Here is a 1,137,766-nt window from a genome sequence, read left to right on the forward strand (position 1 = left end):
ACTTTAGTAACATTTCTCATTGCATATCGAGCCTTACATTACCCAATATTCTCCTTTTAATGTGTTGACTCTTGTACACTACCTCACCTAGTCATTATTCTTCATGACTCTAGAACAGGGAATGTCAGCATTCGACCATCAGAGTTGACCCCCCTACTCTGCCCTCACACAATGTCCACAATACACAACACATTAAGGCTCTGCCGCCGATGATGGAGCAGAGAGAAGAGTTGGAAGAATGGAGAGTGCACACCGGCACGTTAGGATGGAGGCGGTGTCGCGGTCCAATGCTTGGAACCAAATGAGTATTATGTCATGGAGCTGAACCACAGAGGAGAGACAGTGGAGGTGGAGGGAAAGGTCAATCATACCAAACACCACAGAGAGGTTGAGGAAAACAAGGAGGGTTAGCACATCACTGTTGTAGTAACAAAGGATGCAAAGAGGCTTCAAGGCAATTTAGACAAGTACATGGCAGATGCAGTATAATGTGGATAAATGTGAAGTTATCCACTTCGGAAGGACAAACAGAAAGGCAGTTTAAATGGTGATAGATTGGGGAATGTTGATGTACAAAGGGACCTGGGTGTCCTTGTACACCAGTCACTGAAAGCAAACATGCAGCAAGCAGTTAGGAAGGCAAATGGTATGTTGGCCTTCATTGCAAGAGGATTTGAGTACATGAGCAAGGATGTCTTACTGCAGTTATACAGAGCCTTGGTGAAATCACACCTGGAGTATTATGTGCAGTTTTGGTCTCCTTACCTAAGAAAGGATATACTTGCCATAGAGGGAGTGCAGCGATAGTTCACCAGACTGATTCCTGGGATGGCAGGACTGTCATATGAGAAGAGATTGGGTCAACTCGGCCTGTATTCACTCGAGTTTAGAAGAGAGGGGATCTCATTGAAAAATATAAAATTCTGACATGGCTGGACAGACTGGATGCAGGGAGGATGTTTCCCCTGGCTGGGGGGTCCAGAACAAGGGGTCACAGTCTCGGGAAATGGGGTAGGACATTTAGGACTGAGATGAGGAGAAATTTCTTCACTCAGAGGGTGGTGAACCTGTGGAATTCTCTACCACAGAAGGCTGTGGAGGCCAAGTCACTGTGGAAGCCAAGTGACTAAGGTCAGTTAAGAAGGAGCTAGATAGATTTCTAGACACAAAAGGCATCAAGGGGTATGGAAAGAGAGCGGGAATATGGTATTGAGATAGAGGATCAGCCATGATCATATTGAATGGTGGAGTAGGCTTGAAGGGCCGAATGGCCTACTCCTGCTCCTATTTTCTATGTTTCTATGTTTTTCTATGTGACTTTGACCAGGGTGACCTTAGTGCTGTGGGCAGGGCAGGGCAGAAACACTGAACTGAACAGGGAGTCATGGGAAGGTGAGCCCAGAGCAGAGTGGTAAGAAAGGTTAGAGTGGAAAGGGAGGTAGTTGGATAGGATGGAGGGTTTGAGGGTGGGATTTTTGAGAAGGGTGTAAAGATGGCAGTTTTTAAGGGTGGAGGAACCGAGCCTGATGAAAGGGGCTCATTGACAATGTCAGCAAGCATTGGGATAAGTGTGGTTATGTGGTCATGAGTTTGGTTGGGATGCGGTCAAAGGAGAGGAAATGGGTGTCATGGATAAGATAAGCCTGAAAAGAACAGGGAATGAAATGAGGAAGAAACCACACAATGATATGGCACCATGGCTGGGATAATGGGAGGGCTGGGGTTGGTCAGGGACAGGAGGAATAGGCTGAGGCAGTCAAGCAGATAGTTTCAATCTATGAGACAAAACAAATCAGGATGGAGGGACTGGAGGAGGAGAGTCTGAGCAGGCAATTTATCATCAAGAGTTTCTGTTTAATCTTACTCTTCCGGAGTAATCCCGGAGTAGTAGGAGGATTTGGTTGTGGAGAGGAAGATGCATTACTTCCTGCAATACATTACAGTGGTCCAGCCAGATCTGACAATGGATAACCAGACCAGTCATGCACTAGAAAAAAATGACAGGAATGGGAGTCTGTGCGAGGCTTGGGGACATAGATAATGAAGAAGGAAACAAAAGAACTGTTGAGTAGATCTCTAGAGGCAGAAATGTGGAGAGCCAGAGGAGATGAAATTGGGAGATTGAGAGGGTGTTGCTGAGAGAGAGCTTTGGGGGTAGTTTTTTTTCTGGGGTTAAAGGGGTCTGGGTAAGTGGAAGGTAGAGGAGTTTGAGTGAATGCCAGTAGGCTATTCAACTGCATGCACACTCACACACATACACACACACACACATACACACACACACTTTCTAGCAGAGGTGACTGGAGAGTGTTCAGGAACCCTGGCTGATTTTCCCCCTCCCTGGGCTAGGAATGCTAAAGCCATTTGAAGGTGTGGAGGGAATATAGATGTTGAGGCAGATCAGGAAATGATTAGAGATACCCTTGTCACTGACTTAAACCTTGGAGATAACAAGGCCTCGAATGTAAACAACATAGAGTGGTGAATGTGAGTGGGTGAAGTTGAGTAAAGACAGGGCTCAGCAATCGGAGTTGAGGGCCACCAGGGGAACTTAGATGAAGGATTTATGGATCATTGAATAGAAATCTGAAGCAGGAATTCTGGTTGATTTTTCCTTCTGGGGTGCTAAGGATGACTGTAACACCCAGCTCTTACCCCAGTTGAATCAGCTTAAATCCGCACAGATTGGGATTGAATCTTAGATCTTCTTGTCAGTATAGATTAGTATTATTCTATTACATTCATTATCATATTGCTGTTTGTGGGAGCTTGCTGTGTACAGTTTGCTGCCATGTTTCCTACATTACAACAGTGACTTTGCTTCAAATTACTTCATTGGCTGTGAAGCGCTTTGGGAAGCTTGAAAGGCGCTATATAAATGCAAGTCTTTCTTTCCTCTTTCTCTATGGCTTCATACTAAAGTTAACAATGCCTTTATCCACCAGGACATTGGGGACCCTTATCCCAATCGTCCTTTCTTCCTGATTGTCCAAACTAGCAAAATATTTTGTTGCAGATTTTTCAAAGGAGAACCTAGCCGATTGTCCTTCACTGTATGTTCTGAGTTTATTCGCATGCTAAATCGCTGGCATATTTTCTTTTGATCACTATTGTGAGTAAAAAGTCAATGACCCATCACATACCTCAGTGAACAGAGGAAAACTCATGTCAGGTCCTTTGGGAAAATAGAGCTTGTAACATTGTTTGATTCTCACCACCAGAGGGAGAACCAATGCTTTTCCTTTGCACATTGCATTCTGGGCATGATGACATCACAGTGGCTGCCTGTGCTATAAAACTTTCCATCGAATCTTGGGACATGAAAAAAATAATAAACATTTGTTTTGTTGATAAGCCAAAATTCCATGGAAATTTTTATAGTGCAGGTACAGTGCACAGGCTAGCTACATTGAAACAAAAGCAAAATACTAAAGATACTGGAAATCTGAAATAAAAACAGAAAATGCTGGAAACACTCAGCAGGTCAGGCAGCATCTGTGGAGCGAGAAACAGGATTAACATTTCAGGTCAATGACTGTTTGTCAGAACTGGAAGAAGTTAGAAATTTAACAGTTTATAAGCAAGTACAGAGCCAGGCAAAGAAGCAGGGGAGGAGGGGAGGAGGGAAGCACAAAAGGGAAGGTTTGCGACAGGGTGGAAGGCAGGAGTGATTAAATGACAAAAGGGACACTGATGTCATTCTTCCCAGAATGCACTGTGTGAAAAAGAAGCAATGATGTCCAACCTTTCCCCCAATAACTTCATCGCCCTACAATCCTCAGGAGCTGATAATATATATTGTTATAAGCTAGGGAATTCTTCTGACCACAGAATTAAATGACTGGAATTTAAAATGGAAAATGAAGGTACAGTTCTGTTTTCAAATTTCACCTGCTCACTTGATAGTCCCATGATATACAAACTTCTACATAATGGTCTAAAACGGTCTTTAATGTGGTGCACTTATAATTCATTAACATTCTTAACTTTGTCTTAATTTATCTTACCCGCACATGCACAACACCACCATCAAATGCAAATACATACAATGGGACTAACAGAGTGCTGGTAATCTGATGCTGGTTGAATTCTGATTTTAACCAGGTCTGACTGCCTCAAAGATCTCACAAGTCCATGCCTACACCCTGCTGCACTGAAAAGGGCTGAGCTGGTGGTCCCTCCATGATTTATTGCCTGATTTCCTAGGAATGGTAAACAAATTGTCATTTTGAGTCTCTTCTATAAATTTTTTATTCTTTGCAACAACCTAATAGCTCAAAAAGATGGATTTACAGATTAGGATAACTCAAATTGATTTTCCAGAGGTCAGATGAAATCAGCATTAAAGAAGTTATCCAACTTATTTTGAAAACATTTTTGAGTGAACTTACTACATGTCCTCAATGTTTCCAATGATACTTTTTTTCCCCAAAAAATGTAAAGCAATTATCACTTCAACCCAGGCCCTCCCTCTCCAGGTGAGATAGAGTGCCAATAGATCTGATGGGTACCACTTATTCCCTGCAAAATTCAACAGATGGAGTACGGGAAGAGTTTAATTGGTACTATGCACTCCTAGGGAAATCCTTTTCTACAAATTATCTCCAAGTCAAGTATTGATTTGGATGAGTGTGATTTATATCACACATTTACTGGGAGTCACATTACTCCACTCTATCCCTTGGTCACATTGAGTGACAATACATTCTCTGGTACCTCACACTGCTTGGCGGTGTGCAGTAACAAAATACTTTACCTTGTAGGTGGGATTGGGTTTAAATCCAGGCAAGATTGATTGGCTGTTGGCTGTAACAGTCCAATGTGAAATTAATATGTTCAGTGTCAATCCAGACCCTACTGGATAAGGTCCTACTGCACAAGACTGCCCCTGACTCAGGACTAATTGACAATCCCACTAAGAGAGATGCTAAATGGCTATTCCTTTCCTCAGCATTAACATCTCTCACCTTGATGAGCAAGAAATAGAAGAGGGCACCATGACAGGATCAGAAAGCAATTATATCATTGTCATTACTTAGATTTTTAGATTTTCATTAAAGTGCAATGGAAAAGTTGTGCTGCAGTTTTATAAATCCTACTTCAACTCAGGACCATCACAGTACGAAAATAATAATATGGAAGCAGAAATTTTGAAGAAAGGTATTCTCGGCTGTTTCAGGAACTGAGTCTGACTAAAGTCTCCCAATTGATGTGATAACACTGCTATTTTAATATTTATATTTTTGGATTTTTTTTTGCATTTTTTAACGTGAGCAATTGTAGTATTGAAGAAAGGAACACTTTTCCACTTTGGCCACCCAGCCTCAGCCTCAAGTATTACCAGATTATATATAGCGCATCCATGCTATTGCATTGGTGTGACATTTTCCATCCCCATACCAGCATCCTATCACCTGTCTGAGGGACACTACCAACATTAATTGCACCAAATTATGGGCAGTTTTGTATTATGGATTCCTGTCGGGTTAACGTTGCTCAAACTCTTTTCAGGTGGGGCCCAAGCAGTCATCGAAAGAAAGAAATATTCATCCCATTGATCTATGATGGGTTCAAACCCAACCCATATAAATATTTAAGAATGGGAGACTGTGATTACACCCAATAACCCTGTTGTTTATTGATAGATCAATTCCACTTATCATTTCCAAAATATGCCTCCATTCCTTCTCTCTCTAGACGTACATTTAATTATCTTTTGAACCTATTTGTGCAAGCTGCTTGAATGCCTTTCCTGGTAAATCATTCCACAAATTTATTATTCTTTGTATTCGAAAAAAGTTCTGCCTGACTTCCCTTCATATTTCTCACTTTATAATTTTAACGCGTCCCTTGGTATTTGAGGGTCTTTTGTTGAAAAGCAATGAAATCCTTTAACAAGACAGTGAAATCTGTCGTAGACAGGCTCCATTAGGTGAGTGCGATCTTCCCTGCCTTATTCTCCTCTACATACTGCACCCAGCTGATCCTTTACATCCAAGTGCAATAAGAACAAATCTGCTCTATACAGTCAAAGCTGTTTAGTGTGATCACTGTCTGAGCCTAATCAAATGATTCATCTAACTGAACTAACCAGCCTGTACTCAAACATTATAATGCTGGTGTTCTATTCTAAATGTCTAAATAATTTTAAAGTTTCAGTAAATTAAAGTACAATACAGGTACAAAATGCTTAGGGATCATTAAAATATTTTCTTTTACCCATTTTCACCAATAAACTTCCAAATTATTTTGGGTGGTGAATCAAAAACAACTTACATTTATGTAGCGCCTTTAATGTAGTAAAATGTCCCAAGACGCTTCACAGACAAAATTTGACACGAGCCACATAAGGAGATATTAGGACACGTGACCAAAAGCTTGGTCAAAAAGGTAGGTTTTAAGGAGTGTCTTAGAGGAGGAGAGAGAGGTAGAGGTGGAGAGGTTTAGGGAGGGAATTCCAGAGCTTAGGGCCTAGGCAGCTGCAGGCACGGCTGCATATGGTGGGGCGAAGGATGCGCAAGAGGCCAGAATTGAAGGAATGCAGAGATCTCGGAGGATTGTAGGGCTGGAGGAGGTCACAGAGATAGGGAGGGGTGAGGCCACGGAGGGTTTTGAACACATGGATGAGAATTTAAAATTCTTCCTGAAATTGAGGAAAAAAAACAGAAATTTCCTTTGTTTTCTGCACCAGAAATCAAGTCCAGAGATGTACATGTATCACATCCACGATGCCGGTGTGCACTTTGCATGCTGTACATGCTGTGCTGAGGTCAATGATGTGGTACGCATGTACTTTGACCCTGATTTTCAACAAGAAAAGAAACAAAAGCTATGCAATTTAGATTTTTTTTTAAGAGCACCTGGATCACCTTAGGCATTATTGCGAGGACAATATTCTTTATACTGCAACAAACATTAGTCTTTCATTCCTAGTTGGATATGGAGCAAGCACTGCCTTGCACTGACATAGTTATCACACTGATAGTCCCCTGAAGACTGAGGTCATCAAACAAGTTATTGTTTAATGAAAGCAAGATTGCAACTGTTACCCAGTGCACAATCTAGAATCATAGAATCATACAGCACAGAAGAAGGCCATTTAGACCACCGTGCCTGTGCCGGGTCTTTGAAAGAGCTATCCACTCTACTGCTCTTTCCCCATAGTCCTGCAAATTTTCCCTTTTCAAGTATTTATCCAATTCCTTTTTGAAAGTTACTATTGAATCTGCTTCCATCACCCTTTCAGGCAGTGCATTCCAGATCATAACAACTTGCTGTGTAAATAAATGTTTCCTCATCTCCCCTCTAATAATTCTTATTATCTTGCTATCACAGTGGCAGCTCGGTGGCTTAGCTGCAACAATGAACACAGAATTGATTCTATTCTATATGATGTAAGATAGTCTGTGATTCAAGTGTAAAATCACTTAAAATCTCACCAATTTTTTGACATGGCATTTAAAGTTTCTTGAAGCTGATACATTTTCATTGACTGTACCATTGAATACAATGGGGAGAAAAAAATGGATAAGGCCTATTGTTGGGCGCGAGTAGCACGATCCACTATTAACCCGCGCCCAATGGCTCCTGCACAGGCAGGATGAGAACTTTGTCCAGCCTCAGTACTCACCTTCAAGCAGTGTTGAAATCTAGGCCTTACATCAGCAGGGGGAGCCCCAATCTCTTAAAGGGAGGATGTCTCTTAAAATCTCTTAAAGGTAGCTAGTACCTGTTGTTTGCTGAAAATAATAGTCTGCTGTCTGCAAAGAGTCTGAACGGACATCAGACACGCACACGTAAAACACAGATGCAGGTCCCGTCCCTATATTTACAAACTGATGAGTTATGTTAAAACATTGAATAAAGGTTGCACACGACTAAATCCCACATCCTTCAATCTGCACGCCAGACCTCACCAATCTGCTGATCTGAGTTGGTACCAGGCCTGCGAGAGTGCGTGCACCAAGGTTCTCTGCTGATGCATTAGAGGCCTTGGTACAAGAGGTGTTGAGAAGGAGGGACACCCTATATCCATGGGGGGATGGTGGTGGGGGCAAGAGGCCCTCAAGACATATGCCCAGAAGGCAGTGGGAGGCAGTGGGGGACGAAGTCAATGCCAGGTGCACAGCACCACGAACATGGATGCAGTGCAGGAAGAAGTTCAATGCTTTGACACGAGTGGTCAAGGTGAGTGAGGTCAACTGTCAAATGGCGTCTCCTACCAACTGCAACACCAGCTGCATCCACTGCTCCACGCACTACATCCCTCATCACCCACATACCAACAAACTCTTTCCATCAGTACTCAACTTTTCCAATCAGATGCTTCCTCTCATCCTTACATATTACTACTGTTGCAAGCCGCCCACCCACAACTCACAGGCCACACACATTGGCAGCTTTTCAACCATGACAGGCACATCACCCAGGCACACGTCCTGCTTTCTTGCAGGAGAAGGTGGCGCATAACAAGACGCAGAAAGCAGCAGTGACATTTAGCCCCTTGAGCCCGTACTGCCATTCAATAAGATCATGGTTGGTCTGTGACGTCACTCCATGTGTCCGTCTTGGCCCCATATCCCTTGATGCCCTTGATTCACAGAGGTCTATCAATCTCAGATTTGGAGTTCGCAGTTGAGCTGGCATCAACTGTTGTTTGCAGAAGAGCGTTCCAAACTTCTCCCACCCTTTGCATGTCGAGGCGTTTCCTAACTTCACTCCTGCACGCCCTGGCTCTAGATGTTGGGCCGTGTCCCCGCGTCCTAGTGTTCGGGTCTGGGAGACCTCCAAGAACAGTTGCAGGTGCATCAGCAGCCGGAAGCGGTGATCCAGTCACTGATCTGTGGGTCCTGCATAGTCCCTTTGGATGGCGCTGGTGGGGGAACCTCCGGGCACTCTTGGACACGTTCGGATGGTTGTGGTTGAGACTATGCGTTGAGTTGGGCGTTAACTCCCAAAATGGTGTCTATCACTTTAGATCAGCATTGCAGGCTTATTGTATCCATTTTCTCCTTACTTTACATGCTGCCGGCATTTGGTATTTGCGCATGCGCTAATACGTATACCAGGATGGCGTTTGGCGCATGTCACACTGGAAACGTGCGTGTGTGGCCAAGATGCCATTTTGGCAACTCGGGAGGCCGCGTTGGCGCCGAAACAACAGGTGCTGTACGGCCCAATTTCTCACCCATTCTCTTCAGCTGCCTTCAGTTTTGCACATTCAGGACCCATCTTGTCTTTCATTCAAAATTGAACTCATAACCCTCTTGAAGTATACCCATTCCCATCTGAAGTATGACTTGTTTCTCCTCCAGCTCAGACCAAGTGGAATCCCTAAACTTAGCCAAATCTGAGATAAGGGAAATTAGGTAGGAAATCAGAATCCGTAGAATGATACCATGTATGTCTTGCCCTGCTTCTTTTCCTCTTCTTTCGATGTGATCTCCCCTATTTGGGATGGTTTGCCCACAATGATCATCCGTTGCTGGGATTGCTATTTTGATATACTTCCAACTGGCTCCTCTCCTCTTGCCTTTGCCCACAAACCGTAGAACCTACCAGGATTAAGGGGAAAAAAACAAAGCCAAACAATGCAGAGCAGGATCTGGCCCTCAACTATCAAGCACGCAAGACCATTGGAGGCAGGCATATAAAAGAGGAGGCGTGACTTAATAGACATCTTTAAAATTATGAAGTGGTTTGATAGGGTAGACGTAGAAAAGATGTTTTCACTTGTGGAGGATTATAAAACTAGGGGCCATAAATATAAGATAGTCACTAATAAATCTAATAAAAAATTCATGAGAAACTTCTTTACTCAAAGAGTGGTTAGAATGTGAAACTTGCTACCACATGGAGTAGTTGAGGCAAATCGTATAGATGCATTTAAGGGGAAGCTAGATAAGTACATGGGGGAGAAAGGAATAGAAGGATATGCAGATAGGTTTAGATGAAGTAGGGTGGGAGGAGGCTCATATGGAGCATAAACATCAGCACACACCAGTTGGGCCAAATGGCCTGTTTCTGTGCTGTAAATTATATGTAAAAAGATTCTTCATTTTTACTTTTAATTTTTAAAAAATTAACTGAGACTGTTGGTGAGCCCCATAAAGATGTTGTCAATGAACTGTGTAAATAATTATGGGTTGTCATTTAGCTTGATAATACATTTTTAAGTCTCTTGCTTGTCTTTTTGAGTTTTAATGACAATCAAAATAGAAACTGATTTTCTCCAAACTTATTTGAGTTATTTGGAGCGCAATTTTTTTTTACCATTGAGTTTTCACCCTATTTAAAAAAAAACTGAAAACCATGAAAAGACAGGTTTTTAAAAAGGCAATAAAATGGACTTTAATTGCCCTTAAAAACATATCACTGCAGAATGTAGTAGATAAATCTTGATTTATAATAAGAATATTTGGTATAAGTTGACCTGTAAGGTATAGACAATTAATTCTAACAGAGATGAGAACGATAAAGTTGGACTTATACAAGAAGAAGAAAGGATTTTTTTAAAAAATCACACTAATCAAATGATTCCACTAACCCAAATAGCTTTAACAGGAATAGAGAATACCAGTAACTGGTATAAAGTCTACAAGTAAAACTATTGGGTATAGTGATCAAACTGCGTTTTGTGCGTCATTTTTTACTGGCAGTGATTTTTGACAGAGTGAATAAGGAAAATCTGTTTCCAGTGGCAGAAGGGTCAGTAACCAGAAGATACAGATTTAAGGTGATCTGCAAAAGAGCCAGAGGCGAAATGAGGAAACATTTTTTTATGCAGAGAGCTGTAATGATCTGGAATGCACTGCCTGAAAGGTGGTGGAAGCAGATTCAATAGCAACTTTCGAAAGGGAATTGAATAAATACTTGAACGGAAACAAATTACAGGGCTATGGAGAAAGAGCAGGTGAGTGGGACTAATTGGATAGCTCTTTCAAAGAGCCAGCACAGGCATAATGGGCCGAATAGCCTCCTACTGTGCTGTACCATACAATGATCAGATAAATATTGCTGCTGTGGTAGTGAGCAGGGGCTGCCACTAGGGGTCATGAAGCATTAGAAAGGATAAGTACAAGTCGAGAAAGGTTGATGTAATTGCATTTTATGTTTTACCACATGTAGGTTTCCAATTGTGACAAGAGTACTAATTGTCTCTGTGTATCAGCTTGGAGAATATAATCCAGCCTTTCTACCCTGTATGCATGCTAGCAGGACTAATTCTGTTCAACGACAATTGCATTTTACATTTAAAAAGCACCTTTCAGTAATGAATGTTGCAAGGTTATTTATGAAAGGAACTGGAATATTGAGCAGGAAACAGGCAGGAAGTTATAGAAAAAGATTGAAAGCATGATTAAAGGGACAGATTTTCATGATGCTTTTGAAGGTGTGGAGAAAGATAGCAAAGAGAAGTTTAAGAAGAAAATCCCAGTGACCAAGGACATAACAGCTGAAGGGTCAGCTACTACTGATGCAGCAGAGTTGGAGGGGATATTCGGTAGACCAGAGTCAGAAATGCAAAGTGTATCTGCTGGGACAATGGGCTAGAGAGTATTGCAGAAGCACGATGCGGTGAGGAGAGAGTCAAGGATGAGGTTTAAAAGTCAATATGCTGGGGGGACTAGCCACCAATGGAGGTCAGTGAGATCACAGGGTGATAGGTGGGCAGGACTTTCAGGGGGATACACTGCAGGCTGCAGAGTTCTGGATGGAGTTGGAGTTTGTGTAGGATAGACTTGGGTTAGGCTGGCAAGGAGGATATTGGAAAAATTCAACACAGTGATAAAGATATAGCTGAAAGTTTCAGTGGTGACAGGGATAAGGCAGTGGCATAGGCAGGTAATATATACTGTTGGAAATAAGTGAACTGGATGTGGAATTTGAAGCTCAAATTGGGGTCAAAGTATACAGAAGTTGCACATCTTCATGTTCAACCTGAGCAAGCAGCCAAGGGAGGGAGGTGGAAGTGGTGCCTGAGGCAGAAGAGGGCTGATTTTAACTTTCACCGGTGGTTGAAAACAGGCGTTAGTGACTGTGTTAAGTTTCTGACATCCAGTGTTGCTATGGCTGGTGGTAGAAAGGTTAGAAATTAAAGGGCCGGAAAGCCTATGCAGTTGCCTGCAGGTTGATTAGTTGTATAGGATAGGACACTTTAAAAAAAAATGAAATGTTTTTAATTTTGCACTCATCCCTGAAGACACTAGTGATACTACAGTGCAGCAGGGAACTAAGGTTTGCTGTATCCATTCTCTGGCTAATGCTAGGGGGTGCGGTAGTGGTGCTCCCAGGCACATGCAGTTACCAAAGCCATTTTGAGGGTGACGCCTTTCTTAAAAAAGAAATTTTTAAGTTAAGAAAAAGAACGAAAGACCTGCATTTATATAGCGCCTTTCACGACCCCAGGATGTCCCAATGTGCTTTACAGCCAGTGAAGTACTTTTGAAGTGTAGCCACTGTTGTGATGTAGGAAATGCAGTGGCCAATTTGCACCCGGCAAGGTCCCACAAACAGCAATGTGATAATAACCAGATCATCCTTTTTAGTGACATTGGTTGAGGGACAAATGTTGTCCAGGACACTGGGGAGAACTCCCCTGCTCTTCTTCGAACAGTGCCATGGGATCTTTACATCTACCTGAGAGGGCAAATGGGACCTCAGTTTAATGTCTCATCCAAAAGACGACACCTCTGACAGTGCAGCTGTTCCTCAGTACTGTCAGCCTGGATTATATGCTCAAGTTTCTAGAGTGGGACTTAAACCTGTAACCTTCTGACTCAGAGGTAAGAGTGCTACCACTGAGCCACGGCTGACACCACAAAGAAAGTAACAATTAACAAAAGGGAAAAATAGTCTGGGACATTACACCATCATAACTGAGGTGGAGTGAGACTTCTGCCTGCCTTCAGGTCATGGTGTTGACCCCGCCATAAATAGCATGGTCAGCTAATTAAAATAGGCAGAGGTATGCCGGCTGTCTAAATACAGCCTGAAATGCTTCATATACACTGGGGAGAAGGTAGAATCATGCAGGCAGAAAATACTTGGAGGGGAGGTCGAGACCTGGTTCAACAGTAGATAAAAAACTTGCTGCTGCTTAAAGGGGCAATGGCAGCACTGGAGGAAGCAGGAAACCTGGGTAACAAGATGGTAACCAGATCGAAGCAATGAGAAGCAGATTTCGTAGAGCTAGTCCTGCATGTTCTCTTAATGAAGATACGGAGAAGAAGGAGCAGTCGTTTTGGGATAAGGGGCCGGAGACCCAGTAGGAATGTATTGCGCTTTGTGGAAGATAGTGGCTGTGGCAGTTAGTGCAACTACTTGAACTCCAGGAAAATGTTTAATGACTTCACCAGAGCTTCACCTGCCCCCCATCACCCTTCCTTGCAGTCTCTAAATGAGCTGAACTCCATCATTCACAACCCTCAAAGTGTCAGAGGAGTAAGAGGTGAAAGTGGGATCTGATAATGGGGAGTGAAGTCTCTGGCTTCTAAGCCTGCCTTCTCAGATCCCTAGGACTCTGCTCTAAAATGAAGGATGCTGGATGAGCAGCACACTCACATGGACTCAATTGAGGACCATCTTGGAGGATCTGAAATCCAATTTCACCCTCAGTGGACGCAAGGTAGTGCTATCTGGAACGGGCGGTGCCACCATGAATATCTGCATCAAAAGCAACCCCACCCCCCCCCACCCCCCACATAGAAAGGCCTCTAGTAGATACTGCACACTCTGAGAGATGTTGCCCCAAAGCTCTCGGAAACCTTTTTCCACCATTTTCTCCAAACGGTTGCTCAAAGCATAAAGTAGGTGCTTTGACCTCAGCTTTGGGGTGCCACCTGTCAGAGTCTGCAGGTTCTAACTGATATCATCAACTTTGTAACCCTGCTGATCTGTGGACACTCAGATCCAGGACCCAGCACAAGTGGCATGGCTAGAGTCCACCTTTCTAGCCAACGTCTTCAAATACCAGCTTATGTAGCAGCCAGAATACAGGACCAGACTGCCCATGCACCCGCAGTGGTGATACAGCCGGCAAATTCTGGCCCTCGTTGCCTGTTTCACACCAATTTTGCACCAAAATTATCTTGAAATTTCAGGCCCTTAATTTTGGCACATTTGATTTTGACTGATTTAAATTTTGAGAGATGTTAAGACTTATCCTTGGTGGTTCATTCATTGGACAAGACTGTATTGTCCAACCCTTGGGGGGTATGCATTTGATAGTTTCATGTGGTCCTTAGTAATGACTGCTTCCTCTCTCACCAGTGTGATCTTCATGGTCAAACATCAGGGTCTAGAAATTCGACTGCGCAGTGCCCATTTTTTAGGTGCTAAAGGGCCTCCTAAGCCTCAAATATGGCAGGCAGGAAGCGGACGCTCATTACAAGCCATAAGTGCGATGCCCACCATATTGGTCTAAGCAAAAAAATCAATGTCCATGGCCCATGCCTGAAACAGATATGAGGTCCTTTGCATGTGCAAATAAGGGGCCTAATATCTGTTTGAAGCCCCCTCTGCAATATTGATTTGCCCTGAGGCAGCTGGCACAAGCTGTATTCAGGAAAACCAGGTCTACATGCAGCCTAATGATGGTCCTTAAAGGGCCCGCTGCAGGCCGCAACCAAAAAGGTAAGTGCTTCAAATATACTTACCTGAATTCCTGAACGTGGAGCTGGGAGGAGCGGAGACGTTCCTTCCAACCCCATATTAAAACCACGCGGGCTGCTGCTGGTTACCACTCCCTCCCCCCACCACTTATCACCGACGATACCACCCCCACTGCCCCGATCCTGGCCTCTGCCCTCCCGGATTGCCGCTGACCACTACCTTCCCTCCTGGCCACAGCTACCCTCTTTCCAGCCACCACTACCCTCCCGAGCCGATTGCCTAACTTTCTGACTCAATTTGGAAGATCCACAATCTCAAATCTGGAAGTCACTCATCACTTCTGTACTTTTGTCCACATATATTCAGGGGATCAGTGCTGCAATCAGTCCGTTTCAAGCTCATGCTTTCCCAGGAGCTTAACATTATGGAACTCCTTATCTCCCACCATCTTCCCTTCTTCGTCCAGTCTGAGGGCTTTTAAAACTTAAGCTTAACACCATCTAACCTTTACTTCTTGATTTATCTCATCTTCTCTCCTCTTTTCAAGCTTGGTGGTGTCCCGTAATGTGGGGTTTGACCTTTCACCCAGTTCCTCGAGTGAAAAGGCTCTTTGTTACCTCAATTGGCCACAAAAAACCTTACTGATCAACACAGCAATTTTGCTACTTTAAAAGACTTAATTGCTTACAGTTTACATTGAATGTTTATTTTTAATTTTGTTTGCCTCACAATTGGATGTCTTCTTGTAGCACAAAGGATCAAGTTGGAACACATATATCAGCTGGCAAAGCACATGTACTAAATACAGCCTCCTGCAGCATTTATATACTTAACATAATCAAAGTGGCAGCAATGTATAAGCTCAAATTAAGTTAAACCCTAATTAAAACTCGTCACCAGTTTGCTTTCATATACTATACAGATGGTTATCTCAGCTGGGGTTATTTTCAAAGGTTTATTTCTGGCATGAACTTTTATTGTGCTTTTCTTTTTAAAAAAAAATCACTCTCATCAGTTAATAAGCCTCAAGCAAGACTAGTGATTAGAAGAAGGGCTTTTCCCACCGAGTAGTGGATATGTGGAACAGACTCCCTGTGAAAGCAACCAATGCTACATTGATTCAGGAAAGAGCTGAATAAATATGCAGAGGTAAGATTTAAGGCAGGCTTTCATTTTAAAGTGCTTGGGAGATAAAGGATCACATAGAGGGAAATTGGGTGGGGAAGATCACTCGCACATAATACATCCTAAATAATTTCCCGCATATTTAAATGAACAGGGTAAAAATCAGGCAGGCTCCTCCATAGGTATGCAATTCTCCCTGACTAGTTTTCCTCTACGCATTCCACTCAGACAATCTTTCACACCTAAGTGGTATAAGAGGAAAATCCGCCCCTTGCATTTGTAGGGAAATTGTGCACCAAAGTTTAAAGAGCAAACAAATAGCAAACACATGGAATCATCCCTCCCAACCTTGAGATTGGGATTGAAGGTTTTAAGCATAAATATAATCTGAGATGATTAAATACTCCATGGGACATGATGACTCCCATGGAAAACAGAGTAGAGTTGTGGAGATGTGGGGAGAGATATTCTGGAGTTTTGCTTGATTACTTGTGGGCATCAGGGAGGAATGATACAGAATTTTTCCTCAGGGATAGAATTCGTAATGTTGTAGAAGAAAAGGTTTGATGGGCTGAATGACTTTTGCTTATTCTTTGTTTCCTTATGTCAACAAAATTACATACCCTGTTCAAGAAAGCTTCCTTTATATAATCTCCCTGTCGCGGAAGAAAGCTCACTGGTGTCCCATTGATTGTTAAATTGTCAAGCTGTCTTCTGTTTTGGATTCTATACTGAAGCTCTCAGGGTAGAAATTGGTATGTGTTACACCCGTTATTCAGGCGTAAAACGGGCATAGTGCTGACAAATATAGCAGCGAGACGGCAAGTGCCCAGTCTGCATCTGCGTTCGGCCTACTGCTAAATTAGTCGGGCACATTTTTTAGGTGGTGACCTCCTAAAACAGGTGTTAGGCCTTTTACATATGTTAATTAAGTACCTTTCTGGGAAATTTACTTCCGATGAGTGGAGCAGGAGCTGGGCATGCTCCGCTCAGGATTCTTCAACGACTACTGCAGCTGACAACAAAAGTTAAGTTTATTTTTAAATTGCATTTTAAAAAAAAAATCTTCTGTGAAGCCAGTGCTCCCTCAACTCCACAGTCGTCACGTTGTCTTTTTTAAAATTCATTCATGGGATGTGGGTGTCGCTGGCGAGGCCAGCATTTATTGCCCATCCCTAATTGCCCTTGAGAAGGTGGTGGTGAGCCGCCTTCTTGAAACACTGCAGTCCGTGTGGTGAAAGTTCTCCTACTGTGCTGTTAGGAAGGGAGTTCCAGGATTTTGACCCAGCGACGATGAAGGAACGGCGATATATTTCCAAGTCGGGATGGTGTGTGACTTGGAGGGGAACGTACAGGTGGTGTTGTTCCCATGTGCCTGCTGCTCTTGTCCGTCTAGCTGGTAGAGGTCGGGGGTTTGGGAGTTGCTGTCGAAGAATCCTTGGCGAGTTGCTGCAGTGCATCCTGTGGATGGTACACACTGCAGCCACAGTGCGTTGGTGGTGAAGGGAGTGAATGTTTAGGGTGGTGGATGGGGTGCCAATCAAGCGGGCTGCTTTGTCCTGTCTGCTGCAACACACCCCTCCTGGGATTTACCTTTGGGCCGCTACCGGCGAGGCAAGCAGGTCGACATTCTGCCATCTTCAATGTGCGAGCAGCCTGTGGAGATGCGACAGGCACCAGCAGTTCACGCATAAAGCGTTAATGAGGCCTCAGGCCAAATTTCGAGCTGGCCCCTTGCCTCTCAGTTGGGGCACGGGGATGCAAGTGCAGCGCCAAGTCTGGGCCCAAAAATGGGCCCAGATCAATTTCCACCCTTTCCTGTTTTCCACCTCGCAGCCTGTTAGAAGCAAATCCTCTTAAAAATACATTTTGAACAAATGTACCTAATTAAGTCATTATTAAACTAAAATAAAATTTCTATGGGGGTGATTTTAAAATGGAGCCGGGAAGGGGGCAGGGGCTCAAATTGAGGTTGGGAAACCCATCAGTACAGGTTTCCGGGATGTCTTTACGATTTTGATGTAAGGGCGCCTTTTATTTTTTTTATTGGTTTCCCATCCGCCTGACCGGCCTGATTGACAGGCTGGCCTCAGTCAGACCGGAGACCAGCCAGGGAAAGGAGGTCTTCAGGTAAGTCTGCAGGTAGGTCTTTGTTTGTACAGATGGGGGGAGGCACAGGGGGGATATGGGGTGGGCAAGGAGGCATGGGTGGGCACATGAGCATGGGTGGGCACAATGGGCATGGGTGGGCATAGGTTGGCATAGGTCAATGGGAATCAGGGGGAAACTCTCCAGTGGCTGGAGTCATACCTAGCACAAAGGAAGATGGGAGTGGTTGTTGGAGGCCAATCATCTCAGCCCCAGGGCATTGCTGCAGGAGTTCCTCAGGGCAGTGTCCTACCATCTTCAGCTGCTTCATCAATGACCTTCCCTCCATCATAAGGTCAGAAATGGGGATGTTCGCTGATGATTGCACAGTGTTCAGTTCCATTTGCAACCCCTCAAATAATGAAGCAGTCTGAGCTTGCATGCAGGAAGACTTGGACAACATCCAGGCTTGGGCTCATAAGTGGCAAGTAACATTTGCGCCAGACAAGTGCCAGGCAATGACCATCTCCAACAAGAGAGAGTCTAACCACCACCCCTTGACATTCAACGGCATTAGCATCGCCGAATCCCCCACCATCAGCATCCTGGGGGTCACCATTGACCAAAAACTTAACTGGATCAGCCATATAAATACTGTGGCTACAAGAGCAGGTCAGAGGCTGAGTATTCTGCAGCGAGTGACTCACCTCCTGACTCCCCAAAGCCTTTCCATCATCTACAAGGCACAAGTCAGGAGTGTGATGGAATTCTTTCCACTTGCCTGGATGAGTGCAGCTCCAACAACACTCAAGAAGCTCAACACCATCCAGGACAAAGCAACCCACTTGATTGACACCCCATCCACCACCGACGCACTGTGGCTGCAGTGTGTACCATCCACAGGATGCACTGCAGCAACTCGCCAAGGCTTCTTCGACAGCACCAAACCCACGACCTTTACCGTCTAGAAGGACAAGGGCAGCAGGCACATGAGAACAACACCACCTGCACGTTCCCCTCCAAGTCACACACCATCCCGACTTGGAAATATATTGCCGATCCTTCATCGTCGCTGGGTCAAAACCCTGGAACTCCCTTCGTAACAGCACTGTGGGAGAACCTTCACCCCAGGTTCTCCCACAGAAGGTTCTCCCGCAGACTGCAGCGGTTCAAGAAGGCGGCTCACCACCACCTTCTCAAGGGCAATTAGGGATGGGCAATAAATGCTGACCTCGCCAGCGACGCCCACATCCCATGAACGAATACAAAAAAATAGGTGTGCACGGGTGAGCATAGGTGGGCACAGGGTCGCGAGTCATGGAGGATGGGATTGGGTGTCGGAATCGTGGGTCATTGCGGATGTTTGCGATCATTGAAGGGGGGTCAGAGGTCGGAGGATCGAAGTGTGGGGGAGGATCGGGGTCGTGGGGGATCGGAGTGGGGTGGATTGGGGCTGAGGGTCGGAGGGGGAGGGTAGGGGTCGAGGGATCAGGGTCGGGGATCGGGGATTGGGGGATTGGGTTCAGGGGTCAGGGGGAGGATCAGGATCGGGGGTCCTCAATCGGGGGTTAGGGGTCCGCGATCGTTGGGGGGGTGTCGGCGATCGTGGGTCGGGGTTCTGTGATCGTTGGGGGGTCGGTACAGGTGGGCTTGTTGGGCCTGGGGGAAGCACTCCTTTCACGAGGCATAAAACAGAAAGCCCGGAAACCCCCCCGGGGTTGAAATCGGGAATTGGTGAAAATTGGAGGCCTGAAGCCTCCTTGAAAGGTTTTAACATCCGACCTGCCTCCTGGGAGCAGGTTGGTCGCCCACCCCTCGTCCCGCCCTGGTGAAAACAGGTGAGGCGGGTTGGGGGCGGATTTGAAATGGTGGAGGAGGTAAGCTCCGAAAGCTTGTGATTTTCAAATAAAACTGTTGGACTATAACCTGGTGTTGTCAGATTGCTTACATCTGTGAACTGAGACAGTTAGGGGGCTTGGGTGCGGTAGAATGACAATTCTGGTAGTTTTTGAGGAAGTGATGATTTATTGAAAACCCAAATGTTACCTTGTTTTTCCTTTTTTTTAAAGAACTCAAATCTATTAATTTTGAAGTATAAAGGTACTTAAAATTAACCAAAATGTACCATTTTCAATGTAGAGATATTTTCTGTAGAGGGATCATGCCATCAGACTCCTCTAGAAATGTACCACAGGTACATGTGCAGGGATTGGGGGGGATCATTTGGAAGGAGGATGCACAAATCTAAATTTGCCAGCTGCACCCCGACTAAAATGATCTGATGATCAATAAAATGACATTCAAATCCCCTTGAGCCAAGCAATTGTTTTTTCTTTAAATATGTCAGTCTTTTTTCTCTCAGTAATAGATTATTTGCTGCTACAGAAAAGAGGCAGTTTTAAAATAAAAAGAAAAATAACTAATTCCTAAATGGGAAATAGAGAGTAGTTTTCAATGAAATTCAGCAAATGAAAACAAATGCAATGCTCATTGTAGATTCCGAAATATTGGAAAATGCATCAAAAGGGGTTCTGGAAAAGAGAGACCTGGGGGCAAATACACAAATCTTTGAAGGTGGCAGGACAAGTTGATAAGGCTATTGTAAAAGCATATAGGATCCTTGGCTTTATAAATAGAGGCATGGGGCTCGATTTTGGAATGGAGTAGCCGGTGCATTGGGGGCGGGGGTGCTCTGAAAATCGGGGAAATCCCGAGCAGGTTCAGAATCCAGCTCCAACCCGCAGACTTCCGGGGTCCCCACTGACGCGTCTGGGTTCACGCTCACCTCACGATTGCGGAAATCATGCCGGCAATTAAAGCCGGCAGGATGACAGTTAAGAGAGTTATTTAGATACTTGAAGTATTTCATTTTGCGCACATTGAGGCAGGGGTCCGATTTTCAAACATCCTCAGCATGTTTCCTGTGCTGTGGGAAACACTCCATGTTCTACTAGACGTGTTTCAGCCAGCAGCCAGTGGGACATTCAAATGCTTGTTTGACAGATGGGGATATAAGGTGAATTATTGCAGCAGGACACTGAGTTCTTTCAGACAAACTTTTGGCTGGGAGATCTTTGCGTTTTCACTGAAAATTCTTACTTTCCACTCACAATTCTTCTGTTCACACATTTTTATCAAACTGACTCCATCAGGTTGGGGGGGGGGCGCCATGGCTGCATTCACCACTACACCCGAGGACAAGTAACATCACTAGCCTCGCCTCCCCTCCCTGCGCAAAACAATCCTGCAGCTACACGTACACCCACTATAAAGTGACCCAATGGGTGGCATCAAGTGCCGCCGTTCACGGTGAACCTCATGAAAGGGCCCTATCAAGAATGGGCAAGATGTGGCAGTAGTGGTGAGAATGATAACATTTAATGTGACTTTAACAAAAACCAAATATAAATGAAAAACATGACCATCTGTCAGGCACCCTTGTGCATCCCCTTCGCGTTCACAAAACCTTCGCCTTTCTCTTCCTACTACTTCTACGTGGTGCATCCCCTGTGGCTGCAGCAGAGGTAGTGGCAGATTGCTCTTGTCCATGCCCTGACCGATGAAATGCTTTGCGCGGACGCCCTCTGGGCTTTGGAGCCCGTGAGACCCCTTCAAAGACTGCTCCACCTGCACCTGTGCAGGGGCAGACTCGGCCACCTGGAGAGGAGGCAGCATTGCGGGTACTGGTTGAGAGGGGGGCAACCGGTGAGACGTGGGAGGGCTTTGAGTGGCGTCCCCACTTCCATGTCCCCTTTCATCTTCATCCCTCTCCTGGACCAGACCCACATCACCCCTACCACCCTGCTGGACAACAGTTTGGAGGAAATGTATGAGGCCTTGGAAGCCCAGTTGTAAAGTATCTGCCTGCCCCTTTAAGGCGGCAGAATGTTGTTCACCCTGAGTCCGAACGATCGTTGTTAGGGCCTGAATGGACTCCTTTGTGAGCTGTGCTTGAAGCTCAAAGGAGGCTCGCCTTCTTTCAATCGCAGACATTCGCACACTTACCTACGGCACTATCTCAGACACTTGCTCACGTCCCTGTGACAGTATCTCAGAGATTCCCTCCCGTATCGCAGTTTTATGATAGGTTACAGAAATTCTTTTAAAAAAATGTAAACAGATGGGAACACTTGAGAGGAAATCTTAACTGGATGGTGTTTGCAGATATTCTTACCATGCACCACTTTGCATTGCATACCTGATGATCAGCTAGAGATCATTCCACTCATGCAGGAGTTGGACTCCTCCATCCTCTGCGCTATTGTGGAGAGTGCGCATTGCACTTGTTCCAGTACCTCGCAAATGTGCTGCTGTCCCTCGATCATTCTCCTTTTAAAGGATGGCCCCTGCGGTTCAGCATCTGCGTCCAGCTGTGCAGAGCCTGGAGAGGAGTGCTCCCACCGATGCAGACTCTCCACAGCTGCCCCTGCCACCAATGTCTGCTCGTGCTCACTTGTGTGCGGTGACTCACCAGATGCCAACCCAACTAACTGACTACCAGGACCCACCGAGGTGTCAGTATCTGCACCGGTGGATGGCTTATTATGATGTGACGATGCACCCTCAGAGTCTGGCAGGTCCTCTGAAGAATCGCCCTCTGCCGTCACTGCAGTCGTTGAAGGCCCTGTGAGAGAATAGAAGGCAATATTAAGCATCGTCATAGATGTGCCATGTTGCGATGAGCATATTGAGGTGTTCAACATGCCAATCATCGTTAACATCAATTCATATTGTGTGTGATGAATGTTAAAGTTATGTCACCAGACGTTTGTGGGGTGCCAGTCTCGGCATCCCCGATGGACAGGCACTCGAGGGTGCGGCTGATCTCCAGCGCCTCCTCCTCCGCATTTGTGAGGACCACTACTTGTTGTGGCCCCCCTCTGGTCCTCACCCTCTCGCGTGCATTTTGTGCTCTCTTCTGCTAGAAGGGGAGAAAGTACAACGTGTGAGTGAGTGATGGTGAAGTGGTCAGCTGATGAATGCATTGCTTTGGATGAGGCTGACCATGAAAGAGATGCATCAGAGGGTGAGTGTCAGATAGAGACATCACATTGGATCAGGATTGGGATGAGTGGTAGTGGTGGGGTGACTAATGGGGAGGTGAGGAAGTGCCAAGGAAGTGCAGGTAAGTTGAGGATGAGCCTTAAGTGGGTGTGAGGAGTGATGTGATAGAGTAGTCTTGGCAGCGAGTTGGCTGGGGAGGGGGTGCGTTGATATGGAACACGGAATGTAGGAGAACCAATAAGTGTACTCACTTTGGCTGACCTAGTTAGGTCATTGCACTGGATCCAGGTGCACGAGATGTTACTGCTGCTGGTGACCTCATCTGCCACCTCGAGCCAGTCCTTCTTGGTGGCAGAGGCAGGGCACTTCCTCCCTTTCGTGGGGTAAAAGACTTCCCTCCTCCTCCTCACTCCGTCTAGTAGCCGCTGCAGTGAGGCATCGCTGAACCTTGGAGCAGCCTTGCCCCATGCTGTTCCATTGTGATTTCTGGGTCTCCGTTCCAGTAAACGCCTTTGGAGCAACAGCCCTTTAAATAGGGCTCCTCCAGCTGACAGCCTGTGATGCGGGTGCGCAGTCCGCCCACTGCACATCTTTCGGACTGCAAACTCAGAAGCCACGTTAAGTGGCACCAATTCACTTGCAATCGCGTGCGAAATGGACATATTTTATTAGTCGGGTTACCCACGCTCCCATTCAACCCCACCACCCCACCCCCCCCCACCGGCTGCCATCCCGCGTGCATTCTAAAATCGGAGCCATAGAATACAAAAGCAAGGAAGTCATACAGAACCGTTCTAAGTCACTGGTTAGGTCTCAGTTGGAGTATTCTGTCCAATTCTGGGCACCACACTTTCGGAAAGATGTGAAGACCGTGGAGAGGGTGCAGAGGAGATTTTCCAGAATGGTACCAGGGATGAGAGACTTCAGTGGAGAGATTAGAGAAGCTGGGATTGTTCTCCTTAGAGCAGAGAAGGTTAAGGGGAGATTTAGCAGTGGCGTTCAAAATTATAAAGGGGTTTTGATAGAGTAGATAGGTAGATATTGTTTCCACTGACAGGAGGGTTGGTAACCAGAGGAGTGGTTATCCAGAATGCATTGCCTGAAAGGGTGGTAGAAGCAGATTCAAAAGTAGCTTTCAAAAGGGAATTGGATAAGTACTTGAAAGGGAGAAAATTGCAGGGCTTTGGGGAAAGACCAGGAGAGTGGGACTAATTGGAGTTGGCAGAGGCATGGGCTGAATGGCTTCCTTCTGTGCTGTACGATTCTATGCTATAAAGTGTCAAAAAACAAAATGTCCAAACACCCCATGAAACTAAATGTTGTGTCTTTAACATTTGTTTTTACCCTTCAGGCTTTCATAATTATGTTTTTTCCCCTCCACTATGAGTGAGGAAATGTTGGGTGTATCTACAGAAATGAGTAGCTCATTGTTTTCACAGCTTAGGGCAGTCCTTGATTTTTGGGGCTGTTAGACAGCTTTTGCTAGTTTTCCACGTTGGTACGTATGCGTACAGATCAGGAAGATCCCAGATTTGCTTCCAGATTCTCTTTGCAGTCTGTACTAAGTTAGTTGAGCTTTGCCAGGGCGTCATTCAAATTGCTACAATTATCTACAGTTCTGTCATTCTTCAGACGCCACACTTCAAAATGTCAAAAGTATAAAAATGAGAGAAAGAAAGAAAGAAAGAAGCGGAGAGTCACTTCAGGCTATGTTTTCTGATCTTAAGCTGAGTATTTACAAGCACCTGTCAATCTGCAAATATCCCTCATCAAAGAGTAATGAATCTCTGACTGATGTCTCAATGTCTATTTGTAGCAATCAGACTTTGTGGCCTTAAAAGAACAGACCAAGCTACAGACAACCTTAACAGCTGAATAATACATTGTGAATTATATGCTGTAATGTCATTATAAGACAGAGTATTATGCGACTATCATGAGCAATGCCACAGGCTATTCACTAATACTAATTAAAACTTTTATGTATAAAGCATACACCCCATAATAATAATACACCTATTTTTATCGTGACCAATGACGCAGTCGATCTGCTGGCAGTGTCTGATAATTATTACATCGTCAATATATGTTAAGAAAAGGAAACTGTTTCCCATGCTTTATGCAGGCAATGTATGTGAAAGTGATGATGGCTAAGTTATCTTGACATAAAAGGATTTAAAGGGTTATTAACATTCCAGACACTTCTCCCCTGAAGGGCAGTTGGTAGTTTGGAGATCACTAAAGGATGATGATTACTGTTATGCAAAGTAAACAAAATGAAATCTTCCTCTAGGGGACAAGCTGTCTGACCCATAAAAATACCTATTTACTAAACATACATCAGACTGAGTCACTCGTTGTGAGATCCCTGTGGACCATCACTATCAGCACAGTTTTGGGAAAGGGAAGAATATCAACTGCAGTATAATGATAAAAATACGACCAATTATGTATTACAACCCGGTGAGTCATATTTTATTAGAATATCTCACCATGATCAATAAACCATTAGTTAGTTTGTGTCAACCGAAATGAGTGGTGGATAAGTTCTGGCAATGGGCTGTGAGTATTGGACGTACTGTTCATATATGATGGATGCTCCCACAGAGAACATCGCTTACCATTTATATGGCTGTACTTTCTGCTGTAACATTAAGAAATACAGATAGGAGTTGATTCTTTTCTTTTCTTTAAGGTATAGACCCTTTCAAAACTAAAGTCAGTGTTAAATGTCAATTCTATGGAATCACCTTTGTCCAAATCTTGTATACCCACAAGCCCAAAAGTAGGTTTACAATATGTTCTGCTTGTCTCACTACAATTGCCAATTTAGGATCAATCTATCATGGATCTGAGTATGAACCTTGTCACCATTAGAACCTGTTATACCAGTGGTGCTTATAATACTGGGCCATATGTATTCGTCCAGATGTTTCCTCTACACCTCCATTCACTGCCTGATCGAATATGAGGTGCTTGTCCTTGCTCCCTGGGATTATCTCAGCTTCCATATAGTAAGTAAAAGGGAATTAGTGTTGTATAGTTCTTTCCTCCTCTTCCTTTCAGGAAGTCTCCACTTGGCAATTGTCCACCGTGGTATTGGTATGATTAGAAACATAGAATCATAGAATCATAAGAAGTTTACAACATGGAAACAGGCCCTTTGTGCCAACATGTCCATGTCGCCCAGTTTATACCACTAAGCTAGTCCCAGTTGCCTGCACTTGGCCAATATCACTCTATACCCATCTTACCCATGTAACTGTCCAAATGCTTTTTAAAAGACAAAATTGTACCCGCCTCTACTACTGCCTCTGGCAGCTTGTTTCAGACACTCACCACCCTTTGAGTGAAAAAATTGCCCCTCTGGACCCTTTTGTATCTCTCCCCTCTCACCTTAAATCTATGCCCCCTCGTTATAGACTCCCCTCCCTTTGGGAAAAGATTTTGACTATCTACCTTATCTATGCCCCTCATTATTTTATAGACTTCTATAAGATCACCCCTAAACCTCCTACTCTCCAGGGAAAAAAGTCTCAGTCTATCCAACCTCTCCCTATAAGTCAAACCATCAAGTCCCGGTAGCATCCCAGTAAATCTTTTCTGCACTCTTTCTAGTTTAATAATATCCTTTTTATAATAGGGTGACCAGAACTGTACACAGTATTCCAAGTGTGGCCTCACTAATGTCTTGTACAACTTCAACAAGACATCCCAACTCCTGTATTCAATGTTCTGACCAATGAAACCAAGCATGCCGAATGCCTTCTTCACCACCCTATCCACCTGTGACTCCACTTTCAAGGAGCTATGAACCTGTACTCCTAGATCTCTTTGTTCTATAACTCTCCCCAACACCCTACCATTAACGGAGTAGGTCCTGGCCCGATTCGATCTACCAAAATGCATCACCTCACATTTATCTAAATTAAACTCCATCTGCCATTCATCGGCCCACTGGCCCAATTTATCAAGATCCCGTTGCAATTCTAGATAACCTTCTTCACTGTCCACAATGCCACCAATCTTGGTGTCATCTGCAAACTTACTAACCATGCCTCCTAAATTCTCATCCAAATCATTAATATAAATAACAAATAACAGCGGACCCAGCACCGATCCCTGAGGCACACTGCTGGTCACAGCCCTCCAGTTTGAAAAACAACCCTCTACAACCACCCTCTGTCTTCTGTCGTCAATCCAATTTTGTATCCAATTGGCCACCTCACCTTTGATCCCGTGAGATTTAACCTTATGTAACAACCTACCATGCGGTACTTTGTCAAAGGCTTTGCTAAAGTCCATGTAGACCACGTCTACTGCACAGCCCTCATCTATCTTCTTGGTTACCCCTTCAAAAAACTCAATCAAATTTGTGAGACATGATTTTCCTCTCACAAAACCATGCTGACTATTCCTAATCAGTCCCTGCCTCTCCAAATGCCTGTAGATCCTGTCTCTCAGAATACCCTCAAGCAACTTACCCACTACAGATGTCAGGCTCACCGGTCTGTAGTTCCAAGGCTTTTCCCTGCCGCCCTTCTTAAACAAAGGCATAACATTTGCTACCCTCCAATCTTCAGGCACCTCACCTGATTGAAATCAGAAACTTACTGTATGGGAATTGCAGGCAAAGACACATTCTGTGGTGCAACATTCCTCTCGCGCATAGTGTTATTTAGAACTGTGGTCTGCAATAAGTCCGCAATAGCAACAAATCGCATTTATATAGCACCTTTGCTGCAGAGAAACGTTTCAGGCTGCTTCACAGTTGGTATAAGAATTTATGCTGGGATCGTGCCCACCGATGCCTTTCAACACTGACCCCACTGGGTCACTGAATTTGCATGGGGCTGGCGGGTGGCCATGCCAATAAAGGTACCCACCTACCCCAAACTGTTGGGAAATCTGGGCTAACCGTGAGGTCTGGAAGGGCATTGGACCCCTCCATGAGCATCAGTGAAAATTGGACGTAAGTGGTCTCTTTTATAACGGAGCTGCAATTTCATAAAAAAAAGACCCTTTCAATTTTTGGCAGCACAGCCTATGATCCCAGCCTGGCCACCCATGATGGGGCTCCCTTCCACCCTCCTTGTACATCTTGTACACCTCATCCCACACAGCATGCCAGCCTCCCACATGAGTCACTGTGAGGCTGAGGATGCTGAGGATTCCAGAACCCGCACCACAGTGAGCCCCTACCCTCCACCCTGTTCCCTCTGATGCGGGTACCCGGGTACATGGAAATTGAAGGCATATCAAGATCCCGGCAGAGTTTATAATCATTTTGACAGAGGCACTGTGGGCCATCAGCAGCAGCAGAATTGTATTCCAACACAATCTATAACCTCATGGCCCGGCATATACCTCACTCTACCATTATCAACAAGCCAGGGGATCAACCCTGGTACAACGAGGAGTGAAGAAGAACATGCCAGGAGCAGCACCAGGCGTACCGAAAAATGAGGTGCCAACCTGGTGAAGCTACAACTCAGGACTACATGCATGCTAAAAAGCGGAAGCAACATGCTATAGACAGAGCTAAGCGATTCCACAACCAACGGATCAGATCAAAGCTCTGCAGTCCTGCCACATCCAGTCGTGAATGGTGGTGGACAATTAAACAACCAACGGGAGGAGGAGGCTCTGTAAACAGCCCCATCCTCAATGATGGCGGAGTCCAGCACGTGAGTGCAAAAGACAAGGCTGAAGCATTTGCAACCATCTTCAGCCAAGAGTGCCGACTGAATGATCCATCTCGGCCTCCTCCCGATATCCCCACCATCAAAGAAGCCAGTCTTCAGCCAATTTGATTCACTCCACGTGATATCAAGAAACGGCTGAGTGCACTGGATACAGCAAAGGCTATGGGCCCCGACAACATCCCAGCTGTAGTGCTGAAGACTTGTGCTCCAGAACTAGCTGCGCCTCTAGCCAAGCTGTTCCAGTATAGCTACAACACTGGCATCTACCCGACAATGTGGAAAATTGCCCAGGTATGTCTTGTCCACAAAAAGCAGGACAAATCCAATCTGCCATTTACCGCCCCATCAGTCTACTCTCAATCATCAGCAAAGTGATGGAAGGTGTCGTCGACAGTGTTATCAAGCAGCACTTACTCACCAATAACCTGCTCACTGATGCTCAGTTTGGGTTCCGCCAGGACCACTTGGCTCCAGACCTCATTACAGCCTTGGTCCAAACATGGACAAAAGAGCTGAATTCCAAAGGTGATGTGAGAGTGACTGCCCTTGACATCAAGGCAGCATTTGACCGAGTGTAGCACCAAGGAGTAAAATTGAAGTCAATGGGAATCAGAGGGAAGACTCTCCAGTGGCTGGAGTCATACCTAGCACAAAGGAAGATGTTGGAGGCCAATCATCTCAGCCCCGGGATATTGCTGCAGGGATATTGCTGCAGGAATTCCGCAGTGTCCCAGGCCCAACCATCTTCAGCTGCTTCATCAAAGACCGTCCGTCCATCATAAGGTGAGAAATGGGGATGTTCGCTGATGATTGCACAGTGTTCAGTTGCATTCGCAACCCCTCAGATAATGAAGCAGTCCGTGCCCGCATGCAGCAAGACCTGGACAACATCCAGGCTTGGGCTGATAAGTGGCAAGTAACATTCGTGCCAGACAAGTGCCAGGCAATGACCATCTCCAACAACAGAGAGTTGAACCACCTCCCCTTGACATTCAACGGCATTACCATCGCCGAATCCCCCACCATCAACATCCTGGGGGTCACCATTGACTAGAAACTTAACTGGACCAGCCATATAAATACTGTGGCTACACGAGCAGGGAGCAGGTCAGAGGCTGGGTATTCTGCGGTGAGTGACTCACCTCCTGACTCCCTAAAGCCTTTCCACCCATCCACAAGGCACAAGTCAAGAGTGTGATGGAATACTCTCCACTTGCCTGGATGAGTGCAGCTCCAACAACACTCAAGAAGCTCGACACCATCCAGGACAAAGCAGCCCGCTTGATTGGCACCCCATCCACCACCATAAACATTCACTCCCTTCACCACCGGCGCACTGTGGCTGCAGTGTGTACCATCTACAGGATACACTGCAGCAACTCGCCAAGGCTTCTTCGACAGCACCTCCCAAACCCGCGACCTCTACCACCTAGAAAGACAAGAGCAGCAGGCACATGGGAACAACATCACCTGCACATTCCCCTCCAAGTCACACACCATCCCGACTTGGAAATATATCGCCGTTCCTTCATCGTCGCTGGGTCAAAATCCTGGAACCCCCTTCCTAACAGCACTGTGGGAGAACATTCACCACACGGACTGCAGCGGTTCAAGAAGGCGGCTCACCACCACCTTCTCAAGGGCAATTAGGGATGGGCAATAAATGCTGGCCTTGCCAGCGATGCCCACATCCCATGAACTAATAAAAAAAAATTACCAGATATCCACAACTCCGCTTGCAGGTTAAAGTAAAAAACTGTAGATATTAACATTATGGCGAACCTCTTAAAAAAAACAAGCTTTTGTGTATGAGTCACGTTCTATTCTTCAATGTTTATGTCACAAAGAGTTGTAATACTCTGCACTACTGTGAATAATTCACTTCACCCTGCATGACTTTTAGCTTTCATCCAGTAATGGATTATTTCTTGTAGAATTTAAAATAATAATTTAAAATTCCACCAGGAGAAAGGGATAAGTTCGCAATTTTTTCATTCTCATAATCACCTCAATATATTATTGCTTTGCACAGGTATCAATTATCCTATCATTCATTTTGAATCATGACTTGTTTTACCACTCACATAGTGCAAAGGTTTGTACTTGCGTTGAGTCCCTGACTCCAGCTGGCTGGCTCATGCCTTTTTACACCGTTCTGATGCTAAGTCACAGAGTATTGAAAACCCTTGTTTTCCTTCATTTCAATTCTGTAGGTGTACACCAACTGAACTCCTATCCAAAAGTGCATAGAGTTACTGAGAGCACCCAGGGCCCATGTGAAGTGCAGTCAGGCCACAAAGCTTTTTTTTAACTTAAGCCCCTAAGAGTTGTGAATTTGCTGTCGCTGAGCCCAGATCTACTTATGTGATACACAGCTCAGATTCCATGGACATGGGGGCATCTGGCGTAGACATCAGGGACTTGATGGCACACTAAACATCCTTCAGTGACATTCCTTAGTGCTGCTGAGCTCTTTCTGGGTCTCCCTCTCCTCAGTGTCCTAACCTTTCTCTGGGTCTTTCTTCTTAATGCTGAATCGCAGTACACTTCAAAATGCTGGAAAATGCACCAAATTCGTGTCAAAAATCAAAATTTCCTGCGGGGTCTCCTAGGAAATAACTTTTGCATCATCAGAGTTCACTTCTCCCTTCAAAAGTCTCTAAGCCCACCACTGCAAAAATTGTACTTTTGTGTACTTCAGTTTTTTTCCCTATAATACAGCTGATGAAATATTGGGTATGGGTCATAAGTCATGAGTTCATGTCCCATTGCACTCCCATTATTATCCCTTCTTTTCATATGTGAGGCCATTGGATTTTAGTTTTCAAACTGAAAAACCAAACTGAAAAATGGAATTTTATCCCAAAACACTAACAAAATACCTGAAATCTAATGTAATAAAAAGGAATTTGGCTTACCCAATCATCCCGAAGTAGTGGCCTGGGTCATGGGCCTTTATTCAGGGCAGTTTTTCAATTGTAAGTTGTTTTTTGAGATGTCACCACTTTGAAGCTGTTCAGCAGTTTTTCCTGGTTTTGTAGATTGGCATGTCTGAGGATTGAATAGTAGACATGTGGGGTGGGTCTGTGTTTTGCTTGATAAACTTGAGGTATCAGAGTAAATATGGAGAACTTTCCCTCAGACAATAGAGTGCTCTAGATGTTCAGACTGCTGCCATAGAGGCCTTGGATGCTAGAATGGAGAGGGCTGTCTCTTCCAGCCTCCAAACGATTGAAGTTGAAATACACACTGGTCTATCTCAGGACTTCATTGTTCTGGTTGGTACCATTTGGTCTGCTTCCCTGTTGATCATTGCCCAAGCAGAGTCAGTGGCCAGGACCCGTAGTCTGGCAGGTTTATACTTCCATAATGAAGGTGTCACTCAGGATAGTACCACCACAGATGCTTGTACATGTGGCAGGAAACAGCCATTGCCAAGCTAACCTTGTAGCAGTACAGGAGGCACAGCCTACAGCAGGTCCCTCTCACAAATGGCCCCTGGAGGATTGCAGCATCCATTCGTCCACCTCGGTGGGTTTGAAAAGGCGCACAACAGGTAGTCGCATCAAGGGGATGCATAGTGGAAAGAATTATTAAGATCACACAAAGAATAGGTTTTTATTAAAATGATTGGTTCTACTAAAATTATTGTTTATTTATACATTGTTTTTGGCAAGGAATTGAAACGTCTGATGGCCTGAATGGGAGGTAAGTGAATTGATTGTTACAGACTACTTTCATGAATACATCCTTCTGTTGGGAAGGGAGCAGATAGTGACAGGACTGTTAATGCACTAGGCAGAATTTTTATTATTAATTCTCAGGCCAAACCTGGTAAGGACGGCAGGTTTCCTTCCCAAAGTACATTAGTGAACCAGTTGAGTTTCTACGACAATGCAACAACTTCATGGTCATTATTACTGATACAGTTTTTATTTCCAGAATTATTTTAAACTGAATTCAAATTTTCAAACAGCCATGATGGGATTACTAGTCCAGAAACATAACTACTACACTACGTTCATTGATGGTTTCCCTTGTGAAGCCTCTACAAGCACTGCTTCTGTGTCAGGTGCAGGCAGGATTGCCGTGGTCAGGAGTGCACCTGCCAAGCAAGTGGTTCCCAAGCATCTTCTGTGCTGCCTGACTAACCTCACATCCCTGCATTCCTCCTCCTCATCTTCCTCTTCTTCCTCCAAGTAACATAGATGGAGGGGTTGTCTCAAAGGAAATCCCATAACTAATTTGGATGTTTGGGCAAGAAGACAAAATTGAAAACCCCACAACAAAAGGCAGAAAGCTACATGTACAAGCAGCAGTGGGTAAAAATAACAAAAAAAAAGAAACAGAATGATTCAGAAACTAAGGCCGGGAATTTCTTTGGAGCTGCTTCTGCTATACTGCTGTAACTTTGCCAGAAGTGTGGCAAAAACCCCACTTCCATGCGTTAACAGGTTTTCCACCGGATGTCTGGCAAAATTATCGTGGCGGAGTGGGAGCAGCTCCAAGAAAATTCCCGGCCTAAGTTTTTATGCCACTTTTGCCAATACCTGTAACAGGCCTTTAAATATACTTCTGTCTTTATGTTGAACTTAGCAAAGCTGGATGGCTGTTTTTGTGGGCATTTTTAGCGTTAGGCAGAAAAAAGGTGATAATGATGGAAAATATGATGTCGTCCCAATGTCATCAGCATCTCACTTCCCTTTTCCTGTCTACATGTGGATGGGTTATTGCTGCTGCCACCATCAGTTCCACTGGGAAATTGGAAATCGTGTTTTCATGATGGGGATGCGGCATGATGCATCCCCGCCAGATTTCACAATACTGCTCAGGCCGGAACTGCCTGACAACAGACAACAGCTGAATAGAACATGGAAATTCCAGGACAATATGTATATGCTCTGTAAGGATGTAACCAGGCACCTCCAAACAAGCAATTTCCAATGCCTGGGGCTCATTCCAGAAGTCAAATGTGAGTTATGAAGCATACCAATCTCAACCAAGTAGCATCGATTTCTTTACTACTTCATAGAATCATACAGTATAGGAGGCCATTCGGCCCATCGTGCCTGTGCCAACCCTTAATTACTACTTAACAGACTATCAACAATTTCACCGATTCTCTGCTTCTTTGGTAGAGAGGAGAAGGGGCCATCGTTTCATGCATGGCAAATTCAGAGAAAATACCAAGAACGTGCTTAATAAAAAATGCATGGACTACAGGAAAGTCTAGTTATGAATGTTGCAGTAGCTCTTGTGTTCTTGGCATAAACCCGAAGGTCTAATTAAGTGCTAACGATTCTTTTGATGCTGTCCCGGGTAAGTTAACAGGTCAGCACTTGTGAGAGCAGAGATGGTGAAGAAACTCCGCATGTGTGAGCATATCAACTGTGAGCTCATTTGTGAGTGTTGATAAATAAGCATTTATAAATGTTTCTGTGTATGTTTTCATTGGCAGTGAGAATAAACCACTCTACAATTTTATAGTCTATATTGAACAAAGCCACTTAGGAAGATCTTTAACAAGTGCCATGCTGAAGATATTTTAAAACTCCATTGTCAGCTGGTTAAGTGTCTTGCATGACCACCCCCAAATGGTTCAATGGGTAAGTGTATTGTCGAATGTGAAATTGAGTCAAAGGGCTGGATATTCTTCTTCCCGGTGGTCTTCTGGTAGGGTGGGACTTCTGCCTGACACTCTGACCAGCCTTAAGCCATTTCCCTTGGTCATTATCCATACACAATGGACTCCCAGTGGGATTTCTGCAAGCAAGAGGGAGCCCGACAATACCACCGAGGAAGATCTCAATCAAGCCACACCCTCCACCTGTTGATACTGGGGGCATTACCACCATTGCACTGAGCCTACTGCTAACCTTCCACCAGATTAACTTGTCATTTATATTATTACTGTTTGTGGGACCTTGCTGCGTGTAAATTGGTTGCTGCGTTTGCCTTCACAACAACAATGACTACACTTCAAAAGTCTTTCTTATAACTGTAATACATCTTGGGATGTCTTAAGGACATGAAAGCCACCATACAAATGCACACTCTCTTGTGGGTTTTATTTGTAAAGGTGGTTGATTGATCTGATTGAATGGCAGAGCAGGCCCAAGGGGCCGTATGGCCTACTCCTGCTCCTATTTCCTATTTCTTATGTTCTTATTGGTAGCTCTCATTTGTCCCAGTTGTTTGTTGAAATGTATTTTTCAGCCTGTCTTGTTCAAATTATGCAGTTCAGCTGAAGCCAATAGAGAAAGATAGACAGGCCAGAGAGACTCAGTGGACTGTCAATAGCAAAACACCATGTAAGGTTAATTTTCAGGGACATTATTGTATTTCATCCATTTTGCATTGGAGTTTGGCACAGCAGATGCAGATTTTATTTTTCTAAGAAGGGATAATTAAGTCTGTAACTATTGTAAATCCACAGTGTGTAGTTACTGCTGTTCACTTGTCCATTTACTGTTTAATAAATAAGTTTGGCAATTGATAGCCTAAGCCATGGTCTAGTGAATTGTTTATCATACCACCCTCAAGGAAGCTCACTTGAGAACACTAGATATAACTAATGGCTGAAATCCAGTAGCAATCGTTTTCTGTTCAATCTCAATTTGTTCCAAATTACCTATATATTGGCAGTATGCGCCAAGTCATTGGGTGCAATATCTTTTAAGAAAGAAAACTTGTCACGCTTCCCCAGTAAGGCCTACATGTGAGTCAGCTCCCAAACTATGAATTGGCTCTTAATTCCCTCTGAAGTAGCCTAGCAAGTCAATCTGTTGTAAAAACAGTCATTTATTGAGAATAATGCCACCTCCAACTTTTTAGGGCAAATAAGGATGGCATTGCCCACATCCTAAGAACAAATAAAAAAATGTGTGATATTTATAAATAGAGGTTTTATTCATTAGGTCCCAAATTTGGTGTGGGAGCAAAGGAATAAATTTTTAAAAATTCATTCATGGGATGTGGGCGTCGCTGGCGAGGCCGGCATTTATTGCCCATCCCTAATTGCCCTTGAGAAGGTGGTGGTGAGCCGCCTTCTTAAACCGCTGCAGTCCGTGTGGTGAAGGTTCTCCCACAGTGCTGTTAGGAAGGGAGTTCCAGGATTTTGACCCAGCGACGATGAAGGAACGGCGATATATTTCCAAGTACAATGATGCTGGTGCTGACCACAATCTCCCGTTGTCTGCCATTTTTCCTCACTGAAAAATATAACGTGCTACAAACGTCCTACACCCAAAGCAGTAATCTGCCATCAGATGCTAACAGGTCTGCTGTGTATTTCCAGCATGTTATGCTTTTGATTCATTTTTCCCGCTTCTATAGTCTCCTTCATTTTGTTATAAGTTATGGGATTGGACTCAACTGGAATGTCACCTGCAGTCAAATAAGCTGCTAACATTCACAGTTCAGACTCACACATGAAGAATGGCCTCCTGGGTGAGGTACCTATGGAATCACATACCAGCCAGAGTTAACAACTGCAGGAGAGGATGGGAGAAAACTGCAAGTAAAAAATAATACATAGCAAGTCAACAAGGAAGATATTGCTAGCTTCCAGTCAGATTTATCCAAGAGTTGACTGAATAGAAATAAGATGAAAAGATGAGACAAATGAATTTACAGTAGTTTCATTGTATTACAAAATCTAGTTATGAGACTATAAACAAGGTTTCAAACTACAACAATATGTTATCCAACAGCCAAAGTATTTCAGTTATTTGGAACAATGTATTAGGAAATAACTCACCTCATGTGAAAAATTCATCATCTCTTTACTAAATCATAGACTGTGACATGCTGGAAGTATGGCTCTCAGAGTGCTGGTTCTGCCAAACACTCTCTTTGTTGCGAATAATATGAAGATTAATAGTAAGTTTCCACAGTAAGCGGAACTGCTGTGCTAAGACAGACAGACAATGGAGATCAAGCACATCCTTTTCAACTTATTTGCTATCAAACTGCAAAAACGAATTAGACATTTTCCCAGGAAGAAGATTATTTGACTAGTAGACAATAGGTTTCCTCCATCAGCTCCTCTCAATTTAAATAATAAACTGTGGGTTCTCAGAAAGTTCAGGTCACTCTGAAATTTTGTCACCCCTCTCTCCCACTCAACGATTTATTTACCTGTGAAAGAAAATGAATTAAATTGCCCTTTTGGTAGAGTGATGTAAAGGATTTTTTTCCCTAGAATGTTTAAGAAAATCAAAAAGTTGGTATGCAGGTGCAGCAGGTGATCAAGAAAGCCAACGGAATGTTGGCTTTTATTGCTAGGGGGATAGAATATAAAAACAAGGAGGTATTGCTGCAGTTATATAAGGTATTGGTGAGACCGCACCTGGAATACTGCATACAGTTTTGGTCTCCATACTTAAGAAAAGACATACTTGCTCTCGAGGCAGTACAAAGAAGGTTCACTCAGTTAATCCCGGGGATGAGGGGGCGGACATATGAGGAGAGGTTGAGTAGATTGGGACTCTACTCATTGGAGTTCAGAAGAATGAGAGGCGATCTTATTGAAACATATAAGATTGTGAAGGGTCTTGATCGGGTGGATGCAGTAAGGATGTTCCCAAAGATGGGTGAAACTAGAACTAGGGGGCATAATCTTAGAATAAGGGGCTGCTCTTTCAAAACTGAGATGAGGAGAAACTTCTTCACTCAGAGGGTGGTAGGTCTGTGGAATTTGCTGCCCCAGGAAGCTGTGGAAGCTACATCATTAGATAAATTTAAAACAGAAATAGACAGTTTCCTAGAAGTAAAGGGAATTAGGGGTTATGGGGAGCGGGCAGGAAATTGGACATGAAGCTGAGTTCGGATCGGTCAATGCCCTGTGGGTGGCGGAGAGGGCCCAGGGGCTGTGTGGCCGGGTCCTGCTCCGACTTCTTGTGTTCTTTAGATTTGTGGTTGGGATCAGATCAGCCATGATCTTATTGAATGGCGGAGCAGGCTCGAGGGGCCGATTGGCCTACTCCTGCTCCAATTTCTTATGTTCTTATGTTCTTATGGTGTGTTAGTGCTGGCATTTGTGCCAGTATGTTAAAGGGTAGTCATTTTGTAACTTGGCATAAACTGAGTGGATGTTAACTTTTGCTCACTCTTAAACTTGCTTCTGGAACCAAATTCTTCTGAAGCACTTTAACACACGGACCTGGTGTTAACACTTTTAAAAAATTTATTAACTGATTGTTAATTAAAAAGAAACCATTTTTGAACTTTACCATAAGGGAACAAAGGTGCCTCTGAGAAATAGTTTGTATATTTATTTATGGGGTTAGGGTTAGGGTTAGGGTTAGGCCACAATGGGACTTATGCCTGCTCTCCATAGACATAGGTCCCACCAGGCCCATCAATGGTACTTGGGGTGGATTTCCTGAGCTCGCAAGGGAATGACCCCTCGAAACATCACCAAACTGTTAGTGCAATGTAATGCAGAAGAAGCTTTGCCCCCCCCACCCCCGAGAGCAATTTGTAGGGCATTTTAAAACAGGTAGAAACCCAGCAGATCCAAATTCTGCCCTCGCCACAAGAATTATCTTGAAATTGTTTTGAAAATGGTTACATTTTTTTCTCAAACAATTTTTTTTCCTTTTAATTTACATTGACTTTTAAAACTCAAGCTGGACAGCACCTAATCATTACTGTTTGATGTATCTCATCTTTTCTCCTCGTCTTTTTAACTTTGGTAGCGACCTACACTATTGACCTTCATTCACATGGTTCTCTAATTTTTTTTAAGACGGATAAAATTTGATGGAATTTTCTTGATAATATTCATATTTTTATGTTCATAGAAAAATACTTACAATGCGTGTTTCTCCTCGACAGTGAGCACACGCCATGATAATCACTTCAGTCCTGTGTTATCTACAGAAATATCCCTGATTCCTTTTTCTTATGTTGGGCAGGGAAAGCAACCATTTCAAGCACAGGATGCAAGTATTCGCCCTTAAACATAATAAGTAGATCCTTTCTGCCTGCCCACATGGAATCTCCTTTGAACCTTATTTACACCAGGGTGGCAATGCCGAAATGTATGAAAACGTTTTTGGTGCATGGGCCTGCAAATACTGTTTGCTTGTTACTCAGAAAAGAAAACCTTGGTGTACTGGTGTTCATATAGGATAAAATGACCAAAATATGGCCACAGCATCACCACCTCCACGAGGCATATCAACTAGGGCATTGGTCAAGAATTAACAGAACTCATTATTTTGTGTGTCTGCTGGACTAATGACTAGAGCTGGAACTCAAACTCTTGCCCATGGCATGTTGCCTGTAAATGTGTATTTTGGCAGAACAGTGTTGGCCTGGTAACCTGATGAAACTCATCAGTCTTGTATCTCTTGTATTAACAGCCGCCAACACTGAAGTTGAAGCTCCTGCCAATAGCAGTACTAAAAACACACACAAGACTACAAGGTCAGAATTCTAGAAATTCACACGAAAATGACAATACGTTAGCACAAGTATAAGAGCATTTTCCTCTTGACCAGATGGTCTAAGGATGCCAGCGAAATGAATTTGTCTATCAGTTGTCTGCATTTCTTAAGTTCTTGAAAAACCATTAGATTATGCATCGCATGGAAGTGAATCATTGGTTCTTGGGTGTGAAGAGGTGTAAGGGAAGGAAAAGTTAACGTCATTTCAGTCATCCTCTCAAATCACTTCTGCTACTTGCTGACCACAGAGCAGTACTGAAATAGACAAAGATTGTCCAGCCTTCCCTGGTCTCCTGGTTCCAGGAGAATACATGGTGGGAGCAGTCTGCAGTGGGAAGAAAATAGGACAAAATGGGGAAGGCGAAATAACTTCCAAAATATGGAATTATCAGGAAAAAATGTGTGTTTATCGCCTGTAGAATATTTCTGGCATGTTTAACTGGCAAAAACATAGACCGAAAAAATAAATATCAGTTGAATTTTAACTTCACATATTTCAGTTTACAGCCAGAAGAGAACTTCTTGTTGGTATTGCTATATTGGAGATGAATTTCGGCATGTTGCCTGTAAATGTGATAAAATGTGTATTTTGGCACAACAGTGTTGACTTGTCAGTGGAATTAACAGCAAAATGTATGTTTTTATTCCCCTGAGCAGTTTATTAGTTTCTTAGATAAAGTAACATTTTCAAAAACTTTTAAGTAAAATAATATTATGCAACAAAATAGAGATAAAATAAAGAACTCATAGACCTTCCATGTACTCTGTACATTCATAAAAGGGTGGAAAATTATTATATATTTATATGGTCATCGTTGCGCCTATTTTCTGGACGGGGGGGAGAATGATTAATTTCACAGGGCTATGCCCTGCGCCCCAAGAACGCCTGAAAAATGTCCAATGCCTTATTGGTCTCAGGTTTAGCTTCTTTTTTACAAATGCTTTTACTGGCGCTTTGCAGACTTTAACCTCCAATCTACAGCAGTCTGTCTCCTCTGCATTCTCCATGTAGATGAATAACTTGAGCTATAAATGTAGGGTTTATCTAATTGTTGCCCAGAGGTCTGGTCTTCCACACAGATCTCTGTCCATGTTGAGGTAGTGCTCCGCAGTAAGTGAATGGCAAGAGATGGCACTGATGACAGAGATGTTTCTCAGAGCAACGCCACATCACAATAACCCTATCATCCCACTCAAATGAGTACAGTAGAGTCGCTAATTATACAGGCCCAAACAGCCACTTCATCACTAGTCATTGATGCCTTTACTTGGAACCCAATATTGGACCCAACAGAAGGAGGCATTAGGCCACCCGAGCACTGACACCCAGCAACCATATTATAAATGCATAGTATAACAACAATAACAACAACAACTTGCATTCATATAGCACCTTTAAGTAGTAAAACGTTCCAAGGCACTTCACAGGAGCGATTTCAGACAAAATTTGGCCCCAAGCCACATCAGGAGATATTAGGACAGGTGGCCAAAAGTTTAGTCAAAGAGATAGGTTTTCAGGAGGATAGAGAGGCAGAGAGGTTTACCGAGGCAATTACAGAGCTTATCGCCTAGGCAGCTGTAGGCACAGCTGTCAATAAGAGAACACTTAGAAGGAGCACAAAGTTGGGAAGTAGAGGACACAGAGCATACATTTTGACAAAGTGGAAGCACTGGGGAAAAACACACTGAAGACAGCAGCAGCATACACTGTAAGGATTAATAAAAGTTACACTGACTGATACTATTATGTGTCCCGACACTTCTTTTGGTATGAGGCTAATTCAGATTGCTGGGGACAAATGAGGTAGCATTTATAGAAAGGAAAGCATGGGGAATAAGCACATATGGGAAGAGCTGTTATGTATGGTCAACAAAAGGCTATTAATGAAAGGTTTGGGCAATTCAATCCTGTCTGATGACTGCAGCAGTCTGATCAACTTGTTCACCAGGCAATTCCCTCTTGTGATTGGCCTCGGTTTCAGCTTCCTGCTGCCTTTCTTCTCCTGGCTGCTCCACCATTAGGCCCCATTGTAAGGCAAAGTTGTGGCTGGCACAGCAGGCGAAAACAATCTTTGGCTATACTTCAGCACTGCCCCGATCAATCCAAGCAACACAATTGCTATTTTCAGATGCCAAAGATCCAGTATGATCCTGGTGGATGCATGGGTCACAGTATGCCTCTTCTGAAGTCCTTTGTCTTTGGATATCTTTTGGTGCCATGAGCCACAGCTGCAGGGCATAGCCTTGATCCCCCAAAAGCCATTATTGTCATTATCCTAGCCCGTTGACTGCCACAGAAGGAAGGAATCATGGAAGCTGCTAGGGAAAAGCACATTCACCTTTTTGATTCCATTCCCGTGCTTGCAGACCAAATAAACAATGATGGAGTGGGAACCCTTTCTATTCATGAATGGTGCTGCATTCAGACTAGGGACTCATATGGCCACATGAATGCAGTCAATTATGATATGAACTTTTCTGCCAAACAGTAGAAGTACATGGCACTTTCTTGTTGCTGGCTGCTTTATACAGCAAATAAAATGAACTCCATGGCCTTGACAAACATTGCATCAGTTAGCTGTTTGATACTAAAGAGTACGGTAGCATAGTGGTTATGTTACTGGACTAGTAATCCCGAAGACCTGGACTAATAATCCTGGTTCAAATCCTGCCGTGTGCAGCTGGGGAATTTAAATTCAATTAATTAAATAAGATTTGGAATTAAAATACTAGTATCAATAATGGTGGCCATGAAACTACCAGATTGTTGTAAAAACCCATCGAGTTCACTAATGTCCTTCCCTTTAGGGAAGGAAACCTACTGTCCTTACCCGGTCTGGTCTGGCCTATATGTGACTCCAGAACGACAGCAATGTGGTTGATTCTTAATTGCCCTCTGAAATGGCCCAGCAAGTCACTCAGTTGTACAATCTCACCACAAAAAGTCACAATAAGAATAAAACCGGACGAACCACTAGGCACCGGACATGACAAAGGCAAACCAAGCCCTGCAAAGTCCTCCTCACTAACATCTGGGGACTTGTGCCAAAATTGGGAGAGCTGTCCCACGGACGAGTCAAGCAACAGCCTGACATAGCCATACTCACAGAATCATACCTTTCAGCCAACGTCCCAGACTTTCCATCACCATCCTTGGGCATGTCCTGTCCCACCGGCAGGACAGACCCACCAGAGGTGGCGGTACGGTGATATACAGTCAGGAGGGAGTGGCCCTGGGAGTCCTCAACATTGACTCTGGACCCCATGAAATCTCATGGCATCAGGTCAAACATGGGCAAGTGAAACCACCTACTGCCCTGACCTCAGCTGACGAATCAGTCCTCCTCCAAATTGAGCACCACTTGGAGAAAGCACTGAGGGTAGCAAGGGCACAAGAATGTACTCTGGGTGGGGATCTTCAATGTCCATCACCAAGAGTGGCTCAGTAGCACAACTACTGCCTGAGGTGGCCGAGTCCTGAAGGATATAGCTGCCAGACTGAGCGAACCAACACGAGGGAAAAACTTACTTGATCTCGGCCTCACCAATCTACCTGTCGCAAATGCATCTGTCCATGACAGTATCGGTAGGAGTGACCGCTGCACAGTCCTCGTGGAGACAAGAGTGCCATCTTCGCACTGAGGCTACCATCCAACGTGTTGTGTGGCACTACCACCGTGCTAAATGGGATAGATTCAGAACAGATCTAGCAGCTCAAAACTGGGCATCCATGAGGCGCTGTGGGCCATCAGCAGCAGCAGAATTGTATTCCAGCACAATCTGCAACCTCATGGACCGGCATATTCCTCACTCTACCATTACCAACAAACCAGGGGATCAATCCTGGTTCAATGAGGAATGTAGAAGAGCATGCCAGGAGCAGCACCAGGCGTACTAAAAATGAGGTGCCAACCTGGTGAAGCTACACCTCAGGACTACATGCATGCTAAACAGCGGAAGCAACATGCTATAGACAGAATGAAGCGATTCCACAACCAACGGATCAGATCAAAGCTCTGCAGTCCTGCCGCATCCAGTCGTGAATGGTGGTGGACAATTAAACAACTAACGGGAGGAGGAGGCTATGTAAACATCCCCATCCTCAATGATGGCGGAGTCCAGCACATGAGTGCAAAAGACAAGGCTGAAGAGTTTGCAGCCAGAAGTGGCGAGTCGGATGATCCATCTCGGCCTCCTCCCAATATCCCCACCATCACAGAAGCCAGTCTTCAGCCAATTCGATTCACTCCACTTGATATTAAGAAACGGCTGAGTGCACTGGATACAGCAAAGGCTATGGGCCCCGACAACATCCCTGCTGTAGTGATGAAGACTTGTGTTCCAGAACTAGCTGTGCCTCTAGCCAAGCTGTTCCAGTACCGCTACAACACTGGCACCTACCCGACAATGTGGAAAATTGCCCAGGTATGTCTTGTCCACAAAAAGCAGGACAAATCCAATCCGGCCAATTACCGCCCCATCAGTCTACTCTCAATCATCAGCAAAGTGATGGAAGGTGTCGTCGACAGTGTTATCAAGCGGCACTTACTCACCAATAACCTGCTCACTGATGCTCAGTTTGGGGTCTGCCAGAACCACTCGGCTCCAGACCTCATTACAGCCTTGGTCCAAACATGGACAAAAGAGCTGAATTCCAGAGGTGAGGTGAGGGTGACTGCCCTTGACATCAAGGCAGATTTGACTGAGTGTGGCACCAAGGAGCCCTAGTAAATTGAAGTCAATGGGAATCAGGGGGAAAATTCTCCAATGGCTAGAGTCATACCTTGCACAAAGGAAGATGGTAGTGGTTGTTGGAGGCCAATCATCTCAGCCACAGGACATTGCTGTTGGAGTTTCTCAGGGCAGTGGCCTAGGCCTAACCATCTTCAGCTGCTTCATCAATGACCTTCCCTCCATCATAAGGTCAGAAATGGAGACGTTCGCTGATGATTGCATAGTGTTCAGTTCCATTCGCAACCCCTCAGATAATGAAGCAGTCCGTGCCCACATGCAGCAAGACCTGGACAACATCCAGACTTGGGCTCATAAGTGACAAGTAACATTCGTGCCAGACAAGTGCCAGGAAATGACCATCTCCAACAAGAGAGAGTCTAACCACCTCCCCTTGACAGTCAACGGCATTACCATCGCCGAATGCCCCGCCATCAACATCCTGGGGGTCACCATTGACCAGAAACTTAACTGGACCAGCCATATAAATACTGTGGCTTCAAGAGCAGGTCAGAGGCTGGGTATTCTGCGGCAAGTGACTCACCTCCTGACTCCCCAAAGCCTTTCCACCATCTACAAGGCACAAGTCAGGTGTGTGATGGAATACTGTCCACTTGCCTGGATGAGTGCAGCTCCAACAACACTCAAGAAACTCGACGCCATCCAGGACAAAGCAGCCCACTTGATTGGCACCCCATCCACCACCCTCAACATTCACTCCCTTCACCACCGGCGCACTGTGGCTGCAGTGTGTACCATCCACAGGGTGCACTGCAGCAACTCGCCAAGGCTTCATCGACAGCACCTCCCAAATCCGCGACCTCTACCACCTAGAAGGACAAGAGCTGCAGGTACATGGGAACAACACCACCTGCACGTTCCCCTCCAAGTCACACACCATCCCAACTTGGAAATATATCGCCATTCCTTCATCGTCGCTGGGTCAAAATCCTGGAACTCCCTTCCTAACAGCACTGTGAGAGAACCTTCACCACACGGACTGCAGCAGTTCAAGAAGGCGGCTCACCACCATCTTCTCGAAGGCAATTAGGGATGGGCAATAAATGCCGGCCTTGCCAGCGACGCCCGCATCCCATGAATGAATAAAACAAAAATCATTATGAAGATGTGACAGAGAAATCTTTCATTGGGAAGTGGAAAAATACTTGAAGGGGAAAAATTGCAGGGCTATGGAGAAAGAGCAGGGGAATGGGACTAATTCAATAGCTCTTTCAAACAGCCAGCACAAGCACGATGGGCCGAATGGCCTCCTTCTGTGCTGTATGGTTCTATGATCCTATAATCTCCCACACTTGCCTGGAAAGAGCCTGCTACACAAAAGTTCAACACAGCTGACAGCAAATGACAGAGCTATGCCTGTGCTGAAAGCTGGGCTCCAAGTGTAGCTCCAGCAGTGTGCATAGTTTGCTGATGGTTTCCTTTTGGAATCTAAACAATACTGATAGGTTCTTAAGACAGATAAGAGGCTATGGCCTAAAAATTCTATTGCATCCTAAAACAGGCACGCAGGGGGCGGGTCGATTGCACAGGTCAGTTGGCGTTGTACCAGGCAGCAGGAAGTATTCGCACTGCCTGCTCATTATCATGAGTTAGGCGTGCAGCCAGCACTACCCACGCTATTCATTGGCTGCACGCCTGTTTTGGAGTCGTATATCTGAACTGAAAGGACACCAAGGTTTTTTGATGCTGCCTTGGAGGCCCTGATGCAGGCAGTGGACAGGAGGAGGGACATCCTCTACCCCTCCCAGGGGGCAGAAAGAAACAACTCCGCCGCCAGTGGGAAGAGGGCACTGAGGAGGCCAATGCCAAGAGCTTAGCTCCCAGGACATGGCTGCAATGCCGCAAAAAGTTCAATGACCTCACCACAGTTGTCAAGGTAAGAATACTGTTCTCCTTCTCTCTGCTTACACCTCCACCACCTCCAGCCTCACAATACTTCCCTCCCAGCTTCCCTTCACTCTATTACAATTACTGCACCATACTTCTCTACACCTCCTTCTCCTCAGGCTCACACACTCCCTACTATTGCAGCACTCACTTCCCCACACCTACATCTTACACACTGCATACCATTTATTCTACCATGATAGGCACATTCTCTAAAGACAGCACAAGACTGTTACTTACATATTCCCTTCTTTCTTACAGGAGAAGGTTGCACACAACTCCAGACAGCACGCTGCCAGCGGAAGAGGCCCAGCCACGTGCATACCCTCTCCCCCCTTGAAAAAACCATGCTGGTAAAGCTAGAGGAGACGTCGTGCAGGGTTTCTTCACACCTTATCCTCTTTTTGCCTTATTACTTCTATCTCACCCTACACACTCTGCATGTCAAACTGCAGATGCTTTCTCCCTGCACATCTTCCTCTCTGCACATCTTCCTCTCTGCTCTCCCTTTACACTAAAAGCTAACCTTTGTCCCTTGCTTTCTAAGGGGTGCTGAAAATGTGGACGTCCTTCTGCCAGTGGAGGAAGAGGAAGCCAGCCTTCCTAAAGATGCAATGTCACTCAATCTCACCCTAGCAAGCACCAGCTCAGTTACTATCACCACATGTACTTTAGCAGATAGGCTAGAGGACAAGTATTGACATGGTGAATCGTCGGGCACAAGTGTGCAGGAGCATAGGTAGGGGGTTAGGGCACCATAGGTTCCAGCTTGCCGAAGGATGAGATCACATACTCTGCTGCAAAGGACTCAAATGCTGACTTTGAGGGCACAGACTACCGAAGAAGGCTGATGGGCATATATCAGGAAATGTTAGGTGCATTGGGCAGCCTGCCAGCAAGTTTGCACACAATGTTACAGAGCATGGAGGAGTCCAGCTCCAACTTATGTCAAGGTTTCACACAAAGCATGAAGACCATTCTGTCCAACATGTCAGCTCCATCAACATGACAGTGGTGCACACCACCATGGAGCCTCTCCTGACGGCTCTTACAGCCGCTATGGAAGCTCAGACAGCTGCCGCCTTGGCTTTGAGGGCCACTGTTGACAGGGGCTTCCGGTGCATCAAATCACTCCTGCACTCTGCTCTCGCGTAGAGCCACAGGAGTGATGAGGTGCAATCAATGAGAAAGTTGCCTTGGGTCACTCTTGTTCACCTCCCAGCAGTCCAGGTCAAAAACAGTATTGTCAAAGGGAATGGCTTGACTGTCTATTTTTCTATTCATTACGTGAGCAACAAAACCCAAGCTGATTTTGTGTCACTGTGAAAATATAACATAGAAGCCACAAAAATACAAAATAATGTACATGGTGTAATTATCCGCCACTGGCCCAAGTCCTAGCATATCCTACTACATCCAATGACTTCCAGTCCATCTTCACCGTCAAAAATAAATATTTAATAATAATTTTCTCTTTATATTGCCACCTAAATCTGTCAGCAAGTGCAAATGTAGATTTCCACCATTATACAAAATATAAAAATAGCCACATTCTTTAATTCCCAAACAACTAAAAGCATAAGAGGTTTTCTAGTTGGCTCAAAACTACTCCCATGCTGCACTCTAGTGACTACAATGATAAATAATCATTCCATTTTTGAGCCTATTATTTATTGTTCTATCAAAAAAAGTGCAGCAGGCTCTTGCAATAGGTCAACTGGCCAAGACAGTGAACAGTTCTACTCTAGTAGGAAGGCCCCAGATTAGATCCTAGTCTATGCTGAGTTCGCTAATCTAAGACAGGCCAGTAATAAAGGTGCTACAAGTGGCTTCAGCACTCCTGGATTACGAAGAAGAACATTGGACACTCCTGATTGCCGAAGCTAGGTGCTGGCACAGACATGACGGGCTAAATGGCCTTCTACTGCTATGGTTCTAGCTAATATAAATCACAGTGAACATATTGATAGGTATGAATTCATGTCCCATAAGGGACCACTTATAGTACATTGCATTGGAGTTCCAACATAATTGCTACCATGCCACGTTATCTGATTACATATTTTTATCTTCCATAAATCCACTGGGAAAATTACAAGTTTGGATCCAATGCAAGTGATGGATATTTGTTCCAATTGGTTTTGGGGCCTATACTTAAGATAGAAAACATCACAACCCTCCTCATACTTTTATCAAGATATTAAAAACAGTATTAGGAGAGCTTCGGCTGTATCTAGAAATGTGTTATTAACCATTCGTATTCGTTTGTAATTGAAAAAAGAAACTACTTCTGCCTTTAAGCATCTATTCCTTTGTGCGGTACGGTTTCACAGGTCTTGCCAGCCCTGATTGCCTTGTCTCTGTGGGCACTCTTCATTTGTAAGCTTCATGATAATAACATAAGACCATAGCAGTTTACTGCACAGAAAAAGGCCATTTGGCCCATTGTGTCTGTGCCAGCTCTTTGCGACAGCAATCCAAAACTAATCCACAGTCCTGCTCTCTTCCCATAGCCCCATACCTTCCTCTGCTTCAAATAGTTATCCACATTTCCCTTAAAAGATGCAATGGTCTCTGCTTCAACTATTCACTGAGGCAAAGAATTCCATACTCTAACAACGTTCTGTGCAAAGACATTTCTCCTAACCTCTCTCTTCACTGTCTTAGTGGAAATTTTAAATTGAGCAATTTTAAATTGATAATCACTGATTCCTGAACCAGAGAAAATAGTGTTTCCCTATTTACCCTATCAAAGCCCATCATAATTTTAAAAACGTGTATTGAATCTCCTCTTAGAATGCTCTGCTCCCGGGGAAATAGTCCTAATCTTGCAAGTAGCGCCTCATAACTAAGGTTGATCATGCCTGATATCTCGGTGAATCTTAATTGCAGTGTCATTGTTGGATGGTGCTTAGCAGATGCCAGCTACATCCTCTCAAGAAGAAGGGAAAATTGGAGGGAGGGTCACCCTAGGCTTTTTTTTCAACATCTCCCACTGGCTGTCTATATAACATCTCTTGGTTTTGAACATAGGAACATAGGAACAGAAGTAGACCATTCAGCCCCTCGATCATGGCTGATCTGTACCATGAGTCCATTTACCTGTCTTTGTTCCATATTCCTTGATACCCTCACCCAACCAGAATCTACTTATCTCAATCTTGAAAATTTCAATGATCCAGCATCCACAGCCTTTCGAGGGAGAAAGTTTTGGATTTGCACGACCACTTCCATGAAAATAGTTTCCTGATTTCACTCCTAAATAGCCTAGCTCTAAATTTAAGATTATGCCCTTTTGTTCTGAATTCCTCCACCAGAGGAAATAGTTTCTCTGTATCTAACCCATTGAATCCCTTTTTCATTTTAAACACCTCCATTAGATCATTCCTGTATCATTCTTGTGACTCTGTGCTGTACCTCATCCAAAGCCAATATATCTTTCTATATTTCCAATGCCCAAAACTGAATGCAGTACACCAGAAGGGGTTTGACCAAGACTCTGTACAACAAAAGCAACACTTCCTCACTTTTGTATTCCCACCCCCTTGAGATAAAAAAACAACATTTCACTAAATAAAAACAGAAAATGCTGGAGAAGCTCAGCAAGTCAGGCAGCATCTGCGGAGAAAGAAACAGAGTTAATGGGCCCGAAAATCGGGGAATCCCGGAGCGGGTCGAGAGCCCGGCTCCAAACCGCCCACTTCTGGGTTCCCCACAGACGCGCTGACGTGTGCGCGCAGCCCCCGCATGTGGGACTCCCGCGGGCAATTAATGCCAGCGGGGTGCCACTTGACAGTGTTTATGTAGGTATTTCAGGTCGTTAACAGACCTGATTAAGGGAATATTTCAGGAGGGGTGGGATTTTAGAAACAACTGGGACTATTTCCCGTACTGGGGGAAACACTCCCAGTTGAAATGGACGTGTTGCAGCTATCAGCCTGTGGCAGCTGCAAAGGTCCATTTGACAGGTGGTGGGGGGAGACCCTCACTCATTGCAGGAGGCCACTCTGTCACTTGGGACAAAGTTTGGCCTCCACCACCCTCCTCCTGACAATCAAAGTCACCAACTTGCACACTTACCCCGGGGTCCAGACACATGTGCCTACCTTGCGGACCCCCTCAGATGTACATCTTCCGGATGGGGGCTGCCGTAGCTGCAGTCATGACCTCCTCGGAGGGCGAACAGCATCACCAGCCTCGCCGGCCACGCCGTCCACCTCTGACATGTGGAGCTCCACAACACAGTGCTGTAACACATCCACCTGCACAGCAGGAGGGAGGGCAACCGCAGAGAGAGATGCTTCGCAGAGGGCACTACCCTCGCCACAGGGTCCACAGACCGAGGCTCAGCTTCCTGGACCTCTCTGAGCAGCAGTGCACATGGAGGCTCAGAATCACTCGACATGTAGTCGTGGGCATCTGAAGCCTCCTTCATGCCGAGTTGCTCCCGGCTGGCTCGAGCACCATCTTCTTACCTGTCGCTGTCAAAGTCACCACTGCCCTCAACAACTTCTCCTCCACATCCTTCCAGTGTGCCACCGGGGACATCGCCGACGTCTCAGTCGTCTGCACAAAAGAGCCCTGCAAATACACCTACACCCACTCTGCAGTGACACAATGGGTGGTATCAGGTGTGGGTCTTCATTGTGATCCTCAGGAAAGGGCATTATTGCACAAACCAGACAAGATTCGCAAAGACGTGGCAGTAGTGGTGCCAATATAATATGTGATGTGAGTTGGTCAGAAATTAAATAGAAGTAAAAACCATGACAAACCCTCAAACACCCTTGTGCATCCCCTTCATGCTCACAACACGTTTGCCTTACGCTTCCGACTGCACATATGTGATGCATGCCCTGTGGCTGCAGTACAGGTAGTGGCAGGTTGAGTGAGGCTGACCGTGAAAGAGATGCATGAGAGGGTGAGTATGAGATAGAGCCATGAGATTGTATGAGGATTGGGTTGAGTGGTAGTGGCGGGATGAGTACTGGCGAGGTGAGTAAGTGCAGGTAAGATGAGGATGAGGTTTGAGTGGGTGTGAGGGGTGATGTGACAGAGTAATGGTGGCAGTGCAGAAGGAGATGTGGGGTGGGGGCGGTGATGTGGCAGAAGGAGTGTACGGGAATGCGTAGGTGTACTCACTTTGGCTGACCTACTGAGGTCATTGCAGCGCCTCCTGCACTATATGCAAGTGGGTGATATGTTGGTGGTGCAGGTGACCTCCTCTGCCACCCTCGAGCCAGGCCTTCTTGGTGGCAGAGGCGGGCCGCTTCCTCCCGCCCACAGGGGGGAAGATCTCTGTCCTCCCCCTCCTCCGCACCCCATCCAATGATACCTGGAGTGAGGCATCATTATACCTGGGAGCAGCCTTCCCCCTGGGCTGCTCCATGCTATAATTTTTCCTATTTCTTGCAGCATCAGTCAGTGGAGGACTGCCCCTTTAAATAGAGCTCCTCCAGCTGACAGACCTTACTGCACATGTGCAGTCAGCCCGACGCGCAGCTCAGCAGCGGGGAACCCGGAAGACCAGGTAAGTGGCTCTAATTAGGCTGCGATCGCGTGCGGAGCAGACTGATTTCACCGGTTGCGTTACCCACGCGCCCAATAGACCCCCCCGCCGTGAACCCGCCGTCCTCCTAATATCGAGCCCCATGTTTCAGGTCGAAGACCTTTCGTCAGAACTGGAAGATGTTAAAAGACTTAAAGTTTTTGAGCCAAGTACAGAGCCAGGGAAAAGAGGGGAGGGAAGGGGAGGAAAGAATGGCTCTCTGCAAGAATTAAAATTACCATTTTAATTCCCCTTCCCACACCTACTCTGACCTCTCTGTCCACGACTTTACACACTATTCCAACGAAGCTCAACATAAGCTTAAGGAACAGTGCCTCATCTTTCGTTTGGGCACTTTACAACCTTCCGGACTCAACATTGATTTCAATAACTTCAGATCATAACCACTGCTCCCATTTTTTTGGTCAGCTCGTGCTGGTAATGGTTCTGCTGCTGCCATTTACAGCTGCTATTGATCAATCTTTTGTTTCTTAACCTGTCCCTTTACCACTTTCCTTGCCTTGCACCATCATCCCTTTTGTCATTTAATCATTTGTGCCCCCCACCCTATCACAGACCTCCCATTTTGTTCTTTCCTCCCCTCCCCTCCCCTCCCTCTCCCCCTTTCCCACTCCCCTACTGTTTCCTCGTAGCTCTGCAAATTTTTCTCCTTCAGGTACCTATCTAATTCATTTTTGAAAGCCACAATTGACCTGGCTTCCACCACCCTTTCAGGCAGTGTATTCCAGATCCTAACCACTCGCTGCATAAAAAAGTTTTGCCTCATGTCGCCTTTGGTTCTTATGCCAATCACTTTAAATCTGTGTTCTCTGGTTCCTGACACTTCTGCCAGTGGGAACAATTTTTCATTATTTACTTTATCTAGACCCTTCATGATTTTGAATGCTTCTACCAAATCTCCTCTCAACCTTCTCTGCTCTAAGGAGAACAATCCCAGCTTTTCCAGCCTATCCACGTAACTGAGGTCCCTCATCCCTGGAACCATTCTAATCAATCTTTTCTGCACCCTCTCTAATGCCTTAACATCCTTCTTAAAGTACGGGGCCCAGAACTGGACACAATACTCCAATTGTGGCTGAACCAGTGTTTTAGAAAGGTTCAACATAACATCCTCACTTTTGTACTCTATGCCTCTATTTATAAAGCCCAGGATCCCGTATGCTTTCTTAACCGCTTTCTCAACCTGTCCTGCCACCTTCAACGATCTGAGTACATATACCCCCAGGTCTCTCTGTTCCTGAACACCCTTTAGAGTTGTACCCTTTAGTTTATACTGCCTTTCCTCATTCTTCCTATCAACATGTATCACTTCACACTTCTCAACATTAAATTTCATCTGCCACATTCCACCAGCCTGTCTATGTCCTCTTAAAGTCTATCACTATCCTCCTCACTGTTTACTACACTTCCAAGTTTAGTGTCATCTGCAAATTTTGAAATCGTGCCCTGTACACCCAAGTCCAAGTTATCAATATATATCAAGAAAAGCAATGGTCCCAGTACCGACCCCCGGGGACACCACAGCATACCTTCCTCCAGTCTGAAAAACAGCCGTTCACCACCGCCCTATGTTTCCTGTTACTTAGCCAATTTCATATCCATGTTGCCACTGTCCCTTTTATTCCATGGGCTTCAATTTTATTGACAAGCCTATTATGTGGCACATTATCAAACGCCTTTTGGAAGTCCATATACACCACATCAACCACACTGCCCTCATCGACCCTTTCCGTTACTTCATCAAAAAACTCAATCAAGTTTGTCAAACATGATTTGCCTTTAACAAATCCGAGCTGGCTTTCCCTTATTAATCCACACTTGTCCAAGTAACTATTAATTTTGTCCTGGATTATTGTTTCTAAGTGCTTCCCCACCACCGAGGTTTAACCGACTGGCCTGTAGTTGTTGGGTTTATCTTCACATCCTTTTTTGAACAAGTTTGTAACATTTGCAATTCTCCAATCCTCCGGCACCACCCCTGTGTCTAGGGAGGATTGGAAGATTGTGGCCAGTACTTCCACTGAAAACTTTTAGTGATAAATGTTGGCCAGGGCACTGGGAGAATTCCCTGCTCTTCTTTAAATAATGTCATGGTATCGTTTACATCCACAGAACAGGCAGATGAAACCTTGGTTTAGCATCTCACCCAAAATCCTGCACCCCCAACAGTGCAGCACTCCCTCAATACTGCGTGGAAGTGTCAGTCTAGATTATGAACAGGAGCAGTGACCATCCAAAAAGTAAATGTTGATCTTTCTTTAATTTGGATTTATTTTTAAAGTTACATTTCAAAAGCTAATAAAATAAACTGGATATGGCCCTCGGAATGCTGCGATTGTGGTATTTTTAAAACATTTTTTAAAGATGTATAATTTGGCACAAAAGGCAAGGAACCCAGATAAAAACAGCTTTTATTTACACTGGAAAATTATTGAGCTTTGCATCCTAAAAACGTAGCATAGAAGGTTGTCTGGTGAATGCTTAAGATAGCAACATTCTCCGATGTTAACCAATATATCTTTCCCTGCTGCCCAGCTTTATAGTGCTCGGATGAGCAATGGGAGACCAATTCAAACTGACACTGGGGCTAGTATTGGGTACAAATGCTATTTGTTAGAACTTAACCAACACTCCCAATGCTGCCCAGGGTTTATATATATCTTCGTTTTTAGTGATATAACCATAAAAGATGCATAACTATCTGTTGTAAAGGAGTTATAAATTATGCTTATCTACATCATAGCCTGAGATCCATCAAAGTGTGTTATACTGACAGACAGCTGTATACTTGGATATTCTTATAGGGACGTAGGGATGTATAGGACTGGAGGACATCATTATGGTTGGTCCCAAAGTCTAATAAATACCATATTCTCATATCCCTCAATTGATTTATTTGCCAAATATCTATCCAGTTCCCTCTACTGAATTTGGAGTACCTCCTTTGGTGTAGCCTTATCCTGTAGGCCTCTGTCATTTCCTCTTCCTCCTGCTCCTGTTGTGCCTCTATCATAAGGACACATATGGGAATGGCCATTGTAACACAATAGTAACAACTCCAAACAGCAAGGTGGGAATAAAAAGATTTTGCAGCTGGAAAGGCAGCTTGCAGAATCCTTTTCTCGTTGCACAGCTGAGAAAAGAATTTTCCTCAGTCAAAACTAATATTTTGGACAAAGTTTATGGAAATTCAAAGCCTGTGAACTCAACTACTTGTTGGTTTGGTTTGACAAAACATGCAGGTGACTTACTCTCTTTACAGGTTTAACTTAAGTTAGATGCAATTCTAATGTAAATGGTGGAATGTCTGGGACGGCAGCTTTGGTTCTCATTATCCAGTCATTTGCTAACATGCCCCACTTTGTTGTGCATTCTTCTGCCACCAGCCAATTCTACCAGGATTTGTTGTGTATTTTAGAACAGGCATATCTCACTTATGCCCCAAATTCTGGTCCCCTACACCAGAGCTACACCACTTTTGCACCAAAACAAACTCAGAATTGCAGATCCTTGATATTGACCTTACACTGAGGTCTTACAACTAGAGAAGATAAGATTAAAATTGGAAAAGCCTCCAGCAAAATTTGATTGGTTTCTCCACAGTGTATTAAATATATGGGTTTGTTTCCCTTGAAGATAATGAACAGGGTATCAATTAACCCCATTCGAAAGGCACAGTTAAATATCTAGTAATGAAAGGGAGTGAATGTTATCGGAATAAGAATGTCTAGACTATCAACTACTCTGCAGAATATGGAGAATACAGATGGTTTCAGTCTTGTTGAGATCGCAAGAATGTCATATGTAGAATACAAACAGTCCGGGTTGAATAATGTAATGTTCGATTGAGATCCTGCAGGTTTCACCTAATTGCTTTTAGCAGACAGGGAATATTTTCTCTCTGCCTCATGTACGATGTCAACTACCTACACAAAACCTTATTGTTCTTGAATGAAGCTTTTTTTCCCCCTGGGACTTATACATATCATATTGTCTCATATTCTAATTCATTCTTTCCCCAGACTTAAGAAATATGATTTCCTACCTCCCTCAGTTTTCGCTTTCTCCCGCAGTCCATAAACTTTTATTTTTGTTGTCTCTCCACCCACTTTGAACCTTGGTGAAGTCCTGCACTGTGGGCCTTGGTCCTTCACTTAGGTTACTCAATAAAAAGAAGTACCACATCAAAAGCAGAAAGTGCCTTCCGTACTCCTCAGCTAGATGGCCAATTCCTGACAGCTGAGTTCACTGTAACTGTCACAGCTGGCCCACATAATGAGATTTACTATGTGTTAAAGATAAACTGTCTTTAAATTAAACTTGGTGTGTTCTAACATAACTCGACACTATGTGATCTGCTAAGCCCATGAAATAATCTTAAACCAGCTGAGTCTATATTTTAAAAATCCGCAGACTGTCGTTCCCATTAAAGTAAACAGGAAGCAAAGTCTTGTAAATGTTTTCATGCAAGTGGTTTGCTGAACTACTGCTTACCCTTCAACCTTATATATTCAGAGATGCTGTTTTTCTGCAATTATTTGCATTGTTTTTAATCTGGATGGGAGAACAAGCTCACAATGTATACATTCAACATTTAATAGTTTGTATATTTGAATGACGACTCTCTGATTTATTTTGGCACAAGGCATCTAGATTCATCCTAAGATTGAGTGTCCCTTTTTCACTGTATATGTTGAACTCTTCAGAGTAGGGAAAAATAATGACAGCAAACGGGAAATAAATCAACAATGGAAGAACAGGAATGCATACAGAATAGTAGAATTGTACAGCACAGAAAGAGACCATTCAGACCGTTGCATCTGCACTAGCTTTCTAAAAGAGCTAACCACTCTCCTGCCCTTTCCCATACCCTTTTTTTTTGATTTTTCAAATATTTATCCACTTCCCTTTTAAAAGCCATTATGTATTTTGCTTTCACCATTGCTTCTGGTAAGGCATTCCGTGACCCAACAACCTTCTCTTCATTAAAAAAATTCTCCCAACTTCTTCCTTTTTTTTGTGATGATCTTAGATGTATGCCCTCTAGTTACTATCTCACCAACCAGTGGAAATAGTTATCTTCCTTTATCTTATCAAAAGCTTTCACAATTTGAACACCTCTAAAAGATCTCCTCTTACCTTTCTCTGGTATAGTGAATATCCCCAATTTCTCTAGTCTCCATTATAAGTAAAGCTTCTCAGCTCTGATATCATCTTAGTGAATCCCTCCTGCATCCTTTCCATGGCCTTGACATTATTCCTAAAATAGGGTGCTCAAAACAGGACACAATATTCTAACTACAGTAGTGATTTGTTTAGGTTTAACATTACCTCTTTGCTTTGTGCTGTATGCCTGCATATATAAAACCTAGGATCCCGTGTACTGTCACTTTTAAAGATTTGTGCACCTGAACCTTTACATCTCTCGAGCCTTCTTCTCCTTTTAAAGTTTTAGCATTTAGTGTATATATCCTCCTTTTACTTTTCCTCCCAAAATGTATCAGCTCAAATTTATCTTTTTTTTATTCATTCATGGGATGTGGGCGTCGCTGGCAAGGCCAGCATTTATTGCCCATCCCTAATTGCCTTTGAGAAGGTGGTGGTGAGTCGCCTTCTTGACAACTCAGTGGCTTGCTAGGGCGCCACATGTCATAGGGCGATTAAGAATCAACCACATTTATGTGGGTCTGGAGTCACATATAGGCCAGACTGGGTGAGGATGGCAGATTTCCTTCCCTAAAGGACGTTAGTGAACCAGACGGGTTTTTACGACAATCTGGTAGTTTCATGGCCACCATTACTGATCTGCATTAAACATCACCTGACATATATCTGCTCAATCTACTGATCTATCCTCCTGAAGTTATATGCAGTCCTCTTCACAGTTAACCATATTCCCTGTTCTTGTATAGCCTGCAAATTTTAATATTGTGCCCCTATACTCAAGTCCAGATGATTTATATATATGGTGAAGAGCAATGGTCGGCACATTGAACAGTTGATATTGTCCTATCTAAAAAAAATCCATTAACCACGACTCTCCGTTTTCTGCCCCTTAACTAACTTCCTACCCATGTTAAAGAAAAAAGAATTTGCATTTATAGAGCAATATCCTAAAATGCTTTGCTGCCAATGAACTACTCTCAAAGTATAGTCACAAAAGAACATAAGAAGTAGGAGCAGGAGTAGGCCATACGGCCTCTCGAGCCTGCTCCGCCATTCAACAAGATCATGGCTGATCTTCAATCTCAACTCCACTTTCCAGCCCGATCTCTATATCCCTTAATTCCCCTAGAGTCCAAAAATATCTATCGATCTCAGTCTTGAATATACTCAACAACTGAGCATCCACAGTCCTCTTGGGTAGAGAATTCCAAAGAGTCACAACCCTCTGAGTGAAGAAATTCCTTCTCATCTCAGTCCTAAATCGCCCACCCCTTATCCTGAGACTATACCCCCTAGTTCTAGACTCTCCAGCCAGGGGGAACAGCCTCTGCGCATCTACCCTGTCAAGCCCTCTACAAATTTTATGAGATCACATCTCATTCTTCTAAACTCAGAGAGTATAAGCCCATTCTTCTCAATCTCTCCTCATAGGACAACCGTCTCATCCCAGGAATCAATCCAGTGAACCTTTGTTGCATCACCTCCTAAGGCAAGTGTCTCCTTCCTTAGATAAAGACAGCAAAACTGTACACAGTACTCCAGGTGAGATCTCACCAAAGCCCTGTACAATTGTAGCAAGACTTCTTTACTCTTGTACTCCAACCCCCTTGCAACAAAGGCCAACATACCATTTGCCTTCCTAATTGCTTGCTGTACCTGCATGAAACTTTCTGTGTTTCATAGACAAGGATACCCAAATCTCTCTGAACACCAACATTTAATAGTTTCTCACCATTTAAAAAATATTCTGTTTTTCTATTCTTCCTGCCAAAGTGAATAACCTCACATTTCCCCACATTATACTCCATCTCCCACCTCCTTGCCCACTCACTTAACCTGTTGATATCCCTTTGCAGACTCTTTGTGCACTCCTCACAGCTTACTTTCCCACCTAGCTTTGTATCATCAGCAAACTTGGATACACTACACTTGGTCCCTTCATCTAAGTCATTAATGTAGATTGTAAATAGCTGAGGCCCAAGCACTGATCCTTGCGGCACCCATTAGTTACAGCCTGCCAACCTGAAAATGATCTGTTTATTCCTGCTCTCTATTTTCTGTCCGTTAACCAATCCTCTATCCATGCTAATATATTACCCTCAACCCCATGAGCCCTTACCTTGTGTAACAACCTTTTGTGTGGCACCTTACCGAATGCCTTTTGGAAATCTCACTGTTATTATGTAGGCAAAGCCCCACATTAGAAATGAGGTAATAACCAGTTAATCTTTTTTATGGCATTAGTAGAGGGAGAGATCCCTGCTCTTCTTCATATAGTTTCATGGGATCTTTTATCTCCACCTGAACAGACAGATGAGGCTTGGTTTTTACATTTCATCCAATAGACTGCATTGCAGACAACACAGCCCAACCTCGGTACTGCACTTGTGTCAGCCTAGATTATATGCTCCAGTATTGCAGCAGAGCTTAAACTCACAGGGGGTGAAATTGGCCCATGTTGCGCCCGTTTTCCACCTGCAGGTCCAATTTAGAGGGGCCAGCCTCCAGCGGCTGAATAGCATCTGACGCCATATTGGTTTGGGTGCAGTAGAGACATCCCTGGCGGCGGCCTAAAACAGGTATTATGTCCCTTGAATATATTAATATGGAGTCTAACCTGTTTTAGGCTCATTCAATTGGATTTGGTTTGGATTATTTAGTCTACATGCGATCTAAACAGCAGTCCTCAAAGCGACCACTGGAGGCTGCCACCAAAAAGGTCAGTTTTTAAAGAAGTATTTACCTGAATGTGGATCCGGGAGGAGCAGGAGGGCTCCTCTTGGCTCAAAATTAAAACTGCTGGCCACCGCTCGCCCTATCCCGATTGCCTCCCAACCCAGACTCACCTTAGGTTATCAGCCGACAACCCAGCTGGCCAATCTTACTAACCTCCTCCCCTCTCGTGACCACCAAGGTGCCTCTGGGGCTTTCGACTGGTGCCCACAGCTCACCGGTAATGTACCAATGAGGTCATTAAACAAATTAAAATCTCCTGGGCCTCACGCACTGGGGGGGCCAGATGGTTCATTGCCCACTTCAGCCCCCCAAACCCCCGAAACCGCCCCGAGTTAAAATCAGCCTTATCCTTTCTCGTCTCTAATCAAACATGTCCTTTCTTGAACTATTTTTACTTTTTATGTTCTTATAAAATCCTTATATTTCCCTTCAGGTGTTCCTGCAAATCTTTCTTCATACTTTGTCTTAACCTTCCTAATCTGATTTTTTGCTTCCCCTCTGTATTTTCTATATTTTAGTTTTTTGTTTATTAATAGAATTTTTAGAGAACTTGCCCAGTGGTGTATACAGTGGCAGCTTTGTATGATGGTCCAAGATTACTGAGACACAAGGGAGACATTGAAACCCAGGAGGTGAAGCAGGAAAGGGCCACTAATGTCAGAGGCTAAGTTATGAGGAGAGACTGATTGAAATTCTATATTCAACTTGATTTTTTTTTGTATTAATAGAATTTTCAGTCTTGAAAGGACGTGACTGAGGATCAACTTTTTGAAAGTATATGAGAAAGTAAGCAGAATAGAAAGGGTAAACGTGAAACAATACTTCAAGTTAAACCATGACAGTGGGATAAGGGAGCATAGGTTCAAAATGGCAAAAAGCAAATTGAGGACTGATGTCAGAAAGTCCTTTTCACACAATGAGTGACCAACATTTGGGATGAACTTCAAGTGGAGGTGAAAATACATAATAACTTGATTGTCCAGTGGAGGGTAAAAAATATGCCATAGATTTTTAAAAATTTAATAAGTTAAAGGTGATAGATTAAATTGTCCTGTCCATAGTAATGTTACAGCCTATATAACATATCGTGGTGCGGTTATTCGAGAGTAACCATTCTTTTGCCATAATTATCACAAAGTTGCATTTTCTACAGTTGATTATACACAGATGTATTAGTGGACTTTAATGGACAATTACCAAAACACCAATTAAAATAATTAATAGATGCAGATCAGCCATTTTCTGCATAGAATGCCAATGCACATGCTAAACAGTGGAAGCCACGTGCTATTGACAGAGCTAGGCGAGTCCACAACCAACGGATCAGATCAAAGCTCTGCAGTCCTGCCACATCCAGTCGTGAATAGTGGTGAACAATTAAACAACTAATGGGAGGAGGAGGGTCTGTAAACATCCCCATCCTCAATGATGGCAGAGTGCAAAAGACAAGGCTGAAGTGTTTACAACCATCTTCAGCCAGAAGTGCTGAGTAGATGATCCATTTCGGCCTCCTCCCGATATCCCCACCATCACAGAAGCCAGACTTCAGCCAATTCGATTCACTCCACGTGATATCAAGAAACGGCTAAGTGCACTGGATGCAGCAAAGGCTATGGGCCCCGACAACATCCCGGCTGTAGTGCTGAAGACTTGTGCTCCAGAACTAGCCGCGCATCTAGCCAAATTGTTCCAGTACAGCTACAACACTGGCATCTACCCGACAACGTGGAAATCTGCCCAGGTATGTCCTGTCCACAAAAAAGCAGGACAAATCTAATCTGGCCAATTACCGCCCCATCAGTCTACTCTCAATCATCAGTAAAGTGATGGAAGGTGTCGTTGACAGTGCTATCAAGTGGCACTTACTCACCAATAACCTGCTCACCGATGCTCAGATTGGGTTCCGCCAGGACCACTAGGCTCCAGACCTCATTACAGCCTTGGTCCAAACATGGACAAAAGAGCTGAATTCCAGAGGTGAGGTGAGAGTGACTGCCCTTGACATCAAGGCAGCATTTGACTGAGTGTGGCACCAAGGAGCCCTAGTAAAATTGAAGTCAATGGGAATCAGGGGGAAAACGCTCCAGTGGCTGGGGTCATACCTAGCACAAAAGAAGATGATAGTGGTTGTTGGAGGCCAATCATCTCAGCCCCAGGGCATTGCTGCAGGAGTTCCTCAGGGCAGTGTCCTAGGCCCAACCATCTTCAGCTGCTTCATCAATGACCTTCCCTCCATCATAAGGTCAGAAATGGGGATGTTCGCTGATGACTGCACAGTGTTCAGTTCCATTCGCAACCCCTCAGATAATGAAGCAGTCCGTACCCTTGTGTAGCAAGACCTGGAGAACATCCAGGCTTGGGCTGATAAGTGGCAAGTAACATTTGCGCCAGATAAGTGCCAGGCAATGACCATCTCCAACAAGTGAGAATCTAACCACATCCTCTTCACATTCAACGGCATTACCATCGCCAAATCCCCCACAATCAACATCCTGGGGGTCACCATTGACCAGAAACTTAACTGGACCAGCCATATAAATACTGTGGCTACGAGAGCAGGTCAGAGGCTGGGTATTCTGCGGCGAGTGACTCACCTCCTGACTCCCCAAAGCCTTTCCACCATCTACAAGGCACAAGTCAGGAGTGTGATGGAATACTCTCCACTTGCTTGGATGAGAACATAAGAAATAGGAGTAGGAGTAGGCCAATCGGCCCCTCGAGCCTGCTCCGCCATTCAATAAGATCATGGCTGATCTGATCCTAACCTCAAATCTAAATTCATGTCCAATTTCCTGTCCACTCCCCATAACCCCTAATTCCCTTTACTTCTACAAAACTGTCTATTTCTGTTTTAAATTTATTTAATGATGTAGCTTCCACAGCTTCCTGGGGCAGCAAATTCCACAGACCTACCACCCTCTGAGTGAAGAAGTTTCTCCTCATCTCAGTTTTGAAAGAGCAGCCCCTTATTCTAAGATTATGCCCCCTCGTTCTAGTTTCACCCATCCTTGGGAACATCCTTACCGCATCCACCCGATCAAGCCCCTTCACAATCTTATATGTTTCAATAAGATCGCCTCTCATTCTTCTGAACTCCAATGAGTAGAGTCCCAATCTATTCAACCTCACCGAATCCCCACCATCAACATCCTGGGGGTCACCATGGGTATGGTAGCATAGTGGTTATGTTACTGGGCTAGTAATCTAGAGGCCTGGACTAAAATCCAGAGTCATGAGTTCAAATCCCGCCACGGCAGCTGGTGAATTTAAATTCAATTAATTAATTAAATTCAATTAATTAAATAAAAATCTGGAATTAAAATACTAGTATCAGTAATGATAGCCATGAAACTACCGGATTGTCGTAAAAACCCATCTGGTTCACTAATGTCCTTTAGGGAAAGAAACCTGCCGGTCTGGCCTATATGTGACTCCAAACCCATAGCAATGTGGTTGATTCTTAATTGCCCTCTGAAATGGCCGAGCAAGCCACTCAGTTGTAAAATCTCGCTACGAAAAGTCATAATAAGAATAAAACCGGACGGACCACGAGGCACCGGACACGACAACGGCAAAACACCAAGCCCAGTCGACCCTGCAAGGTCCTCCTTACTAACATCTGGGGACTTGTGCCAAAATTGGGAGAGCTGTCCCACAGACTAGTCAAGCAACAGCCTGACATAGCCATACTTACAGAATCATATCTTTCAGCCAACGTCCCAGACTCTTCCATCACCATCCCTGGGTATGTCCTGTCCCACCGGCAGGACAGACCCACCAGAGGTGGCGGTACAGTGATATACAGTCAGGAGGGAGTGGCCCTGGGAGTCCTCAACATTGACTCTGGACCCCATGAAATCTCATGGCATCAGGTCAAACATGGGCAAGGAAACCTCCTGCTGATTACCACCTACCGTCCTCCCTCAGCTGATGAACCAGTCCTCCTCCATGTTGAGCACCACTTGGAGGAAGCACTGAGAGTATCAAGGGCACAGAATGTACTCTGGGTGGGGGACTTCAATGTCCATCACCAAGAGTGGCTCGATAGCACCACTACAGACCGAGCTGGCTGAGTCCTGAAGGACATAGCTGCTAGACTGGGCCTGCGGCAGGTGGTGAGCGAGCCAACACGAGGGAAAAACTTACTTGACCTCGTCCTCACCAATCTACCAGTCGCAAATGCATCTGTCCATGACAGTGTTGGTGGGAGTGACCACCGCACAGTCCTCGTGGAGATGAAGTCCCGTCTTCGCACTGAGGACACCATCCAACGTGTTGTGTGGCACTACCACCGTGCTAAATGGGATAGATTCAGAACGGATCCAGCAGCTCAAAATTGGGCATCCATGAGGCGCTGTGGGCCATCAGCAGCAGCAGAATTGTATTCCAGCACAATCTGTAACTTCATGGCCCGGCATATTCCTCACTCTACCATTACCAACAAGCCAGGGGATCAACCCTGGTTCAATGAGGAGTGTAGAAGAGCATGCCAGGAGCAGCACCAGGCGTACCTAAAAATGAGGTACCAACCTGGTGAAGCTACAACTCAGGACTACATGCATGCTAAACAGCGGAAGCAACATGCTATAGACAGAGCTAAGCGATTCCACAACCAACGGATCAGATCAAAGCTCTGCAGTCCTGCCACATCCAGTCGTGAATGGTGGTGGACAATTAAACAACTAACGGGAGGAGGAGGCTCTGCAAACATCCCCATTCTCAATGATGGCGGAGTCCAGCACGTGAGTGCAAAAGACAAGGCTGAAGCGTTTGCAACCATCTTCAGCCAGAAGTGCCGAGTGGATGATCCATCTCAGCCTCCTCCCGATATCCCCACCATCACGGAAGCCAGTCTTCGGCCAATTCGATTCACTCCACGTGATATCAAGAAACGGCTGAGTGCACTGGATACAGCAAAGGCTATGGGCCCCGACAACATCCCAGCTGTAGTGCTGAAGACTTGTGCTCCAGAACTAGCTGCGCCTCTAGCCAAGCACTTCCAGTACAGCTACAACACTGGCATCTACCCGACAATGTGGAAAATTGCCCAGGTATGTCCTGTCCACAAAAAGCAGGACAAATCCAATCCGGCCAATTACCGCCCCATCAGTCTACTCTCAATCATCAGCAAAGTGATGGAAGGTGTCGTCGACAGTGCTATCAAGCAGCACTTACTCACCAATAACCTGCTCACCGATGCTCAGTTTGGGTTCCGCCAGGACCACTCGGCTCCAGACCTCATTACAGCCTTGGTCCAAACATGGACAAAAGAGCTGAATTCCAGAGGTGAGGTGAGAGTGACTGCCCTTGACATCAAGGCAGCATTTGACCGAGTGTGGCACCAAGGAGCCCTAGTAAAATTGAAGTCCATGGGAATCAGGGGGAAAACTCTCCAGTGGCTGGAGTCATACCTAGCACAAAGGAAGATGATAGTGGTTGTTGGAGGCCAATCATCTCAGCCCCAGGGCATTGCTGCAGGAGTTCCTCAGGGCAGTGTCCTAGGCCCAAACATCTTCAGCTGCTTCATCAATGACCTTCCCTCCATCATAAGGTCAGAAATGGGGATGTTCGCTGATGACTGCACAGTGTTCAGTTCCATTCGCAACCCCTCAGATAATGAAGCAGTCCGAGCCCGCATGCAGCAAGACCTGGACAACATCCAGGCTTGGGCTCATAAGTGGCAAGTAACATTTGCGCCAGATAAGTGCCAGGCAATGACCATCTCCAACAAGAGAGAGTCTAACCACCTCCCCTTGACATTCAACGGCATTATCATCGCCGAATCCCCCACCATCAACATCCTGGGGGTCACCATTGACCAGAAACTGAACTGGATCAGCCATATAAATACTGTGGCTACGAGAGCAGGTCAGAGGCTGGGTATTCTGCGGCGAGTGACTCACCTCCTGACTCCCCAAAGCCTTTCCACCATCTACAAGGCACAAGTCAGGAGTGTAATGGAATACTCTCCACTTGCCTGGATGAGTGCAGCTCCAACAACACTCAAGAAGCTCGACACCATCCAAGATAAAGCAGCCCGCTTGATTGGCACCCCATCCACCACCCTAAACATTCACTCCCTTCACCACCGGCGCACAGTGGCTGCAGTGTGTACCATCCACAGGATGCACTGCAGCAACTCGCCAAGGCTTCTTCGACAGCACCTCCCAAACCCGCGACCTCTACCACCTAGAAGGACAAGAGCAGCAGGCGCATGGGAACAACACCACCTGCACGTTCCCCTCCAAGTCACACACTATCCCGACTTGGAAATATATCGCCGTTCCTTCATTGTCGCTGGGTCAAAATCCTGGAACTCCCTTCCTAACAGCACTGTGGGAGAACCGTCACCACACGGACTGCAGCGGTTCAAGAAGGCGGCTCACCACCACCTTCTCGAGGGCAATTAGGGACGGGCAATAAATGCCGGCCTTGCCAGCGACGCCCACATCCCATGAACGAATAAAAAAAAAGAAACTTAACTGGACCAGCCACATAAATACTGTGGCTACAAGAGCAGGTCAGAGGCTGGGTATTCTGTGGTGAGTGACTCACCTCCTGACTTTCCACCATCTGCAAGGCACAAGTCAGGAGTGTGATGGAATACTCTCCACTTGCCTGGATGATTGCAACTCCAACAACACTCAAGGAGCTCGTCACCATCCAGGACAAAGCAGTCCGCTTGATTGGCACCCCATCCGCCACCCTAAATATTCACTCCCTTTACCACCGGCGCACCATGGCTGCAGTGTGTAGCATCCACAGGATGCACTGCAGCAGCTTGCCAAGGCTTCTTCGACAGCACCTCCCAAACCCGCGACGTCTACTAACTAGAAGGACAAAGGCAGTAGGTACATGGGAACAACACCACCTGCACATTCCCCTCTAAGTCACACATCATCCCAACTAGGAAATGTATCGCCGTTCCTTCATCGTCGCTGGGTCAAACTCCCTTCCTAACAACACTGTGGGAGAACCTTCACCACATGGACTGCAGCGATTCAAGAAGGCGGCTCACCACCACCTTCTCAAGGGCAATTAGGGATGGACAATAAATACTGGCCTTGCCCACATCCTATGAACGAATAAAAAAAACAACAGTTTGGAAATTCCTTATGACATAAGTGCTTACTTGATGGAAATTAAGCATGTGGAACTAGAAAATTGCAAGTTGCTGAACTCTTTCGCTTCCTGCCCACGAAGCTGTGTGCTACAAATGCCTCCTGGTGGTGCATGTTCTCCAAAAATCCACTGCTGAATGCTGCCTGATGGGAGAGTATGCAATTTTCCTATTTTTCACTCATTGTATGTTCAGTGTGTTAATTTGCCCATTTCAAATCCGGAGTTAAAGGCAAGCCAGGTTCTTGCATATTAGGAACTGACCTCTTAACAACAAGCTACCTGATAATGATAGAGGAGGACTGCCTCTGCGGGTTCCAGGTTCAACAGCGAGCTGTTGCAAAGCTGTGCCATTTGCTTCAAGGAAACATGAAGCCACTTTCAACCATGGAGATGGCACTTCCCTCTACTTCTATGCCTTCTACTATTTCCAGGCTAGACATTTGCATTATCAGCCAAATTACTTTCCACAAACAGGTGAATGATGTTTTATTCAGCAGGGCTAATACCATCATCTCCTTTATCACTGAACAACAACAACAACAGCATGATTGGCTGTCTAATTTCACTACACTGCTGGATTTCCCAAAGTACAGGGGGTCATTGTTGCACCCATGTAGATATCCAAGCCTCAAGGCACAATACAATGAGCTACATGAACAGGAAAAACTTCTACTCCATTATTGTTCGCTTGTCAGTAACCACCAACACTGTATCATTCAAATAAATGAGAAGAATGACCCAACAAATCCTACAGGGATGGGAGCCTAGTGCTTCTACTTAGTCCCAAGTTACATGGTTGATTCTTAATGCTACTGAAGTGAACTCGCAAGCCACTCTATAGTATCCAATCCTTCATTGTTGCTAGGTCACAATCCTGGAATTCCCTACTTAGAATCATCGAATAGTTACAGCACAGAAGGAGGCCATTCGGCCCATCGAGCCTGTGCCGGCCCTTTGTAAGGGCAATCCTGTTAGACCCATTCCCCCGCTCTTTCCCCGTAGCCCTGCAAATTTTTCCCTTCAAATATTTATCCAATTCCTTTTTGAAAGCCATGATTGAATCAGCATCCACCACCCTTTCAGGCAGCACATTCCAGATCATAACTACTCGCTGTGTAAAAAAGTTTTTCCTCATTTTGCCTTTGTTTCTTTTGCCAATCACCTTAAATCAGTGTCCTCTTTTTTTTATTTGTTCAAGGGACGTGGGCGTCGTGGGCAAGACCAATATTTACTGCCCATCCTAATTGCCCTTGAGAAGGTGGTGGTGAGCCACCTTCTTGAACCGCTGCAGTCCGTGGTTCTTGACCTCCCGCCAATGAACACTTCCATCAAATCTCCTCTCAACCTTCTCTGTTCTAAGGAGAACAACCCCAGCCTCTCCAGTCTATTCACGTAACTGAAGTCCCTCATCCCTGGAATCATTCTAGTGAATCTTTTCTGCACCCTCTCTAAGGCATTCACATCCTTCCTAAAGTGCGGTGTCCAGAATTGGACACAATACACCAGTTGTTACTTAATATCATCTCAACAGTGATTTACGGAAAAGGTCACTTTCTCAGGAACTTTTTTAGTGTTACCCACATCTTGAGAGCCAATTTAAAAAAAAACAGAGAGAGAATAGAGGATGGAAGAAGTCAAAGCAGCAGTGTTGGCACTGTCTGCACCTCGCCAAAGAGGTCTCAGTGACTGGAATCACCCAATTAATTGTCACAAGAGGAACTATATGAATTTTTCAGCACACTAACAGGCCACTCAAACCATCCGCTATAAATTTGTCTTGGGCGAAATTGCAAAACAGGCGATAGTGAATCGGTAGCCTGTTTTACATTCTTTAAAATTTTCTTTTCCATTTAAGTTTGTGGAAAAAAGAATCGGGAGGAGCACCAAATGTACTGCTGATTCAATCTCACCTGTTTTAAAGACAAGAACAAGAACTTTGCACTTAAGGCATTTGGGGATTGGGAGCCAGTGCAATTCAATGGGAACAGGTTAATGGTTGAACAGGATTTGGTGTGGAAAAGGATACAGTCAGCAGGTGAACTGGAGTTTATGGAGGGTGGAGGATTTTTTTATTCGTTCATGGGATGTGGGCATCACTGGCAAGGCCGGCATTTATTGCCCATCCCTAATTACCCTTCAGAAGGTGGTGATGAGCTGCCTTCTTGAACCGCTGTAGTCCGTGTGGTGAAGGTTCTCCCACTGTGCTGTTAGGAAGGGAGTTCCAGGATTTTGACCCAGCGACGATGAAGGAATGGCGATATATTTCCAAGTCGGGATGGTGTGTGACTTGGAGGGGAACGTGCAGGTGGTGTTGTTCCCATGTGCCTGCTGCCCTTGTTCTTGTAGGTGGTAGAGGTTACGGGTTTGGGAGATGCTGTCAAAGAAGCCTTGGCGAGTTGCTGCAGTGCATCCTGTAGATGGTACACACTGCAGCCACAGTGCGCCGGTGGTGTAGGGAGTGAATGTTTAAGGCGGTGGATGGGGTGCCAATCAAGCGGACTGCTTTGTCCTGGATGGTGTCGAGATTCTTGAGTGTTGTTGGAGCTGCACTCACCCAAGCAAGTGGGGTGTATTCCATCACACGTCTGACTTGTGCCTTGTAGATGATGGAAAGGCTTTGGGGAGTCAGGAGGCATGTCACTCACCACAGAACACCCAGCCTCTGACCTGCTTTTATAGCCACAGTATTTATGTGGCTGGTCCAGTTAAGTTTCGGGTCAATGGCGACCCCCAGGATGTTGATGGTGGGGGATTCAGTGATGGTAATGCCGTTGAATGTCAAGGGGAGGTTAGTGTGCAAAATTAAAGCACATGGGATTGGGGGGAATGTACTGGCATGGATTGAGAATTGGTTGACAGACAGGAACAGAGAGTAGGAATAAACGGGTCTTTTACCGGGTGGCAGGCAGTGACTAGTGGGGTAACGCAAGGATCAGTGCTTGGGCCCCAGCTATTCACAATATATATCAATGATTTGGATGAGGGAACTTAATGTACCATTTCCAAGTTTGCAGACGATACAAAGCTGGGGTGGAATGTGAGCTGTGAGGAGGATGCAAAGAGGCTCCAATGTGATTTAGACAAGTTCGGTGAGTGGGCAAGAACATGGCAGAAGCAGTATAACATGGATAAATGTGAGGTTATCTACTTTGGTTGTAAAAACAGAAAGACAGATTATTATCTGAATGTGATAGATTGGGAAAAGGGGAGGTGCAATGAGACCTGGGTGTCCTTGTACAGCAGTCGCTGAAAGCGAGCATTCAGGTGCAGCAAGCAGTTAGGAAGGCGAATGGTTTGTTGGCATTCATTGCAAGAGGATTTGAGTACAGGAACAGGGAAGTCTTACTGCAGTTATACAGGGCCTTGGTGAGACCACATCTGGAGTATTGTGTGCAGTTTTGGTCTCCTTATCTGAGGAAGGATGTTCTTGCCATGGAGGGAGTGCAACGAAGGTTTACCAGACTGATTCCTGGGATGGCAGGACTGACGTATGAGGAGAGATTGGGTCGACTAGGCCTATATTCACTAGAGTTTAGAAGAATGAGAGGTGATCTCATCGAAACATATAAAATTCTAACAGGACTAGACAGACTAGATGCAGGGAGGATGCTCCCGATGGATGGGGAGTCCAGAACCAGGGGTCAAAGTCTCAGGATACGGGGTATGCCATTTAGAACCGAGATGAGGAGAAATTTCTTCACTCAGAGGGTGATGAACCTGTGGAATTCTCAACCACAGAAGGCAGTGGAGGCCAAGTCATTAAATATATTCAAGAAGGAGATAGATATATTTCTTAATGCTAAAGGGATCAAGGGATATGGGGAAAAAGCGGGAACAGGGTACTGAGTTAGACGATCAGCCATGATCATTTTGAATAGCGAAGCAGGCCCAAAGTGTCAAATGGCCTACTCTTGCTCCTATTTTCTATGATTCTATGATTCTATGTTAGTCTCTCTCTTGTTGGAGATAGTCATTGCCTGGCACTTGTCTGGCACGAATGTTACTTGCCACTTATCAACCCAAGCCTGGATGTTGTCCAGGTCTTGCTGCATGCGAGCACAGACTGCCTCATTATCTGAGGGGTTGCGAATGGAACTGAACACTGTGCAATCATCAGCGAACATTCCCATTTCTGACCTTATGATGAAGGTCAGAAAGGAGAGCACTGGAGTAATTGAATTCGGAGGTGAAGAAGGTGTGTATGAGTGCCTTAGTGGTGGATGGGCTGAAGTAGGAGTTGAGGTGGATGATGTTGTGAAGGTGGACGTAGGCATTCTTACTGGTGGAGATGATATGGGTTTGGAAACTCAGCCCAGGTTCAAAAAGGACTCCAAGTTTGCTAACAGGTTTTTCAACTTGAGATAATGGCCTGGGAGGGTGTGGAGTCCATGACAAGGAAACAGAGTTTATGGCAGGGGCTGAGGACGATGGGTTTAGTATTCCCAATGTTTTGCAGGAAGAAGTTAAATTTCTTCGAGACTTGATGTCAAGCAAGTAGTCTGACAGCACAGAAGCAATGGATGGGTTGAGAAAGGTGGTGAAGAGGTAGAGTTGGGATCATCAGTGTATGTGTTGAAGCTAACCCCATAGAGTGGATAATCCTGGGGAGCGGCAGCACTAGGTTAAAATGTGCGAAGAGCACTTCACCTGGATCCAAGTGATGGTGCCCAAATTTCTTGTTCCCCTTCATTTACATGGAGGGGCTGTTACAATGGTGCAAACTCTGCCTTCCAATTGGATGATGCCGGCAGATGCACTGCAAAATTAAGGGGCAAAATAAACCTGCTGCTGTGAGGCTGCTATTTGTGTGTATTGTTGGAGCTTTGGAGGAGTCTTTGCTTTCAGGTGGCAGATCGATGTGCTAGCTTGTCTGTCCCTTGGTGTGGTGAATCCTTGATTTGGACTATACAGCAGTGCCCCGCTACCAGCTGATGTCTGCCATGTCCCCTGTCATCCCTGAAAATTCTCTGCTGTATGGAAGTTTTAGGTCGTTGTCATTTTTATTTTGACAGGGAGAGTAGGGCTCCAGGTCTTCCCTCAGGCGGTCACAAGTTTCTCTGACCACCTCACTAGAAAATCTCAGTCTGCAGATGCACTGTCCCTCTGACAAGCTCATCTATATTCTTTGGGGCCTTTAGATGTGGTTACAGTGATATGGACAGATGTGGCACCTCTTTCTCTGTTGTTGTCTCATCACCCTGCCACCCAATATCATTTCCCGTTCTTCCTCTTCCTCTAGGTAGCATAGATAACGGGGGACTCTGAAAGGCACACCCATTAGTACCTGGTATGAATATGGAGAAAAAACACTGGGCTTCCTTAACACAACAACAAGAACAACTTGCATTTCTATAGTGTTTTTAATATAGAAAAATGTCCCACGGCATTTCACAGGAGCTTATGGAAAAAAATGGATGGCAAGCAAAAGAATGAGATATTAGAAGAGGCGATCAGAGATGAGTTTTAAGGAGGGTCTTAAAGGAAGAGAGGGAGGTGGAGGGATTTAGAGAGAGAATTGCAGAGTGTGGGGCCTAGCAGGCAGACAGCACAGCCACCAATGGTGGGTCAAAGGGACAAGGGGATGCACAAGTAGCCAGAGGTCAAAGGGACAGAGAGTTTCTGGGGGGTGGGGTGGGGTTGTTGGGCTGGAGGAGGTTACAGAGGTAGGGAGGGGGTGAGGACATAAAGGGATTTGAACATGAAGACGAGAATTTTAAATCTGAGGCGCTGGGAGGCCGTGAGCCAAAACAGGTCATTGAGGACAAGGATGATGGATGAGCAGAATAGAATAGAGGCCGCTGAGTTTTGGATGAGATGAAGTTTACACAGGGTGGAAGATGAGAGACCAGCCAGAAAAGCATTGGAATAATCAAGTCCAGAGACTCCAAAAATGTTCCCACTGCAGCTCTGCAAGGTTATATATCTAATATAGCTTCTGTTACCCAGAGCATAGCACTCAATTTATATCGGAGAAATCCACACCTGACCTGCGCCTGGGGCAAATACAGGAAAATGGAGCCTAGGTCACCTTGACAACATCTGGACATCATTAACATGGGATTTAAATAGTAACATCCCCCAAAGTGTAAAAAAACACAGATGCTAAATTTAGGAAAAGAAAAGCACAGGCAGCAATATTGAGGCTCTAAATAGGAGCTGTAGGATTGCACCCAATTTTCCTTTACATTGCACCAAAAATGGGCCCTCATTGGGTGGTAAACCCAGAAAAATCCACCCACGTGTCTGTAGATGATGTTGCCAGGGAGCAGCATGTAGATGAGGAAGAGGAGAGGGACAAGGATGGATCTTTGGGAGATTTCAGACATGATGGTGCGAGAGGAATGGAGGAGAGACGTTGGATGAGGACAGTGATGTCAACTGGATCGAAGGCTGCAAAGAGATCGAGGAGGCCAAAGAGGAATTATGCACTACAGTAACAAAGAAAGTTATTCATGACTTTGGTTAGATTGTTTCGGGAACTACGGGAGAGATGGGCACAAAGCTGGGCGGCAACAACACATTCAAGGATCACGGAACGGAAATAGAGGTAGTAGATGGATCGGTATTTAGTGAGGGCAGAGGTATCAAGATTGGGTTAAGGAGTTGACGACAGCGGTTTTGAAAGAAAGGAGGAACTATGTCTAAGAGAGGGAACCATTTATAATGTCAATGAGCAAGGGGAACAGGAAGGGAAGTTAGGAATGGGGTCAAGACAGTGGGGCACTTGGATGAGATGAGCTTGGAGCGGGCAAGAGAAGGTGGCAGAGAAACTGGTGCTTAGGGATTGAGTGGGAGAAAGAGTGAGGGGCTTTGGTTTCAAGGCAGCTGCATGAATGGTGACAAAGAAATCTATAAGCTCCTCGCACTTGTTAGAGATGAGGATGGAGGGAGCAGGGAAGAGGGATTTAAAGAGGCGGTTGTTAGTGGAGAAAAGAAGCCTCCAGGATGATTCTAAAATAGTGGACGGTTTTGGTCAAGAAGAAATAGGCCTAGTAAAGCTTGATGCGGTCAAGCAAAAGCTGTTGATGGATGGCTAAACCAGGGCGTGGCACGTATGTTTAATTTTGCCTAGACTTGAGGAAGCAACGATAAGGGTCATAAAATGGGAAACAATAGGATGAGAGACCTTGAAAGATTTACTGGAGATGAGAGCATTGAAATAGAGGTGAGGAAGTGGTTGAGCAAATCAACAGATTTATCGTGATGGATGGAGGGCCAAAGGATAGGCAGTTCAGAGTTTGAGTGTGCGGTTGTACGTGACCTGGGAGTGAGTTTTTTCCATGGGCGGATGCTGAAGCCAGTGGGGTTGAAGCAGGGTAGGGGGGAATGTGGATGGTGAGGGATAAAAGGCCTTGTCAGTGATCAAGACAACCGCAGTAGAGAATCAGAGTTAATGGCAAGGTTGATAGGATAGCTGTAAATATGGATTTATATGGAGGGAGAGGGTTAGAAAGGACAGGAGGGTGGTGAATTCAGAGGACTTTAAAAGACTTTAAAAGATAAGCGAGTGGAATAGGGTGAGGTGCTTGAAGAAAGAGAAGATGCTAGAGAAATAGGGAGTGAATTCAAGGTGTGACTTGCTGATAAGGGCTACACCATGGCAACTTTAACTTGGATAGGACAGGTGGAGGAAGGTATAGCCAGGTGTAAAGTGTTGGTAAGGGGAAAGGGGTTGCCACGATTGAGTCAAAATTCTGTCAAAGCCAAGATGTCAATAGAACCAAAATAAGGTTGTGAAAGGCTTTGGTAACAAGTGAGTGGACAACTGGAGGGAAATACGGAGAGAGGCAGTGATTATTTATCTGCTGGCATATTTTAGTTCTGAGTCCATAGAAGCAATCCAGGGAGTGGAATAGAAATGGTCCAGCAGGGGCCTTAGAGAGGGTGCAGAGGAGATTTACTAGAATGGTACCAGGGATGAGGGACTTCAGTTACACAGAGAGACTAGAGAAACTGTTCTCCTTAGAGTAGAGAAGATTATGAGGCGATTTAATAGAGGTGTTCAAAATTATGAGGGGTTTTGATAGAGTAGATAGGAAGATTTCCACTGGCAGGAGGTTTGGTAACCAGAGAACACAGATTTAAGATAATTGGCAAAAAATCCAAGGGGGAAAGGAAGAGAAATTGTTTTACACAACGAGTTGTTATGATCCGGAATGCACTACTTGAAAAAGTGGTGGAAGAGGATTCAGTAGTAACTTTCCAAAGAAAATTGAATATATACTTGAAAAGGAAAAATTTACTGGACTATGGGAAAAGAGCAGGGGAGTGGAACTAATTGTATAGCTCATTCAAAGATCCAGTGCAGACTTGATAGGTCGAATGGCCTCCTTCTGTGCTGTATGATTCTATGATTCTGTGAGTAGAGAATACAGTCTCAGCAGAAGCAGACACCACACTAATAAGGGCTTCCCAAAAAGAGAGGGACAGCAATTAAGCACTGCATCTGGGTTTTCAAGGAATCTGGATTTAGTCAACTGTACATATGAAAATAGATACATTTACCTAGAATGCATTGAGAAACTGATTCCATTCTATGAAAACGCTCGTGGTTTCTAATGCTTAGAATCTTATAACCGCATATGTACCAAACAACCCAGAAATATCACATGATTTATTTATTCTGTTCCAATCTCTTCTGCTCCAATATGTTTGAAAGAGATGGCAGACTGAATGGAACAATCCACAAACCCCTGCAAAACACAAATACAGTGATCAAAAGAATGTTTGGAATGCTTAAAGTACACTTTAGTTCCCTAAACTGATCAGGAGTTGCCCTGCAATATGTCTCATGATATGTCTGCCAGATATTTGTGGTACACTGTCTACTGCACAGTTTGGCCCAAGGAGCATTGGTATTGGTCTGGATCTTCATAAAGGAAGAATGCATGCCTTTGAAATAGAGGCAATATGTGTGCAGAATCTATGGCAGCAACTACCAAACAGTTCATATGTGTTAAGATGGAAACCCTACAAATGACTGCCAGAAAAATAGCTCCCAAGGCTCCATCTAGCTTTACCAGACCGCAGTTAATGCTTCCTTTAATTATCGCTGGAAATGGCCACCTTTCGACTTGTGCTGCCCATTGTTGGTGGGTGGGAGCAGGAACTGGTGTTGGTCAGGCTGGCAGAGAGGAAAATGGCATTGGGGTTCTTAATTGCGTCAATTGACCCCTATTTGCAAATATATATGAGGTTCCTGTGAGTTTCCGACAGGAATTGCAGCTGCCAGATTGCAGTCCTGCCCAAAATTCGGGACGGAGATTAAAGCAGCGGCAATTTGGCGCAACTATCCCCATTTGACTTTGTTTCCACTACTGCCCTGCTTTTTTTTGATACAAATGGAGTGACATGAAAATCGCCCCCTTGGTTTTGGTAGATTTATGGGGGTATCCAAGATAGTGGCCCACGTCTATTCACATTAGGGGAGGAAAAGGAAATTTTCTCTCTGTTGTGTGTTTTCTCTCATTCCCTTTTTCTGATTCTATTATAATGCTTGTACATCTTTCATTTTCCGTGCTGAAGAAGGGCCAAGGACAAAACATAGACCTCTCTGTTCTTCCCATAGATCCTAACTGACCACCATGTGTTTCCAGCATTTTCAATTTTTGTTTCTATTCATAATAATTTGTTTGGCCTGCTCTGTTTGTTTCTCTTAAATACAGATTCCATTTGCATAATGTTGTGATTTTAGTATTACCACATGATAAAATATAAAGAACAAGAGCTGGCAAGCTACTTAAAACAGTTATTGCAATATGTTTTCATTTCTTTGCTTAACTTACTATCAACATGAAATTAATATATACAATGCAAAAAAAAAGAAAATGGAGTTCTAACAGTTGGCATGTATAATTACATTTAAAACCAAAATACTCTTATGGCACAGACAGGATGATATTGTTGGATGTTTATAAATTGCTATTTATCAGTTCAGCACTTACGGAAATATCTTATTCAAAATTCCTAAAAAAAACAATTAATCTCATTGAACATCTAACATATGCCCACACGGCGAGATCCCAATCATTGTTATTCCATCTGGGTGGAAATTCAAAGATCCCACATGGGGAAAAAGAATAATAATCAGAGGCTACTTTCACACACTTCCTATTTGTAGGCTTGAGTAATATTGGGAAAGGCTTGGAAGTCGCTTATTTGACTGTCCTCTTGGTTTTTGACTTGTTGGTGGTGTGAGGAGGATTCATGCACATTTTAAATGGCAGAAGGAAAGGTGAACAAATTCCTGATGATAAAGTTGAGCATATTATTGAGTAAAAGCAAAAGTGTGGTTTTCTACTAATTAATATTTCCCCTTCCCAATTTGCTTTAATCATTCACACATCCTCTGTGTCTCATATATATCTTTCATTTCTCTCATTTCTCTCATCATACCTCTTTTTGTCTTACGCTACTATCACTTTGGTATTTTAATCATCTCCTGTTATCTACCTAATCACTTTACAGATCATTCTTCTTTCCTTATACATGTGGTCATTTTCCCCACCCCTTTTCCCTTGCTCTGTTCCTCTTTATAAACTGTTCATCTGTAACTTCTTCCAGTTCTGACAAAGGGTCATAAGATCTGAAATGTTAACTTTTTTATTTTTGCCACAGATGTCGCCTGACCTGCTAAATGTTTCTAGCATTCTCTGTTTCTATTTCAAAACCCAAACTTGGGCCACCTAACCACTACCTCTTGATATATCCCACCTTCTCTCTTACTCTTCTCTATCTCAGCAGCGTCCAGCAGTATGTGCCTTCATCTAGGATTCTGAATTTTAAAAAATGCCTCCCTTTGGTGGGGAAGAGGGACATTAGGGCTGTGGGCTTGTCAATGTTGCTTTATATTAGCTAACAAGACTTGGGCAAAATGGATTTCCCTGTTGATTTTGTTACCCCGCCTCCTGAATAAAATGGAATCCTTATTATTATGTAGAATTCCAACTAAAAACTGAATAATAAAGTAGTTGACTAAATCATTGCTGAGATTCAAACCTGGGCTCTTCTCAATGAAAGATCTTTGTTCCATCAACACACCCACCAGACTACACACCTAAAGGAATGTTTCTTCCAGAGCAGTAATAAGAATAGTGATCAATTGAAAAATCTTGCAGTAGTGGAAACACAATCTTGCAGCCCCATACCCAAAGGGTTAACCTTTACAATACTAGACAGCAATTTCATATGATTTGTGCAGTCAGTGATATACCAAGCATTTGTCTTTGAAGGACAAAAATTGAAAGCTATAATATCACAACGGCATTAACTGGATAAACTGTAAATAGCATTTTATTAATGTGGAAATGAAGCATTGCCTGAGAGAAAAATAAGCTAGCCTTTTGTTAATTCTGAAATGCTGAACACTCACAGGATGTGACTGTCTTTTCATTAGTACTAATTTTACTTATTTTCTGGTTCAATAGTTAAGCGATTAAATCTAGGTCTGCATGTGTTTTCAATGTACCAAAATAATTTGTCATTCATCCTAATGTAAAACATTCCTCTTAACTGTAAAATGCAGAAAATTGGTTCTAGCTAACAAATTACACACTACTAAATTGAGAATAAAGCTTAAAATATATTCCATCTGCATCACATTTTAATGATTTGGTTTAATTTCCATACAAATTGTTTACAGCAGTTTCTACATGGGCTTGCTCTCGATCGGATGTCCCACCTTGTAATCCTTCAGAAAACTAACCAAGATCATTATTCGTACTAATAAGAGGGCTGGAGAGTTGCCCACCACCTACCATAGGGAGCCACATGACAGACACAGGCATGGTGCAAACATTAATGTTTAGTATCATCAACCCACCCAAAGACAAGGACACTTTAGAAAGTGATGAAATGATTGATTCATTAGTGCAGTACCACCCACCACTTTTCAGAATCTATGGAGGCCAATAGAAAAGTCCCCTATTTGAAAGCATTCTACAGAGCAATACTTTATGCATGTGCCGATACAGTGTCATTTTCAAGTCTCCCGTAATGTCAAATGTGGTTTTAAATATATCCACTGAAGATACCCCCATTGTAACAAAAAATGGAGCTGATAAAGGTACAACTGTCGAAATGACAACTACTTTTCTGTTTCCCTTCTTTTAAGAGCATAAGAACATAAGAAAAGAAGCAGGAGTAGGCTATATGGCCCCTCGAGCCTGCTCCGCCATTCAATAAGATTATGGCTGATGTTCGACCTCAACTCCACTTTCCTGCCCAATCCCCTTATCCCTTGATTCCCCTAGAGTCCAAAAATCAATCCATCTCAACCTTGAATATACTCAATGACTCAGCATCCACAGCCTTTGGGGTAGAGAATTCCAAAGATTCACAACCCTTTGGGTGAAGGAATTCCTCCTCATCTCAGTCTTAAATGGCTGACCCCTTATCCTGAGACTATGCCCCCTCATTCTAGGCTCTCCAGCCAGGGGAAACAGCCTCTCAGCATCTACCCTGTGAAGCTCTCTCAGAATGTTACACGTTTCAATGAGATCACCTCTCATTCTTCTAAACTCCAGAGAATACAGGCCCATTCCACTCAATCTCTCATCAGAGGACAACCCTCTCATCCCAGGAATCAATCTAGTGAACCTTCGTTGCACCATCTCTAAGGCAAGTATATCCTTCCTTAGATAAGGAGACCAAAACTGTACACAGTACTCCAGGTGTGGGCTCACCAAAGCCCTGTACAATTGTAGCAAGGCTTCCTTATTCTTGTACTCCAACCCCCTTGCAATAATTTGATTTGAAGGTTTTTTTTCTCCCTGGTTGTCCAATCTTTCCTTCGCCTAACATGCTGTTTGCTTTCACCTATTGAGCACATAATCTAAGCCGACACTTTAGTCTAGTACTTAGAGAGTGTTACATTGTTGAAAGTGCCCTCTTTTGGATAAACCAGCTTGGGTTGATGTAAAATATCTCGCAGCACCATTCAAAGAAGAACAAGAAGTTCTCCCAGTCTCATGGCCACATTCTTTCTTCAACCAATACCACCATAAACAGATTGTTTGGTCATTCATTCATTTATTTGCTGTTTGTCGGACCTTGCTGTGTGCAAATTGGCTGATGCCTACATAACAACAGTGACTGCACTTTGAAAGCAATCCATTTGCTCTAAAGTATTTTGGGTCGTGATTGGGCGCTATATAAATACAAGTTATTTTATTCTAGTGTGTATCCCCTGGGACCTCTTCACAATTTCAGATAACAACAGTGTTGCTTGTTCATCAGAACAGAAAAAGAAACCCAGTGCTCGTTCCCCCTCCCCATTCTAGTTCCCCCCTCCACCCACCCCCTCCTCCATCCAGCCCTGAGCTAGTTCCCCCTTCCGAATAAATACATACCCTCAGTAAATGTTGGAGTACTCCATGTCTCTGTGTGTGGTCTTATTTAAAGGCATGGTTAATACGTGACTATAATGTATGGCTGGCAGATTGGAATACAAACTTACAACCAAGGTGGTGTGAATTAAGCATCTTCACTTACCTGCTTGCTGGTTTACTTCTTTCAAAGTTAAAAAAATACAACTCCACGTTATAAATATCAATGCTGTTTGCTCTCCTTAAATTTCTACTTCTCAATTCTAATCTACTTTAGGACAGTTCCTTACAACCACAAAAATTATCAGGGAATATTGCTAATAGATAATAAAAATCACTGAACTAAAGAATCATCTGAAGAGCGCAGTGAAAATGCATAGCAGACTGATGGGTATCTGAAAGAGAGAAAGATCTCTGGGCCACAAATTATTGTCAGCGATGTTGTTGCATGAGTGCTTAATATACTCCTACTAAATCTTTCCCTCCATTATGTTACATTACAATAACATCACCAAGAGGAATTTCTACCCTTTTTTCTTTCTCCTTCACATGGTGAATGAAAGGCTGTTTATTTCCAGCATTTTCTACTTGTATTTCAATTCATTTATCATTTTCCAAAAAATCTGTTTGTTGTAAGCTGAAATTCCTCAGCCCCAACAGCGCTCCTGTCGGGCACATTAGGCGCAGGAGGCAGGATTGGGACGGGATTTCTGGCTTGTATCAAACTTGCACAAGGACCTCAGGCAAACAGAACTTCCATCCGCTTCAAGCATGACCCCTGCCATCAGAGGAGGCGAGGCCAAGGGAGGGGATTTCCTTGGCCAGGCCTTTCCACCGTCCAACAAACTGGATGCCAGGATAAGCCTAACATTCAGGTTCTTTGAGCAGCAAAAGTGGAACCCACCTGGGGATCGAGGCCTGGGTCCTGGCTTTGACAACCCATCAGACAGCCAGCAGCATAATCAATATCGGCCCCCCTTTATGAGGGCAGATTAGGCACACAAGTAAAAGGTCTCCGAGCTGCTGCTGCCAGTTGGCCAGAAAGTAAATTGCAGTATCGCTTTTCATCCCAGCTACCGGTAGGCATTCAAATGTACACACACATTGGTGTGGGCATCAGTCCATGCCATCTACATCAGATGACCCTGCCCGACCCCAGATACTCTGGCAGGGTCAAGAGCAGAGGTGACCGGTGCTTGCTCTAATGTACTTCTGCAGGCAGACCATAGCTGAGGATTTTCAGCTCCTTAATCTTTAATCGGTAAAAAAATTCTGAAATAATTTTTTGAAGAATTTTCTAAACTTTATTTTTCAATTGTTCTGATGCTGGCAGAGTGCCAATTTAACCACTATATGGATGCAAGTGGGAGGAGCCTTATGTATGTGTCCAAGCATGAGTATGCTGAGTGCTGGACAGAGAGCAGCAAGGAGCAAGCAGTAAAATGTGGATCTGCTGTCCCTGTATTACAGGTACCTGTCCCAATCGGGTACCTGTAGTACAATGACATCCAAAGGCCTTGGAGAGGGTGCAGAGGAGATTTGCCAGGATTATACCAGGGATGAGGGATTTCTGTCATGTGGAGAAACTAGTGAAGCTGGAATTGTTCTCCTTAGAGCTGAAAATGTTAAGGGGAGATTTAATAGAGGTGTTCAAAATTATGAGGTAGTTTGCTAGAGTAATAAGGAGAAATTGTTTCCACTGGCAGGTGGGTTGGTAACCAGAGGACACTGATTTAAGATAATTAGCAAAAGAACCAGAAGGGAGATGAAGAAACATTTTTTATGCTGCGAGTTGTTATGACCTGGAGTGCACTGCCTGAAAGGATGATGGAAGCAGAATCAATAGTAACTTTGCAAAGGGAATTGGATATATACTTGAAAAGGAAAAATTTACAGGGCTTTGGGATAAGAGCGGGAGAGTGGGACTGATTAGATAGCTCGTTCAAAGAACCGACAAAGGCAAGTTGGGCCGTTTCGCCTCCTTCTGAGCTGTAAGATTCTACAATTCTATGAAAAATGTATAGACCAGATAAAATGTGATAACTGAGGGAAATGGGTGTCTGAAGAATCGTCCCTTGTACTTAATCTCTTTGGGAAGTTGCCCATTGTTCTAACCCAGAAGGACTTTCTTCAACCCCAGCTTTCACAAGAAATATAACCACAATCAATTTTCTAACTGTTATTTTAACCTCCATTCTACTTAATAAAGAGAAAAGAATTCCCTGGGATTATTCAGCTTTGATTATTTGATTTAAAAGATTAACATAAATATTGAATATTGTAATACAAAGATTTAAAATTAGTGAACCTGTGTCAAAAATCCAGACTTCCAGCACTTTCATTTACAGATCTTCAAAGGTTTCAGCACAAACCTTTGATCAGCTTATCTTTACAATTTCCATTTACTTGCACATTCCACTTACTTTACACAGCCTCAAGCACTGGAAAAGACTATGAAATGTTCCTTAAAACATGTTTCCATTGCTGGTTTGAGCAATGAGCTGTTTAAGGGGCTCGTTAACTGGTCCTGCAGAGGTGTTCTGGTAATCTAGATCAGTTGTGGACTCCAGAAAGACTCTTTCGATAAAAACGGGCGCAACGCAGACCAATTTCAACCTCTTTTTTTCTTAACCAAGTGGACATCACCAAAGTATCATTACCTAATCCTGATATCAGGAAATATGTATGAGTTGTGTTCAAAAGGACATGCATTTTCCTATGTAATCCTATGTTATCGATTAAATGCACCAAGGGGAATGTACTAAACCTCAAGTAGGTGTACATTATCCATCAGCATCTGAACACTCGTACGGTTTTAATATTTATTTTGGCTAGTTGTTTTTCTCAATGTTCTCCCCTCCTCTCTTTAAGGTTCACATTTGCTCACATTCTAGCAGGGGTCAATGGATAATGATAAAGAACAGGAAGCCTAATTTTGGACGTCTATGGCCTAGGAGCACTGAAGCCGACTGTAACACCCCAACTACCACCCTGGCTCAGGTCAACTAGCTTCGCATAGACCAAGGATCGAGTCAGGAATTTTCCTTGGTCCTCATGGCTCAGTGTCACACAGGAGAGTGCATTTACTCTGAGCACTCGGAGAGCTTTCTCGTAGATTTTTCTCCCCCTGTGGCTCTAAGTAGGATTCGTGAAGCTGAAAATGTAGATATTCCATTACACAGCAATAAATGGCACACATCCAAATTATATAACAAATCATCACTGTATTGCAGGTGTCCTTGAGACAATACTTTTCCATTCACTTAACAAAAAATTGATTAAAGCAACTCGAATTATCCAAACCAGCAGTTACTTTGTAAAATTCACTTCCTCCCCAACCCCTGCAAAAAAAAGAATTCTTTTAATTTCTCAGCAGACAGATCATAAAAGAACATCTTCCCAGAATTCCTTCAGTTTTCCTCTGGCAAAGTCAATCATCCAATTGCTGAATTTGTTAGCGCATTGATATAGGTGAAGCAAAGTGGAGAGTCCAATCTTATTAACACTGATTCATGGTCAGTCTTCAATGTATCCGCCGTTACTTGTGACACAGGAGGCTAAAGCTTATGGGATTCCCAGCAACATGTCATTTAAACCAATAGTACCAGGAATACTGAGGAAATCCCTAAGGAATAATGAAACTTCAATTCTGAGAAGTATTAGAAGAAAATGGCAATTTTTTGTTGATTTTCATTTAGAAAAAAATGTGTGTATATATTTATATATATGTATATTGAAGTCACTGTATTGTTCTGTTATATGGTACTTAAAGAAGAGTGATGTAGTGCATTGCTAACATGGTTGTGGATATCCTGAGGACAGTGTGCTGTATAGGATGTGGTCATGATAATTTGGCAATAGTCTGTGGGGTTTGATAGGATATCAAAGGTCCTGCCTAAGTGGAGTAATGATCTGGTAGAGTTGGGACATTCCCTTTTGTAAAATTGTTTTTAGCTTGTTTTCACTCTATGCTGAGCTAGTTTTGATCCATTCCTTCTGGTTCCTATCCTGCTCCGGATTCTGCCTCCATGGATTTACCCTTCATCCTACCTTGACTCACTGATATTTGCTATTCTTGGTCCTCGGATTTCGCTCTCACAGATCCTCACTTCTCTGCTGGTCTGCTGATGTGCACTGTTAACACCTGAGGCCATTACACATCTCTGCTTGACCCCAGAATCAACATATGCTGGTTCATGGTCGACTCTCCACTCCTCCCCAGCCTTCTAATTCTAATGTGTGCCCCCTGATACTCTGCCCCTTGAACAGCTCCTGAATCCACTTCCTCTCTAGAACTGTCATTGGTCCGTGATGCTCCAGAGCTGAGTCCATGCTGTCCACAATTTGACTTAGGTGAGCCTCCTACATTAGCTTTGGACTCTTAAATATCATCTCCTTCCTGTTCTTGGTTTACAACCACAACATGTCTCACCTAATCTCTGACACACCTATGTAACCCAAAATCCTTCTGTGTCCATTCAGGAGCACATATTGGCTGCCATTCAGGATCGGAGCCCATTACTTCTATCTCCCTTTTATTTTGGTATTCTCAGGCTCTTCTATCTCCTCTCTCATCCCCTATCTGTCTCTCAACCATGCCACCTTTCATTTCCCCTCTCAGGTACTTTGCCCCTCAATGCCTACCCCAACCCATTACTACTCCTCTGCCTTCCTACTCTCCTGTTGCCATTCCAGGCTTGAATCCCCCTTGAATAAGCCCACGGTATCCTCTATGCTTCACTTGACATTCTCTGAAGGGCCCATCAAGAAGAAACCCCATTTTCCCCATCCTCCTCTCTCACCCATGCAGCACACCCACGGGGAACTAATCTCACCAACCTCCTACCCGTTCTGCTCACCCTATCCACCACTGCCCCCCTGGCTGGAAGATCAATAATCATCGCCCCTCTCTGCATTTCCCTGCGGAATGTCCACTCACGATCAAGGCTCTTGCCATCCACGACTCTACTGTGGATGATTGCACTGACATCCTGGTGTTGACTGAAACTTGGCTCATGGGTGGCAACACGTGCCCTTTACTGAAGCCTCACCACCTGGCTATACGTTCCAGTACCTGCTCTGCCCAAACTGCTGGTGACAGTGTGGCATAAGAGAAGAATTCAGTGATGATATATGCTGTGATGGCTGTTGTAGTAAATGTTGCCTGAGTCTCTGTTACTCCATCCTGTGGCGCTACTCTCTGTCCATGATAATGGAATACAAGGGTATGGCCATAAGGAATGCTATACCAGCCCTGACCATTGGTACTAAGTGGGGAGTCCAAAATCTTCTGACCCTGTGAGAAGCAAGTGCCAGCAGAATGTAAGCAGAACGGCAAAGAAAAATCTTTAAAAAGCGTTTCCCATCTACAGAAATCTCTGTTCAAAAATCTCCGGACACTTCTGTGTCAGGAACTCCTCATTCTGCCCCTCCTCGGCCCCTCCACTGTCTCTCATTTGTCACATTGATTGTCCGCCATCCAATACTGGATGAGCAAAAATTTCCTCCAACTAAATATTGGGAAGAACGAAGCCATTGTCTTTGGTCCCCGCTGCAAACTCCATTCCCTCGCCACCGACTCCATCTGCTGCTGAAACCCTCATCCATGCCTTTGTTACCTCCAAACTGGACTATTACAATGGTCTCCTGGCTGGCCTCCCATCTTCCACCCGCCATAAACTTGAGCTCATCCTAAACTCTGCTGCCCCTATCCTAACTCGCACCAAGTCCTGTTCTCCCATCACCCCTGTGCTCGCTGACCTACGTTGGAACGCCTCGATTTTAAAATTCTCATCCTTGTTTTCAAATCCCTTCATGGCCTCGCCCCTCCCTATCTCTGTAGCCTGCTCCAGCCCTACAACCTTCCAAGATCTCTGCGCTCCTCCAATTCTTGCCTCATGCGCATCCCTGATTTTAATCGCTCCACCATTGGCGGCCGTGCCTTCAGCTGCCTAGGCCCTAAACTCTGGAATTCCCTCCCTAAATCTCTCCGCCTCTCTACCTCTCTCTCCTCCTTTAAGACGCTCCTTAAAACCTACCTCTTTGACCAAGCTTTTGGTCATCTGTTCTAATACCTCCTTATGCGGCTCGGGGCGAAATTTTGTTTGATAACACTCCTGTGAAGCGCCTTGAGGCGTTTTGCTACGTTAAAGGGGCTATATAAATGCAAGTTGCTGTTGTTGATGTTGCCTGTATCAGCTGATTCTGGCATCTGCTGTGCCTTATATATAACTCCGAGTAACTTACCCCGAGTGCATTAGCAGTGCAAACCCAGGAGACCCAAAGCTGCTACACTACTGGCTCTCAGGTTGACATATGCAAATCAGGCCAGCATTGACTTGGCGGGCAGGTCATGGGAAAATTCAAAATGTGAGAAGAACTTGGGGGAAATGTTCCATGCGAATTCCCTCGCTAAAAATATTTACTGCCAAAAATGTGAGGAAATGAATCCCTATAGATTCAGCTAATGTTGGAGTACTCCATTAATGAATGGATATTGGAGCCATGGAAAAGATACAACATAAATTTACTATAATACCAGGGATAAGAGGATATACTGGCACGGGGGCCGACCTGATTTATGTAAATGGCCTGACCTTGCCTAAGCCCAGGAAACACTACTGAGGTCAGGCTCACTTCTCACTGCTGGAGCTCAACTCCTGCTTCGCCATAGTTACAGGAGCAGAGCGGGATTGCGGATATTTGAGGCCATTGTTCTTTAATATTAAAACTACTTTGTTCTTGACCAATAGGCGTTTAAGGATATTAATAGTCAATGAGGTTCATAAACGCATGGTAACCCCCTAAAGATTACTAGATTAAAGAGGGATCAATAAGAAGTGTTCACATTTTGAGAGGGTTAATAGTGAAAGATTATTTCCACTGGTTGGTGAATCAGGAACACAGGGTCATAAACTCAGAATTAGTACTGGTAGCAAACAGGGAGAGGTTAGAAGTTATTAGAATACCCAATGCATTACTGCAAGTGGCTATTGAAGTTAAGCCAATCATGATATTTAAGAGGGGATTAGATAAACACTTGAAGAAGAAAAATATTAAAGAGTATTGAGAAAGAGCAGGGAAACAACATTAAAATAGGTATCTCCAGACTAGAGTAATGGTATAGGCATGGGTAAAATGGGCTGAATGGCCTGCTCTGTATTCTGTATGGTCCTATAAAACCTTTTTAGGGTAGTACTTTACCTAATTGCAGAAAATGACAATGAAAACAAAAGCGTAAATTTCAGAAACATATTACATAATGCTAACTGTGAATGTAAACATGATTACTGTCTAATAGAGGCCAATTTCACCTCTTCACCCTCATGTGCAGCTTGGCTGGTAAACTGGTCAAATGCATCTGATTCAAACGCCCATATTGCCGGGTTCTGGACATTTGCATTTTGTAACCATGTGCCAGGTGTGTGTAATGCCCAGGATTGGGCACACAACCAATGGGATGAAAAAAATCTGTATACTACTGTAGCTTAAGGTCATCTTATTTGGTAAGTTGGCTGAAAAGACATCTGGCAGCAGTGTGGGAGAAGCAGGATCCCCTGATTTGATGATAAAGCAATCAAAGTATTTCTGCAGAAAGTACAGATGAGAGAAGAATTCAAATTTCCACGAGATGGCTGCCAGGTCAGCTAGACTGCTGGGTGGTGGGCATGATAGGCATTGGCTGACTATACCGTACAGAGAATGTGGCTGCAGTGCCACAAGATATTGTGGGCAAAGTAGGGTCCCACAACATCAACTCATATTTATGCATTGTCCCACTTTGATCTCTTCGTTCCTACCCAGGCATTCTTTTACTTTCTCAGCACATTCCCATGGGTGCCCATGATGACGCACTGTGCGTTTTCCAGCACTTCTTTTGCCCAGTAGAATACCGCACAGCACAGCCTGCTGCCAACTCATTCTGCTAACAGCACCTGCATGCTGCACCTTTTTGTTTTCTCAATGCCTACAGAGAATACTTTCACATCTGGATGTAGGGAAATTCCATATCATCGACGTCAGATAAGCAGTGCATGCTTCTGCCTTTCTAGAAGGCAGTACATAACAGAGGGCACGGGCACACCATTGGAAGAAGTGTGACTATCTTGCATCCGCTGACCCCTGGCGAGGAGCAGGTCCTCCAATTCCAAGGGTGGGTCTTGCTGGAGGAGGCAGCAGATGGAGAAACAGGAGACATGATCATAATTCAGGTTTGGTCCATCATTTATCCTTCCTTCACATTCCATCCTATTCAGTTACACAATCAACATATAAGCTTCCATACATCAGCAGTTACATGCAAACTGTTTGGCAAAGGTTATTTCTCAATTAGTTGTTATGAGCACGTCTTGCTAACACTTTTCCTTTTATTGTTTGTATTTTAAATTTCATTTTCAGGATGTGAGCATCACTGGCAAGACAGGCATTTAGTGCCCTTCCCTAACTGCCCTTGAGAAGGTGGTGGTGGGCCTTCTTCTTCAACCACTGCAGTCCTGTATGGTGAAGGTACTCCCACAATGCTGTTAGGTAGGGAGCTACAGAGATTTTGAGCCAGTGGTAATGAAGAAATGCAATATATGACCAAATCAGGATGGCGTGTGACTTGGAGGGGAATTTGGAGGTGATGGTGGTCCCACGTACTTGCTGCCCTTGTCCTTCGAGGTGGTGTCAGCCTTGGCTCAGTGGTAGCACTCTCATTTCTGAGTTAAAAGGTTGTGGGTCGAGTCCCCCCCCCACCCCACAGAAACCCCAGCACACAATCTAGGTTGGCACTTCAGTGCAGTACTGAGGGAGTGCTGCACTGTCAGAGGTTCCGTCTTTTGGATGAGACATCAAACCGAGGCCCCATCTGCTCTCTCAAGTGGACGTAAAAGATCCCATGGCACTTTTCAAAGAAGAGCTGGGGATTCTCCTGGTGTCCTGGCCAATATTACTTCACTCAAACAACACCTGAAGCAGATTATTTGGTCATTTATGTCATTGCTGTTTGTGAGACCTTGATGTGTGCAATTAGCTGCTGTACTTCCTTCATTACAACAGTGAATACAATTCAAAAGTATTTCGTTGGCTGTAAAGCATTTTGGGACATCCAAAGGTTTAGGAGGTCAGCTTTTGAATAAGTAGGAGCAACAAAGACATCTACAGCACAGCAATGTCGCCTCCTTCTTGGACAAGATAATTGATCAATGTAATTGAATGGAAACAGCTGTTGACAGGGACTTCTGAGATGTCATTGCTACAGTGGGGTCTGCTCACTCACAGATCAGCTGGCACAGTAACATGGAGCTCAGAAGTGAGGGCAGGTCAGACCTGTTGTTGTCTGGCCTGATGGGAACCTTGCTTCACCAGATGACATCACCAGGTAGCAGAAAGCAGGCTACCTCCACACTAATGGAGGTGCATCAACCCGAGGAAGTCCCGTCTCGGGGTCACGTTCGGAGAGATCAAGAACTCCCTTGATCCCAGGAGACTCTCTGTGATACTCAGCTGTCAGCCAGCTCACAGGCTCCAGCCATGGAGACTGCATGGAGAAGAAGCTTCAGGTTAGTTAGTTGAGCACATCACACTGACTGTTAGAAAGGAGAAGCACGACAATAGCAGTTTCTAGTTACAGAGGCCCCAAAAATCCTCAGCCGAGCTTCGCTGGTGTAATTGTGGTGGAGAGGGAGCCACTACCCCCTGCTCCTGACCCTGCCAGAGTATCCAGGGTCAGGAGCATGGTCAACTGTTCTTTTTATTTGGGCAGGCACCTATCCCAGTATAGGCTCATCTTGCCACAGGGAGGGAGGTGTGAAATGCAACACTGGCAAGCCCACTTGTCTGAATATTTTAAACTTTGTGCCCAATCACGATGCCAATGTCTTTAGGGGTGTCCAGGCCAGGACCCAGGCTTGGATCTCCAGATGGGTCCCACATACACCCGTTCAGTAACATGTACACAAAAGAGAGACTAGGGTTGAAGTAAATCCTAGCATGGGAAATCCTTCCCCTCAGCCTGGCCCCTGAAAAGTTATGGGCCATGTTTGGAGCAGACGGAAATCTCCCGGTCGTCCCCTCCTTCTCTCTCCTGTTTGCCCCCTCTCCCAATTGCCCCCTCTCCCAGTTGCCCCCTTTCCTGATTGCCCCCTCTCTCAGTCTCTCCCCTCCTCTTCCAGTGGCCCCCTCTCCCATTCACCCCCTTCCTCCTTCTCCCTTAAGCCCCCCATCTCCCGTTCGCCCCCCACTCTCCCTAGCTCCACTTCTCCCTGTCGTCCCACTCTCCCTATCATTCCACTCATCTCACTACCCAAGAGCCGCTGCCCAGTCCTGCACAAGGATCATTAATGCTCCTCCTGGCCCCACAGCAATTGCTGAGAAACCTACCTGCTTCATTGTTGGACCGGCTTCCAGAGATCTGAAGAGGAATTTTGTCTCAGCAAGGGAGAGGGAATGACACATGACTTATCACTCTTATTTCTTCAGTTCATGGCAAAGGAATGAAATGGGCAGTTCCAGTTTCATCGGAAGTTGGCTGATGTGGAATTAAATAACATTTCTTCCATCTTTTTGATTGGCTAAGTGCGTGATTTTTCCACTTACTGGTCAGGAGTACATATCCTGGCAATTTCTCGACCTTATTGGTGAGGTGGAATTATCTTAACATGTAATCTGGTCAACCCATCCAGTTTGCTGTATTGTCAGGTATGGAGGCGTCCTATCTTTATCAGGGACTCATTCAGCTGTGTCTGGGCGTGGGTGCCTTTCAAATTGTTCTTTACATAACCTTTTTTATATTTTTGAAATGAGGAAGCTTGCATTTTTTGTATTGCTCCGCCCTTTTTAAAAGGACCTTTTACTTTTTTTTCTCTTTAAGTTTGGTTCCAAGGGTGCTATATATATATTTTTGCTTTTGGTAGCCGTGTCACATAACATTACATCACGTAATTCCATGCTCACAGCACCACCTACAAGTGAAATACATTTGGAATGTTGCGAATACACACCATTTTAAATATATAATAGATAAAACATTCCTGCTTCTATGACTTTTTATCTAATTTACTGATGTTTTCTATAGGCATGCAAACTGTCCATATCTATGAAAAATGTTGATTTCTTATAAAATACTGGATGAATATAGCTCAAAAATTAGGTTTCCATTTCCAATAGATTAACTGTACAAGTTAAAAACATCACCCAAAAGGTAAGAAGAGCTTAGACTTGGCCCACGGGCATATGTACCCTTGGACAGATCATGGTAAAACCATTCTGCTTACAGCTGTAGAGTTTAAAGATATGAGGAACCTTTGCATTTACCAGTAAGACCTGTTTATTGAAGTTTGAAAGTGCAGCCTGGAGGATTCCTTTAATCATAATTCTTTGTAATGGCTTGATTTTTTTATGAAGGCTGCATTGATGGTGAGACTCTCTCTTTAAAAGTGTCAGATTGGAATGTGTTTATTTGTAAAAAAAATCCCAGTGTGTGTACCATCCTTGACTATGAAACAGCAACAATTACACTTTTTAATGCACAATTCTTGATATTTCTTACAAGAGTCTAGTGGCTCCTTATAATGTTTAATTTACATTCTGTTTGTACAATTACTTTCTGTGCTTTTTCCCGTACAGTGCCAAACACTGAGACAGTCACTCTGGTGGGAACTTAGCATTTACAGATTTTAAATGATTGGAATGTGGACAATGCAGCTTTAACCTTTCCTTTGTTACATGCAGTGTAAGGCATGCTTTTTAATGGAATACAATTGCAGTGATAATTTACCCGAAGGCTTCCCAAATGAACTTTCACATTCCACACCAATGCATGAACATTACTGTTGGAAACACCAGAAACGCTATAACTCAATGTTATAACCCCACTGTTTCTATGCAATTTTATCCAGAGGTCAACTACTTTATGACTTGTGCCCTTTGACACCATTAAAGCAGGACTTCTGCCCTTTGACATCAACCAACACAGCTACACACGTACTTAAAACAATTGCCACCATTAGTCCAGATGTGTGCTGCTGACTTCCTTTTCCTTTCTGACATGGAATTTTGCTCAAGGGAGCCATAAAACAAACAGCGACTGCATTCTTTTTCTGGGAAAAAAAATCAAAAAAGCAACATAATATTTCGTCTAAATTGGAAAACGTGATCTCTGGTGTACAATAATTCCTCTGGTTGAGTATTGGAAAAACTAATGGAGAATTCTCGCAACCCTTCAGTTAACTGTGCCCCTGACAGCAGCATCAATAAATGTTCTATAACACAATAAAATAATTCTCATGCACCTAATGCTCCCTTTCTGCATAACAAATGCAGCCCATACTATTGATGGACAATATGTGTATTGTATTTTAAATCCCAAGTTACAAGGAGGTGGGAAACGTTCCAATTTTCTCCCTTCCCCTCCGGAAGGCATATGTAGTTATGCTGGCTTGTAGTCCTTGAGAGACATTCACTTACCGCCATCTTGTTGAAGTGGCCATTCTGTGTGTGAGACCCAAGACAGTGACTGTTGCAGGCTACTGAATCATTGGACAGTGCAAGAGCACAGCCAAGCCTGATTCTGTCTTCACCCAAGATCCATATACACTCAATCCAGCAGGGTGGTCACTGAACAACAATCAGAAGTGGGAATCCTAGTGAAGGGATTCGCAAAATTTCACATGTTCCCCCCACCCCGAAGATTTATTGGAGTTATTAAAGAAACCTTGGTGTGACTGTTTTTAAAATCCAGGATCTTTCAAAATGGCTGCGGTCAGACTCATGGCCTAAAAAGCCTGCAGCATTCTCTAACAACTTGGCAGGCTTCGTGTCTCAGACAGGTTTCCTTGTACAATGCAGTTGCATTCAAGCCCTGAGGCAAGCCATCAACATGGCCGGCCTACACATCAAACTTCGAGCAGGAAGTGATTGCAGGACAAAAGGTGAACCATCAAGGTACATTCGGAACAATGGTAAAGCAGTTATGGAACAGATCGATACAGGAACCGGCCATTATGTAAATGGGCCAGAAATGAGGTCCTTTGTCTTAAAGCAGTTATGGAACTCAGCAATACAGGAACCGGCCATTAATGTGAATGGGCCAGAGATGGGATCCTTTGTCTTACGTTTCGTGCTTAAATCAAACAATGAAGCAAGCTGATGAGGTATGAAAAAAACCTGTTACCAAGAGGGTATAACTGGGCTGCCCAGTATCTCTCTCTCTTCTTCTCTCTTCGCCTCTTGGCCCGGTGGTCCTGCTGCTTGCTAGCAACCAAGAAGGAAGGCCATCCAAAAACCTCGCAACCACATGTCAACGGCAGCAGCAGGGAACAGGGGCCAGGCCTTTTCATCTGTTTCACCGGTGAGCATTAATTTTCTGGCTGCCACAAGACAACCTATCTAGGTATAAGGGTGGGGGTTAAAGGGATATTGCTAAAATTGTGATTTTAGAATTTTCCCTCGATGTGTCCGTTTCTTCCACCCCGATAAGTGTAAGACTGTATTGTATCTATAGCGATTTCTTTATCTTCTGTATAATACTGTTTACCTTGTAGTTTTTAGTTTTCTTATTAATAAACATTGGTTTTCCTTGTACCAATCCACTGGTCTGTTAGTCTGTCTTTGTTACCGCCCGATAAGTCCTCAGCTCAGAATCAGGAAGGGGTAAGCGATTCGTAACCGCACAGCGGGCAGGGCAGCTCAGGAAAACATAACTGGCTGACCTATTATAAGCCCGAGAAACAGTAAAAACCCCTTACACTAGCTGATTTTACCCCTCCTGTACCCCAAGGACACTGAGGTTTATTGTAGCACCCCTACCAGCACGGACCAGGGATCAAACTTTCCTGATATGTACAGTTATGTTAAACTTGTATAGAACCTTGGTTAGACCACACTTGGAGTAATGTAAACAGTTCTGGTCTCCATATTATAAAAAGGATATAGAGGCACTGGGGAAGGTGCAAAAAAGATTTACTAGGATGATACCAGAACCGAGAGGTTATACCTATCAGGAAAGATTGAGCAGGCTGGGCTCCTTTCTGCAGAAAAGAGAAGACCATGGGGTGACCTGATAGAGGTCTTTAAGATTATAAAAGGGTTTAATAAAGTAGATGTAGAGAAGATGTTTCCACTTGCAGGGGAAACCAGAACTATGGGCCATAAATATAAGATAAGATAGTCACTAATAAATCCAATAGGGAATTCAGGAGAAACTTCTTTACCCAGAGAGTGGTTAGAATGTGGAACTTGCTACCACAAGGAATAGTTCAGGCAAATAGCATAGATGCATTTAAAGGGAAGATAGATAAACACATGAGGGAGAAAGGAATAGAAGGATATGTTGAAAGGGTTAGACGAAGTAGGGAGGATGGAGGCTCATGTGGAGCATAAATGCCGGCATGGACCCGTTGGGCTGAATGACCCGTTTCTGTGCTGTACATTCTATGTAATTCTATGTAATGTGATTTCCATTCCAAACTGAGCATTACTTTTTATCAGCTGAACCACCATGGTGGATCCTAATTATAGGTTAGAGCAATAATATCTTTGAACTTTTTTTAGTGTTACATAAAATTTACAAGGCAAGTACAGTCAAGCTTCAAATTTGTTGAGCCAAACCACAATCTGCAATTAAAAAATCTGAATCCAAACTAAATCTTTTATTTAAGCAGTATAATAAATGATTCATCTATTTTCTTGGTAATCATAGGCATGCCAAAACACTGAGTGCTTTTCAAAGAATTAAATCTAAAACATCTTAGTCACATGTCTATACAAATACCAAAACTTTGTTTCATGTTGACTGTAAACACATATGAGAGATTTTCAATTATAGTACACATCAGACAGGCAGCGGGCGGTGGACGGAGCAATCACACTACCCATCCGATAGGATTAGCGAGAGGCCCGAACCATTTTCCTGGTCAGGCCTCATTTGAATTGGTTCAGCGTACCACTGGGCAGAGTGTGCATAGCACGCGCTGTGCCCTTTGATACCTGAAAATTGTGTCCTGGCTCCTACAACCATCGTGGGACCCAAAATTAAATATTTGAAGAAGGCTTCCGCCTGTTTCAAATAGACCTGGGCACTTTTACAAGTGGCTTTGCACTGGGCTGGAGCTATTATACATCCAAGCAAAATCCAGAGGCACAACTCTTGCTTTAATACACTCAGGAATGACACCACTGACCTAACTCCTGAGATATGCTGTCACTTTTGTGTTGATATGTTTCAACCACTTCAGATTGATGTGAAAGTGGTGGCATAGATTCACCAGAATGATACCAAGGCTTAAAGGGTTAAATTATGACAGTAGGTTGGATAAACTTGGTTTATAGAATCATAGAAGTTACAACATGGAAACAGGCCCTTCGGCCCAACATGTCCATGTCGCCCAGTTTATACCACTAAGCTAGTCCCAATTGCCTGCACTTGGCCCATATCCCTCGAAACCCATCTTACCCATGTAACTGTACAAATGCTTTTTAAAAGACAAAATTGTACCCGCCTCTACTACTGCCTCTGGCAGCTCATTCCAGACACTCACCACCCTTTGAGTGAAAAAATTGCCCCTCTGGACCCTTTTGTATCTCTCCCCTCTCACCTTAAATCTATGTCCCCTCGTTATAGACTCCCCTACCTTTGGGAAAAGATTTTGACTTATCTACCTTATCTATGCCCCTCATTATTTTATAGACTTCTATAAGATCACCCCTTAACCTCCTACTCTCCAGGGAAAAAAGTCTCAGTCTATCCAACCTCTCCCTGTAAGTCAAACCATCAAGTCCCGGTAGCATCCTAGTAAATCTTTTCTGCACTCTTTCTAGTTTAATAATATCCTTTCTATAATAGGGTGACCAGAACTGTACACAGTTTGCATTTGAAGATTGAGGGGTGATCTAATCGAGGTATTTTAAGTGATTACCATTGGCGGCCGTGCCTTCATTTGCCTTGGCCCTAAGCTCTGGAATTTCCTCCCTGAACCTCTCTGCCTCTCTACCTCTCTCTCCTCCTTTAAAACATTCCTTAAAACCTAACTCCTTGACCAAGCTTTTGGTCACCTGTTCTAATATCTCCTTATGTGGCTCGGTATCAAATTTTGTTTGATAACTCTCCTGTGAAGTGCTATGGGATGTTTTATCATGTTAAAAGGCGATGTATAAATGCAAGTCGTTTGTGTTAAGGGATTGGATAGGGCAGATACAGAAACATTATTTCCTCTGGTGGGGAATCCAGAACAAGGTGGCGTAATCTCAAAATTAGAGCATGCCATTGAGGAGTGAAATCAGGAAGGACTTTTTCACACAAAGGGTAGTGGAAATCTGGAACTCTCTCCCCCAAAAAACCGTGGATGCTGAGTCAATTGAAATTTTCAAGACTAAGATCGATAGATTTTTGTTAGGTAAGGGTATCAAGGGATATGGAACAAAGGCAGGTAAATGCAGTTGAAGTGCAGATCATCCATGATCTAATTCAATAGTGGAACAGGCTGAAAGAGCTGAATTGTCTACTAGTGTTTATTGTTCCTATTACTTCAGCCTAACACAGATGGTGTAGTAATAAAGTGAAGATTATATATGATGCCAGCAAGTCTGGACACTTCCAAGTAACATCCACAAAATCCCTGCTCCTGGCACTGATAATGTTATTTATTTCCCATATGCCAAATATTAATCTTTTGCCCATTTGTCTCACTTCATTGGTGATAGTTTCATCTCCTTCCTAATGTCTACAAGTCCTCAATGGTTAGCATACTGATACATTTCAGCATTCTGTGAATTTGTGCTCCCAGTAACCATCATGTTCAATTTGATGAGGCATCTGTCCTTGTTATAGTTCTCTTTGTTATGTCAGATAAAATACCAATTGATTCAAGTTCTTTTGAAGGTCAAAATGTTCCTCTTTGCAGGAGTCTGCCAAACCCTCCTACTATATCGGAATCATCTCTCAAAGATCTACCCTTGGCCCCTTGCTGCCCTTGGTGACATCATGGGGTCAACTTCCATATATATACTGATGTTACCCAGCCCTACCTATCCACCACTTCCCTCAATCCCATGACCACTGTTGGACTACTTGTTCGACATCGAGTCATCGAGTCAAAAACTTCTCCAACTGAATATTGAGAAAACCGAAGCTATTGTTTCTGCTGCACCATAAATTCCATTCTCTTGCCACTGGTTACATCCCCTTCCCAGCCACTTGCTCAGGCTTAATTAAATTATGTGAAACGGTAACAGCCTGTTTGACTTAGGTATAAGCCTCAAACCCAAATCCTCTCTATCACCAAGACCATCCACTTCCTGTTCTGCGACATTGAACTACCTCCTCCCCTACCTCAGCCCCACAATCGCCAAAAATTTTACACACATTTTTGCCAACCCTAGATTTGTTCTCTTTAATGGTTGCCTTGCCAGCCTCCCATTCTCCTCCCTCCATAAATTCTGCTCCCCATAACCTGTCCAGTACTAAATCCCACTTGCCCATTACCCCCCTCCTCATTGATCGACACTGGGGTTTCCGCCACATTTCTAAAGCTACAGTGGTGGAGCGGGAGCCACTCTGAGGACATTCTGACTCGAGGTTACTAAGAGCTTCTGGGAGAATTTACTCCTGATGTTTTACCCATGATATTGCTATTTTCACTTCCTGGGCCAAAATGTGAGCTTTCTATCCTGCACATTAAGCTAGCCATTGAAAAGGGAAAAGCACTAATCCATTAAATAATTTGTAAACTGCTATTAGGAAGCAGTTAAGCATATGAAATAGTGTTGGGAAGGCAAACCAGATGCCTACTCTGCATCTCACTCTCCAACCAGTATTCAGTTCTGGATACTGGTGAGGAAGAGGGTACCTCTGGGGAGTGCAGCCAGAATTAAGACCATAGCACCATGGGTGGCTCAGTTGTACATGGGGTCGGGGTGGGGGGGGGGAGAGCAATAGTGATAGGGGATTATATAGCTAGGGGAACAGATAGGCGTTTCAGCGGCCGCAGACGTGATTCCAGGATGGTGTGTTGCCTCCCTGGTGCCAGGGTCAAGGATGTCACTGAGCGGCTGCAGAACATTCGGGAGGTGGAGGTGAACAGCAGTAGGTCGTAGTCCATATCGTACCAACGATATGGGTGGAAAGAGGGATGAGTTCCTGCAGGCAGGTTTTAAGGAGTTAGGAAAGAGATTGACAAGCAGGACCCCAAAGGTAGTAATCTCCGGATTACTTCCATTGTCACGCGCCAGCGAGTACAGAAAAGGCTATGGGCCCCGACAACATCCCAGCTGTAGTGCTGAAGACTTGTGCTCCAGAACTAGCTGCGCCTCTAGCCAAGCTGTTCCAGTACAGCTACAACACTGGCATCTACCCGACAATGTGGAAAATTGCCCAGGTATGTCCTGTCCACAAAAAAAAGCAGGACAAATCCAATCCGGCCAATTACCGCCCCATCAGTCTACTCTCAATCATCAGCAAAGTGATGGAAGGTGTCGTCGACAGTGCTATCAAGCGGCACGTACTCACCAATAACCTGCTCACCGATGCTCAGTTTGGGTTCCGCCAGGACCACTCGGCTCCAGACCTCATTACAGCCCTGGTCCAAACATGGACAAAAGAGCTGAATTCCAGAGGTGAGGTGAGAGTGACTGCCCTTGACATCAAGGCAGCATTTGACCGAGTGTGGCACCAAGGAGCCCTAGTAAAATTGAAGTCAATGGGAATCAGGGGGAAAACTCTCCAGTGGCTGGAGTCATACCTAGCACAAAGGAAGATGGTAGTGGTTGTTGGAGGCCAATCATCTCAGCCGCAGGACATTGCTGCAGGAGTTCCTCAGGGCAGTGTCCTAGGCCCAACCATCTTCAGCTGCTTCATCAATGACCTTCCCTCCATCATAAGGTCAGAAATGGGGATGTTCGCTGATGACTGCACAGTGTTCTGTTCCATTCGCAACCCCTCAGATAATGAAGCAGTCCATGCCCGCATGCAGCAAGACCTGGACAACATCCAGGCTTGGGCTCATAAGTGGCAAGTAACAATCGCGCCAGACAAGTGCCAGGCAATGACCATCTCCAACAAGAGAGAGTCTAACCACCTCCCCTTGACATTCAACGGCATTACCATCGCCGAATCCCCCACAATCAACATCCTGGGGGTCACCATTGACCAGAAACTTAACTGGACCAGCCATATAAATACTGTGGCTACGAGAGCAGGTCAGAGACTGGGTATTCTGCGGCGAGTGACTCACCTCCTGACTCCCCAAAGTCTTTCCACCATCTACAAGGCACAAGTCAGGAGTGTGATGGAATACTCTCCACTTGCCTGGATGAGTGCAGCTCCAACAACACTCAAGAAGCTCGACACCATCCAAGATAAAGCAGCCCGCTTGATTGGCACCCCATCCACCACCCTAAACATTCACTCCCTTCACCACCGGCGCACTGTGGCTGCAGTGTGCACCATCCACAGGATGCACTGCAGCAACTCGCCAAGGCTTCTTCGACAGCACCTCCCAAACCCGCGACCTCTACCACCTAGAAGGACAAGAGCAGCAGGTACATGGGAACAACACCACCTGCACGTTCCCCTCCAAGTCACACACCATCCCGACTTGGAAATATATCGCCGTTCCTTCATTGTCGCTGGGTCAAAATCCTGGAACTCCCTTCCTAACAGCACTGTGGGAGAACCGTCACCACACGGAATGCAGCGGTTCAAGAAGGTGGCTCACCACCACCTTCTCAAGGGCAATTAGGGATGGGCAATAAATGCTGGCCTCGCCAGCGACGCCCACATCCCGTGAACGAATAAAAAAAAAGGAGGATAGAGCAGATGAATGTGTGGCTGGAGAGATGGTGCAGGAGAGAGGGCTTTAGATTCCTGGAGCATTGGGACCAGTTCTGGAGCAGTGGGATCTGTACAGGCTGGAGCGGTTGCACCTCAACGGAGCTGGGACCAATGTCCTCGTGAGGAGGTTCGCTAGTTTTTTTTATTCGTTCATGGGAATTGGGCATCGCTGGCAAGGCCAGAATCTATTGCCCATCCCTAATTGCCCTTGAGAAGGTGGTGGTGAGCCACCTTCTTGAACTGCTGCAGTCTGTGTGGTGAAGGTTCTCCCACAGTGCAGTTAGGAAGGGAGTTCCAGGATTTTGACCCAGCGACGATGAAGGAACAGCGATATATTTCCAAGTCGGGATGGTGTGTGACTTGGAGGGGAATGTGCAGGTGATGTTGTTCCCATGTGCCTGCTGCCCTTGTCCTTCTAGGTGGTAGAGATCGCGGGTTTGGGAGGTGCTGTTGAAGAAGCCTTGTCGAGTTGCTGCTGTGCATCCTGCAGATGGTACACACTGTAGCCACAGTGCGCCGGTGGTGAAGGGAGTGAATGTTTAAGGTGGTGGATGGGGTGCCAATCAAGCGGGCTACTTTGTCCTGCATGGTGTCCAGCTTCTTGAGTGTTGTTGGAGCTGCACTCATCCAGGCAAGTGGAGAGTATTCCATCACACTCCTGACTTGTGCCTTGTAGATGGTGGAAAGGCTTTGGGGAGTCAGGAGGTGAATCACTCGCTGGAGAATACCCAGCCTCTGACCTGCTCTTGTAGCCACAGTATTTATATGGCTGGTCCAGTTAGGTTTTTGGTCAATGGTGACCCCCAGGATGTTGATGGTGGGGGATTCGGCGATGGTAATGCCGTTGAATTTCAATGTTAGACTCTGTCTTGTTGGTGATGGTCATTGCCTGGCACTTGTCTGGCACGAATGTTACTTGCCACTTATGAGCCCAAGCCTGGATGTTGTCCGAGACCTTGCTGCATGCGGGCTTGGACTGCTTCATTATTTGAGGGGATGCGAATGGAACTGAACACTATGCAATCATCAGCGAACATCCCCATTTCTGACCTTCTGATGGAGGGAAGGTCATTGATGAAGCAGCTGAAGATGGTTGGGCCTAGGACACTGCCCTGAGGAACTCCTGCAGCAATGTCCTGGGGCTGAGATAATTGGTCTCCAACAACCACTACCATCTTCCTTTATGCTAGGTATGACTCCAGCCACTGGAGAGTCTTCTCTCTGATTCCCATTGACTTCAATTTTACTAGGGCTCCTTGGTGCCACACTCGGTCAAATATGCCTTGATGTCAAGGGCAGTCACTCTCACCTCACCTCTGGATTTCAACTCTTTTGTCCATGTTTGGACCAAGGCTGTAATGAGGTCTGGAGCCGAGTGGTCCTGGTGGAACCCAAACTGAGCACAGCAGGTTATTGGTGAGTAAGTGCCGCCTGATAGCACTGTCGACGACACCTTCCATCACTTTGCTGATGATTGAGAGTAGGCTGATGGGGCGGTAATTGGCCGGATTTGACCTGCTTTTGTGGACAGGACATACCTGGGCAATTTTCCAGCTACACTGGGGAGTCAGGAGGTGAGTCACTCACCACAGAATACCTAGCCTCTGACCTGCTCTTGTAGCCACAGTATTTATATGGCTGGTCCAGTTAAGTTTCTGTTCAATGGGGACCCCCATGATGTTGATGGTGGGGGATTCGGCGATGGTAATGGCTGTTGAATGTCAAGGGAAGGTGGTTAGACTCTCTCTTGTTGGAGATGGTCATTGCCTGGTACTTGTCTGGCGCGAATGTTACTTGCCACTTATGAGCCCAAGCCTGGATGTTGTGCAGATCTTGCTGCATGCGGGCTCGGACTGCTTCATTATTTGAGGGGTTACGAAGGTGGTGTCCTGCCCTGCCACCTTCAACGATTTGTGTACATATAACCCCAGCAATGACCATCTCCAACAAGAGAGAGTCTCACCACCTCCCCTTGACATTCAACGGCATTACTATCGCCAAATCCCCAACCATCAACATCCTGGGGGTCACCATTGACCAGAAACTTAACTGGACCAGCCATATAAATACTGTGGCTACAAGAGCAGGTCAGAGGCTGGGTGTTCTGCAGCGAGTGACTCACCTCCTGACACCCCAAAGCCTTTCCACCATCTACAAGGCACAAGTCAGGAGTGTGATGGAATACTCTCCACTTGCCTGGATGAATGCAGCTCCAACAACACTCAAGAAGCTCAACACCATCCAGGACAAAGCAGCCCACTTGATTGGCACCCCATCCACCACTCTAAACATTCAATCCCTTCACCATCGGCGCACAGTGGCTGCAGTGTGTACCATCCACAGGATGCACTGCAGCAACTCGCCAAGGCTTCTTCGACAGTACCCTGCAAACCCTCAACCTCTACCACCTAGAAGGTCAAGAGCAGCAGGCATATGAGAACAACACCACCTGTACGTTCCCCTTCAAGTCACACACTATCCCGACTTGGAAATATACCGCCATTCCTTCATCGTCGCTGGGTAAAAATCCTGGAACTCCCTTCCTAACAGCACTGTGGGAGAACCTTCACCACACAGACTGCAGCGGTTCAAGAAGGCGGCTCACCACCACCTTCTCAAAGGCAATTAGGGATGGGCAATAAATGCCGGCCTCGTCAGCGACGCCCACATCCCATGAACGAATTAAAAAAAAGGTTGAGAAAGCACTTAAAAAAGCATTCGAGATCCTGGGCTTTATAAATAGAGGATTAGAGTACAAAAACAAGGAAGTCATGATGATCCTTCACAAAACACTGGTTCGGCCACAACTGGAGTATTGTGTCCAGTTCTGGGCATCGTACTTTAGGAAAGATGTGAAGGCCTTAGAGAGGGTGCAGAAGAGATTTACTAGATGATTCCAGGGACTCATTCCTGGAACTTTAGTTGCATGGATAAACTGGAGAAGCTGGGGTTGTTCTCCTTTTAACAGAGAAGGTTGAGAGGAGATTTGATCGAGGTATTCAAAGTCATGAAGGGTCTAGACAGAGTTGATAGAGAGAAACTGTTCCCATTGGTGGAAGGGTCAAGAGCCAGATGACATAGATTTAAGGTGTTTGGCAAAAGAACCAAAGGTGACATGAGGAAAAACTTTTTTACACAGCGAGTGGTTAGGATCTGGAATGCACTGCCCGAGGGGGTGCCCGAGAAGGCAGATTCAAACATGGCCTTCAAAAGGGAACTGGATAAGTACTTGAAAGGAAAAAAATTGCAGAGCTACGGGGATAAGGCGGGGGAGTAGGACTAGCTGGATTGCTCTTGCATAGAACCGGCATGGACTCTTTGGGCCAAATGGCTCCCTTCCGTGCTGTAACCTTTCTATGATTCTATAAAATGGGTGTATAATTGGATATTACTGAGTGAAGACAACCAATTTTACAGGCTATAAGCCTCAAGATCTTCAGCAAGGACTCCAGAAGAGGAGGCATACAGTTTAAAGGATTGACAGCCATCTCCCCAACCCTAGAAATGCCTGGTGAACTAAGCATAGGATGAAGTAGCTAAAATCACTAGTCAGCCACCAAAGTCTTGGATGTGGCTTTTTCTTTGTTCTTGCGATGTGAGTGGCAAGGCAGTATTTATCCTCCATCCCTAAAGGCAATCAGAATCTACTACATAATGTGGGAGTGGAGTCATATGTAGGTGAGACCAGGTAGGGGTGACATATTTCCTTCCCTGAAGGACATTAGAGAACTAGTTTTTAGATCAAACCTGGCAACTTTCATGGTAATTTTCTAATGCCAGTCCAAAAATTACCAGCTTTATTGAATTGAATTGAATTTCATAACTGTCTATTTTTCTAGGCTGTTGTATTTTAATTTTTTGGTTTACACCATGCATTTATATTTTTGTGTCGGTATAACATATGTAAAAATGATACAGTGTATATATATATATTTTGTATATATGTTAGTAAATTGCCAGTGGCATTGCCCATAGACAGATGATGAAGATAAGTCTTTTGATATACATGATGGTAACAGAGTTGGAAGAGAGACTTTAGATACTCAATCCACAATTATATTAAAATATTAACCAGCAACGAATGGGTGCTGGAAAGCTATAGCTTAGGTTTGAGTACCAGGCATAAAAAAAGACTAAGACAAAGTAGCTACTATCACAATAGCACTGGCAAAGGTTGAGAATACCAGGCCCAGGATATTGGTACAATATATTGCCTTCATTTAATACAAAAATAAACTTTCAGTAATCATTGCAACCCTAGAGCAACACTGTCAGTGCATATTTACTTTAGAATTTTTTTTTCTCAAACCCTTTGTGATTTTTATGTTTGCCAATAATATTTATGATAGTCAGGCTCCACAGTGTTTCTTCAGAAATTGTGCTTTGCAAAAAATTATATGACAGCAGTTCTGGCTATCACACAACACAAGTTATGTAACTCACCTGCGATAGTTGTTTCTTTTTCACTTGCTTCAGAAAAAGTATGGAATAAATATCATAGAATTATATTATCTGCCGACCATGCCTTAAAATGCCAACAACTTGTACCAATAGTCCGAAAGCAAAACACTTAGCTTTGTGCTCCCAAAGAAATCCTGGTTTCACAGAAACAAGAGACAGCTTCGATTACGAAAAGGAAATTTAACAAGTCTCATCTTGTTAACAACCTTAAAAATATCAACAACTTCAAAGAGACAGCCACTGTTTTGTAAGCCTTCATAGGCCATATTTAATAACTGTCAAAAATATAATCCTCATAAAATCCCTTACAAATGCCTTAGGTCTTTTGACAAAGTCAAGGATACTTTTTTTCTCTATAGTTAAATTAAAGGAAACAAGATGCCTTAATATCTTAGCCAGGGATTATTTCAAAAATGGGGTAAAATTTTCTTTTTGGCACAGATATGATTAATATTTTTAAAGGCTGTAGGCCAACTATAGGAGTACTTTAAAGAAAATTGTAGCTATTTGCACCACTTTAACAACAGTACTCATTCTAATGAATCTACAGTAAATGTATTTAAAATTGGAATATTCCAAGGCTTGTCTGGGGATCTATAATGTACCATGTACTCATCCAGGTTGATCTGCAATTGCAAATGGAGAGGGGAGGATGCAAAGGGATCAGAGTTGGAACAACAGAGAGTGCATGCTGCCGTATAGGAGGTAGAAGAAGCTCTGCAGTGAGGTCGTGGAGAGACTTATAGACAACTACTAAGATTTTGAATTTGATGCTTTGGGGTACAGGGATCCAACAGAGGTTAGCCATAGTAGGGATGATTCAGGAGCAGAATAGGATGTAGGCGGTGGAGTTTTATACAAATTGTACTTTATGTAGTGTGCAACTCAAGAGGTTGCTGGGAGAGCATCAGAGTGTTGAATCGGTCGGGGTGATTGTATCAATACTCGTGTAACTAGGGTTGCCAACCCTCCAGGAATGTCCTGGAGCCTCCAGGAATTAAAGATTAATCTTCTGAACACTTCTGTGAGCAACCTGAGAAAAAAATCATAGGAGAATTAAAAAACAATTGTGTGCTTTTAAAATTTTCTTTGAACACTTTAGTTTATTAATTCCAAAAATATTGGAGATGGGAAAAAGGCTGTTTGGCTGAGCGGGGCGGATGGAGATGTGAGGTCATGTGATGAAACCTCCAAGAATATGTCCAACCAAAGTTGGCATCCCTAGTGTAACCATAGGAAGTTCCCTGACTGTACCTTTTTTAACCTGGAAATGTTTGAATGATTGACAGTAGACTAAGATGGCTGATGAATACAGACATGTTCTGAAGCTCTGCAATTTCTTATAGTTTATTACTAACTGAACTTAATAAACACTACAGTAAGGAAGGCATATATGAAGACGGCAGGAGGAGGTGGTAAAGTAGAGGCAGAGATTGGTGATGTTGTGTAGCCAGCCTTGGTGATAGCTAGAACGTGAAGTTTGAAGCTCAGGGCACTGAGTTTGTGCACGGTCAAGTATAGGCTAAACGAGCAACTGGGGATGATGGATGGAATCAGAGGCTAGGGTACAGAGTTTTTGACAGGAGCCAAATGGAATGGCTATGGTCTTGCCCATATTAAGTGAGAGAAATGTCTTGCTCATCCAAGATATGGGCCTGGAAATTTGGGCATGCCCATTTTTGAGGCAGTCTAGTGGATATCTTCAAGATGAAAAAATTCATGAGTTCCTCATGTTGGATGTTGGATGTGAGGATGGAGGGACAGAAAAAGTGGATCAGACGAAATGGTTTGTTATTGAGAAGAGGAGCCTGAAGATGTCCTTATCCTCCAGATAATCTAGGAGCAGTGGGAGGATTTGGCTGTGGAGAGGGAGACATGATATTATTTAGGTAATTCAGCCAGATCAAGTCAATCTTATGCCAGGTGCACTCAAGCCTATGGCCCTCAGATGTTAGGATGCAGTGGTAGGAATGATAGGAATGGGAGATTATGAGGGACTTTGAGGTAACAAGGGTATCAGAGGCAGAGGAAAAGGAGTTGTTGAGTAGATCAACAAAGCAATGGTGTTGTGGTAGGTGGAGGATCAAAGAAGAGGAAGTTAAGAGTTTGATGGATGTTGGAGAGGAAGCTATAAATATAATGTTGAAACCACTCTGCATCAGCACAAAGTGTGTAAATAAATAGCCTACCAAATTTCCTCAATTACAATAAACAATGTGGCATAGAAATGACTGTCTTAATATTGGCTTTACTTTCATTTTAAATGGGATAATGTCTCCGTTAAAACAGTGAAAAGAGGAATTTGGTACAAGCTTGTTACACGATCGTTCAATAACATCACTGACAGAAATTTCATTAAGTAATCCTGTTGTGTGCTTATAAAAAGAGGAGCTGTATTTTAATTATGTTGTGCAACTTCTTTAACTAAATTTTATCCAAAACTCTGCAAGCTTCAGTGCTGAGCTGAGATTAATAATAAAAGATCTTGTACAAGTTTGTTATTTTGCGCAAATCTACTAAGGCTGCTGCCTTTTTAAAATACAGAAGTCCCAAAAATTCCATGACCCCTAGTATAAATGAAGTGCTTTCTAGGTGGACTGAGCAGAATTTGGGGCAGAACCTGCTTATTTGTGGCAAGTTCCCGGCCCTTTCTCCACCTATCAACATGAAGGGAGGGGGCGGGGGATGGAGAGCAGATGTATTATGATATGCAAATAGGGAAGATATGTTATATTAGCACCCTAGCAATACTGACCGTAAGGAATGCCTGTGCATCCCTGACATCTAGCATTGCTAAGTTGCTGGGATCAGGGATTTCAACTTTTAAAGGCTGTTTTTCTGAAAGCAATCAATCCTATCTTTTTGAGCTGGCAATACCGGCCCACTTACACAGTATCCGGGCTCTGCTGCAAAATCCTCCCTCCCCCCAACTGCACCTGGGTGCCCGCCTGGAGTATATAAATGCCCCAATCCCAGGATTTTGGATGGGGTCAGTGGCAAATCCATGGAGCGGACAGAAGTTTCATCCCAACCCAGATCCACCCCAAAAACCCTCCAGGGGCATTTTAGAGTAAGAACGTGGAACATTTTAAACAAGTTTGAGAGGAATCATTTAAAAATATCCTCAGGTTTAGAGCAAACAAAAGGGCGCCTATGATTGAAGTTCAGAGCCTAAAGAGATTTTGTAACATGGCGTTTACATTTCAGGTTCAACGCCGCAGGGCTTCTGTTGTGTTTTATTGGTTCAATGGAAACATGTTTTCAGAAAATGGCTCCATAAATTCATCATGTGAATGGAAATTACAAGGCTGTAAATCGCTCTTGCAAAGTCACTCGACACAATCAGTTCCCTCTTTCAGATTCTGATCTGTCTGTGCTGTGGCTGGTAGCTGGCTCCAGTGCGTGTGGTCTGGTTGTTTATGTGAGTAAACATCGTGAGTAAGTGGATCAGGGGGTTTGAAAGTAAGCAGCCCTATCCTTTTTGGTGCTGTCTACCTGCTTCTGGAGAAAGACTGGTACTGTAATTTGTGAATAAATAGTCAGTAAAGGTTTGTCAATGATTGTCAGAGCACTTGACTCTTGTCTAACATGTCATATTAGCATGGTCCCAATAAGAGAGAATGGCTGTTCACTAATTAGGCAGGAATGAATAAGACACATGTATAACAGGGTGAGGGGGACAGGGAAGGTTGTTAAAACAATCATAAGCCTGGCAAGCTGCCTGACTGCATGATGTAGACTTCATTATTGTCAAATTATTTGGGCACCGAGCAGAAAACTCTTTGAGTGACATTGATATTATAATTGTCGGCTTCCCCTCTTCTGGTAGCTCCACTGCAATATAAACAGTACAGCAGATTAATAAAATGATGACTAATGCATCTGCAATTTCCTCACCGAGGGTGGAAACCATCATATCCTGGAGATTTGTCTATCTTAAATCCTATTATTTTCTCCATTACCATTTTGTTACTTATATTAAATCCACCACGTTCCTCCCCTTGACTTATTTGCAGGTTCCTTTGTACCACTGGTATTTTATCTTCTTCCTCCACTATGAAACCTCTTCCAATCCTACAACCCTCCTCCAATTCTGCTTTCCTTCAATTCTGGCCTCTGCATCCCTATCTTCCTTCGCCCCACCATTGGCGGCCATGCCTTCAGCCTTCTAGGCCCAAAGTACTGGAAATCCCTGCCTGAACCTCTCCACCATGCTAACTCTCTCTCCTCCTTTAAGACACTCCTTAAAGCCTAACTCTTTGAGCAAGCTTTTGGTCACCTGTCCTAATGTCTCCTTCTTTGGCTCAGTGTCAATTTTTGTCTGATTACAATCCTGTGAAGCACCTTGGGATGTTCTATTAGGTTATAGACGTTATATAAATGTAAGTTGTTTTTGTTCTTGAAAACAATGCAAAGGACATTTAATAAGTCTGCCAATTCCTTATTAGCCATTATAGTCTCACTTGCATCCATTTTAATGGGCTACATTCCACTTTACCACTCTCACTCTCTTAATATATTTATAAAAACTTTTGCTGTTAGCTTTGATATCCCTTGCAAGTTTTTTTTCATAGTCCCTTTTTGTGCCTCTTATTACTTTCTTTGTATCCTTTTGTTGCTTTTTATAGCTCTCCCAGTCCGCTAGATTTCCACTTTTCCTCACATTTAAGCTTGATACTATCTGTTACCTCATTTGTTGACCATAGTGGATACAACCAAGGTGATAGAATGGGGGTGGGACAGGAAGATATGATGGAGGATGTGTTGGCTGTGTAGGGTTTGGTGGGAGTGGAGCCAAGCTGGAATAGTGCCACAGAGGTGGACCAAGGGTGGAGGAGGATGGAGTGGTTAACTGTGAGGAAAGCTGCGAAGAGATTAAGGACAATAAGGAGAGATAGTGCACAATAATCACAGTCACAAAGGATATCTTTAATGACTATGAACAGTGTGGTCTTGGGCAGAAGGAAATTGGATTGAAGAGATTCAAATACGGAGTGATGGGCGTGGAGCAAGGATCTTAGAGAGGAATGGAAGGTTGGATATGTGTGGTAGTTGGACATGGAGAAGGTTTAAGTATTTCTTTTGAGGGGGGGGTGATGACAGCAATCTTTAAAGATGGCAGACAAAACCTAAAAAGAGGGAGCAATTGACAAGGTTAGGGAGAATTCAGCCAAGTAGAGGTGGGTGTGTGATGAGTTGGGTTGGGAGAGGATCAAGATGGGCTTCCTTAAGTCAATGAGCTTCGTAAAGGCCTGGACGGAGTTGAGGAGAAGCCATATAGTGATATAGGGTTGTAGCAAGGGTATTATGGGCTGGGGGAAACTCCGAGACAAGGGCGAGGAAAGAGGGGAAGTGGCAGAACAACCAGACTGCTGGTCTCGATCTCTGAGATGAAGAAATCCTGATCTCCTCATAATAGGTGTTGGAGAGAAAGATGGGGGCAGAAGAGGAAGAAGGTCATAGGAAGTGGCTTGGCACTGAGAAGAGAAGCCAGGGATCGTGCTTACCCTCCAGGAGTATTCAGAGGAGATGGAGATGAGGTGTTACTTTCGATGATCAAGTAAATCTGGCAGTAAACAACCAGACCAGTTATGCACCAGGTGTGGTCCAGCCTGTAGCTCCCAGCCTTAAGGGTGCGGAGATGACAATTGTGCCAGGAATGCATTAGGAAATATGGCCTGCTCTCTGGGCAAATATTAAACATTAGGCGCAATGTTCATCTGCTTGCCTCCCCGTCCAAGTGGTGGTAGGCAGATGACATTTTTTTTAAAGATCCTACGGCCCACTGGCCTCCCGACTCAATTTTCGAGCAGTTCTTGAAATGGGTAGGATCCTTATTTAAACAGGCGGGACCCTTATTTAAATCAGGTCTGTAAGACCCTGATGCGATATTCAGTGATACTGGATGTAAAGTAGCCTTACCAGCGGTCCTTAAAGGGACTGCTGCAGGCCGCTCCGAAAACGGGGCCAAAACCTCAGTGCCACTGATTTTTATGTGGCCAGGAGAAGCATTGCTGGTCCCACAAAAATCTTCCCTCCCGTTGCCAACTGCTAAATGGCACCCTCCCACCACCCCCCACCCACCCCCCCGCCTCACCATCACCTCCGCCAGTTGGCCTCCTCCTCGCTTAAGGTTTAAATTCCAGCTCAGCTCCATGGAGAAGCTGCTGGATTTAATTTCACCAAACAAATTCAATTGAAGTCCGACTATGAAAATGGTCCAGGCCTCTCATTAGTGCCATCGGGCGGGTAGTGCGATCACTTTGCACATCACCCACCCGATGTGCGTTATAATTGAAAACCGGCCACATTATTTTGTTAAACTACTAACAAATTGTCAATATAATAACATCATATTGGAGAGGTCATTGTGCTTATTACTTTAAGGTCAGTAATGACCATAAGATTGGAACAAAATATTATAACTGTTATAATCAAATTGAAGCTTTCAGCACCATAATAGTAATACTTTTTTTTTAAGTATTTAGCGGTCAATTGGGGCTCTTTTGTGGTTTCTGGTGAATGCAGACTGCTGTTTCTGAGGCTGCTTCCACTCCAATTGTACTCTTGGGTGGTGAGTCACTAGCTCTTTTGCACATTTTCAGGCCAGCATGTCACTCTCTGATTGTTTGACTGCTCCGTTGTTTAAATAACCATTGGCCTCAGAGTTTCTTTCTGTTTTGTTGTCAGTCCTTGAGCCAAATCAACATTTTTCCACATAGTTTGTTTATAATAATCACTTGTGTCATTATTGATGGTGAAGCTTGAAAAAAGGCCTCATTGCTCAATTGTCCCATCTGTCTGTCTGTAATCATGTCAAATAATTTATTAAAAAAGAATTGGCACCAAACCCTGACTTACTGTGGGAAATTAATAATAAAAGGTTGCTACTCAGGAAGTTGTCTGCTAATTCTGACCTGCATGTAATAACATGTACTATTTTATTAGCTCCTACGTGAGCTAGTCCAAACATTGAAATATCGAAGATCCCTAGAACATTCAGTCTGAAAGGCAGCAGCGATAAATAAAATTGGGTCCTATTGATAAAGACTAAGAAAACCCTCCCGAATACTCTGGGTTTGGTTTGTTTCTATGGATCATATCATCCATGGAGAAACTGCGAACCACAAACCAAATACATCAAGGGCACGTAAGTCTGAGGATTTGATCTCATGGCCCAACAGCTACAGGGAAAGAAAAATAACTTTTCTCTTTCGCATTGGACTGTGGTGGAGGTGAATCAAACTCACTTGAAGAAAACTGGGAGGAAGAAATGAATAAACAAGTACTAGGGATAGTGAGAGCAGAGAGGCATAAGAAGAAAGCTAAGTAAAACATTTTGGGCGCTAAATTGGGCCGTGTAGCGCCTGTTGTTTCGGCGCTACGCGGCCTCTCTGACATCCAAGATGGCGTCTTTGATGCGCATGCACGATTCCAGCGTGACGTGCGCCGGACGCCATCTTGGTATAGGAGTTAGCGCATGCGCAAATACCGAACGCTGGAAGCATGTAAAGTGAGGAGAAAATGCGTGCAATCAGTGTGCAATGCTGATTTAAAGTGATAGACACCATTTTCGACCTTAACGCTCAACTCAACGCACAGTCTTAACCCTGACTATCTGAACGTGTCTTACAGTGCCTGGAGGATCCTCCACCAGCGCTATTTAAATGGGCCATGCAGGTGTTGCAGGTTAGTTGCTGGATTATTGCTTCTGGCTGCCGGTGGAGTAAGAAGTGTTTTTTGAAGCTCCCTATTCTTACTGAGAGTTCCTAGACTACATTTGAGAGTGGTTTGGCAGGTACTGCCTTACGGTTCGGAAAGTTACAACTGTGGTTGAACAACATTCCTGGCAACCATGGTCGGTCTGCTAGGGCTCCCCCTGGGCATTGAGCATGACTGGGAGCATGCAGAGAAGCCACGTATATCAGGTCAAGCTGCGAGGCGACGGAGGACGAGGAGGCGCAGGGCACTGAGCAGGAGGCCCTACCCAATGAGGGTCTTCTGGGACCAATTCACTTACCTCAACATGACCGAAGAGGATTGCATCTGACACCTGAGGGTCACCAAGGAAGCAGTGACCGAAAACTGTCAACTGGTGCGGCCATAACTGCAGCCTCAGAGCAGGGCAAGGACAGCATTGCCTGTGGCTGTGAAGGTCACCATGGCGCTGAATTTCTATGGCTCAGGATCATTACAGGCCTCTGCTGGCAACATGCAACATCTCGCAGTATGCAGTGCACTGCTGAATAAGGGGGGGTCACAGACGCACTGTACCAGATGAGGAACAGGTTCATCACCTTCCCTCTCCACAGAGACAAGCAGAACAAGTGAGCACAGGGGTTCTCTCGCATTGCTGGCTTCCCCACGGAGCAGGGTGCCATTGACTGCACGCATATTGTCCTGCGTGCCCTGCACATCAACTCAGCCGTCTTCGTCAACCGAAAGGACTTCCACTCCCTCAACGTGCAGATGGTGTGCAACCACATGCATCAAATCATGGAAGTCGATGCCCGCTACCCTGGGAGCAGTCACAACGCCTTCGTCATGCGGCAGTCCAACATGTCAGCTATCTTTCACTCGACTCGGCAAGTCGAAGGCTGGCTACTGGGCAACAAGGGTTATCCCCTCACACCGTGGCTCATGGCATCGGTCAGGAATCCATGCACACGTGCAGAGCAGGCCTATAATGAGAGCCATGCTGCCACACGCAACATCGTGGAGCACACAATAGGCCTCCTCAAACAACGCTTCCGCTGCCTGGACCGGTCTGGAGGAACCCTGCAGTACTCCCCTGAGCGGGTGGGCAGATTCATGGTGGTCTGCTGCATGCTGCACAACCTCACCATCATGAGGGACCATCCTTTGCCACCAATGATTGGAGAAGACCCTGAGCCAGAGGTGGAGGAGGAGAAGGCTGAGGAGGGAGAGGCTGAGGAGGAGGAGAAGAAGAGGCTGAGGAGGAAGAAGTGGAGCCAGAAGAGGAAGTGGAGGAAGACGCAAGGGAGCAACAGGAACCACACACCTTGTCTGCAAGGGCTCTGCGTGCTTGCCTGATCCATGCCAGCTGTCAATAATGTCAACTATATCCCCCAACTCACCAACAGTCCTACACTCCCCACATTTCCGCTCCCACAAGACAATCCAATCGCCCTCTATCTGATTACACATTGGTTTCCCTCTCAGCTCATTGCATAAGTAAAACCCACCACCAAATGCAAAATCAAAGTCTCATTTATCAATGAATAAATTAAATTATGCAAACATAACAGAACTATTCACCCTTGTGATGGTGGGAGACTGCTGGCCTTCAATGGAGTAGAGTGCAGATGGCCTTGGAGGATGACCTCGAGCAGCTCTGGGCTGTGAGAGCCCGGCTTCAGACTGCACCAGAGGACAGTGTGTCAGTGAGTATCCTGCAAGGTGTGTGTGATGTGCCTGTCGTAGTCGAATAGCTGGCAGTTTGTGTGACCTGTGAGTGGTGGCTGTGTGGCCTGTAAGTGTGGTACCATTTGCGGGTGAGGTGCAGCATGACGAGTGCAGCATTGCGTATGGATGGGCAGCGATTGTTGGTGGGTGGGTGATGGGAGTGTGATGCATGGAGCAGTGGTGCAGTTGGTAAGATGTGCCACTTGACACTTGCATTCACTCACCTTGACCGCTTTTGTCAAATCATTGAACTTCTTTCGGCACTGCACCCACGTGTGTGGTGCAATGAACCTGCCGTTGACTTCCTACACCACAGCCTGCCAATGCCTGCGGAGCTGCAGTCTGGAGGGTCTCCTGCCACCCTGTGGGTACATGTTGGCCCTCCTTTCATCCACCCCTTCCACCAGGGCCTCCTGTACATCATCGGAGAAGCGTGGAGTCCTCTCTCGTGCCGGTCCTACTATCCTCGTGGCCGTCTTTCCCGCCTCCTAGTAAGCTGTGTATCTGCCATTTCAAATGTGCACCTGCATCTTTAAGAGGTGCAGGCTGCTGATGACGTGCGCTGTTCACGCCCCATTTCCGACTTCCTTATTCTCCGTGCAGCCTCTCAGCAGTGAGGGTAGAGCTGGCTGCACAGAGATATCATGGTAAGTAGCAGGCAGCACGACGTTCTCGGCCATCGGGCGCAGGGTACTAGCGCATCACGCTGCCCCCACCCAAAATCGGCCCTTATCGAATTTTTCCCCCACTGTCCCTGAAATTCTTGGGGGGTGGGGGGGCTGAGGAGCAGGGATGGACTGGCCACGGGAAATCGAGAGATTTTCAGAATGTCCCTGTGAATGGTTCCAGAGCGCAGTATTATCTGTGCCCCCTTTTTCCGTGAAAATCCCGAAGAGCCCTGCCCCATTTTGGGAGAACCAATCTGCCCCTGCCTCGGAGCACAGGACAGGAGGGGCAAAGCCTGCCCACTGTATAGGACCCTGACTCTGTCGGAAGTTCCACAATCAGACTACATACTATATCCTGAGAAGACACCTACTGCATTTGCGCTATAACTGAGGCACCTGCCTGAAGGAAGAATTTCACTGCAGGACATTGCCACAGTCAACTGTAGGGGCTCAGAAAATTGTGAAAAAACTGCTCTGTGCTTCTGTCCATTTTTTGGAGGCATTATAATCCAGTGTAAAATAGCGCATTTTATTTCAAACAGGTCCGAATCAGCAGACAACTTTCAGACTAAATAGCAAACTTCTTTTCTCGTGGCTGAATGTAATTGATTGCCCTGTGATCAACTGCACTAAGCATTTCGGAATTCTATCTTCCCCCACCTGCCTAGACATCCCTGTTATCCAGCATTGCTAAGGTCATAAATGAGGTAAATGTGTCATATAATGTATCTCCCTCATTTACAATGGATTATTTGTGTCCGCCTCACCCACAAATGGGAAGGCACATTACAGGCCAGCCTCTGTAAGTGCTGGAATTTCCAACAAGGCAGGAAAGGGGCAGAACCCTACTGGATCTGGGTTCTGCCCCAAATTCTCGTTCCTCACACAGGCATTGTGCCACAAAAACCATCCTCCCTAGCTGGGAGATTTTTTGGGCCTTTCACAAGATCACAAGATAATTATGCATGAAGAAAGCCATTCGGCCCATCATAATTCATCTATCCAGAGAGATCCTAAAGTTCTTCCATTGTGGTAATCAATTGTGCCTTAACTGACTCCAGTATTTTCACCTTCACCAATCTATCTGGCAGTCAATGCCATACGTTGATCGCTTTTTGTGCGAAGAAGAATTTACTGAACATCAGTGCTAAGATTACTTTTTACTAGTTTGAACCTGTGTCCCCTTGTTCAACTCCTGCAATTTAATTTGAAATAATATTTGGATTTACTTTTTTCATTACCTTAACTATCTCATATAGTTCTTTAAGATCCCTCTGCAGACATCTCCTTTCTCGACTGAAAGGCCCAAGTTATTCCAGTCTTTCCTCACAGTTGGAAACTTTGACACTGGGATTAGCCTCATTGCTCTTCTCTGCACTGCCTCCAATACTTGAATGTGTCTCAGTGACCAGAACAGGACACAGTACTCAAGGTGCCAAATGACCTGAATATTATACAGTTTGAGCATGGCCTTATCTGACTTGTATTCTATTATTTCGGCTGTGCAGTTCAACATCCTATTTGTTTTTATTTTATCTGGAGCATCCCACTCCAGAGACTTCAGCACAAAATCTAGGCTGATATTCCATTGCACTACTGAGGGAATGCTGCACTGTCGGAGGTGCCGCCCTGTGGATGAGATGTTAAATAAAAGATCCCATGGCACTATTTCAAAGAAGAGCAGGAGAATTCTCACCAGTGACCTGGCCAATTTTTATCCCTCAGCCAACATCACTAAAACAGATTATCTGGTCATTATCACATTGCTATTAGTGGGACCTCGCTGTGCGCAAATTGGCTGCTGCATTTCCTACATTACAACATTGACTACACTTCAAAAGTACTTAATTAACTGTTAGCAGTTCTGGGCACCGCACCTTCGGAAGGACATATTGGCCTTGGAGGGAGTGCAGCGTAGGTTTACTAGAATGATACCTGGACTTCAAGTGTTAAGTTACAAGGAGAGATTACACAAATTGGGGTTGTATTCTCTAGAGTTTCGAAGGTTAAGGGGTGATCTGATCGAAGTTTATAAGATATTAAGGGGAACAGATAGGGTGGATAGAGAGAAACTATTTCCGCGGGTTGGGGATTTTAGGAGTAGGGGGCACAGTCTAAAAATTAGAGCCAGACCTTTCAGGAGTGAGAGTCGAAAACATTTCTACACACAAAGGGTGGTAGAAGTTTGGAACTCTCTTCCGCAAACAGCAATTGATACTAGCTCAATTGCTAAATTTAAATCTGAGATAGATAGCTTTTTGGCAACCAAAGGTATTAAGGGATATGGGCCTATGGCAGGTATATGGAGTTAGATCACAGATCAGCCATGATCTTATCAAATGGCGGAGCAGGCACGAGGGTCTGAATGGCCAACTCCTGTTCCTATGTTCCTATGTTCCTATAATTGGCTGTAAAGCACTTTGGGACATCCTGAGGTCACAAAAAGCGCTATATAAATGCAAGTTTTTCTTTTTTATTCTTTTTGTTGATTGCTGCTCTGCGGTGGTTTGACATATTGAGTGGTGAGTCGACTAAGACTCTTAGATTTCTTTCAGCTTCATCCTCAGCTTTTTCAACATCATTCATGCAGTACATGTGTCACTTATTTTCCTGTTCTTATGTGTAATACTTTACCCTTGTCTGCATTAAATTTCATTTGCTATTGCTCTTAAATATTTTACCCAATTCATTCTGTAATTTCTGAGTTACCATCTCCGATTCCAATGACCTTCCTCGTTTCGTATCATCTGCCAATTTGACCCCTTTGCATTGAGTTTCTGAGTCCAAATCATTGCTGTAAATCAGAAACATTGGTGGTCGCAATACCAAACCGTGGGCACCTCACTTAGTACCTCCCCCATCCTGACATAACTCTTCTAATGAGTACCCGTTGTCTTCTCCCCTTCAGCCAATGTCTTATCCATTCAATTATATTCGACAAAAAAAGGGTTAAAATAGGCAGAGAACAACAAAGTTAAAGTTTAAAAGGACATTCAGAATAAGAGGACAAAAAGGACTGGCAGCACACATAAGCAAAGTGTTTAATATTTTTATTTTATATAAAATTGAGTTTTAGATAGTTGGTTTATTAATTTAGGGTTAAAGTGATAAAGCTATTGATGTCTGAATAGTGTTATTATTGTAATATTTGTATTATTTTCATCTTCTCAGAGCAGGAGCTGAAAAAAACATGACCAGTTAGCCCAGAGTGAAGTTTCTCTTAATCAGAAGGCAGTTTGGCACAACATCCAAATTTGTCTGATTACAGTAAAAGAAGAGGTAGTTGAGATACTGGATGGGCTAAAAATTGGTAAAGAGGAGGTAACAGAAAGGCAAGCTGTACTTAAAGTAAATAAGTCACCCAGTCCAGATGGGTTGCATCCTAGGTTGCTGAGGGAAGTACGGGTGGAAATTGTGGAGGGATTGGCCATAATCTTCCAATCATCCTTAGATACGGGGGTGGTGCCAGAGGACTGGAGAATTGCAAATGTTACACCCTTGTTCAAAAAAGGGTGTAAGCATAAACCCAGCAACTACAACCTCAGTGGTGGGGAAACTTTTAGAAATGATAATCCAGGTCAAAGTTAATAGTCACTTGGACAAGTGTGGATTAATTAAGGAAAGCCAGCACGGATTTGTTAAAGGCAAATCGTGTTTAACTAACTTGACTGAGTTTTTTGATGAGGTAACAGAGAGAGTCGATGAGGGCATTGCGGTTGATGTGGTGTATATGGACTTCCAAAAGGTGTTTGATAAAGTGCCGCATAATAGGCTTGTCATCAAGGTTGAAGCCCATGGAATAAAAGGGGCATTGGCAGCATGGATACGAAATTGGCTAAGAGACAGGAAACAGAGAGCAATGGTGAGTGGTTGTTTTTCGGACTGGAGAGAGGAACACAGTGGTGTTCTCCAGGAGTCGGTGCTGGGACCACTGCTTTTGCTGATATATATTAATAACTTGGATTTGGGTGTACAGGGCACAATTTCAAAATTTGCAAATGACACAAAGCTTGGGAGTGTAGTGAACGGTGAGGAGGATAGTGATAGACTTCAGGAGGACATGGACAGGCTGGTGGAATGGGTGGACACATAGCAGATGAAATTTAAATGCAGAAAAACTCAAAGTGATACATTTTAGTAGGAAGAACGAGGAGAGACAATATAAACTAAAGGGTACAATTCTAAAAGGGGTGCAGGAACAGAGAGATCTCGGGTTATATGTGCACAAATACTTGATGGGGGCAGGGCAGGTTGAGAAAGTGGTTAAAAAAGCATACGGGATCCTGGGCTTTATAAATAGAGGCATAGAGTACAAAAGCAAGGAAGATATGATGAACCTTTATAAAACACTGGTTTGGCCAAACTGGAGTATTGTGTCCAGTTCTGGGCACCGCACTTTCGGAAGGATGTGAAGGCCTTAGAGAGGGTGCAGGAGAGATTTACTACAATGATTCCAGGGATGAAGGGCTTTAGTTACGTGAATAGACTGGAGAAGCTGGGGTTGTTCTCCTTCGAGGAGAGAAGGTTGAGAGGAGATTTGATAGAGGTATTCAAAATCATGAAGGGTTTAGACAGAGTAGATAGAGAGAAACTGTTCCCATTGGCAGAAGGGTCAAAAAACAAGAGGACATAGATTTAGGTGATTGGCAAAAGAACCAAAGGCGACATGAAGAAAAACTTTTTTATACAGTAAGTGGTTAAGATCTGGAATGCATTGCCTGAGGGGGTGGTGGAGGCAGATTCAATCGTGACTTTCAAAAGGGAATTGGATAAGTTCTTGAAGGGTTAAAATTTGCAGAACTACGGGGAAAGGGTGGGGGAGTGGAACTAGCTGGATTGCTCTTGCAGAGAGCCAGCACAGACTCGGTGGGCCGAATGGCCTCCTTCCGTGCTGTAACCATTCTATGATTTTATGATACAGCTCTGTGAACTGCCTTGGAATATTTTTCTACTTTAGAGGTGCATTATAAATGCAAATTGTCGTTGCTGTTCAAAGAAAATTGACTATATAAAGCTACTTAAATCATTTCAGTATATTTGCAAATCTTTGATTTTTTTTTGTTACAATTATTATATTTTGTAATAGATCAACATAGAAACTGACCACATATTACCAACTAGTCCAATTTATCACCATACAAAAATGCTTGAATTCTGCTGCTTTTTCCGCCATTTATTCAATTTTGATTGTATTGTCAAATACAAGCTATATTCCCAAACATCTATCCCTCTGCCCCCACCATCATATGTAACACAACTCAAAAGATATATAAATTAGAGATAATGGGGCCAAAATTCTGGGATTCCCGCTCCAACAGGTAGCCCAGATGTTATGATGCCGACCCTGTTTCAAACTCAAGGACAGAGTCATCTGAATAGTTGGAATGGGTTGCCAATGCTTCAGCGGGAACCACCCCGATCCGCCTTTGTAAGGCGGGGTGGCCCACATCTCCTCTGCCTGAGGTTCCCCCAAATCCCTTCTAGGCCAAAGAAGAAAGAAGTGTTACAAGTCTTCTGCTCCGAAGGGAGCCATCAGCCTCTCAGAAAGATAAACGATTCCCTCTGGGATCGATTACCTTTACCTTCTGAAGACTTGGAGAGTTGGTTGGGATCCAGCAGAACTCATTCCAGCTCTCGTCTGTTGAGCGTTCCATTCGAGACTTGAGACGGATTCCTGGGGCTGCCCAAAAACTCCCCTAGATACCCCCCTTAACGTAACCCTAACTTTAACCCATGCTTCCCCCCCCCCCACAACCGCCCCAAAGGAATTGCTTATAAGGGTACAAACGCGATGGAATCCTAGCAGAACCAGATTCCACCCGATTTTCCAATCCCCGACGATAGATCTGTCCCACTTACGCCTTGTTCCAGGCTGGAATTTCTGGCCTAACTTCCACAAGTGGACATTCAACTCAAATTCACAACTTTAGTAAACAACAAATTCAAAATCAAATTTTTTTAATTAAAATATAAAGCAGTGCAGAACACGAGGAGAATTTAAACTTGCACTGCAAAATGTCTGGAACAAATCAGAATAATTTTCAATAGAACAGAATCGTTCTGTGTTTTATCTCTCTGAAGTGGAGCTGGAAATGTTTGAAATGTTGATACAGACTCAATTACATTTTACAACATTGTGCCCCCTTGTGTTGATTTGGCTTCAAACATGTTATTGTTGCCAGAATTTTCAGCAAAATGAAGCTCCATGATAAATCACGCACGCCTTCAAATGGAATATGACAATGAAGACCAAATAGTTAGGAAAGCATAATCACAACAAACAGCCTGCAAACATATTGAGAACTGAGTGCTGATATAATCCTTCCAGTTACGTGCGATCCTGGTTATAAGCAACTCCCTTGTCCTTCCCTGACCTATTCCGTGTAACCAGATTTCTTATTTTTTTCCCCATATGACAACAGGTCTTTCCTGCCTGAAGGAACCATCAGCTCATTGCACATGAAAAATAAAACATTCAGCCTAAGTTCAGCTCCACCTTGACTCCAGGACATGAAAGGGACTTACCTTTGCGCAGTCTTAAAGATCTTAAGTAATTGTGCTGTGTGAAGCACAGTTGTATGACTAGAGGCACTGCCAATCATTTGCTTTCCTCATGGTTCAGCATTCTACAATACCAGTATTTATTTTATCCTTAAAACTGCTTAAGGTTAGCCCTGAGTCTGTTAAAGTTAATGTTCTAGCCTGCATTTTTTTCTCTTTTCTTTTTTTCTTTCTCTCCTTTTCTACCCTGCTGCTCTGAGGCATTGGGGTGAATTTTAATCCCCAAGAATGGGTGGGTTGGGGTCAGGTGGGAGATGAAAATTGTAGTTTTTTTGGATCGGGACTGCAACCCGGTTTCAATGCACCCACTTCCGGGTTTAATGTGGGCACATTTAGAGGCATGCGTGGAACCGATTCGCCGAGGTCACATCCCCAATTAGTGCCAGCGGGCAGGTCGTTAGTGGGGCAATTAACGTCGTTAAGAGAGCTGAGTTAGATTTCTTTTATTGAATCTGACCCAACTTCGAATTTAACATCTCCAGCAGGGTTTCGCGGAGTTTCTGAATCTTGCCAGTGAAATGAATGTGAGATTCAGCTGCAGTTAATATGGGTATTCAAAGCTATGATTGCCCCATTTGAATAAAAGATCAGTTACTGCAGCTGGTCTCTCAGTTCTCTCAGGCAAACGTTTGGCAGAGAGTTCTTGTGTTGACACAACTTTTGCAAAACTTTGGAGCCTTTCAAACTGGCACGATCAGGATGGGAGGGTGCAATGGATGTAATCGAGAGGACATCTGAGGAGGAGGAAAATGACCATTCACAGCAGCCACTCGCTGTGTTGGGATCTGCAGGCGCACAAGAGAGAGGTGCACAACAAAGATCTGGAGAACAGCAGAGAGAAGAGCTGAGTGGAGAACAGCAGAGAGGGGAGCAACAGAGCAGCTGAAGTCGCAGAGGCATTACCCATGTGACAGGGTATGCAGGCAGAGGCTGAGCTTCCTGGACTTCTCTGAAGAGCAGGCTCAGTTTGAGTCTGCAGGTGGTTGCAGATATCTACACCCTCCACGAGGAAGAGCTGCTCCCTGCCAGACCTGGTGGCCTCGCATTGCCCGTCGCAGTGAAAGTCACCACTGCCCTCAATTTCTTTGCCTCTGGCTCCTTCCAGTGCTCCACCAGTGACAACTCCAGGGTGTGTCAGTCGTCTGCACATAAGTGTATAAGGCAGGTGACGGATGGGTTGTTTACCAGGGAGTCTGATTACGTGAACTTCCTCCACATTGACAATGGCCAGAATGAGTGGGCAGTCGGGTACGCCTTTTTGGCTGGCTTCCCACGGGTGCAGGGCGCAATCGATTGCACACACATGGCAATCTGAGGACCACCACGTGAGCCAGGAGTTTTCATCAACCGCAAGGGGTTTCACTCCATCAAGGCACAGCTGGTGTGCAACCACAAGAAGAGATTTATGCAGGCGTGCACCAGATTTCCTGGCAGTTCTCATGATGCATTTATACTGCACCAGTCGAACATTCTAGATCCCTTCCAAACAAGAGACAGACTAAAGGGCTGGCTCGCTGGAGACAAGGGAAACCCCCTTCAACCTTGGCTCATGACACCTGTGAGGAACCCCACTAATGAGGCACAAGAGCGCTACAACCAGAGCCAATGACCACCAGATGTGTCATCGAGCAAGCCATCGGCATATTGAAGATGCGCTTCAGGTGCCTTGATAGGTCTGGAGGTGCCCTTCAGTACTCGCCAGCAAGGGGCTCCAGAATCATCGTGGTGTGCTGCATCCTGCACAACATAGCACAGCAGAGAGATTTACAAGTGTTAATCATCTTCTGATGGCAACAACATTGAAGAAGAGGCAGAGGAGGAGGAGGACAAGGAGGAGGGGGAATATGAAGATGGGGCACACATCGCCAGACGAACTGCGCGCATTGCTGCCCGGGATGCCAGGGAAATGGGTCAGAGTTGGGCAAAAGGGCAAGCAGAAATCCTGTCCCACTGCTCCTTCTCCCCAAAGAGAAGTTAAACCTGTGGCCTTTCGTTCTACACTCACAATTTAATTTAAAGCAATATTTCAGATTTAACTTTTCCATATCATTAACTATATTCTACACCTCTTTAAAATCTCAAGCCAAAAAATGGCATCTGGTAAGTTACTGTCCCATTTACACTGCTAAACCAGTGTTGCCTACTTTCAAGCTCCATTGTGCTAAATTGTCAGAGGTGCCTCGCCACCCAGATGAGACATTGGACAACCTCCACTGTACTTCAACGTAACGTGCCATAGATGAAGCACTTTGAGTTTTTGAAAAATATTTTCTTTTTGAAAATGGCCGACCCACAAGTCAATATTTATTATCCAACCCTAGTTGTCCTGAGAGCCTTATAACTCAATCATATAGCGTGGGACTGGGATCACAAGCAGGAGTGGCAGGTTCCCTCCCCTAGAGGATGTAAATGAGTTAGTTGGGTTTTTACAATTATCATGGTCATTTTTCTGGTGTTAGCCCACAACTTACCAGATTAATTGAATTCACTTACACAACTTGCTCTGGTGGAATATGAACTGCTAACCTTCAGGTTACTAGTCCAGTATTATAACCACAACCTACTATACCCATTAATGCATTCTGGTAAAATATAATAAGGTTCTATATAAATGCAAGTCCTTTCTTTTTAATGACACATTTAAAATGTTTTCTCTTCCTGATATTTTCTATCTGTATTCCTTACAAAAGTCAATTCTGGTAGGACCAGCTTGTCATTACATTGAGTTATCTAATGTATTCTCAAGATTTTGCATTAACATCATAATTTGAACACTTCAAATTTTTTTCTCACAATCCACACTTAATGTCACTGGTTTACAACCATATGTGGCTATAGGCCATATCCATAGTCTTACGAGCTTCATTTTTACACTCTTTATGAGTCCCTAGACTTTCCAAATTGTTTCCAGCCAGGTCACCTGGCTTCTTGCCATCTCAATGAATCTTTCATTTGCTTGCAGCCTTGACCCTTCTCTGTGTCGTTTCTTTCAAGTGTACAAAATAGTCACCTTGTTCTACTTTCTCACCATCTATTCTAATCGTTAGGGGTTGGAGCTTTTTTTCATTACTCTGACTTCTTTTTACTCTTGTTCAATATAGGTAATAATTGTTGATTTTATCATCACTTTTAGTGATCTTTTATAGTGTTGTTACACTGTTGATAAAACGAAAGCTTGAGGTATTGAAGGAAATAGGGCATCATGGATAGGAAGCTGTTTAAAGGACAGAAATCAGAAAGTAATGGTTAATGAAGGTTTTTTTGAACTGGAAAGATGTAAACATTGGGTGGCCCCCCAGGAATCATTGTTGAAACCATTGACCTTCTTAATATATATAAATGATCTGCACTTGGTTAGAGGACACAATAATAAAAGTTGCGGACGATAAAAATAAAGAATGTGGCTACCTGTGAACTGTACGTGCCTTCAGGAGGACATATGCAAGTTAATAGATTGGACAGATAGTTGTCAGGTGAAATATAATGTAAGGAAATGTGAGGTGATACATTTTGGATGGAAGAATAAGGAGAAGTATACACTAAATAGTAAAACTTTAAAAGGAGTAAAGAAACAAAGAAACTTGGGGGTTTAGATGCTCAAATATTTAAAAGTAGGAGGATAAGTTGATAAAGCTGTTAAAAAGAAGCATTTGGGGGTCCTAGATTTTATAAATAGGGACGTAGAGTACAAAAGCAAAGAGGTAATGCTAAAACTATACAAATCGCTGGCTAGGCCACAGTTAGAAAATTGCATACCATGCCAACTGTCCACTTAGTACATAACAATCAGCGTTTGGAGCACCTGTCCACATGTGGTCCCTCAAATCCCACATAATTCACTTCAAGTCGCACCATTAGCCAACATGGTTTAGTTCTCCTGGGCATGCACAATGAGTTTCCCAGCAAATACAGATATGCAGGTGGAGAGCTAGGTAATTGGAGCAACTTCAACATCTACAATTCAGCCTTATCTGTTGACTCTTCTTCCCTTTAGTTTATAATTTTTAAAAATTTCCTGACTGATTAGTGTATGAACATTCGACGCCTGGTCCCTTTAGGCAGAAACTTGTTTCCAGGGCAGCAGTGCATTCCAAAAAAGTAAGCGAACCAGGCACAATGACTGAAGATTCAGTATCCTAACTAAGGACTAGCCCTTTATTTACCCCCAGGCCACACAAACTTGCTCTGCTGCCAGTGTTTAAATGGTTGCGAGATCTCCAGCGGATCCTCTCGTCGTGATGAAGGGTCTGCATACCTTTCTGCATTGAAGGAATTTTTCTTTTTGAAAAATGCTCTGGAATGGAGTTTTTGTGGAAACCTGTTGCTTTCAGCCCCCTCCTCACTGTGGCAGAAGGAACACACCTCTACAGTCCACCTCAGCTGTTCCCCAACATCATTGAACTCACTAGGGAACAGCATTATCAACCACCTTAAGTAGATTACTACATGCAGAAATCCAATTAAAATGTATTGTTATGAAGTTGTTTCTCCAGTTTTAATGTCATTATTATTTGGCAAAACTACCAGTTTGAAAAGAATTTACCAATGCCTAAAACGATGCCAGGCAAGTAGTACTTTCCCCACCATTACTCACAAAGGTAAGTTCAAATGGGGGAGACCATTCAGTCCCTTTAGTTCATCCTTCCTACGATTCCCCCATAAACGCTAACTGTCAGCATTTTGCACGGACAAATCAGCGTTTGGATCCTGTGACTGTTTCGTTTCTAAATTGCGATTAGCAGGAATTCAACTTTTTCACTCTCCTCCAATTCTGCACCAGTTCTTCTTCAAGTGTGCAATGGGCTGTGTGTTTCCCACACATGTTCAAACAAATCAGCCTGCAGAGAGGGAGAGGAGGGAGAGAGCCAAGGAATGAGTTCAGCCTAAAATTGTAATGAATTACCGAGAAACACTAACCAGACCGGTTTAACATGCCTTTGCTTTTTTGAATTGTAATTTAACATTAACAGATGAATGGGCACTTTATTGACATCTAATGGGTTATAAATTTAATTAAACAAAAATGTGAAATTTTAACTGCACCCATTTTATTAAATGTATACAGTGTAGTTTATTCCTGAAATTGATAAAATATGTTATGTACCAGCTTACAGTTGGCAATAATTATCTTTTTTTTAGAAATTCATGTGAAGATTTCTAAGACATAACTTAATTGTGTGTCATTTACAGACTTCATAATTAGTATACCTCAAAGTTTTGTAAAATAAATCTATTTTTTGGAAGTCAATAATTTCATAGATGCCATTTTCAGTATCAATGTTCTTGAGATATTATTCTGTGCAAAATACACTCACAACTAGCACCATCCAAAAAATAAATAAAAGGAACAACATGCGTTTATATCATACCTTTCACATCCTCAGGATGGCCCAAAGTACTTTGCAGCCAATTTATTACTTTTGAAGTGTAGTCACTTTTAATGTAGCGGAAAGCAGAAACCAATTGGTGCACAGACACCAATGAGATAATTGGCTAGTTCATTTGTCTTGGCGGTGTTAGTTGATGGATGAATGTTGGCCAGAGCAAAAAGAGATCTACCATGCTCCTATTTGAATAGTGCCAATATTTTAAATCCACCCGAAAAGGCAAGGTTTAACATCTTAATAGGAAAGAAAGCACCTCCAGTAATGCAGCACCCTGCCAGTACTGTATAGAAATGTCGACCTAGATGATGTACATAAGTTCAGGAGTGGGGCTTGAACCTGCAACCTTCTAACTCAGAAACAAGAGTACTATAAATGACACTTAGGGCCATTATGTTCCATGAATTTTTCACCTACGAACCTGCCATTCATTTTTATTTTGGAAAATAGTGGACAGACCATAGAAAGATAGGAAAAGTAATCATTACACAGATCATCAAATCCGACCACATTTTTAATCCCTTTCTTGGGGTTGCTTAGATCTGAGGCAGCTGGAGACTATTATAAATTCATATGTATTGGTCTTCAAACAGAAGTGAATTGTATTCATTAATTGCTTGCTGCATACATTACAACCATCAGCATTTCACATTAACATCAGCATTTCTGAAGGCCTGTCAGAGTATCAGCGGTAGGCTTCATAAATCAGCACCTTTCAGCCTGAGTTGTTTTTAATTTATTTCACTCCAGAAAGTTGTTTGTGCACATGCTTGGAGTTTCTCTGATATCGGTAGCTCTTAAGGTGTTTCTTTGCGTTGATGTGATGTTTTAAAGGCCCATGAGAGCATTCAGGAAGGAACAGGCTGCATTTTGCTCTCATGAGAAACACATAAGGCAGATTGTAGCTTTATATGAGATCGCAGAGCATTGTTAGGCTAAGGGGAAACCCATTTACAATGCTTTCATCAATTTCCATAAGGCTTTTGATCTAATGCTCCATGCATCCTTCATGAAGAAGCTGAATGCTATGGGAGCACAAGCCCAAATCTTGGATCTAATCCAGCTCCAATATCCGTGTAAGACTGGGAGGGAGACTTACTCAACTTATCTCTTGAAAAGGGAGTGAAGCAAGGTTGTCCACTGTCATCCAGCCTATTGGATGACTTCAATAGCATTGTATAGCCTGGGCATTTATGAAATGTGCTCCTTGTTGCAGTTGATATTGTGTTGATGACAGACTTACAAGGGGATCTAGTGCGTTTCACTCACCATCATTTCTGGCTTCAAATGCAGAATGCTGGAAAGGGCAACAAAAAATGTCAAAAATAAAAAAATTCCTGGGGGAGGGCATGCCCCCAGGCCCCTCAGGATATAAATTGTATACCGTCAGAGCTCACAACCCCTTTCAGAAATGTCTACATTCATCAGTGCAACAAATGTATTTTTGAAAGCCTTCGTTTTTTTTACCTTTAATACAACTGATGAAATATTGGGTACAGCTGCATAATTCATGACAATCTCAGGCCCCACTGCACTCCCATTGCAACTACTTTTCTCATATGCCATTAGGTTTCAGTTTTCAAAGAAAACAAACCGAATTGTAACATGTGCTCCCAAATCGATACTAAAAATACTGAAGTCCACTGTAATAAAAAGGAATTTAATTTATTCAGTTGCCTTGAAGAAGTGGCTTTGGTCACAGGCCTCTATTCAGGGCTGTTTATCAGTTGTACTTTTTTTGAGTTATCATCTTTTGGGAGGCTGTGTCAGCTCTTTTGTAGTTGTTCTTTGGCTTTTGCAACTTTTGCAAGTTTTATAGTATGATATTGGGATAGATTTTCAATTTGCTGCCAAGGCGTAAAACTGGCGTTTCAGATTGGCCGTCATTTATAGAAACCAATAAAATCAATGTAAATGGAAATTGAGCAGATTCTATAAAGGACGGTCGATCGACAATGCAAGTTTTAAGCCCGGGTGGCAAGTTGAAAATCTATCCCATTGCGTCCGGTTTTCAGGTGCCCTACTTTCGGAAGGATGTCAAGGCCACAGAGACAGTACAGAAGAGATTCACTAAGATGATACCAGAAACTTGGGCTCTTTTCATTAGTGCAGAGGAGATCTGACAGAAGTTTTCAAAATTATGAAGGGTTTTGGTAAGATAAATAGAGAACAGCTATTTCCGCTGGTCAGTAAGTTGATATCTAGAGAGCATAAATTTAAGATCATTACCTGAACATTTACCTGAGGAAGGAGGAAGCCTCCGAAAGCTTGTGAATTTAAAATAAAATTGCTGGACTATAACTTGGTGTTGTAAAATTGTTTACAATTGTCAACCCCAGTCCATCACCGGCATCTCCACATCAAAAGAACGGAGGGAGAGGTTAAGAGAATTTGTTTTTACGCAGAAGGTTGTTAGGATATGGAATACCCAAACAATGGTTGAAGCAGAATGCATAATAACTTTAAAAAGTGAAGTGAATAAATATTTGAAAGTTTGAAATGATATCAGTTCTGAATACTGGTGGGGGAGAGGGTTCCTCTGCGGAGTGCAGCCAGAGCCAAGACCATAGCACCAGGGGTGGCTCAGCTGTATGGGAGGGGGCGGGGGGGAGGAGACAGGTCAGGAGAGCAATAGTGATAGGGGATTCTATAGTTAGGGGAGCAGACAGGTGTTTCTGTGGCCTCAGACGTGATTCCAGGATGGTATGTTGCCTCCCTGGTGTCAGGGTCAAGGATATCACTGAGCGGCTGGAGACCATTCTATAGGGGGAGAGTGAACAGCCAGAGGTCGTGGTCCGTATCAGTACCAACGACATAGGTAGAAAGAGGGATGAGGTCCTGCATGCAGAGTTTAAGGAGTTAGGAAAGAGATTAACAAGCAGGACCTCGAAGGTAATAATCTCCGGATTACTCCTGGTGCCATGCCCTAGTGAGTATAGAAATAGGAGGATAGAGCAGATGAATGCATGACTGGAGAGATGGTGCAGGGGGGAGGGCTTCAGATTCCTGGGGCATTGGGACCAGTTCTGGGGGAGGTGGGACCTGTACAAGCCGGACGGGTTGCACCTCAACGGAGCTGGGACCAATGCCCTCGCGGGGAGGTTCACCAGTGCTGTGGATGGGGTTTTAAACTAATTTGGCAGGGGGATGGGCACCAGGATGTAGCATTGGAAAGGAGAAACAAGGTGCACAAAGTCTTAGGAGAGACAGATAGCACTAGAGTAAGAAATAGTAAGGTGTTCGATGGGGTCAGACCAAGAGAGAATATGAGAAAGTCTAAGACGAGTTTGTGGTGCATGGGTGTGAACGCATGAGGCGTGGTAAACAAGGTTGGTGAGCTGCAGGCACAAATAGCCACATGGGAATACGAGGTTGTGGCGATAACGGAGACCTGGCTCAAAAAGGGCAGGATTGGGTACTAAATATTCCTGGATACAAGGTGTTCAGGAAAGATAGGGAAGGAAAGAAAGGAAGGGGGGGCGGGTGGCAGTATTGATTAAGGAGAATATTGCAGTGCTGGAGAGAGACGGTGTCCTGGAGGGGTCAAGGACAGAATCTACTTGGCTAGAGTTAAGGAACAATAGAGGAGCCATTACACTACTGGGTGTGTTCTATAGGCCACCAACTAGTGGGAAGGATATAGAGGAGCAAATTTGCAGGGAAATTCCAGAGAGGTGCAAAAGCCAGAAAGTAGTAATAACGGGGGATTTCAACTATCCTAATATAGACTAGGATAACAATGATATAAGGGGCAAAGAAGCAGAGGAATTTTTGAATGTGTTCAGGATAACTTTCTCGACCAGTACATTTCCAGTCCAACGAGGAAGGACGCATTGCTGGACTTGGTTCTAGGGAACGAGACGGGCCAAGTGGAGCAAGTGTCAGTGGGAGAGCATTTAGGGAACAGCGATCATAGTATCATAAGGTTTAGAATAGCTATGGAAAAGGACTCTGACCACTCTAAAGTAAAAATACTCAATTGGAGGAGGAGCAATTTCAGTGGGATGAGAACTGATCTGGTCTGGGTAAATTGGAATCATAAATTGGCAGGTAAAACTGTAGTTGAACAATGGGCAGTCTTTAAAGAGGAGATGATTTGGGTACAGACAAGGTACATTCCAACGAGGGAGAAAGGTAGGGCAACTAAAGCCAGAGTTTCCTGGATGACAAAAGAGATAGAGAGTGAGATGAAGCAGAAAAAGGGGGACAGATGTCAGGTTGATAACACAAGTGAGAACAAGGCAGAATATAGAAAGTTCAGAGGGGAAGTGAAAAAGGAAATAAGAGGGGCAAAGAAAGAGTATGATAATAGAATGGCGGCCAATGTTAACAGTAAACGGGTAGTAAGAGGAGGGGTGGGGCCGATTAGGGACAATAAAGGAGATCTGCTAATGGAGGCAGTGGGCATGGCTGATGTATTAAATGAGTACTTTGCATCGGTCTTTAACAAGGAAGTAGATACTGCCAGAGTCTCGGTAAAGAAATATATAGTTAAGATACTGAATGGGCTAAAAATTGAGAAAGAAAAGGTACTAGAAAGGCTGGCTGTACTTAAAATAGATAAGTCACCTGGTCCGGATGGGATGCACCCTAGGATGCTCAGGGAAGTAAGGGGGGAAATTGCGGAGGCACTGGCCATAATCTTCCAGACATCCTTAGAAACAGGGTGGTGCCAGAGGACTGGAAAATTGCAAATGTTACACCCTTGTTCAAAAAAGGGTGTAAAGATAAACCCAGCAACTATAGGCCAGTCAGTCTAACATTGGTGGTGGGGAAACTTTTGGAAACGATAATCCGGAACAGAATTAACAGTCACTTGGATGAGTGTGGATGGATTAGGGGAAGCCAGCACGGATTTGTTAAAGGCAAATCGTGAATAACCAACTTGATAGAGTTTTTTGATGAGGTAACAGAGAGGGTAGATGAGGGTAATGCAGTTGATGTGGTGTATATGGATTTTCAAAAAGCATTTGATAAAGTGCCACATGGTAGGCTTGCTATTAAGATTGTGGCCCGTGGAATAAAGGGGGCAATAGCAACATGGATACAGAATTGGCTAAATGACAGGAAACAGAGAGTAGTGGTGAATGATTGTTTTTCGGACTGGAGGGAGGTGTACAGTAGTGTTCCCCAGGGGTCGGTGTTGGGACCACTGCTTTTCTTGATATACATTAATGACTTGGACTTGGGAGTACAGGGCACAATTTCAAAATTTGCAGATGACACAAAACTTGGAAGGGTAATGAACAATGAGGAGGATAACGATAGACTTCAAGAGGATATAGACACTCTGGTGGCATGGGTGGACACGTGGCAGATGAAGATTAACGCGGAAAAATGTGAGGTGATGCATTTCAATAGGAAAAATGAGGAAAGGCAATATAAACTAGAGGGCACAATTCTAAAAGGGGGGTGGAACAGAGGGATCTGGGGGTATATGTGCATAAATTGTTGAAGGTGGCAGGGCAGGTTGAGAAAGCAGATAAAAAAGCATATGGGGTCCTGGGCTTTATAAATAGAGGCATAGAGTACAAAAGCAAGGAAGTTATGATGAACCTTTATAAAACACTGGTTCAGCCACAACTGGAGTATTGTGTCCAGTTCTGGGTACTGCACTTTAGGAGGGTGCAGAGGAGATTTACTAGAATGATTCCAGGGATGAGGAACTTAAATTACATGGATAGACTGGAGAAGCTGGGATTGTTCTCCTTGGAACAGAGAACGTTGAGAGGAGATTTGGTAGAGGTGTTCAAAATCATGAAGGGTCTAGACAGAGTAGATAGAGAGAAACTGTTCCCATTGGTGGAAGGGTCAAGAACCAGAGGGCATAGATTTAAGGTGATTGACAAAAGAACCAAAGGTGATATTTGGAAAAGCTTTTTTACACAGCGAGTGATTAGGATCTGGAATGCACTGCCCAAGGGAGTGGTGGAGGCAGATTCAATCATGGCCTTCAAAAGGGAACTGGATAAGTACTTGAACCAAAAAAAAATGTCCAGGGCTACGGGAATAGGGAAGGGCAGTAGGACTAGCTGGATTGCTCGTGCATATAGTCGGCGCGGACTCGATGGGCCGAATGGCCTCCTTCTGTGCTGTAACCTTCTTTGATTCTATAATTCTATGATATGGGGGAAGAGCAGGGGAATTGGGACTAAATGGATAGTTCTTTCAGGCAACACGCATAGGTGTGATAGGCCGAATGGATACCTGTGCTGTAAATTTCAAGAATCTATGAATCTAACCCAATATAATTTGCAGGTCCTAAATAATCCACCTAATTTTTATTCCAATTCCAGTTTGTTTCCCGCACACATGTGGATATGTGGAATAGACTCCCAGCAAAGCAATAAATATTGTACTGATTCATTATTTCAAAAAAGAGGTGGATAAATATCTGGCATAGGGGTAAGTATAATTTAAGATGATGCAATATTCCATGGCATGTGATGGTTTCTGTGCTGCTGAAACAATGGAAATGCTATCTGTCAAAAACATCTGGTTAAGTTTGAATAATGAACCTGTAAGTGAAGGTAGGTATTACAGAATTTCCTCTATTATGAGCAGTAAATAAATGATTTATGGATATTCTTTTATTAGAAGACATTAAATTAATATTTATTGACTGATGTGATTGACATATTATGCAGTTTTCTCTATAATTGGCAGCAAGACAAGTAGGGACATTAAGCCAGTTCAGGTTCAATCATTAAATAGAAGAATTTGTCCCAATTTTGGATTGCCATTTTTTCCATAGAAGTTGGAAGGCATACAAGTCAGGGAAATTCAGTCTTGACAGGGTACACAGATGAAAAATGAATAATGGGAGAGGTATAATCTGTCTCCAATGTACATATGTTGGCACATCTATCTCCAGTGTTTTTTTCTAAGATTTTGATCTCTGGCTTCTTTCAGTGTTTGAAACTCTGCTTATTCTTCTGAACAGTTCACTTTATTTAGCTGCAAAAACTATTCACTCTAAACCAGCATGTACTAACGGCAGCATTCTCTGGCAACAATTTAGTAGGTGAGTCGACATCACAAGGCTGACCTCAACTTGGCAGCCTCACCTCTGAGGCTTGGAATGATTTAGAATGGAAAAAATATTTTTGACGCAAAGGGGGCTTCTCTGAGGTTGAGGCAAAAAAATATACACTGTGTTTGCCAGTACAGGGTGTGCTACACCTCGCTGTTACCTCACACCATTTTGTTTCATTACTTAGAATGAAAGTGCACTCTTTTCTCTTGCGCTGCTAACATTATAGAGCAGAAGAAAAATGTAACATGAGTTCTTTTACTTTCTTAATTTCTACTGATACAGTTTTATTTTGTTCACCTTTGATGTAAGTGGGCAAATGCTAGGTTCAAATCCCCCAAAATATTTTGTCAATTTTCTAAATTATTGTTCCTGAAAAGTAAAAGAATCTGACACTTCAAACAAAGTATGCAGAATTAAAACCATGTGTTGTTATCACAGGCTTTGTGACCTACATTATCCAGGCCCCTCAGGGTTATAAAGTGATTACAGATTTGTTCGCAGTATATCCAAATTGTCCTACTTTTCCCATTTTTCCCTTTCTGTTTGCAAACTTCATTGAAAGCAATGAGAGTCAAGAAAAGCAGTGTACTGTTACAATGGCTGGGATGGTAATTTTATACTACTGTGGATGTGGATTTAGGCTCCAGGGTAATATATGAGTTTCTCATGCATACATGTAATGGCTTCTTTACAGCTAGCAATCTACCTGGTAGGTATAAGTGAAGCTAAACCTGCATTGAGCCAAATGCGACTGTAAAACAATTTATAGATGCCTGTAGGGTCATGTATTTTCTAAAACCCATTGTTTTGGCGCTACACGGCCTCTGCAACATCCAAGATGGCGTCTTAGCTGCGAATGCACGTTTCCAGCATGATGTGCGCCGGATACCATCTTGGTATAGGAGTGAGCACATGCGCAAATACCGAACACCGGAAGCATGTAAAGTAGGGAGAAAATGGATACAATCAGTGTGCAATGCTGATTAAAAGTGATAGGCACCATTTTGGGACTTAACGCTCAACTCAACGCACAGTCTTAACCGGGACCATCTGAACATGTCTTACAGTGCCTGAAGAACCCCCACCAGCGCTATTTAAAGGGACCATGCAGGATTTACAGGCTGGATTACTACTTCTGGCTGCCAAGACATTTGTAACTGTCTTTGGAGGTCTTCTATACTTGAATACTAGGACGAGGGGACATCGCCTAACATTTAGAGCCAGGACGTGCAGAGTGAAGTTAGGAAATGCTTTTACACGCAAAGGGTGGGAGAAGTTTGGAACGCTCTTTTGCAAACAGCAGTTGATGCTAGCTCAATTGTGAATTTTAAATCTGAGATTGAGAGATTTCTGTGAACTAAGGGTATTAAGGGATATGGGGCTAAGACGGATGTATGGAGTTAGGTCACAGGTCCACCATGATTCATTGAATGGTGGAACAGGCTCGAGGGGCTAAATGCCTCTTGCTGCCTCCTGATATGCACCACCTTCTCCTACAAGAAAGCGGGACGTGTGTCTGGGTGATGTGCCTGTCATAGTTGAATAGCTGCCAGTGTGTGTGGCCTGTGAGTTGTGAGTGTGTGGCTTGCAACAATGGTAATGTGTAAGGGTGAGAGGAAGCATCTGATTGGAAGAGTTGAGTACTGATGGAAAGAGATTGTTGGTATGGGAATGATGGGGGTGGGGGCTGTGGAGCAGTGGATGCGGCTAGTGGTGTAGTTGGTAGGAGATGCCACTTGACAGTTGACCTCACTCACCTTGACCACTCATCAAAGCATTGAACTTAGAAACATAGAAAATAGGAGCAAGACTAGGCCATGCGGACCTTCGGGCCTGCTCCGCCATTCAAAAATATCATGGCTGATCGCCTAACTCAGTACCCTGTTCCCGCTTTTTCTCCATATCCCTTGATCCCTTTAGCGTTAAGAAATATATCTATCTCCTTCTTGAATACATCTAATGACTTGGCCTCCACTGCCTTCTGTGATACAGAATTCCACAGGTTCACCACCCTCTGAGTGAAGAAATTTCTCCTCATCTCAGTTCTAAATGGCATAGCCCGTATCCTGAGACTGTGACCCTTGGATCTGGACTCCCCAGCCATCGAGAACAACCTCCCTGCATCTAGTCTGTCTAGTCCTGCTAGAATTTTATATGTTTCGATGAGATCACCTCTCATTCTTCTAAACTCTAGTGAATATAGGCCTAGTCGACCCAATCTCTCCTCATACGTCAGTCCTGCCATCCCAGAAATCAGTCTGGTAAACCTTCGTTGAACTCCCTCCATGGCAAGGACATCCTTCCTCAGATAAGGAGACCAAAACTGCACACAGTTCTCCAGACGTGGTCTCACCAAGGCCCTGTATAACTGTAGTAAGACATCCCTGCTCCTGTACTCAAATCGTCTTGCAATGAAGATCAACATACCATTCGCCTTCCTAACTGTACCTGAATGCTCGCTTTCAGCAACTGGTGTACAAGGACACCCAGGTCTCATTGCACCTCCCCTTTTCCCAATCTATCACCATTCAGATAATAATCTGCCTTTCAGTTTTTACAACTAAAGTGGATAACCTCACATTTATCCACGTTATACTGCATCTGCCATGTTCTTGCCCACTCACCCAACTTGTCTAAATCACATTGGAGCCTCCACACAGCTCACATTCCACCCTAGTTTTGTGTCGTCTGCAAACTTGGAAATGTTACATTTAGTTCCCTCATCCAAATTATTGATATATATTGTGAATAGCTGGGGCCCAAGCACTGATCCCTGCGGTACCCCACTAATCACTGCCTGCCACCCGGAAAAAGACCCGTTTTTCCTACTCTCTGTTTCCTGTCTGTCAACCAATTCTCAATCCATGCCAGTATATTCCCCCAATCCCATGTGCTTTAATTTTGCACACTAACCTCTTGTGTGGGACCTTATCAAAAGCCTTCTGAAAATCCAAATACACCACATCCACTGGTTCTCCCCTATCTATTCTACTAGTTACCTCCTCAAAAAACTCCCAGTAGATTTGTTAAGCATGATTTCCCTTTCATAAACCCATGCTGACTTTGTCCAATCCCGTTAATGCCTTCCAAGTGTCCTGTTATCACATCATTTATAATGGATTCCAGCATTTTCCCCACTATTGATGTTAGGCTCACTGGTCTGTAATTCCCTGTTTTTTCTCTCCCTCTTTTTTTAAATAGTGGTGTTACATTTGCCACCCTCCAATCTGTAGGAACTGTTTCAGAGTCTATAGAATTTTGGAAGATGATCACCAATGCATCCACTATTTCCAGGGCCACTTCCTTTAGTACTCTGGGATGTAGATTATCAGGCCCTGGGGATTTGTCAGCCTTTAGCCCCATTAATTTTCCTAGCACTATTTTTTTACTAATACTGGTTTCCTTCAGTTCCTCCCTCTTACTGGACCCTTGGTTCCCTAACATTAGTGTCCTCCTTTGTGAAGACAGAACCAAAGTATGTGTTTAATTGTTCTGCCATTTCTTTGTTCCCCATTATAATTTCCCCCATTTCTGACTGTCTTCACTAATCTTTTTCTCTTGACATATTTATAGAAGCTTTTACAGTCAGTTTTTATGTTTCCTGCTAGTTCACTCTCATACTCTATGTTTCCCCTCTTAATCAATCTCTTTGTCCTCCTTTGCTGAATTCTAAACTGTTCCCAATCCTCAGGCTTGCCTCTTTTTCTGGCAATTTTATATGCCTCCTTTTTGGATCTAATACTATCCCTAATATCTTTTGTAAACCATGGCTGAGCCACCTTTCCTGTTTTACTTTTGTGCCAGACAGGAATGAATAATCATTGTAATTCCTGCTCACGTTCTTTAAATATTAGCCATTGCCTATCCACCATCATCCCTTTTAGTAAAGTTCCCCAATCTATCATAGCCAATTTACACCTCATACTTTTGTAATTTCCTTTATTTAGATTCAGGACTTCTTCCTGCATTGCATCCATGTTCATGATGCTGTGCGCCTGGCATTGACTTTGTCCCCCACTGCCTCCCACTGCCTTTTGGATATATGTCTGCCCCCCACCGCGGATATAGGATGTCCCTCCTTCTGTCTACCTCTTGCACCAAGGCCTCCAATGCATCATCAGAGAACCTCTCGCAGACTTGGTACAAACTCAGATCGGCAGATTGGTGAGGACTGGCATGCAGATTGGAGGGTGTGGGATTTAGTAGTGCACAACCTTTATTCAATGTTTTAACATAACTCATCAGTTTGTAAACATAGGGACGGGACCTGCATCTGTGTTTTACGTGTGCAATGTCTGATCTCTGTTCAGACTCCATGCAGACAGCACTGCTATTTTCAGCAAATAACAGGTACCAGCTACCTTTAAAAGATTTTTAAGAGACACCCTGCCTTTAAGAGATTGGGGCTGCCCCTGCTGGTGGAAAGTGCAAATTGCATTGAATCCTCATGTCAACGCTGATTCGGAATGCTGCCTGAAGGTAAGTCCTCAGGCCTCACGAAGGTCTGGTCCTGCCTGCGCAGGGGCCATTGGGCGCGGGGTAATCATGGATCGCACTAGCCCCATCCAATAATAGGCCCTATCTATTTTTTTTCCCCTTAAATGTCTCCTACAAGCATTTGTGCCACAGATTTCCATCAAACTATTTTTGTTTGGTTTGCTTTAGGTTTCATATAGTCAATTACCCATTTGGCTCTTAGAACCATTTCCCCCTTATCCTCCCCTAATATTATTGCACTGTTTCTTTTCTTTCCTGACTGGTCAGGCCATTCCATGCTGGAGAGATGATGTACACTCTCTCTCACCCATAGCAGACAATCCCTAGTGACCATCCAGACCAGAAACCCAAGCCAATCCAAATTTGGCCAGTGCAGGTCGACACAGCCAAACCTGGGTTCAGAATCAAATTCTTTGTAAAGTGGCAGAATTCAAGTATCTATTTATAGGAGGTGGTGTAGTCCATTGTCTTAAAGTCGGAGATCCACTTTGTGAGTTGGGCAGGAATCAGCAAAGTTTATCACACCCATCCCAACATTCCTCAGGATGTGATCCCGTGGGTTAAGCAGGGATTGTGTCCACTGGTACCCTCCAACACTGACCTTGCGGGGTCAGTAGGAGAGCACCTAATTAGAATGGGGCAGGTAGCCGCAAGCGCCACTGTAGGCACATTTCAAACACCTACCGACCCAATGTGGCCAAAAAGTTACAATATTGTCAGCCATGGGTAGCTACGCCGGTTTTAGAAACCGCTTGCAATTTTCAGGTACAAACAGGCGAGGGTGCGCTGCACATTCTGCCCATTTGCACCAGGCGGTGAGTGCCTAACTGGTGGCCGCTCCGCAAGAAGCCCAGAAATTTTTGTAGCGCCTGGTGGAGCGCTCCACAAAAATACAGCGTCCTACTGCCGCCCGTGCTCGATCTTCCCCCCACCCACCCTCACCCACTCTGAGATTGGCTGCCCCTCTCCAGGCCCGACCTGCTGCCAGGCTCAGTGTGCGTGCCACCCTCCCACAACTGACAACCTGCAGCAGAGCTCTTATTTGGCACAATTTGTAGTGTAATTAATTCCAGAGATTATAAAACATTCCGCAGATGCTTTATTCATATGCTTTCTGCAGGGGGTGCTGAGAGCTGAAGGGTAACTCTACAATCTTGTGGGGAGCCGCGATTACAGGGATCGCAGGTTCAAGAATCAGGGCTACAATGTTGGGCTTGATCTTGGTACCACATTAGCATGAGGTGGGTGGCTTAGCTACTACATGTCATCGGACCACCCAAACAGCAATATACTTTAAATCATTTCCAATGAGTAGTTCTCTTACTTATGGTTTCACCCAACAACTGAAAACCAAATTTTGCCGGTTTCTTTTACATTCAATCTAAATAGGTCAACAGAAGGGTGTAATTGTGTAAGATGATAATCCGTCATTCAGCAAAACAAGTGTTTTAACTTAGTACATTTAAATAGTAGTAAATGAAAAATTTCAACTGAAGTCTTGAAGCTTCTCATTTTGCAATATATATTGCACCATGAAGTTAGGTAATCACAAGCAGAATAGTTTTGTTCCTTTCACACTGATCTGTTGGGATAGTTCAGTAATTCTATCCCTGAAGTCTATCGCAGCACATTAAATGGATTTATTTCCCATTTTCCTTTCCTCCCTATCCCCTTTAGTATCCATGATAAAAGTAATACACAGAGAATGGGATTTGCTGTTTTATACGAAGGAAACATTCAGAGGCTACAAACTGAAAAAAAAAGCTTTCTTCCAAAATCAAAATAACCCTTTCTCCCAGTGTCTGTATTTGTTTTTCAGATTGAGTTGACAAAGTAGCTATTTACTCTTCACTTTGGCTGTTGATCTACAGATCCCAATATTAGCAGAGTATTAGTTGTGCCATAGACTAGAGTTGAAAATGATTATGTGGCCATACTGGTCTAGGACCTGACAGTTTCAAATTGTTGTGGTGCGAAGAAAACAAATGAGCAGGTATACTACACTTAAAGCTATAGGAGCATAGGGAAAAATTACAGGGCTGCAGGGAAAGAGCAGGGGAATGGGATTAATTGGATAGCTCCTCAAAGAGCCGGCACAGGCATGATGGGCCGAATGGCCTCCTCCTGTGCTGTACCTACTATGATTCTATGATAGTGTTGCACTACTTGGTTTCTATTGCTCGATGACACTAGCAAATTGTGTAAATGCCCCAGCTATATATTTCTTTTCCTTACCAGTTTTAAATGTTGGAAGCAGTTAGTATTGATTCATTCAAATGCAAGTTAGATAGATTTCTTTCAGAAAGTAACATTTTGGGATATAGTATATGAGTAATTGGAGATACCACATGTGGTAAGTGTAGCATGCCTGGGAGGAAAAAAGTGACTTTAGACCTATGGCTCCCAAAGCTCACCACCACTAGGGTTTTACTCGTGCCATTTCTGGGTCTATTGTAGACTAATTGACAGAGATTGATCGCTATGGTTAGTCAACAACTCCATTATCATTGTATCACATGACTACCGGGATGGTAGAAGGTAAACTAGATGGACCTCGGTCTTTTTTCCTCCAGCAATTCCTATGTTTTCTATTCTCTTCTCTCCTAAAGGTGTCGACTCCTTAGTGGCCTTACCTCGGCCAAGTGGCTAACATTTATGTGTGATCTTGAGCACTAGCAGGACTTCTGATCACATCGGCATCACAGCCAAGCACAATCCTGTAAGCCAATTGGCCTCAGTGTCACTGGGCTAGAGAGGGAAAACTATCAGCCAGAGTTCATGCTTCTAATTGTGATCCAGTGACTACTGCTGGAAAGCGTGTGTCTGTGTGTATATGGACATTGGATTAGGGCAGGCTCAAAAATAGCTGTGATACCACCCACAAACAAATAGCATACCAACACTCAGTATTTAGATTCACAGATGATGAACAATCACTTGAGCATGTCACCAACACCAAAGGGCTGTCAGTGCCCAACAAAGAGTGAGCATCTTCTGGGTTGGAGGAAATAAATTGTGAAGAATTTACTTAATCTGTGCCCATTTTATTAACAGCTTGAATCTTCAACTATTAGGCCCGGAGAAATCAAAAAGTCCATGCTAATAAATGACAGGTTATGATACCCATAATCTCTTAAACCTGAGGTAAACATGGTAACGACACTGCCACTCATGTACCACATGCTGTGCAATGGTGTAGTAATGGACACAGTTTATACCCTCCATTCCCCACATATGTGCATTTGGGCTGAGTCATCATAAGGAGCTGCCAGACAGAGCTCAGATACATCCGCACGGGGAGCAATGAAAAGCACGTGGTCAAGTTGTTTCAAGCCATATTTGCACCCTTCCTAGTGATTAATCACAGAGCAGCATTGCCTGAGGCTCATCTTGACACTTTATCATCAAGGGAAATGGTCATGGGGCAAGTCACAAATAGAACATGAAAGAAAATGAGAAAAATAACAAAAAAAAGAATATTAACAAATGATATATTGAAAAAAATTTGACTCAATCTTCCATCATTAAAATAGATGGATATAGTTGCTTTACATAGAAACATAGAAAATAGGAGCAGGAGTAGGTCATTCGGCCCTTCGAGCCTGCTCCGCCATTCAATATAACAATGGCTGATCCTCTATCTCAATACCATATTCCCGCTCTCTCCCCATACCCTTTGATGCCTTGTGTGACTAGAAATCTATCTATCTCCTTCTTAAACATATCCAGTGACTTGGCCTCCATAGCCTTCTGTAGTAGAGAATTCCGCAGGTTCACCACCCTCTGAGTGAAGAAATTTCTCCTCATCTCAGTCCTAAATGTCCTACCCCATATCCTGAGACTGTGACCTCTTGTTCTGGACCCCCCGGCCAGGGGAAACATCCTCCCTGCATCCAGTCTGTCTAGCCCTGTCAGAATTTTATATGTTTCAATGAGATCCCTTCTCATTCTTCTAAACTCGAGTGAATACAGGCTGAGTCGACCCAATCTCTCCTCATATGACAGTCCTGCCATCTCAGGAATCAGTCTGGTGAACCTTCGCTGCACACCCTCTATGGCAAGTAGACCCTTTCTTGGTAAGGAGACCAAAACTGCACACAATACTCCACGTGTGGTCTCACCAAGGCCCCGTATAACTGCAGTAAGACATCCTTGCTCCAATACTCAAATCCTCTTGCAATGAAGGCCAACATTCCATTTGCCTTCCTAACTGCTTGCTGCACCTGCATGTTTGCTTTCAGTGACTGGTGTACAAGGACAGCCAGGTCCCTTTGTACATCAACATTCCCCAATCTATCACCATTTAAATAATACACTGCCTTTCTGTTTTTCTTTCCGAAGTAGATAATTTCACATTTATCCACATTATGCTGCATCTGCCATGTATTTGCCCCCTCAACTTGTCTAAATCACCTTGAAGCCTCTTTGCATCCTCCTCACAACTCACGATCTCACCTTATTTTGTGTCGTCAGCAAACTTGGAAATATTACATTTGGTTCCCTCATCCAAATTATTGATATATATTGTGAATAGCTGGGGCCCAAGCACTGATCCCTGCGGTACCCCACTAGTCACTGCCTGCCACCCGAAAACACCTATCTATTCCTACTCTCTGTTTCCTGTCTGTTAACCAATTTTCAATCCATGCCAGTATATTACCCCCAATCCCATGTGCTTTAATTTTGCACACTAACCGCTTATGTGGGACTTTATCAAAGGCCTTCTGAAAATCTAAATAAACCACATCCACTGGTTCTCCCTTATCTATTCTACCAGTTACATCCTCAAAAAACTCCAGTAGGTTTGTCAAACATGATTTCCCTTTCATAAATCCATGTTGACTTTGTCTAAACTCATTGACATTTTCTAAGTGGTCCTGTTATCACAGCCTTTATAATAGACTCTAGCATTTTCCCTACTACTGATGATAGGCCAACTGGTCTGTAGTTCCTTGTTTTCTCTCCCTCCTTTTTTAAATAGTCGGGTTACATTTGCCACCCTCCAATCTGCAGGAACTGTTCCATAATCTATAGAATTTTGGAAGATGACAACTAATGCATCCACTATTTCCATGGCTACCTCTTTTAGTACTCTGGGATGCAGATTATCAAGTCCTGGAGATTTATTGGCTTTCAGTCCCATTAATTTCTCCAGCACTATTTTTTTACTAATACTAATTTCCTTTAATTCCTTCTTCTCACTAGTCCCTTGGTTCCCTAGCATTTCTGGGAATTTATTTGTGTCCTCTTCCATGAAGACAGAACCAAAGTATTTGTTTAATTGCTCTGCCATTTCTCTGTTCCCCATTATAAATTCTCCCATTTCTGACTGTAAGGGACCTACATTTGTCTTCGCTAATCTTTTTCTTTTTACATACTTGTAGAAGCTTTTACAGTCCACTTTTGTGTTCCTTGCAAGTTTACTCTCATACTCTATTTTTCCCCTCTTAAACAATCTCTTGGTCCTTTTTTGCTGAATTCTAAACTGTTCCCAATCCTCAGGCTTGCTACTTTTTCTGGCAACTTTATATGACTTCTCTTTGGATCTAATACTATCCTTAATTTCTTTTGTTAGCCATGGTTGGGCCGCTTTTCCTTTTGTGTTTTTGCGCCAGAAAGGAATGTATAATTGTTGCAATTCATCCATTTGTTCCTTAAATGTTAGCCATTGCCTATCCACCATCATGCCTTTTAATGAAGTTCCCCAATCTATCATAACCAACTCACTCCTCATACCTTGGTCATTTCCTTTGTTTAGATTTAGGACCCTAGTTTCGGATTGGACTACTTCACTTTCCATCTTAATGAAGAATTCTATCATGTTATGGTCACTCTTCCCTAAGGACCCCGCACAACAAGATTACTAATTAACCCCTTCTCATTGCACAATACCCAATCTAGGATAGCGTGTTCCCTGGTTGGCTCCTCAATGTACTGGTCTAAAAAACCATCTCGTACACACTCTAGGAATTCATCCTCCACAGTATTATTGCTAATTTGGTTTGGCCAGTCTGTATGCGGATTAAAGTCACCCATGATTTTTTATCCAAGAGTGCGGAGCTTCTAATAATTCACTTGCATTTACTGGAAATACTTTTGCTTATACTTGCCACTGACTACTCAATTGTGAACTGAAATTGCAGTACCATTTGGCCAAATAAACACCACAAACGCCCTATCCCCAGCCAAGTATAAAATTCCAAATATACCATCCTAATTCCCTCCTATTATATAATGATTTCGATCCAAGCAAAACATTTTCAAGCAAATGAGTTACTGTGGTGTTTACCAGGATTCAACTTTGTTACTGTTTATTCAGTGGGGAATTTGGTGAGTAACATATTGGTTTCAGCAGTTTTGAGTCACCATCAGACAGCCAGAAAGTATGACATTTCGGTAAAAGTTCTGTATCGCTTTATATTCTTTCTATTCAATGATCTGCACTGAATGCCTATCTTCTCATGCAAACACTTGCTAATTAAGATAATTATTTGCCATCAGGAAGTAGAAATAAAGCAGCGTGAATGGTGTTTTGTGAGTTTTTTCCTTCAGTCGATCCCTTAACTCAACAGATCAAATACTTCACTACCCCAGGAAGTTTTTTGGAGCTGTCTTGTAATGAGGTATCTGACCTTACTAAGGAGAATGATTTTTTTGGTCAGCCTAGTATCTGACATGCACAGAATCCCATCACCACAGTCAGGAGTCTTCAAATCAGGAAGAATCCCATCCCTCCCAGTGATAGGTCTACTCCTTCAGATTACGTTTGCAGATTAGGCTGGCTGGCCAATCTTCAACAGTGCCCTGTAGTACAGTGAATCTGCTGGTTCAGCTATCAGATTACCAAATCTGCAATAGGGGGTTGGTTTGGTTTCAAGCTTCCATCGCCAAGCATGTCATCTTGGAGCCATCTCAATAGAAAAGTGACCCCACTTACCTTCCCTGCCCCTTCCAGGGAGGATAGTCACTTGCTGCTCGTCAGCCAACCGACAATTGTGTCTACACACCATTTCCTACTGAATAGTGATTCCATCAGTTGGAGCTGCAGAGATTCAGCAGCAGCTGCTTGCCTCCCTGCAACCCAACCAGGATAGGCACTAAGCCCTTGAGATAAGACCATGTGTTCTCATAGCCAGCCTCCGGGTAACGCCATCCAGCAGCTGTCGTCCCAAGACTCGGAGTTCTTTTCATTGGCTATATGATAGGTATTAACTTCCAGTTGACTAGTGATTTCAAGAAGCAGCCTCGAAACTCCAACAAATGATTTAGTCAAGTACTCCATCTTTCATGCCACCATTCCATCGGAAGGAGAATATGCATTAAAAGTTTTGTGTATGGTCCAAACCTGTCAAGAACCTCCTACATATTTTGTGTTGCTCCTTAATGTTTAAGTTAAGTCTTTGTTTTACCAGTTTATGTCGAGGATGTATGCAGAGGATACTGCTGAGAAACTCAGAATCTTCTTTTACCTATCACAGGTCTCTACAAAGCCCAAGAATATCCAAGAATTGAATATTGCTTCCATATCTGAGGAGGCTCTCATAGCAGGTCTCTCACAGTCCTGGAAAGGTTACAAAGAAAATCTTATCTAAGATCCCTTTCTTGTCTATAGCCTTCAACTCTTCTCTCCATTGCACACTTTCTTCCCTTTCCCTATTTTATTGATATTTCTATGGTCATTGTCCTGCTGTAGTTCATCCTAAAGCACTAATTATGCATTATTACACACTTTTCCTTCTTTCTGTATCCTCACTGTATTGAAAACAGGACTCATGGCACAATTTCCTACTCACAGTTTTTTCATGAGCTCAAAACAGTAAGATTTGTCCCTTCCTCCTACATTTACATTATGGGTGCAACGATAACCAATTTAGCTGGGCAGAGGTCCGTGCCTGATCAGCATGGGCATTCGGGACACTGCTGAATTGGTCGGGATCTTTTTTTAGGCAGCCCTGGCAGCCGCCTGAAATGAGCACAGACCTCATTTCAATATTGAAATGAGGCTCCTGCGCCCATTTCTGACCCAGATGCCTAAATTCATTTACGCAAGTTCCAACCAATATTTCCGGGTCTTATGCTGCCTAACCAGTGGTCCTTAAAGCTTAGAGAGGATGCCACTCAAAAAAAGTCCTTTTTGTGGAGTCGAAAGGAGCAAGAATGTTCCTCCTGGTTCGACAAAACAACTGCAGCCACTGCCAGCCCACTTTCTTCCCCCTTCCAAACACCCTGTGGGCCTCAAGGCCGGCCGAAATTGGTTAGGCCCAGAGTGGGGACCTGCATCTCCTCACTGGCGACCTCTACCACCTAGAAGGACAAGAGCAGCAGACACATGGGAACAACACCACCTGCACGTTCCCCTCCAAGTCACACACCATCCCGACTTGGAAATATATCGCCGTTCCTTCATTGTCGCTGGGTCAAAATCCTGGAACTCCCTTCCTAACAGCACTGTGGGAGAACTGTCACCACACGGACTGCAGCGGTTCAAGAAGGTGGCTCACCACCACCTTCTCGAGGGCAATTAGGGATGGGCAATAAATGCCGGCCTCGCCAGCGACGCCCACATCCCATGAACGAATAAAAAAAAACTGGCACCCCTCGTCTATGATCTTAATCTTCTGTGTTAGAATGTATGTGGAAATAAAAGGTGGCTCAGTAAATGTTTGATTTGAAATATTTGTACCATCCTCCTGTACAGCTTCTCTTGCAGTGTTAGTACAATACCACAGATTGTCTGGCATGTTTCTAAACCATAACAAGGTATTGAATTTTCTCCAATTTGCACCATAGGGTTCGTCTAAAATGTTGCACTCAATTTGCTGCGAGTTACTTGCCACAAACAGTTTATAAGTGAAGATATTTTTGCAGCTGACTACGACAAGAAGATTACTGTGAGAGTGGGAAAGGCTGGGGTTTCCTCAAGATGTGTGAAAAGCGTCTTTGTGTACGGCTGAAGCAGTGACTCAGAATTTTTTCTTACGTGTCAGAGGCTATGAACTGTAGCCACAAAATGAGCTATGAACATAACCAGAACAAAACCATGTGGTTGCCAGTGACATACTTAATCTCATTGTAAGAACCACTTATTGTAAGGATTCCTGAGTACGACTATTATATGGTCGTATATGCACCACAATGGATAATAGCAATGGACATATGTGAGCCCAACCACTTTTCTATAGGTTCTGAGGAGACAACAGCTAACCACACGTGTCATCTTGAAAACTTATTTATTGGTTATTTCTAACACCAGCAGGAGATATGTAATTTGTAGATATTATACTGTGAAAACTCGTAGAAATTATCTTTGGCTGTCAACCATGTCTCAGTGTTAGCACTGTTATCTCTGAGTCAGAAGGTTGTGGGTTCCAGCTTCACTCCTGCACTTGAACACATAGGCCTCGATTTTTACAGGCGGGCAGGAAAGGTGCTGGGAGCCCGGTAACAGGCGACAAGCCCAGCAAGGTTGGGGACATGGAGGCCCTGCCAATCGTAATGGCAGGGCCTCATTGAAAAAACATTTGCAGATTGACTACCTGGCCAGCGGTCGGGAATGGAAATCTGGTAGCAGGTGGCCGCAGCTGGCGACCCATGGGAATGATCCCCGGCAGTCGGTGGGTGAAGGGTATTCCCTGGCTTCACAGTGGGAAGGACAGACCGGGGTTTCCTCTTGATGCGAGATCGTAGGGATACTGGCGCTGGGGATTCCCCGAAGATTGGGGGAATATCGGGGCTAGGGAGGCCCAAGGACTCCTTAAGAGGCCTGGGTGAGCACTCCTGCTACTCCAGGCCCACAAAGAGTTCAAAGAGAGGCAAAGTTTAAAAACTTACCTGGGCCTCTTCTGGCCAATCAGCTCCTCCTGCCATATTGGTGCTGCCGGGCATCAGACAGCACGGGACTCCCCCTGCGTGGATCTTAAAATTACGTCACAGTGCCGATGACAACATCAAGCCGCGACTTTTGAATATTAAGTAAGACCCACCTGCTTTTAGCGGGAGCCTCATCCAGGGCCTGAATCACCGCCATAAATATTACGGTGGCCCAGAATGCAGCAGCTTGGAGGCAGGATCTAGATTTTTAGGGTTTTAACCCCTCGCCCAACTCTTTCCTGCTTGTTGGGGGGTGGGGGGAGGAAGAGGTGCGGGTTAAAATCAAGGCCATAATCTCAGCTGATGCTCCAGTGCAATACAATCTCTCAGATGAATGTAAACAATCCCATGGCATTATTTGAAGATGAACAAGGGAGTTCTCCCAGTTTGCTGGCAAACATATATTTCACAACCTACACCACTAAAACAGTTTAATTGGCCATTTATGACATTGTTGTTTGTGGAACCTTACTATGCGCAATTGACGGCTGAGTTTCCCTACATTTCCACATTACTATGTTTCATAAGTAATTCATTGACTGTGAAGCACTTTGGAATGCCTTGAGGTTGTGGAAGGCGCCATAAAAATGCAAGTTCTTTCTTTCTCATTAACATTCAGCAAACTCTCAATCATTTGCATGTTGTAAGCAATTGGTTATTGCACACAAAGCATCAAATCAGAACCAGGCAATTAGAAGAATATGCAAAGACCTTTCTCCACAGACCAACTGGGCCTAAAATTCCTGGGCCTGGTAGTCCATTACAGGGACATACAGAGTGGGCAGGGGGAAGGGCTGGAATTTGGGACAGGGCATAAATCCACTAAATCTCTGCCTCTTTTGCTCAGTGTGAAACTTCGACAGGGGACGGGGATGGGGCAAGGCACGTCTTCCATCCACGTCAGCCCCCCACCCCCGTGCTGATGTCTGAAGATGAGGCGGGACCAGAGGGATGATGTCACCTGCCAGAAATGTCATCAGTCCTGCCCGTTTGCCCTGAACACAAAGTGGCATGCATGATGCAGGCGCACTTGTGTTCCATGGTGTAAGTGGGGCCCATAATACAACTTTATGGATAATAATGTTCACCTTTGGAAGGAATAATTTCCCTTAAAGTGGCTGCTGCTTAATTGATTCTTTAGTCTAAAAAGCCTGTGCTCTTCAGCCAGGCAGACGCTCAGAGAGCTGCCCAGGGAGCGCTTTAAATGCCGTGGGAGCCCGACCCCTTCATGTAACTCAAGCCAACCCCAGGATGTGGGATGGAGTCAGGGCCAGAGCAGACTGTTTAAGAATTGTTCAGGCCTTGTTAATTCTGAGAAAATCATCAAGAACTGTGCTTAGAATGAGAAATGAGTCCTGACTTTACATTCAGATTGAGCGTCTGTTAAAATAAATTGTATCTATGCCATATAAATTTTTTCTTCATATTTGAATGAAAATGCAGCTAACTCAAGCTGTGACACAGAATGGTGCCTAACAGGAATCCAAACTTACAGAAAGCAAAGATCTCTAACATATTTGTTGTAGGATTGTCTGGTTTAGGACCTTTGTAATTGATGGTAATGAATGGATTTATAGTCAAGATAGCCATGACACTGCCCGGAGAGAACACTTCATAAAGTAGGAATGCTCATTCTGCCAAACAGCTGAAGTGAGTAATTAATATAGTTCTGAATTACACGGACTTTTATACTGCTCTCATTTTTGTGAAAGAATAAAGAATTGTGTGTAGGATTCCCCTCTCACCACCACCCCGGACTATTAATGATGGTTTGGGATAATTCCTCCCGAACAATTGTAGTTTTAATTGTACAATAGTTATTGGTTTTTATTCTACTAGTTGAAACATTAAACCATGCACCTTGTCATCCTGTTGGGGAAGGTATGAGATAAGACCATTATGATAACCATTTCTACAGCCTTAAGTGAGGGAACATATAGACCATCTCTGCAGTAACCAGACTTACTGCCTTTTCTTTCCAAATAAATGTTGCCTCCATTACTCCCTGATCACTCAAGAGTGCTTGTATATGGAAAAATAGGCAAAGGGAATAAGGTTCATTCAACTCGAATTCCTAATGGTAAAGAAGAAAAATGTCTACAGCTCTTGCTTTTATTCATTATATTCAGCAATTTCCTTATGGGAACTAAGGAAAAGGATTTGGAAATATTAGCTCAGTAATAACAGAAATGAAGAGGTGACTGAATGCTCCGTTAAAAAGACTAAGTAGGTTTTTAAAAGCGGAAACAGAAATGCAGAGACGGAGGGGCCTGCCAGTGTCTATGTGCTTTATCTCTCACTGTGACACAGGCAAAAAAGGCATTGAAGACTTTCCTATACAATGGGTATGAAGTGTTTTGTAATTGTAAATAAAAAGCAATTTGTTAAACAGTCTATGAGGAAACAACATCCAGGCTATCTATTGTCCCAAAGCTCCCTTTCTAACTTGTGTGAATGCACTATACTACTAAAAATCTAACAGTAAAATTCATTCCAAATCACTTCTGTGGAAAAATGGTCAAAAGATCCTAAAACATAAGAGGGGGGGGATGTACAAAAGGTCAGATTCGGAGGACCAAAGAATGTGGGAGAGATATAACAACAACAACTTGGATCTATATGGTGCTTTCAATGTCGAAACATCCCAAGGCACTTCACAGACAAGGGTCCGGAAAATGGGTGCAAAGACTGAAAGGAGATCAGAAGGGATGACTAAAAGTTTGGTTGAAAAAAATGGGTTTAGAGGACGTTTCAGAGGAGGAGAGAGAGAGATGGAGAGACGGGGGGGTTAAGGAGGGAATTCCAGAAAGTGGGACTCAGATGGCTGAAGGCTCTTCTGCCAGTGGTGAGGAAAGGGGGGAGGGAATGTACAAGATGCCAGGGTTGGAGCAACAGTGCTCAGAGAGGAAAAGATGGCTGGAGGATATTGCACAGGTAGGATGGGGTGAAGCCATTCAAGGATTTAAATAGGAGGATAAAGATTTCAAACTTGATGGGCTTGAATTTCCTGCGTATTTGCTTTGAGAAACATGTGCAATCGGGACACAAATCAAATATGCAGCCTAAAAGATCGCGGAATTTTGGGTGTAAGTGCATTACATACGTAACTCATTTACTGACAAATCTGCTTGATCATTTACGTTTGTCTAAAGATTTCCTCGCCCGAATGTATCTCCATCCACAAAACTGGCCCCGCTCCCAGATTACTAATGCAAGTATCCTGCAATTGTGTTGATTCAGAGGACCCACTCAAAATATAATCAGATTTTCAGGAATATAGGCACCCATAGTCACCTGATGCAAGCGTAAGTCAGGTGCTGCAGGAGGAATTGAAGACATTATAACCTTTGTTACTGCAGACAGCCATTTTAAACTCTATTTTAGAGATACAAATGACTCTTATGCTGGCTCTATCCCTGCTTGATGTTCCAATGGAGAAGGAGGAACAAAACCAGAGACAGCAGGCCTGGAGAGTGAGGCACCGCCAGCGGAGACACCACCGCATTCACAGATTCCCAGCCCGGAGAATTTATAGAACTGAACTGACATTTGAGGGGATGTCTGAGGAGCTGATTGTGCGATGGCTTCATTTTACAAAGGAGGCCGTCGGCCAACTCTGCGACTTAATGCCATGGTCCACATGCTGCAGAGCCTTAACAGTGCCTGTAACGATACTTTCATTGTATGCAACTGAATTACCGCATGCATGTTCGGGGATGGGAGCCCAGTGGAAGGTTGGATAATTGGTGACAAGGCTTGCCCCTTGCTGCAGTGGCTGACGAGACCATTTCGTGTCCCCCAGATTGAAGCAGAGGAGAGGTTCAATCAGGTGCATTCTTCCACCAGGGTGAAAGCCTGCGCCACGAGCTGCTTTGGCCACCCTGTTCTCCTTCGAAATGATGCCTCCTGTGGATGTGCAGTGTCTCTTGGCTCCGGCTCCCGCTGTGCAGCATCCTCTCCTTCAATTGGCTCCTCTCCTGGTATGTAAGTAACATTCACACCAGACAAGTGCCAGGCAATGACCATCTCCAACAACAGAGAGTCTAACCACCTCTCCTTGACATTCAACGGCATTGCCATCGCTGAATCCCCCACAATCAACATCCTGGGGGTCACCATTGACCAGAAACTTAACTGGACCAGCCACATAAATACTGTGGCTACAAGAGCAGGTCAGAGGCTGGGTATTCTGCTGCGAGTGACTCACCTCCTGACTCCCCAAAGCCTTTCCACCATCTACAAGGCACAAGTCAGGAGTGTGATGGAATACTCTCCACTTGCCTGGATGAGTGCAGCTCCAACAACACTCAAGAAGCTTGACACAATCCAGGACAAAGCAGCCCGCTTGAATGGCACCCCATCCACCACCCTAAACATTCACTCCCTTCACCACCGGCGCACTGTGGCTGCAGTGTGTACCATCCACAGGATGCACTGCCACAACTCGCCAAGGCTTCTTCGACAGCACCTCCCAAACCCGTGACCTCTACCACCTAGAAGGACAACGGCAGCAGGCACATGGGAACAACACCACCTGCTCATTTCCCCTCCAAGTCACACACCATCCCGACTTGGAAATATATCACCGTTCTTTCATCGTCGCTGGGTCAAAATCCTGGAACTCCCTTTCTAACAGCACAGTGGGAGAACCTTCACCACACAGACTGCAGTGGTTCAAGAAGGCGGCTCACCACCACCTTCTCAAGGGCAATTAGGGATGGGCAATAAATGCTGGCCTCGCCAGCGATTCCCACATCCCATGAACGAATAAAAAAAAGTCAAGTTGCAGACCTTGCGCCATTGCATAGTTGTGCCAGGTGCAGCACACGATGGCTATTCTTGCTATCCTCTCTGGGGAATATTGGAGGACAGCTCCCAGACCTGTCCAAGCACCTGATCAGACAAGATTCACAAGAAAACCAGAGTCTGAGTCCTCCATCTCCTCTAGAAGTTACTCCCCCTCTCTTTACCCCACCCTGGTCCCCTCCTCCTCTTCCTTGTCCCCAACGGCTACCTTCTGGAATCTAGGATGACTTGTGAGAAGCCAAAATTGAGGGTTAGAATGGCTGCCTTTGCCAGCGCGAAGATGCCCCAGCAGGGGAATGGGTGGGGGAAGCCCAGCAGCTCTACTGCCTTCTCCTCATGGTGGGGCCAGCACGTGAAGGTTTTGGACACCGCTCCCACTCATCATCCTCTCCTGAGCATTGTGCCCATTCTTGTCCTGCAAACACAAAAGTAGAGAAAAATTAGTCTTTTGTGCTATTTTCCCTTCAGAGTGGGGCTGAGCAGTGCAAGGTATACAGCACATAGCTCTCTGCAAAATTTTTAAGCAATTCATTTAAATAGCTCTTTACAGAGTTTTCAATTGTCTCAAATCTTTCCTGTCTCGCAAGTAGCCCAAAGGAGCTACTTGTCTGCATCTTCAGGAGTTTTCAATGTGAGGTCACTGATCAGACAGTTCCGCCGGAGACTAATCGTGGTACCCACAGTAGGTGAGGAAGAAAGGGAAAGCACGGTGAATTACCTACCTTCAAAGCTCTGGTCTGGTCATTAAACTTCTTTCTGCACTGCTCTGCCATACAGGCACAACGGATGTCGCACTCTGCCACCTCTGTCTGCAACCTCTTCCTCTCTGCACGTGAGGGCTGGGATGTGGGGGAGGTGATGAGCTCATCCCTCGTAACTTCAATTTCTTCAAGAAAGCCTTGGAGGTCCTCATCTAGGAAATTAAATATTTTCCTCGCTGCATTTTTCCCGTGAATTGGCCGTCTCAGAGACGGGAAAGATTTGAGAAATTTGAGACTCTGTACAGAGCTATTTAAATGAATTGCTTAAAAATCTAGAAGACAGAAAGCTGTGTGCTGCTTACTTTGCACTCACCAGCTTCACTTTTTTTCTCCCCCTTTTTATAGTCCCCCGCCCTAACACCTTGAGGCCCCATTGGCTCTGTTCCAATTACGTTCAAATCACGCTGAAAAATGACACAGATTTACGTCATTTTACGTTCAGGTGTATTCTAATTCCAGCATTCCTTGATATTGGAAGAATGGGTGCATTTTCGGGTCTAACTTCCAGGATATGCCCACGCAGGAAATTCAAGGAACGATGTGTTGCAGGGATGAGGAAACTAAAGTAAGTTGGAAAATGCTAGCCCAGCAAGAAAAGCATTTGAGTAATTGAGTCTGGAAGATATGTTTAGAGCTTTCAGCAGTAGAGGAGCTGTGATATGGGCAGACGTGGGCAATGTTGCGAAGACACAAGTAAGCAGCCTTTGTGATGGAGGAAATGAAGCTTGAAGCTCAGCGTGGGATCAAACAGGATGCCAAGGTTTAGCATGTACTGTTCCTCTAAAATCTATTGCCTGCTCTGAAAAGAAGGCTTAGAGTCACTCCTTTCTCGAAAAAAAAACTGAAGATTTGCAAAAAGACAAAACAAGTTGAAATTTGCCACTCAGAAACTGAAGTTTGTTTAACATTTATCCGAGAACCTTAAACTCAATCCAAAGCCATTCGTATGAAGAATAACCCATACTTACATGGGTAACAGACCTATTATAGAATTGATAGTTGTACATTTTTTATACATTATTTGCTGATTTTTGGGTTACATATTACTTTTTAATGGTCCACGGAGATTATTAGTTGCTTTTGTCTGTAAGTGTCTGTTCTGTGTTTAATATACACCATAATAAATAAGTTCTTGCAAGTGGTTGAATTGTTCACCCCTTGGCTATAAACCCCCCAAATTGTTACATACAGCCTTGCATGTGCCCTCATGAATTTCATCAGTCATGTGTATTTTAACCTAGATTTTTCTTAAGGTGCAACATTTATTGTTTTTGCTTCAGATTTCTAGCATTTGTACTTTTTTTCTTTAAGTCATTTATGAAAACTGGTTAAAATATTCTACATTTTAAAAATGTTATTCAAGTGATTAATTAATGTCGATAGATGCACAATTGGACTGTGCCATAACTTAAATCATCCCACTTTTAATAACAGAAATTTTTAAAATTGGGAAGTATTTAAATATGACAGCGTGCCTTTGAATATTCTGCTGGTTTCTTTGTGTGTCAATGGATGTCACACAAAACCGAGTTTTAGTGTTAGCAACTGTTTGCATGGCCTGTGCTCCATGTTAATCACCTGATGAAACAATTGCTAGACTGGCTGGTTGACCATAGTTAAATAATTTATTGGCTCTGCAATTTTTCTTTAATGTCCTGACCCAAAGTGTTGTTTGGGCCACATCAACTCAAATGCTGTAATAATAATAATAACTTTAATCGCAAGATGTGATCGGGATGATAGTCACCTGTCCTTCAGTTCATGACCATGTAAAAGTTTTAACCTTGTCACTGAAACGTTGAAGTTTTTTTAAAAAATGTCAACAGGTACTAGGGAAAAACACAAATTTGTTCCCTTTAAGGAAAGCCGGACTAATAAGGGACACAGTACAAATTACTTAAACCCAGCCAGCTGCTTTATCATCTAAACATTAATTTGTCATGGATAAATTAATTTCCTTTTTCTATATTGTGTAAACATGACCTCCATGTCTATACATGAGAAGAATGTAGAATGATTCTGTAGAAGTATCACTCAGACTGGAACCTCAGGATTTTCCGCTATGCTACAGTACAAATAATCTAATCGCAGTAAAGATATGTTTTGGCAAAGGCAGCTATGTAGACACATAGGATCCTGAGCTGGAGAAAACCATTACAAAACGTCTGCAACAACAGGCGACAGGAAATTGAACTACACAGTAGATGGAGAGAAGGCATATATATAAATTTTAAAAACTGTTGCCTGCAGGGAAACAGAAGCAGGATTCTAATAAATTCAGCATTTAATGCGACGTGAGCTGGAGATCACTTATGGGGGAACAATAAAAGAACTTTACTATTAAAACATGGCTTGTAATTCATTAAAGGGAAAGTTCAAGGTAACTCTACTTCTAAAAGCAGCTCCATAATCTAGCATTTCCTTCGAATGTACTAAGTAGGCAATTATGTGAAAACTGATACAAAGTAAGAGAAAGCTACTCTTAACCATCTGAGTTTGTTTAACTTACATTCGCATAAAATCTTTTTAATAGGTGGCAGTAGATCAGATTCCATGGGATTACCAGAGCCTACCGAATAGTATAATGAATGGGACATTGGAGGGGAGGGTTTGTTTTGTTTTTGTTTTCCACTAAAACAAAGTACAGCATCTGGAAGCAGATATCGGAGATCACCCATCAAATTGTTTCCTGTTAGTGACCTGGAAAGATTAATGTTAGTAACATTTTCTGTCTCACACCTCTCTGGCTTTGGGCTCCACTTCCTACTAAACCCAGGTCCTGAATGCACCCATGTGTATAATAATTCCGTCAGTTCACTGGTGGCAATCATTGGTATAATGAGTTTGTCAGTTTCCAGGTGCTAGACGATGGAAATGTTTGTTGCATCATGAAAGTGACCCATCGCACTTTAGTTTGAAGTACTGGTAATATGCTGTGGAGGTGGTGGGGAAAGAGAAGAAAGGCACAATGGCTTCGAAAATTCTTGGGCCTGCTCTGCCAGCAGATGTGTGTTGGAGGTATGGTGGAATGGATGCCGATGACTGCCATTCTTGATCCCATCAGACTATCCAGGGTCCAAGGGAGGACAAGCATACAAGCTCCTATGGAGGCATCTTGGGCTCCTGCTGGAAGAGGGGGGGAGGTTGGGGGAAACTCTTTGGACTGCCAGCACCACTGTCCATTTGACTGCCCAAATTGGCCCCTTTTCTAAGGCCAAAAAGCATAATGCGGCCAAGAATTTTAGCAGAGTTTAGAACAAGACCCCCGAGTGGGCCCCACTTCCATCACTGAAACAACCTGTACACTGGGTTCATGTCCCCGCATCAGAGGGGCCAATGTTGAGGAAATTCTGGAGGCCCCAATGAAAACTTGTAGCTTGAATGGCGTTCAGCAATTTTCTGCTGCCCACCGCTGTCCTCCCAGCCGACTTACCCCATAGGCCCCGCACAAATTTGGGACCAACGTCACACACACATGTACACGCATGTATACTCGCACATACATACATGCAAATAGTTTATGATTCAGTCATTTTACTCTAAATCCTAAGGAGTAACTGTTGTAAAACTTCAAACCTGAGGAGTAACTTTCCAACCGTCCGAACGGGTGGGGAACTTTACCCACCACAAGCATATATCAGGAATTCAGCTGAATGCTGCCTATGGTTTTCCAAGTATTTAAAATAATGGTCAGAAAATCATGGGCAGTGCAAACCCGAACTTCCATTGCCTGCTTTCAGTGGGCGAGGATCCTTACCGGGAGCATGAAGTTGGAAAATGAGCCCTCTGGTGTAGACATTGCTAATTCCAATCTTGTGATTGTAAATCATGCATTGCAACCAACTCATACCATACTTAAGATGTGAATACTGCTCCCTGGGGAGCTCTAACATGTACATTACACTCCGGAACAGGATGCAAGAGTTTGTCATCTGACAGGCAATCATTCTCTGACCTTTAATCTTCAGCGTCTCCCTGTCACAACCTTTCTTGTGACTCTATTCTACTGATACAACTATTTTGATGCTCCTTTGAACTTTCCTCTTATTTCTTCTAAGCTGAAAGTATACCATTTTCCACGCTCTTTCTCCTCCCTGCATCCTAACTGTGTTGAAGAGTTCTCAGCCATGTGGCTACAAATTCGGCCATGCAGCACCTTAATGGGTCTCCTAAGCCCCAATATGGCGGGCAGGAAGCGCGTGCACATTTCCGGCCTCTGTTTCTTCCTCCCCGGTCCTCACTAACCTGAAGGTGCTGCGAGGTTAGCAGCGGCCTGATCTTCATTGACTCTTCGCTGGCTGGCTCTTTGTGACAAAAGTGGGCACGCCTGAATTTCTACCACATAGATTTTCTGCTTCTCTGCTCACCATTTTCCCTCCATTAAATCAAATGGGCAGAAAATCATGGACTGGGAACACAGGAACAGAAATAGGTCATTTAGCCCCTCAAGCCTGTTCCGCCATTCAATGAGATCATGGCTGATCTGTGACCTAACTCCATATACCCGCCTTAGCCCATATCCCTTAATATCTTACCAATCTCAGATTTAAAATTAACAATTGAACTAGCATGAACTGCCGTTTGCGGAAGAAAATTCCAAACTTCTACCACCCTTTGTGTGTAGAAGTGTTTCCTAACTTCACTCCTGAAAGTCTTGGCTCTAATTTTTAGGCTATGTCCCCTAGTCCTAGACTCCCCAACCAGTGGAAATAGTTTCTCTCTATCTACCCTATCAGTTCCCCTTAATATCTTGAAAACTTCGATCAAATCACCCCTTAATCTTCTAAATTCCAGGGAATACAACCCTAATTTGTGTAATCTCTCCTTGTAATTTAACCCTTGGAATCCAGGTATCATTCTAGTAAATTTATGCTGCACTCCCTCCAAGGCCAATATATCCTTCCTAAGGTGTTGTGCCCAGAACTGAAAACAGTATTCCAGGTATGGTCTAACCATATCTTTGTATAGCTGTAGCATAACTTCTACCCCCTTGTATTCTACTCCTCTAGATATAAAGACCAGCATTCCATTAGCCTTTTTGATTATTTTCTGTACCTGTCCATGGCATTTTAATGATCTATGTCCATGGACCCCTAAGTCTCTTTAGACCTCCACTGTTTCAAGCTTTTCACCATTTAGAAAGTACTTTGATCTATTCTTTTTAGGTCCAAAATGGATGACTTCACACTGGCCTACATTGAAATCCATTTGCCACAATTTTGCCCATTCACTCAATCTATTAATATCTCTCTAACTTTATGCTTCCATCTACACTGCTTACAATGTTGCCTATCTTTGTGTCATTGGCAAACTTGGCTATGAGGCTCTCTATTCCGTCATCTAAGTCGTTAATACAGTGAATAGTTGAGGCTTCAACACAGATCCCTGTGGGACACCACTAGTCACATCCAGTCAATTTGAATACCTGCCCAGAATCCTTACTCCAATACCTGGGGAGCGCAAAAGTGGAAAATCCCAGCCATCACATCACCTCCTATTCAAACTCATTTGTTCAGAGAACCTCTCTCTTTGCCCCCTCTCACAATCTAAAGCTTTTAAAACTCAAGATTGGCATCATCTGCTCATGCATTCCTGATTTACCTACTCTTCTATCAGACTCTTTACTAAACAGTTGGATCTTGGCCCTTCATCTAGGTTTCTTAGTGAAAGCAAATACTCATTTCAACGGTTATTGTCACCCTTTGGGGAGTTCTGAGACAGAGCTTACTTCATGGAGTAGGCAGCAACTGGCTATTCTGGAAATGATATTGTACACGCTCCCTGGCCCTCAGATAAGTGAGGACTGGGGAGGAAGAAACAGAAGTGCTTTCTTAGAAGAGAGAAGGGAACTCAGGGAGCAGTCGCCTTGGGCCACTTTCACACATCTTAGAGGCCATTTATAGTGGATATAGATTCCCATCCTGTAAATTATTTTCCCTTTTTAGGTTTTATCCCCACACTTGATTCTCCAACTAAGAGGGTAAAAGACAAACTATTGACAAGCCTCTGTCTATCATGATCTATAACTGACTGCTAATGTCACTCCGTTATTTCAGAAGAGAGGGAGGGAGAAACCAGGAAACTGAGTAAATGGATGAGCCATGCTCTGATTGAATGGTGAAACAGGCTCAAGGGGCAGCATGGCCTGCTCATGTTCCTATGTTCCTATGCCAACAGAGAAGTGAAAGATGGCTGTAAGTTCGACTTCCTCCCACTCTTGGGGGGAAAACACCTCAGAGTTGGTATAGTCTTCTCTGGGCTAAGTAGGAGAAAAGTAAGTCAGAATTCCTGATCACTATGAAAAGTACATGTATGTGAATATTGGATGAGGACATTGGATATTGGATCGGGCCCTAGGATCGTAAGAGCAAACCCTTATTCTAATAAAGCAGCCACTAGAATATGAATGTGTATCCGTGTGAATGGTCCCCTCTTTACAGCAGGAGGACTGAAATAGCACTTTACCAAGTTAAGACACAGCTCCCAACCATCAAATGGTTTATTTTGAATTTATAGTTTTCACAATGAGAACTATCATATGCTTTTCAGTTGCGAAAATAATAAAGTCACAACTTTTTAAAAATTTGTTCATGGAATATGGGCAATGCTGGCAAGGCTATATTCATGCCCAATCTTAATTGCCCTTAGAAGGTGGTAGTGGACCTTCTTGAACAGCTACAGTGGATATGGTGCTTTGCAATGGTAAGAGGTTGAGAATTCTAGGATTTTTTACCCAGCGACGATGAAGGAACGGTGATATATGTCCAAGTCAGGATGGTGTGTAAGTTGAAAGGTGATGGAGTTCCCATGACATTGCTACTCTTGTCCTACTTGGTGGTAGAGGTCACATGGTTGGAATGTGCTGTTGAAGCAACTGGGTTCACTTCTCCAGCTATACTTTTCAAAACTAAGCTGGTTTAGTCCTTTGAAACACAGACAAACTCGTGTTATTGCTGTGAAATCACCCTCCGTTTGAGAAAGCCCTCTCTGTAAATTGCTTCTCCTTCAGTCTGTGTGTCTACATATACTGTTCATTTAGCTAACCCAGAATAGCTACCTCCACAATGCTGTTTGAAAAAAAAGGAGGCAATCTTTATTGATAGCCTAAGATGCTTATCAGTGATGTGACCATTTCAGGTTATTGACTCCTGGGTTCTTCTCATTGATCACAGCTGTAGCACCTCGCATAAATAAGTAGAGCCATTGCCAACACATCTGGAATGAGGCTGCTATAACCGCCCACCCCCCCCCCCCCGCACCCAAAAAACTTTGGGTGGCATTGATTTAACCCCTTTCAAGCTGACCTTAGCAGTACAGAAATACAAATTAGAAAATTCCTGCTCAGACAACAAAAGCAAAACTCAATTTGCCATAGTCCATCATGTCAAGTAACCCAACTGCGCTCACAGCTGAAGAATAGTTATTTTGGTGAGTTATTGGAGGGCTGGTAGTACATATGGAACCACAGTTCAGTATCCTCAGGACATGAGGTGAAAAAATTGGGGGGAAAAAGACCAGCACCTCATTGCTGCCAACACCTCCCACCAGATGTCTTGGTTGAGGTATACCAGGGAAAACCCAGATCTTATGATCTGTGCCACGAAGTCTACTAACTTTAAACACTCATATTTTACTAATTAGAACATTAATGCAATCTCGGAAAAGAGGGAGGCTCCATAGGGAATGGAATCACACTGAGCAGGTGGTAAAGGTTAACATCAAGGATATTGAAATATGTCACTTTGCTGCCGTTTCCGGAGAAAGTTTATACAAATAATGGCAGTGTTCGCCTAATGTTGCCACATCTGCTACTTTTGCTGTAGTTCAATCACTTTTACTGTGTTACTGGCACTTACTGTGTTGCCTCTTCCCCAAAGCAGTCGGCAGTGTTGAAACAATCCTCAGATATAAAAAGGCAGAATCTGCTCATTATTTATTCCAAAAAAGAAAATCTCCTCTCTGTTCCCTTATCCTTCAACTGCCGTTTCATTTTTATGGCAAAGCAACATCTGTACCAGTTGATTCTTCCACTCACAAACCAGCAGAAACGTGCTCCCCGAATTTGTTCTGCAGATGGTGAAAGTTTTCAAGTAAAATTAAAAGAGAGAGAGAATCGCATTATTACAGAGCCATGTGGATTGAAGTTATCACCATGGCTGTCTAAATCCAATGAATTTTGCTGAGCACTTTCTCCCGCCTCAGGGATGCAAATTTAATTTTAAGCTGATATCTGTTTGTGCACATGGCCCAGCGGCACTGAAAATAATTACAGATGGCAAAAAGATGCCGCGATTACTTATTGTAACTGTAGTTTGGGGAAACAGAGGCAGTAAGGCTAGCTTTCACAACTCCATAGTTCAAGAATTGCTCTCCCTTTCCTGCCATCACCATCTAAATGTGCTTTTAACATGATATATGTGGTATTTTTATTAAGCATGAGCAAGCTTGTGGTTCTTTTTTAAGGTGGAACTTCTGCTCCTCCTGTCTCCGCAGAAATGAAAGTATCAAAAATTTTCCTTACATTTTTGGAGCATTTTTCAGCGATCTCTTTAAGGTCCTCTGGTTAGGGTACTGAAGGGCTGAAACAAATGGTGATGACCATTTTCGACATGGATCCTACAACCGGCATTAGGACTCCGATTTGCACATACAAAGCGTCTATCGTCTATCGCCTGTTTCAGGCTGGCACCCTGCTTCATCCAGAAGACACCGATTTCTCAATTTAGCAGGCAGTACACTTCCGGAGAGGTCAGGCGCAGGAAATCGTGGTCCAAAATTCATCCCGCCAACGGTGATTTAACGTCCAAAGAGCAGGAGTGACGATGTTCAATTTCTCCCTCTGTAGGGGATAGAGCAATCCTGCACTCCCAGTGGGCAGCCAAGCTCAAGGTGAGCATGGGTAGGAGAATCGGTGCTAAGTATTGTAGCACCGTCTCTGTATCGGCTTGGCTTGTAGCTGGGAGCAGGGGTTTGGTGAATTTACCCTTAAATTTTTAAATATGAACATAACAAGAGCAATAACAGCATTATACAGATAATGTTCCAATGAATTTGACAATTATAAATTAGTGCACTATAAGAAAGAAAGGCTGATAAATTATGGGATGACAATCAGTAAAAGTATTGAGTTCAAGGAAATAGATCAAGTTGGGAAAGACAATCCATAAGAGAAAAAAAAAATCAAATATCATCCTAAATAAGAAGTTCTATCCACAAGGGCCCAATAAATAAAATTAATCCAGTCTGATGAAACAAGAGTAAAGAGGTGGATTAACCCAACCTCAAAGAGTCAAGGGCCCAGATATTCGGTCACATACTGCCCATTTTTTTGAGCTCTAAACAGCCTCCTAAGCCTCCAATATGGTGGAGAGGAAGAATGCGCTCATTTTGAGCTGGAAGTGCGTCGCCCGCCATATTGGTAAAGGCCAAAAAATCAGCGTGCAGCTCCCGCGCCTGAAACAGGAGTTAGGCCTTTTGCGAGCCTTATTCAAATAAGGGGCCGAACACCTGATTGAGGTCTCCCCTGCGAGATTGGTTTGCCATGAGGGAAAACCAGGCTTATATGCAGCCCTAAAAGGACCGGCCGTTAGGCCGCAACCAACAATGTAAGTTTTTAAAATATACTTACCTGAATGTGAAGGCGCGAGGAGTAGGAGTACTCCTCCTGACCCCACATTAAAAGAACGTAGACTGCCGCCGCTCTGGCTAGCAATCCCCTCTTCCCTCGACCAGCGACCCCAACCGGCCTCCAATTCCCCCCCCTCCAGGCTACCAATCTCCCCCTGGCCACCAACTGTATCCACCCCCCCACCACCATCACCAATTTCCTCTCTTGTCTAGTGATCCCCACCGGCTACCAACCCCACTCTGGCCACCGATCGCCACCTCCCTCCCCCCAGTTGCCCACTTTCCTCATGTACCTGAGGGCCGCTGCTAGCGTTACAGCAGCCTGAACTTCAACCACGCATCATCGGGCACGCTGCCTCTTATTCTCCATAGCTCGCCTACTTCGTGGAAATGAGGCCCGAGACCTAATATCGGGAGCACCTCGGGCCTCACCACTCAGGTACACAGCTAATAGCCTGCATCCCCCTGGCACCCAATATGAGCGCACCCGAATTTCTAGGCCAATGAGTAACAAAGATCAACAGGTGGGACCACCGGCCAATCAGACATGATTCACTCTGATAACCAAATAGGGACCCAAGGCTATGGGAAGAGAAAAGGAAAAGAAAGTAACAAATAGATTTTAAAAAAGGCAAATGAGAATTTCCTACAATGAATAAAACACAAACCCTCTACTCTCTCAGCCCCCAAAAATCCACTACTAAAAATCCCAGAAATTGAGACTCCTTTTATCTTTTGAATCAAAAATCTTAGTTTTGCCTGCGTCATACACTAGCTTAGGCAAAGAAGACAGATGGATGACCAGCTCCTTTTAAGCCTCTGCCAGTGCCACTCTGAGACCAGTCACTAAAAGGAATCTAATATTCTCTCCTTTCCATAGGGAAGCACCTGGTCTTCACTCAATGCTTCCTCACTCTGGCATAACTAAGATTGTAAACCACTGTTCTCCTCCTTGTTATCAACAAGTATGAAATGTTCAATTCAAACACACACTTAGAATGCGCCTGTGTTTGATTGATCAGCACTCCTGCCACTGGACTCAATATCCACCCCCTCCACCACCAGTATACAGTGATTGCAGAATGTATCAGCTACAGGATGCACTGCAGCAATTCACCCGACCTCACTTCAACAGCACCTCCCAGTCACGACCTCTACCACTAGGAAGAACAAGAGAAGTAACATCATGGGAACATTATCTCCTCCAAATGCAGTCCAAGTCAAACACCATCCTGACATGGACGTATATAACTGTTCCTTCAAAGTTGCTGGGCCAAAATCCCAGAAGGACTGCAACAGTTCAAGAAGGCCCACTACCACCTTCTCAGGGCATCTAAGGATGGGCAATAATTTCAGCCTTGCCAGCATCGCCCAGGTCACTGGAACATAGAATCATAGAAGTTTACAACATGGAAACAGGCCCTTTGGCCCAACATGTCCATGTCGCCCAGTTTATACCACTAAGCTAGTCCCAATTGCCTGCACTTGGCCCATATCCCTCTATACCCATCTTACCCATGTAACTGTCCAAATGCTTTTTAAAAGACAAAATTGTACCTGCCTCTACTACTGCCTCTGGCAGCTCGTTCCAGACACTCACCACCCTTTGAGTGAAAAAATTGCCCCTCTGGACCCTTTTGTATCTCTCCCCTCTCACCTTAAATCTATGCCCCCTCATTATAGACTCCCCTACCTTTGGGAAAAGATTTTGACTATCTACCTTATCTATGCCCCTCATTATTTTATAGACTTCTATAAGATCACCCCTAAACCTCCTACTCTCCAGGGAAAATTAAAAACATTCTCTGTGGTCCATCTCTGTTTAAGGACATAAACTTGCCACCTACCCACAGCATGGCACAGGCTGCTGGGACTACATCACATACTCAAAATGTTCATGTTCACATAAGGAACACTTTTCCTCAAAGTTGCCTTGAATCCGGAAAAAGTCTTATTTTTATGATTTTTGTACTACTTCAATAATTTTGATAGAGTAGATAGGGAGAAACTGTTTCCATTGGCAGGAGAGTTGGTAACCAGAGGTCACAGATTTAAGATAATTGGCAAAAGAACCAGGGGGGAAATGAGAAGACATTTTTTTTATGCAGTGAGTTGTTATGATCTCGGGCCCGGACGAAATGTATCCCAGGCTACTGTGTGAGGCAAAGGAGGAGATTGCGGGGGCTCTGACACATATATTCAGAACCTCTCTGGCCACAGGGGATGTGCCAGAGGACTGGAGAACCGCTAATGTAATACCATTATTCAAGAAGGGGAGTAGGGAAAAACAGGGGAACTACAGGCCAGTGAGCCTAACATCAGTGGTAGGAAAATTATTGGAAAAAATTCTGAAGGACAAAATTAGTCTCCACTTGGAGAAGCAAGGATTAATCAGGGATAGTCAACATGGCTTTGTCAAGGGAAGATCATGTCTGACTAATTTGATTGAATTTTTTGTGGGGGTGACTAGGCGTGTGGATGAGGGTAACGCAGTGGATGTGGTATACATGGATTTCAGTAAGGCCTTCGATAAAGTCCCCCACAGGAGACTGGTCAAGAAGGTACGAGCCCATGGAATCCAGGGTGCCTTGGCACTTTGGATACAAAACTGGCTTAGTGGCAGAAGGCAGAGGGTGATGGTCGAAGGTTGTTTTTGTGACTGGAAGCCTGTGGCCAGTGGGGTACCACAGGCTTCCAGTCCCTTGCTGTTTGTGGTCTACATTAATGACTTGGATATGAATGTAAAAGGTATGATCAGTAAGTTCGCTGATGATGCAAAAATTGGTAGGGTGGTAAATAGCGAGGAGGATAGCCTCAGTCTGCAGGACGATATAGATGGGTTGGTCAGATGGGCGGAACAGTGGCAAATGGAATTTAACCCGGAAAAGTGCGAGGTGATGCACTTTGGAGGGACTAACAAGGCAAGGGAATACACAATGAATGGGAGGACCCTAGGCAAGACAGAGGGTCAGAGGGATCTTGGTGTGCAAGTTCACAGATCCCTGAAGGCGGCGGAACAGGTAGATAAGGTGGTAAAGAAGGCATATGGGATACTTGCCTTTATTAGCCGAGGCATAGAATATAAGAGCAAGGAGGTTATGATGGAGCTGTATAAAACACTGGTTAGGCCACAGCTGGAGTACTGTGTGCAGTTCTGGTCGCCACACTACAGGAAGGATGTGATCGCTTTGGAGAGGGTGCAGAGGAGATTCACCAGGATGTTACCAGGGCTGGAGCGCTTCAGCTATGAAGAGAGACTGGGAAGATTGGGTTTGTTTTCCTTGGAGCAGAGGAGGCTGAGGGGGGACATGATTGAGGTGTACAAAATTATGAGGGGCACAGATAGGATGGATACTAAGGAGCTTTTTCCCTTCGTTGAGGGTTCTATAACAAGGGGACATAGATTCAAGGTAAAAGGCGGGAGGTTTAGAGGGGATTTGAGAAAGAACTTTTTCACCCAGAGGGTGGTTGGAGTCTGGAACTCACTGCCTGAAAGGGTTGTGGAGGCAGGAACCCTCACAACATTCAAGAAGCATTTGGATGAGCACTTGAAATGCCATAGCATACAAGGCTACGGACCAAATGCTGGAATATGGGATTAGAGTAGACAGGGCTTGATGGCCGGCGCGGACACGATGGGCCGAAGGGCCTCTATCCGTGCTGTATAACTCTATGACTCTATGACTCTATGATCTGGAATCCACTGCCTGAAAGGATGGTGGAAACAGATTCAATAGTAACTTCCAAAATTGGATATACACTTAAAAAGGAAACATTTGCAGGACAATGGGGAAGAGCAGGGGAATGGGAGTCATTGGATAGCTTTTTCAAAGAGCCGGCAGAGGCATGACAGGCCAAATGGCCTCCTTTTGTGCCATATGATTCTATGATTCGGGCTTCAGTGAGGGACAAGGCTGAACCTTTTTGTGGTTAAGTATAATTTGGAAAATTCACAGAACAATTGATGAATTCAACTAGGTTAAGACCTCTGCTGCAGTATTTTCAGGATAAAAGTTTATTTATACTTTTCCGCATAGCTTTTTCCCATCCTTAATATATTAGCTATTGCCTTTCCCAAAGTGTTATAGCATGGTATTAACAAGATCTACATAAGAACAGTTCTCAAGGAGTGCGATAACTGCTGGAAGTCTAACAATTCTTACATTTATTTTTTATCGGAAAACACATAAAACGGCAGGTTTCATATGAGTAATGACCTTTCCTAGGAAAACTGTGAGCTCCTGGGGCTTGATTCCAGTTTCCAGTTATAGTGTAGCCGGGACTTGTGTTCCCTGTGAAATGTGAGCTGTCTGATCCAGTCAGGAGTCACTCAACTAGGTGATTGTAAATCTACCTGATTTGCAGCATATGGATTCAATTCACATCAGCTAGATGCAAATTGAAATAGTCACATTCGTGTAAACAGAGTATCTGACTCACTCATTTTGGAATTGAATAAATCAATATGTTCCTATGTGTAACACTTTCAAAGCAAACACGACCCAGAGTTTAAAAGGTTACCCATCCAGGCATCCTCTTATACTTAAGTTTGCCAGTCACAGCCAGTTGACAGAGAAAGAGGTGACATGGCTGGCAAGGTTTAGACAGGGGCTACTTCTTACACTGTGTAATTCAAGGCACAATGACTATGCGCACTGGGGAGAGGGATAGAGGAGGAAAATTGAGAGATGGTTCCCAAGATTAAAGGACATCACAATAAAGAACCAGGATGTGGGCTTCTACCCACAATTCCCTACGCAGTAAGTGGCAAATCTCAGCTGAGTTATCAGTAGCTGAGTGGAGGCATGGCAATTTGCCCCACGGGGAAAGGAGAATAGTTAGGGATTGAATCAGCCAGAGATGCTCTCTGACTCTTCCTAGACACCAATTACAGAACCTGGGAGGTGTTTATCATCTGCCTACGTTTTCAGTGAAGAATGGTGTGTGGAAGATGGTGTGTGCAAATTCATGATCCTGCTCCACCACCATAACCTCTTCTCCACTGCCTACTGACACACCTGAGCAGAATTTCCAGGGTCAGGCAATTTTGAAAAAGTGGGCTCGTGCCCATGTGGCACAGCTGGGGCATCCACACGGTGGGGGGACGGAAATATTGGCGATGTACAGCCGCTGAGGACCAATGCCAGTAGACCAGATAGACGATTCAAAAAGGTCGCTTTCCTTTATTAGCGGTTGCTGTAAAGAAAGCAGCCTCTCTCACTTTGGTGGGGCCCAATTCTGCTACATTAAAGAACTGTACATCTGCTTCAAGCAGGCAAACAGTTTGTTTGGGGACCAGGGCGGAGCTGGTGGGCATTCTGGCAGGTGACATCATCAAACCTGTCCCACCTCTTTTATTTATGTCATCTGGAAAGGTGGCCGATGCAATAAGTGTCCGCTCCCTCTGACCGATGAAAACACTTAGAGCAGGCCAAACGAGTCAGAGAACGAGTCCTGCCCCTTTCCTGCCTTTGTTAGCCCCTGCATGCCATGCCAATGACCACCCCACCCCACCCCGTACACCCCAAACTGAGAAAATTCAGGACCATCATCTCACTGTCCAAAAGCCATGCTATAGTTTCTTTGCTCTAAATATCAGAAATATCAGATAAGTAAGCCGTACATTGTCGTCTTTAAACCCTTACCTCCCCTCAAAGTTTCTTTGTGACTTGAGAGATGTGGCTGATCTGTCAATTCTTTGAGTTTGACTTCATCACCACCACAAGAGTTGCCAGATTTTCATGTTTATACCAGGACTAAAAAGCTGCTGTAACTGTACTTTGACATTCTGTATCAATCCAAAGAAGAATTCCGATGGAATGCCAGCATGAAGTTTCATACTCAGCGTTTCCTACCCATGGCATTCTCCCAGATAGTGTTATTACTTAGGAGCCTATCTCCTGTAGGCAAAGGTTCAAATGCAAAATTAATCATGAGTTAGGCCATGAGAAGGCTCTTAACTGGCCCATTGGAATATAGGAACATTAGGAACAGGAGTAGGCCATTCAGCCCCTCGAGCCTGTTCTGCTATTCAATTAGACAATGGCTGATCTGCACCTCAATTCCATTTACCAGCCTTTGCTTGATATCCTGTTATACCCTTACCTAACAAAAATCTATCTATCTCAGTCTTGAAAGCTCCAATTGACCCAGCATCCACAGCCTTATGGGGGAGACAGTGCCATATTTCTACTACCCTTTGTAAAAGAAGTGCCTCCTGATTTTGCTCTTGAATGGGCTAGCTCTAATTTTAAGATTATGGCCCTTGTTCTTGATTTTCCTAACAGAGTAAATAATTTCTCCCTATCTACCCTATCAAATCCTTTTAATATGTTGAACACCTCAGTCAGATTACCCTCAACCTTCTTTTGGCATCCGAATACAAATTATCTGCATCTTTCTATTCTCTCAGCAATTTAGTAGAGTCAAATATGTGAGGTATCTGTTCTGGTTACAGTTGCCTACTGCTGTACCCCAATGTTTTGCCACCTATTATTGAAGAAACACAACAAACTAGCCCTCCACAGATTAAATACAGCAATCTACTCGGATTGGGTTACCGACCACTTATCACCACCTGGTTTCCTTTGGGACAGGAATGCAGGCAAAGTGGGACATATTTAATGATTGAGAGGTGTGCAAAAATAAACATAGTTTAAAAATACATATCATATCTATTTTCAACATGAAGGACTTCAGAAAAATGGTGAACGACTGCAGGAACATGAAAAAATAAGAGTGTCAATAAAAAAGAGCAGAAGTTGGCCGTACGGCCCCTCAAGCCTGCTCCGCCATTCAATCAGATCATGGCTGATCTTCGACCTCAACTCCACTTTCCCACCCGATCCCCATATCCCTTGATTCCCCTAGAGTCCAAAAATCTATCCATCTCAGCCTTGAATATATTCAATGACTCAGCATCCTCAGCCCTCTGGGGTAGAGAATTCCAAAGATTTAAAACCCTCTGAGTGAAGAGATTCCTCCTCATCTCAGTCTTGAATGGCCGACCCCATATCCTGCGACTATGCCCCCAAGTTCTAGACTCTCCAGCCAGGGGAAACAATCTCTCAGCATCTATCCTGTCAAGCCCCCTCATAATCTTATATGTTTCAATGAGATCACCTCTCATTCTTCTAAAATCCAGAGAGAATACGCCCATTCTACTCAACCTCTTCTCATAGAGCAACCCTCTCATCCCAGGAAATAATCTAGTGAACCTTCGTTGTACTGCCTTGAAGGCATGTAAATCCTTCCTTAGGTAAGGAGACCAAAACTGTAGCACTACTCCAGGTGAGGTCTCACTAAAGCCCTGTACAACTGTAATAAAACTTCCTTACTCTTGTACTCCAACCCCCTTGCAATAAAGGCCAATATGCCATTTGCTTTCCTAATTGCCTGCTGTATCTGCATAATAATTTTTTGTGTTTCTTGTACGAGGACATCCAAGTCTCACTGAACACCAACATTTTAATAGTTTCTCACCATTTAAAAAATATTCTGTTTTTCTATTCTTTCTACCAAAGTGAATAACCTCACATTTCCCCACATTATACTCCATCTGCCACCTTCTTACCCACTCACTTAATCTGTCTATATCCTTTTGCAGACTCTTTGTGCCCTCCTCACAGCTTACTTTCCCACCTAGCTTTGTATCATCAGAAAACTTGGATACATTACACTCGGTCCCTTCATCTAGGTCATTAATATAAATTGTAAATAGCTGAGGCCCAAGCACCGATCCTTGCAGTACCCCACTAGTTACAGCCTGCCAACCTGAGAATGACTCATTTATTCCTACTCTCTGTTTTCTGTCCTTTAACCAATCCTCTATCCATGCTAATATATTACCTCCAACCCCATGAGCTCTTACCTTGTGGAACAACCTTTTATGTGGCACCTTATCGAATGCCTTTTGAAAATCCAAATATACTACATCCAGTGGTTCTTCTTTATCTACCCTGCGAGTTACATCCTCAAAAAACTCTAATAAATTTCTCAAACATGATTTCCCTTTCATAAAACCATATTGACACTGCCTAATTGCTAATGTTGCAAGAAAATTTCATCAACTATTGTTACAGGTGGTATATCTTTTTTTTCTTCTTCTGTTACAGACAATAAATGGCTTCCCCAATTAAAAATGGAATACTTTGTCGAGTGGGTAAATGAACTGTGTGGTGTAGTACTAAACCACACAGACCCGAAGGCCCCAACTTCAATTCTTCACCTGTGCTGAATTACCTGACCCCAGTGTGGGTGGGAGCAGTTGGGATGCTACAATTAATAAGTGCTCCTGGGCTAGGGAGGGGAAAATTAGCCAGGGATCCACTGGAATGTGTACATGTGTTGTTTTTTATTACTGCGTCTGTGAAGTTCCATGGTGCATTTTTCTACGATAAAGGCTATATATAAATGCAAGCTGCTGTTGTGGAGATCGAATGAGGACATGATCACTTTCAGCTGTGATGCCCTCCATTTTGTCCAGAGTAGAGGGGCTGAATACTGAATCCAGCGTCAGGAGCATGGATGACGTTGAGCTTCTTGAGTGTTGTTGCAGCTGCGCCCATCCAGGCAAGTGGTGAGCAATCCATCACACCTCCGACTTGAGCATTTATATGGTGGAGAGGCTTTGAGGAGTCAGAATCGTCTCGAAGCCATGATGTTGATATGGCTGGTCCAGTTGAGATTCTGGTCAGTGGTGACCCTGGAATGTTGGTGCTGGGTGATGGTAGCGCAATTGATGAGCAACAAGAGGTGGTTGGGCCTTTTTATTGTTGGAGATGGTCATTACTGGGCTTTTTCGTGGCAGGAATGTTACTTGCCGCTTGTCAATCTGACTACTTAACCATCTGCTTTTCTTTCTTTTGCTGTGGGCTGCTTTCCCCCTTTCCGTCAGATCGGACACAATGGGGTAGAGATTCATATGCGTTGCTCCCATTTTTCAGGCATAAAATGGGTGCAAAGCATACCAATTTAGCAGTGGGCCAGACTCGGACCTCTCTGTCCAGGCATGCGCTGCTCGCGCAGCACCGAGTCTGAGCCGGAAAACAGGCACCGACTAATTTCTGCCCCAATAGGTTTCCCTTTGGGGATTGTCATTTACCTTTGCTTCTTGGAAGAAGAAGAGGAGCAATGAAGGGAGGCCAGACTGGTAAAGGTACACCAGAGACATATGGCACCCACCTGGTGGTAACCACACAGCAGAGGGTACAGGTAGAGGTGTCCCGGCCTATACTTGACCTAGGAACAGTGCCTGCATCGGTTTTGTATTACAAGGGAAGCTGTCACAAGCAGCCCACCTCCACCACATGAACAAACCCTACCAGTGGCCAATAAGGTCACCACTGTCCTTAACTTCGATGCTACAGGGCCATTCCAGTCTGCCACCAGGGATATTTGTAAAAAAAACCAAACAGCTATGCACAGATACATCAGATAGGCACAGGGTTCATTATTCTCCAAAGCTCGCAATTTCATAGCTTCCCCCTGGACAACCATGGAGCCAACATGACAGAGAACTATACTTTGCCAAGTGATGGGATTCCCTAAAGCCTAACAAGTCACTAATGTCACATGTGTGGCCATACATGCTCCTTTCATCAATGGCTTTATGTATATCATTCTTTCAATGTGCAGCTTGTTTGTGACCAGCAGAACACCAATATCCTGGTGAATGCTCACTTCCCAGGCAGATGCCACAATGCTTTTACTTTATGGAATTATATATTTATAAGTTAGGCATTTTGCTAATTGTTTACTGATCCTAACCTTAATAAAAGTCTAAGGGAAGAAAACAAACAGTACTGGGACCAATACAAGTCACAAGATCATTCAAAGGTCAAAAAACATTCTACCACCAATTTTCTCTCCTAAAGTCATTGGCTCATGCTGAGGTACAGGTCTACATTAGCTGGTCACCCTCCAGTTCCTCACCAAAGAAGCCATTCCTCATGTGGGAATTCAAATGGTGATAGGCTATTTGACTATGGAGGGCATCACAACCACACCTGATCTGATCCACTTAGAAAGAAGGCACTGAATAGCAATCAATAACAGAGCTGGCTGTTGAATTTTCCCCTCCCTATTCCAGAGGTGCAGAGCTCAATTGTATTGCCTCAGTCACCACCCCAGCTGAGGTTAATGAACTCAACACAGACTGGGGATTAGAACCAGGGGACTTTCCTAGTTGGTATGGCTCAGTTCCACATTGGCCAGTGCATTTACCTGCTGAACCACTCGGAGAGCATGACCAAAACAAATAAAATATAAAGTAACATTTTGGGCACTCTGGCAGATTCCCACACACTGAATTTTACATCTGCTGCAATGTTTCGCAGATGGAGACTTTCTGAATCCTTCGAAACACGTTGAATGAAGATTTATTCCTGGAATATAGTCAAATTTACAATTTTTTTAAAATTCTGGGTATTTTTCTGCTTCATCATTAGAATATTATCGAAACCCTTCATTAGAAATTTTCAGTGAATTATTTTCTTGTGGCTGTTAAGTTGGTGGTGATTTTTCTGTGTCCGTACTTGCAGCAGGAAACCTTGCCCTATTGGAAGTTCAGGTGCACAATTTTCTGACATTTGGTCGGAAAATCTTAGGCAGTGCATGCACAAGTTTCTGATATATGCTGTTTGGCAGGCGAGGCTTCCCGCCACAAGTACCAGCTCAAATAATTACCCCCCGAGGGTAAAGTTACGGGCAGTTTTGAAAGTGAACCTTTTTCGGTGAGCAAAGGATTAAACTGGCTGGTCCACTGATTTAATATTACTGCACTCTATACAGACCTTCAGTGTTAAGCTCATTGGAATGTGACCATTTGCATCTAAAGCTGCAAGTTCTGTTTCTTCCAACAGTATTTAGCATTCATTTAGTAGAGTTGCCAAGGAAGCAAAGAATTGTACATGAAAGCCCCACACTTTACATTGTTTTATCTGTTCGTATCTGTCGATAGCATTTACATGTTTACTTCACGAAAAAAAATTAAATTTGAAAGCACTCTCCCCATCTGCTTATTCCTTTTATACAAGTTCAGTTTTCAAATTCTGTTTGTTATTGAAATAAATTTCACCCAAAATAACTTGTTTCACAAAAATAAACAGAATGCAATAAAGCTTCCTGATTCCTCCGCTGGTAAATACAGTTCACTCTCAGTGTGGAACTGAATCGTACTGGGCACGAACCTCCCAGGTTTTTAATCCCTGCCGATTTTAGAAGCCAGGCCTCATTTCTATAAATTTTGTCAGACATAGAACATAAGAAATAGGAGCAGGAGTAGGCCAATCTGCCCGAACCCAATCAGATCCACTGCCTGGCCGGCGGGCAGGAGTGGAAATTCACGCGGCAGGAGGCCTCTGCCAGGGACCTGCAGGAATACTCCTCAGCAGCCAGGTAAGTGGTGGGGGTGTGCGGGGGTTTACCGATCGGGGGAGGGAGAGGGAAGCCCAGGGAAAGGGAGGCCCAAGGTTTTCTTGTGCAGCCCGGAGGCCACCACTGCTCCTCTGCTCAGGCCTCGGACTAAAATTGTAGTCAGGTCCCAAAGGCATCATCGGGACCCAATCTGCACATTTAAAGCAGGACCCCGCAGCTTCCCTGCAGCAGGTGTCCTGCTCACCTGCTTAAAAGAACAGTTTAATATTGGACCCCGGCGGGAAGGCAATGGGATCACAGGGGGTAAGTCACTGCCCTTATTTTAACTGCCCCCCACCCCCGGCCCAGTTTCTACCAGCTGAGGGTGGGGCGGTGGGGGGGGAATTAAAATCTGGGCCGAAATGTCAACTTCAGTAGCAGTAAATAGCAACATGTTCTCGGGGAGAATGATATGTGGGTTTTCGTAACAAAACAAAATTGTTCAGTGGCAGGATGTGTCCGTTAACGGAAGTAGAACCTGATCTCAGAGTACCACACCAATCTCTCTGCCTGTACATCGGCTCCCTCCATGTCAACCTCCTCCTCTTCCTCACCTTCTTCCTGTGGGCCTACAACCCATAATCTCCTCCTTACTCTGCTGCTTGTTAGCTCATCCTCGAATGGCAAAACTGAGCAGCATGCAACAGACAGTGATAATTTTGAAGACTTCACCTGGACTATAGAGCAGTAACCCAGCTGAACAGTCCAAACAACAGAATCGTTGCATCTGCATCTGCTATGGTGTGCTCAACAGTAACTCAGGTAGTGCACACTGCCTCATTTTTTATTTTATTATTCATTCATGGGATGTGGGCATCGCTGGCAAGGCCAGCATTTATTGCCCATCCCTAATTACCCTTGAGAAGGTGGTGGTGAGCTGTCTTCTTATTGCTGCAGTCCGTGTGGTGAAGGTTCTCCCACAGTGCTATTAGGTAGGGAGTTCCAGGATTTTGACCCAGCGGTGATGAAGGAACGGAGATATATTTCCAAGTCATATATTTCCATTATGTCTAAGCTCTGCTACAGTGTGGAGTTTCCAAGTGGCATCATCATCTATGGATGCAAAGGATAGCCTTGGTCTCCCAACAGTGATTTGTTGATTTTCTCAGGATCATCAAATAATATGAGCACTGTGGACTGCTACATGATAAAAACATCATGGGTGCTCCCTTGATGATGGACATTGACATGCAGGTTCACATTTCTGTGCTCAGAAATCACCTGAACATTTGTGGAGTGTGTAAGATAATGGCTAAATACACCAGGCTAAATACATCAGGCTAGGGGCTGACTATTGCATTCTGACCTTGTCTAGCTGGCTAACACAACCTATTGTTCCAGCTCGTACAAACTGCAGCTTGCGGGAGTGCTGCAATGTCGGAAGCCACGTCTTTCAGATGAGACGTTAAACCGAGGCCCCATCTGCCCTTTCAGGTGGTCGTAAAAGATCCAAAGCACTATTTCAAAGACGAGCAGGTGAGTTTTCCCTGGTGTCCTGACCAATATTTATCCCTCAACCAACATCACTGAAATATCTGGTCATTATCACATTGCTGTTTGTGGGACCTTGCTGTGCACAAATTAGCTGCCACATTTCCTACATTACAACAGTGGCTACTCTTAAAAAAGGTACTTCATTGGTGGTAAAGCACTTTGGGATGTCCCAAAGTAATGAAAGGCACTATATAAATGCAAGTCTTTCTTTCTTTCATTAGGGCTGACATGTGGATTGCATCTTATAATGTCCTGGACTCTTGGGAAGCTTGCCAGCCGATAAAAGTGCCATGACCATTCCCAGTTGGTGTCTCTTTTTCACTGAAAATGTGGTGTCAGTCATTTACTTTATACAGGTATAAACCAAGATATATTGCAGACTGGCTTACTTGGTGTATGCCCCTTGGGGTGGCCTGGAAGGATCTTGTTGCATAAAATCGTAATGCTAAAATATTGTTTCCTCCCACCCCACTACCTCAACAGGAACTGGATGGATGTATAACCACCTCCTGAATAAAGACTCAAGACTTGGTCTCCTTCAGTAAAAACTCTGACCATGCATACACACATGCATGTTACTTGAAGGAGCACACAACTTTACATTCATGTTAAGCCAAATTAGCTTAAAGAGGTTGAGCTTGGACTAGTTTAGATTTGTTTTTTGGATTCTATACTTCTCAAAAATGTTTATTTTATTTGCAGTAAGGACAAAGTTACAAGAAAATCCCATTACAGCAAGCCATATGAACAGAAATATTCACAAAAACATGCAACAGTTTCACTTCGATCAACTGTTCCTTGCCATTCTCTTTGATTCAACTTCAAAACTACCTTTTCACATTTCTCAATATACTTGTTCTTCTCATTATTTACAGACATTCCAATTTAGCTTGTGATCTATGACTTGACATTGTGACAGCGCAGTGGTTTTCTGATGATGCGATTAATTCTGTATTTCAATTGACAGATTTTTATTAGGCAAGAGTATTAAGAGTTACGGAATCAAGGTGGGTAGATGGGGTTAAGATATAGATCAGTCGTGATTTAATTGAATGGTGGAGTAGGCTCGAGAGGCTGAATGGCCTCCTCCTGTTCCTATGTTCCTAGCCCTTTACACAGTATGTGTAACACTCACAGCAAATCCTCATTAGTGTTGTGATTTTTTTAAAAATCAAGAATAATATTGAGGGTTTAAATTACATGAAAGCTTAATCATACATAATCAATATACACATAAATCAGTGTAAAGATACGTATGCACTACAGCATGGACTAGTTCGGATTTGTTTTTTGGATTCTGTATTTCTCAGTAATTTTTATTTTATTTGCAGTAAGAACAAATAAAATCCCATTATAACAAGCCATATAATCAGAAATATCCACAAATAACATACAACAGGCTCACTTCTATCAACTCTTCTTTGCTTCCTCCTTGATTTGATTTCAAAACTACCTTTTCACATTTATAAATACTTGTTCTCATCATTATTTACAGACATCCCAATTAGCTTGTGATCTTTGACTTGACATTGTGACAGCACAGTGGTTTTCTGATGATGGAATGTAATCTGCATTTCCATTCTAACCCTTTACACAGTAAGTGTGACACTCACTACTAACCCTCTTTAGTGCTGTGATTTTTTTTACTATCAAGAATAATATTGAAGGTTTAAATTACATGAAAGCTTAATCACACATAATCGATATACACATAAATAAATGTAAAGATGCATATACCCTACAGCTGGCATCATAAGCCCTGTATCCAATGCAGGTTAGGGTCCTTTCATCAGAACCTTCAGCTATCAATCAGGTTAAGTCTGCCCACTGATTGCCATCAAACCCCCTTTTGTATGCCTCATGAGGGGTTGTTTTTCCCCTTTTTTTTGGCTGCCCAATTGCTAAAGGCCATCTTTCATTTTTTAAGTTTATCTCAATCCTGGAACGGCCTGGGACTACAAAACTGAGTTGAAGCATCCTCAACTTTGTAGAACAGATCCACTCACGATTCCACACAATTAGTTATATGTCTCATTACCCTCTGGTCGCCACTCATGCCTCCTTGAAAGTCATTTTCCAACAACAACAACAACTTGCATTTATATAACACCTTTAACGTAGCAAAACATCCCAAGATGCTTCACAGGAGCGATTATCAAACAAAATTTGGCACCGAGCAAGACAAGGATTTATTAGGACAGGTGACCAAAAGCTTGGTCAAAGAAGTAGGTTTAAGGAGCGTCTTAAAGGAGGAGAGAAAGGTAGAGAGGCAGAGATAGGTTTAAGGAGGGAATTCCAGAACTTAGGGCTTGGGCAGCTGAAGGTACAGCCACCATTGGTGGAGTGATTAAAATTGAGGATGCGCAAGAGGCAAGAATTGGAGGAGCACAGAGAACTCAGAGGGTTTTTGGGCTGGAGGAGGTTACAGAGATAGGGCAAAGCAAGGCCATGGAGGGATTTGAAAACAAGGATGAGAATTTTAAAATCGAGACGGTCCCGGATCTCGAGTCAATGTAGGTCAGTAAGCACAGGGGTGATTGGTGAACGGGACTTGGTGCAATTTGGGCTACGGGCAGCAGAGATTTGAATGAGCTCACATTTATGGAGAATGGGAGATGGGAGGCTGGCCAGGAGAGCATTGGAATAGTCAAGTCTAGAGGTAACAAAGGCATGGATGAGGGTTTCAGCAGCAGATGATCTGAGGTAGAGGCAGAATCGCGCGATATTACAGAGGTGGAAATAGGCGATCTTGGTGATGGAGCAGGTATGTGGTCGGAAGTTCATCTCAGGGTCAAATAGGATGCCAAGGTTGCGAGGTCTGATTGAGCCTCATACAGTGGCCAGGGAGAGGGATGGAATCGATGACTAGGGAACAGAGTTTGTGGTGGGGACCGAAGACAATGGCTTTGGTTTTCCCAATATTTACCACCCATGCCTCTTTGAAAGTCAATTTTTCAGCCAATAATTCCCCCTCCAACCAACACCACAAAACCAGATTGTCTGTTCATTCATCACCTTCTTCTTTGTGGGATCTTACTTTGTGCAGAATGGCTGCCACACTTGTCTACATAGCAAGTGTCATGTGAAATTTTTGAGACATTTCTAAGTGATGTGATAAGGTGCTATATAAGTCTTTCACCATAATGCTTCTTTTTTTCTATTATTCCCACTTCCCTCCACCTCCCACTTCTCCTCCCAAGGTGCCAATTTATGTTCAACAACAGTTCCACAGGTACCGGCCAACAATCCAGCAAAGACTCCTTTTAATGACATTTTACCCTTGCATCATATTCTGTGAACTTTAGGTAAAACCAATGCAATTGATTTTTCTTAAAAATACATATAAAATAGAGTCAGATATCAAACAAAACAAAAAGTCATCTGAACTTTTAAAGAACCACAACATAATGAAAGGTACTTTGCACAAACTTAGATGGTCAGTGCGCAGGTTAACATGGATTTGCTCCAATCTGGTCTACAGGAAACTTACCAAGAAAAATAATTAGCTGGAAGGCAAGGATTCTCCTCATACATTAATATTAGCCACCAGGGTGTACCAATATGAAAACTATAAAGTCAACTGATTCATAATCATACTGCAATACAGGCTGTTTTCAAGAATGCTCAGACCAGTAAAACTTTCTTTACCTCTGGAGCCCTTTTGAATTGCTGCTGCAAAAAAATCCATCGGAGGAATTTTTCAACTTTGCACTTATAGTAGGGACCTTGGCCTTGGGAGAGTTCATATCAGAAATTCACACATGCATCACATACGATTTTCTTTTTTTATTATTCGTTCATGGGATTTGGGCGTCGCTGGCAAGGCCAGCATTTATTGCCCATCCCTAATTGCCCTTGAGAAGGTGGTGGTGAGCCGCCTTCTTGAACCGCTGCAGTCCAATTGTCTTCACTCAAAGAGAATTAGAAACAAAATAAAAGCTTCTCTGCATTCAAGGATGGCAAACTGGAAATTATTCGCAGAACACAAAAAGCCAATAAAATATTGGTGGCAAATTCAAATTAGTAATCCACATTAGTCTGATTTAGCTAAAATTAGGTCAGTTTGGGTTTGAATATATCTGTGCCATTTTAACACAAATACAAAATGTCCCTTTCTGCATGTAAAATGCTATTTTATTTATAGTGCGGATCATTTACCTCTGTCACAAGAGTTACTGAAAAGTTGGTTTTAATTTTTTTTTAATGTAATACTGATTTAATACAATAGTGATTTAGTTGCTTTTGCTCACTTTTTCCTGGTGTTTTTGAAGGTAATTGTACAATTTCATTAACTTTCTAATGCTGTCTATCTGTCAGAGTCTCAGGAATTTTTGTATCCAGTCACTAGCAGTTTAGAGATGAGTGTATTTGGTGAAACCCTGTGCTTAGGTTAGTGTTTATTCCTAAGCAATCTGGTGGAGACTCTTCTCTGCACAAGACCATAACAAATTTCAACTACGGGTTCTGTGTCAGCCTCAAATAATCTAAATTTTGTACCATCTGAATCTTAATTTTCAATTTGCAAAAACAAGATAAATCAAGGAGTCGCAATTAAGTGACACCAAACTTGGATTTAAAAACCTTGCAGATTGTAGGAGGAAAGAAAGGCTGAGTGAAGGAAGGGCAAGTTCCTGGGAAAGAATGAGGTCAAGTAAGACACAGTGCAATGAATCTTTTGAGTGCAGTGCGGGGAAGAGTAAAAAGCATGTCAGTAGTATATTGGAGCTTCAAAGGAACAGAAACAGTATTCAGAAGGGCAATGATCTCAGTAGTATCAATAAAGTGAAGACAAAAAAGTTAACATGGAGAGTAGAGATGAGAGAAAGATTGTCTAATAGATTTCTGGGGGAAAACATCCATATTGAAGTGTCTAGAGAGTTGTTCCTTTTATAATTATCAGCAGATCTGCAGAAGGAACAATTTAATAAACTGAAAGATTACTCTTTGAAGGGTTCTCAAAATTCCCACATTTTTCATATCATCAACGAGGATATGACTTTTGGACTTATATGGCAGAGGACCCAACTGCTGGGTTAAATGTGGAACCCTGCAGTCAGGAGGTTAGGCCCATGAGGGCCTGGAACTTGACATGCCCGGGCTTGTTGGGTGCAGTGTGGATTGTTGCCTAAAACCAGACAACAAGAGGAGACAGAATACGCATTCTTCCCTTTAAAACAATCAATCCAGAGAAAGACTTCATCTTACACGAAACTAAAGCCCATCAAAACCTTGCATAAATAATCACAACTAGCTACTAAGGCAGGAAGGCAACAATGGAGCAATTATGCAAGCCCATCAAGACTTCACATATACAATGGCTTTCAGTTCAAGAGTAGTTACTGGGGCAGGAATGCAACGATAAACATTATGCAAGCCCATTAAAAACAACGAGACAACCGTCCCAAAACCAGTTAAGGCAAAAAACTATAATCACCTGAAGAAGCCCACCTAAATCAGACAAAGAACTAACCTTGATTTGGCGCTCAGATAAGAAATTCAAAAAACAGTATAACTGGGCCACCAGTTATGATGGGGGTGGGTTTTAAGCAGTTTTTAAGCAGAGTTTAAGCAGGGAGAGATAGCTGAGCTAAGCAGAGGAAGGAGATCTGGAGGTTCGCAGGCCCGCAGGCAACATCACGGTGAGGGGCACGGCGTGGCAGGCTCAACCGAAGACAACAAGGCCGAAACCGCAGCCCTCCACAAAGATCAACCACCCACAACCGCGCCTTACCGCATCAGCGGACTCCACCCAACTGCAACCGGCTTACCTGACTGGATTTCAAACTGTCAAGGAACCCTTGTTGGTGAGCATGATCCCTGACCTCTCCTAGTTCAATTTAGTTAGGTTTTGGGGGTGGGACAAGAGTAAGGGGGTTAGTAGCGTGATTTTCCCTCGTTATGCCGTGTGTTCCCCATTCTTAACTAAGTGTACTTTTGTAGGTCTGTATAATCTCAATGTAATCCTAATGTTAGAAGTTCATTTGTGACTTCAATAAACCCAGTTTTTCTTGCACCAAAACCAGTTGTCTGCTGCACTTTTTGTCACAACCCCCAAATAAGTCCAAGGTCTAGAACCAAGGGAGTGGGAGCGATTCAAACTGCTCAGAAGTCAGAGGTGAAGCTGACACACACCACCACCCCCTACATCTTGCAATGCTGGGATTAAATATGCTATACAGTTCTGGTCTCCATATTATAATAGGGAAATAGAGGCACTGGAGAAGGTGCAACAAAGATTTACTGGAATGATACCAGAACTAAGAAGTTATACCTGTCAGGAAAAATTGAACAGCCTAGGGCTCTTTTCTCTAGAAAAGAGAAAACTGAGGGGTGACCTGATAGAGGTCATTAAGATTATGAAAGGTTTGATAGGGTAGATGTAGAGAAGATGTTTCCACTTGCAGGGGAGACCAGAACTAGGGACCATAAATGTAAGATAATCACTAATAAATCCAATAGGGAATTCAGAAGAAACTTCTTTACCCATAGAGTGGTTAGAATGTGGAACTCACTACCACAGGAGGCGACTAACATAGATGCATTTTACATAAGAAATAGGAGCAGGAGTAGGCCAATCGGCCCTTTGAGCCTGCTCCGCCATTCAATAAGATCATGGCTGATCTGATCCTAACTTCAAATCTAAATCCATGTCCAATTTCCTGCCCGCTCCCCGTAACCCCTAATTCCCTTTACTTCTAGGAAACTGTCTATTTCTATTTTAAGGGGAAGCTAGATAAACACACGAGGAAGAAAGGACGAGAAGGATATACTGAGAGAGTTAGATGAAGTAGAGGGAGAAGGCTCATGTGGAACGTAAACACCAGCATGGACCTGTTGGGCTGAATGGCCTGTTTCTGTGCTGTACATTCTATGTAATTCTATGTAATAACTTACGCAGCACCAATTAAGGTGAACTTTTCAGGAACTACATTTCTGGTTTTCTGGATAGCGGAATTGTCACATCCTATGTGCAATAAGCACAATGTATATGATCTCTACATGAATTAGATTTATTACTTGATGGCTGAGACTTCAATCAATCCTTTCAAATTTCTAAGTTCATGAATAGACATGTATTTTTTTAATATTGTACCTCATACAACAGTTTGGTGCAGCAGCATGCTTTGCTATGGAATGGTAGGTCAAGGATCTATTCATGTGATTCCCTGCATATTAAGTTTGTAATCTCAGTCAGGTTGCTAAGGGGAAAATTATAAGCTGAGTCAAGATGCTTCCCTGCAGGCATTGTCATGCCACATCTGTCTTACACTTCCTAGCAGTTAGTTACACAGCCATATTAATAGCAGGTCAAACACTCCTGCCAAGTGAAGGAAGGAGGGGGGGAATGAAAATATTTACATTTCTTATTTTTCCAGTTGAGTAAACAGTATGTACAGTTTGACAGTATCAAAAATAATATTATAAAGAATGTTTGGTAAGAAGTACCAATTGATAAAACTTGTCACTTAAAATTGGCTAATTTGTAAGCTTAGTTACCGGATAGTAGCTGCAAACTTTCAAAGGAGGCTTAATTGATTTCTGCCACAGAAGTGGTCCTAACTTTAGCTCAGGGCAAATGCTCAGAGATGGGGCATAGGTCTTTAAAGGCAACAGAAAATAATTACAAGAGGGGGAAATTAACTACAGCACACAATCCACAATAAAATAGCAGAATTCTTCCATACATTATTCTGCAATAGCACAATTAAACACCCTCTTTAACTTTTTTTAATATGTCTTAAAAACAAAATGTAATCTATTGATTTCCATGGAAGCCTGTTCTATTTAACGTAAAGTAAGGAAACTTATTGTAACGATGATATTCTGTAGTTAATGTTACTTAATCTCACCGAGACAGCAGCTAATTGGGGTGGGGAGTTGGGAAGAAAGGAGGAAATTATTTGGAAATCAGTGGTGTGCAATTGAATACATTAAATCTTTAATTGTTCCTCAGTGTACTATAGTTAAGCTACCATCAATACTATTCATTAACTTTTTAGAGTGATAATTTAATTGGGTTATACAGGAAAATTCTAAAATATAAAGAACTAAAAAATGGAAGAAAAATTAAAAGATGAGATTGGCAAATGTTTCAATATTTCCCACCTGCAGTAGATCAATGAGATTCATTTAATCTCCTAAAACATGGAGTCTCATGTGGAATACTTATACTGATATTACAATGCGACATATCCAATTGTTTTTATATTTCTTTTGTGTATTCATCTCTGATGAAATATCAAAAATAAAAGTTAGCAACATATCAGCATTGCTGTCTTAAATTGTGAAACCTCCACTTCTGAGATGGAACAAATTATATATTAACTAATTTTTTTGACTAATTATCTTTAATGAGCTCAAATTTATGATTATGGAGCCTAATTAGATTGGTCTATGAATAATTACACGGTTTTAATTATATATGTTGAATTTTCTATACACTCTTGGGGTGGGGTGTTAGGAAGAAAGGAGGTAATTATTTGGAAATCAGTGGTGTGCAATTGAATAAATTAAATCTCAGATTTCCTCTATAAGACCTGACACTCCCCTTCTTATATCCCAAAGGAAGATTTCCAATTGGCTTGCTTTATAAAGCACTGGTTAAAGACCCTGGCCTCTCCAATAGTTTTATGGGGCATTTGCATCGCCATTGGAGAAGGCTGGAATATCTCAGGAAATTTTCAAAGCAACATAGTTTTTGTGTTTGTATGAAACACAGTAGACAAGTATACACATACATTGTCCCACTAACTACATAAATCTCAGACTGTTTACTATTTTGTTGCTTGTAGCCAAGAAAACATTAAACCACAGAATCATAGAGTACAGAAGGAGGCCGTTTGGCCCATCACGCCTGTGCCTGGTCTTTGAAAGAGCTGTCCAATTAGTCCGACTCCCCTGCTCTTTCCCCATAGCCCTGATTTTTTTTTCCTTTTCAAGTATTCATCCAGTTCCTTTTTGAAAGTTACCATTGAATCTGCTTCCACCATCCTTTCAGGCAGTACATTCCAGATCATTACAACTCGCTTGTTGTTAAGTTTCAAGTTACCATCCTTGCATCTGATCTGCATTTAGGATACTATATTTTTTGATGGAGAAGGAATAATGCTCACGGCAGTAATTTAGAGAGTAATAGTGCAAGGTCTCACTTGAAATGCTAACCTATATTTCTCTTTGCGATGCTGACTGACATAACAGTAACTGCACTTCGAAGTAAGTCATTGGACACAAAGGATATTGAGACGTTTGAGAGACATAAGGCATTATATAAATGTAAGTTTTTTTTTCTTTTGACGTCTGTTGTACATTTCCAAAATTTTCTATGTTTATTTCAGATTTCCAATATTCTTCTGTATGGTTTTTCTTATTTTTATCTCCAGTAGCTTGTGCAATGTTGCATTTTGGTGCCAGGTTTAAAGAGGCGGAGGAGAAACACAGACTTCAAACAAGCTGGCGAATTATTATTAACATTTTATTAAAAAAGAATTTTAAAAAAATCTTGTGTCTAAATGCTATCCTCAGTTTTGAAAAACTATGGCCCTGAAATTCCAATCTGGTCCCAAATACACTTCTGCTGTATTTGCTGGATGGAGGCTGGAAAATAGGGTGGATCCAGGTTCCACTGGAATTCCACCCTGTTCAGAGGAGGCCGGGAAATTTCCTTGGGGGGACATGGGTAGATCTTCCTCCTGCCTCCTCTATGTCAAGAAGGTGTGGCTGGGAGAAACTTCTGGGCTTCCTTGGGAAACTTCGCTCAGTCCACCTCCTGATAGTTCCAACATAAACTATGCCTGCACAATAGTTCCTTTGGAAGCTGCAGAATTTGACTGCTTTGTATCTAGGAAGGTCCTTCCCAGACCTCCTGTGTTGCGCAGAATGGCATAGCACTGCTCCAACTTTCCAGACTTCCGTCGGGGCAGGCACTGCTAATGCACCCTTAAGAATTGTCAGCTGTCCACCCCAAGTATATTAATGACACCGTCGCCACAATTTGCGCTGGGGTCTATGACCAGATCCATGGGTGGCGAGTTCTACTCCGCTATACTTCCACTGGCAGAGAAAAAAAGTTATGTGTTTTAATATTCTCTCTCTCTCTCTCTCTGCCATTTGGGTCTCTTTCTTTCTGTCTATGTAATTGACACAATGTATATCCAGTGTACTGGGACGTGCTGTTCTCCGTGACTGGCCTGTTTGAACAACAACAACACCTTTTGATTGGTGTGATGCTGTCCCAGCCTAATATAAGATATGCGATTTGAGAACCTTCCACTCATTCACCTGACGAAGGGGATAATCTCCGAAAGCTTGTGATTTTAAAATAAAATTGTTGGACTATAACCTGGTGTTGTAAGATTCCTTACATTTGTCCACCCCAGTCCATCACCGGCATCTCCACATCATGGCAGAGCAGGCTTCCTGGAACTTTAGGCCCTATGAGTCTGGCAGTAAAGGATTACAACCCTGGTTAGATTAAATATGCTCACTGCAGTAGAAAATAGAGAATATTGGAATAAACAGTGGGTCAGTAAGTATGTGAGCAGAAGGCAGTTTAACTTTTTGGGTGTATGCACTTCATTTATTTTCATTGTAATATTGGTATCTTTCAGGAGATACGTTTATAAAGAGATAAAAACTAAGAGGTTGAATTTGACCACCGTAGTTTCATCAGAAGATCTGCCAAAACCTCAGAGAAATGCCATTTACGCTACTTTTCCAGGGTTTCTACGGATCTTCTGCTGAAGCTACGGCAGTCAATTGGGACAACCCACACGGAAATTAATTGCGTAAGTTCTTAAGAGATGGACTGGGCACATCTTCCCATCTCCTAAAATCTTAACAGCTGCCACTTTGCAAATTGCATATACAGGTATCAATTCCAGGCTAAGAAAGGCCCTTTACAACTTGCAGCCTGACTTTAGATAATTGGAAATTACCAATAGTCAATTTCTACCTCCGTTTTTTTTTGGAAAAGGAAAGGACTGGAATTATGGGTCACTGTATGGGTAACTTGCAGCTGTTCATTAAAAAAAATTCCAAATACTGACGGTGAGAAGGATGGGCCTAACACATACTTGTTAAACTGCCAACCTGAACAGAGGGAAATTCTTTAACTTGGCAGCACGTAATACTTGTGAATAGACATGCTGTTCCTGCCCTGTGAACATAAATCCTATATTTCATCTTGTCATTAAAAAAGAACCCACAAACCCACACACACCACAGCTAAATAATGCCCTCTTCAAAATGCCATCAATTAACTTAATGTAAAATAATCCCTTCAAATCAGTCATGTGATAAGAAAACAAACCACAAATAAACTTCAAGAAGCCAGTAACTGTAGAATGCCTCCCTAGTTCATTACTGTATTTCCTTGCATCCCAGAAGTTGCCCCTCATAAATTAGCCATTGCTTCCTTCACCCTACAGGCTGCTAAGCTAAATCTCAACTTGCCCTCGTACTTCCCTGGTCAGTCAAATGGAGAAAGAACTGATCCACTAGGTGCTGCAGAAACTAAACTGATGGGAAGCAATATTTCTATTTGGAATATTCTTCAGCATTGAGTAGAGCCCAGCTGGAATACACACAATATGTAGCTTATTTCTAGGCCGTCATATTTAAATATTTGCTAAATTACAGGAATGGTATGGTCTGTCCAATGGTCAGTTTTTTTTAATGCTAGCCACTAAAAGCTACACTTAAATATACAAGAAGTAAAAGATCTTTCCCTGTCCAGCCAAACATTTTCACAAAGATGCCATTGCTTCTTTGCAATCACTGGTTAATACAAATCTATCTGAAAGAGCTGGTTGGGGTTCTAACCCTATGTTAGTGACATGCAAGGGTACATTAAAAAATTGATCAGGTTAATGCCAATATTACTTATATTTCTCAGTCACAGCTAACTTGCTGCGAATGTGGTCAGGAAGTCCTGGAAGTGCAGGATCTTGGTTTTCCTATTTTGGTCTTATTTTACAGTATCGCCTTAATGGCTCAAAGTTTTTACATTTTTCCCCTTTTCCTCTGCTGAAAGCACCAGGTCTTGTTTGCATATGGTTCACTGAGTACCAGCTGGCTTCCTGAATCTCTCCAAAGTGGCCATTCTTCATGCTAGAGTGTCAACTATGGAGGGTTTTTCTATAACCAAAGCCTGGAGAACATGCAAGGGCTAACTTCATATCCCATTGGGGAGCTGCACTCAGAGTGCACTGGTTGAAGAATCAGGGCTACAGTGTTGTCACTTTATCTCTAGCTCTCAGTCCCTTTGAGTGTAGCTTCCCCACTGGAAGTACGCAATCACAGATTTAACCCTATAGATACCAAACTGGTCTCTGAATTTTAATCTGCAGCACATAAACATTGGATGTGAATGCTTTACTTGGCAGACTGCCAGTAACATTCATTTACAAAAATTCAACTGATCAAAATTCCTTAGGGAGAGTTGTGTCACGAAGGACAGACACTTCACTTTTCCAGATAGGGCCTCTGATATTCTGTAGAAAGCTATTGCGCACCCACTGAAAATTTCTTTTTTTAAACCCTACTCGATTCTGCCAGATCAAAGGGAACCCACATGGGGACCAGCTATCTATCTTTTTGTAGGATATGTGGAACACTGTTCCAACTCTTCTCAGGCCACCACATGACCTCTTCCTCCATTACATTTGACGACTGTGTTGGTGCTGCTTCCTATGCTTAATCCAATTTGAAACATTTAATCATCCAAGCTTCCCATTTCCATCCATCCCTCATCTTTAGATGTCTGACTCTTGTCTTCCCTTTCTGAAATTCCCCTCTCCATTTTTGGAAATGGGTTTTCCACTGCCATTTAACACAAGCCCACTAAGGGAATCAAGGGATATGGGGATAGGGCGGGAAAGTGGGGTTGAGGTAGAAGAACAGCCATGATCTTATTGAATGGCGGAGCAGGCTCGAGGGGCCGTATGGCCTATTCCTGCTCTTATTCCTTTCTTCTAGTTGCTCAGTGTCCAATCATACCTACTCTGACAACTCTGCTTTCTCCACTAGAGCTTTTGAAATGTCCTTCTGTTCCCTCAGCCAGATTTTCACTCATCTGTGGTCACTAGGGTTTTGACCGTATCTGTCCCATTTTCAACTATTCTCATCCCCTCTCACAATGACGACGGGTGGTCCCTTTTCTTCACCTTCCAATCTCCACATCATCTGCACGATCCCTTCACCAGGCACATTTCTCCTCTGCTTTCCAGAAAGACTATGCTGTCTGAGATATCCTTAATCATTCTTCCATCCCCCAGACTTTCAGCTACCCTTGCCCCTAGCACTTTCCTGTATACCCACAGCAGATGCAACACCTTTCCCATTATCTTTTCTCAGACTAACATCCAAGGACCCAAACATTTTTTCCACTGGAGTCAGCAATGTACATGTACTTCCTCCAATCTAGTTTACTGTCTTCACTGCTCATGATACAATCCCCTCTACACCAGGAGAGAGGACAGCAGGTTCATGTTCCATGGAACCACTGCCACTTGCTGCCTCCTGTTATGTGCCACCTTCTCCTGCAAGAAAGCAGGACGTATGTCAGTGAGGGTCCTGCAAGATGTTTGGGTGATGTGACTGTCCTGGTTGAATAGCTGCCAGTGTGTGTGACCTGTGAGTTGTGGGTGTGCAGCTTGCAACAGTGGCGATGTGAGGGTGAGATGAAGCATCTGCTTGGAAAAGTTGAGTACTGATTGAGTTTGTTACTAGGTAGATGATAGGGGGTGTAGCACGTGGATGCGGCTAGTGGTGCAGTTGGTAGGAGATGCCACTTGACGTTGAACTCACGCATGACCGCTCGTGTCAAATCATTGCACTTCTTCCTGCACTGCACCCATGTTCGTGCTGCTATGCTCTTGACATTGATCTCATTCCCTACTGCCTCGGGAGCATATGTCTGGAGGGTCGCTTCCCCCACTGCAGACATAGAATTCCCCTCATTCTGTCCACCTCTTGCACCAAGGCCTCTAGTGCATCATCAGAGAACGTTGGTGCAGATTCTCTCGCAGGCCCAGAACAAACTCAGATCGACAGATTGGAGGATGTGGGATGTAGCTGTGAGCAACCTTTATTCAATGTTTTGGAAGAGCTCAACTGTTTGTAAACATAAGGACTGGATGTGCATCTGTGTTTTACGTGTGTGATTTCTAATCTTCGTTCAGACCCGTACCTTATCTTTTGAAAATTATAAGAGTCCCGCAAACTTTGAGCAGCCAGTTGTTGCTTATTAAAAATTCCAGATTTCCCATCATCGTTATGCTTCATTATATTGCAGTACAGATTCACTTTACCATTGACTTCCACCACTTCCAGCAGCCACAGTACACCTTCCCTTTATGAGGTGCAGGCTGCCTTTATGTGGTGCTAGCCACTCGCAATATCTGGGCCCCCTGCTGGTGAGCAGCCACTCAACAGCGCAGGTAGCGCTGGCTGCTCACAGCAATCATGTAAATCACTAGGCAGCACGAATGTTACGTGCTACCTGCATCTCAACGACTGGGCGCAGGTTAATCGCGCACCGTGATTCCAGCACCAATTTAATCCCCATTGTCTTCAGCAATTTCAAACCTTGGTGGGCTTCCCCCCACCCTGTCTCTTCTAGCTCGTTTCTCCCATTCACCTTGCTCAACTATTTTCACATTTTTTTAACACCTTTTTCATTGTTCTTTACACATCTTTCAGCTGCTTTACACCTTTCTAGCTTTAAAAAATTACTCAATCGGATTCACAAATCATTAAAAGTAGCAACGCAGGTTAATAAGGCCATAAAAAATGCAAAGCACTGGGGTTCATTTCTAGAAGAATAGAATTGAAAAGCAGAGAAGTTATCTTAAACTTATATATAACCTTAGTTAGACCACACTTGAGTACTGTGCATAGTTCTGGTCTCCATACTACAAAAGGAAATACAGACAGTGGAGAAGGTACATAAAAGATATATAAGAATCTACCAGAACTGAGAGGTTATAACCATTAGGAAAGGCTGAACAGGCTGGGGCTCTTTTCTCTAGAAAAGAGAAGGCTGAGGGGTGACCTAATAGAGGTCTTTAAATTATGACGGGGTTTGAAAGGGTAAACAGAGATGTTTCTACTGGTGGGGGAGTTCAAAACTAGGGGTCATAAATAGAAGATAGCCACTAATAAATCCAATAAAGAACTCTGGAGAAACTTCTTTACCCAGAGAGTGGTTAGAACATGGAACTTGCTACAAGGAGTAGTTCAGACAAATAGTATAGATGCATTTAAGAGGAAGCTAGATAAACATATGAGGGAGAAAGGAGTAGAAGGATCTGCTGATAGGGTTACACAAAGTAGGGAGGAAGGAGGCTCATGTAGAGCATAATCACCAGCATGGACCAGTTGGGCTGAATGGCCTGTTTCTGTGCTGTAATTTCTATGTAATTCTACAAACCAATTTGACAGTCTTTCTGACAGGGGTCAGTCTTCCCAATTCCTGACTATTAACTGTTTTCCCCCTTGCCCTCACTATTTCAGTTTTATAACAGGGTTTGCATATCTTCCAGTTTTGATGAAAGGTCAAATCTGTAACCCAAACCCAGCTTTTCTCTTTTCTAGTGCTGATAGAGCACTTTTATTTCAGATTTCCAGGGTTTTTAAAAAAAAATTCAATTGCACATAGAATATAGAAATGTTCTGAAATTGACTTATTTCAGGCAAATCATGGTAACACTCTTTTCCAAGTTTTAAATACAGGTCTCCTGGTTATGAAGAAGCACGTTAGGGGGAACAAAAGTACAGGTCCAGGGCCACACAGGACCCATTTCTGTTTGGGGCTAAATGGTGATTAACAGGAGATGTTTAACATCTCCTGTTAATCACCATTTAGCCCCAAACAGAACAGTCTACTCCAGTAAGGTTAGAGCGGATATTAGAAATTTTTATTGTATGCTTTAATAAAACTAATCCCATAAAAATCTAATGCAACAAAATAAGATGGTGTGTGTCTCTTTCAGTTTATTTGAGTCCTTTCATTATTCTGGCTGATTCTGCTTCAGCTTGTAGTGAAGTTCTGGTAGATTCCGCAAGCGTTCAGCAGCCTGCAGGATAAAGGATCATTTAGTCATGCCAAGTAATAGGTGAACTGACACAACAGATTAATTAAAGTGCAATTTAGGGACTGACAGGAGATTACGAGCATAACAGAGTGCTACAAGATCCTTCTGTCAGTAAAATACATCGGGTTAGGAACTTGTGAATCTAATGCTGTAAACTTTAGACTGTTATTTTTCAAATCTAGGACTGATCTACTCAGCCTTTCGTCCATCTCAGGATGTGCAGCAAAAGCAAGAGGCGTTTGCAATACTTCCTGACTGAAGCAATGAAAATGGAGAGCAGTACCACACCCAATTTTCTAATTTCTAAGCTGCCTCCTCTGATTTTACTGCCTTTCCTAGTTTGATATCATCTGCAAATTTAATCAATTTGCAATGAATTGCTGAGTCCAAGTCATTGATACAAATTGGAAACAGTCGTGGTCCCAGCACTGATTCTTGGGGTATACCACTTGACTTCCTCCATTCTCATTACAACTCTTCTAACAAGTACCCGTTGTTCTCAACCCTCAGCCAATTTCTTAACGATATCCAAGATTTACCCACAGCTTCAAACTTAACTAACAGCTTTTCATATAGAACTTTGTCAAATGCATTTTGGAAGTCGAGATACAATATGTTGTACGGATTACCATTTGGGATGTCATTTTCTCAGAGAAGTCAAGGAGGTTGGTCAGGTAGGATCGCCCTCTGCCGAATCCATGTTACTGTTTACTTGGTTATTATTGTACAGATACTCTAGTTTACTCCTGACAATCAATTACATTTTTTACATGGGATTGCAGTATGATTAATGGATTTATAGTTGCCCATGTCTGATTTGTCACCCTTTTTGAATATGGACACTACGTTTCCAATCTATTGGTACTTCCCAACTGCCCAACGACTCCTTCATAATCATCAATGCCTCACAAATCTTCTCCCTCGTCTTTCTTAGCACACTGGGATAAAAACTGCCCCTGGGTTATATTGGTTTTGAGCCCTTTTAGCCGATCTATGATCTCCATCTAATTTATATCAAAGTCATTAATTTTATCTGTTATCTCTGTTTGGGAAGGGCATGTTGCTCAAGTCTTCCTTGTGAATATTTGGAGGAAGCAAACATTCAGAATTTTTACTATCTTGTGCTCATAATGCTACAAGCCAATTTGCATCTTTTATGGTTCTTATATCTTCACTGACTGCCCCTTTACTGTTAACAGAGACCAGAAGACTCTCCACGAAGAGAGAAAACGAGCAATTCTCCTAGTGGACAGTTATGATTGCTTCAGTGTAAATTCTGCGATGTGACTATGATTGTATACAAAGTGACCTCCTGTGCTCATCCTCACCTGTTCCGGTGTGAGATCTCTTTGGGCCTGAGCTAGCAGCTCGTACCCCACCATGAATTTTCTGATTGTTGCAGACCGTAACAACGGTGGATAGTAGTGAGCATGAAGCTGCCAATGGCAGTTGTCATCACTCAAGAACTGCCCCGTGGGAGCACCTGTTGAAATACAATTGTATTATTAATACAACATTGGCAATTCTATCAATGCAAGATCTAGTACAGCTCTGCATTTTTAGTAGACACCCTAGTTCACTTGTCATTTTAGTATCCCATAACCAGTAAGGCTGGTCACCTCGGAGTGAGAAATAAAAACACAATTGTTCGTCCTACACGCATAAACAATCTCTTGATATATTATCAAAAAGTAGATTATAAGTCCAATTAGTTAAAAAAAAAATTGCTGAAGGTGCAAAGATGTTAGTATTGAGATAAAACAGTTGCATTTCAGGTGACCACGCTGTGTCATACATAGATTGGTTAAATCCAGAATAGAGTTCCCTCCAGAGTAAAGTTCCCTCTAATCATGTCCCCAGTAATGTGCCTCAGTTCCAATTTCAGAAGAGTTCCCTGTAACATTTCCACATCCCAAACCACCAAACTGTGGCCTGAGTGAGATTATCAAATTAGCGCCAAATTAATAACCATTTTATGCTGTGTGCCCCTGCCCATTCGGAATTGCACTGAACTGTACAAACTTATTTCATATAGGAGCGTAACAGCCACCAGACTGTTTTTTCAAGTCAGTGAGTATTGAAGGTCTCTGTGGCAGGACAGCTTTTTATATATAATATTCTACATGTTCATCTAGAGTCCAAGGAATTCATCGCTCCTGTTCTATTTAGAAGTTTAAGATCCAATTTAAACTTGGGACGGGTGTATAGCGGGGAAGGGTGAGCGGCAAACCTGCATGGGACCGCCAGGGTGAGGCCCAGGCCATTTTAAACCTCAGGCCTCATTACCATCTTCAATGGCTGACTTCCATCCGAACCAGGTTGGAATGGCAAGAAGGGGGTGGGGTGGGAACAGTATTTTGAGCTAGAGGAGGCTGCTGCCGGAAGAATAGTCTCCGGCACTAAGATAAGTCAACGGCAGCGGTGGGAGGTTGTGGGGGGGGGGCGGGGCTGCTGGAACCTGCAGCAGGGGAGGCCCTTATCTTGCTGGCCTCTTCTGGTTCTGGATCAATCTGGCAGCAGATTTCCCTGGCACATTCAGCGCTGTTAAAATCAGACCAGGATCCGAATGAAGTCAGCAGACCCCAACGTGTCTATGGTGAGTGCTTCACGCTGCTCCCAAAACCCGGGAGTTAAACTGGCTGTGGGCAAGAGTGCGGCACAAACAGGAAGGGAAGTGTTCTGCCCCTATTTTAGCCCTCCGCACGCCCCATTCTTGCTGGGCGTGGATGGGGTTAAAATCGGGGTATTAATACTTTTTGCTACGTTACAGAGGGCAATCATTAAAAAAAGATTAATCTTTCAGACTATACCACATTAGCCTTCGTGGAACTGAATAGCCACAAGCCAAATTAAGTGATGAACGTTATAATAAATTAACATGGGAAATGCTTGTTTAAACACTCAACTCCCTGATCAGCAGAATAGGCTGCGCTAATTGAAGTGGTTAATGTATTATTTTACCGGAATGATCGCTGTATCCATTTCCGATTCAGAATAGAACCAAATTTCCTAGGTCAAACTGTCAGGCCTTGAACAGTCTCACAGCCCTCACCAGCTAACTCCTTCCAAGAAAAAAAATCTGATGTAATCCTGACCTCACTTCAGCATGAATGAATCTAATCATTTTAAAATTTTAAATACTGACTAGAAAGCAAGTCAAAATTTTTTTTTTAAGTTTTAATTTTGGCTCTATTATTTTCAATTATTTTTCCAGACCACCAGAGGTGGCGGCACAGTGGTATACGGTCATAAGGGAGTGGCTCTGGGAGTCCTCAACATTGACTCCAGACCCCATGAAGTCTCATGGCATCAGAGCAAGCATGGGCAAGGAAACCTCCTGCTAATTACCACCTACCGCCCTCACTTAGCTGATGAATCAGTACTCCTCCATGTCGAGCACCACTTGGGGGAAGCACTAAGGGTAACAAGGGCACAGAATGTACTCTGGGTAGGGGACTTCAATGTCCATCACCAAGAGTGGCTCGGTAGCACCACTACTGACCGAGCTGGCCGAGTCCTGACAGACGTAGCTGTCATACTGGGCCTGGACCAACACGAGGAAAAAACCTACTTGACCTCATCCTCACCAATACTGTCGCAGGTGCATCTGTCCATGACAGTATTGGTAGGAGTGACCACCTATACTGCTAAATGGGATAGATTCAGAACAGATCTAGCAGCTCAAAACTGGGTATCCATGAGGCACTGTGGGCCATCAGCAGCAACAGAATTGTATTCCAGCACAATCTGTAACCTCATGGCCTGGCATATCCTTCACTCTACCATTACCAACAAGCCAGGGGATAAACCTGGTTCAGTGAGGAGTATAGAAGAGCATGCCAGGAGCAGCACCAGGTGTACCTAAAAATGAGGTGCCAACCTGGTGAAGCTACAACACAGGACTATATGTATGCCAAACAGCGGAAGCAGCATGCTATAGACAGAGCTAAGCTATCTCACAACCAACGGATTAGATCTAAGCTCTGCAGTCCTGCCACATCCAGTCGTGAATGGTGGTGGACAATTAAACAACTAACGGGAGGAGGAGGCTCTGTGTACATCCTCATCCTCAATGATGGTAGAGTCCAGCACGTGAGTGCAAAAGACAAGGCTGAAGCGTTTGCAACCATCTTCAGCCAGAAGTGCCGAGTGGATGATCCATCTCAGCCTCGTCCTGAGATCCTCACCATCACAGAAGCCAGTCTTCTGCCAATTCAATTCAGTCCACGTGATATCAAGAAAAGGCTCATTGCACTGGACACAGCAAAGGCTATGGGCCCTGACAACATCCCAGCTGTAGTGCTCCAGAACTAGCTGCGCCTCTAGCCAAGTTGTTCCAGTACAACAATAACACTGGCATCTACCCGACAAAGTCCTGTCCAGAAAAAGCAGGACAAATCCAATCCGGCCAATTACCACCCCATTAGTCTCGTTCCTTCACTTTGCTGATGATCGAAAGATGTCATCGACAATGCTATCAGGTGGCACTTACTCACCAACAGCCCGCTCACTGAAGCTCAGTTTGGGTTCCACCAGGACCACTTGGCTCCAGACCTCATTACAGCCTTGGTCCAAACATGGACAAAAGAGCTGAATTCCAGAGGTGAGGTGAGAGTGACTGCCCTTGACATCTAGGCAGCATTTGACCGAGTGTGGCATCAAGGTGCCCTAGTAAAATTGAAGTCAATGGGTATCAGGAGGAAAACTCTCCAGTGGCTGGAGTCATACCCAGCACAACGTAAGATGCTAGTGGTTTTTGGAGGCCAATCGTCTCAGCCCCAGGATATCGTTGCAGAAGTACCTCAGGGCAGAGTCATAGATCCAACCATCTTCAGCTGCTTCATCAATGACCTTCCCTCCATCATAAGGTCAGAAGTGGGGATGTTCGCTGATGACTGCACAGTGTTTAGTTCCATTTGCAGCTCCTCAGATAATGAAGAAGTCCATGCCCGCATGCAGTAAGACATGGATAACATCCAGGCTTGGGCAGATAAGTGACAAGTAACATTTGCGCTAGATAAGTGCCAGGCAATGACCACCTCCAACAAGAGAGAGTCTAACCACCTCCCCTTGACATTCAACAGCATTACCATCGCCAAATCCCCCACCATCAACATCCTGGGGGTCACCATTGGCCAGAAACTTAACTGGACCAGCCACATAAATACTATGGCTGCAAGAACAGGTCAGAGGCTGGGTATTCTGCGGCGAGTGACTCACCTCCTAACTCCCCAAAGCCTTTCCACCATCTACAAGGCACAAGTCAGGAGTGTGATGGAATACTCTCCACTTGCTTGGATGAGTGCAGCTCCAACAACACTCATGAAGCTCGACACCATCCAGGTCAAAGCAGCCTGCTTGATTGCCACCCCATCCACCACCTTAAACATTCACTCCCTCCACCACCGACGCACAGTGGCTGCAGTGTGTACCACCCACAGGATGCACTGCAGCAACTCGCCAACGCTTCATCGACAGCACCTCCCAAACTCGTGACCTCTGCCACCTAGAAGGACAAGGGCAGCAGGCACATGGGAACAACACCACCTGCACGTTCCCCTCCAAGTCACACACCATCCTGACTTGGAAATATATTGCCGTTCCTTCATCGTCCATGGATCAAAATCCTGGAACTCCCTACTTAACAGCACTGTGGGAGAACCTTCACCACATGGACTGCAACGGTTCAAGAAGGTGGCTCACCACCACCTTCTCAAGAGCAATTAGGGATGGGCAATAATTGCTGGTCTTGCCAGCGACGCCCACATCCCATGAGTGAACAAAAAAAAACTCTCTTCAAGCAGCTATGTAATCTTAGATCAGGACATTAAGATTCCCTTCTTAACCAACAAAATCAGACTTAGCAATTTACTTCTGGACCATCTCACGGGATGGTCTGCCACAGATTAGAAAATTGACATCCTTTAAACATATTTGGATCACAGATTTCAATAGTTAATGTAGTGTTCGAGTTATCTACTTCATTATGAATAGTAACATAATGGCAGTCTACTCTCGCACTCTGTTCATTGCAAGATTTCTTTAACCTTACCATGCCATCCCATGGAGTAGGGAAAAGAGACCTCAAAGAGATTGTCATATTTCGTCAAGAGTCTTTTCATAATAGAAGCAAGGCCTAAAAAGCAGAGTCAAATGTAAGAAATTAGTTCAAATAATACAGCTGTGTATGCAACATCTTAACACGACCAAAGGCAAGTAAAACCTTTACTTAATTGTTTGGATAACTGTCCCTTCTCAAATCAAAGAGTTAGATCTGAGAGATCTAATTTTAGCTGGGTATCAGTTCCTTTAATTGAGTCACTGAGTATAAGGAGTTAAAAGCCAGCTGCATTCATAGAACTCATGCCCCAGCCTAACTCTATACAATGATATAAGGATCAGTTGGTTATCACCGTGCAGTTGCTTGAGAAAGGAGCCAAGCTACACAATTCAAACACAAACATGCTGTGTGACTTATTCAGATATGTGTATGATTGGCAGCTTTTTGAATTGAACAAACGTTATATAAATTCTGCATGGCTCTGGTTACTGTTCGATCAGCTTGCTCCTTTTCAAGATTAGGACTTCAGAGAAATATAAACAGAATATGCTAGAAATAAACAGATCAGTTAACATCTGACATTTAGCTATATACCCTCCTGTCTGTGATCAATTGATCGTCTCCCCATCCTCCTCTCCCAACCCATTTTCTCTTCACGTTTTCCAACCATACTAAAATACCTGTTTATCTTTCAGACTTTAGTTCTCATGAAGGGTAGAAGAACAAACTGCATTTATATAGCACCTTTCACGTCCTCAGAACATCCCAAAGCACTCCACAGCTAATGAATTACTTTTGAAGTGTAGTCACTATTGTAATGTAAGCAAATTGAACAGCCAATTTGCGCATAGGAAGGTTCCACGAACAGCACTGAGATAATTGACCAGATAATCTGTTTTCTCATGGTGTTGGTTGAGAAAGGAAAGTTGGCCAAGATACCTAGAGAATTCCTCAGCCCTTCTTCAAATAGTGCTGAGACAATCATAATATGCCATGCTTTCACTGGCACTGTATGAAAGGCAGCATGCCAGGGTGATCAACAGTCAGCATAACCGGAAAGCCACTAATAGGGATGATAAATGTAATTTGGATTTGTATATGCAAGCCTTAAATAAGCTTCAGTGTAAAACTCCAAAAACCAAACATCCTATCTAAATGACATATTAGTTAGACCAAAAATAACACCACTACCAGAAGATAAATTAGATTTAATTTATAGATGCACATTACCTCCATTTCAAAATAATGTGCCATAAATGCCCATTATAGAAGGAAAGACCAATATTTTTATAGCAACGTATGATAGTCACACTATACAGCAAACTGCTCTACAATATTTTAAACTAAAACGTTCACTCTGTTCTTGGCTTAGCATTATATTTAATAAAACATACCTTCAGCATGTCATTTAAAATGGCTTAGCAAATACTACTGAAGCAATTTTATTGCCCACTGTTTACAAGATTTATACAATTACATAAAACAATGCACAATGTTTGTGCATTTGTTTTCGTTACTTCCCCATTATCCCATTAACACTGAGCTCTTCACGAGGCTGGAGTGAACCCACCAAGTGCTCCTCTTGGGTTGGCCCTATGCTCAGTGCTTCATCCTAAGGATTGACTGAAATCAGGAATTCACTACAGAGGGAATTGAGCATGAGCATACATCCTACAACTCTCGTCACTGGACCACCTCAATTTAAAAATAAAATCCAGAATTCAGCTCTGCTTCCATGGTCATTTAGCTGGAGATCCCCATTTACCCCCCAAAAAACGCATCTTACACCCAATGCTTCAGTGCCATTGCATTGGGTGGGCACCACTATGACAGGTTTGGGAAGTACACAACAAATGTTTTATACCATGAAGTATTTCATTAATTTGCATACTTTGGTCACCTATGCTATTGTAACCTAATTAGCTTCATATATTTATTTTGCTCCCCATGCTATATTGTGCTATTACAAAATGTTCCAAACCAAGATAAAGAAAGAAATTTTGGCTGCAGGCATCACAGAAAAGGCACTTGTTGTATAATAAACTGCTTTGATTTCTCTCTTGTCTTATGAGAAACTCTTATTCAAAAGTGATGAGATGCTATGTGTGTATGTATATATTTATATATACATATATACACACACAATAAAAATAATTTTCTTACTGTCCCTCTCTTTATCAGATAAGTCTTGTAAACGAAGTACGTGTCTTCTTGGAAGAAGTAAAGTCTGAAAAGGCCACACAGCCCAGTATGGAACGACGACCAACCAATCTTCATTTTCAACCACTATTCGTTCCTTCGAAATCAAAAAACATTAAAAAGGCATTAACGACTGTTTACTGCACTCAAACCACATAATTACAATTGGGCAGTTATAGGCCCATTATAGCTTACTAACTTTCACTGGGGACATTAAAGAGGCAGAATTACATCCATGTGGGCATCTGTCCAGTTTTCAAATTTAGAGTAGATTCAGCTTCTACTGCGATGCCATTAAAACTTACATCACCTGCCTAATATTTTGCTACAGTTGGGTATAAAGCAAAGAGAGAAGTGAACAGGACTTATTTTTAGAAAAAGCAACAAGTCATTTGCTCCCCCTTTAGGTTTATCGTATACTATGCAACATATCCCAGGCAAAGGCAAGTCAGGTCTAGATTTCTCCTAAACAAGCCCATAAATTAATGGCCAAGATTTTGTTCTTCAGGCTAGACCTAAATGACCCCATGAAGAGAATGGGCTTTGGCAATGCATTGAGGTGCTAGTAAAATTTTATAGGTAGACTTGTGCTTTTTGCTTTTCTCACATGAATGCTAAATGTCCTCTTATCAAATTCCTCGGTGCTATTTTATCTACCGCATTTATTTTAATTTCTATCTTTTACACTCAAGCCACAGCCACAATTCCTGACCTTTCAATAGGAGCCAGGCAAGGATATTACCTCCACTGTTTCTCTTTGGATTCATTTTTAAGAATTGCTGCTGTAGATGCAATAAAAAGAAAAGAACTACATTGTTGGATTAGCAGCAGAAAATACTCTCTTCAGATGTCCAATTCCACAAGTCACTCCTCAGCATTTTCCAAAACATCAAGGAATTGGTCAGTTCACATGCTCCACACTCAACTATTTCAAAGCAACTGAAATGCCCCTGCCCAAGGAGCCTTTGTACGACAGACATGGGTTTCAAATACCTAGGCAAATAATGATAAAAATTATAAACTCTCAGCTTGACCTCCACTTATTTCTAATCTACATGATGCCCCTCGGCAATATCATCCGCAAACACAACATCAGATTCCATATGTACGCTGACGACACCCAACTCTACCTCACCCCCACTTCCCTCGACCCCTCCACCATCACTGGTTTGTTCATGCTGCTTGTCCGACGGCAGAAATTTCCTCCAACTAAATATTGGGAAGACCGAAGCAATCGTCTTTGGTCCCTGCCACAAACTCCGTTCCCTAGCCACCAACTCCATGTGGAGTCAGGAGACAGCTAGCAGAATGGATAGCAAGTTAGTTACAAAACAGAAAACAAAGTAATGGTTAAGGGTAGCTACTCAGATTGGCAAAAGGTGGAAAGTGGTGTTCCACAGGGATCAGTGCTGGGACCAATGGTATTCACAATTTACATTAACCATTTGGATTTGGGAATTGGAAGTACAATTTCAAAATTTGCAGATGACAACAAATTGGGGGGAGTGTGGTTAATACAAAGGAAGAATGCATCAAAATGCAAGAGGACATTAATAAACTTGCAGAAAGGGCATGTAATTGGAAAATGAATTTCAATATAGGTAAGTGTGAATTGGTGCATTTTGGTAGCAAGAATATGGAGGTCACATAATCTTAGGATAATAAGAGTCTAAACGGGATAGAGAAGCAAAGGGATCTAGGGGGTACAGATATACAAATCACTAAAAGTAATGATACAGGGTAATAAGGCCATATAAAAAGGCAAATCAAGCACTAGGGTTCATTTCTAGAGGGGTAGAATTGAAATGCAAAGAAGTTATGTTAAACTTGTCTAAACATGGTTAGACCACACTTGTGAGTATTGTGCACAGTTCTGGTCTCCGTATTATAGAAAGGATATAGAGGCATTGGAGAGGGTGCAAAAAAGGTTCACAAGGATGACACTAAAACTGAGAGGATATCCTTATCAGGAAAGGCTGAACAGGCTGGGACTTTTTTGTCTAAAAAAGAAGGCTGAGGAGTGACCTGATAGAGGTCTTTAAGATAGGATTTGATAGGGCAGACGTGGAGAAAATGTTTAGGCATAGAGAAAATGTATCCAATTGTAGGGAGTCCAAAATTAGAGGTCATAAATGTAAGATAGTCACTAACAAATCCAATTGAGAATTCAGGAGAAACCTCTTTACCCAAAGAACGGTAAGAATTTGGAACAAGCTATCACAGGGGTAGCTGAGGCAAATAACTTGGATGCATTTAAAAGGAAGCTAGATAAGCACAAGGGAGAAAGGAATAGAAGGGTATCCTGATAGGTTTAGATGAAGTAGGGAGGGAGGAGGCTCTTGTGGAGCATAAATGCTGGCATAGACCAGTTGGGCCGAATGGCCTGTTTCTGTGCTGTAGTTTCGATGTAACTCAATAAAAAATTCTCATCCTTGTTTTCAAATCCTTCCATGGCCTCACCCTTCCCTATCGCTGTAACCCCCACAACTCTCCGAGATCCTTGCATTTCTCCAATTCTGGCCTCTTGTGCACAAAGATTTCCTTCACCCCCACCATTGGCGGCCGTGCCTTCAGCTGTCAAGGCCTATGCTCTGGAATTCTCTCCCTAAACCTCTCCGCATATACTTCTCTCTCCTCCTTTAAGACCCTCCTTAAAACCTACCTCTTTGACCAAGCTTTTGGTCACCTGTCTTAATATGTCTTTATGTAGTTCGATGTTAATTTGATAACGCTCCTGTGAAGCGCCTTTGGATGTTTTACTATGTTAAAGGTGCTTTATAAATGCAAGTTGTTGTTCATACAAAAAGTTTTTTTTCCCCTTTTCTCCCTCAGCATGTGTACAAAGATAAGTGGAACATCCTGCAACAACAGAATTGGGAAAAGCATTTGAAAAAAATGACATTCCTCCCCGTCCCCTCTTCAATACTGGAGCCTTGAGAAACAAATCATGAAATTCCTCTGGGTGGGAAAAAGTCACAAATAACTTAAAATGGTCTTAATTTTGTAAACTGAGGGCGGCTGAACATCTTGAAGCACCATCCAAGCACTTTAACAAGCTCACTCAGGAGGATTATCCCTTGCAATGTGGCCTCTCAAGTTGTTTACAGGTGTACAAGTCAACATATTCCACATTACCCAAATTTGACATTCCAGATAAATTAGGGAAGTGGACTGCAATGCTACTCTAAAGCACAAAACTATCTCGAGAGCATGGGGGTCAACCCCAATCCAGGAAAGTAACATGCTCCTATCACTTATACCCCTTAACCTTTTAACTTTAACATTTTAATTTTGTTCTTAAATCAACAGGCTGCAATTTGACTCTCAATTCTGATGAAAAGTTCCCAGAGTTGGAAAAGTTTCTGGTAGATCTCAGAAACAGACACACATTGGCAGCAGGATTCATAGATTGTCTTTGTAGTAAGGAGAACGTATTGCGCTTCGGACCCAAGAGACAGGCAATCTTTCAGTTTCTTGTTCTGGACTAGATTGAAACCTGGATCTCCAATAGTGATGGGCATTCTCAGTGACAGAGGCTGTTGCATCAGCTCAACAAGGTCACTGAATCCCAGGACTATTTGGTGTTTTAAAAGAGCTTAACAACTATAATCAATTTTGGGAACCCAACTCAATTAATAAAAAGGAGCGTTAATAGCATCCGTTTGCAGAAAATCAGTTGGACAAAGAAAATACAGGTTTTCTACCATGTAACACATACATACATACAGTCTGCCTTCCAGACAACAGTGCAATATATATTTTTTTAAATAACTGATCACAGTACATATACATGAACAATAAAAAGGCTACAGAAAAATCATGGATCAAATTAAGAATTATGAAAAAGAATGGTTTCCAGGTAGTTATGGTAGCAGAGCACAACAAAAAGCATCATTTATCTTCTGTGCGCTCACTGAAAACATTTAAGATATAGTGAAAAAGACACCCAACTGTCCCATAAAGTAATAAGACCGCGCTGCAGTAGCTAATCATTAGGGCCTTAAAAAGACATTTGATCAAAAGAAAACATTAAACCATATTTATATTTCAGCAAGTTTCTAGTGCTCAGAATTTTAAAACTACATTAATCAAACATCTCTAAACTCACATCACCATGTATTTGCATTGTAACTTATAATTTACATTTGTGTGTGGAGGGGATACAACATCCTTCAAATAGCGCCTGAATGTTGACCTTTCAATAAACAATAGAATTTTTTTTTACAAAATCCCATTTTAAGTCACAATGAATTTCACTGACTGTAGCTGGCCCAGAAAAACTATTGAAATATGCCTGCTCCCAAAGTGTTGACTAATTATACCACTAAACTACAAGCTATGGAGATGTCACAATAAATCTTCACCACATGATGATCAGGTACCAGATTAACTAATGAACACAAGATGGCTTTGAAGGTTTGTCAATTAAGCAAGATGATGGCTAAGCTGATGAGGGGAAAATTGTCTATCGTCCTTAAAAAGACAAGAAAAAAAAACAGGAAGATGCAAACAGCATGTTATGTTGCTGCTGGTAAGAAATCTGTCAACATCATTAAAATGGTGGGAGGAAGGCATCAGCTGTACTATTTCAAACAGAAGCATTGATAATGGTTCCCACAGTTTAAAAACAAGAACCTAAACACAACTCAGTAAGATAAAGATCAAAAGTAGAAAGCAGTGAGCATGCACTCGTTGTCAGTAGATTTGGTATTTTCCAGCGTCTTAGGGTCAAACAGGTTACAAGTACAGACTTGCAATAGCTTTTGTTTCTCATCTCGATGTACATTCTTTGGCAGCTTCTGACAACTTAAAGACCACTACACATTTCATAGAAATGGGATAAAACACAAATTCTTCTGTTCTGATGATTAACTTTTCTCTTTGTCGGTGCTTACTGGGATGAGGGATGCCAGTGCTGGCGGACAGAATATTTACTGACTTTTGATGGCCAACGTCAGCACCAAGCAATCCTAGACTGGGTAAATCACGGACACAGTTAGCTGTAGGACTTTTCAAATTACCACACTCCCTTAGTTCGGTCAACATCTGGAAGAGACAATATGAAACCCGCTTTACATTGCCCTTCCTCAACAGTACAACTTCACCACTCACTGTTGAGGATGATCTCACTGCCCGAATCATTCTTAAGCTTTCTCCGTGATACTGCCAAGAAATATTAACTTACAGGGTAAAAACAGAAAATGCTGGAAATATGCAAGTGGTCGATCAGCATCTCTATCACTATTTGCACTTATCCAGCTCTTTTAATGTCAAAACATGTTACAGTGCTTTACACAATTGATGACTTATTGAAATACAGCAATTGTTATGAAGCCAACTGAAACTTCCACTCATGGGTCCCACCTGAAATATCTCTATCAGATGCTGAACAAACTGAACTGTAGAGTTTCAGGTACAGGTATCATTTTAAATGCACCCTACAATAAGGTGACACAAGATGGAATTTACCTCCACCACTGAACTGAACCAGAATTTGCTGGCAAAATAACGGCAAGTTTAATGCACACGCCGGTATTAGTGTGTAAATCATCCAGCAACTTGTGGCAAGGAAGAGATACCCCGTGAGTTGTGAATTGCCACAAATTGCTGAATGATTTCCGCCACTCCTCCGTTGGCCTCGTGAAAACGGCAGCTCGCCCTCAACCTCCCTGTGCATTTCGAGAAATTGCTGCAGTTGTGCATTAATTACAAATTAAACTCACCACAGAAATTAAGGCTGGTACTCAACAGCGTATGGAACCCTTTTAATGGTGAGATTTATATTCCTGCAATGCTACTCAACCTCTTCGGCCCAGAAAGGGAACAATTGAAACTGTGGAGTCTCATTCGTACAGGTAGTAAATTTTTCTTAGATATTTTTAAAAATTTAAATTTTTTTCTTACTTTTCCTTTCTGTCTCATTTTTCTTTCTCTGTTAATCTTTCTTTCCCTCTTTATTGCTCTTTCTGCACCTGATTTGACTCTAATTAACCCTATTTCTTTCTCCGTCATTCCTCTGCTTCTTTCTCAATCCTGAAATCTCATTGGTCAAGCATGTAGACTGTTGGTCACGTTGTTCACGAAGGTCCCAGATGCCCTCGCTGCCCCGTTATCCGCTCACACTACCATCAATTTGCGGTGCAAAAAAATCTTGAGCTGAAGGGTGAGGGGAAAAAGTCTAACTAACAGGGCGTGCAGTGTAATGCCCCACTCCAGCAAATTCTGGGCCAATCATTAAGACTTTATATCTGGGACCTGACAACATCCCAGCTGTAGGTTGAAGACCTGAGCTCCAGAACTAGCCGCGTCTCTAGCCAAGCTATTCCAGTAAAGCTACAACACTGGCATCTACCTGACAATTTGGAAAATTGTCCAGGAATGTCCTGTCCATAAAAAGCAGGACAAATACTACCCAGCCAATTACTGCCCCATCAGCCTACTCTCAATCATAAGCAAAGTGATGGAAGGACTTCTCAACAGTGCTTTCAAGTGGCACTTACTCACCAATAACCTGCTCACTGAAGCTCAGTTTGGGTTTCACCAGGACCACTCGGCTCCAGACCTCATTACAGCCTTGGTCCAAACATGGACAAAGTAGCTGAATTCCAGAGGTGACTGCCATTGACATCAAGGCAGCATTCAACAGAGTGTGGCACTCCTTGTAAAACTGAAGTCAATGGGCGTCAGGTGGAAAATTCTCCAGTGGCTGGAGTCATACCTGGGACAAAGGATGATAGTTGTGGTTTGAAGGCCAATCATCTCAGCCCCAAGACATCGCTGCAAGAATTCCTCAAGTGTGTCGGCTGTGGCTCAGTCTCGCCTTGGAGTTAGAAGGTGGTGGGTTAAAGCCCACTCCAGAGACTTCAGCATGTAATCTAGGCTGTCACTTCAATGCAGTACTGAGAGAGTGCTGCACTGCTGGAGGTGCAGTCTTTCAGATGAGACTTTAAACCGAGGCCCTGTCTGCCCACTCAGGTGGTGGTAAAAGATCCCAGAACACTCATCAAAGAACAGTAGGGAGTTATCCCCAGTGTGCTGGCCAATATTTATCCTTCAACCAACATTTCTAAAACAGGTCAGATTGCTGTTTGTGGGACCTCGCTGTGCACAAATTGGCTGCCGCGTTTCCTACATTACAACAGTGACTACATTTCAAAAGTACTTAATTGGCTGTTTTGGGATGTCCTCAGGTTATGACAGGCACTATATCAATGCAAGTCTTTCTTATTTTTTTCTTTTTAGGCAGTGTCTTGGCCCAACTAACTTCAGCTGCTTCATCAATAAATTTCCCTATTAGCTGATGATTGCATGGTGTTCCGCTCCTTTCGTAATTCCTCAGAAAATGAAGCAGTCCATGCCCACATACAGCAAGACCTGAACAACATCCAGGCTTGGGCTGATAAGTGGTAAATAACATTCGCACCACACAAGTGCCAGGCAATGACTATCTCCAACAAGTGAGAGCCTAACCACATCCCCTTGCCATCACCGAGCTCCCCCACCATCAACATCCTGGGTGTCACCATTGATCAGGATCTCAACTGGACCAGCCACATAAATGCCGTGGTTACTCGAGCAAGTCAGAGGCTGAGTATTCTGCGGCAAGTGGCTCACCTCCTGACTCCCCATACCCTCTCTAGTAGGTTGATGGTGGAGAGAGTGGATATTTAAGCCAGTGGATGGGGTGCCGATCAAACAGACTGTATTGTCCTGGATAATGTTGGGCCTCTTGAGTGTTTTTGGAGCCCCACCCATCCAGGCAAGTGGAGAGTATGCCATCACACTCCTGACTTCTGCCTTGTACAGATCCTTTGGGGAGTCAGGAGTTGAGCCACTCTCCGCAGAATGCCCAGCCTCTAACCTGCTCTAGTAGTCATGGCATTTATGTGGCTGGTCCAGGTTCATTTATGGTCAGTGGTGACTCCCAGGATGTTGATGGTGGGGATTTGGCAATGGTAATACCATTGAATGTCAAGGGGAAGTGGTTATGCTTAGTGATGGCTAAGCTTTATTTCCATCAATCCTTGTCTAGTATGGAACTACATGGAGAGAGCGTGCACTCTACATCAGGCACACAGATACTCTGGCCCAGAATTTTCTGAGACAGCATAATCGGTAAGTTATGCCAAAATTTCCGTTGACCCTCCGGTCGGCAAGTTACACCAAAATTTCCTGAGAATCTCATTAGCATACGTTGAAATGTAAAATCTGGCAGAAATCAGGGTAAATGTTTAAACAAATACAATCATGGAACCTTTTCAATTTTTAATGCAAAAAAATCTGATGCCATAAAGATGTATTCAGGAGGTCTGAGTAAGGAGAAATAAAAAAAATTGTTTAAAAAGAAAAATCCTGTTGCACCTAAGATCTTAGGTATAAGTTTACAGTTTGTACAGAACTGGTGCAGAATTTAGAAAATTTGCATGAGTTGCACTTTTACATGGTGGAGGGGCTATGTTAGTGTGTGGCAGAGGGTTTCGGTGGAGGCTTCACACAATCGGTGTGTAAAAAAAAAAATTTTAAACAAGAAATTTCAGGCATACTGTAAAGATCAGAAAACTCATTTACACCTGAATTTCCTCGGTCTTTTGTGCCAAAATGAGCATTCAGCCGTACTCACACCATTGTTTCGGCATCTTAGATTTTCAGGAAATTCCGGGCCTCTAACTGTGTGAATTTCAATAGCTTGGTTTGGAGATACCCAGCTGACCAAAAGAGAAAACTAGTTTCTTGAACAGGTGCAGGACATAAACACAAACTTTTATACATTTCATAAAGTACGTAATTTTCTACACCTTACTGAATGATAAGATATCTGAAATAGAAAAAAGTATACAATTCCAAAGACCATTGGCAAATTAATATTTTCCACCTAAAATTCTATTTTCTGAAATAAATTGTAACCTCACTTGATGTTTGACTTTGTTACTGAAATACTAGAGCTGTTTTCAAAGGAAATAAAATATCCTGAAAGGCAGCCACACTTACTGGTGAAATGTGTGCCTTCAGCTTCTTATAGTCAGAAGAGGAGGTGATGCTGAATGAATCCAAGATTTTCTTCATACGTTTTTCACGTTGCCCATATTAACTGGGCCACTGCCATGAACAACATGCAGCAAGTCTCTATTTTGTTATCACAACTGTGTTATTTCTTCTGTAGAAAATGATCTAAACGAGTGGGTCGGATGAATGCATTACATCTATGCCAGCTGGTTCGGAGAGAAGACCATTATCCAATTACAGAAATAATCAGTCAATTCCAATTAGTAATTGATTTCTGATTGAGCACAGGCCTGCAATAGACCAGCACTTTGCGTACTAAATCTGGACTTCACATCAGCTAGTAACTAATTTATTGTGAAGGAGGTTAGGGTTAAATTAGTACCAAATAATTTATCAATGTAGCAATGGTATAGAAGCAGCTTCTCTATTTTTTTTCTTAAAAAAGGAAGGACGCCATCTACGCTCACACATGAAGAATGCCCAAATTAACAGAAAGCATCTAGAATCCACAGAACCGTATCCCAGAATAAAAAAAATCAGCATCTTCCAGAGAAGGAAGAGAAAAAAAAAGATCGGAGTCCCCTCAGAGCAAGCTCTCCGTCCCAGACAGACCGCTGACTGCAAAGAATGGGGAGGGAATTGTGGCTTTCACAGAGGAGAATGAGGAAACAGAGTCTCACACAATCTATAGGCAAGTCCTCTCTTATGATCTTCTTAGCGGCCAACTATACAGTAAAGTTGACAACAGACCCAAGAACAAGTCACCTGCATGGTGACTCAGAGCAGCTTGCGGAGAAAAAAAAATGTATTCATACAATAAGCAACTACATGTGCAGGGTTTTTTCAGCATAGACAATTGGATTGCAATAAAAATAAAAGGCCTGCTACCGATGATTACGTCATTTCACATTTGGACTAAAAGAACACATGCAGGGAGGCAACATCTGAAGTAAACCATGACATAAGCCTACAAACACTAATGACCTGGCAAGTACAACAATTTACAAGCACAGTTAAATTACTGAGCATAATGCCCATTTTCATGGGATGAAAGCTGCCAATTTACTGGACTCCATCTATTCTCTCAGCCTCAATGCAATGTAATATCCATAGGAAATAAAGTAAAGGAAATGTGCACGTAAAGTCACATTTCAAAAAAGACAAAATTCTATCCATACATAGAATCTATCAAAAAATTAAAAATAACCTTTTTTTGAGACTCCAACTTGGCATATTCCACTAGCATTGGCACTCTGTGGCTGTTGTAATGGTCCCGTTGTGTCTGATCGGCTATTCTTGGCTCATTGGGAAGAAAGGAACTGGTCCACACCTGAAAGATGCAAAAATAACTCTCCTGTGAAAAACAGCCAATATAAACCAAACAACAAACTTTAAATATGTAAGCTGAGAGTGAAGAGATCTGAAGACTAAATATAACCAACTAATGTCACCAATGATAGTGTGATCTTTCATAAAAGTACACTACTGAAAAACAGCTAAGCTTTTCCTATTCATGTACTAGGATAGGATGTGAGTATTCTGAAGATAAACAAGAACTGATTTGAGGTCGCATAGGGCTGTGCCACAAGAGTGGTAGGACTCAAGCTCATGGTGGTGAGTTCGCACATAGTAAATTCCCACTCAGACTGGGACATCAGAGAGACCAATAAGTCACTGTGCCACCCTCTTGTGCACCAGCTACATCGGCAAAGAACTGGCACCAGGTTGCCTGCCTGTCCACTTGCCTGTGGAAAGATGCATGGTTACAGTGTCCCCTTTAAGAAAAGAATTTATCTGGAAAACAAAATCCTTTATTAATTTGGTCCTTTTTGTATTTTCTTTCAATGTCATGTTAGATTTTCCTTTGATGAATTCAGTTTCTGTTCTGTGGCTTCCATCCTCAGAAACTTAACACTAACCCAAAAAGTTACACATGGATCTGTTAAATTAAATTAAAGACTTTGAAGTAAGTAATTTCCTATGTATGATGATATCCAGGTGCACTCGAAGTCTGTGCCGACGTGAAGATATCCAGGTGTATCACACACGAGGGGTCTGCATTTTATTTCAGAAGACAGATTACGTGCCCCCTCGGCATTCCTGCAACAAAGTTACCCGATGTCGTTCTCATCAGCAGAAATAGTTGAACCATCACTCGCTTTCTCATGTGGAGAGAAATATATATATAGCACAATGAAGAACTGTAATTTGTGGGGTGGGGAACTTTGCTAAGCTTCTTAGCAAGATCACAAGAATGGGATACATTTCTATTTGTCAGTCTGTGCAGCACAATTTCTATTCTTATATTAATTTTAATGGGAGCAGGCATTTCAGACTTGCCCAAGAGTCAATCTGGAGCCACCCAAACCCAGGGAAAAAAATATTACCAGCTGGGTACTACTGCATGCTCAGCTGGTAAAGAGATTTCCAGTACTGGACGGCCCCAGATCAGCAATAGACTGGTCCCAAGCAGTGGCTCCAGTGAAATCAATGGAGTCACTCCAGAGTCATGCAGCCACTCCCAGTAGCTGGCATCATTGGAAACCAAGTGGACTTCAGAGACTGCGAACCAACAAGATCCATACGGCAGGTCTTTGTGAAGCAACAAAATCAAAATTGTTTCAACAAAGGTTAATTACACACTCAGATAAACATTGGGGAATTATTTTGAACAGAAAGTACTGCTCCAAAATTAGATTTACAGTTTCAGTAAATAGTTTACAAAAATACGTTCATTCAGAGGAGTATTTAAAAAGTTGGTTAAAGTCTCTTTACAGAACAGCACCAACAGCCAACATAAACCTTAGTTCCATATCTTGTTTGGACTTTTCCTGTACACATTCTGTTCCCTCTGCATTTTCCAGTTGTTTTTCCCTGTATGTATACACAAGTAGAAACAACCCAAGAAAAACTAGCTTCATGCTTAATTGTTTCCAAAAGAATTACATCCACTTCCATGGTTCTGATGAAGTGTCCCAACAAACATGAACCCACTTATCTCTCTCTTCCAGAAGCTCTTACTGTTTATTTCCAGCTGTCTTTCTTTTCACCTCTTGTACACTTTTTGGAATGTTCAAGTATTTATAATTAACTGTTTTTCTCATTTTGCGGCTGTTCCCGTTTCTCTTCAGTCTCTGCTCCTTCATATTGCTGTGTAATTTTTTTCCTCTGCATTTTAGTTATTATCTTTATTATTTTTCTTTGCACTTTTTGACTTTTGCATGTGGGTTCAGTTTTTTTTGTCCTTTCCCTTTTCTCTCTCTTATTATTATTCCAACTCCCCAAATGATGACTCACGCCTGACCACTACACATAATGAAAATGACCAGATTCTCCAATTTTCAGGGAAAATATACCAAACCAGCAACACAGCCACTTGAGCAATGGTGGAACATAGGAACAGGAATAGACCATTCGGTCCATCAAGCCTTTTCCATCATTTTGTTAGTCATAGCTCTTTAGATTATATTTCTTTTAAAATCAATCGCCCCACCCTTTCGCCACAGACTCCATATGCTTGCCGCTGATTCCAGCCCCTTCCCCAACCTCTGTTGCAGGCTGAACCAGACTGTTTGCAGCCTCAACATCCTGTATGGCCTTCAGCTCAGTTTCTGACCCCTTATCCTCTCCGTCACAAAGACCCCCTACTTCGATCTCCATAGCATTGCCTGCCTCCACCCTATTCAGCCCATCCAATGCTGAAACTATCATACGTGCTTTTGTCACCTAAAGATTCAATTACTCCAATGTTCTCCTTGCTGGCCTACCAACCTCCACAAACTGCGGACTGTCCAAACCTCTGGTAGTCGTATCCTGTCCTGCTCTAAGTCCCATTTGCCCATCATCCCCATCCTGGAAGACCTACACTGGTTCCCGGTCTAATCGCTCCATCGCCTCATCCTTCTCAATCTCCATAACCACCTCCAACCCAATCCTCAATGCTCTGAACCTCGAGCTTCTTGTGCATCTCCTCCCCTTCACCTCGCCATTGCTAAACAGGCCTTTAGCCACATAGGCCTGATATTCTGGAATTCCCTCTCTAAACCCCTCCACTTCACTTTCCTCCTTCAAGAACCTCCTTAGCCTCTTTAGTTAACCCCACCTAATTTTTCCATTCTTTAGCTCAGGTTCCATTTTCACCCCATCTCTGAAGCACCTCGAGTCATTTTTTATGTTCTAGGTGATATATAAATGCAAGATGTCATTGTTGTAATGGCATTATCTCCACTTTTAACCAGCTCAAAAATTGATTCTGCATCTTTGTCCTTCTGCTGCAATATATTCCACACTCTCAGAATCCTTTGTGTGAAGGCATTTTTTTTTTGTATTTGCTTTTAATTCAATTGGTTCTAATTTTAAGGTTTATATCTCCGTGTTCTGGGTTCCCTTACCAGAGGGATGAGCCATTCCGTAACTACCTGGAATGGCCAGAGAAATGGAAGCTCACAGGAATTCCTTCTCGTATCTGTAAGCGGCCACAGAATATGGGCAGATAGAAGATGGAGTGCAGTCTTTCTCAGTCACTAAAGCACATAGTTCCCAAAGAGCAGTCCATTAGTTATAAAATTAGTTATAAATAAAATTGTTGGACTATAACCTGGTGTTGTAAGATTCCTTACATTAGTTATAGTAACAGAATCTAATGGAGGAATAGTTCATAGGCTCCCTCTGGTGTGTGAAACAACTACTGCGCATTACTTTTTAAAATATAAAAGAAATTCACATTTTTGACATTCATGGGATATGGGCATTGCTGGCAAGGTCAGCATTTATTGCCCATCCCTAGTTGCCCTAGAGAAAGTGATAACGGGCCTTCTTTTTGCAGTCCATGTGGTGAAGGTTCTCGTACAGTGCTGTTAAGTAGGCAGTTCCAGGATTCTGACCCAGACGGTGAAGGAATGGCGAAATATTTCCAAGTCAAGATGGTGTGTGAGTCTTGGAGGGGAACTTGGAGGTGACGGTGTTCCCACGTACCCGCTGCCCTTGTCCTTCTGAGTGAAGGAGGTCGTGACTTTGATGTGCTGTCGAAGAAGCCTTGGTGAGTTACTGCTGTGCATCCTGTAGACAGTATACATTGCAGCCACGTGCACTGGTGGTGGAGGGAGATGTTTAGGTTGGTGGATGGGCTGCCGAACAAGTGGGCTGCTTTATCCTGGATGGTGTCAAGCTTCTTGAGTGTTGTTGGAGCTGCACTCATCCAGGCAAGTGGAGAGTATTCCATCACACTCCTGACTTCTGCCTTGTAGGTGGTGGAGGATTTAGGGAGTCAGGAGGTGAGCCACTCGCCGCAGAATACTCTGCCTCTGACCAGTTCTAGTAGCAATGGCATTTACGTGCCTGGTCCAGTTGATTTTCTTGTCAACGGTGACTCCCTGGATACTGTTGATAGGGGATTAGGCGATGGTAATGCCATGCGAAGGTGGTTAGACTCATTTTTGTTCGAGATGGTCATTGCCTGGCACTTGTGTGGCTCAAATGTTACTTGCCACTTACCAGCCGAAGACTGGATGTTGTCCAGGTCTTGCTGCATGTGGGCACGGACTGCTTCATTATCTGGGGAATTGTGAATGGAACTGAACACCGTGCAATCATCAGTGAACAGCCCCATCTCTGACCTTATGATGGAGGGAAAGAGATTGATGACATAGCTGAAGATAGTTGGGCCTAGGACACTGCCCTGAGGAACTCCTGCAGCAATGTCCATATTCGGACCAAAGCTTTAATGAGGTCTGGAGCGGAGCGATCCTAGCGGAACCCAAACTGAGCATCGGTAAGCAGGTTATTGGTGAGTAAGTGCCACTTGATAGCACTGTCGACAACTCCTTCCATCACCTTGCTGATGATTGAGAGTAGGTTGATAGGATGGTAACTGGCCGGGTTCGATTTGACCTGCTTTTTGTAGACAGGACATTCCTGGGCAATTATCCACAGCCGGGTATATGCCAGCATTGTAGAGGCGCAGCAAGTTCTGGAGCACAGGTCTTCAACACTACAACCGGGATATTGTCGGGACCTGTAGCCTTTGCTGTGTCCAGTGTACTCAGCCGTTTCTTGATATCACGTGGAGTGAATTGAATTGGCTGAAGACTGGCTTCTGTGATGGTGGGGGGCCTCAGGAGGAGGCTGAAAAAGATCATCTACCCTGCACTTCTGGCTGAAGATGATTGTGAATGCTTCAACCTTGTTTTTTGCACTCACATGCTGCGTTCCGCTATCATTGAGGACGGGGATGTGCTTGGAGCCTCTTCCACACGTTAGTTGCTTAATTGTCCACCACCGTTCACGACTGGATGTGGCAGGACTGCAAAACTTTGATCTGATCCGTTGGTTGTGGGATCACTTAGCTCTGTTTAGAGCATGCTGCTTCCACTGTTTAGCATGCATGTAGTCCTGTGTTGTAGCTTCATCAGGTTGGCAGCTCATTTTCACATACACTTAGCGTTGTTCCTGGCACGTTCTTCTAAACTCCTCATTGAACCAGGTTTGGTCATCTTGCTTGATGGTGATGGAGGAGTGAGGGATATGCCGGGCATGAGGTTACAGAATGTGGTGGAATACAATTCTGCTGCTGCTGATGGCCCACAGCACCTCATGGATACCCAGTTTTGAGCTGTTAGATCCATTCTTAAACTCTCCCACTTAGCACAGTGGTAGTGCCACACGACACGATGCAGGGCGAAGAGGGGGCTTGGTCTCCACAAGGACTGTACGGTAGTCACTCCGACCAATACTGTCATGGACAGATACATCTGTGACAGGTAGATTGGTAAGAACAAGGTCAAGTACATTATTCTCTCTTGTTGGTTCTCTCACCACCGGCCGCAAGCTCAGTCGGGCAACTATGTCTTTCAGGAAATCGGTCAGCTCAATCAATGGTGGTATCACTGAGCCACTCGGTGATGGACATTGAAGTTCCCCTCACAGAGTACATTCTGTGCCTTTGCTATCCTCAGTGCTTCCTCCAAGTGATGTTCAACATGGAGGAGTACTGATTCATCAACTTTTTTTTTATTCGTTCATGGGATGTGGGCGTCGCTGGCGAGGCCGGCATTTATTGCCCATCCCTAATTGCCCTTGAGAAGGTGGTGGTGAGCCGCCTTCTTGAACCGCTGCAGTCCGTGTGGTGAAGGTTCTCCCACAGTGCTGTTAGGAAGGGAGTTCCAGGACTTTGACCCAGTGACGATGAAGGAACGGCGATATATTTTCAAGTCGGGATGGTGTGTGACTTGGAGGGGAACATGCAGGTGGTGTTATTCCCATGTACCTGCTGCTCTTGCCCTTCTAGGAGGTCGCGGGTTTGGGAGGTGCTGTCGAAAGTGCCTTGGCGAGTTGCTGCAGTGCATCCTGTGGATGGTACACACTGCAGCCACAGTGCGCCGGTGGTGAAGGGAGTGAATGTTTAGGTTGGTGGATGGGGTGCCAATCAAGCGGGCTGCTTTGTCCTGGATGGTGTCGAGCTTCTTGAGTGTTGTTGGAGCTGCACATATCCTGGCAAGTGGAGAGTATTCCATCACACTCCTGACTTGTGCCTTGTAGATGGTGGAAAGGCTTTGGGGAGTCAGGAGGTGAGTCACTCGCCGCAGAATACCCAGCCTCTGACCTGCTCTTGTAGCCACAGTATTTAGATGACTGGCCTCCAACAACCACTACCATCTTCCTTTGTGCTAGGTATGACTCCAGCCACTGGAGAGTTTTCCATGATTCCCATTGACTTCAATTTTACTAGGGCTCCTTGGTGCCACACTCGGTCAAATGCTGCCTTGATGTCAAGAGCAGTCACTCTCACCTCACCTCTGGAATTCAGCTTTTTGTCCATGTTGGACCAAGGCTGTAATGAGGTCTGGAGACGAGTGGTCCTGGTGGAACCCAAACTGAGCATCGGTGAGCAGGTTATTGGTGAATAAGTGCCACTTGATAGCACTGTCGACAACACCTTCCATCACTTTGCTGATGATTGAGAGTAGACTGATGGGGCGGTAATTGGCCAGATTAGATTTGTCCTGCTTTTTGTGGATAGGACATACCAGGGCAATTTTCCACATTGTCGGGCAGATGCCAGTGTTGTAGCTGTACTGGAACAGTTTGGCTAGAGGCGCAGCTCGTTCTGGAGCACAAGGCTTCAGCACTACAGCCGGGATGTTGTCGGGGCCCATAGCCTTTGCTGTATCCAGTGCACTCAGCCGTTTTTTGATATCACATGGAGCGAATCGAATTGGCTGAAGACTGGCTTCTATGATGGTGGGGATATCGGGAGGAGGCCGAGATGGATCATCCACTCGGCACTTCTGGCTGAAGATGGTTGCAAACGCTTCAGCCTTGTCTTTTGCACTCACGTGCTGGACTCTGCCATCATTGAGGATGGGGATGTTTACAGAGCCTCCTCCTCCCGTTAGTTGTTTAGTTGTCCACCGCCATTCACGACTGGATGTGGCAGGACTGCAGAGCTTTGATCTGATCCGTTGGTTGTGGAATCGCTTAGCTCTGTCTATAGCACGTTGCTTCTACTGTTTAGCATGCATGTAGTCCTGAGTTGCAGCTTCACCAGGTTGGCACCTCATTTTTAGGTATGCCTGGTGCTGCTCCTGGCATGCTCTTCTATACTCCTCATGAAACCAGGGTTGATCCCCTGGCTTGTTGGTAATTGTAGAGTGAGGAATATGCCGGGCCATGAGGTTACAGAATACAATTCTGCTGCCGCTGATGGCCCACAGCGCCTCATGGATACCCAGTTTTGAGCTGCTAGATCTGTTCTGAATCTATCCCATTTAGCACGGTGAAAGTGCCACACAACACGTTGGATGGTATCCTCAGTGCGAAGACGGGACTTCGTCTCCACGAAGACTGTGCGGTGGTCACTCCTACCAATACTGTCATGGACAGATGCATTTGCGACAGGTAGATTGGTGAGGACGAGGTCAAGTAGGTTTTTCCCTCGTGTTGGTTCACTCACCACCTGCCGCAGGCCCAGTCTGGCAGCTATGTCCTTCAGGACTTGGCCAGCTCGGTCAGTAGTGGTGCTACCGAGCCACTCTTTGTGATGCACATTGAAGTCCCCCACCCAGAGTACATTCTGTGCCCTTGCTACCCTCAGTGCTTCCTCCAAGTGGTGCTCAACATGGAGAAGGACTGATTCAACAGCTGAGGTAGGACGGTAGATGGTAATCAGCAGGAGGTTTCCTTGCCCATGTTTGACCTGATGCCATGAGATTTCATGGAGTCAATATTGAGGACTCCCAGGGCCACTTCCTCCTGACTGTATATTACTATACCGCCACCTCTGGTCGGTGCGTCCTGCCGGTGGGACAGGACATACCCAGGGATGGTGATGGAAGAGTCTGGGACATTGGCTGAAAGGTATGATTCTGTGAGTATGGCAATTAAGAATCAACCATATTGCTGAGAGGGCAGTAGGTGGTAATCAGCAGGAGGTTTTCTTGCCCATGTGATTTTGTGGGGTCCAGAGTCAATGTTGTGGACTCCCAGGGTCACTCCCTCCTGACTGTATGCCATTGTGCCCCCAACTCTGGTGGGTCTGTCTTTCCGGTAGGACAGGACATGCTCAAGGATGATGATGAAGGAGTCTGAGACATTGGCTGATCGATATGATTCTGGATTATGACTATGTCTGACTGTTGCTTGATTAGTCTGTGGGACAGCTTTCCCAACTTTGGCACCAGTCCACAGATGTTAGTGAAGAGGACTTTGCAGCGTTGACTGGGTGGGGTATGAATTTGTTATGTCCGAATCTGATGCTTAGGTCAAAACAGAATGGTCCATCCAGTTTTATTCTTCTTATCTTCTTTTGTAGCGGTTTGATACAGTGGCTTGCTAGGCCATTTCAGAATGCAGTTAAGAGTCAACCACATTGGTGTGGGACTGGAGTCACATATAGACCAGACCAGGTAAGGACGGCAGGTTTCCTTCCTGGAATGTATTCTGTCTTGACTCATGGCAAATGATTCCAAAAACAGAATTATTCAAATATGGATCTGCTTTTAAAGTCACAATAACCACCCTCTGCTTCATCGATAGTCACGTTAAATAGCAACAGGATTTTCTGTATTTGTTCTCAGTATGTGGTCAACACTGGCAAAGGCACATTTGTTGTTAATTCCTAGTTACCCTGAGGCAATGGTGGTGAACTGCTGCAGTCCTTGTACTGATAACAAATCTGCTTGACAAACTTAATAATAAAAAAGACAGGCAGTAAGCAAAATATTGACTATTTTGCTCATTCATTTCTTCGAATTACTGAAAACCACTTCAGAAAAGTGATCTGAAATGGCTAAATGATTTTAGAGTGGTTTCCCATAAATATTTTCTTCTTATTATAAGTAAAGTCAAATGGTCATTTTTTAAAATCACTTTTAGTAAAACATTCACACAAAGTGGGAAGATTTGCATGATTTGCTCTTGTTCTGTTCTGTTCTTAAATTTCTAAACAGAGAAGTTTCTTGGAAATTCTACAGAATCCCCAATAAACATTGGTTACATTTACTTTTACTATACATTTATGTTGCTCCAGTGTGTTTATTCCAGTAATAGAACACAACAACTTTCTGCTTGTTCCACTGCTGTTACTTCCATCTCTAAAGCTATTACTCAACATCAGTGAGCGGTCTTTGATACAAAAGAGTAACTTATTAAATGCAAGTTCTTTCTTTTTCCCCTTGCTGGTATGTATGTCTGCCAACAATGGGACCATACTGCCACCTGGTGTTAGGCAGCTGAAAGATCTACTACCAATGGTAGTGCAAAGGGAGGGGATGCACAACAGGCCAGAGGAATGTGGCTACAACAGGAGATTTTAATATTCACGTAGACTAGAAGAAGCAGAACAACTCAAGTAGTAAATTGTTGGCAGACATACATACCAGCAAGGGGAAAAAGAAAGAACTTGCATTTAATAAGTTACTCTTTTGTATCAAAGACCTCTCACTGATGTTGAGTAATAGCTTTAGAGATGGAAGTAACAGCAGTGGAACAAGCAGAAAGACTGCAAATTTCTAAAATTCGGGACGATTTTGTAGAATATGTTTTAGAACCGAATAGAGAAAATGCTATACTGGATTTAGTGATAAGTAAAGAACCAGAAGGAGGAAAGCTTCGAAAGCTTGTGATTTAAAATAAAGCTGTTGGACTATAACCTGGTGTTGTAAGACTCCTTACATTTGTCCACCCCAGTCCATCACCGGCATCTCCACATCATAGTTAACAAAGCGCAGCAATGTTGTGGGAAGATCAACACCTCCAAGTTCCTCTTCAAGTCACACACCATCCTGACTTGGACATGTATCACCATTCCTTCACTGTCACTGCGTCAGAATCCTGGAATTCCCTACCTACCCTCCCGAAGACTTTAGCGGTTTAAGGAGAAGATCCACTACCACCACCTTCTCAGAGCAACAAGAGATGGCAATAAATGCAGCCTTTCCGGCATCGTCCGCATTCCAAAAACAAAAAGAAACTTAAAACGGTGCAATTTTGCACCTGTAAGCAAACAGCTACTGAATTGCAACATAATAAATTAGAGCACCAAAATCCCACAAAAATCACTTCCCTACTGGTTTCTGTCTATATTTCTTTGTACTGAAACAGAATATGTAATATTTTTCTTTTAACAAATTGTGGATTAGACCAGGATTTACTCACTTCATGACCCTAATGCATGAAGCATTTCCAAGTCTGCCATTGTGCATCTTGTAAGCACACATTCCAATGTGTAATAGTCTTACCTGACAGTGTGGGTGTGGGTTTGAACATCCCATCATAGCACCTTTATTTTCAAAAATCTGAAATCAAAGAATGAACTAATTTGGTGAAAAACAGCAACAATAAATTGGTTACCATTTCATTCAAGTTATATGTGCAAAGGATACAAGCATTCTTTCCAGGTGGATTTTTTTTTGTCAGACTTCAAATTCAGTCTTTTCAAAAATTGAATCACGTTTTTCACCAAAAAAAAATCTACTAGTAAACCTCCTCTGGTGTTGCTAAAGGCTCACCTGGAACCTGGAGTGTGGTTTCTGATGCTTACTACAATGCTGCTGTAGCCTAAACACAACAATAATTCTTCCATCAATATATTACAGCATTTTTATTGAAAGCAAAGCATCACAACTGACGTGTAAAAATATTAATCACCTGAATGGAAGAGAAACATGTTCTCTCAGCAACACAAAAAACATTCTAAATAACATCTGTCCAGATTTTTTATTTAATATCTAAACTATATAAAAACTTTGAAAATAATTTTATTTTTCCTTGCCACTCATGATTGTTTATAAATTTGTTATAAAAGAAAAAAGACTTGCATTTATATAGTGCCTTTCGCCACCTCAGGATATCCCAAAGCGCTTTACAACCAATCAAGTACTTTTGAAGTGTAGTCACTGTTGTAATATGTACATAACGTATCATGTGCCATAACTTATCGTAGTACACGGAGTATTGCAGCGCACTCTGGTTATTGTAGTTCTCCTGGAGCATGAAAACTACAACTCTCATGCTGCATCTCTAACACCCAACACCCAGGTTAAATTTCCCAACTCAAGCCCCGTGCTCCAGAAGTACAGGCCTATGTGGAGGAAAACATTTTGCCAGCATTTCCAGCATGAAATAACCAATTTCATGGATAAGTTAGTAATTTTTCTTTCAGGGTTTTGTAAATTTTTGTGGCTGTGTTATTTCTAGCTATATATACCAAACAGACTGAAGAAGCAAAATGAAAGTTGAGAACACTGTATAGAAATTATATGAGCAATTTAATTAGTTGGTATTGTGGTTCTTGTTGGTTTATGAATGGTAGCTATGAAATATAATTGAGTGATTTGATTATGCTGTTTTGCTGAATACTTGCTTCTCATTGGTATATATATGATTTTTTGTAGAATAGCAATTTTTTGTTAATATGCTGTAAGCCATTCTTAAGATTGTACAGCACAACCAATTTACATCATAGCAATTTCCCAAGAGACTTCCTTGATGTATTTATAAATCTAATAACCCCGAATCCCATTTGTTGAATGGAACAGGTCTGGTCCCTTTTGAACCCTGTCAGTTTTTGTTTGACTACCCTTCCTGGTACTCTGTTCCTTTTAACTGAAAAAAACTTGCTTATATTTGCCATTTTCTTTCCATCGTCAAATTTGACGATGTCTCAATGATATTGAAAATCGGAACAAATATTCCGCTGCTACAGGGAAACAGCACATGAAACAGGGATGGGGAAAGCAGTTAAAATGGATATATGTGGCTTTGCATCCTAAGAATAGAGAAGGAAATTGGCAGTTGTCCAGTTAAACAGTAAAATTAATGGCTTTCAGCCTCAGGTTACCTGCACCCATTGATATGTTGATCCCAGTTCTACCATGAGCTCTACCCACTTGTCAATCACGGCTCTGATTTCTGGAATGGTCATCAATGGCAGGGTGATGTCGGAATGCGGATGGAAGCACATGACCTTACTGAAAGAGAATATGTAACTGAGTATAAGACAAAGACTTGTAACTAAAGAATTGTACCATCCCCATAACTTGGAGCACTCTCATACACAGAGGAAGTGGAGGGGGTCTAGCTGGACATCATTGCCGTATATGTGGAGGCTGACCCCATGTTTCCAAATGATGTTGCATATAGGTAAGGATGAAGAGAGGCAAAGAATGGATCCTTGAGGGACTTTGCAGTTGATGGTGCATGGTTGGCAGAAGAAGCCATTGCTAGGGATGTTCTATGATCAGGCCAGAGTAGAACCAAGCAAGGGCATACCCATGGAATGCAGGCGTCAGAAAAGGGTGGTGTGGTCAACTGTGTCAAAGGTTGTAGAGAGGTCAGGGGTGGTTAATGCACCAGTTACATAAAATGTTGTTTGCGACTTTAGTTAGGCCTGTTTTGGTCCTTTAGGAAGGGGAGAAGCTACATTGCAGGGACTGAAACAGGGAGTTGCTGGAAAGATTGGTATAGAGCCGAGAGGTGACAACACATTTAAGGACCTTGAAGAGGAAAGAGATAGGATCATAGAAAGGTTACAGCACAGAAGGAGGCCATTCAGCCCACCGTGTCTGCGCCAGCTCAATGCAAGAGCAATCCAGTTAGTCCCACTCCCCCGCCCTATCCCCATAGCCCTGCAAATTTTTTAACTTTCAAGTACTTTTCCAGTTCCCATTTGAAGGCCATTTGATGTTGGAGTTGGGGTGGAGGGTGGGTCTTTTAAAGAAAGAGCGATATGGCACTTTTGAAAGGGAAGAAGATGGTGCTTGAGGAGAGGGAACCATTCATATTAGCTAGTATGGGGGCCAGGAAAGAAAGTTAGAGGAGGGAGAAACTAGACGGACAGGGGTTCAGGGCTATAGTGGATTTGTTACTGTCAACTGATCAACTCATTAAAAAACAGAATTTGCAACCACAAGGATCCCATCTGCACAGTAGTTAGATTAATAAAGTACATGAGTTGGGTAGGAAGTAAGAAATAAATCCCAAATGGACATGCGCCAAATTCATGGTATGAAAATATTGACCCTCATTATAGTGTGATCAAGGATGTTTCACAATTCAATGACTGCAATTATTTTACATGTGGAATTACATGCCGAATTTATTACAGTCAGATTGGCTGTCAACTACATTCCATGATATATGGAAAAAACGTTCTGGATAATTTTGCCATGAAAGTTTTCTCTTCTTTTCTCTTGCTCCACTACGCCAAAACATAATCACTTCAATTAAAAGCAACAAAACCAATAGTCACTATAAAAACACAAATTTTACTTTTATACATAAACAGAACAGAGCAGCTTTATACGTTCACGGCATCGCCGGCAAATCACTTTAGAGATCTTTATGGGATACATATTTACCAAACTCCTCTGGCAGCTTTTGCTTGAAACAGCGGGTGCTCACTGAGACCTACAGGTTTAAAAACAAGTAATGCAGTATTTAAATAAAAGGAAAGTAGAATCCAATCAAGCATCTTTACTTAGTATTTGGACTGCTTTTATAATACCATTATGGCAAAAATGGAATATTTTACCCACAGTATATTTTTTACCCCCTTATTATGGTCCTTAGTTTAAAATAGGTTCTTCTAAAAAAAACTCAAAGTAGAACATACAGTTTAAAAAAAAAGCCAACATATTTAAGAGTCAAGCCAGCTACAGAATTTTTTGATGAAAAAGGTGCATTCTCACTACAACTGTATCATCGATGCAAAGCAGGTTGGCTGTTAGTGTAAGTCTGGCATCATCCTGCACTGACACCAGAACTAGGCTTCTAGTAGGTGAAACACTCAACCCACTTCACTTCAAAGGCAGTTCAGGCCTAGCCATCCAATTTATACTCCAAGTTTAACATCAGCGTGAAGTGCTTTCAGCTTTGCACCAATATTAAACTTGTGGAGCATGAATGCACCCAAAGTGTCCTTAATATAAAAACAGAAAATGCTGGAAATACTCAGCAGGTCAGGCAGCATCTGTACAGAGAGAACGAGGGCAATTTTAACACCCCCACGACGGGCAGGAAAGGGTCCAGGGAGGAGGGGGGGGGAAAGAGAGGATGATAAATTGTTGAAGATGTGAAACCTGACCCAAACCCGCCAACTTCCAGTTTTATTGTGGCGGGTTTGAGGGCAGCCGAGTAACCCGCTCTCGAGAGATGGGTCAGTGATTTTAATATTTAAATGAGGCTGCGTTCCACAGATTTTGGCAGCCATTTAAATTTAATGCTGGCCGTCTGAGTTTCCCATGGCCTGGGAAACCCGGCAGCTGAAGAGAGATGGGAGCTGCCAGATCGAGCAGGTAAGTGCTTTTCCAGCACTGCTTGTGGGCCAGGAGAAACAGGAGCAAATCCCCCGGACCCTCAAGCACATCTTCTGTCTCTATCTCTCTCCTCGCCCCCCCCACCCCTCCACTTTGATCACTATCTCTCTCCTCCCCTCCTCCCCCCAACCCCCCCCCCACCCCCCCCCCCCCCCAACTGCGATCTCTACCTCTCTCATCTATGATGTGGAGATGCCGGTGATGGACTGGGGTTGACAAATGTAAAGAATCTTACAACACCAGGTTATAGTCCAACAATTTTATTTGAAAATCACAAGCTTTCGGAGGCTTTCTCCTTCGTCAGGTGAATGTGGGAATCCTTGAACGTTTCGCATTTATATTCAAAGAACAATACCTGGTGATTACAGATAATCTTTCCAACTGCCTGTTGTCAAGGCAATCAAAGTGTTCAGACAGAGAGGTGTTACCTACAGGACCACCGATTATACAAACGGCCAGAACACAAGACAGAGAGAGAGAGGGAGAAACATCCGAAAGGAAGAGAAAGACAGAGAATGACCCATTGTATTAAAAACAGATAATTTTTATTCGCTGGTGGGGTTACGTGTAGCGTGACATGAACCCAAGATCCCGGTTGAGGCCGTCCTCATGGGTGCTCCACTTTTCCAGCTTCCACCCTAACCACGTCAAAGAGGCCATCCCCTATGGACAGGCCCTGCGAATACACAGGATCTGCTCAGACGAGGAGGAACGCGATGGACACCTACAGACGCTGAAAGACGCCCTCGTAAGAACGGGATATGACGCTCGACTCGTCGATCAACAGTTCCAACGGGCCACAGCGAAAAATCGCATAGACCTCCTCAGGAGACTAACACGGGACGCAACCAACAGAGTACCCTTCGTCGTCCAGTACTTCTCCGGAGCGGAGAAACTACGCCATGTTCTCCGCAGCCTTCAACATGTCATCGATGACGACGAACACCTCGCTAAGGCCATCCCCACACCTCCACTACTCGCCTTCAAACAGCCACCCAACCTCAAACAGACCATCGTTCGCAGCAAATTACCCAGTTTTCAGGAGAACAGCGTCCACAACACCATACAACCCTGCCACGGCAACCTCTGCAAGACATGCCAGATCATCGACACAGATACCACCATCACACGAGAGGACACCGCTCACCAGGTACATGGTTCATACTCCTGTGACTCGGCCAACGTTGTCTACCTCATACGTTGCAGGAAAGGATGCCCCAGAGCATGGTACATTGGCGAGACCATGCAGACACTGCGACAACGGATGAACGGACACCGCGCAACAATCGCCAGACAGGAGGGTTCCCTCCCAGTCGGGGAACACTTCAGCAGTCAAGGACATTCAGCCACCGATCTTCGGGTAAGCGTTCTCCAAGGCGGCCTTCGAGACACACGACAACGCAAAATCGTCGAGCAGAAATTGATAGCCAAGTTCTGCACCCATGAGGACGGCCTCAACCGGGATCTTGGGTTCATGTCACGCTACACGTAACCCCACCAGCGAATAAAAGTTATCTGTTTTTAATACAACGGGTCATTCTCTGTCTTTCTCTTCCTTTCGGATGTTTCTCCCTCTCTCTGTCTTGTGTTCTGTCCGTTTGTATATTCGGTAGTCCTGTAGGTAACACCTCTGTCTGAACACTTTGATTGCCTTGACAACAGGCAGTTGGAAAGATTATCTGTAATCACCAGGTATTGTTCTCTGAATATAAATGCGAAACGTTCAAGGATTCCTCCATTCACCTGACGAAGGAGAAAGCCTCCGAAAGCTTGTGATTTTCAAATAAAATTGTTGGACTATAACCTGGTGTTGTAAGATTCTTTACATCTCTCATCTACACATCAGAGCACTTCTATTCGTTGTCATGCACCTTTTGTATCTGGCGGAATGTTAGTGAGTCACCTTGTTTGACTGGTTTGCAATAAGTGTTTTGTCTTGCAAAGTCCTGAGCACTGTGCTGAAAGTTATCTAAAGTAAGCTTCTTTTAGATCAAAGAGGAATCTTGGGCATATGTGTTTCAGAATTATCCACTGTTTGTTAAATTCAGTTCTGGTCCATACTATTGCAGTTGAACAAGGAACTCCATAACAGCCACGTTAATGCAAAGCTATTTCAGGTGCACAGATAGGAAAATGGGAATACAAATAAGAAGTCAGATCAATCACACTAACAAGCACACTGAAGCAAAGAGTTGCAAGACTACCTCTCACACTGTCTGGGCTTCACACTGGGTGTAGTGTGACACCACTGAACCACTTAGGACCTTTTTAAACTGTTATCTGAGGAGCAATGCTTCCACCCACTTTCCCTCGTTTAGAATGAGCCACCTAGGGACCAGAGCTCTATGGAAGCATCCAAGCACATGTGCACAAACACTCTTTTGTCACACATCGCAATATTATCACTATGTTCCCACAGAATACATACAAACAAGCAATTGTAAGTCATGAATACTGAAACAATTGTTTCAAAATATGAGAACTAACACTGCTGAAAGCTAAGCTCATTTACACTATCAGTGGAAAATCTCTCTGTAATGCTTATAATATATCACCTTTAGTGCAACTCCTGAGAAGTTTTCTTAAGGGAGTGCATGAATACCAAAATGACATGGGAAATTCCAGAGCAAAGGCCACTTCGCTTAATAAACCTGCTCCACCCAGAGTCCATATATGAGTATTTTAATCATGGCTTCCCACCTGCTGAAAGCACTACTTTAGGAACTCTAAGTTCCTTTCGCAACCTTCATGCAACAGAAAAATTAAGCAGTGTTAACATCCCTTACCCCTCCCTCCCCCCCAATATACAACAGTTATTGATCTAGCTCCTTTTTAAAGGTGCCACTTGACTCCAAACCAACTACCTTCTCTGGGAGTCTGTACCACATATCCACTATTCTGTGGGGAAAAGGTTTTCTTAATCTCTGACCCTGAAATTTTTTGAAACAATCAATTTTCCGACACATCAACGGACTGGGCATAGTTTATGTGCTGCATTTAGTACAAACTAATTAATCCACTGTGGCTTTCCTTACAGACAAATGTTTTAAATGTGCCACTGTCATGGTCTCTTTGCTTATCTCCGTCTTTGTATGTCTTCCATTCTTTCCATAACCCTCTCTCTCTCTTTTTCGTTATGCTTCTCACACACTTTCATAGACTCTATCTCCATTTGTCTTAATTTTTTTCGTACTCATGCCCTCTCCAACATCCTGTTAACTCTCTCTCTTTCCTTGGGTCTCCTACTTTTTCTGTGTGGCTGACATATTTTATCTCTCTCTTGCTTCCTGTACATCACCCATTCATTCAGTATGTCTCTCATTCAGCTTTGGCTCAGTGGTAGCACTCTTGCCTATAAGTCAGAAGGTTGTGAAGCACATAATCTAGGCTGACACTCCAGTGCAGTGCTGAGGGAGTGCTAAACAGTCGGAGGTGCCGTCCTTCAGATGAGATGTTAAACCGAGGCCCCATCTACCTTCTCAGGTGGACATAAATGATCCCATGGCACTATTTCAAAGAAGAGCAGGGGTGTCCCCCCCGTTTCCTGGCCAATATTTATCCCTCAACCAACATCACTAAAACAGATTATTTGGTCAGTATCTCATTGCTATTTGTGGGACCTTGCTGTACACAATTCGGCTGCTGTGTTTCCTACAACAGCAACTACACTTCAAAAAGTAGTTAATTGGCTGTAAGCGCTTTGGGGCATCCTGAGGTCATGAAAGACACTATATAAATGCAAGTTCTTCCTTTCTTTCTCTACAGGTTTCTATCCCTCTCTGCTCTCCCTTTCATCTCATCTCCTACAAAGACCTGAAGCTAGACTCAGAGCTCTGCAGAAATGATTTCATCTGTTACTGGTTATGAAGGATGGCAGGCGGCCAGATTTTGGGGGGGCAGAATTTGAGACGAGGGCCAGAGGGAGCTGAGATCTAAGGTCCGATAGGTAGTGGAGGAAGGACGGGGCAATGCCGTGACCCAATGCTGAATGGTCTACCTCTCACTTTTACATTGAATATCGAGTTGCATTGCCCACCAGTACTGGTACATCAGGGAACTGCTGCACTTGGCGAGACACTTGGGACCGGGGTTGGCCGAGCGAGTGACTTGGGTTAGGCCTAGGCTAGGATTCTACAGCTGCCATGTGGAATCCATAGCCTGGGGCTAGCACTGTGTCCCTCAGCTGCCACTGGGAAGGAGATGAAATCCATGGCTTGTGCTGGTACTGGGAAGTCAGGGCTCAGGTTTACTGCTGGGAGAGTGACAGGATCTACATAACAACACTAAGGACGTGTGGTTGGGTGAGAAATCATCTGCAGCTGATTAACAGAAAAATTGCCGATCCAAATATAAAATAATTTAAACTGTAGCAGATTTTGGAAAAAAATGATTTATATTAGTAGATGAGAATAGTTATTCCAGGCTAACTGGATAATATGGAGTTTGAAGTACCTGGGTCTGGAGCATCTGGTTGCAGGCTCGGGAAGTCATTATCAAACACGTACGTACTTTCATACATTGGGTTCACCTTTACAATGTGAAATGAAACAAGTAACAATCCTATGACATGTCTATGACAAGTATCATTCAAATAGTCAACTTTATAATGCATGCTTCTTTTAGGGGGTTAAATGTAAACCTCCTATTTCATTAGTTGATATGATTTAAAGGAGCTGTGTCACCATGCAACTCTAAATGTTTGACCATGGGGTCAAGAATGGTAGCAGTTACAGAGATTACTATAATTTTCATTTTTCTGAGCACCTTCATAAATCTTAAAATGTTGCAAAACAAATTACACCAGATTTACTAATCCCTCTCAGATTTGCATGATGTTTATCCTGCATAATTATACAGCTACTTCAAATGTTGCACATACTAGTACAATAGTTATAGCATTCCAAACATTTCCATAGTTTGTGGCACAACTTCCCCCCTCCACAAAGTGTTTTTATCCTATCTTTGGTTGCCAACAGGAAGTGAAAAGGGTGATGGATGGAGGGAGAAAATTGCTGCATTGTTAGTTGTTAAATCAGAAACAGTACCATGCAAGTGACCTCTACAAAATATACTATTTTCCAGACACATGTTTTATTATTTTGTCAAGCTCTGTAATTAAAAAGCACAAAGTCAGATTGTTGCAAAGACCCAGAGGTTGGTTCATTAATGTCATTCAGACAAGGGAATCTGTAACCCCTACTCAATCTGGCTGACATACGACTCCAGTCCCACACTGATAGTTGATTCTTAATGCCAACAAGATAACTAGAGATAGACAATAAATGCTGCCTTGCTGGCATCACCACATCACAATAACAAATTTTTAAAAAAGATTCTCCTTCTTCCCTCCTCTCCCCAATTCTGAAAGCTGAAAGGGATTTGATAAATCTCTCAAACACATGTTAGATATCAGTACAGTAGGTTATAGCATTCAAGCTGCTTACATCTAAATTATCGATGCCTTTCAATCTATTGCTCTACAATGGAAACAATTTCAATTTTAACAGAGTGCATCCTCCTAACTATGCATTTGGGATTCAAGAATCATCATCTTAGTTTTTTCTGAATCCTTGTCAATGCATCAAGATACCCTTGAAGGCAAGTTAAAATATGTACATGATATTCTAAGTGTGATCCTATGAATGAGTTATTATGAAGTCAAACCAAATAATTTTGATCTATCAAACACCTTTGAGATGCACCCGTGTATTTGATTAGCTTCACCAATACAAACCTCACATCTGACAATGGCTGATAACCATGCCGTAACCTTCTATCTTTACTGATGGATAAGCATCTACTATGTACACCTGTCCTAACTTAGGAACATAGGAACAGGAGTAGGCCATTCAGCCCCTCGTGCCTGCTCCGCCATTTGATAAGATCATGGCTGATCTGTGATCTAACTCCATATACCTGCCTTTGGCCCATATCCCTTAATACCTTTGGTTGCCAAAAAGCTATCTATCTCACATTTAAATTTAGCAATTGAGCTAGTATCAATTGCCATTTGCGGAAGAGAGTTCCAAACTTCTACCACCCTTTGTGTGTAGAAATGTCTTCTAATCTCACTCCTGAAAGGTCTGGCTCTAATTTTTACACTGTGCCCCCTACTCCTAGAATCCCCAACCAGCGGAAATAGTTTCTCTCTATCCACCCTATCTGTTCCCCTTAATATCTTATAAACTTCGATCCCTTAACCTTCGAAACTCTAGAGAATACAACCCCAATTTGTGTAATCTCTCCTCGTAACTTAACCCTTGAAGTTCAGGTATCATTCTAGTAAACCTATGCTGCACTCCCTCCAAGGCCAATATGTCCTTCCGAAGGTGCAGTGCCCAGAACTGCTCACAGTACTCCAGGTGCGGTCTAACCAGGGTTTTGTATAGCTGCAGCATAACTTCTGCCCCCTTGTACTCTAGTCCTCTAGATATAAAGGCCAGCATTCCATTAGCCTTATTGATTATTTTCTGCATCTGTTCATGACACTTCAATGATCTATGTACCTGAACCCCTAGGTCCCTTTGGACATCCTCTGTTTTTAACTTTTTACCATTTAGAAAGTACCCTGTTCTATCCTTTTTGGATCCAAAGTGGATGACCTCACATTTGTCTACATTGAATTCCATTTGCCACAGTTTTGCCCATTCACCTAATCTATCAATATCGCTTTGTCATTTTATGTTTTCATCTACACTGCTTGCAATGCCACCAATCTTTGTGTCATCGGCAAACTTAGATCTGAGACTTTCTATGCCTTCATCTAAGTCGTTAATAAAAGTTGTGAATAATTGAGGCCACAAGACAGGTCCCTACGGGACTCCATTAGTCACATCCTGCCAATGTGACTACTTACCCATTATCCCTACTCTCTGTCGCCTTTCGCTCAGCCAACTTCCTAACCAAGTCCGTACTTTTCCCTCGATTCCATGGGCTTCTATCTTAGCTAACAGTCTCTTATGTGGGACCTTATCAAATGCCTTCTGGAAGTCCATATAAATAACATCCATTGACATTCCCCTGTCCACTACTTTAGTCACCTCTTCAAAAAATTCAATCAGGTTTGTCAGGCACGACCTACCTTTCACAAATCCATGCTGGCTCTCTCTGATTAACTGAAAATTCTCGAGGTGTTCAGTCACCCTATCCTTAATTATAGACTCCAGCAATTTCCCCACAACAGATGTTAGGCTAACTGGTCTATAATTCCCTGGTTTCCCTCTCTCTCCTTTCTTAAAAAGCAGAGTGACATGTGCAATTTTCCAATCTAGAAGGACAGTTCCTGAATCTAGAGAACTTTGAAAGATTATAGTTAGGGCATCTGCAATGTGCTCATCTACTTCCTTTAAAACCCTGGGATGGAAACCATCTGGTCCTGGGGATTTGTCACTCTTTAGTGCTATTATTTTCTTCATTACTGTTGTTTTACTTATGTTAATTTTATCAAGTCCCTGTCCCCGATTCAATACTAGTTTTCTTGGGATTTCTGGCATGCTATCCTCTTTTTCTACTGTAAATACTGATGCAAAGTAATCGTTCAACATGTCTGCCATTTCCCCATTGTCAATGACAATTTCCCCACTTTCAGTTTTTAAGAGGCCAACACTGCTCCTGACCACCTTCTTTTTCCTAATATAACGATAAAAGTTCTTCGTATTAGTTTTGATATCCCTTGCAAGTTTCTTTTCATACTCTCTTTTTGTAGCTCTTACTATCTGTTTTGTGACCCTTTGTTGATCTTTGTATCTTTCCCAATCGCCAGGATCTGTGCCATTTTTTGCCTTTTTGTATGCCCTTTCCTTATGTCTTATACTGTCCCTTACCTCTTTAGTTGTCCATGGCTTTTTTTTCGGCAAGTAGAGTTCTTGCCCCTCAGGGGTATAAACCTATTCTGTATCACGTTAAATGTTTCTTTAAACATTTCCCACTGATCATCAGTCGTTTTACCCATTAACAGATTTGCCCAGTTTACTGTGGACAGTCTCTGTCTCATCCCATTGAAGTCAGCCTTACCCAAGTCTAGAATCTTAGCAGCTGATTCACTTTTTTCCCTTTCAAACACTACATTGAACTCGATCATGTTATGATCACCATTGGATAGATGTTCACGCAGAGTTAAGCTGTTAACTAAATCTGGTTCATTACTCATTACTAAATCTAGTATGGCTTGCCCCCTTGTTGCCTCTAGGACATACTGCTGTAGAAAACTATCCCAGACACACTCAAGAAATTCACTACCTTTCTGACAGTTGCTGGTCTGCTTTTCCCAATCTATGTGAAGGTTAAAGTCCCCCATTAAGACCACTATGCTACACGCTTGTCTAATCTCTGCATTTATACAATCTAGCACTTCAGAGCTGATGCCAGGGGTCCTATACACAATTCCCACTATAGTCTTAGATCCTTTCTTATTTCTCAATTCAACCCATTAGGTCTCTGTTGGCTGCTTACCTCTCGTTATATCCTCCTTTAACATTGAAGTGATTTCATCTCTAATCACTAAGGCTACTCCTCCCCCTCTTCCATTTTCCCTATCTCTCCAGTAGACCTTAAAACCTGGTATATTTACTTCCCAATCCTGACCATCCTGCAGCCATGTCTCAGTAATAGCTATCATGTCATACCCTCCAATTTGAATTTGAACCTGTAGTTCATTTAATTTATTCCTTATACTCCGTGCATTTGTATATAGAACTCTTAGTTGGGCCACACACCCTAGCCTGACCTTCAGCTTTGATGCTGGGTTAATCGCCTTACGCCTTCTTGTTTTCACTTTATCTGTAGTGCCTAAAGTACACTTTCTTTCTGCTGCTCTACGTTTTTCCCTTTCACTTGTTCTTGAACAACTGTTTGTACTATTTGTATTGTAAATTTCCCCTGGGTCTTCCCTTCTCTTGCTGCTCTCAACTTTACTCCCTTCTGACTCCCCGCTCAGGTTCCCATCCCCTTGCCACTCTAGTTTAAACCTTCCCCAACAGCACTAGCAAACACCCCCGTGAGGACATTGGTCCCGGTCCTGCTCGAGTGTAACCCGTCCCGTTTGTACAGGTCCCACCTTCCCCAGAACCAGTCCCAACGTCCCAGGAATCTAAATCCCTCCCTCCTACACCATCCCTGCAGCCACGCATTCATCCGGTCTATTCTCCTGTTCCTATACTCACGTGGCACTGGTCGTAATCCTGAAATCACTACCTTTGAAGTCCTGCTTTTTAATTTATCTCCTAACTCCACCCGCAGCTCCAGCTACTAACTGAAATTGCATTATCTTCTATTCTACACATTTAATTGTCTTGGCCATTAATTGCTGCCATTTAGTTTGTTCAGATCAGTTTGATTGTTGTCGATCCCTCTACAGTGGACATCTTGCTACACAGATTGATGTTATCAGGAAATTTGACATTACTGACCATTGATCTGCCAATTATGAAAATTAGCTGTAATTATGTATCGTGCTCTCACTTTTAATGGCCTTTCCTCCATCAAAGGCTCCACTACCCTCCTGCAGGCGCTCATCTGCCTGAAGCCACTGGCATTTTCTGGAGAGGACCAGGTTACTTAACCACTGCCGGTGGTTGGCCAGTCACAGGTAATACCATCTACTGCCATTACAATAGCAGGTTTTAACACCTAACCTGACACTAGCAGACTTAATTGCATCAGAAAAAAAAATGTACCAGCTTCCAGACTCTCTGTTGAAACAACAGGTTGTTACATAAGGTTAAATCTCACAGGATCCAAGGTGAGGTAGCCAATTGGATACAAAATTGGATTGACGACAGAAGACAGAGGGTGGTTGTAGAGGGTTGTTTTTCAAACTGGAGGCCTGTGACCAACGGTGTGCCTCAGGGATCGGTGCTGGGTCCACTGTTATTTGTTATTTATATTAATGATTTGGATGAGAATTTAGGAGGCATGGTTAGTAAGTTTGCAGATGACACCAAGATTGGTGGCATTGTGGACAGTGAAGAAGGTTATCTAGGATTGCAACGGGATCTTGATAAATTGGGCCAGTGGGCCGATGAATGGCAGATGGAGTTTAATTTAGATAAATGTGAGATGATGCATTTTGGTAGATCAAATCGGGCCAGGACCTACTCCGTTAATGGTAGGGCGTTGGGGAGAGTTATAGAACAAAGAGATCTAGGAGTACAGGTTCATAGCTCCTTGAAAGTGGAGTCACAGGTGGATAGGGTGGTGAAGAAGGCATTCAGCATGCTTGGTTTCATTGGTCAGAACACTGAATACAGGAGTTGGGATGTTTTGTTGAAGTTGTACAAGACATTAGTAAGGCCACACTTGGAATACTGTGTACAGTTCTGGTCACCCTATTATAGAAAGGATATTATTAAACTAGAAAGAGTGCAGAAAAGATTTACTAGGATGCTACCGGGACTTGATGGTTTGACTTATAGGGAGAGGTTGGATAGACTGAGACTTTTTTCCCTGGAGAGTAGGAGGTTAAGGGGTGATCTTATAGAAGTCTATAAAATAATGAGGGGCATAGATAAGGTAGATAGTCAAAATCTTTTCCCAAAGGTAGGGGAGTCTATAACGAGGGGGCATAGATTTAAGGTGAGAGGGGAGAGATACAAAAGGGTCCAGAGGGGCAATTTTTTCACTCAAAGGGTGGTGAGTGTCTGGAACGAGCTGCCAGAGGCAGTAGTAGAGGCGGGTACAATTTTGTCTTTTAAAAAGCATTTGGACAGTTACATGGGTAAGATGGGTATAGAGGGATATGGGCCAAGTGCAGGCAATTGGGACTAGCTTAGTGGTATAAACTGGGCGACATGGACATGTTGGGCCGAAGGGCCTGTTTCCATGTTGTAAACTTCTATGATTCTATGATTCTAACAGCGCTATGTAAATTAATTTTAAGGGACCAGGACTGTAGTCATAGTGACCAAGGACCTAATACAAGAACAAACCTTGCTCTACAACTAGAACCTCATCATGGCAAAAGTTAAAAATGAGTTTGGTACCAGTGGTTAACTGCATGAAGTTTGTTATGTACCAACATTAATTTCAACATCATATGCCTGCTGTTGTATACATTACCTCTCCATTTGCCCTCGTTGCTCCAGGACAGAGAGGGTTAGTTGGATCATGACGTGGAATGTTCACCTCTGCTGGTTTTTCAAGCTGTCCCTTCCAAGGACGTTTCATCCGGTGAGCAGAGACCAGGACCCACTCATCACCGAGAGGGTTGTATCGGACATGCTGGTGTTCTAGTTTTAGAAACAAATGAAAACAATTGAGAGAAGTACAGCAACTCACCTCACATATCTTTCTCCCTATTGACTGCTCATTATTACATTACCAGTGCTTCTTCAGTGCGACCAATAATTTTAATTTTATTATTGTCTCTATATTTAGAATTTTACTGAGTCATCAGAAATTTAATCTGAATAATATTATTCTAGTCTTTTGCTCAAAAATCTTAGTTTTAGAAAAAATGTTAGTGAAAAATTTAGCTTTTGTTCTCCATATTTACATTTTAAAAAAAAAGTATCATAATTGTTCTTTTACTTCTCATTCTACATATAAGGCCACAAGAAACATGGAAATAATAACAAATTGTTCTTGAATCACAAATAAGCGTGTATTCATAGAATCATAAAATGATACAGCAGAGAGGAGGCCATTCAGCCCATCGTGCCTGTGCCGGCTCTTTCAAATTAGTCCCAATCCCCTGCTCTTTCCCCATAGCCCTGCAAATTTTCCCCCTTCAAGTATTTATCCAATTCCCTTTTGAAAGTTATTGTTGAATCTGCTTCCGCCACCCTTTCAGGCAGTCATTCCAGATCATAACAACTCACTGCATGAAAAAAAATTTCCTCATGTTACCTCTAGTTTTTTTGCCAATTACCTTAAATCTGTGTCCTCTGGTTACTGGTTCTTCTGCCGCTGAAAACTGTTTCTCCTAATTTATCTATCAAAACCCTCCATAATTTTGAACACCTTTATCAAATCTCCCCTTAACCTTCTCTGCTCTAAGTAGAACAATCCATTTCTCCAGTCTCTCCACGTAACTGAAGTCTTTCATCTCTGGTACCATTCTAGTAAATTGCCTTTACATCCTTGCTAAGGCCTTAACATTTTTCCTAAAGTGTGGTGATCAGAATTGGCCACAACACTGCAGCTGGGGCCTAATGAGTGTTTTATAAAGGTTTAGCATAACTTCCTTGCTTTTATACACCATGCCTCTGTTTATAAAGCCTAGGATCCCATAAGCCTTTTTAACAGCCTTCTCAACTTATCCTGCCGCCTTCAAAGTCGCGTGTATATACATCCCCAGGTCTCTCTGTTCCTGCACCCCCTTTAAAATTGTACCATTTAGTTTATATTGCCTCTCCTCATTCTTCCCACCAAAATGTATCACTTCACGCTTCTCCGCATTAAATTTCATCTGCCATGCGTCTGCTCATTTAACCTGTTTCACTTTTCAACTTCAGTTCCAAAGGTTGTGACTAGTGTTGTTTTAGTCCTAGAAATAATTTCAGTTTTAGCCTAATCACATTTAGTTTAATTATAGACTTCGTAAGAACTTTAATCCTAATTTTTATCTCAGATCCTCCTTTCAAGAGGAAGAAAATCAGGGCCATCAGTTATACTAGCAATTTGGTGCCAGATTTACATCAAAACTGGGTGAACTTGATAATAACCCGCTAGTATTGTACAGCATTAGAGGTCTGTTTCATTTAGAATATATTATTATAAGAAACGAATTCCAGTTAGTTACTAGCATTATACCCCTTGTTATATTGATCTTAAATGTGAAAAATAAATTAAAAAGTAGTAAAACTAAGGTGTCTCATCTCAAAAATTTGCAAGGACGTTAGCAGATTGACGTAAATGATTTACCATCTTTTTAACTGGGGTGTGGTGGGGGGACACACTATTCAGAGCGTGGGGATGGGCCAAGGACAGATTATTGACATTCCTGAGCTAAAATTGTGTAACAAAATCACATACCAGTCACTCGCAAAAAGTTTTTCCAACACAGTATATATTATTCATATGATTGGGGCAGGGGATGAGGTGGATCAATTTAAAATATTGGTGAATTTTTCTATTACACTTCAGAGTACAAACTTTAGTATTTTTGGCTCGTTTTCCTGCTAGTTTCCCTTTGAAAAAAGATACTCAAGAGGGAAAGGGAGTAGGGTGAAGAAAAGAAAAAAGGTTAATGCATCGATAACTTCAACACGAGTGCTAAGTATCCAAGCAAATGAAAAGCTACACACCCAAAAAGGAGTAACTAACAAAACTAATTCAGAGTTCGATTAAATACTTATACGCCGGTTATGTTTTTTTTATTAGTGAGGGGGCTAGCCAATTCGATTAACTGAATAACATGGTGCATTCAATTGCAAAGTTTTTACATGTGTAGTGATTACCAATTCTGTAGAATATTTCTATAAATTAGCAACTAAGATTAGGTGGGTATAAACAGTGTTCATAATTAAATAGTCGCTAATAAATCCAATAGGGAATTCAGGAGAAACTTCTTTGCCCAAAAAGTGGTAAAATTGTGGAATGTGCTACCACAAGGAGTAGTTGAGACAAATAGCATAGATACATTTAAAGGGAAGCTAGATAAGCACAAGAAGGAGAAAGGAATAAAAGGGTATGCCGATAGGGTTAGATGAAGTAGGGAGGGAGGAGGCTCATGTGGAGCATAAACGCCGGCAAAGACTCGTTGGGCCAAATGGCCTGTTTCTGTGCTGTAGTTTCAATATAAATGAGTAATAGAATAGATAAATACAGTAGATCATTAAACCCTTGAGCAGGGGGAATTTGCAGGGCTATGGGGAAAGAGCAGGGGAGTGAATCATAGAGTGGGACTAATTGGATAACTCTTCCAAAGAGCCGACATGGGCACGATGGGCCAAATGGCCTCCTTCTGTGCTGTACCATTCTATGAATAGTTCTGTAATTCAGTATCAGTGACCCAAGGCGAGGTCACACATACCAAGTACCACACACATCAGTAGTACTCAACGTACCAGACTGAACAACGCTTAAAATAAAAAGTATTAAGTACTATCTTCAGAAATTAAGATTAAAATATGTATTTCTTCTGATATTAAAACACTGCCAGTCATTACTTTTGGGGAGTGAGCTATGGAGAAAAACATTGCGACAATAAAAGTTACAATGAATATCATCTCGTGATTTACTATCTTCCGGGGTTAAACACTAGCGACAAAAATGTCACAAAAGATACAATGATGCAGGACACCAGTTCCAGCCCGGAGTAAATGGGAGATTAAACAGAACTCAACAAAAGCAAAGCAAATAAATAGATCAAAGAGGAATTTCTTCTCTCAGCTACATTAACAAGGACAGCCTCTGCTTTGCCGATATAAAAAATACAGCAAATCTTTGTGCAGGTTACCGCTGGGATTGAAGGGCTGTTTGCTGGTGAGCTGCGGCTCCATCCCGGATCGCGGACTGTCAATCACTCCCGGATCGCGGACTGTCAATCACTCCCGGATCGCGGACTGTCAATCACTCCCGGATCGCGGACTGTCAATCACTCCCCCACGCGCGGCGCCGGCCCCTCCACCGGAGGTCGGTTTCTGCAGTGAGCTGAGTATCGAGTGAACGATGCACAGATTGAGCGCATTGTATCTTCATTTTTCCTTCCTTTCAGGGATTTTTTTAAAATTGCAAACAATGCCAACGATTGTCTTTAAAACCATGCAAAGGCAGTAATCTCTGGGTTTTTTTTCATAAAGAAATTAGATTTTTTTTAAAATCTACTTTTCAGAATGATTTTTTTGTTCACCTACTAGTCAGGCCAACCATAACTAAACCCTTAAACATTAGATAATGATCCCAACCTCACCCCTCTCTCCCACCAATTTTATCCACTCTTCTGAAGATGTTGATTCCTTGTCAGGGCATGTTTCCAATTCCTCACCCAAATGCCCATTATTTTCAGGCTAGCAGGCTATAACTAGTGGGATGCCACAAGGATCAGTGCTTGGACCTCAGCTTTTTACAATCTATATTAATGACTTAGATGAAGGGACGGAGTGTAATGTATCCAAATTTGCTGACGATACAAAGCGAGGTGGGAAAGTAAGCAGTGAGGAGGACACAAAGAATTTGCAAAAGGATATAGATAGATAGGTTAGGTGAGTGGACAAGAGTGGACAAGAAGGTGTAGATGGAGTATAATATGGGGAAATGTGAGGTTATTCACTTTGGTCGGAAGAATAGAAAAACAATATATTTTTTAAATGGTTAGAAGCTATTAAATGTTGGCATTCAGAGAGATTTGGGTGTCCTCATACAAGGAATACAAAAAGTTAGCATGCAGGCACAGCAAGCAATCAGGAAGGCAAATGGCATGTTGGCCTTTATTGCAAGGGGGTTGGAGTAAAGAAGTCTTACTACAATTGTACAGGGCTTTAGTGAGACCTCACCTGGGGTACTGTGTACAGTTTTGGTCTCCTTATCTTTGGAAGGATATACTTGCCTTGGAGGCAGTGCAATGAAGGTTCACTAGATTAATTCCTGGGATGAGAGGGTTGTCCTATGAGGAGAGATTGAGTAGATTGGGCCTGGAGTTTAGAAGAATGAGAAGTGATCTCATTGAAACATACAAGATTCTGAGAGGGCTTGACAGGGTAGATGCTGAGAGGTTGTTTCCCATGGTTGGAGAATCTAGAACTAGGGGGCATAGTCTCAGGATAAGGTGTTGGCCATTTAAGACTGAGATGAGGAGGAATTTCTTCACTCAGAGGGTTGTGAATATTTGGAATTCTCTACCCCAGAGGAATGTGGATGCTGAGTCGTTGAATATGTTCAAGGCTGAGACCGATAGATTTTTGGACTCTAGGGGAATCAAGGGATTTGGGGATTTAGCAGGAAAGTGGAGTTGAGGTCAAAGATCAGCCATAATCTTATTGAATGGCGGAGCAGGTTCGAGGGGCCATATGGCCTACTCCTCCTCCTATTTCTTATGATCCAATATTATTCATGTGTAAGTCCAGATGCTTAGTGTTGGTAGACTATTCCACACAAGAAACATCACTTCTGAGCCTGAAGTGACCTCATTTGACATATACACATGGAGTTTCAGTAGTGGGGGGAGGTGGGTCACTTGATAGCAATAAGGAACAGGTTGATATTCTCCTCCCTAATATAGGGATGCTAAAACAAATTGTACCACCTCCTGCTGAAGAGCCTATATCCAACTATGCCCTTGAATAGTCATCACTGACTGACCTGGGTCAGAGATTGGTAAAATTAGAGAGACCATTTTTTAAAATCAGGGTTTGCTTAAATCAATGTTTCACGAGAGAAAGTGAATTAAAAGAACTGCATTACCATGGTAAAATGTCTTAAACACCCAAAGCTGCACACTGCATTTCAAATGTAACCTTACCAGAGATCTATACAAGTTAAAACAATTTATTAGGAACATGTTTAATGCCCTCACAATGTATCCTAGTATTTGGTTAATTTTGATGATAATTACTTAACATTAACTGACAGTGTTATGTGAATGATCAGTAGTCGCCGACAGTTCCTTTACTAATGTCCCCAGCCACCACCACACCCATCCCCTTTCATCACTCCCCTCCACCCCGTACATGTTTCACAGTCATCAGAAAAAGATTTTGAATGCGTTTAAGTAACGAAATGAAAGGAAATATCTATGTCATAAAAACATTGAGTTTAATTTTTCTTCACATGGTCTTTTTTATATAAATTCTTTCAGAGTGTGTACATGGGCAGTTAATCATTAAGAATATCTTTTGGAGATTAATTACTAACATCAGTTTAGACAGTTTTATTTCACTCCCAAGAATTCTTTACAATTTTATGAATTTTACTTCTACTTTTAACATATTCCACAACTATAGGTAGAAAAATCTCAAAGTGATCAATGTAAAACACTTTTCAATTCCTTCCCATTTTTAAACATTACCCTAATATATAATACTTTCAATAACATACTGTAGGCTCCCAAGCATGTTCCTCCAAATTCTTTCATATCAGTCCACATTCCTAAACCAAACCCTGTGAACCACAAATATCATGATTTGAACTTATCGTAACGTGTTATAAATCAAGATTCCTATGTTAGTGGAGGTGGGATCTTATGCATCTCAAGCAATGAGGGCAGAGGTTCATATTCAACTCACATGGGAAAGGTGACCATTGGTAACATCATAGAATCTAACAGGCCAACACAGTTAGTGGCACAACACATTGGTACTCCCAACATGCTGCACTGCTGATGTAGAATGCAGGTTCCTGTGCATAATTACCTACATAAAATGGTGGATAAGAATTGCCTCTTTCTGCCAACTGTAAACTAACTAACAGAATGCAGATGTACTGTTGCTATTTTTACCAAGTACAAATCCAGAGATGGGGTCTGGCTAAGTTCTGATATTTGCTTCACTAATGGTGAAAATTCAACAACTGCTTGCACTTTGTATAGCACCTTCCATGTAATCAAACATGCCAAGGCATTTTCACATCGTTCACCTGACGAAGGAGGAAGCCTCCGAAAGCTTGTGAATTTAAAATAAAATTGCTGGACTATAACTTGGTGTTGTAAAATTGTTTACAACTTTACAGAGGGACAGGGGTCTGAGCAAAAAGAGAGGGACTTAGGAAGTTGGGGAAAACATAGTAAAAAAAAAAGTAAGTGTTTAAGAGGCTTTTGATGGCAGGAAAGAAGGTAAAGGGGTTTGCAAACACAGTTCAATGTGATGGGGCATGATTGCTGCAGGTTCTGCTACCAATGATGGTGATGCTGCGGACAATGCATAATACACCAGAGTCAGAGGAGCAAAGAGTGTATGCTGAGATTACAAAGGTAGGATGGAATAAAATCATTAAGGAAATTGAAAACAAGGATGAGGATTTTAAAAATTGATTAACTAAGAATGGAGAGCCAATGGAGATTAGCGAGGACATGGATGATAGGAATGCGGGATAGGATACAAACAGCAGAGTTCGGGACAAATTCAAGTTAATGTAGGGCAGAGCACAGATGCTAACAAGGAAAGTGTTGTGGAGAAATCAAAAAGTCTGGTAGCAAAAATATGGATGAGGATTTTGACAGTGGAGGTATGAGGTAGGGATATAGATGGGTGATGAACTGTCAAGAATCAGCCAAATTGGGAACCCATGAAGATATTGCAATGCTCAGTGAGTTTTTCATTTTTGATGAAAACAGTGTGCCTGTTGTATTAATAACTCATTTTTAAAAGTTATTCTTTCCACCTCACTAAGCAGTTTGTAAAAATAGCTGCTGATCCTAAAACTGGTTGTGATTTGGTTACTTATCATCCTAAGTCTATTTTCACACGTTATGGACATTTCAGAGGCAGGAATAACTTTCAGTCGGCCTCAATATCGGGCGGCCGGCCGGCGGTGCACTTTCACCCAAACCGCGGGGAGGCGGGCGCCTGCCTGGCCGCCGCGCTGATTGGTGCTGCTGCGGCCAAGGGCGGTACACATTGGGGGGGCAGACTCGGGCTCTGATAGGCGGAGCGAGCTGTCAGTCACGAGGAGAGGCGTTGCCAGCGAGCGAGACGGAAAAGTCCGTTGGAAGAAGTCAGTTGCCGAAGAGGGGGGAGGCGGCAGCCGCTGTAACGGCGCTTGGTGTCAGGGGGAAGGGAAGAGAAGAGAAAGTCGGCAGTGCCCTGTGGACGGGTTTGGGCCCGGTGTCGCTGTCTGTGTCCGGTGGGGCCCGCTCTCCGGTTACTGACCATGAAGCTCGCGCTGTGCCGCGCCGTCGTCCTGGTGACGGTTGTCGGCTTCGGGTTCTGGATGCTGTGCGCGTGGACGGGCGGCAAGCAGCACGTGTTCGACGGGGAGGAGCTGGCCCGGCTGGCGCGGCAGTACTCGGGTATGTTGGCCGGGTGCTCAATACTGATATATTGCACTGCTGTGTGTGTGTGATCGGAGACTGCGGCACTCTCTCTCTCTCTCTGTGTATGTGTGCATTTACTCTGCAGCTGTGCCATTACAAGAACATATGGGTAGTAGTGTGTTCCACCCCCCCAGTCTGCAATGACTCGGGAGTGAAGTGAGACTCCCTCCGGCTCAGGAGCTAACTTCAGGTTTACACTAACACGTCTACCGTGGTGATGTGAGACCGCTTTACACTATCGCTGCAGTTGTATGGGAAATACACCCTTGGTTGCCCTTTGCACTGGAGGCCGATTGGTCCCGAAGTTTCAAATTACACCGGCACCACTTCCTGTTAATGCGAAGCGAATCAGCTGTGCCCCCAATGCAGTCTTATTACCGTACTGCAACTTGGTCAGTGCTGATGTGTCATGGAACTTGAGTGGTATTTTTTTTGCCTGTGTCATCACCGACAAGTCTTTTATATACTAGCTTTAAGGTAAAACATCCAATGTACTTTTCAATGGGAAAAAAAATCAAAAACGCTCCTGGGATGTTTTACCACGTTAAAGGCGCTATATAGAATCATAGAAATTTACATCACAGAAGGAGGCTATTCGGCCCATTGTGTCTGTGTCGGCTGAAAAACAGCCATCCAGCCTAATCCCACTTTCCAGCTCTTGGTCTGTAGCCTTGTAGGTTATGGCACTTCACGTGCACATCCAAGCACCTTTTTTTTAATGAGTTGAGGGTTTCTGCCTCTACCACCCTTCAAGGCGGTGAGTTCCAGACCCCCACCACCGTCTGGGTGAAAAAAAATTTCCTCAGCTCCCCTCTAATCGTTCTACCAATTACTTTAAATCTATGCCCCCTGGTCACTGACCCCTCTGCTAAGGGAAATAGGCCCCTCATAATATTATACATCGCAATTAAATCTCTCCTCAGCCTCCTCTGTTCCAAAGAAAACAACCCCAGCCTATCCGATCTTTCCTTGGCTAAAATTCTCCAGTCCTGGCAACATCCTCGTAAATCTCCTCTCTAGTGCAATCACATCTTTCTTGTAATGTGGTGACCAGAACTGTACGCAGTTCTAGTGTACCCTCATTGCTCTTATATTCTATGCCTCGACTAATAAAGGAAAGGAAAGTATCCCGTATGCCTTCTTAACCACCTTATCTACCTGTCTTACTACCTTCAGGGATCTGTGGACATGCACTCCAAGGTGTCTCTGTTCCTCTACACCTCTCAGTATCCTACCATTTATTGTGTATTCCTTTGCCTTGTTTGCCCTCTCCAAATGCATTACCTCACACTTCTGGATTAAATTCCATTTGCCACTTTTCTGCCCACCTGACCAGTCCATTGATATCATCCTGCAGCTTACAGCTTTCCTCCTCACTATCAACCACATGGCTGATTTTTGTATCATCTGCATACTTCTTAATCGTGCCCCATACATTTAAGTCTAAATCATTGATATAGACCACAAAAAGCAAGGGACCTAGTACTGAGAACTGCAGAACCCCACTGGAAACAGCCTTCCAGTCACAAAAACACCTGCTGACCATTACCCTTTGCTTCCTGCCACAGCCAATTTTGGCTCCAACATGCCACTTTCCCTTTCCTGACCAGTCTACCATATAAATGCAAGTTGTTGTTGTTGTCTTGCAGAATAGATGTGATCAAGGGAAATGGTGAGAAGGAAAGTGAGAATAACTGCCTGTGACATCAAGGCAGCATTTGACTGAGTAGGACACCAAGGTGCCCTAATAAAACTAAGGTCAGTGAGGGTTAAAGAGAGACATCTCCATTGATTGGAGTTATGCCTCGCACAAAGGAAGATGGTTGTTTTTGTTGCAGGCCAGTCATTGTAGCCCCAGGATATCACTGTAGCTGATCCTCTGGGCAATATCTTTGGCTTAACCATCTTCAGCTGATTCACCAATCGCCTTCCCTCCCTCACGAAATCAGGAGTTAGTTGTTTGCTGATGACTCCATAGTCTTCTGCTCCATTTAGAACTTCTCTGCTACAGAAACAACCCTTGCCAGCCAACAGCAGGACCTGGCTAACATTCAGGCTTGGGCTGATGAGTGGTAGGTAACATTCACATCAGGTACTGACCATCTCAAACAAGAGAAAGCCTAGCTATTTCCCCTGACCTTGGACACCGCCACCATTGGCAAGTATGCTGATGACACCCAGCTCTACCTCTCCACCACCTCGTTCGACCCCTCCACTACCTCTGCTGTTGGGCTGTTTATCCAACATCCAGTCCTGGATGAGCTGTAGTTTCATCCAGTTAAACATTGGGAAGACCGAAGCCATTGTCTTCAGCACCCACCACAAGCACCGTATCTATATCACCACCCTTTCCCTGGCCACTGTCTCAGGTTGAACCAGACTGTTTGCAACCTCTGCATTCTCTTTGACCCCGCTACCAACACAATGTGTTCTCCATCATAAAGACTGCCTACTTCCACCTTCGTAACGTTGTCTGTCTTAACTTTGGAAGTTAACGTCTTTATTCCCATTAAACACCAAAAAAAAATCACAGCTATTCTGTGCAACACTGAAAAGATTTCATGAGTGATATTGCATACCAAATGGCTAATTTCATTCTAAATATTTGAGCAAACTGTCAGGGCACAAATTTAGTTTTCAATTCATTTTCTGTACTCACTTAATTCATTAATCATGACTGGAAGTTTTGTTAGCTAAAGCACTATTTTATACTGGAAATCTGGCATCGAAGATAATGTAAATTGGTGCCTTACTGTCTGTCCTATTTTTAGTTGTGTCTGCAAATAGCATTTTATTCAATACCATCCTGATATGTAAAGGATCTGAGGGACTTGATTTGGGATTGCATTAGTAAAACAATTGGGTAATGCTGACTGTTTGTTTACTTTTAAACAAAAATACACATGTTTTTAATGCCCATGAGATCAATCTCTAAACAGTTAGTGAACCGTCATTAAAAATTGGTTGCTCCTTAGAGTATGTTAATGTTCTTTAAATGTCAGAAAGCTTGCCAATTTTTATAAGTCTAAAATTGTGAGCAGTGCAGTCAAGGCAGTCACTGCATTTGGAAAGTGCTCATGTATTGCTGAAGTGTCGTGCAACTTTTCACCTGCATCTAACAACTTTGGCTAAAACATCAATTATAATGATGTTTTAAATAATTGTATGTAGTTCACCCGATGGTGCAGTTGGTAGATGCATTATCTAACATGAAATTGAGTCATACGGACCAGGAAATTAGATCTCCCCTCTGTGCTGAGTTAACTGATCTCTGCCCAGGCAGTGGTAGGGTGTACTACAGTTACCCTCAGCACCCTGGATTATGATGGGGAAATTGGTCATGGGTGGTGATTACAACCAGGGACCCAACAACCCCCATTGGAGGAATGTGTGTGGATGTTGGGATCAGACTTGGCTTTGAATTGTCTGACAGCATTCACTGTTGAGGTTTTGACATGGTTAATGGCCACTTGAGTGAGTGTGTCTGTGGTACTCTCCTCCAGAAAGTAATAGTATGTATGACCTTTTTGGTTATTTTTTTTAAAAAACTAAAAAAATTGTCAGGCAAGGCAATTTTTGAGAGCACATCTTTTACCAGTGTCAAAAGCTCTTTTAACTAATTAATTGTTTATTTTGTATTTGTGGCACTATCACATTATAAGTACAAACTCAGTCCATTTTAAAATTCTAAAGAAAGAACTTGCATTTATATACCGCCTGCACGACCTCTGGATAACCCAAAGTGCTTTACATACAATTAACTACTTTTGAAATGTAGTCACTGTTGTAATGTAGGAAACACGGCTGCCAATTTGTGCATGGCAAGCTCCCACAAATAGCAACAAAATAAATGACCAGATAATCTGTTTTTTGGGGTTGGTTGAGAGATAAATGTCCAGGACACCGAGAGAACTTCCTGCTCTTCAAATAGTGCCGGGGGATCTTTTACGTTCATATGAGAGGGCAGATGGGGTCTTGATTTAACATCCCATCTCAAAGATAGCATCTCTGACATTGCAGCACTCCCTCAGTACTAGATTATGTGCTCACGTCTCTGGAGTGGGACTTGAACCAATGACATTCTGGCTCAGAGTTGAAATTGCTGCCACTGAGCCAACTCTGACCCCTAGCATCACTATTCCCAGACAAAACCATAAAACATTTGTTCATTTTTTGGTCAACCTTCTGTCTTTTTTGTAGATTTTTTTTTTGGGCTAAGAATAGTCTTTCTGAAATTATATTTGCAAAAGGCCCTCAAATAGACCTCCATACATTGCATGCCAAATGTGGGATACTATGCTATCCCTGTTTGAGTAGATGAAGTCTGATTTTTTTTTCAAAAATATGCTTTATTCATAAAATTTGTAAAGATACATACAGTACAATTGCCATATCACATTTCAAATATAAACAATACAGGTCATACAATTTGCAAGATATATACAGTACAGTTCAAATGATTCAAACAATAGTTACACATCGTAAATGATTTACTGTTCATGATACTCCAGGGTGCCTCATTGCATTAAAACAATACAACTTATTGAATAGATACGTTGCATTACATTAATTTGTCATTTTACATTCTGCCTGAGGAGGGGTTTTTCTGATTCCAGCTCCTTTGTGTACAGTGGCAGGAGGGCCCTAAACTGTGGCCTTCCCCCATACAGCCTTTGCGGTGGCCGCACCCAGCTACAGTGCGTCCCTTAGCACGTAGTCCTTGACCTTGGAACGTGCCAGTCTGCAACACTCGGTTGAGGACAGCTCCTTGCACTGAAAGACCAGCAAGTTTCGGGCAGATCGAAGGGCGTCTTTCACCGAGTTGATGGTCTTCCAGCAGCAGTTGATGTTTGTCTCTGTGTGCGTCCCTGGGAACAGTCCGTAGAGTACAGAGTCCTATGTAATGGAGCTGCTCGGGATAAACCTGGACAAATGCCACTGCATCTCTCCAGACCTTCTTTGCAAAGGCACATTCCAGAAGGAGATGGGTGACAGTCTCTTCCCCACTGCAGCCTCCTCGGGGACAGCGTGCGGTGGCACTGAGACGCCAGGTGTGCATGAGGATCTGACGGGAAGGGCCTTTCTCACCACCAGCCTAGCTACATCTTGGTGCTTGTTTGTAAATTCTGGCGATGAGGCGTTCTGCCAAATGACTTTGACAGTCTGCTCAGGGAACCATCCGACAGGAACCACCATCTCCTTTTCCTGCAGGGTCTCGAGGACGTTACGTGCAGACCACTGCACAAACTTTTCTATGAAGGACGGGTGGGGTGGAACGGACCAACTGGAAACTACCATGGCCAGACCCATCCTTTGCAACAGATAGAACCTCAGCACGTAGTGACACTTGGTGTTTGCGTACCAAGGGTCTATCCACAGCTTGATGCAGCCGCACATAAAGGTGGCCATCAGGATGAGAGCAACTTTGGGTATGTTTTCCCCCCTTTCTCTGGAGATTTGTACATCGTGCCCCTGCGGACATGGTCCATTTTAGATCTCCAGATAAAGTGGAAGATGGCTTGTGTGGCTGTCACGGGCAGGAGTGAGTTATGGGCCAGATCTGTGCCACGTACAGCAATACCGAGAGCAACTCACACCTGATGACCATTCCTACCCACGATCGAGAGGGCTCGTCAATTCCACAGTCCCAGTTTCTGCTTCACCTTATCAATGTGCTCCTCCAGTTCTTGGTGCACCCCCTGGCCCCTCCGAACCAGATCCCCAGCATCTTCAGGTAATCCGTCCTGACGGTGTAGGGGACAAAGGATAGGTCGGTCCAGTTCCCAAAGAATATGGAGTAGATGAAGTCTGATGGTTTAGGCAAAGCTTCTCTTAGGTAATTCTTGAGTCCTCCCTCCAATTTGGCAATGGTGTGATGCCATTGATAGGGAGAACAGCCACAAGGTCATTCTTGTGCAGCACTGAGGGAGTGCTGCATTGTTGAAGAGTGTTAAATATACATGTTAAATATCAAACGCCTCTTTAAAACTTAACTCTCTAACCATGTATTTGGTAACCTCCCCTAATTCTTATGGCTCAGCATTTGATTCCTCCCTCTGCAAAGCACCATGGGCAGTTTTACTATATTAAAGGTCCTATATAAATAAATGTCTACCAGAACCTTTCTTAGATAAGGAGACCAAAACTCTATGCAGTACTCCAGGTGAGGTCTCACTGAAACCCTTACTACAACTGTAGTAAAACTTCCTTACTCTTGTACTCCAGTCCCCTTGCAATAAATTTGCCTTCCTGATTGCTTGCTGTACCTGCATACTAAACTTTTTGTGTTTCTTGTATGAGGACACCCAAGTCTCTCTGAACACCAACCTTTAATAGTTTCTCACCATTTAAAAAATATTCTGTTTTTCTGTTCTTTCTACCAAAGTGAATAACCTCACATTTCCCCACATTATACTCCATTTGCCAACTTCTTGCCCACTCACTTACCTGTCTATATCCCTTTGCGGACTCTGTGTCCTCCTCACAGCTTACTTTCCCACCTAGCTTTGTATCGTCAGAAAACTTGGATACATTACACTCGGTTCCTTCATCTAAGTCATTAATAAAAATTGTAAATAGTTGAGGCCCAAGCACCGATCCTTGCAGCACCCCACTAGTTACAGCCTGCCAACCTGAGAATGACCTGTTTATCCCTACTCTGTTTTCTGTCCTTTAAACAATCCTCTATCCATGCTAATATATTACCCCCAACCCCATGAGCCCTTACCTTATGTAATAACCTTTTATGTGGCACCCTTGTCGAAAGCCTTTTGAAAATCAAAATATACTACATCCACTGGTTCTCCTTTATCTACCCTGCTAGTTACATCCTCAAAAAACTCTAATAAATTTGTCAAATACGATTTCCCTTCCATAAAACCATGTTGACTTTGCCTAATCATATTATGATTTTCTAAGTGCCCTGTTACCACTTCCTTAATAATGGATTCCAGCATTTTCCCGACGACCGATGTCAGGCTAATTGGCGTTTAGTTCTAGGTTTTCTCTCTCCCTCCCTTCTTGAATAGCATGGTAATATTTGCCAGCTTCCAATCCACTGGGACTATTCCAGAATCTAGAGAATTTTGGAAGATCATAACTAATGCATCCACCATCTCTGCAGCTACCTCTTTTAGAAACCTCGGATGTAGGCCATCAGGTCCAGGGGATTTGTCGGCTTTTAGTCCCATTAGTTTGTCAAGTACTTTTTCTCTAGTGATATTAATTGCTTTAAGTTCCTCACTCTCATTTACCCCATGGTTCCCCATTATTTCTGGTATGCTTTCTGTACCTTCTACTGTGAAGACAGATACAAAACATTTGTTTAACGCATCTGCCATTTCCTGATTTCCCCATTATAATTTCTTCTGTCTCAGCCTCTAAGGGACCAACATTTACTTTTGCTACTCTCTTCCTTTTCCTTTTTACATACTGATAAAAACAGATTGTAAGAGCTTCTACATTTCTTGCTAGTTTACTTTCATATTCTATTTTCTCCCTTTTTTTTTGGTCGTCCTTTGTTGGTTTCTAAAAATCTCCCAATCCCCAGGCTTATTACTCTTCTTGACAACATTATTATTATGTGGAGCTCAATACTGCACACAATACTCTAACTGATGTATATAATTAAGATTTTAATTGGGCTCAACATTACGTCTTAGCTTTTATATTCTATACTTGTAATAAATCCTAGAATTCTGTGAGCATTTCTTACTGCCTTTTCACCCTGAGGTGATGCCTTTAATGTCCTATGCACCTGGACTAGATTTTTTTTAAAGAAAAAAACTGAATTCAAATTCTCAAACTGCCATGGTGGGATTTGTATTAGATCCAAAGAGGAGTCATATAAAGTTGCCAGAAAAAGTAACAAGCCTGAGGATTGGGAGCAGTTTAAAATTCAGCAAAAAAGGACCGAGATTGGGTAAGAGGAGAAAAATAGAGTATGAGAGTAAACTTGCAAGGAACATAAAAGTGGACTGTAAAAGCTTCTACAAGTATGTAAAAAGAAAAAGATTAGTGAAGACAAATGTAGGTCCCTTACAGTCAGAAACGGGAGAATTTATAATGGGGAACAAGGAAATGGCAGAGCAATTAAACAAATACTTTGGCTCTGTCTTCACGGAAGAGGACACAAATAACTTCCCAGAAATGCTAAGGAACCAAGGGACTAGTGAGAAGGAGGAATTAAAGGAAATTAGTATTCGTAAAAAAATAGTGCTGGAGAAATTAATGGGACTGAAAGCCGACAAATCCCCAAGGCCTGATAATCTGCATCCCAGAGTACGAAAAGAGGTAGCCATGGAAATAGTGGATGCATTAGTTGTCATCTTCCAAAATTCTATAGACTCTGAAACAGTTCCTGCAGATTGGAGGGTGGCAAATGTAACCCCACTATTTAAAAAGGAGGGAAGAGAGAAAACAGGGAACTACAGACCGGTTGGCCTAACGTCAGTAGTAGGGAAAATGCTAGAGTCTATTTTAAAGGATGTGATAATAAGACACTTAGAAAATATCAATGAGATTAGACAAAGTCAACATGGATTTATGAAAGCGAAATCATGTTTGACAAACCTACTGGAGTTTTTTGAGGATGTAACTGGTAGAATAGATAAGGGAGAACCAGTGGATGTGGTTTATTTGGATTTTCAGAAGGCCTTTGATAAAGTTCCACATAAGCGGTTAGTGTGCAAAATTAAAGCACATGGGATTGGGGGTAATATAGTGGCATGGATTGAAAATTGTTTATTGTCTGTTACCCAGAGAGTAGGAATAAATGAATCTTTTTCGGGGTGGCAGGTGGTGACTAGTCGGGTACCGCAGGGATCAGTGCTTGGACCCCAGCTATTCACGATCTGTATCAATGATTTGGATGAGTGAACCAAATGTAATATTTCCAAGTTTGCTGAAGACACAAAACTAGGTGGGATTGTGAATTGTGAGGAGGATGCAAAGAGGCTTCAAGGCAATTTAGACAAGTTGAGTGAGTGGGCAAATACTTGACAGATTCAGTATAATGTGGATAAATGTGAAATTATCCACTTCAGAAGGAAAAACAGAAAGGCAGAGTATTATTTAAATGGTGATGGATTGGGAAATGTTGCTGTACAAAGGGACCTGGGTGTCCTTGTACACCAGTCACTGAAAGCAAACATGCAGGTGCAGCAAGCTGTTAGGAAGGTAAATGGTATGTTGGCCTTCATTGCAAGAGGATTTGAGTCCAGGAGCAAGGATGTCTTACTGCAGTCATACACTGCCTTGGTGAGACCACACCTGGAATATTGTGTGCAGTTTTGGTCTCCTTACCTAAGAAAGGATATACTTGCCAAAGAGGGAGTGCAGCGATGATTCACCAGACTGATTCCTGGGATGGCAGGACTGTCGTATGAGGAGAGATTGGGTCGACTCGGCCTGTATTCACTCAAGTTTAGAAGAATGAGAAGCGATCTCATTGAAACGTATAAAATTCTGATGGGCTAGATAGACTGGATGCAGGGAGGATGTTTCCCCTGACGGGTGTCCAGAACAAGGGGTCACAGTCTCAGGATACGGGGTAGGAATTTAGGACTAAGATGAGGAGAAATTTCTTCACTGAGGGTGGTGAACCTGTGGAATTCTCTACCACAGAAGGCTGTGGAGGCCAAGTCACTGAATATATTTAAGAAGGAGCTGCATGGATTTCTAGACACAAAAGGCTTCAAGGGGTATGGGGAGTGAGTGGGAATATGGTATTGAGATAGAGGATCAGCCAAGATCATGTTGAATGGCGGAGCAGGCTCGAAGGGCCGAATGGCCTACTCCTGCTCCTATTTTCTATGTTTCAATGTTACTCCCAAATCCCTCTGCTTATCCACAGCACAGAGCCCCTTTCCATTCAGAGCATATTTATAAGTTTTTTTTTAACCTATCTACATCACCTCACACTGATACTGAATTCCATCTTCATCTTAGCAATGTCCCTTTGCAGTTTCATTTGGTCATCTAAAGAATTAAATATGCCTCCTATTTTGGAATCATCTGCAAATTTCAACACCACTCCCTTTAGTCCAAATCATTTAATATACCAAAGATCATTGTGGAAGCATCATCATCATTTGGATTGCAGCAGTTCAAGAAAGCGGCCCACCACTACCATCTCTGCCCATCCCTAGTTGCCCTATTATTCTGGCCTTGCCACTATCGCCCACATCCTGAGAATTTTTTTAAAAACACATCCCTGCATTCAGAATTTAACTGTTACCATCTATATATATTTTTTTCATCTTGTTATTCCAAGGCTAAGTGATCCATATTGTGCCATCTCCAACCATGTCTTTTTTAATTTTTCAATCCAGTGATTATCTATTATTTCACGACCAGACCATATTGGCTACCTAATAATTGCTACTTAACAACTGTCAACTGCAGTGCACCATGAAATTATAACTACAAGTTACTACAACCAACAAAGGTACTTCACTATGTGACCAATTATTGATCTCTGATTGGATGAGTGCCTGGAGCGAGGAACATGTACTTTTTACAGGGGGTGGAGATTCTTTCATTTCATAATTGATGATGAAGGTTTTTCAATGACTTGAGGTCCATTTTTCTAATAGTTTATGAACGTTTATGCAACACAATTTTCTGCTTGTATGCAATATATTGCATTGCCTGCAAATATCCACATTAAAAACCATATATTCACTGTTTACAGTAACATAATGTATTGTGTGCCAGTGACACAAATAAACAAAACCCATTGTCATTTTGTGGCATTGCGCAGTAAGTAACAAGAAGTGATAATTGCAGTACTGAAAGACATTTAATAAAGGCAGTTAATACTTTGATTTACAGTAATCTAAAATGGTGTGCTGTATTTCAGGTCTTAATCACGAGCAGGCATTTACAAAGGTTGTGGTTGAGTTGAGGAAAAAGTACCCTGGTCACATACTTCCAGATGAGGACCTGCAGTGGATCTTCGTGAACGCTGGTGGCTGGATGGGTTCCATGTGCCTTTTGCATGCATCCTTAACTGAATATGTGTTGCTATTTGGCACTGCAGTGGACACTGGGGGACACTCGGGTACAGTATAATTGTTCATTGAGTCACATTGTATTAGGAAATTTTTTACCGGTTTACAAATCAACAATTCTACAATAAAGGGAAACCAATATTAGCTTTCTAGTTTTTGTTTCCCTGTTATGGGAATTTTTATTTTACAGGAAAATTAGCCTGCATTAAAACAAACCAAAAAAATGTTAATCCACAGTGAAATAAGAGATGCAATAAGTTTGCATAAACTGGGAATATAGAAGTAACAAATATTCTGCTGCTGCCAAAATCAAACAGCTCTGACAAATTAATGATTGCCTTAGAAACTGACTTTATGATTCCGATGGCTCATCTGGTTAAGATGGTGAGTAGATGAGCCATACAGACAGGAAGGTTGTATGTTTGATCTACAGCCTGTGTTTAGTTAGCCAGCGTAGTTAGGAGTGCTACAATTGACCTCTTCTACTGGGATAAGGAGGAAAATTGGCTAACCAGGATTCCTGTTCCTTATCGCTGTCCAGGGACACTTGGTGGAAGTACATCTGTGGATGTCGAACAAAAGCAAGATCGGGCTTGGTTGTGAAGCCCTCACGATCAAATGACATTCTGTGTGTAGACTCTCACAATGAAAAAGGGGCCCTTGGTCAAGATACCAGAGGATGTCTGTATAGCCATATTACAGCAAGTGCCAATGCATTCAGGGGACAAAATTGTCAGATAAAGGAAGATATAGGGCAAAAAAAAGTGAACCATTGAAATTACAGCACAGAAGGCCATTGGGTGCTATCTCTTATCCTTTTTCTTGCCATTTCTCTTCATCCTTTCTTTCCAAATATTTCCTTTTTAAATGATGTCTGCTTCATTCTTCACTTGTTATAAAGCATTCCATCATCTAAAAATCCTCTTTGTATATCTGCTCTCCCATCGTTCAAAATCTTTCTAGGAACATTTTTCTACATTTTAAAGGTGCAATATAGATGCAAGTTGTATTTGCACCCTAGATCCTGCTGTTCCTCACACTTTTCAGTTCTCTGCATTGAACTGAATCTGCCCTGTTGAGCTATATGTCATTCTGCAGTCTCTTTGCCCATGTCCAAATTATTTATATGAATGGAAGCAGAGTTTCCAGTACAGATCCCTGAGGCACATGACTACCTACATTCCATTAATCTTAAAAAAAAATCCATTTGCCCCTACTCCTTGCTTTCTGTCCTCTAGCCATCTCTCTAACCATGCAGCTTCATTCCCTTTAATACTGTGTGCCTTCATTTTCATTGAGTTGTTGTGTGACACCCTTATCAAACATCTTCTGCAAATCCATATGTCGATTGTCTATTGCATTCTTGTTATCTATTGACTGCAATTTTCTCAAACAATTAAATTGATTCAGCACAGTCCACCCTTTATAAATTCATTACTGACTGTTCCTGATTAGCCCACACCTTTCTAAATATTCACCCCATGTTATAGTCTAGATGTTTGCCCAAACTCAGATGAGACTAATTGGTCTATAATTTCTGGCTGATCCCTTTTGCCTTTCTTGAACATGGGTATAATATTTGGCACACTCCAGTCCTTTGGCATTATTCCCATTTCCTGAGAATTTTGGAAAATCATGGTTAACCATCCCTGTTCCGTATTCTGGAATGCAAACGATCACGGTCCGATGACTCTTTTTAGTCCATTAACTTGTCTTTAATAAAGTGCCTTTTTGAACACGTCTGCATTCTCCGGGACTCCTACAGTTCAACTTTCACCTTTTGTCTGTAAAAACTGATGCAAAATACATGAAGCCTTTCTGCCATTCCTTCCCCTCACTCTTGTACAAGATGGTTCTAAGTGGTCCACCCTCTTCTTTGGCTATCCTTTTACTTCTGTACTAATAAAAGCCCTCTGCTCTGTTACATCAGGATTCACTCTGCTCTGCCATCCACTACTCTAGGATCACCTTGGAGAGCAAAGATAACCCCAGGCTTCTTTTCTCCACCACCAGTCATCTCCTTAAACCCCTCTCTGTCACCTTTACCCTCATCTCTAGCAACAAGTGTGAGGAGCTCATGGACTTCTTTGTCACCAACTTGGCGACCATCCACTCAGCTGCTTCTGCTGTGTACTCCTGGCCTAGCTGCCTCCGTGCTCATCCACGAGACCCATCTCCTGCTCACTTGACCTCATTCCCACTAGGCTACTGACCATCCAACTTCCGTTCCTGTTACCATACGCTAGCTGATATTGTAAATCGATGCCTCTTCTTGGGGACTATCCCTCCTTTTCATAAACCGCCATCATCGCCCCACTCCTCAAAAAAAAAATAAAAAAATTTCAACCTCTGTGCTAGCAAATTACCTCTCCCCTTCCCTGCCCCCCCCCCCCCCCCGCACCGTCTCCAAACTCCATCCACTCAAATTCTTGAATGTGCTTTTCACTCTCGCATCCATGACCATATCGTAAAACAACAATTTACCTTTATATAGCTCCTTTTTAGCATTGCAAAATGTCCCAAGGCACTCCACAGGCATAATCAAACAAAAAAAGGACACCGAGCCAAAGAATGAGATATTAGGAGGGATGACCGAAAGCTTGGTCAAAAAGATAAATTTTAACAAGGGCCTCAATGGTGGGCTGAGGGGGAGGGAGGTTTGCAAAGAAGGCCAGAGTCGGAGTTTGTGGGGGGAGGGTGTTAATTAGGATGGGGCAAGGCCATGAAGGAACTTAAACTCGAGGGTGAGAATTTTAAATTGGAGGTGCTGGGAGACGGAACCCAATGTAAGTCAGCAAGGACAGGGGAGGTAGGTGAACAGGATCTGGTCAATCACCACCGTATAAGTTTTTAAATCCTCTCCCACTGTTGTGGCATGTTTAGGTGAAGCCCATCCTGTGAGTAGAGCTTCCCTACCACAAAGCTGATCCCAATACTGTAGAAATCCAAAGTCCTCCCTTCTACAACACCTGTTAGCCACAGATTGAGATGTCTAATCTGCTTCCTATGCTCTAGTATGTGGCACTGGGACCAATCCTGAGATTCCTGGCAACCCATTTCCAATTATTTATCACTTGTTGATGTAAAGAAACGTTTTGTGGCATCTGATCTAAAATACCTTCACAACTTTAAATCTGTTAGAAAGAAGTGCTTTTGCATGAGCACTGTGTAAAACAAATCTTTGAGATGGTTCTTGTGTACCTGGGCATCAGTTCAGAACTCTGCAAATTACCATGAATATACTTTGCTTTTGGAGCTCTGGTTTCGGATTCAATTCACCCTCTGAAGCTTTGTGTAACCACAGCGTTCTGTTGTGTATATTTTAGATTTCACCTGAAAGATAGGGGGCCAGCACACAGGTGACAGAGGTTAATTATTAAGGAAAGGAAAAGTCCATTAGGCCCAGAAAAACCTGTAGTTTCTTTTTAATCATCTCATGGTCTGTTATTTGGGAACATTAAGAGAAGTATTGGTCCCTGAAGTCAATTACACAGCTACCAATCCCAATCCTCTATTTAGATGAATTTTATCTTCATGCAACTCCATACAAAGCTAGTTTAGAAAACTAGACACTCAATTTTCAGGGCTTATCACCTAGTTCAAGCAGAATTCTTTCATTGCAAAATGTTTACAGTTCAATAATATTATGCAACCAGCTAGTTCCTCTCCATTGCCTTTTTGATTAGGGACAATGAATAATGTATTAAATAGAGACAGTATGAAGAAAATTTATAAAATTCACAATTGCCTTTGTGCTGTTGAATGGTTCTCAGGAGAACTTTAATTTATTTGTCTTAACCACCTGAAAAATCTTATAGATTTTCATATTTGAAATGGAGATGGGCTGCTGTAAAACTACAGCTTGTTGCATGCACTGTTTTACTTACATATGTATAGTAAATGCATTTAAATTATTTTTACCTGAAATTCTAGGTCGCTACTGGGCTGAAGTGTCTGACACTATTATCTCTGGAACATTTCAACAGTGGAAAGAAGGGACAACTAAAAGTGAAATATTTTACCCAGGTTAGTTTGTGTATTTGTGTTCAAGATATAGGGAAGTTCTTGACTCCCTCCCATCATTCTGTTTGCAGGCAGACCCTATTGATTCTTTCCTAGCTGCAGATGTATTTTGCCTATGTAAAACTTACATTTTACTTTTTCTTCATATTATTGTAATAGACCTAGAATTATACGGCACGGACAGCGGCCATTGTGCCTGTGCAATAACAACTTGCATTTATATAGCATCTTTAATGTAGTAAAACGTTCCAAGGCGCTTCACAGGAGTGTTCTCAAACAAAATTTGACACCGAGCCACATAAGGAGATATTAGGACAAGTGAGGTCAAGGAGCATCTTAGAGGAAGAGAGAGGCAGAGAGGTTTAGGGAGGGCATTCCAAAGCTTGGGGCCTCGGCAGCCAATGGTGAAGAAATAAAAATCAGCAATGTGCAAGAGGCCAGAATTGGAGGAGCGCAGAGATCTTGTAGGGCTGGAAGATGTTGGAGAGGGAGGATATAGATAAGGAAATGTGTTCGTAGATTAGGGAGGCAAGAAAAAGGCCAGAATATTAATCATAGGGGTTTTAATTGCACAGATATTGTCGGAAAGCAATAAAGAGGAATGTATTTTCTAAAGGCAGTACTGGACTGTATTCTTAGTTGTCAAGTGGTGGTTAGCACTGTCCAATACAGTTAAACTTTTTACTGTTGCTCTCGACACAGCGCAACAGGAAGAATCATTTTTACCAACAAATCCTCTCTCCGGCACAAAATTAAGTTATTGGTCAAGGAACCTCCTGAAGTATTTCTGGAAGATTTCTTGTGCGCCATGTCTTCTACCAATAATGCTTCCTCCAGTTCCAGTTTTTTTTACTTATTCCAGTGTTGCTGGCTGGCTTATTCATTTGAAACTAGTTGGATTTAACCAAAATTGAAATAAGTATCCCATCTTCTGAGAAGGAAAATGAGAGTGGAGAAATGTGCTTCTAACAGGCACCAGCAGGATGATTAAACTATTAAGCATTCCTCTGCATCATAGAGAACCCATTTTAGATTTGGTGGCATTATCCACAGCTCAGGCATTCCTAAGATCCAAGTTGTCTACCTCTAAGATAGTATGCAAAAGTTTGAAACAGTTGCTTCCAGACTGGACAGGCTGTGTTATATGGGGTACGGTAGTATAGTCTTTATGTTGCAGGCTTAGTAATCCTGAGGCCTAGACTAATAATCTGGAGAATGTGAGATCAAATCCCTCCATGGCAGTTTGAGAATTTGAATTTGGTTTAAAAATATCTGAAAATAAAAAAAAAAAACTAGCATCAGTAAAAGTGACCCTGAAGTTGTCAGATTGTTGGAAAAAACCCAACTGGTTCACTAATGTCCTCTTTAGGGAAGGAAACCTGCCGATTTTACCCGTTCTGACCTATATGTGACTCCAGTCCCACACCCACTTGGTTATCTTTTAACTGCCCCCTCTGCTGCTAGTTGCAGTGGTTGAAGAAGGCAGCTTATCACCATCTTTTTGGAACAACTAGGGATGGGCAATAATTGCCAACGATGCCTACAATAAATCGTAAGAAAAAAAAAGTAACGTGCATTTACCTAGCACCTTTCATGTCCCCTTGATAATTCAAAGTGAGTCACGGCCAAATCAGAACTCCAAGATCTGTTAATACCAGCAATTAACTGTTATAAACAAATTTAATGGGAATATGGATTTTAAACTTTATGGGGGTAATTTTTACTTTCACCACCTGGGCATAATCTGGTGGAGCGAATCACCTGCCCCTTGTAGAACCTGCCCAATTTTCATCCCATTGAAGTCAGACGGGTTCCAATGAGCAGGCAATCGGCTCTGCCAGATTACCACCCAGATAGTGAAAATTACCCCCATATGTGGTCCCTGGAGCTCTATGGTAGATACCTATGTAGCCCACAAAGTCAGAAAGCTTGGACACCCTTGATTTTGGACATGATCAATGCTACTTATACCAGCCAATTCATAAATCCTCTGATTTCCTGTTTCAAATGGAGACACCAGAATTCCAAGTGGGTTGTGTGTTCACTTTGGATACCAGTTGAAGAACTCTGCTCATGCATTCTAAAGTCTAACTAATTTTCTTTTAATCCCACAGGTGACACTATAGTCCATTCTATAGGCGAGGCCACATCTGTTCGCTGGAGTGCTGGGACTTGGATGGTTGAATATGGTCGCGGCTTTATTCCATCCATGTTGGGGTTTGCACTGTCCGATACAATCTTCAGCACACAGGATTTTCTTACCCTTTATTATACGATGTCCGTCTACACAAAAGCACTGATTCTAGAAGCCAATACGTATCTCGTAGGAGCTGGGTTCTTTTGATGCTGGATGGAAACGCTTTTGTAGTTTAAAAATTTTATTGGTGTCTATTTGACATCGGTTTACATCACCTAAACGGGGTTGAAAATTGTGTTTTCATGCTTCTCAGTCCTGGAAATGTTACTTATTTATTTTGTATGCTACAACAGTTTTTCAGAAGTAAATGCAACCTATTCTGTACTCTAAATTGAGCATCACCTTCAAGTATTGCATAAAAGACAAAATCAGAAGTGTGGAATAATAGACCTTTGACCGTTTACATAATCTCACTTGTGGTGTGGTGTCAATTTAGACATCAATGTTTTGCTAAATCTTTAGAATTAGTTTGGATGCTAAATTGAGAAGTCCAGGACTATGAACATGGGTTATTTTTCAACTACTGTAGATGTGTCTTTAGCATGTTATTACTTTAATCTGGACCTGATAGTAAAAGACCTTCCCTTTTAGATTCAATTGGTCAACTAGATGTTTAATTCTGCAAATCCAAATCATTGAATCACAGATTTTCATTTTATTACCAGGTTAGATTATTAATAACATTGATTTAATTTTGTGTACTCATAACAAATCGTACGCAAACTCACCGCTATTGTCACCATTTTTCCTAATCCTATCTGAATGTCCAGTTTTTAATATTTTTATAAACTGAACCAGTGCAACAGCTTGAGCTGTGATAAAGTGCATATTGTAAATACAAAAAATTCTCTAATTAGTCTGTTCATGTAATACAATAATTGTACTAGATTGGAGGATTTCTGTAGGCAATTTGTTGGATTTCAGGATCCCTAACTGGTCAGTTGCATTTGTCCTGTTGCTACTGGCAGTCAATGGCAGCCCAGGTTTTCATCTAATGTTCACTTTCTTTTCCTGCTAATGACAGAGGTACGTGTGAATTTTTTTTTAAATTTCTTTTTAAAAAAAAAAAACAGGTTTCCCTATAGGCCAGAGGAGCAGAAGTGCTCTTCTGGACCCCACAAGAAAACCTTGAGCCCCACTTTCCCCCTCCATCTGGGCCTTCTGATCTGCCCTGTGCTGGGGACTGTTCCACAAGTCCCCGACATGGTCTCCGAGCAGCCTGATTTTAATGGTTGGGCTACTGCTTTACTCTGACTTCCTGGCCATTTTGGTTGGTGAGTCAGCATTCAAATGTGGCCCATTGGTTAAAATCGGCCAGGCATCCATGCTACCGCTCCGGGATGGGCGGGCTGGCCGCTCGCTAGGCCGTGTTCCCACCCAGGAGTGAAAATCGACCCCTTCTATCTCTCTCCTACTGCCAGTAAGAAAGTTGGCGATGGTGCTAACAGCTCACTTTTTAAAAACATTTTTTTGTATAGGTAGATTACCACTAGTTGTTCTCCCAGCACTTTTTCTGCCAATAACGAAAGAAAAGGATAGGATCTATTCAGTAGATAGACATTTTACATCTGGTAATTTATGCTTCATTGAGGAAATCTGTTGGTATTTCTACCAGCAAGAACAGCAGTAAATCTTTTATCACCCAGCCTGTGGAAAGCCTGTACTGATCATGGTCTCTTACATGGATATATGCAGGTTTTGCAGATGGTATGCTCATATTTTCGCAAACTGAAATTCTTGTTTGCCTTGTGACATGTTCCCAGCACAAACTGAGAAATCTCTTGAGGGGATTCTCCATTTCTGCAAACCTGTTCCCAACTTGTTTCTTTGAAGGACCATCTCAGAATTTCACACAACTACCACAAACTTGTACTGTTTTTTGTTTTGACGGTAATGTTGATCCCCTTATGTTTTGAGGTCAGTTTGGAGGAAAAAGGGCCACTCTGTTTCAGATTTGAGTACAAAAATATAAGTATTCAAAAGTCATATTAAAAAAAAATGAATTATTTTATACTATTAAACACATTTTACATCCACAATGATGCTATACATCCGTCCTCCTTTACCACACAAATTTGTTCACATTTAATGGGGTAGGCGCTGGAAACCTACATGAAAAACAAAGCTAGCCCAAATGTGAACCTGCAAGAATATCGCTGTTTAAAGAAGCTGTAAAGTAACAATTGATTTGCAGAGTGCTTACACTTTGCAACATAATAACCAATGTGTGTCTGCTTTTTTAAATAAGTGCACTATCTTAAGCAGAACTTGTCCTTTTCTCACTGAATAAGATAGTACATATGATCTCCTTTGTTTCTTTTCTGCTTTTCAAGGCCATTCTTTCAGTTGTTAAATTCACAAGTTAAAGGAAAATTTGCCATCATGTACAAAAATTGTGCTAGTGAAGACAGTATGCTTTTTGCAGTACAGTAGTTAGTATGAAAGCAACAGTTAACTATATTGTCATTGAGCTGCTTTAAGATTAATAGTGTGATGTCCAGTCAGCATATTTGGATACAAAGTAACCATGCTGATGTAGCTTCTGTAGTCCTCAAAATTCAAAACATTTGCCAAAAAAATCTAACCAAAATGTATTTTCTAAAGTTAAAATTAAGAGCCAACAGAGACACTTCTTTGTTTGTACTATTAGTGTGATCACCCACTCTCGACATCTTTGTCCCTTCCTGTTCAACCAGTAGATGGGAAAGCTTAAAAAAAAATCCATTAAGTAAGGTATGTCTTCTTTCTAGGAGTCAGTATGTTCAAACTCATCTTTATGTTAACACACAAAAACTTGTGTCTGAAATAAGCTGCTTCTGGTTTGGGGTCAATTTAAAATAAAACTTAAATTTTACTAATTGAATCCTCAGTACTGTGCATGATCTCAGGATAAATATGTAAATTCAAAAGTGGATATTGTTTTAATGGACTTAGTGATTTTAGGATATCATCTGTTATACATTTGAGCAAACAGTGCATTGACTGTGATGGTGTGTGAGCATTTTTTTTCAAGCACTGACCATTTTAGTTAACAAAAAAACGGATGGCTTAAATGGTTTACTGTACAAAATTAACTGTCAAATCATAGGTACTTTCACATGAGATCTACAACTGATCTCTAACATTTTTAACAAATTGCTACTATACTCTCGACCTTTCTGTTTTGGTCAGCCCCACAAAGGAGCCATCCAGCCATCCTGTCTTCCTGTATCGATTCTACCAAAGGGACTCCACCCACAACGTTAACCTGTTTTTGCTCCAACAAGTGCTTATGGGCCTGTTATACATTTTTTTGCATTTTCTGCTTTTATTTTAGATTAAGATTGATCTTAATTGCTCTACTGACACTTTGGCTTCGATTTAAGCCGGGGTGGGATCGGTATGTGTCGGTGGTTGGTGGGGTGGGGGGTTCTGGGCCAGCAACACACTCGCATACTGAGGCCCGGAGAGATTTTGGCTCCCTTGCCTCATTTACATATTCAGACTTGGACTCCCGCCCGAACGTGGCAGGAATCACTGCCTGGCCGGCAGGAGTAGGTATTTGGCCAGCGGGAGACCGCAGCTGAGGACCCACAGAAACAGTCCCTGGCAGTTGGGTAAGTGGGCGGGGTGGGGGGGTTGCGGCCCAGAGGTGATCACGATCAGAGGAGGGGTGGAAGTCTGGGGTAAGGGTGGCCCAGGGTTTCCAAAAAAAAACTTGTCTTTCTGTGCCTCTTCTGGCCCTTGATCCAGCTCCCAGCAGATATGGCCTGGCGGGGACGCTGTCACTGTTCCTCCACTCAGGCCTCAGGCTAAAATGGCAGGTCGGGCCCCAATGCCTTCCTTGGAGTTCGACTTGCATATTTAAAGAGGACCCCGTTGGCGTAAATTTGCAGTCTGCCAGACTGGGGCGGGAAAGGAATGGGTAAGTTCCCCCGCTCCATTTTAATTGGTTTCCACCTGGTGGGGGGAGTTAAAATCGAGGCCTTTGAGTCTTCTCTGAAAGTAAACAACTCTTATAGTTGGTTTGAATGGTCTGCTGTTGGGCAGTGCAGACGCGATAGTGCTGCTGCTGGAAGCAAATTCAGAAAATGTGTTGCATATAGAATAAAGCTAAGATCTCAATCATGGAATAAAATTATTGCACTAATTGTAGTGTTAATACTAATTGTATATAAAACAAAATAAAGCTCTGAGGAATTCCACTGTGTGTCAGCTAAATGGCTTGAAGTTAAGTGTTTTTTGGGAGAATGAGGGGGGGGGGGGGTGGGGAGTTCCAGTGCAACCTACAGGATTTTGGGTTTTCTGTGTATTGTTTTGCTTTTGTCTTATTTGTTGGGTCAGGTAGTAGGAGAAAGATAACCAAAGTATAATCTGTCTTAGTGTCTTTAGACTTGGCAATGGCTTGCTTTTTAATGAATTGTTTCTCCTTTTGGAAACGGTCCTCAAATAGTGGAAGGATTATTTTAATTCCAGTCTACTACCCTATTTGTATTTGAAGGAAACTACTGCCAGATATAAATAAGTACGAGTCTTAGGAGTAAGTGGCCTTTCACTGAATTGTGATTTTTAGATTGCCATTGCCTTGTAGTTTGACCCTTTTGAGGACTAGTAATATTACTTTAGTGAGAGAAATTAGATTGCTGTCTTCCCCCCCCCCCCCCCCCTCCCCACCCCCAAAATTTATTGAAAGTACTGCATATTAGAAAGTGTGTTGTAAATTTTGCATTCTATTTCATTACAATCAACATTAAAAATGTACAGTAAACCACTTCTGTAAATGGTTTATGATAGAAAACATGGGATATGCTAAAGGGGTCAATCCTTTGCTGTTTCGTGATGTTTATTTGAGGCAGAATCATTGTATTAGTTCTATCAATAAGAGCTTCAAAAGAACATGTCCCCTTTCCCCTCTTTTCACATTGAATACTATCTTGGAACACTAATTTTGGGAACAGGAGCTGTATGATTCCCCTTCCTATGTCCTCACCAGGTTTCTGTGACTGAGTCTCATCTCAGGACAAGTGGAAGATTGTTGACATGTCTGACCTTAGAGAGTGGGGACACGGGGGAGGCGTTTTGAAGCTCTGCGGGGAAGTACTTTTTTTCTTAACATATTACTCCGTCAGTATACTGTAGGTGCAGGAACTGTGCGGTCAAATAGTCTTCCATTTAGCATTCAATTGGTCTTCTTTGAAAGATCTTTATTTGTGCCCCAGTGAAATCATTCAGCTCCTTTTTAAGCACTGCTGAAGAAATTCCACACCAAGGTGGTTACACAAACCCCTAACTGTTTTGAACTTTGAATGAGATTACATCCAATGTAATGTCACTTGCGAATTTTACCCACCACCAAAAAAATTGTGTATTCTGAAATTTGCATATGGGAGGTTTTTTTGAAGCAAAAATGCCTCATTAAATTAAAAACATGACCGATCCTTTAAACTTATCTTTGTACCTCCAAGTGAGAGATGTTTGCAAATGATGTCCTGTACTGTAGATGTACGGTAAAGGTATTCAGATATAATTGGCTCTGACTTGAAGCTTTTAAAGTGCTGTCTGTAAACTTACTTTGTAACTTTAAAACTTATGTTGAAAAGTAGGAAAAATATCTAGTCACTAATTAATTATGTAAAGTGCCACCAAGCGCCTTACACTTCATTAAAGTATATTCTAGTTTCTTCAAAAGTGTCATATTTTAGCATACTATAAAGCAGTTTGTCTTAAAATATATCGTCTTGAAAAGTTGAATTAAAAGTATTTATGTATTTGACGGGAAACGCATTGACAATAAAAAATATAATCTGCTCAACAAGCTAAATTCCCATTTATTTATTTTTGTTTTCAGGCAATATAAACTAAATGGTAGAATTTTAAAGGGGGCACAGCAACAGGGATACCTGGGGTTGTATGTACACAAATCTTTGAAGGTGGTAGGACAAGTTGAGATGACTTTTTTAAAAAAAACATGGGCTTTATTAATATAGGCATTGAGTACAAAAGCAAGGAAGTTTTGCTAAACCTTTATAAAACACTGCTTAGGCCTCAGCTAGATTATTGTGTTCAATTCTGGGCACCACACTTTAGGAAGGATGTCAAGGCCTTAGAGAGGATGCAGAAGAGATTTACTAGTATGGTAGCAGGGATGAGGGACTTCAGTTATGTGGAGAGACTGGAGAAACTAGGATTGTTCTCTTTAGAGCAGAGAAGGTAAAGAGGAGATTTGATAGAGGTGTGCAAAATCATGAACGGTTTTGACAGAGTAAATAAGGAGAAACTTTCCAGTGGCAGAAGAGTTGGTAACCAGAGGAGACACTTTTAGGTGATTGGCAAAAGAACCAGAGGCGACATGAAGAAACTTTTTTTTTACACAGTTATGATCTGGAATGTACTGCCTGAAAGGGTGGTGGAAGCAGATTCAATAATTTTCAAAAGGGAATTAGATAAATACTTGAAGGGAAAAAATTTACAGGGCTATGGGGAAAGCAGTGGAGTGGGACTAATTGTCTAACTCTTTCAAAGAGCCGGCACAGGTGGGCCGAATGGCGGCCTCCTGCACTGTGACATACTGTGAATATGAGTGACCATGACAAAGCTGTTTTTATTGGCCATCTTTAGTTGTTCAGGTGGTGGTCCTTCTTGGACTGTTGCAGTCCTTGTGCAGTTGGTGCTCCCAATATGGTGGTGACTATTCAGAAATACATTCGGACCAACCAGTCCCTGTTGGCATATCAATGTTCATCAGAGGGACGATGCAGACATTATAGTTAAGGAGGAGTGTGAAATATTGGATGGGATAAATTTAGTGAGAGAGGAAGTAATAAGGGGATTAGCATCTTTAAAAGTAGATAAATCACCAGGGCCGGATGAAATGTATCCCAGGCTGTTAAAAGATTCAAGGGAGGAAATAGCAGAGGCTTTGACCATCATTTTACAATCTTCGCTGGACACAGGCGTGGTGCCGGAGGATTGGAAGACTGCTAACATTGTACCATTGTTTAAAAAGGGAGCGAAGGATAGACCGAATAATTTTAGGCCAGTCAGCCTAACCTTGGTAGTGGGAAAGTTTTTGGAATTGATTCTGAGGGAGAGGATAAACTCTTTCCTTAGAAAGGCACGGAGTAATCAAGGACAGTCAGCATAGATTTATTAAGGGAAGGTTGTGTCTGATTAACTTGATTGAATTTTTTGAGGTAACAAGGTGGGTCGATGAGGGTAGCGCATTTGATATAGTCTATATGGATTTTAGCAAGGCTTTTGACAAAGTCCTACATAGCAGACTGGTCAAAAATGTACAAGCCCATGGGATCCAAGGGAAAGTGGCAAGTTGGATCCAAAATTGGCTCAATGGCAGGAAGCAAAGGGTAATGGTCGACGGGTGTTTTTGTGACTGGAAGGCTGTTTCCAGTGGGTTTCTGCAGGACTCGGTACTAGGTCCCTTACTTTTTGAGATATATATTAATGATTTAGACTTGAATGTGGGGGGCTTGATCAAGAAGTTTGCAGATGATACAAAAATTGGCTGTGTGGTTGATGGTGAGGAGGAAAGCTGTAGACTGCAGGAAGATATCAATGGACTGGTCAGGTGGGCAGAAAAGTGGCAAATGGAATTCAAACCGGAGAAGTGAGGTAATGCATTTGGGGAGGGCAAACAAGGCAAGGGAGTACACAATAAATGGGAGGATACTGAGAGGAGTAGAGGAACAGGAGGGACCTTGGAGTGCATATCCACAGATCCCTGAAGGTAGCAGGACAGGTAGATAAGGTGGTTAAGAAGGCATATGGAATACTTTCCTTTATTAGCTGAGGCATAGAATATAAAAGCAGGGATGTTATGCTGGACCTGTATAAAACACTGGTTAGACCACAGTTTGAGTACTGTATACAGTTATGGTCACCACATTACAGGAAGGATGTAATTGCACTAGACAGGGTACAGAGTAGATTTACAAGGATATTGCCAGGACTGGGAAAGATTGGATAGGCTGGGGTGGTTCTCTTTGGAACAAAGGAGGCTGAGGGGTGATTTAATTGAGGTGTACAAAATTATGAGGGTCCTAGCTAGAGTGGATAGGAAGGACCTATTTCCCTTAGCAGTGAGGTCAATAACCAGGGGGCATAGATTTAAAGTGATTGGTAGAAGGATTAGAGGGGAGCTGAGGAAAATCTTTTCACCCAGAGGGTGGTGGGGGTCTGGAACTCACTACCTGAAAGGGTGGTAGAGGCAGAAACCCTCAACTCATTTACAAAGTACCTGAAGTGCCGTGACTCCCTACTAGGCTACGGACCAAGTGCTGGAAAGTAGAATTAGGCTGGGTGGCCCATTTTCGGCCGGCGCGGACGCGATGGGCCGAATGGCCTCCTTCTGTGCTGTAAATTTTCTATGATTCTCTTGTGCTTGTTTACAATTGAGTGGCTTGCTGGGCCACTGCAGAGGACATTAAGAGTCAACCACATATTATGGAACTGGAGTCGCCTCTAGACCAGACTGGGTCGGGGTGACAGATTCCTTTGGGTTTTTATAACAATTCCATAACTTAGATGGTAATTTTTTCCTTGTTCTAGCCCAGAAATTGCTAGATTTATTGAATTCTATTTTATAATTTCCTGGTGGGAGTTGAACTCTGCTTCTGGGCTGTTAGTCCAGTCCCATAACCACTACACTGCTGTACCTGTAAATATATCACCTCCATTTTCAGGGCGCCATCGCACTGTTTCTGCCAGACGGAAGTGTTGAACGTTGTGTCTGATATCCTCCAAGTACAGCAAAATTTACTAACGCTCTGAATTTAATTTCCTTTCAAAGACCCTCCAGTAGCTAGTCATACCCAACAAATGAAAATGGTTGTAGTTATCGGAGGCCACTCATCACTGTTCCAGGACCTTACTGCAGGGGCGCGTCAGGGAAGTGTCCTCGGCCCAACCACTTTCAGCTACTACAACAATGACTTTCCTTCTATCGTAAAATTAGGAGTGAAGCTATTCATTAATGATTCCATGGTGTTCGGATCCATTTACAACTACTCTTAATAATGAAGCAGGCCATGCCACACTATAGCATAACCTGAATAACATCCAGACTTGGGCTGAAAGTGACAGGCAACATTTATACTGTTTCGAACAAGAGAATGTCCATCCTTCGCTCCTTCACCAGCAATGGCACCATCAACATCTGGGGGGAGTCACCACTGACCAGTAGCTTAATTGAACCAGCCCTATCAACACTGGGTACAACAGCAGGGTAGAGACTAAGTACTGTATAATGAGTGGCTTACGTCCTGACCTCCTCAAAACCTATCACCATTGACAATGTTAGGAGCGTGGTGGAATACTTACACATGCCTGGTAGGATGCAGCCGCAACACCACACAATAAGTTACACACCACCCAGGATAGAGCATGCCACTTGATAAATGCTGCTTCTACTGTACTCAATAGCTACCCTCTCTACCACTGGTGCAATGTGGCTGCAGTACATATGATCCATAGGATACACTGCTGTAACTGAGAACGGAGAAGGTTAAGGGGAGATTTGATAGAGGTGTTCAAAATCATGAAGGGTTTTGATTGAGTAAATGAGGAGAAACTATTTCCAGTGGCAGAAGAATCAGTAACCAGAGGGCACAGATTTAAGGTGATTGGCAAAAGAACCAGAGGCGACAGGAGGAAACATTTTTTTACTCAGCGAGTTGTAATGAGCTGGAATGTACTGTTTGAAAGGATGGCGGAAGCAGATTCAATAATAACTTTCAAAAGGGAATTAGATAAATACATGAAGGGAAAAAATTTACAGGGCTATGAGGAAAGAGCAGGGGAATGGGACTAATTGGATAGCTCTTTCAAAGAGCCGGCACATAGAAACATAGAAAATAGGAGTAGGAGTAGGCCATTCGGCCCTTCGAGCCTGCTCCGCCATTCAATATGATCATGGCTGATCCTCATCTCAATACCATATTCCCGCTCTCTCCCTATACCCCTTGATGCCTTTTGTGTTTAGAAATCTATCTAGCTCCTTCTTAAATATATTCAGTGACTTGGCCTCCACAGCCTTCTGTGGTAGAGAATTCCACAGGTTCACCACCCTCTGAGTGAAGAAATTTCTCCTCATCTCAGTCCTAAATGTCCTATCCCGTATCCTGAGAATGTGAGCCCTCGTTCTGGACACCCCAGCCAAATGAAACGTCCTCCCTGCATCCAGCCTGTCCAGCCCTGTCAGAATTTTATATGCTTCAATGAGATCCGCTCTCATTCTTCTAAACTCGAGTGAATACAGGCCTAGTCGACCCAATCTCTCCTCATACAACAGTCCTACCATCCCAGGAATCAGTCTGGTGAACCTTCGCTGCACTCCCTCTATGGCAAGTATATCCTTGGGTAAGGAGACCAAAACTGCATACAATACTCCAGGTATGGTCTCACCAAGGCCCTGTATAACTGCAGTAAGACATCCTTGCTCCTGTACTCAAATCCTCTTGTCTTGAAGGCCAACATACCATTTGCCTTCCTAACTGCTTGCTGCCCCTGCATGTTTGCTTTCGGTGACTGGTGTATAAGGACACCCAAGTCCCTTTGTACATCAACATTTCCCAATCTATCACCATTTAAATAATATTCTGCCTTTCTGTTTTTCCTTCCGAAGTGGATAACTTCACATTTATCCATGTTATACTGCATCTGCCATGTATTTGCTCACTCACTCAACTTCTCTAAATTGCCTTGAAGCCTCTTTGCATCCTCCTCACAACTCACGATCCCACCTAGTTTTGTGTCATCAGCAAACTTGGAAATATTACATTTGGTTCCCTCATCCAAATCATTGATATATATTGTGAATAGCTGGGGCCCAAGCACTGATCCCTGTGGTACCCCACTAGTCACTGCCTGCCACCCTGAAAAAGACCCATTTATTCCTACTCTCTGTTTCCTGTCTGTTAACCAATTTTCAATCCATGCCAGTATATTACCCCCAATCCCATGTGCTTTAATTTTGCACACTAACCTCTTGTGTGTTTATCAAAGGCCTTCTGAAAATCCAAATAAACCACATCTACTGGTTCTCCCTTATCTATTCTACCGGTTACATCCTCAAAAAACTCCAGTAGGTTTGTCAAACACGATTTCCCTTTCATAAATGCATGTTGACTTCGATAGGCGGAATGGCCACCTCCTGTGCTGTACCTACTATGATACCATGAACTCGCTATGGTTACTTTGATAGAACCTTCCTCTCCATGACCTCTACCAGCGAGAAGGACAAGAGCAATGATGTCATGGGAACACTATCCCCTCCAAGTCACATGTCATCCTGATTTGAACATGTATCACCGTTCTTTCATTGTTGCTGCGGCAATATCTTGGAATTCCCTACCTAACACCATTTGGGGAGGGGGGAGCATCATAACTCCAAAGACTGCAGTGATTCAAAGAGATGGCCTTCGCCTTTTCAGGGCAACTAGGGATGGGCAAAAAAAATTGTGGCCGTGCCAATGTTACCCAGAATCCGGAAAGCAAACAAAAAAGGTCAACATGTTTGCAATGGGGAATGTTATGTAATATCAATTAGAAGGCAGCTTGGGCTCAATTTTTGAACGTTCATATACATGTATTTGCAGAGCCCAATGACTTGGGTGCCAGGGGCAAAATACCTTAGTACGGCAGAAATGAGGTTTTTGGCTCTCTTATTTTCGGTCACTCACGTGCCTCCAATGGTTACCACACGACAGTAGCACACATCTCTTTAAACCTGCAAGACCTGCTTCCATTTCACTTTTTTTTTATTCGTTCATGGGATGTGGGCGTCGCTGGCAAGGCCAGCATTTATTGCCCATCCCTAATTGCCCTTGAGAAGGTGGTGGTGAGCCGCCTTCTTGAACTGCTGCAGTCCGTGTGGTGAAGGTTCTCCCACAGTGCTGTTAGGTAGGGAGTTCCAGGATTTTGACCCAGCGACGATGAAGAAACGGAGATATATTTCCAAGTCAGGATGGTATGTGACTTGGAGGGGAACGTGCAGGTGGTGTTGTTTCCATGTGCCTGTTGCCCTTGTCCTAGGTGGTAGAGGTCGAGGGTTTGGGAGGTGCTGTCGAAGAAGCCTTGGCGAGTTGCTGCAGTGCATCCTGTGGATGGTACACACTGCAGTCACAGTGTGCCGGTGGTGAAGGGAGTGGTGGATGGGGTGCCAATCAAGCGGGCTGCTTTGTCCTGGATGGTGTCAAGCTTCTTGAGTGTTGTTGGAGCTGCACTCATCCAGGCAAGTGGAGAGTATTCCATCACACTCCTGACTTGTGTCTTGTAGATGGTGGAAAGGCTTTGGGGAGTCAGGAGGTGAGTTACTCGTCGCAGAATACCCAGCCTCTGACCTGCTCTTGTAGCCACAGTATTTATATGGCTGGTCCAGTTAAGTTTCTGGTCAATGGTAACTCCCAGGATGTTGATGGTGGGGGATTCGGTGATAGTAATGCCGTTGAATGTCAAGGGGAGGTGGTTAGACTCTCTCTTGTTGGAGATGGTCATTGCCTGGCACTTGTCTGGCGCGAATGTTACTTGCCACTTATCAGCCCAAGCCTGGATGTTGTCCAGGTCTTGCTGCATGCGGGCACGGACTGCTTCATTATCTGAGGGGTTGCGAATGGAACTGAACACTGTGCAATCATCAGCAAACATCCCCATTTCCGACCTTATGATGGAGGGAAGGTCATTGATGAAACAGCTGAGGAACTCCTGCAGCAATGTCCTGGGGCTGATAAGATAGGCCTCCATCAACCACTACCATCTTCCTTTGTGCTAGGTACGACTCCAGCCACTGGAGAGTTTTCCCCCTGATTCCCATTGACTTCAATTTTACTAGGGCTCTTTGGTACCACACTCGGTCAAATGCTGCCTTGATGTCAAGGGCAGTCACTCTCACCTAACCTCTGGAATTCAGCTCTTTTGTCCATGTTTGGACCAAGGCTGTAATGAGGTCTGGAGCCGAGTGGTCCTGGCGGAACCCAAACTGAGCATCGGTGAGCAGGTTATTGGTGAGTAAGTGCCGCTTGATAGCACTGTCGACGTCACCTTCCATTACTTTGCTGATGATTGAGAGTAGACTGATGGGGCGGTAATTGGCCGGATTGGATTTGTCCAGCTTTTTGTGGACAGGACATAACTCTGCAATTTTCCACATTGTCGGGTAGATGCCAGTGTTGTAGCTGTACTAGAACAGTTTGGCTAGTTCTGGAGCACACGTCTTCAGCAGTACAGCCGGGATGTTGTCGGGGCCCATAGCCTTTGCTGTATCCAGTGCACTCAGCCATTCTTGATATCATGTGGAGTGAATCGACTTGGCTAAAGACTGGCTTCTGTGATGGTGGGGATATCGGGAGGAGGCCGAGATCGATCATCCACTCGGCACTTCTGGCTTAAGATGGTTGCAAACGCTTCAGGCTTGTCTTTTGCACTCACGTGCTGGACTCTGCCATCAATGAGGATGGGGATGTTTACAGAGCCTCCTCCTCCAGTTAGTTGTTTAATTGTCCACCGCCATTCACGACTGGATGTGACAGGACTGCAGAAATTTGATCTGATCCGCTGGTTTGTAATTGCTTAGCTCTGTCTATAGCATGTTGCTTCCGCTGTTTAGCATGCATGTAGTCCTGAGTTGTAGCTTCACCAGGTTGACACCTCATTTTGAGATACACCTGGTGCTGCTCATGACTTTCAACTTTTTATCTAGGTGATTCTAAGTGGGCAGTTGTAGTACAAATACCGGCCTCCTGTTGTGTTGGACAGGAAAAGACCAACTGGTCTAGCCTATCCCGTCATGATACAGACACTCCCTACTCACCTGGAACCATGCAATCTCCAGGGAGAGGTGAGAAACCAGATAACCATAGGGGAAAACATCTGGAAAATTTCTCTCCAACCCCTTTAGGCGGTCAAAGCTAGCCCAGGAGACCACATTGACCCTGATTTATATTACACGGTACCTATCTCTTGTATGATGTGATATTTGTCCCAGCCAGCATCAGGTCCAGCTCTCTCTTGGAGGTATACAGTGATTCAAGGTTCACCGCACAAGCCAACAACCTGTTCCATAGATCTAATATTCTCTGGGAAAAGAAGAACCACCTACCATCCAACCTAGATCTGCCTTAACGTAACTTGTAAGCAAGACCCCTGGTCCTCCTTAACCAGTTGAAATAATTTATCCATATAAACACAATCTGGTACCTTTATTATTTTATAAACCTTGATCACATTACCCCTGAGTCTACACATCTCTAAAGTATACAGACCCAGCTCTTTAAGTCTCTCTGGATAGCTAAGGTGTTTTAAACTGGAAATCAATCTTTTGGCTCTCCTCTGCACCCTTTCCAAAGCTTCAATATCCCCCACCATGAGAGGGGACCAAAACTAGACATAGTATTCTACATTAAGCCTAAATGTGCGAAGCCTGAGTTAAAGGCTGACATTCCATTAGCCTTTTTGATTACTTTTTGTGATTGTACATGTGGACAACTAAATCCCTTTGCTCCTCCACAGCTCCTAGTCTCATCATTCCATGCCTACAATGGGCCAGTGTAGCATGTGAGCTAGGCTTGATTGAGGCTGCAGCAAGTAAAGTTTTAAAGGCTAATGGCCTGAAATTCCTCAGTTGGGAAGGGCAGAAATTGGAGTTGTGCTGGGGTGGGGGGTTGGGGGAGCAGAAATTTGGGACAAAAAGTGGATGTTCCAGTTTTCTGCCCATTTATACTCCATCATAAATTCTGATTGAGGGGGAAGGGAGAGGGTCTGTCATCTGTGTACCCCCTACATCTGCAGCCAGCTTTCAGGGCATTCCTGGGCTAACCCAGGACTTCTACCAACACCACCCTCATCAGGTCCAGTGAAACCCGTGCTCACTGAGAGCAGGTGTGGGTTCCATTGTGGACCTACTAAAAGCCCCAAAAATGTAAAGCAACAAAAGTAATCAATCCCCTTCTCACTGCATCCCTTTTCCCCCCTGCAGGAAGAAAAAATATTAGTCCACTTACTTCTGTGGCTTCCTTGCTTCAGAGAGAGGCAGAGTGCTTCTCTGATTTTCTGGCACCTCATCAAGGCAGACACATCTTTTAAGCCTCCTCAGATGCAGGCCACTCACTTTGAATATTAAAATTATCCCAACCCCGGAATTTGGGACGGTAAAAAGGTTGACCAGTTGGTAGAGGGAACATCTGGCAGAGGAGTAGAGCTCTAGGGATTTTGTACCCTCTGTTTAAAGAGAAAGTGAGTGATGTATTTATTATTTTATGTATGGGGGTGGGGGGGGAGGTTAGAGTAATCTGTGTTTCATTGTTTACTGTTCATTCGCCTGTCTTATGTAAATTAGATAGGGAAATAGTTAGGAGGTAGGAGACAGAGTAGGGATAATGGGTATTTACTCAGATTGGCAAGATATGATGAGTGGTGCCCCCTAGAGATCTGTACTGGGACCTCAGCTATTCACTATATTAGATGAAGGAATAGAGAGCTGTATATCCAAGCTTTCTGATGACAGTAATTTAGGTGGCACAGTAAATAGTGTAGATAGGAGCAGAAAGTTGCAAAGGGACATTGATAGATTAAGTGAATGGGTAAAACTGTGGCAGATGGAGTTCAATGTGGGAAAGTGTGAGGTCATCCACTTTGGACCTAAGAAGGATAAATCAGATAAATGGTAACAAGCTAGGAACTGTGGAGGAGCAGATAGATATAGGGATCCATGTACAGAAATCTCTAAAAGCTAGTGGACAGGTACAAAATATAATTTAAAAGGCTAATGGAATGTTGGCCTTTATCTCAAGGGAATTGGAATACAAAGGGGTGGAAGTTATGCTACAGTTGTATGAAGCTCTGGTTAGACCACAACTGGAGTACTGCATTCAGTTCTGGGCACTGTACCTTAGGAAGGATATATCTTGAAGGGGATGTAGCACAGATTCAGCATAATGATACCGGAGCTAAAAAGGTTAAATTACGAGGACAGGTTGCATAGACTAGGCTTATATTCCCTTGAGTACAGAAGATTTAGGGGCGATCTAATTGAAGTGTTTAAGATTATTAAAGAATTTGATAGGGTAGATAGAGAGAAACTATTTCCTCTGGTGGGGGATTCCAGAACAAGGGGTCATAACCTTAAAATTAGAGTTAACTGTTCCGGAGTGATGTCAGGACACAAAGGGTAGTGGAAATCTGGAACTCTCCCCTGAAAAGCTGTTGAGGCTAGGTCAATTGAAAATTTCAAACCTGAGATTGATAGATTTTTGTTCGGTAAGGGTATTGAGGGATGTGGAACCAAGGCGGGTAGATGGAGTTAAGATACAGATCAGCCATGATCTAACTGAATGGCAGAACAAGTTCGAGGGGCTGAATGGCTTACTCCTGTTCCTATGTTCCTATAAAACCACTTATTGGTTCAGAGATTGAGTCTTGATAAGATCCGGTAAGGGTTTTTATCCAGTTCGCTTTTGAAGAGAGAATTCATGGGACATCACCTGATACATTCCAATAGCCAGTGTACAGAGTAAGGATTCTGTGTTGTGATTCCTGGGTCACACTATCATATATACTGGGCAGCAAAAAGTGCATAACGGATTGTAGGCACGTAAGGTATGCTTAGGGGGGTGTCCAATGTCACTAAACCTGAGAAAATGACCTAGCTTTTATTCCATTATCATGCCCCAATTTGAGAAAGATAGCAGCAGAAATAATGGAGAAAATATGGTGGTGAGGCCTACCCTGCCTCCTGCCCAAACTTCAATTTTCCATCCCCCACACCTATGCAGGCCAGATGCTTGCAACACTTCCCAACATCGAGGGAGGTGAAACTTCCTAGCTCCTACAGAGGCACACAACCCCCACCTACCTGCTCATCTCAGTATCGTAGGTAGGTGGCAAGGAAGAAGATATCTGGGAAATTCCTCCTGATCCCTCTCCACATTCTTATATCTGGCGTGGCTTCTCCATTTCCCCTTTCACATTACGTTCCCTGTATCTGGGGAGGTTTCTTTAACCCCTCTCCATTTCTGTATCTGAGGAGGTCCCTCTAACACCTCTCCACACTCCTGTATCAGGGGAAGATCCCATAACATTGCTCTGACACACAGATATTCAGGGAGGCTTTTCTAAACTCTCTCTCTCACATTACTATATATGGGGAGGCACCAATAGCCCATCTCTCAGGCTCCCATATTTGCAGAAGTTCCTCTGTCCCTCCTGGACAAGATACAAGGAATTTGTTTTTTTTCTTTCTCTCTCTTCTTTCTCTCTTCCTCTACCTCTTTCTTTCTTGGATGAGTACAGTCTACTCCTCTTAATTCCAAGTTTCCAGGGCTTAAAAATTGTGGCTATGAGAAGAGATTGGATAGACTAGGGTTGTTTTCCTTGGAGCAGAGGAGGCTGAGGGGTGACTTGATTGAGGTGTACAAAATTATGAGGGGCCCAGATAGACAGGAAGTACCAATTTCCCCTCGCGGAGAGTTCACGAACTAGAGGACATAGATTTAGACTGATTGGCGGAAGGATTAGGGGGGACATGAGGAAAAACATCTTTACCCAGAGGGTGGTGGGTGTATGGAATTCGCTGCCCAAAGTGGTGGTAGAGGCAGGGACCCTTAACTCTTTTAAAAAGTACTTGGACCCACACCTAAAGTGCTGTAAGCTGCAGGACTACGGACTGCGTGCTGGAAGGTGGGATTAGAAGGGGCACTTGGTTGTTCTTCAAGCCGGCGCGGACACGATGGGCCAAATGGCCCCTTTCTGTGCTGTATCTTTTCTATGGTTCTAAGTTGCTGAATCAATTTTCTAGCACTAAACTCTCACTTTCCTGTGTTATTTCTGTTGTTTAATTCAAATTATCGGCTAATTCAATATTTTTTAGTGTATTAGGTGATTTTGGATTTAGTAGCAGTACACTGTCCTGGATTGTGGACTGGTTTAGACCGATTATTGGTGTTGAGAAGAGAAAGGAATGGACTAACTTTAAGATGGAGCCCAGCTATTTGAAGAAGACCCTCCTGCTCCAATATTATTGACTGCTCCCGGTGTCCATCATCACCTTGTTCGCAGCCCCATATTGGGTAACGTATCTTCTGGTTGGATAACTCTGTTGTCAATCAGACAATAAAGTGGGACTTTCCTTAAACCATGTTACTTCCGCATTGAGGCTCCAAAGGAAGCTGACTTTTTTTTAAAAAAAGAAGGGACTATACAACAAAAAGGACCTGTGTTTGGTAAAAGTTTGAAGTTTGAGGATGGACGAGGAGGAGGAGGAAGAAGCGTCCTGTGGGGTCCGTGGGGAGGTCGGGAGGTGCACCGAGCACGGCAAGAAGCTGGTGTATTTCTGCAGGGTGGAGAAGCTGAGAGTCTGCAGCAAGTGTGCGATTGTAGGGTCCCACCGAGGGCACACGGTGCTGGCAGTGGAAGAGGCTTTAAGTGAGCTGAAGGTAGGTCGCGTTACACGCAGAGAGCTTGCGTTTATTTTGTGCTTTGTCACCTCGCTCAGAAAGGTCCGAAAGAGCTTCACCTACAATGAGTGACCTCAAGTTGAAAGTACAGCCAAGGAGGCAGCAGCTGTCAACTCTGACCTGATGATAGATGGTGTCAGGAGAAAGGGGCGCAGCAATTGGCCTCAGTGAAACCTAAGAAATAGGAGCAGGAGCAGGCCATACGGCCCCTCCAGCCTGCTCCACCATTCAATCAGATCATGGCTGATGTTAGACCTCAACTCCACTTTCCCACCCAATCTCGGTATTTCTTGATTTCCCCAACAGTCCAAGAATCTTATTTATCCCAACCTTGAATACACTCAACGACTGAGCATCCATAGCCCTCTGGGGTAGAGAATTCCAAAGATTCACAACCTTCTGAGTGAAGAAATTCCTCCTCGTCGCAGTCTTAAATGGCTAAACCCTTATTCTGACACTGTGCCCCCTAGTTCTAGTGAGGGTTGGTGAAAATCAGTGTCTGTCTGTCTGTCTAGCCCTTAAGCTCTAGAATTCCATCCTGTTATTTATATTAATGATTTGGATGAGACTTTAGGAGGAATGGTTAGTAAGTTTGCAGATGACACCAAGATTGGTGGCATTGTGGACAGTGAAGAAGGTTATCTAGGATTGCAACGGGATCTTGATAAATTGGGCCAGTGGGCCGATGAATGGCAGATGGAGTTTAATTTAGATAAATGTGAGGTGATGCATTTTGGTAGATCGAATCGGGCCAGGACCTACTCCCGTTAATGGTAGGGCGTTGGGGAGAGTTATAGAACAAAGAGATCTGGGAGTACAGGTTCATAGCTCCTTGAAAGTGGAGTCACAGGTGGATAGGGTGGTGAGGAAGGCATTCAGCATGCTTGGTTTCATTGGTCAGAACATTGAATACAGGAGTTGGGATGTCTTGTTGAAGTTGTACAAGACATTAGTAAGGCCACACTTGGAATACTGTGTACAGTTCTGGTCACCCTATTATAGAAAGGATATTATTAAACTAGAAAGAGTGCAGAAAAGATTTACTAGGATGCTACCGGGACTTGATGGTTTGACTTCTAGGGAGAGGTTGGATAGACTGAGACTTTTTTCCCTGGAGAGTAGGAGGTTTAGGGGTGATCTTATAGAAGTCTATAAAATAATGAGGGGCATAGATAAGGTAGATAGTCAAAATCTTTTCCCAAAGGTAGGGGAGTCTATAACAGATTTAAGGGGAGAGATACAAAAGGGTCCAGAGGGGCAATTTTTCCACTCAAAGGGTGGTGAGTGTCTGGAACGAGCTGCCAGAGGCAGTAGTAGAGGCGGGTACAATTTTGTCTTTTAAAAAGCATTTGGACAGTTACATGGGTAAGATGGGTATAGAGGGATATGGGCCAAGTGCAGGCAATTGGGACTAGCTTAGTGGTATAAACTGGGCGACATGGACATGTTGGGCCGAAGGGCCTGTTTCCATGTTGTAAACTTCTATGATTCTATTAAACCCCTCTGCTGTCTTTTAAGCAACTCCTTAAAACTTATCCCTTTTTAATTAGGTTTTTTGTTACCTGTCCTAATATATCCTTATGTGGCTTAAATTTTGTTTGATAATGCTCATGTGAAGTGTCTTGGGATGTTTTACTAGGTTAAAGGTGCTATATAAATGCAAGTTGTTGATTTTTGTTTGCCTGTCTCTCCTCTCTTTGTCTCTGTTTTTCAGTGTCCCCCTTCTCTCTGTACATGGAATAATCCAATACAATGTGGAAAGTGGGGTGGGGTAATAACTTTGCACATTTGCAACTGCTAACTCTGCCTGTTCTATGCTGCAAGGTAAGACCGTACCCCCACCTTAGCACAGCTGTATAAAGTAGTTAGTGTGGCAGGGGAATGTTTGTTGTCGAGGGTGCTTTATTCTGTATCTAACCCATTCTGTACCTGAACTGGATGTGTTTGGGTCTGTGTAGAGGAAGCTTTACTCCATATCTAATCTGTGCTGTACCTTAATTAAAAACAGAAAATGCTGGAAACACTCAGCAGGTCAAACAGCATCTGTGGAAAAAGAGTTAACATTTCAGGTCGATGACCTTTTGGCGGATCTTAAATATTAATCCTATGTTTCTCACTCCACAAATGCTGCCTGACCGGCTGAGTGTTTGCAGCATTTTTCTGTTTTTATTTCAGATTTTCAGCATCTGCAATATTTTGCTGTGTTGTATCTTTTAACTTGGAGTGTTTGGTGGGACAGTGTAGAGGGAGATTTATCTTTTTGTATGAGCTTTTTGTCTATGTTGGAGCTTGCTTCACCACAAGAAGACTGGCAGAGCGGGACTCCTGGCTGCCTGCAACCATGGGTATTGACTGTCCCAAATCCCAGGAACCAGGTCATTAGCATGTGCAGGACAGGCACATCACATCTGTAAGGGCACATGAAGAGCACCTGCCCTGATCCACCAGCTGGAAAGGGGAGTGATACAAAGGATCCAGATGCTCTTCTCGGGTCAATGAAAAAGTGGTTCCAAGGGATCTTTAGCTCCAATGGGAGCCCTCTGGGAATAATTACCTTACTTCTGACAAGGTCTGGGTCCTTCTCTGGGGCCTCAGCTGGTGTGTCCCACTGAGTCCTTTTTATAAAGGCGGAATTCCTTGGGTAGCCCAAAAACCCCATTGACCGCAAGGGGTGGGGGGCGGCAGGCAGAAAATCTGACCATAGCCTTCCTCCAAACGGTGGCATTCAGGAGCAACCTGGTTCAGTCCCATTTTCCAGTCCTTTGACCAGAGATCTGCTACCATGGCCTGGACTGGAATTTTGGGTCTGTTGTTTTTAACTTTCTTTGAGGTGTTTAGCTAATGATGTGTAGTGCCCTATAATGGAAAATCTATGGCAGTGAGTTTGCTCACATGATGAATCAAATTCAGCTAACAGTGTTTTCAGCTGACACAATTAAGCCAGAGGATCTCTGACCCCTTTAGGAAATCAACCTCACACCTTTACCTCTCTCTAAAGTGCTCCATTGCTGTAGGCTGTGTTTTTGGGAATTTTTGTATTACGCATGTTTAAACCAATCTCTTCTTCCTCTTCCCCCCCCCCCCCCCCTCCACTCCCACCCCCGAAAAAAAAACAGGAGGCACCAGCATCCTGTCTAACAACAAGCTCCCCTTGCCCACTGCCTTAAACTCTATAACCGCCACCTGCTGCCTGTCACCCAATGGATGTGGGCAATGCTGGAAAGGCCACATCCATTCCCCGTTCCTCGATGCCCCAAGAAAGGTGGTGGTGGGCCTGCTCCCTGAACCATTGCAGTCGTTATGGCGATGGTGCTCCTATGATGAGGGCATTCCAGGATATTAACCCAGCGGTGATGAAGGGATAGCAATATATATCCAAGTCAGGATGGTGGGCAACCTCGAGGGGAACTTGGAGGTGATGTTGTTCCCATGATCTTGCTGCTCCTGCCCTTCTCGGTGGTAGAGCTCGTGGGCTGGGATATGCTATCTAAGTAACCTTGGTGAGCTTCTGCAGTGCATCCTGCAGATAGTACCTACTAGAGCCACAGAAGGTGACTTTGATATGCAAAGCAATTAGGATGCCTGTCTGATTTGTCACCAGCTGGAGACCTAAACCATTTTGATTGTTCGGTCCCATTTAAATTTCACAGGCAAGCTGCCCCCGTGTTTCCAGCACAGATCGGGGCATGCTATATTGTAGTGGGCGGGGCTTGCACTGCCGATCTCTGCGTGTATACCCATCAAAATTGCAGCAGGATACAATATAAAGCTTAGGATTCTGATTTGTATACTGTAATGAGGTACCTGCCTGTTTCTGCTGAGGCCTTGGCCATCTATTTCAAGGATCAGTCCAAAGTGGGAGCGGTTAGGAAGATGGCAATTAGACGGATTGCTTGGTCCTGGTTGGTGTTGAGCTCCTTCCCTGTTATGGTTGCAGCCATCCAAGAAAGTGGTCAGTATTCATCATGCTCCTGACTTGAGCCTTGTAGATTGTGGAGAGGCTTTGATGGGTCATGAGGTGAGCCACACGTCAGAGTACTCATCCTGTTCTTGTAGCCACGGTTGATATGGCTGGTCCAGTTAAGCTTCAGGTCAGTGATGACCCTGAGATGTTGATGGTGTGGATCTCGGTGATGGTGGTGCTTTTTGAAGGTCAGGGAGAGAGATGTTTAGACCGTTTCCTGTTGGAGATGGTCACTGCCTGGCAGTTACATGGTGCAAGTGTTACCTGCAACTTGTCAACCTAAGACTGGATGTTTGCAGGTCCTGTTGCAGACTGGCATGGGCTGCTTTATTTCAGAAACCTCATTTACAAAGCCTCTCCAGCTGGAGCTTGTGGCTCAGATTTTCCACCTCTCCTCCCTCCTTCCACTCCTCTGTCATTGACCCCTTCAGCCATCATCTCGCATACTCAGTAATTCTCTCCCGAAATCCCTCTGCCTTTATAGTGTCTCCCCTCCTCGAAAGCCTCCTCCAGAACCTATCTCTTACCCCTCTACTTTGGTTCTGTCTACAGCTCTACTTTTTTTCACTCTGGACAACTTGTTTGCAAGAGTCGGAGGCTTGTAATCGGGTCTGTTTTTGAGTCACACTCATGAGCTTTTGCTCATTTTCTACATTGGAATATCTGCCACTGCTGGACGTTCTTCATGTGTGAGCTAGGACAGTGAATGTTAACGAGATGTTTGTCTGTAAGGGGCAAGAAAGCTGAACCTGATCCAGTACTCCCTCAAAACACAACTTTCCAGCAGCAATCACTGGATAGTAGTCAGGAGCAGGGAGCCTGGCTGATTTTCCTGCTCCCTAACCTAGGACCGTTCAGGCCAACTGTGAGGCACCATACCTCCAGAGCTAATTCAGCACAGACCAGGATTGCAACCTGGCCCTTGCTGTCCTGTGTTGCTCGGCAGTGCACATTCTAGGGCTAGAACTGGACCTGGTTTTTAGGAACGATATGTGACACCTCGCCGATGTCTGCTGGTAACGTTCTTGTTCCCACAGAGAATTTCTTCAAGTAATTTTTTTTTTTAAACAGGGGATGCTGTTTGCACGGTCAGTGGCGTTAGAGGCAGAGAGTTCGGAGCAGACTTCGAGATTGGAGGAGATTGAGCGAAACACAACAACAGCCAAGGTGAGCAATTCTGGGAACCCACGGGTAAATTGTCTCTTTCTCTGTCCGCTCCCGAAAGGCTACAGGTTCCATGTGTGCAGGCCACCCTTCTGTACCTCACCCAAGTGGTCCGCTCTTCACATGTGACAATGAATGGGCAGCAGGATATTTGACTGTGGGAGGAGACATTACAGTCGAGTGACAAACGCACTTTCCTATGGGACTCGCTGAACAGTGATTTAGGTGCAGGAATCGTGGTTGACTTTCCCCCTCCTTTCCTAATACCCAGGAGCACGTAGGACAATTATAGTGTCCTACCTCTCCGTCCAGTGAGATCAGCCTAATCAGCAGAGATTGGGGATGGAAGCTGGGCCCTTCCTGGTCTATGTAGCTCAATACCACACTAGGTGGGGTATCCAGCCACTGTGACACTGTGTGGGAGGGGTTATCACATTATTTTCACCTGGCGGGGTGAGAGGTTAAGACTGGGGCAATGGTGGGTCGCTGAGTCAGTGGGAGATCCGATCCTTTGTTGCGTTTGAACGCCAGCCCCTCTGATCGAGCCTATGCTGTGAATTCTTCCATTCCTTCGCCAGGAGGAAGCGGAGGCACTCCAGCTCCAGGTGCGAGATGATTTTGCTGCTTTGCGGACCTACCTAGACTCTGAGGAGAAGGCTTTGCTGGAGTCGATAGCCGCCGAGGCACGGCACGCCCTGGAGGAGCTGGGCAGGCTAAAGGCGGAATGCTTGCGGAGGGCTGAACATCTGAGGATGCTGGTGGATCCCCTCCCTGCAGCGCTGCGGACCACCGACCTGAGTGACATCTTGGAGGTAACCGATTATGGGCCTGAGGGCGGATGCCCGTCTTCTGCCCTCTTTTGCCCATTCATGAAAAGAAATGAAACAAAATGTTTTTACGTCTTTTCTGCACATGCTGTTTTGTTTAGCATCATCCATTGCCTCTGCATGAGCTACCCCTGGGAATTGGGGGGGGTGGGGGCACAAAAGGAGAGGAAGAGCCCGGCAGCACCTCTGGTATCAGAATTTGCCTTGCACAGAATCATGTCCTACATTCAAGAGATAAAGTGTCAGCATCTGACCCCCTGCACCATCAGAGAAAGGCCACTGTCATCCCCTTTGCCTAGGCTGGATTTGAACCCAGATCTCAGCTGTTGTGGGAATGCTATCCTCTCCAAGGCATACGGCATTCTGACTTGGACACATATCACCTTTCCTTCATCGCTGAGTCAGTAAGCTGAAATTGCCTACCAAGTGCCACTATAGCAACACCATCGCCACAAGGATTGCAGTGGTTCAAGGAGAAGGGAGACTAGGGACAGGTGTCAACTTGTGCTTAAGTCCCACATCAGGGACTTGAGCACAAAATCCAGGCTGATACTCCAGTGCGGTACTGAGAGTGCTGCACTGTCGGAGGTGCCGACCTTCGAATGAGACGTTAAAACCGAGGCCCCGCCTGCCCTCTCGGGTGGATGTGAAAGATCCCATGGCACTATTTCAAAGAGCAGGGGAATTCTCCCTGGTGTCCTGGCCAACATTTATCCCTGGACCAACAACACTAAAACTGATTATCTGGTCATTATCACATTGCTGTTTGTAGAAGCTTGCTGCGTGCAAGTTGGCTGCCATGTTTCCTACATTACAACAGTGACTACACTGCAAAAAATGTACTTCATTAGCTGTAAAGCGCTTTGGGACATCCTGAGGTTATGAAAGGCGCTATATGAATGCAAGTCTTTCTTTCAGTAAGTGCCGCCTTGCCAGCATTGCCCACAAACATTTTTTTTTTAAAAATGTTAGAACAGGATCTGACTGCCACACCTAGTCACCCATCAGAGAGAGGAGACCTTCATCTGTTCTGGGCTGGATTTGAGCCCAGGTGCGATGTTAGGATGGCATCATTTACACTGCCCCTTGATTACGAGTGTTCAGTACTTTCTCTGTGTCATGCAGCATTGTGCTGTGTTTCAGTTAGTTGCCGCAGTTCCTCCTCCCACATGGTTAATAGGGATGGACATGCCTGAGAAGGCTGAGTGAGGAGATGGTGCATTCACCAAGGCGACTGGGTTTTTCAACATTTTACTCCCGCTTTTCTCAATTTATTATTTTTCTGTTTCAGGTGCTGAACATTTCCTTTGATGGGTGAGATTAAAGTATAACTTCTGCATTTTGTTTCATTTCCATTTCATGCCTTTTTGTTTCTTTCTCTGTCTACCTGCTTTTTCCCCCTCTCTGTTGTCTCTCCTTCTCAGTAAGTCTCCTTGTCTTTTCCTGTCTATTTCTGTCTCCTCTCTATCTTCTTGTCATTCTGTCTTACTCCTCCTATCTCTACATCTCTCACATGCACTCTACCTCTCTCTTTCTCCATGTGTGTCTCATTGGAGCTATTCCCTAGTTTTTTGTAGCACGAATCCAATTGATTGTTTTATTGCAGACCGAGTTGTCTGGGTGAAACTGTGAATGACCCCATTGTACGTTTTGAGGCTGAGAAATTTTATGGTCCACTGCAGTACAAAGTTTGGAAGAAGATGTTTCAAATAATTCAGACAGGTAATTGAATGACTTTTAATCCCAGCTTCTGGTGGGAATTCTTTCAGTTTGCTCTTCAGGTCACCCTCGACATTTGCTGTCTGGTTGCTCTGGGAGAGCTGCAGTAGCTCAGTATTGAAAAACATTCAACAAATGCTCTCTAATAGGGTCTACAGACTCCAATATAACACCCATCAGCACTCAAGGTCCAGTGCAAATGAGGTCTCATTGAAGTCAGTGGAAAAGAAAATTGGATGGAGTGTAACTCAGGCTGCCAATCCACTATAATCTCATTTTGTGTTACCCCCTTAAGTTGGATTTTACCCCCAAAGCACACAGTCCACCAGGGAATATAGACTGCAGTATAACACCCTCAGCACACATTCCAATAGGGACTATAGACTGCTGTGATGACGCCCTTTGATATGATGATCCCTTTGTGCTGCCTGACATTTGCTGACCAATTTCTGTTGTGTTTTCCCTTCAGTGCCTGAAGCTTACACCCTTGACCCTTCGACCTCTCACCCTCACCTTCAAATCTCAACGAATCGGCGGTCAGTGATTCCTCACCGTGAAGCTTTGCCAGTTGTTTACACAGATAACCGATTCAACTCCTGCCTTTGTGTTCTCGGTGCTGAGGCGCTTGCTGCCGGGAAACACTACTGGGAAGTGACCGTGGGCAAGAAGGCCAAGTGGGATCTGGGGGTTGCTTACAAATCTGTACTCCATCAGGGCGATATCATTTACGGGCCTAGCAGGGGCATCTGGTGTTTGACATTGCGAGATGGCTGTCGCTATGAGGCCTGCGACGAGCCTGACATCCATCTCAAGGTCCAGAACAAACCAGGCCGAATTGGTATCTACGTGGACTATGAGGGTGGGATGGTGTCATTCTTGGATGCTGAGACCATGCAAACGCTCCATGTCTTCCGAGCCCATTTCACCGATCAGCTCCTGCCTCTGTACAGTCCGTGCGCAATAGAGAAGGACACCCCAGGTGACCAGCGACTCACCATTTTCAAACTGAATATGTGATGTCACTGAGGGCAGTGGTCTCTGTGCTCTCAGTTTCGGTCAGAACAGAGGGTCTATTGTTAATGGATAGTGGCCAATTCCACAATTTTATAAATGGAATTAAGCTTTGTTTTGGTGTTGTGTGTCTGTTTGTTCCTTCTCTCCTTTGTTGATGCTGCTGTTATACTATATGACCAGAAATGCATCCCTTGTCCCTCTTTCTCCCTCACCCATCTACGCTGCTTGTAGTTGTCACCCTTTAGGTTCCCAGTATTTCATCCAAGTGGCCCATTCTCTGTGATTGCTGGTAGGATATTCATTCATGGAGAGGGCATCTTAGCTAAGGTCAGTCCTGTCCTCATCATGCACATGAACACACACAAACCTTTCAGCAGGCGTCACTGGATAGTGAGCCTTGGCTGATTTTTTTTCCCTGTTTCTAACCCAGGAGTGCTGTGGACAATTGTTGTGCCACTACCCCATGGAGATTAGTTAACTCAGCACAAACCAGGGCAAGAACCTGCCCTATTAATGATCTTTGACACTGAAAACCACATCGGGCAGGAGAGATACCAACTGAGAGATTGGGGAGTCAGAGTCCAGAAAAATACGATTTCAAACTCTGAGCATAGACGCTCCTCATCGTACAACAGGTTAAGCAACTGATGGAAAGAAAGAACCCCCGTGCCTTGCACTGTGAAAGTGGGAATAACTGTTATGCTGCAAAGGTGGCCTGTGCGGCTGAATAATGCGTGAGATGGTAGGGCGGGGAGTGTTTCTTGTGTGAACGGGCTTTGTGATGGAAAGCTCAAATTAAACTGCAAATAGAAACTGCAACTTCCCCTCCCTACTGCACGTGATGAGGAACTGGTTCATGAAAGGCAAACAACACTGGGCTTTGTTCACCACTGTTGGTTAAGCTCAACGTCCCGACACATGAACGTGGGGGCCCGAGACTCTCTCACTCACCAATCGCCCTGTCCCCAGATGAACTGACGCAGGAGTACAATTCCACTGCTGAAATCAGCTAACTCAGCAGAGACAGATTGTGTTCATTAACCAGTTATAACTGGTTAGTCAGACCCACTGTCTTGAATAATTCATAAGGCACGTTTAAAGACAATGTGATTTATTAATGTAGCTACAGTTTAATCGGTTACAAAAAGCAGAAATCACTCAGAATGAACATCACAATTCAGTCAGATGATTACAAATAATATTTTCAAATTGAATTTTATAGCCTATTCAGAGGGATTGGGAAATACGGTTTTGAGGAGCTGGCGACTCGAGCAAGAGTCGATTGGACTTGCAATTGGAGGGACCAGTAGCTCTGTTGGGACTGGTGGTTGGAGGGACCGGTAGTTCTAGTGGGAGATGGTGGGACTGGTGTTTGGAGGGGCTGTTAGCTCTAGTGGGAGATGGTGCGACTGGTGGTTGGGGGGGCTGTTAGCTCTAGTGGGAGATGGTGGGACTGGTGGTTGGGGGGGCTGTTAGCTGTAGTGGGAGATGGTGGGACTGGTGTTTGGAGGGGCCGATAGCTCTGGTGGTTGACGGTCAGACTTAATGAATCCACAGCTATTGTGTTGAACTTCTCCCTGCTCTATAGATGATCCCACTGTCTTCTTCACCCCTGCCCCGCCCTTCAACTCTCCTGTCAGTATGTCTGAGGCCCCCCCAAAGTCTGGCCAAGGCAGGTGTAGTCAGACTAAGATAGACTGTTTAAGCTGGGTATCTCTCTCGATGTCGGCTGGCACACATTCAGTGGTCTCCCTTAGAGCTACTGATTCAGAGTCTAGCACTGTTATGTAAATGAGACAGAACATGAGCATCCAGGACTGTAGGTTAAAAAACACAATGATAAAGATTTATACCATATCAAAGGAGCTCGTTCTTTATGTTGGAGCCTAGGCAATGAGTGTCAGAAGGATGTTTAACTATGCAGGGAACAACATAGCCCGATCCTGTCTTCAAACAATCTTGCTGTCTGTAAAATGGCTGCTCCTTCCCTTTTCCCTCCCCTTCCTGCCCCCCTCAGCATCACTTCTTCCTGAGCATTGCTGCTAATGGAAGTGATTCTGGCCACTGCATTCTGTAGGTGGGGACTCGTGTTCCTGCAAGAATTTTCGTGTATAATATGCAGAGTTTGGGATAACTTCCATTAGCAGTTGGACTTGGGTAGAGCTGAGGGGAAAGGAGGCCCAGTCCATGTTGACTTTCGTTAGGAAACATTGATGCACATACCAAACCCTGAAAACACTTGATAGTTGGCATGTATTCCTGTTCTATTCTGTGCTAGCTAAAACTGGCTTCAGTATCCCTGGGAGGGAAAATCAGTCAGGGAAATTAATTCTGATCACTATCCAATGATCTCTGCCGTAAATTGTGCTTGTGTGTACATTGACTGCTGACAGCTTTGGGATCAGCTGTGATACCCCCACACCCCCTTAGTCAAATAGCTTGCTGAAATTCACTGTTAGCTCACCTGGTGAGCACCTATGGGATCAAACCGCAGCATAACTCAGCACCTTCAGAAGAGGAGAGAAGAAATCTTGCAAAGTCCTAATCCAAAAGAATGGATCAATGGCAAGATACTACTTTAGATTACAAAATATATTTTCCATATACATTGTTTTAAATTGCTAGTCATGGAACCATATTTGTATATTGAAATTTACATTACAGATCAATATTCTCAAACTACCCACATTTAATGGAAGTGCTCCATCTAGTGGCCATTGAATGGCAGTTTGCACTTGGGCCATTGAAAAGTAGAGTCCAGCGCTGGGAATTTCCTTAAAGCTTCTCCCAGTTCGCCGACATAACTTCCGCAGAAGCCCTATTCATGCACGTAAAAGGGGTTTCCACTGAACTTCCGCCAAGATTACGGTGGCAGTGCAGCAGAAATCCTAAGGAAGTTCTCGGCACAGGGCTGTGCACAACCACAGAGTCAATTTCAAATGTTACACCACTTACAATGCAACAAGTGAAATGTAAAAAATTTATATAATAGGGTGAATTTTGATGGAACGCACAGTCTATAGAACCTCACCAACAGCGTGCATGGGTTGGAAAATTGGGCCTCTGACCTCACGCACAGCATTCTTTCAGTCATTACCCAGGACTTGCACCTAGACCTGGACTTTTCCGATGAGTCCTGTCTTTGCTGCCTCTACCTCACTAACAAACAGCAAGAGTTGTGGCATCTGCTGCCCAATGATCTGCAGACAACATCTGGATCACGGACAGCTCTTCCTGTAGAGCTGAAGGTTACCATAGCATGAAGCCTTCATGCCACTGTTACCCTTTCATGTCACCCTTGGAGACATCGAAGTTACAACACAGAAATAGGCCCTTTGGTCTAACCAGTCTATGTCGCCATTTACCCTCCACACGAATAAATTGACCTAATCACATTTATCCATCCTGTTTCCTCATCCCTTCAATCGAATTCACTTTTCTTTCGTCCACGTATACAATCTAATCTTGAATGTTGATATAGATTCTGCCTCAACTACGCAACCTGGATATAAATTCCACAGCCTCACAACTCTATTAAGAAGTTTCTGCTCTCGGTTCTAATTTTATTACATTTAATCTTGCATCTATGGCCACTTGTGCTAGACCTCTCAACTACTGAAAGAAGTTTGGTTCTATCTATCTTTTCATAATTTTAAACACTGCTATCATATCGACTCGTAATCTGCATTGGTCTAATGAAAAAAGCCCCTGTTTTACAAGTCTTTTTGTTTAAATCTCCTCATACCCGATAGCAACTTTGTGAATCTGATTTGTACCCTGTGTAAAGCCTCAATACGGCACAAAGTATTCTAACTCAGGTCTAATTAAGGTTTTATATAGGCTCATCATTACCTCTTGGCTTTTATATCCTGTAGCTCTTGTGATAAAACTGAGAATTCCCTTAGCTTTCGTACGACTTTTTTAAAGGATTTTTAAAAATCCTTTTCCTCCCCTCCTCTCCTGAAGGCACTGGTTCTTTCTGGGGCACTGTTCCACTGATCACCCTCCAGTACCTCCTCCAAGTGGTCATTCTTCTCATGTTTAGTTACGCTGTTACTGCACACAACAACAAAAGGGATCATCCCTTCAAAGTCCACACATAAGCAGACATAAAGGAGTAGAATTTACACAGGAGTTCTCCCGATCTCTCGCCATATCTTTGGCAGAAGATCAGTGGAAACCCAAGCGAAACGGTATGAACAGTTGTTTCCGCAGGGTTTCTGCTAAAGTTATCGTGGGCGATCAGGAGAACCTCTGCAGAAATTTTACCTCAAGCACCAACACATATACACAGATATACATGCATACAGACATACACCCACACACGCGTGAATACACACACACTTTCCAGCAGGGTGCACTGTTGAACAGTAAGGAATCTTACAACACCAGGTTATAGTCCAACAGTTTTATTTGAAAATCACAAGCTTTCGGAGATTATCTCCTTCGTCAGGTGAGTGAGTGAAAGGTTCTCAAATCGCACATCTTATATTAGGCTGGGACACGATCACACCAATCAAAGGTGTCGTTGGTGTTCAGACAGGTTAGCCACGGAACAAGCTACGGAACAACACAGTGAGACAAGGGAATCCCAACTGTTCTTTTCCTTCCTCAATCCCAGGGTGCTGAGATCAATTCTAACAGCCCTAACCATCCCCTGACTCAGCACGGACTAGAGTTTAAATCTAGGATCATAGAAAGATGACAGCACAGAAGGACCCATTTGGCCCGTCAAGCCCGTGCCAGCTCTCTGCAAGAGCAATCCAGCCAATCCCACTCCCCCGCCTTTCCCCCTTGGTCCTGCAAATTTTTTTTCCATCAAGTACTTATCCAATTCCCTTTTGTAGGCCACGATTGAATCTGCCTCCACCACCCCCTCAGGCAGTGCATTCCAGATCATAACCACTCACTGTGGTAAAAAGATTTTCCTCATGTCGCCTTTGGTTCTTTTGCCAATCGCCTTAAACCTTCTGCCAATGGGAACAGTTTCTCTCTATCTACTCTGTCTAAACCCCTCATGATTTTGAACACCTCTATCAAATATCCTCTCAACCTTCTCTGCTCTAAGGAGAACAACTCCAGCTTCTCCAGTCTATCCACGTAACTGAAGTCCCTCATCCCTGGAACCATTTCTGCACCCTCTCTAAGGCCTTCACATCCTTCCTAAAGTGCGGTGCCCAGAACTGGACACAACACTCCAGTTGTGGCCGAACCAGTGTTTTATAAAGGTTCATCATAACTTCCTTGCTTTTGTTCTCTGTGCCGCTATAAAGCCCAGGATACTGTATGCTTTTTTAACCGCTTTCTCAACTTGCCCTGCCACCTTTGACGATTTGTGCACATATAAGTGTACGGTAGCATAGTGGTTATGTTACTGAACTTGTAATCCAGAGGCCTGGACTAATAATCTGGTAGTCATGAGTTCAAATCCTGCAACGGCAGCTGGGGAATTTAAATTCAATTAATTAAATAAAATCTGGAATTAAAAAAACTCGTATCAGTAATGGTGGTCCACCATGAAACTACCAGGATTGTTGTAAAAGCTCATCTGGTTCAGCAATTCCCTTTAGGGAAGGAAACCTGCCGTCCTTACCCAGTCTGGCCTATATGTAACTCCAGACCCACAGCAATGTGGTTGATTCTTAATTGCCCTTGGAAATGGCCTAGCAAACCACTCAGTTGTACAATCTCGCTAAAAAATAGTCACAATAAGAATAAAACCAGATGGACCACTAGGCACCGGACATGACTAAAGGCAAATCAAGCCCAGTCAACTCTGCAAATTCCTCCTCACTAACATCTGGGGACTTGTGCCAAAATTGGGAGAGCTGTCCCACAGACTAGTCAAGCAACAGCCTGACATAATTATATTCACAGGATCATACCTTTCAGCAAACGTCCCAGACTCTTCCATCACTATCCCTGGGTATGTCCTATCCCACCAGAGGTGGCAGTACAGTGATATACAGTCAGGAGGGAGTGGCCCTGGGAGTCCTCAACATTGACTCCGGACCCCATGAAATCTCACGGCATCAGGTCAAACATAGGCAAGGAAACCTCCTGTTGATTACCACCTACTGTCCTCCCTCAGCTGATGAATCAGTCCTCCTCCATGTTGAGCACCACTTGGAGGAAGCACTGAGGGTAGCAAGGACACAAAATGTACTATGGGTGGGGGACTTCAATGTCCATCACCAAGAGTGGCTCGGTAGCACCACTACTGACTGAGCTGACCGAGTCCTGAAGGACATAGCTGTCAGACTGGGCCTACGGCAGATGGTGAGCGAACCAACATGAGGGAAAAATCTACTTGACCTCGTCTGCACCAATCCACCTGTCGCAGATGCATCTGTCCTTGACAGTATTGGTGGGTGTGACCACCGCACAATCCTCGTGGAGACCAAGTCCCGTCTTTGCACTGAGGACACCATCCAACATATTGTGTGGCACTACCACCGTGCTAACTGGGATAGATTCAGAACAGATCTAGCAGCTCAAAACTGAGCATCCAAGAGGTGCTGTGGGCCATCAGCAGCAGCAGAATTGTATTCCAGCACAATCTGTAACCTCATGGCCCGGCATATTCCTCACTCTACCATTACCAACAAGCCAGGGGATCAACCCTGGTTCAATGTGGAGTGTAGAAGAGCATGCCAGGAGCAGCACCAGGCGTACCTAAAAATGAGGTGCCAACCTGGTGAAGCTACAGCTCAGGTCTACATGCATGCTAAACAGCGAAAGCAACATGTTATAGACAGAGCTAAGCGATTCCACAACCAACAGATCAGATCAAAGCTCTGCAGTCCTGCCACATCCAGTCGTGACTGGTGGTGGACAATTAAACAACTAGCGGGAGGAGGAGGCTCTGTAAACATCCCCATCATCAATGATGGCGGAGTCCAGCATGTGAGTGCAAAAGACAAGGCTGAAGCGTTTGCAACCATCTTCAGCCAATTCGATTCACTCCATGTGATATCAAGAAATGGCTGAGCGCACTGCAGACAGCAAAGACTATGGGCCCCGACAACATCCTCGCCGTAGTGCTGAAGACTTGTGCTCCAGAACTAGCTGCGCCTCTAGCCAAACTGTTCAAGTACAGCTACAACACTGGCATCTACCCGACAATGTGGAAAATTGCCCAGGTATGTCCTGTCCACAAAAAGCAGGACAAATCCAATCCGGCCAATTACCGCCCCATCAGTCTACTCTCAATCATCAGCAAAATGATGGAAGGTGTCGTCGACAGTGCTATCAAGCGGCACTTACGAATAACCTGCTCAACGATGCTCAGTTTGGGTTCCACCAGGACCACTCAGCTCCAGACCTCATTACAGCCTTGGACCAAACATGGACAAAAGAGCTGAATTCCAGAGGTGAGGTGAGAGTGACTGCCCTTGATATCGAGGCAGCATTTGACCGAGTGTGGCACCAAGGAACCCTAGTAAAATTGAAGTCAATGGGAATCAGGGGGAAAACTCTCCAGTGGCTGGAGTCATACCTAGCACAAAGGAAGATGGTAGTGGTTGTTGGAGGTCAATCATCTCAGCCCCAGGACATTGCTGCAGGAGTTCCTCAGGGCAGTGTCCTAGGCCCAACCATCTTCAGCTGCTTCATCAATGACCTTCCCTCCATCATAAGGTCAGAAATGGGGATGTTTGCTGATGATTGCACAGTGTTCAGTTCCATTCGCAACCCCTCAGATAATGAAGTAGTCCGTGCCCGAATCCAGGCTTGGGCTGATAAGTGGCAAGGAACATTCGCGCCAGACATGTGCCAGGCAATGACCATCTCCAACAAGAGAGAGTCTAACCACCTCCCCTTGACATTCAACTGCATTACCATCGCCGAATCCCCCACCATCAACATCCTGGGGGTCACCATTGACCAGAGACTTAACTGGACCAGCCATATAAATGCTGTGGCTACAAGAGCAGGTCAGAGGCTGGGTATTCTGCAGCGAGTGACTCACCTCCTGACTCCCCAAAACCTTTCCACCATCTACAAGGCACAAGTCAGGAGTGTGATGGAATACTCTCCGCTTGCCTGGATGAGTGCAGCTCCAACAACACTCAAGAAGTTCGACACCATCCAGGACAAAGCAGCCTGCTTGATTAGCACCCCATCCACCACCCTAAACATTCACTCCCTTCACCACCGGCGCACAGTGGCTGCAGTGTGTACCATCCACAGGATGCACGGCAGCAACTCGCCAAGGCACTTTCGACAGCATCTCCCAAACCCGTGACCTCTACCACCTAGAAGGACAAGGGCAGCAGGCACATGGGAACAACACCACCTGCACGTTCCCCTCCAAGTCACACACCATCCTGACTTGGAAATATATCGCCGTTCCTTCATCGTCCCTGGGTCAAAATCCTGGAACTCCCTTCCTAATAGCACTGTGGGAGAACCTTCACCACACGGACTGCAGTGGTTCAAGAAGGCGGCTCACCACCACCTTCTCAAGGGCAATTAGGGATGGGAATAAATGCTGGCCTTGCCAGCGACACCCACATCCCATGAACGAATAAATAAATACCCCGAGGTCTCTCTGTTCCTACACCCCCTTTAGAATTGTAGCATTTAGTTTATATTGCCCTCCTCGTTCTTCCTACTAAAATGTATCACTTCGCACTTCTCTGTGTTAAATTTCATCCGCCCATTCCACAGCCTGACTATGTCCTCTTGAAGTCTATCACTACGCATCCAAGTTTTGTACCGTCTGCAAATTTGGAAATTGTGCCCTATACACCCAATTCCAAGTCATTAATATATATCAAGAAAAGCAGTGGTCCCAGTACGGACCCCTAGAGAACACCACTGTACACCTCCCTCCAGTCTGAAAAACAACTGCTCACCTCTACTCGCTGTTTCCTGTCACTTAGCCAATTTTGTATCCATGCTGCCAATGCCCTTTTATTCCATGGGCTTCAACTTTGCTGATAAGCCTATTATGTGACACTTTATCAAATACCTTTTGGAAGACCATACACCATATCAACCGTATTGCCCTCATCAACCCTCTCTGTTACCTCATCAAAAAATCAAATTAGTTAAACACGATTTTCCTTTAACAAATCTGTGCTGGCTTTCCTTAATTAATCCACACTTGTCCAAGTGACTGTTAATATTGTCCTGGTTAATCGTTTCTAAAAGTTTCCCCACCACCGAGGTTAAACTGACTGGCCTATAGTTGTTGGGTTTATCCTTACACCTTTTTTTGAACAAGGGTGTAACATTTGCAATTCTCCAGTCCTCTGGCACCACCCCCGTATCTAAGGACGATTGGAAGATTATGGCCAGCACCTCCGCAATTTCCATCCTTACTTCCCTCGGCAACCTAGGATGCATCCCATCCGGACCGGGTGACTTATCTACTTTCAGTCCAGCCAGCCTTTCTAGTACCTCCTCTTTATCAATTTTTAGTCCATCCTGTATCTCAACTACCTCCTCTTTTATTGTGACTTTGGCAGCATCTTCTTCCTTGGTAAAGACAGGTGCAAAGTATTCACTTAGTACTTCAGCCGTACCCTCTGCCTCCAAGCGTAGGTCTCCTTTTGGTCCTTAATCGGCCCCACCCCTTCTCTTACTACCCGTTTACTATTTAAATGCATATAGAAGACTTTTGGATTCCCTTTTATGTTAGTTATGACTATTCTCATACTCTCTCTTTGCCCCTCTTACTTCCTTTATCACTTCTCCTCTGAACTTTCTATATTCAGCCTGGTTCTCACTTGTATTATCAACCTGACATCTGTCATACGCCCCCTTTTTCTGCTTCATCTTACTCTCCAACTCTTTCATCATCGAGGGAGTTCTGGCTTTAGTTGCCCTACCTTTCCCCCTTGTGGGAATGTACCTGGACTGTATCCGAACCATCTCCTCTTTAAAGGCCGCCCATTATTCGATTTCAGTTTTACCTGCCAATCTTTGATTCCAATTTACCCGGGCCAGATCCGTTCTCATCCCACTGAAAATGGCCCTCCTCCAATTGAGTATTTTTACTCTAGATTGCTCCTTGTCCTTTTCCATAACTAATCTAAACCTTATGATACTATGATCACTGTTCCCTAAATGTTCCCCTGCTGACACTTGCTTCACTTGGCCCACCTCATTCCCCAGAACCAGATTCAGCAATGCCTCCCTCCTCATTGGACCAGAAATGTATTGGTCAAGAAAGTTCTCCTGAACGCACTCAGTTTTCCTTCCCATTAGTTGGTGGCCTATAGAATACACCCAGTAGTGTAATGGCACCTCTATTGTTTCTTAACTCTAACCAAGTAGATCCTGTCCTTGACTCCTCCAGGACATCCTCTCTCTCCAGCACTGCAATATTCTCCTTAATCAATACTGCCACCCCCCTCCCCCCTTTCTTCCCTTCCCGATCTTTCCTGAACACCTTGTATCCAGGAATATTCTGCCCAATCCCGCCCTTTTTTGAGCCAGTTCTCCGTTATCGCCACCACACCATATTCCCATGTGGCTAGTTGCGCCTGCAGCTCACCAACCTGGTTTACTACGCTTCATGCATTTACACACATGCGCTGTAAAACTATCTTAGACCTTTAATTCTCTCTTAGTCTGACCCCATCTAATACTGTACTATTTTTACTCTAGTGCTATCCGTCTCTCCCAATCCTTCATGCACCTTGTTTCTCCTTTCCAGTGCTACATCTTGGTGCCCATCCCCCTGCCAAATTAGTTTAAACCCTCCCCCACAGCAGTAATGAATCTCCCTGCGAGGACATTGGTCCCAGCTCTGTTAAGGTGCAACCTGTCTGGTCTGTACAGGTCCCACCTCCCCCAGAACCGGTCCCAATGCCCCAGGAATCTAAAACCCACCCTCCTGCACCATCTCTCCAGCCACGCATTCATCTGCTCTATCCTCCTATTTCTATACTCACTAGCATGTGGCACCGGGAGTAATCTGGAGGTTACTACCTTTAAAGTCCTGCTTATTAATCTCTTTCCTAGCTCCTTAAAATCTGCCTGCAGGACCTTGTTCCTCTTTGTATCTTTGTCGTTGATACCGATATGGACCACGACCTCTGGCTGTTCACCCTCCCCCTCCAGAATGTTCTGCAGCCGCTCAGTGACGTCCTTGACCCTGGCACCAGGGAGGCAACATACCATCCTGGAATCATGTCTGCGGCTGCAGGAACGCCTGTCTGTTCCCCTAACTATTGAATCCCCTATCACTATTGCTTTCCTGATCTTCCTCCTCCCCCCCTGTATAGCTGAGCCACCCGTGGTGCCGTGGACTTGGCTCTTGCTATACTCCCCAGAGGAACTATTGCCCTCACCAGTGAATACCGGTTAGAGAGTGAGATGCCCTCAGGGGACTCCTGAACTACCCGCCTGGTCCTTCTTGTCTGTCTGGCGGTCACCCAATCCCTCTCTGCCTCCACTCTCTTAAGCTGTGGAGTGACCACCTCCTGAAGATGCTGTCCACGTGGTTCTCAGCCTCGCGGATGCACTGCAGTGACCTCAGCTGCTGCTCAAGCTCCAAAACCCAGAGCTCAAGCTCCTCCAGCTGACAACACTTCCTGCACATGTAGTTGTCCAGGGCACGAGAACGGTCCTGGACTTCCCACATGGCACAGGATGTGCATTCGACAGAACTGAGGTGCCCTATTTATTAGATTACTAACTCAACTTACCAGAAATAAACTTAAGACTTGTCCCTGATTTGGACAAAAACATCAGCAGTTACTCATCAATCAGCTCCTTCCCTTGTGCTGATGTCACTTTTGGTGTTTTGTCACCTCTCTCCCCCTTCCTCTCTCTCTCTCTCCTCCTTTTGTCGTTGATCCCACACTCCGCTCTCTCTCTCTCCTCTCTCTCTCCTTTTGTCGCTGATCCCACACTCCGCTCTCTCTCTCCTCTCCCACTCCTCCTTTTATCGCTGATCCCATGCTCCTCTCTCTCTCTCCTCCTTTTATCGCTGATCCCACGCTCCGCCCTCTCTCTCCTCTCCCACTCCTCCTTTTATCGCTGATCCCATGCTCCTCTCTCTCCCTCCTCCTTTTATCGCTGATCCCACGCTCCGCCCTCTCTCTCCTCTCTCTCTCCTCCTTTTATCGCTGATCCCATGCTCCTCTCTCTCTCTCCTCCTTTTATCACTGATCCCATGCTCCTCTCTCTCTCCTCCTTTTATCACTGATCCCATGCTCCTCTCTCTCTCTCCTCCTTTTATCGCTGATCCCATGCTCCTCTCTCTTTCCTCTCCCACTCCTCCTTTTATCACTGATCCCATGCTCCTCTCTCTCTCTCCTCCTTTTATCACTGATCCCATGCTCCTCTCTCTCTCTCCTCCTTTTATCACTGATCCCACGCTCCGCCCTCTCTCTCCTCTCTCCCTCCTCCTTTTATCGCTGATCCCGCGCTCCGCTGGAGCCTTTATTTTTTTTCTTTCCATTATTCTTCCTTTAATGCCACTTGTGTAGCTGCTTATAAAACCAAGTTGGTGCTTTTCTTTAATCTCTCTTTTTGGTAAAATTATGGGGCTGGATTTTCCTTGCTAATACCACTTGAAAACTGGCAGCTTCGCAGTGGTAATTAACTATACCCAAAAAGAGCCCGTTAAATTTTTCTTTCAGTGAGGCTGCCTACTTTGGGCTGACCTGCCACATTTAAGTGTGGCCAGCTGGATGGGGTTTATATGCCACTAAAATATGGCATTGTGAAGGCCAGTATGGTGTCCCAGAGGTGGTGGAGCAGAGTGGAGGCCATAGCTGCAGACACGGCTTTAAACCTGCAGGTCTTTTACAGACTGAGAGGGACTACGAATCTGTGAGGCATTTCACAATTCAGGCAACAGTACGGAACTTTACAATGAATACTAAATACATTTAAAACCTTTTGGGGAAAGTAATGAATTTCCCAATGGGATTACCCCTGTTCCTGTGTTATGAGGAGGAGGGTGGCGAGGAGAAGAGAATGGAAGCAAAGAAACTGAGACATCGCAGAAGGCACCAACATCTGACCCATAGTTACCCCCTCCACGGGGTATACAGACCGAGAAGGTCATACCTGGATTTCGCACAGAGGCAATGTGTGAGGAATCTGTACTTCCCTGTGGAGAATATTGGAGAGTTATGACAGTTACTGGCTGCAGACTGCAACCCACCTCAACAAGGAGCACAGCCTGGTCAGTGGCTGTTAAAGTGACCACACTACTGAATGTTTATGCCTCTGAGTCTTACCAGGCAGTCTTGGGTGACCTCAGTTATATCATTCAATTCACTTTGCACCACTACATCGAGAAGTCCACAGAAGTGCTTTGTTCAGGAGGGGGTATATTGCCTTCTCTATGGACCCTGCCAAGCAACAAATACTTTTACAGAAAACCAGAAGGTATAGGGTGCCATTGATGGTGCTCATGTGGCATTGAAGAATCAACATATGAGAATCCCCTCAATTTCATCAACAGGAAGGGCTATTATTCTATTAATCTGCAGCCATTGTGTGATACCAATGATATAATTTTGATATGATGTGTGCAACCTAAGAAGCTCCAATGATTCATTTATACTTTATTAACCAAAAACAACAAGTTGCATTTATATAGCGCCTTTAACGTAGTGAAAAGTCCCAAGGTGTTTCACAGGAGCGATTATTAAACAAAATTTTACACCAAGCCACATTAGGAGATATTAGGACAGGTGAGGTAGGCTTTAAGGAGCATCTTAAAGGAGGAGAGAGAAGTAGAGAGGCAGAGAAATTCAGGGAGGGAATTCCAGCCCTTATGTCCTAGGAAGCTGAAGGCAATGGAGCGATTAAAATCGGGAGTGCGCAAGAGGCAAGAATTGGAGGAGTGCTGAGATCGCGGACGCTTGTAGGGCTGGAGGGGGTTACAGAGATAGGGCGAAGCGAGGCCATGGAGAGATTTGAAAACAAGGATGAGAATTTTAAAATCGAGGTGTTCCCGGATCGGGAGCCAATGTAGGTCAGCGAGCACAGGGGTGATGGGTGAGCAGAACTTGGTGTGATTTAGGATACAGGCAGCAGAGTTTTGGATGAGCTCAAGTTTATGGAGGGTGGAAGATGGGAGACTGGCCAGGAGAGCATTGGAATAGTCAAGTCTAGAGGTAACAAAGGCATGGATGAGGGTTTCAGAAGCAGATGAGCTGAGGCAGGGGCAGAGATGTGCGATGTTACGAAGATGGAAATAGGCGGTCTTGGTGGTGGAGCGGCTATGAGGTCAGAAGCTCATCTCAGGTTCAAATAAGATGACAAAGCTGTGAACGGTCTGGTTCAGCCTCAGACAGTGGCCTGGGAGAGAGAGGGAGTTGGTGGCTAAGGAACAGAGTTTGTGATGGGGACCGAAGACAATGGCTTCAGCATTCCAAATATTTAGTTGGAGTAAATTTTTGCTCATCCAGTGTCGGACAAGCAGTGTGACAAATCAGAGTCAGAGGAGGGGTCGAGGGAGATGGTGGTGAGGTAGAGTTGGGTGTCATCAGCGTACATGTGGAACCTGGCGTGTTTTCGAATGACATCACCGTGTGGCAGCATGTAGATGAGAAATAGGAGGGGAACAGGGATAGATCCTTGGGGGACTCCACAGGTAACGGTGTTGGAGCGGGAAGAGGAGCCATCGCAGGTGATTCTCTGGCTATGACTGGATGGGTAAGAATGGAAGCAGGTGAGCGCAGTCCCACCCTTCTGGATGACGGAGGAGAGGCTGAAGGAGAATGGTGTGGTCAAATGTGTCAAAGGCTGCAGAAGGGCCAAAAAACATGAGGAGGGTTAATTTATCAGGTCCCAGTCACATAGGATGTAATTTGTGACTTTGATAAGGGTGGTTTCAGTACTGTGGCAGGGATGGAAACCTGATTGGAGGGATTCAAACATGGAGTTGCGGGAAAGATGGGCATGGATTTGGGATCAATGATATCTACATTGTTAAACACCGAGTCTGATTGGTTGACTGGAGACCAGGGATATTCCCTTCAATGCTTCTTGATGACACATCTGCAGCATCCAAGCTCAGCAATAGAGAGCAGGTATAATGAAGCCCTTGGAACAACTCAAATTGTAGTGGACAATCAGCATGCTAAAGTCTCATTTCAGATGCTTTGGTGGGTCTGGAGGATCCCTGCTGTCCAGCCCAGGAAGGATCTCAAGAATTATCATTGCCTGCTGCATGTTGCACAATTATGTTGTTCAGAAAAGGTCAGTCCTTCTGGGTAATAAGGAGGAGGAAGAGAAGAAGAATGAAGGAACTTGCCCTCCATCATCCGATCATGCAGAGGTTGTCCAAGAAGGGGATAAGGAGGTTCTAGGAAACTCATTGCCAGCAGCTTGTGATAAACAACTGCAAATAACTGACAACTGTTTTCAAAAAATATCAGTCGTAGCAATCATCTAAGAACATGATCCATGGAATGAGCCCCTTAATTGCCCAACACATTCTTCAAAGCAATACATCTTTGGGTCTTTCAGTGAGAAGTTTTTTCCTTACAGAGAGCTGCATATTCGGTGAGATTTAAGGTGGTCATGGAAAAGGATAGGGAGGGGCCGGAAATAAAGGTTCTAAATTGGGGGAAGGCCGATTTTAATAGGATAAGGCAGGATCTGGCCAAAATGGACTGGGATCAGCTGCTTGTAGGAAAATCCACATCGGAGCAATGGGAGTCTTTCAGAAGGGAGATTGAGACCATACAATGGCAACATGTTCCCGTAAAGGTCAAGGGTGGTTCCAAGAACTCCAGGGAACCTTGGATGTCAGGGGATATACGAGAATGGATTAGGAAAAAAAGGAGGGCTTTTGGCAGATACAAAAGGCTAAAGACGGAGGAAGCCCTAGAGGAGTACAAAAAGTGCAGGGGGATACTTAAAAAAGAAATTAGGAGATCAAGGAGGGGCCATGAAATAACACTGGCGAGCAAAATAAAGGAAAATCCTAAGATGTTTTATAAGTATATTAAGGGTAAGAGGATGACTAGGGAAAAAATAGGGCCCATTAGGGACAAAAATGGCAATCTGTGTGTGGAGCCGGCAGCTGTAGGAGGGGTTCTAAATGAATTTTTTGCATCTGTTTTCACTATGGAGAAGGACGATGTAGACATAGAAATACGGCAGGGGGACTGTGATATACTCGAACATATTAACATCGAGTGGGAGGAGGTATTGGCGGTTTTAGCAGGCCTAAAAATGGATAAATCCCCAGGCCCGGACGAAATGTATCCCAGGCTACTGTGTGAGACAAAGGAGGAGATTGCGGGGGCTCTAACACAAATATTCAGAACCTCTCTGGCCACAGGGGATGTGCCAGAGGACTGGAGAACCGCTAATGTAGTACCATTATTCAAGAAGGGGAGTAGGGAAAAACCGGGGAACTACAGGCCAGTGAGCCTAACATCAGTGGTAGGAAAATTATTGGAAAAAATTCTGAAGGACAAAATTAGTCTCCACTTGGAGAAGCAAGGATTAATCAGGGATAGTCAACATGGCTTTGTCAAGGGAAGATCATGTCTGACTAATTTGATTGAATTTTTTGAGGGGGTGACTAGGCGTGTGGATGAGGGTAACGCAGTGGATGTGGTATACATGGATTTCAGTAAGGCCTTCGATAAAGTCCCCCACAGGAGACTGGTCAAGAAGGTACGAGCCCATGGAATCCAGGGTGCCTTGGCACTTTGGATACAAAACTGGCTTAGTGGCAGAAGGCAGAGGGTGATGGTCGAAGGTTGTTTTTGTGACTGGAAGCCTGTGGCCAGTGGGGTACCACAGGGATCGGTGCTGGGTCCCTTGCTGTTTGTGGTCTACATTAATGACTTGGATATGAATGTAAAAGGTATGATCAGTAAGTTCGCTGATGATACAAAAATTGGTAGGGTGGTAAATAGCGAGGAGGATAGCCTCAGTCTGCAGGACGATATAGATGGGTTGGTCAGATGGGCGGAACAGTGGCAAATGGAATTTAACCCGGAAAAGTGTGAGGTGATGCACTTTGGAGGGACTAACAAGGCAAGGGAATACACAATGAATGGGAGGACCCTAGGCAAGACAGAGGGTCAGAGGGATCTTGGTGTGCAAGTTCACAGATCCCTGAAGGCGGCGGAACAGGTAGATAAGGTGGTAAAGAAGGCATATGGGATACTTGCCTTTATTAGCCGAGGCATAGAATATAAGAGCAAGGAGGTTATGATGGAGCTGTATAAAACACTGGTTAGGCCACAGCTGGAGTACTGTGTGCAGTTCTGGTCGCCACACTACAGGAAGGATGTGATCGCTTTGGAGAGGGTGCAGAAGAGATTCACCAGGATGTTACCAGGGCTGGAGCGCTTCAGCTATGAAGAGAGACTGGGAAGATTGGGTTTGTTTTCCTTGGAGCAGAGGAGGCTGAGGGGGGACATGATTGAGGTGTACAAAATTATGAGGGGCACAGATAGGATGGATACTAAGGAGCTTTTTCCCTTCGCTGAGGGTTCTATAACAAGGGGACATAGATTCAAGGTAAAAGGCGGGAGGTTTAGAGGGGATTTGAGAATGAACTTTTTCACCCAGAGGGTGGTTGGAGTCTGGAACTCACTGCCTGAAAGGGTTGTGGAGGCAGGAACCCTCACAACATTCAAGAAGCATTTGGATGAGCACTTGAAATGCCATAGCATACAAGGCTACGGACCAAATGCTGGAATATGGGATTAAAGTAGACAGGGCTTGATGGCCGGCGCAGACACGATGGGCCGAAGGGCCTCTATCCGTGCTGTATAACTCTATGACTCTAACTCTATGACTCTATATTGCAACGGAACAATGCACATTGACAGATAAATGTCAAGTTTGTGCCTGTAACCTTGCTTACTTGTACTCCTAACCCCTTACTTTTACCTGATACTCCCTGAGTGACAGAAGATTGAGAGATGGGTGATTGGGACATTTCCATTGAAGCCTTTGAGGATTGAGATGATACTCATCTCCATGATGCTGATGCCCACTTTCAGCTCCTATTCTAATGTGATTGCAAAGGGTGCCAGGCCCAAGCATGAAACTCCCTGACATGGGAGAGAAATGGAAGGATGTTGGTTCATTATCACTATTCTGCGAGACAGAGACATCTGTCACCATTCCTTCCAACCCACTTGTGCTAGGCATGAGCTCAGTGCTCATGTGAACAGACTGAATAGTTCCAATTACAACCCAGAATGGTCTGGTTAAGGCTGTACTGCATAGCCTCTATGGCAGCAGCTGTACCTGCCACTCTCACCAGCTGTCCTTATAACCTCCTCCTAACCCCTTGTAGCCGCAGATATCTCCTAGACTACCATATTCTTCAGGGTGTTCTGCTTGGCCTGGCACAGCTCTGGCATAGTGTTAACGAGGTGGCTAGTGGACTCCTCCAACTTAGCCATTATCTAGGAGCATAGGAATATAGGGACAGGAGTAGGCCATTCAGCTCTTCGAGCCTCTTCCTCCATTCAATTAGATCATGGCTGATCTGTATCTTAAGTCCATTTGCCTGCCTTGGTTCCCTAACCCTTAACACCCTTGCCTAACAAAAATCTATCAATCTCAGTTTTGAAGTTTTCAATTGACCTAGCCTCAACAGCTTTTGAGGGGGAAGAGTTCCAGATTTACACTACCCTTTGTGTGAAGAAGTGCAGCGGAACACAGAGTGAACACTTCAGAGTTTGGTAAGTGTGGGAGTTTAAGGGTTAATCTCTTTAAACTCTAGTATAAATTGCTATCAACTGTTTAAGTTCAATTTTAAAGTTTAAATTTTTAAGTTTCTGTCAGGCTTCAGCAGAGAGAGCTGCTGTAGTTAGTTAATTGGTTAGCTAGATTAAACTAGTTCCTGAAGGTGGAGCAGGCCTGACTCATCTGAGTCACAAACAGTAGAAAAACAGGAGCCTGTTAGTGCTAACCGAGCATGGAGTGCAGCGGAGGACAGAGTGTCCACTTCAGAGTTTGGTAAGTGTGGGAGTTCGGTGAAGTGGGGGAAGGAGGTGTTTAAAGAAACATTTAACGAGATACAGAACTGGTTTATACACCTGAGGGGCAAGAACTCAACTTAAAAAAAACAGCCATGGACAACTAAAGAGGTAAGGGACAATATAAGACGTAAAGAAAGGGCATACAAAAAGGCAAAAAATAGCCCAGATCCTGGCAAATGGGAAAGATACAAACATCAACAAAGGGTCACAAAACAGATAGTAAGAGCTACAAAAAGAGAGTATGAAAAGAAACTTGCAATGGATATCAAAACCAATACAAAGAACTTTTATAGTTATATTAGGAAAAAGAGGGTGGTCAGGAGCAGTGTTGGCCCCTTAAAAACTGAAATTGGGGATATTGTCATTGACAATGGGGAAATGGCGGACATGTTGAATAATTACGTTGCGTCAGTATTTACAGTAGAAAAAGAGGATAGCATGCCGGAAATCCCAAGAAAACTAATATTGAATCGGGGACAGGGACTCGATAAAATTAACATAAGTAAAGCAACAGTAATGAAGAAAATAATAGCACTAAAGAGTGACAAATCCCCAGGACCAGATGGTTTCCATCCCAGGGTTTTAAAGGAAGTAGGTGAGCAGATTGCAAATGCCCTAACTATAATCTTTCAAAGTTCTCTAGATTCAGGAACTGTCCCTCTGGATTGGAAAATTGCACGTCATTCCGCTTTTTAAGAAAGGAGAGAGAGGGAAACCAGGGAATTATAGACCATTGAGCCTAACATCTGTTGTGGCGAAATTGCTGGAGTCTATAATTAAGGATAGGGTGACTGAACACCTCGAGAATTTTCAGTTAATCAGAGAGAGCCAGCATGGATTTGTGAAAGGTAGGTCGTGCCTGACAAACCTGATTGAATTTTTTTGAAGAGGTGACTAAAGTAGTGGACAGGGGAATGTCAATGGATGTTATTTATATGGACTTCCAGAAGGTATTTGATAAGGTCCCACATAAGAGACTGTTAGCTAAGTTAGAAGCCCATGGAATCGAGGGAAAAGTACGGACTTGGTTAGGAAATTGGCTGAGCGATAGGCGACAGAGAGTAGGGATAATGGGTAAGTATTCACATTGGCAGGATGTGACTAGTGGAGTCCCGCAGGGATTTGTCTTGGGGCCTCAATTATTCACAATATTTATTAACGACTTAGATGAAGGCATAGAAAGTCTCAGATCTAAGTTTGCCGATGACACAAAGATTGATGGCATTGCAAGCAGTGTAGATGAAAACATAACATTACAAAGGGATATTGATAGATTAGGTGAATAGGCAAAATTGTGGCAAATGGAATTCAATGTAGAAAATTGTGAGGTCATCCACTTTGGATCAAAAAAGGATAGAACAGGGTACTTTCTAAATGGTAAAAAGTTAAAAACTGTGGATGTCCAAAGGAACATAGGGGTTCAGGTACATGGATCATTGAAGTGTCATGAACAGGTGCAGAAAATAATCAATAAGGCTAATGGAATGCTGGCCTTTATATCTGGAGGACTGGAGTACAAGGGGGTAGAAGTTATGCTGCAGTTATACAAAACCCTGGTTAGACCGCACCTGGAGTACTGTGAGCAGTTCTGGGCACCGCACCTTCGGTAAGACATATTGGCCTTGGAGGGAGTGCAGCGTAGGTTTACTGGAATGATACCCGGACTTCAAGGGTTAAGTTATGAGGAGAGATTACACAAATTGGGGTTGTATTCTCTAGCGTTTTGAAGGTTAAGGGGTGATCTGATCGAAGTTTATAAGATATTAAGGGGAACGGATTGGGTGGATAGAGAGAAACTATTTCCGCTGGTTGGGGATTCTAGGAGTAGGGGGCACAGTCTAAAAATTAGAGCCAGACCTTTCAGGAGCGAGATTAGAAAACATTTCTACACACAAAAGGTGGTAGAAGTTTGGAACTCTCTTCCACAAATGGCAATTGATACTAGCTCAATTGCTAAATTTAAATGTGAGATAGATAGCTTTTTGGCAACCAAAGGTATTAAGGGATATGGGCCAAAGGCAGGTATATGGAGCTAGATCACAGATCAGCCATGATCTTATCAAATGGCGGAGCAGACACGAGGGGCTGAATGGCCTACTGCTGTTCCTATGTCCCTATGTTTATGATGTCACCCCTGAACGGCCTAGCTCTAATTTTGGGGTTATACCCCCTTGTTCTGGACTCTCCCACCAGAGGAAATAGTTTCTCTCGATGTACCCTATCTACTCCGTTGATCATCTTAAACACGTCAATTAGATCACCCCTTAATCTTTTATACTTAAGGGAATACAAGCCTAGTCTATGCACCCTCTCTTCATAATTTAACCCTTTTAGCTCAGGTATCATTCTGGTGAATCTGCGCTGCACCCCCTCCAAGGCCAATATACCCTTCCTGAGGTGCAGAGCCCAGAACTGAACACAGTACACCAGATGGGGTCTGACCAGAGCTTTATATAACTGTAACATAACTTCCATCCCTGTGTATTCCAGCCCCCTTGAGATAAAGGCCAACATTCTATTAGCCATTTTAATTATTTTTTGTACTTGTCCACTACATGCATGGAAACAGTCTTCACTATCTGCATATGAGATCAATGCTCCTATATCATTTGAAAGCCAGGCCCCTGAGATCAAGGTCCATAGGCTCCTCAGCCAAGGGCAGTCATTTCTCAAACTTCTCTTTCCCTCCCAGGTTCTCCTGCTCACGTGATCATTGCTTTATCCAGTGATATTCTCTCTGACTTGTTAATTAAATCATCCTGGTGGGTGTAGCGGGGCTGATGCTTGAGTAAGTAAAGTGCCATGAAGGAGTGGGTGAGGATGGCGCAAGAGTGGTTGAACTGGATGTGCCAAGTTGCTCTTGAGACTGATCATCTTCAGGCTGAACATCACCTAGGAGGAATCCAAAAGGAATACTTTTAGGAAGATGGACTCCCACGTGTGACCTTAAAGAAGAAACTGAGCAATGACAGGAGAACTTGGCCATTTCCCACCATAACTTCAATGAGAGACTGCCAGTGTCACCAGAAACTAAGCCAGGATCCAGATGTGTTGGATCCCAGCATTGCAATAAAGAATCCAGATGGCTTTGTGGGGGTGGAGCCTCTGACCCACATCTTACAAGGCCATATTCATAGAGCTAGGGGTAGGTACTCCATATGTGGGGAGTTCCTGTCCCTGGGACCTCAAAGGGATCTGATGTATGGTCGACAAAGGTACAGGAGTGGAAGTAGGGACCAACTGGGTCTCCAGGTCAGGATAGGAGCCTGGACTGCTGAAAAGAAATTTATGTATTTATACAGTAGCTCCCTTAGAAAGGGGCCATGGGAACCAGATAAATCAGTTTTCTGGGGAGGGAGTCCATGATACCTTCCCAGTCAGGCCACCTCCGCCACATTTCCCGGTATGTTCACAATGGCAGGCACCCGAGATGCGCCCCTAGTGACTGGCCGCCTGCCTTTGGCAGACTAATTAGGGAACCACCCCCTGGTGGGTGCGATCCCAGTGTACTTGCTGGAATCCCTTACTGCACGTAATCCTTTAATTCCGTCCATTACCAACCTGTTCCGGGCAGCTTGCCTCCAACTTCTCCATCTCCGACTGCCTCTCCTGTATGTCTTCCCGTGAGTTAGAGCACTTCCTCCTCGTGCATACTAAGGGGCCTGATGGTTGCAGTACCTCCCCCCATGGAACTTCTTTGCTGCTGATCATGTGCAACCTTGTCTTTTGCAAAGGGAATTCAAATTGAAAAAAGGCATCTGACAGACACGATATTTGATTTCACCTAGGTGCCTGCAATCATTTCATAGTGAGAATGCTTTCAGGTGCAGGCTATATAGCAATTATTTCTCTTTTGAGTCTAAGGGGCTGATTTTAAGGTCCCCGCCTGGCATAACAGGGGTGGTAGTGGCCTGAAAACGGTGTTAGGGGTCACTTGCCACCCTGTTTATGCTGGCACTCTGGTCACTGCCATCTTGGGTAGGGTCCTGAGATGGGCAGTCAGAACCGTCGCCTGTTTCAGTGGGAAGCCACTTGGAATATACAAATCGGATATACAAGTCTTATGATGTACATAGGACCCTGATTGCAATTTTGAAGTATAAATCAGTGGAGCGTGCGCTGCACACACTTGCCCATTTGTACTGCCATTGAGCAGCATAACCAGCGGTCCTTAAAGAAAATCATACAGGACAGAAGGAGGCCATTTGGCCCATCATGCCTATGCTTGCTCTTTGAAAGAACTATCCAATTAATTCCACTCCCCTGCTATTTCCCCATGGCCCTGCAAATTTTTCTTTTTCAAGTATGGCCCTGATTTTAGAATGGAGGCGGGATGGCAGCGGTCGGGGGGGGGGCAGGGGGGAAGTTGAATGGATGCATGGCTAACCCGACTAATAAAATTTGTCCGTTTCGCACCCGATTGCAAGTGAATTGATGCCACCTAACGTGGCTTCTGGGTTTGCCATCCGAAAGCTGCGCAGTGGGCGGACTGCGCACCCGCATCACAGGCTGTCAGTTGGAGGAATTCTATCTAAAGGGCCATTGCTCCAAAGGCTTTTGCTGGAGCAAAGACCCAGAAATCACAATGGAGCAGCACAGGGGCAAGGCTGCTCCAAGGTTCAGCGATGCCCCACTGCAGCAGCTACTGGACGGGGTGAGGAGGAAGAGGGACGTCTTTTACCCTGCAAACGGGAGGAAATGCCCTGCCTCTGCCACCAAGAAGGCCAGGCTCGAGGTGGCAGAGGAGGTCACCAGCAGCAGCAACATCTCCCGCACCGGTACAATGCTGGAGGCGTTTCAATGACCTAGCCAGGTCAGCAAAAGTGAGTACACTTATTGGTTCTCCTACATTCCGTGTTCCACATCACTGCACCCCCCCCACCCCCACAACTCATTCTGCACTGCCAACACTACTCTACTACATCAGTCCTCACACCCACTTAAGGCTCATCCTCAACTTACCTGCACTTCCTCAGCACTTCCTCAACTCCCCATTAGTCACTCCACCACTACCACTCACCCCAATCCTCATCCAATGTGATGGATCTGTCTCATACTCACCCTCTGATGCATCTCTTTCATGGTCAGCCTCACCCAAAGCAATGCATTCATCGGTTGGCCACTTCACCATCACTCACTCACACGTCTTCTTTCTCCCCTTCTGGAAGATAGCACAAAATGCACACGAGTGGGCGAGTACTGGAGGGGGGCCACAACAAGTAGTGGTCCTCACAGACGCGGAGGAGGAGGTGCTGGAGATCAGCCGCACCCTCGAGTGCCTGTCCATCGGGTACGGTGAGACTGGCACCCCACAAACATCTAGTGACACAACTTTAACATTCATCACACACAATATGATTTGATGTTAACAATGATTGGCATGTTCAGCACCTCAGTATGCTCATCGCAATATGACACATCTGTGATAGTGCTTAATATTGCTTTCTGTTCTCCTACAGGCCCTTCAGTGACTGCTGTGACGGCGGAGGGTGATTCCTCAGAGGACCTGTTGGCCTCTGAGGGTGCACTGTCACATCTGAGCGAGCCATCCGCCAGTACAGATTCTCACACCTCAGTGGATCCTAATAGTCAGTTAGTTGGGTTGACACCTGGTGAGTCACCACGCACAAGTGAGCATGAGCAGACATTGGTGGCAGGGACAGCTGTGGAGAGTCCTCTCCAGGCTCTACTCAGCTGGATGCAGATGCTGAACCGCGGAGGCCATCCATTAAAAGGAGAATAATCGAGGGACAGCAGCACATTTGCGAGGTACTGGAACAGATGCCACGCGCTCTCTCCACAATAGCGCAGAGGATGGACGAGTCCAACTCCTGCATGAGTGGAATGGTGGCACAGGTACGGGAGGGAATCTCTGAGATACTGTCACGGGGCGTGAGCAAGTGCCTGAGATAGTGTCGCAGGTAAGTGCGGGAATGTCTGCGATGGAGAGAAGGCTAGCCTCCGTTGAGCTTCAAGCACGGCTCACAAAAGAATCCATTCAGGCCCTAACAACGGTCGTTCAGATTCAGGGTGAAAAACATTCTGCCACCTTAAACAGGCAGGCAGATATTTTACAACTGGGCTTCCAAGACCTCATACATGTCCTCCAAACTGTTTTCCAGCAGGGTGGTAGGAGTGATGTGGGCCTGGTCCAGGAGAGGGATGATGGTGAAAGGGGACATGGAAGTGGGGACGCCACTCAAAGCGCTCCCACATCTCACCCGTTGACCTCCTCTCAATCAGTATCTACAATGCTGCCTCCTCTCCAGTTGGCCGAGTCCACCCCTGAATGGAGCCAGGTTCCGAACCCGCTTGGGATTTCCATGATTTTTGGAGCCCCCCCCCCCCCCCCCCCGCCCTCAACGCACCCACTACTCCATTCCAAAATCAAGACCCATCCATTCTTCACTCAGAGGGTGGTGAACCTGTGGAATTCTCTACCACAGAAGGCTGTGGAGGCCAAGTCACTGAATATATTTAAGAAGGAGCTAGATAGATTTCTAGACACCAAAAGGCATCAAGGGGTATGGGGAGAGAGCGGGCATATGGTATTGAGATAGAGGATCAGCCATGATCATATTGAATGGCGGAGCAGGCTCGAAGGGCCGAATGGCCTACTTCTGCTCCTATTTTCTATGTTTCTATGTTTCTACCCAATTCCCTTTTGAAAGTTACTATTGAATCTGCTTCCACCACCCTTTCAGGCAGTGTATTCCAGATCACAACAACTTGCTGTATAAAAAAAATTCTCCTCATCTCCCCTCTGGTTCCTTTGCCAATTACCTTAAAACTATGTCCACTGGTAACCGACCCTCCTGTTAGTGGAAACAGTTTCTCCTTATTTACTCTATCAAAACCGTTCATGATTTTGAACACCTCTATTAAATCTCTCTTAACCTTCACTGCTCTGAGCAGAACAATCCCAGCTTCTCTAGTCTCTCCATGTAACTGAAGTCCCTCATCCTTGGTACTATTCGAGTAAATCTCATCTGCACCCTCTCCAATGCCTTGACATCATTCCTAAACTGTGGTGCCCAGAATTGAACACAATGCTCCAGCTGAGGCCTAACTAGTGATTTGTAAAAGTTTAGCATAACTTCCTTGCTTTATAATGCCCAGGATCCCGTATGCTTTTTTTTAACAGCCTTATCAACTTGTCCTGCCACCTGCAAAGATTTGTGTGTGTGAACCTCCAGGAAAAAATTCTCCTCATCTCCCCTCTGGTTCCTTTGCCAATTACCTTAAATCTGTGTCCACTGGTAACCGATCCTCCTGTTAGTGGAACTGTTCCTGCATCCCCTTCAAAATTGTACCATTTAATTTATATTGCCTTTCCTCATTCTTCCTTCCAATTAAATTTCATCTGCCATGTGTTTGCCCATTTCACCAGTCAGATGGCCAAAGTTTCTTTTTAACTTTTATTTTTGTGGTATCGGGAGGAACAAAAGTGCTCCTTCCCCCAGAATTGCCTCTCCCCCAGGTTTGGACTGTCGGCCGACAGTCACGTGCATATATAAAGAAGGACCTCAGTGACTGCGGATGGGTATCCTTACCAGTAGTTCAGTAGGCCAGGTTAAAATTTGGAATGATGGGTTGTTGGTGGCTTTTGGGCAGTTATGTAACCAGGGTGACTATAACTGCCACTTGGCGGGTGGGTGGGTTTAAAATCCCCTCTTTGTTTTTTCATAGTTTTTATGTCCTTGCATTTGTTCAGCTGGCATTCTACCAGCAGGTGGCATCCTTGTTCTGTTAGGCGTCTCAAACCCATCACTTGAAACACAAGCATTCAGGGACTTGGATAGGAAATGATCAAAAAAAGCTCCAGGAATTTTCTCGGGTATTCTCCGATCAGCTGTAACTTTGGCAGAAGTTAAACCACATAAACGGGGTTTCCACCGATCTTCAGGCAAAGTTACAGCACCTAATCAAAAGAACCCCACGTCACTGAGGAAATTCCCAGCAGCGGTGTTTTGTTCTGACAGATTGTGAGCTGACCTTCCAAGTAAAAAGAAACATACATAATATCCTGAATTATGAAGGGATGGGCAATAAATGTTGGCCTTGCCAGCAATGCCCACATCCTGAGAATGACTTAAGAAGGAATTCAGATTGACCTGTTGGGCATTTTCAATTTAAAAAAATATTTATTACTTAATTCACACTTCAGAGTTTTTTTAAAATTCATTCATGGGATGTGTGCGAGGCCAGCATTTATTGCCCATCCCTAATTGCCCTTGAGAAGGTGGTGGTGAGCCTCCTTCTTGAACCGCTGCAGTCCGTGTGGTGACGGTTCTTGCACAGTGCTGTTAGGAAGGGAGTTCCAGGATTTTGACCCAGCGACGATGAAGGAACGGTGATATATTTCCAAGTCAGGATGGAGTGTGACTTGGAGGGGAACGTGCAGGTGGTGGTGTTCCCATGTGCCTGCTGCTCTTGTCCTTCTAGGTGGTAGAGGTCGCGGGTTTGGGAGGTGCTGTCGAAGAAGCCTTGGTGAGTTGCTGCAGTTCATCCTGTGAATGGTACACACTGCAGCCACAGTGCACCGGTGGTGAAGGGAGTGAATGTTTAGGGTGGTGGATGGGGTGCTTTGTCCTGGATGGTGTCGAGCTTCTTGAGTGTTGTTGGAGCTGCACTCATCCAAGCAAGTGGAGAGTATTCCATCACACTCCTGACTTGTGCCTTGTAGGTGATGGAAAGGCTTTGGGGAGTCAGGAGTTGAGTCACTCGCCGCAGAATACCCAGCCTCTGACCTGCTTCAGAGTTAGGACCATTTCAAAGGTATGGGCATTCTTCTCATTCCAAAGTCTCCAGATAAATGAAGCATCATTGCATTTTGCGACAAATATTTGCTGCAAAATCTCTAAGGATTATTAATATGCATTGCTCCGAAATAAATTTAGGAGAGCTTCATTTAAAATCTTGCCAATTTTCTCCCCTCTGCTCCTCCACCCTTCTCTTCCGCTCCCCTCTCCTCATCTCCTGAAGGCATTTGACTCCAGTTTGGAGTATGATTACAATGGTGCCAATCGCCATCATATATCTTGCCCAAGTGGCCATGTGTGAGCTTTGATGATGATTGTCAGCAGGTTAGTCTATCATCATGGACAACATTACAGCCGAACTCCATCCTCTCCTCACCCGACATCCACAAATACGCACTTCAAACATGGGTTTCTGGATAGTGATCTGGAGCGGAGATTCCGAGCAATTTTACCCTCCCTAACCCAGGGTTGCCAATTGTAGCATCCCCTACCCGTGATCCAGCCCCAGCTAAGATCGGCCAACAGCCACAACTGAGAATCAAACTCGGGACCTTTCTAAGTCTGTGCGCCTCAGTTACTCAGTGGATAAACTCGCCGAGTCATCGAGGGAGCCACAATATTTCTTATATTTTAATCTTCCGCTGTAAACTATGAAAACTGTTCGTCTGGTCTGAAACTGTTACTGCAATCTGAGCTGCTTGTAAATGCCAGTGTGGCCTGCAGCCAGGTCTATAATAATCACTGCAGACCTGTTAAAGCTGTGGAGAAAGAGATGTGACAGCCCAAAAGTGCCGAGTATTACAGTTTCTATACAAAAATATTTTTCTTTTAGTGCTTAGTGTGTAATTTTCCTTTGTAAAATAAATTGTAATTTTACAACCAAAGAAAAGGGCAGTGATAACCAGCGTTAATGTGACAGTACCACACTGGCAGGAATCCTAATCATCGGAGTCTGGTGTCTGCTCTTTCTACCTCTCTATCTCTTTTTACCTCTGAAGGTTTTCTAAGTATTGTTACAATAAAGTCCTCTTTGACAATACAAACCCTGATTTTATTTTATATTCTTTTATTTTTGCATTTGTGTAAAAGAGCTTTTTCCAGGAATTCAGTGAGGTGTTCGCCTGCTGGCTAAAGGTCGAGCAAAAAGTAATTGAATTACAGAACTGAAGTTAAACAAGAGGGTGGATAGAAAAAGAAAAACATATTTAGGTAGCACCTTAACACATTTTCAGGATGTCCCAGAGTGCTTTGTGATGAATTACTTTAGAAGAGTAGGCAAACACGGAAGCCAATTTGTGCACAGCAAGATACCACAAACAGCAAATGAAATGAATGCTCAATTAATCTGTTTTTTTTGTCGTGTTTGTTGAAGGTGGAATATTGGATGGTACATCAGTAAAACTCGCTGTTCTTTAAATAGTGTCATTGGATCGCTTATGTCCACCTGAACAGGCAGACTGGGCTTTGGTTTAATGTTGCATCCAAAAGACAACAACTCCAAAAATGCAGCACTCCCTCAGTACTGTGCTGATGTGTCAGCCTAGATAATACTCTCAAGACCTGGAGAGGGTTTTGAACCCACAACCATCTGACTTTGTTGGAAATGTGATCAAGAATCCTACTCAAAACTATAACCTGCTTTTCTCCTTCAGGTGCCAACTGACCCATTGTGTATTTCCAATGTTTGCATTTTTAGTTTTTATCCAAACAATAGCATATTGGTTAATTCAAATGATACACTCATTGTATTCAGATGTGAAATTACATCAAATCCTTAAGATGTAATAAGGTGCTTTATAAATATAGTTTTTTTTCCTCTCGACCCTCTTGTTTAGTTTCAGTTCTGTAATTCTATTCTACCTTTCATCAGCAGGGATCGATGTGACTTTATACAGTAGGTAAACACCTCATTGTGTTCCTGAAAATAGCTTTTACAACACACGTGCAAAATTGAAACAATCATATTAAAAGAGAACAAAACAAAATGAGAGTAGTGAAGTGAGCATGGAATTCAAGCATCATAAGCCATAAAAGCATAGCTCAAGTGGTTTATAGCTGTTGTCTGGTATACAAGGTTAGACTGGGGTAGAGTTTTATGTGGGATGGCAATAAGGAGGATTCTATTTTGTTTCTCTCTGTACCTGTCAGTACATTCCATCCACTTAACACATCTAACATTCACAGAACAACAACAGATTTATATTTCCATTACAACAGTGACTACACTTCAAAAGTACTTCATTGGCTGTAAAGTGATTTGGAATGTCCTGAGGTCATGAAAGGTGCTATATAAATGCAAGTCTTTCATACGAACGTAAGAAAGAACATAAGAAATAAGAACAGGAGTAGGCTATACGACCCCTCGAGCCTGCTCCACCATTCAATCAGATCATTTTTTTTTTATTCGTTCATGGGATGTGGGCGTCGCTTATTTATTGCCCATCCCTAATTGCCCTTGAGAAGGTGGTGGTGAGCCGCCTTCTTGAACCCCTGCAGTCCGTGTGGTGAAGGTTCTCCCAGAGTGCTGTTAGGTAGGGAGTTCCAGGATTTTGACCCAGTGACGATGAAGGAACGGCGATATATTTCCAAGTCAGGATGGTGTGTGACTTGGAGGGGAATGTGCAGGTGGTGTTGTTCCCATGTGCCCTGCTGCCCTTGTCATTCTAGGTGGTAGAGGTTGCAGGTTTGGGATGTCCTGTCGAAGGAGCCTTGGCGAGTTGCTGCTGTGCATCCTGTGGATGGTACACATGCAGCCACAGTGCGCTGGTGGTGAAGGGAGTGAATGTTTTTGGTGGTGGATGGGGTGTCAATCAAGCGGGCTTCTTTGTCCTGGATGGTGTTGAGCTTTTAAAGGTGGAGAGACAGATGGAGACATTTGGGGGGCGGGGGCAGTAGGACCTAGGCAGCTGAAAGATCTACTACCAATGGTAGAGCAAAGGGACGGGGTGCACAACAGTCAGAGGAATGGAATTTGCAGGTGTGGATTTGGAGCTGGAGCTGATTGCAGAGGTAGGGTGGGGTAAGGCAATGAAGGGATTTATAGACAAGGACAGGATTTTGAATTTGATGAGTTGGGGAGTCAGGAGCCAATGTATGCCAATGAGGATGGGAGTGATGATCATGCGGGACAGGATATATGTTGCAGCATGGAGAGTGTAGTTGTGATGAAGGCATATATAATGGTTTCAGCATCAAAGGTTGAGGGGGGGGGGGGGGTAAACAATGTTGCCGAGGTGGAAGTAAATTATTTTGGTGGAGGATAGGATGTGGAGTTTAAAGCTCTGCTCAAGGCAGATCAAGATTATGAATGGTCAGGTTCAGCCTGAGAGAATGGCAGAAGAGTAGGAGAGAATCAGTGTAAAGAGAGTTTGTAACATGGCCAAAGACAAACGCTCAGTCTTTCCAATGTTGAACTGAAGGAAGGTGTGACTCATCCGTGGCAATGTTATATGAGCAGTCTGACAGGATGGAGGTAGTCAAGAGTTGAACAAAGTGATGGAGAGGTAGAGCTGGATATCATTAGCGAACATGAGCTCGTGCCTGATAACAGTGCAACGAGGGAAACAGGGCATCTAGGACCTGAGTGAACAGGGCCACCAACTGTGTGTCTCCTTAAGTAATCAGATTGAAGGATTGAAAAATAAACAGCGGAAGGACTGAGAAGTAAGTATAAATTAGAGTGGGTGAATTCAATGTCAAATCGGGTACGGAAAGAGAAATAAAGAGAGGGAAAGAAATATTGAATTAAGAGAGAAAAAAGCGAAGAAAAGAAATATAATTTTTTTTTAAATTTGACTTTTTAAAAATCTCCAACAACAATTAAAACCTGAAGGAATGAGACTCCACACTTGTAATGGTTAATTTTCAGTGCCATTGAGGTTGATTGTCAGTAATTAACAATTACCACATCGTTAATGGGGTATTTATGCTTGTAATAACATGACTTAACTTTCTGTGGCGAGTTTAGTTCCTTTCTACCGTGCAAATACAGCAACTTCACAACATTCAATGCATGTCAATGGTGAGGCTGTCAGCGAGATGCCGTTTTTACGTAGCTAACAGAAACTCGGACAGCAACTTTTGGATATTGGCATTTAACCCCGCATCTGCTCCTCGCTTGAAGTTGCTGTATCATTTAGCCTCACCATTATTTTGACAGAAAAATCTAGCCCAATATTGCTTATGAGCAACATGGAGATAAGGAAGAGCAGAGGGCTGACGATAGATCCTTGGGGAACGCAAAAGTGACAGTGCAGGGGAGGGACAAGAAGCCTTTGCTGCAGATTCACTGGTTGTGCTCAGATAAGTAGTAATGGAACTGTGCACGTGGAGTCCCATGTAACTGGATGACGATATTGGAGGCAGAAAGCTTGGGCAACCATATTGAATGCTGCAGAAAGAGCAGGTAGGAAGGATAATGCACCATGGTCACAGTCATAGAGGATGTCTACAGCTAGAGCTGTTTTGGTGCTGTCAGAATTAACAATTCATTACTGCTGGTTTATTGAGAAACATTCTGGGCACTGTCATAAAGGGTCAGTTGGTAAATTCATTGGCCAGTGTGTAACCGAGTCACATACACCTGGAAGTTCAATCCCTAGTCTTTGCTAATCTTAGCCAGGTAGGAGCACCTCAGTGCCTCTAAGGAAAATGTCGGTCAAGGTTCCAAGTCCTGATCACTATTCAGTGGCACCAGCTGGAAGTGGAAGTTTATGGGCATCAGGTGAGGGTGGGATCAAACTGGGGAGATGATGCCTCCCTTGTTGTCAAACCTCAGTGTCCAGATTCACCCATAAATGAATGGCTTATTGGGTGAAACACCAGAGAGCAGCTGGTGCCTGTGAAACTATAGGGCTGATTCTGTGACCCTGCAATCCCAGCAAGGAAACCCATTTTTGGGTAGTGCTTGTTGGAAAATCACAGGCGCACAGTGCTGGGAACGCAGGATTGTGGAATGAACCCTTCTATCCTAGAAAAAAAAGGGCCTTTGGGAGACATGGGGAGAAAATTGGAGGGGACCAAAAGAAAGAAATAATCTGTGTTTGGTTATCAGGAAATCCTGTGAGCAGCCAATATTATAATAACCCAGCAACCTGGTCTACTGAAGGTTAAAGCCTGGAAATCACTGCAAGCAATGTTTTCATATGAGTGCTTAACAGACTAATGTCACCCTCTCTACTTTTTAAACGGACGCATTAGTCTGTTTATTCTAGATGGGTTAATGCCTCCATTAAAATAACCAAGACTGGAATTTGTTAAGAATTTATACCATAACATCGACCACAGTAATTTTCAGGCTTATATTACCACAAGCTGTCACACGTGTTGTTTTTTTATGTGTGGGGCTGGACATATAGTGCTATAAAATGAATGAGCAGTTTACTGACCAGTTAATTAATAGACTATATGATAATTATATGACTGCATCTTCAGTGGATAATCAACACTTACACTGTGACCAATTCTAATTAGCCAGTGGCTGTGTCCCACACTAAACTTGTTTCACTGCTTATTTGAGCTTATGTTCGCAAACAAAAAGCCGACAGAACAAAAAGGAAACCAGGAGCTATCTTGGGATTAATCAACATTCACTACACATTGGAATGTTACAACGAGATAATGAAATAACTCCCAGCCTTTTACACGCAACATCTGTAACGTGTAACATCTGTGAAACTGACTCTCTAAATCTTTTTTGTTTTATAAAACAGATGTTACTTCTGCCTCTGTTTCTCCTCAAAAGCTACAGTGTGGTTCATGGGCACTAGTCATCCCCTGGTACCTTGCCCAAGTGGCCACTTTTCATGTGTAAGCCTATGCAGTGTGTTTGTTGGCAGCATGTTCAACAGTAGGAGCATCATGGGTGAGCCTTGCCCAGTGTCCACACGCACAAACACACAGTGAAACACACACACACACACGCACATGCACACACAGAAACACACACACAAGCATATACAGACACAAGCATACACACAGAAACACACACGCATACACAGCTACAAGCATACACACAGAAACACATACACACACACACGCATGCACGCATACAAACACACACGTGCAGACAAACACTCATGCATGCGCACACATGCAGGCATGCGTGCACACGAACACACAAGTGCACACACACACACACACACACACCACACATACCCTTTCCATCAGCAACATACACTGCCTTTACCAACTGAACCACTGAAGGAGCTCTTTGCTGAAACTTTCTAATGATAAGTGGTTAGGATCTGGAATGCACTGCCTGAGGCAGATTCAATCATGGTCTTCAAAAGGGAACTGGATAAGTACTTGAAAGGAAAAAAATTGCAGGGCTACGGGGATAGGGCGGGGGAGTGGGACTAGCTGGATTGCTCTGGCATAGAGCCGGCACGGACTCGATGGGCCGAATGGCCTCCTTCCGTGCTGTAACCTTTCTATGATTCTATGATAACTTTTAGAAAAATGTTGACAATTGCTTAAACTTTTTATTAAAAATTGTTTATGGCATAATCCACCAAAATTATAATCTTGCATCAATTAATTAATTATTACTTTGATGCAATGATGATAGTCCAGTATTCAAAAAGTAATGGAAAAGTATTGAGCTGCTCTCCTCTGTCTGGATTTAAAACATTAGAATGTTGAGTAATATTACTTCTGGAGTATTGTAATCTTACATTAATTAATATATAGGTATAGTATAGGTTTTGCTTTACTAAATGGTGAATCTAATAAATTAATTTCTGTGTCTCAAATCTTTCTTTTATTGTAGAAACACTAATTCCATTCAGCCAGAAAGTGAATAATGAGTTATTCACATTTATTTTGTTATCAGAATTACTCATTCAGTGGTCCACTGATGGCTTGGTTAGTAAATGCACAGCCCAGTGTGGTGCTGAGCCATATAGATGAGGAAAAGAAAGAACTTGCATTTATATAGTGCTTTTCACATCTCAAGATGTTCCAAAGTTCTTTACAGCCAATGAATTACTTCCGAAGCGTAGTCACTGCTGTTTTGTAGGCAAAAGCAGCAGTTAATTTGCACGCAGCAAAGTCCCACCAACAGCAATCAGATAAATGAGCAGTTAATCCATTTTTGGTGGTGTTGGTTGAGGGATAAATATTGACTCGGGCTGCTCTTCTTTGAAATAATGCCGTGAGATCTTTTATGTTCACTTTGGTAGGCAGACTGAGCTTGAACCCACAGCTTTCAGGACTCAGAGGTGAGAGTGCTACCACTGGGCCAAGGCGGACAGGAAAATCACCCAGTGTTTTTGCTCCTAATTGTTATTCGGTGACTCCTGCTGGATGAAGGTGGGATTGATATCCATCATGATCCACCCTCCCCACACTTGCAAATGAAGAATGGTGACTTGTACATGCTACTGGAGGACTGCCAGTTTCTGTGGAACCGTACCTGAGCTTGAATCACAATCTTCAAGTGAGAAGAGGAGAAAACTGGGAGAGGATAACATAATATTATGACCAGGGAACTTTCCAGCAATCAGCTGCAAATTATTCTTTGATGATTTTACCGTACTGATGTTACAGTCACTAGTCCTTCAGTGTGAACATCGTCACACCATCAATGACTTGGAGCTTACCAATTGGGAGCTTCCCCACTGACAGCTGCTGCCAGCAAACACACAGGCTCAAAACTGAATCAAACCAGCCATAAAGTTTACATATTCTAAAAAAAAACAGGTCCCCAGAGTGATTTCAAGGCAGTAATCTTATCTAGTGGTTCAGATGACAATTCTAAGCCAGAAGAGCGCCTGTTTTGTGACGTCATCTGAAGATCTTGATTAGATTATTGCCTTGTATCCATTATTCTTATTTGATTTTGTTGCACTAATGCTGGCATTCTCCACAAAAACCAATAAAAAGATTCAAATTATCTTCAGTATAAACATGTCTGATGTGTGCGTGTAAATTCATCATAGAGTGATTTTCATATGATTTGTGGTTGACAATGATATCCCAAAGTGCTTATTTTTAAACCTCTTGTTATATTAGTTATGTGTTAGAAGCGTTCAAAATCAGGAAGGGTTTAGATAAAGTAAATAAAGAGAAACTGTTCCCATTGACGAAAGGGTCGAGAACCAGAGAACACTGATTTAAGGTGATTGGCAAAAGAACCAAAGGCGACATGAGGAAAAACTTTTTTACGCAGCGAGTAGTTAGGATCTGGAATGCACTGCCTAAAAGGGTGGTGGAAGCAGATTCAATCGTGGCTTTCAAAAAGGAATTGGATAAATACTTGAAGGGAAAAAATTTGCAGGGCTACGAGGAAAGAGCGGGGTAGTGGGACTAACTGGATTGCTCTTACAAAGAGCCGGCATGGGCTCAATGGGCCAAATGGCCTCCTTCTGTGCTGTAACTGTTCTATGATTCTATGATTTTGACTCTATTTACTTCATGTATATGTATATTTTCAGCCTCAATTAAAAGATATGTAAAATGTGAAATATATGTTCTTTTTTCTCCTATGTTTTCCATTTACTCCTGGAAGTGTTGACTCCTGCCTTTCAGTACCTTGTCCAAGTAGACATTATTGATTTGTGTGCTTAGATAGTGAGCATCAACAAGCTATTGCTTTGGGCGGGGGTCTCAGGTGAGCTTGATTTTGCTCACACTTGACATCCATACATGCAGTTTCCAGCAGGAGTTATTGGAGGATGTTCAGGGAACGTGAACCCTGGCTGAATTTTTCCCCCCTCCCTAGCCCTGGTAGGCCGAGGCCAATCAACCTCCCCATTGCTCCCCTGACTGAGATCAGCTAATTCAGCTCAGAAACTGGGACCATCCTTCTTCTCTATGGGGTAAAATCATGATCCTGCATTCCTAGCAGGCAAGCCACACTTAAAGGGAGTGGATGGAGATAGGACTGCAACCTGAATCTCCAACCCATGTTCCCTTTGAATACAGCTCCTCTCTGGGAGCACAGGATCAGTAAATTTACCCTTATTTGATCTTGTGTTCAAATCCATCCATGGTCTTGCCCCTCCCTACCTCTGTAACCTCCTACAACCCTATGAGTCTCTGTGTTCCTCTAATTCTGGCCTCTTGTGCATCCCTAACTTCTTTTGTCCCACCATTGCCGGTTGTGCCTTCAGCTGTCTAGGCCCCAAGCTCTGGAATTCTCCTCTAAACCTCTCTGACTCTCCACTTCTCTCCTACATTAAGACACTCCTCAAAACCTACCTCTTTGACTAAGCTTTCGGTCACCTGCCCTGATGTCTCCTTCTTTGGCTCGGTGTCAATTTTTTGTCTGATAACATTCCCGTGAAGCGCCTTGGGGCATTTTACTACGTTAAAGGCGTTATATAAATGCAAGTTATTGTTGTTAAAACTTGTTACCACACTACTCGATTAATTTTTCCCTAATCCATTGAGGAAGCTTTTTTTAATTCTTTAAATGAAACTTTCTAGCTCCTAGTAGAAAATTTAAGATGCTCTCTGTCCAGCTGGGACATACTATTGAAATAATTAGTAATGTCAGCTGATATAGTCTTCAAAATAAATCTCCTTATTTTCTAGGACTATTACTTAACAACAATAAAATTCCTCAGCAATATAGAGTAGAGAACTCCTGTTGAATGTCTGGGACAAAAAGCCTCCTTCTATGCTATAATTTCTATCATTCTATGATTCTAATCAATATGTGTAACGTTTTGGAGTTGCATTACAGTATTATACATGCCTTGTCACAAAGTCATGAGGTAATAGGGAAGGTTGGTTATAAGGTTTGAAATGGACAAAATACTAAGAGACTGAATAAGTACTGAAATGTCATTATAAAGAAATATCAATGAGAAATGAAGTGCAGTGTTATGTTATTTTTTCCTTACAGCAAGCATTAACTTAAGTACTGAATGTTTACATGTATATAGTTAATATACACTGTACGGAAATACAATTATTGCAAAAATCCCATAAGCTATCTACTGCAATATTTTATAATTTGTGCCTGCAAAATTACAAATTTAAATATACAACTATTGCACGGAACGGTATGTTGATGCACCAAGTGCACTGTCCTATGGAGTTGTGACGCACTGTTTTGTATCTGTGATACCCCGCACATAAGTTATTAATCTTGGCTAGGCCATCGCAGAGGTGGAATAAGGTCAGATTTCCAGCATTTGCATCTTTTCTTCTTTCTTTCAACACAAAAAAATCTGATGCGCATGCACAAACTCCTCAAAGAGTGATGTCTGTATGATTTTACACCATGTCGCAAAGTTACTTATTTGTTGGGAATTTCTCATTTTTTTCAGCCTCTTGTAATGTTAATCGCTGCAAATGGCTCCACTATTCGTTAATATGTATGACGTATATATATCGTATATACAAGGTGCTTTATTCACCTACCCTGTGAAAACAATGTCCTTGTAAACGCATATTCTTATGTCAGAAAGTGCAGATTATTTTCCTGTAATTTTGCACCTCTGATGTCAGCCCTCCTTTGTGTTGTTGCACTGGGGATATTGCCAGTATTATTCTTCATTACCATCGACCTCCCTCACCTGTGCACTCAGCTCATCATGTCCTGAAGCTAAGATAGTTCTTATGAGTTGAAAAATAACAGATGGTGAGTGACTGCATGAATTACAGATGTGTATGGTATCCATCCGTCCTTCATTTGAGATTTGTATATGTATGAGTAGCAGGAAGCAAAAACAACATGGACCACCTACACATCTGTAGTTCCCATGGACCATCCATCATTCTGTGCACTGAGATAGCACAGTGATAATTGTTTTTTTTTAATTGTTCATGGGATGTCGGTGTCGCTGGCAAGGCCAGCATTTATTGCCCATCCCTTAATTGCCCTTGAGAAGGTGGTGGTGAGTCACCTTCTTGACAACTGAGTGGCTTGCTAGGCCATTTCAGAGGACGATTAAGAATCAACCATATTGTTGTGGGTCTGGAGTCACATATAGGCCAGACCGGGTAAGGACAGCAGGTTTCCTTCCCTAAAGGACATTAGTGAACCAGATGGGTTTTTACCACAATCCGGTAGTTTCATGGCCGCTATTATTTATACTAGTTTTTTAATTGTGGGATTATAAAGTCTAATCTGCAAATGAGGAAATTATTATGATCTACATGTGATAACAACCTATTTCCCCAATATCTCTGGTAGATGCATTGTCTAGCGTAAGTCAGAGAAAGACATGTTCAAACTGTACAGACCACACCGTGAGTATTGTGCCTCATTCTGGTCACCGAGATATAAGAGAGACACTCAAGTACTGGAGGCAGTTTAAAGAGCCACGAGACTGATTCCTAGTAATAAAGGACTGAGGTATAGGGAAAGATTGGATAAAGTTGAGTTTTTCAACCTCAAGCTGTCAGTTTAACATCAATTGTGGGGAAGTTACTGGCATCTATCATCAGAGACAGTGACTGAGCACTTAGACAAGTATGATCTGATCAAAAAGAGTCAGCATGGATTTATGAAGGAAAGATCATATCTAACTAATCTAGTTGGTTTTTTTGAGATGGTCACTAGCTGGTGGATCAGACAGTGTGAATGGGTTTGTCTATATGGACTTCCAGAAGGCATTTGATAAAGATCCACACAAGAGATTATTAGCAAAAATGAGAGTGCACGGAATTGGAGGTAACCTTGAGACATAGGTCAGTAATTAGTTGGGAGGTAGGAGACAGAAAGTAGGAACAAAAGGTAATGTTCTCTGATTGGCAGGATGTGATAAGTGGTGTTCCTCAGGGCTCAGTGCTGGAGCCTCAGCTTTTCACCATGTATATTAATGACTTGGATGAAGAAATAGAGAGTTGTATATCCAAGTTTGCAGATGACACTAAGTTAGAAGGCACAGTAAGTTGTGTGGATGGGAGCAAGGAGACAGGTTTAAATGAATAAAAGACAAATTAAGAAATGATATCAGGAAGCTTTTCTTACATAAAGGGTGATGAACATGTAGAATGGACTTCCGCATAGAGTCCTAGAGGCAAATACCCTGGAATTACTTTTTAAAAAAAAGCTGTATGCTACAATAGAGAGGAGGGAACTGTAGATTTTCTCTAGATGAATGAACTAAAATGGGTTGACTAGCCTTCTTCATCTGTGTTTACCTTACAAAACTATGACCTTGTGATCTGCGCCATGTAGACCAGGAAGGTGCCAGCATCAACTCCCAATCTGTGCTGAGGTGGTTGATCTCAGCCAGGGTGTTGGCTTACGTGTTACAATTGTTACAGCACCCTGAGTTAGAGAGAGACAAAATGAGCCAGTAGTACGCACTCTTGATCACCATCCAGTGACTCCTACTGGAAAGAATGAAAATGTTGGATAAGAGCAGGACCCTGCTTAGATGTGATGCCCTCATTGAATATGATAGCCTGCCAATGATCACAATTTATGCTCATAAATGAAGAATGGCCTCATTGGTGAGGTACTGGTGGGTGACCAGAGCTCATGGAACTGTACCACAGAACCATAGACGTTTACAACACAGAAAGAGGCCATTCAACCCATTGTGTCTCTGTTGGCTGTTTGCTGGAGCATTACAAATTAATCCCACTGCCCTAATTTCTCTCTATAGCCTTGTATCTTCTTTGCACTGACACCTGGGTACACTATTTCCAACCCTTTTCAGTCAGAGCAACGGCCATTAACCATAAGTCTTTGTTTCCGATCTGTCAATCAACTGTCTATCCATACTGCTACACTTCCTCTTATACCCTATGCCTCCATTTTTTCAATAAGGCACTTGTGAGACATGTTCTAGAACATCTTCTAAAAATCCATGTATGCTACAGCTAATGCATTCTCTTTATCTATTCAATCAGTCACTTGAAAAAACTATATTAAATTTGTCAAGGACGACTTTCGTTTAACAAATCAGTGCTGATTGTTCTTGATTAATTCTTGTATTTCTAAATGCTCGCTAATTTTATCTCGAATTATGTACAGCAGCCCAAGTCAATCGCTGGAGCTTTCAACTTCAGCAGGGACATAAAACATGCGATATAGGATCGGTCACCCATTATACACTCCACCCGATAGGAAATTCGGGTGGGTGTATAATGGATGCCTGATCCCATATCGTCTGTTTTATGCTCCCGCCAAAGTTAAACGTTCCACCCAATATTTCAGCAGAAAATTAAAGGGGGACAAAATAACTTTTTTTAAAGTACCATAGGAACCAATAATGTGGTTGGAAGTACCCAAAGTGGCAAAGCAATTGGGGGCAGAAGCCTGGGCAAACACCACATTAAAAATAATGAGTGTGGGGAAATGTAGGTGGGAAGCAGCACCTTGCACGCTAGCAGCCTGCACACCAACTGTGCACGGCGTATCAAGGATCCACATTTCATGCGAGCTAGGAAGCCTTCCTAAAATGTGGCTGGGGTGCCTAAGCAGTCCTCCAGGTGCCGAGCATCCCATTTCCAAAGGGTACTTCAGGGGAGGTCCTCTTTAAATATTCTCAATTTTACTCCTGGGTGGCTCTCTCCTTATAATAGGACTATTCTTCATTACTGGACCTGCTATTCCTTCTGATGGCCAATTCTTGAATCTCAGTGCCCTACAGCATTTAAAAGAAAAAGAAAATGGTGGCATCTCCAGGGCAGTTGCTGCACTTCACTAGCTGTTAGCGCCAACATTCCAGCTCCTGATCTACATGATGATCCCAGCACTTCATGAGCGAAGCACCAAGAGCTGACCTCACATTATCAGGCAAGGTCAGCTCAGTGGACACAGCCATCTGCAGCACCTGAGGAGAGGCAGTGCCACCAGCCTTGCTTCAGGAGCGCATTATCCAGCCAATAGTGCTACACAGGTACTTTATTCACAAATAGTATAAACATGAATCCTTTATGTAGCAGGTAAACATTTAGACACATGCTGGTACAAAATATATTTATTTTTAAATAAATGGAAACACTTACATTGTCAAGATCCTTTATGATGTCCCAGGGAACTTGTGAGCAGATTACCATGAAAACACCATTCAACAAAAATAGAACAGACACCATTTATTTAATGGCGTGCTTTACAACAATTGTGGGATAATAGGGTTCAAAATTAACAGTAGCTCAGCATCACTGGGTAATCAGAGTTATTGGCAGAGCTATTAGATTGGTGAAGTTAGAAGCCCAGTTGGCTATCTGTTTTTTCCCCTAGAGATCATCACTGTGACAATGAGTTCCTGCTACGATGTTAATGTGACATCGAAGACAATCCCATTTCTAGCATTTGACTGTTGATGCTGGTGTCAATGACTGCAGCAAAGAAGCTTAGACCATAATGAGATAAATCCATGTTGAAATGTGTTATTTTATAATTGTTTATAAATTATTAGAATGTTTGGAACTGTAACTGAGATCAACAGAAAGACAGATGTGTTTGGAACCGTAACTGAGATCAACAGGAGGACAGATGTGTTTGGAACCGTAACTGAGATCAACAGGAGGACAGATGTGTTTGTATCATTCATACATCAGGACTAGAAAATGTTGACAAGACAATTTATCCTAAAAGATAGCAGCCTAGCTGATTAACAATGAAAAAAAGATCAAAATACAATTTCCCCTGAGTTTAATGTCCATTCAGACACAACCTGTATTACAGTCACAAATGAATTGGACATCATTTCATGTTTCTATAAATTCTCAGGTCAGTGAAAACTCTTAGATTTTAGGTGGTTTAATTATTAATACAAGTGGTAATCCCATAATTTTAGATTTATTATATTTATTTATAATATATATATATATATATATATATTGCTATCCAGTTGCTGATCATCATTTGTTAAACTTACAGTGACTACCTTATAATATATTAATCAGGATGGATGTCATGATTCTATCATTGAGGCACAGACTATAACAGTGTTTAAAAGAGAATCGAATAAGTATTTAAAAAAAACCATAAAATGAATGAGGAAATGGCAGGGAAATAGGATTAGTGTGAGTAAAGTGGATAGCTGCAGTTGGAGAGCTAGCTAGCACCTGCACAGGCACAATGGACCTATCTTTCTTTGATTTATTGTGCACCAACTACATGGAGCACATTGACTATTAGTGCCTGCCATGATTCCCACTTCTGGCAAAGTGGAATAAAACTGTCCCCAGATATTAACTATCTTTCTATCCAACTATTGTATTATTAACTATTTTATATATATATTTATATTACACCTCTGTGGGGCATTTTTCTACATTAGAGATGCTATATAAATGCCAGTACTAGTGGTAGTAATAGTTGTTGTCATTGTTGTAGTTGTAAAAACGGTTGGCTAGAAATTCTGGCCATCCCATTCCACTGCCAGAAACACAGGGGTGGGCTCCTACATTAATGCCTGCAATTCAGGGGTGCCCACCCCACAGACATGGAGGGATTTCGGAGTTCTACCACAGCAAACAGGCTGGTCTGGCCAAAGATTTAAATACCTCAAATTTGCTTCCCTGCTACTCCTTCACTGGTGGGCTACCCGGTATCCATTTGCTGTTTGACTATGGCATAGCGGGAACCACATAAGGCCCTGTATGGAAAGTATGCTTGCTTCATGGAGACATACTTACCACTGGCCATACAGAAGCATAACTGGTGGGATTTCTGGAGAAGCCTGGGATCCCATTTGTCCCGCTCCCATGTAACGATTGAGGCAGTTGAGGAATATTAGCCCACCCCAACTCCATCAACATTTCTATTTACAGCCAGAAAGGGATGGAAACACTGCAGAAATGGGAACTGGCTCCAATTTCCGCTCTCACTATGCCAGATTTCTGCCTTCCAAAACAGTAAAATTTCTCGCCTAAGATGTCTAGCATGCTCTTTCTGCTTGTCACACTTCTCCTTTCTTGTCCATCACACTTGCCCGTCACACTTCAAGTGTCACACTCATCTTTCAGTGCCGCAGCTCAAAAGAAACGTAAGAAACAAGAGTCATTTTACGCAGGAGCCAAAATAACTGTAACATCTGAATGACCTTACCAATCACATTTATAAAAAGCCAGGGTTGTGACCTGCAGCCTGAAGAATAATTAAACTGTGACCTCATCCAGTATTTACTCAACAAGAATTAATATTAGTGTCCTTAACACTTGATACAGTTTCACCTTAGCATCAGGACAACACATTCTGCATTACATGATATCATCTGAAATAAATTAAGTATATATTAATTTTTGGTGGGGGTGAAAAATGGGAGGTAGCAGATTGGCCGCCTATTGCACACACCTCCCGATTTGCTTTTCCATTGAATAGATCCTGGGATGGGGGAAAAGCGATCACGAGGGGGCCAAGTGTGGGCCGACAATGGTCTTCGGACCACTGTACAGCTGGGAAGAGCATAACTGCTCGTCTTGGCTTCACATTCAGGTAAGAGTTTTTTCAAGAAGCTTACCTTTTTGGTGGCAGTCTCCAGCGATCCCTTTAAGGGCCGCTGGTTAGGCTGTATGTAGACCTGATTATCCTGAAGCAGGCTCTGCACCAGCTGCGTTTAAAGTAGCCAAATTTCAGGAAGTCCCAAAACAGACATTCGGCCCCCCATTAACATATGCAAGGGGCCTAACACCTATTTTAGGCATCTGCCCGTGATACTTAAAATATGGGCCCCACGAATTTAGCAGTGGGACCAATGTCAGCGCTGATTGGGCACAGGTCATCTTACTGTTAAATTGGTATGCTTTGCGCACGTTTTATGCCAGGAAAACTGGCGTGACATATACCAATTTCTACCCTCATGCTCCAAACATTGCACTTCAAACTGGCACACTTTGCTGGAGAGGCAAAACAATCTTTAAAATGGTGGATTCATCTGATCTAGAGCCAGAGATTTACAGACAGCCATTTGCCTTCAAATTGGCATCAGGAGTTTAGGAGCCACTGCAATTACCTTAATTTTCCTATTTAGAGCACCTTCGCACAGGAGTACTTGAAAGGACAGGACCAGTTAAATACAGGTTCATCTTGGCAGCTAAACATCACAACTGCACTCCAGACTACCCATGTCATGGGAGCTTTGCTAATATAGAGAGAAAGATATGTATGAGTGGTTTCCAAGTTGATATACTATACCAGTTTTGGTTTCAGATGATGTTTATAAACTGTTCGAATTTCTCTCTCTCTCTCTCTGGTTTATGATGTCATCTGAAACCACAGCAAGATCGCTACTTGATAGTTGCTCCCATTATTCTCTCTCCATTTGATAAAAGTGTGTCCCCCTTTTCTGTCCCGCAATCCTGAAAATTATAGCTCAAGCTGGAGCACAGTTCCCCAGGCACAAGCAAGCCTCTGGTACAGCACCCAAATGACCATTCTTTATATGTGAGTATAGACGGTGAGTGTCAGCAGTCTATAAAACCACAACAGCAGGTGTATAGGGTGGGGGGTTGTGGTTGCACCATAGCCAACATGATCCTGCCTCATGTGATGTCTGCACACACACACTTTCCAGCAGAGGTCACTGGATGGCAATCAGGAGTGGGAAACCTGGCTGACTTTTTTTTACCCTTCCAACAGATGTTGGAGGCACTCTTATTGTCGTTTGACTCAGGACAGCTAACTCAGCACAGCCCAGGGATTGAACTGGGATATTCCAGTGCTGGTATCACATTGCATTAGTGCATTTACCCAGTGAGTCATCAGTGCCGACCTGTATATTCCTATATAGCTACATGTATTACATAACACAGTTTGCCAATGTAGGCATCCCATGTAGCAGGATGTATTACCCAGCATTATTTTGGTTTGACTGTCCCAACATATCAGCTTCGATTTTTGTTACTAAAATTATTCAAACATTTTTATGTCTAACCTACACACATACACACAACAGTTTATGAAAGCAAACTAATCCAAAGCCATTTGAGTCGATTCCTCATCCAGCCAGGAGCTCCAATACCACATCTGGCTTTGTTTGTAACAGTAGTTGCGCCCTGTCTTTATCCCCCTTCATATATTTTATATGTAGTCCAGCGTTTAATGGACACGCCTCAATGCAAATACAAACTCAGCGAAAGCTGTTCGTGTTAATTACTCAGGCGGCAATGAAACCTGTTGCGTAATGAGGTTTTTGTGTGTGTGTGTGTGTGTGTGCAGTGTTGGTGGCTGCGAGTTGTTTATTAATGTTTAATATATATATTTATGGATATAAGATAGATACGTAATCCTATGAAACAAATAAAACTCCAGACACAGTTATTTTGCAGGGGGAACTATTTGGCTATCCCACTCTTGTTTTTTGCTGTGTTGGTTACTGTCAAAAAAACCATCTGCTTTCTCTATTTATGAACTCTCTCTCTCTCTGGATGTTTGATGTTTAAATATCTCAGCCTCCTACACCCACCGATCCAGTACTTTACAAGTTCCAACCACACCCAGTGCTGGCGGTGTAAATTTCCCATATGGTGAGGGATCAATACGTCTTACGGCTGTCACAACACAGTGACTTCCCACCCCACCCCCCAGCCCCGACACTCCCATATATATATAAATATATACTTCTTTTCATTATCAGGCTTCATGATCTGCAATCTACAAGACAGTCTCCGTACAGGGAATTTAGTATACAGGTCCAGCATCAAAGAGGTGCAACTGTATCGCGGGTGTTCATTTCCATCCTTGCCATAGGCTGCTGTTGTCCCAGTCGGTTTAATAAAATCGCGGAAAAAAAAGGTGTGGGGGTTATCCTCTTCCGTTCACCGTAACGTGGTGACATTTCTTTTTTTTTCATATTTAAACGGGTCTAGGTGCGAACAGCGGGAAGGTACAACCGTCACCGGCGTACCTGACGCCTTGTTCGCAACCAATTGCTTTGTTTCCCCCCACTTTACCTGGTGCCAAGTTTGTCCCAAATAGCTGCCTCTTCTAGAAATGAGCAATTACACATCTGCTGATTTGAATAAACAAAAAAACAATCTCTGCGCTGCCCTTACATTTAAACGGTGCGAATCCCCAGATTACCTGAGGCTGCTGGTTTTCATGTGCACTGGGATTGGTAAGGGATGTGTCACACTGGAGGTGGGAGCGGGGTGTCAATGCATTTCCCCCCCCCCCTCCCTGTGTTAGACCGCTGCCTCTTCTATTTATCAACAAATTGACGTCTATTTAGCAAATGGGAGCAGAGGTCTGGCTCTGTCAGACCAGGTTACGCAAGCGCCCCAGCGCCTTCCGAGCCACTTGTTGCAATCCGAGGGCGATATTTAATGGTTGGCAGCAATATACGTGTATATTTATACACACATATATGTTTATATGTATGTTACATGTTGTAAAAGAAAAGGAGAGAGACCCGAGGGGCATTGGATCGGGAATATCGAAATCAAAAAGGGAAACCTGGACTGTCCGAAGGGGATTACACATGTGGACAGCGAGCGAGGAAAGTAAAACATAGCAAGAAACAAAAAAAAATAGATCATGGTTGACAACGCGAGTGTAGTGACTAAAGCAGCACTGGTGAGGGTGTAATTTTTATTGTTATTTATATGTCATGTATAAATCTCTCTCCCTCTCTCTGGTCTCAGATCGCCCGGAGGCGTAACTCGGCAGCTCTCTGTAAATATTTTAATCAGGTTTGGCGGTGGGGGGAAGCGATTTTTACAGAGATAAAGTGTTACTAAACAGGAGTCGTGACAGGATCTGCAAACCGTCAGAGAGGGGGAGAGGAGAGAGAGAGAAAGAAAATGAAAGGGGAGATTGTTTAATGAGGGGAAAAAGAACAACGATCAGGGAAAAGAAGAAGCGATTGGATTGGAAAATATATATCTATAACAGGAGCCGGACTTTGGGGAAATAAGAACTAAAGCCGATCGACAGATAAAGGACGGGCGTTTGTTCGGCTTGGTCCCTGTGTTGAGTTTTTTTTTCTCGCGAAGGTAAATTCTGAGACAACGTTCAGATTCTTAAAACAAAAAAAAAGTCAGCAGCGATAAAACGATGAAACTTGTGATCAAAGATCGCTGAACTCAGATTAAAAGTGTGGAAACGGCCTGCAACAGAGCTGATGAATGAATGAAGTGGGGAAAAGTGCACGTTTCCCCCCCAAAGAAAAATGATTGATAAAAACACAGGCACATGTTAAAAGCAAGTTTTTTTTGGGGGGGGGAACAACTAATTCAACCCTTATCCGTTTTTTAAAGTAGAGGTGGGTGGGTTTTGATAAACTTATAGGAACCAGTAAATGTAGCGTGGGGGGACGGGGAAAGGTTTGTGTTTGAGCAAATATATATATATATATATATATAGAAAACAATCGGAACAGCTTTGCTGAGGATATTTCTGGCGATCGGAGAAAGATCACCGAAGGAAATATAGCAGTTTGGTAAGTTTTAAAAAGACACTTCCTGTAGCCGGGAAGAGACGAAGTCACGGTCTAACCGACCCTGGGAGCCCTGTAGATGGGACTTTCCAATAGGACTTTTCATTTACAAATGAGGATCTATATCCTGTAATATATTAGTGGGACACTTGGAAAAGAAGATTGTTTGTAGTCTTTGCAGAGTTAAGTTTTGGAAGTGTTTTTGGGGCAGGTTGCAATATGCTGGAATTGCTGTTTTTAAAGACAAGGTTTTTATTGGGCGTTGCACAATAGGACCAGGTAATATTTAATTTAGTTATTATGGAGAGGATTTGTTTTCCTTGCGGAGTGCGTGCCAAAAAAAATCAGTTTAACAGATGGGATCAGCGATCGCTCGTTTTCAAACAAATATTCGGCACTTTTTTGAGGTTTGTTTCCCCTCCCAAAGCTTTAGGTTCATAGAAATAGGTTGGAACTTTTTTTTAAAAAACAACAAACTTTCTAATAAAAAATACACAACGCAAAGGGAATCTTTAATCAGTTGTGTTGAGAGAATAAATCGTTCTTATTCCGGGCTGGATTGCAGAACAATCTGGAGTTTACATTCAATCTTTTCGACAACTGTGATTTTAAAAAAACATAAGAGACCGGGTAGAGTGGGAGAGAGCGATCCGTTTTAAAATTGTTTGTTAAAGTTTTAGCAAATGTAGCATGTTTGGGGATTTTGAAAGCCCGTCCATGCATTTTCTGAATAATTCTGAGTTTGTGTGGGTTTTTAACTCACAATCTGCGAGATAAATACAATCGCGTTCGCCAATTCTGATAAATTAACGATACAGTAAAGTTCAGCCAGTTTCCTCTCTCGAGTGTGTTGCAGGTTTTTTTTTTAAACAGGGGCTTCGAGCCTCTGAGAACTCCTGTTAAATAAATATGATCAGAGTGCGAGCGGGCTGGGCGAAGTTTTGTTAAGTTGTCTGCATGACTTTTTGTTTTCTTACTTGTGTTATATATATATTTTTTTGCAAACAGCCGGGCTTAACAGCCTCTAATGGACTCAGCCTGATCTCTTCTGGAAGTGCACACTACCAGGCTCCCCACGGCATGAAGCTGGAAGCGGTGATGGAAAACCTGCAGAGGCAACAGCAGGCCAGGCTGGAGATGGAAGAGAGGCAGAGGAAAGAGAGGGAGAGAGATGTGATACGAGCCGGCGGCGACACCCAGAGCCAGCAGCAACAGCAGCAGCAGCAGCAGCAAGCCATGACCGCAGCCGTCCACCAGCACCTGGCAGCAGCCCAGCAAGCAGCAGCCCTGGCAGCGGTCCGAGCCGCGGCTATGGCCGGGCTGGGAGACGCGGGGCTCGGATCGAGCGGGGCCCATCGGCCGCTGATCGCAGCTCAGCGCCGCCGCGTCCCGTCTGCACTGTCCGAATCCGACGAGGACGAGCTGGAGCGTGATCCGGAGCCCGGGGAGGACGAGGACGAGCTGGGAGAGGAAGAGGAGGAAGAGCAGGAGGAGGAGGAGGAGGAGGAGGAGGAAGAGGAAGAAGAGGAGGGAGAAGAAGGAATGGAGGACGATCAGATCCATCCTGCTTCCGGGGTGCCAACCCCTGGACAGACACTAAAAGGGACCCCAGTCCAGCTCTCCAGGTTCGGGCAACATCACTACCACCTCCCCGGCCAATCTCACTCTCCGGTCGGAATCCCTCAACAGGCGCAGTCCCAGCAGCAGGAGTGGACCTACGAGGAACAGTTCAAACAGGTAGGCGATCCTTTCGTCTCCAGTGTGTGTGTGTGTAGTGCTTGACCAAAATTACCTGTAATGTCCCACTGTCGTTTCATGCATGGGGCATCTTCAGTTGACACGGTTAGAGTTACTTTCTAATGAATGATCTGGTTCGTTCTTGGTATTAGACTATTGCAGATTAACAGGGACTGATGTATGTCCCCATTATCTAGAGTTTATATTGTGTGTTTTCTGGCAGAGCTGCCTTCAATAGGCACATATCCAAGTTTCTTTTCTATTGAAACATAATGAGTTTGTTTGAAACAAGTGGAATATCCGGATTATGTAGAATTTAGTTTTAAAGTGGTGTTTCCTCAGTTGGAAAAGCTGAGCCCATGTGAACAGGTAGATATAACAATTAAGTGTGTACATGCATTTCATTTGTAAACTGGGAGCACAGACGAATGACTTTAAACTGTCAGTAGTCTGTGTTATATATCGTGTTGCTTTATACCGAAGAAAACAGAGGCTTGGCACATTATGCGGAGTGTGAAATATTGGATGGGATAAACATAGTGAGAGAGGAAGTATTAAGGGGTTTAGCATCTTTGAAAGTAGATAAATCACCAGGCCCGGATGAAATATATCTCAGGTTGTTAAAAGAAGCAAGGGAGGAAATAACGAAGGCTCTGACCATCATTTTCCAATCCTCCCTGGCTACAGGCGTGGTGCAGGAGGATTGGAGAACTGCTAACATTGTACTGTTGTTTAAAAAGGGAGAACAAGATAGACCGAGTAATTATAGGCCAGTCAGTCTAACCTCGGTGGTGGGCAAATTATTGGAATCGATTCTGAGGGACAGCATAGATCATCATTTAGAAAGGCATGGGTTAATCAAGGACAGTCAGCATGGATTTGTTAAGGGAAGGTTGTGTCTGACTAACTTGATTGAATTTTTTGAGCAGGTAACAAGGATGGTCGATGAGGGTAATGCATTTGATGTAGTGTACATGGATTTTAGCAAGGCTTTTGACAAGGTCCCACATGCCAGACTGGTCAAAAAAGTAAAAGCCCATGGGATCCAAGGGAGAGTGGCTAGTTGGATCCAAAATTGGCTCAGTGGCAGGAAGCAAAGGGTTGATGGGTGTTTTTGCTAATGGAAGGCTGTTTCCAGTGAGGTCCCGTAAGGCTGGGTACTAGGTCCCTTGCTTTTTGTTGCATATATTAATGATTTGGACTTGAATGTGGGGGGCTTGATCAAGAGGTTTGCAGATGATACAAAAATTGGCTGTGTGGTTGATGGTGAGGAGGAAAGCTGCAGGAAGATGTTAATGGACTGGTCAGGTGGGCAGAAAAGTGGCAAATGGAATTCAATCCAGAGAAGTGTGAGGTTATGCATTTGTGGAGTGCAAACAAGGCAAGGGAGTACACAATAAACGGGAGGATACTGAGAGATGTAGAGGAACAAAGGGACCTTGGAGTGCATGTCCACAGATCCCTGAAGGTAGCAGGTCAGGTGGATAAGGTGGTTAAAAAGGAATACAGGATACTTTCCTTTATTAGTTGAGGTATAGAATATAAGAGCAGGGAGGTTATGCTAGAACTGTATAAAACATTGGTTAGGCCACAGCTTGAGTACTGCTTACAGTTCTGGTCACCACAGTACAGGAAAGAAGTGATTGCACTAGAGAAGGCACAGAGGAGATTTACGAGGATGTTGCCAGGGCTGGAGAATTTTAGCCATGAGAAAAGATTGGATAGGCTGGGATTGTTTTCTTTGGAACAAAGGAGGCTGAGGGGAGATTTAATTGAGGTATATAAAATTATGATGGGACTAGATAGAGTGGATAGAGAGGACCTATTTCCCTTAGCAGAGGGGTCAGTGACCAGGAGGCATAGATTTAAAGTAATTGGTAGAAGGATTAGAGGTAAGCTGAGGAGAATTTTTTTCACCCAGAGGGTGGTGGGGGTCTGGAACTCATTGCCTCAATTCATTTAAAAAGTACTTTGACGTGCACTTGAAGTGCTGTAACCTACAGGGCTACGAACCAAGTGATGGAAAGTGGGATTAAGCTGGATAGCTCTTTTTTGGCCGGCACGGACATGATGGGCTGAATGGCCTCGTTCTGTGCTGTAACTTTCTATGATTCTATGATGTGCTTTGCAACAGGTAGTTTATCTTTTTTCATGTTGCCTTGCATTTTAACAGGTCCATATTACTGAATGTTTCCAGAGTATATTACATCCCTCTAAACTGAGGACAGAGTTTAAGGAATGCAATATGCCCACAATAAAGCTCATTATTAATTGCTAAACTTTTTTCACTCAAAAGCCAAGCCTAGTTGTAGTCAATTTTTTGTCATTAATTTTCTGTCACTAGATGTCAATAGTGCGCGTTACAAAAACATTCCCTTCCAGTCCTGTGCTGTTTTGTTGATCAAGTGTGAGAAAGAGATCCGATGACAGTAAGAAAGTGCACAATTTTCTGTCACTTGCATTCAGTTTTTTAACACTTTCTCCCCTCACATTAGCAAAACAATAGTCAACATGTTTTGTTGTTTTACAAATGTTGAGGGGGGTGGGGATGTTGCAGATCTACTGTTAAAACCAATCATTTTAGTTTATGACACATCATTCTCAGTTTATCCAAATGTGATATCGTACATTCAACCTGGGTTGAGTTTTGGCAGAGAAAGTCGAGGGTGACTTCTGGCTCAACCAGGAGAGAATCTAAAAGAAATCGCTCATATGTCCATTGTTATGACATTACAGTGACAGGGTGGAGTCACCACGCAGTTTGCATCAATTTATTAAAACTCCCTTGAAGGCCCAGCAAATTCATCCAAAGAATCGCTGAGCCAGACAGACCAAGAAGGCTCCTGGTTTGAGTCCGGGGTCTATGCTGAGATAACTAATCTCAGCCATGATGCAGTAGGTGTGCTATATTAGTTTCAGTACACCTGAGCTAGGAAAGGGAAGATTGGCCATGGCTCACATTCCTAATTGAAATCCATGAGGACAGAATTGGGTTTGGCTGTGATGCCTCACTTGATCGAATTGCCTGCCAACAGTGTCAATGCTTGCACATAAATATTGGCAACTTGAGTGAAGTGCTAGAGGGTGATGATGCCTGGTGGAATTCTTCACCAGTAAGGAATCAACACCTACAGTTCTGGTCACTGTGTACAGTTCTGGTCACTGTGTACAGTTCTGGTCACCCTATTATAGAAAGGATATTATTAAACTAGAAAGAGTGCAGAAAAGATTTACTAGGATGCTACCGGGATTTGATGGTTTGACTTATAGGGAGAGGTTGGATAGACTGAGACTTTTTTCCCTGGAGAGTAGGAGGTTAAGGGGTGATCTTATAGAAGTCTATAAAATAATGAGGGGCATAGATAAGGTAGATAGTCAAAATCTTTTCCCAAAGGTAGGGGAGTCTATAACGAGGGGACATAGATTTAAGGTGAGAAGGGAGAGATACAAAAGGGTCCAGAGGGGCAATTTTTTCACTCAAAGGGTGGTGAGTGTCTGGAACGAGCTGCCAGAGGCAGTAGTAGAGGCGGGTACAATTTTGTCTTTTAAAAAGCATTTGGACAGTTACTTGGGTAAGATGGGTATAGAGGGATGTGGGCCAAGTGCAGGCAATTGGGACTAGCTTAGTGGTATAAACTGGGCGACATGGACATGTTGGGCCGAAGGGCCTGTTTCCATGTTGTAACTTCTACGAAGAGGAGGGCAGGTAAGGCTGGTAATTGGCAAGCAGACAAAAAATTACATTTTAAAAAAAAAGAGAGAATGCATTTTATCAATCCTATTGTGGTTTTTAAATTTTATTCAGCATCTTTAACACACCTGTCTTTTAGTTGAGGTCTAAATCAGAGGTGGTATAATATTACATCAGATAAACTCTGTGCTTGTATTACTTGCTTGTAGTCTATAAAACATGTTAGAGGAGATTGTCTCCTAATATGATGAAATCAAGTTAACCAGACCTTACTTACCAGACTGTTCACAACATTTTTAATCCATATAGTACAGTCCAGAACTTAAAAGCAAGCCGGCATATGTTAACCTTTCAGAATGGCTGTATACTGAAACCCAAATGTGTGTAGCTTCAATGTATGTAAATCCCTGCTGTGTGCTGGATTTCATCAAGTCCTGACTCCTTTGCATTTGTGCATATTCATTGCTGTTTTATACACAAGTATAGTTAAATGCTATCTTTGCCCATGTGAATACAACAAGGCTATACTTTAATTCACAACAATTTGTGTAAATTCCTGTTATTTTCTGATGATTTTGCTGCTTACACTTAATACTCTTTACCCAGTTCTTTCTTTGTTAATAGTGATGTAAATCAATTGCCTGAAAAATTACTCCAGTTCATTAAAAATAGTGGTTTGAATTGGGTAACTTAATTACATGGGCATTTGTGCCCAGTATTAAAAAATGAATATTTGTGTGGAAAGTAATAGGACTCCAACCTGTTAAGTGTGATCACTGAGAAAACAGAGAGGTTCCGAACAGGTCACTGTTAACGGTTTGTTATATACTTCTCTACATTGTACTTTTTATTTATTCTAAGGAAACTGGTGCCTTTTACGAACATACAAAATTGATGGGCAGGAAAAGACCAGCTGGCCCATCAAGCCTGCCCCGCACCATGATGGCTGGACCATGATTGCCACACACTTCTTCCCTCCCCCAACCCCTCACTAGCACACTCACCCCCGCAGCCACATCATTTCCAGGGAAAGGCAAAAAAACAGAAAAACCCCAGGATCAATAAGGGAAAAAATACACTGTAAAATTCCTCTCCGACCCCTCAGGTGACCGAAACTAGTCCAGGAGATTACATGGGCCAAGTATTATCTGTAAAGACATTTACCTTCTATATGATGCAATTTTAATAACTGTTTGCATGTAATCATTATCAGCTAATCTTAATGCAGTTCATTTACACAAGGTTTAATAAGTTACTAAAAATTAACAGTTCCCAGGCATCTTTTTGCATTTTATGACATCAGTTCAGGCTCGTGTCACAGGAAGACAAGATGGGAAGTGAGATTATTGCAATTTCAAATGAGAAACAAGAATTCCCTTTAAATGACCCATCCAGTTTTAGGTGCTTCATAAAAATATAGTCAAGTCCACTTGCAGGGAAATGTTATCCAATCACATCTTGCAACAGGATTCAAATTGTATATGTGAAATTTTTTAAAAATTCATTCATGAGATGCGGGCGTCACTGCGAGGCCGGCATTTATTGTCCATCCCTAATTGCCCTTGAGAAGGTGGTGGTGAGCCACCTTCTTGAACCTCTGCAGTCCGTGTGGTGAAGGTTCTCCCACAGTGCTGTTAGGAAGGGAGTTCCAGGATTTTGACCCAGCGACGATGAAGGAACGGCGATATATTTCCAAGTTGGTGACTTGGAGGGGAACATGCAGGTGGTGTTATTCCAATGTACCTGCTGCCCTTGTCCTTCTAGGTGGTAGAGGTCGCGAGTTTGGGAGGTGCTGTCGAAGAAGCCTTGGCGAGTTGCTGCAGTGCATCCTGTGGATGGTACACATTGCAGCCACAATGCGCCGCTGGTGAAGGGAGTGAATGTTTAGGGTGGTGGATGGGGTGCCAATCTAGCGGGCTGCTTTGTCCTGGATGGTGTCAAATTTCTTGAGTGTTGTTGGAGCTGCACTCATCCAGGCAGGTGGAGAGTATTCCATCACACTCTTGACTTGTGCCTTGTAAATGGTGGAAAGGCTTTGGGGAGTCAGGAGGTGAGTCACTCGCCGCAGAATACCCAGCCTCTGACCTGCTCTTGTAGCCACAGTATTTATGTGGCTGGTCCAGTTAAGTTTCTGGTTAAAGGTGACCCCCAGGATGTTGATGGTGGGGGATTCGGCGATGGTAATGCCATTGAATGTCAAGGGGAGGTGGTTAGACTCTCCCTTGTTGGAGATGGTCATTGCCTGGCAATTGTCTGGCGCGAATGTTCCTTGCCACTTATCAGTCCAAGCCTAGATGTTGTCCAGGTCTTGTTGCATGCGGGCATGGATTGCTTCATTATCTGAGGGGTTGCGAATGCAACTGAACACTGTGCAATCATCAGTGAACATCCCCATTTCTGACCTTATGATGGAGGGAAGGTCATTGATGAAGCAGCTGAAGATGGTTGGGCCTAGGACACTGCCCTGAGGAACTCCTGCGGCAATGTCCTGGGGCTGAGATGATTGGCCTCCAACAACCACTACCATCTTCCTTTGTGCTGGGTATGACTCCAGCCACTGGAGAGTTTTCCCCCTGATTCCCATTGACTTCAATTTTACTAGGGCTCCTTGGTGCCACACTCGGTCAAATGCTGCCTTGATGTCAAGGGCAGTCACTCTCACCTCACCTCTGGAATTCAGCTCTTTTGTCCATGTTTGGACCAGGGCTGTAATGAGGTCTGGAGCCGAGTGGTCCTGGTGGAACCCAAACTGAGCATCGATGAGCAGGTTATTGGTGAGTAAGTGCCGCTTGATAGCGCTGTTATATTCAAATTTGTTTTAATTCAACTTTTTATTCATTTTTGTTTATCCCAGCCTATCATGTACAATAGGAATTTTAATGATCTTTAAGTTTCTTTATTTGGACAAGACAACTAAGCAGTAACACCATGTTACCATGAATGGTGTTGTTGCCAGTGGCTACAGAGAGTACACACATGCTTGGGATTACAAGAGTCCAATAAAAAATTATATACATCTAACAAAAATAGCAGCCTGGGCTCTGTGTCTGCTTATTACACCTTGTGATACCTAGTCGTACACACCAGAAAGTCCCAGGTTTGATCCCTGGTCTGTACCAATTTAGCTGATCTCACCCAAGGCAGCAGCTGGAGTGCTGCAGTTGGCTTCAGCTCCTGTGGGCTGGGAAGGGGGAAAAAAATAGCCAGGGTTTCTGTTCCTGATCGCTATCCAGTGACCCTTGCTGGAAAATGATTGGACATCAGGTTAGGAAAGGATTGGAATCAGTATGATGCCTCCCATGACCAAATTGCTTGCTAACGCTGTCTAGATTCATGTGTGAAGAATGGCAACTTGAACAAGGTATCTGAGGATGCTGAGTACCCTTTGAGCTATACCCCAGCATAAGTCAGAGCCTTCAGCAGAGGAGGGAAGAAAATTGAAAAAAAAGCAGCGCTCACTTGGTAAACAAATATTTCCATTTTAACTTTCATGTTTCAGGGCTATGAGAGTACAAATAATCACTTGATGAAGATGGTGCAGATTTTAAAAATGCTGTACATGAATTTAAATAGATGTGCATTTGAATTAATTTTGGGGTTGTCTATTTCATCTTTTGTAGTACTGGGTAAAGGAGAGATGACTGAGGCTGTTAACCACAGCTATCAAAAAATGGTTTCCAGCAGTGTGGAACTGCTTTGCCATCTGCTTCTAATTTGCAAAGTACCAGGTATCAATTATAGGCCGAGCTTAATTTGACATGGAAAATGGAAGCACTAACATTCTCTGATCATTAGGATTATTTTGCAATACTTTTCCTCCTGACCTCTCCTTAGTATGCATTGTTCGTCAGGCTCATTTGGAATTGCTTAGGACTACATGTGAACTGTTGCTTAAAAGTGAGTATAGCAAGAGGTAATTGTTAACAGAAGTTTGGCTTTTCCACACACGTATCTGCTCCTTGTACTGGGAAAAAGATTGTACATACAGTATTTGGTGGTGGATCTGCAGAGTACAAGATAAGGACTATTTGTGAATTGCACATTGTAAGTAATTGACTTGAATAGACAAAAAAGGGAAGTAGCAACAGTTGCAGGATTGATTGGAATGTATTAATTGCCTTTTGATTGGGCCACACCAGAAGTGCTTGGAGATATCAGTGTATTTTTTTTAACAAAAATGCAAGTTCTGGATTGAAGTCACAGCATTAGGGGCAGCCCAGTGTAGCAATATGTTGGCCCAGTGATTTTCACCCCCTTTAATTTTCTCCCCTCCTCTCCTGGAAGCACTGGCATTTGAAGGATAATACTTCCATAGGCTCCAGCTGCCTTTTGTTGCCTTGCCCAAGTGGCCATTCTTAATGTGTGAGCCTTAGCAATGCATGTTGGTAAACTAATTGACTGTGAGGGAGAGGAGGGTAACCAGAGGAGGATGACCAGTTCTAAACCTGACCTCGTCTGATGTCCATATACATGAAATAAAAAGCAAAAAAATTGTAAATGCTGGAAATCATGACACAAAAGCAGAAAATGCTGGAAACTCACAGCAGGTCAATAGGCTTCTGTCGACAGAACAGACAAGCACCACAGATCTGACTGAGCTGCTGCGTGTTTTCAGCATTCTCTGTTTTTGGTCATTGGATAATGATTAGAAGTGGAAGACCTGGCTGTTATTTCCTCTTCCTAGCCCAAGGTCGCTGTGGCCCATTAAGATGCTTGAATGGATTTCCCAGCTGAGAAAAATGAATTCCACACCCCTTCTACGCCAAGCAATGCATTACACTCTGAGCCATTCAAAGTGTGATTCAAGCAGATGACTGCGTCTGATTCAAGCAGGATAAAATGACATAGATATGTTGTGACAAAGGCATTATGTTGCATTCATTTTAACAGAACATACATCACTAATAGGGTGAATACTGCTGATGTATTAGCTGTGTAGGAAATGCAGCAATTCCGATACATACTTGGATAAAGCACTTCAAAAGGGCTCCTGCTCTAATCGCTTTCTACTGAATAATGGCCACTTGGGTGTATCCTATCAACAAGTCATTGCTTTCAGGATAGGAGGAAGGGACAAAAATTGGCAAGAAAATTCAAAAGGAAAATGGATACTGAGAATATTGAGGTAAATTGGAGCATGACTCCAACAGCGGCCGGGGTGTGCTGTTTAAATGAAAACTGCTCTCATACCACAGCTACAAATTCACATTTGTTCTGAATTTAATCTCATTCCAATGTTCTCCTGGCTGGCCTCCCATCCTCCACTATCTATAAACATCACCTCATCCAAAACTCTGCTACCCCTATCCTATCCCACATTGAGTCCTGCTCATTCACCACCACTGTGCTCGCTGACCTAAATTGGCTCCTGGTCCCCTGATGCCCCAAATTTAAAATTCTCAGCCACGTATTTAAATCCCTTCATGACCTTACTTTTCCCCGACTCTCAAACATTCTTCAACCCTACAGCCCCCTGCGAACTCTGCATTCTTCCAACTCTGGCCTCTTGTGCTTCCCACTCCCTTTGCCCACCATTGGTGGCCTTGCCTTCAGCTATCTAGACCCTATGATCTGGAATGTCCTTCTTAAACCTCTCCACCTCTCTCTCCTCCTTTAAGACCCTTCTTAAGACCCACCTCTTTGAACAAGCTTTTTGTCACCCCTTCCTAATACCTTCTTTGGCCGGGCATTGTTTTTTGTCTGATTACGATCCTGTGAAGCACTTTGGGCCATTTTTCTATGTTAAAGGTGCTATATAAATGCAAGTTGTTGTTGTTTTTGTAATCCTATTCAGAGAGAGCCTTAAGGATGACTGCTGTGGAGTTATGGCACATTGTTGGTGCAGACTAGTAAGAGACTGATTGTATATGTTGCTCAGTACTAACATTAGGGCCCGAGATTGAAGAAGGCATTCCATTCTCCATTGTTGTAATGCTAACCTTGATGGCACAAACTCACCCTTAAAAGGGAAAATAAAACAATGTGTAAACTGTACCTTTTTAGGTACCCTTATATTATAGGAGTGTAGCTGACAGGAGATGTGCAGGTCTCCCTTTCTCAGCTTCATTCCATAATATGAATGGTCGCAGGCATAGAGAACGAATGACTCAGTAGACCCACAAAAAAGCTGAGTCTGCAAATGTGCTATTAGATTAAGAGAGTTGCTTTGAGGGAAGTAATTGCGGGGAGCCAATCTCCTGTGTTCCACTGATACTGTAATCCAGACTCCACATTCACAGCTGAGCCCAGTGCCACTGGAACTCAACTTTAAGTAAAAGGAGAAGAACAATGCATAGAGGTCATTCTACCAACACAGGAACATCAAAAATATAGGTAATGTATAAAGGCACTTTTATGATCTTACACTACCGTCGTAGCACTGTGACTGGTGGCAACCCGGCCTGTGAATGAGGCGGTGCTACTACCTCTGATGGCACTAAGATTATATAAAGAGGTGATTTTCATTGGGACTTGAGATAGTGGCACACTCAGTGGCAACTTGTAAACGTTGCTGCTGAAGTGAGAGGCTGCCATCATTTCTGACAGATTTTCAGGGAAGTAATCGTGGGGAGCCGATCTCTGTGACTGAGCCCCTGCATTCCACAGCTGGGCCCAGTTCCACCGCCATCCAGTTTTGTGGGTGAGTGTCAGGAAGTCTACGCAGGCCAATGGTGTTTTTGTTTTAAGGCATTTAGGAAGTCACAGCAGCCAGAAAACAGCCGTAAATGATGACTCTCAGGCAACTGTGCACGTGTAAGCTTGAATGTGTGCAGTTGCATATTTGGTGCTGGAGAATTCACCTCGCAGTATCAAAGGAATAGATTTCATTGCACCAGCAGATTCAGACAATGTCGCAGAACCAATTCAGAAAGCAGTTGTGCAATATAAAGAGGGCATTAATCTATTTCAGTGCCGGATAAAATATAAAGAGGGCATTAGATCAGAGTAATCCATCTCAGTGCTGAATGCTGGTGTAAAAATGTCTCAGAAGTAACAAGTGGATTTAAACTGTTTGATTCAATTACCTGTTTTTCTTTAGATGTTCCTAACATTTTCTGATAGTACTTTATCCGATTCCGGGAGAGTGGCATACTTACGCCACTCTCTCTCACTTTTAATTTTGGACTGAGGGGCAGGTCTCCATGGCTGTGTTGGGCTCTATTTTCATACGGAATCCCACTCGGAGCATAAACACATGCGACCAGCTTCTCGTGCTCACAGAACTAAAATTGACAGCAGAATTGTGGACCCACATTTTTGTGCGTCTTTGATTCTGCTGTTAATTTTAGTTTGTGGACCTATAATAACTTGCATTCCTATAACATTCCTCACATGCAGAAAACTATCTTTAAGTGCTTTACATTAAGGGGGGAAATAAATAGGAAGGGAAAAGGGTAAAAGGGAGAGGGTTCGGGTGGGGGGGACGGGACCAAACCCATGGTTGAAGAGAGATTAGGGTGGGGCCACAAAAGGCATGGTTGAACAGAGGCTGAGGTGGAGGGACCAAAGGCATGGTCAAAAAAGAACTAGGTTGGGAGGGGGGGAAGGAAAAGGTCAAAGAGGGGTTAGGTGGTGGAACAAAAGGCATAGTTGAAGATAAGTGTTTTGAGAAGGCTTTTGTAAATGGAGGGAAGTGGCAAAATGAGTGGAATGTATGGCATTCCATAGAGCAGAAGTGCAGTGGCCTAATGAATGGCCACCAGTAATGGGGCAAAAGAAGTGGGGGACAAGGAGAAGCCCAGCATTAGAGCAGTGGGGGATACATTTGGGCGCATAAGATTGGAGAAGATCACTAAGGTAGGGTGGGGTGAGGCCCCAGTGAGATTTGAAGGTGAGGGCGAGATCTCAAAGTCAATTTGCTGGGACATGGGGAGCTAATGGAGCTTGGAGAGGACCGGAATGATGGGGGTGTGGGACTTGGTGCAGATGAGGACATGGAATGAGGCATTTTGATTGAGTTGGAGCTTGTGGAGGGAACCCAGCCTGGGGAGCATCAGAAAAGTCGAGCTTTGAGGTGACGAAGGCATGGACTTGTGCTTCAGTGGCAGAGGGAAAGGTAGTAACAGGGGTGGCAGTGAAAAATGCTGTCTTAGTAATCGAATACTAATGGAAGCTGAGCAGGACACAAGATTCCATACATCATAGCTTAACCTGATTTGGCAGCTAGGAGGTAAATGGAGTCATGACTGGTGGTGCTGATGGGAGTCAAAAAGCTGGATTCAGTTTTACCGACATTAGGTTAGAGGAAAGTTTGGTGCATTTAGGTCTTGATGGACAGGCAGTTGAAGAATATAGTAACAGCCATGGAAGAGGCAGACAGATGGAGCTTATTATCGTCAGCTTCAATCTGGATAATGTTGCCAATGGTTAGCATATAAATTGTGGCGAGGAGGAACCCAAGGATTGACCAATGATCAGACAGTCCTTGTGCTGTATAGTATGATGCCTGCTGCTTCAGAGCAAATAAATAATTTTGAGAGGCTCCGCAAATCTGGTGGGGTCAGCACTGGAGGGCATTGATGCGTGGGATCCCAGCATTACCGCTGAGATTATTGCATATAGAATTGTGGGGCCGATATAATGTTGCCTGTTTATTAATGAAACTGGTGCACCATTGCTCTGTGTACACCTTTAGTTGTAATCCTCTATGTGGTGAGTTTTCAGTATCAGCCGTTAGGTAGAGAGAGAAGGAGAGCCCATCATCTCTGGCTGGTCTCGTGCAACTCCCAGGGGGGTGGGTGTTGGGAGGCCATGTATAGAGTAACATTGGCAGGCACATAGGAGTAGACTGTCAGTACATACCCTCAGGCAGGAAGCAGTCACTGGCATATGGTCGTGGGGGAAGGAAATAAAAGAACAGAGAAAATAAGAGTCGTCCTAAAAAAGGATAAATGGAGAGGATGACCTCTTTCATGCAGAATAGGCCAGGAGATTAGCATTCAGGATCCAGATCAGCTGAACACAAATGTTTTGCTTTGCAGCTAAGAAACAGTCAGCAACAATAGATGGAGTTTTCTCTGACTCACAAATTAGAATCATTAAGTAAGCATCATTTATACTCCAGAACTTGCAACTTCAGCGTGGGTGTATAATGGGTGGTCGATCCGATATTGCCCATTTTACACTCACACCGAAGTCAAAGGCTCTGCCCATACTCTTCTATTTAATAAGATAGTCACAGTAATCCACTGCCATGGTGTAGAGGGGTCGCCAGACTCACTCTGAAAGCACTGAGGTCACACATTCACGCTTACTTTTTCCCAAGTTTCTCCTCTTTCCTCCTTTCTTGAAATATCGAGTCCTGTTGCAGTTTGATTGTAAGGACCAGCAGCCCTGCTGTATTTTGTAGAAATGCCCGTTTTTAAGACAGTGAAGGCCGTCAGGCAACTCAACAATAGGGGGTGGGGGCGTGTCACAAGCAAACGCAATTTTGTCTTCACATGATACCTACAAACGCAGCCTTTCTAGTAGGGTCAGTGAATAGTGATGAGGAGTGGGACTCCAGAGTGCTTCTTTCTAGCTCAGGCACACAAAAACCAATTGTATTCAGCCCACCACCACCACCACCATCAGAAGAGATTGATCTGGATTCTCACAGATCTGCGTAGTCTGGAATTTTGTTTGTAAAATAAAGGCTTGGGTTCATAACATAACCCTGCCAACACTTGACATCTTCACTGAGTGTTGGCACCATCATTTCCACCGATGTACATGCGCAGAAGCAAATGCTTCTGAGGAATGGGGAGTTGCAGGCAACAAGAAGAAAAGATTATTTGATCACTATTGACAAAACCTGATGCTTGATATTCCAGGCTGGTACAAACATCGACATTTCCAGCTGTTGAAGGATTGCAGGGGTTGTATTAGAATTTGACTAGAGATTTGATTCAGTTTGGGTCATGTGTTATTAGGGTTGCAATGGCCGCAATGGTTAACTGCAGTGAGTAGTGAGAGATTGGAAGCATTAGATCAGTGCCCCGAAATGACGTAGGAAACATATTTGGATAGAATCATTTCATCGTGGGAAGATATAGGCAAGCAGTGTTTGCTGGCAAGAAACTAGGAAATTGGTTTAGGAGATGTTCTGAACTGGCTCGTACCCAAGAAAATTAAATCTCAAGATGTCTTATTTTATTACTTTATGATAAGATAACTGTAATAGAAGTAACATATGCCATACTGGTCAGCGGAATGGAAGAAAATAAGTTTTAAATCAGCCTTTCTCTACTGATGTTTGCTCTTACTATTAATTGTTTCTAGCTGTGTTTAACACATATTTAATGTTGGAATGGTTTACAAATAGGACATAGCAGACTTTTTAAAAAGTTTGTTTCAGTCCCACCTCGCCAAATTTTCTGCCCTTCCTCTCCTAAAGGTGCTGACTCATGCTGGAGTGTGGGTCCGTGGGTGCCAGGGACTCTTCCTCACGTTGTATTGGAACTGAAATATCATGGATGCACATTCAGGTTACTTGTATTCAAAGGGCATGAGTGGAAGAGAAATGAGTGTTCACTCCAGAAGGGTTGGTAGACTATCATACTGATAAAATCGGCTGAATTTTCCCAAAACCGTATGAATTTGCTATCAAAACTAGAAAATGCTGGAAACACTCATCAGGTCAGGCAGTATCTGTGGAGAGTGAAGCATCGGGTTAATGTTTCAGATGGGTTTCATCGTCGATGGGAGCCCGATTAAAGTTCACTGCTGCTGCACGGGTTTCCCAGGAAACCCGACAGTGGAAAAGGGAGGCAGGAGCTGCCAGTTCCACAAGGTAAGTGCCTTTTTCGGCACTCCTTGTGGACCAGGAGGAGCAGGAATGCTTCTCTGGCCTTTCAAGGAAACCTTTGTCCATCCCCAGCCCCGATCGTCAGACTCCCCCACCCCAACAGCCCTTCCGATCGCGGCCTCTCCCACCCCTCTGCCGATCGCTGTCTCTCTCTCCCCCCTTGCCGATCATGACCTCTTACTCCCCCCGCCGATTGTGGCTTCTCTCTCCCCCCTGCTAATCGTGGCCTCTCCCCCCTCCCGAACGCCGACCTCCCCCACCCCAGCCCCGTTTGCTGACCTCCACCCGACCTCAGCCGCGATTGCCGACCTCCCCCTTCCCGATTGCCGGGGATCGCTCCCAAGGGTACCAGGCTGCGGCCTCCTGCTGCTGGTTTTTCCTCCGGGCCGCTGGCTAAGCTGTCAATTTGGAAACGGAACAAAAAAATGTTAATGAGATCCTGCCGTTAAGTTCGGCAGAACCTCTGGGCAGGTTCTTTGGCCATTTTACGGCATCCCCTGCAACCTCCCCATAAATATTGGGGCCATTAACTCTGTTTCTCTCTCCACAGATGCTGTCTAACCTGCTGAGTGTTTCCAGCATTTTCTGTTTTTATTTCAGATTTCCAGCATGTGCAATATTTTGCTTTTTGAGTTTGCTACCAAATTGTTTTAGAATGAGCATTTTTAGTGGGGCATCCTAACCTCTGATAGATGGTGTATCAGGACAGAAACAATTGGTGGGAACTTAACAGAAAAAAACAACCCAAATGACAATAAGGATAGGATGCGTTGCTTAAAGAGAGATTCGAAAAAAAATCTTTACAGAGAGGATGGTTAGAATGTGGAATTCTCTGCTACAAACAGAGGTTTACAGCACAGTACGAGTCCATTCAGTTCATCGTGTCTGTGCTGACTCTTTGCTAGACAATACAAAACTAATCCCACTGCCTTGCTCTCTCCCCATAGTCTTACATCTTCTTCTGCTTCAAACGTTCATCCACTTTTCCTTTAAAATATACTGAAGTCTGCCTCGCCCTCTTCCTGTGACATAGCATTTCATGCTAGAACATTCCTCTGCATAAAGAAATTCTCCTAACCTCTCACTCTCTTGGAGACAAAGGGCTGCAAAATAGGTTGGGACCGGCCAGGTCCTGAACATTCACTTCAGATCCCAATTGTGAGGGCAGAGCCTCTGCTAGTCTCAAACAACGCCAATCAGTGTAAGAGGGCCAGGCCATCGATGGAGACTTCCTACTTGAGGAGTTCCTGCTTTCCTTGCTGTCAGAGGGACCCAGCATAGGGTGAGGCCCAGATGTATCTATCCACCAAAAGATGGAAATGGGGCCCACCTAGGGTCCAGGCCAGGATTGTGGCCTAGACCCCTGAAGAAAGTTTTTCCAATTTTTTATTTTTATTTTTAAAGCAGCCCCCTTTTTAAGGAGCTGGTGGGGGCATTTAAAAGTTCTTTTTGGAGTGAGAGAACCTGACACCCCACCCCCCACCCCCACCAACACTTAGCCTGGAACTTATCCATTAGACTTTCTAGGTCCTCTAACATGGCAGGGGCCCCAGATGTGCCCCTAGGGACATAGGTACCCACCATTTGAAGGGACCTCCACTGCCCTGCCAATGAGCGATGTGGCGGGCAGATGCATCTTGACACTTATGCCAGGATGCACCCCTTCTCGCAGATTTTCGAGGCCAATATTTCATCTGTCCTCATAACTGGGAAGGTCCGTGGGCAGAAAGTTAAAAATTGTGGGCATGACATTTAAATAACCTTTGGATGTGTGCAGTTGTTTCTGAGGTGCACTGGTGCTCTGAAAACCTCCGCTGCAGTGAAACCGGGACGAATTCCACAGTCTCAGGAGCTGACGCCTACAGAACAATGTGATTCTGGATGGTACATACTGGCTAATACTGTTCAGTTATCCGAGGAAGCCTTGGGTTGATGGTCAGGGTGTTGTAGGGATTTCTTTCTGCTTTACTTCAGTGTTGTAATCGCACTCATGGCCTCTCTAATTGTCCAGGACCAGCTAAGAATGTCCCTTTGTCAGGAGTGATTAGCCCCAAGCTGTGATGATACGTGGTGGAGTCTTACTGAAATTGCACCGTGGTAAATAATCATGTGAGGACCCCCTCCCCCTCTCATACTCCCTTTTGATGTAAATCCTTGTATCTCAGGTATCAGTCATCAGTCACTGCATGTGCACATAAAGGAGAGCTTCATCTTGGTACATATGTTTTGGGGCAATATTTTCTCATATATCATGATTACAGGGTAAACTTAATCTCAATACATATGACATTGGCAAACGTTTTCTCAGATACAACATCCTTACTTACCAAGGTCAGATCCCACGGTGAGATTTTAGGCCTCAAAATTTTTCAATTTTCATATATACTTCATTTATTCAGTTTGGCACAAAATATACAAATTAACTAATGTGATAAGTGTATGAAGATTAAAAAAAAAACAACTGAATTGTTCAGACTCAAAATGAAGGAATTGGTAGTTTGCCTTCATTTTTATTTGTTCTTGGGATTTGGGTGAAGCTGGAAAGGCCGCATTTATTGCCCAGCCCTAATTGCCCAGAAAGGGTGGTGTGGGCCTTCTCCTTGAACTGCTGCAGTCTTTGTGCTAATGGTATTCCCGTAATAGTATCATGTAGGGAATTCCAGGATTCTCCTGAATCTCCTCCTTCCATGGATCATGGGGAAATGCTTCTCACAGAGATCAGAAACTCACTATATGGTGCCAGCTTCTGTCTCAACCATCTGTGCCACAGTGAATTGCTGCATGAGCATCTAATGCCACCAGACTACCTGTCTAAATGCTATTCTTGAATATATTCATGTTTGCATAAGGGTTTTTTTACCATGAACAATTTTGCTTTTTTGCTAGGATACTGACCCTTTAAATATAAACATGTTGTTTTGTACACTGTTCAATGGAAAGGGAGTTTATTTTCCCTCTAGTTTATGTGGGAGTAATGTGACCATTTATAAAAGCGATGTGAAATTGGAACTCCTGATATTCCACTATTGATTATCACTTGTGGAGAGATTACCTCACAATCGTTAACCCCTCATTGTGGCTATCAGTACTCATTTATCACACTGGCCATCACTGTCAATCACGGCACCTGCTTTCAAAGAAAACAGCCACAAAATAAATTAAATCTGCCTCAGCGAACTTCAGAATGTATTTTATTTAAGTTTTTGTAAAAATGTATGCCCTTCAAGATGAGGTACGTTAGTACTGGTTTAGTACTGGGAAATGGAACATTTCACATTACAGGGGTCCAGTTTCATTATAAAGCACCTCCAGGGAGATGCAGAGTACAGTTCCATCTACTACACCCCCACAATTTAACTCAGCCCAAACCTCAACAGAGCAGCCCCATTGCAGCAGTGTGACATTTTTCCGTCTCCCACACCAGCCATCTGCAGTGACTTTGACAATTTATTACCATTATTATTTGTGTTGTGGGCTCATGCAAACTAGGAACTGGATTGAAGCTGCCCAAACTCTTCACACAGAAACCATACAACCGGCAGATGAGCTTTTCATCCCGGCAGTCTGGACTGGATATCACTTGGGTCCCACAGGTGAAAGGCTGACCTAATGCATCTTTCAGTGCCCACAGTGTATATTTTATTAAACATTTCCAATTGACTGGGTGATTTCAATGTAGTAATGTCATCTGAGGATTCTGATGATAACTGCGACTATTCTCAGGTTTGCTGTCTTCAGTACTCGTCGATAAGATTAATATCTTGGAAACATTCGTACACGTACACTATTCTGTACTTAGTTTACAGCTGTCATGGAATTAAACTTGTGGCAATTCCTCACTATATCAGAAATATCAGAAATGCAACCAAGTCCTCATTTTGTTCTTTATGTTGACAGTAATTGTATGGCAGCCCTGTTAAATGTCTGTTCATATGCATCTGTTTTGTTCATCCGGACTTATTGCATAAAGTAGATTCCACTGAACCTAAATGATACAAAAGAACGCACTAGATGGCTTATCACATGATTGATTATCCTCTGTAACAGATGCATTGACCACAATCTTTCAATCGTCCTTGGATATGGGAGTGGTGCCAGAGGACTGGAGGATTGCAAATCCCTCCTTTGAATATCCCTATTCAAAAAGGGGAAGAGGGATAAACCTAGTAACTACAGGCCAATCAGTCTAATGTCAGCGATGGGAAAATTTCTACAGACCATTATCAAGGACAAAATCAATTCTCACTTGGAGAAGCATGGGTTAATAAGGGACAGCCAGCACGGATTTGTTAAAGGCAAATCATATCTGACTAATCTGATTGAATTGCTTGATAAAGTATCAGAGAGGGTTGATGAAGGTAGTGCAGTAGATGCATATATGGACTTTCAAAAGGCATTTGATAAAGTACCACATAACAGACTTATTCAGAAAATAGAAGCACATGGGATTAAAGGGACGGTGGTAACTTGGGTACGTAATTGGCTAAGGGATAGGAGGCAGAGAGTAGTGGTGAATGGATGTTTTTCTGACTGGAGAGAAGTATGCAGTGGGGTCTCCCAGGGACCGGTATTGGGACCGTTGCTTTTCTTGTTAAATATAAATGACCTGAACTTGGGTATAGGGAGTACAATTTCAAAGTTTGCAGATGGTAGAAAACTTGGCAACATAATAAATAGTGAGGAGGATAGTAACAGACCTCAGGAGGACATAGACAGACTGGTGAAATGGGCAGACACATGGCAGATGCAATTTAATGCGTAAGTGTGAAGCGATGCACTTTGAGAGGAACAACATGGAGAGGCAGTATAATCTAAATGGTCCTATTTTGAAGGGGGTGCAAGAGCAGAGGGACCTGGGGGTGCATATTCACAAATCTTTGAAAGTGGCATGGCAAATTGATTAGGTGGTTAAGAAAGTGTATGGGATACTTAGCTTTGTAAATAGGTGGTATTGAATACAAAAACAAGGAAGTCATGCTAGACCTTTACAAATCACTGGTTAGGCCTCAGCTGGAGTATTGTGTACAATTCTGGGCACCACACTTTAGGAAGGATGTCAAGGCTTTTTGAGAGGCTACAGAGGAGGTTTACCAGGATGATACCAGGGATGAGGGACTTCAGTTATGTGGAGAGATTGGAGAAGCTGGGATTGTTCTCCTTAGAGCAGAACAGGGGAGACCTAATAGAGGTTTACAAAATTATGAGGGGATTGATAGAGCAAATAGGGAGAAACTGTTTCCACTGGCAAGTGGGTTGGTAACCAGAGGTCATAGATTTAAAATAATTTGGCAAAAGAACTAGAGGGGAAATGAAGAGAAACCTTTTCACACAGAGGGTTGTTAACTGAAAGGGTAGTGGAAGCAGATTCCATAGGAGCTTTCAAAAGGCAATTGGGCATATACTTGAAGAGGACTAATTTGCAGGGTTATGGGGGAAAAGCTGGGGTGTGGGACTAAATTTGACAGCTCTTTCAAAGAGCTGGCACAGGCACAATGGGTCAAATGGCCACCTTCTGTGCTGTAAGATTCTATGATTCTATTTCAATAAAAAATTAAACATAATTACTGCAATTAAATATCCTGTAGCAATATTTGCAGTGAATCAGGAAGGGTGGAGTGTCTTTTTTGTAATGCCACCATTGTTTGATGTGACTCAATATATTAACAGTGCATGGAATTGTATGATAAAGAGAGGCCAAGGACTCCATCTGATTTGTTTCTGTGTGTTGCTAGGAGAGGAGCTGAATGTACAAGCACACATTAATGTGTTTAAGGTGGTAAAGGTTTATATATTTTCTGTGAAGTGTGTCATTGAAGGCACACCAAATCTACCATTCCCAGCCCTTTTCTCTGCTGAATTCTATTTTCCCATGTTTGAGATCACCCTGTAGCATGTGCCATTCACCAGTTGAAAGAACAGGCAGGCCCCCTTCCTTACAGCCTCCACCAGTGCTTCTTTGTTATTTGCTTCAGCAATGTACATGAGACTGGGTCATGACGATTTATGTTCTATTTTGCCTTATTCTTTGGGGAGAGGCCATGCAGCCTGTCTCCTTGGTGTCGTGGAGCATGAATCGGGTCTCATTGTACCATGGTACAATGAGACCCGATTCATGCTCCACGACAATGTACTCTTCCCCTGTGCCTTTCATCTACATTGGATGAGGAGATCCATATAAGCTTGAAATATGGTAGCTGCATTGATGGCCTGAGTAGATGGGCTGAGTGGTCAGAAAAAATGGTTGCCTGCGGTGTTTCAAGCCACCAATGGTGGCTGTTTCTGTTTGTCGTTGATGGTGCTGTGCCGTATATGGTGAGGTGAAGCATTGAATCCTCAGGTACTATTTAAAGTCACTAGAGGCATCAGGAAAATCTCTCTTGAGGCTCTGGATGTTTATCTAGGGGGTTGCTGAGCCATACAGTACAGACCAGAAAGATCCCGAATTTGAGCCCTGTCTGGGCTGAGTTAGATGATTGACCTCAGGGCCCTGGAATAAGGAGGAGAAAGTCTGCCAGGTTTCCCACTTCTGATCATAGTCCGGCAGCCTATGTTGGAAATGTGTGTGTGGGTGTCTACAGGATCAAATTCCATTTTGACGTCTCCTGAAGTTGAATAGCCTGCCAGTATTCACTGCCAAGGGTTACACATGAATGATGGTCACTAGAGTGAGGTACCCGAAGGTGCCTGACACCCATGGAACTGTTGGAAAGGACAGAGGGCAAAGGAATAATAGCATTTAAAATGGTTTCAGAAAATCACTAAATAAGCGCAGCATAAGACTAGTACATTCCCAGTGTGGACAATTATAGGTGCCAACACTTCTCTCCCATTTTGTGGCGCTGTGCAATGGTTCAGCAACAAGTGGCATGGGCTGAACCCATGTTTCCAGATTGTTATCTCCGCTATAAAAAGCTGTTGATAAAAATACCCTTTTGAAGAGAGATATGGAATAATAATCAACTAAAGATATTAATTTCATTATTGCAGTATTAAAAAGTTTCATATTCTTCAATGGGTCAGCATATTTAATGTAATCAAAGGCCGAATTGCTGATTATAACATAACATCACAGGGTACCTTAAACTGGAACTGGAATCAGAATCATTTTACAAGCCGCAAATGATGCTACCTGATACTACTTGCATCTGCTAGATACCAGATGCTTGGTGTCTAATATCTTCTATCTTAATCTCAAACAGAGGTGAAAGATACACGGACCTGCAGCATATTTAGAATGAAGCAACTCAGAGTGCGCCCTGTGAATTGCAAATGCGGCCTCTACTTCAGTTTCACAATTTTTAAAAAAGCGTCCTTACTTATTGCAATCTCTTCTTTCCTTGGCTGTACTTCTCAGATTGTAAACTGCAATCCAACTGCAATCTACTCGTAGCCAGTGAAAAGTCAGCAAGTTTACTTTGTGCTTAATATGAACTGGCGGCCAGTCACACCACAGGGGGCTGCGGCGGATTTGAACTCCCGCTAGCTATTGGAAACTGGGCAAAACGGGAGTCAAAATTGAGTGGGTTTAACCCAGTTGATTTTTGCCTCGTTGAGGCGCCTGCTATAGGCTAATTAGGGTCCTATGATTCACATAGGACCCCAATGGCATTTTAGTCATACTGAGCGGAGTGCCCACTATGAGGGCCTGCTCAGAAAAATCTGTTGGGCAAGAAGCGGAGGCCCTAAAGGTAAGTCATTGCTGCCTCATTAACGCCAATTTGGCCAAGTTAAAATCAGCCCCTCTGTGATTATAGGAGATGGTCTGGAGAGAATTGCCTCTATTCAAAGGTGCAGAGGGTAATTCCTAATGATACAAATGCACACTTTTTTTGGGTCTATTTAGTTACAACATACTTATGTTGTGTGCATGTCTATCTGTAAACATTCAATTTTAAACGTGGTTGATGTCAATGGAACGGAAAATCGGATAGGGTTTATAAAGGGCGGCAAATCTACTATCGCCTGTTATGCATCCCTGTCGGAGTTAACTTTTACCCCCGTAGAATCCTGCAGCTGAAGATACAATTTAGATATAAATTATTTGACCTCTGGAGACCTGGAGGTCCAAGATCCATATTTTTCTCGGTCTTTCCAGTTAAAGTTAAGAATATGGAGATGGTTCCCTTCCATTTATCAATGGGAATTGTGGATTTCTGAACATGGCAGGAAACAATGGCAGCAATAAAGATAAATGGGAACAGTGGTGCATGGAGGTCACTGATCTGCAGTTGAGCGCTTTCTCCTTAGAGCCACTTTATATAATATAAGAGCCCACCTTGAATATTGCAGTCCTTGCAGAATGATGTCAGATAAGGCCCGGTTTAAAGGTCACAGCCACCTGCAAAATTCCATGTCATCTGCACTATTCCCAGAGGAGCCAGAATGAGTTGATGACTTGTAAAAAGATCGAGAGTCACTGGGTGGTAATTAATCAGAAAGATATGTTGAAGTAAAATAAAAACTCTGAAATTAAGCTGTGAATTCCTGATCAGGCGAGAAGTACCAGACAGAATTTGGGCACTGCCACACAGAGTAGGAGAATGCCAAAACATGCCACTCCAGGCATCCACTGTGCATAGTGCTGACTTAACAGTGGTATTTGTTGGAACCTGGAAGTGGGTTCCCATCTGCCCACTTAAGCCGTGGCCTTGTTTGGCAAGGGAAGGTAAAATATGAATGGGGAAAAATAAACTTGTAACATTTATGACAACACGAAGAAGCTGCAGTGAGGAAAGTATTACATGGCAGTGAGCTGGAATGTGGAAGCTTTGTTAAAAATAACACAACAGCTTTTGGTAAAATAATAGTAGTTCCATTATAGCCCTGATAATAAAAAAAAACTCACAATTGGAAACCTTCATGGTGACCAATAGATAACTGAACAGAGTTTTGGAAAGTTGTAGATTTTTTAAGAAGTCAATCCCAGACTTCTGTTAGATTTTAAAGGGATGCGTTTTTTTTCCCATCCATTTCCATTTAAATCTGTGTACTTTTTTCTGATCTTCTCTCCATTTATCTCCTTTTCTCTTGATTCATCTAAGGGTAAGGCTTTTAACCTTAGCTCCTAATGTGTCAATCTAGAAGGTTGATGAGTTATTTGACCAAAAAGGGTAGCCATGTCCTCTCCTGTCTTTACCTGACCTCTACACTTTTGTAACGGATGGTCGGGAGTCCTGTCTAATTTTTCTTCTGTTTAGCCCAAATACCAAAGTCAATTAGCAGTGTTAGCTGAGATTGAAGAACTCAGCTCAGACTAGTGATGTCCTTCATCTGTATGGTTCACATTAGACAACCAAGCCATCAGGAGAACAGGCATTCACCTTTAATTTGGCTTTGTAACTTCAACCAACTAGTTGAAAAGATTTTAAAAAATGATTACTATATAAGCCTGCCAAAACCTGAGTTTATCCGGTCATAGTACATCTGATAGGAATTCTAATTCCTGCTGCTCCAGTGGGAATTCTAATTCTGTTTCTCCCAAAGGTAACAACCCATCTACTCTTTGGATATCAAATCGGGACCAATGGAGTAATGCATTCCAAGTACCTCTTAATGGTATATTTTGCTGAAACGACATACAAGGGCAGCATATTAACAGATGTGCTCTAAAAGATAACTAGAGGTCTGAAACTCACAGACATGATCATTTTACCAGGCAGAGTTTGGAAACACCAATGTATAATGACACACACGAGCAACATACTATTAACTATTTAGGATCCCTTATTTTGAATTCCTTGGCAGTACAGGATGCACTTGTTTAATTTCCTGACAAGATTGTAGTCAGCAGTTCCTCTCATGGCTCAGTTGGTTAATACACTGCCCACTGTTAATGCACTGTTCCTCTGTGAAAGTGTATACATGCTAGAGATGTTTTGTCTCTTCGATCTTCTGCACCTCTGAAAATCTCGTATTTGCTCATTTTGAAGAGCCGTTTGGTCTATGAAAACATGATGTTAGAATGTAAGTGTAAGGTGGATCATTAGTACTAGTTAGAATCATAGAATCATACAGCACAGAAGGAGGCCATTTGGCCCATCGTGCCTGTGCCTTTTTGAAAGATCTATCCAATTCGTCCCCTCCTCTGTTCTTTCCACATAGGTCTACAAATTATTCCTTTTTAAATATTTATCCAATTCCCCATTGAAAGTTACTATTGAATCTGCTTCCACCACCCTTTCAGACAGTGCATTCCAGATCATAACAACTCACTGCATAAAAAAAATTCTCTTCCTCTCCCTTCTGGTTCTTTTGCCCTTTATCTTAAATCTGTGTCCTCTAGTTACCAACCCTCCTGCCAGTGGAAACAATTTCTCCTTATTTTGAAGACCTCTATTATATCTCCCCTTAACCTTCTCTGCTCTAAGGAGAACAACCCCAGCTTCTCCAGACATAAATGAAGTCCCTCATCCCTAATATCATTCAAGTCTCCTCTGCACCCTCTCCTAGTTAAAGGATGTTCTAACTTTATTTTTTTAGGGAGTGTGTGGAGTAGCAATGGGTTGGGCATTCGTAGATTTAAATCTGTTTACTTTCTTTTTATAAACAGTTGAGGAAGGTTGTGACTTTAACAACAAGGAATATCTCTTTGTAGCTCTTTGACGTTCATTGTAGTATTCCAGAAAAGACAAAATGATAACCAAGAAAAATGACACACAGAGTAACAGTTGGCTGGGAATACATTTGGAGAATGCAACAATCAAGGAGTGCAGATGATACCATAAATCACAAAAGTGTAATTTGAGCAGGGTACTAATGTCATCTGAACCCCAAGAGCCTGTTATAGCCTTGAACGTAGAGCTATTTTTTATAATATATGCGTTTTGTTTCTCTCAGCCTTCATTTATAATTTTTTTCAGAGTTCCGAAATTGTTAACACTTTTTCTTTTCTGCTGTGTTATAACCGTTCATATTAAGCTTTCGGTATTGTAAGATTGATTGTGGAATTGACTCAGTATATTGTGGGATTTACTCTGTGTATTGTGGGATTGATTTGAGGTCTTCCTTTGGCTCAGAGTCCATTTTTTTCCATACTTCTATGAAGTGCCTTGAGACGTCTTTCTACATTAAAGGCACTATATAAATATAAATTGTTATTGTGGAAATGACTCAATGTATTATTGAATTGACTCACTGTATTGTGGGATTGAATCGGTGTATTGTTGGATTGACTCTGTATTGTGGGATTGGTTTGAGCTATTGTAGAATTGGCTCCATGTATTATTGGTTCATTTTATTGCTGGATTGCCTCAGTGTATTCTGGTATTAACTAGGGGGTTTATTCATTAGTAAGATTAAGGCTGTGAGAAACAAACTTCACACAGATTTAATCTTTCCTACCTAAGATAATTGTTTACAATTGTCAACCCCAGTCCATCACCGGCATCTCCACATCATACCTAAGATAAAGCAGAGAAATAAAAAGAAACAACTTGCATTTATATAGTGCCTTTCTTGTTCTCAGGACATCCCAAAGCACTTTGCCACCAATGAATTACTTTTGAAGTGTAGTTGCTAATGTTTTGTAAGCAAATACGGCAGTCAATTTGTGCACTGCAAAGTCCCACAAACAGAAATTGGATGATTGACCAGTTAATCTGTTTTGGTTGGGGTTGGTTGAGATAAATGTTACAGAAAAAAAGAAAGACTTGCATTTATATAGTGCCTTTCACAACCTCAGGACACCCCAAATCACTTTACAGCCAATGAAGTACTTTGAAACATAATCACTGTTGTAATGTAGGAAATACGGCAGACAATTTGCACACAGCAAGGTCCCACAAACAGCAAAATGATAATGACCAGATAATCTGTATTTAGTGATGTTGGTTGAGGGATAAATATTGGCCAGGACACCAGGGAGAACGCCCCTGCTCTTCTTCAACTTAGTGCCATGGGATCCTTTACATCCACGTGAGAGGACAGCAGTGCCTCTGTTTAATGCCTCATCTGAAAGATAGCACCTCCGATGGTGCAGCTCTCCCTCAGTACGGCACTGAAGTATCAGCATAGATCTTGTGCTCAAGTCTCTGGAGTGGGAACTTGAACCTACAACCTTCTGACTCCGAGGCGACAGTGCTACCACTGAGCCATGGCTGACACCATGTTGATGAGGACACCGGGGGTACACCCCCGCTCTTTTTTGACTAGTGCGGTGGGATCTTTTGCATCCACCTGAGATGGCAAACGAGGCTTTGATTTAATGCCTCATCTGAAAGACGGCATCTCTGACAACGCAGCACTCCCTCGGCACTGAAATGTCAGTCTAGATTATGTATTTAAGCCCTGGAGTGGGTCTTAAACTCACAACCTTCTCACTCAGTGCTACGACTGAGCCAAGGCTAAGTAGCCTATTAGAAGCTTAACTCCGCTTTACATTGCCTCTCACTTTGATTGAGCCTTTTTCCAATCAGGGAATTACCACATTACTTTATGGCTATACAATGTGGTTGCACTAAATTGAGCAATATAGTCATGAGATGGAACTGAGCAATTAGATCAAGGAATTCTGTTTTAAAGAAAAGAAAGGAACATAAGTGGCACTGTAGTGCAGAGCCTCAGATGCTAAAGCATTTCACCATATAATTTTATACTAAAAGCTTGCACACAGTGAATCCTAGTCCTGGTTGAACCATTGGAGGTGCTGAGCAGTGGCTAAGGCATCAAGGAAAGATTGGTAAGACATGTGGTGTGGGTCAGCTCAAGAGCTTTATTGGCAGCGTCTGAGTGCAGGTCATCTTCCCACCCTCACAGTCAGGGAATCATAGAGTTATTAAAGAGAGGAAAGAAAAAAAAAGAGGGAAAAGGAAAGAAGCTTCACCGAGTTCTCTTGCTTCAAGTCATCTATACGTTGTGCGATATCTCTCCCGCTTCCCCACTTGTGGCTAAGTAAGTCCAAAATCACTTGTCTTTTGATAGGCGTTCAAAGCAGTCATTTCAACAACATTCTTTTTGTGTATTCCTACATTACAGCAGTGACTACACTTCCAAAGTACATCATTGGCTGTAAAGCTTTGGCATGTTCTGAAGTTGTGAAAGGGGCTATATAAATGCAAGTTCGTTCGTTCTTTCTTTCCTGTCTTTATTAACGCGGTATAGTGTAATAATATCATGATAAGAGCTGTTCTAGTCACCCCAAAGTGTCCACTTTCATATCCTTAGTGTTTTTCATTTATGTATCTATATGTTCACATCAATTATGATACAATTGTCAATGTTATCATTTACTAGCCAAAGTGGCTAAAATCATATGTAAATGGAAAGTTTTGAACTAGAAAGGGACAATTATGTTCAGTGGGGGGGGGGGGGTTGTTAAAAATGTTGCAAACATTGCAGTACTAAAGACAGCTGAAATGAGCAATTTGTTCCTATGTCGGGCAAAACAGACAGTAGGACTTTATTATATTTATTTTATGAGTAGGAGCCGGGCTATGCTTGCAAGATAAAGGACAATATGGCTGCTGAATTCTGTTTTCTTCAGTAAAGCTTCAATTTTAAATATAAAACAAGCATGAAGGTGTGATTACAATTTTCTAAGTCTCTTAAGCAATGTTCAGGTTATTTAGTCTCAAGATAATGTAGTAGCTTTAGAATCTAGCAGTAGAGTATTGGACTCCCACCTGGAGGACCTGTGTTCCCACCCCATCCACACAGCTTCAGGCTCCAGCGTTAGAGGACTAGACTTCCATCTGGAAAACTCGAGTTTAAATCCCTGTGCAGACTTAGACATAAACTTGGTGACCTTTATTGGAAAGATTTTGTCTTCTTTTTCTAGAGTACTTCTCCTGAAGTGAAAGGGAAGTACTTCAGGACAAGTCCCATTCCCACTCCAGTAAAGCATCGTCTTTGTTTCCAATCACAGAGTAATATTGATGACAGCTGAGGAGTAGTTCGTGAAGTTGGTTTTTTTTTGTTTGTTTTCTGTCATTTCCTCCCTCCTCTCCTTTCCTGAAAGTGTTGACTGTGTGCTGGGATATGGTACCATGGGTGCTGGGTGCTCTCTGGTACCTTGCCCAAATGTCCGTTCTTAATGTATTAACCTAGAGAATGAGTATCAGCAATTGTGGGGGCATCACAGAAGCTTGAGAATGTCCTCACCTGATGTCCAGTCAATGATAGCAATCAGAATTGGCAACCTTGGGTGATATCTCCCCTCTCTAGCCAAGGGCATTGAGATCAGTTGTTGACTCCTTACTTGCCCCTTTGGCGAAGGTTAGTCAGCTTAATGGAACGTGGGACTTTTCTGGTCTTTTTGCCTCAGTTCCACAATGAACCATTGGGAGCAATAAAGTTGCTTTTAAAGAATTTTAAAGAGGCTGTCTTCATACAATAGGAAAATCAACTTCTGATATGAAAGGATAGACTTCATGAATTTGCGGTTTTCTGTGTCCAATATTCCAATTGGTGTTCTTGAGGTGCAATGCTTCATGCACTGGGGCTACATATTGAAAATTTGGGCACAGTAGTCAACAGGCCCCACAGGATCTTCTGTCCATCAAAGCTATACTTTCTAGTTTTCCTGCTCCTGGTGTACAGCATCACACCCCGGGAACACTTATTGGAATATTGGACGCAGAAGAATCGCACGCACTTTGTGCAGCCCACTCCATTTTCCATCTATTAAAAGGTAAAGGACTGAAAATCCTTCCCCAATATCCTTATGCGCGATTCTTTGCACTGGGAGGACAAAAGTGGAAAGTTTACCCTTAATTTTAATGGATGGAAACTTGTGGGGCCTGCCGACTTCCACACCTGAATTTGTGATTTGTGATTCCTGTGGGCGAAGGAGCACAAAGCCGTAAAGTCGCCCTCATATGCGGCCTTTAAAATTCAGCCACGATACGAGGGCAGCTGTAATTGGTGCAGAATAGTTACTTAAACCCCAGAGATTCACAAAATGTCCCAAAAAAAATTATGTCTCAGAGAGCATTCTTACACAAATAAAGTTTTCACATCCTCTTTAGACACAGCATGCCTGATTTATGCACTTTAATAAATAGAGAAAAAAACATGGTGGGTTCTCTATGTTTGGAGCCTCGCAGGTATGTAAACTCTCGGCTGTGCCAGTTGACAGTTTCTATTTAGGAGCTGAATGAGAAGTATCAGGGCCTGTCATGTATAATTTAATTCACAGATGTACACAAGTGCATTTGGCGTTAAGATCAGATTTCTGGCCTTTAGATTCCTGACCCGTGCTGTCATTTATAGGAAATCTCCCTGCTCATCCTAACTCGGAGGTCATTGTTCCATGCAGCAATGAAAGCGCCTTTAATTTCCTTCATGGCCTTAAATTAGCTGAGAATGGCAGCTTGTAACTGTGGCTGGAAAAAGCTTAAATAACAAAAGCTTGTCATGTTAACCCTTACCTCACCAAGAACTGTGCTTCTTCGTACACAGTAGAATTGGGTTCTAGTAGCTCTCCTTCAGTTTCTTACTGTTTACTATAGAGAGTTCTATCCAATATAAAGTGAGTAAACAATGCAGTATATGAACTCTGGAGGCACCATCTCCCTCCTTGGGAGACCATATCCTTCTGTGCCTCCAGAGGCAAAGTGCCAGTGGCAGCAAAGATAAATGTTCGCTACCAGCGCCACTTATGTTGCATCTGCCATTTTAAATCCGACCACAGACACACTAAACTCTTAGCAAGCCCCTGTAGTGTGCTTTGGCCATTAGTAGAATGTGCTGAGCTTCTCTCCGATTTCAGGAATGGTCCACAAACAGAATTAGGAAATCACAAACATGTGCCTGCATGGTAGCAAAAAAGTAGAAACAGGGCAACTTTGGTGTGAAAGGAACTGGTACACATCACTGAACTGTTAGCACTGGATATGTAAACAGAGCATTATGGACTGCAACACCAGTAGTTTATTTTCCATAAACCAGCCATTACCTGTTGTGCTTTCTACATAGACAATCATATAGCAAAGAATCTTAAAAATTGTTTACAGTACAGCTTTCAGCGTTAATGATACTTTGTTGTAACAGACACCATGGTGTGTCTGGGTACTTAGTTTTTTTGACTCCTCATAAGGACACACTAATGTGCAGTACTGTACTTTATTGCTTGTTACTGTATGCTGTATTTTGTTTCTTTGAAAAGTTGTGGGAGGCGTAAAAAAGCAGGTGTAAACCAGCAGTCAAACATATCATGTAATATAAAATATAATTAACAAGTTTTTAAACAAACTGTACATTTACAGTGAATGAGCATACACAAACGTTACACTAAGAAACACAGGGTTCCTTTGACTTATACAACATTGTGACAGTTTAATTGCCTTGGCAATTATGAGTTAGGGACGTGAAAAGTCAATCAGAGTTTCCACTCTCCAGACCCAAGCCCACTATTTCTATCTCACTTTTGGGACCTGTTATCCTCTCTCCTCCTTTGCACACACTTGGCCATGCCACCTTTAACCTCCCCCCTCCCAGGTATTTTGCTCTCCCTAAACCTCTCTGCCTTTCATCTTCCTCCCCTCCTTTAAAAACCTTTTCAAAACCCATTTGTTTGACCAAACTTCTGTCACCCCTCTTAACCTCTGCCTCTCTTGCACAGTATCCGTTTTCCTTTTGCTGTGAAGGACCTTAGGACATTTCTTTACATTCAAGGCACTATATACACTACTATATAGATGCATCTTGTTCCATCCAGCGACTCTTGCTGGAAAGTGTGGATGTTGGATGAGAATAGGATCAGGTTTGGCTGTCATAACCAATTGACCTCCTGACACTAACTATCCAGATTTATTCATGAAGAATAGTCATTTATTTGGGTGAAGTATTGAAGAGTTGCCAGCAGCCATGGAACTGTACTACGTCAAGCCTTTAGGAGGGGCGGGAATAAAGGAAAGAAGTGGCCCAGAATTCTGATGCGCATTGACACTTTCCAAAGGCCCATTTGAGCACCCAAGTGCAAATTCTGTTGTTCATTCTGCACTCTTAGCAATCACCAGAATCAACTTTGTGAGATATCTGTCCTTTTAATTATTAGCTGGTGCATCAGAGTGGCCGACATGAGTTGCCGGCATGACTTGCCACCATATTTTCTCTTCCAGTTGGGAAGTGCCAAATTACCACCTGACGATGACTCCACAATCTGGCACTCACTTCAACTCCAATTTCACTCCAACTCAGCACACAGGGGTAGAAATTCATCTTGGACTGTATGGCAAAAATGGGCAGCATCGGAACGCTCGCCTGTCATACGCCCCGCCTGATATTCAATCCCATTGATTGCCGATCTGATACCGCCCGTTTTGCTGTACTTCCCCAGATGAATTCCTACCCCACTGTCTCCTACTTGCAGTCACTCTTTCCCAGGATCTCAAAACTGTGATATTCGTTACCTGTTTCAATCTTCTGTTCCTTTCACAATCCATGGGGGTTTTTTAAAACTCGAGCTTTGATTTAATCTAATTCCTTGTTCTCTTGTTAACCTTAGTAATGCTGTGCATTGTGGGCCTTGGCCCTTCACCTACATTTCGCGATATAACAAAAACATTTTATACAAATACAAGTAAAGATACAAATTGTTGCGGGTAAAATGGAGACACTTGTGTGATGCAAGTATAGCGAATTCCCCATATCCCTGTTTATATAATCTTGCATATAGACTCCCTTTTGGAAATTTGGCTTTGGGCCAGTTCCTTGTTTTTGCACTGACAGTTAACATCAATATCGTCCTCAAATCAGGGCATGGGAGACTGGGCAGCATGGTGACATGTTGTAATTGCATGCTTAGATTACACATTGCCAACTGGAAAATGAAACCATTTAGTGGGTTTGGAGGCAGAAATGCCAGTATTTGCAGACTAGAAAATACTTGGATACTTAGAATGCCATAAGCTATTCAAAATATCATGTTCAAATAGTACTTGTCCACTGAGGTGCCAGATGTGTCTACCTGGACAATTCTCATGATGTGAAAAATTCATTGTTTCAATACCACTTCTTTCATTTCCAGTTCTGTACAAAAAAAAATTGCTAAGTAAAAATCAAAAATCCCATTTAGATAAACACCTTTTAAAGAATAGACATACTTTGAAACAATTTAAAAATGGTCAATTAAGGGAATCGAAAAGCATTTTTTTTTACGACTATGAAGGATTCAAATCGCGGGGGACGCAAGTTAAAAATTATGACGTAAGAAGTAAGGAAGGAAGGATAATACAGTTGTGGAATAAGTTACCAGCAAAGGCCTGGAAGTGGACAATGTAAATGGGTTGCAGAGACAATTAGATACAGTTCTGGAGGAAAGAAATTGAGGGATATGGTGAGAAGGCAGGTAGAGAGGTTAATCTAACGGGACAAGCTTGCTGGATGTAAAGGCCTTTTTCCTTTCCTCAAAATTCTTAATGTTCTTATGAACAATGTATTATTAAAGGAAAATATTCTATTTTCTGTGAGGTTTATTGTTCTTAAAACTGACTCTGGACACATCATGCACTGCGGACTGTGTGGTAATAATTAATTGCCACCAGTTATTGGTGTAGTTGCCACAGCAGTTGCTAATTTCTGAGCAGCAGAACTCTCTGGCATAGCCGTAGAATGAATGTTGATTTGAAAACTGTTAAAAGAAATGGTCGCCTAGTAGTTATGGCGCAAGACTAATCACACGGAGGTGATGAGTTAAAAATTTCACCATGGCAAGTTGTGAAATTGAATTCAATAAATTTGATTTGTGGGCCAGTACCAAAAAAAATGACCATGAAAGCTGCTGGATTCTTGTAAAAACCTAAGTGATTTACTGATGTTCTTCAGGCAGGGGAAACTCTCACCCTACCTGGTTAAGCTTACATGTATGTGGCTTCAGTCCCACACCATGTAGTTGACTCTTAATGTCCTCAATGGGCAATAAATGCTGCCTTGCCAGTATTACTCACATCCCAAGAGGAAATAAAAAATGAAATTCTGTCATTGCAGAAGCCCTTCACTCAGCTCTGACTCTATTTACATATCCTTCCTGATGCTGATTGGACCAATTCAGATCTGTTTTTATTCATCCCACTTTCCAAGTTGGGGTCAACCCCTGACATCAGATAAGATCTCTGACTATTTCAGGCCACAAGTGAAGCTAATACCAGATACCAAATAGTCTATTGCAAATAGTTCTTTATGAGCAAGACACAGTTCACGAGCCCGAGAAGTGAGCGGGTCACATGCCTCCTGATTCACAAATGGTAACACTACCCTCATGTCGGTGATTCTATTTAAATCACGTGGCCAGTAATTCCCACAGGAGTTCTCCTGATCTCCTGCCATAAATTGGCAGAAAACCTGGAGAGATTGGCGTGAATGGTCATTTGTGCCGTTCTCTAGGGTTTCCACTGATCTCCTGCTGAATTGATGACAGGAGACCAGGTGAACCCCCACTAACCCCACCGAAATTGCTGGTGTGGGAATTTTATAGAGAAAAACACCAGTGATCAACTGTGACCCCAAATGATCTGAAGTCATTATTTATCATCAGCTTTTCTTTCAGTTTACCAAAAGAAACAACTCAATTCATCAAAGATGAAGCACTGAGTATAAACCCAGATTGACCATTGAGAAATCCGAAACAAAATTGGAATTTCTAACTCTCCTAATTCAGTGGGTGAATGCAGCACCCTGGATGGCACGCAGACAAAGAAGGTTCCAGAACTGGCTCAAAAAAGGGCAGGATTGGATACTAAATATTCCTGGATACAAGGCGTTCAGGAAAGATAGAGAAGGGAAGAAAAGGGGGGGGCGATGGCAATATTGATTAAGGAGAATATTGCAGTGCTGGAGAGAGAGGATGTCCTGGAGGGGTCAATGACAGGATCTATTTGGTTAGAGTTAAGAAACAATAGAGGTGCCATTACACTACTGGATGTATTCTATAGGCCACCAATTAGTGGGAAGGATATAGAGGAACAAATTTGCAGGGAAATTATAGAGATGTGCAAGAGCCATAGAGTAGTGATAATGGGGGACTTCAACTATCCTAATATAGACTGGGATAGTAATAGTGTATGGGGCAAAGAGGGGGAGGAATATTTGAACTGTGTTCAGGCAAACGTTCTTGACCAGTACGTTTCCAGCCCAACGAGGAAGGAGGCATTGCTGGATCTGGTTCTGGGGAATGAGGTGGGCCAAGTGGAGCAAGTGTCAGTGGGGGATCATTTAGGGAACAGCAATCATAGTATCATAAGGTTTAGATTAGTTATGGAAAAGGACAAGGACCACTCCAAAGTAAAAATACTTAATTGTAAGAGGGCCAATTTCAGTGGGATGAGAACGGATCTAGCCTGGGTAAATTGGAATCAAAGGTTGGCAGGCAAAATTGTAATTGAACAATGGGCGGCCTTTAAAGAGGAGATTATTCGGGTACAGTCTAGGTACATTCCCATGAGGGAGAAAGGTACAACAACTAAAGCCAGAGCTGTCTGGATGACAAAAGAGATAGAGAGTAAGATGAGGCAGAAAAAAGGGGCAGAGGTAAGATGAGACAGATGTCAGGTTGATAATGCAAGTGAGAACCAGGCTGAATATAGAAAGTTCAGAGGGGAAGCGAAAAATGAAATAAGAGGGGCAAAGAGAGGGTATGAGAATAGACTGGCGGCCAACATAAAAGGGGATCCAAAAATCTTCGATAGGCATGTAAACAGTAAACGGGTAGTAAGAGGAGGGGTGGGGCCGATTAAGGACCAAAAAGGAGAACTTCTCTTGGAAGCAGAGGGCATGGCTGAGGGACTAAATGAGTATTTTGCATCTGTCTTTAACAAGGAAGAAGATGCTGCCAAAGTCACAGTAAAAGAGGAGGTAGTTGAGATACTGGACGGGCTAAAAATTCATAAAGAGGAGGTACTAGAAAGGCTGGCTGTACTTAAAGTAGATAAGTCACCCAGTCCAGATGGGATGTATCCTAGGTTGCTGAGGGAAGTAAGGGTGGAAATTGCGGAAGTACTGGCCATAATCTTCCAATCCTCCTTAGGTACGGGGGTGGTGCCAGAGGACTGGAGAATTGCAAATGTTACACCCTTGTTCAAAAAAAGGTGTAAGGATAAACCCAACAACTATAGGCCAGTCAGTTTAACCTTAGTAGTAGGGAAACTTTTAGAAACAATAATCCGGGACAAAATTAACAGTCACTTGGAGAAGTGTGGATTAATTAAGGAAAGCCAGCAGGGATTTGTTAAAGGCAAATCGTGTTTAACTAACTTGATACAGTTTTTTGATGAGGTAACAGAGAGGGTAGATGAGGGCAATGCAGTTGATGTGGTGTATATGGACTTTCAAAAGGCGTTTGATAAAGTGCCACATAATAGGCTTGTCATCAAGATTGAAGCCCATGGAATAAAGGGGGCAGTAGCAGCATGGATACAGAATTGGCTAAGCAACAGGAAGCAGAGATTAATGGTGAACGGTTGTTTTTCGGATTAGAGGGAGGCATACAGTGGTGTCCCCCAGGGGTCGGTACTGGGACCACTGCTTTTCTTGATATATATTAATAACTTGGACTTGGGTGTACATGGCACAATTTCAAAATTTGCAGATGACACAAAGCTTGGAAGTGAAGTGAACAGTGAGTAGGATAGTGATAGACTTCAAGAGGACAGAGAGAGGCTGGTGGAATGGGCGGACACGTGGCAGATGAAATTTAATGCAGAAATTGTGAAGTGACACATTTTGTTAGGAAGAACGAGGAGAGGCAATATAAATTAAATGGTACAATTCTAAAAGGGGTGCAGGAACAAAGATCTTGGGGTATATGTTCACAAATCGTTGAAGGTGGCAGGGCAGGTTGAGAAAGCAGTTAAAAAAGCATGCGGGTTCATGGGCTTTATAAATAGAGGCATAGAGTACAAAAGCAAGGATGTTATGATAAACCTTTATAAAACACTGGTTCAGCCACTACTGGAGTATTATGTCCCTTTCTGGGCACCGCACTTTCGGAGGGATGTGAAGGCCTCAGAGAGGGTGCAGAGGAGATTTACTAGAATGATTCCAGGGATGAGGGACTTCAGTTATGTGGATAGACTAGAGAAGCTGGGGTTGCTCTCCTTAGAGCAGAGAGGGTTGAGAGGAGATTTGATAGATATTCAAAATCATGAAGGGTCTAGACAGAGTAGATAGAGAGAAACTGTTCCCATTGGCAGAAGGGTCAAGAACCAGAAGACATAGATTTAAGGTGATTGGCAAAAGAACCAAAGGCGACATGAGGGAAAACTTTTTTATGCAGTGAGTGCTCATGATCTGGAATGCACTGCCTGAGGGGATGGTGGAGGCAGATTCAATCGTGGCTTTCAAAAGGGAACTGGATAAGTACTTGAAGGGAAAAAATTTGCAGAGCTAAGGGGATATGGCGGGGAAGTGGGACGAGCTGGATTGCTCTTGCAGAGAGCCGACACGGACTCGACGGGCCGAATGGCCTTCTTCCTTGCTGTAACCATTCTGTGATTTTATGATTCTATGAATTAGCCAATCTAAGTTATGGCAGTGCTTAGGGTGCTAGTACTGGCACACATTTGTTAATACAACGGAGTGAGGTACAATCAGCCAAAGTTCCTGCTGCTGAATGCAATCTCTGTGTGTGTGGACATCAGGCGAGGAGAGGATTGGGTTCGGCTGTGTTGGCTGTAAGACACTCACTGTCAAAGCTCACACATAATAATTGGCAAAAAAGCCAGGGGGGAGATGAGGACACATTTTTTCACGCAGCGAATTGTTATGATCTGGAATGCACTGCCTGAAAGGGTGGTGGAAGCAGTTTCAGTAGTAACTTTCAAAGGGGAAGGGGATATAGACTTGAATAGGAAAAGAGCAGGGGAGTGGGACTGATTGGATAGCTCTTTCAAAGAGCCGGCACAGGCACGATGGGCTGAACGGCGTCCTTCTGTGCTATGATTCTATAAAAGATTGGGGGAGGGCTGCTGCAGTCGTACTCCAGCGACAGTCGGCAACTATAGCAGAGGAGGAGAGAAAAAAATAGAAATCTAAATCTGCTTTTGAATTCAAGTGATTTTGCTGCAGCTCGCTGATGGTGAGGTGAAAAGGAAGAAACCTGGGCTCAGCCCAGAGCAGAGAGGAAGCTTGGCATGGGTTAGTGTTACTGCATCAGTCAGTTGAAAAGATCCTGATTTCATGTCTGAATGCTAACGTACACCTGTGTTGATGAGGGTGGAGCAGGAATTAATAGCACGGAGCAAACACTGGTGACTGCGTCAATTTAATTCACAGCTGGGGGAGGAAATACAGTACAGTCACTCATCTATTACTGATTTCCTTTAAGCATATCCTATTGCGAAGCATGTTCTTGTGTTTTGATTCTCAGGAAACCTCGGGCCCTCCTGTTTTTTGTGTGATTTGTTGATGCTGAAGAAGCATTTTATGATCCTGTGATATAAATGGGGCCCCCTTCCAAAGATCACAGTTTTATTTTTAGCTGGTTTGATGGGCCAGACTGAATCTCTGACCTGAGGATTCCAGCTGGCCAAATACAGCCATCCAAATGCAAAGTGTAAATCATTCATAAACCCGACACCCAAAGAGCTGCCTGGGCTCTCAAACCAAGAAGTTGTTGTTTAATTGGAAAATGTATTTGCAGTAACAAAAAGGGTGAGAGAGGAATTATTCTGTAAAATTGTAAACTTAGAGAGGTTCCAAAGAGCAGTGAAATTTAAAGTGTAACGATGATCTGAGTGATTGCAGGAAATCTCCGTATATAAAATGGGTCTCACAGTGTCCAATTTTTTTCCCACTAATTGTTTTTAGGCACTTCTACATTGTCCGCGGGAGTCCCATTAATTGTCATATGGACCATGTACACCGCTATCTTATTTATCTTACGACCTGCTGCCGTTCCACAGAAGACTGGAGATGCCTGATTTCCAGAGCTAAGTGGGAGGCAACCCGGATGTGCGTATTTTAATGTAAATATGGAGATCCAACTAAAACCTGGGGCTCTGAGGCAGTCACGTTTCTGCAGTTAGTTGCTTCGGACCGACCAAAGTTGACGATGATGAGAGTGCCGTGTGTGTGTTGACGATGGAAGTGCAGAATGTGGGCCAATGGTGCGAGTATTGTGTGTGTACTGATGGTGTGAGTATTGTGTGTGGGCCAATGGTGCGAGTATTGTGTGTGAGCTGATGGTGTGAGTATTGTGTGTGGGCTGATGGTGTGAGTATTGTGTGTGCACTGATGGTGTGAGTATTGTGTGTGTGCTGATGGTGTGAGTATTGTGTGTGTACTGATGGTGTGAGTATTGTGTGTGTACTGATGGTGTGAGTATTGTGTGTGTACTGATGGTGTGAGTATTGTGTGTGCACTGATGGTGTGAGTATTGTGTGTGTGCTGATGGTGTGAGTATTGTGTGTGTACTGATGGTGTGAGTATTGTGTGTGTACTGATGGTGTGAGTATTGTGTGTGTGCTGATGGTGTGAGTATTGTGTGTGTACTGATGGTGTGAGTATTGTGTGTGTGCTGATGGTGTGAGTATTGTGTGTGTACTGATGGTGTGAGTATTGTGTGTGTGCTGATGGTGTGAGTATTGTGTGTGTACTGATGGTGTGAGTATTGTGTGTGTACTGATGGTGTGAGTATTGTGTGTGTGCTGATGGTGTGAGTATTGTGTGTGTACTGATGGTGTGAGTATTGTGTGTGTACTGATGGTGTGAGTATTGTGTGTGTACTGATGGTGTGAGTATTGTGTGTGCACTGATGGTGTGAGTATTGTGTGTGGGCCAATGGTGCGAGTATTGTGTGTGCTGATGGTGTGAGTACTGTGTGTGTGCTGATGGTGTGAGTACTGTGTGTGTGCTGATGGTGTGAGTACTGTGTGTGAGCTGATGGTGTGAGTACTGTGTGTGCGCTGATGTTGTGAAAACTGTGTGTGAGCTGATGGTGTGAGTACTGTGTGTGCGCTGATGGTGTGAGTATTGTGTGTGAGCTGATGGTGTGAGTATTGTGTGTGTGCTGATGGTGTGAGTACTGTGTGTGAGCTGATGGTGTGAGTATTGTGTGTGGGCTGATGGTGTGAGTACTGTGTGTGCACTGATGGTGTGAGTATTGTGTGTGAGCTGATGGTGTGAGTATTGTGTGTGAGCTGATGGTGTGAGTATTGTGTGTGAGCTGATGGTGTGAGTATTGTGTGTGAGCTGATGGTGTGAGTATTGTGTGTGGGCTGATGGTGTGAGTACTGTGTGTGGGCTGATGGTGTGAGTACTGTGTGTGAGCTGATGGTGTGAGTACTGTGTGTGAGCTGATGGTGTGAGTACTGTGTGTGAGCTGATGGTGTGAGTACTGTGTGTGGGCTGATGGTGTGAGTACTGTGTGTGTGCCGATGGTGTGAGTACTGTGTGTGAGCTGATGGTGTGAGTACTGTGTGTGCACTGATGGTGTGAGGACTGTGTGTGAGCTGATGGTGTGAGTACTGTGTGTGCACTGATGGTGTGAGTCCTGTGTGTGAGCTGATGGTGTGAGTATGTGTGTGAGCTGATGGTGTGAGTCCTGTGTGTGAGCTGATGGTGTGAGTCCTGTGTGTGCGCTGATGGTGTGAGTACTGTGTGTGCGCTGATGGTGTGAGTCCTGTGTGTGCGCTGATGGTGTGAGTCCTGTGTGTGAGCTGATGGTGTGAGTCCTGTGTGTGCGCTGATGGTGTGAGTCCTGTGTGTGCTGTTGGTGTGATTACTGTGTGTGCACTGATGGTGTGAGTCCTGTGTGTGTGCTGATGGTGTGAGTCCTGTGTGTGTGCTGATGGTGTGAGTCCTGTGTGTGCTGATGGTGTGATTACTGTGTGTGCACTGATGGTGTGAGTCCTGTGTGTGCGCTGATGGTGTGAGTACTGTGTGTGAGCTGATGGTGTGAGTCCTGTGTGTGAGCTGATGGTGTGAGTACTGTGTGTGAGCTGATGGTGTGAGTACTGTGTGTGCGCTGATGGTGTGAGTACTGTGTGTGCGCTGATGGTGTGAGCAATGTGTGTGAGCTGATGGTGTGAGACCTGTGTGTGTGAGCTGATGGTGTGAGTACTGTGTGTGCTGATGGTGTGAGTACTGTGTGTGTGCTGATGGTGTGAGTACTGTGTGTGCTGATGGTGTGAGTACTGTGTGTGGGCTGATGGTGTGAGTACTGTGTGTGGGCTGATGGTGTGAGTACTGTGTGTGAGCTGATGGTGTGAGTACTGTGTGTGTGAGCTGATGGTGTGAGTACTGTGTGTGAGCTGATGGTGTGAGTACTGTGTGTGAGCTGATGGTGTGAGCACTGTGTGTGTGCTGATGGTGTGAGTACTGTGTGTGTGCTGATGGTGTGAGTACTGTGTGTGGGCTGATGGTGTGAGCACTGTGTGTGTGAGCTGATGGTGTGAGTACTGTGTGTGCGCTGATGGTGTGAGTTCTGTGTGTGTGAGCTGATGGTGTGAGTACTGTGTGTGGGCTGATAGTGTGAGCACTGTGTGTGTGCTGATGGTGTGAGTAATGTGTGTGAGCTGATGGTGTGAGTCCTGTGTGTGTGAGCTGATGGTGTGAGTACTGTGTGTGGGCTGATGGTGTGAGCACTGTGTGTGTGAGCTGATGGTGTGAGTACTGTGTGTGAGCTGATGGTGTGAGTAATGTGTGTGAGCTGATGGTGTGAGTCCTGTGTGTGTGAGCTGATGGTGTGAGTACTGTGTGTGAGCTGATGGTGCGAGTACTGTGTGTGAGCTGATGGTGTGAGTACTGTGTGTGTGCAGATGGTGTGACTACTGTGTGTGTGCTGATGGTGTGAGTACTGTGTGTGAGCTGATGGTGTGAGAACTGTGTGTGTGCTGATGGTGTGAGTACTGTGTGTGTGCTGATGGTGTGAGTACTGTGTGTGAGCTGATGGTGTGAGTATTGTGTGTGAGCTGATGGTGTGAGTCCTGTGTGTGAGCTGATGGTGTGAGTCCTGTGTGTGAGTTGATGATGTGAGTATTGTGTGTGAGCTGATGGTGTGAGTCCTGTGTGTGAGCTGATGGTGTGAGTCCTGTGTGTGTGCTGATGGTGTGAGTACTGTATGTGTGCTGATGGTGTGAGTACTGTGTGTGGGCTAATGGTGTGAGTCCTGTGTGTGAGCTGATGGTGTGAGCACTGTGTGTGAGCTGATGGTGTGAGAATTGTGTGTGAGCTGATGTTGTGAGTACCGTGTGTGGGCTGATGGTGTGAGTACTGTGTGTGGGCTAATGGTGTGAGTCCTGTGTCTGTGCTGATGGTGTGAGCACTGTGTGTGAGCTGATGTTGTGAGTACCGTGTGTGGGCTGATGGTGTGAGTACTGTGTGTGAGCTGATGGTGTGAGCACTGTGTGTGAGCTGATGGTGTGAGAATTGTGTGTGAGCTGATGGTGTGAGTGCCGTGTGTGGGCTGATGGTGTGAGTATTGTGTGTGGGCTGATGGTGTGTGTCCTGTGTGGGAGTGTTTGCCAGTGCTGTTGGGGAGGGTTTAAACTAATGTGGCAGGGGGATGGGAACCGATGCAGGAAGTCAGTGGGAAATAAAGTGGTGACAGAAACAAAAGGCAGTAAGGGAGAGTGTACAGAACATGACCGGACAGATGGTCTGAGAAAGCAGGGCAAAGACCAAGGGAAGTCTAGATTAAACTGCATTTATTTCAATGCAAGAAGTCTGATGGGCAAGGCAGATGAACTCAGGGCATGGATGGGTACATGGGACTGGGATGTTATAGCTATTACTGAAACATGGCTAAGGGAGGGGCAGGACTGGCAGCTCAATGTTCCAGGGTACAGATGCTATAGGAAAGATAGAGCAGGAGGTAAGAGAGGAGGGGGAGTTGCGTTCTTGATTAGGGAGAACATCACGGCAGTAGTGAGAGGGGATATATCCGAGGGTTCGCCCACTGAGTCCATATGGGTAGAACTGAAAAATAAGAAGGGAGAGATCACTTTGATAGGATTGTACTACAGACCCCCAAATAGTCAACGGGAAATTGAGGAGCAAATATGTAAGGAGATTACAGACAGCTGCAAGAAAAATAGGGTGGTAATGGTAGGGGACTTTAACTTTCCCAACATTGACTGGGACAGCCATAGCATTAGGGGCTTGGATGGAGAGAAATTTGTTGAGTGTATTCAGGAGGAATTTCTCATTCAGTATGTGGATGGCCCGACGAGAGAGGGGGCAAAACTTGACCTCCTCTTGGGAAATAAGGAAGGGCAGGTGACAGAAGTGTTAGTGAGGGATCACTTTGGGACCAGTGATCATAATTCCATTAGTTTTAAGATAGCTATGGAGAAGGATAGGTCTGGCCCAAAAGTTAAAATTCTAAATTGGGGAAAGGCCAATTTTGATGGTATTAGACAGGAACTTTCAGAAGTTGATTGGGAGAGTCTGTTGGCAGGCAAAGGGACGTCTGGTAAGTGGGAGGCTTTCAAAAGTGTGTTAACCAGGGTTCAGGGTAAGCACATTCCTTATAAAGTGAAGGGCAAGGCTGGTAGAAGTAGGGAACCTTGGATGACTCGGGAGATTGAGGCACGAGTCAAAAATAAGAAGGAGGCATATGACATGCATAGGCAGCTGGGATCAAGTGGATCCCTTGAAGAGTATAGAGATTGCCGGAGTAGAGTTAAGAGAGAAATCAGGAGGGCAAAAAGGGGATATGAGATTGCTTTGGCAGATCAGGCAAAGGTGAATCCAAAGAGCTTCTACAAATACATAAAGGGCAAAAGGGTAACTAGGGAGAGAGTAGGGCCTCTTAAGGATCAACAAGGTCATCTATGTGCGGAACCACAAGAGATGGGTGAGATCCTGAATGAATATTTCACATCGGTATTTACGGTTGAGAAAGGCATGGATGTTAGGGAACTTGGGGAAATAAATAGTGATGTCTTGAGGAGTGTACATATTACAGAGAGGGAGGTGCTGGAAGTCTTAACGCGCATCAAGGTAGATAAATCTCCGGGACCTGATGAAATGTATCCCAGGACGTTATGGGAGGTTAGGGAGGAAATTGCGGGTCCCCTAGCAGAGATATTTGAATCATCCACCGCTACAGGTGAGGTGCCTGAAGATTGGAGGGTAGCAAATGTTGTGCCTTTGTTTAAGAAGGGCGGCAGGGAAAAGCCTGGGAACTACAGACCAGTGAGCCTGACATCTGTAGTGGGTAAGTTGTTAGAGGGTATTCTGAGGGACAGAATCTACAGGCATTTGGAGAGGCAGGGACTAATTAGGAACAGTCAGCATGGTTTTGTGAGAGGAAAATCATGTCTCACGAATTTGATTGAGTTTTTTGAAGGGGTAACCAAGAAGATAGATGAGGGCTGTGCAGTAGACGTGGTCTACATGGACTTCAGCAAAGCATTTGACAAGGTACCGCATGGTAGGTTGTTACATAAGGTTAAATCTCATGGGATCCAAGGTGAGGTAGCCAATTGGATACAAAATTGGCTTGACGACAGAAGACAGAGGGTGGTTGTCGAGGGTTGTTTTTCAAACTGGATGCCTGTGTCCAGCGGTGTGCCTCAGGGATCGGTGCTGGGTCCGCTGTTATTTGTTATTTATATTAATGATTTGGATGAGAATTTAGGAGGCATGGTTAGTAAGTTTGCAGATGACACCAAGATTGGTGGCATTGTGGACAGTGAAGAAGGTTATCTAGGATTGCAACGGGATCTTGATAAATTGGGCCAGTGGGCCGATGAATGGCAGATGGAGTTTAATTTAGATAAATGTGAGGTGATGCATTTTGGTAGATCGAATCGGGCCAGGACCTACTCCGTTAATGGTAGGGCGTTGGGGAGAGTTATAGAACAAAGAGATCTAGGAGTACAGATTCATAGCTCCTTGAAAGTGGAGTCACAGGTGGATAGGGTGGTGAAGAAGGCATTCAGCATGCTTGGTTTCATTGGTCAGAACATTGAATGCAGGAGTTGGGATGTCTTGTTGAAGTTGTACAGGGCATTGGTGAGGCCACACTTGGAGTACTGTGTACAGTTCTGGTCACCCTATTATAGAAAGGATATTATTAAACTAGAAAGAGTGCAGAAAAGATTTACTAGGATGCTACCGGGACTTGATGGTTTGACTTACAGGGAGAGGTTAGACAGACTGGGACTTTATTCCCTGGAGAGTAGGAGGTTAAGGGGTGATCTTATAGAAGTCTATAAAATAATGAGGGGCATAGATAAGGTCGATAGTCAAAATCTTTTCCCAAAGGTAGGGGAGTCTATAACGAGGGGGCACAGATTTAAGGTGAGAGGGGAGAGATACAAAAGGATCCAGAGGGGCAATTTTTTCACTCAAAGGGTGGTGAGTGTCTGGAACGAGCTGCCAGAGGCAGTAGTAGAGGCGGGTACAATTTTGTCTTTTAAAAAGCATTTGGACAGTTACATGGGGAAGATGGGTATCGAGGGATATGGGCCAAGTGCAGGCAATTGGGACTAGCTTAGTGGTATAAACTGGGCGACATGGACATGTTGGGCCGAAGGGCCTGTTTCCATGTTGTAACTTCTATGATTCTATGATTCTATGATTCTATGATGGTGTGAGTACTTTGTGTGTGCTGATGGTGTGAGTCCTGTGTGTGAGCTGATGGTGTGTGTACTGTGTGTGTACTGATGGTGTGAGGGCTGTGTGTGCTGATGGTGTGAGTTCTGTGTGTGAGCTGATGGTGTGAGTCCTGTGTGTGTGCTGATGGTGTGAGTACTGTGTGTGCTGATGGTGTGAGTACTGTGTGTGTGCTGATGGTGTGAGTACTGTGTGTGGGCTGATGGTGTGAGTACCGTGTGTGTGCTGATGGTGTGAGTCCTGTGTGTGAGCTGATGGTGTGAGTACTGTGTGTGAGCTGATGGTGTGAGTACTGTGTGTGCGCTGATGGTGTGAGTACTGTGTGTGCACAGATGGTGTGAGTACTTTGTGTGAGCTGATGGTGTGAGTACTGTGTGTGTGTGCTGATGGTGTGAGTACTTTGTGTGAGCTGATGGTGTGAGTACTGTGTGTGCACAGATGGTGTGAGTACTTCGTGTGAGCTGATGGTGTGAGTACTGTGTGTGTGCTGATGGTGTGAGTCCTGTGTGTGCTGATGGTGTGAGTACTGTGTGTGTGCTGATGGTGTGAGTCCTGTGTGTGCACTGATGGTGTGAGTACTGTGTGTGAGCTAATGGTGTGAGTCCTGTGTGTGCGCTGATGGTGTGAGTACTGTGTGTGGGCTGATGGTGTGAGTACTGTGTGTGAGCTGATGGTGTGAGTACTGTGTGTGTGAGCTGATGGTGTGAGTACTGTGTGTGTGCTGATGGTGTGAGTAGTGTGTGTGGGCTGATGGTGTGAGCACTGTGTGTGTGAGCTGATGGTGTGAGTACTGTGTGTGCGCTGATGGTGTGAGTTCTGTGTGTGTGAGCTGATGGTGTGAGTACTGTGTGTGGGCTGATGGTGTGAGCACTGTGTGTGTGCTGATGGTGTGAGTAATGTGTGTGAGCTGATGGTGTGAGTCCTGTGTGTGTGAGCTGATGGTGTGAGTACTGTGTGTGGGCTGATGGTGTGAGCACTGTGTGTGTGAGCTGATGGTGTGAGTACTGTGTGTGAGCTGATGGTGTGAGTAATGTGTGTGAGCTGATGGTGTGAGTCCTGTGTGTGTGAGCTGATGGTGTGAGTACTGTGTGTGAGCTGATGGTGTGAGTACTGTGTGTGAGCTGATGGTGTGAGTAATGTGTGTGTGCAGATGGTGTGACTACTGTGTGTGTGCTGATGGTGTGAGTACTGTGTGTGAGCTGATGGTGTGAGCACTGTGTGTGTGAGCTGATGGTGTGAGTACTGTGTGTGAGCTGATGGTGTGAGTAATGTGTGTGAGCTGATGGTGTGAGTCCTGTGTGTGTGAGCTGATGGTGTGAGTACTGTGTGTGAGCTGATGGTGCGAGTACTGTGTGTGAGCTGATGGTGTGAGTACTGTGTGTGTGCAGATGGTGTGACTACTGTGTGTGTGCTGATGGTGTGAGTACTGTGTGTGAGCTGATGGTGTGAGTATTGTGTGTGAGCTAATGGTGTGAGTCCTGTGTGTGTGCTGATGGTGTGAGTCCTGCGTGTGAGCTGATGGTGTGAGTACTGTGTGTGTGAGCTGATGGTGTGAGTACCGTGTGTGTGCTGATGGTGTGAGTACTGTGTGTGGGCTGATGGTGTGAGCACTGTGTGTGTGAGCTGATGGTGTGAGTACTGTGTGTGCGCTGATGGTGTGAGTTCTGTGTGTGTGAGCTGATGGTGTGAGTACTGTGTGTGGGCTGATGGTGTGAGCACTGTGTGTGTGCTGATGGTGTGAGTAATGTGTGTGAGCTGATGGTGTGAGTCCTGTGTGTGTGAGCTGATGGTGTGAGTACTGTGTGTGGGCTGATGGTGTGAGCACTGTGTGTGTGAGCTGATGGTGTGAGTACTGTGTGTGAGCTGATGGTGTGAGTAATGTGTGTGAGCTGATGGTGTGAGTCCTGTGTGTGTGAGCTGATGGTGCGAGTACTGTGTGTGAGCTGATGGTGTGAGTACTGTGTGTGTGCAGATGGTGTGACTACTGTGTGTGTGCTGATGGTGTGAGTACTGTGTGTGAGCTGATGGTGTGAGAACTGTGTGTGTGCTGATGGTGTGAGTACTGTGTGTGTGCTGATGGTGTGAGTACTGTGTGTGAGCTGATGGTGTGAGTATTGTGTGTGAGCTGATGGTGTGAGTCCTGTGTGTGAGCTGATGGTGTGAGTCCTGTGTGTGAGCTGATGATGTGAGTATTGTGTGTGAGCTGATGGTGTGAGTCCTGTGTGTGAGCTGATGGTGTGAGTACTGTGTGTGTGCTGATGGTGTGAGTACTGTGTGTGGGCTAATGGTGTGAGTCCTGTGTGTGTGCTGATGGTGTGAGTCCTGCGTGTGAGCTGATGGTGTGAGTCCTGTGTGTGAGCTGATGATGTGAGTATTGTGTGTGAGCTGATGGTGTGAGTATTGTGTGTGAGCTGATGGTGTGAGCACTGTGTGTGAGCTGATGTTGTGAGTACCGTGTGTGGGCTGATGGTGTGAGTACTGTGTGTGAGCTGATGGTGTGAGCACTGTGTGTGAGCTGATGGTGTGAGAATTGTGTGTGAGCTGATGGTGTGAGTACCATGTTTGGGCTGATGGTGTGAGTATTGTGTGTGAGCTGATGGTGTGAGTATTGTGTGTGAGCTGATGGTGTGAGCACTGTGTGTGTGCTGATGGTGTGAGGACTGTGTGTGCTGATGGTGTGAGTATTGTGTGTGAGCTGATGGTGTGAGTCCTGTGTGTGTGCTGATGGTGTGAGTACTGTGTGTGCTGATGGTGTGAGTACTGTGTGTGTGCTGATGGTGTGAGTACTGTGTGTGAGCTGATGGTGTGAGTACTGTGTGTGGGCTGATGGTGTGAGTCCTGTGTGTGAGCTGATGGTGTGAGTACTGTGTGTGGGCTGATGGTGTGAGTACTGTGTGTGAGCTGATGGTGTGAGTACTGTGTGTGCGCTGATGGTGTGAGTTCTGTGTGTGCTGATGGTGTGAGTCCTGTGTGTGAGCTGATGGTGTGAGTACTGTGTGTGAGCTGATGGTGTGAGTACTGTGTGTGCGCTGATGGTGTGAGTACTGTGTGTGCACAGATGGTGTGAGTACTTTGTGTGAGCTGATGGTGTGAGTACTGTGTGTGAGCTGATGGTGTGAGTACTTTGTGTGAGCTGATGGTGTGAGTACTGTGTGTGGGCTGATGGTGTGAGTACTGTGTGTGAGCTGATGGTGTGAGTACTGTGTGTGTGCTGATGGTGTGAGTACTGTGTGTGTGCTGATGGTGTGAGTCCTGTGTGTGGGCTGATGGTGTGAGTCCTGTGTGTGTGAGCTGATGGTGTGAGTACTGTGTGTGTGCTGATGGTGTGAGTCCTGTGTGTGCACTCATGGTGTGAGTACTGTGTGTGCACTGATGGTGTGAGTACTGTGTGTGAGCTGATGGTGTGAGTACTTTGTGTGAGCTGATGGTGTGAGTACTGTGTGTGTGCTGATGGTGTGAGTACTTTGTGTGAGCTGATGGTGTGAGTACTGTGTGTGAGCTGATGGTGTGAGTACTGTGTGTGAGCTGATGGTGTGAGTCCTGTGTGTGAGCTGATGGTGTGAGTACTGTGTGTGCGCTGATGGTGTGAGTACTGTGTGTGAGCTGATGGTGTGAGTAATGTGTGTGAGCTGATGGTGTGAGTACTGTGTGTGAGCTGATGGTCAGAGTCCTGTGTGTGCGCTGATGGTGTGAGTACTGTGTGTGAGCTGATGGTGTGAGTACTGTGTGTGGGCTGATGGTGTGAGTACTGTGTGTGAGCTGATGGTGTGAGTAATGTGTGTGAGCTGATGGTGTGAGTACTGTGTGTGAGCTGATGGTCAGAGTCCTGTGTGTGCGCTGATGGTGTGAGTACTGTGTGTGAGCTGATGGTGTGAGTACTTTGTGTGAGCTGCTGGTGTGAGTAATGTGTGTGAGCTGATGGTGTGAGTACTGTGTGTGGGCTGATGGTGTGAGTCCTGTGTGTGTGCTGATGGTGTGAGTCCTGTGTGTGAGCTGATGGTGTGAGTACTGTGTGTGCGCTGATGGTGTGAGTACTGTGTGTGAGCTGATGGTGTGAGTACTGTGTGTGGGCTGATGGTGTGAGTCCTGTGTGTGTGCTGATGGTGTGAGTCCTGTGTGTGAGCTGATGGTGTGAGTACTGTGTGTGCTGATGGTGTGAGTCCTGTGTGTGTGCAGATGGTGTGACTACTGTGTGTGTGCTGATGGTGTGAGTACTGTGTGTGAGCTGATGGTGTGAGAACTGTGTGTGTGCTGATGGTGTGAGTACTGTGTGGGTGCTGATGGTGTGAGTACTGTGTGTGAGCTGATGGTGTGAGTATTGTGTGTGAGCTGATGGTGTGAGTCCTGTGTGTGAGCTGATGGTGTGAGTCCTGTGTGTGAGCTGATGATGTGAGTATTGTGTGTGAGCTGATGGTGTGAGTCCTGTGTGTGAGCTGATGGTGTGAGTACTGTGTGTGTGCTGATGGTGTGAGTCCTGTGTGTGGGCTAATGGTGTGAGTCCTGTGTGTGTGCTGATGGTGTGAGTCCTGCGTGTGAGCTGATGGTGTGAGTCCTGTGTGTGAGCTGATGATGTGAGTATTGTGTGTGAGCTGATGGTGTGAGTATTGTGTGTGAGCTGATGGTGTGAGCACTGTGTGTGAGCTGATGTTGTGAGTACCGTGTGTGAGCTGATGGTGTGAGCACTGTGTGTGAGCTGATGGTGTGAGAATTGTGTGTGAGCTGATGGTGTGAGTACCGTGTGTGGGCTGATGGTGTGAGTATTGTGTGTGAGCTGATGGTGTGAGTATTGTGTGTGAGCTGATGGTGTGAGCACTGTGTGTGTGCTGATGGTGTGAGGACTGTGTGTGCTGATGGTGTGAGTATTGTGGGTGAGCTGATGGTGTGAGTCCTGTGTGTGTGCTGATGGTGTGAGTACTGTGTGTGCTGATGGTGTGAGTACTGTGTGTGTGCTGATGGTGTGAGTCCTGTGTGTGTGCTGATGGTGTGAGTACTGTGTGTGAGCTGATGGTGTGAGTACTGTGTGTGGGCTGATGGTGTGAGTCCTGTGTGTGAGCTGATGGTGTGAGTACTGTGTGTGGGCTGATGGTGTGAGTACTGTGTGTGAGCTGATGGTTTGAGTACTGTGTGTGCGCTGATGGTGTGAGTTCTGTGTGTGCTGATGGTGTGAGTCCTGTGTGTGAGCTGATGGTGTGAGTACTGTGTGTGAGCTGATGGTGTGAGTACTGTGTGTGCGCTGATGGTGTGAGTACTGTGTGTGCACAGATGGTGTGAGTACTTTGTGTGAGCTGATGGTGTGAGTACTGTGTGTGAGCTGATGGTGTGAGTACTTTGTGTGAGCTGATGGTGTGAGTACTGTGTGTGGGCTGATGGTGTGAGTACTGTGTGTGAGCTGATGGTGTGAGTACTGTGTGTGTGCTGATGGTGTGAGTACTGTGTGTGTGCTGATGGTGTGAGTCCTGTGTGTGGGCTGATGGTGTGAGTCCTGTGTGTGTGAGCTGATGGTGTGAGTACTGTGTGTGTGCTGATGGTGTGAGTCCTGTGTGTGCACTGATGGTGTGAGTACTGTGTGTGCACTGATGGTGTGAGTACTGTGTGTGAGCTGATGGTGTGAGTACTTTGTGTGAGCTGATGGTGTGAGTACTGTGTGTGTGCTGATGGTGTGAGTATTGTGTGTGTGCTGATGGTGTGAGTAATGTGTGTGAGCTGATGGTGTGAGTAATGTGTGTGAGCTGATGGTGTGAGTACTGTGTGTGAGCTGATGGTCAGAGTCCTGTGTGTGCGCTGATGGAGTGAGTACTGTGTGTGAGCTGATGGTGTGAGTACTGTGTGTGAGCTGATGGTGTGAGTATTGTGTGTGAGCTGATGGTGTGAGTATTGTGTGTGAGCTGATGGTGTGAGTATTGTGTGTGGGCTGATGGTGTGAGTCCTGTGTGTGAGCTGATGGTGTGAGGACTGTTTGTGCTGATGGTGTGAGTACTGTGTGTGAGCTGATGGTGTGAGTCCTGTGTGTGTGCTGATGGTGTGAGTACTGTGTGTGAGCTGATGGTGTGAGTACTGTGTGTGCGCTGATGGTGTGAGTACTGTGTGTGCACAGATGGTGTGAGTACTTTGTGTGAGCTGATGGTGTGAGTACTGTGTGTGTGCTGATGGTGTGAGTACTGTGTGTGAGCTGATGGTGTGAGTACTGTGTGTGTGCTGATGGTGTGAGTACTGTGTGTGTGCTGATGGTGTGAGTACTGTGTGTGAGCTGATGGTGTGAGTACTGTGTGTGGGCTGATGGTGTGAGTACTGTGTGTGAGCTGATGGTGTGAGTACTGTGTGTGGGCTGATGGTGTGAGCACTGTGTGTGTGCTGATGGTGTGAGTCCTGTGTGTGTGAGCTGATGGTGTGAGTACTGTGTGTGAGCTGATGGTGTGAGTCCTGTGTGTGTGAGCTGATGGTGTGAGTACTGTGTGTGAGCTGATGGTGTGAGTCCTGTGTGTGTGAGCTTATGGTGTGAGTGCTGTGTGTGAGCTGATGGTGTGAGTCCTGTGTGTGTGCTGATGGTGTGAGTACTGTGTGCGTGCTGATGGTGTGAGTACTGTGTGTGCACTGATGGTGTGAGGACTGTGTGCGTGCTGATGGTGTGAGTACTGTGTGTGAGCTGATGGTGTGAGTACTGTGTGTGATCTGATGGTGTGAATATTGTGTGCGCGCTGATGGTGTGAGTACTGTGTGTGAGCTGATGGTGTGAGTATTGTGTGTGAGCTGATGGTGTGAGTACTGTGTGTGAGCTGATGGTGTGAGTATTGTGTGTCTGCTGATGGTGTGAGTACTTTGTGTGAGCTGATGGTGTGAGTACTTTGTGTGAGCTGATGGTGTGAGTACTGTGTGTGAGCTGATGGTGTGAGTACTGTGTGTGAGCTGATGGTGTGAGTACTTTGTGTGAGCTGATGGTGTGAGTATTGTGTGTGTGCTGATGGTGTGAGTATTGTGTGTGTGCTGATGGTGTGAGTATTGTGTGTGTGCTGATGGTGTGAGTACTGTGTGTGAGCTGATGGTGTGAGAACTGTGTGTGTGCTGATGGTGTGAGTACTGTGTGTGAGCTGATGGTGTGAGTACTGTGTGTGAGCTGATGGTGTGAGAACTGTGTGTGTGCTGATGGTGTGAGTACTGTGTGTGAGCTGATGGTGTGAGTACTGTGTGTGAGCTGATGGTGTGAGAACTGTGTGTGTGCTGATGGTGTGAGTACTGTGTGTGAGCTGATGGTGTGACTACTGTGTGTGTGCTGATGGTGTGAGTACTGTGTGTGAGCTGATGGTGTGAGAACTGTGTGTGTGCTGATGGTGTGAGTACTGTGTGTGTGCTGATGGTGTGAGTACTGTGTGTGAGCTGATGGTGTGAGTATTGTGTGTGAGCTGATGGTGTGAGTCCTGTGTGTGAGCTGATGGTGTGAGTCCTGTGTGTGAGCTGATGATGTGAGTATTGTGTGTGAGCTGATGGTGTGAGTCCTGTGTGTGAGCTGATGGTGTGAGTACTGTGTGTGTGCTGATGGTGTGAGTACTGTGTGTGGGCTGATGGTGTGAGTCCTGTGTGTGTGCTGATGGTGTGAGTCCTGCGTGTGAGCTGATGGTGTGAGTCCTGTGTGTGAGCTGATGGTGTGAGTATTGTGTGTGAGCTGATGGTGTGAGTATTGTGTGTGAGCTGATGGTGTGAGCACTGTGTGTGAGCTGATGTTGTGAGTACCGTGTGTGGGCTGATGGTGTGAGTACTGTGTGTGAGCTGATGGTGTGAGCACTGTGTGTGAGCTGATGGTGTGAGAATTGTGTGTGAGCTGATGGTGTGAGTACCGTGTGTGGGCTGATGGTGTGAGTATTGTGTGTGAGCTGATGGTGTGAGTATTGTGTGTGAGCTGATGGTGTGAGCACTGTGTGTGTGCTGATGGTGTGAGGTCTGTGTGTGCTGATGGTGTGAGTATTGTGTGTGAGCTGATGGTGTGAGTCCTGTGTGTGTGCTGATGGTGTGAGTACTGTGTGTGCTGATGGTGTGAGTACTGTGTGTGTGCTGATGGTGTGAGTACTGTGTGTGAGCTGATGGTGTGAGTACTGTGTGTGGGCTGATGGTGTGAGTCCTGTGTGTGAGCTGATGGTGTGAGTACTGTGTGTGGGCTGATGGTGTGAGTACTGTGTGTGAGCTGATGGTGTGAGTACTGTGTGTGCGCTGATGGTGTGAGTTCTGTGTGTGCTGATGGTGTGAGTCCTGTGTGTGAGCTGATGGTGTGAGTACTGTGTGTGAGCTGATGGTGTGAGTACTGTGTGTGCGCTGATGGTGTGAGTACTGTGTGTGCACAGATGGTGTGAGTACTTTGTGTGAGCTGATGGTGTGAGTACTGTGTGTGAGCTGATGGTGTGAGTACTTTGTGTGAGCTGATGGTGTGAGTACTGTGTGTGGGCTGATGGTGTGAGTACTGTGTGTGAGCTGATGGTGTGAGTACTGTGTGTGTGCTGATGGTGTGAGTACTGTGTGTGTGCTGATGGTGTGAGTCCTGTGTGTGGGCTGATGGTGTGAGTCCTGTGTGTGTGAGCTGATGGTGTGAGTACTGTGTGTGTGCTGATGGTGTGAGTCCTGTGTGTGCACTGATGGTGTGAGTACTGTGTGTGAGCTGATGGTGTGAGTCCTGTGTGTGAGCTGATGGTGTGAGTACTGTGTGTGCGCTGATGGTGTGAGTACTGTGTGTGAGCTGATGGTGTGAGTAATGTGTGTGAGCTGATGGTGTGAGTACTGTGTGTGAGCTGATGGTCAGAGTCCTGTGTGTGCGCTGATGGTGTGAGTATTGTGTGTGAGCTGATGGTGTGAGTACTGTGTGTGTGCTGATGGTGTGAGTATTGTGTGTGAGCTGATGGTGTGAGTATTGTGTGTGAGCTGATGGTGTGAGTATTGTGTGTGGGCTGATGGTGTGAGTCCTGTGTGTGTGCTGATGGTGTGAGTCCTGTGTGTGAGCTGATGGTGTGAGTACTGTGTGTGCTGATGGTGTGAGTCCTGTGTGTGAGCTGATGGTGTGAGGACTGTGTGTGCTGATGGTGTGAGTACTGTGTGTGAGCTGATGGTGTGAGTACTGTGTGTGAGCTGATGGTGTGAGTCCTGTGTGTGTGCTGATGGTGTGAGTACTGTGTGTGAGCTGATGGTGTGAGTACTGTGTGTGCGCTGATGGTGTGAGTACTGTGTGTGCACAGATGGTGTGAGTACTTTGTGTGAGCTGATGGTGTGAGTACTGTGTGTGTGCTGATGGTGTGAGTACTGTGTGTGAGCTGATGGTGTGAGTACTGTGTGTGAGCTGATGGTGTGAGTACTGTGTGTGGGCTGATGGTGTGAGTACTGTGTGTGAGCTGATGGTGTGAGTACTGTGTGTGTGCTGATGGTGTGAGTACTGTGTGTGTGCTGATGGTGTGAGTACTGTGTGTGAGCTGATGGTGTGAGTACTGTGTGTGGGCTGATGGTGTGAGTACTGTGTGTGAGCTGATGGTGTGAGTACTGTGTGTGGGCTGATGGTGTGAGCACTGTGTGTGTGCTGATGGTGTGAGTCCTGTGTGTGTGAGCTGATGGTGTGAGTACTGTGTGTGAGCTGATGGTGTGAGTCCTGTGTGTGTGAGCTGATGGTGTGAGTACTGTGTGTGAGCTGATGGTGTGAGTCCTGTGTGTGTGAGCTTATGGTGTGAGTGCTGTGTGTGAGCTGATGGTGTGAGTCCTGTGTGTGTGCTGATGGTGTGAGTACTGCGTGTGTGCTGATGGTGTGAGTCCTGTGTGTGCACTGATGGTGTGAGGACTGTGTGTGAGCTGATGGTGTGAGTACTGTGTGTGATCTGATGTTGTGAATATTGTGTGCGCGCTGATGGTGTGAGTACTGTGTGCGAGCTGATGGTGTGAGTACTGTGTGTGATCTGATGTTGTGAATATTGTGTGCGCGCTGATGGTGTGAGTACTGTGTGCGAGCTGATGGTGTGAGTACTGTGTGTGAGCTGATGGTGTGAGTATTGTGTGTGAGCTGATGGTGTGAGTACTGTGTGTGAGCTGATGGTGTGAGTATTGTGTGTCTGCTGATGGTGTGAGTACTTTGTGTGAGCTGATGGTGTGAGTACTGTGTGTGAGCTGATGGTGTGAGTACTGTGTGTGAGCTGATGGTGTGAGTACTGTGTGTGATCTGATGTTGTGAATATTGTGTGCGCGCTGATGGTGTGAGTACTGTGTGCGAGCTGATGGTGTGAGTACTGTGTGTGAGCTGATGGTGTGAGTATTGTGTGTGAGCTGATGGTGTGAGTACTGTGTGTGAGCTGATGGTGTGAGTATTGTGTGTCTGCTGATGGTGTGAGTACTTTGTGTGAGCTGATGGTGTGAGTACTGTGTGTGAGCTGATGGTGTGAGTACTGTGTGTGAGCTGATGGTGTGAGTACTTTGTGTGAGCTGATGGTGTGAGTATTGTGTGTGTGCTGATGGTGTGAGTATTGTGTGTGTGCTGATGGTGTGAGTACTGTGTGTGAGCTGATGGTGTGAGTACTGTGTGTGAGCTGATGGTGTGAGTACTTTGTGTGAGCTGATGGTGTGAGTACTGTGTGTGAGCTGATGGTGTGAGTACTGTGTGTGAGCTGATGGTGTGAGTACTGTGTGTGAGCTGATGGTGTGAGTATTGTGTGTCTGCTGATGGTGTGAGTACTTTGTGTGAGCTGATGGTGTGAGTCCTTTGTGTGAGCTGATGGTGTGAGTACTGTGTGTGAGCTGATGGTGTCAGTACCGTGTGTGTGCTGATGGTGTGAGTATTGTGTGTGAGCTGATGGTGTGAGTACTTTGTGTGAGCTGATGGTGTGAGTACTGTGTGTGAGCTGATGGTGTGAGTACTGTGTGTGAGCTGATGGTGTGAGTACTGTGTGTGAGCTGATGGTGTGAGTATTGTGTGTCTGCTGATGGTGTGAGTACTTTGTGTGCGCTGATGGTGTGAGTATTGTGTGTGTGCTGATGGTGTGAGTACTTTGTGTGAGCTGATGGTGTGAGTACTGTGTGTGAGCTGATGGTGTCAGTACCGTGTGTGTGCTGATGGTGTGAGTACTGTGTGTGTGCTGATGGTGTGAGTACTGTGTGTGAGCTGATGGTGTGAGTACTTTGTGTGAGCTGATGGTGTGAGTACTGTGTGTGAGCTGATGGTGTGAGTACTGTGTGTGAGCTGATGGTGTGAGTACTGTGTGTGATCTGATGGTGTGAGTACCGTGTGTGAGCTGATGGTGTGAGTACTGTGTGTGAGCTGATTGTGTGAGTACTGTGTGTGAGCTGATGGTGTGAGTACTGTGTGTGTGCTGATGGTGTGAGTACTGTGTGTGAGCTGATGGTGTGAGTAACGTGTGTGAGCTGATGGTGTGAGTACTGTGTGTGAGCTGATTGTGTGAGTACTGTGTGTGAGCTGATGGTGTGAGTACTGTCTGTGTGCTGATGGTGTGAGTACTGTGTGTGAGCTGATGGTGTGAGTACTGTGTGTGAGCTGATGGTGTGAGAATTGTGTGCGCGCTGATGGTGTGAGTACTGTGTGTGAGCTGATGGTGTGAGTATTGTGTGCGCGCTGATGGTGTGAGTACTGTGTGTGAGCTGATGGTGTGAGTCCTGTGTGTGCGCTGATGGTGTGAGTACTTTGTGTGGGCTGATGGTGTGAGTCCTGTGTGTGGGCTGATGGTGTGAGTCCTGTGTGTGTGAGCTGATGGTGTGAGTCCTGTGTGTCAGCTGATGGTGTGAGTACTGTGTGTGAGCTGATGGTGTGAGTCCTGTGTGTGTGAGCTGATGGTGTGAGTCCTGTGTGTGAGCTGATGGTGTGAGTCCTGTGTGTGAGCTGATGGTGTGAGGACTGTGTGTGTGCTGATGGTGTGAGTCCTGTGTGTGAGCTGATGGTGTGAGTACTGTGTGTGAGCTGATGGTGTGAGTCCTGTGTGTGAGCTGATGGTGTGAGTACTGTGTGTGAGCTGATGGTGTGAGTACGGTGTGTGAGCTGATGGTGTGAGTACTGTGTGTGTGCTGATGGTGTGAGTACTGTGTGTGCACTGATGGTGTGAGTACTGTGTGTGAGCTGATGGTGTGAGTACTGTGTGTGTGCTGATGGTGTGAGTATTGTGTGTCTGCTGATGGTGTGAGTACTTTGTGTGTGCTGATGGTGTGAGTACTGTGTGTCTGCTGATGGTGTGAGTACTGTGTGTGAGCTGATGGTGTGAGTACTGTGTGTGAGCTGATGGTGTGAGTACCGTGTGTGAGCTGATGGTGTGAGGACTGTGTGTGTGCTGATGGTGTGAGTACTGTGTGTCAGCTGATGTTGTGAGTACCGTGTGTGAGCTGATGGTGTGAGAACTGTGTGTGAGCTGATTGTGTGAGTACTGTGTGTGAGCTGATGGTGTGAGTACTGTCTGTGCGCTGATGGTGTGAGTACTGTGTGTGAGCTGATGGTGTGAGTACTGTGTGTGAGCTGATGGTGTGAGTATTGTGTGCGCGCTGATGGTGTGAGTACTGTGTGTGAGCTGATGGTGTGAGTACTGTGTGTGATCTGATGGTGTGAGTATTGTGTGTGTGCTGATGGTGTGAGTACTGTGTGTGAGCTGATGGTGTGAGTACCGTGTGTGAGCTGATGGTGTGAGTACTGTGTGTGAGCTGATAGTGTGAGTACTGTGTGTGTGCTGATGGTGTGAGTAATGTGTGTGTGCTGATGGTGTGAGTACTGTGTGTGAGCTGATGGTGTGAGTACCGTGTGTGAGCTGATGGTGTGAGTACTGTGTGTGAGCTGATTGTGTGAGTACTGTGTGTGAGCTGATGGTGTAAGTACTGTCTGTGCGCTGATGGTGTGAGTACTTTGTGTGAGCTGATGGTGTGAGTACTGTGTGTGAGCTGATGGTGTGAGTACTGTGTGTGATCTGATGGTGTGAGTATTGTGTGTGTGCTGATGGTGTGAGTAACGTGTGTGAGCTGATGGTGTGAGTACTGTGTGTGACCTGATGGTGTGAGCACTTTGTGTGAGCTGATGGTGTGAGTACTGTGTGTGAGCTGATGGTGTGAGTACTGTGTGTGAGCTGATGGTGTGAGTACTGTGTGTGCGCTGATGGTGTGTGTACTGTGTGTGAGCTGATGGTGTGAGTACTGTGTGTGAGCTGATGGTGTGAGTACTGTGTGTGAGCTGATGGTGTGAATACTGTGTGTGTGCTGATGGTGTGAGTACTGTGTGTGTACCGATGGTGTGAGTACTGTGTGTGAGCTGATGGTGTGAGTACTGTGTGTGAGCTGATGGTGTGAGTACTGTGTGTGAGCTGATGGTGTGAGTACTGTGTATGCGCTGATGGTGTGTGTACTGTGTGTGAGCTGATGGTGTGAGTACTGTGTGTGAGCTGATGGTGTGAGTACTGTGTGTGAGCTGATGGTGTGAGTACTGTGTGTGAGCTGATGGTGTGAGTACTGTGTGTGAGCTGATGGTGTGAATACTGTGTGTGAGCTGATGGTGTGAGTACTGTGTGTGTACCGATGGTGTGATGACTGTGTGTGAGCTGATGGTGTGAGTACTGTGTGTGAGCTGATGGTGTGAGTACTGTGTGTGAGCTGATGGTGTGAGTACTGTGTGTGAGCTGATGGTGTGAGTGCTGTGTGTGAGCTGTTGGTGTGAGTAATGTGTGTGAGCTAATGGTGTGAGTACTGTGTGTGAGCTGATGGTGTGAATATTGTGTGTGCGCTGATGGTGTGAGTACTGGGTGTGTGCTGATGGTGTGAGCACTGTGTGTGAGCTGATGGTGTGAGTACTGTGTGTGAGCTGATGGTGTGAGTACTGTGTGTGAGCTGATGGTGTGAGTACTGTGTGTGAGCTGATGGTGTGAGTACTGGGTGTGTGCTGATGGTGTGAGTACCGTGTGTGAGCTGATGGTGTGAGTACTGTGTGTGAGCTGATGGTGTGAGTACTGTGTGTGAGCTGATGGTGTGAGTATTGTGTGTCTGCTGATGGTGTGAGTACTGTGTGTGAGCTGATGGTGTGAGTACCGTGTGTGAGCTGATGGTGTGAGTACTGTGTGTGAGCTGATTGTGTGAGTACTGTGTGTGAGCTGATGGTGTGAGTACTATCTGTGCGCTGATGGTGTGAGTACTGTGTGTGAGCTGATGGTGTGAGTACTGTGTGTGAGCTGATGGTGTGAGTATTGTGTGCGCGCTGATGGTGTGAGTACTGTGTGTGTGCTGATGGTGTGAGTACTGTGTGTGAGCTGATGGTGTGAGTACCGTGTGTGAGCTGATGGTGTGAGTACTGTGTGTGAGCTGATTGTGTGAGTACTGTGTGTGAGCTGATGGTGTGAGTACTGTCTGTGCGCTGATGGTGTGAGTACTGTGTGTGAGCTGATGGTGTGAGTACTGTGTGTGAGCTGATGGTGTGAGTACTGTGTGTGAGCTGATGGTGTGAGTACTGTGTGTGAGCTGATGGTGTGAGTACCGTGTGTGAGCTGATGGTGTGAGTACTGTGTGTGAGCTGATTGTGTGAGTACTGTGTGTGAGCTGATGGTGTAAGTACTGTCTGTGCGCTGATGGTGTGAGTACTTTGTGTGAGCTGATGGTGTGAGTACTGTGTGTGAGCTGATGGTGTGAGTACTGTGTGTGATCTGATGGTGTGAGTATTGTGTGTGTGCTGATGGTGTGAGTAACGTGTGTGAGCTGATGGTGTGAGTACTGTGTGTGACCTGATGGTGTGAGCACTTTGTGTGAGCTGATGGTGTGAGTACTGTGTGTGAGCTGATGGTGTGAGTACTGTGTGTGAGCTGATGGTGTGAGTACTGTGTGTGCGCTGATGGTGTGTGTACTGTGTGTGAGCTGATGGTGTGAGTACTGTGTGTGAGCTGATGGTGTGAGTACTGTGTGTGAGCTGATGGTGTGAATACTGTGTGTGTGCTGATGGTGTGAGTACTGTGTGTGTACCGATGGTGTGAGTACTGTGTGTGAGCTGATGGTGTGAGTACTGTGTGTGAGCTGATGGTGTGAGTACTGTGTGTGAGCTGATGGTGTGAGTACTGTGTATGCGCTGATGGTGTGTGTACTGTGTGTGAGCTGATGGTGTGAGTACTGTGTGTGAGCTGATGGTGTGAGTACTGTGTGTGAGCTGATGGTGTGAGTACTGTGTGTGAGCTGATGGTGTGAGTACTGTGTGTGAGCTGATGGTGTGAATACTGTGTGTGAGCTGATGGTGTGAGTACTGTGTGTGTACCGATGGTGTGATGACTGTGTGTGAGCTGATGGTGTGAGTACTGTGTGTGAGCTGATGGTGTGAGTACTGTGTGTGAGCTGATGGTGTGAGTACTGTGTGTGAGCTGATGGTGTGAGTGCTGTGTGTGAGCTGTTGGTGTGAGTAATGTGTGTGAGCTAATGGTGTGAGTACTGTGTGTGAGCTGATGGTGTGAATATTGTGTGTGCGCTGATGGTGTGAGTACTGGGTGTGTGCTGATGGTGTGAGCACTGTGTGTGAGCTGATGGTGTGAGTACTGTGTGTGAGCTGATGGTGTGAGTACTGTGTGTGAGCTGATGGTGTGAGTACTGTGTGTGAGCTGATGGTGTGAGTACTGGGTGTGTGCTGATGGTGTGAGTACTGTGTGTGAGCTGATGGTGTGAGTACTGTGTGTGTGCTGATGGTATGAGTCCTGTGTGTGCACTGATGGTGTGATTACTGTGTGTGTGCTGATGGTGTGAGTCCTGTGTGTGAGCTGATGGTGTGAGTATTGTGTGTCTGCTGATGGTGTGAGTACTGTGTGTGTGCTGATGGTGTGAGTACTGTGTGTGTGCTGATGGTGTGAGTATTGTGTGTCTGCTGATGGTGTGAGTACTGTGTGTGAGCTGATGGTGTGAGTACCGTGTGTGAGCTGATGGTGTGAGTACTGTGTGTGAGCTGATTGTGTGAGTACTGTGTGTGAGCTGATGGTGTGAGTACTATCTGTGCGCTGATGGTGTGAGTACTGTGTGTGAGCTGATGGTGTGAGTACTGTGTGTGAGCTGATGGTGTGAGTATTGTGTGCGCGCTGATGGTGTGAGTACTGTGTGTGTGCTGATGGTGTGAGTACTGTGTGTGAGCTGATGGTGTGAGTACCGTGTGTGAGCTGATGGTGTGAGTACTGTGTGTGAGCTGATTGTGTGAGTACTGTGTGTGAGCTGATGGTGTGAGTACTGTCTGTGCGCTGATGGTGTGAGTACTGTGTGTGAGCTGATGGTGTGAGTACTGTGTGTGAGCTGATGGTGTGAGTACTGTGTGTGAGCTGATGGTGTGAGTACTGTGTGTGAGCTGATGGTGTGAGTACTGTGTGTGAGCTGATGGTGTGTGCACCGTGTGTGAGCTGATGGTGTGAGTACTGTGTGTGAGCTGATGGTGTGAGTACTGTGTGTGAGCTGATGGTGTGAGTACTGTGTGTGAGCTGATGGTGTGAGTACTGTGTGTGAGCTGATGGTGTGAGTACTGTGTGTGAGCTGTTGGTGTGAGTACTGTGTGTGAGTACTGTGTGTGAGCTGATGGTGTGAGTACTGTGTGTGAGCTGATGGTGTGAGTACTGTGTGTGAGCTGATGGTGTGAGTACTGTGTGTGAGCTAATGGTGTGAGTACTGTGTGTGAGCTGATGGTGTGAGTATTATGTGTGCGCTGATGGTGTGAGTACTGGGTGTGTGCTGATGGTGTGAGCACTGTGTGTGAGCTGATGGTGTGAGTACTGTGTGTGAGCTGATGGTGTGAGTACTGTGTGTGAGCTGATGGTGTGAGTACTGTGTGTGCACTGATCATGTGAGTACTGTGTGTGAGCTGATGGTGTGAGTCCTGTGTGTGTGCTGATGGTGTGAGTACTGTGTGTGTGCTGATGGTGTGACTACTGTGTGTGTGCTGGTGGTGTGACTACTGTGTGTGTGCTTATGGTGTGAATAATATGTGTGAGCTGATGGTGTGAGTACTGTGTGTGGGCTGATGGTGTGAGTACTGTGTGTGTGCTGATGGTGTGAGTCCTGTGTGTGTGCTGATGGTGTGAGTACTGTGTGTGTGCTGATGGTGTGAGTACTGTGTGTGTGCTGATGGTGTGAGTCCTGTGTGTGTGCTGATGGTGTGAGTACTGTGTGTGCACTGATGGTGTGAATACTGTGTGTGAGCTGATGGTGTGAGTACTGTGTGTGTATTGATGGTGTGAATACTGTGTGTGTGCTGATGGTGTGAGTACTGTGTGTGTGCTGATGGTGTGAGTACTGTGTGTGAGCTGATGGTGTGAGTACGGTGTGTGAGCTGATGGTGTGAGTACGGTGTGTGAGCTGATGGTGTGAGTGCTGTGTGTGAGCTGATGGTGTGAGTGCTGTGTGTGTGCTGATTGTGTGTGTACTGTATGTGTGCTGATTGTGTGCGTACTGTGTGTGCACTGATGGTGTGAGTACGGTGTGTGCTGATGGTGTGAGTATTGTGTGTGCGCTGATTGTGTGAGTACTGTGTGTGCACTGATGGCGTGAGTGCTGTGTGTGAGCTGATGGTGTGAGTACGGTGTGTGAGCTGATGGTGTGAGTGCTGTGTGTGTGCTGATTGTGTGTGTGCTGATTGTGTGCGTACAGTTTGTGCAATGATGGTGTGAGTGCTGTGTGTGTGCTGATTGTGTGCGTACTGTGTGTGCACTGATGGTGTGAGTGCTGTGTGTGTGCTGATTGTGTGTGTACTGTATGTGTTCTGATTGTGTGCGTACCGTGTGTGCACTGATGGTGTGATTACAGTGTGTGCTGATGGTGTGAGTATTGTGTGTGCGCTGATTGTGTGAGTACTGTGTGTGCACTGATGGTGTGAGTGCTGTGTGTGAGCTGATGGTGTGAGTACTGTGTGTGCACTGATGGTGTGAGTGCTGTGTGTGTGCTGATGGTGTGAGTACTGTGTGTGAGCTGATGGTGTGAGAACTGTGTGTGAGCTGATGGTGTGAGTACTGTGTGTGAGCTGATGGTGTGAGTTCTGTGTGTGCGCTGATGGTGTGAGTACTGTGTGTGCACTGATTGTGTGAGTGCTGTGTGTGAGCTGATGGTGTGAGTACTGTGTGTGAGCTGATGGTGTGAGTACTGTGTGTGTGCTGATGGTGTGAGTGCTGTGTGTGAGCTGATGGTGTGAGTACTGTGTGTGAGCTGATGGTGTGAGGACTGTGTGTGAGCTGATGGTGTGAGTACCGTGTGTGAGCTGATGGTGTGAGTACTGTGTGTGAGCTGTGGGGTGAGTACTGTGTGTGAGCTGATGGTGTGAGTACTGTGTGTGTGCTGATGGTGTGAGTAATGTGTGTGCGCTGATGGTGTGTGTACTGTGTGTGAGCTGATGGTGTGAGTACTGTGTGTGAGCTGATGGTGTGAGTACTGTGTGAGTGCTGATGGTGTGAGTACTGTGTTTGTGCTGATGGTGTGAACACTGTGTGTGTGCTGATGGTGTAAATACTGTGTGTGCACTGATCATGTGAGTACTGTGTGTGAGCTGATGGTGTGAGTCCTGTGTGTGAGCTGATGGGGTGAGTAATGTATGTGTGCTGATGGTGTGAATACTGTGTGTCCGCTGATGGTGTGAGTGCTGTGTGTGAGCTGATGGTGTGAGTACGGTGTGTGTGCTGATGGTGTGAGTACTGTGTGTGTGCTGATGGTGTGAGTACTGTGTGTGTACTGATGGTGTGAGTGCTGTGTGTGTGCTGATGGTGTGTGTATTGTGTGTGTGCTGATTGTGTGCGTACTGTGTGTGCACTGATGGTGTGAGTGCTGTGTGTGTGCTGATTGTGTGCGTGCTGTGTGTGCACTGATGGTGTGAGTATTGTGTGTGCGCTGATTGTGTGAGTACTGTGTGTGCACTGATGGTGTGAGTGCTGTGTGTGAGCTGATGGTGTGAGTACTGTGTGTGCACTGATGGTGTGAGTGCTGTGTGTGTGCTGATGGTGTGAGTACTGTGTGTGCGCTGATGGTGTGAGTACTGTGTGTGAGCTGATGGTGTGAGTGCTGTGTGTGAGCTGATGGTGTGAGTGCTGTGTGTGAGCTGATGGTGTGAGTACCGTGTGTGAGCTGATGGTGTGAGTACCGTGTGTGAGCTGATGGTGTGAGTACTGTGTGTGAGCTGTGGGGTGAGTACTGTGTGTGAGCTGATGGTGTGAGTACTGTGTGTGTGCTGATGGTGTGAGTAATGTGTGTGCGCTGATGGTGTGTGTCCTGTGTGTGAGCTGATGGTGTGAGTACTGTGTGTGCACTGATGGTGTGAGTACTGTGTGTGTGCTGATGGTGTGAGTACTGTGTGTCAGCTGATGGTGTGAGTACTGTGTGTGTGCTGATGTTGTAAATACTGTGTGTGCACTGATCATGTGAGTACTGTGTGTGAGCTGTTGGTGTGAGTACTGTGTGTGAGCTGATGGTGTGAGTACTGTGTGTGAGCTGATGGTGTGAGTACTGTGTGTGTGCTGATGGTGTGAGTACTGTGTTTGTGCTGATGGTGTGAACACTGTGTGTGTGCTGATGGTGTAAATACTGTGTGTGCACTGATCATGTGAGTACTGTGTGTGTGCTGATGGTGTGAGTCATGTGTGTGAGCTGATGGGGTGAGTAATGTGTGTGTGTTGATGGTGTGAGTACTGTGTTTGTGCTGATGGTGTGAACACTGTGTGTGTGCTGATGGTGTAAATACTGTGTGTGCACTGATCATGTGAGTACTGTGTGTGAGCTGATGGTGTGAGTCCTGTGTGTGAGCTGATGGGGTGAGTATTGTGTGTGTGCTGATGGTGTGAATACTGTGTGTGCGCTGATGGTGTGAGTACTGTGTGTGTACTGATGGTGTGAGTACTGCGTGTGTGATGATGGTGTGAATACTGTGTGTGAGCTGATGGTGTGAAAACTGTGTTTCCGCTGATGGTGTGAGTAATGTGTGTGTGCTGATGGTGTGACTACTGTGTGTGAGCTGATGGTGTGGATACTGTGTGTGAGCTGATGGTGTGAGTACTGTGTGTGTGCTGATGGTGTGAGTACTGTGTGTGAGATGATGGTGTGAGTGCTGTGTGTGAGCTGATGGTGTGAGTGCTGTGTGTGCACTGATGGTGTGAGTGCTGTGTGTGTGCTGATGGTGTGAGTACTGTGTGTGCGCTGATGGTGTGAGTACTGTGTGTGAGCTGATGGTGTGAGTGCTGTGTGTGAGCTGATGGTGTGAGTGCTGTGTGTGAGCTGATGGTGTGAGTACCGTGTGTGAGCTGATGGTGTGAGTACCGTGTGTGAGCTGATGGTGTGAGTACTGTGTGTGAGCTGTGGGGTGAGTACTGTGTGTGAGCTGATGGTGTGAGTACTGTGTGTGTGCTGATGGTGTGAGTAATGTGTGTGCGCTGATGGTGTGTGTCCTGTGTGTGAGCTGATGGTGTGAGTACTGTGTGTGCACTGATGGTGTGAGTACTGTGTGTGTGCTGATGGTGTGAGTACTGTGTGTCAGCTGATGGTGTGAGTACTGTGTGTGTGCTGATGTTGTAAATACTGTGTGTGCACTGATCATGTGAGTACTGTGTGTGAGCTGTTGGTGTGAGTACTGTGTGTGAGCTGATGGTGTGAGTACTGTGTGTGAGCTGATGGTGTGAGTACTGTGTGTGTGCTGATGGTGTGAGTACTGTGTTTGTGCTGATGGTGTGAACACTGTGTGTGTGCTGATGGTGTAAATACTGTGTGTGCACTGATCATGTGAGTACTGTGTGTGTGCTGATGGTGTGAGTCATGTGTGTGAGCTGATGGGGTGAGTAATGTGTGTGTGTTGATGGTGTGAGTACTGTGTTTGTGCTGATGGTGTGAACACTGTGTGTGTGCTGATGGTGTAAATACTGTGTGTGCACTGATCATGTGAGTACTGTGTGTGAGCTGATGGTGTGAGTCCTGTGTGTGAGCTGATGGGGTGAGTAATGTGTGTGTGCTGATGGTGTGAATACTGTGTGTGCGCTGATGGTGTGAGTACTGTGTGTGTACTGATGGTGTGAGTACTGCGTGTGTGATGATGGTGTGAATACTGTGTGTGAGCTGATGGTGTGAAAACTGTGTTTCCGCTGATGGTGTGAGTAATGTGTGTGTGCTGATGGTGTGACTACTGTGTGTGAGCTGATGGTGTGGATACTGTGTGTGAGCTGATGGTGTGAGTACTGTGTGTGGGCTGATGGTGTGAGTACTGTGTGTGTGCTGATGGTGTGAGTACTGTGTGTGAGATGATGGTGTGATTACTGTGTGTGTGCTGATGGTGTGAGTACTGTGTGTGCGCTGATTGTGTGAATACTGTGTGTGAGCTGATGGTGTGAGTACTGTGTGTGTGCTGATGGTGTGAGTACTGTGTGTGAGCTGATGGTGTGAGTACTGTGTGAGTGCTGATGGTGTGAGTACTGTGTTTGTGCTGATGGTGTGAGTACTGTGTGTGTGCTGATGGTGTGAGTACTGTGTGTGTGCTGATGGTGTGAGTACTGTGTGTGAGCTGATGGTGTGAGTACTGTGTTTGTGCTGATGGTGTGAACACTGTGTGTGTGCTGAAGGTGTAAATACTGTGTGTGCACTGATCATGTGAGTACTGTGTGTGAGCTGATGGTGTGAGTCCTGTGTGTGAGCTGATGGGGTGAGTAATGTGTGTGTGCTGATGGTGTGAATACTGTGTGTGCGCTGATGGTGTGAGTACTGTGTGTGTGCTGATGGTGTGAATACTGTGTGTGAGCTGATAGTTTGAAAACTGTGTGTCCGCTGATGGTGTGAGTACTGTGTGTGAGCTGATGGTGTGAGTCCTGTGTGTGTGCTTATGGTGTGAATACTGTGTGTGAGCTGATGGTCTGAGTACTGTGTGTGGGCTGATGGTGTGAGTACTGTGTGTGAGCTGATGGTGTGAGTACTGTGTGTGTGCTGATGGTGTGAGGACTGTGTGTGTGCTGATGGTGTGAGTACTGTGTGTGTGCTGATGGTGTGAGTACTGTGTGTGTGCTGATGGTGTGAGTCCTGTGTGTGTGCTGATGGTGTGAGTACTGTGTGTGTGCTGATGGTGTGAGTACTGTGTGTGCACTGATGGTGTGAATACTGTGTGTGAGCTGATGGTGTGAGTACTGTGTGTGTATTGATGGTGTGAATACTGTGTGTGTGCTGATGGTGTGAGTACTGTGTGTGTGCTGATGGTGTGAGTACTGTGTGTGAGCTGATGGTGTGAGTACGGTGTGTGAGCTGATGGTGTGAGTGCTGTGTGTGTGCTGATGGTGTGAGTACTGTGTGTGTACTGATGGTGTGAGTGCTGTGTGTGTGCTGATTGTGTGTGTACTGTGTGTGTGCTGATTGTGTGCGTACTGTGTGTGCACTGATGGTGTGAGTGCTGTGTGTGTGCTGATTGTGTGCGTACTGTGTGTGCACTGATGGTGTGAGTACTGTGTGTGTGCTGATTGTGTGCGTACTGTGTGTGCACTGATGGTGTGAGTGCTGTGTGTGTGCTGATTGTGTGTGTACTGTATGTGTGCTGATTGTGTGCGTACTGTGTGTGCACTGATGGTGTGAGTGCTGTGTGTGTGCTGATTGTGTGCGTACTGTGTGTGCACTGATGGTGTGAGTACTGTGTGTGAGCTGATTGTGTGAGTACGGTGTGTGAGCTGATGGTGTGAGTGCTGTGTGTGAGCTGATGGTGTGAGTACGGTGTGTGAGCTGATGGTGTGAGTACTGTGTGTGTGCTGATGGTGTGAGTACTGTGTGTGTACTGATGGTGTGAGTGCTGTGTGTGTGCTGATTGTGTGTGTACTGTGTGTGTGCTGATTGTGTGCGTACTGTGTGTGCACTGATGGTGTGAGTGCTGTGTGTGTGCTGATTGTGTGCGTACTGTGTGTGCACTGATGGTGTGAGTGCTGTGTGTGTGCTGATTGTGTGTGTACTGTATGTGTGCTGATTGTGTGCGTACTGTGTGTGCACTGATGGTGTGAGTACGGTGTGTGCTGATGGTGTGAGTATTGTGTGTGCGCTAATTGTGTGAGTACTGTGTGTGCACTGATGGTGTGAGTGCTGTGTGTGAGCTGATGGTGTGAGTACGGTGTGTGAGCTGATGGTGTGAGTGCTGTGTGTGTGCTGATTGTGTGTGTACTGTGTGTGTGCTGATTGTGTGCGTACTGTGTGTGCACTGATGGTGTGATTACAGTGTGTGCTGATGGTGTGAGTATTGTGTGTGCGCTGATTGTGTGAGTACTGTGTGTGCACTGATGGTGTGAGTGCTGTGTGTGAGCTGATGGTGTGAGTACTGTGTGTGCACTGATGGTGTGAGTGCTGTGTGTGTGCTGATGGTGTGAGTACTGTGTGTGAGCTGATGGTGTGAGTACTGTGTGTGAGCTGATGGTGTGAGTACTGTGTGTGAGCTGATGGTGTGAGTTCTGTGTGTGCGCTGATTGTGTGAGTGCTGTGTGTGAGCTGATTGTGTGAGTACTGTGTGTGAGCTGATGGTGTGAGTACTGTGTGTGAGCTGATGGTGTGAGTACTGTGTGTGTGCTGATGGTGTGAGTGCTGTGTGTGAGCTGATGGTGTGAGTACTGTGTGTGAGCTGATGGTGTGAGTACTGTGTGTGAGCTGATGGTGTGAGTACCGTGTGTGAGCTGATGGTGTGAGTACTGTGTGTGAGCTGTGGGGTGAGTACTGTGTGTGAGCTGCTGGTGTGAGTACTGTCTGTGTGCTGATGGTGTGAGTAATGTGTGTGCGCTGATGGTGTGTGTACTGTGTGTGAGCTGATGGTGTGAGTACTGTGTGTGTGCTGATGGTGTGAGTACTGTGTGTGAGCTGATGGTGTGAGTACTGTGTGAGTGCTGATGGTGTGAGTACTGTGTTTGTGCTGATGGTGTGAACACTGTGTGTGTGCTGATGGTGTAAATACTGTGTGTGCACTGATCATGTGAGTACTGTGTGTGAGCTGATGGTGTGAGTCCTGTGTGTGAGCTGATGGGGTGAGTAATGTGTGTGTGCTGATGGTGTGAATACTGTGTGTCCGCTGATGGTGTGAGTAATGTGTGTGTGCTGGTGGTGTGACTACTGTGTGTGAGCTGATGGTGTGAGTACTGTGTGTGTGCTGAAGGTGTAAATACTGTGTGTGCACTGATCATGTGATTACTGTGTGTGAGCTGATGGTGTGAGTACTGTGTGTGAGCTGATGGTGTGAGTACTGTGTGTGTGCTGATGGTGTGAGTACTGTGTGTGAGCTGATGGTGTGAGTACTGTGTGAGTGCTGATGGTGTGAGTACTGTGTTTGTGCTGATGGTGTGAACACTGTGTGTGTGCTGATGGTGTAAATACTGTGTGTGCACTGATCATGTGAGTACTGTGTGTGAGCTGATGGTGTGAGTCCTGTGTGTGAGTTGATGGGGTGAGTAATGTGTGTGTGCTGATGGTGTGAATACTGTGTGTCCGCTGATGGTGTGAGTAATGTGTGTGTGCTGGTGGTGTGACTACTGTGTGTGTGCTTATGGTGTGAATACTGTGTGTGAGCTGATGGTGTGAGTACTGTGTGTGAGCTGATGGTGTGAGTTCTGTGTGTGCGCTGATGGTGTGAGTACTGTGTGTGAGCTGATGGTGTGTGTACTGTGTGTGAGCTGATGGTGTGAGTTCTGTGTGTGCGCTGATGGTGTGAGTACTGTGTGTGCACTGATTGTGTGAGTGCTGTGTGTGAGCTGATGGTGTGAGTACTGTGTGTGAGCTGATGGTGTGAGTACTGTGTGTGTGCTGATGGTGTGAGTGCTGTGTGTGAGCTGATGGTGTGAGTACTGTGTGTGAGCTGATGGTGTGAGTACTGTGTGTGAGCTGATGGTGTGAGTACCGTGTGTGAGCTGATGGTGTGAGTACTGTGTGTGAGCTGTGGGGTGAGTACTGTGTGTGAGCTGATGGTGTGAGTACTGTGTGTGTGCTGATGGTGTGAGTAATGTGTGTGTGCTGATGGTGTGTGTACTGTGTGTGAGCTGATGGTGTGAGTAGTGTGTGTGAGCTGATGGTGTGAGTACTGTGTGAGTGCTGATGGTGTGAGTACTGTGTTTGTGCTGATGGTGTGAACACTGTGTGTGTGCTGATGGTGTAAATACTGTGTGTGCACTGATCATGTGAGTACTGTGTGTGAGCTGATGGTGTGAGTCCTGTGTGTGTGCTGATGGTGTGAGTACTGTCTGTGCGCTGATGGTGTGAGTACTGTGTGTGTGCTGATGGTGTGAGTACTGTGTGTGAGCTGATGGTGTGAGTCCTGTGTGTGTGCTGATGGTGTGAGTACTGTGTGTGTGCTGATGGTGTGAGTACTGTGTGTGTGCTGGTGGTGTGACTACTGTGTGTGTGCTTATGGTGTGAATAATGTGTGTGAGCTGATGGTGTGAGTACTGTGTGTGGGCTGATGGTGTGAGTACTGTGTGTGTGCTGATGGTGTGAGTCCTGTGTGTGTGCTGATGGTGTGAGTATTGTGTGTGTGCTGATGGTGTGAGTCCTGTGTGTGTGCTGATGGTGTGATTACTGTGTGTGCACTGATGGTGTGAATACTGTGTGTGAGCTGATGGTGTGAGTACTGTGTGTGTATTGATGGTGTGAATACTGTGTGTGTGCTGATGGTGTGAGTACTGTGTGTGTGCTGATGGTGTGAATACTGTGTGTGAGCTGATGGTGTGAGTCCTGTGTGTGTGCTGATGGTGTGAGTACTGTGTGTGTGCTGGTGGTGTGACTACTGTGTGTGTGCTTATGGTGTGAATACTGTGTGTGTGCTGATGGTGTGAGTCCTGTGTGTGCGCTGATGGTGTGAGTACTGTGTGTGAGCTGATGGTGTGAGTCCTGTGTGTGCGCTGATGGTGTGAGTACTGTGTGTGCTGATGGTGTGAGTCCTGTGTGTGCGCTGATGGTGTGAGTACTGTGTGTGAGCTGATGGTGTGAGTCCTGTGTGTGGGCTGATGGTGTGAGTACTGTGTGTGCTGATGGTGTGAGTCCTGTGTGTGTGCTGATGGTGTGAGTACTGTGTGTGTGCTGATGGTGTGAGTCCTGTGTGTGTGCTGATGGTGTGAGTACTGTGTGTGCACTGATGGTGTGAATACTGTGTGTGAGCTGATGGTGTGAGTACTGTGTGTGTATTGATGGTGTGAATACTGTGTGTGTGCTGATGGTGTGAGTACTGTGTGTGTGCTGATGGTGTGAGTACTGCGTGTGAGCTGATGGTGTGAGTACTGTGTGTGAGCTGATGGTGTGAGTACGGTGTGTGAGCTGATGGTGTGAGTACGGTGTGTGAGCTGATGGTGTGAGTGCTGTGTGTGAGCTGATGGTGTGAGTGCTGTGTGTGTGCTGATTGTGTGTGTACTGTATGTGTGCTGATTGTGTGCGTACTGTGTGTGCACTGATGGTGTGAGTACGGTGTGTGCTGATGGTGTGAGTATTGTGTGTGCGCTGTTTGTGTGAGTACTGTGTGTGCACTGATGGCGTGAGTGCTGTGTGTGAGCTGATGGTGTGAGTACGGTGTGTGAGCTGATGGTGTGAGTGCTGTGTGTGTGCTGATTGTGTGTGTGCTGATTGTGTGCGTACAGTGTGTGCAATGATGGTGTGAGTGCTGTGTGTGTGCTGATTGTGTGCGTACTGTGTGTGCACTGATGGTGTGAGTGCTGTGTGTGTGCTGATTGTGTGTGTACTGTATGTGTGCTGATTGTGTGCGTACTGTGTGTGCACTGATGGTGTGAATACAGTGTGTGCTGATGGTGTGAGTATTGTGTGTGCGCTGATTTTGTGAGTACTGTGTGTGCACTGATGGTGTGAGTGCTGTGTGTGAGCTGATGGTGTGAGTCCTGTGTGTGCACTGATGGTGTGAGTGCTGTGTGTGTGCTGATGGTGTGAGTACTGTGTGTGAGCTGATGGTGTGAGTACTGTGTGTGAGCTGATGGTGTGAGTTCTGTGTGTGCGCTGATGGTGTGAGTGCTGTGTGTGAGCTGATTGTGTGAGTACTGTGTGTGAGCTGATGGTGTGAGTACTGTGTGTGAGCTGATGGTGTGAGTCCTGTGTGTGTGCTGATGGTGTGAGTACTGTGTGTGTGCTGAAGGTGTGAGTACTGTGTGTGTGCTGGTGGTGTGACTACTGTGTGTGTGCTTATGGTGTGAGTCCTGTGTGTGTGCTGATGGTGTGATTACTGTGTGTGCACTGATGGTGTGAATACTGTGTGTGAGCTGATGGTGTGAGTACTGTGTGTGTATTGATGGTGTGAATACTGTGTGTGTGCTGATGGTGTGAGTACTGTGTGTGTGCTGATGGTGTGAGTACTGTGTGTGAGCTGATGGTGTGAGTCCTGTGTGTGTGCTGATGGTGTGAGTACTGTGTGTGTGCTGGTGGTGTGACTACTGTGTGTGTGCTTATGGTGTGAATAATGTGTGTGAGCTGATGGTGTGAGTCCTGTGTGTGGGCTGATGGTGTGAGTACTGTGTGTGAGCTGATGGTGTGAGTCCTGTGTGTGGGCTGATGGTGTGAGTACTGTGTGTGCTGATGGTGTGAGTACTGTGTGTGCGCTGATGGTGTGAGTACTGTGTGTGCGCTGATGGTGTGAGTACTGTGTGTGCTGATGGTGTGAGTCCTGTGTGTGCGCTGATGGTGTGAGTACTGTGTGTGAGCTGATGGTGTGAGTACTGTGTGTGTGCTGATGGTGTGAGTACTGTGTGTGTGCTGATGGTGTGAGTACTGTGTGTGTGCTGATGGTGTGAGTACTGTGTGTGCGCTGATGGTGTGAGTACTGTGTGTGCTGATGGTGTGAGTCCTGTGTGTGCGCTGATGGTGTGAGCACTGTGTGTGAGCTGATGGTGTGAGTCCTGTGTGTGGGCTGATGGTGTGAGTACTGTGTGTGCTGATGGTGTGAGTCCTGTGTGTGTGCTGATGGTGTGAGTACTGTGTGTGTGCTGATGGTGTGAGTCCTGTGTGTGTGCTGATGGTGTGAGTACTGTGTGTGCACTGATGGTGTGAATACTGTGTGTGAGCTGATGGTGTGAGTACTGTGTGTGTATTGATGGTGTGAATACTGTGTGTGTGCTGATGGTGTGAGTACTGTGTGTGTGCTGATGGTGTGAGTACTGCGTGTGAGCTGATGGTGTGAGTACTGTGTGTGAGCTGATGGTGTGAGTACGGTGTGTGAGATGATGGTGTGAGTACGGTGTGTGAGCTGATGGTGTGAGTGCTGTGTGTGAGCTGATGGTGTGAGTGCTGTGTGTGTGCTGATTGTGTGTGTACTGTATGTGTGCTGATTGTGTGCGTACTGTGTGTGCACTGATGGTGTGAGTACGGTGTGTGCTGATGGTGTGAGTATTGTGTGTGCGCTGTTTGTGTGAGTACTGTGTGTGCACTGATGGCGTGAGTGCTGTGTGTGAGCTGATGGTGTGAGTACGGTGTGTGAGCTGATGGTGTGAGTGCTGTGTGTGTGCTGATTGTGTGTGTGCTGATTGTGTGCGTACAGTGTGTGCAATGATGGTGTGAGTGCTGTGTGTGTGCTGATTGTGTGCGTACTGTGTGTGCACTGATGGTGTGAGTGCTGTGTGTGTGCTGATTGTGTGTGTACTGTATGTGTGCTGATTGTGTGCGTACTGTGTGTGCACTGATGGTGTGAATACAGTGTGTGCTGATGGTGTGAGTATTGTGTGTGCGCTGATTTTGTGAGTACTGTGTGTGCACTGATGGTGTGAGTGCTGTGTGTGAGCTGATGGTGTGAGTCCTGTGTGTGCACTGATGGTGTGAGTGCTGTGTGTGTGCTGATGGTGTGAGTACTGTGTGTGAGCTGATGGTGTGAGTACTGTGTGTGAGCTGATGGTGTGAGTTCTGTGTGTGCGCTGATGGTGTGAGTGCTGTGTGTGAGCTGATTGTGTGAGTACTGTGTGTGAGCTGATGGTGTGAGTACTGTGTGTGAGCTGATGGTGTGAGTCCTGTGTGTGTGCTGATGGTGTGAGTACTGTGTGTGTGCTGAAGGTGTGAGTACTGTGTGTGTGCTGGTGGTGTGACTACTGTGTGTGTGCTTATGGTGTGAATAATGTGTGTGAGCTGATGGTGTGAGTACTGTGTGTGGGCTGATGGTGTGAGTACTGTGTGTGTGCTGATGGTGTGAGTCCTGTGTGTGTGCTGATGTTGTGAGTACTGTGTGTGTGCTGATGGTGTGAGTCCTGTGTGTGTGCTGATGGTGTGAGTACTGTGTGTGCACTGATGGTGTGAATACTGTGTGTGAGCTGATGGTGTGAGTACTGTGTGTGTATTGATGGTGTGAATACTGTGTGTGTGCTGATGGTGTGAGTACTGTGTGTGTGCTGATGGTGTGAGTACTGTGTGTGTGCTGATGGTGTGAGTACTGTGTGTGAGCTGATGGTGTGAGTCCTGTGTGTGTGCTGATGGTGTGAGTACTGTGTGTGTGCTTTTGGTGTGAATAATGTGTGTGAGCTGATGGTGTGAGTCCTGTGTGTGTGCTGATGGTGTGAATACTGTGTGTGCTGATGGTGTGAGTCCTGTGTGTGTGCTGATGGTGTGAGGACTGTGTGTGCTGATGGTGTGAGTCCTGTGTGTGTGCTGATGGTGTGAGTACTGTGTGTGCTGATGGTGTGAGTCCTGTGTGTGTGCTGATGGTGTGAGTACTGTGTGTGTGCTGATGGTGTGAGTACTGTGTGTGCTGATGGTGTGAGTCCTGTGTGTGTGCTGATGGTGTGAGTACTGTGTGTGTGCTGATGGTGTGAGTACTGTGTGTGAGCTGATGGTGTGAGTCCTGTGTGTGGGCTGATGGTGTGAGTACTGTGTGTGCTGATGGTGTGAGTCCTGTGTGTGTGCTGATGGTGTGAGTACTGTGTGTGTGCTGATGGTGTGAGTACTGTGTGTGAGCTGATGGTGTGAGTACGGTGTGTGAGCTGATGGTGTGAGTACGGTGTGTGAGCTGATGGTGTGAGTGCTGTGTGTGAGCTGATGGTGTGAGTGCTGTGTGTGTGCTGATTGTGTGTGTACTGTATGTGTGCTGATTGTGTGCGTACTGTGTGTGCACTGATGGTGTGAGTCCGGTGTGTGCTGATGGTGTGAGTATTGTGTGTGCGCTGATTGTGTGAGTACTGTGTGTGCACTGATGGCGTGAGTGCTGTGTGTGAGCTGATGGTGTGAGTACGGTGTGTGAGCTGATGGTGTGAGTGCTGTGTGTGTGCTGATTGTGTGTGTGCTGATTGTGTGCGTACAGTGTGTGCAATGATGGTGTGAGTGCTGTGTGTGTGCTGATTGTGTGCGTACTGTGTGTGCACTGATGGTGTGAGTGCTGTGTGTGTGCTGATTGTGTGTGTACTGTATGTGTGCTGATTGTGTGCGTACTGTGTGTGCACTGATGGTGTGATTACAGTGTGTGCTGATGGTGTGAGTATTGTGTGTGCGCTGATTGTGTGAGTACTGTGTGTGCACTGATGGTGTGAGTGCTGTGTGTGAGCTGATGGTGTGAGTACTGTGTGTGCACTGATGGTGTGAGTGCTGTGTGTGTGCTGATGGTGTGAGTACTGTGTGTGAGCTGATGGTGTGAGTACTGTGTGTGAGCTGATGGTGTGAGTTCTGTGTGTGCGCTGATGGTGTGAGTGCTGTGTGTGAGCTGATTGTGTGAGTACTGTGTGTGAGCTGATGGTGTGAGTACTGTGTGTGAGCTGATGGTGTGAGTACTGTGTGTGTGCTGATGGTGTGAGTGCTGTGTGTGAGCTGATGGTGTGAGTACTGTGTGTGAGCTGATGGTGTGAGTACTGTGTGTGAGCTGATGGTGTGAGTACCGTGTGTGAGCTGATGGTGTGAGTACTGTGTGTGAGCTGTGGGGTGAGTACTGTGTGTGAGCTGCTGGTGTGAGTACTGTCTGTGTGCTGATGGTGTGAGTAATGTGTGTGCGCTGATGGTGTGTGTACTGTGTGTGAGCTGATGGTGTGAGTACTGTGTGTGTGCTGATGGTGTGAGCACTGTGTGTGAGCTGATGGTGTGAGTACTGTGTGAGTGCTGATGGTGTGAGTACTGTGTTTGTGCTGATGATGTGAACACTGTGTGTGTGCTGATGGTGTAAATACTGTGTGTGCACTGATCATGTGAGTACTGTGTGTGAGCTGATGGTGTGAGTCCTGTGTGTGATCTGATGGGGTGAGTAATGTGTGTGTGCTGATGGTGTGAATACTCTGTGTCCGCTGATGGTGTGAGTAATGTGTGTGTGCTGGTGGTGTGACTACTGTGTGTGTGCTTATGGTGTGAGTACTGTGTGTGAGCTGATGATGTGAGTACTGTGTGTGAGCTGATGGTGTGAGTACTGTGTGTGAGCTGATGGTGTGAGTACTGTGTGTGTGCTGAAGGTGTAAATACTGTGTGTGCACTGATCATGTGATTAATGTGTGTGAGCTGATGGTGTGAGTACTGTGTGTGAGCTGATGGTGTGAGTACTGTGTGTGTGCTGATGGTGTGAGTACTGTGTGTGAGCTGATGGTGTGAGTACTGTGTGAGTGCTGATGGTGTGAGTACTGTGTTTGTGCTGATGGTGTGAACACTGTGTGTGTGCTGATGGTGTAAATACTGTGTGTGCACTGATCATGTGAGTACTGTGTGTGAGCTGATGGTGTGAGTCCTGTGTGTGAGTTGATGGGGTGAGTAATGTGTGTGTGCTGATGGTGTGAATACTGTGTGTCCGCTGATGGTGTGAGTACTGTGTGTGAGCTGATGGTGTGTGTACTGTGTGTGAGCTGATGGTGTGAGTTCTGTGTGTGCGCTGATGGTGTGAGTACTGTGTGTGCACTGATTGTGTGAGTGCTGTGTGTGAGCTGATGGTGTGAGTACTGTGTGTGAGCTGATGGTGTGAGTACTGTGTGTGTGCTGATGGTGTGAGTGCTGTGTGTGAGCTGATGGTGTGAGTACTGTGTGTGAGCTGATGGTGTGAGTACTGTGTGTGAGCTGATGGTGTGAGTACCGTGTGTGTGCTGATGGTGTGAGTACTGTGTGTGAGCTGTGGGGTGAGTACTGTGTGTGAGCTGATGGTGTGAGTACTGTGTGTGTGCTGATGGTGTGAGTAATGTGTGTGTGCTGATGGTGTGTGTACTGTGTGTGAGCTGATGGTGTGAGTTGTGTGTGTGAGCTGATGGTGTGAGTACTGTGTGAGTGCTGATGGTGTGAGTACTGTGTTTGTGCTGATGGTGTGAACACTGTGTGTGTGCTGATGGTGTAAATACTGTGTGTGCACTGATCATGTGAGTACTGTGTGTGAGCTGATGGTGTGAGTCCTGTGTGTGTGCTGATGGTGTGAGTACTGTGTGTGTGCTGATGGTGTGAGTCCTGTGTGTGTACTGATGGTGTGAGTACTGTGTGTGTGCTGGTGGTGTGACTACTGTGTGTGTGCTTATGGTGTGAATAATGTGTGTGAGCTGATGGTGTGAGTACTGTGTGTGGGCTGATGGTGTGAGTACTGTGTGTGTGCTGATGGTGTGAGTCCTGTGTGTGTGCTGATGGTGTGAGTACTGTGTGTGTGCTGATGGTGTGAGTACTGTGTGTGAGCTGATGGTGTGAGTACTGTGTGTGTATTGATGGTGTGAATACTGTGTGTGTGCTGATGGTGTGAGTACTGTGTGTGTGCTGATGGTGTGAGTACTGTGTGTGAGCTGATGGTGTGAGTACGGTGTGTGAGCTGATGGTGTGAGTACGGTGTGTGAGCTGATGGTGTGAGTGCTGTGTGTGAGCTGATGGTGTGAGTGCTGTGTGTGTGCTGATTGTGTGTGTACTGTATGTGTGCTGATTGTGTGCGTACTGTGTGTGCACTGATGGTGTGAGTACGGTGTGTGCTGATGGTGTGAGTATTGTGTGTGCGCTGATTGTGTGAGTACTGTGTGTGCACTGATGGCGTGAGTGCTGTGTGTGAGCTGATGGTGTGAGTACGGTGTGTGAGCTGATGGTGTGAGTGCTGTGTGTGTGCTGATTGTGTGTGTGCTGATTGTGTGCGTACAGTGTGTGCAATGATGGTGTGAGTGCTGTGTGTGTGCTGATTGTGTGCGTACTGTGTGTGCACTGATGGTGTGAGTGCTGTGTGTGTGCTGATTGTGTGTGTACTGTATGTGTGCTGATTGTGTGCGTACTGTGTGTGCACTGATGGTGTGATTACAGTGTGTGCTGATGGTGTGAGTATTGTGTGTGCGCTGATTGTGTGAGTACTGTGTGTGCACTGATGGTGTGAGTGCTGTGTGTGAGCTGATGGTGTGAGTACTGTGTGTGCACTGATGGTGTGAGTGCTGTGTGTGTGCTGATTGTGTGTGTACTGTATGTGTGCTGATTGTGTGCGTACTGTGTGTGCACTGATGGTGTGATTACAGTGTGTGCTGATGGTGTGAGTATTGTGTGTGCGCTGATTGTGTGAGTACTGTGTGTGCACTGATGGTGTGAGTGCTGTGTGTGAGCTGATGGTGTGAGTACTGTGTGTGCACTGATGGTGTGAGTGCTGTGTGTGTGCTGATGGTGTGAGTACTGTGTGTGAGCTGATGGTGTGAGAACTGTGTGTGAGCTGATGGTGTGAGTACTGTGTGTGAGCTGATGGTGTGAGTTCTGTGTGTGCGCTGATGGTGTGAGTACTGTGTGTGCACTGATTGTGTGAGTGCTGTGTGTGAGCTGATGGTGTGAGTACTGTGTGTGAGCTGATGGTGTGAGTACTGTGTGTGTGCTGATGGTGTGAGTGCTGTGTGTGAGCTGATGGTGTGAGTACTGTGTGTGAGCTGATGGTGTGAGGACTGTGTGTGAGCTGATGGTGTGAGTACCGTGTGTGAGCTGATGGTGTGAGTACTGTGTGTGAGCTGTGGGGTGAGTACTGTGTGTGAGCTGCTGGTGTGAGTACTGTCTGTGTGCTGATGGTGTGAGTAATGTGTGTGCGCTGATGGTGTGTGTACTGTGTGTGAGCTGATGGTGTGAGTACTGTGTGTGTGCTGATGGTGTGAGCACTGTGTGTGAGCTGATGGTGTGAGTACTGTGTGAGTGCTGATGGTGTGAGTACTGTGTTTGTGCTGATGATGTGAACACTGTGTGTGTGCTGATGGTGTAAATACTGTGTGTGCACTGATCATGTGAGTACTGTGTGTGAGCTGATGGTGTGAGTCCTGTGTGTGATCTGATGGGGTGAGTAATGTGTGTGTGCTGATGGTGTGAATACTCTGTGTCCGCTGATGGTGTGAGTAATGTGTGTGTGCTGGTGGTGTGACTACTGTGTGTGTGCTTATGGTGTGAGTACTGTGTGTGAGCTGATGATGTGAGTACTGTGTGTGAGCTGATGGTGTGAGTACTGTGTGTGAGCTGATGGTGTGAGTACTGTGTGTGTGCTGAAGGTGTAAATACTGTGTGTGCACTGATCATGTGATTAATGTGTGTGAGCTGATGGTGTGAGTACTGTGTGTGAGCTGATGGTGTGAGTACTGTGTGTGTGCTGATGGTGTGAGTACTGTGTGTGAGCTGATGGTGTGAGTACTGTGTGAGTGCTGATGGTGTGAGTACTGTGTTTGTGCTGATGGTGTGAACACTGTGTGTGTGCTGATGGTGTAAATACTGTGTGTGCACTGATCATGTGAGTACTGTGTGTGAGCTGATGGTGTGAGTCCTGTGTGTGAGTTGATGGGGTGAGTAATGTGTGTGTGCTGATGGTGTGAATACTGTGTGTCCGCTGATGGTGTGAGTACTGTGTGTGAGCTGATGGTGTGTGTACTGTGTGTGAGCTGATGGTGTGAGTTCTGTGTGTGCGCTGATGGTGTGAGTACTGTGTGTGCACTGATTGTGTGAGTGCTGTGTGTGAGCTGATGGTGTGAGTACTGTGTGTGAGCTGATGGTGTGAGTACTGTGTGTGTGCTGATGGTGTGAGTGCTGTGTGTGAGCTGATGGTGTGAGTACTGTGTGTGAGCTGATGGTGTGAGTACTGTGTGTGAGCTGATGGTGTGAGTACCGTGTGTGTGCTGATGGTGTGAGTACTGTGTGTGAGCTGTGGGGTGAGTACTGTGTGTGAGCTGATGGTGTGAGTACTGTGTGTGTGCTGATGGTGTGAGTAATGTGTGTGTGCTGATGGTGTGTGTACTGTGTGTGAGCTGATGGTGTGAGTTGTGTGTGTGAGCTGATGGTGTGAGTACTGTGTGAGTGCTGATGGTGTGAGTACTGTGTTTGTGCTGATGGTGTGAACACTGTGTGTGTGCTGATGGTGTAAATACTGTGTGTGCACTGATCATGTGAGTACTGTGTGTGAGCTGATGGTGTGAGTCCTGTGTGTGTGCTGATGGTGTGAGTACTGTGTGTGTGCTGATGGTGTGAGTCCTGTGTGTGTGCTGATGGTGTGAGTACTGTGTGTGTGCTGGTGGTGTGACTACTGTGTGTGTGCTTATGGTGTGAATAATGTGTGTGAGCTGATGGTGTGAGTACTGTGTGTGGGCTGATGGTGTGAGTACTGTGTGTGTGCTGATGGTGTGAGTCCTGTGTGTGTGCTGATGGTGTGAGTACTGTGTGTGTGCTGATGGTGTGAGTACTGTGTGTGAGCTGATGGTGTGAGTACTGTGTGTGTATTGATGGTGTGAATACTGTGTGTGTGCTGATGGTGTGAGTACTGTGTGTGTGCTGATGGTGTGAGTACTGTGTGTGAGCTGATGGTGTGAGTACGGTGTGTGAGCTGATGGTGTGAGTACGGTGTGTGAGCTGATGGTGTGAGTGCTGTGTGTGAGCTGATGGTGTGAGTGCTGTGTGTGTGCTGATTGTGTGTGTACTGTATGTGTGCTGATTGTGTGCGTACTGTGTGTGCACTGATGGTGTGAGTACGGTGTGTGCTGATGGTGTGAGTATTGTGTGTGCGCTGATTGTGTGAGTACTGTGTGTGCACTGATGGCGTGAGTGCTGTGTGTGAGCTGATGGTGTGAGTACGGTGTGTGAGCTGATGGTGTGAGTGCTGTGTGTGTGCTGATTGTGTGTGTGCTGATTGTGTGCGTACAGTGTGTGCAATGATGGTGTGAGTGCTGTGTGTGTGCTGATTGTGTGCGTACTGTGTGTGCACTGATGGTGTGAGTGCTGTGTGTGTGCTGATTGTGTGTGTACTGTATGTGTGCTGATTGTGTGCGTACTGTGTGTGCACTGATGGTGTGATTACAGTGTGTGCTGATGGTGTGAGTATTGTGTGTGCGCTGATTGTGTGAGTACTGTGTGTGCACTGATGGTGTGAGTGCTGTGTGTGAGCTGATGGTGTGAGTACTGTGTGTGCACTGATGGTGTGAGTGCTGTGTGTGTGCTGATTGTGTGTGTACTGTATGTGTGCTGATTGTGTGCGTACTGTGTGTGCACTGATGGTGTGATTACAGTGTGTGCTGATGGTGTGAGTATTGTGTGTGCGCTGATTGTGTGAGTACTGTGTGTGCACTGATGGTGTGAGTGCTGTGTGTGAGCTGATGGTGTGAGTACTGTGTGTGCACTGATGGTGTGAGTGCTGTGTGTGTGCTGATGGTGTGAGTACTGTGTGTGAGCTGATGGTGTGAGAACTGTGTGTGAGCTGATGGTGTGAGTACTGTGTGTGAGCTGATGGTGTGAGTTCTGTGTGTGCGCTGATGGTGTGAGTACTGTGTGTGCACTGATTGTGTGAGTGCTGTGTGTGAGCTGATGGTGTGAGTACTGTGTGTGAGCTGATGGTGTGAGTACTGTGTGTGTGCTGATGGTGTGAGTGCTGTGTGTGAGCTGATGGTGTGAGTACTGTGTGTGAGCTGATGGTGTGAGGACTGTGTGTGAGCTGATGGTGTGAGTACCGTGTGTGAGCTGATGGTGTGAGTACTGTGTGTGAGCTGTGGGGTGAGTACTGTGTGTGAGCTGATGGTGTGAGTACTGTGTGTGTGCTGATGGTGTGAGTAATGTGTGTGCGCTGATGATGTGTGTACTGTGTGTGAGCTGATGGTGTGAGTACTGTGTGTGAGCTGATGGTGTGAGTACTGTGTGAGTGCTGATGGTGTGAGTACTGTGTTTGTGCTGATGGTGTGAACACTGTGTGTGTGCTGATGGTGTAAATACTGTGTGTGCACTGATCATGTGAGTACTGTGTGTGAGCTGATGGTGTGAGTCCTGTGTGTGAGCTGATGGGGTGAGTAATGTATGTGTGCTGATGGTGTGAATACTGTGTGTCCGCTGATGGTGTGAGTGCTGTGTGTGAGCTGATGGTGTGAGTACGGTGTGTGTGCTCATGGTGTGAGTACTGTGTGTGTGCTGATGGTGTGAGTACTGTGTGTGTACTGATGGTGTGAGTGCTGTGTGTGTGCTGATGGTGTGTGTACTGTGTGTGCACTGATGGTGTGAGTATTGTGTGTGCGCTGATTGTGTGAGTACTGTGTGTGCACTGATGGTGTGAGTGCTGTGTGTGAGCTGATGGTGTGAGTACTGTGTGTGCGCTGATGGTGTGAGTACTGTGTGTGAGCTGATGGTGTGAGTGCTGTGTGTGAGCTGATGGTGTGAGTGCTGTGTGTGAGCTGATGGTGTGAGTACCGTGTGTGAGCTGATGGTGTGAGTACCGTGTGTGAGCTGATGGTGTGAGTACTGTGTGTGAGCTGTGGGGTGAGTACTGTGTGTGAGCTGATGGTGTGAGTACTGTGTGTGTGCTGATGGTGTGAGTAATGTGTGTGCGCTGATGGTGTGTGTCCTGTGTGTGAGCTGATGGTGTGAGTACTGTGTGTGCACTGATGGTGTGAGTACTGTGTGTGTTCTGATGGTGTGAGTACTGTGTGTCAGCTGATGGTGTGAGTACTGTGTGTGTGCTGATGTTGTAAATACTGTGTGTGCACTGATCATGTGAGTACTGTGTGTGAGCTGTTGGTGTGAGTACTGTGTGTGAGCTGATGGTGTGAGTACTGTGTGTGAGCTGATGGTGTGAGTACTGTGTGTGTGCTGATGGTGTGAGTACTGTGTTTGTGCTGATGGTGTGAACACTGTGTGTGTGCTGATGGTGTAAATACTGTGTGTGCACTGATCATGTGAGTACTGTGTGTGTGCTGATGGTGTGAGTCATGTGTGTGAGCTGATGGGGTGAGTAATGTGTGTGTGTTGATGGTGTGAGTACTGTGTTTGTGCTGATGGTGTGAACACTGTGTGTGTGCTGATGGTGTAAATACTGTGTGTGCACTGATCATGTGAGTACTGTGTGTGAGCTGATGGTGTGAGTCCTGTGTGTGAGCTGATGGGGTGAGTAATGTGTGTGTGCTGATGGTGTGAATACTGTGTGTGCGCTGATGGTGTGAGTACTGTGTGTGTGCTGATGGTGTGAATACTGTGTGTGAGCTGATGGTGTGAAAACTGTGTTTCCGCTGATGGTGTGAGTAATGTGTGTGTGCTGATGGTGTGACTACTGTGTGTGAGCTGATGGTGTGGATACTGTGTGTGAGCTGATGGTGTGAGTACTGTGTGTGGGCTGATGGTGTGAGTACTGTGTGTGTGCTGATGGTGTGAGTACTGTGTGTGAGCTGATGGTGTGATTACTGTGTGTGTGCTGATGGTGTGAGTACTGTGTGTGCGCTGATTGTGTGAATACTGTGTGTGAGCTGATGGTGTGAGTACTGTATGTGTGCTGATGGTGTGACGACTGTGTGTGAGATGATGGTGTGAGTACTGTGTGTGTGCTGATGGTGTGAGTACTGTGTGTGAGCTGATGGTGTGAGTACTGTGTGAGTGCTGATGGTGTGAGTACTGTGTTTGTGCTGATGGTGTGAGTACTGTGTGTGAGCTGATGGTGTGAGTACTGTGTGAGTGCTGATGGTGTGAGTACTGTGTTTGTGCTGATGGTGTGAACACTGTGTGTGTGCTGAAGGTGTAAATACTGTGTGTGCACTGATCATGTGAGTACTGTGTGTGAGCTGATGGTGTGAGTCCTGTGTGTGAGCTGATGGGGTGAGTAATGTGTGTGTGCTGATGGTGTGAATACTGTGTGTGCGCTGATGGTGTGAGTACTGTGTGTGTACTGATGGTGTGAGTACTGCGTGTGTGCTGATGGTGTGAATACTGTGTGTGAGCTGATAGTTTGAAAACTGTGTGTCCGCTGATGGTGTGAGTCATGTGTGTGTGCTGATGGTGTGAGGACTGTGTGTGTGCTGATGGTGTGAATTCTGTGTGTGAGCTGATGGTCTGAGTACTGTGTGTCCGCTGATGGTGTGAGTCATGTGTGTGAGCTGATGGTCTGAGTAATGTGTGTGCGCTGATGGTGTGAGTACTGTGTGTGTGCTGATGGTGTGAGTACTGTGTGTGTGCTGATGGTGTGAGTACTGTGTGTGTGCTGATGGTGTGAGTACTGTGTGTGTGCTGATGGTGTGAGTACTGTGTGTGCTGATGGTGTGAGTACTGTGTGTGAGCTGATGGTGTGAGTACTGTGTGTGTGCTGATGGTGTGAGTACTGTGTGTGCTGATGGTGTGAATACTGTGTGTGAGCTGAAGGTGTGAGTACTGTGTGTGTGCTGATTGTGTGACTACTGTGTGTGAGCTGATGGTGTGAAAACTGTGTGTGCGCTGATGGTGTGAGTCCTGTGTGTGCACTGATGGTGTGAATACTGTGTGTGTGCTGATTGTGTGACTACTGTGTGTGAGCTGATGGTGTGAAAACTGTGTGTGCGCTGATGGTGTGAGTACTGTGTGTTCTGATGGTGTGAATTCTGTGTGTGTGCTGATGGTGTAAATACTGTGTGTGCACTGATCATGTGAGTCCTGTGTGTGAGCTGATGGTGTGAGTACTGTGTGTCTGCTGATGGTGTGAGTACTGTGTGTGAGCTGATGGTGTGAGTACTGTGTGTGTGCTGATGGTGTGAGTACTGTGTGTGTGCTGATGGTGTGAGTACTGTGTGTCTGCTGATGGTGTGAGTACTGTGTGTGAGCTGATGGTGTGAGTACTGTGTGTGCACTGATGGTGTGAACACTGTGTGTGTGCTGATAGTGTGAGTCCTGTGTGTGTTCTGATGGTGTGAGCACTGTGTGTGTGCTGATGGTGTGAATACTGTGTGTGAGCTTATGGTGTGAGCACTGTGTGTGTGTTGATTGTGTGAGTACTGTGTGTGTGCTGATGGTGTGAGTACTGTGTGTGTGTTGATTGTGTGAACACTGTGTGTGTGCTGATAGTGTGAGTCCTGTGTGTGTTCTGATGGTGTGAGCACTGTGTGTGTGCTGATGGTGTGAATACTGTGTGTGCGCTTATGGTGTGAGTACTGTGTGTGTGTTGATGGTGTGAATACTGTGTGTGCACTGATGGTGTGAGCACTGTGCGTGTGCTGATAATGTGAGTCGTGTGTGTGCACTGATGGTGTGAGTACTGTATGTGAGCTGATGGTGTGAGTAATGTGTGTGTGCTGATGGTGTGAGTACTGTGTGTGCGCTGATGGTGTGAGTACTGTGTGTGAGCTGATGGTGTGAGTACTGTGTGTGTACTGATGGTATGAGTACTGTGTGTGTGCTGATGGTGTGAGTACTGTGTGTGCGCTGATGGTGTGAGTACTGTGTGTTTGCACTGATGGTGTGCGTACTGTGTGTGAGCTGATGGTGTGAGTACTGTGTGTGTGCTGATGGTGTGAGTACTGTGTGTGAGCTGATGGTGTGCGTACTGTGTGTGCACTGATGGTGTGAGTACTGTGTGTCTGCTGATGGTGTGAGTGCTGTGTGTGCGCTGACGGTGTGAGTACTGTGTGTGAGCTGATGGTGTGAGTACTGTGTGTGCGCTGATGGTGTGAGTACTGTGTGTGAGCTGATGGTGTGAGTACTGTGTGTGCGCTGATGGTGTGAGTACTGTGTGTGAGCTGATGGTGTGAGTACTGTGTGTGTGCTGATGGTGTGAGTACTGTGTGTGAGCTGATGGTGTGAGTACTGTGTGTGCGCTAATGGTGTGAGTAATGTGTGTGTACTGATGGTGTGAGTACTGTGTGTGAGCTGATGGTGTGAGTACTGTGTGTGCGCTGATGGTGTGAATACTGTGTGTGCACTGATGGTGTGAGTCCTGTGTGTGTGCTGATAATGTGAGTCGTGTGTGTGCACTGATGGTGTGAGTACTGTGTGTGAGCTGATGGTGTGTGTACTGTGTGTGCACTGATGGTGTGAGTACTGTGTGTGCGCTGATGGTGTGAGTACTGTGTGTGAGCTGATGGTGTGAGTACTGTGTGTGTGCTGATGGTGTGAGTACTGTGTGTGCGCTGATGGTGTGAATACTGTGTGTGAGCTGATGGTGTGAGTATTGTGTGTGTGTTGATGGTGTGAGTACTGTGTGTGTGCTGATGGTTTGAGTACTGTGTGTGTGTTGATGGTGTGAGTCCAGTGTGTGTGCTGATGGTGTGAGTACTGTGTGTGTGTTGATGGTGTGTGTACTGTGTGTGTGCTGATGGTGTGAGTCCTGTGTGTGTGTTGATGGTGTGTGTACTGTGTGTGTGCTGATGGTGTGCGTACTGTGTGTGCGCTGATGGTGTGAGTATTTTGTGTGCACTGATGGTGTGAGTACTGTGTGTGTGCTGATAATGTGAGTATTTTGTGTGCACTGATGGTGTGAGTACTGTGTGTGAGCTGATGGCGTGAGTGCTGTGTGTGCACTGATGGTGTGAGTATTTTGTGTGCACTGATGGTGTGAATACTGTGTGTGCGCTGATGGTGTGAATACTGTGTGTGAGCTGATGGTGTGAGTACTGTGTGTGTGCTGATGGTGTGTGTATTTTGTGTGCACTGATGGTGTGAGTACTGTGTGTGTGCTGATGGTGTGAATATTGTGTGTGCGCTGATGGTGTGAATACTGTGTGTGAGCTGATGGTGTGAATACTGTGTGTGAGCTGATGGCGTGAGTGCTGTGTGTGCACTGATGGTGTGAGTATTTTGTGTGCACTGATGGTGTGAGTACTGTGTGTGTGCTGATAATGTGAGGATTTTGTGTGCACTGATGGTGTGAGTATTTTGTGTGCACTGATGGTGTGAGTACTGTCTGTGCGCTGATGGTGTGAGTCGTGTGTGTGCACTGATGGTGTGAGTCCTGTCTGTGCGCTGATGGTGTGAGTTCTGTGTGTGTGCTGATGGTGTGAGTTCTGTGTGTGTGCTGATGGTGTGAGTTCTGTGTGTGTGCTGATGGTGTGAGTACTGTGTGTGAGCTGATGGTGTGAGTACTGTGTGTGAGCTGATGGTGTGAGTACTGTGTGTGCACTGATGGTGTGAGTACTGTGTGTGCGCTGATGGTGTGAGTACTGTCTGTGCGCTGATGGTGTGAGTCGTGTGTGTGCACTGATGGTGTGAGTCCTGTCTGTGCGCTGATGGTGTGAGTACTGTGTGTGTGCTGATGGTGTGAGTTCTGTGTGTGTGCTGATGGTGTGAGTACTGTGTGTGCGCTGATGGTGTGAGTACTGTGTGTGAGCTGATGGTGTGAGTACTGTGTATGAGCTGATGGTGTGAGTACTGTGTGTGAGCTGATGGTGTGAGTACTGTGTGTGCACTGATGGTGTGAGTACTGTGTGTGCGCTGATGGTGTGAGTACTGTGTGTGCACTGATGGTGTGAGTACTGTGTGTGCACTGATGGTGTGAGTACTGTGTGTGTGGTGATGGTGTGAGTCCTGTGTGTGCGCTGATGGTGTGAGTACTGTGTGTGTGTTGATGGTGTGAGTCCTGTGTGTGCACAGATGGTGTGAGTACTGTGTGTGTGTTGAAGGTGTGAGTCCTGTGTGTGCTCATGGTGTGCATGCTGTGTGTGTGCTGATAGTGTGAAAACTGTGTGTGTGCCGATGGTGTGAGTACTGTGTGTGTGCTGATGGTGTGAGTACTGTGTGTGTGCTGATGGTGTGAGTACTGCGTGTGAGCTGATGGTGTGAGTACTGTGTGTGTGCTGATGGTGTGAATACTGTGTGTGAGCTGATGGTGTGAATACTGTGTGTGCACTGATGGTGTGAGGACTGCGTGTGTGCTGATAGTGTGAGTACTGTGTGTGTGCTGATGGTGTGAGTACTGTGTGTGTGCTGATGGTGTGAGTAAAGTGTGTGAGCTGATGGTGTGAGTACTGTGTGTGAGCTGATGGTGTGAATACTGTGTGTGTGTTGATGGTGTGAGTACTGTGTGCGCTGATGGTGTGAATACTGTGTGTGAGCTGATGGTGTGAGTACTGTGTGTGCGCTGATGGTGTGAATACTGTGTGTGAGCTGATGGTGTGAGTACTGTGTGTGCGCTGATGGTGTGAATACTGTGTGTGAGCTGATGGTGTGAGTACTGTGTGTGCGCTGATGGTGTGAATACTGTGTGTGAGCTGATGGTGTGAATACTGTGTGTGAGCTGATGGTGTGAGTACTGTGTGTGTGCTGATGGTGTGAGTAATGTGTGTGAGCTGATGGTGTGAATACTGTGTGTGAGCTGATGGTGTGAGTACTGTGTGTGTTGATGGTGTGCGTACTGTGTGTGCGCTGATGGTGTGAATACTGTGTGTGAGCTGATCGTGTGAGTACTGTGTGTGTGCTGATGGTGTGAGTCCTGTGTGTGAGCTGATGGTGTGAGTACTGTGTGTGTTGATGGTGTGCGTACTGTGTGTGCGCTGATGGTGTGAATACTGTGTGTGAGCTGATGGTGTGAGTACTGTGTGTGTGCTGATGGTGTGAGTCCTGTGTGTGAGCTGATGGTGTGAATACTGTGTGTGAGCTGATGGTGTGCGTAATGTGTGTGCGCTGATGGTGTGAATACTGTGTGTGAGCTGATGGTGTGAATACTGTGTGTGAGCTGATGGTGTGAATACTGTGTGTGTGCGGATGGTGTGAGTACTGTGTGTGAGCTGATGGTGTGAATACTGTGTGTGAGCTGATGGTGTGAGTACTGTGTGCGCTGATGGTTTGAATACTGTGTGTGAGCTGATGGTGTGAATACTGTGTGTGAGCTGATGGTGTGAGTACTGTGTGTGCGCTGATGGTGTGAGTACTGTGTGTGAGCTGATGGTGTGAATACTGTGTGTGTGTTGATGGTGTGCGTACTGTGTGTGCGCTGATGGTGTGAATACTGTGTGTGTGCTGATGGTGTGAGTACTGTGTGTGCGCTGATGGTGTGAATACTGTGTGTGTGCTGATGGTGTGAGTACTGTGTGTGAGCTGATGGTGTGAGTACTGTGTGTGCGCTGATGGTGTGAGTACTGTGTGTGAGCTGATGGTGTGAATACTGTGTGTGTGTTGATGGTGTGCGTACTGTGTGTGCGCTGCTGGTGTGAATACTGTGTGTGTGCTGATGGTGTGAGTACTGTGTGTGGGCTGATGGTGTGAATACTGCGTGTGAGCTGATGGTGTGAGTATTGTGTGTGTGCTGATGGTGTGCGTACTGTGTGTGCGCTGATGGTGTGAGTACTGTGTGTGAGCTGATGGTGTGAGTACTGTGTGTGCGCTGATGGTGTGAGTACTGTGTGTGAGCTGATGGTGTGAATACTGTGCGTGTGTTGATGGTGTGCGTACTGTGTGTGCGCTGATGGTGTGAATACTGTGTGTGAGCTGATGGTGTGAGCACTGTGTGTGTGCTGATGGTGTGAGTCCTGTGTGTGTGCTGATGGTGTGAGTATTGTGTGTGTGCTGATGGTGTGAGTACTGTGTGTGTGCTGATGGTGTGAGTACTGTGTGTGCGCTGATGGTGTGAGTACTGTGTGTGTGCTGATGGTGTGAGTATTGTGTGTGTGCTGATGGTGTGAGTACTGTGTGTGTGCTGATGGTGTGAGTACTGTGTGTGCGCTGATGGTGTGAGTACTGTGTGTGTGCTGATGGTGTGAGTACTGTGTGTGAGCTGATGGTGTGAGTACTGTGTGTGTGCTGATTGTGTGAGTATTGTGTGTGTGCTGATGGTGTGAGTACTGTGTGTGTGCTGATGGTGTGAGTACTGTGTGTGTGCTGATGGTGTGAGTACTGTGTGTGTGCTGATGGTGTGAATACTGTGTGTGAGCTGATGGTGTGAGCACTGTGTGTGTGCTGATGGTGTGAGTACTGTGTGTGTGCTGATGGTGTGAGTATTGTGTGTGTGCTGATGGTGTGAGTACTGTGTGTGTGCTGATGGTGTGAGTACTGTGTGTGCGCTGATGGTGTGAGTACTGTGTGTGTGCTGATGGTGTGAGTACTGTGTGTGAGCTGATGGTGTGAGTACTGTGTGTGTGCTGATGGTGTGAGTATTGTGTGTGTGCTGATGGTGTGAGTACTGTGTGTGTGCTGATGGTGTGAGTACTGTGTGTGTGCTGATGGTGTGAGTACTGTGTGTGAGCTGATGGTGTGAGTACTGTGTGTGAGGTGATGGTGTGAGTACTGTGTGTGTGCTGATGGTGTGCGTACTGTTTGTGAGCTGATGCTGTGAGTACTGTGTGTGTGCTGATGGTGTGAGTATTGTGTGTGTGCTGATGGTGTGCGTATTGTTTGTGCGCTGATGGTGTGAGTACTGTGTGTGAGCTGATGGTGTGAGGACTGTTTGTGTGCTGATGGTGTGAGTACTGTGTGTGAGCTGTTGAGTGTGAATACTGTGTGTGGTGATGGTGTGAGTACTGTGTGTGCACTGATGGTGTGAATACTGTGTGTGAGCTAATGGTGTGAGTACTGTGTGTGGTGTTGGTGTGAGTACTGTGTGTGTGCTGATGGTGTGAGTCCTGTGTGTGAGCTAATGGTGTGAGTACTGTGTGTGTGCTGATGGTGTGAGTACTGTGTGTGAGCTGATGGTGTGAGTCCTGTGTGTGAGCTGATGGTGTGAGTACTGTGTGTGTGCTGATGGTGTGAGTAATGTGTGTGTGCTGATGGTGTGAGTCATGTGTGTGCGCTGATGGTGTGAGTAATGTGTGTGTGCTGATGGTGTGAGTACTGTGTGTGAACTGATGGTGTGAGTGATGTGTGTGTGCTGATGGTGTGAGTACTGTGTGTGAGCTGATGGTGTGAGTACTGTGTGTGTGCTGATGGTGTGAGTACTTTGTGTGTGCTGATGGTGTGAGTATTGTGTGTGTCCTGATGGTGTGAGTACTGTGTGTGAGCTGATGGTGTGAATACTGTGTGTGTGCTGATGGTGTGAGTACTGTGTGTGTGAGCTGATGGTGTGAGTACTGTGTGTGTGCTGATGGTGTGAGTACTGTGTGTGCGCTGATGGTGTGAATACTGTGTGTGTGCTGATGGTGTGAGTACTGTGTGTGAGCTGATGGTGTGAGTACTGTGTGTGCGCTGATGGTGTGAGTACTGTGTGTGCGCTGATGCTGTGAATACTGTGTGTGAGCTGATGGTGTGAATACTGTGTGTGTGCTGATGGTGTGAGTACTGTGTGTGCGCTGCTGGTGTGAATACTGTGTGTGTGCTGATGGTGTGCGTACTGTGTGTGCGCTGCTGGTGTGAATACTGTGTGTGTGCTGATGGTGTGAGTACTGTGTGTGCGCTGATGGTGTGAGTACTGTGTGTGCGCTGATGGTGTGAATACTGTGTGTGTGCTGATGGTGTGAATACTGTGTGTGTGCTGATGGTGTGAGTACTGTGTGTGCGCTGATGGTGTGAATACTGTGTGTGTGCTGATGGTGTGAGTACTGTGTGTGGGCTGATGGTGTGAATACTGCGTGTGAGCTGATGGTGTGAGTATTGTGTGTGTGCTGATGGTGTGAGTACTGTGTGTGCGCTGATGGTGTGAGTACTGTGTGTGCGCTGATGGTGTGAATACTGTGTGTGCGCTGATGGTGTGAGTATTTTGTGTGCACTGATGGTGTGAGTACTGTGTGTGTGCTGATAATGTGAGTATTTTGTGTGCACTGATGGTGTGAGTACTGTGTGTGAGCTGATGGCGTGAGTGCTGTGTGTGCACTGATGGTGTGAGTATTTTGTGTGCACTGATGGTGTGAATACTGTGTGTGCGCTGATGGTGTGAATACTGTGTGTGAGCTGATGGTGTGAGTACTGTGTGTGTGCTGATGGTGTGTGTATTTTGTGTGCACTGATGGTGTGAGTACTGTGTGTGTGCTGATGGTGTGAATATTGTGTGTGCGCTGATGGTGTGAATACTGTGTGTGAGCTGATGGTGTGAATACTGTGTGTGAGCTGATGGCGTGAGTGCTGTGTGTGCACTGATGGTGTGAGTATTTTGTGTGCACTGATGGTGTGAGTACTGTGTGTGTGCTGATAATGTGAGGATTTTGTGTGCACTGATGGTGTGAGTATTTTGTGTGCACTGATGGTGTGAGTACAGTGTGTGTGTTGATGGTGTGAGTATTTTGTGTGCACTGATGGTGTGAGTACTGTCTGTGCGCTGATGGTGTGAGTCGTGTGTGTGCACTGATGGTGTGAGTCCTGTCTGTGCGCTGATGGTGTGAGTTCTGTGTGTGTGCTGATGGTGTGAGTTCTGTGTGTGTGCTGATGGTGTGAGTTCTGTGTGTGTGCTGATGGTGTGAGTACTGTGTGTGAGCTGATGGTGTGAGTCCTGTGTGTGAGCTGATGGTGTGAGTACTGTGTGTGCGCTGATGGTGTGAGTACTGTGTGTGTGCTGATGGTGTGAGTTCTGTGTGTGTGCTGATGGTGTGAGTACTGTGTGTGCGCTGATGGTGTGAGTACTGTGTGTGAGCTGATGGTGTGAGTACTGTGTATGAGCTGATGGTGTGAGTACTGTGTGTGAGCTGATGGTGTGAGTACTGTGTGTGCACTGATGGTGTGAGTACTGTGTGTGCGCTGATGGTGTGAGTACTGTGTGTGCACTGATGGTGTGAGTACTGTGTGTGCACTGATGGTGTGAGTACTGTGTGTGTGGTGATGGTGTGAGTACTGTGTGTGCGCTGATGGTGTGAGTACTGTGTGTGTGTTGATGGTGTGAGTCCTGTGTGTGCACAGATGGTGTGAGTACTGTGTGTGTGTTGAAGGTGTGAGTCCTGTGTGTGCTCATGGTGTGCATGCTGTGTGTGTGCTGATAGTGTGAAAACTGTGTGTGTGCCGATGGTGTGAGTCCTGTGTGTGCACTGATGGTGTGAGTACTGTGTGTGTGCTGATGGTGTGAGTACTGCGTGTGAGCTGATGGTGTGAGTACTGTGTGTGTGCTGATGGTGTGAATACTGTGTGTGAGCTGATGGTGTGAATACTGTGTGTGCACTGATGGTGTGAGGACTGCGTGTGTGCTGATAGTGTGAGTACTGTGTGTGTGCTGATGGTGTGAGTAGTGTGTGTGTGCTGATGGTGTGAGTAAAGTGTGTGAGCTGATGGTGTGAGTACTGTGGGTGAGCTGATGGTGTGAATACTGTGTGTGTGTTGATGGTGTGAGTACTGTGTGCGCTGATGGTGTGAATACTGTGTGTGAGCTGATGGTGTGAGTACTGTGTGTGCGCTGATGGTGTGAATACTGTGTGTGAGCTGATGGTGTGAGTACTGTGTGTGCGCTGATGGTGTGAATACTGTGTGTGAGCTGATGGTGTGAGTACTGTGTGTGCGCTGATGGTGTGAATACTGTGTGTGAGCTGATGGTGTGAATACTGTGTGTGAGCTGATGGTGTGAGTACTGTGTGTGTGCTGATGGTGTGAATACTGTGTGTGAGCTGATGGTGTGAGTACTGTGTGTGTTGATGGTGTGCGTACTGTGTGTGCGCTGATGGTGTGAATACTGTGTGTGAGCTGATGGTGTGAGTACTGTGTGTGTGCTGATGGTGTGAGTCCTGTGTGTGAGCTGATGGTGTGAGTACTGTGTGTGTGCTGATGGTGTGAGTCCTGTGTGTGAGCTGATGGTGTGAATACTGTGTGTGAGCTGATGGTGTGCGTAATGTGTGTGCGCTGATGGTGTGAATACTGTGTGTGAGCTGATGGTGTGAATACTGTGTGTGAGCTGATGGTGTGAATACTGTGTGTGTGCGGATGGTGTGAGTACTGTGTGTGAGCTGATGGTGTGAATACTGTGTGTGAGCTGATGGTGTGAGTACTGTGTGCGCTGATGGTGTGAATACTGTGTGTGAGCTGATGGTGTGAATACTGTGTGTGAGCTGATGGTGTGAGTACTGTGTGTGCGCTGATGGTGTGAGTACTGTGTGTGAGCTGATGCTGTGAATACTGTGTGTGTGTTGATGGTGTGCGTACTGTGTGTGCGCTGATGGTGTGAATACTGTGTGTGTGCTGATGGTGTGAGTACTGTGTGTGCGCTGATGGTGTGAATACTGTGTGTGTGCTGATGGTGTGAGTACTGTGTGTGAGCTGATGGTGTGAGTACTGTGTGTGCGCTGATGGTGTGAGTACTGTGTGTGAGCTGATGGTGTGAATACTGTGTGTGTGTTGATGGTGTGCGTACTGTGTGTGCGCTGCTGGTGTGAATACTGTGTGTGTGCTGATGGTGTGAGTACTGTGTGTGCGCTGATGGTGTGAATACTGTGTGTGTGCTGATGGTGTGAGTACTGTGTGTGGGCTGATGGTGTGAATACTGCATGTGAGCTGATGGTGTGAGTATTGTGTGTGTGCTCATGGTGTGCGTACTGTGTGTGCGCTGATGGTGTGAGTACTGTGTGTGCGCTGATGGTGTGAATACTGTGTGTGGGCTGATGGTGTGAGTACTGTGTGTGAGCTGATGGTGTGAGTACTGTGTGTGCACTGATGGTGTGAATACTGTGTGTGAGCTGATGGTGTGAGTACTGTGTGTGCGCTGATGGTGTGAGTACTGTGTGTGAGCTGATGGTGTGAATACTGTGTGTGTGTTGATGGTGTGCGTACTGTGTGTGCGCTGATGGTGTGAATACTGTGTGTGAGCTGATGGTGTGAGCACTGTGTGTGTGCTGATGGTGTGAGTACTGTGTGTGTGCTGATGGTGTGAGTACTGTGTGTGTGCTGATGGTGTGAGTACTGTGTGTGTGCTGATGGTGTGAGTACTGTGTGTGCGCTGATGGTGTGAGTATTGTGTGTGTGCTGATGGTGTGAGTACTGTGTGTGTGCTGATGGTGTGAGTACTGTGTGTGAGCTGATGGTGTGAGTACTGTGTGTGCTGATGGTGTGAGTACTGTGTGTGGGCTGATGGTGTGAGTACTGTGTGTGAGCTGATGGTGTGAGTACTGTGTGTGTGCTGATGGTGTGAGTATTGTGTGTGTGCTGATGGTGTGAGTATTGTGTGTGTGCTGATGGTGTGAGTACTGTGTGTGAGCTGATGGTGTGAGTCCTGTGTGTGTGAGCTGATGGTGTGAGTACTGTGTGTGTGCTGTTGGTGTGAGTACTGTGTGTGTGCTGATGGTGTGAGTATTGTGTGTGTGCTGATGGTGTGAGTACTGTGTGTGCGCTGATGGTGTGAGTACTGTGTGTGAGCTGATGGTGTGAGTACTGTGTGTGCGCTGATGGTGTGAGTACTGTGTGTGTGCTGATGGTGTGAGTACTGTGTGTGTGCTGATGGTGTGAGTATTGTGTGTGTGCTGATGGTGTGAGTCCTGTGTGTGTGCTGATGGTGTGAGTACTGTGTGTGAGCTGATGGTGTGAGTACTGTGTGTGTGCTGATGGTGTGAGTACTGTGTGTGTGCTGATGGTGTGAGTACTGTGTGTGAGCTGATGGTGTGAGTACTGTGTGTGTGCTGATGGTGTGAGTACTGTGTGTGTGCTGATGGTGTGAGTACTGTGTGTGCGCTGATGGTGTGAGTACTGTGTGTGAGCTGATGGTGTGAGTACTGTGTGTGTGCTGATGGTGTGAGTATTGTGTGTGTGCTGATGGTGTGAGTACTGTGTGTGTGCTGATGGTGTGAGTATTGTGTGTGTGCTGATGGTGTGAGTACTGTGTGTGTGCTGATGGTGTGAGTACTGTGTGTGTGCTGATGGTGTGAGTACTGTGTGTGTGCTGATGGTGTGAGTACTGTGTGTGTGCTGATGGTGTGAGTATTGTGTGTGTGCTGATGGTGTGAGTACTGTGTGTGCGCTGATGGTGTGAGTACTGTGTGTGTGCTGATGGTGTGAGTACTGTGTGTGTGCTGATGGTGTGAGTACTGTGTGTGTGCTGATGGTGTGTGTACTGTGTGTGCACTGATGGTGTGAGTACTGTGTGTGTGCTGATGGTGTGAGTATTGTGTGTGTGCTGATGGTGTGAATACTGTGTGTGAGCTGATGGTGTGAGTACTGTGTGTGTGCTGATGGTGTGAGTACTGTGTGTGAGCTGATGGTGTGAGTACTGTGTGTGAGCTGATGGTGTGAGGACTGTTTGTGTGCTGATGGTGTGAGTACTGTGTGTGAGCTGTTGAGTGTGAATACTGTGTGTGGTGATGGTGTGAGTACTGTGTGTGCACTGATGGTGTGAATACTGTGTGTGAGCTAATGGTGTGAGTACTGTGTGTGGTGATGGTGTGAGTACTGTGTGTGTGCTGATGGTGTGAGTCCTGTGTGTGAGCTAATGGTGTGAGTACTGTGTGTGTGCTGATGGTGTGAGTACTGTGTGTGAGCTGATGGTGTGAGTCCTGTGTGTGAGCTGATGGTGTGAGTACTGTGTGTGTGCTGATGGTGTGAGTAATGTGTGTGTGCTGATGGTGTGAGTCATGTGTGTGCGCTGATGGTGTGAGTAATGTGTGTGTGCTGATGGTGTGAGTACTGTGTGTGAACTGATGGTGTGAGTAATGTGTGTGTGCTGATGGTGTGAGTACTGTGTGTGAGCTGATGGTGTGAGTACTGTGTGTGTGCTGATGGTGTGAGTACTTTGTGTGTGCTGATGGTGTGAGTATTGTGTGTGTCCTGATGGTGTGAGTACTGTGTGTGAGCTGATGGTGTGAATACTGTGTGTGTGCTGATGGTGTGAGTACTGTGTGTGCGCTGATGGTGTGAATACTGTGTGTGTGCTGATGGTGTGAGTACTGTGTGTGAGCTGATGGTGTGAGTACTGTGTTTGCGCTGATGGTGTGAGTACTGTGTGTGCGCTGATGCTGTGAATACTGTGTGTGAGCTGATGGTGTGAATACTGTGTGTGTGTTGATGGTGTGCGTACTGTGTGTGAGCTGATGGTGTGAGTACTGTGTGTGGGCTGATGGTGTGAGTACTGTGTGTGAGCTGATGGTGTGAGTACTGTGTGTGGGCTGATGGTGTGAGTACTGTGTGTGTGCTGATGCTGTGAGTACTGTGTGTGTGCTGATGGTGTGAGTATTGTGTGTGTGCTGATGGTGTGCGTACTGTGTGTGCGCTGATGCTGTGAATACTGTGTGTGAGCTGATGGTGTGAATACTGTGTGTGTGTTGATGGTGTGCGTACTGTGTGTGCGCTGCTGGTGTGAATACTGTGTGTGTGCTGATGGTGTCAGTACTGTGTGTGTGCTGATGGTGTGAGTACTGTGTGTGCGCTGATGGTGTGAATACTGTGTGTGTGCTGATGGTGTGAGTACTGTGTGTGAGCTGATGGTGTGAATACTGTGTGTGTGCTGATGGTGTGAGTATTGTGTGTGTGCTGATGGTGTGCGTACTGTGTGTGCGCTGATGGTGTGAGTACTGTGTGTGCGCTGATGGTGTGAATACTGTGTGTGGGCTGATGGTGTGAGTACTGTGTGTGAGCTGATGGTGTGAGTGCTGTGTGTATGCTGATGGTGTGAGTAATGTGTGTGGGCTGATGGTGTGAATACTGTGTGTGGGCTGATGGTGTGAGTACTGTGTGTGAGCTGATGGTGTGAGTGCTGTGTGTGAGCTGATGGTGTGAGTACTGTGTGTGGGCTGATGGTGTGAGTACTGTGTGTGAGCTGATGGTGTGAATACTGTGTGTGGGCTGATGGTGTGAGTACTGTGTGTGAGCTGATGGTGTGAGTGCTGTGTGTGAGCTGATGGTGTGAGTACTGTGTGTGGGCTGATGGTGTGAGTACTGTGTGTGAGCTGATGGTGTGAGTACTGTGTGTGCGCTGATGGTGTGAATTCTGTGTGTGAGCTGATGGTGTGAGTCCTGTGTGTGCGCTGATGGTGTGAGTACTGTGTGTGAGCTGATGGTGTGAATACTGTGTGTGTGTTGATGGTGTGCGTACTGTGTGTGCGCTGATGGTGTGAATACTGTGTGTGAGCTGATGGTGTGAGCACTGTGTGTGTGCTGATGGTGTGAGTACTGTGTGTGTGCTGATGGTGTGAGTATTGTGTGTGAGCTGATGGTGTGAGTATTGTGTGTGTGCTGATACTGTGAGTACTGTGTGTGGCTGATGGTGTGAGGACTGTTTGTGTGCTGATGGTGTGAGTACTGTGTGTGAGCTGTTGAGTGTGAATACTGTGGGTGGTGATGGTGTGAGTACTGTGTGTGCACTGATGGTGTGAATACTGTGTGTGAGCTAATGGTGTGAGTACTGTGTGTGGTGATGGTGTGAGTACTGTGTGTGTGCTGATGGTGTGAGTCCTGTGTGTGAGCTAATGGTGTGAGTACTGTGTGTGTGCTGATGGTGTGAGTCCTGTGTGTGAGCTGATGTTGTGAGTACTGTGTGTGCGCTGATGGTGTGAGTACTGTGTGTGAGCTGATGGTGTGATTACTGTGTGTGAGCTGATGGTGTGAGTACTGTGTGTGTGCTGATGGTGTGAGTAATGTGTGTGTGCTGATGGTGTGAGTCATGTGTGTGCGCTTATGGTGTGAGTAATGTGTGTGTGCTGATGGTGTGAGTACTGTGTGTGAACTGATGGTGTGAGTAATATGTGTGTGCTGATGGTGTGAGTACTGTGTGTGAGCTGATGGTGTGAGTAATGTGTGTGTGCTGATGGTGTGAGTACTGTGTGTGTGCTGATGGTGTGAGTATTGTGTGTGTCCTGATGGTGTGAGTAATGTGTGTGTGCTGATGGTGTGAGTAATGTATGTGTGCTGATGGTGTGAGTATTGTGTGTGTCCTGATGGTGTGAGTACTGTGTGTGCACTGATGGTGTGAGTACTGTGTGTGCACTGATGGTGTGAGTAATGTGTGTGTGCTGATGGTGTGAGTAATGTGTGTGAGCTGATGCTGTGAGTAATGTGTGTGTGCTGATGGTGTGAGTAATGTGTGTGTGCTGATGGTGTGAGTAATGTGTGTGCACTGATGGTGTGAGTAATGTGTGTGTGCTGATGGTGTGAGTAATGTGTGTGCACTGATGGTGTGAGTAATGTGTGTGTGCTGATGGTGTGAGTAATGTGTGTGTGCTGATGGTGTGAGTAATGTGTGTGTGCTGATGGTGTGAGTATTGTGTGTGTCCTGATGGTGTGAGTAATGTGTGTGTGCTGATGGTGTGAGTAATGTGTGTGTGCTGATGGTGTGAGTATTGTGTGTCTGCTGATGGTGTGAGTATTGTGTGTGCACTGATGGTGTGAGTAATGTGTGTCTGCTGATGGTGTGAGTAATGTGTTTGTGCTGATGGTGTGAGTAATGTGTGTGAGCTGATGGTGTGAGTCCTGTGTGTGCACTGATGGTGTGAGTCCTGTGTGTGCACTGATGGTGTGAGCACTGTGTGTGTGCTGATGGTGTGAGTCCTGTGTGTGCACTGATGGTGTGAGGACTGTGTGTGTGCTGATAGTGTGAGTGCTGTGTTTGCACTGATGTTGTGTGTATTGTGTGTGTGCTGATGGTTTGAGTCCTGTGTGTGAGCTGATGGTGTGAGTACTGTGTGTGCACTGATGGTGTGAGTACTGTGTGTGAGCTGATGGTGTGAGCTGATGGTGTGAGTACTGTGTTTGAGCTGATGGTGTGAGTACTGTGTGTGTGCTGATAGTGTGAGTACTGTGTGTGAGCTGATGGTGTGAGTACTGTGTGTGCACTGATGGTGTGAGTACTGTGTGTGAGCTGATGGTGTGAGTACTGTGTGTGTGCTGATAGTGTGAGTCCTGTGTGTGTGCTGATGGTGTGAGTACTGTGTGTGCACAGATGGTGTGACGACTGTGTGTGTGCTGATGGTGTGAGTACTGTGTGTGCACAGATGGTGTGACGACTGTGTGTGTGCTGATGGTGTGAGTACTGTGTGTGTGCTGATGGTGTGAGCACTGTGTGTGTGCTGATGGTGTGAGTACTTTGTGTGCGCTCATGGTGTGAATACTGTGTGTATGCTGATGGTTTAAGCCCTGTGTGTGCACAGATGGTGTGACGACTGTGTGTGCACTGATGGTGTGAGTACTGTGTGTGAGCTGATGGTGTCCGAACTGTGTGTGTACTGATGGTGTGAGTACTGTGTGTGAGCTGATGGTGTGAGTACTGTGTGTGCGCTGATGGTGTGAATACTGTGTGTCAGCTGATGGTGTGAGTACTGTGTGTGCGCTGATGGTGTGAATACTGTGTGTGAGCTGATGGTGTGAGTACTGTGTGTGCTGATGGTGTGCGCACTGTGTGTGTGCTGTTCGTGTGAGTACTGTGTGTGCACTGATGGTGTGAGTGTTGTGTGTGAGCTGATGGTGTGAGTACTGTGTGTGCACTGATGGTGTGAGTGTTGTTTGTGTGCTGATGGTGTGAGTACTGTGACTGCTGATGGTGTGAGTACTGTGTGTGAGCTGATGGTGTGAGTACTGTGTGTGAGCTGATGGTGTGAGTACTGTGTGTGTGCTGTTAGTGTGAGTACTGTGTGTGAGCTGATGGTGTGAGTACTGTGTGTGCACTGATGGTGTGAGTACTGTGTGTGAGCTGATGGTGTGAGTACTGTGTGTGTGCTGATGGTGTGAGTACTGTGTGTGAGCTGATGGTGTGAGTACTGTGTGTGCACTGATGGTGTGAGTACTGTGTGTGAGCTGATGGTGTGAGTACTGTGTGTGAGCTGATGGTGCGAGTACTGTGTGTGCTGATGGTGTGCGCACTGTGTGTGTGCTGTTAGTGTGAGTACTGTGTGTGCACTGATGGTGTGAGTGTTGTGTGTGAGCTGATGGTGTGAGTACTGTGTGTGCACTGATGGTGTGAGTGTTGTGTGTGTGCTGATGGTGTGAGTACTGTGTGTGCTGATGGTGTGAGTACTGTGTGTGCACTGTTAGTGTGAGTACTGTGTGTGAGCTGATGGTGTGAGTACTGTGTGTGAGCTGATGGTGTGAGTACTGTGTGTGTGCTGTTAGTGTGAGTACTGTGTGTGAGCTGATGGTGTGAGTACTGTGTGTGAGCTGATGGTGTGAGTACTGTGTGTGTGCTGATGGTGTGAGTACTGTGTGTGAGCTGATGGTGTGAGTACTGTGTGTGCACTGATGGTGTGAGTACTGTGTGTGAGCTGATAGTGTGAGTACTGTGTGTGTGCTGATGGTGTGAGTACTGTGTGTGTGCTGATGGTGTGAGTACTGTGTGTGCACTGATGGTGTGAGCACTGTGTGTGTGCTGATGGTGTGAGTTGTGTGTGTGAGCTGATGGTGTGAATACTGTGTGTGCGCTGATTGTGTGAATACTGTGTGTGGGCTGATGGTGTGAGTGTTGTGTGTGAGCTGATGGTGTGAGTACTGTGTGTGCGCTGATGGTGTGAGTATTGTGTGTGAGCTGATGGTGTGAGTACTGTGTGTGTGCTGATGGTGTGAGTACTGTGTGTGAGCTGATGGTGTGAGTACTGTGTGTGCACTGATGGTGTGAGTACTGTGTGTGAGCTGATGGTGTGAGTACTGTGTGTGTGCTGATGGTGTGAGTTTTGTGTGTGAGCTGATGGTGTGAGTACTGTGTGTGCGCTGATGGTGTGAGTATTGTGTGTGAGCTGATGGTGTGAGTACTGTGTGTGTGCTGATGGTGTGAGTACTGTGTGTGAGCTGATGGTGTGAGTATTGTGTGCGCTGATTCTGTGAATACTGTGTGTGTGCTGATGGTGTGAGTACTGTGTGTGAGCTGATGGTGTGAGTTCTGTGTGTGTGCTGATGGTGTGAGTACTGTGTGTGAGCTGATGGTGTGAGTACTGTGTGTGCACTGATGGTGTGAGTACTGTGTGTGAGCTGATGGTGTGAGTACTGTGTGTGTGCTGATGGTGTGAGTCATGTGTGTGTGCTGATGGTGTGAGTAATGTGTGTGCACTGATGTGAGTAATGTGTGTGTGCTGATTGTGTGAATACTGTGTGTGTGCTGATGGTGTGAGTACTGTGTGTGTGCTGATGGTGTGAGTACTGTGTGTGAGCTGATGGTGTGAGTATTGTGTGCGCTGATTGTGTGAATACTGTGTGTGTGCTGATGGTGTGAGTACTGTGTGTGTGCTGATGGTGTGAGTAATATGTGTGCACTGATGGTGTGAGTAATGTGTGTGTGCTGATGGTGTGAGTAATATGTGTGAGCTGATGGTGTGAGTACTGTGTGTGTGCTGATGGTGTGAGTAATGTGTGTGTGCTGATGGTGTGAGTAATGTGTGTGTGTGCTGATGGTGTGAGTAATGTGTGTGCACTGATGGTGTGAGTCATGTGTGTGTGCTGATGGTGTGAGTAATGTGTGTTTGCTGTTGGTGTGAGTAATGTGTGTGCACTGATGGTGTGAGTAATGTGTGTGCACTGATGGTGTGAGGACTGTGTGTGTGCTGATAGTGTGAGTACTGTGTTTGCACTGATGTTGTGAGTATTGTGTGTGTGCTGATGGTTTGAGTCCTGTGTGTGAGCTGATGGTGTGAGTACTGTGTGTGCGTTGATTGTGTGAGTGCTGTGTGTGTGCCGATAGTGTGAGTACTGTGTGTGAGCTGATGGTGTGAGTACTGTGTGTGTGCTGATGGTGTGAGTACTGTGTGTGTGCTGATGGTGTGAGTACTGTGTGTGAGCTGATGGTGTGAGTACTGTGTGTGTGCTGATGGTGTGAGTACTGTGTGTGTGCTGATGGTGTGAGTAATGTGTGTGAGCTGATTTTGTGAGTACTGTCTGTGAGCTGATGGTGTGAGTAAAAAGGGTAGTAGCCAGAATGCTGGAAATTATAGACCAGTTAGCCTAACATCTGTGGTGGGTAAAATTTTGGAATCTATTATCAAGGAGACACTAGCGGAATATTTGGATAAACATAATTTCATCGGACAAAGTCAGCATGGCTTTACGAAGGTGAAGTCATGTCTAACAAATTTGCTTGAGTTCTTTGAGGACATAACGTGCAGGGTGGATAAAGGGAAACCAGTGGACGTCGTGTATTTGGACTTCCAGAAGGCATTCGACAAGTTGCCACATAAATGATTATTGCTCAAGATAAAGAATCACTGGATTGGGGGTAATATTCTGGCATGGGTGGAGGATTGGTTATCTAACAGGAAGCAGAGAGTTGGGATAAACGGTTCATTCTCGGACTGGCAACCAGTAGCCAGTCGTGTTCCGCAGGGGTCGGTGCTGGGTCCCCAACTCTTTGCAATCTATATTAACGATTTGGAGGAGGGGACCAAGTGTAACATATCAAAGTTTGCAGATGATACAAAGATGGGAGGGAAAGTGGAGAGTGAGGAGGACATAAAAAACCTACAGGGGGATATAGACAGGCTGGGTGAGTGGGCGGAGATTTGGCAGATGCAATACAATATTGGAAAATGTGAGGTTATGCACTTTGGCAGGAAAAATCAGAGAGCAAGTTATTATCTTAAAGGCGAGAAACTGGAAAGTACTGCAGTGCAAAGGGATCTGGGGGTCCTAGTGCAAGAAGATCAAAAACTTAGTATGCAGGTGCAGCAGGTGATCAAGAAGGCCAACGGAATGTTGGCTTTTATTGCTCGGGGGATAGAATATAAAAACAGGGAGGTATTGCTGCAGTTTATAAGGTATTGGTGAGACCGCACCTGGAATAGTGCATACAGTTTTGGTCTCCATACTTAAGAAAAGACATACTTGCTCTCGAGGCAGTACAAAGAAGGTTCACTCGGTTAATCCCGGGGATGAGGGGGCGGACATATGAGGAGAGGTTGAGTCGATTGGGACTCTACTCATTGGAGTTCAGAAGAATGAGAGGCGATCTTATTGAAACATATAAGATTGTGAAGGGGCTTGATTGGGTGGATGCGGTAAGGATGTTCCCAAGGATGGGTGAAAGTAGAACTAGGGGGCATAATCTTAGAATAAGGGGCTGCTCTTTCAAAACTGAGATGAGGAGAAACTTCTTCACTCACAGGGTCGTGGGTCTGTGGAATTTGCTGCCCCAGGAAGCTGTGGAAGCTACATCATTAAATAAATTTAAAACGGAAATAGACAGTTTCCTGGAAGTAAAGGGAATTAGGGGTTATGGGGAGCGGGCAGGAAATTGGACATGAATTTAGATTTGAGGTTAGGATCAGATCAGCCATGATCTTATTGAATGGCGGAGCAGGCTCGAGGGGCCGATTGGCCTACTCCTGCTCCTATTTCTTATGTTCTTCTGTGCTGTGTGTGTTGATGGTGTGAGTACTGTGTGTGTACTGATGGTGTGAGTATTGTGTTTGTGCTGATGGTGGGAATACTGTCTGTGAGCTGATGGTGTGAGTAGTCTCTGTGTGCTGATGGTGTTCGTGCTCCTTGTGAGCTGTGTTGTGAGTCGTGTTTGTGTGCTGATGGTGTTCATACTATGTGCTTGTTGATTGTGTGTGGACTGTGTGTGTGCTCTGTGTGCACTGATGGTGTGAGTACTGTGTGTGCACTGATGGTGTGAGTACTGTGTGTGCACTGATGGTGTGAGTACTGTGTGTGCACTGATAGTGTGAATACTTTCTGTGTGCTCATGGTGTGAAGCCCGTGCATGTGCTGTTCGCAGCTATCGTTGGTCACTGAATTTGCATCATGTCGGGTGAGTTGTCATTTGGAAACTGGATTGTACCAGAAATGGGAAGTGTTCCAGTTTCCGAATGACAGGACATAAACGTTGTGTCACATCCTTCATCTGTTAAACCAGAGAAAAGTTGAATGGAGTGACAATTTGTGCTCTGGATTATCTGGTTATCATATGCTGGAGCAAGAATTTTAACGCAGTATTTTTAGATGGTCTGTAAATGGAGTGTGTGTCTCCTTTCCTATGAATAATGAAATTACTTTTATCTTTCAAGTTATACTCATTTTCTGTTTTATATAACATCTGTCAAAGGATATCCCCAGGAGGTAAATCCATTTCAATGTGTGCCACGGAACCATGAAGACCAGGAAGATCCCAGGATCAATATTTGGTCTGTGCTGAGTTTGCTGATTCTATTTGCACAAGCCATTGGGTACTAAAATTTCCCTCGGTGTCTCTGAGCTAGGGAAAGGGAGGGAAATATCGGTCAGTGCTCCTGCTCCTGAATGCTATCCAGGGTGTCTGGAACTAGGTGACAGGATCAGGTTTGGCCGTGGTGTTCCCCTGGGGTCAATATCCTGCCGATATTCAAGGGGTGGAGATGCCGGTGATGGACTGGGGTTGACAATTGTAAACAATTTTACAACACCAAGTTATAGTCCAGCAATTTTATTTTAAATTCACAAGCTTTCGGAGGCTTCCTCCTTCCTCAGGTGAACGATGTGAAAATGAAATCCTCGAAATGAAATCGCATTTATAATTCACAGAACAATGCTTGGTGAGTACAGACAGTTTTTTCAACTGCCCGTTGCCAAGGCAATCAGTGTGCAGACAGACAGGTGTTACCTGCCAGGTCTCACAGAATATACAAATCACCAAAAAAAACAACAAACAAAAAAAAACAGAGATAGAGAGGTAGAAACATAGAAAAGACAGCAACTGACCCGTTATATTAAAAACAGATAACATTTGTTCGCTGGTGGGGTAACGTGTAGCGTGACATGAACCCAAGATCCCGGTTGAGGCCATCCTCATGGGTGCGGAACTTGGCTATCAATTTCTGCTCGACGATTTTGCGTTGTCGTGTGTCTCGAAGGCCGCCTTGGAGAACGCTTACCCGAAGGTCGGTGGATGAATGTCCATGACTGCTGAAGTGTTCCCCGACTGGGAGGGAACCCTCCTGTTTGGCGATTGTTGCGCGGTGTCCGTTCATCCGTTGTCGTAGCGTCTGCATGGTCTCGCCAATGTACCATGCTCTGGGGCATCCTTTCCTGCAACGTATGAGGTAGACAACGTTGGCCGAGTCACAGGAGTATGAACCATGCACCTGGTGGGTGGTGTCCTCTCGTGTGATGGTGGTATCTGTGTCGATGATCTGGCATGTCTTGCAGAGGTTACTGTGGCAGGGTTGTGTGGTGTCGTGGACGCTGTTCTCTTGAAAGCTAGGTAATTTGCTGTGAACGATGGTCTGTTTGAGGTTGGGTGGCTGTTTAAAGGCGAGTAGTGGAGGTGTGGGGATGGCCATAGCGAGGTGTTTGTCCTCATTGATGACATGTTGAAGGCTGCGGAGAACATGGCATAGTTTCTCCGCTCCGGGGAAGTACTGGACGACAAAGGGTACTCTGTTGGTTGCGTCCCGTGTTAGTCTCCTGAGGAGGTCTATGCGATTTTTTGCTGTGGCCCGTCGGAACTGTCGATCGATGAGTCGAGCGTCATATCCCGTTCTTACTAGGGCGTCTTTCAGCGTCTGTAGGTGTCCATCGCGTTCCTCCTCGTCTGAGCAGACCCTGTGTATTCGCAGGGCCTTCTTTCTTTCTTGGACACAAGAATCTCCATCAAAGACGGGCACCTCAGCACCTCACTCTACCGCAAGCCCACGGACAACCTCATGATGCTCCACTTTTCCAGCTTCCACCCTAACCACGTCAAAGAGGCCATCCCCTATGGACAGGCCCTGGGAGGATTTTCCTCTCGACTGTGTGAGAGAGGCCAGCAGTGGATCCTGGTTTTCCATTGTACCCCGGCAACAACAACTTGCATTTATATAGCACCTTTAATGTCGTAAAACATCCCGAGGCGCTTCACAGGAACGTTATCAAACAAAATTTGACACTGAGCCACATAAGGAGATAATAGGGCAGGCGCTTGGTCAAAGAGGTAGATTTTAAGGAGCATCTTAAAGGAGGAGAGAGTGGTAGAGAGGCAAAAAGGTTAAGGGAGGGAATTCCGGAGTTTAAGGCCCAGTTTGACACTCTAGCCCGTTGTTTTGAGCTTGCACTGACATCCTGGCTCATTCTTCTCCCCCCTTTTTATTCCTTTTGAATGGCAGCTTTGTCAGGCTCACCCAATATTTTTTTCTCTCTGACTGACAATCAATCTTCTATTTTGCTGCCTTAATGATACCACAGCAGAGCTTTTAATCTTTTAACTTCTTTGGTGTATATTCCCATAACCAGGTGTAATTATCTCCTTCCATAAGGCAGATGAAGGAGTGGATTCCTTCTTGTGTGTGTTGTGCTGTGAAATCTTTTTCAGAACAAAAAAAGGAAAATGAAGTTAAGAAAGAACTCCCATTAAAACCACTTTGCGGTGGTTTGTGATGTAGCAGATATCACGTGTGCTGCAGTACAGCATTACTGGTGTCTGACATGATCACTGTGGAAGTGAGCAACAACGTGTCATTTTAAAATATTTTTTTTCCCACTTTGCTTTTCTCCCCCTCCTCCTCTCCTCAAATTATTAACTCATGCTGGACTGCAATTCCAGGGGGCACGGGCTGTCCTCTGGTACCTCATCCATGTGGCCACTTTTCATGTGTGAACAGTGACATTGAGAATCAGCAGGCTGTTCGACCACATGGGACATCATGGGCCAGTCAGTCTTCATCTGAAAACCATGCACGAGCATATTTTACAGCAAGGAATTACTGGATGATGATCAAATGGGATTCTGACTTTCTCTCTCTCTAGCCCAGGAACACTGAAATCAATTATAGCATTATATTAAATCCTCATCTTTGTGTTCATGTCCCTCCATGGCCTTGACCCATCCTATCTCTATAATCTCCTCCAGCCCTACAACCCTCTGTGAATACTACATTCCTCCAACTTGTGCATTCCCCACTTCCTTTGCTTCACATTGGTGGCCGTGCCTTCAGCCATCTAGTCCCTGAGCTCTAGAATTTGCTCCTTAAACCTCTCTGCTTTTCCTTCTTTAAAAGGCTTCTTAAAACCGACATCTTTGACCAAGCTTTTGATCACCTGTCCTAATGTCCGCTTCTTGGCCTTGGTGTCAATTTTTGTCTGATTATGCTCCTCTGAAGCACCTTGGGACATCTTACTATGTTAAAGATGCTATATAAATGCAAGTTTTTGTGTTGCCATCCTGACTGAGATCACTTAACATAGCACAGATTTGAGATTGAATCTGGGATTGTACAGCTCAGTGCCAAGCTCTGAAGAATAGACAGTGTATCAGAGGACTGTAGTCATCTGTGAATCCGTGCTCCAGCAAAAATCAGATCCTTCTGGAGAGGAGGAGAGAAAAAGTGGCAAAAGAAAGAGTGGGTGTGTGGCATCAGTAATAACTCAGATTACAATAACAGACTGGAAAGGTAAAGAAAAGGTTAACTGGCCAAATTAGGAGACTTCAGCTATTGACTTTTCCACAGAGGACAATATGCCTCATTCAGATTTTGACCAGGTGGCCAATCTGCCACAAATTCCAAAAGGTTGGAGGTAAAGGTTCAAATAAGTAGTCAAAAACATGTTTTAAATTTGCAGATTCTGCCCAGTTACACTTGTGCGACAGTGACCACCTTCATCCATGGCTACTAAACTGGTGATAATGTAGACCCTGGAAGTGTACGGGACATTTTCCCTGACAAATTTCCTGCGTTCAGTCTCTTAACTGTCCATTTAACCATTCTGTCACCTTTTCCGATCTTCGGCTGTTAATAGGTCTGTTATTTCAATCTGGAGAAACCCTTTGTAAATGCTGCCTCAGTGCACACAGTATAGTCACACAAAACTGCTAGTGATAAGCAAACTCCAGCTGAGCCATGTTGCATTTGATTTGCCTGTTTAAGGACCAAGTCCTCTTCAACTGCAGTTTGCCGCATATCATGGGCATCCTTTGCTTTTGCTGCGTTATCAGTACTGGGTGACTGTTTCAGTCCATATAGTGGGAGACATACCCTCCAATGTATAATAAATTGGATAGTCAGGTGGTGAAGGATAGAATACTAGATCCTGATCTTCAGTTGCTTCCAAGCCTTTATTCACAGAGCTCCACATTACCCTCTCCACAGCCTAGATAAGCTCTCATATAAATGGATACAAGAGAGTCCCCAATTGATACGCACCACCTGACTACAATTAACACTAATTGATATAAATCATATGGATATAATTAACACAATGAACATATGGACTGAAATAGTGAAAGTAAGAGCGCAATCCTAATGAGTGGGGAATTGCTGTACACCCTCTGCTACCTCACGCAAATGACCATTCTTTGATGTGAGTCCGGACGCTGAATATTGGTGGGATATTCGACTGTGGAAGGCATCTTAGCCGAGCAAGTGCAGTTTCCAGCAGAGATCACTGAATAGTAAGACAGATAGGCTTGCATTTACATAGTGCCTTTCACAATCGCAGGACGTCCCAAAGTGCTTTACAGCCAATGAAATACTTTTTGAAGCTTAGTCACTGTTGTAATGTAGGAAACATGGCAGCCAATTTGCGCTCAGCAAGCTTCCACAAACAGCAATGTGATAATGACCAGATAATCTGTTTTCGTGATGTTGGTCCAGGGATAAGTAGGGCACCGGAGGGAACTCCCTTGCTCTTCTTTGAAATAGTGCGATAGGATCTTTTACTTCCACCTGAGAGGCCAGACGGGGCCTCGGCTTAACGAAAGATGTCACTTCTGACAGTACTTCACCAAAGTATCAGCCTAGATTTTGTGCTCAAGTCTCTGGAATGGGGCTTGAACCCATAACCTTCTGAATCAGAGGCGAGAGTGCTACCACTGAACCATGGCTAACACATGAATAGTAATTGATAACGCTATGTATTTTTTCACAGGATGAACATGTTGTGCAGGTCCATGAAGCAAGGGGACCTGCAAACTATATTAACAAATTTTCTAGCATTTTGCATTGATGGCTAGATTTTCAGCGGAGCCCTCCTGACTTCATGGATCACATGCAACAAATACAGCCCATGAAAAGCACGAAGGAGGAGGAGCCATGACTAAATTATCCGCTTACTGGCCCAGAGACATTGAGGGCAATTTTAGTGCCCCAATCGCTACTCTGGCTGAAATGCGTTAACTCACCACAGACCAGGGATCAAATCGTACACCTTCCTGGCCAGTGTGGTTCAACTCTACCCAAGATGATGCATTTACTCGCTGGGCCACTCCCAAAATGATATTTTAGGAGACTGGCGTTCGAACACTTAGCAAGCCCATCTGAAATTCCTCCCTCTGCTCAAATAGCAGACACTAGGGTTCATATATTAGTATTCCATGGTGTGATTTCAGGGCGTGTTTTTGAAGGCATTAGCAACTGCAAAATTATTTGCTACATTGTTCAGCAGCTGCCTTTAAAAAAAATAATTGGCATTGTAGAAATCTTAAACAGCTCTCTTTTTGTAAAGCTTCCTATTCATATTTGCTTAGAAGCCACAGAGCACCATAGAAAGGGCTCTTCTCAAGAGCCTTTTGCTCAGCCCTGTGAAAAGCTTGATTGTGTAAATAACTGCCACTGATATCATTATCACATACTCAGAGATATTTGTGGTTAATGAGCTCTATCGGGCTGCTAAACTGCCCACGTGTGTAAAAAAAAATGTGTCTATGCAGTGTTTGGAGCAATGGGCAGTCTGTTGGTATGCCATCACAGCCATCTCAAAGATGCACTCCAGTAGGCAAATGGTCATATGATTGAAGTACCAGCTATAGATTAATGTCAGTTGTACAGCACATTTGGAGGACTGACGGAGGGCAAAACCCTCCTGCTAAATACAAAACACTTATACATTCTCCAGGAGCTACATATGGTGGATGATGACCTAAGTAAATAGAGCCATGTGGAGCATAAGAATTTAAAGTAAAGTGAGGCAAACAAGGCCATCTGCCTGGATATAAGGGGGAAAGCCTCCTTTAGCAATGCCCTGTTTTACGTTACAAATTCCTCACATATATGTTTAGCGATTGTGTGGCAAACTGTTCATGGATTAGGGATTTTTGACTGTATTAAAAAAAAATATAGATAACAGCTGCATTTATATTAGTTGCATTTAGCTTTGCTCCATTCTAGTAAATGCTTTGAAAGCACAGCTTCCTTTTTGATGTTTGACACGCAGCACAGTGGGGATGGACAAGATGTCTGGGCCGGAAATCAGAGCCAGTCTGAGTTAGGTTAGTTGGATCAGGGTAAAAGTCCTCGTGAAATCTCTGAATTCTCCCTTCAACAAAACAAAAAGTCCAAGATTTTCATGCTGTGGATCCAGCCTTGAGTTCATTGGGCTAAGGTCAAATCAGGTCAAACCGAAACCAGGCTGATTCACACATCTGCACAGCAGGCCTGTCGTTAGAGTATGTGTTACGTTTGACTCTCATGAAATGTGCAATATTTATTCCTTTTCTACTGACATTTTTGGTGGAAAATTGAATATTTGAGGTAAAAATTAAACCATTGAGAAATTGGGGGAAACTTTAAGCTAGCTTGCTCGGATGCACCTAGGTACAGATTAGCATTGGTGGAGAGCTATGAGCAGGTAACCTGTGGCATGAGGGAGGGGGGTCATTTCATCTTGTTTTAGACTTTCAGATTTTGGTGGCATGCAGTGGCTTAAAGGGGCAGCATGTGAGAGGGCCAATTTTCTAATCCTGGATGCCAAACAGGCACAGCATACCCACAGCATGCACTAGGAACCTGGGCTCCTGGCAAAGCCTTGTGCTGGGAACCGGGTGTGGAAACAGGAACACGGCTGCAGGCGTAAGAGATCTGCAGCTGCATTTTTGACTGTCAGCTTTAGGGTTCTTCTGGCTGTTGCTTTCCAACCCTGAGATACTCTGTTAAAGTAAGAAAGAACTTGCATTTATATAGCGCCTTTAACGACCTCAGGACGTCACAAAGCGTTTCACAGCGAATGAAGTGTTTTTGAAGTGTAGGCACTGTTGTATTGTAGGAAACATGGCAGCCAATTTGTGTACAACAAGGTCCCATGATCAGCAATGTGATAATGACCAGATAATCTGTTTTAGGGATAAATTTTGGCCAGGACACCGGGGAGAACCCCCCTGCTCACTTTGGGATCTTTCACGTCCACCTAAGTGGTGAACAGGGCCTTGGTTTAATGTCTCATCTGAAAGATAGCATCTTCGACAGTGCAACACTCCCTCAGTGCTACCTCTGGGCCAAGACTGTTCCTGTTGAAGAACATTATCAACTTAGGATTGTGAACAATGTCTGTGAAGTCTACTGCAGGGCACATAGTCCACAGGTTTGCTTCCCTGACAATGTCCCCTGACGTCAAGGGCAGTCAAGGGGTATGTGCTGTCAGAGGGAATGTTGGGGAAAGATTTCTGGCAGGGATTTGGTGGTTTGCCTCTCTGCCCCATTTCACTTTCCACCATTGTACCACTCGATTTGGTATAGCATACGAAAATCCAGCCCCTATAGTCATCGTGGAAGGAAAGATAGACTCACCTATAATGCGCTATTGGTACAGGAATGGCTCTGAATTTGGTCGGGTTCCAATTCTGGTGAAGCCAGAATGGAAAACTGGAGAAGTTTTACTTTCTCAATACAGAAAACAGTAACTGAAGTAGAGAGAGATTTATTTGGCGAACATCTAAATTTGGCAAGACAACTTCATTCATTTTACTTATCTGAATATACTGTCCTTGGCAAATAGTCACTCCTCTGGCAGACTGTTTGGGGCCTTCTCACTTCTGTTTGAGTTATTGTAGTGAGTTTTTTGTATACACATAAAATACTGGACATGGCGGTCAAGATTTTCCATTTTTATTTTGCTTGTTTTGCAGGAGACATTAGAGGAGATTGTGGTGCAGATCTGATCTGCTGGTTTCCCAATGTCTGTCACCATTTCTGGAATTTTCTGTGAAAGTGACAGAGAATGTTAAATATCCCTATTCATATTAGGCTAATGAAGGGAATTCTGCATCCAATGGAATTTCCCATCAATAATGTTTTAGGAATGCTGGGCATTAGGAATGCCGTTGCATTCTTGGTGTCCACTGTTGCTAAAAAGAAGTGGTGGGGTTCCAAAATTAATTTTTATAGGAGTGCAAAGAGTATGTTGGCTTCGGAAGAGGGTGAGGCAAATAATACTCATGTACGTTGCTGTTTCTCTGTGAAAATTAGGGGTGGCCCTTTATAGGAACATAAGAAGATAAGAACAGTAGTAGGCCATTCAGATCTTCGAGCCTGTTCTGCCATTCAGCTACATCATGACTGATCTGTACCTCAACGCCATTTGCCTGCCATTGCTCCACATCCCTTGATACCCTTACCCAACAAAAATTTATTGATCTCAGTCTTGAAAATTTCAAGCATCTACAACCCTTTGGGGGAGAGAGTTCCAGATTTCCACTGTGCCCTATGTCCAGTGACCTCTGTATTCTTATTCAGTGATTCATGTTCCCTACACCCAGTGACCCATGTACTCTACATCCAGTAATCAATGTGCCTTACATCATTGTATTATGTTCAGTCCATTTGACACTTCAACAAATAACTATGTCTGGAGAAGAGCATCGAACCTCAGGAGGCCTTGGAGGGGATACAGCACATTCACCAGAATGATACCAGGGCTTAAAAGGTTAAATTATGAGGACAGGTTGCATAAACTTGGTTTTTATTCCCTTGAGTTTGGACAGTTGAGGGGTGATCTAATTGAGGTGTTTAAAATGATAAAGGGATTGGATAGTGTAGATATAGAGAAACTTTGGGTGGAAAGGTGCATCCTGATTTCACTCCTAAATGGCCTAGCTCTAATTTTAAAATTGTGCCCCGTTGTTCTGGATTCCCCACCATGGGAAATAGTTTCTCCATATCTACACTATCAGCCCTGGTATCATTCTGGTGAATGTGCTGTATCCCCTCCAAGGCCTCCTGAGGTTCGATGCTCAAAACTGAACGCAGTATTCCAGAGATATATCACACATATAGGAAAAATTCAGCTTTGGAAGGGATGTTACAATGAATGGGTAATATCACTAATACATACTAACCCTTCAAGCACATATTTAGCTTTAATTAGATTTGCTATCTTCCCTTACAGGAAGCTCTTCTCCAGACATAGTTATTTGTTGAAGTGTCAAATGGACTGAACATAATACAATGATGTAAGGCACATTGATTACTGGAAGTAGAGTACATGGGTCACTGTAGGGAACAGGAATCGCTGAATAAGGATACAGAGGTCACTGGACATTGGGCACAAGGGTCGCAAGAATTGCTGCAGGAGTTGCTCAGGGCAGTGTCCTAGGCCCAACCATCTTCAGCTGCTTCATCAATGACCTTCCCTCCATCATAAGGTCAGAAATGGGGATGTTCGCTGATGATTGCACAGTGTTCAGTTCCATTCGCAACCCCTCAGATAATGAAGCAGTCCGAGCCTGCATGCAGCACGATCTGGACAACATCCAGGCTTGGGCTGATAAGTGGCAAGTAACATTCGCGCCAGACAAGTGCCAGGCAATGACCATCTCCAACAAGAGAGAGTCTAACCACCTCCCCTTGACATTTGCCGAATCCCCCACCATCAACATCCTGAGGGTCACCGTTGATCAGAAACTTAACTGGATCAGCCATATAAATACTGTGGCTACAAGAGCAGGTCAGAGGCTGGGTATTCTGCGGCGAGTGACTCACGTCCTGACTCCCCAAAGCTTTTCCACCATCTACAAGGCACAAGTCAGGAGTGTGATGGAATACACTCCACTTGCCTGGATGAGTGCAGCTCCAACAACACTCAAGAAGCTCGACACCATCCAGGACAAAGCAGCCTGCTTGATTGGCACCCCATCCACCACCCTCGACACTCACTCCCTTCACCACCAGCGCACTGTGGCTGCAGTGTGTACCATCCACAGGATACACTGCAGCAACTCGCCAAGGCTTCTTCTTCAAACCAGTGTCCTCTACCACCTAGAAAGACAAGAGCAGCAGGCACATGGGAACAACACCATCTGCATGTTCCCCTCCAAGTCACACACCATCCCGACTTGGAAATATATCGTCGTTCCTTCATCGTCGCTGGGTCAAAATCCTGGAACTCCCTTCCTAACAGCACTGTGGGAGAACATTCACCACACGGACTGCAGCGGTTCAAGAAGGCGGCTCACCACCACCTTCTCAGGGGTAATTAGGGATGGGCAATAAATGCCGGCCTCACCAGTGACGCCCACATCCCATGAACGAATAAAAAAAAAATTAATGTACATGGGTTACTGAGCCTAAGATATGCGATATCAGGACATAGAACATAGGGATCACTGGATGTTGGGCATAAGGATCATTGTATAGCAACAAGTAAAATGATGAAGAGCACGTGGAATCCTAATAATTTCAATAGAAACATTGGAGGGATATTGTGCATGGGGATCATTTGAAAATGTGAATCAATGGGTGAAGTTTTGCTACAAAATGTGTCTGATACCTTAAATAGTAATTAATCCTTACAAAGATGCTGCAAAACTTCAAACTTAAAATGTCTGAATCAAGCAGTACAACAGCAAAAAAAAAACAAGAATAAAGGAGAGAGGATTGCACGTAATTCTGATTGCTGGTATCAGTAGAGATTAGTGAGTCCATGGAAAATACCTAGTCTTTATCCACAATAATAACAAGTACATTACATTTGATACCATCAGGCCAACTGGATAGTGGAGTGGGTGAAGCCTAATCTGTGTACAGCAGGAGCACTGTTTGCTGGACTGGTTCCAGTCACCCAGTATTGGTGTAATCCCTTGGCATCTGCCCAGTGCTTACAGAAGATCTGCATTTCACTTTACTTGCCGCATGGCTTTAAAGATTACAGGGCTGATGTTTTGCTTAACAATCTGTTCGCCTGGCATGCTGCCTGCGTCCTGATCCAGTGAGTCAGCCCATTACCACAGAATTAACAATTTTTGCATGCATCGCGAATATGATTTCCGCGCAGCCAGAAATTATTAGAAAGATATTTTTGTACGGATGGCCCTCTCTTGATCGTGCGAAGCATGCCAACGCTCTGTATTTTAAAAAAAAAGATATTCTCTCCCTTGTTTAAAGCAAGCTTTTTTTTCTGTCTTCCTATGTCCCCCCAATGTCACTCATTATTCACTGGTCAAGGAGCAGCACACATATGTCAGGAACTGCCACTTTTCCTCTGCTCTCCCAAGCCCACTTTTGTAACGTAAATGAGGTATAAATATTATTATTCATAAATAAAGGCTAAAATGTTTGAGATCTCGACAAGACACTGACTGTTTTATATAGCTCTCATAGAACTCAAACAATCAGATCGCAGTACTCTGGAGTCCAACCTAACACTCTGACTGCCCACCACTAAGGGATTGAGTGTAAAACCACGCTAGGACAAAAGCACCATTGACAGGAGAATTGATAAATTCATAAACCTGCCATGAGGTTGGCCAGATCACCAGTAACTGTTCTAAAGGGCAAGAATCTACAGACTAAAATTGTCATAAGGTTAACTACAAAGGATAATAACATTTTCCTTTGTTGGGGATGGGTGATAGTAAACCATGAGTCATCCTTCAGAGATCATGACAAGGTGTCGCACCCAAACTGAGCAAACCATAAAGTATTTATCTGGTGGAGGGGAGGGGGAGGGGAAGGGGAAGGTTGATTGTTCAAACAGCGACTGCACATTCTTTTTCTGTAGACCCTTTGATTGGAGTTGAACTGCTAAGAGAGAGTCCTTAGCTGATTTTACATTAGGTTCTAGGGCCGCTGGCTACTGACACATGTGTCTCACGCTGCACCATAGTAAACTCGCCGGATTTGCTAAGGCCGGCAACCTCGAAGACCCAATAAGCTGGTGGCCCCACTAAATATAAAAGTAATTGAAGATGCAGCAGGTTGAATTAGCATTTAAAGACAATTAAAGGACATTTGCCAGTTTAATATTTCAAAGCTGTAGAGCCCACATCCTTGAACTGTTTTTAAAACAGTAGGGATTTAAAGGTACAGTGTCATGGTACAAATGTAAACAATTTTACAACACCAAGTTATAGTCCAGCAATTTTATTTTAAATTCACAAGCTTTCGGAGGTTTCCTCCTTCGTCAGGTGAACGATGTGGAAAAAAAAAAATTAAAATTTAAAATAAATTTAAAATAAATTTAAAATAAAATTGCTGGACTATAACTTGGTGTTGTAAAATTGTTTACAATTGTCAACCCCAGTCCATCACCGGCATCTCCACATCATGGTACAAATGGATCTTGCATGAGAGAAGCTCCTCTCCAATAAGTTCAGTGGTGTAAATTGGATACTAACTTATAAGCAACAGCACTTAGATTTGCCAATTGCTCAGTGGGTATCTGTACCTGTCTTACCTGCAACTCTCTGTTTAAATCTTTACCATTAGGTTTCTGCCCCATCCACAGCAATGAAACCACCCTAGCCAAAGTTATAGACAAGCGGGTCTGTAACTGTGACCATGGTGCATTATCCCTCCTTGTCCTCCTTGACTAATGTGCAACTTTTGATATGGTTGACCACACCAACCTTTCCAATGCCTCTCCTCTGTTCTGCTGCTCAGTGGGACTGCCCTGGCTTGGTTCCACTCCTACCTATCTAATCATAATGTGGAGATGCCGGTGATGGACTGGGGTTGACAATTGTAAACAATTTTACAACACCAAGTTATAGTCCAGCAATTTTATTTTAAATTCATAAGCTTTCGGAGGCTACCTCCTTCCTCAGGTGAACGATGTGGAAATGAAATCCTCGAAATGAAATCGCATTTATAATTCACAGAACAATGCTTGATGATTACAGACAGTTTTTTCAACTGCCCGTTGCCAAGGCAATCAGTGTGCAGACAGACAGGTGTTACCTGCAAGGTCTCAGAATATACAAATCACCAAAAAAAACAACAAACAAAAAAAAAACAGAGATAGAGAGGTAGAAACATAGAAAAGACAGCAACTGACCCGTTATATTAAAAACAGATAACATTTGTTCGCTGGTGGGGTAACGTGTAGCGTGACATGAACCCAAGATCCCGGTTGAGGCCGTCCTCATGGGTGCGGAACTTGGCTATCAATTTCTGCTCGACGATTTTGCATTGTCGTGTGTCTCGAAGGCCGCCTTGGAGTACGCTTACCCGAAGGTCGGTGGATGAATGTCCATCACTGCTGAAGTGTTCCCCGACTGGGAGGGAACCCTCCTGTTTGGCGATTGTTGCGCGGTGCCCGTTCATCCGTTGTCGCAGCGTCTGCATGGTCTCGCCAATGTACCATGCTCTGGGGCATCCTTTCCTGCAACGTATGAGGTAGACAACGTTGGCCGAGTCACAGGAGTATGAACCATGTACCTGGTGGGTGGTGTCCTCTCGTGTGATGGTGGTATCTGTGTCGATGATCTGGCATGTCTTGCAGAGGTTACCGTGGCAGGGTTGTGTGGTGTCGTGGACGCTGTTCTCTTGAAAGCTAGGTAATTTGCTGCGAACGATGGTCTGTTTGAGGTTGGGTGGCTGTTTAAAGGCGAGTAGTGGAGGTGTGGGGATGGCCATAGCGAGGTGTTTGTCCTCATTGATGACATGTTGAAGGCTGCGGAGAAACTATGCCATGTTCTCCGCAGCCTTCAACATGTCATCAATGACGACGAACACCTCGCTATGGCCATCCCCACAGACGACAATACTGCCATCCCAGGAATCAGTCTGGTGAAGCTTCTTTGCACTCCCTCTGTGGCAAGTATATCCTTTCTTAGGTGAGGAGACCAAAATTGTACACAATACTCCAGGTGCGGTCTCACCAAGGCCCTATATAATTGCAGTCAGACATCTTTACTCTTGTACTCAAATCCTCTTGTAATAAAGGCCAACATACCATTTGCCTTCCTAATTGCTTGCTGCACCTTCAATGTTAGCTTTCAGTAACTCATGTACAAGGACACCCAGGTCCCTTTGAACATCAACATTTCCCAATCTCTCACCATTTAAAAAATACTCTGCATTTCAGTTTTTCCCACCAAAGTGGATAACTTCACATTTTTCCACATTATATTCCATCTGCCATGTTCTTGCCCAATCACTTAGCCTGTCTTGAAGCCTCTTTGCATCCTCCTCACAACTCACATTCCCACCTAGTTTTGTGTCATCAGCAAACTTGGAAATATTACATTTGGTCCCCTCATCCAAATCATTGATATATATTGTGAATAGCTGGGGCCCAAGCACCGATCCCTGCGGTACCCCACTAGTCACAGTCTGCGAACCTGAAAAAGACCCGTTTATTCCTACTCTCTGTTTCCTGTCTGTTAACCAATTCTCAATCCATGCCAGTACATTACCCCCAAATCCATGTGCTCTAACTTTGTTCACCAACCTCCTGTGTGGGACCTTATCGAAAGCCTTCTGAAAATTCAAATAAACCACATCCACTGGTTCCCCCTTATCTATTTTACTAGTTACATTCACAAAGAACGCCAGTAGGTTTGTCAAACATGATTTCACTTTCATAAATCCATGTTGACTCTGCCCAATCCTATAATTATTTTCTAAATGTCCTTTTATCACATCCTTTAAAATAGATTCTAGCATTTTCCCTGCTACTGATGTCAGGCTAACAGGTCTGTAGTTCCCTGTTTTCTCTCTCCCTCCTTTCTTACATAGTGGGGTTACATTTGCTACCCTCCAATCTGCAGGAACCATTCCAGAATCTATAGAATTTTGGAAGATGACAACCAATGCATCCACTATCTCTATAGCCACCTCTTTCAAAACCCCGGGATGTAGATCATCAGGTGCTTGGGATTTATCGACCTTCAGTCCCATTAATTTCTCCAGTACTTTTTTTTACTAATAATAATAACTTTCAGTTCCTCATTCTCGCCAGACCCTTGTTTCTCTAGTATTTCTGGGAGGTTTTTTGTATCTTCTTCTGTGAAGACAGAACAAAGGGGGTGATTTTAGGAGGCAATTGGGGGTGCGTTGGGGGCTCCGAAAATCGCGGAAATCCCATTCGGGTTCGGAAGCCGGCTCCAACCCGCCGATTTCCGAGTTTTCCAGGGACCGACCTGTGTGCGCATGGATGACCCAAAAACGGAAGTCCTGCTGGCTTATGACAGTTAAAGAGCCAAATGTACCTCATTGAGGTTCTTAAGGCACTTTACCTGTGACAGGTTAAATACTTAGAACCATTTTAAACTTATCTGGGCGGCTTGCCCACCGCTTCTGATTCATGCCTGTGAAACCAGGCATAAAGGGCCCGATCAGGGAACAAGAAACTAAATAAATTAAATAAAAAACCATGGACGTAAGTGAAAACACTAAATGAACCGATCTTTGCACCCTGCTCTGGTATCTGATGTCTCCTGCTCCGATGACACCTCTTCACCCACCCGATGTCCACCTCTTCACCCTCCCCAATGTCCCCCTCTTCACCCACCTGATGTCCCACTTTGCACCCCCCCGATGTCCCCCCGATCTTCCCCCCTCCCCCCAATCTTCCCCTCTTGCCCCGATCTTCCCCTCTCCCCCCTGATCTTCCCCTCTCCCCCCCCCCCCCCGATATTCCCCTCTCCCCCCCATTTTCCCCTCTCTCCCACCCTGGTTTTCCAGTCCAGCGCCAGATCTTCCACTCTCCCCCCCCACCCCCCCCCCCCCCCCCCACCGGTCTTCCAGTCCAGCGCCGGTTGACGTCTCGCTCTCTCTCTTTCTCACCCCCGCCTTGCGTTGCAGCTCCTGATGGCAGCCAGCCTGTCAATCAGGCTAGCTATCGGGCGCGAAACCCGGAGAGGACGTTAATCGTCAGCAATCAACATGCGATCGCGTCAGAAACGGTAAATGTTCATTCGGGTTTGCCACGCGCACCTTCACCCCCCACCGCTGCCAACCCGCCACCATTGTAAAATCGAGCCCAGAGTATTTGTTGAATTTCTCACTTCCCTCAGCAACCTAGAATGCATCCCATCCAGACCGGGTGACTTATCTACTTTAAGTTCAGCTAGCCTTTCTAGTACCTACTCTTTATCAATTTTTAGCCCATCCAGTATCTCAACTACATCTTCCTTTACTGGGACTGTGGCAGCATCTTTTTCCTTGGTAAAGACAGATGCAAAGTACTCATTTAATACCTCGGCCATGCCCTCTGCCTCCATGAGTAGATCTTTTTGGTCCCTGATCTGCCCCACCCCTCCTCTTACTACCCGTTTACTGTTTACATGCCTATAGAAGACTTTTGGATTCCCTTTTATGTTTGCCGCTAGTCTATTCTAATACTCTCTCTTTGCCCCTCTTATTTCCTTTTTCACTTCCCCTCTGAACTTTCTATATTCAGTATATCTTATGATTCCCCCACTCTTTGCTCCATCATTGGCGGCTGTGCCTTTAGCGTCCTATGTCCCATGATCCGGAACCCCTTCCACCTCTCCACCTCCCTCTCCTCTTTTAAGACCCTCCATAAAACCCACCTGTTTGACCAAGCTTTTAGTTACCCCTCCTCATCTTTCCTTTGTCTTGACAGTCATTCCTTGATTACACGTCAGTGAAGTGCCTTGGGATGTTTTTTCTACATGAAGGGCACTGTGTAAGTTAAAGCTGTTGCTGCTGTTGGGTAAATACTGCAATGTGGCTCTATCCTATACAGACAATCCCTGTCCGTTAGCTTAGTTGAGCTGGGGCAGCAATATGTTGGGGAGTGTTCTTGTTCCTTGTCGGTATTTAGCGAGTGCCACTTCTAACTGTGCATGTGTACACATTGTGTGAGGACAGGAGTGTCTGTCATGGCTTGAAGAATGGCTACCTGAGCAACCTTTTGGAGGGTTTCAGCTGCCTGTACAGTGTGAGTCAGTACCTTCAGCAACAAAGTAGAAATTTGGAAGTAAAATTACAGGAGAAAAACAACAATGAAACATCATCATGAGCAGCTAAACATTGGATAATACTGCACTGCCCGGTCGAGTTTCTATCTTCCGCACAATGATACCATCTCTTTAAAAATGCTCCCAAAAATTTAGAAATATGGGCAAAAAAAAATCTGTTTCCTCCGAGTCAAACATATAGAACAGCCTTGTGCTTTAGTTTGTTTATCAAATTAAATATTTTTGAAAATGAATCTTAAAAGAAAGAAAGACTTGCATTAGTTTAGCACCTTTCATGACCTCAGGATGTCCCAAAGCGCTTTGCAGCCAATAAAGTTCCTCCAGACCTCAAAAATCTCCAGTTACTCCCGGTGCCATGTGCTAGGGAGTACAGAAATAGGAGGATAGTGCAGATGGATGTGTGGCTGGAGAGATGGTGCAGGAGGGAGTGCTTTAGATTCCTGAGGCATTGGATTGGGACCGGTTCTGGGGGAGGTGGAATCTGTACAAGCTGGACGGGTTGCACCTCAACAGGGCCGGGACCAATATCGTTGCGGGGATGTTTGCTAGTGCTATTGGGGAGGGTTTAAACTAGCTTGGGAGGGGGATGGGAACCTGAGCGTAGATTCAGAAAGGAGAGAAGCAGAGCTGGAAATGGAAGGCAGAAAATTAGTAAGCGAGTTTGGAAGGCAGAGGAAACAAAGGCTAGAAAATAGACAACAGAAGAGTTTGGCAGTGCTTAATGGTATATACTTCAATGCAAGGAGTCTAGTTGGATAAAGCAGATGAGCTGAGGGCACAGATAGACATGTGGAAGTATGATATCATAGCTATTACTGAAACACGGCTTAAAGAAGGGCAGGAATGGCAGCTCAACATTCCTGGTTACAGGGTTGTCAGAGAAGATAGAGAGGGGGATAAAAATGGAGGGGGGGGCGCAATATTGGTTAGAGAAACAAATACAGCCGTGAGGAGGGATGATATGTTAGAAGGATCATCAAATGAGGCCATATGGGTTGAATTGAAGAATGAAAAATGGGCAGTCACTCTGCTGGGAGTGTAGTGTAGACCCACCAAACAGTCAGAGGGAGCTAGAAGAGCAAATATGTAGGCAAATTTCCGAAAAGTGCAAAAATAATAGGGCATTAATAGGGGATATTAACTGGGATAGATTCAGTGCAAAAGGTATAGATGGTGCAGAATTTTTTTAATGTATTCAAGAGAACTTTTTTAGCTTGTACGCAGCAAGCCCAACAAAAGAGGGGGCAGTTCTGGACTTAGTTTTAGGGAATGAAGCTGGGCAGGTGGAAGGAGTATCAATGGGAGAGCATTTTGGTGGTAGTGATCATAATTTAGTTAGATTTAGCATCGTTATGGAAAAGGACAAAGATAGAACAGGAGTAAAAGTTCTCAATTGGGGAAAGACCAATTTTACTAAGCTGAGATGTGATTTAGCAAGAGTGGACTGGAAACAGCTACTTGAAGGTAAATCAGTGTCAGAGCAGTGGGAAGCATTCAAGGGGAGATAGTGAGGGTTCAGAGCAAATATGTTCCCACAAAGAAAAAGGGTGTGACTGCCAAATCTAGAGCCACCTGGTGTCAAGGAGCACACAGGGTAAGTTAAGGCACAAAGTGGAAGCTTATGTCAGATACCGAGAGCTCAATACTTCAGAAAGCCTAGAGGAGTATAGAAAGTGCAGGGGTGAAATTAAAAATGAAATTAGGAAAGCAAAGATGGGGCATGAAAAAATATTGGCAAGTAAAATCAAGGAAAACCCAAAGATGTTTTATAAATACATAAAGAGCAAGGGGATAACTCAGGAAAGAGTAGGGCCTTTTCGAGACCAAAAAAGTAACCTTTGTGTGGAGGCGGAAGACGTGGGTATGGTTCATAATGAATACTTTGCGTCTGTCTTCACAAAAGAGAGGGACGATTCAGACATTGTCGTTAAGGAGGAGAAGTGTGAAATATTGAATGGGATAAACATAGCCATGGACCAAGAGCTGGGAAGTGCAATTAGGCTGGATAGCTTTTTCAGCCGGCAAAGAAACAATGGGCTGAATGGCCTCCTTCTGTGCCGTAAATTTCTATGATTCTATGACTCTATGATCCAGTGGCTGAGTTGGTAGATGCACTGCCTAATTTGCAACTGAGCCATACAGACCAGGAAGATTCCAGATTTGATTGTTTGCTCTGTTGAAGTAGCTGAGCTTTGCTGAAGCAGCAGTAAGGGTGTTACAATTGTCCTCAGTGATCTTGGTCCAGGGAGGGATCCATCTCCTGCTCACCATCCTTTGATGTCTGCTGGAGTGTGCATGTCTATGAACATTGGGCAACGCAGGATTGGCCACCCCTCATAATTCCTGTGATCAAATATGGTAGACATAGAGAAGATGTTTCCACTTCAGGGGGAGACCAGAACTAAGATCCATAAATATAAGATAGTCACTAATAAATCCAATAGGGAATTCGGGAGAAACATCTTTATCCAGAGAGAGGTTAAAATGTGGAATTTGCTACCACAAGGAATAGTTGAGGTGACTAGCGTAGATACATTTAAGGGGAAGCTTGATAAATATATGAGAGAGAAAGGAATAGAAAGATATGGAGATGGGGTTAGATGAAGAAGGGTGGGAGGAGGCTCTTGTGGAGTATAAACAACGGAATGGACCTGTTGGGCTGAATGGCCTGTTTCTGTGCTGTACATTCTATGTAATTCTATGAATAGCCTGCCATCACTAAGTGTCTGGGCTCAGACATGAAGAGTCGTCCGTAGGACTGAATACTGGAGGCATCCTGCGCCCGTGGACCCGTAACTTAGCGAGAGTTATTGCTTTCCGGAAAAGAGGCGCAAATTTGGAAGAGGCAATAAAGTGAAATGTAATTAATATTAAACAATAAGTATCATTTGACATTTTCATGGTGAACTGGATAATTAAGATAATTTTATTTTCTTCTGGCCCCTGAAGGTGATGCAACACAGCAGGCTTTTAATGATAATATTTATCCAAGTGCTTACTGGTGGCTAATTTACAATGGCAGGCTCGTCCCTAATTAGGAGATGCATTAGATTATGAGGCTGCTCTCTCTGTGTTTGAGATCTGCCTGCTGCTGCTGTTCTTGCTGCTATCAGGGAGTGTGACTGTCAGAGTGAAGAAACTGGTGGGTCAGAGAGGTTAAATTGAACAAATCCGGTCATTGACTTTCTGTCTTCTTCACCTTCGACTAATATCATTATCCCAAAACATCAGGCCCAGTGACTTGTTTGTTGCAGGGATGGGGGGGTTTGAAGGAGGCAGGGTGGGGGGCGGGGGATGGGATGATGGGACATGTTTCCAAGACAGACCTCCCACTGAGCATCTTTTTTTCTGAGCTATTGTTGAGCAGCTGACTCTGGGGCCAAGGATCAGGAAGCCTTTGGTACAGTGAGGACTTGAAAATGACTGAAAACAAACAGAAGCTTAGCGGCCTGATCTCCGGAGACGGGGAGTGGGAATGCTGGCGAGCAGTTGCTAAGAACAGTGGCTCTGAGGAGGATTACTCCATGACGCAAGGAGATGTAAAATTGTTTAAATTAGATACTATTATCTGTTATAATTTATGTTATGAACCTTACAGTATTAATCTTCGTTAACTCCCTGCAGTATTTTGTCCACTTGAATTTCCTACTCTCCTGAATGGCTGCCCCGTATTACCTCACCTAGTGGCTATTTTTCACATGTGACCCTAAGTAGTGGCTGCCTCCAAGTTATTCCGTCATGGAGCAAATTGCTACTGAGCCACAGTCCGTCCTCAACCTCCTTACACATGCACTTACTTTACCACGGCGGTCACTGGAGAGTGATTAGAAGTGAAAGCCTAGTTGACTTTTTCCCTTCACCAACCCAGGGGCTTTCAGGCCAATTGTGGCATCCTACCTGAAGCTCCGACAGAGATAATGTCATTCACCACAGATCAGGGATTGAATCTGCAACTTTATGGATTCTACGGATCAGTATTAAATCATTGGGGGAGCAATATTCCCAATTTAGATTACCCAAAATGCACAAGACTTCCTTTCTTTGTCAATGTTCAGCATTGACAGTTTAGTGCCTGAAGAGCTGGTTTTAAGAGGACATGCCTGAATCAAAGTGCTCATGTAGATGTAGGAAAACGGCTACGTGGGAATGACTTTAAAGCCTCGAACTGATCCAAGGTGTTCAGATGATGCCTTAAAAAAACAAAGCTTGAGTGGTTTATGAATGTCATCTGAACCCTGAGATCAGGTTACAGCTTTTCACCTAATCCCTGCAATCTGTTATTTTATATACTGTCGTCATTTCATTTTTGTTATTTGCAGTTAAAAATTTATCCCAATTCTTATTGGATTCCAGTGTTTCCATGAATTGATGAATGACATTTGGGAATATTATATGCTTTAATGATGACATTTACAAGAAAATATTTTGTTGTAGATTACAGAGAAACTCCATGTGATGTGTACGTTTGTGTGTGTCTATCCGTGTATGTCTGTCTCTGTCTGTCTACTTTATAATATGCATCAGATCCTCATTACAATTAACTGATATTACGTAGCTCTCTTCATAACCAACCCAGTACAGCTACAACACTGGCATCTACCCGACAATGTGGAAAATTGCCCAGGTATGTCTTGTCCACAAAAAGCAGGACAAATCCAATCCGGCCAATTACCACCCCATCAGTCTACTCTCAATCATCAGCAAAGTGATGGAAGGTGTCGTCGACAGTGCTGTCAAGCGGCACTTAATCACCAATAGCTTGCTGACCGATGCTCAGTTTGGGTTCTGCCAGGACCACTTGGCTCCAGACCTCATTACAGCCTTGGTCCAAACATGGAAAAGAGCTAAATTCCAGAGGTGAGGTGAGAGTGACTGCCGTTGTCATCAAGGCAGCATTTGACCGAGTGTGGCACCAAGGAGCCCTAGTAAAATTGAAGTCAATGGGAATCAGGGGGAAAACTTTCCAGTGGCTGGAGTCATACCTAGCACAAAGGAAGATGGTAGTGGTTGTTGGGGCATCTCAGCCCCAGGACATTGCTGCAGGAGTTTCTCATGGCAGTATCCTCGGCCCAACCATCTACAGCTGCTTCATCAATGACCTTCCCTCCATCATAAGGTCAGAAATGGGGATGTTCGCTGATGATTGCACAGTGTTCAGTTCCATTCGCAACCCCTCAGATAACGAAGCAGTCTGTGCCCGCATGCAGCAAGATCTGCACAACATCCAGGCTTGGGCTCATAAGTGGCAAGTAACATTTGCACCAGACAAGTGCCAGGCAATGACCATCTCCAACAAGAGAGAGTCTAACCACCTCCCCTTCACATTCAATGGCATTACCATCGCCGAATCCCCCACCTAAAAAATACTGGGGGTCACCTTTAACCAGAAACTTAACTGGACCAGCCACATAAATACTGTGGCTACAAGAGCAGGTCAGAGGCTGGGTATTCTGCAGCAAGTGACTCACCTCCTGACTCCCCAAAGCCTTTCCACCATCTACAAGGCACAAGTCAGGAGTGTGATGGAATACTCTCCACTTGCCTGGATGAGTGAAGCTCCAACAACACTCAAGAAGCTCGACACTATTCAGGACAAAGCAGCCCGCTTGATTGGCACCCCATCTACCACCCTAAACATTCACTCCCTTCACCACCAGCGCACAGTGGCTGCAGTGTGTACCATTCACAGGATGCACTGCAGCAACTCGCCAAGGCTTCTTCGACAGCACCTCCCAAACCCACGACCTCTTCCACCTGGAAGGACAAGAGCAGCAGGTACATGGGAACAACACCACCTGCATGTTCCCCCCCAAGTCACACACCATCCCGACTTGGAAATATATCGCCGTTCCTTTATCGTCGCTGGATCAATATCCTGGAACTCCCCACCTAACAGCACTGTGGGAGAACCTTCACCACACGGACTGCAGCGGTTCAAGAAGGCGGCTCACCACCACCTCAAGGGCAATTAGGGATGGGCAATAAATGCCGGCCTTGCCAGCGACGCCCACATCCACATCCCATGAACAAATAAAAAAAAATTCTCTGTTCCAAATTGAAGTTCCATTATTATCAAGCTCGGAGTTTAAGCTTCAATAGCTAACTCTCCCCTCCCCCACTCGCCACCATAAGAACTGTGTTGCCGGTGACACAGCAGGCTGGTACGTTATTGCGCTGCAACATGATATGTAGGCTTTTTCCTGTAATTCTCTGCACTTTAATTTTCTAATCTCAGTTGGGTTGTTTTAGCAAAGGTTGGTTTGTTCCCCAACAGGGGCTGCTGAATGCCTCCTGCTGGCCAGTCACAGAGGCCGGGTCCAGGTTCTGTCCTTCAGGGTGTTATCATATTGTGGGTTGAACCTCATATATAATCGAGCTGGAACCAGGAATAGGCTCCAGAAGAAGGTCACTTCATCACCTTCTCAACCGTTTGACTGGCATGTGGCATAGGGAGAGGCATTTTAAAAGAGGAGTGAAAAAAGAAACTTATAAAAATGTGGGCAAGTGGTAGAGAAAACAAGTTCGGAAACAAGCAATAAATGTACCAGGAAAAATTAAAGAAACATTACCCACACTCAGCATTCTGTGGTACAAATAGTGAACCCAGCAGTTTCATAGCACAAACTTTCTTTATGTCCCTACGAATAGCCTCTTCCAAAATAAATTCCCTCCCCCCAACCCTTGTCGTCCTGAATGACAATATCCATTAACATGAATATGATTTCATGCCTGCAAGGAGGAAACGGCTGAGGTCAACAATGTGTGACTTAATGTGGTCTCTCTTTGGTATTGATAGACTGGGCTTTCTACAGTGTTTACACCCTGAAGGGCAGAACCTGCACCCGGCCTCTGTGACTGGCCAGCAGGAGACATTCAGCAGCCCCTGTAGGGGAACAAACCAACCTTCCCTAAAACAACCCAACTGAGATTAGAAACTCAAAGTGTGGAGAGTTACAGGGAAAAGCCTACATACCATACCATTGAGTAGAATGGGCCTCTACTCTCTGGAGTTTAGAAGAATGAGAGGTGATCTCATTGAAACATATAAGATTATGAGGGGGCTTAACAGGGTAGACGATGAGAGATTGTTTCCCCTGGCTGGCGAGTCTAGAACTAGGGGGCATAGTCTCAGGATAAAGTCAAGACTGAGATGAGGAAGAATTTCTTCATTCAGAGGGTTGTGAATCTTTGGAATTCTCTACCCCAGAGGGCTGTGGATTCTGAGTCATTGAATATATTCAAGGCTGAGATGGATAGATTTTTGGACTCTCGGGGAATCAAGGGATATGGGGATCGGGCAGGAAAGTGGAGTTGAGATTGAAGATCAGCCATGATCTTATCGAGGGGCCATATGGCCTACTCCTGCTCCTATTTCTTATGTTCTTATGTTTATGTATGAATAAAGTTATTTTATTCAAGTTAAACAGGTGGAGTCTCTGCTTCATGGCTGCCAAGTAAGACATGATATATGGTGACTTGCTTATTGTGCAGAAGAGGACAGTAGAAGGATCCCACTGTTGTGTCACATTAATGTTTCTCAGCTGCTCTGATGCTACGATCATGATGGCAGTGAGTAGTTGAACCATGCAGAATAGGAAGGCCCCGGTTCAATCTTCGGCCTGTGCTGAGTTAAGTAACTCTGCTGGGCCACAGTAAGGCCACTAAATTGGACTCACTGGCTTTAGGTAAGGTAGAAGAAAATTAGATAAGATTCCAGTGATTTTTGCTGGAAGTATGCATGTCCGAAAGTCTGATAAAATCAGGATTGGACTCAGCTGTGATACCCCTATGGTCAAATAGCCGTCCGGTTTTGGAGGAAGGGTCCACACCTGAAACACTAACTTGTCTGTTCCTTCCACAGGTGCTAACTGCCCTGCTGTGTGTTTCCAGCATTTTCTGTTTTTGTTTCACATTTCCAGAATCTGAAGTATTTTGCTTTTTATTGGCCTTCCGATACTCATTGTCCTGACACTGTTCCACAGATGCTCGCTATCATTTGGTACCTCGCCTAAATGGCCATTATTAGTGTGTGAGCCTGGGAGTACTGTGAGGTTGCATTAAGCAACGTTTTATTTGGATTCTGGTGGCAGACCACTCCAGGGAAACAGTATTTTGCATTGGGTGGAGGTGCTGTTTCCTGCTCAGCTGAAAGCAGCAAGTGGCTGATCTGAAAGTATGGAGTACACCAACATTATTTCTATTCTTGAATACCATTCTGAAGTGGAAACTCTTTCCTTAAACCATATCAAGTCTGTATTTGTGCTTTGAAAGTACTCCCCCCTTCCCTCTCTCTCACGCACACAGACATACGCACACACACAGAGTTATATTTTTGTATACACTGGAGGACAAGGAAATCCCTATTGTAAGCGAAGCCAAGGAATTTATTTGATTTTCTGCCTTGTTTTAGGTGGAAGTTTCCTCTGGTCACGGTTTATTTGCAAATAAAACACACACTACTCATGTAACGTGCAGTGTGGGGGAGGGGTATCTTCCACTGCTCTGCTCTGGGCTTGAAATGGTCTTCAATAGCCTTGGTTACATTGCAGACAGTCTCCTGTTCTTGTGTGGAGCAGCAGCAGCCTCATCATCAACGTCATCATCATGAACAACAACAACAAGCAACAACAGCAACTAACAATATGCATTATATAGCCCTTTAATGTAGAAAAACGGCCCAAACCGCTTCACACTAAACAGAAATGAAACAGCGAGCCAATGAAGTAAATATTACGAGAGATTACCTTGATCAAAGAGGTAGGTGTTAAGGAGGGTGTTAATAAGGGTTTTAAAGGAGGAGAGGAAAATGGAGGTAGAGGGGTTATGTTAGCAAATTCCAGAGCATCAGCTTAGATAGCTGCCAATAATGGAACAAAGAGGGAGAGGGATGCACAAGAGGCCAGCGTTGGAGGAATGCTGTGATCTGGGAGGGGGTGGAGAGGAGGGTTGTAGGGCTGGAGAAGGTTACAGACATGGGGGGAGGCAATGCCATGAAGGCATTTAAATGCGAGGATGAGAACTTTAAATTGGAGGGGTTGATGGACCAGGAACCAATTTAGGTCAGCAAGGACTAGGGTGATGAATGAATTGTACTTTGTGTAAGATAGGATATGGGCAGCAGAGTTTTGGATGAGTTAAAGCGTACTGAGTGTGGATGATGGGAGGCTGGCCAGGAGAGCAATCTGGAGGTGACAAAGGCATGGATGATATTTTGAGTAGCAGATGGGCTAAGGCAGGGGCGGAGGTGGGTGATATTATGGAGATGGAAGTAGGTGGGCTTTGTGATGGAGAGAATTATGGGGTTGGAAGCTCAGGGTTGAATCGGTGCCAAAAGTACAGAGCTTCTGGTGGAGGCCGAAGACGATGGTTTCAGTCTTCCCAATGTTTAGCTGGAAGAAATTGCGGCTCATCCAAGATTGGATATTCGATAAGCAGTCTGGAAATGCAGAGGCGTGGAGGGGGTTTAGAGAGGTGGTGGAGAAGTAGAGCTGGGAGTCGTCAGTGTACATATGGAAGCTCACCCCATATCTGCAGATGATGTCTGCACCAAGGGACAGCATGTAAATGAGGAAGAGGAGCGGGCTAAGAATAGATCCTTGGGGAACACCGAAAGTGACAATGTGGAGATGGGAAGAGAAGCCATTTCTGGAGGTGTTCTGGCTACAGATCTGGCTACTTGATAGGTAAGAGTGGAACCGAGCAAGGTTGCCGATGGTGCGATAGTTTGAAAGAACAGAGGGGCCGAAGGTGGGTTTTTTGAGTGGGGGGAGGCGGAGAGGATGATAGTTGTTTTGAAAGGGAGGCGGACAGTACCTGAGGAGAGGGTACCGTTTTATAATATCAGCTAGCATGGGGCTAGCAAAGGGAATTTAGGTGGTTTATTGTGAATGGGGGTGAACTTGTGATAGGAGTTTCACAAGGGAGCAGGAGGTGGGTTTCATGGACAAGATGAGCTCAGAGAGGGCATGAGAGGAGATAGGAGAAAAATTAGAGAAAGAACCAGGCTTAAAACTAGAGCAGTGGGGAGACTGGGGTGGGGGGGTGGTGGTGGCAAGGGGAAGAGAGAAAGCAGAAAAGGCAGCTGAATGGATGGTCTCAAACTTGGTGCCAAAGAAGTCCATGAGACCCTCATTCTAGTTGTTGGAAGTAGGGGTGGAGGGGACAGGGGAGAGGGATTAGGAGACATTTGGTAGTGGAGAAAAGAAGCTGGAGTTTATATTTGCTCTCCAGGATGATTCTGAAGTGGTGGGCAGTTTTGGCAGAGGAAAGTGAGGCCTAATAGCAGCTGATGTTGTACAGCCAAATCTGATGATGAATGGCTAAATCAGCTGTGCACCAGATACACTCAGGTTCTCGCTCCTTGGACTTGAGGAAGCCAAGATGGACGAGGCCACACCTAGGGGGCGGGTGGTGGGGGGTGGGGTAGGGTATGCCTAAGAAGAGAGAGAGGAAATAAACTTGGAAATCAAAACCGGGAGAGATGTAAAACGGACTGCCAACTCGCTAGCACTCGTTTTACATTATCGCACAAAGTCAAAATCTATCCCTCGTTGGTCTGGGCTCACACAAAAAGAATGTCCACGTGGATGTACTGGAGGGCAGCAGGTGTCTGCAGAACTGTACCCCAGCTAGGATGGGAAGTGAATTGGAGGGAAATTAAATAAATTAAACAAAAGAGTTAATGCAACATTGTAACAACTACTGCTTCATCATTTGTGAATTAACAAATAAAATAAATCTGTTTTTTCTCACAGGCTTGTCCCCATCCCTTTACAGTGGAATAATAAAAAAACTGCAAATCGCAGGGTAGCAGGGCTAGGGGAAAGAGCGGAGTAGTGGGACTGGATAGTTCTTTGAGAGCCGGCACAGGCACGATGGGCCGAATAGCCTCTTCTGTGTTGTAAGATTCTATGATTCTATAAGATACAGAGGAGGAAGATCTTTTGGCTCATCTCAGCTCATCCATCATAAAAACTATACAACATCCAAATGTTTCTCAAATAATTCGAGGGTTTCCATCTTTACTAACCTACTTGAAAGTCTATTCCATTTGTTGAACCCTCTTTGTCTGAATAACCTCTCCACGTCAGTCCTAAATTTGCCTTTTACTAGGTTAAACTTGTCTTCCCTTGTCCTAGTGCCATTGTTTAATTTAAAGTAGTTTTCCAGAGGAATGTTTTCTGTACTGTCTTATATATTTCTAGTTATTTCCTTTCAAGTTTCTCAGCCTTTTTTTCTCTTCTCAGTCTTCTGATGCTAAGAATCAGTCTGATGGCACTTTTTTTGAACTACTTCCTGTGTCTTGGTGACTGAAACTGGACACAATACTCAAAGTGTAGATGGACAAGAGATTAAACATGACTTCCTCTGACTTGCATTCTACTGTAGAAAGAAAGAGCTTGCATTTATATAGCGCCTTTCACGACCTCAGGACATCACAAAGCACTTTACAGCTAATGAAATACTTTTGGAGTGTAGTCACCGTTATAGAATAGGAAATGTGGCAGCCAATTTGTGCACAACAAGGTCTCACAAACAGCAATGAGACAATGACCAGATAATCTGTTTTTAGTGATGCTGGTTGAGGGATTAATGTCCAGGACACCGAGAGAACTCCCCTGCTGTTCTTCAAGTAGTGCCGTAGGATCTTTTATGTCCACCTGAGAGAGCAGATGGGGCCTCGGTTTAATGTTTCATCTGAAAGACAGCATCTCTGACAGAGCAGCACTCCCTCAGTACTGCACTGAAATAATTTAGCATTTTATTTGCTCTTTAGTGATTGGATGTGTTAAGTGCTCAGTCTACAAGTACCTCCAGATTTCTTTCAATTTCATATTGAGCTGTTTCAACACCTTTTGTGGACCGTGTATGCTGCCCTTTTCTTTTCTGCGTATGTCCAATACTTTATATTTATTGGTACTGACTTTCACTGGTTGGTCCACTAACGTACTGTATCTGAATTCTGTTTGTACTTTTCAAGCTGGCTCTTCAGATTTGAGTGCCCCCTCCCTTTTAGTTTAGTATTCTTCCCAAATCCTGAGGTGGCAAATGCACAAGTGATATATTTAGCAAAAACCAATTTAATTTAAACTCGTAGAATGACATTACCAGTGAGGAACACACAGTGTATCAACGATCTTGTTGTCCTTACCAGGGTATATGATCAGGGCAACAATGAACTTCAGAGCATGAGGCCTTTGGAGGGCATCCTGTTCCTTTTTAACCAGCTTTGTTGAAACCAGAAGCGAGTGGTTAATCATGTGTTTCCTTTAACATTTATCACATGGCTGTCTGTGTTGGAGCCATGTACAGGAGAGAGAATGACAGCGAGCATTAAAATAACTGCTTTTGTGCAGCTGCTGACAGCGTGATTTAGGAAACCACTATGACATTACCTTGACAAGTATCCCAGTCCATTCTCAGGATCACAGCAGTCACTTCCTTAATCAGTGGAATTAGATTGATCCAGTGAGTTGCTGCATAGCAAGTTACATTTTCCATGTCTACAGCATTTGCATTTTGAAAATAAGTAACACGATGAACAGTTACAGATCAATTGCTGAAGTTAGTAACTGTAAAAGAAAGTAAGACTTGCATTTATATAGCGCCTTTCACAACCTCAGGATGTCCCAAAGCGCTTTACAGGCAATGAAGTACTTTTGAAGTGTAGTCACTGTTGTAATGTAGGAAACATGGCAGCCAATTTGTGCACAGTCAGGTCCCGCAACAGCAACAAGACAATGACCAGATAATCTGTTTTAGTGATGCCGGTTGAGGGATAAACGTCCAGGACACCGAGAGAACTCCCCTGCTCTTCTTCGAATAATGCCGTGGGATCTTTTACATCCACCTGAGAGGGTTTAACGTCTCATCCGAAACTTTTCACCTTTTACGCAAAAGGGTTTTAAGAAACCTCAAAGGGTGTGTTTGCTGAGCCAATCAGACTACAAAGGTCTCAGGTTCAATCCCCGGCCTATGTTGAGCTGTCAGCTGGGTGGTAGGAGGAGGACTACAATTGACTTCTGTGCCCCTGAGTTAGTAGAGGGGGAAATTGGCCAGGATTCCTCCTCCCAATTACTGTCGAGAAACCCTGCTGGGAATACGTGTGATTGGATGTTGGATGAGGGCAGAATCAGGCTCAGCCATGATGCAAATCATGGGATAATCATCAGCTGATATTCATTCTGTGCTCACACTGAAGCCATTTGAGTGTGCTGCAGGAAGACATCTGCAGCACTGTACACTAGCACAAGTCAGCACCTTTGGAAGAAGAGGGGAACATAAGTTAAACGCCAGTATGTTCCTTTGCACTGGGGAAGAGTGGTTAACTGCTACCTCAACAGTCTCTAAAACAGCTTTTGTGTTTAATACAGAATTTAAAGTATTATTTTATGATAATGAAAACTGAATGATGAAAATCTGAAACATAAATGGAAAGTGCAGAAATAAACAGGAAGTCTGAAAGAGAAAAGATAGGTTAATGTTTCGAGTATCAGAACTTTGTTGTGTATTTGGAAGATAAGTACCATTGTATATTTAAAGTCCCATTGTATCTCCCATTTCAAATATTATCTGTGAAGCACCTTCACTTGATAAACATGTTCCCTACAATGTCTAACTGCAATGCCCTTTCAAGAATCCTGGATGTTGGTTGACGTCACTTAAATAAATACTTGATAAGTGAATATTCCTATTAAATGGCAAATCCTGGATTCCACCAGTGGTTCAGTTGGTAAATGGATCACCCGGTGCATGAATTAGGATAGTCTCAGCTTCAGTCTCTGGTCTGTGCTGAGTTATTTAATGTTGGATGGGCATTAGTGAAGGCATTACAGTTGGCTCAGTCTCCCTAAGCTAGAGAGGGGAATGATCAGCCAAGATTCCTCTTCCTGATCGTTATTCAGTGACTCCTGTTGGAAAATGTGCATATGTAAACATTGGGTGTGGACAGGATCAGGCTTTTTGTGATGTTCCCTGTGGATTAACAGCCTGCTAATAATTACAATCTAGGCTCACTTTGGAACATACCCAGCACAAGATATACTGACCTGTTTCATGCTGTCTGTCTACCATATTAGAGCGTGGTGCAAGAAATAACCATACAGAATGCTTTACATTTTGACAGTCTTCCATTACAATCTAAAACATCCAAGGCCTCTCTAATTGCTCAGTGCATTTATCTAGTAGCTGCTTTTTTATACTGGCATTTGTCTAGCTTGGATTCCGGGAGATTGGCATCCATGTGCCAGCTTCCAGCATTTGCAATAGTAAATCCACATCTTTATTGTAGATGAAGATTTTCGTAGGTCTACAATTTTGCCACTGGGATAAGGGAGGCAGATTTAGAAGTGTAAACTTCTAGAGAATTGCTGAGTAGGTCTTTGGTTTAATCTCATCTGTACTGAGTTTGTTGATCTAAGGCTACAATTGGCTTTAGTGCCATGGGTGAGTGTGGGGCAAAGGGATGGGGTGGGGGTGGATCAACCTTGGTTCCTGTTCCATGTTGCTATTTAGTAACCTCTACTGGAAATATGTGTGTATTGGCAATGAGGACAGGATCGTGCTCGGACATGATGCCTCCCATGGTCGAATAAACTGCTCACATTCACAGTTAAGGCTCACAAAAGATTAATAATCACGTAGGTGAGGTACCAGATGGCACTGGCTGCCACAGAACCATGCTTCAGCAAGAAGTCAATGCTGTCCATTGAGAAGGGGAGAAAATGGGGGGAAAATGTGAAAACCTTTGTGGTAAAAACTTCTTTGTAATGTTTCACCGAACCATTTGGCTGTTACAAGCCCGAAGTAAAATCCACTTTCACATATATTGGGGTAGATATTGGTATGCATTGTGCCTGTTTGTCGGGTGTAAAATGAGTGCAAAGTATACCAATTTAGCAGTAGAACAGTCCGCGGGGCTCACTTTTTAGGCCTGTTAAAAGACCCCATTGAGATATCAGTTACCAATGAACGGGACAGGGTCGGGCCTGCTCCGTTCAGGATTCTTCAGCGGCCCCTGCGGCCAGCAACCAAAGGTAAGTGCTTCAAGTTTTGTTTTTAAGAAACACCTTCTTGTGAAGCCAGGAGTGCTCTCCCCACTCCCCCCCCCCCCCCCCCCCCCCCCCCCCACCCATAGCCTGTTCCAACTGGGATTTACCTGAGGGCTACTGCCGGCGAGACAGGTGGCCCAATATTGACGCTTTCCTTCGGGCGAGCTGCCTATGGAGGTGCGATCAATGTCGGCAGCTCGCCCCAATTATTCAGATGAGGCCTGAGGACCAATTTCTATCAATCCTCGGGCCTCTTACTTCGGGCAGGCGCTGTCTCCACAACGCCAGGCCTGGGCCCGATAAAAGGCCCAGACTCATTTCTACCCCATGGTCTAAATAAGCTGCCACCCCTTTAAATAGAGGCTGCCTCAGCCCAGAATTTGACCAAATCTGGTCACCCATTCGATGCTCCATGCTGGACTGCAGCTGTGTTCAGCGATCATGGCTGACTGCACAGAGTTCTCGACAGTCATCACCAGACTTTGCAGGGTGTGTAGCACACTTTCTATTGACGGCAAGGAACACTGATGCTCAAATGTCATCCTTTTAGGAGCAGGTCCCATGAGGTCCAAATTCCTGTTCTCTGCAGTTCAAGAAAGACAGGAGCTAGCCCTGTAACCATCAGATTCCTCCTCTCCCTCCTTCACCTGCTCCCGCTTACTTCTGATCTATGTAACACCTGACATACCCTCCACAAACTGACGATCTAAATCCTCTGGTGAGGATATATCTGTGCTGTTCCTTGCTATGGAAAGAGTGAATGATGCAGGGTGCTGTGAGGTGTTGGCTTAATGGGGAATTGGGACCTGTAGTCAGCCTTTAGATCAACCTATAGGAACAGTGGAAGAGTTATGGTGGGAGATCAGGAGAACTCCATAAAAATTCTACTCCATTAGTATAAAGCATTATGTTCACAACCTGTTCATCACTTTGACATGCATTTTACATTGTCCCTACTGCTGTTTTATAGAGAGAGTCTTGCTGTAACTGTATAGGTGCACAGTTGCTGTTTGTAATGACCCTGTGCCCCTGCCATAAATACACTGTAAATGAGATGTGGCAACCCCACCGCATAGCATGGAAAATATTTTGAATAAATAGCTGATTCAATTTCAATCCCAGAGTAACACCGGCAAAGCAATGCATATTTTGCATAAAGTGAGAAAACAAAATGCTGGCTAACAACTAACAATCTAACATTCGCAATGTTAGAAGCTGACTACGGGATTACATTCTTTTCCCTATGTGTGTGTTTAGCTGCTATTGTAATAGCAAGGCCATTTGTAGAATTTCCGTCCCACCCCCACCCCCCAACTGGCTTTTTTCTCCCCTCCCTTCCTGACAATTGCCAGGATATCATTCCACAGGTGCTGACACTACTTCAGTATCTCTCCCAAATGAGCATGGACAATATGTATCGGCAAACTGTGTGAGGCACCATGACCCGAGCCCAAGCCCCTGACCTTCCCTGATGTACATGTGCGCACTCTGTGTGCCAGGAGTCACTAGGTAGTAATCAGAAACGGAATTTCTGGCTGACGTTTTTCCCATCCTTACTCCAGGGTTGCTGAGGCCATCTGAGATGAGCTCATTCAAAGTATACTGAACCTGGAACCATTGCAGCGTATCAAAAGCAAAATAATGCGGATGCTGGAAACCTGAAGTAAAAACAGAAAATGCTGGAAATACTCAGCAAGTCAGGCGGCATCTGTGGAGAAAGAAACAGAGTTAACGTTTCAGGTCGACGACCCTTCGTCAGAACAGTATATATGGCTCATCTCTACACTATGCCATGAACTTACTCACAAGCTTCTTTTTCGGATTTTTTTAAACATAATTTCACAAGACCAAAATATGACAGCTAATTAAGTCATTGAAAATCAATTCTGCAACGGTCTCCTGCAAAGCCCATGGGTCCATCCCTGTGGCTTTAAAGACCTTTTGTTCCGTTACGCTTACTCATTATTTTCCCATCTTCCCCTTTTCTTTTTTCATATGGGCCTTCCATTGATACACTATTTGATCAAAATTACTTCCCTTTGTTGTCTACAAAAGCATATTGTAATAATGCAACCATTGCTTTGTAATGAGATAAAGAAGCTACTATGCTGCTGCTGTACAGAAACCGTGTAGTCAGTGAGATTAAGCCAATACGCTAAATTTGCATAACTATGCAATTCTAGAAGGCTCTTTTTGGTGTGAATAATAATGTTGCTCTGAGTACTGCTGCCGTATGTGAGCGCTTACATTGACTGCTTATTGTGTCCTGTTGCTTGTGTAATTTTTTATTGATATCACAATCATAAGCCACAGATGAATAGCCTGCCAAGATCTTGTCATTATTTGTAACCTTTGAGGTCTTGTAGGCTTTTGGTTTCAAAATTATGAATTGAAAATTGTTCTTCAAAGATGCACAAGGGTGGAAGCACAGACTGAACAAAAGACGGCCATGATCTGCTTATAAAAAGCTGGTAAGCCTCCCAATGGCTCAGTTGGCCAATTTGATGCCTAGTGCAGTATTGAGGCTTACAGACCGGAAAGTTCCCTGGTTTGATCTTGGTCTGTGGTGAGTTAGCTGATCTCAGTCAGGGCAGTGGTAGAAGTGGTCTTCAATTAGGCAAGAAAGAGGAAATAAATCAGCCAGGTTTCCTGCTTTTTATCTCTATTCAGTGACCTCCCCTTCCCCTCCCCCCCTTCCCACCCCCCATTCCCACCCGTGCCCCCATCCTCCCCCCCCATGTAATGTGCACGTGTGGATGCCCAGTGCGGACAGGATCAGGCTGAACTCTGAAGCTTTCCATGGTCAAGTATTCACAATACCTTTGACCAGGGCTGGAGACAGGCAGGATGATGTGAATGCTAATTGAGACGAGGAAGTGATCAAAACCTCAGAACCACCAAGGCCTTGTGTGACGATGAGGTCAAAGTTAGTCGGTGTGGGTCGGGAGTTGATCGACAGAGTGAAGTGAGTGATGATAGGAAGGCAGAGAAACCAGAAGAGATTTAATCGTGGGACATTTAGTTGAACGGTAAAATCACTAAGGATGAGTTGCTCAGTACAGAGGGTAAGCGAGAAGAGAAGGGAGGTGATTTTTGGCAAGGAAGTTACTTTGATACTTGGGAGGATGATAGAGAATAAGAACCTCAAAGGAGAAGAGGGAGGGATGTAAGAGGATAAGTTGCTCAAAGGATGATAAAGCGCCAGAAGATTAAGGGGACCTGTTGAGGTGGGACCTGGAGAAGAGAGCCATGCCATTGTCACAATGGTTTGGGTTGGGGGGACATAGTGGATCTTGTAGCTAGGCAGGTGGCCTTAATCAGGGGGATGAGTGATCTCAGTGAGTCAGGTTTCCATTTGATTCCAAGTTGTCAATATCCTCAATACCCTACATTGTGAATTTCCAACTTCAGCCATGTGATTATAGGGAAATGGTGAGCAGAAAAGATGGGCAATTATAGCAGGGATACCCTGGTGTAATATATTGCAGTGATCTTTAGCATGCTTTTGTTTTCTGGGTACGTAATATGACCAGATTCCAGAGATGTTCTCCTCCCTCACCCTCTATTTCGTCCTCTGTTCTCCGTGACAACATGGAGCAAACCAGTGATGCCTTTGTCAATGATTTACAGAAGCCTCTGTATCAACCTTAAACTCCCAATCATTTTTTTCTGCCTCTACAAAAGTAGTCAAATGTGTTTCAAAACCCATTTGAAATGATTGAAGCAACATAGTGTATGTGGTCTAAAGTAGTGGGCTCAAGGAGCACTGGCTTGGCATTTGCAGTCATTTCCTTGGACTGGGATATTCAGTTTGTATAATTTTTTTTTATTCGTTCATGGGATGTGGGCGTTGCTGGCAAGGCCAGCATTTATTGCCCATCCCTAATTGCCCTTGAGAAGGTGGTGGTGAGCCGCCTTCTTGAACCGCTGCAGTCTGTGTGGTGAAGGTTCTCTCACAGTGCTGTTAGGTAGGGAGTTCCAGGATTTTGGCCCAGCGACGATGAAGGAATGGCGATATATTTCCAAATTGGGATGGTGTGTGACTTGGTGGGGAAGGTGAAGGTGGTGTTGTTCCCATGTGCCTGCTGCCCTTGTCCTTCTAGGTGGTAGAGGTCGCAGGTTTGGGAGGTGCTGTTGAAGAAGCCTTGTCGAGTTGCTGCAGTGCATCCTGTGGATGGTACACACTGCAGCCACAGTGCACCGGTGGTGAAGGAAATGAATGTTTAGGGTGGTGGATGGGGTGTCAATCAAGCGGGCTGCTTTGTTCTGGATGGTGTCGAGCTTTTTGAGTGTTGTTGGAGCTACACTCATCCAGACAAGGGGAGAGTATTCCGTTACACTCCTGACTTGTGTTTTGTAGATGGTGGAAAGGCTTTTGGGAGTCAGGAGGTGAGTAACTTGCCGCAGAATACCCAGCCTCTGACCTGCTCTTGTAGCCACAGTATTTATGTGGCTGGTCCAGTTAAGTTTCTGGTCAATGGTGACCCCCAGGATGTTGATGGTGGGGTATTCGGCAATGGTAATGCCGTTGAATGTCAAGGGGAGGTGGTTAGACTCTCTCTTGTTGGAGATGGTCATTGCCTGGCACTTGTCTGGTGCGAATGTTACTTGGAAATCTAAATGACTGCTGCCGAGTGGTTGATACCTCATGAATGTAACGTGCAAGAATGAGCTCACAAGACGGTTTGGATTTATCCAAATGGTGCAGTTTAAACTTCAGATGGGGAACCTCGTTCTGTAATAGCAGTGCCAGCTGGGACAGTGGTGACAGCTGCTGAAATAGATAGTAACTGAAGTTGTGTAGAAAACCTACTGCACTGTTAAAAAAAAAATCTGATGGTACCTCCCTCCGATGGCTCAATACTTTAAATGTATTAGCCAATATGGAACTGAGCAATAACAGGCCAGTAAGGTCACTGGTTTAATGCCTAGTCTGTACAAATTTAGGGGTAGTGGTAGGGGTAGAGGTCTTAACAATAGTCTTCAACTCTCCTGGGCTCTGAAGAGAAAAAAAGAAGCCAGATTTCCCGCTCCTGATCACTATTCATCGATCCCTGTTGGAAATAACTGTCTGTGAATGTCAGGATTAAGGGACCTGCCAAATATAATCTCCATACATAATCCCGTGAGTTATATGCAGATTTATTTGAGTTGATCCAGGTAGATGGCAAAATATAATCTCCCTCCATTTATAAATACCATAGACCTACACATGGTGTACAATGGCACCACCATTTGCCAAGTCCCCATCATCACCATTTACCAGAAGCTTAATTGGACCAGCTATACCAGCACCGTGGCTATAAGATGTGACCTCCTGACCTCTCTAAGCCTCTCCACCACCTACAACGCTTACATTAGGAGTGTGATGGATTGCTTACCGCTCATCTGGATGGGTGTAGCTGCAACAACTTAAAAAGCTTGACATCACTCCACATAGTTCAGTCCACTTCATTGGTACTCCTGCCGCTGGACTCAATATCCACCCTCTCCAACACCAGTGCACTGTGGCTGCAGTATGTATTATCTACAGGATGCACTGCAGCAACTCACCAAGTTTTCTTTGACAGCATCTTCTAGCCCTGCAACCTCTAACACTAGAAAGACCAAGAGCTGCAAGATCATGGGAATACCATCATCTCGAATTTCTCCTCGAAGTCACACACCATCCTGACCTGGGCTTATACTGCTATCCGTTCATTGTCTCTGGGTCAAAATCCTGGAATTCCCTACCTCGCATCATTGTGGAAGCATCAACTCATGGAGAACCAGCTTCTCAGGGCAACTAGGGATGCGGGTTTGTCAGTGTCTGGTTGATAAGCCAGGCAGGCAACCTGGTCTCAGGCCTCTGAAATTATGCCGCTGAACCAGCTGTTAATAGGTTAAAATCCTGATCCTCATTTACATGCTCTATCCTACCCCTGCAACCTCCTTCCTACATACAAGTCCGCACACTCCCCTTCTCCGGCTCTGCCCCTGCTTTTTTTCGTTCTATATGCAACCTCATGCGCATGTAATTGTTTGAAAATCATGATTTTTAAAAATGTATTCTCGGGATGTGGGCATTGCTGGCAAGGCTGGCATTTATTGACCATCCCTGGTTGCCCTGAGGAGGTGGTGGTGGGCCTTCTTCTTGAACCCCTGAGTAGCGGTTTGATACAACTGAGTGGATTGCAAGGCTACTTCAGAGGGCAGTCAGCCACGTGGATGTGGGACTGGAGTCACATATAGGTCAGAGCAGGTAAGAATGGCAGTTTTCTTTTCCTAAAAGACATTAGTGAACTAGTTGTGTCACTTATACTGATACCAGCTTTTTTTCCCCAGATTTTTAAAAAACTAAATTCAAATCTTCAAATTGCGCTGATGCGATTTAAACTCAGATTCTCTGGATTATTAGTCCAGACCACAGGATTACTAGTCCAGTAATATAACTACTACACTTTATTTCTGGTCTTCTTTGATGGCTGAGGAAGGTTCCATGCAGCAATGTTGCTAACAACAGCGACTTGTTAATGCTTGTGATTTTAACGTGCAAAATGGGTGATTTTCAAGACCCCTCAGGCAGAAGATTTAAAAATGAATCTCCTTGAATTCCTTAGCTCTGCTTCTGTGCTTTCTTGGACCCCCGCCCTAGAACTGTGGCAGGGTTCATTTTGCGAATCTCAATACTTGGTAATGCTGAAATATTCCAGTGCTTGGGAAACTCCATGGCTAGCATGCATGGGTCGATTGATCGCTGAGCCTACCAGTGGCTAGTAAAAGTGGCAGCCTGTGGCTTTAGTGGAAGCATTTATTTTGCCAGCGGTGCTAGGGAAGAATGTACCGCTGTCTCCAAAGTTAGCCTTAGTGCTACTGCCAGCCTCAGTGCAGCATAAAATGTTATTTTTTCATCGCTCCACTGCAAAGAGTTAATCAGCACCGGGAAGAAATGACCTTGGATGGTTTATGTTTTAATTGGCTTCTTTTTTGCAAAACCTCCATACCACTGTCAATCAGATATCCAGTGTGTGATGTGCTGGCTCGCTGATAGCCCTTTGCACTGTTCGACTGAGTTCTTTTTTATTTTTGAAGGCATCAGCATTTTGCCAGTTTTGTGACTGCTGAGTCGGATTGTGATCCCAGCCGTTGGGCTGCTGGAATTAAACCAGTCACCGGTTTAACTATCAGTGACATCTGGCTATTGTTTGATATTCATGCAGGTCACTGAGCATACCTAATGGAAGGGGACGGGCCCCTGCTCAGAGTCACCTGATAACTGTGTCTTTTTAAAGAAAGATGCTTTTAAGGGAAAGTTGACACCTGTTTGGACAAAGGCCGGTTGGGCTGTAGTGGCACTTAGGGTTGATGTTCTGCAGTGGCCAGTGTAACTCGAGTACTGTGAGGATATTCTGCGTTTAAACATTAACCCTTCAATCCTTTGAAGACTGCAGTACTGTTTCTATGCCACAAACAATAACAATACACGATTTAAGAGTTTCCCATTTTCTTCAGGGTACTGTAGAGGCGTGGCCCCATTCAGTCTGTCACTTTGTTCTCATGATGTTGGGTTGTATATAGAGTTACAGTCTCACTCTGGGAAGAACAACCAGGGTGTTCCCAACAAGTGCTCCTGACTGTCGATTGCACTCAGCAATCTACCTTGATTGAGTACAAGGTAGCTCATCCCAGAACTCCAGCCTTATCATTATTTACTCCTTTTTCTACTTCATAACTTTCTTCCTTTTCTCCCTTTCTCATTAACTGGGTTGTCACCCATCTGATTTTGAGTTGGTGGTCCATAAAATTCTAAAACGTAAACTGCGCACAAAAAAAAATTCTATTTTGTTTCCCACTTCAGGGTCGGATACTCTGGATACATTAATTATTAAGGTTTTTAATGAAATTTCATTGTCAGTAAAGCAAACTTCAGAACCCAAGGCGTGAACCCCTCCCTAATCTCATCCCTGTCTGGCTTTGGATTTTGCAAAGTGCCACAACCCTACTTTTTCACTCTATCGCACATGTTCAAAGACTGACAACACCTGCAAAGACCAGCAAAGCAACAGTAGTAATCAGTGATGGTAACTGGTTGTCCCTTATGGTGGTTAGAACAAAGGGAGATATTTACTTTATTGGGGGCGAACACTCAGATCACTGGGACTTAGCTTTGTTGTTCCTTATGAATGGGAAAGCACTTATTTTCAAAAGTGTTTTACTGTCACAGCAGGTAAATAATTCCACGTAATTAATAATAATTGGTGTTTATTTAATAATTGTGCCTGGATTGTTAGTTTTGTTATGAACAATTCAGAGTATAGAGAACAGTGAACTCTTTTAATATTATAATGACTCATAACATCCTCAATGGTTTAGTAGCTAATTGCACATCTGTGTGTAACTGAGCTATACAGACCAGGAAGGTTCCAGGTTTGACCCTGGCCTATAGTGAGTTAGCTGATCCTATGATAGGTGGCATCCTGGTGGGGCACTATAATTGGCCTCTGTGCCCTAGGCTAGAGAGGGGAGAGAAACAGCGTTCCTAATTGTAATATTGCTCCTGCCGGAAAGTACATGAGTAAGGATAGGATCCGACTCAGTCACAGTGCCCGCCCTCTCCCGTAAATAGTTTAACAACATGTCGTGATTTACAGGATATTCATATGCTGACCTCAGATATCTGTCCTGTCTTAAGATGGCGGACTATTTGATCTTAGAAATTTTGCCTCATGAACAAACTTTGCTGAGTGCCACTCTGCTAAATAAGTAAATAAAGGTACTGTATAAAGAGAATCTCATTTACTGCCAGCACGTACTGAAAGATCTCAGGCACAGCGCCGACCATTTTCTGATATGTGCTGGTGTTCGATGAGCTTAATTACCGCGGGTATTTGTGGCACAGATTTTGCTCACTTTGCATCCATAAGAAGAATTGCTCTGTTTCAGCCTACATGAATTCTCAACTAAGTTTTATAAATAGGGAGTCAGATGAATCAGAGCTAAATGACAGCAAGCTCCCGCGCTTTATGATTTCTTGTCATGAAATTATTTTTTGCCTCTGTGGGAATCTTCCTCACAGCAGTTCAGTGATGAGAAATTTGGGGCATGTGAACTATGTGATGCATGTGCAGTATCAGGAATCTACTGCACTGAGATACTGCACACATTAATTACTCTGAGAAGCGTAATTAAATTGCTGCAAATGGAAAACCAGAAAAGTTGTAATATCATTCTGTGATAATTGGGTAAGCTCCCAGTTAATCTTCTCATCTCTCAAACTTCTTGTTTTGCTTGGAAGCTTGGAAGGGTTGATTTAGGGTAAAAGTTCAACTTATCAAATACATATATACAAAAAAACTTAGATCAAGAACTGCTGTTATTGTAAACTCCCTGTTTGCTCTTTTATCAACAGTTTCCAGAATTGATACAGGAGGATAAATTGCTGCAGCAATTGCTTAATGGGTAAATGTATTGTCTAGTGTGGGACTAATCGATGCTGATCAGCATGGTCCCATGTCCAATACCTGATCTGTACTGAGTTAGTTAATCTCAGCTGGGGTGGCACTAAGGTGCTTCATTTGCCCTTAGTCTCCTCAGGCTAGTGAGGGAAAAAAATTGAACGAAGAGGATTGATTTTATCAGTCCCCACTGGTGATGTGGGGACTCACTAGTAGCAGGGAAGAGCCAGAAAACTGGATACCAGATCTTGTGAATAATTTATGGGGCACACAATTTTTCACTAGCCAATTTGAGAACCAAAAAAATAAGATGTGCTCTGAAAAACATTAAAAACGCTATCCTATGTTAAACATGGTGTGTCTTTCTGAATCTATAAATGTAACACTGTAATATTGTAGGGTTCCTTCAACCAATCAGAGTCCAAGGACCACATCATTTCAACCAATCAGTTCTCATATGACCAGGACTAATCAGATCCCAGAATCTCGCTTATAGTGACAATTTTGATCTATTAGGTCACAAAATTGACCAATTATGTTCTACCAAAAAGAAATCCTGTCATGCAGCTACTATGATAGATCCTCACCCATCTCGCTGTATATCCCTAAGAATAACAATTCTTACATCTAAAAAATTAACCAAATCCAAAAAAAAAATCATAAATGCACCCATAAACCTCCAATCACGTTCTCTTGCATGGCCCGATGACCTAACTGGCCTCATTAGTGTTCCTGACCTTGGGTACATCCTCCCCCTTTACTCCCAAGATCAAAGCCACCCTGCTCGTCTAAAGCCCCATTTGAACAGTGCATGCAAGAAAGTACATGTGCATAGAGACCTCATTATTCCCTTTCTTTTCTACCTGCATGAGGAAAGTATTGTGCCAACAGAGTATTCCCTGTTCCCTGTCCCCAAGCTTCCATTACATTAGCCACTACATTACCTTACCCCTCAACAGTCTCCTTGATTGTTTATCCCTCTTCTGTTCTCTGGCTCTGGACCCATCTCTGCTGCACTCTCCAATCCCAGGTCTATCTGCTCTATTCCTTGAAAGTGGACAGGAGTCTTACCCCTCCTCCACTCCATAGGATTGGAGCCGGTCTCTCCACTGTTCATCTGGTCCCAGGCCCATACTTGCTTCACTACCCATTCTCTTCCAGGTGTTGCTTTATTTTTAACTTGCTCACCGACGCCAGGACCATTCGACTCCAGACCTCATTACAGTCTTCGTCCAAACATGGACATAAGAGTTGAATTCCAGAGGTAAGGTGAGAGTGACATCAAGGCAGCATTTGACCAAGTGTGGCACCAAGGAGCCCTAGTAAAATTGAAGTCCAAAAGGCATTCGATAAGGTGTCACATAAAAGGTTACTGCACAAGATAAGAGCTCATGGTGTGGGGGTAATATACTGGCATGGATAGAGGATTGGCTAACTAACAGAAAACAAAGAGTCGAGATAAAAGGGTAATTTTCAAAATAGCAATCTGTAACTAATGGGGTGCCGCAGGGTTCAGTGCTGGGGCCTCAACTGTTATCAATATATATATATATATATCAATGACTTGGATGAAGGAACAGAGTGTATTGTGGCCAAATTTGCTGATGATACAAAGATAGGTCGAAAAGCAAGTTGCGATGAGGACACAAAGTGTCTGCAAAGGGATATTGACAGGTTAAGTGAATGGGCAAAAATTTGGCAGATGGAATGTAATGTGGGAAAATGTGAAGTCATCCACTTTGGGAGGAAAAATAAAAAAAGCAACATATTATTTGAATGGAGAAGTACTACAAAATACTGCGGTACAGAGGGATCTGGGTGTCCTCATACATGAAACACAAAAAGTCAACATACAGGTGCAGCAGGTAATCCGGAAGGCAAACGGAATATTGGCCTTTATTTCTAGGGGGATGGAGTATAAAAGCAGGGAAGTCATGCTACAACTGTACAGGGTGCTGGTGAGACCACACCTAGAATACTGCGTACAGTTCTGGTGCCCTTATTTAAGGAAGGATATACTTGCATTGGAGGCAGTTCAGAGAAGGTTCACTAGGTTGATTCCTGGTATGGAAGGGTTGTCTTATGAGGAAAGATTGAACAGGGTATGTCTATACTCATTGGAGTTTAGAAGAATGAGAGGAGATCTTATTGAAACATGCAAGATTCTGAGGGGACTCGAAAGGGTAGATGCTGAGAGGATGTTACCCCTCATGGGGGTATCTAAAAATGGGTGGCATAGTCTCAGAATAAGGGGTCGCCCGTTTAAGACAGAAATGAGGAAGAATTTCTTCTCCCAGAGGGTCGTGAATCTTTGGAATTCTTTACCCCAAAAAGCTGTGGAGGCTGAGTCATTGAATACATTCAAGGCTGAGTTAGACAAATTTTTGATCAGCAAAGCAGTCAAAGGATATGGGGAAAAGGTGGGAAAGTGGAGTTGAGGTAAAAATCAGATCAGCCATGATCTCATTAAATGGTGGAACAGGCTCGAAGGGCCAAATGGCCTACTCCTGCTCGTTTCTCTTATGGTTTTATGGTCAATGGGAATCAGGGGGAAAACTCTCCAGTGAATGGAGTCATACCTAGCACAAACGAAGATGGTAGTGGTTGTTGGAGGCCAATCATCTCAGCCCTAGGACATTGCTGCAGGAGTTCCTCAGGGCAGCGTTCTAGGCCCAACCATCCTCAGCTGCTTCATCAATGACCTTCCTTCCATCATAAGGTCAGAAATGGGGATGTTCACTGATGATTGCATAGTGTTCAGTTTTATTCACAACCCCTCAGATAATGAAGCAGTCAGTGCCCGCATACAGCAAGACCTGGACAACATCCAGGCTTGGGTTGATAAGTGGCAAGTAACATTTGCACCAGACAAGTGCCAGACAATGACCATCTCCAACAGCATGGCTTTATGAAGGGGAAGTCATGTCTGACAAATTTGCTTGAGTTCTTTGAGGACATAACGTACAGGGTGGATAAAGGGGAACCAGTGGACGTAGTGTATTTAGACTTCCAGAAGGCATTCGACAAGGTGCCACATAAAAGATTATTGCTCAAGATAAAGAATCACTGGATTGGGGGTAATATTCTGGCATGGGTGGAGGATTGGTTATCTAACAGGAAGCAGAGAATTCGGATAAATGGTTCATTCTCAGACTGGCAACCAGTAGCCAGTGGTGTTCCGCAGGGATCGGTGCTGGGTCCCCAACTCTTTACAATCTATATTAATGATTTGGAGGAGGGGACCGAGTGTAACATATCAAAGTTTGCAGATGATACAAAGATGGGAAGGAAAGTAGAGAGCGAGGAGGACATAAAAAACCTACAAGGGGATATAGACAGGCTGGGTGAGTGGGCGGAGATTTGGCAGATGCAATACAATATTGGAAAATGTGAGGTTATGCACTTTGGCAGGAAAAATCAGAGAGCAAGTTATTATCTTAATGGCGAGAAACTGGAAAGTACTGCAGTGCAAAGGGATTTGGGGGTCCTAGTGCAAGAAAATCAAAAAGCTAGTATGCAGGTGCAGCAGGTGTTCGAGAAGGCCAATGGAATGTTGGCTTTTATTGCTAGGGGGATAGAATATAAAAACAGGGAGGTATTGCTGCAGTTATATAAGGTATTGGTGAGACCGCACCTGGAATACTGCATACAGTTTTGGTCTCCATACTTAAGAAAATACATACTTGCTCTCGAGGCAGTACAAAGAAGGTTCACTCGGCTAATCCTGGGGATGAGGGGGTGGACATATGAGGAGAGGTTGAGTAGATTGGGACTCTATTCATTGGAGTTCAGAAGAATGAGAGGCGATCTTATTGAAACATATAAGATTGTGAAGGGGCTTGATCGGGTGGATGCGGTACGGATGTTCCCAAGGATGGGTGAAACTAGAACTAGGGGGCATAATCTTAGAATAAGGGGCTGCTCTTTCAAAACTGAGATGAGGAGAAACTTCTTCACTCACAGGGTAGTAGGTCTGTGGAATTTGCTGCCCCAGGAAGCTGTGGAAGCTACATCATTAAATAAATTTAAAACAGAAATAGACAGTTTCCTAGAAGTAAAGGGAATTAGGGGTTAGGGGGAGCGGGCAGGAAATTGGACATGAAGCTGAGTTCGGTTCGGTCAAGGCCCTGTGGGTGGCGGAGAGGGCCCAGGGGCTGAGTGGCCGGGTCCTGCTCCTACTTCTTGTGTTCTTTAGATTTGAGGTTAGGATCAGATCAGCCACGATCTTATTGAATGGCGGAGCAGGCTCGAGGGGCCGATTGGCCTACTCCTGCTCCTATTTCTTATGTTCTTATGTAAGAGAGAATCTAACCACCTCCTCTTGACATTCAACAGCATTACCATCGCCGAATCCCCCACCATTAACATCCTGGGGGTCACCATTGACCAGAAACTTAACTGGACCAGCCATATAAATACTGTGGCTACAAGAGCAGGTCAGAGGCTGGGTATTCTGCGGCGAGTGACTCACCTCCTGACTCCCCAAAGCCTTTCCACCATCTACAAGGCACAAGTCCGGAGTGTGATGGAATACTCTCCACTTGCCTGGATGAATGCAGCTCTAACTACACTCAAGAAGCTCAACACTATCCAGGACAAAGCAGTCTGCTTGATTGGCACCCCATCCATCACCCTAAACATTCACTCCCTTCACCACCGGCGCACAGTGGCTGCAGTGTGTACCATCCACAGGATGCACTGCCGCAACTCGCCAAGGCTTCTTCGACAGCACCTCCCAAACCCGTGACCTCTACCAGCTAGAAGGACAAGAGCAGCAGGCACATGGGAACAACATCACCTGCACGTTCCCCTCCAAGTCACACACCATCCCGACTTGAAAATATATCGCTGTTCCTTCATCGTCGCTGGGTCAAAATCCTAGAACTCCCTACCTAACAGCACTGTGGGAGAACCGTCACCACACGGACTGCAGCGGTTCAAGAAGGCGGCTCACCACCACCTTCTCGAGGGCAATTAGGGATGGGCAATAAATGCTGGCCTTGCCAGTGACGCCCACATCCCATGAGTGAATAAAAAAAATGTTGATATAACAATTTATAATATTGGAATAGTTTGTCTATTCAGTATTATACGAAAAAATTTTATTCTTACTTATGCATCATGTCCTGCAGATGTGGTGCTAATCACATTACCGTTAATGCTGTATTGCTCACAGTGTTACCAGGTTCCAATTCAGATTACTGGCCCATCTATTATTCGGCAACTAGGCCAATATCTCCCTGCTCCCTTCCAAGCCCAGGTCCTAGCGGTCCTGCTGCTTCCCAGCCCCAGGCTGAGATCCAGGCTTGTTCCCCTGTCCTCTCTTTACTCACTTCTTACTCCTGTTTTCTCCCAATCCACGCCTCACCCCAATTGCCTTGTACGAGAACAACAAGACAACATGTACCCCAGGTACCACTCAGAGAGAGAGACAAAATCATTTCTGCAACTATCATAATTTTTGAACACTGAGTTTGCCTTCAGATCTCTGTAACAGTTGAAAAGAAAAGAATAGAATGTAAGACATATGGAAAAAAGAGGGACAGACCAAGAGAGCGAAAGGGGGAGAAGAAATGTGAAAGTATGTGTCCAAGGCTTACAGAGAAAATGATAGAGAGAGAAACAGAATGAGTGGAAGACAAACAGAAAGAGAGAGAATGAGAGAACATAGGAATAGAGGAACATAGGAACAGGAGTAGGCACTTCAGCTCCCCGAGCCTGTTCTGCCATTCAATTAGATCATGGCTGATCTGTATTTAACTCTATCTACCCGCATTGGTTCCATAACCCTTAATGTCCTTGCCAAACAAAAATCTTATCAATCTCAGTTTTGAAATTTTCAATTGACCTAGCCTTCACAGCTTTTTGGGGGAGAGAGTTTCAGATTTCCACTCCCTTTGCGTAAAGAAGTGCTTTCTGACATCACCTCTGAACGGCCTAGCTCTGATTTGAAGGTTATGCCCCCTTGTTCTGGACTCTCCCACCAGAGGAAATAGTTTCTCTCTGTCTATCCTATCAAATCTTTCAATCATCTTAAACACCTCAAATAGACCATCCCTTAATATTCTATATTCAAGGGGATACAAGCCTAGTCTACGCAACCTGTACTCATAATTTAGCCATTTTAGCTCCAGTATCATTCTGCTGAATCTGCGCTGCACCCCCTTCAAGGCCAATATATCCTTCCTGAGGTGCAGTGCCCAGAACTGAATACAGTACTCCAGATGGCGTCTAACTAGAGCTCTGTACAGCTGTAACATAACTTCCACCCCTTTGTATTCCAGCTCTCTTGAGATAAAGATCAACATTCCATTAGCCTTTTAAATTATTTTTTGTACCTGTCCATTAACTTTTAGTGATTTCTGTGCTTGGAACCCTAAATCTATCTGCTCATCCACAGTTCCTAGCTTCTCGCCATTTAGAAAATACTCTGATCTATTTTTCTTAGGTCCAAAGTAGATGACCTCACACTTTCCCACATTGTACTCCATCTGCCACAGTTTTGTCCACTCACTTAATCTATAAATGTCCCTTTGCAACTTCCTGCTCCCATTTACACTATTTACTGTGGCACCTAACTTAGTGTTGTCAGCAAACTTAGATATACGTCTCTCTATTACTTCATCCATGTTATTTATAAATATAGTGAAAAGCTGCAACCCCAGTACAGATCCCTGGGGGACACTACTAGTCACATCCTGCCATTTGAGTACATACCCATTATCCCTACTCTCTGCCTCCTACCTCCTAACCAATTCCCTATCCAAGCCAATAGGTTGCCTCCAATTTCCTGCGCTCTCATTTTTGTTAACAGTCTCTTATGTGGAATCTTGTCGAATGCCTTTTGGATGTTCATATAATAACATCCATAAACACTCCCTTATCTATCACATTAGTTACCTCCTCAGAAAATTCAACTAGCTTCATTAGACATGACTTACCCTTTACAAATCCATGCTGGCTTGCTCTGATCAGCTCATATTTGTCCAAATGTTCAGTCACTCTGTCTCTAATAACAGATTCTCGTAACTTTTCCACAACTGACATTAGACTAATAGGTGTACAATTTCCTAGTTTATCTCTCTTACCCTTCTTAAGTAGTAGAGTGACATTGGCAATTTTCCAATCCAAGGGAACAATTCCTGAATCGAGAGAGCTTTGGAAGATCATGACTAACACATTAACAATTTCTTCACCTACTTCTTTTAATACCCTGGGGTGGAAACCATCGCATCTTGAGATTTGTCTATCTTTAATCTCATTAGTTTCTCCATCACCATTTTTTAAAGTTATATTGAATCTAGTTAGTTTTTTCCCTTGATTTATTTTTTGTTTTTCTTTTATCTCTGGTATTTTATCATCATCCTCTACTGTGAAGACCGATACAAAGTAGCTATTTAGTAAGTCTGCCATTTCCTGATTTCCAATTACAATATCACCTGCGTCTGTCATTAAGGGGCCCACATTACTCTTAGCCACCCTCTTTCTCTTAATATATTTGTAAAAACCTTTAGTGTTCTCCTTGATATCCCTTGCAAGAACCAGGAAGTAAAAGACAAACAGAGGCACAGTTACAAGGGAGAGAAACTTTATTTTTGTCCATGAGCAATGCCATTGGAAATTAACTAGTGTGCAACTGATAGGGAATGGGTAGTCATTTTTCCTTTTCTATGTGTACTGCTTCACTGCAATACACACATGAATGAACAGGAAGTAGCAGTTGTTACGACATTAACAGCATCAATAGATTATGTACATTGACAGGTTGGGGACTCTTTAGTTGACGAAATCTTTGCTTCAGTGAAGCTCCTGGAGAGTGCTGTTGTGGTCTGCCTTCCCAATAAAGTCCTTTGTTGTGGTTGTCTGGGTGAAAGATACCAAGATGTTAGAGTTAAGGTCTGTTTCAAACAAGCATGTCCAGGGTGATTTAGATGTCACAAACTTAGCAGTGGTGCTCTGGACCGTGGTCTCTGTCTTTTGGGCCAAGCTGAGACTTGGTTTCAGATGAGAAATTGTTGAAGTTAGCGAGGATGTCAGTCTGAATGGAGGTGGGATGCTAGCCCAAAATGAAGGAGAAAAAATCAAAGGGAGATGCCCTATGCATCTGACCACAGCAGAACCTATTGGTTGACCTAGGAGCAGCATCAATGGGATCTACAGAGGCGGTCAAGATCAATTTTAAAATGGAGATAGTGGTTTTTATTTGAAGTGATAGATGAATTCTGAACTTTTCAAACATAGCTCTTTGCAAATGCAGGGGACTTTCTAATCAGAAAGTTCTGAACTGGAAACCTAAAATTCATTATCATAGCAAATCCACCTGATTTTCACAATAATTATATTTTCAAATAATTTTTTTAAAATTGAGAAATCTAGGTGAGGGGCCTAGGTTTCTGGTACAGGAGATCAACAAGGTTGAAAAAAAAATAGAAGGGAGGACACAGAAGAGAGTAGGAGACAGTAGGATAAATCTTGATTTTATCAGTGAAGGAGGAGGAACAGTACGTTATAGAATCATACGGCACAGAAGGAGGCCATTCAGTCCTTTGCTATTTGAAAGAGCTATCCAATTAATCCCACTCCCCTGCTCTTTCCCCCATAGCCTTGCAAATTTTTCCTTTTCAAGTATTTATCCAATTCCTTTTTGAAAGTTACTATTGAATCTGCTTCCACCACCCTTTCAGGCAGTGCATTCCAGATCATAACAATGTAGGGCATTTTATTTGGAATTCAGCAGAAACAAGAGAGGAACATTCAGAAAAGAAATGACTGAAGTAGTAGCGATAAAAATAGAGACAGAGGGGCTGGAGGTGAGAGTTGAGAGAAGGATCAGATTATACATCATCATCACCATGTTCAATACTCTGAATAAACCCCTTATTTCTCAGGCAAGAACTTCTGGCAGCTCTGAAGTTCCTGATGTCAGTGCTCCTTTAAGAAAAACTTGAAACCTAGTTTATCTTTATGGTTTGATCATTTACCAGGATTTATTGGCAACAAACAATATTTTACAGCCATATAATTATCAGTTATAAAAGTTAATGATTATGGTATTAAGCTGTGCTGAGGCTGTGCATATCAAGGAGTTTATAATCTGGGTAGACACAAGAATAAGATGCTGGATAATAAACTGTAAGGAATTTTACCTCTGGGCTCATTTGGGGAAAGAATTTGCTGAGGTTACCTGATTTTCCTGTCTGGGTGCAGTGAATGTTTAATACTGCTCTCTTCCTGCGCAGATTGATGTGTATTTCCAAGGCAAAGCATGACGGGATGTTCATACGCATTACAAATGTTGCGAATGTTGATGGGCTGTCAGGTGGCAGGAGGGAGTAGAGGTGGTATGCCACACCTAAAAGCTGACTACAAGCATGGTAAATGCAGTCACCCGACTCCCTCCTTAGTGTGGATTGTTGGTGAGTTTAAAGAATAGGGGATCTCAAAACAGAGAGGATGAAAGAGTAACTGTAACTACAGTGATAGGTAGCTTGCACAGTGATATCTCACATCGCTATAACACTGCTACTGACGCTACTCCAACTTCAGCAGCAGTGCTATAATGTGAGACAGTGCTGCCACTGCTAGAGGAGTGGAGGACCACCCAAATTCAACAAGTAGAACGGACTTCCAGATAGTGTAGCAGAGGTAAAAATCCTAGAATTTAAGAAACAGTTGAATTCTACAGTGGAAAGATTTTAGGGTCAAATGACCGTCCTCATCCATGATTATCTTGTGATTTGATGCAGCCAGAGTCGAATATGGAACAGCTGCTGCTACCAACACAGCCCACCATTATTCCTGCTGAGCGGCTAGCCGGCAATACAAGCCACCAATCCACTATTCATATCACTGATCTAGATAAACCTTCCCAGTCTTTGGAAAAGGTCCATTGACCAGAAGCGAGGGTCATGGTTGTGGCTTTCAATTAACTTTGCCTTCCGAAGGACGAGAGCCAAGTAATTACCATTTCCGGAAGGTCGTTACGGGGGCGGGGGTGGGGGGGTGGAAGGTCTCGGGGAATCATAACTGAAGCTGATTCTTCCCTTACCTGATATCCACACACTCACACTTTGCAGCAAGGGTCACGAGGTAGCCATCAGAAGCTGCAACTCTAGTTTTTCTCTACTTGCTTAATACAAGGATACTGACACAAGGAAGATCCCAAATTCACTCCCTGATCAGTGATGAACTAGCTGATTTTAGGCAGGGCAGTGGTAGAGGCACTAAAATAGACCTCAGTGCCCCTAGGTTAGGGAGAGGAAAATCAGTAAGGGTCCTTGTTCCTGATTGCTTTCCAGTGTCTCCTTCTGGAAGCATGACTTAAATCAGGACAACATTGGGCTTAGCTGTTTGCCCCACATCTTCAAATAGCTTGCAAACATTGTCAAGGCCTGCACATGAGTAATGGCCACATGGTGAGGTACTAGAGGTTACCTAGCACCCAATGAATCATACTCCATCAAGGACAGGGGAAAATGGTAAGACAAAAAAAAGTGTAAGAAGAGAGAAAAAATGAAAAAAAAAGCAATCACAATCTGTAAAATTATAGTCATGAGCCTGTTAGAAAGAAAATACTATACACTGCATCTGATTCCTTAGTCAGTTTAATTGCAAGCTGTGTGACGTGAATACATTGGGTTTATCATTGAAGTTTTCATATATGATGTTTGTATAAGCAAGCAAAAGGGTTCATCAAGTCCTAACCTTGGAGTTTTCTATCAAACATGCAATGGTGTTACATTAACTCATGCAGAAGGACTGCACGTGTCATTTAGTGGAAGCAAAGTCTATTTAGGTCTTAGAGTTTCTTTCTTTCTCAATTGTTTCAATAGAGGCTTCTTCTTTTAGCAGGCACTAGATATTGACTTTCAACCACAAACAAAAATACTAAACACACTTTACATACATGGTATTTAAGTTGAAGTACATATCACCTTAATATAAATCCTGAACAAGCCATGGAAATCCTAGCTTTGATTCCCCAGTCTATGTTGAGCTAAGAGATCTCAGCAGGGAGGCCTGTAGGGAGGGCTACAATTGGCCTCAGTGCCCCTCAACTAGGGAGGGGACAAATTAGCCAGGGTTCCTGGTCCTGGCCTCTGTCCAGAGTGTATGAAGTTGGGCATGGATAGGAAACCCTTCACAGTCCAATGATCAGGAGGGAATTCACCTCCACCAGACTGCCTGAAATTGGCTGTGATCGCAGCAAAGAATGAGGAAAATTCAAATGGTGAGGCCATTGCCTGACTAGATTTCCCTCTTCTTCCCTGCCACTACAGACCGTTGCTTCCCCACCTGCCACGTGCTAAAAAACTCATACAACACTAATGAGTTTGAGAGATTCTAATTAACTTTTCTTCAAATTGCCCTTCTTATAGGTATACACAACCTTGAGATTAATTCCACTGTTATCGTACCTTCAGTATACATTTCTCCAGTGTTTTTCTACCTTTGTTCATCCATATCCTTTCCTTTGTTTATCTCCAGAGGATTCCGTTTATTAATGCTTAAACTTGCCTTTTTTTTCCCCAGCAAAGCCATGGCATCTATTTAATCGCATGTTAATGGTGGGGTTGGGGGGACGGGGGGTGTCGGGGTGGGGGGGTGTTATTTCTGTGCTACAACTCTCTCTGTACAACTTAAATTCAGAACTTGCCTGGTACGAAGAATAGCATAGATTGGGTAGTTAATGACAACCATCACTCAGGCAGAGTTCAAAGTGCATAAAATATCTTGGGTTGATCAGTGTTGCCTACATTTGATGTTGTTTGTCTTTGAATAGACTCTATGACTTTAGGGTCAGCAGTGAGGTCAGCTCAAAGGACATACAGGCCTCTGAAAACTGACTTCCTAATCTGCAACTGACTGAGAAATCTGGGCTGAAGGGGAATGAGTCAGATATAAAACTTTTCTTCTGCTTCTCGCCGCATGCTGTTGTTGGCCTTTTTTAGGCAACTTGTAGAATCAAGTAAGGCAGCTTGCAAAATTAGCGTTGGAACCATTCTTGTTAAATGCTGATTCCCAGTAGGGCATGGCCCAAATCTGCTATTAAATAGTCAGTGAGTCAGAAAACACTGCCCAAGGCTGAATGAACACTACTCTCTACCAGAGAGCATTAAGTGGAGGTGGGGAGGGGGGAGTGGGGGGATCGAGCTATTCTCTGGTGCACAGATACACAGACCTGAATGATAAAGACAAGCTATCAAGATTTTTTGTTTTGTTTCTAAAACTAAAATGAAACACAACGTTGTAATGCATTGAGCTGTTTATCTGCATGAAACTGTTAAAAAAAAGGTGTGCCACTCTGATCAGAGAAGAGCATAAATGAGAGAATGAAATGGAGAAGGAAATGATTTGAGAGAGATTGAACACGATGATCTTCACATACCACATTGACAGTGGGGTGACAGGTTTAGAGCTACGTTAGTGCTGCAGGACAGCAGCAGTTACTTTATTTATTTGACGTTTCTTTGGTAGATCGGAATGGAGGTGTCTATAACCCTTTAAATGCTGTTTTATCAGCAGCACTGCCTTGAGAACATCAGAAAAAGCCCAGGATGAGAAAATGGCCCAATGGAGCTTGTTCCTCTCACTCAGCCTAACGTCCCAACTGCATTTTTAATGATCCTCACGGTTTTGCTACCCTACCTGGTAGATTATTTCAAAGGACCACTGGCTAGACCACTGAAGAGCCTAAAAAACATAGTTGGAGCTTGCTGTAAAAAACGGGCGTGACGATGTCGAATTTATGTTCCATTTCTTCTAATTTACTTTACATTATATTTCATTTACTGGCCTGGCTTACCTTGACGTAATATTTTGAGCTCACCTTATTTATACCATTTAATATATTATATACCTTGATGAAGTTTCCCCTTTTAACCTTTCTAGGCTGCACAGATTAAGCAGCATCTTAACTTTGAGCAGGCGACGGGAGAAATGCTTTTTTGGTGCTCACAGGCAACTCCTCGGTTGGGGGGAGGGGTGAATTCCAGTGGCTCTGATGTGGTGCCAAGCTGAAAAATTCATCCTAGGTGGGCGGTGGGGGTGGGGGTGGGCGGCGAGTATGTGGACAAGTCGGCAGAAGGCCGGAAGATTTCTGTGGGGTCAGCAGACGTATTAATCCACCTGGTTTCACAAAATCCTTTTAAAAACAAGAACCCTTTAAGGACCGCTGGTCGGGCTGTTCAAAGCCTTGTATCAATGGGTGGAGCATGCACAGTGCATGCTCCACCCATAGTTACCTCAAAATTGAATCAGGGACCTATGTGTGTCATAGGACCATGATTACCATTTAGAATTAGGTTTCCATCTGAAACAGGCATGTGGCGATCCTCGGGAAAATGTTGATGGGCAGGAACGGATCGGGAAGCGTATCCCTGAAATTTCCAAGGCACTTCTGCCCCGTCCTGTCAGGTGGAGGGAGTTAAAATTGACCCCGGCAACTCTAATCGTTCTTCGTAATAGTTAATTAGCTTTACATTGGGATCATTCATGCTGCTCCTCTCTGCAACTTCCCTACTGCATCTTCATCAGTTTTGAAGTGTGGTATCCAAAATTGTACACAGTGCTGCAAATGAAGTTTGACGTCTGCAGATTTAAACTCCACTATTCTGCCTTTGTATGAATATTGGCTGCCATTCTGGACCCAAGCCTCAATCACTGCTTTCCCTTATTGGTTACTTCCCCCTTTTAGCTCCTCTTCTTCAGCATAGGGGCAATTATAACCTAAACCGCCTTAATTGACTTCGATGGAGAGTAAAATCAGGTGGGTTGTAAATCCAGCATTATACCCGATCCTGTCAGTTTCCCATCGGGTTAAAATTACTCCCCATTTCTCCCTTTACCCTTGCTCTGTTCTTCTTCTCCCAGCTTTAAAAACCTCAAAATCCATCTTTTCAACCAAGCTTTCAATTACCCATCCTAATCTCTCCCTCTGTCCACTCCCTCACCAACTCCTTTTTTCCCCTCCCTCTCTGTAAAGCACCTTGGAGGTGTTTCTACATTAAAGGTGCAATATGAATGCAATTTGTTGATATTATTTCCCAACATTCTACTTGCTTATTAAATAGTTTCTCAACATTGAGAATGGTGAGTCCACTGTTACTCCCAGATCCTTTTCTATGTCTTCCTGTGCTAATTCTGTTTCTTTCATTGTTTAGCTATATGGCTCATTTCTTCAAACAGTGTACAATGTTTTATATTTGTCAATATTAAATTTAATTTGCTGTTTGTCTGCCCAATTGCATAAAACAGTTCTAAATCATCAGCTACTTCGACTACTCCCCCATTCTAGTTTTGTCTGTAAATTTAACAAGCTTACAATTAGTTTGTACATCTAGGTCATTTGTATAGACAAGAAACAATAGTGCTTGTTAAAGTACTGACTGCTGTGGTACTCCACTCAATACTTCTCCACAGTATAACATTACACTTCTTATAAGTACTCTCTAGGTGATTTTATATTGCCTGATTTTTCTATTCCTGTCTAGAGAGAGCGACTTCTGACCATTGCTCTCCCCCTTTTACTTTTGCAGCTTTTCCTGGTAGCGCTGGACACTGCTATGGAATGGAGACCCATTTGCAGTATCAGTGGAAACACAGTTTATCAGCTCCACACGTTTACTATCACGTACTCCATTATTCCAGTTGCATATTCGTAGCATCACTCTTTAGCGGGCCTCTGATACTGTTGAGGATTTTTTATACTACTGTGGGCAGATGACAGAATGAGACACACGGAGGTAAATTGTTGTCTTCACGACGTGGGCAGTAATCTGGCAGAGCACATCACCCGCCTCTTACGGAGCATGCCCGATTTTCATTCCATTGATTTCGAGCATTTGGAATAACATAGAGTAACACACAGTGCCCAATCTATATCACATATTGTGTGAATGAATGACTAAACAGCATGCAAGTGATTTTAGATGATATTTTGACTTGATGATACAACAGACAAGTTATTTCTAACATTAGAAGCATTAAATGCCAGCAACAAATTAAACTGAAGCATTATGGATATGGACGTGCAGGTGTGAAAGATACTAGAGGTTGTACGACTGTTCCCCATGCTCTACCACTGATGCTGCACTATGTTCAGGATGTAGTGCTCGAGCATGCATACTATATATGTGAACCCAATTTGAGCTGTCAGTCTGTGGACAGCCTTATCTTGACACTCTTCATCATGTGACCACAACTGCTTGACTTACCTCAACTTTTCTCCATGGTGATACCCTGCACTATGGACGTTAGCACTTCACTCAGGTTTCTCAACAGAAAAAAAAACTCTATCATATTTCACTGCTATTCGTTGGAAACATTATCCTCGGAGGTTCTGCTGATCGGCTGCCATAACTTTGGCAGGAGATTGATGGAGACCCCGGTTACATGTTTATTCGGAGTTTCCACCGATCCTCCGCTGATGTTACGACAGCCGTTCAGGAAAGCCTTTGAGAAAATTCCCGATGTATGAAATGTTAGGATGAATTAACCAAGATTACCTGAAGCCAAGTGAGAAGAATCCCGCACTCCAATGAAAGGCAAAGAGAACTTGCATTTATATTGCGTCTGTTAAGACTGTAGGATATCCCAAAGTGCTTCACATCTAATGAAGTACTTTTGAAGCATAGTCACTGCTGTAATGCAGGGAAATGCGGCAGCCAATTTGCAACAACAACTTGCATTTATATAGCGCCTTTAACATAGTAAAACGTCCCAAGGCTCTTCACAGGAACATTATCAGACAAAATTTGACACTCAAGAAGCTCGACACCATCCAGGACAAAGCAGCCCGCTTGATTGGCACCCCATCCACCACAGGCACACTGTGGCTGCAGTGTTTACCATCCACAGGATGCACTGCCGCAATTTGCCAAGGCTTCTTCAACAGCACTTCCCAAACCCGCGACCTCTACCACTAGAAGGACAAGAGCAGCAGGCACATGGGAACAACACCACCTGCACGTTCCCCTCCAAGTCACACACCATCCGGACTTGGAAATTTATCGCCGTTCCTTCATCGTCACTGGGTCAAAATCATGGAACTCCCTTCCTAACAGCACTGTGGGAGAACCTTCACCACATGGACTGCAGCGGTTCAAGAAGGTGGCTCACCACCACCTTCTCAAGGACAATTAGGGATGGGCAATAAATGCCGGCCTTGCCAGCGACGCCCACATCCCATGAACGAATAAAAAAAAAACGAACCACTTAAAGAGATATTAGGATAGGTGACCAAAAGCTTTGTCAAAGAGGTAGGTTTTAAGGAACATCTTAGAGGAGTGAGAGGTAGAGAGATTTAAGGAGGGAATTCTAGAGCTTAGAACTTAGACAGCTGAAGGCACGGCCAGCAATGATGGAGTGAATGAAATTGGGAACGTGCAAGAAGCCAGAATTGGAGGAGCGCAGAGATCTCGGAGGGTTGTAGGGCTGGAGGAAGTTACAGAGATAGGCACAGGACGAGGTCATGGAGGGATTTGAATACAAGAATGATAATTTTACAACCGAGGTGTTGCTGGATCTGAGGCAATTTGCACATAGCATTGTCCAACAAACAACACTGAGATAAATGACCAGACAATCAATTTTAGTGATGTTGGTTGAGAGATAAATGTTGGCCAGGACACCAGGAGAACTCCCCTGCTCTTCTTCAAATAAAACCATGGGATATTTTGCATCCACCTGGGGGGACAGATTCAATGTCGCATCTGAAAGACGGCACCTCTGACAATGCAGTACCCCCTCAGTACGACACTGAAGTTTCAGCCTAGATCATGGGCTCAAGTCTCTGGACTAGGGAACAGGCGATCCAAGATTGGGTATTGTGCAATGAGAAGGGGTTAATTAATAATCTTGTTGTGCGGGGTCCTTTAGGGAAGAGTGACCATACCATGATAAAATTCTTCATTAAGATGGAAAGTGATGTAGTCCAATCTGAAACTAGGGTTCTAAATCTAAACAAAAGAAACTACGAAGGTATGAGGAGTGAGTTGACTAAGATAGATTGGGAAACTTCATTAAAAGGCATGATGGTGGATAGGCAATGGCTAACATTTAAGGAATGAATGTATGAATTGCAACAGTTATGCATTCCTTTCTGGTGCAAAAACACAAAAGGAAAAGCGGCCCAACCAAGGCTAACAAAAGAAATTAAGGATAGTATTAGATCCAAAGAAGAGTCATATAAAGTTGCCAGAAAAAGTAGCAAGCCTGAGGATTGGGAGCAGTTTGGAATTCAGCAAAAAAGGACCAAGAGATTGATTAAGAGGGGAAAAATAGAGTATGAGAGTAAACTTGCAAGGATCATAAAAGCGGACTGTAAAAGCTTCTACAAGTATATAAAAAGAAAAAGATTAGTGAAGACAAATGTAGATCCCTTACAGTCAGAAAAGAGAGAATTTATAATGGCAAACAAGGAAATGGCAGAGCAATTCTGTCTTCACAGAAGAGGACACAAATACCTTCCCAGAAATGCTAGGGAACCAAGGGTCTAGTGAGGAGGAATTAAAGGAAATTAATATTAGTAAAAAAATAGTGCTGGAGAAATTAATGGGACTGAAAGCCGATAAATCCCCAGGCCCTGATAATCTGCATCCCAGAGTACTAAAAGAGGTAGCCATGGAAATAGTGGATGCATTAGTTGTCATCTTCCAAAATTCTATAGATTATGGAACAGTTCCTGCAGATTGGAGGGTGGCAAATGTAACCCCACTATTTAAAAAAGGAGGGAGAGAGAAAACAGGGAACTACAGATCGGTTAGCCGAACATCAGTCGTAGGGAAAATGCTAGAGTCTATTATAAGGGATGTGATAACAGAACACTTAGAAAATATCAACAGGATTAGACAAAGTCAACATGAATTTATGAAAGGGAAATCGTGTTTGACAAACCTGTTGGAGTTTTTTGAGGATGTAACTGGTAGAATAGATAAGGGAGAACCAGTGGATGTGGTGTATTTGGATTTCAGAAGGCTTTTGATAAAGTCCCACATAAGAGGTTAGTGTCCAAATCTAAAGCACATGGGATTGGGGGTAATATACTGGCATGGATTGAAAATTGGTTAACAGACAGGAAACAGAGAGTAGGAATAAATGGGTCTTTTTTGGGGTGGCAGGTGGTGACTAGTGGGGTATCGCAGGGATCAGTTCTTGGGCCCCAGCTATTCACAATATATATCAATGGTTTGGATGAGGGAACCAAATGTAATATTTCCAAGTTTGCTAGCGTGACAAAACTAGGTGGGATGGTGAGTTGTGAGGAGGATGCAAAGAGGCTTCAAGGCGATTTAGACAAGTTGAGTGAGTGGGCAAATACATGGCAGATGCAGTATAGCATGGATGAATGTGAAGTTATCCACTTCAGAAGGAAAAACAGAAATGCAGAGTATTATTTAAATGGTGATAGATTGAGGAATGTTGATGTACAAAGGAACCTGGGTGTCCTTGTACACCAGTCACTGAAAGCTAACATGCAGGTGCAGCAAGCAGTTAGGAAGGCAAATGGTATGTTAGCCTTCATTGCAAGAGGATTTGAGTACAGGAGCAAGGATGTCCTTCTGCAGTTATACAGGGCCTTGGTGAGACCACACCTGGAGTATTGTGTGCAGTTTTGGTCTCCTTACCTAAGAAAGGATATATTTGCCATAGAGGGAGTGCAGCGAAGGTTCACCAGACTGATTCCTGGGATGGCAGGACTGTCGTATGAGGAGAGATTGGGTTGACTCGGCCTGTATTCACTTGAGTTTAGAAGAATGAGAGGGGATCTCATTGAAAAGTATAAAATTCTGACAGGGCTGGACAGACTGGATGCAGGGAGGATGTTCCCCCTGGCTGGGGGGCCCAGAATGAGGGGTCACAGTCTCAGGATACGGGGTAGGACATTTAGGACTGAGATGAGGAGAAATTTCTTCACTCAGCGGGTGGTGAACCTGTGGAATTCTCTCACAGAAGGCTGTGGAGGCCAAGTCACTTAATATATTTAAGAACGAGATAGATTTCTAGACACAAAAGGCATCAAGGGGTATGGGGAGTGAGCGGGAATATGGTATTGAGATAGAGGATCAGCCATGATCATATTGAATGGCAGAGCCAGCTTGAAGGGCCGAATGGCCAACTCCTGCTCCTAGTTTCTATGAGTGCAGTTTGAATCCACAACTTTATGCCTCAGATGTGAGTGCTGCCACTGAGTCAAGGCTGACACTTGAAGCTTATAAGGAGTGCGTATTAAGAAATAGGGCTACTGCACAGGTGAAAGAAAAACGTGCATATATTTATTTTTTATTATTTCATGGGATGTGGGCATCGCTGGCAAGGCCAGCATTTATTGTCCATCCCTAGTTGCCTTGAGAAGGTAGTGGTAAGCTACTTGTGTGAACTGAGTGGCTTGCTCGGGCAGTTAAGAATCAATCACATTGGTGTGGGTCTGGAGTCACATTTTGGCCAGACCTGGTAAGGACGGCAGGTTTCGCTTCTCGCTTCTCTAAAGGACATTAGTGAACAAAAATGGGTTTTTACGACAATCTAGTAGTTTCATGATTACCATTACTGATACTAGCTTTTTATTCCAGAGTTTATTTAATTAATTGAATTCCCCAGCTGCGGTGGCAGGATTTGAGCTCTCGTCTCCAGATTATTAGTTCAGACTTCTGGTTTACTTGTCCAGTAACTTAACCACAGTGCTACCGTAACGTATATAGTGCCTTTCACGACACTCCAAAGCACTTTACAGCCAATTAAGTACTTTTGAAGTGTAGTCACTGTTGTAATGTAGGAAAGAGGGTAGCCAATCTGCGTACAGCAATCTCCCAGAAGCAGCAATGTGATAATGACCAGATATCTGTTTTTGATGATGTTGGTTGAGGGATAAACATTGGCCAGTACACTGGGGAGAACTCTCCTGTCCTTCTTCAGAAATAGTATCATGGGATCCTTTAATTCACCTGAGAGGACAGATTGGCCTCAGTTTAACATCTCATCTGAAACGTGGCACCACCGACAGTGCAGCACTCCTTTGGTACTGCACTAAAGTGTCAGCCTAGATTACGTGCTCAAGTCCTTGCAGTGGGACTTGAACCCACAGCTACCTGACTCAGAGTCGAGAGTACTACCACTGAGCCACAGCTGAGACCTACAGCCTTAATCTCCATCCGACTGAGAATGTGAATTTACCTTGTTATTCCAAAAATTGAAGTTAAAATTGGTCTAATAATTCACAATGTCACCGAGAAAACTGCAGTTTCTCAGAAGCGTCAATTTAAAGCAACTATATTCTACAAATGCACTCTAATTCAAGGTCTCTTTATCTGAATGAATTGTTGGAATGTTTAAATGTAGCATTTTCCAGCAGCATAATCTGATTTTTACTCCACCATGCAATAAAACAATTATTATTTATAACAAATGGATAACAGGCTGGCTGTGTTTGCAGTTCTGGTTTCTAACTGCTTGTCATGGCAATGTCAGGGAGAGAAAAGGTCATTAAACTGACTTAAAATGGGCAGGGCCCATTTTGCAAAATCCCACTCCCACTCAGGAACCATGGCCTCTGGGAGTGTGGATTCACAAAATTTGTCCTTAGAAATAAGGTAATTTTTTAACACCATTTTTTGTTTTAGCAGGGTCCTGAAATAAAAGAGCACAAGAAAGCTTTGAACGAGAAACAGCCATTTATCTGTTTCTTCCACAAACTCTGCACAGTCTATCCCATCATGGATTCAAGTGGTATGATAGTATAGTGGTTATGTTGCTGAACTAGTAATCCAGAGGCCTAGACTAATAATCAAAATGAATGTAAATTCAAATCCCACCATGGCCGTTCGAGAATTTGAATTCAGTTTAAAATAAAATCTGGAAATAAAAAGCTGGTATCAGTAAAAGTGACTAGGAAGCTGACAGATTGTTGTAAAAACCCAACTGGTCACTAATGCCCTTTAGGAAAGGAAACCTGCTGTCCTTACCCAGCCTGGCCTATATCTGACTTCAGTCCCACACCAACATGACTCTTAACTGCCCTCTGAACTTGTATCAAACTGCTATCTTCAGTTCAAGGCAATTAGGGATGGGCAATAAATGCTGAGCTTGTCAGTGATGCCCACATCCTGAGAATGAATTAAAAAAAATAATCAATTTAATCTCCTGGGGGGGAATGTTCTGCTTAGAATATTCACCAATCCCCTTATCTCCACAATACAGTCCTGCTTTGTTGCATTCCACAGGTACACTCCTTCCTTGGCCTCAGGAGTATAGAATCATTGTGTCCTGTGACTGTTTGTCCATCTCAGCTGGATATGTATCTGGTTGGGAATTTTCTTGGAGGTTATAGGAATGGAGGTAGAAATCAAAGGGGTAATTTTGCTACTTTACGCTCTTGGCGTTGCCTGCCTAGAGCCCGTATCGGAAATTTGGGCATGCACTGCCCACCCTTTCCAATCGTTGAAAATAATGATAATAGAAAGTTGTGGGCAACCCCAAGTTTTGATGCACACTTTTGGTGGGTGAGGTTATCTGCCAGGAGAGCAAAGTTGGAAAATCACCCCTCAGATCACTATGGGACAAAATTTCATGATTTAGAGTCCCAATGTAGGGCTTTGTGTGATGGGAGTCTATATCAGGATTTAGAGCGTAGGACTCAGCGCTAATTAATGGATGGAAAAATGTGTGGGCCTCAAAATAGGTATGCTGACCGTTGTGCCTGAAATTCCAATATGTGTTCCCCTTGCAATTAGAGCGCTAAATGATGAAATTTACCCTTATATGGATTTTGACTATAGCACTTTCTAAGCTGCAGTTGACCAATGATTATAGAAACATAGAAAACAGGAGCAGGAATAGGCTATTTGGCCTTTCGGGCCTGCTCCGCCATTCAATATGATCATGGCTGATCCTCTATCTCAATACCATATTCCCGCTCTCTCCCCATACCCCTTGATGCCTTTTGTATCTATTTTTTGCCATTTACAAGTAGCAACCAAAGAAGTTTAATTGTGAAAAAATAACATAGAATTATTTATGTTAATCCTACAAAGATTTTGTAGGGGTGGACATTTTCATGTTGAATTTAAGTTTGCATCTCAAACTCTGCACTTCACACATTCTGTATAATTGCAGTAAGTATGTTTTTGTAGGTCAGGTTTTCCTGCAACAAGTGCGGATTTAAATTCACTGCAAAACAAATTAGTTGTACAGTTGACTGCTACGCCATGTATTCCAGTTTAGTTTATTGCAGTGGAGTAGGTTATCAATACTGTGCAGTTTGTGCAATCATAGGGCCAACCACGGCCTCTGATTTCTGGTTCTGCTGTTGTTAGCAACCAAATGGGAAGCCGAGGGCAGGAGCAAACTGGGGATCAGTGGTATGACTACAGAGATTGCCCATGACTAAATAACCCTTCCCTGCAAAGGTATTTCAATATACTTGCAATAGATGAGATGGGGAACATTTCTGCACAAGTGAGCAGTTCCTTCCTCTGGTTTTCACCTCTCTGTTCCTGAAGTACTGACTTGTACTGGACCACATACTTCGAGTATCTCATACAGATGTGAACCCAGATAGGAGTGTTGAGTCTTTGAATGTGGACAGTCACAGCAAAGCTCCATCTTTTCCTCATCCAACATCCACACTGTTGCTTTTTCCACCAGGAATCATTGGATATGGATCAGCAGAGAGAACCCGGCTGAAATTTCCCTCCCTAGAGCAGAGGCAGTAAGGCTAACTGTAAAACCCACTCCACCTGAGATCAGCTAAGGCTAGTCCACCATTTAGGAAATTACAACCAATCCTGTTCTCACATAACCTCCCTATAATTGCCCTGTGCAGCAGGAGTCACTGGATAGCAATCAGGGACTTTACAAGTGTCTGCTTTTTGCCCCTTGTAATGTCCCAATAATTCATCTGGACTTGGTTATAGGGAACATAATATCAAAATTTGCAGAAGACATAAAAATAAGAAGTGTGTTTAACTGTGAAAAGGACAGAGAAAAGTTAGTAGATTAGGTAAATAGATGTTGAATGGAATTTAGTACAGAGAAATGTGAGGTGATACATTCTGGAAAGAAGATTAAACAGAGGAAATAATTTAAATGATAAAGCTTTAAAGCCTATATAGAATTAGGGGTTGAAATACACAAATCTTTAACTGTGTGAGGGTAAGTTGATAAAGCTGTAAAAAGAAGCATATTGGGTCCTTAACTTTGTATATAGGGGCATGGAATTCAAAAGCAAAGAGGTGGTGCTAAACCCATACAAATCATTAGTTAGAATATTAGGGCCGATTCCATGATCAGGTGCTTCTGGCACAAAGCAGTCTTCACAAGGAGTGCTGGTTGGGAAATCGAGAGTCTGCAGCCCCTGATCTCTGGTCCATTAATTTAAATGGACGGAAAATCTGGGATTGTGGACCTGTGATTTCTCGACGAGTGCTGCATGTGAGAGGCACATCTTGACAGAACGCCCAATCAGGGAATCAGCCCTGTTATGCCCAGTTTTGGGTGCGCTATTTTAGGAAGAATTTCAAGGCCATAATGAGGGCACAGAAGAGATATACTAGGATATACAGACAAGAGAGGCTTTAGTTGTGAGGAAAGAATTGGGAAACTGGGGCTTTTTTCACTAGAACAGAGCAGGTTAACAGGACACCAGAGAGAGATGTTCAAAATTATGAATTCATAATAATTCTTAAAAGGGAAGTGGATAAACACCTGAAAAAGAAAAAACAAAACAGTATGGCGATAAAGGCTGGGGAATCAGATTAATTGGACAAGTCAGAGATCCTACACAGGCACAATGGGCCAAAAGGCCTCCTTCAGTGCTGTAAAATTATATGATTCTAATAGTGTCAACCTTGGTTCTGTGAGTGAACTCTTCCCTTCTGACTTAGAAGGTCATGGATTCAAGCCACACTCCAGAGGCTTGAGTACGTAATCTGAACTGACACTTCAAAGGAGTCCTGGGGGAGCGCAGCATTGTTGCCCTTGTCATTTTTCAGACAGACCTTAAAGCAAGGTCCTGTCTGTCTTCTCAAGGGTATGCAAAAGGTCCCATGGTGCTATTTGAAGAAGAGCAGGGAAGCTCTCCTGGTTTCCTGGCCAATGTTTATCCTCAACCAATGCTACCAAAATAGATTATCTGGCCATTTATCTCATTGCTGTTTGTAGGACCTTGCTGTGTGCAAATTGGCTGCTGCGTTTGCCTACATTACAATATTGACTACACTTCAAAATTTGATGTCAAAGGCTTTGGAACATCCTGAGGACGTGACAGGTGCTATATAAATGCAACTTATTTCTTTCTTGCTTGCCTGGCTGAGATCAACTGGCTGAGCAGAGACTAGACATCAGACCTCCCCTGGTCATTATAGATCAGTTCTATTTTGAGCAACACTTACCGACTGAGCTATCAAATGAGCTAAGGAGTAAGTGGGCTGTTTTGCCTGACCTTTGCCCCTTGGGTGCACCCATTTTCTAGGCTAACGATCAGAAAAAAAGGGATGGACAGCTCTCGGGTCTCAGTTCCCTTTACATTACCTTGGGATTCCAGGATTCCTGGTTGTGGTGGGGGAGGGGGCAGAGTTGGGCTTGTGCCTGCAGCAGGTGCGTGTCTATTGCAGAGTTGATGATGAGGCTGAAGAGGGTGGTGCTTGCCCCAAGTCTCACTTCCCTGCACGTCAGCTGGACACTCAATTGGAGGGATGCTCAAACAAACTAGGTGCCAAAGCTAGCGCTGTTGCCCCCACAGACCAGAGGATCTGCAGGATCTCAGGGGGTAATCCAAAGGGGAAGTTGACGAAGTAGGCTTTCTTTGTTTGAAACTCTGGCTCCCTGCTCTCTCATGTTAATGGCTTGGAAAAGGAAATAGTGAAGCGACTGGGCATTGAAGTGGAAGCTTTAGTTCTGTGTGAATGTGTTTTCAGTAGAATCTAGTGACAAAGTTATACCCAGAGACTCTTTTATACAGGATTGGTAGTTTTTGATCTGTTTTAGCACTCCATATATACATGTCTTCTCATTCATTATTACCGAATTAACCAGCAGCTATTATCACTTAGCCTTCATTGCTTTTCATCTTTATCACAAAAAGACACATGTGCTTGAATGACTGCATTCAGGCCGTAAGGTTATGTTTGCTGGATACAGAACCTTCGTGAGTGGGCATTTGCCCTGCAGCAACAATGAAGGTAAAAAAAAACTGGGTGATAATGACATACTTCTGAAACATCAGACCTGACTTGACGTGGTGACCATTTTCCTGTGGGTGGCACAAAGTGGACGCTGCAGTTGGTAGAAGATTTATGCTGTAATAAAATAGATTGGATTGCTCGCACGAGCCAAAAGGTCAATCTTTTCATAGAATCATTTGGCCCATCATGCCTGTGCTGGCTTCTGAAAGGACTGCCAATTAGTCCTACTCCCTTGCTGTTGCCCCATAGCCCACAAATTTTTCTTTTTTAAGTGTATATCCAATTCCCTTTTGAAAGTGACGATTGAATCTGCTTCCACCACCCTTTCAGGCAATGCATTCCAGATCATAACAATTCGCTGAGTAAAAAAAATTCTCCTCATCTCCCGGCTGGCTTTTTTGCCAATTATCTTAAATCTATGTCCTCTGGTTACCGACCGTCCAAATGCCTCCAATTTTTTGCCCACCTCTCCTGGAGGCGGCAGCTCATGCTGGGGTATTGTTCCACAGAGACAGGCAGCCCCCCTTCCACATAATCAAACAGCCATTCTCCAAATAGGAGCCTAGATTATGAGTCTTGGCTTTTCAACCGCAGGAGCATCACATCTGACATCCCCAAACAATTTCCAGCAGGAGTCACTGCACAGTAGTTAGGAGCGGAAACCCTGATAGAATTTTCTTTCTCTCGAGACAGAAGAAACAGATCAGTTGTGACATCCCAACCCCTGTGCTGGATGAGATGAGCTCACTCAGCACAGACCTGGGGTCTTCCAGCTCTCTATTGCTGAGGACCATATTACGCATTACCGTTACCCATTGAGGATTTTTTTTCCCAGGATATGCTGTATTGTCCCCAAAAAATTCTCACCAGTTTTTGAATAGTAGCAGTCAGGGCCACTGATTTTTGTTGTCTGAATAAATCAAATTCCCTTCTTAATACATTGGATTCAAGGATTTTTACCAGATTACAATCCACAAATTTGTCCATTTACAATTAGGGACCTAGGTTCATAGTAACTGAATAAGTCAGATTCTGTTTTTATTAGATGAGGCAACAGAGCTTTTATCAATGTTTTGGGGAGAGAATGTCATCCCTTTTTCCATAAGCAATGTAAATCAATGACTTTTGGAAATGATTGTCTTATAGTACAGGGGAATAAAGGCAGCCAGCTTGATAAAATTGTAGAAAAGTTAGTACAGAAGGAGGCCATTTAGAAAGAAAGAAAGAAAGAAAGACTGCATTTATATAGTGTCTTTCACAACCTCAGGACATCCCAAAACGCTTTACGACCAAGGAAGTGTTTTTGAAATGTAGTCACTGTTGTAATGTAGGGAAACGCGGCAGCCAATTTGAGCACAGCCATTTCCCATGAACAGCAATGTGATAATGACCAGATAATCTGTTTTAGTGATGTTTGGTTGAGGGATAAATGATGGTCAGGACAACAGGATTTAGCCCATCATGATCTGAAGAATGAGACTGAAGGTTGAGTCCTTAAAACAGTGATTATTCTCACCAACCTAACAGCATTCTGGGAACACCTTCACCACGTGGACTGCAGAGGTTCAAGAAGGCTCACCACCATGAAGGATGGGCAATAAATGCCAGCCTTGCCAGTGACGCCCACATCCCAAGAGTAAAAAATTAATTTAATAAAATACCTGTAAAATAGTTAATAACATACAGATTTGTTTTTTAAAAATCACTAATCATTTTAAAAACTCACTACTGAATGTGTTACGCTTATATCTGCGTACACAGCATTTGCTGACCCTATAAATTAGGCGTTCTTCCATTTTCATATAATGATTATTTGCAGAAAGAACTGTAACATTTGTAGAATTCTTTGAGAAAATTGTATCTTAGCACATCGATTAATTGAAACAGGGGTCTCCAAACTCAGCGGCAACCTGACACTCGATAAAATGGGTTTATTTGGAATTTGTCAAGGATTTGCTTGGATCAGATTTGTGTGGATGTATATTTGGCTGGAAACTGCATTGTAATGTAATTCCTACTGTGGGTTCTCTTTCAAGACCAAATTGAAATACCATGTTGTCGCACTCCCCCAATGGCTCAGTGCACGGAGGCATTAGGTGATGTGTTAATGAGCCACAAAGATCATAAAGTAACAAAAACACCCTCATAGTGGGTTTCAGTACCTCTGCATGTAGTAGCATCACCTGATGTAATTCACTATTAAAGTTGCCACATGAGGAGGAGATACTGATGAGTGTATGACTGTACTTAGTATTTAGGGATTGTAATGAGGCAATTCATTATTCAATAGAATGCACGTCTTCTCTTGTCGTCCAAGTGCTCCAGATATGTTTACTTGCCTTGCCACTGTTAACCTGTCAGTACTTGCAGGCACAGACAAAGATTTTTGTATCAAAGATCGACTTGGTCTCATCCATAAACATTTGAATTTTGGCTTTTGAGGAGCTGGGATACTGGCATTTATAGCTGGCTTCTCTCAACAACAAAATAGAAGAAGAAAGGTAAGTTTTAAACTTAGGGAGAAAGAGTTAGAATTAGTAGAATAGATAGAAGAATAAAATAAAAATGGACAGAGGTCAAAAAGGATTTTTAAAAGCTTCATCACACCTCTCAAGAACATCTCAAAGGTTTCATGAACAATGAAGTACATTGAAAGTGCAGTGATTTATTATGTAGGCAAATGCATCAACCATTATGCTCACAGCAAGATCACATAAACAGTAATGACCAATTCATTTGTTTTTGGTGCTGCTGGTTGTGGGAGGAATGCTGGCCTGAACATCAGACGAGCTCCCTACCATTCTTCATATTGTGCCATGGGATCTTTAACATCCACATGAACAGGCAGACAGGTTTAATGTCTCAACCGAAGGACATGCCTCCAATAATGTAGCACTCAGCTTAGAGAGACAATAAGGATGGAGAAGAAAAGAATAACAGGGTCAGTGCAGGTAAAGTCGCAGTTACTTTCAAAAAATTATGTAAATTATGTTTTAGCTTTAATCTAGTAGTTTTGGGTTCATATAGTTCTATATAGTAATATAGTTCATGACGTTTGAGTAGATTTATCCTGGTAAGATTTATTTCAGTGTCACGAAGTTTGAGCTGAAGAACAAAACCAATCAGGCTAGGCGGCCAGAAGACTCTCTGAACCCTGATGTCATTCTAAGGGTTAATTTATGTTTGCACTTTTATTCACAAAGGGTTAATATTATTGTGGTTATGTCCAGTGATTCTGTGACAAACAAAGAATCACAAGGCACAGTGAATAAACAAAAACCAGGTTGGTGTTTAATGATGTATGTGAATTATCCATATGCAACACAACGAATACTAATTACGTTGGATTAAACTGGATATATCAGAGTTTGTTAAAAATTAAACAACGGGCTGCTGGAAGGGATCACGCGTAAGTGGCACGACTTTGTGCTTGGATGCAAAGGATTTCAGTCATTAAGTTCACATGAATAAAAATACCTGGTATAAGACTGTACAATGTACAGAATCACATTTAAAGGTTACTGGTGAATTAGTATGGCTCAGGGCGTAAATATTTAGTCTAATTTAACAATTTATGGAGTGGCTTTGTGCTAATCAGGACACCCCTCCCCCTTCCAATTTGCGTTCACCTCTCCGGAAGGCACTGACTTGTGCTGAGCTACAGTTCATTGGTCATTGGGAGCCCTCCAGTACCTCACCCGAGGTTGTTCTTCAGAAGTGAGCCTAGATAGTGAGCCTGGACTGCACTGCCTCTTCTGTAAGTGGCTATTTGACAATAGAGAATATCCCACACCTGAGCCCAGTTCTGTCATCACCTGACACCCACACACATACACTTTCCAGCAGCAATCACTGGATAGCGATCAGGTGCAGGCACCCTGACTGATTTCTTTTCTCCCTCTAGCCTAGTGGCATCAAGTTAATTTGCAATGCAGCTACCACCCGCCCCTGATCAGCTAAATTCGAACAGACCAGGGCTCAAACCCGAGACTTTCCTGGTCTGCATGTAAGCTTGCACAAAACAAAATATTGTCTGTCACTGAGGTTGCCAAGTGCTGAAAAATGGAACACCTGCATACAGGGCTTCACCGTTTGGTGTGTAAGTTTATAGCATGGTGCAGTACTGAGTCACAGAGGCCAGGGAGCTCCCAGGTTCAATCTTTGGTCAGTGTGAAGTTAGCTGACTTCAGCCAGGGCAGCATTGGGAGGTAAAATATCAGCAAAGGTTCACTCTCCCTACGAGTGCCCTGGCAGCATACTTTGTTACATACTTAAGAAGAAACCATGGTGGTAGTTGTAACTTAACCCACCCAGCTGGAAACCGACAGGATCAGATCGGAAACCCATTTTACACCCCAGCCTATTTTACCTTCCATTGACTCTAAGTGTAAAATGGGCGCCTGATCTCATCCTGTCAGTTTCCCACTGGGCGGGTTAGGTTAAAATTAATCCCCATGAATCAAATAGACTGACTGAAGAGATCAACAATCCAAGCTGCGTAAACAGGATAAGGAAAAGGGCAAGTTGAACGATGGTGTCAAAAACAAGATCTGGTAGAGAGGTGCAAACAAGTTAAATAAATTCTTCACGAACTGCGAGGAGATTCTTCACTTACAGAAGAGGCAGTGCAGTCTCGAGTCCAGGGTCAAGGAGAGACTGGTCCATAAGACCCCCTTAGTGATTATCTTCCCTCAGAATAATCACAGCATTTCTTTTCTTTTTATTGCACATTCACCTGAGTAACAGCTGCCTTCAATGTATCAGGGAGAAGCACAATTTAACTGCTATTAGTTGCCAGCCTGGACATACTCCCTGTGGGTGTATCTGAAAAATTGAAATTGTTGTCATTTTCACATTGTGAATTATGAACAAAATGAATTCTGAAAAGAAATAGCACAGTAATGGTAACTGATTGTGCCAAAGACCTGTCCACCCCAACACACACCTCAATATATGCTTTCACCCTCACACACACACACATCGAGCTGCAAATTGAAAATACGATGTAGCCTCAAATTCTCCCTAGGGGATGATTGCAGAATAATTGGAAGTTAAATCTAGGTTTGTGGAGGTGCAAATCATTTGAAAATCGTTCCCATGAGCTGCAGCCATGAAGACATTATTCATGCTGTGAGTTGATTAACAAAGAGCAGGGTCACATCCTTCATTTTAATTGACCGTGGAGTTAACTTTTGGTTGAAATAACATGGCACTAAGCAAGATCTGATCTTCCAACGCTGATCATATCTGGGGTATTTTACCATGCAATAGACGAAAATGGTTTGGGTTATGGGAAAGAAAGTGTTGATCTTATAATGAACTTAGTCTCAGTGAAGCTGGTTCCTTGTGGGGTCCTTTGAATCAGGTATGCTAATTAGAGGTCATTTAAAGAAGTACTCCATGTAGGCTTCTATTATTGCTAGGACTATAGAAATGTAGTGTATAGGGAGGATAGATTACAAAATGTAGGAGATAATGTCAGATGATATTCCAGAATTATTCTTGATTTGCCTTTTGGGGCAGGGAGAAACCTTGCAAAACTTTGCCTCGGACGATTAGTCGAATTGGATAGTGTACATAGGCTAAATGGTCTTTTCTCATTCCATGATTTTTTTTTCCTTCTCCAATTATTTCCCTTTCTCTCATTGGGTACAGTTTCATAGTCACCAGCAGCCCTTCAACACAACGCCAGAATAACCATTCTTCATGTTTGATCCTAGACAATGCGTGCTGGCAGGCTGTTCAAATGTGAATGGCATCTGACATTCGGACACGTGCAGCATTCAGGAGCAGCAACCCTGGCTGAGTTTCCCCTCCCAAGCCTGGGACAATGAAGCCAATTGTAACCCATATTACCACCCCAATAAAATCAACTAACTCTGCACAGACTGCTGATTGAACTTGCTAGTCTGTATGACTTTACTGCATGTTGAACAGTGCACTTACCAGCTGACCCACTGTGAAGAATTTCCTTTGCTTTCTTATGATTTTAGGTAAAAGAGGAGAAATAAGGAAAAGAACAGTCATCTGGCTGAGAAATTAATTTGGGTATTGTTAGAAGAAAGAAAGAATTTAAAAAAAAAATGCATTTTGCATCCTCAGGACATCCAAAGCACTTTATATCCATGAATTACCTTTCATACTATTCAGTGTTGTTATGTAGGCAAACATGGCAACAAACAGCAAATGAGATGCATGACTACTAATATTGAGGGAAGAATGTTGGCCAGTTGAATTGACTTGAAAGCAATTTAAAGGCAGCTCACATTAGGCTACATTTTCTGATTGGTGTTAGCTCACTTACTTGAAACAGGTTACAACAGCAATAAAACAATGCTGATTGGAAAATTTTATGCCACTATTTAAACTGGGTGCAGACAAACTTATCAAAGTAAATGCAAAATTAGGAAACTCAGTACATTCCAATGGATTAAAAAAATGGAGCGACTTTGACACCTTCTATCATCTACACATTGAGGGAGTCAACATCAGCATTGTCCTTCTCCTGCAGGAAACAGCTCCCTTGAGTTGCCTCAGATTCCAGATTGTGTTCAGTGTATCCTCCTGTTTTAATAACAGTACTATGCGTAACAGCAGGTCATTGAGTTTGCACTCATTAGTGGCTTTTGATATATCCAGATAAAGGGTTGATCAGTCGGATGTATTCACAAGCAGACAGCACGCCTTGATTTGTCATTTTTAATATTACCTCCGCCTCTGAAAAGTATGTTACACAAGGTAGGGGCGAGGTGGAGTCATTGCGGTGTCATTCTTATGTAATTCTTATGATCAGCCATGATTTGATTGAACAGCGGAGCAGGCTCCAGGGGCTGTATGGTCCACTCCTGCTCCTATTTCTTATGTTCTTATCAATCACCCCTCCCCATTTATGCCCAATCCTACCCAGCTCTCTAGCAAAGTATTAATAGGAATTCTGACAGCATGCCAAAAGCATAGCAAGAGAATAAATTTAGAATTTGAATTAGATTTCCGTTCAACTACACAAGACATTCCAGTTCACAACCTATCTACATATATAAAGACCTTCATCTAGCATGTGTCTGTCATACTGCAGATGTCATACTGCAGAGTGTTAAAAGTATAAAAAAAGACAGTAATTTCCACCTGCTGGTCAGCAAACCTCCCTCACCAGCAGCAATTAGCCCCTAATTGACCTCAGCATTTAGACTTTTTGTGGCCTTAAAGTAACAGCTCAAATGCAGTTCTTCCTTAACAGCAGAATACTACATTGTGCATTACCTGATGTAAAATTCTGTCTTGATAAAGAAGTGTATCATTTGACTTACTGTGATTAATGCCAGGGGAAATTCACTAGTATTGAATAAAATATATTTCTAGCATAATAATTCTAGAAATTGCTTTTAGCACCAGCCTGAGCAGAAATAAAATCTTATCTGTAGTTTCTTTCAAAAATGGGTAGTTGAGCCCTACATACAATGAAGGTTTCAATTTCGATCAATGGTCTGTGCTGACTAAAATGCTCACCGCCAGGGTGGGGTCACTACAGTTAGCCTCAGATCCTCTAAATTAGGGAGATAAAAATTAACAAGGGGGCCACAGCCCTGTTTAGAATCGAACAACCCCTGCTGGATGTGCAAGTTCAGTGAAGATAGGTTTGGACTTGGCTGTGATGCTCACTGCAGTTTAATAGTCTGTCAACACTCACTGTCCGTGCTCATACATGAAGAATGGGCAATAATGTGAGTTAATTATACTCCAGTAAGCACCTACAGATGAGGAAGGTGTGCAATATCATCCACTGGAATGCCAAGAGGTGGTTAGACTCTTGCTAGAGATGGTCATTGCCCGGCACTTGTGTGGCACGAATGTTACTTACCACTTATCAGCCCAAGCCTGGACTGCTTCATTACCTAAGGAATTGTGAATGGAGCTAATCATTGGGAGTAGGCTGTTAGGGCGGTGATTGCCTTGATTGGATTTATCCTTCTTTTTGTGGCAAATTTACACATTGTCGGGTAGATGCCAGTGTTGTAGCTGTTACTGGAACAGCTTGGCTAGAGGCACGGATAGTTCTGGAGCACGGGTCTTCAGCACTGCAGCCGGGTGTTATCGCGACCCATAGCCTTTGCTGTGTCCAGTGCGCTCAGCCGTTTCTTGATGTCAAGTGGAGTAAATCGAATTGGCTGAAGACTGGCATTTATGATATCGGGGATCTCAGGAGGAGGCCGACAAGAAGCATCTACTCGGCATTTCTGCCTTGCAAACGCTTCAGCCTTGCCTTTTGGACTAACGTTCTGGACTCTGCCATTGTTGAGGATGGGAATATTCACTGAGCCTCCTCCTTCCTTTAGTTGCTAATTGTCCACCACCATTTACAACTGGGTGTGGCAGGGCTGCAGAGCTTTGGCCTAATCCATTGGTTGTGGAATCGCTTAACTTTGTCTGTAGCAAGCTGCTTCCACTGTTGGGCATGCAGGTAGTGCTGTGTTTTACCTTCTTCATTGAACCAAGGTTGTCATTTGGCTTGATAGTGATGGAGGATTGAGGTTACAGATTGTAGTGGAGTACAATTCTGCTGCTGCTGGTGGCCCACACACCTCATATATGTCCAGTTTTGAACTTCTTAATCCATCCCATGGTGGTAATTCCACATGATACAATGGAGGGTGTCCTCATTGCAAAGATGGGACTTGGTCTCTACAAGGACTGTGCAGTGATCACTGATACCGTGCTGTCATGGACAGATGTATCTGTAACAGGTGAGGACAAGGTCAAGTAAGCTGTTCCCCCGTGTTGGTTCTGACACCATCTGCCACAAGCCCAGGCTGGCAGTTATGTCTTTCAGGATTTGGCCAGCTTGGTCAGTAATGGTGTTATTACTCTTGGTGATGGACATTGAAGTTCCCCACCCAGAGTACATTTTGTGCCCTTGCTATCCTCAGTGCTTCCTCCAAGTGGTATTCAACATGGAGGAGTACTGATTCAATGGGCTTGTAATAGATGTCAGTGGAAAGCCCATCCCCGGAGATAGAGGGAGAAAGATAAGTCCAAAAAGGAAATGGAAGGGAAGAGTCAGTGATGAACCATGTAAAGGATGGGATGGGCGAATATTTGACACATAGCTAATAGAATTCTCTACATCAGGGTGAGAACAGCCATTTTTAGGTCTGGACCTAGACATTGAGACGCTGAAAACCCGCAATCCTGCTCTGCTTCCATAACAGTTGCAGAGCAGGACTTCTCTTATGCCACTCAATTACATGTCTTATCCTGTTGGAAGTCCTAGGATCAGGCAATCAGTATACAATAAGTGGATGCCTACACCAGTATCAACGCAGCTGGGGCACCCATGGCTGTGCTGCAGGGCTGGCTGGTCTGGCAGAAGAAATATCAAATTGGAGAAGATTGGCTCTATTGCAAAAAAATCGCTTTCCTTACACAAGCTGATGTCTTTGTGCCAAACCCACCTTAAACAATCTTGTGGGCCCCACTTCTGCCTTCTTCAACGTTCAGTTTGCCTGCTTCTTGCAGGTCTGCAGTATGTTAGGAAGTGGGGCTGGCAGGAATTCTGGTAGGGTGGCAGCCTACCAAGAGCAGCTGGAGGAAACTGTCTGCCCCTGCCTCCGCACCCTCCCCCAGGAAACCCCAGCATTTTCTGGAATAGGAAGAAAACCCAACGTAAATGGGTAATACACCAAAATCTACATCTTCTTTGCCCCTATAGCACCCCAAATCCACAACAGATATTATGGACTTTCGGGGACCAAGTGTCAGCAGGCTATTTGACTGCAGGGAGCATCACAGTTAAGTCTAATTCAATTATTATATGCATACTTCCAGCAGGAAAGGCTGGATAGTGATCAAGATGGGAACCTTGGTTGATTTTTCCAATTCTGTGTCCAGAGCACTGAGGCCAGTTGTGGTGTCCTTACTAACCCCGCAACAAAGATCAGCTAAATCTGTCAGTAGAACTTATCCCAGCAAGGTGAGGAAGGAGGGGAGGAAGTAAGGACAGAAAATTGGCAGAAAAAAAGGCTAGGACAGGGAGGTAGTTCCCCAGCGTTATTCTCCTGATACAGTATTTACTCTAGCAGTTAACAACTCTTTGGAGACAAACTATCTCGATATAAATTGGGTTTTGTTGGCAATCAGACACAGCTCTAACAGCTCATCCAGGTCTGGCAGTCTTCCAAGAGAGTGTGTACGCCAGGACAAGGACTGTTTGTTTCTGCTTTGTAACTAAATACCACAAGGTAATACATTACACTTACTAATAAGTATAAATAGACTTAGTTGAAATCTGGCCTACCTTTTGTTGTTTTTATTATTTACAATTTTCTTTGTTGGTTTGAGATCATCAAAATGTACTCAAATGAGAACACTGAGCAACACTTCCCGAATCTTGGTCAAGTATTTGTTTTTGTCCAGGATTTTAAGACTGAAACTCCTTCCTTTTCTCAGTTTTTCCTTCCTTCTAACCTTGGCATTGATCTCATCTTTTCTCCTATTCTTTTCAGTCTGCTCTACAAGCCCTGTTCTTTCAACTGGGTTTCTCAGAAAAAGAATATCATGGGGTAGATATTAACTATCGGCCGGGGTGGAAAACAGGCAGTAGTGGATTGACTTTTCGTTATACACCCCACACAATTTTTCTTTCCATTAAACCAATGGATCAATCCCTATATGTCTGTTAGAGTACTGAGCTCTCACTGTATTATCCTAATAAGGTGCTTTAACACTAGCATCAGAGGAGCAGCTCCTGCTTACACCCCTGCAACTTTTATATTTTTTGCATTGCGTGAACTTTTTTCTCTAACTGAAAAATAGATAGATAGCTACAATGGTAATTATTGGTTTGTATTATAGTGTATTGTACTGCAGTGCACAACAATACATCTAAGAAGAAAAGGCCATTTTCCTTCCAAAGTTCATGGACAATGGGGATAATTTTGACTTTGGACAATAGTGTAAAATGACGTCAGTGGAAACGAAAATCGGGGGAGGTGTTTAATGGGCATCCGAGCTGATATCGCGCGTTTTACACTATCGGCAAAAATCAAAATTATCCCTTATATATTTTAACAAGATTTTACGATAGGCATTTAAATCGCTGGAGAGAATAATTATACATGAATACATTACTGAATAAAATGGAAGAAGTGTCATCAATTAATTCTCCACCCGACGACTAAAACTTTCCCATTTTCCCTTTGACCTCTTTGAAGACTTTCTCCACTGATGGTATTAATGCCCGTCGGGGCATGGTACCATAGCAGCCAACAGACATCTAATACCTCAGCCAAATCGGCAAACTTCTGTATGAGCTTAGGCTGTGACTGTCAGGAGGCTATTCAACCATACAGGACGTCACAGCTGAGCTGATCCTGTCCTTACTCAAAACCAGATGCACATACTTTTCAGTCGGCGTCACTAGAATGCTGAATTCTCCACCCCACCCATCCAGATGAGGGTGCTTTGGTCAATTGCTAGAATCTGTCCAAACAGAGGTCAGCATAGACATGAATGGAACCTGAGGGTTCATGTTGAGTGTAAATAAATATCATACCAACGGCAGACTTACTTGCTAAGCCATTGCAGGAGCTTGTTTTCCCAATATCTATTTTTCTGCTTATTTAAATTGTAGATAATATGTAATAAACAGGATGTTTGAAAATAACAGAAAGTGAATTGACACATTCCTATTAGCTGGTTAGCTGGCTAACCTTGAGCATTTTGGCTAACCGTTTTAAAGGAGACTGCGGCTGACATCACAGTATGATCTGATTGGCCAGAAGCAGCCAAAAAATCTCTCACTAATTCCTTTTGAATGTATTTCCAGTGGTTACTTAGTAGCTCAGTTTTTAATTACCGTGACCAATATATTCCATTAATCCAGAAACCGCCCCGTGTATCTGATTGCTCTTACTTCTGAGGCTCTTTAGAGAATGAAGCTGCCTTGTCTAAACAGATGACCTTGCAGCTCTTTTACTGGTACAGGATGTCAATGTTGACCTCTTGTCCTTGAGCAGTAATGTATCTATCTTCCTCCTCCCACTGCCTTTTATACAGTAACACGGTTGTTGATTGCTCTTTTATTTTCCTATGCAAGCAATTTTCTTTATTTGTGGCCTTTCCATGTTATAAACCATCCATGGCTGAAAACAAAGGTTGGGGAATGACTTCTAAGTCATTGTTACTCTGACTCTAGAGGGGTGATTCCACGATCAGCTCTCCCAGTGGGGAGTGGGGCTCACAGAGAGCACATTTCAAAAAACCACAGGCGCCCAGCCTGTAATTTTCCATCCATTAATTTGCAGGAGCCATTTAGCACACAGTAAGATCCCACAAACAGCAACAAGATCAATGACTGGCTAATCTATTTTGATTGAAGGAGGAATGTTGGCCAGGATACCAGGAGAACTCTCTGCTCTTCTTCAAATAGTGCCATAGGGAAGTGGTGTTCCACAGGGATCGGTGCTGTGACCACTGTTGTTCACCATTTACATAAATGGTTTGGACGTGGGAATTGGAAGTACAATATCAAAATTTGCAGACGACGCTAAATTGGCGGGTATAGTTAATACACAGGAAGACTGTGACAAAATACAAGAAGACATGTTCTTATGACATTTATGTTGTATCCCTGAATGGCATTCCATGGTTAATCAAGGGAATCAAGGGATATGGAGATAGGGTGGGGAAATGGAGTTGAGGTAGAAGATCAGTCATGATCTGATTGAATGACGGAGCAGGCTCGAGGGGCCATGCGGCCTATTCCTGCTCCTATTTCTTAAGTTCTTATCAGGAGTTGCTTATCAAATGAGGTGAGTGGAATTATGTTAATTTCCCCGGCCTCCTCTTCCCCTCAGAGATGGTGCACACTGCTGTATCCAATAAGAAACACAGCTCAGAGCTGATGAAACCCATTTAACAGAAACAGATCAGTTTGAGTGAGAGGCAGCTTTGACGCTGAAACTGCAGAGCCTTCCACCTGGACTTAGATAGCCTGGTGGCAAAGTGCCCAAATTCAGCTTGTATGTTGTGAAAATATAACACTGGTTGCCAAGAAGTTATTGAGCACATTGCAAAGTTTAAAGTTATTACATTACTTTGAATAAGGATAAACAAAGTTATTAGATAACAAAAATCTTCATCAAATATGTATTTCCATCTCAAAATCCAGGCTGCTAGTTGTCAGAGAAAGGGCTGTGGCTGGGAGTGGTGAAGTCAGATAAGGTGTTGATTCATCACACAAACAGGCAACATAGAGAACATAATGCTGATTAAGAAAGCTGTTTGAACTGGGAATCGAAAACTAGGGGAATCATTTTCTGAGTTCATGCGCCTCACCTGCCAAGTTGGAGAATTACCCCTCAGGAGCCCATTCAAACATATGCCCGGATTTTCATGGTTCTCAATATTGGACAAGAAGTCAACGTGAAATTGGTGCTGTCATGTGGGAATGCTGCTGAAGCCCCAGAACTGGCGGGGAGGGAGAAGCTCACAGAAGCTCCTTGAAGATGGCAGCAAGGCTCCTACTAAAGGCCTTGATGTGGAGATGCCGGTGATGGACTGGGGTTGACAAATGTAAGGAATCTTACAACACCAGGTTATAGTCCAACAGTTTTATTTGAAAATCACAAGCTTTCGGAGGCTTTCTCCTTCGTCAGGTGAAGTGTCACACTTCACCTGACGAAGGAGAACGCCTCCGAAAGCTTGTGATTTTCAAATAAAACTGTTAGACTATAACCTGGTGTTGTAAGATTCCTTACTAAAGGTCTTGACAGAGACCAAGGTCTCCAGTAAGTAAGTGCTGGGCCTGACTTGGAGGGAGAGGAGGCTGCTACTAGGCCTACTGCCACCTCCCACCTGGAGGTTCTGGGAAACGTGGGTGTGCTGATTACAAGAGTGGTATCCTCCCGGGAATTGGCTGTGTGCTGCCCCACTATCATTTGCATGAACCAGATGGCGAAGGAGTAGACAGCAGCAGTCTTGCCAGAACTAGAGGGTGGGAAATCCTCGTTGAGCTGGTGAAGTGATGGTAGGCCACATCTCCTTAATTTTCCCTCATTCTCTGCCGCGATCCTACTCGATTTCCAGCAGCACTGCTGTGCCACCAGAATTTCGAGGCTGTGGTCACAAACATAAGTTCATGTCATTGTGCTGCAGACCATGCCAGTATCAGTGCTAATGCGGTGTCCACCCCATGGAACTGCTTTCAGAGCAGTACCTTGCTGCTCCGTTTGGGGGCTGGGTATTAGGCACAGGCTAGCCTGGTTGAAGATCTTATGGACAAATATAACCTTCATACTGCTGCCTTGATGGTGGGCCTGAAATCTTTCTTGGATTGATTACTGTTTGAATTCAGTCTTGTGGGGCCCACGTACAGCCCTGTACTGCAAGTGTACCTGATTCACGCAGATATACTCACTACAAACCATGCAGGAGGCGTAACTGGCGGGATGCCTAGGGAAGCCTAGGATCCAACCATTAATGCCTCAAAGTGATGTCAGGATTGGGGTGGACTAGGTGGAATAAATGCCTGTCCCCACCACCATCTTGGTTACCACTCAAACATTGGTTTACCTGCAGCGGGTCAGAGCACAGCTTGCCCTGCTTTACACAGTTCATGTGCAGGAGCTGACAAGCAGACATACACCAGATCTCCATAAGCCGTACAAAACCAGACGTGAGCAAATTGCCAGCTTCTAGCCCACCGTGCAGTGTGTACTTTGGAATCATTCCAATATCAAGTTTGGTGTGCTGCCAAGTGTCCTATTATTCATATGGAGGAAAATTGCTTGTGACATTGATATAATTTTTACATGATTTGATATGACCTAAGGTTGTAATGAGTGATGGTATTGATCGGTTGTGTTTAATTGCTTCTCTTTCTCAGACATCAGTGTGTACTGAATAACCAATTGCTGCTGTCACTTCAACACTGTAAATATTTTGAAGTTATTAATGCTATTTTTCTACTTTAAGCCATTACTCAGTTTAAACAATATGAAATATTTCCCCCTTGTTTCCTGAAGGCAATGGCTCGTGGTTTGATACAGTTTTGCAGTTGCAGGGAGCTCTGTATCACCTTGCCAAAGTGGCCAGTCGTCATGTGTGAGCCTTCACAGTGAGTGTTGACAGGCTATTTGGCTGCAGGCGACATCACACGTTGCTGCTGAGTCTAATCCCAGAGGATGTTTTCACGTTACATCCACGCATGCACTATTATCAGGAAGGACCACTGGATAGCGATCAGAGTGGAAACCTAGGCTGATCTTTACCCCCTCTGTAGCTCAGGAGTGCAAAGACCAATTGTATTGCTCCAAATGCTACCCCTACTGAGATTAGCTAACTCATTAGAGCTCATTATTCGACCTTTTTGGTCTGTATCACTCAGCTACTCGCAGCCTTAGCCTGAGTCATTGGAGAGCCTTGTAGGTTTATAATATATCACAACGTTCTTCACAAATGTTAGTTTGAATCAGATAGAGGATAACCCAAGTTATGTTGGGGTAGATTTTCCTTCAAAGCGGTTTTTGGGTGGCTGGCCGCCCGATAGTGGCGGATGGAGATCCGATCCATTTTGAGGGCTGGGTCTCATACGGCTGGCGGGATGCAGGAGGGAAACGAGTGCCCTGAGCCGCAGCAATATTGAAAGGCTTGACTGGCCTGTAGGCCTGGAAGATGTTAGGTTTTGGGAGGGAGCTGCTCTTCTGGCCTCACAATAATAAATAAAAACTTATCTTCTGGGCTCCTCTTTGGCTGGATTACCAGCTGAAACTATGCAGAGTGTGCACGGCCCACTTCCCTCCCAGTTGAGCCCTAAAATGGCAATCGGGGTTCTATATATGTAATAGGACTCCGATATTAAAAGGGCCTACCGTCTGACTCAGGCTGGCACTCCAGCCACGCAACGGTAGGCCCATGGGAATATAGCGTTGGCGGGAATTGGGTGGTAAATCATACGCCATCATTTCAGTACACTAACCCCCCCTCCCCCGATTCCACCGGGCAGGAGACCTCAGAATCTCTTCTATTGTGTTCTAATCTCCATATATATGGGTTAATATAATGAAGGCAGGTGAACAGTCAAGGGTACCTAACAGCCCTTCCATCTATGTCTAATTCAGTGGTTTTTCAACCTTCTCCGTGCGGTAGACCCCTTGGAAATAATGATATGCTCCTGGGAAGTCCCGTCCCACGTAAGGATGTCTTTTAATTTTTTTTGTTAGTTTCCCGCCCAACAGGCCAGCTGGATTGACAGGTTGGCCATCAGTCGGATGGGAGGAGAGGCAGGGAGAACATAGGAAATAGGAGCACGAGTAGGCTATACGGCCCCTCGAGCCTGCTTCGCCATTCAGTAAGATCATGGCTGATCTTTGACCTCAACTCCACTTTCCCACCCGATCCCCATATCCCTTGATTCCCCTAGTGTCCAAAAATCTATCCATCTCAGCCTTGAATATACAGAGCGGATGCCAGCAGTTAAATCTTAGATGGGGGGGTCGGGGGTCATGGGGTGTCAGGGGTCATTGGGGGGTTGGGGGTCATTGGGTGTCAGGGGTCATCAGGGGTGTCAGTCACTGGGGTGCCGGGGGTCATCAGGGGTTGGGGGTCACTGGGGAGGGTCGGAGATCGTGGGGGGGTCCGCGATCGTGGGGGGGATCGGAGATTGTGGGGGTTTGGAGATCGTGGGGGGGTGGGGTCAGTCGATCGCATGTGTGGGATCGCTGCAGGTAGGCTTGTTGGGCCTGGGGGAAACACTCCTGCTCCTCCGGGCCCCCAAGCTGTGCAATAAAGGCACTTACCTGCTGAGCCGGGCAATCTTGCCTCCTCTTATGTGGCCCACAGCCCCCTTAAAAGATTTTACTGATCGACCTGCCTCCTAAGACGGGTTTGTCGCCTGCCCCTCGAGCCGACTCTGTAAAAACCGGAAGTGGGCGGGTTGGAGTCGAGTTGGAGTCGGGTTTTAGTGTTTTACAATTTTTATCTTCCCACCCGCTCCCAACCCACCCATTCGTGGGGTTAAAATTTGGGCCCACTTGTTTCATCGAGCACCTGTGCTGAGTTAGATGATCTCAGCTGGTGCAGTGGTTGCCCTGCTAAAATTGATGTCAGTGCTCCTGAGTTACAGACATCTGTCAGGGTTCCTGCTCTTGATCGATATCTAGTGACTCCTAGCGATTGATTTTAACTTTGGGAGGACTTTGGGCAGGCAGCGGGTGGGGCGTGCATCCCTGCAGAGAGGACTGAGCCATTTTGAGGTCTGAGCCTCGTTTACATAATCCCTGCACGCTTACTGGCAGCTTGCCGGTTGGGGGGATTGGTAATTCTGGCGGCTCTGCTGGGTGGCCCAGTCGGTAAATTTCTTCCTCTGTGGGGGAAGGCAATCGTTGGAGACCCAGCAGTGGGCTGGAAAATTATTGTTGGGCTGGAAACATTTTGTGGGGCCAAGAGGAGGAAACATAGAAACATAGAAACATAGAAAATAGGAGCAAAAGTAGGCCATTCGGCCCTTCGGGCCTGCTCCGCCATTCAAAATGACCATGACTGATGGTTAACTCAGTACCCTGTTCCCGCTTTTTCCCCATATCCCTTGATCCCTTCAGTATTAAGAAATATATCTATCTCCTTCTTGAATACATCTAATGTCTTGGCCTCCACTGCCTTCTGTGGTAGAGAATTCCACAGGTTCATCACCCTCTGAGTGAAGAAATTTCTCCTCATCTCGGTTCTAAATGGCATACCCCGTATCCTGAGACTGTGACCCCTGGTTCTGGACCCCCCAGCCATAGGGAGCATCCTCCCTGCATCTAGTCTGTCTAGTCCTGTTAGAATTTTATATGTTTCGATGAGATCACCTCTAATTCTTCTAAACTCTAGTGAATATAGGCCTAGTCGACCCAATCTCTCCTCATACATCAGTCCTGCCATCCCAGGAATCAGTCGGTAAACCTTCGTTGCACTCCCTCCATGGCAAGGACGTCCTTCCTCAGATAAGGAGACCAAAATACTCCAGATGTGGTCTCACCAAGGCCCTGTATGGCTGCAGTAAGACATCCCTGCTCCTGTACTCAAATCCTCTTGCAATGAACACCTACATACCATTCGCCTTCCTAACTGTTTGCTGCACCTGAATGCTCGCTTTCCCGTACTGGGGAGAAACTAAAACTTACCTTTTCCTCAATGACCTGCAGCGGTCCCTTTAAGAACTGTTGCTTATGTTGCTCAATGTCATGTACACTCCACCCATTGAGAATGCAAAACTGCATTGGGGTCCTTAAAGTGGCATTTTTGGACTTGCTAATGCCTTGTTCCCGCCGGGAGGAGGCTATGAATATCACCCCCCGCCACACGCCAAACTCCACATGTGTAGAGATCAGGTGAAAACAGGATTGGACTCAGCAGTAATGCCGGCCAATGTCAGATCGATCAACGTCCACTATCTTTGCTGACACATGAAGAATGGCCACTTGAGTGAGATACGGGAAGGCTGTGTGGAGCAGCATATGTGCAAATGTAAGTGACTTCATGCGAGGAGGGAAGAAAATTGGGGGAGAAATATGTGTGTTAGAGAAAATCGATTCCCACACTACTGTGTTAGGGACTGAGGGCACATTGCAAGGTTAAGTCTAAAGTACATCTGCCCAAGGTTTCTAAAGACCTTACCATCCTGTTTATCTTGATTCCTGTGGAGTGCAGTATTCCAAAGGAAATGATAGGACTTGGTGTAAAAAATAAACAGACTATTGTGTTTTGTCACAGATTTGTTATCACTCTTCTACCGGCAAAGTATGAAGCAACTGCAATAGCCGCAGCAGAGAGGTCAACAGTTTCATTTTCAGGCTATCCAAAGGGAAAAAAACCATGCTGGAATTGGAAGGTAGCAGAATATGATAAAAGAGAAGGGTGTGGCAGAAGGGACAACTTGGGGCAAAAAGTACCAGTACTGTTAGCAGAGTTAGCACGAAATGGGGTGAAAAAGAAATCAATCATATTAACCCAGACCTGTATGCTAGGAAAACTGTCTCTTGTTGTTTTTCCCTATCTAGTCCATGAATGGCAATAACCATCTTCAGCTGCTTCATCAATGACATCATAAGGTCAGGCTACTTGCTGACAATTCTGCTGTGTTCAGCTCCATTTACAGAAGAACATCAGAAATAGGAGCAGGAGTAGGCCATACGGCCCCTCGAAAATGCTCCGTCATTCAATCAGATCATGGCTGATCTTCGACCTCAACTCCACTTTCCCACTCGATCCCCATATCCCTTGGTTCCCCTAGAGTTCAAAAATCTATCCATCTCATCCTTGAATATATTCAGTGACTCAGCATCCACAGCCCTCTGGGGTGAAGAATTCCAAAGATTCACAACCCTCTGCGTGAAGAAATTCCTCCTCATTTCAGTCTTGAATGGCCGACCCCATATCCTGCGATTATGCCCCCTAGTTCTAGACTCTCTAGCCAGGGGAAACAATCTCTCAGCATCTACCCTGTCAAGCCCCCTCATAATCTTATATGTTTCAATGAGATCACCTCTCATTCTTCTAAGCTTCAGAGAGTATAGGCCCATTCCACTCAACCTCTCGTCATAGGACAACCCTCTCATCCCAGGAATCCATCTAGTGAACCTTTGTTGCACCCCCTCTAAGGCAAGTATATCCTTCCTTAGATAAGGAGACCAAAACTGTACGCAGGTGAGGTCTCACCAACTGTAGTAAGACTTAATTACTCTTGTACTGCAACCCCCTTGCAATAAAGGACAACATGCCATTTGCTTTCCTAATTGCCTGCTGTATCTGCATACTAACTTTTTGTGTTTCTTGTACGAGGACATCCAAGTCTTTCTGAACACCAACATTTAATAGTTTCTCACCATTTACAAAATATTCAGTTTTTCTATTCTTCCTACCAAAGTGAATAACCTCACATTTCCCCACATTATACTCCATCTGCCACCTTCTTGCCCATTCACTTTTAACCTGTTTATATCCCTTTGCAGACTCTTTGTGTCCTCCTCACAGCTTACTTTCCCACCTAACTTTGTATCGTCAGCAAACTTGGATACATTACACTCGGTCCCTTCATCTAAGTCATTAATATAGATTGTAAAAAGCTGAGGCCCAAGCACTGATCCTTGCAGCACCCAACTAGTTACAGCCTGCCAACCTGACAATGACCCATTTATTTCTACTCTTGTCCTTCAACCAATCCTCTATCCATGCTAATATATTACTTCCAACCCCATGAGTCCTTAGCTTGTGTAACAACTTTTATGTGGCACCTTATCAAATGCCTTTTAAAAATCCAAATATATAAAAAACTCTAATAAATTTGTCAATTCCTCTGATAATAAAGCAGCCCATGCCAGCCTACACCAAGACCTGGATAACCTGTTAACACGTGTACAATGTAAATGTCAGAAAATGAGCATCTCTAACAAAAAAATGCACAGCCAACTCCTCCTGACTTTCAATGGCACCAGCAATGTCGAGTCACGACCCGTCAATATTCTGGGGGTCACCACTGACCATAAGCTTCACTGGTCCAGCCATATCAACAATGTGGCTACAAGAGCAAGGCAGAGGCTGGGTAGTCTGTGGCACCTATGGACCCTTCAAAGCTTATCTGCCATCGACAAAGATCAAGTCAGGAGTGTGATGGAATGCTCACTACTTGCCTGGATGCAGCCACAACAACACTCAACTACAGGAAGCACAGAAGCAACTCACCAAGCTTTCTTTGACAGCACCTCTCAGGCCTGTGACCTCTACCACTGAGAAGGATAAGAGGAGTAATGTCATTGGAACACCACCGCCTTCCAGTTCTCCTCCAGGTCACATATCATCTTGTCCTGGACATATATCACCATTTCTACGCTGTTGTTGGGTCAAAATCCTGGAGTTACCTACCTAACACCATCATAGGAGCACAATCAGCATAAGGACTGCAGTGGTTCAAGGAAAAGGTTCACCACCATCTTCTCAGGGTAACTGGGGGTGGCAATAAATGTGACCCAAAAACAAATGAAATAAAATGCCCTACCACAACCCTGACTGAAATAGGTCAACTTAGCAAAGATTATGGATTGAATCTAGAACATTCCGAGTCTTCCTGTCACAGAGGAGGCACAGTAGGTTCTGTAGACGAGAGCAGGAAGTTACAAAGGGACATTGACAGACTAAGCGAGTGGGCAAAACTGTGGCAGATGGAGTTCAATGTGTGAGGTCATCCACTTTGGAGCAGAGAAAGACAAATTAGAATATTTACTTAATGGTGAGAGACTAGGAAATGTGGAGGAGCCAAGGGAATTGGATGTCCATGCACACAAATCACTAAAAGCTAGCGCACAGTAATCAAAAAGGCTAATGGAATGTTGGCCTTTACCTCGAGGGGTTTGGAATACAAATGTGAGGAAGTGATGCTTCAGTTGTACAGAGTCTTGGTTAGACCCCATCTGGAGTACTGTGTTCAGTTTTGGGCACCGAACCTCAGGGACGATATTTTGGCCTTGGACAGGGTGCAGCACAGATTCACCAAAATGATGCAAGGTGTAAAAGGTTAAATTATGAGGTAATTTGCATAAACTTGGTTTGTATTCCCTTGAGTTCAGAAGGTCGAGGGGTGAACTAATCGAGGTGTTTAAAATGATAAAGGGATTTAGAATCATAGAATCATAGAAGTTTACAACATGGAAACAGGCCCTTCAGCCCAACATGTCCATGTCGCCCAGTTTATACCACTAAGCTAGTCCCAATTGCCTGCACTTGGCCCATATCCCTCTATACCCATCTTACCCATGTAAATAGGGTAAATACAGAGAAACTGTTTCCTTTGGTGAAAGAAAGAAGAAAAAGGGGGCATAATCTTAAAATTAGAGCTCGGCCATTCAGGAATGAAATCAGGAAGCATTTTTCACACAAAGGGTAGTGGAAATCTGGAACTCTCCCCCACAGGAGGCTGTGGTTACTAGCTCAATTGACATTTTGAAGACTGAGATTGATAGAATTTTGTTAGGTAAGGTTATTAAGGGATATGGAGCAAAGGTGGGTAAATGGAGTTGAAGTACAGATTAGCCATGATCTAATAGAGTGGCGGATCAGGCTCAAGGGGCTGAATGGTCTACTCCTCTTCCTATTTTTCTACATATACTCTCATTAACATGGCACTTTTATATAAAAAGTACAGGTAATAGGAGATAAGTGGCTCTACCGATTCCATAGAATGAAACCAATAGCAGACACATAAAAATGTGGGTCTATTAATGTCCCATTGATTAAGGGGTCAGATTCAGGAAAGTAAACACTCGGAGTTGGCCAATTTAGTTTTCACTGATGCAGCAACTCGGTTTCCAAATTCCATGGCGGAGACCAGCATTATCAGTACTTGATTCAAAAATAAAAGAGAGAGAGTAGAGGATGTCTCCCTAGACAGGAGGAAAACAACGCGACATTTTAAAAGGGCCCATTGTTTCTTTTTCTCTTTCCCTTTCCACCTAACGTAAAGAGGCTGCAAAGGGATATAGACAGGTTAAGTGAGTGGGCGAGAAGGTGACAGATAAAGTCTAATGTGGGGAAAAATGAAATTATCCACTTTGGTAGGAAGATTAGAAAAGCAGAAGGTTTTTTAAAAGGTGAGAGACTAAGAAATGTTGGTAGTCAGAGGGATTTTGGTGCCCTTGTACACGAATCACAGGAAGTTAATATGCAGGTGTAGCAGGCAATTCAAAAGGTAAATGGTATGTTAGCCTTTACTGCAAGGGGGTTGGAGTATAAGAGTAAGGAAGTTTTGCTGCAATTAGATAGGGTTCTGGTGAGACCACATCTGGAGCACTGTGTACAGTTTTAGTCTCCTTATCTAAGGAAGGATATACTTGCCTCAGAGAGGGTGCAACGAAGGTTCACTAGATTGATTCCTGGGATGGGAGGGTTGTCCTGAGGAGAGATTGTGTAGAATGGGTCTATATTCCTTGGAGTTTAGAAGAATGAGAGGTGATCTCATTGCAACGTATAAAATTCTTAGAGGGCTTGACAGGGTAGATGCTGAGAGACTATTTCCCCTGGCTGTAGAGTCTAGAATGAGGGGTCATAGTCTCAAGATAAGGGGTCGGCCATTTAGGACTGAGATCAGGAAAAATGTCTTCACTCAGAGGTTTGTGAATCTTTAGAATTCTCTACCCCAGCGGGCTGTGGATGCTCAGTCATTGAATATATTCAAGACTGAGATCAATAGATTTTTGGACACTAAGGGAATCAAGGGAATAAGTTCAGTCATGATCTGATTGAATGGCGGAGCAGGCTTGAGGGGCTGTATGGCCTACTCCTGCTCCTATTTCTTATCTTCTTATGTTCTAACAGCCTTAATTTCTGGAATCCTCAACAGCTCTTCCTTTCTTTTCCTCTCTGTTTACAGCATTCATTCCTGGAATCCTTAGTGGTCCAAAAAAAGGGGGATCAACTGAACCCTCCTCCCCATACAGGTCTGCTACTAGCATTAGGGTTGAAATTCCACTGAATGCTATTTTTAATATGCTGGTGAATGAGCTTGAGTAAAATCCTTACATGTATTTATTTAACCAGGTCATTAACCTATTTATTTTAGCAAACAGAAGAATTTTACAGACACAAGCTAACCAGCATGCTAAAAGTAACTTTCAGCCCAATTTCAACCCTGTTGAGATTTTTACCTAGTTTAGGGTGGGTGTGTGCACATAAGTGTGAACACTGATGTATGGCCCTCCCAATCCTAACCATCTTGAACAATGAATAAATATCATTTTTTATGTTTAGTAAACCCAGTCTCCATTCCTGCTTTCAGTCTACTGACACAATGTTGATGAACTGCTCTTTTTTGTTAGACTTTTTCCGCCAGAGCAAAAGAAAAAAAGAAGCTTTGCATTATAACCAGCAGACGCATGAGAGTTACTCACGTCAGAGGGAACACGTGTAAAGACGATCAATCACTAAAAGAATGTCTGCAACCTCCCAGGAGAGACCAGACAAACCAGCCAACATTTATTGGGAGGGTGGGGTGGGACAGGGAGACAAAAGCTTGGCTTTCAAAGTGCAATTGTTAATAAAACTTTTTTGAAACATTGCATTCCTTAAAGAGACAGCATCGCTCAGTTGGCATAAAAGGGCTGTAGCTTGACCTCTCCTGTTGTGCCTATTCAATGACTACAAATACTACACTGATCCTTAGTGCTTCTTTGTCTGTGTGTCTTCCATCCCCCACCAATTTGGGTTTTTAAAATGCTGCTAACCTTTTCCTATTTTATGTGTGCTGTATCCACAGAACGTGAATTTATACTGAAATTGTGAAAGTGATGCAAACAGAAAGCTTAAGCTGTGTCCATGAGACATTTTGTTGTAAGTTCAGTGCAGTGGATCCCTGTTATTCTCCCTATCAGTTTAGCATCTAGATAAGTGACGAGCAATGAAATGTGCCTATGTCAGAAATACATTTTAACCACAGCCCTGTCACGGATGCAAAGTACAATGTTTTGGACTGGATGACCTGCTTAAAACCAGAAACCAAACAAATGATTTTTAAAATGGAAGTTTTCACCTTTCCACTTTTGTGCCTCAATACTGCGGAGGGATTATTTATTCAGGTTATTAACGTATTACATTGATTTTCTTTTTTTAACATTTTACTTCTTTTTTCTACCAATTTCCCCCCTCCCCTCATAATCCCCTGAAGGCACTGACCCTTTGCTGGGGTTGCTGGAAGGCCTGGGACTTCTCGCCTCACCCTGTCTGGCTTCACTGCGACCCCATCCTAAAACCAGGGGACAGGGTCATTTAAACACCAAAGTACTGGCACTGTTGGGGTGCCCATCCCGAGGACCTGGTGGGATTTCAGAGCGGCACCTTGCTGCATCATCAGCAGGCATTTTGCCTACCTAAGAACAGCACTTCAAAAAAAAATTTATTGGCTGGAAAGTGCTCTCAGATGTCCTGAGGACATGACATATAAAAGCAAGTTCTTTTTTTTTTCTGTCACTACACTAGCAGCAGCTGCTACTTCAATGGCAGTGTTGTAAGATGAATGAACCGGTGCTATGAGATAGTTTGCCAGGCTCCTGTAGAAGCAGTAGCACTGAAATGGCAACGGAATGTTTGCCTCTGTGCTCAGCCCATCTGTATAGGCCAATGGTGCAGTTCTCACACTGTAAGCCTGTCCAGATCTTTCACAGCCATTTCAGAAGGTCCAGCAACCAGAAATGAATGTTGCTAACTATCAAATAACTGCACAAAGGCAAACTCGCACCAGCACAGTTGTTTGCCTGTTACCCTCGATGACGTAGGAATTCTCTCCGCAATATAAATGGGGTAGATTCCACAACTTTCAAAGCCAAGACTAATAATAGACTGAAAGTTTACCAGAATCCCACTGCTGCAGTCTATCTTTTAAGGGCCTACTTTAAAAAGGCTGCCTCAACTTCTCTGGTGTTTAAATGGGTAAAGGTAAAGCTTTGATTACAGCAGCATGCCTCACCATAAATGAGCATGCCATGGTGGCTCAGTAACTAAATTTGCTCCCCGGTGTGGTATTAAATCATACTGACCAAGAAGATTCCTGTTTTGGCCCCTGGTCTGTGCTGAGTTATCTGATCTCACCCAGGATCTGTATAATTTGCCTGTGCTCCAGGGTTCCTGCTCCTGATTACGATCCAAGGACCTCTGCAGAAAAAGTGCTTGCATGCAGAGATGTCAGATGAGGACTGAATTGGGCTCAGCTGTCATTCCCCCACACAGTAGAATTAGCTGGTGACACTCACAATTTAGCACACATGATGACCACTTGGATGAAGTACTTGAGGGCTGCCACTACTGTTGTGTAACGGTGCACCAGTGAGTTACAGCCTTCAGGAGAGGAAGGCAGGAAAGTGGACAAAGCTTAGAGGGGTGGTATTACTTTGCTCCCTAGTAACAATCATAGTAATAATCATAGTCGTGCTGGGATGGGAATAGATCACAAATAGTATTTGGTTTCTGGTATGTCTAAAGGAAACAAAAATCTCGAATACAAAACCTCAGACAGTTAGCAGGATAATCAGTGATTTGAAGGAGCTGATATAAATGGTATCAAGAGGAAACAATGTGCTTCTGAAGGGATTGAAGGATATGATGCAAAGGTTGGTAGATGGGATTGAGACCAATGAAAAGGGATGAGCTTGTGGGTTATGTGGTCTTTACCTGCTCCTGAAAATTCTTGTGTACTGATGATATTGTGATTCTTCCATTAAGAATTTGTTATTTTGAAATTCCTACTGTTTTCCATAAAAGGTCATTTAAAGCAGACTAACATGAAAATTATTGGTGGGAACCGTTTCTCTCATGGACATGGATTGATTAGGGAAAGCCGGAACGGAATTGTTAAAGGCTAGTTGTGTTTAACTAACCTGTTGAGGTAACAGAGAGGGTAGATGAGGGCAATGCAGTTGATGTGTGTATGGATTTTCAAAAGGCGTTTGATAAAGTACCGCATGGTAGGTTTATCATCAAGATTGCGGCCCATGGAATAAAGGGGGCAGTAGCAACATGGATACAGAATTGGCTAAGGGACAGGAAACAGAGAGTAGTGGTGAACAGTTGTTTTTCGGACTAGAGGGAGGTGTACAGTGGTGTTCTCCAGGGGCCAGTGCTGGGACCACTGCTTTTCTTGATATATATTAATGACTTGGACTGGGGTGTACATGGCACAATTTCAAAATTTGTAGATGACACAAAACTTGAAAGGCTGGTAAACAGTGAGGAGGATAGTGATAGACTTCGAGGATATAGACAGGCTGGTGGTGTGGGCGGACATGTGGCAGATGAAATTTAACGCAGAAAAATGCGAAGTGATACATTTCGGTAGGAAGAACGAGGAGAAGCAATATAAACTAGAGGGTACAGCTCTAAAAGGGGTACAGGAACGGAGCGATCTGGGGGTATATGTGCACAAATCATTGAAGGTGGCAGCGCAGGTTGAGAAAACAGTTATAAAGGCATATGGGATCCTGGGCTTTATAAATAGAGGCATAGAGTACAAAAGTACTCATGATGAACCTTTATAAAACCCTGGTTCGGCCACAACTGGAGTATTGTGTCCAGTTCTGGGCGCCACACTTTAGGAAAGATGTGAAGGCCTTAGAGAGGGTGCAGAAGAGATTTATTTGAATGAATCCAGGGATGAGGGACTTTAGTTACGTGGATAGACTGGAGAAGCTGGGGTTGTTCTCCTTGGAACAGAGAAGGTTGGGAGGAGATTTGATAGAGGTATTCAAAATCATGAAGGGTCTAGACAGAGTAGATAGAGAGAAACTGTTCCCGTTGGTGGAAGGGTCAAGAACCAGAGGACATAGATTTAAAATGATTGGCAAAAGGACCAAAGGTGACATGAGGAAAAACTATTTTACGCAGCCAGTGGTTAGGACCTGGAATGCACTGCCTGAGGGGGTGGTGGAGGCAGATTCAATCATGGCCTTCAAAAGGGAACTGCATAAGCACTTGAAAGGAAAAAAATTGCAGGGCTACGGGAATAGGGCGGGGGAGTGGGACTAGCTGGATTACTCTTACATAGAGCTGGCCCGGACTCGATGGGCCGAATGGCCTCCTTCCGTGCTGTAACCTTCCTATGATTCTAAGACACTGGAACCATCATAGTGGTCACTTACAAAGTAGACGGACTAAGATAATTGTTTCTACAGGTTCGCTGCTACCTGCATCTGAGTTTGTTTTCCAGGCAGCATGTATTATGGGGGTAGGCAGTGGTTAAAGTACTCTAGAACGATCCATTACACTCTTCTGTTTCTTACCTTATTGAGTGCTTAATAGTATTGTTTTCTTTTCTTAGTCTGGTCCCCATTCCCAAGTGCTGCTAGCAGCCTGGTGCACTAGTTCCATTAGGACTGGCAGATAAGCTGATTTCCTGAGGTCTATAGAAATATATGATGTTGTTGTCTAATTGTTTGAGTAAGATCACATCACATTTATTAGTTTTTATGGGTTGTTTTGTTTACAACCTATTGGAAATGGGAGGACTGGGAATTATACTAAAGCTTGTATCGGTTCAATTGAAACATTTGAGCAAATGCACTAACTGGATTTCCTTGAACATTCCTGCCACCGCATTTGCTGAATTGCTAAAGTTTGAGAATAAAATAGAGACTGAACTTGGAGTAGTGATGAGTTTTTCTTAATTTGAAAAATTACCCTGAGATTTACATTCAGAATTACAGAAGGCTGCAAAATGTTTGTCAAGGGACCAAATTAGGTACTAAAATTGTTTAAAATTCTGGGAGAGGAAATAGCCCACTAGAAAATAAACCTTATGTTCTCAGCACTCACATTTTGCCTCAAAAAATTCTAAATCCAGTGTTGCAAACTCTGCTGTTGTGTATTGCAATGAAAGTGATCCCAGTCATATGGGATTATCTGCACCTTAAATTATGATGAGTATGAGTCCCACTGTATTTTCAGTCTAGCTCCTTGTCTTCACATGGCATCAATATATTCAGAATGGTCAGCTCTTTTGGAGCTATGAATTGCTCAGAATGCTTTACCTACCCGAGCAACTATTCCTGGTTTCCCAGACAGCTCCAGTGCTGTTAGGAACACAGGAACATAGGAACAGGAGTAGGCCATTTAGCCCCTCGAGACTGTTCTGCCATTCCATGAGATCATGGCTGATCTGTGACCTAACTCCATATTCCCACCTTAGCCCCATATCCCTTAATACCTTTGGTTAACAAAAATCTATCAATCTCAGATTTAAAATTAACAATTGAGCTAGCATCATCTGCCGTTTGTGGAAGAGAGTTCCAAACCTCTACCACTCTCTGCATGTAGTGGTCTTTCCTAACTTCACTCCTGAAAGTCCTGGCTCTAATTTTTAGGCTATGTCCCCTAGCCCTAGGCTCCCCAACCAGTGGAAATATCTAACCTACCAGTTCCGCTACATATCTTGAAAACTTTAATCAAGTCATCCCTTAATCTTCTAAATTCCAGGGAATACAACCCCAGTTTGTGTAATCTCTCCTTGTAATTTAACCCTTGGAGCCCAGGTATGATTCTAATAAATCTACGCTGCACTCCCTCCAAAGCCAATATATCCTTCCTAAGGTGCGGTGCCCAGAACTGAACACAGTACTCCAGGTGCAGTCTAACCTGGGCTTTGTATAGCTGTAGCATAACTTCTACCCACTTGTATTCTAGTCCTCTAGATATAAAGGCCAGAATTTCATTGATTATTTTCTGTACCTGTTCATGACATTTTAATGATCTATGTACATGGACCCCTAAGTCTCTTTGGACCTCTACTGTTTCAAGCTTTTCACCATTTATAAATTAATCTGATCTATCCTTTTTCGGTCCAAAGTGGACACTTGACTACATTGAAATCTATTTGCCACAGTTTTGCCCATTCACTTAATCTATTAATATCTCTCTGTAATTTTATGCTTCCATCTACACTGCTTACAATGCTGCCTACCTTTGTGTCATCATCAAACTTGGATATGTGGCTCCCTATCCTGTAATCTAAGTCATTAATAAATACAGTGAATAGTTGAGACCCCAACACAGATCCCTGTGGGACACCACTAGTCACATCCTGCCAATTTGAGTATCTGCCCATTATCGCTACTCTCTGTCTTCTGCCGTTCAGCCAATTTCCTAAGCAGGTCAGTAATTTGCCCTCAATTCCATGAGCTTCAACTTTAGCTAACAGTCTCTTATGAGGGACATTATTGAATGCCTTCTGGACGTCCATATAAACAACATCCATAGACATTCCCCTGTCCACTACTTTAGACATCTCTTCAAAAAATACAATCAGTTTCGTCAGGCATGACCTAACCTTTACAAATCCATGATGGCTCTCACTGATCAGCTGAAAATTTTCAAGGTGTTCAGTCACTCTAGCCTTATTTATAGACTTTAGTAATTCCCCAACAACAGATGTTAGGCTGGTCTATAATTCCCTGCTTTCCCTCTCTCACCTTTATTAAATAGCAAAGTGACATGTGCAATTCTCATCAACTTCCTTTAAAACCCTGGGTTGGATCCTGGGGATTTGTCACTCTATAGTGCCGTTATTTTCTTCATTACTTTTAATTTACTTACGTTAATTATGGTGTGTCCCTGTCCCTGATTCAAAATTAGTTTCCTTGGGGTGTCCGGCATGCTATCCTCTTCCTCTACTGTAAATACTGATGCAGAGTAATTATTTAACATATCCGCCATTTCCTTATTTTCATTTACAATATCATCATTATCAGTTTTTAAGGGGCCCTCATTGCTCTTGATCACCCTCTTTTTCCTAATATAGTTGTAAAAATTTTTTGTGTTGATTTTGATTTCCCTTGCAAGTTTCTCTTCATACTCCCTTTTTATAGCTCTTGCTATCTGTTTTGTCACCCTTTGTTGTTCTTTGTATCTTTCCCAGTCATCAGGATCTGTGCTATTTTTTGCATTTTTGGATGCTTTTTCTTTTAGTTTTATGTTGTCCCTTACCTCTTTTGTCGTCTATGGCTGTTTTTTTTGGCAAGTGGAGCTCTTGCTCCTTTGGGGTATAAACTGGTTCTGTATCATGTTAAATTATTTTTTGAACACCTCCCACTGACCTTGTATCGTTTTACCCATTAACAGATTTGCCCAGTTTACTGTGGACCATCCCTGCCTCATCCCGTTGAAGTTGGCTTTACCTAAATTTAGAATTTTAGTCGCTGATACGGGTTTCTCCCTTTCAAACACAACATTGAACTTGATCATATTTTGATCGCTAATAGATAAATGTTCATGCATCGTTTGGCTGATTACTCATTATAAATCTAGCAATTTTATTTTAAATTCACAAGCTTTCGGAGGCTTCCTCCTTCCTCAGGTAAATGTACATTTACCTGAGGAAGGAGGAAGCCTCCGAAAGCTTGTGAATTTAAAATAAAATTGCTGGACTATAACTTGGTGTTGTAAAATTGTTTACAATTGTCAACCCCAGTCCATCACCGGCATCTCCACATCATTATAAATCTAATATGGCCTGCCCCCTTGTTGGTTCTAGGACATATTGCTACAGAAAGCTGTTCTGAACATACTCAAGAAATTCACTACCTTACTGACATGAGCTCGTCTGCTTATCCCAATGAATATTAAAGTTAAAATCTCCTATTAAATCCACTTTGCCTTTGCTACATGCTTGTCTAATCTCTGCATTTATAAATTCTGCCACTTCACAGCTGCTACCAGGGGGCCTTTACACATCTCCCACTAGAGTCATAAATCCTTTTCTATTTCTTAATTCTACCCATAAGGTCTCCACTGCCTGCGTACCTCTCATTGTATCCTCTCTTATCATTTAAGTAATTTCGTCCTTAATCACTATGGATGTCGAAAGCCCGTTCTAACCTTTCAGTAAAATATCAGCATGTTAATTAAACTACCAAAGAATATAGTTAAATATAATGGAAGGTTTCAGGGTGGGGTTATAGATTATGGGGAGATGGGGTCAAAAGTTATATAGGGCCAGGATTCCTTTTAACTGATTCCACTTTAACATCTGGATAGGCAGGATAGGTTTGTCATTGTTTCTGGCTCTGTATCAGCAAAGCAAATTAAAAACTGAACCCAAAAGGGCTTAGAAGATAAATGCACAATGTGGTGTGCTACTGAACTATAAAGATTAATAATGAACTGGGTTTGATTTCTGCATTTATATAGCACCTTTCATGACCTCAGGGAGTCCCAAAGCACTTTATAACCAACTAAGCACTTTTTGAAGTATAATCGCTGTTGTAATGTAGGAAACGCAGCAACCAATATTGCACAGAGCAAGCTCCCACAAGCAGCAATGTAATAATGGTGAGATAATCTGTTTTAGTGATGTTGGTTGAGGGATAAATGTTGGCCAGGACACTGGGGATAATTTCCCTGCTCTTCTTCAAAATAGTGCCTTGCGATCTTTTACGTCCACCTGAGAGGGCAGATGGGGCCTCATTTTAACGTTTCATCTGAACACGGCACCTCCAACAGTGCTGCACTCACTCAGTATTCCACTGGAATGTCAGCTTGGATTTTGTGCTCACATCCCTGGAGTGGGACTCTGATTCAGAGGCAAGAGTGCTATCAACTGAGCAAAGGAGGTGAATAATCAAGTGGTATTTCTTTTCCCATTTGCTATCCAATGACTCCTGCTGGAAAGTACACATGACTGGATATTAGGTAAGGAAAGAATTGGGCTTGACAGCTATGCCTTCCCTGGATGGTGAAGTAGTCCATTGACGCTTACTCTCTAGGTTCACAAAACAAAGCTTACTTGAGTGAGGGATCAGACGAATCTTGGCACCCATACTCCAGATTGAGTCAGCACCTTCAAAAGAAAGTAGGGATAAGGGGACAAAGTGGAAGGGGGGTGGGGGAAGGGGAAGGGTAAGGGGCACTGGTAAATGCTCAGCAGAGAAGCCATTTGGTGTTTTTACCGGATTTACCAATAAACCATGAATTGTCTGAAATTAAGTGAATAAAATGCCTCTAGTGTCAATTGTTGGACTCACACCTGGAGTTTCGATTTCCTAAACTGTGACTGTTTTCCATTCCCTCTTTGATGTTAAAGAGATTTGAAATCAATGCTACTCAGAAGTAAACACTTTCCATTATACATCACTTTAAGTTGAGAACTAAATTACTGGTTGTCATGACATATTCAGCTGAGTAATAATTCATATTTGGGTGAGTTCGTATCAAACTACACTGCATGCTGACAGCTTGCTTGTAACTTTGAACGTTGACGTGTAGTCATTCATCTCTTCATAATATTGGTCTGAATACAGTATTACGGTATGATATGTGAGAGCACACTTTGAGCACTGCCTGAAGAGCATTTAATCTGTATATTTCAGGGTAAGTGGAGCTCTTTTGTTTGGCATTCGTGAGGCTGTTTTTTTTAACACATAACTCCCTGGCAGTCCAACCACTTTCATTGTGTAGCAAACGGGAAGTACTCCATTTACACTAGTGTAACATGACACTGTACTAAAAATAACCCATCCATGGATTGTGCAGAGTCAGCAGTGCAGTACTTCCAGAATGACTGAAGTGGTGGCAATGGGGCACTTTTGGTAGTAACTATATCTAGGTAACAGAATTTACTCATGTGCTGTAGATAAAGTATCATTCATATTCCCAGATAGTGATTTACCACTGGTGGGTACTTGAAGTCTCTAGTGCAACATTTGAAAAAGAAAATGCCACATCTACCCCTAACAACTGGAAATCAACTGCTTAACTTTGGTTAATAATTTGCCTTGGTTTCTGGTGGACAAAGTAGCAAAAATAGAATGATGCAGACATGGAAGCCATAGCTTCGCCTCCCTAATGGTGTAGTAATTGAATGCACTGGTCAGTATACCATTCAGTCAAACAGATCAGGATGGTCCTAAGTTCGAATCCCTGTCTGTGCTAGTTTAGCTAACTGCAGCTACGGCATTGATTGGGGTACTACAATGGTCCTCAGTGCACCTTGGTTTGGGAGGAGAGAGGAAGAAATCAACCAGGTTTCCTGCTTGTTCACTAACCAGTAGCTCCTGCTGAAAATCACGTGTATGTAATGGTTGGCTAAGGACGGGATCACACTTGGCTGTGATATCACCTAAAAGCTTGCTGAGAATCACTGCCGAGGCTTACGCATTGAGAATGGCCATGTGGGTGAGGTATTAGAGGGCATCCAGTGTCTGTAGGCCAGCAAGCGATCAGCACCTCCAGAAAAGGAGGTGAGAAAAAGGGAATTAAAATGGAATGACAACAAAAGGAAGCCGTGCTTTTGGCTTTACGCTGTACATTGGGTAAGTTAATTTGTAGTTTGAACACTCCACACAGACACCTGACATAATTTAACATGATATGAATGATTATCATTTTTATACAGTATTGACTGAAAATACATAATATTCATGGTTCTCTTGGCATTTCTATCCCATAAACCTGAATAGGAAATTGATTTTCAATTCAAATGCAGTAGTCTTTTCAAAATATAGGATTACCAATAAAAATATTTCAAAATCACAATTTAAATCTTCATATGTTCACAGGTATTTGACTAGACCTGAAAAAAAATGTGTCTCTTCCAGCGAAGAAGCTATTGTGGCTTCTGATGAGGAGGTCACTGAGGAAGGAAAAAGGGAAGTTTCTTGCAAGTTTGAAAGAGTCAACCTCCCTAGTGCAGTCAAAAACTCACAAGAAAAGGGCACCAACAGTATTTTAATTAGATTTCACACAATGCAATTTTTCTTTTGCTCATTAACTGACACCGAGGTTACATAGGAGATGTAATGCCAAATAGTTTAATAGTTCCTGTTTCATCTCCTCTTCTGGCACTAAAGAGTGACAAATCCCCAGGACCAGATGATTTCCATCTCAGGGGTTTAAAGGATGTAGATGAGAACATTGCAGATGTCCTAACTACAATATTCCAAAGTTCTCTCAATTCAGGAACCAATCCTTTAGATTGGAAAATTGTACATTCCACTTCGCTATTTAATAAAGGTGAGAGAGGGAAATCAGGGAATTATAGACCAGTTAGCCTAACATCTGTTGTTGGGAAATTGCTAGAGTCTATAATTAAGGCTAGAGTGACTGAACACCTTGAAAATTTTCAGCTGATCAGAGAGAGCCATCATGGATTTGTAAAGAGTAGGTCATGCCTAACGAACCTGATTGAATTTTTTGAAGAGGTGTCTAAAGTAGTGGACAGGGGAATGTCTATGGATGTTGTTTATATGGACGTCCAGAAGGCATTCGATAATGTCCCTCATAAAAGACTGTTAGCTAAAGTTGAAGCTCATGGATTGGAGGGCAAATTATTGACCTGCTTAGGAAATTGGCTGAGTGGCAGAAGACAGAGAGTAGGGATAATGGGCAGGTACTCAAATTGGCAGGATGTGATTAGTGGTGTCCCACAGGGATCTGTTTTGGGGCCTCAACTATTTACTGTATTTATTAATGACTTAGATGACAGGATAGAGAGTCACATATCTAAGTTTACCGATGAAACAAAGATAGGCAGCATTGTAAGTAATGTAGATGGAAACTTAAAATTACAGAGAGATATTAATAGATTAAGTGAATGGGCAAAACTGTGGCAAATGAATTTCACCGTAGGCAAGTGTGAGGTCATCCACTTTGGACCTAAAAAGGATAGATCAGAGTATTTTATAAATGGTGAAAAGCTTGTAACAGTAGAGGTCCAAAGAGACTTAGGGGTCCATGTATATAGATCATTAAAATGTCATGGGCAGGTACAGAACATAATCAATGGAATGCTGGCCTTTATATTTAGAGGACTAGAATACAAGGGATATTGTACCTGGAGTACAGTGTTCAGTTCTGGGCACCACACCTTAGGAAGGATATATTGGCCTTGGCGGGAGTGCAGCATAGATTTACTAGAATGACACCTGGACTCCAAGGGTTAAATTACGAGGAGAGATTACACAAACTAGGGTTGTATTCCCTGGAATTTAGAAGATTAAGGGATGATTTGATCAAAGTTTTCAAGATATGAAGCGGAACTGATAGGGTAGATAGAGAGAAACTATTTCCACTGTTTGGGGAGTCTAGGACGAGGGGACATAGCCTAAAAATTAGAGCCAGGACTTTCAGGAGTGAAGTTAGAAAAGACCACTACACGCAAAGGGTGGTAGAAGTTTGGAACTCTCTTCCACAAATGGCAGTTGCTGCTAGCTCAATTGTTAATTTTAAATCTGAGATTGATAGTTTTTTGTTAACCAAAGGTATTAAGGGAAATGGAGCTAAGGGGGGTATATGGAGTTAGGTCTCAGATCAGCCATGATCTCATTGAATGACGGAACAGGCTCGAGGAGCTAAATGGCCTACCGCTGTTCCTATGTTCCTACATGTTGTTGGAGCTGTGATTTAAGACCTTGAGCATTTATAGGACATTTCTGCCAACTGCAGATCAGTGCATTCTTTCAAATAATCTTGTTTTACCTGCACTAATTTATTTCATAGAAAGGTTACAGCAAGGAAGGAGGCCATGCGGCCCATCGAGTCCGTGCCGGCTCTATGCAAGAGCAATCCAGCTAGTCCCACTCCCCCACCCTCTCGCCGCAGCCCTGCACATTTTTTCGTTTCAAGTATTTATCCAGTTCCATTTTGAAGGCCATGATTGAATCTGCCTCCACCACCCCCTCGAGCAGTGCATTCCAGATCCCAACCACTTGCTGCGTAAAAAAGCTTTTCCTCATGTCACCTTTGGTTCTTTTGCCAATCACCTTAAATCTATGCCCTCTGGTTCTTGACCCTTCTGCCAGTGTGAACAGTTTCTCTCTATCTTCTCTGTCTAGATCCTTCATGATTTTGAATGCCTCCTATCAAATCTCCTCTCAACCGTCTCTGTTCCAAGGACAACAATCCCAGCTTCTCCAGTCTATCCACTTAACTAAAGTCCCTCATCCCTGGAATCATTCTAGTAAATCTCTTCTGCACCCTTTCTAAGGCCTTCACATCCTTCCTAAAGTGCGGTGTCCAGAACTGGACACAATACTCCACTTGTGGTCGAACCAGTGTTTTATAAAGTGTTTTATAATTTATTTCAACCTGGGACCTTTGTGATCTGTGTGGTTTGGTCCCACCATGCAGTGTATCACCTACTGAGCCATTGGGGCCGCTTTTGATGGTGTTTGCTTCATAGGAACAATTAGATAATGGTAACATTTTGCTTGCACCCAGGATGTTCCCATAATGAGGTTTCCACTTGTAACTGTGGAGATTGCTGCATTTTTTATTGTCTGTTTACATAAGGAGCAAGAGCCTATGTCATGAATAATGCAACAAAGCTGAGAGTTTCATTCACTTGTTTGATTAAGAAAAACAGGCCTTGTCATGAGGAAAAGGCCAGTTAATGGGTTAGCGATTACACATGATTCAGTGAGTTTGAAGCAAAGATTTCTATCTCAGATTGTTCCATACCAATAAGCCTCTGAATACCAATGAAATCTAATTCTGCAGAGTCACTGGATTGTCTGGACTAATAAGTGAACGACAAGCAAATTCAGGGAACTGGAACATGGAATGCAAAACAATAAAATTTATGGGGTGGTGGGGGAAGGGGGAGCGGAGGGATTGTAGAAAGGGGGAAGGGATTATATTAGACACATTTAATAGTAAATTGCACAATGACATAAATTCTGATGAGTTGAAACTGACATTTCTGTTATCTTTATTGTTATTCCTTACAAAATATTTGACTTTCTAATTTAGGTAGGTTTGGTAATTCATCAGCACTCTGCTTTAACAAGTGGAGTTGAATTCTGGTGATGCTTTATGTAAGGTGTGTTTCTCTATAACTGGGGGATAGTTAGTTTTACAGCATTTCTTTTTAATGGTCTATTGTTATTACTTGAAAGTGCTATGCCTAACTGACATTGATAAAAAGATCAGTGTATGTTTTTAAAAAAAAAATCTGAATCTATTGAGAGATGTTTTGCTGTGTAGGGGCAATGCCACAATGTATGGGAGCTCTAACATGTTGTGCCATACTGTGACGGGATGCAGGTTTGTGTTTTTGGCTGTTTTTATATTGCATTTTAATGGGCTGTTAGGCCCACCGGTTCCTGACATGTGGGTCTCGCATAGCCGGCAGCAACTCCAGAGTAAACTTGCTGCATTCGCTAAGGGTTACACATGATTCAGTGAGTTTGAAGCAAGGACTTGTATCTCAGATTGTTCCAAATGAATAAGTCCCTGAATACCAATGAAATCTAATTCTACAGAGTCACTGGATTGTCTGGACTAATAAGCCAACCACACACAAATTCATGGAACTCAAGGATGGAACACAAAACAACCAAACTTGAAGGAGGACAGTTAAAGAAAAGGACGAAGCTGCGAGGAAGATCCATTTTTACCAACAATCTTAGCACGCTATTAAGAGCAATATAAAAGCAGCTATTGAATCTTCACGTGGTGAATTCCCAACCTTGATCATATTGTCACAGAGACCAGTTGAGCAGAGGCCTGGCATATCCTGTAGCGAGGGAGGGAAAGGCGGAAGGAGAATCCCTGACCGGGCTGCTCACTTTCCAGCATCCAGTTGCAGAGTAACATTGCAGTTTTGATTTCAGTGAAGTTATGCATCCTTAATTAAGTTTGTTCCATCAAAAGGATATTACTTCTTCAGAGACATATCTTTTTTTCCTTTTTCTTCCATTGTCTTTCACTTCTCGTCCTCTCCTGAGGGCATTGATTCATATTGAGTTCCGTAGCCATTGGCAGTCCCAACAAGCCATTGCGAAGGTGGTCATTCTGCCTGTGTGAGCTTAGACAGTGAAAATTTGTAGACTGTTCAATCATATAGAACATCACAACTGAAGTTGTTAAGCGCCTTGGGACTTTTTACTACATTAAAGGCACTTTATAAATGCAGGTTGTTGTTGTGTACTTAATCTATTCCTTCATTGTTGCTGGGTCAAAATCCTGGAACTCCCTACCTAACAGCACTGTGGGAGCCCCTTCACCACACGGACTGCAGCAGTTCAGGAAGGCGGCTCACCACCACCTTCTCAAGGGCAGCTAGGGATAGGCAATAAATGCTGGCCATACTAATGACGCCCATTTCCTAAGAATGAATAAATACAGGATGTTCCCACATGCACCCTTTCCAGCAGGATCACTGGATCCAGATTAGAAGTAGGAATCCTGGCTGATTTTTTTCTCCCCTCTCTATCCCAAGGATACTCTGGCCAACTATAGCATTCCCATTGCTGCCATATCTGAAATCTGTAAACAATTTTACAACACCAAGTTATAGTCCAGCAATTTTATTTTAAATTCACAAGCTTTCGGAGGCTTCCCCCTTCGTCAGGTGAGCGATGTGAAATGAAGTCCTCGAAATGAAATCGCATTTATAATTCACAGAACAATGCTTGGTGAGTACAGACAGTTTTTTCAACTGCCCGTTGCCAAGGCAATCAGTGTGCAGACAGACAGGTGTTACCTGCCAGGTCTCACAGAATATACAAATCACCAAAAAAAAACAACAAACAAAAAAAAACAGAGATAGAGAGGTAGAAACATAGAAAAGACAGCAACTGACCCGTTATATTAAAAACAGATAACATTTGTTCGCTGGTGGGGTAACGTGTAGCGTGACATGAACCCAAGATCCCGGTTGAGGCCGTCCTCATGGGTGCGGAACTTGGCTATCAATTTCTGCTCGACGATTTTGCGTTGTCGTGTGTCTTGAAGGCCGCCTTGGAGAAGGCGGCCTTCGAGACACACTGAAATCAGTTAACTCAGTGCAGGCCAGGGTTCAAACTTATCATCTTCCTGGTCTGTTAAGCTTAGTATCACATTGGGCAGTTACCCACTAAGTCATAAAGGGAGAGAAATTGGACTATTTTTGCATCCTGAAAAAATGTTAAAAGTTAGTTTATTCATCTATTAATGAGATCATTTCCAAAAATAATTTTGCAATAGATTTTAAATATTCAGATTACTTTATCGTTAACATTGCTTTTCCTGCCTCCCTTCATGCTATTTCCAAGCCAAGTGCTGTAAATGACACGGAGCCCACCGCTTCTGTCTCTGGGTCTTGAATCTTGGGAACCAGGGTCAGACCACATGTGGGAAGCTCCAATTTCCTCAGCCTGTCCACATTCAAAACGGCCGCTGTGTCTTGATAAATGAGGAGATGATTTAATTTTGAGTTGCTAGTGAGAGGCCAGAGTTCCACAGTAAATATTTGATCAAAGCTATCTATATTATTAAAAGTCAGTTATTGGCAATGTGTGTCAGTGTGATTGTAATATTGTAGTGAGCCATTAAAAGAAAAAAGAAAGACTTGCATTTATATAGCGCCTTTCACGACCTCAGGACGTCCCAAATCGCTTTACAGCCAATGAAGTAATTTTGAAGTGTAGTCACCATAGTAATGTAGGAAACATGGCAGCCAATTTGCGCACAGCAAGGTTCCACAAACCGCAATGTGATAATGACCAAATAATCTGTTTTAGTGATGTTGGTTGAGGGATAAATATTGACCAGGACACTGGGGAGAACTTCCCTGCTCTTCTTCAAAATAATGCCATGTGATCTTTTATGTCCATCTGAGAAGGCAGACAGGGTTTTGGATTAATGTCTCATCCGAAAAACCAATCAACCTGATGATTGAGTCATGCTAACCATGTGACACCACTGACCAACCAGATTCTGATCATTGGTCCATGTTAACCACTTGATACCACAGATCAACCAGATCGTAACATTGGTCCTCCCTAATCATGTGATACCATGGACTAAATAGTTGTTGGAAACAACATTTGAAGCGATTTTTTCATTCCGTGATAGCTCCCCCTTTGTTCCTCCATTAATCCTGCACTTATGGCAGTTTACCCACCCTTTCTGACCTTCCACTAGCAATTCTAAATGAAAACTGCCCCTCTTTTAGATGATTTAGTGTAAAAACAATTACAGTCATTTGACTTGAAAATGATACATGTTAAGTTAATAAAGGGCTAGAGAAGTGGCCTTATCATATCCATAAGAACAAAATAAAACAGTGACATTTCTCAATCTATGGTCATAAACACAAATGTCCTCTTGACTTTATTCAGCTAACAACATTCATCAAAACGATGGCCTCTGTGTTATCCTTATTCCTCATTATAACAGCAATAACGATTTATTTTACAAAGTTAACGAGCATAACCTTCTAAACACAGCTGTCTCTGGCTAAATTGAGAGCTGCAGGAGACAGGAACTATTTGACATACACCAATAAAGTGGGAAACAAGCTGTAACTATGCATTATTGATGGCAAAGCAACATAAAGAAATTGCTTTTGATCGTTATGCATAATTCATGGCAGCACATGGTGATTTCTCTACTTCCACCTCCATTTTCCTAGATAAAAGACTTTCCCATTCACTACCACCACCACCCCCAGTTCTCCACATCACCCACAATCTGGATAAAAATAACTTAATTATATATTAATGAGATAATACACTCATATGAATTTTGCTTTTCTGTCTGCAGCAAAGGATCTGTCAGGTAACTTAAGGCCTCTGGTTAGTGAGATCTGAGATATCCTTTTATGGACAAAGCACCAACATTAACGTAAAGTGTTGCAACTGGGATATATAATGAGAGCTCTGCGCATATGTGACATTCTGTGTTGTAACTTCAGGGGCAGTGGGTGTTTGTTTTTTAAAAAAAAGTGTTATTAAAGAGAATAATGTACACCTGGGAGTGATTACCGGGCAGGGATCTAATTGAGGGTTTGAATGGTTTCTATAGCGAATAATGGATACCTGAGGGTGATTATTGGGCAGGAAGAGTTCAGCTGATATATAGCAAATTACGCATAGCTGGGAGTTAGGAATCTAATAAAGGGGTTCATATAACACCATAAACCATGATGAGAGTGAAGCCTGAACAATTTCTAATGGTTCTCTGTACCCTGACATTCGATTAACACCTCAGAATCACTCCCCACTCATTCTTCCGACAACACAGTTGTTTGCATTGATGTAAGGGAAGTTTATACTGTTTTCCGTTAGCTTCCTGTGGCAGCAGTGACGTGAAAAGTGATCATATTTGTTCTGTGTGTCTCTAACATATGCCGATAGTCAGAGAAAATGTAATCAATGACTGCAAAATCATTACAGGCTTTTATTGAGAAATGATCTGCAGTTGGTTACCAGGATGACGCATGTCCAGTGTGTGTAACACTAGAATACTACTGCAGCTGTAGTTTCTTTTTCAAATTGCTTGTCACAAGGGGAAATCACACAGTACTCTGTAAAACTTAAATATATCAGTTCTGTAATCCTTCAGGCTTTTCTGACAAGATATTTCTTTATAGCATTTAACAATGGAGTAGATTTATCAGTGAATCAATACTAGTAAAGAAAGCTAGACACTGCAAAGAAATACTGATAAACAGATACCAGCCACAAGTACTGGGATACTGCTCATGGTCAATCTTAAATATTCCTTCTTTATATTTGAGATTCTCGTTAACTGAGATTGTTTCAAAATGCAGCTGCTTTCCCCCTTCCAATTTTCTCCCCTCCTGTAGACACTGACTCATACTGGGGTATGGTTCCACAGCTGTTGATTATCTTAATGTGTGAGCCCAGGCAGCCAGTGATGGTAAGTTATTCCAACTGGAGGGTTGGGGATGATCTTATAACAGAGCTATCCTACCCGCATCAAATGCCCCACGCACCTGCAGCAGGCGTTACTGCATAGTGAACAGGAATGGAGATTATGGCTGATCTTTTGTTACTAGCCCAGAGAGCAATTGTAGCAACAACAACTTGCATTTATATTGCACCTTTAACATAGTAAAACATCCCAAGGCACTATACAGGAGTGTTATCAAACAAAGTTTGACACCGAGCAACATAAGGTGCTATTAGCATAGGTGACCAAAAGCTTGGTCGAACAAATAGGTTTTGAGGAGCGTCTTAAAGGAGGAGAGAGAGGTAGAGAGGCAGAGAGGTTTAGGGAGGGAATTCCAGAACTTAGGGCATGGCCACCAATGGTGGAGTGATGAAAATCGGGGATGCGCAAGAGGTAAGAATTGGAGGAGCGCAGAGATCTCGGAGGGTTGTAGGACTGGAGGAGGTCACAGAGATAGGGAGGGGAGAGGCTATGGAGGTAGTTGAGGATCAGCTAACTTGGAACAGACCAGCTACGGAACTTCCTCGTCTCTATAGCTCTGCAGTACACCAGGCAATGCTTTTACCAGCTGACCCTTCAGGGAAGCATTCCCATTCATTATTGCCCTGAATCCTTTCCTTTGTGGTCATACAGTATAAGATAATCAACGGTCAGGTTTAGTCTCAATCCAGTTCAGTCTTTCGGGCGCTCCAGTTGTACCTTTAATTTGTATAATGTAGTATAACAGCAATAATCTCAGTTGTCAGGAGTTACTTTAACAATGAACACATTGAACCTTTACACTTAATCAGTATGGACCCCAAACTCTGCCAACAGAAGCAATTTATACAGCACCTGTATATTTATACAGCACTTGGACATTTGGACAGTTACATGGGGAAGATGGGTATCGAGGGATATGGGCCAAGTGCAGGCAATTGGGACTAGCTTAGTGGTATAAACTGGGCGACATGGACATGTTGGGCCGAAGGGCCTGTTTCCATGTTGTAACTTCTATGATTCTATGATTCTATAAACAGGAAGCCTTCATCTGGATCTTGTAATTACAACTGTTATATTGCAAAGTGGCACAAATCTGTAGTTTATGATATCTTCTGTGTTATGATTGTTCAACTAAATGTTATTTATGATTGATTCAGTTGGCTGTCAGTCATACTGTAGCGACAAAAGAAAAGCTGCGCATGCTAGAAATCAGAAATAAAAATGGAAAATGCTAGAAACAGAAAGCAGGTCAATCAACATCTGGAAGAGATAAGATAGATTAATATTTCAGGTGGAACCATTTGTCATGGATTGGTTTAAAGAAAATGCCAATCACATTGTTATTAACCATCCTGAATTTCCGCAGGTTAAGTGGTGCACTCTCAGTGTAAGTCAACTAGGAATGGAGCATGGCCGCAGGGGAATTGGCTCGGATCTGGATATGCCCAGGACACGGGTTTCTGTGGGGGCCTGGTTGGGGCAGAAATTCCGTCTGTCCCGATCATCGAGTTACATCGAAACTACAGCACAGATACAGGCCATTCGGCCCAACCAATCTAGGCTGGGGTTTATGCGCCACATGAGCTTCCTCGTTTCCTACTTCATCTATACCCTTCTATTCCTTTCTCCCCCATGTGCTATCTAACTTTCCCTTAAATGCATTTATGCTTTTTGCCTCAATTACTCCTTGTGGTAGCGTATTCCACATTCTTCCACTCTCTGGGTAAAGAAGTTTCTCCTGAATTCCCTATTGGATTTATTAGCGACTATTTTATATTTATGACCTCTAGTTTTAGACTTCCCCACAAGTGGAAACATTTTCTTTACGTCTATCCTATCAAACTCTTTCATTATCTTAAAGACCTCTATCAGCCTCATCCCTCAGCCTTCCTTTTTCTAGAGAAAAGTGCCCCAGCCTGTTCAGCCAGTCCTGATATGGCCCATATGATCATGGCCCATAGCTTTGGAGGGGGCGTGGTTGTAGGAGGGAAATCTCACACTGGAAATTTCTTCGGCTCCGGCCTCCTTAATGCTGTCATCTGGACGCCAGGCTGAACCATGTCTGCCCAGCAGCAGTAGTGGGGCCCACTTAAGGTCCAGGCACGGGCCCTGGCTATATCTCCAATCAAAATGTTGGCTCCATTTGTAATATTGGCCTCCTTATAAAGCAAGCCAATTGCGTACATAAATATTTTTTGTCATCAGTGGCAACAGGCAGATCATTAACAGTTTGCTGCTGCCACTTTTCTCAATCAAGATGCACCCATAGTGGCACAGGTGCCTACTGCTGCTATTTAGATCAAAAGACTCTGCCCTGGATACTCTGGCAGGTCACTGGCACCCGTTCTGCCGTAATTCTGCTGGCGAGTGGGCCAGGGATTTTCAACCCAAATAAGTTCAGAATGTAAATGTCTGAGTGAGAAGAGGTTAAACAAATAAGTCTGACACATATCTGACTTGCATCTATCTTTCCTGAGTTACAATATCACCCACATTGATTTAACGTAAGCTATCTTTTAATGTTTTGGGGAGAAGATTTCTCCGTTTCATTTAAGTTGCTTTTTCTTCCCTATCCCTGTCCTGATGCAATGCATGATTTTTAAAAATTCATTCTTGGGATGTTGGAATCATTGGCAAAGCTGGCGTTTATTGCTGATCTCTAGTTTCCCTTCAGAAGGTGGTGGTGGGCTTCCTTCTTGAACTGCTGCCGTCTGTGATTCCACAGAACCTGCTCCAAGCCTTCTGCTATTACTGCTTTGTAACTGGCAGTAGGAGAAAAAAAACAAGAATGGTGAGGTGGGACTCACTCTCCAATATTCTCCTCATTCTTATGAGGAGCACCATATGTCCACTCATTGGGGTCGAATATAAGCTTGGGTGAACTTTGGGCAGGCAGGCGCGCAATTGCACTACCCGTCGCCTGCCCGCCAGAAGTCCCCGCTGAGAGGCCTGAGCCATGTTTTGGGCTGGGCTCCATTTGTATTGGACTGGTGAATTATTCCAATGCCCACAGGCAGCTCCTTAACTGGTGCAGCGGGAGAATTCCGCTGGTTAGGCCGCTCAACAACTGGCACCAATGGATCCCGATTTGCGTACTATCATGAGATTCCCACTGGAAACAGGCAGGCGCTGAGGTCGCCTTTCTCAGGATTGGGAACGTAAATGGGACAGTAAGGTCGGCGTTGCAATTTTGTGGCCGCTTTCGCCCCGTTGAAGAGCCCATTTTCTCCTTTCCCTGCCTGGTGGCCCAGTGGAAATTAAGAAGTGACAATGTGGGCACCAGTGCACCAGTAGGCTGCAATGCATCCTAGTATGCCTGTATCATCCATTTTACGGTGTAAAGACAGGACAAGCCTCTGTAGCACATGGAACGTCGTGAGGTGGTTTCTTCAAAACATAAACAGGTGCCCCTGCTAATCCTGGACACTGTGTGCTGCAATTCTGTTGCGACTGTAGTGAGCTCAGCTTGCAGCCCACTGACACAGGACCACTGCTGGTCTGTATGAACCTTCCTCTGACATCAGGAACTTAAAGTCAAAAATACAATTTAGAAGTGACTGTGTACGCACAAGACCACAAATTTTAACTAAGTGCCTGATCTTGCACATGCACAGTTGCTTCATTACTCCCACAGGTGTTTTGAATTCAGTCCTGCAATGAAAACAGGCCAAACTCAGCAATCAACATATAAACAAGACATAAATGATACATTCAACAATAAATCCAGTCAGACCTGTGTTAAATTTAGATTAACACTGAAGGTTTTGAAGTCAGTGACCAGGGAGCATAGATTTAAAGTAATTGGCAGAAGGATTAGATGGGAGCGGAGGAGAAACTTTTTCACCCAGAGGGTGGTGGGGGTCTGGAACTCACTGCCTGAAAGGGTGGTAGAGGCAGAAACCCTCAACTCATTTAAAAAGTACTTGGATGTGCACATGAAGTGCCGTAACCTACAGGGCTGTGGATCAAGTGCTGGAAAGTGGGATTAAGCTGGATAGCTCATTTTCGGCCGGAACAGACACGATGGCCACCTTCTCTGCCGTAAATTTCTATGATTCTATGATTTTTATATGCAGCCTATTAGAACTGTTAAAGCGGGCAGTGCCCCTTTAAAACTCTTGTTCTATTTGCATGATCTTATTACTGGTTATTTGAATGTGGGGTTGACTGCAACGTAGAGATTGCTTGAGGCTAATAGTACATGCTAGCTGCAACTTGCATTAAATATTGATTGTATTAGCTGTCAGGAAGCTAATGCCCTGCAGTCCCTGATATTTGGTGAACAGTCTTGACCGTTTAGTCCATCAGGGCTCATTAGAGGGTGGAAAGACTGAAGCACTGAGCTGATCGATAGGTGTCTTTTGGGCTTTAGGAAGATTGGGTCAGTAAAAAAAAAATCAATTTTTTCTTTATTGATTTGAAAGATACATACCATCAAAAGGAAGAATTAAACATCAGTTTAGCTGATGTGAAAAGTCTAGGAAATAAAGTTCTATCATCAACAGGCATCATAGATTTCTTGCGTACATCTTTATTTCTCTTTTTGAACATGTTAGTGCAAATGATGTCTTCAGCTTTATTTACATATGATATCTAATTATTCCCTAAATGGCCAGCAGGATATGATCCGCATGGCTGAGTGTATTTTTCTCCTCAGTCAATCGCTTGAATTTAACCCTCTTTCACCCAAAGATTTTTCAATACGGTTGCCTGGTTTGCAGAATCTACACTGGGCTCTGCAGCCCCGATATAATTCATCCAAAAATGAGTAAATAAAAAGACTTGAGGGGAAACAGTCCAAGTTTTCAAATTGTTGAGCAGGAGAGAAGTTACAAAATAGAGGGGAGAGGGGATGCGGGAGGTGGGCAATCGAATCTGAAGAGGCAGTTAAGGACCCACAAATTGAGTTAAAGTTGAGGGTTAAGAGGGTAATTTTGCAAGGTTTTGCTTCCAGAGTGGAGCCTTGTCTGTGGCAAGCAAATCAGGGCTAAGATGTTGTAGCTCTATCTCTACAACTGCGCTCACTGCTAGTAAGGCTGCGCACTGGGAATGGATCCTCACCCAACTGTCCCTGAATGCCCCCATTTTGCCAAGGTGGCAAAAATAGGCTTGAGTTGGCCCTTGGACCAGGCTCACCTGTCAACTCCAATTTGAAACACTTTCCCAAAGACTGTGGTTGGTAGACCTTGGCTAGGGAGTGTAGAGCCTGGCAAGACAGCAGCTTTTAAAGGGCTGCAGTTCCCTATTAAACAGGAAGTTGTGGCAGAAAAGTGGATTCATTGTTCGTAGTAGTGCAATAGGTGACTTTGCTCCCTTTGTTGCTGAAGAGTTGGAGGTTCTGCTGCAGGCGTTGCATCAAAGGTGTGCTTGGTGATATTTCTACAGCCAGATTGCACCTAACTGTTATTTGAGTACAAATCCTTTCTGTTCATATCAGCTATGGGGTTGATATGAAGAGCCCCGATGCCCATATGGGTGCCATCTTTGATGCTTTGCACTCAAAGGAACCCTACCACCTGGTAAAAGCTCTGTACCCTGTCCAGTTGATAACTCTTTCTCACAGAAAAAGTGTAAACGTTTTTCCACTAGCCAACATAGCATTTGTCACTCACTTGATACATGAGTACATGCATATTAGCTGATGTGGCAGATGTCCTTCACAGTGGCTTGGAAAGATTCAGTAGCATGAAGGCTTCATGCTGCAGTAACCTTCACTGTACAGAAAGAGTCATACCTGTTGCAGATGCTGTCTAACTACCATAATGCAGCAGATGCTACAACACTATGTTGTGAAGTGGATCAGGGCTTGTCTGACATGTTCAGGTATGTGTGTTGGGGTTCTGCAAATGTGGGTCTGGAGGAGTGATGGATATAGGCAAAACACCTCAGGTGTCATTGCACCGGCATCTACTGTGCCCTCATGAACTCATCATCTTCACTGAAATCATGCAGTGCTACGGAGCTCCCAAAGGAAGATCCATCCTCAGCACTTTGTAAGGTGCTATTTAAATGGCACCAGCAACTAAGGATAACAAAAGAAATCATTAGCCTTTACTGCTGCTCCAGATAACTCAGCATAGACTGGGGAGTAAAGCTGGGACTTTTCTGATCTTTAGGACTCAGCTACTCATTGTACAAACTTGCTGACCAATTAGGAGAGCTGGTCCTTGCTTTCTCATGTCCTTAAATAAACCTTTTCCAACAGAACTTCTCCTCAGAGGATTGTTGAATGTCTTGTAAGATATTTTCTACATCTATATATGCACCACAGGGGTCAGTTCTGTAGATGGTTTTGCAGCTAAATTATTAATTGCACCCTTGTGCTACAAGCTCATTATTTCTTAACATAGTCTCAATTTGTTTCTCTCAAGTTTAAATTAATAAAAGTTTGCTTTGCCACTAATACCAGATCTATTACAGCCAGAAGTGCAACCATGCATAAATAGTTGGGAGAGATAGCAGGGTAATCGTGAGATTTGGACAAGTGGTACAGTGTTGATACTCCCCTGAAAGGGTGCAGGATTCTTTGGGATTCTCACGAACAAAGGTGGGTGCAATAATACAGTGCTATGGAATCATTCATGAGGGTATTCGGGAACTCTCCCGATTTTCCATGTGGCCAATTCGCCGCCCCCCACTCCCCCTGTCTTTCATGGCCGTTCCTGAAGCAGCCTGAAAATTCTCCAATATCACAAGAATATGTCTTTAAAAATGAAGGCAAGCTTTCGGTCCCTTTCCCCATTGGCATACCTCTTTCCTCATCCCAATAGCAGCAGAGGCTTTATGATCATGTTTGGAGCTGACCTCATCTGCTAGGCCAATCATGCATCATTTGGATATTGAAAACTGATTTGCTAGAAGTTGGCCATTGAGGATCGATGATCTCACTGGTGCCAATAGGGATGTGCTGTTAAGCTAGATCTAGCTCTGGCCAGTCGAATATAGGAAGCTAAGAGAGGAGGTGGGTTAGGTTCAACTGCACAGTTTTCAGATTATAAAAGTGTAAGAAATAAACAAAAATAAATACAGAACAAATGTAAAAAAATATAAATAGTATTTAGCAATAGATACTGACTTCCCAGGTTGTGATTACATTGGATGATTACTAGACTTGACCTATTATCTTAACCTTTACAGAAATGGTGGCCAATAACTTAGCATAAATTGGAGACTAAACCTGGAACCTTCTGGGTCCATATGACTCAGCTACTCACTGCAGTCCTGTGTAGATCTTTCTTATTTTATTTATTCTGGTCAATAGTAATGAATAGTAATAAAAATGATTTTTTACTCTGTGATGAACTGTTTCTGCTGGTTTCAGTGGAATTATGTCATTGTAGTAGCTTATTTTCAGATCTTACCTCTCATCTCTGAAAGACTGCAGTAAATAGACCATTAGATGGGTGATGGGCCAACTCACCTGTATTCAGATATTTTCTTTAACATGTATTAACAAACTAAAGTAGTACGTGGCACCTTAAAGGTGCATTTCTCCATTATTTTCTTATAAGAGACAAATATTCTAAAATATTAACCAAATTATTAGAGATTACTGAAAACAACACGACTTGTGTCCACCTCTGGAAAGTATATCTTCCTGAACTGGCCTGTTTTTTGCTTTCCAGTGGGAAAATTCCCTCTTATGATACCTTTCTTCATTTGTCCATCACATTCAGTCCATTGGATCCATTTGATTTGGAAATTGTTATGAATTAAAGTTTCCAAATTAGTTTTTTTTCCACACCAATTTTTCTGGCGATGTTTCTCTCCTCTCCCCTTACCTTTATTGCCTGAATACATTGAGCCTGGGGTACCATTCCACAGACACTAGGGTTCACCCAAGAGGTCTTTATTCATATGTGAGCCTTGAGAGTAAGTATCAGCAGGCTATTTGAGCACAGGCTTTTTGATCACAGCTGAGTCTGATTCAGTCCACAATTGATGCCCACAAATGTGCACTTCTAGCAACTGACACTGGATACTGGACCAATTTTCCTCTCATGAACGGTGCACTGAAGCCAACTGTAGTGTCCTTACTGCTGCCCCATCTGAGATTAGCAAATTTAACATCGACTGCAGATTGAATCTTGGACCTTCCTGGTCTGTATGATTCAACTACTTACTGGTTTAACTCATTAAGCCTTCAGGGAAGCTGCAAAGTTTGCCAACAGTTTTTGCCATTGATTTACATTCAGAAATGATAGGGGCAATTTTGATCTGATTACCGTCCCATTCATGCTGAAAAGCGAGGTAGTGAGCAGACAAAAAAATTTAAAAATACTAACACCCGCAGGTTGCCTGAGGCCCGCTTGACTTGATTTTCGAACGGGCCTCAAAATGAGGGGCCAGCACACCCGTCCACAACAGGTGGGAGATTTATTAAAATACAAATGAAAGTTCTTTCTTTCTTTATGTAAATCAGAGATCTAAGCCAGTAGTAAGATCCTGACACAATTCATGGTTTTCGTTGGCCATTTACTAGACGTAGATCACCTAACCCGAGGCCCTTAAAGGGACCACTGGAGGTGATTTTTGTGGACCCTCCTGGCCCCAGATAAAATGTCCAGCACACTACTGGTTCCCTCCTCCCCAGATTGTCTTACCCACACTCCCCCCCCCCCCCCAACTTGAGTGAAAGCTCTGGCTCGGGTCCACCAAAGAGCAGTCGGATTTCCCAAACCCCCAACCCTCCAAAACGGTGAGCTGCCTGTCAGAACTCATTGAGCACTGGCAGCTCGTCAATCACATTCAAATGAAGCCAACTATGGAAATAGTTTGGGCCTCTTGCTGGTGCTATTGGGCGGGCAGTGGGACTGCGCGGCCCACTGGTTGCCTGATGTGTGCTCTAAATGATGGTATGGATGACAGGAAACAGAGAGTAGTGGTGAACGGTTCTTTATCGGGCTGGAGGGAGGTGTACAGTGGTGTTCCCCAGGGGTCAGTTCTGGGACCACGGCTTTTCTTGATATATACTAATGACTTGGACTTGGGTGTACAGGGCACAATTTCAAAATTTGCAGATGACACAAAACTTGGAAGGCTGGTAAACAGTGAGGAGGATAGTGATAGACTTCAAGAGGATATGGACAGGCTGGTGGCGTGGCGGACACGGGGCAGATGAAATTTAACGCAGAAAAATGCGAGGTGATGCATTTCGGTAGCAAAAATTAGGAGAGGCAATATAAATTAAAGGGTACAATTCTAAAAGGGGTGCAGGAACAGAGAGATCTGAGAGTATATGTACACAAAATCATTGAAGGTGGCAGGGCAGGTTGTGAAAGCAGTTAAAAAAGCATACGGGATCAAAAGTAAGGGAGTCATGATGAACCTTTATAAAACATTGATTTGGCCACAACTGGAGTATTGTGTCCAGCTCTGGGCACCGCACTTTAGGAAAGATGTGAAGGCCTTAGAGAGGGTGCAGAAGTGATTTACTAGAATGATTCCAGGGATTAGGGCCTTTAATTACGTGGATAGATTGGAGAAGCTGGGGTTGTTCTCCTTGGAACAGAGAAGGTTGCGAGGAGATTTGATAGAGGTATTCAAAATCATGAAGGGTCTACAATTGTAAACAATTTTACAACACCAAGTTATAGTCCAGCAATTTTATTTTAAATTCACAAGCTTTCGGAGGCTTCCTCCTTCGTCAGGTGAACGATGTGAAAAAGGAGGAAGGAGGAAGGAGGAAGCCTCCGAAAGCTTGTGAATTTAAAATAAAATTGCTGGACTATAACTTGGTGTTGTAAAATTGTTTACAATTGTCAACCCCAGTCCATCACCGGCATCTCCACATCATGAAGGGTCTAGACAGAGTAGATAGAGAGAAACTGTTCCCATTAGCTGAAGGGTCAAGAACCAGAGAGCATAAATTTAAGGTGATTGGTAAAAGAACCAAAGGTGACATGAGGAAAAACTTTTTTTTACACAGCGAGTGGTTAGGATCTGGAATGCACGGTCCAAGAGGGTGGTGGAGGCAGATTCGAGCATGGCCTTCAAAAGGGAACTGGATAAGCACTTGAAAGGAAAAAATTTGCAGGGCTACGGGGAAAGGGCGGGGAATGAGACTAGCTGGATTGCTCTTGCATAGAACTGGCGCAGACTCGATGGGCCGAATTTTTTTTTTTATTCGTTCACAGGATGTGGGCATCGCTGGCAAGGCCAGCATTTATTGCCCATCCCTAATTGCCCTTGAGAAGGTGGTGGTGAGCCTCCTTCTTGAACCGCTGCAGTCCGTGTGGTGACGGTTCTCCCACAGTGCTATTAGGTAGGGAATTCCAGGATTTTGACCTAGCGACGATGAAGGAACGGCGATATATTTCCAAGTCGGGATGGTGTGTGACTTGGAGGGGGACGTGCAGGTGGTGTTGTTCCCATGTGCCTGCTGCCCTTGTCCTTCTAGGTGATAGAGGTCGCGGGTTTGGGAGGTACTGTCAAAGAAGCTTTGGCGAGTTGCTGCAGTGCATCCTGTGGATGGTACAGACTGCAGCCACAGTGCGCCAGTGGTGAAGGGAGTGAATGTTTAGGGTGGTGAATGTGGTGCCAATTAAGCGGGTTGCTTTGTCCTGGATGGTGTCGAGCTTCTTGAGTGTAGTTGGAGCTGCACTCATCCAGGCAAGTGGAGAGTATTCCATCACACTCCTGACTTTTCTTTTTATTCGTTCATGGGATGTGGGCGTCGCTGGCAAGGCCGGTATTTATTGCCCATCCCTAATTGCCCTTGAGAAGGTGGTGGTGAGCCGCCTTCTTGAACCGCTGCAGTCTGTGTGGTGAAGGTTTTCCCACAGTGCTGTTAGGAAGGGAGTTCCAGGATTTTGACCCAGCGACGATGAAGGAACGGCGATATATTTCCAAGTCGGGATGGTGTGTGACTTGGAGGGGAACGTGCAGGTGGTGTTGTTCCCATGTGCCTGCTGCTCTTGTCCTTCTAGGTGGTAGAGATCGCGGGTTTGGGAGGTGCTGTTGAAGAAGCCTTGGTGAGTTGCTGCAGTGCATCCTGTGGAAAGTACACACTGCAGCCACAGTGCGTCGGTGGTGAAGGGAGTGAATGTTTAGGGTGGTGGATGGGGTGCCAATCAAGCGGGCTGCTTTGTCCTGGATGGTGTCGAGCTTCTTGAGTGTTGTTGGAGCTGCACTCATCCAGGCAAGTGGACAGTATTCCATCACACTCTTGACTTGTGCCTTGTAGATGGTGGAAAGGCTTTGGGGAGTCAGGAGGTGAGTCACTCGCCGCAGAATACCCAGCATCTGACCTGCTCGTGTAGCCACATTATTTATATGGCTGGTCCAGTTAAGTTTCTGGTCAATGGTGATCCCCAGGATGTTGATGGTGGGGGATTCGGCGATGGTAATGCTGTTGAATGTCAAGGGGAGGTGGTTAGACTCTCTCTTATTGGAGATGGTTATTGCCTGGCACTTGTCTGGAGCGAATGTTACTTACCACTTATCAGCCCATGCCTGGATGTTGTCCAGGTCTTGCTGCATGCGGGCTCGGACTGCTTCATTATCTGAGGGGTTGCGAATGGAACTGAACACTGTGCAATCAATCCTGACTTGTGCCTTTTAGATGGCGGAAAGGCTTTGGGGAGTCAGGAGGTGAGTCACTCGCCGCAGAATACCCAGCCTCTGACCTTCTCTTGTAGCCACAGTATTTATGTGGCTGGTCCAGTTAAGTTTCTGGTCAATGGTGACCCTCAGGAATGAATGACCTCCTTCTGTGCTGTAACCTTTCTATGATTCTATTATTCTATGTTCAGTACCTTCATCACTCTGCTTCTGTGCATGTGCATTAAAGGTTGAGTTTTGAGGTCATTCGGATCTATACATATCTTTTCTGTGTTTCGACATCCAATGTTGTTTTTTTTGAGGGGCTGTCAGCCTCGAATCTTTCCTCATGTCTCCAGCCAGTAGTATAGACTGCTGATCTACTTCCTTACTACCTTTAGCAGAGCACATGAGAACAGCCCCGTGATGATTCTTCTTCTAGCTTCAGTTTGGTTTATTACATCAGCATTGTGGCTGAGTCTGTGGCAGATTGACAAGAAGCCTTACGTAAAAGGATGATTTTATTTTTGGACCATGGCACACACAAAAAACATTGCTATGCTTAATAGTCTTCAAACTAAACTACTTAGTGATCCTTGTAGCGTTTCTGTTTGCTTGATATAAAGTGCCCACTTACCTAAGCCCAGAGAAGGTTTAGGGATCCCCAAATTGTGGATGGGATATTGCTGGAGTTTAACCAGCTGAGACTGTACAGCTTATTATCACAGAGAATTGTTAAGTTTCTCACTGCCTGTCCAACTAGGAGCACCCTATCTGCTAAGGAAACAGCTTGCAAGGTTGTAAAGAGCTGAGTAGGAAGAATTCCAGTCTCCAGTGACAGGTCTACCCTTGCAGATACCATCAATGAGCCAGGAGGCTGGTGAGATATCAACATGGATACTGGAAACCTGCCTGACCCTGGTATAGGGTTACTAGATCAAGCCAGAGGAATGACTTGGTTCATTTTGGAGCCAAGTTGACCCCAAAGAAACCCCGGTTAACTTCCTCATTAATAGGGTGATGAATTATACAAGTATTTGGTGGATCCTATTCATTATGGGCTCAATCAGTTTCTAGCTTGACAGGTAGACTGCTTGAAGTTCAAATATTCTGTTCACAGGAAACAAATGCCTTCCTTGAAAGCCCTCGTAGAGATCTTCCCTTTCTGTTCACCAGCTCCCCATTTCGTGCTGATAAATTTTTGACATGCCCTCCCAATGTGACACCCACTAACAAATCAAATTGGTATTTTCCCATGTACACTTTAAGTTGCTGAGCTAGTATTTTTCTTGTGGTATCTGGATAAAAAAAAGGTGAAGAATATCTCCTTGTGACTTTTAAAAAAAAAAGAGAAAGAATATAAAGGAGATAAATTCCCTTGGCTGTTCCGCTGGACTCTGATTAGAACCCATTTGGAGTACTGCAGTCAGTTCTGGGCACTGCACCTGAGGAAGGATATATTGGCCTTGGAGGGGGTGCAGCACAGATTCACCAGAATAATATCAGGACTAAAAGGGTTAAATTGTGAGGACAGGCTGCTTAGACTAGACTTGTATTCCCTTGAATATAGAAGATTAAGGGGTGATCTAATTAAGGTGTTTAAGATGATTAAGGGAGTTGATAGGGTGAAACTATTTCCTCTGGTGGGAAAGTCGAGAACAAGGGGACAGAACCTTAAAATTAGAGCTAGACTATTCAGGGCTGATGTCAGGAAACACTTCTTCAAACAAAGGGTAATGGCAATCTGGAACTCTCTCCCCCAAAAAGCTGTTGAGGCTAGGTCAGTTGAAAATTTCAAAACCACGATTGATAGACTTTTGTTAGGCAAGGGTATTGAGGATTACGGAATCAATGCAGTGAATAGAGTTAAGATACAGATCAGCCATGATCTAACTGAATGGTGGAACAGGCTCGAGGGGCTGAATGGCCTACCCTTGTTCCTATGACTCCTGCCATTACTCCAATGGAATCGATCGGAAAAATGCTGGGTCCTGACCTTATTTGGGAAATCCTGCTCGGCCTTGTGCAACGTTGAACCTTCACCCGCTTCTGACAAGGCCAATGACGTGGACCTCCAAAGGTGGGGAGAATCTTTTTTTGGGGGGCTAAGGTTGGGGGACTGCATGGGCTCCAGGGGGTGACTGGGCAACTCCCACCCACTCCCACTCCCGATGGCAACTCGGAGCCAAAGTTTCCAGCAGTATGGGGCAGGCGAGCACCAGAGATGTACCTGTAGTGATGCGGGTGCCTGCCGACCCTATGCTGATGAGGTGCGCTCCCATTGACCCCGCACACTGGTTGGATATGCACTGTCGGCAGGCAAAGATACCCGTCAGAAGCAAAGAGCTGGAATGTTATTCTTTAAGTGTATAGAGGTCTCTAGTGGCAGGTTGGTTTTGAATTTACGGAACAGATCTGAAATTGACAAACAAATCATCGAGGAAAAGATATCGTAGTTTTATCCATAGTTACATTACACTGCAATTTGATGACGAAATCGGACAACAAATTGGCTTACTGTCAAGATTCTTGGCAGAGATAATAAGGGAGGAAGCAAATACATAGCGACGAGTTATAAAATGCTTCTAATAAAGTATCGCCACCTCACCATTCTCGAACTCCACAGCCCTGTTTTAACTTGGGGCAGGAGTACAGCGTGCAGATACCGGGGCCGGTGGGAAGCGCCCATGATGGCGCCAGTGTGAGGCCTGGGCCATTTTAACTCCCGGGCCTTATTACCATGTTCCAGTATGGACTCCCACTTGAAGCCCGTGGGAATTTCAAGGTGGCCGGTGGACGGGAAAGGGATTTTGTATGGCAGCAGGCCGCGCCGGGGACCCAAGAGAATGATCCCCAGCATAACGTACGGGGTTGGAGAGGTCAGGAGTCAATCGCAGTTGAGGGTGGGGGAGGGAAGCCTGGAGAAAGGGGAGGCCCAAGGTTTACTTGTGGAGCCTGGAGGAGCACTCCTGCTCCACCTGGCCCACAAGGAAACCAAAATTAAACATACCTGGGCCGCTTCTGGAGCCAATCCTGCCTCCCGCCAGGTTTGACTGGCGCAGGGCATCACTGCCACGATCGGGGTCCAAATTACGTCATCGGACCCTGATATTTAAATATCAATGTGGCCTCCTCAAGCCTCCAGTGGGCGGCCACTACACTGCTCAAAACCCATCAGTTAAAATGATGGCAACTGCGAACACGTCGGGAACGCAGTGCCTGACCGCCATTATAACAATCTGCCAGCCCTGTTCCCGCCAAGCAGGCAGAGTTAAAATTGGCCCTTATGTAACTTTAAAATTTTAACTTTAATAGATAAAGAGATCAAAATTATTTAGACAGTGATGCCTATTAAAGAATAGGGAATGGTTTCTGTCACCTTCTTGCCATAACAATACTGGATGCAAGTCCCGAAACAAAATATTGTTATTGAAAAATACAACTTGGGCACTTTGATCAGAAATAAAATGTGTGTAATATGATGTATGAATGAGCCCTGCAGGATTATAGTAGAATTTCTGGACTAAAATATAATAATGTGCTTCCCTGATGGTGTAGTTGGTAAATTCACTGCACACCGGGGAGGGGAATTTTGACTTTGTGCGATAGTGTAAATCTTCCATTGAAGTCAATGGATATAAAAATCGAGAGAGATATAAAATGAGCTGCCAAGTCGCTAGCACCCATTTTAAACCATTGCACAAAGTCAAAATTACCCCGTGAGACTGAGCCATACAAACCAAGACAGTCCCAAGTTTGACTACTGAGTTCACTGTTCTTAGCCAGGGAAGCTACAACCAGTTTGGGGAGGGGGAGATTTTGCCAGGGACTCCACTCATTGCTATCCAGTGATTCTTCATGGGGTGCATGTACATGGGCATTGGGTAAGGACAGGATTGGGGTTAACTTGTTATATTGCCCATGGTTGAACAGCCTTCTGACCTCACACATGAAGAATGATCACCAGGACAATGTACCTGAGGGTATCCATCGAGCCGAACCCCAGAGTGAGTCAATGCCTTTAGGAAAGAGAAGGATAAAAATTGGAGGGACCAAAAAGATAAATAAAATGAAACAATATTAAACCTGAAGCTCTCTGAACATTCTCACTCATTGTTTGGAAATAGGAATGGAACTGTTATTGCCTGGAAGCCCTTCAGAGATTACCATGAATAAATAATATTCCTTGGTTCTGTGCTCTCTCTAATTTATCCTTTTGACATTCAGTATTACAGAATCAGAGAAGAAATAGACAGAGTGCAGTCTATACAGAGGCTTACTGCCAAGCCGATTTAGTCCTAGTAGGCCAATCTATTTTCGTCAGTTAATTATTGTCACAAAGGCTTTCTTCTGGAATTTTCTATGATTGTTACTGTTGTTGTTAAAAAAAAGAAATGTGTGCAAAGTGACTACTCGGTGATCTTTGGACAATTTAACAATTTGCCTGATTTCACCCATGGATATGTGAAACAGACTGCCAGTAAAAGTGATGCTTCTTCACTACGCATTGTTCACACTCCATGGGAGGAAATTGGGTCTGGTTCATATTCCTGGGGGGAAAAAGAAAATCACAAATTTAAGAGGTTTGTGATGCCATGGCACTATAGCATCAAAAGTGTTTCCTACTCTATTTAAGGCAAGCCTGCTTTCGAGGCTACCGTTCATATTTTCCTAGCCTCTGGCAAAATGTTCCATGTGTTTTTCACCTGTCTTCTTAGACACCTTCATTCAATTGATGCCCCAGGATGCCTCCACCTATAGTGTCTGCCATGTGAGGCATGTTATCTCTCTCTACAGATATGGGAGTGACAGTGGAGGGCACAGAGCACCTCTTGGGCAGTTTGATCTTCCAGGCATCCCTCTGCTGCCACTTTAAAAAAAATTTGTTCATGGGATATGGGCGTCACTGGGAAGGCCAGCATTTATTGCCCATTCCTAATTGCCCTTGAGAAGGTGGTGGTGAGCCTCTAAATACATCAGCTTGCAGGATTCCTGGTAGCAAATTCTCTGGTTCCAATATAGGGTGTACAGTAAGAGAAAATGTAATAATAATGTGACCATTTTATTCCCATTTCCCATGGACATGCTTATGAGAGCTTTCTGGGGTATTTCAAATCCTAGATGGTGACAGGAATAAGTATTTTGTAATTAATTGCCGTTTACAACAATGATTTCCAAAATCTCCTGGCATGACAAGGCAGGAAACTTTTTGTTTGTGCAAACATGTTATTCATAAACCTTGCTCACGCAGTTCTAATTATCACCATATTCGCAGTGTGCAAGCTACAAATGCGTCTGTTTATGATAGGGTGAGATGAACTAAGGTGGGAGGAGGCTCGCGTGGAGCATAATCACCAGCATAGACCTGTTGGGTCGAATGGCCTGTTTCTGTGCTGTAAAATTCTATGTGATATATTACCAAATTTGGGCTACCCTGCCTATTAGTGTAGTGTGCAATGGGCAGCTGAGTACATCAAAATAGAAGTTAAAAACTGTAAATGCTGGAAATCTGTAATAAAGTCGGTAAATGTGAAAATTAAGGGTCTCACCCAAAATATGAAACTTTTTTTTTCTTTTCCAAGCTGCTCTTATAATGCAGCCCAGGCCTTGGGAGAGCAAGCTGGCTCCCCCATATGTACCTTTGTAATGCTCAGTTGGGTTTTCCTGTAAACTGATCGCTCTTTGGGGGAGAGGTCACTGTTCTGCACATGTGTTGACTGGCTGTGACATTGTGGCCTGTGCACATGTGCAGTGTAGTTACATCACAGCATCGCATCACAGCATCACTTTAAGGGGAACAGCAACAATCATAGTGATGATTTCATTACGTTGCATTATGACGCCTCTGCTGCTGCAGAAATTGCTGACACCGGGGAGACTGGTAGCAGTAAGGAAGACTCCATTTAAAAACAGGCCTCACCTGGCCACCAACCTTACAAAATCTAGTCGGTTTATTTTAATGTGGCTCCCGACTGCACGAGGCCCACACTAAAGTAGTTGTCAAGCAAAAATCAATGTAAAAGCAGCCATATATGCATTTGCAGAATTCTGTGTTTTTTTTTCCTGAAAAATGAGCTGTTCTGCCCTGAAGAGTGGCTGCCTCCAGGTTTCCTCTGCTGTCAGTGGGCTAATATTCACAGATAAGGCACAGTTTCAGCCAGGTCTTATCTCTGAACAACATACAGTATTTTAAAAGAAAACTGCTTCTCCTGAACACGTCTGTTCTGGAGTCCAGTCAGTCACCCCAAATAAGTTATTGGAAAAAAAATAGATCATACCGCACATGATGATGTAATCCCCTTTTATTCCCCCCCCCTCCCGCCCCATTTCATGGAGACAACACTTTTGAGAATAGATGATATGAGAGCATTTTACAATGGTGTCCCCCCACTGCCAGCCTAGGAACCCATAGCGGAGTCCACTAACTCACAGTTCTGGCTGACAGGCTGATCAGACCACAACGTACGTGCTAGGTTTACCAAGTCCTAATTTTTAAATGGATTCTCTGCCGACCCACGAGTGAAAGTCATTGTCAGTGATAGGTTTGGTCACAAAAAAAAATGTCTGACTATAAATCCTTGCATATAAGATTAGCAGCATAGGTCAGTGTTTGGGAATTGAAATTGGAGTGGTCATCTTGTACGTGAACCACCGTAATGGATGGTACTGTAGCTCCCTCAGGGAAGCACAATCAACTGTTCCTACCCCCAGTCTGACTCTCCTGTCTGCTCTGGGCACTCCAGTGCTGCTCCTTTCTTTCTAACTCCCAGACACCTACTTTATTTCCTCCTACTCCTGCTTCTCCCTCTCAAACTCCTGCTTCCTGTGCGCACCGATGGTGATGTGTAGAACAGTTGCATGGCTCATACTTATTGGGGTGCCTTATCTTTGGGTCACAGATTTTTCCTTTAGGTTTTTGGCTGGAGAGTTGAGGGTCATCTAATACATGAATTGCCTCATATGCCTATATGGGTACGGTAGCATAGTGGTTATGTTACTGGACTAATAATCCGGAGTCATGAGTTCAAATCTCGCCACATAAGAACATAAGAAATAGGAGCAGGAGTAGGCCAATCGGCCCCTTGAGCCTGCTCCGCCATTCAATAAGATCATAGCTGATCTGATCCCAACCTCAAATCTAAATTCATGTCCAATTTCCTGCCCGCTCCCCGTAACCCCTAATTCCCTTTACTTCGACTTCTGCCATGGCAGCTGAGGAATTTAAATTAAATTAATTAAATAAAATCTGGAATTAAAATAGTAGTATCAGTAATGGTGGCCATGAAACTACTGGATTGTCGTAAAAACCCATTTGGTTCACTCATGTCCTTTAGGGAAGGAAACCTGCTGTCCTTACCTGGTCTGGCCGATATGTGACTCCAGACCCACAGCAATGTGGTTGATTCTTAAATGCCCTCTGAAATGGTCTAGCAAGCCACTCAGTTGTAAAATCTCTCTATAAAAGTCATAATAACAATAAGAATAAAACTGGATGGACCACTAGGCACCGGACATGACAAAGGCAAACTAAGCCCAGTTGACCCTGCAAAGTTCTCCTCACGAAAATCTGGGGACTTGTGCCAAAATTGGAAGAGCTGTCCCACAGACCAGTCAAGCAACAGCCTGACATAGCCATACTCACCTTTCAGCCAACATCCCAGACTCTTCCATCACCATCCCTGGGTATGTCCTGTCCCACCGGCAGGACAGACCGACCAGAGGTGGCGGTACAGTGACATACAGTCAGGAGGGAGTGGCCCTGGGAGTCCTCAACATTGACTCTGGACCCCATAAAATCTCATAGCATCAGGTCAAACATGGGCAAGGAAAACTCCTGCTGATTACCACCTACCGTCCTCCCTCAGCTGATGAATCAGTCCTCCTCCATGTTGAACACCACTTGGTGGAAGCACTGAGGGTAGCAAGGGCACAGAATGCACTCTGGGTGGGGGACTTCAATGTCCATCACCAACAGTGATCTCGGTAGCACCACTACTGGCCGAGTCCTGAGGACATAGCTGCCAGACTGGGCTTGCGGCAGGTGGTGAGCGAACCAACACGAGGGAAAAACCTACTTGACCTCGTCCTCACCAATCTACCTGTCGCAAATGCATCACTCCGTAACAGTATTGGTAGGAGTGACCACCACACAGTCCTTGTGGAGATGAAGTCCCGTCTTCGCACTGAGGACACCATCCAACGTGTTGTGTGGCACTACCACTGTGCTAAATGGGATAGATTCAGAACCGATCTAGCAGCTCAAAACTGGGTATTCATGAGGCGCTGTGGGCCATCAGCAGCAGCGAAAATGTATTCCAGCACAATCTGTAACCTCATGGCCCGGCATATTCCTCACTCTACCATTACCAACAAGCCAGGGGATCAACCCTGGTTCAATGAGAAGTGTAGAAGAGCATGCCAGGAGCAGCACCAGGCGTGCCTAAAAATGAGGTGCCAACCTGGTGAAGCTATAACTCAGGACTACATGCATGCTAAACAGCGGAAGCAACATGCTATAGACAGAGCTAAGTGATTCCACAACCAACGGATCAGATCAAAGCTCTGCAGTCCTGCCACATCCAGTCGTGAATGGTTCTGGACAATTAAACAACGAACGGGAGGAGGAGGCTCTGTAAACATCCCCATCCTCAATGATGGCAGAGTCCAGCACGTGAGTGCAAGAGACAAGGCTGAAGCTTTTGCAACCATCTTCATCCAGAAGTGCCGAGTAGATGATCCATCTTGGCCTCCTCCCGATATCCCCACCATCACAGAAGCCAGTCTTCAGCCAATTTGATTCACTCCACGTGATATCAAGAAACAGCTGAGTGCACTGGATACACCAAAGGCTATGGGCCCTGACAACATCCCGGCTGTAGTGCTGAAGACTTGTGCTCCAGAACTAGCTGCGCCTCTAGCCAAGCTGTTCCAGTACAGCTACAACACTGGCATCTACCCGACAATGTGGAAAATTGTCCTGGTATGTCCTGTCCACAAAACGCAGGACAAATCCAATCCGGCCAATTACCGCCCTATCAGTCTACTCTCAATCATCGGCAAAGTGATGGAAGGTGTCGTCGACAGTGCTATCAAGCGGCACTTACTCACCAATAACCTGCTCACCGATGCTCAGTTTGGGTTCCGCCAGGACTACTCGGCTCCAGACCTCATTACAGCCTGGGTCCAAACATGGACAAAAGAGCTGAATTCCAGAGGTGAGGTGAGAGTGACTGCCCTTGACATCAAGGCAGCATTTGACAGAGTGTGGCACCAAGGAGCCCTCGTAAAATTGATGTCAATGGGAATCAGGGGGAAAACTCTCCAGTGGCTGGTGTCATACCCAGCACAAAGGAAGATGGTAGTGGTTGTTGGAGGCCAATCATCTCAGCCCCAGCGCATTGCTGCAGGAGTTCCTCAGGGCAGTGTCTTAGGCCCAACCATCTTCAGCTGCTTCATCAATGACCTTCCCTCCATCATAAAGGTCAGAAATGGGAATGTTCGCTGATGATTGCACAGTTTTCAGTTCCATTCGCAACCCCTCAGATAATGAAGCAGTCCGAGCCCGCATGCAGTAAGACCTGGACAACATCCAGGCTTGGGCTGATAAGTGGCAAGTAACATTCGCGCCAGACAAGTGCCAGGCAATGACCATCACCAACAAGAGAGAGTCTAACCACCTCCCCTTGACATTCAACGGAATTAGCATCGCCGAATCCCCCACCATCAACATCCTGGGGGTCACCATTGACCAGAAACTTAACTGGACCAGCCATATAAATAATGTGGCTACAAGAGCAGGTCAGAGGCTGGGTATTCTGCAGCGAGTGACTCACCTCCTGACTCCCCAAAGCCTTTCCACCATCTACAAGGCACAAGTCAGGAGTGTGATGGAATACTGTCCACTTGCCTGGATGAGTGCAGCTCCAACAACACTCAAGAAGCTCGACAGCATCCAGGACAAAGCAGCCTGCTTGATTGGCACCCCTTCCACCACCCTAAACATTCACTCCCTTCACCACCGGCGCACTGTGGCTGCAGTGTGTACCATCCACAGGATGCACTGCAGCAATTCGCCAAGGCTTCTTCGACAGCACCTCCCAAACCCGTGACCTCTACCACCTAGAAGGACAAGAGCAGCAGGCACAATGGGAACAACACCACCTGCACGTTCCCCTCCAAGTCACACACCATCCCGACTTGGAAATATATCGCCGTTCCTTCATCGTCGCTGGGTCAAAATCCTGGAAGTCCCTTCCTAACAGCACTGTGGGAGAACCTTCACCACACGGACTGCAGCGGTTCAAGAAGGCGGATCACCACCACCTTCTCAAGGGCAATTAGGGATGGGCAATAAATGCTGGCCTCACCAGCGACATCCACGTCCCATGAACGAATAATAAAAAAAATGTTTACACTGTATATAAATTTAGGAAATGAAAATTGAGACAATAAAGATTTGTACCTTTAGTAGGTAGCAGTTACACAAAACAATTATTGATTAAATGAGGAACAGAAAAGGATAGTACTTATCAGGTTATCACTTTTGCAATACAAAATATAGCAACTTATCACATCTCCAGGATGCTGCCCCAAACCACTTCACAATCAATTAATTACTTTCTCAAGTACAGTCACTGTTGTTACGTAGGCAGACCCACTTTGAGTACAGCTAGGTCCCATAAACAGCAAATAACATGAAAGTTAATCTCTTTTCGGTGGTGGTAGTTCAGGGAAGAATCTTGGCCAAGACAGTGAGAGGAAAAAGTGCCACCTTGGCTCAGTTGGTAGATTCTTTCCTCTGAGTCAGAAGGTTGTGGGTTCCAAATTCATTCCAAGATTTGAGCACATAATCTAGGCTGGGGCTTCAGTACGGCACTAAGGGAGTTTTGCATTGTCAGAAGTGCCGTCTTTTAGTTGAGATGTTAAACCAAGACCTTGTTTGCCTGATCCGGTGGATGTTAAAGATCTCAAGGCACCACATAGAAACATAGAAAATAGTAGCAGGAGTAGGCCATTCGGCCCTTCAAGCCTGCTCCGCCATTCAATATGATCATGGCTGATCCTCTGTCTCAATACCATATTCCTGCTCTCTCCCCATACCCCATGATGCCTTTTGTGTCTAGAAATCTATCTAGCTCTATCTTAAATATATTCAGTGACTTGGCCTCCACAGCCTTCTGTGGTAGAGAATTCTACACGTTCACCACCCTCTGAGTGAAGAAATTTCTCCTCATCTCAGTCCTAAATGTCCTACCCTGTATCCTGAGACGGTGACCCCCCTCGTTCTGGACCCCCCAGCCAGGGGAAACATCCTCCCTGCATCCAGTCTGTCTAGCCCTGTCAGAATTTTATATGTTTAAATCAGATCCCCTCTCATTCTTCTAAATTCAAATGAATACAGGCCGAGTCGACCCAATCTCTCCTCATACGACAGTCCTGCATCCCAGGAATCAGTCTGGTGAACCTTCGCTGCACTCCCTCTTTGGCAAGTATATCCTTTCTTGGGTAAGGAGACCAAAACTGCACCAAGACCCTGTATAAGTGCAGTAAGACATCCTTGCTCCTATTCTCAAATCCTCTTGCAATGAAGGCCAAAATACCATTTGCCTTCCTAACTGCTATGAAGAAGAGCATGGAGTTCACCCTGTGCACTGGTCAACTGGTGTTGAGGTGTTCCCTTAACCAAAAGCAGATTAACTGGTTATTCATCTCATATACTGTTTGTGAACCTTGCTTTGTGCAAAATGCTGGAGACGCACAGGAGGCCAGTCAGCACCTGTAAGAAGGAACCCTTCAACAGAATTGTCAGCTATGATGTAGATCCCATCTGAAAAGTTAAGATGCTGACTGATCTGTTTCAATTCTGGCATTTACTGTTTTTCATTACAGGAGTCAAACATTCAGTTTCTATTTACCTCTTGCAATCACTGTTAGGAGCTGGAAAACAGGACTGGAGAAAGGCACCGTTCAGAAAACAGGCCAGAGATCTGACTCATGAAGAAGTTGTAAATAATAGGCTGGTAGGCTTCCCTCATCCGTGAGTCTTCTTATAGTTATTTATAACCGCCTGTCATTAGATCCCAGTGAATTAAGAGCTTGCATTGGAAGAGCAGCTGAGGCTGGCTGTGAATTGAATGTAGCAAAAACATTGCCCCCACCCAAAGTGCAATAAATGCTTAAGGAGGAATTTACAAGGTCAGCTTCTATTGGCCAGAAGATGTTGATATTTGACCATCTTTCCTTGTGTGCCAGTTTTTTTTCTCTTTGCAACAGGGAACAGCTGTGCAGCACATGGTCTGATTTGCAGCAAAATTGGATTAGAGCCTTGTAATCTGCAGCAACTAAAAACACTGTCAGGCCGCGAGTCGTAAATTTTACCTTTCTCAGGCAATTTAGCAGCTTGTGGGGCCTATACGGTGCTTATTATTTTAGTAGCCATGGTAACTAAATGTTTTTGTCTCTGGTACTTAAAACTTTGACCCTAAAACAGAGGGTGCCCACCCTGAAGAAGTTAGAATTGAACAGGACTTGTATGTACACTCATGGGGAGGAGGGAGGTTAGGGGTGTTTGTAGACATAACAAACATACAGGGCTCACATTACTTCACTGGCAATCATTATAGTTGTGGTGTCCCACAAATTTTTTAAACGTTAAAATGATTTTTTTTAAGTATTGAATTTTAGTTGCCCTATTAGCTTATTAGGTAAAGCCATCACTTGGTGTACTATTGAGCCACATGGACCAAGAAGGCCTCAGGGTGCTCTGATTTGCCTCAGCACTCTCTGGTCTAGGAACGTGAAAGAAATCAGCCAGGGTTTTTGCTGTCAGAAGACAACAGGTGTTGACAGCAGGTTTGGACTTGGCTGCGGTTCCTCCCCTCCCCTCCCCTCATGGGCGAGTAGACTGCTGATACTCACTGCCTAGGCTCATGTATGAAGATTGTCGCTTGCATAAAGGAACAGGTGGGCTGCCAGCATCCATTGAACCCTAGCCCAGCATGAATCAGTGCTTTTAGGAGAGGAGAGAAAAATATAAATCTAATATTGATTACTGAGCTCAGGTTTCCCATTGAAATCATTCCATTGTATTTAAATTCCTTTTAAACAGGATTTTGAAGACACGGGAAGCTTTGTGTTTGTCCTCTTGGAATGTTTCAGGTAAATACCACCCTCCTCTCATCCCCTGGCCTGTACTTGTGCAACTCGCTGGGAGTGTTTTAATAGTGGTTAGCACTGATGCATTTTCCACTATGCTGCTAATTTTGTTAGTTTGTGCCATGAAATTTTGTGACATCGCCATATGAATATTGTTGTAAAGTGAGGACTGCAGAAATAAAACTCTGTCCTGTTTGTACTTTACCAAGCTTTGACCTGCTTCAAATGCTAGTTCGTCAGACAAGCAATATGACTTCGGTGAAAGTGCCTTGAACTTTCTCAGCCTGAATAAACACAAAAGAAGTGAATGTGTTCTAACTGTTGTTTTTAAGTTGTCAAGAACAAAACTTTATTCTGTTATATGTACTACTTAAGGAAAAATCACAGGGATTAATACTTAATATAACGGCATTTAACAAAATTGCTTCTATGTTCCAAACCTCATTTTTTGTATTTGGTGTGTCTTATCTCATCAGTGTTACTGTGCTTTTTGTATTTAACTAGGTCTGCTTAGGTGCAGTTATACTACATGCACCAGTATAACACAATACCCACATGGTGTAACGCAAGATTGTGAGACCCAATTATACCGTCAGCTGCGCATCACCTCTGACCAGAGGAAATTCTGCATCTTAATACTAGATATATTTTAATATTAGCAGAGAGGTGACAAACCAGCTTTCTGCTAACATGAAAAGGGTTAAAGATAATGGGGTGACTTTCAACTGCCAGCCACCTGTTTTTTGCCTGAAAAATGTGTGGCTTGCAGATGAAAATTGGGGGTCACCTCAGCTGTCCCACTGACGGCCAAGGCTGGCTTGATGCAGTCTGTAAATGGCTGAGCAGCATGCCTGGCTGTTTTGGGCATAACGCTGTTTAAATATTCAAATCGGGCTCCAATGCAATTTTCAGGAACAAATGGGCAGTGTGTGCACCATGCATATCCCATGCACCGTGCATGTTCTGCCCACTTGTACTAGTTGGTGAGTGGCCATAACAGCAATCCTTAAAGGGGGTCACTGGAGGCCGCTCAGGAAAAGGCACAGAAACCTTTTTGGGAGGCGTTTGTGAGCCAGGAGGAACATAAGAATAGGAGTAGGCCATTAATCTCCTTGAGCCTGTTACACCATTCTATTTGATCATGGTTGATCTGTACCTCAACTCCATTTACCCGCCTTTGTTCCATTTCCCTTGTTACCCTTACCCAACAAAAATCTATCTATCTCAGTCTTGAAAATTTCAATTGTCCTACATCCACAGTCCTTTGGGGAAGAGAGCTTCAGATTTCCACTACCCATTTTCTGAAAAAGTCCTTCCTGATTTAACTCCTAAATGGTCTAGCTATAATTTTAAAATTGTGCCCCCTTGTTCTGGAGTCCCCCACCAGAGGAAATAGTTTCTCTGTATCTACTCTATCGAATTCCTTTATCACTTTAAACGCCTTAATTAGATTACCCCTCGATCTTCGAAATCAAGGGAATACAAGCCAAGTTTATGCAGTCTGTCCTCATAAATTAAACCTTTAAACCCCGGTATCATTCTGGTAAATCTTCGCTGTAAACCCTCCAGGTCCAATATATCTTTCCTGAGGCGCGGTGCCTAAAACTGAACACAGTTGGGTTCTGACCAAGGCTCTGTACAAGTGAATCATAAATTCCTCTCCCTTTGTATTCCAGCCCCGTTGAGATAAAGGGCAACATTCCATTAGCCTTTTTGATTACTTTTTGTTCCTCTGCACTAGTTTTTGGTGATCTGCGTACATGGACACCTAAATCCCTTTGCTCTCCCACAGTTCCTAGTCTCTCGCCATTAAGAAAATATTCTAATTTGTCCTTCTTAGATCCAAAGTGGATGACCTCACACTTCTCCATATTGAACTCCACGCCCACTCCTTAATCTGCCTGTGTCCCTTTATAACTCCTGCTCCCATCTACACAAGTGGCTAGAAGCAGGTCCTAACTGCATTATCTGCTGAGATCAGCTAACTAAACAAAGACTGGAGGCCATAGATGGAACTTCATGATCTGTATGTCTCAGTACCACACAGATCAGAAACTGTCACCCTTGATCTATTTGGAATATTAAAAACTGTTGGAGCCGGGCTGGAGGGTGGAATTAGGCTAGGTTGCTTATGGCGTGAAAAACACTGGTGCTAACTTGATGAGCCAAATAGCATACTTCTGTGTTGTAACATATATATATATATATATAAAACACCACACCGCATAGTGTATTTTCCTTCTAATTTATTGAGGATACTTCAAGCCTTAGCTGTAACTAAGAAAGTCTAATGTCTCACAGAAACAATAGAGCAGAGGATCCATTTATATGATGACATCGGCAGTATATATTATCCTACATTAAATAAAAACAAGGGTTTAAGATACTGTTAAAACAGGCTAACTGTTTATTACTGTGGTACCCTGCCAGAAGTCCAGAATATCAGTTAGGAACATAGGAACATGGGAATTTCTAGAGGAAAAACAACCAAGGTCCATCTACTACCTACCTTCTACCATCCTGGCAGTCGCATGATACAACAATAATGGAGCTGTTGACTAATCATGGCAACCAATTAGTCTGTAGCGGACCCAGATCATAGGCGAGGAGAACCCGCCAGTGGTGGAAAGCTTTGGAAACCATAGATTCTGTTCCTCTTAAGCATGCTACACTTACCATAAGTCATGTTTCAATTATTCATATATACTGTGTCCCAAACTATTATTTTCTGGAAGAAATCTATAAAATTTGCATTTGAATGAATGAACATATTCTGCTTCCACTGTTGCCCTAGGGAGCCTATTCTATAGATTTACCACTTGCTCTCAATATTTCTGCAGGTTAGTTTTGAATTTACCACCCTTCAAGCACAGGCTGTGTCCTCTGCTTTTATTGTTCTGGACAAAATGAAACAGTTTGTCATAGTCTACATTTTCTAGTCCTTTTAGAATCCTAAAACAGGAATCATATCTTTTCTTTTCCAGTGAGAACATGCACAATTCACGTAATCGCTCCTCATAACCAAATCCTTACATCCCCTCAATCATTCTGGTTGCCCCATCTTAATTCTGTGCCATTTTCCTTCATGGCCTTAAATACTCTTTTCTACTTCTTTATGAGTTATATTTAATAGTCCCGTTCAACCAGGCAGGAGGAGAGCCTTTAAGCATCGGTCCATTGTATTCAGAATCACCTCCTTGAAGGGACTCCATAGTTTCTCCACTCCCCTAGCCATATTCAAATCTAAGGAATCTTACGACACCAGGTTATAGTCCAGCAGTTTTATTTGAAAATCACAAGCTTTCGGAGCTTACCTCCTTCGTCAGGTGAGTGAGTGAAGGGTTCACCCTTCACTCACTCACCTGACGAAGGAGGTAAGCTCCGAAAGCTTGTGATTTTCAAATGAAACTGTTGGACTATAACCTGGTGTCGTAAGATTCCTTACATTTGTCCACCCCAGTCCATCACCGGCATCTCCACATCATATTCAAATCTGCCAGACGCACTCTGACAAGACTTCTCAAGCAAAACTAACACTCAGTGAGAGATATTCAACATGATTTTCCTCAGCTTAGTCAAAGGACCACCTGCAGGACTGAACATTTCTGACATTTCGATTGTGCAGGTGCACAGTACACTATTTCGCCATAGCCCAGTTGACCTCACTCACTCAAGCCATTTACTTTGTGATGTACACTGTGTGTTTTCTTTTCTAACAAAGATACGTAAAGACAGGAGCATGAAAAACAAAATGTACCAAAAATACGTGCACAGCGAAGGTATGTGAGAGAAAAAACGACTGTGAATAGAAATACAACCCAAAAAAAAAGCTGTATTACATTTCTCCCTTCTGAAGGTGTTTTCTCACGTTGGGGGTGCAATGCCCGCGGCTGCCTCACACAGTAACTCTTCTCACAAATTGTGAACTTGTGAGATTCCAATTTTTATGCAAGAAAGAACGCAGACAGCAGCGGCTAGTCACGGTTTAAAAATGGAAAGTGCTGTGTGCTAGGCTAATACTTCCAGTAGTTTAGATTGATACCTCTGACGAATTGATAGAAAAGGAGATTACTGCTTTGGATCTAATGAATACGATCGTAGATTTGAAATAATGGACGTCACTGTAGCAGTGTGAAGCTGCATATTTTCAAAAGGTAGATATGCAGAGTTACATTGCATTATCATGTTCACAAAAAATTCTTTTATCCACTATTCTGATGAACACGTTAACACATTTAATGTTAATCGATTATTAAGGAAGTAGTAGCAGGGCATTTGGAGACTCAAAATAAAATCAAGGAGAGTCAACATGGTTTTATGAAAGGGAAATCGTGTTTGACAAATTTATTAGAGTTCTTTAAGGAAGCAACAAGCAGGCTGGATAAAGGGGAACCAGTAGATGTAGTCTATTTGGATTTCCAAAAGGCATTCGATAAGGTGCCACATAAAAGATTACTGCACAAGATAAGAGCTCATGGTGTTGGGGGTAATATTCTGGCATAGGTAGAGGATTGGCTAACGAACAGAAAACAGAGAGTCGGGATAAAAGGGTCATTTTCAAAATGGCAGTCTGTAACTAGTGGAGTGCCTCAGGGATCAGTGCTGGGGCCTCAACTATTTACAATCTGTATCAATGACTTGGATGAAGGAAGCGAGTGTATTGTGGCCAAATTTGCTGATGATACAAAGATAGGTGGAAAAATAAGTTGTGAGGAGGACACAAAGCATCTGCAAAGGGATATAGATAGGTTAAGCGAGTGGGCAAAAATTTGGCAGATGGAATATAATGTGGGAAAATGTGAAGTCATCCACTTTGGTAGGAAGAATAAAAAAGCAAAATGTATAAATGGAGAAAGACTACAGAATGCTGTGGTACAGAGGGATTTGGGTGTCCTCGTACATGAAACACAAAAAGTTAGCATACAGGTGCAGCAGGTAATCCGGAAGGCAAATGGAATATTGGACTTTATTTCAAGGGGGATGGAGTATAAAAGCAGGGAAGTCTTGCTACAACTGTACAGGGTGCTGGTGAGACCACACCTAGAATACTGCATACAGTTTTGGTGCCCTTATTTAAGAAAGGATATACTTGCATTGGAGGCAGTTCAGAGAAGGTTCACTAAGTTGATACCGGGTATGGAAGAGTTTTCTTTTGAGGAAAGATTGAGCAGGTTGGGCCTATACTCACTGGAGTTTAGAAGAATGAGAGGAGATCTTATTGAAACATATAAGATTCTGAGGGGGTTTGACAGGGTAAAGGCTGAGAGGTTGTTTCCCCTTATGGGAGTATCTAAAAATGGGTGGCATAGTCTCAGAATAAGGGGTTGCCCATTTAAGACGGAGATGAGGAGGAATTTCTTCTCTCAGAGGGTTTGGAATTCTTTGCTCCAAAGAGCGGTGGAGGCCGAGTCACTGAATATATTCAAGGCTGAGTTAGACATATTTTTGATTAGCAAGGGAGTCAAAGGATATGGGGAACAGGCGGGAGAGTGGAGTTGAGGCCAGAATCAGATCAGCCATGATCTCATTGAATGGCGGAGCAGGCTCGAAGGGCCAAATAGCCTACTCTTGCTCCTATCTCTTATGTTCTTATGTTTATGTTCACACTTGTTAGCCCGGGTCTAGTACTTCCTGCACTGCAAAGAATAGAGCATTTGAGTCATGAGAGACAAAGTACACTCATGGGATCTGAAGTGGAACTTCAAAGGCTTTAAATAAATAAATCACCTCTCCCAACTATCCTTTCTTCATTTGTGACTGTAGACAGTGAGGGCTGAATTTTCCTCCATTGTGCTGCCCAGTGCCCAAAACTGGGTGCAATAATGGTGGAAAAGTCAGGAAAATGGGGCAGCCTCCCCACTGCAATCTTGATTTCCCGCCCCTGCCAGGATCACCGCTGGCTGCCTTTTCCTCACCCTCCGCATGTAGATGTTGGCTGGTGGGGGTGGGGCATGAAGCCAAACCTCCCATTCTGTCAGCCCTGTTCCCACCGCAGTCCGAGATCACGTGGTGGAAGGTGGCGGTAGGCCCGGGGTAGTAGCAGTGTGCACCAAGGAAGAGGTCCTAGTAGAGACCTCTTCGCCCTCCATTTTTACCTCCACTCCCTTACATTGTGTACACCTTGCTCCCTGCCGAGGCCCACAAGAATGCAGCTCCTGTCATCTTCGGGGCTCTTCTGCTCCTTTAAGCTCCATTACTACCAGGGATGCTGCGGCAGCACAACCAGAGTTTCCTTTGTGTCACTGGCGGGCTCCCTCTTTGTGGCGAGAATCTATCCCTGAACCCGCCATGCATGAGTAATGGACCCTAACTCAGGAAAATTGGTTGGGGTTGCTGTGGTGTCAGAGGGATGGGCGCAATTCCCACTCGAATGGAATACTGGTGCAAAGAGGAAAATCCAGGCCTGAATATCTGGGGCATCACTCCCCAATCATTGGTCTCACTCGAGATGTAGACATATGTCTTTTCCAGGTACAGTGAAGAGGAAGAAGAGGCAGAGACCTGTTACATCAGGTCTCCATTAACTAGTCTAGGATGCTTAAATATGTGTAGAGCTACGTTGAGCTACATCCCAGTGACTGTGTCAAGCAAAAGCTGACGAGACAGTTCTGTTTTCTAGAAGGTAGTCATCTTACTGCTTTTTAAACTTGGTTCCACGTTGTTTCAGCTTTGGTACAACAAGGAAGCTGCACCATACTGATGAAACAACTGCAGTAAAACTGGTCCAAAACATAAGCATCTTTCAGGGTGCATTGCAACTAACAAGTAAATAAGGTGAAAGCCAAAATATCTCAACTCTACGAGAAGTGAAACGCCACCGTAGAAACAGCCCACTGGAAGTCCAATCATCAGACACACAATACAAACCATCTCACAATAAACAGTAGGATGTGAATACACAGAATGCCATGTTTATACAGGTCATTCTGGAGTTTGCTTGAGAAGTGCTGTCAATTTGTAGAAAACAGTTTTGTTTGAAACAAGTTTTCTACTTAGCAAATGAGACGACTTTGTTCCAGTGTCCTGTGCCATGGAACAATTTTCCATGTGACTACTTTCGGAAATCAGTTGGAGTGGTATGATTGGCTAAATGCCGGGGGCTCAAACTTACTTGTGGTGAATCAGAATTGAGCATGTCTTAACGAGATGCTCTAATGTGTGATCTGGTGACAACCTATTGACTTATTTGGTATGTTCACAGCAGTGGAGAATTCTCCAGTACCTTTTGGGCCTGAAGGGCAGATTTTTTTTGAAGTTGCAAAGGAAAAGCTAAGTAGCAGAAACTGATTTAAGAGTAATATATTAAGAGTAGTAATCATGAAGATTATCTTTTCTCAGTTCCTTGATATATGATTGAGATTCCTTCTTTACTGCTTATTGGAGATTGCTTTGTGGAAGGTTTTGAATTAGACATACATTCCAGGAGGGTCGCAAGTTCAATTCATCGTCGTTGCTGAGTCAGCGGTGGTGCTCTAATTGGCCTCAGCTCCTCTGGGCTAGTGAAGGAAACATAAGAGTTCCGTCAACTGATCGTTACACAATTACCCCTGTTTTAAAGTGTGCGTGTGTGCGTGCAACCTTTCAGGTGAGGACAAGATTCAGTTCAGCAGTGATACTGTCATGGTCCAATATCTTGCTGACACTCGGGCTAAAATTCCAATTGGCCTGCTCCAGTGGTTCAATTGAGGCAAGGTGGAATTCACAGCCACCCATATTCCAGGACAATGGCCTCCATCCCAAACAAGCAAGCGGCCTCAAAAATTGTTTTCTTTAAATAGCTAGTTAAATCGCTCCCCCCACCCCCCCCTTGCCCGGGGGGCCAGTGCTGTAGAGGGCAAGCACCAGAGTTTCCAGCAGCATGGGACATGTGGGCACCAGAGAGTGGCACTTGCATCTGCCTTCCCACTTGTAAATAAGGTGCCCTCGCACACTCCAGCTGGGTCAATTCTGGATGGTATATCAGGTGCGATTCTGGAGTAACTCCAGGGATCGATTCCTGAGGAATTTCAGAGCCAGTGTATTTGAAGGTGCAATAAAAATTGCATTCAGTATTGAATACAAGACCTTTTCAGGTTGTAGAAGGATAGCTTCCAACTGTCCTTGTTTCAACCTTGGTCCTAACACATACAATACAGTTCTACCTGGCCTGTCACATGATCTGTCGAGGTGAGATGGGGTAAGTGGGTAAATTAAGGTAAAAAGTTGTCTTTCCACATGATGGGTTAGGCTCAGATTTATCTCAATTTACATTAACAACAACAGAACTGATTAGAGAGAGCACTTAGACTAAATTACTCATCAGCTGCATAAATCTTTCTAATGAAATTTGTTGTTTAGTTGAGTCTCTGTGTAATATGATTGTCAATTTATTGGTCAATGCCTATTTTCATCTTCCTTGTTGGTTAAGTATTTAAAGCTAACAAATTGCTGTGTGCAGTATTAAATACAAAGATAAATGTAATCTTGTACAAGTTCATATATTTCAAAGCAGAAGAAGGAATTGCACAATTTGGATAATTACATTGAGTACTAAAGTAAATAGGGGATTTCAAGCCAAGTATTAAAGAAGAAATTTTAAAAATAAATTGGTACTTAGAACAAACTAAATACAAATAATTGGGGAAAACACCAGATTATTTTTAACATTATGTTTAAAAATACTTAAAAATTTTGGGGAATATCTTTGTTTGTGAGCAGCATCAGGGAGATCGACTAAAACCTCTTTTCAGGCAGCTGCATCCTGTTGAATTGGATTTGTACGGTAGTGCAAGGAGAGGAACCTGATCTGTTTTATTAGTTAATTAATAGCCTGAACCCTGTTTTCTAAGCGAGTGATCCAGGAACGGGTACAGTATAAGGTCTCAGCAGGTTATTAAACAATGAATTATTCATTCAGCTTTGCAGCAGGTGTACTCCGCTTGTTTTATAAACAAAGACTATGGCTGACTTAACGTGCTGTGTATAAATGGTGCTTGCTACTTGTATTTGTTATTCAGACGGCTCCATACTGATGCATTTTAATTTGGGATTGATAGTTCTGTCAAGGAAGCAGATTGAAAGCATTTTACTTGAAACTAAATTAGTAAGTACAGTTGTTTTTATTGCTGAATAACAGAATACTTTCAATACAGAAACTGATTCAATGCTTCTTAATTCATAAGTTTCACAGAAACATATCTAATTGTCTCCTGAATCAGTCTATTTATCCTTCTGAAGGTGTCGACTCTCGCTGAGATACAGTTTCATGAGTCCTGATCATTCTCTCGTACCTTGTCCAAGTGGCCATTTTTTATCTGTGAACCTAGACAGCAAGTGTTGGCAGAGTATTCAACCGTGGGCCCATCACAGTCGAGCTTGATCTTGTCCTCAGCCAACGACAACACATTCACACTTTCCAGCAGGGATTACTGAATAGCAATCAGGAGAAGGAAGCTTGACTAACTTAATGTCCCTACAGTCACCTTGGCTGAAATCAACTGACTCAGTGGAGAGGAATTAAGCCTGGAACCTTCCAGTCAGTGTGGATTAGTTACACACAGTCTTTATTATCTGAGCCATCAGGGAACCGCCTCTTGAACGCATTTATAATGTTTTTTTACTGGTCTTCCACAAGTATGTTGCCCTTTGAGTGGAAAAGTTTCACCTGACTTCTTTCTTGCTCTTATTTACATAATTTTTAAGTTGCAGCTCTTGATATTCAATCCCTTCATATCAGTGTGCAGTTTGCCTGGATCTATTTTGTCAGTCCCTTTATAATCTTGAAAATTGTAATATCTTATTATAAATGGACCATATAATACTCCATCTACCAGTCACATCATTAATAATATGGATTCACTTGTGTCATAAAGGTTTATAACATACTGTGCTATCTCCTGGTAATCATCTGTTATCACTTGATAAACTCGTAATTCTTAATCCTTCAGGGTGGGCAAAATGCTTCATTGACCTGAACCACCATTGCCATTGATGTCCGCCATAATGCCTGTTCCAGGGAAAATAAAGAATAAAGCTTCACCACATCAGCTTCATTGTAGATATCACAAAAATAGTATATTGGAGTGATGATAAGATAGTCAACTCCATTTTAGAATGAGATGATAGATGCTCTTGCAGCTCATAACATCATCTTATCTCCAAGATAAGATTACTGCCTGGTAATGACACCCGAGTGACCATTATTCCCCACAGGATATGCATTCACTGGTGTCACTCCTCAAGGATCAGAGGCTGGTCTGAGAGGTGATCATTGAGTATTGAACACTTTCACAAATCAAAAATAGACCCAGGTTACAATGGAATCTTGTTGTATCCATCCCAGACCAATTCCTGCTATTTTATATCCTTGTAATAATGTTATAGTGTTAGCTTCACCTAGTGGTAGCACTATCACCTTTTGAGTTAGAAGATTGAAGGTTCATACCCCACTCCAGGATTTGAGCATATAATCTACTCTGACAGATAACTCTGAAGGAGTGCTGCATTATTGGACATGCTGGGAGGAATTTTAACACCCCAGGATGGGTGGGAGAGGGGCGGGGGTTAAAATTCCAAAAATCGAATACCTGACCCCAACTGTTTTAGCGGTGGCAGGTTGGGGAACGGGTGACTTACCTGCTATCGAAGGGCGGGTCCGTAATTTAAATATTCCAATGAGGCTGCGTGCCTTGAATTTTAACAGGCTTTTGGATTTAACGCCTGCGGGCTTGGTTTCCCAGGCCGTGGGAAACCCGGCAGCAGGTGGGAGGTGAGAAAGGCCAGATCCAGCAGGTAAATGTTTTTCCAGCACTGCTTGTGGGCGAGGAGGAGCAGGAGTGCTTCCCCCCGGCCCACCAAGCAAACCTGCTTCCCACCTCGTGATTGGCTGACCCGCCCAAACACCACGATTGGCCAACCCCCCCCCCCCCCCCCCCCCGCGATCCAATCTTCCTCTTGGCCCACGATTCTCCCCCCCCACCCCGACCCCAGATCTCCCCCGGCCTCTGATTCCCCCCCCCCCCGACCTCCGATCTCCCCGGCCTCCGATGTTCCTCCCCTCCCACCTCCAATCTTCCCAAGGCCTCCGACGCCCCCCCCCCCCACCTCCCCAAGGCCTCCTTTCCCCCCTCCAATCTCCCACCCCCTACCCTTTTCCAATCTCCCCAAGGCCTCCGATCCTCTCCCAGTTTTGGATCCCCCCACCGGCCTTTCCAATCTCTCCGAGATCTTTTTGATCCCTCCCTGGCCTTTCTGATCTTTCCGTCCCACTTCTCCGCCCCTCGGCTACAGCCTGGGGCTGCAGGCCTTCCCACCTGCCAGCCAGCCTCTCAATCTGGCCGGCTGCCGTCCGGGAAACAGAGACAAAAAATTTAAATTAGGTCCTGCCATTAAATTCGGCAGGACCTCTGGGTTACTCGCATTTCCAGGTTTCCCGGCTGCGATGACCCCCGCCCCCCACCCGTTCCCTCCTCGCCTCTCCGTAAATATCAGGGCCGCTGTTTTCTGGATGAGATGTTAAATCAAAAGCTCGTTTACCTGTTCAGCTGAACGGAAAATTTGAAGAAGAGCACACACATCAGCGGCGATCAGGGCGGAGGGGAGCAGTGGCAATCGGGATGGAGGGTAGCATCGGCGATCAGGGAAGGGAGGGTCGCAGGGGCGATTAGAAGGGGCGGGGTCCAGGTCGCGATCGAAGGTGGGGTGTGGGATGTGAATGGTGAGCTGCAGCGCCGCGCAGTTTTAATCACATTAAGGTAAGTAATTTCAACAAACTTACCTTTTTGGTCAAATGTAAGGAGTCTTACAACACCAGGTTATAGTCCAACAGCTTTATTTGAAATCACAAGCTTTCGGAGGCTTCCTCCTTCGTCAGGTGGTGGCCTGCAGCGGTCCCTTTGAGGACTGCCAGTTAGGCCGCATGTAGATATGGTTTTCCTGAATACAGCTGGCGCTGGCTGCCTCAGGGCAAACCAATATTGCAGAAGGGGGCATCAAATAGGTGTCAGACCCCTTATTTGCATATGCAAAGGGCCTAATGTCTGTTTTTTTGACTATATTTGGCTATTTTTTTGGCTATACCAATATGGCGGGTGGCCACTTCCGGCTCGTAATGAGGCTCGTGTGTCTCCTGCCCATCACTGTGGAGGCTAGGCGCTCGTTTATCGAAGTTCTAAGCCAAAGCCTCATCCGAAAGACAGAACACCCTCCGCGTTGCAGTGAAGTGTCAACCTAGATTACGCACTCATGTCCTGGAGTGGGGATTGAACCCGCAATCTTCTGACTCAAGGCAAGGGTGAGCCATGCTGGCAAATGAGCAATTGGGGAAGCAAAAAAGGAGATTAGAAAGGATAAAAGATGGCATGACGATAGACCGGCAGATAGCATAAAGAGAATTAGTAAAAGATGTTATAAACACAAACACGTTAAAAAAAAAGCTTGAAAAAGGGCAGGAGATGAAAAAAGAAATCTTATGGAGGATGAAGGATCGGCAGATATATAAAATGATTAAAATAAAAACAGAAAATGCTGGAAATGCTCAGCAGGTCAGGTGGCTTCGGTGGAGGGAGAAACAGAGTTAATTTTTCAGGTCGATGGCCTTTCATCAGGGTTCGGATTTCTTGCATCCGCAGTATTACTTTGCCTCGGTTTTCACAGAAGAGTGTGATAGTGGGAATGAAAGGGTACAAGAGGAGAAGATCGAGCAACTAGATAGGATAACTATAGACAAGGAAATAGGACCAAAAAAAATTGGTGTAATTCAAAGTAGAAAAGGCATAGCGCCCTGATGGCAAGCATCCCAGAATGTTAAAGGAAGTCAGAGAGGAAATAGCAGCGGCCCTGAACGCAAACTTCTAAATGTCCTTGTATATGGAAGGTATACTAGAAGACTGGAGAACTGACAGTGCAACATCTCTGCTCAAAAAGGGCGAAAGAGACAACCAACTAATTGTAGACTAGTCAGCCTAACAATTGTACTGGGTAAGCAGCCATAATACGGGATAAAATTAACACACATTGAGAAAGACATGGGTAAATTAAAGACAGCCAGCACGGATTTGTATTGGTAAGGAAAATACAGTGGATGTTGTGTATATGGATTTTCAAAGGATGTTTAGTAAGCTGCTGCATTGGAGGCTTGTTAATCATAGAATCATAGAATCATAGAAGTTACAACATGGAAACAGGCCCTTCGGCCCAACATGTCCATGTCGCCCTGTTTATGCCACTAAGCTAGTCCCAATTTCCTGCACTTGGCCCATATCCCTCTATACCCATCTTACCCATGTAACTGTCCAAATGCTTTTTAAAAGACAAAATTGTACCCGCCTCTACTACTGCCTCTGGCAGCTCGTTCCAGACACTCACCACCCTTTGAGTGAAAAAATTGCCCCTCTGGACCCTTTTGTATCGCTCCCCTCTCACCTTAAATCTATGCCCCCTCGTTATAGACTCCCCTACCTTTGGGAAAAGATTTTGACTATCTACCTTATCTATGCCCCTCATTATTTTATAGACTTCTATAAGATCACCCCTTAACCTCCTACTCTCCAGGGAAAAAAGTCCCAGTCTGTCTAACCTCTCCCTATATGTCAAACCATCAAGTCCCGGTAGCATCCTAGTAAATCTTTTCTGCACTCTTTCTAGTTTAATAATATCCTTTCTATAATAGGGTGACCAGAACTGTACACAGTATTCCAAGTGTGGCCTCACCAATGCCCTGTACAACTTCAACAAGACATCCCAACTCCTGCATTCAATGTTCTGACCAATGAAACCAAGCATGCCGAATGCCTTCTTCACCACCCTATCCACCTGTGACTCCACTTTCAAGGAGCTATGAACCTGTACTCCTAGATCTCTTTGTTCTATAACTCTCCCCAATGCCCTACCATTAACGGAGTAGGTCCTGGCCCGATTCGATCTACCAAAATGCATCACCTCACATTTATCTAAATTAAACTCCATCTGCCATTCATCGGCCCACTGGCCCAATTTATCAAGATCCCGTTGCAATCCTAGATAACCTTCTTCACTGTCCACAATGCCACCAATCTTGGTGTCATCTGCAAACTTACTAACCATGCCTCCTAAATTCTCATCCAAATCATTAATATAAATAACAAATAACAGCGGACCCAGCACCGATCCCTGAGGCACACCGCTGGTCACAGGCATCCAGTTTGAAAAACAACCCTCTACAACCACCCTCTGTCTTCTGTCGTCAAGCCAATTTTGTATCCAATTGGCTACCTCACCTTGGATCCCATGAGATTTAACCTTATGTAACAACCTACCATGCGGTACCTTGTCAAAGGCTTTGCTGAAGTCCATGTAGACCACGTCTACTGCACAGCCCTCGTCTATCTTCTTGGTTACCCCTTCAAAAAACTCAATCAAATTCGTGAGACATGATTTTCCTCTCACAAAACCATGCTGACTGTTCCTAATTAGTCCCTGCCTCTCCAAATGCCTGTAGATCCTGTCCCTCAGAATACCCTCTAACAACATACCCACTACAGATGTCAGGCTCACCGGCCTGTAGTTCCCAGGCTTCTCCCTGCCGCCCTTCTTAAACAAAGGCACAACATTTGCTACCCTCCAATCTTCAGGCACCTCACCTGTAGCGGTGGATGATTCAAATATCTCTGCTAGGGGACCCGCAATTTCCTCCCTAACCTCCCATAACGTCCTGGGATACATTTCATCAGGTCCCGGAGATTTATCTACCTTGATGCGCGTTAAGACTTCCAGCACCTCCCTCTCTGTAATACGTACACTCCTCAAGACATCACTATTTATTTCCCCAAGTTCCCTAACATCCATGCCTTTCTCAACCGTAAATACCGATGTGAAATATTCATTCAGGATCTCACCCAATACCATGTACCTTAATAAAATTAAGGTATATGGTATTAAAGGGACAGCCTGGATAGGAAGTTAGTTAAATGACAGAAAACAAAGAGTCATGGATGGTTTTTGGACTGAAAGGATTTAATAGTAGTGTCCCCGAGGGTCAGTGCTGTGAACTTTGTTTTTTTCAACACATAAATGAACAGCACTTGGGTAAAGCAAAATTTGCAGACTGTGCAGAAAATAGAGATTGTGGTCAAGAGGACTGTAAATGACGTACATTGACAGGTGAGTAAAGAGGGCAGATAGATATCAGATGAAAGTTAATGGAAAGAAATGTGAGTTGATCCATTTTGGGAGGAAATATACACTAAATGGTAAAATTTAAAAATCAGTAGAGGAGCAGTGAGACTTAGGGGTTCAAATACCAAAATCTTTAAAAGTTGAAGGACAAGTTGATAAACCTGTAGAAAAGCATTTGGAATCCTAGGTTTAGAAGGAGAGGCACAGTGTACAAAAGCAAACAAGTAATGCTATACCTTTGCAAATAGGTCACATTTAGAATAGTAGCCTAGAAATTCTGGTGTCACTGTTGCACTGCTGGACATGCACTCGGTTTCTGCCTGTTTGTCTGGCCTCGCTGTGACCCCCATCCCAAATACCAGGGACGGTGTCATTTTTATATTAGGCCTGTGCCAGTATATTCTTGGGGCTGCCAGGGCTTAAATTTCTTTCCCTGCTGCTCTCATGCTAGTGGGTCCGCTGTACGAATGGCAATCAATCTCTCTTGGATCGATTATCATTTGAATAACGCATTTACGGACCTATGCACAGTCTGACATGGCAAGTACATCTGTTCCACGCAAGCATATTTTACAATGGCCCTACGTGAGATGTAACTGTTTGGGATTTCAAGGGGAGCCCCCAAACGTGACATCAGGACAGAGAAATTGTTGATAGGGTGAGGTGAAGTAAGGTGGGAGGAGGCTTGTGGGGAGCATAAACACCAGCATAGACCAGTTGGGCCGAATGGCATGTTTCTGTGCTGTAAAATTCTATGTAATGCCCATCCTTCGCCATTGGAATTGGTTATAGCTGCCGGAGAGGAGCAACAGGTCAGTGGAAACAGGTTCTGCAACAAATTTCTACCCCTCTGTTGTTACCTTTCATGCCTCCAGAAGCCCAGAATTTCAAGGATATTCAGTGGCGGAGCCAGTGGGGAGGGTCATGGCCCTCCCAATCATTTTGAGGTCGGACAAACGCGCCTTTGGAGAACTGCCTCCATTTCACTCCCAGGAACCTCTGTCACCCATCTTCAGCCTCCAGGTTCAGCCTGCAAGTCTATGCGCTTTCCAGCTCAGCCTTCGGATGAAGTTTGTTGGCATTCCCTAGCTTGGTACCCTTCATGCCAAGACGGCCAAATCTCGAGTTTGACCTCGGCCCCCTCCACGGTTACCCAAACCTAGCTCTACCACTAAGGCTATTGTGTCTAGTTTTGAGCACCATACTTTATTAAGGACATTAAGAACATAAGAAATAGGAGCAGGAGTAGGCCACACGGCCCCTCGAGCCTGCTCCACCACTCAATCAGATCATGGCTGATCTTTGACCCTCAATTCCACTTTCTCGTCCTATCCCCATATTCCTTGATTCACCTTTTACCCAAAAATCTATCGATCTCAGTCTTGAATATACTCAATGACTGAGCATCCACAGCCCTCTGGGATAGAAAATTCCAATGATTCACCACCCTCTGAGTGAAGAAATTTTTCCTCATCTCAGTCCTAAATGAGACTATGACCCCTAGTTCTGGACTCTCCAGCAAGGGGAAACAGCCTCTCAGCATCTACCCTGTCAGGCCCTTTAAGAATATTACATGTTTCAATGAGATCTTCTCTCATTCTTCTAAACTCCAGACAGTATAGGCCCATTCTACACAATCTCTCCGCATTGGACAACCCTCTCATCCCAGGAATCAATCTAATGAACCTTCGTTGCACCCCCTCTAAGGCAAGTATATCATTCCTTAGGTAACGAGACTAAAACTGTACACGGTGTGGTGTGGTCTCACCAGAGCCCTATATAATTGCAGCAAGGCCTCCTTACATAGGAACATAGGAACAGGTGTAGGCCATTTAGTCCCTTGAGCCTTTTCCGTCATTCAGTGAGATCATGGCTGACCTGTGACCTAAGTCCATATACCCGCCTTAATCCCATATCCCAGAATACCTTTGGTTAACAAAAATCTATCAATCTCAGATTTAAAATTAACAGTTGAGCTAGCATCAACTGCCCTTTGCGGAAGAGCATTCCAAACTTCTACCTCCCTTACTCTTATACTCCAACCCCCTTGCAATAAAAGCTAACATATCATTTGCCTTCCTAATTGCTTGCTGTTAACTTTTTATGATTCATGTACAAGGACGCCCAAATCCCTCTGACTACCAACATTTCTGAGTCTCTCACTTTTAAAAAAATATTCTGCTTTTCTATTCTTCGTCCCAAAGTGGATAATTTCACATTTCCCCACATTATACTCCATCTGCCACTTTCTCGCCCACTCACTTAACCTGTATATATATTCCTTTGCAGCCTCTTTGTCCTCGTCACAGCTTACTTTTCCACCTAGCTTTGTATCGTCAGCAATCTTGGATATATTACACTCGGTTCCCTCATCTAAGTCATTGATGTAGATTGTAAATAGCTGAGGCCCAAGCACTGATCCCTGCGGCACCCCACTAGTTACAACCTGCCAATCCGAAAATGACCCATTTATTCCTACTCTCTGTTTTCTGTCCGTTAACCAATCCTCAATCCATGCTAATATATTAACCCCACTCCCATGAGCCCTAATCTTGTGTAACAACCTCTTGTGTGGCACCTTATCGAATGCCTTTTGAAAAGTCCTGATGTAGCCCCATAAAAGAAATTTACAAAGATAATACCGCAAATGTGAAGCTTTAGTTATGAGGAGAGACTAGATAAACTGGAGCTATTTTCATTAGAATGAAGAAGGTTAAGAGGAGATCCGATGTAGGTATTCAAATCCTAACGGTTTTCATGAGGTAAATTGGGAAAAGCTATTTCCACTGGTTGGTGAATTTTTAACCAGAGGGCATAAAGTTAAGCCCATTGCCAAAATAATGAAGGGTGAGGTTAAGAGAATTGGTTTTTTTTATGCAGAGGGTTGTTGTTTCATGGAATGTCCTACAAGAAATAATGGTGAAAGCAGAATTTGTAATAGTTTTTAAAAGAGAAGTGGAAGAATATTTGAAAAAGAAAATCTTAAAAGTGTATGGGTAAAGGGCAGGGAAATGGGACTAAGCTGACAACTCTTTTAAAGAACCAACACTGGCACAATGGGTTGAATGGGCTCCTTCTGTGCTGTAAAATTCTATAATTCTACCTATTGTGAGTTGAATTTATATTAATTTGTCAAACCCAGATTATGTATATTTGTAGTCCTCAGCACCCTTCGCACCATACCTTTGTATCCTTCGGTTGTTCTTTTCAGCCCAAGTTGTGGTAGGGGTGCCCCAATTTTCCACAATGTCTGTTTACTGCGGAGAGGGATAAATCACCTTATGTTCCCATGTTTTATTGCTGTCCGTTAACTCCTGGAGGTCAGTGCTCAGATGTGAATATAGGAAGAGGGCAGGTTCAGATTCATTGGAGGTGCACCCCACTATTGAATAGCATGTCAACACTTTCTAGGCTCACACTTGAAGAACAACCATTTGGGTAGAGTACTGGAAGGGTGCCAGCATCTATGAAACATTATCAGAGCATGAGTTACTATCCTCGGGAGCAAGAGATAACATTGGGGAGTGGAAAAAATGATCATCTTACCCTTTTATTCTCATATATGAAAGAAACTGATTGATATTGCAGTGGAAGGTGGGGAAGCAGGCTCATTAAGTGACAGCTATGAGATATAACATTCTACTTTGGTGAAAAAAATGACGTCTGGTTCAGCTGAGACCTAAATGGTATTGGCTAATCTCTCCTCTACCCCACAGTACCTGAAGAAGACTATTATTACCTGGGTAACAAAAGGAAAAATAAAGGATAACATAATAGGGAGAAAATTTTAGTGTTCACTTTTTTAACAGATTGACCTAATAATACGTAGAAGTGCCTTTCTGAAAATTAACCGCACAGGCAACAATGAATGAGTGAACGAGGCTGCAGGGAGCAGGAGACTCTCATTTCCATCCATGATTTATAACATATGGTTTGTAATTTTGCAATTAGAATTGACAGTGAAGAATTAAGTCAGGCAGCAAGCAAAAATATTTGGGGACAAATGACAAAATAATGAGGATAACTGGATCCTGAGGTGAAGCATTTTCTCCTGTGGATAGTTTGCTCTCTCCAGAACCATCCACATTTGAGTGAACAATTTGACTTCTGCTCCTCTAGGGTCTAACTGCTGTTCTAATGTAGTAAAACACTTAGTGCTGCCAATACAGCGTCAACTCATTGCCACTTAATCCAGCCTATCAACTCAAGTACCCACAAAGCCTATTACTGGAGTTGTTTCATCAAGTGTGTTGCTTCATGTTAGCTTATACATCTCATTATGTCAGCTCCCTCGCTGTAGCTTCTGGCTGAGAATTGAACCAAGACTTGGCAAGCAGCCATTTGGCTCAGTACCAGCTAGGAGCACGCTGTACTCTAATTAACTCCTTGCTCCTGACCATTCTCTAAGGCTGTGTGGGCTTGTTCCGATAATACCATGAGCACTGAGTGGCAAATGCTTGTGTTAGGAAAGATTAATACTGCAGTCGATATTATACATCATTTTAGGTGGAATACATGATTGTGCAGGCAGCTAGATAGCCTCCCTTATACTAATTACTGTCACCAAAATCAATTTTGTTTGAGATTTTTATAATATTAATGGTTATCCCGTGGTGTTACTCTTAGTAATTTGGAGGGTATCCTGTTTATAAGGAAAGGATAATTATATCGTGTATCCCACAATGTATCAATCTGCTGCTGAAGTATAATTGTGTGTACACGGTGTGTCCTTTTATGAGCTCAGTATCTAATTACAATGCCTTTCTGAGGCCAGTTAGAAGCTAATTGCTTTTTTTTTGCAGATTCTGAGGTCAATTAGAGGTCAGAATAAACTAGCAGGGAAAAGCTGGCTTTTTAAATACATTTCATTACAAAATGTGACACCTGAAGCACATTGAATACACTTCACAACTTTAATATATGTTGGCAGATCTGCTGTAGCATTGCTTATGGTATGTCAGATGACACGTTGCTATAGTCCTTATATTATTCTGCTGCCAAGGTGGATCTTTGTCTCCTTAAGTACACAAAGTCTAATGGTTGCTAAGTATACACAGGTTCAAATCCAGCAGCGTTTAATCATTGTTTGGTCAGGGAACTTTACAGATTGCAAAGTGCTGGTAAGGTGCAGTCTGTAGGTCAGAAGAACCCAGGTAGCTGGCTTTCTTTTGCTTTGTTAAGTGTGATTACTAACTCCAATCAGCCAGTACAGACATTGAGTCCTGTATCAATAAATCATATCATGCAAATTGTTGTCTTATTTGCACTTTTTTCATATAATGGCGTAAAAAATAGATAAAAGAATTGGCAAGAAGCGCATACCCCAACTGGGTGGCCCGAGACCAGCCCAAAATTGTGCCTCAGGCCTCAGGCCTCATTCACATTTTCCGGACAAGCTGCCAGTGCCTGTCGTTCTTTCACAGATAGCTCGCCCATTTGAAGAAGACGAATTTCGGGCCACTTGCCTCACCGGCAGCAGCCTCCAGGTGAGTCCTGGGGAGTGGAAATGACAATGGTGGGGGGTGGCAGAATGGGGCAGCAATGATCAGGATACCGTGGAGTCAGGGAAGCACCTGCTCCTCCTGGCTCCACAGGAACGATTTTTCAAAAGTTTTAAACTTACCTTATGTTAGTTGCCATGGCGGCCCCTGAAGACCTGGCTCCTGTTACGCTCATCCTAATGCAATTTCTGCCCGGTGGGGCCTAAAACAGACTATAGGCCTGTTACTTACATATGTAAGGGGCCTAGACATGTTTTAGGCAGCTATGAGGGACACCTGAAAAATGGTCAGATCCAATTTCGAATGGTCCCTGGAATTGGGCCTTGTTGCGTCCATTTTACGCCTGTAAAGCAGATGCATAGAAGTCCAATATCTACCCCAATATCTCTTACTCCCATTTACTGTCTTACCATGATTGCTTGAATGTGTATTTGTTATTAAAGGGTCATGGTAAAGTATCTTGCAAGTAGATACTATTTTGCGTATTTGTATTTCATTTTATTTACAAAATATTGATGTAACTATTGGACCTAGGTTGTAACGTACCTCTTGTTAAATCATCAGAACTAACGCAGATCAAGTCTGGACAGTAATATTAAAGATAAGGTTTGTTTAAAAAGAGAATGGTGTTTGGCCAGTGTTGGTTTGGGTGTGGAGATTGTGGGGGTGGGGAATGGAGCAGATGGTAGCTAGTCCTCCAAGCTGCTAATAAAGAGAATGTTGGGTTTGGGATTACAGTGTATTGTGTGCTACACAATCCTTTGATTTTAAATATTAAACTTATGTCATTTGCCACCTTGGTGCACCTCCATCTAAAGTTGCAGATTTATGCTTGAGGATAAGTAGGGTGATATAGGTCGAGGAGCTGGTAACGTGGCCAGGAGTAAAATCCTGGATACTATTTCTTGTCCATAGAAACCTGTGATTGCTTTGTATTCCTAAGAACCGTACAGTGTTATTCTCACATTTTATATTCTTGAATGAGGACAAAGTCAGTGGGGGTGATTTTAGGAGGCAAATGCGGGTGCGTTGAGGGCGCTGGGATTCCGAAAATCGCGCAAATCCCATTCGGGTTCGGAAGCTGTCTCCTACCCGCTGGCTCCCGAGTTTCCCAGGGACCAACCTGCGTGCACGCGGGCAACCCGGAACTGGAAGTCCCGCCCGCAATTAAAGCCGGTGGGATGACAGTTAAAGAGCCAAATGTACCTCATTGAGGTACTTAAGGCACTTTACCTGTGATATGTGAAATGATTAGAAAGATTTTTAACTTTACCTGGGTGGCTTGCCCACCGCCTCTGATTCACGCCTGGTGAAACCAGACATGAAGGGCTGGATCAGGGAGAAAGAAACTAAATAAATTAAATAAAAAAACACGCAATGAAGTGAAAACACTAAATGCACCTACCTTTGAAACCTGCTCCAATGTCCAATGTCTCCCGCTCCGATCTCGCCCGCTCCCCCCTCCGATCTCGCCTGCCCCCGCCCCCTCCGATCTCGCCCGCCCCCGCCCCCTCCGATCTCGCCCGCCCCCGCCCCCTCCGATCTCGCCCGCCCCCGCCCCCTCCGATCTCGCCCGCCCCCGCCCCCTCCGATCTCGCCCGCCCCCGCCCCCTCCGATCTCGCCCGCCCCCGCCCCCTCCGATCTCGCCCGCCCCTGCCCCCTCCGCCCCCCCCACCCCCGCTGCCAACCCGCTTCCCCGCTAATATCGGGGCCAGTGTTTGTATGCATGTATTGAATTGCCACCATTTTGAGCCAAGAAAATCTTCGAAACTGCTCTCTCTCTAGGTAAGGTTGGAACATAAATAAACCCAGACTCCTGCATCCCTTCACATCTGGTTACAAAGTGATATTAATAAAGATTTAACATTTCAGGTCGTTGATGGTTCATCAGAACAGATCAGAAAAATTGTTTTTCTTTAACTTTGTACACTGAGATGAATATATTCCTTCAATAGTTATGCCTCTGTTTATAAATTAATGTTAGGTCTGACCATATAACAATTTCACCATTTTGAATTGAGAGAGGTCCCTATAGAAATATATAAGATGCAAAGTTGAATGGAAATGCTCAAAAATGATACCTCGATTGAACAACTCACTGTCTCGATCTCATATATGAAAAAGGGCCACTTGGACAAGGTAGCAGAGTGCTGCCATCTCCTATCGAATCATATCCCAGCACCTTCAGGAAGGGAGAAAATGGAAACTGTGTTCAAATATTAGTTATTTCAGCATCCAAATCCAAAGCCGAGTTCCTTTTGCTTCTCAGATCTGCGATGCTCATTCCCTGCACAGATTCAAGCCTCTTTTTTTTCACAAAAGCTCAGTTTGGACCTCCATCTATAGAATGAAAATCTAATTTTCATCTTGGCTTTGCCTGTCCTTCTGTCCATTCGTTCATTTATTTTCTGCAACAGTATCTCATCATCTCTTTAACTCACCGAACATCGTCACAAAGGCTTCTGGTCAAATCTTGACATACTGAAAAACTGAGATTGGAGAATGGTGCCATTCAATGAGCTGCCTTCATTCTAAAATTTAGCTATTTGTGTTGAAATGTCATGGCAATCCAGATAATTACTTCTGATGATTGTGAACATTGCTTGTGTAACTTTAGCACTCCTGCAACCTTGATTGGAAGAAAAGCCTCATACAAAAAGTGTTTTGACAAAGCAGTAAGTAGTTTTTTGAAAGTTCATATATATCTTTTAAAATTCAGTTTCATTTCTGTTTGTTGCAAAGGGTTCGCTGATATAATGTTCTCTTTTTATGAATAAATGGCAGTTGGGATTGGGACCTATTAAAGCTACAGTCAGGATCTAGATTGATTCCTGGGATGAGAGGGGTGTCCAATAAGGAGATATTGAGTAGAATGGGCCTATGCTTTCTGGAGTTTAGAAGAATGAGAGGTGATCTCATTGAAACATACAAGATGCTGAGAGGTTATTTCCCATGGCTGGAGAGTCTAGAACTAGGGGGCATGGTCTCAGGATAAGGGATCGGCCAATTAAGACTGAGATGAGGAGGAATTTCTTCATACAGAGGGCTGTGAATCTTTGGAATTCTCTATCCCAGAGGGCTGTGGATGCTGAGTCGTTGAATTTGTTCAAGGCTGAGAGAGAGAGATTTTTGGACTCTAGGGGAATCAAGGGATATGGGGAATGGGCAGGAAAGTGGAGTTAAGGTCGAAGATCAGCCATGATCTTATTGAATGGTGGAGCAAGCTCGAGGGGCCGTATGGCCCACTCCTGCTCCTATTTCTTATGTTCTTATGATCTGTCAAAGAAAACAATCAACTTTACAGCTTATTATTTGTGTCAGTGTATGGAAATCCAGTTGCATCTGGAAATCCTGCATTAAAATTAGATTTAAATTTAACTCTTAAAATCTTGATATTTGTCATGGCTCTCATTAGTTAGGAAGACTTTATTTTTTTTCATTTTCATAGGAACGTAGTGGGCCATTCAACCTCTCTAGCTGGTTCCGCCATTCAGTTAGATCATGGCTGATCTGCACCTCAACTCCATTTACCCGCCTTTGCTCCATATCCCTTGATATTCTTATCCACTTCGGAAGGAAAAACAGAAAGGCAGAGTATTATATAAATGGTGATAGATTGGGAAATGTTGATGTACAAAGGGACCTGGATGTCCTTGTATACCAGTCACTGAAAGCAAACATGCAGGTGCAGCAAGCAGTTAGGAAGGCAAATTGTATGTTGGCCTTCATTGCAAGACGATTTGAGTACAGGAGCAAGGATGTCTTACTGCAGTTATACAGGGCCTTGGTGAGACCACACCTGGAGTATTGTGTGCAGTTTTGGTCTCCTTACCTAAGAACATAAGAACATAAGAAATAGGAGCAGGAGTAGGCCAATCGGCCCCTCGAGCCTGCTCCGCCATTCAATAAGATCATGGCTGATCTGATCCCAACCACAAATCTAAAGAACACAAGAAGTAGGAGCAGGACCCGGCCACTCAGCCCCTGGGCCCTCTCCGCCACCCACAGGGCCTTGACCGATCCGAACTCAGCTTCATATCCAATTTCCTGCCCACTTCCCATAACCCCTAATTCCCTTTACTTCCAGGAAACTGTCTATTTCTGTTTTAAATTTATCTAATGATGTAGCTTCCACAGCTTCCTGGGGCAGCAAATTCCACAGACCTACTACCCTCTGAGTGAAGAAGTTTCTCCTCATCTCAGTTTTGAAAGAGCAGCCCCTTATTCTAAGATTATGCCCCCGAGTTCTAGTTTCACCCATCTTTGGGAACATCCTTACCGCATCCACCCGATCAAGCCCCTTCACAATCTTATATGTTTCAATAAGATCGCCTCTCATTCTTCTGAACTCCAATGAGTAGAGTCCCAATCTACTCAACCTCTCCTCATATGTCCACCCCCTCATCCCCGGGATTAACCGAGTGAACCTTCTTTGTACTGCCTCGAGAGCATGTCTTTTCTTAAGTGTGGACACCAAAACTGTATGCAGTATTCCAGGTGCGGTCTCACCAATACCCTATATAACTGCAGCAATACCTCCCTGTTTTTATATTCTATCCCCCTAGCAATAAAAGCCAACATTCCATTGGCCTTCTTGATCACCTGCTGCACCTACATACTAACTTTTTGATTTTCTTGCACTAGGACCCCCAGATCCCTTTGTACTGCAGTACTTTCCAGTTTCTCGCCATTAAGATAATAACTTGCTCTCTGATTTTTCCTGCCAAAGTGCATAACCTCACATTTTCCAATATTATATTGCATCTGCCAAATCTCCGCCCACTCACCCAGCCTGTCTATATCCCCTTGTAGGTTTTTTATGTCCTCCTCACTCTCTACTTTCCTTCCCATCTTTGTATCATCTGCAAATTTTGATATGTTGCACTCGGTCCCCTCCTCCAAATCATTAATATAGATTGTAAAGAGCTGGGGACCCAGCACCGACCCCTGTGGAACACCACTGGTTACTGGTTGCCAGTCCGAGAATGAACCATTTATCCCAACTCTCTGCTTCCTGTTAGATAACCAATCCTCCACCCATGCCAGAATATTACCCCCAATCCCGTGATTTTTTATCTTAAGCAATAATCTTTTATGTGGCACCTTGTCGAATGCCTTCTGGAAGTCCAAATACACTACGTCCACTGGTTCCCCTTTATCCACCCTGTACGTTATGTCCTCAAAGAACTCAAACAAATTTGTCAGACATGACTTCCCCTTCATAAAGCCATGCTGACTTTGTCCTATTAAATTATGCTTATCTAAATGTTCCGATACTGTCTCCTTAATAATAGACTCCAAAATTTTACCCACCACAGATGTTAGGCTAACTGGTCTATAATTTCCAGCCTTCTGCCTATTACCCTTTTTAAATAACAGTGTTACATTAGCAGTTTTCCAATCTGCTGGGACCTTTCCTGAATCCAGGGAATTTTGGAAAATTATTACCAAAGCATCCACAATCCCTACTGCCACTTCCCTCAAGACCCTAGGATGGAAGCCATCAGGTCCAGGGGATTTATCCGCTTTGAGTCCCATGATTCTACTGAGTACCATCTCCTCAGTGATTTTAATCGTATTTAGCTCCTCCCCCCCTAGAGCCCCCTGTTTGTCCAGTGTTGGGATATTCTTAGTGTCCTCTACCGTAAAGACTGAAACAAAATATTTGTTCAGCATTTTTGCCATCTCCATGTTTCCCACCATTAATTTCCCGGTCTCATCCTCTAAGGGACCTACGTTTGCCTTAGCCACCCTTTTTCTTTTTATATAACTATAGAAACTCTTGCTATCTGTTTTTATATTTTTTGCTAATTTATTTTCATAATCTATCTTCCCTTTCTTAATCAATCCTTTCGTTACTTTTTGCTGTCTTTTGAAGACTTCCCAATCTTCTATCCTCCCACTAACTTTGGCTACCTTATATGTCCTTGTTTTTAGTCGGATACTATCCTTGATTTCTTTACTTAGCCACGGATGGCTATCATTTCTTTTACACCCTTTTTTCCTCAGTGAAATATATATTTTTTGACAGTTGTAAAATAACTCCTTAACTGAACACCACTGCTCATGTACCGTCTTAACCTTTCATCTATTTTCCCAGTCCACTTTAATCAATTCCGCTCTCATACCATCATAGTCTCCTTTATTCAAGCTCAGTACGCTTGTTTGAGAACCAACCTTCTCACCCTCTAATTGGATATGGAATGTAACCATGTTATGGTCACTCATTCCAAGGGGATCCTTAACTAGGACATTATTAATTAATCCTGACTCATTACACAGGACCAGGTCCAAGGTTGCCTGCCCCCTTGTAGGATCAGTTACATACTGCTCAAGAAATCCATCCCTAATGCACTCAATGAACTCTTCCTCAAGGCTGCCCTGCCCAATTTGATTTGTCCAGTTAATATGATAGTTAAAATCCCCCATAATTATAGCTGTTCCCTTGTTACATGCCCCGACTATTTCCTGATTAATACTTCTTCCAGCAGAGTTGCAACTATTAGGAGGCCTATATACTATCCCCACTAGTGTTTTTTCCCCTTATTATTCCTTATCTCTACCCAAACTGTTTCATTATCTTGATCCTTTGTCCCAATATCCTTTCTCTGTATTACAGTGATTCCTTCCTTTATTAACATAGCCACCCCACCTCCCCTTCCTTCCTGCCTGTCCTTCTAGATTGTTAAATACCCTGGCATATTTAATTCCCAGTCGTTGTCACCCTGCAGCCATGTTTCTGTAATGGCCACAAGATCATACCCATACGTAGTTATTTGTGCCGTTAACTCGTCCATTTTGTTACGAATGCTACGTGCATTCAAATAAAGAACTTTCAAATCTGTTTTGTGACACTTAGTTCCTGCTTTTTCCTTTTTTAACACTTTACCTATTACTCCATACCTTCTGTCCCTTCCTGATATGCTTTCCTCTGTCTCCCTGCTCAGGTTCACAACCCCCTGCCACTTTAGTTTAAACCCTCCCCAACAGCACTAGCAAACACTCCCCCTAGGACAGCGGTCCCGGCCCTGCCCAGGTGCAGACCATCCGGTTTGTACTGGTCCCACCTTCCCCAGAACCAGTTCCAGTGTCCCAGGAATTTGAATCCCTCCCCCTTGCACCATTCCTCTAGCCACGTATGCATTTGAAATATCTTCCTATTTCTACTCTGACGAGCACGTGGCACTGGCAGCAATCCGGAGATTACTACCTTTGAGGTCCTATTTTTTAATTTACCTCCTAACTCCCTATATTCTGCTTTTAGGACCTCATCCCCTTTTTTACCGAAATCGTTGGTGCCTATGTGCACCACGACAGCTGGCTGTTCGCCCTCTCCATCCAAAATGTTCTGTAGCCGCTCCGAGACTTCCTTCACCCTTGCACAAGGAAGGCAACACACCATCCTGGAGTCTCGGTTGCGGCCGCAGAAATGCCTATCTATTCCCCTTACAATTGAGTCCCCTATTACTATAGCTCTTCCACTCTTTTTCCTCCCAGCCTGTGCAGCAGAGCCACCCATGGTGCCAGGAAGTTGGCTGCTGCTGCCTTCCCCTGATAAGTCATCCCCCCCAACAGCATCCAAAGTGGTATATCAGCTTGAGAGGGGGATGGCCACAGGGGACCCCTGCACTATCTGCCTGCACCTCTTACTCTGCCTGGTGGTCACCCATTCACTTCCTGCCTGTACACCCTTTACCTGCGGTGTGACCAACTCGCTAAACGTGCTATCCACGAGTTTCTCTGCATCGCGGATGCTCCACAGTGAGTCCACCCGCAGCTCCAGCCCCGAGATACGATCGGTCAGTAGCTGCAGGTGGACACACTTCCTGTACACATGGTCGGCAGGGACACTGGCAGTGTCCATGACTTCCCACATCTTGCAGGAGGGGCATATCACGGGTGCGAGGTCTGCTGCCATGACTTGCCTTAGCTTCGTTACCCCTTTTAAATTACGTTGAAATTTGAAAATGTTAACTATACTCGGGACCTAGGTTCACTAAAAAAAACACTACCTGCTATAAAACCTGCAGATCTTCCCTTTCTTATTACTTTACTTACAGTAAAATGGTAGAAATACTCACCTCAACCTACTCACCAATCAGCTGCCTCCCCTGTGCCGCGTTATTTTCTGACTGGTGACGTCACCCCGAACTCTGCCGCTGGTCTCAGAGTGTCGGGCTCAGGGTAAGCCTCGCATTTTATACCTCCGATCCGATCCGATCCGATCCGATCCGATCCGATCCGATCCGATCCGATCCCGCTCCGGTCTCTGGTCTCGGCGATTCTCCCTCTCTCGGGCCTCGCCTTTTATACCTCCGATCCGATCCGATCCGATCCGATCCCGCTCCGGTCTCTGGTCTCGGCGATTCTCCCTCTCTCGGGCCTCACCTTTTATACCTCCGATCCGATCCGATCCCTCTCCGGTCTCTGGTCTCGGTGATTCTCCCTCTCTCGGGCCTCGCCTTTTATACCTCCGATCCGATCCGATCCCTCTCCGGTCTCTGGTCTCGGTGATTCTCCCTCTCTCGGGCCTCGCCTTTTATACCTCCGATCCGATCCGATCCGATCCCGCTCCGGTCTCTGGTCTCGGTGATTCTCCCGCTCTCGGGCCTCGCCTTTTATACCTCCGATCCGATCCGATCCCGCTCCGGTCTCTGGTCTCGGTGATTCTCCCGCTCTCGGGCCTCGCCTTTTATACCTCCGATCCGATCCGATCCCGCTCCGGTCTCTGGTCTCGGTGATTCTCCCGCTCTCGGGCCTCACCTTTTATACTCCGATCCGATCCCGCTCCGGTCTCTGGTCTCGGTGATTCTCCCTCTCTCGGGCCTCGCCTTTTATACTCCGATCCGATCCGATCCCGCTCCGGTCTCTGGTCTCGGTGATTCTCCCTCTCTCGGGCCTCGCCTTTTATACTCCGATCCGATCCGATCCCGCTCCGGTCTCTGGTCTCGGTGATTCTCCCGCTCTCGGGCCTCGCCTTTTATACCTCCGATCCGATCCCGCTCCGGTCTCTGGTCTCGGTGATTCTCCCGCTCTCGGGCCTCGCCTTTTATACTCCGATCCGATCCCGCTCCGGTCTCTGGTCTCGGTGATTCTCCCGCTCTCGGGCCTCGCCTTTTATACTCCGATCCGATCCGATCCCTCTCCGGTCTCTGGTCTCGGTGATTCTCCCGCTCTCGGGCCTCGCCTTTTATACTCCGATCCGATCCCTCTCCGGTCTCTGGTCTCGGTGATTCTCCCGCTCTCGGGCCTCACCTTTTATACCTCCGATCCGATCCGATCCTGCTCCGGTCTCTGGTCTCGGTGATTCTCCCGCTCTCGGGCCTCGCCTTTTATACCTCCGATCCGATCCCGCTCCGGTCTCTGGTCTCGGTGATCCTCCCGCTCTCGGGCCTCGCCTTTTATACTTCCGATCCGATCCGATCCGATCCCGCTCCGGTCTCTGGTCTCGGTGATTCTCCCGCTCTCGGGCCTCGCCTTTTATTCCTCCGATCCGATCCGATCCCGCTCCGGTCTCTGGTCTCGGTGATTCTCCCGCTCTCGGGCCTCGCCTTTTATACCTCCGATCCGATCCCGCTCCGGTCCCTGGTCTCGGTGATTCTCCCGCTCTCGGGCCTCGCCTTTTATACTCCGATCCGATCCCGCTCCGGTCTCTGGTCTCGGTGATTCTCCCGCTCTCGGGCCTCGCCTTTTATACTCCGATCCGATCCCGCTCCGGTCTCTGGTCTCGGTGATTCTCCCGCTCTCGGGCCTCGCCTTTTATACCTCCGATCCGATCCGATCCCGCTCCGGTCCCTGGTCTCGGTGATTCTCCCGCTCTCGGGCCTCGCCTTTTATACTCCGATCCGATCCCGCTCCGGTCTCTGGTCTCGGTGATTCTCCCGCTCTCGGGCCTCGCCTTTTATACCTCCGATCCGATCCCGCTCCGGTCTCTGGTCTCGGTGATTCTCCCGCTCTCGGGCCTCGCCTTTTATACTCCGATCCGATCCGATCCCGCTCCGGTCTCCGGTCTCGGTGATTCTCCCGCTCTCGGGCCTCGCCTTTTATACCTCCGATCCGATCCCACTCCGGTCTCTGGTCTCGGTGATATACTTGCCATAGAGGGAGTGCAACAAAGGTTCATCAGACTGATTCCTGGGATGGCAGGACTGTCGTATGAGGAGAGATTGGGTCGACTCGGCCTGTATTCACTCAAGTTTAGAAGAATGAGAGGGGATCTCTTTGAAATATATAAAATTCTGACAAGGCTAGATGACTGGATGCAGGGAGGATGTTTCCCTTGCTGGGGGGTCCAGAACGAGTGGTCACGGTTTTAGGATATGGGGTAGGACATTAGGACTGAGATGAGGAGAAATCTCTTCACTCAGAGGGCGGTGAACCTGTGGAATTCTCTACCACAGAAGGCTGTGGAGGCCAAGTCACTGAATATATTTAAGAAGGAGATAGATGGATTTCTGGAAACAGAAGGCATCAAGGGGTATGGGGAGAGAACGGGAATATGGTATTGAGATAGAGGATCATCCATGATCATACTGAATGGCGGAGCAGGCTCGAAGGGCCGAATGGCCTACTCCTGCTCCTATTTTCTATGTTTCTATGCTTCTAGCAAAAATCTATCGATTTCCGTCTTGAAGATTTCAATTGGCCCAGCATCCACAGCCTTTTGGGGGAGAAAGTTCCAGGTTTCCATTACCCTTCAACCAAACATCACTAAAACAGATTATCTGGTCATTATCATGTTGCTATTATGGGACCTGTGCGCATATTGGTTGCCGTGTTTCCCTATATTACAACAGTGACTACATTTCATTGGCTGTAAAACACTTTGGGATGTCCTGAAGCTGTGAAAGGCGCTATATAAATGCAAGTCTTTCTTTTCCTTTTCTTTTCTTACCCTTTGTGTGAAAAAATACTTCTTGATTTTACTCCTAAACAGCCTATCTCTAAGTTTTTCTATTACGCTCCCTTGTTCTGGTTCCCCCCACCAGAGGAAATAATTTCTCTGTATCTACCCTATTGAATCCCTTTTTCCTTTTAAAAACCTCGATTAGCTCACCCCTCAACATTCTAAACTCAATGGAACACAAGCCAAGTTTATGCAACCTGTCCTCATAATTTAAATCCTTTAAGCCCTGGTATCATTCTGGTGAATCTGCCCTGTACCATCTCCAAATCCAATATGTCTTTCCTGAGGTTCAGTGCCCAAAACTGAATGCAGTACTCCAGATGGGGTCTGACCAAGGGTAAGCAGGCAGAGGAAACACTTTGGGTAGAATTAAGAAACAGCAAAGGATGCAAGACTCTGATAATAGTTGCCTACAGACCTCCTGACATTAGTGATGTAGTAGCAGGATGCATAGTAGCAAAAGCAAAGCGGTTATTAGGGGAGATTTTAATCTGCACATAGACTGGGAGAAGCAGGACAGCGTAAGTCGTAAAGGCAGCAAATTTTTAGAGTATATTCAGGACAGTTTTCTGGAACAATATGTTTTAGAACTAATTTAGTGATGAGTGATGAGCTAAAATTAGTTAACAGTCTGATGGTAAGGGCACATCTTGCTAACAGTGACCATAACCTGATCAAAATTTGATGTTAAGTTTGAGAGGGAGAAGGGAGAGTCACAAACCAAGGTTTTAAACTTAAGTAAGGTTGATTTCGAAGGAACATAAGAACAAAAGTAGGCCAATCAGCCCCTTGAGCCTGGTCCGCCATTCTCTTAGATCATGGCTGATTTGTACCTTAACTTCATTTACCCACCTTAGCTCCATGTCTATACCCTTACCGAACAAAAATCTATTGGTCTCAGTCTTGAAAGCTCTAATTGTCCCAGTATCCACAGCCTTTTGGGTGAGAGAATTGCTGATTCTTACTACCCTTTATATGAAAAAGTGCTTCCTGATTTCCCTCCTAAAGCACCTAGCTCTAATTTTAAGATTATGTCCCTTCGTTCTTGATTCCCCCATCAGAGGAAATGGATTCTCTGTATCTACCATATTGAATCCTTTTAACATTTTAAATACCTCGATCAGATTACCCCCAATCTTCTATACTCAAGGGAATACAACCCAAGTTTATGCAACCTGTCCTCATAATTTAACTCTCTAAGCCCCGTTATCGTTTTGGTGAATCTGTGCTGCATTCTTTCCATGGCTAATATATCTTTCCTCAGGTGCAGTGCCCAAAACTAAATACAGTACTCTACATGGGGTCTGATTGAGCATTACTTCCTTCCCCATTGTAATCGAGCATCCATGAGATAAAGGCCAACATGCCATTATCCTTTTTGATTGCTTTTTGTACCTATCTACTGGCTTTTAATGATTTGTGTATTTGGACCCTCAAATCTCTTTGCTCCTCTACCGTTCCTAATTTTTCACCATTTAGAAAATACTCCGATTTATCTTTCTTAGGTCCAAAGTGGACCTCATACTTGCCCAAATTAAACTCCACCTGCCATAGTTTTGCCCACTCACTTAATCAGTCTATATCCCTTTGCAGTTTCTTTCTCCCATCTGAAGGGATGAAATATAAACTGACCACAGTAAACTGGGCTGAACTGTTAACAGGTAAACCTACAATCAAATAGTGGGAGATATTCAATGGCGTATTTGGTATGATACAAGATCAGTACATATACCAGTTTCTTGAAGAGTTCACACAATTCTAGGGATGTCCCTAGGAACACGGAAATGTGCAGAACCGAAAGAGACCGCTGTGGTCCATCTGTCCGTCTGTTTCATATATTCACCACTACCTATATAAAGGTGTTAAATTTAAATTGTCTGTCTTGAAACACTGCCACTTTTGTGTTTAAGCAGGAATCAGTGGGTCATATATTGTCATATATTCTTTGATTGTCATGCCCTGAGTGGGCTTATATGGTATCAGCATAACTGTCCCATCATTGTCACAGTCAACATTAAGATTGTGTGTGCTTTATTGTAAGGAAGACAGAAGAACAAAAATGCATTGTATATCCTGACTATTTTCAAAATGTGAACTCAGAAATTCAATCTTTGATCCAACGCATCAATAAATGTTATCTGTGCAGACCTTATAAAGTTGCCTAAGCGCCCTAGTGACTCATTGAGTAAGTGCATCATGTGAAGTTGGGTATGGAGCCATACAGATAATAAGATCCCAAGTTTGATCCCCAGTGTGTGCTGAGTTTGCTGATCTCAGTCAGTGTGTCAGTAGGGAGTGCTAGAATTGACTTCAGTACCCCTCACTTAGGTAAGAAAAAAATTCAGTCGATGTGGTTGCAAGACCTGAATGCCAGAGGAGGAGAGTAGCTGCCCTCAGCATTGAGGCAGTATTTGACTGAGTATGGTATCAAGGAGGCCTAGCAAAACTGTCCAGTGGCTCGAGTCATACCTGATACAAAGGAAGATGGTCATGATTGTCAGAGGCCAGTCATTGCAGCCCCAGGACGTCACTGCAGGAGTTCCTCAGGGAAGCCTCCTCGGCTCAACCATCCTCAGCTGCTTCATTAATGACCTATCCTCAGTCATAAGGCCAGGATTGGGATTATAAACTGACAGTTCCACAGTGTTCAGCTCCATTCTCAACTTCTCTGATTTTGCCAGCCTACAGCAGGACCTAGATAACATACAGGCTGGCACCTCCCTCTCCTGCAACCTCTACCACTAGGCGGCCTTCAGCTGCCTAGGCCCTAAGCACTGGAATTCCCTCCCTAAACCTCTCCGCCTCTACCTCTTTCTCCTCCTTTAAGATACTCCTTAAAATGTACCTCGGGTCACCTGTCCTAATATCTCCTTATGTGGCTTGGTGTTAAATTTTGCTTGATAAAGCTCCTGTGAAGTGCCTTGGGATGTTTTATTACGTTAAAGGCGCTATATAAATGCAAGTTGTTGTTGTTGTTGAGAAGGACAAGTAGCAATGTTGTTGGAACACTATCAACTCCCACGTTCTCCTCCAACTCACACACCGTCCTGACTTGGACATATATCACCATTCCTTCACAGTCACTGGAATTCATATCCATTGTGGGTACACCATTGGCAGAAGGACTGCTGCAGTCCATAGATAAGGGCCACCACCACTATCACAGGGCAATAACGGTTGAGCAATAAATACTACCTTGCCAGAGCCACTCACATCTTGAGGACAAATTTAAAAAAAATACATGTGCAGATGTCAAGTGAGGACAGAATCAGGCTTATTGGTGAAAATTTTAACTCCTGGGTGGGAAAGCGGCTACACATCCACTGCAGAATGTGTTTCTTCCAGTAATTCCATCTAGAGCAGATTGAGTTTTGTATATTAGTTCATGTTGGTTTGAATTTGGAGAACAGCCATTGGAATACAGTACACTGGGCTTTCCTCTCTTAGATCACATCGCTTTGGACTGCGTCCAAAATAACCCATTGCTTTAGATTATATCCGGGAGAACATGCAGTTTTGAAGTGTGTCCATTGAAATCTATTGCTTTGGAGCAGCTGCGCTGGAATGTTTTGTTCAGGATTATGTCTGTTGTATCGCATTGCCTTGGAATGTATCCAGTTAAATGCATTCCTGCTTGGATTGTGTCCAGTCCAATGAATTGCGTTGGAATACATTGCTCTGGCGAATGTCCAGAGCAACACGTTTGCCGTGGGATGAGCCCATTGAAAGATAAACTGCTAATAGTTTCCATTAAACACAATGGGCACTGGCAAATGGCCTTGGCAGTCAAAACAATGGAGTGTGGCATGTATCCATTGGAGGACAATCGCAGCTGAAACACAAAACTTGAGTGCAGCTCTGCTAAGGCATGTTAGCAGGTAGCCTCCAAAGGTACTCAATACGTTTGGTTAGTTCAGAAAGCTGGTGTAGAAAAAAATCTATGAATGTAAGTTAGTTAAATGGACACTGCTCATTCAGGGCATGCCTACATTCTTTTTCTTTTTCGCAATTTTCTCTCTTCCTCCTCACCTAAAGGTGCTGACTCCCTTACTGAGATATGGCTCCACAGGTACTGGTGACCCTCCAATACTCTCATCCAAGTCGTCATCATTTAGCCTTAACAGTGTGTGCCGGCCTGTTTCCTGACTGTAGACAATATCACAGTCGAGCTCGGGCCTATCCTCACGTGTGCATTTCCAGCAAGGGTCGACGTATAGCAATCATGATTGGGAGCCCTGCCTGATTTTCCCTTCCTTAACCCAGGGGAACTGCCTACACCTGCCCCGATTGAGGTCAGCTAACTCAGAGTAAACCAGAGATTGAACCTGTAACATTATTTACCCCCCGCCCCTTCAGTTTTTATCTTCCTTTGTTAACTTTGCTGGGTATGATTCCACGGATGCCAACCATCATTTGGTACCTTACCCAAGTAGCCATTCTTCTTCAATGAATGTCAGCCGGCCATTAGGTTTTACACACTAACTTTCAAAAGGGAATTGAATGTATACTTAAAAAGGAAAAAATTGGAGGGCTATGGTTTAAAAGCAGGGGAGTGGGACTAATTGGATAACTCTTTCAAAGAGCCAGCACAGGCACAATGGGCCGAATGGCCGCCTCCTGAGCCGTATGATTCTATGATTCGAGAAATTCCAACTGCAGTTGACTCAGCACACTTACTGGGTCATCCATAGAGTTGCAGAAAGCAGCAACAGATTGGTAGACTCAGGAAAAACAGGGGCCTCGATTTTAAGTAGTGATGGGATTGGTGCGTGCAGGGGGCCTGGGCGACCGACAACCTCGCATGCCGAGGTCCGGAGAGATTTTGACTCCTGGGCCTCAGTTAAATATTCCGGCCCTGACTTCTGCCAGAATCCGGCAGGTCCCCAGCAGTCAGGTCAGTGGTGACAGAAGGGGGTGGGGTGGGGGTGGGGGCGCGGGGGGGGGGGGGTGGTGTTCCAGAGGTGATTGCAATTGAGGAAGGCTGGGGGGTTGCCTGGGGCAAGGGAGGCATTTCTGCTTCTTCTGACCCACAAGGAAACTTAATTTTTTTTTTAAACTTACCTTGCTGGGCCTCTTCTGACCCTCGATCCAGCTCCTGGCAGGATCCCCCGCTCAGGCCTCAGGTTGAAATCGCAGATCGGGCCCCAATGACATCATGGGAGCCTGACCTGTACATTTAAAGAGGATCTGGCCGGCTTGGGGCAGGATTGCAGTCGGTCAGATCAGGCGGGAAAGGAGTGAGTAAGGCCCCTGCTCCATTTTAACGAGTTAAAATCGTAGCCAGTGTGTCTGCTGCTGACAGATTTGAGAAGAACAGTAAGCTTACATTTAATAGTGGAGTCAACTGAGTGGGAGCCCTGCTTTGGAAGTCAACAGCAGTGTAAAAACACTTCTAAAGTGTATGTGACCATCAGTCATGCTTCTCAAAAATCAACAAAGAGCCATCAATAACTTTAACTTTTTATTTATTCTATCTGTTTTTTCCACGAATGTAATGATGTTGTTTGAAATATATATTACATAGAATTACATAGAATTTACAGCACATAAACAGGCCATTTGGTGTAACTGGTCCATGCCAGTGTTTATGCTCCACTCAAGCCTCCTCCCACCCTAATTCACCCAACCCTATCAGCATAACCTTCTAGTTATCGGTTTTCTTTTTTGCCACTGTGATCTGTAAAAGCTTAAGCCTTTCAATGTAGAAAGTTTAATTATTGTACTAGATTTGCAGCTTCTTAGCTCCATCGATAGAGTGCGGCAAACATGGATTTAGATTCCGGCTACTGCGATAAACATTCATATATGGGGATCCAGGAAGGGGGGTGATTTTCAGTGGTGTCCAGCCAGTCTGCAAACTGGGCTGCCTTGTGCTAGGCTTCATTTCGGTGGGAGAAAGAATTTTCAGAAAGACCAAGCCTGCCTCCTGATGGCTAATGTGGAGAGATGCATTGAATGGAATGGAATTGCATAGAAATTACAACATGGAAACAGACCATTTGGCCCAACTAATCCCCAATGGTGTTCGTCCTGCACACGAGCAGTTGTCGTAATCCCATGTGCCTGCCCTGTTCCCATATCCCCTTGTCCCCTTACCCTTGACGGTGGTCATGATTCTTATTGCCCTGCTACTGGTGTAAAATGGTCAATAAAGAGCATCACTGGGGTATATGGCAAAGGGAATATGAAAGGGAGAAAATGCTTTAAAAATAATTCCATTTGCAGCAGAAATGTGCTACAGTTATTTATTGGAGGATACGTTATCCTCTCATGCTTCCTGAATTTTGTCCCCTTTGTAATCTCTCTTGATCATGCATTCTTTACCTGTGGCCAAGAAGGTGCACACAGAGTAGGCCCTTGTTTTGTGATGATACCTCTAATAATGTTCCGTTCCACACTGCTTTGTGCTTCTCCACAGCAAAGTGGGGCTGAACCTGTGTCCTATCATAGCTATGTCACAGTGAGACGCAGGGATGATTTTCAACTGACACCGCCGGTTTCACGCCTGAAAATGGGTGGCTGGCAGTTGTAAATCGCAAGGGGAGCACCTCAGCCGCCCCATTCATGCCAACATACAACCATACAAAAATGACGGGCAGGAAAAGACCAACTGGCCCATCAAGCATGACCCACACTCATGATGCCTGAAGCATCAAGACTAGACACTTCCTCCCCCCTACCCCCCCACCACCCCCCTACCACCCCCCTGGGAGAAGCAAAACTACAGAAAAAAGAACTCAAGACCAATATAGCAGAAACGAGATCTGAAAAATTCTGCTGCGATGCCCTCAGGTGATCGAAATCATTCCAGGAGACCATTCATATGATAACTGTTAATCCACTTACCTTTTATATGATGCGATCTCTACCCCAATCAAGTCCCAACCAGTCCAGCTCCCTTTTGAAGGCGTGTAGAGAGTCAGCACCCACCACACCAGCCGGCAATGTGTTCCACAGGGCTCACTACTCTCTGGGAAATTAAAAACCATCTAACATCTAGTTCACTCCTACTCTTGCATAGTTCAAATGCATGTTCCATGGCCCTCCCCAATCTGTCAAATTGAAATAATCTATCAATCGGCACGCAATCCACTCCTTACATTATTTTGTATACCTTTATCAGGTCACCGCTAATGCTGTGCTGCTCTAAAGTCAATAGACCCAGCTCTTTAAGCCTATCTGAGTTACAAAGATTTTTTAAGCTAGGAATCATTCTTGTAGCTCTCCTCTGAATCATTTCCAAGACCACTAAATCACCCACCATGTGAGAGGACCAAAACTGGGTGCAGTACTCCAGATGCGGTCTAACCAGTGACCTGTATAATGACAGAATGGTGTCCTTTCATTTGTACTGAATAGTTCTATTAATAGAACCCAATACCTTGTTTGCTTTGGCTATGGCTTCTCTGCATTGGTCGTGAATCTTGAGGAACACCGAGATCCTTTTCTCTCTCAACCACTTTCAGTATCGTTCCCTGTAAATGATAAGTATATTCTGTGTTGGCCTTTCCTACCTGCATCATGCTGCAAAATCCAATAATGATGCAATTTTCAGGCGGGGCCTGTAAATAGGCGAGTAGCATGCCCACCTTTTTCAATATGCAAATCGGGGTCCTATGCTAGTTGTTTTTTTTTAATCGTTCATGGGATGTGGGCGTCGCTGGCGAGGCTGGCATTTATTGCCCATCCCTAATATTGTAGGACCCTGATTGCAATTTTGAGGTACAAATGGATGGAGTGTGCACCGTGCACACCCCACCAATTTGTAACAGGCGTTGAGTGGCCTAGCCAACGGTCTTTGAAGTAGCTACTAAAGACCGTTCAAAAAAAAACAGCAGAAGAAATTTCCAGGATTTTACCTCCTGGGCCCACACAGGAAACTTTGGCCCTTGTGAGGCAACCCCTGGATTGCCTCTTTCCACCAGGCCCGACCTGCCATCTGTTTCAGCATGGCAGCTGGCTGAATTCCCGCCTTCCTATCGTTTGGTGCCCGCAGCTCGCCCGCGCCATTTGAATGAGGCCCGAAGCCGAAATTGGGTGGGTGGCATGTCACACACAGGAAGTCAATCAGCATCTGACAGACAAAGAAAGTTCAATGTTTCATTAGAACAGTGGCTTCATATAACTGATAATTAGTAAGCACCTGGTTTAACTGGCTGGAGAACAGATGTACTTATGGATTATGCTTTTGTTTCTTTACAGAAATACTTGTCAGAATAGATGTCTGCCTTTGCTCAGTGGTAGCAACTCGCCTCTAAGTCACAAGAAAGAACTTGCATTATAAAGCGCCTTTCACACCCTCAGAATATCCCAAGGAGCTTCACAGACAATGAATTACTTTTGAAGCATAATCACTGTTGTGATGTAGGGAAATGCGGCAGCCAGTTTGTGCACAGCATGGTCCCACACGCAGCAATGAGATAAATGACCAGATCATCTCTTTTAGTGATGTTGGTTGAGGGATACACATTGGCCACAACACTGGGAGAACTCCCCTACTTTTCTTCATATGGCTTCATGGGGTTTTATACCTCCACTTGAGAGTTCAGCATCTCATGTGAAAGACAGTAGCTCCGTCAGTGCTGTACTGAAGTTTCAGTCTAAATTATGCACTCATTTCCCTGGAGTGGGGCTTGAACCCACTACCCAACTGAGCAATGAGAGTGCTACCATGGAGCCCACTCTGAAGGTTATTAACAGTGGAAACAAGCTTGTTGCAAACTATGTGATAATAGCCATAGTTCTTCAAAGTTCCAACTGCACATCTAATTACTGAGTTACAGTGAATATCTGCGATCATTTTTTTTATTGTTGTGAAGTTTGACTTCTTTGTGTGCTAGAATGCAGCAGGGATTGTGAGAGGCACTCATTCCTGGAGTTAATGTGTGTTTATTCTGGCTTGCAGCCAATCATACTCTGAGATTTCAACATGATATGATTTAATATAGTTCAGCTTAGTCTAATATACACCAATTAATGGGCACCCTGTATCTGGCAGTTGTTTGTTAAGAGGATTGTTACTCAGGCACTGATTCTGTTCCCTTGATTTTTTTGCTTAAAGGGAGTGACTGGATAAAACAAATATTTTGCTTACCGTAGGGTGACCCTATTAAGAAGTTTCTGTTATCACACAAACTGTGAATCAATTAAATTTTGTTCAATTACATTTGTAAGCTGTCAGACATCCCAGCAATCTATTGGTCATGAAGGTTAAGGTTTAATCAGGTTGAACTCTGCAAGCTCAATGCTATTTGTTGCAAACTCATCCATTAGAACATAAGAAATAGGAGCAGGAGTAGGCCATACAGCCCCTCGAGCCTGCTCCGTCATTCAACAAGATCATGGCTGATCTTCGACCTCAACTCCACTTTCCCGCCTGATCCCCATATCCCTTGATTCCCTTAGAGTCCAAAAATCTATTATACTCAGCATCCACAGCCCTTTGGGGTAGAGAATTCCAAAGATTCACAACCCTCTAAGTGAAGAAATTTCTCCTCAACTCAGTCCTAAATGGCTGACCCCTTATCCTGAGACTATGCCCCCTAGTTCCAGACTCTCCAGCCAGTTTGTTAACCGTTGTTGAGGCAGTCATTTTCTTAGCGACTATCCACAATGATTGCAAGAATTATTGAGTTATGAAGAAAGATTAAGGATGTTGGTCTTGTTTATGAAGCAAATGGGGAGACCTTGAGTAGAAAGGGAATTCAGATAAAACTGAGAGACTGGGTACTCTGCAAAGAGAAGGCTCACCTCCTGAACTTTCAAAGCCGCTCCACCGTCTACAATCATTCAAGTCAGGAGTGTGATGGAATACTCACCACGTGCCTGCATGGGTGCAACACAACAACACTCAAGAGGTTTGATACCATCCAGGACAGAGCAATTTGCTTGATCAGTGCCTCTGCTACTGGACTCATATCCACCCCTTCCACCACCAGTGCTCTGTGGCTGCAGTATGAATGATCTACAGGATGCACTGCAGCAACTCACCAAGCTTACTTCATAAGCAACTCAAACAGCAAAATACTGAACAGAAAATGCTAGAAACACTCAGCAGATCAGGCCCATCCCCCTACTATGGTAAACAGGGCCCTGGACCGTGTCAGTCCCATTTCCTGCACTTCCGCCTTCACCTCTTCTCCTCCCTCCCAGAACAATAATAGGGTCCTCCTTGTCTTCGCATTCTCCACCACCATCCTCCATCATTTCCACTACCTGCAATGTGAACACACCTTCCTCTCCCATCACCTTCCACCATTCCGAAGTGACTCTTGCCTCTGATAACCTGATCCACTCCTCCATCATGCCAAACAACTGCACTCCTTATCCCAGCACCTTCCCATACAAGCACACGAGATGCAGCATCCAACCTTTTACCTTCTCCCATTCCACCATCCAGGACCCCAAACATATCTTCTGGATGAGTCAGCGATTTACTTGTACTTCTTTTAACTTAGTATACTGTATTCACTGTTCATAATGCGGTCTTCTCTACATCTAGATGACCAAATGCAGTTGGGTGATTACTTTACTGAACACCTCTGTTCTGTCCGCAAATGTGACCTTGAGATTTCAGTCGCTTGACACTTTAATCCTGTACTATTCCAATGAAGCTCAATGCAAGCTTGAGGAACAATGCCTCATCTTTCTACCAGGTATTTTGCAGTCCTCTGGCCTTAACATTGACATTAACAACTTCAGACCTTAACCACAGCTCCCATTTTCTCTCGGACAGCAAGAGCTGGTAATGTAGCATGGGTGCAACCTGTGCTTCTGGGAATGGGGGAGGTGTGGGCTGGTGGAATCATAGAATGGTTACGGCACAGAAGGAGGCCATGCGGCCCATCGAGCCTGCGCCGGGTCTCTGCAAGAGCAATCCAGCTAGTCCCACTCCCCCGATGTTTCCCAGTAGCCCTGCAAATTTTTCTTCTTCAGGTATCTATCTAATTCCTTTTTGAAAGCCACAATTGACCCTGCTTCCACCACTCTTTCGGGTAGTGCATTCCAGATCCTAACTACTCGCTGCGTAAAAATGTTTTTCCTCGTGTCGCCTTTGGTTCTTTTGCCAATCACCTTAAACCTGTGTGTCCTCTGGTTCGCGACCTTTCCGCCAGTGGGAACAGTTTTTCTTTATTTACTTTGTCTGGACCCTTCATGATTTTGAACACCTCTATCAAATCTCCTCACAACCTTCTCTGCTGTAAGGAGAACAGTCCCAGCTTTTCCAGTCTATCCACGTAACTGAGGTCCCTCATCCCTCATTGTGGTAAATCTTTCCTGCACCCTCTCTAAGGCCTTCACATCCTTCCTGGTGCTTGAGATGGGGATCCCCTATGGGTACACGATTGGCGAAGTGGTCTACACCGCTGGTGTCACCTGCCTTTATCTTCCACCATACTCCTGGGCCACTGGAGCCTTCTCCGTTTTGCCAGAATTTTCATGCTTCTTTCACCCTCTGCTATTCTGCTGTAGCTATGTACACATCCTCTGGGACTCAGATCTTTTATTTCTCTAATTTCTTTCATTATTGCCTCCTTTTGTCACACAATTATTACTTCTGGCATTTAATTATCTCCTGTCTTCCACATAATCACAGATCATTCTTTTTTTTCTCCTCACCGCTTTTTTCCCTGGTCTCTGTTGCTCCTTATAAGCTGTTCATCTGTAACATCTCCCGATTCTGACAAAAGTTCATCGACCTGAAACATTAACCCCTCCTTTCCCTCTCCACAGATGCTGACTGACCTGCTGAGTGTTTTTAACATTTTCTGTTTTGTGACAGTAGTTCTATCCCTGTGACCTCTACCACCAAGCAGGACAAGAGCAGCAATGTCATGAAACACCATCACCTCCAAATTTCCATCCAAGTCACACACCATCTTGACTTGCACATATCTTGCCATTCCTTCACCATGGCTGGATCAAAATCCTGGAATTCCCTACCTAAAACCATTGTGGGACACCCTCTGTGCAAGGACTGCAGGAGAAGGCCCACCACCATTTTCTCAGGGCATGGGATAGGGATGGGCAATATGCAGCATTACCAGTGTCGCCCAAAGCGCAAGAACAAATGAAAAAAAATTACCAGGAAAATTCCATGAAGTATGCAGTATAATTGAATTCAAGTGACAATTAGATGCGTCTCTGCAGAGAAGAGGGATTGAGTGATATGGTGAGAAGATAAAAACAGAAAATGCTGGAAATACTCAGCAAGTCAGGCAGCATCTGTGGAGAAAGAAACAGAGTTAACATTTCAGGTCGATGACCCTTCATCAGAACTCAATATTTCAGATTTGCAGCATTCGTAGTGTTTTGCTTTTGCTCTGGTGAGAAGATAAGTGGGTGGGGGTCATCTACCAAAAAAGGGGTAGGCTAGTTGGAGCTAATGGCCTTTCACTGTTTCTGAAAACTTTAATGTTCTTATTTTTAAAGCATACAGCTTGACATCAAATGAAAACTATAGACTCGGTAACAATGGAGTTTGTATGGGTTTTACTTTTAAATAAGGCAGCCTATCATTGGGTACCGATTAGGTACCGGGGTAATTGTAACCTAGCCTGTCCAACGGGAAACCGATGCGATTGGATTGGCTGCCTGTTTTACACCCTGCCCGATTTTAAATCGAGCAAGGTGTAAATCGGATGGCTGATCTGATCCCGGCAGTTTCTCGCCGGGCGGGTTAGGTTAAAATTGCCTCCCTGGTTTTGTAACCAGGGAGGCAATCTTGTAGGTGTATTAACATTGCGTGGTGCTAAAAACTGGTGTCACACCCAAACACATTTCCTGTTTTTGCTTTTTTTGAATGAAGGAAATTGAACACACAGTTGCATCATGATGCACAGTTGGTGCCATGGTTGAAGTAATGCAATTGAGCAGTTGCCCCAATGATGAGAGCTGCCCTGCTGTGAATGCAAGATAACCCAGGGGTCGAGGTTCTCACTCTGGGTGCAAAATGAAAATTAGATGGAAGTATATGGGTGGGGTCTTGTGTTTGGATTATCTTCTGAGGTATTAGCAGTTTAGGGGACATTGTAGCATCAAAAGATTTAAACGTTTAACATGTTTTACATTACTGGACTGCTAAAGCTTGCTGTCTCAGCTGTCTGTAAGGGTCCTGCGTGGCCTGACACTGACCGTTCTTAGTCTAGTTATTAGAGGATGCAAGTCCACAGCAGAAAACTGCCCCTAATTTGGATCATCATTGACAACTTTACTCAGAAAGGCCACAGGAATGGCTTTGGTGGGAAATGGAAAGTCCACATACTGCATGTGACCTTTCTATGCAGCATTAGCAACTCTGAATTAATTTCAAGACACTTTCACATTGGGTTTGAGTACTGAGATAAATAAATAGAAGTTACAGCATGGAAACAAGCCGTTTGGCCCAACCAATCTGTCGGGATTCACCCTTAGAGCCCTGTGATGTCTGTGCATCGCACTTCCCTTATTATATGCTTCAATTCTTAAAAAGACCCATTGGAGACATTGGAGGTATTGGAGGTGTCAGTCTTGGCTTAGTGGTAGCTCCCTCGTCTGAGTTAGAAGGTTGTATTTTCAAGCCCCACTCCGGAGACAAGCACATAATCTCCAGTGCAGTACGGAGGGAACGCTGCACTGTTGGAACTTCTGTCTTTCACGAGATGTTAAACCGAGCTCTGTCTGCTCTCTCATGGATGTAAAAGATCCAAAGGCATTATTCGAAAAAGTGCAGGGGAGCTCTCCTGGTATACTGGCCGATATTTATCCCTGAACCAACATCACTAAAACAGATTATCTGGTCATTACCTCATTGCTGTTCATGAGACCTTGTTCACAAATTGGCTGCTGCGTTTCCCTGCATTACAACAGTGATTACACCTCAAAAGTACTTTGTTGGTTGTAAAGTGCTGTGGGGTGTCCTAAGGGCATAAAAGACACTATATAAATGCAAGTTCTTTCTATCTATCTACTATTTGCCTTGAATCGTGGCTGCACATATAGGAATGGGGACCCCAAAGCTGACATATTGGAAACAACTTTTAAGATATTTGTAATTAAATTCAACCTGAAATTTGCCTTTGCATGTGTCATACTGGTGTAAATCAAGCTTTTTAACATTATTTGATGTAGTGGAACCTGGGAATCAATGTATTGTCAATCCATACATCTGTGCTTTTGTTTTATTTAACCTATTTTGCTGGATGCCGCAAGCACTTAAACCCACAGGACCAGCTCTGCACATTTAACATGCTGCAGCCGGAGGTCCGTATTCTAACCGATTATTGACTTTTATTTTCATGGGTCTATGATGCTGTTTGTTCTCTGCAGATTGGGATGTTTATATTTATGGTACCACTCTTGGCTCTGAGGCAGAAAGTTGTGGGTTCAAACCCCACTTTTGAATTTGAGCACATAAACTAAGCTGACACTGCAGTGCGGTACTGAGGGAGCCTCCATTGTCAGTGGCGTTGTCATTTGGATGAGATGTTTTACTGTCTGCCTGTTCCGGTCGTCCCCTTCGCACTACTCAAAATAGATCAGGGAGTTCTCTCAGTGCCCTGGCCAATATTCGTCACTCAATCAAAATTGCCCAAAAAACCAATTAAATGGTCATTCTTCTCATTGTTGCTTGTTGGATCTTGCTGTATGCAAAATGCATACGAGTGACAGCTTAGTCCAAATATATGCAAAATACATTTGCCTACATAACAGTCACTGCACTCAAAAAGTAATTCATTAAATGAAGCACTTTGAGATATTTCTGAGAGTCATGATGAGATGCTATTTGAACACAAGTCTTCAGAGGTAACTTTGACTTGAGGCGACAGTCTAAAATGAACGATATCGGATCAGCCCATTGTCATCAATGGAAATGAAAACCAGGAGAAATGTATAACAGGCGTCTGATCTGATATTGCCTGTTTTACACTATTGCCCCCTTTATTTTTAATTACTCTTAAAACCATGTAGTACAGTTTTTGGAGAGTGATGCATGTTGAGGTCCAAGGTTATGTATTGGGACTGTTGCTTTTATAGCTTGTTAATGGGAAAGAGCTGACTATAGCTTCAAGCTGTGTGTGGTCAGACAGAGCAAATGAATGTGATTGCGAGAAGCATTTCATAAAGAGCGGAGTTAACCTACAGGGTCTTGTGCCTCACAGAGAACTGACATCTGAGCACTTTCCAACAGCACGGGGAGAGCTAATGCACTAAGCTGTGCAATTAGAAGCCTCAGAGGAATTTTTGGAAGACCTACAGTAGGTGAATAATTATAATTGTGAGCTGCATTGCAGTACTCTGTGACAGGGTTTGCTGCCTTACTGCTCTTGGCCGCATGACATAGCACAGCAGGCAGAAAGGTGCATGAGACTGCAGGGTGTTGATTGGGAACCAACAGCCCATGGAATTCCTCACCTGTTAATATACAAACCACCATTTCCTCAGTGTTCTGTTATCATGAAAATGTAGCTTTGAGTTAAAGTAGTATTGTCACCTCCTCAGAAAGTAATGAAGCATATTTATGGCCCCTTTATAACTTTGATCTCAAAGGCATTTCCAATGCTAGCACTGGGACTGGAGGTATGAGAACCAATTCTAAAGGTAGTTTTACAGGCACCACCAGAGGCAGTAGTGGCATCAAGTGTAAATGCTGCCAAACTAGCACGGGCCACCATTTTCTCTGGCCTGCCTGGGTGGGCTCAGCACTTCATTCAACTGGATGGGTGAACAAATAAGAGAGCAACCAGATTGTACTGTGATTTAAAAGTAAAATGATCACATTATAGAGATAATTCCAATGATTTATTTGGTAATGTTATTACATAGAATTAGGTAAAATTTACAACACAGAAACAGGCCATTTGGCCCAACTGGTCTGTATTGGTGTTTATGCTCCACACGAGCCTCCTCCCACTCCACTTTATCTAAATTATCCTTCTATTCCTTTCTCCCTCATGTACTTATTTAACATCTCCTTAAATGCATCTATGCTATATGCATCAGTTACTCCATGTGGTAGCAAGTTCCACATTCTGACCACTCTCTGGGTAAAGAAGTTTCTCCTGAATTCTTTATTGGATTAATTAGTGACTATCTTATAATTATGGCCCTAGTTTTGGACTCCCCCATAAGTGGAAACATCTTTACATCTACTCTACAAACCTCTTCATAATTCTAAAGACCTCTATTAGGACACCCCTCGGCCTTCTCTTTTCTCGAAAAAAGAGCCCCAGTCTGTTCAGTCCTTCCTGATAGTTATAATCTCAGTTCTGGTATCATCCTTGTAAATTTTTTTTGTATCCTCTCCAATTCCTCTATATAATTTTTGTAATATGGAGACCAGAGCTGTGCACAGTACTCCAAGTGTGGTCTAACCAAGGTTCTATATAAATTTAACATAACTTCTCTGCTTTTCAATTCTGTTCCTCTAGAAATGTACCTCAGTGCTTTGTTTGCATTTTTTCAGGCCTTGTTGACCTGCGTCATTACTTTTAATGATTTGTGAATCTGTATCCCTGGATCCTTTTGCTCCTCCATCCCACTTAGACTCTTGAGGATTCTTATTGAAATATGAATATGCACAAATAGATGGAGCCACAGGGGAATGATGAAGAATTACTTTAGATCCCAAATATGAGACAGACAACAACTGGAAACAAAAATTGTAGGTTACTGTCAAACAGCACACATCTTCAACAAGGTTACAACTGAAGCAAGATGCTCAGCTACTCATTCTGCCCTCCCAACCCAAAATTACAGAAATGTAACTGTTAAACATATGTGTGTACACCTGCAGGCTTTAAACAAAGCACTGATCAACTGAGTTAGTTGATCTCAGCCAGAGTAGTAATAGGGCAAAGCAAGTGGCCTTGGATCCCTGAACTAAAGAGGAACAATTCATGCTCCTAATCGCTGTCCAGGGATTGCTGGAAAGTGCATTAGCATAGATGTCATATGAGAACAAGATTGGGCTTGATTGTGATGTTCCCACAGTAGAATAGCCTGCCAACGCATGTCTTGGCTCATATATGAATAATGGTCCCTTAAACGAGGAACCAAAGGATGGGCGCCACCCACTGAACTGTACGATAAGAGTCAGTGGGGCTGATTTTACGCCTGTAAACAGGGTGGTAGCGAGACAAAAATCGGGAAGAAAAAGCTACCCATTTATCACTGGAGGTCCGCCCAAATTGATTTTTGGGCGGACCTCGATTTAGGCGGCTGCGTTCCTGCCGGAAACAGGCGGGAGCTTGATTAAAATATTCAAATGAGGTGAACTGACGTCAGGACGCCTAGGCCATTTTCATGTTCATCTCCACTGCCACTGCTGCCTCCCCAAACTACCCACAAATCATGGGCGGCACAAGTCGGGATGGGACCATTACAGCAATATTTAAAGGGATCCTTAGCTGCCGACAGCTGGAAGCAGGGCTGGCACTCATTTTTTCTTCAATTTCTGGACAGTTTTGAGTCTTGAATGCTTCCATAAGTTCGTCTCAATGGGCTTTCCATTGATGGCCTGATGCCTTATTGCACCTCAAGGATACCCTTCAGTTTTGCTTGAAACTGCTGTGACCACAAGAATGGAATGAATTAACAGGTCATTGCAATATCTATTTGAAGAATGTGGTTAACAAATTAAGAGTAAACTATGCGCTGGTTCAAACATTAGCCCTGCTTGAATTCTCCAGACAAATTCAACATCAACGATGGTAATAAAGTTCCGCCAGGCATGTGTGTGCATTCCTGGTTTATACTCCAATGGAGATGATGAACAGATGTGCAAAATTCATGAGTCCTTCTGTTTCTTGCGTTTTGGGGCCTAACTTTATATTCATCGGTTTATTTTATTATCTTTGTTTCTACTAGCCCCCCCACCCCCAACATTCCAATCAAACTGTAACATGTATCTTCCCCAACCAAATTACCACGTTAATGACCTGCCTCCACTAATGCCTCTGAGGCTCTTAGACCCTGCTCCGAGCTTCTGTACCTTTTGGGTCCTCCTCCCAGCTTTCTGTTGTGTCCTCCCTTCTGTTATGTTTTCAAATCCCCTCCCCGCAAAGCCCCTCCCTCTGCAGTCCATTACTTCTGAGTTCCTCTCCTGCCCAATGTGCCTTTGAGTTGCTCTTTTGCCCAGTGTACTTCTGAGACCCCTCCTGCCCATTGGGCCTCAGACTCCCCCTCTGGCTCAGTATTCTTCTGAGTCACTCCCCTCTCCCATGTGCTTTTGATTTCTCCTCCTGCCCAGTGTGTCTCAGAGTTCTTCTTTTCCCCAGTGTTCCTGGAGTCCCGCTCCTACCCAATGTCTCTGAGTCTCCCTCTTGTCCCATGTACTCCTTGAGTCCTCCTCCTGTCAGTGTGCTTTCGAGTTCCCTCCTTGCTCAGTGTGCCTCACAGTCCCCTTCTGTCACCTATGTTCCGTATTTCTCCTCTTGCCTAGTTTACCTAGAAATTCTCTTCTCGCCCAGTATGCCTGAGTCCATTAGGTCCCATTGCTCCTGGATCCTCCTCTTTTCTAGTTTCTTAATATGCCTCTGAGTCCCCTTCCTGTCTGATGCACTTCCATGCGTTCAGAGTTACTCTTGCCACCCTGACAAGAGTGATTCAGTGAATGCTACTGGAAGGTGCAGCTATCCTGACAGTACGACATGGGTCTGCAGCCCAAAGTCCCCACATAGTGAATTTCTGGTTTCAAATGTGCTCCCATTCAGAGGCACCAAATGGCAATTCTACAAAGAGAAGCACAGAGGGAGAAAAAAAAAATCAGAGGTTGTGTGCCCTTGCTTTAATGACTTGTTTTGGAGTTGAACCAGCAGTAATGCCAGAACACATCTTCAGCCCATGGTCTAAGGCAGGAAGGATGCAGGGTGCAGAGAGATTTGGGGAGGGGGGGGGGGTTGAATACAAATATTAAAAAGTCTGTTGCCATTGAAACAATTGCCATGTTAAATAGTGTTGTATAGATTAATGTTTGTCGTTACTTGTCTCAAAAACCAGCAGAGACCCCATTTGTGCAGATGATATTTTGTTTATTATTTTGATTGTGGTTTCTACATTGGGATATGGAGGCTGTTTAGTTAAAATACCAAAAGATGTACAGGAGAATAGAGTGACTTTACCATGATCAGCAGTTTTTTTTCTAGTTATTAATGCTGTAACTTGCATTGGCTTCATAAAGAATTCATTTTATGGAACATTACCTAAGAAAATAGCAAAGAATGTCTGTCTTCTCTAAATTCCTTGTCAGTTAAAGATTTGTGTACAGTGTCTAGATCTGCCGCTTACACTATGTTTTCCATAGATTGAGTTGAAAATGTGAAATATGCACTGCACATTTTAACTGCTACTGTAATATGCAATTAGCTTCTGGAGGGGGTCATCTTGCTGTGAGTGTGCAATAAGGCATACAGTCAGCAGGTCCCCGATATAGTCTGCTGCTGCTGCTACTATTTTCTATTCACAGTGGTAAGGAATTTGTTAAAATATATAAATGGGCTTAATCCGAATTCTTCCGAGGTAGGTATGGGGTTTCATTGGGTTAAAGCCTAAAGTCGGGAGTCCCAGTTATGAATCATATAGTATATGTTGCGATTTGTTCACTTCAATCCAGTGTAGGTTTTAGTCATTATTAATTCATTCTTTCCCAGACCCTCCAAACTGTAGAACTCTTTGGGGTAGAAGTTCGTGTTGGGGGTAGCGCGAAACGGGAGCTAGCGAATCGGCAACCCGTTTAACTCCACTCGATTTTCTTTTCCACAGTGGAACGGGTGGAGTGTAAAACGGGCTGCCGATTCGCTAGCTCCAGTTTTGCACCACCGCCCTAAAAGAATTTCTACCCCTTTATCTCCCCTTCCCTGTACAGCCTACAGCCATTTAAAACTGAAACTTGATGCTACCTCACCACTTTTTAATTTATCTCACCTTCTCTCCCACTCTCGGAATATTGCACTATTGGCCTTGACCCTTCAATTAAAAAAAAGTTGAGAGGCAATAGTAAATATTTTATGATAATTTGGTAAGGAAGCCGTAGACATACCCACATAATAGGTGAACAGGGATGAACTTATTTTTCAGGAGGCAGTTTAACATGAACCATAACATTAATAAAATCACATTAAACAGATCTCATCTTTTGAATTTGATTGTTTCAGCCTTGTGGACTAATAGGTAAACTATTAAATACAAATATACTAAATTTTCTGTTTGATGTATTCTTACCTTCCTGCAACATTTAAACTGAGGTATTTAATAATTCAACTAAAGGAAATGGTCACAGGCATGAAGAAAAGCTGACGGCCTTATTCACTGGAGAGTTCTAGAACAAGGCTGAAGCCTCTGAAGATGCTGCTTAGCCAAATGAACATGTAGGATTTATTTTCATTGATCGCCTCACACATGATGGCACGTATTGCTTTCGTGCCTGTAAAAATAATAGCCTGGAAATTACAGTGAGCAATGTTATCATATGAATGCTTAATGGCACTTATATCAAATGCCTCTCTGCTATTTTAACAGGAACATTAACCTGCAGGTTAGTGCCTCACTTAAAATAGCAGGGAGAAGAATTTGGTACAACAACAATAAGTGTTTATTCCATAACATCACTGACCACATTTTGCCGTAATGTCATTTTATGTAAACAGTGCAGCATGGAGCCTCGCTAGAAGTAAGTGTGAAGAGCAGAACCTGGTTCCGTATTGTAGTTGTATCTTCAACTTGTGTTGGTGTCTAGGCAAGCTCCAAGACAACAGTGCAGTCTTGCAATTTTTGCTCTAAAAAAGAAAAGTAAACTGACTCAGAAGGTTGTCTGTAGGATTAAAATGTGAAAGAAAAATACACATTTTTCAAGTTATAACATGGTCTATCTTCACCTCCACACACAGGACTTACTTTATCTCATTAAAGGCCACTTTCAAAGGCTCAGTCAGTAAATGCATCATCCAATATGATACTCAACCATATAAGCCAGGTAGGTACCAGGCTTGATTCCTCAATCTCTGCTGAGTTAGCTGTTCTCAGTTAAAGTAGTGATAGTGTGCTACATTGGGCCGCAGTGCCTCGAGTGCACATGATGATCACAGGCACGAACCTGTGAAGTTGACTGTTTCTTCAGATATTTGGTGCATCGGTTGTTTAAAGCAGGAATTTACCTTGGGTTGTTTCGGTTACTGGTAACTATTATTCTTTCACTATGAGACATAAATCTGGGGACATTTCATATATTTGCTGTTCTTGAGGCTGTTTAAAAAAATTTAGAAACATAGATGAAGGGCCAAGGAATGGAGCATTAGGCATGACCAAGATTGAAAAGAGAAAAAGAGAAGGCTAGATAAATCTTGTAGACTGTAGGAGGAAGGAAACACTGAAGGAGACAAGGAATTCCTGGGAAAGAATGAATTGAAGTAAAAGATGGGTCTTTAAGCATTGTGCTGATGCTGGGAGGACAACAAACATGGAGGGCAGTGTAGTCGGAGCTTAGGAGGAAGAAGAGAGGTAAATTCAGAGGAATTGAATAAGTCGAGGAAGATTGATCAAATATCCAAAACTTGCTGTGGGCATACATACTGGTAATATATATTCACTTTTATAACATGTTAGGGTACATATTCTAAGTTCTCACCTTGCCCACTGTCTGTATGTATCAGAAGATTGCAGGCACCATGTTCACAATTAGCTGATGCGTGCTGGCGGCGGGTGAGGACTCGCAAAATCTATCCCTTTGTCTGCCTCCTGCATACCTCAACAAACTGTCGAGGATTATTCTGTTTTATAAGGGTCTGGTTAAATGCTAGAATACTTCAGCTGTTTGATTCACTTTAAACTTTGCCCTTTTGATTATTTGTTGTTATTATTATTATTTGCCCATCCCCGAGGTCATACTGATGATTTACTCCCAGGTCAACACCCCCACCCCCACTCTCCATCGATTTGAAAAGAGAAATATTCTGTTATGAGGATTGGGGATCTTTATTGTATTTTTTTAATTGAATTTCATTTAGCTTGGAGTCAAATTAGTTCTCACTTGCATAAATTTAAGGAAAATGATCACACTGAAGCATAAAAGATGCAAGGCAAATGTAAAAAAGGGTCACCATCATATTTGTAAAGAAACATTTCTTCCAGTTTTCAGTTACAAATGCTACAGGCAGTTCTGTAGAATATATACAGAGGAATTTGCTTCTGTGTTTGTGCCTCTTTATTAGACAAATGTGTGCAAACAGCTTGAATTCTTGTCACTTTCCAGTGGAATTTCTTAATCGCCAGTGAGCAGGAATGAGACAGAGATTCCAAGATTTACTGTTTTTGGCTAGGAGCTAGCCTATAAATAGAATGGAGACATACTGGTTTGGGTTGACTTGAGACTGCCCCAATTCATTTTACTTCGAACCTTGTCAACCGATCAAATAGAGATCAATCTGGGCTGAATTCAAACCAGGTCACAGAAGAGAAGGACCACTTTCAAAAAAGCTAGAATTGAGAGAACTAGGTGGTGCAGTGAGTACACCAGTCTTTTATTCTAGTTTGAATTTAGCCCTGACGGATAGAATTAAGCTCCCCCTTTTTCTGGTGGCTGTAAAGGTCCTAAGTGACAATGTCAAGCACATAATGGACGTGCATCTGCAGCATAAAAAATAATACAGTTGCCACCTGGCTGTTTTTCACTGGCACAGGTTTTTTTTTCATGCCAACCTAGGAAATTAACAAAAGCTAACTAACGGGTTCAAAAATGGGGACGTTGCCCCAACATAAAAAAAACTAACAGCTCAAAAGCAGCCTAAATATAAGCCTTATGAGATGTGAAGGCAAGGAGTTAGAGAAGTGCAATGGGACACAAGCTTGCCATAACTTAAACTGCAGATAAACACTTACTCATTACTAAAAAAGCACATTTGCAGCAGTGGTGGGTTTAGAAATTACAGAAAGGGGGTGTATGGCTGAAGGCATGAGATTTATTTTTTAAGGGGTCTGGAGGTATGCCTCCTCCCAAACAAAAAATTGTTTTCTGACACCTGATTTGGCGTATTCCCTGTCATTTTGAAGCCCACTATAATTCTGAGTGTAAAATTAAGTGAACCTCATCACCACTATAACCCTGCTCACCATTTTATTTCAAAGCTGACTTTTAGCAGCTCATTTGTTGCATATTAATTTCTCACCTAAACACCAAACACTCGTGTAATGGTGGCTCTCAAAAGCCATTTTAATTTCATCTACTTCAAGTTCATGTGCAACTAAAAATAGGAAAAAGTGTCTGATTAATTGGGTCTGCCAGTCTTCAGCCCTGTCGTCCAATGGGGATGATTGGTTTTGACAGACTTCAGTCCCACATTCCAACCAATTTTGTTGGCTCTGACAGCCTCCCGTGCTGCCTTCCATCTGATCTGATTGGTTGATACCGACAATCTCCAATCCCAATAAAAAAAAGCTGATTTTTCTTTTGAAACGCTGACAAGCTGACGCAGGGGTCAGAACAATGCCTCTCAGCTTAAAGTGCTGACGATTGCCATGTATGCAGATAGAGACTAGTTGCTGGTTGCATGCTGTGTTCATTGGAGATTGGAGTTGGACTCGCAGTTAGGGGTCACGTGCTGCAACAGGAAGTATGCCTGTTCAGTAAAACCCCCAGAGAAACAACACCACCCCATTAATAATATATTCTCTGTCTTCCATTTTCACATTGCATATACACCCTCATCCCCATATGCAAACCCACCCCTCCAACCACATTGTTCCCTTCCCACACCCCCACACACATCCATCCCCATGCACGCAGCCACAGTCCGACATATGCACACACACCTCCATCCCCTTACACACACACACACACACCTCCATCCCCTTACACACACACACACACACACACACGCACACAGCAGATATGGGGGTACAGCTCATAAAAGAGTGCAGTTTCTGTAACAGCATCAGTTGTGGTGGTTAGCTAAACATGGAGATAGAAGCTGTTGCCATTCACTATTTGCTCACTAAATTGCTTTTTAGATTTTTTTTTCAACAGAAGCTTATTAACTTCTATAGAATTCTAACAATTGTCTCTGTGCCAATTTCAGGTCAGTTTCATAAATTTGAAATGCCTGGAAATCAGTGATTTCCATGTGTGTACCTGATCCCGAGGAGTAGGACCCTGTTTGGATTATTCAAATAAATAAGACCCCATATTCAGACAAAAAGAAGCAAAGGTGCTTTGCAGCAATCCTGTATTAACCATGTGTGGGTAATTGCTAGTCACTAACACCAAAATATTCAGATCCACTGTTGCTTGGTGTCCCTCCTGCTAAGCATGTATGATGCTTTTTTATCCTTTGTTCCTGCTTTATATATTGGAACATGTCATTTATTTTCATCACCAGCCTGTCACAGCTGCAAACTTTTGCTTTGTGCTCACTGAGAGCATTGCAGCAAATACAGTGCAAGGCCCATAGTTTCATCATATAATTGGACTAAGCGATAGCGTTGGGAAGAATTAGTTCTGTCATAATGCATTGGTAGGATTTAAGCACTCATTTTATATCGCAAATGTTTATGTCTATTCAGAAGTAAACAGGAAAATGTATAATTTAAGTTGGCCTGAGTCGCTTTGTGGCCTGTAGCACTAAAGGTATAAGAGGCTTAAAATGATGAGAAATGGTGACTGATGGTTTTTTCCCCAAGAACAGGAGACATTTACTGTCATGTCAAAGCTATATTGGCAAATGGCGAGTTGCGGTAATTACCTTAACAGCTGGTAGTGCCATTTTTAACTAATTGACAGAGAATGACATTAATATGTTGCACTGCATGCCCTTGTTCCTGCTGGTTTTAAACATGGCAGTTTCCCATTATCACTTCAGATTCGAAGCACATGCACTGAGTTTCTGTTTTGGGCCTGTTGTGGGAAAAATCACCACTCGGAGTCAGACTTAAAGATTCAACATGCAGTTTATTGGACAAAGTACTTTGGGAGAAGAACTGGATACTCCGCAGTACCGCAACTACCTCCTCAACTTCAAAATGGTTGTCATGCTTTTTTATACCTTTGACATACAGATTTTCAGTAGCTTTTACATCATTAATCTTGATTACACACATTAACCAATTAAGCCCGCATGGCAACAACGGACTGCTTACACATTAACCAATTAAGTTAGAACAACTGTTATCGCCTTAAGACAGTATGCCTTTGTTTCACGCAGTCTGGTTCTATAGTTTTATCAGTTCGTTGTGAAATGTCTTTTGTATTCCCAGACTGTAAGTCAGTTTTGGAATGTACAAACTCAGCGCTTCTAACTGTCTTTCCCACAGTCACAGAATCCATTTTGTTTAGTAGTGTCCATTTTGTTAGTAGTCAAGCGTTATATTTAAGCTTTAATTAGGGTTAGTCTAATCTACACAAAGCGCATTTCAGTGTGGTTTTAGGGTAAAGACCACCGCCATGTACCCAATAGTCACTTCATCATTGCCTTTAACCCAACAGCCCAAATTTTACTCTAACAGGCCCAACTCACTTCCTCCTGGATGTATATGTACAGCGTAAGGCCATAACGGTAGCTTCTTTAAGAACTGGAAATGTTACACTAGAACAAGATGGAATGTCCTAGGTTAGTGTGTTGTGTAGGGCAGTGCAGAGGCAGCATTAACCTGCATCTCATCAACCTGTACCTGATCTGGTGTTTCTAAATATGATACTGGATAATATAAGAGGCCTACTTAACATGCTGAAGTTGCAGCCCAAAGATATCATTCAGCACCGCAACGTAATTTTAACTTCACAAATCAGGAGGCCAGCATGGCACCAAAGTTGCCAGTGAAACCTAGCAAGAGGCAGCAGAGAAGTGGCCAAGGTAAGTATTTTTTCTTAAATTTCTGTGAGAATTCCTTGTGGGCTGGGAGGAGAAATGCACCTCTGAGCTCCACAAGGGCCTCCCTATCCCAGCTTTTCCTCTCCCTCCCAGCATTGACATCTGTTAGTAACCCCCCCCCCCCAGCACTAACCGTATGCCGGCCACCTTTCCCTTGGGTGCCTGACCTAGCTCCCGCCCCAATTCCCGCTCACGCCCGCCAGCATTGCTGCTGGCTTCGAGTGGGAGACATTTCAGTGCAATTTAAATGAAGCCTGGGGTTAAAATTGCTCAGTTTTAACCGCTCCACCCTTGCCGGCTGTGCCTTCAGCTGCCATGGCCTTAAGCTCTGGAATTCCCTCCTTAAACCTCTCTGCTTCTCTATCTCCCTCTCACCTCCTTTAAGATGCTTCTTAAAGTCTACCTTTTTGATCAAGCTTTTGGTCGCCTGTCCTAATATCTCCTTATGTGGCTTGGTGTCAAATTTTGTTCGATAATGCTCCTGTGAAATGTCTTGGGACATTTTTACTACGTTAAAGGCGCTACATAAATGCAAATTGTTGTTGCTGTTGTTGACTAAGCTCACAAATAAGAAAGAACCACTTGGATGATTAACTGAAGGGAGTTGGTTGAATGGTACTCCAGTGTGAATCAGTGTCTTTCCAAATCCTATTCCAATGCTCTTCTGGCTGGCCTCCCATCTTCCACCTGCCATAAATTTGAGCTCATCCAAAATTCTGCTGCCTGCATCTTAACCAAGTCCTGCTTACCCGTCACCCTTGTGCTCGCTGGTCTACATTGGCTCCTGGTCCATCAATGCTTCAAATTTAAAATTGCCATGTTCAAATCTCTCCATAGCCTCGCCTCTCCCTATGTCTGTAAACTCCTCCAGTCCTATAGCCCTCTGAGAACTCTGCGTTCCTGCAAGTCTGGCATCTTTCACATCATGCAATTCTTTCACCCCACCATTGGTGGCCGTGCCTTCTGCCATCTAGGCCCTAAGCTCAGGAATTCCCTCCCTAAACCTCTCCTCCTCTCCACCTCTCTCTCCTCCTTTAAGACCCGCCTTAAAACCTATCTCCTTATAGCTCCTTCTTTGGCTCAGTGTCAATTTCTGTCTGATTACGCTCCTGTGGTGCACTTTGGGATGATTTCCTACGTTAAGGGTGCTATATAAATGCAAATCGTTGTTGTCTTCTAGAGAGGAGGAGAGAAAACTGGGGGCGGGGGGGGGTGGAATCTAAAGTTTCAAAGAGCAAATAGCACTGAATTTATTGCCGACTTCATACTGCAGCTGTAAGTTCAGATTTGCTGTGAATCAGCAGCTGAGCCACTGCAAATGGCCGTATGCATGAGATGCAGAGTTATTATGTGATCAGAGTTTGAGATTGCAAGAAAATAGTCTCAACCGTGACCAACAATGCAACTCTGCATACCGTACATATGACTGTGATGGTTCAGCTGTAGGTTTGCAGCAAGTGTGAAGCTGCAATGCTAGTGTGAAAAAAGCCATAAATTCAGTAGCTTGGGATGTTTATAGAAGAGTTTGGCTCTTCTACTCAGAAACCATAAAACCACTTTCAATTCGGTGATCATTACATAATATAATTACACTCACACTGGATCAGGTCCAGTAACTCTGGAAGTCGGCCAGTATACACAGCTGTTAGACTTGTAGGCTGTCAGAAAGTCAATAAATCGTTATTAATGATAACAATTTTGATTTGTATTCTTGCGTAATGGTGAAACAAAAAAAAATCCTGGTGTCATTCCTATTGCTGCGTTGTTCTCATTCCTGTTCAAGAACATCCTGTGTCTGTAGGATGTGCCTAGGTTTTTGCAATGTCTGCAAGTCTTTTAGAAACACACTGCCTGAAGAGCTGCATCTGTGTTTTCTGTCATTCCTGGAATGGTTTATATGCCCTTTTCAACACTGTTAATGTAAAGAGACAGGATCCCTTTCATTGTCTCAAATAGCCTTTGCAAGCATTTCTTCTTTAAAAAATGTTTTCCCCTGACCAATTTCCTCCTGTCCTTTTCTGAAGATGCTGTTCCTTTGCAGAACCTTGTCCCATTGACCATTCTTTAGGTGTGAGAGTAGACAGTGAGCATCACCAAGACATTCGATCATGGCAAGGAATCTCACAAGCAAGATCCTAATTTCATGCCCGGCGGCCAAGGATCACAAAACTCCGGCAATCAGGAGAGGGAATTTGGCTCATATTTTTTGAAGCCTCCCTTGAACAGTGGTAGCTCTGTTACTCCTTTCCCAACTGAGATTATCTAACCCAGCATCAAACCTAGCACCTTCCTGGTCTCTGACTCAGTAGCAGACCTGGCAATGCACTGCCAACTGAGTAATTGGGGGGAATTCTTTTCAAGTACTACTGATATTCAACCCAGGATGTTGAAGGTAATTTATATTTAAAGGAAAATATGGCATCAGTATGGACAGTTGAAATTTCTGGTGTTTAGTCTGAGCTGCCTCAATGACTCCTGATTTCATCACCTTAAAGTTTGAAGTGATTACTCATATTGACAAATGTCATATTGTTATTGGGATTGACCAAATAAGGTCACAGTGATTTTAAAAAATGACTTGTTATTGCAATGCTTCTTGTACATTCTGTGCAGCCAGTGTAGGTCCCGATACAAAGTACAAACTTTCACTTGAGTGCAGTGAAAGAAAGACTTGCATTTCTATTACACTTTTCACAACCTCAGGACATCCCAAAGCGCACCACAGCCAATTAAATACTTTTGAAGTGTTGCAATGTAGGAAACAAGGCTGACAATTTTGGCACAGCAAGCTCCCACAAACAGTAACAACAGCAACTTAGTAAAACGTTCCAAGGTGCAATGAGATAATGACTAGACTAGATAATCTGTTTTTAGGTATTGATTGAGGGATAAATGTTGGCCAGGACACTGGGAGAACTTCCCTGCTCTTTTTTGAATAGTGCCATGGGATCTTTTACGTCCACCTGAAAGGGAAGATGGGGCTTCGGCAGTGATGAGGAACTTACCATAGCATACAAATGGGCATGCAGAGGCAGTGGTATTAACTTGGCTTATACATGAAAAAAACGAATAATGACACAAACTGAGCAAGCAGATTGACTGAGAGATGATACTAAAGGATCACATTAACTGAGGGATCATGCTGAAGATCTTACTAATTGAACGACCACACTAACTGATGAGTCACAGTGATGAGATAAAGTTAATATTCACCGAGATAGACAGGGATAAGTTAAGGACAGGCAGCGTGGATTTGTTAAAGGCAAGCACTGTCTGATAAATCTAACAGCGAATGTATTGATAAAGGAAATACAGTGGATGTTGTATATGTGGATTTTCAAAAGGCACTTGACAAGGTGTTGCATAGGGGGCTGGTTGATATAATAAAATATGATATTAAAGAGAGAGTGGCAGCATGGGTAGAAAGTTGGTTAAAGAACAGAAAAGAGGGTAATGAATGTTTTTCGGATTGGAAAGGTGTAAACAGTGTTGTCTTCAGGTCAATTTTGGGATCATTGCTCTTTTCAATATATAAATAATCAGCATTTGGGTGAAGCAAAATTTGCAGACAATGCCAAAATAGAGATATGGTCAACTGTGAAGAGGATTGTAGATGACTTCAGGAGGACATTGACAGGTTAGTAGATTGGGCAGATAGATATCAAATGAAAGTTAATGCAAAAAAATGTGTGGTGATACATTTTGGGAGGACAAATGTAAGGAGTCTTACAACACCAGGTTATAGTCCAACAGCTTTATTTGAAATCACAAGCTTTCGGAGCTTTCCTCCTTCGTCAGCTAAGTCACCTGACGAAGGAGGAAAGCTCCAAAAGCTTGTGATTTCAAATAAAGCTGTTGGACTATAACCTGGTGTTGTAAGACTCCTTACATATGTCCACCCCAGTCCATCACCGGCATCTCCACATTTTGGGAGGAAGAAAAAAGAGAGGAAATATATGCAAAATGGTACAGCTTTAAAAGGAGTGTGGTTCAGATACACAATTTCTTCTCCCACATTAAAAGTGGGAGAACAAATTGATAAAGCTAGAAAAAAACCTATGGAATCCTATGTTTTATTAATAGAGGCATAGCGTACTATATATAAATCAATGGTTAGGCTGCAGTTAGACTATTATGTTCGGTTTTGGGAGACTTACTTTCGGAAAGGATATCAAGACCATAAAGAAGGTGCAGTGGAGATGCAGGAGTGTGATGGAATACTCTCCACTTGCCTGGATGAGTACAGCTCCAACAACACTCAAGAAGCTCGACACCATCCAGGACAAAGCAGCCCGCTTGATTGGCACCCCATCCACCACCCTAAACATTCACTCCCTTCACAACTGGCGCACAGTGGCTGCAGTCTGTACCATCCACAGGATGCACTGCAGCAACTCGCCAAGGCTTCTTCAACAGCAACTCCCAAACCTGCGACCTCTACCACCTAGAAGCACAAGGGCAGCAGGCACATGGGAACAACACCACCTTCACGTTCCCCTCCAAGTCACACACCATCCTGACTTAGAAATATATCGCCGTTCCTTCATCGTCGCTGGGTCAAAATCCTGGAACTCCCTACCTAGCAGCACTGTGGGAGAACCGTCACCACACGGACTGCAGTCGTTCAAGAAGGCGGCTCACCACCACCTTCTCAAGGGGAATTAGGGATGGGCAATAAATGCTGGCCTCCCCAGTGACGCCCACATCCCATGAACGAATAAAAAATACAATGATACCATGAATGAGAGGCTTTAGTTATGAGGAGAGACTAGAGAAAAAGGTGCTCTTTTCATTAAAACAAAGAAGATTAAGAGGAGATTTAAAAGAGGTATTCAAAATTATAAGGGCTTTTGATAAAGTTCCAAATACCATCGGTTGATGAGTAGGTAACTAGAAAGCATAAATTTAAGATCATTGCCAAAAGAATGAAGGGAGAGGTTAAGAGAAACTTTTTATTACACAGAAGCTTGTTAGGGACATGTAATAATCTACCAGAAAAAGAATAATAGCTTTTAAAAGTGAAGTGGAAAAATAGTTGCGAAACCAAAGAAAAAGAGCATGGGGAAATGGCAGCAGAATGGGACTGAGTAGATAGCTCCTTCAGAGCCAGGATAGGTGCGACAGACCAAATAGCTTCCTACTGTGCTGTTCAATTCTATGATACTATGAGCTGATGGATCACAATAACTGAGAGGTCACAATAACTGTGAGATCACAATAACTGAGAGATCACTAACTGTAAGATCACATTAACTGAGAGTTCACACGAACTAAGAGTTCATGTTAACTGTGAGATCACATTAACAGATCACATTAACTGAGAGTTCACACGAACTAAGAGTTCACGTTAACTGTGAGATCACATTAACAGATCACATTAACTGAGAGATCACAGTAACTGAGCAATCACACTAACTGGGAATATCATGCTTCTTTTGCCTATAGCACATTATCAATATAAAAGCATTTACTGATAGGCTGATACATCGAGGGTAAAAGGATTTATGAAGTGAAAAGGTGTTATTGGAAATGTTGGTAACACAGGACCGTGGGTACAGTGAGTGTTGGGAGAAGTAGTTAACTCTGTGTAGGATAAAGAAATATTGTCAAAGCTTAAGATGATATGATGTGTGGTGGTAGTACAGTGTCAGTGAATACATGACTTTACCAAAATATAATGATAAAACTAATTTGGGTAGCAAGTAGTTTAAAGTAAGATTTGGGTAGTTTTTATTTGTCTCATTGTTGCCATGGTTGAGAGTGCAGGGACCATTTATTGCTGTAGTTTAGGGCTCCTGTCTTCAGTGTCTTCATTTGGTGTCAGTGTGGTTACCAAGGAAACATTTGTTATTTGGTGCGTGACTTACAGCAGTTCGTGGACAAAAGGAGAAAACAGCTGCTCTCCGTTTTGAAATTCAGACTGTTCTGGGATACCCATGTAAGGAATGAAAGTAGTTCTGTGAAAACCAGCCAAGAGGGATGTTATTTCATCGACTGAAGAGTGCGGCCGAGTATTGCATTCTGGGGCTGAGAGTGGTAGACGATATTAAAACAGTGATTCCTTTCCTGAATTTAGAATGTGATACCAGTCAAAAAATAGAAAGGGGGTACATTTCTAAGGGGGTTTTCCCTCTCATCCTCCATCACGCTGTTTTTCTGGCGTTTCTGCGCCTTTTCCGCCTAAATTATGGTGGGCGAGCAGGAGAACCTTCGCTGGAAATTCACCCCCTATCCTTTAGCTCCCCTGGCGGCTTGGTTGATAATTACACTGGTGACTTGGACTGGTACCAGACAGATCAGGTCAAAGTTCAGTCTGTACTGAGTTAGCTGATCTCAGTGAGTCCAGCAGTAGGGGATGCTGTAATTGGCCTTAACACTCCTGGGCTAAGGAAGAGTCAAATCAGCCAGGTTTCCTACTTCTGATTGCTATCCTGCTAGAAATAGCGCATGTGCAGATAATGGGCAAGGGCAGGATCAGGTTTCGTTGTGGTCTGCCCTATAGTTGAATAGTTGCCCACATTCACTGCATTAGCTCATGCCTGAAGAGGGACCACTCAGGGGAAGTATGGAAGGACACCTCAGGCCCATGGAACCCTGCTCCAATATGAATCAGAACCTTCAGGAGATGAAGGGCGTAAACCTAGAAGGAGGAGATGGGGAAGCAGCAACTAAAATTTAAAAATCCAACAACTCGACAACTTAGTCGGTCTACTTTATACATGGAGCTAATGCTTTCAATAGGAAATAAAGTAGTCTGTGTTAAAAATACTGTAATCGTGCTATTTTACTCATTCGCTGAGCCTGTGGCAGACAGGATTCCCCTTTGTACTATTTTCTCCGATTGAAAATAATAGTAACAGGACTGTATATGCAAAAGTTAGGCTTCCCGGGGCAAGGCGTAGATTTCCTGTTCCTTTGATTGTCAATCAGTGAGTATTTTGGGATGCATTGCGAAAAAACACTTTTATATTGCCGCAGTTTTAGTTTGGATTCCAGGAGAATGGTGTCCGGTGGTCAAATCCCAGCACCTACACCACTAAATGCATCTGTCTTATTCTGCAAGTGGAATCATAGGCCGGGAATTTCCTTGGAGCTGCTGCTGATCGGTTGACGTAACTTCACCAGAAACCCTGGTCAGTTGCTGCTTCCCATCTCCTCCTTCTAAGTTTACGCCCTTCATCTCCTGAAGGTTCTGATTCATATTGGAGAAGGGTTCCATGGGCCTGAGTGGTCCCTCTTCAGGCATGAGCGGATGCAGTGAATGTGGGCAACTATTCAATGATGTGAGATTTTTGCAAATGCAGGTGGCGGGGGAACCCGGGGCAGCAGTCGACCAAACTTTCTTTGTGGGGCCCGGGGTAGCACTCCTGCTCCTCCTGATCCCACAAAGATAAAATTTGTACTTACCTTTTGGGGCCCCTGCTTCTGGTCTGACTGCTTCTACCAAGCGTCTGCATCAGTAGGCCATTAAAATGGCTTAGGTGTCCTATCTAAGTGATAGGACCTCGATTTGCATATATTTAGGATGCCGCGGCCTGAGTAAAGCGAGCACCACAACTGCCCTGGGAAACAGCGGCGTTAAACTGGCAGAAACACTGCGGTAAGTGTACGACTTGGATTTTAACTCTCATTCCACCTGGTTACTGCTGCGGAGGGAGTTAAGATTCTCCCTATAAGATAGGGAGGTGGATGCTCTGTAAACATCCCCATCCTCAATGATGGCAGAGTCCAGCACGTTAGTGCAAAAGACAAGGCTGAAGCATTTGCAACAATCTTCAGCCAGAAGTGCCGAGTGGATGATCCATCTCGGCCTCCTCCCAATATCCCCACCATCACAGAAGTCAGTCTTCAGCTAATTTGATTCACTCCACGTGATACCAAGAAATGGTTGAGTGCACTGGATACAGCAAAGGCTATGGGCCCCAACAACATCCCGGCTGTAGTGCTGAAGACCTGTGCTCCAGAACTAGCCGCACCTCTCGCCAAACTGTTCCAGTACAGCTACAACACTGGCATCTACCCGACAATATGGAAAATTGCCCAGGTATGTCCTGTCCACAAAAAGCAGGACAAATCCAATCCGGCCAATTAACGCCCCATCAGTCTACTCTCAATCATCAGCAAAGTGATGGAAGGTGTCGTCGACAGTGCTATCAAGCGGCACTTACTCACCGATGCTCAGTTTGGGTTCCACCAGGACTACTTGGCTCCAGACCTCATTACAGCCTTGGTCCAAACATGGACAAAGGAGCTGAATTCCAGAGGTGAGGTGAGAGTGACTGCCCTTGACATCAAGGCAGCATTTGACCGAGTGTGGCACCAAGGAGCCCTAGTAAAATTGAAGTCAATGGGAATCAGGGGGAAAACTCTCCAGTGGCTGGAGTCATACATAGCACAACGGAAGATGGTAGTGGTTGTTGGAGGTCAATCATCTCAGCCCCAGGTCATTGCTGCAGGAGTTCCTCAGGGCAGTGTCTTAGGCCCAACCATCTTCAGCTGCTTCATCAATGACCTTCCCTCCATCGTAAGGTCAGAAATGGGGATGTTCGCTGATGATTGCACAGTGTTCAGTTCTATTCGCAATCCCTAAGATAATGAAGCAGTCCGAGCCCACATGCAGCAAGACCTGGACAACATCCAGGCTTGGGCTGATAAGTGGCAAGCAACATTCGTGCCAGACAAGTGCCAGGCAATGACCATCTCCAACAAGAAAGAGTCTAACCACCTCCCCTTGATATTCAACGGCATTACCATCGCCGAATCCCCCACCATCAACATCCTTGGGTTCACCATTTACCAGAAACTTAACTGGACCAGCCACATAAATACTGTGGCTGCAAGAGCAGGTCAGAGGCTGGGTATTCTGCAGCAAGTGACTCACCTCCTGACTCCCCAAAGCCTTTCCACCATCTACAAGGCACAAGTCAGGAGTGGATGGAATACCCTCCACTTGCCTGGATGAGTGCAGCTCCAACAACACTCAAGAAGCTCAACACCATCCAGGACAAAGCAGTCCCCTGGATTGGCAACCCATCCACCACCCTAAACATTCGCTCCCTTCACCACCGGTGCACCGTGGCTACAGTGTGTACCATCCACAGGGTGCACTGCAGCAACTCGCCAAGGCTTCTTCGACAGCACCTCCCAAACCCGCGACCTCTACCACCTAGAAGGACAAGGGCAGCACGCACATGGGAACAACACCACCTGCACGTTCCCCTCCAAGTCACACACCATCCCAACTTGGAAATATATCGTCGTTCCTTCATCGTCACTGGGTCAAAATCCTGGAACTCCCTTCCTAACAGCACTGTGGGAGAACCTTCACCACACGGACTGCAGCGGTTCAAGAAGGCGGCTCACCACCACCTTCTCAAGGGCAATTAGGGATGGGCAATAAATGCTGGCCATGCCAGCGACGCCTACATCCCAAAAACGCATTTAAAAAAAAAGGAAAGTCCTTGGAATGACACTGACTCTGCTGCTATAACTTTGCTGGGACTGCAGCAGAAAACTCCATTCTTATAAGTAAAGGGTGCACACCATGGAGCTTTATACCCCATAGATAAAGACTGAATCAGTATTCCCGTTAATTTGCTTATATCTCAAGCCATGAATACTAGCAGATCTTGATATTCTAATTTAGGATTTATCCACCAATTAGGTGTCTTTCAAAAAGTCCAGGCCCAGGAAATTCAAACAGGACAAACCAGTGATAAACATAGAATTGAGTTGCCTGGGTTTTGCTAGTCACAGTGCCAGAGCATGTGGGTCAGATATTGTCCATGGATGGTAGTTTGGTCAACTATGAAGTAGGGAAGGTTGTCAGGTTTGTGATCACTAGAGCATTTACATTGATGCCAGCTGTAAAATCAATAGGAAATCCAGAAAGTAAATGAGGCAGAGTGTACCCTGAAAGGGTCAGGTTGATTTGGCCCGTATTATCTCAGGTAAGACCAAGGTAGACCAACCCCTCAATTTTCTGCACCAAGGGAGACCATGGGGGTAATTTTAACACCCAAGAACGGGTGGGTTGAGGGCGAGTGGGAGGTTAAAATAATAACTTTTTGGAGCGGGTCCGCATTCCTGCTCCAACACGCCCACCTCTGGGTTTAACCCAGGCAGGTTTGTGTGCGTGTGCACAGTAGACACCAGGAAGCCCTGCCCCCACTTAAAGCCGGCGTGCCGATACTTAAAGGAGCAATGTACCTCATTGAGATACTTGAGGTATTTAATATTTTGTGCATTGGAAAACTGAAATGAATTTAACCTTACCTGTTTGGGTTTCCCATTGCTTTCGATTCACGTCAGGTGAAAGCAGACGGGAAGGGCCGGATCCATGAGGTGAGTGTCTCTATTGCACTGCTTGTGGGCCCGGAGGAGCGGGAGTGCTTCATCCAGGCCTAACAAGCTCAACTGGCCGACAGGACCCCCACGATCGGCCGACATCCCCCCCCCCCGATGCTGGCTGCCTCTCCCCACCTTTCCCCAATGCTGGCTGGACCCACCGGTGTTGTCCACGTCCCCTCACCTCCCCCACCTCCGATTTTTTACCAAGTCCGATGATCTCTCTCTCCCTCCCGTGCCCCCGTTCCCTCTGATTTGCAGCTCCTTTCACTGCCGACAGGCAGCCAGCCTGTCAATCTGGCTGCCTGGTGCGTGGGAAACCCGAAAGCTCAAATACTCACTTCAATTGAGTTGCGATCGCAGATTGCGACGCGCTCAATTAGTTTCCGGCTTCCCCACGCGAATATCTACGGACGCGTGGGGTACCTGGCTCGGATTGAAAATCATGCCCCATACCCCTCTACTGCCTGCCCTGAAAGAGAAAGTATCTTTTGATTACCTGCACTGAAAGAGAGTGTAACTCAATTATCTGCACTGAAGGAGACGGTAGCCCTTGATTACCCGCACTGAGGGAGATTATAGCCTTCTATTACTTGCATGAAAGAGAATGTACCCCTTGATTACCCGCACTGTAAGAGACTGTGGGGGGGATTTTAACCCCTGAGGATGGGCTGGGGTTGCGGGGGGAGTTAAAATTTCAAAACTCTGAAATCCAATGCCAACTGGCTTCCAACTTTTGGTTTTAACGGAGGCGGGCGACTAACCTGCTCTTGAGAGGCAGGTCAGTTATTTAAATATGTTAATGAGGCTGCGTGCCTCCATTTTTAACTGACTTTTACTCGGGAAACCCGGCAGCTGAAGGGAGGTGAGAACGGCCAGATCCAGCAGGTAAGTGCCTTTCCAGCACAGAGAAAAACAATTCAAATGAGGTCCTGCCATTAAATTCGGCAGGACCTCCGTATTACACACATTTCCGGGTTTCCTGGCCACTACAGCCCCCCTGTCCCCCCTTCCCCACCCCCCAACCTCCCAGTAAATATTGGGACCTGTAACTCAATTATCTGCACCGAGGGAGACCGTCCCTCTCTATTACCTGTACTGGGGGACAATTTACCTCTCAATTAATTATTTGTACTTCTTCGTAACCAGTTACAGAATGGCATTGGCATGAAAGTAAGTTGACTGTCTGTTGAAGTATGTTACATGCAAGGCAAGTATAAAACGCAAAGAGGCAGTGGAAAAATTGTTTCTTAAAAAATGCTAGCAACAATCCTAATCCCATATGATCCAATGATCTAATGATCATACGAGAGCTTCACCATTGCTTACGGGTTACAGCAAACCAGCTATTTATAATCTGCAGAATCCCTACCTACCTCATCGAGGTGTTGTAAGGCCTTTCTACTAATTAGGAATAAAAATGGATTTATTTTCCTGCTGGAGAACATTGCAAAATTGATCATTTCTTGGCAGAGATTGTTGTTCAAAAAAACGTCAAAAATGGATTGCCACATTGCTGGCTACAGAAATATTTTAAAAAGTAGAATACAAAAGGTAAAAATGTCACAGAATTAAAATATAAGAGCCTAAAGATGACTGTCGGCAGTATTAGCTTATGAACTCTCATTTCATTCATACGGCCTTCCTCTTTTCACTATTTTAATAGAGGTGTTAACCTATTTATTTGAAGTCAGTGAACCTCTTTGCTAAAATACTAGACAGAGGAATAATACACAAAAGCATTAAGCATCTATTTGCTGAAGTCGGCAACAGTAATTTCTACACTAAAAATGTTAAAAAAGGTTGAAGTTATCTTTTCGAGCTCTGTGACAAAAAAGAAGGATCTTTGTCTAAGGTTTAGCTTGCTATTGGCTCCATTAATTTTGTTGCAGTTGTTAAGGAGTTAAAAACCAGTTTCACTCACAGATATTTGTGAGCGAAACTCACAGAGAGCAGCTTGCATGAGGGATGAACTGAGCCACAAAATTCAAATACAAACATATTGGTTGATTTATTCAGATATGTGTCTGATTGGCAATTTTTTTGAATTTAGCAAACAGCTATTTAAATAATTGCTTGACTCTAGTTACTGTTTTTGGGAAGATTTATTAGTCTGTACTTTTCAAATCAATGAATTCGATCTGAAGCCTTTGAATAGAGGTTGTCTGATTGGAACCTCTGCAGAGAATAAGATAAAGCAGACAACTTCTGTAGTTAGTGAGGAAAGAATTTTAAAAAACTACATAAGAAATAGATTACAGTTATGGTTTTAGCACTAAGAGTTGTAAACCATTTATTATTTCCTGCTACATGAGAAGCTCGTATCATATATCAACTACAATAAATATATATTGTGTTTCTGTTACTATTTGCTTGCTCTTTTATTGTTTGAAAAGTTTGTTTGGCAGTTAAAGCACAAAACGAGTGTGGTGTTGTAATGATTCTTTGGAAAAGATTTTTTTGTTCATTATCCTACTTTACCTGGATATCGGGGCAAGTGCAAACATTCTCAAGGATGTAGGGATGAGGGTTCACCTACAAGATTAGTCTGAAACATAGAAATCAAAATATCCCGAATGAAAAGGGTAAAAGAATCATAAAACCTAACAGACTAATTTTCTATACTTCTGAAAGCACTGCCGCAAATAGGGTGAAATGTTGAGTTTTGTGGGTGTTTTTTTAATCCATTTGATCTGTTCACTTTTTTGCCATTTTTCTTTTTTAAATTCTCCTTTGTCTGGCATTGTATAGTGTGGTTTTGGTATCTTACTTGAACTACAATACTTCGGTTTAAAAAAACACTTTAAATAGTTGGCGTAAAACATTTTGGAGGAAATGTCAATGTTTCTCATGTCCAGCTAGTCGAGTTTCCTCTGCCATGTGGAACCTCATTCTCTGTCATTTAGGGTCTGTTGTGGAGCTTCCTGCCAAAGGCAACAGCTGGAGGAGATATGTAACAAAATTCCCATATTTAACTTCACAATGTTTTGTTTGAGTTTATGATGGGAACATTGTAAAAAGAAGCAGGAGCCTGTTTTATTATTTTAACACAATTGTATATGTAGGCTATTTTTAACATGTGGTCATTTTACTGGTTTACTATTTAAAATTAACCCTGTGTAGGAGGTTGGTGTGTGCATGTGCCTTAGAGTGATTAAACCATTGGGATAAGCTTTCATCGTCACTGCCCGGGCTGCAATCCAGTGGATCGGATCGCCCGCCTGTTACAGATGTCGCCTGATTTTTGTCCCGTTGAAATCAATGGCAAAGAAAATCGAGCAGATTCTATAAAAGGCAGGTGATCCGCTCCGCTGGATTATCACCCGGGCAGTGAAGACCAAAATTTACCACTGCGAATATTCTTCCCTCCCAGTGGGGGAATGACTGGTTTCAACTTCGTGGCTCCTTTTACACTTGGCGTTTCCGTAGTTCGAATGATGACAAAGTGACATCCCCACATTTACATTGCTGAAACTGGCACCCTTATCCGAACAGCAGAATCGTAGACCCACATTTTTGTGAGTCTATGATTCTGCCGTTGGCATAATAGAGCCTGGAAAAGATTGGAAAATCATTGTGTGGTACATTACGAGCTTGAATCCACTCTCTACCTCTCTGTGTAACTCTGTACTCCCCCTTTACCCCATTTCGAATTTGAAGCCATTAAAACACGGAAATGCAGGGGAGGAGTGAAATATTACAGCACACCAATGTCATCCTCTGAGTGCACAGACTTTCCTACAAGTCCGAGCATTGAGCTCTGCCTGTTGTAGCGAACACTGCATTGTGCCCATTGCTTTTGTTTTGACAAGCCTGCAGAACTGGCTCAATTTTGTGCAGCACTCTTGCCTATATGTTCAAAAATTTAAGGAAAACAATGGGATTAATTTTTGTTTTGAGAGATCCCTTTGCAGAGCTTAATGCCCCTGAGTGGATCTTGAGTGCTCCACCCATGATTTTCTGTCCAGGAGCACTGAAGACAAAATTTACCCCATTGATTTTTAAAAGTGAGGAAAGTTTGTCTAATAAAAGCATGTTGTCATTATTAAAGAGCAAAGTAGATTTTTTTTAACAAAAGCAAAATATTGTGGATGCTGGAAATCCGAAATAAAAACAGAAAACACTGGAAATGCTCTGCAGGTCAGGGCTAGATTTTTCAAAGGCTCTTGCCCTTTCTCATGTTCACCATCATTCCAGTGTCTTAATTGCTGCTTTGTTTACCTCAGAGTAATAGTGTATGCAGACAAATCAACTTATCAAACTGAAATCTCATGACTAAGCTGAGGCATTGGTGCTCATTCTAAGAATACAGGATTTTACCAACCATTTACCAGTGGAGGTTGCATAACAACAGAGGAACAATATTTTGTTATTCTAAGAACACAATAACAAGCATGGAATAGACCATACACAGTCTATCCTATCATGGGCTCTACCCAACCATTTAATCTCCTGAGAGAGTGTTCTACATAAATTCTTCCTGGCCCCCAAAGGAAATCAAGCAAAACTCCAGAACATTCATCCATCCTCATATTTCTACTATTCAACCCTGACCTTCTGCCCTCCACAGACAACATTCCCTCTCCCAGCCCTAGAAACACAGGAACCTCCATCATGCCCCATGGAGTATTTCATCATTTCTGTTTATACCTATCCCAATAAACTCTGATTCTGTTCCCCATTAGATATTTATCTGGCTCCTCTTTATCCCATGTGTATTGTTGCCCATATTCTTTGTGAATCAACATTAAAAAAAAGCAAGGGGCTCACTTATATATTCTTGAAAATTGTATGTGAATCTTAGACTCTAGCCTGTAACTGTGAAGTAAGACCAAAATTAAATAGCAAGAGACTGTGCAGCCCCATTATGATGGATTCAGACTGGAAGCTGCGGATGAAATGCAAGGGGGTGTTAAATCCACACATAACTATGAGTGTTTTACAGTTTGTGATCTAATTGGGCACTTCGTGTAATCAACTAATTAAAGAACGCAGGTCATTAAACTCCTTCAGTGTTTAGTGGCAATGTCAGTAATTACCTGGAGGGATCGCGCAGGGGCTTATCTGCACAGTTTTAAATTAATGATGTTACCATTTCTCTTGTTTATGCAATGCATGCTTAATCCATCGACTGGAAAACCAACAACAAGGAGCAGCTGCAGGACCAGCAGCTGAACTGTGAATGTGACATTACAGCCCAAGGGGGGGGGGGGCGGAGATTTGATTGTGTTATGTATGGAAATATGCTCAGAAAGGCAGGATTTCCCAAAGCAATACCACCGGTAATATAGCTCGATTTTTGTTTTATAAATTTACAGCAATTCTCAGCTGTCTTGATGGCTCACTTGGTAAATGCACTGCCTGCTGTGGTACTGAGCAGGAAGGTCTCAGGCTCATTCCGAGTTAAATAATTCCACTCAGACCAGCTTCAATCCCTGGTCTACTCCCGAGTTAAATGATGCCAGGCAGAAGCGCAGCAGGTGCACAATAACTGCCCTCATTAGCCCGTGAGGTAGGGTGGTAAAAAAAATATGCAGGATTCCCGCTCCTGATCCGTTCCAGTGACTCCGACAGGAACATGTATGAATATGGATGTCTCGAATGCACCTGCAGGCTGCCAATTACATCAGCAGATATCAGAGTAGCTGCTCAGTACAGCAGAATGAGAGAAAATAACAAATACAATGTTAAAAGTAAAAAACAATTTATTTCTACCTCACATGTATCCAGAGGTGGATTTATTGAAGAATATTTGTACTCCTTGGATTATTTGTTAATACATTTTTTGCTGGCTTAATGTAACTCTTAATGACCCAGGGACTAAGTTCTTGAAATGTTTCTTGCTCGGGATGTGCAGTGCTCGCCTGCCTGTATAGGTAATTAAGTAGTACAGTCTGCCTCCATTGATGGAGGTGTCATCACCATTTTCCCGGAGGTCCAGTTCTGTGCTGTAAAAAGGTTTTGTAATACTTGCATTAGGACTGTCCAAGTGACATCAGGTAATATATACATAATAAATATTTGTTACTGTGGTAACAACATAAATATCAGTTGCCTTATGAATGTCAGATGTGCTTAGATATATGTATGGATTATTTCACAGAGAATTTATGTTGTACAGTTCTTACGCCAAGCCCCTGAGTAATGTCCAGTATTGAACTGTTTGAGTTCCAAGATTGATGAGGCCTAATACACTACTAACTGTTCACTTATTATCTCTTGGGCCTGATTTCTGATGCCCTGTTTTTCAGAAGGTCATTCCCGTTTTTTTCACTCACATTGATTACATGGCATATTTAGTGATGTCCTTTCACCACTGCGGATGGCACTTTACAAAGATAACATCTGATATACGTGGAATTTTTAACATATTCTTGTTTGCATTATGGGGAAGTCACAGGCCCTACAAAAAAAATGGATCATCGCTGAGTCTCAACATGTTAAACACATTGGGGCAAGCTGTTGTCACTGAGATGTTCCATTCGAAAATCCTCCCCATTCAGTAGAACGTAAATCTGAATCAAGTTGACTGTGGCTTTTTTGGAATAGAAAAATAACATTCTTTGTGGCATGGCTGACGCACCTAATCAAAGCTGCACACACTCTTTGACCTTGACCATCAGGGACACACAAGATACCAGGCACAAATAAAGCCTTTTTCTGCATGTCTTTATCAACACCATCCTTGGACATGAGTGCACTGTGGGACCTAATCTGAGAGAGGATCATGCCTGTAAATAATTGATGAGTACTTTGGGGCAAAAAATGTAAGTGTATGGGGCTCAGAGCTTTCACAAGCACCATTGAAAATTAGCCTCTTGATATTGCAATACCACTAATCTTGTGAAAGTGCTAAATTTACCTGCTGTGGTTCAGGGGGCTCATTTGTTTCAGTACATGAGTCTCGCAAAGGCACATCAGCATGTGTCAGCAATGATGTGTTTGTTAACTAAACTGTTACTTGCAGATCATATGATATATTTCTTTAAATTTCAAAGTACTTATAAACTAAAGTGGCATCAAATCCTAGAGATTGACGTAGGTCTGCCCTCTATATCCACAGGTTATTTTGTGAGAAGTTTCTTCAGTTGAAATGAATAAAAGGATGCACTTTTATTTCGTAATTAAGGCAAAATGTGCACAATTTGCTGAATTATAGCAGAGACTAAATATATAAGAACATAAGAAGTAGGAGCAGGAGTAGGCCAATCGGCCCTTCGAGCCTGCTCCGCCATTCAATAAGATCATGGCTGATCTGATCCTAACCTCAAATCTAAAGAACGCAAGAAGTAGGAGCAGGACCCGGCCACTCAGCCCCTGGGCCCGCTCTGCCACCCACAGGGCCTTGACCGATCCGAACTCAGCTTCATGTCCAATTTCCTGCCCGCTCCCCGTAACCCCTAATTCCCTTTACTTCCAGGAAACTGTCTATTTCTGTTCTAAATTTATTTAATGATGTAGCTTCCACAGCTTCCTGGGGCAGCAAATTCCACAGACCTACTACCCTCTGAGTGAAGAAGTTTCTCCTCATCTCAGTTTTGAAAGAGCAGCCCCTTATTCTAAGATTATGCCCCCTAGTTCTAGTTTCACCCATCATTGGGAACATCATTACCGCATCCACCCGATCAAGCCCCTTCACAATCTTATATGTTTCAATAAGATCGCCTCTCATTCTTCTGAACTCCAATGAGTAGAGTCCCAATCTACTCAACCTCTCCTCATATGTCCACCCCCTCATCCCCGGGATTAGCCGAATGAATATATATTAATAAACCGGAGAAAATAAATTAATTTTGCGATAAGCAGTAAAGTTTCTAATGCAGTTTTTCCTACCAATGCATTTCGGTAGGAAAAATGAGGACAGGCAATATAAACTAGAGGGCACAATTCTAAAAGGGGTCGAGGAACAGAGGGATCTGGGGGTGTATGTGCATAAATCATTGAAGGTGGCAGGGCAGGTTGAGAAAGTGGTTAAAAAAGCATATGGGGTCCTGGGCTTTATAAATCGAGGCATAGAGTACAAAAGCAAGGAAGTCATGATGAACCTTTATAAAACACTGGTTTGGCCACAACTGGAGTATTGTGTCCAGTTCTGGGCACCGCACTTTAGGAAGGATGTGAAGATTTACTAGAATGATTCCAGGGATGAGGGACTTAAATTACTTGGATAGACTGGAGAAACTGGGATTGTTGTCCTTGGAACAGAGAAGGTTGAGAGGAGGTGTTCAAAATCATGAACGGTCTAGACAGAGTGGATAGAGAGAAACTGTTCCCATTGGCGGAAGGGTCAAGAATCAGAGGGCATAGATTTAAGGTGATTGGCAAAAGAACCAAAGGTGATATGAGGAAAAGCTTTTTTACACAGCAAGTGGTTAGGATCTGGGATGCACTGCCCGAGGGAGTGGTGGAGGCAGATTCAATCATGGCCTTCAAAAGGGAACTGGGTAAGTACTTGAAACAAAAATATGTGCAGGGCTACGTGGATAGGGTGGGGGAGTGGGACTAGCTGGATTGCTCATCATAGAGCCGGCGCGGACTCAGTGGGCCGAATGGCCTCCTTCCGTGCTGTAACCTTCTATGATTCTATGATTGTGATCCCCCATATAATGTTTATCTCTTCTTGCTTGCTTATGTCTCCCCATTAATAAAGTTGACATGTTAAAAGACAACGGGGCCAATTTTGGTATCCGGCGTACACTGGATGGACGGTGGTCTGCTCTGCCTATCCAATGACATCAGCGTGAGGCACGATCCATTTTCTTGGCTACTTCTGGCCCCAACAAAAATCACGTAAAAAGCTTTCTGTAAACTTTTTTGGAGCAGCCTGCATCAGTTCCTTTGAGGACCGCTAGTTCCACAACTGTTTTAGGATCCCGATTTAAATATATTAATGAGGCTCCCGCTTGTTTTGGGCTGGAGCGCTGGCTGTCTAAATTAAGGCCTGCTTGAAAATCACATCAGTGGTTGGGCCTTGGGTGGCAAGTGAGCAACAGTTACTTTTACATTTTCATCTTGCTACCATCCCATTCACGCTGAAAAACAGGGTGGTAGTGAGTCAAAATTCTCTCATGTTACTTTATCTTAGAAGGTGGAACATTTCAATTCTGCCTTTTTTTGTTGCTACTTTCCCATTATGATTTCCCCCCCCCCCCCACTCCATTTCCTAAAGGAACTGATTCCATCAACCCTCTGGTGCTTCACACAAGTGGCCATTTTTCATGTGTAAGCCTAGATGGTGAATTATGCCTTATCAGTTTGACTGCGGGGAGACAATATATCCAAGTTTAATTCTGATACTCACACAATATCTATACACATATACTTTCCAGCTAGGGTCTCTAAGGATCAATCTTGCAACGTTACTGACTGCATAGCTCAATACCACATAGGGCAGTACAGTCACCAACTGAGCCATCAGGGGAGCTAATTCTGTCTCTTTAAATCATTCAGGACCACGATAACAAATCCAACATAACCTAATAAAGAAGCATTTTCTTTTTCCCTTTTTGAGATGAGAGATTGAATAGTGAGGATAAAGAAATATCCTGTAACTCTGGAAATGACTCTGACTCTTCTCAATAATGCTGACAGTCAGAGATATGAGAATATTTTTGCTATTCTTTGGTCAAAAACATGTGCAGAGCTTGAAAGCTCTAAAGACCATTCAGCTTTGACAGGGCCAAATATATTGGACACAGATCTTGAGGAGGTCGGTCTCCAATTAATTCCCGACCAGATAGCTTACCAATATTTGACATGGAGATACAAACTGATACAAAAGATATTTGAAAAATGTGGGAAACATATTACACAGTGGGGAAGATTCCCTCTATGTGATATGTGTAACAAAATTGTACAGCCGTTTTGAAAGAACAATTTATAATGTTTACTAATTGTGATCAAAATTTGTCATAACTGTTTGTCTAATAGCATACAATAGAAGTGGATGCTAATGTTTTATTACTAATGAAATACAGAGATAGATTTTCAATTTGCAGCCTGGATATAAAACTGACTCTGCAGATTTACTGCCCGCCTATTATAGAAACCACCCCATTTTCATTATCATTGATTTCAATAGGCAACCGATCGGCCATGGCAGGTTTACGCCAAGGTGGCAAGTTGAAAATCTATCCCACCCTCTCTATCTGACCAAGCACATCAGCTAATTATTTCATCAGGATGATTTCTGCCTATCGACAGTTGATGGCACACATGAAAAATGGACACTTAGCCCAGGTAACTGAGAGTGCCCAGAGCGTGTGGAACCAGTCAATGCCTTCTGGAGAGGAGGAGAGGGGAGAATATTGGGGAAAAATAAGAGGAGGAAAAATGTTCAAAAGGAAAACAAATAAAAGAAATGCAAGAATCTTAAAAGTTTTGTCAATGTTTGTCAAGCGATTCACTGAATATACTGTGAGAAATCTATGAAGTAGTCCTGTATTGCATTGTCGCCTTTCTGATGCTATGTTAAACCGAGTCCCCATCTGTCCTCTTAAGGTGGATGCAAAAGATCCTACAGCAGCAATTGCAGAAGAGAAAGTGAATTCTCCCGGTGTCCTGACCAATATTTATCCCTCAACCAATATCACTGAAACAGATTATCTGGTCATTTATCTCATTGTTGTTTGTGTACAAATTGGCTGCCACGTTTCCCTACATTACAACAGTGACCACACTTCAAAAAGTACTTAATTGGCCATGAAGCTCTTTGGGACATCCTGAGGCCATGAAAGTTGCTTTATAAATGCAAGTTCTTTCTTACTTCTAATTCATACAATTTTATTTAGTCAGTTGTAAGCTGCAGTATTTATGCAAGCGTTAAGCTTTGGTAGTTTTATGACAGCTTTTCTCTGTGGATTATCTTACAGCTTTAACTGAGAGGATTTGGCAAGGTGCCCGTCGCTGTCAGCAGGGAGGGTCATAGGTCAAGGCATGCAGTAAAGTAAGCTGTGACATATAAATTGCTGCTTGACGGTACGACTATGTAAAGTGACTCCTTAATTGTTTTATTGTTGGTTAGTAGGCATTTCTGGGTTTAATAAGACAACAACTAGAAAACAGCCTCATGTGGCTTTAACAGTTTTCCTAAACTGGGCAGCTAAACTCTAGACCTGTACCAGCAGCTTTACACATGGTCTTATTGTAAGTCATTGAACACCGGATTGGAAACAAACTCATTTAGTACTAATATTCAAAAATGATGACAAGTCAATTCCAGGAAACTTATTAGTTTTACATCAATAATTGGTAAAATAATGGAATACGTGATCAGGTTCAAACATGAGAATTACCTTAGAGAGTGGCAGCTAACAGAAGGAAAAGATCCTGTCTAACCAACCTCTTTTTTGAGTAGATAACCTATCAAGTGGACTGTGGTAAACCATATAATATGGTGGCCTAGCTTTTATGATCAGCATTACTGAAACATCAGTATTAACTTGTTTATGGTAAATGGGTTATGACTGGTGCTAAAACAGTGCCATTTGGAAAACCTAGACTTCCAGAAAGCTTTTGACAGTGTTCCTCAGGAAAGGATGTTATAAATAGTGGACAATCCAAGGTTAAACCTAAAACCTATATCACACAAAGTCAAAATTACCCCAGTGGGGCATCACTGGTTCACATTTCCTGCTTCTAACTTAGCTCTTAACTCTATGCCTTAGTTTACAAACAACACATTCACAGAATTATTCAAATCAACAGACAATGGAAAATATCAGTTGCCTCCCTGCAGGAGGGTTTAATTTCCTTTGGTAGAACTTTGCTTGTTATTTTGTGTAAAATTCCTTTGTGCACCTTTTTAACGCCGTCGTTAACGCATTTAAAATCAACAAGTTAATGACCGCGTGTAAATAGTGCGAAAAATAAATAATACCTGTATCCGTTAAGCAGTGTGGTGGCAGAGGAAATTGAGCCCCTGGAGAGGCAAAGTTGGAGGGGTAGTTGCCCAGGGTTCAGGCACATGTTAATGGTGCTGTGTAAATGTAAGATCTTTCTTTAATAACAGAAGGGTCAAAATCATGCCCACACACACTCACATGTTCCTAGCAAACAGAAATGAATGTTTCAGAGGTAGTGCACCCAAAGTTGTCGCATTTACTCTGGCACGGAATGCTACAGCCCTACACAGCTGTTTAGGTATTGACAGTTTTTCAACACTGTTAATAAAAGTGACAGAAGACCTCCAGCTTGTTGTAAACAGGTTGTAACTGCCTCCATTTGGACTAAGACACACGCTGTCATATGCAAAGAGCTGCTCTTTATTCATTCTAACATTTAATCATAGAGAAAATGACCTCCTGACACCAGGTTTGATTATAACCTCCGCCCCTTCCTCCTTCTTTTAATATATTTTCTCTGTTCCAATGTTTTTAATTATCAACAGTGGGAGTTCTGACAGTTTTTAGTGTACACAACATCAGGAACCCGTTGAGGTCCCTTGAGAACCAAAGGATTTAAAAAACAATGTTTCTAAGAGAATGCTGGTTAAAAACACCCCTAAATGACTAAGGAATGACTTGAGATTAGAACTAATGCTGCCGTTAATGCTTTTGTTGCACAATATAAGACATTAAAAATGCATACAGTGAAAAACCTGGCAAAACACAAAGTATCATTTTTCAATAACACTATCCTTCGACAGAACAAGAGCACATTACATTTTCTTGATAGCCTCTCTCTGCGAACAGGTCAGTGGGTGTATAAGTGTCCAGTAAAGAATTTATGAACTGAAACAACAATATTCAAACGTGAAAGGATGGCTCCAAATATGTAGCTATCGTACCAAATTAGAAATCTGAGCTGACCCCAGGTGTGCTTGTAAATAATCAATACCACAAAAATGGGCAAAGATTCATTCTTTGCTCTCCATTTCAATAACTGGAGTGAATTCAAAGCATTCTAATGAAAGAAAAGCAAGAAAAAACTTGCATTTATATCACTCCTTTTACATCCTCAGGATGTACCAAAGCGCTTTGCAGCCAATAAAGTATTTTTTAAAAATGTAGTCACTGTTGTTATGCAGGCAAACGCAGTGGCTAATTTGCGCACAGCAAGGGCTCACCAACAGCAATGAGATAAAGACCAGATAGTAGGGGCAGTTTTCATGTGTGTGTGTGGCAAACGGGCAGGCGGGGTGTGCACGGTGGCTGCCTGGAGAAGTCAGTGTGGGGCCCGGTCGATTTTCGTGGTCGTCCCTCGTCATAATGCAGTTGGTGAGCTGCCAGTGTGCAGCACACTCCGCGTAGGCAACTCACCAATTCGGAGGAGGGAAATCCGGTGTTGTGGCCGCTCGTCAAGGGCCTGCAGCAGCAGCTTAAAGTTGATGTGCATTTAGTGTCAAGAACATATAGCAGCAATGCTGTGGGGCAGCAAGCAACATGAACCTACAGCAGTAACTCCATAAGATCTGATCAGGTGGAAGAGACAGAAATGATTGCCAGAAAAATGTCTCCAAAAGCTCCATTAATTTTTACCTGACAGCAGCTGAGGATCACTTTAATTATCACTGGAAATGGCAGCTTCCCAAATTCTACAGCTCATGAAAGGTGGGCAGGAGCAGGAACTGGAGGTAGTCAGGTGTACAGAGATGAAAATGGTGTCGGCATTTAAGTGTTGTCACATGACCCCTTATTTGCATGTATGCATGAGGCTCCCACCTGTTTCAGTTGGGAGCTCTGGTTGCCAGGATGCAGATCTGCCCAAAAAAGGGAACGGATGTCAACGGAGCAATAAATCCGTGTGACTATCTGTCGCTTGATTTTGGTTCTGCACCCATTCTGCTTTTGTGTGCAAACTGGGTGGCAGTAAGAGTGAAAATCACCCCAATCTCTTCCTTTTGGCGTTGGTTGAGGGATAACTGTTGACAAGGACACTGGGAGAACTGCCCTACTTCAAATAGCACCTAAAGATCTTTTCTATCCACCTGTGAGAACAGTCAGGGCTTTGGTTTAACTTCTCATCTGAAAGATTGTACCTCTTGACAGGGCAGCACTTCCTCAGTACTGCGCTGATTAGGGATAAATTTAACTTTGGGCGATGGTGTAAAACGGGTAATATCGAATCAGCCGCCTGTTACACAATGGAAGGAAAAAACGGGCGGTGTGCGTAATGGGCGGCCATTTCGATATCGCCCATTTTTACATCATTGCCCAAAATTAATGTTACCCCCATTATGTGCTGAAGTCTCTGGAGCGGGACTTGAACCCATGACCTTCATGAACCAGAGGCAAGAATGCTAACACTGAGCCAAGGCTGACACCCAAGATCTAAAAATTAATTTATATTTCACAGGGCCACATCAGATACATATCACAATTACATGAGATTAATTATTGCTCAATTCGTAGTGACAGGGGCTGGGATTTTCTGCTACGGTTATGCTGTTGGCTTACCACGCACCTCCATCCATTCCAGGATTTTCTACCAGAATAGACATGGAGATGTAGCATCTACTATAATATGGGCGGTCGTATTCAAATTAGACACAAAAGACAGGAATATGTTCCCGCTATCCAGGTTGCTATGGCGGTGGGGCGTTGGTATTAAATTTAAAGGGCTGCCTTAGATTACATAATTGATTGTAGGGTGATTGATTGCATAGGCTATGGTGGCATTTTTTTAACAGTTTTAAAAAGTTGAGGTCAATCCCAGGGATTGCTGGCCACCCAATGCTGTGGCAGGGTGTCTGTGGCTCTGTTGCAGCCATTTCCTCCCCTCTTCCAGGTGGGCTCCCTGACAGAGGCAAAAATCCCACCAAGGGCCAGCCCGAAATATATCAATTATCCTGACCACAGAAAATGGTCTGGGGTGGGCGATCAAAGTGGACAGAACTCCCACCCTCCTGAAGTTGTGCTGGGATTTAGAAGTCCGGGTCTGAAATGGGCGCTGTATTGAAATGAGGTCTGTGCACATTTCACGTGGCCGCCTTTGCCCTGCTAAATTGGTTATTGCTGCCACAGTTTTATGCCTCCGGCATGGGCGTAACAAAGTTGAATTTAGACCCCGGTTTTCCCACATTATGAGACACAGAGTAATAGGAATAATAGACTTCTGTTTTAATAATAAGACTTTGCTGTCCAGTTTACACTTAAGAAATTTCCAAATATACCTCTCAAACAAAAGCAACAAAGTTATGCAAAACCTTTATAAATCACTGGTTAGTCCTCAGCTGGAGTATTGTGTTCAATTATGGGCACCACCCTTTAGGAAGGATGTCATGGCCTTGGACAGGGTGCAGAGAAGATTTACCAGAATGGTACCAGAGATGATGGAATTCAGTTTTGTGGAGAGACTAGAGAAGCTAGAAGCAGGGGGAAAACTCTCCAGTGGCTGGAGTCATACCTAGTACAAAGGAAGATGGTAGTGGTTGTTGGAGGCCAAGCATCTCAGCCCCAGGGCATTGCTGCAGGAGTTCCTCAGGGCAGTGTCCTGGGCCCAACCATCTTCAGCTGCTTCATCAATGACCTTCCCTCCATCATAAGGTCAGAAATGGGGATGTTCGCTGATGACTGCACAGTGTTCAGTTCCATTCGCAACCCCTCAGATAATGAAGCAGTCCGAGCCCGCATGCAGCAAGACCTGGACAACATCCAGGCTTGGGCTGATAAGTGGCAAGTAACATTCGCGCCAGATAAGTGCCAGGCAATGACCATCTCCAACAAGAGACAGTCTAACCACCTCCCCTTGACATTCAACGGCATTACCATCGCCGAATCCCCCACCATCAACATCCTGGGGGTCACCATTGACCAGAAACTTAACTGGACCAGCCATATAAATACTGTGGCTACGAGAGCAGGTCAGAGGCTGGGTATTCTGCGGCGAGTGACTCACCTCCTGACTCCCCAAAGCCTTTCCACCATCTACAAGGCACAAGTCAGGAGTGTGATGGAATACTCTCCACTTGCCTGGATGAGTGCAGCTCCAACAACACTCAAGAAGCTCGACACCATCCAAGATAAAGCAGCCCGCTTGATTGGCACCCCATCCACCACCCTAAACATTCACTCCCTTCACCACCGGCGCACTGTGGCTGCAGTGTGCACCATCCACAGGATGCACTGCAGCAACTCGCCAAGGCTTCTTCGACAGCACCTCCCAAACCCGCGACCTCTACCACCTAGAAGGACAAGGGCAGCAGGCACATGGGAACAACACCACCTGCACGTTCCCCTCCAAGTCACACATCATCCCGACTTGGAAATATATCGCCGTTCCTTCATTGTCGCTGGGTCAAAATCCTGGAACTCCCTTCCTAACAGCACTGTGGGAGAACCGTCACCACACGGACTGCAGCGGTTCAAGAAGGCGGCTCACCACCACCTTCTCAAGGGCAATTAGGGATGGGCAATAAATGCTGGCCTTGCCAGCGACGCCCACATCCCGTGAACGAATAAAAAAAAAGCTGGGGTTGTTCTCCTTGGAGCAGAGAAGGTTAAGGGGAGGTACAACAGAGGTGTTCAAAATTATGAGGGGTTTTGATAGAGTAGATAGGGAGAAACTGTTCACACTGGCAAGTGGGTTGATAACCAGAGGTCATAGATTTAAAATAATTGGCAAAAGAACTGGAGGGGAAATGAGGAGACATTGCACAGGCACGATGGGCTGAATGGCCTCCTTCTGTGCTGTATGATTCTACTATGATTCTATAAACATCGTACTGTCCCAACTTCCCTAAGTACAACATTGCTGCATCACAAACCACAGAAGCACTGACACTTCCATATCTCATTGATTGAAGAGTGATACTGGCAATGGCTGTTGACAAGGCCGCAGCCTGCAACTCAGAGTATCCTCACGTCTCTGGCTGAAGGATACTGAAAGGAGTTTAAGAGACTGCAGGATCAAAACAATTTGTGACACTGGGGATCTCCCCTCCTCCCAAATCAATGTTACTCTGTAAGTCATAGGCAGAGAGAACATAAACCCCAATCTGCGTCAAGTATAACCATGGTGGATCTTTCCCTTTGGCTTTAGGATGTGATATGAACTGAAGTTTATTTTCATTTATTTTGTCTTTCAGCTGTATGAACTGGACGATGATCCAAAGAGGAAGGAATTTCTGGATGATCTATTCAGTTTTATGCAAAAAAGGGGTGAGTACAGCTGTAAGGAGGCTGTGTTTGTGTGTCTGTGTTTCTGTCTTATTCTGTGACTTTGTGCTTGGATTGCCTGGATTAGCAACAATGCCTGCTCTCATAGAGACAGCTAAATCCTAAAAGGATGTCATAGTGTCCTGGGGTGGGTGCCGATGCTTTATTGTACTATCACTCCCTCTCTACCCAGTCTCAGTCTCATTTAAGAGACGATTTGCCTCCCCAGCCCCTATGCACACATCTGTCTGCTGTATTTTTGCTGGGCCCTTGTTGGGATTCATTCCTGCGTCAGGAAGTCTGCTTCAGGGAGGGGAGGGAAATTGGGGGCAGTTGAATACATTTTTTTTTGCCAAAATTGGGACAGCGGTAGTGTAATTGATCTCCTTTTAAAAAGGATTTACATCTCCCTCCAGAGGCTTTATGCAAACTAAAATAATGAAACAATATTAATAAATCTAAGAAAGTCACTTTGTTTTCCAACATGTTGACTTGTTAGCTGATTAAATCTAAGATTTCAGTCATAGTTATTGAGGAACTCTGTGCAATGTTGTATTGTGAAATATTGGTATTTAGATGTTAAAAGTGCAAAAATCGTCAACAGCAGATAAGCAGCGAGGTGAGAGCTTCATTGGTGTGTGGGTGTATGTGGTTGTATGTGGTTGTGTGTGATTACCTCACACACCTGAGGGAAAATAGAAGTCATTTTGAATGTCAAATGTTGAGTTATTGTGAGGTAATCATTTGTAATAAGGAGCTTGATTGTTTTGTATATAAGAAAATCTTCTAACCTAATTTGCATTGACTGCTGCAGCAAATAGATTTTGGCTTCTCTGGTAAGAGATAGAAAAATATTGTTTTCTTTCTTTTACCACCCCCCTCCTCCCCCCCCCCCACCCCCACCCCCACCCTCACCTCCTGATAGCATTGACTCTTTACTAGGGTGAAATTTTCAGGGCACTGGTCGTCCTCCAGTTCCATTCAAGATCAGATCAGCCATGATCTTATTGAATGGCGGAGCAGGCTCGAGGGGCCGATTGGCCTACTCCTGCTCCTATTTCTTATGTTCTTATGTTCTTAAGTAGTCATTCTTCATACGTGAGCCTATTTGGTGAGGGTCCGCAAGCCATTTGACTGCATACGGCATTATTTTTTAGCCTGATGCCACCCTCACCTGACGTTCAAATATCTAAATTTCCAGCAAGGATCGGCAGATAGTGGAATAAAAACAAAGTGCTGGGAAACACTCAGCAGGTCAGGCAGCAGTAGATAATGGTCAGCAGTAGAAATCCTGCATGATTTTTCCCTTCCCAGTCTAGGGTTGTTGAGACAATTGTTGCACCTCTACTGCTACCTTAGCTAAGATAGAAGAACAATAGAAATTTACAGCTCAGAAGAAGGCCATTCAGTGTATCGTGTCTGTGTTGGTTCTTTGCCAGAGCAATCCAAAACTAATTCTATTCCACTACCCCTCCCCCCCACCCCATTGCCACTTGTATCTTCTTCTGCTTCAAATATTTATCTGTTTCCCTTAAAAGATGCATGGAGTTAAATTCAGAATTGCCCACTTTTGGGTGCCCTCCCGGTCCAGCGTTAGTAACCCCCACGCAAAAATGGTGAGGTCCGAAGAGCCCCAGATATTGGGCCTCAGACCTCATCATCATCATGAAGATGGCACTGCAGGAGGAGTTAGGTGCTAGTGCAGCGGCTCACAGGTAAATGCTTGAACTCAGGATCGGGGATTGGGGACTTCGGTGTCGGGACCCTGGGGCAGGAGGGAGGGATCGGGGGCCTCGGGCAGGGATCGGAGGCCTTGGGCTTGCTGTTGGGGGGGCCGTGGGCAGGGATCGGGGGCCGCGGGCAGGGTTTGGAGAACCTGGGCTTGCTGTCGGGGAGGTAGATCAGGGGTCTCGAAGTGCATGGTGGTCAGGATCACGGGGTGGGGTGGGTAGGGAGGGAGATCATAAGGCCTGATTGTCGGGGCCTTTAAGAACCGTTGGTTAGGCTACTCTGGGCCCTGGAAAATCTGAGTGGAACATGCTCGGGAAATGCTTCGCCCAGTTTACATCAAATTTGGCAAAAGGGTCCTAAAGCAGACATTAAGCCCCTTAAATAAAGGGGCAGGCATCCCAGACACTTGGCAGCCAGTGCACATCCAGGGGGAGATTGAGTGTATGAGATCTTACCTGGAAATTAGTCCCCCAACTATAATTTTTTGCCCAAAAAATGGCCGCGATGGGAATCAATTCCTCCCCCCGCACTCCCATTTTCAGGGAATTATGTACTTGAACCCCTAGGTCTTGCTGTTCATCTACACCCTTTAGCATCTTTCCATTCCTTGCATTTAATCCCAAAATGTATTATCTCACAGTTATCAATTCATTCTGCTATGCTGTTTGCCAAACTCGCTACTCATGTTATCAGCAAATTTTATGTGCTTCTATAACCAGGTTCAGATTATATATAAAGGAGAACAAAAGTGTACTGAGCACTAACTCCTGGGGAACACTTCGAACCTGTCTCCAATCCAAGCAACAACCCCCATTAATCCTAACTGTTTGTCCATTGACCAACTTTCTACCATTCTGCGACATTTCTTCTTGTTTCACACGCCTGAATTTTTTCATCATAAAAATTTGGTCGACGGACAAAACTTATTGTGTGTCGCCTGAATGTCCATATACACTACATCCCCTGAATTCCCTTTGTTTATGCAATCAGTCACTCCTTTAAAAAAAACTCTATCAAACATGATTCGCCTTTCACAAATCCGTGCCAGCTCTCCTTGATTAACCTCATGCATTTTTAAATGTTCACTAATTTTATCTCAGATTAAGGATTGCAGGAATTTGTCAACGAATGATGTTAGACTAACTGATCTATAGTTACTAGTTTATCCTTCATGCCTTATTGAACAAAGGTGCTACGTCAGCTACTCTCCAATCCGAGCACAGTTTGCACATTTAAGGAGGGTTGAAAACTTTTAGCCGAGCCTCTGCTGTTTGCTGTCTGGTTTCTTTCATCAGACTAGGATGCATGCCATCAGGGCTCGATGACCAATCCACCTTAAATCGTTCTAATTTTTTTAGAACCAAATCTTCTATTACCTCTAAGAAATGTTCCATATTATCCTCTAGTACACCTAGGGATAGATTTCTCCTTCATGTGGTTTTCAGGCGGCCGGCCGGCACGCTGGTGAGAGGCCCGATCCATTTTGAGGACTGGGCCCTCATTAGCATATGTCTGGCAGGCTGTAGGTGGATAACGAGTGACCCCCGGGGCAGCCCGCTGGCCTCCAGGCTCAGAAAAATGTAGGTCCTTGGGAAGGGGGCCTGTTCTCGGGATAGGAGCGAATCTGTTAAGGCAGCGGCCAAAGTTGTTTTTTTAGAACCTAGTGGAAGACTCCTGCTCTTACTAGCCCAACAAAAATAAATAAAAATTTACCTTCTGGGCTTCCAAGAGTTAAATTATGAAGAGAGATTACATAAACTAGGCTTGTATTTCCTGGAATACATAAGGTTAAGGGGTGAAATGATTGAGGTTTTTAGGATTTTGAAAGGAATTGATAAGGTAGATAGAGAGAAACTTTTTCCGCTGGTGGGGGAGTCTAGGACAAGGGGACATAACCTTAAAATCAGAGCCAGGCCATTCAGGAGCGAAGTTAGGAAATATTTCTTCACACAAAGGGTGATAGAAATGTGGAATTCTCTCCCACAAAAAGCAGTAGATGCTAGCTCAATTAATAATTTTAAATCTGAGATCAATAGACTTTTGCTAGCCAAGGATATTAAGGGATATGGAGCCAAGGTGGGTGGATGGAGTTAGAATACCGATCAGCCATGATCTCATTGAATAGTGGAACAGGTTTAAGGGCCTGAATGACCTACTCCTATTCCTATGTCCCTATGTTCTCTTTCGCTGAACCGCCAGTTCAAACTGTGCAGGGTGTGCACGGAGGACTCTCTGCTCAGTTGAGTCCTAAAATGGTAATCAGGGTACTATTTACGTCATAGACCCTGATTTGTGTATTAAAAGATCCTACCACCTGACTCAGGTGGGCGTTCCAGCCGCCCAGTGGTAGACCCCTGTGAATATAGTGTCGGCCACACCATTGACAGTTGCAGGGTGGTAAGTCGTATCTCACTATTTTCGGGGTGCTATCTCCCCATTTCCGTCAGGCGGGAAGCGGTAAAATTTCCACCTCTACATTCTCATTTCCACCATCATTTGTGAAAAGCAATGCAAAATATTGGTTTAATATCTTCGTCGTACCTTCATCCTCCGCAATTAGACTCTCTCCTTCATCCCTGAGTGGTCCTGTCCTCTTTTCTACTATTATTTTACTTTTTATATGATTTAAAAGGCCTTTTTTTTCTCTTTTATATTATCTGTTAGAAACATAGAAAATAGGACCAAGAGTAGGCCATTCGGCCCTTCGGGCCCACTTCACTATTTAAAATGATCATGGCTGATCGTCTAACTCAGTACCCTGTTCCCGCTTTTTCCCGATATCCCTTGATCCCATTAGCATTAAGAAATATATCTATCTCCTTCTTGAATACATCTAATGACTTGGCCTCCACTGCCTTCTGTGGTAGAGAATTCCACAGGTTCACCACCCTCTGAGAGAAGAAATTTCTCCTCATCTCAGTTCTAAATGGCATACCCCGTATCCTGAGACTGTGACTCCTGGTACTGGACACCCCAGCCATCGGGAACACCCTCCCTGTATCTACTCTGTCTAGTCCTAAAGTTAGCCTTTTTTCATGTTCCCTTTTAACCCTTCTAATCCTACTCACCTCTCCACTACACTTTCTATATTCCTCATGACTATCTTTAATATTGTTAGCCCTCATTTTGTGGCATGTTTTTTTTGAAGTTTCAGATTAGTTTTAATCTCTCAATTCATCTATGGTGTTCTATTCTTTGATGCACTCCTTTTTGCCTTAAAGGAATATATTTATTTTGTACTGTATCCATCTCTTATTTGTAGATTTCCGACTCCTGATCCATCAACCTGTTTGCTTATTTTTCCACGCAACTATTTTGGGCCAGATCCCTTCTTATCTCGCTGAACTTTGCCTTTGTTCAATTTAGGAACTCTTATCTTTGACTCTTCATTATCCTTCTCTATTCTTACATTGAACCTAACTGTGGTGTGCTTGCTATTTCCCAATTGTTCTCCTACTCTCACATCGGTTCTTTCCCCACTTTATTTCCCAGCTCTAAATCCAACAATACATTTTGCCTGTTTGGGCTAGAAACATACTGATCTAGAAAGCGATGATGTGGAGATGCCGGTGATGGACTGGGGTTGACAATTGTAAACAATTTTACAACACCAAGTTATAGTCCAGCAATTTTATTTTAAATTCACAAGCTTTCGGAGGCTTCCTCCTTCGTCAGGTAAATGTTCAGGAGCTCCTTGAAGCCTACGCATTTATACATCACAGAACAATACATGGTGTTTACAGACTGCCCCTGCAACTGCCCGTTGCCAAGGCAATCACCGTGTTCAGACAGAGAGGTGTCACCTGCAGAACCCCCGAATACACATTCAACAAAAAAACAAACAGGAAAAAAAAAACAGAGAGAGGCAGAAACATCCGGAAGGCAGAGAAAGCCAGCAAATGACCCATTATATTAAAAACAGATAACATTTGTTCGCTGGTGGGGTAACGTGTAGCGTGACATGAACCCAAGATCCCGGTTGAGGCCGTCCTCATGGGTGCGGAACTTGGCTATCAATTTCTGCTCGACGATTTTGTCGTGTGTCTCGAAGGCCGCCTTGGAGTACGCTTACCCGAAGGTCGGTGGATGAATGTCCATGACTGCTGAAGTGTTCCCCGACTGGGAGGGAACCCTCCTGTTTGGCGATTGTTGCGCGGTGTCCGTTCATCCGTTGTTGCAGCGTCTGCATGGTCTCGCCAATGTACCATGCTCTGGGGCATCCTTTCCTGCAACGTATGAGGTAGACAACGTTGGCCGAGTCACAGGAGTATGAACCATGCACCTGGTGGGTGGTGTCTTCTCGTGTGATGGTGGTATCTGTGTCGATGATCTGGCATGTCTTGCAGAGGTTACCGTGGCAGGGTTGTGTGGTGTCGTGGACGCTGTTCTCTTGAAAGCTAGGTAATTTGCTGCGAACGATGGTCTGTTTGAGGTTGGGTGGCTGTTTAAAGGCGAGTAGTGGAGGTGTGGGGATGGCCATAGCGAGGTGTTTGTCCTCATTGATGACATGTTGAAGGCTGCGGAGAACATGGCGTAGTTTCTCCGCTCCGGGGAAGTACTGGACGACAAAGGGTACTCTGTTGGTTGCGTCCCGTGTTGGTCTCCTGAGGAGGTCTATGCGATTTTTTGCTGTGGCCCGTCGGAACTGTCGATCGATGAGTCGAGCGTCATATCCCGTTCTTACTAGGGCGTCTTTCAGCGTCTGTAGGTGTCCATCGCGTTCCTCCTCGTCTGAGCAGACCCTGTGTATTCGCAGGGCCTGTCCATAGGGGATGGCCTCTTTGACGTGGTTAGGGTGGAAGCTGGAAAAGTGGAGCATCGTGAAGTTGTCCGTGGGCTTGCGGTAGAGTGAGGTGCTGAGGTGCCCGTCTTTGATGGAGATTCGTGTGTCCAAGAAAGAAACTGATTCTGAGGAGTAGTCCATGGTGAGCTTGATGGTGGGATGGAACTTGTTGATGTTATCGTGTAGTCTCTTTAGTGATTCCTTGCCGTGGGTCCATAGAAAGAAAATGTCGTCGATGTATCTGGTGTATAGTGTTGGTTGGAGGTCTTGTGCAGTGAAGAAGTCCTGCTCGAACTTGTGCATGAAAATGTTGGCGTATTGGGGTGCGAATTTGGTCCCCATGGCTGTTCCGTGAGTTTGGGTAAAGAACTGGTTATCGAAGGTGAAGACATTGTGATCCAGGATGAAGCGGATGAGTTGTAGGATGGCTTCCGGAGATTGGCTGTTGTTGGTGTTGAGTATTGATGCTGTCGCAGCGATGCCGTCATCGTGGGGGATACTGGTGTATAGTGCCGAGACGTCCATCGTGGTGAGAAGTGTTCCTGGTTCAACTGGTCCGTGGGTACTGAGTTTTTGTAGGAAGTCTGTAGTGTCTAGAAAGCAGTCTTGAATGCATTCTAAAACGAGTTCCCATATTGTCCACATGCATTATCTTTACTCCAGTCGATCTTGGGATGGTTAAAATCATCCAATGTTATTGCCCTGTTGTTTTAACATATCTCTTTGAACTGCCTTTAGATCTCCCCCTCTATCCCATTTCCACCGTTTGCTGGCCTGTAATGCACACTGGGAATTGTATCATTTCCCTTCCTATTTCTTAATTCTATTCATATGGATTCTGTCTTAACAGATTTCCCTGGGACACCCTCAAATTCTGGCTTGTCATAGAATCCTTTACTAACACTGCCACCCAACCCCCTTTTTTCTCTTCCTAACTCTCCTGAAAATGTTAGAACCAAGAATATTCCGTTCACAGTCCTATTCAACCCTAAGGCACGTCATGGTTATTAGCTGTTGCATCATATCTCCATAGTTATTAATGCTTCTAACTCTCCATTTTTGTTTTGAGTGCTTTGTGTTTTCATATGTTTGCTACTTAATCCTAGTTCCCTTGCCCCTTCCATAACAGAATTTTTATCTCTTGCTACCTCAAAGCTTCCTTCACTCCCTTCCTCTTCTGATAATATTTTCACACTATTTATTTCAGCTAAACCTTTTGCTTCGATTCCAACAACTTTATTAATCCTTCTCTTTCTCTCTCTCCCTTTTCATGTCAAATCTAGACTTTCCCTATCCTCCTGCCATAGTTTAAATTCTCCCCCACTCCTCTATCATCTCTATAAGGACATTGATGCTGCTTTAGTTGAAATGAAGGTCGTTCCTTCGGTATAGCCTTCCCTTGTTCCAGAACTCGCTCCAATGCACCCAAAATATGAACCCTTCCCTCCTGCACCAGCCTTGCAGCCTCACATTGACCTTTCTAATCTTCCTCTCCTTAACTTGACTAGTGTGTGGCACAGGAAGCGATCTGGAGATTCCCATCCTTGAGGTCTTGTTTTTCAACCTAGTGCCTAATTCCTTAAACTCCCTCTGCAAGATATCAAATGTACTTCTATCTATGTCATTGGCTCCAACCTGGACCTTGACTTATGGGTGCTCTGCCTCCCTTCCCAGAAATGTTTTCACCTATTCTGTGGTGTCCTTCACCCTGGCACCAGGAAGACAACATACCATTTGAAACCTCCAGTCATGACCGGATAAAAGGCCATCTATTCCCCTGACTATTGATCTCCCACTACTGCATTCTCCTTTTCTTGTAGTCTACCTGTCTTTCACTTCCTGGGTAGTCACTTGCTCCACTGTACTACAATGTTGCTTAGAACCACCCTGCTCTGAATCACTCACTTTCCATCTCACACTTGTTTAATACAATGTATCTATTGACAGTTTCAGTAACTATGGGGTTCCCTGCACCTGTGAGTCCTGTCTCCCTGCAGATGGTAACCCACTTCTCATTTTCTAACTATCCCTGTGTCTTGACCTCTCGAGCACAGCCTCTTCGGTAACCGCATTTTGGAGAGTACGATTCAGAAACCCCTTAACCTCTATGATACTGCGGAGTTTGGCCAATTGCTGTTCAAACACGGAGATTCTCTGCTCCAGAGATTCAATTTTGAAACACTTAGTGCAAACACACTGCCCCGGAAATACACTGATATCTGACGGTCCACATATTGTATTCCACACACATCATGAGGGTTCCTTGCACTGCCACTCTTCCACGCCGAAGTTAAAAATGTGCCTGAATTCCCACTAGCACCAAACTGTCACAAGAATCAAACTCCGCTTACTTACTTCACACAAATAATATAGAAAGAAAAACTACATGTCCAGCTGCACCCCTAGGCTGAACTCTACATAGTCCACTGGCCTCTCACAGCACAAAACTTAAGCTTGAGACCAACTAACTTAGCATAGACTTAGAATTGAACTTTAGACCTTCCTGATCTGCATGCCTCGGATGCTTATCGCCTTAAACAGTGGAGCTATCAGAAGAGTGGTTTTAATATTTCAATTATTTTTATTATTTTCCCTTTCAAAGTTGCACAGCCTCTACACATAGTCAAGTAAAACTGCTTCAGTGTCCTCTGTCTCTGTTAAGTTAAGTCTTATTCCTATTCCTTTACTGTCCATGATTTAGCAGTTACTTGGAAGGAATTCATTTTCATCACACACTTACTGCACCATTTCCTAGTTTAATTCTCCTAACTACTCTTAGGACCCCAAAACAGTTTTTCCTCCCTTTTACAAATCTTCAGGATTTTAAAATCCAAATTCGATGCCATATAATCGCTACTTCTGATATACCTCATTTCTTTTCAAATAGTCTTTTCAAAAAACCTAAAATGAGTGAATGTGGCTTGGTTGTGAATTTGGTTTCGTGCTCATCACTGATTCATACACCCCTCCCCCTCATTGATTTTCCTTTTCGAAGCCTCCTTTTGTAAAAGCTAGGTTATGGGTCAGTGAGTACTAGCAATTCCTTGGTGCCTTGCTCAAATGGACTTCTTCACACGTGAGTCTGGACAGTAAGTATTGACAGGTGTACGTACTGCAGGCCATTCGACTGTGGAGGATATTGCAGCTAAGCCACATCCTGTTCTTGTACAATGTCCACACGCTGCATTGGAGGAAAATCAGACAGCGTTTCCATTGCATCAGATATGTTTACATGTATGTGACAACTGTGTGATAAAGAATGTTTTTGATACTTGAAAGGAGAGACATCAGAAGCGTGGGATAATGCATCTGCAGCACTTCACAGAACTTAAAACTACCTGAAACAAGAAGCATGAGTAAATAAACACATTTCTTCTGTTACATGCAATAAAAACAGCACTGATGATGGAGACGGCTATTGTGTTTTGGAACAACATCATGAAAGAGCTGCAAATTTGATTGCATTTTCCATTTCCTGGGCTTAAAAGTTCTTTTTTTACAATTTCATGTGAGTTTTTAATAGTAACGCACATACTGCTTTTTAAACTGCGCTCCATGTTTGTCTAATCTTTTTTTGTTGAAATAGTACTGGAGGGCAGGCTCAGAGCAAAGAGGAAGGCGACATCCTGGAATTATGTTCCACTGGCAAGGTGCAATTAATTTTCAGTTTTATGGTGCTCCAGACAGATTTGCTCCTTTTCCCACAGAATAAGCATCTGTTATGTCTGACTGCTTCACACTATAACGGAAATTTAGACTTAACACAGTGAAAGCTGCAGCTCTTGCCAAGGAGACTGACTTATGAATAGGAGCTGTCAGAATATTAAAAGATGAAAATCAATTAAAATATTGGCTTCCTGATAAACTGTAACACAACATTTAATTTTATTTAATTTTTTCCATTTATGTTTTCTCAACTATACTACTCGCTGTCCTTTAGTCTCCTTTCTTCATCTGACAGGACAGGTAACCAGGCTGAGCAACAGGTTAGGATTTGACCAGTTCTAGGAAGAGTCATTAAATATTGCCATTTTTAAGCCTGCAGCTGGCTGAAATAGGTCTAACAATGCTACTGTTAATATTATTAAGGGGATATAGACAGGCTAAGTGAGTGGGAAAGAACATGGCAGATGGAATATAATGTGGAAAAATGTGAAGTTATGAACTTTGGTAGGAAAAACAGAAATCCAGAGTATTTTTTAAATGGTGAGAGACTGGGAAACGTTGATGTTCAAAGGGACCTGGGTGTCCTTGTACATGAATCACTGAAAGCTAACACGCAGGTGCAGCAAGCAATTAGGAAGGCAAATGGTATGTTGGCCTTTATTACAAGAGGATTTTAGTACAGGAGTAAAGATGTCTTACTGCAATTATGTAGGGCCTTGGTGAGACCACACCTGGAGTATTGTATACAATTTTGGTCTCCTTAACTACGAAAGGAGATACTTGCCATAAAGAGAGTGCAACAAAGGTTCACCAGACTGATTCCTGGGATGGTGGGATTGTCGTATGAGGAGAGATTGAGCAGACTTTTTTAAAATTCATTCATGGGATGTGGGCGTCGCTGGCGAGGCCGGCATTTATTGCCCATCTCTAATTGCCCTTGAGAAGGTGGTGGTGAGCCGCCTTTTTGAACCGCTGCAGTCCGTGTGGTGACAGTTCTCCCACAGTGCTGTTAGGAAGGGAGTTCCAGGATTTTGACCCAGCGACGATGAAGGAACGGCGATATATTTCCAAGTTGGGATGATGTGTGACTTGGAGGGGAACGAGCAGGTGGTGTTGTTCCCATGTGCCTGCTGCTCTTGTCCTTCTAGGTGGTAGAGGTCGCGGGTTTGGGAGGTGCTGTCGAAGAAGCCTTGGCGAGTTGCTGCAGTGCATCCTGTGGATGGTACAGACTGCAGCCACAGTGCGCCGGTGGTGAAGGGAGTGAATGTTTAGGGTGGTGGATGGGGTGCCAATCAAGCGGGCTGCTTTATCTTGGATGGTGTCGAGCTTCTTGAGTGTTGTTGGAGCTGCACTCATCCAGGCAAGTGGAGAGTATTCCATCACACTCCTGACTTGTGCCTTGTAGATGGTGGAAAGGCTTTGGGGAGTTAGGAGGTGAGTCACTCGCCACAGAATACCCAGCCTCTGACCTGCTCTCGTAGCCACAGTATTTATATGGCTGGTCCAGTTAAGTTTCTGGTCAATGGTGACCCCCAGGATGTTGATGGTGGGGGATTCGGCGATGGTAATGCCGTTGAATGTCAAGGGGAGGTGGTTAGACTCTCTCTTGTTGGAGATGGTCATTGCCTGGCACTTATATGGCGCGAATGTTGCTTGCCACTTATGAGCCCAAGCCTGGATGTTGTCCAGGTCCTGCTGCATGTGGGCTCGGACTGCTTCATTATTTGAGGGGTTGCGAATGGAACTGAACACTGTGCAATCATCAGCGAACATCCCCATTTCTGACCTTATGATGGAGGGAAGGTCATTGATGAAGCAGCTGTAGATGGTTGGGCCTGGGACACTGCTCTGAGGAACTCCTGCAGCAATGTCCTGGGGCTGAGATGATCGGCCTCCAACAACCACTACCATCTTCCTTTATGCTAGTTATGACTCCAGCCACTGGAGAGTTTTCCCCCTGATTCCCATTGACTTCAATTTTACTAGGGCTCCTTGGTGCCACACTCAGTCAAATGCTGGCTTGATGTCAAGGGCAGTCACTCTCACCTCACCTCTGGAATTCAGCTCTCTTGTCCATGTTTGGACCAAGGCTGTAATGAGGTCTGGAGCCGAGTGGTTCTGGTGGAACCCAAACTGAGCATCGGTCAGCAGGTTATTGGTGAGTAAGTGCCACTTGATAGCACTGTCGACGACACCTTCCATCACTTTGCTGATGATTGAGAGTAGACTGATGGGGTGATAATTGGCCGGATTGGATTTGTCCTGCTTTTTGTGGACAGGACATACCTGGGCAATTTTCCACATTGTCGGGTAGATGCCAGTGTTGTAGCTGTACTGGAACAGTTTGGCTAGAGGCGCGGCTAGTTCTGGAGCACATGTCTTCAGCACTACAGCCGGGATGTTGTTGGAGCCCATAGCCTTTGCTGTATCCGGTGCACTCAACCGTTTCTTGATATCACGTGGAGTGAATCGAATTGGCTGAAGACTGGCTTCTGTGATGGTGGGGATATCGGGAGGAGTCCGAGATGGATCATCCACTCGGCACTTCTGGCTGAAGATGGTTGCAAACGCTTCAGACTTGTCTTTTGCAGTCACGTAGTGGACTCCACCATCATTGAAGATGGGGATGTTTGTAGAGCCTCCTCCTCCCATTAGTTGTTTAATTGTCTACCACCATTCACGATTGGATGTGGCAGGACTGCAGAGCTTTGATCTGATCCGTTGGTTGTGGAATCGCTTAGCTCTGTCTATAGCATGTTGCTTCTGCTGTTTAGGACTACATGCTTCTGCATGTAGTCCTGAGTTGTAGCTTCACCAGATTGGCACCTCATTTTGAGGTACGCCTGGTGCTGCTCCTGGCATGCTCTTCTACACTCCTCATTGAACCAGGGTTGGAGTTCAGAAGAATGAGAGGCGATCTTATTGAAACATATAAGATTGTGAAGGGGCTTGATAGGGTGGATGCGGTAAGGATGTTCCCAAGGATGGGTGAAACTAGAACTAGGGGGCATAATCTTAGAATAAGGGGCTGCTCTTTCAAAACTGAGATGAGGAGAAACTTCTTCACTCAGAGGGTAGTAGGTCTGTGGAATTTGCTGCCCCAGGAAGCTGTGGAAGCTGCATCATTAAATAAATTTAAAACAGAAATAGACAGTTTCCTAGAAGTAAAGGGAATTAGGGGTTACGGGGAGCGGGCAGGAAATTGGACATGAATTTAGATTTGAGGTTTGGATCAGATCAGCCATGATCTTATTGAATGGCGGAGCAGGCTTGAGGGGCCGATTGGCCTAATCCTGCTCCTATTTCTTATGTTCTTATGATCCCCTGGCTTATTGGTAATGGTAGAGTGAGGAATATGCTGGGCCATGAGGTTACAGATTGTGCTGGAATACAATTCTGCTGCTGCTGATGGCCCACAGCGCCTCATGGATGCCCAGTTTTGAGCTGCTAGATCTTTTCTGAATCTATCCCATTTAGCACGGTGGTAGTGCCACACAACACATTGGATGGTGTCCTCAGTGCGAAGACGGGACTTCGTCTCCACGAGGACTGTGCGGTGGTCACTCCTACCAATACTGTCATGGACAGATGCATTTGCGACAGGTCGATTGGTGAGAACGAGGTCAAGTAAGTTTTTCCCTCGTGTTGGTTCGCTCACCACCTGCCGCAAGCCCAGTCTGGCAGCTATGTCCTTCAGGACTCGGCCAGCTTGGTCAGTAGTGGTGCTACCGAGCCACTCTTGGTGATGGACATTGAAGTCCCCCACCCAGAGTACATTTTGTGCCCTTGCTACCCTCAGTGCTTCCTCAACATGGAGGAAGACTGATTCATCAGCTGAGGGAGGACGATAGGTGGTAATCAGCAGGAGGTTTCCTTGCCCATGTTTGACCTGATGCCATGAGATTTCATGGGGTCCAGAGTCAATGTTGAGGACTCCCAGGGCCACTCCCTCCTGACTGTATATCACTGTACTGCCATCTCTGGTGGGTCTGTCCTGCCGGTGGGACAGGACATACCCAGGGATGGTGATGGAAGAGTCTGGGACGTTGGTTGAAAGGTATGATTCTGTGAGTATGGCTATGTCAGGCTGTTGCTTGACTAGTCTGTGGGACAGCTCTCCCAATTTTGGTACAAGTCCCCAGATGTTAGTGAGGAGGACTTTACAGGGTCGACTGGGCTTGGTTTGCCGTTGTCGTGTCTGGTGCCTAGTGGTCCGTCCGGTTTTATTCTTATTATGACTTTTCGTAGCGAGCTTTTACAACTGAGTGGCTTGCTAGGCCAATTCAGAGGGCAATTAAGAATCAACCACATTGCTGTGGGTCTGGAGTCACATATAGGCCAGACCGGGTAAGGACGGCAGGTTTCCTTCCCTAAAGGACATTCGTGAACCAGATGGGTTTTTACGCCAATCCGATTGTTTCGTGGCCATCATTACTGATACTAGTATTTTAATTCCAGATTTTTATTTAATTGATTGAATTTAAATTCACCAGCTGCCGTGGCAGGATTTGAACTCATGACTCTGGATTTTTTTTTTAGTCCAGGCCTCTGGATTACTAGTCCAGTAACATAACCACTATGTTACCGTTCCCATGGCTAGGCCTGTATTCTCTCGAGTTTAGAAGAATGAGAGGTAATCTCATTGAAACATACAAAATTCTTACGTGGCTCGATAGGGTAGACGTAGGGAGGATGTTTCCCCTGGCTGGGGAGTATCGAACCAGGGGTCACAGTCTCAGAATAAGGGGTAGGCCATTTAGGACTGAGAAGAGGAGAAGTTTCTTCACTCAAATGGTTTTGAATCTTTGGGATTCTCTACCCCAGAGGGCTGTGGAGGCTCAGTCATTGAGTACATTCAAAACAGAGATCGATAGATTTCTAGATATTAAAGGCATCAAGGGATATGGGGATAGTTCAGGAAAATGGCATTGAGGTAGAAGATCAGCCATGATCTTGTTGAATGGCGGAGCAGGCTCGAGGGGCCGGATGGCCTACTCCTGCTCCTATTTCTTATGTTCTCATTTTATTAATACCCTATTTATATTCAAAAGTCATGATTGAGGCTGTACTGTTCTGGCCACAGACCTTCCCAGGTGGTGGAAGAAGATCCCTGTTGGTCAACAATGTGAAAATTATATTGCTGGCCGATATGGGCTGACTAAAAACACAACCGATTGTGGCCAAAAAGAAAATTCCAGCTCTGAAAGCAAGTGGTGCTAGCAGCCCCCATTCACCTGAAAGCAGGAAACAAGACCATCTCCTAATGTGTTTTTCTCCATCTCCGGAGGCAAATACGTCACTACCTATGAAGGCATGTCCGAAATATAAATGTGGTATAAAATAGCACCCTTCACAGAATGCATTCAATTTGTTTTTCTGGCTCATTGTGTTGAAAGTGATAACTCTGGAGATTTGAATATCTTTTTTATAGCCTGTGCCAGTAGCAGTCATTCCAAGGTCAGGGATAATGTGGGACCAGATGGGATGGGCACCTCCCACCCTCCCTCTTTGATTTAAGCCCAGGCTAGAGGAAGACCTACATACAACACAAAGCACCAGTGTCATTTTACCATTTGGAAAACTATCTGCATAGTCTCTCTGAGAAAGGTTTTTATACTGAGGCCATTAATATTCAATGCCAGAATGTGCTGTGAGCTCAATCTACAGAAAAGTGGATTATGAGAACCATTTCATTTCTAGCTGTGAGTATAAAAACATATTGCCCATCCTATCCGCCTGAGTTGTATTTCAATCTGGGTGGGGACAGAATAGTGTTCTAATCCAATGTGTCACAAATTTGCGAGCTCTGAAGTCAGTTTACATTGAGTACATAGTACAAAGCTGCTTTAATTGGCCACTATTTGGAACTAATGTGGCAGTCTCGCTCAGTGTGGCGAGTATGAAAATCTGCTGTTTGGTGGAGATGCTATTCCAAAGTTGAGGTTAAGGCACATTGTTTGGGCAGATTAGTGGGAACTTTACTGTACATTTAAACAGTGGTTATATTTAACCAGGCAATTCTTGAGACTAACCATGGGTGCCCAAAGCAAGAAAATACCTTCTTCCTCACCACAGACACTTCCCCAAAGTGATGAATACAAACATTCACCCAGTTTTTGTACACAAAAAAGACCATGGTAGTTCGATAAAGCTCTAACATATTCTCAGTGAGTGCAGCCAACTGCTTTTACCTGTGCAGTTGATTTCCATATCTTTTTTTATTCTATCTGGAAGTTAAGCTCATGATCTGATCTGTTCTTTCCTGATGGTAAAAGTTGATTGAAGACCATCAAACCCTTATAAATGAATGCTTCCAAACAGTACTACATAGAAGTAAATGGAAACAATGGATTCTTATTTGACAAGTCAGGCTTTTTTTACCTGATTTTCATTTTAGAAAGTTCCTGACACACCTCTCGAAAACAAGACTGTCCAGTATAATATTGGATGTGTATCAACTCTAACTTGGCATGTATGGCTATTGCTGCATTCACAAAACCTTTCATCTAGGGATTGGAAGGAAGGCCGAGAACAAAAAAAAACTTAAGGGGAGGTAATTTTAACTTTTGGCAATAGTGTAAAATGGGCGACAATGGATCAGCTGCCCATTAGATACCTTGCTTGATTTTCCATTCCCTGAAATCAATGGAATGGAAAATCAGCCAAGGTGTATGACGGGTGGCTGATCCGATATCATTCGTTTCGCTCTATCGCCAAAAGTTAAAATTACTCCCAAGGAATGGGAGATAATGGAGAACAGAAAGAATGAATATTAATTGTTTTAACAACAACTTTTTGTACATCATACTTTAATTTGGCGTTGATTCATCTAGCAATGCACAACAAAATACTGCCTTGATGGCTAGCTCCCCCAGTAGTTTAGTGGACATATGCATTGTGTGAGGTAGTGCTAATTCATCCAGATCAGAAGGTCCCAGGGTTCGATTTTGATCTGCATCAAATTAACTGATTCCAGTCGGGGCAGCAATTGGGGAACCACAACTGGTCTCAGCTAGGAACTAGAGTACCCAGTCCTGATTGTTATCCAGTGACCCAGTACTGGAAACTCTGCATGTGTGGTTGCTGAGTGAGGACAGGCTCGGGCTCCACTCTGATGCCATCCACAGTTAAGTAGCCTGCTGAAACTCACCAGTAGGTCTCACGTGTGAATAATGCCTATTTAAGTGAGGTGGCACAGAGCTGCTGGCATCTGTGGAGCTGTACCCCATGCCCTAGCCTGAATCACTGCTTTCAGGACAGGAGCAGAGACAATTGGAGAATGTAAAACACTACTATCACTGACTGAAACAACATTCTACTGCTAGAGACTTTTGTTTTTCCATCATTTAACAATTTCACATGAGTTATGCTAACAGGCATTAAAAAAGAAGCAGCAATATGAATGATGATGTTTATTAGTGCGCCTTCATCTTCTTGGATTGAGGGTATAACCTCTCTGTTACTCTGCTTCCATTGATTCATCCCTCACATGTTCAAAGAAGCAGTAACGGAAATATTGCAAAGCCAAGCATTTCCACATGATGGCTGTTTGCTTTCAGAGGGAGGCAGCAATAATTGATGAAAATAAAAGGCTTCACCTAAGGTTGCAGAGAATTGATTTTCTAGTAGAAATGTACAGTACACTATAGGTCTGAAACAAACCGCACAATGTGGCTGAAACACTTGAGCGAGCGGGAGCTAAAAGCGGCTTTTCTGATTGGAATTTTGTTTTCGAGTTTTCTGCCCTCCTCTTCTGAAGACGCCAAATGTACTGCTGGCTTACAATTCCATGGGTGTCAGCTGCTCTCTGGTACCTCAATCTTCTTCATGTGTATGAGCCAGGACAGTTATTATAAGTAGGTTATTCACCTAGGGGGGCTATTGCAGCTCAAACCAATCCTGCCCTCAGCTTACCTCTACATATACATTTTCCAGCATAAGCCAATGAACAGCAATCTGGAATTGGAAGGTTGGCAGATTTTCCACCTGCCAAGCTGAGCGTTGCCGAGGACAATTGTAGAGCCCTAATTGCGGCCCCAACTGAAATTAGTTAGTTCAACACAGGCCAGGAATTGAATCATTGGCAGTAGGTAGTGCAGTGGGTTAGTTATTGGTCTGTCACCTCTGGGATCTGGGGTAAATCCAGCCCAGACTGATGTGACGAATAACTCTTCCGGTCGTTGGATGTAATGGTCCTGAGCGAACAATGTGGACAGTCTTAATCCAATTCCTGGCGGCCAACACAAAACTGCCCCTAATTCAGCACTAATAGACAATTGCACTCAGAAAGGCCTCAGAATAGCTGGTGTTAAAAATGGAAACATGTAACATTGTTGTAATAGGACACTCTTCGAGGGTTTGGGCTGAGGCACATTGCTGGGGAAGAGTGGAGGGAGCTTAACTCTGCGTCTGGGCGTACTTGCTGCTATTCCTGAGTTGGGAATACTTGTTGCTGATACTGGGCACCCAAACTGTTGTGCTCCTCAACATTAACATTTCCTCACTTTAATGAGCACAAAATTCAAAAACAAATATTAATTTAGACCTTCTTGAACTCTGTGGATCAGTACCACATCTTGCATTTACACACTTAGCCATTGGGTAAATGTCACTTCCTGGCTCTCTTTCTCTGCAAATTTTCTCACCCTCCTCCTGATCTCCTGAAGCCATTGACTCCTTGCTGGGTACTGTTCCAAGAGGTGCTGGGCTCCCAGGGTAGCACACACTAAGGGGTCATTATTCATTTATGAACCTGGACAATGTCAACAGGATATTCAACTGCAGGAGCATCACAGCCAAGTCCAATCCTGATGTCCAAACATAGGTACTTCCAACGGGCCCGTTGGATTATGCTCAGCCATAGGAACCCTGACTGGGGGTTTTCATCTCCCTAAACCAAGGACTGAGGCCAAGTGTCATCTGAAATCAGCCAACTCAGCACAGGCCAGGGACTAAATCTGGGCCCCTTCTGATCTGTGTGGCTCAGTTCCACACTCCACAGTGGACTTATCAATTGAGCCACCAAAGGAGTTCTCACCTTTCAGGTAATTAGATGCAAAGAGAAAGGAGTAAAAAAAATGGAAGAATTGTCAGAATAATGGGAGCTTGCAGCAAGTGAATGTGGTTTGCAAATGATGTAGCATTTATCGCCAGTCATTGTGAACCTGTCACTTGTGCTGGCAAGGCCTGTGCTTTCACTTCGCTGACTTATGACCAGTTGAAAGTAGGAAGAGACAGACTGAAAACACTGTTCTGGTCTCTAAAAGAAACTGCCCGTTTAGGGCCTTTTACTAAATGTAGTTTGTGACTGATGGAATTCAGACACGGCCCTGACCAGGAATAGTGTTGACATAGAAATCTGTGTTTCATTTGAATTAGTGACATACAGCTGACTGCACCTAAATCCTGTAAATAAATGTTCCTGTTAAATAAAATTTAATAATTACACAAATAGGCCAGTTATATTTTGTACAGTTTGCATCATTGCAAAGCAGTTTCAGCTCTGCGTTGACAAAATTGTGTTTGTATTTCAGATTTGAAATCACCCAGAGTGCACTTAAATAGAGATGTAGCTTCAGTTTCACAAGTGCTGTGATGGTAACTGCGGCTTGGTGGCAAGTGAAGCTTAAAAATCTCCCAAATGGTCCAATGAACAATCGCTTCTTTGCTAAAATTAAGTGATTGGAAATTAATTTTAAAAGTTTGCCTGGAATGTTTTAAACCTCACTTTGCACCAGCTACAGTGATTCTTCACCTGGCATAAATCAGTAGCAGTGAGAGATTGCCTCATGTAGAAGTGAGATTATCCCGTCGAGTAGTGAGAGACTACCTCCTGTATTCATGAGACTAAGTCTTGTAGTAGTGGGATTACCTCCTGTAGTAGTGAGTATACCTCCTGCAATCATGAGATTACCTCCTGTAAAGTGACAGACTACCTCTTGTGAGATTACCTCCTGTAGTAGTGAAATTACCTCCTGTAGTAGTGAGACTATCTCCCGTAGTAGCGCGATTACCTCCTGTAGTAGTGAGTATACCTTCTGTAGTGGTGACAGACTACTGCTTCTGAGATTACCTCCTGTAGTAGTGACAGACTAACACTTGTGAGGTTACCTCCTGTAGTAGTGAAATTACCTCTTGGAGTAGTGAGATTACCTCTTGTGGTAGTGAGAGACTATCTCTTGGAGGTAGCGTCATCTATCCACCTTGAAATCTATTTAGGTTACTTCAAATTGTTTTGCATATCGTAACATTATAGTAGTTACATCACAGAAGTAGGCCATTCGGCCCATCAAGCCAGTGCCGGCTCTTTGAAAGAGTTATCCAATTAGTCCCACTCCCTTGCGCTTTCCCCATAGCCTGTAAATTTTTTCCCTTCAAGTATTTATCCAATTCTCTTTTGAAAGTTATTATTGAATCTGCTTCCACCACCCTTTCAGGCAGTGCATTCCAGATCATTACAACTCCCTGCGTAAAAAAATGTTTCCTCATGTCGCTTCTGATTCTTTTGCCTATCTCCTTAAATCTGTGTCCTCTGGTTACCGACCCTTCTGCCACTGGAAACAGTTTCTCCTTATTTACTCTCTCAAAACCGTTCATGATTTTGAACACCTCTATCAAATCTCCTCTTAACCCTCTGTGCTCTGTGGAGAACAACCCCAACTTCTCCAGTCTCCACATAACTGAAGTCCCTCATTCCTGGTACCATTCTAGTAAATCTCTTCTGCCCCCTCTCTAAGGCCTTGACATCCTTCCTAAAGTGTAGTGCCCAGAATTGAATACAATACTCTAGCTGAGGCCTAACCAGTGTTTTACAAAGGTTTAGCATAACTTCCTTACTTTTGTACTGTATACCTCTGTTAATAAAGCCCAGGATCCCATATGCTTTTTAACAGCCTTCTCAACATGTCCTGCCACATTCAAAGATTTGTGTACATACACCCCCAGGTCTCTCTGTTCCTGTACCCCCTTTAAAATTGTACTATTTTGTTTATATTGCCTCTCCTCATTCTTCCTATCAAAATATATCACTTCACTCTTCTCTGTGTTAAATTTAATCTGCCATGTGTCTGCCCATTTCACCAGTCTGCCTATGTCCTCCTGAAGTCTGTTACTATCCTCCACATTATTTACTACATTCCCAAGCTTCATGTCATCTGCAAACTTTGAAATTATGCTCTGTATACCCAAGTCCAGGCCATATCAAAAAGAGCATTGTTCCTAATGCTGACCCCGGGGAACACCACTGTATACTTCCCTCCAGTCTGAAAAACAACCATTCACCACTACTCTCTGCTTTCTGTCCCTTAGCCAATTTTGTATCCACGCTGCCACTGTCCCTTTAATCCCATGGGCTTTACTTTTGCTTATAAGTTTGTTATGTGGTACTTTATCAAATGCCTTTTGATAGCCCAGAAACACATCAACCTCACTACCCTCATCAACCCTCTCCAATACCTCTTCAAAGAACTCATTCAAGTTAGTCAAACATAATTTTCCTTTCACAAATCCGTGCTGACTTTCATTTATTAGTTCATACATTTCCAACTGCCAATTAATTTTGTCCCGGATTATTGTCTCTAAAAGTTTCCCCACCACTGACGTTAGGCTGACTGACCTGTAATTGCCGGATTTATCCTTCTCCCCTTTTTTGAATGGGGTGTGACATTTGCAATCCTCTGGTCCTCCAGCACTGTCCGCATATCTAAGGAGGATTGGAAGATTGTGGCCAGAGCCTCCATAATTTCCACCCTTACTTCCCTCAGTAACCTAGGACGCATCCCATCTGGACCGGGTGACTTTTCTACTTTGAGTACTGCCAACCTTTTAAGTACTGCCTCTTACATTTATCATCTATTCAAAATGTATAGAACTGGCCTATAAATTAAAGTTAAAACATTCAAAATGCTGTCCTGTGATTCATGGGACAGTGGCGGATAAAATATAAATATTGCAGCAGGCTTGGAACAAGAGTTAGGATTGTGCCAGCACAGGCACCAATGGTGGTTGATTCAAGAAGAAAATCGATGCTTTTGCATGCTGAGTTATCAGTGACCTCTGCACCTTATGCAACAGGAGTCTTTGCTAGAATTTCATTAGCTTCTACAGTTATGGTGATGTCCCAAGTGCTTCCTTCTCTGATTTATTCCTTCGAAACATTTATAAAATGTTAGTGTTTTGATGTGGTAGAACATTCCTTGATTATTCTGCAAAAATAGTACACAAAGAATTGCTCTGTCAGACTTATTAAACCTTAACGCAACATCACTCTGACATATACTGTAATCGGTTATCAGGATTGTAGATAGATAAGTTTTGAGGCAGAGGGATGGATTCAATGGACTGAATAGCTGTTTCACATTCTTGCCTTTTCTTACATTCCTTATGTTCCAAGATAGTCTTGAATTTTATTTCAAGTTGGAACATTCCCTTTTCAGAGAATGGAATTTTATTAACGTGAAGCATCTTCCGTATTCCAGGGGAAAACCAATTCTGATTAAAGGCTGAGATGCTCCTCTCATCTGCCATGGGTAAATGAAAGCTTGCCTGATAGTTAGCCTCCAGGGCCCAGAGGTGCTGTGGCCAATTATGGTGACCCCCCCCCCGCCCGCCCACCCACTGCTGGCCAAGGTGGGAAGAAATATATTTTGAGCAGCTGCTGTTGCATTTTGTACATGTTTATAAAACATATCCTTGTTGTAAATAGGGGCTGCAGCCTTCATTTCACTCTCACCCCCCGATCTTCCCCTCTTTCCCCCCCCCCCCACCCCGATCTTCAGCGCCCTCCACTCTCTGTTCCAGCGCTGAATGACCTCTCTCTCTCTCTCTTCCCCCCCTCCCCTCACCCTCCCGTCGGCGTTGCAGCTCCTGTCGGCAGCCAGCCTGTCAATTTTTTTATTCGGGTTTGCCACACGCACCTTCACTGCCAACCCGCCACCATTTCAAAATTGAGCCCATTGTATCAATTGCAGTGCCATAGAGTGTTAAGTTGTAGGTCTCTGTGATCAGAGTTCCTAATTTTAGCCAAGTTGTATGGGAGAGTCATAAAGCAGAGACCAGTTGCTAACCATAAGGAGTGAGAGAATAACCTGTTGGCCGAATTGCCCTGCATATTTCCATACTTCCATGATTTTCTTCCCTCCTCTCCTGAAGCTTCTAATATGGTTCCATGGACAGCATCAGCTCTCTGATATCTCATCTAAGCTGCCATTCTTTACGTGTGAGCTTGGACAATGAATTGATAGGCTACTTTACTATAGAAGGCATCACGATTCTCTTTTGGGATCTAGCCTCCTGAGTCTACCTGCAACAGTTCCACACTGTGCAGTACACTGACCAACTGAACCAAAGCAGTAGCACTACAGTTTAATAAGACGTGAAACTGAATTTTAAAACAGTTGGCCTATACTTTGTCACAGAGCTAATTAAAACTTTCCTCAATTTCACATCCTTGAAGTAAACATATTGGTATTTTCACACAGAAGCTAGTCAATAAAGTCTTTGTATCTGGAGTCTTTTTTTAATGTGTGTCTATAAAAAAGAGCCAACATGCCTAATATCTGTGCGTTCTCAATATGCAAGAATGGCTGACAACCTGTTCACCAACAATTTGTCAGTGAAAGCAGAATGTTAGTCACAGCTCTGTGGATATGATTGGGTGGGGAGAGGAGGGGTGCTATTTATCAAGCCTACAAATGACACACTAATGAATTATAAATTGACGGCCATTCTATCAGAGACAGTGATTGTTTAGTGTGCTGGAATTTTCTGGGTCAGTTCCTGAGACCTATATATCACCAGACACAACCCAAGAAAAGATTGTCTATGATAAAATAACAAACCTGTGAGTACAGGATGTAATAAAAGAAGCCTTTGCAGGCACGGAGAGAGAGAAACCACAAGACTGTGCTTATTCCTGAGGAAGCAAGCAGAAGAGGCCCATTGGATATAACAAGGCAGTGCGAAGAGAGGAAGTCATAAATGTAACTGTGGGACATTATTTCAAATGAGAGAAGGCCTGGACTTCCATTCCTTAGCCTTTTAAAGCTAGTTTCAGATAATTAAAGGATGTAAATATGCATGGGAAAGGAGCTGGAAGTGACCACTCAGAGCAGCTGCTGCCTCTGATAAACATCTTGCGTGTCTCAATTTGATATATAGTCAGGAGTTATCCCAATAATATGAATTTGTGGTATTAAGGGTGGGTTCAGTGACGAGGAACAATTATTTTGAGGGTTGGTATCACAGGTGATAACGCATTTGGGTCTTCATGGATGTAAGGCTTCATTTTTTTTTAACAAGCACATTTGCTGTTTGCTTAATTGTACAACAGTAAACCCTCTAACCCCGTAACAGTGGATGATCGACTCATTAGCAATACAGGAGCATGATCCTTGCTTTGATTTGGAATTCAAATCTTCCTTATTGCAGTAGATAAGAGAATTATTTCATGATATTTTGATGTAGGGGGTTGCAGTGTATGCTTAACACTGTTGGAAAACATTCAAGGCAGTGTATCTCAGCTACATAAACCTGGTTTTAAAAAAAGAATCAGAGACTAAAGGAGTGAACTTCCTTGCCGTTTTCAGCACTTTAGTGGTGTATGAATGGTATAGGAAATTTTATAAGCGAGAAAAATTGGGTAGGAATCGTTGCTGCCAATTGTGCGTCTTGAAAACGTTTCCTCCAAATTCCCTCACTCCTTCTGATCCTTCGCACAATACACCCAGCAGGAGCTCCTCCGAGCCCCACAAAAATAACCTGGGCCTCTCTTGCTTGGGCTCCCCCCACCTGCAATCATGACATCGCACCTGGACTTAGCTTGCTGTCAGCCTAAGACCTCTGGTCCGCCCGATATTAGGTTGGCCTGAATCCGGCAAGCCGCATTGGGACGCCGGTTTGGCATCTGCAGCCTTTCCGGATCCATTTAATTGTGGCTGGGGCCTCAAAATGGCTCTGGCCCCCCCGGGGAATGACCGGGCTGCTGGCGTGTTCCGCCTGCGCAACTGGTCAGAAATTAAGATCGACTGTCCAGTCTGTACGTCTCAGGGTAGTGCATTTAGTCACAGAGCCGTTAGCAGGCTGCTCACGCTCTAATGTTCCATTCTCAATGAACATCCATCAAAGTTCATCGCGTTTTAAATTGTACAAATCCCCAAGTGTTAAATTACAAAATCCTATGAGTGGCATTTAATAAAAAGACACCCTTTCGTGAACATTCATTTCACTCAGCTGAACAATTTTTTCTAGGTTTCATCTATGTAACTGCTTCTGAAGGTCTCATGTGGTGTTGTAACTGAAAACAAGTATTACAATTGCCAAAAGACTATATTAGTTTAAGTGACCTGAACCTTCAAACAAATACTTTATTAATTTGAACTAGTTTATTCAATCGAAACAAACTGCAAGACAGCTCTATAGTTACAACTGGTACAGATTTTGGAATTACAGTAACAGATACTAAGTACTTCAGCTGTCATTTGGAATTAGCCATTGCACTGTATCATCAACTTTGATCCAGTAATTTGCTAGAGTTATAATTACTGTTAAGATTACTATTAAAGAGCAAGTTCAGTTTCTCAACCTAAAACTTGCTTACATCAGGAATGAATCTTTCCAGTGTTACTAATTGATCCCAGAACTGATGATTTGGGCGTAAGTGGTTTAAAAAAAATCATCTCCTGCTCTTCTCCCTTCCTGTCCTGAAGGCATTGACTTTTGCTGGAGTATGATTCCACTGACACTGCCAGCCCTCCAGTACCTCCCCCAAATGCCCATTTTTTTATGTGTGAGCCTGGGCAGTGATTGTCAGCAGACCTTTTGGCCACAGAGAGCAACACAGCCAAATACGATCCTGTCCTCACCCGAAGTTCACTTGTATATTTTCCAGAAGAGATACTGGATAGCAATCAAGACACAGGAACTGTGGCTTTTTCCCTCCCTAGCCTAGAGCATGGAGGCCAATTGTAGCCCCCCCAATTGCTGCACTAGCTTAGATCAGCTGACTGAACATAGACCTGGAATTGAATTGGGGTCATAGGAAGGATTGTGGAAAGACACCCACATGTGGCCAGCCAACCTGAATACCACACAGGTGCAGTCAGACCCAATGCCCAATGATGGAGCTGTTTTTCTACATTAAAGGTGCTATATAAATGCAAATTGTTGTTGTTGTTGATAGAGCACACCAGTATGCACATGCAGGAGTTGTCACTGCCCACTGGCCAAGTGAAGTGTGAGAAGAGGTCAGTAAGTCAATTAGCTCGTGGCCCACGGACTGCCTAGGGACATGGATCTGGGGGGTAGGGCGGGTTGGACTCAGAATGACCCCAGACCAGTGATGGGACTGGGATATGGAGGAGCTACTGGGTCTCTTTGGGAATGAACTTGTACAGGGCAGCCAGCTGGACCTGGGGCTGAGGCTTTTTTGTGGTCTCGGGGTTAGGGAGTAGTGGGATGGTGCTGCTGGGAAGCAAAATCTCAGTATTGAAGGAGCACGGACGAACCTTCTGTACATGCGGGGTAATGGTACTTCTGGTCTGTATGACTTAGTACTAAACCAGGCAGTGCCTTTATCCATGAAGTAAAAAAAAGAATCTTTGTGCCAATTTACAAATCTCTCTGGCCTTATCCCATCAATCTCTGAAACCTCCTCCAAGCCTATGGTCCTCTGACTCTGACCTCTTGTGCATCTCCTCTTCCTTATTTGGTGGCAGAGCTTTCAGCTGTCCAGATTCTACTCTCTGGAACTTCCTCCCTAAACGTCTTCCCCTTTAACAGCCTTCTTAAAATCTTTTCAACCATGCATTCAGTAAACTCTCCCAATATCCCCACTATAGCTTGGTCCATTCTTTCCTATATGAAGTGTCTTGGAATGTTTTATACGTTAAATGCACTATACAAATGCAGATCGTTGTTGCTTTTGAGACTAAATCACGGGAGCTAAATCATACCTGTTTCAGTGGAGGAATCTATAAAGCGTAGCAGAGTAACATTCTAAAAGTTGCAGCAAAATCTGTTAGGTTGCACCAGTTAAACATGCGCCCTGATGATCCAAACTTCACTGTCAAGACATTCTGTGCATTGAAACAGAAGAGAATCTTGCTTTAAATGTTCTCGTCAGGGATTTACTGATCCAAACTTCACTGTCAAGACATTCTGTGCATTGAAACAGAAGAGAATCTTGCTTTAAATGTTCTCGTCAGGGATTTACTGAACATAGGATAATTGGAACAGGAGTAGGCCATTCAGCCCCTCCAGCCATTCAATAAAATCATGGCTGATCTGTATCTTAACTCCATCTTCACTTGGTTCCATATCCCTTAATACCCTTGCCTAAAAAAAAATCTATCAATCTCAGTTTTGAAATTTTCAATTACCTAGCCTCAATAGCTTTTTTGGGGAGAGAGTGATTTCAACTCCTCTTTGTGTGAAGAAGTGCTTCCTGACATCACCCTTGCACGACTTAGCTCTAATTTTAAGGTTATGCTCCCTTGTTCTGGATTCCCCTACCAGAGGAAATAGTTTCTTTCATTCTACCCTATCAAATCCTTTAATCATCTGAAACACCTCAGTTAGATCGCCTTTAATTTTCTTAAATCTTGCTGGGTTATCGTTCCACAGGAACTGGTCACTTCCAGTACTTCATCCACGTAGCCGTTCTGCGAGTGTGAGCCTAGACAGTGAGTGTTGGCAGGATATTTGGCCACAAGAAGCATCACAGCTGAGCCTCACCCAACATCCAAACACACACTTTACAGCGGGAAATATTGGTTAGTGATCAGGAACAGGAAACAGGGCTGATTTCCCCCTCACTATGTAGGAGCATAATGGCCATTTGTAACACTCTACTGCCACCTCAGCTGAGATCAGCTAATTCAGCACAGACCCAAGAATTGCTCGAACATATTAAAAAAAATATGATTATGGATGATTTCTGTTATAATTAGTTGCCACACTAGACTGAGGTGATTGTCTTGTTATTTCTCTTGTAATTCGTGCTGGAATGTCTGTTTTATGGACGTTGTTGAACCTGTGTCAGAAAGTCTAACGTTCTGCTCCCCATTTAATTTTAGCTCAGGGAATGTAACAGATACATTTTTACTTTCCAGTGTGGAGTTGCAAAGATAAAAGCCCTGATTTTAACTCGTGGCAGGAAGTTGGGTTGGGGTTGGCTTGCAGGGCTGAGGCAGGCGGCTATCCGTTTGGACCCCTGGAGCGTGAGGCCCAGAAGATTTTAACTTCGTGGAAGCCTGGGGCAGAGGAGGCCCAAGGTTTCTTTGTTTGGCCAGGAAGAGCATTCCTGCTCCTCCTGGGCCACAAGGAACCTTTCAAAAATGTAAAAATATAATCCTTACCTGGGCCGATGCTGCTTGCAGCCAACTTTTTCTGTCGGCTTGTGTACGATTTCCAAATCTCCAAGTTAAAATTACGTTGGGGTCTGAATGACATCATTGATATTTATGAGGCCCCCACCTGCCTGCGGTGGGCAGCCTCCACGCTCCTGAAAACCTGGGAGTTAAAATGGCGAGTGGCGGGAATGCTGCTGGAATGCAATGGCTTCTGCCTGGTCTTCATTCTAACCCCATCCCCACCCGTTCCCGCCAGGCCAGCTGGCTTAAAATCGGGGCTCAAGTTTGAATGCTGGAAAACTGAAATAAAAAATAGTAAGTTCAGGAAACCCACAGCAGATCAGTAAGCATCTGAGAAAGTGGGACCCTTCATCACAACTGGTACCGTCAGGCCCAGTAGCTGCTTTTCTGGCCCAAGCATTGCAGTTTGGATGAAGGGTCGCACAGGAAACATTAACCTACCTTTCTCTTTGTTACTTTCCAATGCACTTTCTTTGGACTTATTTACTTTCTGATATAATCAGTGCCCATCAAATGATCCCGGTCAAACTTTGACGTTTGATGGACTTTATTACAAATAAAGTAGACACTTGAGTAATTCCGCAGCGCCAGCAGGAAGCCACACTTGCAGGGAGTGCAGGTTGGAGGCTCAGGGCTACAGTGTAGCAGGCGTATCTTCAACTGTGCTTCCTGAGGGTGTGGCGCCTGCTGGGAGCACGAGATTGTGGAATTACCCTTTTGATGCATTATAATGGACTGACCTTCATGAACTTTTGTGAGCAAATGTCAATATTCATCAAATCACTGACAACAGCAATATTGAAGAAAAAGTGCTCTTTGTATATAAAAATAAGCGTAACATTGGATCCTTCTTGGTATTGATGGTCTGATGTAGTACTAATGTGATTGTGAGTCTGTTTGCTTTTCGCACTGACCATGTATTGGGAAGAAAAGATGGTCAGACTGAATGGAATTTGGGAACAGGTCCAGGTCCATACTGGTGGTCTGGAAAAATGAGAAGGATTTTTTCTTTGTGTTTTTTTTAATGAGTTTTTGTACTGAAGAAGACACGTTAGCACTGGGGAACAGAACACTTTCTGCATTTCAGGCACACAGTGTTAGCAGGAAGCAATTCCAGATCCCAGTTGGCTTCAGAATTGAGTTTTCTGCTCTCTGAAAGAAAAAGAAATACACCATACGTGTATTTCCATAGCGCCTTATCATGTCGTCAAAATGTCTCAGTCAAGGCTGCCCTTGCAATGCTGTAATATGAATGCACCGTTAATGTCTAGTTTTGTTAGTTTCTACCTCTTAGAATAATGTGGAGATGCCGGTGATGGACTGGGGTTGACAATTGTAAACAATTTTACAACACCAAGTTATAGTCCAGCAATTTTATTTTAAATTCACAAGCTTTCGGAGGCTACCTCCTTTTGTGAGCAAATGTCAATATTCATCAAATCATTGACAACAGCAATATTGAAGAAAAAGTGCTCTTTGTATATAAAAATAAGCGTAACATTGGATCCTTCTTGGTATTGATGGTCTGATGTAGTACTAATGTGATTGTGAGTCTGTTTGCTTTTCGCAAACAGACTTTGTGATTGTGAGTCTGTTTGCTTTTATTTAGAATAAGGGGCTGCTCTTTCAAAACTGAGATGAGGAGAAACTTCTTCACTCAGAGGGTAGTAGGTCTGTGGAATTTGCTGCCCCAGGAAGCTGTGGAAGCTACATCATTAAATAAATTTAAAACAGAAATCGACAGTTTCCTAGAAGTAAAGGGAATTAGGGGTTACGGGGAGCGGGCAGGAAATTGGACATGAATTTAGATTGGAGGTTAGGATCAGATCAGCCATGATCTTATTGAATGGCGGAGCAGGCTCGAGGGGCCGATTGGCCTACTCCTGCTCCTATTTCTTATGTTCTTATATGTTCTTATGTGCTACCTAATTTTAAGCAATTATCATTAATTTGGAAGGATAATCCAAACTACTACAACATCAACAACTTGCATTTATATAGCACCTTTAACGTGCTAAAATGTTCCAAGGCGCTTCACAGGAGTGATTTTCAACAAAATTTGAAAATCAGTGCTATCACATTGTAAAACGCCATGATTGGGGCGTTGATCTTTGAAATTATGTCACTAGCGGATCAGCCCCTCTCTGACAGCTCAGGGTCGGTTATAACTCCTAGCAAGTTTCGGAGGGGGGAGGCGGGGGTTGTGGGGGGCGCATGGTGAGGGAAAAAACGCATTTGTACGCCCCAGATTCCAGGCCCAGGGTATTTTAACTCCAGGGCCTCATCTGCATGTTGGCGGTCAGCTGTCCGCCTGAAACTGGTGGAACGCAGTAGCTGGCCGGTAGGCAGGAGCGGACATTCGGGTGACCGGAGACCGCCTGCCGGCACCAAAGGAAGGCTCGGTGGCAAGAAGCTAAGTCCCAAGGAGAGGGCTTCAGGAAGGTCTCACCGTGAGGGAAAGGTGGACAGTATGGGGCAAGAAAGGCTGTGACTTTCCTTGTGGGGCCTGCTCCTCCTGGCCCCGCGAAGGAGAGATTTCCACTTAGCTTGTCTGACCTGCTTTCACCTGGTGGAAAAGCCGAGGCGATTCCCTGCTGAGGCCCGAATTGAAATCCAATCAGGGTCACGTTAACGTAATGGAACCCCAATTTGCATAAACTTATGAGGCTCCAGCAGGCACCTCATTTCCAATAGGCACCCCAGCCGTGGAACAGCATTGAGCAGTTAAAATGGTGGCCAGCTGGATTCCAGCGGGAACGGGGCAGTAAAGCTGAACACTTCAATTTAAAGGCCTCCCCCTGCCCAGTTCTTGCCGGGTGGGGGCGTTGGAGTTGGGTTAAAATTCCTCCTCTTCATTTAAACAAGGCCAGTGTTGTAGATTGGTGATTACTAAGGTAGTCAGTTATTGCTAAGTAGACTTCTTAAAGAGTGTTAAAGCCTCAATTTCTGCCTAAGTTCATAAAATGAAACTGAAATGGTTTTATTGAGATCTTTGTCTGAATCCCTAAGCTGAATTCTTAAACTGGCTGTATAACAGTGGCTAATTACACACCTCTTATTTGTTTCTCTCTTTTTTAACACATACAGTTATCAGGTGCAAAAATCCTAGCCTGCATTCTGATACTTAGCTGTCGGTATGGTTGGGTTGCTGGCTTCGCTGTGTCACCTCTACATTTTATTAAGAAGTTTTTTTTTTAGAAACAACAATGTCATTTGAAGCTTCAGATGATAACATATTTCATGTTTTTTTATGTTCTCACAGACTAGACAGGTCCAAATTCCACTCGGCTGAACTAGAAATCTACTCCGGTCAATGTATTAAATGATGTTACAGAGCTCCCAGGTACCTCAGAAATCCCGGTGCTCAGAGGAAAATACTGTTCAAAAAATGCTGTTTGCAGGGTCAATTCCCCTCATGGCCAGGCCAGGTCAGGGCTCCCTTGGCTAATGTAAGCAGTCCAACTTGGGGAACAATAAGCTGTGTATGGTCTAGAAGGGTGCTGTTTTTCAGTGTAATTGAGCTGTGAATTATAAGCAGCTATGAGAACAGATGTATCTTTATTATTTTATAGCACTACCACTGCATTGTTTTTGAACCTTTAAGTGCATGGGCAGTGCATGTTTAAAGCTAACGCAGGGGCACTTTAGTAAAAGACTGGTCAAGCGTTGGGAGCTCTGTATTTGACACCTCCATTTATAGAGCTGTGGTGTGTATAGTTTGCGCACTATGTGGTGTATAATTTAACTTAAAATGACAAGCCTCGCTGTTCACCACTAGCAAGAAGATGTCTTTGAAATCAGAATGAAGGGCCGTGCAGTGGAGGCAGGGATCTTCTGTTGGCAAGTGAAGGGGTGGGTGAGGATTTTCACTTCCTCTGCTTGATTGATATTGCAGCTGGGGAAGTTAGAAATCAGCATTGTGGATAGCCTGTGATAGAAGGATTAACTGGCCCACACACACAGGCAGTAATCAGTGCAAATAGATGGGAGGCTGCCTCCATTTTAATCCTGTCACACTGAAAAGACCCAGGCAAAGGGTCTCAGCTTTCAATTTAAATGAACCGGAGGAAGGTTTGTGAAGTAATGTAATGAGGCAGGGGAGGGTCCTTGTTAGCAGTACCGATAACTAATGTAGCCATTCCACTGCTACTAACTCATAAACATGAAAATCCTTTTGTTTTAATTGCTCTCACCCCCGCCCCCACCCCTACAGACACCTATTGTAGGCTCGCACGACTGGTCCTATCATAGAATCATGGAGATTACAGCACAGCAGAAGGCCATCGGGCCCAGTGCACATCTGCCAGTTCTGGCTCTTCAGCTGTCCACTCTAATCACATTTTCCTGCCCTTTTTCTGTATTCCTTTATATTCTTCTTTTTCAAATACTTCTCCTGTTCCATTTCAAATTATATTATAGTGTCTGCCTACATAGCCACTTATTCTAATTATCCTCCTAAAATCTTCTAACTTCCTCCTTTGTTCTTCCAGTGATAATCCTCAGTCTATGCTCTCTTGTTACCAATCCATCAACCATTGAAAATGGTCTTTCATTGTTTACTGTCTCAAGACCTTTCATAATCATAATTTTGAAAACCTCTATTAGACCTCTGCTACCTCTGCTTAACCTGTCTGTTCCAGTAAGAAAAATAATTTTTCTAGCCTTTCTTTATAACAGTAACCTCTCATTCCTGCTTTTATTCTAGCGAATCTTTACTGTATCCTTTCTATGGCTCTGACATCCAATGTCCCAACTGCACATAATACAATATCTGTGGTTTAAACAAATTGAACAAAATAAACATCTCCGGGAGTACAGGTACAAAAGACCATAAAAGAGACAAATGGGATTTTGAGCTTTCTGCATAGATGTATTGAATAAATTAACAAGGAACTGATGTTGAATTTACAGACTCATGCCTCTCAAAGTGTACACAAATTTCACTTCATCTGTGGCAAGGTACCTCACCTATTGTGAATGCATTTTGGGAAATTACAGTCAGGGAGGGCATTCATAATTTTCCATTATGTGCTCATGGGCATAATATCTCACTAAAGGCAAGGACTCAAAAAACCTACCCTTAGTTTACTCACATCTGTGATTTTCCAAAATGTATTCACTGTGAGTGAGATACCTTGCCGCAGCTGAGGTGTAACTGGTTCTCTGAATCAGCACTGAAGATTAATTAGTACAATGTGGCCTATTTGCTCATCCAGTGATAATCCGTAGTTGGTTACCAGGAAGAAAGTTATATGTAGCAGAATATAATGTTGAAATTTAGCAGCTAAGTGAAATTCTAATCTCTCTGCAGCAACTTTGATGGAGGTCTGTAATCAGATTGCTCATCTTTTTAGCTGCAAATGATGCATAGAGCAGAAAAAGATACAAAGATACAAAAGATACAAAAACAGCCTAAAATGATGGAACTCTCACCAGCATATCCTCAATCTTCCAACATTATTACAGGTGTGTCCTGATTTTACTTTAGTTGTAGTGCATTTGAACTTGAAGGAAGCATATTGAGTAAAGTTACATGTTTTTGTGATTGCACTAAAAAAAAAGGAGGAACATTGAATCTTACTTAATGTCCTCTCAATGCGTTAATAGATAATGCACCTCCTATGTCACTCAAGTGTTTAGTCTACTACTCCAGCTAAGGAGCAGAAAAACTCATCCATTGAAAGAAGCAGAATACAATTTCAGTTCTACACTTTACTGGATAAAAGTACTGTTTTGTGACCAATTGGTTTTGTGCATTTTTTAAAAATTAGAAAACCCTGTGAAAAGAGAAGGTAAAATCATTAACCTGTTACCAGGGCTGTAATTTTGGATCTTTGTTAGTTGGGAGAGAGCACAGCTGTATACCTTTACCTGGTCTCATAGTATCATAGTAGTTACAGCACAGGAGGAGGCCATTTGGCCCATCGTGCCTGTGCCGGCTCTTTGACAGAGCTATCCAATTAACTATATTCCCCTGCTCTTTCCCCATAGCCCTGTAAATTATTCCTTTCAAATATTTATCCAATTCCCATTTGAAAGTTACTATTGAATCTGCTTCCACCACCCTTTCAGGCAGAGCATTCCAGATCATTACAAGTCGCTGCATAAAAAAATGTTTCCTCATGTCGCCTCTGGCTCTTTTGCCGATCACCTTAAATCTGTGTCCTCTGGTTACCGACCCTTCTGCCACTGGAAACAGTTTCTCCTTGTTTACTCTATCAAAACCATTCAGGATTTTGAACACATCCATCAAATCTTCCCTTAACCTTCTCTGTTCTAAGGAGAACAACCCCAGCTTCTCCAGTCTCTCCACATAACTGAAGTCCCTCATCCCTGGCATCATTCTAGTAAATCTCTTCTGCACCCTCTCTAAGGCCTTCACATCCTTCCTAAAGTGTGGTGCCCAGAATTGAACACAATACTCCAGCTGAGGCCTAACCAGTGTTTTATAAACCAGTGTTTAGCATAACTTCCTTGCTTTTGTACTCTATGCCTCTATTAATAAAGCCCAGGATCCCATATGCTTTTTTAACAGCCTTCTCAACTTGTCCTGTCATCTTCAAAGATTTGTGTATGTGTATCACCAGGCCTTTCTGTTCCTGCACCCCCTTTAAAATTGAACCATTTAGTTTATATTGCCTCTCCTCATTCTTCCTACCAAAATGTATCTCTTCACATGTCTCTGCATTAAATTTCATCTGCTATGTGTGTCTGCCCACTTCACCAGTCTGTCCATGTGCTCCTGAAGTCTGTTACTATCCTCCACATTGTTTACTACATTTCTGAGTTTCGTGTCATCTGCAAACTTTGAAATTATACCCTCTATACCCAAGTCCATGTCATTAATATATATCAAAAAGATCAGTAGTCCTAATACTGACCCCTGGGGAACACCAGTGTATACTTCCCTCCAGTCTGAAAAACAACCATTCACCACTACTCTCTGCTTTCTGTCCCCTAGCCAGTTTTGGTTTCCCCACCACCAGCATTAGGCTGACTGACCTGTAATTGCTGGGTTTATCCCTCTCCCCTTTTTTGAACAGGGTGTAACATTTGCAATCCTCCAGTCTTCTGACACCATCCCCATATTTAAAGAGGATTGGAAGATTGTGGCCAGAGCCTCTGCATTTTCCACCCTTACTTCCCTGAGTAACCAAGGATGCACCCCATCTGGACCAGGTGACTTTTCTACTTTGAGTGCTGCCAATCTTTTAAGTACCTCCTTTTTATCTATTTTTATCTTATCCATTATCACTACTACCTCCTCCTTTACTGCTACAATGGTAGCTTCCCCTTCTCTAGTGAAGACGGATGCAAAGTGTTCATTTAGTACCTCAGCCATGCCCTCTGCCTCCACGAGAAGATCTCCTTTTTTGTCCCTAATCGGTCCCACGCTTCCTTTGACTACCCTTTAACTATTTATATGTTTATAAAATACTTTTGAGTTCCCTTTTATGTCAGCCGCTAATCTATTCTCATACACTATCCTTGCCCTTCTTATTCTATTTTTTAGATCTCCTCTGTACTTTCTGTATTCAGCCTGGTTCTCTGCTCTATTTTGAATCTTACATTTGTCATAAGCCTCCTTCTTCTCTTTAATTGGGCTCGATTTTACAATGGTGGCGGGTTGGCAGCAGTGGGGGTGGGTGGGGTGAAGGTGCACGTGGCAAACCCACATGAACAAAACTTACTGTTTCTGACGCGATCGCATGTTGATTGCTGATGAGTAATGTCCTCTCTGGGTTTCACGCCTGGCAGCCAGCTTGATGGACAGGCTGGCTGCCGTCAGGAGCTGCAATGCGAAGGGGGGGGGTGGGGGGGCGAGAAAAAGTGAGAGCGAGACGTCATCTGGCGCTGGACTGGAAGACCGGGGGGTGGGGGTGGGGGGAGAGTGGACGATCCGACGCTGGACTGGAAAACCGGGGTGGGGTGGTGGAGAGGGGAAGATCGGGGGAGAGAGGGGAAGATCGGGGGGACATCGGGATGGTGAAGAGCGGGACATCGGGGGGGTGAAGAGGGGGACATCGGGGGGGTGAAGAGGGGGACATCAGGGGGTGAAGAGGGGGACATCAGGGGGGTGAAGAGGGGGACATCGGGGGGGTGAAGAGGGGGACATCGGGGGGGGTGCAGAGGGGGACATCGGGGGGATGAAGAGGGGGACATCGGGGGGTGAAGAGGGGGACATCGGGGGGGTGAAGAGGGGGACATCTGGGGGGGTGAAGAGGGGGAAATCGGGGGGGTGAAGAGGGGGACATCAGGGGGGTGAAGAGGGGGACATCAGGGGGGTGAAGAGGGGGACATCAGGGGGGATGAAGATGGGGGGACATCGGGGTGGGGTGAAGAGGGGGACATCGGAGCGGGAGACATCGGACATCAGAGTGGGGTGCAAAGGTAGTTCCATTTTGTGTTTTCACTTCCGTCTATGGTTTTTTATTTAATTTATTTAGTTTCTTGTTCCCTGATCCGGCCCTTCACGTCTGGTTTCACCAGGCGTGAATCAGAAGCGGTGGGCAAGCCGCCCAGATAAGTTAAAAATCATTACAATTACTTCATCTGCCACAGGAAAAGTGTCTTAAGTCCCTCAATGAGGTACATTTGGCTCTTTAACTGTCATCCCGCCGGCTTTAATTGCCGGCGGGACTTCTGTTTTTGAGTCGCCCGTGTGCACACAGGTGGGTCCCTGGGAAACTCGGAAGTCGACGGGTTGGATCCGGCTTCCGAACCTGAACGGGATTTCCGTAATTTTCGGAGCCAGTGTGTCTGCTCTGTACCCGAACCAACTCCTCCTTGAAGGCCTCACATTGTTTTGCCTACCAGTTTTTGATTCCAATCCACCTGGGCAAGATCTCCTTTGAACTCACTGAAATTTGCCCTCCTCCAGTTAAGCATTTTCACATGTGATTGTTTCTTGTCCTTTTCCATAACTATTCAAAACCAAATGACATTATGATCACTGTTCCCCAAATGTTCCCCCACTGAAACTGACATCACTTCTGAGATGATGCAAAGTTTAGTGTCAAGCATAACAGCCTCATAGTTATGTTTAGTACTGCAACTTAGCCAAGATGGTCTGAAGTCCCTGAGGATGAAATTCAACATGGGCAGGGATGCAAAGTGGGTGGTACCGCATCTGCCACCCATTATACACCCCGTCCGATATTGAGTTCCATTGACTTCAGTAGAACTGAATATCTGGAGGGCGTGTAACGGGCGGCAGATGCGATATCGTCTGCTTTACGTCCCCGCCAGTGTCGAATTTCACTCCCCCCTATGTCTTACCTGCTGTTGATACTTTTCAGATAGGAATAGATTAAATCAATGGTGCCACCCTGAACTGGATGGACAAGCGAATCTTTCCCTGTGTAGACTCGAGCTCACTACAATGTCTAACAGAATGACTCACTCTGCAGTTTGCTTTTCCTCTCTCTCTCTCTCTCTCCCCTTAATGGGAAGCCCCCAGGCTCTCCTTGGCACCACCCAATCACCACCACTCTTTGTGATACTTTTTGTATGGGGGAGTTAGTATTACCCAATATAAGGTAAATATATTTTTTATTAAGAACAAACAAACAGGATAACACCATTAACTCTTTGAACATTTACAAAGGATTGGGTGGTGCACACTAGGACAACAGACAGTCCTTTCACCTCTAGAACTGAGGTTTGATTTGAGTCCACATTAAGAAGATGAAAGTTTCCTCTTGCCTGGCTACTCTTCTATCTGAATGAATTTGGAAGTCTCAAACCTAATTCCCAGTGAGTTCACAGCACAAAAACTGCTGATAATTGACACAAATTGGGACTAAATTGCCAATCTCACTGAGAGAAAGAATAATGATGGCTGCTGTGGGAAATTGAAAGATTCATGTTGGTTCTCTCCTCCAATTGGTTAATGCACACTGAAGTAAGAATTCAGTTGGTTGCTATGTGTTGTAACATTATAAGTGTGTTTAGATATTTCCTGTGTTTTGTATTTCTAGCGAAATCAGAAACAGATTGTAAATGAAAGCGTTTATGATTTTGCAAGAAATACCGCCCGACGGATAGTCTCATGAACACATTTATGATGTTGCTACATGTAGTGACCAGAGCAATTTTTACCCCATTGTTGAGGCAAATAAAGAGGAAGCTTCTGTCCATGCAATACTTTCCAGTCCAGACATTGAATGCTCAGAGTGGGAAAAGTGTCCAATTCCCTTGTATTGACATCCTGGGGATGAAATTGGTATAGGTGCTGGCGCAAAATGGGCAACAGTGAATCGACAGTCCATTTTACACCCAGCTCAATTATCTTTTCTATTGGTCAGTGAAAAGAAAATCGGGCAGGGTGTAAAAGGGGCTGCCGATTCACTGCCGCCTCAAGACCATCTTCACCTCCTCTTCCCGCACCCCCCCCTCCCTCCCCGCCCCGGTACTTTATTAAGGACAAAAATTCATCCAAGTATAAAATTTAAATAAATTACAGCTGTACTTTCTCACTTTTAAAGCACAGAATAAAAATTGTCTACAAATATTTTTTTGTGATCTTCAGTTTAATATTGCATCACATTATTATTTTCTAAATTAAATTTGACAGGAACAGCCTCATTCTTATAGACTTTCAGTAATGGATCTATCAATGCTACAGATAGCTACGGTAATTTAATACTTAGGAAATAATCTTTAAACTTCTCTACATATATCAATAACTGAACAAATTGGATTCAAAAATATCATGTCCATTACAGGCAATTGTGTTTTAGTCAAAATTTCAAGAATAGAAATATATGTATTTTCCAGTACAGTGTATTATAACGGTCTCAGCATTTAGTAGCTCACATAGAAATACTTAGAAGCTACAACATGGAAAAAGGCCATTTGGCCCAGCCAGTCCATGGCACAATTTACTTTCCATGCGAGCAAATAGTTCTAATCACATCCTGTACCCAAAACCTTTCAGCCCCTTTTCTTTCATCCAGCTATCAAATCCAATCTTGAATGTTAACATAGATTGTCTCAACCACTAACTCTGGAAGTAAATTCCACAGCCTCACAACTCTGTAAAGAAATTTCTGCTGCCGCCTGTTCTAGAATCATAGAATCGTAGAACGATTACAGCATGGAAGGAGGCCATTTGGCCCATCGAGTCCTTGCTGGCACTCTGCAAGAGCAGTCCAGCTAGTCCCACTCCCCTACCCTATCCCTGTAGCCTTGCAAATTTTTTCCCTTCAAGTACTTATCTAATTCCCTTTTGAAGGCCACGATTGAATCTGCCTCCATCACCCCCTCAGGCAGTGCATTCCAGATCACAACCACTCGCTGTGTAAAAAAGGTTTTCCTCATGTCACCTTCGGTTCTTTTGCCAATCACCTTAAATCTATATCCTCTGGTTCTTGACTCCTCTGCCAATGGGAACAGTTTCTCTCTTTCTACTCTGTCCAGACCCTTCATGATTTTGAATACCTCTATCAAATCTCCTCTCAACCTTCTCTGCTGTAAGGAGAAAAACCCCAGCTTCTCCAGTCCGTGCACGTAACTAAAGTCCCTCATCCCTGGAATCACTCTAGTAAATCTCTCCTGCACCCTCCCTAAGGCCTTCCCATCCTTCTTAAAGTACGGTGCCCAGAACTGGACTCCAGTTGTGGCCAAACCAGTGTTTTATGAAGGTTCATCATAACTTCCTTGCTTTTGTGTTCTTTGACTCTATTTATAAAGCCCAGGATCCCATATGCTTTCTTAACCGCTTTCTCAACCTGCCCTGCCACCTTCAACAATTTGTGCACATATACCTCAAGATCTCTCTGTCCTGCACCCCTTTTAGAATTGTACCCTTTAGTTTACATTGCCTTTCCTCGTTCTTCCTACCAAAATGTATCACTTTATACTTTTCTGCGTTGAATTTCATCTGCCATGTGTCTGCCCATTCCACTAGCCTGTCTGTGTCCTCTTGAAGTCTATCACAATCCCTCACTGTTCACTACCCTTCCAAGTTTTGTGTCATTTGCAAATTTTGAAATTGTGCCCTGTACACCCAAGTCCAAGTCATTAATATATAAATCTCTAAATCTCAATAAATTCTAAACCTCTTACATTTAATCTTGTGTCAATGGTCCCTTGTTCTTGACCCTACAATTACTCGAAACAGTCTGCTTTTAATCTATCCTGTCCCATCCTTTCATAATTTTAAACACTTCTGTCATATTGCCCTGCATTCTACATTGTTCTGATGATAAAAGACTTTTGAAAGTAAGATCTTGCATTTATATAGCACGTTTCACGACCTCAGAACATCCCAAAGTACTTTACAACCAAGCAAGTACTTTTGAAGTGTAATCACTGTTACAATGTAGTAACATGAAAGACAATTTGAATATAGCAAGGTCCAACAAACAGCAATGAATAAATGACCAGATAATATATACAGATATGTACAGACCCAGAGAGGAATCATGACTGGAATGACGTAGCAGATCATCTCAGTCAAGTAATGGACAGAAACATTAAGATGTTAAAGAAACAAAGTGTTTGTAAATAGCTAAGAAACTGACAGACCTGGGGAAATGTGACGAAATGAGAGAGATGGAAAACGCGGAAAACCTGGGGGCGTTGGTGGTTGCCAAGACACATTGTTGAAAATGAGTGTATTGCTAAAGACTGCATTTACTGAATTAAGTGTACAGAGTTGCAGGATGCCTAAGAGAAATTATATATTTTTCTTAAAGCATGCATTGAGCTTCATTGGACCAGTGTACAAGGTCAATGACAGAGAGGTCCAAGTGGGAATGGGAGGAGAGCCAAACTGGTGAGCCACAGGTAACTTTTTACTGATAATTGGAGGTGATTGACAAAAGGAGGCAAGGCTGGAGGCAAGTCTATCACTAGTAGTGGAAACAATTTGAGGCATTGAAGCAAGAGTATCATACAAGAAGTGTATTGATTATTAATGCATTTTGGCATAGGCATACTTTTTCCTACAGTGCATTGTTTCAAAAGCCAAATAAGCCTACTGACAACACTGTGTAGGTATCTGCAACTTTGGACTTTTCAAATGAGCTCCAACATGGGCTTGAGGAAATATGAGAAGGGCTTGAGGGGATGTATGTCAATCATGCCCTGACATCGTATCTTAATTTTTGTTAGATTTTTTTTCATAAGCGAAGGTGAGAAAATTGGAGAATAAGATCCAATTGTTACATAAACAAAACAAGCAAGAGGCATCAATCAAATGACCTGATTGATCAACAGTGTCATAGTACAACTGATGAGTGAAGAACTTTGGGTGACTTTAGACATGAAATTAAACTAATCTTGACATACATTTTAGTCAACCAATTAACACAATGCTTTTCATTTATTTATGCCCAATAATAGTGCAGCATTCCTTAACTAACTTCACCTAAATCCTAGGTTTAATTCAGATAAGATCAGTCAGCCAGTGCTTGAGCACAACCTCTGCTGCTAATAATTAAGTCAGCATTAATATATTTACATAATAAAATTTATATATTAAGAAAATGGAGTGGGTGATAACTGTGATGAAGAGCATTCGATAACTGTTAACCTTTGACCCTCAGCTATATAAAGATTAGTGAGAGAATTTTTCTTGCAATATGTTAATGAGAGTTCTATGCAGGTGCCTGGATTAATGGAATGTCTATTCAATAGAAAACAAACCTTGGTTAGAGGTTAATGATTTGTTAATTAACTAAAAAATGCTAATCTCTTCAGATTTAGTTTCACAGAACAGAAGGTTACACATTCCATAAACTCGTTGATACTTGAAATATTAACATTTTGTTTGACAGTAAAGTAAAAACAGTGTTGCTTAACTAATAATGCATTTTTTTGTACAAGCTAACATAGTTTGGAAATAGCGCAGCAGTTCTAATTATATGGTTGGGCTCCAACTGGTTTTAGCTTACTGTTGTCATTTTAATTTTTTTCTTCACCAATTATTCAATAAAAATTATGCTCTGATAGCTCAATGAATAAATGCACCACCTGTTGTGGTCCTTAGTCCTACAGCACAGGAAGGTTTCAGGTTTAATATTTTTGCAGTGCTTAGTTAGCTGATCTCAACCTGGGCAGTGGTAGGGGTACAATAATTGTCCTCAGTTCCTCCAAGGGTGATGAGTGAAAAATCTATGCAATTGCTTGCTATCTAGTGAGCCCCACTGGAAAATGCTGTGCACAGATGTCAGATATGCAGGAGTGAGCTTAATTGTGATGGCCCCAAAATCCAACAGCCTGCCACTGCCCACACATGAAGAATGACCGCTTGGGCAAACAATCTACCAATTAGTCCCATTCCCCTGCTCTTTCACCATAGCCCTACAATGTTTTCCTTTTTAAGAATATACCCAATTCGCTTTTGAAAATTACTATTGAATGTGCTGCCACCACCTTTTCAGGCAATGCATTCCAGATCATAACAACTGACAAGTCTGTGACAAGAGAATGAGAAATGTACAGAAAAACAGAGACTGAGAAAAAGGAGGATAGATAAAAGACAATGACAGTGAAAAAAGGATGAAAAAGAAGAGTAGAAAGATATATTAATGTTATTGACCATATGATAGATGCAGTTTACCAGGTTTGTGCTATTGTCTCAGGTATACTGTTTATGACTGAAGCTCTCATACCTAGAACTTGTCAATATTAACGCTCTACCTGTCCATGTTGCTTTATGGAATCATAGAATATTACAGCACAGAAACAGGCCATTTGGTCCATCAATTCTGCCCCAGTGGCCTTATCCAGATTAACTGCACTCTGCAGCTCACTCCCCAAATCCTTCAATATTCCTCTTTTTAAAGCAGCCAATTCTCTTTTAAAAGAATTTATGGACTCTGCTTCAACAATGGTTTGTGACAATGTTCTAACAAACTCCCATGTAAAGAACTTTTTCTAACCTCACCTTTAATTCTTTTTGTAATTATCTTAAATTTGTAGCCTCTTATTACTATCTTGAAAACAATGTATCATCTTATGTAATCTTGAAGACCTGTATCAAGGCACTCCCATCCTTCTTAGACATAGTGAAAAAAGGCCTAACATGTCAAGTATCCTTTCACTATTGTAATCCTCCCCCCACCCCCCCCCGCCCCCCCTGACTACCATCCCTGGAACATTCTAATGAATCTATGCTACACCTTTTCTATAGTTTTTTATATCCTGTAATGAGGTGGGGGAGGGGAGGTAGAACTGCACACAATCCTGCAACTGCAACAAAAACTTACGCCTTTAACGTAGTAAAATGCCTCAAGGCGCTTGACAGGAGCATTGGATGAGGGGGTGGACATATGAGGAGAAGTTGAGTAGATTGGGACTCTACTCATTGGAGTTCAGAAGAATGAGAGGCGATCTTATTGAAACATATAAGATTGTGAAGGGGCTTGATCGGGTGGATGTGGTAAGGATGTTCCCAAGGATGGGTGAAACTAGAACTAGGGGGCATAATCTTAGAATAAGGGGCTGCTCTTTCAAAACTGAGATGAGGAGAAACTTCTTCACTCAGAGGGTAGTAGGTCTGTGGAATTTGCTGCCCCAGGAAGCTGTGGAAGCTACATCATTAAATAAATTTAAAACAGAAATCGACAGTTTCCTAGAAGTAAAGGGAATTAGGGGTTACGGGGAGCGGGCAGGAAATTGGACATGAATTTAGATTTGAGGTTAGGATCAGATCAGCCATGACCTTATTGAATGGCGGAGCAGACTCGAGGGGCCGATTGGCCTACTCCTGCTTCTATTTCTTATGTTCTTATTATCGAGCAAAATTTGACACTGAGCCACATAAGGAGAAATTAGGACAGAAACTTAGTCGAAGAGGTAGGTTTTAAGGAGCATTTTAAAGGAGGAGGGAGAGGTAGAGAGGAGGAGAGGGAGTTCCACAGCTTAGGGCCCAGGCAGCTGAAGGCACGGCCGCCAATGGTGGAGCGATTAAAATCGGGGATGCGCAAGAGGCCAGAATTAGAGGAGTGCAGAGATCTCGGAGGGCTGTAAGGCTGGAGGAGGTTACAGAAATAGGGAGGGGGGCGAGGCCATGGAGGGATTTGGAAACAAGAATGAGAATTTTAAAATCGAGGCGTTGTTGGACAGGGAGCCAATGTAGGTCAGCGAGTACAGGGGTGATGGGTGAACTGCAGCCTGGTTTTTGTCCTCTAAAAGTTTGACATTACGTCCTTGCTTTTGTAACTCTACGCCTCTAGATTTTATGGTCTTATCTACCTCCATTTTTAATGACCTATGTTTCTGCACACCACGGTACGTCTTCTATTCTACTCCATTTAAAATCTTAGCATTCAAGGTGTATTTTATTTCCCTATTATTAATTCCAAAATGTATTACTTCACATTTTTCAACATTGAACTGCATCTGCCATCTTTCTGCCCATCTTGCTAACCTATTTATGACCCCCTCATATTTTGCCATATCCCACAATTTGGTGTCACCAGCAAACTTTAACATTGTTCCCTCAATTCCTATGTCCAGACCATTAGTATGTACAAAGTAAGATGGCCCCATCACAGTCTCGTGAAACACCACCTATTACATCTTTTCATTCCAAGAAGCTTCCCTTTACTGCTCCCCAACCCTCTGATTTCTGCTCTCCAACATCTCTCTATTCATTGAGCTACAATTCTATATGCCAATTTGGTTGTCATATGTATCTTATGTGGTACCTTATCCCATGATTTTTGAAAATCCATATGAACCACATTCACTACATTTTGTTTATCAAAGTTCTCTGTTACTTCTGCAATGAATTCTGTAAGGTTGGTCAAGCATAAGCTGTCATTTAGGAATCTATGTTGAATGACCTTGATTAATTAGTTTCTCTAAGTGCTTACTAATTTCACCCCATAGTAGTTTACCAACAAATGAAGTAACACTAACTGGCATAAACTTTCCTGGTTTCTCCCCATCTCATTTTGGCACCCTTCAGCTCCCAGTGCAATTTTTCTTTCGTCAGAATTTTTGACAAGTATAGTGAGCATCTCCTCCATTTCTTCCCTTACTTCTGTTAGTATCCTCAGGTGCAACGCATTTGGTCTCAGTTTGAGTAACCTCTTTAGTACCAATTCTGCTAACTGTTCTATATTCACCTCATCGTTTACAATCCCTATATCCACCTCCTCTGTGAAAACTGAGGTAAAGTACTTATTTAGTATCTTTGCCATTCCCTCACTCTCCACTACTTCTTGCCTCCTTTTTTTCATAGCAGCCCTATCCCTATATGGACTAGTCTAAGAACATAAGAGCATAAAAAATAGGAGTGGGAGTAGGCCATCCTGCCCCACGAGCCTGCTCTGCCATTCAACAAGATCATGGCTGATCTTCTGCCTCAACGCCATTTTCCTGCACTATTCCCATATCCCTTGATACCTTTAATATCTAGGAATCTATCGATCTCTGTTTTGAATGTACTCAATGACTGAGCCTCCACACCCTCTGGGGTAGAGAATTCCCAAGATTCACCACCCTCTGAGTGAAGAAATTTCTGAGACCGTGACTCCTGGTTCTAGACTCCCCAGCCAGGGGAAACACCCTCCCTGCATCTACCCTGTCGATCCCTGTAAGAATTTTGTATGTTTCAATGATTCTCTTACTACTAATGTGCCGATAGTAAACCTTTTCATTTCCCATTATTGCTTTGCTGATTTCCTCTCATACTTCTTTTGTACCATTCTAACCTCCCTTTTTGTAGCTTTCCTGTTTAATTTATATTTGTCCTGGCTTTCTTTTTAATTATTTGTCCTTTGTGGTTAAAATCTTAATGCTTTTTTTTAGTTTCAAATTTGCTTTAATTCCCTATTCATCCATGAAATTCCAGTCTTTGATAAACTCCTTTTTTCCTTATTGGAATATACTTGATTTGTACTCATTCCATCTCCTTCTTATGATAGGTTGCTAAATTATTTACATTTTTTATCAACCTTTTTAATAGTGGGACCCAAATGTAGGGCCCTATGGCTTTAATTGTGGACTCCCTACTGCGTGTGCAGATGTATCTGTCAAAGGATTCAGAGTTTTCTTAAAAACAAAAAATAGAAGAAAGCATTTCTTTGAGTCATTATATTTGTCCCCAGAGTTAATAAACAAGGTTTTCATTCAGGAAGAGACCAGACAAGATGGTTAATTAGATGGTGTTTTATTACTGTGCATGTGATTCTCTATTTTTGCTGCAGCAGCTACTGAACAAAACAAAACCCCCTCCCCTCCCACAAAATAAAATCGAAACTCTTTGTGCCGTGCTCAAGGAAGAAAATTGGGTTCTATAAATTCATGAAGTGGGAAGACAGAAAGATAAGACCGAAGGAAATTTTCCCAAAGGCTGCTATACCGATTATTGCCGAGCCTGACTGAATGTTGATCAAGATAAAACTGCTCTCGCAGTAACTGCATAAGCTTCTAATTCCTCTCATGCTTAATGATGGTAGCTTTTGGCAACCCTTCTGACCCCAGTAATTAAGGTAATATTGTCAGGCATACAGAAGCAGATGAAGCAGTTTAGGAAACTGCTGCAACGTGTGGTCACAGAGCTGTGTCTCAGCTGAAACCTTTAGCGGCGTCTGTCAATGGCACTGTATTATCACCATAATTACACAACAGTATTGTGAATATTAACCTTGCCTCCATTTATGGTAAAGGGAACTAAGATTCTTACTATGTACCCCACACCCTAATATTGAACCTATTCCTGCTTCTTACTAATTTACAGGTTACACAGTCTTTCTTATGCTCATTTACTATAGCATCCACAAAAAAACTTGCAATCACCTGTGGCAGAGACTGCCTCAGTAGTTTCTCTTCTCATAAGTGCTGAAGAAGAGCTGGAGCAGGTTCCTCTATCTTAAATATAAAAATAAAGCTTTGAGATTCGTGTAGCTCTCGTTATGTAGATGGGTTATTATTTTAGTTTACCACTCGTAAGGCGCTCCCCTCTTGTCCGAACTATTCCTCGGCCAAGATGGAAAGCACATGACCAGACTGATTTTTCATTTGTCCTCCTCCCCTCCTAAAGGTATTGACTCATTGCCGAGGTAAAAGAGGAGCTGGGATGTTTCAATGTGGAATTCGCTACCATGTGAAGTGGTTGAGGCGATTAGCATAGATGCTTTTAAGGGGAAGCTAGACAAGTACATGAGGGAGAAAGGAATAGAAGGATATGTTCATAGAGTGAGGCGAAGTAAGTTGGGAGGAGGTTTATGTGGAGCGTAAACACCAGCATAGACCTGGCCTGTTTCTGTGCTGTAAAATTCTATGTAATTCTATGTAATTTCATGTACATGGAAAAGTACACCAAAAGAAAAAGGAAAAACTGCAGCTATCTGGAGTAGAAATGTACAGAACAGGAAAAGACCATTTCAGTCCATCCGACCATCTCCACACTCTCCTGAATGTTGTTGTTCTCAGGGCCATGGTAAAGTTTCTCAGAGTTCAACTTATCGATAGTCTTGAAGATCTTTAATATCTCAATAAAATTCCCTCTCAGTATTCTCTTCTCTAGTGTAAACAAGCTCAGCTCCTGTAATCTCTCCTTGCAGCTCAGGTGTCTGATGCCAGGCAAATGTTTTGCTTCACTTATTGCAGTGATGTCCTTTCTATAATATGGTGACTGGAACTGCACACAGTACTCTGGATGGGGAGGAACCAATACCCATTGTAGGCTCATTATTACTCTGTAATTTATGCTTTCTTCTGTGAACTATACAATCAAAGATCCTATTTGTTTTAATTTCCTTTTTCTTTTAGTGTACATTTCCATGTTTTAATCCTATTTGTTTCTTTCAATTTAATACACTGTATTCGCTGCTCACAATGCGTTTCCTCTACATTGGGGAGACCAAATGCAGATTGGGTGATCGCTTTGCTGAACCCCTCCGCTCAGTCCGCAAGCGTGACTCTGACCTTCTGGTCACTTGCCATTTTAATTCTCCCTCCCAATCCCACTCTGACCTCTCTGTCCTCGGACTCTTATACTGTTCCAATGAAACTCAACGGAAGTTCGAGGAACAGCACCTCATCTTTTGATTAGGCACTTTACAACCTTCTGGACTCAACATTGATTTCAATAACTTCAGATCATAACCCCTGCTCCCCTTTTCTTCGGACAGCAAGTGCTGGTAATGTTTCTGCTTTTGCCATTTACAGCTCCTCTAGATCCATCTTTTGTTTCTTTACTTGTCCCATCACCACCCTCCTTGCCTTGCACCATCATCCCTTTTGTCATTTCATCACTCCTGTCCTCCACCTTATCAGAGACCTTCCCTTTTGTTCTTTCCTCCCCTTCCCTTCTTCCTCCCCTTTCCCTGGCTCTGTACTTGCTTAAAAACTGTTTAACTTCAACTTTTTTCAGTTTTGACGAAGGGTCATTGACCTGAAACGTTAACTCTGTTTCTTTTTCCACAGATGCTGCCTGACTTGCTGAGTATTTCCAGCATTTTCTGTTTTTATTTCCTATTTGTTTTATTTATTGCTGTCGCAAACTGTGCAGATGGTTTCAGTAATCTGTTCATCACTACCACCAAATCCTTTTCTTGTGCTGTATACTGTAGATTAACGCTATTTAGTTTATACTTATATTCTCTTTCCATCATTTCATTGCTTTGCTCTTGTAAACATTGAATTGCGTTTGACATTTTTCAGCCCACCTTCCCGATCTATATAGATCTGTGCAACTGACCAGCTTCATCTTCCTTGCCTGTGTAGGCAGTGTATTTAACTCAGCGAGCCATGCTACCATCTTTGCTTGACAACATTCAGGATTACACCTTGCCTTTGCACTCCACAAGCAGAATAGGTCTGTAATTCTAAGTACCTTTACATTAGGAATCTGTGATTGTTCACGACAGATAGCTACATGCATTTATTCATAGGCTTATACAACTTTCCTACTCAGTTTTTAGAATAAGCAGTAACCCACTGCTTGCAATCAATAAGGAAGCAGTAGAAGTGAGGAGGAAGGAGAAGGTATTAGGTCTCCAGGACCAGATCATTTCGATAGAGCTGCTCACTTGTAATCATTAAGCAAGGAGCCTGGATGTGTAGAATTCCCTGGTGAATTGCAATAGTGGCCGTGGGTGATGAGAAATCTGTCTGCCCATAACTGAGGGTTGGATTCCTCTGTCTAAATGTTGATGGTTATTTGTAAGCTGAATTGAGCCATTCTCTGCTAAAGTGTCATTTTAGATTAATCTTTCCTTCTGTGTGTCTTGTACATTGGATGTTAACATGGCTAGTGACTGAAATGAGGAACAAAATACAATTGTTTAATACAAGAGGTACATAGAATTACATAGAACGTACAGCACGGAAACAGGCCATTCGGTCCAACTGGTCATTATGGTCTCGATGTTTATGCTCCACACGAGCCTCCTCCCACCTTACATCATCTCACCCTATCAACATATCATTATATTATAAATGGTTCTGATAAATACATATTTAAAATCATCACTAAATTGTATAGCCTGGAATTTCCACAGGCGTTCTTCTGACCTCCCACTGTAATTTTAGCAGAAGGTCAGTGGAAGCCTCAGTGAAATGGTGCAAATAGACGTTTGTGCCATTTCTCTGAAGATTTCTGCCGATCCTCTGCCGAAGCTACGGTGGAAGAATGGGGAAGCACCACGGAAATTCTAGCCTATATGTTTAACACATTGTTTTTGTACTTGTTTAAAACCCTGATCACTGCTTTCTGATTTATCTCATCTCTATACTCTTTTCAACCTTGGTGGGCCTTGGCCTGTCACTTTGGTTTTAATAGGAATGAAGTTTATAAAGCTAAATCAAAAGCATTTTAAGCCTATTTTTAAGCTGATAAATAGAAATTAGATTAAATCTTTGGAAACTTCAGTCATATAAACCTCCGATGGATGTCACATGAGCGTAGAAACAATTAATAAAAACTAGTCGATCTCTCGTGGCATTATGTACGGTGTGGAGGTTAGAAATTAGACCTTATTGCCCCCGTGTTTCCCCTACATTCTTCTTCCTTTCATTAAAATGTTGTGCAATGCAGTGATTTCGCAGGTTCTAGTTGGACTTAAGTACCAATTCTTCAAGCATAATATAAGGGTTGACTAGCTGTTCAGTTGTGGGGATATCACAGCCCAACCCAATTCTGTCCTCACCCAATATCCACTTTCCAGCACCATTCATTGGATAGTGATCAGAAGTGGAACCACTGGCCAGTTTCTTTTCCTTTCAAGCCCAGGGACATTTTACCGCCCCCATTGCCATCTCAGATGAGATCTGGGTGCCAGCCGTAGTGCCTTCACTACTACCTGTTGAAATCAAATAGCTCAGCACAGCATAGGATAGAATTGGGACCTTCTTTGTCTGTTGCAGATGTTGCAATTACTCACCAATGCCATGTGTGTAATTATCCATTGACCCCACCCAGGAATGGTGCAGTTACCCAATGAGGTCCAAATTGTGCAGTTACCCATGTGATACCTTTTCCCATTGAAGCCCATATGTTACAGTTATCCATAGAGCTCCATGTACTGAACTTACCCATTGAGCTTCACATGGTGCAGTTAACCACTGAGCTCCATGTGGTGCAGTTACCAATTGAGCCTCACATGGTGCAGTTACCATTGAATCCTACATGGTGTAGCTATCCATTAAGTCTGTGTTGTGAAGTTACTCAATGAGCTCCACATGCTACAGTTGCCCATTGAAATAAACATGTTGCACTTACCTATTGAGGTCCACATGGTGCAATTACTCATTGAGCTTCCTATGATGCAGTTACCATTGACCTCCAAAGAGTGCAATTACCATTGAGACCCACACAGTACATTTACCATTGACTCCCACGTGTTGCAGTTACCATTAAATCCCATGTGGTGCAGTTACCCATTAAGATCCACATGCTGCCATTACTCATTGAGCTAAACATGGGGCAGTTATCCATTAAGCCCATTGAGCTATTGTGAGAGCACCATTACCAAAAGGACTGGCAACTAAGGATGGACTATAAATCCAGCCTTGCAACACAAATTTTAAAGAAAGTATTACTTTAGCTAAAACCTATTTAAGGAACCAAGGAGTATATTTTCCTAAATTCACGAATGGTAGTGAAAAGGTCAGTGTGAATATAAAGCAAGTGTTTCCCTTTCATATGGCAGGCAAATTTTTGCTAACATTAGCAAAGGGAGGAAAATATACTTCCTTAGTGTCAGTTTTTTAAAAATGTAAAACTACAAAGCCAAATCAAAAAACCTTTAATGTTTTGTGTACTCTGACATTCCCTGAGCAAAGTTGCCATTGCTAAGAAGTACCTCTGACTTCCAGGAGCCAGCTCAGCTAACAAGGAGCTAATTAAAGACAGCAGAACAGAACAGCGCAGAGCTCAAGATCTGAACGGCATGAATTTGCGAGTATGAGGCAGCCCTGCTCCCTGGTGACTTGCTTTGAGTCTGTCAAGCTGTGTGGAAATCTTACTAAGAACATTTGAAAGCTGGTAAAAAAAATGGGTATTTTGACAGGAGCAAAAAGAAAAGACCTCATAATTAGTCGTTCAATTTGAAATCATTTGTGTCGCAGTGGGTTCATTTGTTCTTTAACTGAAATAACCTCTCAGTTCTCACAACCTTGTATCCCAGCATCCCAGATAAAAGAAATTAAAAAGTGACCTGAAACAAAAATGTTCACTGTTGTACCAGAGTTTATACCATCCCTGTGGATTTCACCTCATGGAATAAAAATGATTCATTGTATGGTTAGCTCCAGGACAGCATCCAGATCAAAGTTACTTTCAGCAGTGTCTTCTCCAGCAGCTCTTTGACCACCGTCTTGGAAATCCCTTAAAATTTCAATATTGGCATATTAAGCAATATAAAATAGTGCAGCCAGGCATCTCTGCATAGGTGAACTCTGCCTCATATGATCAGGGTCATAATAAAAGATTATACTGCCAGCAATTTCCACAGGGGTTCTTCTGAACTGCCACCGTAACTTCTGCGCAGGGCCTAGAGAAACACCATAAATGCGGGTTTTCGCTGATCTTCCAACGAAATTAATGTAGGCCAATCGGAATTTCAATTTGTACGTAGCTATGATAGCACCCACCAAAATGATGTTAAAAGTATTTAAAAATAAATGTGTTCATTTAGAAGCTCTTCTGATAGTTCATTTGGTTAAGGCACTGAATAACATATATCAGAAATGGAAGTCATAGCACCTCTGGGGGACAATGACTACAGAATGATACAGTATAATAGGATCTGGGATTCATAAATACATAAGACTAGGAGACTAGGCATATAACTTTAAAAGGGCTAAATTAGATGAAATGATGAAACAACTAAAACTAATAAATTGGAAGAGGTTGCTCAATGACAATTCAGACGAAGGCAGGTGTTACACCTTTAAAGGTATAATGCTGAGCAGGCAGGTTAAATACATTCCCAAAACCACCAAACTCCGACTAATCAAACATGATGCTAAATGGATTAACAGACAAATTAAAAGTGTGATAAAAATGAAAAATGGCCTGTACAATCGTGCAGTGAGAAAGGGGAACGGGCCCACTGGGATGAATATAAGAAAATGCAAAATAGTACTAAAGGTTAATGAGTGGGAAAAAGAGAAACCAGGAAAAAGGCATAGCAGCTGAGGCTAAGCACATCAGTAAAAAAAATTATTTCAATTCCACAGCAGTAAGAGGGTATTCAGAAAAGAGATGAAACCATAAAAGATGTAAATAGCTTGAAACTGAGGATGAGCACAAAATGGTAAACATTCTGAATGACAACTTTCTCCAAGTATTCACAAGGGAAGACATGAGCAACATGCCCTCGCCATACAAAGATATCCCAAGAATAATCAAGGACTTTATCATATATGAAATGGGCTAAATGGGCTCAAAACAAATAATTCCCTATAGATTGTATTTATCCCAGCATGCCACAAGAGACCAAGCAGGAGATTTGTGAGGCACTGACCATCACTTTGAGGGAATCAATGGACACTGAAGAGGTACCAGTAGATGGCAAACAGGCTGATGTACTACCCATATTCAAATAGTGTTACAAATCAAACACATGCAACTACAGACCCATTGGTCTCACTTTCATTCCATGTAAAATAATAGACTCTATTATCAGAAGTAATCTTGAGAATAATCTGGACAACAATAATCTAGTTAACAGCAGTCAGCGTGGATTGAGAAGGGGAAGATCGTGACTGACCAAACTTCTCGACTTCTTTGAGGCAGCCTGTGGCAAACCCAATGATGTGGTGTATCTCAACTTCTAAAAAGCTTTTGATAAAGTTCCACAGGAAAGAATAGTAATTAAACTCAAAGCAGTGGAGTTTTCAGGGTAAATCCTGGGAATGGATAAGAAACTGGTTGAAGGGTAAGAAACAATGATACTTGTTAGAAGAGTTATGTCGGAGCTGGGGGAGGTACTGAGTGGGATGCCTCAGGGCTCAGTGCTGAGAACATTGCTACTTCTAATTTGCATAAATGACCTGGATTCAGAAACCCAATTCAGAGTGGTCAAATTTGCAGATGATACCAAACCCAGAGAGGCACTGGAATCAGAGGAGGCAGGTCAGAAATTAAAAGAATGAGATAGACATAATATGCAAGTGGACAGAACAATGGGAGATGAGATTTAATGCAGACAAATGTAAAGTTCTACACATAGGAAGGAGAAATAGATGATACACATAACCATGAATAGTGTTGAAATAGCTACGGATAAGGCTAAATGAGACCTGGGAGTCTTAGTGGACTCAACACTAATCATGTCCAACTGATATAGAGCAGTAATTAACAAAGCTAATAAGATGATAAACTACATAGCTAGAACAGTAGAATGGTAATAATTAAACTGGCTAATGCTCTGATTGGACCACGCCTTGAATACTGCATCCAGTCCTGGTCACCAAGAAACAAGACAGAAACTCAAGCACTGGAAACAGTGCAGAGACGAGCCACTAGGCTGATCCACAGTGAAGAAAGACTTGAGAAACTTTCAGCTTAGATGATCTAAGGGATCTTATAGTGGATGATCTTATAGAGGTATATAAGATATTTTGAGTATAGAAAAAGTTAACCTGAAATATTACTTTAAAATAAACTGTGGGAGTAGAACATCAAACTAGTTGGGCTTTTTCTTGTTGGAGATGGATGAATGTTACCTGCCATTCGTCAGCCCAAGCCTGTTGTTCAGATCCTGCTGTAGGCTGGCATGGGCTGCTCCATTATCAGAGAAGATGTGACTGGAGCTGAACACTGTAGAATCACCAGTGAAGAGCCCCATTCCACACTTATGATGAAACAGCTGAAGATGGTGGAGCCTGGGATGTTGACTGATAGATATCGTTCAGTATAAATGACGATATCAGGCTATTGCTTTCCCAACAGCTCTGCTGACTTAGGCACCTGTCCCCAGATATTGGTGAGGAGAACTTTGCATGGTGGACTGGGCTGAGATTGCCTCTACTCCAAAGCCTGGGTCATTGCCAATAGGCCGGTCATTTCGCTTCTTGTTATGTTTTGTAGTGACTGCTCTACAAATGAGTCAGTTATCTGGTCCTTTGTTAAGAAACCTATCAGCACCAGCATAGATTCCCAAAAGGAGCCATCACCAAACCCTCTACACCGCTGCAGCCAGGATTTGAGCCCTGCTACAGCATGGCTCTGTTAGTTGCTGACAATGTTACAGCTGCTTTGAACTTTTATGCAGCAGATTCCTTCCAATTTTCAGTCCATAATTATATCAATCATGTAACTGATGCATTTTTGTCAAGGCCAGGAATTTACATTTTTTATGGAAAGTAGCCAGCAGCAAGAAAAAGCCCTGCATGGGATCATAGAAAGTTACAGCATAGAAGGCCATTCGGCCCATCGTGTTCGTGCTGGCTGAAAAAGAGCTATCGAGCTTAATCCCACTTTCCAGCACTTGGTCCGCAGCCCTGTAGGTTACGGATTTCAAGTGCACATCCAAGTACTTTTTAAATGAGTTGAGGGTTTCTGCCTCTACCACCCTTTAAGGCAGTGAGTTCCAGACCCCCACCACCCTCTGGGTGAAAAAAATTCTCCTCAGCTCCCCTCTAATCCTTCTACCAATTACTTTAAATCTATGCCCCCTGGTCACTGACCCCTCTGCTAAGAGAAATAGGTCCTCTCTATCCTCTCTATCTAGTCCAGTCATAATTTTATATACCTCAATTAAATCTCCCCTCAGCCTCCTTTGTTCCAAAGGAAATAACCCCAGCCTATCCAATCTTATCTCATATCTAAAATTCTCCAGCCCTGGCAACATCCTCGTAAATCCCCCCTGTACCCTCTCTAGTGCAGTCACATCTTTCCTGTTATGTGGTGACCAGAACTGTACACAGTACTCAAGCTGTGGCCTAACCAATGTTTTATACAGTTTTCTAGCATAACCTCCCTGCTCTTATATTCTCTGCCTCAGCTAATAAAGGAAAGTATCCCGTATGCCTTTTTAATCACCTTATCTACCTGTCCTGCTACCTTCAGGGATCTGTGGACATGCACTTCAAAGTCCCTTTGTTCCTCTACACCTCTCAGTATCCCCCCATTTATCGTGTACACCTTTGCCTTGTTTGTCCCCACATTTCTCTGGATTGAATTCCATTTGCCACTTTTCTGCCCACCTGACCAGTCCATTGATATCTTCCTGCAGTCTACAGCTTTCCTTCTCACTATCAACCACACGGCCAATTTTTGTATCATCTGCAAACTTCTTGATCAAGCCCCCCACATTCAAGTCCAAATCCAAATATATACCACAAAAAATAAGGGACCTAGTGCTGAGCCTAACGGAACCTCACTGGAAACAGCCTTCCAGTTGCAAAAACACCCATCAACCATTACCCTTTGCTTCCTGCCACTGAGCCAATTTTGGTTCCAACTAGCCACTTTCCCTTGGATCCCATGGGCTTTTTCTTTTCTGAACGGTCTGCCATGTGGGACCTTGTCAAAAGCCTTGCTAAAATCCATGTACACTACATCAAATGCGTTACCCTCATTGACCCTCCTTGTTACCTCCTCAAAAAATTCAATCAAGTTAATCAGACACAAACTTCTCTTAACAAATCCATGCTGATTAGCCCGTGCCTTTCTAAATGACGATTTATGTTGTCCCTCAGAATCGATTCCAATAATTTGCCCACCACCGAGGTTAGACTGACTGGCCTATAATTACTCGGTCTATCTCTTTCTCCCTTTTTAAACAAAGGTACAACATTAGCAGTCCTCCAATCCTCCGCCACCATGCCTGTAGCCAGGGAGGATTGGAAAATGATGGTCAGGACCTCTGCTATTTCCTCCCTTGCTTCTCTTAACAGCCTGGAAACATTTCATCCAGGCCTGGCGATTTATCTACTTTAAAAGATGCTAAACCCCTTAATACTTACTCTCTCACTATGTTTATCCCATCCAATATTTCACGCTCCTCCTCCTTAACTACTGCACTTCTACTGTAAGGCAGAATTCCACAAGAACAGGGCACGACTAACTGTGCTCCTGAGGAAATTCCCGGCAACAGGATTTTACAGCACAATAGGAGAATATTCGGACTATTGTGCCGGTGCCTCCTCTCGGAAAGAACTAACCACTTAGACCCACTCCCTTGCTCTTTCCCTACTCCCGATAACATTCTTTTTCAAATAGCTTATCCACTTTCCTTTTAAAAACTATTATGGATTATACTCCCACCATTGTTTCTGGTGGGACCTTCCATCTCTTAACAACCCTCTGTACAAAACATACCCCCTAACCTCTCTTCGTTCTTTTAATAATGATCTTAAATTTATGCCCTCAAGTTATCGACTCACTTACCAGTGGAATTTATTTAAAATACTCTGAAGAGCTAACAGCTCTGATGCCTGTCTCAACAGGGGCCTCGATAATCAGACACACAGCTCGGCTTGGTCTTAGAAATAAACAAAGTGCTGGATAAAGGCTCTGAGGGCACCACCTTTGAAGTCCATTTTGATTGATAGGCTTATAGCCAGAAGCTGCCTGATCTGGGTATAAAAGTCATGCTTTCCTCAGGTCACTCGTTCCCCTTTGCACTGTACTGCCAATCGGTGAAGGCAAACGGAGGACTCGGTGAGGAAAATAACAACTTGCATTTATGTGGTCGCCATTAATGAAGAAAAATGTCCCAAGATGCACCACAGAGGCGTAATCAGACAAAAATGGATGCCAAGCCAAAGAAGGAGGTATAAGGAGGGGTGACCAAAAGCTTCGTTCCACCCGGTAGATTTTAAGAAGAGTTGCAAAGGAGGAGAGGCAGGTGGAGAGGCGGACAGGATTAGGGATGGGTTTCCAGAGTGTAGAGCCTAGACTGCTCAAGACACTGCCACCAATGATGGGACGAAGGGTGGGAGAGATGCACAAGCAGCCAGAGTCAGGGGAGTAATGGGGAAGGGGGGGTGGATGGTGATGGGGGGTTGTAGGGCAGGAGCAGGCTACAGAAATAGGAAGGGGTGAAGCCCTGAAGATATAACCTAGTGAAAATTGCTCTGTTTACTTTTTCTTTTGCTTAAGTCTACTTCTTAATAAACCTGATTTGTAGCCCAAGATATTGTTAGAATGTTATTTTTCCATCTGTAGGAGAGACTGGGACACTAGTAAGCTTAAAGGGTTTTTTGTTCACCCAAGCACACTACGTCCCAGCTCATATTTTGGCTCATAGAAGTGTGAACTTGCCTATGAAGCTGGTCCTTTTTTGCCGTGCATGGGAAAAAGTATTTGGACAGCACCTGAATCATAACACCTGTTAGTCTGTAAATCCTGCCCTCTTGCTGCTTCCTCATTTGCATTGTCAAAGTGTACAATGCAGCGTTTCGAACATTCACTAGTTTGATGAGTTACGAATAGTGCCATTGGTATGAGAAATGCTTTTGGTTGATTTTTGCTGTGTGAATAGCATTGAATGGTATTCACATTATTCACATTGCACTTTGTTCAAAACTTGCAGGATTGTGCTGGTGAAGGGGAGAAGAACTGAGGCTGTTTTAAAGAGCTAAACCAATTACACTGAGATGTAAGGAGGGCCTCTGGTTGAAAGCCACAATGTCACATAGAGAAACACTATGCTTTGCACTACTAATTTCTGACAATGAAGCCATGAACTAGCGCTGTACTGCAGAGGTCATTGTCCCTGAGAAACAAACACTGAGGTTCAAGATCTCAATCTGTATTAGACTACTTTAAGAAATGTGGAAAGTATGTCCCTATGAGAAAAAGAAGGAACAGAGCAAATGGCTGAATAAGGAAGTCAAAAATAATCTGAAGGTCAAGCAGAGATTGTTTAAAAGAAATAAAAAATAGCAAGGACTAGGATCCATACAAAAATCAGTGAAAGGTAACTCAAAGGAGGATTGGAAGAAATAAGAAAGCATTAGAAAGACAGATTCAGAAAGCTATAGGAGGAATCCAAAGGATTTTTTAGCCCTGTTCTCACTCTCTCGCTTTCTATATACATTAGCAGACAGAGTGTCAAAGATCAGATAGTTCCTTCAGTGGATAAGTTAGATAAGAGGATCAGAAAATGGTACATTTTAAACACCTTAGCTACTCCGTTAGACTTAAAGAGTTGGGTCTAAACACTTTAGAGAAGTATAGACTCAGGGGCAATTTGATTGAGGTCTATTAAATAATGATAGGACTACATTGTGTGCATGCTGACAAATTATTTCAGTTAGGTTGGGGAGGACCAGGGGTCATGCATATAAATTATACAAGGGCAGAAATAGGTTAGATATTAGGTGATACCTCTTTTCCCAGAGAATAGTAGACCTATGGAACAAGTTGCCGGCTTATGCGGTGAGTGCTGATTCACTGTGTACCTTCAAGAGAGAGCTGGACCGGTTCCTGGCCGGGGCGGTGATTGCATCATACAAGAGGTAGGTACCAAATAACATAAGTCATGGTCGATATAGTCTCCTGGACGAGTTCCGATCACCTAGAGGGATCGGAGAGGAATTTTCCAGATTTTTTTCCCCTAATTGGCCATAGGTTTTTGATCTGGTTTTTCACCTCTCCCAGGAGATTCCACGGTACCTAGAGGATAGGGAGTATCTTGACGTGATACATCATAACTAGATGGATCTGCTGGTCTTTTCCTGAGGACACAGATTTAAGGTGATTGGCAAAAGAACCAAAGGTGACGTGAGGAAAAGCTTTTTTATGTAGCGAGTAGTTATGATCTGGAATGCTCTGCCTGAAAGGGTGGTGGAAGCAGATTCAATTGTGGCTTTCAAAAAGGAATTGGATAAATATTTGAAGGGAAAAAATTTGCAGGGCTATGGGGGAATGGGACTAACTGAATTGCTCTTTCAAAGAGCTGGCACAGGCTCGATGGGCCGTATGGCCTCTTTCTATGCTATAACAATTCTATGGGCAGGATTTTAACTGTGAAAAACGGATGGGTTGGGGGCAGGGGGGCATTGAAAATTGCAACAATTTCAGACCCACCTGCAACCCGCTCATTTCCGGTTTTCACCTGGGCAGGACGAGGGGCGGGCGACCAACGCACTCTCAGGAAGCGGGTTGGTCACCAAAAACTTTCAAGAAGGCTGTGGGTCTCCATTTTGAAAGGTTTTGCGATTTCAACCCCTGAGGCCGGGATTCTTGGGCCTTCTCCTTCACACCACGCGAGGTGAGGCAAGAAGGCCCGAAACTGCAGGTAAGTGCCTTTCTGGCACAGCTTGTCGGCCCAGAGGAGCAGGAGTGCTTCTCCCAGGCCCAACAAGCCTACCTGCAATGGCCCCCCCCACCCAACGATCGCGACCCCCCACCAACGATCGCTACCCCCCACCAATGATCGCGGACCCCCTCTAACCATTGCGGCCCCCCCAACCATCGCGGATCACCTCCCAACCATTGCAGACCCCACCCCAAATCATCGCGGACCCCCAACCATTGCAGACCCCCCCCCAAAGATCATGGACCCCCCCCAACGATTGTGGACCCCCTTCCAACAATCGCAGACCCCCCTCAACGATCGCGGACCCCTCCCCCATGATCACGTCCCCCCTCAATGCTCGCGGACCATCACAATGACACCCGATCCTGACACCACCCCTTCCCTCCCTGACTGACACTCGATCGCCCCCCCCCACCACCATGACCCCCGATACCCCCCTCATGACTGACTCCCCCGGTGACTGACCTCCAATGACTGACTTCTCCTACTCACACCGATGACTGACTCCCCCCCCCATCCGTGACCACCATGCTCCCATGCCCATCAATGTTCTCATGTCCCCCGGCGCCCCATGCCCATCATGTCCCATGCCCATTGATGCCCCCGTGCCCACCCATGCCCCCCCCCATCCATCCAACCTAAGACTTGCCTGAAGACTTACCTTTTCTCATCCTCTTTCTTGCTCTGCTCCCGTCCGACTGTCAATCAGGCTGGCCTGTCGGATGGGAAACCGATAAGTAAAAAATAACAGACGTCCTTATGTCAAAATCATAAGGACGTCCAGGAAACCCATACTTCCCAGGTTTGCCATCCACAATTCGACCCCTCTCCCCCCCCCCCCTGCCCCCGCCGCTGCCTTCCTGGCTCCGAGTCAAAATCCTGGCCTATGATTCCTTTCAATGATTCTGTCTGACGTTTTTGTATATTCATATTCAAAAAAGAGCTGCATAAATGCCTGACTTAGAATGGGATTGAAGATATGGGCAGAGCTGAGTAAATACTTCATGCTACTCTGCTTCTAGAACCATGGAAATAGAAGGATAGGAATTGGTCTCGGGTGGTAGTGCAAAACGGGCAGCATCGCATTGTCCGCCCATTATACGTCCAACCTTATATTCAATGATTTCAATGGAACTGAATATCAGGTGGGGGGTAAAGCTGGCACCAGTGCGATACCGCCATATTTGCACGATTGCCCAAGACCAATTTCCACCCCACACTCTGGAGAGTAACTAGCTAGGTTTAAATTAGCGAGGCAAAATTATAAGTAGAGTTCTAAGCAATCCCATGCATTGAAGGTACTCCCTCCCTACCTAACAGCACTGTGGGAGAACCTTCACCACACGGACTGCAGCGATTCAAGAAGGCGGCTCACCACCACCTTCTCAAGGGCAATTAGGGATGGGCAATAAATGCCGGCCTCGCCAGCGATGCTCACATCCCATGAATGAATGAATAAAAAAATTATATTTTATTTGTTTTGGCGGAGAAGTCAGTGAAAAGTTTTATCAAGCTTTCCTCCTGTGGTTAATTAGTGTGGTAGAATCCACGATAGGTTAGATTGTATACTGTATGTATAAAAAACAAGCTCAATGGACCAAATGGCCTTTTCTCGCTCCACGTTTCTTTCTCATGTTTTATCTTGGTATCTTTGTCAAGAACTACAGTGGTCCAATATGTTGGCTCACCAGCCTATTAACTTGCTTTGTCACAGTGACAGGACGTAGTTTTTATGTAGTCCGTTCCCTCATATCAAGTTTCCAATTTTGGCTGTACTGTCGGGAGGAGAGGAGGCAGATCCGCCAACCTGAGGTAGATTTTGAGATTTTGCAAATCTCGCTCTGGATTCAGAGGCTGCTTAAGACCTCCAGAAGTTTTGAATTGTAACAAACCTTTCATTTATTAAGTTTGATACATGGGGAGTAATTTTAAATTAATCACCGGCAATGCGATTTCAATGGGAAGGAAAATCAGGCGGTTTCTATAACAGGCGCCTGATCTGCAACGTCAGTTTTACGCACCAATGGTAAGTTGAAATTTACCCTCATTATGTACCAGTCAACTAGGCAATGAACAATCTATTTAAAAATACTAATTATTGTTCAGAAAGGAGGGTGGCATCCTCAAAATGAGGCTGAGCTGCATTTTGAGGGGCTAGGCAGAGATGTACGGGGTATTTTTCACTTTTGGCTGGGACGGAAAACTGGTGGTAGCAGTTTGGCCGCCCATTATACACTGTGATCGATTTTCCTTTCCATTGACTTCAATAGAAAGGAAAATCAGGTTGAGTGTACACCGGGCGGCCCATTTACTACCATTAGTTTTCCACCACTGCAGAAATTGAAAATCGGCCCCGATGTTTAGAAACAGACAATGGGATAAAGTTGAAGGGAGTGTGTGCTACACCTCTTAGCAACCTTTGAGACCTGGGAGAAGATCACTGCCCTGCCCTACGCATAGCAAATAAGGCATGGCACGAGGGAGTCTAAAGAAGAAGAAAATGAGCAATTAAATCAAGTTCTTGAAATATTGTAGCGATCTCCAAATAGCATGATTTCACTGCTGACTATGAGGTAGATTTTGATCTTTGGGCAGCTGACTGGTGGAACACGCTGGCTGACGACCGTTGGATCAGCAGAGAAGCCCGAGCCATTTGGGTCTTGGGTCTTATTAGCATGACCCAAATGGGCATCCCGCTGCAGCATGCCGGTTGGCCAGTGGAGGGATTCTGGTTGTTTGGTGTCCAAGCCGGCTGGCAGGCAAGTCTGGGGAGGGGGAGGGGGTTTACCGATGATGAGAGGGGGAGGGGGAGGGGGTTCACCGATGATGAAAGGGGTCTATCCTTGGTGCTTGTAGCCCACTGTATTCTTCTGGAGCCCAGAGGAGCACTCCTGTCCCTCCTGGCCCCACGAAAATGAAATCAAAAAGATTTGGGGCCATTTTTTTAACTTATTGCCTGGGACAAATGCGTAGTGCACACTCTGCCCATTTGTTCCTCAAAACTGCAGTCTTGGTTCTAGGTACGTCACAAGACCCTGATTTACATATTAAAAGAGGCTATCGCGACAAACGGGTGGGCCCTCTGGCCACCCATTGGAAGGACCCCTGTAAGATGGTGGTGGCTGGAGCACCAACCTAAACAGGGTGGTAGGTTTTCTGAAGCCATTTTCGGGCCACTTCTGCTCCATTTATGCCGAGCTGGCTGACTTAAAATTGGGCCTATATATTTTATGTTGTACTATTGGTGTATGGAATCCTGAGTTTTGGTACTTCTATTTCCAAAAACCTTTTTTCATTGAGTTGGTGAATGCAGCCACCGCAGAGCCTCCACAGTGAACTGAACAGTTCACCAGTCATTTAATTAACTATTTTTCTTGTCAGCTCCAAGTTTCATTCTACTTTTTGTGTTGGTGATATAAAATTTATCATATATGTATTCTACATTAATATCATTCAGTTTCTGATTTAAATGAAGGAGTACTTCACACTGGTTTTGTGGGAACCAATATCAATACAATTAATGATTGCAACTTTTCAACTGTGCTTTAATTTCAATGATTGCAGCTGCTTTCCTACAGTGGCTCGAAACCACTCGAGCTTTGCTGTAATATTCATGACCTTGCTTGAACCACTCAATGAGATTACTGCCTTGTAATTGCTTCTGGTCATCCATTATGCTATAGAAAAATACTTTGAGTTCAGACTTTTATTGCCCCATCCCAGTGGGTAGGCGCACTGCATGGTGTGATGAGGTTTGATTATTAATCTGTGCTGATTTAGAGAGGGTACAATTGGCTGGCGATTTTATTTCTGATGGCTGGCCAATAGCTCCTGCTGGAACTGTGTGTGTTTGTGAATGTTGATTGTGGACCAGGTTGGGCTTGGTTTAGTGGCCCCCGAAATTCAATTAGCCTCACTGTCCGGATTCACACGTGAAGAATGGCTACTTGAGTGAGCTGCTGGAGTGTTGCCACGGCCTGGAGAAACTGTACCCCAATGTGGGTTTCTGCCTAAAGACGACAAGAGGCGAGAATTGCTGAAGAAAAATATGTTGAAATAGATACTTTGAATTCAAAACTATTGAGCCTGCTACCATGGTGGCCATGTTAAACTTTAGATGGAGGTTTATCAGACCACAGAGCATACTGTGATCTGTGGTTAACTGTTACAAAGCATATTTAAAAAACATTATTTTAAAAAAAAATCTGGAATATGATTACTGTTTTTCAGCCCAAGGTAAATATTTAGAACCTCAATCCGATCTGGGGAAATGAAGATGATCAGAGGGTTTTGCTGTTACTTTTCACTGCTCAAAGATGGCCAATAACATTAGACAAAAACTTCCTCATGGAATCACAGAAATCACAGTACAAAAGTAGGCCATTTGACCCATCGTGCCTATGGAGATAATTAACTCATGTAATCCCAATTCCCTGCCCTTTATACGTTTATATTGTTCCTTTTCAAATACCTACCCAATTCAATTTTAAATCATGTTATAGTCTCTGCCTCAGTAGTCTCTTGTGGTAAAGCATTTCGCATCTTAATAATCCTCTTTGTGTGAAAACATTTATTTTAACCTCCCCTTGATTCTTCTAGTGATAATCTTTAGTCTAGGGGAATAATTTTAACTTTTGGCAATGGTGTAAAACGGGCGATATCGGATTGGCAGCCCATTATACGCCCCGTCCGATTTTCCTTTCGATTGACTTCAATGGACTGGTTGTTGAGATGCTTATAGAAACAGGTGAGGAACGTATGTTAGAATGTTGGCTGCAAGACACTTTCTTCAAATAGTGCTTATATAGTTAATATATGTCATGGTGAGGTACTGCAGCATATGCGAGTGAATAAAAGAACATAACAGCAAGGGGATGGTACTGGCCTCAGTTTGGGGGATGATTCCAGTTTCATTCTCCCCACTTCTTCTATCCTTTCACCACACCCTGGGAAGGATATATTGGCTTGGAGGGGTGCAGTGCAGATTCACTAGTATGATACTAGGGCTAAAATGTTTAAATTATGAGGACAGGTTGTGTAGACTAGGTTTGTATCCCCTTGATTATAGAAGGTTAAGGGGTGATCTAATTGAGGTGTTTAAGACGACTAAAGGTTTTGATAGGGTAGATAGAGAAAAACTATTTCCTCTGGTGGGAGAGTCCAGAACTGGGGGGCATGACCTTAAACTTAAAAAAAGGCTATTCAGGGGTGATGTCAGGAAGCATTTTTTACACAAAGGGTATTGGAAATCTGGAACTCTCTCTCCCAAAAAGCTGTTGAGGCGAGATCAATTGAAAATTTCAAAACAGAGATTGATAAATTTGTGTGACCTCTGCAAAGGGACTAAAGGCTTAAAGCTATGCGACCCTCCTCCCAAATAGATTTGTTCCCTCCTGTTAAGTGCTACATTGTCCTGGAAGCAGAAAAATAGAGTTGAGATGTTGAAAGTTTGATCAACACAAAGTGACACCCAAATGCCCACATTGCATTCCAGCATGTGTGTGACTAAATGAACATGCACAAGCAGCTTGCTTTTGTTGGAAGCTTGCTTTGTGGGCTTACCTTAACAGATCCTAATATGGTAATAGCTGCAGTTTTAATTTGCAGTGAGAAAGTTTGCCCTGCTGCAATTTATACTTGCGTGTGAAGAGATGAAAGAACTGTAGAGTTGTGCTTTACGTGCAGCCTCAGTTAAGATGCAAGAGAGGTCGAAGAATGCACTCTTTGCCCACCTGCCTTGTGTATGTAAGTGCTGGGCAGCATTTACCGTGGCAGATTTTCTGATGCTGCCGAACATTTTCCTCACCTGTTCCCAGGTCTTCTGGATGTTACATGCTGCATTGATTTTGTGGCAGTTCCTCCCACACAGTTCAGACAGTTCTCCTGTAGAGATCACGTCCTACAATGCCAAAAGGGCAACAAGACTCCTTTTTGCACACTTTGTGTTGTAGCAGCTCCACAGTTGTATTTGTAAAATGGGTGGTGGTGGTGGGAGGTGAGGGGATGTCTTTGTGCATGCTGAGACATTTCTTAAACAAATTCTAAAAAATATTTTGCCTGCTTCCTATTTTCTGCAGCTGCCCAATATTTCTGTCTCCCGCAGTCAGTGGGCTCCCGGCTGCAGGCCCAATCCAGGCTAGGAGCTCACTGTGATTATTAAATGAGCCCCCCCCCCCCCCCGCCCCCCCAAGAAGATCTGGCAGCATCAGCCATTTGTGATTTGTGTGAGAAAAAAATTACATTGTTCTGGTCCTGCTGACTCAACGGTGGGAGCAGAAAATATAACCTCTGAAGTAAACTCTTGGTAAATGCCTGGCTACATTGCTCGTTTCTTTCTCTTGTAAATGTCCAGATAGCTCAGTGAATAGATACACCATCCAGTATGGTACTGAACCATCCAGAGTAGATTGAATCCCTGGTCTGTGCTGAATTAACTGATCTCGAATGGGGCAGCAGTAGGCATGCAACCATTGGTCTCAATGTTCTCAGGCCAGGCTGGTTTTCCCACTCTTGATCAAGATCCAGTGATCCCTGCTTCAAAGTACACTTATGTCAGGATGAGGACTGGATTGCAATCAAAAGGAAGCAGGCAAATGGAGATATCTACTTCTTAGGAAAAGGGAATTTCAGGACAGCAAAATATCAAAAGTTAATGCCCTCAGTGGAACAAACAGCTCACTGAACTCACATATGAAGAATGCTACCAAAGGACTCCCAAAGCTGTGATACCGAACATAGCTAGGAATCAGTATACTGGGGTGTGGAGGGGTGAAGAGGGAAAGAAATTGGAGAGAAAAAGTACATCTTCTGCTTTCACTGTTGCTGATGTCTGTTTGTTGACGTCTAATGTAAGTTGTCTGATCTGATTGTTGGTGTTCGATGTAAAACCTTGGCCTGATGTAAATCCTCAGCCTGGTCCGGTTGTTGTCGTTTGATGTAAATATCCATCCTTCACCAAATCTCCTTTCTGTAGATAGTCACTGTTCCAGAATTCCTCTTTCCTAAAAGATAGACCATCTCTACCTGCCTGCCTTCAACTGAAGTATTTAATTCCAGTTGTAATAGTTGTAAAATCACAGCAATGTTTCATCCCACAATTATACCATTTATTTACATGTCTTGTCCTGTTTACCTCATTGAGTGATTAGCAAAAAGAAAGTGTAACCAGTAATATTCTTGTTAGGTAATAGAGAAGTAGTGCTTTAAAATTGCCTGCAGTTATTTTTTAAATACAAAATTATCATTTACAAAATTAAGAACGAGCAAAAAAAAGCAAACCCATAAACCTGGAATTCAGAAAAGTAAGGAGGATACCTACATATATATCCATCCCAACTGCTCATCAGACTTGATGGCAATGGTACAGCTTAGTGACTTTAATTATATTAATGTGATATGGATTTGATCATATTGTTGGTGGAGAATTGGTGAACTTCTTAGACAAGGGTTTGCCACCTTTTTGGAGCTTTACCATTGAGGTTTTACAGTGACAGTCTGTATTTTCCATTTCTCCTGCTATTATAGCTGTTGAGTTTTTCCAAGTAGTGTCTTACAACACTCGGAGGGGGGTATTTTACTGAATTATGTTGCAAGGCCATGGATATACTAATGGGGTCAGCAAACGTTCAGGTTTTACCAAGATATGATAGGGTTTTACTGAAACATATTAGCCCATAAATTGCTCCGAGCGGCCAACGAAAGCCGCTCGTTGCTCCAGAGATTTATACTCACCCACTAACTTACTGTGGGTATCTCCTCCAATAGGAAGCTGAGACAAGCCCAGTATTAGCTCCAGCGAAGCTAGGACTCATGGAAGAAGTGAGAGGAGCAATCACTCCCCTTGATCAATCAGATTGCAGCATTTTTAACATGCTGTGAACAGTCAGGGAAAGCTGCAACGTAAAATCCAGACAGTTAAAGCTACAACAAAAAAATCATTTGTAAAAACAGTTATAGAGCGAAAAAAAGAACGGGTAAGAATTATCAAATTAAATAAAAGAGACAGAAGGAGTTTTTAAAAATGTTTTAATACAATAATGTTTTTTGTTTCATGATCAAGAAGTATTAAAGTAAGGAGTAATGAGACTCCACATTTTTAAAAGTTACTTTTTAGTTGTTTGGCAGTCATTAAGACTGACCACTTTGTTAAAACTTAGTTTAGACCTGCTATGTTTAAGCATACCTGTTTTGTGGCAATATTAGTTAGTTTCCAGTTGGGCAGAATCATAGAATGATTACAGCACGGAAGGAGGCCATTCGGCCCATCGAGTCCGGGCCAGCTCTATGCAAGAACAATCCAGCTAGTCCCACAACCCTGCCCTATCCCCGTAGCCCTGCAAATTTTTTCCTTTCAAGTACTTATCCAGTTCCCTTTTGAAGGCCATGACTGAATCTGCCTCCACCACCCCCTCGGGCAATGCATTCCAGATCATAACCACTCGCTGTGTAAAAAAGTTTTTCCTCATGTCACCTTTAGTTCTTTTGCCAATTACCCTAAATTAATGTCCTCTCGTTCTTGACCCTTCCACCAATGGGAACAGTTTCTCTCTATCTACTCTGTTTAGACCCTTAATGCTTTTGAATCCCTCTATCAAATCTCCTCGCTACCATTTCTGTTCCAAGGAGAACAACCCCAGCTTCTCCAGTCTATCCACATAACTAAAGTCCCTCATCTCTGGAATCATTCTAGAAAATCTCTTCTGCACCCTCTCTAAGGCCTTCATATCTTTCCTAAAGTGCAGTACCCAGAACTGGACACAATACTCCAGTTGTGGCCAAACCAGTGTTTTATAAAGGTTCATCATAACTTCCATACTTTTGTACTCTATGCCTCTATTTATAAAGCCCAGGATCCCATATGTTTTTTTAATCGCTTTCTCAACCTACCCTGCCACCTTCAACAATTTGTGCACATGTACCCCAGATCTCTCTGTTCCTGCACCCCTTTTAGAAATGTGCCCTCCAGTTTATATTGCCTCTCCTCGTTCTTCCTACCAAAATGTGTCACTTCGCATTTTCCTGCGTTAAATTTCATCCGCCACATGTCCGCCCATGCCACCAGCCTGTCTATATCATAGAGTCATAGAGTCATAGAGTTATACAGCACGGATAGAGGCCCTTCGGCCCATCGTGTCCGCGCCAGCCATCAGCACTGTCTACTCTAATCCCATATTCCAGCATTTGGTCCGTAGCCTTGTATGCTATGGCATTTCAAGTGCTCATCCAAATGCTTCTTGAATGTTGTGAGGGTTCCTGCCTCCACAACCCTTTCAGACAGTGAGTTCCAGACTCCAACCACCCTCTGGGTGAAAAAGTTCTTTCTAAAATCCCCTCTAAACCTCCCTCCTTTTACCTTGAATCTATGTCCCCTTGTTATAGAACCCTCAACGAAGGGAAAAAGCTCCTTAGTATCCATCCTATCTGTGCCCCTCATAATTTTGTACACCTCAATCATGTCCCCCCTCAGCCTCCTCTGCTCCAAGGAAAACAAACCCAATCTTCCCAGTCTCTCTTCATAGCTGAAGCGCTCCAGCCCTGGTAACATCCTGGTGAATCTCTTCTGCACCCTCTCCAAAGCGATCACATCCTTCCTGTAGTGTGGCGACCAGAACTGCACACAGTACTCCAGCTGTGGCCTAACCAGTGTTTTATACAGCTTATCCTTTTAAAGTTTATCACTATCCTCCTCACTGTTTACTACACTTCCAAGTTTTATGTCATCTGCACATTTTGAAATTGTGCCCTGTACACCCAAGTTCAAGTTATTAATATATATCAAGAAAAGCAGTGGTCCCAGTACCAACCCCTGGGGAACATTACTGTACACCTCCCTCCAGTCCGAAAAACAACCATTCACCACTACTCTCTGTTTCCTGTCACTGAGCCAATTCTGTATCCATGTTGCCACTGCCCCCTTTATTCCATAGGCTGCAATCTTGATGATAAGCCTATCATGCAGCACTTTATCAAACGTCTTTTGAAAGTCCATAAACGCCACATCAACCGTATTGCCCTCATCAACCCTCTTTGTTACCTCATCAAAAAACTCTATCAAGTTAGTTAAACATGATTTGCCTTTAACAAATCCGTGTTGGCTTTCCCTAAGAGCAGAAGAGCAAGTTGACGCTCGTCCGTTGATTGCAGTTGGCGATGTCCCTTTAAGGCGAACTTGTCAGATCATCAGCGAACCAGGAAGAGCAAGTTCTGGATTTCCGCGTTTAACTGCGCATGTGTGGGCACCGGAACTTGCTCTTTCATTTGGCCACTAACTACGGTGAACGCTGTTGAGCTCACCATTCTTTTTAAAGCAATTTCTGACCCATTATATTCCCTTCACTCTAATGTCAAAATAAATGTTGTCCACTCGACAAAAATGCACAGCAGACCAATCAACACCTGAAATAGAAAGACAGGTTAATACTTCCACTGAGATTCTGCTGAAGAGCCTCACCTGAGAACTTAATCCATCTGACTGACTCAATGTGTACTGCCAGTACTTTTTGATTTTATTTCAGATTTCTAACATTTGTAGTATTTCAAATATTTATTCAATTCCTTTTTCTTTTCAAACATTTGTTAACCTTTATATTCATCTGAAAACATTTTTTGAATGGAGTCTTCTGAACCTCTGCACAGTTTCAATCATTCCCCCTCCCTGACTGCTCGCTGAAGGTGATCTCAGTAATCATAGAATCATAGAATCATAGAAGTTACAACATGGAAACAGGCCCTTCGGCCCAACATGTCCATGTCACCCAGTTTATACCACTAAGCTAGTCCCAGTTGCCTGCACTTGGCCCATATCCCTCTATACCCATCTTACCCATGTAACTGTCCAAATGCTTTTTAAAAGACAAAATTGTACCCGCCTCTACTACTGCCTCTGGCAGCTCGTTCCAGACACTCACCACCCTTTGAGTGAAAAAATTGCCCCTCTGGACCCTTTTGTATCTCTCCCCTCTCACCTTAAATCTGTGCCCCCTCGTTATAGACTCCCCTACCTTTGGGAAAAGATTTTGACTATCTACCTTATCTATGCCCCTCATTATTTTATAGACTTCTATAAGATCACCCCTAAACCTCCTACTCTCCAGGGAAAAAAGTCCCAGTCTGTCTAACCTCTCCCTGTAAGTCAAACCATCAAGTCCCGGTAGCATCCTAGTAAATCTTTTCTGCACTCTTTCTAGTGTAATAATATCCTTTCTATAATAGGGTGACCAGAACTGTACACAGTATTCCAAGTGTGGCCTTACTAATGTCCTGTACAACTTCAACAAGACATCCCAACTCCTGCATTCAATGTTCTGACCAATGAAACCAAGCATGCCGAATGCCTTCTTCACCACCCTATCCACCTGTGACTCCACTTTCAAGGAGCTATGAACCTGTACTCCTAGATCTCTTTGTTCTATAACTCTCCCCAACGCCCTACCATTAACGGAGTAGGTCCTGGCCCGATTCGATCTACCAAAATGCATCACCTCACATTTATCTAAATTAAACTCCATCTGCCATTCATCGGCCCACTGGCCCAATTTATCAAGATCCCGTTGCAATCCTAGATAACCTTCTTCACTGTCCACAATGCCACCAATCTTGGTGTCATCTGCAAACTTACTAACCATGCCTCCTAAATTCTCATCCAAATCATTAATATAAATAACAAATAACAGCGGACCCAGCACCGATCCCTGAGGCACACCGCTGGACACAGGCATCCAGTTTGAAAAACAACCCTCTACAACCACCCTCTACAACCACCCTCTGTCGTCAATCCAATTTTATATCCAATTGGCTACCTCACCTTGGATCCCATGAGATTTAACCTTATGTAACAACCTACCATGCGGTACCTTGTCAAAGGCTTTGCTGAAGTCCATGTAGACCACGTCTACTGCACAGCCCTCATCTATCTTCTTGGTTACCCCTTCAAAAAACTCAATCAAATTCGTGAGACATGATTTTCCTCTCACAAAACCATGCTAACTGTTCCTAATTAGTCCCTGCCTCTCCAAATGCCTGTAGATCCTGTCCCTCAGAATACCCTCTAACAACATACCCACTACAGATGTCAGGCTCACCGGCCTGTAGTTCCCAGGCTTTTCCCTGCCGCCCTTCTTAAACAAAGGCACAACATTTGCTACCCTCCAATCTTCAGGCACCTCACCTGTAGCGGTGAATGATTCAAATATCTCTGCTCGGGGACCCGAAATTTCCTCCCTAACCTCCCATAACGTCCTGGGATACATTTCATCAGGTCCCGGAGATTTATCTACCTTGATGCGCGTTAAGACTTCCAGCACCTCCCTCTCTGTAATATGTACACTCCTCAAGACATCACTATTTATTTCCCAAGTTCCCCAACATCCATGCCTTTCTCAACCGTAAATACCGATGTGAAATATTCATTCAGGATCTCACCCATCTCTTGTGGTTCCGCACATAGATGACCTTGTTGATCCTTAAGAGGCCCTACTCTCTCCCTAGTTACTCTTTTGCTCTTTATGTGCAACCTCACTGTCCTTTTTTGCCCTGAGCTGAGCATCAAACCTCATAGCCTATTCACTGCCATGGCTGCATATTTTTGCTTTGCCTTTGCCATCACTTCACCCCCTCACTGCTGCTGGAAGCTTCATCCACACCTGTGCCCTCCAGGCTTGACTATACCAATGGTCATCTTTCCAGCCTCTGAGCTCCACCCTACATAAACACCAATCATCCAAAATTGTGCCTCCTGCACCAAGTCCCACTCTCCTATTACCACTGTTCTTGCCAACCTCTATTGGCTGCCCATTCCCAAAAGCTTTGAATTACATATCCTTCCACAGTCTTGCTCTTCCCTACCTCTGCGAGATCTTCAAGCCATACTTGTCAGTGTACCCACTTTGCTCTTACCTCTCTGTCTCTAAAGGCGCAGAGCCTTTAGTCATCCTGACCCTATACTCCAGAACCCTTTCCCAAAACACCTCAACCTTGCAAACTCTTTGGACCTGAAAAAGCCTTCTCAAAGCCTACCTGTTTGATAATGGTTTCAGTCAGCTTTGCTAAATCTTTGCCCACTACTGTGCCATTTCCTTTTGCATCTATGAAGCACCTGGTATTGGTTACAGGTGCTATATAAATTCAAGTTATTGTTGTTGAATGTACCCATGGCTGTCTATGAGATCCAGTACCTACACAACAAGCAGACCTAACAAAGTCAATGATGTGTTATATCTGGTGGAGTCCATATTGTAGTTATGGTCATTTTCACTGTGAAAGGTACAATTGAACAGTTTTATCAGTGCAAATGTCCTTTTTTACGATAGAAGTTTGGTGAAATGTCAGTATTTTCAATACATACATGTTTTTCATTGATGTGTCATGAAATAAAACCAAGATCTAGGGTGGGTACTTACTACCAACAAGATTTAATAATGCAGTCTGATGGCAGCTAGTGCTAGGATTCGCTGTGGGCCCATGAGACATGCAAAGTTACTGGCAATGGGGCCACTTTTGATGAATAAATACACTGGTTAGTAATTCCATAACTCTCCAGAATAAATGAAATTTAAATAGATTTGTTTAGAAAAGACACAACTCTTCATATGGCACTTTTGGTTTCTGATTCTGCGGATCTGAAATATTAAGTTACACAACAATGTTACCGCATTCTTTGAAAAAAAATACTGTTAATGAAAGAATAAAAATGAAGAGGAACAAATGTAATGAAACCTCAAGCACTTCAGTACCAAAGTGCTTAATAATGTATTTACAATTAAAATAGGCCTGTAGATGTTTTTCAGAATAATTATCTGCTGCATCAGTATTGAAATCAATGTGTCATTGAAGATTCCAGCTGTGTACAGCTTAAAAGTGAATTTCTGTTGTATGATTCCGAATCCCATTAGACAGAGCTAGCTGAAAGGTCAGTGACCTTTACTCTGCCCTCTGACCCTTCCAATCATTAATCATAGCCTGCCAAATGGCAATGATTTGTCACAGAAGCCTCAGAGTGTTAAATGTAGTCAGAATGGACAGTCTATTGTCAATAAGTCTTTGTTATTAAATCATCTTTTTTGCCAGTGAGGTAAAACTGCACACTTTTCATTTTTAAGCAGATTCTCCAAAGTGTTATGCCTTAATTTCTCTAATGTTTAGAAGGCCAGGAATGGATTGGGGGGTGGGGTCTGCAGTAGTACACAGAGAATAGCATGTGATTAATAGTATTCTACAGGCTATTAGTATAAATTGATTATAGTTTCCGTCAAGATCAGCATTTTCCTTTGAATTAACCTGGTTTTGTTTCCTTATAATTACCCAAAACACAAGCACAATAAAGCATTTTAGAGTGACTTCAAAGACAAAAACCTTTGGCATGTTTCAGTCATCGCTCAACTGAAAGTCCCTTAAAAAATGTCTTTGCAATTCGATCCTTTGTTTCTATGAGGAGATATATAGTGTTCACGGACTTACAAATGAGCAACCTCTTTAACTGATGCTGCTTATGTCAATGTTAATGAAATTTTGATTACGTTTCAGAAAGTGCTTCCTATAAATAATTAAATATACGTTTTTCAAACAAAATCAGATTCCATCGACTTTTTGTGTTGTTCTTAAACAGACTTACTCTCTGTTTATTTTTATGCTTATAGATAAAGAATGAAAAGTTAAGCATTTAATGGAGCAGTGAAGAGCTTGTAATAATGCAGTTTCTAGACATGTTGGAATACTCGAGGGCTCCCAAATAAGTTAATGCTGTAGCCGTTGGTAAAACTACTGGGATGTGAAATTTTTCGTTGTAGTTTAAATATTTTTATTGCTGTTTTTATTAAATGCACCACACGAGTAGATCTGACTGTTAAATGCGGCAAAATATTTTGTGAGACAATTAACTATGAGGACACCATCACTTTTCCTCCCCCCTCGCCCCCCCCACCCATCCCCAACTATTTTCTCTCCTTAGGCCCCTCTTTTCCTGAAGGCATCTAGGGTATGGTCCCACAACAATAAAAGCAACAACAACTTGTATTTATATAGCACCTTCACGTAAAACGTCCCAAGGTGTTTCACAGGAGCATTATCAAACAAAATTTGACACCAAGCCACTTAAGGAGATATTAGGACCAAAAGCTTGGTCGAAGGTTTTAAGGAGCATCTTAAAAGAGTAGAGAAAGATAGAGAGGCGGTGAAGTTTAGGGAGGGCATTCCAGAGCTTAGGGCCCACGCAACTGAAGGCCCGACCGCCAATGGTGGAGCGATTAAAATCGGGGATGCGCAAGAGGCCAGAATTGGAGAAGTGCAGAAACCTCGGAGGGTTGTAGGGCTGAAGGAGGTTCCAGAGACAGGGAGGGGGTCAGGTCATCTAGGAATTTGAAAACAAGGATGAGTATTTTTAAATTGAGGCATTGCTCGACCGGGAGCCAATGTAGGTCAGCAAGCACAGGGGTGATGGGTGAACTGGACTTGGTGAGAGTTAGGATACGGACAGCAGAGTTTTGGATGAGCTCAAGTTTATGGAGGGTGGAAGATGGAAGACTGGCCAGGAGACCCTTGGAATAGTCAAGTTTAGAGGTAACAAAGTCGTGGATGAGGGTTTCAGCAGCAGATGAGCTGAGGCGGAGCGGAGACGGGCGATGTTATGGAAGTGGGGGTAGGCGGTCTTAGTGATGGATCAGATATGTGGTCAGAAGCTCACCTCAGAGTCAAATAAGACGGCAAGGTTGCGAACGGTCTGGTTCAGCCTCAGACAGTGGCCAGGGAGAGTGATGGAGTCGGTGGCTAGGGAACAGAATTTGTGGCGGGGACCGAAGACAATGGCTTCGGTTTTCCCAATATTTAGTTGGAGGAAATTTCTGCTCATCCAGTACCAGATGTCGGACAAGCAGTGTGACAAATCAGAGACAGTGGAGGGGTCGAGAGAAGTGGTGGTGAGGTAGAGCTGGGTGTTGTCAGCGTATATGTGGAACCTGATGTGCTTTTGGATGATATCGCCATGTGGCAGCATGTAGATGAGAAATAGGAAAGAGGCAAGGATAGATACTTAGGGGACTCCAGAGGTAATGGTGTGGGAGTGGGAAGAGAAGCCATTGTATATGATTCCCTGGCTACGACTGGATAGATAGGAATGGAGCACTGGGCAGCTCTTGATGAAAGTGGCCATTATTTAGGTGTACTTATTGGCACGTATACTGTGGCATTGGAAAAGGGGGTTAATGCTTTCAAAAAGGAACAATCAAGAGTAGGAAGCCACCAGAACTGAGAGATTATACCTATCAGGAAAGATTGAGCAGGCTGGGACTCTTCTCTCTAGAAAAGAGAAGACTGAGGAGTGACCTGATAGAGTTCTTTAAATTATGAAAGGGTTGATAGGGTAGACGCAGAGAAAATGTTTCCATTTGTGGGGGTGTCTAAAACTAGAGGGCATAAATATAAGATAGTCACTAATAAATCAAACAGGAAATTCAGGAAAAACTTCTTTACCCAGAGAGCGGTTAGAATGTGGAACTCACTACTACAAGGAGTAGTTGAGGTGACTAGCATAGATGCATTTAAGGGGAAGCTAGATAAACACATGAGGGAGAAAGAATATGCTGATAGGTTTAGATGGAGAAGGTTGGGAGGAGGCTTGTGTGGAGCATAGCCACCGGCATGGACCTGTTAGGTTGAATGGCCTGTTTCTGTGCTGTACATTCTATGTAATTCTATGTAGAACATTTAGAACATTTTATTCTTGCCGTGCATTGAATTAGAACCCCGTTATGTGGATAATGGACATTGTCTCCTATTGTTACTTCACAGAGGTTAGATTTTTAAAAAGAGCAGAATCTGGAGCCTCAATTTAAGCTGGGGACACAAGTGCGGCCTGCAGGGCCCGGGTGGGGAATCGCGTGTAAGCGGTTGGGAAGGTGGAGGACCTGCCGAAGTTAATGGCAAGACCTCAGTAGAATTTTTTTAGACCGTTTCCGGCCCACCGACTAGCCAGATTTAGAGACTGGCTGGCTGTCGAGTGGGAATGCCTGCGGCCCAAGGCAGCAGCGCGGGGACTGCTGGGGACGGGGCGGAGGGGGGGAGATGGTTGGGGAGGAGAGATTGTGGGGGAGAAATAGACACCAGGGGGGTGAGGTCGGCCAATTGTAGGGAGAGGGAGATCACTGCAGAAGGTTGGTTTGGGGGAGGGGGGAGCAGGGGGTTGGGGTCGGCGGAGCGTGGGAAGGCAGGTTTGCTTGAGTGGCTGGGGGGGGGGGGGGAAGCAATCCTGCTCCTCCTGGCCCACAAGCAGTGCTGGAAAAGTATTTAACTGCTGGATCTAGCAGATCCCACCTTCCCTTAGCTGCTGGGTTTCCCGTACCCTGGGAAACCCGGCCTGCAGCCGTTAAGTTCAAATGGCTGCCAAAATTTGAGGAACGCAGCCTCATTTAAATATTATAATCACTGACCCTCCTCTCCAGGGTGGGTTACTCGGACGGCCCCAAACCCACTGCCGTTAAACTGGAAGTAGGCGCATTCGCGGCGGGTTAGGGTCAGTTTTACCAATTAACCCCCCACGACCCTCTCCCGCCTATCATGAGGGGTTAAAATTCCCTCATGTATCTCTCTCACCAATATTTATAAACATCAGCATGGCCACATACTTTACCAGAAAATATAATAAGGATGCTTAAGGAGGTAGGATTGGATGAGTCACCACACAAGTGAGGACCAATCGGTGATGGCACAGGAGGAGCAGGAAACCTGTTGTGCTGAGGACCACATGTCTGCCATCAATGACTCACCTACTTTGGCAAATGCAGCAGTGTGGTGACATTACATAGAATTTTACAGCACAGAAACCAGCTACTCGGCCCAACAGGTCTGTGCCGGTGTTTATGCTCTCCACCATCTACAAGGCACAAGTCAGGAGTGTGATGGAATACTCTCCACTTGCTCGGATGAGTGCAGCTCCAACAACACTCAAGAAGCTCGACACCATCCAAGATAAAGCAGCCCGCTTGATTGGCACCCCATCCACCACCCTAAACATTCACTCCCTTCACCACTGGCGCACTGTGGCTGCAGTGTGTACCATCCACAGGATGCACTGCAGCAACTCGCCAAGGCTTCTTCGACAGCACCTCCCAAACCCGCGACCTCTACCACCTAGAAGGACAAGAGCAGCAGGCACATGGGAACAACACCACCTGCACATTCCCCTCCAAGTCACACACCATCCCAACTTGGAAATATATCCCCGTTCCTTCATTGTCGCTGGGTCAAAATCCTGGAACTCCCTTCCTAACAGCACTGTGGGAGAACCTTCACCACACGGACTGCAGCGGTTCGAGAAGGCGGCTCACCACCACCTTCTCGAGGGCAATTGGGGATGGGCAATAAATACTGGCCTCGCCAGCGACGCCCACATCCCGTGAACGAATAAAAAAAAACACGCGCCTCCTCCCACCTCACTTCATCTCACCTTATCACCATATCCTTCTATTCCTTTCTCCCTCATGTGTTTATCAAGCTTCCCCTTAAAAGCATCTATGCTGTTCGCCTCAACCACTCCATGTGATTGGGCAGCCGTGTCACACTGCTGTTGCTATTCAGCGTGAAAGGAGATGAAAATACTAGCCATGCTGACTGGTATATAGACACCTGTTTGATACATCTATGGGCTGAACATAAACTGACACTGCTAATGATTCTTGTACGAAACTGGAAATAAGTAGAAACAGAAATATTGAGGGTAGTGGTGACTCTGCCTGCGTGCTATGGCTATATTGGAGGTTGGCTATACCTATCCTTGCAGCCTATGACAGAGCTGTGATGTCTCAGGCCCTGGGAAGGCAGTTCCCCACCGTCATTGTCAGGAAGGTGCGTTAGAGGCTGCAGATATGTTTGGCATAATGGTGGGAATGGGCAGTCCAACTCTTGTGGCGGCTGATCTCCATGGCGTGCCTGCTTTCATTTTGCACCACTTCAACAATGAGATAATTGTTTAACTGGGCGACATGGACATGTTGGGCCGAAGGGCCTGTTTCCATGTTGTAAACTTCTATGATTCTATAATACAATTGGTATGCTTTAAAAGCAACTTTCATTGTTAAATTTAAATTGTCCTTTTTTTTTTATTCGTTCATGGGATGTGGGCGTTGCTGGCAAGGCCGGCATTTATTGCCCATCCCTAATTGCCCTTGAGAAGGTGGTGGTGAGCCGCCTTCTTGAACCGTTGCAGTCCGTGTGGTGAAGGTTCTCCCACAGTGCTGTTAGGAAGGGAGTTCCAGAATTTTGACCCAGCGACAATGAAGGAACGGCGATATATTTCCAAGTCGGGATGGTGTGTGACTTGGAGGGGAACATGCAGGTGGTGTTGTTCCCATGTGCCTCCAATGACACAGGACTCTAGCGTGCAAGTTAGGTAATGTGTCATTCCCTGAGCTGGAATGAATGTTCATATCGTAAGATCCCCTTTTCCACGTCTGCTCTTTTGTAACTATTTTCCTGTTCTGCTGAATTATTTTAAATGCTTCCTAAGGAATTTGCAAACTAGATTCAGCTCTTTTTTGGTTCCATATTAACATTTTAAACAGGCTCAGATGCCAAAAAAGGGAATAAAGCAGAACAAACTAAAAAAAGGGAAAGTATAACTGACAAAAAAAACCCAAAAATAGCATAATTTGAAAAGGTAGGAACAAAAGTATTAGAAGTGCCTCTACTGCTTTAAGAGTTTCTGGAATGCCTCTTTACATAATTTTTAGGTGTTCAAAATTATGAGGGGTTTTGATAGAATAAATAAGGAGAAACTGTTTCCACTGGTAGGAGGGTCAGTTGCCAGAGGGCACAGATTTAAGGTAATTTGCAAAAGAACCAGAGGGGAGATGAAGAAAAAAATAATAATGCAATGAGTTGTTATGATCTGGAATGCACTGCCTGAAAGGGTGGTGGAAGCAGATTCTATAGTAACTTTCAAAAAGGATTTGGATAAATACTCGAAGGGGAAAAATTGCAGGGCTCTGAGGAAAGAGCAGGAGAGTGGGACTAATTGGATAGCTCTTTCAAAGAGCCAGCACAGTCATGATGGGCTGAATGACCTTCTCCTGTGTTGTATGATTCAGTGATAATTTCAGATGGGCAGACTGACTGCACAGTACAAACCCATCATAAATATACAGGAAATCTTAAGTATTGGATTTAGATTTTCCTTATTTAAATATTAAAACAAAGCTCTTGCACAAAATGAATGAGGGCAATCTACTGAGGTGTCAAACCTGACTGGAAAATTGCACAGGCAGTAATCCTTCAGCCCCTCACTGGGACTCATGCTGGCCCTTAGCTGGCTAAAGTTCTAAAGAAGCCTATGGAGGCTGTAAAAGTTAGCCCGGGAACTCCTCCAGTCACGGCCTTTGATGTAGGAGGGGGAGGGTGGAAGATCCGTTCATGCCTCCCCCCAACTGCGATTTAAAGGGCCAACGCCAATGGAGTGGAATAGTGCTGTAACTGGGTTCTCCCCCAAATTCATGCCCCCCTACCACTGGGTGGAAATCAGGCTCTTCACCCTCTCCAGCTCCAGGGATTTCAGGGCCATTATTTTTACCTTAATTTTAAAGAGAAATCTAGGATAAAAAAAAACATAGTCAGTGGCAAGTGTAGCATTTCTACAGCACAAAATTGTACCAGAACCCAACATAAGGATTTTCATCTTGAAAAACTCTCCAATTTGACAATACCTCTCCTTTAACCACAGAGATTTACTGAAAAGGCAGCAAATTGAACAGGAAGCGGGGGGGGGGGGGGGGGATGGGGGGATGGGTGTTGGTGGTGGGTCAGGGAGATAACACATAACAGAATGTTTTGTTGACATCAAGAAATGAATGACAATTTCAGCGTTGTATTGTGAACTGCTAGCAGGGTTAGGTGAGTTTGGTTGGTAAATAGTACTGTTAGATTGTAAAGTCAGAGTATTATGTTTGTTTTTTATAGATTAGCTTTTCACCCTGAGTAATGGTCAACAGTCACAGGAATTTAGTAAATGGAAGAGTTGCCTGTCAAACAATGGAAACCTACTCCTACAGTAATTGGAAAAGAGCAGCTGATCCTAGTCGAAGCAGGCCTGACTGTCTCCCGACACATACACTGCATTCCAAATTGAAACAGCAGCATGAGTGTTCAATTTTCAAATTTCATCAGATTATCGACCATTTCCCACTGCACTGGTTGCCCCAAGCTTCTCCTCTAGATTTTAGGAGGAAGGAAAGAGTGAGGGTGATAAGAAGTTCCACAGTTTGAAGTCTTGGGAAAGAATGGGTTAGATTTCACAGTTCTGTAAAATCAAATAACATTTTTTCCGTAGTTGCTGAAATTGTGATGTAACTTCTGGCTCATTATTGTCATTAATAATAATACGTGAAGACGTTACCAAAAATATATATAGAAATAAAGGGATGTTTTTTGGAATTAGCCTTGCCAGTTTGCAAGACGGGAGCACGTAGTGGGAATTCGAGCTTGGAAGCCAGCATGAACTGCACAGTTTTCCATCCATTGGGAAAGAGTATCCAGTGTGGAATGGGTGATTGAAATCGGGCCTCTGGCTTTATTTGCATTAAACCGGCGAGCTGTGGACTCCAATCGAGCATCCCTAAGCAGCTCGCCTGACCAATTCCAGCTGGCTCCGAGGCTAAGCTGAACCTCAGGTAGGACCGGGGTGTTCCACAGAAGTTCCACAGAAATGAAACCATTAAAAAGTTTTCTTACCTTTTTTGAGCAGCCTCCAGTGGTCCCTTTTAGGAACAACTAGCCAGAGCATGCATGACATAAGCTCCGCCCATTTATAAACCAATTTTGATCGGGGTCTGACACCAGGGGCTCAATTTTCAAAGTAAAAAACGGATGGGTTGGGGGTGGGGGGGGCACTGAAAATTGCCACAATTTCAAATCCGCCTCCAACCCGCCCATTTCCGGTTTTCACCTGGACGGGCAACCAACCCACTTCCAGGAGGCGGGTCGGGCCTCAAAACCTTTCGAGGAGGCTTCAGGCCTCCATTTTTCTCGAATTCCCGATTTCAACCCGGGGGGCCGGGATTCCTGGACCTTCTGTTTTACACCTTGTGAAAGGAGGTGAGAAGGCCCAAGACTAACAGGTAGGTGTCTAGAAAGGCACAGCTCGTGGGCACGGAGGAGCAGGAGTGCTTCTCCCAGGCCCAACAAGCCTACATGCACCGAACCACCCCCCCCTCAACCGATCGCGAACCCACCGCCCTGATCACGGACCCTCCTCCCTCTATCCTCCCTCTCCGACCCCCTCCCCCGATCCTCCCACCCCAATCCTTCCCCTCCCACTCTGATCCTCCGACCCCTGACCCCCGATCCTTGCCCTCCCACTCTGATCCTCCGACCCCTGACCCCCAATCCTTCCCCTCCCACTCTGATCCTCCGACCCCTGACCCCCGATCCTTGCCCTCCCACTCTGATCCTCCGATCCCTGACCCCCGATCCTCCCACTCAACAATCTCGGATGCCCACGATGACCCCCGATCCTGAGACCCCACCCCCCCTGACTGATCCCCAATCCCATCCCCCATGACTCACGCCCCCTATGCCCACCTATGCCAACCCATGCCCCTCCCCATCCATACAAACAAAGGCTTACCTGAACACGCCCTCTCCCTGGCTGGTCTTCCACCCGACTGAGGCAGCCTGTCAATCAGGCCAGTCAGTCGGATGGGAAACCGACAAAAAAAAATAAAAGACGTCCTTACGTCAAAATCGTAAGGTTGTCCAGGAAACCCGTACTGATGGGTTTACCGACCTCAATTTGACCCCCTCGTCTCCTTCCCTGCTCCGTCTTAAAATTGCGCCCCAGCTGTTAGTACTTTGATTTGCATGTGCAGGGTGACTAACATCTGTTTGAAGAGTATTTCCGGGGCAGATTGGACGCCGGAGATCGTAACCTGAAATTGGTCCCCCGCAATGTTGATTTTAAACATAAAAAATGGGCGCAATGATATTGAATTTCTCCCCCATTCATTTTAATTATGATCTCCATGCCCGTATTCCTGACATGCATTCCCACTGCGCAAGGTTCTGTGCCATGGGCACTAATTCTTTAAATCTAGCCCAAAATGAAAGACTGTGACTGCTGAAAAGCAGAGCAGGTCAGTCAGCTTCTGAAATAGAAAAGATAGGCTTAGCACTTCATTTGCCATTTTTCATCAGAACTGGCACATCCAATTTGATGTTCCAAACAGTCCCACCTGGAACATTTTTCTTGGCCTATTTTGGTTTGGCTGTGATGGGTTTCATTGTTGAACAGCCCAGTAATGCAATGGTATTGCATGAAGAATGATTACTTGAGTAAAGTACCAAATTGGCTCCTTTTCCCCACTGAGCTGTATCAAACATCAGTCTCTGCGTTTAGGAGAGAAACATTGAGAAAATAAAAGGAGCCCACAAACAAACCAACTGACTGTAATAAGGAGCAGACGCACTCCAAGGGAATCATCCCTGGAATATCCATTCTTCTCTTTACCCGATAAAAAGGGAGAACAATTATATTCTCAAAGTAATTCTACAAAAGCTTAATACAAGGGAAGGGTCTACATCGGAGTACTTATCATTTGTATGGCTTCTCCCTAGAGCCTCCTCCCCTTTTAAAAAGCTTAGTATTAGATTGTAGTAAAAAATCAAAAGGGCTGCTTCTTGTTTGCTTAGGATGACCCGTAGTACTTATCCAGCTCAGTGTTACTGTTAATTCTGAGATTCAATTCAAAACTGAAAATCAACTTTTCTACTTGTATTTGACTGAACAAATTCCCAGTCAAAGGCTCCTTTCTCCTAAACTAGGGGAATTCTCAGGTAAGCTCTGTTCTTGGGAAAAACTGCTCTGGAATCAAAGGCACCATAATTTGGACGAATGATTAGTGGTGGCAAAATTGACAAGAGGAGAAATGGGACAAACCGAATGGGAATGTTTAAACCTGCACACCAGGACTTTATTGGGCCAGGCAGTGAGCATGTGGAATGATGGGAGTGGCTCCACCAGGAGATTTTTTAGCCTTAGATCACTGGCCTCCTGTATCCCTAGTTGCCCTGTGGGTATTTAGTCAATCACGTAACGTGGAACTGGAATAATGTGTACACCAGACCAGGTAGAGTTAGCAGGTTCCTTTCCCTTCACTGAAGGGTTAGTGAACCAGTTCTTTCATCATGTGAAACAACCAATTGCTAGATTTACTGGGGGCAAAATTGGGCCGTGTGGTGCCCGTTTTGTAGACGCTACACTGACTCATAAGCTCTAAAAATGGTGTCCCAGATGCGTGCAAACACTTCCGACGTGAAGTGCGCAGGACGCCATCTTGGTAAAGGTGGCTGTGCACACACACCTAACGAACTCCGGCAGCATGTAAAGTAGCGAGATTATGATGTAAATCAGTGTGCAACGCTGTTTTGAAGCAGCCAGTGGCATTTTGGAACTTAAACTCGCACAGCTGAACAGGACTTAAACGGTGTGAAGGATCCCCCCACCCACCAGCGCTATTTAAAGGGGCCATGCAGGAGTAACAGGTTAGTTGCTGGATCAGTTATTCTGGCTGCTGGTACAATTGTGGGTGTTTGTGGAAGTTTCCTATACTTGGTGAAATCTGCAATATTAAAATAGCTGCAAAAATCTGGCTGGTCTTGCAGTACTGTTAGTGGCATTTAAAATATTGTGCTGACCAAAGTTACTTCCAGACATGGGTGGCCTGCTAGGGCTTCCTCTGGGAGTTGAGCATGACTGGGAGCATGCAGAGAGGCCACGCAGAGCAGGACAAGCTGCCAGAAGAGGGAGGAGGTGGCGCAGTGCACTCAGCAGGAGGCCTTTTCCAATGAGGGCCTTCAGGGACCGTCGGCGACGACCAGTGCATGCGACGGCTGCGGATCACTAAAGAGGTCGTAACTGAGATTTGTCAACTGTGGCAGTCACAACTGCAGCCTCAGAGCAGAGCAAGGACAGCATTGCCTGTGGCTGTCAAGGTAACCGTGGCACTTAATTTTTACGGCTCTGGCTCCTTTCTGGCTGCCGCTGGAGATATAAGCAACATCTCGCAGTTTGCAGTGCACTGCTGTCTAAGGGAATTCACAGAGGCTGTGTACGCACTCCGAAATAAATTCATCATGTTCCCTCTTGACGGAGACAAGCAGCAGGAGCGAGCATGAGGGTTTGCTTGCGTTGCAGGCTTCCCCATGGTGCAGGATGCCATTGACTGCGCGCATATTGCCATGTGTGCTCTACATCTGAACTCGGTCATATTCATGAACAGAAAGGGATTCCACTCCCTCAATGTGCAGCTGGTATGTAACCACACCATGCAGGTCAATGCCCGCTATTCTGGCAGCAGTCATGATTCCTTCATTCTGCAGCAGTCCAACATGCCACCTATATTTCAATCGGCACAGCAAGTCAAAGGCTGGCCACTGGACGACAAGGGTTATCCTCTCAGGAAATGGCTCATGACTCCGGTCCGGAACGCACGCATTTGTGCACAGCAGGCGTACAATAAGAGCTATGCTGCCATATAGAACATCATAGAGCACACCATAGGCATCCTCAAGCAATGCTTCCGCTGCATGAACCGCTCAGGAGGAGCCCTGCAGTTTTCAGCTGAGCGGGTATCAAGATTTGTCGTAGAATGCTGCATGCAGCACAACCTCGCCATTATGAGGGAACAGCTCTTGCCACCGCCTATCAGGCAAGAACCTGAGCAAGAGGCAGAGGAAGTGAAGGAAGAGATGGAGGAGGAAGTGGTGCCTTAGAGGCACTGCAATGGTGGTTCACTGGATTGATTCCTGGGATGAGAGGGTTTTCCTATGAGGAGAGATTGAGTAGAACAGGCCTATACTCTCTGGCGTTTAGAAGAATGAGAGGTGATCTCATTGAAACATATAAGCTTCTGAGAGGGCTTGACAGGGTAGATGCTGAGAGGTTGTCTCCCCTGGCTGGAGAGTCTAGAATAAGGGAGCATAGTCTCAGGATAAAGGGGTTGGGCATTTAGGACTGAGATGAGGAGGAGTTTTTTTCACTCAGAGGCTTGTGAATCTTTGGAATTCTCTACCCCAGAGGACTGTGGATGCTCAATCATTGAATATATTCAAGAATGAGAGGGGTAGATTTTTGGATACTAAGGGAATCAAGGGATATGGGGATCGTATGGGACAGTGGAGTTGAGGTCGAAGATCAGCCACGATCTTGATCTTATTGAATGGCTCGAGGGGCTGTATGGCCTACTCCTGCTCCAATTCTTATGGAGGAGGAGGAGGAGGAGGAAGAAGTGGAGGAAGAGGCAGGGAGGCAACAAAGTAGACAGATCCTGTCTGCCAGGGCTCTGCATGATCAGATTATTAATGAGCGATACCAGTAACCTCAATGACACCTCCCCATTCACCAACAGTCCCACACTCCTTACCTTTCCTCTCCCACATGACCATCAAATCGTCCTCCTTATGATTACACATTGCTTCCTCCTTCAGCTCATCGCAGAAATGAAAACCAACACCAAATACAAATTCATAACCACATTTATAGATTTATACATGAAATGAATCACACAAACAGAGACTATTCATCCTTGTGCATTCCCTTAGTGCCTGTCATTCGTGTGCCTTTACCTTTCCTAGTGCTCCTATGAGGTGCATCCCCAATGGCTGGAGCGTGGGTGGTAGAAGGCTGCTGACCTTCAATTGAGGAGCGTGCAGATTCCCATGGAGGACGACCTCGAGCAGCTCTGGGCCGGGAGAGCCCGGCTTCAGGCTGCACCATCTCGGCCTGGGCTGCAGCAGTCTGACCTGCTTGGCTGACAGGCAACAACAAGGGCACTTGTGGAATGGCAAGGGAGGGAGCAGGAAGGCTGTCATCCTGAGAGAGGACAGCAGGTTCATCTTCCATGGCGCCACTGCCACTCGCATGGGGCGGCGCTTCAACAATCTCAGTGATCTGCTGGAGAACAGATTGCTGGAGTGCTGTGACACCCTGGGAGCCCCGTTCCACAGTGGAATCTAAAGCAATGATAGCTGCAGTCTGAGCCTTTAACGCAATAGTCTGAGCTTCCAAGGCTGTAGTCTGAGCTCCAAATGCTGCAGTCAAACCATGGATGGCAGATGTTTGTGCTGCAATGGAAGCTGTGACATCGGTCATCAGACGCTGTATCATGGTGGGTTCCACAGGTGTGCTGATAGAGGTGGCCACCCGTTCCATGTGGGAAAAGATGAGCTCCAAGCTCTGTGCAAAGCCCTGTGCCAAGTTGGAGCTGGACTCCTCCATGCCCCTTGACATTGTGCGCAGGCTTTCTGACAGGCTTTCCAGTGTCCCAAGCATTTGGTTGTGTATACTCATCAGCCTTCTTCTGTAGCTTGGCCCATCGAAGTCCTCATCTGAATCCTCTGCAGCAGAACTAGTGAGCGACCTCACCCTCTGGCGAGCTGGCACCTGCAGTATCTGTTCCCCCCACCCCAGCTCCTGTGCCCCTGTGCCCAATGTCTCACCACATGCAGATCCCTCCTCTATCCTGGCCTCTAAACTACGCGCAATGTCAGTCCTTGAGCTGGTGGCTACGAGTGTAAGATCGAATGACGGTGTGTCTGCATCATCACCGTCATCTTCCTCTGCCTCCTCTGACGGTGCTGGTTCCAGTTCTTGGATATCTGAAATGACAAAGGGACATGGGTTCAGTTGTGGTGCAGGGAGAGGAGAAAGTAAGACATGCGAGCTGACACCATCTACAGCACGCGAGTCAGAACAGATTGTGGGATGAGGGAGAAGTGGGAAGCGAGAAGGAGGATTAGCTATGCAGAGACCCTCATCATCAATACTTCCAGCACTGCCAGTGGCCACGGCCGCAGCGACGGCCCGTCCTATGATGGACAGCACTGTCTCCACCATGGGGGTAAGGAAGTGCCTGTCCTCCCCCAGTTCTTTCCTGCTGCCCACTGTTGTTCGCCACCTTCTCCTGCAAGAAAGAGGGAAGTGTGTCAGATGTTATAAATTGGATAGCTCGGTAGTGAATACTAGAGTCTAGACTTCAGTTGCTTTTAAGCCTTTATTCACAGAGCCCCACATTACACCCACCCTACACCCTAGATCAGCTCTGTTGTAAATGGATACAAGAGAGTGCTCAATTGACATGCATCACCTGAATACAATTAACACTAATTGATGTAAATCACATGGATACAATTAACATCAGTGAGTGTCCTGCAAGATGTTTGAGTGATGTGAGTAGTTGAATAGCTGCCATTGTATGTGTGAATTGTGGGTGTGCGGCTTGCAACAGTGGTAATGTGTGAGGGTGAGACGCAGCATCTGATTCGAAGGGTTGCGTACTAATTGAAAGAGATTGTTGGTAGGTGGGTGACGGGAGGTGTAGTGCGTGCAGCAGTGAATGAGGCTAGTGATGCAGTTGGTAGGATATGCCACTTGACAGTTGAACTCACTCACCTTGACCACTCGTGTCAAGTCATTGAACTTCTTCCTGCACTGCATCCATGTGCGTGGTGCGATGCTCCTCACATTTACCTCGTGCGTGACTTCCTCCCACTGCCTCTTGAGCATATGTCTGGAGGGCCTTCTGCCCTCCTGCAGATAAAGGATGCCCCTCCGTATCTCCACCTCTTCCACCAAGGCCTCTGGTGCACCGTCCAAGAACCTTGGTGCACGTTTTCTTGCAGGCGCAGCCTTTCTTCACTATCTTCCAGCACAGACGTACTTCCCAAAGCATTTCCTGCAGCTACAGAGCACTGCCCCTTTAAGAGGTGCAGGCTGCCTTTAAGTAGTGCTAGCCACTCCCGATATCGGGGCCTCCTGCCGTTGCGTGCAGCCAATCAACGGTGCAGTTAGTGCTGGCTGCACGCAGCAATCATTTAAATCACCAGGCAGCATGAATGTTACGTACTGCCTGCATCACTACGACCGGGCACGGGTTAATCGTGCACCGCGATCCCAGTGTCCATTTTCAGGGGTCATCCAATTTAAGCCCCACTGAATTTAATTTCAGAACTCGCTTTGGTGGAATCTCACAGCTGCTGGGTTCGTAGTCCAGCAACATAACCACTAGGCTTCCATGACCAACTGGTGGTGAACCTTTAAGAACTTTAGCCCCAGAATTCCTGGGGCTGGAGAGGGCGTAAGCCCCGTCACCACCCAGGGTGGGGATAGCCTAGAATATGATCCAAAAGTAGGCTCTGCTGAGATTCCGACACCATCCAGGACAAAGCAATCCACTCGATCGACACCCCATCCATCAGCTTAAGCATCCACTCCCTCCACCACTGGAGTGCCATGGCTGCAATGTGTATTATCTACAGGATACACTGCAATAAATGGGCAAGGCTTCTTTGGCAGCACCTCCAAAACCCACGACCTCCACCACCTAGAAGGACAAGGCAGCAAGTGCATAGGATCACCATCATCTCTAAATTCCACTCCAAGTCACACACCATCCTGACTGGGACATATATCGCCATCGTCCCTTGGTCAAAATCCTAGAACTCCCAACCAAACAGCATTTTAGGAGTACCTTCACCACATGGACTACAACGTTTCAAGAAGAAGGGCCACCACCATCTTCTCAAGGGCAGCTAGGGATGGGCAATAAATGCTGGCTTTGCCAGAAATGCCCACATCCCGAGAATGAATATATTTTTAAAAATTGTCTTAAGCCTTGGTGGAGGGGGGGGCGGGGTCTGTGGCCTTGGGCGAGGGTGGGTGGGTGTTCTGCACCACCCCACTAATGGGCAGCAGAATGAAGTCCCACAAATTTCTGAGTCATTGTTCTTTACAGGCAAATCCAGGTGGGATTGGGAGCAGCAATAGGGGTAAAGGTATCAGTGCTCAGGGCACATTAGGGGTGTGGGGGTGGTGTTGGCATCAGCTGGAACAGCAGCAGAGAGGATCTGCTCACTGTGGGGTGGGGTGGGGGGGGGGCGCGGGAGGAGAGATGGTGATTTAAAAGGGTTTCCTATCAATGATCTGGGGAAACCAATGTCAGAATGAACATTCTTCTTTTGCTTCCATTAATTCAGACTAGAATCGTACACTGTCCTGATATATGTACCAGAATGGGAGTTGTTACCCTATTCTTTAAAATAGATACTGCTGACGAACTCATTGATTAACTCTTGTTACTGCTAAAGAGAACATTTTTTAAAATTCCTGCCACTCCCACCCCCACCTGCATTTTGACCGGATTCTGAGCTGGGCTTGGTATTGAGGCTCAGGGTGGTCCAGATACAACGGGAGGGGATGGGGAGTGCATTAGTGGGGAGAGGGTCTGGTCATGCTGTGGTTGGGTCAGTTTCCCCAGCAGTAACTTTGAGAAACTTGTATTATTTAAAACAGATACTGCTTAGTATTTTACATCAGATAGAATTACATAGAATGTACAGCACAGAAACAGGCCTTTCGGCCCAACAGGTCCATGCTGGTGTTTATGCTCCACACGAGCCTCCTCCCACCCTTCTTCATTTAACCCCATCAACATATCCTTCTATTCCTTTCTTCCTCATGTGTTTATCTAGCGTCCCCTTAAATGCATCCATGCCAGTCGCCTCAACTGTTCCTTGTGGTAGCAAGTTCCACATTCTAACCACTCTCTGGGTAAAGAAGTTTCTCCTGAATTCCCTATTGGATTTATTAATGACGATCTTATATTTATGGCCCCTAGTTCTGGTCTCCCCTGCAAGTGGAAACATCTTCTCTATGTCTACCCTATCAAACCCTTTCATAATCTGAAAGACCTCATTCAAGTCACCCTCGGCCTTCTCTTTTCTAGAGAAAGGAGCCCCAGCCTGTTCAATCTTTCCTGATAGGTATAACCTCTCGGTTCTGATATCATCCTAGTAAATCTTTTATGCACCTTCTCCAGTGCCTCTATATCCTTTTTATAATATGGAGACTAGAACTGTTCACAGTACTCCAAGTGTGGTCTAACCAAGATTCTATACATGTTTAACATAACTTCTTTGCTTTTCAGTTCTATCCCACCATTTGTTTTGAATTGTATACAGGTTTTCCAGAGTCACTGCTGGGGAAACTCTTTTAGGCAATCCTCTTGCCTCTGCCAGGCCAGTCTGAACTGGATCCTTTCAGTTGCAACCTGACTGTTCTATTTTTGGGATTTTATTCTAGCCCCTGAGGGGGTTCTCTGTTTATTCCATTTCTTCAGGGGTTCTGCCAATCTCTCACCAAAATTACAGCAAACGATCAGGAGAACCCCACGGAAAAGCAGGGCCTTTTTTCTCAAGTTCCACATGTCAAACTGCCGCTACAGTTGGTCCCTTGCTTCCCAGAGTGTGCCTTTACCTTTCCGACATCTAGGCAATTTGTAGTGAGTCCAGAGATCAAATAGAATAAGCTTGTTGCTCTATCTCAACTGCAGGTTATATTACGTATTCTCACTTGATTTTTCTTGACATCAGAAAGCAGTAGAATAAACTACATTATGGCAACCACAAACTGCCAAACAGGTTTATTAAATAGTAAATGGATAAGTGAACAGAAGCAATGACATACTGTAGATTTACAGTACTCTTCTCAGATTCGATGGAAAAATAGCAAGTAGTCATGTCTGCTGTGCTGAACTATAAGACATAAAGACTAGCCAGAAACATCTACATTCTGCAGCTATTGTATCAAAACAAGCTAGGCCATTTTCTGTGGCATGTACCTGGCTGTTACAAAAACAGGGAGGTAATGATAAATTTATATGGAACCTTGGTTAGACCACACTTGGAATACTTGGAGTAAGTGTAGAAACGATTTACAAGGATGTTACTAGAATTGAGAGGATGCATCTATCATGAAAGATTGAGTCGGCTGATGCTCTTTTTATCAGAACAGAGAAGACTAAGAGGAGATCTGATAGCGGTCATTGAAATTATGAAGTGGGTCGACAGGGTGGAGTGGAGAAACTGTCCATTGGAACAGCTTGGTGATGAGCCAATCAAATCACTTACAATGCTTTTGATCCATCGTTTTTTGCCAGTAACTGAAAATCCGACTGTCCAAAATAAAAGTTTAAACAAAATAATAAATCAAAAGATTATATATTTCACAATAACATGATTAAATGTACCCATTGAATTGTCATTTAATACTTTCGTTAAGGTCTCTACTTCAAGGACTCAGTTTGCCTCCAAAGCCTGGGCTTCCACTGGATATGCCTAGCTCATAGCAGTTTCCGAGACCTTTCAACCATATCTGTGCATTCCAAGCATGAGCATATTGCAGAATTTCCCATTAGACAACTATGCATCAGCATGATTTGAAGGATAGAAGGGTCTATCGCTCATCCTGTGAGGACTTGATAGTCTCTTTTTCTTTTCCAAAAGACTTTGAAAGAAACTGGATTTAATTCTCAAAGCTTTATTTCAGGCAAGTGTGACATTATGAACAAATATTGTGTTCTAATATCAGGAATGCGCAGAGAGACAGACTTATGATCAGCATCTTTAATGGATTGAAAGCCGTGGTTGTTAATTAGGGATGTATTTTACTCACTAGCCTTATTATTGCTGTTGAAAATTCATATAAAAACTTCTCCTGAACCATTTTTGAGGCTTAAGGAATTTGTTTATGTACAAAAACTCAGAAATCGTGTAAACAATGCACATTTTAATATTTTGAGATCATTTCTGTTTGTTTATGGAAATTAGTGTTTACGTAACACTCAATAAGTTGGAAAACTCATCAATAATGTGCTAACAGGTAAGTTTTCTGCTTCTACACTGCTGGCACACATTAAAAGCACATAGTGGCAAAACGCACACCACTAGCCCATGAATTTTCGTACAGTAATTTTAAGAAGCACAATAAGGCAGGAACATAAAGAACTGTCTGATAAAAGGGAAGTGGTTGGGAGCAGGGAACCTGAAGGTGCAAAAGAGGTTATGAAAAGGTTATTGGGAGTAGGCGGAGTGGTGAAACACAGTGTGGGGAGGGGGTGCACGGTTAGGGCTTTGTGTTTCAAAGGGGGCCAAGGACAGATTGGGTACCATTCTCCTGGGTCCTCCCTCATAAGGTTACTATACCCTGTTACCTCCACTAATGCTGCTGAATTGCAGCAACATGCAATATTGCCAGATTCTGACACCCCTCCAATTCTCCAAAACCCTTTCCCAGCTCTTCAGGACTCCTTCCCACACTTCCTCCCCCAGTCCCAGAATCCAGGAACTCCTCTCAGTGCTCACAGATCCGTAGTACCGCATTCCCAGTGCTCCACGATCTTAGAACCTCCCCAGTGCTCCCAGATCCTGAGAACCCCTCAAAATACTGCTGGACCCTGAGACCCTGGGCCCGATTTTACCAGGGGTGCGGGTTCTCGGCGGATGGGCAAGCGGGCGCGTTGAAATTAGTGGGTTTCCCGCGCAATTGTAGCATCCAATCCACTAATTGGATTCACTTACCTGCTCCTCCGGGTTCCCCGCTGCTGATCTGCGTGTCGGGCGGGCTGCGCATGCGCAGTAAGATCTGTCAGCTGGAGGCGCTCTATTCAAAGGGGCAGTCCTCCACTGACAGATGCTGCAACCAATAGCAAAGATGACTGCATGGAGCAGCCCAGGGGGAAGGCTGCTCCCAGTTTAATGATGCCTCACCCCAGGTATCATTAGATGGGGTGAGGAGGAGGGGGAGGACAGAGATCTTCCACCCGGCGGGCGGGAGGAAGCGGCCCGCCTCCGCCACCAGGAAGGCCTGGCTCGAGGTGGCAGAGGGGGTCACCTGCACCACCAACATATCGCCCACCTGCACACAGTGCAGGAGGCGGTCCAATGACCTCAGTAGGTCCCCTACACTCCGTCTGACACATCACTGCCCCCACCCCACATCTCCTTCGGCACTGCCAACACTACTCTGTCACATCACCCCTCATACCCACTCAAACCCCATCCTCATCTTACCTGCACCTACTCACCTCACCAGTACTCACCCCACCACTACCACGCAACCCAATCCTCATACAATCTCATGGCTCTATCCCATACTCACCCTCTCGTGCATCTCTCTCACGGCCAGCCTCACTCAATCTGCCACCACCTGTGCAGTAGCCACAGGGCATGCAGCACATATGTGCAGTAGGAAGCGTAAGGCAAACGTGTCGTGAGCATGAAGGGGATGCACAAGGGTGTTTGAGGGTTTGTCATGGTTGTTACTTATGTTGAATTTCAGAACAACTCACATCACACATTATATTGGCACCACTACTGCCACGTCTTCGCGAATCCTGTCCGGTTTGCGCAATAATGCCCGCTCCTGGGTATCACTATGAGGACCCACCACTGATGCCACCCATTGTGTCACTGCAGAGTGGGTGTAGGTGTATTTGCAGGGATCTTCTGCGCAGACGACTGAGAGACATCGGCGATGTCCCCGGTTGCACCCTGGAAGGATGTGGAGGAGAAGTTCGGGAGGGCAGTGGTGACTTTGACAGTGACAGGTAGGAAGATGGTGCACGGGCCAGCCAGGAGCAGCTCGGCATGAAAGAGGCTGCAGATGTCCACGGCTACATGTCAAGTGACTCTGATCCTCCGTGTGCACTGCTGCTCAGAGAGGTCCAGGAGGCTGAGCCTCGGTCTGTGGAACCTGTGGCGAGGGTAGTGCCCTCCGCGACGCATCTCTCTCTGCGGTAGCCCTCCCTCCTGCTGTACAGGTGGATGTGTCACAGCACTCTGTTGTGGAGCTCCACGTGTCAGAGGTGGACGGCGTGGATGGCGAGGCTGGTGATACTGTTCGCCCTCCGAGGAGGTCATGACTGCAGCTACGGCGGCCCCCATCCGCAAGATGTACATCTGAGGGGGTCCGCAAGGTAGGTACATGTCTCCGGACCCCGGGGTAAGTGTGCAGGTTGGTGACTTTGACCGTCAGGAGGAGGGTGGTGGAGGCCAAACTTTGTCCCAAGTGACAGAGTGGCCTCCTGCAATGGGTGAGGGTCTCCCCCCCACCCACCTGTCAAATGGACCTTTGCAGCTGCCACAGGCTGACAGCTGCAACACGTCCATTCGAGCTGGGAGTGTTTCCCCCAGTGTGGGAAACAGTCCCATGTTGATCAAAAATCACACACAGTCCCTTAATCAGGTCAGTTAATGACCTGAAATACCAAACTAAATATTGTCAAGTGGCATCCCGCTGGCTTTAATTGCCTGCGGGATTCCCACCAGCGGCGGCTGCGCGCGCACGCCAGCGCGTCAGCGGGGAACCCGGAAGTGGGCGGGATCGAGGCGGGATCCGGTCGGGCTCCTGCATTTCACGATTTTCGAGGCCCCCCCGCCGAGAACGCACCCGATAGCGGGTGCTAAAATCGGGCCCCCTATCTCTGTACTGCCAGATTCCTTGCATTCCTTTCCCAATGCTCTCAGTTCTCAATGTCCCTGGTAGTCTTAGTTGGCAATAAAACCCCTGTTCTTATAGAACCTCCAATTCATCATGTGCAACAATATGGGAGATGGGTAGTTTTAAACTGGCCATAGCGAGTCGGCCACCCATTATACAACCCACTGGATTTTACTTTCTTTTGATTTCAATGGAAAGGAAAATCCGCAGAGTATATAACGGGCAGCTAATCCACTACAGCCAACTTTCCGCCTGGCATTAAAAATTAAAATCTACCCCTCTGCACGCATTCTATTATACATTCTTATATCTGCATTTGTAATGGAACCTGCCCAGATAATCTTGTCATGTTATAATCACACTTGCCAGCCATCGGTGGTTCTGCAGCAACTCAGTTTTGTGTCTCCTCACTTTTTATTTTATACTGTTGAATAATTTTTGCACTCCAGATTGCTGTTAGTTTTGCAAGTTAACTAAATATCAAATCAAAGTGTTACCTAAAAATAAGGACAGAATGTATGGCTTTAAAATGGGAACTGAATTATATTTCTGAACCCTGGTCCAATTGTCCCCACCTTCCCTAAGACGACACAATGGCTAGAAATTTATTGACGCTACGCCCATTTTTCAGGTGCAAAATGGGCACCTAAGCATTCAATATGGGGGGCCACTCAAGTGCACATATTCTATGCTGGAAGGGCGCTGCCCACCATATTCATTCAGGCAGAAAAAGAGGTGTCTAGGGCCGCGCCTGAAACAAGCTTTATACCTTTTGTGTATGCAAATAAGGGGCTTAACACCTGTTTGAGGCCCTCTTTGCAAAATTGGTCTGTCTTGAACGCAGCCGCCGGCTGGCCGGCTGTGTACAGGAAAATGTGGTCTACATGCGGCCTAACTGATGGAGGCTGTCACTAAAAGGTAGGTTTGTTAAAGAAAGTACTTACCTGAATGTAGAGCAGCGAGTTGCAGGAGTGTTCCTCTCAGCTCCACAGCAGTGCCGAAGGCCATTGCCACCTCTGCCCCCTCCCGATCGTATCCCTCCCTCCCGATTGCTTCTCCCCTTCCGATCGTACCCCTCCCTCTTGATTGCTTCTCCCCTCCCGATCGTACCCCTCCCTCCCGATTGCTTCTCCCCTCCCGATCGTACCCCTCCCCTCTCGATTGCTTCTCCCCTCCCGATTGCATCCCTCCCTCCCGATTGCTTCTCCCCTCCCGATTGCATCCCTCCCTCCCGATTGCTTCTCCCCTCCCGATTGCTTCCCACCTTCACCCAATCACATCCACCCCTCCCAGGACCTACCTGAGGACTGTCTGCCAAATTTAAATGAGGCCAGGACCTCAAAATTGCACTTGCCTCATCATCATCGGAACGGGCTTACGACCAGCCCGCTCCACTGGTCGGTCAACCAAAAGTTAAAATCTCTCCCCCGCTGTGTGCAGTGCCATGGGAGGTTACTAGTGTATACATGTATATGAATGTAGAATGCATAATCTTGATGAAAAGATACCAAGATGGCTGACTATTCAAAACAAGGCAAGTGGCATCAGATGTCACTTACTCTAATAATTAGGCAGCATTTAGATTTAGTTTAAAGACCGTTCCTCAAGATTTATGTAATTGTGTTGCTGGTGATGTTAAATCAACTGCATGTTCTAGAAACTATCAGGGAAGCCATGTTAAAATTGCTTAGGCAGAAGAGGGTTAATCCAGGGAGCGAGCTTTGCTCCTTTTGACTTTGTGCTGACAAGGAAATTTCAGTGTTATCTGTGATTACTCTCTGTTAGAATGATACATGACCCATCACTGCCGGCATCTGCTGACAAAAGTTATACTGGCCGTGGAATTCTCTCGGTTTTTATTGTCAGTGCATTTCAGGTAAAATACATTTGATTGAATATTGAAAACAGATAAATCTCCTTTGTAAGAGGCTGGCGACCGAAGCAGATTCTATTTTTTTAAAATCAGACAAAACACTCAGCCACTAGTCTTTAAAAAAAAACTTTTTACAATGAAATCACAGGTACCTTGCTCTTGGTTGCTTTTCAAGCCTTTGTTAAGTCTGCCAGACAGATAACTCTTTTTCCCCTAAGGATGAAAATTTCAATATGTTCAATTGTATCAAGACAAAACATCCAGTCAGTACGCTTTGTGTTTTTGAATAATGTAGCCAGCTATCTCAGAGAACCTGCTTTCACTTTGCTATATCCTGCATTTGTTTCTCATGCAGCAATATTTGAAAGATTGCTGCGTATTGTAAAATATTGGCTATTCATTTTCGCTCATTAATCTGGCCTTTGCCTTCATTTATCTTAAGTTGCTATATGTTTTGTTTAAGAGGTTAATGGCTCCATATTAGACAACAGCTTGCATCTGCATCCCAGAAAGATGATGTAAGATTAACGTTTGTGGAGTAGTACAGTGAAATATATCTGTTGTAAGTTCTCAGTGAAAACGTGTCCCTAGACTTGTACTCAGGAACATGTTTCTGTATCTCTCAGCACTGCTTCATTGTAGGATGATGACCTGCAAATTGCAAAGTTTGAATCACTGGAAAATGGTCACTTACCTTGGTGCATGCAACGATACGTCAGTCCTGATGTTCACAAATGACAAAATGGTGCAAATCTAAGTGTATTGCATAATATACTTAGGGGGAAGTAATGACTTTGCACATGTGTACACCAGCACACAGTTTGTGCATAATTCTTTGCATGAACCATGAGAATTCCCTTCCCCCATACATTTGTTTTAGAAGATTTGAAAATATAGGAGTGAAATATTTCAATTCAAATTGTTTAAAAAAGCACAAATGGGCTCTACCACATTTAAGTATAATTTTACTTGAGGATAAATTCCCTCTTTTTTCTTCACATTTTCTCTCCTCATCTGCTTAGCAAACGGGGTGACATTGGCTCAGACTTCTGCCAATATTGTGCAGGACAGGCCACTAGGAAGTGTGTGAGAATGATTCAGGAGTGACTGTTTCCAGTGCCACCATGTGGGCAAGTACTTATCCCTCACTGGGATCTACTGACAACAACACATTTGAGATGGTGAATTCAGCCGCCTTGTGTGTATCAAGACCTGCCTTAGGGCTCTGTTCAACAGGCTCCACCACTATCCTGCCTCTGCTGAACTTGTAATGCATCTCAACAAGAAGGGATCAAATCCTATCATATAGCTTTGGTGAATCATAGTGTATTTCGTTTCAATGAAACTATTGCATATTGATTTGTTAATTACATTACTTGAATGCAGGTTGTTAATTTTATCAAAGCTGTGTTGGTTTGATCAAATATATTGACCTCAGCAGAAATGCATTGATTTAAACTTAGTGTTGATTTGTTTTAGCAGATAGAAATTTGTTTTAAACACAACTATATTAGTAAAGGATAGTTATATCAGTAATCAAATTTAATAAGCAGAACATTAGATAATTGTCTAAAACTATTATTTAAAATGTTTTTGTAAAATTGTGCCCATAGCAAATCTTTTGCTCTTTGTACCCAGACTAAACCTTGTACACATCATACCCATGCCAGCCATTCTGCACATTGTATCCATACCAAACATGCTCCACATTGCACTTATACCAATGCTTCTGCATGTTGTACCCATGCTAACCCTTCTATACATTGTACCTATACCAAGCCTTCTACATGCTGTGCCCATGTCAGAGCTGCAAAAACCTGTTGCTACAAAATAGGCACCAAGAAGGCACTCTAATCCAAAGAATTCTGGGAAAGTAGATGCGATGCAGCAGTGTGTGTGTGACCGCTGTTAAAATTTCTTTGCACAGTTTGGAAGTGACCAAATTTCTGCCTATTGACTTGCATCCTTTCTTAACTTGACCAAACTTGGTTCTGGTTTAGAAATGGCACAGAATTATTCTCAGCCATGTCATGAGTTAACTCATTGGTTCGTGTGGCTAGTGTTCACGCCAGAATGCACCAAATCTGTCTATCAGAAGGACTTCTGTTACTTTCTGCACTCAGACACCATTCATTCTGGTCTGTAACAGCGATTCCAACTGGAATAAATTGTATGGAACATGAGAAGATGATGTATTTACAGTAAAAGAGAATTCTGGAAGAGAATTCTATTTCCATCATGGGGATGGAAATACTATGGTTGACACCATTAGTGCAGTTTTGCATCGGGTGTGGGTGACTTGTTATTATTGGGTGCTGAGCCCTGAAGCCTGCATACAGTGCACCATCATTCAAGTCATAGGCACCTGTGCGACTGAGGGACTGTGTGCCTGGCATGTGCTAGGTTCACTAGGCCCCCAAAATGATTTTAATTAGCTGTTTGCCCTATAATATGTTCACAGTACCTGAACAGCACTGCAGTCATTCAGCACCCATACAACATTGGCGAGTAGGCTCTTATTTAAGTGAAGATCTGCTTGATAGCTATTGCAATTTGCTACAAATTGATCCAGCAATTTGTTTGCTTATTTGCTGCTTTTAATGGCTCAACCATTGAAGCATTTCTAAACTTATTAAAACTGCACTCAGTTTGCCGTTCGAGGGGTTGAAATTCCAAAGAACTTTGCAGAATTATCAGCAAACAGCTCAAATCCCAATCTTATAACTGAGGGAAGGTCATTGATGTAACAGCTGGAGATATTTAGACTATAGATGATGCCCTGAGGTACCAATGTCCTGGGGATGCGATCATTGGCATTGAACAACAGTCTTCTAGCCTGTTAAGTATGATTCCAGCCACTGGAGGGTTTTCCCTTTGACCCCCATTGACTTCTGTCTTGCTAGGGCTCCTTGGAGCCATACTCAATCCAGTGTTGTTTTGATGTTGAGGGCAACTACTTTCACCTCTCCTCTGGCATTCTCGGGATGTGGGCATCACTGGCATGGCCGGCATTTATTGCCCATCCCTGGCTGCCTGGGAAGGTGGTGGTGGGCCTTCTTCTAAGTCACTGTAGCAGTTTGATACAACTGAATGGCTTGCTAGGCCACTTCATGGGGCAGTTAAGAGTCAACTGCATTTCTTGCATCCATGTCTTGATTAAAGCTGTGACGAGGTCAGGAGCTGTGTGATTTTGGTGGAATCCAAACTGAGCATCAGTGATAAAGTTCTTGATAAGTAGGTGTCAGTAGGTGTCACTTGATGGCACTATTGATTACTTCTTTCATCACTTTGTTGATGATTAGGAAGACACTTTAAGGCGATAATAGGCTGGGTTAGATTTGTTATGTTTTTTGTTGGTTGTTCAGCGTATGATTTTCTGTTCGACATAGATGAAAAGGAAACAGCAGTGAGAATGTAAATGTTCAGTGCATTCTGCTGTGCTTGTAAATACTCTGTAAAATGTGTATTTCACAGGTACAGTGTGGCCTGTTTAAGTAAATAGGCCATTTGTCAGCATAACTTATTCACAAAACATAAATGTTTCTAATTGATGTTAATGGTTTGCATTGAGAAGCTCAATATCAAATGTGCCTACAATAGTGAACTGGAGGTAGTGAAATCTGCAGGGTCAGCCAGGGATCTACAAATTCACTATGTCAATGTAAATTGGTAGCATTGGCAAATGGAACTTAATAGGGACAAGTGTAATGTACTACATGTAGGAAGAAAAGTGGACTTATGCACTGCATGAAGGGTGTAGCTATAGTAAGGGTGAAGTTGAAAGAGATCAAGAGGTGTTAGTAGACTCGGTTCTTAATATGCCCAACCACTGCAAAGCACAAGAAGATAAATAGAATGCTGAAGTATATACCCAAAATAAAGAAGTACAAGTTGGAGGAAATCATGCTTCAGTTATACCGCTCTGGTCAAACCTGTTCTGGTAACCAAGACACAGGGGAAAGATTCAAGCTCTGGAAAGCTCACAGCTGACTGATCAACTATTTTAAAAAGGCTACAATATCAATGCTTCCAGGTATTATTCCTGGATCTCTCAAGCAACATTGCTGACAGGACAAGTGTTTTTCACACCCATGTGCGAGCCATTCTGCATGCTTCACAGATTGATAATACCTTTGTTGAAGTTGCTGAATCAAACCTCTATGATTTCTGATGCTGACTCAGCTCAGCCGCAGATAGATAACTTCTTAATTCATTTAAATCGATGACCTAATTCACTTAGACAATCTGGAACATTTTGAGGGGAATTTCCTTCTCAACTCCAACCAAAATTGGATGGAACTAGCAGGAAAATGGGGCAGTGAGGCCTACTGCTGTCTCACCATTCCGATCGGATATCCTTCCCTCCGCCCCTGCCAAGACCACCACTGCCACTCTTTCACTGCCCATCACATGCCAATGGTGACAGGGGGCATTAAGCTTGGTTGCTGGCGGATTTTCCTTCCTTCCACCCATGTTCCCCCTTTTGCCCAGGGCAGCCATGGGGAATATGATGGTAGGCCCAGAAGTGACAGTAACTACCCTAAGGTGCGGCCATGGAGGGAGAGGACCTTGAACATAGGAACAGGAGTAGGCCATTCAGTCCCTTGAGCAAGATCCACCATTCAATTAAATCATAGCTGATCTCCATCTCCATTTACCCGCCTTTATTCCATTTCCCTGATACCCTTATCTCACAAATCTATCGATCTCAGTCTTGAAAATTTCAATTGACCCAGCATCTACACCCTTTGTGAAACAATGCGTCCTGACTTTACTCCTGAATGGCCTAGCCCTAACTTTAAGATTGTTTCCACTTGCTCTGGATTCCCCACCAGATGAAATATTATCTCTGAATCTACTCAATCGAATCCTTTTATCATTTTAAACACCTCACTTAGATCACCCTCAACCTAGTAGTGACCTTCTTGTCTTCCATTCCACTACTAATGACTTATCTTTTGAAGACCCTGGTCTCTGCCGAGGCCTTCTGTGGCACTTGGTTTCAAATCTTTGGGGTGCTTAAGAACAAAAGAACATAAGAAATAGAAGCCTGCTCCGCCATTCAATCAGATCATGGCTGATCTTTGACCTCAACTCCACTTTCCTGCCCGATCCCCATATCCCTTGATTCCCCTAGAGTCCAGAAATCTGTCTATCTCAGCCTTGAATATATTCAACAACACAGCCCTCTGGGGTAGAGAATTCCAAAGATTCACAGCCCTCTGAGTGAAGAAATTCCTCCTCATCTCAGTCTTAAATGGCCGACCCCTTATCCTGCGACTATGCCTCCTAGTTCTAGACTCTCCAGCCAAGGTAAACAACCTCTCAGCATCTACCCTATCAAGCCCCCTCAAAATCTATATGTTTCAATTAGATTACCTCTCATTCTTCTAAACTCCAGAGAGGCCCATTCTACTCAACCTCGCCTCATAGGACAACTCTCTCATCCCAGGAATTAATCTAGTGAACCTTCGCTGCACCGCCTTTAAAGCAAGTATATCCTTCCTTAGATAAGGAGAGCAAAACAGTACACAATACTCCAGGTGAGGTCTCACCAAAGCCCTGTACAACTGTAGTAAAACTTTCTTACTCTTGTACTCCAACCCCCTTGCAATAAAGGCCAACATTCTATTTGCTTTCCTAATTGCTTGCTGTACCTGCATGCTAACTTTTTGTGTTTCTTGTACGAAGACACCCAAATCCGTCCGAACACCAATATTTAATAGTTTCTCACCATTTAAAAAATATTTGTTTTTTCTATTCTTCCTACCAAAGTGAATAACCTCATATTTCCCCACATTATACCCCACCTGCCACCTTCTTGCCCACTCACTTAACCTTTCTATATCCCTTTGCAGGCTCTTTGCATCCTCCTCACAGCTTACATTCCCACCTAGCTTTGTATCATCAGCAAACTTGGATATATTACACTTGCTCCCATCATCGAAGTTATTGATATACATTGTAAATAGCTGAGGCCCAAGCACCGATCCTTGCGGCACCCCATTAGTTACAGGGTGCTTCTGTCCCTTCTGCAGTAGTATCTCACGTGGAGCCTGTAGCCTGTAGTGAGCTCCAACCCAAGAAAATGGGTCAGGGTGGGAATGGGTACAAAGGGCCAAGCAGAAGTCCTGCCCCACTGGAACTCTGTCCGGAAAAGGAGAAGCTCTTCCCTTTGAGTCATAAGGAAAGAATTCATGCACTGGGATCATTTATCGAAAAAAAAATTCACTTATTTGCAGCCTAAGATGTAACATGCACTAGCTGCTCTCCAATGAGATGAGTCAGCAGAAATTCTCCATCCGCACCAATTGTAACTTGTCTTTGTGAGGGATTTTTTGTTTGGTGGAAGGGCCTCGTCTGGTCCACTTCTCTTCCTGGCAAGTTGGTGACCTTCTCATTGGTGTGACGCCCAATGCCAAACTTTCCTTATGATCTTTATCGGTCATTTGATCAAATAGGCGTGATTGACTGCAGAAGTTATTACAGCAATGTAATAATGCTTGTATTTATATATTGCCTCACCACACTGAAACATCTTAAAGTACTTCATGCAATGAATTATTTTAGAAATGTAGTGGCTGTTGTTATCCCCTACCCAAAGGTTATCGTATTCTGCCTTATCAATTGCAATCAAAAAGTGTGTCCATGTGACGGGTCTCCTTAGCAATGAGTAACTCCAGCCTCCAGTTTACCTGAGGAAAATATTGGCTGCTTCTGCCTTCTGTCTTTTTTGAAATTTTTTATGTTCCTAATTTTCCATCAGAATTACCCAACACTCTATATCACAAGCAAGGACAAGACATCGTTAACATGAAGTAACCAAACTAATAAAGGTACATATAGAAGAATAATTTAGAATTTGTTCAGGCATGGACAAAATGGACTCATGGGGCTCGAATTTAGCAGGCCTGCGGGTTCCCAGCGGGTGGTCCTCCGGGAGCGTGGTCAACACGCTCGGCGAAATTAGTGGGTTGCCCACGCGATCGTAGCAGGCAACCCACTAATAGGAATCAATTACCTGCTCCTCCGGGGTCCACGGCGCTGGCCTGCGCGTGGGTCGGGCTGCGCATGCGCAGTACGATCTGTCAGCTGGAGGCTCTCTAGTTAAAGGGGCAGTCCTCCACTGACAGATGCTGCAACCAATGGGACAAATTGCAGCATGGAGCAGGCCAGGGGGAAGGCTGCTCCCAGTTTAATGATGCCTCACCCCACCTATCATCAGATGGGGTGAGGAGGAGGGGGAGGACACAGATCTTCCCCCCGGCGGGCGGGAGGAAGCTGTCTGCCTCTGCCACCAAGAAGGCGTGGCTCGAGGTGGCAGAGGGGGTCACCTGCGCCACCAACATATCGCCCACCTGCATACAGTGCAGGAGGCGCTGCAATGACCGCAGTAGGTCAGCCGCAGTGAGAACACGAAGTCTTTCCCCTACACTCCATCTGCCACAACACTGCCCCCACCCCACATCTCCTTCGGCACCGCCAACACTATTCTGTCACATCACCCTTCATACCCACTCACACCCCATCCTCATCTTACCTCCACCTACTCACCTCGCCAGTACTCACCCTGCCACTATCACGCAACCCACTCCTCATACAATCTCATTGCTCCATCCCATACTCACCCTCTCGTGCATCTCCCTCACGGCCAGCCTCACTTAACCTGCCACCACCTGTGCTGCAGCCACAGGGCATGCATCACATATGTGCAGTAGACAGCGTAAGGCAAACTTCTCGTCAGCATGAAGGGGGTGCACAAGGGTGTCTGAGGGTTTGTCATGGGTGTTACCCATATTGAATTTCAGAGCAACAAACAGCACACATTATATTGACACCACCACTGCCATGTCTCCGTGAATCCTGTCCGTTGTGTCCAATAATGGCCGCTCCTGGGTATCACTATGAGGACCCACCACTGATGCCACCCATCGTGTTACTGCAGAGTAGGTGCAAGTGTATTTGCAGGGCTCGTCCGCGCAGATGACTGTGAGACATCGGCGGTGTAGCCTGCTGCACCCTGGAAGGATGCGGAGGAGAAGGTGTGGAGGGCAGTGGTGACTTTGCCAGCGACAGGTAAGCAGTTGGTGCTGGGGCCAGCCAGGAGCAGCTCGGCATGAAAGAGGCTGCAGATCTCCACGACTACATGTCGAGCGAATCTGCGCCTCCCTCTGCACTGCTGCTCGGAGAGGTCCGGGGAGCTGCGCCTCGGTCTGTGGACCCTGTGGCGAGGGTAGTGCCCTCTGCGACGCGTCTCTCTCTGCGGTAGCCCTCCCTCCTGCTGTGCAGGTGGGCGTGCAACAACACCGTGTTGGGGGGATCCACGTCTCTGCGGCGGACGGCGTGGACTGCGAGGATGCTGGTGCTGGTCATGCTCTTCGTCCTCCGAGGGTCTCCACACACCACCCAACTGGCAGGTGTTGGTCTGAGGGGTTGTGCAGGGTAGGTGTGTGGTTCCTCGGACTGGGGCTGCGGTTTCGTGTCGGTCTGTCCTCTGGCTTGGCGGGGGGTGGTGGAGGGCAGGGGTTGCCCTATGTGACGTGGTGGCCTCCTGCGTGGGTGAGGGCTCTCCCCCGTGGAGCGCACCTTGGCACCTGCCACAGGCTGCTGGCTGCAACACGCCTGGTTGGAGGGAGACTGTTTCCCCCAGTGTGGGAAACTCACTGCCTTGAACCTAAAATCCCACACTTCCTCTTTTGACAGCTGCTTCAGCTCATTAACTGACCACAACGAGCAAGATAAGTACTCTCAAGTGGAACCCCGCTGGCTTTAATTGCCTGCGGGATTCCCACCAGCGGGGCTTGCGCGCGCAGCCCCGCACGTTAGCGCGGTACCCGGAAGTGGCTGGGATTTCGTCGCGATCCGGTCACGTGACCGGATATCGGGATTTTCGGGGCCACCCCGCTGGAAACCCACCGGAAACACGATCCTAAAATCGAGCCCATGGTGTGTCTCACATAGGGCCACCTAGAAGAGTTTAGTTTTCTTTTCAGTAGTAGCACGGAGGGCAGCGTGGTGGTTTTACATTGTTAACTTAGGTACTGTGCTCAGGTCTGGTCTCCATATTACAAAAAGGATATAGAGGCACTGGAGAAGGCTCAAAAACAATTTACAAGTATGATACCAGAACTTCTATGTCATTCTATGTGCTATCGGCAATTTTCAACAATATAAATGACCCAACCTCCATGACACTTTCAGTACTCAAATTCATGGTGGTACACTGCCGACAAAATTGGGGAGAGAGGTGCTTATAGGTCATTGGTCTCCTCTTGAACATTGCCCAAATCCAAAAATAATGGCATGGGAGAGAGAAAGAGCATGGAAAGCAAATAGAGCCCATCAAAAGATGTCTATCTTCAGCTTATTTGCAACGGTGACACTATTGGGATGGGAAAGTAGCTAAATTGCAGGGAACTATAGGATCCAGGAGATCACTTGCTAAACTGGAAGAAGAGTAAAAATGATCTGGCCCAGTGAGATTTTAAGTGTTAACACGTAGAGGTCTAGTAGAGTTGATGCTGCGGCAGTTTGCAGAAGCATTGTGCAGCAGTAGTTGATCAATTCCTCTTACACAGTTACTGCTGCTGCCATCATTTTGGCAACAAAACAAGCACTGAAATATATTTGTAAAGTTTGTTGTCTTTTGTTAGCGAGATAATTCTTTTACTGATCAGTTAGTTTTATGATGAACAAATCCAGGGTCCCTGATTTACATATTTATTTCAGCAATAGATATGAGTGGATGGTACAGGTCAAGTTTGAAATGAAAAATATATTTTTCTGAAGTAGTTTTTTTTAGGAAACAAACATGATGTTAACAATGAAAATGAATTGGTTAAAATAAAAATATTTTACTTTCAATAAAAATATGTTAGTTTGAGTAAAAAGCATTGTTTCAATTGAGTGAAAATACATCAATTTCCGTGAAGTATTGATTTTATACCACTTGCTTTCACACATTCAATTGGATTTATCTAATACATTTGCACTGAAGCCAATAAAGGCACAGAAGTTAAACAAGACTTTGCAGACATGGATTTCCGACTTAGACCTTTGCTCATCCCTGCATGGCGTTCTTCGAAGAATTTATTCCCATTTGACTCATTCAGCAAGAGAGAAAAAAGTATATGACACAGAACGCCTGCTCTTGCATTATGAAAATTACTTCTGCTACTTTATCTTAACAAGACTTGGAGTTTAAATTTGGATATTCAGAAAGCATTGAGATGTGATTAATTTGCATATCCAATTTGCTAGTCGCAGTGTAAATTAGCTTCATTAACTGCCTCTCCTTTATGGAGTATTGTAATTAAACGCAATTGATTTTAAAAACCTTCAAAAAAACAGAAACTATTTCACCTGAAATAGAGATTACCATGAAACCGAATGTATCGGTCACTCCTTTATAGAAGTTACAATCTTCGCTGTTCTTTTGGTTAATACTATATACTTTGTACTAATAAGTTGGCCGTCTATATTTAAAGAGAAACATGCATGAAAATGCAACTGAAACATCTGGTTTAGCAATGAATTTCTTTCTAAAAGAGTCAGGAATAGTGCTATAAAGCCACATACTCACCAATAACCTTCTGATTTATGCTCAGTTTGGGTCCTGCCAGAATCGCTGACCTCATCACAGCCTTGATTCAGACATGGACACGAGAGTTGAATGCCAGAGGAGAGATGAGAGATGCCCTCAAAATGAAGGCAACATTTAACCATGTATAGCGCCAGGGAGCCCTTGCAAAATTGAGGTCACTGGGGGTCAAAGGGAAAACCCTCCAGTAGCTGAAGTCATACCTGATACAAAGGAAGATCATTGCGATTGTCAGAGGCCAATCATCGCAGCCCTAGGGCATCACTGCAGGAGTTTCTCGGGGAAGCGTCCTCAGCTCAACCATCTTCAGCTACTTCATCAATGACCTTCTTTCTTTTAATAGCTGATGGGCCCGATATCAGGAGGGCGGTGGGTTCGCAGCGGGGGGTCAACTGGGCGCGTGGGTAACGCACCCAGTGAAATCGGGGTGCTCCGCACGGAATCGCAGGCTAATTGGAGCCACTTACCTGTGCTTCCGGGTTTCACGCTGGAAAGCTGCGCAGCGAGCGGACTGTGCAGCACAGTCTGTCAGCTGGAGGAGCCCTATTTAAAGGGGCAGTCCTCACTGACTGATACTGCAGGAAATAGGAAAAATTACAGTATGGAGCAGCCCAGGGGGAAGGCTGCTCCCAGGTTTAATGATGCCTCACTCCAGGTATTATTGGATGGGGTGAGGAAGAGGGGGAGGACAGAGATCTTCCCCCCTGGCGGGCGGGAGGAAGCGGCCTGCCTCTGCCACCAAGAAGGCCTGGCTCGAGGTGGCAGAGGAGGTCACCTGCACCACCAACGTATCGCCCACCTGCATACAGTGCAGGAGGCGCTTCAATGACCTGTGTAGGTCAGCCAAAGTGAGTACACTTACTCATTCCCCTACACTTCATCTGCCACATCACCACCCCCACCCCACATCTCCTTCTGCACTGCCAACACTACTCTGTCACATCACCCCTCATACCCACTCAAAGCTCATCCTCATCTTACCTGCACTTACTCAACTCGCCAGTACTCATCCCACCACTACCACTCAACCCAATCCTCATACAATCTCGTGGCTCTATCTCATACTCACCCTCTCATGCATCTCTTTCACGGTCAGCCTCACTCAACCTGCCACTACCTGTGCTGCAGCCACAGGGCATGCATCACATATGTGCAGTAGGAAACGTAAGGCAAACATGTCGTGAGCATGAAGGGGATGCACAAGGGTGTTTGAGGGTTTGTCATGGTTTTTACCTATATTTAATCTCTGATCAACTCACATAACATATTATATTGTCACCACTACTGCCACGTCTTTGCGAATCTTGTCTGGTTTGTGCAATAATGCCCTTTCCTGAGGATCACTATGAAGACCCACAACTGATGCCACCCATTGTGTCACTGCAGAGTGGGTGTAGGTGTATTTGCAGGGCTCTTTTGTGCAGACGACTGAGAGAAGTCGGCGATATCCCCGGTGGCACCCTGGAAGGATGCGGAGGAGAAGTTGTTGAGGGCAGTGGTGACTTTGACAACGACAGGTAAGAAGTTGGTGCTCGGGCCAGCCAGGAGCAGCTCGGCATGAAGGAGGCTGCAGATGTCCACAACTACATGTCGAGTGACTCTGAGCCTCTGTGTGCACTGCTGCTCAGAGAGGTCCAGGAAGCTGAGCCTCGGTCTGTGGACCCTGTGGTGAGGGTAGTGCCCTCTGCGAAGCATCTCTCTCTGCGGTTGCCCTCTCTCCTGCTGTGCAGGTGGATGTGTCACAGCACTGTGTTGTGGAGCTCCACGTGTCAGAGGTGGACGGCGTGGCCGGCGAGGCTGGTGATGCTGTTCGCTCTCCGAGGAGGTCATGAATGCAGCTATGGCGGCCCCCATCCGAAAGATGTACATTTGAGGGGGTCCGCAAGGTAGGTACATGTGTCTGGACACCGGGATAAGTGTGCAAGTTGGTGAATTTGATTGTTAGGAGGAGGGTGGTGGAGGCCAAACTTTGTCCAAAGTGACAGAGTGGCCTCCTGCAATGAGTGAGGGTCTCTCCCCCCCACCTGTCAAATGGACCTTTGCAGCTGCCACAGGCTGATGGCTGCAACACATCCATTTGAACTGGGAGTGTTTCCTCCAGTATGGGAAACAGTCCCAGTTCATTGCAAAATCCCACCCCTCCTAAAATATCAGGTCAATCAGGTCTGTAAACGACCTGAAATACCTGTTTAATTACTTCAATTGGCATCCTGCCGGCTTTAAGTGCCGGCGGGAGTCCCACATGCGGGGGCTGCGCGCGCATGTCAGCGCATCACTGGGGAACCCAGGAGTGGGCGGGTTGGAGCCGGGCTCCGGACTCGCCCCGGGAATCCCTGATTTTCGCAGCCGCCCACCCCCCCCCACCGCCACGAACGCATCCGCTCGGGGGTGCGAAAATCGAGCCCGATGATTCAATAGCACTAAGCTTCATTTGCAGCTCTTCTTCTGATGAAACATGCCAGCCTACAGCAGGACCTGGACAACATTCAAACTTGGGCTGACAAATGGCAGGCAACATTTGTGCCACATAAGTAATGACCATCTCGAATAAGAGAAAGCCCAGCCATCTCCCCCTGACCTTCAGTGGCACTACCATCATGTTACCATTGACCTGAAACTTAACTGGACCAGCCATATCAATACACGGTTACAAGGGCAGGGCAGAGGCTAGGTACTCTGCAATGATTGGTTCGCTTCCTGATCCCCCAAAACTTCTCTATCATCTGCAAACACACGATTGAAGGCAAGAGGATGGAAATTGTGACTGTTCTCGAAATGTGGCTGTTGGAAAATATATAAAATGGCTCCCACAGCTCCTTGTGCTGGAGATGGTAACAGGGCTGGCTTTGGAAATTCTTATAGGGATTTAGGCATTGAAATTACATTTGAGATATCAGAATAGAAACACTTAACATATTTGTCTAAAATTTCTCTCGCAATTTTAGCAAAGGCATTAACCCTTTTACTTTAAACACCTTCACTGAAACAGAGAGGAGAATTTCAGAAAAACATGGGCTCGATTTTAGCGTCGGGTTTCCTGCGGGTTTCCAGCAGGGGGGCCCCGAAAATCCCGATATCCGGTCACGTGACCGGATCGCGCCGCGATCCCGACCACTTCCGGGTTCCCCGATGACGTGCGGGGCTGCGTGCGTGGCCCCCGCTGGTGCGAATCCCGCAGGCAATTAAAGCCAGCGGCGTTCCACTTGAGAGTACTTACCTTGCTTGTTGAGGTCAGTTAATGAGCTGAATCAGCTGTCAAAAGAGGAAGTGTGGGATTTCACCTTCATCGCAGAGTGTTTCACACACTGGGGGAAACAGTCTCCCTCCAACCAGGCGTGTTGCAGCCAGCAGCCTGTGGCAGGTGCCAAGGTGCACTCCACGGGGGAGAGCCCTCACCCACGCAGGAGGCCACCGCGTCACATAGGGCAACCCCTGCCCCCCACCACCCCCCGCCAAGCCAGTGGACAGACCGACACGAAACCGCAGCCCCAGTCCGAGGAACCACACACCTACCCTGCACAACCCCTCAGACCAACACCTGCCAGATGGGTGGTGCGTGGACACCCTCGGAGGACGAACAGCATGACCAGCCCCAGCAGCCTCGCAGTCCACGCCGTCCGCCGCAGAGACGTGGAGCCCCCCAACACGGTGTTGTTGCACGCCCACCTGCACAGCAGGAGGGAGGGCTACCGCAGAGAGAGACGCATCGCGGAGGGCACTACCCTCGCCACAGGGTCCACAGACCGAGGCGCAGCTCCCCGGACCTCTCCGAGCAGCAGTGCAGAGGGAGGCGCAGATTCGCTCGACATGTAGTCGTGGAGATCTGCAGGCTCTTTCATGCCGAGCTGCTCCTGGCTGACCCCAGCACCAACTGCTTACCTGTCGCTGTCAAAGTCACCACTGCCCTCCACAACTTCTCCTCCGCATCCTTCCAGGGTGCAGCCGGGTACACCGCCGATGTCTCTCAGTCGTCTGCGCGGAAGAGCCCTGCAAATACACCTGCACCTACTCTGCAGTAACACGATGGGTGGCATCAGTGGTGGGTCCTCATAGTGATACCCAGGAGCGGGCATTATTGGACACAACAGACAGGATTCGCGGAGACATGGCAGTGGTGGTGCCAATATAATGTGTGATGTTTGTTGCTCTGAAATTCAATATAGGTAACACCCATGGCAAACCCTCCGACACCCTTGTGCACCCACTTCATGCTCACGACACGTTTGCCTTACGCTGCCTACTGCACATATGTGATGCATGCCCTGTGGCTGCAGCACAGGTGGTGGTAGGTTGAGTGAGGCTGGCCGTGAGGGAGATGCACGAGAGGGTGAGTATGGGATAGAGCCATGAGATTGTATGAGGATTGGGTTGCGTGTTAGTGGCAGGATGAGTACTGGCGAGGTGAGTAGGTGGAGGTAAGATGAGGATGGGGTTTGAGTGGGTATGAAGGGTGATGTGACAGAGTAGTGTTGGCGGTGCCGAAGGAGATGTGGGGTGGGGGCAGTGTTGTGGCAGACGGAGTGTAGGGGAAAGACTTCGTGTTCTCACTGTGGCTGACCTACTGCGGTCATTGCAGCGCCTCCTGCACTGTATGCAGTTGGGCGATATGTTGGTGGCGCAGGTGACCCCCTCTGCCACCTCGAGCCAGGCCTTCTTGGTGGCAGAGGCAGGCCGCTTCCTCCCACCCGCCGGGTGGAAGATCTCTGTCCTCCTCCTCCTCCGCACCCCATCTGATGATACCTGTGATGAGGCATCATTAAACTGGGAGCAGCCTTCCCCCTGGGCTGCTCCATGCTGTAATTTGTTCCATTGGTTGCAGCATCTGTCAGTGGAGGACTGCCCCTTTAACTAGAGAGCCTCCAGCTGACAGATCGTACTGCGCATGCGCAGCCCGCCCGACGCGCAGACCAGCAGCGCGGAGCCCGGAGGAGCAGGTAATTGATTCCTATTAGTGTGTTGCCTGCTACGATCGCGCGGGCAACCCACTAATTTCACCGGGCGCGGAGGCCACGCACCCGAAACCCAACCCGCAGGAAACCCGCAGGCCTGCTAAAATCAGGCCCCATGTGTTTGTACACTAGTTTCCCATGGTCTAATTAAAAGACCTGAGTATTTCGACAGGTCAGTTTGGTAGGAGCTAAATCTAGCTTTCCAACAAAGCATTGCAGGAACATGGAGCTCACAGCAGTTTACTCTCGCCCGTTTTTCAACCAGCAATAAAGCTAAAATTACCCCTCAGGCTTGCATTCCGTGCTCTATCCAGTTTTTGGAATTGAGAGCCCAATTTCTTCTTAGCATCTCCACAAGTTCCTAAAATGTAAGTGGGACACAAAAGTCTGCGTTTTTTAAAAAAAAACATTTGCTTTCTCAATTTAGCTCAGTAAAAGCATTAGCGACTTGGCAATTAAAGTTTTTAAACAAATTTTCATCAGCAGCGAATATCAGAAGCCAAACCACCAGAAATTAGAAGCTAAAATAAAAACTGAAAATGCTGGAAACATTCAGCAGGTCAGGCAGCATATGTGGAGAGAGAAACAGAGTTAACCCTTCAGGTCAATGACCTTTCATCAGAACTGGAAGATGTTAGAACATAAAAAAGAAATAGGAGCAGGAGTAGGCCATACGGCCCCTCGAGCCTATTGAATAAGATCATGGCTGATCTTCTACCTCAACTCCACTTTTCTGCCCAATCCTCATATCCCTTGATTCCCTTAGTATTAAAAAATCTCTCGATCTCAATCTTGAATATACTCAACGACTGAGCATCCGCAGCCCACTGGGGTAGAGAATTCCAAAGATTTACAACTCTTTGAGTGAAGAAATTTTTCCTCACCTTGGTCCTAAATGGCCGACGTCTTATCTTGAGACTATAACCCCTAGTTCTAGACTCTCCAGGAATTGCACCTTTTTTTGAAACTTTTATAATTCAGTCCTGCTAACTACTGCAGTGGGGAAGTGTGAGGATTTTGGATCAAGAAAGACATACCTTCTTAATGGTGAGAGATTCGAAGCTGTGGAGGAGCAAAGGTAGTGCACAGGTACAAAAAGTAATAAAAAGCCTAATGGAGTGTTCGTCTTTATCTCAACGGAATACAAAGGAGAGGAAGTTATGCTTCAGTTGTACAGAGACTTGCAGTGATGCACCCAAAATGATGCCTGCCCCTTCCTGCCCCATGCTAATGAAATGTCCTTCCATTGACCCCACAAATTCAGGTGGGATCAGTGGTGGTGGGCGTCATCCTTGTGATCACGGCATGAGATCAGTCAGGATCTTATTGAATGGTGGAGCAGGCTTGAGGGGCCGTATGGCCTACTCCTGCTCCTTTTTCTTATGTTCTTAACTGCTGGGATTGTGGCCCAAGCAGTTTTGCAACTTAGCTGTAACGTGGAATTTTATCCATTTCTTACAGCAGGCATCTTTATGGGCTCTCTGGGCGTGAAATCTAATTTTGTGCCAATTTGTGTTGAAGTATGGGTAATGAGCCCACTCACTAGGGTTGAGATTGTAGGATCATCACAGCAAAACAGAGATGCAACTTTAATGTAATCGGTTCGGCAAGGATTTGAATCCAGCTGTAGAGGTGAAACAAGAATTTGCTGCCCTATTGCACTAGCCCTGCACCCCCTCCATATTGGGCACATAAGGAAAACTGAAACCATAAAATATGGGAACTTGTCCAGAGGGTCAATTTATATATCAGAAAGTATTGGGAGCTTTATATTTTCTGAAGACCAGAACAACCAGTTTAAAATATGTGCAGTGGATAACTTAAAACCCCAAAAGTTTCTTTCTTCATTTTGATTAATTGTGAAAGGTGCAACATCATTAAATGAAAAAGAAATCATTTCCGTGCCAGTGTGATTTATAAATTCTTCTATAGGATACCCCTGTGTGTGTGAAGAATTATAGAGCCAGACATATATTTAATGAACTAGTCTTTATGCCATTATCATAAATCCACAGCTTACAATAGGACTCTCTCAGCTAAACTCAGGTTAATTAGAAAGGCCAAGTGTACAAAAGAACCACTTACACACACATTATCAGGTTCAATAATCTGCTTTCTGTATTGATATATCATCCCATATCTCATGATATCTGCAGTGCAGTTTGAGTATTTACAATCCCAGCAAATGTGAAGTTTTTGTTCAAGAACTGAAGCAAAGATTGTGAGTCCTATTTGAAATTGCTGTGCCAAAGTATTGCACTAATTAGAGGGGTGGAAGTGTTGGTTCGTGACATCATAAAAACAAGAATGTCATTTTTACATTTAGAATTTGGGCTAGATTCTCCTGATCCTGCCTCTACAGGGTGGGAAGGGATCTCTGCCAAGACCCCGCCATGACCCTGGCCCAGTTTCCTGTCAGCAGGTTCCCTACCAGTAAGTGAGAACCCGTGAAAGGCCCCCAAGAAAATCAAGGCTTCATTGCATTAGAACCATCGCTGCAGCACCCAAGGAGGCGGAAGGCATCATTAAAGGGGCTGCAGGGCCACAAAGACTGGATGAGCACATTCACTGAAGGCTTCGGCCTCGGCTGAGGCCTTCATCAGATATGCAATCAGGAGGAAATTAGATCTCTTCCAGGCTTTGACACTACCCACTCTCCACTTGCTGCATTTACCATTCCTGTGTTACCTTGAGCCTACTGCCATGGTTCACTTGGCAGTCCTGGGGAGCGGCAGGAACACAGGTGGACGGGAGGGAAATGGGCTGGGGACCCAGGCCTTGTCACCCCCCCCCCTTCACAATCATTCACAGGTGCCGGTGTGCATGAAGCAGTGAGTGACAATACTGGCAAGTGCAAGGAAAGGGAAATTCAGGTTGGAATGGAGGGCCTCACTGCCTAATTTCGCCATCTGTTCTTCAACTATTCCCCCGTCCTGGCCCCCCAAAATCAGGCAGGATAGGGAAGGAAAATCCACCCCTTAGTTTTTTGTGTCTGGACTCAGATTTTGCATTGGTTATGTACAGTTCTATGCTGCTTGAGGATGTGTGGATTTTCCAAAAGTGTCCCTGGGCTTTGTAATCACTTTTAATTTTTTCAAAAATGTCTTTGTGCAAAGAAAACCAACCAAAAGAAATCTATTTTGTGGTAAAAGTAGCTGTTTCTAACATTGTTTTTGAAAAGGTTGAATTTAAAAAATACGTGCAGAATATAGATTAAGTGACAGCTCCCTCCATCCCCAGAACTCATTGCAGTTGTAGGTTATGGTCATTCAGTCTATTTATAGAAGATCGCATGGGTGCTAATGTTTACATTGATGCAATGGATACCTGGGGGACGATTTTTAACTGTGGCCGCCCATTTCTCATGGAAAACTGGCAGCTGGCAGTTGGAAATGGGGGAGGGGGGCACCTCAGCCTCCCCATGACACCCAAGGCCCACCTGATGAAATTTTTAGGCAGCCCTATAAATAGGTGAGTAGCACGCCTGCCTGTTACCAATGGGAGGCTGCTTAAATATGCAAATTGGGGGTTTTGGTGGAGCGTGCGGTGAGGAGGTTTTTAGAGGTCAGGAGGTGAGTCACTCATCACAGAGTTTGCAGCCTTTGACCTGTTATTGTAACCACGGTATTCATGTGGCTGATTTAGTTAAGCTTCTTGTGGATGCTCCCAAGGTGTTGATGTTGGGGAACTCGCCAATTCCGGTACTGTTGAAAATCAGAGAGAGGTGGTTGGGCTTTTTCTTGTTAAAGATGGTCATTACCTGCCGCTTATGTAGTGCAAATGTTACCTATCTTACCTGTCATGTTACCTATGTTACTTGTCAGCTTAAGCCTGGATGTCCAAGTTATGCTGTAGGTTGGCATGGGCTGTTTTGTTATCGGAGAATTTGTGAATGTTGTTGAACAGTGTGGAATCATCAGTGAACAGCCCCATTCCCAAACTAATTGGTGGGGGGGGTCAGTGATGTAACAGCTGAAGATGGTTGGGCTGAGGCTGCTGCCCTAAGGAACTCCTGCAGCGATATCCTGGGGCCGTAACGATTGACCTCCGCAAATACATTAGGTGCCAGTGTCTGCATTGACACATTGCACCACTTACTGTTCATTTGAGGAGGGTGCCCTGGAATGTTAACAGGAAACCCTCCTTGCCCCCAATATCTAATTAAGACTGACTCCGGAAGATTCGTCAGGGTCAGCCGTGTGCTGATCGGGTGGACACAAAGCCCATACTGCTACATTTTGGCCCCGTCTACAACCATCACACAAGATCTACTCCATAATGATTTCTTAACCTTTCTCATCTTCAGTTTACTGTTTGACAGTGTGAGCATCGTTACAGATGGTTGGTTTCCACGTGATTAGACCTGACGTGATATCAGAGTTCTATTAAGTCTGATAATATTAGCAGGATCTCAGACTGCTAATGATGGGTTTGACCAGACTGAATAGACACATTCCATTGGTTCATGTTACCCCAATGTATCTAGTCCACAGTTTAGCTGTTGAAATGAAGGATTATAAGAGGTTCTGGAAGAGAAGTAATTAAATGGGAATATATAAAAAGAAAACAACATCAACAACATCGTGCATTTCCTTTGGAACCTTTAGCTTAGTAAAACGTCCCAAGGCGCTTCACAGGAGCGTTTTCAAACAAAATTTGCCACTGAGCCATATAAGGAGCTATTAGGACAGGTGACCAAAAGCTTGGTCAAAGAGATAGGTTTTAAGCAGCGTCTTAAAGGAGGAGAGAGAGGTAGAGAGGCGGAGAGGTTTAGGGAGGGAATTCCAGAGCTTGGGGCCTAGGCAACTGAAAGGACGGCCACCAATGGTGGAGCGATTAAAATTGGGGATGCGCACGAGGCCACAATTGGAGGAGCACAGAAATCTCCAAGGGTTGTAGGGCTGGAATGATTGCAAAGATAGGGAGTGGCGAGGGCATGGAGGGATTTGAAAACAAGAATGAGAAAACAAAATAATAGACATAGCTAAATACCTAGGAGATACCTAGTATAGTCTATTTTTCATCCTCCAACAGTTTTTTAAAACTCAATGTTTGGTGTTACCTAATCACTTCTTGGTTTATCTCATCTTCTCTTCTGCTCTTCTCTACATTGGTGGTATCCTGCACATTGGGCCATGGCCCTTCACCTAGGTTTCTCAATAAAAACAAGTGGGAGGTATAAATTCTGGAGTTAAGTCCCCTTTAAATTATCTTGAACTAAATAAGCAGAAATTGTTACATTCATTATCTTTGTAACATCAATACACTGGGAAGAGCAGTAAATATTTTTCCTTTTTGACAGAAAGTGAGCAATTAGGTGTTTTACTTAGTCAAATGAATTGACCTATAACTGTGGGATGTCTGTCGATTTGTTGAAGCTAATGTAATTGATTGTGGATATTATTTTCATTTACACAGGGACTCCAGTGAATCGGATTCCCATCATGGCCAAGCAGGTGTTAGATCTGTACAGTCTGTACAAGCTTGTCACTGAAAAAGGCGGCTTAGTGGAAGTCATCAATAAGAAGATCTGGCGAGAAATCACCAAAGGCCTCAACCTCCCTACCTCTATTACCAGTGCTGCTTTCACCCTGAGAACCCAGTAAGTAAAAGCAAATGAGTTTTATAGGTGATATTGCAATAAAATATGTTTGAAAAGATCAAAGTTTGAATGATAGGCATGGTTTTCTTCCCCTGCAATTGTCCACACAGCGCCCTGCCAATCTCAACTGGGCTCCTACGGGAAGCAGAAAGCAAAAGGAAAATATTTTTGGGGAAGAACGGGAGAAAGAGTCAGAAATCAGATGCACAATTCCTGGCAGCCAATTTAAAATAGTCTTTGACAGAGGACAGTGTGCAGATTGATTGTCCACCTTCTGATCTGGGAGGAGGGTGTAATGAGAAAAAACAAAAGAGAACATGCAAATTGAAAAACTGTGAGGATTAGAGAAATTACCTGTCTAGATAAAATCATACAGCACAGCAGGAGGCCATTCAGTCCATCGTGCCTGTGGCGGCTCTTTGGTAGAGCTATCCAATTAGTCCCACTCCACCCCGCTCCCCCACTCCCCGCACTGCTCTTTCCCCATGGCACTGCAATTTTTTTCTTTTGAAAGTTACTATTGAATCTGCTTCCACCAACCTTTCAGGCACTGCATTCCAGATTATAACAACTCGCTGTGCAAAAAATTTCTCCTCATCTTGCCTCTGGCTCTTTTGCCTATTACCTTAAATTTGTGTCCTTTGGTTTCCGACCCTTCTGCCACTGGAAACTGTTTCTCCTATTTACTCTATCAAAACCCTTCATGATTTTGAACACATCCATCAAATCTCCTGTTAACCTTCTCTGCTCTAAGCAGAACAATCCCAGCTTCTCCAGTCTCTCCACAAAACTGAAGTCCCTCATCCCTGGCATCATTCTAGTAAATCTCCTCTGTACTCTCTCTAAGGCCTTGACATCCTTCCTGAAGTGTGGTGCCCAGAATTGGACACAATACTCCAGATTGTAGTCTTTATGTATTCATAAAAATCATTCAGTATTTTAAAATCAATCCTACCCAGAAATGTTCAAGATTGGGTCCCAACATGACCACATAATGTTCAAATAACAAAACATAGGATTTTAATTTAAATCTGAATGAAAATAGAAAATGCTTGAAGCACACAGCATATGAAAGAGAAAAGATAGATAAATATTTGGTGAATCCTTTTGTCACAATTCTGGTAAAGGATCCCACCTCAGACATTAACCTATCTTTATTTTTTTAGATGCTTTCAACATTATTTTATTACAGATTTCCAACATTTGTTAATTATCTTTTTATCTACAATTTGTTGGGGAAGCTGACACTGCACCCCCTCTCCTCGCACCCCCACCCTGCTCAGGCCTCATGTTCATATTGCAGATCGGGTCCTGATTATATCATCGGACCCAATCTGCATATTTAAAGTAGGACCCTGCTTCCTTCCTGTGGGTGTCCTGCTTGCCTGCACAAAAGATCAGATTAATACGAGGACATGGCGAGAAGGAAGCGGAATCGGTGGGGGTAAGTGATTCCCGCTATTTTAACCGCACCCCCACCCCACCCCCCAGCCCAGTTTCCGCCAGGTGGGAGCAGTTAAAATTGGGGCCATTTTATCCGAATGAAGGAAATATAAATCAAACCGAGCTGAGTGAAACTAGTTTAGTGTAAGATTACGGCTTCGTTGCTGATATTTTATTCTTGAGTTTCTATTCCTGAAACTGCAAATTTGTACACTGCAGGCATCTACACCACACTTTAGGTTGGCACAGTTTGAAGCAGCTTTAATGATGGATAAAGACCACATGAAGTCAGCTCGAAAGGTGACTGTTATAGAGAAGTTCAGTGTGTCATTTCAATTTAGAGAGCAGCCAATACAGTACTAGTCATTTTCAGACCTTAAACTGTCAATCTGTAGGCCAGAAAAAGCAAGAGTAAAAACTTTGTTAAGCAAAGGAGAAACAGCACAGAAGTACAAGGTAGCCATCTTTAGGAATTTAAGAAAGTCCAGAACAAGAAATAGCCCTTTTGACCCATCAAGTCTGTACTTTCCAATCAAATCTTTATCCATTTACCAGCATCTTCTAATTTCTATTGCAAAGTCAAATCTAACTCCAGTTAGTTAATTTGTCATTGATTCCATGATCCTGAATGTTCTTTAAAGCCTCACACATAGAACTTTAACAAATGCCCTCTGAAAATCAATGTCCATAATATCTACTGGATAGAACCCATTTACTATTTTAGTTATCTCCCCATCTATTAGGTTCATGAATCATAGTTATTGTTTCTGAAATCATAGTGACTATTCTTACAGCACCTATACCATAGATGAATGTTAGTACAATCCTGTCACGTGCTCTCAAACATTTTCACACCATAGATATTGCCTCCATTATATCAGTGCCTACACTTCATAGCAGCATAGTAATTAACATAGATCAGAACTTTCAACTTCAGGGACTTCAATGGAAAAGACAATCGGACGGGGTGTATAACAGGCGACTAATCTGATATTGTCCATCTAGCACACATAGCCACAATATTCCCTTGGTGCATTTCTAATGACCCTGAATTCCATTTGTTACAAAGAACCTGTCTAGTTCTTTCTTGAAACCCATTAAGGTTTCGTGTTCCACCACTTGTGTCAGTAATCTGTTCCACTTTCTTAACACCCTTTTAGTATAAAGGTTTCTCCTGCATTTCCTAACTTTTTTTGTTGTCCTTAATTTTCAAATATGATCTCCTGTGCTTAAATTCTATACGCAACAAAAAAGCTTACTTGGATCCAAATTTGCCGAAACCTTTCATAATCTTAAACACTTCTATCATATCCTCTCTCATAGAGAAAATTCTGCATTGGCTGGGGACATACTGAAAGTATTAAAGTTACTATATAAATGCAAGTCTTTCTTTCTTCCTTTCTTTATAGATGTTAGACTAACTGGTCCATAATTTCTCAATTTATGTCCTGTTATTTTTTGGAATATCAGACATTAGTTATCTTCCATTATTTAAGTACAGTCCTGTATTTATTGAACTCTGCAAAAAATTACCCAAAATATTAGTTATATAATCACATATATTTCCTGCCCATCTATCATATTTCTAACCCTTAACGTCCTCTCTGATCTTTAACATTTGCTTTGTGCACAGTTTAAAAAAAATTTGTATCTTTGCTGTTGCAGTGAAAATCCTGCCCCTCTATTGTCATCTTGCCCCTTCATACAAATAAGGGTTCTGCTCATAAAGAAACATAACCCCACATCTTCTGAAAAAATTGCCACTGTATAAGGTTTTCAAGGAAGACTCCTGCTTCTGAAATTGAGTGGTTAATGCTGATCTTGAGTTCAACTGTGTGAGGTCAATTCAGGCTCAATGGATCTAAAACTTGCATCAAGGCCAATTTGATGTCTTCATCTCCCAATATGACAATTTTGAAAAACTCCAATAACGCAGAGTGTAGTAGTAGAAGACATTGACATCTGTCAGTTTGGTGAGCTTTGTAGCAACTTGGAGGTTTCAGACAGAGTGCAGTGAAGGCATATCAATATCAGAGCTACTTAAAATAATCCTAAGTATTTTTCACCCTCCCCTCCCAAACAAAGGTGTTCCACTATATAATAGCTTAAAAATTAGAGCCAGGACTTTCAGGAGTAAAGTTAGGAAACACTTCTACACGCAAAGGGTGGTAGAAGTTTGGAACTCTCTTCCAAAAATGGCAGTTGATGCTAGCTCAATTGTTAATTTTAAATCTGAGATTAATAGATTTTTGTTAACGAAAGATATTAAGGGATATGGGGCTAAGGCAGGTATGTGGCATTCGGTCACAGATCAGCCATGATCGCATTGAATGGTGGAACAGGCTCGAGGGGCTAAATGGCCTACTCCTGTTCCTATGATTTTAATTCCATTTATTAGTGCATCATGAAAGTAACCCTTTAAAATGACAGGAAGAATCAACCCCGTGAATACACAATGACTTTCTCCAATGAGTAGATGAGCTATGAAGACCAGGAAGGTCCCAGGCTCAGACCCCAGTCTGTACGAGTTAACGTCATCTCTGTTGGAGTGGTGGTGGGAGCATTGGAATTGGACTCAGCATCCCTGGATTAGGAAGGGAGAAATCAACCAGGCTTCCTGCTTTTGATCACTATACAGTAACTACTGCTGAAATTGTGTGTCAGTGTGGACAGGATTGGGTTTGACTGTGATGGTCACTGTGGTCCAATGCTTTACTAATATCCCACCATCAAAGCTCACACATGAAGAATGAGTACTTAGGCAAAGCACTGGGAAGTGACCAACACTCAGCAAGGAGTCATTGGCTTTAAGAAAGGTGGGGAGAAACAGAAAGACAAATAATTTTAAAAGAATATATATATATATATATATAGCATCTTGCTCTTGGGTCCACATTAAAGTAAGTTAAAAAATGAAAAACTTACCTGTTCTTTGTCAGCTTCCAGCAGTCCTTTTAAGGACCACAAGTTAGGCCACCATGGACCCAGAAAAAGTGAGCAAAGCATGGGTTATGACAAAGACATTAGGCCCCTGATTAGCATATTCTAGGAGCCTAACGCCTGTTTCAGGCAGGTGCCCCGGGCACTCAGAAGTTGCCTGTTGCCAAATTGGCTCTTCTGGAGGGGTTGGGCACGGGAGACTGTGCCAGAAATTTGTCCCCTCAACACCCATTACTCACCCAAAATCTCCCTATTTGTTCAACTAACCTGCTCTATCTCAGGAGTACATCCCGTACTGCTTCAGTGTGTCTTTTTTCATTTTGCACAGCAGCCATCTTTACAGCCTGAAGGAGATTGTAATTTAGTAGAAATGTCACACTAATGTTGTAAGGAATACCATTTCTAAGGTTAGGATAAAGATTTGACGTTATAAAGAGTAGTAGGAAATTTAGTGCAAATCTTACTATGTTTTACCTGACTGAGAAGTGTTTGGTATTCATGGTGGATGCAAGAAATAAAAATAAGTTGCAGTCTCTGTATTGCCATTCCAAGTACACACAGAAGTGAATGAAAGTGAAATAATATGACTACTCTGAACTATTTTTCCAAAATTATTTGTTACCTAATTATTTTGTAAATTACCTTCCAGATATATGAAGTACCTATATCCATATGAATGTGAAAAGCGAGGCCTGAGCTCACCTGGAGAGCTGCAGGCAGCTATTGACAGCAACAGACGAGAGGGCCGAAGGCAGAGTTATGGATCTACATTGTTTAACTACTCCCCTGTGGGGACGCCAACAATCTTATCCTCCCCTAAGATACAGATGCCTACCATAGCTATATCCACTCATAATGGCAGCCATATTAGCCATGGACATTCTATAAAGAAAGGTATTGTGTTCAGATTTTTACAAAATAAACTCTGAATTAATAGAATAGTGCAATCTTTAAAAGCTATAGTGTCGCACAATTGGCTTGCAACTTTGCGTCTATATAAATGCAGAGTGGAATGTCCCAAGCAGTCAAAGTTTTCTGTCCGTTGAGTTAACCATTTTAAATTTATTTACTTATTTGCAGCGGATGTGCTAGGATTTCCATCGTTGGTTGTGGAATCGTTGTAGACAGAGCTAAGCGATTCCACAACCAATGGATCAGATCAAAGCTCTGCAGTCCTGCCACATCCAGTCGTGAATGGTGGTGGACAATTAAGCAACTAATGGGGGGGGGAGGCTCTGTAAACATCCCCATCCTCAATGATAACGGAGTCCAGCACATGAGTGCAAAAGACAAGGCTGAAGCGTTTGCAACTATCTTCAGCCAGAAGTGCCGAGTGGATGATCCATCTCGGTCTCCTCCCGATATCCCCACCATCACAGAAGCCAGTCTTCAGCCAATTCGATTCACTCCACGTGATATCAAGAAACAGCTCGGTGCACTGGATACAGCAAAGGCAATGGGCCCCGACAACATCCCGGCTGTAGTGCTGAAATCTTGTGCTCCAGAACTAGCTACGCCTCTAGCCAAGCTGTTCCAGTACAGCTACAACACTGGGATCTACCCGACAATGTGGAAAATTGCCCAGGTATGTCCTGTCCACAAAAAGCAGGACAAATCCAATCCGGCCAATTATCACCCCATCAGTCTACTCTTGATCATCAGCAAAGTGATGGAAGGTGTTGTCGACAGTGCTATCAAACGGCACTTACTCACCAATAACCTGCTCACCGATGCTCGGTTTGGGTTCCGCCAGGACCACTCAGCACCAGACCTCATTGCAGCCTTGGTCCAAACATGGACAAAAGAGCTGAATTCCAGAGGTGAGGTGAGAGTGACTGCCCTTGACATCAAGGCAGCATTTGACTGAGTGTGGCACCAAGGAGCCCTAGTAAAATTGAAGTCAATGGGAATCAAGGGGAAAACTCTCCAGTGGCTGGAGTCATACCTAGCATAAAGGAAGATGGTAGTCTTTGTTGGAGGCCAATCATCTCAGCCCCAGGACATTGCTGCAGGAGTTCCTCAGGGCAGTGTCCTAGGCCCAACCATCTTCAGCTGCTTCATCAATGACCTTCCCTCCATCATAAGGTCAGAAATGGGGATGTTCGCTGATGATTGCACAGTGTTCAGTTCCATTCGCAACCCCTCAAATAATGAAGCAGTCCGTGCCCGCATGCAGCAAGACCAGGACAACATCCAGGCTAGAGCTGATAAGTGGCAAGTAACATTCGTGCCAGACAAGTGCCAGGCAATGACCATCTCCAACAAGAGAGTGTCTAACCACCCCCCCTTGACATTCAACAACATTACCATCACCGAATCCCCCACCATCAACATCCTGGGGGTCACCATTGACCAGAAACTTAACTGGACCAGCCACATAAATACTGTGGCTACGAGAGCAGGTCAGAGGCTGGGTATTCTGTGGCGAGTGACTCACCTCCTCATTCCCCAAAGCCTTTCCACCATCTACAAGGCACAAGTCAGGAGTGTGATGGAATACTCTCCACTTGCCTGGATGAGTGCAGCTCCAACAACACTCAAGAAGCTCGACACCATCCAGGACAAAGCAGCCCGCTTGATTGGCACCCCATCTACCACCCTAAACATTCACTCCCTTCACCACCGGCGCACAGTGGCTGCAGTGTGTACCATCCACAGGATGCACTGCAGCAACTCGCCAAGGCTTCTTCGACAGCACCTCCCAAACCCATGACCTCTACCATCTAGAAGGACAAGGGCAGCAGGCACATGGGAACAACACCACCTGCACGTTCCCCTCCATGTCACACATGATCCCGACTTGGAAATATATCGCCGTTCCTTCATCGTCACTGGGTCAAAATCCTGGAACTCCCTTCCTAACAGCACTGTGGGAGAACCTTCACCACACGGACTGCAGCGGTTCAAGAAGGCGGCTCACCAACACCTTCTCCAGGGCAATTAGGGATGGGCAATAAATGCTGGCCTCGCCAGCGACGCCCACATCCCATGAACGAATAAAAAAAATAAACCTCTTCACCCTGAGAGTTCAGCTCATTGATGGGGAGGATTCACGGGTGGGAGTGTACATTCATGAGAAGGACCTGTGCCAAAAACTTTGAAACAATTATGTGAGGAACACCACTTTTTTTTCCCTAAGGTGTCAGCTATTTTAGTCATCTTCCTTCCTGTATGTAAAGAAAGTTTAAGTAGTTGCTGAGTGTGGCCACTGCAGTTTTAAACCGTAGTGTGGTTTCTTAATAATTGTCACTAATAAGTAATTTTCAAGTTTCCGTATCGGGGCTTCAGATAATATCTTAAACAAGAAAAGCAGATGGATCTAAAAAGATATCGGAACACCCAGATTAGGTCAATGGCTCATTAATCCATGGTTGAAATGTATAATTTTGATGATTTTCAATGTTCTGGGCAATCATTGAGTCCATTGCTAGAGCCGGATTAAGAATTCCTATAGATAGGGAGAAATTGTTTCCACTGGCAGGTGGTTGGTAACCAAAGGACACAGATTTAAGATAATTGGCAAAAAATCCAGGGGGGATATGAGGAGAAATTTTTTTATGCAGCAAATTGTTACAATCTGTAATGCACTACCTGAAAGGGTGGTGGAAGCAGATTCAATAGTAATTTTGAAAAAGGAATTGGATAAATACTTGAAAAGGACAAATTTGCAGGGCTATGGGGAAAGAGCAGAGGAGCGGGACTAATTGAAGAAGCCTATCAAAGAGCAGGCACGATGGGCCGAATGGCCTCCTTCTGTGCTGTATGATTCTATGATTCTATACCAAAAAAATATCAAAACTGAGATTCAAGCAAACACGGGATTTCATTATCAAATGATTGGAACAAAGGTACAAAAGGTTATTTTTTCATATATGTAACCAAGTTATAAAATGTATCTACACATTACAGCCTGCTAGCCTACAATGCAGTTAATCTAGTTACTGTCATAAGCATTGATACTTCTTTCAGCGTTGCATTTGGATAACACATGTCAAGGGTTGAGATAACATCATAAACCAGTTGATCAAAATCATCTCAATCCCAAGACATTTTACTGCCTTGAAGCGTGCTGCGTAGTATATTATTCAATTGTGAGGGACATCAATGCACAAAGCATCCTGCCTTCACCTAGCATTCACAGAGATACGCTTACAGCCAGGGCACATCACGATGAGAGCAGGGATTTTTCCCTTTCTTACCCAGGGATGATGTAGCCAATCATATTGTTATTCTGCTGCCTCAGTTTAGATTTGCTATATTAGCACAGACCAAGGATGGAGCCTGGGGCTTTCCTGATCTATATGGTGCAGTATCTCACCACAGAGTGCATTTACTCCATCAACCACCCCGGATTAGGAAGGTCATTTGCCCTATATTAACTCAGTTACCCAGAAAGGAAAGTTCCCTTCTCCTTCCGACCTTGTTCCCATTTGCTTACTTTTGTAGGTGTAGGTCTCTTATAAGCAGGAGAATATCAATTAAACTACACTGTCGTCACCTATGTTCTAGCAATCCCAAGTTCATAAAGATCACTGGTTCATTCTGAATTTATAGAACTGACAGCTGATCAGTGCACGAGGAATGCTGAACCTCTAATGCTCTGAATGCTCAGTCATTAATGTTTAAGGATTTAGGTTGTGGTAGTTTCTTGCAGCACCTTACTGTTATCTGGTTCCTTTACAAGTCTTACCATACCTGTTCATGCATCATGACGTCCATTAAAAGGTGCTTATATTATCTTTGAGAGTAGGTGTCAGCCTTGGCTCAGTGGTAGCACTCTCTAAGTCAGCTGGTTGTGGATTCAAGTCCCACTCCAGAGATTTGAGCAAATAACCTAGGCTGACACTTCAGTGCTGCAATGTTAGAGGAGCTTTCTTTCAGATGAGATGTAAAACCTGCTCAAGCAGACATAAAAAATGCCATGGCACTAGCAGGGAGCTCTTCTGCTGTACTGACTAATATTTATCCCTCAACCAAAACAGAGTATCCAGTCATTTATCTCATTGTTGTTTGTGGGACCTTGCTGTGCGCAAAATTTGGCTGCCTTGTTTCCCTACATTACAACAGTGACTATACTTCCAGAGTACTTCATTGGCTGTGAAGCGCTTTGGAGATGGGGATAGGGCAGGAAAGTGGAGTTGAGGTAGAAGATCAGCCATGATCTTATTGTATAGCGGAGCAGGCTTGAGGAGCCGTGTGGCCTACTCCTGTTCCTATTTCTGATGTTCTTATGGAACATCCTGAGGTCGTGAAAGGCACTATATTAGTGCAAGTTTTTTTTTTCATTTTGGGTGCTTTATAAAATATACCCGTTTTAACGTAGTAATGCTTCTTCTAAAACGGTTAAAAGAATCTCATACATAGGACCACGTAGGGCATCCCATTTAGGAAAAATATTCTCATTCTTTTTACGTACTCTTAGAACAATAAAATGAGGTGCCAGTTCTTATATAAAAGTAAGGATCAACTCTAGGATATAGGCAGCTCCTCCCCATAAATGAGATTACCAGAGCAGCCGAGGCAAGGAATTTGAAGACATTTTTTGACAAGTAACAAATATATGAAGAAGTGAGTGTGCACTTCAGTCTTAATACATTCCTGTCCAAACAGGGCAAAGAAATCATTGATCATAGTCACCAATAACCCAAAAGTGGCTTTTGCACTTTTCTGACCCAAACAGGTTGAAAATATTGACTGCATAAAAAAATGGCAAATATCCTAGGATGATATTGTTTTGTTTAAAAGCACGGTCAATGTTAGGTTCTGCTGGTTAATCTAAGGTATTTCCAGTAGGATTCCCGGGGTAGATCGGGAATGCACCTAAACTGCTGCTGGGAAATAAGGCAGAAAAAATACACATGACTACACCTCCAGAATGGGATTTCTTGTCCACTTCAAGAAGAGCCCCATTTTTTGCCCCCCCCCTTTCCCCACTTGAATTCCACCAGAATTGTGCAATTCACATTTCACAATTATTTTTCAGATTGACACTGGTGAACAGAAAGTACTTCCCTCTCCCTTTAAGTTGCTCCTCTTTGCTCAATAAAGTACAGAACAGAGGGCGCTAAATTGGGCCGTGTAGCGCCCATTGTTTCGGCGCTACACGGCCTCTCCGACATTCAAAATGACATCCTGGCTGCGCACGCACGTTTTCAGCGTGACGTGCGCCGGACGCCAACTTGGTATAGGAGTTAGCGCAGGCGCAGGTAAGAAACGCTGGAAGCATGTAAAGTAGGGAGAAAATAGCTACAATCAGTGTGCAACACTAATTTAAAGTGATAGACACGATTTTGGGACTTAACGCTCAACTCAATGCACAGTCTTAACTCCGACCATCTGAACGTGTCTTAGAGTGCCTGGAGGACCCCTACCAGTGCTATTTAAAGGGATCATGCAGGATTTACAGGTTAGTGGCTGGATTATTGCTTCTGGCTGCTGAGACATTTGTAACTGTTTTTGGGGGTCTCCTATACTTGAGTACTAGGACTAGAGGACATAGCTTAACATTTAGAGCCAGGATGTGCAGGAGTGAAGTTAGGAAATGCTTCTACATGCAAAGGGTGGGAGAAGTTTGGAACGCTCTTCTGCACATGGCAGTTGATGCTAGCTCAATTGTGAATTCTAAATCTGAGATTGATAGTTTTCTGTGAACCAAGGGTATTAAGGTATATGGGGCTAAGACGGGTATATGGAGTTAGGTCACAGGTCCACCATGATCTCATTGAATGGTGGAACAGGCTCGAGGGGCTAAATGCCACTGCCGCTTGCTGCCTCCTGATATGCGCCACCTTCTCCTGCAAGAAAGTGGGATGTGTGTCTGGGTGATGAGCCTGTCATAGTTGAATAGCTGCCAGTGTATGTGGCCTGTGGGTTGTGGGTGGGCAGCTTGTAACAGTGGTAATGTGTAAGGGTGAGAGGAAGCATCTGGTTGGTAGAGTTGAGTACTGATGGAAAGAGTTTGTTGATATGTGGGTGATGGGAGGTGTAGTGCGTGGAGCAGTTGGTAGGAAACGCCACTTGACAGTTGACCTCACTCATGTCAAAGCATTGAACTTCTTCCTGCATTGCATCCATGTTCGTGATGCTGTGCACCTGGCATTGACTTCGTCCCCCACTGCCACTTGGATATATATTTGGAGGGCCTCTTGCTGCCCCTCCCACCCTGCGGATATAGGATGTCCCTCCTTTTGTCCACCTCTTGCACCAAGGTCTCTAGTGCATCAGCAGAGAACCTTGGTTCACGCACTCTCGCAGGCCTGGTACCAACTCAGATCGGCAGATTGGTGAGGTCTGGCGTGCAGATTGGAGGATGTGGGATTTAGTAGTGCGCATCCTTTATTCAATATTTTAACATAACTCATCAGTGTGTAAACATAGGGATGGGACCTGCATCTGTGTTTTACTTGTGCGATGTCTGATTTTCAGCAAATACAGGTACCAGCTACCTTTAAGAGATTTCTAAGAAACATCCTCCCTTTAAGAGATTGGGCTCTCCCTGCTGGTGGAAAGTGCAAATTGCATTGATTCCACATGCAAGGCCCAGAATGGAACACTGATTGCAGGTTAGTACTCAGGCCGGCCGAAACTCCCGTCCTGCCTGCCCAGGGGTCATTGGGCACGGGATAATAGCGCATCATGCTACCCACGCCCAAAAACGGCCCTTATACAATTTTTTTCCCCCCAGACTGTCTTGTCCTGTCAGCATGGGTTTCTTTGGAGGCTCTGAGCTAAAGGAATGGGGGGGAAAAGAAAAGAATCTTTTTTTTTATTTATTCGTTCACGGGATGTGGGCGTCGCTGGCGAGGCCAGCATTTATTGCGCATCCCTAATTGCCCTTGAGAAGGTGTTGGTGAGCCGCCTTCTTGAACCGCTGCAGTCCGTGTGGTGAAGGTTCTCCCACAGTGCTGTTAGGAAGGGAGTTCCAGGATTTTGACCCAGCGACGATGAAGAAACGACGATATATTTCCAAGTCGGGATGGTGTGTGACTTGGAGGGGAACGTGCAGGTGGTGTTGTTCCCATGTGCCTGCAGCCCTTGTCCTTCTAGGTGGTAGAGGTCGCGGGTTTGGGACCCTCCCATCAAACATGTGAATTAGCTATCCTATTTAACTCTTAGTGGTGATTTTAATTTTAATTTAAGGATCACTAATTAGATTCATCTTCCTGTTGTAAACCTCATGACTGGACTGGGCCCTGGTGATATTGAAAATTTCGGTCTGTTTAAGGATTTGGTGGACCTCTTCGTAGCTAGTGTAGTCTTTTGGTAACAGATTACTTTCTTCTCGTCTTCGTCCTAGAAGAACCTATGCTGTCAACAGCAGGACACAATCGAATAGCAATCCCGCTCAGCATTGCCGGTCACCATGTGAGCACAGCCCAGGCCATTGCGACTCAGGCGGCCGTAGCGCAAGTGGCAGCGGCTCAGGCGACGGCCGCTCAGGCAGCAGCCCTGGACCAGCTGCGAGAGAAGCTCGATTCGGGGGAGCCACCGGAGAAAAAGATGTCAGTCATGGCAGAGGAACAGCAACGGCTCATGCAACAAGCGCTGCAGCAGAACCTGTTGGCCATGGCAACACAGATCCCTATGAACATTAAAATCAATAGTAGAGGTAAGGCGAGAAGAGTTAATTCATGCTAAGATGCTGGATTCTGTCAAAGATTTCTCATTGATACTCTACTTTGTTGTGCATCACCCCCACACTAGCCATATATCATGTAGTAGATGATTCCCCACTTTCACTTGTAGCCTCTAAATTCTCTCTCTATTGCAACCTTTCTTCACTTCATTAATGTGACCATAATCTCTGCTTCCTTATAGTTTCTACTTTGTTCCTTCTGAGTTCCAACTATGCCATCCTACATGTTTATTCTCATTGTGTTGAAATCAAGACCCATCTCCCTGCCTCCTAATTTTATTCATTTTTTCCCCGGCCTCAAAATATGGAACTCCTTACCTCCTTCGGTTTTCCCTCTCTCCTACAATCTACAGGTTCTTAAAATTTTAATCCAGCCAATACTTTCTGATTTAATTAGCCATTCTTCTACCTTTACTGACTTCTGCACTGTGGATTGTAGCCTTCATCGAAGTGTTTTTTAAAAGAAAAATACAATTAAATGTCTACTGAATATGTTAAGATATTCTGTACAAATTTGCATTTGAGATAAAGTATCAAGTAATTTGTCCAAATAATATATACCTTATATGGAAAATCCTAGTAACTTATGCTAAAAGACCCTCTTGCTGAAGCTTGATGCTATTTTTAAAGTACTTTTGACATAACATTGTATAATCTCAATCTTTCCTTATTTCCTATTGAAGAGGCCTGCTCATTGTGTTACATTTTTAACATTTCATCCCCCAACAAGGTGAGATATGCCTGTGCTGTAGAATAGAACATCTGCTTACATTTCACACTCATTGTCAATATCAGGTATGCACAGATAAAATATGCCATAGGCCACATACAACGTAAATCTTCAGCGGTCTGCCCCGTAGTGCCTTAACTCACATGGGACAACAGCTGCTGCAAGATGTTATCCAGATGTCAGCTATAAGAACACAGGCTCATATATCCAGAGTTCAGCACCTACTATGATTGGCCTGTTGAAAGGCAAACAGCTGCTGCTGAAGCTCCACATCTCCAACTGGTGGAACCACCATCTGATTGGGATGTGATATGTGTTGAAGTTTTTATTAGGAGGATAATGGAAAAGCACTCACACATTTTATGGTAGTTGTGCTGCTTGCCATGCCAGTTTTGAGGAGCTTTTTGTACTTGCTGTCTGCCTAATGAGGGTTCAAACCTGCACTTGTCAGTAGTCTAGTGACCAACTGCTGACTGTCCTCTTTGGTGGCAGGTAAGCTGAATCTCTTTGGGGTCACAGTTGTTAATTGTACCTGTGATTTATATCAATTAGTGGTGATTGTATTCAGGTGGTGGGTATCAACTGGGGATTCTCTTGTATCTTTTTATAGGAGGGTGTGTAATGTTGAGCTGGGTGAATAAAAGCTTGGAAGCAACTGAAGACCAGGCTCTAGTATTTTATTCTTCACCACCTGGCTATCCAATTTGTAGCAACAGTGTCTCCAAGATGGCATGCCCAGCAACAGAAGTTCAATTCTCTGTGGCAGGCTTGGTGATCCAATACCTGACCCAAGCAGGCTCTGCACTGCTCTATGGAACTTTTGGTGATTGATAAGTCAACCTGGCTCACTAGCTATCACTGGGAGGTTCACCGCCACATAACCCTCAGCCAATAATATAATGGGTTGAGTGATCCTGGATGGATAAGTGGCAGGAAGTTTATCAGTGCTCTATGTAGTTTTAGATGGTTAAACTCCAGTATTAACCCTGCACACAGTTTGGGATCCTTAAACCTTGACTCCCTGAAGGGAGATTGTGATCAAAGCCTCTACAATTTCCTCTCTGGAGAATGAAGGTGGAGATACTAAATGAGTACTTTGCTTCATTTTTTACACAAGAGTGTGGTAGTGGAAAAGAAAGGGTATAAGAGGAGATTAAGCAATTAGATAGAACAACTATAGGGCAATAAAGGGAAATAGTACTGAAAAAAAATGATGGCAATTGAAATGAAAAGGGGGACGGGGCCATCCTAGAATATTGAGGGAAATCAGCAAGGTAATTGTAGAGGTTTTGATCACAATCTTATAAACATTTCTGGATAGGGACTTTGTGCCAGTGGAATAGAATGATTCGATTTAACATAACTGTTCAAGAAGTGAAACAGGTTGAATTGGGTAATTATAGACCAATCAGCCAAACATTGCTAGTGGGTAAAGACAGAAGGAACTTGCATTTATATAATGCCCATCATACCTCAGGATGTCCCAATGTTTTTCCTCATAGCTCAGACCCTCAACACCAGAGATCAGCCTTGTGGTTCTTCTCTGCACTGACTCCAGCACTTGAATGTCTCCCTTGTTTCTTAGTAACCAGAACTGGACAGAGTACTCAAGGTGTGGTCTGAGCAGATCACTATACATTTTGATCATGAGTTCATCTAAATTGTAATCTACTGTTTTGGCTATATAGTTAAACATTCTATTGGCTTTGTTGATTTGCATTGGTTGGACATGTTAAGCATTGAGTCCACTAAGACTCTTAGGTCTCTTTCAACTTCATCCTTAGCTATTTTAACACCATTCAGGAAGTATGCATGTTGCCCATTTTCCTATTTTTAAAAATTTGTTCTTGGGATGTGGGCATCACTGGCAAGGCAGTATTTATTGCTCATCCCTCATTGCCTTGAGCTCTTTAAGAGTCAATTACACAGTGTGAGACTGAAGTCAAATGTAGGCCCCTTCCCTGAAGGATATTAGTGAACCAGTTGGATTTTTATGGCAGCTTTATTAAATTCATTTTCATAATTGCTCCAGTTGAATAGCTAGCACCAACTCAGGCATGATAGGTTCAATGGCCTCCTTCCACAATGTAATCTCTCTCTAAAAAAATTCTGATTTCATCAAGGCAATTCATCCATAGCTTCCAGTGGTGTTCTCTGGTTGGCCAGCCAGAAAACACAAACCTGCCAGCACTATTCACCCAAGCCACTCCATACATCTTTAAAAATTAACCCCAACATATTTCCTTGAGACTGAGGAAAGTCATTTGGCTGAGATCGAAGGATACAAGTATGAGGCAGCTCTGGGACTTGAACCAATGACCACAGTTTGTGGTATCCATCAAAGAATGAATGAAATCACAGAATGCAATCCCCCGATCAGTAAAAATCCCATAAAATCCTGTAATCCTATATAATAAAAGTGGAATTTGAATTATTTCATCATCAATAACGAGTGACCCTAATTATATGGAATCACAAAATGAGATGTCCAAACACCAGTAAAAAATCCAGAATCTAATATAATAAAAGTGGAATCTAAGTTTGACCTCCATTTGGAAGGGAAACCAATGTACCACTTATGCTACTGTATTGTTGACAGAGATTTTCAAAATTTTCATTATATCATGAGCTTTAAAGGTTTTAGCCTTCAGTTTGATACTGGTACTGATTGGGTCTCCTTATCTAAGGAAGGATATACTTGCCTTAGAGGCGGTGCAATGAAGGTTCACTAGATTAATTCCTGGGATGAGAGGGTTGTCCTATGAGGAGAGGTTGAGTAGAATGGGCCTATACTCGCTGGAGTTTCGAAAAATGAGAGGTGATCTCATTGAAACATATAAGATTCTTGGAGGGCTTGATAGGGTAGATGCTGAGAGGTTGTTTCCCCTGGCTGGAGAGTCTAGAACCAGAGGGCATAGTCGCAGGATAAAGGGTTGGCCGTTTAAGACTGAGATGAGGAGGAATTTCACTCAGAGGGTTGTGAATCTTTGGAATTCTCTACCCCAGAGGGCCATGGATGCTGAGTCATTGAATATATTCAAGGTTGAGATCGATAGATTTTTGGACTCTAGGGGAATCAAGGATATGGGGATCGGGCAGGAAGGTGGAGTGGAGGTCGAAGGTCAGCCATGATCTGATTGAATGGCGGAGCAGGCGACTCCTGCTCCTATTTCTTATGTTCTTGATGTCAGCTCTGCTCCCTTTTCACAATACATTATTTTTTATTATACTAAGGTCTGTTCATTCTTTTCCTTCAACTTCCATGGGTGGTGATCCAAAGACTATATGTCTCACTAAAGAAGTTTGCAGTGTGCCTGCTCCTTTAATGGCTTATTGTTTATAGCATTATGTAACTTTCTCCTTTCTTATGCTCCATATAATGCCCTCAGACTGTCTTCAGTCCTTTTTCTGCTGCCTCTGGCATCTGTTGTATTTGCATTGCTCTTGTGAATTTGTGTGAGAGGCTGAGGTGTGTTTTCTGTTGGTACCTGGAAGCACCCTGTGTAGAACTTGAGCACGGTGATCACCTTCACTTCTACTGAGCTTGCCACCTGGATGTTGCTCCTTTACTTCAGGTCTGACTCCAGGAACTAATATGTGCCTATTTGAAAAGCACAGGCTTCTTACACACTGTTCAGTTGCTGAGATCCAGATAGATAACATATCAATGGTACCCATATTGCAGTGGCTAGTACTGAGTCCTAAAACCCTTTTCCCATGATCTGAAACCTCCCAGGCTATAGTCTCCTGCTGTTCCTCCTTCTCTTTCCTCCAGAATATCTAGCAATAGGATGTTTGATATAACACCTATGCTACAGGATTCATCAAAAGGCTAGTTCTCTCCTGCTTTATTCATCCCTTGAACTCTGCAGAAATCTCTGGTGTGTTTGTGCCAGTTTCAGTTATACAAAATTAATGAGATGTATGAATCAAGTAAATCCTGAGTAAATTTGTAAGTTTCCTTTAATTGCTGCTCAACAACTAGTTAACAAGCAAAAAACTGTTCATGATGGGTCAGTGTGTTACATCTGATTACCTCAGGAACAATATTAGTGTGAACAAAAGTTATTGCCCATTCCATTACCTATAACTAACCAAATTACTACTCTTTAATCACAATTAGTGTGCTCACCAATTCTAATGCTAAGACCAAATTAAACCCCTAATAGAAGTGCCAGGATGGCTGGTGTGGAAAATAGAAACTACTACACTGTTGGAGTAGGAGATGCTCTTACAAGATTAGGATTTAGGCATATTATTGGGCAGAATAGAGGGAGCTTTACACTTTACTCCATTGTTCCGTATACCTATTTGTAAAGCGCCTTGGGATGTTGTTTACATTAGAGGCGCTTTATAAATGCGAGTTATTTTTGATATTGTTCTCAATCTTGGAAAGCTTAATTCTGATTGCTGGTGCCTGAAATAAAAAGTGTTCCATTCCCCAGCACTAACAATCTTCAGCTTGATGAGTACAAAAAAAAGTTTTAACAAAACCAACTTGTATCTCGATCAATAGCTTTACTAAGTAAGGAAAATGTCATTTGAGGTATGAGGTTTACATCTTTCAGTAAGATTTTTTGCTTTACAACTGTAAGGAAATTAGTAGCCATTCCCATTCGTTATTTCCTGACATTGATTTTGAAATTTGGATCAATTTTTTCTGTCATCTTGGTATCCTCTATTCTTTTGCTTTACAAAACGCTTACAACTAGTCTGGATAGGAACTTTCTTTTGTTAAGAAACCTGGGTGAAGGCCAAAGTCCATGGTGCAGGACACCACCAAGTCTAAAAGAGTAGGAGAAATGAAAAACTAGTGGTTAGAAGGCAAACTCCCCCCTGCAAACTTGGCTTTTAAAAGCTTGTAGAAAAGAAAGACCGAAGAAGGTAAAGAATTCCACTAATTGGGCCCAATTTCACCTTAATAAAGAGCAGCTCCTGGCAAGTACAGAGGGGAAAAGAAAAACACAGTGTACTTGCAATACTTGTTAAGAACAACTCTGTAATCAAATATCCCAGTGCTATCAGGTCCCAGGAGTCAGCTTATCATCGCTAGTTTACTCTCTCAGCTATCTTGCTTTTTGGCACTCATATTGGTATTTTCTTCTTCTTGCTTTCCCCAGCAGATGACAGACAAGAAACTGCATTGAACCTGTCTACAAATGGCATTAGCAGCATCAACATGTCAATAGAAATAAATGGAGTTGTCTACACAGGTAAATAGAAGGCTGTTTTCCGATGTAATTGCAAGCAGGAAATCCAATAACTTATAGCAGTGCAGTGGCATTAAGTTCTATACACAATTTGATGTCTTTACTATAAAATCCATTCTAATGAAGTGGCAGTCCGATGCAGTTAAAAAAGTTAAATATCTTGAAATTGCCCTTGTTGATTTTCGGTCGATTGTGCTCATTGTCTTAGATTGAGAAACAGACTGCTGAATCCAGACTGTGTGTCGTTGAGCTGAGGGTTTAATTACCACTGTGTAAGCACTGGCAGTTCAGAGCCCTCTCTGCCATGTTCACTTGCCCTTTAATTCTAGCCCGTTCCTAAGGGAACAGATGGAAACATGGAATTAAATAGGATGGGGGGGGGGGAACGGAAGCACCGATAGGACAGGGATACTTACTAAGGAATGTTGTACTAAACATAGAAGAGAATAAGAATGAAAACTGCAGCTAAGACAGCTGTAGAGCACATCATATAACAGGAGTCTTTGGTCTGACCATTAGCTGCTGGTCATTTTTTTCAAAGAGCACTAGACCGTAAAAATAATAAGCAGTATGTGGAAATGTAGCAACAAATTCACCATCTTTCGTGGCCTAAGGCACAATCTTTATACAGTGAAGCCTGTATTGAGTAGCCTGAGTCTGTGCTAACCATAATTGACTGCCTATATACCCTATTTGTATTTCTAGTGATTCTGCAAAGTGTAAAAGGATGCTGGTGCTTATCTTGTTTATATTGGAGGGTGGATTCACAGTATCAGTGATAACATGGAAGTAATTGCGCATCCTCAACATTGCACATGCACAGTTATCTAAAGCCAGCGATTGCAAGTTTAAAGCAACTGTGTACACACAATCTTGTGCATGCTGTCTTAACTGTAGTTTTCATTTTGGTGACTTGCATCTTTCCTGATGTCAGAGACACATATCCATTGCTGGCCTATACGGATGGGTAGGAAACTCAGAGTGGTCACAAAAAAAAGCAGCCAGAGGCTGGTGGCCATTTACATTTGCCATCAGTGGTGTTTTGCCTCTGGAGTTGGGGAACAAACCTTGTCACAGAGCCATGCTTCAACAGCAAGCATTTTTCTTTAGAGATAGTTCCATAGTAGAAACAAGACATACAATGGTGGCTATCCCTGCTGAGTTCAGGTGGAAATGCAGCAGGAACAGCAGGAAAATGGGGCAGTGAGGCCTACCGCCACCACCCTGCTGTGACCTTGAATCCACACCCCTGCCGGTACTGTTGCCAGCTATCCCTTACCAACCACCGCATGTAAATGCTGGCAGGAGGGGGAGGGGGCACCAGACTCCAGCCTCATTCCTCCCCGTGTCCATCCCTGTTATCACCTGGTGGAAGGTGACAGTAGGCCTGGGGTAGCAGTACTAATGGCCCCAATGTGCAGAAAAGTAGGGACAGGACTTAGTAGAGACCTCCTCTTCCTCCGATCTTGCCTTCATGTAAAGCCGCAGCTTTTCTTTTGTTTAGGACACTTCTGCCTCCATTAAGGTCCCTCACTACTACTGCAGTTGCATTCCAGCTGCAGCACCACCTCAGTTTCCCTGTTGGCAGCAGGAATCTGACTGGGGGCCCACCCTGCTTTGCTAATGCTCCCCCCCTCCCCTCACCGCCCTGCTTTGCCAATGCTCCCCATCCCCCCACCACCCTGCTTTGCCAATGCTTCCCTCTCCCCTCCTCACTGCCCTGCTTTGCCAATGCTCCCCATCCCCCCACCACCCTGCTTTGCCAATGCTTCCCCCTCCCCTCCTCACCACCATGCTTTGCCAATGCACCCGACCCAGGAAAATGGGTCGGAGTTGCAGTGTGGTCAGAGTGGCAGGCAGAAGACCCACCCTGGCCGCTGCTATAAGCAAAATCTAGCCCATGGTGCCTTGTCTTTTATTATGGAAGTGTCTCTAGCGGCAAATGTATATTATACATAGGTAGTACTACTACTAAATTCCCGTCCGTCAGCCCAGCAGCGGCAATGGGGCTGAATGAATTCCCTCCACTGTTGTCGGTTCTGAACTAGCTTGGCCGCTTCAGTCATCCGTATCCCTTTCTGTGACAAGTCAGTCTTGACATTGTCTATCCTGCGCTTCCTTACTCTTCCTCGGCTTCTTGTCCTGTGTACTTCTGCATGCAGGGCCATGAAAGATTCCAGCTGTTTCCATTTCAAACGTGCCCAAACCAACGCAATTGTCTTTCTTGGATCTTCTGCATAAGCGTTGTTCCTTATCCAGCCATGTTCTTATATTATCATTCTCGATTTTTTGCATCCTGGATACTCCCAGTATTCCTCTCAGCCAACTCATCTCTGCTGTTAGTATCTTTTTCTCATCAGCTTTTCTCATGTTCCACTACTCATATCCGTATAATAATATTATACATGGGTATTCAGATGAAAACAGCATCTATGGTTTAGATGAGCTGGACACAGCAGTGTGGCTATTTTTATGGTAGTACACCTGACAGTTTAACAGGTTTTATCTGCTAAAATTAACTTTGCAGTAGATTTTGACTGCTGGTCACGACAGGAGGTGAGTCAGCGACAGCTTGGCGCAGTCAGTTCCAGTTAAGTGAATAAGTGATAGGTTGATATTTGCATGAGGTCAGCCGAAACTGAAATAAAAAGCCTCTTTACTTAGGGATTCCAGAGGCATTGTCACTTGAAATTTCTTGCTTGCAAGCTAATCATTTCTATCTGTAAATTAGGATAAATTTGGAAGTAGTGAAAAGTATGGTTTGCAATGCAACCCTACTGTAAAATCGACGGAAATGTTTTTGAACAGATTACAACGTGTATTTTTACAAAACGGTTTGAAAGCATTGTCACTCTGAGTAAACGTAGCATTTCTGAGAATATGGGCTAGTATTTCTGCAGGCATTTTCCCGATCTCCCACTGCATCTTTGACTGATTGCAAAGTTCCTCCGGGCTTTCTGCTGAACTTCCAGTGAAGATAATGCAGGAGATTGGGAGAACCCTCATGGAAATTCTGTCGCTACATGTACAAGCCAGACTGATGGCAACTGGTGAACATAAGAACATAAGAAATAGGAGCAGGAGTAGGCCAATCGGCCCTTCGAGCCTGCTCCGCCATTCAATAAGATCATGGCTGATCTGATCCTAACCTCAAATCTAAATTCATGTCCAATTTCCTGCCCGCTCCCCGTAACCCCTAATAAGAACATAAGAAATAGGAGCAGGAGTAGGAGAAATAGGAGCAGGAGTAGGAGAAATAGGAGCAGGAGTAGGAGGAACCTTTAATAATAATACCAGACAGAAATTACTTTTAATTCCATTAATTCCCCTCCTGCAGCCACGACAGCAGCTTTCCCACCAGGCCTGCAGACAGAGAAGGCCCTCCAAGCTAAGTGTAAAAACTTTCCTTTGTAGGGCCAAGATGAGCAGGAGTGCTCCTCCAGGTCCCACAGGGTAAATCACCGCCTCCGCTGCCCCAGACTCCCAATGCCCCCTCCCAATTCCCTCCTGTGAGTCTCTCCCGAGACAACCCTCCCTGTGACTTCCCTTAGAGCCTTCTGCCACCCAAACGTCCTCTCCCAGCTGCCTCATTCCACTCATTTCGAGCGGGCAGCTGACCCGTGGTGCATGGGGAGTTAAAATACTCCCTGCCTCAAACCTAGGCCTGCAAGTGCATTTTGCACTTGCCCTGTCCCGCATCTGCCTGAAACCTGTTCAGAGTTAAAATTGACCCCATGCACTTTTTGCGGGCAAGGCTGCACACCAGGAGCACATATATGGAAAATTGTCCCTATATTGCAGACTTTGAAATGACTGCAGTGCTTGCTGCTATTTATAATTTGCTTCTTTTAAGCAAGGCTTTTTCTGTGAAAGGTACTGTTCTACACTTAGATGGGCCTACCAATTCTCCTGCATTTGATGGGATTTTCATGCAGCAAATCGTGATTTCTTGCCCTCCCACATTTACACACTGTGCTAGTAATTCTGAGCATATTTTATTTTGCTTTCTCTACATGGAGAGCAAGCTTACCACCACCTTCTCAAGGGCAGTTAGGGATGGGCAATAAATGCCGGCCTCGCCAGCGACGCCCACATCCCATGAACGAATAAAAAAAAATCCTCGTATCTGCTTTTAGAGCAATTTTAAAGGTGCTATTTTTAAAAGTCCAGGCCCTGTAACTGTAATAGAGGGCTTTCACTACTGCTATGAGTACTGGGATGCCCCTACGTCCATAGCTAATAGTGAGAGAAAGCAAGAGAAGACACATGCAAATACCACAGACAATGGACCAATGAAGAGAGAATGAGAAATACCGATAAAGGGAGACAGTGGAAAAAAAGAGAAAAACAGGGAAAAGAGAAGAGAATAATACATAATGCAGCTTGGTCATCACCAAATAACAGACACAACTTGCTACCTTTAGCCATGTATATGTTTTTGGCATCATTGGATGAATCAGATATATATCTGGCAAATAAAAATCTCACACCCGGAATTTGTCCAATATTGACAGCTCTGTACATCACTCTAATGTGAATTATAGAAAATATAAACTCCAACTTCTATGTAGTTTTGGATGCTGAGTGGAAAGGCAATCAAGCATTTCAGCTGATGAATCACGAACTACAGTAACTGTTTGGAAGTCTAGATATGCATGAAGATTAAAGATTTATGAGCTGATAATTGTTTAAAACAAAAGAAATGTGTCGGGGGAAGTGGGAGGTGGTAAAACACCTATAAATCTTAAAACTAGCAGTGTTATTTAGAATCCTGTCTTTGTATGGGGACATTTTGTTTCCATACTCTGCAGCCTGACTCACTCCAACCATCAGAACAAACACTAAAATCTTTAGTGCCTTTTAAAATAAACTTGTTGCTATCAGCTGCCTGCAGAACCTATTGGGGGAGTAGCAGATATAAAGGGACACTGCAATTTCACCATTTACCACAATATTAATATAACCCCATTTTTAACATAGTAACACAGTCATGTTTTGAGTAGAAAATAATTAGTCTACCTAGCCCACTCTTCCAAAGCAGCCATTGGTTTTGTTTTCATGATTTCAGGAATTAATGGCCCTCTATCCCCTTTTCTAATAGGAATTTTTCAAACTTTGCCATGGCTTTTTGTTCCACCAACCCCACTAGTAATCTGTTTCACAATTCTATCATCCTCGAATTAAATGTTGCCTAAATTTCACAGCCTGGAAATTCCACAGGGTTCTCCCAATCTCAGAATCCCCAGTAAAAGGGTGTAAATTGTCATTTTCAGCTGTTTACGTCCGGGGGTTTTGCCAATCTCCTGCCCACGTTATGGCGGAGGATTGAGAGAATCCCAACAAATTTCAATGCCCCAATTTCCTTTGACACCCTTTAAACTTACTGTTCCCTAGTCTTCAAATTCTGGATCCTCAAATACTCCATATTTAAAAACCTTGATCAAAATCCCCCATCCTCCTCTTCTCCAGCGATTAAAGTCACAGGGTAGACAATCTTTTCTCACAACTTAACTGTTATAAGTTCAGGAATCAGCTTCATAATGCGGAGACCAAAATTAAATACAGTACTCCAGATGCACCTCATTAAAGCCAGATACAACTTCAAAATCACTTCTTTAGATTGTCACACCTCTAGCTATACATCCCAACATTTTATTTGGCTTTTTAACCATCTGCGAACATTGAACCAACGGTTTTAAAATTCTAAGCACCAAACCGCCAAATCTGTTTCTTGCTCTGTTGCCTCTAGAATGTTGCCATCCGATACGTAATCCACATTGTTGCTTCTTCAACTTAATCTCATGACTCTAAACTTATCATAGAAAGTTACGGCACAGAAGGAGGCCATTCGGCCCATCATGTCTGTGCCGGCCGAAAAAGAGCTATCCAGCATAATCCCACTTTCCAGCACTTGGTTCGTAGCCCTGTAGGTTACAGCACTTCAAGTGCACATCCAGGTACTTTTTAAATGAGCCTCTACCACCCTTTCAGGCAGTGAGTTCCAGACCCCTACCACCCTCTGGGTGAAAAAATTTCTCCTCAGCTCCCCTCTAATCCTTCTACCAATTACTTTAAATCTATACCCCCTGGTTACTGACCCCTCTGCTAGGGGAAATAGGTACTCCCTATCCAATCTATCTAGTCCCGTCATAATTTTACATACCTCAATTAAATCTCCTCACAGCCTCCTTTGTTCCAAAGAAAACAACCCCAGCCTATCCAATCTTTTCTCATAGCTAAAATTCTCCAGCCCTGGCTCTCCTCTGTACCCTCTCCAGTGCGATCACATCTTTCCTGTAATTTGGTGACCAGAACCGTACGCTATACTTAAGCTCTGGCCTAACCAATGTTTTACACAGTTCCAGCATAACCTCCCTGCTCTTATATTCTATGCCTCAGCTAATAAAGGAAAGTATCCCGTATGCCTTTTTAACCACCTTATCTACCTGTCCTGCCACCTTCAGAGATCTGTGGACATGTACTCCAAGGTCCCTTTGTTCCTCTACACCTCTTAGTATCCTCCCATTAATTGTGTACTCCCTTGCCTTGTTTGCCCTCCCCAAATGCATTACCTGTATCTGTATTAAACTCCATCTGACCAAGCCTGTGCTGACACATTTGGATTATTGCATATTGATTAGTGTTCACCACTGCACCCAATTGGGTGTCATTGTCAAACAGTGCCACATAATAGGCTTGTCAGCAAAATTGAAGCCCCTGGAATAAAAGGGCAGTGGCAGCATGGATATGAAATTGGCTAAGTGACAGGAAACAGAGAGTAGTGGTGAATGGTTGTTTTTTGGACTGGGGGAAGGTATATAATGGTGTTCCCTAGGGGTTGGTACTAGGACCACTGCTTTTTTTGATATATATTAATAACTTGGCAGATGAAATTTAATGCAGGGAAATGCGAAGTGATACATTTTGGCAGGAAGAACGAGGCGAAGCATTATAAATTAATTGGTACAATTCTAACGGGCATGCAGGAACAGAGAGACCTGGTGGTATATGTGCACAAATCTTTGAAGGTGGCAGGACAGGTTGAGAAAGTGGTTAAAAAAGCATACAGGATCCTGGGCTTTATAAATAGAGGCATAGAGTAAAAAAGCAAGGAAGTTATGTTGAACCTTTAGAAAACACTGGTTCGGCCACAACTGGGGTATTGTGTACAATTCTGGGCAATGCACTTTAGGAAGGATGTGAAGGCCTTAGAGAGGGTGCAGAAAAGATTTACTAGAATGGTTCCAGGGATGAGGGACTTCAGCTATGTGGATAGACTGGCGAAGCTGAGATTGTTCTCCTTAGAGCAGAGAAGGTTGAGTGGAGATTTGTTAGAGGTGTTCAAAATCATGAAGGGTTTAGATAAAGTAAATAAAGAGAAACTGTTCCCATTGGCGGAAGGATCGAGAACCAGAGGACACAGATTTAAGGTGATTGGCAAAAGAACCAAAGGCAACATGAGGAAAACATTTTTTACGCCGAGTAGTTATGATCTGGAATGCTCTGCCTGAAAGGGTGGTGGAAGCAGATTCAATCATGGCTTTCAAAAAGGAACTGGATAAATACTTGAAGGGAAAAAGTTTGCAGGGCTACAAGGAAAGAGCAGGGGAATAGGACTAATTGGATTGCTTTTACAAAGAGCTGGCACAGGCTCGATGGGCCGAATGGCCTCCTTCTGTGCTGTAACGATTCTATGATTCTTTGGACAATATTTTGTTATAAAATTATAAATAACAGTGACCCGAACACTGACTCCTGTGGGACTCCAATGACAGTTGGTTTCCTGTTGACACCTTCCTGTCCATCATCACTTTTTGTTGTCTATCTTTCAGCCATTCATCAATTTGTCCATGGTGTCAGACTTGGCTTTCGCCTCTCAGGCAGAAGATTGTGGGCTCATGTCCCACTCCAGTGCACATAATCTAGGCTGACACTCCAGTGCAGCACTAAGGGAATCTAGATAGATAACATCCACTGCTTGACCCTGATCCACCATGCCGTCTTTCAGATGGGACGTTAAACTGAGGTCCTTTGTGCCCTCCTAGATTGATGTAAAAGTTCCCATGACACTATTCGAAGAACTGGGAGGTTTTCTGCAGTGTCCTGGCAAATATTTATCCCTCAACCAACGTCACTAAAACAGATTATCTGGTCATTATCTCATTGCTGTTGAAACCTTGCTGTGTGCAAATTGGCAGCTGCATTTCCTATATTAGAACAGTGACTACACTTCAAAAGTACTTCATTGGCTGTAAAGCGCTTTGGGATATCCTGAGGCCGTGAAAGACGCTATATAAAATGCAAGTCTTATTTTTTAATACTTTGCTATCTATCTGATGGGTATGCACCTTGTGAAGTAGTTTATTATGTGGGACAGTGTCAAATGCCTACCTGAAATCTAGATAGATAACATCCACTGCTTGACCCTGATCCACCATGTTCACAAACAAATCAAAATGGTCAAATGTTGCACGTCCCTTCTGAACCCATGCTGGCTCTAGTTAATCAGACCATATCCTTCCAGATGATCTCTTCTGTAAAGATCACCGGCTCACTGAAGAGGGCTGCATTTGCATTCTGCAGCGTACTAAAGATACTTTCCCCAACATGTTCACCGGCATAATTTTATCAAATTATGATGTTAAACATTCAAATTAAAACTTCAGATTCCAGATCTGAAATAGAAATTATTCAACTCTCTAGCATTGCAGAACTAAATCTAGGGCAACATCGTGCACTCTGTGATTTCACTGTTCAGAGTTTAAGGGAAATACATTCATGTTATGTTTGCACTGAGCGGATTTGTGCAGTTTTCTCCTCCAATGTCATCTGACATAATGTATTATTTAGAAAGAAGCTAGTCATATTCTGTGTGGCTTCAGTCGGAAGGTTCACTGGAAATGTACAGGCAAGGTGTAGATTCTGCCCTCACATTTTGTTATCTAAGTGCATATATATTATAATAATAATTTATCTCATGTTCTCTCCTATTCTTTTTAGTCTCAGTGATGCTTGTACTTTAGGCCTTGTCTCTTAACCTAGGTCTCTCAGTAATTATAAAAAAATATACTGTAAATTGGAGATTTTTGTTGTCAAAATGCATTTGGCAGCATTCACACAAGACCAGATATTGATGAATTTAAACTTACTGCATTTACATCCTGGTCAAAAAACAATCGTTTGCTCTGTGAAAGCAGTTTTATTGTGCAGAGTTATACATCCCAATGGTAATAAACTCTGATATATAGTAAAAATGATATTGCTGTTTATTGTCCACAATAACAAACCAATTATACAAGAGTGCATCACACCAGTACTTTGGCACATTAGCCGATTTCATGCAGTATGAACTTGCAAAATCTAATAGAGGATTATAGGAATAGGAGAAGGCCATTCAGCCCCTCAAGCCTGTTCCACCAGTCTATTAAATCATGACTGATCTGTACCTCAACTACATTTACCCACCTTTGATTCCTAGCCCTTGATACCCTTACCTAACGAAAATCTATCGATCTCAGTCTTGAAAATTTCAATTGATCCGACATCCACAGCCTTTTGGGGAAGAGAGTTCCAGATTCCCATTATGCTTTGTGTGAAAAACTGCTTCCTAATTTCGCTCCAGAATGGCCTAGCTGTAATTTTAAGATTGTGCCCCCTTGTTCTAGATTCCCCTACCTATCTGTAGGCATGTGTTTATGCACTTGTATGTCGGTATGTGTGTGCATATTGAATAGCAATTCCTTTGCATTATTACATTTTACTTTTCCTGCAGGGGTTCTGTTCGCACGGAGGCCAGTCATTCCCGTGATGCCTGGCAGCAATGGGAACAGCAGCAGCTCTCAGGGCATGCCTAGTCCGGCATTAGCAGCACAAGCCCAGCCTTCCTCTTCCTCATCTCATAGTCACACTCCGACCAATTCTGCACCTTGAAGCCTCGCCAACATACAGGAGACCACAAGAGACAGTCCCTGAAGACTCTGGTGTTTTTTTGAGAGTGTTTTTTTTTTGCAAGGAAAGTTTGCAATGAGGATATTGATAACTTTGCAGGTGAAGTGATGGAAACGAACTCAATCATGCATGAGGGTCACATTTACTATATTGTACAGTTAATCACTGTTGGACTGGACTCCACTCAATTTTGTGAAGAAAAAAACCGAAATCAGTGATTTTAACTTTGCGTAAATCTGTTGCTTTCTGTAAGTGGGTTGACACTTATATTTCTTGATGGACATCCACACGACCATAGACTCTTCAATGAAGATGGTGATGAAATGCTGGATGACCATTTTGGTTGGACGCACTTGTCCTTGTATAACTGGTTTTGTTGTGTTCTGCGGAAGGGTTCAATTTTTGGAAGATTTATTAGGTGTGGCCAAAAAGAAGGGAAAAAAAGAAGAAAAAAAGGAGATATGGATTGATCGTATTTACATCTTAATAATGTTTCATGATCGAGGGGGATTGATTACTTTGTTTCAACAATCAGTTGTTTTCAGGAAAAAAAAATAATACCATATACTGTAACTCAGCTTTTACCAAAGAGAGAAATAATTTATCAGGATATATGGCATCATATCACAGGGCTGAATTCAACTATGAAATAAATATAACAATAAATACAAAAGAAAGAATGAACACATTACAATATTGAAGAAAGGGGAACAGTTTTTAAATGGACTGATTTAACACTGTATATTTATAGTGTTTTGTGCGAATGACACAGAATCGTTAGAGGAAGGTGATTCTTCGTAAGGCCACAGAGAGAGACAACAGCTTAGGGATTGTTCATATGGTACTGGATCTCGAAAGGAAATTGCCATATCAGGCAAGAATCTTGGGAATACATCTGGGGCCTGACCTTTTACAAAGCTACAACTGTGTTACAGGGATCAATTCTGTCTTATCATCCATGTCCTGTTGTTCACAATGATGGCTGCACGTCTGTCCCTGTGCAGCGATAATATGGAGATTTATGATTAAGTGCACAAAGAAAAAAAAAAGTAGTGGGGCAGTTTTATCAATTAAGTGGCTTTATTGAATAGGGCCAGATGATCATGTTGACAGTGATGCACTGACCCAGGCTGTTGAATGGAGTCAAGGGGGAGGTGGAGGTGTGTCTGTGCAAATTAAGGCTGTCAGAATCCAACAGCTCATTGTAAAGGCTTGTCAAGTCTATAGAATTTAGTCTGAAAGAAGCATCTTGCTGTTGTATTGATTTTTTTTCTTGACTTCTGATATACTCAAATGGCACCCTCTGCCTCTACCCCTGTCCATTTGCTAGCCACAGATGCAGCCGAATACCTCGTGAATCTTCTAATTAACATTTAATGAGAAAGAAAAAGAGAGAGATGCTCATAATATACCTCATAGAAGTCATTTTATTTAATTTGTATTTTTATTGTAAAGCCACTTGTGAAGCATTTATTTTCACCAATCACTGGGTTTTTTTTTTATTTTTTATTGTTGTACCAAAGAAGGGAATATTCTATTGTACACCTACCTCATTATTCTGAATAGCAGATTGTCAACTCCCAGTCGCATCATTAGGATCTTTGCAGGGTGTTAGGAAGGGAACAAGTTGCCATTAGCTGGAATTCTAGCTGACTGTGAACCAGGTTTAATGGTGGCTTTTTTTTTTGCTGTGTACCAAAGATCAAACAACACATTTCACATACTTCGTTGAACAGTAGCACACTGTTGATAAATATTACTTATGTCCATTATGTGTTGTTCACTTTGTTTAGGCTTTTTTGCAATGCTAACGCAGTAGGACTGTAGATTCTAAAATGGCTTACTAGCTGTGTATGAAACGTTTTTTTTTCTTCTTCTTGACTAATCCAGCGCATTAAGTGAAAGCTGGATTGTGGTGCTCAGGGGTATCAAACAAAAAAAAAGAAAATAACAGGTGATTTTATTTTGCCATTTGACTTCTAGTACATTTAGAAAATGCTGCTTACTTGGAGAATAGATGATTTCTCTCTCCGATTTGATGTCCGTGGAATATGCACAATTGGAAAGGTGTACTACTAAACAGTCAACCAAACAGCTTCTTAAAGTGTTCCACTCACTTAGGTTTTCCACCAGTAAAGTACGTGGTTACTAATCATTTTTCATCAGCAGCAGCACAATTTTTCTTACCAACTGAGATTTTTCTATCCATTCATAGGAAAGATATTATTAGTCAATTATTATTAGGATTGTTTTACTGTTAGGAAAATAAATAACAATTGGTCAAGTCTACTGAACCACCCACATTTCTTTTCTCTACCCCCCCCCCCCCGTCAACTTTCTGAATGAATTTACGTATGCGTCTGTAATATTCTTAATCAGTAATTAAACTGTTTTCAATAAATCCTGAAACCATCTTCTGGATTAGAATTTTAGAAAGGAAAGAGATGCTATATAAACAAATACATTGTCGAGAGTATGTTTGTGTTAAAATGGTGTTTTGCTTTGGCATTGGAGTTATTCTTTGTAAACCGGTCAGAAATTAAACCGTAAATTGAAAGAGTCTTTTCTAATGTGTGAATTTCTACAAGCAGTCATCATTTTACATACTAATAGATTTCCTGTGGTTGGTGAGGATCAGTTCTTCAACAGATGTGAAGGAATATCTGTCCGTATGATTGACAGTTGTTTCTTAAGCCAGTTTTGTCCACTTTGCTTTGTTCCAAAGGGATTTTATTTTCCTCTCCTCGGGTTTTCTACTTTTCCCTCCTGAAGGTGTTGACTCATTGCTGGGGTACAGTTCCAAAGGCGTTGAACCGTCTCTGGTTTCTTTCCCTACTCGATATTCTTCATGTCTGAGTCTAGGCAGTCAATATCATTAGGTGGTAAACTGTGGAGCATCACAGTTGTTTCTCATTCTGTCATCAGCTGACACCCACATAGATACACTTTCCAGAAGCGGGTCACTGAATAATGGTCAAGAGCCAGAAACCTGGCTGATTTTCTTTTCCCTGACCCAAGGCATCATGGCCATTTGTAGCACTCGATCACAATTTCAGTTGAGATCAACTAAATCAGAACAAGCTAGGGATTAAACCTGATATCTTCCTAGCCTATATGGTTCATTACCACACAGAAGATACCCTTACTAACTAAGCCATTGAGGGAGCTCTGCAAAGGTGTTTTAATGTAACTGCTTTTCAATCCAACGTCAAAGCAATTATTCATCTTGGTTAATTGTCTCACATAGTATTCTTTACTCTTTTAACTGTGACTGTTGGTCAACCGGTCTGGATGGGATACATCCTAGGTTGCTGAGGGAAGTAAGGGTGGAAATTGCAGAGGCTCTGGCCACAATCTTCCAATTCTCTGTAGATATTGGGATGGTGCCAGAGCACTGGAGGACTGCAAATGTTACACCCTTGTTCAAAAAAGGGGAGAGGGATAAACCCAGCAATTACAGGCCAGGTCAGGTCAGCCTAACTTTTAGAGACATTAATCCTGGACAAAATTAATTGACACTTGGAAAAATATGGATTAATAAATGAAAGCCAGCACTGATTTGTTAAAGGCAAATCATGCTTGACTAACTTGGTTGAATTCTTTGATGAAGTAACGGAAAGGGTTGTTGAGGGCAGTGTGGTTGATGTTGTATATATGGACTTTCAAAAGGCATTTGATAAGGTACCACATAATAGACTTGTTAGCAAAATTGAGGCCCATGGGATTAAAGAGGCAGTTGATGCATGGATATGAAATTGGCTAAGGGACAGAAAGCAGAGAATAGTGGTGAATGGTTGTTTTTCAATACTGGAGGGAAGTGTGCAGTGATGTTCCCCAAGGGTCGGTGTTGGGACCACTGCTCTTTTTGATTTAATGACCAGGACTTGGGTATACAGGGCATAATTTCAAAGTTTGCAGATGACATGAAACTTGGAAATGTAGTAAACTGCAAGGAGGATAGTAGCAGACTTCAGGAGGATATAGACAGACTGGTGAAATGGGCAGACACACGGTAGATGAAATTTAATGCAGAGAAGTGTGAAGTGATGCATTTTGGTAGGAAGAATGAGGAGAGGCAATATAAACTGAATGGTACAATTTTAAAGTGGGTGCAGGAACAGAGAGACCTGGGGGTGTACGTACACAAGTTTTTGAAGGTGGCAGGACAAGTTGAGAAGGCTGTTAAAAAGGCATACGGGATCTTTGGCTTTATAAATAGAGGCATTGAGTACAAAAGCAAGGACGTTGTGCTAAACCTTTATATAACACTGATTAGGCCCCAGCTGGAGTATTGTATCCAATTCTGGGCACCACACTTTAGGATAGATGTCAAGGCCTTAGAGAGGGTGCAGAAGAGATTTCCTAGAATGGTACCAGGGATGAGGGACTTCAGTTAAGTAGAGAGACTAGAGAATCTGGGGTTGTTCAAAATCATGAAGGATTTTGACAGAGTAAATAAGGAGAAACTGTTTCCAGTGGCATAAGGTTCGGTAACCAGAGGACACAGATTTAAGGTAATTGGCAAAAAAACAGAGGCGACATGAGGAAATTTTTTTTTACGCTGTTGCAATCTGGAATGCACTGCCTGAAAGGGTGACGGAAGCAGATTCAATATTAACTTTCAAAAGGGAATTGGATAAATACTTGAAGGGGAAAAATTTGCAGGGCTATGGGGAAAGAAAAGGGGAGTGGGACTAATTGGATAGCTCTTTCAAAGAGCCGGCATAGGCACAATAGGCCGAATGGCCGCCTTCTGTGCTATATCATTCTATGATTCTATGTTCAAGGAGCAAATATACACCTCAACTTAGAATAACTCAATCCAAACTTTTAAAAAAATTATTGCATCAAACCCATATCCTTTTGTTCTTCACTCTTCATAAATTTACAATTCATTAGCACAAAGAATGTATTCCTGAGTTAAATATAGTTTTAGCTTCTTTACTTCAAAATTTGCATAGATTTTAAATAGAATATCATTCTATAATCCTCATTATCGATTTTCTTCATCAAAGCTTGGATCCTTGTCAGAAGATGAGTTGCAAGATTGTCTCATATCACTCATCATATTGGGGCAGAACTTGCTTCCGAAATAACAGAGAGCTTAACATTCTCCATTTTTTATGGCGAATCGAAGGAGCAAGTTGCCAGCTTTGCACACGCGCAGTGAAATGTGGAAGTCGTGAATTTGCTCCTATTGGTTCGCCGGCGATGAGACAGCAGCGAATTAAAGGACCATCGCACGCTATAACCATAGAAATCACTGAAAAATCGCAAACTTGCTCATCCGCCCAGCTGGAATGTAACTAATTACACCACCAAAAGGTACGCTTGAAAATACCAGGTCTGAATCAAGTTTTAAAGGTGTGATAACTATGACTGCTAAAAAAAAATTAAATTTTAAAAATGTGGAGTCTCATATGACTCCTTTATTTTAATAGCTTTTGTTCATTAAAAAAAATTAAATTTTAAAATTAATTTTTTTAACTTTTCCCTTCTGTCTCTTTAATTTAATTCAATTATTTCTTTGGCTTTTTGTTTACAAGAAATGACTTCCAGAATACTAACTTTAAATGAATGAAGTCTGCTTGCCTGTCTGTGGGCGTGACTTCTCTTTCTGAAAGATTTTGTGGGCGTGTCTTTATTCTCACAGACATTTCCATGCGAATCAACTTACCCTGTTCAGAGACTAGGTTGATTGCGCACAATTCCTTAAAAGTTCAAAATCACGCAAGTCGATGCCACAGAGCCCGCAGTAAGTACGTTTGTAAATTTATTTTGCAGGAGCTGCAGCGATCATTGCCACACTGCTCTGCACAAGTTTTGCCCCATATTCTTTTTAACAATCTGTTTTACAGAATCTGTGAGCAGAGGAGCATCAATCAATGTATAAAGTGCAGTATTTTTGGCACAGTCGGACAATTGCAACCTAATCCTTATGGGTCTTTTGGGAACAGTTATGAGGGCCGTGCATATTGTCAAATCGCTGGCCTGCTGCCCACGATGTTCATTCATGGATGGACAATGATGGGCTGTATGCTCCAGATATTGCAATGTGCGCGGGTGAGGCTCCCCACCAGCATTGCATTCATAAAATCTTCCCCGTAGTGCCATTTGCAAGAATGTGACCTTTGCTGTAAAATGCCAATTTTATGAAAATGCAAATTGTGGATTCAGTATTGAGAGCATCTGGAAGAGATGATCTTGTGCTGATCAGACTGCACAACACTCCCAGTACACAGTCTGCATTTTAAACTTTACAGCCCTGATTTTAACCCAACCCGTCCAGTGAGAACAATGCGGACAGTGCGGGAGGTGGGCGGTTAAAATAGTGGCAGGGCCGCACCTGCTGCGTTGTCAAACGTTCCTACCCCCGCCATTTTAACTGCCGAGATTCTGGCAGCTTGGAGGCCGCCTGCCACAGGCAAGCGGGGGCCTAATTAAAATGTGAAAGTGGCGGCCCAAACACGTCTTTGGCGCCACGACACGATTTTTACTTGAAATTACTGGAGGCCTGCACGCCGCCAAACACGCGAGCAAAACCTTGCCGAAGGCAGCTGAGTGTTCAGAAGAGGCCAAGTTCATTATTTATTTTTCTCTCATTTTTATGAGGATTTCTTGTGAGCCAAGAGTGCTCCCCTATGTCCCACAATGAATCGTGGCCCTCCCCAGGCCGAGTCTTTCCTTTCTCTCCCTCGACCAGCATCAGATTGGCAAATCCCATCCCTAGCACTTACATTGTGCGTCCCCAATGGTGTCTCCCCGTTATCTTCCTCTGGGTGTGCCGCCCACTTCGTGCCCCTCACACGCTGATCCCGCCCCGAGTTAAAATCGACCCATATTGGTTTGGAGAATAGCTTCAAACGTGTCCTATTTGAATGTCATGGGGGGGTTGAAATTGGTCCTCATTGCGCCCATTTTCCCGGGTGTCAAATGGGGGCAATAAGGACCAATCTGCCCCCGATCTATGTCTGGGGTACGGATGCCGCATGAGTCTGTGGCACCTGCTTAAAACAGGCATTAGTTTCTTTGTGTATGCAAATTAGGAGTCTAAAACCCCCTCCCAGAAATTAGTCAAAAGCTAGGTGGAGCATGAGCCATTGCATGCTCTGACTAGTTTTTCCAGTTCTACAGCGGCCTAACCAGTGGCCCACGAAGGGATTGTTGGAGGCTGCCAAAGAAATGGTAGGTAAACTATTCTTTAATTAACATTCGTGTGGAGCCAGAAGGAGCTTCTGCCATATGTTGGGCCCCCCCCTCCTTTTCTCCCCCTTCCTCCCCCTTCTCCCCCTTCCTCCCCCAGGACTGCCTTGAGGGTCACTGCCAGCAAGGCAGCTGGCCTACATTGGTCCGAGGGTGATCTCGAGCTACCTCTGGAGGCGCGACAGGCACCTACGAGGCCCAATTTCTGTCGAGCCTTGGGCCTCTCGGTTCAGGAACATGCTGGCAGCGCGCCGTTAGTTACGTGCCCAAAAACGAGCCATGATGAATTTCTAGCCTACAATTTCCAGTTTTTCTGGTGTGGAGATGCCGGTGATGGACTGGGGTTGACAATTGTAAACAATTTTACAACACCAAGTTATAGTCCAGCAATTTTATTTTAAATTCACAAGCTTTCGGAGATTTTCTCCTTCCTCAGGCAAATGTTTCAAGATCTCCTTGAAGCCTACGCATTTATACATATTGAACAATAATAAATGGTGTTTACAGACTGCCTCTGCAACTGCCCGTTGCCAAGGCAATCACCGTGTTCAGACAGAGAGGTGTTACCTGCAGAACCTCCGAATACACATTCAATAAAAAAACAAACAGGGAAAAAAAAACAGAGAAAAAAAACACAGAGAGAGGCAGAAACATCCGGAAGGCAGAGAGAGCCAGCAAATGACCCATTATATTAAAAACAGATAACATTTGTTCGCTGGTGGGGTAACGTGTAGCGTGACATGAACCCAAGATCCCGGTTGAGGCCGTCCTCATGGGTGCGGAACTTGGCTATCAATTTCTGCTCGACGATTTTGCGTTGTCGTGTGTCTCGAAGGCCGCCTTGGAGTACGCTTACCCGAAGGTCGGTGGATGAATGTCCATGACTGCTGAAGTGTTCCCCGACTGGGAGGGAACCCTCCTGTTTGGCGATTGTTGCGCGGTGTCCGTTCATCCGTTGTCGCAGCGTCTGCATGGTCTCGCCAATGTACCATGCTCTGGGGCATCCTTTCCTGCAACGTATGAGGTAGACAACGTTGGCTGAGTCACAGGAGTATGAACCATGCACCTGGTGGGTGGTGTCATCTCGTGTGATGGTGGTATCTGTGTCGATGATCTGGCATGTCTTGCAGAGGTTACCGTGGCAGGGTTGTGTGGCGTCGTGGACGCTGTTCTCTTGAAAGCTAGGTAGTTTGCTGCGAACGATGGTCTGTTTGAGGTTGGGTGGCTGTTTAAAGGCGAGTAGTGGAGGTGTGGGGATGGCCATAGCGAGGTGTTTGTCCTCATTGATGACATGTTGAAGGCTGCGGAGAACATGGCGTAGTTTCTCCGCTCCGGGGAAGTACTGGACGACAAAGGGTACTCTGTTGGTTGCGTCCCGTGTTAGTCTCCTGAGGAGGTCTATGCGATTTTTTGCTGTGGCCCGTCGGAACTGTCGATCGATGAGTCGAGCGTCATATCCCGTTCTTACTAGGGCGTCTTTCAGCGTCTGTAGGTGTCCATCGCGTTCCTCCTCGTCTGAGCAGACCCTGTGTATTCGCAGGGCCTGTCCATAGGGGATGGCCTCTTTGACGTGGTTAGGGTGGAAGCTGGAAAAGTGGAGCATCGTGAGGTTGTCCGTGGGCTTGCGGTAGAGTGAGGTGCTGAGGTGCCCGTCTTTGATGGAGATTCGTGTGTCCAAGAAAGAAACTGATTCTGAGGAGTAGTCCATGGTGAGCTTGATGGTGGGATGGAACTTGTTGATGTTATCGTGTAGTCTCTTTAGTGATTCCTTGCCGTGGGTCCATAGAAAGAAAATGTCGTCGATGTATCTGGTGTATAGTGTTGGTTGGAGGTCTTGTGCAGTGAAGAAGTCCTGCTCGAACTTGTGCATGAAAATGTTGGCGTATTGGGGTGCGAATTTGGTCCCCATGGCTGTTCCGTGTGTTTGGGTAAAGAACTGGTCCTACAACTCATCCGCTTCATCCTGGATCACAATGTCTTCACCTTCGATAACCAGTTCTTTACCCAAACACACGGAACAGCCATGGGGACCAAATTCGCACCCCAATACGCCAACATTTTCATGCACAAGTTCGAGCAGGACTTCTTCACTGCACAAGACCTCCAACCAACACTATACACCAGATACATCGACGACATTTTCTTTCTATGGACCCACGGCAAGGAATCACTAAAGAGACTACACGATAACATCAACAAGTTCCATCCCACCATCAAGCTCACCATGGACTACTCCTCAGAATCAGTTTCTTTCTTGGACACACGAATCTCCATCAAAGACGGGCACCTCAGCACCTCACTCTACCGCAAGCCCACGGACAACCTCACGATGCTCCACTTTTCCAGCTTCCACCCTAACCACGTCAAAGAGGCCATCCCCTATGGACAGGCCCTGCGAATACACAGGGTCTGCTCAGACGAGGAGGAACGCGATGGACACCTACAGACGCTGAAAGACGCCCTAGTAAGAACGGGATATGACGCTCGACTCATCGATCGACAGTTCCGACGGGCCACAGCAAAAAATCGCATAGACCTCCTCAGGAGACTAACACGGGACGCAACCAACAGAGTACCCTTTGTCGTCCAGTACTTCCCCGGAGCGGAGAAACTACGCCATGTTCTCCGCAGCCTTCAACATGTCATCAATGAGGACAAACACCTCGCTATGGCCATCCCCACACCTCCACTACTCGCCTTTAAACAGCCACCCAACCTCAAACAGACCATCGTTCGCAGCAAACTACCTAGCTTTCAAGAGAACAGCGTCCACGACGCCACACAACCCTGCCACGGTAACCTCTGCAAGACATGCCAGATCATCGACACAGATACCACCATCACACGAGATGACACCACCCACCAGGTGCATGGTTCATACTCCTGTGACTCAGCCAACGTTGTCTACCTCATACGTTGCAGGAAAGGATGCCCCAGAGCATGGTACATTGGCGAGACCATGCAGACGCTGCGACAACGGATGAACGGACACCGCGCAACAATCGCCAAACAGGAGGGTTCCCTCCCAGTCGGGGAACACTTCAGCAGTCATGGACATTCATCCACCGACCTTCGGGTAAGCGTACTCCAAGGCGGCCTTCGAGACACACGACAACGCAAAATCGTCGAGCAGAAATTGATAGCCAAGTTCCGCACCCATGAGGACGGCCTCAACCGGGATCTTGGGTTCATGTCACGCTACACGTTACCCCACCAGCGAACAAATGTTATCTGTTTTTAATATAATGGGTCATTTGCTGGCTCTCTCTGCCTTCCGGATGTTTCTGCCTCTCTCTGTGTTTTTTTTCTCTGTTTTTTTTTCCCTGTTTGTTTTTTTATTGAATGTGTATTCGGAGGTTCTGCAGGTAACACCTCTCTGTCTGAACACGGTGATTGCCTTGGCAACGGGCAGTTGCAGAGGCAGTCTGTAAACACCATTTATTATTGTTCAATATGTATAAATGCGTAGGCTTCAAGGAGATCTTGAAACATTTGCCTGAGGAAGGAGAAAATCTCCGAAAGCTTGTGAATTTAAAATAAAATTGCTGGACTATAACTTGGTGTTGTAAAATTGTTTACAGTTTTTCTGGAGTCTTGTAAAATGTTTCACATAATGTTACAGGTAGATGGAACCTGGATCAGTTTGAAAGCTCATATGGACAACTGATTTGGCCAAAACCATATAGAATGACTGAAATTCAACATAGAGTACTCACTGGTGTGCCCCAGTTTGCTTCTTAGCAAAAGGGGAGGCTGGTTTTAATTCCCGACAGCTGAAACAAGTAGTACATTGCAAGTGTTCTTACTTTCCTCCAGGAAGCCCTAGGGTTCTGAAATAGGATGATTATCCCCCAAATTACAGGAATTTAACAAACTGGAGCAACATTTACAAAGATCTAGTTATGCATGTCATCATGTTCATTCAATATTCTGGAGCTGCATTGTTTGTGAACCCATGGTTTGTTGAGTAAAATAGAAACTGGAGGATTTGCATGGTAACAATAAAACAAATGCATTAATAGATTGCAGTGAAGATCATGATAAAAAGATAATTTGTTACAAACCAAAAAATTAGTAACATGGAAAGTAAGAAGGAAAAAAAAATGGCGAAAAGCAAATTGATGTAGGTAACAAAGGGAGCACTAAGGAGGTTTTGTTAATATTTGTAACAGATAGGACATTAAGGAACAAAAAGGGCCACAACAGGATAAAATGGATAATCTGAAAGATGAGGGCATGTTGGAGTTCTTCAATTATTTCTTTTCATCAGTATTCACCAGAGAAATATGTGCCAATATGCCAGAGGCAGTAAGTAAATTCTCATGGGGACCAGCCAAGTATCTAACAAATACAGAGATAAGAAGGTTATTAGAAGATTAGGAGCTTTCAGAATGAATAAAGCACCAGGCCTATCTGTGTGCCATGTATCCAATGATATTAAAAGGAAGAAATAGAAGAAGCCTTTATAGAGATTTTCTGCGGTTCATGTGAAAATGGAGGAGAGGAATTTGGAAACCTGGAAATAGAGGCCCTAAAATTCCTGGGGTCAAAGATGGCGGAAAGCCTGAATATATGCTCGGAGGGCCAGGAATTTGAGGCAGAATTTGGTTACCTCATTTAGACTGGGGCTTTAAATTCTAGTGGGGGGGAGGTGGTGGGGGGTGAGTAGCCATGAACAAATTTTCCACTCACACCCCTATGGTAAGGTGGCGTGTCTGGGTGAGTTCCCAAGCTCCCTCTGAGGGCCACAAAGAAGTCCAAAACCTTTATTAGGGAAAGGTAATCAATTCTGGAGGGGATCAATTCATTTCCCAAAGAAACTTGTTTGCTCCAGTGGGATCAAAAGATCTGAAGGAGTTTCTCCAGAGCTTTGCTGGGCGGCAGGGTCATGCAAAATGACTCCATTCCTGCAATTTGGAATGGGGTCTCTGGCCTGGGGCTAACCGGGGAGGGGGGTGCCCTCAATAGTGCCACACTTATGCCGGTGGAGTGGTCCCCTAAGAATTTAGGGGCCACAAAATTATAGAACAATTTGCAAAAGAGAACTGAAACTGAGTGAAGAATTTTCAACCAGAAAGCTTAACATTAGATGAACTTTACATTTTTTTTCTGTGAAGTTATAGTATTAGTAGATTAAGGCAGTGTACTTCTTATAATTTAGTTGTATGGTTATTTCTCACACTGGGAGAAGTGACCAGTGGAATTCTCCAGAGATTGCTCCTTGGACATTGCTTTCATGACAAGATTATCAGCAGGATCCCTAAATTCACAAGATGATGAAAACGGTGTTGGTTGGTTAATTGTGTTGGGAAAGCAGAGGTTATTCAAAGGGAATTAGAGAGGATTAGAACTTGGATAGATGATGAGAAGTAGAATTCAATCTTTATAAATTGAAGGTAGTGTATGTTGGTGCCATATACACTGAATAATGTAACCAGGAAAAGGATTTGGAAGTAACATCATTAAAATCATCCCCACAGTGGGAGACAGAAATGGATATAATAACTAGACGTTAGTGTGCATATCCAGAAGCACAGAGCACAATTCCAATGTATGAATCCATTTTTAGGATACTGATTAAATCATATGTAGAAAATTATATCAGTCATAGCCCCTGTCCCTGAAAAAAAGAGTATTGAGACATTCGAAAGGGTTTAGAGAAGTTATTGTTCATGGATTGGGGATACTGTTTCAGTGGGGCCTCAATTATATATCGTTGTGCCTGTTTAACAGGCATAGAACAGGAACAACAATAATGAACTTAACAGAGCGACGGCCCAGCCCGATTTGGCATGCTGCTGCTAAATTCGTCAGGAACTTTTTTTAAGCCCTGGTGCCCGCCTCAAATGAGTGCAGGCCTTATTTCAATATTCAAATGAGGTTCCTGCTCCCATTTTCAGGAAATTCATTAAGACTAGTCAGAGCTTGCGCTGAAAAAATGATGCAACATTTAATTTGCATTATTAATAATGAGTGAGTCGAATGGCCTTTTTATTCCAAAACTATTGTTTATGTAATATTAACAAACCTTAACATAAAATGGGATATTGGTTTATACCAATGGTGTCTTTGGTGTCTTCAAAATCATGAAGGGCCTAGACAGAGCAGATAGAGAGAAAATGTTCCCATTGGCAGAAGAGTCAAGAACCAGAGGGCATAGATTTAAGGTTATTGGCAAAAGAACTAAAGGTGACATGAGGAAAAACTTTTTACACAGCGTGCGGTTAGGATCTGGAATGCACTGCCTGAGGGGATGGTGGAGGCAGATTCAATCATGGACTTCAAAAGGGAACTGGATAAGTACTTGAAAGGAAAAAATTTGCAGGGCTACGGGAATAGAGCGGGGGAGTGGGACTAACTGCATTGCCCTTGCATAGAACCGGCGTGGACTCAATGGGCCGAATGGCCTCCTTCCGTGCTGTAACCTTGCTATGATTCTATGATTTCTAAGATTTTATACTCATGACAATGAAAAGAAAGACGTAATCATTGTTTGTGCTTGAACAAGATATTACCTCACTACTCACTAAAGTACAGGGCTCTCATAAGGTCTATCTGAATGTGGGACAAACAAATCAATGGGACAGTGTATATTTTAACTGCCAGCAGGTTTCTGGCGGTTTCAGTTAGATTCCCGCCTGCCCGCAGCAGATTGAGGCCAAGACAATTTTAACTGTCCGGCATCATTAACATGCTGCTGGCTGACTCCCTATCGGAACAGGCAGCAAGTGGGCGGGAAGGTCAGTAACCCCCAGCACTTAAGTAAGTACGAGGACCGGGGTTCCTGGGGGTGGAGGGTCTCGCGGTAGTGAAGGAGGGAGTCCAGGGCAGAGGAAGCCTAAACTTTTCCTTTTGGGACCTTCGATGGCCTCTTTTGCTTCCAATCTTTCAATTTAAGTTCACCTGGCGAGACAGCCAAAGCAGCTTCCCCGCTCAGATGGGAGGTAAAAAGCACTCGGGGCCCCGATGACATCATTGAACCCTGCAACACCAGGTTATAGTCCAACAATTTTATTTTAAAATCACAAGCTTTCGGAGATTATCCCCTGATAGTGAACTCACCTGACGAAGGGGATAATCTCCGAAAGCTTGTGATTTTAAAATAAATTTGATGGACTATAACCTGGTGTTGTAAGATTCCTTACATTTGTCCACCCCAGTCCATCACCGGCATCTCCACATCATCATTGAACCCTGATCTGCATATTTAAAGAAGAACACCGCCGGCTTCAGGCGGGTGCCTTTGCCGCCTGCTCGGAAGAGCAGGTTAAGACGAAAGACTGGATCCAGGTGGGACATTGGTGGGTAAGTCACCTGGTTGATTTTAACTACCTATTAACGACCATTGTAAACAATTTTACAACACCAAGTTATAGTCCAGCAATTTTATTTTAAATTCACAAGCTTTCGGAGGCTACCTCCTTCCTCAGGTGAACGATGTGGAAAATGGGCGGGAAGGTCAGTAACCCCCAGCACTTAAGTAAGTACGAGGACCGGGGTTCCTGGGGGTGGAGGGTCTCGCGGTAGTGAAGGAGGGAGTCCAGGGCAGAGGAAGCCTAAACTTTTCCTTTTGGGACATATTAACGACCAGGCAGGTAGGCTTAAAATCAACCCCAGTGTGTCCCGTCCATCCTTCTTGTCATTAATTTATTGTTGTGTTCTAGAACCCTGTGAGATTTTTCACATTTTCTCCTCTCTCTCCCAACATGTTCCAATAGCTCTGCTATAACATCTGTGGAAGTGCAGTACTGCATAGCAAAACTGAAAGAACTATTCTGATCACTACGAATAGTGATATTGGCCCCGATACTCATGGTGAGGCGGGGAGGGTACGGGGGAGCAGGGCAAGGCCGGGTACAAGGAGGTCCTAACAAATTTAATGGCAAGACTTCATTATAATTTTCTTCTTCCGTTTTCCGCCTGGCAGCCGGCCAGATTGACTGGCTGGCCGGCTACCGGGCAAGAAAACCAGTGGCAGGAGGCCGCAGCCGGGAATCATTTTCTTTTCATACTCCTCATTCAGAGGATTAACACTTTATGAGGGGCACAGATAGGATGGATACAAAGGAGCTTTTTCCCTTCGTTGAGGGTTCTATAACAAGGGGGCATAGATTCAAGGTAAAAGGCAGGAGGTTTAGAGGGGATTTGAGAAAGAACTTTTTCACCCAGAGGGTGGTTGGAGTCTGGAACTCACTGCCTGAGAGGGTTGTGGAGGCAGGAACCCTCACAACATTCAAGAAGCATTTGGATGAGCACTTGAAATGCCATAGCATACAAGGCTACGGACCAAATGCTGGAATATGGGATTAGATTAGACTGGGCTTGATGGCCGGCGCGGACACGATGGGCCGAAGGGCCTCTATCCGTGCTGTATAACTCTATGACTCTATGATCTATGACTCTATGACTTTACTGTATTTTGACAGTAAACAGTTTAAGCTTTCAACGATGTGCCATCAAAATATAATAAGGTATTCATTCTTCTTTGTGTCAAGTGCAAAAAAAGCAAATGAAACATTTTAGACCTCAACTCCTGTAATTTCAAAAAAAATCTCTAGACTAAGATTTTTCGGCATGGAAGACATTTTAAAGGAGTGCCACTCTGAAATCACCTTCAACATCAGAACAACCAAATTAAAACAGAAAATAGAGAGATACAAGTGGGCAATTCTGTCCCTCAGACAGGAGCAAATTATTGTGGTTTTTATAGAAAACCTTTGCCTGATAAAGGTTAAGTTAAAGCAATTCACTTTACCCTAGGGAACTTGGCCCAGTACAATGTGGCTGAGTGGTAATGAAGAGATAGCTGAATTGGAACATCATTTCGTGACAACATTTCTCAGAAACTGATTATCTGATCAACAAGGCATGTTGTTAAATACGTTTGTAACTGTTACTGCATCAACTGAAATGGACAAGAGAGCTTAGGGCGATAAGCTCTGTTGCTATTTTTGCAGGAAATAATTGGCAAACTACTTGACATTTGGATCCTTGGTTAAAGACGCAGTGGGCCCGACATTTCTCTCTTTAGTAAAAAAGAGGGAGAAAAGCATGCTTTACTCCAAAATTGATGAAACGTTTACTAAATCACTGCAATGCACATCTTTGCAAAGAGCAATTTGTGAGAATGGGATTTTGTTAGTAGCAATGAAAACGTAGCAGGAAATCACAGTAATGATCTTTTAATGCATCTCAAGCAGGAGAAAATATCTGATTGTCAGTTGTTTAATGATGAGGTCCCACGACTGCTCGTAAGCACTGAAATGGAGTAACATAAACAAACTTTTGGAGCCCCTAACTAAGAAGACATAAAAGGGCAGATTTTCCTCTGTTGTGCTTGGACGTAAATAACCACTTGGGGGAAGCACATAGAGGAAATCAGGCAGGATCGCATGACCATACTGGAGTCCGTCCAAATTTCTGTTCATTAATTTAAATGGATGCAAAATCAAGTGGGTTCCATTACGTGTGCAATCCTCTTTGCCCAAAATTCCTTCAAGTACTTTGCCCAGGCAATTATTAGGGGCTCCCAAATGCAACAGAGGAAAATCTGCACCAACAATTGGCAAGCACTTGGACCCCTGAAGAACAGGATTTAAAAAAAATCAGAACCGATTGTCCCCCCGGAGGTTGATGGGACCATAGTTGGGGGTAGGGGCCTCGGACAGCCTTCGGTGGAGTCAGTGCTGGAGGGCACCTGCTGCGATTGTAACCCATGGATTTTCAGCCCCGTTTTCTTTCAGATCTTCATGGGACTATACGCCCTCAATCAACTCACTGATTGCATACTAGTGGCTGCATATACTTTATTATACCATACATCTTGTATTCATGGCTATCTCAATGGAGTAATGAGCTAGGGTTGAGGAGAGCAACATTGGGCACCGAGCAGCCACCCGTCCAGTCTCTGCCTTGATCCTCTAATAATGCAGGTGTGGTGGATTGCCTTAAAATGAACACGTCATAATTGCTACCAAGGAAGTGAGCGTTCAGTTACACGACTTTGTGCTGATGGTGCACATTGATCAAATGGAAACCACTCGTGGTTCATGAAGGCCACAGCATTGGGAGTGGCACAGAACAAAGTTATTGACTCCTGAGATGTCCCCTGAGGGTAAGGTAACTGTGACATAATGATTGAGGGCAGTGGTGACTTTCACTATCATTATTTAACCTCATAAATTCTTTCATCATTTTGAATGCTTTTATTAGAACCCCCCATCCCCATCCCGCCCAACCCCATTTCTCTGCTCCAGTGAATATAGCTCTATTTTTAAGACTCTTATCAAAACCATATTCTTATTAACATAGAAACATAGAAAATAGGGGCAGGAGTAGGCCATTCAGCCCTTCGAGCCTGCTCCACCATTCAATATGATCATGGCTGATCCTCTATCTCAATACCTTTTCCCACTCTCTCCCCATACCCCATGATGCCTTCTGTGTTTAGAAATCTATCTAGCTCCTTCTTAAATAGATTCAGTGACTTGGCCTCCACTGCCTTCCTTAGTAGAGAATTCCACAGGTTCACCACCCTCTGAGTGAAGAAATTTCGCCTCATCTCATCTCAGTCCTACATGTCCTACCCATATTCTGGGTATTATCTTGGTGAATCTACATTGCACCTCTTCCATGACTCAAATATCCTTTCTATAATGGGATGTCCAAAACTTCACACAGTGCCTAACCACTGGGGTCAATTTTCATCTTCAGGATACATCGGGCGGGCGATGGTTGGAGCGAAGACAACGCCTGCCCAATGTCACCAGCAAGAGGCCTTGAACCATTCTGATGGTTGGGCCTCATTTCCATTCAATTGGGTAGCTGGCAACATGTTCAGAGCGCTGATAATCTTGCCATTTAGGTGGGTGGGAGGGGGACGTAGAAAATCCAGTGGGCCATCCACAGAACATGATCAAAGTGGTGGGCGGGGGTTGGCTGGGCCGATGGAAGGAGGGGAGAGATGGAGACTATTATTGAAGCAGTGAGAATTAGCAGCAAAATCATGTGTTTAAATGTTTAATCTTTGGTTAAAATCATTTTAATAGCTTCACGGGATAATTTCATCTCATGTTTCCATGTTGAACTGTACTACCTGCATAATATGATGTTTCACTGGGATTTGAACATTAGAAGCAGCAAGGTTGAGAATTGATAGAAATTTGCATATGCCATCACATTACCATGGATTTTCTCGCATTGGTGTTATATGTAGCTCCTTTTATTGAGCTATAAAAGTTAATAGGAATGGAAGGAGTTGAAGACAATGACAGGGCTGCATTAAGGTCTTGAGCTTTGTGATCTCCGTTTATGTCTTGTCAATTCTTCAATAGTGTTACTGTCTGGTACTTGCCTCACACTTATTCATTATTTTACCTATTATACCCTTTCACCTGCCATGTGATCAATAATATTCACTGATGTTTGAATGACTGATGAATAACACAAGGGGAACCACATTCATCAAGTCAGTAACGATTGAAGATGCATTTCTGCCATCTATAACCATTTTAAAAACTAACAGTTAAAATAATTATGATTAACTTTAACATCCTTTTCTGGAGTTGATTATTTTAGAAAGTCTTTACTTAAATATCGAGTGCCATTGGCATTATAGTTGAGGAAAGTAACCGAGCGCAATAGAGTGAGGAAGCCGAAGTCGCAGATAGGCCTGAATCTGTAGATTTGCTGATACACCCTGGATTGTGACTGCTTTCACTGATCTTAATTCAATTCCATCACACTGTCAGCCTCAGAGATGAGCTGACGCACATTGATGGAGAAAAGTAGAAGAAACTTTGCTTACCATGGGCAGTCGCCCATATCGGGCAAATACGCTAACCATTTGCCATTACCATAGGAGTCAATTACAAAGGCACCACTTATAACATGTTAAACACGCCGGCTATTTCGGCCAGTGCCTGCGTCTGTTTAAAAGGGGTGTGGTGACAGTTCATTCAGTGTCTGCTCAAAAAACATAGATTAGAGAAGATGTTGTACTATGATTGTTCTAATTCGTTCGTTGATCAAGGAGTCTGAATTTTGCTTTGGGCAAAACATTATTACAAATCCCAGACCAGCCCTGCTTTCAGATTTGCACCATATCTGCACAATTTTTCTTTTCAATTTAATCCCACCCAACACTCTTCAGAAAGCAAAACTAAAGTTGGAGGGAATTGAAAAGAGGTCCTGTCCTTGTTTTGAGCCCACAATCTCTCCCATTGTTAACAATCACCTGGGCTGGAATTGGAATCCAGGCAGCAGTTTGTTTTCTTCTCTGTTCCTGTTCTCTCTCGGTATCTCTTAAGATGTTACAGTGTTTGAATTGGTAATCGAGTTCAGATCAGCCCTGTGATAGACAGAGTGGAAGCTGTCACCAAAACCCAGGGAATGCTGTTAAATCTACTCCAAAGACACTTCCATGGGTAGTGAGGAACATAAGAACATAAGAACATAAGAAATTGGAGCAGGAGTAGGCCAATCGGCCCCTCGAGCCTGCTCCGCCATTCAATAAGATCATGGCTGATCTGATCCCAACCACAAATCTAAAGAACACAAGAAGTCGGAGCAGGACCCGGCCACATAGCCCCTGGGCCCTCTCCGCCACCCACAGGGCATTGACCGATCCGAACTCAGCTTCATGTCCAATTTCCTGCCCGCTCCCCATAACCCCTAATTCCCTTTACTTCTAGGAAACTGTCTATTTCTGTTTTAAATTTATCTAATGATGTAGCTTCCACAGCTTCCTGGGGCAGCAAATTCCACAGACCTACCACCCTCTGAGTGAAGAAGTTTCTCCTCATCTCAGTTTTGAAAGAGCAGCCCCTTATTCTAAGATTATGCCCCCTAGTTCTAGTTTCACCCATCTTTGGGAACATCCTTACTGCATCCACCCGATCAAGACCCTTCACAATCTTATATGTTTCAATAAGATCGCCTCTCATTCTTCTGAACTCCAATGAGTAGAGTCCCAATCTACTCAACAAAGAGGAGGTTTCATGTACTCGGTGATGCGTTCGACCAACCTATTAAAGTTTTACCATCCAACGCTTACAGCAGGCTAATTGCATTAACACCATTACGCCTGCTTTAAGCAGTGAGGACTGTACCTGCTTGGGGGTTCTCGATGCTCACAGTAGGTGCCAAAGTGTTCAATATCCCCAGCAATGATTTTACTCACCTTGATAAGCACAAAATACTCCAAAAAAAGAATAAAACACAAAAGCCAGTTGAACTGCACTAGAAACTGTGTAAGAGGCTATCAATTTCTTGCACCTTTCAAGAATCTTGAAGTGACAAATGTTCTATAGTAAGCTGCTATGGAAAATGCCTGAAAAATGTTTGGGACTGAGAAATATTTGTGGGTGGGAGGGGAAGGTTCTAAACTGTTCCAAACATTATGGGGGAGACGTTCCATCATTGGCACAGTGATGGAACACATGGAAGTGCACCATATTTTGTTGACCTGGAAGGGAAGAGAGGGACAAGGATTAGTTTTTAGTGTGAAGGATAAGCAAAGACAGATGAGTGGCTGCTGGAAGCAGTTGTACTTTTTCATGCATATTGTGTGAGGGTGAGATTTCAGTGAGAAGGGATAGATTGTAAGAAGACCAAGAACCCTGCAGGATGCGTCCTTCAGCGTCACCACTCACGATGCCTCTATGCGACCCAGCCCCAAGGCTGCATTACTTCCTCCTCAATTGGGGAGAGGACCTGAATAGATGCACTCCCTTCTCCTGTCCTCACCTCCTCTCTGTTATTGTTCAGCAGTTTTTCCGGTAAGGAAGAAGGGAGAGTGTTAGTGGTAGCCTAGTGGGATGCATTGAGGATGTGCATGTCAAAGTAGAATAGTGGTGCTGGTGTATGAAGAGTGGCAGAGGTGTAAGGAGGTGAAGCCAGTAATAGTGAAGAGAATTGGAGGTGCAGAGTGTGGCATTAGGAGCAGAAGGAGTTGGAGTGAAATGTGCTTCAGGAAGTCAATGGAAATGAAAATTGGGAGAGATGTATAACGGGCGGCTGAATTGATATTGTCTGTTTTACACAATCACCGAAAGTCAAAAGTACCCCCATTGACACTATTATATTGGTTTTGCAGGTACGGTTATATTGAGAGCAGTGTGCATTTATGAGTCAAGATAATTGTTTTGGATTATGTTTTTGGGGTACAGTTGGGCCAGGAATCCTGCCTGCAATAATCAGAATCCCTGTAAGATGGTTTATTTTGCAATGGGAGCATTTTTATAAAGATGGGCAAAACTAAAAAGAGCACAGTATACCGCTGTGCCCACGACCGTAACCTTACAATGTGAAATGCAAATTTGTTCCCACATTTCTTCCACATAGCGAGTTCTTGATCTCAAGCTGTGCTATCGGTGAGAGGAATCTTTAATCAGATCATTGATAAAGACATTGAAGAGCAATGGTTCTAACTTCGATACCTGTGGACTCCACTAGCAACTGGTCCCTGTGCAAATCAACTGTCATTAGTAACTACTTTTTCCTACAAGAGTGAAACGAATTCCTTATCCAACCCCAGATCTGCCCACCAATCCCCCAGGACTCTATCCTATTTAGTAACCTATTGCATTGAACCTTATCAAAAGCTGGAACATGATCTTAGCATGGCAGCGGGATCTCAGCAGGGGGGTCAATGTGCATGTGGGAAACCCGGAAAAATTTTCCTACCTTTTTGCACGTGACCGCGACTTAATTGAAGGCCCGTAATGTGGCTTCCAGGTTTGAAATCCCCATGCTGTGCAGCGGGCACTCTGCACATCCGGATGACCTGCTGGGAGGTGGATTATTTAAAGGGCCATTGCAAGCATGGCTTTTGAGGGTGAAAGACAGAATTTAAAGAGATGGAGAAGCACAGGACTAAGCCAGCACCCCGGTTCAGTGACTCCTCACTTGAGTTGCTACTGGCCGGGTTGAGAAGCAGGAGGGATACACTGTACCCGGGGGATAGGAGAAAGCGTCCTGCCTCTACCACCAAGAAAGCCTGGCTCGAGGTGGCAGAGGAGGTGACCAGCAGCACCAACATCTCCCAGAATTGGGTACAGTGCAGGAAGTGCTTCATTGACCTAACCAGGTCAGGAAAAGTGAGTAAAGTGACTGATTCACCTGCATTCTGTGGTGCACATCACCTCCCCTCACATTCTGCCCTTCGAGGCCTACTCCATCACATCACTCCTCACACCCACTTAAGGCTCATTGTCAACTTACCTTCACTTTCTGTGTACTTCCTCACTTCCCCATTTGTGCACCCACCACTCCCACTCACCCCAATCCTGATGCAATGTGATCAACCTGCCTGAGAATCAGCCTCTGATGCATCTCTTCCATTGTTAGCCTCACACAAAGCAATTCCCCCATCGGGTGACCCCATCACCCTCACTCACTCACACGTCACCACTTGTAGGAGAAGAGAGCACAAAATGCAAGGGAGAGGAGCCGGACTGGAGGGGGACCTCCACAAATCATGGCCCTCACAGAGGCGGAGGAAGCGGCTTTGGAAATCAGCTGAACGGTGGAGTGCCTGGCCTTCGGGGATTCTGAAACTGGCACTCCGCAAATGTCTGGTGACAGCACTTTAACATCCCTCACACACAATGTGGATAAATGTTATCAATGATTGACCTGTTGCACACCTCAGTATGCTCATTGAAACATTACTTTTGCGACAATTCTTAATATTGCTGTTAGTTCTCTTCCATGGCCTTCAAGGAGTGAAGACGTGGATGAGGGTCATTCCTCAGAGGAGTTCCCTGCCTCTGAGGGCGCACCGTCACATCTTAGTGAGCCAGCAAATGTATTGGCACCTCGGTGGGTCCTATTAGAGAGGGAGTTGGGTTGTCACCTGGTGAGTCACCACACACAAGTGAGCACGAGCAGACACTGGTGGCCGGAGCAGCAGTGGAGAGTCTGTGTCGGTGGGCGTACTCCTCTCCGAGCTCTGCTCAGCTGGCCACTGATTCTGAACCCCGGGGGCAATTGTTGAAAAGGAGAATGATCGAAGTACAGCAGCACCTTTGCGACGTATTGGAAGACGTGCCATGCTCAGTCTTCACGTTAGCGCGGAGGATGGAGAAGTCCACCTCCAGTATTAGTGGAATGGCAGCGCAGGTACGTGCGGGAGTGTCTGCGATGGAAGGAATGGCAGCCTCTATGGCGCTTCGTGCATGGCTCACAAATGAGTCTATTCAAGCCCTGGCAACGGCTGTGCTGACTCAGGGTGAACAATATTCTGCCGCCCTAAACAGGCTGACAGATACATTAGAAGTGGCCTTACAAGGCATCACACGTGTCCTTCAAGCTGTTGTCCAGCAGGGTGGTAGGAGTGATGTGGCCCTGGCCCAGGAGAGGGATGATGGCGAAAGGGGACATGGAAGTGAGGACTCCACTCAAAGTGCTCCCACGTCTCACCCGTTGCCCCCCCCCCCCAACCCCCACAATTGGTAACCGCAATGCTGACTCCTCTCCAGATGGCCAAGTCTGTCCCTGCACAGGTCCAGGTGGAGCAGTCTTTAGTAGGACCCTCACGGGCTCCACAACCCAGAGGTGGTAAGCCGAAAGCATCTAAGCAGTCAGGGCATGAACCTGAGCAACCTGCCACTACCTCTGCTGCAGCCACAGGGGATGCACCACGTAGAAGCGGTAGGAGGAGGAAGTCTACGATTTTGTAATCACGAAGGGGATGCAAAAGAGTGTCTGACAGAACGTTATGTTTTTCATTTCTATTTGTTTTTTGTTAAATGCACATTAAATGTTATGATTCTCACCACCACTGCCACGTCTTGCCCATTCTTGAGTTCCTTTTATGAAAGCACCCTTTCATGTACTTCATCATGAACGGCAAGACTTGATGCCACCCAATGGGTGCGTTTACAATGGCTGTATGTGTGGTTGTAGGAGTGCAACCGGTGACGGGGGTGGGGAAGGGGGGGGGTTGCTGGTGTTGGTGGTCATTCCAGGTGATCTGAGTACTTGACTATCTTCACTTTGCAGATCTCCTTATGAGAATCTATCAAATATGAGAGACTCCCTGACACCATGAGCAGCCAGGTGAGCCGCTGCTCTGCCGATGGGTGGCTCATCGTCCTCCTCCTCCTCCTCAGTGTTGATGGCAGATGCGGATGCTTCATGAGCACATGGGACCTCAGCCATCGGTAACACTCTGTGTTGAGCGATGTTGTGCAGGTCGCAACACATGACTATTATTCTACACACCCTCGCTGGTGCATACTGAAAGGCTCCCCCAGATCGATCCAGACACCTGAAGCACATCTTGAACAGTCCAATGGCTTGTTCAATGACAGACCTGGCCGTGATGTGACTGTCGTTGTACCACTGCTGTTCCTCGCTGGTGGGGTTTCTCAGAGGTGTCATGTGCCATGTCTGCAGGAGTATCTCTTGTCTCCAAGGAGCCAGCCCTTAAGTTTGTCTTGTGCGTGGAAGAGGGCCGGGATGTTGGATTCGTGCAGAATGAAGGAATCATGGCAGCTGTCAGAGAATTTGGCACACACCTGCAGAAACCTCTTCCAGTGGTTGCAAAGCAGCTGTGCATTGATGGAATGATATCTCTTTCAGTTGATGAACAGTTCTGGCTCATGTGGAGGTGCTCGGATTGCCAAGTGTGTGCAATCAATTGCATCCTGTACCTGTGGGAAGCCAATTGTAAACAATTTTACAACACCAAGTTATAGTCCAGCAATTTTATTTTAAATTCACAAGCTTTCGGAGGCTTCCTCCTTCCTCAGGTGAACGTTGTTGGAAATGAAATCCTCGAAATGAAATCGCATTTATAATTCACAGAACAATGCTTGGTGATTACAGACAGTTTTTTCAACTGCCCGTTGCCAAGGCAATCAGTGTGCAGACAGACAGGTGTTACCTGCAAGGTCTCCGAATATACAAATCACCAAAAAAAACAAAAAAAACAAAAAAAAACAGAGATAGAGAGGTAGAAACATAGAAAAGACAGCAACTGACCCGTTATATTAAAAACAGATAACATTTGTTCGCTGGTGGGGTAACGTGTAGCGTGACATGAACCCAAGATCCCGGTTGAGGCCGTCCTCATGGGTGCGGAACTTGGCTATCAATTTCTGCTCGACGATTTTGCGTTGTCGTGTGTCTCGAAGGCCGCCTTGGAGTACGCTTACCCGAAGGTCGGTGGATGAATGTCCATGACTGCTGAAGTGTTCCCCGACTGGGAGGGAACCCTCCTGTTTGGTGATTGTTGCGCAGTGTCCGTTCATCCGTTGTCGCAGCGTCTGCATGGTCTCGCCAATGTACCATGCTCTGGGGCATCCTTTCCTGCAACGTATGAGGTAGACAACGTTGGCCGAGTCACAGGAGTATGAACCATGCACCTGGTGGGTGGTGTCCTCTCGTGTGATGGTGGTATCTGTGTCGATGATCTGGCATGTCTTGCAGAGGTTGCCGTGGCAGGGTTGTGTGGTGGCGTGGACGCTGTTCTCTTGAAAGCTAGGTAATTTGCTGCAAACGATGGTCTGTTTGAGGTTGGGTGGCTGTTTAAAGGCGAGTAGTGGAGGTGTGGGGATGGCCATAGCGAGGTGTTCGTCGTCATTGATGACATGTTGAAGGCTGCGGAGAACATGGCATAGTTTCTCCGCTCCGGGGAAGTACTGGACGACAAAGGGTACTCTGTTGGTTGCGTCCCGTGTTAGTCTCCTGAGGAGGTCTATGCGATTTTTCGCTGTGGCCCGTCGGAACTGTCGATCGATGAGTCGAGCGTCATATCCCGTTCTTACTAGGGCGTCTTTCAGCGTCTGTAGGTCTGTAGGGAAGCCAGACACAGTGTGGAAACCCACTGCCCTCTCAGTCTGCCTGATGTTGTCGCAGGGGAAGTTGACATAGTCGAATGCCCTGGCAAACAAGCCATCCGTGACCTGTCATATACACTTATGTGCAGGCGACTGAGAGATCCCGGCGATGTCACCGGTGGCGCCCTGGAAGGAGGCAAAGAAATTGAGGGCAGTGGTGACTTTAACTGCAACGAGCAATGCGTTGCCACCAGGCCTAGCTGGGAGCAGCTCTGCATGAAGGAGGCTGCAGATGTCTGCGACCACCTGGCGACTCAATCTGAGCCTTCGTAGGCACTGCTCTTCAGAGAGGTCCAGGAAGCTTAGCCTTTGCCTGTACACCCTTTCACATGGGTAGTGCCTCCTGCGACCTCGGCCCCTCCATTGTTCCCCTCTCTGCTCATCTGCAGGTCCTTGTGGCGCACCTCTGTCTTGTGGAGCTGCAAGTCCCAGAAAGCACACTGTGCCTGCCCTGGATGGTGATGTGCCTCCTCCTCAGATGTACTGCTGAATAAATCCATTGTGCCCCACATCCTGACGGTATCAGTTTGAGGGGCTCCAAAATGTCGGTAAATATGTGTGAACACAAGAATTCTTGAATGTGAACAAAGAAATATCAGTCTAAACATAAAAAACTCCCAGCTAAAGGTTCGTCTGAGAGAACTGATTGCCCTGCTGCAAAACTCACCTTTTATTCATGTGTCAATCACTGGTTTAAAGGTCCAAATGGCTGCCGGCTGTAACTCACCTCTGTTTCCATGGCATCTTTCAGAGGCCAAGGGAGACACAATGAAACAGAGTTAAAATCCTTTCCCTGCCTCAATACACTAAAAATTAAACTCCTTAACAAGTTTAAGTCTCTCAATTGTCACTTTAATTATTGGCCCACCGGCTTTAATTGCCGGCTTCCTGAAGCCCGTGCACCCAGATGCGTCTGGATCAAACATGAAAGTTGGCAGCTTGGAGTCGGGATTTGTTTCCACTTTTAAAATCATCTGTTTTCACTGCCCCCCCTTCCCCAACTCACCCGAACCTGGGGGCTAAAATCATGCCCATTACGTCAACCAGGATGCTTACAACTAACAAACTAGTAACTTCCTCAAAAATTCAACCAAGTTGGTAAGATAAGACCATAATTTCCAGAAGCCACATTAAAGCCCCAATTTTAACTCGGGGCAGGAATTGGGGGTACGTGGGCCAAAGTGAGCAAGGATCTATCTAGCTCTCGGTGGGTGAGGCCTGGAAGATTTGAACTCCTGGGCCTCATTTAAATTTCCTGCCACTCAACCCCCCCCAAAACCGGCAGGGATGACGTTAAGGCCGGCGGGCAGGAGTGGAAAATCTTGCGGCTGCAGGTCATCACCGGGGACCAAAGGAGTACTCCTGCTCCCATGAGTGCCACAAGGAACCTCTCAAAAATGTAATCCTTACCTGGGCCTCTCCTGGCCCAATACTGCTTGCCACCAGCTTTTGCTTTTGCTGGTGGCTTGGAGATTGCGTGGGAGTTGCATATTTCCAAGTTAAATTGGCATGGGGGTCCAAATGACGATATCGGACATTTCAATATTTACGAGGCCCCCGCCTGTGTCTGGCGGGTGGCCTCCACACTCCTGAAAACCTGGCAGTTAAAATGTCAGGGATGGGAATGCTGTGGGAATGCAGCAGCTTCTGCCTAGTATCTGTTTTAATCCCCACCCACTGCACCCTTCCTATCGGGCGGGCAGGGTTAAAATTGACCCTTGAGCGTCTCTAATAATCCCTTCTCTTTCCATTAGAGTATCTCTAATGTTTCCTTCCAGCAACTTGCCTATAACCGAAGACCAGCTAATGGGTATGTCATTTCCCAGTTTTGCTTTGTAGCCCTTTTTGAATATTGGCATCACATGGGCCTCCGTCCAGTCCAGAACAATCCCTGACCATAAGGAGCTGTTATATATGAGGAAGGGACTCACTGAGCACAGCTCCCATTTCTGTGAGGATCCTCGGGTGAATGCCACCTGGACCAGCTGCACCCCCCCATCCCTCCTCCACCCCGATTTGTTTTGAAACCTCTTGGTCTATCCAAGACTATCCCCTATACCCATCCCCAGACTATCCTCATCCCACTTTGGCACTTTCAACTGGCTTCATCTACTGGAATGAAGATTGATCTTGTGATTTATCTTGTGGTAACAGGACCTACAAGAGAAGGAGAAAAAATACACAGGAAACATTATCAAATACAATGACTGAGGAAAGGAAATCATCTCAAAGTTATTGCAGCATAATCTGGTGATCAATCATGGTTGACCTGAAGAACAATTTCGTGTGATTTGGAACACTAGCTGACGCCAATTCTGGTGTGATTTTGCTGGAGCAATAGAGAGGTGACTATGGTAGTTTTCTAACTGTTATCATCAATTGTGCTTTTATTTCTTTCCATTTGTACTTCCGAAGTAGACCACTAAGTTGAGGTTTAGTGCATTTAGAACAAAATGCTACAGGGGGCTCTGTGGGCTACAGCAGTATTTTTCTATAAAATAAAACATGCACCATAGATGCAATTTTCAAACTCTTAACCAAAAAAGTGGAAATATAGCAGTGGCGCATGGCCCTACTTTAAATACACCATGCAAAATCCATATTACTATCTTTCTCTCTCTCTCTAATTTCCATCCTCCTATCTCATCTTCATTTGTTACCATTTATAATGACCTGCACTATGGGCTCTGGCCCTTTACCTAAGTTTCTGAATTTAAAAAAAACTGAAATCATTTAATTGCAGTGTTAGTTTGGCCTAGTTGGCAGCACTCTCTCTCTCAGGTGATTATGGGTTCAAACCCAACAGCAAGACTTGAATGCATGTTCTAGATGACACTTCAGTGCGGCTTTAAAGGAATGCTGCATTGTCTGATAAGATGTTGAACCACATAACCGTTCCAGTGATTCAGGTGTACATTACAAAACCCATTACATTATTTGAAGAAGAGCTGGGAGTTCTTCGGGCACCCTGACTAACGATTCTAAAAGATTAACTGGTTATTCATCTCACAGCTAAAAATGGTGTGTTGGCCTACGTTTGGTCCCCTCACATGGTGGGTGGCATAGAGGCCCTGGAAAGTGTTCAGAGGTGGGCCATTATATTGATACCTCGTTTAAAGGCCCTCAGTTACAATGATAGTCTTGAGAGCTCGGGTTTTTTAATCTAGAAAAGCATAGTCTTTGAGGAAATTTGATTGAGACCTTTAGAATAATGAAAGGATTAGACTCGGCTCAAATGGATATGCTTTCAAGCTAGATAGGTTGGGGAGGACAAGGGGACATATGTATAAGTTCTGTAGGCTAGGTGCTAAGAGGTACTTCTTTTTGTAGAGAGTTGTCAATCTCGGGAATAAATTTCCAGCATGTGCAATGAATGCAGATTCACTGCACACATTCCAAAGGAGTCTCGTTAATATATCTACATATACAAGGTTGTAGGGTCACTGGGGATTGTGTCTTCAAGTCACTGTGGACTCCTGCAACTTCTTTGATCATCTTCAGGATCTGAGAGGAAATTTCCAGATTGTTGTAAAATCCCAACTGGTTCACCAATGTCCTTTAGGGAAGGTAACCTGCCACCCTTACCCAGACTGTACAACAAGAAGGAGGCCCTCCCCCACCTTCTCAGGGCAACTCGGGATGGGCAATAAATGCTGGCCCTGCCAGTGATACCCACATTCGGAGAATGAATAGAAAGAAATAGGAAAATTTAGGCACAATTAGAAGCTGAGTGAAGCTCCCTCTGCTCCTCACCAACAATGTGCCACAGCCTCAATCTAAGAAGAGTGTTCTTACTGCAACAGTGTGATACTTTCTATTTACCACACTGGTCATTTTATGGCTTCTGAGTGAGATTGTCAATTTAATGCCAAATGGGTCCACATTATTAGGAACAGGTTGAGATGCACAAAGTCATTTTATATAACGTCCTTACAGACAGAGAAGAATTTTAACCCCTGTCAGATTCTGATGGTAAGAGGCCAGCTTAACTTTTTTTCTGCACTTCAAAATTCTTATTTTCTTAGTGGAAAACAACAAATTTAAATGTAATAATAGTAAACAATTCAATTTATAATTGCTGCATTCTCAACGCTCATTCAAAATTCTCTAATCCAAGCATTGAAATATGACTGAAATCAACTGGGTACTTTGCAAAAGAAAGGATTTTTCCCTGAGATTGTCTCCTGTAGCTGAACTGGAAGGAACTGTTTAGAGTATAATTGAGCCAAACAAATACATTACAGACAGATTAGCTGCGGTAGGTTTTGAAGCATTATTTTCTATTGATATATAAAATTTACTCCACTGATCCTCAAGATAAAAACCATGAAAGATCAGCATTTAGATTTCCACAATAAGCAGATAGAAATTTCACTATAACATGAGTGCTATTCTCTATAACAACTTGTATTTATATATTCAGTTTAAGAGTTTCTGGGACATTTTCACAACAACAACAACAACAACAACAACAACAACGTGCATTTATATGGCACCTTTAATGTAATAAAACGTCCCAAGACGCTTCACGGGAGCGTTACCAAACAAAATTTTGACACCGAGCCAAATAAGGAGGTATTAGGACAGCTTGGTCAAAGAGGTAGGGTTTTAAGGAGCGTCTTAAAGGAAGAGACAGAGGTAGAGAGGCGGAGAGTTTTAGAGAGGGAATTCCAGAGTTTAGGGCCTAGGTAGCTGAAGGCACGGCCGCCAATGGTGGAGAGATTAAAATCAGGGATGCGCAAGAGGCAAGAATTGGAGGAGCACAAAGATAGGGAGGGGCAAGGCCATGGAGGGATTTGAAAACAAGGGTGGGAATTTTAATATCGAGGTGTTCCCGGACCGGGAGCCAACGTAGGTCAGCGAGCACAGGGGTGATGGGAGAACGGGACTTAGTGTGAGTTAGGATATGGGCAGCAGGGTTTTGGATGAGCTCAAGTTTATGGAGGACGGAAGATAGGAGGCCAGTCAGGAGATCATTGGAATAGTCGAGCCTAGAGGTAACAAAGGCATGGATGAGGGTTTCAGCAGCAGATGATCTGAGGCAGGAGCAGAGGTGCATGATGTTAAGGAGGTGGAAGTAGGCAGTCTTGGTGATGGAGCAGATATGTGGTCGGAAGCTCATCTCAGGGTCAAATAGGACGCCAAGGTTATGAACGGTCTGGTTCAGCCTCAGACAGTGGCCTGGAAGAGGGATAGAGTCGGTGGCTAGGGAGCGTAGTTTGTGGCAGGGATCAAAGACAATGGCTTGGAGGAAATTTTTGCTCATCCAGTACCGGACAAGCAATGTGACAAATCAGAGACAGAGGAGGGGTCGAGAGAGATGGTGTTGAGGTAGAGTTGGGTGTCATCAGCATACATGTGGAATCTGATGTCGTGTTTCCGGATGATATCACCGATGGGCAGCATGTAGATGAGAAATAGGATGGGGCTAAGGATACATCCCTGGGGGATTACAACTGGCTACAAATGGATAGATAAGAATGGAAGCAGGCGAGCGCAGTCCCACGCAGCTGGATGATGGAGGAGAGGCGTTGGAGGAGGATGGTGTGGTCAACCGTGTCAAAGGCTGCAGACAGGTTGAGAAGGAAGAGGAGGGATAGTTTACCATCGTCACAGTCATATGGGATGTCATTTGTGACTTTGGTAAGGGCCGCGTCTGTACTGTGGCAGGGGCGGAAACCTGATTGGAGGGATTCAAACATGGAGTTGGGGGAAAGATGGGCACGGATTTGGGAAGTGACAACACGTTCAAGGACTTTGGAGAGGAAAGGGAGGTTGGAGATGGGATGATGGTTTGCAAGGACAGAGGGGTCAATGGTTGGATTTTTGAGGAGGGGTGTGATGACGGCAGATTTGAAGGGGATGGGGACAGTACTTGAGGAGACGGAACCATTAACAATATCAGCTAACATGGGGGCCAGTAAGGGAAGTTGGGTGATCAGCAATTTGGTGGAAATAGGGTCGAGGGAGCAGGAGGTGGGTCTCATGGTCAAGATGAGCTCGGAGAGGGTATGAGGGGAGATAGGAGAGAAACTAGAGAAAGATGCGAGTTTAGGGCTAGGGCAGGGGGGAGCCCTAGGGGGCAGTTGGCTTGGTGGGCTGGGGGAAGGGAGGGAAGCGGCAGAGGCAGCTAAATAGATGGTCTCAATCTTAGTGACAAAGAAGTCCATGAGCTCCTCGCACATTTCGTTGGAGGTAAGGGTGGAGGGGAGCGGGTTTAAGAAGACAGTTTGTAGTGGAGAAGAGAAGCCCGGGAGTTATCTTTGCATTCCAGGATGATCCTGGAATAGTGAGCAGTTTTGGCAGAGGTGAGTGGGACCTGGGAGTGCTTTATGTGGTCCAGCCAGATCTGGCGATGAATGGCTAAACCAATTGTCTGCCATAAACGTTCAAGTCTGTGTCCCTTGGACTTAAGGGAGTGGCGATGAGGGCCATATCAGGGGGAATGATCAGGGTGAGAGTAATGGTTTTAATGGAGAGAAGGGCATCAAAGGTGGAGGAGAGGGTGTGATTGAGCAGATCGGTAGCTGCAGAAATGTTGTCGTGAATGGAGGGCCAAAGGCTAGAAAGTTGGGAATTTGACCCACGTTGTAAGTGACCTGGGGGAGAGTTTTTTCCAGGGGTGAAGGAGAGTAGGATGGGGCAGTTGGGATTGCTGCTCATAAGCTGGCAGCGACAAGTGCCTCAATGGGCCCTTCGGAGGATGCCAAAGGAGGCACAGAGGGAAGCTGTAGGCTTATCTAAGAGGGAATCAAGCCTGGGATATCGGCAGGAGAGTAGGAAGGTCGAGGATTGCTGAAGGGTTGGGGTAGGGATTTGGGGGGAGCAGAGTACCCGAGGGGGGAGAAATGAAAGGAGGCATGATGACAAGAAAGAGGGGCCTAGGAGGGGTAAAGAGAAAAGAAAAAAAGGTGAGAAAAAGGAGAAATAGAAGCAATGAGTTCGGGTCCGGAGCAGCAGCCAAAATGCTCACGTGAATGGACACAGGTTTACATAGGTGCGGTTACATAGCAAGATTGGGATAGATATGTCCCGGTAATAAAAACAGGGAATAGAGAGGAGACAATAGGATGGAGTCCAAGGTTAAAGTCAGAGATCCTGTAGTGGGATAAAGTTGACATAGATAGGGTGGAGTCTGCTTGGAGCATCGATGGACTGATGTCCAGGTTTGGAGGCAGGTGTGGAGGGCGAGTGAGTCCAGAAGCTATTTGAAGGGTAGAGTATCAGAGGACGCACTGCTGGAGGTACATCTGTAGGAATGAAGGGCCAGGAAGTGTGCAGAATCGATCACAGGGCAGAAAAACAGTGGCGAAGTTGGAGGTCACTATAAGATCCAGAAGCAGTGGAGAAATGGACCACGGCCCAGGAGAATGAATTTCTGGCCAGGAACCACACTGTAGCAAAATAAAACTAAAAAACCAGTAGGACCAGTAGGACAATCATTAGTTCAGTAGATGACAGCAGCGGTGGGGGACGGGCTGTAGACTAGACAAAGTTGCCTTCAAATTTAAGCAATTGAATAGTAGATCGGAGATAACACATACATTATGAAAAATACCAGGTAATCATTCAAGGGCAGTAATACTGAAGCATTTAGATAATAGCCTGGAAATTCCTCAACCTGTTCAGGTTGGTGAAAGTGCAGCGGGGAGGAATTTCCGCCCGCAGCGTATCACCGCTGAACCGTCCCAAATCTTGGAGACGGGATCATTAGAATATTTGGGGTGGGCACTGGCACCTCTCCTGATGCTCCAGGTGGAGGGGAGCACCTAAAGTCCAAAGAAAGTTGAACATAAAATGTAACCTGTTCCCCTCAGGGAGCAGAGGACCAATCGCTCTCAGATTGATTACCTTTGGGTTTTTTCTTCTTGGGGGTTTTCAGCAAGTATACTTCCTACTGAACCTGGTGGGGTGAGGTGGGGGGAATTCACAGAGTAACCTGGGAATGGTCCGAAACCACACCCCTCCTCGCACCCCCCCCCCCCCCCCCACCAAGTGCTGGATAAATGTAACGGGTGGGCAGAAGAAGCACGCTTGCCCCAAAGTGCAATTTGTGGGGCAAGTTTAGAGGGGTAGAAGCCTAATGGATCCTGATTCTGCCACAAATAACAGCCCATCCCTGAAATTTTGCCCCAATTCTAGACTGTGGAATTTTCAGGCCAATGTGTATAAATTCTTCAAGTGCTCTCCAAGTTGCAAAATGTGCTGCCTAGTATGGAACTGAGCCAGGTATTGTGAGTTAGAACAAGATAAAATGACCATGAAACCTGCTACATTATCATAAAAACCCAACTGATTCATCAATGTTGTCCAGGGAAGGGAGCTTGCCACCTCTACCCAGTATGACATACACAGGATTCCAGTTCTAACTTATGTGGTTGACTCTTAATACTCTCTGAAGTGATCCAGCAAACCACTTAATTTACATTTACTATGAAATTCAGTAATAAGAAAAAAACAGGATGGACCTAGTAGCAATGACCCAGGCATCCTATCAAGACTCAGGAAACCTCAGCCCAGTCGACTCTGAAAAGACTTCCTCACTAATATCGGGGGACTGGTGATGTCCCATGGACTAGTCAAGAAACAGCGCGACAGTCCTATTCACAGAATCCTGTCCATCAGCCAACATCCCAGCTTCCTCCATCACCATCCCTGTCCCACTGGCAGGATAGACCCACAATGGTAGGCACAGTGTGGGGGCACAGCCGTTCACAGTTGGATGGGAATGGCCCTGGGAGTCCTCAACATTGATCCTGGACCCCAGGACGTCCCATGGGTTTAGGTCAAACAAAGCTGAGGAATCCTACTGCTGATCACTATCTCTCGCCCCCCTCAACTGACAAATCAGTACTTATCCATGTTGAAAATCTCTTTGAGGAAGCACTGAGGGAAGCAAGGGCACTTCAATGTCCATCACCAATAGTAGCACAGTAGTACCTCCACTGAACAAGCTAGCTGAATCCTGAAGGACACAGTTGCCAGACTGGGCCTGCATCAGGTGGTGGGGGAACCAGCATGAGGGGTAGACCATAAGACCATAAGAGATAGGAGCAGGAGTAGGCCATTCGGCCCCTCGAGCCTGCTCCGCCATTTAATGAGATCATGGCTGATCTGATTTTTACCTCAACTCCACTTTCCCGCCCTTTCCCCATATCCTTTGACTCCCTTGCTGATCAAAAATTTGTCTAACTCAGCCTTGAATGTATTCAATTTTTTTTATTCATTCTTGGGATGTGGGTGTCGCTGGCAAGGCCAGCATTTATTGCCCATCCCTAATTGCCCTTGAGAAGATGGTGGTGAGCCGCCTTCTTGAACCGCTGCAGTCCGTGTGGTGAAGGTTCTCCCACAGTGCTGTTAGGTAGGGAGTTCCAGGATTTTGACCCAGCGACGATGAAGGAACGACGGTATATTTCCAAGTCGGGATGGTGTGTGACTTGGAGGGGAACGTGCAGGTGGTGTTGTTCCCATGTGCCTGCTGCCCTTGTCCTTCTAGGTGGTAGAGGTCGTGGGTTTGGGAGGTGCTGTCAAAGAAGCCTCGGCGAGTTGCTGCAGTGCATCCTGTGGATGGTACACACTGCAGCCACTGTGCGCCGGTGGTGAAGGGAGTGAATGTTTAGGGTGGTGGATGGGGTGGCAAACAAGCGGGCTGCTTTGTCCTGGATGGTGTCGAGCTTCTTGAGTGTTGTTGGAGCTGCACTCATCCAGGCAAGTGGAGAGTATTCTATCACACTCCGGACTTGTCACACTCAATGGCTCAGCCTCCACACCTTTCTGGGGTAAAGAATTCCAAAGATTCATGACCCTCTGGGAGAAGAAATTCCTCCTCATTTCCGTCTTGAATGGGCGACCCCTTATTCTGAGACTATGCTCCCTAGTTTTAGATTCCCCCATGAGGGGTAACATCCTCTCAGCATCTACCCTATCGAGCCCCTCAGAATCTTGTATGTTTCAATAAGATCTCCTCTCATTCTTCTAAACTCCAATGAGTATAGACCCAACCTGTTCAATCTTTCCTCATAAACCAACCCTTCCACACCGGAAATGAACCTAGTGAACCTTCTCTGAACTGCCTCCAATGCAAGTATGTCCTTGACCTCATGCTCTTCAAACTACCTGTGGCAGACACATCTGTTCACAACAGCATTGGCAGGAGTGGCCATTACCCTTATAAATTTCCTTAGGGCTGCTCCCACTCTGCTGCCATAACGGAAATAGAGCAGAAACCCCATTCACAGAGCAGCTTCAAGGAAATTCCTGGCCATGTCTCATCTCCACAATAAGGACATCCTCCATTGTTTAGTGTACTAAATAGGACAAACTAAAGACAGATTTAGTAGCCCAAAACCGTCAGCAGCAGCAGCATTATATACCACCGTAACTTGTAACCTCATGGCTAAGTACATCCCCTACTCCTCTAACACTGTCAAATTGGGAGATCAACTGTGGTTCAATGGGAAGTGTGGAAGGATGTACCAAGAGCAGTACCAGGCATACCTTAGAATGAGGCACCAACCGAGTGAAGCTACAATATACGGCTACCTGCATGCTAAACATCAAAAGCAGCACACTATACACAGAACTAAATGGTCCAACAACTAAATTGCAGGAGCTAGCCAAATGCCAGCTAAGCTGTTGCTGAGCAACTATTCCACTGGCATCTACTCAACAATGTGGAAAATTGCCTAGGTATATCTTATCCACAAAGAACAGGCTGAATATTACCTGACCAATCATTGTTCTATCAGACTCCTCCCAATCATCAGTAAAGCGAAGGAGTCATCTCCTTCCCATCAACTAGTGGGAAGGAGATAGATGAGCAAATTTGCAGGGAAATTACAGAGAGGCGCAAAAGCCATAGTGTCGTGCCACAAAATAGGCTTGTTATCAAGGTTGAAGCCCATGGAATAAAGGGGCAGTAGCAGCATGGATATAAAATTGGCTACGTAACAGGAAGCAGAGTGTAGTGGTGAACGGTTGTTTTTTGGATTGGAGGAAGGTATACAGTAGTGTTCCCCAGGGGTTGGTACTGGGACCACAGCTTTTCTTGATATATATTGATTTGGACTTGGGTGTACAGGGCACAATTTCCAAATTTGCAGATGACACAAAGCTTGGAAGTGTAGTGAACAGTGTGGAGGATAGTGATAGACTTCAAGAGGATATGGACAGGCTGGTGGAATGTGCGGGCACTTGGCAGATGAAATTTAACGCCGAAAAATGTGAAGTGATACATTTCGGTAGGAAGAACGAGGAGGGGCAATATAAACTGAAGGGCACAATTCTAAAAGGGGTACAGGAACAGAGAGATCTAGGGGTATATGTACACAAATCATTGAAAGTGACAGAACAGGTTGAGAAAGCAGTTAAAAAAGCATACGGGATCCTGGGCTTTATAAATAGAGGCATAGAGTACAAAAGCAAGGTAACCATGATGAACCTTTATAAAACACTAGTTCGACCACAACTAAAATATTGTGTCAAGTTCTGGGCACTGCACTTTAGGAAAGATGTGAAGGCCTTAGAAAGGGTGCAGAAGAGATTTACTAGAATGATTCCAGGGATGAGGGACCTCAGTTACATGGATAGACTGGAGAAGCTGGGGTTGTTCTTCTTGAAACAGAGAAGGTTGAGTGGAGATTTGATAGAGGTATTTAAAATCATGAAGGATCTCGACAGAATAGATAGAGAGAAACTGTTCCCATTGGCAGAAGGGTCAAGAACCAGAGGACATAGATTTAAGGTGATTGGCAAAAGAACCAAAGGTGACATGAGGAAAAACTTTTTTACACAGCGAGTGGTTAGGATCTGGAATGCACTGCCCGAGGGGATGGTGGAGGCAGATTCAATCGTGGCTTTCAAAAGGGAACTGGATAAGTACTTGAAAGGAAACAAATTGTAGGGTTATGGGGATACGGTGAGGGAGCGGGACTAGCTGGATTGCTCTTGCGTAGAGCTGGCATGGACTCAATGGGCTGAATGGCCTCCTTCCAGGCTGTAACCTTTCTCTGATTCTATGATTCTATCAGTAGTGCCATCAAGTGGCACCTACTCATCAATAATCTGCTCCCAACACATAGTTTGGGTTCTGCCAGAACCACTCAGCTCCAGACCTCATAGCAACCTTGATCCAGCATGAGCAGAGGAACTATTCACAACTTCTCTGATAATGAAGGAGCCCATGCTGACCTCCAGCAGAACCTGAACAACATCAGCTTGAGCTGAAAGTGTCCAGTAACATTCGCACCACATAAATGCCAGGTACTGAATATCTGAATTAAAAGAAAGCCCAGTGGCTACCCCTGATGTTCAATGGCTTCACCTCTGCCGACTCCTCGATCAACATCTTGAGGATCGCCATTGATCAGAAGCTTAACTGGATCAGCCTTATCAACACCATGGTTACAAGAGCAGGGCAGAGACTGGTTATTCTCGACTGATGGCTCACCTCCTGACCCATCAAAGTCTCTCCACTATCCACAAGGCTCAAGACTCTGTTGGAGTACTCACTCACCACTCACCTGGATGGGTGCAGCTGCAACACATTCAAAAACCTCAACACCATCTAGGACCAGGATCAAGCAATACCCTTACCACTGCAGACAATACCTACATCCTCCACCACCAATGCACTATGACTGCAGCATGTAGTATCCACAGTATGGATTGCAACAACTCATCGAGCTTGCTTCAGCAGCATCTCCCAGCTCTGTGACCTCTATCACCGAGAAGGAAGAGAGCGGCAAGATCATGGGAACCTCCACGTCCCCCTCCAAGTCACACACCATCTTGACCTTGACATATATTGCGATTCCTTCATCATCACTGAGCCAAAATCCTGGCATTCCCTACTTAACACCATTGCAGGAGTACCATCACCACAAGGACTGCAGCAGTTCAAGAAGAAGGTCCACCACCTTTTTCTCAAGGCAACTAGGGATATGCAATGAGTGCAACTTTGCCAGCATTTCCCACATCTCATGAACAAATAGAAATAAAAACAGACCAGATGATCCCAGACTTGATCCCTGGTCCAAGCCAGGGCAGCAATAGAGGCACTGCAATTGGCCTCAGTGTCCTTTCGTTAGTGGGTTCGTGGAAGCATCACTGAGTGTTTTTGTTTTCCAGTTTTTGTTCCATACTGGAAATGTTCATGCACAGAATTACATAGGCATTGCAACACGGAAACAAATCGTTTGGCCAACCAGGTTTATTTTCCCCGTGTGCAGTGGTCCTAATTCCACGTGCCCCTATTCCTTTATCCCTCTTCCTTCAATCACTTATCCAACCCATTCTTAAATGTTGACATGGTCACTCCCTCCATCCATAACCCTGGTAGTGAATTCCACAGCCTCACAACCCTCTGTATAAAAGAAGGGTTCTCCTGCTGTATATCCTAAATCTCTTACATTTATCTCTAATATCTATGTCGATTTGATCCTGACCTCTCAGCTACTGGAAACAGTCTGTTTACATCATGGTATTCAGGATCAGGTCCAGCTGTGATACTCACTGCATCAGGCAGTCTGCTGACACTCAAAGAATAATCTTTTTGTTGGGGTAATGAAGAGAGGCTAGCATCCCAGGAACTATACCCCAGCATTAGTGTCAGCTGTGGCTTAGTGGCAGCACTCTCACCTCTGAGTCAGAAGGTTGTGAGTTCAGCATCCGACTCCAAAGACTTGAGCAGGCTGACACCTCAGTGCAGTACTGAGGGACTGGTCATTACCTCATTGCTGTTTGTGGGACCTAACTATGTGCAAATTGGGTGCCACATTTCCTACATTACAAGTGACTACACTACAAAAAGTACTCCATTGGCTGTAAAGCACTTTGGGGCATTGTGAAAGATGCTATATAAATGCAAGTTTTTTCTTTTTTATGTCAGCAGCTTCAGAAGTGAAATGGAGAAAACTTCTTCAAGCTTAGCTGCCATGGTTTATGACACTATCCAAACCTTTTTTTATTTTGCTGCTGCCTTCTAAATCTCTCTTACAATCCATCACTTTGTATATTTAATCAGTTGACTTGTAAGGGTTATGCCCTGAGTTGTTTAACATGCGATAATTTGCAAGGGCACCGAACGTGCATTGTTTATCAGTCTGCATCATTACTTAATAACTGAGGCGCCATCTCCAATGGAAATAAAGCAGCTAATCACAAGTGTGGGAGGTAATGAAAACAGCCAATTAGTGTAAACACAGTTAAAAGCTTTGCATGACAAGAGACTGATTCCCAGAAAGCACTGCAGGCAATTAAACTAATGATGTCAAGATGCTCTGCATTAAGCTGCTAAAATGAAAAAAAAAGATTGCTTAATTAAAGGATGAGAGTTGCGTTTAATTAGGAGCAGTCAAGATTTGTGGGCTGGGATGTTTGTTTAGTGATTTGCAGTAATAGAGTTATTATTGAGTTTGAAGACTGTTACATTACACCACAGAATAAACAAAAACAAATTAGCAGTATTCCTCTGTAATGAGCTGTCCTGCCACGGTTAGATTAATCCCCGGCTTAAAAATGCGGTGTTAATTTTATGCATCAGTGCTGCTCACAGTAAAAATCAATGAAACCACAATAAACTAGTAAAAACCATCAATTTGCTTATTTTGGAAAACCACAGTTTAGCACTTAATGGTTTTGGTCTAATGCTGTCCTACTAATAAATAACTTGCTTCGATTTTGAGCTGATTAATTTTTGAATGGATAATAAATGCTGCTGCTGCTTACTAAGTCCGAGCTAGTTTAAGGAATCAGTTGTTACAATACATAGAAGCTCCCCTAACAAATTATGTTGCAGTTGAAAGACTAATATACCTTCCTGAAAAAAAAGGTTGCAATGGGGTGGACAGGTGCCAAATATATGAATTCCCCATAATGTTGGATACTGGACAGATTGCCACTATCGGATCTCAAATTAATTAACTGGAGTAGCGAAAATAATTCTGTCCATTAGTCTTGTTGTGGTGCGATTTTTGGGCTGAAGCCATGGTTGTGCGTTATGAGATCTGCACCATCTGTTCCAAACTGATTACAGTCATGAAAAGCTGGTAATCAAGATCCTTCGCTTGCTTATCAAATTTCAATTACGCATAGTAATGCTACTAATCATATCAAAAATTATTTTGGGGCCTGCACTAAAAACAAATCCTTGCTTAGCTTGCATGCTGTGGAGATGCAGTAAGTCTTGGGTTACCACTTTTTGCAAAGTCCAGATCTAGCTGGTGTAAACTAGGGGCAGAAGAGGGGGATTGAATTATGATGCCGATGTTTGCTTTGATGATGTTGAAGATTCATTGAAAGTCTAAATAACTAAGTGGGCGAAATTCGTCTTCCCTCTATACAATTCCCTTTCAAAAGCTATTATGGATTTTGCTTCCACCACTATTTCCACTAGGGCAACTGTCCTGTGTGTAAAAAAAATACTAACCTTTTCTTTCGTTCTTTTGATGATGATATTAAATTTACGTGCCCTCTAGTTACTGACTCACTGACTAGTGGAAGTAGTCTTTCTCAGTTTACATCAACAAAACCTCTTATAATTTTTAACACATTCCTGAGGTTCCCATGTCTGTGCACACTGCTACTGAAATCATTTTTTTTTGTGTAAACTGTCTGAAAATGTTTTAAATGTTTAGATGGAAACCAAGCGTCTGGTTTCTTAAAAACAGTCTGTTTTGTTCCATTTCTGTGCTTTATGATGTGGAGACACTTAGGGGGTGAAATTCATCTTGGGCAGTGGGGCAAAACGGGCAATGACGAATCAGCCGCCCGTTTTAAACTCTGCCCGTTTTCCTTTTCCATTGAAGTTTAAGGTGGCCGCCTGGGATGCCTGAAAAGGGTGCAGGTTATAGCACTGCAAAATTGGTCATTTTTCTCCTGGCGCAACGAGAATTGATTTCTATTCCTTTGTGTTTTGGGCACCCACTATCAGCACCATGCAAGGTTGAATGCAGATTAAGCTGCCTCTATTCTAACCCTATAAATTACTTGAACCCCAACCTCAAAATGATGACCCCTACTGCACCAGTGTGATAATATTCATTTCCTGTTCGCTGCTGGCACTGGACATTGGAAAAATTGGTTTATCACTAAAAGTTAGCTTAAGTTTGTCATGTATGTATGCATCAGCTTGACTCAGTGATAGCTCTCTAAATCAAAAAGTTGTGGGTTGAAATTCCAGTCCAGGCCTCAAGTACATAACCTAAGCTGACAACTTCAGTGGAGTACTGAGGAAGTGCTGCATTTTCAGAAATGCCATCTTCCAATGAGATGTTAAACTGAGGCCCTTTCTGGTTGTTTGGTTGAATAGAAGAGATTCCACAATATCTTTTTGGAGAAGTTCTCCTGGTGTTCTGGCCAACTTCAACCCTCAACTAACATCAGCAAAACAGATCAACTGGTTGTCCATTTCATTGCTGTTTGTGGGACCTTGGATGTCATATTTGCCTGTAAGCCAACAGTGACTACACTTCAAAAAGTAATTCATTGACTGTGAAGTGCTTTAGGGTATCCTGAGTATGTGAAAGGTACAAGGTCTTTCTTTTACTCCAAGATGGCCAAGGTGGAAAACATAAAGTGTGGAACCAGTCTTGGCGCCATTAGTTATCACAAGGAGTTAAATACAAAGGGGGTGAATTTCTGCAGTGGTTCTCCCTCTTGTCCATTGTAACTTCAGCAGAAGAACCGCAGAAACCCTGGAGAAATGGTGAGCACAGTACTTAAGCCATTTTCATGGGGTTTCCACAGCACTTCCACTGAAGTCGTGATAGATGAATGGGAGAACCTCTGCAGAAGTTCATCTCCAAGATTAATAAATTGGTTTTAAGTCATTAAAAGTATAATCTGCAAAGCAAAGTTCAGAACCAAAGACATACAGAGGGCAGTGGGTTCTCCTTGATATATTTTAAAACTTTCCCTTCTCTCCAGGATATAAATGAAATTGATAGTTGGCGTTTGGATTTTTGGTTTTGGTCATACTTGAACTGAAACCATGCTGGCTAATTTTCGGCCATCACCCCTCTTCTTCACCCCCCCTCCCCCCACATAAACACTAAAACAAAGCTGGACATGTTAATGGAAAAGTTCATTATGTTCTCAGTTATTAAGTATGTAAATTCACATGTTGCACGGCCTAGAAATTGGTTATGCCTCGTTTTTGGGCGCATAACCAGTGGTGCGCAGACAGTGCGCGTTCCAACCTGTAAGCCTGAAGCCAGCCAGAAATTAGGCCTTTGGCCTCAATTACATTGTTTGGAATGAGCGGCCAGGGCCTGTTGCGCCTCTAAAGGCTGTTAAGACTGTTAGAGCCGGCAGCGGCCCTAAGATAAGTCCCAGGATGGGGGTGGAGCGGCAATATGGGATGGGCCAATCACAATCACTGTGGTGTCAGGGGGCACTCCTGCTTCTCATGGCTACATGGGAACTTTTTAAAATGTTGTCATGCTTAGGCCATAGCAACAGCTAAAGGATCCTGAAGCAGGCCCGATACATGCTCCACTCATCACAATCCAATTTGGCCTAATACAGGGGTTTGGCCCCTCATTTACATATATAAGGGGGCCTATTGCCTATTTTAGTCAGTTGCCAGGGATGCCAGAAAAATGGTCCAAACCAAAATCGGGTCAGATGTCTTTCAGGCATACTTGGTGAGCATGGCATTGGGTCCCAAAATTGGTCTCAATAGGCTCACTTTACGCCCATAAAACAGGTGCACCAAGGTCCAATTTCTCCCCCGTGGAGTTTCTGTGTATACAGTTTGCTGCCTTTTATCAGAATTGCACGTCAGCAATTGAGAATATTTTGGGTTGGGTCAATGTTAAAAAGAGCTGAAGCAGGAAAAGTTTTAGTTGGCACAGTTTGATCGATTCCCCCACCTTTCCACATCTTGGGTTTTGTTCATGCCCACTTCTACTTGAGAGTTAAACATACAGTGTGATGTGTGCTATTATTGGAACACTCTAGGATAAGAGTGAGACCCTATAATGCCTTATTCTGGAGCATTCTTTATAAAAATACACTCTCTATATTTAGATGAGCTTTAAACTCTATGGCCCCGAAATTCCTTGGGCAGGAAAGGGTGGAAATCCTGATTTCTGCCCTGGTTATATAAATGACTCCATCCCTATGTTTAGGATGAGGTCGCCAGCATCGGGATTCTGCTCTGATGCACTTGGGAAAGCAGAGCGATCTCCAGCAAATTCAGGCTCATGTTTTTAGAGCATCTCTCTGGCTGACAGGTGCTCTTGTTAAATTTCAATGACAAGCACTTGTACTGAGAGGCTATCATCAGTGGTAGGCCATTCAGCCCTCGAGCCTGTTCCGCCATTCAATCAGATCATAGCTGATCTGTAACTCAACACCATTTACCCTCCTTTGCTCCACATCTCTTGATACCCTTACCTAACAAAAATCTATCTAGGAACATAGGAAATAGGAACATAGGAACAGGAGTAGGCCATTCAGCCCCTCATGCCTGCTCCGCCATTTGATAAGATCATGGCTGATCTGTGATCTAACTCCATATACCCGCCTTTGGCCCATATCCCTTAATGCCTTTGATTGCCAAAAAGCTATCTATTTCAGATTTAAATTTCGCAATTGAGCTAGTATCAATTGCCGTTTGCGGAAGAGAGTTCCAAACTTCTACCATCCTTTGTGTGTAGAAATATTTTCTAATCTCGCTCCTGAAAGGTCTGGCTCTATATCAGTCTTGAAAATTTCAATTGACCCGACATCCACAGTCTTTCTGGAGAGTTTTCCAGATTTCCACTACTCTTTGTGTGAAAAACTGCTTCCTGATTTCACTCCTAAATGGCCTAGCTCTAATTTTAAGATTGTGCCCCCTTGTTCTGGATTTCCTCATCAGAGGAAATAATTTCTCTGTATCAACCTATCAAATCCTTTTGTCATTTTCACACCTTGATTAGATCACTTTGCAAACTTTTAAACTCAAGGGAATACAAGCCAATTTTATGCAACCTGCCTTCATAATTTAATCTTTAAGCCCTGGTGAATCTGTGCTGCACCCACTCCAAGGTCAATATATCCTTCCTGAGGTGCGGTGCCCAGAACTGAATGTAGTACTGCAGATGGGATAGGAAATGAGTAATCAAATCTTAACACCCAGTCTTGGAAATGATTGCCCTGATTGGTATGGAAGTCAGGTAATTTGAGATAAAAATTTCAAAAATGCTTTTCACTTAAGTACACTTAAAAAAAAATGAGGCTGTAGTTTTGATAAGAAATGCTCCAGGATAAGGTTACTGAACATTTCATTTAATAGTGCCAAGAACTAACTGCGGGTAATGTTAGAATTTCAACAACATTCTCAGCTCAAGTCACTGCAGATCATTAATGGGGAAATACTTTAGGAACAACCAGTAAACGTCATAGATTGAAAAGCAGTTGCTTAGATAATCCTGGAACTAAAATGAACATAGAATTGGATTCAACTACTTTTCTATTGGATTAGCACACTATTAGTGGGTAGAATTCAGGTCTCCAAATCTGTCCTTTGTGTATGAATGTAATCATTGTGCACACTCGCACAGTCTGACAATTTCCTGGTCTTGGGCACAGGCAAATGATTGGCATCAACACCCACCAGCTTTGCATAACGGCATGAAGAAACTTCTCCAGCAGCCTAAAGAAGGTAATTCAAGATTAAAATGCAGTAGGTTGGTGCAATGAGGGCATCGACCTGCTATTTTTCAAATTTTATGATGTAGGTGCATGGCTCCCCCTATGGCTCGATGGGGTAAATGAACCACCTAGTATTATACTGATCCATACAAATCAGGAAGGTCACAGGTGTGATTCCCAGCTTGTGTTGAGTTAGCCGATCTCTGCTCAGGCAGCAGTAGAGGAGCTGCAATTGATCTCAGTGGATGTGGGGCAGTGAGGGGAAATCAGCCAGCATTCCACTGAAACCTTCTAGCAACTGTTTGTGTGTGAACATTAGATGAGGACAGGATTGGGTTTGGCTGTGGTTTCTTTGTCCCACTTTGTTAAGTAGCCTGCTGATGCTTAGGCTGGAACATTTTCTGCCCAACCCAGTTCGCAGTGCAAGAGTGGTTTTCTGACCACCCAACTGACCCATTGCTGATCCCAGAGAAGTTTTCAGGGGCAACCTTATATGAACTCAACAGGTTTCCCACCTGTGCATGAGAGCTCATCATTGCGGAGGGTGGGGGAAGAACAAGAAGCAGAAAATGGCTGTTGCTGCAGGACGGATGCTGCAGCACCTTAAAGGGCAGGCAGCCCCGAAGAGGAAAAAAAATGCCTGGCTCTGATGAAATAGCAAAGTGTAATGAAAAATTTGCAGTGATATAGGGAAAGAGCAGGGGAGTGGGACCAAGTGGTAGCTCTTTCAGAGAGCTGGCACAGGCACAATGGGTTGAATGGCCTCCTTTTGTGCTGTATGATTCTATGATTCTATGTAGAACTGTCACTCCATTGTTCTGAAATCAATTTATGATCCGACCTTCAGCCTTTAAGATATTTCTGGTGTTCAACCTCCCTTAGCAATGCAGTTAAATGTTGCCCTAAGTGACATCCAGGGTTGCCATGGCAGTAATGATGGAAAATGTTATCACACCATCATTAATGCCTCATTGGAGTATGGACAGGCATTTACATGGGCTGGTGTCACTTGCAGCAGAAAATTTGATGGCCCATTAAATGGATGAACATTCAGCACTACAGGTGCCCACATGATTTCCTATGGTCCCCACCACCCCATTACTGCTGCTAAAATGGCATAAACACTCAGGAAAATCATGTCTTCGCTGTCTAAGCTCACACCTGAAGAATGGCCACTTAGATGAGTTATTGGAGGGCTACGGGAACCTATGTATTGTATCTCAGCAAGCATCAGAGGGCTTTAGGAGGAGAGTGGAAAAAGTCTTGGAATTTTTTTAAAGAGTTGATTTAAATTAAAGCAGGGTAAATCATGTTTTTTTCAAACATACTTTATTTTTAAAATTATTCAAGCATTTTTTTAACTGCTACATTGAGAAAGGAATATAGATGCTTGAGCATTTTAGAGTAAAAAAGATTTTTTTTTGCAAACTAATGATCAGACAAAAAGGCTACTTTCTAAAAGAACATTAGGGAAACTTTGCCCCCACAGATAATAGCCATAGTGAAATGACTGTACCTACCTTTATTTTCAGTTTCCAATGCAAATGCAATCCAATGTTGGTAGAGAAATGCAAATCATGAACCACAGCAAATGATTTTACAGCTTGTTTTGTGATGATACCTAAAAGGAAAAATCAAACCTTGGAAATTCTTATTGTTACCATTGGTGCATGTCAGCTGTGTTACTACTGTTATGGCAACAGACTTCTTAGTTTACAAGGGAAAAAAAATGGGTCAAAATACTTTAAGTCCACGAGATAGTCAGATACTGACTGATCTGCTGTGTAATTCCAGCACTTTCTGTTTTTATTTCAACCTATCACCTGAATTTAGTTCAACTCATCTCATATCAAATTGTGTTTATGTGGTGTCACACAATGAAGAAGTATTTTGCCACAAAGTAAAGGACAGAGAGAAATGCAGTGGAAATCCCCGTTAATGAAGTGACTGAAGTGTATCCACCGGATTATATTCAGTTCCAAAAAGCTTTCAGATGCTCCTAGTGGCTGTTTCATGAGCAATATTGGAGGTCAGGGAATATCCTAGCTGTGTGCCTTCTTAGTCTGGGAATGGCGTATGATGCAGGGGAAATCAAAGAAGAAAAATGAGATGAAAGAAATATATAAATGTATGGATTCAAGCTTAAGCCAGCACTGAAACTCCAAACCTATAACTACAAGGATGTGAGACTAGCATTAGAACCCCTATGCTACCAAGCACTATACCACAACTTATGACTTAAAGATGAAATGCCTTTATATGAGGTTTACTGACTTTAAACGTTAACATTATACTATGTTAGTTGCTAGAAACACATTTGCAGATAACGACATTTTCTAAGCTAGATGGGGGACCAGCAGATGTGTCCAGTGTTAATAAATTGTGCTGAAATCTTTACTCTGTGATTGACAGGTACTATTGGCACAAAGCGGAAATCCATGCAATTTAGAAAAAATAAAACAACCACCGAGTAGAGGCTCTTGTTCTCAACTACCTAAAAATGAATCAGGCATTTCAATTTGGCAGTAGATATGAAGTGACTACACAAAAGTGTCTAATGTTTCTGTAATTGGCCACTGCAAGTTGGCCAACAATGGCCCAGGGTGTGTGTACTGTGCATTTTCAGTCTCCCTCCTGGTCTCACATGGAAAAGTTGCAATCTCGCAGTAAGACACTAGGGGGCGATTATCATACGCAGCCGCCTGTTTCTTGCCTAATAAATGGGCAGCCAGCAATTGAAATTGGGGGGAGGGATACCTCAGCCGCCCCATGAATGCTCAAGACCTGCCTGATGCAAATTTGAGGCGGCCCTGTAAATTAGCAAACAGCACGCATGCCTAAAACAGGCATGATGCTGCTTAAATATGCATAGCGGGGTCCTGCACAGGTTGTGCATACTCTGCCCATTTGTACCAGGCATTGAGCAGTGTAACCAATAGTTATTAAAGGGACCGCTGGAGGCTGCTCAAAAAAGGCGCAGGAAGCCGTCACTTATTTTTTTGGTGGGCCCAGGAGGAACAGGAGTGCTCCAGGAGGGCCCCCCAAAAAAAAACTCCAGCCGTTGCCAGCCCATTTTCAAGGTTCCACCCAGGATGGCGTCTCACCTCCCCCACTCCCCTGCCCCGGCCTGCACTGCCCACCGGCTTATTGTGGGAGCCAACCTATTTCCGGTCCTTCCTGAACCAGCGAGCTGCAGCAGGGGGCTCAATTGGCACCCTCAGCCCTCCGGTGGCATGTTAATATGAGGCCCGGGCCTCACAATGGTCCAGACCTCACGCTGGCACCAATGGGTGGGCAAAGTGGCCATTGGCCAACTGTGCGTCTGTTTTGGGCATGACTTGATAATCGCTCCCTAGCTTTTCTCAACCATTTCTGTGTCTCCTATTCTAACTGATTCTTACCTTGGACTTGAAAATTGGGAAGATGCATACCTCCCTAGCTGAAGTACTGCATGGTGAAAAGGTCTTTGTCACCACTCGAAGGAATTCAGTTACAGAAAAATAAGGGGCAGCTATTTTGTGGGGCAAACAGGCAGGATTATTTGTTATGGCCAGTTCATCTAAGACTATTTTTGTCTTAATTTTTCACTGGAATGGACTTTTGCTTGTGAGTGCAAAAGCAATAGGATAAACTTTATGAATTTGTGCTCTTGGCATGGAGCTTCATATGCTGAGAGCTCCAATTGGGAATTTGGGTGTGGAGGTCAGTGGGCCTACAGGGCATGTTTTGAGCGACCCACTGATCTCCCCACTCCATTCAGAGCATTTTAGATAGATGCTACACTTCAATTTAGCACCCCAACCAAGGAAGGGGCTCCACTGCAGAGGATACTGGAGTAGCCATGCTCTCCATTATGGTCTGAAGCTCAGTCAGGCAGTCATGTAGCCCCAAACTTTGCAAGTTACCTGACACACTCTCAAGTGACCGCATGAATTGCTGATGGTGAACAACCAAGCTGCGTTTGTAGCAAGGTCTTATGAGGCCTGATTCCCTGAGCTCAGCACCTGATGGATCTTTCTAAGCAGGTCTTCCAACATGCTTTTTCTCACTCATGGTCTGTGCTTCACCAAGTGCTCACTGCTGCCACTCATTACTAGCCTGTTATGCCTGGTCTTTTCCTACAAGCAGATCGGAAAAAAGGACATATTTCCCTCTGTCACACTCCATCAGCTTAGGGTGGAGTGTGATTAACATTGTAAGATGAGATTATAAAATTAAGCACACTGTGAGCAGACTCACCTTTGCAATCTTTCAGAGACCAGCAGATCTCTTCATCGCTTGCTCCCAGGATTGGTGCACAGACAAGACAGCATTGATTCTTTCCGTTGAAGGATGTCCCTTAGCTCCACCCTTTTCTGCAAGACATCCTGCAGGAGAATCTCCAAAGCTGGATGAGGAAGTTCTGCTTTATTGACGTTGTCCAGCCATTTCTTGGCCTCAGCAGTAGGATAGCTTTAAGGAGCACGTGAAGCCCTTAAGGAGCTGTTGGCAGCAGTAAACGAGCCTACAGGCCCCAGCATGCAAAAGCCCCTACATGAGCTGCAAGCATGGGGCTGGCAGAGCAAACGTCAAGCTGACGAGAGTCCCGGGCCATTTTAACTCATTTAAATACGCATGGCAGACTAACCTCGCGATCCAGGCATGAATGGGGCATTCCACCGGACTCTCACATGTCACTTCCAGGTCCACTCTCTAAACAGTATTTAAAGCGAGGATGCAACTCTTGAAGCAACCTGCAATCTGCTGTCCCACTGATTAGTGGAAGTGATGAGCCCCAGCCCCAAAGGAGTAGCAGTAGAGACATGTTGGCCTCTCTCAGGAAGTCGCCATGTCACCCCCTCAACCAGTACCTGCTATGGTGCCAGCAAGCCAGCTGGGACAAACCGCCCTGGCACAAACATCAGAAGGGTCCTGATGTGAGCAATAGCAGCCTTCCACTAGCTTTGCTCAGTCCACTAGGGATGCATCTCGTAGGAGTATTAGTGTTAGGGAACCTTCTTTTAAGTAAAGCACTATGGATTGAGCACTTGGGTGAGAAATGGCTGGATGGCAATTCTGTGATGGGAATTAAATTCATGACTGTTCACTTCCAATTATTTCAAGTATGGATCCCATTGTAGAAAATAAATTGCTTTCACTGATAAAAGTAGTAGAAGGGGATTTATGAACTTTATAATCTTTGGACCAAGTGTGTGCCTAATGAATACTCAATCTTTGTGCATAGGGTCGTCTTCCAGCCACGACCAGTGGACACTCTCTTGAGGGATATTATGACTCTGTAGTATTGAAAGTAACCCTGTTATTGGCTCAGAACATAGCTGTGAACAACTATCACTCCTTTACAGCCCTTGTTGGATAAATGGATTTATCCCATTGAATGAACAGTCAGGACAACTGTTACAGACAAGAAACTTAAGATGATGGAGGTACCTCAGAAAATTAAAATGGTAGAGATTACTTTACACAAACATTAAATCATGTGCATAATACTGTGGAGAATCAGTATCCAGGACCTTAAGTATCACTTTATGAATGTCACAGCACAGGGGAAAGGGTTCCAATCACAACTCAAATAACAGAACCATCTATCAAAACTATAGAATTATACACAAAATCACATTGTGTAACTTTCATGCTGAAACAGTTCATAAACTACAAAGAAAAGTATCTTCTCTTGCAATGGAAGAGAGGATTATGGCAACTTTGATATATTCATTCTGGACCGTAGTTGAGAAGGTTAGTCTATGAGAGCCAGGTCTAACTTCTTGAGGGAGGTCCAAACATTCAGACGTCTTGTATGCTTCAAGATTGCTAACCTTCTCAGCAAAGATGTAAAATTAGTGATGCCACATCTTGATTAAAATCTCAATTAATATTAACAGGAAAAATCCACAATGTCATAATTCTGTATAGACTTAAAATCCTATCGTAGACACTAAATGGTAAGATCCCCTTTTTTCTATTGCCAGAATGAAAATGGAGTCACTAAATGGCTCAATGGTTCCTTTAAAAATTTTACCTCTGTTCTTGATTGCAGCTGAAGACAGCCCAAGTGCTATTCTCCTGGCCTTTTCCAGGCCTCCTCAATCTTGATGCCTATTGTGGCTGGCGGGGCTGGCATCAGGTACCCACCTCGATGGAAACTTGTTAAAATGGTGTCGGGGACTGAATTACATTTTCATACCCCAACTTTTGCATTTCAATTAGACCCTTACCTACCTGGCGTGAGGTCCTGACACAGTGTCCTAAACACACCGGTTAAAATGGTGAACAACAACTTGCTTTATCGTCTTTAATGTAGAAAAATGTCCCAAGGCGCATCACAGGAGCATTATTAAACAAAATTTGACACCAAGCCACGTAAGGAGATATTAGGACAGGTGACCAAAATTTTGAAAGAGGTAGGTTTTCAAGGATCATCTTAAAGGAGGAGAGAGAGGCAGAGAGGTGGAGAGGTTTAGGGAGGGAATTCCAGAGCTTAGGGCCTAAGTATGGTATGAAATCAGCGCGAATATGGTGAGTATCACGCTGCACGATTTTAACCCCTGAATGCCCCGTTCTCATCGGGCATAGGGGCTTGAAATCTGGGCTTAAATGCTTCATGCTCACTGATAGCTGCCATTTTGCCAGCTCCTGTGAATGAGAGGGGAGGGGGAAGAGCTCCAGCTCTTACAAGGGGACATATTTCCTTTGGCTGTTAAGTGCCAGCAACATCATAAACATAACGCAAGATTTCCTCTGATCGCTGTTTCTAGTGAAATCATAAAAGCAATCTTTTAGATTTTGCTAGAAATAGCCAGTGGAAATCTCCTCTCACAGTCTAATCACTCTAAGTACATTTATTGGCCTCAAAAATCAGAAAATTAAACAGTGATTGAATTATCCAGTGGCCACAGTAAATAACTAACCTTGTGCTTTTTTAATTTATACAGCATGCTTGGGTATAATTGCAAAATAAACCATGAGTAGCATTGAGCTTTCCAGCTTGTTTTTATCTACAGGTCTTTAACAGCTTGCAATTTTGATGAAAATAATTGGTTTGAAATTAAATTATAGCCTGTCATATTCTTCAATCTGTTCAGCCACAGCTGTTCTCAAACTAACAATGGGAATTTAATGATTCTTCCTGCACCTGCCATCTTGTCAATAGTATGTTTGCATTATACAAATATCTTCTGATTTACACGCTGCTGAATTTAAATGTGCATCATACTATAATGAACTTAGATGAGGCATTCAGTGACTAAGCAAACATGTATTTTAATGAAAATGTTTATTGTGATCAGTACTTCCATGCCTCCTCCATTTTTAAAGCAGTTTCAAAATAACTTGTTTTTCTCTTTTGTGACAAATACTTCATCGCCCCAAAACTCTCGATTAAATGAGATATTTGGATATTGCCGTTGTGCATGGGGAGGCTCTTCCAGCAGCTCTCTTCATTCTTGAACAGAACACAAAAAAAAAGGCTGTTATCTGATTAGTGATCCTGATTTCACCACAAAACCCTAATCTTCACATTCAGGCAAAATTGGGCCTGTGGAACAATCTTTCTATAAAGAAAGAATGACCTTGCATTTATAAAGTGCCTTTCACAACCTCAGGATGTCCCAAACCGCTTCACAGCCAATGACGTACTTTTAAGGTGTAGTTACTGTTGTAATGTAAGCAAATTCACACAGTAAGGTCCCACAAACTGCAATAAGATAAATGACCAGATAATGGGCTTGAACTTGCTGTTTGGCAGCGCACACCATTATTTGGACTTTACAGCTCCCTGATCATAGTGATCTATATTTGCATGACAGGTGCATGCAACATGAACTTAGAGTACATTAGGGGCTTTTAGTGGGGTGATTGCATGTAAGGAAGTGAAAGATGAAAGCTGGTGGTGTAAAGTGCATTTTGCTGTTTCCTGGACATTGATGGTAAGCAATTCACTTACCATCAATGTCCAGGAAACAAAGAGTTATGGAAGGTGATTGGAAGTGTCTGACATGCTTTGTATAGTGCAAGGTACTATTGACTCATATTACTTTGCTTGGCCTAGTAAGGTCATTAAACTTTTTTTTGGCTGAATTGCTGTATGTGCTGTTGTATTGCTGGCACTGATTGTCCTGGATGCCTCCTGCACTGCTGCTATGCTGCTTTCTTTTACAGCTTGTGTCCCTCAGACTCAAATAGTGCTTCATTAGTGAACTGGTAGGCTCTCGGCTGTCCTGCCGACCTTGCAGATTATGCCTTAGATGTTCTCTCAGGTCAGTAATGCTAATCACTCCCATTAGCGGTCCAAGCATCTTATATTCAGGAGTGTTCCCAAACTGTCCTCTATCTAATTATATGACAGTGTAACCTAGAGATGAACTAGATATTGTTATAGTGTGTCTTTCACACATGCCTTCACAACCACTTCTGCAATCTTTCTAAAGGCAGTCTGAGAGACACCTCAGTAAGACGAGCCCAGAACTGAATTGTTAAGCCTATTTACTTCAAAGACAGCAAGAATAACAGTCAAAGCAAATTCTACCTACTTCTCGCCTCAAAAAATTAGAAAAAATAATAAACCACACACTCTGTCTCTTTCACGGGCAGACTTGCTTGAGTTTAGCATTACCTTTCTATGTAGACAACTCCGAACTGCAAAACCTGACTTCTTGGATTTTAGCATGATCTCTGGAGCCCAGGCCTGGAACTTGCAGTCTCTTGTTTTAAGCTTAACTGACTGCTCAGCTGTTCTATACTTTGAGGATTCACAAGAATTGGAGGGGTGAGACCCTCTGACTCCTTCCCTGTTCAAGGATTCGCCAGTAGGCCCGTAAACCAAACTAATCCACCTCCCTCCTTGCCAGAGTATATTCTCTGAACACACCTCATGCTGGCTCACATGAATGGAATTATCCCAACTATAATGGATGTCATTAATTTTTTTAAGCCATTAGAGAGGAGATAATGAATTGCTTAATGTCCGTGGATGTAGTAGACATCAATAAGGATAGTTGGCTCAATGACACAAGAATCCTATCAGTGCTGCAGCCTGTGGCTTTTTAAACCTGTGCAAATTCACTTTGTTTTAAAATACAATAATTAAATGTAACTCATTCCTAAATCTATTACAATGAGGCAGTCAGTGAGAATAGCAATGTGAAGGACCCCATGAACACAAAGAAATAGATTGTATTTTGTGTAGCCTGTTATGCACTGAAACAACAAAGAAAACTTATTTAAGACAGATGTTTCCCATTAATATAAAGTCTAGCTCAAATTGCATGCGGCCCCCATGGTGTTCAGTGTAGGACTGAATTCCTTGTAAAGCTGACAGAATAGTAAAATTATATGTATATAAACATCTATGTATGAAATATCCATGTCTCATGAGATGACAGCTTTGTTTCCACTGTCTTTAATGGAGCAATGTCTGGTGACAGTGGCTGAATCCAGCACAGTAGATATCTGGAAGGTATCGCTGGTGCAGAAGCTAAGAACAATTTAACACTCAATTCCACTGATAGAGCTTGCCTGATTGTAGACTGTGCCAGCAATTTATCTTGCATCAAGCACCACGGCCTGGAAATTAGTCTGGGCCCGATTTTGGCGCTGGGCGACCAAGGTGCATCCAAACCGAGGGGCCCAAGGATTGATGGAAATTGCCTCCACAGACAGCTTGCCCGAACGAAGACATCAATGTGAAGGCATCATTGTTGGGCCACCTGCCTCGCCGCCAGCAGCCCTCATTTACGTCCCAGGAGGGGGGATTGGAGTGGGCTATGGGGGGGAGTCACGACTTTTGTGGAGTCAGACGAGCACTCCTGGGTTTTTAACACATTTTTTTTTTACTTACCTGAGTTGGTGGATGCGGGGGCCGCTGAAGAATCCTGAATGGGGCAGGCCTGATACCTGCCCCTCTCATCACTGACTAATTTCTCAATGCGGTCCTATAACAGGTGTTAGGCCCCTAATTTACATACTTAAGGAGCCTAACACCTGTTGTGGGTGTCCACCTGCACGCCTAAGAAAGGGGCCCCACAAATTTAGCACTGGGACCAACATCTGTGCAGATTGGGCACAGGCCGTCCTGCTGCTAAATTACTATGCTTTGTGCCTGCTTTATGCCCATAAAATGGGGGCGACACATACCAATTTCTATCCCTACAGCTCACTAATTGGATTATTACTGAGCCTAAGACTCATCAACCAACCACTGCTCCTTGGTCAGCTCCAAATAACTCTGCGTACAGTTTCAGCTGTCTATGTGAAAGGTTACTGGCACAGTATTGATGTCTTGTGCCCTGAATGTTTCCTTGTTGCAGTCTCCTTCAAGTGTACCTCCACAATGTCATAGACCACAATTGGTGCTGTATGCACATTTTGTAATTACCACGTTTGTAAAGGGAATAAGAAATGCCAGTGGGATATCTACACAGTTTGATCTGCCAAAAGTAGAAGGATACACAGATAGTTTTAGATTAAGTAGGGTGGGAGGAGGATCGTATGGAGCATAAACACCAGCATAGACCATTTGGGCCGAGTGGCCTGTTTCTGTGCTGTAAGTGATATGTAATTCTATGTATTTCTTTATCATCAGAAGAATTGCACAAAGCTGTGTAATGAGCTAAATGTGACTATTGTGTTCAAATGAACAAAGGATGGTTAGAACTCATAAAGATCAGTTATGTGAATGAAGTACTCAAATATTCAAGAATTTTTTCAGTACATGAATGCTTGAATCCTGAAACTAAGCCTTACTCTCTTCATTTGAACAGCAAAGTCATATTCGGCACACTACAGAACTTTCCGTAATTCTTCTAATAGTGCTGAAAACAAAAGCATGCTTGAAGTAAATGCATGTTAGGATACAGTTCAGGCATGCTACCTGATAATAATACATGACAGTAATTATTAAATTTCATGACAATGCCTTTGTGCAATATATTGTGGAAGTGAGCAATAACGATTACTTTTCCCACCTGGGTGATTTGCAGAGTGTGCATGTGCCCCACAGCGGTTTGTTTTATTGCATACATTATCTCAGGTACTTCATATCCAGCTACAGCTCACTTTGGCCAGGTCAGGGCTGATGTTGGGATCAGGGCTCGTACGTTGTTAGCACTGGACAGGTTTGACAGTACTGGGGGTAGGTGTCATTGACAGCACAGGCCACATCTGAAAGGGGGGGGGGCTCATGTCAGAAATCACAGCCGGATTGTCACCCACATGCTACCAAAATCAACTGTTTTTGATGGTGTTCCGCTGAGACATCAACAACTTGACCTCTGTTTGGGAACATCAAGTCTGACTAGAAGGAATCATCACCCTTTTTGAATTTATTTTTCCTTGAGGAAAGCTTCCAACTGCTTTACTCCAAAAGACTTCAACAAGAACATTCCAGGCATTGACAAGCTTTTAACAAGTGACTTAGTTGGTAGCCATTTCATGTCTGAGTCAGACGATTGTGGGTCCAAGCTTCACTCCAGGACTTGAGCATACAAGCTGGGGCAGGCACTTCAGTAAAGTACTGAGGGAGTGCTGAATCATCAGAGGCGTCATCTTTTAGAAGAGACATTAAACCAAGGTCAGACCTGCCTGTTCAGGTGGAAGTATGTGATTGCAAGACAATATTTGAAAAGGAGCAGGGAGTTCTCCCTGGCCAAGATTCATTCTTCAACTTACAACATCAAAAATTTTAATTGGGCATTCATCTCATTTACTGTTTGTGGGATCTTGCTGTGCACACAATGCCTGTTGCGATAGCCTACATAACAAAAGCAGCTGCACTTTAAAAATAATTTATTGGTTGTGAAGTACAGTGATTTGAGATGTCCTAAGGATGTGATAAAGCAGTATATAAATGCAAGTTAGTGGGGGGCTCTTCTCTCTCTTTGCTTTCATTATTTGCATCTCAAGACTTTGCCCAATGAAAGAAAGCATACATAGTGAACAAATTTATTAAACCTATAAGCATTCCTCACCAATTTATTATCTTCTTTGTGGAATGCTTTACACCATAATGAAAAATACTCCTCTGTCCATAATCTCGATACTACAAATGCCAGTTGCATTTATTTGTACGCTCAGCATTTTTGTAATGTCACATTTTCTTAAGCTGTCAAACCCTCTCCCCCCACTCCCGTTGATTTGTCTGATGTATGGTCTATTTTATATAAAACTGTGTTATGTATAGAATGATAGGGATTTACTAACATAAACTATGATTCGTCACAGAGGAATTTTTGAATTTGAAAGCCATTTATTATATTTTAAATTACCTACTGTTACTGAATTGATTTACAAGGAGTACAAATAGAAACTGCTCTCTTTTCAACTGTTTAATAAATTTGCCTGTCACAAGACACACCAGCTTAGAATATAACCATGTAAGGAAGCAAGGACTTAGAAAAGCCCATTAATCCCATTCAGCCCTCTCCTTCCAAGAGAACATGTACAGTTTGTACTGTCATGGACTCTTCTCAACTAATTGAATCACCTAAAAGAAATGAATAACTATGGATGAAATCTCATAGATAAATTTCCCTAATTCTGGATGGTAACTGAGCTAAAACTCCAGGATATCATTCAGACATTACAGTCTACATTATTCTACCCTGATTCTACAGATGATAGTTTCATGGCCCCACAAAGAATTTGTTCTGCTGTGTTTCTGCTTCTCCTCACAATCTTTAATCATGTTTCATCCAGTTTGTTTTACAAGATGATTTATCAACACTGCATTTTGTTTGTGATAAGAGTGTATTCCTCAGGACCAATGTTTATTTTTTTCAGATCTTCGCTCCTGACATGGAGCCTTGCCTGGAAGGAATGCATATCAGGAGATTATGGGAGAGCACACCTGTAATTTCCTGATACGTATTCCCAGTGGGTGAGGCTCTGTGCCAGCAGTGTGCATTCGGAAAGTTATCCTACTCATATCTATTTCTCTGTGGGAAAAAAAATCTGTCATTTTGCTTGAGGCATCACAGTTTTGCACTAGTACTCTAAATCTGCAGTCATGTTTTCAGCTAAATAACCTGTTTACAGCTTCAAAGCAGACTACTTATAATGGGCACGTTTGTGCATGGGTATTTTATCCATTACAAGTCACTGTCCAATATGTCCCTCAGAGTTTGGCAGGTTGGAAAACAGGAAACAGGATTCTTGCTAACTAAATAAAAGGTAAATTAAAGCTGTGCAGGTGCTTTGTTATATCAGATCTTATTTTAAAATCATTAACAGAGACTCCCAATGCAGCCAGGACCTGCCTGTTTTAATGCACTCCTGTATGAATCAGCAGAGCACATGTTGAATGTAACACCAGCTGATTACTGTACCAGCTGTGTTAATTTAGTGCATGCTCCTCTCACTTGCAAAGGAGCGCTCTTGAACAGGCAGGTCTTGACTGCCGTAAAAGGCTCCATTATGATTTTAAAACAAGTATTGTATGAGCTAGGTTCTGCATTAATGTAAGACAAATTCTATATTCTATACCAAGCATGGTATTATGCAGGTTCTGTTAAGGCTGGTTCTATGCTATGTGCAAGTATGTCAGTCGGCATGCTCTATGAGTCATATTCTATATTCTACACCAAACATGGTGTATTGCAGCTTCTATTGATGCAGTCCTTTTTTTTGTATATATTCGATACCAAGGACAACATTATGCAGGTTCTATTTTGATATAAAGCAGATTCTATATTCTCTATCGAGCATGGAGTATGACAGGATGCATAGTGATGAAAAGACTGCATTGGAAATATACAATAACATGTACATCCTCATCTACAAATCCCTCTATTGCCTTGCTACACTCTACCTTCTCAAGTCTTATGTCCCTTCCCAAACCTTCCAATCTTCTGATTTGGGCAACCTCCACAATCCCCGTCCCCCTGTTCTACTTTCAATAGCGAGGCTCCAGCTGCCTCAGCCCAACTCCCTGAAATATCCTCTCCAAACCCCTCATTCTCTCTTCGTTCCTTCACACTTCTAAAAACCTTCTGAAAAGTCATTGTTTAATGAAACTTTTGGTCACCTCTCCTAACCCCCTTCTAGAAGGCCCCTTGCTTCATTTTTTCTCAGTGACAAGGATAACATGATCATCCTTGTCACTCTTTTACAATTTTTTTTACAATACATTAATGTCTTTTCAAGGATAGTGTGCCCAGAATTGCACACAACAGTCTGAATATGCCTTGCTGATGATTATACAGGGTTATAATAAGTTATTTTGGTACATAATGAAATGCCCTTGAGAAGCATTCCAATCCTTCAACAACCCTGTTGATAATAGCTTCATATTGACTGAATACTTTTATAAAGCAGTCAATAATATCACATCTTATTTTCTTTTCCACCTGAGCTAATGGATAGCCATCTATTGTGTACACATTTCAAGCACCAATGTGCATTATCTTACTTCTATCTACAATATATTTTATTTGCCCTGCCATTTAATTTGTCTAGATCCCTTTTAATATTATAATTCTCCCGATTGCTAGTTGTCTTACCCTATAGTTTTATGTTATCAACAAATTTTATAATATTTTGGAGAAGTACCCTTATCCATATTGTCCATGAATAGTGTAAACGTAAGGGTCTTCAGGACAGATTCCCATCTTCATTATTGAGTAAACTCAGGCAGAATGTTTTCCATTAGTCATCACCTGCTATAAGGAGGAAACATCTTTTTAAATTGATTTATTTAATTTAAAATAAAACCCATTATCAAGGAAAATGGACCTTAATCCAAAGGTAATGAAACAGAAAGAACTTGCAATGGTACAGCACCTTTCACAACTGCAGTACTTCCTAAAGCACTTCACAGCCAATGGAGCACTTTAGAAATGTAGTTACTATTGTAATGTAGGGAAATGCAATAGCTGATTTGCATACAGCAAGATCCCACAAATAGCAATGAGATCATTGACGAGATAATCGGTTTTGGTGGTGTTGAATGATGGATAAATGCTGGCCAGATAGATGGGGCCTCGATTTAACATCTTATCCAAAAGACCGCACCTCTGACAGTGCCTTGTAGATGGTGGAAAGGCTTTGGGGAGTCAGGAGGTGAGACACTCGCCACAGAATACCCAGCCTCTGACCTGCTCTTGTAGCCACAGTATTTATATGGCTGGTGCAGTTAAGTTTCTGGTCAATGGTAACCCACAGGATGTTGATAGTGGGGGATTCGGTGATGGTAATGCCGTTGAATGTCAAGGGGAGGTGATTAGACTCTCTCTTGTTGGAGATGGTCATTGCCTGGCACTTGTCTGGCACGAATGTTACTTCCCACTTATCAGCCCAAGCTTGGATGTTGTCCAGGTCTTGCTGCATGCGGGCTTGGACTGCTTCATTATTTGAGGGGTTGCGAATGGAACTGAACACTGTGCAATCATCAGCGAACATCCCCATTTCTGACCTTATGATGGAGAGAAGGTCATTGATGAAGCAGCTGAAGATGGTTGGGCCTTGGACACTGCCCTGAGGAACTCCTGCAGCAATGCCTTGGGGCTGAGATGATTGGCCTCCAACAACGACTACCATCTTCCTTTGTGCTAGGTATGACTCCAGCCACTGGAGAGTTTTCCTCCTGATTCCCATTGACTTCAATTTTACTAGGGCTCCTTGGTGCCACACTCGGTCAAATGCTGCCTTGATGTCAAGGGCAGTCACTCTCACCTCACCTCTGGAATTCAGCTCTTTTGTCCCTGTTTGGGCCAAGGCTGTAATGAAGTCTGGCGCCGAGTGGTCCTGGCGGAACCCAAACTGAGCATCGGTGAGCAGGTTATTGGTGAGTAAGTGCCACTTGATAGCACTGTCGACAACACCTTCCATCACTTTGCCGATGATTGAGAGTAGACTGATGGGGCGGTAATTGGCCGGATTGGATTTGTCCTGCTTTTTGTGGACAGGACATACCTGGGCAATTTTCCACATTGTCGGGTAGATGCCAGTGTTGTAGCTGTACTGGAACAGCTTGGCTAGTGGTGCAGCTAGTTCTGGAGCACAAGTCTTCAGCACTACAGCTGGGATGTTGTCGGGGCCCATAGCCTTTGCTGTATCCAGTGCACTCAGCCATTTCTTGATATCACGTGGAGTGAATCGAATTGGCTGAAGACTGGCTTCTGTGATGGTGGGGATATCGGGAGGAGGCCGAGATGGATCATCCACTTGGCACTTCTGGCTGAAGATGGTTGCAAACGCTTCAGCCTTGTCTTTTGCACTCACGTGCTGGACTCCGCCATTATTGATGATGGGGATGTTTGCAGAGCTTCCTCCTCCCGTTAGTTGTTTAATTGTCCACCACCATTCATGACTGGACGTGGCAGGACTGCAGCGCTTTGATCTGATCCGTTGGTTGTGGAATCGCTTAGCTCTGTCTATAGCATGTTGCTTCCACTGTTTAGCATGCATGTAGTCCTGAGTTGTAGCTTCACCAGGTTGGCACCTCATTTTTAGGTACACCTGGTGCTGCTCCTGGCATGCTCTTCTACACCCCTCATTGAACCAGGGTTGATCCCCTGGTTTGTTGGTAATGGTAGAGTGAGGAATATGCCGGGCCATGAGGTTACAGATTGTGCTGGAATACAATATGTAAGAGATTTGGAACAGAGGGCAGGAGAAACTTCTTCACACAGAGAGTACTGAGGCCATGAAATTCACTTCCAGGGTTAGTGGTTGAGACAGAAACTATTTCAACATTCAAGATTAGATTGGATAAGTAGTTGAAGAAAAAGGGGTTTAAGGAATATGAGAACAGGATGGGTAAATGTGATTAGAACTATTTGCTCCTGTGGAGGATAGACACCAACACTGACTGGTTGGGCTCAATATCCTTTTTCCATGTTGTAACTTTTGTGTATTTCTATGTTAGATTTGTTGTTCTTCTTGATGCTGTCATTGGTGAAGCAGTGTTTCTGAAGATTCTTTTGACTGTCAAATCTCCAATGACCAGCAACTGACAGATGATCATCCACCATGATCTGTGTGGCTGACTGGTTGACTTCAGCTGCGATGTCCAAGGTCAGTTTAAAAAAAAAAGCCCATGATAACCATTACCCTCTGGCCCCAACGTAACAGTGGTCTCAAATGGCATTAGCTCAGAATTTTTATTAAATTGTGACAATTGTATAAAAATTAAAGCCCCGATTTTAACTCGAGGCGGAAATTGGGAATCAGGGATGCGGAGCCCGAAGCGGGTGTTGATCCATCTACACCGCCCCCCCCCGCCACCACCGGAATTTAAGGCCCAGGAGATTTTAACTCCCGAACCTCATTTGCAACTGATTGCAGTCTGAAGCCGGTGGGAATTATGTCAATGCTGGCGGGTGGGAATGGAAATTCGCAGGAGGTCAGGCCGCCTCCAGGGATCCACGAAAACAGTCCTGGGCAAGGTAAGTGAGGAATGGGAGGATCGCCCCACTTCCCAATTGTCCCACTTCCTGGTCACCCCCTTTACTGGTCCACTTGAACCACTTACCTGAGGACCACTGCTGGTGATGCAGCAATCCAATCTTCCATTCCGCTTCACTGGCGAACTGCCTGTTAGTGTCCGCTGCTTATGATAATGAGGCCCGAGGCCCAATATCGGGTGCTTCTCAGGCCTCAGCATTCAGACAGAGGGATTGATTGAGCGAGACCGGATTTCAAGGCCATTATCTTGGCGTGTTTCTGAAACTGGAAAGGACGCATTTATTGCCCATCCTTAGTTGCCCTGCGAAAGATGGTAATAATGAGCCAACTTCTTGAACTGCTGCAGTAGTGATGGTGCTTGGTAGGGAATTCCAGGATATTGACGCAGCGATGATGAAGGAACTTTGATAGATGTCCAAGTTAGGATGGTGTGTGTCTTGGAGGGGAAATTGGATTGGGATTGGGATAGTTAGTGCTTCTCTGTGTAGGGCTGTAGCGAAGAGACCTTATCCAAGCATGAATCGGCACCTTCGGGAAATGAGTAACTCTGGTGGTCTGTTTATTTGTATCTAATGAACCTATTCCAATGGCAACACAAACACTGTTCTTTTGTCAGTTTCTCTGTTCAATAGTCATTGATTTTACTGACTTTTGACCTGTACAGTGAAAGTTCACACCCTATATGTCACAGAATATTTCTGTCTGTTTTGTGGAGTAGACAAGTGATCTGTCAATATTAATTACCAATACTACTAAGAATTTTTTTACCTAACTGCTTAACTATATTACTGATACAGTTAAGTTAAGGTAATTAAATCAAATGGTCCCTGGTGGAGTAGTTCGGAGTAAAAATCTGAGATAATGGATCTTCAACCAGGGTTTTATTATAACTCAAGGAACAACTGAAATGCCTGGGGCCGTGACACAAATCTAAACAGGACCATAACTAGCCGATGGATGTGGCCAAGCTCAGCTCTTTTTAAGTACAACTTGACTAACACTTTGTAGGGATCAGTGCTAATCAAAAGCATGAATTTGAACCAATCCAGTTTAGCAATTTTAAATAAGCCAGAAGAATGTAAATTCCTAATTTGGACCAATTTAGAGCTGGAGATACCCATCCCTTTTAAGCAAAATAGTGATGCAACAGAAGCTACATCAAATAAGCAGTGGCAACATTTTTTTTAAAAGACACATTTATTTAAAGTATATTAAAAATCTTGCATCTGCATGCACTTCCTGTCTGCATACTTGACTTTCTGTTGTTATGTTTTTGTGCCACATTTTTCTATTGTAAATCCCTATGTCTACCTCTGTAATGGAAAATGTCTATGTAAACTCATCACTTTGTGCAATTGGGACAACAGTTGTGTAATCTAACTCCTATTCTCTTGAAATGCTTTCTTAATTTTTTTTATCCTCCATTTTTTTCTCAGTAACTGACATTTCTGATTTCCAAAATAGGGGTTTAATTAAAATTTTAAATTTCAAAAGTTACATATTTCACAATAATGTGATTACATTTATCCATTGAATTGCCTTTTGTGTCTTTTAATGCCCTTATTAATGATATTTTTGCTCAAGCTGTGATGTTTTAGTTTAAAACTTTTCCAAAATTATTTGAAGACATTCTAGTAGCAAAATTTCAAAAGCTTTACTGAGGTGAAATTTATACTGAGTGTTTTCTATATAAAAACAAAGAGATTGGGGTGGGAATTGCTTTAGGCCCATTTTCTGCCTGAAAAATAGGCACGGCACCATCAAATTTCTAGACCTTTCTTCATTCGATGCTATTTCAATTTTAAAAAAAACACCAGTTAAATTTTAAAACCAGTAAGTTACCTCACCTGTATTTTAATGACAGTTAAAAAAGGTCACTGCAAATCGTGTACACCTATGAGACACAGGGGGAGAGAGAGAGAGAGAGGCAGCGAGAGAAAGAGGCAGCGAGACAAATAAAAAGGCAGACAGAGCTTCTTTGCTCTTTCAAATTTGATTTTTTTTTCTATCAAAGAAAAGTTGAATTTTGAAAGCAAACAAAGCTTTTTTTAGGGAAATAGATAGAAAGGGAGGGTAGAAGAGATAGGGGAGGTGGGCAAATAATTAAATATGGAGGCCTCTGACCTCTTTCCACCTGCTTGGGGGTACGAGTGGGATGCCAGGAAGTGGATGGAGGGTTAAGGGCGAAGCAAGTGACAGCAGAGAGAAGGATAAAGGGGTTGACTCTGTAGTTCATAGGCAAGAGCGAGTGATAGTGATAGGAGAGGGGGTGTGATAGAAAGGGAAACAAGTGGTGGGAAGGTGAAAGTGTAGGGGACCTTTGATGTGAGCGAGCTGAGGGGGAAGCACGAGGGGATGGGATGGAAGTTACTAATAGCCACATATCCCTGCAATCCCCACCCCAAAAGCAGCCTGCAACCATTGCTGGCTCCTTTAGCTGCCACATCATGTCATATCGCCCAAAGGTAAAGAAAAAAAAGAAGAGAAAGATAGAGTTGAGGGATGAGAAGCAAAAGAGAAGAGAAAGAGAGACAGAATCAGAGGGGGAGAGATGGAGAAAAATAGCAACATAGAGACAAGTAATAGAGAGACTACATTTTATGATTTACCATGTGGAATTCCATGGGAGATCAACTAATAATATATTAGAAATATTGGGGGTAATTTTTATCTTCACCGCCTTGGTGATAATCTGGTGGTGCAGATCACCCACCCATTGTGGCAGCCACCCTATTTTCATCCAATAGTTTTCAGTGAGATAAAAGGCAGGCAGGTTCTATAATGGGCGGGTGATCTGCTATGCCAGATTATCATCCAGGTGGTGAAGGTGAAAATTCTCCCCCTTAAATCAGCATGCACTTCTTGCCAACTTTTTCCATTGTAAATTCCTATGTCCATGGAAAGTGCTTCTGTAAAACTTGTCAGACTTTAATTGCACATTTCTCCTCTGTGGTGGTACTGCAATGCCCCATTGGCTGGAGAGCTCATTACAGTGCGACAAGTTTACATAGACAATTTCCATTATAATTGTGGACATAGGAAATATAAAAATAAAATCAGAATGTTTGACATTAAAATGGGGACTGAATTACATCTGCACACCCTAGTCCAATTGTCCACTGCCCTCTAACCCAGCTTCACTTGAACACTATACTTGTTCTTAACTCGCTGTGTGCAATGGCATGGGAGATTGACTAGTAATATAAAAACATACTGGATGGATAACAAAGGGTCACAGGCAGTAATTCAATCTATGGCTTCAGATAGATAATAAACCACTCAAGCTTTTCTCTCACTGTTTATGGTGTAATCCAAACCTCTTAATTGGATTCCTGCCTTGAAATCTACTTGCACTCATCCAATATCCTCTATGCAATCACTCCCAAGTGTCCATTATTCTGTTTAAGACATGCCTGTCAATGATAGTTGTGTAGAAATAGTGTTGAAAACCATTGAATGAGCTCCATTTTCCTATTGAAATGACTAGTGCATTTTGGCACACCAGTGGGAAGATGACTTCTACAGTGTAGCAAAGGCAGGCTTCTGTCAAGTCATTTTTATTTATCAGAACAATTTTATCATTCCATTACACATTCTTATACTCCTTCACTGGCTTATCTTGAAGAAAGACAGCACGACACCACACAAAGTAAATATTGTATCTGAAGTATGCATGCAGCATTACTTAAGTGTGTAAAAGTAGAAACCTCTTAATGGGCAGATCCCAGCAATAAGCAAAACATTGCCGTTATAGTTATTCGGCTCCTATTTCAGTGCAGTATTGAGGGAATGGCATAGCATTGGATGTATCATCCTCCAGATCAGATATTAAACCAAGGCCTCATCTGTCTGTCCTGGTGGTTCAGGTGGGGGGGTCGGTGCAGGTAGGTTTGTTGGGCCTGGGGGAAGCACTCCTGCTCCTCCGAGCCCACAAGCTGTGCCTTTCTAGGCACTTACCTGCAGTCTCGGGCCTTCTCGCCTCCTTTCACGATGCGTAAAACAGAAGGCTCTGGAATCCCGGCTCGCTGGATTGAAATTGGAAATTAGTTAAAAATGGAGGCCTGAAGCCTCCATGAAAGGTTTTAAGGTCTGACCCGCCTCCTGGGAGCAGGTTGGTCGCCCGCCCCTCATCCCGCTCCGGTGAAAACCGAAAATGGGTGGGTTGGAGGAGGGTTGAGGGTGGGTCTGAAATGGTTGACATTTTCAATGCCTCCCCGCCCCCAATCCACCCATTTTTTACTTTTAAAATCGAGCCCATTATAACAGTGACTACACTTCAAAAGTACTTCATTGTATATAAAGCGCTGTGGGACATCCTGAGGTTGTAAAAGGCGCTATATAAATGTAAGTCTTTCTTTTTTTTCTTTTATAATAACATTATAACTGTACTTCAAAAGTGATTAATCGGATGTGAAGCAATTAGGGACATCCTGAAAGACATGATACGATGCTATATAAATGCAAGATGATATCCAAGATCATTTCTATTTGAACAAATACTGTGGAGAATTAACTGATGCCTGAGCAATTGTTCCCGGTCAGTGAATGTTCCATTAATAGGCTTCAACTGGCCTCCAGTAAACCGTGAATATAAACAGAGTTTTGCTGCCTGCTACCGAAGAAAGACACAGTCTCTCATTCCACAATCTGTGTCACATCCTGTGATAATATTGTGCTCATATCAATTTTCTATGTGGGGGAAAGATACCTCTTGTCATCAAACAAACTGTTTAATCTTCAACTTCTTCCAATTCTGACGAAAGGTCATCGACCTGAAACGTTAACTGTTTCTTTCTCCACAGATGCTGCTTGACTTGCTGAATATTTCCAGCATTTTCTGTTTTTATTTCAGATTTCCAGCATCCACAGTATTTTGCTTTTGATCAAACATCTGTTACCTTGAATTACTCCAAACAGATTAATGAAAAAGCACATTCAGATAAGTGTCAAGAACACAAGTGTAATGTAACTTGTCTAAGAATTTACTTTATGCCATACAACTGGATATAAGACAATTGATATAAATGCTAATATATGATAATGACTAGAACTATATTAGTATGTGGCACTCTCCTGTGATTTTTGTGCCATATTTATACTGCTATATTTATGCTGTAAATGTAATGCAAAAATCCAAGTTGAACATAACTTTAATGATAATGCAACCTGCTTGTTGAAAGGCTAGATGCATTCTGTGCATTGGGGTGAAATTGTATTGCATGATAGTAGCATTCAAACATGTTGACATGTTCATATGAAATTGCTCTTTAAGGAAGATGTTAACCAATTTGCCCTTTGTTGAAATATGTTTCATGAATTTCACATGAATGCACTAATGTGCTCATGTGGTAAATGACACAGTGCACTTTCACCCCATGTAAGTACTCCTGACTTCAGGCCATTGTACCTTAATCAAATAATAAGAGTGAAGACGGTGTAGATTGAATATGTTGATAACCAATAAGCCAATAATCCAGCTATCCGACTGGATGCTTCAAGCAGTAGGCTCCTCACTGTGAAGTATGGCAGCCTGTCTGACAACTGGTGAAATCTCTCACAGACTCGGTTGGCTGATTCAAAAATAAGGTAGCTCTGGAGCATAGAATTGTGAAGCACATGAGTCTTCACTGCCACTATAGGGCTATATACCTGTAATGTGGGTTGTAGAAATACATCTGCTGAAGCAGATTCACATTTCACTCACAACAGTGGGGTTAACTCAATTTTCCAGTTGTGTTTTTCTACAGCGGAGGATAAATGTATACCATTTCCTTTTCTTGAATGACTGTCCTCTCTTGCATGATTTAATATGCAAAAATTATCCCTTATTATAACAAAGTCACAGATAGTTAAGAGTTTCTTGCAAACCAACCATTTGATTAAAGGGCACCTGGAAGTTACTAGCTCTGGTTAATTTCAAAACCTTACCAATGCAGAATTTTAGCCCGACACCAGCTGCATTCAGGGCAGCCCAATTTTATAAAGGGGCCTCAGACATCTGTTAAGCCACCTATTTGCATATGCGAAGGGATAACACCTATTTCAGCCATCGGCTTTGGACGCCCCATTTCTGCCTTCACCAATATGGCGGTAGCGCAGTTTCAGTACATAATGAGCGTGCCCCGCCTGCCATATTGGATGCGAGGGCACCAGTTTTGTGCCTGAAAAACAAGGACGGTGCCATCGAATTTCTAGGCTCGCCACCTGAAAGCCTCGGGGCAGCTCTGTATTTGAAACATTTCAAAAAAGTAATTCCTGAATGACCAGTCCAGAGTTCAGAGCACAGCCTTATTTATTCTTTCAGTCTTGTATGATATAATACGGGGACTTTACATTGTCTATGAGGCAGATTATAGTTGTAAAGCAGCAAAAACTCTTACAGACTCTATTTAAGTCATTTATATTAATCTTTAAATTGCAGTTTAAGGAATTAAATCACTTAATGATACTTAAAACCTTAAGTGTGTAAAAGTAAGAATAATGGCATTCCTTCATTGCTGCATTAGTAGGTCACTAAAAAGGAGCTCTAAGTAAAACTATATTTTGCTTCCAGAAGCATTTTGCCCTTTGTTACAGAAGTCTTTACAGGACTGGAAGAATCCAAGGTTTTGATCCTTATGTCCAAGATTTTAATAGACCACTGACCCAACAACAGTCACTTAAACTCAAACTGCTAGGTACATAAGGTAAAGGAAATGTTTGATCTTCAGTACCGCAGCTTGAGAGATCACTGCTATCTTTGTGTATAATGATTACTGCCTGTTGGTCTTCATAGATTGTGTTACAATTTCTCTCATAACAGAGACAGAAGTTCCTGTAAGCGACCCTTCTCCCCTATGATCAGGAAACTTTTGTGGGCAATCTTCCTTTTGAGTTGTGTCCTTAAGAATTAACAAGTATCCTATTTGCAGTAATCTTCTTGCGGCATTGTACATTGTCCTGTGCTATGCTGTCAAATCACTTTGGATTGGTGGATATCAAATACGATCAGATACTCCAGGCTAAAACAACCAGTATATTTATTTACAGCCAAATACAAATATGAAGAACAAAGATTCAGCAAATACTAACAGCACAGTATGAACATATACATATATTGACACATGTTCATAACAGGTTAATTGCACTTGTGAAGAAATAGCCTTTTTCTTTCTTTATTCATTCTCATGATGTGGTTGTTGCTGGCAAGGCTGGCATTTATTGCCCATCTCTAGTTGCCCTGCGAAGGTGGTTTTGTGGGGCCTCTAGAACTGTTGTTCTTTGTAGCAGTTTGATAGAACTGAATGGCGTACTAGGTCCGTTTAGAGGGTAGTTAAGGGTCAACTACAGTGGTGTGGAACTGGAATCATATATAGGCCAGACTGAGTAAGGATGGCAGGTGTCCTTCCCTCAAGGACATTAATGAACCAGTTGGGCTTTTATGACAAGCTGACAGCTTCATGGTCACTGATACTCATACTAGCTTTTCTTTTACTTCCAGATTTTTAAAACTGAATTCAAATTCTCAAACTGCCATGGTGGGATTTACTAGTCCAGCAACATAAGCACTACATTACTGTACTTATCTTTTTCTGTTTTGAAAAAACAAAGTCCTGGCTACTGGAAATTTTATACAGTGATTTTGTCTTTTTTTCACTATTTTTGTAATCTGCACAGCATAATATAATGAATGGTCTCTCTGATGTAGGGAGTTAAAAGTGTGTTATTTCTACCTGTTCAAATAACAAATAAATCAATACTGATGAACTAAGGCAACTCCCTACTTTTAGCAACTTAATTCTTTAAAGTTGAGATTTACAGACAACCACAACAAAGTTGTATTTCTAAAATACAAAGGATGAATGCTCCATATCAAAATATGAAGAAATACAAATTATGTTACTGTGGAGCTTGATGAAATTTACATGATCGGATAAACATCAAAATAACATTTGCATTTGTGAATGAGCCACTTTGAATTTAAATTAAAAATCATTCAGCTGGGAGCTAAACAAAGCAATTCAAAATCTGTGTCACATTGTAAGGAATGGAACCACAAGAAATAGAATAGTGGACTGAGAGGTCAATTACAAAAGTGCTTGGGTTGCTTTGGGAGATTGTATTCATACATGAAGCATAGCTGTGAGTGAATCTACTAGCTCAGATCCAAAAATATTGTACCTCAAGTCACCTAACCATAATTTTTAAAGTTAATTTTGACTCCTTTCTTAGAAAATGGCTTCTATTTCATCAGGCTAATGTGATTTCATACGTCAGCCTTTGGTGTGTAATGATAATGTCATTATAATACAAATGGGTGTGTGTTGGTGTGAGTGTGAAATAAGAGAACGGTTTAAATATTGTGATTTTTGTAAAATAATAAAAAAATACAGAGACAGTTCCTAGGCATGAAGAGTGGATTCAGTTACACATTGATGACTTCTAAGAGATGATTTTCCTCTGTAAGTTCTTCTACACATCAATGTAATAAATTGAAAACAGAGCAGAGATTTTCCTGTCCTAAATTATAATTGAAGTGAAAGATAAATATATAGGGGCAGTTTTAACCCAGCTCACCCACTTACCTGAGTACTGGGGACTGTTCCTTCAGTCTCTCGGTTCCTTTGGTACCCTCCTGTCGCCCAGCATTGCGCTCTCACCTGCTTGCCGGCTGCCGGTCTCCGATGGTTTCGGGCGGGAAACTGACCGAATGCATGCACATGAAGCCGGGGAGTTAAAAACACCCGGGCCTCACGCTGCCGAGTTCAGGATGGTTTGTCAGCCGCTGCAGCCCCCACTCGCCCGATCCTTGCCCCGAGTTAAAATCGGGACTATAATTTGGTCATGTTCTAGGATTAAGTACACAAATAAATGTTGTAAGAAAAAAAGAATTGCAGTTAAATAGAGCCTCATCACGTCTTTCAGAAACATTCCAAAGCACCTCACATACAATCTATGGGGGATGGGACTAGCTGGATTGCTCTTGTGTAGTGCCGACGTGGACTCAAAGGGCCAAATGGCCTCCTTCCATGCTGTAACCTTTCTATGATTCTTTCTATGAATGAAATGCAGCAGTCACTTTGTGCACAGCAAGAACCCATAAACTGGAATGTGATGAATAACCAGTTAATCTGTGCAGAATTTTCAAGTTAGCGGGGGCTTAAAACGGGCGATATCGGATCGGCCACCTGTTATTCATCCGGCCTGATTTTCTTATCCATATAGTCAAATTGCATTGTGTTCAATTCTGTACAACTTTTCCAAGCACAGCTTTAGCAGCATAACCTTTGCCCTGTTGGGTGATGTGTGCAGGTGGTTTTGGAGGTGGAGGTTAGTGTGCTTGAGGTGATGAAGAGTCTATCATCAAATTACCAGGATTTTAAAGCTCGACCTCGAATTGCAGGCAGTAATGACACCACCTTGACACTGTAATCTCAAGGCTTGAACAATCTCAAGTCTTTTATTACCACATGAAAGTCTAATGGTGTATTATTAAGTTTAACAATGTCTTTCATTGGTTAAAAAATATTATCTTAATCATACTGTCAGCAGTTTTTCTCATGCATCGTAATTATTAGTCACTGGACCAGTTGATTGCCTGATCATTGTAAATTAAGCAACAGTAACACCCAGAAATAAACTGAGTGAGTGCAGCTGTTGGGAGATGGGTACAAGGTTGGAATTAATTGATATCCATCAGCTTATTTCTTCTACAGTGGCAGGCCCCCAAAAAAATCCATGGGTTGCAAGCCCGGAGGTTGCCCTCAAGTGCTGACCCTGCCAGAGTTTGTGGGATCAGCAGGAGGGCACCTAACTTGCCCGGGTCCGAAAGGTGCCTGCGCCACTAAAGGTGCCTCTCTGGTGCCCCCTGCCCTATGCAGCCAAAAATTTAGTGCCTACCCACCACTGGATATTTTCCCAACACCACATTATGCCCCACTATTGCCCCCTATATAATCCAATCCAGTCTTTTTCCAGGGACCTGGCTGCTCTCCTCACTCCTTACTTGGACCCTCCCTGTGGAGCACATGTACGCCTAGATAGAGGCCTGAACACCTCACCTCACTCAGCAAACCTCCGGTAATACTCCAAGTCCCAACTGAGCTGGAGAAACAGGCCTAGGTGCCACACTAAGGGGTAATTTTGACTTTGGGCGATAGTAAAAAATGTGCAATATCAGCTCGTCCACCCGTTAAACACCTCTCCTGATTTTCATTCCTATTAAAGTTAACGGAAATAAAAATCAGAAGAGATGTTTAACGGTGGATGAGCTAATATCGCCCATTTTACACTCTCATCTAAAGTCAAAATTACCCCCTATTGGTGGAAGCGGAAAATGCTGTGAAGTAAAATTTAAGGGGATGAGGACAATTAAAGGGGTGTGTCACAATAGGGTAACACAAATTCTGAAAGACATTGGAGAGCTTCAAAACCCATTAGTAGTGGTTGCAAAGGCTGAGGCAGCAGCGGACTAAGAAATGATAGACAAAAAATAAGGCAAAGGAAATCCAAAGTGCAGGCATGAGTCTGCAGACAGGTCACAGTGCAGCCCAGCACTGAACCCCAGCCCACCACCCCCCCACCCCCAATTAATGGCTGCTGGTGATGAAGGTGGTGCATGATGTAGGTATGAGGCATAATGCCCACAATGCATTGCAGCATACTTGCTCGGAGGTGGAATTACATAGAATTGCATAGAAATTACAGCACAGAAGCAGGCCATTCAGCCCAACTAGTCCTTGCCGGTATTTATGCTCCACACAAGCCTCCTCCCACCTTACTTCATCTAATGCTATCAGCACAACCTTCTACTCCTTTTGTAATGTCAAAGGGTTACTTGTTGGGAGTTTACTGGCCATTCACCCATCTCCTTCAAAGGACCACTAATTCAATTGGTAAAAAAGCGACTGCACCCTGTCTATCAAACGACCTGACCATTTTCCCATGAAATGGTGCATTTTTTCAGACGGATGTGTATTGTTATCCCTCCAATCATGGGGACAGGACCAATTTTCTTCTCCCTTGCACAGTTATCGGAAACCTTTAAAAAAAAATTCCTAAATATGTACATATATATACACCCTGTCTACCATATAAAGATGTCAATATTCAACACATCAGCAACCTCCGCCTCTGTCATGCAATAAAACGTGAATATGCTGATGCACCGCAAGATTGGATGAGCAGCTGAATTCCTTGCCGCACACGGAGCAGGTGAATGTCTTCTCTCCTGTCTGGACCTGCATGTGCGTTAGCAGGTCGGACGAATGAGTGAATCCCTTACTGCACACACAGCAAGCGAACAGCCTCTGCCCGATATGAGTGCGCCGATGCTTCACCAGGTTGCTGTCATCGGCAAAGCTCTTTCTGCACTCAGGGCAGGAGAATGGCTTCTCACGGATGTGAACCTGCCTGTGTGTCGCCAAGCCCGACGACCCTGCGAATTGCCAACCTGCACATGGGGCAGTGAAACAGGTATTCGCCGGTGAGCAGACGCTGGAGCCTGAGCAGGCATAGCGACTGAACGAATCCCATCCCGCACAAGAAGCACTTAAAGGGCCATTCCCCAGTGTGACTGTGCTGGTGGGTCGACAGGTTGGACTCATCGGTGAATCTCTTTCCGCACACGGAGCAGGTGAAGGGCCCCTCCTTGGTGTGAGTGCATTGGTGCGTCAGGAGCCTGGACTAATGGGTGAATCCCTTCTTGCACACAGAGCAGGTGTATGGCCTCTCCCCGGTGTGAACCCTCAGGCGTGTCAGCAGGTGGAATGATCGAGCGAATCCCCTCCTGCACTCGGAGCAGGTAAACGGTCTATCGCTGGTGTGAACCCATTGATGTGCCAGCCAGTCGGACGATCGAGGGAATCCCATGTCGCTCAGGGACCATTTAAAGGGCCTCTCCCCAGTGTGAACGTGTTGGTGAGACACGAGCTCGGATGAGCGGGTGATTCCCTTCCCACAGGCGGAGCAGGTGAACTCGCTTGCGTCGCAGCAGGTGGGACGACTGAACGAATCCTTTCCCGCACTCGGCACAGGTGAACGGCTTCTCCCCAATGTGAATCCGCTGGTGTCTCAGCAGTTTGGCCAATCGTTTAAACCTATTCCCGTAGCTCGAGCACCTGAACGGTCCCTTGCCAGTATCGACGCTTCATTGTCCGCCATTTCCCGGGAACACGTTTAAAGCTTTTCTCGCAGTCAGGAAATTTAAAACCTCTTCCATCAGTGTGAACACTTTAGAGTTGCAGCAGGGTGGGATGACTGCGTGAATACCTACCCACACACACAGAGCTGCTGCACTGACTCTCCCCACTGTAGCCTGAAATGTTTAAAGCTCTTCCCACACGCGTATGGTTTCTCCCCACTGTGAACGGCACAATGGTTTCTCAGGCTGTGTAACTGCTCGAAGCTCATTTGAGGCCATAGTCCACCATTACTCTCATTGGATATACCAGTCCTATATTGAATGGTAACTGCAGGTGCCCTTGCAGCACATGACACAGCTCTGTGTTTGACTCTCTGCAAATTCAGAGGCTGTGAAGACAGTTCCCCACAGTCATTGCCAAGTAGGTGTGTGTGTGCCTGCTGAAATGGTTGGTGGCCTCTTGGTGGGGGTGGTCAATCAGGGTACGCTGACTGTAGATCACCCTGACATGCCTTCCTATATACAGTGCCACTGAAAGTATGACATCCTGTGATTGGGGCGCTTACGAGAAGTATCCAACATTATAGCTGGTCAGGTGTTCATCTTAGAGGTGCCATCAAGTTTGCTATCTTTGCTTTCTTTGGATGAATCTCTGCATGCATTAATTGTTGACCAAAGTTGACTCTCAGCAGTTACAGATGGCAGAGTGCCAGTAGATGCAGACAGGACACTGCTATTGCATCCTGCTCTATCTGGAAACCCTCGGTAGGTCCTCCTCTTCTGGAACATCTCAAATGGGTGGGGGTTCCCAAAGGCAAACTCACTGATGCAAATAATGGTGGAGGAGAGCAAGAGAAATGAACAATTGGTACAAAGGCTCATTTTGAGGTCATGACCGCTTCGTTAGCGCCAGGCAAAGGGAGTGAAAATTGCCCCCTCTATCTCTTTTGTCTTCTGGTTTTCTGTCCTGTTTTCCTTCTCTGTATTTTCTTTCTTGTTTTTTACTGTTTTGTATCTTTTCCAGTTTGATGTTTCTCTGTCTTTTTGGGTAGGAAGTGGTTGGTGGTGTGGCCGGGAAGGTAATCCTTTCTGGTGGTTTGTGCCGGGCGCTGTGTGAGGGCTAGTGATGCAGGCCAATAGATTGGAGATTCCTTTTGAGCTCATGAACAGGAGAGGGATCTAACTCAAAGGTTGAGTTAGATCCCTCTAAGGTGGTGTCTGTGTGGTGGCAGTCAGAGACATCAGTAGGCAAGAGTGGGAAGTGGTAGGAGAGAGAGAGAGAGAGAGAGAAAGGGTGAATGGGAGTCTTGGATTGCCTGGGTGTAGGAGGTAGTGGGAGGGAGACAGAAGGGGCTGTGGGTGGGAAGGAATGGGCTAAGTGGATGGAGAAAGAGGAAAAGAGGAAGTGGGTTCCAGGTGGGGGAGGAATCAATGCAATGCTGCAGGCTGGGGATCATTGGTGTCTTTAGGGAAGCAGTAGGGTAGGAGTGGGAAAGGTTGAAAGGTGGGTGCTTGGAATGGGAGACAGTAAGAGGGAGATTGAAAGGGCAATTGGTGGGAAAGCTTGGATAAATTAATCAATTTATTTTTAAATATGTAATTTTAAAAAAAATTGGTTCAATTCTTATTTTGGAATTTGACACTTCAGTTATTGAGGGAAAAAATGGTGGATGAAAAAAAATTTTGAGAGACTTTTGGGAACCCAGTGCACAGATTACATGACCCAGTGGCCAGTTTGTGCAAAGTGCTGATTTACATAGTTATTTTTTATTCTAAATTTGGGTATAGGGATTTTAATAGAAATACTTGTGATCCGATAGTGCCAGTTTTCTGCCCCCACCAAAGTTGAAAATTGCCCCGAGCAGGTCCGTGGTATTAGCTTTGGATTTCCCTAGCAAAGAGCCAGCAGAGACACAATGGGCTGAATGTCCTTGTTCTGTGCTGGAAACCTCCATGGTTCTATAGTGCAACTGAGGTGTGAGAGTACCTCTTTAATTTTGCACCAGCTACAAGAAGTGCAAATTCAAATTGAAAAAATTGTGCAGGAAGTTTTTAAACTTCATTTTTGATCTTTTTGCCATTAGGGAAGAGCTGTCTGTTCATTTGACTTGATGAAGTTTTAATCAACATTTTGATGATGGTGAGCAGAGTCCTGTGCATGTATATAGGCACCCATGTTTAGAGTTCAGTTTTCTTAGATCAAAGAATGGTACGGAGCTAGCACAACCCAAGTCTGCCAGTCCTAGTTGTACTCACCAGATGCCAGTCTCAAACCAGATACCTAAAGTATAATAATGCCCTTAGCCTACTGCTTTCATGCTGCTCTTTGTGTAGTATCAGTACGCTCAGTGTAAAGGTACTCCCTCTTTCACCTGAGGCTTTAAGTGCTTGTAAGGGAATAAGACCAACAGTTTTGTGACCACAATTTTCATAGTATACATTTCACTGGTTAAGAAGGTACACTGTTTGTCCCTTTGTTCACCAAGGGCCCAGGTGCCTTGTTGCCTTTGCTGTGGCAATATCAGCTCACACTTCCGACAACTTAGCGAGCAAAAAGTTTTAAAACCTAATCGTGCCTAACTAATGGGGCACACCGCAAGATGCCCCGCCCCAGCAAAATCTGGCCCGTTATGTTTAACATAAATTTGGAGCTATACAACTTTAAATTAATTCACAGTTATATTTGACCAATGTGAAATTTTAATTAACTATATGTCAGTGCACAGTCCTTGTTTCCGATGTTTTTTTTCTACCTATGACAGTCCAACTAAAGATTTATGTCATCCCTCAAACTCCTTTTCAGCAAATGAGACATAACCTAGCCTGTCTGAATAATTGTAAACAATTTTACAACACCAAGTTATAGTCCAGCAATTTTATTTTAAATTCACAAGCTTTCGGAGGCTTCCTCCTTCCTCAGGTGAACGATGTTGTCTGAATAAGTTACAGATAACCCAATGTTGAGATCAAGTGACCATTGCCCCAGTGTCAAATGGATTATATGATTCAAAAAGAGCTTTATTGACACCTGTTCCTTGAGGCATTATTATACTCCAGGTAATGATTTGAAATTGGAGATGTGGGGTTACCAGGCATGAGTTTTACTGCTGGCTCCATATTGCTCTCAGGCCAGTGAAAACGGATGCTTGAAAATATGCAGAGTTCTGTTCATTGGCATCCGAATGCCAGTTATATTTCAGTACTGAGAAAAAGCCAACTATGCTTTTGTCTGCTTGCTAAAATGAAGAAGATTAAAAGTTACTTTTAAACTTTGCTTTGCACTTTGTGCAGTTTATACTCCACCTGGCATGAAGCTGAAGTGAAACTGCCTACTGGAGGTGATTTCAAACTATTTGCTTATATTCAATCAGATGACTTTATACCTGAATTACACTGCAGAGTCTGTATTGATACAAAGGCAAAACTGCATCGAATTATGCAAACTGCAATACATATGGCTTACTAGATCCTAAATAAGAACATTTAATCAATCTTTACATTATTGTTTCAAAGCATCCAGCAAAACATATATTTGCCTGTTAAGTGAACCTGTACATGAGTTTATCTTTGGACTTGTTTTTGTGTTTGGACAAAAAATAAATGTGACCATTTAGGAAATTGCATCTTGATGAAAAATAGGATTTGCATGAGCTCAATATTTGTATAACTACATTCAGAATGCGATGCAAAAGGCTATGCAGTTAAATTTGTGGGTCTGCACCAGTCACTTGTCCTTTTGATAGTATACAGAGTCTCTGTTCAAAATCACATTCGTGGGTTAATAACATACAAATGGCTAGTTCATGCAGATGTCCATGGCTTTTTGTGATGGGATATTATATCTGATTGTGTGGTTGTCTTTTTTTATTGCCACACAGTTTATCCTTACCTAGAAAGCCCCAAAGTATATATTATATATGCACACATACATACTAGCTATTACTATAACATTGTTTATGACAAGTCAGAGGATGTTTTATAATGACATGATTTTTTAGAAAATATTGTGATCCCAAGATTCGTAACTATTCTGACAGACTCCTGCCATGAGTTCAGTGGGAGTCCATCAGAGTGGTTGCAAACTTGACCAGGACCCAGCACCGTGCCCCTCCCCCTGCTAGCCAGCTTCTGCTGGTGTTTCCAACCTATTTGGTGGAGGGCGGGGGAGTAGTGGGGTGATGGCGCAGATGTATTCCGAGACTGCCAAAGATCTGCTCTTTGAAGCCCTTCCCCTTCACCAGTGAAATGGAGTTCTGCAGTAGATACATTCACAATGTAACTGTGCTCCCATTGACTTTCTAGGCTTGTGTCTCTCTCTACCTATAAATGCTTCCCTGTTTGTCTCCCACTGTCTATTTCTTTTCCCCCCCTCTTTGTTTTGTTTATCTTTCACTCTTTGTATTTCCTACGTTCTCTCTCTTTATACTTGTCACACACTTTCATTATGATCTGTACATCTCTCGGGTTGTCTCTGACCTTGCCACACTCTACTTTTGTGTAAAACTTTTCTTGCATGTAATCCGCTCATCATCAAGAGCTCATGGATAGAAGGACATAGGAACATAGGAACAGGAGTAGGCCATTCAGCCCTTCGTGCCTGCTCCGCCATTTGATAAGATCCTGGCTGATCTGTGATCTAAGTCCAAATACCTGCCTTTGGCCCATATCCCTTAATACCTTTGGTTGCCAAAAAGCTATCTATCTCAGATTTAAAATTAACAATTGAGCTAGTATCAATTGCCGTTTGCGGAAGAGAGTTCCAAACTTCTACCACCCTTTGTGTGTAGAAATGTTTTCTAATCTCGCTCCTGAAAGATCTGACTCTAATTTTTAGACTGTGCCCCCTACTCCTAAAATCCTCAACCAGCGGAAATAGTTTCTGTCTATCCACCCTATCTGTTCCCCTTAATATCTTATAAACTTCGATCAGATCACCCCTTAACCTTTGAAACTCTAGAGAATACAACCCCAATGTTTCCCCATCCTGTGAGAATTTGAGAGTTTCTCTCCTTTTTCCAAAAGACTTTGAAAGAAAAGGAGAATGAATTGCCAAAGCTTTATTTCAGCCATTTATTTATGTTTATTAACAAATGCTGAACTGTTTTTACAAACTGCTCAGGCAGACCACACCTGTAAACAGTAACAACTATGATCATGGATTCTTTGTTGACGGTTAGGAAAGAAATCAAAGAGGCTGTTTATCGAGAACGATTTGCTGTTTATTGCCTTTGAAAATTAAGTTAAAAAATCTCTCTTCTGAACCATTTTTGAGGATTTTTTCAGATATAAAAACTTGGAAACTGAATAATTTATGAACTTTTGGATATTTTATAAGCTATTTTTTAGTTTATTTATGGAAATTCATGTTATTAAAAACTACAGATCAACAAATTCATTAACAGTGCATTAGATTTGCCACTTCTGCACTCCTACACCCATGGAGAGTGTTGATGAGGAAATTGCGTACACAACAGCCCAAGATTATCCATCCATTAATTTTGAGATACAGGAAATTTATGCTTGAAATGCTTCAAAGCAATAACTTAAAGGCAGGAACTGGCTGTCAATGGAGAAAGTTGTAGGAAGGTACTTGGATATGCACTTGAAGTGCCATAACCTACAAGGCTACGGATCAAGTGCTGGAAAGTGGGATTAGGCATGATAGCTCTTTCTTGGCTGGCACATACAGAATGGGCCAAATGGCCTCCTTCTGTGCCGTAAATTTCTATGGTTCTATGATTCTTGAGGGTATTTGAGGGCACAAAAGGGACTATTGGCAGGTTGAAGGAAGAGGCTGGCAGGCATGGTGGGGAGGTTGGAGGAACCAATGGATGTTTATCTCTCAGTCTCATGAGACCCCATCCCCCACCAGGCTGTTAGACTCTGCAACTCCCGAATACGGTGAAACATAGCACCCAAACTCCACCCCCCCCCACCCCCACCACCACCATCCAAAATCTCATTCTCAGTGCTGCTGGACACAGATTTTCCCCCCACTACAAGATCCCTAATTAATCTGTCAGTGCTCACAAACTTCTGGACTGCAATCCCAGTTCTCCGTAATCCCAGAACTGCCCCAATTCTCCCAGACCCAAGACCTTCTTCCAGAACTAGCTGCGCCTCTAGCCAAGCTGTTCCAGTACAGCTACAACACTGGCATCTACCCGACAATGTGGAAAATTGCCCAGGTATGTCCTGTCCACAAAAAGCAGGACAAATCCAATCCGGCCAATTACCGCCCCATCAGTCTACTCTCAATCATCAGCAAAGTGATGGAAGGTGTCGTCGACAGTGCTATCAAGCGGCACTTACTCACCAATAACCTGCTCACCGATGCTCAGTTTGGGTTCCGCCAGGATCACTCGGCTCCAAACCACATTACAGCCTTGGTCCAAACATGGACAAAAGAGCTGAGTTCCAGAGGTGAGGTGAGAGTGACTGCCCTTGACATCAAGGCAGCATTTGACCGAGTGTGGCACCAAGGAGCCCTAGTAAAATTGAAGTCCATGGGAATCAGGGGGAAAACTCTCCAGTGGCTGGAGTCATACCTAGCACAAAGGAAGATGGTAGTGGTTGTTGGAGGCCAATCATCTCAGCCCCAGGACATTGCTGCAGGAGTTCCTCAGGGCAGTGTCCTAGGCCCAACCATCTTCAGCTGCTTCATCAATGACCTTTCCTCCATCATAAGGTCAGAAATGGGGATGTTCGCTGATGATTGCACAGTCCATTCGCAACCCCTCAAATAATGAAGCAGTTCGAGCCGGCATGCAGCAAGACCTGGACAACATCCAGGCTTGGGCTGATAAGTGGCAAGTAACATTCGCGCCAGATAAGTGCCAGGCAATGACCATCTCCAACAAGAGAGAGTCTAACCACCTCCCCTTGACATTCAACGGCATTACCATCTCCGAATGCCCCACCATCAACATCCTAGGGGTCACCATTGACCAGAAACTTAACTAGACCAGCCATATAAATACTGTGGCTACGAGAGCAGGTCAGAGGCTGGGTATTCTGCGGTGAGTGACTCACCTCCTGACTCCCCAAAGCCTTTCCACCATCTACAAGGCACAAGTCAGGAGTGTGATGGAATACTCTCCACTTGCTTGGATGAGTGCAGCTCCAACAACACTCAAGAAGCTTGACACCATCCAAAATAAAGCAGCCCGCTTGATTGGCACCCCATCCACCACCCTAAACATTCACTCCCTTCACCACTGGCGCACAGTGGCTGCAGTGTGTACCATCCACAGGATGCACTACAGCAACTCGCCAAGGCTTCTTCGACAGCACCTCCCAAACCCGCGACCTCTACCACCTAGAAGGACAAGAGCAGCAGGCACATGGGAACAACACCACCTGCACGTTCCCCTCCAAGTCACACACCATCCCCACTTGGAAACATATCGCCGTTCCTTCATCGTCGCTGGGTCAAAATCCTGGAACTCCCTTCCTAACAGCACAGTGGGAGAACTGTCACCACACGGACTGCAGCGGTTCAAGAAGGCGGCTCACCACCACCTTCTCAAGGGCAATTAGATATGGGCAATAAATGCCCGCCTCGCCAGTGACGCCCACATCCCATGAACGAATAAAAAAAAATTGCCATAGTTTAACCTTGGTGGTGGGGAAGCTTTTAGAAACGATAATTCAGAGCAATATGAATAGTCATTTAGACAAGTGTGGATTAATAAAGAAAAACCAGCACGGATTTGTTGAAGGCAAATCGTGTTTAACTAATTTGATTGAGTTTTTTGATGAGGGCAATGCGGTTGATGTGTATATGGACTTTCAAAAGACGTTTGATAAAGTGCCGCATAATAGGCTCATCAGCAAAATTGGAATAAAAGGGGATGTGGCAGCATGGATATGCAATTGGCTAAGTGACAGGAAATAGTAGCGTTAATGGTTGTTTTTTGGACTGGAGGAAGGTTTACAGTGGTATTCCCCAGGGGTCGGTACTGGAACCATTACTTTTTTTGATAAATATTAATGACTTGGACTTGCAGATGACACAAATCTTGGAAGTGTAGTAAACAGTGAGGATAGTGATAGACTTCAAAAGGACATAGACAGGCTGGTGGAATGGGTGGACACATGGCAGATGAAATTTAATGCAGAGAAGTGCGAAGTGATACATTTTGGCAGGAAGAATGATGAGAGGCAATATAAACTAATTGGTACAATTCTAAGGGGTGTGCAGGAACAGAGAGACCTGGAGGTATATGTGTACAAATCTTTAAAGGTGGCAAGGCAGGTTGAGGAAGTGGTTAAAAAAGCATACAGGATCCTGGGCTTTATAAATAGAGGCATAGAGTAAAAAAGCAAGGAAGTTATGTTGAACCTTTAGAAAATACTGGTTCGGCCACAACTGGAGTATTATGTCCAATGTGGGCACCGCACTTTAGGAAGGATGAGAAGGCCTTAGAGAGGGTACAGAAAAGATTTACTAGAATAGTTCCAGGGTTGAGGGACTTCAGTTATGTGGATAGACTGGAGAAGCTGGGGTTGTTTTCCTTGGAGCAGAGAAGGTTGAGACGAGATTTGATAGAGGTGTTCAAAATTATGAAGGGTTTAGATGAAGTAAATAAAGAGAAGCTGTTCCCATTGGCGGAAGGGTCAAGAATCAGAGGACACAGATTTAAGGTGATTGGCAAAAGAACCAAAGGCGATGTGAGGAAAGCTTATTTATGCAATGAGTGGTTAAGATCTGGAATGCGCTGCCTGAAAGGGTGGTGGAGGCAAATTCAATCGTGGCTTTCAAAAAGGAATTGGATAAATACTTGAAGGGAAAAAATTTGCAAGGCTACGGGGAATGAGCGGAGGAATGGGACAAACTGGACTGCTCTTACAAAGAGCTGATACGGGCTCGATGGGCCAAATGGCCTCCCTCTGTGCCCTAACCATTCAATGATTCTATAATTCTATCCAAGGTCTCACTCCCAATGTTCGCAGATCCAGTGCTCTCAGGACCTGGGGACCCTCCCTCCCCCCACCAACCTTCGCTTTGCTCTAAGATCCTGGGATCCCCCTCCTCAAAATACTGCTAGACCCCGTAATTCCATCCCAGTAGTGCCAGACATTGGGCCCTCTTCCCATTGCTCCCGGGGCCCTGATGCCAATATGTCGGCATCCTGGTAAAACTAATGGCATCGTATCTCTGTCCTAATAAAATTTCCAACTCAACATGAGCAATGCCACAGGAAACCTATTAGTTTCCATAACATGCCAGGGCTTTTAATGTGTTGAAAGGAGATGACCTACATCAGATTAACTGAAAAGAACCACTTTGTTCAAATCTATCACGTGTTCATATGAAAAGATCCAATACAATTGCTTACTTTCAAAATTTATCTTGGCACTCAATTCATTCTCTATTCAGTCTACAGGAATGATAGGGATGCTGGTAGAGGGGAGGAGTAGCCTTCGTGATTAAGAATGAAATTACTTCAATGATAAGAGAGGATATAACGAGAAGTAAGCAGGCAGTGGAGATTTTATGATAGAATTAAGAAATAGAAAAGAATTTAAGATTGTAGTGGGAGTTGTGTATAGGGCCCCTTGAAGCAGCTGTGAAGTGGCAGAGTGTGTAAAAGTATAGATTAGACAAGCATATAGCAAAGGCAGAGTGGTTTTAATGGGGGATTTTAACTTTCATATAGATTGGGATAAGCAGACGAGCTCATGTCAGAAAGGTAACGAACTTCTTCAGTGTGTTCAGGACAGTTTTCTGCAACAATGGGCATGATTTTAAAAGGAAAGTCCGGGTGCATTGGAGGCGGTGGGGCAAAGAAAATTGTCATCTTTTCAAGCGGGCAGGAATCCCGGCTCCAACCCGCCGAAGAACGCACACGACCCAGAGTCATCTGGGTGTGCGCGCCGTTCCCGAACCCGGAAGTCGCGCCTGCAATTAAAGCTGATGGGACGATATTTAAAGCAGTAAATCAAGTACTTAAAGTAAATCCAATTAAAGATGAAGGCAAGCGATTTCAATGCTGCCTCAATGTGTTTCCCGTGCAGTGTGAAGTACGCCATAGGAAAGTAGTCGGGTTTCAGCCAGCAGCCATTTGGACATTTAAATCCCTGTTTGACAGATGGGGATAAAAGGTGAGTTATTGCAGCAGGGCACTCAGTTCTCTCAAACAAACTTTTGGCTGGGAGATCTTTGTGTTTAGACTGAAAATTCTTGGTTCACACTTAGAATTGTTCTGTTTACGCATATTTACCTACTTTTTGGACCCCCTCAAACTGACACCATCAGGATGGGGGGGACGCAATGGCTGCATTCACCAGTGCATCCGAGGATGAGGCACATCACCATCCTCGCCAGGCACGGCGTGCACTTCAGCCACTTGGAGCTCCACAACACAGTGGTGTACCACAGGTACCTGCACAAGAACAGAGAGGGGAACAACAGAGGGACCGACGTCGCTGGAGGCACTACCCTCTTCAGAGGATCTACAGACAGAGGCTGAGCTTCCTGGACCTCTCTGAGGAGCAGTGCCTACGGAGGCTGAGAGTGAGTCGCCAGGTGGTCGCAGACATCTGCAGTCTCCTTTATGCCGAGCTGCTCCCGGCTGGGCCTGGTGGCATCTCATTACCCATCGCAGTTAAAGTGACCACTGTCCTCAACTTCTTTGTCTCCGGATCATTCTGGGGTTGCCACTGGTGACATTGCCGGGGTCTGTCAGTCATCTGCCCACATAAGGCAGATCACAGACGTTTTTTTTTTTATTCGTTCATAGGATGTGGGCATCGCTGGCAAGGCCAGCATTTATTGTCCATCCCTAATTGTCCTTGAGAAGGTGGTGGTGAGCGCCTTCTTGAATCGCTGCAGTCCGTGTGGTGAAGGATCTCTCACAGTGCTGTTAGGAAGGGAGTTCCAGGATTTTGACCCAGCGACAATGAAGGAACAGCGATATATTTCCATGTTGGGATGGTGTGTGACTTGGAGGGGAACATGCAGGTTCCCATGTGCCTGCTGCTCTTGTCCTTCTAGGTGGTAGAGATCGCGGGTTTGGGAGGTGTTGTCGAAGAAGCCTTGGCGAGTTGCTGCAGTGCATCCTGTAGATGGTACACACTGCAGTCATGGTGCGCCGGTGGTGAAGGGAATGGACGTTTAGGGTGGTGGATGGGGTGCCAATCAAGCGGGCTGCTTTGTCCTGGATGGTGTTGAGCTTCTTGAGTGTTGTAGGAGCTGCACTCATCCATGCAAGTGGAGAGTGTTCCATCACGCTCCTGACTTGTGCCTTGTAGATGGTGGAAAGGCTTTGGGGAGTCAGGAAGTGAGTCACTCGCCGCAGAATACCCAGCCTCTGACCTGGTCTTGTAGCCACAGTATTTATGTGGCTGGTCCAGTTAAGTTTCTGGTCAATGGTGACCCTCAGGATGTTGATGGTGGGGGATTCGGCAATGGTAATGCCGCTGAATGTCAAGGGGAGTTGGAGATGGTCATTGCCTGGCACTTGTCTGGCGCGAATGTTACTTGCCACTTATCAGCCCAAGCCTGGATGTTGTCTGTTTGTTTCGTATCGCCTTTCAATACGTCAACTTCCTCATGTACGACCTCAGCCAGATGGAGAGGGCAGTGGGATTCCACTTTGTGTCTGGCTTCTCACAGGTACAGGGTGCAATCGATTGCACTCATATAGCAATCCGAGCACCTCTAAACGAGCCAGGACTGTTCATCAACAGAAAGGGATATCACTCCATCAACGCTCAGCTCATTTGTGACCACCACAAAAGATTTCTTAACAAGTGCGCGAGATTCCCAGGCAGCTGCCACGATTCGTTCATTCTGAGGGAATCAAACATCCCGGACCTCTTCCATGCACCAAACTGCCTTGAGGATGGCTCCTCGATGACAAGGGATATCCCCTGCACACATGGCTCATGACACCTCTGAGGAACCCCATCAGCGAGCAACAACGTTGATGCAACGACAGCCACATCGCCACCAGGTCTGTAATTGAACATGTGATAGGACTGCTGAAGATGAGATTTCGGTGCCTCGATCATTCTGGGGGAGCGCTTCAATACGCACCAGCGAGAGTGGGTCGCATTATAGTAGTGTGTTGTGTCCTGCAGAACATGGCACATCAGAGAGTGGTACCAGTTTATGAGGCCCCATGCCCTCATCCACCATCCACATCTGTGATGAACATTGAGGAGGAGCAGCAGCAGGAGGAGGAGGAGGAGGAGGAACCCATCGGTAGAGCAGCAGCTCACCTGGCTGCTCGTGAAGCCAGAGAGTCACAAATATGTGAACGCGTCTCAAAAGGAGATCACAAAGTGAGAATAGTCCAGTCCTCAGCCCACCTGGAAAGAGCAGCGCCAACACCATCCCCTACCCCCACACAAAACAATCCTGCAACTACACACACACCTACTGTAAAGTCACCCACTGGGTGGCATCAAGTGTCGCCGTTCATGGTGAAGCACATGAAAGGGCACTATCACAAAAGGCAGTCAAGAATGGGCAAGACCTGGCAGAATTGGTGAGAATGAAAACATTTAATGTGATTTTAATAAAAAACAAATATAAATGAAAAACATGACAGTCTGTCAACACCCTTGTGATCACAAAGCCTTAGCTTTCCTATTCCTACTACTTCTACATGGTGCATCCCCTGTGGCTGCAGCAGAGGTAGTAGCAGGTTGCTCATGTTCATACCCTGACTGCGTAAATGCTTTTGGGTTTTGGAGCCCATGAGGGCCCCTTCAAAGACTGCTCCACCTGCATTTGTGCAGGGGCAGACTTGGCCACCTGGAGAGGAGGCAGCATTGCAGGTACTGGTTGAGAGGGAAGCAACGGGTGAGACATGGGAGCGCGTTGAGTAGCGTCCCCACTTCCATGTCCCCTTTCGTCACCATCCTTCTCCTGGGCCAGGCCTACATCACTCCTACAACCCTGCTGGTCAACAGTTTGGAGGAATGTATGATGCCTTGGAAACCCAGTTGTAAAGTATCTGTCAGTTTAAGGCAGCAAAATGTTGTTCACCGTGAGTCTGAACAGCCGTTGTCAGGGCCTGAATGGACTCATTTGTGAGCTGTGCATGAAGCTCAATGGAGTCTAGCCTTCTCGCCATCACAGACATTCCCGCATTAACCTGTGACACTATCTCAAACATTTCCACAGTTACCTGCGACACTATCTCAAACATTTCCACAGTTACCTGCGACACTATCTCAAACATTTCCACAGTTACCTGCGACACTATCTCAGACATTTGCAGTTACCTGCGACACTATCTCAGATCTTTCCGCACATACCTTCAACACTATCTCAGGGATTCCCTCCCATACCAGTGCCACCATTCTACTGATGCAGGAGTTGGACTCCTCCATCCTCTGCGCTATTGTAGAGAGTGTGTGTGGCACCTGTTCCAGTACCTCCCATATGTGCTGCTGCCTTCAATCATTCTCCTTTTGAAGGAAGGCCCTTGCGGTTCAGCATTTGCCTCCTGCTGAGCAGAGCCTATAGAGGAGTGCACCCACCTACGCTCGTTTGTGTGTGGTGACTCACCAGGTGCCAACCCAACTAAGGACCCATTAGGGACTACTAGGACCCACCGAGGTCTGAGTATCTGCGCTGGTGGATGGCTCACTAAGATGTGACGGTGCGCCTTCCAAAATTCTATAGATTCTGGAATGGTTTCTGCAGATTGGAGGGTAGCAAATGTAACCCCACTCTTTAAGAAAGGAGGGAGAGAGAAAACAGGGAACCACAGACCTGATGGCCTGACATCAGTAGTAGGGAAAATGCTAGAATCTATTATAAAGGATGTGATAACAGGACACTTAGAAAATAATAATAGGATTTGGCCGAGTCAACATGGACTTATGAAAGGGAAATCATGTTTGACAAACCTGTTGGAGTTCTTTGAGGATGTAACTCGTAGAATAGATAAGGGGGAACCAATGGATGTGGTGTATTTGGATTTTCAGAAGACTTTTGATAAGGTCCCACACAGGAGGTTGGTGAACAAAGTTAGAGCACATGGAATTGGGGGTAATATACTGGCATGGATTGAGAATTGGTTAACAGACAGGAAACAGAGAGTAAGAATAACCGGATCTTTTTCAGGTTGGCAGATTGTGACTAGTGGGGTACTGCAGGGATCAGTGCTTGGGCCCCAGCTATTCACAATCTATATCAATGATTTGGATGAGGGGACCAAATGTAATATTTCCAAGTTTGCTGACGACACAAAACTAGGTGGGAATGTGAGTTGTGAGGAGGATGTAAAGAGGCTTCAAGGGAATATAGATAGGCTAAGTAAGTGGGCAAGAAGATGGCAGATGGAATATAATGTGGAAAAATGTGAAGTTATCCACTTTGGTGGGAAAAACAGAAATCCAGAGTATTTTTAAATGGTGAGAGATTGGGAAATGTTGATGTTCAAAGGGACCTGGGTGTCCTTGTACATGAGTCACTGAAAGCTAACATGCAGGTGCAGCAAGCAATTAGGAAGGCAAATGGTATGTTGGCCTTTATTAGAAGAGAATTTGAGTACAGGAGTAAAGATGTCTTACTGCAATTATTTCGGGCCTTAGTGAGACTACACCTGGAGTATTGTGTACAATTTTGGTCTCCTTACCTAAGAAAGGATATACTCGCCATAGAGGGAGTTCAACGAAGGTTCACCAGACTGATTCCTGGGATGGCGGTATTGTTGTGTGAGGAGAGATTGAGCAGACTTGGCCTGTATTCTCTAGAGTTTAGGAGAATGAGAGGTGATCTCATTGAAACATACAAAATTCTTACAGGGCTCGACAGGGTCGATGCAGGGAGGATGTTTCCCCTGGCTGAGGAGTCTAGAACCAGGGATCACAGTCTCAGAATAAGGGGTAGGCCATTTAGGACTGAGATGAGGAGAAATTTCCTCACTCAGAGGGTGGTGAATTTTTAGAATTCTCCACCCTAGCTGGCCATGGTGGCTCAGTCATTGAGTACATTCAAAACAGAGATTGATAGATTTCTAGGTATTAAAGGCATCAAGGGATATGGGGATAGTGCAGGAAAATGGCGTTGAGATAGAAGATCAGCTATGATCTTGTTGAATGGCGGAACAGGCTCGAGGGGCCGGATGGCCTACTCCTGCTCCTATTTCTTATGTTCTTATATTCTTATGTTCTCAGAGGCTGGGAGCTTCTCTGAGGAATCATCCTCTCCTGTCACTGCGGTCATTGAAGGACCTGTAAGAGAACCGAAGGCAATATTAAGCATCATCACAGAAGTGTCATGTTGCAATGAGCATACTGAGGTGTTCAACATGCCAAACATTGTTAACATCAATTCACGTTATGTGTGATGAATGTTAAAGTTGTGTCACCACACATTTGTGGTGTGCCAGTCTTGGCGTCCCCGACGGACAGGCATTCGAGGGTGTGGCTGATCTCCAGGGCACCTTCTCCACCTTTGTAAGGACCACTATTTGTTGTGGCCCCCCTCCAGTTCTCGCTTTCTTGCGTGCATTTTGTGCTCTCTTCTCCTACAAGGAGAGAAAGTACAGACTTGTGAGTGAGTGAGGGTGAAGTGGTCAGCCGATTAATGCATTGCTTTGGGTGAGGCTGACCAGGAAAGAGGTGCATCGGAGGGTGAGTGTGAGTGGTAGTGGTGGGGTCACAATTGGGGAGGTGAGGAAGTGCTCAGGAAGTGAAGATAAGTTGAGGATGAGCCTTAAGTGGGTGTGAGGATGTAATGGAGTAGTCTTGGCAGTGCAGAATGATGTGGGGGGTTTGGTGGTGTTGGAATGCAGGAGAATCAGTAAGTGTACTCACTTTTGCTGACCTAGTTGGGTCATTGAAACCCTTCCTGCATTGGATCCTAGTGCGGGATATGTTGCTCCTGCTGGTGACCTCCACTGCCACCTCGAGCCAGGCCTTCTTGGTGACAGAGGCCGGGTAAAATAGTTCCCTTCGCCTCCTCACCCCGGCCTGCAGCACCTTAAGTGAGGCATTGCTGAATCTTGGAGCTGCCTTGCCCTTGTGTTGCTCCATTGTGTCTCCTTGCTCCTTCAGCAAAATCCATTGGAGCAATGAAAACATAAAATTACAAAGCGATATTGATAGATTAGGTGAATGGGCAAAACTGTGGCAAATGGAATTCAATGTAGACAAATGTGAGGTCATCCACTTTGGATCAAAAAAGGATAGAAAAGGGTACTTTCTAAATGGTAAAATGTTAAAAACAGTGGATGTCCAAAGGGACTTAGGGGTTCAGGTACATGGATCATTGAAGTGTCATGAACAGGTGCAGAAAATAATCAATAAGGCAAATGGAATGTTGGCCTTTATATCTGGAGGACTAGAGTACAAGGGGGCAGAAGTTATGCTGCAGCTATACAAAACCCTGGTTAGACCGCACCTGGAGTACTGTGAGCAGTTCTGGGCACCGCACCTTTGGAAGGACATATTGGCCTTAGAGGGAGTGCAGCGTAGGTTTACTAGAATGATACCCGGACTTCAAGGGTTAAGTTACGAGGAGAGATTACAGAAATTGGGGTTGTATTCTCTAGAGTTTCGAAGGTTAAGGGGTGATCTGATCGAAGTTTATAAGATATTAAGGGGAACAGATAGGGTGGATAGAGAGAAACTATTTCCGCTGGTTGGGGATTCTAGGAGTAGGGGGCACAGTCTAAAAATTAGAGCCAGACCTTTCAGGAGCGAGATTAGAAAACATTTCTACACACAAAGGGTGGTAGAAGTTCGGAACTCTCTTCCGCAAACGGCAATTGATACTAGCTCAATTGCTAAATTTAAATCTGAGATAGATAGCTTTTTGGCAACCAAAGGTATTAAGGGATATGGACCAAAGGCGGGTATATGGAGTTAGATCACAGATCAGCCGTGATCTTATCAAATGGTGGAGCAGGCACGAGGGGCTGAATGGCCTATTCCTGTTCCTATGTTCCTATGTTCCTAATGGCCCTTTAAATCTCGACGCTCCAGCCGACAGCTTGTCATGCGGGTGCGCAGTCCGCCCACTGCACAGCTTTCGGACGGCAAACACAGAAACAAGGTTAATGACCACCAATTAAGTTGCAATTGCATGGGGAATGGTAAGCTTTTATTATTTGGGTTACCTGCGTGCCTGTTCACCCCCCTCGCAGCCATCCTGCCGCCCTTTTAAAATCGTGCCCAATATGTCCTAGAGCCAACAAGGGGGCAGGCCATATTAGATTTAATAATGAGTAATGAGCCAGATTTAGTTAACAGCCTAATGGTGCGAGAACATTTATCTAATAGCGATCATAATATGATCGAGTTCAACGTTATGTTTGAAAGGGAGAAACCCGTATCAGCTACTAAGGTTCTAAATTTAGGTAAGGCCGACTTCAACGGGATGAGACAGAGACTGTCCACAGTAACTGGGCAAATCTGTTAATGGGTAAAGAAGATCAGTGGGAGGTGTTCAAAAAAGAATTTAACGTGATACAGAACCAGTTTATACCCCTAAGGGGCATGTTCTATTTGCAAACAAAAAGCCATGGATGACAAAAGAGGTAAGGGACAACATAAAACTAAAAGAAAAAGCATCCAAAAATGCAAAAAATAGTACAGGTCCTGGCGACTGGGAGAAAGACAAAGAACAGCAAAGGGTGACAAAACAGATATTAAGAGCTACAAAAAGGGAATAGGAAAAGAAACTTGCAAGGGATAGCAAAATTAACACAAAAAATTTTTACAACTATATTAGGAAAAAGAGGGTGATCAAGAGCAATGTGGGCCCCTTAAAAACTGATAATGGTGATACTGAAAATGAAAACAAGGAAATGGCGGATATGTTAAATAATTACTTTGCATCAGTGTTTACAGTAGAGGAAGAGGATAGCATGTTGGACACCCCAAGGAAACTAATTTTGAATCAGAGACGGGGACTCACCATAATTAACAGTATAACAGATTTGCCCAGTTACTGTGGACAGTAAGGAAATTAACAGTAATGAAGAAAATAATGGCACTAAAGAGTGACAAATCCCCAGGACCAGATGGTTTCCATTTCAGGAATTTAAAGGAAGTATGTGAGAGCATTGCAGAAGCCCTAATTATAATCTTCGAAAGTCCTCTCGATTCAGGAACCGTCCCTCTAGATTGGGAAATTGCACATGTCACTCTGCTTTTTAAGAAAGCCATGATGTGGAGATGCCGGTGATGGACTGGGGTTGACAACTGTAAGGAATCTTACAACACCAGGTTATAGTCCAACTGTTTTATTTGAAAATCACAAGCTTTCGGAGGCTTTCTCCTTCGTCAGGTGAGTGAGTGTGGGATTCCATGGAAGGTTACCGCATTTATATTCAGAGAAAAATACCTGTTGATTACAGATAATCTTTCCAACTGCCCGTTGTCAAGGCAATCAAAGTGTTCAGACAGAGTGATGTTACCTACAGGACCACTGAATACATAAACGGCCAGAACACAAAACAGAGAGAGAGAGGGAGAGAAACATCCGAAAGGAAGAGAAAGACAGAGAATGACCCGTTGTGTTAAAAACAGATAACTCTTTTTCGCTGGTGGGGTTACGTGTAGCGTGACATGAACCCAAGATCCCGGTTGAGGCCGTCCTCATGGGTGCGGAACTTGGCTATCAATTTCTGTTCGACGATTTTGCGTTGTCGTGTGTCTCGAAGGCCGCCTTGGAGAACGCTTACCCGAAGATCGGTGGCTGAATGTCCTTGACTGCTGAAGTGTTCCCCGACTGGGAGGGAACCCTCCTATCTGGCGATTGTTGCGCGGTGTCCGTTCATCCGTTGTCGCAGTGTCTGCATGGTCTCGCCAATGTACCATGCTCCGGGGCATCCTTTCCTGCAACGTATGAGGTAGACAACGTTGGCCGAGTCACAGGAGTATCAACCATGTACCTGGTGGGTGGTGTCCTCTCGTGTGATCATCTGGCATGTCTTGCAGAGGTTGCCGTGGCAGGGTTGTGTGGCAAAACTGTGGCAAATGATTTTAATGTAGGCAAATGTGAGCTCATCTACTTTGGACCCAAAAAGGATAGATCAGAGTACTTTCTAAATGGTGAAAAGCTCAAAACAATGGACGTCCAAAGAGACTTAGGATTCCGTGTACATAGATCATTAAAATGTCATGGACAGGTACAGAAAATAATCAAAAAGGCTAATGGAATGCTGGCCTTTATATCTAGAGGACTAGAATACAAGGGGGTAGATGTTATGCTACAGCTATACAAAGCCGTGGTTAGACAACACTTGGAGTACTGTGTTCAGTTCTGGGCACTGCATCTTAGGAAGGATATATTGGCCTTGGAGGGAGTGCAGTATAGATTTATTGAATTATACCTGGACTCCAAAGGGTTAAATTACGAGGCAAGATTACAAACTATGGTTGTATTCCCTGGAATTTAGAAGATTAAGGGGTCATTTGATTGAAGTTTTCAAGGTATGAAGCAGAACTGATAGGGTAGATAGAGAGAAACTATTTCCGCTGGTTGGGGAGCCTAGGACTAGGGGACATAGCCTAAAAATTAGAGCCAGGACTTTCAGGAGTGAAGTTAGGAAAGACCACTACATGCAGAGGGTGGTAGAAGTTTGGAACTCTCTTCCACAAATAGCAGTTGATGCTAGCTCAATTGTAAATTTTAAATCTGAGATTGATAGATTTTTGTTAACCAAAGGTCTTAAGGGATATGGGGCTAAGGTGGGAACATGGAGTTAGTTCACAGATCAGCCATGATTTCATTGAATGGCAGAACAGGCTCGAGGGGCTAAATGGCCTATTCCTGTTCCTATGTTCCTATCTTCATATATTGATTGACCTCGTTCCATTCCCAGATAATAAGACAATAACCGCTTTTAAGAATGTGGTTGCAAAAGCATGAAATAATAATTGAAAACCTAATATGATAAATATTTGTTGTGAATTCATCATTAATCATTTATTTTCTTGGGAGAACTCTGTCCATTATGGATTCAAATTTGCATTCTGATTCAGAGGCTCAAATTTTGGAAAAATTGAATCTGGATTCAGATTGCACAAGGTATAAAATTACATTTTATCACTAGTGTGCCACCACAAAGTTACAGCAAGCTGAAAAGTGACTTTAAGAGGTTAAATCATCTTGTATACAGCGATATTGAGCACTTATAAGATAGTCTTTATGCATTAGTATTCATGGCAAGAGCCTGCACAATTCAAGTGCAAATTGGGAATTCGCCCATTGAGTCCTTATATGCGCTTCTGTCTTGCAAAACTCTGCGTAGGAATGCTAATTTGTAAAATTTATGTCATACGGCTGAATTGTGACTTAAAATTTAAACCAACTTTGCGACTTGATTCATAGATAGCACCAGGCTGAATTTTGCATTGTCAATTAATCACAGACACAAATCTTACTATTCAAGCATTAAATTACTAATAAAAATAATAATTTGGGTGCAGAACTAACTAAAGTAAGACAACTGCTGATTCTAACACCATTTTTTATCCATTGAACATGGATATAAAACGACAAAAATACATTTCCGTAGGGCTCCTCGTGTACCTAAAGATGTCGCAGAGTAATTTACCCGGGGAGAAAAAGAGTACATCGGACAAGAGGGAAGAAAGAGGTGCAGAACATGAGGAAAAAGCACAGCCTTAGGAGGCTTTTTGAATGCAGGGAGGGGGTTGCACAGGGATTTAAGGAGAGACATCTAGAGGGTAGAGGGATCATGGCCGTAGGAGCAGTCACTGATGGTGCAGTGAAGAGAGCAAGGAACAAACAATACATCAGTGTCTTAGAAGCAGAATCTAGAGACTACAGCTGGAGGAGATCAATGCAATAGAGTGGACCAAGTCGTGGAGGGATTTGAAAGTGAAGGCGAGGATCTTAAAATCAATTTGCTGGGGCTTGGGAGCCTATGAAATTTGGTGAGGACAGGGGGCATGGGAGTGCAGGACTTTTTACTGGTGAAGATAAGGCCAAGGCATTCTGAATTAACTTTAATTTGTGGACAATGGAGGTGGGAAGTGTGGCAAAGAGAGCCATGACCAGAAAATTTGGAGCATCGCAATTCAGGCACACTGACCTCTGCACCTGATTCTTCAATTTGCACTGTGGTCAAGTGAGGCTCCATGGCAGGAGTGGTGTTTCCAAAAACTTACCCCTCGCACTGTCTTTCTGTTTTTTTTCTTTTTCCCTGTGGGGAAATGCTGGATCTCCACCTAATACTTCTCAACAGCCCATAACTGGAGATCAGGAACTCTGCTTCTGGGTACTCACATTGGATCTGTGTCAGTGATTCTTTGGTGGACTCCACATGGAAGGAATTTGCAAACATCTTGTGATATAAAACATAGTCTTGATTAGTTGCTGGTTGCTTCTTCTATTGGGAATAGGAGTATAAATGGGAAAAGATTTTTTTTTTCTCGATAGTAAAGGATGATGCACTCATACACCAATAAGCCCTACTTCAAATTTGCATTTTTAATGTTTCTTCCTAACTCCAGAGAAGATTGCAATCATATTGCCAGACTATATTGATATTTCCAACCATATAGTCCAAGCTGCTACTTTCCTTATCCATCACCACAATTGTTTTAAACTAAAAGTGCAATGTACTAGAAGAGCAAAATCCATACTCACACCTCCACCTCCACCACACCTCCACCTCCAATGATCCAACTTTGTACTAAATAGCATGCCAGGGTGGTGGGAAGTTTGGCGGGGTGGTGGAGATGAAGAATATGATGCCATTTTTTTCACTGAAAGACATTATCATAATCATAACAAACATAAAAAAGGCTGGAATGAGAAAAGGCCATTGAGCCAGTGAGCCTATTCTTTCTGCATAGACCATGTATAATCTGTTCCTCATAGATTCTATTCAACCTATTTATGCTCTCCAGTGAAGGTTCTTTCTGGTGCCCAAAGGTTAATCAGGCAAAACTCCATAATACATAGCTAAGCTTACATCCTATCATTTTGTGAGTGGTACCTACTTTCAGAGTGCAAGCTGGTAGCATTGAGTTATTGTCAGCTCTGCTAGCTTCATAAATTGTGCAATGCTTGTGCTAAGTGTAAGGTTTTCAGGGTTCAATGATTCAGACTTCAGACTGATTGCACATGGCATCCCAATAAACATTGCCTAACTTTATTTACAAGGAATACTAATTGATCAAGAGACATGTAAAACTAATGGATCACAGTCACAGATTCATACAGATTGATTTATTGCATCTCCCAACTTTACTTGAATTTGAATGGACTTTATCTCAACTCAGTTGCTCAACTGTCTCTGCATTTCCTTCAGGTATTCTTACTGTATCAAATTTCTTGTTAAATGTGTAACTGATTGAACTCTTTAACTGTAAACAACTATAAATACAAAACCCAAAATATATTACTATAAATATATGAAACACTCATTACTATATGGGAAAAAGACTCTCTTTTTGCTTTCAGATATGCAAGCTGGTAGCACTCACAAAATGATAGGATGTAAGCTTAGCTATGTATTATGGAGTTTTGCCTGATTAACCTTTGGGCACCAGAAAGAACCTTCACTGGAGAGCATAAATAGGTTGAATAGAATCTATGAGGAACAGATTATACATGGTCTATGCAGAAAGAATAGGCTCACTGGCTCAATGGCCTTTTCTCATTCCAGCCTTTTTTATGTTTGTTATGATTATGATAATGTCTTTCAGTGAAAAAAATGGCAAGTTTTTGATGTGACCATACAAAATAACATTATAACTTAATTGTCCAAGAGTTGGGAATCTCCCATATTTGGACTATTTTACTTTGTCTAATCTTCCTAGATCCAGTTTTGACACGGGTTATTTTTGATATCTGCCTCACTGTTGCTGGCCACATATCTCCATTGTCTCATGTTGCACCACGACGGCTTTCACTTGTGAGACTTCTGCTTTCTGATTCCTTATGGGGATTTGGGGTTCACCTGTTGGTAGTGTTGGCGTAGGTGTTGGTGTAGATGTCGCAACAGGTAGACTTTGATCCTGAATGTTCAAATTAGATTTGTGGAGACATTTTTGACTAAAATGACATCTTCTTTTGTATGGCAGCTTGAAAAAGCAACATTAAATTTCGACATCCAAGTTCGTCATCCAAGCTCGTCATCCACCCATGGCCTCTGGTGATACAGAGTGAATGGAAGCTATTTCTACAGGGAAGGATGGTAGCGAGCAATGGTTCAGAAAATACTCCATAGAGTATCTACATGAAGGTCTGATGCAGTTCGCAGTAGTCTATATTTTACGTGGCATGAAGAAGCCGAGTAGTTGATACAATGTTCCATCATTGGTTCTGATTAGTAAGATCTTTAAGATCTTCTATTGATTTTCTACAGCCAGTTCATCTCTGAAATGACAGTATTCCTCCATACTCCTTGGATCTCCGACCCCAAATGGCGCATTAAATGTAGTTAGCTTTCTGTTTTCCTCATTGAGAGTTACTTGTCAGTATCCTAACTTGACATCGAGGACAAAGAAGACTTGTGTGTTAGCAAGTTTATATGTAATGTCTGCAGCTCTTGCTATTGAATAGTGTCCTCTATAATGCTTTGTTTAATTCCTTAGAATTGATGCATATGCAAATCTGACAATGTCAACTATACATAAAGATCAATGGTGGCATTTGCTCCATTACCTTTCTAATATATCTATTTTCTCCATATTTCCAGTTTTTTTCTTTACTACGTAATGTTTAGGGTACTGACCTATGTGAGTGGACTACTAGTGGTACTCTGTATTTAGCTTTATCTTTTTAGTCATCTGGTGTACAACTGAAACCATCAGTCACATAACTCTTGGTTATAGTTGAAGCATTGGTAAATTGGTATTCTTTTCATGTTTTGTTACCAGGCCTGGTTCCACATACAATTTCTTACCAAGAATTGCTTTAATGTCAAAGTTCACACTTAGAATTTCAAAACATTGGGGTTGAGTTTCCCCAGGAGTTCTTCTGATTTACTGCCGTAACACGGTTTCTCTGGGGTTTCCACAGATCTTCCACCAAAGTTACAGTGGTCTATTGAGAGAACCCCTGTTGAAATTGATGGTGATGTACTTTTCCCCATTATCATAGAATCATAGAATGGTAACAGCACGGAAGGAGCCCATTTGACCCGTCGAGTCCGTGCCGACACTCTGCAAGAGCAATCCAGCTAGTCCCACTCCCCCGCCCTTTCTCCATAGCCCTGCAAATTTTTTCCCTTCAAGTACTTATCCAATTCCCTTTTGAAAGCCACAATTGAATCTGCCTCCACCACACCCTCAGGCAGTGCATTCCAGATCATAACCACTTGCTGCGTAAAAATATTTTCCTCATGTGACCTTTGGTTCTTTTGCCAATCACCTTAAATCTATGTCCTCTGGTTCTTGATCCTTCCGCTAAAGGGAACAGTTTCTCTCTATCTACTCTGTCTAGACCCTTCATGATTTTGAATACCTCTATCAAATCTTCTCACAACCGTCTCTGTTCCAAGGAGAACAACCCCAGCTTCTCCAGTCTATCCACGTAATTGAAGTACTTCAGTTGTGGCCAAACCAGTGTTTTATAAAGGTTCATCATAACTTCCTTGCTTTTGTACTCTATGCCTCTATTTATAAAGCCCAGGACCCCGGATGCTTTTTTAACCGCTTTCTCAACCTGCCCTGCCACCTTCAAAGATTTGTGCACATATACCCCCAGATCTCTCTGTTCCTGCACCCCTTTTAGAATTGTACCCTTTACTTTATATTGCCTCTCCTCCTTCTTCCTACCAAAATGTACCATTTCGCACTTCTCTGTGTTAAATTTCATCTGCCATGTATCGGCCCATTCCACCAGCCTGACTATGTCCTCTTGAAGTCTATTACTATCCTCCTCACTGTTCAGTACACTTTTAAGTTTTGTGTCATCTGCAAATTTTGAAATTTTGCTCTGTACACCCAAGTCCAAGTCATTAATATACTGCTTAAGAAAAGCAGTGATCCTAGCACCGATACCAGTGTATACCTCCCTCCAGTCCGAAAAACAACTGTTCACCACTACTCTGTGTTTCCTGTCACTTAGTCAATTTTGTATCCATGTTGCCACTGCCCCTTTTATTCCATGGGCTTCAACTTTGATGACAAGCCTATTATGCGTCACTTTATCAAAAGCCTTTTGAAAGTCCATATACACCACATCAACCGCGTTGCCCTCATCGACCCTCTCTGTTAGCTCATCAAAAAACTCAATCAAGTTAGTTAAACACAATTTGCCTTTAACAATTCCGTGCTGGCTTTCCTTAATTAATCCAACTTTGTCCCAGATTATCGTTTCTAAAAGTTTCCCCACCACCGAGGTTAAGCTGACTGGCCTGTAATTGCTGGGTTTATCCTTACACCCTTTTTTGAACAAAGGTGTAACTCTTTTTTGAAGAAGGTGACATCTGATTTCTTTTGTCTATCTTGCCTTTCTTCGTGTTTGGTGAATATCAGTTGAATAGGCAATGCCTTTTGTGCCTTCTCCTTGAGCTGCCTTCAGTTGTACTGCTGCAGTGTTATGACATTGGCGTGTGCGCTGATGTTAACCTGAAGGTTGATGTTAGTGTTGCTGACCATGATCTGTTGAATCCAATCATTGTCTTCCCATTTCCAACCAAGAGCTAATATACACTTCATTTGGAGATGTTTCCTATTGGACATAATCATTTTCAAGATCATGCATCACAACCTTTCACTGTATCTCTCCAGTGCATAACTAACATATATTTTCTAAATGTTCATTTTTCCCCAAACTTGTGTCATTTAGCCTTTATGGTTGGACATTTCTCACTACTGTGTGGCAGGACGTATTCAATGCTTCTTGTGCTTGAAATTGTATACCTTCTTGTCTGTATGCTTGATTACACCTACAGATGCTGTGGCTTGTGGATCACCTGCTTCGAACAATGACATTTGCTGCTTTAATTTAGCCTTTCATAAATCACATTTTTCTTGACGGTGAAATGTCCTTCAAATTTTCCCATCATGGTAAAATGCTTTTTGCTTCCTTTATATATCAGGTTGCATGATGCGAGAAAATCCTCCACTTTATCCTTTGTGCGGCAAATCAGCGCCTTCACTTGTCTAATTTCAGTAATATCAGCCTGATGTGATACAATGTCTGTTCTCAATGCTTTCTAAAGCTTGGCCATTCCTGAGGCTTGGAAAAATTAAATTTCACTGGAGGAGCTACAGCAATATTGCCTTCTGTCATATTTTGCTTTGCTTGACACTTAATTCACTTTTCAGAATGTCCTATTAGTGTTTCACTTGCAGCTCATATGGCGTTGACGTTCCTGCTTAACGTTCACACTGGCTATTGTTTTTTTCCTTGCTTACTGAGAACATTTCAGCAGCTCAGATTAAAAGTTTACTTTTTTTCAGTGGATATGATGCAACTTCTGACAACATGTAAAGTTTCGAGGTTTCAGTGAGCCTCACACAGGCTAATAGCACATACTATCTCAACAGGGAGTGCCTAACTTTCTTAAGAAAGAAAGAAGGAACGTGCATTGATATAGCGCCTTTCACATCCTCAGGACACCCCAAAGCCAATGAAGTACTTTTGAAGTGTAGTCACTGTTGTAATGTAGGAAACGTGGCAGCCAATTTGCACACAGCCAGGTCCCACAAACAATAATGAAATAAATTACCTGATCATCTGTGTTAGGTGTTGGGTGAGGGATAAATGTTGGCCAGGACATCGGAAGAACTCCCTTGCTCTTCTTCAAATGGAATCACTTATGTCCACCTGAGAGGGCAGATTAATGTCTCATCTGTAAGAGCAGGAAAACTAACAGATCAAGGGACAGGTAAATGTTATGGATCACAGAGATGCAAATTCACACATATAGATTAATTGTACTCTGCTACAGGTGTCCATTTTTTTCTTTTGGGCACTTGGGTGCATAGAAACATGCTTAAGAGTCTCCAAATCAATCGACTGAGGAGTCTGCACACACTCCTCATAGAGTCACTTCCCACTTGTTTAAATCTGGAAAGCTTAGGTGAATAATAATAATGATAATAATAATAATAATAATGAGCTGAGGCTTACGGATGCCCAATTATATACTGGTATACTGCTGAGGAACCCCAGCTCACAGTGATAAGCCTACCCTCCAAGCCCCATTAATGAGCTAGGCTGGCTGATCATCAACATTGCCCTGGAATACCTTCTTGCATCAGGTGTCAGATTACTGAGGCTCCCACAGAGGGTTGATTTGGTTTCAATCTTCCATCATTGGGCAAGTTATCTTGGAACCCTCTGGAACCAAAGAGATCACGCTTGTCTCCCCCCACCCCCACCCCCCGCACCGTCCCCCCAGGAAGAGAATCACTTGTTTGACATTAGACAGCTGACAAACATGAGTTTAAGCCCACTGCAGGTGGACACCAGGAAATCCTCATGAGTTCCAACAATTGGAGATGTGCATTTTCAGCAGTAGCAGCTTGCCTTTCTGAAACCCAGTCAAGTGGGGCACCAAACCATAGATATATGACCATGTGTTCTCATAGCTAGCCTCCTGGTAATGCCTTCCAGCAGCTGTTGACTGAAGGCTCAAAGTTTTTTCTTCAGGTATACGATGGACATCCGCCTTCAGTATGGTGGAATGGATTACATAGAACATCTTGTTATCGCTGTCCAAATCCAGTGCCGAGTGTCAGGCTTACTTATTATCAATTGCTTAATCAAGGTCATTTAAAAGGCTTTGGCAAAGAAACCTTGAGGCTGTTATCCTTCCAATATATCGGTGATCTATTGCTGGAGCCCTGCTGTAACCATTTCTCCTTTTTGCCACAAATCCACCTCACAGCCATGTCCTGGATATCGCTCATGGGATGAAGTAACCCCTTCTGTTGAAGGGCTAGGAGTTCTGTAGCATGAAGGAGAACTGTTTTGACACATTTCATATGCCACAAGCATTAGTTGCATTTGCTCTTTGCTGTCATTGAAGAAAGACAGGAAAAGCTAAAGTGCCCTACATCTTTCTCAGTGCTCTCTCAAAGGACCGTGTCCAGGCTAAAGTTAACTTATGTCAAAATGCCAATGAAAAATGTAATGTTAGAAAAAAGAAAGGTGTCCTGTTGCTCTTTACTGAAAATAATAATATAAAAGTTTATTCTGTACTTTTTTTGGATTTTGTTTTAATAACAAAGAAAGTTTAAACAGCTAACTTTGCATTGTTTGCAGTTGTATTTTTTTTTATTCGTTCATGGGATGTGGGCGTCGCTGGCAAGGCCGGCATTTATTGCCCATCCCTAATTGCCCTTGAGAAGGTGGTGGTGAGCCGCCTTCTTGAACCGCTGCAGTCCGTGTGGTGACGGTTCTCCCACAGTGCTGTTAGGAAGGGAGTTCCAGGATTTTGACCCAGCGACGATGAAGTGACGGCGATATATTTCCAAGTCAGGATGGTGTGTGACTTGGAGGGGAACCACTGTGGTCCAAAAATGTGAAAATCCTTCCTGATTCATGGTGGAGTGCAATGCCATAGATGCCTGCCGTCCTCTTTCACCTTAGCCAAATGTTGATTCTTCACGTGAGCTTTGACAGTAAATGTTAGCAGGCTATTCGACCATTGGGGCATCGCAGCAGAGGCCAATCTTGTCCTCAATATACGTCCCCATACATGCACTTTCCAGCATGACTGATCGGATAGAAATCAGGAATTGAAACCTTGGCTGATTTTTCCTCTCTCTAATCTGGAGCATTGTGGCCCTCTGTAACAGCCGAGTTGTTGCTTTGGATGAAATTAGCTTAACTCTCCATAGGCTGGGGATTGAAGCTGGGTTATTCTTGGGCTGTATGGCTCAGTACCACACCAACACGCCCATTTGCCACATTGCTAACAGGGTAGGGTAAAGCAATTTTATACAAAATATTTTACTTCAGATTTCTTATCAGTTATACCATTCTGCTTAACCCCTTGAAATTCCTTAGCAGCTCTTAAAAATTATTTCTTTATCATTGGTTTTAAAGCATAATATTATGAAGTGAAGTCAGAGGGCTGACCATACCAGGCAACAGTTTTTAATCTTAAAAAGAATTGTAGCCTTATTATATTTTTTCATCTTTGTGCTACTGCCATCTTCAAAAGGTTAAACCACAAATTATCCTTCACACGGTAAAGGTTAGAAGTGTTAAATCAGGGTTTTTAAAAATAATTTGAAGGCTGAGTTTCAGGCAGGCATCAGGCTGTACTTCTGATCAATAAAATGTCAGTATACTCATTACACCAGTGCTGCTAAAAAGAGAAAAATTGCAGGATTCAAAAAGCATGAAAGGTTCCATTATACCACTACAATAAATGGTGACCTTTGAGCTACAGGTTTATTTATTGTGTATCCCTGCTTCCAAATGTACTGTACTTTCACTTCTGTGGACAGCCCATCATTTTATATCTCTATCAATTTAGGTTGAATTGAGTGGTGATGTCTCTCTTTTCTTCAGGCTCTGTTCCCAAGCTTGTATCATCACAATGCTGCAAGATAACACCCAGTGTATTTTATTGGCTGGAATTCAGGTCATTGACCTGTGTTTTGGATGGTTGCCAGGCATGCAGTTAAAGCTGAGTTAGACTATCTCCCTAAAGGGTAATTATGGCAGGTTTCCTGCATCCGGAGGTTCGTTTGCATTATGTTATGCGCCTATTTGAGAAATTTCAACTAGCAGCCTATATACCTGTTGAAAACAATTGTTACGTAAATGGTATCTAATAATAAAGTCAAAAAATATATTTTGCTTACTTTAGTTTTCTTTCGAGATCTTAATAATTTTAAAAAATGCTTAAATTGTAAAATCCTTTGGAGAAAAAAAAATCACAATTAAATCTTATGGGGGGCAAATTGACAAATTTGATCAGGCATATGGCAAAGAGTTCAAATATCAGTGGACAAAAGTTAATAATTAGGGAATTAGGTGTAAAGAGGGAAGTTAAGCAGAACTTTTTTAACGACATGGTAATAGAGTTGTGGAATACGTTACCAGGGAAGGCCTATGAAGCCTGCAGGACAAATGAGTTTGAGAGACAATTAGATGTATTTTTTGATGAGAGAAGGTATTGAGAGACATAGTGAAAATGGGGGTGGGTGAATGGATTTTATATATAGTAGCAGATGTCCTGTGGTGATGCCTTTGGTGAGTCAGAGGAGTTGCTGTATTCTAACAATAGAGGTATTATTCCATGTAACACACAATGTACTTTCAGGGTCACTGATTTATGGTGACTGAATAAGCCAAGTTCTGTTTTTAATTCACATTTGTTGGGGTTTTGGGCATTGAATTCTGCAACTGTTCATTTTTCTGTGAAAATGGTAAATCAGTGATCCCGATTAAATTTATTTTAACCATATTTTATATATAGTCCTTTAATTTTTATACCATTTCTTTTTTAAAGCTGATGATAAGCAGCAAGAAGTTATGCAAGGTATACCAGATCAGAGGTAGACACTTGGAATTTCCTTAATGTAATGTACACTGTTTTTGCCCCTTTAAGAAAATCATTGTACCCACTGCTGGCCTGCAGTTTCCTGAGTCTGTTCATTGAATGCTCAATGATGCAGGCATTGGTGTAAAACCCGTGTTTTGTTACATCCAGACTTGACTATTCCAATGCTCTCCTGGCCGGCCTCTCACCTTCCACCCTCCATAAACTTAAGCTCATCCAAAACTCTACTACCCGTATCCTAACTCGCACCAAGTCCTGTTAACCCATCATCCCTGTGTTTGCTGACCTACATTGGCTCCTGGTCCAGCAACGCCTCAATTTCAAAATTCTTATCCTCGTGTCTGTGGCCTCACACCTCCCTATCTTGATAACCTCATCCGGCCCTACAACCCTTCTAGAACTCTGCAGTCCTCCAATTCTGGCCTCTTGTGCATCCTTCACTTCCTTCGACCTACCATTGATGGCCGTACCTTCAGCCATCTGGACCTTAAGGATTGGAATTTCCTCCCTAAACCTCTCCGCCTTTCCCCTCTTTTAAGATGCTCCTTAAAATCTACACCTTTGACCAAGTTTTTGGTTACCTTTCGTTATGTCTCCTTCTATGAGTTGGTGTTAATTTTTGTCTGATTGTGCTCCTGTGAAGCATCTTGGGACATTTTACTATCTTAAAGGTGCTATCTGAGGTTTGTGCTCCTAATCCAAATACAGTGTTGTCTGCTAGAAAGTTTGCTTCTTTGTCTGAGTTCAGACAAGAAAAATGGTCGTTTGTGTAAAATAGTGAAGGCCACTGTTGCCTGTGGAAACAAAGCCCGGCATGAATCAGAATCTTCAGGAGAGGAGGGAAGAAAGGGTGAGAAATTGGGGGGGAGGGGGGGAGAAGGAAATAAAATGGAGCTGAATTGACAGGCAATAATTAACCCAGGGTACTTCATTGATTGTATAGTGCGTGTGTGTTAATTAAATCTCTTGCACTGCTGGGGTCAGTAACTCATCGAAGCCAATTATGCCATCACCACTCCTGTTTAAATAAATATCCATTAATCACTGAAAGAGACAGAATAAAACCTAAAGGATGTTGGAACTAATCATAATTCTGTATGAGTGCCTTTTTAAAGGAATTCTTGAATCAACACTCCCTCTTAATCATCACCTTAATCCAAGTTTGATTAACAGGCTGTGTTCAAAAATTGTAACAATCTAATTGCTGGATTTTGTTTACAGTTCAACGACGGGGGTTAAATTGGTTAACCCCCGAAAATGGGTGCTGGGATCGCGATTAACCCGCGCCCGATCGTTGAGATGCAGGCACATAACATTTATGCTGCCTGCTGATTGCAGTGATTGCTACGTGCAGCCAGTGCTACCAGCGCTGCTGATTGGCTGCATGCACCAGCAGGGGGCCCTGATATCGGGAGTGGCTAGCACTATTTAAAGGCAGCCTGCACCTCCTAAAGGGGAGGTGCACTATGGCTGCAGGGAGACCTGGAATTGGTGTGGTAACTAAGTCGGCTCTGGAATATACTGAAGAATGGCTGAGCCTGCGAGAGTGCAAGGTTCTCGGACAACTCACTAGAGGCCTTGGTGCAGGAGGGGTTGCATGGAGAGGCATCCTTTATCCACAGGGGGGATGGAGGCCCTCCAGACACATGCTGAGGAGGTAGTAGGTGAAAATGGCGCACAAAGTGAATGCCAGGAGCATCACACCACACACAAGGATGCAGTGCAGAAAGAAGTTCAATGATTTGACATGAGCGTTCAAGGTGAGTAAGTTAAACGGTCAAGTGCCATATCCTACCAACTACACCATTAGCTTCATCCACTGCTCCACAAATTACAGTCCCTGTCACCTACCTACCTACAAACATTTTCCATCAGTACGCAACTCTTCAAATCAGATGCTGCATCTCACCTTCACACATTACCACTGTTGCAAGCTGCACACCCACAACTCACAGATCTCACACACATTGGCAGCTATTCAACCATGACAGCCACATCACCCAAACATCTTGCAGGACACTCACTGACACATTTCCCTCTTTCTTGCAGGAGAAGGTGGCGCATAACAGGAGGCAGCAGGAAAGACCTGGAGGAAGACATGCATGCCTACACGTCCTTCCCCCTCCCCCGCCTCGGAGAAGACAGTGCTGTTGATCATTGGGTGGGCCGTTGCTGCGGCCATGGCCACTGGTGGTGCTGGAGGTATCGATGATGAGGGTCCCTGCATACCTAATCCTCCTCCTCTGACAACAGGACACTTAGGAAATATCAAAGGGATTAGACAAAGTCAACATGGATTTATGAAAGGGAAATCATGTTTGACAAACCTACTGGAGTTTTTTGAGGATGTAACTGGTAGAATAGATAAGGGAGAACCAGTGGATGTGGTTTATTTGGATTTTCAGAAGGCCTTTGATAAAGTCCCACGTAAGAGGTTAGTGTGCAAAATTAAAGCACATGGGATTGGGGGTAATATACTGGCATGGATTGAAAATTGGTTAACAGACAGGAAACAGAGAGTAGGAATAAATGGATCTTTTTCGGGGTGGCAGGCAGTGACTAGTGGGGTACCGCAGGGATCAGTGCTTGGTCCCCAGCTATTCACAATATATATCAATGATTTGGATGAGGGAACCAAATGTAATATTTCCAAGTTTGCTGATGACACAAAACTAGGTGGGATTGTGAGTTGTGAGGAGGATGCAAAGAGGCTTCAAGGTGATGTAGACAAGTTGAGTGAGTGAGCAAATACATGGCAGATGCAGTTTAACATGGATAAATGTGAAGTGATCCATTTCGGAAGGAAAAACAGAAAGGCAGAGTATTATTTAAATGGTGATAGATTAGGAAATGTTGATGTACAAAGGGACCTGGGTGTCCTTGTACACCAGTCACTGAAAGCAAACATGCAGGTGCAGCAAGCAGTTAGGAAGGCAAATGATATGTTGGCCTTCATTGCAAGAGGATTTGAGTATTGGAGCAAGGATGTCTTACTGCAGTTATACGGGGCCTTGATGAGACTACACTTGGAGTATTGTGTGCAGTTTTGGTCTCCTTACCTAAGAAAGGATATACTTGCCATGGAGGGAGTGCAGCGAAGGTTCACCAGACTGATCCCTGGGATGGCAGGACTGTCGTATGAGGAGAGATTGGGTCGACTTGGCCTGTATTCACTCGAGTTTAGAAGAATGAGAGGGGATCTCATTGAAACATATAAAATTCTGACAGGGCTAGACAGACTGGATGCAGGGAGGATGTTTCCCCTGGCTGAGGGGTCCAGAACGAGGGTCACAGTCTCAGGATACAGGGTAGGACATTTAGGACTGAGATGAGGAGAAATTTCTTCACTCAGAGGGAGGTGAAACTGTGGAATTCTCTACCATAGAAGGCTATGGAGGCCAAGTCACTGAATATATTTAAGAAGGAGATAGATTTCTAGACACAAAAGGCATCATGAGGTATGGGGAGAGAGGATCATCCATGATCATATTGAATGGCGAATCAGGCTCAAAGGGCCAAATGGCCTACTCCTGCTCCTTTTTTCTATGTTTCTATGTTTCTCAGTTCACACTTCTTGCTCATCTCACAATCTTTTCTGACTCAAATGCTGCAGATGCTGTCACTGCCTGCCACCCCGAAAAAGATCCATTTATTCCTACTCTCTGTTTCCTGTCTGTTAACCAATTACTTTCTCCTCTCCCCTCACTACCACTCAACCCGTGTCCATTTGTCATTGCAGATACCCAAGAACTGGAACCAGCATTGTCAGATGAGGCAGTGGAAGATGACCATGATGTTGCAGACACACCATCACTCAATCTTACACTCTCAGCCACCAGCTCAGATACTGACACAGCGTGTACTTTAGTGGTTAGGATAGAGGAGGGATCTACATGTGGTGAGACAGCGGGCACAAGCGCGCAGAAGCCAGGGTGGGGGGAACGGATACCGCAGGTGTCAGCACGCCGGAGGGTGAGGTCGCCCACTAGTTCTGCTGCAGAGGAGTCAGATGAGGACTTCGATGGGCCAGACTTCAGAAGAAGGCTGATGGGCGTACACCACCAAATGCTTGGGGCACTGGAAAGCCAGCTCACAACGTCAAGGAGCATGGAGGAGTCTAGCTCCAACTTGGCACAGGGCTCTGCGCAGAGCTTGGAACCCAATGGGTGGGTCACCTTCATCAGCACACCTATGGAACCCACCATGATACAGCGTCTGATGATCAATGTCACAGCTTCTATTGCAGCGCAAACATCTGCCATTCAAGGTCTGACTGCTGCCTTGAAAGCTCAGACTGCTGCTATCGTGGCTTTGGGTTCAACTGTGGATGGGGATTCCAGGGCGTCACAGCACTCCAGCAATCTGTTCTCCAATAGATCACCAGGATTGTTGAGGCATTGCCCCGGGAACGTGGCAGTGACGCCATGGGAGATGAACTTGCTATCCTCCCTCAGGAAGACAGCATTCCTGCTCCCACCCCTGCCACTCCTCCAGCGCCCTTGCTGTTACCTGTCTGCCAGCCAGGCCAGACTGCTGTAGCCCAGGCCGAGCTGGTGCAGTCTGAAGCTGGGCCCTCCTGGCCCAGAGCTGTTCGAGGTTGTCCTCCACGACCATCTGCACGCTCCTTAATTGAATGTCAGCAGCCTTCCACCACCCATGCTCCAGCTACTGGGGATACACCTTGTAGGAGCACTAGGAAAGTTAAAGGCACAGGAAAGAACGACAGCCACTAAGGGAATGCATAAGGGAGAATAGTCTAATTTTGTTTGAATTACTACATGCGTTAATTTATAAATTTGGATTTGCATTTGTATTTGGTGGTGGCTTTTATTTGTGCGATGAGCTGAAGGAGGAAGCAATGTGTAATCATAAGGAGGACGATTTGATGGTCATTTGGGAGCGGAAAGGTAAGGAGTGTGGGACTGTTGGTGAATGGGGAAGTGTCGTTGAGGTTACTGGTATCACTTATTGATAATCTGATTACGCAGAGCCCTGGCAGACAGGGTCTGTCTACCTTGTTGCCTCCATGCCTCTTCTTCCACTTCCTGCTGCACTTCTTCCATGTCCTCCTCCTCCACTTCCTCCTCTGTCTCTTTCTCCTCCTCCTCCTCTGCCTCTTCCTCCTCTGCCTCTTCCTCTGGCTCAGGTTCTCGCCTGATAGGCGGGGTCAAGGGCTGTTCCCTCATAATGGCGAAGTTGTGCAGCATGCAGCATACAACGACAAATCTTGATACCCACACAGCCAAGTACTGCAGGGCTTCTCCGGAGCAGTCTAGGCAGCATGATGTGCTCGATGATGTTATGTATGGCAGCATGGCTCTTGTTGTAGGCCTGCTGTGCACGTGTGCATGCATTCCAGACCACAATCATGACCCACTTCATGAGGGGATAACACTTGTCACCCAATAGCCAGCCTTTGACTTGCTGTGCTGGTTGAAATATAGGTGGCACCTTGGACTGTCGCAGAATGAATGAATCATGACTGCTGCCAGGATAGCGGGCATTGATCTGCATGGTGCGCTGCAAGTGGTCACTTACCAGCTGCACATTGAGGGAGTGGAATCCCTTTCTGTTCATTAATATGGCCGAGTTCAGATGTGGAGCACGTGTGGCAATATGTGTGCAGTCAATGACACCCTGCACCATGGGGAAGTCTGCAATGCGAGCAAATCCTTGTGTTCGCTCATGCTGCTTGTCTCTGTCAAGAGGGAACAAGATGAATCTGTTTCTGAGTGCGTACACAGCCTCCGTGACTTCCCTTATACAGCAGAGCACTGAAAACTGCAAGATGTTGCTTATATCGTCGGCAGCAGCCTGAAATGAGCCAGAGCTGTAACAATTGCACGCCACAGTTTCTTGACAGCCACAGGCAATGCTGTCCTTGGTCTGCTCTGAGGCTGCAGTTGTGGCTGCAGCAGTTGACAAATCTCAGTCACGACCTCTTTTGTGACCCGCAGCCGTCACATGCACTGGTCGTCGCTGAAGTTGAGATAGGGGAATTGGTCCCTGAAGGCCCTCATTGGGTATGGCCTCCTACTGAATGCCCTACGCCTCCTACTCCTCCTCCTCTCTCTTCTGGCAGCTTGTCCTGCTCTGCGTGGCCTCTCTGCATGCTCCCAGTCATGTTCAATTTCCAGTGGAAGCCCTAGCAGGCCACCCATCTCTGACAGCAACCTTGTTCAGCGCACTATTTTAAATGCCACTAACAGTACTGCAAGACCAGCCAGACCACTCTCTATAGAATATTGCAACTTTCTCCAAGTATAGGAAACTTCCACAAACACCCACAATTGCACCAGCAGCCAGAATAACTAATCCAGCAACTGATCAATAGCTCCTGCAAGCTCCCTTTAAATAGCGCTGGTTGGTGGTGGTGGGGGGGGGAGGATCCTCCATGCTGTTTAACTCCTGTTCAGCTGTGCGAGGTTAGGACAGTGCGTTGGCTGGAGCGGGGAGTTCAAAAATGGCGCCAGCTGCTTCAAATCAGTGTTGTACACTGATTAAAGTCATAATCTCCCTATTTTACATGCTGCCGGTGTTATGTGTACGTGCCCAAACGCCTTTACCAAGATGGCGTCCTGCGCACGTCACACCAGAATTGTGCGCGCGCATCTCTGCCGCTATTTTCGGGGCATAGGAGTCCGCGTAGCGCCTACACAATGGGTGCAACAGGGCCCAGTTTAGTCCCTGATATGTTTATTACTTTTTCATCTACTCTCTGCAGTAATAAGAACAAATTTAATTAATGCTAAGAAAAGTATATGTTTTTGATGCAAAGTAGCCTTCACCAGCTTTTAGTTCCTTCCCTCAGGCTGATAATTAAAGGTATCTATAGATCAGTAGTCTGTTGATTCTTCTGCACATCAGTGCAATTGTACAATCTTTAAAACCTGATGGACAAATTGATAAAGTTGTCATAAAAAGTATAGCAGATCCTAGGTTTTATAAATAGAGGTATAGAATACAGAAGCAAAGAGATAATACTAAACCTATGCAAATCATTGATTAGGCCAAAGTTAGAATACTAGGGGAGATTTTCCTGGGCTTGGGCCCAGGCACACTGGATTGGGAGAAATTTCTCACGGCAGTAAGAGGAGGGGTGGGGCCGATTAGGGACCAAAAAGGAGATCTACACATGGAGACAGAGGGCATGGCTGAGGTACTAAATGAATGCTTCGCATCTGTCTTTACCAAGGAAGAAGATGCTGCCAAAGTCACAGTAAAAGGGGAGGTTGTTGAGATACTGGATGGGGTGAAAATTAATAAAGAGGAGTTGTAGAAAGGCTAGCTAAGCTTAAAGTAACAAAGTCACTCGGTCCAGATCGGATGCATCCTAGGTTGCTGAGGGAAGTAAGGGTGGAAATTGCAGAGGTGCTGGCCATAATCTTCCAATCATCCTTAGATACAGGGATGGTGCCAGAGGACTGGAGAATTGCAAATGTTACACTCTTGTTCAAAAAAGGGTGAAAGGATAAATCCGGCAACTACAGGCCACTCAGTTTAACTGATCGTAACAAGTAACAAAATACTTTAGATCTTCATCTCTGCAGTCTGGAATTGATCTCTCAGATTTTTCTTCTGCTTCTCTGTTACTGAGATCTTCAGTTTTGCCAGTTCTGCCATCCAGCATCCTGTGAGTGTCTGAAGGTAATAATTTTAGGGCACCACCTCTCTCAATGCATTAAAAAGGTTAAAAAAAAGAAAGACTTGCATTTATATAGCGCTTTTCACGACCTCAGGACATTCCAAATCGCTTTATAGCAAATGAAGTATTTTTGAAACATCGTCACTGTTGTAATGTAGGAAACGAGGCAGCCAATTTGCGCACAGTAAGGTCACACAAACAGCAATGCGATAATGACCAGATAACCTGTTTTTGTAATGTTGGTTGAGGGATAAATATTGGCCAGAACATTGGGGATAACTTCGAAATAGTGTCGTGGGATACTTAACATCCACCTGAGAGGGCAGACAGGGCCTCGGTTTAATGTCTCATCCGAAAGACGGCACCTCCAACAATGCAGCATTCCTTCAGTACTGCACTGGAGTGTTAAAGGATGGCAATGGCCTTTCTGCAGGGCATTCCCCTAATCTGCATTATCATCGGCGAGGAGGATCAGAGGCACGGGCTTGAGGCACCATGGCCAGAGACTGCACCAAACCTGCTCCTACCCCCTTTCATAAAGTGTACAGGAAACAAATGTCATAGTGGCAGCTGTCGGAGGAGCTGTACGTGTGCAGACTGCGCTTCACCAGTGTACCAATTGGGCAACTCTGTGACATGCTGCAGGAAGACCTGAAGCCGTGGTCTACTTCCCGCAGGGCCTTGTCGGTCGAAATGAAGGTGACTTTGGCCCTCCATTTCTACGACTCTGGCCAGGGCAGCCTGAGAGCAGCTGATGGTGCAGGTGTTCAGACAGTGATAACCCCATCCCTTATAACCCTTCCCCCGTCAAATCAGCAGAATCAGGCAACATGGCGCCCAATGGCGGAATGTCAAAGGCCAATCATGTCGTGGACTGAACCCCATGGGGCTGCGAGCTCAAGGGACGACAGGTAAGATAATGTAACAAATAATAGAACTTTAATTCAATACAAAATTGCAATTGAATTTACAGTCAGCAAAAAACATCAATTAAAATTGTGTTCAAAAAACAGCTGTATTAAACTTTTATCCAACAAATTACATCATAAAAACTCTTATTCTACAAGCTTTTATAGTGGCATGAGAAGGTGTTCGGGGCCTCCATTGGCTGCTCCACTTCTGAGGTCCCTGATTCACCATGATGCTCGCTGCAGCATATCCAAATTATGTTTCTTGGAAATTTTGGAGTCAATTCGCAACTGGAAAATCGGTGTGTGAAACAGCATAATTTATAGCATATGTCGCCAATTCCAGGAATTGTATGTTGTGTATTTTCAAACCATTGAAAATACATAACATGGTTCAGTCATTCAGTCATATTTTGAAATATAAATTTTGTTGTTATTTTTATTCTGCAGTATTGTACTGGGTCCATAATGAGTTCTTCCTCTATTTTTCTAATTTTAATATTATTCAAAATTCAACCATGGACTATGTTCTATATTGGTATATGCTCCCTTGACTATTAATTTCCCCTTAGATAGCCACGGTATGTTCTTTTATATGGACAGTTACAACCAATGAATCCCATTTGGTACTTCCAGCCTAAATTTAATTCAGAATACCAAAATGATTGAATGCGGATATTACTAATTATATTAAACCCAAATAAACCTGCAATTTTATCATCACCTTCCTTTCTGTGAAGTAAAGATGAAACATATCAGTCAATAAGTGTGATCTTTCCAGTCTGGAGAAATACTGCTTTACAGCAGCAGCAAAGCAATTGGACACCAAAAACCAGACCAGACCCAGTTAATATTATTGATGGGGGCTCCAAACAGCTCGAGTCATATTGAATAGAAACTCTTTCAGTCCGGAGAATTGTCCAAGGTCACAGAACAGAAGTAAACTTGGAATCTCAAAAATGTCAGGGGTTGATGAGTAGAAAGGACAGAGCTGAATGTAATAATAAACCTGAGGCAGATAGAAGGTGTGTCAACACATAGGGCCACAATGTCAGCAGGGAGTCCATTGCTATCAAAATGTCATGACATAAATATGCAGGTGAAACCACAGTTGACAAGGGCAGAGGAGAGAATGTTCTGAGGCTATGGATAACCTAAAAATAATTATCCTTAATGGGTTATGAGTGCCCTTTCAGTGTAACCTCAGGTATCTCCTTGATATCTTTGTATGTCAGGATACTTTCTGGGGTCTACATCAAAACAAATATGTAAGTGTCACTCTTCATGATCAAAGTGATTGAAACTATACTCTGGCTAGTAATTTTTCAATGTGTGGGCATTTCTGACAGACTACTATGATTAATGAGGAATAAGCCACACTCAGTTATTGGACAACTATTTTTTTAACTTACTTTTCACATTTTGTACGCTATTCCTGTGTTCAATAGAAACCAGGGACAGATTTTTGGTGAGTAAAATAGTATAAAACGTATGTAATAGAGCAACTTATAAAGTAACAATCCTTTGCCCAATTATAAGGTGTTTTTAATTCAGCAAAATAAATACGTCCGTGGATTTTGTGAAGTAGCTGCATGGTATTGTTACATGTAAACTAAAGGAGGCTGGAAAGACATGTTGAAGTTGTTGGAGTTAAGCATACACTTTTAATTGTTTCTCCAAGGATTCCACCAATCTTGCAGTGGGAGATCGGTAGAAGCCCTGCAGAAGTTCCAGGTGCAGAGGCTGTGGGACTCAGGAAATTGGGTGGTGTTTCTCAGGCTCTGGTGAGTCAGGGATATTTCAAGAATCCTACCTGTGTAAGGACATCAGCAGTTCAGGAGGACACAGATAAAATGACAAAACTCAAGATTCCTGCAGACCCAGGCCTGTGCCTATTGGCCTACCCACCGGAGAAAGAGCCCGCGTGGCAGCTTGTACACTAATGCAACTGTCACTGCCAGCTGCATTACCCCCCCCCCTCCATACTAATGTACAAATTCCCCCCCACCCCCACCCCTTACAACAAACATACGAACAAAATATTTATGAAACATGTCGGTTCGAACAGGCAATTTATGGACCCAGTCTGAAAACATTGGGAAATCTGCAGCCCTTTCCTGGAGACTCAGGCCCTGAAAAGCTGCATCTTGGTTTAATTGGCTGACCTTCATCTTTGACTTCACCAAAGTTTGTGCAGTCAGGGGAAGGGCACATTATTTGCACAGTTTCAGCAGACTGGCACGGATCTTGGACACCCTGCCTGATAAAGAATTCAGAAAGTCCAGCAGAGAATCCTGGGCTGGATGGAGGTGGGTTGGGTAAGGATGTAGGGTAGCCTCAGAAGAAAACTTTAGGTACCCCCGCCCCCCCATTGCCTCCCTATAAGGGGGGCTGACTTAAACCCAGTTAAAAAAAACATAATCTTCATAGGTCCAGGTAGAGTTGCCAACCCTCCAGGATTGCTCTGGAGTCTCCAGGGATTAAAGACTAAACTCCAGGACACTGCGAGCACTGTCTGTCAGGGCTCTGCGAGATCAGATTATTAAAGAGCGATACCAGTCACCTCAATGACTTTCACCAACAGTCCCACACTCCTCACCTTTCCTCTCTCACATGACCGTCAAATCATCCTCCTTATGATTACACATTGCTTCTCCCTCAGCTCATCGCAGAAATAAAAACCACCACCAAATACAAATTCAAATCCACATTTATTAATTAGCACATGAAATTATGCAAACGAAATGAGACTTTTCACCCTTGTGCATTCCCTTAGTGCCTGTCGCTGGTGTGCCTTTACCTTTCCTAGTGCTCCTATGAGGTGCTTCCCCAGTGGCTGGAGCATGGATGGTGGAAGGCTGTTGACCTTCAAATGAGGAGCGTGCAGATGGCCTTGGAGGATGACCTCGAGCTGCCCTGGGCTGAGAGATCCTGGCTTCAGACTGCACCATTTTTGCCTGGGCTGCAACAGTCTGGCCTGGGTAACAGGCAACAGCAAGGGCACTGATGGAGTGGCAGGGGTGGGAGCAGTAATGCTGTCATCCTGAGAGAGGACAGCAGGATCACCTTCTATGGCGCCACTGCCACTCTCCCAGGGCGGCACCTCAGCACCATTGGTGATCTGCAGGAGAACAGATTGCTGGACTGCTGTGACACCCTGGAAGCCCCTTTCAACAGTGGTACCCAGAGCAGCAGTCTGAGCTTCCAAGGCAGCGGTCTGAGCTCCAAATGCAGCAATCAGACCTCTGCACAAAGCCCTGTGCCAAGTTGGAGCTGGACTCCTTCATGCTCCTTGACATTGTAGCAGTGCACCAAGCATTTGGTTGTGTACGCCCATCAGCCTTCTTCTGTAGCCTGGCCCATCAAAGTCATCATCTGACTTCTCGGCAGCAGAACTAGTGAACGATCCCACCCTCAAGCGAGCTAGCATCTGCGGTATCCGTTCCCCCCCCCAACCCCCGGCTCCTGCACACTTATGCTCGGTGTCTCACCACATGCAGATCCCTCCTCTATCCTAGCCTCTAAACTACGTGCAGTGTCAGTATCTGAGCTGGTGGCTGCGAGTATAAGATCGAGTGATGGTGTGTCTGCATCATCACTGTCGTCTTCCTCTGCCTCCTCTGACAGGGCAGGTTCCAGGTCATGGGTATCTGAAATGACAAAGGTTCACAGGGTGAATTGTAGTGCAGGGAGAGGAGAAAGTAAGACATGCATGCTGACACCATCTGCAGCACATGAGTCAGAAAAGATTGTGGGCTTAGGGAGAAGCGGGAAGCGAGAAGGAGGATTAGGTATACACAGACCCTCATCATCGAACCCTCCAGCACTGCCTGTGGCCATAGCCTCAGCAATGGCCCTTCCAATGATGGCCAGAACTGTCTCCTCCATAGGAGGCATGCCTGTCTTCCTCCAGCTCTTTCTTGGCATGCATCAACTTCTCCTGCAAGAAAGAGGGAGGTGTCTCAGTGAGTGTCCTGCAAGATGTTTGGGTGATGTGTCTGTCATGGTTGAAAGCTGCCAGTGCGTGTGATCTGTGAGTTGTGGGTGTGCGGCTTGCGACCATGGTAATGTCTGAGGATGAAATGAAGAATCTGATTTGAAGAGTTGAGTACCAATTGAAAGAGTTTGTTAGTAGGTGGGTGATGGGGGGTGTAGTTCGTGGAGCAGTGGATGAGGCTAGTGGTGCAGTTGGTAGGATATGTCACTTAACAGTTGGACTCACTCACCTTGACTACTCGTGTCAAATCATTGAACTTCTTCTTGCACTGCATCCATGTTCTTGGCACTATGCTCCTTCCATTGACCTTGTCTGCTACTTCCTCCCACTGCCTCTTGAGCATATGTCTGGAGGGCCTCCTACCCTGCGGATAAAGGATGCCTCTCCTTCTGACCACCTCTTCCACCAAGGCCTCTAGTGCATCATTCGAGAACCTTGGTGCACACTCTCTTGCAGGTGCAGCCATTCTTCCAACTATCAAAGCCCAGGAATCACTTCTCACACCGCTTTCTGCAGTCAGAACTCCCCTTTAAGAGGTGCAGGCTACCTTTAAGTAGTGCTAGCCACTCCTAATATTGGGGCCCCCCGCTGATGCGTGCAGCCAATCAACAGCGCAAGTAGCACTGGCTGCATGCAGCAATCATTTAAATCAGCAGGCAGCACGAATGTTACGTGTTGCCTGCATCACAACCAACGGGCGTGGGTTAATTGCGCACCCCGATCCCAGCGCCCGTTTTCGAGAGTTATCTAATATAACCCCCAAATGATTCTAGGATCAAGTCCAAACAGAGATTACCTTAATAGAGGTGAGTATTCCTTTAAATTGCACTTCTGCAGCCTGTTTCTGGACTGTTAAGGCAATGACTTCCTGGATGAGAAAAAAATCCAGCGAGTCAGGAGCTCCCATGCATGAATTTAGCAAACGGGTCCTATTCAAGTGTTGGATCCTCATTTTAATATTTAAATCAATGCTGCGATCCTTACAGGCGGCCACCAGGGCTGCTTAAAAAATAATCTCAGGGCCAATTTTGCAGTGGCCCCGCACGCGTGTGAATCAGGTGCTAAACTAGTCATTGTAAAGCCTGTTTAACAACTGAAAAATGGGCACAATAATGTGGGATTTAGACCCACAAAACTCAAAAAGCTGACACAGCTGTGAAAAAGTCAAAGAACAATGTACAACTGGAAAACTGCCTAGAATAAAGGCATATGATGAAGGCCACTGCTTCAAGGCAAACAGAATATGTTAAATTCCCTTCTATTGCATAGGATTTCAGGATTTTTGTTAGTGTTTTGGGATCACAGTCTGCAATTCAGTTTGTTTTCTGTGAAAATGAAACCTAATGGCCTTGCAGATGCATAGTTGCCAACAATCTGCTTTTGGAGCAGACATCAGCTTTTTCCGGCCCTGGTTGCGTGTCCATGCAAGGGCCTGGAAAACAGCTGTTTTGGGGACCACTTAAATCCTCAGTGTCACAGTCATTTCTGCACTGTTGTCAGTTTCTTTTTTGCTTTGGGCTAGGCTTCGACCCATCTTGGCTCATGTTTGGGTTGTGAGAGAGCACAGGACAGATTTGCATTCCCCTCCCTACGCTGCAAGTCTGCAAACGGCTCATGGTTCTGGTGACATGAGAGCGGCAGAAGCTGTTTGCTTTGAGCTTGGTCTGTGCTGGAGAAGTGGCAGAGCGCTGCCTTTGACACTGAAGCTGAGGAAAGCAGCTCCAGAAAGGAAGCAGTACTATAGGAACATGTCGGGGGAAAATGATGTCAAGTTCATAGCGAACATTGGTCTCTTTAGTGCTGGAGGCACTGTCCTATGGCTTTATCAGCACAATGAAGTGAATATAGGTTTTTAAAATTTCCATCAGTACTATACTTAGATTTGCCAAATTGTATTTGCAATTTTTTTCCAGGTCCATGAGTTCAGGATTGAGGTGGGCTCTCTTCACAGCCTGCAAAACAAGACTATGGCTGCAGTTAAATAAACTTACAGTGCTAATATCACATTGTTAACTAGTCACTACATCCCAGGTGGTGCTAGGTTTAATTCTGAATCTGTCTTGAGTTAACTGACCTCATCCAGGATGGCAATATGCCTCAGTATTCCTGATTAGGGAGGGATAAATCACCCAGGGACCCTGCTCTGTATCACTTCCCAGTGACCCCCCCCCCCCACCTTGCTGGAAAGTGTTTGTACATCAAGCGTGAACAGGATTGGACTGACTGTGATGCCATCTACAGTCAAATAGTCTGCTGACACTCACATGAAAAATGGCCACTGAGGGCGATCGGAATCTTTGAAACCTCAACATGAGCCAAGACACTCAGGAGAGAAGAAGAGCAAATGGGGGAGGGGGTAAGGAATGTACCTATAAATACACAAATGAATGTGGAAAAGAATATTCTATCTCGAAGAACAAACAGGACATGTTCCCATCAAAGTAGAGCAGTGCCTGATATTAATGGCTGCACAATCGCCCAGGGCGAGCAAAAAAAAATACAATTGGACAGTTACAATTTAAACGTATTGACCTAAACAAGTGAGCCGAGTTATAGTACAAGCATCAGGATTGATCCTGCATAGTAAAATGGATTGGACCAGCTGGATGCATATGCTGTGCGACAGCTGGTCCAATCAATTTTACAATTCCGTATTGGTCTATTAAAATAAGCTACTGTTTTTCAGCTTTCATCATGCAAACACTGCACAGCCCAGATTGCATTTGCTGGTGCACAGCTGAGTGTTTCTACAACAGTTGATTCAATATGTTTTAAGCTTCAGGTTGAATCAATCTTTTGAATTGAATAGCCTAGTCCTGAAATGTAAAAAAAATGTATTGAACCAACTGCTGCACAAATGTGCACCTTGTACAGTAACTTAAGGCCAGCTGTGCAAGTCTTTGGGTAACAGAGGTTATGAACCAATGAAGCTGTGCTTTCAGTACGCTAAATTTGTCTTGTTACTTGTTCCTGTGTGGATCTTGTTGGTATCATGGATGTCATCTTGGTTGACCGACACAACCATGTTGGGTGTCAAACTTTAGCTGGTCGCCAAAGAGGAAAATGTTTAAATTCAAGAACATGGCCAGCTCAGTGGGTTAAAGAATGGGCCCCGGATTGGATCCCCGGTTTGAGCTGATCTTAGCCAGATTGGAGATGGAGCTGCTCCAATTGGTCTCAGCGCCCTGGGTCAGGGAGAAATCAATCAGATCACTTTCCGGTGCACACAACACTGAGTGTTAGGTGAGGACAAGATTCGGCTCGGCTATGGTATTCTTCCCACCCTCATGGTTGAATAGCCTGCCAACACTCACTGCCTGAGCTCAGGTCTATTCAAGCAAGGTACTGGAGGACGACTGACATAGGACGACTGACATCATTAGATCTGAACAAGAAGTGAAGCATCTTCGGTGGGGGTAACCTGTTTTGATATCAATTTTTATTGCGCTTTATATATACTATGCATAATTATTGAGGGGGGTAGTCCTTCATTTAATTTTCTTTTCTAGGCCACCTGGGCCTACCTGAGCGGGGACAACAGTCACACTGACATGTGATCACAAACCATGTGCACAGCATGATTTGACCGTCAATTATTCTCTCCATTTCTGATCAGCTCGCCCCACTACAACATGCATGACCCCAAGAACTTATTGATCCAATGTGCTGCTTCTCTTTTACCACCTTGAAAATCTCCGATGTTCAATTGTTTTGTTTCCCTGCTGTACTTTTTAATTTATAGATTTTTAAAAAAATCTTTCAGCATTGTCATATATTGCTGAGATGGTGGCGGTGGGGGGCTGATTTTCAACGGTAGGCTGCCCGTTTCTTGTCTGAAAAACAGGCGGGCGGCAATTGAAAATCGGTGGGGGAGGACCTCGGCCACTCGACTGAGGCCCAAAGTCTGCCTGATAGAGTTTTCAGGCTGGCCTGTAAAGAGGCGAGCAGCATATACGCAAATCGGGGTCCTGCGACGATTGTTCATAGAATCATAGAAATTAACGACACAGAAGGAGGCCATTCAGCCCATCATGTCTGTGCCAGCCGAAAAAGAGCTATCCCACTTTCCAGCACTTGGTCCGTAGCCTTGTAGGTTATGGCACTTCAAGTGCTGGATGCCGTTTGCAATTTTCAGGTGCAAAATGGGAAGAGCGTGTGCAAAAGGCTCAGAAATGTTTTTGGGGGCAATCTATGTGAGGTCAGGGAGGTGCAGGAATGCCCCCCCCACCATGCTGAACAATAATACTGTGGTCTGCTGGCAGCCGATGCTCGGCCCTTCTGGGACTGGCAGGACAATTTGCTGGTCAGCTCAGTGTAGGAGCCAGATGATTTCCCACAACTGGCGAGCTGGGGTGGAGTGCCCATTTGGTGCCTGCAGCTCGCCGGCTACATTCAAATGAGGCCCAATTCTGCGCAGCCAATCCGTTGACTTGTTTCGGGTGGAAGTCAAAAATCCTCAGTTTTGCAGTTGGATTGTAAAGGCTATCGCTTTTGGGTTTTCATTGGATTACTTCTGGTTATAAGGGGAAATGTTTCACAGGCTTTTCTCTTCCTGGAGGTTTACCTATTTCAGTGTATTAACTAAAGGTGCAATCAGTATGACACTCCAGTGAAGTACTGAAGTAGTGTTGCACTGTCAGAGGTCCCATCTTTCGAATGACATTAAACCAAGGCCTCATTTGCCCTCTCAGGTGGATGTAAAAAATTCCATGGCACTATTTCGAAGAAGAGCAAAGGAGTTCTCCCTGGTGTCCTGGCCTATAATTATCCCTCAACCAACATCACTAAAACAGATTACCTGGTCATTATCACAGTGCTGTTTGTGGGACCTTGCTGTGTGCAAATTGGCTGCTGCGTTTCCAACAATACAACAGTGACTACACTTCAAAAAGTACTTCAATGGCGATAAAGCGCTTAGGGACATCGTGAGGTCATGAAAGGTGCTATATAAATTCATTCTTTCTTTCTTCCTTTTGCTAGGGCTTCTGGTTCTTGATATGTGAATCTTGTGCATCTGATGGCAACCCTAGAGTAAACTTGGCAAATCATTAAGACTAGTCAATGGGAAAACCAAAAGTGCTGCAACATTTGCAGTTGCACAAATCAGAAATGGTCAACCCTAGTGGTGGGGTTTGGTTTTAAAGTTCTCTAAATACTGTGTTTTCAATGCATGTGGTAAAAAATGAAAAAAAATTATAAAGTTCCAGAGCCAGACTGCTCAGGACCACTATTACCTCAGGAGGCCCTGTCACATCTACCTAACAATGACCAAGAGGAATTGCCTCCACAGGCTCTGCATCAGCATGGAGCCAGTTACAAAGCTGTGCCATGTTCTGCAAGGTCACCTGCAGCTGGCTTGCACTAAAGTGGCAAAACTGCCAGTGTCAATCAGGGTCACTGCCACTTTCAACTTTTCTGTTTCCACCTCCTTCCAAGTCCCCAGAGGAATCGGCTGCAGTATCAGTGACCATGTATCAAATGAGTGACTGACGCATTAGTCAGCATGGCCAGCGCTTTCATCTCCTTTATCATTGAATAGCAACAGCTGCATGACATGGCTGCCCAATTTTCACTGCACTTTGCATTTCCAAAAGTCATGAATGACAGTGATGTGACCGTCCTGGCAGCAAGAATTTGTTCGTCTGCCACCACCACTTGCTCCTTAACATGAACTACCTCCTGCACCTGTCTTGCTCTCAGTCACTGGCAGACTATGGGCACTTAAATGCTTTGTCGGTCCCTGAACTCCAGTGAAAGATTGTATTGTACGAGCCCCTTTTCCTATCCCCTCCTTTCTCAGTCCTTACCGTTCTGTTCAAGTCTTGTACATGCTTCATTTACAGTCGGCGTTCTGGTGATTTTGCAAACAGACAGCTACTTTTGTTTGTACCTAAACATTCTCAACATTATCTGACAACAATTTAAAAGAGAAGACAACAAAATAGTAAAAATACAAGCAAAACAAATAACAGCAGTAAAAAGGCATTAAAAAAGTAAACAGGAAAACATGCAAAAAAGCTTCTGCCTCTTTAAGAGCTTCTCCGTGCATGGTGATTACAATTATACCCACTCCTGGCATAAAATGGGCACAAAAAAGGACCATTGAAGTCAAATGAAAAGAAAGTTGGACAGGGTGGAAAATGAGTTGCCGACTCGCTATCTCCTGCTTTGCACTACCACCCAATATCAATTTCACCCCCATAATCTTTAATAAGTTCGCTTATATCCCTCTTTTACTTTTGGCCAACGCATAATCTCACAAAGTCTTCACTTGCTTTTCTCAATTCGAAGAATTTTTTTGTCACATTGCTTTGCACAGAATCACAATTCTGCTGCATTTGTAAAGTAGACCCATGGTAACAGGGTTCATCTTTATAATTCCAAGCAATTTGCAATTTCCTCAAAACGTGACTGTTTTTACTCTGGCTATCCATTTTATATGGTCTGTAGGGTAATTTGTATATCTCTGTCCCCAGCAGTCTCTTGTCTGATTTTTCTCAAGCCTCTATTCAGACTGGTGCTGATGCTATCATGCTGTTCACATACACTGTTACTTGATCACCACTCAAGTTCTGGTAATCTTTACCACAGGCTGTTGGCAAGTAACATTAACTTTCCAGGAGTGTACGTCACCTGCAGTTCATATCACTTCGGTAATCTCTTTGCAGTGAAATCCAGTTATAGTGATTCAATCGTGATATAACACCAGATGATCACTACATCTGAATGTGGCGATTCAATGATATCCTGTGGAGCAGCTGCCAAACCAAAAGCATTTTAATCACCGGTGGGCGGTGAAGATGACCAAGAGAGCAGTGCCAAAAACAGGGACTCCAGTAAAACTGTATATTCATTTTTACAGCTTGATGATGCCGTCGGCACCTAGAAGGGAACAAGGTTCATACTTACTACTCCATTCATACTCTCCATTAGGTCCACACTTGCTCCATTAAACACAGTGGCGATTATATCGGATAACCCCCGAAAACAGGCACTGGGATCATGGTGCGTGATTAACCCGTGCCCGGTCGTAGCGATGCAGGCAGCACGTAACATTCGCGCTACCTGCTGATTTAAATTATTGCTGCACACAGCCAGTGCTACCTGCGCTGTTGATTGGCTGCATGCACCAGCAGGGGGCCCTGATATTGGGACTGGCAAGCACTACTTAAAGGCAGCCTGCTCCTCTTAAAGGGGAGGTGCACTGTGGCCGCAGGAAGTCCTTTGGAAAGTAACACTGTGCTGGAGGATGGTGCCTGCGAGAGAACGTGCACCAAGGTGCTCGGACGGTGCACTAGAGGCCTTGGTGGAAGAAGTGGACAGATGGAGGGGTATCCTTTATCTGCAGAGAGGGCAGGACGCCCTCTAGACATGCTCAAGAGGCAGTGGGATGAAGTCGTGCACGAGGTAAATGCCAGGAGCATTGCACCAAGAACAGGGTGCAATGCAGGAAGAAGTTCAATGATTTGACACGAGTGGCCAAGGCGAGTAAGTTCAACTGTCAAGTGGCATATCCTACCAACTGCACCACTAGCCTCATCCACTGCTCCACGCACTGCACCCACCCCGTCACCTACCTACTAACAAACTTTTTCAATCAGGTCACAACTCTTTGAATCAGATGCTGCATCTCACCCTCACACATTACCACTGTTGTAAGCTGCACAATCACAACTCACAGGTCACACACAATGGCAGCTATTCAATCATGTCAGCCACATCATCCAAACATCCTGCAGGAAACTCAGTGACACATTTCCCTCTTTCTAGCAGCACTAGGCAACAGGAAAGATCTGGGGGAGGACAGGCACACCTACAAGTCCTCACCCCCATGGAAGAGACAGTGCTGGCCATCATTGGAGGGCGAGGTTGCACACTAGTTCTGCTGCTGAGAAGTCAGATGATGACTTTGATGGGCCATGCCACAGAAGAAGGCTGATGGGCATACATAACCAAATGCTTGGTGCACTGGAAAGCCTGCCAGAAAGCCTGCGCAAAATGTCAAGGGGCATGGAGGAGTCCAACTCCAAATTGGCACAGGGCTTTGCGCAGAGCTTGGAGCCCATCCTTTCCCATGCAGCACACCTGTGGAACCCACCATGATGCAGCATCTGATGACTGATGTCACAGCTTCCATTGCAGCACAAACATCTGCCATCAAAGGTCTGAGTGCTGCATTTGCAGCTCAGACTGCTGCCTTGGAAGCTCAGACTGCTGCTTTGGAAGCTCAGACTGCTGCTATTGTGGCTCGGCGTTCCACTGTGGAACAGCACTTCAGCAATCTGTTCTCCAGCAGATCACCAGGATTGCTGAGGCGCCGCCTCGAGAGAGTGGCAGTGGCGCCATGGAAGACGAACCTGCTGTCCTCTCTCAGGATGACAGCCTTCCTGCTCCCACCTCTGCCACTCCACCGGTACCCTTGCTGTTGCCTGTCAGCCAGCTGGCCCAGACTGCTATAGCTCAGGCCGAGATGGTGCAGTCTGAAGCCGGATGCTCCTAGCCCAGAGCTGCTCAAGGTCGTCCTCCAAAGCCATCTGCACACACCTCCATTAAAGGTCAGCAGCCTCCCACCACCCATACTCCAGCCACTGGGGATGCACCTCGTAGGAGCACTAGGAAAGGTAAAGGCACACGAACGACAGGGACTAAGGGAATGCACAAGGATGAATGGTATCAGTTTGTTTGAATCATTTCATGTACAATTCTATAAATGTGGTTATGAATTTGTATTTGGTGTTGGTTTTCATTTCTGCGATGAGCTGAAGGAGGAAGCAATGTGTAATCATAAGGAGGACGATTTGATGGTCATGTGGGAGAGGAAAGGTAAGGAGTGTGGGACTGTTGGTGAATGGGGAGGTGTCATTGAGGTTACTGGTATCGCTAATTAATAATCTGATCATGCAGAGCCCTGGCAGACAGGGCCCGTCTACCTTGTAGCCTCCCTGCCTCTTCCTCCACTTCCTCCTTCTCTCCACTTCCTCCTCCATCTCTTTCTCTTCCTCCTCATCCTCCTCCACCTCTTCCTCCTCCACCTCTGCTTCTTGCTCAGGTTCTTGCCTGATAGGCAGTGGTAAGGGCTGTTCCCTCATAATGGCGAGGTTGTGCAGCATATAATGACAAATGTTGATACCCGCTCAGCTGAACACTGCAGGGCTCCTCCAGAGTGGTCCAGACAGAGGAAGCGTTGAATGAGGACATCTATGGTGTGCTCTATGATGTTCTGTGTGGCAGCATGGCTTTCATTGTAGCCTGCTGTGCACGTGTGCGTGCATCCCGAACGGTGTCATAAGCCACTTCATAAAGGGATAACTCTTGACCTTCATGCCGTTTAAGTCCTCTTCAGCTGTGCGAGGTTAGGACAGTGCATTGGCTGAAGTGTAGAGTTCCAAAATGCCGCTGGCTGCTTCAAATCAACGTTACACACTGATTTCCATCATAATCTCCTTAACTCTACATGCTGCAGGCGGTCGTTAGGTGTGCGTGCGCAACCACCTTTACCAAGATGGCGTCCTGCACACTTCACGCCGGATGCGTACGCGCGCGTCTCGGGCGCCATATTCGGGACTTAGATATCCGCCTAGTCTTACAAAAAGGGCTTTACACGGCCCAATTTCGCCCCCAGTGGTTCTTTGTTTGCTTTCTCTTCAAAAGTACCAGCAACTTAAGCAGCTGTATGGCAAATTGTCAAAACATAGAATCTTACAGCAGAGAAGGAGGCCATTCTGCCCATTGTGCCTGTGCCTGGTCTTTGAAAGAGCAATCCACTTTCCCCATAGCCCTGCACAGTTTTCCTTTTCAACATATGAACATAAGAGATAGGAGCAGGAGTAGGCCATTTGGCCCATCGAGCCTGCTCCGCCATTCAATGTGATCATGGCTGATCTGATTTTTACCTCAACTCCACTTTCCCGCCTGTTCCCCATATCCTTTGACTCCCTTGCTGATCAAAAATTTGTCTCAGTCAGCCATGAATTTATTCAATGACTCAGTCTCGACTGCTCTTTTGGGCAAAGAATTCCAAAGGTTCACAACCGTTCAAGAGAAGAAATTCCTCCTCATTTCCGTCTTAAATGGGCGACCCTTTATTCTGAGACTATGCTCCCTAGTTCTAGATTCCCTTATAAGAGGAAACATCCTCTCAGCATTTACCCTGTCAAACCCCCTCAGAATCTTATATGTTTCAATAAGATCTCCACTCATTCTTCTAAACTCCAGTGAGTACAGACCCATTTCAAGTATATCTCGATGTGTTGCTCAGCGCTCCTTCCCTTTAGTCTACTTGCTGGATTTCAGAGCTTGAGCAGGCTTGATTTATACATGTTGGCAAAATGATTTCTCTTTCCACATTTTTTGCAGTTCTTTTCTCTTGTGCTGAGGAGGGTATGAAGGGTGTTTGCATTCACATACAGTCTGTCACTGCTATCACTTTCACCATTTCCCAAAATTCTGAGGGAGGGAGGGGACAGACTTGGGGTGGAGTGGGCCTCTCATCCACCCCTTGAATTGGACCCCGACCCCATCCAGAATCCCAGAATGAGAGTCATTTAAATGTTTCCAGCGTAACTTAGGGGATGGCCACCTGAGCTGGGATGGGAGAGATTTCACTGCAGCATCTTCTGTTTACTTTTTTATGCTGGTTTCAACCATTCCAGCCTTTGAATGTTTTAATTCTCCCACTGTGGCCCTAGCAACGTGGGAAACCAGTGGTGCTGAAGCAGCCCTGCTGTCCAGTGTTGTTAAAGACATAAATGAGGAAAATATGATGTACATATGTTGCTTGATGTATTTCCCTTATTTACATTACTTTATAATACACTCATCCCTTATGCGACTGCCATAAAATGTGCCTGGATTTCTGAACGGGCCGAAAAGGGATAGAATCCATGTTGGGGATCTGAGGTCCACGCCACTTCCCACTGCTAGTGTACTTGAAAACCATGGCCTAGAAATGAATTTGCGCCTAAACATCCAATATGGAGTGCTTGCACACATTCTGTGCTGGAAGTGCGCGGCCCACCATATTGGTAAAGGCTCTTCTATAGGCGTCCAGGGACCACACCTGTAACAGATATTAGGCCCTTTACATATGCAAATAGGGTGCCTAATGCAAGTTTGAGGCCCTCTTTGTAAAATTCATTAGCAACTGACCACAGCATGCGGCGGGCATGCTGCCGTCATGTTTCTCAGGCGCTCGGCAACCAAACCAGCGGTCCTTAAAGAGACCGCTGGAAGCTGTATCCGGACAGGTAAGTTTTTTTTTCAGTTACGTTATTGTGGAGCTGGGAGATGCAGGATTGCTTCCCACTGGCTCCACATTAAATTCACAGGCCACTGCCAGTCACTGCTGGCCCCGTCACATATTGATCAATGCTTTTCCCTAATCTTTGTATCCTAGTATTAAAGCTAAATCTTTCACATTATGTTCTTTCCTGAGTTGCAGTTGGTTTAAAACTCTCATACAGTACATAAAGAATATCCTTTTATTTCTCTGTAAGTATAAACACAATGAATACTTCAAGAGCATCTTCATTCTTATTTACATTACTTATTTACATTCTTATTTACATTAATCGTCTCCTGTATACAAGTTAAGAAACATAATTTCCGAAATTATGTTTCTTAACTTGTATACATGAGACGATTAATTATGTTTCTTAACTTGTATGCAGGAGACGATTAATAGCAAGGCAGGCAATTCTTACAATAGGTGGCTTCAGAGAAGAACAAGGTACTACATTTATTTTTATTTTTACTGTCTTTTAGTAGGTGGTGCAGTCTTATTTTACTGGTAGTTTTAGGCAAAAGTGACAATTGGCCTCCTTGTCATTTAATTAGCTACTTGCTTACAATCAGATTAGAGTCCAACATTATCACTAACCCGTCACATCAAGTGGGCCAACTGATTAAGGACTAACTTATTTAAAACAATCATTTACTGCTACTGGTACTTTAATCAGACAATTACATTGCGAGGACTTCAGTACCCCAAGATCACAAGATAGATCTGAGTGAGGAAGACCATTTAGCACATCTAAGCTCATCCATCCATTCAGAAAGATCCTATGTTTTCCATCACAGCAACCAATTGTTCTTAAATGATTCCAGGATTTTAGTCTTCTTTGCACTACCTGGAAGTCCTTTTCCTATGATGATCAGTTTTTGTTTGAAAATCATATCTGACGTCAGGCCTAAATATGAATCTAATACCCCTTATTCTTTTGCCATGGCTTAGTTTGAAATAGTATTTTGAGTTTACCGCTTCTGTTACTATTTTAATTATTTCGGTGAGGGTCTGTCCCAGTCACCTCCTCTCAAGGCTGAAGAACCCCAAGTTATTTCAGATTTTCATCACAATCCAGTCCTCTGGCACTGGATGGTCGAATTTTCCTAAATGCGCATTCTCAGTGCACAGCTTTACCTGCCAGGGGTGTTTTTTGGGTAATTGTGGGTGCACTTCCCATGATTTTCCAGACTTCAAATTCCCTATATGCGCTCACGGAGGATGAGGTTCCAGATGTCACGAAGCTGTTGCCTTCACCACGCTACTATATGGATTGGAGTCCTGGATCTGCTACTACCATCACATCAACGACTTGACCATTTCCACTTGCCCTGGCTATGACATATAGCTGGCATCAAATGGCAGGATAGGGTGCCTAACACTGATATCCTCAAGCACTGCAGTATAACTAGAATTGAGGCCCCTATCAAAAAGGTTCAGTTGTATTAGCATGGACATATCATTTGCATACCTGATTGTAGAATTCCAAAAGCTGTCTTCTATGGCGAATTGTAGTCCAGAAAACGCAACAGAGTTGGGCACGCTATAAAGACACACAAAAGACCACCTCAAAATCTTGCAACCTTAACCCTGACACCCGCCAAGACACAGCCACTGACAGACCACAATGGCATTACATCTGCCAGGTCAATTTGAGGCTGCGAGGTTGCAAGATCTGGCTGCCAAATGCCTGGCACGCAAGGAAACCCATCTCTCTGCCCCAACTGGCTTCCAAAGCGATATGTGCGGCCATAAAGGTGCATCCAGGATTGGGCTTTTCTCCCATCAGTACACACAACAACTGAGACTCATCTGTCAACTCAATGGGAGACTTCATTCCAGGTGTGGAGTGTGCATTTGGAAAATTGACCCTTTGGAGTCAGCCTCTTGGCTCTTCTCTGCACTACCTTTAGGGCTTGAATGTCAACATTGTGTCTTGATGACTAAAACTAGGCACAGTGCCCAAGATGTGTTTTGGCTAGAATGTAGGTATAGTTTTAGCTCAATATTTTCTAACCTGTCCTTTTGGCTATAAAGTTTAGCGTTCTGTTTGCTATCACTCCTTGATCTCTTTCAACTTCACTCCCAGCCATTTCTATACCATTTATGGCTTGCATATAGCACCCAGTTTATCTTCTTATGTGCAATACTTTACACTTTCCTGTATTAAATTTCATGCACCACTTCTTCAAGAAACCTCAAGGTGATCGGTAAGGCAGGATCTTCCCCTTCTAAAGTCATGTTGCTTTATGTTAACAGTTCCAATTGTACACGCTCCGCCAGCCGGTCACCCAAAAGTAAAAATCGACCCCATTGACTTCAATGGAGAGTAAAATCGGACAGGGTGTAAATCAAACATTTAACCTAAACCTGCCTCGTTCCCACCAGGTGGGTTAGGTTCAAATCGGTGCTACTGTCTTCATGGAAAAAAAGACATTTGCAAACCTTTTTTGCTTGGTAATGGAGAAGAATCAGAAAAGTTGTATGTCCTTTTTGTCAGAATGATGTTGTTCGCAAACAAGGATATCATAGGGTCAATTTACTGAATCTGCACAGGTGGTGGTCAGAAGTGTAAAATTGGAAAATTACACTAGAAAAAAACTAGAGAACCAAGGGTGCCAACCCAACTAAGGACCCAGTGGGGACTACTAGGACCCACCAAGGTGTGAGTATCTGCGCTGGTGGATGGCTCACTAAGATGTGACGGTGCACCTTCCAAAATTCTATAGATTCTGGAATGGTTCCTGCAGATTGGAGGTTAGTAAATGTAACCCCACTATGTAAGAAAGGAGGGAGAGGGAAAACAGGGAACTACAGACCTGTTAGCCTGACATCAGTAGTAGGGAAATTGCTAGAATCTATTATAAAGGATGTGATAACAGAACACTTAGAAAATAATAATAGGATTTGGCAGAGTCAACATGGATTTATGAAAGGGAAATCATGTTTGACAAACCTATTGGAGTTCTTTGAGGATGTAACAAGTAGAATAGATAAGGGGGAACCAGTGGTTGTGGTGTATTTGGATTTTCAGAAGGCTTTCGATAAGGTCCCACACAGGAGGTTGGTGAACAAAGTTAGAGCACATGGAATTGGGGGTAATATACTGGCATGGATTGAGAATTGGTTAACAGACAGAAAACAGAGAGTAGGAATAAACGGGTCTTTTTCAGGTTGGCACACTGTGACTAGTGGGGTACCACAGGGATCAGCGCTTGGGCCCCAGCTATTCACAATCTATATCAATGATTTGGATGAGGGACCAAATGTAATATTTCCAAGTTTGCTGATGACACAATACTAGGTGGGAATGTGAGTTGTGAGGAGGATGCAAAGATGCTTCAAGGGGATATGGACAGGCTAAGTTAGTGGGCAAGAACATGGCAGATGGAATATAATGTGGAAAAATGTGAAGTTATCCACTTTGGTGGGAAAATCAGAAATGCAGATTATTTTTTAAATGGTGAGAGATTGGGAAATGTTGATGTTCAAAGGGATCTGGGTGTCCTTGTACATGAGTCACTGAAAGCTAACATGCAGGTGCAGCAAGCAATTAGGTAGGCAAATGGTATGTTGGCCTTTATTACAAGAGGATTTGAGTACAGGAGTAAAGCTGTTTTACTGCAATTATATTGGGCCTTGGTGAGACGGCACCTGGAGTATTGTGTACAATTTTGGTCTCCTTACCTAAGAAAAGATATACTTGCCGTAGAGGGAGTGCAACAAAGGTTCACCAGACTTATTCCTGGAATGGCGGTATTGTCGTATGAGGAGAGATTGAGTAGACTAGGCCTGTATTTTCTAGAGTTTAGATGACTGAGTGGTGATCTCATTGAAACATACAAAATTCTTACAGGGCTGGACAGGGTAGATGCAGGGAGGATGTTTCCCCTGGCTGGGGAGTCTGGAACCAGGGGTCACAGTCTCAGAATAAGGGGTGGGCCATTTAGGACTGAGATGAGGAGAAATTTCTTCACTCAGAGGGTGGTGAATCTTGGGAATTCTCTACCCCAGAGGGCTGTGGAGGCTCAGTTATTGAGTACATTCAAAACAGAGATCGATAGATTTCTAGATATTAAAGGCATCAAGGGATATGGGGATAGTGCAGGAAAATGGTGTTGAGGTAGAAGATCAGCCATGATCTTGTTGAATGGCGGAGCAGGCTCAAGGGGCCGGATGCTCTTGTTTCTTATGTTCTTATGTTACACCTAAATAGTTTTAATATGATTTACATAGGAACAAGAGTAGGTCATTCAGCCTCTCGAGCCTATTCCGCCATTCAATTAGATTGTGACTAATTTGTACCTAAGCTCCATTTACCCACCTTTGCTCCATATCCCTTCATACAAATCTTCAAACCTGACAAAATTCTATCGATCTCAGTCTTGAAAATTTCAATTGACCTAGACTCAACAGCTTTTTGGGGAGAGAGTTCTAGATTTCCTCCACCCTTTATATTATAAGGCATTTCCTGATTTCACTTCTAAATGACCTAGCTCTAATTTTAAGATTCTGCCCCCTTGTCCTGGATTCCCCCACCAGAGGAAATAGTTTCTCTGTATCATTTTAAACACATCAATTAGATCATCGCTCCATGTTCTAAACTGAAGGGAATACAAGCCAGTTTATGCCACCGATCTTCATAATTTAACTCTTTAAGTCTTGGTATCATTCTGGTGATTCTGCTCTGTACATTCTCCAAGGCCAATATATCTTTCCTGAGGTTCAGTGCCCAAAACTGAATGCAGTACTCCAGATGTGGTCTGATCAAGGCTCTGTACAATTGAAGCATCACTTCCTCACTCTTGTACTTTCACATCATCTCTGTTTGTAAGCAAGAGGTTGGAAAACACTTTTTAAGGAAGATGGTGCCCCTTTAATGATAAAGTTTCTCTTTGCCTTTTTCTGAACAGAAATCTCAATAATCTAAGATTAATAATTTTAGTAAAACAAAAATGTATTGTGAGGGAATGTAGCTTTAAGAAATATTGCACACTAAGTGGGAATTGTATTTAAAGAGCCCTTGTTATTGAGCACCTTATATAACAGCTTTCCTTCTAACTGAAAGATTAACAAAGGAAAACTGAATAGATATTGGGGGGGAAAAAAATCCTCTGACATTCTCATGTGGCCTGAATAAACAGTCTAACAAGCAAGGCTGTTGAACCTGCAGCTCGCCCTGCCAGGTTCATGAGAAAAGCAGCATGGACTGTTTCAGATTGATTTGAGATGTAATTGGGGTCTCACCTCTGCCCATTATTGCGAATCAGATCTTGGCAGGGTTAATAAACTCTGGGGCCTCAGGTGTGTGCTTCGAGTCTTGAGCCCAGCACGAAGGGAGTATACTGGCCCCTCAAAGATTAATTAATAACGCCAACCTCAAGGCACAAACCCAGGAACTGCACAGCTTTCAGATAAAGTGAAACACCATGGCAGCACTTCATCAATCATGGTCTCTTTTTTGTCTGACAGGTAGCCTAATGAAACAGAAAAATCTAGGGGCAAAAGACTTTGACTGTGAGTTTTTTCACTCCAGACAATGTCTATAACTTTTTTCTATTTTTGAAGTATGAAAAAGCCTCAGTTTTGTCCTTTCAGCAGCACAAATACACTGCTATTGATAAAGTAATGTGATTTCTACAGGTAATCCTTTGGCCTTGAAATTATGTTATGTGAAGATTTGCAAATGGACACTTATTGGTTTGTCTACTATTTTAATGGAGGCATTAACCCATTTAAAATAGGTTGATGTCTCTGGTAAAATAATGGACTAAGGAATATAATGCAAATGTACGAAGTGAATATCTGATAATCTTTGGACTGTATAACTTCAAGATACTTCTGTCTTCCACTGCTGTGCCCACCCCCGCCCCCCCTGTTAAAAGGCATTTCAAGTTCTAAAGTCATTGTCTAACATTTATTTACCATGTCAGTTTTATTCTCACACTGGGGAAACAATAAAAAGTCATTAAAAAATGTCATTTTGAGAAACAAAACCATTTGATTTTCGTCCTTACCCCTACTGCCACCACTGACCCTAGAGACCGCCAGTACAGGGGTGGTGTTAGACCCATGGGCAGTGTTGGAAGGCCCCCTATTTCGTTGATTAGTGGGAGAGGGCCCAGTAGTGGCCAACTTTCCCCTAATAAAGGTCCTGATTACTCACCTCTTGAAGGACTCGGTCCAGCCTGAGGCCTTCACTGAAAAATTTCCTCAAGTCTTCAGGGCACATCCCCCCCATTTAAATCAGTCCCTTCCTCTTCAAGGTATGAGAGGATATCCCATTGCCGCTGAATCTTCTTCATCCTCAATTGCTTCCTCTTGGTTATGGGGATTCCACTGGGAGCCTCCTCTGTATATTTAATCAGCCCAACCCAGGAAAATTAGTCAGGTCATAGCTGTGTCAGAGTGGCAAGCAGAAGTTCTGCTCTGCTCATCCCACCCTGCTCCTCCGCTGGTTGTAAGCCTTCCCTGGAGGAAAATCTGGCTCAATATTTCAACAAAGCCTTTTTAGAAGTTGCAAAGATATTTCAGTTGGAGGATTAGCTGCTGGAATTTTCCACATACAGTTAAAACTACAGTGAAATAAAAATAACAGAGAAACAACTCTACTTGTCCACTATCATTTTGTGTAGAAATAACGGTAATTTATATTTGTATAGTGCTCCTCATATACAGAGACGTCTCAGAGTGCTTTACAGTGCAGTGGGTAATAAGTAGACACCGAATTGGAAGGAGAGAAGGAAGTGGTGTTAGGAGGGGGTGAAAGCACATTTAAAGAGGAGAGTTTGTGAAAGGCTTTTGAAGGCAGGGAGGGAGTAGAAAGGCAGAAGATTGAGATTTGGGATCTAAAGGGTCAGGAGTACAATGGCTGAAGAAGTAATCAATAAAATGGTAGAGTGGAGGGAACAGAAAACATGCAGTAAGTCAATGTCAGAGAAGTGGAAGATGAGCATTGGAACAAACGGATGGAGGAGATCATGAAGTGAGGATGAAAATTGAGCTTAGACTTAAGCAAATCGTCAAGGTTCCATACCTCTGAGCTCAGCCTGAGGTGGCAGTGGCGGAGGTTGATGGAATCAAGGCCGCAGATGCATAGGTATTTGTGGGAACGAAGGTGGTAACAATGGTTTTGCCAACATTAAGCTGGAGGAAATTAGAGGACTGATTTTGCTCTTGGATTCCTGACCCAGCACCAGACAGCAGCAATGTACCAGAAGCATGCTGTGGCTACTGTGGCAGGATTGTGCCAAAGTTTCCTGGCTCAGGATATTCATATAACCTGGGCACTCTCCCAGCACAGGCCTGCCCCTTGGCAGAGCCTTGCACTGGGAATTGAGGTGCAGAACCAGGACAGTAGTGGCAAGCCTGAGAGGTCTGCAGCTCTGCTCCTGGTGGCTGGCACAGGGCTTTCTGCCCCCACAGACCCTCTGCTCTGCAGAAGGTCCAGGTGCAAGCTGTACTGCCAGCATTTTGGGGTGCCTTTTGTTTGGCACCCTATAGGCGGATGCGAGGCCTTCTTTAGCATACTAACACTGGGCCCGTGCCTACTACAGATAGAATCCCAGTATCACCTATTTTTGGAACTCCTGTAAATCCCAGGATAGCGTGATGGGTCTCCGCCCCCATTCTGTCTTAGCTGTACCAGGGAACGTAGTGTTCCCCATGCGCAACAAAGAAGGAAATCTCCCCATATAGTTCAAGCATAAATTTAAAACAAAATTATTTTTTCCAATAGTCTTTTGTTTGCAATTTGCTGATAGCTTTATCAACAATTAAATGTGTATTTTATTGCCAACCATGAGATTAAGTTGTAAAGAATGATATGCGGCAGCAATTTTTTTTAAAGCTGAAAATATGAAGTGCACATAAAAGCCTAAATTTTTAGAACATTTACCCTAAAAGGCACTGATAAAAATATGCAAACTGAATTGATGTAATTTCTGATGTGTGTATGTATAGTTGGGCCAAAGGGGTAAGGATGGGTGTCGGGAGGAAGCATTACAAGTCACACTGACAGGGGAAGGGAACAATATGGATAATTGTGACTTTGAAGTCAATGGATATAAAAATCAGGAGGGATGTAAAACGGGGCTGCTGAATCGCATTTATCCGTTTACACTATCGCACAAAGTCAAAATTACCCCCATTGAGTTCCTAAGCTGAAAATTAAGGTAAGCTACAGTTAGATGTGACCTCTTATGGAGATTTCTGACTTTATACTACTGAAGATATATGCTCAAATCTACAAAGGCACAAAACTAGAATGATACTTCTTCCTAAAAGACACAATTTAAGCAGCAAAACAAAATTTAAATATGACAATAATTTCTGTGTATGTTAGTTTATTTATTTTTGATGAGAATTTACTGAATGCCTTATTTCAGTTGAATTTTTCTTCACCCACCTCTTCCATTTACTGATCCCTCTCATTACTCTCACTTAAAATCTTGCTGCTCCACCCACTCCCTGTCGAATTGGATTTTCTAAAATGTCACTATTACTAGCCTCAACCTCTGACCCACCCTTCCTGCCACCTAAAATGGGATATAATAGATGTAATTTGCCCAGATTCTGGGATTTCAATGCTACAATTAAGACTATGCCTTCCCCAAGGAATATTTCTTTAGCATGCCTTTTATAGCTGATGTACTGATTCATCTTTTCCCTCAAACGTCTTTGCTTGAATCCTCCCAACATTAGTCATTATAGTTCGTATGTGGCTACTTGAAATCAAGGGGTATTATATTTAGGTAACATAGACACTCCTAGTTAATCTCTATCTAGTAACGGTTATTTGCACAATCACTGTGAGATAGGTCACTTACAGAAAAAATACATCTACACCTCTCTTATGATATCCAGTTAATATGCACACAAACAATTTATTTTCCCTTGTTACGCTTTCGAGATAGCAGCACTTGCTTGCGTTCGAGAAGGTCTGTACTCCACAGAGCTTGCCACTCTGTAGTTTCTCTGCTCAGAAGGTCCCCATTTCCGATTAGGAAGTGGACACAGGCTGCTGTGAAATTGTACAAGTTTTCCTTACTCCGAGATAGGGATGATCAAGCTGCCTTCAAGTTTCAGTTTCTGTTATATTTCAGGTGTCCCTAGTGGCCACTTAAAACAGGCCTCAGGTCTCTTGCATATGTAAGTGTTAGGCCCCCTCTGTGAAATTGAGCAGCGATGAGCCTGGCATGCTTTGGGACTGCCCGATCAGCATTCTTCACCGCCTGCTGTGGCCGCCAACCAAAAGTAAGTTTTTTTAAAGACAATTTTCACAAATACCTTCCTGCAGAGCCAGGAGGAGCATGAGTGCTCCACCATCTCCACAACTGTCACGATATTTGTGCTGTTCAAATGTGCGAGCTGCCTGTGGAGGTGCGACAGATGCCAATAGCTCACGCATAAAATGTTAATGAGCCTCGAGGCCCAAGATCTGGCTTACCTTGGGCCTCTTGGTTGGGAGATTTTAATTTACACTTAGACTGGGAGAAGCAAATAGTCCAATGGATTCCTAGGATATATTTGGGACCGTTTTCTAGAACAATATGTTTTAGAACCAACAATGGAATAGGCCATACATAGATTTAGTGATGAGTAATGAAACAGAATTAGTTAAAAATCTGACAGTAAAGGAGCAATTTGAAAATAGTGACCGTAACATGATTGAATTTAATGTTAGGTTTGAGAGGGAGAAGCAAGAGTCACAAACCAAGGTTTTAAAATTAAGTATGGCAAACTTCGATGAAACCTACAGACAAACAATGGGAAGTCTTTAAAGAAGTATTTGGTAAAATACAAAACCAGTACATAGTCCTAAAAGGCAGAGGCTCCATTTGTGTAGTTAACCCATGATGGTCAACAAATGAGGTAAGAGACAATATCAAACTAACAGAAAAGGCTTACACAAATGCAAAGAAAACTGGAAATCGAACAGAGCTATAAAAAGCAAAAAAGGGATACAAAGAAAGTAATGAAGTGCAAAATAAATATGAAAAAAAACACTTGCAAGTGATATTAAAGATAACACAAACATTTTTAATAAATATATTATGAAAAAGATAATTGTAAAGGGGAATGTGGGCCCATTAAAGATGGATGAAGGCCAAACTATAATGGATAAGAATATGGCAGACTTGTTAAATGAAAAAATTGACAGAGATTGATTGCTATGATTAGTCACCATCTCCATTATCATTGTATCATGTAACTACCAAGATGGTAGAAGATAAACTAGATGGACCATGGTCTTTTTTCGTCTAGCAATTCCTTTGTTCCTATGTACTTTGCATCTGTTTACACAATAGAGGAAGAGGGCAATATATAGTGGTATAAGGGAATCTAAAAATACGTCAAGAGGAGGAACATAGGAACAGGAGTAGGTCATTTAGCCTCTTGAGCCTGTTATACCATTCAATCAGATCAAGACTGATCTGTGACCTATCTCTTAGTGGATTTAATATAAGTTTTTTAAAAATGGTAATGGGGAAAATAATGGGACTTAAAACAAATCTCCAGGACCTAATGGCTTCCAAACCAGGGTATTAAAGCAAATAGGGTGAGGAAATTGCAGATGTGTTAGTCATGATTTTTCCAAAGTCTTCTAATTGCCAGAAATGTGACTTTGGATTGGAAAATTACAAATGCCACTCAATTATTTAAGAAGTGAGTGAAAGTGAAACCAGGTAATTATAGACCCGTCAGTTTATCATCAACTGTGGGGATGTTATTGGAATCTATCATCAGAAACATCAAGGCAGCATTTGACCGAGTGTGGCACCAAGGAGCCCTAGTAAAATTGAAGTCAATGAGAATCAGGGGGAAAACTCTCTAGTGGCTGGAGTCATACCTAGCACAAAGGAAGATGGTAGTGGTTGTTGGAGGTCAATCATCTCAGCCCCAGGGCATTGCTGCAGGAGTTCCTCAGGGCAGTGTCCTAGGCCCAACCATCTTCAGCATCTTCATCAATGACCTTCCCTTCATTATAAGGTCAGAAATGGGGATGTTCGCTGATGATTGCACAGTGTTCAGTTCCATTCGCAACCCCTCAAATAATGAAGCAATCCGAGCCCGCATGCAGCAAGACCTGGACAACATCCAGGCTTGGGCTCATAAGTGGCAAGTAACATTCGCGCCAGACAAGTGCCAGGCAATGACCATCTCCAACAAGAGAGAGTCTAACCACCTCCCCTTGACATTCAACAGCATTACCACCGCCGAATCCCCCGCCATCAACATCCTGGGGGTCACCATTGACCAGAAACTTAACTGGACCAGCCATATAAATACTGTGGCTACAAGAGCAGGTCAGAGGTTGGGTATTCTGTGGCGAGTGAATGACCTCCTGACTCCCCAAAGCCTTTCCACCATCTACAAGGCACAAGTCAGGAGTGTGATGGAATACTCTCCACTTGTTTGGATGAGTGCAGCTCCAACAACACTCAAGAAGCTCGACACCATCCAGGACAAAGCAGTCTGCTTGATTGGCACCCCATCCACCACCCTAAACATTCACTCCTTTCACCACTGGCGCACAGTGGCCGCAGTGTATACCATCCACAGGATGCACTGCAGCAACTCGCCAAGGCTCCTTCGACAGCACCTCCCAAACCCGCGACCTGTACCACCTAGAAGGACAAGAGCAACAGGCACATGGGAACAACATCACCTGCACATTCCCCTCCAAGTCACACACCATCCCGACTTGGAAATATATCACCGTTACTTCATCGTCACTGGGTCAAGTCCTGGAACTCCCTTCCTAACAGCACTGTGGGAGAACCGTCACCACACGGACTGCAGCGGTTCAAGAAGGCGGCTCACCACCACCTTCTCAAGGGCAATTATGGATGGGCAATAAATGCCGGCCTCGCCAGCGACGCCCACATCCCATGAACGAATAAAAAAAAACAGAATGACTGAAGACTTGGACAAGTATCAGCTGATCAAAGAGAGTCAGCATATGTTTGTGAAGGGTAGGTCACGTCTGACTATCCTCATTGAATTTTTTAAGGGGGTCACTAGCATGGTGGATTGGGAAGCATCTATGAATGTTCTCGATGTGGATTTCCAGAAGGTATTTGATAAGGTATTAAACAAGAAATTATTAGCAAAAATGAGAGCGCACAGAATCGCATGGAGATGGAGAGTAGGGATAAAAGGTTCATTCTCTGATTGGTGGGATGTGATAAGTGGTGTTCCCAGGGATCTGTACTGGTGCTTCAGCTATTTATATATATAAATGACATGGATGAAAGAATAGAGGGTTGGATATCCAAGTCTGCAGGTGACACTAAGTTAGGAGGCACAAAAACTGGTGTGGATGGGAGCAGGAAGTTACAAAGAGACCTAGACAGAATAAGTGAGTGGGCAAAACTATGGCAGATGGAATTCAATGTGGGGAAAAGTGAGGTCATCCACAAATCAGAATATTTTCTTAACGGTGAGAGACTAGGAGCTGTGGAGGAACAAAGGGATTTAGGTGTCACTGAAATTTTCAAGACTTAGATCGATAGATTTTTGTTAGGTAAGAGTATCAAAGGATATGGAACAAAGGCAGGTAAAGGGAGTTGAGGTACAGATCCTCCGTGATCTGACTGAATGGCAGAACATGCTTGAAGGGCTGAATGGCCTACTCCTCTTTCTATAACCTTATCTGTCCTAGTCCCTGGTCTATGCTGGAAGCAACTAATTTTAGGTGATGACATCAGTAAATTAAGTCAAAAGAATCTTTCTTCATTTAATAAACTGCCTCAAACACATAGTAGAAAATAATAAGATTTTTTTTAAAAAGTCAGCCCCCTTAACTAGTAAGTGTATTGTCTAGAGTGCAACTGCCCCATGCAGATCAGGGACCTTACAGATTCAATCCCTGATCTGTGTTGAATTAGTGGATCTCAGTCGAACCAGCAGTAGAACTGTTACAGTTGGCTTCAGTGCCCCAAGCTTGAGAGGAAAATTGCTAGAGTTCTTGCTCATGGTCACGAAACCAATGATCTCTGCTGGTACATTTGCTGGTGGAGGTATCATGAAATAGTCAGCTCACATTCACTGGCTAGTCTTACCTATAAAGATTTAACACTTGGTTAAAGCGCCAATCAGAACATAAGCATGTAATCTGGGCTAACATTTGAAAGCAATACTGAGAGAGTTTTGCGTTGTCAGTGCCATTCTTCAGATGAGACATTCAACCAAAACCTCCTGCCTGTATTGGAGATTAAGGTGCATGTTAAAGCACACGTGGGGCTATTCAAAGCAGAGCAAAGCGTTCATTCAGTGTTTTGGCCAACATTCCTCCTTCAGCCAACACCACCAAAAATAGATTAAATGGTTCATCTTGTTGCAGTATGTAGGATCTTGCTCTGGGCAAAAATGGCTGCTACATTTGCCTACATCACAGCAGTAACAGTAATTGAAAGTAAGTCATTGCACCTGAAATACTTTGAGAGATTACTGAGAGGTGTGACAAATGCAAATCTTTTCTTTTCACTTGGGTGAGGTATCAGAGGGCAGCCTGTGTCACAGAACCATACCACAACGCACATCTTCAGGAGGGCAGTGTAGAAAATTCAAACTGTGATTCTTGCAACATTATTGGCTCCAACTTTTGTGAGCTGAGAAGCTGGTGTACTGGAATCCATGGTACAAACTGGAGCCCTGCTCTGGAGTCTGTGCCACTATAAGTGAAGTGGCACTGGCACTAAACACAGAGGAGGCTAAAAATATAGCCACTGCCAGGCCGAGTGTCTCAAACCCTCCAGGGATAATTTTGACTTTGTGCGATATTGTAAAACGGACAATAGTGAATCAGAAGCCCATTTTCCATCTCTCCCGATTTTCATTTCAATTGAAGTCACTGGAAATGATAATCAGGAGCGATGTAAAACAGGCTGCTGATTCGCTATCACTATCTCACAAAGTCATAATTACCTCCTCCCACTCCTCCCTTTACAGGTAGTGGGGTAGTTTTGCTATGATTTAACTAAAAGGGGCTTCTCCGGCTGAAGGAGAGCTTGTTGGAGTGAATGAGAAAGGTTTTACAGCCTTTTCCAACATTACTGTGCATACTATATGCTGTTGTGTGCACAAAGATTTAAATCTTTCTTAATTTACCCAATGGCTGGGGAAGCTCTGTACAGGTGAATGGTGGCAAAACTGTTTCACTAACTGTGAAGGAGGGAAAGGGGAGCGAGGGGTGGCAGGCATGTTTTCTTGGAATTTCTTACATCCTTGCTGCTAGTGCAATGTAGCCTGCACCGTGAACTGTTACTTCCAGGGAAACTAGAATGTGATGGTACTAAACCACTTCCTGAAGCAGTTCCAAATTATAAAAGGCCTGTGAGATAGTAATGCTACTATCTCTGGAGGTGTAATCGTGATAAGGGAGGTGTGACAATGGTTAGTGAAAGTTGATATCACTATAATGGAGGCATTATCATATTAATTGGGAAATGGCATTGTCACTATAATGAGGCATTTCATTGGGCCAGATTTTGCTGTCAAAATAATGGTGAGGCTAATGGCGCTCACTGTTATTTATGCTTAAATGGTACAGCAACTTTAGGCGAGGAGCAGATGCGCGGTTAAATGTGAATATCCAAAAGTTGCTGTCTGATTTGCACCACTCCGCCGTTAGCCTCTCAAAAACAGCATCTCACTGTCTGCCTCACCATTGACATGCATTGAATGTCATGAAGTTGCTGTATTTGCACGGTAGATACGAACTAAACCGACCGCAAACATTTAGGGCTAGTAATTACAAGTGTAAGTACCCTTTTAACAACGTGAAAAGTATTAATGACTGCCAAATAACCTCTCTAGCACCAAAAATTAACTATTACAAATGTGGAGTCTCATTTCTTCAGATTTAGAATTTTTCAGTGTTATTAAGAGGAACCATCAATACGATGAGAAGCGAAATGTTGATATAGTCAATCAGGTTAAATATTTTAATAAAATGACTGGCATTTCCCTTAATATTTACCAATATTGGAATATTGGTTCAAGTGTCTTGTTGTCAGACACTTGAGCCCCAATTTTAACCTATCCCGCCCGATCAGGCTCCTGTTTTACCCTCCGCTCTGATTTTACGCTGCTTAAAGCCAATGGAGCATAAATCGGGCGGGGTGTAAAACGGGCACCTGATGTGAACCTAACCCTTCCCGCTGGGCGGATTAGGTTAAAATCCGGGCTCGTTGTTTATCTGCCGATTGCCTAATTTCTCTAATCTTGATTACTTTACTTGCAATCCTACTCCTTTCTTTAAATTATTTTCTTCTCCTATCCTCCTCCATTAAATATGAAAATGATAAATATAATCCCAATGGCTTAGTTGCTAAGTGCACTGGTGTGGAACTAAACCATGTAGGCTGGAAGGTCATGAGTATGATCCCCATATGGTGAGGTAGCCAGGGCTGCAATACAAACATTGCATTTGAAATGAGCTCTTTTGGGTTTGGAGGGAAAATGTCAACAACAACAACTTTCATTTATATAGTTCCTGTAAGATAGGAAAATGTCCCAAGGTATTTCACAGAAGCATAATCAGACAAAAATGTTGATACCAAGCCAAAGAAGGAGATATTAGGATGTGTGGTCAAAGCTTGGTCAAAGAGATAGGTTTTAAGGAGGGTGTTAAAGGAAGAGAGAAAGGTTGAGAAGCAGAGAGGTTAAGGGAGGGAATTCCAGAGCTTAGGGCCTAGATGCCTGAATGCACAGCTGCCAGTGGTGGAGTGAAGGGAGTGGGAGATGCACAAGAGGCCAGAGTTGGAGGAACACATAGTTTTTAGTGGGCTGTAGGCTGGAGAAGGTTACAGAGATAGGGTGGGGCGATGGCAGGATTTGAACATGAGGATGAGAATTTTAAAATCGATGTGCTCGTGGACTGGGAGTCAATGTAGATCAGCGAGCACTGGGGTGATGGGTGAGTGAGACTTGGTGCGGGTTAGGATGTGGGTGGCAGAGTTTTGGATGAGCTCAAGTCTATGGAGGGTGGAAGAAGGGAGACCGGCCAGGAAAGCATTGAGTCTGGAGGTAACTAAAGCATGGATGAAGGTTTCAAAAGCAGATAAGCTGAGGTGGCGAGGGAATGGAGTTTGTGGCAGAGGCCAAAGACAATGGTTTTGATCTTCCCAATGTTTAATTGGAGGAAACTGTGGCTCATCCAGAACTGGATATTGGACAAGCAGTCTGACAACACAGAAGCAGTGGAGTGGTCGAGAGAGGTGGTGGTGAAGTAAAGCTGGACATCGTCAGCTTACGTGTGGAACCTGACGTCATGTCTTTGGATGATGTCACCAAGGGGCAGCATGTTGATAAGAAAGAAGAAAGAAGGAGGGGTCCAAGAATAGAACATTGGGGGACTCCAGAGGTAAAGGTGTGGGGGAAGAGAAGAAAAGCAGGAGATTCCCTGGCTATGTATTCCCTGGCTAGGTAAGAGTGGAACCAGGCAAGGGCAGTTCCACTCAGCTGAACAATGGAGGAGAGGCGTTGGAGGAGGATGTTGTGGTCAATCATCAAAAGTCAGGCAGAATTTCTGCTCTTAATTATTATACAGCAACTGCTATTGGAAAAGAAAATCCAGTTTGTATGACATTGTGTGAGGACAGGATCAGGCTCGGCTGTGATGCCTACCATAGTTGAAGAACCTACTGTCACTTACTCTATAGCTTCACATGTAAAGTATAGCAACGTAGGTGAGGTACTGGAAAGTGACCAGCGCCCATGGAAATATACCCCAGCAAGAGTCAGTGACTTCAGGAGAAAAAATGAGAGAAATAAATAAGTTCTGCTTCAGTTTAACAGCTCTACGTTCTTCCAAGCAGTTCATGCCTCCCTCAAACTAGGTCCCATCTTTTTCAATTGACTCCATTCTAAGGCTTATATGTGAATAATAGCCACTTGGGTGGTCTCCATGAAGCCATAAACCCAGTGAAGAAGTCACTGGCTTTAGAAGAAGAGACAGGAAGAAAGTGGTCAAAAAAAATACATTTGCTGTGGATGTTGATTAAGTCATGTAATATAATGCACTATTGATTTAAAACCAAACATTTAAGTATTTCCTCCTATCTTTTGTCAGCCTATGAATAATATAGTAGTCACTGTCCTACAGTATGATAGATTGCTCGATATCCATTGTTTGACAGTACACAGTAACATATTTATCAAGAAACATCCTCTTTAATTACTACTGGCTGAATTTTCTGCAGGACAACACATCTAAACAAATTTTAATCAACTTTCATTTATTGCTATATCAGTGTCCAGTGCTGCCTGTTTCCAGACGTGAGGTAATATGCTGTAGTAACATTAGACTCACAAAATGTATTTTATTTAGGCATTATGGTTCCCTTGGGTACTATCAAATCCTGACATAAATAATTTAAGCAATCGTGCATTTACAACGTTCACTTTCGTTATTGCTTAATTTAACAGTATTATATTTGTACACACATTTATTTAATTAGGATGCATTAATTTGTGAGATGGATGTAGTATATCAAATTCTAGAGTGTTAAATGTGATGGGTTCAGCACTTCAATTAATTAAAATACAATTATTGGATGCAGAACATGGAATGGCTAAAATGTAGAAATTGATTCTATTCATTACATACTATTAAATGTTCGAAACCAAAAAAAGAGAAAAAGAAAAGAAACATTGTTAATGTGACAGTGTTTCTAGTACCAGTCCCATGGGAATGGATTGATCAATGCCATAGGAACATAGGAATAGGAGTAGGCCATTCAGCCTCTCGAGCCTGCTCCGCCATTCAATAGGATCATGGCTGATCTTTGGCCTCAACTCCACTTTTCTGCCCGATCCTGATATCCCTTGATTCCAAAAATCTATCTCAGCCTTGAATGTACTCAACGACTCAGCATCCACAGCCCACTGGGGTAGAGAATTCCAAAGACTCACAACCATCTGAATGAAGAAATTCCTCCTCATCTCAGTCTTAAATGGCCGACCCCTTATCCTGTGATTACGCCCCCTAGTTCTAGATTCGCCAGCCAGGAGAAACAACCTCTCAGCATTGACCCTGTCAAACCCCCTCAGAATCTTATATGTTTCAATGAGATCACCTCTCATTCTTCTAATCTCCAGGGAGTATAGGCCCATTCTACTCAATCTCTCCTCATAGGACAACCCTCTCATCACAGGAATCAATTTATTGAACCTTCATTGCACCGCTTCCAAGGCAAGTATATCTTTCCTTGGATAAGGAGACCAAAACTGTACACAGTACTCCAGATATGGGGCTCGATATTGCCAGGGCTGCGGGTTCGCGGCGGGGGGGCTATTGGGCGCGTGGGTAATGCGTCCGGTGAAATCAGTCTGCCCCGCGCGCGATCACAGCCTAATTGGATCCACTTACCTGGTCTTCCACTGCGGATCTGCGCGTCAGGCCTTCTGCGCATGCGCAGTAAGGTCTGTCAGCTGGAGGAGCTCGATTTAAAGGGGCAGTCCTCCACTGACAGATGCTGCAGCAAATAGGAAAAAATACAGCATGGAGCAGCCCAGGGGGAAGGCAGCTCCCAGGTTTAATGATGCCTCACTCCAGGTATCATTAGAGGGGTGAGGAGGAGGGGGGAGGACAGAGATCTTCCCCCCGGCGGGCGGGAGGAAGCGGCCTGCCTCTGCCACCAGGAAGGCCTGGCTCGAGGTGGCAGAGGAGGTCACCTGCACCACCAACATATCGCCCACCTGCATACAGTGCAAGAGGCACTGCAATGACCTAAGTAGGTCAGCCAAAGTGAGCACACTTACTCATTCCCCTACACTCCGTCTGCCACATCACCGCCCCCACCCCACATCTCCTTCTGCACAGCCAACACTACTCTGTCACATCACCCCTCACACACACTCAAACCTCATCCTCATCTTACCTGCACTTACTCACCTTGCTAGTACTCATCCCGCCACTACCACTCAACCCAATCCTCATACAATCTCATGGCTCTATCTCATACTCACCCTCTCATGCATCTCTTTCACGGCCAGCCTCACTCAACCTGCCACTACCTGTGCTGCAGCCACAGGGCATGCATCACATATGTGCAGTAGGAAGCGTAAGGCAAATGTGTCATGAGCATGAAGGGGATGCACAAGGGTGTTTGAGGGTTTGTCATGGTTTTTACTTATATTTAATTTCTGATCAACTCACATCACATATTATATTGGCACCACGACTGCAACATCTTTGCGAATCTTGTCTGGTTTGTGCAATAATGCCCTTTCCTGAGGATCACAATGAAGACCCACAACTGATGCCACCCAATGTGTCACTGCAGAGTGGGTGTAGGTGTATTTGCAGGGCTCTTTTGTGCAGACGACTGAGAGACGTCGGCGATGTCCCTGGTGGCACCCTGGAAGGATGCGGAGGAGAAGTTGTTGAGGGCAGTGGTGACGTTGACAGCGACAGGTAAGAAGATGGTGCTCGAGCCAGCCGGGAGCAGCTCGGCATGAAGGAGGCTGCAGATGTCCGCGACTACATGTCGAGTGACTCTGAGCCTCCATGTGCACTGCTGCTCAGAGATCCAGGAAGCTGAGCCTCGGTCTGTGGACCCTGTGGCGAGGGTAGTGCCCCCTGCGACGCATCTCTCTCTGCGGTTGCCCTCCCTCCTGCTGTGCAGGTGGATGTGTCACAGCACTGTGTTGTGGAGCTCCATGTGGCAGAGGTGGACGGCTTGGCCGGCGAGGCTGGTGATGCTGTTCGCCCTCCGAGGAGGGCATGACTGCTGATCTGCGCGTCGGGCGGACTGCGCATGCGCAGTAAGATCTGCTGGAGGAGCTCTATTTAAAGGGGCAGTCCTCCACTGTCAGATGCTGCAACAAACAGAAAAAATCACAGCATGGAGCAGCCCAGGGGGAAGGCTGCTCCCAGTTTAATGATGCCTTACTCCAGGTATCAATACACGGGGTGAGGAGGAGGGGGAGGACAGAGATCTTCCTCCCGGCGGGCGGGAGGAAGCGGCCCACCTCTGCCACCAAGAAGGCCTGGCTCGAGGTGGCAGAGGAGGTCACCAGCACCACCAACATATCGCCCACCTGCATACAGTGCAGGAGGCGCTCCAATGACCTCAGTAGGTCAGCCAAAGTGAGTACACTTACTCTGTCCCCTACACTCAGTCTGCCACATCACTGCCCCCACCCCACATCTCCTTCTGCACTGCCAACACTACTCTGTCACATCACCCCTCACACCCACTCAAACCTCATCCTCATCTTACCTGCACTTACTCACCTCGCCAGTACTCATCCCGCCACTACCACTCAACCCAATCCTCATACAATCTCATGGCTCTATCTCATACTCACCCTCTCGTGCATCTCTTTCACAGTCAGCCTCACTCAACCTGCCACTACCTGTGCTGCAGCCACACGGCATGCATCACATACGTGCAGTAGGCAGCGTAAGGCAAACGTGTCGTGAGCATGATGGGGATGCACAAGGGTGTTTGAGGGTTTGTCATGGTTTGTTGCTTATATTTAATTTCTGACCAACTCACATCACATATTATATTGTCACCACTACTGCCATGTCTTCGCGAATCTTGTCTGGTCTGTGCAATAATGCCCTTTCCTGAGGATCACTATGAAGACCCACAACTGATGCCACCCATTGTGTCACTGCAGAGTGGGTGTCGGTGTATTTGCAGGGCTCTTTTGTGCAGACGGCTGAGAGACGTCGGCGATGTCCCCGGTTGCACCCTGGAAGGATGCGGAGGAGAGGTTGTTGAGGGCAGTGGTGACTTTGACAGTGACAGGTAAGAAGATGGTGCTCGGGCCAGCCGGGAGCAGCTTGGCATGAAGGAGGCTGCAGATGTCCACGACTACATGTCGAATGACTCTGAGCCTCCGTGTGCACTGCTGCTCAGAGAGGTCCAGGAAGCCGAGCCTCGGACTGTAGACCCTGTGGCGAGGGTAGTGCCCTCTGCGACGCATCTCTCTCTGCGGTTGCCCTCCCTCCTGCTTTGCAGGTGGATGTGTCACAGCACTGTGTTGTGGAGCTCCACGTGTCAGAGGTGGACGGCTTGGATGGCGAGGCTGGTGATGCTGTTCGCCCTCCGAGGAGGTCATGACTGCAGCTACGGCGGCCCCCATCCGGAAGATGTACATCTGAGGGGGTCCGCAAGGTAGGTACATGTCTCTGGACACCGGGGTAAGTGTGCAGGTTGGTGACTTTGACTGTCAGGAGGAGGGTGGTGGAGGCCAAACTTTGTCCCAAGTGACAGAGTGGCCTCCTGCAATGGGTGAGGGTCTCCCCCCGCCCCCCACCTGTCAAATGGACCTTTGCAGCTGCCACAGGCTGATGGCTGCAACAGGTCCATTTGAACTGGGAGTGTTTCCCCCAGTGTGGGAAACAGTCCCAGTTGTTTCTAAAATCCCACCCCTCCTGACATATTCCCTTAATCAGGTCTGTTAATGACCTGAAATAGCAATGTAAATAGTCTTAAGTGGCACTCCGCTGGCTTTAATTGCCTGCGGGAGTCCCACATGTGGGGGCTGCACGCGCACGTCGGCGCGTCTGTGGGGAACCCAGAAGTGGGCGGGTTGGAGCTGGGCTCCCGACCTGCTCTGGGATTCCCCGATTTTCGGAGCCCCCCCGCCAGGAATGTACCTGATAGCGGGTGCTAAAATAGAGCCCATGGTCTCACCAAAGATCTGTACATTTGTAGCAAGACTTCCTTACTCTTGTACTCCAACCCCCTTGCAATAAAGTCCGACATGCTATTTGCCTTCCTAATTGCTTGCTTTACCTGCATGCTAACTTCCTGTGTTTCTTGTACGAGGACACCCAGATCTCTCTGAACAACAACATTTAATAGTTTCTCACCATTTAAAAAATGTTCTGATTTTCTAATCTTCTAACCAAGGTGAATAACCTCACATTTTCCCACATGATACTCCATCTGCCACCTTCTTGCCCACTCATTTAACCTGTCTATATCCCGTTGCAGACCCTTTGTGTCCTCCTCACAGCTTACTTTCCCACCTACCATTTTATCATCAGCAAACTTGGATACATTACACTCTGTCCCTTCATTTAAATCATTAATATAGATTGTAAATAGCTGAGGCCCCAGCACTGATCCATGCTGTGCCCCACTAGTTACCACCTGATACTTGAAAATAAGTTTATTCCTAATCTCTGTTTTCTGTCTGTTAACCAATCCTCAATCCATGCTAATATATTACCCCAATCCCATGAGCCCTTATCTTGCATAACAACTTTCTATGTAGCACCTTATCGAAATCCTTTTCAAAGTTCAAATATACCACATCCACTGGTTCCACTTTATCTACCCTGCTAGTTACATCCTCAAAGAACTCTAATACATTTATTAAACATGATTTCCCTTTCATAAAGCCATATTGACCCTGCCTAATCATATTATGATTTTCTAAGTGCCCCGTTATTACTTCCATAATAATGGATTCCAGCATTTTCCCGACGACTGATGTCAGGCTAACTGGCTAGTTCCCTGTTTTCCCTCTCCCTCCTTTCTTGAATAGCGGGGTTACATTTGCTACCTTCCAATCCGTTGGGACCGTTCTAGAATCTAGGGAATTTTGGAGGGGGCCAAGCGCAGGACCACAGCGGCCCACAGTAGTGCTGTGGAGCGAGGAGGAGCCGGAGTCCTTACCTGGTCCCACATCAAGGTAAGTATAAAGTTACATTTTTGGAGGTGCATGTCGACCAAGTAATGCTGAGTGGAGCAGGTCAGCGCCCATGCTGCCAAATTTCCTAGAGAGGTCCTGAAACAGGCCTTAGGCCCCTCATTTACATATGTCAGGGGACTAACGCCAATTTTAGGTGTTTGCTCCAGCTGCCTGGGAAACTGCCTTCACCAATATGGCAGTGTTCGTACTCCAGGCACAAGTTGGGCGCGGAATGTTATGCCCCAAAATTGACCCTCTTTGCCAACAGATGCAACAAACACCAATTTCCTCCTATATATATAAGGTTGTCTTAGCCCAGGGGTTACACAGCTGATATATCAAATTTGGATATTAGGACAGGAAAATAAACATCAGAGAGAAAGAGGGGGGAGTGCTGATTTTCCTATAATGGTGTAAATTAGTTCAAAATAGTTAGCAACTGGTGAAAATCTCACCAGAATGGTAATGTGCTAATAGCACTCTCTTTTTTTGTGGGTCAGGGTATTTGCTTAATTATTCACAGCTCTAAAAGCTCATTTCGATGGGTGCAGGTGAAAGCGAAAAATTGTGTGAAGGTGAAATTTAAAGGGATGCAGACAACTAAAGGAAAGTGGGAGAATGGGAGGGGCACACATTCGTACAGCCTTTGGGAGGGCTCAGAAGGAATCTTAACCCATTGGTAGCCATTACAAGGCTGAAGCGTCAGAGGGCTAAAAAAATGATAGGCAAAAATTAAGGGAAAGAAATCCCAAGATGCAGATTTTTTAAAAATTTGTTCATGGGATGTGGGCGTCGCTGGCGAGGCCGGCATTTATTGCCCATCCCTAATGGCCCTCGAGAAGGTGGTGGTGAGCCGCCTTCTTGAACCGCTGCAGTCCATGTGGTGAAGGTTCTCCCACAGTGCTGTTAGGAAGGGAGTTCCAGGATTTTGACCCAGCGACGATGAAGGAACGGCGATATATTTCCAAGTCAGGATGGTGTGTGACTTGGAGGGGAACGTGCAGGTGGTGTTGTTCCCATGTGCCTGCTGCTCTTGTCCTTCTAGATGGTAGAGGTTGCGGGTTTGGGAGGTGCTGTCGAAGAAGCCTTGGTGAGTTGCTGCAGTGCGTCCTATGGATGGTACACACTGTAGCCACTGTGCGCCGGTGGTGAAGGGAGTCAATGTTGAGGGTGGTGGATGGGGTGCCAATCAAGCGGGCGGCTTTGTCCTGGATGGTGTCAAGCTTCTTGAGTGTTGTTGGAACTGCACTCATCCAGGCAAGTGGAGAGTATTCCATCACACTCTTGACTTGTGCCTTTTAGATGGTGGAAAGGATTTGGGGAGTCAGGAGGTGAGTCACTCGCCGCAGAATACCCAGCCTATGGCCTGCTGTTGTGGCTACAGTGTTTATATGGCTGGTCCAGTTAAGTTTCTGGTCAATGGTGACCCCCAGGATGTTGATGGTGGGGGATTCAGCGATGGTAATGCTGTTGAATGTCAAGGGAAGGTGGTTAGACTCTCTCTTGTTGGAGATGGTCATTGCCTGGCACTTGTCTGGCGCGAATGTTACTTGCCACTTATCAGCCCAAGCCTGGATGTTGTCCAGGTCTTGCTGCATGCGGGCTCGGACTGCTTCATTATTTGAGGGGTTGCGAATGGAAGTGAACACTGTGCAGTCATCATCGAACATCCCCATTTCTGCCCTTATGATGGAGGGAAGGTCATTGATGAAGCAGCTGAAGATGGTTGGGCCTAGGACACTGCCCTGAGTAACTCCTGCAGCAATGTCCTGGGGCTGAGATGATTGGCCTCCAAAAACCACTATCATCTTCCTTTGTGCTAGTTATGACTCCAGCCACTGGAGAGTTTTCCCCCTGATTCCCATTGACTTCAATTTTACAAGGGCTCCTTGGTACCACACTCAGTCAAATGCTCCTTGATGTCAAGGGCAGTCACTCTCACCTCACCTCTGGAATTCAGCTCTTTTGTCCATGTTTGGACCAAGGCTGTAATGAGGTCAGGAGCCGAGTGGTCCTGGCGGAACCCAAACTGAGCATCGGTGAGCAGGTTATTGGTAAGTAAGTGCCGCTTGATAGCACTGTCGACGACACCTTCCATCACTTTGCTGATGATCAAGAGTAGACTGATGGGGCGGTAATTGGCTGGATTGGATTTGTCCTGCTTTTTGTGGACAGGACATACCTGGGCAATTTTCCACATGGTCGGGTAGATGCCAGTGTTGTAGCTGTACTGGAACAGCTTGGCTAGAGGCGCAGCTAGTTCTGGAGCACAAGTCTTCAGCACTACAGCCGGGATGTTGTCGGGGCTCATAGCCTTTGCTGTATCCAGAGCCCTCAGCCGTTTCTTGATATCACGTGGAGTGAATCGAATTGGCTGAAGACTGGCTTCTGTGATGGTGGGGATATCGGGAGGAGGCCGAGATGGATCATCCACTCGGCACTTCTGGCTGAAGATGGTTGCAAACGCTTCAGCCTTGTCTTTTGCACTCACGTGCTGGACTCCGCCATCATTGAGGATGGGGATGTTTACAGAGCCTCCTCCTCCCATTAGTTGTTTAATTGTCCACCACCATTCATGGCTGGATGTGTCAGGACTGCAGAGCTTTGATCTGATCCATTGGTTGTGGAATCGCTTAGCTTTGTCTATAGCATGTTGCTTCCGCTGTTTAGCACGCATGTAGTCCTGAGTTGTAGCTTCACCAGGTTGGCACCTCATTTTTAGGTACGCCTGGTGCTGCTCCTGGCATGCTCTTCTACACTCCTCATTGAACCAGGGTTGATCCCCTGGCATGTTGGTAATGGTAGAGTGAGGAATATGCCAGGCCATGAGGTTACAGATTGTGCTGGAATACAATTCTGCTGCTGCTGATGGCCCACAGCGCCTCATTGATGAGCAGTTTTGAGCTGCTAGATCTGTTCTGAATCTATCCCATTTAGCACAGTGGTAGTACCACACAACACGTTGGATGGTGTCCTCAGTGCGAAGACGGGACTTTGTCTCCACGAGGACTGTGCGGTGGTCACTCCTACCAATACTGTCATGGACAAATGCATCTGCGACAGGTAGATTGGTGAGGACGAGATCAAGTAAGTTTCTTCCTTGTGTTGGTTCGCTCACCACCTGCCGCAGGCCCAGTCTAGCAGCTATTTCCTTTAGGACTCGGCCAGCCCTGTCAGTAGTGGTGCTACTGAGCCAATCTTGGTGATGGACATTGAAGTCCCCCACCCAGAGTACATTCTGTGCCCTTGCTACCCTCAGTGCTTCCTCCAAGTGGTGTTCAACATGGAGGAGGACTGATTCATCAGCTGAGAGAGGGCGGTAGGTGGTTATCAGCAGGAGGTTTCCTTGCCCATGTTTGACCTGATGCCATGAGATTTCATGGGGTCCAGAGTCAATGTTGAGGACTCCCAGGGCCACTCCCTCCTGACTGTATATCACTGTACCGCCACCTCTGGTGGGTCTGTCCTGCCGGTGGGACAGGACATACCCAGGGATGGTGATGGAAGCGTCTGGGACGTTGGCTGAAAGGTATGATTTTGTGAGTATGGCTATGTCAGGCTGTTGCTTGACTAGTCTGTGGGACAGCTCTCCCAATTTTGGAACAAATCCCCAGGTGTTCGTGAGGAGGACTTTGCAGGGTCGACTGGGCTTGGTTTGCTTTTGTTGTGTCCGGTGCCTAGTGGTCCGATGCTGGGTGGTCCATCCGGTTTTATTCTTATTGTGACTTTTTTTTGGGCTCTGCAGTTGAGAGACTGATCAGTCCAGCGCCTGACTGCTGTTTGATGGCTGCTGAAGTGGAGGTAGTGCTGCATGAAGTAATTGCGAGGGGGTTGGACCTGTTTGCCAACCTATCGCATCATCCTCATAAATCAGCATTGCAGCATTCTGAGCAGAGGAGGTGGAAGCAGAATTGAGGTCACAGCTGATCAGTACTGTCACCTGTCTGTGCCAGTCCTTTGCTGCATATTAGGATCAGGTGTACAGACAACAGATGGTACAGCTCTGCATCAGGCTGTCTGCTGACATATGATCTTGTAAAGATGTTTCCCCATAGTTATTGGCAGGTAGATGTGGCAGTGCCTGAAAATATGGTTAGTGCCATGGTGGCTGGTGCAGCCAATCACACTTTGCTGGATGATGACCATCCTGGCATGACTTCCTTCATACAGAGTCACTGAAAGCATTATTGGGGTAATTCAGAACAACCATACAGCATAACAGTTTTCCAGGATGCACAAGTACCTGTGCCATCAGACTTGCTATACCTCTGCTCCCTGTTGTAAAACATGAACTGGAGCACATGAAGCAAAACTGACAAGAAAATTGGCCCAATGATGGCCTGTGCTATCCGGGGGCTGCACATCCTCTCTGTCCAATTTCTCTAGTGATCAGGTGGTGATATAGTGGTAATCCTTTTAAGTTACCACCTTTGCTGCTAGTCTTTTATGTATTTGCTGTGCCTGTTTTCCCGGTGGCTTAATGATTATCTACCTCCCTCTCGTCAAGTGCAGCTTTACTTTTCAATTACGTAAAGTAAGTTTGTACTTCTGTAAAATACATCTCAATCAAAGCAACTGATTGACAATGTAGCTTCACAGTAAATTGCTTAAATTATGATTCCATTAATCTCACTGTTCTGAAAAGGAGTGATCCCTTTAATGCCCAAGCAGAATAATAGTCCTTGATCTTTCAAGATCCACTGATAGGGTATGGCATTCTAGTCTCTTTGAAGAGCTAATCTCTTGTGCTATATCTTCATCTGGTGTATCTGATGACCAGTTGAATTGAAAACACAAATTCCTCAGAAAAATGGACTGTGATATTACCCAGCAATCCCTACTCTGTAAGAGTATTAAGCTCTTTTCAGTTACAATGTTACAAACATTCAGCTCCTTGGCTTAGTAAAGGCATCCAAGTTATGCCAAGACAATTCTTGAGTTTCTTAAGGAAGTGATAAACCCCAAGTGGACTGTGATAAACTATACAATATTGTGTACTTCAACTTCCAAAGGGCATTTGATGAAGTGCCACATGAAAGGCTATTAGTTAAGTTCAAAGCTGTGGGGATTCAAGGTAAAACGTGGAAATCCATAATTTTAAAAAATGCTAAAGAATAGAAAACAAGAGGTTACAAGAGTTATGCCAGGGGTGGGGGATGCATTTAATGGGGTATCCAGGGATTGGTGTAGAGACCACGACTGCTTCTAATTTACTTTAATGATTTCGATTCAGAAAGTCAATGCAAAGTGGCCACTTTTACAGATTATACAAAACTAGGAGGGTCAGTGGAATCGAAGGGGCAGCCCAGAAATTATAGAATGGGTTAAACAAATTATGTCAGTGAGCCGAACACTGGCAGATGAAATTTAATGCTCAAGTTAGTTAAACATTTGCCTTTAACATATCCGTGCTGGCTTTCCCTAATCAATCCACACTTGTCCAAGTGACTGCTAATTCTGTCCTGGATTATCTTTTCTAAAAGTTTCCCCACCACTGAGGTTAAACTGACTGGCCTGTAGTTGCTGGGTTTATCCTTACACCTTTTTTTGAACAAGGGTGTAACATTTGCAATTCTCCAGTCCTCTGGCACTACCCCCGTATCTATGGATGTTTGGAAGATTATGGCCAGCACCTCTGCAATTTCCACCCTTACTTCCCTCAGTAACCTAGGATGCATCCCATCCGGACCGGGTGACTTATCTCCTTTAAGTACAGCAAGCCTTTTTATTACCTCCTCTTTATTAATTTTTAGCTCATCCAGTATCTCAACGACATCTTCCTTGACTGAGACTCTAGCAGCATCTTCTTCCTTGGTAAAGACAGATGCAAAGTATTCATTTAGTACCTCAGCCATGCCCTCTACCTCCATGAATAGATCTCCTTTTTGGTCCTTAATTGGCCCCAACCTTTCTCTTACTACCTGTTTACAGTTTACATGCCTAAAGAAGAATTTTGGATTCCCTTTTATGTTAGCTGCAGTCTATTCTCATACTCTCTCTTTGCCCCTCTTATTTCCTTTTTCACTTCCCCTCTGAACTTTCTATATTCTGCCTGGTTCTCACTTGTGTTATCAACCTGACATCCATCATACATCCCTTTTTCCTGCTTCATCTTACTCTCTATCTCTTTTGTCATCCAGGGAGCTCTGGGTTTAAAGTTAGTATTCTGTATGTCATTGTAAATAATTAAAAAAAATTAAAAATTATTATATTATATAAAAAAATGTTTAAAAAGCCAAAGAAATAATTAAATTAAAGAGGCAGAAGGGAAAAGTTAAAAAATTTAATGACCAAAAACTATTAAAGTAAGGAGTAATATGAGACTTCACATTTTTAAAAGTTAATTTTTAGTTTTTTGGCAGTCATTAAGGCTGTTAAAACTTAGATTAGATCTGTATTTTTAAGCGTACCTGTTAGGTGGCATAATTAATTAATTTCCAGCTGGGCAAATAAGCAAGTTGGCGCTTTTTCAATGATTTCTCTGATTGCAGCGTGTGATGTCCCTTTAATTTGAAGCTGTCATATCGCTGGCGAGTCACAAGGAACAAGTTCCAGATTTCGGCGTTTCACTGCGCATGTGCAAACGCTGGAACTTGCTCCTTCGATTCGCCACTAATAATGGAGAGCACCTCCATTATTTCGGGAGCGAATTGTGCCCTAATTAGATGCAGCAATGGAAGCAATGTACGGACTTTCTGGATGGATAAATTAAGATGCATCTTGTACGTACCTTGTGATCTTGTGAAATAAGTACTGAAAATGAATAAGTAGCTGGATACCTGTTAGAATGGTGGAGATCCTTCAGAAACAATATGCCAGTACTCTGTTTTATTCATAGTATCATAGCATCATAGTAGATACAGCACAGGAGGAGGCTATTCGGCCCATCATGCCTCTGCCAGCTCTTTGGAAGAGCTATCCAATTAGTCCCATTCCCCTGCTCTTTCCCCTTGGCCTTGTAAAATCTTTTCCCTTCAAGTATTTATCCAATTCCCTTTTGAAAGTTACTATTGAATCTGCTACCACCACTCTTTCAGGCAGTACAATCCAAACTATTACAACTCGCTGCGTAAAAAATAGTTCCCTCCTGTCGCCTCTGGCTCTTTTGTCGATCACCTTAAATCTGTGCCCTTTGGCTACCGACCCTTCTGCCACTGGAAACAGTTTCTCCTTATTTATTCTGTCAAAACTGTTAATGATTTTGAACACCTCTATCAAATCTCCCCCTAACCTTCTCTGTTCTAAGGACAACAATCCAAGCTGCTCCAGTCTCTCCACATAACTGAAGTCCCTCATTCCTGGCACCATTCTAGCAAATCCCTTCAGCACCCTCTCTAAGGCCTTCACATCCTTCCTAAAGTGTGGTGCCCAGAATTGAACACAATACTCCAGATGAGGCCTAACCAATGTTTTATAAAGGTTTAGCCTAATTTCCTTGCTTTTGTACTCTATGCCTCCATTAATAAAGCCCAGAATCTCATATGCTTTTTTAACAGCCTTTTCAGCTTGTCCTGCCACATTCAAAGATTTGTGTATGTGCACCCCCAGGTCTCTCTGTTCCTGCACCCCCTTTAAAATTCTACCATTTAGCTTATATTGCCTCTCCTCATTCTTCCTACCAAAATGCATCACTTCTGCATTAAATTGCATCTGCCATGTGTCTGCCCATTTCACCAGTCTGTCTATGTCCTCTTGAAGTCCGTTACTATCCTCCACGTTGTCTACTACATTTCTGAGTTTTGTGTCATCTGCAAACTTTGAAATTATACCCTCAATACCCAAGTCCAGGTCATTAATATATATCAAAAAGAGCAGTGGTCCTAATACTGACCCCTGGGGAACACCACTGTATACTTCCCTGCAGTCTGATAAACAACTGTTCACCACTACTGTCTGCTTTCTGTCCCCTAGTTTTGTATCCACACTGCCATTGTCCCTTTAATCCCATGGGCTTTAATTTTGCTAACAAGTCGATTATGTGGTACTTTATCAAATGCCTTTTGAAAGTTCATATACACAACATCAACCACACTACCCTCATTAACCCTTTCTGTTACTTCGCCAAAGAATTCAATCAAGTTAGTCAAACACGATTTTCCTTTAACAAACCTCTGTTGACTTTCATTTACTAGCCCATACTTTTCCAAGTGACAATTAATTTTGTCCCGAATTATTGTCTCTATAAGTTTCCCCACCACCAACGATAGGCTGACTGGTATGTAATTGCCGGGTTTATCCCTCTCCCCTTTTTTGCACAGGGGTGTAACAGTTGCAATCCTCCAGTCCTCCAGCACTATCCCCATATCTAAGGAGGATTGGAAGATTACGGCCAGAGCCACCGTACTTTCCACCCTTACTTCCCTCAGTAACCTAGGATGCATCCCATCTGGACCGGGTGACTTTTCTACTTTGAGTACTGGTAATCTTTTAAGTACCTCCTTTTTAACTATTTTTATCTTATCCAATATCACGACGAGCTACTCCTTTACTGCTACAATGGCAGCATCCTCTTCTCTAATGAAGTCCAATGCGAAGTATTCATTTAGTACCTCAGCCATACACTCTGCCTCCACATAAAGATCTTTTTTGTTCCTAATTGGTCCCACTCTTCCTTTGACTACCCTTTTAATATTTATATGATTATAAAATACTTTTGGGTTCCCTTTTATGTTAGCCACTAATCTATTCTCATACTCTCCCTTTGCCCCTCTTATTCCTTTTTTAGATCTCCTCTGTATTTCCTGTATTCAGCCTGGTTCTGTACTGTATTATGAACCTTACATTCGTCATAAGCCTCATTTTTCTGTTTCATTTTAATCTCTATGTCTTTGGTCATCCAGGGAGCTCTAGCTTTGGATGCCCTTCCTTTCTCCCTCATAGGGATGTGTCGATTCTGTACCCGAACCAACTCCTCCTTGAAGGCCTCCCATTATTCAATTATTGTTTTGCCTACCAATTTTTGATTCCAATCCACCTGGACAAGATCCCTTTTTAACTCACTGAAATTTGCCCTCCTCCAGTTAAGCATTTTCACATTTGATTGTTCCTTGTCCTTTTCCAGAACTATTTTAAATCTAATGATATTATGCTCACTGTTCCCCAAATGCTCCCCACTGAAACATGCTCCACCTGCCCCACTTCATTCCTCAGAACTAGATCCAGCACTGTTAGCTTCCTGGTTGGGCTGGAAACACATTGTTCCAGAAAGTTCTCTTGAACACATTTCAGGAATTCCTCCCCCTCTTTGCCCTTTACACTTTTACTGTTCCAGTCTATATTGGGATAATTGAAGTCCCCCATTATCATTGCTTTATATTTCTTGCATCTTTCTGTAATTTGCCTGCAAATTTGCTCCTTTATCTCGTTTCCACTATTTGGTGGCCTATAGTATACACCCAGTAACGTAATATCTCCTCCATTATTCCTTAATTCTAACTAAATAGATTCTGGTTTTGACCCCTCAACTACATCATCCCTTTCCAGTAGAATAATAGTTTATACAGATCTGCCAGGATCTCATTGAGGCCAGCAATGTCCCTTCTAATTCCATGTAAGATGCAAGCCCAGTGTTACCATTGCAACACTGGGCTTGCATCTACTCTAGGTGCAGACCCAGTGACGTAACTTTGGGAAACCCCAGGGAAACCCAAAGCTGCACAGTGGGGGCAGAGACCTCGTAACAGGTCTCCACCCCTTTTTCCTCTGTGTTGCCTTTTTGTACTGTGGCAACCAAAACTATAGACAGCATTCCATGTGCGGACATACCAATGATTTATAAAGTGGCTATTTTGACTCAATATTGACCTTTTAATACATCCCAACATCTGATTTGTCAACCATTGTTGCGAAAGCTTCAATTTGTTGTCAATCAGTACGTCCAGATCTTATTCATTTTCCATACACATTATTTTCAATATTATTCAATATTATTTTCAATATTCAAGATTAGATTGTATAGATGGATGAAGGAAAAGGGGTTGAAGGGATAGAAACATAGGAACAGGACTAGGCCATTCAGCCCCTCGAGCCTGTTCCACCATTCAATGAAATCATAGCAGATCAGTATCCTAACTCCATTTACCCGTCTTGGCTCCATATCCTTTGCTAGCAAAAACCTTTAACCTCAGATTTAAAATTATTAATTGAGCTAGCACCTATTGATTTTTGTGGGAGAGAGTTCCACACTTCTACCAACCTTTGCATGAAGAAGTGTTTCCTAACTTCTCTCTTGAATGCCCTGGTTCTGATTTTAAGGTTATGTCCACTTGTCCTAGACTCCTCCACCAGCGGAAAAAGTTTCTCTCTATCTACCCGATCAATTCTTTTCAAATTCCTAAAAACCTCTAACAAATTACCCCTTAACTTTATATATTCCAGAGAATACAACCCTAGTTTATGTAAGCTTTCTTCATAATTGAACCGTTGGAGCCCTGGTATTTAATCTGTGGAGTCCTGGACATCGGGACAGAGTGGTTAAATGTGATTAGAACTATTTGCTCATGTGGAGAGCAAATACCAACAAGGGCGGTTGGCCTGAATGGCCTGTTTTTGTGCTCTACCCAGCTCTACCTAGAATGGATATGGTCTGGTGGATATGATACTGGACCAGCATTCTAGAGGTTTCAAGTTCAAATCCCAGTATAGTAAATTGGGAAATTGAATTAATTAAATCTGGTGATTTGTGGGCTGGCACCACATAAAACAACCATAAAAGCTACTGGATTGTTGTAAAACCCAATTGGATCACTAGTTTCTTTCAGGACAAGGAAATCTCCCAACCCTACCTGGTCTGGCCTACATGTGCCTTCAGTTTCACACTATATGGTTGATTTTTAATACCCTCAGGGCTACAAGGGATGGGCAATAAATGTGGCCTTGCCAGTGTCACCCACACCCCAAAGAAAAATGTATAGCCTCCATGAAAAGATGTTACAAATTAGATTTTTTTCCATCGTAGCAGCACATAATTTAGAATACAGGACAGGGAATTCTGTTTGCAAGTAAATATATTGAATTATATCATTTAATTAAAAGAATAAAATTAAGCTTGAGCTCCCTTTAAAGGAGTTGTTATTTGTCTCTCTCTCTATCTTTGCCACAGTCCTTTTGTTTGACGCCTTCAATTGTTGTTTTCAAATTTAAAAGTAATACAATAACACTAGGGTAGCACACCTAATTATGGGTGGTTAAGCTCGCCTTTACATTCCATGAAGGACAAGTACAGGGATGAGCATGGTAATTAGAATTTAATGTCATATTACCATGGAAATTGGGTCTGTTGGGTGGGGCTGTGATTGTACAGTCTTACCACAGGATCTGGCTTAATTCCAAAAGGACAAGCCAGGCATGGAGATGAGCGGACTCTTTCGAAAAGAAAAGCTAGGTACTTTCAAAAGTTGCTTGCATACGATTTAATATTTTACAATGTGTTACAATACTATTTCTACTACTGAAAATTCAATCTTGGGTGTAGGAGACATTCAGCATTTTTATCCCATACCTATAAAGTGTTTTGAAGTATTATGCTGGCAACACAATCATTGATAATTCACTACTATGTAGTTTCCTTATTGCATGGAATTAATCAAAACACAGTATCACTGCAGTTTATTCACATTGTATAATGTCAAATGCTTCTACCATGGAGTCTGCCATCCATCACTATCCACCATGAAATCTTCTGACATTTATGTAAGTTGGCTACATTCAGGAGAGATTTTGTAGATTAGCAAGTGACCTGCATAGCCCTATTATTTAAAACAAAAAGAGGGTAATTTTAACTTTGGGCGATAGTGCACGTTTTAGACTATCAGCTCAGCTGCCCATTAAACACCTCTCCTGCTTCTTGTTTCGATGGAAATAAAAATAGGGAGAGGTGTTTAATGGGCAGCCGAGCTGATATCGCACATTTTATATTATCGCCTAAAGTCAAAATTACCCCCAAAGAGTCCAGAGTCAAACCTAAAAACTATAGACCAATGAGTTTAACACCATGTATAGGAAATGTATTATATATGATCTAGTGGGTGAACACTTGCAAATGCATAATTTGTTAAAGGATGGATTTAGGGAAGGAAGATCTCATTTAACCGGCCTGGTGGCTTTTTTTATAGAATCATAGAATCATAGAAGTTTACAACATGGAAACAGGCCCTTCGGCCCAACATGTCCATGTCGCCCAGTTTATACCACTAAGCTAGTCCCAGTTGCCTGCACTTGGCCCATATCCCTCTATACCCATCTTACCCATGTAACTGTCCAAATGCTTTTTAAAAGACAAAATTGTACCCGCCTCTACTACTGCCTCTGACAGCTCGTTCCAGACACTCACCACCCTTTGAGTGAACAAATTGCCCCTCTGGACCCTTTTGTATCTCTCCCCTCTCACTTTAAATCTATGTCCCCTCGTTATAGACTCCCCTACCTTTGGGAAAAGATTTTGACTATCTACCTTATCTATGCCCCTCATTATTTTATAGACTTCTATAAGATCACCCCTTAACCTCCTACTCTCCAGGGAAAAAAGTCTCAGTCTATCCGACCTCTCCCTATAAGTCAAACCATCAAGTCCCGGTAGCATCCTAGTAAATCTTTTCTGCATTCTTTCTAGTTTAATAATATCCTTTCTATAATAGTGTGACCAGAACTGTACATAGTATTCCAAGTGTAGCCTTACTAATGTCTTGTACAACTTCAACAAGACATCCCAACTCCTGTATTCAATGTTCTGACCAATGAAACCAAGCATGCTGAATGCCTTCTTCACCACCCTATCCACCTGTGACTCCACTTTCAAGGAGCTATGAACCTGTACTCGTAAATCTCTTTGTTCTATAACTCTCCCCAACGCCCTACCATTAACGGAGTAGGTCCTGGCCCGATTCGATCTACCAAAATGCATCACCTCACATTTATCTAAATTAAACTCCATCTGCCATTCATCGGCCCACTGGCCCAATTTATCAAGATCCCGTTGCAATCCTAGATAACCTTCTTCACTGTCCACAATGCCACCAATCTTGGTGTCATCTGCAAACTTACTAACCATGCCTCCTAAATTCTCATCCAAATCATTAATATAAATAACAAATAACAGTGGACCCAGCACCGTACCCTGAGGCACACCGCTGGGCACAGGTCTCCAGTTTGAAAAACAACCCTTTACAACCACCCTCTGTCTTCTGTCGTCAATCCAATTTTGTATCCAATTGGCTACCTCACCCTGGATCCTGTGAGATTTAACCTTATGTAACAACCTACCATGCGGTACCTTGTCAAAGGCTTTGCTAAAGTCCATGTAGACCACGTCTACTGCACAGCCCTCATCTATCTTTTGGTTTAAACTAAAGTGGCAGGGGGTTGGGAACCTGAGCAGGGAGAGAGAGGAAAGCGTAACAGGAAGGGACAGAAGGTATGGAGTAATAGGTAAAGTGTTAAAAAAGGAAAAAGCAGGAACTAAGCGTCACAAAACAGATTTGAAAGTTCTTTATCTGAATGCACGTAGCATTCGTAATAAAATGGACGAGTTAACGGCACAAATAACTACGTATGGGTATGATCTTGTGGCCATTACAGAAACATGGCTGCAGGGTGACAACAACTGGGAATTAAATATGCCAGGGTATTTAACAATCAGGAAGGACAGGCAGGAAGGAAGGGGAGGTGGGGTGGCTATGTTAATAAAGGAAGGAATCACTGTAATACAGAGAAATGATATTGGGACAAAGCATCAAGATAATGAAACAGTTTGGGTGGAGATAAGGAATAATAAGGGAAAAAAAACATTAGTGGGCGTAGTATATAGGCCTCCTAATAGTTGCAACTCTGCTGGAAGAAGTATTAATCAGGAGATAGTCGGGGCATGTAATAAGGGAACAGCCATAATTATGGGGGATTTTAATTATCATATTAACTGGACAAATCAAATTGGGCAGAGCAGCCTTGAGGACGAGTTCATTGAGTGCATCAGGGATGGATTTCTTGAGCAGTATGTAACTGATCCTACAAGGGGGCAGGCAACCTTGGACCTGGTCCTGTGTAATGAGTCAGGATTAATTAATAATGTCCTAGTTAAGGATCCCCTTGGAACGAGCGACCACAACATGGTTGAATTCCATATCCAATTAGAGGGTGAGAAGGTTGATTCTCAAACAAGCGTACTGAGCTTGAATAAAGGAGACTATGATGGTATGAGAGCGGAATTGATTAAAGTGGACTGGGAAAATAGATTAAAGGGTAAGACGGTACATGAGCAGTGGTGTTCATTTAGGGAGTTATTTTACAACTTTCAAAATAAATATATTCCACTGAGGAAAAAAGGGTGTAAAAGAAATGACAGCCACCCGTGGCTAAGTAAAGAAATCAAGGATAGTATCCGACTAAAAACAAGGACATATAAGGTAGCCAAACTTAGTGGGAGGATAGAAGATTGGGAATTCTTCAAAAGACAGCAAAAAGTAACTAAAGGATTGATTAAGAAAGGGAAGTTAGATTATGAAAAGAAATTAGCAAAAAATATAAAAACAGATAGCAAGAGTTTCTATAGTTATATAAAAAGAAAAAGGGTGGCTAAGGCAAACATAGGTCCCTTAGAGGATGAGACCGGGAAATTAATGGTGGGAAACATGGAGATGGCAAAAATGCTGAACAAATATTTTGTTTCAGTCTTTACAGTAGAGGACACTAAGAATATCCCAACACTGGACAAACAGGGGACTCTCGGGGGGGAGGAGCTAAATACGATTAAAATCACTCAAGAGATGGTACTCAGTAAAATAATGGGACTCAAGGCGGATAAATCCCCTGGACCTGATGGCTTCCATCCTAGGGTCTTGAGGGAAGTGGCAGTAGGGATTGTGGATGCTTTGGTGATAGTTTTCCAAAATTCCCTGGACTCAGGAGAGGTCCCGGCAGATTGGAAAACTGCTAATGTAACACCGTTATTTAAAAAGGGTAGTAGGCAGAAGGCTGGAAATTATAGGCCAGTTAGCTTAACATCTGTGGTGGGTAAAATTTTGGAGTGTATTATTAAGGAGACAGTAACGGAACATTTAGATAAGCATAATTTAATAGGACAAAGTCAGCATGGCTTTATGAAGGGGAAGTCATGTCTGACAAATTTGCTTGAGTTCTTCGAGAATATAACGTACAGGGTGGATAAAGGGGAACCAGTGGACGTAGTGTATTTAGACTTCCAGAAGGCATTCGACAAGGTGCCACATAAAAGATTATTACTTAAGATAAAAAATCACGGGATTGGGGGTAATATTCTGGCATGGGTGGAGGATTGGTTATCGAACAGGAAGCAGAGAGTTGGGATAAATGGTTCATTTTCGGACTGGCAACCAGTAACCAGTGGTGTTCCACAGGGGTCGGTGCTGGGTCCCCAACTCTTTACAATCTATATTAACGATTTGGAGGAGGGGACCGAGTGCAACATATCAAAATTTGCAGATGATACAAAGATGGGAGGGAAAGTAGAGAGTGAGGAGGACATAAAAAACCTGCAAGGGGATATAGACAGGCTGGGTGAGTGGGCGGAGATTTGGCAGATGCAATATAATATTGGAAAATGTGAGGTTATGCACTTTGGCAGGAAAAATCAGAGAGCAAGTTATTATCTTAATGGCGAGAGACTGGAAAGTACTGCAGTACAAAGGGATCTGGGGGTCCTAGTGCAAGAAAATCAAAAAGTTGGTATGCAGGTGCAGCAGGTGATCAAGAAAGCCAACGGAATGTTGGCTTTTATTGCTAGGGGGATAGAATATAAAAACAAGGAGGTATTGCTGCAGTTATATAAGGTATTGGTGAGACCGCACCTGGAATACTGCATACAGTTTTGGTCTCCATACTTAAGAAAAGACATACTTGCTCTCGAGGCAGTACAAAGAAGGTTCACTCGGTTAATCCCGGGGATGAGGGGGCGGACATATGAGGAGAGGTTGAGTAGATTGGGACTCTACTCATTGGAGTTCAGAAGAATGAGAGGCGATCTTATTGAAACATATAAGATTGTGAAGGGTCTTGATCGGGTGGATGCAGTAAGGATGTTCCCAAAGATGGGTGAAACTAGAACTAGGGGGCATAATCTTAGAATAAGGGGCTGCTCTTTCAAAACTGAGATGAGGAGAAACTTCTTCACTCAGAGGGTGGTAGGTCTGTGGAATTTGCTGCCCCAGGAAGCTGTGGAAGCTACATCATTAGATAAATTTAAAACAGAAATAGACAGTTTCCTAGAAGTAAAGGGAATTAGGGGTTATGGGGAGCGGGCAGGAAATTGGACATGAAGCTGAGTTCGGATCGGTCAATGCCCTGTGGGTGGCGGAGAGGGCCCAGGGGCTATGTGGCCGGGTCCTGCTCCGACTTCTTGTGTTCTTTAGATTTGTGGTTGGGATCAGATCAGCCATGATCTTATTAAATGGCGGAGCAGGCTCGAGGGGCCGATTGGCCTACTCCTGCTCCAATTTCTTATGTTCTTAGAAGGCTATGCTGATAAGAGTTATATGAAGTAGGGAGGGAGGAGGCTCGTGTGGAGTATAAACACCGGCATAGACCAGTTGGGCCAAATGGCCTGTTTCTGTGCTGTAAACACTATGTAACACTATGTACCCCTTCAAAAAACTCAATCAAATTCGTGAGACATGATTTTCCACTCACAAAACCATGCTGACTGTTCCTGATCAGTCCCTGCCTCTCCAAATGCCTGTAGATCCTGTCTCTCAGAATACCCTCTAACAACTTACCCACTACAGATGTCAGGCTCACCGGTCTGTAGTTCCCAGGCTTTTCCCTGCCGCCCTTCTTAAACAAAGGCACAACATTTGCTACCCTCCAATCTTCAGGCACCTCACCTGTAGCTGTCGATGATTCAAATATCTCTGCTAGGGGACCCGCAATTTCCTCCCTAACCTCCCATAACCTCCTGGGATACATTTCATCAGGTCCCGGAGATTTATCTACCTTGATGCGCGTTAAGACTTCCAGCACCTCCCTCTCTGTAATATGTACACTCCTCAAGACATCACTATTTATTTCCCCAAGTTCCCTAACATCCATGCCTTTCTCAACCGTAAATACCGATGTGAAATATTCATTTAGGATCTCACCCATCTCTTGTTGTTCTGCACATAGATGACCTTGTTGATCCTTAAGAGGCCCTACTCTCTCCCTAGTTACTCTTTTGCCCTTTATGTATTTGTAGAAGCTCTTTGGATTCTCCTTTGCCTTATCTGCCAAAGCAATCTCATGTCCCCTTTTTGCCCTCCTGATTTCTCTCTTAACTCTACTCCGGCAATCTCTATACTCTTCAAGGGATCGACTTGATCCCAGCTGTCTATGCATGTCATATGCCTCCTCCTTCTTTTCGACTAGAGCCTCAATCTCCCGAGTCATCCAAGGTTCCCTACTTCCACCAGCCTTGCCCTTCACTTTATAAGGAATGTGCTTACCCTGAACCCTGGTTAACACACTTTTGAAAGCCTCCCACTTACCAGACGTCCCTTTGCCTGCCAACAGACTCCCAATCAACTTCTGAAAGTTCCTGTCTAATACCATCAAAATTGGCATTTACCCAATTTAGAATTTTAACTTTTGGGCCAGACCTATCATTCTCCATAGCTATCTTAAAACTAATGGAATTATGATCACTGGTCCCAAAGTGATCCCTCACTAACACTTCTGTCACCTGCCCTTCCTTATTTCCCAAGAGGAGGTCAAGTTTTGCCCCCTCTCTAGTCGGGCCATCCACATACTGAATGAGAAATTCCTCCTGAATACACTCAACAAATTTCTCCCCATCCAAGCCCCTAATGCTATGGCTGTCCCAGTCAATGTTGGGAAAGTTAAAGTCCCCTACTATTACCACCCTATTTTTCTTGCAGCTGTCTGTAATCTCCTTACATATTTGCTCCTCAATTTCCCGTTGACTATTTGGGGGTCTGTAGTACAATCCTATCAAAGTGATCTCTCCCTTCTTATTTTTCAGTTCTACCCATATAGACTCAGTGGGCGAACCCTCGGATATATCCCCTCTCACTACTGCCATGATGTTCTCCCTAATCAAGAACGCAACTCCCCCTCCTCTCTTACCTCCTGCTCTATCTTTCCTATAGCATCTGTACCCTGGAACATTGAGCTGCCAGTTCTGCCCCTCCCTTAGCCATGTTTCAGTAATAGCTATAACATCCCAGTCCCATGTACCCATCCATGCCCTGAGTTCATCTGCCTTGCCCATCAGACTTCTTGCATTGAAATAAATGCAGTTTAATCTAGACTTCCCTTGGTCTTTGCCCTGCTTTCTCAGACCATCTGTCCGGTCATGTTTTGTACACTCTCCCTTACTGCCTTTTGTTTCTGTCACCACTTTACTTCCCACTGATTTCCTGCATCGGTTCCCATCCCCCTGCCACATTAGTTTAAACCCTCCCCAACAGCACTAGCAAACACTCACCCTAGGACATTGGTTCCAGTCCTGCCCAGATGCAGACCGTCCAATTTGTACTGGTCCCACCTCCCCCAAAACCGGTTCCAATGGCCCAGGAATTTGAATCCCTCCCTCTTGCACCATCTCTCAAGCCACGTATTCATCCTAGCTATCCTGTCATTCCTACTCTCACTAGCCTGTGGCACTGGTAGCAATCCTGAGATTACTACCTTTGAGGTCCTACTTTTTAGTTTAACTCCTAACTCCCTAAATTCAGCTTGTAGGTCCTCATCCCGTTTTTTACCTATATCGTTGGTGCCTATATGCACCACGACAACTGGCTGTTCACCCTCCCCCTCCAGAATGTCCTGCAGCCACTCCGAGACATCCCTGACCCTTGCACCAGGGAGGCAACATACCATCCTGGAGTCTCGGTTGCATCCGCAGAAACGCCTGTCTATTCCCCTTACAATCGAGTCCCCTATCACTATAGCTCTGCCACTCTTTTTCCTGCCCTCCTGTGCAGCAGAGCCAGCCACGGTGCCATGAACCTGGCCGCTGTCACCTTCTCCTGGTGAGCCATCTCCCCCAACAGTATCCAAAACGGTATACCTGTTTTGGAGGGAGATGACCGCAGGGGACCCCTGCACTGCCTTCCTACTCTTCCTCTATCTGTTGGTCACCCATTCACTATCTCCCTCAGTAATTTTTATCTGTGGTGTGACCAACTCACTGACCGTGCTATCCACGACTTCCTCAGCATCGCGGATGCTCCAAAGTGAGTCCATCCGCAGCTCCAGAGCCGTCAAGCGGTCAAACAGTAGCTGCAGCTGGACACACTTCCCGCAGGTGAAGGAACCAGGGACACAGGAAGGATCCCTGAATTCCCACATCCCACAAGAGGAACATGACATGGGTCTGGGATCTCCTGCCATAACTTAACCCTTAAGTTAGCTGAACAACAACTACAATGTCAAGAAAAAAAAAGGAAAGAAAAACTACTTACCAGTCACCAGCCAATCACTTACCTGTTGGCTGTGACTTCGTGCCTCCAGCAGCCGCAGTAGCTCGATCCTCCTCCTAGTCAACTTGCTTGCCCTCCTCACAGTGCCTCCTTTATTTTTTGGTTAGAGGAGGAGGGAGAGAAACACAAGTGTAGTGTTTCGGGTTTAACTGCTCCTCGACACCAGTTCTTCTGCTACCCACTGTTCAGTGGAGGTGACTGAGCTGACTTCTCCCAGAATGCCCCTCTGTCTCCTCTCCTTTTTTGAAGACATTGCAGGGGAAGCGCAATTGAAACTATATACTTTGGGGATTTTCAAAAAGGCTATTGATAAGAATCCATGTTGGCAAGGTAAAGAGGAACAGAATAAGACAATAAGAAATAAGTATGACACTAGAAAGACAATTGGCTTAAGAACAAGAAATGGAGGGTGCTGATAAATGGGCATTTTTCAAAAAGTTTACAAATGGGGTGTCGAGGCCCTTGAGAGATATGTATTGTTCACTTTGACAAGGTTACATTAAATAAAATGTTCCAATTGGCAGCTAAAAAAGACTTGAATTTAAACAGCGCCTTTCACGACCTCAGGACGTCCCAAAGTGCTTTACACCCAATGAAGTACTTTTGAAGTGTAGTCACTGTTGTAATGTAGGAAACATGGCAGCTAATTTGTGCACAGCAAGGTGCCACAAACAGCAATGTGATAATGACCAGATACTGTACTGTTAAAAGAAAATGCGAGGAAGTCATGAGAAATTATGGAGCCAATTTCTGCCCCTGTTTTTGGGGAGGGGGCTTTAAAGGAAGAGAAATGGCAATGCACTATATGCTGCCCCATTCCCACTGCTGATCTGCTATTAATAGGCTGCTGTTAAATCGGGGTTCGTTTTGAAGTAGAGTGGCATAACATTAAAGGGACAGCTCTAGGCCGCTCTGCAAATGCAGAACAAAAATACAGTGGCACTGATATTTGTAGGGTTTAGAACGCTCCTCCTGATCCCACAAAACTCTTCCCATCCTTGCTGGTCCCTGCATGACTCCTATCCCAGAGTGCCTCCCTTCTCTTTAAAGGAAATTATTCTATTGAGGCCCAACCATGAAAATTGATCAGGCCTCACACCCACTATTAACAAGCAAGCATATTGTTGACAAATGTACTTGAAAGATGAATTTTAACAGTGTTACACTTGTAGAATATTACAACTCTAACCTGTCATCTAATAATGTTGCAGAGCTGAAAGAGTTAAAATCATTACCTTAACAGCATTACTCTTTTTCTAGAACTGTCTCTGTCTTGGAATACTGTGGTTTACCATGCTAAGTGATCCATTTAGACATGAATCATATCCTTGATATCATTCAACACTTCAAATAACAGGAAACAGGAGGGCAATTAGGATTGCTGGGGTCCAAGTTCTTGTGGAACAGCTGATCCTTTACTGCATAATACATGGTTGTATGCACATTGCTCTCTAATTTAGAAAATCATAGCCATTTCCTCTTTTTTAAAATGCTGTCTGATGCTCGTAAATCTGTTGTACCTTTTCTGCATCAATGTAAAGACCTTATTTCCTGCTGTAGGATGTAGATTGTGTCTGATTTTCTCACAGGCTTTAATCTATTAATGAACAAGTAGGTGAGCAGTTGTGGGGGCTGTAACTAACTGGACTGGTTCGGCAGGTTCAGCTGGAGCAGACCGGAAGTTTCTGAAAAACATTTGACATAATCATATATAGAAGTTTTTCACCACCAGTATGAGCTTTTCTCTAGGAAAATATGATTCCATGTTTTTGTTGTGCTTGCAGGCTATTTAAACAGTATGGAGGCACCACTATCGGACAAAACTATAAAAAAATCCAACAGAACTTACTAATTGGAGGTGCAAAGTATTTGGAAAATATATTTTGATTGGGAAAGTGAAAAAAGGCAGAAGAGCCAGATATTGTTTTTGTCGCAATGTCATCACTCACAAGTAAAGTAATGATGCAATTGAACTGATTTATGTCATTGGCTCGCGTTTCAAAAGTAACAGGCTTGCTATATGCTTTTTTCATGAGGATGGTACACCTTTGAGATATTTTTCCTCACCCAAGATTTTTCTTGAGTAGTAGGAACAGTTGTCTTATTTTTCACCATTTTAAATTGGCCTCTTTAGATTTCTCTATTCCACACATCAAGATAAGCAGTTAATTCTTGAGCAGACCTCAATTGTCCTAGGCGATTTGCTTTCTGATTGTTCCTTGCTCTCTGTGGTACAAAGCAAAACTTCAACTTGGCTTCTCCCCAATGACGGCAGAGCTGAAACAGAAGCTATCCTTGTGGGAGAATCATGGATGCAAGCCTGGATCTTACCATGTGTGACCCATGGCATTAGAATTTCAGTGCTTTGTATCATTATGCCAATCAACTATATAAGCAACAACTTAAGTTGCTGAAGTATTATGCAGTGATAGGAATTACCCCATTCTGAATGATGGCCAACAGTCTATGCAGGATATCTCACCAGTGAAGGTCACTAAAAATATTCTTACAGAAGTGTGAAGGATTAATTTATAGGATTTATAAGTTATGACTGTGTTTAACACAAATGAAAGAATGCCAGAAACTCACTGTCCGCTGTGATTTATTCTGTTTAGGGAGCAAACAACCCCTTAATTTTAGCACTGTCAGCTTGAAACAAACTTTCAACCATCATACATGTGTGCAACATTGCTTTAAATTACTGCTTCATTAGGCCATGAAATTATGTGACTGTTCACCCCTGTGTTAATAAATACAGATATATTTGAAAAAGAAACAAAGGCAGATTGTTAAAACTGCAAACTGCTATGCCTATAATGAGAAGGCACTGCTTTACATTTCTAATTGTAAACAATTTTACAACACCAAGTTATAGTCCAGCAATTTTATTTTAAATTCACAAGCTTTCGGAGACTTCCTCCTTCCTCAGGTAAATGTTCAGGATCTCCTTGAAGCCTACGCATTTATACATATAGAACAATACATGGTGTTTACAGACTGCCCCTGCAACTGCCCGTTGCCAAGGCAATCACCGTGTTCAGACAGAGAGGTGTCACCTGCAGAACCCCCGAATACACATTCAACAAAAAAACAAACAGGGAAAAAAACAGAGAAGAAAAACAGAGAGAGGCAGAAACATCCGGAAGGCAGAGAGAGCCAGCAAATGACCCATTATATTAAAAACAGATAACATTTGTTCGCTGGTGGGGTAACGTGTAGCGTGACATGAACCCAAGATCCCGGTTGAGGCCGTCCTCATGGGTGCGGAACTTGGCTATCAATTTCTGCTCGACGATTTTGCGTTGTCGTGTGTCTCGAAGGCCGCCTTGGAGTACGCTTACCCGAAGGTCGGTTGATGAATGTCCATGACTGCTGAAGTGTTCCCCGACTGGGAGGGAACCCTCCTGTTTGGCGATTGTTGCGCGGTGTCCGTTCATCCGTTGTCGCAGCGTCTGCATGGTCTCGCCAATGTACCATGCTCTGGGGCATCCTTTCCTGCAACGTATGAGGTAGACAACGTTGGCCGAGTCACAGGAGTATGAACCATGCACCTGGTGGGTGGTGTCCTCTCGTGTGATGGTGGTATCTGTGTCGATGATCTGGCATGTCTTGCAGAGGTTACCGTGGCAGGGTTGTGTGGCGTCGTGGACGCTGTTCTCTTGAAAGCTAGGTAATTTGCTGCGAACGATGGTCTGTTTGAGGTTGGGTGGCTGTTTAAAGGCGAGTAGTGGAGGTGTGGGGATGGCCATAGCGAGGTGTTTGTCCTCATTGATGACATGTTGAAGGCTGCGGAGAACATGGCGTAGTTTCTCCGCTCCGGGGAAGTACTGGACGACAAAGGGTACTCTGTTGGTTGCGTCCCGTGTTAGTCTCCTGAGGAGGTCTATTAGGACTTACATTTCTAAAGTCATAGGCAGGAAAGTTCAAGGCTTTTGGAGTTGGAGGGAGAGGTACAAACATTACAGTATGAACAAGCAATAAAAAAATTCTTGAGGTTGAAGGGGTAGGTTATCACTGGGATCCAATTCCAACCTGTTTTCTTCAAACGCTTCTGTCAAGGTGCCTATAGGTCCAGGTTTCAATCTTGATGAAGAATAGCATTTCAACTTGTGTACTTATATTATTGAGTTTGCACTAACGTCATGGATAGGGAATTGTCACAAGGCATGGGCTAGATAGACCAGTGGGTCTTTTCCTGTCCATCATTGTTCATATATTTAACATTTACATGATGGTCAGCTACAGTAATGCTCTCAGCATAGTACCAAGTATTGGTTATTGTGAAAGCATTTCTGACTGTTGGAAACATGCAACAGAACAATGAGTGCTTGAAAGAGAAGTTCATGTTTTGGGTAACACTTCATCTGAATGATTCCACCTGAATCATTTTTATTCTTACTTCTGAATGTTGCTCATAATTATTGGTAATTATTTTATACTAGACCTCTGCTAGACCTCCTGTTGAGTTGCATCTAAGTTTATATTTACTATTCATATAAATTTAAATGGGGGAATTTTAACCCCCCATGACGGGTGGGAGAGGGTTGGGTGGGGGGTTAAATTGGTAAATATGTGAAACCCAACTCCAACTTGTTGCGAACGCGCCCAGTTTAATCACAGTGGGTTTGGGGGTGTCCAAGTAACCCGCTCTGGAGAGGCAGGTCAGTGATTATAATATTTAAATGAGGCTCTGTTCCTCAGATTTTGGGAGCCATTAGAATTTAACGCTGCAGGCCAGCAGCCGAAGGGAAGCAGGACCTGCCAGATCCAGCAGCTAAGTGGTTTTCCATCACTGCTTGTGGGTCAGGAGGAGCAGGGGTGCTTCCCCCCGGCCCCTCAAGAAAACCTTCTTTCCCTCCCCGCGATCGGCCGACTCGTCCGTGATCTTCAAATCCGCACCCCCTCACCCCCACTGTGATCTTTGGACCTCCCTGAAATCTTCAGACCCCGTGCTCTATCCTTCCCTTCCTCCTCGCTGACATGCTCTGAGCCCCCCTGCCCCCCACCAACCCCCGATCTTCTCTGATTGCTGGGGACCGTCCTCAGCGGACTCTGCCTGCTGCCTTCTACAGCAGGCTTTCCCGATTGGCAGCTGGCCAGCCTCTCAATCTGGCCGGCTGCCGGGCAGGAAACAGATTAAAAAATTCTAATGAGGTCCTGCCGTTAAATTCGCCATTGCTCCCTCCCTGCCTCCCCATAAATATCGGGGCCAAAATGTCATCTTCCTCAAACTATAAAAGCAGCAGAATCAACAGGCATTTAGATGTAACAAAAGCTAGAAATAAGGTTTATTCAGGTCTATATGTGGTGAATTGCTTTCAATTAGCAATTAGCTTTCAAGGGTCAATTGTTTGTGGCGTTCCAGGATTTCGATTATCATATATTTTGCTTCCGTCCATTTCCAAGGTTGCATCAACATTATTAAATCATATGAATTAGGATTGGCTGAATCTTTAATGAACTGAACTTGCGACTCACCAATAAAGAGGCATAGAATTCAACAAGTGATGCAAAGAAATGTCACAAATGAAAATGGGGAAAAGATTTTGCTGATGTTTTCAATTCCTGATCCTTTATCTGCGTATCCATCCTTTGAGTAAAGAATTTATTTTGAAATACGGACTGTTCAATGCTTTATTCATTACATTTCTGCAGCTGCTCTCTGTATTACTGAGCAACTGAAATCTATGGAGGTGCCCTCCTGCACATCTTAGTTGACATGTGTGTTTTGAAAGCTGCTAAAGGCAGTCAGCAATCAAAGGGTCAAGTGCTATTTTGTGCAAGCCTATGCAACATACTAAATCTTTCAGCAGGAGGTATCTGAATTTGTCCAGTAACCGAGAAATACAAGATATTGCACATGGTGCAAGTTCTTTTCCCATTTCGAAGATAAATGATGGCAATTCTCACTCTGATTTGTGAATATGTTGTCTTACAGGATCCACAAATAAACTAGCTGTAGTGTAAAACTTATCTCTTCTACCCCTTAGTTAAACAACTTTCCCTCTTTAACTTTAATATATCTAAAACCCCTGATGGATTACACAATAAATTACTTTCAGAATATATCAATTAAAAATATCTTTACAACATATATTAATTCTGTTAGTTGATACATGAGACCATAGAAACACACAGGAAAAAATATTTGAAGAGCAATATTCTGCAAAACTCCTGTTATATATACTGAGACTTTAATTGAACTGCAGTAATATTAAAATATTCTGTTAATAATTGTGGCTCATCTTAAGGAATATGTTTTGGAATTTTGTTGTTCCCTGCCATTTTAATGGTGCTGATTTGTTGAAATGGCCTAAAATTAAAATCAGCCCTCTTGTTTCATTCTTAGTTAGTTCATTATCATTCATGGAGAATGCATGGTACTTATTTTTCCTTCCTATGTGCAACATTTGTCTGCGTTAAATTTATCCGTCATTCATCTGCCCATATGCTTACTTTGTCCAAGTTATTCTGTCATTTCTGAGCTGCTTCCTCTGATTCCACTGCCCCTCCCAGTTTGGTATCATCAGCAAATTTGACCACTTTGCATTAAGTTTCTGAATCCTGACCATTAATGTCAATCAGAAAAAGCAACACTGAGCCCTGGGGCACCCCCCAATAGGATACTTGTATTTTTCTATCCTTCAGCCAATTTCTTATCCATTCCCAAGGTTTATCCAGAATCCTTACAGCTTTGGGTTTGACTAATAGCTTTTTGTGTTGGACATTGTCAAATGCCTTTAGAAGTCTAGGTATACTATTTTGTAGGGCTTTTCGCAGTCAATTTGGGCTGCCACTTTCTCAAAGAGGTTGAGGAGATTAATCAGGCATGATCTTCCCAAACTGAATCTGTGATGGCTACTGCTTACTAATTATTATTGTACAGATAATTCTCAAATCTACTCCTGACAATTGATTCCATTATTTTACCCGGAATGGAAATAAGACTAATAGGTCTGTAATTGCTTGTGTTGCATTTGTCACCCTTTTTGAAAACGGTCACCGCATTGGCCTGTTTATAATCTACTGGTACCTCTCCAGTGTCAATTGTCTCCCTTACACATCTCCTTCTTAGTCTCTTATGGCACTTTGGGATAAATACCTTCTATCTTTGGTGATTTATTTGTTTTGAGCCCTTTTAGCCTCTTTAGGACTCGAAGCTCATTTATATCAAAGTCGAATATTATTTCTGTCTAGGGAGGACATGTTACTCATATCTTCCCTTGTGAATACTTAGAGAAAGTAATCACGTTAACTGTCTATTCTCATTCTCAGTTTCAATTCTGTTTGCATCTTTTATGGTTTTCACCTCTTCTTTGACTGGCCTATTACTTTTGTAGTAAAGAATGAATATTTTTACTGTTATGTTTAGTTGTGCTTTTTTACCCTTTTAACTTGTTTCTGCAGAATGAATTGCAGCTTTATATATAAGCTAATATATCTGTCCAGTAAGCCTTTTTTAAAATTCGTTCATGGGTGTTTAGAGATGGGGCGGTAGTTTACGAGGACAGAGAGGTCAAGGGTAATTTTTGTCAGGGGGGATGGTGACGACATCAATTTTGAAAGGGAGGGGGAAAGTTTCTGAGGAAAAGGAACCATTTGCAATGTCAGCTAGCATGGGGCCAGGAAAGTGGGTTTGGAGTTGAGTAGAAATGAGCTAGTGGGAACAGGTTGGTCTCGTAGATGAGATGAACTTGGAGAGGTCAGGGGGGTGGGGGAGATGGAAGGGCAACTGGAAAAAGACAGGGGTTCAGGGATCAGGTCTGAGCTCAACTGGGAAGAGGTTGGGCTTGGTGAGCAAGAGGAATGGGGGAAGCAGCAGAGTCAACTCAGGGGAAAGTTTTCTCCAGGGGCATATACAGAAGGTAGTGGGGCTGAAAGGGAGTAGGGGGATGTGGGTGGTGAATGACACAATGAAGTGGTCAGAGATGGCATTGTTGCTGATCGAGACTACAGGAGTGGAGAGACCAGAGGAAATGGCAAGATTGAGCGGGTTGCCATGAATATGAGCTCATGTGGAGGAAATGGTTTAAGGAGGACAGGAGAGCAGTTAATTCAGAGGAAAGAGATGAAGGGGAGCTGAAATGGAGATTGAAATAAATGAGGATGAAGAATTGCTTGATGCAGGAGTTGAGGAAGGAAAGAAGGGAGTATATTTTGCCCCCAACAACATTCAAGAAGCTCGACACCATCCTGGACGAAGCAGCCCGCTTGATTGGCACTCCATCCACCACCCTAAATATTCACTCCCTTCATCACTGGTGCATCGTGGCTGCAGTGTGTACCATCCACAGAATGCACTGCAGCAACTCGCCAAGGCTTCTTCGACAGCACCTCCCAAACCCGTGATCTCTATCACCTAGAAGGACAAGAGCAGCAGGCACATGGGAACAACACCACCTGCACGTTCCCCTCCAAGTCATACACCATCCCGACTTGGAAATATATCACCGTTCCTTCATTGTCGCTGGGTCAAAATCCTGGAACTCCCTACCTAACAGCACTGTGGGAGAACCGTCACCACACGGACTGCAGCAGTTCAAGAAGGCGGCTCACCACCACCTTCTCAAGGGCAATTAGGGATGGGCAATAAATGCTGGTCTTGCCAGCGACACCCACATCCCATGAACGAATTTTTAAAAAATCTCAGGGAGAAATTTGGGCTGAGAGGGTGACAGACAAGGATTTTAAAGGAGAAGCAAGAGGGGTGGAACAAGGTGAGGTGCTTAAAGGACAAGAACCAGAGGAGCAAGGGAGAGAGGCTAAGGCCTGCTTTGGTGATAAAAGCCACATCACCAACACTAGAGCAATTTGGAAGGGGCAGGTGGTGGAAAGAATGGCCAGATGGAAAGGGTTTGGTAAGGGGCAAGGTGTTGCCACCATGAGCCATGTTTCAGTCAAAGCCAGAATGTCAATATAATCATCCACATCATCTATGTGTGCAAACGGGATTTCCACTGCACTTAAGGTGAAATAATGGCAGCAGAATGGGAGCAGCTCTGAGGTATTTCAATGTCATGGAATTAGCATAGATGCCTCCCCTCCAACTACCAACAGAAGACTGCACCTGTCCAATTTGATGTTCAGCTTGCTTTATGTACAAGCTAATATATCTGTCCAGAAAGCCTTTATTTTATTCGTTCATGGGATGTGGATGTCGCTGGCGAGGTTGGCATTTATTGCCCATCCCTAATTGCCCTTGAGAAGGTGGTGATGAGCCGCCTTCTTGAACCGCTGCAGTCCGTGTGGTGAAGGTTCTCCCACTGTGCTGTTAGGATGGGAGTTCCAGGATTTTGACCCAGCGACGATGAAGGAACGGCGATATATTTCCAAGTCGGGATGGTGTGTGACTTGGAGGGGAACGTGCAGGTGGTGTTGTTCCCATGTGCCTGCTGCTCTTGTCCTTCTAGGCGGTAGAGGTCGTGGGTTTGGGAGGTGCTGTCGAAGAAGCCTTGGTGAGTTGCTGCAGTGCATTCTGTGGATGGTACACACTGCAGCCACAGTGCGCCGGTGGTGAAGGGAGTGAATGTTTAGGGTGGTGGATGGGGTGGCAATCAAGCGTGCTGCTTTATCGTGGATGGTGTCGAGCTTCTTGAGTGTTGTTGGAGCTGCACTCATCCAGGCAAGTGGAGAGTATTCTATCACATTCCTGAATTGTGCCTTGTCGATGGTGGAAAGGCTTTGGGGAGTCAGGAGGTGAGTCACTCGCCGCAGAATACCCAGCCTCTGACCTGCTCTCGTAGCCACAGTATTTATATGGCTGGTCCAGTTAAGTTTCTGGTCAATGGTGACCCCCAGGATGTTGATGGTGGGGGATTCAGCGATGGTAATGCCGTTGAATGTCAAGGAGAGGTGGTTAGACTCTCTCTTTTTGGAGATGGTCATTGCCTGTCACTTATCTGGCACGAATGTTACTTGCCACTTATGAGCCCAAGCCTGGATGTTGTCCAGGTCTTGCTGCATGCGGGCTCGGACTGCTTCATTATTTGAGGGGTTGTGAATGGAACCGAACACTGTGCAATCATCAGCGAACATCCTCATTTCTGACCTTATGATGGAGGTAAGGTCATTGATGAAGCAGCTGAAGATGGTTGGGCCTAGGACACTGCCCTGCAGCAATGCCCTGGGGCTGAGATGACTGGCCTCCAACAACCACTACCATCTTCCTTTGTGCTAGGTATGACTCCAGCCACTGGAGAGTTTTCCCCCTGATTCCCATTGACTTCAATTTTGCTAGGGCTCCTTGGTGCCACACTCGGTCAAATGCTGCGTTGATGTCAAGGGCAGTCACTCTCACCTCACCTCTGGAATTCAGCTCCTTTGTCCATGTTTGGACCAAGGCTGTAATGAGGTCAGGAGCCGAGTGGTCCTGGCGGAACCCAAACTGAGCATCGGCGAGCAGGTTATTTGTGAGTAAGTGCCGCTTGATAGCACTGTCGACGACACCTTCCATCACTTTGCTGATGATTAAGAGTAGAATGATGGGGCGGTAATTGGCTGGATTGGATTTGTCCTGCTTTTTGTGGACAGGACATACCTGGGCAATTTTCCACATTGTCGGGTAGATGCCAGTGTTGTAGCTGTATTGGAACTGCTTGGCTAGAGGCGCAGCTAGTTCTGGAGCACAAGACTTCAACACTACAGCCGGGATGTTGTCGGGGCCCATAGCCTTTGCTGTATCCAGTGCCCCCAGCCGTTTCTTGATATCACATGGAGTGAATCGAATTGGCTGAAGACTGGCTTCTGTGATGGTGGGGATATCGGGAGGAGGCCGAGATGGATCATCCACTCGGCACTTCTGGCTGAAGATGGTTGCAAACGCTTCAGCCTTGTCTTTTGCACTCACGTGCTGGACTCCGCCATCATTGAGGATGGGGTTGTTTACAGATCCTCCTCCTCCCGTTAGTTGTTTAATTGTCCACCATCATTCGCGACTGGATGTGGCAGGACTGCAGAGCTTTGATCTGATCCGTTGGTTATGGAATCGCTTAGCTCTGTCTATAGCATGTTGCTTCCGCTGTTTAGCATGCATGTAGTCCTGAGTTGTAGCTTCACCAGGTTGGCACCTCATTTTTAGGTACGCCTGGTGCTGCTCCTGGCATGCTCTTCTACACTCCTCATTGAACCAGGGTTGATCCCCTGTCTTGTTGGTAATGGTAGAGTGAGGAATATGCTGGGCCATGAGGTTACAGATTGTGCTGGAATACAATTCTGCGGCTGCTGATGGTCCACAGTGCCTCATGGATGCCCAGTTTTGAGCTGCTAGATCTGATCTGAATCTATCCCATTTGGTATGGTGGTAGTGCCACACAACACGTTGGATGGTGTCCTCAGTGCGAAGACGGGACTTCGTCTCCATGAGGACTGTGCGGTGGTCACTTCTACCAATGCTGTCATGGACAGATGCATTTGCGACAGGTAGATTGGTGAGGACGATGTCAAGTAAGTTTTTCCCTCGTGTTGGTTCGCTCACCACCTGTCGCAGGCCCAGTCTAGCAGCTATGTCCTTCAGGACTCGGCCAGCTCGGTCAGTAGTGGTGCTACCGAGCCACTCTTGGTGATGGACATTGAAGTCCCCCATCCAGAGTACATTTTGTGCCCTTGCTACCCTCAGTGCTTCCTCCAAGTGGTGCTCAACATGGAGGAGGACAGATTCATCAGCTGAGGGAGGACGCTAGGTGGTAGTCAGCATGAGGTTTCCTTGCCCATGTTTGACCTGATGCCATGAGATTTCATGGGGTCCAGAGTCAATGTTGAGGACTCCCAGGGCCACTCCCTCCTGACTGTATATCACCGTACCGCCACCTCTGGTGGGTCTGTCCTGCCGGTGGGACAGGACACACCCAGGGATGGAGATGGAAGAGTCTGGGACGTTGGCTGAAAGGTATGATTCTGTGAGGATGGCTAGGTCATGCTGTTGCTTGACTACTCTGTGGGACAGCTCTCCCAATTTTGGAACAAGTCCCCAGATGTTAGTGAGGAGGACTTTGCAGGGTCAACTGGGCTTGGTTTGCCTTTGTCGTGTCCGGTGCCTGGTGGTCCGATGCCGGGTGGTCCGTCCGGTTTTATTCTTATGACTTTTCGTAGCGAGATTTTACAACTGAGTGGCTTGCTGGGCCATTTCAGAGGGCAATTAAGAATCAAAAACATTGCTGTGGGTCTGGAGTCACATATAGGCCAGACCGGGTAAGGGCGGCAGGCTTCCTTCCCTGAAGGGCATTAGTGAGCCTTAATTGTCTGACATGCCCAAATGTATCTGTTTGGGTTAGAGCTCTCATCATCTGTACCAAACCACAGTATTTTGACCTTTTCTGTTGTTGGGTGTGTTCAGTGTGGTAATAGCTTTTACTGAATGCATGTATTGTTGACTATACATACTATTGCACTGAGTTATAAGTCATCTTTAAAACTTGAGGGATACAGAATTATTTTTAATTCATGTTGAAATGTCTCATCCTCTCAGCAATTTTGTGAAGGAATGCATTCTTAAGACATAATAAGAACAATCTATATTCTTTGCACAAAATGTTTGGGAATTTGCCTCATCATTAAGGGAGGTTCAAATTTTATAATTTCTGTAAAGTTAAATGAACTTTCAAACAACTAAATAATTTGTCACAACAAAAGGCATATCTAATACTTGAGAAAAAAATACCATCACTACAAATTCTCAAGCAGCTTTATGTCCCTTTCCTTCAATGTTTTAAAATTCATTGAGTAATTTCCTAGTTTGGTATGAGAATAATTTTGTATCAACAGATAACATGAATTAATGGGCAATATTACCACGCTTGATCATTCAGTTGATAAATGCACAGTGTGGAACAGAGCCATACCGACAAGGAAGGCCCCAGGTTTGGCTCCTGATATGTGCTGAATTAGTGGCTCTCAGCTAGCACGGTGGTAGGGTGCTAAAGGGCTGAATCAGCTCAAATCCACTCACCGTCTAGGACTTCTGGCACTACTAGTACTATAACCCAGTATGAGAGAGGAAGAGAGGACAAAAGAGAATATCTCAGACTCCTTTTTAATAATCGGCATCAACAACACTTCATACATTACCACCAAAAACTAGGGACAGCCAGAGAACGGGATATCTTTTGCACTCTGTACAATTACACTATGGAAGCATTTCCTTCTGTTTATGATGATGCAATCCACTAATATAATTTTTGTCATGATAATATAATTTATGTTGTGAAAACACTTTCATGTCACAAAACATCATCACACCAGAGGAAACATATGGTTGCATTGCTTGACGGTCAAATCATTGTGACAAAATTATACTGGGCCCTTCCTGAGTGATTGAAATTCTCCTTTCCTAACAAACACAGTGATAATTCCCCTTTAACAATATATTCTCCAAAAAATAAACAGATTCCTTAGCAGTTTTCAAAAAGTATCCAAGTGTTCAATGGCAATTTATTTTGTTTGGCGTTGCAATTTCCTTCTTGTCTGACAACGCACAATCACTTTAATCATTCAATAATTAAATGCATTTATCTATGTTTTGTCTCAGTCAAGTCATTGACTAGCTGCTTGTCACGAATAGACAGACTAAAAGATGTAGGATAGCAGGGGATGAAACAGTCTTTTTCCATTTATTTCTTATTTTTTGTTGTGTACATACGGATAGCATCATCTTCAAGGCTTTCAGAAGACTTAAGTTGCTAATGAGTGGGAGGAAAAAGTTCTCAACCAAGAGATTTCATGTACCAAGATCAGCACTTTTTATGGTACAGCTCACTGAGCAGCAGTTTGGATGCCAGTTAAGAGATAGGATCCCTTTTGCTGTCTGCTGTAGACCATTTTTCAATACTATGGATCGAATCCTGTTATGCAAACACCTCATTTGTCATCGCATTTTATTTGTTCATCTATCAGGCTGTTTCAAGACCTATCTTTTAACTGTAAGAAAATTGGAATCATCTTGCCTTCTGCAAATAAGCACATAACGTTTGTTCACTAAATGCAAATTTGGACAAAATAATGGGAAGAATAATCAGATTGGGTTTGAAACTGTATGAGATAGAGTGATGTGACAAACCTTGGTCTTACTACAGCAATAATGTACAAATCCAGGAGTACCACATTGTCCAATATTAGAGTTGGATCAGGGTATTAAGGATTGACACAACGAGTGAAGCCAACACACTGTCCCTTGGGAAACGCCGCAGCTTTTTACAAAAAAAAATTTGTAAACATTGAATTCAGTACATGGGGCATGGATTCCATTGAAAACTCTTATTTCAAATTGCTCTTATGGGAAATCTCATTATAAAAATGCCAACATTTTCTGCAGTTACTAGTTATGCTTGTAGGTGGAACTGTGATAGGACTATCAATGTTCGAACTGTCATATCTTCTGTAAACATAACATTGCCTGTCACATAACATTGCCTGTTACATAACACCCACTGTTTTAGTGAATGCCCTGAAGAGTACTCATCTGCAGAGTGTGTATTGGCCAGTGACTATTCAGAATTGGAAATCTCTAAGGGTTTAATTAAAATTTAAAAGATTAAAAAATTACATATTTCATAATAACATGATTACATGTATCTATTGAAGTGACTTTTGTGTCTTTTAATTCAACCATTAAAGATTTTACTTGAAGGCCTCAGCCTCTCCCAAAATCCTGGTTTTGGATTTGATATTTTTGTCCAGAGCTGTGACACTTTGAGCTGACTTTGGGTTGTTCCACCTTATCATGTGCTGTATACCTAATTTGCCAGGATATATCAGTACCATTCAGTCAGCTGTACCGATGGATTTTTAAAAAAGTTTACAATAGTTTATGCTCGGTTCTTTTCCATAATTATTTGAAAGACTGCAGTGGCCTGTGGGTGCCAAACTGGTGTTTCTTTGCAGCTCACCGGCCAACCCGGCTGGGAAAAAGGTAGGTTTGGGGAATTGTAATAGCAGAGGTGGAGAAACCTGGGGTAGCAGCAACCACATTTTTCTTGTGCAGCCTGGAGGAGCTCTCCTGCTCCTACTGCCCCCACTGAGCTCTCCTACTCCTACTGGCCCCACAAAAAATAAGTTTAGCACATACCTTTTTGGGCTGCTTCCTCTTGCCCACCAGGTTTCACTGACCGGAGTGTCCCCAGCATGCAGTCAGTAGGCAGTTACAATGACATCGAGGTCCTTTGTACATCATAGGACCCCGATTTGCATAGATTGATGAGACTGAGACGGGTGATTTGGCCGCCCAGCGAAAGGTCTGGGAAAAATGGTGGTGGAGCAGGAACGGGATGTATGTTTACCACCATCATTCTAACTCTGCTCCCACCCCGATACTGCCAGGTGGGGTGAGTTAAATTCTAACCCAGAGATTCTATTGGTTAACACTTATGAGAGAGAGAGAAAGAGAAATAAATTTGATTTCTTTTTTTTGAAAAAAACACACATTTCTTTGAGGAAAACAGGGAGGGAGGATAGGAGGGAGTAGAGAGGAGAGCAAGAGATTGAGGATGAGGAGTTCTCTGGCCTCTCTCCATGTGAATGGGAATGGGAGAGGTTTGTGGTGAGGTGAGTGAAGGCAGAACAAGAGGGTGGGGAGGATATGGGTTTGAGCAGGTAGTTCAAAGGGGAAGAGGTCAGGATAGTGGTGAGAGTGAAGATGTGGTAGGATGGGGAGGAAATATGGGATAGTGAAGCAGTAGAAGGCGCAAGCAGACTATGGGGTTCAGGGTAAGCTGGAGTGACTGGGAATTCGGTGATCAGAGAGCTATGGAGGGCTATATTTCCCTCACAATCCCTGCCCAAAATGTAACCTGCAGCCATTGGTGGCTCCATTTCTTGCCATATCACACCACCATCCACCTCCTGAAACAAAAGAAGAAAAGAAAAAAAGAGATTGAGAAAAGCTGAAGAGGACAGAGAGAGAGAAGCAAAAAAAGGTGTTAGGGAGAGAAAAGAGGAGCGACAGAGAAAAGGGAACATAAAGACTGCAGAGACAGATAAGAGAGAGATTATACTCTCCAACCTACTGTGGGCAATGCCACGGGAGTTTGATTAGTATTTAAAAAGGCTAACGGGCTCCTAAGCTGCACAGGTTCATAAATCATATAATTAATTAGGAACTAAGATATGCTTTTCAGTCACTACAGCTAGTGGCACAGATACTGGACGACCGGAGGCTCAGGCTGACATCCACATAGTCAGATCTGCGTCACTGAGCGAAATCTTCTGACAATTCTTTTAGACCGGTCTAAAGTGGTCTCATTAAAAATGAGCTGTAGCTTCATTTAAATATTAGAATGACCCTGAAAATCCTTGGGAGTTACGTCAGGACTGTGCCCGCTGATGCCCACTAGCGTGAACCCCGTCAAGGTTTGCCGGGTCAGCGGAATGGCGTTTAATTTTCATGAGGCTGGAGAGCAAATGCATCACTGCAGATACATCTCTGCCAACTGCCTACCCCATTCAGCCAGAAAGTCCGGTGCCCTTGGGGGTGGGGAGGGTTGCCCAGAAGACCCCCAGACTTTTTATAGTCTTTCATCGGTACCCAGACTGTAAAAACAAATTCTGGCCATTCTTCGGGGGTCTGAACTTCTTTTAACCTCCAACATATCCAGGATGTTTAAGGAGATGATGTAACTGCTCATGAAATTCAGATTTTTGCTGCAATACAGAAAAATACTTGACAGCGTACTTATATATTTAGCTCTCTCAGCTTTTGTCAGCACATTAGGGCAGACTTTATGGTGATGTTGCTGAAGCATTTCATCAACATTGTGCTGGGCCTGATTATGGTCCGATATACTTATCAGGAAAGACTAAACAGGGTTAGGCTCTTTTCTCTAGAAAAAAGAAAGCTGAGGGGCGACCTGATAGAGGTCTTTAAGATAATGAAAGGGTTTGATAGGGTAGACATAGAGAAAATGTTTCCACTTATGGGGGAGTCCAAAGCAAGAGGTCATAAATATAAGATAGTCACTAATAAATCCAATAGGGAATTCAGGAGAAACTTCTTTACCCAGAGAGTGGTAAGAATGTGGAACATGCTACCACAAGGAATAGTTAAGGTAAAAAGCATAAATGTATTTAAGGGGAAGCTAGATAAGCCCATGAGAGAGAAAGGAATAGAAAGGTATGCTGGTAGAGGTAGACGAAGTAGGGAGGGAGGAGGCTCGTGTGGAGCATAAACGCCAACATAGACCAGTTGGACCGAATGGCCTGTTTCTGTGTTACATTGAGTTACATCGAAACTACAGCACAGAAACAGGCCATTCGGACCAACTGGTCTATGCCGGCGTTTATGCTCCAAATGAGCTCCCTCCCTCCCTACTTCATCTACCCTATCAGCATACCCTTCTATTCCTTTCTCCCTCATGCTTATCTAGCTTCCCCTTAAATGTACCTATGCTATTTGCCTCAACTACTCCTTTTGTTAGTGCATTCCACATTCTTACCAAAGAAGTTTCTCCTGAATTCCCTATTGGATTTATTAGTGACTATTTTATATTTATGACCTCTAGTTTTGGACTCCCCCACAAGTGGAAACACTTTCTCTATGTCTACCCTATTACACCCTTTCATTATCTTAAAGACCACAGTTAGGTCACCCCTCAGCCTTCTCTTTTCTTGAGAAAACAGCCTCAGCCTGTTCAGCCTTTCCTGATAAGGATATCCTCTCAGTTCTGCTATCATCCTTGTGAATCTTTTTTGCATCCTCTTCAATGCCTCTATATCCTTTCTATAATATGGAGACCAGAACTGTGCACAGTACTCCAAGTGTGGTCTAACCAAGGTTCTATACAAGCTTAGCATAACTTCTCTGCTTTTTAATTCTATCCCTCTAGAAATGAATCCCACTGTTTGATTTGCCTTTTTTATGGCCTTATTAACTTGTGTCACTACTTTTAGTAATTTGTGTATCTGTGCCCCTAGATCCCTTTGCTCCTCTATCCCATTCAGACTCTTCTTATTCAAGCAGTATGTGACCTCTTTATTCTTCCCACCAAAATGCACTTATCTATATTGAAATTCATTTGCCAATTGCACACCCATTCTGCAAGTTTATTAATGTCGTCTTGCATTTTGATGCATTCCTTCTTTGTATTAACTACATCCCCCAAATTTGATGCTGTAGATATAATGTAATTATGAATGGAAAATGAGCATCCAGTTGGATGTGCCAGTAGGAGCTCGCTGTTAGGGGTGTAGGAAAGACTCGTAAAGGCTCCAGATGCTTTTAAAGGGGCTGCTTGATTATTGCTGGGCAGTAAACTGGAAATGACTGGCCAACAATGCAGAGCACCTCCACTCTCAGATACTGCATTGGATGTGCTACTGGAAGGAATACAGCAAAGGAGGGTTTCCCTATTTGACAGAAAGAACTTGCATTTATATAGCACCTTTCATGACCTCAATATGTCCCAAAGCGCTTCACAACCAATGAAGTGCTTTTGAAGTGCAATCACTGTTGCAATGATAAGGACCCAAGGCACCCTCCTTGCTAGAGAAGCATTCAGGCTGTTTGGCAGGTGGTGACAGGCCTGACAGAAAATTTCAGGGTAAATTTTCTGGTTGTGGTGCATAGATGATGGGACCACATTGTAGTGAGCAGTAGCTTGTCAATTTTTTAAAAGGCTGACCTCATGTGATCTTGTGAAGTCAGGCTATTGACATGCGGGCTCCTTGCCTGGATTGGAACTGGCTCAAGGAGCTCGCAGATTGTAGGGGTGGGATTAACTGTGCAACAGCAGTTTTTATAGGGCTGATGCTGCTACTTAAAGGGAAACAACTTATGATTTCAGAAAGTTACAATTAACTCGCACTGGAAAACAATTCTTTTGTCAACTGCTGAATGCATCGATGCACTGCTGATTGATTAGTTTGGAAGATAATATCAGAGGTGGCATAGAATCCAAGGCTATCATCAACTTTACAGCCAGCAGCAAAGCCATCCAAGTTGTATATACTGGTCCAGTTGGAGAAGATGGTATAACATTGTGTTTACCTCTCCGGTAGTTTGTAAGCAGTGAAGGCGGATCTCCTTCATCATATTTGCTTTAAAAATCTCTGAAGTTAGACAAATTGGTAAAAAAAAACAAATACTGAGCAATTCAGCTGTCATGAGCACAAAGATTATGTACACTTTTATATAATCTACTCCCCCTGTAAACATTTATTTTCTCAGCCCAGAGTGTGCCTGACCCTGATCACCTGATTTATATGGACAATCTGATTCCACAGCATATTACTGCGATAACATCAGGAAATCCTTCCTATACTAATTTTCATGTTATTTCCATTCATTGTAATATTATAATGAAGCGTTCACCTATTTAAGGTAAAAGCACTTTAGGATGACTGAAAAAGCAACAATCAAAGTGATCTGAAGTAACACAACAGGCTGATATCCGATGAGAGCAATCTCTGCCTGACTTCCTTGTCTTTGATCACCCTTCCTATTCAAGTACCACCAGCCAAGGCATCAGAAAATTGGCCGTTGTCCCTTTACATAAAGAGGAAATCTACATCTGGACTTCACCATAGCCATCTCATAACACCGCATGATCAGAAGAGGCAGTCACCACAGGGCAATAAAACATTATCAGTTTTTCTCATGTATTGGAATAGAGTGCTGAAATACAGTGAGGTACTTTACCTACAAGCCTGTTCAGAAATAGTCAGAAGCCCATCATAACTATAGGTGATTGAGTGTCAAATAAGTTAATTGAAACTAATAGTTGCTGAAGTGTGAACAGGGGTTAATTAATACAGTACTATTAGGCTGATATATTTTAACAGAAACTGCTGTCTCACTTTTGTTAGTGCATTCCACATACTTACCAAAGAAGTTTCTCCTGAATTCCCTATTGGAAAAGAGAAGGCTGAGGGGTGACCTAACTGTGGTCTTTAAGATAATGAAAGGGTGTAATAGGGTAGACATAGAGAAAGTGTTTCCACTTGTGGGGGAGTCCAAAACTAGAGGTCATAAATATAAAATAGTCACTAATAAATCCAATAGGGAATTCAGGAGAAACTTCTTTGGTAAGAATGTGGAATGCACTAACAAAAGGAGTAGTTGAGGCAAATAGCATAGGTACATTTAAGGGAAAGCTAGATAAGCATGAGGGAGAAAGGAATAGAAGGGTATGCTGATAGGGTAGATGAAGTAGAGAGGGAGGGAGCTCATTTGGAGACTAATCTATTCTACACACTGCACAAGGACGGAACCTTTCCCCATTGACTATGGATTTGACATTCCATGCAAATATCCAGTTAAACACAACAACAACAACTTGCATTTATATAGCACCATTAATGTAGTAAAACATCCCAAGGCGCTTTTTAGGACAGATGACCAAAAGCTTGGTCAAAGAGGTAAGTTTTAAGGAGCATCGTACAGGAGGAGAGAGAGGTTGAGAGACAGGGAGGTTTAGGGAGGGAATCCAGAGCTTAAAGCCCAGGCAGCTGAAGACACAATCATCAGTGGTGGAGTGATGAAAATCGGGGATGCGCAAGAGGCCAGGGTTTTAAAAGAGGTGGCTGCAGAGATAGTGGATGCATTGGTTTTGATTTTCCAGAATTCCCTAGATTCTAGAACGGTCTCCGTGGATTGGAAGGTAGCAAATGTAACCCTGCAATTCAAGAAAGGAGGGAGTGAGAAAACAGGGAACTATAGGCCTGTTAGCCTGGTATCAGTAGTATGGAAAGTGCTAGAATCTATTATTAAGGAAGTAGTAACAGGGCACTTAGAAAATCATAATATGATTAGGCAGAGTCATTATGGTTTTATGAAAGCAAAATTGTGTTTGACAAATCTATTAGAGTTTTTTGAGGGTAGATAAGAGGGAACCAGTAGATGTAGTATATTTGGATTTTCAAAAAGCATTCGATAAGGTGCCAAACAAAAGGTTGTTATACAAGATTAGAGCTCATGGAATTGGGGGTAATATATTAGCATGGATTGAGGGTTGGTTTATGGACATAAAACAGAGAGTAGGAATAAACGGGTTATTTTCAGGTTGGCAGGTTGTAACTAGTGGGGTGCCACAAGGATCAGTTCTTGGGCCTCAGCTATTTACAATATATATCAATGACATAGGTGAGGGGACCGAATGTAATGTATCCAAGTTTGCTGACGATATAAAGCTAGGTGGGAAAGTAAGCTGTGGGGTGACGGAAAGAGGCTGCAAAGGGATATAGACTGGTTAAGTGATTCAGCGAGTTGGTGACAGATGGAGTATAATCTGGGGACATGTGAAATTATCCACTTTGGTAGAAAGAATAGAAAAGCAGAATATTTTTTAAATGGCTAGAGACTAAGAAAAGGGGGATCTGGGTGTCCTTGTACATGAATCACAGAATATTAACATGCAGGTACAGCAAGCAATTAGGAAGGAAATGGTATGTTAGCCTTTATTGCAAGGGGCTTGGAGTATAAGAATAAGAAGGTCTTGCTGCAATTATATAGAGCTCTGGTGAGACCACACCCGGAGGACTGTGTACAGTTTTGGTTTCCTTATTTAAGGAAGCACATACTTGCTTTAGAGGCGGTGCAACAAAGGTTCACTAGATTGATTCCTGGGATGAGAGGGTTGTCCTATGAGGAGAAATTAAGTAGAATGGGCCTATATTCTCTGGACTTTAGAACAATGAGAGGTGATCTCATTGTAACATATAAAATTCTTCGAGGGCCTCACAGGGTAGATGCTGAGAGGTTGTTTCCCCTGTCTGGAGAACCTAGAACTAGGGGTCATAGTCTCAAGATAAGAGGAGGGGTGTCAAGATGTAGATTTTAAGAAGGCTCTTAAAGTAGGAGCGGGAGGAGGAGAGATGGAAGGATGTAGGAAGGGAATTCAAGAGCATGGGGGCTGAAGGCACAGTTGCCAATGGTGGGGCGAAGGGAGGGAGGGATGCACAAGAGTCTTGTACAGCAGTGACTGGACTTTATTGGCAGTGAAGTTTTTTGGGCTGTCATAAAATACACTATATAAATGCAAGTTTTTTCTTCTTTCATAGTTCAACATTTCGTATGGAGACTTTTTTCAGTGCTAATAAAACTTTAACCTATGTTTCTTTTTTTTTTGTAGATGTCAACCGCCACTGAATACCTGGGTAAAGGCGCTATATAAATGCAAGTTGTTGTTGTATTTCCTGCAATTTTGAGTTAGCCACCATTTTTCATTTTTTCATTCTATATCAAGTATTGAAAAAGAAGCATCGGAAAAGGTAAAAAAGGGAGAGACTACAGTGTGAATAACAATGGAAACAAATAAAAATGATGGTATGCTCTCTAAAAATTCTTCTCAAATGCCTGTTTGATAATCGGAAAATATCAACACCACTTCCCTCTCCCCTCTCGCCACACTACGACCATCATAACAGATTCCCTGGTTCATTTAAATACGTAAGTCTGATCGCCTGAAGAGTATTCTAAATTTTAAGTCTCATATTGGTAACTCACTAAGGAAGCCCTAGTTAGAATCCCAACCTCACTTGGAGAGAGATAGTTGAGTTTGTCAGTCTTGCCTGGGACATCTGGGAGGGATGAGCGCCCAGGCTGAATACCAGATTGCTCAAATGAGACAAATAAAAAAACCTGCAGAAGCTGGAAATCAGAATCAAGAACAGAAAATGTTGGAAACATGCAGCAAGTTCGTCAGTATCTGTAAAGAGAAAATATTAGGGTTATAACTTTTGATCAGAACTCTGCTATAAATTTCCTGCATTTTCGGATTTCTAACCAAATGTGTCTCCTGTAAGTTGGATGGTTACAAACTCACAAAGAAATAGGTATGGAGGTGGTTCATGTGCTGGAAATTGGAGGACTTAAAAAAATTAAAAATCTGGGTTTAGATTCTCTTGGTAACCTCATAATTTGGTTGCAGTGTCATACTGCATTCACGAGGGGTAAAATTCAGCTTCAGCGGAGGTACAAAACGGGTGGTAGCAGATCGGGCGTCCATTGTACGCCCTTTCTTTTCTATTTTGCACCCCTGCCAAAGTCGAATTTTATGCCCATGGTATATTGTGAGTTGGGGGAGGGACCAATGCACAGTACAGTAGGCAAGTTAAATTCAAAGTGTCATATTTTTGCTTTATAATTGAAACAGAAAATGCTGGATCAGGTTGATCAGCATCTGAAAAAGAAGCAAAGTGCCTCCAGTTATAACTGAAAAAAAAATTGTGACTGGCCTTTTGAAGAGAGAGAATTTTTTACAGTTATCATTTTGGCTGGATTTGGTTAAAATACTTTATTCTTTGTGAAGTGGCCAAAGGCCATAGATATAAAAGTTCTTTGAAATTCAATCTGATCAGGTCAGTTAAGGGATTTTTGTCTCTTAAAAGTATTTTTTCTTATGTACTGAGCAGACCTTTGGCAAGTTGTTTTTTTCTCAGCTTTTTTGTTATTCTTTCTATCTGCTTACTTACACTGTAGGTCAGCTCACAGGATGAGACATGATGGCTTTACAAATCTAAAATGAAATAAGAGCAGCTGCTGGCAAAAATACCATTATAACAGCATCCACAAAATCATTGATGTTTCATTTAAATCGGGTAGCCTGCTATTCCAAATAGAACATTTTATTAAAGCCCGTGGCAAAAAGGATCTTACGTTTCAATTTCCCTGAGGCTGAAATGTTTTTTTTATTTCACTGACATTAGTTTATGGATGATATTGTTCCACTGTTTGAAATGTTGCTAAAACCATCTGCCACATGATATAACATTGGGCACTGGAACACTAGTTATGAGTGCCAGGATGTATGGGATTAGATCAAGCAGAATCCAAAAGGAAATTTAGAGGAAATCAGTCACTTAGAACTTCTTTGTAACCTCCTCGTAGATGCTTCAGAGCAGTGTTATGACTTTGACTTGAATGCTGGCTTTTTTTTAATTGATTTTTTTCCTGTTTAATTTTACCTTGATGGGAGCAGGCAAATCCTGGGAGCACCATTGACTGAAGGGCAAGTAGGTTGCAACAGAACAGGAAGCAGTATAGGCAACAGGAATAAGGAAAACATAAAGATGACAGCAGTAAGGAACCAGTATAGTAGCAGAAGTGAGGAAGCAGTATTGGGGAAAGCAGTGAAGGATAGCAGTTGGGAATCTATAGTGGAGGTAGCAGTATGGGGGACAACAGTGAAGAAGCAGCAGTTATTGTATCTTCACACACTTCCCTTGGAGAATAGTGGAAGGGTTAACAGCCTGACAGTGAATGCTCCTTCCATGGCCATGACCATCTTCATACCAGCCAATAGGATGGTTAGTCCTATACTATGAGACTTTTATGAACTCCCACAACCCATACATTGAGGGAGGAGCCACCCTTACCCACAAGTATCCCACTGGATATCAACACAGAGTTCAGAGCCTGAGTTCCGATCTCCACTTGCTGAGACTATCTGGAGTGGGGTTTGGAACCCTGAACCTTCTAACTCAGAGGCAGAAATGCTACCACTATTCCCCTTACAGTTTCCTCACACTCGGAGAGAGCAGTGAGGAAACTGTAAGGGGAATAGCAATGAGGAAGCAGTGATGGGGGGACAGCAGTGTGGAAGCTGTATGGGGAAACAGAAATGAGAGAAGAGCATAGGTAATAGCAGCAAGGAATTTCCAACAGTTGATAGATTGCACTAGGCAAATCGGGAGATTCAGAAACAAATTAAAACATTACAATAATTTCTGCTGGCAGTGATGACAATTATATGTTTTAGCATATTGAAATTTGCTGAAAACACCAAATGGAGGTTATTACAAATTATGAGAAGGATTGTGAAAGATTGCAGTAGGATATAGATGGGCTAGCAGGATGGGCAGCTAGGTGGAAGATTCTGTTCAATGTAGATAAATATTAAATAATACATTTTGGAAAAGAATACGGAAAGAAATACATCTTAAATGATAAGATGTGAAATGGAGCAAACGGCTGCGGGACCTTGGTGTGCAGATGCACAGATTATTAAAAATGGCAGCATAAGTAGATGCAGCCATAAAAAAGGAATTCTTGGTTTTGTATCTAAGGACAGAATACAAAAGCAAGGAGATAATGTTGAACTAGTACATGACATTAATTCTATTGTATCCGGAGTGTTGCGTACAGTTTTTGGGAAGAATATAAAAGTCAAGGCAAATGTGCAGTGTAGATTCATTAGGATGTAACAAAAGGGATGAGAGGTTATAATTAACTAACTTGAGAAGTTAGAGCTGGGAATTTCCTCGGAGCTTGAACTGTTCCGCCATTGTAACTTCACCGGAAGTTCGGAGCAAACCTTTTCTACACTTGTAAATGTGGTTTCCGCCTCGCTTCCAGCAAAGTTACAGCGGTGAAGGGAGACTGGCTCTGAGGAAATTCCTGGCCTAGGGCTTTTTTTTACTACAGCTGTGAAGGTTAACATGATGCAGGTTTTCAAGATCCTGTGGGGTTACGATAGGATAAATAGTGATTAGATTGTTTCCATTGATAAGTAAGGCAGTAATGAACAAACATAAATTTAAGATAATCGCAAAAAGAATTAGAGGGAATGTCAGAAAAAAATGATTTACACAGAGAGTGGTTAGAATGTGGAATCTCTGCCACAAACCATGGCTGAACCAGAGTCATGAACCATAGGACTCAGAGGAATTTTAAAAGATAGATGGCTCATGTGGAGAAAACTACTGGTATGGACTTGATGGGCTGATTGCCTGTTTCTGTACTGCAATGTTCCATGATTCGGTAATTCTATGGTATCTCACCCAAGTAACTATTCTTTGTATATGCACCTAGATAGCAGTGTTATCAAGCAATTCAACTAATAAGTGCTATAATCAAACTCAATCTCAAATGACTACACAAGTATACTTTCCATCAGAATCGAGAGTAATCAGGAGCAGGAACCTGGCTGGTTTCCCTTCTCTGTAGCCCAGAGTATTCCAGCTAATTATACTGTACCTACCACCATGCTGGCTGAGATCAGCTAACTCAACAAAAACTGAGGATTGAACTTGTGACCTTCCTAGTCTGTACGGCTCATTTCCACATCAGAGGAACATAGGAACAGGAGTAGGCCATTTAGCCCCTCGAGCCTGTTCCGCCATTCAATGAGATCATGGCTGATCTGTGAACTAACTCCATATACCCGCCTTAGCCCCATATCCCTTAATACCCTCGGTTAACAAAAGTCTATCAATCTAAGATTTAAAATGAACAATTGGGATAGCATCAAGTGCCGTTTGCGAAAGAGAGTTCCAAACTTCTACCACCCTTTGTATGTGGAAGTGTTTCCTAACTTCACTCCTGAAAGTCCTGGCTCTAATTTTTAGGCTATGTCCCCTAGTCCTAGACTCTCCAACAAGCAGAAATAGTTTCTCTCGATCTACCCTATCAGTTCCCCTTACTTTCTTGAAAACTTTGATCAAATTAACCCCTTAATCTTCTAAATTCCAGGGAATACAACCCTAGTTTGTGTAATCTTGCCTCATAATTTAACCTTTGGAGTACAGGTATCATTCTTGTAAATCTACGCTGCACTCCCTCCAAAGTCAAAATATCCATCCTAAGGTACGGTGCCCAGAACTGAACACAATACTCCAGGTGTGGTCTAACCAGGGCTTTGTACTGCTGGAGCATAACTTCTACCCTCTTGTATTCTAGTCCTCTAGATATAAAGGCCAGCATCCCATTAGCCTTTTTGATTATTTTCTGTACCTTTCCATGACATTTTAATGATCTATGTACATGGACCCCTAAGTCTCTTTGGACCTTTACTGATACGAGCTTTTCACCATTTAGAAAGTACTCTGATCTATCCTTTTTAGGTCCAAAGTGAATGTGCTTGCACTTGTCTACATTGAAATCCATTTGCCATAGTTTTGCCCGTTCACTTAATCTATTAATATCTCTCTGTAATTTTATGCTTCCATCTACACTGCTTACAATGCTGCCTATCTTTGTGTCATCGGCAAACTTGGATATGTGGCTCTCTATCCAGTCATCTAAGTCGTTAATAAATATAGTGAATAGTTGAGGCCCCAACACAGATCCCTGTGGGACACCACTAGTCACATCCTGTCAATTTGAGTACCTGCCCATTATCCCTACTCTCTGTCTCCTGCTGCTCAGCCTATTTCCTAACCAGGTCATTATGAGGACATTATCAAAAGCCTTCTGGAAGTCCATATAAACAACATCCATAGACATTCCCCTGTCCACTACTTCAGTCACCTCGTCAAAAACTTCAGTCAGATTCGTCAGGCATGACCTACCCTTTAAAAATCCACGCTGGCTCTCTCTGATCAGCTGAAAATTCTCATGGTGTTCAGTCACTCTATCCTTAATTATAGTCTCTAGTAAATTTCCCAACAGCAGATGTTAGACTAACTGGTCTATAATTCCCTGGTTTCCCCCTTTCATCTTTCTTAAATAGCGGAGTGACATGTGCAATTTTCCAATCTAAAGGAACGGTTCCTGAATTGAGAGAACGTTAGAAGATTATAATTAGAGCATCTGCAATGTTCTCACCTACTTCCTTTAAAAACCTGGATGGAAACCATCTGGTCCTGGGGATTTGTCACCAATGTGGTGGGCGGCTCCACTTCTAGTTCATGTGCTTCCTTCCCGGCATATTGGAGGCTCAGGGACCCATTTAGTGCCCAAGAAATGGGCGCGGCACCGTCATAATTTCTAGGCCCAAATCTCAACATATTTCAACATGAAAACCCAGCTGAAACATACAGTTTTATTGGGCATCAGTCAAATACCTTCTAATAAATTAATACAAACAGGTGGTAATCTCTTAGTTTTCTCACTAATATCAACCTATACATGATCCTAATGAGTAAACTTTTTGCGCAAAATAGACTCCTCAGTTTTGCTGATAAAAAGTGGTTGTGCAAAGGCAACTAGATAGCAATGCTATTTTACCTCATTGTTTTTCTCCAAGAATAAGTCTTTTGGTACATTGCATGCTATTCCATTTTAGCCTATCACTGACGGTCCAGCAGTTAATAGCAAAAGTCTATTTTTTGTCTTGTGTCCATTAATTGATAAAGAGGAGGTACCTGAAAGGCTAGCTGTACTTAAAGTAGATAAATCACCCGGTCCAGTTGGGATGCATCCTAGGTTGCTAAGGGAAGTAAGGGTGGAAATTGCAGAGGTACTTGCCATAATCTTCCAATCATCCTCAGTTACAGGGGTGGTGCCAGAGGACTGGAGAATTGCAAATGTTACACCCTTGTTCAAAAAAGGGTGTAAAGATAAACCCAGCAACTATAGGCCAGTCAGTTTAACCTTGGTGGTGGAGAAAATTTTGGAAATGATAATCCAGGACAGAATTAACTGTCACTTGGACAAGTGTGGATTGATTAGGGAAAGCCAGCACGGATTTGTTAAAGACAAATCATGTTTAACTAACTTGATAGAGTTTTTTGATGTGTTAACAGAGAGGGTCGATGAGGGCAATACAGTTGATGTGGTGTATATGGACTTTAAAAAGGTGTTTGATAAAGTGCCACATAATAGGCTTGTCATGAAGATTGAAGCCCATGGAATAAAGGGGGCAGTAGCAGCACGGATACAAAATTGGCTAAGTAACAGGAAGCAGAGAGTAGTGGTGAATGGTTGTTTTTTGAACTGGAGGGAGGTGTACAGTGGTGTTCCCCTGGGGCCGGTACTAGGACCACTGCTTTTCTTGATATATATTAATGACTTTGGACTTGGGTGTACAGGGCACAATTTCCAAATTTACAGATGATACAAAACTTGGAAGTGCAGTGTGGAGGTTAGTGATAGACTTCAAGAGGATATAGGCAGGCTGGTGAAATGGGCGGACACGTGGCAGATGAAATTTAACGCAGAAAAATGCGAAGTGATACATTTCCGTAGGAAGAACAAGGAGAGGCAATATAAACTAGAGGGCACAATTCTAAAAGGGGTACAGGAACAGAGAGATCTGGGGGTATATATGCACAAATGGTTAAAAGTGGCAGGGCAGGTTGAGAAAGTGGTTAAAAAAGCATACGGGATCCTGGGCTTTATAAATAGAGGCATAGAGTACAAAAGCAAGGAGATCGTAATGAATCTTTATAAAACACTGGTTTGGCCACAACTGGAGTATTGTGCCCAGTTCTGCACTCCGCACTTTAGGAAAGATGTGAAGGCCTATGAGAGGGTGCAGAAAAGATTTAGTAGAATGATTCCAGGGATGAGGGACTTTAGTTACACGGATAGACTGGAGAAGCTGGGGTTGTTCTCCTTGGAACAGAGAAAGTTGAGATGAGATTTGATAGAGGTATTTAAAATCATGAAGGGTCTAGACAGAATAGATAGAGAGAGACTGTTCCCATTGGTGGAAGGGTCAAGAACCAGAGGACATAGATTTAAGGTGATTGGCAAAAGAACCAAAGGTGACATGAGGAAAAACTCTTTTACACAGTGAGTGGTTATGATCTGGAATGCAATCCCAGGGGGTGATGGAGGCAGATTCAATCATGGCTTTCAAAAAGTAACTGGATAAGTAATTGAAAGGAAAAAATTTGCAGGGCTACGGAGATAGGGCGGGGGAGTGGGACTAGCTGGATTGGTCTTGCATAGAGCCGGCATGGACTCGATGGGCCAAATGGCCTCCTTCCATGCTGTAACCTTTCCATGATTCTATGATCACCCTGATGCCATTAACCACTCCCTCCCTTCCAGTTGGCTTTGCTACCCTAGTCCCTGTCCCTAACTTTATTATAATTTTAAAGCAATTCTCTGCAAAATTACACGCTACTGGAACGTCAGGACTATAGAGAGTTTCAGTGGATTTTGAACAACTAGTGAAAGGGTTAAATTTCCTTTGCAGTTGCCCATTTATCAATGTGTTTCTACATCAGGTGGATTGTACAACAGTCAGTATTTGGCCGACTTCAAATGTACATTTGACCTGAATTCACCAGTGGCAGGGTGGTTGATGCATTTTCAGTGATGGCAAAATAGCCACTTTTTTGTTTCAAAGTATATAGTCCAAAACAATGTCAAAAGAATAAATAAATGGGAGAAAGAGAGCTGTTGGAAATTAATTGCTCGAGGTTAGGCCCAGCATTGAAGAGTTGATGACAAATGGGGGAAGTTGTTCTCATAATGCACGTAACACAATCCACCTGTGATTGCTGCATCAGATAACCTAAAAGGCCCACTCATGAGTGACCATTCTTTTGTTCTTTTATGAACTTGTGTAGCTCAGAAGCCTTCTGCCCTGTAGAAAGTTGTCGCCTACACTGACAACCTTTGAATGATGATGGATGAAGTTTGATGCCTCCTTAATCACCTTCTCCAACATTAAAAACAGACTCCCAAACCAGTAATAAAATGAAAGATATGAGGCGAAGGCATTACTGTTCAGAGTTAGAAACTAATCCATCTGCCTGAAGAACGTACTTTGAGAAGAGAAGAAGGAAGAAAGGTCAGATTTAATGGTTGAACTCGATTATTCACATTGAAAACACACAATAATACAAAAGTCTAGTCATAATTAAAATAAACTTTCCCTACCTCAAAGACCATAATAAATGATAGTTAACACTGACTGAATCCTGTAGTTTCCTAGGCATACCATTGAAATCACAAACTGACACCAAGAGGCATTTTCACAATTACACTGGTTAAAGCTCTGATATCATCACCGACTAGAAGGGAAAATTCAGTAAAATGTTAATTTTTTCTGAATCCATGTGGATCATTTTAAAACTTTTATTTTTTCCTTTCATAGTTTCCTATGTCCATCATCCTAAGTCACAGGGTCTGAAATTCCGTCCTGGCCCTGGGCGCATCTCTGGTGTAACTGCTGAAAAATAAGGTGTGATCCATTTCCATCGGAATTCCACCCTATGGAGGGGAGGTCAGTAAATACTGGTGGGAGTCTCCTGGGCAGAATTTCTACCTTCTCCTTCTACGGGAGAGTGCCTGGGGGAGTTCCTAGACTTCTACGGGAAATTCTACAGTTTGCCGACTAATAGGCTGAAAACAGGCATGGGATTAGTTATGTGCCTAGTAAATGCCCCAAAATATCTGAAGGGAAAGGTAATTGACACCTTGCAGTGACGGCTGACATTCCAAACCTTCGCTGGAGCAGGGGCCACCAGTGCCCCTGTCCTGAACAGGCTAAGGACCTCAGCCCCACAGGATTTGGGGCAGGCTTGGCATTCATAGCTGTAGGCTCTTCCAGCAGACAAGAGACCCCGGAATTTCAGCCACGTAAGCTAAAAATAGACATACACAGAAAGTTGAGACCATTTTCTCCCTGCCCCACACACAAGCACAGAATCGTTCCTTCAACGTCGCTTGGTCAAAATCCTGGAGCTGCCTGCCTAACAGCACTGTGGGAGTACCTTCAACACATGAACTGCAGCGTTTCAAGAGGAAGGATCACCACCACCTTCTCAAGGACAACTAGGGATGGGCAATAAATGCTGACCTTGCTAGTGACGCCCATATTGTGAGGATGAATAAAAGAAAGCTTAGAGCTTACTTAATAGGCGTTCATGCGGAACTTTGTCAAATGTATTTTGAAAACCTAGGATTTTGCACAGTCCACCTAAGTTATCACTTTCTTCGAGAAGTCAAGGAAGTTGGTGCGGCAGGATCTTCACATTCTGAGCCCATGTTCACTGCTGTTTACTGGGTTATTGTTATGCAGAAAATCAGCAAGTTTAGTCCCAATAATTGATTCCATTATCTTCCAAAATTGAAGTGAAACTAATGGTCTGTAGTTGCCTGTGTCTGTATTGTCACTGGCACTGCATTAGCCTGTTTCTAATGTTCACATCCACTCACTCTCTCATAATGACTGTCAATGCTTCACGAATCTCCTCTCTAGTCTCCAAAGCCCCAGAGATAGATGATATTGATGAATACCATCATCCCTGGGTATTTATTTGTTTTCAGCTCTTTTCCTCTATCTAGGAGGTACAACGAAGGTTCACTAAATTGATTCCTTTGAGAAGAGATTGAGTAGAATGGGCCTATATTCTCTGGAGTTTAGAAGAATGAGAGGTGATCTCATTGAAACGTATAAAATTCTTCGAGGGCTTGACAGGTAGATGCTGAGAGGCTGTATCCCATAGCTGGAGAGGCTAGAACTAGGGGTTATAGTCTCAAGATAAAGGATCGGCCATTTAGGACCGAGATGAGGAAAAATTTCTTCGCTCAGAGGGTTGTGAATCTTTGGAATTCTCTACCCCAGAGGGCTGTGGATTCTGAGTCATTGAGTATATTCAAGACTGAGATTGATAAATTTTTCGACATTAAGGGAATCAAGGGATATAGGGATTGGGTGGGAAAGTGGAGTTGAGGTAGAAGATCAGCAATGATCTTATTGAATGGCGGAGCAGGCTCGAGGAGCCATATGGCCTACTCCTGCTCCTATTTCTTATGATCTTATGTTCATCTCATTTATATTGAATCAATTAAATTCACCTTGATTATCTCTGAGGACTTGAGCACACAATCCAGGCTGACCCATCAGTGCAGTACTGAGGAAGTGCTGCACTGTCAGAAACGCCATCTTTCGGATGAGACATTAAACCGAGGCCCCATTTGCCCTCCCAGGTGGACATAAAAGATTCCATGACACTATTCAAAGAAGAGCACAGGTTTCTCCCCGGTGTCCTGGCCAATGTTTATCCCTCAACCAACAACTAAAAACAGATTATCTGGTCATGATCACATTATTGTTTGTGGGACCTTGCTGTACCCAAATTGGCTGCTGCGTTTCCTACATTACAACAGTGACTACACTACACATTGGCTGTAAAACACTTTGAGACATCCTGAGGTCATGAAAACGTTATATAAATGCAAGTCTTTCTTTTCTTTCTGATTATCTAGATTATCTTTACCATGGTGGAGGGGAATCCTCGGCCGAGGAAAAGAGTGGCGTAAATAGTGGAGGGTGATTGGTCAAATGAGGAGGGTGGAAGGTGAGGACAAGGGGGGCGCTAACATGGTTCTGAGAGGGAGGAGAAAGAGTGAGGCTGGAAGTGCAGGAAATGATGGACACAGCCAAGGGCTCCGTTAACCATGATGTAGTGGGGTGGGGGGGGGGGAATCCTAAGATGTGGAAAAGGAGGACATTTTGGAAGTTGTGGTGTGGATTCCCCATCACCTAAAACACCTCCCGGTTCTGACCAGAAATGTTAACTGTACCTTTCTCTCTCTAGCGATGCTATCTGACTTGCTGAGTGTTTCCAGCATTTTCTGTTTTTATTTCAGATGCACATTGATGTCTATGGTATACAAGACTATGACATGTATGCCTTGCAGCCTGCAGAAATAGCTGCTAGTAACCAATTTTAACCATGTGTATGCCTTGATGAGCAAGAAAAAAATCCAGTTAATAATTCACCATGGACAGAAACCTTCATTTTTAAGACAAATGAAAGGGTATATGCAAAATGCAGAGAAAATGGCTAGGAAATGGCAAGTAAAGATTGAACAGGTTAAGAAAATATCATTCCTCTGAAGTTAGGTAAGTTTGGCTCTTTAAAAAAATTGAACACGAGATTGAAGTGCAGACACCACCACAGTTCAAAAGCATAGCTGAGAAGAATAGATAACATACGAAGATACGAAATTGACGGGCAGGAAAAGACCTGCTGGTCCATCAAGCTGGTCCCACATCATGATAGCTAGACCATCAAGGCTAAAATTAAGAAATAGTGGTTAGTGACAAGAAGCTTCGCATTTAAATGTTCATAGATTGTAGGAAGAAGACAAGAGTGAGGAAGGTAAGAAGTTTCACAGTTGTTCCATAGCAGGTGAGGAATTGATGGTGCCAGAGCCATTGCATATTTTTTGGAACTGAGGTGAAACATTTATTGGATATAGAATGCATTTCCCACATTGCAATGAAGTTGGAGCTGTGTAGCTGAATGTACATGACTGCGAAACGATATTCCAGAGATAAACTCATAACTAGAAAAATGCTCACATATGGCCCCCAGAAGGTGGCATTCTACTCAGTAGTGCCTGACAGAGGAGTCTACTGCCCATCTGGAGTGCACCAGAGAGATTCGTACTGGGTCGGATGAACCGGTTAAAGCCACAATTTCAAAAAGTACTGAAGGCAGATCTGTCGCCAATCATTTAAAATGTATGTATTTTAAATTACCTGCAGAATTTCCTTTTTGTGGTTCAATAAATTTTATGCCATGACAGGAGAAAATGGGCTATTATAGACATAAACAAACCCAAAGTATTCAGCAGTTCATGCCTGCATTAGTTAACTATATCCAATTGTGTGCTATACAACCACGTACGTGATTCTAATCAAAGACGAGTGTGTAATGCCATGCAAAAAGACGGATGATTGATGCAGAGACATGTATTTGATTGTAAAACAATTCAAAATCATCACACAGATTTAAGATCATTCCCACCATGGTACAGTTTATTTCATTATTAGATAGATTTATCCAAACACTGAAAAAGGACCAAACTCAAATAAAGGGATGGATTTAGCGGGCTACTTAATATTGTGTTCCATTGGGTGCTTAAAAAGATAATGTACAATTGATCCACATGTGCCAAAACCACTGTCAATTTTCTTTTGTTGGAGTCAAAGAAATTTGTGTTGATCTTGGAGGCCGAAATCCATGGCCCTTCTGGTGCACTCCTGCTGAAACTCCAGCAGAACTCCAGCAGAAGGGCTGGAAATGAGGCCAGAACTTGGATACATCCAATCTTCCTCAGCAGTTTCAGCAGGGCCTTGCCAACCCCCAAACAACCCAGTGACATAGGAGAGGTGGTGACCGAGAGCAGGGATTATTAAGAATATGAAAACATAAGAAATAGGAGCAGGAGTAGGCCATATGGCACCGTGAGCCTGCTCCGCCATCCAATAAGATCATGGCTGATCTTTAACCTCAACTCTACTTTCCCACCCTATTCCCATATCTCTCAATTCCCTTAGTGTCCATAAATCTATGGATCTCAGTCTTGAATATACTCAACGACTGAGCACCCACAGCCCTCTGGGATAGAGAATTCCAAAGATTCACAATTCTCTGAGTGCAGAAATTTTTCCTCATTTCAGTCCTAAATAGCCAACCCCTTATTCTGAGACTATGACCCTTAGTTCTAGAATCTCCAGTCAGGGGAAACAGCCTCTCAGCATCTATTCTGTCAAGCCCTCTAAGAACTTTATATGTTTCAATGAGATCACCGCTCATTCGTCTGAACTCCAGAGAACATAGGTCCATTCTACTCAATTAACATATATGGGTATGGTAGCATGGTGGTTATGTTACTGGACTAATAATCCAGAGTTATGAGTTAAAATCACACCATAGTAGCTGGGGAATTTAAATTCAATTAATTAAATAAAATCAGAAATTAAAAAAAACATCATTAATGAAGCTACTGGATTGTTGTTAAAAAAACATCTGGTTCACTAATGTCCTTTCCCCTTTAGGGAAGGAAGCCTGCCATCCTTACCCTTTATGTGGCTCCAGACTCCACAGCAATGTGGTTGATTCAAGCCACTCAGTTGTACAATCTTGCTACAGAAAGTCACAATAAGAATAAAAACGGATGGACCACTAGGCACCAGACATGATAAAGGCAAGCCAAGCCCAGTTCAACCCTGCAAAGTCCTCCTCACTAACATCTGGGGACTTGTGCCAAAATTGGGAGAGCTGTCCCACACACTAGTCAAGCAACAGCCTGACATAGCCATACTCACAGAATCATACCTTTCAGCCAACGTCCCAGACTCTTCCATCACCATCCCTGGTCTGTCCTGACCCACCGGCAGGACAGACCCACCAGAGGTGGCGGTACAGTGGTATACAGGTCAGGAGGGAGTCCTCAACATTGACTCCGGACCCCATGAAATCTCATGGCATCAGGTCAAATATGGGCAAGGAAACCTTCTGCTGATTACCACATACCACCCTCCCTCAGCTGATGAATCAGTTCTCCTCCAGGTTGACAAGCACTGAGGGTAGCAAGGGGACAGAATGCACTCTGGGTGGGGGACTTCAATGTTCATCACCAAGGGTGGCTCGGTAGCACCACTACTGACCAAGCTGGCCGAGTCCTGAAGGACATAGCTGCCAGACTGGGCCAACCAACATGAGGGGAAAAACCGACTTGACGTCGTCCTCACCAATCTACCTGTCGCAGATGCATCTGTCCATGACAGTATTGGTAGGAGTGACCACCGCAAGTTCCTTGTGGAGACAAAGTACAGTCATCACACTGAGGACACCATCCAACCTGTTGTGTAGCAACTAGCGCCATGCTAAATGGGATAGATTCAGAACAGATCTAGCAGCTCAAAACTGGGCATCCATGAGGTGCTGTGGGCCATCAGCAGCAGCAGAATTGTATTCCAGCACAACCTGTAACCTCATGGAACAGAATATTCCTCACTCTACCATTACCAACAAGCCAGGGGATCAACTCTGGTTCAATGAGGAATGTAGAAGAGCATGCCAGGAGCAGCACCAGGCGTACCTCAAAATGAGGTGCCAACCTGGTGAAGCTACAACAGATAATGTGAAAACTAAAAGGCATAAGGCGATTAACCCAGCATCAAAGCTGAAGGTCAGGCTAGGGTGTGTGGCCCAACTAAGAGTTCTATATACAAATGCATGTAGTATAAGGAATAAATTAAATGAACTACAGGTTCAAATTCAAATTGGAGGGTATGACATGATAGCTATTACTGAGACATGGCTGCAGGATGGTCAGGATTGGGAACTAAATATATTGGGTTACAAGGTCTACAGGAGAGGTAGGGAAAATGGAAAAGGGGGAGGAGTAGCCTTAGTGATTAGAGATGAAATCACTTCAATGATAAAGGAGGATATAACGAGAGGTAAGCAGCCAACAGAGACCTTATGGGTTGAATTGAGAACTTGGAAAGATCTAAGTCTATAGTGGGAGTTGTGTATAGGACCCCAGGCAGCAGCTCTGAAGTGCTAGATTGTATAAATGCAGAGATTAGACATGCGTGTACCAAAGGCATAGTGGTCTCAATGGGGGACTTTAACCTTCACATAGATTGGGAAAAGCAGACTAGCAACTGTCAGAAAGGTAGTGAATTTCTTGAGTGTGTCCGAGATAGTTTTCTACAGCAGTATGTCCTATGGGCAACAAGGGGGCAAGCCATACTAGATTTAGTAATGAGTAATGAACCAGATTTAGTTAACAGCTTGACTGTACGCGAACATCTATCCAATAGCGATCATAACATGATCGAGTTCAATGTAGTGTTTGAAAGGGAAAAAAGTGAATCAGCTGCTAAGATTCTAGACTTGGGTAAGGCTGACTTCAATGGGATGAGACAGAGACTGTCCACAGTAAACTGGGCAAATCTGTTAATGGGTAAAACGATTGATGATCAGTGGGAAATGTTTAAAGAAACATTTAACGTGATACAGAATCGGTTTATACCCCTGAGGGGCAAAAACTCTACTTGCCAAAAAAAACAGCCATGGACAACTAAAGAGGTAAGGGACAGTATAAGACATAAGGAAAGGGCATACAAAAAGGCAAAAAATGGCACAGATCCTGGCGAATGGGAAAGATACAAAGATCAACAAAGGGTCACAAAACAGATAGTAAGAGCTACAAAAAGAGAGTATGAAAAGAAACTTGCACGGGATATCAAAACTAATATGAAGAACTTATATAGTTATGTTAGGAAAAAGAGGGTGGTCAGGAGCAGTGTTGGCCTCTTAAAAACTGAAAGTGGGGAAATTGTCATTGACAATGTGGAAATGGCGGATATGTTGAGTCAATATTTACAGTAGAAAAAGAGGATAGCATGCCGGAAATCCCAAGAAAACAAATATTGAATCAGGGACAGGAACTCAATAAAATTAACATAAGTAAAACAACAGTAATGAAGAAAATAATAGCACTAAAGAGTAACAAATTCCCAGGACCAGATGGTTTCCATCCCAGGGTTTTAAAGGAAGTAGGTGAGCACATTGCAGCTGCCCTAACTATAATCTTTCAAAGTTCTCTAGATTCAGGAACTGTCTCTCTACATTGGAAAATTGCACATGTCACTCCGCTTTATAAGAAAGGAGAGAGAGGGAAACCAGGGAATTATAGACCAGTTAGCCTAACATCTGTTGTGGGGAAAATGCTGGAGTCTATAATTAAGGATAGGGTGACTGAACACCTCAAGAATTTTCAGTTAATCAGAGAGAGCCAGCATGGATTTGTGAAAGGTAGGTCATGCCTGACAAACCTGATTGAATTTTTTGAAGAGGTGACTAAAGTAGTGGACAGGGGAATGTCAATGGATGTTATTAATATGGACTGCCAGAAGGCATTTGATAAGGTCGCACATAAGAGACTGTTAGCTAAGATAGACGCCCATGGAATCGAGGGAAAAGTATGGACTTGGTTAGGAAGTTGGCTGAGCGAAAGGTGACAGAGAGTAGGGATAATGGGTAGGTGCTCACATTGGCAGGATGTGACTAGTGGAGTCCCGCAGAGATCTGTCTTGGGGCCTCAATTATTCATAATATTTATTAACGGCTTAGATGAAGGCTTAGAAAGTTTCATATCTAAGTTTGCCGATGACACAAAGATTGGTGGCATTGTAAGCAGTGTAGATGAAAACATAAAATTACAAAGTGATATTGATAGATTAGGTGAATGGGCAAAACTGTGGCAAATGGATCGAACAGGGTACTTTCTAAATGGTAAAAAGTTAAAAACAGTGGATGTTCAAAGGGACTTAGAGGTTCAGGTACATAGATCATTGAAGTGTCATGAACAGGTGCAGAAAATAATCAAGAAGGCGAATGGAATGCTGGCCTTTATAGCTAAAGGACCGGAGGACAAGGGGGCAGAAGTTATGCTGCAGCTATACAAAACCCTGGTTAGACCGCACCTGGAGTACTGTGAGCAGTTCTGGGCACCGCACCTTCGGAAGGACATATTGGCCTTGGAGGGAGTGCAGCGTAGGTTTACTAGAATGATCCCTGGACTTCAAGGGTTAAGTTACGAGGAGAGATGACACAAATTGGGGTTGTATTCTCTCGAGTTTAGAAGGTTAAAGGGTGATCTGATCGAAGTTTATAAGATGTTAAGGGGAACAGATAGGGTGGATAGAGAGAAACTATTTCCGCTGGTTGGGGATTCTAGGAGTAGGGGGCACAGTCTAAAAATTAGAGCCAGACCTTTCAGGAGTGAGATTAGAAAACATTTCTACACACAAAGGGTGGTAGAAGTTTGGAACTCTCTTCTGCAAACAGCAATTGATACTAGCTCAATTGTTAAATTTAAATGCGAGATAGATAACTTTTTGGCAACCAAAGGTATTAAGGGATATGGGCCAATGGCAGGTATATGGAGCTAGATCACAGATCAGCCATGATCTTATCAAATGGCAGAGCAGGCACAAGGGGCTGAATGGCCTACTCCTGTTCCTATGTTCCTATGTTTCTATATTCCTTGAAAGGTAAGAAAATAAATGGGGTAGAGGAGCAAAGAGATCTGGGAATACAGATACAAAAATTGCTAAATGTAGCAACAGAAGTTTAAAATACTTTAGTGCCCACCAGAGGTACTTAAATTGGGTGACTTCCCTGATCTAGAGCTGGAGGTCATGGGTGGGCGTATCCTATCAGTTACTCTGGAATGCTGGGGCCACAATTTTTTGACCCTCCCTTCCTATTAGTGAGTAATGCACATCAAGGCAATGAAACTGATGTAATTCCTTCTAACATTGCAAACAATAATTGGTTTCCTTTTCCCCAAATCTGATTCCTTAATCCGATAGATTGTCCACACAATCATATACCCGTGGTGTGACATTTAACACACCACTTCCTCCAGATGTCACAACATGAAGTGCCAGGCTCATCCTGTTCCATAGGAATGGCAGTTTCTCTGGCCTTGAGGAAAGATGCCATGAGGATTAACAGTTCTGACACCAAAGTAATGATGGGATGTGTTGAAATGCTGACGTAAAACACGATTGAATTGGAATGCTTGACAGCTGCAGGGCTATCCACATCAGATATCTTAGTATCAGAGATTCTTTCCATTGTGGAAGTATCTCTTAAGAATGCTGATGCTGCTGGTATAGAGACCTTTGCCTCCATTCTCCAAGATGATCCCTTCTTCGGTTTTAACATGCTTACAGATCAATGGGAAGAACCATTATGCAGTGCTTAACTGCTCCCATTGCTGAAGGCACAATACCCTGTAAATCACCTGAAATGTGTTCTTAAAATGGAGATTCAGTTTAAAGGTGCCGAACAAAATGGAGCCTGATGCCAGACAGAATTATGAGATACTAAATGATTAAGGGTCATGAATGCCTGTGAGAACAGGGCATTTTAATATAACAATAAGGCCACAGACCAGATGTAACTCAGTAGAAGGAGGTAAATTTACAACTTCTTAACTTACAAATGAATACCAGTTCTTTATTCTGTTGGAGACAGAGAAGTTAAGCGAGTGTATTACAATCTGACGTGTCTGGGTCCTGAGTTTTCCAGCAACAGGGTGTTTGGGAGGACACTAACGTCACCAAAAGAGGTGAACTGTTTTGACACATGTGTTACTCAGATTGGTCTATTGAATGGAAAAGGGTCTTGGCATATCTCTCAGCAGATTCTCCCAGACTTCCTTATTTTCATTCGATTCTCTTTGGTTCGAAAAAGACTCCTTGTCTTTTTCTCTAATAATCTTTACCTAGCAAATAAAGAAGAGTACCTTTACAAGAAAAAAGTATATCCAGGACAGAGAGTTAAAGGTTATGTAAGTCCGCTTGCATGGCTATACCAGTAAGTTGCAGGCAGATATAAGGATGTCCCTTAATGTGTAAGTTTTCTTGAGATCAGGGAAGATGAGATTTAAGCAACTAGCCTGGATACCATTATCAGTGCATAAGGTAGACTTACCCAGGGGATTGAGATCCAGGAGGAACGGATAAAACTTATACAGAAAAGGGCTTATCACCTCAACATTACCGCCCCATCAGTCTACTCTCAATCATCAGCAAAGTGATGGAAGGTGTCGTCGACATGCTATCAAGCGGCACTTACTCACCAATAACCTGCTCACTGATGCTCAGTTTGGATTCTGCCAGGACCACTCGGCTCCAGACCTCATTACAGCCTTGGTCCAAACATGGACAAAAGAGCTGAATTCCAGAGGTGAGGTGAGAGTGACTGCTCTTGACATCAAAGCAGCATTTGACCGAGTGTGGCACCGAGCCCGAGTAAAATTGAAGTCAATGGGAATCAGGGGGAAAACTCTCCAGTGGCTGGAGTCATACCTAGCACAAAGGAAGATGGTAGTGGTTGTTGGAGGCCAATCTTCTCAGCCCCAGGGCATTGCTGCAGGAGTTCCTCAGGGCAGTGTCCTCGGCCCAACCATCTTCAGCTGCTTCATCAATGAATTCCCTCCATCATAAGGTCAGAAATGAAGATGTTCGCTAATGATTGCACAGTGTTCAGTTCCATTCACAACCCCTCAAATAATGAACCAGTCCGAGCCCACATGCAGCAAGACCTGGACAACATCCAGGCTTGGGCTCATAAGTGGCAAGTAACATTCGCGCCAGACAAGGGACAGGCAATGACCATCTCCAACAAAAGAGAGTCTAACCACCTCCCCTTGACATTCAACGGCATTGCCATCACCGAATCCCGCACTATCAACATCCTGGGGGTCACCATTGACCAAAAGCTTAACTGGCCCAGCCATATAAATACTGTGGCTACAAGAGCAGGTCAGAGGCTGGGTATTCTGCGGCGAACGACTCACCTCCTGAATCCCCAAAGCCTTTCCACCATCTACAAGGCACAAGTCAGGAGTGTGATGGAATACTCTCCACTTGCCTGGATGAGTGCAGCTCCAACAACACTCAAGAAGCTCGACACCATCCAGGACAAAGCAGCCCACTTGATTGGCATCCCATCCACCACCCTAAACATTCACTCCCTTCACCACCGGCGCACTGCGGCTGCAGTGTGTACCGCAGGATGCACTGCAGCAACTCGCCAAGGCTTCTTCGACAGCACCTCCCAAACCCGCGTCCTCTACCACCTAGAAGGACAAGAGCAGCAGGTACATGGGAACAACACCACCTGCACGTTCCCCTCCAAGTCGCACACCATCCCGACTTGGAAATATATCGCCGTTCCTTCATTGTTGCTGGGTCAAAATCCTGGAACTCCCTTCCTAACAGCACTGTGGGAGAACCTTCACCACATGGACTGCAGCGGTTCAAGAAGGCGGCTCACCATCACCTTCTCAAGGGCAATTAGGGATGGGCAATAAATGCCAGCCTTGCCAGCGACGCCCACATCCCATGAACGAATAATATTTTTTAAAATTCCGGAAGGCAACACCATCGTCCCAAGGAATGCAAGCAACCACTCGACTACGCAACTCATAAGGACAAGGTCGTTGCTAACCACCAACATATAGACTCCAATCTAACCAATAGACTGGCTACCTGATGCCGCTAACTTGTCAGCTATTTGAGGAATTTTGTCGTAAATTAATCTCATGAATTTATATCAGTCTCAGACACTGATCTCAACTATAATTTGATAATCACCAATCCAATTGAGGCAGAATTACAATGACACTGGTGAATTGCCTTGATAACCTCTGTTATTTATTTCATTAAATAACTCTATCTATTAATTAATTGTTATTCAGATTATTATGTGACCCTATCTACAACTGTTTTTTCTACAAATTATCTGTATACTCTTTGTGATAAGCATGATTTTGAAGTTAATAAATAATTGTTAGTGCATGACATTTTGTCTGACTTCATCTTTGCTGATTTGACAAGAAAGGGTTCACTCAGTAGCTTTTGGTTATCCTCAGTGAACGTTTGTAAGGTGAACTGAAATTCATTCCAAACTAGGTGATGTAAGATAATTTGACGAGCCAAACTTTGGCATTATTCACTCCTAGACATAAGCTGGTCGGTAAACCCCAGATAGTTCCTTAGTAACGAGTTAAGGTGAAGGGCGTTAAGGATTCATCTAGTTCCTTGACATATATTTGTCAGGATACTAAAGCCCAGAGTTCTTACATTGCTGTCCAGAGGTCTGTTTCCATGCTGCTCACTGGACATGCTGCAGGAGTGCTGAGCAGTAGAGCTGTGGCTGGAGTAAGCACAGATGAGGCTACTGCATCTTCCAGACTACCCAGAAATCTCCCCCCCCCCCCCACCCCCCCCCCCCACCCCATTCCCTGCAAAATGACTGCAGCTTTGCCAGAAAGCAGATAGCAACCCTAGCTGCTGCATTTGTGACCATTTACTGGGCCAAGCATGACACAGCCTGAAGAAGCACAAAGCCACTTCTATCCCATCAAGCTTCCACTGAAACCCAGCAGATTTACAACTGCTACTGGATTAGATTCTAGAACACACATCTCATACTCTGTGTCCAAACAAAGTATTGAGGTAAAACACATTACACAAATAATGGGTGATTCCATGATATCATGCTCCCAGCATGAAAGCCACATTCTCAGGTAGCATGGTGTGGAGATAGGCTCCATGTGGGCACAATTTACCACTGGGAACATGAGATCATGGAATTACCATTATTATCTTAGAATTTTTAAGGTATTAAATTTGGTTGCACTTCATTTCAACTGTGCCCAGAGATTTGTTTCTTTTTTGGTCTGATGGTAATAAATACAGTCTTAGGAGAACAAAGAATACTTATCAACACTAGTTGAATTAGTGCAGATGACAATGTTAGTAAAGCTGTATTGGGCCACTGCATTGTGCACAGGACAGTTAGTGCATTAGGTGGCTCAGACATTGAGGTGAAGATCTTGTCTATGAGAGCCTAGTGTGTGATTCTTCATGGCTGTAAAGTTATTTCAAGCAAGCATATTTTCTAGTTCATTCTCATTTGTTCTGTCCTTGCCTGTAGTTGGACCTTTCTGGATGGCAGTGTTGTGCAGCATGTAACCGACAATGATAACCTTGGAGAACTTGGCGAGGCTGTACTGTAATAAATCCCCTGATTTGTCTAGGCATCTAAAGTGCTGTTTCAATATACCTATAAGTGTGCTCCAATAATTGTCATGGTAATTTCAATTTCACTCAACTGACATTTGTGACTGTGTCATTGGTGACATGAGCCAGAACTGAAGAACCTTGGTCTCCGAGAAACCATCCTTTCAGCCTGTTTTCTCCTTCAAATAACTCATGCACAGAAGATTGTCTTAATATAATGGCATCATAACTGCTATCTGACAAGCACATATTGTCCTGCGTGATTGTGTATTTTTTTTTATTCGTTCAGGGGATGTGGGCGTCGCTGGCAAGGACAGCATTTATTGCCCATCACTAATTGCCCTTGAGAAGATGGTGGTGAGCCGCCTTCTTGAACCGCTGCAGTCCGTGTGGTGAAGGTTCTCCCACAGTGCTGTTAGGAAGGGAGTTCCAGGATTTTGACCCAGCGACGATGAAGGAACGGCGATATATTTCCAAGTTGGGATGGTGTGTGACTTGGAGGGGAATGTGCAGGTGGTGTTGTTGCCATGTGCCTGCTGCTCTTGTCCTTCTAGGTGGTAGAGGTCGCGGGTTTGGGAGGTGCTTTCAAAGAAGCCTTGGCGAGTTGCTGCAGTGCATCCTGTGGATAGTACACACTGCAGCCACAGTGCGCCAGTGGTGAAGGGAGTGAATGTTTAGGGTGGTGGATGGGGTGCCAATCAAGTGGGCTGCTTTGTCCTGGATGGTGTCGAGCTTCTTGAGTGTTGTTGGAGCTGCATTCATCCAGGCAAGTGGAGAGTATTCCATCACACTCCTGACTTGTGCCTTGTAGATGGTGGAAAGGCTTTGGGGAGTCAGGAGGTGAGTCACTCGCCGCAGAATACCCAGCCTCTGACCTGCTCTTGTAGCCACAGTATTTATGTGGCTGGTCCAGTTAAGTTTCTGGTCAATGGTGACCCCCAGGATATTGATAGTGGGGGATACAGCGATGGTAATGCTGTTGAATGTCAAGGGGAGGTGGTTAGACTCTCTCTTGTTGGAGATGGTCATTGCCTGGCACTTGTTTGGCGCAAATGTTACTTGCCACTTATCAGCCCAATCCTGGATGTGGTCCAGATCTTGCTGCATGCGAGCACGGACTGGTTCATTATCTGAGGGGTTGCGAATGGAACCAAACACTGTGCAATCATCAGCGAACATCCCCATTTCTGACCTTATGATGGAGGGAAGGTCATTGATGAAGATGCTGAAGATGGTTGGGCCTAGGACACTGCCCTGAGGAACCCCTGCAGCAATGTCCTGGGGCTGAGATGATTGGCCTCCAACAACCATTACCATCTTCCTTTGTGCTAGGTATGACTCCAGCCACTGGAGAGTTTTCCTCCTGATTCCCATTGACTTCAATTTTACTAGGGCTCCTTGATGCCACACTCGGTCAAATGCTGCTTTGATGTCAAGGGCAGTCACTCTCACCTCACCTCTGGAATTCAGCTCTTTTGTCCATGTTTGTGGTCACCACCTGTTTGTGGCGGAAACCCTGTTTGCCCGAAGTTACTGTGGCAGAGCGGGACCTACTCGAAGGAAATTCCTGGCCAATAATCATAAATCCCGCTCACAAAAATCCAAAGCTAAAGTCCACATTCAAAAATGATATGGTGAAAAATCCAGCAGGGTCACTCTTAAAGATCTCACTTGGTGAAAGTCCATTTGTGCCTGATCTTCAGTGCTCATTTTTTATCATTTGAGTGTAATTAGGTTGGCTGTAAATATACCCCATTATCAAGTTGAATGTGGTATTTATTGTTTTGTAGTTGCATTTACTGAAAAATATTTGTTTTGAATTATTTAATAAATGTCAGTAACTCCGCTGCTTGAGCAACAAATGGTTCTTTATCACAAGGAGATGTCATATGAGAAACTTGCACCATTCCTGCAATCTAACATTGCAGCCGATGGACAGATAACCTTGCAACACCGCATTGCTTTGAGTCATTTCTATACCAAAGGTTGTATTCAACCCCATTCAACTTGCACAGGTGACTGGAGACAAAAAATACATACGTGGCTTGGAATAGCCGCAGCATTTGAAATCAATGGAGATTCTAACTGCCCATTGACAAAGGGATTGAATTAAAATGAAACTAAAGTAATCAGTCTGAATGCAGCAATTTATAAAGAAAAAGAGTCAACAAAGCACAAGAGGCAAGACCTCCTGCTTTAGTGTGAAGTTGGTGTGTTGAGTTTTGCACCTGCCTAACTGATCCTGGCAAATTTTCCAGGCTTAGCATCATTTACTTAATTTTGGTGGGCTCCGAAAAAGAGTCCCACCTATGCCAGGGAACCACCTTGGGGAGGAGGGGATGGAAAATGGCTGCTCGAGACCTTGGGCACTTGCAGTAGGGCACGGGGTTGGCTGCCTCTGGGGCAGCTAAAGAAGATTTGAAAAATGGCAGGGTCTGGCCATGCAACGTATTGCCCTTGCCACCTGCCACAGCAACTCTGGACACCAGCAATGCTATGGTGATAATGTCAGATAATGAGATGTATGAAGTCAGTCCATCATTACTGTACAACTTGAATACTCCTATTCAAATTTGGATGGACATTTTAAGCGGCGGCTGTCACTTCCATCAGATTGGCGATTGTCAGGAAGTTGCGGCACTGCTCCCTGGCCAGTTTCTCACTGCAGATCCACCCAAAATTGGGCAGAAAGGAATTGGAAAATCCTCCTTAAAATGACTGTAGCACTTCTTACCACACAGATTTTTCTTCCTCCTGCAATCTAGACACTTTTAAAACCAAATCTTGGGGCATAATTTTGACCCTGAGCCAGGAAGGGGGAAGGGGGGGTCAAATTGCAGATGGGAAACCCGGTTTGCCATCCGACAAACCGGCCTGATTGACAGGCTGGCCTCAGTCGGACGGGAGTGCAGCCAGGGAGAGGACATCTTCAGGTATGTCTTTGTTTGGATGGATGGCGGAGGGGGGGGCATCGGGGGGCATGGGTGGGCATGGGGCATGGGGGCATGGGTTGGCACGGGGCACTGGTGGGCCTGGGGGTCATGGTAGGGGGGGAGTCAGGCATGGGGGGAGGGATCAGGGGCCAGTCACAGGGGGGTTGTCGGGATTGGGGGTCATCACTGGGGTCAGGGATCGTTGGGGGTGTCGGAGATCAGGGGTGGGGTCCGTGGTCATTGGGGGGTCACTGCAGGTAGGTTTCTTGGGCCTGGGGGAAGCACTCCTGCTCCTCCGGGCACACAACCTGTGTCAGAAAGGCACATACCTGTTAGTTTCAGGTCTTCTCGCCTCCTTTCACGTGGCATAAAAGAGAAGGTCTGGGAATCCCGGCCCTAAGGGGTTGAAATTGGAAACTCTGGAAAAATGGAGGCCCACCGCCTCCTTGAAAGGTTTTAATCACCAACTCGCCTCCTGGGAGCGGGTTGCTCGCCCGCCCCTTGTCCTGCCCCGGTGAAAACCGGAAGTCGGGGGGTTGGAGGCGGGTTGGAGGCAGGTCCAAAATGGTCGCGATTTTGAAAGCCCCTCCGCCCCCAACCCACCCGATTTTCCCTTTTAAAATCGTGTCCTTTGTGTCAGCTAATCACTGATTCTTGATTTGCCTTGTCTTCTCTCCTATTCTTTTCAAACTTGGTGTCCTGCACTATAAACTTTGGCCCTTCACCTAGATTTCTTAATAAAAATGAAAGACAGATGCCTAAAAATTGCATTGGTGCACTATCCAGCAACAAACTGTGGATGACGAACCTCACTATAGAACTTGAGCACATAATATAAACTGCCACTTCAGTGCAGTGCTGAGGGCGCGCTGAACTGTCAGAGCAGACATCTTTGTGGTGAGACATTAAACCAAGGGCCTATTCAGGTGGATATAAAAGATTCTATGACACTTTTTTGAAGAAGAGCAGGGTATTCCCTCGGTGTCCTGGACAGCATTCATCCCTCAACCAACGCCACCAAAACAGATTAACTGGTCATTCATCTTATTTGTTGTTTGCGGGACATTGCTGTGTGTAAATTGGCTGCCAGGTCTGCATGAAAAACAACAGTGACTGTACTTCAGTAACTGTGAAGCGCTTTGGGACATCCTGAGGATGTGAAAGGCGCTATGTATATGGAAGTTCTTCCTTCAGATTAAAGTTTTCTGAAGTAACGAAACCTGCTGGTTCTCACATGGGAGGGTGTTTGCTCTGATCAGCTAATTTCATATCCAAATGCTTAATGATCATATTACATCCCATTTATTTTAAATGGGTCAATGTCTGCCTTAAAATAGCACACAGAGGAACATAGCGAGAGCGTATTAAACATTCACAAGTGATCTTCACTAATTGGAAATATAGCCAATGATTTTGCAGTTTCAGTCTGTGGGCTAAAAGGTGGGTTACTTATTCCACACCGTGGACAGACTGATAAAAAAAGAGAAGCAATAATCCTCATATCAGCTGTGAGCTGCAATTAGCTGACAGTTAACCACCTGAAATAAAATTGTACGGGCAAAGGCAAATGTCAACTGAGCAAATTGCTGTAGAATTTGGCATTACACTGTGAAGATAGTCAATTTTACAGCCCAAACCATGTAAGCCCTACCACAAAGAACTAGGGAGATTGATTTGAAAATCGTGCTGTGCATTTACTTATAATTGCTTACAATATACCAGCAGGAGATGGCAATAGATTTTGAATAACTGAATATGAATGTTGTGAAATAAAGTGGTTGGGTGTAACTACTTGGCAGACGTGGTTTGCCCTTTTAAGAAATAGTGTCACTGTGGTACTTCTTGGAAGGCATCTGGAATTGACGTCTGGCATATCAGTCATCCTTGCTGAATTTCCGATAGCGTAGTGGTTATCGACTAGCAGCCCAAAGATTGTGAGTTCAAATCCCACTTTGGCAAGTTATGCATTTCAGTTCAATGCATTTGGTAATTCTGGGTTGACACCAGAAAAGAATGGTTGGATTGTACCATAATTGTTCTGCTGATTGGTCCAGACATGTGAAGCTCAGCGACAAAACCACATTGGCAATATTTCTGGTTGTAGGATTGTACCTTCGCTCTACCTCTATCTGTATTTGGAGCATGAGTGTCAGGAGCCATTCCCGCATGGGGTAACTTGGTGTCCCTAGAATTCTCCTTCAGATAAGAGTGGCATAGATGATTGCCTTAAAGTGAAGGCATCATGGAGCTTCCAGGAAACCTGGTGCTCATGTATCATTTGTACATTGAGATTTTAAAAATCCCTTTCATTTCATCCAGGATACAGCATTGTACACAGAGACCTAAATGGCAATTATACATAATGACAATGTAAAAGTCAGCAGTTCTTTTGAATAGTTTCGCCCTCTCATGGTGATCAGTGGTATAAGTTGTTGGCCCTGCTGATTAATGCAGCTATGATTTGCTTGATCCATCTGTGGATAGCGAACAGGTTAACACTAAAGATATCCCAATTGATCATATGGAAAGAACCTGATGTAAAAAAATTGAGAGCTAGGATGACTTTGGAAGCCATTGGCTGTGTCTTATGGATGTTACATGTTGTGCGGGTGTCTTCCCGAAAGAGATGGCACAGATCTGTCACTGCCGCTCTGTTAAACCTCAGCCTTCTTAGGCACACCCCTAATGTTATTACCACGTAGCTGTGCCTAGTAAGGTAGACTTGATGCTTAGCAGAGCGATGGGAAGTTTTGGATGGCACCTGACAGTATGAGCAACCTTTTCCTGCTCTTGCTGCTCTTTCTCTGCTGAATCCCCTGCTGGCGAAGTACTGATCATAGTTTCCATAGTGCACAAAAATCTACCACATTGAAAGAAAATCTGCAGAAGCCCTCCTGTAACTGAAGGCTCCAACCTTTACACTGCAGCCTCTCAGGCAACCCCTATTCCATTTGAGTACAATGAATGCATCAAACAAGCAATGTGTTGTCATGGCAATAAGGGACAGTTCACTATTAGCTATCTAATCTTCAGATTTTAACTACATTATTTGACCTATTACATGTCTTGAACATATTAGTGACCAAACTAATATTTTTAGACAACAATTTTGTACAGGCAGAAATTGGACCATAAGCAAACACTGTAACACACTCCCAACATTACTGGCCACTTTTTGCACATTTTCTGCTAGCCTTAGGTTTAATGCCAACAACAATTTCTAGGCCATGGCACCAACTAAAACAGTGCTTGACTATAATTTCAATCTCTCTTGTTATATTGCTGATCACAAGACTGTGCATCCTTTTCCTGCCTAAACTGTAAACTGCAGATTATAGAAGATGTTTTGAGTGTACAGGAATTATTTAAATATTCAGCTTTTAGGTTGCAATTTGGAATTAAATTTGTTTGAATAATAAGAACACTGATGCTTCTTTGCTCCTTGTTGACTAATTTATGTGAAATAATGTGGCAGGATAGACAAACATTGCATCAGATGTATTTCTGTAAATGTTCAAAGATTATTGTTGATGTATTACCACATACAGTTCAATCTTGAGACTGAAAAGCCAATAGGAAACAGAAAGAAAATGTCATGACACAAATTTGCAGAAAATGGTCATATATATAATAAAACATTCATGACCACTTATGCAACTTGGAGTCAGATTTTCATTTATCTAATTGCATACAAGTGACATCAGTAACCAGATTAAAATTGGATTTTCCTCTCCTTTTAACTGATATCAGGTATTACCTTATCTCTGCACAGCCACTGTCCGGGCATTATTGGGTGACACACATCACTCTTTTGTTAAAAAAAATGTTTAATAATAAACATAATAATAATGCATCGACACATGGTCCCTTGAAACCTGCCATCTTGTCTCACATCTGTTTCCATGTTCCACAGCTACTGTAGACAGTGCTAAGCTTGGCTGCAACCACATCCCAAGCATGACCATCTGCCATCAGCTGGGAAAGTTGTTTCCTCCCCCTTATACAGCCTTTGCAAAGGTTAAAGACTTGTCCGAAGCATTTTTGAGCGTTTAAATGGCTACAACATTTTTCATCGCTATGGGGGTGATTTTAAACCCCAAGAACGGGTGGTTTGGGGGCGGGTGGGAGTTGAAAATAGTTGTTTTTTTTATCACAAATGCAACCCGGCTTTATTTCCGGGTTTAACATCGGCGCGTAAAATTACAGGCTTCCCACTGGGAATGCAAAGTCCGAAAATTTTGTGGTTGCCACTCAAAAAAACAACTATTTTCAACTCCCACCCACCCCCAACCCACCCGTTCTTGGGGTTTAAAATCACCCCCTATATGTTTGCCGGTGTTTGATTTGGATCCTGACAACTTTTTTAATCCAGGATCACTGAATCAGCCTTTTAATATTGCTAAGTATAAAATACTGCATATAGGGAGAAAAAAATGTGACATAAAAATTCCATGAATGGTGTTGAAATAGCTCCGGATGAAGTTGAAATAGTTCTAGAGGTCGTAATGGATTTGATGCTCAACATATCCATCTACTGCGGAATAATTATACATTCCTTTTTAGCGCGAAAACACAAAAGGAAAAGCGGCCTAACCATGGTTAACAAAAGAAATTAAGGATAGTATCAGATCCAAAGAGGAGTCACATAAAGTTGCCAGAAAAAGTAGCAAGCCTGAGGATTGGGAGCAGTTTAGAATTCAGCAAAAAAGGACCAAGAGATTGATTAAGAGGGGAAAAATAGAGTATGAGAGTAAACTTGCAAGGAACATAAAATAAGATTGTAAAAGCTTCTACAAGTATGTAAAAAGAAAAAGATTATTGAAGACAAATGTAGGTCCCTTACAGTCAGAAACGAGAGGTGCAGAGAAAAGCTGCAAGACTTATCCCTAGCATCAGCAGGCTGAGTTATGAGGAAGACTGGCAAACATGGACTTTCCTGCATTTAAAGGAGGTGAATGAGAGGTGTTCTTATATAAAGTACATAATGTGGAGATGCCGGTGATGGACTGGGGTTAACAATTGTAAACAATTTTACAACACCAAGTTATAGTCCAACGATTTTATTTTTAAAAATAAAATCGTTGGACTATAACTTGGTGTTGTAAAATTGTTTACAATAAAGTACATAAGGTAGTAATCATTTCAAATTCAACTGTGAAAGCAGGACAAGGGATATAGGTTCAAGCTGATAAAAGGTTAATTTAGGACTGATGTCAGGAAGTTCTTCGCACAGAATGATCAACACACACTGGGGTTGGGGTCCCAGAATCATTTAAGAAACAATTGGATGTCATGTTGAGGGAGGTGTATGGTTTTTCTAGGTGGAGGAGCTAAGATGGTCTAACTGGACATATTTATCAATATTTATCTTGTGATCTGACATGAGACTAGAAAATAGCCTTGATTCCCTTTAAATAATGGCGGTGCAAGAGTGTATATGTTACTGTGACAGCTGCTGATTGAGAAACTGGGTGTGACAAGCATTGTGTCAAGCGTAACTAGACTTTGAATTTTTTTCCTGAACAGGTTGCTGCAATTTGGGAAAATATTTCAGAAGCAAGATCGTGGAGGCAAAACTCTATTTTATTGTTCGTACTATGAGCATTGTTCCTTTCAATTTTGCTTTCTTGTTTCCCCTAAGCTCACAATATTCCATCTTACATGCTGTTCCTCCTCTCTGCATCCTCACTCTACTGAAATTAAGACTCCTTGTATTGACTTTTACTTCATGGCATGCTTTCCCAGGGCCTCAGGCTTCCACCTAAATTTTCAGGTTTTTAAATTCCAAGTTTGGTGCCATCTAATTAATTAGATTAATTCTTGATATACCCAAACTTATCTCTTACTCTTTTCAACTCTAGTGTGTTATAGTGGACCACGGGCTACGGACCTAAAAAATATATATAGAGCTTGAACCCTTTCATCACCAGTCATCTGTATGGAAGCTGAAAGTCTCGGTATGAAGCCATGTTTTGATTGTTGTGAAATTATCTTTCAAATGCTCTGTGATTATTATTAATCACTGTATGATTTTACTAACACCCTCATTGAGTTGCATCTAGTTTAATTACATTTTCTCACAGAATCTCAGAAAGATGGGAACTCCAATTATTCAAACCAATAAGAAATAATGTAAAAACAGAAATACAAATCTTTGAAGGTGGCAGGACAAGTTGAGAAGGCTGTTAAAAAAGCATATGGGATCCTGGGCTTTATTAATAGAGGCATAGAGTACAAAAGCAAGGAAATTATGCTAAACCTTTATAAAACACTGGTTAGGCCTCATCTGGAGTATTGTGTTCAATTCTGGGCACCACACTTTAGGAAGGATGTGAAGGCCTTAGAGAGGGTGCAGAAGAGATTTACTAGAATGGTGTCAGGGATGAGGGACTTCAGTTATGTGGAGAGACTGGAGAAATTGGATTTGTTCTCCTTAGAACGAAGAAGGTTAAGGGGAGATTTGATAGAGGTGTTCAAAATCATGAATGGTTTTGACAGAATAAATAATGAGAAAGTGTTTCCAGTGGCAGAAGAGTCGGTAACCAGAGGACACAGATTTAAGGTGATCGGCAGAAGAGCCAGAGGCGACATGAGGGAACTTTTTTTTACGCAGCGAGTTGTAATGATCTGGAATTCACTGCCTGAAAGGGTGGTGGAAGCAAATTCAATAGTAACTTTCAAAAGGGAATTGGATAAATACTTGAAGGGAAAAAATTTACAGGGCTATGGGGAAATAGCAGGGGAATGGGACTAATTTGATAGCTCTTTCAAAAAACTGGCACAGACACAATGGGCTGAATGGCCTCCTCCTGTCCTGTACCTACTATGACACTATGATACAGGCTGGTGTCACTTGGAGAACATTTTGATGGCTGTATTCAGCAGCAAATAGAAGTGCTGACAATATCTAAACCTTTGTCAATGGTTCGAGGATGTTACAATATCACTTTTCCTTGAGTATAAATAATGAGAAGCTCAAAGCTGGTATTCACCTCCAGGTGTATATTTACACGTGGCGATGAAATTGACACTAGTGCCTGTGTCTATTTCAAATTGCAAATATATTTGCCACATCAAAAGGAAAAAAAGTTTCCATATGAAATAAGTGAGTGCAGTCTCAACCCATTTCCAGGTGGTATGGAAGAGTGTAAAGCTGTCTTAGTAAGATGTGAATTAACAATCCCATCCACTAGATGAAGGAGTGTGAAAAGGAACAATATTCCATCGCTATTACCGAGGCACATTTTTGGAGGAAGCTTTACTCTGCATTTAATTATGTTAAACCTTACCTAGCTGTACTTGATATTGATACTTCTTTGTTGGGGTTGAATGGAGGAAGTTTTACTTTGCACCTCCTCTGACCTGATAATACTTGATGTGGACACTGGGTGCCCAAAATGGAAAATCTTCAACTCCTCAGCACCAACATTCTTCACTTTGATTCGAGCAAAAATTAAAGATGGATAGCAGATAGAACCAAAAAGCAATCAAAGTGAGTCACTATTTCAAAACAATTGTTAGAAAGTAGTCTTTGCCCGTTTTCAGAAGGGTTTTAAGAAAAAAAAATTCACAACTTACATTTCGTTGGCGGTCGCAGGTTTCACTGGAGAATCCCTAGTGGGCAGGCCCGACTTATTTTATAATGGAGTCCTTCCAAAGGTTTTAGGCATATAAAGAACATATTCAAGGGGCCCCATGAAATAGCGGAACAGGCTCGAGGGCTGAATGGCCTACTCCTATTCCTATGTTCCTATTAGCAGTGGGACCAATGCCTGCACAGGTTGTGCACATTGCCAAATTGATATGCTTTGCGCCTGTTTTACGCCCAAAAAATGGGCACAGCACATACCAATTTCTACCCCATTTGTGCCTGATGAGATGCATTGGGCCCGATGTTAGCAGGGCTGCGGGTTCTCGGCGGGGGGGCTATCGGGCGCGTGGGTAACGCGCCCGGTGAAATTAGTCAGCTTCCCACGCGATCGTAGCATCCAATCCACTAATTGGATCCACTTACCTGCTCCTCTGGGTTCCCCACTGCTGATCTGCGCGTCAGGCGGGCTGCGCATGCGCAGTAACATCTGTCAGCTGGAGGAGCTCTATTTAAAGGGGCAGTCCTCCACTGACAGATGCTGCAACAAATAGCAAAAATTACAGCATGGAGCAGCCCAGGGGGAAGGCTGCTCCTAGTTTAATGATGCCTCACTCCAGGTATCAATACATGGGGTGAGGATGAGGGGGAGGACAGAGATCTTCCCCCCGGCGGGCGGGAGGAAGCGGCCTGCCTCTGCCACCTTGAAGGCCTGGCTTGAGGTGGCAAAGGAGGTCACCAGCGCAACCAACATATCGCCCACCTGCATACAGTGCAGGAGGCGCTCCAATGACCTCAGTAGGTCAGCCAAAGTGAGTACACGTTGTCTTTCCCCTACACTCCGTCTGCCACATCACTGCCCCCACCCCACATCTCCTTCAGCACTGCCAACACCACTCTGTCACATCACCCCTTATATCCACTCAAACCTCATCCTCATCTTACCTGCACCTACTCACCTCGCCAGTACTCATCCCGCCACTACCACTCAACCCAATCCTCATACAATCTCATGGCTCTATCTCATACTCACCCTCTCGTGCATCTCTTTCACGGCCAGCCTCACTCAACCTGCCACTACCTGTGCTGCAGCCACAGGGCATGCATCACATACGTGCAGTAGGCAGCGTAAGGCAAACGTGTCGTGAGCATGAAGAGGATGCACAAGGGTGTTTGAGGGTTTGTCATGGGTGTTACTTATATTGAATTTCTGACCAACTCACATTACATATTATATTGGCACCACTACTGCCATGTCTTCGCGAATTCTGTCTGGTATGTGCAATAATGCCCTCTCCTGAGGATCACTATGAAGACCCACAACTGATGCCACCCATTGTGTCACTGCAGAGTGGGTGTAGGTATATTTGCAGGGCTCTTTTGAGCAGACGACTGAGAGACATCGGCGATGTCCCCGGTTGCACCCTGGAAGGATGCGAAGGAGAAGTTGTTGAGGGCAGTGGTGACTTTGACAGCGACAGGTAAGAAGATGGTGCTTGGGCCAGGAGCAGCTCGACATGAAGGAGGCTGCAGATGTCCATGACTACATGTTGAGTGACTCTGAGCCTCCGTGTGCACTGCTGCTCAGAGAGGTCCAGGAGCTGAGCCTCGGTCTGTGGACCCTGTGGCGAGGGTAGTGCCCTCTGCGACGCATCTCTCTCTGCGGTAGCCCTCCCTCCTGCTGTACAGGTGGATGTGTCACAGCACTCTGATGTGGAGCTCCACGTGTCAGAGGTGGACGGCGTGGATGGCGAGGCTGGTGATGCTGTTCGCCCTCCGAGGAGGTCATGACTGCAGCTACGGCGGCCCCCATCCGCAAGATGTACATCTGAGGGGGTCCGCAAGGTAGGTACATGTCTCTGGACCCCGGGGTAAGTGTACAGGTTGGTGACTTTGACTGTCAGGAGGAGGGTGGTGGAGGCCAAACTTTGTCCCAAGTGACAGAGTGGCCTCCTGCAATGGGTGAGGGTCTCCCCACCCCCCCACCTGTTAAATGGACAGCTGCAACACGTCCATTTGACCTGGAAGTGTTTCCCCCAGTGTGGGAAACAGCCCCAGTTTCCTCTAAAATCCCACCCCTCCTCACATAATCCCTTAATCAGGTCAGTTAATGACCTGAAATAAATACTTTCAAGTGGAACCCCGCTGGCTTTAATTGCCTGCGGGATTCCCACCAGCGGGAGCTGCGCGCGCACGCCGGCGCGTCAGCTGGGAATCCGGAAGTGCGCGGGTTCGGGGCGGGCTCCGGTCCCGCACCGGGATTCTCCGATTTTCGGAGCCCCCCCCGCAAGGAACGCACCCGATAGCGGGTGCTAAAATGATGCCCATTATGTTGGTTTCCCAGTGAAATAACAACAGATTATCAGTGCTGCCTCTTTAAATGCATCGTGATTGTGTTGAATTATAAAGTAATGGGAGGTTCTCTAACATGAGATTGCAATGTGTTTGGTGGTGGGGTGGGGGGGGGGGGGAAAGAAACAGATGAATTCTATTAAATTAATGATGACAACTTCAGCCCACACTCAAGTATAAACAGGCCATCAATATAAGTTTGCACTGGTGAAGGTGTTAATACAAACGTCTTGTTCAAAAGACGAGCGTTTAATGTGCTTATTTCTGTATAAGCAATTTCCTGCAGGAGACATATTGCCTAACTTTTTGGTGAGCATCCAATCTATTGTATTGATCATGTAATGATGCAAAAGGAAGAGTATATGACCTAACGAAAAGGTGCTTTGCCACTATATTAATGTTATCATCATTAGATAAAAAGATAATACACGTTTATTGAAAGCTTTTATTTTTGCTGTGCATAAGATTTGAATATTAAATGAAGCTGTTGTAATATTCTAAAGATAAAAAATATCTGCATAACAATTCTCTTGTAATGAATCTGGAGAAAAATATTACTTCAGGGTAATATTTAGCCCCCTGGCAGGCAGTGCAATATATTGAGCATTTGCTGGTGCACATGATGCATTTTTCTTTTAAAGGCTGAACTCCTAAAGTCCACCTGTACTGCCTGCCAGGGAACTACAACACCATGTGAGAGATAGCCTCATCTTCCACCCCAACAGCCTCCACATTCAACGTATTGTCCTCTGCCATTTCCTCCACCTCTAGCATGATGCCACCTCCAACACATCTTCCTTTCCCCTCCCCGTTCAGCATGCCCAAGGGACCATTCTCTCCCCTTGTTAATCCTTGTCCCTCTGTCTTTTTTCTAGCTCCTTCATATGCCCTGAAAACATGCAGATGAAGGAGTTCACTTTGTCTGCATAGTGCTGTTTTTTCACTGCTGTCATTGCTTGCCCCACAAATTGTCTGGCTCCAAACATGGGTTGTCTGATAAGGCTGCCTTTGGGAATAGAGTATGATTGGGAGCACCAAGGAAGACACCACAGAGCAGCAGGACAAGTGTTGTCACTATTGTAATGTAGGAAACGCAGCAGCTAATTTGCACACAGCATGGTCCCACAAACAGCAATGTGATCATGGCCAGATAATCTGCTTTAGTGATGTTGGTCGAGGGATAATTATTGGCCAGGACACCGGAGAGAATTCCCCTGCTCTTCTTCAAAATATTGCCGTAGAGTTTTTTACATCCACCTGAGAGGCCAGACGGGGCCTCGGTTTAACATCTCATCCAAAAGATGGCACCTCTCCCTCAATACTGCACTGGAGTGTCAGCCTAAATTTTGTGATCAAGTCTCTGGAGTGGGACTTGAACCCACATGACTGAGAGGTGAGAGTGCTATCAACAGAGCCACAGCTGACACAGCCTCCTATGACTCCTGAACCAAATCTAAGGATTCAATTTGTCTTTTTTATGGCCTTATCTATCTCCACTGCCACCTATAGTGGCCTTTGTACTGCATTTCAGGGCCTTCTGCTCTTCAAATACATTTAAAATCTTACCATTAAAGGTGTATTTCCTTTCCCTATCTTTATTTCCAATCTATTGCAATAAAGCTAACAAAATTGCCACAATAGTCAATTGTGCTAAGTAATGCAGTTAGACATTGTACTGAACTTCCTCAGTGTAAACACAATGGCCTCTATACAGACCAGGAATGTCTCACATTTGATCTTTAGTTGATCTCAGCTGAGGTGGTGGTTGGGCAGCTACAATTTCTCTCAGCATACTTGTGTTAGGAATGGGGGGGGGGGGGGGGAAATTAGCCAAGGTTTCCATGCCTACTCTCTGTCCAATGACCCTATTGGAAAGCATGTGCTCTGATGTTGAGTGATGACAGGGTTAGCTTTGGCCGTGATACCCCCACGCCCCCCCCATCCCCCTGTGGAGGAATAGAGGAACCCTGATATAAAGAACTACTTTGCTGCTTCCCATCAGATATTATCAACAAGCATTGACTATGTTTTGCAGTTTGAGACATTTATATTGAGTTATAAAAGTGCTGAGTATGGACTGATTGCCAAAAGTGAAACAAAATGAATTGCAACTCTCGATACAGCGAAGAACAATATTTTACCGCAATTAATAATTCCAACTTTACTTGTGTTGCAGTGTGGTTTGAAAAATACAGAAGACAGAAACAATATCTCACTTGTAACTTTCTGTGGTAAAATAATTTTTCAAAGTGATTTTTTTTCTCTCTCCTCAGTTGGACCTTATTTCATGAATCATGCTGGTTACTGCAGGTAAGGTCAAAGGTGAACATCTGCTGCCAGATATTGACATATTTCCCTGCAGGTCAAACATAACTTCATCAAGATGTCAAAAAATGTAATAGCACTGTGGTCCCGAGGTTTCAATTCCATTTGTGCTGTTTACTGACTCTATCACATCGATGGAGTGTGAAGAACAAAGTAACAGGATTTTATAGCAGTCACCAAAAGACCGGTTATAATGAGTTTTGCATAAATGCAACATGGTTTCTGATAGCCATTGACGCAAACCGTAATTATAATGCAGGACTTTGATTAGGAACCTGACTGCAGACCACATGATAGCAAGAGGTGTGACCCCAGCTCCAGGACTGTAGACCATTGTGAAACCTAGTTTAAACTTAATGATTAACATTTGCAGAAAACTGTCCATCCTGTTAGCTTTCTCCAAACGTTAAAATTAAACTGTGATTTGTCAAACAGAACTCTGTTGTCACTGGGCAGAGAATAATGTGGGAACCTGCATTATAGGGGAAGATGTAACGCCTGAGTGAAAAGCTGACAGAACATGCAGGCCTGCCATCCCAGGAGCCGCAGTGGGAGGCCTGGCCCATTTTAATGGCTCGGCTTCATTAACATTCTGCTGGTCAGCTGCCTGCCCAAAATGGGCATCCGGAGGCAGCTCGCCGGCTTTGGGTCTGTGAAGATTGGGCAACCTAGAGGCCATCAGGCTGGCAATCAGGTACATCATGTGAGGACTATAGTAGGGTTTTGCAAATCGGAAGTGGGGGGAGCACGGGGCAACAATGTCCCCAACATTCTTGGTGGGGCTGGCTGAAGCAATCCACCACGTTTTACACAACAGAGTGTCTACATCAATGCTCTCAATGTTCCCTCTGTGACAGTGTGAGCATGTGGAAGGTGCCACTGTCTGCCAGCTTCTTCTCATGGTGCTCCAGAGCTGGCCAAAGTCATTGTGCTTTACATTCAGAATCAGAACCAGAAGACACAATGGGAGTAATTTTAACCCACAAGAAGAGGTGGGCTGGGAGCAGGTGGGTAGTAAAAATTGTTGAATTCTTCAGCGGGACCATATTCCGGCTCCAACGTGCCCACTTCCGGGTTTAACCCAGGTGCGTTAGGATGCGTGCGCAATAGAAACCCAAAAGTCCCGACTCCATTTAAAGCTGGTGGGCCGATACATAAAGGAGCAATGTACTTCATTGCGATAGTTGAGGCACTTAACTTTTTTGTGTATTAGAAATATAAAATAAATTTAACCTTACCTGTTCGGGTTTCCCATCGTTTCTGATCCATGTCAGGTGAAAACAGGCGGGAAGGACCGGATCCATGAGGTGAGAGCATTTATTGAACTGCTTGTGGGCCAGGGGAGCAGGAGTGCTTCACCTAGGTCCAAGCTCCCCTGGCGCAACAGGATCCCTGCGATCGACTGACCGCCCCCCCCCCCCCCACCAATGGTGGACCCCCCCACCCCGATGGAGGACTGCGCCCCCCCAATGGTGGATTCCTCCCTCCGATCCTCTCTAAGGCCCCCCAGATGGTGGACCCCCGATCCTCAAGGCCCACTCAATGTCGTTCACGTCTTCCCACTTCCCCCCCACCCCCAATTTATTCCATGGACCACAATCTCTCCCTCCCTCCTCTCCAAATTGCGGTTCCTTTCACTTCCGACAGGCAGCCTGCCCGTCAGTCTGGCTGCTTGCTACGTGGGAAACCCAGAAGCACAAATACTTACCTTCAATTGAGTTGCGATCACAGAATGTGATGCACTCACTTGACTTCCAGATTCCCCATGCGAATATCTACGCACGCGCTCGGTTCCCGGCTCCGAGCTAAAATCAGGCCCAGTGATTTCAGGACAGGAAATGAAAACACCTGCTTTTGGAAAGTCAGAAGCAATAATTAGAGTTCAAATCAATGTAAAAATCAGGTTTTATCTGAGAATCACAATGTCCAAAAAAAGGGTGTGAATTTATGTGAACATAAAAATAAAAATGAATACCATGGAATATCATAGAATCATAAAATCTTACAGCAGAGAAGGAGGCCATTCAGCCCACCGTGCCTGTGCAGGCTCTTTGAAAGAGCTATCCAATTAGTCCCACTCCCCTGCTCTTTTCACCCATGCCACCCCAGAACTGCTTAGTATTGGGCCAAATGGAAGCGGCAAATGGAAGCGGCAAATCCTGCCAATGTCTGGTCTCCATGATGGTGGGAGAAGGGATCTATAAGCATTTCTCAACAACTCCCCAGTATGGTGACAGTGTATCATAATGCTGCTAACCCTTTGAAGATGACAGTAGCAATTCTACATATAAAATGGTACAATTTTAAAGGGGATGCAGGAACAAAGTAAAAAATTGTAGGGTTATGGAGAAAGAGCAGGGGAGTGGGACTAATTGGATAGCTCACTCAAAGACTCGGCACAGGCACCATGGGCCTCCCTCTGGACTGTATGATTCTATGATTCTATGAAAAACAAACATGGCCATGATTTCCTGCGTCTGGACTTGCCAACCACCAAGCTTCTGTCCATTTCATTTAATGGGGAGAAAATCAGGCTGCGAATGAAGAAGTGGAAAATCCTGACCCACATTTTAATCATGGTTAATAAAAAAAATGATACGCTAGTTACTACTGGCAGGCCGTAGCCACTGCCACTCTGTAGCCAGATGTTAAGTGTTACAGTGGCCAGGGTGACTTTTTTTCCAATTTTGCCCCCTCGTTGTGGAGAATTGCAAAGTCTGGCTTCTGCTTCTCGCTATAACAGTGCAACAGAGATTAATATCTCTCCATACAGGGATTTGTGGCTTTTTTTTTCGATTACAGTATAAAGATCTGTGAAAATCAAAGCCCCAGAGTTCTTATTTTAAAATGGAAACATTTAATTTAAGTGAGTAAAAGTTCACAAAGTGGAAACTAAAAACAGAAAGCCCCATTCCCTGATGAAGGATCTACACCTTAATCTCTCTTCTCTTTATAAATGCTGACAGACCTGCTGTCTATTTCCAGCATTTCGATTTTATTCCAAATTTTCCAAAATTTGCAATTTTCCTTTTAATCTTCACTGTGAAACCATGGTGGGGAAATTCCCTAGAGCTGCTGCCAATCCTCCAGTGTTACTTCGCAGGAAGTGCGGCGGAACCCCCATTCATGCACTTAAACAGGCACTTCCAGCAAAGTAACGGAGCAGCTCCGAGGAATTTCCTGGCCCAAAATTGCTATAACACAAAACCTCTTCTCTACAACTGAAAATATGGAAGAAAGGAACTGTAGCAAAAGATTATAATTAGAAAGAAATAAGGAAGGACATATTGGCCTTGGAGGTAGTGCAGCATAGGTTTACTAGAATGATACCCAGACTTCAAAGGTTAAGTTACGAGGAGAGATTACACAAATTGGGGTTGTATTCTCTGGAGTTTCGAAGGTTAAGGGGTGATCTGATCGAAGTTTATAAGATATTAAGGGGAACAGATAGGGTGGATAGAGAGAAACTATTTCCGCTGGTTGGGGATTCTAGGAGTAGGGAGCACAGTCTAAAAATTAGAGCCAGACCTTTCAGGAGTGAGGTTAGAAAACATTTCTACACACAAAGGGTGATAGAAGTTTGGAACTCTCTTCTGCAAACGGCAATTGATACTAGCTCAATTGCTAAATTTAAATCTGAGATAGATAGCTTTTTGGCAACCAAAGGTATTAAGGGGTATGGGCCAAAGGCAGGTATATGGAGTTAGATCACAGATCACCCATGATCTTATCAAATGGCGGATCAGGCACGAGGGGCTGAATGGCCTACTCCTGTTCCTATGTTCCTATGTTCTCTTGACCATAAATTATTAACCATACTAATTTTTTCAGATTTGTATTTTGCAACTAAATCCAATCAACCCAATCGCATTCAACCCAATAACATTATGTATATTGAGTACTGAATATTGTTATGAGATCATAGAAACATATAGCAGAGAAGGAGGCCATTCGGACCATCATGTCTGTGCTGGCTCTTTGATAGAGCTATCTAATTAGTCCCACTCCCCTGCTCTTTCCCCATAGCCCTGTAAATTTTTCCTTTTCAAGCATATGTCTAATTCCCTTTTGAAAGTTACTATTGAATCTGCTTCCACCGCCCTTTCAGGCAGTGCATTCCAGATCATAACAACTCGCTGCGTAAAAGAATTTCTCCCCATCTCCCCTTTGGTTCTTTAGCCAATTATCTTAAGGGTGTCAGAATGCATTCTCCCTGTTACAAACTGCAGATCATGTTACTGTAGACCTAGCGTAATGGTATTGCAAACAAAATAATCTCTGCACTGTGCTGCTGTCAATTGTCAGTCAACCTCAGAAACTTGAAGAACATAAAACAAAATGCCTACTCAAACCTATTAACCTTTTTACCTCTATTATTGATAAGGAAGGAAGGATTTTTATCTACCAACATTAGAACAACTCCAACCCACTAAAAAAGTATTGTCTATTGATATGCAAAATAACCATGACTCTCATCTCACATAGCACCTGAAATCAGAACCATTGTTTAAAACAATAAAACTAACAAAAATTAATGTCATATTAAATTAAAAAATCACCAGCATTTATTAGAAATAATGACAATTCTTCCTGTTGGTTCACTTAGTATGTGCACTGCCTAGTGTGGCAATGAGTCGTACAAACCAGAGGGTCCCAGGCTCCATCTTCGATCTGTGATAGTTATCTAATCTCAACTGGAGATGATTTCAAGGCCATAATCTAACCACAAAATTCAGGAAATGATGCCAATAAATGACAGGAGTGATGAAGGGATGCCCTGTTGATGAGGGGATGCCCTATTGATGAAGGGATAAGAATATAAGAACATAAGAAATAGGAGCAGGAGTAGGCCATATGGCCCTTCGAGCCTGCTCCGTCATTCAATAAAGATCATGGCTGATCTTTGATCTCAACTCCACTTTGCCGCCTGATCCCCATAACCTTCATTATCTTCTTTATCTAAGTGAACAATCATTGCACCGCCTCCAGGGCAAATATATCCTTCCTTAGATAAGGAAGACCTGTTGATGATAGGATGCCCTGTTGATGATGGGATGCCTTGTTGGTGAGGGGATACCCTGTTGATGATAGGATACCCTGTTGATGATGGGATGCCCTGTTGATGATGGGATGCCCCACTGTTGATGGGATGCCCTATTGATGATGGGATGCCATGTTGATGAGGGGATGTGCTATTGATATTTATGGCATTATATTCATGATCTATATGGCACTATATAGATCCCGTATTGATGCAGGCACCAATCTACATCATGTTATACAATATTTCTAGGTTAAATCTGTTACTATGAAGCTGCAACTAAACCAATGCACTGGGAATTTTGAAATGTCGCTATGTCTGCCATTTCTGAAAGCATTTCCTTTGTCTTGGCATGAGGTCTTGGCTGCAAATAATCCATATGTACTGTTTGGAGTGGACATTGAGATTCAGGGTAAAGATAGTGGTGTAGAGTCTGTAGAGACACCACTATCAAGTTGAACTAATACCTAATGTATGCAAGTTTGCCAATTCGTGGAGACAGCCATAATCTGTACTGACTAACTCATCAGGGAGTAAGTATCCTGATAGGGAGGTGGCTGTTATCACAAGGTTTACACCTGCAACATGAAAGACCTGCTTTGATTTGGTGAGGAATCTGGCTATTTTATACAAAGAAATTAGGGATATATCTGGGCAGCAGTCCTAGTTTCTTGGGTTCACTCAATTCAACCATATTGGTATGTCATGATAATAAGACAGAATTCCATAGGCAAATGACACAGTTCAAAGATTCTGAGATTCTAGAGAATTTTGTTACTTTCAAGTCAAGACATTGGTTGTGTGTAAGTTTAACAATGTCCTGCTGTATGTAGTTTTTGCTTCTGTGTGAACTTCATTCTTGTAATAACCTGAACTCTATGGTCTGACAGCCTGGTGCTTTTTCACCTATTGGGGAGATAGATGTGAGTGGTCAGCATTCCCCCACACCCACAAACTGGTGCAAAATACTTGGTAACAGGGTCATTGTTAATCCTGCCGCAAGTTAACCCGTCATTCCATTTAAAAGGTTATAAGTTTTGAAGCATAGGATGCGTGGGTCTGGTTCTGGAAACTACATTTTAATATGAGCACAAATGAAGAGCATTTGGAGAAAGCCCAAAAGACAACAGATCATTCAGCTGTCTGTTATCCATTAAACCTATAGGGAAGATTTTCCCCAGCCTGCAGTCAGATGCACTGGATCACCTGGGCGCGATAAATATCGGAAAATTAGGCAGCTTGGAGCGCCTGTTTTAAATGGAAAGAAAATCAGTGGGTTCCTTTACAGGAGTGTGCCACTGATTCTCCAATATTCACTACACCCAGTGGGTTTGACCCAGGAAAATCTCCCATTATGAATCAAAGATTCATAGAATAACCAGTGGAGAATGGTTGGTATGGTGCACAATGATTCGCAACAGTAAGTCTTGAAGCTCCAGTGGTTTATAACCATTACCTGAACCCCAAGATGAAATTACTGCCTGGAAATCACTTCCTTGAACATATCTTTTATTTAAGAGTATATATGGTGGAGTTAGTGTGGACAGTTTTATTTTATTTTCACTTTTTTTTTGCCAGTGATGGTACATTTGACACTGATGAAACTGCATTCAGGAAAGTTTTGAAACTTTAAAATTCAATGTTGGAGATGGTTCAAAGGACTATCAGTTAGCAGCATATATTAAACATCTCACTAGCAGTTGGAAGCCTGTCAGTAGAATTCTGTCATGTGTTTTAGAATGTATGTGCAAAACTGTGCTTTCCCTGATTAGAAGGCAGTGTAGGCAGATTACAGAGGAATCATGCTTTGCATTGGTTTTCAAATGGTTGGAAAATAATATGTAGCATGCGCCTGAATTTCTGATATGCACTCTGACTGGGCAAAGGTCCCTGCCATCAGCACAAAGTCAGAAAAATGATCCCTTATAAATCTATGATGTGGAGATGCCGGTGATGGACTGGGGTGGACAAATGTAAGGAGTCGCACAACACCAGGTTATAGTCCAACAGCTTTATTTGAAATCACAAGCTTTTGGAGCTTTGCTCCTTCGTCAGGTGAGGAAGGAGGAAAGCTCCGAAAGCTTGTGATTTCAAATAAAGCTGTTGGACTATAACCTGGTGTTGTGCGACTCCTTACAGTTATAATTCTATGCTGACCTACATTGGCTCCCCATCCGGCAAAGCCTCGATTTTAAAATTCTCATCCTTGTTTTCAAATCCCTCCATAGCCTCGCCCCTCCCTATCTCTGAAACCTCTTCCAGCCCTACAACTCTCCAAGATCTCTGCGCTTTTTTTGCAATTCTTGCCTCTTGTGCATCCCCGATTTTAATCGCTCCACCATTGGCGGCTGTGCCTTCAGCTGCCTAGGCCCTAAGCTCTGGAATTCCCTCCCTAAATATCTTTGCCTCTCTACCTCTCTCTTTTCCTTTAAGATGGTCCTTAAAACTTACCTCTTTGACAAAGCTTTTGGTCACCTGTCCTCATATCTCCTTATGTGTCTCGGTGTCAAATCTTGTTCCATGATGCCACTGTAAAGCTCCTTGGGATGTTTAACTATGTTGAAGGCACTATATAAATGCAAGTTGTTGTTGTTATGCTGTTTACTTGCACTGATCTAACTATGGCACTTTCACCATACAGTTGCCAAGAGTCCATCTACACATCCAGTCTCTGATCAGTGATAACCTGGGATAGGAAGCTTGCAACATGAGGAAACATGAGTATGAATGTGCTTGTCATTGTTTTGGGATCCAATACATTAGTACGCCAAAACGTGCAGGACTCAGTGAGTGGTGTACACTTAAAAAAAATGCAAGGTGGTTTGGTATAATGCAAACATCTCCATATAATCCTCAGGAGGTTAAAGAATAAATCTTCAAAATATACAATATTTAAAAGAAGGATCATATATCTGCTGCTGGAAATACAATCTGAATTGTATTGAGTGATTGTTTATAAAGTGCTGTAATAACAAAAAATACAAAACCTGACCTTTTTAAATAGATCATGGGAAGGTTACTGTTTCTGCTATGATGTTTTAGGGATTATTTGAGTGGCAGGGTCAAAATAACAAGAGTATCAGCTAATGAAGTTCGAAATACAAGAATAACATTTATTCCCTGATCGATATAACACACAGTGGGGTACTTTGTTATTGAGCATAATTTAGGGCTGTTGAAACAATGATCACTGTTCTAGTGCCTTGTAATATAAGCCAAAGTTTATAAATTGTTTGTGATATGTGCTGCATGCCAAAACCTTTTATTTCATCATCTCCTGTTTTACCCCATTCTTTCTCAGGACCACAAAACTTATAAGTCCTTGCCTCCCTCATTCTTCCATTCCTCCTACAATCTAGGCATTTAGAACACACACTTCGTGCTGCATAAGCTTACTATTCAGAATAGCATTCACTTTAAAATCTCCATAGAATGGATCTTTGTCCTGGCAATATTTAAGAAGGATGTCCAACAGGCAGCATCAGGAGGTAATGGCCTATCACTGGTAAGAGGGGCTCATAACAAACCAATGGGGTTGAAATCATATGATGTGATATTAGTAATAAATACATTGATACGTTAAAATGAAATTATTTTCTATTTCAATGAATACTCTCATTTATTTGTTTTAAAGGGATTAATGACTTTCTTATAATAGTGGAGAGAGGAATCTTGACTCAGTGGTAGCACTCTTACTTCTGAGTCAGAAGGTTCGGTTCAAGTCCCACTCCAGAGACTTGTGCACATAATCCAGACTGACACGTCAGTGCAGTACTAAGGGAGTGCAACATTGTTGGAGGTATCGTCTTTTGGATGAGATGTTAAGCTGAGGCCCTATCAAGTGGATATAAAAGATCCTATTGTTCTATTTGAAGACGACAAGGGGGGATTCTCCTAGTATCCTGGCCAACATTTATCCTACAACAGAAATCACTAATACAGATTATCAGGTCATTTAACTCATTGCTGTTTGTGGGACCTTGCTATGTGCACATTGGCTGCCCTGTTTCCCTACATTACAATGGTGACTACATTCTAAAGTATTTAAGCAGCTGTAAAGCGCTTTGGGATGCTCTGAGATCATGAAAGAACCATGATAAATGCAAGTTCTTTCTTTCTTCATCCAAATACATTCACACATTTGTTACTAATAGTGTACAGTGTGATTTCACCCTAGTTGGAGGTCTCTTTTGTTGATACATCTTTATTGTCATTATAGTATGACAGCTTTTTTTTTCTTTTATTATTGAGAAACAACGGTGAAGGGCAAAGGCTCAGAATACAGAACACAACCAAAGTGTAAATGGGCAGGAAAGAAAACAGGAGAAATTCATTGTAATAATTAGATACTGCCAAACTTCAGTTGGAAAGATGTTGGATGAGGAAGGGAAGATATAGAGAGGGGCATCCCCACCTTTACACCCCTCACCCCCTTCAAGGACAAGGTCATGGAGCTTGTGGGCACTCACTTGGTTCATGCCATGGGAGATGGCAAGGTTGGCGGCATCATGCCGGCACCAGGTTAGTGACTGTCACTTTGGCATCCCTGCGAGACACCACACAGACATTACCTTCCACCTGCTACCTCTGTCACCTTACCTACTACTCTCCTTTCCTGCAGATTCACCACAGCAACAGGGGCATAAGAGGAGGAAAATAATGAGGAAGAGGAGGAGATCAGGACATTGTCCTCATCGCATATGACAATGATAATGATGAAGAAGAGGAATATGAGAGCCAGACGTCTTACCCACGTAGCTGTTTTATCCTGCCCCGTCTTCCTCTGCTCCAAACTTCACCTGATTGCTATCTGGAGAGATCTGAATTTGGTTCCAGTCTGGGATTGTGAAATTTTGTTTAGCTGTTTGCCGCTGTAAACAGCAGCATCCTAAGTCCTGGCATCTGAATAACCATGTTTGTCTTTTAGTAAAAATTGTGACAAACAGACTTAGTATATTGCATTTTTTTATATAAAAAACAAAATCTGCCACAATCGCATCCATTCACAATTGTGTTTATCTAAAATGTCTCTTCGCCTTTTCTCTTCTAAATTTCCCTCTTGTAGAGTCTGTGACTACTTTAAAAATATTGAAGTCATTAGAAACAAAAATCAGGAGAGATGTAAAATGGGCTGCCGATTTGCTCTCACCCGTTTTGCGCTATCGTACAAATTACCCCCAGTAAGTTTTATGAATGATTTCTATGGGGACATGTGGAGCATCAGTGTAAAAATTGCCCTGCCCACTGCTGGTCCTTCCACAGCTCCAGCTTCTATCTCCTGCACCGCCCCCCGCCATCCCCCCTATAAGAGTCCCTGCAAATGATACCAAATGCTGTAATGGGAAGGCAGTAGGAATGTTACCTTAGAAAAAGGAAATCAAATGTCTGTCGGGTCTTCCTCATCTGAACATATCTTCTGATGATTGATAGTGTTTCCTTCTCCATTTGGCTATATCAGTCATTGAGTAACATGCATAGGTTATCCTTTTCCAGTCATCAAATTCCTGAAGCAATAGAGAACCTAACCCATAAGATTTGTGTCTGTATTGATTTTTATAGACTTTTGCAGATCGTAAAAAGTAAGAATTGGTTCTTGTAATATACCTTTCAATTCTTGCCATAATTCTTCCTGCTTGTGTAATCATGATCACTGGGTGTTTGTCTCTAGAAACACTCTACGAGATGCTCGCCTGGAACATACCTTCCTAAGTAATTTATCATTCCAAAAAGTCTTTGGAGTTCCTTTTTTGTGCTGGGTCTGTCCATGATAATTACTGCCCCAATTTTATTCTCATCAGGTCTCTCTCCCTGGTCTGTGAAAAAAAAGCTATTTTCTGATTTGCACTAAGTTGGCATAATAATTAGCAATACTTGGAAAACAAAGTTGTATTTTTACTTATTATTTCCATCTTTTGTTGTTCTGCAACATTCAAACAGTAACATCTAACACTAACATTCAAAAAATAATTTGGAATTAAGAACTCCTTGCTTAAACAGTACTGCATAACCAGCCAACAGTAGAGCACTATGCCTATCTATAGTCAGTTAGGCAGTTGGAAGTTTCACAACTAAGGGAGGTAAATTTGTAATCATGATAACTACTTTGTTGCATTTGGTATCATTAAATTATATTTTTGCAATATAAGCAGATCTCCTGTGGTGCTGCTCACAGAGAGTTAAAGGTTTTATAAGAATGGGAGTGTTATGTGAAGTAGTATTACTAGGGACACTGACTTGTCAACACTGGGGGTGGACCTGGAACTTACTAGCACTAGGTTGAGGAATCAGGGACTTGCAGTATTTTGAGATGGGCTCCCAGGGTTTGGGAGCATTGGGAAGCAGGGAGGGGTTCCAGGGTTCCAGACACATGGGAGAGATAGGTTCAAGGAATACTGAAGAAAGTCCTGAGATCTGGGATTACTGGGAGAGGGCCTTGGGATCATGAAAGCATTGGAGAGAGTGAGCTCTAGATATGGGGGCATTGTGGTGGTTGTGGGATCAAGGAGCAATCAGAATATGGTTTAGTGGTTTGTGATCACTGAGGATCTGGGAGTTCTGGGGGGAAGGAAGTCTAGGGAAGGAGATCGTAGGGGTCCCAGCAGTACTCAGGAGGGGGTTTTGAAGCATTGGGAGTTGCTGGAATCTGGCAGCATTGGAGGCAGCTGGCTATAACACCTTTATTGGGTAGGGAACACCAAGGGGAATCAGCACCTTTGTAATTCTCAGGTCCCAGCCTCCTGTGTGTTCCCACTTGTCATTTATCTCCACCCCATCACTTTCCCCATCATCAGCTCTGGTTCCTATTTGTTTGTTCTTGTTTTAGAACATTTAACCATAAATTTTCATTTAAAAAAAATGAATAGACAGAAAATCATGGGCTGGGAGTATGCCTTTTCCTGATATGCATTCACAGTGTGCACCAGAAATGCACCATTAGAGATTTTGTCGATTTATATCGGTCTTTAATAAACATAAATTTCCATAAACAAAGAAAAATAACTGCATAAAATTTTTAAAGTTCATAAGTTTATATAAAAATTGTTAAGCTTTAAAATGGCCCAGGAGAGACTTTTTAACTGAATACATACAACCAAAACAATGACTGAAAAAAAAATCAATTTCTGTTTTCTTTTTGCAACTTCAATGAGAAGCCCATGATAACAGTTGTTACTGTTTCCACGTGCTGCCTCTCACAAAATAACATAATCAATTTATTATTAAAACCGGTAGGTCCTGTCACCTGTAAACATTGCTTATGGGCTTTTCAATATTTATTGTATCTATGCCCCTAATACATTTCTAATTGCCTGCGATGCCTATAGATTGCACTATAACAGTGTTTCCCATTGTAATACTTATCCTTTAATCATGATATTCTCTGTCGCAAAACTCCGGTGAAAAGGGAAGAGGTAATAGTAATGGGATGGAGATTTTTAAAGTATCAGATGGTATTGGGGAAAGCTTCAATTAATTATTCCTTTTCTATTTTGATTGTTTTATGCTCATCAAGGTGATGGATGTTGGTGTTGGAAATGGAATACTTTCCCATCTCAGACACCCAATGTTATCATCAGCAGCCTACATTTGGTATAGATGCTAAAGCTGTGACATTATACGCCGAACTTTTAACTTCAGCAGATGCATAAAACAGGTGTTAGTGGATCGACTGCCCGTCATACACACCGCATAATTCCCCTTTCTATTAACTCACTGGCCTAAGTTTCAGGGCTGGTGTATATTAACTCCTGGGCCTCATTTAAAACATCAAAACATAGAAAATAGGAGCAGGAGTAGGCCATTCAGCCCTTCGAGCTTGCTCCGCCATTCAATATGATCATGGCATTTAAATCCCGGAACGTGCAGGAAGATGCACTGCAGGTGAGGTGAGAGTAACTGCACTTGACATCAAGGCAGCATTTGACCGAGTGTGGCACCAAGGAGCCCTAGTAAAATTGAAGTCAATGGGAATCAGGGGGAAAACTCTCCAGTGGCTGGAGTCATACCTAGCACAAAGGAAGATGGTAGTGGTTGTTGGAGGCCAATCATCTCAGCCCCAGGACATTGCTGCAGGAGTTCCTCAGGGCAATGTCCTAGGCCCAACCACCTTCAGCTGCTTCATCAATGATCTACCCTCCATTATAAGGTCAGAAATGGGGATGTTCGCTGATGATTGCACAGTGTTCAGTTCCATTCGCAACCCCTCAGATAATGAAGCAATCTGTGCCCGCATGCAGCAAGACCTGGACAACATCCAGGCTTGGGCTGATAAGTGGCAAGTAACATTCGTGCCAGACAAGTGCCAGGCAATGACCATCTCCAAGAAGAGAGAGTCTAACCACCTCCCCTTGACATTCAATGGCATTACCATCGCCGAATCCCCCACTATCAACATCCTGGGGGTCAACATTGACCAGAAACTTAACTGGACCAGCCACATAAATACTGTGGCTACAAGAGCAGGTCAGAGGCTGGGTATTCTGCGGTGAGTGGCTCACCTCCTGACTCCCCAAAGCCTTTCCACCATCTACAAGGCACAAGTCAAGAGTGTGATGGAATACTCTCTCAAGGATTCTTCGACAGCACCTCCCAAACCCGCGACCTATTTTATGACCCCATCTCTGTGCGGGCATTACGTTCCAGTTACGTGATTTCTCTTGCACAATTTAACAGCTGAGCAAATTCTATTTGATTTGTCTGTTACTAAACCCCTTACAGTGTTTAAATGAGAATGCACCATAGCAACTTTCAGATTAGTTTTTATATAGCAACGGACTGCTCCACCCAATGGCCTAACCAAGGTGGTCATCGATGGATTTAAGGGGAAGCTAGATAAACACTTGAGGGAGAAAGGAATAGAAGAATATGCTGATAGGGTTAGATGAAGTAGAGAGGGAGGAGGCTTGTGTGGAGCATAAACACCGGCATGGACCTGTTGGGCCGAAAAGCCTATTTCTGTGCTGTACATTCTATGTAATTCTCTTAGTATTTACAGGTATGACTTGAAGTAACTAGGTTGTTATTCAAGGACAAGGGCAGCAGGCACATGGGAACAACATCACTTGCACATTCCCCTCCAAGTCACACCTCACCTCGACTTGGAAATATATCGCCGTTCCTTCATTGCTGGGTCAAAATCCTGGAACTCCCTACCTAACAGCACTGTGGGAGAACCTTCACCACACGGACTGAAGCTGTTCAAGAAGGCAGCTCACCATCACCTTCTCAAGGGAAATTAGGGATGGGCAACAAATGCTGGCCTCGCCAGTGACGCCCACATTCCATGAATGAATAAAAAAAAATCGGGTGGCCAAGAGCTGCCCGCCAGCTTGCAGGTAAATGGTCAGGAGGGTGTTTCGGGAGGGAAGGGGGGAGACCAGGGCAGTGGAGACCACAACTTACCTTGTGGGGCCTTGAGGAGCACTCCTATGCCTCCTGGCCCCACCAAAGGATTTTTTTTTTTACTTACGTTGAGGGCCTCTTCTCATGGGGCCCTGATTGGCATTTATGCATGAGGCTATCGCCTGAATCTGGCAGAGGCCTCATTCATTGCCAAAACCAACATCGTTAAAATCGGAGATCAGCAGGAATGGAGCAAGAAATGGAGCCTCTCCATTTTAACCGGTTACCAACCCCCACTCTCGGCCAGCAAGGATAGTTAAAATTCCCCACAATTTGATTTTGGAGGCATTAGGGGAAGTAGATAGTTAAGGGCAAAATATTTATTGTTTCATTATTCTCTATGCAAGTTCACTGATCGAATAACAACCTAGTTACTTCAAGTCATACCTGTAAATACTAATAGAATTACATAGAATGTACAGCACAGAAATAGGCTTTTCGGCCCAACAGGTCCATGCCGGTGTTTATGCTCCACACAAGCCTCCTCCCTCTACTTCATCTAACCCTATCAGCATATTCTTCTATTCCTTTCTCCCTCATGTGTTTATCTAGCTTCCCCTTAAATCCATCGATGACCACCTTGGTTAGGCCATTGGGTGGAGCAGTCCGTTGCTATATAAAAACTAATCTGAAAGTTGCTATGGTGCATTCTCATTTAAACACTGTAAGGGGTTTAGTAACAGACAAATCAAATAGAATTTGCTCAGCTGTTAAATTGTGCAAGAGAAATCACGTAACTGGAACGTAATGCCCGCACAGAGATGGGGGTCATAAAATAGGGTGGAATCTCGATTAGCCAGGTTTCCGCCCCAGGTCATGATTAGCTAGGTTCCCGCCCTTTGATCCGGAGGCATGGGCGCTTTTTCTCCTGCCCCTCATGCCATTACCAGGAATTACACCAGAAGGATCCTTTATAGGCCCAGATGAACCTGAGGCTGCTGAGAACAGGTGTAGGTTCCATTCTGGGCCTAAAGTGGGGCCTAAAGCTCAAAAGGCAAATGGCAATTGCTCTCAGAAGGATTGATTGCTATTGCTACAGGGTCTAATTGCCGCTGGAGGAGAGGTAAGAATTTTTTTTGCCCCTTTTGATCTGTGGCCTTATCGGCCTCCTGTTCCCCACCCTGGAGTTGCAGAGTGTTGCTCAGAGCTTCTAGTTTCTCCATGGGACTGACATCTCTGTACCGCTACAGATGCGAGCACTTGCTTCTAATTTGGTGATAACCCCTTCCCCAGGTTTTGGGATAGGGTCATTACGGGAGCTAAGCAACTGCCAGAGGTTCTGTTCCCCCAGTGAAGCAACAATGCCACTGGATCTGTAGGCTAGAATCTTTTAGTATTTGTGTTTTCCTTGGCAAGGATATTTTCCTGGAAAACTGCAATCATAACAAAGAAGAAACCATAGAAATGGCAGAAATGTGAGAAAATGATGTTGATTTTCCTCTAATATTTGTTCTCTTTTCTCTCATTTTCCGAGGGAGGAGTTCACTAAATCATTGGCTATTCTTCAACTTGAAATTAAACATAAGTTGGACCAACGCCCTCAAAGGTTGCCAAGTGTTTTTTTAAAATCAAACGTTTAATGCCATCTTATGGACAAAGTAAGAACTGTAATCAGAGTCAAAAAGGAACTGCTGTCAAACACAAGTTTCACATTTTGGTTCCTTATCAAAACAGAGTCCTACACAAAAAAAAACTTAGGAAGGCAAATGGTATGTTTTCCTTTATTGCAAGGGGGTTGGAGTATAAGAGTAAGGAGGTCTTGCTGCAATTATATATGATGTGGAGATGCCAGTGATGGACTGGGGTTGACAATTGTAAACAATTTTACAACACCAAGTTATAGTCCAGCAATTTTATTTTAAATTCACAAGCTTTCGGAGGCTACCTCCTTCGTCAGGTGAACGATGTGAATTTTATAGGGCAATTATATAGGGCTCTGATGAGACCACACCTGGAGTACTGTGTACAGCTTTGGTCTACTTACCGAAGGAAGGATATACTTGCCTTAGAGGTGGTGCAACGAAGGTTCACTAGATTGATTCTTGGGATGAGAGGGTTGTCCTCTGAGGAGAAATTGAGTCGAATGGGCCTATACTCTCTGGAGTTTAGAAGAATGAGAGGTGATCTCATTGAAATGTATAAAATTCTTAGAGGGCTTGACAGGGTAGATGCTGAGAAGCTGTTTTCCTTGGCTGGAGAGTCTAGAACCAGTGGTCAAAGTCTCAAGATAAGAATTCGGCCATTTAGGTCTGAGATGAGGAAAAATGTCTTCACTTAAAGGGTTGTGAATCTTCGGAATTCTCTACCCCAGAGGGCTGTGGATGCTCAGTCATTGAGTATATTCAAGACTGAGATTGAGAGATTTTTGGACACTAAGGGAATCAAGGGATATGGGGATCGGACAGGAAAGTGGAGTTGAGGTGGAAGATCAGCCATGATCTTATTGAATGGCGGTGTAGGCTCGAGGAGCCATATGGCCTACTACTCTTCCTATTTCTTACGTTCTTATGTTCTAACTTGCAATTATATAGCGCCTTATCTTTATCTCCAGGATGTCTCAAAAAACTTTATATAACTAATGAATTACTCTTGAAGTGCAGTCACTGTTATTATATAGGCAAACACAACATCCATGTGATCATAATGAGCTGGCATCTCTCTATCTTAAATTGAAATATATAAAGTGCTCGATGATTAGAGAGTAAGATTATGTTACAATAAAATTTCTATAACTTGAGGTTAAAATGTAATTCCATAATTTTTTTTGACAGTTGCGTGGAGTGTACACTAAAGAGGAGTGATTATTAAAATCACGACACTTTCATATTAGTATATTCTTCACGAGCCTAGTGTTTGAATATTTTAAAACATACTTGCTACATTGAATATCCCACAATTCAGCAAGTAATGTAGCATGAAAAAGATTGGGAAACAATAATGGAGAAAGACCTGCCGAAAGCTTTATAATAGGCATGGGACATATATTGTAATTAGAGCACCTTAACTCTTAAAGAAGGGGAAGAAATTCATTAGTTTTCATGTCCTACTTCATTGCAAAAGTGGGTAGCATAGGATGATTCCATATTCTCACATTCCCGGTGGGTAGTAGCTTTCACAGGGACCATGGGGGTAATTTTAACCCCCAAGAATGGGTGGGTGGGTTGGGGGTGGGCAGTAAAAATGGTTAGTTTTTGGAGCGGGACTGCGTCCTGACTCCAACGCTTCGGGTTTAACCCAGGCAGTTTGTATGCGCACGCGCATCAGAAACCTGGAAGTCCCATCTCCACTTAATGCCGATGGGTCGATACTTAAATGGGCAATGTACCTCATTGTGATAGTTGAAGCACTTAATTTTTTGTGTATTACAGATGTAAAACAAATTTAACCGTACCTGTTCGGGTTTCCCATCGCTTCTGATTCACATCAGGTGAAAGCAGGCGGGGAGGGCCGGATCCATGAGATGAGGGCCTTTATTGCACTGCTTGTGGGCCCAGAGGAACAGGAGTACTTCATCCAGGCCCAACAAGCTCACTTGGCCGACAGGACCTCCGCGATCGGCCGAACCCCACCACCCCCCCCCCCCACCGATGCTGTCCCCCCCCCAATGATGCAACCCGCCCCCCCCCGATGCTGAACTCACCCCCCCCTCCTCGATGCTGAAACCTCCCTGGCGCTGGGCCCCCCCCCGATTCAGGACCCCCGATCTTCTCCAAGACCCACCTGATGTCTTCCACATCCCCCCACTTCCCCCACCCCTTTGATTTCTTCCACTGTCCACAATCTCTCCCTCCCCCCTCCCTGATTCATGGCTCCTTTCACTTCCGACAGGCAACCAGCCTGTCAATCTGGCTGCCTGGCGTATGGGAAACCGGAAGCACAAATACTTACCTTCCATAGAGTTGCGATCACAGATTGTGACACACTCATTTGGCTTCCAGGTTCCCCACATGAATATCTGTGGACCCGCTGAGTTCCCCGCTTCAAGCTAAAATCATGCCCCATGAGTCAGAGAATCCGAACTACAGCCTTGTAGTCCAATCTCCAACCTATATTTTCTTTGAGCACTGCTTCCCTATTTTGAACACGAGATCACAGAAATAACCCAAATACGAAAATATGAAAAAGAAGAAACTATACAGATCATATAGTCCGTTCCCTTTGCAGACTGTATACAAGTTACCAGTCAGGGAAAAGGCTTCCTCTGTGCGATAGCTGTAGTGAAATCATAAATTGTGAATCCCATTCTTTATAGGTGGGTTTCTCTACAGCTAGCACGCAGAGGAAATATTCCCACAAGGATTCCACTTTTTTCTTTAATCTCCTAAGGGTAAGTTTGGTATAAATATTTCCACTTCCCCAATGATAATGAAGCAAAGTCCGCAATAATAAAGGAAAAAGAAAGGCTTGCATTTTTATCGCGCCTTTCACAACCTCAGGACGTCCCAAAGCGCTTTATAGCCAGTGAAGTAGGAGGCCGAGGACAGAGAGGAGTGGAATAGAGAATTAAAGTGGCAAGCGACCGGAAGCTCAGGGTCACACTTGCAGAATGACGGATCAGCAAGGTGATCATAGGAACACCATTACCTCCAGATTCCTCTCCAAATCACACATCACCTTGACTTGCTTCATCATTGCTCAGTCAAAATCCTGGAATTCCCCACTTAAAACTTGGGAGTCCCATGCCTATTATAAATCTTGGGAGCACCATCAGCAAAAGGACTGTAGCAGTTCAAGATGAAGGCCCACCACCACCTTCTCAGGGCAACTATGGATGGCAATAAATGACACCCACATCCCATATCATCAGCTGTTTGTTCTTGATGTCCACAACTCTGTCAAGAAACCCTACTCTTACTTGAGACTTGTTAATTTTAAACCTATGAACTGTAAGTTCTGTGCTCACAATCAAACAGCCTTTTTACATCATCAATACCTCCCAGCATTGGAAAGGCTTAAATCGAGTTCCCTGCCCTCAAAGTTCAAATCTGTGAATCTCTCCTCATAATGTAAGTCCAAGAAACATTCTTGTTGCTCATCTCGATACCATATCAATCACATCAAGAATTTTTGGAGCAGGAAAAAAAGATCATTAAGCTGAAACAAGCCTATTTCGTTTGCAAGCCCATTTATGTAACCACTTTCTCACCATGGGGTTGAAATCGCATGGTGCAGTATTAATGACAAATGCAGTAAAGTGTCAATGTGTTCATGACTTCAATAAAATAGAGAAAGAGGAACTTCATATGAGCACATTTATTGTTAATACACAGGTGCAATTTTACAGTGTAATTTCAACTCTTCTATCCCTTGGTCACTTCTCTCTCCAGAAATGCATCCAAATGTTGCTCATACTGCTTGCTTCAGTGGCTTTCCTTGGCTATTACTCTTTAGTTGAAAAAATTCCACTTGAACTCTCTTCAAATCCCTTATTTCTGATTTGTGTTTTCTAAAGCATGCATCTTTCACCATAGTGAGTAATTTTATCGATCAATTTTGTTACTTCCCTTCAAAATCTTCAGAAATTAAATTAGATCACCCCAAAATCTCTTTTCCAAAGAAAACAAGTCCAACGTCCTTAACCTTAAATTTCTGATACCCAGAAACATGGAAAATTTATGGCACAGAAGGAGGCTATTTGGCCCATCGGGTCTGTGCTCGAAATAGAGCTACCCAGCCTAATCACACTTTCCAGCATTTGGTCCATATCCTTGTAGGTTATGGCACTTCAAGTGCATATCCTAGTAATTTTTAAATGGGATGAGGGTTTCCGCCTTTACCATCCTTTCAGATTGTGAGTTCCAGACCCCTACCACCCTCTGCATGAAAAAAATGTTCTCAGCTCCCTGCTAATCCTTCCACCAATTACTTGAAATCTATGCCTCCTGGTTAGTGACCTCTCTACTAAGGTGTGGAGATGCCGGTGATGGACTGGGGTTGACAATTGTAAACAATTTTACAACACCAAGTTATAGTCCAGCAATTTTATTTTAAATTCACAAGCTTTCGGAGGCTTCCTCCTTCCTCTGGTGAACGTTGTTGGAAATGAAATCCTCGAAATGAAATCGCATTTATAAATCACAGAACAATGCTTGGTGATTACAGACAGTTTTTTCAACTGCCCGTTGCCAAGGCAATCAGTGTGCAGACAGACAGGTGTTACCTGCAAGGTCTCCGAATATACAAATCACCAAAAAAAAACAAAAAAAAACAGAGATAGAGAGGTAGAAACATAGAAAAGACAGCAACTGACCCGTTATATTAAAAACAGATAACATTTGTTCGCTGGTGGGGTAACGTGTAGCGTGACATGAACCCAAGATCCCGGTTGAGGCCGTCCTCACGGGTGCGGAACTTGGCTATCAATTTCTGCTCGACGATTTTGCGTTGTCGTGTGTCTCGAAGGCCGCCTTGGAGTACGCTTACCCGAAGGTCGATGGCTGAATGTCTTTGACTGCTGAAGTGTTCCCCGACTGGGAGGGAACCCTCCTGTTTGGTGATTGTTGCGCGGTGTCCGTTCATCCGTTGTCGCAGCGTCTGCATGGTCTCGCCAATGTACCATGCTCTGGGGCATCCTTTCCTGCAACGTATGAGGTAGACAACGTTGGCCGAGTCACAGGAGTATGAACCATGCACCTGGTGGGTGGTGTCCTCTCGTGTGATGGTGGTATCTGTGTCGATGATCTGGCATGTCTTGCAGAGGTTACCGTGGCAGGGTTGTGTGGTGTCGTGGACGCTGTTCTCTTGAAAGCGTCCACGACACCACACAATCATCAATGACGATGAACACCTCGCTATGGCCATCCCCACACCTCCACTACTCGCCTTTAAACAGCCACCCAACCTCAAACAGACCATCGTTCACAGCAAATTACCTAGCTTTCAAGAGAACAGCGTCCACGACACCACACAACTCTGTTCCAAAGAAAACAACCCCAGCCTATCCAATCTTTCTTCAGAGCTAAAATTCTCCAGTCCTGGCAACAACCTCTTAAATCTCCTCTGTACCCTCTCTAGTGCAATCACATCTTTCCAGTAATGTGGTGACCAGAACTGTATGCAGTACTCTAACTGTGGCCTAATTAGTGTTTTATACAGTTCTAACATAACCTCCCTGCTCTTAGATTCTATGCCTCGGCTAATAAAGAAAAGTATCCCGTATGCCTTTTTAACCACCTTATCTACCTGTCCTGCTACCTCCAGGGATCTGTGGACATGCACTTCAAGGTCCCTTTGTTCCTCTACACCTCTCAGTATCCTACCATTTATTGTGTATTCCTTTGCCTTGTTTGCCTTCCCCAAATGCATTACCTCACACTTCTCTGGATTGAATTCTATTTGCCACTTTTCTGCCCACCTGACCAGTCCATTGATAACTTCCTGCAGTCTACAGCTTTCCTCCTCACGACCAATTTTTGTATCATCTGCAAACTTCTTAATCAAGCCCCCCTACATTTAAGTCTAAATCATTAATATATACCACAAAAAGCAAGGGACCTAGTACTGAGCCCTGCGGAACCCCACTGGAAACAGCCTTCCGGTCACAAAAATACCCATCGACCATTACCCTTTGCTTCCTGCCACCGAGCCAATTTTGGATCCAATTTGCCACTCTCCCTTGGATCCCATGGGCTTTTACTTTTCTGACCAGTCTGCCATGTGGGACCTTGTCAAAAGCCTTGCTAAAATCCATGTACACTACATCAAACGCACTACCCTCATCGACCCTCCTCGTTACCTGCTCAAAAAATTCAATCAAGTTAGTCAGACAAGACCTTCCCTTGACAAATCCATGTTGACTGTCTTTGATTAATCCGTGCCTTTCTAATTGACAGTTTATACTGTCCCTCAGAATTGATTCCAATAATTTGCCCACCACCGAGGTTAGGATGACTGGCCTGTAATTACTAGATCTATCCCTTTCTCCCTTTTTAAACAACGGTACAACGTTAGCAGTCCTCCAAATCTCTTGCACCACGCCTGTAGCCAGGGAGAATCGGAAAATGACTGTCAGAGTCTCTGATTCTCCCTGGCTTCCTCTCTTGCTTCTTTTAACAGCCTGGGATCCATTTTATCCAGGCTTGGCGATTTATTTACTTTCAAAGATGCTAAACCCCTTAATACTTCCTCTCTCAGTATGTTTATCCCATCCAATATTTCACATTCCTCCTCCTTAACTACAATCTCTGCATCGACCCCCTCCTTTGTGAAGATAGATGCAAAGTATTCATTACGAACTATACCCACATCTTTCGCCTCCACACATAGTTACCTTTTTGCTCTCCAATAGGCCCTACTCTTTCCTTAGTTATCCTCTTGCTCTTTATATATTTATAAAACATTTTTGGGTTTTCCTTAATTTTACTTGCTAGTATTTTTTCATGCACTCTCTTTGCTTTTCTAATTTCTTTTTTAATTTCACCCCTGCACTTTCTGTACTCCTCCAGGCTTTCTGCAGTATTGAGCTGTTGGTGTCTGACATAAGCTTCCCTTTTTTGCCTTATCTTACCCTGTATGCTCCTTTAATAATTTTTGTTGACCATTTCTATATCTTCTCACGAGCAACAGTATTTTTCTTATGATTAAGTAACCGGAGCTGCACATAGTTCTCCAAGTGGGGGTCCAACTAACACCTTATAAAATAACAATAAAAACTTGTTAGTTTTCTACTCTAGTCCTCTATTAACGCAACCAGTACCATATTTGGTTTTTTTAAACTGCAGATAACCACTGCACTGATGGTTTCATTGATTTTATCAATATAATACCCAGATCTCTTCTGTGATCTATATGGTGTACACTTCACTCCTTCACTAATTATTTTACACCTATCCACACCGAAGTGCATTTGTGACCCATTGGCTGAGTTACATAAAAGATTAAAATCCTCTGAATCTGATTGCATTGTTCCTCATTATTTGCTTTATAACCTATTTTAACCTGCAAGACTTGCAATTTTGTTTTTCCCAGTCCCAGGACAATAATATATATTAAAAATAACCTCTGTCCAACTTGAAAAGTTCCATTTATGGCTACCCTCAGCTTTGCCGTTTTTAAGTTAGCTTTCCACTCAGTGCCATACTTTAGGGTCTATAGTTTCCACGTATATCTCTTGAGCCTTTTTAATTAATGGGGTATGTTAGCCACTTCTAAATCTCAGGAATCTCTCTTTGCTAAATACAGCTTCACTATTTTCAGTCACCACCTCCTTTAAGACTCATGTATGCAAGTTGTCTGGACCAGGTACTGTCAATTTAGCAGTATTTAATCTTCTTGTCACTGTATTCTTTGTTATTTATAAGCTGCCTAGCTCTTTCTCCACCATTCCGGAAAACTGATATCTAACCTGGAAAATTTTGCTTCCGCTTCTTGGACAAAGACAGATGCGAAATAATTATTTAATAATTCAATTGTCTTCAGATTCCAGTTTCCCATTCTCATTTTAAGTGGATGAATACTTTCTTCCACCCTTTGTTTACTGCATTTATATTTGAAAACACTTTTTTTTGTCATGTGAGATGTTCTCAGCAATCATATTCATTTAATCTTTTGGCTTCTCTTATTACATTTTTCACCTGTTTTTACTTGTCTATATAGCTTACTCAATCCTCCTGCCTACTGGATTCTTTGTACATTCTGCTTATCGTTAATATTGCTCTTAAAAGACAGGGAAAGTCCATGAGGAGTTCTTTTTGTTCAACATACTGTCCCCTTTTATAGAAGAAGATAACAGGAATAATAAGTTCATCTTAAATTTCTGTTGATTTTTTTTTAAACGTCAATTTTCTTGCAGACATGAAGGTGCTCAAGTCGAGATTCCCACCCTGCTGGGTCACCCTGGTGATATTATTTAAAGGGAGCAGCTTAGAGCACTCCTTTGCAAACAGCTGAATGGGGGGAGGGTGAAATACGTGATTTTGGACAGCTGAGAGCCACTATAGAGTTCTGATGAAAGGTCTTCGACCTGAAACATTAACTCTGTTTCTTTCTCCATAGATGTTGCCTGACTTGCTGAGCTTCTCCAGCATTTTCTGTTTTTATTTCAGATTTCCAGCATCCTCAGTATCTTGCTTTTGCCACTATAGAGTGGCCTGAACACAGGAAAGCTGGCAATGCAAATTCTTTTCCCCATTTCAGCAGATTGGCATCTCTGAACCTTTAATCTGTTTTGATTCGGGCAGAATGAATTTGATTCAACGTTTTCTTAAACAGTAGAGGTAGTCAGTGCTAAACTGCATACAATAAGGGTGATTCCGCAATCCACTGCTCCAAGCGAGTGTGAGCGCTCACTAGAAATGTATCTTTGGAAATGGTAAGCATCCATTAAAATGAATGAATAGAAAATCATGGGCTGCATGTCTGCAATTTCCCGAGGTGCACTCACTGTGGCTCCACTGGGATGTTGGCGCACACAATGTGGCCTCAGCAATAATCAATGTCAGATTAGAATAATTTGCTTTAATTCATTGTCATATGCCCTGAAGACATTATTATGTTCAAGTCATACAATTATCAGCAAGCACATTTAGCCCTTCTGTTTTTCAGGGCTATTCATTTTGCTCAACAGGCAGCAGCATAGGGCAAAAACCATCAATATTACAATAAGACTTTTAAACAGCATGGATATCTACATTTCATTACAGTCATAGCAAAAGTCTTTGTTAACTTGCACATCATAGAACCATAGAAAGTTACGGCACAGAAGGAGGCCATTCGGCCCATTGTGTCTGCGCCGGCCGAAAAAGAGCTATCCAGCATAATCCCACTTTCCAGCACTTGGTTCGTAGCCCTGTAGGTTACGGCACTTCAAGTGCACATCCAAGTACTTTTTAAATGAGCTGAGGGTTTCTGCCTCTACCATCCTTTCAGGCAGTGAGTTCCAGACCCCTACCACCCTCTGGGTGAAAAAAATTCTCCTCAGCTCCCCTCTAATCCTTCTACTAATTACTTTAAATCTATGTCCCCTGGTCACTGACCCCTCTGCTAAGGGAAATAGGTCCTCCCTATCCACTCTATCTAGGCCCCTCATAATTTTATACACCTCAATTAATTCTTCCCTCAGTCTCCTTTGTTCCAAAGAAAACAACCCAGCCTATCCAATCTTTTTCATAGCTAAAATTCTCCAGCCCTGGCAACATCCTTTTAAATCTCCTCTGTACCCTCTCTAGTGCAATCACATCTTTCCTGTAATGTGGTGACCAGAACCGTACGCAGTACTCTAGCTGTGGCCTAACCAATGTTTTATACAGTTCTAGCATAACCTCCCTGCTCTTATATTCTATGCCTCAGCTAATAAAGGAAAGTATCCCATATGCCTTTTTAACCACCTTATCTACCTGTCCTGCTACCTTCAGGGATCTATGAATATGCACTCCAAGGTCCCTTTGTTCCTCTACACCTCTCAGTATCCTCCTATTTAATGTGTACTCCCTGACCTCATTTGTCCTCTCCATTACCTAACACTTCTCTGGATTGAATTCCATTTGCCACTTTTCTGCCCACCTGACCAGTCCATTGATATCTTCCTGCACGCTACAGCTTTCTTCCTCACTATCAACCACACGGCCAATTTTTGTACCATCTAAAAACTTCTTGATCAAACCCCCCACATTCAAGTCGAAATCATTAATATATACCACAAAAAGCAAGGGACGTGTACTGAACCTTGCGGGACCCCACTGGAAACAGCCTTCCAGTTGCAAAAACACCCGTCAACCATTACCCTTTGCTTCCTGCCACTGAGCCAATTTTGGATCCAACTAGTCACTTTCCCTTGGATCCCATGGACTTTTACTTTTTTGACCAGTCTGCCATGTGGGAGCTTGTCAAAAGCCTTGCTAAAATCCATGTACACTACATCAAATGCAATACCCTCATCAATCCTCCTTGTTTCCTGCTCAAAAAATTCAACCAAGTTAGTCAGACACGACCTTCCCTTAACAAATCCATGCTGACTGTCCTTGATTAAACCGTACCTTTCTAAATGACGATTCATGCTGTCCCTCAGAATCGATTCCAATAATTTGCCCACCACAGAGGTTAGACTGACTGGCCTATAATTATTCGGTCTATCTTGATCTCCCTTTTTAAACAACAGTACAACATTAGCAGTTCTCCAATCCTCCTGCACCATGCCTGGAGCCAGGAAGGATTGGAAAATGATGGTCAGAGCCTCTGCTCTTTCCTCCCTTGCTTCTCTTAGCAGCCTAGGAATCATTTCATCCGGACCTGGTGATTTATCTACTTTCAAAGATGCTAAACCCCTTAATACTTCCTCTCTCAGTGTGTTTATCCCATCCAATATTTCACATTCCTCCTCCTTAACTACAATCTCTGCATTGTCCCCCATTTTTGTGAAGGCAGACGCAAAGTATTCATTAAGAACCATACTTGTCAGTGGAAAAATGGCAGTAAAGTCAATCAATAAAACCTGGAAGAGATGAAAAGAAACAGACTACTTACAGCACAATTCACCATTCTTCACTGTTATAGCAAAACCAGTGAGGACACACTGTAAATTTTCATCTTTACAGCCTGGGCAATAAACGTTGCCTGGATAGAGTACAGAAAGGAAATTCCGGTGTGAAGGATCATGTGCCGAAACAGAACCTGTCTGATTTTCCTTCCATTGAAATGAATGGAAGGAAAATCTGGCAAATTTTGGAAGGGGTGTGCAATCGTTCCCGCCAGCTTTTCCTTTCTGCGCCCTGCTCAGGCGAAGCTTAATACCCAGGCAGTAAAGACAAAAATCCACCTCGTTCTGTTTTCATCATGTCAAAACCATCTTCTATGTCCTTTGTAAGATACGGCAATCACTGGTATTCCAGATTCAAACATCATAGAGACAAAGAGGGGGGTGGTGGTGCGGGGGGGGGTTAAAAATTAAAAATCGCATAAGGCGACCCCAACTCGCCACTTATGTGCCTGCTGCCATGGGGAAACCCAGTCGGTAAATGGAGATGGGAGCAGTCAGATCAAACAGGTAAGTACTTTTTATAGTACTGCTTGTGAACAAGGGAGAGCAGGAGTGCTCCCCTGGCCTCTCAAGCAAATCTTCTGTGAATCGTGGCATTTCCTTGCTGCTCCCCACCCCCACTCCCACCAGGCCCCAATCTTTGCCTCCCTCCTTCCTCTTTGCTGCCGTGTTCCAACCCCTCCACCAGACCCCGATCTTTGCCTCCCTCCTTCTCTTCGCTGCTGTGCTCCGAAGCCCCCCTTACCATGCCGCAATCTTTTCCTCCCTCCTTCCCTCCTTGCTGCCGTGCTCTGACCCCCACTCCCCCCCACCATGCCCCGATCTTTTCCAATTGCTGGGGACCATCCCCATCGGTCTCTGGCTTTTCCACCCAGCAGCCGGCCAGCCTATCAATCTGACTGGCTGCCGGACAAGGAACGGAATTGAAAAATGATAATGAGGCCTTGCCATTAAATTCAGCGTTCCCGGGATTTCTGGGTTTCCCCCGCGCTGCCAGGTGGGAAAGCCAACATTAGAAGGTCACAGCTGGGGACCATTGGGGACAGACCCCAGCAATTGGAAAAGATGAGGGCATGGTGGACGGGAGGGAGTTGGAGCACGGCAGTGGGGAGGGAAGGAGGGAGGCAAAGATCGGGGCAAGGTGGGGGAGGGTATTGGAGCACAGTCGCCCCCGCGTGACCGTGCTCCCCCACTTCCTCACCATCTCCCCCACTTCCTCACCATCTCCCCGTAAATATCGGGGCTAAAGTATTTTTCCTAGTAACAGCGATGGATAGCGTTGTTTCTCATATCCCTTTTGGTTTATTAAGTTTAATTTTAATCAACTGACACCGATTTCCAATATAAACTTGAGATTACAGTTAGTGATTTTGTTGTGTGAACACTTAACACACTTGTGACAAAACAGGTAGAGTTATATATTTTAATAGTTGCTTAATTTTAGATCATTAGGGTGAATATGATTTAACAATGTTTTCAGCCAACTGTATCTCTAAAGGAATCCCATTGTTTCTGCGATGACTAATAAACATTAACGGCCGGATCTATCAGTGTATTCAGTGAGAAACGGCTATCTTGGATCGTTTTTTGTCAGTGCCTAGGCATAAAAATGAATGAAATAAAAATTATTTCCTAATAAAGGACAAGCTATTTAAATAGTATTAATGTATTTAAGTTTGCAGATCATGGAATAGACAAATTTATTTTCACTAATTGCTGAAATATTAAGGGAAATGTTTGGAAGAACACTGTAATATCCAAACATTAACATTGCATCTTATAAGCTGCAACAACTGTGCAGTCCCAGTTTGTTTGTTGACTTTAAAAATGTGTCTTTAAATCCTTCATGACTTTAAAAACATAAGGGAATTCCTACGGCATAAAGCACAGCTTAGGTTAGTCAGATTTAGTTCTGGCTGGAGAAATCCAAACTCCATGGGGTTACTGGAAATTTGCATCATTCATGTAAAACTTTGCCTCGGAAAGAGCGATGAAAGACTGATAAAAAAAATCCCATTGATAATTAAACTGTATAAAGAAATACATTCTAGAAAGGACATTTTAATCCCCCATAGACCAATTCTATTTTTATTTATATTATCAATATCTTGCCACATCTTACTGCTTCTTGTATCATTCACCTTGTAAATAAATCTGACTATTAGTTTTAGTTTTATGTATTGATCTAATATGATGTTATTTTCTCCCTTTTGAAAGAATCAGAAGAACATGATGGGTATCCCACACGATGCTTCCGGTTAATACAACACCAGGGGATAATTGTTAATCCTGGGCATACCATGTCAGGCTTGACACATGTAAGGGCACAGATTTCAAATCAGAGGAGATTCAGTCTGTATATGGAAAACACTTTTTCACAGTGAACACAAGACAGAAACATAAGGAAAAAGCTCGAATAGTAACAACTCAGATCAAATTCCTCTCTCCATTTCTTTAATGGAAGCACAAACCTATTTATTTTAGTATTAGCACTTTAAGCATTCATTCCATAATGTCACTGCCTTTAATTTCTGGCCTATAATTGTGCTTTACATTTGTGGATACAATCAGAAGCCATGAGACCATATACATCCTATCCCCTTGTCAAAGCAGTGATGTCTCTGAGTGAAGAGGTGACGTGAGATTATATTTGTTGTATTGATTTAGTAATAAGGAGGAATAAATTGATCACGGATCAAACATTTGAAGCCAAATCCAAACTGCTGTAATTAGAAACATAGAAACATAGAAAATAGGAGCAAGAGTAGGCCATTCGACCCTTCGGGCCTGCTCCGCCATTCAAAATGATCATGGCTGATTGTCTAACTCAGTACCCTGTTCCCGCTTTTTCTCCATATCCCTTGATCCCTTTAGCATTAAGAAATATATCTATCTCCTTCTTGAATACATCTAATGACTTGGCCTCCCCTGGGTGAAGAAATTTCCCCTCATCACGGTTCTAAATGGCATTCCCCTATCCTGAGACTGTGACCCCTGGTTCTGGACTCCCCAGCCATCGGGAACATCCTCCCTGCATCTAGTCTGTCTAGTCCTGTTAGAATTTTATATGTTTCGATGAGATCACCTCTCATTCTTCTAAACTCTAATGAATATAGGCCTAGTCCACCCAATCTCTCCTCATACGTCAGTCCTGCCATCCCAGGAATCAGTCTGGTAAACCTTCGTTGCACTCCCTCCATGGCAAGGACATCCTTCCTCAGATAAGGAGACCAAAACTGCACACAATACTCCAGATATGGTCTCACCAAGGCCCTGTATAACTGCAGTAAGACATCCCTGCTCCTGTACTCAAATCCTCTTGCAATGAAGGCCAATATACCATTTGCCTTCCTAACTGCTTGCTGCACCCGAATGCTCGCTTTCAGCGACTGGTGTACAAGGACACCCAGGTCTCGGTGCACATTGTTATGAAAGCTTACAATTGAGTGCACATTTGGATTGTTTTGATGTTCTTTTAGTTTTGGTCAACCGGAAAAAATACTTCACTGAATGGTCCCATAATTCTGAATGCTATAAGGAAAATAAAACTGTACACGTTTGCCTGTGGACATGGATGAGGTCCTGTGGTTAGGGTTTCATGAGCTAGAAAGGAAGCTAAAAAGCAGGACCTCAAAGTTAGTAACCTTTGGATTACTCCCACTGCCACATACTAGTGAGTACAGGAATAGAAGGTAAGGCAGGTTAATGTGTGGCTAGAGACATGGTGCAACAGGGAGGGCCTTAGATTCTTGGGGCATTGGGACCAGTTCTGGGGCAGGAAGGACCTATTCAAGATGGACGGGTTGCAACTCAACAGAGCTGGGACCGATGTCCTCACGGAGAGGTTAACTAGTGCTGTGGGAGAGAGTTTAAACTAATTTGGCAGGGGGATGGGCAAGAGATGTAGCATTAGAAAGAAGAAACAGGGTGCACAAAGGATTGGGAGAGACAGATAGCACTAGAATAAGAAATAGTACAGTATTAGGTGGGATCAGACTAAAAGAGAATACGAGAAGGTCTAGGATAGGTTTAGAGTGCATGTATGTAAACGCACAAAGTGTGGGAAACAAGGTTGGTGAGCTGCAGGCTACAAATAGCCGCATGGGAATATGGTGTCGTGGCGATAACGGAGATTTTGCTCAAAAAAGGGCAGGATTGGGTACTAAATAATCCTGGATTCAAGGGGATAAATTTTAGCCCCACTAACAGGTGGGTTGGGGATGAGTGAGAAGGTTAAAATCGTAAAAAAGTAAAACCTGATCCCAACCCGCCTCCAACCAGTCCACTTCCGGCATTAACAGAGGCAGGTCGAGGGGTGGACGACCAATCTGCTCTCAGGAGGCGAGTCGGTCAGTGAAATCTTTTAAAGAGGCTGCGGGCCTCCATTTTAATAGGTTTTTTATTTTTAACTCTTGGGGGCCGGGATTCCCAGCCATCCGCTTCACGCCATATAAGAGGAGGGGAGAAGGCCTGAATCAGCAGGTAAGTGCCTTTATTGCACAGCTTGTGCACCAGGAGGAGCAGGAGTGTTTCCTCCAGGCCCAACAAGCCTACCTGCCGCGATCCCACACATGTGGTTGGCCAACAACCACCCCCCCCCCCGCCTCATGTCCGACCCTTTCCATACGATCTCCAAGCACCCCCACGATCTCCAAGATCCCCAACGAGCTCCGACCCCCCCCCCCGATGTCCAACACCCCATGTCAGCATGACTGAGCCCCTGATGACCGACTGCCTGCCCAATGACCCCCCCCCACTATGACCGCCGACCCAGATGACTTCCCCCGATGACTCCCTCCGATAACTCCCCTAATGACCAACCCGATGAACGAACCACCCCACCCGGTGACCAACCCCTCTGATGACTCACGACCCCGACTCCCACCTCCCGATGACTGACACCCCCCCCACCCCGCCGATGTCCAACTCCCCCCCACCTCCGCCGATGACCAAACCCCCCCCCCCAATCTAAGACTTACATGCTGGTATCCTCTCCCTGTCAAAATCGTAAGGACATCAGGGAAACCCATACTTCCAGGTTTCCCATCAGAAACTATCACCCACACCACTGCCCTCTTCCCGGCTCCCCGTTAAAATTTACCCCAGGTGTTCAGGAAAGATAGGGAAGGAAAGAAAGTGTGGCGGGGGGGGGTGGTGGTGGCTGTATTGATTAAGGAGAATATTGCAGTGCTGGAGAGAGAGGATATCCTTGAGGGATCAAGGACAGAATCTATTTGGTTAGAGTTGAGAAACAATAGAGGAGGCATTACACTACTAGGTGTATTCTATAGGCCACCAACTAGTGGGAAGGATATAGAGGAATAAATTTGCAGGGAAATTACAGAGAGGCGCAAGAACTATAGAGTAGTGATAATGGGGGACTTCAACTATCCTAATATAGACTGGGATAGTAATAGTGTAGAGGACAAAGAGGGGGAGCAATTTTTGAAGTGTGATCAGGAGAACTTTCTTGATCAGTATGTTTCCAGCCCAACGAGGAAGGAGGCATTGTTGGATCTGGTTCTGGGGAATGAGGTGGGCCAAGTGGAGCAAAAGTCAGTGGGGCTACATTTAGTGAACAGTGATCATAGTATCATAAGGTTTAGATTGGTTATGGAAAAGGACAAGGAGCAATCTCGAGTAAAAATATTTAATTGGTGGAGGGCCAATTTCAATGGGATGAGAACAGATCTGGCCCGGGTAAATTGGAATCAAAAATTGGCAGGCAAAACTGTAATCGAACAATGGGCGGCCGTTAAAGGGGAGATGGTTCGGGTACAGTCTAGGTACATTCTCATGAGGGGGAAAAGTAGGGCAACTAAAGCCAGAGCCAGAAAGAGATAGAGAGTAAGATGAAGCAGATAAAGGGGGCGTATGGCAGCTGTCACGTTGATAATACAAGCGAGAACCAGGCTGAATATAGAAGAGGAGAAGTGAAAAAAGGAAATGAGAGGGGCAAAGAGAGGGTATGAGAATAGATGGGCGGCTAACATAAAAGGAAAACCAAAAGTCTTCTATGGGCATATAAATAGTAGATGGGCAGTAAATGGACGGGTGGGCTGATTAGGGACCAAAAAGGAGATCTGCGCATGGGGGCAGAGGGCATGGCTGAGGTACTAAATGAATACTTTGCATCTGTCTTTCCCAAGGAAGAAGATGCTGCCAAAGTCACAATAAAGGAGGGGGTAGTTGAGGTACTGGATAAGCTAAAAATTGACAAAGAGAAGGTACTAAAAAGTCTGGCTGTACTTAAATAAGATAAGTCACCCGGTCCAGATGGGATGCATCTTAGATTGCTGTGGAAAGTAAGGGTGGAAATTGCAGAGGTGCTGGCCATAATCTTCCAATCATCCTTAGATATGGGAGTGGTGCCAGAGGACTGGAGAATTGCAGATGATAAACCCTTGTTCAAAAAAGGGTGTAAGGATAAATCCGGCAACTACAGGCCACTCAGTTTAACCTTGGTGGTGGGGAAACTTTTAGAAACAATAATCTGCGACAAAATTAATAGTCACTTGGACAAGTGTGGATTAATAAAGGAAAGCCAGCACGGATTTGTTAAAGGCAAATTGTGTTTAACTAACTTGATTGAGTTTTTTGATGAGGTAACAGAGAGGGTCGATGAGGGTAGTGCGGTTGATGTGTGTATGAACTTTCAAAAGGCGTTTGATAAAGTGCCACATAATAGGCTTGTCAGCAAAATTGAAGCCCATGGAATAAAAGGGGTAGCAGCACCATTGACATGAAATTGGCTAAGTGACAGGAAACAGAGAGTAGTGGTGAACGGATGATTTTCAGACTGGAGGAAGGTATACAGTGGTGTTCCCCAGGGGTCGGTATTAGGACCATTGATTTTTTTGATCATATTAATGACTTAGACTTGGGTGTATAGTGCACAACTTCAAAATTTGCAGATGACACAAAACTTAGAAGTGTAGTAAACAGTGAGGAGGATAGTAATAGACTTCAAGAGGACATAGACAGGCTGGTGGAATGGGCAAACGCATGGCAGATGAAATTTCATACAGAAGTGCAAACTGATACATTTTGGCAGGAAGAGCGAGAAGAGGCAATATAAACTAAATGGTACAATTCTAAAGGGGGTGCAGGAACAGAGAGACCTGGGGTATATGTGCACAAATCATTGAAGGCGGCATGACAGGTTGAGAAAGCAGTTAAAAAAGCATGCAGGATCCTGGGCTTTATAAATAGAGGCGTAGAGTACAAAAGCGAGAAAGTTATGTTGAATCTTTAAAAAAACACTGGTTCGGCTTCAACTGGAGTACGGTGTCTAATTCTTGGCACCGCACTTTAGGAAGGATGTGAAGGCCTTAGAAACGGTGCAGAAAAGATTTACTAGAATGATTTCAGCGATGAGGGACTTCAGTTACGTGGCTAGACTGGAGAAGCTGGGGTTGTTCTCCTGGAGCACAGAAGGTTGAGCGAAGATTTGATAGAAGTGTTCAAAATCATGAAGGGTTTAGATAAAGTAAATAAAGAGAAACTGTTCCCATTGGTGGAAGGTCGAGCATCAGAGGGCACAGATTTAAGGTAATTGGCAAAAGAACCAAAGGAGACATGAGGAAAAACTTTTTTACGCAGCAAGTAATTATGATCTGGAGTGTGCTGCCTGAAAGGGTGGTGGAGGCAGATTCAATCGTGGCTTTCAAAAAGGAATTGAATAAATACTTGAAGGGAAAAAATTTGTAGGTCTATGGGGAAAGAGCGGGGGAATGGGACTAACTGGATTGCTCTTACAAAGACCCGGCATGGGCTCGATGGGCCAAATGGCCTCCTTCTGGGCTGTACCCATTCTATGATTCTATGACAGCATTTCCCCGTGCGTGATATCACTGAGGGCAGAACTTCGCAGTATTACAGGGGGAGGTGGGTTGTACATAAAATATTTGTCTTCAGGTCACCTCTAACAATGTAACAAAAATTTGACTGAATCATAGAATCATAGAAGGTTACAGCACGGAAGGAGGCCATTCGGTCCATTGAGTCTGCGCCAGCTCTATGCATAAGCAATCCAGCTAGTCCCACACCCCCGCCCTATCCCCATAGCCCTGCACATTTTTTCATTTCAAGTACTTATCCATTTCCCTTTTGAAGGCCATGATTGAATTTGCCTCCACCCTCCCCTCGGGCAGTGCATTCCAGATCCTAACCACTCACTGTCTAAAAAGGTTTTTCCTCATATCACCTTTGGTTCTTTTGCCAATCACCTTAAATCTATGCCCTCTGGTTCTTGACCCTTCCGCCAATGGGAACAGTTTCTCTCTATCCACTCTGTCTAGACCCTTCATGATTTTGAACATCTCTATCAAATCTCCTCTCAACCTTCTCTGTTCCAAGGAGAACAATCCCAGTTTCTCCAGTCTATCCACGTAATTTAAGTCTCTCATCCCTGAAATCATTCTAGTAAATCTCCTCTGCACCCTCTCTAAGGCCTTCACATCCTTCCTAAAGTGCGGTGCCCAGAACTGGACACAATACTCCAGTTGTGGCCGAACAAGTGTTTTATAAAGGTTCATCATGACTTCCATGCTTTTGTACTCTATGCCTCTATTTGTAAAGCCCAGGAGCCCATATGCTTTTTTAACCGCTTTCTCAACCTGCCCTGCTACCTTCAATGATTTATGCACATATACCCCCAGATCCCTCTGTTCCTCCACCCCTTTTAGAATTGTGCCCTCTAGTTTATATTGCCTCTCCTCATTTTTCCTACCGAAATGCATCACCTCGTATTTTTCCGCTTTAAACCTCATCTGCCACGTTTCTGCCCATGACACCAGAGTGTCTTTATCCTCTTGAAGTCTATCGCTATCCTCCTCACTGTTCACTTCCAAGTTTTGTGTCATCCGTAAGTTTTGAAATTGTGCCCTGTACTCCCAAGTCCAAGTCATTAGTATATATCAAGAAAAGCAGTGGTCCCAGCACCGACCCCTGGGGAACACCACTGCACACCTTCCTCCAGTCCGAAAAACAACCATTCACCACTACTCTCTGTTTCCTGTCATTTAGCCAATTCTGTATCCATGTTGCTATTGCCCCCTTTATTCCACGGGCCACAATCTTAATAGCATGCCTACCATGTGGCACTTTATCAAACGCTTTTTGAAAATCCATATACACCACATCAACTGAATTACCCTCATCTACCCTCTCTGTTACCTCATCAAAAAACTCTATCAAGTTAGTTAAACACGATTTGCCTTTAACAAATCTGGGCTGGCTTTTCCTAATCAATCCACACTTGTCCAAGTGACTGATAATTCTGTCCTGGATCATCGTTTCCAAAAGTTTCCCCACCACCGAGGTTAAACTAACTAGCCTATAGTTGCTGGGTTTATCTTTGTACTTTTTTTTGAACAAGGGTGTAACATTTGCAATTCTCCAGTCCTTTGGCACCACTCCCGTATCTAAGGACATCTGGAAGATTATGGCCAGTACCTCCCCAATTTCCCTCCCTACTTCCCTCAGCAACCTAGGGTGCATCCCATCCGGACCAGGTGACTTATCTACTTTAAGTACAGCCAGCCTTTCTAGTACCTCTTCCTTCTCAATTATTAGCCCATCCAATATCTTAACTCTGGCAGCATCTTCTTTCTTGGTAAAGACTGATGCAAATCTCCTTTATGGTCCCTAATCGTAGAACGTTGATGACTTCACTAAGGGTACAATCACCTCCATTTCTAGTATTTATGATTATGAGGCAATTCAATAGCATGTTTTCCCTTTCAAGTTAAAAAGACATTGCCATTTTGCCAATTGTATTCTGGAAAAAAAACTTTTCTAAGGGACAAGGGGAATGTATTCAAAAAATACCAAAAAATGGTAAGGAGGATGATAGGGAGAAACAAGCAAAATCAAGTTAATAAAAGGAGAGGAGAAACATCATCCCACAGAAAACATCTTCACTAACAACAAATATGTACACAAATACACAAAGAATAAAAGAAAATATTTGATGACTTAAAAATGATTTTGAAGAACTGAAGTCAGGGGATAATGAAACAGAAAACCTTGCATCTGTCTTAGAGAGGAAGAAGGTGATGAGTTATCAATCAGATTTCCAAGCATAGTGGAGGAGATGGTATGTGGATAATGTTCGAAATAGCTGTTAAAAGGTTTGATGCTGTTAAAAAAGGCTAAATGCCAAGTCCAGGCATGAGCTTTAAGGTTGTGGAATAGAAATGAGCAAATCTTCAACTGACATTTTTAACGTTTTCTAGATTTGGAAGATATCCTTAAGGATTGGAAAGTAGATAATATTACCCTATTATTTTTTTAAAAGGGAGATCAGGAGGCATACTTGAAAACTATGGAGAAAATCAGTTTGATGTCAGTTGGAAGGGAAAATTTTAAAATACTTTTAACAAGAGAAGGGAGAAACCTGAACAGCAAAGCTTGGTGTAGGAAAATGAGAATGGATTCAGGAATGAAAGATCATGTTAACTAGCCAGAGTTTTTTTTATAAGACAAGGCAAATGTGGTAGATGCAACATTCCTTTTAACATGTGCCTGTCAGGAACCAGATGAAATCTACAAGTTAGAAGGGATCTCAGGATAAAGAAAGTACGCACATGTATACAGCTTAAGGGAGTTCCAGACTAGAATGTGTTTAATTTGCTCTTTTCACACTTCGCAGTTTTGGGGATCAAATAAAACAGGGTACAACCCAAAACTAGTAATCAATGCACAATTACAAGATTTGTATCTTCAGAGGAGTGTATTGTATTTAGATTTTCGAGATGTATTTCCACATTGGACATCAAGAGCTAAAGTAAAGAATCAAGAATAGGGGTAGGTCAGAGTGCTGGATCGAAAATTGGCTTAACAACAGTCACCAGGAAGACCACTGAAGCAAACAGCATAGAGTTCAAGACACTACTACATGTTTCTGGAGAAGGAGAGGATAGAAGCATAAGGTGAGAAATTTGAAAGGTGAGATGAAATCAACTAGTCTTTACCTGTTTCTAAATTTCCTTTCATTATATCATGTTAGTATACAAAATAAAGTATAATGGTGTGATCTGTGGTGCAATACATTTTAGTATCACTGATCATGTTTGCTACAAGTATGCTTTTTGAAATTAAACCTGAAAACGCTGACTAAAAGGTATAAACTATGCTGAGATATTTTGTGCGCCGATGCCTGTTTTATAGCAGAGTTCCCAGAGTAGGCTTTGCAACTTCCCATTGATAAAAATACCCTTCAAAACTGAGAATGCTGCCATTGTACGGGTTGTTTGAACCTATATTGAGGAAACCTTGGTTTCATCCTGGCCTGGTCTGACTGATCCCATCAAATTCAGAGTTGCTTACAATTTAATATGAGGCTAGGACTCCTTCCTACCTGAATTCTGATAAACTCATAAATTATTTGCCAAGAAATGTTGGGGGTGATTTTCAAGTGCCACCCAAAATGGCCACAAAGTGGGCAGGGCATTCATTATGCCCACCTGAAACTGGTGAACTGCGACACGAGCCATTTTGAGGTCCGTGGCTTATTTCCATAATGAGGGCGAGCTGCCAGTGCTATTTGTGCTTCTAATTAGCAGCTCGCCTATTGGGAGTGTGGAGTATCAGGTTGGGCTCCCGAGATTTAAAGGCAACCTGCATGTTTTAAGGGGCAGGTGCTTTTAGTGAATAATGAATGACAGAGCTGCTACTGCAAGCAAAATATCCACTGCTAGAACTCCATGTTTCGTGGTCAGTGCCATAGAAATCTTGGTGGATGAGGTGACCAGGAGGAAGGAGGTGTTGTTCCTAGCAGACAAGTGCAGAGTGCCCTGCCAGATAGCCTGGCAACAGTGGGCCGAGGTAGCAGAGCATGTGAATGCCAGGAATCGGACACCACAGGCCTAGCAGCAATGTAGGAAGAAATTCAATGACCTGACCAGAGCTTATAAGGTTAGACTCCCATTCACAGCTTTCTTATAATCTGCACACACCTGCACCACTCTACTGTAGCCCCAGCACTAGCAAGAGGATGGTGTGGTCAATCATGTGAAAGGCTGCAGAGTGGTCAAGGAGGACAAGGACGGATAGTGCACCATGGCCACAGTCATTTGTGGCTTTGGTTAGAGCTGGTTCGCTGGTTAGGGATGAAAATCTGATTGGAGAGATTCAAATATGGCCTAGTGAGAAAGATGGGTACAGATTTAGGAGGTGACAATGCATTCAAGGACTTTGGAGAGGAAAGGGAGGTTGGAGATGGGGTGGTGGTTTTCAGGGGTCGAGGGTAGGTCTTTTGAGGAGAGAGGTGAGGATGGCAGGTTTGAAAGGGAGGGGGACAATACATGAAGAGGCCTCTTTCAGATGTGATGGACTTATTGTATTTCTAGCACTTTCTGTTTATATTTCAAATTTCCAGCATTCCCAGATTTTTGTTTATCTCAAGTGTGTTTCTGGATTAAAATACAACAATGTAGAGTGGTAATGAAAGTCCATTGATGCATATACTTTAAATTGTCTGAAGGTTTACAAAGCAACTTTGTAATAAGAGTGCAATCTCTCCTTTGACTCTCATATTCCATACATTCAGAATTACTGTGAATAGACTGTGATATGCTGGTTGCCTTGTGTGGTAAAGAAGCCTGCATGTTCTGCTTTCAGTAGCAGAAATGTTCCACTGTTACTGCCAATCCCCCCTCCCCCCCTCAACCGCCCCACCTCTTAAAGACCGGCTTAGCTTCATTCCTCAGAGCTAGAACTGCAACCACGGCACTGATCTTCGGGAGACTAAAAGTGGCTCACCTTTGACCTGGCAGGCAATGATTTCATACAGGCTGTCAGCGTGATTGATTGATTTAAGGTGAGATCAAAGCAGGCAGATTCCAGAAAGCTTGTCGATAGCCAGTCATGAAAAAAAATATATACTGGATGACAAGGTCCATAATCACTGGAAACTATTGATTACACACTAAAGGAAAGAGTAGTGGATGACAAAGTAAAGTTTGGTTTGCCTTGTATTTATTATCCCGCACCTATAATAAACCTTTTCTTCATTCAGTCCACACACCTCTAACGAGCTATGCTGTACACCTAGGTATTTATTAGATACAGATTAAGTGGTATTGATTCAGCTCCTCATTAAATGTGGTACCTCGGCTGCAGGGTTTCATGGCCTTGTGGTCTTGACTAATCCACTGAGGCTTTAAGTAGTTTGCTGCACTCAATCGATAAATATGGCAGTTTGTGTCATCTAGTTCACTCAATATAAAGGAGTCATCAAATGAGAAAAGGGTATCTGACAGTTTAAGTCCATTCATAAAAGTAATTTGCTTTAAGCTTACTGGCATTATGATCAGTGCTGTTAACATTATAGTCTTGCACACTGTTGATTAAGTTATAAATAAGCATCTCAAACACGTCTTTTCTATCATCATATTATTAATGGTTCACAGTCTTCTGATTCAGGACTAGACATTAATGCTGTACTCTATGGAGCCAATTTTAACTGCCTCTGCCTGGCATAAATGGGGGGGTAGCAGCCAGAAAATGCTGTCAGATCACTGAACCCTACGTTTACACTGGCTCTTGATTGGGCCCTGAGAAGGGCAGCTGAAGCTCCCGCCTGTATCATGGTGGGAGGCCATTTGTAATATTCAGTGACATACATAGGATCCCAATTGCAACTTTGAGGTACAAATAGGCGGAGCATGTGTCATCAATGCTCCGTCCATTTTTACAGACATTGAGCGGCTTAACCAACACCTTAAAGGGACCACTAGAGGCTGTTCAAAAACAACTTCAATGTCTAGTTCATTAGTGTTTAACTACCTTTGCTTCAGTGCATTTCTTTTACATTTGTGTGCATGCACTTTGCTTTAAAACCCCAACATTTAAATATAATTCTTTTCCAAATCCTTCCTGTGGAAGGATGATCAAAATTCCGGAAATATGAACTTGTTCCTGCTGGAAAACGTAAGTGAGTGGATTGAGTTCAGCTATGATATCTCACACAACAAGAACAGCTTGCATTTATACAGCATTTTTAATGTGAAAAAATGTCCCAAGATGCTTCACAAAAAGGTGTAAGGAAGCAGACACCGAGACAATGAGGCTGCTCATTTGCATATACAAAGGAGCTAACACCTGTTTCCAGCATGGGCCCTGGACGCCTTTATTTTTACCTTTTCCAATAAGGCCAGTGACGCACTTCCGGCCGTAAATGTGCACGCACTTCCTGCCCGCCATTTTGGGGGCTTAGTAGGCCAGTTAGTCCCTGAAAAAAGGGCACTGCGTGGCTTAATTTATAGCCCCAAATTGCTTAGAAAGTCTGAGTATTCCCAAATAAATCTTCTGTCAACTGATTTTTTTTCACTCCTTTGACTTCTTTTGCCATTTATTACTAAGTACTTTTTACCTCAATAGGTAATATATTGTGCATATTGTGATCATTATGCACAATATATGATTTATATTGTGCATAATGATCATGCACAATATAAATCATATATTTTTGCTGCATTATAAGGTTTTTGATTTGAGATGTCAATCCATAAACACCCATGATGGATACCAGGTAAACCTGTTTTCAAAAGAACATAAAAAACGTGGGTGGTGAATTTCCTTGATGTTTTCACTATGTTAGCGGTGCATAAATTATGTAGGAGTTTTTCTCAGGCAGGTAAACTGGGCAGAAGCCGTTTTTGCCTGATTGATGCCATTAACATGCTTCCCTCAAGTTCCCTCACATATTGAACCTTCTAGTGATTCACCCTGACTGACCTGATTTGCATTTGTCAGAATGAGGGCCAATGGTGCAGCAGCTACAAGTTTCCTGCTTTTACACTCCTAATGCACTCTGGGTAACAGACTGAGATTTATAACACACAGCAACTGCCGGGGTCAGCTGATACTGGCTGGAGAGTCTAGAACTAGGGGACGTAGACTCAGGATAAGGGGTTGGCCATTTAAGACTGAGATGAGGAGGAATTTCTTCACTCAGAGGGTTGTGAATCTTTGGAATTCTCTACTCCAAAGGGCTGTGGATGCTGAATCGTTGAGTATATTCAAGGTTGATATCGATAGATTTTTGGACTCTAGGGGAATCAAGGGATATGGGGATTGGGCAGGAAAGTGGAGTTGAGGGCGAAGATCAGCCATGATCTTATTGAATGGTGAAGCAGGCTCAAGGGACCAGAAGGCCTACTCCTGCTCCTATATCTTATGTTCTTATGCAGGAGATAATGAGGAATTTCTGAGCCTGAAGAGTCTGGAGAGGTTGAATAGCAATTTCTGTTGCTTGGAAATACTTTGTTTTTGTGCTTTTTTTTTTGCCATTCTAATTAAAGACACCTGAATTTGGTTGAATACTTTGGAAGGGGCAAACCACAGGCAGATTCTCAGCCCCTCCGTACCACATCCCCTACCCCCAGCGAGGGCTTCTCAGGGCCTGGTATGACACTCTTTATGGACAAACCCTTGTATGGATTATCATAGAGGAGGAGGAGGAGCAGCAGGGAATGAAGAAAAGGAGAGTCAGATAGCATTTACTGCATGATGCATTACACCAGATCTCCTGACTATAATCTTCTCTTCCATAGAACACAGTTTATCTTTATACCACAGCCTGATTTCCTTCTCCCCACCCACCCCCCCTTTCAAATAAAGGTAAATTCTCCCAATTCACTATTCATCCTTGTCCCTACATGACCATGCCAATAATCAACACATGACTGAAAATGTCAACTTCAAATAAAAAGAAAGACTTGCCTTTCATGACCTCAAGAAGTGCCAAAGCGCTTATAGGAACATAGGAACAGGAGTAGGCCATTTAGCCCCTCAAGCCTGTTCCGCCATTCAATGAAATCATGGCTAATCTGTGACCTAACTCCATATACCCGCCTTAGCCCCATATCCCTTAATACCTTTGGTTAATAAAAGTCTATCAATCTCAGATTTAAAATTAACAATTGAGCTAAATTGTGGAAGAGTTCGAAACTTCTACCACCTTTTGTGTGTAGTGGTCTTTCCTAACTTCACTCCTGAAAGTCCTGGCTCTAATTTTTAGGCTATGTCCCCTAGTCCTAGACTCCCCAACCAGCGGAAATAGTTTCTCTCTATCTACCCTATCAATTTCCCTTAATATCTTGAAAACTTCGATCAAATCACCCTTTGATCTTCTAAATTCCAGGGAATACAACCCTAGTTTTTGTAATCTCTCCTCATAACTTAACCCTTGGAGTCCAGGTATCATTCTAATAAATCTACACTGCACTCCTTCCGAGGCCAATATATCCTTCCTAAGGTGCAGTGCCCAGAACTGAACACAGTACTCCAGGTGTGGTCTAACCAGGGCTTTGTATAGCTGTGGCATAACTTCCACCCCCTTGTATTCTGGTCTTCTAGACATAAAGGCCAGCGATCCATTAGCCTTTTTGATTATTTTCTGTACCTGACATTTTAATGATCCATGTATATGGACCCCTTACATCTCTTTGGACCTCCACTGTTTCAAGCTTTTCACCATTTAGAAAGTACTCTGATCTATCCTTTTTAGGTCCAAAATGGATGACCTCACACTTGCCTACATTACAGTCAATTAAGTACTTTTTGAAGTGTAGTTACTGTTGCAACATAGGAAACAATTTGCACACAGCAAGCTCCCACAAACAGCAGTGTGATAATGACCAGATAAACTGTTTTAGTGGTGTTAGTTGAGGGGTAACATTGACCAGGATACTGGGGATAACTCCACTGCTCTTTTTTGAAATAGTGCCATGGGATCATTTACATCCACCTTAGAGGGCAGATGGGGCCTTGTGTTTAACATCTCATCCGAAAGACACCACCTCCCACAGTACAGCACTGGAGTATCAGCCTCGATTATGTACTCAAGTCTCTAGAGTGGGACTTTGAACCCACACCCTTCTGACTCTGAGGCAAGAGTGCTACCAACTGAGCCACAGCTGACACAGTAAGTATACTCTTTCCTGTATAACTCTACCTCCATCAATAACAAAGCGCCATGTCAGTGCACCACCCCCACCCACCTCGGCACTTACCTGAAGGCCACTGCTCATCAGGCAAGCAGCCCGAAATTCGTTTTCTGAAATGGGCAAGCTGCCTATGGGACATGAGGCCTGAGGCCCAATTTCGGGCCAGCTTAGGGCCTCCTGGTTGGTGCTGAAAACGGGTCCAGATGAATTTCTACCCCACTATCTCTTTATTAACAGCAGTGAAATTTTGTATCTGGGACTCAAGAGAAACAAAGGGAATAAGTAACTGCACATTATTACTGATATGGAAGCTGAACTGCTGGTCTGGTCTGTATTACAGTGCAAACAACCATAGGATGCACATTTTTCTCTATGTCCTTCGTGAAGGAATATTTTTTCACATTCCTCTCCCAGATTCCAGTTCATTTTTTTTCTCTTTCCTAACTCTCTGTGGTATAGTGCTTCCTATAAGAATACCTAGGGAGACCCCTGCTGACCAACATAGTCACATAACTGGCAGAGTTACTGTTTCTAATGTTACCACTTCAGCCTATATTGGAGCCTAAAGCCAAAGTGCTGTTAATAAGTACAATAATAATTTGACTAAAGGCTGGTTAGATAATGCAATTTAAAACTAGCAGTAATGGCAGGGGTAGGGGACACATTAATAATTGTGCCACAGAAATGGAAAGGATCTTATCAGGGACCAGTATGTCCAGATGGTAGCATTAATTTTGAGAGGAATATTATTTTTTGAGAGACAACCTACAAAGCATTCAATAAAAAATGGCTGAAGCAGCCACTAATTATCACATCAATTTTTGTTCTTTTTTTCTTTGTGTTTCTTATTGAGGTGCAGGCTTAAGTAGTTCAAAGGACTACTGTCCCAGCAACAGCCGTGGCCTGTAACTTATAAACTTTTAGGTTTGAACAAAATCAAAGGTATTAGGTCTATTTGAGGAATGTGACCTCTCAGGACGTGTTTGTCTGTGTCATTTCCTGTGAACCTAACATTGGAGAGATTGCTTGCAATAGGAAATCCCGTACACAATTCCATTGTTCCACCTGAAAATAATGGGCCAGAAATTGCTCGTAAAATAACAGTGAGCTAACAGGCGCTCACTGTTATTAATGGGCAAATCAAAGAGCAACTTCCGGTGACTGCACATGCGCAGTCAAATGCAGAAATCCAGAACTTGCTCTTCCTGATTCACCGGTGATCTGAAAGCTCTGCGGATTGACAGCTCGCTGACTGGGTCTCCATTGAAATCAATGGAGGAGCGTGAACTTGTACACACTAAAATACACTGAAAAAGTTAGGGGTGCTCCGTCCTGCCGCCATGTTAATCTCACACATAATTAATGAGGCCAGGATTCAGCCGGAAGGAGCTTTTTAGCTGGCAGATAGTTGTTTAAAAAGTCTGAGAGCTGGGTGTCAGAATTTTCAAATGCGAAGTCTCATTCCTCCCGATTTTAATAGTTTTTTGGACATTTTTTTAAAAATTAAATTAAAAAAGGTAAAATTTTTTTTGTTTACTTTTTCTTTCTGTCTCTTTCATCTCAGTATACACAAAGGGTTGTAGAAGTTTGGAACTCTCTTCCGTAAACGGCAATTGATACCAGCTCAATTACTAAATTTAAATCTGAGATAGATAGCTTTTTGGCAACCAAAGGTATTAAGGGATATGGGCCAAAGGCAGGTATTTGGACTTAGATCACAGATCAGCCATGATCTTATCAAATGGCGGAGCAGGCACGAGGGGCTGAATAGCCTACTCCTGTTCCTATGTTCCTATTTTAATCTTACCCTCTCTTTATTTCACTTTCTCCATAAGAACATAAGAAATAGGAGCAGGAGTAGGCCACATGGCCCCACGAGCCTGTTCCGCCATTCAATAAGATCATAGAAACATAGAAACATAGAAAATAGGAGCAAGAGTAGGCCATTCGGCCCTTCGGGTCTGCTCCGTCATTCAAAATGATCATGGCTGATCATCTAACTCAGTACCCTGTTCCCACTTTTTCCCCATATCCCTTGATCCCTTTAGCATCATGACTGATCTTCGACCTCAACTCCACTTTCCTGCCCGATCCCATATCCCTTGATTCCCTATCTGATGTTATAGTACATTTGCTAATCTTATCTGGCGCTTCCTGGTTCTTATTCTGCACGGTTTGTGAATGAGACTCACTTCCTGGTTCTCACAGTGTGGCTTGCTTCAAGTTGATTGGTGGAGGGGACATAGAGATCCTTTCCTCCTCTCATAGCTCAGAGAAGCCCGAGAACAAACGCTGCACTTCCTGCAATTCTCAATTAAAGCAATTTGATACCCAGAAGACTGCAAAAGTTTGTAGGTGAGTTAGTTACTTACCAGTAGCGGGCAATGTGTGTTCACCGCTCAGAGCAATTTCCGGCCCAATGTAAATGTAATCTTGTCTTTTGGAAAAGTTGAAAGAGCGGATCTGTGTGCAGTCCTAAAACCAACAATGGTTAACAGCTAGACAGAATGTCAGGGGTCAATGTGCATGTGCCAGAGAAAAGCAGGACTAGTGGGTGGTCCAAAACCTCTTTTCTACCACTTAATACTGCCAGTTCACTGAGGAAAAAATACCAGCCCAGAAATGACCGTTGGTGATATTAGCAGACTGACCACTGACAGTCGTCTGTCCGCATTTTTAACATGGGCGTTAACCCACTTATTTTACATGAGTCTACTGAATAGAGAGCAGGGCAATGTCACGCAATCATTTGCTAATATCAACACAGTGAGAATGCAGGGAGTAGAATGAATGTGTAGGAGAGCATATTTGAAGCTTACAAGGAACAAGAGAGGAAAATTAAAGGAGCAATTGTTGCACTGACTCACAGAAGGGAATATCATAACTTCAAAACATTTAAAAATGCATTTCACTCCCTTAAGGTTTTAATTCATTATATATTCTTCACAATTTATGTGGTTTGTGTATGATATAAGCTATTTTAACCCCAATTGGCAAACCAAGGTAATGGAATGTAAGCTGTAAAGGAAATATTTTCAAACAATGCTGTGATGTAGATTAGAGGGCTGATAGTCCCCTGCTTTGTGCCCATGGAAGTCAGGATCCAGGTGCAAAACAGAAAAAAAGGGGATGCTGGAGGTGACTGTGTGAAGGAGGGAACATTGCTAGAGATATGCTGGCTGTATTTGGATGGATAGGAGAGAAACCATGCAAGGAAGGAGAGGCAATGTAGCATCTGCAGAGGATTCCTAGATGGCAGAAGTGAGAGGCACAATAGGAGCATTTCTCATAAATGCTCACATAGCTGTCTGAGACCAAGTGCTGGGATTAAAGATTGAACAGAGATAACCTTGAGGAAGTGATTTGCAAACCTCATAGCTGCCCAAAATTCTGCTCTCTGATATGGCAGCAGACATGTTGAGGGACAGCCAGCAGCAGTGCCATGCCGGAGTGATGTCATGGATCAAATGCCTGCTTCTCAAGATAACATCACATCACATCTGGCCCGTCAAGCATTCTTTTCACATGTGACAGTAGTGGTGCCAGAAAGTAGGCAGAACCATAGTACTGGATGGGCTAAGTGTTTGCAAGGCCCTCACAATGCACACACCAAGGAGCTCTAGAGTCACTGTAGTCCCAGCAGGCTGTCAATGAAACCCTGCACCAGCCAATGCTGACCCCACAAGGAAATCATTTTGAAGTAGTAGGTAGAAGGTTCACTAGATTGATTCCTGGGATGAGAGGGTTGTCCTTTGAGGAGTGATTGAGAAGAATAGGCCTATACTCTCTGGAGTTTAGAAGAATGAGAGGTGATTTCATTGAAACGTATAAAATTCTTTGGAGGCTTGACAGGGTAGATGATGAGAGACTGTTTCCTCTGGCTGGAGAGTCTAGAATTAGGGAGGCATAGTCTCAGGATAAGGGGTGGGCCATTTAGGACTGAGTTGAGGAGGAATTTCTTCACTCAGAGGGTGGTGAATCATTGGAATTCTTTACTCCAGAGAGCTGTGGATGCTCAGTCGTTGAGTATATTCAAGACTGAGATCGATAGAATTTTGGACTCTAAGGGAATCAAGGGATCTGGGGATCAGGCAGGAAAATGGAGTTGAGGTCGAAGATCAACCATGGTCTTATTGAATAGCGGAGCAGGCTCCAGGGGCTGTATGGCCTACTCCTGCTCCTATTTCTTATGTTCTTATGTAAATGTCACACACCTGAAACAAAGGACAACCAGAAAAGGGCAGCAGCATGAAAAATTACACCAAAATAATTCACAGACCACACACCACACAATGGATGAGATAAATGCAGTGCAATTGACTTGAATGCTGTATGTTTGTGTGTCATTTGTTAGAGTAAAGCAATAACCGAACAAAAGATGGCAATAAATGGAAGAGGTGTTTTGAATCACTAGAGCAAATTTTCCTCTTATTACACTTTGGTGTAAAGGATCACCTAGGCACAGTATGCAGAGGAAATTTCAGGCAGGGACGGCTATGTGGCTTTAATAGAACCTGCCCAATTTTCAGTTAACTTTGTCTGAGGTAAGAGTACTACCACTGAATCAAATTGAGGGAAAAGTACAGACTTGGTTAGGAAGTTGGCTGAGCGAAAGGCAACAGAGAATAGGGATAATGGGAAGGTACTCACATTGGCAGGATGTGACTAGTGGAGTCCCGCAAGGATCTGTCTTGGGGCCTCAATTATTCACAATATTTATTAACAACTTAGATGAAGGCATAGTAAGTCTCATATCTATGTTTGCCAATGACACAAAGATTGGTGGCATTGTAAGTAGTGGAGATGAAAACATAAAATGACAAAGGGATATTGATAGATTAGGTGAATGGGCAAAACTGTGGCAAATGGAATTCAATGTAGACAAATGTGAGGTCATCCACTTTGGATCAAAAAAGGATAGAACAGGGTACTTTCTAAATGGTAAAAAGTTAAAAACAGTGGATGTCCAAAGGGGCTTAGAGGTTCAGGTACATAGATCATTGAAGTGTCATGAACAGGTGCAGAAAATAATCAATAAGGCTAATGGAATACTGGCCTTTATATCTAGAGGACTAGAGTACAAGGGGGCAGAAGTTATGCTGCAGCTATACAAAACCCTGGTTAGACCGCACCTGGAGTACTGTGAGCAGTTCTGGGCACCGCACCTTCGGAAGGACATATTGGCCTTGGAGGGGGTGCAGCGTAGGTTTACTAGAATGATACCCGGATTTCAAGGGTTAACTTATGAGGCGAGATTACACAAATTGGAGTTGTATTCTCTCGAGTTTAGAAGGTTAAGGGGTGATCTGATCGAAGTTTATAAGATATTAAGTGCAACAGATAGGGTGAATAGAGAGAAACTATTTCCGCTGGTTGGGGATTCTAGGAATAGGGGGCACAGTCTAAAAATTAAAGGCAGACCTTTCAGGAGTGAGATTAGAAAACACTTCTACACACAAAGGGTGGTAGAAGTTTGGAATTCTCTTCCACAAATAGCAATTGATACTAGCTCAATTGCTAATTTTAAATCTGAGATAGATAGCTTTTTGGCAACCAAAGATATTAAGGGATATGGGCCAAAGGCAGGTATGTGGAGTTAGATCACAGATCAGCCATGATCTTATCAAATGGTGGGCTTGAGGGGCTGAATGGCCTACTCCTGTTCCTATGTTCCTATGTTCCCAAAAGCAAAATACTGCAGATGCTGGAAATCTGAAATGAAAATAGAAAATGCTGTAAATAGTCAACAAGTCAGGCAGCATCTGTGGAGAAACAAACAGAGTTAACGTTTCAGGTCGATGACATAAAAATATAAGAACATAAGAAATAGGAGCAGGAGTAGACTATACGGCCCCTCAAGCCTGCTCCACCATTCAATAAGATCATGGCGGATCTTCAACCTCATCTCCACTTTCCTGCCCTGCCCTTGATTCCCGTAGAGTCCAAAAATCTATCTATCCCAGCCTTGAATATACTCAATGACTCAGTATCCACAGCCCTCTGGGGTAGAGAATTCCAAAGATTCACAGCCCTCTGAGTGAAGAAATGCCTCCTCCTCTCAGTCTTAAATGGCCGACCATTTATCATGCGACTATGCCCTCTAGTTCTAGACTCTCTAGCCAGGGCAAACAACCTCTCAGCCTTTACCCTATCAAGCCCCCTCAGAATCTTATATGATTCAATGAGATCCCCTCTCATTTTTCTAAACTCCAGAGAGTATAGGCCCATTCTACTCAAACTCTCCTCATAGGACAACCCTCTCATCCCAGGAATCAATCTAGTTAACCTTCGCTGCACTGCCTCTAAAGCAAGTATATCCTTCCTTAGATAAGGAGACCAAAATTGTACATAGCACTCCAGGTGAGGTCTCACCAAAGCCCTGTACAATTGTAGTAAGACATCCTTACTCTTGTACTCCAAACCCCTTGCAATAAAGGCCAACATGCCATTTGCCTTCCTAATTGCTTGCTGTACCTGCATGCTAACTTTTTGTGTTTCTTGTACCAGGGCACTCAAGTATTTCTGGACACCAACATTTAATAGTTTCTCACCATTTAAAAAATATTCTGTTTTTCTAGTCTTCCTACCAAAGTGAATAACCTCACATTTCCCCACATTATACTCCATCTGCCACCTTCTTACCCAGTAACTTAACCTGTTTATATCCCTTTGCAGACTTTTTGTGCCCTCCTCACAACTTACTTTCCCACCTAGCTTTGTATCATCAGCAAACTTGGATACATTACACTCGGTCCCTTCATCCAAGTCATTAATATAGATTGTAAATAGCTGAGGCCCAATCACCGATCTTTGTGGCACCCCACAGATTCGTTCTGACGAAGGGTCATCGACCTGAAACGTTAACTCTGTTTCTTTCTCCTCAGATGCTGCCTGACATGCTGAGTATTTCCAGCATTTTCCGTTTTTATTTTAATACAACCGCTGAGCCAAGCTGACACTCATGTCTTATCCCCCTTCTCACTCATATACAAAACCACCAAACATCACACACTGAGGTAAATTTTCCTCATCACTGCAATGGCAACAACCTGGCAGAAAGGATCTCATACCTTATAGAATCCATACGTTTTTCATTCCTTTGAAATCAATGAAATGAAAACTGGGCAGGTTCTATAACAGGCAGGCAATCTGCTCCATAGGATTACCACCCAGGTGGTGAAGACGGAAATTTACCCCTGCAGCCCCTGTTTGAAAGTGTGTCTTAAAACCACCATTTTAACATTTGCTTTTTGTCTGTCATTCTAGGCCTGAAAGAGCAGCCTGCCAGTGGTCCAGAACAACCCAACACTGTGTCCCTCTGACCATTTGTAAGCATCAGCACAGTTACCTGTATTCTGGAGGATGCAGTTAGTGAGCTTGAGGAGGTAGCGCAGGGTGAACCACAGTGCAGGGGTAAGAAGGAACTGATGGCGGCAGAAAAAGGGCAGGAATCCACTGGCAAGACGGTCACTTGGCTGCCATCAATGACCACCTGTGCTTTGGGAAGGAGAGCAGTGCACTGACATTCGGCAGCCATATCATCCTGCTGTTGCTGTTCAGTTGGAAAGGAGATAAAAAATATTGGCTATGTTAACCTATACATCAGTCACTTACTTGATGTATGTATGGGCCATACATTGGCTAATACTTTACTTCATCCTGATAATTAACTTGGAAGGAGCTGGAGGCAGAAAAGTTGAGGATGATGATGTGATCAACTGCCACTGGCAATGCTGTCCCAGTGGTGTATGTTGGTTCTTGCAGCAGATGGCACTCTTGTGCAACTGGCTTACTGTTGACCAAGACCCTGTGGAGATAATTGTCTTCCACCATTGCCAGGTTGGTGTGCTAGAACCTGCAGGTACAGTTAGTGATTTAATGTGTGGTGGTGGGTGGGGGGAGAGTTGCAAGCAGTTCAGCTCTACTGTTTGCTGATCGACCCTACTTGCTGTCTTTCATCTCGTATCACTTTGGCTTTGAAAAATTGTATTTGGAGCACTTGAAAAGCAATCCCCATCATTAACTTTGATTTTGGTTGGAAACTGCCACAGGACTCTGCAGCTCTCATTTAGATTGCTTGTTGCTCCCAGAGCTCCCATGAAGGTTTCTATTGTAACAGCTCCTATATATGCCCCCTCATTTTTAAAGATCTTCCAGTTCCACCGAGCTTTTGTAAATAGATCAATTACAGTCAGCTTTCTGATGATTTTACACACATTTGGCTCTTTTTGTTTCAACATAAACATGTTCTGAAAATATCCAAAAAGTGAAAAAAACAGAATTGAAAAAGACTGAGGAAAAAGGGTACTCGAAAAAGTGGAAACCAAATACGTTACGTAAAAAAGTGCCTGGTCCTTTACGAGCTCCATCATACACGTAGTTTCCCTTTTTGCCCACTCCAGATGGGTAAGCAAAGGTATGAGAAATTGTGCTGTGCCTTCTTTTTTTTTTTATTCGTTCATGGGATGTGGGTGTCGCTGGCGAGACCAGTATTTATTGCCCATCCCTAATTGCCCTTGAGAAGGTGGTGGTGAAACGCTTTCTTGAACTGCTGCAGTCCGTGTATTTAATATCATATATTTAAATTGATTTTAATACTGAAATACTGGATGTTGTCCAAGTCCTTATGTAGACTGGCATGGGCTACTCCATTATCAGAGAAGTTCTGAATAGACTGAACACTGGAGGATCATCAGCTGTGCCCCACTCCTGAACTTCTAACGGAGTGACAGTCATTGAAGTAACTGAAGATGGTTGGGTCAAGGACGCTGCCCTGACAACCTCCAGCAGCAATGTCCTAGTGTTGCGATCATTGGCCTATGGCAACTATGACCATTTTCCTGCATGTCAGAGGGTGGACTGCAACTGGCCCACTGAATTCTCCATTCCCAGAGAGCTTTCCCTTTGACCTCAACTAAAATCAGTTTTGTTCGGGCTCCATGGTGTCACACTCAGTTGAATGCCTTGATGTCGAGGGCAGCTACTCTCACCTCTCCTACAGCATTCAGTTCTTGAGTCTGTATCAAGGCTGCAGCAAGGTCAGGAAGCAATGGGATGGATAAGTGTACTAGGCTAGTTTTGATATTTTAGTCTCAATTGTTTAATTTTTTAGTGTTTATTTTGTTAAAAATGCTCTGAAATGTTGACGATCTTGATCCGGTGCTGGAAGTGCAGGGTTTCCGCCACACTTCCTCTGAAGTTACAGCGGCAGAGCAGGAGAAGCCCCGAGGAAGGTCTCAGCATATGTAATTCTATATATCTACACACTTTTAAAACTTCAACCTTCTCGTTATCTAAATACTGCTTTTTGTTTTACATTATTTTTCAGCAGTCAAGTGGTGAAGCTTTATTCCCTCCTATGGAGTTAACCGTAAGCATATGTTATATTGTAATGAATAGAAATGTCTAGTTTGATCTCAGTTGATTTCAGTAGGTTCCATTGAGGAGCCTGAGTGATGTAATTTCACTACTGGTACTTTGTTCAAAGCCAGCTCTGACTGACAAGGTGAAAGTTTGTTTCTTCTGCTAACTGTAAGGATGCATGTCAAATTAAACAGTTTTAACTCAGTTTCTTGCATGAAACTGTTCTGCATAATATTGACACCAGAGTGTATACACCAGAGGCTATACACCAGCAGGCACTTTGGCCCATGGGTGCACTCTCCTCAGCCTCCACTCAGGATCGGTGGACTCCTTTTGCACTCCCCACTCCTCTGGCTCACATGTGATTCACCCAGTGCAAAGTCCTGATCCCCTTATCTAATTCCTCCCTGAGCTATAGAGAAGGAAAGAGAAGTTGAAAGATTGCATTAGTGAAACAGTGGGCACATGCCTTAAAGCAAAGAGTTTTGATTCATCTCCTTCCACCTTCTCCTTCTCTGCTTTCCATTTCTGTGTTTGATCTGTAGAAGAAGAGGAAGATGAGAGGTTAGAACAGATGACAGAATTAACAGAAGAAGTAACAAGAATTGGTGCATAGCCCATTAGAAAAGCAAGAGAGTTAAACAATGCACCTACAGCTCACACTGGCCCATTGAATTCTCCATTACCAGCTTTCTATGGCTTTCTAGGGAGTTTCCTGATATCAGAGGGCTTGCTTCTTTGGGCTTAGAAATGACAAAAAGGGAAAAGTGGGAGTGGAGGAGCTCGGCACTGAGCCCAAGTACTGTCATTACCTACATGTATTTAGTTTCCAGCAGAGATGGTTCAATAAAAATCAGGAGTGCGAACGTTGACAGATTTTTTTTGTCCTGCGCCAAGCCTGGTGGCAATCTGGCTAATTGTGGCAATTTTACTGTTACCTTCGCTGGGATCAGCTAGCTCAGTAATTGAACCTGGAACCTACCTTTTGTGCACGGCTCAGTTCCAAACAGATACTGTATTTACTAATTGAGGGGAGAAGGAAAATATCATTTTGTTTTTTTGATTTTTGGCAGACTATAAGGTAGTAAAATTGCAATAGTATTGACCTTACAACCAATAATCTCACTAAAAAGCATACCTGTGCTTTAAGGTCAATTAGGATTTTAATACAACCTGATTATTCCTTTCAATCAGGTTTGTGTCCCTTCAACAGCAGGTCTTTTAACTTTCAGTGATTACTACTGTAGTGTTAGTCTCTGTACTTTATCTGGAATAATCTTCCAATAAATAATTTGACTCCAAGGCAAAACCCGTCAGCGTTTGATCTCTCCATCAGAGGCTGCTAGGAAGTGTGACACCATCCTGGATTAGGTCAAGAAGCAGTGGTTTCCAGATGGAGTAGATTCAAAGATTACATGAAAGAAACAGAAAGAACAATGCTTCTCAAACTATTTCCTTCTGAAATGCTTGATGTTCTTTGAACAACGTTGTAAGAGGTTACTTGTTCAGCTTTCACGTTTGACCTTTTCATACATAGGGGCAGCCAACACAGAATTGTATTCAACTTCCAAAAACATACATACCTAAAAATTTCCATCAAACTGCAATATTGTCAGCATGAGGTTTCTTCAAATACTATTGATCAAAGTAAACATTTTTATTCAAATAAAATAAAATGAAACTTCAAAAGTTGTTTTCAATTTTTGCATGCATTTTTCCTCTGAATAACTAAGCTGCAATAATATGAATTCAGCTTTATGTGATTGCATGCCAGTTTTGTGGAACGTGCTGCAGGTTTTTTTAAAATCTACCTTCAACTCATGAAAGCACTAATTTGTGCTTAGGTCCAGTTCCTCAAGAGTTGGAGCTATCCAGTATTTCACCAAAGTAGTCATTCTTCATGTGTGAAGCTAAAATGTGAGTGCCAACAGACTCTGGAGGGCATCACAGCCAAAGCCGATCCTGTTCTCACCTGATGTCTATACACATACATGATGTTTACCTGATAGGAACAGATATAGATCAAACTTACATGTGCGCAACCAAAACTAGGGGTCATAAATATAAGATAGTCACTAATAGGGAATTCAGGAGAAACATCTTTATTCAGAGAGTGGTTAGAATGTGGAACTTACTGTCACATGGAGTAGTTGAGGCGAATAGCATAAATGCATTTAAGGGGAAGCTAGATAAGCACATGAGGGGGAAAGGAATAGAAGAATATGTTGATAGGGTGAGATGAAGTAAGGAGGGAGGAGGCTCGAATGGAGCATAAACACTGGCATAGATCAAATGGCCTGTTTCTATGCTGTAAATTCTGTGTAAACCTGGGACTTTCTTGTCTGCATGTGCATCAGCTTGGCTCAGTTAATAGCAGTCTCATCTCTAAGTCAGAAAGTTATTGATTCAAGTCCATACCAGTAGTTTGATCTCTATAAGTGACACACGGACATAGTACTGAGGCAATGCTGAATTGTTCTCCTTCAATGCTGTTCTTTAAATGAGACATTAAACCAAGGTCAGGTCTGCCAATTCTGGTGGTTTAGCTGAGTGTTATGACCCCACGGCATTATTTGAAGAACACAGAGTTCTCCGGGTTTCCTGCCCGCCATTCTTCTCTCCAGCAAATCCATGACCAAAAATGGATTGACCGGTCATTCACCCCACTTCTGTTTTTGGGATCTTGCTGTACACATAATAGCTGCTGCCTATGCTTATGTAAAAAAGTCGCTGCACTTCAATGTAATTTGTTGTTCGTGAAGCACTTTGAGACTTTTCTGAGAGACATGATAAGGTGCAATATTAACATGTCTTTCTTTCCATGACTTAGGGATTAATGTTATTCATCGGGGAAAGTCAAACTACAGTTTTTCTACTTTATACAATTCCCTTCTGAGGTGTTAACAATGTAAACCTCTCAGCAAGGCATGTATCAGTAAACCAGTAAAATCCACAATTAAATTACATAATAAACACACACTAATAACCCAGATAACAGCCTCTCCAATTTTCCCTCCATTATCTTAGTTGAGCTCCTCTCCCCCCACAAAAAAAACGGATTGTTTCACAGAAACTTGCAGTACTTGGTATCTAACACAACTCGTTATCACATCACTCTATGTAAAAAAGAATATAGGTTTATTTTTTAGAAAAGTAAAAAGCCATTAGGCTCAAATAGCCTGTCTCTCTTTGGCAAATCAACCCTAGCTACCTGCTGTCTTGCTATATCCTTAAACCTCTTTTCTCTCTAGAGGTCTTCGCTTACCTCTCCTCATTTTGTATTCCTGATAGCTGAGCATTTTGCCTGGATCAGCCTTGTCATGTTCATTCATAATCATAAACATACATTCATAACCCAACAATGGTTTCTCTTCCCACCCCTGCACCGTTACTTCTGGAGACCCCAAGGATCTATCCTTGTCCCCCACCTATTCCTCATCTGTATGCTGCCCCTCAGTGACATCATCCGAAGGCATAATGTCAGGTTCCAAATGTAGGCTGATGACACTCAGCTCTACCTCACCACCACCTCTCTCGACCCCTTCACTGTCTCTGTGTTGTCAGCCTGCTTGTCCAACATCCATGTCTGGAAGGGCTGCATTTTCCTTCAGTTAAATATTGGGAAGACCGAAGCCATTGTCTTTGGTCCCCGCCATGAAATCCATTCCCTCATCATTGATTCCAGTCCCCTCCCAGGCCATTATCTAGTCTGAACTAGACTGTTTGCATCCTTGGCATCCTACTTGACCCCGAGCTAAGCTTTCAACCCCATATCCTCTCCATTACAAAGACTGCCTACTTCAACCTCTGTAACATCGCCCGTCTCTGCCCCTGCCTCAGCCCATCTGTTACTGAAAACCTTATTCATGCTTTAGGCACCTCGAGACTCAACTATTCCAATCCACCCATGGCTGGCTTCCCATCCTTCACCCTGCATAAACTTGAACTCATCCAAAAATCTCATATCCTAACCCACACCAAAATGCTGACTTTCAGTGTGAAACAATGATAATTAGGATGTGTGAAGTTTTTCTTAGTTGTTCTCCAGACTCGGCAGTGCTGGCAAGGCCAAATTTATTGCCCGACCTCAGTTGCCCTAGTGGGTTTCTATTTAAATCTTATGGTGTTATTGCTCTTAATAGAAGTTACAACATGCTAAAAGGCCATTCGGCCCAACCAGTCCGTGTTGGCATTTACCTTCCACATGAGCAAATAATTCTAATCACATTTACCCACTCTGTTCCCATATCCCTTCAACCCCTTTTCCTTCATCCACCTATCCAATCTAATCTTGAGTGTTTTCATAGTTTGTACCTCAACCACTAATCCTGGAAGTGAATCCCACATCCTCACAACTCCGTGTGTGAAGATTTTCTCCTGCTCCCTGTTCTAAGTATCTTACATTCAACATTGTATCTATGGCCCCTTGTTTTTGACCTCTCAACTACTGGAAACACTCTGCTTCTATTTACTCTGTCCCCTCCTTTCATAATTATAAATACTTTATTCACATTGCTCTGTAATCTATAGTGTTCTAAAAATAAAAGGTGCAATTTTTTTTTGAGGGGGGGGGGGTTTCTTTGTATTTGTATTTTCTCATACTAGGCAGTAGCCTGGCCAATCTGCATTGGACTCTTTCTAAGGCCAACATTTCACACAAAACACTAACTGAGGTTTTATTAAGGTTTTATATAGGCTTATTGGGGGTGAAATCGGTCTTTGACAGTGGCGCAAAATGGGCACTAGCGAATCGGCAGCCCGTTTTACACCCGCGTGATTTTCTTTTCCAATGAAGTCAACAGGCGGGGTGTAAAATGGGCTATCGATTCATTATTGCCCATTTTGCACTACCACCAAAGACCAATTTCACCCCATTATTAATTTTTAGCTTTTATATTCTATACCTCTTGTAATAAAATCTAGAATTCCATTAACTTTTTTTTTAAGAGCTTTATCAACCCGAGGAACTGCCTTTACCCTCCCGTGAAGCTGTATCCCCGAATCCCTAAGCTCTTCCATAGCACCGAGCCTACTTCCATTCAGACTATAATTACTGCTGTTACTTTTTTTAAAACCAAAATGCATCACCTCACAATTAGTGACATTGAAGTCCATTTGCCACTTTTTATTGTCCACCACCATTCTTGACTGGATTTGAAAGGTCTAGAGAGCTTTGTGCTGATTCATTGGCTGTGGGACTGCTTAGCTCTGTCAATAGCTTTGACTTGGTATTTAGCAACAAATCCAACCCTTTTCATAAGTCAACCACATTATTCACCTTTGGACCATTTTCCTCAATCCTTCCTCCAGAAATAGATCTAGCTATTTTTTGCACCATTTAAACTGTCTATATCAATGGCCTTCCCTGGTAACTTATTTCACAAGTCTATTATCCTTACATGGAAACATTCCACCTGATTACAACTTCTTTATTTTTGACTTGTGTCACTGGAACATAAGAACAAGAACATAAGAAATAGGAGCAGGAGTAGGCCAATCGGCCCCTCGAGCCTGCTCCACCATTTAATAAGGTCATGGCTGATCTGATCCCAACCACAAATCTAAAGAACACAAGAAGTAGGAGCAGGACCCGGCCACTCAGCCCCTGGGCCCTTTCCGCCACCCACAGGGCCTTGACCGATCCGAACTCAGCTTCATGTCCAATTTCCTGCCTGCTCCCCATAACCCCTAATTCCCTTTACTTACTGTTTGAACCCTTCACCATAGTGCAGTGATTTTCCAACTTTTCTGTGTGGAGATCCTCCTGCAAATAGTGATATTCATTTATGCCATTACTGTAGGGCTTCTACTGACCTCCTGCCAAAGTTACAGCAGAAGATTGGGAAAACTTCCACAGAAATGACTCATGTAGATACTGAAGTATTCAATCAAGATCTGGCAGTGAACTACCAGGTCGGTCGCACGCAAGTACATTTGAGCTTTGAAGTCAGGGAGGAAACTGCTGGACCAGGAAATACGATGGCAACTATTGAAAGTCCAAGATCTAGTGGGGGTGAGGGTATTAAAGATAGAAGAGATCAACAGAAGTGCCAATATTATCACTGATATAATATATTTTTTTAATTTGTACTTAGGGTGTGGGTGCCATTGGCAAGGCACTCATGCAACATGGTGAAACCCTCTTCCATTCTATAGTATTGATAGCCTTTATACAGCTTTTAAAGGAAGAGGTAAGTTTAAAATGGTAAATTAAAACCATTAGTTACTGGTTAAAACTATCTGGAAGATAAAAAAATATTAATCTTATTCACAAGTACAGTTCAAGTATTCTGAGCCACAAGCTGCCGTGTTGTGGAGAGGTCCAGTTTGTAAAGTTGTATCTCGACACACTATTCTTTCTCCCTTCTTCTGCCGAAAAATTCCACAGCAATCTCATGTAATTTAATTCTACCAAAACATTTCCACAAGCTGTTAAATCAAAGAAAATAAAATGAAGGTAATTTCCAACTTTACACTGTAGGTGGTAGGGAGCCTCAACCATTTGCAGCACGTATCAAAAACTCAGGGGTGTGCTGTGCGTGATTTTCCAAACAGTAAACTGACAGCTGAAGCTCTCATTGGCAGCAGGAAATCAAAAATTACCCCTAAAGGGTGAAAGAAGATATAAAACGGTGGAATATAATTTGATACAGAAGCATACTGAAATTTTGACAGCTCAAAAGTTGTTTATTTTTCCCAAATCTCCCTTTTAGGCATAATAAATGCTCCATTTGCTGGCTGTCTTCTGACAAATTCTAGGCTATTTAGCACTCTCGCAGTTCTCCATAAACACACGATATACTGTGCAGCACCTTTCCTCAATTGCTCACCTTTTCCGTAATTAAGAAATTTTCACACGGGAATCAAATTACATGGTTTGTAGCGAAATTCTTTCACCCATTAAAGGAAAGGCATTCAGTAATTAAGTAAATTATCCAACTTCTTATTGGAACGTTTTGATTAATATAGACAAGTGCAACAATCAAGGAGAAAACATCAAGCAGTCTCCCGGATGGGCACTGTGCAATCATGGAATCATAGAAAGGTTACAGCACAGAAGGAGGCCTTTCGGCCCATCGAGTCCGCGCCGGCTTTATGCAAGAGCAATCCAGCTAGTCCCACTCCCCCGCCCTATCCCCATTGCCCTGCAAATTTTTCCTTTCAAGTACTTATCCAGTTCCATTTTGAAGGCCATGATTAAATCTGCCTCCACCACCCCCTCGGGCAGTGCATTCCAGAGCCTAACTACTCTCTGTGTAAAAAAGTTTTTCCTCGTGTCATCTTTGGTTCTTTTGCCAATCACCTTAAATCTATGTCCTCTGGTTCTTGACCCTTCTGCCAGTGTGAACAGTTTCTCTCTATCTTCTCTGTCTAGACCCTTTATGATTTTGAATACCTCTATCAAATCTCCTCGCAACCGTCTCTGTTCCAAGGAGAACAACCCCAGTTTCTCCAGTCTATCCACATAACTAAAGCCCCTCATCCCTGGAATCATTCTATGTAAATAAAGCTGCTCTCGCTTCACATCTGTGTTGTCACATAGTTTCTGTTCTTAAAAATATTTATTAAAATAATATGCTGGGCATTGGGCTTTCCATCTGTGTAATATTTGGTTAAACATATACTGTGATATAAAAATTGTTGGGTTTAAAGTTGTTAACTGAATCTGTTTATTTGGTGACTGTAATTAATGTCATGATGTGGAGATGCCGGTGATGGACTGGGGTTGACAATTGTAAACAATTTTACAACACCAAGTTATAGTCCAACAATTTTTATTTGAAATCTACAAGCTTTCGGAGGCTTCCTCCTTCCTCAGGTAAGGAGGAAGGAGGAAGCCTCCGAAAGCTTGTAGATTTCAAATAAAAATTGTTGGACTATAACTTGGTGTTGTAAAATTGTTTGTAATTAATGTCAGTCTAGATTTATTCTAATGGTGTCACTGGAGTGTTTCTCTCTGCTATAAATAAGCGTCTACATTAAATGTGTTATCCCATAGTGTCAGTGGGAGCATCACCTCCGGCACGAACAGGGATCAACGGCTTTACAGAGATGGAAAGAATAGAACGGAATCTGAGAACAATAGATTGGACTGTTACAACAATGGGTCAGAATCTGAGAACAATAGATTGGACTGTTACAACAATGGGTCAGAATCTGAGAACAATAGATCGGAATGTAACAACAATGGATTGGAATCTGAGAACAATAGATTGGATTGTTACAACAATGGGTCGGAATCTGAGAACAGTAGATTGGAATGTTACAACAGTTGGTCGGAATCTGAGAACAAGAGATTGGGCCAGTCCATTCTCGATGTTTCAATATCTGTATGAGGATTATGATTCAAAACCATTAAAGGAGCGGATACTTAGGGCACTTTGGGGTATTCAAGTAATTTACTATCCTCTACTCGCTGCTGTTGGTATCGCTGGTAAGTCTCTATATTCAATGTGCCATGTACATCCAACCCCGGTTTTGTACTCAACTTGAAAAACAATGAATAGCATCAATTTTTATACATCTATACCTGGAAGTTTTGTGGCCCAACCTGCCATTGTAACTTTGGCAGAAACCCTGGAGAAATACCAGTCCAGAAATCGTTGGAAAAATAACAGTGAGTTCACGGTGCCCGCCATTATTAGTGTGTAAAAAACCCAGCATTTTGTGGTGAGGAAGAGATACGCATGAGTTGTAAATTGCCACAAATTGATGGACAATTTGGGCCACACTACCATTAGCCTCGCAAAAATGGGAGCTTGCCATCAACTTCCCCGTGAATGTCAAGAAATTGCTGGATTTGCACCATAAATACGAATGAATCTCGCCTCAGACATTATGGGCTGGTACAGCCTGTCAGAAGGACGCTTTTTTTTCTGTGGGCCCAGATTTTGCTGTCAAAATAATGGTGAAGCGAACGGCGTTCACCATTATGCACAAATCGCACTGCGACTTCAGGTGAGGGCAGAAGCAAGCGAAAATCCAGAAGTTACTGTCCGAGATGCACTGCTCTGCCATCAGCTTCGCAAAAATGGCATCTCGCTGCTGGCTCACCATTGAAATGCATTGAATGGTACGAAGTTCCTGTACTTGCATGGTAGATAAGGACTAAACTCGCCACAGAAAGTTAGGGCTTATCTCCTTCAGTCTAAGTACCTTTTTAATGGTGTGATGAGAGTTAATTACTGCCAAACAACCTCTCTGGCAATGAAAATTAAGTATTACAAGTGTGAGGTCTCATTCCTTCAGGTTTTAATTGTTGTTGGAGATTTTTTAAAATGTAAATTAGATTTTTCTTCTACTTTTTCTGTCTGTCTCTTTTATCTCTCTCTCTCTCTCTCTTAATCGAATCTTTCTTTCCCTCTTTATTTAGGTCCCTCAGGACCTATTTTGACATTGAATTCACTATTCTAACTTACACTACCTGGTACAGAACCTGCACTGTTCATTTAACAATCCTTCAATCTGATTGATTAAGGAGATACACAGTTGCTTGCCCTGTTCACTCAGATCCCAGATGCCCTGTAGAGGGCACTGCACTGTTTCCATCTGGCACTTCTAACAACTGCACAGAATCATAGTAGGTACAGGACAGGAGGAGCCCGTTCGGCCCATTGTGTCAGTGCTGGCTCTTTGAAAGAGCTATCCAATTAAATCTGTGTCCTCTGGTTACCGACCCTTCTGCCATTGGAAACAGCTTTTCCTTATTTACTCTATCAAAACCATTCATGATTTTGAACACCTCTATCAAATCTCCTCTTAATCTTCTCTGTTCTAAGGAGAACAAACCCAGCTTCTCCAGTCTCTCCACATAACTGAAGTCCCTCATCCCTGGTACCATTCTAGTAAATTTCTTCTGCACCCTTTCTAAGGCTTTGACATCCTTCCTAAAGTGTGGTGCCCAGAATTGAAAACAATACTCCAGCTGAGGGCTAATCATTGTTTTATAAAGGGTTAGCATAACTTCCTTGCTTTTGTACTCTATGCCTCTATTAATAAAGCCCAGAACCCCATATGCTTTTTTAACAGCCTTTTCAACTTATCCTGCCATCTTCAAAGATTTGTGTATGTACACCCTCAAGGTTTATCTGTTCCTGTACCCCTTTAAAATTGTACCATTTAGTTTATATTGCCTCTCCTCATTCTTCCTACCAAAATGCATCACTTCATACTTCTTTGCATTAAATTTCATCTGCCATGTGTGTCTGCCCATTTTATTAGTCTATGTCCCCTGAAGTCGGTTACTATCCTCCACATTGTTTACTACATTTCCGAGTTTCATATCATTTGCAAACTTTGAAAATATACTCAAGTCCAGGTCATAGAATCATACAGCACAGAAGGAGGCCATTCAGCCCATCGTGCCAGTGCCGGCTCTTTCAAAGAGTTATCCAATTAGTCCCACTCACCCGCGCTTTTCCCATAGCCCTGCAAATTTCTCCTTTTCAAATATATATCCAATTCCCTTTTGAAAGTTACAATTGAATCTGCTTCCACCACCATTTCAGACAGTGATCATAACAACTCGCTGCGTAAAAAAAAATTCTCTTCATCACACCCCTGGCTTTTTTGCTAATTATCTTAAATCTATGTCCTCTAGTTACCGACCCTCCTACCAGTGGAAACAGTTTCTCCCTACCCCATTTATAAAAACCCCGTATAATTTTGAACATTCTTTAATAATTTTGTTGTAATTTTACCCGGGAGAAAAAATTCACCTCACCTATCGAATGGTGAAGAGTCTTATGAAAGGCTCCATCTATATTTTAGCTGTCACCACAAGGAAAGATGGTTGAAGAACCATTGAGGCAACAGATCGAATGACAAGTTCATGATAAACCTAACAAAAGCAACTATTAAAACAAACACAAAATCCGGGGTCTCGCAAAACCTCTGGCAAAGGTCCTGCTGTCAGTTCAGAAAAAAGCTAACTAATTCTGGATCCTCAAGCTGTAGTATTCTGGCAGCCAGAGTACAATTCTAGTCTCCCCACAGGTGAATGAAAAGTACAGGCATGGACCCTTAGTTTGTTCAGAATGAACAGCATGTAAGTGGTGTGCGTCTGGAGCATTCCACATGTATAACGGTTGTGTTCAAAGCACTTCAAACATTTTGTCTCACCACAGAGAGGTTTTTACAGGTCAAACAGCTCCTTGTAAATGGCACAAATTACTCTAGTTCGCAATCATTTAATCTGCAAATGTGCTTCAAAGTATGGCCCCTGAACGCTCTCTGGAACTTATACAGATCTTCTCTATTCTTGCCTGAGTTTCTTCTTGCTGGTTATGACTACAACCTCTTGGTTGCCTCCTAAAGTGGCAGTGGAACCAGAAATTTAGTAAACTCAATACTGTCATTAATATATATCAAAAAGAGCACTGGTCCTAATACTGACACCAGGGGAACACCACTGTATACTTCCCTCCAGTCTGAAAAACAACCGTTCACCACTACTATCCGCTTTCTGTCCCTTAGCCAATTTTGTATCCATGCTGCCACTGTCCCTTTAGTCCCTTGGGCTTTAATTTTGTTAACAAGTCTATTATGTGGTACTTTATCAAATGCCTTTTGAAAGTCCATATACACAACATCAACCGCACTACCCTCATCAATCCTCTCTGTTACTTCATCAAAGAAGTCAATCAAGTTAATCAAACACGATTTTCCTTTAACATATCTGTGCTGACTTACATTTATTAGGCCATACTTTTCCAAGTGCCAATTAATTTTGTCCACGATTATTGTCTAAAAGTTTCCCCATCGCCGATGTTAGGCTGACTGTCCTGTAATTGCTGAGATTGACCCTCTCCCCTTTTTTGAACAAGGGTGTAACATTTGCAATCCTCCAGTCCTCTGGCACCATCCCCATATCTAAGGAGGATTGGAAGATTCTGGCCAGAGCCTCCGCAATTTCCACCTTCACTTCCCTCAGTAACCTAGGACGCACCCCATCTGGACTGGGTGACTTTTCTACTTTGAGTACTGATAATCTTTTAAGTACCTCCTTTTTATCTATTTTTATCTTATCCAATATCACTACTACCTCCTCCTTTACTGCTGCAATGGCACAGTCCTCTTCTCTAGTGAAGACGGATGCGAAGTATTCATAAGGTGCCTCAGCCATGCCCTCTGGCTACACAAGATCTCCTTTTTTGTCCCTAATCAGCCCCACCCTTCCTTTGACTACCCTTTTACTATTTATATGATTATAAAAGACTTTTGGGTTCCCTTTTATGTTAGCCACTAATCTATTCCCATGCTGTCTCTTTGCCCCTCTTATTCCTTTTTTAGATCTCCTCTGTACTTTCGGTATTCAGCCTGGTTTTCTACTCCATTATGAACCCTACATTCGTCATAAGCCTCCTTTTTCTGTTTCATTTTATTCTCTATATCTTTAGTCATCCAGGGAGCTCTACCTTTGGATGCCCTCCCTTTCCCCCTTGTAGAGATGTGTTTACATTGTACCCGAACTAACTCCTCCTTGAAGGCGTCCCATTGTTCAATTACTGTTTTGCCTACCAATTTTTGATTCCAATCCACTTGGACAAGATCCCTTTTTAACTCACTGAAATTTGCATTCCTCCATTTAAGCATTTTCATATTTGATTAAAATCCCCCATTATCACTACGCTATAGTTCTTGCATCTTTCTGTAATTTGCCTGCAAATTTGCTCCTCCGTCTCCTTCCCACTATTTGGTGGCCTATAGTATACACCTAGTAGCATAATAGCTCCTCTATTGTTCCTTAATTCTAACCAAAAGGGAATCCAAAAGTCTCCTATAGGCATGTAAACAATAAATGGGTAGTAAGAGGAGGGTTGGGACCGATTAGGGACCAAAAAAAACTATGCTTGGAGGCAGAGGGCATGGCTGAGGTACTAAATGAATACTTTGCATCTGTCTTTACCAAGGAAGAAGATGCTGCCAAAGTCACAGTAAAAGAGGAAATAGTTGAGATACTGGATGGGCTAGAAATTGATAAAGAGGAGGTACTAGAAAGGCTGGCTGTATTAAAGTAGGTAAGTCACCTGGTCCAGATGGGATGCATCCTAGGTTGCTGAGGAAAGTAAGGGTGGAAATTGTTGAAAAAAAGGTGCAAGGATAAACCCAACAACTACAGGCCAGTCAATTTAACCTTGGTAGTGGGGAAACTTTTAGAAACGATAATCCGGGACAAAATTAACAGTCACTTGGACAAGTGGGGATTAATTAAGGAAATCCAGCACGGATTTGTTAAAGGCAAATTGTGTTTAATTAACTTGAGTTTTTTGATTAGTTATCATAGAGGGTCGATGAGGGCAATGCAGTTGATGTGGTGCATATGGACTTCCAAAAGGTGCTTGATAAAGTGCCACACAATGGGCTGTAATCAAAGTTGAAGCCCATGGAATAAAAGGGGCAGTGGCAGCGTGGAAATGAAATTGGCTAAGTAACGGAAACAGAGAGTAGTGGTGAAGAGTTGTTTTACAGACTGGAGGGAGGTACACAGTGGTGTTCCCCAGGGGTCGGTACTAGGACCATTGCTTTTCTTGATCTATATTAATGACTTGGACTTGGGTGTACAGGGCACAATTTCAAAATCTGCAGATGACACAAAACTTGGAAGGGTAGTGAACAGGGAGGTGGATAGTGATAGACTTCAAGAGGACACAGACTGGTGGAATGGGCAGACACGCGGCAGATGAAATTTACGCAGAAAAGTGTGAAGTGATGCATTTTGGTAGGAAGAACGAGGAGAGACAATATAAACTAAACGGTACAATTCTAAAAGGGGTGCAGGAACAGAGAGATCTGGGGTTATATGTGCACAAATCGTTGAAAGTGGCAGGGCAGGTTGAGAAAGCAGTTAAGAAAGCATACGGGATCCTGGATGTTATAAATAGAGGCATAGAGTACAAAAAGCAGGATGAACCTTTATAAAACACTGGTTTGGCCACAACTGCAGTACTGTGTCCAGTTCTGGGCATCGTACTTTAGGAAGGATAGGAAGGTCTTAGAGAGGATGCAAAGGAAATTTACTAGAATGATTCCAGGGATGAGGGACTTCAGTTACATGGATAGACTGGAGAAGCTGGGGTTGTTCTCCTTGGAGCAGAGAAGTTTGAGAGGAGATTTGATAGAGGTATTCAAAATCATGAAGGGTCTAGACAGAGAAGATAGAGAGAAACTGTTCGCATTGGCGGAAGGGTCAAGAACCAGAGGACATAGATTTAAGGTGATTGGCAAAAGAACCAAAGGCGACATGAGGAGAGTTTTTTTTACACAGCGAGTGCTTATGATCTGGAATGCACTGCCTGAGGGGGTGGTGGAGGCAGATTCAATTGTGGCTTTCAAAAGGGAACTGGATAAGCACTTGAAGGGAAAAAATTTGCAGGGCTACAGGGATAGGGCGGGGGAGTGGGACTAGCTGGATTGCTCTTGCAGAGAGCCGGTACGGACTCGATGTGCCGAATGGCCTCCTTCTGCACTGTCGCACAGACTCAATGGGCTGAATGGCCTCCTTCCACACTATAACCATTCTATGATTCTACGAAATAGATTCTGTCTTTGACCCCTCAACGACATCATCCCTTTCCAGTGTTATAATAGTTTCTTTGATCAATATTGCCAACCTCCCCACCCCCACATTCTTTCTCCCTATCTTTTCTGAATACCTTGTAGCCAGGAATATTAAATACCCAGTCTTCCCCTTCTTTGAGCCAGGTCTCTGTTATTGCCACTACATCATAGTCCCATGTAGCAACTTGAGCCTGTAGCTCACCAACCTTATTTACCACGCTACGTGCGTTTATGCACATGCACTCCAATCTCATCTTAGACTGCCTCGCATTTGCCCCACACTTGCGGCGCAAAATATCATGGAAATTAAACAGGCAAGGGCAAGTCGAACAGCGCTGTACGTTGACTGGTTACAGCAAATTCTGGGCCAGGATTTATGTTCCTGACATGAAACTCAACCTTGGAGGCCCAGAAAGGGAACAATTGAAACTGTGGAGTCTCCCTCCTGCACGTAGTAATTTATTCCTTAAATGTTTTTTAAATTTTAAATTTAACATTTAAAATTCTTTTTCTACCTTTTCTTTTCTTTGTGTGTTTACTTTGACTCTAATTCAACCTATTTCCTTCTACATTGTTTCATGTTTCTTTATCCTTAAATTTCAGTGGTTAAGGAGATAGACCTTTGGAGCCAACGTTGCGGCGGTCCCAGATGCCCTGTTGACCTTGTTGTCAGCTCGCACTTCCAACAATTTATGGCACAAAAATAATACGATCTGAAGGGTGAGGTAAAAAGTCCAATTCATGGCGCTCGCTGTGAGTTGCGCCGCTCCACCAATTTCTGGGCCACTGTTTCTGCAGGGTTTTCGTTGAAGTTATGATGAGATATCGGGAGAATTCCAGCAGAAATTCTATCCCCAGGCGTTTTGTGTTTTAAGCCATTCAGTCTGGTCCTATCCTTTCTACTGTTTCCCTTAAAGCAGGGCGTTAGTTGTGAGCTGGAAGATCAATCAGCCAATCCTGGTTAGATTATGTTCTGAAACCAAAGTAGCTGACAATACAAAAAATGTCTCTACCTCATACTCAACTACTTTCGATCCTAATTTTTAGTAATATTTTTGCTTTCTCCCCCCTCCCTCCAAAAAAGGAAAGGAGAAACACTTATTACAGATTGGTTCAGTTCTTAACAGAAAAATATCATACTATTTGGAATCAGACAAAATGAGACTGGTACACTTAGAGCTCAAAATGAGAAATCCAGCAAATAGAAACCTCAAGGGAGATATTTAGGCCCTGAAGGCAACGCAAAGAAAAGCCACAAATCAGAAGTCTGAGTTATAAAGATTGGAGAAATTTGGGCTTTTCAATCATGAACAGAAACAATAAGAGGTAATTTTATTGAAGTATATAAGATATGGTATGGAAAAAGTAATTCCAGAAAATTACTTTAAAATAAATTGTGTGGATAGGATAAGTGAATACAGGTTGAAACTAGTAAAAGGAAAATTTAAGACTGACATCAGGAAGCTCTTCACACAGAGAGATCAATGCATTGAAGGGACTTCCAGATAGAGTAGTGGAGGTGAAAATCTGGAATCATTTAAGAACCAATTGAATGTTGCATTAGGGTATTTCTGGATGGATGAACTAAGATGGGCCAAATGGCCTTCTTCATTTGCAATTATCTTAGGTGTAATTTTCTTCAGAACTTTATCTGCTCTGCGCGCCATAACTTCAGTGGAAATCCCATTTACTTGCACAAATGGGGTTTCAACTGAAGTTACAGCGGAGTAGCAGGAGAAGTCCCAAGGAAATTCACCTCCTTGTGTTTTTTTTAAAATTAAGATGTAAAACTTAATTTCCAATTTGCTTGAAGGTTGTCAATGCTTTGTATATAAAAATATATTTTCTCTAATGGAAATTTGTATAGCAAAACTACATGCAATTATGCCATTAATTGTATTCAAAGTGCAATTTACAATACCAACAGAACAACTTAAGAGCTCCTAATGCTGCCATTATTTGTTTGTAATGAGTAGTTTGTACAACTTCATTTGTTTCAAGTAATTTGTTCTGTGACTTCCCTCACATTTATTTGATCCAATTTTTATCCCCATCAGTTCTGTACCTAACCTTTCTCAAGTAGATTCTTGTTACCAGTTTGTCTGCGCCGAGTCTTTTTGTAACTTAACTGTCAAGTCAATAAATTTTGTACCCGAAAAAAGCAAAATACTGCGGATGCTGGAAATCTGAAATAAAAACAAAATAATGGAAAAACTCAGCAGTTCAGGCAGCATCTCTGGAGAGAGAAACAGTTAAGGTTTCAGGTCAATGTCCTTTCGTATCCTGCTTTTTCACAGTGAGCTATGGTCTCGTGGTTTAGTTTCTCACGGTCAATGTCAAGTGTGTCTCAGTTTCGCAGTGAGGGTACAACTCCTGCTCAAGTTCCCTTTCTCCGCCATAATTTTCTCTCATCTTGTTCTGAAGTTACTGATTCATGCTTGTTTGATAACACTTCTGTGAAGCGCCTTGGGGCGTTTTACTATGTTAAAGGCGCTATGTAAATGCAAGTTGTTGTTGGTGATCACGCATTGGTACTTCACCCAATTAGTCATCTTTGATGCGTGAGTCACGACTGGGAGGGTCAGTGGACTATCTGACTGGGGAGGCAGGGAGGAAATCACAGCTGAGCCTGTTCCTGTCCTCATGCAACATCTGTACATTTTCACTTTTCAGCACAATTAATCAATGTTGATCAGGAGGAGAAACTGGATTTTTTAACCCCTTCCTAGCCAAGAGGCTTATGACCAACTACAGCTGAAAACAGCTGGCAAGTGAACCTGGAATCTTCTTGATCCGTCTATACCACACTACATGGCATTTGACAACTGAGACATCAAAGGAAACCCTTTGATGGTCATATTATACCCAGTGAACCTTGAAGTACCAACATGCAGCAGCTAACAGCTCAATGGATGCCTCCTGGGCACCTGTGTTTCTGTTTACTGCCTGGAACTCTCATTCTGTCAGCCCTGTAAGAGACATTGCATCTCAGTGGAGTTGGGCTTCTTCTGTGACCAGAAAGTAGCCATATCTCCATGGCCACTGGGAACCACATGGCATTTTCATGTTGATCTGATTTAGTTATTTTCTATTTAGTTTGTTTTATTTACAACTAGGCTGTGTGAATCATAACCCCGTCATGAACTTTTAATGGTTTTGTCCTCTTAAAAAGGTACATACTTGATGTATCCTAGTGGGTTTGGGTTAACCCTACTATTCCCACAGGCCTACTTTAAAATAGAACCATGTCATGTTAGCCAATGACCACTACTTGGAGAATACCTCATCTGATCTCAGAATCTAAACTAGGTCAGGGCAAGTTATCACTCTGGTGGGAAACGGCCTGGGAATATCAGATGCAGGTGACTTTTAAACCTCCCCAATTTACTCAGGAGTCCTCCCTGTAAGGAGAGGAACCTGATGATATATTCCCATGGGAGTGGATTATGTCCAATTTCACCATCTAGTGGCTAATTCAAAATAAGATTCTTTCCTGTTATATCTAGGTGACTTGTTAGTTATTTTTGCTCAAAATTAGTTTGGCTGGGCCACCCCTTCCTGAAATCTTAATGATGTTTCCACTTTAAGGGAGAAGCACTTGATGTATTCTGGCAGCACTGTGCTCAGCTCAAATCCAACACAAAATAGGACCCTTTCATGTTATACCCAGCTAACCCTTAAGTAGCAACATGTGGTGTCTGACAGCTGGCACAACTGGCAGAGGCTGCACCATAATTTTTGTTCAGTTCCCCTACCCATGGCATTGTATTTAGTTTACATTGAATATACAACACAGAAACAAGCCATTTGGCCCAACTGGTCTATGCTTTGTTTATACTCCACATAAGCTTCTGCCAGTCTAATTCTCTCTTCCCACCCTGTCCCCATAGCCCTCTATTCCTTTTTCCCTCATGTACGCATCAAGCACCCCTTTAAATGTGTCCACACTGTTTCAACCATTCCATGTGGCAGCAAGTTCCAGAGTCTCACCACTCTTTATATAGAAGTTCTTCCTAAATTCTTTCATTTGATTTGTTAGTGGCTCTTATATTTATGCTCCCTTGTTTTGGACTCAACCACAATTAGAAACAGTTTCTCTACATCCACCCTATCACACCCCTTCATAATTTTAAAGACCTCTATCAGGTCTCCTCTTGATCTTTCCTTTTCCAGAGAAAGACAACCCAGACTGCTCAATCTTTACTGATAGTTCGATCCTCTCAATTCTGGTAACATCCATATAAATAACTTTTGCACTTTCTCCAGTGCTTCAATATCCTTTTTGTCATATGGAGACCAGAAATGCATAGTACCGTAAGTATGTTCTAATCAAGGTTCTATATAAATTTAACATTACCTTCCTGCTTTTGTATTCTACTCTTGTAGAAATGAACACCAGCACTTCATTTGCACTCTTTATGGTCTTAACAACTTGCATTGCTACTTTAGTGATTTATGTATCTGTACTCCCAGATCTCTGTTCCTCTAACCCATTTAGTTTCTTACCATCCAAGGAATAAATAGCTTCTTTATTCCTCCTATAAAAATAAGTTACCTCCCTTCGCTATATTGAATTTGTTATTTATCTGCCCACGCTACAAGTCTGTTTGTCTTCCTATATTTTGGTACCATCTTCCATATTATTAGCTACATCCCCCAATTTGGTTATCATCTGCAAATTTCTAAATCCAAATCATATGTAAACGACAGCAGTCCCAGAACAGAGACTTTGTCAGTGTGAGAAACTTCCCCAGCTGTTCGTCAATTTTCTGTTTCGTAGCCACCTTTCAATCCATTCTGCTACCTAGCCTCCAACTCCACATGGCCTGCCTGTTGTCGAGTCTCTTTATATGGCACATTATCAAATGCCTCCAGATGTCTCTGTATACCACAGCCACTTCATTGCCCTTGTCTACTCTTTGAAACTTCTTCAAAGAATTCATTTAGGTTGATTAAACATGACCTTCCTTTTAGAAAGCTACACTTTTTTTTATTCTATTCTCAGTCATTGGATTTTGTTATCTCATCTTTTTGCAAAAAATATCTTTCCTACCACTGATGTTAAGCTAACTGGTCTATAGTTCCCTGGATTAATTGGGCATACCTTTCTGAAGATGGGAATTACATTTGCTGTTCACTGGTCATCTGCACTATTTTTTTCTGTTGAATTTTATATATGGATACTAGTGCTGCTGCTATCTCCTCCCTAGTTTCTTTGAGGATCTACGGGTTCAATCCATCTGCACCCAGGGCTTTGTCCTCAAGAAGTTTGGCTAGTATCTCTTTTTTTTTATCATAACTATTGCAATATCCCCCTTGACTTCTATTATTGTCATTTCCTCTGTTAGCTTCTTCAGTGAAAACTGAGGAAGTATCTATTCAGTATCCCTGCCATTTCAGTATCATCGATCAGTTCATCTTGCTCATCCTCTAATGGCCCTATCCCTATCTTAATTCTCCATTTTGTTACTTATGTGTCTATACAATACTGTACTATTTCTTTTCATAATTTTACTAGTTGTGTATAGCTCTTAACTTCAGTACTTTATTCCTGATGCACTATATTTGTATAAAAACATTTAAGCCTATCCCTCAAAACAGCCTTATTTAGCTTGATGGTATTGTCGTAATTTCCCTTGTTTTTCATTAATTTTGTTTAACCCTCCCCTGCCTTACTAGTTTAAATTATCCCCGACTGCCTTATTTACTCTGTTCAAGGACAATGGTAACAGTCTGGGTTACATGTAGCCCATCCAACTGAACAGCTTCTCTGTTCCAGGAATCTGAAACCTTTATTTCTGCACCATCTTCCTAGCCACATGATGAATTGGGGCACCACCCTAACTTGTCCAGTGTGTGGTACCAGAAGTAATCTAGAGATTACTTCCCTCAAGATCAAACTTTAATTTAGAATTCAGCTCTTTAAACCGCCTCTTGAAGACTAACATCCTGCTTTTTCCAGTTACTGGCGACTATGTGAACCATGATTTCTAGTTGCCCACCTTCCCCCCTCCACCCTTTTTCTGGAAAGTTTTTACACATTGTCCATTAAATCTCTTACCCTGACACCTGGGAAGCAACACACCATTAAAAGGTTTCCTGTCACAAAATTAGCAATCTGATTTGTAGCCAATTATGGAATCTCCCACCACCACTTACACATTTGCATAGATAATTTAGCTCTTTTCTCCCATGGCTAATGCCTTTCTCTGTGCTGTTGCTCTTAATTACTCTCTCATGTGACTCTGATCTTGTCCTTTTCATAGCTATTGAGAATAGTATACCTACTGGATAAGTCCAGACTCTGAGTTTTCCTATGCTGGTTCCTCCTACTCGCCTTGTGGATGGTCACCAGCTTCCCTTCCTCTGCTTCACTATTTCTCTCTATTTTGTGGTAAACACCTTCAAACCTTCTCTCCCCACATATATTCCAAAATGTAGCCAACTGGTTCTCAAGGTTGGCATTATTTTGCTCAAGAAACATAACCTGTTTCCATATTATGCATGCAACACACATCACTAACCCTAGCAACTTATGCTGCCAATTAGATACTTCTAACTGCTGTGCAACTTGCAAACATTAAACCTAGAACTAATTTTCTCACTTATGTGGCTGGTCCTGCAGCTTCAGGCCTCCTATTTGTGAGTGCTAATCTCCCACTCAGCCCAAACTAACACCCTTACCGTCTCTCAGCAAGGGTTACGGTGAGCATCACTGAATCAGCCTCTTAGGACTTTAGTTGTCTCTCACCAAACTTATTTTATACCTACTAGACTCAACCTGATGGACTCACTCGAGTATTCACTCAGCTCCCATAGCTGCTCGCTCAACTCATCAAGTGATGAGTTAGAGCCCATTGAGAAAACAGTGCTGTAACTGATTAGAAACCATAACAACTTGCAGAGGATGCTAGCTGGGTCATATCGTTGGAGAAGACAGCTAAGGTAAAGTGGAAGGAGATTTGAAAATGAAGATGAGGATCCAGAGGTCCTTCAGTTATGTGGAGAGACTGGGGTTGTTCTCCTTAGAGCAGAGAAGGTTAAGAGGAGATTTGACAGAGGTGTTCAAAATTATGAAGGGCTTTGATACAGTAAATAAGGAGAAACTGTTTTCAGTGGCAGGAGGGTCAGTAACCAGAGGACACAGATTTAAGGTGATTGGCAAAAGAACCAGAGGCGACATGAGGAAACTTTTTTTATGCAACGAGTTATGATCTAAAATGCAGTGCCTGAAAGGGTGGTGGAAGCAGATTCAATAGTAACTTTCAAAAGGGAATTGGATAAATACTTGAAGGGAAAATTACAGGGCTATGGAGAAAGAGCAGGGGAGTGGGACTAATTGGATAGCTCTTCCAAAGAGCCGGCACAAGCATGATGGGCCGAATGGCCTCCTCCTATGGTGTACTTACTATGATGCTGTTGTCCAGAGGATTGACCTGAGTCAATGGAGCTTGGCAAGGACAGGGATTAGGCATCTGATACTATGCCTGAGAAATGATAAAATTTACAAGAGTGTGTGAAGGTGGAATTGGGGAAGCAGTAAAGATAAATATTCAAGAAGTCAATCCTTGAGGGGATGAAGGGGTTAGTTAGAATTAATGGTCAGTAGTTTCTGCTGGTCTCTCTTAGACCTCGTCAAGAAATGAACTTAATTATTTTCTGAAGACATTTATGAACCAATTAACAAGACTGTCTCTGTATGACATTAGTTAGTATATTTGAATTTTTGACCTCTACCCGCTGTTTTACCTCCGCATTGTTCAGTTCAACCAAGGGACTTCACCAGCCTGCCCATGCTGATGAGGGAATAAACCAGAACAGCATTTTCGCATAACTGGGATGGATAATCATGCTATCCAACGACAAGTGTGGGGGAGAACCCGAGTCTGGCAGAAGTGAGCCTCTTTGCTGCTTCATACACATCAATCACCACAGTAATGCACAACAGAGATAAGGATTTAGTATACGTATATACAATCCTCTCAACAAATTAATCCAATGACATGTAAACTGAAAAGAATTCGATAAGTTACATCGGTTGCACATAAAAAAACCTTGCATCACATCTGCATTAATCACCCAGTCTTTAAACGCTGCAAAAGGAAGGCAATAATTGGCAAATGTGAGTACATCAGTTCTTTTTCAAATATGAATAAAATTACATTTTATGGTCAGTTTAAGTTTTAAATATTGTAATGTAAACCCACAAATGTGACACACTCAATTACTAGGACATTCATCCTGCCACTCATCACATTTGCTCGTTCTATTAGTGCAGGAGTTTTTAAAATATATCACTGTAGGGAATACATTGTCAAACAATATTATTTCCAATATTACTAATTACATATACAATTCTATATAGATAACAAAAAGAATGCTTTGCTCCACTTCCACGTAACAATTTTGATCCTTCCATGCTATGTGATATCAGTCAGAGAGTGGCTTTATTTGTTTTGCAGCTTCAAGCTTGGTTAGCATTTCTTCCCATTGAACAAATTGCTTTGAAAGGAGTAGAATCTGAGAGGCACAGTTAAGGTGAATAAAAGGTATCTGCAGAATCCTAAAAGGTAAGTACTTAATTATAAATTTCAACTGTTTACTCCAAATACGAATTAAGCTATATTCAATAAACCAAGATGACAACAAAAAAGAGTTGCTCATTTATTCCTCATGTGCTTTGGCAGCACACCACAATAGCGCCAAAAAAATTGAAATATGTTAACTACAATTTATTTATCTACAAGTTTGCCTTAAGGACTGATTCACCAAAGGCAGCATCTTTATTAAACACTTGAAATAACACTGGCCCAAAAGGTAGACAAAGCTCACGTATGCCTTTCATTTTATCTTGTGTCTGTTGACCTGCCAAAGGGATTAATTGAAATTTCAGTCCACAAAGAATCCAGCCCAAAATTTCCCACCAAAGGTTCCTATTCTAATCCTGACTGCCTTCCTTTGACAGAATCATAGAAATATATATCCAAAACTATCTAGACATACAATTCATTGATGAGGCAGAGTTTCATCTCAAAATTAATGAACCGTTTTCCAGATTACACAACTCTTTAGTTCTAAGAGATGGATGCTTAAAAAGTTCAAAAACATCTACGCAGGGAAATCTGCAGTTAGGTCAAGGGGAAAGAATTTCAGTACTGTGGAATTCTGAGATAATTTAAGGTAAAATCTGTAAAAAGAAATGCCAATCTGAATACTAAACGTAGCATGATCAACCAGAACCCAAAGCTAACTCAAAATAGCGTGACTAAGGAGTGGAGCCTGATTGCCTTAAGCATAAGGAGTGCAAGGCTATAAGCCTCAAGTTGGGTTTGGGACAAAAAGAAAACTCCCCCCCCCCCCCCCCCCCACCTCCGCTGCCTCCATGCCAGTTGCCCATAAATGGAGCAGACAAGTATCCTTCAAACTGTACACTGAGAAGTTAACTTTTATGTAGTGAATTAACAAGAATTCTGCATAGGTAACACAATCTGAGGGACCATATTTAAAAAAAAGAGGATGAATGTTAGAAACCAAAGGATACCATTTTGTTATATTCATCTAGCATCTGGCTTACATCTTCTGAGATTGCATTACATTGATCCTACATAAAAACATGGGAAAGAAAAAATGCAGGACAGAGGATTTAAAAAATCATATTTACACTGAGAAAAGTAGTGATCAATGCAAATTATTAAAGAACTGGCAGATCATTTTACCTACAATTTGGATGCATTTATATTATCCCCTCAAAATTTTTCAAATAACAATTGAAACAAATCATAACTGAACAGAGAATTTATAGTTCCTGAGCTTTAGTTAAAATTGATCACTAACTAAAAATCACATTATGCACCAAAAGCAATTAGAGAAATGTGAAATATTTGCAGTGCATACAGTACCTGTTCCTGAATTTGAACCTGGGTCAGTGCTTGAACCTTTGAGGAATAGTTTGGAACAGCTGCAGAAATACAAGCAAGTTAGATTTTATAATATATGGCATAATTATATCCTGTAGCACTCATAGTAATTGTAGACAAATATTTTTGTGGGAATAGGCCTTTACCCCCAAATAGTCTCAGGAAAGTGGGGGGAGCAGCGCCAAGGGCACGCAGAGGGGGAAAGCGTGATCAGACAAGGGGGAGGGAATGGGAGGAGACAGGTCGGGAGAAAGCAGGAAGGGCGAGAAGTTGAGGGAGACAAAAAGAACATCTATTATCTCTCCTCTTCACGTGTTTAATTTGTGGGTTTGAAGGCGAAGTAGTACACAAGAAACAGTAAAGTTGCAAGAAAATTAGGCATTGTCAGGATAAGTAAGGCAGTACAGCAATTAACATAAGAAATAGGAGGAGTAGGCCATGTGGCCCTCGAGCCAGCTCCGCCATTCAATAAGTTCATAGCTGACTTTCCAACTCCACTTTCCCACCCTTTCCCCATATCCCTCGACTCTGTGCCCAAGAATCTATCGATCTCAGTCTTGAAAATATCCAACCAGCGGAAAGTGGTGAATGAGATATCCTTTCTGATAATTGCTCATATTTACCTTTAATGTGCTCACTGTCAAGATATGGCTGTTGTTTCTTCACAGATTCTAAAAGACACACTTGGGAGTGGATGAATTGTTCCTCTATAATGTAAGAAAAAAGCTATTGGTTTGCAGAGCTAATGCAGTTTCTCTCAAATACTCCACAATTTACATACATTCTGCTCTCAGAATAAAATGTCAAATAAATATTTTCAGATTTAATGACAGCCAGGGAAATTAAATGTCATTCACAATGGTCACTGGTACTATACTACGTGACTATATTCCAATTTTCAAGTAGAACAATTTTGATTTAATATTAAGCAGATGAGATGTTGAAAAGTTATAATTCACTATACCCTTGCTGCAATGCACTCCTTTAATTAGTACATTTAGAAAGACTTGCATTTATGTAGCGCCTTTCACAACCTCAGGACATCCCAAAGTGCTTCACAAACAACAAAGTACTTATGAATTGTAGTCACTGTTGTAATGTAGGAAACACGGCAGCCAATTGCAAGAAAAGTCCCACAAATGGCAACGAGATAAATGACCAGATAATCTGTTTTAGTGATGTTGGTTGAGGGATAAATATTGGCCAGGACACCAGGGAGAACTCCCCCCCCACCCCCACTCTTCTTCGAAGTAGTGCCATGGGATCTTTTACATCCACAAGAGGGCAGATGGGGCCTCGGTTTAACGTCTCATCTGAACAACGGCAGCTCCAACAGTGCAGAGTGCTTGCCTAGATTTTGTGCTCAGGTTCCTGGAGTGAAATTTGAACCCACAACCTTCTGACTCAGAGGCGTGAATTCTACCACCGAGCTACAACTGACACATTTAGTGAGTACAATCAGGTGGAATGAACACAATATCCCTCAAAGTTTTCAGTTGTACTCATAGCACGACCTCCACAATTACTCATCAGTTCACTGTCCCCTTCAATTTCACTGACTGAACTCATACTAACATCTGGCAGTGGAGTTGAAGGGGATAATGAACTGATAAATAGTTAGCTCTCTGACGTTAGCTCTCTGACTACAACTGGAATTTTAGCATATGTGACTTGTTTTAAGCAATGGACATAAGGTTGTGGCTGAACACTGGGCCAGTGCCAGCCACAACATCACAAGTCAACAAGCAAGCCTCCTGCCAAACCTGTTACGACTGTGCTCTCGACGGTCGAGCATAGGCTGCTGAGTGAATCTTACTGGTTCACTGTGATCCTGGTGCAGGCGGGGTACTGGATTTGCTGACTATAGAGCCACAAGTACAGTACTTTAGTGACATGAACACCCGATAATGAACAGTTGATGTCCCTCAACAGCTTTGTAATGGAGTGACATGCAGCTATAACTTGCATTTATATAGTGCCTTTAACGTAGTAAAACATCCCAAGGCTCTTAGCATTTTGATTTATGCAGTAGCTTTATTAATTGGACTTTTTTGAATTTCAAGGTTCAAACAATAGAAACGATAATTCAGGACAGATTTAACAGTCACTTGGACAAGTGTGGATTGATTAGGGAAAGCCAGCACGGATTTGTTAAAAGCAAATAGTGTTTAACGGACTTGATAAGAGTTTTTTGATGAGGTAAAAGAGAGGGTAGATAACGGCAATGCAGTTGATGTGGTGTATATGGATTTTCAAAAAGCGTTGATAAAGTGCCGCATGGTAGGCTTGCTATTAAGATTGCAGCCCATGGAATAAAGGGGGCAATAGCAACATGGATACAAAATTGGCTAAATGTCAGGAAACAGAGTAGTGGTAAGTGGTTGTTTTTCAGACCGGAGGGTGGTGTGCAGTGGTGTTCCCCAGGGGTTGGTGATGAGATCGCTGCTTTTCTTGATATATATTAATGACTTGGATTTGGGAGTACTGTGCACAATTTCAAAATTTGCAGATGACACAAAACTTGGAAGTGTAATGAACAGTGAGGAGGACAGTGATAGACTTCAAGAGGACATACACACTCTGGTGGCATGGGCGGACACGTGGCAGATGAAGTTTAACGTGGAAAAATGCGAGGTGATGCATTTCGGTAGGAAAAATGAGGAGAAGCAATATAAACTAGAGGGCACAATTCTAAAAGGGGTAGAGGAATAGAGGGGTGTGGGGGTATATATATATATGCACAAATCATTGATGGCAGCAGGACAAGTTAAGAAAGCGGTTAAAAAAGCATACGGGGTCCTGGACTTTATAAATAGAGGCATAGAGTACAAAAGCAAGGCAGTCATGTTGAACCTTTATAGAACACTGGTTCGGCCACAACTGCAGTATTGTGGCCAGTTCTGGGCATCGCACTTTAGGAAGGATGTGAAGGCCTTAGAAAGGGTGCAGAGGCGATTCCAGAGATGAGGGACTTAAAATTACGTGGATGGACTGGAGAAGCTGGGATTGTTCTCCTTGGAACAGAGAAGGTTGAGAAGAGATTTGATAGAGGTATTCAAAAATCAAAGGGTCTAGTCAGAGTAGATACAGAGAAACTGTTCCCAATGGCGGAAGGGTCAAGAACCAGAGGGCATAGATTTAGGGTGATTGGCAAAAGAACCAAAAATGATAATGAGGAAATACTTTTTTACACAGCGAGTGGTTAGGATCTGGAATGCACTGCCCGAGGGGTTGGTGGAGGCAGATTCAATCATGGTCTTCAAAAGGGAATTGGATAAGTACTTGAAAGGAAAAAATGGGCAGGGCTACAAGGATAGGGCGAGGGAGTGGGACTAGCTGGATTGCGTGTGCATAGAGCCAGCGCGGAGTCGATGGGCCGAATGGCCTCCTTCTGTGCTGTAACTTATAATTCTAGTTTGCTGGAAATTATTTTAAATTAAACTCGCAAATAAACAAACTTTCACATGTGAAAGCAAGTTTGTTGTGAATGATTGATCATGGGGGAAACTGTTTTATTTTAATTACACTATATAAATAAAAAAAATTTCTGTGCCCGTTTCTCCTCCCAACACATACCTTGTATCTTTAAATCTCTTCAGCATGCAGGGAATTTACCCATCACCAGGATTTTAACTCAAGACAAAAAAAAAGTTCTATTTAAGTTCATAAACATTATTTCTACGTACCTCAATAAATGCTTAACTTTTGTGACCTAATCATTGATCCTTACCTGCTAGAATGAACTCTAATTTCATGGCATCTGGGATGGCAATTCTGTCTATGTACTGAGGGTCCAAGTACTTCATCAGATCATCAACTGAAAATTTAGAAATTATATAAAACTAATTAAATTCTTATATAAAAGGAAAAAACAAGAACAATCTTTTGTATTCAAAAAAGGTGCATTGTGCATAGAGACTTGGGGTTTAAGAAAGGTGATATTTTCTAAATTCAAATAAATGGGGGAAAATGCCTCCAAAGTGTAAATAAAAGTCAGCTACAGCTAACTAGATTGAACTTGCAAACTAAGTAGCCTTAACAATTTGCTCAGTACTCAAATGTGAGGGAAGTCCTGTCACAATGTTTGCTTGACAAATTATGTGAAGCTTATAGAATATCAAGCGGATCCCAATGTCAGAAATGCTTTTAATCAATATTTCTTTGGTGTTGGCAAAGAAACAATTAGGACAGATTTTTTTTAAAAGAACTAAGTAGCAGTAAGAGAAAGGCAGTATGTGTTAGAGATACACAGGAGACACGTGGACAAGAGACTTACATAGAGTGCAAAAGTCATGGGTAAACAGATACATAGGGCCCGATTTTAGCACCCGCTATCGGGTGCGTTCTCGGCGGGGGGGCCCCAAAAATCCCGAAATCCAGGTGCTGCACCGGATCGCGCCTCGATCCCGCCCACTTCCGGGTTCCCCAATGACACGCCGGCGTGCGCGCGCAGCCCCCGCTGGTGGGAATCCCGCAGGCAATTAAAGCCAGCGGGATGCCACTTGAGAGTATTTACTTTGCTTGTTCAGGTCATTAACCGACCTGATTAAGGGACTGTGTGAGATTTTGGATAAACATGGGACTGTTTCACACACTGGGGGAAACACTCCCAGTTGAAACGGACGTGTTGCAGCTGTCAGCCTGTGGCAGCTGCAAAGGTCCATTTGACAGGGTTGTGGAGGCAGGAACCCTCAACATTCAAGAAGCATTTGGATGAGCACTTGAAATGCCATAGCATACATGGCTACGGACCAAATGCTGGAATATGGGATTAGATTAGACTGGGCTTGATGGCCGGCGCGGACACGATGGGCCGAAGGGCCTCTATCCGTGCTGTATAACTCTATGACAGGTGTGTTGGGGGGGGGGGGGGGTGGGGGGAGACCCTCAGCCATTGCAGGAGGCCACTCTGTCACTTGGGACAAAGTTTGGCCTCCGCCACCCTCCTCCTGATGGTCGAAGTCACCAACCTGCACACTTACCCCGGGGTCCGGAGACATGTACCTACCTTGCGGAACCCCTCAGATGTACATCTTGCGGATGGGGGCCGCCGTAGCTGCAGTCATGACCTCCTCGGAGGGCGAAAAGCATCACCAGCCTCACCATCCACCTCTGACACGTGGAGCTCCACAACAGAGTGCTGTGACACATCCACCTGTACAGCAGGAGGGAGGGCTACCGCAGAGAGAGATGCGTCGCAGTGGGCACTACCCTCGCCACGGGGTCCACAGACCGAGGCTCAGCCTCCTGGACCTCTCTGAGCAGCAGTGCACACGGAGGCTCAGAGTCAGTCGACATGTAGCCGTGGACATCTGCAGCCTCTTTCATGCCGAGCTGCTCCTGGCTGGCCCATGCACCATCTTCCTACCTGTCGCTGTCAAAGTCACCACTGCCCTCCCAAACTTCTGCTCCACAGCCTTCCAGGCTGCAACCGGGGACACCCCCGATGTCTCTAAGTCGTCTGCGCAGAAGAGCCCTGCAAATACACCTACACCCACTCTGCAGTGACACACTGGGTGGCATCAGTGGTGGGTCCTCATAGTGATACCCAGGAGCGGGCATTATTGCACAAACCAGACAGGATTCACGAAGACATGGCAGTAGTGGTGCCAATATAATGTGTGATGTGAGTTGTTCTTTAATTCAATAGAAGTAAGAACCATGACAAACCCTCAAACACCCTTGCGCATCCACTTCATGCTCACGACACGTTTGCCTTACGCTGCCTACTGCACATATGTGATGCATGCCCTGTGGCTGCAGCACAGGTGGTGGCAGGTTGAGTGAGGCTGGCCGTGAGAGAGATGCACGAGAGGGTGAGTATGGGATAGAGCCATGAGATTGTATGAGGATTGGGTTGCATGGTAGTGGCGGGGTGAGTACTCGCGAGGTGAGTAGGTGCAGGTAAGATGAGGATGAGGTTTGAGTGGGTATGAGGGGTGATGTGACAGTAGTGTTGGCAGTGCCGAAGGAGATGTGGGGTGGGGGCAGTGTTGTGGCAGACGGAGTGTAGGGGAAAGACGTGTTCTCACTGTGGCTGACCTACTGAGGTCATTGGAGCGCCTCCTGCAATGTATGCAGGTGGGCGATATGTTGGTGGCGCTGGTGACCTCCTCTGCCACCTCGAGCCAGGCCTTCTTGGTGACAGAGGCAGGCCGCTTCCTCCCGCCCGCTGGGTGGAAGATCTCTGTCCTCCCCCTCCTCCTCACCCCATCTAATGATACCTGGGGTGAGGCATCATTAAACTGGGAGCAGCCTTCCCCCTGGGCTGCTCCATGCTGTAATTTTTGCTGTTTGTGGCAGCATCTGTCAATGGAGGACTGCCCCTTTAACTAGAGCGCCTCCAGCTGACAGATCTTACTGCGCATGCGCAGCCCGCCCGACGCGCAGATCAGCAGCGGGGAACCCGGAGGAGCAGGTAAGTGGATCCAATTAGTGTGTTGCCTGCTACGATCGCGCGGGCAACCCACTAATTTCACCGGGCGCGTTTTCAACTTGCCCGCTGGCCCACCCACCGAGAACCCGCACCCCTGGTAATATCGGGCCCATAGTGTGTGAGGCAGAGAGAAAGAAACAGGTTGGCAGAAACAGTAGAAGACAAACAGAGAGACAAAGAATTACAACGGGAGACAAGCAGCCAGAAAATTATAGGTAGAGGGAGCGTTTATTTAAAAAATATTTGAGCAACACCATGGAATATCAACTAGCATTGTTTTAAATTATAGAATTTGTGTTAATCAGCAGAATTATTCATTTCTACACTAACCACACACTAAGTTAAAAGTTGATCCATCTATGTAGTGTTTAGATTTTCAATTAAACAGGGTCAGTACACTAAATCTAAACTTCTGTGAGATCTCACAGGTGCACCAAAATGAGACCTTTTCCTTCATCAGCCTCCACCATGCACCAATTGTAGCTGACATAGTTCCAAGGTTCCATCAATGGTGCTAGCAGCCTGGTAAAGACTGTATCCACTGTCACCCATGAAGCACTTGGGCTCTACTTGGTCCCTTCCCAGGTGACATGGCTGAGATTGGGAACTTAGTAACGCAGGGGGCATTACAGGGGCAAGTTCAAATCCTTGCCACTATATGGCATCCTAGCATCTCCATGTCTTAAAAGCAGAGAAATTCCCAACTCCATAAGGCCAGATTTTGCTGCGAGTGGCGAACGAAGGGCGCCAGCCATACGTTAGAAAGTCTACGGGCAAGTGCAAGTCTATGAGATTTTGCACAGCAAGTTCCTCTAAATTAGAAATCCGAACAGCATGGCGCTCTCTAGAGGGCATCTGGGATCTGTGCACAAAGCTCGTAACTGTATCTCGTTAACCAATCAGATTGAAACATTGTTAATGAGCAGTGCAGATTGAACCAGGAAGTGTAAATCAGAAGTGAATTCAATGTCAAATCAGGTACAGAATGTGAAATAAAGAGGGAAAGAAAGATTGGGTTAAAAGTTAAAAGGAGACAGAAAGAACATAAGAAATGGGAGCAGGAGTAGGCCGTACAGCCCCTCAAGCCTGCTCAGCCATTCAATAAGATCATGCCATTTGCCTTCCTAAACTGCTTGCTGCACCTGCATGCTAACTTTTTGTGTTTCTTGAACGAGGACACCCAAATCCCTCTGAACGCCAACATTTAATAGTTTCTCACCATTTTCTTCCCACCAAAGTGAATAACCTCACATTTCCCACATTATACTCCATCTGCCAACTTCATATCCACTCATTTAACCTGTCTATATCCCTTTGCAGATTCTTTGTGTCCTCCTCACAGCTTACTTTCCCACCTAGCTTTGTATCGTCAGCAAACTTGGATACATTACACTCGATCCCTTCATCTAAATCATTAATATAGATTGTAAATAGCTGAGGCCCAAGCACCGATCCTTGTGGCACCCCACTAGTTACAGCCTGCCAACCTGAAAATGACTCATTTATCCCTACTCTCTGTTTTCTGTCTGTTAACCAATCCTTAATCCATGCTAATATGTTACCCCCAACCCCATGAGCCCTTATCTTGTGTAACAACCTTTTGTGTGGCACCTTATTGGATGCCTTTCGAAAGTCCAAATATACTAAATTCACTGGTTCCCCTTTATCTACCCTGCTAGCTACATCCTCAAAAAACTAATAAATTTGTCAAACACGACTTCCCGTTCATAAAACCATGCTGACGCTGCCTAATCATATGATTTTCTAAGTGCCCTGATACCACTTGCTTAATAATGAATTCCAGCATTTTCCTGACGACTGATGTCAGGCTAACTGGCCTGTAGTTCCCTGTTTTCTCTCTCTCTCTCTCTCTCTCTCTCCTTTCTTGACCAGCGGGGTTACATTTGCTACCTTCCAATCCACTGGGACTGTTATAGAATTTTGGAGGATCACTACCAATTATCCACTATCTCTGCAGCCACCTCTTTTGGAACCCTAGGACGTAGGCCATCAGGTCCAGGGTATTTGTCAGCTTTTAGTCCCATTAGTTTCCCAAGTAATTTTTCTCTACTGATATTAATTACTTTAAGTTTCTCAGACATTAGCCCCTTGATTCCCCACTATTTCTGATATGCTTTTTGTATCTTCTACTGTGAAGACAGATACAAAATATTTGTTTAACGTCTCTGCCATTTTCTGATTCCCCATTATAATTTTTCCTGTCTCAGCCTCTAAGGGACCCACGTTTACTTTTGCTACTCTCTTCCTTTTTACATACTTGTAGAAGCTCTTACAATCTGTTTTTATATTTCTTGCTAGTTTACTTTCATATTCTATTTTTCTCCCTTATCAATCTTTTGGTCATTTTGCTGGTTTCTAAAACTATCCCAATCCTTAGGCTTACTACTAGTCTTGGCAACATTATAGGCCTCTTTTAATTTGAGCTATGAGGAAAGATTGGATAGGTTGGGGTTGATTTCTTTGCAACAGAGGAGGTTGAGAGGAGATTTAATTGAGGTGTATAAAATTATGAAGGGAAGTGGGATTGATTAGGCTGGATAGCTCTTTTTTGGCCGGCACAGACACGATGGGCCGAATGGCCTCTTTCTGTGCCATAAATTTCTATGATTCTATCACTCAATACCCCACCTACCTTTTGCACACTGATATCAGCCACAACTAAGAGCACATCCAGCTTCTTTTGAACGTTTGCAGAAAATCTGCACTCACTGCACAGGTCGAGGAATTACCTCCTACCATCTAACCTAGTTCTATGCTTACGTAACTTATATGGTTATGATTCTCCATAACCAATCTAATTCAAATGGTCAATCCACAATGGACAGTCAAGTCCTTTCATTATTTTGAAGACGTCAATCAAATCTCCCTGAAGTTTACACTCATCCAGAATAAATAGCCGCAGCTCTCTAAGCCTACTGTGGTAACTAAGGGCCTTTAAACTAGGTGTCAACCCAGTGACCCTCCTCAGAATCTTTTCCAGGGCCCCTTTATCATCTATCGTATGAGAGGGAACAGAATTGGACACCATATTCTAGATGAGGCCTAAACAGGGCCTTTTATTTAGTATTGGATTGAGCTAGCAATACATCCTCATACTCGACTAGTGAAAAGCAAATAGCGAGCACCTTTAGGGATTCATGTACTGCAACACCTAGGTCTTTTTCCTTCTTAACAGTCTTCAGTTCGAAACTCTGCATGGTTGGCATTAGCCCTATCCACATACATAACATTTATCTATACTAAACAACATCTGCCAAACGCAGGCCCTCTCTACCGTTGCATTTAGATTGGATCGTAGTTGTTTTTCTCTCATCTAAAGTCCGAAGACTTGCACAAATTGTTGCATTCTCAAACTTGCGGAAAGTTCCCTCAAATCTTGATGTCTTCCAATGGGGCAATGACAATTTTGTGTCAAATCTTCAAATATACAGTTTCTTCACATCTCTTGCAAGTCTAACCAACAGCTACCACCTCTTACCTTTAACGACTCCAAGCTTAGCCTTGTTTAATCTATTGCTCTTAGCCGTACTATCTCCTCTGACCGTAAACAGGTCTCCAGCATCTCCTCCACTACTAAAGCTGCCACTTCTCTTCTGTTCTGTGCCAAAAACATCTTTGCACTCAACGATGCTTAACACTCTATAAAGCCCAAAATTGGCCAACAATGCTCTCATATCCAAGGAGACTAACACCTTTCGCACAATCACAGACCAGGTACACAAAAGGCTTGTTGTCTGACAAGTGATTCCATTTTCAATTCTGGTTTGCGATCTCACTGTTTTATTCATACTACAATGGTTAGTACTCCTCCAAAACTTTTATTCCATGCCAGTTCAGACACACGTCATCCTCCTCCTAGCATCCTCACTATGTTAAAATAACCAATGCACAGACTTCTATTCTAATTCATTTTCCCCAGGGTCTCAAAACTGTGGCACTCCTTATCTTTCTGTCTTTTGTACTTGTACTACCTTCAGGCTTTTAAACCCTGTTACTTGATTACTACTACCTGATTTACCTTGTTTTCTCTATTTCTTGATATATCTAAAATTTTTTTCATTTACTCTTTTCAAACTTAGAGGTATCCTGCAGTCTGGTCATTGCTTTTCATCTTAGCTTCTAAATTTAAAAATCACATTTAAAAAAAGTGGATCTAGAAATATTTTTCCTAGCATAAAACCTGGGATTTCAAATGAAGGATGAAAAACACTTGTAAAAAAAAGTTTATACGCAAGATAAACATCAGAGAAATGTAAATTTAAAATAAATTCAGTATATAGTTCAATCTTGCTTTGAGCAGAGTAGTCTGTACTTACTTTTCTTATACAAAGTTTTTATCCTTTCTCTTTTACTGGAAATATTCCCCAGAGAGGTTTGGACTTTTACAACAGCATCTGCAAACTAGAAGACAATGCAGCACAGTGGATGAATGAGAACACAGTAAATCTTAGGTCAATTTTTTTTTTCTGTATCAAATCTGACTTTTTTTTCAAATTGCACTTAGAACACTAGTTGGCACACATGTAACATCCTTGAAATATAAAGAAAATATTATATCAGTAAGATAATGAAAAAAATTGAAATATGAAACATTATGCTGGCTCTGATAATAATTGGGAGCTCTATTTCAATTTGGACTTAGAAAAATGCTCTAGTGCAATTAAAAATCCTTTTTTTTTTAAACAGGATTACTGAGGTGCTTTTTTTGGTAATATTGAAAATATATCTCCTCCCTCCTTTTCATTTCATTAATCGTGAAACTCAAAAGTTCACAGAATATAGTCCTCCAATTAGTGTTATACAGTGATCCACGAATGGTTTCTAGTTCTCCAGTGAGTGCATTTAATTTCCTCCTCTGGAATTAATTTTTTGTAGGCATATTGGTCTAGGGTTCAATAGTGCTGAAAAGATCATAGGTTGATAAATACATTTAATCTTGTAAAGCTGCAATACTTAGCTCTGGCCACTAGAGACTGCAAGTGATCGGCAAACAAGCTAATCTTTCCATGGGACACATCTTTGTGTCTTTTTCAGAATTTTTTTTAAACAGAATGTAGTGAGTGTCCTTCAGCAAGCAAACAGGAAATTGAGAAATGAATTATCTCCAGGAAAATGGCTTACTAAATCAGTCTGTATAGAAATAGAAATATCCTTAGATAATATTTATGTATTGCCCTTTCATGACAAATACAAAGACACTTTTAAGAATACAGTTCACCAAAGTCACCTTTTAAAATTCACAATATTTTAGTTTTACTTGAAAAGAGCTCCAGTAATTTGAGAAAATTATAATGCAACTCCAAATATGAATCCTAAGAAATTTTAGATGGCTCCTGAAATAGATTGTATAGTTCTGCGAATCTATTATTCAAAATGTGCTATTCCAGCCAAACTAGAGATTGCATGTAATTCAGCAGGCAATTGGAAAAGCTTTAAGGGAATTTAGAAAATTATGACAATGCATCAAGTCTAATTAAGCAGCCACAAAATATCAGAACTGCTTTACTAATTTGCTGATGGACAGAGTGGCACTGAAAATACTTGGTGGCCTTCCATTTGAGAAAGAAGAGGACACAAACTTTTCTTAGTAAGTTAGAACAATTTTACATGGAATAAATTTATGAAATCTATGAATGCCACATAATAAACAATTGGGACCAAGATCCTGATGAAACAATAGAGTTCTGTGCAGGAAATCTCAGATTCTTAGCCAGAACATGTAATTTTGCAGCTCCACAAGTCTAGTCAGAGCCAGATTAACTGTTAGAATAAAAAATACCAGGAAGAGACATTTCCTGGAATGAAAATAGACACTGATAGCTTGCATTAACATTTGTAAATCTAGTGAATGAGTAGCAAATCAGCTGAAAGAAATAAGTATCTAGTATAAAGTGCAATACTTAAGGAGAAAATGATAATGCAACTCCAAATATGAACCCTAAGAAATTTTAGATGGCTCTTGAAAGAGATTGTAAATATTGTGGATAATGTGAGGTCAGAAACAAATAGTTGGAACTGGCTGTGTTGTACATAGATAGTTGAACTATTTATCAGTTAAGTTTCCAAGATCACTTCATTCTATTACTCTGATTTCTTTGAAATATAAACTAATAAAAAAAGTAACGAAAGTCAGAGTCAAGATAAAAGCTCATTTTACACATTGTGGTATTCCAACTGAAGCTGTAACAGGCAATCCACCATATAATTCAATGGAATTCCAATAGCTTCCACCACAATGAGATCAGTCATCAAGGTATCCACATCTGATGGCAGGGCAAAAAAATTGCAAAGGCACTCCCAACAAAAGCACTCATGTCTGGCGCACTCTTACCTCACTCTTCTTGATTGGTACAATACATTAAGTGCTCCTGGATAGCTCACCAGCTCAAAAGATTATTTAGCAGTTGATCAGCCATGATCATTTTGAATGGCAGAGCAGGCCCCAGGGCTGAATGGCCTACTCTTGCTCCTATTTTCTATGTTTCTATGTAACCAAGATGCTCCTCCCTACAGCTAACCAACTTCTGAAATGGAGGCCAGTAAGTAACGGAAAAGAAGCTATAACTTAAAGAGCTATTACAGGCCCACTCCTATAATAAAAGTACCGAAGAACTTAAAAAACAATAAGTTGTCAGAATCCAGCCAACAGAAAAGGGGAAATGTGCTTGTGCCGGCATCCATCAAGTGGATATTAGATCCTAAAAATAGCAAAGTATTCAGGAGAAACTAGAGACATTTGTGGGAAATAGAACCATTGTTTGTGGAAAACTGCATGTTTGGTTACACACTCCATAATACAAGTGGACCTACTTATCTAGTCTGCAGCAAACAAACTACAGCCACAACAGAGTACGTCAGAACAATAACGTGCATTTATATAGCACCTTTAATGTAGTAAAATGTCCCAAGGCGCTTCACTGGAGCGATTATCAAACAAAATGTAACACCGAGCCACATAAGGAGATATTAGGATAGGTGACCAAAAGCTTGGTCAAAGAGGTAGGTTTTAAAGAGCGTCTTAAAGAAGGAGGTAGAGGGGTTTAGGGAAGAAATTCCAGAGCTCAGGGCCTAGGCAGCTGATGGCACAGCCACCAATCGGGGCGCATAAGGAAGACTGTGGCTGGTAAGCCAGCAGAACCAACTAAAACTACAAATAACAAACTCTCAGCGCTAACAAGAAGCAAGAGTAAGACAAAAAACATAGCAATTTTACTGATTCTTGACTTTGTATAAATTAATACGAAAACAATTGGATTTCATTGATGTGAATTTATCATTGATAGTAGTCTTATTTAAGTGTTTATTTTGTGAAATTGGCGTGAAATTGGCATGAATTTAACAAAGGTCAAAAGTCTAACCACTACATGACCAGTCTGTTACAGACTCAGCACTGAGATCCTGACAATGTTGTGACATCTAAGTTCAGTTGGCAACAAAATAGAAGAGTGCAGAGCTACAAAACACATTTAATAATTAGCCATTTCAACGAAACTACATGCAACTGTCATTCAAACATATATCTCAACATCAAGATTTATAGATATGGCAAATATAACCTCAAGCTGCTGATGATTTCATTGAACCTCTGGTGGAAATAAAACATATTGCTCACTCCAACAGGTCAGACAAACCACTTATTAACAATGTCACCTACTTCAAAATCAGACACTGCCCCAGCTCCTCTTCCCTCTATCTCCATTAACTCATGTAAGGAATCTTACAACACCAGGTTATAGTCCAACTGTTTTACATCCATTAACTCACTTAGTACTAGCTGGCTGCTGCCAGTCTCCCCCCCCCCCCCCCCCCAACCTGGCCTCCCTCTATCTCTTCGCCGCCCCCATCCCCCTCCCCATACCTGGCCAATCGCCCCTCTCTCTCTTATCCTCCCCCTCCCGTACCTGGCCTCCCCTCTCATCCTCCCCCTCCCGTACCTGGCCTCCCCCCTCTTTCACCTGGCCTCCCCCTCTCTCTCTCTCTCTCTCTCTCTCATCCTCCCCCTCCCGTACCTGGCCTCCCCTCTCATCCTCCCCCTCCCGTACCTGGCCTCCCCCCTCTCTCTCTCTCTCTCTCATCCTCCCCCTCCCGTACCTGCCTTCCCCCCTCTCTCTCATCCTCCCCCTCCCGTACCTGGCCTCCCCCCTCTCTCTCTCATCCTCCCCCTCCCGTACCTGGCCTCCCCCTCTTTCACCTGGCCTCCCCCCTCTCTCTCTCTCTCTCTCTCATCCTCCCCCTCCCGTACCTGGCCTTCCCCCCTCTCTCTCATCCTCCCCCTCCCGTACCTGGCCTCCCCCCCTCTCTCTCTCATCCTCATCCTCCCCCTCCCGTTACCTGGCCTCCCCCCTCTCTCTCTCTCTTATCCTCCCCCTCCCGTACCTGGCCTCCCCTCTCTCTCTCTCTCATCCTCCCCCTCCCGTACCTGGCCTCCCCTCTCTCTCTCATCCTCCCCCTCCCGTACCTGGCCTTCCGCCCTCTCTCTCATCCTCCCCCTCCCGTACCTGGCCTCCCCCCTCTCTCTCTCTCTTATCCTCCCCTCCCGTACCTGGCCTCCCCTCTCTCTCTCTCTCTCATCCTCCCCCTCCCGTACCTGGCCTCCCCTCTCTCTCTCATCCTCCCCCTCCCGTACCTGGCCTCCCCTCTCTCTCTCTCATCCTCCCCCTCCCGTACCTGGCCTTCCGCCCTCTCTCTCATCCTCCCCCTCCCGTACCTGGCCTCCCCTGTCTCTTTCTCCCCCCTTCCCGGTCTCCCCCTACCTCAAACCTGGCCTCCCACTTTCTCTCTTCACCCCCCCCCCTCCCCAATACCTGGTCTCCTCCTTCTCCTCCCCCCCAACCTGGCCTCCCGCTCACTCTTTCCCACCCTCCCCAATACCTGGCTGGCCTCCCACCCACTCTTCCACCCCCCCGATACATGGCCTCCCACCCAGTAGCCCCTCCGTACCTGGCCTCCCCGACTTTGCCTCATACCTACCTGAGTTTCCCCAGATCTGTCCCTCAGCCCCTCTCTCTGGACCTGTCTATCTGTCTCTCAGCCCTTCTCTCTGGACCCCCTCTCCCTGGACCTGGCCTGTCTGTCTGTCTGGGCCCCTCTCCCCCCTGTACCTGGCCGGTCTCTCTCTCTCTCTCTCTCTGGGCCCCTCTCCCCCTGTACCTGGCCGGTCTCTCTCTCTCTCTCTCTCTGGGCCCCTCTCCCCCCTGTACCTGGCCGGTCTCTCTCTCTCTCTCTGGGCCCCTCTCCCCCCTGTACCTGGCCGGTCTCTCTCTCTCTCTCTCTGGGCCCCTCTCCCCCCTGTACCTGGCCGGTCTCTCTCTCTCTCTCTCTCTGGGCCCCTCTCCCCCCTGTACCTGCCGGTCTCTCTCTCTGGGCCCCTCTCCCCCCTGCACCTGGCCGGTCTCTCTCAGGGCCCCTCTCCCCCCTGTACCTGGCCGGTCACTCTCTCTGGGCCCCTCTCCCCCCTGTACCTGGCCGGTCTCTCTCTCTGGGCCCCTCTCCCCCCTGTACCTGGCCGGTCTCTCTCTCCCCCCCTGTACCTAGCCGGTCTCTCTCTCCCCCCCCTGCACCTGGCCGGTCTCTCTCTCTCCCCCCTGTACCTGGCCGGTCTCCTTCTCTCTCTGGGCCCCTGTACGGTCTCTCTCTCCCCTCCTGTACCTGGCCGGTCTCTCTCTCCCCCCCTGTACCTGGCCGGTCCTCTCTCTCCCCCCCTGTACCTGGCCGGTCTCTCTCTCCCCCCTGTACCTGGCCGGTCACTCTCTCCCCCCCTGTACCTGGCCGGTCACTCTCTCCCCCCCCTGTACCTGGCCGGTCTCTCTCCCACCCCCCCTGTACCTGGCCGGTCTCTCTCCCACCCCCCCTGTACCTGGCCGGTCTCTCTCTCTCTCTCTCTCTGGGCCCCTGTACGGTCTCTCTCTTCCCCCCCCCCCCCCCGTACCTGGCCTCTCTCTCTCTCTCTCTCTGGGCCCCTCTCCCCCTGTACCTGGCCGGTCTCTCTCTCCCCCCCTGTACCTGGCCGGTCTCTCTCTCCCCCACTGTACCTGGCCGGTCTCTCTCTCCCCCACTGTACCTGGCCGGTCTCTCTCTCCCCACTGTACCTGGCCGGTCTCTCTCTCCCCCACTGTACCTGGCCGGTCTCTCTCTCCCCCCACTGTACCTGGCCGGTCTCTCTCTCTCTCTCTCTGGGCCCCTGTACGGTCTCTCTCTCCCCTCCTGTACCTGGCCGGTCTCTCTCTCCGCCCCTGTACCTGGCCGGTCTCTCTCTCCCCCCCTGTACCTGGCCGGTCTCTCTCTCCCCCCCTGTACCTGGCCGGTCTCTCTCCCCCCCTGTACCTGGCCTCTCTCTCTCTCTCTCTCTCTGGGCCCCTCTCCCCCTGTACCTGGCCGGTCTCTCTCTCCCCCCCCTGTACCTGGCCGGTCTCTCTCTCCCCCACTGTACCTGGCCGGTCTCTCTCTCCCCCACTGTACCTGGCCGGTCTCTCTCTCCCCCACTGTACCTGGCCGGTCTCTCTCTCCCCCACTGTACCTGGCCGGTCTCTCTCTCTCTCTCTCTGGGCCCCTGTACGGTCTCTCTCTCCCCTCCTGTACCTGGCCGGTCTCTCTCTCCCCCCCCTGTACCTGGCCGGTCTCTCTCTCCCCCCCTGTACCTGGCCGGTCTCTCTCTCCCCCCCTGTACCTGGCCGGTCTCTCTCTCCCCCCCTGTACCTGGCCGGTCTCTCTCTCTCTCTCTGGGCCCTGTACGGTCTCTCTCGTCCCCCCCACCCCGTCCCCCCCCCCGTACCTGGCCTCTCTCTCTCTCTCTCTCTGGGCCCCTCTCCCTCTGTACCTGGCCGGTCTCTCTCTCCCCCTGTACCTGGCCGGTCTGTCTCTCTCTGGGCCCCTCTCCCCCTGTACCTGGCCAGTCTCTCTCTCTCTGGGCCCCTCTCCCCCTGTACCTGGCCGGTCTCTCTCTCTCTGGGCCCCTCTCCCCTGTACCTGGCCGGTCTCTCTCTCTCTGGGCCCCTCTCCCCCTGTACCCGGCCGGTCTCTCTCTCTCTCTCTCTCTCTCTCTGGGCCCCCCTCCCCCTGCACCTGGCCGGTCTCTCTCTCTCCCCCTGTACCTGGCCGGTCTCTCTCTCTCCCCTGTACCTGGCTGGCCGGTCTCTCTCTCTCTCTCTCTCTCTCTCTGGGCCCCTCTCCCCCTGTACCTGGCCTCTCTCTCTCTCTCTCTCTCTCTGGGCCCCTCTCCCCCTGTACCTGGCCTCTCTCTCTCTCTCTCTCTCTCTCTGGGCCCCTCTCCCCCTGTACCTGGCCCCTCTCTCTCTCTCTGGGCCCCTCTCCCCCTGTACCTGGCCCCTCTCTCTCTCTCTCTGGGCCCCTCTCCCCCTGTACCTGGCCCCTCTCTCTCTCTCTCTCTGGGCCCCTCTCCCCCTGTACCTGGCCTCTCTCTCTCTCTCTGGGCCCCTCTCCCCCTGTACCTGGCCTCTCTCTCTGGGCCCCTCTCCCCTGTACCTGGCCTCTCTCTCTCTCTGGGCCCCTCTCCCCCTGCACCTGGCCGGTCTCTCTCTATCTCTCTCTCTGGGCCCCTCTCCCCCTGTACCTGGCCGGTCTCTCTCTCTCTCTCTCTGGGCCCCTCTCCCCCTGTACCTGGCCGGTCTCTCTCTATGGGCCCCTGTACCTGGCCGGTGTCTCTCTCGATGGGCCCCTCTCCCCCTGTACCTGGCCGGTCTCTCTCTCTCTCTGGGCCCCTCTCCACCTGTACCTGGCCTCTCTCTCTCTCTCTCTCTCTCTCTCTCTGGGCCCCTCTTCCCCTGTACCTGGCCGGTCTCTCTCTCTCTCTCTCTGGGCCCCTCTCCCCCTGTACCTGGCAGGTCTCTCTCTCCCCCCCTATACCTGGCCGGTCTCTCTCTCTCCCCCACTGTACCTGGCCAGTCTCTCTCTCCCCAACTGTACCTGGCCGGTCTCTCTCTCCCCCCCCCTGTACCTGGCCGGTCTCTCTCTCCCCCCCTGTACCTGGCCGGTCTCTCTCTCCCCCCCTGTACCTGGCCGGTCTCTCTCTCCCCCACTGTACCTGGCCGGTCTCTCTCTCCCCCACTGTACCTGGCCGGTCTCTCTCTCTCTCTCTCTGGGCCCCTGTACGGTCTCTCTCTTCCCCCCCCTGTACCTGGCCTCTCTCTCTCTGGGCCCCTCTCCCCCTGTACCTGGCCGGTCTCTCTCTCCCCCTGTACCTGGCCGGTCTGTCTCTCTCTCTCTCTCTCTCTCTGGGCCCCTGTACGGTCTCTCTCTTCCCCCCCCTGTACCTGGCCTCTCTCTCTCTAGGCCCCTCTCCCCCTGTACCTGGCCGGTCTCTCTCTCCCCCTGTACCTGGCCGGTCTGTCTCTCTATGGGCCCCTCTCCCCCTGTAGCCGGCCGGTCTCTCTCTCTCTGGGCCCCTCTCCCCCTGTACCTGGCCGGTCTCTCTCTCTCTCTGGGCCCCTCTCCCCCTGTACCTGGCCGGTCTCTCTCTCTCTCTCTCTCTGGCCCCTCTCCCCCTGTACCTGGCCGGTCTCTCTCTCTCCCCCTGTACCTGGCCGGTCTCTCTCTCTCCCCCTGTACCTGGCCGGTCTCTCTCTCTCCCCCTGTACCTGGCCGGTCTCTCTCTCTCCCCCTGTACCTGGCCGGTCTCTCTCTCTCCCCCTGTACCTGGCCGGTCTCTCTCTCTCCCCCTGTACCTGGCCGGTCTCTCTCTCTCTCTCTCTCTCTCTCTGGGCCCCTCTTCCCCTGTACATGGCCCCTCTCTCCCTCTGGGCCCCTCTCCCCCTGTACCTGGCCGGTCTCTCTCTCTCTCTCTGGGCCCCTCGCCCCCTGTACCTGGCCTTTCTCTCTCTCTCTCTCTCTCTCTCTGGGCCCCTCTCCCCCTGTACCTGGCCTCTCTCTCTCTCTCTCTCTCTCTGGGCCCCTCTCCCCCTGTACCTGGCCTCTCTCTCTCTCTCTCTCTCTCTCTCTCTCTCTCTCTCTCTGGGCCCCTCTCCCCCTGTACCTGGCCTCTCTCTCTCTCTCTCTCTCTGGGCCCCTCTCCCCCTGTACCTGGCCTCTCTCTCTCTCTCTCTGGGCCCCTCTCCCCTTGTACCTGGCCTCTCTCTCTCTCTCTCTCTCTCTCTAAACCCCTCTCCCCCTGTACCTGGCCTCTCTCTCTCTGGGCCCCTCTTCCCCTGTACCTGGCCTCTCTCTCTCTCTCTCTGGGCCCCTCTCCCCCTGTACCTGGCCTCTCTCTCTCTATGGGCCCCTGTACCTGGCCGGTCTCTCTCTCTCTCTCTCTCTCTCTCTCTGGGCCCCTCTCCCCCTGTACCTGGCCTCTCTCTCTCTCTCTCTCTCTGGGCCCCTCTCCCCCTGTACCTGGCCTCTCTCTCTCTCTGGGCCCCTCTTCCCCTGTACCTGGCCGGTCTCTCTCTGGGCCCCTCTCCCCCTGTACCTGGCCTCTCTCTCTCTCTGGGCCCCTCTCCCCCTGTACCTGGCCTGCCTCTCTCTCTCTCTCTCTCTCTCTCTGGGCCCCTCTCCCCCTGTACCTGGCCGGTCTCTTTCTCTCTCTCTCTCTCTGGGCCCCTCTTCCCCTGTACCTGGCCGGTCTCTCTCTCTCTGGGCCCCTCTCCCCCCTGTACCTGGCCGGTCTCTTTCTCTCTCTCTCTCTCTCTCTCTGGGCCCCTCTCCCCCTGTACCTGGCCGGTCTCTCTCTCTGGGCCCCTCTCCCCTGTACCTGGCCGGTCTCTCTCTCTCTGGGCCCCTCTCCCCCTGTACCCGGCCGGTCTCTCTCTCTCTCTCTCTCTCTCTGGGCCCCTCTCCCCGGCCGGTCTCTCTCTCTGGCCCCTCCCCCTGTACCCGGCCGGTCTCTCTCTCTCTCTCTCTGGGCCCCTCTCCCCCTGTACCCGGCCGGTCTCTCTCTCTCTCTGGGCCCCTCTCCCCCTGTACCCGGCCGGTCTCTCTCTCTCTCTCTCTGGGCCCCTCTCCCCCTGTACCTGGCCGGTCTCTCTCTCCCCCTGTACCTGGCCGGTCTCTCTCTCTCTCCCCCTGTACCTGGCCGGTGTCTCTCTCTCTCTCTCTCTCTGTCTGTACCTGGCCGGTCTCTCTCTCTCTCTCTCTCTGGCCCCTCTCCCCCTGTACCTGGCCGGTGTCTCTCTCTCACTCTCTCTCTCGCCCCTCTCCCCCTGTACCTGGCACCGCGGTCTCTCTCTCTGGCCCCTCTCCCCCTGTACCTGCCGGTCTCTCTCTCTCCCCCTGTACCTGGCCGGTCTCTCTCTCTCTCTCTGGGCCCCTCTCTCCCTGTACCTGGCCGGTCTCTCTCTCTCCCCCTGTACCTGGCCGGTCTCTCTCTCTCTCTATGGGCCCCTCTCCCCCTGTACCTGGCCTCTCTCTCTCTGGGCCCCTCTCCCCCTGTACCTGGCCTCTCTCTCTCTGGGCCCCTCTCCCCCTGTACCTGGCCTCTCTCTCTCTCTCTCTCTCTCATCTGGGCCCCTCTCCCCCTGTACCTGGCCTCTCTCTCCCTCTCTATCTCTGGGCCCCTCTCCCCCTGTACCTGGCCTCTCTCTCTCTCTCTCTCTCTCTCTGGGCCCCTCTCCCCCTGTACCTGGCCGGTCGCTCTCTCTCTCTCTCTCTCTCTCTCTCTCTCTGGGCCCCTCTTCCCCTGTACCTGGCCTCTCTCTCTCTCTCTCTCTCTGGGCCCCTCTCCCCCTGTACCTGGCCGGTCTCTCTCTCTCTCTCTCTCTCTCTCTCTGGGCCCCTCTCCCCCTGTACCTGGCCTCTCTCTCTCTGGGCCCCTCTCCCCCTGTACCTGGCCGGTCTCTCTCTCTCCCCTGTACCTGGCCGGTCTCTCTCTCTCTCTCTCTGGGCCCCTCTCCCCCTGTACCTGGCCGGTCTCTCTCTCTCCCCCTGTACCTGGCCGGTCTCTCTCTCTCTCTCTCTGGGCCCCTCTCCCCCTGGACCTGGCCGGTCTCTCTCTCTCCCCCTGTACCTGGCCGGTCTCTCTCTCTCTCTCTCTCTCTCTCTCTATGGGCCCCTCTCCTCCTA

General features: G+C 44.0%; 5 protein-coding genes across 9 annotated transcripts; 3 read left to right on the top strand and 2 right to left on the bottom strand.

The window, feature by feature from the left end:
- Window positions 1-191,273: 191,273 nt before the first annotated feature.
- Window positions 191,274-239,187, bottom strand: galt (galactose-1-phosphate uridylyltransferase). The gene is made up of 11 exons (XM_067990979.1): window positions 238,927-239,187; window positions 235,584-235,753; window positions 228,981-229,056; window positions 223,572-223,620; window positions 222,053-222,182; window positions 220,452-220,508; window positions 209,924-210,046; window positions 199,678-199,810; window positions 197,506-197,589; window positions 192,782-192,936; window positions 191,274-191,435 (listed from the first exon to the last, which is right to left on the bottom strand). The coding sequence occupies exons 1-11, from the start codon at window positions 238,967-238,969 to the stop codon at window positions 191,370-191,372; spliced, it is 1,086 nt and encodes a 361-aa protein (XP_067847080.1). The 5' UTR covers window positions 238,970-239,187; the 3' UTR covers window positions 191,274-191,369.
- Window positions 239,188-243,080: 3,893 nt separating this feature from the next.
- Window positions 243,081-266,461, top strand: sigmar1 (sigma non-opioid intracellular receptor 1). The gene is made up of 4 exons (XM_067984350.1): window positions 243,081-243,411; window positions 254,297-254,497; window positions 258,381-258,473; window positions 260,585-266,461. Exons 1-4 carry the CDS (start codon window positions 243,273-243,275, stop codon window positions 260,812-260,814), a joined length of 663 nt encoding a protein of 220 aa, XP_067840451.1. The 5' UTR covers window positions 243,081-243,272; the 3' UTR covers window positions 260,815-266,461.
- Window positions 266,462-278,776: 12,315 nt separating this feature from the next.
- On the top strand, window positions 278,777-287,907 carry LOC137321751 (E3 ubiquitin-protein ligase TRIM62-like). 2 transcript variants are annotated; one of them, XM_067984368.1, is made up of 7 exons: window positions 278,996-279,086; window positions 280,822-280,931; window positions 284,143-284,238; window positions 284,814-285,047; window positions 286,354-286,376; window positions 286,669-286,784; window positions 287,251-287,907. In XM_067984368.1, exons 2-7 carry the CDS (start codon window positions 280,860-280,862, stop codon window positions 287,796-287,798), a joined length of 1,089 nt encoding a protein of 362 aa, XP_067840469.1. In that variant the 5' UTR covers window positions 278,996-279,086; window positions 280,822-280,859; the 3' UTR covers window positions 287,799-287,907. The 2 variants fall into 2 exon arrangements, with proteins under 2 accessions (XP_067840464.1, XP_067840469.1); XM_067984363.1 differs by lacking the exon at window positions 280,822-280,931 and having other exon boundaries at window positions 278,777-279,086.
- A 46,700-nt stretch (window positions 287,908-334,607) lies between these two features.
- LOC137321761 (AT-rich interactive domain-containing protein 3A-like) lies at window positions 334,608-810,421 on the top strand. 4 transcript variants are annotated; one of them, XM_067984380.1, is made up of 8 exons: window positions 334,608-334,930; window positions 336,801-337,529; window positions 660,322-660,394; window positions 778,773-778,956; window positions 783,989-784,233; window positions 791,636-791,947; window positions 797,825-797,917; window positions 807,687-810,421. In XM_067984380.1, exons 1-8 carry the CDS (start codon window positions 334,892-334,894, stop codon window positions 807,842-807,844), a joined length of 1,833 nt encoding a protein of 610 aa, XP_067840481.1. In that variant the 5' UTR covers window positions 334,608-334,891; the 3' UTR covers window positions 807,845-810,421. The 4 variants fall into 4 exon arrangements, with proteins under 4 accessions (XP_067840481.1, XP_067840492.1, XP_067840503.1 ...); XM_067984391.1 differs by having other exon boundaries at window positions 797,828-797,917; XM_067984402.1 differs by having other exon boundaries at window positions 791,639-791,947.
- A 303,900-nt stretch (window positions 810,422-1,114,321) lies between these two features.
- dctn3 (dynactin 3 (p22)) lies at window positions 1,114,322-1,130,487 on the bottom strand. The gene is made up of 7 exons (XM_067984427.1): window positions 1,130,412-1,130,487; window positions 1,127,074-1,127,158; window positions 1,120,031-1,120,117; window positions 1,116,924-1,117,007; window positions 1,116,283-1,116,341; window positions 1,115,925-1,115,984; window positions 1,114,322-1,114,903 (listed from the first exon to the last, which is right to left on the bottom strand). The coding sequence occupies exons 1-7, from the start codon at window positions 1,130,454-1,130,456 to the stop codon at window positions 1,114,814-1,114,816; spliced, it is 510 nt and encodes a 169-aa protein (XP_067840528.1). The 5' UTR covers window positions 1,130,457-1,130,487; the 3' UTR covers window positions 1,114,322-1,114,813.
- Between the last annotated feature and the right edge of the window lie 7,279 nt (window positions 1,130,488-1,137,766).

This window comes from Heptranchias perlo, chromosome 1 (genome assembly GCF_035084215.1).
Source record: "Heptranchias perlo isolate sHepPer1 chromosome 1, sHepPer1.hap1, whole genome shotgun sequence".
Lineage (NCBI taxonomy): Eukaryota > Metazoa > Chordata > Chondrichthyes > Hexanchiformes > Hexanchidae > Heptranchias > Heptranchias perlo.

What these genes read in the sequence shown, in the direction of transcription:
- sigmar1 (XM_067984350.1), top strand. Translation starts at nt 243,273, where the DNA reads ATGAAGCTCGCGCTGTGCCGCGCCGTCGTCCTGGTGACGGTTGTCGGC. An exon ending in GGACACTGGGGGACACTCGG is followed by an intron (nt 254,498 to 258,380) that starts GTACAGTATAAT and finishes CTGAAATTCTAG; the next exon opens with GTCGCTACTGGGCTGAAGTG. An exon ending in AAGTGAAATATTTTACCCAG is followed by an intron (nt 258,474 to 260,584) that starts GTTAGTTTGTGT and finishes TTAATCCCACAG; the next exon opens with GTGACACTATAGTCCATTCT.
- galt (XM_067990979.1), bottom strand. Translation starts at nt 238,969, where the DNA reads ATGGAGCCGCAGCTCACCAGCAAACAGCCCTTCAATCCCAGCG. An exon ending in CAACATATCAATGGGTGCAG is followed by an intron (nt 220,509 to 222,052) that starts GTAACCTGAGGC and finishes CTTTGATTTCAG; the next exon opens with ATTTTTGAAAATAAAGGTGC. An exon ending in AGTTGGAGTCTCAAAAAAAG is followed by an intron (nt 199,811 to 209,923) that starts GTTATTTTTAAT and finishes TTGATTTCGAAG; the next exon opens with GAACGAATAGTGGTTGAAAA.
- LOC137321751 (XM_067984363.1), top strand. Translation starts at nt 278,895, where the DNA reads ATGGACGAGGAGGAGGAGGAAGAAGCGTCCTGTGGGGTCCGTGGGGAG. An exon ending in ACCTGAGTGACATCTTGGAG is followed by an intron (nt 285,048 to 286,353) that starts GTAACCGATTAT and finishes TTTCTGTTTCAG; the next exon opens with GTGCTGAACATTTCCTTTGA. An exon ending in CTGAACATTTCCTTTGATGG is followed by an intron (nt 286,377 to 286,668) that starts GTGAGATTAAAG and finishes GTTTTATTGCAG; the next exon opens with ACCGAGTTGTCTGGGTGAAA.
- LOC137321761 (XM_067984380.1), top strand. Translation starts at nt 334,892, where the DNA reads ATGGTTGACAACGCGAGTGTAGTGACTAAAGCAGCACTG. An exon ending in CAGTTTTATGCAAAAAAGGG is followed by an intron (nt 660,395 to 778,772) that starts GTGAGTACAGCT and finishes TCATTTACACAG; the next exon opens with GGACTCCAGTGAATCGGATT. An exon ending in AAATGGAGTTGTCTACACAG is followed by an intron (nt 797,918 to 807,686) that starts GTAAATAGAAGG and finishes CTTTTCCTGCAG; the next exon opens with GGGTTCTGTTCGCACGGAGG.
- dctn3 (XM_067984427.1), bottom strand. Translation starts at nt 1,130,456, where the DNA reads ATGGAGATAGAGGGAAGAGGAGCTGGGGCAGTGTCTGATTTTGAA. An exon ending in AAAAACTTTGTATAAGAAAA is followed by an intron (nt 1,120,118 to 1,127,073) that starts GTAAGTACAGAC and finishes CTAAATTTTCAG; the next exon opens with TTGATGATCTGATGAAGTAC. An exon ending in ATTAGAGTTCATTCTAGCAG is followed by an intron (nt 1,117,008 to 1,120,030) that starts GTAAGGATCAAT and finishes CTTACATTATAG; the next exon opens with AGGAACAATTCATCCACTCC.